The sequence below is a fragment of the Panthera onca genome, chromosome D3 (assembly GCF_046562875.1).
Source record: "Panthera onca isolate mPanOnc1 chromosome D3, mPanOnc1 haplotype 2, whole genome shotgun sequence".
Lineage (NCBI taxonomy): Eukaryota > Metazoa > Chordata > Mammalia > Carnivora > Felidae > Panthera > Panthera onca.
The window spans coordinates 57,085,505-58,238,937 of record NC_138350.1 but is presented as its reverse complement, the minus strand read 5'-3'; the positions used below and the strand labels follow the sequence as shown (position 1 = coordinate 58,238,937).

The 1,153,433-nt window shown below is 43.4% G+C and overlaps 3 protein-coding genes and 4 long non-coding RNA genes across 73 annotated transcripts; 3 read left to right on the top strand and 4 right to left on the bottom strand.

The window, feature by feature from the left end:
- Positions 1-372,272: 372,272 nt before the first annotated feature.
- LOC132665941 (uncharacterized) lies at positions 372,273-391,712 on the bottom strand. 2 transcript variants are annotated; one of them, XR_014135891.1, is made up of 4 exons: positions 391,625-391,712; positions 374,740-374,845; positions 374,393-374,624; positions 372,273-373,454 (listed from the first exon to the last, which is right to left on the bottom strand). It is a non-coding gene; the product is annotated as an uncharacterized LOC132665941 (long non-coding RNA). The 2 variants fall into 2 exon arrangements; XR_009604360.3 differs by lacking the exon at positions 372,273-373,454 and adding an exon at positions 373,691-374,054.
- A 140-nt stretch (positions 391,713-391,852) lies between these two features.
- Positions 391,853-396,864, top strand: LOC132665942 (uncharacterized). Of its 2 annotated transcripts, none has more exons than XR_009604362.3 (3): positions 391,853-391,946; positions 395,231-395,317; positions 395,395-396,864. It is a non-coding gene; the product is annotated as an uncharacterized LOC132665942 (long non-coding RNA). The 2 variants fall into 2 exon arrangements; XR_009604361.1 differs by having other exon boundaries at positions 391,855-391,989.
- Positions 396,865-400,607: 3,743 nt separating this feature from the next.
- Positions 400,608-700,362, top strand: CELF4 (CUGBP Elav-like family member 4). Of its 50 annotated transcripts, none has more exons than XM_060613671.3 (15): positions 400,608-401,270; positions 477,440-477,522; positions 625,795-625,873; positions 669,027-669,155; positions 669,602-669,681; positions 670,095-670,238; positions 671,368-671,515; positions 673,641-673,790; positions 677,519-677,584; positions 678,992-679,075; positions 684,061-684,144; positions 688,942-689,020; positions 689,423-689,594; positions 696,098-696,184; positions 698,191-700,362. In XM_060613671.3, exons 1-14 carry the CDS (start codon positions 400,985-400,987, stop codon positions 696,149-696,151), a joined length of 1,638 nt encoding a protein of 545 aa, XP_060469654.1. In that variant the 5' UTR covers positions 400,608-400,984; the 3' UTR covers positions 696,152-696,184; positions 698,191-700,362. The 50 variants fall into 50 exon arrangements, with proteins under 50 accessions (XP_060469654.1, XP_060469653.1, XP_060469651.1 ...); XM_060613670.3 differs by having other exon boundaries at positions 400,877-401,270; positions 625,795-625,843; positions 669,030-669,155; positions 677,519-677,581; positions 678,995-679,075; XM_060613668.3 differs by having other exon boundaries at positions 400,877-401,270; positions 625,795-625,843; positions 669,030-669,155.
- On the bottom strand, positions 442,953-445,039 carry LOC132665938 (uncharacterized). Its single transcript, XR_009604357.2, has 2 exons — positions 444,606-445,039; positions 442,953-443,382 (listed from the first exon to the last, which is right to left on the bottom strand). It is a non-coding gene; the product is annotated as an uncharacterized LOC132665938 (long non-coding RNA).
- On the bottom strand, positions 527,106-539,791 carry LOC132665939 (uncharacterized). The gene is made up of 3 exons (XR_009604358.2): positions 538,508-539,791; positions 532,054-532,251; positions 527,106-528,035 (listed from the first exon to the last, which is right to left on the bottom strand). It is a non-coding gene; the product is annotated as an uncharacterized LOC132665939 (long non-coding RNA).
- Positions 700,363-705,746: 5,384 nt separating the features above from the next.
- Positions 705,747-1,077,108, bottom strand: KIAA1328 (KIAA1328 ortholog). Of its 10 annotated transcripts, none has more exons than XR_013551238.2 (12): positions 1,076,808-1,077,108; positions 1,070,344-1,070,379; positions 1,069,486-1,069,625; positions 1,060,213-1,060,307; positions 1,029,909-1,030,024; positions 950,808-950,935; positions 856,638-857,311; positions 848,463-848,570; positions 790,876-791,057; positions 777,830-777,938; positions 711,932-716,473; positions 705,747-706,756 (listed from the first exon to the last, which is right to left on the bottom strand). XR_013551238.2 is itself a non-coding variant. In XM_078435294.2 (12 exons), the coding sequence occupies exons 4-12, from the start codon at positions 1,069,615-1,069,617 to the stop codon at positions 716,263-716,265; spliced, it is 1,755 nt and encodes a 584-aa protein (XP_078291420.2). In that variant the 5' UTR covers positions 1,069,618-1,069,625; positions 1,070,344-1,070,379; positions 1,074,631-1,075,656; positions 1,076,679-1,076,774; the 3' UTR covers positions 705,747-716,262. The 10 variants fall into 10 exon arrangements, 9 of the variants coding, with proteins under 9 accessions (XP_078291420.2, XP_078291419.2, XP_078291417.2 ...); XM_078435294.2 differs by lacking the exon at positions 1,076,808-1,077,108 and adding exons at positions 1,074,631-1,075,656; positions 1,076,679-1,076,774 and having other exon boundaries at positions 705,747-716,473; XM_078435293.2 differs by lacking the exon at positions 1,076,808-1,077,108 and adding exons at positions 1,074,631-1,075,656; positions 1,076,562-1,076,672 and having other exon boundaries at positions 705,747-716,473.
- TPGS2 (tubulin polyglutamylase complex subunit 2) lies at positions 1,077,023-1,143,814 on the top strand. 7 transcript variants are annotated; one of them, XM_060613653.3, is made up of 7 exons: positions 1,077,023-1,077,346; positions 1,089,677-1,089,756; positions 1,124,036-1,124,123; positions 1,126,193-1,126,321; positions 1,138,482-1,138,595; positions 1,140,289-1,140,449; positions 1,141,709-1,143,814. In XM_060613653.3, exons 1-7 carry the CDS (start codon positions 1,077,271-1,077,273, stop codon positions 1,141,937-1,141,939), a joined length of 879 nt encoding a protein of 292 aa, XP_060469636.3. In that variant the 5' UTR covers positions 1,077,023-1,077,270; the 3' UTR covers positions 1,141,940-1,143,814. The 7 variants fall into 7 exon arrangements, with proteins under 7 accessions (XP_060469636.3, XP_060469640.1, XP_060469643.1 ...); XM_060613657.3 differs by lacking the exons at positions 1,140,289-1,140,449; positions 1,141,709-1,143,814 and adding an exon at positions 1,134,464-1,134,543 and having other exon boundaries at positions 1,077,098-1,077,346; positions 1,138,482-1,138,588; XM_060613660.3 differs by lacking the exons at positions 1,138,482-1,138,595; positions 1,140,289-1,140,449; positions 1,141,709-1,143,814 and adding exons at positions 1,134,102-1,134,152; positions 1,134,464-1,134,510 and having other exon boundaries at positions 1,077,100-1,077,346.
- Positions 1,143,815-1,153,433: the final 9,619 nt, after the last annotated feature.

Genomic DNA, 1,153,433 nt, shown 5'->3' with positions numbered 1-1,153,433 from the left:
ACGCAGACACACACACACTCATAACACAGACTTCTCCTCCAAGGTCTGAGAACTGAAGCCCTTAGTTATATTGACCAGTTCATCCTGAAGATTTTTGCTCAGTCCATTTTTTTTTTGAAGATTTTTTTCAGTCCATTTTTTTTCACATTTTTTAAGTTTATTTATTTTGAGAGAGAGAGAAAATGAGCAGGAGAGGGGCAGAGATAGAGGGAGAGAGAGAATCTCAAGCAGGTTCCACGCTGTTAGCACAGAGCACGATGCAGGGCTAGAATGCATGAATCACGAGATCATGACCTGAGCTAAAACTAAGAATTCAACGCTTAACTGACTGAGCCACCCAGGTGTCGCTGTGTCAGTCCATTCTAAGTACTGTTTAAAGTGGTGGAATCTGGTGGTGCTGACCCTACCATCCATTGGGTTTTTGAGGTGAGACCTCTAGTAGGACTGTGGAAAACCCTCATAAACCTAGTGTAAATGGTCTTATGGTTGATACAGCAGATCATGTCACCAATGGATTTTAATCAACTGATAATAAGTAAACACTGTGAACACTCATGTTTTCTTGTGAATTGGGACCTCTGCAGAGCCAGAGAATACGTTTCATCCTCAGCTAGATGATATGCAGGCAGCTTTCTGCCCTGTCTCTATCCTGACGCAGGAATATCTGGGGTGTGCGAGAAGTTATGTCTAAGGAAACCAGTGAGGACAGCACAAGCACTACCTTGAATGCAATCATTTGGGATTATGAAGGTTTCCCCTGCCCCCACCTTCTGCTGGCTTCCATATCTGCAAATTCTACTAATTCCCATTTAACAATCTTTTGAGCCCCCATCATACTTGAGTTCACCATGAAGTCCAATATTACACTGGATATTCATCCCCAAGGAATTCTGATAATTCCCAAGGAATGCTTACTACATCTGTCACCTCAGGAAATCAGCTATTATAGAGGACAATACTGCTTTCTCCCATCACTTTTCACCAAACCATAACTGAATGTCACATGTGACCACTGCTGTGCCATGACTCCATCACTTGACCAGCAGTGGAACCTACACTAAAAGATGGATGAGACCAGACTGTAAGAGTTTAAATTTTTATCTTCTATAAAGATAATAGAAAAGATTTACAACAGAGAAAAGCCTTTGAAAATGTTGACAAAATGTAAACATTTCTAGACTGGATACGCTGTATTTCCCATATAGCCATCCCGTCAATAGGAATGCTTCTGACATTGTCCCCCTGTCTGAAGTAATGACACTTTCCCAGTACTTCAAAGTCCTTGGTTAGGGTGAGGAGGTTCTTCCCAATCTCAACCTCATATCCACATCTTGGTCTATATAAGAATCTATAGACAGGGGCGCCTGGGTGGCTCAGTGGTTAAGCGTCCGACTTCAGCTCAGGTCACGATCTCGCGGTCCGTGAGTTCGAGCCCCGCGTTGGGCTCTGGGCTGATGGCTCAGAGCCTGGAGCCTGCTTCCGATTCTGTGTCTCCCTCTCTCTCTGCCCACCCCCCGTTCATGCTGTGTCTCTCTCTGTCTCAAAAATAAATAAACGTTAAAAAAAAAATTAAAAAAAAAAAAGAATCTATAGACATAAAACTTTGTCCACAATGACACAGATTTACATCATGATGCTGAACAGATTGTCTGCTCTTTGTTATCCACATATAATCAATGAGTTTACTAAACTATTCCCAACAGTGAAAAATAATATTAGGTAACAGTGGCTACATTTAATTGAGATATACTAGGCCCCAGGATTACTATCCTAATAATATTACATGTTTTAATCCATTTACTGTTCACAACAATCTTCTGAGATAGGTATTATTATTATTATTATTATTATTATTTCTATTTAACTGTTTAGGAAAATTAGATGCAGAGAAGTTAAATACTTTTCCAAAGCAAGAAAATAAAGTAACAACTAAACTTCACATGTAAATATTCAGTGAAACAGGAATAAAAACTGCTGTAATTTTGGACAGTAGCATCCCTATCTCCCATCATTCCTGCATCCTGCCCTGCCCCCAGCTCTGCCTCCAGCCATGAAATATACACGTGTTTATAAATCTGTGATCCAGACCTCACTATATATACTGCATTATCTTTTTAAAATCCAAAAATTCACTCACATATCTGGCCCTAAGATTTTCAGATAAAAGATTGTGAGTCTGTGGGGCGCCTGGGTGGCTCAGTCGGTTAAGCGGCCGACTTCAGCTCAGGTCATGATCTCGCGGTCCGTGAGTTGGAGCCCCGCGTCGGGCTCCGTGCTGACAGCTCAGAGCCTGGAGCCTGCTTCAGATTCTGTGTCTCCCTCTCTCTGACCCTCCCCCGTTCATGCTCTGTCTCTCTCTGTCTCAAAAATAAATAAAACGTTAAAAAAAAAAATTAAAAAAAATTTTAAAAAAAAAGATTGTGAGTCTGTATCATATTATAGAAATTTAATTAGCTTCAAAGGCTGTAGTAGAGCTTCCCTGACCAACACTGATGAGTAACTGGGAGTGTGACTTGTGCATTCATTCCCTTACAACTTGGTATGAGCACGCACACACACTTTTTGACCTATAAATCCTAAAGAAGTGCAAGGGCACTGGATTAGTGAGTTTTGATAGAGAAGGGTAAAGGGAAAATGAAAGTAACCAAAAAAAAAAAAAAAAAAAAAAAGAGGCAATGGATGGAATGAGATGACACAGTGATACAGAGATAACAGATAAAGGCTGACCTTCTCATGAACAATTGACATAATTCAGACCTAATTTAGTCCTTCTAAAAAAAAGTGTCTTGGGCTTCTAAATTCCCTAAAGAAAATGGCATCAGTTTAGAGAAAGAAGACACATTTTGACCAATCAGAATTATGACTTAATGTATGTCCATTCTGGCATCATTCATACATATCAGCTTTGGACATTCTTATTTTCTATACGGTTCCTATTGTAGATTATGACTCCACAGTAATAAATAGAATCTAGCACATACAACCACCATGAAAAAGAGGTCCTCAACGCTGTTCTCTGTCACTTTAAGGAAACAGATCAGATTGGATCATGATAAATGTAACTGAAGAGTATAACAAGCAAGACAGTATGGCAAAGAAGGAAGTATATATAAATATAAACCCCATCCAAAGAACTCCCTCTATTCAATTATAACACATGTAACTTATTTGGAAATTCATGCTATTATTGTGAGGCTGAAACTAAATAATGAATGTAAAAGTGTTCAGAGTATGTTTGCATATCAATTAACATACACCTACATCATCATTTTTAAGGACTGCATTATATGGGTATACCAAACTTACTGAAACAATTCACTATTGTTAATCATGGACATTGTTTCTAGGTTTACCTTTCACATGAATAATGGGATAGATACAGTTTTATATTTATCTTTATGTTCTTATATAATTATTTTTGAGGAGGAATTATGAAAATAGGATTGAGATGTCAAAAACTTTTTATTTGTTATTTAAATTAACTTTATTGAGGTAAAATTACATAATATAAAAGTGCTGTTTGTATTTATAGTAAAATGAGCTTTGACAAATGTGTGCATCATGCAACCACCATGACAATTAAGATAGAGAATATTTTTTTAACTCTGAAAGTTATCTTGAACCCCTTGCCAGTTTATTCTAATCCCATACTCCTGGCCCCAAACAATCACTGATCTGTTTTCTATCACTGAAGTTTAGATTTATATTTATAAATGGAAAGCATACAGTACAGTAATACTATTTTGTGTTTGGCTTCTTTTATCCAGCACAGTATTTTTGAGATTTATCCATGTTGTTACATTTACTATGAATATGTTCCTTTTACTACAGAGTACATATCTACTGAATGGATATACCACAATTTATTTATCCATTTAGCTTGCTTTTTTAGTCCGTTTGTTTGTTTTTGTTTTTGTTTTTTTAGAGAGAGAGAGAGAAAGCAAGTTAGCTGGGGAGAGGGGCAGAGGGAAAGAGAGAAAGAATCTTAAGCAGACTCTACACTCAGCGTGGAGCCCAACATGGGGCTCAATCCCATGACCCTGGGATCATGATCTGAGCTCAAATCAAGAGTCGATGCTTAACCAACTTAGCCACCCAGACTCCCCTATCTATTCACTTACCTCTTAATGAGCTCACAATAGTAAAACTGCTGAGAATATTCATATACAAGTCTTTGGATAGGCATGTGTTTTCATTCTGGAGGGGGGGAATACCAAGAAGTAAAATTGTGGAGTCAGATAACAAATGTATACCGTTATAAGACACTGCTTAATTATTTTCCAGAATAGTTACACCATTTGACATTTGTCACCAGAAGTGTATAAGAAGTCCCATTTGCTCTTCATCTTCAATAATATTTGAAGACTTTTTTTTTCCTCAATATTAGCCATTCTAATGTGCTGATAGTGCTATCTCACTGTGGTGTAAACTTTCACTTCCCTGATGACTAGGGATGTTGAGCATCATTTCATATGCTTATTGGCCATTTATGTCTTCTTTTTTGAAGTGTCTTTTCAAATCCTTTGCACATATTTAACTGGGTTATTTATCATCTTGGATTATTTGAATTCTATGTATATTCAGGATACAAGTACCTTTCTCATATAATAATTATGAATCTCCTAGTCAGCAGCTTGCAGTTTCATATACTTAAAGGTATCTTTACAAAAGCATAATTTATATTGATAGATAGATACATAGATAGATACATAGATACATAGATAGATAGACAAAATCCATTTTTATTAAATTAATCTTTTCAAGTTTTATGCCTTTTGTGTCTTAATAAGTCTTTTCTTATCCTGAGTTAACAATAACCTCTCTGTTTTCTTTAAGAAGTTTCATGATTTACGTTTTAGTTTATAATTCATTTCACATTAACATTTCTGTATGCCAACCTCTTCCTGCCATAAAAGCCAGAAGTTCCAAGTAAGAAAATAATTTTAAACCTAGAATATCTATTCACCCAAATTACCATTTAAATATAAGAGCTGTAAAAATATTATTAGGCATATAAGGCCTAGGAAACTTTGCTACACCAAGTGCTATAGGGAAATAGTCTGGAATAAAGAATTGAAATAACAGCGAAAACTAATCCAGGTGACATTACATATACAAACGCAAACACTCACATATATGCATATATGATACATATCATATATATAATATATACCTATCTTATGTGATATATCATATATAATGTGATGCATGTTACATAACAGTATTTTGATATTAACAGTTGCCACTTTAAAAGTAACTATGGAAAAAGCAGTATATTACAAAATCTTAAATCCAGTTTGAGTCAGCTCATCTCATGACTGAATGGAGCTAATGTGCTCTCACTATTACTGCCTGCCGAAGAAAAAGAGTCATCCTCTGCAGAGGAAGATAACACTATCCAGATACCCTGTATTTTTTTAATTAAAGAAAGTCCATAATTCAATCAAACATATCATGTATTTCAAGAAACTGGACCAAGAGGAAAAACAGACAATAGTAACAGACCCACAGTTATTCCAGATATTACAACTATCAGACATAGATATTTAAAAAACCGTGATGAATATGTTCAGAACAATAAATGACAAGACAGAGCATTTTGATGTAGAACTGGAAACTATAGAAAAGAATCAGATGGGCATTCTAGAATTAAACATGACAATATCTGAAGTTAAGAACCCAAAAGATGAGGTTAACAGCCACTAATCTACAACCGATGAGAGGATTAACTATGTGAAAGACAGAATCGTGGAAAATAATTACAGCAGAGAGAGAACCAAATGGAAAGTATTACAGAGAGAGAGAGAGAGAGAGAGAGAGAGCAATGGGTCACACTGAGAAGTTGCAACATATGTGTAAATATAACCCCTACAGAGAAATGAAAGAGAATGAGGTAAAGGAAATAGAAAGAGATCACATCCAAGAATTTCCCAAAAATTATGAAAATTTGAAGCCACAGATTCAAAAAGCTCTACAAAACTCTAAACAATAAAATTACAAAGAAAATACACCTACATATGTTACAGTGACACCTGTGAAAACCAAACACCAAGCAATAAAACCTAAAAAGCAACCAGAAAAAAGAAGACCTTCCCTTCAAATGAGAAACAGTGAGTCAACCCTATCTTCCCATCAGAAGATACAGAAGCCAAATAAGATAATAATACCCTTGGAGTTCCAAGAGAAAACACTTGTCAACATAAAATTCAAAACCAAATGGGTGTGCCTGGATGGCTCATTCGATTAAGCATTCAACTTCAGCTCAGGGCATAATCTCACGGTTCATGAGTTTCTTCCCCCCAGTGGGCTCTCTGCTCTCAGCACAGAACCTGCTTTGGATCCTCTGTCTCCTTCTCTCTCTGCCCTCCCCCCACCCCCGACACTCTCTCTCTCAAAAATAAATAAGCACTAAAAAAAATCTAAACCAAATAAAAATGTGCTCCAAAAGTGAAAGCAAACAAAATGAGATATCTAATGAAACAAAACTGAGAGACTCATTAATGAATACCCACACTAAAGGAAGCATTAAAAAGAGTTCTGGAGAAGAAAAATTATTAAAGATGGACTAAAAAAAAAAAAAAAAGTAGGTGGGAATGAACTGCAACAGAAAGGGTGAATATGTAGATAAATATTAATGAACCCATCTTTCCCTAACTAAATATCTTACATTATACACAAGTTTCACTTCACAAATATAATCTTCGTTTAAATGAGCTCTATTTTAAGCCACAGCATCCTGGTGGGCCCTAGTGGGTAGGCAATCACCTAAAGCACACATCTTTTAAGGAAGTGATACCAATGCATGAATCCTCATGCTGCCCAAAAGCCCCTCCCTGAGTGCCCACATTTATATTGGTATGTGTCTCATCTTAATCATCTCAGGGTGACTAAATGTTATCAACACCAATATACTTCAGCTTGACATGGCCCTAACCTCCTGAGTTTGAGAAAAATACAAAGTTGCTCAGACTTGCATTATAGATTTTCCCTTCATCATAGCCTCTGAGGCACATTTCCTTATGTTTACCATCCTCTTTGTCTTTGTATGGTATACTGTAAGGAAAAGCAGAGATGCCAGTAAGTTACATAACAATCTCATAAGGTCTGTGCCAAATACCCATTTATTATGCGAAAAGTGACTATGCCAGTTATTTATCCAGTATCTTACAGACTTACATTGACACTTCTCCACTCTACAATGCCGAAGCTGTGTGTCCCTAAATTAAATTTTCCAGTTTCCTTTGCCAAGCAGTCTCCTGTTAGTTTTCCCCAAAAGAGGCATTAGTTAGAGATCAGAAGTTGGAAGGAGGAGACAAGAAATTCTACTTACTTCTTTTCTTGCTGCTCTGGCAGCATCTTTGGAAGTACACATGTCTTCTTGATGATCTCGATTGGACCTTAATTGATATAATATTTAGTACCAAGAGACTTGATATTTGCAAAAGTGGTGAGTTCTATCATATCATATCACCCATTTAACTATTTAACCACTAATTTTTTGGCAGTGCAAAAGACGTCTAGATCTTGAAAAATGACTGTGGATTACAACAAAATAAATCAGGTGGTAGGTCAGATTGCAACTAATGTTCCAGATGTATTATCTTTCCTCAAACAAAACAAAATCCCCTGGAACTGAGCATGTAGCTCTTTATATATAAAATGTCTTGGGGTGTTTTACTATATATACCAACTTCTAAACACCACTGAAAGCAGGAAGCTTTCACCTGACAGGTTAGCAATATTCTTCAACTGACTTGCTCCAAAGCTGTGAGAATCTTCCTGACCTCTGTCAGAAACTAACTTGCAGGGATTTGAGTACACCCTACAGGACATCGTTCTGATCCTCTATTTTGATGACATCATGCAGAGTGAACTTGATGAAGTTAGTAGCAACTACTGTAGATGCCTTGATAACATTTAAATATGTCAGAAGGTAGGAGATAAACCCCATAAAAATATGTAGACCCGGCATCATTGTGACATTTCTAGGAGTCCAGCAGAGTTTCTCCTTATACAGCCTATCACCAAGAAATTACGGAAGTGCATGTTTGGCTTCTTTGAACTTTAGAGACAACTTATGCCTCATTCCAACCCATTTACTGACCAGCTAACAGATTCAGTTGCAAGTGGATTTTGAAGCTGATACAGGTTGTCTTGGGTGCTGCTCTGCTGCTTTGGCCATGGTGACCAGCCTTTCCCATCAAACCCAGAATAACTGTGGCAAGCAGATATGCTGAGTGGGGTCCATGCGATTCACCAACAGACAAATCATAGTGCTGTTACCTTAGGATTTTGGAGCAAAATAATGCACCCTTCTGAAGATACTATTAGCTTTACAGGAAAAAAAAGTATTGGGCTCTGATAGAGACTTAATATCTGATCATGGGACAAAACTGGCCCAGGAAGTTACGTCATGAGTTGAGTGTTTCTCATCCATTAATATAAATTTAGGGATGCGCAGCAGCTCTCCATTATCAACTGGAGGTGTCACATCGAGAAAGAGGTCTCAGAGACACCTAAACACACAAGTAAATTGCACAAGCAGGAGGCTCAGAATCTTCTGGCACTTTCACAAAATGTACCTTCTGTCATCACTCCAATAGCCAACTCCCATGACCTTATGGGAGAATCTCAATGACCAGTTTACAGAGAAAGAAATAATTCAGGATTAGTTCCACAGATATTTCTATGTGACATGCTGTCATCAGTCCTAAGTGGTTGCTATTGCTCTTCAGTCTTAATCAGGAATGTCCCTGAAAGACATCAGTGGAAGGAAATCTTCTCATTGGCCTAACTTTGAGAAGTTATTTACTTTGCCTGGATAGATATATAGCCAACGCTGTGAATCCATGCTGATTTACAAGCAACAGATAACAGTTTGGCTTAAAGACCAGATAACTGGAAATAAAAAAAGATTCAAAGATCTAAGGAGTCCACAGGAAGGAGCATGGAATGACTCTCCCAGGATGGGCATAGCAAGAGAGGAATATTTGTTCTGTGTTATTGATTACTAAAGGGTATCCAGAGCAGAGGAAGTTCTCAAATATTACATAGACAAAGTTACCCTCTTGGTGGATGTTAGCCAACCTCTACCCAGCCACCCTTGTGCTTATTCACACTCAAATAGCCTCAAATAGGACTTACACTCAAATAGCCATGGCAGCAGGAATAGAAAGTCATATATGGGTCAAGAGCATGAACTCTTACCTCACTAAAAACAATCCTGCTTCTATCATTGCTGAGTGTCCAAACCTTCCAACAGGTCCTAATGGGTTATCATGTCTCAAGAGGATCATCTCAGCCACCTGATGGCAGTCTGATTATATTAGATTCTTTTCTATAACATTGGGAACTGTGATATGCTCTAAAAAAATAGTTATTTTGATAAGAATTTTTCTTCCCTGCTCAAAACTTTTCTGCCAGTACCACTACCCATGGATTTACAAGATATCACATTCACCATCACAGTATACCACCCAACAGTGGTTCCAAGCAAACAACTCATTTTAACATATAAGTGCAGCAGTGGGCTAATTCCATGACATTCAGTGTTCTGTTTTGCTTTGTTTTGGGTGGTTTTTTTTTTTTTTTTTTTTTTTTTTGCCATATATTCCTTCGTCCAGATGGACTTAGCCAACACAAAATGATGAAATGGCAAACCCACTTTCAAAATGTGATTTGTGCTCTGAACTTGTAACCAATACAGGGTACAATTTCTTCCATAGCACAAATGCATGAGTTTGGAAATGAAGAGGTAGAAATGGGACTGCTCCTTTCACTATTATATCTAAGGAACCACCCAAAGAATTTTGCTTCTCATCCCAGCAACTTTAGGCTATGATGTTTTGTTGGAATTTTTAGTTATCAGAGGAATAATGCTTCCATCAAAAGGAATAACAATAATCCTTCTGAAGTAGAAGTTGAGATTGTCACCTGGCCATTTGGGGCTTCCCATGGCATTAACTCAAGAGGTACCTACTGAATGATTATGATTCTGAAAAGAAAGTAGGGTCATTGTCATGCAATGGAGCCAGGGAAGACTATGTCTTGGACCCTTGGAAGATTCTATGGATACCTCTAAGAATTCAAGCAAAAAAAAGTGTCATAAAACGCTAGAAGAACCCAAAGGAACCTTACTAAAGGTAAGACCACTACTTTCTGGCTAATTTCTGACCACTAATTCCTACTGCAGGAATGAGTGTTTGAATTATCCCCAAAAGTGAAGTACTCTAACCAACTGATATACTGACCAGGGGCAAAGGGAACCTGGAATGAAATTTTTCTTTCCCTACTTGTTACTTACCCATATACCCCAAAATACACATATAGAATTTTGTCCTCTTTTTTCCTCCTATTATTTTATGTAGAACATTGGGAGATAGTTTAACTTTTGCTTAATGTTACATAATATCCATATGGCCTTTGCATCTGAAATGAAGAGGAACTAATACCACCCAGGGACAGAGGCGGGAACTGATTGATGAAACTTGGTGTCATCCCTTTGGAAGAGACTATGTGCATCCTCCTATGTACCAAAGAGAATTAGACTTTATTAAGCAGAAGCATTACATTACCTTTGCTATGGTACAGGAATTGTAAATATGAGTAGAAGGGCATGGATGGATGATGAATATGCCAATAAATGGACTCGGCCAGTTACTGAGGCATTTCAGTCTCATGCCTGCCCTTCTCAGTTCTGCTTAAGAATGCCAGTACTGGAAGCCTTTTTCCCAGAAGGCTTATAGGTATGTTTAACCAGTAGGAGGTATTGGTGGGGTCAGACACAGGAGTAGGGAAGAAGCAGCATTTCTTCCTTGCTCTCCCTGTACCTCTAAGGGCATCTCAGGAAGTGGCTGCAACCCTGGTTCCAGCCATGAGGCCCTCTTCATTGTTCCAGTACTGATCATGTGGTTTTTGCTTGGTACTCTTAGACTCTAATACCCCCACTCCCTTCCTTTCCTTCCATGAGCCCTAGGAGTGGTGACTGTTCCCTACAATTATTAATTTCAATAATTTCTACAATTATGGTTAGCTCACCACCCCCATTCATTCTCTCTTTGAAACATATAGAGTGTTTTTATTTTACCCTGCCTGACATAGCCTTCCTTTAACCATTCCATACATCTCTCCTAGACATTTAAATATCTCACTTCATCTGAATCAGTACTTTTCACACAGTTTCTTAGAGTCTGAGAGATTTCCAGAAACCCCCTCAGAGCTACTACTGAAAAAACAGGGGGACAGAAAGTGTTTGGAAAACAACCCCCTCACTTCAACATATTATTTCTGTTTCATATGTTTTACTTATTTACATTTCTCAGAGGAATTTCATCACAACAAAAGCTTTCACTTGTAATAAAATGTTTGAAATCATGGATCTTTGCCACCAATAAACATGTTGAATAGAATTTGGTCAAGGATAAAAATCTGGCTGTTGCCTCAGTAGACATTACTTTGCTCTCGCCAGAAGGTGGGGGGACACAACACTGGAAAGTTTATTCCCTTCCCTCTCTCTCACTCCACCTCATCAACCATAATCTTATTCCAATAGCCTTGACCCCTTACCCCTTGTTTCTAGAATATTCTCACTCTCAGGAGTCTGACTGAAAAGTTTCCTGAATGCATTGTGTATCAAAAGACTGAATTCATCCATAAAGCCTGCAATAAAAATAACCCAAACAAATGACTATCACGTCACATGTCCTATTAGCGAAGTACTTGTGTGGGAACAAAATGTTGTTGTTGGTTTTGTTTTCATTTTTTTTAATACAGTCAGGGCCCCAGTGGGGCATGAATGTGGAATATCATCCCACTTTATAATATATGCACCATAATCTTCTTAAAATGAGTTTTCACTTCAAGAAACATAAGGACTTAAATATGAGCAGCCTGTTTTGTGCGTTTGTGTGTTTGGCATCTCATTACACTTCAGACCATTTTGTCTTCTTAGAACAATTGAATATCATTAGTGGAGGCATATTTTGTTGCCAGAACTTGCTTGGTTGAGATTGTGCTTGTTAAAATGTGTCCATTTGCCAGCTGATGGATGGGAATTCTGAAGGGTGCCTGGTGAGTGAGCATTTGAATATCAGAACTTTCATCTCTTTCTTCCAGAGAGAAAAATAGCTTTGTTACCAACCAACACAAAGCATGAATTGTCCTTGACTTCCCCTCCCTCTTTTGTCTTTTTTTGTGTAACACTCTGTTTAGCTCACTGAGTTTCTATCAAGGACCCAGAACTGTGCAAGGCATAAAAGCTTCCGAGCCAGGCAAATCTTGGAATACATCCAGACTCCTCGGCTTTATTTGCATCGTGACTTTGGGCAAATCTCACAACCTCTCAGGCCTCAGAGTTTTAATTTGCAAAGTGGGCCTCCTAATGCTTACTTCTCAGGGCCATTACAACGAAAATCCCACACCCATTTTGGACCCATAGTAGATGCTCATTGATCGGGAGCTAGCCAAAGTGATAGATCAGAAAAAATGCATAAAACAATTGGAGAAGACCTTAAAAGCAAACATAGTGCAGCATTAATCAGAATATAAGCAGGCCCTAAAATACAAGCTACCCCAAAATAAATAGTTTCAGAGGCAAGATCTAGAAGTTATAGTTCATTCTTAATATTTGTGGCAGTTAATGTTCTGTAAAGTCACCAGGAACACTGAATTTGCAAATACTGACCCATTGCTCCTAGGGTAAAAACAGGGTTAGGTTCCTATGAGCCTCTGATAACATTGTCACCAACTAATCAGTGAATAACTTTGTGTCTTGTATGTTTCTATTTGAAAACATTTTATTTAATATATATTATCAATTCATTAACATCGTCATGTCTAACAGCACTATAACGCATGCCAGAATAAAGCTTACCCAGCATATGTATTTTCTCCATGAGGCATACCCAAGCTTTTTTGCTTTGGGAACAGTAAACAGTAACTCAGCACTCTGCTTGGGGGCCATTGTAAATAGATAAATCAACAACAAAAACAGAAAATATTAAAACTGTCATACTAAATAGAATATGACTAGGACACTTGTTTACAGAATGTGAGCTAAAACAAGAAAGCAGAGCATCTCCTTGTTCAACCTCAGCTGGGAATGTGTACACAGGGTGACTAAAATTTTTTTGCCACTCTGTGCATGCACATGTCCACAAATGAGCATGAAAATGCCATGGGTATTGATTTGGGGATTATAAATAATGTTAGCAAGTAGGTGAACAGGCAAATAACAAAATCTACAAATAATGAGGATCAACTATAAATACGAGGAGGAAACCTTGGACAGAGGAGGGGATGGCTGAAAATGAGTGATGAGAGGAAACAGTCCAGGCAGGAAGAGCCAAATCAGCACAGGAAAGATCATGAGAAAACAGGAACCGTGTATGAGAACAGATCATATCTGCCAGGATCTTCTAGATCCCATGGGATGCCCCTGTCATTTCCTTCAAATCTGATCAAATGCCCCCTGCTCAGAGGGGCTTTTCCTGGCCTCCTATTAGAACAGTATCTAATTACATTTTCTCTAGTCCTTTCTTCTGCATTATTCTTCTCTGGAACATACTTCCACGAGTGACATATGTAAGTTTTTATTTGTAAACTGTCCTCCTGTCCCAGTCAGAAAGCAGACACCATAAGGTCGAGACTTTTTGTACTTTGTTCACTGGCCCAGGTACCTAGAGAGCACCTGCAACAATGTGGTCATCCATAACTGTGGGATCAATATGTTAACCTTAAAAATAAAACTGTCAGTTAGTTTGCCAACAAAATGGGTTTACTTGGGGGAATAACAGAGAATTTCAATGCAGGATGTGCAAGCTACAGTAAAGCCATAGGCAAGTCAGCAGAACAAAGGAGAGGAATGATCTTTTATACAGGTAAGGGGAAAGTTGGGAGAGGCCGACAGAAACAAAAAGTCCCTTGGTATAAACCGGAAGTTCAAAGTATAGTAGCTTTCCATTGGCTGAGTTGTGATGGTCTCTTGTTGGCTGGACTATTGCCGGGCAAGGAGAAAAATCTTTCTTCCTCCTGCTAGAGCAGTAAAGTAGACTTCTTCCTACGGGGAGTGCAAAGTACCTCTCTTCCTGTTGGTTCTACAGTTGACAGTGGTAGAACTCGAGAGCTCCCCCTGCTGTCCTCCTGACTCCATTTTAAATGAGATTTCCTTTTATTAATTTTCACAAGAACAAGAATTACAATGAATCTGAATCACACATTAAGAATTATACTTTTCATCAGAGAGGAAATAAACAACCATTTAAGTGACTAGTCCTATTAAATATGGAAGATTTACAGTGCTTCTGATACTAGAAGTAAAATTTAAAAAGACACATGCTTGATTATTCTATGTTGGTTCAAGATCCTTTTCTACTCCAAATCTTCACAGAAATCATAGCAAGCATCTATCCTTAACAAAAAACAACTTTCTGGCCATTTTTCTGCCTGTTGCAATTGCAACTGTAGCCTACTGGTATGATTTGAAGGAAACTGGAAAACTCTCTACAGTGTTAACAGTGTCCAAAATGAGAATACTGCAGACACTTTGGAGTCAAAAAGCCTTCAAAATTTCTGCTGTACCTGGATAACTAACTAATTAAACTACTGTCAGTCATTAATACTTTAGTGTAAATTAGCTTATCCTGGTGTTTTAAGCAGTAATCATGTAATTCCAAACTATAATTTTAGAGAATGAGAAAACTGAGATGCATAATGGGAACATAGTTTTCTAACTAATCTAGTAATTTGAGACATAACAAAAATACTGGTCTCCTGGCATTCAATTAACTATAGCATTCTGATTCAAAACCTTTCCAGCAGAGGTGTTTGAGACCATCCCCTAATGAAATTTCCAATTAGTAAATCCTTATGAGGAAAGGGTATAAACCCCCAATAAAATGCAAATATCTTAACTGAAAAAATGCAAATAACTTGAAAAGTTATTATCTTCAATTGGGTTATCAAATTAGCTGTTCCCAGAAGTCAAGTACCATCTTAGGACACAATATCCTATGACAGACAAACTGAGTTTAAGTTTTGGTGAAAAATAAGGGACTCAAGAAAAGGCTGGGAATTCTGGGAAGTCCTACGGCTATTGTGCAGACGACACAAAATGAAGAAAGCTCAAGAGAGGCATAGAGGGAAAGTCACAGGAAAGAGTTCTCCAAAGCAAGTATCAGCTTTGTCACTTTTCTACGTTTGACTGTGGCACATTCACAGGAGTCCAGGGTCCACAGAGGCTGGCAAGTGGCTGTGGGGTGCTAGCTCATTCTGAAAGGATCTTGGTGAGTCCCTGAGAGTCATGTAGAAGCAACTTGCAATCCTTATGACTGCAAATGCTAATCAAGAAACTGATTATACCCACTGGGAGGTGAAAAATGAGCTGATTCCTTAATGGAGGAGCTGGGTTTTGACTAAGATGTCTTTGCAAATGTCTCATTCCAGTGCTGCCCATTTCTTTAATACATCCCACCACTGCCTTCTCAACTACATCTTATAATACACACACATACACACACACACACACACACACACACACACACACACACACACACAGAGAAAGAATTTTATAAACATTTACACTTAGCTGTTAATACTTGATGCTAGCTCAAAATAATCTCCATAGTTCTGGCTTCAACCCACTTTTCCTGTAGGTAAGTACTGCTTACCTTCTCAGGAGTATTTATGTTGTCAAAAGGAAATTTGCTTTTTTGCCCCTTGAGGGTAGGAACAATTATTCTCTTCTTTCATTTGCATACAGCATCAGAAAATATCAATGCTGTGAATTGAATTGATCTACTAAAGGTGGAATTTCTCACATGAGAGCAGGAAAGTGAGTAAATTACTTGGGGAAATGAGATCCCTTTCTTGTAGCTTCCAAAAGAAGCCATATTTGTTGCCAGTGTTTTCTACATCCATATCTCAGCAACCTTGATACACAGAGATGTTGAACACCAACAATAACATCTGCAAAACTGTAGGTGATTAAAAGAAACATCTGGCTTTCTATTTTGGAGGCCTATGTTTTGCTAATTTTCTTTTCAAGATGCATTAGGCCACTACGTTGGGGGAAGGAATAACATTGCTCTAAACCAGGGGTCAGGAAAATCACAGTCCACAAGCCAAATCTGTCATGCCACCTGTTTTGTAAAAAAAAGAAAGAAAAAGAAAAGATATTGGGACACAGCCACATTCATTTATTTACATATTGTGTATGGCTGTTCTCAAGCTAGAACAGCAGAGATGAGTAATTATGACAAAGACCATATGGCCCACAGAGCCTAAAATATTTACTATTGGCCCTTTAAACAAAAAGGCTCTACACCAGTAGATTTTTTTCCCCTAACCACTAGATCAGGTTTTGGACAAAGCCATTTATGTGTTTAACAAGGCTTCCATGAAAGCCTGCTATCTACCGATGTTTGAAAAATTCCACATGGAACTCTATTTGAACCAGGCTCAAGGAGGCCTATGGCATGAATGGACAAGGGACAAGTAAGACCGTTGCCCACTAGTCAGGCTCCAAGGAAATCGTACGTGATAGCTTCCTCTTAACTTCTTGAGTCTCATATTCCCTCTAGCTTTCTGATTTAGCCTCCTATTTCCTAATGCTGATTTTGGTACATTTCCACTTAGTTCTTGGCATCCCCTTTCTAGACAGCCAGTATTTATCCTTGGCATCACTCTGGTTCTACTCTTGCCACTGCTATTGTGTATGATGTTTATCTGCTCCTGCTCCACTGCTGACTTCAGACATCTTTCTGGTGTTGGTCTTCTAATTTGCATCTCAGTTTCAGTACAAACAAAACAACAACACCAAACATTCTTCTTAGTTGTGTGATTTATCTCTCAGGAGGTCTCTAATTCTTAATTTTTGATCCCAAGACAAACATAAGATTGAGACACCCAGACAGACATCTGTTTTTATCCAATACCCCAGTGTCAACCAGTGCTCAAGGAGTTGTTAAGTGGGATGGCCCAAGGGCACATGATTCAATAGTCTCAGGAAAAGAACTGTCACCAAGCCATAGTATGGGATTACCTGGCATGCTGTTCAATTCATAATCAGCATCATTTTCAGATTCAGGAAAGTGGACTTCTTCCCTAGCTATACCTATTTTCAAGTCTAGGAGGAGACTCTGCATTTGGACTTGACATTGACAGTGAAATTGTGGGTGATAGCAGCTTCTCTGTGAACACCCAACCCTCCCTCTAGGTAATTGAATGGCCTGAACTTCTAATATCTTATTTTCACTATGTAAACTTATGAAAATTATAAAACTAAAATCATCGACCTTTGAAAATTTAAAGACTCTCAAATCGGGGACACATCTATTTTTACAAACTGAAAAAAAGTACTTAAAGTGTGTATATGTCACTATATATTATATATACTCATACACACATAAAGATCTATGTGACATTATTATGATATATGTATATATATATGACAGTAAAACAATAAAAAATAGTTTGTAACAAGGCAAGAATCACTATAATTTGGAATCATTTATAGTAGATTTGGATAGTCCTACTTACATTAAAAATCCCCAGCAAGAGGAAGAAGAGAGAGGCCCTCAGCTGCTGGGGAGTCCTTGCCCCCGTTCATCACCCAACACACTTGAGAATCTCCTGACCTCCAGTTTCCATCCCAGACCCCCTGAAGAAGGGGAGGGGCTTGGGGAGCCCTACCTTATCATGTACCATCAATAAAGTATACTGTATCCAACCAAAAAAAAAAAAAAAAATTCCCAATAATACCACGGTTAAAAATGTAACATTACATTAAGTACATTGTTATAATGACCAACAAATCAATAAAAATTTGAATTATTTTCAGTAACCCTTCTTAAAAAGGTAAAACATACATTTAAAAAATTGCAAATTTATTATCTAAAATATTTAAATCAGACCTTTCTTGGCAATAGAACACAACTGTACTTTTGTGCATTCTTTTCCAAAAGGTTTAAAAAAAACCAGGATTCTTGCAGATAGCTATTTATGTAAAGACTGATCATAACCCTCTGAGAACCCCATGAGACTTGATCTATGTCATATTCATCATTGTACCATCAATATCTTGTGTAAGAACTGAAACCCAACTCCTTCCAGGAAATTTCTATAGCTTTGTCCTCTTGGATAGAGTACCCCTCGACTCAAACTTCATATTTGGTCAGGTAGAATTACTCACTTTTGAGCAATGGCCTTCAAGATGCCATTCTGTTCCCACTTGGGACCCTAGAGTAGACTTAACTTCTCCCAGCCGCGGTCCATCCCAGCACTGGCTTCCTTCTCAACAGGAGTATCAAGAGTGCCTCACAGCTGTGTTCCTTCAAGATCTAGCAATTCTCTCTTCTGTAAAATTTGCATCACCCAATTGCTACCACCTCTGGGAAACTGTTTGAGGCACTTTCAGCAGTTCATCTAGGCCCCTGGAGTTCCTCTCAGGGAGATAATGAAGATATGTGTCAAAGTTAAATGAGAGTAAAACTCCAAGGGGTGAGAGTACATGCAGCCATTCAGAGTGATAGAAATGACAAAGACTGTAATATAGGGACACATTGCCGAGGGCACTGGATGATGTAGATGTAAAGAGGATCTGGGAGGGAAAAAAAAACTGGGACAGGACAAGACTTTGGTCAAAAGAAAAATAACAGAAAATGGAACACAACAACAGATGGTTACTGCCAAAAGTGGTAAAGATGCCCTCCCATCTTTGGGATGGGAATACTCAGAACCTTTTATTCATCTGAAGGAATGCCTTGAGTAAGGAGTGACAAATCAGAACTTTCTTGTTATTGCTAGTAACCTTCAACAAAATTATGTGGAAGGGAGTACAGACAGCAGTTGGCTAAACCAGAAGCAAAAGGGAAAAGACTGAGGTTGGAATGAGATGGAACATGTGTGAGGATCTATTTAGAAGACTAAATTTTAATTGTTTCCATTGAGTAAATCTCATTTGCTCATCTAGACTGCTAGATCCTACAGGGAAGGAACAACATTTTCTAAGTGTTTGAAAATACAGCACATACAAAATCTTGTCCAGATTGTCTAAACAAGAAGAAACAAACACGTCTAAAGTCACAGAGGGAGTAAATGTCAGAACACCTTGACACTAGAGTTCTGTTGACCTACCTAGATTAAATGTAGGCTATTTTGTATGATATGCATTTTATACATACTTCATTCTCAGCTTCATTTTAAATTTCTTCTGTTGTTTATTCTTCTTTCTTATCCATTTCTAATGTCTTATGTTGTTATAGTCTATGAATCTCTATAAGCCATCCTATGTCCTTCCAAGTACAAAGCAGTTAAATGAATCAAGAAAGAATGTTATTCATGTGAAACACCCAATCTCTCCCTCCCCCCCCCCCCGTCACACACACACACACACACACACACACACACACACACACACACATTTCCCCTCAGGTGGAATGATTTGCACTTGGTTTACCTGCTCTTTAATCTCTGGGAATTCTGAAAGACAACATTCTATCTTTATACATCGCTTAATAAATAAATTACTTAGGAACCCAAGTAAATGCAGACCCCTATTAAAGTCAGGAGTCTCTCTAATATCCTTCCTTTTCATATCATACTTTCTTGATTGACCAATTTCTGTGGGTCTGTCCTTTTCCCACCAAGTCTCCACTCCCTCACACCAAGTTCAAGGACTCAGAATGAATACAGAGGCACCCCCTTGGGTTTTAAGTCAAGCAGTTCTGTTATTTACTGCACTTTCATTACTTTTGATCATTGGGAGGCATGTTGGCATATGGGAATGGAAATTTAGATTGAGTAACTTTCAGCAATGTCAAATGAGCTATTAACAGAACCAAATTCTATGGTGTCCTAGTTGCTTTTGGAATATGGCTTTCAGTGTCTCAGCACAAGATGACCTCTGAGTTTGATGGAAGTCTACCAATAAAAAAATAGATAGGAAATAATAAAAATGACATATTGAAGAATTTTAAATCATAAATGCATGCAAATTCATCTCAAAGAGGATTACTCAATCATTAAATAATTAATGAAGACTTAATGTTTTGTCAGAACTGTCCTATGCACAGATGTGAATGAAGGAACAGGGAAACTTGAAGTCTTAATTGTCAAAAACATGGAAGACATATGAAATATTGCATAAAAAAGGGGTGAAGTTGGGAGGAAAGTAAAAGTGCTAATGTATGAGGTAAAATTTACATATATACATAAATACGTATAAACATGTACATTTATATCTATGGGTCTCATTACTCATTAGTTTGGAATGGAACACTGGGACAATCACGATACGGGGATACAGGAGTCCAGGGTCCTCCTCTGGCTTGGCCACAGATGAGCTTTGTGATTGGGAAGTTTGTGTCTAGGTCTAGCTCTTCAGCTGTGAAATAGGGGAAACTGGATTATTTTTAGGCTGAAATAAATGTGTTATGTTATGGAATATATAATTTTTTTGATGTTAAACACTGACTTATTTATCAAAAGAAATTAGAAATATTTGAGTTGCTCCTACGTTACGAGGGTGGTATTAACAGAGGCAAAGGTGGTCTCCCTAAAGTGTCCTATGATAAACTGAGAGAAAGCCCAGGGCAGCAGGGCAATGGAACCAAGTTCAAGAGGGATATTTTAAAGTGCTTATTATTTTTTTAAGCTTATTATTTATTTTGAGAGAGAGAGTGTGTGTGTATACCCCCAAGAGCGGGGGAGGGGCAGAGAGAAAGGGAGAGAGAAAATCCCAAGCAGGCTCCGCACTGTCAGTGTAGAGCTTGATACAAGACTGTCTCATGAACCTTGAGATCATGACCTGAGCCCATATCAAGAGTGGGCCACTTAACCGACTGAGCCACCCAGGCTCCCCAAAAGGGCTTATATCTTGAAAAAATATATTAACAATAGTAAAAGTGAAAAACCACACTAGTAGATTACATTTTTATAACATTTCTCCGCTGCCTTTTACAGGGACAATGCATAATAGATCGACTAAGTCTCCAGGATTTGATGTTGGACCAAAACTCAGCTATAGCATTTATTAGCTACTTCACTTTGAACAAGCCAACCTCTCTAGGAATCAATGATCTTAACAGAGAAGCAAAGGTAAGATTATCATCTAAATCATTCTTGTGAGGGGCAAGTTAGATAAAATAAGCATTCAATACACTGTAAACATTCTGATATTCATACTTACTCATATCTGGCAGAATAAATAGAATCCTTATTACTGAATTGGAAAAGCCATCACCACAACTGGGAAAACTTCGTTGTTATAACTATCTTTAAAATGCTAGCATACTCATACCAGCTGATCACCATTTAAATGCAATCTAAACTTTCTTCCTAAAATTAACATTACCCAAAACCTGGTCATTAAGAAGGACAGTGAGTTTAGCCTTTGCTTTAATCCTTCTTTCTAGGAGGAGAAATCTCCATGGTTGGTCCTATCCACATTCATTGTATGGCCTATGGAATGTGCCTTACTGTCTTCCTTAATGCACAACTACAGGTGATTTCTTCATCTAAGAGTCTGCAAGTTGTTTTTTTTTTCTTTTCCTGTCAAATTCTTTGAGGGCATTGGGCTGACAGTTCTGGGTCGGACTGAGTTTAATCTTTTCCTTTCAAATCAAATTATGGGGAAAATGCCAGGGAAATGGCTCCCTAACAGCTGGCATTGTTCAGAAATCACGGAGCTTGGTGAATTTGTAAGATAAGTGTCTAAATTGTGGAGAAAGGCAGACAGCTTCCCCTCTTGGGCTGATATCTGAGCAACTAATGACTTAAATGACTCCATTTTGCTCTCCACACAATGGCCTATCCTGGAAGACTTGAGAGGCTCTTGGGGTTCAGCGGCCTCTCCAAAAATCAGCCTGCCTAAAAGCTGGTCTTTGGGGTCTTCCCCACTGCCTTTGCTCCCTATTTAGTAATTTTATAACTTTCTAAACTTGTGAAGAGAGGACAGGGTAGATCCTTCCTTGAGTAGTGTCAAATCCACTGGAACCTCCCTACCAAGACACAAAGAAAAATGGCTAAGAAAATAGAAAGTATTAGTAGAACAAAAGCCAAAAAGGGAGAAACAACTTTTAAAATATTATTGGAGAGGCACCACATTCACATTAAATACTAAAATATTAAAATTGATTGAGGTTGTGAAATAAGTGAATTACTTAGTCTCCCATGCATTAAAATTAATTTTTCATCTCCTTCTCCAGGCCACTTCCCACTGGCTTTCGTTGAGCCCTCTTAATATTTTATTTGCTGAAGGGAAAAGGTTTCCTTTTGACATATTGGCGTTCCTGGGGTTGGTTGACTATCTCACTGCCAACTGCATGAGATTTCTCAGTCCTAGTGAAGCAATAATAAAGAATAAAGGAGGGGTGCCTGGGTGGCTCTGTCAGTTAAGCGTCTGACTTCAGCTTCGGTCATGATCTCACGGTTCATGGGTTCAAGCCCTGAGGCAGGCTTTGAGCTGACAGTGCAGAGCCTGCTTGAGATATGATCTCTCCCTCTCTCTCTGCCCTTCCCCCACTTTCTCTCTCTCAAAATAAATAAATAACCTTTAAAAAAAGAATAAAGGATTTGCTATACCTCCTAACTTGGCACATATTTTAAAGCAGACTCTCCTCTAAAGACTGTTATTCATGAAGCTATTCTCTTTGCATGTTACATTCCTACCTTCCTGTCTTCCCACCTCCCCAACCATTAGCCAGTTGGTAATTCATCTAGACAAAAACTGAAAGATAAGTTGAAGTCACTACATCTGAGCTGCCAAAACCAGCTTTTATGTTTATTTGGAACTCTAGAAGGGAGTTGCCTCTTTGGGGATTTAGAGCAGGCAAGGCATGGTATTCCCTGATTTCTGGAGCTCAGGAATTAACATGGCAGATCCTCTTTAGTTAGGAGGTGAATTCAAAGGTGGCACACAGGTACCAAAAGCAGAGTGGATAAATGGCCCAGAGAAGGCATACAGGTGCTCAAATCACTGGAGATGGGCTTTGGAGACTTACCAGGATATTAATCATAAAAGCCTCTAAGTTTCTGGTCTTATACTCACAGCTAAATGTGGACCCTTTCCTGTAATGAAAGTTTACACATGTGAGGAAGGAGGTAAGATCAGAAATACTCAAAGTCTCTTCAGAATGAAGTGGGATTCCAAACTCTCCATCACTCCCTAAAGTTCCCTCCTTCAAGGCCATGAGAGTAAAGCAATGCTTTTGTGTACTGTAGTCATACAGTGTTAGATCCAGAGACAACTTTGGCCCTGGTATAGTCTAAAATCTGCTTTCCAAATGTCATGTAGCTGCAGCAAACAGAACAGGCCTGACTTGCCCCAGTCAATACAGAGTTAATCCCTGAGGCCTCACTGTTTCCCAGGTGTTCAATTCAGGACCTTTGCACAAATCATTTTTGGGGCAACTGGTGATAGGAATATGTCTTCTTATTGTTAAGGTTCATTCTTCTTTTCTTAGATCACTCAAGATTAGGGGCTAAGGCAGAACCCAAGCTATTTCAGGTTACTTGAGTACAAAGAAAATGGTACTGATATATTATCTGTTCATAACCGTAACACACTCTTGACTTGTTTCAGGATTCAGATTGAATGTTTAGTTATGAAACCCATACCTATTCTTGCACATATAAAACTATCAGTATGTTAGTTAAATCCTGTGGTGCTCATAGAAGATCAGAAGTCATAAGCCCCACCCAGCCTTTAAGGAAATGTTGATCTAACTCCATTATTCATACAAAGTCACATTACAGGTCAGTCACAGTATTGGGTAACAGAGCTCAGCTTCCTCATTGCTAGTTGTGTGCTCTGTTTACTATCCTAGAAGAGATAATTTATATTATAGCATTTATTTAATGAAGGACACCAATTAAATGGAAGATTCCCAAAGCTTCAACAGAAGGGTACACTAACATATGTGATAATAATAGTGGTTACAAGAATCAAGAGAAATTCCATAACAATAACCTTGGAAAACTATACTAAATAGAGCTAAACATGTTTTTATGCAGCAGAAATTTTCAAAGCCTTTAATATCTTGTTGAGCTTTACAAACATTTAAAAGGGATATATGCTAGACCTGTCACAAACAAAGGTGACCCTGGGAATCATCAACTGAGGAGCATTTCAAGTCAATGTTAAGACCCAGAATGTACCTTAGAAAACCAAGTTAGTTAGTGCCCATAGCATCTCACTATTCTCCCTCAGTGTTGCCAGGTTATCAGGTAGGAACAGGGAGCTGAAGAACAGTCCTCTTACCCACCAATCCCTTTGTGAAGTCTATAATGAGGATCCCTCCAATTCTCAAGGCTTCAACCATCAACTCACTGTGAATGTACTAAAATCACAATATATAATTTCTCAGATCAGACCTTCACCTCATGTCTAAATCTCTTAACCTGTCCACAACCCAGCTGTGATCTATTTTTTTTTACATTAATTGCAATCATAGTTCTTGCTCTTATCACACTTGTGCATTTTTGTTCCCATAATGACCATGGCTCTTTTAAGATCTTGTCTTTGCTTATACTGTTCTTCTTATCTGTAATGAATTGTTTTCTTCTTCCTCTGAGTTGAGCACAGTCCTTATTGAGGTGACCTTATACCCCGACTCTTCTCTAAGTCAACAGTGTTCCCAAGTTCAGAAGTAAGTTTCTTTTGCTATAAATGTTCACAGTATCACTTACTTTCTGCCTTGTTTTGTTAGTTATATTTTCACAGGTTTGTGTTTCATCTGCCTATTTAGGTTATAAATTCTTTTCTTCATCTTTTTTTTTTCTCTATCAGCATGGAGCTTGATGTTTGGCATACAAGTCACTTCAAATAATTGTTAAAGTTAAATGAGACATAGGAGTTAATGTTCTATCAATAGGTCTAGATCATATTAAAGAGCGCCTTTAAAACCATATAGAGGGCTTTGGACTTAATCTCATGGATGGAGACATTCTGGATTTCTTCTTAAAGAGAAGGGGTATGAAAAAAAGATAACATCATCTCTAGTTGGATAAGCAATGTAGCTTGGTGGTCATGGGTAAGCATTCTAAATCATACTTCCTAGGTCTGAATCTCAGCTCTATTATTGCTACCAATATGAAAGTTACTAAACTCTCTGGCTTTCAGTTTCCACATCTGTAAAATTACAATATATTACCCCTGCAGTCATTTTGAAGTTTGGATGAAGTAATCCATGAAAAGTCCTAAGAGCAACGCCTAGAACCTAGTAAGCCCTCAAGAAACAGTAGTTAGTGTTATAATTAACCACATGGGGAAGGAAAAAGAGCATTGGTCTGAGCATCAGGAGACCTGGGCTCTGCTGCAGTTTGAAGAAAAGGTGCAAATGAGGTCAAGTATTGCTGGTAGAGGAACTTGATTGGAACTCAAGAAAAAAGAGCATGTGTTTGATGAATTTACCATTCTCTGCACCCTAGGCTTACAGACTTGAAATCAGACTCATAGCACAACAAATGCATTAATCAAGCTTACAGAGACAATCTATAAACACAGAAGCCCAATTCATTAATTTACAATGAGAAATATAACTATTAAGTAGATGGGATGTCAGTGTTTACGGATAAGCATGTTCTCTCCTGTGGACTAGTATATACCAGAAGCCAAATCATAATCCAAGAATTGTCTGATGAAAGGGAAAACAGAAAGGAGAGAAAGGGGGTGACCTCGGCACATAACCAAGTTCATAGCCAGATGTATCCCGTCTGCTACAGACACATACCTATCACTCCAGAGATGCCGAAACACATTCCCCATCTCATCCTTCCAGGGATGGAGAACACTACATTTCCTTAGCTTCTGATGGGTACCTTTATAGATGCCATACATACCATTATTTCCCTGGTACAATGCAATCATTTGGATGGATGTTTTCTAAGTGCAATCAACATTTATCTGAAGTTCTGCCTGAATGCTATGATTGAATTCTTGATGTTCATAGATCATTTCTTAGGACAGTTTTCAGATAGTTATCATTTCCTTAAACTTTTTTGGTGAGCCTCTCACAGCCCTAAGAGACTCAGCAGAAGGGATTTCTGTGTATCCCTTCCACTTCAGGTCTTCCTAAATTTATCCTTTGGTGCAAATCAGTTAGCTGGTGTTGCATAATACACTATCTCAAAAAGTATTCATCTAAATGTTTATTTTGAGCCCATTTTTTTTTTTTTTGCAAAAGACCCTCTGGGTTAGCACTTGTGCCTGGGCTCAGCTGAGTCCATTTCTCTCCATGTGGTGTCAGCTGCATTTGCACACACGCCTGGGCTCAGATAGGGTAGAGACGACTGGGATAGTTAGGGTCTCTCTCCACATGTCTCTCGCCCTCCTTGTTCTGTCAGGGGAAAGAGACTTCACCACTCGGTGGAAGAAACTGCAAAGGATCTGTAGCCAGATTTCCTGAAACCTACCAGTGATAGGAATAAATTTGGACTGACTGACTGAATGAATGAAAGAATGAATGACTGTGTCTTCAGGGAGAGAGGTCATACCTGTCAAGTACTCAAGGCAGCTGAGTCAGCAGCTCTCTAACCCATGAGTCCAGCAAACCTACTTGTATTGGCCATAGTGAATGAAAGATGTTCCAGTCCCAGAAAGAAGTTTGGAGCGGGCAGCATGCACTATTCCCTCCCGACACTCAAACTTTATGATCCTAAGAAAGTAATCAGCAGGGGAGGCGAAAGCCCCTGAAAGGAGGCTGACATCGAGTGACCCTTGCCGAGGAAGCTGACGTTGACCGCTCCTGCCCAGTGATCGAATTTGATGGGTTTCATCATCTTCCTCCTGTGCCCGCTCCGGCTCCATCGATTGCATCGCCTTCAATATCTCTTTTGTGGTTAAAGGCTGCTCCCGAGACTGCCCTCTCTGAGTTGCCTAGTTTTGTCAATTCCAATTCAGCGAGACATCCTTTTACCCTTTCCTAGACAACAAAGCTTTCTGGTCGATGTTTTTAAAGAAAAAAAAGGAAAGAAAACTCATAGAAGCCTCAGAAGCCTCAGAAAGACTTACTAAACCCTTCTTTCCTTAGGACGCATTCTCCCCTGCCTGGGTTAAGGAGAGCAATTCTCCTCCAATGCCGATAGCTCATATTTATCTTCTCTCCCAGCCTTTTACTTCTGCCTTGGGATCTCAGACAGAAGCCTCCTTGTTATTTTCCCCCTTTCTTCTCCCTGAAAATTAAAAATGCTTTATTGAACATAAAGATAGCCTGTACATTTTAACCCTGTACATCACTTTGACCTTATTTTCTAGATCAGAAAAAAATACATCTTTTGAGAATTCTCATTAGGCCTAAATTATGGAACAAGGACTTTCCATTTTATGCTTCAAATATTGCATGTTTCTTTAAGATGCTACAGAAAGACCTACTCAAAACAGGGGACAGATATTAATGCCATGAGAAGAATGCTATGGTTACCAAGTGTCTCTTCATTGCATCATGTCTGTAACTCCATGATAGACATGAATCAGAGTTTCCAAAATCAATGCCAGACAGAAGTCCCCAAACTATAAGGTAAAACACAATCTCCTTATCATAAGAATAAAAATTATAAAATAAGATACTGTTCCTGCCAACTTGTCCAGCTTCAGCCTGTCCAGCTTCAGTCTCGCCCCCCTCCCCAAGTACTCTGCTCAGAAACCACATCAAACTACTAGTCAAAACTCTGCATTTTCCACCTCCATTAAGTTGAACCTGTTATTTCTCTGCCCAGAATTTCCTTCCCATTAGTTTGTCTAGAAATCCCTTTTCATATTTTAGTCCACATTCCAATACTTTCCCTAACTAGTAAGCCTTTCTTGATCCACCTAAATAGTTGTTATTCCTTCCTTTTTATCATCACTGTATGTATATTACAACCACTAACCTTACTGCATTAGAAATGTTCCTATCTGTCTATCTACCTATCTATCCATATATCCATCCACCGCCTGTCTATCTACATTTCTCTTCTTAGAAAGGCTTAGAAAGAATCTTGTCTTGGTGTTTTTATACATCCCTGCTTTTGTCTTAGGGCTTCTCCTGCTTTTCTAACATGCTGATATCTGAATTATCTGCCTTTGTTTTATAGCACATTTTCTCTATTCCACTCTATTCTATTTCTTCTTCATCTTACAATATCCCTCTCCATCGCCATGCTACTTTCAGCTATAAACATGATCTTAACTTCTTTATGTCAGAAAAATCAGTCTTGATCTCTCCTTGTTCCTCCACTGAACTCCCTATCATTCTTTACCTGGGTGTCTAATTCCTTAGAAGCATGATTTGCACCTGCTAGCTCTACTGCCGTGCCATTTAGATACTCCTTAATTCTTCATAATCCTGTCTCTAACTTCACCACTTTGCTTGCAGTTGATTTAACAAAGATTAGAAATCATTTTCTTTTCCTTAATGTTTTATTTATTTTTGTGAGAGAGAGAGTGCACGAGCAAGCAGGGGAGGGGCAGAGAGCAAGACAGAAGATCCAAAGAGGACTCTGCACTGACAGCAGAGAGCCCGATGAGATGCGGGGCTCCAGCTCATGGAACTGTGAGATTAGAACCCGAGCCAAAGTGTGATGCTCAACAGATTGAGCCACCCTGGCGCTCCCAGAAGTTATTTTCTTAGCAATACACACACACACACACACACACACACACACACGCACACACACACACACATGCACACACACACACACACATTCATATGCACACCTGTAGGCATATATAATTATATGTTTATAAGCAATTCTTACCATCTTTAATCTTTCAGCCACTTTCCCTCCTTGAGCTCTCAATCCCTCACCCTTCAAGACTTCATACTCCTTATTTTGGCTGAGAGTCAGCAGAGGGAGGGACAGTAGGTGACATTTACCTCACACTTAGGATTCGTTGGTGTTCGCTCTTCCACCCAGAGCCTACTAAAAACATGTGAGTGGGAGGCGAGGCTCTGGTTTGCCTGAACACTTCTCTTCCCACCTGTGAATTCCATAATTACCAAGAGTCAAGTTGTGTTTATAACCAACATACCTTTGGCACTGCGGGCTTCTTATCGTAATGTCACATTTTAATGAAATAATATGTAAACCAATAAAATATGAATGCAAAACAAATATAATTCTTTCTTTCTTGAATGGAAACTAAAGTAAAAAGGTTTAATGAAAGCAATTTGCAAGAAAAAAAGTACACAACAAACCCTGTTGAATTAGACTGAGACTTTAGTAGTGGGGGAAAAACAATGCAACTCCTCAGTACTCTAGACTTGGTTGTGCTCTCTGAACACCCTCACACTCCCTGCCCGCCTCCCTATAATCCCCCACTCTGCTTGCTCAGTCTCAATGACTGTACCTGGGCTCAGGTTTCCAGTATTTCATTGTCCTGGGCCCTGACCTGAAAGCTCACCTGCCTGTCCAGAATATTCACACACTGTATGGTGTCATGCTCCTGCTCTGACTGACCTTTGGATGCCTCATCCCACCATCTATTCCTCTGCTGGTAGATGGGTCCCATGTGAAATGTCTCTAAGAGCCACTACTATTTTGATTTTCTTAAAATGTCACCACTGCATGAAATTCCCTACTAATCATTTTTTTTTTACCATACTGGACCTTTTACATGTGAGTTCTGGCCCAAATGTGGAATGGAGTCACTACAGCCCTCTGGATAACAGGTGGAGGACTGTCCTTCCTTCCATCATCTAGCTTGTTTGCTACCCTCCCCTACCATCACCTTGCTTCTTCTCATTCCCCATCTCTCTGGCTGTGGAGGACTCTGCATGACTTGCCTTTGTTAACCCATGTGGTGGTAGTTAGTAGCTGTTAAATTATTTATGATTAATTGGTTGATCCCATTTAAGAAGCCCCACAGGCAGGTAATACACAGGACAGCCACACTGAATGTCGGGAGGACAGTGAAAGCAGGGGTGAGCTGCAGCTTGAGAATGAGTCAGAGAGAAAGCCTGAGACAGGTCATATCCTGGGGAAGCTCATGGTGATCTTGAGGGACGAGAGATGGAGAAGTATGGGGTCTATAGTTGTTAGTGGCTATAAAAGAGAAAACCGGAACCATTAAAATCAACCATTCCTACAACTCTAGTGTACGTGAGTGTTAACACTCCCTGCTAATAAGGAGACAAAGAAAAAGAAGAAAGGAGGAACATATGGAAAAAACAGCAGGGAAAACACAGTGATTCTTTCCTCACAAGGAGCTGAAAAATTAATGGTAGGAGGTGGGTGTATTGTTAATGAAGAAAATAGCAAAAGAACTTTATGGAAAGTGTCAGTGAGGTCAGTGATAGGAGATGAAGGGACTTTATAATCACCCTAGATCCTCATGGACATTGAAGTCAGGAATAAGAGTTTAGGAACCATACAGAGTGCAATTATGTGTGATACTAATGGAAAAGGAAAAAGCAATCTTTTGGGGGTGATTCACACAGTGAGTAATTGACTCTGGGTTTGGATTGTAATTGCAGCAATGGCACCTCTGGACAAAATGATGAGGCTTTAGGGGCTGCAATCAGGCAGGTCCCGGATCCAGCAGCTTCCTGGGGGATCCAGTGGAGTTTTAAAGGGTGGAGCCTCTCCCTGTCCTTATGTGTCCCCCTGAACCAGGAGCCTGAAAGCTGAACTCCCTGACACATAGCCCCACAAGAATGAGCAGAGGCAAATCCCCCTAAATAGTCTCTCTGTGTATGATGGGGATGGGGCATTATTCACAGCAGTTCAAGAACTCGTGCATCCTATGCATAACCATAATCTCTGCTTTAAAATGGCTGCATTCCTTGCTACCCTCTGAAAGCCCAATTTCCCTACTTAGGACCCTGGTTTACACTCCCTAGCCTAAAATTCACTATCTTCCTTCAACATCCTGCTTCCAAGGTTAAGTGCAACTACTTCTCCTTCAGTAGGCCTCTCCCAGCTACTCCAAACTACAGAGTCCCTCTCTTCCCTGGTTGTCCACAGTCCTTGGGGTCTAGTAAACAGCAGCATTGTCATTGATTACAGTTTGAGTCTTATCACCCTAAAAGATCATATAAGCTTCTTAAAAGCCAGAGCCATATCCCCAATAATATCCAGCACAGACTAGAGGCATTAATTGCCTAGTGAATGCATATTGATCAATTGATTATTTAACTCACTTAACATTTTCACATTACTTGGCTTAGGCATTTGATGGTTAGGAAAAATTCGGTGGAAGTCAAACCAATTTAACTCTAATTAATGAGGAATAGAAATGAAACAAATGGCTTCTTTGGAGCAATAAAAATAGACCTGAAAAAGTAGAAAGACAAATCACATAAAAAAGATATTAAACCTCACTAGTTACTGGGACAATGTATTTTCAAACAATAACGAAATGCCATTTTTCACACATCAATTTTACAAGCAGGAAAAAAAATAACACTAATGTGAGGGAAATGGGCATTAACACATATTATATACTTTGGTCGAAATGTAAACAGAACATTTTGAAACTCAATCCAATGGCTTTTTACCAAAATTAGCAATCCTACTTTTATGTACCCATCCTACAGAGAAACACGTACTTGTTCCAAAATTATAGGTATCGAGATGCTTTTTGCCACAAGGAAAAATTGAAAATGACCTAAGTGTCCATCAGTAACATATTGCTTAAATAAACACTGAGTTGTCCATATTTTAGAACACTATGCAACTGAAAGGAACGAAGGCAACTGACAAGGAAGGATCATCAAGGTACATGTGTAAGTAATAAGTTAAACAACTCATTAGAAGAGTATATATATATATATATATATATATATATATATATATATGTATATGTATGTGTGTGTGTGTGTATATATATATATATATATATATACACATATATATATGATCCCATTTAGGTTGAGAATTTCTATGGATGTGTGTATATACATGAATATGTATCTGTATCTACATATGTAAATGTGTAAAAAGAGAGCTAGAAAAATACATGACAATGCATTGATAGCAGTGAGCACCCTCCAGAGGAATGGAATTAGATAGAAGGGAAACGAAGAAGTTCTCTATATACTTCCATACAACACAAAGATTTGAATACACAATAGAGGACTAGACCCAGAGGACCTCAGCACAACCCTCAAGAAAGGTTTTCTCCACATGCACTGTGTCAAGGACAGCTTGCCTAAATGTGGTTTATCTTCTGCTTCAGCCAGGCATCTGTGCAGCATCAGGGAAGTGTGAGTTCAGGCCACCCAGGGGACACCATTGCCTTCCCTCTGTCAAGACACTGTTCCTCCAGCTCCATACTTCAATCCTATTCTTCTTTCAGGGTCCTTCATACTGTAGCCTCAGTCCACACTGATCTCACCACCTCAGAAGCTCTATGGCATACATCAGCATCAATCAGCTGACAATTAATTATGAATGATTTTGTGACTTTGGAGGAGTAACTTTCAAATGAGCTACTGAGCCACTCCATTTTGTAATGTTTACAGATTTTTGTCTGAGTCTGTAGCAGTAGCAAGTAGATAAGTACAGACATTCATTCTATTTCCCCCCCCCACCACCACCCTTGTTCCCTTTTTTCTGAATTCCCTTTCCTCCATATTCTGGAAATGCTTCCCTCAAAATAAGAATGCAAAGTACTCATTAGGTGGGAAGCATGGATCTTTCTCTCTCTAGGCTTGCGGGGCACAGTTCCCCCCAAGGCACAAAGCAATGTGGCACTTTAATTAACAGGAAAGCCTTCTTCTCTGATGGATCTCATGGCAAAAGAAGAGGAACTAAATACCATACTGTGACAAACTGAACTTGGCAAATTAGTCTAGCAGCTCAGCTAGAAGTTATGGAACCATGTGAAAAAGAAACACCGTAATAACAGGAGTCCCATTTCAAGTGTTAATTTTGGGTATTGTGCCTCTGAGTTTAAAAAAACTGGGAAAATAGTTCCTGTGCACCAATCACTTTGAATCCATTATTCAGTCTCCACCTAGGGAAAGGTGAGACCATCCAGATTGAAGCTGGTCACAGGGAGGAGTGGCCCCTGCTCAACAGGTCAGTTCCCTGGGGCTTCTGATTGCTAGGCTCTTGGGAAGCAAGAAGGGCTGATAAAGATTCCCCAAGTGTACTGGGTCTTCTCTGTTTTCCTGTTCTCTCTGTTTTTACTCAACTGTCTTCATTCCCAACCTCCCCCAACTCCTAGAATTTCATAATAGATGCACAATACATTTTTAATGAATTAAATTAACATTTTGGCAACATTACAGAAATAAAAGCTCTGCCTCTGGCTAAATGTGAAATAAAAAGAGTTAATGTCTAAAATTTAGGTGTTATAGGAGATAGAGGAGACAGAGACAGGAGAAGAGAGAAGTGTTTGATTTGAATTGGAGAAGTCTACAGTCGAAAAGTAGAAGTAATAGAAAGGTGGGCTTGAGGAAGATCATAAGGTGTTATGTATCCACACTGAGATATCTGAATTTATCATTTGAAGAGCCAGTGAAGAATTTAAAATAAGGAAATGAAATGATCAAAGGTTTCTTTTAGAATACCACTCTATAGCAGTGTGGATACTAGATCAGAGGTTAATAACCTCAACAAAAGAACCAGCCAGTAGACAATTATAGTGCCTTCCCCCAGATGAGAGCCCATGCTAAGGTAACACACAAGGGTTGCATGGGGGGGCAATTTTGAAGATGTTAGCTAGACTTGCAAGGGTTGGAGACTGGAGGCTGCAGGGGAGGTAGGAAGACTCTTAAGATGGCGGCTTGGGGACCGGATGGATGGCGGTCATGTACAGGGACAGAATGTCCAAAGGGTTGTTTGAATGGGGGAAAAGGGGAAAAGGGGGATTCCATTTTGAACATGGTAATTGTGAGGTGCTATGTGGAAACTGCAAGGAGACATAAAGAAGGACCCTGGAAGAATAAGCCTGGAGATCCACTGAGTAGGCTGTGCTGACACTCAGGGATGTGGGGTCATGGATTAACACCTAGAGCTGAACCCCAAAGAGTAATGAGGTCGTCCAACAGGTGAAACAAGTAAGAGAAGACTGACTATATAACCCCTAAGAACATTCAATTTTAAAAATCAGGCAGAAAAAAAAAACGTAGTCCCTTTTGATTTCATTCTAATTCCCTTATTTAATTTAATTAACGTCCTGGATTTCTTTACATCTAAGATGAGTCACCTCCCCTTTCAAGTGCCCTACCCCACCCCAACTTCATGCCTGAGTGTGTTTCCCAGTCTAATTCTTTTCATTTCTACCAATACCACACATTCTTCTTCTTTGTGGCTTCTCTGGTTTTGCAATAAGCCCCCGTGAATATTTCCTGTTCCTCTGGAGTATTTTCATTTTGAGGGGAGGGGGTTGAGAACCTCTGAGTCTGGAGTGGACAAGACAAGAAGTCAGTCCCATTGCTTAGAAATTGGTATCAAATAAGAAAGGAAAGGCAATGGTGTTCCCTGGGTAACCTGAACTCACACTTCTCTGATGTTGCACAGATACCTGGCTGAAGCAGAAGATAAACCACATTTAGGCAAGCTGTCCTTGAGACAGTGCATGTTGAGAAAACCTTTCTTGAGGGTTGTGCCGAAGTGTCTACTTGGATCCCTCCTGGTGATATTTCAGAACATAGGCAATGCTTTCTGGATTGTAGAGGCACTACTATGTCTATAACACAAATTCCTCATCCCAAGGAGCCACAGCTCCCAGTGTTTCCAGTGTGATTAAGACTTTTGACATAATTTGAACACATTCTGCAGATAAATGGATGCCAATTCATCAGAATCTATAATACTAAGATTAAAAACACTAATGAAATAGAGCAATATAACATTTCAATATAAGATTTCCAGATGTTTCCCACACATTCAGAAGGCACCCAGGCATGTACATATCTCAGAGATGATTCTTCCTCCCAAATTGTACCTGAGGCAGAGCCAGGGATGAAACACAGAAGATCCAACCTGCCCATGCTGACTTCAAGCAGAATAACCCGTAAACATCCTGTCCATCTCTCTGTTTCTCCAGCTGGGAGTGTTACATGTGCATCAGAAGGCAGCAGGTATCTCAACCTATAGGCTTGAAAGACTTTACCCTCAGGTGGGCCAAGGAGGTAGGAAGCCTTAACTGTAGGGACGGGGTCTGTGTTTCTTTGCTCAGTGAAGGAGAAGGAGCATTTCTAAAGAAAAGCAGAAATGCTGAGACCCAGAAGTGAAGAGCAAGGAGAGGACCTGGCTGGAAATCTAAACACACAGTGAAATGGGGGAAGGACAACAAGGGAAAATGAGAAGGGCAACTGTTTGAGAAAGCATATGGAAATTGAGTTTGCTTAATACTGGAAAAAAAAACACAGTTTTTAGTAAAGAGATGGGACGAATTTTTGTAAAGGAGAATGGGAGGTGAAAAGACATCCAATATTGGCCAGGGTTAGAAAGTACCCAGCACTGTGGGAGGAAGAAGGAGAGAGGAGTCTGGTTCAGGGTGGAGCCCCACCGCGGCCTCCAGGCTCCAACCTTCCAGGTTTGCCCTTCACCAGTCACTAAATCCCCCTTTGGAGCTGCCTGTCAATCACTCCCCGGCGGAAGCCCCTCTGTGGGAGAACCGTCCTTCCCAAGGCGCTCCTTCCATTATCCCCGCTAAACCTGCCTCCGCCGTAGGGATGCACGCAGATTGCTCACATTAAGAAGCAAATTGATTATGAACTGAGTTTTGTCTACCAACAATTTTTAATATGTAATCTTGTCATGAGTGAACGAAAGTCATTAATAATACAGTAAGCAAAATGTGCTACAGTTAACCTTAAATTATAACTTACAAAGAGCATTCTTGCAGTTTCTTCTTTGATTTATGAGCTCAGTTTATTCTATGCAAATTCATGCACAGTTTCTAATAAGAGGGAGGAGGAAAGATAAAGGAGCTTTGAATATTTTATAAGCTTTTTCCACTTACCTTAATTTAGAATTATGAGGCTGAATATGTAAGTAGAGAATAATTACCTATTACTAGTCTCCCACATAGTTTATCTATTTCAGCTCTGAACATCCTGAGCAATGCAAAACATAACTGTTTTACTACCTGTACCACTGTGAATATGTTAATTAGGCCTCCTTCAGCGTTACTTGTTGCTGACACATGAGAAGATAGACATTGTAATATAACCAGACAGTCCTGCACTGTTGTTTAATATCCTTTTTTAAAATAATATCCCAGGTGTTCAATATTTCATTCATTGCTCCTAGTTAAAGTGAACTTTTTAGGAAGGTTTGTGCCCTGGAAAATTCCCTTGTCTTTCTTCTCCCATAGTTGCATTCTTTGAGCTCCTGGACTAAGGAATTAAGTGAAGGGAGTAGTATTGAAAGAGGGGAGATTGATGGCCTGGCAGGCAGAGAGCTCCCTGAAGGAGGAGCCTGAAGCCCTACCCCCACCCTCCTTAGCCCATCAGGTGACACCCTCTCTACACCAGCTCCATGCCTCGGACTCCCCACTCACCACCCACAGGTTCAGAGGTTTAGGTCACATTGATGTCGCGGTGAAGTGACGAAAGAAAGAGAAAGAAAATTCAGGGTTTAGTTGGCCTGGCAAATGAGTGGATGAGGTTGATGATGCCTCTGGGTACAAAATTGGCTGCTCAATTGTTAACTGACTACGAGGAAAAGAAAATTGCCTTCCAGGGCAATTCAGCAGACCTTGGCTAGGTCAATAGAAAGACTTGGTAACTAGTGGAACTCTAGGCATGAGGTGACTTCCAGGGAGAGGCAGTAGATTCTCTCAAGCCCTCCCCAGGTGTGGGCTTAGGAACAGCAGCCTGGACCAAGTAGCAATTGGCAGTTCCCAGACTTCAGGATCCATACACACTCTCCTAAGGAAGTCTGGCAATGGTGGCTTTATTTTTAAGAAATCTGGACCTGAAAGGAATATTGAAACTGACCAGCCCATTTAATTTAGGAAATAGGATGAAATGGATGGCCAGCTCTTCAGTGCCTGTACTCCCAAATGGATTCAGAGCCTAGGAAGGAAGGAGGTACTGGCCTCCGCTGCTCATCATCTGAGTCAGCCGCAGTACCTGTGTGAGGGGATACGGGATCTCAGATTTGTTTTGTCTTCTTAGATTATCAACAGAAACTCTTAAGCACCCAGTGATGTGCTGAATTATCTGAAAAATAACATAGATTGAGAGTGAATTGTCCTTTACATTAGTTAGGGCTCAAGGCAAATGTGGTGCTGTGGTTTCCTCTTCTATCACAGTAAATGCTGATCAAATTTAAGAGAAGGAGCAGGCAGCTTCCAATAAAGAAAAAAGGGTTTTTCTCTCCTGGTAAATTGTATCATTGGATTTTGTGATAATTAGCACTTCATATTGTATTACAGTGATGGTGTCAGACCAACAGCCAAACAGAATTAATGAGTTAAATATCTGTCAGCAGGAGGCTTCAGGTCTGATTAAGGGCACTGCAGGTGTGTGTGTGTGTGTGTGTGTGTGTGTGTGTGTGTGTGTCTATTTCTTTTCTTTTTTTTTTTCATGGTGGTCAGTGTATTGAATTGTCAGAGACCATCACACTACTAGCATCAATTATCAAAGAGTCAAGACAATTATAATCCTTTCTCTTGATCATAGGAGGAAAACTTCAGGGAATAATGATGGATAGAATAAGAAGAGAAGGCACACTGAAATAAAAATTTCAAACCTCCTCTTTAGAGCCTGATAGGTGCATAAATGAATGAAGTAGGCCTCAAATCATTCATTCCTGTCCAACTGCTACTTCAAAAGAATAGCCAAGTGGTTTTGTGACATAAAAGTTTTCATTAATGAGTTAATTCTGGGGAATACAAAATGTACCAATATTTTCTAAGCATTAGGCCCTCTGCCTTGCACTTAATATACATCGTTCATTTAAACCTATTATCAGTATATTTTGTTATTCTCATATCAGGTGAAGAAATGCAACATCAAATAGGACTTCCCATCCTTTATTCTAACAACTAATATTTATTAAACATCTTCACTGAGCACAGATTAAGAAAGACTATAACAGAAAGGGGAAATACCACCCCTACCAAAAAGGAGGTTTGAGTGAAGTTACAGTTATAAAGAAAAATGTGAGGGGAAATGGATAAAAAAAAAAAGAAGAGGGAAATAATGATATGGCACAATGTAATATCAGAGCTGTCACAATGCATTATATAGTTGATTGTCAAATGAGTGGCAGAGATAGAAACTGCTATTAGTTTAGAAAAGAAAGAGAAAATTGTGGGCTAAAGTGGTCTGAGAAGATTGTAGGAGAGAAGAGAGCTGACCTTGGTCAGGTGGGATGAGCAAGATTCAGATACAACCAGAAGGTCAGTAGGACACGACAGGGCATTTCAGACAGGGACCAGGAAAGAAACGTCTGTGGGGGGAGCAAGGACCAGTTCTGTTTGGGAAGCAAAGAGCCATCCAGTCAGGTTGAAGAGGAGGACTGATACAAATAGACACCGAATTATAAGGTGGCAGAAGCTAGTTGGGTTGTGCAGTAGGATCCTGTAAGGAAAGAGAAGAATCTGGAGTATATTCTTTTAGGAAAATTGAACCATCCCCATTTTAATCAAATCTATTGTTGGCACCTGCTTGCAGTTAATTGCCCTAACTGATCGTCCATCTTGTGGACCAATAGCCTTGTACTTTGCTTCTCAAATAGCTTTCTCTATCACTAATATTATGGGCATATAGAATACTTTCAAAAGCATTTTATGTACCTCGAACCTAGTGGTATCAAACAGTTAATGGCCATATACACCTATCAGGAAAAAATGGGGGCTTGCTGTCCCCATATACATAAATATACATACATATATACATACATATACTATAAATTAATATGTTGCATTCATTATAAAACTTACATTAAAATATAAATTAAAAATGAGAAATGAATGAAATGAACATTTGCATTTTTATTTTATCTAATCACAGTTTAATGTTAACCTTTTGCTGAAATTGAAAACATTATTCATAGTAATATTTTCAGAGAAAGCCTTGAGCCTGAATATGCTTCGCCTTTCAGAAAGTCTTGGTTTAATACATTTTGATAGAACAATTGTAAGGTCCAGCACTGATTTCAGTTTACTTTGATCCTTGGTTTTCATGGCTGGTCTAACTGTTAAAGGTACCCCATGAAGACACACAAAGCCCATGGATGAAGGTGCAATTTGTTCTGCTGACTAGTCATGAATTCACTTTCAATCCCATGTACCCAAAGAGCAAAACTATTTGTTGGAATTTTGCTAGTCAATTTCTAGCTTATCTAAAGTCAAACAGGTTAGAAAAATTTTCCTGACATTTTCAGTGTGCCCTCACGTATGAGAACTTTAATCATCATTTTTGGCAACAATATCACACAGAGACGGAAACGTTTCTAAACACCCATTTTCAGATGGTATTTACTTTCCTGCTCATTGAATGACCTTTCTTTCAATCTGATCAGATCACCCTTATTTTTACTGGCAATGGGGCTAAGGAAGAATGAGGAAGAGAAGTGTGGCACCACCACACCCTAACAAGGCAAATCGTGAAGGCTTGTAGGGTTAGCATTATCTTCAGTCTGCAGTTTTCTCACAGGATTGTTATAAGTCACTTCTCTATACTAGGAAGGGCAGTTTTGTTAAAAGAAGATAATATAATCCACAAATCTCCTTACCTGGGTATATGCAAACTAAAAGAATAAAGCAGCAATGACACACTGCCAAACCCTCTGTGCTACAGAATCCTTGCCCTCCTTTCTGGACACCTCAAGGCCACTGTGAGTCATGTGACTCTGGCTTAAGAACTGAAGAGGGCTTCCAATCCAAATTAAAAATTAAATGTTATAAATGTAATCCTTTTACTAATACAGGTTCTGATAGTCTCTTCCTACACCTTAGTGGATTATCTTATTCATCCTCTAATTACAGATGTCACTCTGGAAATAATTGTTCTTTACCTGTTTTAGGTGTATGGCATCTAAAAGTAAAGGAGTTTGTGATTTGACCTAAGAACTGTGCCCACAACAGAAACAGGTCTCTGCACGCACAGCCCCTGGGCCCACTAGGGGATAGTTATGTGTCAAGAATTCACAAGTATACACAGATAAGTCAAAATCTCAAATGAGATTTCTGATACATTTCCAGGTTTTTATCTCCATTCCCTGACTACCTCTCCTCTATCCACAAACTTAGCCCGAAATCTTACCATTAGTATGCATTCAATTTATATTTCAGAATTAAATGTAATCCAAAGTGCTTTCCTAGAGTAAGGAACAGTAAACTCAAACAAATGCCAGACACAAACACAAGCCAATGGGCAGATGAGACTTGCTCTTGAGACAGAAATGTCATCAAAGGGAATCTTAGCCCAAATATCATCCCTAAAGACCCAGTACAATATCAGAAATGTCTACCCTCCACTTATTCTTAACAGGCTCTTCTTATCATGTGCTTCTAGTTATGATATGAGCTTTGTGTACTTGAAGTAATAGGGCATAACATGTTATGTTAAAATCGTATTATTAATATCAATAGAATGGTCTATATTTTCGAATTTAATTATGAAGCTTAAGCTCTACATGCTCTAGGAATTAGAATAAGAAGAGATGAGAACAGGCTGGAGAAGGAAGGGATGCTTTCCTAGAGGAAAGCAAATTACTCTGGACTTTGAGGAATGAGTAGGACTTCCTAACATAGGGACAGAGGTTACAGGCAGGTACAGTAGCAGCTGTGGCATGAACCAGGCATGAGCAAGGCTGGTGAGAGGTCCACTGAGTCAGGATCAGACTCATGAGTCCAGTGTGCTATATGTTCACATGGGCTTTTACTCCTAAAGGTATCTTCAGTGCCTGTTTCAGATGAAAATACCTTCATGGGAGTGACAGCTCTGTCAATTCAATTTTCATATCTCCCCATTAAACAATAAGAATGTGATTGGAATGTTACATTTATGAGGCAGTTTTTGAAACCTCTTTGAAGATAATTGTCACTTACCGCAGTAAAAATGTGCCCTTCGTGCAACTTTCCCCCAAAAGTTCCCCAATCTGGTGGGTTTGCAATTCTTGGCTCTATTACCATGTCCCATTAAGACTAATATATGGAGTGATTTTAAGGGGCCCAAGGGGCAGGGCAGAAAGTAAATAAATGCATGATGTTCTAATTGCTATTTAACATCATGGAATTGGAAGGAATGAGGTTAATAGACCACCCCAATGCATAAGGCAACCTTCCTCATTTTGAATGGTTCTCTGGCACCTTTGATTACCCACTGAAGGAATGCAGCCTCCTCTGGAGGCTGACAGCATCCTCAGAGGTCTCTTTTTTTGCCCTGTGATGAAGCCATAATTTTTGCACATGTAGAACTCACCCCCGCTCTCTTCTCAGCTTCATAAATGGTCTAGACAGATTCTGTCTTGCCCCCAGCATGTCTGCAGGCATGTCATGTTTTCCAAGGTAGTCTATGTCCTGTAAGCTATGCCATCATAAAACCAGGTACAACATATATAAGTTGAGAAAATATGGCCAATGCACTTAAGGGAAACTGCCTGCAATGTGCTCAAAGAAATAAGTTTCATTTTACCACTAACATAAACCCACATCTAGACCTCCACATCCCCAGTCCTAACAGGTCCCTCTGCTTGTCACTTCTGTCCACACATCATGCATGGGCTCAGAATCACTCCATACTGTCTTCCTTTATAAAATTCCTCAAGAATCAACTCAGGACTTCTTGGACAGACCAAGACATCCAAGTTTCCCCCTTTGCTCTTTCCCTTGTGTCCTTACTGTCTGACCCATTCACCTTCACTCTTAACTAAGATCTATACTTTATTATTCTTTATGCATGTGTTTCTGCTTCTACTGCATGCATTCTGAAGGCATATGCAAATTTTAGTCTATTTAGTTCACAGTTCTCTGGATCAAGGCTACTCCTGAGATGATGGAAAAGAAGGTATGGAGGGGTTAAGTACTTGCTCAAGATCCCACAGCTAATAAGTGTCAGAGTCAGATTCCAACCAAGCTGCTGACTCTGGAGTTCAAGCCTTTTACCGCTATTCTATATGTCTCTAAATTAATTTATGGTCTAGTTAGAGAAACAAAAACATTCTTAAAACAGAAAATGTTTAAGTGTTATGGTATGCAGTTTAATTATAATTACATAAAAATTCAAAAGTGCGTCAAAAGTGGAAAGGCCAAAAGAAGTTTCCTGGAGAAGGCAGGGCTTGGCCAACCCCAAAGTGCCAGGTTGAGAGAGGCCACCCCTCTAGATGGAGAATTGAACTTCAGTGATTCTACAGTGCAAAGGAACTCAAGAGGCGAAGAAAAGAATGTTGATGACCAGCAGGGATCTAATGGACTGACCTTACATGTGGTATTAGAGGAATCACAAGCTTCATGAGACCTTTGTTGAAAGATTGAGAAGAATATGTCCTAAATGGAGGAGTGATGATGAAAACTTCATCTTCTGATTATTAACCTATTCATTCTCTGAAATGAGTGCTTTCTGAGTACCTACAGGGTTAAAAGGATCTTGCTAGGTACCATGGGAAGTGTGAAGCTATGTGAAACATGGTCCTCAACTTTGAGAAAGTACATCCTAGTAAGAGAGTTAAACCCTGAAGGCAAAGATCCATGGTAGAAAGCAGATGTGTTGAGCATCCTTAGGTTATCGGCCAGGCTGCAGAATTTCAGAGAAAGCAGGATCTCTTCCTGCTGAGGTTGGGAAGGACAGTCTGTAACAATAGTGCCAGGCTTGAGCTTTACAGGGCAAGTAGACTTCTTATACACTGAGTTGAGTGATGCTGGCATTCCAGGTGGAAGAAGTGTGGTAGCTACATTCACCTGTGCCTTTTATAGAGGTGGGAAATGGGTTTGAAGAATGAGCAGATTGGGTTTAAAAACAAAAGAGGCATTTCCTCAAAATATATTCCCAGAAAACACTAGACTCTCAAGATGTTGAATGAAAAGAGGGTTATTTTTATTGTTTGTATGTGTGTGTGCACATGCATGTGTACATCTGTAAGCATGTGTTCATGCTTGGATATGTGTGTGCCCATGCACGTATGCATGTGTATTGGGAAAATGTTAAACACGTTGGAGAACGAGAGGCTTTGAGTAATGCAGGTAATGGTTACAAGGGTAAGTTGAGAACAGACTGTAGAGGTCCTTGGAAAGACCATGAACAGAGTGTGACATGAAAATAACAGCATATAAAAACCCACCTGGATGAGAGACTAAAGGGAGAAAGAGCTGCTGGTTAAAACACTTGTAGAGTGTTCTAGATAGGACACAACAAAATGTTTGTGTGAATAAGTAAGTCTTATCAGGAGGGGATGATGCAAAGTTGTTTACGTATGTTTTAATTCACTTTTCAAAACCCATCTTCACTCTTCTTTCCCTTCTAACTTAAATGTATTATGTGGAAGAGAGTTGCATTTTGTCATTTCCTAGAATACCGATATTCTGAGAATTCAGATCTCTCTAAAACTGGAGCTAGTAAAAGATGCCCTCTAGAGATAATGGAAGCAAGGTGAGAGATCACTGGTTTCTGCTCTGGTGGTGCAGGGTCCCCACTCTTGAGTAGCTCAAACTATGTGCATTGCCAGGACCCAAATCTAAGAGAAAACCTTGCTCTTTGGACTTCTCATTCTCAGCTGGTTCTCAAGATTATCTCATTTTCCTCTCCCAGAGCCATTAATGCTATCACCCTGAATGCCGGTTAAAGGGCATCCCTTGCATGACTTGGCATGGTTCCCAGATATGTATTTCATCCAAAATATAGAGACCAAATTACCAATAAAGAAATTATGAGTGACTGCCGCTGCTCTGTCTCTGTCATCCTCCTCCACAGTTGAATACTCTTCATTGTTAGAGACTCGTTTTTTCCTGCAATTCAGCTTAAATTTTCCCTCACTTGGCTTCCTCCCATCACTCCTAATTACAGACTAATAAAGCCTTTGGATTACTGTGAGCAATTTTCATCCCTCCCTTCTCCCACCTCAACTTTCCTCCAGAAGTTTCCTGAACGTATCACTGAATTGTACTGAATGAGTGGTGACTGAAACCCACAAGTTTATTCCATGGAATGCAAATCCGGGGTTTGAGGTTGTTTGCTCAAGGCTTGTTCTCTATTCTTAGTCATATTCCTTACTCCTGGCTTTCAGAAAGTATCTACTATAAAGGATGTCTGAGCTGAAAACTGCCTGGAATAAAGTGGAAGTCACAGATATGGATCTGTGGAAGGTACTTGCAGGTTAAATTTCAATGAAACGGAATATTCTTCCGAATTAGTGAACCCAGTCATTCAGCTTCAACCCAGCCTGTCTGCCCACACTGGCTGGAAGACCATTGCTTGACACCTACTGGAGGGCCTTGCTTTTTCTAGCCCCCCAAAGAATACAGTTCAGGTTATATTCCCTAGCCACTCCCTAGCCTACTCCAACTCATATCCTTAATGAAGTTTCTTCCCCCTCAAGATCAGACTACCCCATGCCATCAAACATTTGTGGTGGGGGGTTGCTGCTTAGGAACAGCACAAGTTACTAATTGTGTGATCCTGGGCAAGTTACTGGATCTCTCCACATATTTCTTTTGTAGTTTCAGGGAAATAGTTCATAAAAAAGATTTATCAAAGTGCAATGTGGTGAAGAATATGATAATTGTCAAATCAAGTGCTATTAATATTCATTGGGATAAGAATTCAAAAGAAGGATAGCAAAGGACTGGGATATTAAAAGAGGACTTCTTAAGATGAGAGAGGGCTTAAGATAGACCTCCAAGGATGAGTAGAATTTAGTAACTGGAGATCCTGCGATACAGCATTCCAAGTGAGCATAAACAAAGACTGTTTTTTCTTAATGAAAAAGGCCTTAATTAGCATTGCCCTTTTCCCCTCATTTTATGTGTATGCCTGCAATTATCAGGATGTAAAACCCAATCCAAAACCTTATGAAGTTTTGTGGGTCACACAAGTAATTTCAGAATAAGGGTCTACTGTTACCTGCCCTATCTATACTTTAGGATTTCAGAGTATAACAATCCCAACATCCTATCCCTGCCACTACCACCACCATTATCTGCCACCCCACCTGCCTTATCCCACTCACTTCTAAATCATAAAGACCTGCTTAAATTGTATTTTGTAGAAAGGATAAGTAGAGAGAAATGGAGTTGGTTTTATTAATGACCCCAGATTGGGGGCAATGACATGGGCCTCCCAGTGCCATGAAAATCAATCAGTATGGCCTGACTCTGGGGACATTCCGACTGGCTCACGGACACCTCAGGATGACAGGGAAGGCGAGGTGAAAGCCCTCCCATTGGCTACCTCTGGCCTGGAAATCAAACATGATTTATCTACATTAGTGGGCTTCATCTTTGTCTTATTATCCCAGCCACAGCTTGCGACCCAGGCCGACTCTCCTGCCTTTTAATAAACAGATTTAATAGGACTGATAGTTTGGCAATTTGTAGAGTAAATTAGATTTAATTTGGCCTGAATGCCACTGATTTCTCATATTGTTCAAAACAATCTTATCCAGGGCTGTATGTCATATCAACACGTTCTCAACTGATGTAGCTGAAAACAGTCAACTGACAGACCTAAATGAGTGGATATGCTCTCATGAGGCTATGGCCTCTCTCTTGCTTCTTGTGACTTACTTCACTCAGAAATAAAGGCCAGTATGGATATAATGACTCTAATGATAACAAAACCAGTGACAATTCCATGTCCCCTATTAAGTGTCTTTGCAGAATTAGATAAACACAGTGTCCCTTTACATACAAAATATTGATATATTAGGTATTTTGCATAAAAATAATTCTAGGGATGCCTGGGTGGCTCAGTAGGTTAGGCATCTGACTTCAGCTCAGGTCATGATCTCACAGTTCATGAGTTCAAGCCCTGCACTGGGCTTTCTGCTGTCAGTGTAGAGCCCATTTCAATTTCTCTGTCTCCCTCTCTCTCTTTGCCTCTCCCTCTCTCACTCTCTGTCTCTATCTCTTCCTCAAAAATAAATAAGCATTAAAAATAATGTGTTAGAAATAATTCTAAAGTGTAATATCAATGTTGAAGCCCTCTTAAGCAGAATGCACATAACACAATTTTACTTTTCCTTTATGACTGGGAGCTGATATGAAAATCATTTGTTATACTATGCTGGAGAGCAGTGCATAACTCAGGCCTATGTAGCTGACCATCTGCCTCTAAACTAAATAGCCCCAGTCTTGCATCTTGATTTATAGTCTTCCCTTTGTCTCTTCCCTCACAAACAACTGTCATTCTTCAGTGTTGTGAGGGACCCTGCCAGTTATAGCCTTCCCTCACCTCTAGCCTTCCCTCACCTCATTCGTTCTGGTCACCAAAAAGTGTTGGCTCTGGTGGCATTGAACTTTCTGGCTTATTTGGGGTTGAGGGTTGTGGACCGGGCCTGTCAATTTCATCACCAGTATAAGACCCCCACGATATTTTCTCTCTGCCATCATGACTGGAAGAAGTTGGCCTCTTTGTCAATCTGGGTTCTGAAGCAAAGAGCCAAGCCAACCTTATGATGAGAGCAGAAAGAAAGAATGGTGTGTTAAGCCATAAGGAGTTTGAGTTTGTATGTTGGTGCAGCATTATCTAGCCTCCCTTAGGGGATTTATTTCCCCACTTTCTAATTTGACCATTCTAAAGTGGTATGTATGTGGACATAAGATAACCAACCTTTTTTTAATTGCACCAAAAAATCACCATAAATAACCTTCCAGTGGGCTGTCATTTATAGGCAAGAATGTATCAAAATACATCAGATTTATGGTTTTATTGATGTTTGGAATTCCTATTTTTTAAACTATATATCATTTGGGGCAAAACCATATAGAAAGCAAGGGTCTTTTTCACTAAGAATAATATTCTATGCCTTTCATGATGGAAGCAAGCCAATGTAATCAACCTGCCTCCAGGTAGCTGGCTGGTCACCCTGGGGAATGGTGCCATGTCAACGTTGGTTTTTGCTGCTGGCAGATTGGGCACTCAGCAGTTACTGTAACCAGTTCAACCTCAGTGAGTGGTAGTACATGTTGCTGAGCCCGCATATACCTTCCATCCCAGCCATCATGGCCACTTTGCTGATAAACATATTAAGAAATGACAGGAGTGCCTGGGGAAGGAAGCTGACTGGTTTCCACAGAACAAGCTATTCTATAATCTAGCAGTATGATTTTTACAGTCCTACTCTCTTGGGATCATCCTTTGGTGAACATTCACACAGGACACAAATAGTTCTACCCTATGTGCTCATTCTGATTCATCTATCTACATGTTTCTTCCCCAGACCCTCTTGTCACCAATTTTCCACTCTTGTTCTTTTCAAGTCATCGACCAACCACCAAAACCATTCATAGTCTATGAGCTTGTATAGATATGCAATTCTTTTCATCTTTACTGGCCACTGTCCAATGTCCTGCTACTGGGAGGATTTCCCTTTGCTATTGTCTTTACCGCCATCCAGAATGGGGCTATAGTGCAGCAGCCATGGACTTTTTAATGGTGAGTGCACATCATGCAGAACCATCTGTAAAACACAGGTCCAATATTTTCTTCAGTTAAGTGATCATAGGGTGCTACTTAGGAGCCACAGATTAAGAGAGAGAAGACAGTGTAACAACAGTAGGGGCCATAGGCATCTGGTCCACCTCCTAGTCCAACATACTTGTGCCTTCAGGGCTTTCTTAAGCCCGGTCTCCTATATATCACTTCATTTGATAATGGAGAGCACCTGTCCATGTTCAACTTCATGGGTTGATGGATCACACAACACCAATTTGTGACGGGCAGTTCAGGTCACACAGTAACTCAGCAGTCCATGGTCAAGTATTCATTCTCTACTAAGGCCCAGTAGCAGCCAAAGCTGTATCTCAACAAAAGAATAATTGCATGAAGAGATAATGTGGTTTTACTCTAAAATCTGAGTTTGTTCTGTGATTCAGCTGCAGGGGCTGCCAGAGCCTGCATCTCTGTCTGCCATTGACACTTCAAGCACCACAGGATCTGCTGGATCATACGACGCAAATATCAGAACAGCTTGCATGGTAGTCTGAACCTGTTGTGAAGCCATCTCTTATTCTGAGCCTCACTCCAAATTAGCATATTTTCATGTCACTTGGAGAGTGGGTTAGAGAAGCACACCTAAATGAGATATTTATTGCCTCAAAAATCCAGAGAGACCTCCTAGACATTGTGCCCCTTTTTCAGTGGCATAAGGGATCAGATGCAGCAACTTGCCCCTCACTGTGGAGGGGCTATCTTAACATGCTCCAGACCACTAGACACAGAAATTTTAACATGGCAGGAGACCCTTGAATTTTTGTAGGATTTATTTCCCACCCCCTAGCATGTAAGTGTCTTACCAAGGTCTATAGACCAGTTGTTACATCCTGAATGCTCGATTCAATCAGCACAACACTATCCATGTGATGGATCCAAGTGGTGTCTTGTGGAAAGGAAAGGCAATCAAGGTCCCTGCAGGTTATATTGATACAGCAATGGAAAGCAAGAACAAGCTGGAATGCACTAGCATGGGCTGGAGCCTAGGAAGATATTCTGAAATTTGTGTGAGTTCTTACTGGCTTTGACCTTGAGGGTATCTTGCAGAGGCCCAGGACACTGTGTCTCAGAGATGAACCAGGTGTGTACCTGGCTCAGGACTCAGGGGAAGGTGAGGAAGTTGCAGGCCCAGCTATTGTTCACAACCACAGGTGGGTCAGCCGAAAGTGACAATGTGTATGAAATACTAAATGACTGCTATTTCCCTGTGGCCCATCACATATCCTATAAGAATCTCCTTCATGGCCCACCCTAACCAGAAACACGCATGAAATGGAATTCAGCCTAGCTAAATTGAAACATTATAAATCCTCCACAGCCTATAATTACACACTCTGAGTATATGCTTTCTTTGCCCATGAGTTTGACAAAAAGGGAAACATGGCACATAGCTGATCCATCCTTTCTAAGAAAGACACCATCATTTCAGGATGTAAACTTTGCTTCCTTTCCAATCTTGAGAGGCCACTTCTCTGTTGCACTTCAGGCTGAGCCTGGTTCTTGGACCATGAGGTGGCAACCATTCTCCCTCATGGATGGTGTATACTAATACTGCCAGCAAAGGACTATGGGAAAGTAAATTGTCTCTGGAATTCTGGACTGCAGAGAATAGCATAAGAGCAGCATCACAGTTGAATATATACCAAGTATAAGCTTCATGCTATTAGAGTCTCTACAACAAGGAAGAAAGGAAGAGAGAGGGAGGAGGAAGAGAGAAGAAAGAGGGGGTTGAGAAAGAGGAGGAAGTAGGGAAGAAGTGAAGAAAGGGAGAAAGAGAGAAACAGAGAAAGAGAGATGGAGAGAGGAAGGAAGTGAAGGAGAGAAAGCAGAAAAAAAAAGAAAAAGATAAAACTGCTTATATATGATTTTGGCTAGTTATCTTCCAGCTATAATAGGTGATTGTTGTTGTTGCTGTTGTTGTTTTTCATTTATTTGACCCCACCAAACAATCTCTCTAGACTTAAAAATTTGAAAATATGATATACAGTGGGTTTTATGATCAGGTAATCTTCAATAGCAACAATATTAATCAACTCCATGAGGATCCAGCACGAAACTTGAATTGAATTGCTTAAGACCCCCTGAACAGGAAATAAGGAATTGCAAATTAGGCAAGCTGGCATCTGGAGTCCTCTAGACTGGCTCACAAGCAAAAGACACCTTATTCTCCTCCAGAAATGCCACTGGCCAGCTCTTTAACTTTGAGGAAATCTCTGTCCTGCTCTGAGGCTTGGACATATGAAAATTGTGTCCCTTCTCATTCCTGCCCTGTGGCAACATTGGAGACTAAAGGGAGTGAGGAGATCAGTGGGGAGAAATTCAAACCCATGGCAGAGCTCAAAAGCTCCAGAGGGTATCCCTTCACTAGCAGCATTCATGCTCAGAATGATGTTCCAAAGTCACCCAGAGAAGTGCAAGAGATTATTCCCCCCTCTCTTTCCTGAAGGCAAAATATAATTAGAACAAAATATTAAATATAATGAAAAAAAGTCAAAAAAATATGTTTAACTTTTTTTACATTTAGAACAAAATTCAGTTTGGATATTTAAAAGTAGAGTTCAGATACTGGGAAGATGCAGTTCTGCAGAATCTCTTAGTTCCCAGGATTCTAGAATGTGGAGGCACTGTGGGGAATAAATCAGAACAATCTTCTTTTGTCATCACTTTGAGATGAGTCACTGTCATTATTTTAAATACCAACTGCTATCTTGTGCAAGGAAGCAGTGATGTCTTTAAGGGCTGTGACAAGCTACCTAATGTTAGAGCTGGAGGGGACCCTAGACAATTATCTTTTCCAGATGAAGTGTTGAGGCCATGGTGACAAGGCCGCTTGCCCAGGGCAGTCCAGGTAGATCTGTGGCCTCCTGAGCCAGGGCCAGTGCGTGGGTGCCAGGCCAGTGCTATTGCTGGTGCCTGAGACCCAGTTGGTGGTGCTTCTCAGATCCTCCCATAACTCCAGACACGCTCATCACTTTGACAAACCCAACCTTTCAGTGTGTCCTCTGCTTGTTTCCCATCTCTGGGAGAAATCTCAAGAAGACATGGTGTCCAAGGGAAAACAGAGACTCCATCTTAGGAACATGGTCAAGGTGCAGTCTTACATTCTCCATTCCTGGAAAAGCAGATGAGAGCCCCCCTGCCTCCCAAGGACTAAGGGGTTTCTGCTTTACCACCATTACTTTGGTCACTTCACAAAATTGGGCCTTTTTCTACTCGTGAATGACTTTCTGCTGAGTTTATGCTATTAGGTATAGCTCCCAGAGCCTGCTTTGTCTAAGGAGGAGGAAGTGTGGGCAGGAAACTAACACTGGAGATGATTATAACAAAGGCCACACTTCATTCATTTCTCCTTTGTCCTTCCCCTCCCTTCCTTCGTGTGTGTGTGTGTGTGTGTGTGTGTGTGTATGTGTTTCTACAGAAAATTAAGATCTGAAACAGACTCCCCCCAGGAGGAAGTCACAGACTCAGATCCATGAAATAGAGAAAAATAAATGCATGACCCTAACAAGGTGAATGCCAAAAGGACTAGTCCAGTTAATACATGGCAGAACGTAAGGAGAATCAGTGTGTACTAGAACACTGAGAGGTGGCACTTGAGCTTCAGTGATGAACAAGGAACAAAAGGAGAGAGAGAGGGGAGCAGCAGGATGGCATGCATCCCAGCAGTGATTATAGCTAAGGCTCTCTAAGGGGAACATCTCACCTAATCTGCACTGTGACTCAGGAGTGGATTACTGCCATGGTCCCCTCCTATGGATAAGAGAATTGAGGCTCCTGTCCACAGCAGTCTGCCCAAGGTCACATAGTACACACAGAGCCAGCAGAGCTCATACAAACTGGCAGTTTTACTCTGGCTCTTAACCACCACCCTGCACAATGTCCGTGCTGAGAGGTGGGTGAGGGTAGAATGGAGCAAGGTGCAAGAAAGTGGGGTCAGGAGTAGCCAGGGTCAAGTTGCCATGGCTCTCCAGAAGCCTAGCTCTCTCCACACTGGCTGGTTTGCCTTAGCCTGATCCACCCCCTCTGTTTGTGGCTCAGCCCCACCCAACAGTCAGCATCGGGGAGCAGATGCTCACTTAATCCTCGGGATTAGCTCCAGATCATGGAGAATAATCAGCAGTCAGCCAAGGTGTGATGCAGGTGGCACCTTGCATGCACACACTTCTATATCCAGTTTCCTAAATGCAATGCGGATACCCAGTTCTATCCCTAGATTTTTCTATGTAATACATAGAAGAAGCAGAAATCTGAGAAAAGCCTGCCAAAAGTTCCAGCCATCATAACTGACAAAGGAGATAATGTCTTATTTGAAAAATGCTTTGAAATCCATACATGAACAACGTAGTATAGATCTCAACCTCTCTCTCCCTCTGTGTGTGTGTGTGTGTGTGTGTGTGTGTGTGTGTGTGTGACAGAGACAGGCAGAGATAGATAGATAGATAGATAGATAGATAGATAGATAGATATGGAAGAAGAGAGAGAAAAATGCACTAATAAACTTAACAATAAACTTTAGGTTATTATACTTAAAGTATTAATAACTCAATTTTTAATGTCTGGAATATATGTACCCATATACATATCCACTGTATCCTTGGATATGGAAAGAAATAATTAGCCTTCTAATGAACCAAATATGCAGTTGAGATAGAGCTAGAGACCATTAGATGCCCAGGGTCCCTAACAATCTGTGTGACCCAGGGCAAGGGAACAGCAGCCTCACTCCTAATGTCAAAGAAGGGTGGAGCAAAGCCTGCCCTTCGTGTCTTCTGGGCTCACGGTGAAGGGATCCATGTGCAAGTACTTTAGAAAGTAGAAAATGCCAAATACATAAAGGGATAATTACCAGTAATCATCATCATCATCATAATTTAATACTGAGGATGACAGGCATGGGTGGGGGAGAAGCAGGCTCCATTATAATTATCTGGGAGACACAGCCGAAAGCACATTTAAGCCATATTTCCCACCTACCACATTTCCTACTTCTGTACGTGCTGTTCTTAATCCAAGATTCATAAAGGAGCAGTGCTGTTTTGTTACTCTAAGACAATTACTGGCATAAAATCTACAAGTTCAAAAGCCCCCGTTCCCCCATATCTGTTGAACTACCTCTAGCCTGAGAAAGCTTGCATTGGCGTAAAAATTCAAATTTGCTTTATTCTTTATAAGAACACAGAAGTCTTCCATCCGCTCAGCATACACTCCCTTTCTCTGGACTCTGTGACCACCCAGCCCTCTCAACAAAGCACCCTTGGTCTGGGAATTGAGCCATGCTAACCAAATGTGGAAGCCACTAAAATCAAGCAAGCCTATTGGGGAAAAAATTTTTTTTTTATTTTAGAGAGAAAGAAAGCATGAGCAGGGGAGAGTGGCAGAGTGTGTGTGGGGAGAGAGAGAGGGAGAGGGAGAAGGAGAGAGAGAGAGGGGGAGGGAGAGAGAATATTAAGCAGGTTCCATGTTCAGTGCAGAGCCTGATGCAGGGTTCGATCCCATGACCCTGGAATCATGACCTGAGCTGAAATCAAGGGTCGAACATTCAACCGATTGAGCCACCCAGGCACCCCAAGCAAGCCTATTTTTTTAGTTATTTATATTTTAAAGTTTATTTATTTATTTTAAGAGAGAGAGAGAGAGGGAGCATGAGAGGGGGAGGGGCAGAGAGAGTGAAAGAGAGAATCCCAAGCAGACTCCGTGCTGTCAGCACAAAGCCTGATGAGGGGCTTGAACTCATAAACTGTGAGATAGTGACCTAAGCTGAAACCAGGAGTCAGACACTTAACCAACTGAGCCACTCTGGTGCCCCAAGCAAGCCCACTTTTAAGCTACCTTTGGGGCTGCATGCCCACCTGGCTAAGGTAAACTACTTAGCAAATTGTTTCTTCCTCCCAGGAACTGGTCTTGGCTCCTTTTACAGCCAAGCTCCTTGCCTGCAGTTCTTTCCTCCGTTTGTCTTCTACCCTCTTCACTCTGAAGCTCATCTTTACCTCAATTCTTTCTTCCCTTCCCATTCCTTTCCCTTCTCCTTTTTCTCAAGGGCTGGGACAGAATGTCACAAGTGACGTCTTGGGTTTTTTTTTTTTCCCTTTTCCTGTTCTCTTTCTCCCTTGGCTCTGCTACCCTCCCAGACTTCTTTTCTCAGATAGTTTTATATGTCCTCTGATTTTTTTTAATGTAATTGTTATTTAAAAACACAAAATAAGAATTCTATGCACCGCGGTGCTTCCTTTCTCCCTTTCTCCTTTCCTTGTGGAATCACTGTGCCCTGCTCCGTTGTATTGGGAACTCCAGGGAAAAAGAAGGAAGTAGGCAGCAAAATCCTTGTGTTTCTAGACATAAGCATCTAGGTAAGGGAAAAGGAGATGAACAGTGACCCAGCTCACCACTCAACTCCTCTCCCTTTTGCATATTCACCCTCTCCCCACCACTGACTCTATTCCACCAGGCCTTAAAGGGGCAAGTCTTCCCCAAGACCACAGCTCTCCCAGAGGGAAAAATTCTATTAAAGGAACAGCTGCCCTTGGCTTCTGAGATTGCAGGTAAACTTTGATTTCTTAGACACCACTTTTTCTTTATTTCCAAGTGTTCTACATTAAAACTGTTTTTCATGGGGAAAAAAACCTCCATAAAGTACATATTTTTAAACTTCCTTTGACAAATATCTCCAATATTTACTGTACCATTTCTTTCCTTCCCTTCATAGATAAGCTGAATTGAAAAGAAGATTCTAGCGGGCCAGTTGTCTCTGCTTCCTCACATTATGCTAATGCCTTTTAAAAAGTAATTTTTCACATCCGATAGACCTTTTTGACCATTAGTTCATGCTTTTTATTATAATGATACATAGACTGATATTAATATTTCTGAGACGAATTTTTTTGTGTAGTTCCCTGTTTTCTTTTTACCCATGCTTTTGTTTCTAATTTTTCTTTCTTTGCCATCTTATTTAGGTGATTTTTTCTCTTAGATTTATAATTATCCCAACATGTAAGTCATCAATTTTAATATTGGTGTTAAGGCATTTATAATTATTGGTGTAACATGCATCTTACCCTATTCATTCCATCTTCTTATGAGCCTTCTTTTGTTTGGGCATTCTCTCTGCCGCCTTGGTTTTCTGTCTTGACTCCACAGATACAACCTATTTGTTTATATGTTCTGTGGTTATTTATATTAAAAATTATGGTTTTTACTTCTACTAGTTTCCCAGATATGCATTTATATTTCTCTCTAATTATCAAAGTTGAGATCAATTAATACATTTTGAGTTGATTCCAACCATTGCCACATTATCTCCTCTTCTTTTTTCAATACTTATATCCTGGTTCTTGCAACTTGAGTATCAGTGTCTTCTAATATTTTCTGATTTCAGTTAGCTCCTGAGCTCAAACCCTTTGCTCCCAATGTGTACATGCCAAGGTCTTTGATGTCTATAACAGATGTGTTTATTGATTTCAGAGTAAGCAGCAAATTGGAAGCATTCGTATTTAATGACCAAAGACATAGGCATTGTGAGGGGAAGGGATGAGAGAGGGGAGAGAGATAACTTCTGCAAATGATCTGACCCCAGGACCTGTCCTGGTTACCTGGCCGTGGGAAGGGGCAGAGGTTGATGTAGCTTCTCCTTTGTGAAGAGTTCTGTGAGTCTCTGCTTCAAGCGCTGCTACTTTGGGATTTGTTTATCACAGAGCTGAAGGGAGACCTTTCCCTCCTCCAAGTGAGGCCCTTTTCAGATCAGCCTCACCAAAGCCTGAAGCACAGGAACACCCAGATACTGCCACCTTGAAGCTAGTGCTGCCACAATGGGCAGGACGGTGGGCATGGATACATCCAAGGACATCAGAGCAGGGCAGGTGAAGGGGGTAGGAATAATGTGGTGCCCCTGAGGTGAAAGACAGTTCTGCTAGTGCATGAGTCACTCCCCAGGGATTCACAGAAATAACTAGTGGCCTTTGCAGGGATGTCTGAGAGTCTATACTACACACAGAAGGGGCGATTGAGCCAGAAGTTTTGGACTACACAGTTCATGATTAAACCAATCAGCTACATGTCTTCTAGACTTATTCATATTTTTCATGTTTAAAACATTCTCTACAGCTGTGCTCCTTCTTTAAGCATTCAATACACACACACACACACACACACACACACACACAAACACACACAAACACACTCACTCACATACTCATATCCTCAGCAGATTGAATGGAGCATCTTCCCCTCTGAGGTTGCAGTGATCTAATCATGTCACCACTACGCACATACACCTGCATACACAACACAGTATCCATTAATGGCTCACATGTTGCTCTATATACTCTGGACTTGGCCCTCCCTTCCAAACTTTTTCTGGCCACCCGGTTTTTGGCTTATAGTTCCTAAGTACCCTCTGATCTCTACTCCTCTGGCTTTCCTCAGGTCATTCCTTCCAGTTGTAACGGCTTCTTGATACATGTGTCATAACAAGGTGGGGCCACTTCCTCTATGAAACTTTCTGGTTATTCTCCAGGCCTATTCCTGAGTGAAACTGGGCTCTTCCTTCTTTGTGCCCCTGCTCGGCTCTAAACAGACATCTATCTCACTGTCACAGACAGTGCTTCTTGTGGTTTTGACTTATATGTTTGTCTTCTTCTGAATTATTAGACCTTTGAGAACAAAGGACATTGTTGCTATTCTTATTTACATCCCAGAACCTAGGGCAGGTTCTGCAGCATAGAAGAGGTAGTGAATCCACGTTTATGGAATAAATGGAGAAATGAATGAAGGAATGAGACACAGTGGCTGAGAGAATATGTGCAAGCCACTTGCAGAAGAAATGGAAGGCCCAGCAGAGGAGGGAGTTTTCAGTCTGTTGGCAGAAGGGAGCCACTGAAAGCATCTGACAGAGCAAATATTCTGAGTGCTCTGAATAAAACACCAATGAAGGAAGATCTACTGGGCCCCTGTGTGCCCTTACTGCAAGTGAACTTGACGCAGGGAAATGGCACCCTGCAAAACAAGTATTTAGGTAACATCCCTTCTCTACAGTGTCCAAAGAAATTATGCCAGTTAGAGGGATAGAAACAAAGTGGAAATCATAGGCTCATGGATGATGGGGGCCTTTTTCTGCTATAATCACAGAGGTCATGATCTCAGGAGTTGTGTCTAACTGAATAGGAAATTCAAAATATAATACTGGAACCAAAAAAAAAAAAACCTTCAAAAAACCTCTTATTTCCACTCCATTTTTTTCCTATAATTACCAATAACCCGCTATTAGGCTTCAAGGACAAAAATAACTCTTAAAGCCCCAGATAGAGGTGCCAAACTAGTCTTTTTCACCCTGGAAACATTTAGGGAAGAATTTTCCTTCAGTCCTTGAGGGTCTGTAATTGCCAGCATCCCTGGAGCCCATGGGGCCATGCAGGTGGGGGGTCTCTATGCTATGATTATGCCTTGCCTTAGAGCTGTATTCTGACACCTCTGGGACTGTCAACTCAGGACAGTGTTTGCCCAGGGAGAAGGGAGTGGGAAGTTGAGTAATGCAGGGGCAGTCCAGGAGGGGAATGGGTTTAGTGTGGGGATAAGTACAGAGGAAACCTAGAGTGAATGATGGCTAATACCATAAAGCCTGAAGGGGTGAGGGAAAGGGAGGGCAGAAGTACAAGCTCTCCAAGAAGGAGTCCAACCTTTGTCTACCTCAAGAACCTAAGAACCAGTGTATATCTGCACACTGTTAAGGACTGGATCTCAGCCACTGCCTGAGAAGAGTAACTCTGCAAGCTTTGGACCATACCACCACTGCCCCTTTACAGAAGCCAAGTCACTTACTTCTCTTTGCACTTCCCACACACACACTGAATTGCCGTTTCATCTTTTTCCCATGATGTGCAGTTTCTTTCCCCAGCCCAACAAGGACAAATTCTGTTCAGTAGAGATGTGTTAATTGTTTGATCAAAGGATTAAGTTGTATTAGGGTCATCTGAATTGAAGAGGTGGCAAAATAGGCAGGCAGTGACAAGAGGCCACATGGCAGGCAAGTACAAAAGTGATTCAGGAACAAGGGCACCTGTGGTCCTTTATTCTTGAACAAGCACTATGTCTTGAGTGATGGCAGAAATGCCCTCAATATCTGTGATGCTACTGCTTTCACAAACTCTGTGAAAGGTTTGGCAGTCCAAGAACCATTTTTCCAGAACAGTTAGGAAGCAATGAGCACATAGATTTGGAATCCTCTGCTTAAAAACATAACTCAGTTTCCCTGTGAGATATGACTGCCAGAAGGAGAAAAGAGAGATCTCTACCCAGGCAGCTACCTGGGGAAACAGAATTCTCAGCACGAGGCAGGGTGGAGGACCCCAGACTCTGAAAATGGAGACTGAGAGTAGAAGTAGGGAAAGCAGATTACTTCTTGGGAGCCAGGTTGAAGTCTTCAGACTTTCTTTGAGAGAGTCCTAACTACCTTCAGACTCTGGCCTGCACTCCTTCTCCCTCATCTTGGCCACAAAAGAGCAGACAGAGGTGAGAAGACTTGGAGAGTGGTGGCTGGCAGCCAGGGCACCTTCAAGCTGGAGCCCTCCTCAGAATATCCAAGTCTGCTGGGTGAGTCATGAACAGCAGTATTAAGAGTTATAGTCAATAGGATGATTATATCATATTGATAGGATTTTTAATTAATGCACCAATGAAGAGATGAAAAGACAGCACTTGACTATAGCTTGCTGAATCTGGAGAATGCTGTTTTGTCAGGTCCATCATGGGGAAGTCTCTACTTACTGATGTTCTCCTTTGGGGTCTTGGGCTAAGACCCACAGGCTACATTTTGTTCACACAGAATGCCACCAGCATAGCCTCTCTGTCCTCATCCTACCCCCTAACCCCTTCCATAGGAAGTGGTAGAAGGATAGCCAGGGCAGAGTGCCCTGTTCAGATTCTTTTATCTAAAGAGCACAAATACAATCAGGTCCTGAGCTGTGAGTAGGCAGAAGAAAGAAGAAAGAGAAACAGTGGAACTCCCAGGTCATTGCCCAGAGCAAGATGGGGTCAGGGGACCATGGATACAAATAAGACTCAGTCCTAGTCCATTAAGAATTCACTATCTTGTGAGAAAGATATGCAAAGAATCAGTTCTTCAGAAGATGGTGCAAGGGCAAATTAACTGGGAAACTTCAGGGATATTCACTTAATTTTATATTAATTTTTTAAATTCTTTCTCTTAAAGAAGATTACTCAAATTATGCAAGCTTCAGATACCACAAAACCTAGATCCACCCATCATGTGCTGGGTAATATGATAGTAATATAATCATAAAGAATGTGCACATAACCCTGATTTGGGTTGAGAGAGGGCCAGAGAAGTTGTTCCAAGGAGTAAACACTCGGTCTAACTAAGACATTCTCAGATGGCTAATTAAGAAAAAGCCATACCAATATATGTGAAGTGATATCTCATTGTGTTTGAGTTACATTTCCCTGATGGTTAGCAACACTGAGCATTTTTTTCATATCCTTTGGCCATTTGTATGTCTTCTTGAGAGAAATGTCTACCTTTAGCCCATTTCTAAATCAGGTTATATAAGTTTTTTGTGTTTTGTTGTTGTTGTTGTTTTGTTTTGTTTTGTTTTGGGGGGGTTGTTTTGTTTTGTTTTGAGTCATAGGAGCTCCTTATATATTTTGGAAATTAACCCCTTATCTGCTAAATGGTTTGTAAATATTTTCTCCCCTTCCACAGGTTGTCTTTTCCCTTTACTAACAGGTCTAATCTCATTCTTTTGCATGTGAATAACCTGTTTTCCCAATACTATTTGTTGAAGAGACCATACCCTTATTGCGTATTCTTGGCACCATTGTTGAAGATCAGGTGACCATATATGTATGGATTTCTGGGCTGTCTATTCTATTCTATTCTATTCTATTCTATTCGTATATATGTCTGTCTTTATGTCAGTACCATGCTGTTTTAATTACTATAGCTTTGTAGTATATTTTGAAATCAAGAAGTGTGATGAATCCAGCTTTATTATTCTTTTTCAAGATTGTTTTGGCTCTTCAGTATTTTGTGGTTCTGTATGAACTTTATAGAATTATTTTTCCATTGCTGTAGGAAATGCTATTTGGATTTTGATAGGAAATACATTGAATCTATAGATCACTTTGGGTAGTATAGACATCTTAATATATGAAATATCACCTCCTACCTATTAGAATGGCTATTATCAAAAAGATGAAAGACAAGTGTTGGTAAGGAGGTGGAGAAATTGGAACACTGGTACACTCTTGGCGGGAATGCAAAATGGTACAGCCACTATGGAAAACAGTATGGAGGTTCTCTGAAAAATTAACTATAGTAGTACCAAATGACCCAGCAATACTGCTTCTGAGTATCCAAGAGAACTGAAATCAGGATCTTGAAGAGATATTAGCACATCCATGTTTATTGCAGCATTATTCACAATAGCCAGATGTAGAAACAACCTTAAATGTCCATCAACAGATAAATGAGTAAAGAAAATGTGGTATATATGTACAATGTAATACTAAGACTGGATGCAACCTTAAAAAAGAAGGAAATCCTGTAATATGTGATGATGTGGATAACCTGAGGACATTATGCTAAGTGAAATAAGCTAGTCACAAAAGGACAAATACTACATTACACTGGCATTCCCTAGCAACTGATTAGAAATTCAAGTTCTTACGTCCCTCACGAGGCCTACTGAATTGGAAATCTGGGAGTGATCTCAGGAATCTGTGTTCTAACAAGCCCTCCAGGATATTCTGATGCATCCTGAAGTTTGAGAACCACTGTTTTAGATTGAGGGGTAGGAAATAAGAATGATTTCCCTAAGAACTCTTCTTAGCTGTATCCCTGCCCAGGTGAGGAAGAAGAACTCAATCACCACAAAAAAGCTATTTCACATGGTAAGGAAGGAAGGGAGAAATCTACATTCAGGATTGTGGTACATTTTGCAGGGGTGGGGGGATGCATTAGTATATTCTGTCAGGACCAAACTTTTCACTGTTTGATCACACCTCATTTGCATTTTTAATAGTCCCCATTAGACAGCCTCTGAGCTAATTAGGCAGGCGTCTATAATAGAAGACTTCTGTTTCCTGTTTTCAGAACTCAGAAACTAATGGCTGAAGCACTGCTAAAACAATTAAGTAATAAGAAAAATACTGTGTAAGATTGGCAAAAGCACAGCTGCCATAAATCATTACAAATGACTCCCAGCTCAAAATGTTTAATTAGGGAAGAAAAGTAACCTATCACATGTTGGGATAGCAGGAGAAAACAGAGGGAGAGGGACCCTGGAACACAGTTTATTGCCCTCTGCCAAGTGGAGATGGGATGGGAGGTTGTAATTCCAGGGATTCTAGTACTGATGATGTATTCCTAGGCATTAATCATCTCTTGCTATATCTAAGTTCAATAGTAAATGAAAATTACAGCAACCCAATAAAATCAGGACTACCAAAGATAAAGACTTATGGAAGTAAAATATGGGTTAGCCGGCAGAGGAAGAAACTTAACAAACTGAGATGCTGGCTGAGGGCAAAGAATCACAGAATGAATGGATAGTAAGACAAGAAGTTATAAATATCAACTACAGACTCACATTCACTTTCAGAAGTGAGATCAATAACAGCATACCTATTTCCTTTTTTTTATGCATATATTTGTGTATGTCAGCTTTCTACTCTCTCCTTCCTCTACAGTTTGATATAAGGAGTGTTGGTGATGGTAAATGTGGGAATTTAGTCTTCAAGTTATAGAATAGATGGAATTGTGACTAGTTTAACATGACCCAAACATAAACATAGAGAGCATTTTGTGTCTCCATTTTTAGGAGAGGGTGAGCATACCATCATTAGTATGAGGGTTAGTTGCAATCTCTTAGGTGGAAGCAAGATGATGTCATTACCATCATATAAAAATTTAACTACAGCAGAAGGGGATGTATGTGGATGCTGAGAAGTCACAGGGGGAAACTGTGCCATGAGTATCTCTTGTTCCTCAGTTCCACATTTGTTTTCATATACCCTCTTCCCTACTGTCATAGTAGAAAGTCTGCAAACTACATTTCCACATTGTTTTTCTCTATTTGGAATACATAGAATGGCTTGGGGTTTTGTTTGGTTTTTTGTTTTGTTTTGTTTTCCAACCAGGACATTGACTGATATATAGGATGTGATTAATTAGACTGTAATTTGAATGTAGATCTGTTTTATTTGCCAGTGTCACTATAAAATGAACTCACCTACATGCTAAATGCTGTTAATTTGTATCAAGTGTGAACTCCTATAATTTATATTGATTAACTTATAAGTTCAGTATAATTTTGGTACACTTTATATTCAACCATTAAGGAAGAATTAATTTTATGACATCAGAATGAACTCCAATTTTATTTATTCTTTCATGCATTAAGTTAAATAGTTATAGACCACAGGCCATGTATTCAGCACTGTGCAAGGCACTGTCAGGGAAATAAAAAGGGTAACACTTTGTCTGGGTCTCAATACTAAGATATGTCACAGGGCCATAACCACTAAATGAAAATACATACACACACACACACACACACACACACACACACACACAATTAGGACACATGTTGGGAGTTATTTGTTCCTTAGGAAAGATAACAGTGTATTGAAGAAAAGTAAACATTGAACTGATTAAAACTCATTCATAATAAAAACTCAGCAAATTAGGAATAGAAGGGAACTTTCTCAACTTGAAAAAGACTACAAAAACCCTACAGTTAACATGACATTTACTGATGAGAAACTTGAAACTTTCCAACTAAGATCAGGTATAAGGCAAGGATGTTCCCGATCGACACTCTTTTCAACACTGTCCTGGAAGTCCTTGCTAATGTGGTAAGTCAAGAAAAGAAAATAAACGGTATACAAATTGGGAAGGAAGATATAAAACTGTCTCTGTTCACAGATGACATGATGGTCCATGTAGAAAATCTGAAAGAATCAACAAAAAAACCCTCCTGGAACTAATAATCAGTTATAAAAAATAACAATTATCCTTACAGGATATATAAGGCTAATATACAAAAGTCAATTACTTTCCTATATACCAATAAAGAACAGGTGGAATTTGAAATTAAAAACACAATGCAATTTACATTAGCACACTCAAAAAATGAAATATGTTATGTTAGACATAAATCTAACAAAATATATACAAAATCTATATGAGGAAAACTACATATTCTGATGAAACTACAAAACTCTGAAGAATGAAATCCAAAGAACTAAAGAGATCGAGAGATATTTTGTGTTCATAAACAGGAAGCCTCAAGGTTGTCCAGATATCATTTCTTCCCAACTTGATCCATAGATTCAATGCAATCTCAAAATCTCAGTAAGTTGTTCTATAGATATTAACAAATTTAAATTTAAATTTAAAGTTTATATGGAGGCAAAAGACTCAGAATAGCCAACACAATCTTGAAGAACAAAGTTGTTAGAATGACTCAACCCAACTTCAAGATTTCCTATAAAGCTACAGTAATCAAGACAGTATGGTATTGGTGAAAGAATAGACAAATAGATCAGTAGAACAGAATGAAGATCCCAGAAATATACGACCATAAATACAGTCAATTGATTTTGACAAAGGAATAAAGCCAGTACAATAGAATAAATACAGTCTTTTCAGTAAGTGGTGCTGGAATAACTGGATATCCACATGCAAAAACAAAAAAAATTTAAATCTAGACACAGACTTTATATACTTCACAAAAATTAACTCAAAATGAACCATAAACCTAAATATAAAATGCAAAACTATAAATTCCTAGAAGTTAACACAGGAGAAAACCTAGATGACCTTGGGTATGGTGATGCTTTTTTAGATACAACACCAAAGATATGATCCATGAAAGGCATAATTGATAAGCTGGGCCTCATTAAAATTAAAAACTTCTGCTCTGTGAAAGATGACATTAATATAATTAAAGAAAATCCAGAGACTTGGAGAAAATATTTGCAAAAGCACATCAGATGAAAGACTCTTATCCAAAATATGCAAAGAACTCTTAAAACTCAACAATAAGAAAACAAACAACCCAATTAAAAAATGAACAAGACTTTAGCAAACACTTCACCCAAGAAAATATATATAGATGGCAAATAGCATATGAAAAGTTGCTCTACATCCTATGCCATCAGGGAAATGTAAATTATAGCAACAATAGGATACAACTACACACCTATTAAAATGACCAAAACCTGGAATACTGACAACACTAAATTCTGGGAAGGATATGAAGGGAACTCTCATTCACTGCTGGTGAATGAGAATGCAAAATGGTACATCCATTTTGGAAAACAGTTTGGATTGGTAGTTTCTTTCAAAACCAAACTCTTACCATATGATCCAGCAATGGTGATTTCTTGTTTTTACCCATAGGAGTTGAAAGCTTAATAGTCCATACAAAAACCTGAACACAGATGGTTGTAGAAACTTTATTCACAATTGCCAAACTTGGAAGAAACCGAGATGTCCTTTGGTAGGTCAAAGGATAAGTAAACCGTGGGATATCCAGAAAATGGAATATTATTCAGCACTAAAAAGGAACGAGCTATCAAGCCATGAGAATACATGGAGGAACCTTAAATACATATTATTACATGTAATGAGCTATCAAGCCATGAGAAAACATAGAGGAAACTTAAATACATATTACTAAGTAAAAGCAGCCTATCAGAAAAGGCTACATACCATATGATTCCAACTATATGACATTCTTGAATAGGCAAAACTATGGAAATGATAAAAGATCAGTGATTGCCAAGGGTGGCAGGGTGATGCAGGAAAAGAGGTGAATAGAACAGAGGATTTTTAGGGCAATGAAAACACTCTGTATGATATTACAGTGATGGATTTATGTCATTATACATTTATGCAAATCCATAGAATGTATACCAAGAGTGAATCCTAAGGTAAACAATGAACTTTGGCTGATTATGATACGTCAGTGTAGGTTCATCGCTGATTAAAAAAGGAAAAAAGTACCACTCTGGTGAATGATATTATCAATGGGGACAGGCAATGCATGTGTAGGAAGTTATATGGGAAAGTTCTATACCTCCTTCTCAATTTTTTTGTAAACCTAAAATTGCCCTAAAAAATTAAGCCAAAAAAATTGAGCTGAATCTTAAAGGAGAGTCTAGGAGTTAAAAAAATGGAGAAAAGAAGTTAGGGTAGATAAAATTTATATTTCAAACTGTACACTCAATTTCACTTACTTTATCATATGGCTACTTAACATAAGGTAGAAGAACTCTAGTCTATGAGCCAAGTCTGACCCCTCCTGCCTATTTTCACGCCTCCTGTGAGCTAAGTAGTTTTAACGATTTGGAAAAAAAATTAAAAGAAGAATAATATTTCATGATACACAAAAATTATTCCAATTTTAGTGTTTATCAATACAACTTTTTGGAACACAGCCATCCCATCTGTTTATATATTGTGTATGGCTGCTTGCACTTTACAAAGGCAGAGTTGAATAGTTACAACAGAGACTGTATGGCCTACAAAGGCCAGAATATTTACTATTGACTCTTTGCATAAAAAGTTTGCTGCTCTTGAATTAATATATTATCTTGCTATTAAACTTCACCGTCTCAGTTCAGAGCTCAAAATATACCAGGCATTTTCAGATGCTTTGTACCTGACACCTAATATGGTTCCTCACCTGTGAGTTCCTGCTCTGCTTATCTCTCACTTGTCTCTTCATTTCCATTTTTCCCCACTCCAGGGTCCTCAACTTCAATTCAAATGGCTGGCTCAAAGACCCCTATAAACTGCTTTCCTTTTCTTCCTGCTGAAAATTCCTTCTCTCTACTTTTTTCATTTTGTTTTGTTTTGAGAGGATGATAGAATATTGAGTAGATACAAAAGAATGAAGTATGTATAAGTTATAAGGAATAATAATAAAACAAACATCTATATATCCTCTATCTAGCAAAAAAGACAAAACACTATCATTATTTCAAAAATTCCCTGGACATATACCTATACCTCATTCCTTTTATACCTTTGATACTCAAGTCTCACCTCCTTAATGACCCCCTCCCAAATATCTCAGCAGAGCAGTGATGGTGCAGGTAGCTTATTATCAGCACACAAACTTTAGTGATGGTTTGGAAATTTAGAAATTAGAAACTAGGTTTAGAAACTCAACGTATAAGTTCAAGTATATCTAAGCTACCTCTCAAAATATATGCAGTCTCATATGCAATTCTTTGCCGGTAATATTCTGCATCCCAAATACACTCATCCATAATCCTGGACTATTTTTCAACCAAGAAAGAAGAGAATTTCAGTTGCCTTGTATGAAGGAAGTTCTTTTTCCACACTTACTGATTCTTTTCAGACAGCTGGAAGAGGGGAGCTCCTGATTTTAACATGCTACCATCAGTGGTGATCAAAACCTATGAAAACACATACAAAGGGAATTAAATCAAGTTTACAATTTAAAATAAGACCAAAGATGACTCTGTATTAAACTATCTAAGGGGCACCTGGGTGGCTCAGTTAGTTGAGCATGCAACTTTGGCTTAGATCATGATTTCACGGTTCATGAGTTCAAGCCCCGCATCAGGCTCTGTGCTGACAGCTCAGAGCCTAGAGCCTGCTTCAGATTCTGTGTCTCCCTGTCTCTGACCTCCCCTGCTCATACTCTGTCTGTCCCTCAAAAAATAAAAATAAGCATTAAAAAAAATTTTAATTGAGTTAGTGAAATGGGAATCTATACACTCCTTGCATCTTCCTTACACCAAAATGATATTTCAAGTGCTTTTTATAAACACTGGTGCTTGAGATTCAAAGAGACTATTGCAGAGGGAAAAGCCTTGGGCTAATAGCTAGGAGTAGTGAGGTCTTCTAATTTCATTGTGAATTCTCTCTGAAGAATCAAGAAGTAACTACCTTCCTGCCTTCAGTTTCTTCATCTGTAATTTCTGAGATGCCTTTGTCTCTATAATTCTGAATTCATGGGTCATTACCAACATCAAGAGATAACAACGTCAAGTCTTCTACTGCTGTGTTCATCCCCCTCTTTTAAATCTCTGTCTCACCTTTTACTCTAAGTGCTAAATATTATTAATCAAGGAAATGATTCCTGATGCTTGATAGGCATCAGAATTTAGGTATGAGTATGTCACAGGCCCTCACCATGATCCATCTGGTGCTCTGAAGCCCAGATATCAGGAAATGCTAAAACGAGGAAGAATAAAGCTGCTCCTAAGAATCACCATGCCAACAACTTCAGCGGTAAGGACCAATAGGGGGAGAGCAAGTCTGATTTTGATACTGCCAAGGAAGAATTGGCACCGCTGGTGCCAACTTCAGTGTTCATGTGGTCCAAAAAGGCTTACCTCAGAAGTTACCTGCCTCTCCAACAGAGCTCACACACCTTATTTTGATAAGCAACAGGTCTCTATAATTACCCTGCTCTTTTAGCCAAATATGTTTCTTCTTTTTCTCTCTGGTACATGCCCTTGGCTACTCCCAGGCCAGTCATGTCATAGTTCCACCTACACTTGCCCTACCCCAGATCAGTATCTGCTCTTCATGGACTTTTCTCACCTCTGTGAACTTACATCTGATACATCCTTCAGGACATCCTTGTATGAAAACACATACAAAGGGAATGAGATCAATTTCACAATTTAAAAACTTGTTCCATCAAAACTTTGACCAACTACTGTAATTCATTCTCCAACTTCTGAAATACAGTAACAAATATGAATCTCCTCACATATCTTCAGAATAAAATCACTCTTTCTCTCTGTCTTCCTATCTTTTCTTTCTTTGATCAATGCTGGGCCCAATCCCCCAAAACCCTGAAATCTAATATGGGGCTGATGAGCACCTGGAAATAGGTGTTTTCCAAAATCTCTCCCAGTGATCCTAAAGATGAAGGCAATGTGAGGAAATAGTAGTCTTGAACATATATGAGAATCTAGGAAGAGACTAAAATAACCCCAATAGCAAAAATAAATTTCAAACTGTTTAGCCACAATGTACCTTCTCATGGAAGGTGATCTTTTTTCATTTAGAGTTATTTCACTTTTCATCTGGGCATATTAAATAAGATTATTTCCCAATTTCCCACAGCAAATGTAAAACCATAAATGAAAAGCATGTGTAAGATTTTACTAAAAACAGATATGACCATTGCACAAAAAAGTGACAGTTGATGACTCCCTCCAATGGAGATGTGAAGCAGAAATAAGAGTAGTAGAAAGGAGATATCTTGTCCCCCTATAGCTGCTATCCCTTTCCTAGTTCTGCCAACAAGAGAGACTTTTGGGGTTTGTTTTTGTTTTGTTTTGTTTTCCATTTTTTGGCTCCAGACATCTAGATAGGTAATAAGCATTTTGTCTCTCTCATTCAATTTCCCTCTTCTATGAAGATTTAGATTCAGAAAAAAGAGAAAGATAGATCTTACTTAGGCCACAAGCCTAAATTTCAGGCTTCAAAGACCTCTATCAGACCTAGCAATACAGCTGTTAAAGCCCAGAACTCTGATGGCCACTACTCTCTTTCCATGCACTTAATGACTTTCATCTTCACATTGGCAAAGGAAGGGGTTCCTAGCGGTAATTTGCTGGTAAATTTCTGGTATTATGCTATCTAATGCCATTTAAATCTCTACAGTTGCAGTCTCTAAATATGGCTTCCAGAAATCCTTTAGTATTTATAAAGCATATCACTTCTCACATTAAAAAGTGGAGACCACCCTCTTTCTCATTAAACTTGTGATGGCATCGGGAATTGGTTTGGCTAACAGAATGTGGCAGAAGTGTTCTGGAATGCTTGACCTCAGGGGGCTTAAGAGGATGGCAGCTTTTTTGTCTCTACTTTTGGGGTTCACCCGCCATGCTATTAGGAAGTACAAAAGGGGTACCTGGGCAGCTCAGTTGGTTAAGCTTCCAACTCTTGATTCTGGCTCAGGTCATGATCACATCAGGCTCCGCGCTGGGCATGGAGCCTGCTTAAGATTCACTCTCTCTTTCTGGGGTGCTTCAGTGGCTCAGTTGGTTAAGCATCCAACTTCAGCTCAGTCATAATCTTGTGGTTTGTGAGTTCGAGCCCTGCGTCGGGCTCTGTGCTGAGAGCTCAGAATCTGGAGCCTGCTTCAGATTCTGTGTCTCCCTTTCTCTCTGCCCCTCCCCTGCTCCTGTTCTCTCTCTCTGTCTCTCAAAAATGAAAAACATTTAAAAAATTAATAAAAATTTTTTTAAAAAGATTATCTCTCTCCTTCCTTGTCTGCTCCTACCCTGCTAGCTCTCTCTTTCTCTAAGAGAGAGAGAGAGAGAAACAGAGCGTGGGGGGGGGGGGGGGGGCGGGGCAGGGAGGGCCCTGGAGGATTATGTGCCATTTTAGATGTCCCAGCCACAGCCAAACTCTCAGCTAAAAGCAATAGCATGAATGATCCCAGTCATCATTACGTGATGTTAAGATAATTGTCCAGTTGAGCTCTGCCTGAATTCATGATGTACAGAATTGACAGAAATAATAACTTGTGGTTTTAAGCTACTAAATTTGGGGTCATTCACTATGCAGTAGTGGATAACTACAATATTTTCCCACTCTTCCAACTCACAAAGTACAGCAGTTTAGGTATTGCTTGGGGCAGGAAAAACAGAACCTGTCTGTGTTGTGTACTGATATAATATAATGACCTTAAGCCATTATGATGACTTAAATGGTGCTTAGGGAAATAAGACTATCTGTCTAAGTTTGCATGATATATTTTAAAAATAATCCCACTTAAACTCATTATATTTTTGAAGATTAATACAGCAACTTTAAGGATGAGTATCAGGAATCTAGAACCTTTGCTTATGTGAGAAGCTTCATTCATGAGGAAGCTTCATTCGTGAGTTAGACAAACTATTTGTGGTTAGACAGAAGAATTCTCTTGCCTTGAGATCAAAAGAACCTGAAAAAACTGAGATGAGTGTAGGGCACACAGACAGATGTGAAAGACATGTCAAGAGTAAGGGTTGAAATTGGGACGTTGATCCCTAGAAAAACACCCCTAATAGCCTACTGTGTGTCCTGACATTGTCACTGAACAGTACTTTTAGACTAGAGTACCTGACAGAGGAGGTTTGGATCTCAGTCGCACCACTACCATTTATTTCCCGTAGGCTTTGGCTGAATTATTTAACCTCTCCTAAACGCTAGTGAAAGAACAAGTCTGAATCCCACTGATTCTCCTTACAGACAGACTCTACAGATTTCTGTCTGAGTGAAGAACATCACATCTCCCTTATGGAGCTGGAACGGCTGAGCCAGTGTGACTTTCTGAGAGCCATGGGTTCATTCATGCGGGGCTGACTGACCTTTCCTGGCATGTTAGTTTCCTAACCTGCTGTAACAAAGTGCCACACCCTGGGTGGTTTAAAGAATAGAAATTGGTTTTCTCACAATTCTGGGGGCCAAAAGTCTGAGATCAAGACATCCCAGAGTTGGTTCCTTCTAGGGGCTATGAGGGAGAATCTGTTTCATGCCTCTTCCCTACCTTCTGGAGGCTTATTGGCAATCTTTGGTGTTCCTTGGCTTGTTGTTGCATCACCTTAACCTCTGCCTTCATCTTTACATGATGTTCTTTCTGTGCGCAAATTTCTGTGTCCAAATTCCCCCTTTTTATAAGGACCTCAGTCACATTGACTTAGGGCTTACCCCAAGAATCTCATTTTAACTTGGCTACTTCTGTGAAGACCTTGTCTCCAAATAAGGTCACATTCTGAGATGCCAAGAGTCAAGACTTCAATGTATCTTTTGGGGGCTACACAATTCAAGCTCAGATATCTGGGAGATGCTGCAGAACCTCAGAGCCTGAGCAGTGCTATGCTTGAGCATCCTTGGAAACAGCAAAACCCATAGATGCCTGTTCTGATGTCTCCCAGAGATTGACTCAGGCTCCTTATTCCATTTTAGCCTTCAACTTCTAGAGAAAATATCCTAGCAGTTATCCTGAGAGCAGTTATCTGGACAGCCTCAGCCAGCCTAAACTCCTACTGTGCCTCACTCCACCTGATGTCCCACATCTACCACCAACCCTGCAACTGATCCTGTCACTCACTCAACAGGCATCTCCTGGATGCTGACTCCTGGGCTCACCGCCAAATCCTAGCCCTCTTCACAATTTTTTTTTTTAACTTAAAGTAGTCATTTTTTAAAGTTTTTCTTTCCTAAGTGGGAAATGACACCACATATGAATGACAAATGTCTCTATCCCTTGCTTAGGAATGTCAAAGGAAAAAAACCCAATCCCCACAAATCAGACTAGAATAGCCACTTAACGATTCAGTGACTGTCCTAGTGCACATGCCTCCCTCCTAGTTAATTCTTTTACACTAACAACTGCTTTGGGCACTATAAATTATATACCTGTTTTGACTAAAAGGAGTTGCGTGACGAGTGGTAGGGCTTATCAAAATCGAGTCTACATTACAGGTGCTGTCAGCATGATAGACAGAAAGGCAAGGTATAATCCCAATGACTCCCTGATGAAACATATACAGAGGCTTAACCTAATCCCTGAAGGAATGACAGGGAAAATAAGGTGAAAGACCAATTAGCCTCTTTCCATATAATCCTAAACTCATTGGTTGGCTATTTTCATTTCTTCTGCTCCCTGACTCACCAAGTAAGAGCCAGAAGGTGACAAAAGCCAATGTTTTCTCAGCAAAACCATCTGATGTTTTTTGGTGGAAGATCTACCTGACTTTTACTGGACTAAAAACATGTGTCATATTTACCCACAGCCTTTTTCTTTTAGAGAGTTGTAAAAGGCAGCACATTTGTCCTTTTTTCCCCCCCTATATGGGGGTAAGTAGGCACTTGGGAGAAGCAGGATTTTTCTAAAATGCCATCCATCAGTTCCTGAGTTCCCCCTTTGTGTTCACCCCTTGTTAGTAATTGCAGAAGATACAAGGAGAAGAGAAGCAATATTCCATGGCCTATTAGAACTTGGACTCCAATACAGGGAAGAAAATAAAACCCTACTGTACAAAGAGAAAGTCTTAATGTCTGCTGTTTTTCATATGTGATGAAACTGCTTCTTTCTTTTTAGCAGGACAAGTACTAACTTTTGGGGTTTTGTCCAGCTGTGGGTATGCCTATGTACTGGGAATTCCATTTCATGGACTCATTCATTTAGCATCCTTTGTCACCAATGGCATCTAGTTGAAAGGATACTAATCAGGGTTCACTGTAGCATCTGTGGTAATATTTAGGAGCTGAAGCCAGGAAAGAATAAGTGCATGGTTTGAATTACACTGTTACACTGCAGTGAGACTGTGTATCCATGATGGGGAATTGACTACGGGTCAATGTCACTGAAGCTGGGGAGACTTCATGAGTTGGGTGAGGGAGTTACAAATGTTTCCTTCACACAAAGGTGATGATCTTTACAGTGCTCCAATGTACTGCCCTGGGCCCAGTAGCCACTCTTCCTGACTGAATTCTCCATATAACCTGTCCTGAAGGACCTAATAAAACCACCAAAAGTGCTTCACTCCTGGGACAGAGGTCCATCAACTGTCACCAAATGTCTTCAGCCTCCTAGCAACCCAAGTAACTTCCCTAGAAATGGACCCAGTGCATTCAGGAGGAGAAACCTAGGCTAATCATTCTGGCTGTTTCCTTTCTTCTATCTTTGCCCACATATGCCATTTTTCCCCCTAATCAACTTCAATTAAATTTGGTTTAACAAAGATTGATAATAATTATCATTGCTGTAAAGGAAAACAATAATCTTTCCTCTTCCCACAGTGTTTTTATGTTTTTCCTAAACCATTTTCACATACATTAATTAATTCAATCTTTATCATCTGCCATGTGCCCAGCCAGGTATAAGGCATTGTGAGGAATGCAAGATGCCAACCCCCTGAGTTGCTAATGTACTCCCTCATATTGTTTTCATAGGCCACTGTGACCAAAAGCATCAGTCCTGAAGCCATCAGACACAGCTATCAGACTGGAGGCATGGCTCCTTTCTGGGGGGAAAAAATGGAAATCTGTCACCTTGACACCCTGACCCTCCTGCCTTCACTCCATCAAAGTCCATCATCTGCCTGGCTCCCCAGGATACTCCAGGAGCCTGGAGCTGCTACATCTCCTTTCTAGATAATCTTGACATTTTTGTTTCTAGTTTTAACCTCATTCAGATCCTCTACCTGCACTTCCCCATAACGTCTCCTGGTTCCTTCATGTTGCATTTTGGCTCTCGGCTGGGTTTGCAACTCCTCCCAACTTAGCAACATCTGAAAATTTAATTAGCGAGTGGTTGTCTCCCTCTTCCATATAATTAATGAAGATGTTAAAATAAAACTGGATTAAGAATTTATTAGGCTATAATTTGCAAATCATTGCCAAAGTTACCAGTTAAGCTCTAACAAGGCAGGAGGGAGCAACGTGAGAGGGGTGAGTGTGTATAAACCATCACGATCCTTCACTCTAAGCCAAAGGCAGTATGGCACAAGGGCAAGAGTTCAGGCTAGCAGTCAGGAGCCAGGATGTTCATTGGGAGTCTGTCACCAGGAGAAACTCCCCTAGGATGATCCACCTCCAAATCCCAAGGTACAGGCTGAAGGACACCAAGATACTTCAGGCTCAATAAACTGAGGAGTTGGGTACACTCTCGGGTGAGAATGCAACATAAGCAGTAATTCATTCAAAAGGGAGGGAAAGAATGGAGAGGGGAAACATGTATTCTTTTGAATATTGTAATACTAGTAAGAATAAGCCTTTCTTGAAGAGTGAACAAAATAGGTCAAATAATACAATCGCAGGATGTATTTACTCCTAAAAATCTATTCTTGGCTAGTGAAGACAGTCAGCTCAAGACAAAAAGGGTCAAAATAAGGAAGGAGAGTTTCAACCATTCAAAAACAACAGGCAGTGAGGAAGATACTGCCCCTAATTTTATCTCAGACCATTCACAACAAAGCCCATCTTTGCTTTTACCTTATGCTGGTCTTAGAAATATTCCTATTCCCCTCATTCCTTCTGACCTGGTGTCTCTCAGCTGAATCTTTTACTTTGATTTTTCTCTTCTTTACTTTGGCTTTCATGACCCCCAAGTCCTCTTCCAGCTCCTCCCTCAGCTTGACTTAGTCAATCTCATGTCTTTCCATCAGTAACCAAACAAGGCCCCTCACCTGCTCCAGTGTACAGGCCAACCCCACACATGGGCCCTGTGGCATTCCTGGTCTAGGTACCTGTGTCTTCCATCTTGGAGTTGGCATCTCCTCCTTCCTGGCCATGTTCACTCAGCAAGAAGCAAACCTGGGAGCAGGATTAAATGCAATTATGAAGGACACGCACAGAATAGATTATTGAAGGATTTACTCGTGTAAGCAATCTTGGCTTCATAGAGCAAATATTAAATAGGTAGTGCTGTAATAGAAATGGTTGTATCCCTTCAAAATTCCTTTGTTGGAACTCCCAAGGTGAAGATATTAGGAGGTGAAGTCTTGGGGAGATAACTAGGTCATGAGAGTAGAGCCCTCATGAATGGGGTTCATGTTCTTACAAAAGAGGGCTGTCAGAGCTGCAATGTGAGGATACAAGGAGAAGTCTGTCACCCAGAAGAAGGTCCTCACTCAACTATGCTGGCATCTTGATCTTGGACTTTCAGCCCCTGGAACTGTGAGAAAGAAATTTCTGTTGTTTATAAGCCACCAAGTCTGGTATTTTGTCATAGTAGCCCAAACTGACTAAAGCAGGTAGTCATACTTGTGGAATTTTTTCAAGAAACTAAATGTTGAAGAATATAATTCAGGAATTTGGTTTTATTCCAAACTTCTTTTGTTATGTCCAACATAACAATATAAGTTAGAATTGGCAAATCATGTATGACTTGACTGCCTTACTGGCCCAATTTTGCAAATTACAGATGAAGTTTGGTATCAGATATATTAATTTCTATATGTGAGCCCTTTATAGTTCTTTACATCAATGTATTGGAAAGGGAAAGCCTATTTTGTTTAAAAAAAAAAAAAAAGGAAAAGGAAATAAAAGACAAAGTAGTGACTCACTCAAGGGAATACCTTGAAACGGGTATAATTTATAAAACAAAACACCCTTAATATGACAGCAGTCAATTTAGCCTGATATAAAAGAGGGTCTGTGTTTTCTTTCATTTATATTTTTATGATATGTAATGTCTTTATAATTTCACCACTCCACATCAAAGCCGCCAACCGCTGAGCGCCTAAATAAGTAGCATGTGAAGAAAATGAATGAATTGCTAAATGTCCCATTACGTCCACAGAGAATATCCTTCTATTTGGAGTCAGGAATCTTAAATTGAGACGACAAATGAATGGTTTTCACTCCAATGGAGGGAGAGTTTTGGCAACTTTATTACGTTCAGCATTTGAATGGACTAAGGGGGAAATACATAGAGAAATGAAGTTTTAAAAAAATAATGTATTGTTGGTATCTGAGCTCTGGCTCTAAATGTCAGTTCCTCTGTGAGACAGAGTGATGGGGACAGTAGGGGGCATAGCACATGCATAAAAGCTCCAGGGAGCCAGAGAGGAGGGCCTGTCAGTGGCATGATTTCCCCAGCACAAAGAAGCTATTTGGAGAATCTTAACAAGTTCCAATGTGTTTGGCCCAACACATTAGGACTGACATCAACAACTGAAAAGTAAAGAATGTGTTGAGCTGGTTAAAGGAAATCACAATAATCAGCAGCTCTTAGGGCACTTAACCATAGACATCCAGGGAGCCCCAAGGCGAGGGAAAAGAAACTGGGCGGGGCGGTGAGTGCAGCAACATCCCGGAGTTCATGGGCTTTAAAAATCTGCCCAACCTTCCAGAGGAAAGTAGGATGAGTGCTGTAGTGAAGACAATACAACTACTGACCTGTGCATAGCGTAGGTACACTGGTCTCAAGGGTTTCTTTTAGGGAAGTCCACTTTCACAGACCCTAAGTCATTCATTCTTAAAGCCTCAGTATTTAAAACTTCTTTTTCTCATGTTCGAGGTCCCACCTCCCTCATGTCTCTCTCTCACCATCTGCAAATTTCCATATAGACTTCCTCTCAGCAGGGTGATTTGGGCACACTTAGTGATGGAGGGAAATAGGCTCAACTTGTGAGCTGCAGTGGCCTCTGAACCAGGAGGCTGAGCATTTTCAGGGCAAGACATTCAACTTTTGGGCAAGAATTGAGCAACTGACTAAGAGAACCAAAACAGGTCAGATGTATTGTGAGTGTTGTGATCACATTTACAAGGTGAACAGTTAGGAATCAATTATTTATTCCTTGAATAAGACTGACCTTAATATTTGTGACTCTGTGAGAATGTATGTCTGGTATACATGCAGTCGAACATGATGGGAAGAGGCTTTCCTTCTTATGTCTTTTAGGCTTTTCCCTCCTATATCAGTTTACATCTAGATAAGAGAACAACAACAAAAACCAAACAAACAACTGGGGAAATCTAAGAGTCATCTTCTGTGTAAACGGAGAGTCGTATTTTACTGCTTTAATGGGAAAATATTATCTGTATGTAGCAAATAGGTACTCAAATGGCAACATAGTGTAAATCAACATAGACTTTGAAACTTGAATACTGTGCTTTTAAGACAAAAGAATCAATCAGTAAGTTGTTTCTCTCTGACCTCAGTTTTCTAATTACAAGAACAAATGGATTGGATTATATAATTCCAAATTCTCCTACAGTCTTAATATTGTATGATCTTTAACAATATAAATAATAATGCCACAACTACACAATAATGGCAACAATAATCTTGTCAACAACCATTTGCTAAAAACTTGCAAAGCTCAAGACAATGTGCTAAGTGGCTTATGTACTTTATTCCATTTAATCCTTACAATAACTTTATGAAGAAAGAATTACTACCCTCATTTTTATAGATGAAGACAAATAAGTTACCCAATACTACATAGTTTGTGGGTGCCAGGATTGGAATTCTAACTCCCATTGAATCTCAAATCCTATGTTCTTAATATAAAAACAATTGTTGATTTTATCTTATTTTTAATTTTACTTAGCATGGTGGGAGGGGAAGACTGGCTACAAGAAACTGAGAAGTAGAACTATTTTCACTAAGTGTTTACAATATTGTCGAAAAGAAAAGACCCACATGGGAAAGAGATAGCCCTATAGTTTGGTATGTGTGTAAGTGCCACATTGACTGAATAGATCAGTCAATAAGAACCAATGAGACCAAGAATTTGTATATCCAAAAGGTTTTCAAATGATTAAGATACTTCATTGAAATACAGCTTTCCTAAGATAAAATGTGCAATCACTTCTTCTCAGCCTTTTGGCTAAGATCAAGTGTAGCATAAGATAAAATGCACAAATTTTAGGTATTTATTTTGATAAATTTTGACAAATATATACACCCAGGTAGGCTTTATCCCCATCAAGATATACAACATTTCTTCCACCCCAGTTTCATGTGTTTAGGATATACAGAATTTAAACAATATTAAACTGACTTGACTTTGCAGCCAATCCCCAACTCCTCCAGGTGATCACTGGTTTGACTTCCAATCCCCATAGATTAATTTTGTCTGTCCAGAATTTCATATAAATGGGGTCACTCAGGGTGTACTTTTTTATACTGGCCTTTTCCTCTCAACACAAGGTCTGTGAGATCCATCTCTGGTGTTGTAGGCATCAGCAGTTTGTTCACTTTTATTGCTGTGGAGTATCCTATTACATGAATATACCATGATTTGTTTATCTATTGTCTTAGTGAAAGACTTTTGAGCCAGTTTCTGGCTGTTGTGAAGAAAGCCATATATATACTTATATATGTCATTCATAAACAAATGTTTTTATTCCACTTAGATAAATAATTAGGCATAGGAGTAATGAGTCATGAGCTAGGTGTGTGTCTAGCTTTAAAAGAAAAATAATCTATTTTCTCAAGTGGCTATACCATTTGATATTCCTACCATCAACGTGTGAAAGTTTTCAGTTGTTCCATATCTTCACTTGATATCAAGCTTTTTAATTTCACATATTCAAGGTCCGCCTAATTTTTTTATGGTTAGTGCTTTTTTGTGTCCACAAGGTCCAAAGATTTTCAAAAGATTTCCTAATTTCCTTATAATTTTTTATTTGACTTATGGATTACTTGGATATGCATTCTTTAATCTCCAAATATTTGGAGATTTTACTATGTATTTATTGGTAATGATTTTTCGTTTAATCACATTGTGATCAGAAGACATATTTTGTAAGATTTCAATTTCTTGACATTTATGAGATGAGTTTTATGGATCAATATATAATCTAGTTTGATGAATGTTCCATGTGCACTTGAAAATACTATTATTCTGCAGTTGTTGGGTGTGGTGATCTGTTAATGTCAATCAAGTCAAGTTGGTTTTAATGGTGTTTAAATTCTGTATATTCTAAAAGAATTTCTGCCTATTTACTCCATTAACTGTTAACAGAAGGTATTAACACTTCATCTATGATTGCATGTTTACAATTAGATTATAACTTATAGAAAGTACATATGTTACTTTTTATAACCACTCTGACAATCTCTGCCTTTTGAGTTTTAGTTTATTTGCATTTAATACAGTTATTTGTATGCTTGAGTTTAAATCTATCATCTTATTATTTATGTTCTATTTATTTCTCTTTTATTGTTCTTTTTGCTATTGGGGGGTTAACTGAATAGTTTTAGAATTCTTTTTTATTTCCTCTATTGGCTTTTTAGCTACACTACTTTTTCTTAATTTTTTTTAATGTTTATTTATTTTTGAGACAGACAGAGACAGAGTATGAGTGGGGCAGGGGCAGAAAGAGAGAGGGAGACACAGGGTCCGAAGCAGGCTCCAGTCTCTGAGCTATCAGCACAGAGCCCGATGAGGGGCTCGAACCCATGAGCTGTGAGATCATGACCTGAGCCGAAGTCAGACGCTTAACCTACTAGCCACCCAAGTGCCCCTACATTTCTTTTTATTATTACTTTTCCTTGTCACTCTAGGAATGATAATATATATCTTTAATTTATAAAAGCATCCTTAGAATTAATATTTTACCAGCTCACACTTCATACTTCCAATTTCACAAATGTAAGAACATCAAATCAGTTTATTCTTTTGTAACTTGTAGTATTAATGTCATTATGTTTGGTTCCCACATATGTTTTAACTTCACCTTACAATGATGTCATTTCTGTTTTAAAGAGTTTATTTGCCCTTTAAAGAAATTAAGAAAACAAAGTTTGAAAGTTAGTCTTTTATATTAATTGCATACTTAACAATTGCTAGGGCTTTTCATTTCTTCTCATGGAACCAGTTTTCCATCTGATATCATTTTCCTTTGACTTGAATTTCCTATAATAATTCTTACAGTGCAGGTCTTCCATCAACAAATTTTCTCAGCTTTCATTTATCTGCAAATGTCTATTTCATGCTCATTTTTAAAGGATATTTTTGCTGGATATGGATTCTGGAGTAGTAGGTTTTCTTCTTCCTCCTCCCCTTCTTCTCCTCCTCTCCTTTGTCTCCTCCTCCTCCTTCTCTCCCTCCCCTCACTCCTTCCCGCTCCTCCTTCTCCTTTTTCCTCTTCCTCCTCCTCTTCTTCTCCTTCCCCTTCTCCTTCTCCTTCCCCTTCCCCTTCTCCTTCATCTTCCAGCACGTTAAAGATGACCATTCCATTGTCTTCTGGCCTTCATTGTTTCTGACTAAAAATCAACCATCTTTCATATTATTGTTCCACTGCATGTCATGTGTTGATTTTCCCCAGCACTTTTAATATGTTCTTTTCATATCATTGTCTTTGGTTTTCAGCAATTTGACAATGATGTGCCTAAGGTTGGTATTCTTTATATTCATTCTCCTGTAGCTTTTTAGTACAAATGCAGACTACTGATACCCACCTCAGACCTACTATATCAAAGTCTCTGGTAGTGTGACAAGGTTCTAAATTTCTAAACAGTGTTTAAATTATTTTTATGGACACTGAAGATTAGAGAATCACTAAACTACTATAATAAAATTAGTCCCTATCCTGAAGAAATGTAGGATATTTGAAGGAGCTAAGATATAGACTCAAAAATCTATAATATTATTAGGATATAAAAATATGCCATATTAGGAGGGGTGACTTGTTATGAAAGTTCAGAAAAGAAAGAAGAAACATAAGTGGTAATAAGGTAAGCTTACTGGAAGGGATGGCACTCAAGCAGAATGCTTAAAAGATGAGTGCCATTTCAATTTGGAAAACTGGAGGAGAGCTGCCTCCATTTAAATGGTCATTTCTAAATACTATCATGAACAACAATTTTACCATCCCAGAACTAATCTTGAAACCTCTATTACTGGCATAAAATAGGAGTGACAGGCCAAAGTAAAAGAATATTTTTGACGGACTTAAGTTGAAGGTGTCTAACCTTTCAACCTTTAAAACAGAACTAAACCTCCCACATACACACCATGTGATAACCCAATTCTGAGCAGAAAAAAAAAAAAAAAAAAAAGACTTGGAATGTTTTCCAGCCCATTAACAAAATGCAATAGCTTCTTATTTTTTTTAATGCAACATAACCTGGATGTCAGGTTGCATTAAGATGCCTTGGGTTACGATGACATAAATAGTTCAACATAATGAAACATGACACTGAGAAATATGGGCATCGATCTGTGCCACTAATTTAAGGACGCACTGGGTTTTGCCCTGATCTGTTTTTATGTCCTCAACCAGGAAATGACACATGGATAATGGGTATTGTCTGCTTTGTTGTTCCCAGGACAGGCTGCACAGAGAGTTTTTCTATTATCGACACATCCTTGGTATTGACAAGAGGGTTATCATATTCTCTTTCTCATGGACTCTTGTCAAATGGTCATAACTTACACAAATAAGAACAGACTCATTTTAAAGGCAGTCTTCAGTAAAATAGATTCCAACTATATCTTCCTCACACTTCAATCTTCATTAGAGCTGAAATTTAATCTTAATTTATTCACATAATCAATGAACTACGGTACTATGCTAGGGGATAGGGAAACAGAGATGACTGAGACCCTGACATCTAGTCTTTTTCATCATTTATTAAAATATATTTTTCAGAGACATTAATAGATGTAGCCCTAAAATTTTTGGTTTTGGAAATACAGAGTTAAACATGTAGCTGGGATTTTTGGTCAAAATTGGGAGATTGAATTAATTCAGATTCCTTGCCTCCCACCCATGTTGGATCAGTATAGTCATAGAGCTCTGCTGTGTGAGAACTGAAACTAGCTTGTCTATAAAATCTGGGAGTTGTCAAGAATTTTCCTATCCATTAAATGGAGACTGAAGATCTCTACCCATAAATCTGGGGAAACAGCTTGGAATTATTATTTTCCTGAGGTATAGGTATTATTACTCAAAATTTATTAGATATTCAAGTCTGCTCCAAGTGTAGGTGTGAGTTCAAAATTAATACGTGTGGAATAGAAACCCTAAAATTTAGAATAAATATTTAATTGGCCCCTAGTAGTGAATCCCCAAAAGTGACAAAAGAGTATTCTGTTATTAAAGGATTTTTTATTTAATAATTTCTAATTTATCCTAAATTTCTCCTAATTTCTCAATTTCTCTAAATTAGAAATAATTTCCTTTAATAGCATTTTCTTTCCCCCAGTACAGAAACTGCTGGGCTCCGACAAAAAAGAAATTCTACTGACCATAGCTGATGATGGTGATGATGGTCATGAGGAAGAAGGAGATGGAGAAGGAGAAGGAGAAGGAAGAGAAGAAGGAGGAGATGGAGAAGGAGAGGAAGGGAAAAAAAGGAGAAGGAAAAGAAGGAGGAAAAGAATAAATAATTATACGCCATTTGAAGAAACAAATCTCCATGAGAGATAATGAACCCACATAATGATAACAACAAAAAAGAGGCATTGTTTAAATTCTTTTTTAAAACTTTAAAATAAGTACATTAAAATGGCTTTATAAATCAAATTTATCAATATTTTCCTTAATGTTAGTTCTTTCTGTGTCATATTTGACAATTTTTTCCTATTCTAAGGTCATGAATATATTTTCCTATGTTTTATTCTAGAAACATTTTTTTGAATTTTTCTATTAGTCAAAGGTAACTCGCAAATTAGATCTTTGCAATGCATATAGTGACAAAAAAGTACTTTCCAGCATATATTAAAAATACCTAGGGGCACCTGGGTGTCTCGGACTAAGTGTCCAGCTCTTGATTTTGTCTCAGATCATGATCTCACAGTTTATGGGTTCGAGTCCCACGTCTGGTTCTGTGCTGATGCCGCAGAGCCTGCTTGAGATTCTCTCTCCCCCCCGCTCTCTCTGCCCCTCCCAGCTCATTCTCTCACTCTCACTCTTGCTCTCTCTCTCAAAATAAATAAATAAAACAAAAAATTAACTACAAATCAGTAAGAGAAAGACAATCAAATAAAACAATAGGGAAAAGACTGGAACAGGTACAATACCAAAAAGGATATCAAAATGGCCAATGAGCATTTGAAAAAATGTTCAGCATCATTAGTTATAACCAAATGAAAATTAAAAACACTCTGCAATACTATCTCACACCCAGCAGAATGTTTAAAATTATAAAAGCTGTCAATAGCAAGGGTTGGCAAGGATGTGAAAAAACTAAAATTCTTATATATATGGATGAGTTGAATTACAGATTGCTATGCCCAGTTTAGGAAAACAGTTTGACAGAATTTATTAAGCTAAACTCATGCATACCTTATGACCCAGCAACTCAACATATGGATGAATACCTAATTTAAGTGAGTATTCATGTTCACCTAAAACATATTGCTATATAAGCTGTTGACAGAAAAGGAAGCTGAGTGAAAGGTTTATGGGAACTTTTTCTACTATTTTTGCAACATCTCTGTAAGTCTAAAATTATCTCAAATTAAACAAAATTAACTGTTAAAGCCAAACACAAATGGCATAAACTCAAGAATTAATTTATATGGAATTTAAGAATAGTAATCTATGGCTATAGAGAACCCTTTAAGGGAATAGTGACATAAAGGAGCCTCCTGTGACACTGGAAATGTTTTATATCTTTTTCTGTATGGTGTTTATATAGCATACATATAAAGAAAAGGAAAAGAAAGAAACAGGGTTGAATTGTTAAACTTGATGCAAATAGAATTCATCTGAATGCAGTGTAAAGCTATAAGGAGATGGGAATTATGAAAGAGAAGGTAAGAGAGATGAAAGATGGAAAGAAAATTAAAAGTTTCATCTATACCTACTAGGGGTTTCAGGAGGAGAAATTAGAGAATGAGGAGCAGTAATACTGAAGGATGTAATGTCTGAAACACGTACATAATTTAACAAAAGGTGTCTTCCATTTGAAAGAGCACAATGAGTTTTCAATAGAGTAAATTATATGCATAACTCATGCTAATATGATAAAAAGAGTATCATAGAAAAAGAATTTTAAAAATTGTTCAAATTCTCATTATTGGAGTAAGAATTTACAGATAAGCAAGGGAGGCTAGAATGATGCCCATAGCAATGGAGATATCAATATCAACTCATGTTTAGCCTAACTTATTTTTTTTAATTTTTTAAATATTTATTTATTTTTGAGAGAGAGAGAGACAGACAGATAGACAGACAGTGTGAGTGGGGGAGGGGCAGAGAGAAAGGGAGATACAGAATCTGAAGCAGGCTCCAGGCTCTGAGCTGTCGCACACAGCCCAACATGGAGCTGAAACTCACGAACCGCCAGATCATGGCCTGAGCTGAAGTCAAACGCTTAACCAACTGAGCCACCCAGGCACCTCTTAGCCTAATTTAGAAAGATGGTTACATATAGAAATATTTGTTGATATGTGTATATACACAGGTTAGTATATACACATATAACTCTTTGCCGTCAGCTGACAGAGCCTAAAAGAAACAACACCCAAACAGCAACAAATAAATCTATCATCTATCATCCAAATCTTGGAATACCATTCTCTAATAAAAGGAATAAGACTATTGTAGAAATTACTGATTCTAGGATTGGAACCGGAAATATAAAGATGGCCACTGAACACTTTAGTAGTACTGAAACTCAGGAGAAAAAAATCTCAAACCCACACAATTGTGGGAATATTTCAGAGGAGCACAGGAGCCAACTGAAAGAGGTCTTAGTGACCAAAACTGGAAGAATGCAAACAACACAATAAATGAGTGTTGAATTATAACACAAAGTATAAAATAAATATTCATTTATAAATATATATATGAATTTATAAAATATATTCCATTTGGACATAAATAAATTACTGGAAAAATTAATATATGGGGGAGAAGAGACAAATTTCCAGTGCAGAAGAATTCCAAGTAATTTATGTAGATACCCTATCTTCAAGGGAGTAGAGCATACAACTTTTGCCTCTTGACATGTAGGCTGCACATAGTGTTTTCCTTCCAAAGTACTGAAAGAAGGGAAAAAAATATGAACTTTATAGTGGAGAAACTTGACAAATACTACCTTAGTCAAGCAATCAAGGTCAACATCAATAGCCATGAATCATACTCATGGGATATAACCTTGATATGATATAATAAAAATGGCACTTTACCTCTATGGTTTTTCTCCCCCAAACCCATATCCCCAGTCTGTCATGAGAAAAACATCAGAAAATTTCCACTAGTGGGGCAGCCTACCAAATATTTGATCAGTACTCCTTAAAACTGTCAAGGTCATTAAAAACAAGAGAAGTCTGAGAAGCAGCCACAGTTAAGAGGAACCCACAAAAACATGATGACTAATGTAATGTGTCATCCTGGATGGAATCTTGAAACAGACAATAGACATAAGTTAAAACTGCACAAATTTGAATACACTATGGACTTTAATTAATCATAGTGTATTGGGATGGGGGAGGGATTGGTGCACCTGCATGGTTCAGTTGGTTGGTTAAGGGTCCAACTCTTGATTTCGGCTCAGGTCATGATCTCGTGTTTCATGGGATTGAGCCCCATGTCTGTGCTGACAGTGCAGAGCCTGCTTGGAATACTCTCTTTCACTCTCTCCCTCTCTCTCTGCCCCCCTCCCCTGCTTGTGGACTCTCTCTCTCAAAATAAATAAACATTTAAGAAAAAAATAACAGTGTATAGATGTTGTGTTCAATAACTGTAAAAAAAAAAGTTACCATATGTTAAAAAATTTTAAGAAGCATAGTCACAAAAAACAACAAGAATAACAACATCAGAAGTCTATCACTGATTCCTCCCTTTGCAGTTTGATTTTTAAACTTGTGGCTTTTTAAAAAGTATTATTATTATTATTATTATTATTATTATTATTATTTTAACTCCTGAAAAGCAGGCAGTAAAGCATTTCCTGGATAAATTTACAACCAACTACATGAGATTTTTGTTTTTAATTTTTAGAATTCATCCATGGGTCAACTGTTGATAACTCATCAAGATAACCATTTCTTTGCTGAGTTCAAGTAACTGAGGAAGAGCCACACTCTTGAAACAAGACAAAATGCACCCAAAACAAAACCACACAATCATCTTTAACCTAACTTTTTATAGAATGTCTCAATCCCTTTTAACTTTGCACACAAGCTTCTGTGTTGAGTTGAATTGTAACCGCTTTTGTATTTGGAGAGAGCAAACTTGAAACTTTTAAAGAGAAAAAAAGTGGGAGCAAAATAATTATTTTTCTGACCAAGACTAGAAGATTTAATAAGCAAACTCTCCGTGAGAGTTTCTTCTTAAAAAGACAGACTTTTTTTGTATCGAGAGAGAGGTTGGGGAGAGTGTAGACCACGCTGCACCCACACATAGTGGTGCACAGCTCCCATGTTGGCTTGGCTGGCTAGAGCTCTGCCCCACACCTTCTTCACTTTGGGATCCAGCTGCCCTCATAGCAAAGTCGCTCAAAACTTCTGTTCAGCAGAAGTCACAGGTACCATTCGCTCATGGTTTATTGGCCAAACCAAGTATCACATCCAGGAGGAGGGAAGTGTAATTCTATGGTAGAAGAGGCAATGAATATTTTGAACATAATACATCTCCCACAGTTTGATAGAAGGAAGGAGTGGCATGCAAGAAAAATATTAAACAATATAGTCAGCATGTTTGTGCATTAAAAAAAAGGTATTGATGGAAAATAATTGAAACATAAATTAGGGTTTTAAAGTAAAGCAGGATGGGGCGCCTGGGTGGCTCAGTTGGTTAGGTGTCCGAATTCAGCTCAGGTCATGATCTCACAGCCTGTGAATTCGAGGCTCGCGTTGGGCTCTGTGCTGACAGCTCAGAGCCGGGAGCCTACTTCGGATTCTGTGTCTCCCTCTCTCTCTGCCCCTCCCCTGCTCATGCCCTGTCTCTCTCTTTCTCAAAAATAAATAAACATTAAAAAATAAAATAAAATAAGGCAAGAAACCTAGGGTAATGGAAAAAGGGGGGAGACATGAATTTTAAAGATTCTAAGGTCTTTCTACTTTTTGGCATAAGGTCGTTGTACTTTTTGATTAACTTTAAACTACTTTTGGGTAAATGTGCATTTTAATCACAGCATTTAGAATAGAAATATAATGTTTACCTTCTTATCTAAGTTGAGAAGAAAGGGAATATAAAGAAATCATACCTAGGGGCGCATGAGTGGCTCAGTCGGTTGAGCGTCTGACTTCACTCAGGTCATGATCTCACAGTCTGTGAGTTCGAGCCCCGTGTCAGGCTCTGTGCTGACAGCTCAGAGCCTGGAGTCTGCTTCGGATTCTGTGTCTCCCTCTCTTTCTGACCCTCCCCCATTCATGTTCTGTCTCTGTCTCAAAAATAAATAAACATTTAAAAAAAATTTAAAAGAAATCATATCTAATTCAGTAGAAATCAGAGTAGGTAAAAAATAAATCAAGAAAAACGTGGTAAAGAGAAATGCAAAAAAAGATAACAAAAACAAGTTCAAATATTCAAACCTCAGCTATGACCAAAAGACTTCCCCATTTATCAACAACATAGATGATAATATTTAAAGTACTAGTAATTCCCTAATTTGGGTGAGGTTGCCTACAGCCTTTAAGAAACCTTGGAAATTCCGCTCAAGGATTCTCATCAGTAGCCCAGACACCTCCGAAAGTTTTAATAAAATGTGCTTCTTGTAACTTTAAGAAATTGCAAAATGGATGCCATCCAGGTGAAGTTTGTCTTACAGAACAAGCTTACAAAGGCTTTTACTCCATGTTTATGATCTAAGTTTGTTATGAAACAAACTTACACAAGAGTGAAGCAAGAGCAAAAAGAGATTTAAAAAATATCAGAATCTTGAAAATAAAAATTTAATTTTTGAAATTTAGAGACAGCTTAAAACTCTACTCTGAACATAAGTGAATTTAAAGATAATTTGGAGAAATAAGGATCACTTTTTTTAATATGAAAAAAGTCCTTGAGGCCCTGGAAAATAGGATGAGAATTTTCTGTGGAAAAATGGAGGGAAGGATGAAGAAACTACCTAGGAAGGTAATACCTGAGGATTATCCAAAATTTAAGAAAAAAATTATCCTCAAATTTAAAAGAAACTTTTAGAAGCTAGACTACAAAACTGTGTGTGTGTGTATGTATTTATTTATTTAAAATATATGCTAGAAGTTATGAACATACTACATATTATGGATTATATACATATATATTTAAAAACTCTAAAAGTCCACTCCAAGTCACATAGAAGTAAAATTGTAGAAAACCAAGAATTAAATGACAATTTTAAAATCTTTGAAAAATGGGCAGATTACTCTTAATGAAAAGAAATGACAATTAGTACAATAACAAGTAAAATTCCCTTTAGCAACCGTAGGTGCCAGAAGATAATGGAATAATATATTAAAGGATGCTGAGGGAAAATAGCTGTAAGCCTAGAACTACAGAATTATGAAGGATTATAAAACCAAAACATAATTTATTCATTCAGCAAATAATTTTTCTTTTTTTGGTATTTACTATATTTCAATTCCTGTTCCAGGATTTGGAATACAGCAAGACACAGAAGAGACAAAGCCCTTTTCCTCAAGCCCCGGTTCTAGTGAGGACAGACAGACAGACTGACACACAATAAACAGATAATACATAATGAAGTGTGATACCAGCTGTGAAAAGAAAAGGCAGGATAAGGGATACAGAATGGTGTGGGGAAGATGTCATTTATAAAGAGGCATAAAGGAGTCCTTTTCTGAGGGCATGACATTTGATCAAGTTCCCAAAGGAATTGAGAAGTTATTCACACAAGTGTCTGAAGCAATGGATTCCAGATGGAAGACTCACAAATGACCTTAGAAGGAGAAAAGGGAGGCAGAGGAAGAGAAGGAGGAGGAAGTTGAGGAAGAGGTGGAGGAGAAAGAGAAGGAAGAAGGGGGGGGGGCGGAGGAAGAGGAGGAGAGAAGAGAGGAGGAGGTAGAGGAGGAGGAATGAGTAGGAGGAAGAGGAGGGGGAACAGGAGGTCTGAAGTGGTTGGTTAGAGGAGATGGAGTTGCCATCTATTGTGACAGAGAAATTCTCAGTAGATGCAGGTTTGTGGATAAAAACCAAGAGGCTGTTTTTGTACAGAAGATATCAAATAAAACCCTCAAAATGAAGACATCAGGCAGACAGTTGGATATAGGAATCTGGAATCTGAGGCAAAAGGCTAGATACACATGAGCATCTAGACATTAATTAAAGGCATGTGCCAAGTATGAATAGAGACAAAGAGAAACATCTGAGAACTGAACCCAGAGGATGCCACATTCACACATAAGAAAGGCAGAAGGAACCAGGGTGGACACCTTTGTAACAGAGGCCAATGAGGAACTCAGGTTCCTCCAGACATGTGAATTTGGCAGTAGGAAATGATCGTGTACACTGATTTGGGTTAAATGAGGGCACTGGCGGTAAGGGGCAGGATGGGCAGGAGAATGGGTTGGGGGGAATGGGAAAAACATGCTACATGTTATAATTCTAACTTTATCCTCACAACCTCTTTGTTCATTGGGCAGCCATCGCTGAGGCAGCTTTTAAGTACCAACTCATATTTAGTAAATTAGGTTATGCCATGGTAAATCTGGTCATTCTGTTACTCATGACATTGGTCACCATATTCATATGCCAAATGACCCCCTTAGTTTGGCCACTGTTATCATCTAGGCAGCAGGCAAGGAAGTAGCTATCAAATAGCTGACTAATCCATTTCAGACAGACACAGAGCTAGAGTCAATACCTTCGCAACTGACTCAATGCAACCACTTTCAGTTCTTAACATCAGGGACTCCTAGTTTTGGTGCCTAAGATTTGATAAACATGATTATGTTCATCCTCTATTCCTTTCATATTTTTTTCAGTTAAAATATGTAAATGAATATACCTGCATGTAGTCATTTTAAGAGTCATTCAGATTATTGAAATATTGTTACTTGAACCCACCCTCTTCACAAACAGTTGTTGGATTATTCCAAATTTGTTCAAAATGTTTTCTCCTTGGGAAATTCAGATGTAGAGAAATGTTCTCCATTATGGCCATAGTGTGTCTCAAATGAGTCTCATAGTCTACATTTCTCTGAAAGCAGGAAGATTACATTGCATCACTTTGGTGACAGCTGAACATGTTTTGCTTTTAAAACACCAGTCACATCACTTTGGACTTACACAAAAGGGGGATAATCTCAGCAATTTCATTGAGAAAAGTTTCAAAATTATGGTTTTTGCGCAACCGCTTTCCATGGTAAACTTAAAGATGTTTGATAAAGAGTTTACCTAATTATTCCAGGCAGTGGGGTTTGGAAGATCAGAAAAATCTCTAGGAGAAAAGAAAGCACATGCTGTAATATTTTGGGCCAAGAAGTCAAAAACACGTTTGGCGTGGAGGGAATAAAAAGGGGGATTAACCAAGGTGCAACTAGAGGGCTTCTGAGAGAAATTCTTTGGGTTGTCTCACATCCAATATGCTAAAATACAGATGTATGGAGAAATCTCCACTGCTGTGTAGATTAGTTCAGCAGTCCCTTCAATCCAGAATCCTATCATAAATTACATCCCAAAGTAGGTGTTATAGGACATGTGTGGAAGTTACAATTCTTGAAATTATTTCTTTTAGCTACAGATTTACTCCTCATAAATCCCTAATTTTTCTTTAATAATTCAAGATGGCTCTGTCATTCTGATAACCTTCCTCTTTGATAAGTGATTCCCACCAACTTTTATCCAAGTACTTAAAGCAGGCCTTTTTTGTTTGTTTATCTTATCTCCACGAAGACACAAAGAATACTTCCTCATTATCATATTTGGGCAAAGGTGAGGCAATCCATGTTTCTTCCAATTTCCAAATGTTTAAGTGTTCTTACTTAATTCTTTATGAATACACAGCCTACATACAATTATTCATTGCAGATTACAAGTACCAAATGGGGTCAAAATACAAAACTCTATGTTCCCTGATTTAATGAGATTTGATGTATATTAGAGAAAACAGACCTATAAATAGGTAATAATACTCATGTGGGAGAAAACATCACTATCATGGAAGAGCGTGCTGTGGGAGCATAGTGGTGGGTTGGCTAAGTTTCACAGGGAGGTCAGTCGTGTTATTGGAGGAAATTATTGAAGATTGATATTCAGTAAAACCAATGAAAACAATACTCCAGGAAAAAAAATGAAGAGAGACTGAACTAATGCAATGGTCATGGTTCTGGAGAAGAGGTGACATACATAGGAGAAAATCAAACTGGTCTTGGTAGCAGTTAGAATCATAAAGAGTTTATAATGGCCCACTTTTCTCGGATGAAAGATAAGGAATACAGGAGTATGTGACACTACTAGAGGTTATTTTGTTACCTTGGGTGAGTCACCTTATTTTCCTGATCTCATAAATGATAGGGACTTCCTTGGGTACAAACGTCTTCAGGACATTTAAAGCAGAAATGAAACTGAGAAGCTATCTTCAATATCTTAAAAATCTAAATGACAAAGAGACACTTATCATGACATTGTTTGGACTACTTGTTTTTTCTTTGGTTTGAAATTATAAAAACACTAAGTGTAAATTTGATTAATTCATTCTGATCCAAGTTCTGATGGCAATCAGGTAGGCTTATCACAAAGCAATAGGAAAAACAAATAATATATACAATACTATTGTTAACTAGCACTGTCCAAACATGTAATTCATGGGGAAAGTTGCAAAGAGAAAGTTCTTGGAGATGAAGAACATAGCGAACTCTACTCATATTCCAGGTTTTGCAAGGTTCTTCAGGCTTCTTATAAAAACATGTTCTTATCTTGAAACATTTCATCTAGTTTTAATAGTGCAAACCATTTCTGAAAAGGGTTTCTGAGAATTTAATATCAGGGGCTAACTGGATGGATAAGTGTTTGATCTCAAAGCATTATGCCACGACAAGAGGAAATCATGGTAGCATCCTTCTAACGTATTAGAAAATGGATAGGAAAAATGGTTGTCTTCTAAAAATGAGGCAGAGTGAAAACATATTTTCTCCTCTTGAATCATGATCCTTTTAAACCAGAAGTGACCTCAGCAACCCTCTAAAATGGCCTCTCCTTGAAGACTGGGACAACCACAGAAGTCACATTGTTTATCATTTACACATTAGATGATGTGACGGCAGAGTAGCAGAAGACTGGCCACAGAAACATTCCATAAAATTTTCTTCTTCCTGTGCCTACAATATTAAGAAAAATATGTATGAGGGAAAAGCACAAGCAGGGAAACAGTGAAGACTCTTCCTTATACATAGTGACTGGGCCACTGCTAAATGAGAGAGTATACATTGGAGGTAAACTTTACAACAAATGACTCTGATGGAGTGTAAAAATATTTTGCTTCCAAGTAAAGTAACAGTGCCCTAGGACCAAAAGCTGAGATTTTCAAATTAGATGATGGAGCTAGAATTTTCTTTCTAAGAAGTAAATACTAAGAGTTGGTAAATGTAATTATACCTTGGACTTAGTCTTGATTTAAATCATACTTTCAAAGAGCATATTTGAATATACTCTCCATTTGGTGTTACTTATGTTAATCAGTTTTAATATATTCCTTAATAATAATTCACTAGATTGGAATGTTTCTTATTGTAAGGTATGGATCTTTGATGAATCAATTCATACATGTATGACTAAGGCAAATTCTGCTACCTGATGCCACTCATGAACTGTGAGCTTAGCTTTTATTTTGTTTTTGTTTTTTTAGTGGCTAAATCAACAATTTTGTAGGTTGACTCTAAAAACCTAAAAGTAAAAATCAATGACAAACACAGGAATTATTTTTAAATGTTTATTTATTTGAGAGAGAAAGAGAGAGAGAGAGAGAGAACACTTGTGAGAGCAAGCACAAGTTGGTGAGAGGCAGAGAGTGAGGGAGAGAGAATCCCAAGGTGGGGCTCAAACTCAAGAAACATGAGATCATGACCTGAGCCAAAACCAAGAGCCAGATGTTTAACAGACTGAGCTACCCAGGCACCCCAAACATATGAGTTTTTAAATGGATAAACATTGGTTATTTAATTCATTTGTTCTCTGGTTTAGTCAGTTAAATTTTGGAGTTTACATTCTTTGAAATACTGAATCTTCTAGGTATTGATTCTTCACACACACTTCACCTCCCACATCCCTTTCACCCTCTCATTAGCTTTTACCTGTGTAAGGGCTAAATATCCTCACAATATTAGTAAAACTTTCTTAAAGAAAGTTGGCCAGAATTTCTCTGTATTCAAGGAGCCAGGAAATATAACATTTAATTAGCCTTTGTCTTTCAATATAATACACACAGAGAGCAATAATACTATTTAAAAAAAAAAAAAACTTTGAGACAATAGCTTGTGTGTCTTAAGCTGACAGTGTCACTCCTGCAGAATGAATTTCCATGGATGATAAATGGAAAGTCACTCTCATCATATCCTGGAAGTATTTGTTAAAGCAATAATGATCACAGTCTAAGCCATTGCCCCTGGGATTAATGAGAGTCCAGGAGGAGTTGATGGTCCAAGATGCAGAGAAAAGTCATTAAACCCCAGATAACTATTAAGTCCCTGGTAATTCACTGTGGCTAAAAACTAGATGGCAAGGCAGGCATATCATAGTGATGGGCCTGAGAGGGACAGCCAGAGATGGGTGGGTTTAGTGAAGATGTGAATTTTCCAGTGTCCATGAAAATGACTGTTTTTGTACAGTTAGCTATTTAAAGGCATATCTCACCTTCTCTACTCCACATCACCAGTATGAAGCTGAATGATTGTATCTTTGTAATAATATTCAATATCACCACTCCTATTTACATATAATTAACACTAACTTCTCTTTATTTTTTTCATCATTCTCTTCTATGCCATTTGCATCCATTCTATAAATACCCATTAATACCCAGTACTTGAATTCCTGTGTATCATGAGGATAAACCATGAGTAGCAGATAAAAAGAAAAAATTTGTTCTCTAGGGTCTGTGTCAAGTTCTTCACCATTTCAACTGAACTAGATATGTATAGAAATGTATACAATACTCTGGAATTGAGGGAAAATATAAATAAATCTACTCATCCCAAAAAAGCCTGTGCCAACAGGAGAGTTCTGATGATAGAGCGAGCAGCCAGACCAACTCCATTAAAACTGAGCTTGGAGACCTCATCACACTTCTTTATTTCTGATTCTGTTCCGTGTTCATTTAACATGATTTCAAGTTCTTTATCAGGAGCCTATTATGTGCTCAGAAGGTGTACTGGTGAATAAAACAGTATGGTTCCTTTTTCCTGACAGAGGGTAAGTTCTCAATAAATATTAACTGATAATTATTATTTTTTTAATTATTTCCAAGACATGAGGGATGAGATCTTGTAAGCCTACCATGTTCTTAGTGATGGACACCATTCCTGGAAGTGGAAGTAACGAATACTTTGTTCCTACGTCAAACATTCCTCATCGGGGTGGGTTAAAAATAATTATGGTAAATTCTAATTTTATTACCCCAGAAATATATTAAAAATGTAGATCTTTTATAATTCCTTCAATTAACAGTAGACACTTCTTGATTACTTTCTAATTAAATCATTTCACTCTAAGACTTGGTAATTACAACAAGAAGTTATTAAAATTAGAAAACATTTGCTAACTCAGTACTTTTGATTATTAAGCTTTTGTCATTTAATATTGCCAAACAGTCTATGAAGATATATGAGGAAAGAAACTGATTTTAATGTCTTTAGCTGCAATAATTAACTACAGGTGTCCCAAACAATGCATTGTTTCTTTCTTATCACATATTTTCCTATAAAATCTACTGTTCTTGTCACCAAATGGATTTTTTCCCTTAACCTATTACACCATATTTCCCCCTATATCGCTGCTTTTCCCATAGAAGAAAATAATATCCTTGAATCCCCTCTGCTTAGGTATTTAATCTTTCTTTGGTGCTCTGATGAAAATATGTCCACAGCCTATTATAAGAATCAGAACTACTCTTACCTTTGATGGTTTTATCTGACTGATCACCACATTACAATCTATAGGACAATAAACTTCCCCAATCAGATACATTCCTGGAAAGTAAAACATCCATACTGCTGGGGCCTGGGAGATGAACTATGTGATTTGCCATCTCAATACGTCAATAGGGTCAATTTGCTTTCATCAGATTTTTTTAGGAGGTGTGATATCTTTTACCTTCAGTGGCTGGTTCTTACTGGGGTGAGGGAGAGGTGGGGAGAGAGACTGTTCTTTCTTTTAGACAAGCCTCAAAGAAAATTAAAAGATGCATTTCTATCCTGCTCATTGCAAATCCGTGTAAGCATAGGGGTATACACATCATCACTGATAGGAAATGGCTTTTGAAACGTAAGATTGGATTCATAGAATCAAATGATCCCTGCAAGCTATGATCAGTCAAAGTAAATTCCCCCAAATGTGATTCTGAAGCATAGGGTGAGGTGCTAATGGCTGTCTATTGGAATATCGGTTTGACAAAATGCACCTAGAAAAGATATTGACAAGCTCTTCAGTGTTCTAGCAGGAAAGAGATTCTTGAAATCAAGCCCATTGCTCCTCTGCCTGCCTTCTGCTAGAAAACCAAGGAAAGGATTGAACAAATTCATCACCCCTTAACAAAGCAATAAGTGAAAACTGATGAGTCTCTGTGCTTGATGGAAAGGTAGTATCCTGTTCATGGTGAATAACAGCTCCTTACACTCCACTGATCAGAGAACACCTAGGGAATCGTGTTCTATTTGGGGCATAATCTTTTCCAGAGGACAATGAGAAATACCCAAAGGAGGGGAAACATAGTGTGAAGAATGAAAGGGAGAACAGAATAGGAAAGCTAAGCCCAGTAATGTAGACTGGAGGGTGGAATGACAGGAACATTGCGATTGCTGTCAAATATATAAGGGGCGTCATGGTGTGGGTGGCGCTACATAAAGGAGCAGAGGACAAACTAGGACACATTAGTGGGAGTCACAGGGAATCTAATTTAAGGTCCAAATCAGGAACAGTATTCTTATGGTGGAATTAGCTATTTCGAGTGGAATTAGAGTGATGGACACTATTTGTTGGAAGTATTCAAGCAAACACAGACTCAGATGTTGGAAAAGTGATGAAAGTTGGATAAATGCCAGCTTGATATGAGAAAAGAGATATGATATGAGAGAGAGAGAGAACACAGACTGAGAACCAAAAGCTCCATGCTCCAAGTTCAACTCTGAAAGTACCCCGGCAGGACAGAAATCTAGATTTAGCCTAGGTTTACTGTGTGACTGTGGATAGATTACAAACTAGGGAGCGTATTGCCTACAGCAGACTTCTAGAGGGATTGAGGAGGAGATTTGAAGTGTGTGGATAATCTTTAATAATTCTGCACTGGTTGGGATGCCTGGGTGGCTCAGTTGGTTAAGCATCTGATTTCAGCTCAGGTCATTAGTTCATGGTCTGTGGGTTCCAGCCCCGCCTCGGGCTCTGTGCTGACAGCTCAAAACCTGGAGCCTGCTTCAGGTTCTGTGTCTCCCTCTTTCTCTGCTCCTCCCCTACTCATGCTCTGCCTGTCTCCATATCTCAAAAATGAATAAATGTTAAATTTTTTTAAATAATTCTGCATTGGTTTAAGAATGCATTTTTTACTGGTAGGAATATATTATAGGTTCACAAACAACTAATGAAGACATGTTTTCTTGTTGCCTTAATGATATAGATGTTTACATGCTGATAATGTGTACACCCTGTGCAATTGTGGAAGGAAACAAAGAAAAAAAGAATTAGACAAGTATCAGCTAAGCTGATCTTGTTTCAATTTTTTAAAGTAAATCATGCCTATTTATTATAATAATTAATAATGTCTGAATGAAAGAAAATATTTTCCCTTAAGGCAGAATATATATAAATTTATGTGGACATTGTCAATAGTTACCCTAAAGTAGGAACATATTTTCAATTACTTAGGTGGCTTTACACAACTCTTCTTCTCTGGGCCTTTATCGTCCCATCTGTGAAAGGAGAGACAACATGAGGTACTTTCTGAGGTTCTTTGTTTTTTTTTGTTTTTCAGCATAATAACCCATGTTCATGAGTATGTATGTATAGTATACACGTATGTCAATGCATTAGCTATGTCATGAAATACAATGCCACAGACAACTTCATTCTATCAGTTTTGTCCGTGTGCACCCCTTTTTTTCATCCCTGGGACTCTAGAAAATGAAAGTGCTGAAGAACCTTGGTAAATGCCTTGATCCACTAAGGAGATTCACAACTTAAGCTTGATATTTCTTGAGTTTTAATCATGCTGAGTTAAGCCCAATATCTCTATTTCTGCATTATCGTTGTAAAGAAAACAATGTAAATCTTCCCAAATGGCTTATTTACATGCCTTTGAGATACAAAATCACAGAATATTAAAGTGGCAGGAGGCCACCTAATCCTAACCCCCTCATTTGACAACAAGCACACTGAAACCCAGAAATACTGAATGACTTAACTAAGGACACAGAGTTACTTTGGGCCAAAGCTAAATATAGTTTTCAGGGCTTTTACCCCTTCACCAAATTATTTCTTTCATTTAAATATGTCACTTGCCCATTCACATTAATGAATTTATGGCTTCTATATTTCTACTAAAGTTGTTGACATTTAGTTATTAATTCATATGCTAAGTAGAAATGTTATAATTTCAGAAACAATCTAGCTTAGTTTTGCCTACATATTTTCTGCTCATCTCTACACTGGGGGACAGGAGGAGCCTGGGACCTGAAACTCCTGTGTCTTCAAAAAAACATCTCCAAGCTGGGGCATAGAAGCTGCAGGCCTATTCATGAGACACTTGGGCAAACCCGCCAGGAAATTAATTTAATATGAACTGATGGCAGAAGCCATTCCAGGAACAAACAGCAACCTCAGTTGCTGGCTGGAGAGTGAAGCACGTGCACACAATTCCCAAACATTTGATTGTTATGGCATGAAGACTTATTTGTCCAGCACCCAATGGATTTGGAAAACTATGATAAAATCAGAATTGCCTTTCTGGATAAGGCTCATATTCCATCCAAGTAAGAATTCTGACAGAACACTGAGAGAAAATTTGAGGAAAATCCACATGGTTCTCTTAGATTGCTAAAATCAAAGGATTTATAATTTGTAACTAATATCTCTTCAAAGCTTTGAATGACCCAAATTTGATTTCTTTTATTATTACTAATATTCAAGAAACTAGAAGTTTTTTTAATCTGAGTGAAACTATTGTAATAATCAAAAAAATTATTAATGTGCAGCAACTTCTACCTTTGAGCAGATGGTTTGCCCACATGTAGGCACAGTGTTTGACACGCATCATTTCAAGGAGATTCTTTGCTCCTTGGCTGGAATTGACCTGAGGTGGTTGGGAAATGATGTGGGGCTTGGATCAATATAGATACGAATCAGTTGTTCAGAATTTCCAACAACTTGTGACCCGCCATCTGGATTGGGAATATACAGAATGATTGTGGAAACAGAACAGTTCTCTATCTGGCCTGACCTGCTAACCTTCTGGAAGTTCTCCCATAACTAACTCTACTCTCACAGGTAAAGGAGAGGGAGGACAATAAATAAAACCATGTTTGTAAGTAGACCCCTGGCTGATACGAACACCTCCCCTGTGTGGTTAAAACTGGTATACTGCTGGAGTCAGAGACAGTCACCTGAAATGAATCCTCTTGCAATTTACTGTATGTCTCTAGCTAAGTCTCTGTAGATATGCCACTCCCCAGCATGGAGAATGAAGCTTCCTTGCTAATATGGCCAGAGTATGGTACAATTGCCTCTGGTCACACATCAATCCAAATTATTTGATGTGGTTTTAATTAGCCCAAACAAGAGACCCAGTAGTTATTATAACTCAACTGTAGAAAGAGGAAAAAAATCAACTCTTTGTTTACTTCTGGTGCCCCAGACACATGAAGACACACCAAAATAACTGCTATTTATTTTACAAGATGGAAAAAATATTGACTGCCCTCTGGTCATAGAAGGCATTTTCTTTTGGGATTACAAGTGCAGAGATGAATTAGGTACACTTAGGATCAATATCTGTTTCTCTTCTTGGCTCAAGATGGGATTTGTCAAAATTCGAGAGCAGCTTCTATTGAGTGTCAGCTACAAATCCTTCCACTACTGAGTCATACACCTATTCAGGTTGAAATATAAAAGGCAAAGGGCTTTTTCAGCTACAATATCTGGGGTCAGGATGCTGAATCGCCTTTCTGCCTTTTCCTTTAATGAGCTTTAGTTTGATGAAGTGACCTCAACAGCAAAGAATGCAAGGGAGTAAAGGGTCTGTTAGCAAAGGACAGTGACTCCTGGGGATGGAGGGAGATCCAGGCAGAAGCACTCACTATGACCTAAGAGGAGTGAGGGAGGGAGGCAAGTGAACAGGAGAAACTGTGGAGAAATTACTGTGGCCAAAGATATGGTAGGATAGACGAGGAACAGCGGAAAAGAGAATACAGGAGAGAAATTTGCATTAGCTCTGTCCAATTTTTAGGATTGCAACAATAAATCAATGCATTAATATATTTATTATCTGTAGGGACTTCAAGTCTTGGAAGAAGATGTGTTTCTGCTGGGGTGTAGTTAGGCAACAAGGTTACCCAGCATGCCATGGGCCTAGACAATGAGAAGTAGAGAACAAATTTTTAAAAGTATCTCAGACATTCCTGAAGTAGACTTTTGGAGATTTGTATTTCACAGACAAGGAGACAAATGGACATCAGCCAATCAAAAGCTCACGGGTACAGAAAAGACTACTTAGATTCACTTTTAGACATTCTACACATCAAGAATTTTCCAGAAGTAAATACATGCTTCCTGTGGAATTAGGAAACGGAAGGAAGAAAGAAGAGGTGAGGTCCCTGACCTAAAGAAGCAAGCCCTTGGATGGGGAGGCAAAGCTACCACAAGGCTGTACAGAATATGGTGTAATAAAAAAGCCATAGATTGATAGGCAATAATCACTGATCAATCAGCAGAGTTGCCACAGTGCTGTGGAAATCAGACAAAGAAGAAAGCTATGTGATGTGGGGCAAGAAGACCTCTTCAAGGAGATGAGTCTTAAGTTAGACCTTGGATAGAAACTGAATCTAATTCCAGTGTTTTCCTATGACTTGCGGCCACCCCTAGTGAAAATCAGTGGTTGTTGCAATGGCACAAAGTGATATCTGAGGGGGTCTTGACGTATAAAGCATGTTAGCTGCTATGACAGTTGATCTCAGACTGCTGTGCCTTTTGAAAATCTTACAATTTTTTTAAAATTTTCTTTTCTTTCTCTTTTTCTCAGACTGTCAGCTGCCACTTTCTGATTCTGTCATTTTTCCCTATGTTCTTTCTAATCTGCTATGGACTAGGAAAGTTTTATGAGACTACTAAATTCATGTAACCCTGAATATAGGGATTAAAAATTTAAAAATCCACCAGAAACCCAGAAGTCTCCATACAACCAGACATTTGTCTCATTTAAGTCTTGATGTGTGGCTAGTTTTAAAAAAATGTTCTCTCTTGAGTAATACCAAGAGCTTTAGATACATTGTTGTCTGATCTTTTTTAAATAATAAAATTATACATATTAACAATCAAAGCTAAGCTTCTGCAGAAGTATGAGGGTGAAATATTGGGTCTATTCCACTATTTCATCAGTTACCCACTAATATAATGATCTAGCCTTTCTCCAAAAACAGTTCTCAGACCTTGAATCCTTACTTAAGGGTAGATGAATGGCATCAATGAAACATGGTGCTACTCAGTTCGCATGTTAACAGAGATGTCTGAAGTTACTGAACTTCTAATGGGAAATCTAAGACTTTCGAAATAGATGAGATTTTTGAGAGTGAAGAACTGGAGAGACCCTGTTACACCTCATCTGGTATGCGGCCTCCTGCCTTCCTTCTGCCATCCTAACAACCAGCAAAGGGACTAAATCACTGCTGTGAATGTCACAATGGGGCTGCTTAGTGGTACATACATGACTGTTGGGTGTTCTGGGAGGATCTATTATTTTACTTCTCCTGGACTCAACTTCCCCAGATGGACATCATGATAATTCCCTCTCCTTGTGTCAAGGGTGTGACCTAGAAATAATTCATTTATTTTCAGAACAGAATTTAATATCCTTCAGAGAATAATACAGTCTGAAGTTAACATGGCTGCCTGGCCTCCCGGGCTGCCTCCTCTCTGTATTGTACAGTGAAACTGACTAGGACATTTCCAACTGAGAAAGACGTGTCTTTGGGTTAGATTTAACCATACAGGAGAATTAATATAAAGCGGTAATGGTTCACAGGCCAGCTCACTCCTCCTTGAAATTTCAGCGACTGGAAAAATTAGTCTCCTGTTTCCTTTCCATTCCCTTTTTTTAATTATAACTTGCTGAGGCACTAGCTAATACCCTTTAATCTCTTTTAATAACTACCCTATCCCCGGTTTCTTTAAGCATCCTTCTCAAGGCATCCACAAATCCAAGAATGCTCTTAAGATTGACTGACTGACTGATCTCTCAGCTCTGTTGATTTACTGACATGAGGTTTATTGCTCCAGCTCTGGCTCTGCAGGGATGAAGGAAGAGCAGGGATGCGAACTCTTTCTAGACCCACGAAAGGGCTTGCCCTCGGGAATTTTGGGAAGAAGGCCAACTATATTTTTAGCTCCCCCCCCCCCCACACACACACTTCCTGAATGTTTTCTCTCTCTCAGGACTCTCATAAAAATCCCACTTAGCATCTCCCAACAGCCTCACTCTTTTCTTGGGTGAGGGGATGAATAAGTGCTCCTTCTCAAAGGGCTTTTACATATTCAAAGAAGACCAAGTTATAAAGGGAAACACGTCTCTGTTGGAAGAATCACAAGCATCATGTCGGGCCCACAGGGGACACGTTTATGGCAGCTAGCCCAGCCAAGCGCTCACAAGTCATGGTAGGTCAGAAGCCACCAAGTCCTTCTTTTTGTAACAAATGGACACATTTTGAGTGAACAATATCAAGCTTAAAAATGAACCCTCAAATGCAGAAATCACAGGACCTGGCCTCAAGCTGCTTGCCATCACCACCTTGACCCATGAAGGGTACAAATTTAATGGGAGGACATGACAAGGCAGAGCAAAACAGTGATGCTAACAATCAAGTATTTGTTGATGTGTCTAGCAGTAGGAGATAAAATATGACGCAGAAGACAAGACCTATATGTGTGACATGAGAGAAGAATGATAGACAGTATGCAAGCAAAGCTACAGTTTGGGAACTAAGTAACCAAGAAGGTCAGTGAAGGAAGATTAATGAGGACCCATGCATTCAAAGAAGGTTTCATGAGACTTGAGGGTGCTTAATGTTTAGACACAAGTGAGATAATGAGTTGGGGTTTTTTGTTTTTCTTTCTTTTTTTTTTTTTTTTTTGTTTTTTTAAGATATCAGTATGAACAAGGAATGAGTACATAGGAGTAGACCAGCCTGTCAAAGCAGACTGGGTGAGAGACAGGTGGTAGGTACAGAATATGGTTCTCCTAGAAAGATGTTTTAGATGTAGAAGACAAATGGCTGATTTGATTATTAGGGAAAGAAAGTGCCAAGTTATGCACATGTATGACACATATTTGCTTCACCAGAAGAGACCCATTTTTCGTAAGCTGATATAGGCAGGTTCTGACTGAGAGAGCTTGGAATGTAGGTAAGGTATACTTTTAGCACCCACCATCAACGCTGTACACAGAAATCCCACATTTCCCAACGACCCTCACTGGGCTATACTTCTAGAATAGCACTAGCCAAAGGAAATATAAACAAAACTACAAATGCAAGCCACATACGTTATTTTAAATTTTCTACTACTCACATTTTACAAAGTAATAAGGAATAAGTTAAATTAATTTAAATATATTTTATTTAGCCCAGTGTATCCAAAAATTATTATTGCAACATGCACTTAATATAAAGCAGTTATTCATGAGATAGGCTGGGCTCGTCTTTTCATAATACATTCTCAAAATCCAGTGCGTCTTTTACACTTACATACCAGCTTGGATTAGCCACATTTTAAGTGCTCAACAGTCCCACGTGGCTAATGGCTACCACATTGAAGAGCTCAGCCATAAAGACTTGACAGTCTTCAGTTTCAGCCTCTCAGGTCACTGCTTCCTTCAAAGACTAGTCCAGTAAATGCATTCATTCTAAGATGCTACTGATACAGCCATTATTTTCTCTATCAGCCCCCCTTGATATTTTATCTTAGAGTGGGAATTTTCACATTTCATGGCAGTTTATTAAGAGAGACCATGTGGGCAGGGAAAATTTGTCTTGCATTCAAACCAGACTGAGTGGGGGAAAGCCTGCATATGAAGTCTCTATTACACTCTGGAAGGCTTCCACTCCCTCCTTCCTGTGTGGTTTTGCAGGGGTTGGTGGGTAGTTGATCTGCATGGCTCTCTGTGCTCAAAGGACCCTCGTAGAATTTCTGGATCTGCTGTTGGTTCCAAGATGACCCGGAGGCACTCAGGAGGCCAAGTGTCACATAAACCTCTTCACCTCATCCCTTTCTCTTAACTTCTGGTCAGTTCTACCCTCTGGCCACCTTACTGAACCTGTGACTGATCTTCATACTTTGTAAATTCATCATGGAAATCCCCATGGGCTCTGGAGCCCAGGTCTGAAAAGTAATAATCTTTGTACAATGTCAGGGAAATAGAATCCCACTACTCTGAAGCAGGTACTAAAAATGCTGCCCTGTACTATATTAAGGGAAGAAAGGTAGCTTAGCTATAGTAATGGACACTAATTTGACAGACAGACAACTCCAGGAGAATCATGGCTAGGTTTCTGGATATAAAACATGAATTTGAAAAAGGAATTTGAAAAACATGAGAGTGTTGCAAAGAAGACACATTGACCAGAAGGCAGAATCTTCAAAGCAGACCTTATAGATACAGCAGTGCTAGTGAACTTGAACCCCTGCTGGGCCACTCACAAGGTGGCTGACCTTTGGCAAATTACTTGACTTTCCAAGTCTTGGTTCCTCAAGGTAACCAGGGTTATAAAAGCAACCTCCAAGGATTGTTACATAGATACATATGACTGGGTGCCTGCCATAGTGTTTTCAATAAAGCCTTGCTATTCAATAAAAATATATAGCTGATTGATAGCCAACTAAATATATGATAGATGATAGATAGATAGATAGATAGATAGATAGATAGATAACCCAGCAAAAAGAAAGGGGCAGAGGACTGGGGACAGAGAATCAGAACACACACATATACAGGGCACTCACATGCACACACATACACTCATGCTTATGCATGCACACACATGTACATATAAGCCTTGTGTATGCACATACACACCCACTCACAAGCATGTCCACATACACACATACATACATGCATGTACAACCTTTCTTTGACATACTGAATCTCAGAAAATTAGCCTCAGTCTCCAGGCCCCACACATAGTTTTCTGCTCCAATACATCTCTTTCCTTATGACCTCATAGAGTACTGTCACCTCTTAAATGCCCTGTGTTACAGCTCTAGAAGAAGAAAACTAAAACTGTGGATTTTTTAGGAAAGGAATCCCTTGCCCTCTCTCTACTAAGTATGGCAGTCATTTGACTCTCTGACCACATGATCTCATAGGAATGGATTATGCCCCTTGTATATAAAACAGCATGTCCCGTCTACAGAGAACATCCAGAAGTACTCATTAGAGACAGTATATTATTATTGGTTGAAAGGCCCTGATGTCTTGGAGTAATCAAATTCTCCTTCTTTTTCCACTCACTTCAGATGCTGCATGAACCATGTGTAATTAATGCCATGACTACATTCATTGCTACATTTTATTACCACAAAACGCAGAGGGTATGAAGACGCTGTATCAGAACAGCATAGCAGGAGGCAAGGCAATTTGGTAGAATTTGTAAGAAGAACCAAAAGAAGCAATTTGACAAGAAATTACTAGACCTACTGTGTGTTAGTTGCTATGAAGTCCACGAGAAATAGAGGCATGGTTTCTGACACCTAGGAGACTAAATGTCCAATCCATGCAAGTGAAAAAGCACTACTAATAATACAAACTGCTCCTTGAAAGTCTGACTGATTCATATTGAGTGCTTACAAAGTACCTGGCTGTTTGCTGAGTATTTTGACATATTACCTAATTGAATCCTCACAACAAGATCAGTTAAATATATCATCCCCCATTCACAGATGAAAACACAAAATATGATGATTAATTCACTTGCTCCAGGTCACACACAACTCTACTGAAAGATACCAATGCCCTAAAATAGCAATGGAGTCAAAATTCCAACAGAGTAGTTGAAACTGTGTATTTAACTGCTTGAGATTGTGTATTTAACCCTTACAGAGCCTGAGGGGGAAATTCCTCCCAAGCACATACACTATTGACACCTGTTCATACAGCTGACCCTTCTGACAACCAGCTCATTCCTTGCCTGCACCATGAGGTCTCTTTTCCAACTAACCTCTAAGATATGTGCACATCACATCAGAAGAGAGTTAATAGGATCTGTTGCTATTAATTCTAACAGTATTAGCTGTTTCAGAAAAGGTACGATTTAGGGTGGCCAAGTCGGTTAAGCATCAGACTCTGGATTTCAGCTCAGGTCATGATCTCATGGTTTGTGGGTTCGAGCCCCACATTGGGCTCTAAGCTGAAGGTGTGGAGCCTGCTTAGGATTCTCCTCTCTCTCCCTCTCTCTCTCTCTGCCCCTCCCCCACTCATCCATGAGCACACATGAGTGCACGCATGCTCTCTCTCTCAAAATAAATAAATAACTATAAAAAATAAAAGTACTATTTATTCATAATTAGGTAATAGAGCAGCAACTTTGTCTTGTTCCTGAGTATATCCCTAGTGTCTAGGACAGTGTTCTCATAAAGCACATGTAGTTCAATATGTGAAACGCAGCATACAGAGCATGGAGATGGGGGAATTAGGTATAAAAAAATGAATCAAATGGCCTACTTCTCCTCAAGACACCAACATCAACTGCGGATCTGCAGCATTCCCTCAATAAATACCTTTTATAATGCAAATCAGAAAGTGATATGTGCAACAACATGAGATCCAAATAGGAGACAGAGTGTGGGAATAGATTAACATTGGGACCTGAAAACAGGTGGCTTAATGCAATTAATCTACAATACCTGCATCCTTAGCTTTTGTGATTTGCTATTTCACTTAAAGGTATCTGCATTGATACTGACAACTGATTTGGTTTTGAATCTGCAGAGTTCCCACTAAAGAAAAGGAAAGGATGGATATTATAATTTGAGTGGTTTGATCTCTGTTTTTCCTTCCAAATCCACTTCACTTCTCAGGTCAAACCATATCTCTCTCACTGTCGCCATGACCTTCCCAGTGCCATGCACAATGATTTGCATCAATTCTAAGTGTATCTTGATTGCCCCTGAGGGCCTGTCACTCACAGTCCTTATGTGGGTCATTGTACTGCAACTTGTCCTTAAGGTCATAGAATTAATATGTCTCCCTTCCAGGAGGGGACCTCTGTTCACATGTCCCAAATGGGATGCCAGAAGGAAGGATTTCTCACATTACGTACTGCTGGGTCACCTCATCTTTTGCCTGTTGCTCTTGGCCTCAGTGTAGCCAACCCCCTCTCACTGTGGGTCTTCCCACGGTATATGGCTGCCTTCACATTTGTCTGCAGCATCCAGATCCTTGACTATCATCACTCTGCTGCTGCCTGTGGTGAGGCCCTAAGCTTAAGCTTAATTCTGAATCAATCTCTCTCTCATTTTCTCATGATCAGCTTATGGTGCTCTATAGCAGCTCAGTGCTGTCCCCTTCTCTGTAAGCATCAGTTCTCCAAGAAGCCTGGGTCAGGATGAGTTCAAATACAGCCTTACAATACCACACTGCTCATTCTGACCCACCCTCATGGGGCTGTTTTTCCTCTCTGTAATTGGCTTTTGTCATGCAATATAGACCAACCGCCATTCTGTCTGCACATGTCTGACCCCCAGGTGGTATGGCCAAGTGACCCCAAACAAGCCATGACATTTAGAAAGGCCTTGTCTGCTTGGAGCACACAGAAACGCTCCAGGGTCAGGAGGTGTTGTCCAAACCTGCATGCTATCCTACTTAAGTGCCAGAGTCACATTCTGAGGAGTCATTTTTGTCATCCCAAGAAGGATAGAAATTTCTTGCACGGCTGAATTGTGAGTTGAGCATTTCCTCTTCCTGCTATTTATTCTGTGTCCAAATGCATAAGATAGTAAAAAGATTCAGTTTACTTTCTATCAAATACATGTAAGATAAAATGATATCCGGGTGACGGAGGGGTAATTGATTGATTGATGAAAACCAAGCTAGACTCTGGGTAGTTCCTTTCTTGAATTAAAGAAATACATACCTTGATAACATTATTGAGAAATAATCATTATTATCAATACTAATAAAAATAGCGAGGTTATTACTTTATTTCTATAGGAGTGCTTACTGGATAAACTATTAGAATTTTTAATGTAAAATCATAAATATTTTCATGTAATTAATCTAACCTGGAAATTACTGTTCCATATGACTCAGCTGCTCCTTTGGATAGAGACATGCTAGACAGAGACCTGGGGTGCACGGAGCCCATGAAAGGAGCTCAGAGAGGAGCACTGAATGCAATAGGGAGCCACAGAACTTGACTTGCTCAGAGTAAAAGAGCTAGAAATTTGAGGTGGATTTAATACTGGAATTCTAACTGAGTTTAGAGGAATGGATTTGGAGAACATTGAGTGCAACTACCCAAACACTGGTTTAATATAGTTCATAAAAAATTCTTCCAGATATTCTTCCACAAACAAGAGTCACTTGGAAATCTATTAAAAATATAAGTTCCCAGTTCTCCCCTGTTACTTCCTGAAACACGCTCTCTAGAGGAGGAGGCTAAGATTCCATATTTTTCAAGAAATTCCCCAGGTAAGCCCAATACACAGTCAGGTTTAGGAACCAGTCGTTTAAACACCCTCAGCAAACTTAGTCCATAGTGTCAGTCAGTACACTGGGTACAGGAATAGGAGAGCCTAAGGCAAAATATTCCATCTTTGGACCACTCTGCTTTGTTAGAGTGATCTATCACATAATGAGTCAAAATACATCTTTTCACAATGCCCATCACTAGGACCTGCTTCTATCCCTTGGCACCTCATAGAACAAGCAAAATCCTTTTTCCTGATAATTAGTGATCTTGTTCATAAAAGAGCCAGAATGTCTCTTGATCCTGTGATCCAGGATCCTGTGCCAGGCCGCTGCAGCCTCTCCCTGGGCCATGGCTTTGAGAGAGCTGAGAATGCCACTTTGGAATTCTTTTGAAGTGCTGGAGAAGCCGTGGCTGTTACTTTCATTCTGTATGCAGTATAATATGACAACTCCTTGACCTGCAGACTGAGCTATGGTCTACTAATTCGGCCTTCCCCATCTCTGGTTCTTGTTTGTACTGCTGTTTTTCCTCCTTTCATCCCACATCCTTCAAGTTTTTTTCCCCTTAGCATCCTGGAAGCATGACTATACAGATTTGCACATCAGTAAAGAAACCAGAAGAGATGCTATTTCTGCAGATTCCTCCTTCCATGCTGTAGAAGAACCCATCGGACCCAATGTCTCTCCTCTGTGAGTAAGTGCCCTGAGTTTTCTCTCTCCCAAGTGAAGCAAAACCACAGGGCAGGGAAGATAGGCCAGCTCCACGCTGGTGGGTATAGCACTCCATTTCCCTTCCTCCAACTTTACCTTCGGCCTTTGGTACAAACTATGTTTAACTAGAACATGAAAAAAACAAACAAACCGGTATTCCATATTATTTGGCCCAGTATGTCAAAGATGTTTGACTTGAGGTATTAAGTACGAGAGCATGAAAAAATCAGTTGTTACATTGAAATGATCTTTTACACCTCCACCTGCCTCAGGGACATTGGAGGAGTGAGCATCACTTATCCCCAAACCATCAAATCCCACACAGCCACACCCAAAGTACGCAGCAAATGTGTGTCTACTTCATCATGGCGTTCCAAACTCCATGAAACTCCTCAAACACATGAAAGCCAAACTAAAAGTATTTCAAACAACTGACATTTATTTATGCCACTGTATTTCTTAAGCATTTCAATGAACATGTATCATTTAGGCCATATGTACCAAGACTGCATATCCATTTTTGATACAGTGATATAACTAGAATAGATGATTAGATGGTTAAAATGTTCGCAGAGGGGGCGCCTGGGTGGCGTAGTCGGTTAAGCGTCCGACTTCAGCCAGGTCACGATCTCGCGGTCCGTGAGTTCGAGCCCCGCGTCGGGCTCTGGGCTGATGGCTCGGAGCCTGGAGCCTGTTTCCGATTCTGTGTCTCCCTCTCTCTCTGCCCCTCCCCCGTTCATGCTCTGTCTCTCTCTGTCCCAAAAATAAATTAAAAAAAAACGTTGAAAAAAAAAAATTAAAAAAAAAAAAAAAAATGTTCGCAGAGAATCTGGATAGTTTGGCCCATTTCGGGATTTACACTTACACCTCTGACAGCTATACATGCTGCTTTCACCTGAAATCCAGCCTTGCCCCTTCTGTGGCTTAATCTTTGCCCCTGTGGGGACTGTGCACTAACCACACCAAGTACAAAGGACTTCTGGATGCTTCTGCTCTAGTTGGCTGCCCTTTACCCTGCTGCAGCCCTGGGGAACAGCTTTCTGATCTTCCCATCGTGCCTTTCTAATAATTTCTTGTGGGTCTCCAAATCACCAGCCAGCACTGCCTGGCTGGAGGGCTCTGGTCACAGGGCAGCTGCTGTTCTCCACCTATCTCACTCTGACCTGAGTCCCTAACTCATTCCGCAGGAAGCATTCGGCAAAGGAGAGGATGCACGTGTGTGCGGGTGAAGCCCTGGATTATAATGTATGAGGAGTGCTCAGATACACCAGGGTTTTCATCTTGTCTCTGAAAAATACTGGCTATGTGGTCCACAGGACTACGGGCTCAACAGTATCAACTTCACTGGGTGGTTGTGGAAATTAAATGGGCTGATATATTTAAGATGAATGGCAATTGGGAACCTAATAAATATTAATTCCTTTCTCTTTCTCTTTTCCTTACCCTTCATGTGCATTTGACTTGAGGAATGGGAGCTTGTCTCTTCCTAATGTAGCTAAATGATCATCCCTTGCCTTTGTACAATACTTTATAAAATACAAAACACATTCACAAGCTTTCACCCTCACAGTTATTCTGGGGTTGGCAGATCAGATGTCATTGTTCTCATCTTTCAGGTGAGGAAATAGAATCGAACAGGGTTAAGTGATTTGCCCAAGGTCTCATACTATACTTTTAAATATAGACAATACATCTTCTCAAGAGATTGTTAAACAATCTGAATATCTTCAGGAGGAGTCACCACTAGTGATCATGCTCCTACCAGGCTTGCACTCCTTAGTAAACAAACTCTTCCATTCCAGATTAGTTCCTCTGAGGGCTTGCACACAGCAATCTGACAAATGAATTCACATGAAGGTGCCAGGGGCTGATAATGGTTTAATACGTTAACATTCCACTATTGACATTTTAACAAGGAGAGGCTCTGGACAATGCCTTAATGCAGGAGAGCAAATAGAATCCATCCTGAGTGCCAGCTCTGATCAATTGGTAGTGGCTGCCCAGCACTGCTTTGAGAAGGACCCTGAGGCTTTGTCTGCACTCAGAGGAAAGCCTGTCATGACCCATTGTCAATGCCTGTCATAGGTGTGGAAGGGGCAGCTAAGGCCGGCTTGCCACTCTGCTTCTCACCTTCCAGTTCTGATCTCAGATCCACCAGAGACCACCTGATGAGCATCCCTATTCTCCACCTTCCCCACTTTGACCTAATTCCTTCAAGATGAGCTAGAGGTGGCAAAATGGCCTTAGACAAGTTCCCTGCCTGAGTCCTATCATCTCCTGAGTCTAGTTTTCCTCATGATGCATACTAAATGAGATACTAGATATAAGAACGCTTTGAAAATTATAAAACACTATTTAGCTATGAGGTGCAATTGTTATTAAACCAAGAACTACAGCCAGCAGGAAGGATGGGGAAACTTTAATCATTTTCATATGGCTCTTCATGGTAGGGAGTAGCTTATTTTGGTCCCACTTTACACCACAATGAGGAAGAGGGTTTGTTTTTAGGGTGCCTTCCCTGCCTCTTCGGCCTTCCTCTCATCCCTGCAGGAGATGAACTACAGAAGCTGCACCAGCAGCATTTCCTTCTCCCTCCCAAGCTGGGTATTGGCATCATTATCTGAATATCAGCAATAACAGATAAGAGCGGCAGATACCAATGTTTCATTACCTTTCGTGCCGCTGGGGATTGCTGTCCGGATATTTGGATTCACATGGCTTTCTCTCTCCGAGACTGACTTTGAAAAAAAATGAATTTCCCTCAATAGGTTAACCAGAGCAGATCTGGGGGATAGTGCCCCTCCGGCCTTTTTACTGCTCTGGATCCCATCCCCAGCCATGCCTGGTGTCACCTGTTTCTGTCCACAGCAATGGCAGAGCTACTTCCTTGCTTGTGCCAGTAAGAATAAGCTTAACGACCTGACAGGTAAGGCCCTGCATAGCCCTTTGCTGTCTCCAAATTGTCACTTCTTCTCTTTGTCATTCACCTTTTGCTTCCAGAAAACTGGGCAATCTATTGTTCCCCACAGGGGCCAGACACATCCTCATCCCTACACAGACCCCTGAGCTGTCTACTCTCTCTAGCATGCCCAGTCTTGAGTCTCCGTCTGCTAAGCTGTACCATTTCCTCAAAGTCCACCCAACATGGCACCTTCATGATGTCCAGAGCAGTCTTTTTCAATCACAGGTCATCTTCTCTTCCTTTTAAATAAATATCCAACAGTAACAACTATAGAGTGTACACACAGGTCCTACACTACGTTAATTTCACATCCATGATCTTAGTTAATCTTCATAGTAACCCTATGATTACTATTGTATCCCTATGATTACTATTGCACTATTGTGAACCCAATTTTACAGATAATGAAACAGAGGCCCAGAGAAATCAAGAAATTTGCCCACGATAAGGCAGCCACTAAATTCCAGAGCTGAGATTTAGGCCCAGCTCTCTGCCTTCATGCCCCGTGCCTACCATTACCATACCCCAGGGTTTACTGAGCCCAGTCCTGAGACACTTCTCCTGTTCATATGAATTGTATTGCTTTTGGTGTGGGAGCTCACTGTGACCTTGTCTCCATCCCTCTGTCTTCATTATAAACTCCTATATAGTCAAGAAGAAATTATTATGTCTTCCTCAACTTTGTCTCCCCAGCACACAGTGCCGAGTAACCCTCTAGATTAACCACTGCCTTTGATTCTTTGATGCCAGTCTATTTCCCATGGACTCCATATCCTGAGCTTGTCATCTACCAACCGAATCGGTTCACATATTTCAACTAACAGTTCTCCCTGCAGACTCTCTCAAGTATCATGTTGTTTCCCCACATCCTCCTTACTTTTGCTATGCCATTTATACTCTTCATACTCAACCGCCTCTGCCTTTCTAAATTCTCTCCAAACTTCAAAACTCTACTCCAAGCCCACCTTCTCAGGGGACCCCTTCCTAACCCTCACAGTCCACATTGGCCCCTCCATCCCCTGACCCACTAACATGTAAGTAGATGGTTCACCAGCTCCTTCACTAATTGATAATTCATAACATCCACATGTGCTGAGTCCATACCAGGCATTATGAGGACACAAGAAAAGTATGGCACATGCATAGCTCCTAACTTCTAAAGTTCAAACATTGGGGAGACCATGGTTGCCCATGTGAAAAGTTAATAAAAATCCCCAGTCAAGTGGGCAGTTCAGAAAAAAACCTCTGCCAAATATATGCCAAATATGAGTTCAGAGGAAGGTGAGAACATTGTGCATTCTGAAGGTTAGACTGCAGGCCATCTGCAGGAGGATCCTGGAGAGTGAGTCCACTCTGGGCAAGTAGGAAGTAAAGGGAACATGTTCCAGGTGGGCAATAATACAATCACTGTGTGAAACAAGAATGACTTGTGAAACAGGCAATGAGGAGACAGGTATGATGGGAGGAAAAATTAGACTGTACATGGGACAGGGAAAACGGAAGGTATTGGAGCCACCTGTATAAGCTCTGCTTCCATGTGGAAAGTCTCTTACTCAACCTCTCATTCTACATATGAGAAGTGGAGGTCAAACATGGCAACGTGGCTCAGGAATGTCAAAGCTGGGATAAACATCAAATGCACAAAATTCCTCGTCTGTGCAGCTAAGTGTGAAAATCTTTGGAACTAAATAATACCACAACTCCTTGGACTAGATCACAGACATGGACCTTTATCTGAGAAACACCACATCTTAGTGTGACCCTAGGGCTTAAGGACTAGCAGTTTGCCAACAACCCAGTGGTTCATTGAGCAGGTCATTTTAACTTCTGAGAGCTTGAGTTTCTTCATCTATGTGAAAAGCACAATAAAGTTTAAGGTTATAGCTGAACTCAAGGATCCTGGTAGAATTTCATGAGATGTTGCTTTTCTATTTTTTCTAGAGTTCAGCACAGTACTAGCACATAAGAAATTCTCAGTATAAACGAGCTTTTATATGAAACATGGGGATGATAATGCCTCTCCCAAGGAGATATACAGTCTATGCACTTAAATAACAAAGAAACCAAAACTGAGAGTTTGGGGGAACGGAAGTCTATTCTAACTTAGATCTATAGTGGCAGCACAGAGCCTGCCTGCCAGCCACAAATTTGTAACTCCTATACTATCTAGCCCAGGGCACAATCCATCGAAGATATTTAATAAAGGTTTCTGAACTGAATGGATTTAAATTGGATCAAATTTAATTGGATCCTTTGTTTAAAATTTAAAAGTCTGCCTCTGAGAAGGGCTGAATAGAGTACTTCTTAGTTTTTCAGATTGTTAATTCCAGCAATCAGACTTGACCCGTCTTTCCTTCATATTGATAATTCCCGACAGAATGCTCCACTGTGTTTTCCCTCCTCCACTGCTCAGAGAGTTGATTGAACATGAACTACACAGCTGTGGTCGGGGTTTGCTGGGATATGTCGCTGATGATTACAAGGTTGTATTTTCTAGACCACTCTTGTCATATGCCCCCAGTGTGCCAACCCCAGTATGGTAGGTTGATACTCAGACCCATCTCTTCCCTGCTTTGCCTTCCTATCTATCACTGGGGATGAAAGCCTGGAAACTGTTGGGCCCAGAATCCTTGGCCAGCTATAGGCTGCTACTGAGAGGTGCTCACTGGAGACAGGAAAACAGGAAGGAGAGGGAAGCCATTCTCCTCCTGGCTCTAGCAATGATGGAACCTCAGGGTATTTGAAGGCTCTGGCAATATCATTGGCAGTTTGATCATCAGGGTGTGAGCTCCTTGGTTCCTGCTGGCAGCATAGGGTAGTGATTCCAATGGTGACAATATTTGCCTGCCATGGAGCTCCAGCCACATGAGCATCAGCAGAGGGAAAACCATGCTGCCATGTTTCTCCTGCTGCTATTCCAGCATGTGTATAACCAACTGCCTATATTAAATCCTCTTCTGCTTGACATAGACAGAGTTTTCTGCTTTTTTTTTTCTTGCTGGACACTGACTGATAGATCACTGAAAACTTCTCAGTATATTATAAATTTTGAAAATGAATTTTCATTAAACTATTAATGATCAATAATGATAAAATAGTTTAGCATTTTTAAGAGCAGAATCTTTCTAATGATAGGCTTCATGGAAAACATCTTGAAAGGCACAAAGGCTTCCTCCGAACTGATACATAAAGGAGAAAGTTTTACCGATGGGCCCTTCCCACGTGCTAGAACAACCAGGGGAGAAACAGCCTTCTGTGGAAACAACACAAATGGCCAGCAGTGAAATGAATGGCCAACGGCGAAGAGGGGACAATGAATGCTGCCACTCTGGCAGAGATGGAAAGGGAGATAGCAAGGGAGGTTCTTTCTTTGGCCATTGAGATAACTGCCAGCACTCACATGGTCAGCCCAGGGACTGGCTCATCCACCTTAGCACTGGCAGACCTCAGAGGTAAGTAGTAGCCTTGGGGAGGGGAGGCCTCAGGACACGATTCCTGAGCCGGGCTAACCTTGAGGCTGACACTCAAGCAGAATACCAGTGCTCACCACAAAGCAGTGTCCAGACTGAACATTTCTCCACTCAATCAGACAGCTGCCAAGCCAGGCCTCTGCCTCCTCAGCAAAGTGGGACAACATTACGCACTGGAGGTGCCTCTAAGGTAAAACTGCAGATCATAGCAAGATTCATAGCTTTGAAACAATGTGTGCCTCAAAGTTATTGCTTTTTGCTTTGTTTTGTGTTTAGAGGAAAAAAATAACAACAACAACAACAAAAACCCAAACCTTTAAGAAATCTAATTATATGTTTGAGTTATAGACTGGTTTTTAACAACAACAAAAAAAATTAACAAAAAAGGGGGCTCATTAAGAGTCTTTTGTCTCCAAAACAAGTGTGTTTTCCTAAGCCATAGAGCAAGCAAATTCTAATTGCTGGCTTCATTATACAGAAAAGTCTAAGTGTAACAATCAGAAGCCTTATTACACATACATAATTGAGTTTCATTGCAACTTATGAAAACATAAACTCTCTTAAACACACTTGCAGAAAATGTCGCATCATCAAATCAACACTTTTATTATACAAAAGTAATTGTGTTTAAAGACACCAAACATATGTTACTTATACAAAAAAATGAGTTGCACTATGATTCAGAAGTCTGAATCTTGAATCTGAGAGCAATGTTTTGTTTGCAAATGCAGGGCAAAAAGAAAAAAGGCAAATTACAAACTTTACTAATGAGATGAAAGGGAACTTGCTCTGGAAATATTCTAGTTTGGAAATTTGAACTCTCAAATTCCCTACTCTGGCCAAATCTTCCACGAAGCTACTTTCTTCTGTACCTGGCTCCTTCTAAATCCGTTCCTCGTGGTGCATCTTCACATTTTCTCCTCTGATTTGAATTCCTTCTCTACCCAGTCTACTACCCCGGATCTCTGGATTTTCTTTCCCTAGTGCCCCCTTAATGTTCTACCATTCTCACCTGGCACAGGCATCCCTCACTAATTCCTGCCCTCTCTGCTTCTTATGCTCCTGTGTCTGTGCTGATGGAGCTTCTGCAGAATCCCGTCCTGCTTGCTTACCAGGGACTGGTGAGCCCCAAGTCCAGCTGCCCTGCCAAGTCTGTTCTGCAGCCCATTTGCTTCTCCAGATGACTGTCCTCTTCAGCACTGGTAATTTGTGGGGCCCAGTGCAGATGGAAAATGCAGTCCCCTCACTCAAAGAGCAGGAAAAAAAGCCGCCTTCTTGCTTCCGTGTCTTTTTGTTTGCTATTTAATGTTGCATTCCTCTCAGTGCAAGGATGCTTGCTGGTGGACAAGTGCAGACCCTCATAGAGGCTTAGGCCTTACTTCGCATCTCAGTGCACAGGTGTGTTTCTGATTTCAACCCTCCCCAGTCCCCACCCCAGGCTTAGGCAGGTGATGGCAGGGGAACAGGAAGCAGAATACCTGTCCTGGGAGGTAGAACCACACATAAGCCAGGCTCCATGTCCCCAGCACCTGCCCTATTTTCCCATTGAATTTACTTCAAGAACACAATTCAAAGATAAAATTATTAAAATTTCAAGGTGGAAATCACAGAGCATTAAAACTCAACTATGAGGTCCTGTGTGACTGCACTAGGCATTGGCCCCTGAAGCTGACCCTTCCCAGCTCCTCCCCATTGTCCTCACAGCTTGGTATTCCCATCCTGTGCCTGTATCTCTGGGTACCCCTGCCCTTACCAGCCAGCCTGGCTGCACGTGCACTGACCCACATTTCGCAGGTAAAGTTAGCAACCATCCCAAACCCTGCTTCTGCCCTCACCTCAAGCCATACACCTTCCCTCCTTCTCTTGCAGAAGAAAAAACTCAGGCCTCATCCTAAGATAGGTTCTCTCCTGCCATGCAGGGGCTGGGATGTGTCTCTTCATACTATCTCCTTCCTCAGTGTTCTGCTCCTTCCTCAGTACGCTGCTAAGGGCTTCACCAAGTCTCCCATCTAGGCACCCCAACACAGGAATAGAGGGGGTGATAATTTTATCCTCATTTTCATTTGAGGCTTAGGGGTTTAGAGTGACTTTCTCAAGATGACATAGCCAGAAAGAAGCAAATCCACAATGTCATCCCAGACTCCGAACACTTAGCCACCATGCCTTACTTCTGGCATTTTCCAAATCCTCCTTCTACTGGCTTCTTTCCCCCAAATGGAAATTTGCTCTAGTACAACAACAGAAAGCCAAACAAAGATATATATCTCTATATAGAGATATATAGATATATAGATATATCTCTATATAGACAGATAGATAGATAGATATAGATATATACCTATATATAGTTTCATGATCCAGCTTAGTTCAAATGTCCATTCTGTCTTCCGTTTACAACCATACTTCTTCATATCATAGTGTATGCCCCCTGCTGTTGCTCTCTCCCTCCACCCATCCCTCTCCTGACGATGTCTGTCCATGATTTGGGCAGAGACTTTCTGCAGTTGTTTGTCAAAGCTTATCCTCCTTGACCTGTCTCCAGCCTAAAACGCTGGTGTCTGTCTGTTTCTCAGCATTCTTCCGTTCCTGGCTTGCCTGGGTCTCATTCTGCCTGTATCACTCAGGTCACACCCAGCATGGTGGTGTCTCCAAGCTACACCTTGCCCTCTCTTGTTCTGTCATCTTCCTGGGTGACTTCCAACTATATTCGGGCATCTCCTAGATGTCATACACATGCATAATCCCACACTTGAGAGAAAGCAGGAACAATCACTGTCTACTCTAAGTAAGATATAAACCAGATACTTTATACTTATCTCCTTGGATCCTCACCAGCTCTTCAACGTGATGAGAAATCTAGAGTTCAGGATATCTATGTGCCCTCTTTACAGTTGCTCTGCTGAGCAGTCCAGAGCCAAGATTCCAGTCAGGCCTGTCAGACTCTAAGCCCATCCTCCACCGTTGCCCAAGTGCTATTGCCTCTGTGGTATGTCAGTCAAATTTCACATATTGATTTCTGACTTTCTCGGATTATATCCTAGCTACTTGAAAGTTAAAATATCAAGACTTTACTACTTAAGTGAACATTTCCACCCCACCACCCCCCCCCCATATTTTCTATCTTGGCTAATGGGATAGATATTTGATCTTGCTATTCCATTCCCTTTTTAAAATCCCTTAGGGACCTTCTAATCCCCTCAGGATAAAGTTGGAAATCCTTCTCCAGAGCCTACAAAGACCTCCATGAACTGCGCCTTGTCTAGTGGTATGCTCTTCTTCAGCCATGTTTGTTGAAAGCATTCAGACATACCTGTCTGCTTGAAGCATCCCAGCACACCACAATCTGTCATTTATCCAGGCATTCACTTGACAAATAATCATTTGTGGAGGATCTACTGTGTGCTAGGCTCTGTTCTGGGTAACTTGGGCTATCCCAGTGAACAAAACAGCAGAGATCTCACTATATTTGAGCTTATAATCTAGTGCAGGAAAACAGAAAACAAATGATAAACGATAGTAAATTATACAACATATAAAGAAGAGAATAAGTAATATAGGGGAAAAAAGAGAAAATGAAATAAGGTAAAGGGGAAGCACGAGAGTTTTTATGGTTTAAAATTAAATAGCATGCTCATGAGAAGGCAACATTTGAGCAGAGAATGAAGGAGTTGAGGGAGACAGCCATGCTGACATCTGGAAGAAGAGTGTCCTGGGTAAAAGGAACAGACTGTGTGAAAGCCCTCAGGGGAAGAGGGCCCCCAAAGAGCCTCAAGGAAGGCTGGAGCAGAGTCAGCAAAAGAGAAGAGTAATAGCAGAGAGTAGAAAGTTAAGGAGACCAGATCATGTGAGGCCTTGAACATCGGGAGAGCTCTATCTTTACTCTGAGCAAAATGGAGAGACCATAGACAACCTACTGATGTAACTGACATCTTAAAAGCACCACTCTGGGCACTGGGATATAGGCAAGGACAAAAGCAGGGAGCCAGAAGACTACTGCAGGGACTCAAGCAAGAGATGACAGTGGATCTAGTAAGAGTTGTAACAGTGAAGGTGGTAAGAAGTGGTCTGAACTTTAGTACATAACATCTCCTTACTCAGGAATGTTTTTCTCCCTTAATCCATCCAGGTGGCAGACTCACCTGACCTTCAAAAATATCCTCATCTCTTGGAAGCCTTCTGAAACCTGTTATCATTGGTTAAATTCAGAATTTCTTCTCTTTGCTGTCCCTCTGAACTCCAATAATACTACAGGCATTTCATTATTATAGCACATATCTGTCTCTGTCAAAATTATTGATGTTATTGTCTGTCTCCTTGCCAGACTGTGGGTGCCTTGAGGCCACACTGTCTTATACTTCTTTCTATGTTCAGGATGCAGTTTTCATAAATGCTCAATAAAAGATGGTGACTGAATAAATAATATTAGTGTAAGAAGTAAGCCATATTCTCTCTCAATCTAGGCACCGAACCCAAGTCTTGGGAAACTCGGGCACTGGTCAGTTCTCAGAAGACAAATGCTCAGCAATAATAATCCTCACAAGAGCCCTGCCAATTGGGGCTGCCAAGACCAAGATAGCAACCCACTACCCTTTCCACAGCTACTGATTTAAGGAAAATCAGGAGGGTTGGCAATTGATGTGCAAAGTAACTGGATAGGAAGAGGAATGTGTGTGGATGACCTCCTATTCACCCTATGGGTGAAAAGATGGATCCCTCACCTTGAGTAGTATGAGATGGCCAAATACATAATACCTTAGACTGGACAGAAGAGATTAACCACAGTTTATTAGTCACATATGCTCCAGGGGAGGAGGATACCACATTCCATGCAGGGCCACACAGGGCTTGCCCTCAGAAAGACTGGGAACAAGTAAGGGTTATAGGAAGCAAGCTCTGTAGTGATGAGGGTAAGGTGACTCCTAGTTTTTAGAGTGGATGTAATTGGCTTGTTTGAATAACTTCATGGGTTGGCCATCAGGTTGAAGATCTGGTGGAGTGCACTGGTCCTACTGATAAGGGAATTAGCCACCTGGAAATTCTTTTTCATTGAATGGGGAACATATCTGGTGAGAGCAAGGGAACTCATGGGTAGGGCTTTGGAGCCCTGGGTGGCTTAAGGGTGTCAAGGAAGCATTTAATATTGCATGTTAATTTCAGGTCTTACATCACAGCATGGAAGTAAAGGAAATGCTCAGGTCTAGGACGGAACAGTGAAGGATATAGAAGGAGACAAGATTAGGGATAGTTTGCAACTTGAGAACAGTATTGGAATAAAGGATTGTCACTGATTCAGTGGATCCAGAATATGGCTAATAACAAAAGATAGTCTGTTAGCAACACAGATGACGACTTGGCCCACAATTACATTCAGAGCAATATTCTCAGAAACCTTAGAACTCCCACCACTGATGTACTCATATCAATGCTTCCCCACTTGCTAAACAATAAACTCCAAATTCATGAACCTGTTGGTAAATGCCCTATAAAAGCCAACTCTACTGGCTTATCCTTAGCTTTTATTTCTCTCCTACAAGAGTAATCCTTTGTCAAGTCTCTCCATCTTCATGAAAACATACCAAAGAAATAAGGCTAACATTAATGACTCTTCTGGTAATTAATCTCCAGCTATAAGAAATACTTACAAGGTACCTAATCAATGTCAATACTATGCCAAGAGTCAAGGATACAAAGCAATACAAAACAAGCTCTTGCCTTCAAGAGGCTATACATCTAGTTGAGGGGCAAGGCACATTCTTAAGTAAGTAAGAACAATGCAAGGTAGCATAAGCTAGGTTAAAACAACTAATACAGGATGAAAGGTAAGAAGTAGAAAGAAGAGGAGATCACTGAACTAACCTGGGGAGGGGGGCAGAGATCTATGTTTTACCTGTCCTGCCTCATTACGTATGGTATAAAAACAGAAGTAGCATATATTTTTCTACAACCAGAGCCTAACATTGTGTCTTGATTACTGATTGATTGCATGTTTGACTGATATATTGATGTTTGCTTGCCCCTCTGGAATCTTTCAAATATGTTTATTTTTGTTCTCGAATCCTATCAGTAACTTTCAAATTAACTCATCTTAAAGGGTCTTAGCACCCTTGGGAAATTTAGTATTACTAACTTAATATCCTACCTTCTCATGCTGGGAGGTAGGTATTATTACTGCCATAATTAAAACCATATTAATTAGATCTTTTAGTCACCTGGATTTCAGCAGATTCCAACACTGGGGATTGTGCCGCTGTCTATGCTGTAAGATATGAAAGGCATGGGAAAGGTGTCTCTGACCCCAAAATATCACACCCAGCTGGATTTCAACGGTGGCTAACATTGGAAATCAATCCCATTAGATAACATAACCCTTGCCCATGTAGGAATTGTTTTTGGAATGTTAATGTCTCTGGTACAGTCAATAAGTATTTGGGGGCTTGGGGTTTTGTTTGTGATCTTTTTAAGGGCTTCTCCTACGTACCAGATGTTGTTAGGTATCATGGGGATACAATATTGATCAAAAACAGCCTCTTCCTTTCAGTATATCCCTATATGGTTAGTTGAAGGAGGTTTACAGTTACCCAGCCCTGCAGTGGATATTTACAAGGCAGCTGTACATAATTTAGTGATGATTATGGAGTAACTATGGAAAGAGAACTTGGTTAGGAATATCTGGGATCTAGTCTAGATTTTGTCATTAAGGTACTGTGTGACCTAGGATATCACTTGCTTCCAACAGATTTGCCCTGAGTCTGATGCCCTATGTTCTCACTGAGTGATCTCTAGTTGGAGAAGTTCAGAACACCTTGATGATGTCAGAAGAGACAGATCTCAGAGCCCAGCACAGTGCCTGATCCACAGTCAGCACCACATCTTAGTTCCCAACTTAGTTCCTTCAGTCCCAGAAGGGCTTGAGATGACTATCTTCCAAAGCAGAGTAGGCAAAGGAACAAAAGTGAGCTGGAGTGGCTAGGAAAAGTTCAAAGAGAAGGAGGACAATAATATGGACTTTAAGGAGAAGGCAGGATTTGGAAGGAGTGGGATGGGGAGGGCATGCTGATGGGGTAAGAACCATGAGGAAAGACCAGCATGTGAGTGATCTTTATCAGACATAATTCCTCATGAGATGGTTTAGATACATTTTGGGGATACCAGCAGTTGTGTTTATGGAGATGAAGATGTAAAGTTGAAGCTGGCAGCACCCCAGACACACAATGCTTTCCTTGATAACACCTTGTTCGCCTGCTCTGGGCAGAGAGGTTGAGGGTTTGCTCCAGAAGTACAGCAAAGGCATAGAAACCTGGTGACATTGATCCTATGTCCCAGTCTGGTTTGGTAACCCATTGGTTCCTACTATGTGTGACAGGTCAGCCCTTGTCTGTTAGATCTCTTGGGACTCAGATTAAAACAGTCTCCATGAGAATATCAACTATAGCCCTTAGCCACTGCACTCAGGTCTTCAGTGTTTTCTTATTGTCAGTTGTTGTTTTCAGGGAGGAGTATACACTGGAGGAGAGAGATAATGTTCCGGAAGCATCTCCTCTATTGACATCTTACTTATAGTACCTCATTTTATCCTTGCTGGAATTAGGAGGGGGAAGTGTTTGGCTTTCTACACATGAGAAATGTGAAGAGAAAAGTGAATCTCCATGACATTAAATAACTCTCCCAAAGTCCTAGCTAGGAAGTAGCTGAACTAGGATTTAAACCCTGCAAGTAGAGTCAGGTGCAGGGTAAGACAAGTAAAGTACCCAAGATGTAAAATTTCAGGAAAGTCTCTCTCTCAGGTTTGGACCTTGCACCTGTATGACCCTGAGAGTGAGTGCCTTACTTAACTCTAGTCCTGGCCCTACCTGCAAGGCTGTCTGACTCAAAACCCATACTGTTTCTCTTATACCACATCTACATTATCTATCAGTTTTTCAACAGTAACATCAGCCCCTTAGTAGCCCATTGGGATAAATTATTCCCAGGCAAACCCTAGCCCGGGGATCTAGCTCCCAACTGCATGCTAACTAACCATAATCCCAGATGATGCTGAGACAAGACGGGGCAGGAAAATGAAGATGGATAAATCACTGTCAGCTAGAACTGCTTCTGGGGGTGCCACAGGACACTCACTTACCAAGAGACACTTGGATATGATATAGCCCCTGCTGGAGTTAAAGAGGAATGCAATCAGTACATCAACTTTTAGAGAATCAGACACCTTCAAGAGAAGTTGTACACACCAGTAACCCATGGACACCCCAGTTCCTTTAGCTGTATAGATGCCACATATAGCATTCTCTTAGAACAACCACCCTATTGGGGCAGGAAACTGTTAAAAGTCTAAGGGCAGAATGGTCATTGGGCCCCAACCCAGACATAGCCCAGAAATAGACACAGCTGTTGCACACAGAGGGCCTCTCTCCCCTTCCCATTCCTCATGCATTTGGGACAAAGAGAGACTCATGTGCCAAATGGCAAGCTGCAGCTATTAAGTTGGACAGCAGGGCCGTAAAGCTACCACAGAAGGGGAACATTAAAGAGGCAGTGTAAATCCCTTGATGGCAGCACTAAGTCTCTGTCAACACTGGCATCAGTTTGTGCAAAACACACGGAGATCCAAGATGCTCACTATGGTTATGTTCAGAGTCTCTGCAGAAAAAGGATGTGAAAGAGTAAAGTCTCAGAAATGCCTCTGTTCTTTGATTACTATATGTGCTCACCTCAACCCATTTCCCTTCCATACAGTTCTGTCCCCCAGTTCTGTCCATGCCAAATCATCCACGCATCGTATCTTCTCCCACTCCATTTAATTCCCATCCATCTCTCCTCCATATATTCTATATCCTGTTCTGATTACAACTATTTTTTCACTTTTATCCTATATTTCACAATTCAATTCAGTCTGAAACTATATACATATGTATAGCGCATCCCATATACAACGATAATTTTAGTAATCTTCCTGAGCTGATGTGCTTATGGAAAAAAGATATGAACAGGGAGAAATTGGGACCACAGTTAGATGGACTCCAAACCTCCCTACCATACTCAAGGACCCTAAATTATTGAGCAAGGTCAATATGAGAAAGAATTCCAGTGGCTCAATTCTCAGCCTTTCTCAATCAGACATTTTTATCAGCATGTAAGCTGCAGACACGGAAAGGGGAAAGGAAATGGAGCTGATGTTTGCTAAATAACTCCTGACTACTATGAACTAGAATTTGCTTTACATGAAAAATTTCATCTTATCCAAACTATAACCTTAAAAGATATTATTCTTATCCCCATTTCACAAATAACTGAGGTTCCAAGTTAAAAGCTTTTAAACTCAATCAGACTGGCCACATGGGGCCCATGATCTTTCCAGAGCTTCTATCTGATATAGTTGATCACACAAATATATGGCATCAGTGGTACTTGCAGTGGTAGCACTATCAGTGGCCTAATGCAAAACTGTCTCTCTTTGCGTGTGAATGACATAAGCATGGAGCAAATACAGAGGCTGAGATATACAATTCGACAGCAATGCACATATCTAGATTATATGAAAAGCAACCTTGCCCCTCCTAGTCACCCTAGTTTTTTTTCCCTTCATGTATTGTTTCTCTCCTCTAACTTATATGTAAGCTTCAAGAAGGAAAGCACTTTGTTTTGTTCACCAGTACATACCCAGCCACTAAAAGAGCACCTGGCACACAATTGTGTCCAAATATTATTATTTGTTGGATGAATGAATAAATGAATGGAAAAAACATGGTTTCTAAGGAAAGTTCTTCACATTTGAACAATAAGCAAAAAGTGAGATCTACTAGAGAAATTGTTCTACCCAAATGTAAGATGGGAAATATATGACTTCATTCAGTTTAAACTGTTAAAGCATAAACATGCCAAAGCAGTAGAGACATGCACACCCCAACTAAACTGCTGGGTAGAAATCACTAGCATTCTGCAGGACAAGAAAAGACCGGAAGGTGTTCAGGGAGAATGCTCAGGTTGGCAAGAAGACTCTGGAGGTATCAGAACTTTTACCAAAATACCTGAAGACCTGCCATGTCTTCATGGAAGAGTCATAGGCACATGGGGGTACAATTTCAAAAGCAGAACAAGGACCTCTGGGTGGAAATTATGTGGAGTCACCTTATGTTTCAACACAGGGATGCCAAATCCACCATTCTGGAATGCTCAAAAATGGAATTTGTTAATTCTCCCTGGAAACCTTTTTGTATCCTGGGAAGTGCCATAGCAGAGGCTGGTTACTGGTTGTCCTGGTTACAATTTAGTCATTAGATGGAGATTGGACTAAATAAAATTCTCAACTCTGAAACTTGGTGATTCTATATTTCTCCTGGCCTTGCTTATCTGGGCATCCCCAGAAGCATGTAGCACAATCCCCTAATGAAGCCCAGCCCCAGACATCAAAGCCCACTGATCTTGGCCATCTCACTTTCTCTCCTTCTGTGGGCGATCATAATCCTCTGTTAAACCTTCCTACAATCTTCCTGCAGACTCCTGCTATAGATGTCCCTCTCCTCCTCCTCCATCCCCTTTGCCTCCTCCCTTCCACATTCCCATCATCTATGCATGTCCTGAGTCTGGTGTCCCCAGAGCCTGCTCTATGCTGCATGCCCACTAATTATTTATAAAGGAAATCAATCCCTGTTTATGTGTCAGTGAATATGAGACAGAATGTTTCACCCCAGTGACAATGCACACATCTCTTGAAGGACATTTATTACAAAGTAAATCCCAAAGAATCTCAGGTAGCATAAAAACCCGTAAGGAAACATAATAAAGGGTAACAGAAACTATAGTAAGAGTTGGAGATTGCAGTCTAGCTAGGAGTCACTAGAGGGTCCTGTTTTGAAGTTCCAATTGCTCTGCAAGAATACTGTGTTCACTTGTAATTTCTATTGATTTGCAGTAACTTTTGGTATAGCTTATGGAGATAATGGAAGGCTGTAGGTCTCTAAGCCCAATCTTGGTGCTGCCTCTGATTTGGGAGTGAGGAAAACAGATGTCCTTCAATTCTTACCATGCTAAGAATACAATAAGGGTATCTGAGGTGAAAGATAAGCCCTAAAGAAGAGCCTAATCATGGTCACTGGAAAGATATGGGCATAAGAGTATAATCAATTGCGTAACAAATAGTTGCCAGAACAACTCCCTTCCCCCAGTAAATGCTTCTTCCAAAAACATAGATTTATAGGAATATAAGCTTAGGGACAAAAGGCTGGAATATGTTTGACAGAGAGGACAGAGATGAGAGGACTCAATAGGCAGGATTTCAAAAATACTCAGTGCCTCAGCAGTAAAATACTACTACTTCTACTACTACTAACAGTAAAAGTAAGAAGATGAAGAAGACACCTATAGGAATATTATTTTATAATTATCTTGAGGTAATTTCTTTTTTTTTTAATTTTTTTTAATGTTTATTTATTTTTGAGACAGAGAGAGACAGAGCATGAATGGAGGAGGGTCAGAGAGAGAGGGAGACACAGAATCGGAAGCAGGCTCCAGGCTCTGAGCTGTCAGCACAGAGCCCGACGCGGGGCTCGAACTCACGGGCCATGAGATCATGACCTGAGCCGAAGTCGGACGATTAACCGACTGAGCCACCCAGGCGCCCCATTGAGGTAATTTCAATATTTGTAAATTGGAGCTATAATTCAAGGATTATCATAAGTTATTATAAATTGTGTTGCTAATCCACAGCATGGGCTGTAACAGGCCAGGGAAGCTTCTCCAGGACCCTAGCGGCACGGCCATCCAGTTACACCATAGCTCATGCCCTCAGGATGGCAGACACTCACATATTAGGGGGGCCAGCTTCTTGTTGAAGTTCAGTACAAAACTGCAGATGTCTCCTTGGTCCAGAGAAAGAGAGGACCAGAGAAGCAGTGAGATGTCTATTTGCCCCTTCTTGTTGAAGTTCAGTATAAAACTGCAGATGTCTCCTTGGTCCAGAGAAAGAGAGGACCAGAGAAGCAGTGAGATGTCTATTTGCGCATCACTGAATTCCAGGTTGCAAAGCTTGGGAGAGGCACTCAGGAAACAGTGCTTATGAGATGCACTTGCCCTTCTGTTTGAGTCCCACACTCTTTTCACACCACCTGACCTCTGTCCCCTTACCCAGGTCTCTTTATGAAGTGGCTCAGTTCTCCCTGTCCCCCCTGTCCTTTATCAATACATCCACTTGGGCTTCAACTTCACAAGGTCATGTTCATCAATGACAAGTTATGGACAAAGAGATACTTATGATGTCTTAATGGACCACACCAGGCAAACTCTACTCTTAGCAAACATTTACTGAGACCCTCCTATGCAGCCAACACAGTTTGCAACTGCTAGGCCCCATTATTCTGGCAGCAGGGTAGCAAATCAGTCTTTTTACTAAAATCTGTTTCTGGAAGAGTTAGGACTCTTACTGGTGAAGTCTGAGAGTGAAGAACCAGAAGGGCATCTGCAGTGTCTGGGGGTCAGAGAGCCACCCTGCTTGCCCTTATCACCACTGACTTGTTCATTCATTTATGTATGTGCTTTCACACCTAGAAAAACATCAGCAGTCCTAGCTCTGGGCCAGGCAGTGGGCAAAGGGCTGGAGAGCTTTTGGGCTGGCTCCAGGCCCAGGGCCCTTGGTCACTACCCTTTAGCTGCCTATCTTCCTGACATTAAGCTTAGTAAACCAGTTTTTACATTTACCTAACTGGACTGGTTTAGTCTTAAAGCAGAAGTACTCCTCGGCTCAGGGGCTTTCACCTTTACTAATTGAGTTGAATAATTTGATTTAATAAATCAAGAGAACTTGCTGTAGGTTTTGCATACTTTCATTAGAGAAGATGTATGTGGTATGGCTGCTGTTTGGTCATGTATTTAATTAAATTAATGAATTGATATCTTTGGTGGTTCGAAGTCCAAGTGTATATACCCCCTCGTTCTGTAACCCCCAGGTTTCACTAAGATTCCTAAGTTCACTATGAATACATTTTGAGGAAAAAGCTGGTATGGGGCACCTGGGTATCTCAGTAGGTTAAGCGTCCAAATCTTCATTTCAGCTCAGGTCATGATCTCATGGTTCACGAGCTTGAGCCCCAAATCTGCACTGTAAGTGCAGAGCCTACTTTGGATACTGTCTCCCTCTCTCTCTACCCCTCCCCTACTCACATGCCTATGGCTCGCTTGCTCTCTCTCTCTCTCAAAAATAAATAAGCATTAAAAAAAAAAGTTGGTATTTATTTGCTATTCTTCCATTAAAAACAATTGGGCCTAGTGACCTCCAAATCAAGGAGTTTTACCAGTTTCTACTTTTGAAGTTAATCTTGTCTAACCAACCATTCCCAAACTAGTGCCTCAACCCCCTAGTCGTCAGTTCCTCATAGCCCTCACCCGCTCTTCCTTCTCACACTGGGGACACTTGGTTTCACACACTCATTCTTACTGAGGAGACCATACATGATGACAGCTTGAAGATGAAGCCCTCTTTGTGAGAGAGGCATTTCAACAAGGACTGACCTCAAAACCTAAGGGATGATATACCAATGCTAGTGTTTCAGACCCCAGGAAGAGAAGACATTCTGGGTGAGGATAGCATGCATGGAGCCACTGAGGGTTCCTTCACCAGCATACAGCCAGTGCTGCCCCATGGAAGGAGTGTGACTTCACAGAGGGCCTGCCAGGCAGCCCCGCTGACTCCATCATCACTTGTTGGAGTCCATTACTGTGTTTTCTGTGGCTTTAACTGGTTTGGGAATCTTGCATAAAGCAAATGAAGCTGTAATCAAGGTCTTTGTCACTCTCCCATATTTGCATGTAAGTGCTGCAGTTTGGGGACAGCTCATCAGTCCTCTTACTCAGAAAGAGAGTTTTTAAAGGAACAAAAGAAAAACAACTTTAAAAGGATCTTAAGCATTTTAGGACTCCGTGATTTTGGAGACACAGCAGACAAAAATATTCTAATTCCTCCTTAGTTTACTTTGCATAATATATTGGTACAAACAAGCTAAGCACTGGACTCCAAGCAGAGAGGAGGTACCTCTGTTTGCAATGCTAATGGGCTGTTTCACAGCTCCATCAGAGAGGGGCAGCCCAATGTGCAGTGCATGCAGCTCCCAGGCAAGGGGAGCACCCTGAAATCCAGTTCAATAGCAGTCATGAAGACTGCTATTCAGGAGGGAGTGCCCTGAAATGAGTAAGAGACACTGTGCCACCCAGTACTGAGGCAGGTATCAATTCTGTTCATAAATCCCGGCTTGAGATTTTGGAAACAATGTTGCAGAATCATCTATGTCCTAAGTGATTGGACTACATTCATGGTTTGCAATTTCTCTCTGTAGCATAATTTATATTTTCAAAGATAGGTATAAAACAAAGAAGCCCAACATGTAAGTCAGGCAGAGAGGAAGCAGAGCTGGGTACCAGAGTCTCTCCTACTCTCACCAGAGCCCTTCCTACAGCCTTCCCTGGAGACATCTCCATGGAATCACTCCTAGGATCTCTCAGTATCATTGTGCAAGTCTCTGGATTAGATGGAAAATAAGGTTCCCTCCAATCACAACAAGCTGCAACTCTGAGCTAGCAATCCAGGCTTCACAGAGGGTGTGACTCTTCTTGGCTGATTCTTCATGGAAAAGGAGGAGAAGAAGGTTGCAGCCAGTCTCCTGGTGGTATAAGATAAGTATCATGAAATGATTGCCAACTGTTCTGTTTCTTGGAAACCTGAACATCTGTTTCTCCACTGTGGTGGTCATTAAGGACACTTACCAAGTATTTCCACTTCTCCATCTTCTGGATACATGGTAGGATACAGGGATTCCTGCCCTGCCCCTGGGGTTCGATAGGGTTCTAGTTCTATAACTAGTTCTGATTAATGAATTATGGCCAGTGAGCATTTGATGACTGATGCCAGACCCTACAAATGCTCTCTCTATTCTCTCTGGCGCAGCAGTCAGCAGTGTTCAAGATGGTGACTGCCTGGGCTCCTGGGTGACTACAATGAATAAGCCCTCTTCATCCAGTGTTCCATGATGGGTACACAGCAGGAAGAAAAAGAACATTTTTTCTGTTTCAAGTCACCAACATTGGGGGATTATTTGTTACTAATGCATAATCTGGCCAATCCTAAATCATGCATCCTCTCATGGCATCATAAGAAGTGCCCTACCTCATGCCAGTCATACATAAAAAGGAGAAACAAGTCTCTATCTTCAGAGGCTTGTTGTCTTAGCTGGAAATGCACATCTCATGCAGGCAGGCAATGGAAGTATTTAAATATTAAAACATGGGGGTGTTTGCAGAGCTAGAACAAACAATCCTAAAATTTGTATGGAACCACAAAAAGTCCTGAGTAGCCAAAGCAACCATGAAAAAGAAAAGCAAAGCTGGAGGCATCACAATGCAGGACTTCAAGTCATGTTACAAAGCTGTAGTGATCAAAACAGTATAGTACTGGCACAAAAATAGACATATCGATCAATAAAACAGAATAGGAAACCCAAAAATGAACCCACAACTCTATGGTCAATTAATCTTCAACAAAGCAGGAAAGAATATTCTATGGGGAAAAGACAGTCTCTTCAACAAATGGTATTGGAAAAACTGGATAGCACATGCAAAAGAATGAAATCAGACCACTTTCTTGCACCACACACAAAAATTAATTCAACTAAAGACCTAAATGTGAGACATGAAACATAAAAATCCTACACAGGCAGTAACTTCTTTGACATCGCTGTAGCAACTTCTTTCTAGATAAGTCCCCTGAGGCAAGGCAGACAACAGCAAAAACAAACTGTTGGGACTTCATTAAAATAAAAGCCTTCTGCACAGCAAAGGAAACAATTAATAAAACTAAAAGGCAACCATTGAATAGAAGATATTTGCAAATTACATATCCAATAAAGGGTTAGTATCCAAAATACATGAAGAATGTACACAATTTGACACCCAAAGAATGAAGAGTCCAATTAAAAACTTGGCAGAAAACTTAAATAGACATTTTTCCAAAGAAGACATCAGATGACCAACAGACACATGAAAAGATGCTCAACATCACTGATCATCAGGGAAATACAAACCAAACTAGAGTGAGATATCACCTCACATCTGTCAGAATGGCTAAAATCAACAGCATAAAAAACCCAGGTGTGTCAGCGAGGATATGAAGAAAGGGAAACCCTCTTACACTGGTGGGAATGCAAACTGGTGCAGCAACTTTGGAAAACAGTATGGAGGTTTCTACAAATTTAAAAATAGAACTACCCTATGATCCAGCAACTGCACCACTAGGTTTTTGCCCCCAAAATACAAAAACACTAATTCAAAGGAATACAGGCACCCCAATGTTTGTATTTATAGCAACATTATCTACAATAGCCAAATTAAGGAAAGAGCCCAAATGTTCATCCAATGATGAATGGATAAAGAAGGTGTGGTATATATGTAATGGAATATTACTCAGCCATCAAAAAGAATGAAATCTTGACATTTGGAATGATGTGGATACAACCAGAGTGCGTTTTGCTAAGTGAAATAAGTCAGACAGAGAAAGACAAATACCATACAATTTCACTCATATGTGTGATTTAAGAAACAAAACAAGCAAAGGGAAAAAAAATAAGAGAGATAAATCAAGAAACAGACTCTTAATTATAGATAAAAAACTGATGGTTAACCTGAGGGGATACGGGTGGGGGAATGGGCGAAATAGGTGATGGGGCTTAAGGATGGCACTTGTAATGGGCACTGGGTGTTGAATCATTATATTGTACACCTGAAACTAATACTACACTGTATGTTAACTAGAATGCAAATAAATACATAGATAAATAAATAAATAAATAAATAAACAAACAAATAAATAAAATGTGAGGGTGCTTGTTGTAAGTACCAAGGAGTTTCCACATTGGATTGTGTTACGGACTAGAATGTACGTGTACCCCCTAAAATTCATATGTTGAAGCCCTAACTAATCCCTATATGGCTATATTTGAAGTAAGGTGGTAATTAAAGTTAAAGAAGTGATAAGGATGGGGCACTGATGGTTTAACATCATTATAAAAAAAAAAAAAAAAGACACCAAAGAACTTGTTCTTTCTTTGTCTCCTCTTTCCATGTGCATGCACTAAGGAAAGGTCATGTGAGGATACAATGAGAAGGCGGTCATCTGCAAAGCAGGAAAAAGAGTCCTCACCAGAAATAACCCTGCTCTGCACCTTGATCTGGAGACTTCCAGCCTCCAAAACTGAGACAATAAATTTCTGTTGTGCAGGCTACCCAGCTTGTGTTATTTTGTTATGGCAGCCCAAGCAGAGCAAGAAAGAGGGAGGAATATAATTCTGGGTTAAGGCTTCCAGGATTCTTTTTCTTTTCCTTTTTTAAAATTTATTTATTTATTTATTTATTTATTTATTTATTTATTTATTTATTTTTGAGACAGAGAGAGAGAGAGAGAGAGAGAGAGAGAAAGCACTTGAGGGAGGGGCAGAGAGAAAGGGAGAGAGAGAATCTCAAGCAGGCTCCATGCCCAGCATGGATCCTGACATGGGGCTCAGTCCCACGATCCTGGGATCATGATCTGAGCAGAAATCAGGTGTCTGATGCTTAACCAACTGAGCCATCAAGTCTCCCCTAAGCTTCCAGGATTCTGAAGGAGGCAGTACTTTCTCTGGCCTCGAGGAAGGAAGATGAGAGTAGATATAAATGCCACTTGTTGTACATATATTATCTCATTTAATTTATATAATACAATAATACAACATACCATCCTCTATTCAAAATGAGGCTCAGTTCATTGAAAGTAGAAGGCACACCATATCTACAGACTGCCCAGCCCTTTCCTGCTTCACAATACTGGATAGAGAGGGATTGACTGGCAGAAGAAGCAAGGGAGTTCTAGATGGCTGGGGGATGGCATTTTCAGAGGTAAAGTAAGAAAACAGACCTGAATGAGACCAAGATTACTTATCCAGAAGCAGTGGGAGATACACTGGGATAGGAAGACTAGGGTAGTGTCAGATATGGCCTTACTACTGGAGAAAGAGGTAGTAGGGAGTCCCCATAGAAATATCTAAATATTGAATTTAAATAAATATTTAAATATGTATCTAAATCTTTTAAAATCTGATCTTGACATTGTAACTGGATATGAGTAGATTCTTCATAGTCAGATAGAGTTTTTTCTGGCCCTCTTAAAAATTGATCCAAGTCAGTTTTAAGATGTCCTAAAAAGCCCTCTCCACTGTTTTTCAATTTGATGTATTTCATCATCTTGACACAGCCTTGGGACAGAAGCCTTATCCAGGAAAACTGGACTTTACATTGACTGCTTTCAGACAGTCAATCTAAAGAGGGAGAGGGTAGGAGGGTGCATGAGTCATAGAAAATGTCCAAGCTTCATTATTGCCCAAACTTTCATAGTCTGAAATAACAAAACTTTAGTGCCTCTAGTTGAGACTTCTCCGGAGCTTGGGTTTGCTGGAGAGAATAGTGGATTGCCACTCTGCCCAGCAGCTGGCTCAGCTTTCTTTCCTGCTGCTTTAATAGCCTTTGAGGTAATAATCTGTTTTATTAAGACAAAGACCCAAACCCTTTAAGCTCTAGCAGAGATGAGCTTAAAATGAGAAGCTCTGGGTGGCCAAGTGAGCTACTGAAACTCTTCTGCTCCTGTTTTCCTGAATTTTATCTTCTCCTAGGGCAGGAGCTCCTGACCTAGAGACCACAGAGAAGCTCTGGCAGTGCACTAGTCACCTGAAATTTCATACAAAATATTGGATAAATATGCATGCTTCCAAGGATAATGTCTATAACTAAAATATCACATTCTCAAAGGATGCTATGCCTACATAAAGGGTCGCAGCTCTATGGGGTCCTTGCCTTGACCCCCACTGAAACCACTGGAGTCCAGACAGCCAAAGTGGCTCATCAGAAGAGGTGTTGAATGTGGATACAGGTAGAGTCAGTTCCAATCCCTAGCTTGACCAATACCATTTATGGCCTTTGGCAAACAATTGCAACACTCTGACTTCAGTTTCTTCACAGAAGCTTCACACTCCTTCCTTTGCAGGGCTGTGGTCAAATTGGAGATAAAGTGTATAATAGGCACTAAATAAAACTATTCTTTTAATATTCCTATCCAAGCTAAAATTAAATAAAACCATTTTCTCAGAAGAGCAACAACTTCCATACACCTCCACAAAAATCTTCCAGTGTGCATTTCAGTAAACACTGTTGTGTGCACCTCTCAGGATGCAGACCACCATCCAATGGAGGTCTAATGGGCACCCAAAATCCAGGCAAGGAAGCCAAAGAAATAATCAATGCACTGATGGGTTTTTCAGGCCATCAGTGGGCAAAGATCCACCATTATCTTCTCCTGATGTGGGGGAAAGACCATTGTTGTAGGAGCCACCACACCCATGTTCTCATTTGAGCTCCATATCTATTACCCTTGAGAACTCTTTCAACCAATGACTTTTACTCTTCAGTGGACTGACAAAACTAATACATGCCTTGCCTTTTACATAGGACAGTGATGCAGACAAAAGAGAATCTTAGATCACATGAAATGAAAAAATGAATGCAAAACAAGTTTGAAAGCATTTCAAGGGCTGCAAAAGTAAGGAATGGTCATTACCATCAACATCATGATTTTCATCATTGATCCACAAAGGCATCTTCACAGGACAAATAAGCAAACTGGGCTAGAGACAAAAGAATAGTGCTGCCCAAATAAGCAAAATGGTCTGGCCTCAGACAGTGGGAGGCGAGCCATCTGTTCCCTTTCTCCTTTTGATTTTCCCCAAGACATATGAGGAAATGTCGCATGATTCTGTATGTGGGCACTCATCTCCTCTATGACCAACGTGCACCAATTTCCTTGTTTTATATATTCATAAAATGACACCCATTAACAAGCTCCTTATGTCATTCCAACTATGAAAGCCTCCTCCTTTTCCTGCTGCTGATGCTGCTGCTCCCTATTTCCTTTGCACACATAAGTGTTCCTAGCTGTCCATGCTTTTCTATCTTTTCCTATCCACAAGGATACCTGGCGATTTCCTGTAACAAAATTACTGCTGATCCCTCAAGGTCTAGCTCAGAGGCCATGTTATGTAGACTTCTCTATCTTCAGCCCACCCCACCCCAAGCCGGGCCCTCTATTTTCTGCATTCCCATAAGCCCATGGAATCTGGGTACACTGACCATGCAATTTGCACTTTTGAGAGTCACACAGGTATCTATTAATGATAACCACCAGGATAACAGATATGAATAGTCAGTCTTGGGATAACTGAAATACATGTTCTCTCTAAATCTGGGCTACAAATGTCAACCTTTACCATGTGTTACCTAACATTGTTATTTTACTGCTCCTGGTAGGAGTCTGTTCTTGCCAGCTGGAGGCCAGTAAGACAACATGCCTCTTGCTTCTCCACCACCATTGCAAGTTCATTGAGTGCATTGCCTTAAATCTGATTCCATGCTGAAAGAGAATGCAATGGGGATTTGCATGTAAAATCTTACTGGACATACTCCCAGGAAAACATCTGTGAGGGAGGGAGGGAAGCAGGACTGGCTAGAGAGAGAAATTAAACTTTGATGTAGCCGTGACTCCAGACCATCCTACAGGCAGTGCTAAAGCTGGGGTGCCCCTTAGATGGAGGCAAGGGGCTCAAGACTTTGTACTCTGTAGTCAATCAGGTACAATCTGCCTTCAAGAAGGGGACATACTTAGGAGAAGATGTGTGTATACCAGTGGCTGGGAATCTTCATGGTCATCCTAGGTATCTACTAGTCCAGGAGAGGGAATATTGGTGCACAGTAGAATCCACTATAACCAGTTACTACCAAACAATGAACTACAAAGTTAGGGAGACCCAGGGCATGATTGTTGGTTCTCTTCCCTCCACTTGATTATCACTAGTGGTATCTCTTCTTACCATGTGCCTCAACTCAAGCAGTGCAGAACCCCAATTACCACCAGGATTCTAAACCAAGAGAGTTTTTCTCACACTCATACCTGCTCACCTCCAGCCTCTGGAGAGCCAGGCCCAGATAAGAGCAAACTCAAACTCAACTAAGATGAGGCTGGCATGTTCAAAAGCATATTATTCAGAAATATTAAAAAAGAAAACACTTTGTCACCCCAAAAGGAATACTTTCAAGAGCTGATTTCTTAGCTTAAAATAGTGACTAACTGGTCAGTCCCCAGAGGAGATCTGCCTGTGTTCCAAGTCTGATTCTACCACCTATTGTGTATATTTGGGCGAGTTATTTAACCTCTCTGTGCAAGTTTCTTTACCAGTAAAACGGCATACTAGTGCCCTCCTAGTGGAATTGCTGTGGGGATTAAATGAGATAATACATCCATGTGGACTACTTCCCATTTCCCCTCCAAATACCGCCTGCAATCCTTTACCTTGCTTGGTCTGCACCCCAAGAGACTGATCTACATCAACTATATTAATGGGATCCCTTCTCCTACGGCTTCTGATTGAGTCTAACCAAAGGCACACATGGGACAGAGATCTGAGGGATATTTATTATCCTGTCTCCCTCCCTTCAGGGTGACCTCAGGCTGGCTGTACCCCTCAACCAAAGGTCACAGCAGCTATCAAAATGCCCCCTCCACGCACCTCTCTTTTTCCAGGGCCTAGTGATTGTTCCCTACCTCTGCTCCTTCAGGTCAAGGGTGGTAAGTCCCTGACTGCTACACCCCATGGAATATGCACTATCCTGTGTGGTTTCCCTATATCCTCCTACCCTTCTGTAAATAGACCTTATAACTAGTTTCACTTTTTTCTTGCTAGAGCTTGTATAAAACTGGTCTGTAGCCAGCATTTGCTAATTGCTAGGTGTTAACAGCAGTGGAGTTTCTGCCCACAAAATGATTTGATTTGTAGACCCCTGTTGGTCCCATCCCTTTCTGGTCTGTTCTCTGGAGTAACAGCATTTATGGGGCAGCTCCCTCACTTATTCTTCCCTCACAGGTATCTGTGGCCAGCCCTCCCCTCAACCTACTTCACCTTTTTCTCTGTGTCTTCCAGAAACACATGTGTATATCTTACTGGCTATCACAGATATTCAAATGCTTACAAAAACCTACACTGGAAAGTCCTCAAGGCCAGTTTCCTATGTAGCCAGACCGATCTACCCACAGCTGAAAGACAGCAAAGAGAACAGTCACTGAATAGGTCAAGCTGAGCCCCCACACACCATGAGCTGACCAAGAATGTCAAGCCAACAAGAAGTGACAGCCACAGGAGCAGTGACCTCACAGTAAGAGCACCTGCATCATGACCCCACACCTGCCCCTACAGAGAGGATAACCCACTGAACCCAAAGCCCACAGATTCATAAGACCAAAGATCATTTTACAGTGCACCATATCAGCCAGTACCCATTATTAAGCAGAAAATCACACTTATGTGTTGGGTCAGCAATCTATCCATTCAGGGAAAAATGGATTTTCTGAGAAAATGAAAATCATTAATTTACTCTCAAATTTTATTGGGAGAAATTTCTGTTGTATCTGAATACAGATGGGAGATAAAAGATGCTGGAGTACTCCATTCTTTCGTTTATTAATGAAGTAGGATACATAAAAGGCCCATTAAAATTACATAGAAGCCTCATAAGCATCTTTCATACCTTCTTACTCAGTCAAATTTCATGTCTTGAGAGCAGCATTTCTGTGAGAAGGTATTACCCAAATGCAGTGGCACCCAAAGTCACACATAAACATAGGTTGGTTATATTCACCCATCCATCCATTCATTCATTCATTACTTCAATAGCTATATGTTGAGCACTGAGACTGTGCCAGACATTACCCTAGTTACTAGGACCATAAATTAAGTTTCATGTTCTGAAGGTGCCTACAGTTTAAAGGGGAATTGGAAGTACAAATAGGCAATAAGGGGCAAAGAAGAGAGATCAGGTAAGAGACATGTAACTCAGACTTGGGACAAAAGCACCAGGGAAGGCTTCTAGATTGAGACCTAAAGGAAAAAAAGGATTTACCTGATGAAAAGGAGAGAGAGAAAGAGAGCAGAGTGTTCCATCTCAAAGAAGCAGCACCCCAAAGGCTCATGGGAGGTTTGCAGTAATTCAGTAAGACTAAAGTGTTTAAAGGGAACAGAAAGAAAGTAGAGAAGAAAGGAAATGTTCTAAGCAAACGATGGTAAGGAATGTGAATGACAGGTAAGAGAACATCTAGGCTGCTTAGAGAAGCTTTTCTAGAGGTGGTAAGTTTTGATCAGAAAGTTGAAAGTCATGGGCACCTGGGTGGCTCAGTCGGTTAGACATCCGACTTCAGCTCAGGTCGTGATCTCACAGTTCGTGAGTTTGAGCCCTGCGTCCAGCTCTGTACTGACAGCTCAGAGCCTGGAGCCTGCTTCAGATTCTGTGTCTCCCTCTCTCTCTCTGCCCCTCCCCCACTCATGCTCTGTCTCTCTCTCTCTCTCTTTCTCTCTCAAAAATAAATAAACATTAAAAAAATTAAAAAAAAAAGAAAGTTGAAAGTCATGGTTCTACTGGATGCATTGTGGGGTGTAGAGGAGGTGGCTGTAGATACAGAGGTGCATTCACAGAAAATCACCTGTGCTACTGAGACCTAAAGCTCATTCATATATTCATCCATCCACTCTCTCTTCAAATTTTAAATGGCCCTCTAGTATGTGGGAACACTATGCCCAGCCCAACAGAGATCTAAGAGGAATCAGACATGATTCTATGCCTTTGCCTTATACTTAATCCCAAAGTCAAGCTTCACTGTCTTGAACACTGTACTGGAATTGGAGGTGGGGGAAGGGTGCTGAGGCTTATAGGGAGCACTCAAAAGTCTGAAAGAGAATAAATTCCCCTCTATGACTTCAGAAACCATTACCTTGAGAAGAAAGAAGTGACACTTGCTGGTCCTCTCTAAAACTGTCTGACCTTTCCACTGACCACATAGGTCATTATCATAAATTCAGCCAACCCTCCAGTTCCCTCCTGACCCTGAAGCTCCTGGCTGGTCATGTCCATCAGCTCACAAGGCAGAGAGCACATTCCTTGCTGTATGTGTAGGTCTGGTTAACAGGTCTGCAGTTATTTAATCATTCTGGACCTCAGTTGTGTGGGTCTCTAAAATGGAAATGGTAATATCCACCTTGTAAAGCTGTTTAAACCATAGCAAATCATACCTATTTATCAGTTAACTTTTTAAAGGAAAATGAAAACAATTGTACACTGAGTACCAAATGTTCTATATAAATTCTGGTGGATCAGTATTTGGTTGAGCAAAGTCAAGGGACAGTTTTGGGAGATGATGGTTCCTAGTCAGACCTTGAAAACAATCAGAGGAGTCTGTGTGGGTCATCTTAAGCATCACCTTACATGGAGACAGAATCCTGCCAGGCATTAATTTATTTACTCCTTCAATAAATAAGAATCTTCCCTGTGCTTGCCTCTGCTGACCCCATTGCCTGGAATTCTGTTTCCTATCTGATCCTCCAAGGTTCTGCCAATATCATCCATCTTCCAGCACCAGAAACACCTACCCTGACCTTCCTTCACCTATTTGCCAGTCTTCGTAGGTAGTCATACTTTAGTGGTCACATGCTTCATAGTATACTGAGATTATTTACATATCTGATTCTTCCTGAAATGTAATATCTTTGAAATCAGAGACCAGGTCTCCTTTTGGTGTCTCTAGCAATATTAGATGCCAAATAAATGTCTATTGAACAAAATGTGTATCTTTCTTTGTAGTTTATAAAAGGCCTCCATATTCACCACCTCAGAACAATCCTTGAAGTAGAGTGGAAAGACCCATATTTTAGCTCAACATAGAGTTAAACTTGGCACAGTGAAATGTTGTGTGAACTTCAGTTACTTCTCAAGAGCATGAATTCCCAAGTCTACATGGTGGGCAAATCACTGACCTTACACACTGGGAGATCTAAAGAATATAACACAGAGAAAGGTGACATATTTAATTAGAAAGTCAAAAATACAGCATTACAAATCTTTCAAAGGGTTTTATCAAGGCCCCATAGAAAAGGAGAAAAAGTGGAAATGTGAGTTAAAAATAAATAAATACACAAGAATCTAACTCTACCTCTGCCATTTACAAGCTGAATGATGTTTGAGAGAGAGAGAAAGAAATTGACCCAACTACTTAGAGTCTCTTTGCTCATCTGCAAAATGAGGACAGTGGTACCTCTTGGATTATTCCGAAAAAATAATTTTTAGATGTATGCTAAATATACCATTTTCAAGCAAATATGTGATAAACAGTAACCCACCCCCCTCCAACCCTCCCTTGAAGTTTAGGAAATGGGGTAGCATCATATTAGAAGAGACTTAGCAGGGGCTTTATGAAGTAGGTAACATCTAAAGTGGACTTCCATGGTTGTTCTAGCAGAGATGGGGACAAGATGTATAGTTCAAAGAATAGATATGTGAAAGTGACCTTATGTCTGTAGTAGATGTGTATCTAGGTACGTGGGTGAAACTGTGTGGGAATGTACTTGAGTATACATATATGTGTGTGCATGTATGTGTGTGTACGAGCAAGTATGCGTTTGTGTGTGTATGCATTTGTGTGTGTACAGCAGATAAATGGGAAATGAAATTGGAAACATGGAGTCAGAACTGGGAAGCCCCCACATGGACATGATTCACAGAGCAAGGGGTTCATTCTGTAGCATTTAGGGGGATGGAGCAAATTGCTAGGCAGGGAAGGTCACAAGCCTTGCAGAAAAGAAGGGCAGCATCAGCTTTATGGCCCACTGGAGGGAGGGCAGGTCAGCTCTGGGAAAGAGTGGGGCAGTGAGGGTCAGCTGGATGGAGGGATTCCACACAGGATGGGAAGGAAGGGCTAGTCACTGAAGGAGTGGAACAGAAAATACTTTTCAGATGGCTAGTTCATGAGGAAAGGAGGAGCTAATGCTGATTCCAAGCTGTGAGGCAGAGTCACTAAGGAAACATGGTGTCTCCCAAGGGGATATGGAAAGAGTCAGGGCCAAGTAGCCAACTAGCCTTTCTAGTTTGAGAGCAAGGGGCAGGAATCATTGTAAAGCTACATTTTAAAGTTCAAATTCCCATTAAAAAAAGAAAGAAAGAAATCCCCTCCTGGATATCCTGCCATATGAACCTTATTCCAGTATGTCTTCAAGGTTCCTTGATTCCTTGAAAGAACACTCATTTGAAGGCAAATACCAGGGGAGAGGTAACACCCTCTCTGTAGTTAACCAGTGGCCCAGGGAAGAGGCAATGCTCATTAGTCATCAGCCAGAAAACTCTCAGAGGACAGACCCCCATAGTCGGGGATGAAAGAAAAGATGCAAGCAAAATGCTAAAATGCTTTGGGGGCAGCAGAGGAACACTTATGTGTCACAGGGCAATGAGAGACATTCCCATGAGATCCTAGGATTTAATATGGTTAGGGATGTCGAAAGCAGAGGCAGGGAGAAAATGGCCATCACAGATTTTGCCAAGAGACAACCAGAGTGCATCAAAGACCAACAAAGGGCAATCTCCTTAGTCTTCAGCATATTCCAGAGTATGACTATAAACGTGATTATGGCTTTAGACTCCAGGCTGAGGTAGAGATGTGTTACCTTGCCCACTCAAAGTGAACTAGGCATGAGGTACCTTCACAAGGTAGTGCTGAGACTTCTTTGCCTCTTGCTCCTTCTCACCCTAACAAACAATGCAACACAAATGTGGTCACAGCTATACCTTCCCTAGAGGATGAAATGGATCCTTGAGCCTTCTGAGGCATAGGTCAAAAGCTGATAGCCTCAAGGCCAGCTTCCATGAACTCAGCTTTGGGTGCACCCCACTAAGTCCTTAGCTGAAAGCCTTGCAAAGTGAGCACCCAAGGGTCCCATATTAGTGACATCATCATCTTCCCCCTGATTTTTCTACATGTGATCATTTATTTCCTTCTAAAGCATATATAATTGTGGGCACTGGGGCCCAGTAAACCATACCCAGCTAAAAAGTAAACCCCACCACATGTGACAGAGAGGAGCAGGACATCATGATCAGGGCTCAGTCAATTTTACTACGCCATCACAAATATTGACTTCTATAAAATCACATAGTAGTGCCTCAGCACATACAAACCCACCTGATAAACAGCACCCACAGAAGAAGCATATTCTGGTTCTTCCTAAAAGTGAGTAACCCCAAAGTCATTAATTCTGGGTTCTGGAATGAATTACTGGAAGATTACTTATTTTTAAATTTTTGTTTATTTATACAGAGTGATATCCATCCATTCAATTGAATATTTATTTAACCGATATTACCAGTCAATAATAATTTTCATTAGTATATGCTCACTTCAGCATCAGGCATAAGTACAAAACAAATAAGGCACATTAAGGCTGCCTAGAATGGCAAACTCAGGAGGCTTGGAAAAACTTAAAACTTAAAAAACTTAAAACTCCAGAATTCCAACCTCCCCACTAAAATGCTAGGGCCTTTCTATAGCCCTTCCAAGCCAGCCTCAAATTTCAGCTTTAGCAATTCATGGCAGAGATGTGCATTTTTAGTAAAAGCCCAAGATGTTTTAAGATACATAGGATCCAAACAAGTTCTCCCCAAGTGCTCTGGGGAAAAACTTTAAATATATATATATATATATATATATATATACACACACACACACACACATATACATACATACATATATATACACACACACACAAAATATGATATTATACACATATATACATATATACATACATATATACATATGTACATATATATACATATGTACATACATATATATACATATACCTACGGGATATATATATATATATATATATATATATATATATATATATAAATGACACAGTCTCTCTCATCTCTTCCATGTGATGACAGCTAATATTCCCTATACCTTCTCTGGTCTCCTTAGTCTTGTCTATTTCATGTTAAATACATCCTTGTATTTCGACTTTACATGAGTGAAATATGTTTGAGGGGATAAGAATAAACCCACAAATCAGGCATACAAAGATGTATAGCAATAAACGATGACTACCAATCACAGTGAGACAACCAGGATCTATTGCTAGTAAGTGATCCTAAATTAGGAAAGGGATCCAAAGAGGCCCATGAAGCCCAAAAGCCTCATCAAACTCTGTGTTTGTAACTCTTACTCTTGGTTGGTCATCATTTCCAGGTATCTAGGACTGTACTAACTCGTCAAAACAATCTGTATCATGCTGTGGTTTGTTTTGTTTGTGTAACTATATATCCTGTCACACTGCTGCTATATAGGTCAAGAACAAGGAAAAGGGGCCAGGTTGATGGCAAATGCATTTGCTTGCTGCACTCATCCATCATCATTCTATGGCATGAACACTGCTTTACAATCAAACTTCACACAGAATACCTTCCCCTGATTTCTCAACCCAATACATAACCCATCCTAGTTAGGCTTTAATCATTTTCTGCTGAAGAGTTTTGTGTCCTTTGGTTAGTAACAAAAATTTCACATAAGACAGAGTGTCAAGTCTTTGTTAAAGAATCATGTTTTGTATGGAACCTTCTGAAGACTTTTCAGAGAAGCTGGTACTTTGATTTTGGCAGAAAGTCATGACAAATTCAGTAAGAACTGGCCATTTATATTGGGGAATACTGAGATGCGAATTTGTAAGAACAGTGAATTCATATTCTGGAGACACTTGCACATTGGAATGCTATGGAGAATGAGGAGTCCAAGAGTACTACCGTGAACATGCTGTTTAAGGAGGCCACGGAGGCCATGAGAAGGATATATCTGCTTAGAAGGGAGGCCTGGAGGCAGAGGTTTTGACTGGGGCCTTTGGCCAACATGCAGATGTGCCATGATGAGGTCTGCCCTGGGCTAGTCCTAGTGAAAATGGGAAGAGAAACTAGGTAGATCCTAGAGACGAATCCTGTATAAAGTGTGAGAGAAAGGGACAGTCAGCCATAACCCTGAAGGTACAGATATGGAAGACTGGAAGCCTGGTCAACTGATACAATTATGTTTCCATTTGCTGAGGTCATGAAGAGTGTGTATGTAGAGAGGACATCCAGGGCATAAGGGAAACAAGAGCCATAGATCATCCATACTTGAACACTCCATTCATTTATTCAAAAAAGACCCATTTGCCACTCTAACTCTATCATACTGTATTGGCACAAACAAACAAAACAAAGAAGAAGACATTAAGAAGAACATAAGAAGACATAAGAAGAACACATTGCAGGGTTAAGTCTAGAGAGTGGAGTAGGGGGGCGCCTGGGTGGCTCAGTTGTTTGAGAGTCCAACTCTTGATTTCAGCTCAAGTTGTGATCCCAGGGTCCTGGGATCGAGCCCTGCATGGGGCTCTGTGCTGAGCATGGAGACTGTTTAAGATTCTCTCTCTCCTTCTGCCCCTCCCCTGCTCTCACGCTCTCTCTCTGTATCTCTCTAAAATATAAATAAATAAATAAATAAATAAATAAATAAGAGTAGGATATTCACAGATGTCTCAAAAACAAGGCAGTATATAACAGATATCACTGACTGTATTCCTTGTGCTGTACCTTTTAGTCCCATGACTTATACATTCCATACCTGGAAACCTGTACCTCCCACTCCCCTTCATCCATTCTGCCCATTCCCATCCTCCCTTCCCTCTGGCAACCATCAGTTTGTCCTCTGTATTTATAGGTCTGATTCTGCTTTTTGTTTGTTTGTTTATTAATTTGATTTTAGATTTCACATAAGAATAGAACATTAGGCAATAATATCTTTGACACTAGCCATAGCAACATTTTCCAGATATGTCTCCTAAGGCAAGGGAAAAGCAAAAGTAAACTACAGGGACTATCAAAATAAAAAGCTTTTGCACAGCAAAGGAAACCATCAACAAAACAAAAAGGCAACCTATTGAATGGGAGGAAACATTTGCAAATGATATAGCTGATAAGTGGAGAATATCCAAAATATATAAAGAACTTATACAATTCAACACCACAAAAACAAAAAAAAAAATTGATTAAACAACAGGCAGAGAACCTGAAGAGACATTTTCCTAAAGAAGACATACAGATGTCCAACAGAAACATGAAAAGACGTTCACATCACTAATCATGAAAACCACAATGAAGTATCACCTTGCAACACAAAATATTTTTAAAGTAAGACCTCAATATACATTTGTACTGAAATGCAAGATGGATAAATGAAAAGATACAGACCAAATTCACCTAAAGGGACAGAAACTTCCACTTGGACTTTTAAACCAGCTTTGGCTTGGTTGGATCTATAGTCACAAGGACACATTTGAGTAATCCAACAATTACTGTAATCGTGAAAGGCATGTGAAGGTGTGTGACCATCAGATAAACCATCTAGGGTTACAGGAGTCAGTCCTTCCCTGTGCTGGCCTGCAGCTCCCTCTGGGCATGTCTTATCTTCCTGTACCACATGCTGTTCTGGGTTTTATGTATGAACTTTAGGGGGAAAGGCATCCGACTGTGCAGAAGAAATGAAAGATTTTTCTCTTTCCTTGTTTTTTGTTTTGTTTTGTTTTGTTTGCCTTTTGCTCTTTATCCTTCTTGAGGGGCATAATGCATTGGAGAGCTATCAAGAATTCACAAATGAAGGGATGGCAATAACACAGAGGGGACATCCAGAGCAGCCCTAAGGTTCCTACCTTGCCCACAAGGAGGGTCTGGCAGCTTCAGGTCCTTAGGACAAGCAGGAAGGGAACCAGAACAAGACCCAGAGAAGGGAAGGAGGGGGGTGCTTCAGGGCAAGGGCAGGAGTCCAGGGGCAGAGAGCACCGGTAATGAACGGTGATGAACGAGGAGTGCTGAGGAATCAGGTCCCAGGAACACGTTTGTCCTTCCCATCTGATGGGGCTGTAATTACAGGGGGATTGAGCTGATGAAGCACGGAGGACCTTTTCCGCTTACGTTCGCATCTTCCCTCCATAATCATCTTTGAGAAAAATGTTAACTTGGAGTTGGATAAATGGCTCGGAAACTTAGATCATGGGCTCAGAGGGTGTGCAGTCCCTGCAACTGGGCTGAGTTTATACAGAACCATGTGTTTCACTGTCAGAAGACCCATCTTGCCTATATGTGCATCTCTCCAGGTACTGGGGCAGACTGCTGAGATAAAAGACATCAATCTGAAATATGTCCCCCTGGGTCCCATTTTGAAAGGGCTCTCTTCCAGACACAGATGGGGAAAATGGAGACTACTTAGAAAAAAAGCATGGCTCCTGCTCACAGTTTTGAGAATAACAAATCCTACCCCATGAAGAGGTCAAGATAGTAAAGAGTGAGGCTCAGCCTCTCGGTTGGGCGGGGGGGGGGGGGTTGTGTCACAAATCTTGGAGGTCAGGGGGTCTTGGAGAAGTAGAGAAAAGTTTTCTGGAATAGGTAGGATGTCGTCATGGCCCTGGAAACTAAAAGGGAAGACACGGAAAACATGGAGGCAGGCCTTCTAGGTAGCATCATGAGAGACTAAACAGAGGCACACAAGTTGAAGTGAGCTTGGTGAGTGAAGGGGGTGCTGAAAAAATTCTTTTGACAACCTCTCTTTTTTGAGACCCCCCTCAAATACATTCCCTTTTCCCATGCATATATTCTTATTATCCCAGTGTCTTCTATTTCCTCTGAACTCTGGGAACACGTTGCTTTCATGCCTTACAAGACATGCAACATATATTGTCTTATGCTGAGGCTATTTACCCACCTGATCTAAATTTCTTACTAGACTCTAAGCTGCATTATGTCCCTAATATGTACCTCTCCAAGGTTAGAAATTTAGTACAGGTTAGTTGGACTTATTAACTTATTAATGAGTGATAGTGGGTATATTTGGCTGGCCTGATAGGGACAGGTCCGATGGCCCTTGGTAGATCTGATTTAAGTGCAGGAACTTGGAAACCTGGAAATCTGAAGAGAGCCAAATGATGCTTATCACCATGGTGCCTTGCTGCTCAGTGCAATCTCCCATATGGTGAGTCTCTTCCTTTTCTCTCTGTCTTTTGTAGTTTGGGATCTGGGACCTACTTTCTTACTGGTTCACTGGAAATCTCTGTCTGCAAGCTCCTCCCAGCATGCACCCCAAGCACACACAGATAGATAATTATTTGGAGAGAAGTTGTAAAAACTGAAGTTATGCTCTGGCAGTAGCTTCAACATGACTATCTGTTTCAACAAATGGAGAGCTTAAATAACAGTATAGGACAGACACCTTATGATCCCAGTGTAGAAGGAATCATTTGAATAAAATTCATGATATATTTTTTACTTATTTCCCTTTGACAGAATTTTTTTTTCACTCATATCAGTCGGTCTGAGTTCTGCTCATTACCCACCTTTACATTGTTTGGTTCCAGGATGACCTCCAGGGACTAAATCACCCAGGCTCTTTAGCACTCTGACTTCTGAGGCCCAAAAGGAGGTAAGCAGGGAGAGAAGGGAGCAGTCAAGGCATTGCTTACTCAGCCCCCTCCCCGCAGATCTACAGGTTGGCAGTAGTTGTGTTATCAACCAAAAGTTCCCCTTCTGCAGCTACCAGTCTCTCTGGATCCAACAACCGCTTTGTTCCTTTAGGCCTTGAGCTGCTAACACTGGTCATGCCCACTGCTCTTGCCAGCTCTGGGAACTTCAACACTTTCTGATTTCCCTTAAAGCTGCAACCCCCCTTCACCCCATTCGAGTACTTCCTATCCCTCTTTTCCTGCAATGACCCTGACCCAAGAAAGGTTCTGTGAAAAAAAGATGTTCACTTTTCTATTTATATACTGAGCCAGGATCAGCCTGATCTTTGTAATAGCACCGAACAATGCTGGGATATTTGGGCTAGCTGGAGACTTGCTTCTATAGATCTGCTCAGAACCTGAAGCCTCCATTTTGACTAATCAAATAAAATCATGAAAAGCCACATCAATAAGTTTATGATGATCACAGTGGAAAATCTCAGAGGAAGTAAACTCCTAGGCCCTGCCCTCGGCATGTTGTGGAATGAAGCCTCTTCTGAGCGTTGTCCCCTGGTCCGTGTACTTATCTTGGAGCTAATGAGAATTTCAGGAAGGAAGGTTTATGCTGAATCCATGAGAGATTTTCTCACTTACTTCTTTCTGGTTTTTTGAAACAGGGAAAGGGAAGACACATGTAAAAAGTGATTCCAGGTCATATATCATCAAGTTTCATATATTCACAGTGGTAAATACAGACTATAGAAGTAGCTTTGTGTTTAGTTGCTGCCTGCTAGGGAGGTGGTGTCGCTACACAGTGTCCAGATAGTCCTTTTGTGGCAGTGTCAAGGTCAAGGAGGCTCCTTAAGGAAGAAGCAGACTATGGTGTATGCAACTCACCAGATGGTTGAGGCCTCCTGTTCCCGGATTTGGGGGACGGTTTCTAGGGGTCCTATTACCTTCCTCATTCTGAACACTCCTCTGCCAAAATAAGACTCTCACCCTGAGTGGCCCTCAGTTTTCATGCTATGCAAGCTCACTCTTCATTGATTAATTAAATGGGCACACTATTCAATGTTTGTGCAGTTGTCAAAATGGCTTTTAAGTTTGTTCTTGTCAGGGCTAGATGCCACAGCCTATAGGCTCCCCAGGGGCAGACATCACGCATTTTCTGTTACCTTATATAAACCCAAAGTAGAGGGAGAGGTGGGGTTAAGAAATAGTGAGTTTTTTTAAGCACTATGCAAATTCAGATTATTAACACCATCATTATTAACAGATAATGATGATGGTAATGGCAATGATGGTGATTATAATAATCCCTCAGAAAACATTCCTCCTTTCCTCTCTTTAGAATGTACAGGCTGGCCGGCTCGGTGGTTGACTGCAAAACATACACTTAAGGAATCCTGGGTAAAAGCTTTCTTGATTTCCCTGAGCTTCTGGTAAAGTGCACAAAAGGCACGTGTGTATGGGGGTGGGGGGCACGCTCATGTGTATGTATACCTGTGTGCATGCAGGCACGTAGACTGCCTTCTGTCTCCAACAAGAAATGACTCCAAGGTAAAACACTGGGGGGTTTTGCCGGCTGCAAGCCCCTGGGGTGTAGCCATAGCTGTAAGGGCTGTGGGTTTGGGGGAAAACGGTCTGCAGTGTGGGGGATGTTCCTGCATTGGAGGGGGAGCATTTCTTCAGGCCATTGTGGACCAATAAACAGTTCAATTTTTTCATTGTTCTAATTAATTTAATTAAGTTAACTTCCAAGGTGTGTTAAGAAGCAATGCCTTGGGTGATTAACTGTTCCCATATCAAGGTGTTTTCACAAACACATTTACCCTGATTAGTGTACACATTATTATGTAATTAAATACCTCACACAGAGGAATTTATTAGTGCCTCCTTGTCTCCTAACAAATAAAGCAGCCCTCAGAATCTCTTAGAAAAGATGATTCCAGTTTCCAGAAAAAAGGGACAGACAGATGTGGAGATACGCCAAGATCTAGCCTGAGCGGGAAGGACCCTGTGACTCCTCCCAGAGGTTTGCAGCCAGATGCACTCCTGCACCAGTTGTCTTTCCTCTCCTCCCCATTTGGTCCCAGGAAGTCCACATCACCTACCAGTAAGGCTCCTTCTCCCTCTTCTCCCCTTACAAAGAGGGAGAAAGAAAGAGGACTCTCCCCTTCATCTGTGCACATCCCTCTGAGCTGGCCTATAGAAAACTTGTGAAATTCAGAGTTTCCTTATAACTTCTTCCACCTCTACCTTCTATTCCATCTGCAAACTGCTAGGCCAGTTTTTGTGGGGCCCATGCCCAATTGCTTGGAAGGAGAAGTACTGCGTCTTGGTCCAATCAGGCTGCTATATAAAACACTGACTGGGTGACTTACAGACAACAGTTTATTTCTTACCATTCTGGAGCCTGATAAATCCAAGATCAAGGTTCTGGCAGATTCGGTGTCTGGTGAGGGCCTGTTGCTTTGTCCTCATATGGTGGAAGGATGCTCTCTGGGGTCTCTTTTATAAAGGCACTGATCTCACTCATGAGGGCTCCACCCTCATAATGTAATCAACTTCCAAAGGCCCCATCTCAAATACCATCCCATTAGGGATCAGGTTTCAACATATGAACTCTGGGAGGACACAAACATTTGGTCTAGAGCAGGCTTACAGTCTGAGATATTGAAGTAAGTGAGTGCCAAATATTAGGTTCTAAGACAAGTTAGAAAAGTAGTTCCTTCTGGACAGGGCACTTTCTCAAGGCTTTCCCTCATGGCCACCAACTTTATTATTTGCATGGTCAACCAGACAAATCCAAATTATACCCTAATAACTGCAATTTTAATCCCCTACACGTACTGACCACATCTGCCCCTGGGCTTATCTAGTCCTACAACTCCATGTGGTAGGTGTTATTGTCAATATTATTTACCAGATGAGGAAACTGAAGCATAAAGTGATTAGTAACATGTTTAAGATCACACAGCTCAGAAGTGGCAGAGTAGTGGAAACAACCCAGGACCATTGGACATGAAAACCCCAGGCCCTGGCCTCTGTGCTCAACCACCTGCCCCATCCTCAGGGGAGACAGCAGAAACCTGAAAGTAGAATCCTGATGTTCAGGTCTAGGGGCCTGAGGTCCATGCCTTTGATACAAAAAGCCAGACACATTTCTTTGCTCACCTGCCCCTTTTGATGCTACGAGGCCCAGGCAACTTAGCCACCTCAGAGAGGATAAATTAAGTGACATTTCTGGGGAATGTAGAAAATACTACTGAAGGCCAAGTGAATCAATGCTGAACGCAGAACAAAACAGTTCCCACCACTGGGATCAGACTGTTCAGGTTGGTGGCAGGGAGAGAGAATTATGTGAGCCGGGGGCCAGCTCCTGAGGGAGCTGAGATTGATTCTGTATGATTGATGACTCGGGGACAGAATGCCAAGTCATCAATTGCCTCGGCTCATGCCACGGACGGCATCAAGATCACTTTTCCCTGGTGCCCAGTCTGAAAGATTTCTCTTCTGTTTGTTTGTTTGGCCTGGGGCGGCCGCCTGCCGGGCTCAGCTGTGTAACTTTACCAAGGCCTTCTGAGAAAAGACAGGTGACAACATCTGGCAGGAGGGCACAGGACTTGAAGGAGAAGCAGCAGAACTGAAGTGGGGGTAGAGACTGTGTTTGTGTGTGTGTGTGTGTGTGTGTGTGTGTGTGTGTCACACAGAGAAAGAGAGAGAGAGACAGGTGGCAACAGTCCTACCTTAGGAATCCTGAATTCCAGTTCCACATGTGCCAGTGTGTAATATTTGACTAACTGAGGTATTTTCTCTATGACCCAGTATCTTCATATAATGAATCAGAACAATTAAGCTATTTATTCTGTCTCATCAGGATATTAGAAAAATATTTTTACTCCTCTCCAAAATTTACTCATGATTGCCTTATGGTTTAACATTTTTTAACATATTTTTCATTGACCTTTATCACACTTTATCAGGAAAATTCACAGTTTGGCTTACACAGCCTTGAACTTGATTGCACACTCTTGGATAGCCCACTATGTGTCCCTCTATGAAAGTACTACCCCTCAATTAATCTGGATGCTTCCTGAAGTTAGAGACCACAGCTTTCCTAGATCTTCTATAAACCTGGAGGTGAGACAACAACATGCTCCATAACTATTTCTACTGGCCAATTTCATATACATATAAATAAATAAATAACCTGTATAGCCTATGTAACATATGAATCACATGAACCTATATAAATGGTATTGGGAAGGTTACAGCTTGGACAAGACTGAAGATACTAAAAATTTCTCCAAAAACACCAATTTTAATTTGTGATTTTAAACACAATAAGGGAGAGATAAGTCTATTGCTTTGGTAAGATAATATCAGGTTAAGAGTAGTGAATTCTCACTCCCTAACTTTCTATTTTGTTCTGTTTCCTCTGACAATGTTAACAAACTTTAACTTGAAAGGCAGAATAATGTAACTAAGAAGGAATTAAATCCCAATATAAGTAAAAGGATGGTGGTAAAGCACATAACCACTTCTTAAAATTTCCTATGTCTAAGATGGGTAATTCACATATATAGTAAAATAATTGTAAAAAGAAAAAAAAAGAAAAAAGAAAATTAGAGAGGAGAAATGATAAACATCTATAAACCACCATTCGTGTGGAACACGATTAGTTACTAGTCATATTTCTCTATCACTCCATCGTTCCATGTGCGTCTGTGTGTGCTTATGTGTGTGCATTAATTAGAATTTTAATATTTAGCCTTTTCAAATTATTTCAATTATTTGGACTCAGAAACTCTACCCTAGAATTGAGAAAGCAATTGGGATATCTTATATAAGAAAGTGATCACAGAGATCCTTTAGGAGTTAACTGAAAGCAAAGTAAAAATAGTCTCATTTCTTCTTAGATAAAACATACCTTAATTTTTAAGTGATTTAACAAAATAGCTCAAGATTTTCTTGAAAGTAGGATAGAGAAATATGGGATGGCATATTGTCCAGGGATGCAGGAAGTGGATTCATGGTTGCAGGTGTTGATCATACACACAGGTTGTTGGAGGTGAGCCATAAAGGCTCTTTTCAACCTAATCACTCATTCATCTGTCCATTACTCTAACATTACTCTTACTGAGGGCCTGCCCTGTACACAACACTGCACAAAGGGCCCAGGATGTGGCAACCAAAGAGAAGCCACAGAAAGTGAGCATCTGCCTGAAATGAGTCCATAGAGGCAGTGAACAGGCTGAGTAACAAAACCCTAAACTGAAAACACTGACTGACAATTAACCATACTAAGATCAGCAGGGAAAAATATAAAGAAATCTGTATTAAGTTAGGGTTCTCCAGAGAAAAAAGAAACTATAGAGATAGATTTGACATCAAAAGATATTGGCTCATGTCCCACAAGCAGTTGATGATAAGCTGGAGACCAAGGAATACCAGTGGTGTTGTTTGAAGGTCTGAGAGCTGATGGTTTAGATTCCAGTCTGGATCTGAAGGCCTGAGAATGAGGAGTGCCAAGGATAGGGAAAAATGGATGCCTCTACTCAAGCATTCAAGCAGAGTTAATTCAACCTTCCATTTTGGTCTATTTAGGCCTTCAACTAGGCCTTCAACGGATTGGATGATGCCCATCCACATTGAGGAGGGGAATCTACTCAGGACATCAATTCAAATGTTAATCTCTTTCAGAAAGGCTGTCACAGACATACCCAGAAACAATGTTTAAACAAATATTTGGGTACTTCATGGCCCAGTCAAGTTGACACAAAATTAAGCATCACAGCTTCCATCTAAGTTTTAGAAAAAACACTCCCTTGGTTGCAAATGGCAAGATTTCATTCTTTTTGGTTGCTGAGTAATACTCCATTGTATATATATATATACCACATTTTCTTTATCCATTCATCCATCGATGGACATTTGGGCTCTTTTCATACTTTTGCAACTACGTGGATGGAACTGGAGGGTATTATGCTAAGTGAAATTAGTCAGAGAAAGACAAAATCACATGACTTCACTCATATGAAGACTTTAAGAGACAAAACAGATGAACATAAGGGAAGGGAAACAAAAATAATATAAAAACAGGGAGGGGGACAAAACAGAAGAGACTCATAAATATGGAGAACAAACTGAGGGTTACTGGAGGGGTTGTGGGAGGGGCGATGAGCTAAATGGGAAAGGGTCATTAAGGAATCAACTCCTGAAATCATTGTTGCACTATATGGTAATTTGGAAATAAATTTTAAAAAATAAAAAATAAAATTAAAATAAATAAATAAGCAAACAAACAAATAGATAAATAAATAAATAAAACCACTCCCTTGGGAACTAGATTGAACAAAACTGATTTAAGAACCATTCACATAAGGAAAAGATTGGAAAATTTTGATTAAGGACAACCCTAACAACAGGTAGGTACAGATGCTAGAGAAGCTAATGTAGTCCCAGTCTAGCAAAGTACAACTATTATGTCTGCCCCAGCAGAGGAATAGTCCAATGTTCCTTGCACTCAGCATTGTCATGCTCACTTCTGGGCTTGGAACTTAAGCAGGGACAGTGACAACCCAAGATAAGTTCATTCATAGGTGAGGCCAGAGATGTGAGAGACTTGGAAGACTCGGCATGGGAGAAAATAAAAGAAACTTTCAACTGGAATGTTTAACTAGATGTTTAACTAGAATAGAAAAGCCACATGTGATGGAGTAGTATAGCAGAGGGGGACATGATAGATATTTCCCCTTTAAACTTCTTGGTAGACTGTTTTGGGAAGAGTGGTAGATCAATCCTGCATAGCTCCCAGGATAAAGGCTGAAAATTACTGAAGTACAGACAGTTTTAAGTCATTGTAAGGAAGAACTTTCCCATTAACCAGAATGCTCCATCAATGGACTGGTCTTGTGAGCTAGTAACTTCCATTCCACCAAGAGTACATGCAAAGTCAGAGTCACTATGTGTCAGGACACTGCTCAGTGCTGGTTAGGGTTTAGAGCACATGCCCCAAGGGGCCTTTCTGTTAGAGGTTCCATGATTCTCTGCTGAAATGTGGCTGCATAGAAAGGACCAGCAACAGAAATGTCCATTTTTCACATCTTTCTTTCCAAACCCCATACTATCCCACTGGCTCAAGTATGCCTGAAAAACCCTGTTCTCAGTTATCCAATAACTACAAAAGAGCACATGTTTGCTTCAGTCTCTAGGGAATCACCCACAGGGCTATTAACACATTCGATGGGATTAAAACCTAAATTTATAAGCCCAACTCTCACCAGTGGTATGTCAATCATCAGACACAGGTGGGCAGGGTAATATGTTCCCCGGGGCAGCGTGGACTGCCTAAGATCCCTCGCATGGTGCTACCCAGGCTGTGCTTATGATTAAGCTGGCCATGGCAGGAATGCAATTTGTATTATCAAATCACTTCCTGCAGTGACATTCCACCTCTTCCACAGGCTTTCCAGGACTGCTCTGAACACTGAGGCCCCCTCCCTCTCCTGAAGCCCAGGCCTGTAGTCCCCATCTAGTCTTTGATGATGAATTCAGTTGAGGAAGAAACAACATCTGTTTTAGAGCAGTGGCAGATCCAAATGTGTTAGAGACACTGGGTTTGAAACCTAAAACCATGGGGTGTTACAATGGAAGGGACAGATGGGCAAAACCATTTCTTCAAATGAAATTTTACCAGAAAGCATAAATTTATCAAACAGATAAAAGCACATCTGCTGTGTCTGAAGCAGTGATTAGGGGTGAAGGAGGCTGGAGCCCCATGCACTTACCCTCTACATCTTGCCCCTCTCCTTCAGGTGGCTCCTAAGAAGGCTCTGCAGAGCCTAGTTTGAAAACCAATGAGGGTCACTTTACATATGGAGAAACTGAGGCAAAGGGCCCAGGAAAGAAAAGTGATTTCACCAAGTTAACAGCTAATTAGCAATATCCATAGAGTTTGTTCTCTTGGCAACCACAGTGGTCATGTTCTATGCATGATTACATGGCTAAATTAAGAAGACAGGAAAGACATATATCCCCAGCCAATCACTTTCCTTCTTAATATGGCTTTATTAATTGGATCTGAGATTAGTTACATATCTTTCCTCCAAAGAACATGGTGGTGAAAATGGGGGAAAAATTAGTAAGGGAAGAGATGAGAGAAAATTCTGCCTTGGCAACACAAAAACATATTTTTTGCAAATTTGCTTCCAGGCATGAATTTGGCTTTTTTTTTTTTTTTTTTTCAATGGAATGTCAGCATTTTTTAGTCTCAAGAACAGCTTTCTCAGCAAAATAATAGTTCTTGGTCCATGGAAGTTGACCTCTGTTTTTGCAAAACAGAAGTTTGAATCTCAATGAAAAATGGAATGTCTACACCTTCTCCTCCCTCTTTTCTGGAATTCATGAGTCTGGATGGGCTCATTGCCTAACTTTGTAAGACAGGGGGCTACATCCAGAGAGACATTTAAGAGAAGCAGGGAGAGGGTTTCCTCTGCAGAACTAAATTGTTCACTACAGTGGATATCCGCCAATATGTTTTGTGTGACCCACAGAGGCCAGTCACCTGATGGGATCCCTGGGGGACAGGTGGGCAAACCTCTTCCCTTTGGATCTTACCTCACTGCTGCCCAGCTCATGAGACCACTGCCAGGCATCCTAAGGTCCTAGCTGTGGAAGGCACTATTTTTATCTGTACTTTCAAACTTACCCCATCTCTTTTTATTTTATGAACTATCTTCACAATAGACGCTCAGTTCCCTAAAGAAGGAAAACTTCTGCATATTCCATGTGATTGAGCAGAGCTGAGAACATAGGTAGCATTCAGTGAACACTGCATAAATAATTGAAATTTAATTGAAGTCAAAGACACCATGCAATCACCATCATACTTCCTAATTCTCATCCCTGTCTTCCTCTCCTTTCTCCTCCAAAGAGTGGGTGACCTTGAGCAAATTACTTACCTTCTATGAGCTTTAATTTCTCCATCAGCAAATAGGAATACACATACTTTCCTTTTTTTAAGGTTAAGATAAGCATACATTTATTATTTTTCTTTTTTAAAATATAATTTATTGTCAAATTGGCTAACATACAATGTGTATGGTGTGCTCTTGGTTTTGGGGGTAGATTGCCGTGGTTCATTACTTTCATCATAGGCTCTTGCAGTTGTCTTCTTCCTTTCCTTCTTCCTGCTTCAGCTTTTCTCCTGTATCTTTTTACAGTCCTCTTCAGCACACATACACAGAAATGTCTGTACTTGGGTGGTTAAGTGAGTGAATAGTTGTCTACCTAGAGGTACTTGCCAAAAGTGACACCCTCTCAGCCCTTGCTTTATCTTCCCAGAGGTGTACTGTTGACGTAGACTTACGAGCTGCCAAGACTTAGAAGCTGGTGCTAAGTGTTAGGAGAGGATACTTAGAGATCAGAGATGCCTTAATAATTGTGGAATCCAGGGACCATTTGAAGATGTCAACTAAGGGGAGCAAGCAGGGAACTGGAACCCCCCAAGCTATGCACTCAAATCAAAAGGGTTTAGGATAATGGTAGATCAGGCTCTCTGAAGGCCTGCCAAACCCAGTGATAGACACACAGATATCAGAGGAAAGAGTGGAATTGCCCTAATCATTCTTCAATAACCAAGGAAGCATACACAGCCAAGGAGATGCAAAGTCCTGAGTAAGCACCTGTGGCCATCTTTTGGACCTGCCCAGCAACCTTCAGGCTATTGCCTAAAGACAAGATGGGTCATCTTTACCCAGGGTCAGCCAATTAGGGCCCCTTAGCAGCCTAATTATGTCAGCCTGGGGCTTGTTTTTTGTTATTTTTAAAACAACTTTTTCTCTGAGCCCAGCACAGTGTTAAGTGCTTCATGTGGATCATCGCAATAACCTTATGAGGGATATTCTATTATTATGTCCCTATAATCATTCCCTTGTAAAGGAAATTAAAGCAAAGAGAAATTACGTAAATCAACACATGGTGTGTGCTATGTACCCTAGGCCAGGCTGATGGGAGTTCTTTCCTACAGTTTTTCAAGACTTGATCAAGGAAAGAAAAGATTCATGGGCTGCACTGCCTGATGCAAAGGTGCCATTCGAGGTCATCTGTGTCCTTCTGTTCCTTTCCAGTAGTGAGGCTAGCAGGATAGAAGTTGGGATCTGCCTGCAGTCATAATTCTTGCCTTAGGAGAAGGCTGGTTTGGCCATCACCCAAATAACAGAAAGGAGATGGACAGCCCGGATGGAGTCTGACCCTGAGTCCACCCATCCTCAAAGCTGGCTCCATTCCAGGCCTGCCTTCCTCATGGTTTGGTGATGTGAGCCAAAAGAGGCAGGAGCCCCCATACATACATTTTATTTTTGACTGAAGCTGGTGTTAAGTGGTTTTCTGGTATTTGTGACCAAAGAGTCCAGATGAATTCAGTAATTCAGACAGCCGTCTTTAACCCCCTCACCTAGTGACATGCAATCTTGATGGAGAAAAACTTGAAGGTCTATATACCCTGGAACCTGAATAAAACAGACTTGGGGTAGAGGAGGAAATGGGAATGAACAAAAGACAATGGGGAGGGAACCAGAGAGGGCAGAGGCTCTGACTATCAGGAAGAGAGCAGAGGGTCAGGAAGAGCCTTGTCTTGCAGATGGTCCTGTTCATTCTGACAGACTTCTCCTCACACCCACACATACCACTCCAGGCTAGCCCGCAGCCCTCATAGTGCCCTGGAGGGCCATCCCCATGGCCACTCCCACACACATACCTGAAATACCCACAGAGTGTTTTGGGCCAAAGACCTACTATCCCTTTAAATGTTTAAGGAAACTTCCAGGTCATGTAAAATGAGCTCACTCAAAGCGAGCATTCCTCCTTTAGCTTCTGTGATAAAGGGTCATTTAGTACCTGCCTGGCAACCCACAGGGACAGCAAGATCATTCATTTGTGAAAAAGCACCAACAAGGGCTGGGTTGTCTGGTTGTTTAAATGTCCCTTCACTGTTTTTTCTTTTTAAAATTCTTGTAACTTATTCACTCACCACGTTTTTATCTAAATTGTCATATATTTTTGAGAAAATTTTTATTGGCATTCTTACCATACAGATTTAATAGATATTAATATTTTGACATATTTGCCTCAGATGGTTTTTTTCCTGAGAAAGTAGATGGTTACAGATACTATTCAAGTTCTCTTTATACCTCCCTCCAATCTCATTCACTTGAATGGACCCCCAGACATAACCATATCACTCTCTCCCTATGACTTTACTTTTACTACGTGCGCATAGCTGTAAAAGCACATACATTATTTGCACCTTTTCATATGCATGTACTGTATTCTTTATACAGTATTAAGGTTTTCAGATTGTCATATGGATGCAGGCCACCCAGTCCATTCATTGTAATACACCTGTACTAGGTGACTCTACAAATTTATCACCTCTCATATTGATAGACATATACATTGTTTCCAATGTTTTGCTACCACAAAATATACTGAAAAAGACACCTTGTAGACACCTACTTCTACATCTGGGTCTGAGTTTTTCTAAAGTATACACTGAGAATGTTGAGGGTATTAACATTTTTTACTTTAGTCCCCATTGCTAAATTGCTCTCTGAAATTTTTGTTACCTATTTATTCCCTATCAACAATGTATAAAAATCCATGCCCTCCAAATCTTCACCAAGACTTGGAATCATCAACCTTCTGACTGATGTTTGTGAAGAAGAATTTGTTTTAAGATGCTTATTATTAATCACTGATGCATTTGAGCTCCTGTTCAGATGTATACTAGCTGTATTTCCTTTGTGTGGATTGTTTGATCATTTCCTTAGCTTATTTTCCCTGTTAAACTGTTTATCTTTTCTTACTGATTCTTCAAACTTCTTTATACATTCTGGTTGCCATTCCTTTGTTAATTAAAGCTGTTGCATGCATCTTCCCATGTGTGGCTTGCCGTTGAACTTTGTATATGCTGTTGTCAGTCATATGAAAGATTTAATATTGAATGTGGGAAAAAAATACGATTTATTGCCTTATGATTTCTACTTTATATTCCTTATTTAGAAATTATTACCTACTCCTATATCATAATGATATACTTCTATATTCTCCTCTATAAGTGTTAAAGTTTGCTTCCCACATTATATCTGTGATCCACATGACTTTTTTCTTTCTTCGTGGTATGAAATTGGGATCCAGTTTATTTTCCACATAGAAAACCAATTGTAGCAGTACAATTTTTTTTATATCAACGCCTCTTGAAAACTTTCCATCCTTAACTTCTCTGTCCAAATTGTTGAATATACACCAACCAAAATTCTATTTACACCATTCCTGAAAAAAATGCCCTTGACAAGGCTACAGGTGACTTCCACTTCCCTAAATACAATGAATACAATAGTTAATGCTCTGTCTTCATCCTACCTGACCCATCAGCAACATGGGACGCACCACCCCCACCTCCTTGAAGCACTTTATTTTAATGGATTGCCTATGGGTTTCCTCCCACCTCACTTAATAATTTGTCTCTTTTTTTCTGGTTTCTCCTGAATTCTCATATGGCCTAGTAAGGTGTTGGGTTGCTTTCTTTATCTATTTATTACCATTCTGGTGGTGATTTCCTTCAGTCTCACAGCCTAATGGTGCCTCAATGCGGGTGCTTTTCTAATTCTATCCCTACTCTATACCTCTACACCAAATTCCAATCGCATACATCCAACAACCTACCTGACATCGTCACTTTGATACTAAAAAGGCATTTCAAAGTTAACAGTATATACCTAAAATCCTGATATTTCCCCAATCCCCCAGCATGTGCTTCTCCCACAATTTCCCCCAACTCAGTCAATGGGAACACCATCCTTTTTATTGTTCAAGCCACAAATCTTGGGATCATCTTTGTCTGTTGTCTTTCACTCACTCCTGAATAATCAGAGAATCCAGTTGATTTTACCTTCAAAGTATATCCAGACTATCAGTACAGTTGACCAACCCATCAACCACATGGGTTTGAACTTATACATGGATATTTTTTGGATGAATACAGTACTGTAAATGTATTTTCTCTTCCTTACAATTTTCTTAATAACACTTTCTTTTCCTACCTTAATTACTGTAAGAATATAGTATTTAATATAAGTAACATACAAAATATATGTTAATGGACTGTTTATGTTATTGGTAAGGCTTCTAGTCAACAGTAAGCTATTGTTAGTTTGGGGAGTCAAAAGTTATACATGGGTTTTTGACCGTGCGGGGCAGGTGGGGTGGAGTTAGTTTCCCCAACACTCCTGTTGTTCAAGGGTTAACTTTACTTCCTCCCATCTCCACTGCTACAACCCCCATCAGAATTGCCATCACTTCTCATCTCAGTTACTATCCCTAAACCCATCCACCTGATTCTATACTTTCCACCCTGCAATCTAGTCTTAACCCACAAGTCCAAGTGATCCTGTTAAATTGGAAGTCTCGTTATATGACTTATCCACTCAAAATTCAGTATCTCTCCATCTTCTTCAGCTAAAGGCCAAGGTCCTTATAATTATCTAAGTGGCTTGTGTTACCTTTGTGATCTCATTTCTTACTACCCTTGCCCTTACTTACTCCCTTTGTACTGGTGTCCTCTTTCCTCGATGTTCCAGATGTATTCCTATCTCTGTATCTTTATACTTTCTATTCCATCAGAAATGTTCTTTTCCTAGATATTCTCATGGCTCACTCTGTTTCCTTCAGGTATAAAGTCCCTTAATCAGTGATGTCTTCCCAAAAATCCTATCTAAAATTATAATCCTACTCCCACACATTCTCAACACTCCCTATCCCTTTCTTCTCCATGTATTTATCTTGTGTTATCATCTCTCTCCTCCTCGGAAGTTAACTGTCATAAAAGCAGGGATTTTTGTCTGTTGGGTTCATTACTATGTCCCCAGGGCCCAGAGCTCACCTGGTACATGGTGGCATTAGCACTGCCTAGTACCTCTGCATGCTTCACCTTGTCAGTTTGGCTTCAGGTTAGGTGTTTAACTATGTACATCCTCTCTCCCAGTAGCTTAATACCCCATGACCTCTACATAATTGTCACTCCAGGGAGGAAAAAAAAGTGTATATATTCAAAACAAATATTCATTGAGTACCTACTATTTGTTACACATTATTTTAGAAACTTACGACACAGTGGCTGGCAAGTTATACAAAGCAGTGTATACCCTATCCTCATGGGCATACAGAACCCACCACCACCACACACACACACACACACACACACACACACACACAACTAAACAAGGAAATAAGTAGTTCAGAAATAAATTGCCATCCAATGGATAAGAAAGCACTTCTTTTAGAAATATTATATAATGGATCATATTCTATAGTGATTAATGAATCCTATACCAAATCAGCAAACCCAAATATATTTAATTAATGACTGATATGTGAAGGATACTCTCCTAAATGCTTTAACATTTTTAAATGTTAAAGGCACCAGGCATTTGCTTAATGATCTTGCAACTAACCATAGAGCACCAAACCACATGCCTTATAAAATGACAAATCAGGGAGCATGATATTGGTATTCTTCCTATGTGTACTGAGCACCTACTTTGGGGTTGGGAGGGGGAAATGAGTCACCTTTGACCTAGTACCATTGATTCACTGAACTTTCACTGCTGATATAAAATGAAGGTATTCCTAGCCTTGTTTCACAGTGAAGGAACGAACTATCAGAAAAAAGTGCCTCTCAAGGGAAATAAAAGCAAAAATAAACTATTAGGACTTCATAAAAATAAAAATCTTCTACACAGCAAAGGAAACAATCAACAAAACTAAGAGGCAACCTATGGAATGGGAGAAGATATTTGCAAATGACATATCTAATAAAGGTTTAGTATCCACAATCTATTTAAAAAAACTTATCAAACTCAATACCTAAAAAACAAATAATCCAGTGAAGAAATGGGCAGAAGACATGAATAGACACTTTTTCCAAAGAAGACATCCAGATGGCTTACAGACACATGAAAAGATGCTCAACATCACTCGTCATCAGGGAAATACAAATCAAAACCATGATGAGATACCACTTCACACCTGTCAGAATGGCTAAAATTAGCAACACAGAAAAAACAGGTGTTGGCAAGGATGCAGAGAAAGGGGAATCCTCTTACACTGTTGGTGGGAATGCAAACTGGTACAGCCACTCTGGATAACAGTATAGGGGCTCCTCGAAAAGTTAAAAAATAGAACTGCCCTATGATCCAGCAATTGTACTACTAGGTATTTACTCAAAGGATACAAAAATACATATTTGAAGGGGTACACACACCCCGATTTTTACAGCAGCATTATCAACAACAGCCAAATTATGGAAAGAGCTCAAATGTCCACTGATGAATAGATAAAGAAAGGTGAATGGAATATTAGTCAGCCATCAAAAAGAATGAAGTCTTGCCATTTGCAATGATGTGGATGGAGCTAGAGAGTATTAAGCTAAGTGAATTAAGTCAGATAAAGACAAATACCATATGATTTCACTCATATGTGTAATTTAAGAAACAAAGAAAAGGAACATAAAGGGGGAAAAAAGATAGGCAAACCAAGAAGTAGAATCTTAACTACTGAGAGTAAACTGATGGTTTACCAGAGGGGAGGTGGGTAGGGGGATGGGTTAAATAAGGGAGGGGTATTAAGGAGGGCACTTGTGATAAGCACCGGGTGATTTATGTAAGTGATGAATCACTAAATTCTACACCTGAAACTATTGTTGCACTATATTTTAACTAAATGGAATTTAAATAAAAACTTGAAAAAAAGAAAAAGAAAAAGAACACAGTGCCTCTGATTTTAGTAATCAAGTGAGGATTCACATATATCATGGTCAGATTCCAAGCCCCATGCCTTCCACTAGGTTCCCAAATCACTCCTGCGTCAGATTCTCCAACCCATACATGTCCTTTCTCTTTAGAGCTAGTCTGTCATACGATTTCAGGACAATATCTGGGCTTTAAAAGTCTGAAGTTTGCAAATCTGTCTCTGCTCTCCCTGCCTCTTGCCTAGCCCCACTCAATCTCCTAACCATTCTAATTCTCCTTGGCTAGGAATCAATGTCCTTCATTCTCCCTGAGGTCCAAGGGCTTGATAACAGTTGAAAATTCAAAGTCTCCTATGAGGAGATGCATTTGACATCCTTCAGAACCTTGAGCTATGGCCAAAAGTCTTTTTTTTTTTTTCTGTCAGCACAGAACCTGATGTGGGGCTCAAACTCATGAACTGTGAGATCATGACCTGAGCCAAAGTCGGACACCCAACCGACTGAGCTGCCCAGGCACCCCCTGTGGCCAAAAGTTTTAATGATGGAATTCTGCTTGTTTTCCTCGAGCTGTATGAGACATGTTGGTGCATTTGGGCTTCCTACATGGTTCCGAAAAACACCACCTTGGTGAACCTAGCATTGGGACAGACACCAAAGAAGCCCTGAGAGCTCTGGCTCTCTGGCGGTAGCTCTGAGGGGAGGGGATCTGTCAGAGCCAAGTGCCTGGCTCTTCTCCCTGTGCCTCCTAACACAGCTGTTGCCCATGACAGAAAGGTGTGAGTGTTACTGGCCCTCCGACCAAGTGCATTCTAATACACTCAAACGACCATGTCCAAGGCCCTTCAGTGAGTCATTTTGGAGATTTGGAAACAGTTTCTATAAAGTACTGGCACATAGTAGGCACTCAATAAATGGTGTCAGTGGTCAATGGTTTTGTCTACCTCTCCAAAACCAAGGGTTTTGGATCCACCAGTTCTTCCTCAAAACTGCTTTAATAAAGTTGAGAAACTCTTTGAATAAAAACAGTGATGGAGTGTATTGCCTAATTAACTGGGTTGGTAATTAAATTGCAACAGAAACGGCCAGTATGCACTTAACTAGGCATTTATTATAGCTAAATAAGGTAATGATTGTATGATAAATACACACCACTTGATTAAAGGACTAGACTCTCTTAATCACTAACAAATGCTGGTAATAGGCTAAAAATATTACAAACTTTGTGGAGTCCTTCTTTTACTCCTTCACGTATTTCTTCACTTTTTTCTTATCAAAAATACTCAACTGGCTAGACAAACGCAATGAAATAATCCAGTTGGTTTCTTTTGCCACAGTTTATCTCTGCTGCTAGCTTTGTGATTAAGTATGGTAGAATCAGAGGCCATGCAGAGGCTGCTTAGAGTTGGGAGAGCTGTTGGAAGCCAGCTGGCTCACTGCCTCATGAGAAACCCAAGGACCAAAGAAGAGGCATGCCTTGCCCAAGGTCACACAGGCAAGAGGCTCAGGACAAGAACCTGGCCAACGTGATTTGTTTTTATATCTTCTTTCCTCCTCACAACTTTGGATATGTGCTTTCAGAAGTCCAGCTTTTCATTTTCCCTGGGATAGTTTCTCTACTGGTCATCAACAGGGAAAAACCTCTTCCAACAGAGAAAGACACGTTCTCCAAGACAGGGAACTAAGGAGCTGAATTCTCATGAAGATGTAAATGACTAACATGTAATCCTGTTGGGACAGTGAGTTTTGACACAGATGGCAAGAAACACTGACAACATTAGGGCAAGTGGTGTGATATAGCTGGCAACTACAGGATCAAGTGGAAAGAGCCAAACATGCCCCACGGTGAAGTTGGGAGCCTGAAATCAGCCCTGGTACCAGTCGCATTTACACAATGGGAATCAGCAAAAGTTATAAATTAGGACTTGTTTGGCTTTTTTGTTTTGTTTTGTTTGTTTGTTGTTGTTGTTTGGTTGTTTTTGTTTTTTTTTTTTTAACTAGATGAACAGAGCACTAATTAGGGCTCTGGGTCTGAATGAAGTGAGTGAGAAACAAGGAATGAAGGAGTGTGTGGAGACTGACCTTGGTTGAGTTTGATGAAGGTCAGCAGGGCCCATTTTCCAATTTTGCCAAGAGTGGTCGTTGGGCACAGCTTCTCTCTCCGGAATCTTTCTGATCCAAACCCATGTGTGTAGACATTTTTTTTTTAATTAAAAAGGAACTGAATACAGAAAGGAGACAAATAAGGCTACAGAAAAAGATAGTTCAGAACACACTTCTGCTTAATTAATGTTGATTAGCTGTCCAAAAAATATATATCCGAAAAAGACCCTCCATTGGTTGGGTATGAAATGTGGCATTTGCCAAAAAGCACTGTAGATTTGTAAGCTTTGTAAAACTGATGTATAAATCTCCAAAAATTATTACTCTCATAATCATCTGTCACTTAATTAAAGCCCAATAATTGCCTTATTAGATCACAAAATCCTTCCTGGATGCATGCAATAGACAAAACGAACCTGAACTTAAGTTTTTATTTAAATCAAGCCATTTGGTTCTTTGTCATACTTAAAGACTAAAGAACAATAATAATGGTATTATCCCAATCGTATGAACCAGCATTATAAGATAGGAATTGGCAATTAAAGGGATATTGTATCAAGTGAGAAATAATATGTTTAAATCAATTACTCACCAGCATTATTACTAATGCACATTAAAGCCAAGGAGATATAGAGAGTGCCCAGCACTGTTTTTGCTTCATAATATTTTTGGGCTATTTTTGAAGATGAGGCCTTTGGAGGTCAAAGCAACCTCTAACCTCCTTTGGTTCTACAATGAAATTTACTTCCTAAGACAGTAGAGAACATGAGCTCTCCCTCACCAGGCCTGGGGGATGGTGACCAACATATCCAAGGGACCTAGACCAGGAATCCCAGAACTCTGTACAAAGCAGGTAAATGAACAATTCCAAAGGTGAGTTCAAAATCTCCCAGTGATTTGAATGTATAGCCAGGAGTGTAGCTCCTGGTCCTTGTCCATCTCACCATGTTTGCTCCTTCTTCCAGGGTGAGCATGTCTTTCACGGTTATTATCAAAGTACAGAGAACAACACAGATGCTCCCTCCCTCTTCAACCACAATATGCATCTGGTAAGAGTAATACTCTTTACTGTTAGATCATCTTATTATCTCATTTAAAGCTCAAAATTATCCTTCCAGGTAGGTATTTTATTCCCATTTTATGATAAAGATGGTTAAAGAAGTGCCCAAACTAGGACAATATAGGGTGATAGGTCTAGACTCCATTCAGGTCCTATGCTTTGAGACCCAGGGCACCCCAATTTCACTTTTGAAAAATGCTGATGCCTGGGCCTCATGCCACAGGATTCTGATTTAATTAATGGGTCACAGGGACACCTGGGTGGCACAGTCTATTAAGCCTCCAACTCTTGATTTTGGCTCAGGTCATGATCTCACAGTTTGTGAGACTGAGCCCAGCTTTAGGCTCTGTGCTGACCCTGTGAAGCCTGCTTGGGATTCTCTCTCTCCCTCTCTCTCTGCCCCTCTCCCCAAGCTCTTTCTCTCCCAAAAATAAATAAATAAACATTTAAAAAAATAATTAGTGGGTCATAGGCAGCATCACTTTTTAAATAATTCCAACATAGATTCTAACATGCAACCAACACTGAGAAACTATAATGAGAGCTGGAATGCATAGTCAAAATTCCTGGCCATCCCAACAAGCAGAGGGAAAGATGCTCAACATCACTATTCGTCAGGGAAATGCAAATCAAAACCAGAATGAGACACCACTTGACACTGTTAGGATGGCTGTTATCAAAAGAACAGAAATAATAAGTGTTGGCAAAGGTGTGGAGATATTAGCAGCCTTATGCATTGTTGGAGGAGGTATAAAATGGTGAATATAGACTGGAGTTCTCAGGCAGGGTTTGCAGAAATAGTGCATTTGAACTACTCCTTGAACTAGGCTTTGGAATGTGGATAAAAACAAAAAACAAAAATCCCTCCAACATACCTATTTCCCTAGAATCAGTTCTCCTGTTTTACCTCGTTCCTAATCACTCAGCTAGAAAGCGTTCACTGAAGCGCTCCATGAACATTGGGCTCCATTTGCTGGACATCACCAACCGAGTGGCCACCCCACTGCTGCCCCTTTGAGTTGGTTTCCAGCCTACCACACAGCTTCAAGTAGCAATACCTACCTCGTTTTTTACACGAGGTCTCTAGGACTCAAAGAGGCAGAGCTGTGGAGATACATTGCTTACACAGGCGGACTCCAAAGCCAGGAAACAAAGGACTGTCCTCTGGATGTAGACAAGCTGACTCCTCTCCAATTTATGGACTCAAAAGAGGCCTTTTCATCCTCATTGTGGGAGAGAGGAACAATCCTCAGGCTATAGGCCTGCAGCAGACCACTTTACATTGGTCTCTTATAAGGCATGTTTAGCTCAGGTAGTATGCTTAAGGAAGTTATGGTTAAAAGTCACATCATGTGCTGTGTGTGCTTGGAATCTGCAATAATTCAGGCTAGAGTGCATTTACTAATCAGAATGTTGGAAATTACTTTTTTCTGAATTATTTTTTGCGTATTTCCAGGATCTTAGAAACAAGAAAGTAGTCTAAATTTAGTCATTTCAGAGTGTTTGATTGATTGTTTTGATTATTTTGGGGGTTTTTTTTGTTTTTTTTTTTTTCTGTTTTTTAACAAATTAAGAGGTATTCTCCATCTGCGACAGTACTGGTGCTCCTAGTCAGAATTACAAAGTCTGTGAGTCTCAGCTCCTCCTGGAAGGGAATTCTGTCTGGGGTCCCTTTACCACCGTCCATGTTGAGCAGCATATCCAAGAATTCAGAGGAGCTCAGTCCATGCCCTTAACCAGAAAAGAGGCTGACTATACAAACCCAAAGAACTCCCATTCCTGAAGCCTTTCTCTTCCAAATACAAAGAGTGTGTAAGGGCGAAAAACCTCCAGCTCCCAAGACAGTTCTCAAGAGGTCTGATTCTTCATAATTCAGAGGACTTTCAATCTAGGGAAATCTTCAGGCTGACATGGGGAGAGTAAGCCTCACCAAATTCCTCTAGAATTTTCAAGAGATGCTTTATAATCCTCAGATGCAGCACAGTGGCATGAACAAGCACTGGCCTGAGCCTTCCCCACACCCACCTGGGCAGCTCTGAAGAAGTCCTGTAACTGCCCTGGCCCTCAGTTTCCCTTCAGACAAAAAAGAAAAAAAAAAAATGAAGCCCATCACATCTGCCCCAAACAACAAGAAGTTAGCATGTTATTAAATAAATGTATTTTATGAAGGTATCTAGAAAAAAGTCTAATAAACTCTTAACAAACATAAAACATTTTCACATTTATAGTGTTCATATTGCCTTTAACACAGGCACCCAATCTATCCTGGGGGTAGGAAAATGAGGAGTGGCTTGTGGCATTTGGCAACAATTTATACCACGAATAAATACACCCACCTTGACATTTTCAAAGCCTGGCTGAGAAGAAAAGTCCTTTTTTCCCCTGAAGCATTAAGAGAAAATGTGCATGATTATCATCTGTCTAAAAAAAAAATGGGGAAAAAAGAGGGAGGAGAAAAGGAATACAGCTGAACTGACACCGAGAAACTCACCATTTTATTCTGCACAATTGAACTTCATTAATCATAGAAAATCAGAGATGGAAAAGACCTCGTAGGTCACCCCATCTATCCCTCTGAAAGCATTAAAAGCTTTCAAATGAGACAGAAATCGGAGGTCCTGATTGCTGATGGTCATTAAAGATGTTTTTTGTGAAGAAAAATGTTAACCTCCATGTCCCTGACAAATTACACTCTGGGTGGTGACAGGCTGCCTTTGCCAGAGCGCCCGGGCTCTGGGGTTGGAGGTCACCACCCCTTAGCATGAGTGCCGCTAAGTGGCTTCGTCAGTGGCCCCTATTAGATAACCACCACTTGCTGACTGAGAGGGCGCTGGGCGAGAGGAGCAGGATTTGCTTCCCTGCTCTTCCTCTACTCTCCCTGCGTGAAAAGAGGAATATGGCTTCCCCTCCAAAAACAACTTCCTCTCAAGTTCCACTTTTCACAGGGAGCCTTCCTGCTTTTGTTACTTCTCAGTGCTGGATCCCTCTGCTGAACCTTTACATCCTTAAATTCTGCGCCTCACAGGGCAGCCCTGGTCCACATAGAACCTGCTGTTTCTTTACCCCTTCCCCAATCTCTTTGCCCCTTCCTCTAGCAAGAGTCCAGATCTCTGGCTTTAGAGAGTTGTCCTTCTCCCACTCCATGGGCCTCTTGAGGGCAGGACCCTACTTTTGAGTTCAGTGGAGTGCTCACATGTCCCAGGCTGCCCTATCATAGGAGCTCAACTCTCTGCCTACAATTATTAGCCAGAAATGAGGACATGGAGCAAACCACCCCAATATAGGTCATTCTCTGGAATTTTATATATCAACGCTGAGAGAAAGAAGCCTTCTCTTTCCTCTGATATCACTAAGGTGGCACATGACACAAACCTGAAATTGGAGTGATCACTCCTACTGCACGAAAGTAGCTCATCAGATCAGAATAGAATGAGGACGATATTCAGATGTACGCATCTCAGGAGTCCCTAAGAGGAACCACCTTTGCTTTTGCCATTTATGTAAGCCAATAAATTAAGCTCCTTAAGCTACTTTGATTGTGGCTTCTCCCCCTGGGAATGTATGGAGTCCTGAATACTAAATGCCCATCTGGTTTCTGCCATTTTATGCTTGCTTATACATGGGAGTCTTGATTCCCCAACAGAATGACAACCTATGGGGGGCAGAAATCATGATTTCCTTCTCTCTCCAGAGCCTCACCTAGTAGGTCAGTATAAGTATTAGACCATTGGATTGTATTCAAGTATTGTTGCCAACAGAAACCTGTCTACTTTTTTTCTCTGTTAGTAACTGAGAAGCATCATGAGTCCTATCCCCAACTCATTGGTTAATGACCCCACACCCAAGGAAGGCAATCCAATCCGTCCAGGAGCAAGCATTCTCCTCAAAGGATAGGATGAACACAGCTGAGCCAACTGAAGTGTCTCTCAGCCCAGCAGGTCACTCCTGGCACTGACCTCCCCTCTCCAGGGTATCTTGTGCTATGGCTTTTCATTCAGGGCTCTGTTTGGCACTTTACATATCATGTATGAATCTGCTCATGCCACCAAAAACTGACCCTTTTATTTCCTTCTTGTCACGTCTGAATACTATTGTGGTCGTCAATCAGGCCCAGTTTGGGGACCTGCCCTGCAGGGCCAAGGACAGAATTTGGTGTGAGAAACTTTTAATAAAAGCAAGGGAGATATCTGGCATCAGCAACTCTTCAGCCCAAAGGCTGAAGGTTACAAGAAAAATTAGTCTCTCTGACACATAATAACTGAAGTTAAGACTTTAAACAAAATCATAAAACTTGTATGCCCTCTCCCTACCCTGTGGCATCACCCCTGTCTGCACCCTTTCTCTTATACCCCATCCTCCAAAGTCACCACTGACTCTTGTCTCCTCAGGACTCCCCAAACCTTCACGTGGCCAACCTCAGACATCTATTATCTAACAAATGCCAATGTTTTATTAATCATCCCAGGGGTGAGCTGTACGTTTGTGTTTTTTAATACTGAGTACACCAATAATTAAAATAATAGCAACAAACACTTGGATAGCACTTCCTAGGGGCTAGGCACTGTTCTAACAGCTTTACAAAAATCAACCCATTTAATCTTTACAATAAACCTTAAAGAGAGAGAGCTAATTGAATCATCACCAGTGAGGTTAGGTGGTTCGCTCACATGTAAGACTGTTTTTTAGCAAGAAAATATCTGTAGTCAATGGAATTAGAAAGATGCATTATTTTAAATTGGGGGTCAATTGGGTTATTGGCAGTTTGGGAATAAGCTGGATAGGAGAAATGCAAAATGGAAGTTGGAAAGATAAGTCAGAAGAGGCAGGTGGTTGGGGCTCACCTCGCATAAGAAAGGAATAGGAAGGATTTGGGCCAGAAAGTCAGACACTGAGCCATTTGGATACCCACAACTTCCAGCAAGTCAACTGGAGGGAAGTCAGCAGGCGCTGCCCTAGGGGAGTAGCACGGGTGCCATAAACTGCTCCCATGTGCACTGCCCCAGACTGTTTCTGGCTAGCCTGTGGAAAGGCGAACTTAGAGAGAATGGCCCAGACCAGGGAATAACACTCCTGAGCAGGGCTGCAACAGTTAGGACTCAGGTTCTTCAGGACTGGAGCTTTGTTTCTGTAGAGAAATATAATCTGAGTTTCAAATGATAATATGATTATTAGAATGTGGGGGATCTATATAATAAATTATTTTGATAATTTTAATTATCCTTAGTAAAACAGATGATTTATACTTAATTACCTTACCACAATAAAATAAAGTGGTTGTAACTATAATTGTTTTATATATAATATAGAATTCACATTATAAACTAAGTAGTTCTATTATAATAAACAACACATGATTTAGTTACCACTTGCACATTTCAGATGTTTGAACCTGAGGGTTTTGGGGGGTTTTGTTTTGTTTTGTTTTTTATTTTTGCTTCTAGGCTGTTTCTGGGGCTTCTCAGGCAGAAGTCTATACTGTAAAACTCTATACCCCATTGCCTGGTCAGGACATGAACATTCTCTGCCTGGGTGACTAGAAGCCTGTCAGGAGGAAATGATCTCATTGTACTTTACAAGTCAGCCTCAACAGAGGAAAGGCTTACCTCCATTTTTAAAAGCAACTTTACTGAGGTGTAATTTATTTATAATATACCGTACCCTTTCTGAGTATAAAATTTGATGAGTTTTGACAAATTTGTATACTCATTTATCCACCACCACAATGCATGAATATTGAAATGAATATAAACAAATGCAAACACATATAATATAGACAATGAGGGTTCCTAATGATTAAGGAATGGGATAAAGAAATCCAACCCAAATCAACACAGATCTGTTTGGTAATGGGATCAAAATCACCACTACAATGACTAGCACATTATGGATGATAATTTTAGGTAAAAAGTGAAATCACTTTTATATGCTAGTGTGTTAGACACTGTAAGTTTTGTGACACAAAATGATGATGCAAACAATTTAAATAGTAGGTACAAAGTGAACCCCAAGAGAAGAACATATAATTGTGGAAATTAAGAGAGAAAAGAGGAGGGGCACCTGAGTGGCTCAGTCAGTTAAGTGTCTGACTCTTAATTTAGGATCAGGTCATGACCTCATGGTTTGTGAAATAGAGCCCCATGTTGGGCTCTGTGACAGCACATAGCCAGCTTGGGATTCTCTCTCTCTGCCCCTCCCCCATTCTCTCTCTCTCTCTCTCTCTCTTTCTCAAAATAAATAAATAAACATTTAAAAGAGAGAGACAAAGAGAGAGAGAAATAAGGAAATCCAAGAACAGAAATGTGAAAATCACTCAAGGTAGCATTTGAGCTGAGACTGGATAAAGGAACTAACTTTTGAAAGATAAAATATAAGAGTTATCAATGGTGAGAACAGCTCTCTAAAGGAACAACTCCAGCAAAATCACAAAAGCCTGAAAGTTGGTTTGTGCTCATAGGATACCCATAGGCCCACAGGAGAATAATAGACCAAAGAGAGAGAGAGAGAGAGAGAGAGAGAGAGAGAGAGAGAGAGAGAGAGAGAGAGAGAGAAGGCTAAGAGAGTAAGTTAATATGAATCTGAGGGGTCCCCCTACCCAAAACGTCCTGGCTACCTCTCTGATGACAATTACTCCACCAAAGGCCAATGCATGTGTTTTGTTCAAAGATTTACTTAAAAAAAAATTCTAACATTTATTCATTTTTGAGAGACAGAGCACAAGCAGTGTTGAGGCATAGAGAAAGGGAGACACAGAATCCAAAGCAGGCTCCAGGCTCTGAGCTGTCAGCACAGAACCCAATGCAGGGCTTGAACTCATGAACCGTGAGGTCATGACCTGAGCTGAAGTCAGACCCTCAACCAACTGAGCCACCCAGACGCCCCAAAGCTTTACTTCTATTTACTATATAAATACACCCATCGATCCATGCTATATGATGCACTTTAGGCATATGTTCCTAAGGTAAAAATGGGAAAGAGATTTTGAAGTAAGGAAGAAGAGTAGAAGTTACCAAATACCCAAGAAGAGACAGAAGGATGTGTCCAAAAAAGCACCTAAGAGCAGGAAGCCAAGGAGACCGTAAAGGCATACACTGTCATGAAAGTCTTGCTCCACTTAATCCTGAGAGTCGATTTGCTGGAATGAACCAAATATGGGAGAGCACTGTTTACAGCTATCGCTTATGAATCAAATTAAATTATTTTGTTCAGCCACCCTGCCATGCGACTGCTCTCCATCACTAGCTGAGACCTCTCTCAAAGTGGCAGCTCTCTGCAGGACCCTTTATCCCCCTATGGTGGGAGCCTGGATCCCAAGAGGTTAAGCCTTGGCGGCTATCACCAGTGTGACTACAAAGGAAGCCCAAACTGTTGAGTACAGTGTGATTAAATGTCTGTCAGCCCTCATGTATTTGATTCCTTCCCTCTGCACTCTTCAATTATGGGAAAATCTTAACCCTGTGGTTAAGGTTATTTTGGGAGCCAAGGACATCTCCTGCCAAAGACCAAGAGTGATATGTACCATTATGGTCCAATAGTTTAGTACAGCTGTTTTCTGAGACTGTGTTTCCTATAAGATGAAAAAGCAGGCTGCCTCTCTCAGAGGTAGTGATGCAAAGAGGGCAAAAGAGTGATGGGCAATTCAGGCACCAAGCTGAGACTCTAGAATCTCAGGTCCATTTACAATATTTCAGACATTCTCAGAGCCTGAAGGACCTTGAAAGCACTTTGCCTTTAGTCAAGTGAACTCTAAACATTTCTATTCTTCTTGAGTCTTCAACTCCAAGTTTGATTCCATCACTGTCAGAAAACTGAGACTATTCTAAATAAGTTAAAATACATTTATTGCTCACAAAACATGTGCTGGAACTCTGCTCTTAAGAAATTGACATCTTGATTGGAAAAACAAGACACCAAATGAGTGATGGACACAGCCAGGACTGAAGAAATTCCAAGGAAGTTAATATTACAGAGTGTGAGAAGTTATTTTCTTTTTAATGATATATTTTGGAGAGAGTTGGGGTAAGCCTTCCCATTCTTCTTATATTAAACAGAAATTTAAATTTTTTATACCCAACTCAAATTTCCCAGGTTTTATTTTTCTTTCACAGGATCCTCTAGAGACATGGAAAACAAGGGATCACCAACCAATTCATAAAGTTCATTGATACCTAGTGGTGAACTTTCCTTTAGAAAAAGACATTCTTTTCAAATGTTCCTCCTATGACCACTTCACTAGTTCTTTCTTTTAAGTTCCTCTTTTTCTTCTTAGTCCATAAATGTGGATTTATTTAATATTCTGGCTTTGGTCCTTTGGTCCTTATCTATATTGTTTGCATACTCTTTCCTGAAACTCTCACTCATGCTTAGAGTGTTAGAATAATAAAATATTTTACAATTCTATGCACACTATATGAGGCCATACTGTGTTCCAGGCACCAAACTGAGACCCAGATAGAATAACTAACTTTCTGAGATAATATCACAAATTAGTTTTGTAACTACTAATAAAATCTCCATTCATAATAGCAAAACTCAAACAAGAAAAATGGTCTTTCACTGTTTTCACTGAATTCGTTGATGGGATATTTTAAGATTGTGTAGACACAAACTCAGTGCTCTAGGCTTGTGCTGTTGTATCCAAGTTTAGTGTAATTATTGGATGTCCAAAGAGGAGATCAGCCTTTAGGCAGAACATATTTCTTCTCTGGCCATCCAAGATCAGCACTCCTAAGAATATGCTCTGGGGAGCTATTTCATTAATAAGACAGACTCTCTTTGGCCCACATTGTCAAATACAAATTCTCTATTCCCTCTCTTTCAGCAATGAACTAACACATCTAATATATCTGTCAAATGAAAGAAAAATATATAGCTCCCTAGTTTTCTCTCCCTTCTGCTTCCTTTATCTCCCAGGTGAAGCCTAGATCCTTTAAGAATGGGTAAGAGATCTGTGATGGTTCTGAGGATTGATTCAAGGAAACAGAATACAAAGGTAACTGGATTACCATTTTATCCAAGTTCCAAGTTCCACTATTAACTCACTGACCACACAACCCTCAGCAATCCATTCAATCTTCAGAACCACAATTTCTGTAATTGTCAAAAAAGAGTAATACACACCCTGACCACCTAGAGTGGTTATTCTTTCTAAACCAAATAATTGCATACGTACATTAAGTGCAGGTATCCCTATGGATACTATGGCCCTTTATTCTTCCACCATCTAAAATGATGGATATTACCATATTTACTCAAGTATCAAAGACAATTTCAGGCTACAGAAGCACCAAAATCTACTCTGTCAACACAACCAGTTGATTCTACTTCCATAATATTTCATGAAGTCTTTATCCCTTTTCCCTACTTTAGACTTTTACCATGCTTCATCTGAATTATTCCAGTGGTTCCCAGTTGGTCTATGGACCTCCCTGCCTCCCATCTTGGCCCTGCCAATTCATTTTCCACTATTACCAAAATGACACTTCCAAAACTTCAATCTGATGATATCATCCTCTGGTTCATATCCCTCAATTGCATTGCCTTTATGAAAACATTCACATTCTTGATTAACATTAAAATACCCTTCAAAATCCCTATCCCCACAATCTGGTTGTTACTCAACCTATTTCCTTCACCTGGTTTTACTCTTCTTCTCCCCGTGCCCCTCACTTTCCTGACCCACATCCTCAGAGTTTCAATTTGCCTAACATTCTTCATATTCTATATCATTGCTACTGTATTAGCTAAAATAAGTACACCTTCTTCAAATTCCCATAATAGCATGTGTCAAGACCTATGAGGGGTCTGATATTTTAGCCCACCTACAAAGTTACAAGTTAGCTTGCTACAGTTCATGGATGCTGGTAGAAGACATTAGGATCATTGCAGTAACCAGGGTATCAGCTTTTGTTCCAGTTTCCAATTCCTACAGGGTAACTCAAAGGGAGCTAGAAGGCATCTACAAACATAGTGGGTGATGTTATAGAAGAACTCCAGTCTTAGGGAAGTCAAATATTTTATAATGAGCCATAAACCCACCTACACTTTGATTTGATCCAAATGAAGAGATTCTCTATCTTCCAAGATTGTTCACTATATTAACATCTTTGAAAATATAGTCCAAAACAAAGGACAGTTAGTGCCCACTTAAATGATGTGCAGAAACTTGAAAGAGCCATGCAGAACTGTCTTCCAACACACTGACCATTCTGCAACACAGTATTTATAGTACTGAGTTCTTGTTATCCCCATAGCTATCTCTGTCACTAGATTTTGAACTTCTTGAAGATAGACATTAAGCTTTGCTATACGGATTCTTATTTCGTGTGCAATATATTGTTGGGATCTCAAATATATTTATGGAATATTTTATCCACAAAAAAATCTTAGAAGTGCATTACTAGATGTATATCCCTTAACAAGGAATTCAGGTAACTTCAATTAAATGATGGATGTAGAATTTTCTAGGCCACAATAAACAATATTTTAAAGTAAGATGTTTTAATAAGTCTCGAACATTTTTCTCCAAGTCAGTTTTTCTTACTTTAAAAATGGAGCAAATTGAAACCACACTCAGATATCACCTCACACCAGTCAGAGTGGCCAAAATGAACAAATCAGGAGATTATAGATGCTGGAGAGGATGTGGAGAAACGGGAACCCTCTTGCACTGTTGGTGGGAATGCAAATTGGTGCAGCCACTCTGGAAAACAGTGTGGAGGTTCCTCAAAAAATTAAAAATAGACCACCCTATGACCCAGCAGTAGCACTGCTAAGAATTTACCCAAGGGATACAGGAGTACTGATGCATAGGGGCACTTGTACCCCAACGTTTATAGCAGCATTCTCAACAATAGCCAAATGATGGAAAGAGCCTAAATGTCCATCCACTGATGAATGGATAAAGAAATTGTGGTTTATATACACAATGGAGTACTAAGTGGCAATGAGAAAGAATGAAATATGGCCCTTTGTAGCAATGTGGATGGAACTGGAGAGTGTGATGCTAAGTGAAATAAGCCATACAGAGAAAGACAGATACCATATGTGTTCACTCTTATGTGGATCCTGAGAAACTTAACAGAAACCCATGGGGGAGGGGAAGGAAAAAAAAAAAGAGGTTAGAGTGGGAGAGAGCCAAAGCATAAGAGACTCCTAAAAACTGAGAACAAACTGAGGGCTGATGGGGGGTGGGAGGGAGAGGGGGGTGGGTGATGGGTATTGAGGAGGGCACCTTTTGGGATGAGCACCGGGTGTTGTATGGAAACCAATTTGACAATAAATTTCATATATTGAAAAAAAATGGAGCAGTTTGATTGTAGATGCATTTATTACTCAGAGCCCTGCCCACAGGTCTCCATTTTCTTGAATGTCTTTGAACAGTTACTGTGAAAAAACAACACACACCCCAACCCACACTGTGTTCATAGAATAATTCCTGACAGAAATCATTGCTGTTTACTTGTATGGACTCCCTCAGCTAGGGGAACACAAATTCTTCTATTTAATTCCCTGGTAAAGCCTCTATCCTCCTCTAACCAAATTCTCCAGGCCCTATCTCTTCATCTCTCCCCTTAAACCTTCCTTAGGCAGTGGTCACACTAAAAGGTGTTCCCTTGCTGGGGTCATTATCTTCTGATGCCATCTCACTCCTGGAACGAGATTTCTCTGAGAGTTATGGGGTTAGTGTTCTGGGGTACAGAGAATTGAGGTGGCAGTCAGGAGATATGGCGATGGATACTAAATTAAAAAAAAAAAAAAAACTTTAGAAATTCTAAGTGTGGCCCAGCTCAATCTGCAGGTATTATACATTTGGGGGGATGTCCCGAATTATCCCCTCACTGACCTGTTCCTTCCTATCTGTCTTCAAATATCCTTGCCCCATCCACCATTTAATAAATTAGGTACACTGTCTCAAGATCATGGTGATAGTACAAATACAATTTAAGAAGAGAAGAAGGGAACCAGGAGTGAGGGGGAGAAGTGCTCACCTTATAGTCCTTTCACATTTGCACATCATTAAAAACATATATGAGCTTTATTGTATTTTATTATCTTTTAATGGGGAACATTTATAAGCATTTATATTTATTGCCATAATTGATGTCCTTAGGCTTTAGCACTTTATTTTGTACGATTCCTTAACATTTCCTTAATTTTCTGTCTTTTGCTGGATCTCGACTTAGCTTTTATTTTTTCTAGCTATCTAGGAAGTTATAAATCCATGTTTTAATTATATTAATGGATTTTTTAATATTTGTGATGAAGTATGATATACATACAGAAAAAAAGGATATATATATATATATATATATATATATATATATATATCATTATATTTTCAGAAAGATAAAGCTATAGAAATAAGCATATTAAGAAACAGAACATTGCTGGTATCTCAGAAGCCCCCTTGTCCTTCATTTTAGCCTCTGGCCCTCCAAAGGCAATTGCTCCCCTGGTTTTTAAGAGCATGGATTAGGTTTGTACTTTATATAAATGGAATTATCTAGTATGTACTCCTTTGTGACTGGCTTCCTTAGCTCAACATCATATTTATTAGTTATACCCACATTGTTTTATGTAGTTGTAATGCATTCATCCTCATTGCTATATAGTAGTCCTTTGGGTGAATGTACCACAAGATATCTATCCATCAGACTGTTAATGGGCGTTTTTGTAGTTTCCAGTTTCGGAGCATTAAGAACAGTGTTACTTCTGGCTTCTCCTTAAGATGTAGAAAGCTAGAAAGAATATAACCCCCACTCTTACAACAAAAATGCTGCACAATCGACAGATTCATTACATTACTTGAACCTGTCAGTGACCTGAGTTTGCAGAACAAATAACTGATCTGAAATCTAAGTAAACACAATTGGGTGCAAGAAGAGACAGAACATGAACATTTGCTTACCTGAGGTGGATGCTGCCAGATGCTGGTAAGAATTCAGCTAAAATTCTTACTACTGTTAAGGCCAAGTGATGAATCTCAAGAGAATCTAGAATTCCTGAGGATGTAGATATAATGGACATTTGCACCCATTTGCAGGCTCTTCTCTATGCACCTAACCAGTGATCACAAAAACAACTGACGGGAGTCCTGAAGAAGTGCTCCCTTGTACTTCAAGCCTGGAGAAAGTGAACAGCAGCTGCTGCAGGACAGGTACAAAATACCACCCAGATTCCTCTTGCCTGTTGCCTCTTCATAATACTAATCTTAAACTTCTGGAAGAAGGCAACCCACACTATCACACTTAGAGCAATGGTAAAAGCCACCTGTGTCTAGGGAAAGAGAATGTAGGAAAAAACAACTTCAACTCCAGGAGAAGACCACAGCCCTGAGACACAGCAAGAGAGAAGTACCTTTAAAAGACTGAAGCTTAATTAGAAGCACATTGGATACACCTGCTCCTAATCACAGGCTAAGAACCATCAGGTAACAAGTAACAGTAGAATAGTGCTGTAGAGGGACAAGAGCATGTAAAGAAACTCTCTCCCAAGTATAACATAAAGGGATGACCTAAAGTTAGGAGTGGCTTCAACACTGAGAAAAACTCTCTGACCAAAACCCAGTGTCAAGACAAGGCAGTGTTGAAGAATTGGAAGCATGTGGTGCATTGAAGGTAACCATAGCAACAAATTTTTTAATGTTTATTTATTTTCGAGAGAGAGAGACAGAGAGAGAGAGAGAGAGAAACATAAGCAGGGAAGGGGCAGAGAGAGGGAGACACAGAATCTGAAGCAGGTTCCAGTCTCTGAGCTGTCAGCACAAAGCCCATGTGGGGCTCAAACCCATGACTAATGAGATCATGACCTGAGCCAAAGTTGGACACTTAACCAACTGAGTTACCCAGAAGGCCCATAGCAACAAACAAATCTTAAATCCAGCTCAATTCCTAATCACATTCGTGTATATCCCCAAGCTAAAATTTTAACAGAAGGAAAGGCATGCCCATATTCAAGCATACAGACTGTTTACCTTAGCCTCAAGTGTCCTACAAATGTTTTTCAACAAAAACTTATTAAGCATAGTCCAAAAAAGCAAGGGGGGGGGGGACTGTCAAGAGACAATGCAATCAACAGAACCAGAGGCACATATGACACAACTGTTGGAACTATCAGCCATGAAATTCAAAATAACTATAATTGATATATTAAAGGCTCTAATAAAAAGATAGATAACATGCATGCAGTATCAAGTGGGTTATTTTAGCAGAGAAATGGAACCTAGAAAAAAGAATCAAATGGAAATGCCAGAAATGAAATCAGAGTAACAGACATGAAGACTTTTTTTTTAATACTTTTTCCATGTTTATTTTTGAGAGACAGAGAGAGCATGAGTGGAGAAGGGGCAGAGAGAAAGGGAGACACAGAATCCAAAGCAGGCTCCAGGCTCTGAGTTGTCAGCACAGAGCCCCATGCGGGGTTTGAACTCACAAACCGTGAGACCATCACCTGAGCCGAAGTCGGATGCTTAACAGATGGAGTCACCCAGGCGCCCCAGACATGAAGACTTTTAAGAGCTCATCAGTAGACTCGACAAAGCTGAAGAAAGAATCGATGGACTTGAAGATAGGTTCACAGAAATTAACCAACTGAAACAGAAAAAGGATAAAAGAGTAATAACAATAGTAGTAATAGTAAAAGGAAAGAGCACACAGAATCTATGGGGTACTATAAAAAGTGTAGTATATTTATAACAGACTCTCAGAAAATGAAAAGAGACCGAAAGTGGGACAGGAAAGATACATGAAAACATTAGAGCTGAGAATTTTCCAAAATTAATGATAGCTATGAAACCAATCAAGGGAAAAAATAAAACAATAGTAAAACTACTAGAAACTGAAGACAAAGAAAAACCTTGAAGGTAGTCAGAAAGAAAAGACATCTTACCTATGGAGAAATGAGAACAAGAGCACATCTCATCAGAAACTATGCAAGCCAGGGGTGCCTGGGTGGCTCAGTCGGTTGAGCGTCCGACTTCAGCTCAGGTCATGATCTGGCAGTTCATGAGTTCGAGTCCCGCGTTGGGCTCTGTGCTGACAGCTCAGAGCCTGGAGCCTGCTTCGGATTCTGTCTCCCTTTCTCTGCCCCTTCCCTGCTCATGCTCTGTCTCTCTCTCTCAAAAATGAATAAACGTTAAAAAAAAAAAAAAGAAACTATGCAAGCCAGAGGAGAATGAAAGAATGCTTTCAAGTATTGTAAAAAGCTGTCAATTTACTACACTCAGAAGAAAAATTCTTTAAATGAGACATAACTATGTTCTCAAAAAAAAAAAAAAAAAAAAAAAACCTCAAAAAGCCACACTGAGAGAACTCAATGTCAGAAGACCTGTATCTGAAGAAAGATAAAGAAAGTTTTAAAGAAGAAGATACCAAAATAAGAAAGAGTAAGATACCAAATAGAAACCGGGCTCTACTCAAAATAAAATGAAGAAGGATGAAAACAGAATTAATAAAGGCAAAACAAAATTGTCTTTATTGTTATTTTAGTAGCTCTGAAAGATAACTGTCTAAAGCAAAAATAGTAGCAGTGTATTGTGTTTATAACATATGTAAAAATAAAGTGTATGACAAAAAAAATGTATGAAAAAAATAATAAAAATGCATGATATCAAAGAGAAATTGGGAATAACATTCATGTGAATGAAGAGTCTGTTGTACTTACTAAAAATGCTTGGCTCCATACTTTGTGAGCCCCCCTTATATACGAAACTATGAGGGTAGCCAGAATGTGTTGGTCATGGAGAAAAGGCAGGCAGGCTCCCCACCCATTGACTGCTCTCAGAACCCAGGCTAGACTCAGCAAAAGCTTAATCACACTTCAGAGTCAAGGCCAAAAGGCCCTGATAAAACAAGTCTAGGGAAAAGGAAAGCCAACCATTTTTATGCACCCCCGCCACCTACTTTACTTTAGGCTTTGTCATATCTTCTCAGACACTTGGAGAAAGAGCCCACAATTAGTCTCCTCACTATAATTCAGCTTCTTTTCTGGGGCCCCAGCTCTTAGGACAAAAAGCCTCTCCAGAAACGGAAGTCTTGAGTCTACACAGACAATGGAAGGGACAGTTCCCCATAGCATTGTTTTCTTCCTTTCTTGCTCCCTCTTCCACCATACAGACCAAAGGAGCCCACTTAGAAGAAAATTTACAGCAGAAGATGGAAATCCAATCTTTCAGGTAGGAAGAAGCTGCAAGAAAAACTCAGGAAGGTAGAATTTGAGAAAGGAATAGCTGCAATTTTGATGGTGTGTCAAATCTGTAACGGCTGAGCGAACTCCGGGAGCTGCCTGGTGCCGCCCAGCTCTAGGGGCGCTGAGCTGAGTGAAAGAGGTTGGCAGGTGGTAATGGAGACGGGGCAGCACTAGTGTGGGTGGCTTCTGATGGGAGGCAAGGGGCAGGCTGGGGATATGACACAGACCCAGTCTTACGTCCAGAGCTGCCTGTACCATTCTATCACGATCCAATAAAACATGAACCTGGAGAGCCACCATTTGTAAGGCAACTAGCAGCTACCTGTGTGAAACCCAGAGCGAAGACACACAGCAAGACTGAATCCTCCAGCAGCAACGGCTCAGGTTGGAAGGCAAAAGCTGTTGGCACCATGGAATTGCACTGGTAATGCCTACTTTTCACAGGGATCCTGAGAAGCAGCCAAGGGTAAATAGTCCAAACACAGAGTTCAAAATTGTCACCAACATGCTTCTGAGGTGGCCCTTTATGTCACCCTCCATGTGCCCAGGAGATGGTCCTGATACAGTATCACAGGTGAAGGTAAACTGTACCTTCACATGCTTTCCTCCATCTCCTAAGACTACACTGTGTTTGTGTCTATAGGAGGCACATCTTCTAAACACTGAGCCTCAGGACAGAATGTCATTATGACAAGCAAGCTTCAAGAGCTTCTACATGCAACTCAATAGGTTAGAAGCCCTGGGACCACTAGGAACCCCAGAACATTGGCTGGCTCCACTAGCCCTGTCACTAAGAAAAATATCCTCTGCTAAAACAAACCTACTCATCCTTCAATGTCACCATCCTCCTACACCACAAACCCTTTTCTGACCATGTCAGTCAAAACCTGATTCCCTAAAGGGATTTGTCTAATACTTAAATATAACTTTTCACCTAACAAATAGACAAAGATAAAAATGCCAGTCCTGGCAAAATTGAAGGGAAATAAGGCATTTGTACATTGGTACATTTCTTTGAAGGCCAATTCAGCAATGTGCATAAAACAGGAATGTATATAACCCTGGACTTGGATTTTCTCTTCCAGGAATTTCTCATAGCCATGTATGGACATGGATGTTCGTGAAAAGCCAGCTGATATTGAGGGTAGGTCTGGACACATTTCCTAGCTCTGGTTCCTTGTTCTGCCCTTGGAAGCTCTAAAACCATCTGAATCTCAGTTTTTGCATCTGCAAAAGGGGTGACACACAGGGTTGTTATGAAGATTAGATGATACAACGCATGCACTTTGGTACATAATGGAAACCCACCAACTTTCCATTATTGTTGTTTTATTGTAATTCAAACATTTTTCAGAAACTTAGAGAGCTACCAACTGGATTTGATCAGCAATGAAAGATCTACATGCAATAGAATTCTACACAGGATTTTAAAAGAAGAAAAGCTCTATATACATATTGAATTAAAACAACAACAGATTTCAGAAGAGCCTGTATGTGTATGTGTGGGTCTATGCCTCTACAAGCATATGTGACTATGTGTGGGTGGGTGTGTGTCCGTGTGGTGTGTATATTCTAAGGTGTATGTGAGTCCTGTGTATATAACTGTGCTGTATGTGTGAATTTTCTATGATTGGCTATAGTGTGCACATGTGTATGAGTTCTGTATCTCTATCTTCAATACGTGTGTGAGAGGTCTGTGTGTGTGTGTGTGTGTGTGTGTGTGTGTGCAGCATGTGCATGTATGTGAAGTATGTACCTCTGTGGTGCAGGTGTGTGAGGTCTGTATATGTCTGGGTGTAAATTCTGTGTGTAGGGTGTGTGGGCCTTCTGTGTGTGCCATGGTGTGTGTGTATCTGCAGGGCGTGTGTGTCTGTGGGGTGTATGAGTTCTGTGTGTGCATGTGTGGTGTATTTGCGCGTGAGTTCAGTGTGTGTCTGTGGAGGGAAAGCAGTGGTATCTACAGGTGTAAGGGGTGCTGTCTGTGTATCTACAGGGTGTGTATGTGTCTGAATAGGTAGATGGCAGAAGAACCTGGGCTCTGGGGTGAGAGAAGCCTTTAGTTGAGTTCCTGCCCCAACATATAGTAGTTCACCCTGCACAAATTAATCAATCCCTCTATTTCCAGTTTCTTTATCCTTCAAAAAGACTATCACCTCCTCTCCAAGGACCGTGTAAGAATTAGATGACAGAATGAATGGGAAGCACATAACACTGTGTCTGGCACATAGCAGGTGCTCAATAAAGTATAGCAATTTTTCATCACTGTCATAATCATAGAGAGGTGTCTGGATAGGTGTTATCTGGGTAATAGGACTATAGGAAAATGTATACTTTTCTATGTTGTCTGGATATTTTGCATGCATATATATTATCTCTGTAATGAAAAAAACGATACTTGCCCTTTTCAAAAAAACAAAACCCTGAGACCGACATCAGTCACCTCCACATTACAGGCAAAACAGCCTTTTAACCCGGATCCCAGCACCAAGCATCTCTATCTTTCAGAATGCATCTCTCTACACTTCTCTGAAATTCCCATCTTTATTGTATTATTGTATTTAATCCAGCACTTCTGGATTAAAAGCCCAGACTGTGATGTTATGTCCAGAAAGCCCTGTTTTAAATTCCCATGACACCTGGGATTGGCCAGTTGTTGGAGCAACTTTGTGTCTTAATCCCACTAGAATTGATTTTTTAAATCAGATTAACTTGTTGTCACTTTGGAAGGTATGGTGGTAAAGGGCGGCTCAGTGTCAGACCCTGTCAGAGTGTGAGACGGGGAAGCCAGGAGTGATGGAGATAAGTCCTTGGCAGAAGGGGATTTTAGAGATGAGCAGTTGACATCACAGGCTGGGGGGTGGGAGGCAGGTGACTGGAAGCCCTGCATGAGTGGTGAGGGGGGCCTGGGGACACACACTCACACACAAATTCACTTTCTTTATGGTTTGGTTCAGGTCACATCTCTCCGACAAGGGCAGGGTACCCATTTAGCAAATTTATCAGAATCACCTGAAGAGCTTGCTAGAAATGCAGATTCCAGACATGACCCTTCCCTCCCACCAAGAGATTCTGCTTAATGTGTGAAGTGGGGCCTGGGCATCCACTTCCCTGGCGAGGACTGGATTAATCATTATAGAGCAATAAGGAAGGTCTTTGGGGTTAAAATCCCTCCGCGAAACTGAGTGCTACACCGCTTTTACGGCTGTGTGTCTTCAGTTTAGTTACACAACCTCTCTGGGCTATTCATGCCAGGGAAATAAGGGTGATGGTGCAGAACAAAATGATGATGAGGCCATTAAGGTTGGATAGCATCTGTGTAAAAATAAAATCTGGCTGATTTGAAGCCAAAGCACAGTTCTGCCAGTCTCTGAGAGGGACAAGGTGCTCTGAGGATGGTTTCTGACCCTAGAGTCGCCCAGCCTGTTTCCCCTGCCTCCGAAGCTTCTGCCAACCTTCCTGGTCCTGCAGCCGCAGGCAGCCTGCGAGTGTGCTCCACTGCCCCCTGGTGGTCTCATCTGGGAAGATGAACGGTCTCTCCCTATTGGGCTTTATCCAGGCCCCTGAGCAGAGACACAGCTGCCCGACCAAAGGTGGAGAACAGAGGGAGCCACTTCTGAGGCCGTGGGGGCTGAAATATTCCCACCCCCCACTGCCACCTGCTCTCTGGGGCTTGAACTGTCCCTGTGGAGCATCGCCACTCTGCTTAAGGGTGTCATGCCCCTGGATGCTTCCTGAGCCCTGAGCCGGGCTCTTGCTGAGAGCAGCACACAGGGAAGGGACGGGTTGAGGACACGCACCTGTTGCCTCGGGAGCTGGAAGAGCTAAGTTTGGCCCTTGAGATCATTGTACATGTGGGTGGGTCCGCTCAGAATTCCGCACTAAAAGGGGTTAGGAGGCCAGCCCTGAGGGAGTACGTCACAGACTCTCAGCAAGTCATCCCGCTTCAGCATGAAGAAGGACCCAAAGGCTGAATGAGAACCCTACGCTCATGGGAAAACCTGGCCAAACGACTAAACTTCAGGGCTCTGCCGTAAGCAAGGCTGGCCCTGGTCCCAGCGAAGCTGCCATCCTGAGATCCGCATTGGCCAAAAGCTTGACCTTTCTAACCTTCCTGTTCGGGCCTTAGGCAGTACCACTTCTGAGTCCACCACCAAGCCCCTTTGCTCTCCACACCCTGTACCCCGTGCCTGCAGGCACGTACCCCTAAGCTAGGCTTGTGCGCAGGCTGAAGCCCCGTTTGAGCCTTCCTGAGTCAGAGCCTCACCCTGGCTATCCGATTCATTAGTGACCTACTAGCGTCAGATGGAGACCACAGGGATTTGAGGGTAGCCAGTGGCAGAGGCCACAGAGATCTAAGTGCCATCCTTTAGCTGAAAACACTGTCTGGACATGGTCTGACCACAAGGAGCAGACATTTGAGACTGCCGTCACAGCACCGCGTCCCTGCGTTCAGGCATATTCTCCATGGGACTGAGGGATGGCTTACTGCACAGTCTGGGGCCCCCACCCAGGGTGTCTGTGAGGACAGAGGGCAGAGGAGGGGGCAGGGCTGGGGCTCCCAGAGCTTGTCATCTTATACAACCAGCCCCAGACAATCTCATGAGACAAGGAGGCAGGTGGGGGCATCTAGGAGAGCCTCTGGAGCATGCGGGAGTGAACTGGATATCTGCTCAGGAAGCCCACCCTCCTTCCCATCAGCAGGCTCTGGAAGGAAAGGGGAGAGCTGGTCATTTTTAATAAGAAGATGTGTAGGGACCCATGAGAACATGAACCTGTGTTACAAACATGAAGTCTTCCCACCCCATCGCTGTCATCCTTGTGCTGGAAGTGATCTCAGAGCTACAATCACTTCCCCCAGCAGCTCCTAGACACTCACCAACTACTTCCTGTGTTCCTTGGTGTTCTCCCCTAGAAACCACCCCCCCCCATCTGTCCCAATTTAAATAGAAAAAGGTAACAAAAATTACGAAGGCAAAGAGAATGAATGCATTGTATTTTATAATGGACTGGGCCTACATAAACTCATTTTAGCATAATTCACCCCATTGAACGCACAGAAACACAGATGAGTCAGGTATATACCTAATTTTAGAGACAAAGAAACAAAGGCTCAGAGACACCAAACTGGGATGTGGCAAAAGCTAGACCTCACCCCAGTTCTCCTTACTCTGTAAGTTTCTGGTCTTTGTAATATATCTATAATTCCCAGTGCTGGCCTGGGAGTTATTCCTGCCCAAGGCCTGGCACCATTTCCCCTCTGCTCTTTTATTCTGGGCTGTCTCGATGCCACCATCACTTCCAACTGCCTGGTTTCTGGCTGGCCTCTTCCTCTCAGACTCACTTTCCACCAAGCACACCTAATAGGTGGAGTTGGGGTCTGCTCAAAGGACGCTAGTGCCCACAGAGCAAGGAGTGTTTGCCTCAGGCTACCCAGATGGCACATCCCATACCCACGCTTCCATCTGCCCCAGGAGAGGTCACTTCAGGGCATTTTCTCATATTCTGACCTCTCCCCTCACCCCTATGCATACATTGCTCATGACGTAGTGGTCCCTGTCTTCTCAGGGCCAGTCCCCGGGGCTCGGGGCTCAGTGCTTCCCTCCTCCCCCCACTAAACCCTGCTCTCGATCTTTGTCCTGGTGAAAACATCCTTAACAGGTTACGACGGAGTTTGGCAATATTTTCCTCTCTTGACTTTAAGACAGCTCTCCCCTTGCTTCCCTCCACCTCTCCTTTTGTTCCTTCTCAGCCTTCTTTTCGAGGAGCTTCCTGGTCCTGCTAACCTGTAAACTTTGCCAGCCCAGGCCTTGCTTTCTTCTCTGTCTAAACTCACTGTGTCAGGCATGTCATCCAGCCCCAGGGACTTCCAATATCAAATAGGTATCCTGATGACTCCCTTTTCTGTACACACGACCTCTTCACTTTGATGTTCCATCAAAGGTAACATAGATGCCTTAGTTGGTTCAGGCTGCTATAGCACAATACCAGACGGGGTTGTCCGTAAACAACAGAAACACTGCTCTCGGTTCTAGAGGCTGGAAGTCTGAGATCAAGGCACCGGCACCTTGGGTGTCTGATGAGGGCCCACTTCCTGGATCATAGACGGCTGTCTTTCTGCCATGTCCCCACATGGTGGAAGGGACTGGAAGCTCTCTGGCGTCTCTTTTATAACAGCACAAAATCCATTACTGAGGGCTCCACCCTCATGACCTAACTACCCCAAAGGCCCCACCTCCTAAAGCCATCACACTGGGGGTTAGGATTTCAACATATGGATGTTGAGGGGGACACACACATTCAGTCTATTGCAACGGATAAGACCAAACTTCGTTTCTCCTCAAACCCCTCAAACCTGATTTTCCCACAGTCTCCCCGAGTCTCGTAGAGGCAACTCTGTCTTCTAGCTGTTCAGCCCACAGCATCATCCCTGGCTCTCCTTTTCTTGCCCACCCTCCTCCAATATGCCAGTAAATCCTGTCAGCCCCACATCAGGATGTATCTAAAATCCACCCCACCCCCACCCCCTCCGCTGCCCCAACCGCTCCCAGCCCTGCGTGCCCCACTGGGACCACTGCAGCTCCCTCCTGATGCCTCTGCCTGCTTATGCCGCCCCGCCGCGTCTTCAGCCTGCCCTCAAACCATAACACTCTCCGCTCAGAACCTTCTCCTCACCCACACACAGCGGGAGCCAGCACCACACACTGGCCCTCTCAGCAAATGCCAGGCTCCCCAGCCTGCTCTGGACCATATGGTTTACATCTGCGGTGGAGTGATTATGAGAGCACGTCTCTCACTATCAGAAGGCGCCAACTGGACAATAAAACTGTATGTTACTCTCCCCCCATGCACTTGCCTGATCCGGTCCTTGCTCCTCTGTGCCCTCCATCCTACTTCCCTCCTTTGGGCCCCACTGTCTCTCCCCCTCTGTCCTCTGCCTCTACCTGGAACACATTCTCCCAAGATAGTCTTAGGTCTCCTTCCTCAATACCTTCAGATGCTCAAATGTCTTTTTATCTGCTCCTAATAATGCCTCCTCACAGTCTTCTCTCAGGACAACAGCCTGGTCACACTCTACCCCTGGACCCTGCCGCATCCTTCCTCGGGGCAGTATCCTCACCTGGCAGCTTTTTTTTTTAATTCTTAGTGCCCTCACTGGAAGGCAAGCTTCCCAAGCCCAGGGCTTTGTCCTTCTGCTTCTGGCTTCATCTCCAGGACCTGAAACACTCTGGGCACATGGCAGGTGCTCAGTAAGTATTCGTTAGAAGAATGAATGGATGTTTAGGCTCAAGAAACGTCACCAAATCTAGAACTTCTCTTCCTGTGTCTGCTTTCAAACCTGTTACATCTAGTTATAATGAACATAGAGGGCCGCTTGGATCAATGTAAACCAAATAAACGTTAGGAATCGTCACTCACATACACTGGTCTGAGGTTCAGAATATGTGGCATTGGTTTGAACTGTATCACTGAGGGAAGTCTCAGGACTCTCCTGAGTCTCAGATTTATTTTTAGAATAAAATAATGCCACAATCGTGTCTGGCACCAAAATTCTACATGTTGGGTCCCACAAAAGTGACAGCACAAAAGAGCAAAGTAAATACACGGAATCATCAGGAAAGTGAGTGTTTTATTGCCTTCCCGCACTCCCGCTGTGGACACCCATCTCAAAAGCTATTACCCAACACGTGCCCTGGAAGATCTAGGACCAGCACAGATACCTGGGCAAAGAAGTGCCAATGTCCTTTAGTGTGCTGTCCTCCCCAGAGGGCACCAACCTGTAAAAATTTAAGGAGCAATGACCTTATTTGTAAGCAATATGCATCAACCCATTCAAGTGCATCAGCTACTCACTACATTCACCTGGGGCTGTCTTCTTAAAAAATGGAAACATGGGGGCACCAAGGTGGCTCAGTCAGTTAACCATTCTACTCGATTTGGGCTCAGGTCATGATCTCATGGTTTGTGAGTTTGAGCCCCGCGTGGGGCTCTGCACTGACAGCACAGAACCTACTTGGGATTCTCTCTCTCTCTCTCTCTCTCTCTCTCTCTGCCCCTCCCCCTACTCACTTTCACACATGTGCATGCACTCTCTCAAAATAAATCAATAAACTTGAAAAAAATTTTAAACAGGAAACATGGAGGAAATGCATTTTGGGGGAGCAGGGAACACATGCCCTTCCTGGGAGCATGATGCCCAAACTGCATAGGAACCATATGTCATGGGGCATGGGCCAGGGCAGGAAGAGAGAAGAAAGAGATGTGTCACACCCACGTCCATCCTAGGTGTCTGGAGGCCTACCCTGGTTCTTTGCTCTCAGAAGCTTTATGGAAATCGTAGGTTGGAGAATGGGGGAGATTATTTACTCATGAAATATTTTCCTTAACAGATCATTAGCATCTCTTTGATTGAATCAGCAAGTGTGTTTGGGTGTTTATAGCTCATTTATTATATTACTAGGTATGTTAGATAGAGGGGGGCTCTAGGGAGGCAAGGATCCTAAAAGATCATCAGAAATCATCTCAGAATTAATTCGTAAGTTAAAGGAAGATTGTAAATTTATTTGCAAAAGAAAAAAATCAGTCTACAGGAAACTTTTGCAAAAGGAACAAAATGATTTGCATTAAAGAGCTGGCAGGAAGGTAAATGGGCCAGTCCCTGGCACAGGCAGGTGTTTCCCCTTCATTTTCCAGTCCCTGCTTTAGTGCACCGTCACTGCAGCAGCCCGGACTCTTGTGTTCTCCCCCATGCCTGTGCTCATGCTCCTCTTAGGCCCATGGAGAGGCCTCTAGAAACCGTCCCACCTCAGGCAGGGCCATTTCCCTCTTGCAGCACATGGTACCCTGGGTGTCACTCACAGGCTCTATGAGAGCAGGAACAGACATGTAGCTGTAGCCTGTCCTTCCCGGCCTGCTCCCTTGGGTCCCCACAATGAGAAACATCTTCCATGTAAACTCTTTAGGCTATAAAAGGGCCAGGTCACTGGGGCACCTGGGTGGCTCAGTCGGTTAAGCATCTAACTTCAGTTCAGGTCATGATCTCACGGTTCATGGGTTCGAGCCCCACGTCGGGCTCTGTGCTGACAGCTCAGAGCTTGAAGCCTGCTTCGGATTCTGTGTTTCCCTCTCTCTCTGCCCCTCCCCCACTTAGGCTGCCTCTCAAAAATGAACAAATGTTAAAAAAAAAATTTAATAAGAAATAAATTTAAAAAAATAAAAAGGCCAAGTCACAGAAATCAGGCAGAGTCAGAAGATCAGCTTCATATGTGACAAGCCAAGATGCATTTCCTCAAGCCCCTTGAAGAAACGAATGCTGTTCTAAGGGTGGGTCCTGTTCTCGGCAGTCACCCCAGCACCAGCTTCAGTGATGGAATAGAGTGGGCACCTAATAAACATACACTGAGCAGAGGAAGGAAGGAACAAATAAATGAGGCACTCATACTTGAACCGACATATCTTGCTCCCTGACCGCCTATCCTGGGTTACTATCTCTCTGGGTCTCATCTGCTTCTCAGAGCCTTGGGGATGGGGCCAGCTCTGCGTGGTCCAGGTTATGGAAGCAATCTTGAGACCAGTATTGTGTTTACCTCCTGCTGGCTCCCTCCCCGTCCCTGACACAATCTATTGCCAAGGCTTTGGTTCACGGACTTATACATACACTGAGTTTGTAATCAGAATCTAACCGAATCTATTTTAAATACACGGGGACTACAGTACATATGAATATGCTAATCAACTAAGCTTAATAGTTCTCGTTTGTATTAATGCAAATTAGGCAGCTGCATTTCCCACCAAATATTTTCCTTGGTATTTACTGACGAAATCAAGGTCCTTCTAATAAGTTCTAATATTTAATCTAAAAGCTCTAAAGAAGGTGCTTTAGTTGAGCATAATCTAATTTCACTGAACAAAATTGCATCTAAAAGCAATATAAAGTTACAATTTGTTCCTTGTCAAATAGTAAAAATGGCCTTTAAATTTTACATGGTTTTGACCTTTGGTTTTTGCATTTCAATTAAACTTCCCTTAGAGCCCAGAGGATCAAATGTTCCCTGAGTGTGAATTAGGTCCTGGCGAGAAGTGGCTACTGACCCTCTGCTTTTTTCCTTTTCAAACTGACATCTGTCTCCCTTTTGACACAGAGTAGAAATGCTCTCCCTCAATAGCTGGAGCAGAGGTAAACAGAAATAGTAGGTCTGGACAGTACCTCATCTTTAGACCCTTGAAATTTCCAAGAGTCAATCTTCAAAATTCATCCCTGGATCAGTATGCCATTTGCCAGACTCCTATCTATCATTGGTGTGAGAATGATCCAGCCTCTGTTAGCCACGTTTGAACAACGTTATACCTTTACAATACCTGTGGGTATCTGTTAGTTTCCTCAGGCTTTGTAAAAACCCAGAATACAGAGGAGAGGTCATCTTTTGACTTCTGATCAAATAGAATCAGGTACTCAGGTCTGAGAGGCTGTGACGCCACTCAATATCCATTCTCCCCGTTTTTCTGGTAATAGAGTCTGAGTTTTATTCAGGGCAATGATGCCCCCCAGCTAAAATCCCACATTTCCCAGCTTCCCTTGCAACTAGTGAAACAATAAGAGAAAGTCCTGGTTTCTTACTGACGTGGTGGAGCCACCTTACTAGCCTTGGTTGTTACCTCCAGGCATCTTTTACATGATAGCAAGAAATCAGATGAGTTTTTATGTTATATGCAACTGAATCTAATCAGAAGTCTTATAAAGTCAGCACGGTTCCTGGCACATATGTGCTCAACAAATTATAGCAATTAGTCAATAATCAGATGGATAATCCATCTAGATGACACATCATAGACACCAACTAAGGACTGAGAGAGAGCGTGAGACAGAGAGAGAATAGATAACACCTGCATGTCTACAAAGAAAAGCACAAATGGAGAGCTATATGTATCACTCTAATAATAATAGCAAATATTGAAAGTTATAAGCACGGAGCATTATTCTAAGCATTTTACATGTATTAACTCTTCTATATCCTCAGTATTAATGCAGCATTTACAAAATTATGTTTTACAATTATATTATATTACATATATATATATACACACACACATATATACATATACATATATATGTATATACGTGTGTATATATATATGCTTATTTTATATATATATATATATATATATATATATATATATATATATATATAATGGTGTGTGTGTGTGCTGAATAAACAAACACACATACAGATGACAACTTGCTTTCCTGGATCTGAACTTCATCTGCTCGGTACCCTGGGTGAGATCTAGGTCAAGTGACACACTAACTCTTTAGATCCAGAGACAACATATTCCTATGACAATGATTTCCCCTAGGTTGAGCTCATTTTATCTTCAGCTAACTGGGGAATCATCAGAAAGGATATGTCTCTGCCTTCAAAGAGTAATTTTATCAATGCATCTCCTCCCTGAGCTTTGCAAACATATAGCACTCTTCAAGAGTGCTGACCCGCCTGGTTCCAGGATAACAACTCTGGCAGGGCACAGTGTTGAAGGTAGAGGCACCCTGAGTGGCCATCTGCCACACCATAGGGTTAGGCCCACATAGAGAATTCTGGAGCTTCCATAATAACCCCTATGAATCAGACCCTTGCACATACATTAGTACCTTTATCTTTACAATGGCCTCATGAATTGGAATCCTATTTTAGCCCAAACACACTAAAGATCAGAGTCATTCATTCTTCTTTAATTTATTCAAACTTATTAAACACCTACTATGTGCCAGGAGATAACTTTTAAGGATATTATGGGAAAATACTTTTTTAAGGAGCTTAGAGTTCAGGGTGGGGGGTGCAGAGAGATAAATAAATAAATAAATAAATAAATAAATAAATAAATAACATGTGGCTGGTGTTGTAATGAAAGTATCAAATATCATGGGGACATATTAGGACTAGTCACAGTGGAGCTACTACAAGGCCTCAGGCCCACACTAGGACCGAAGTAGGAGGCAAAGGGATGGTATTCCAGAAAACTCATGTTGGGGTAACTGGAACATAGGTGTAATGGCTTTGCAAAGTGTTGACTGGCTAGGCTGAACCACATTTCCTGATATTTCCTTTCTTGTATGTTTCTGGTTAGAGTGGCCTCAAGGGGGGTTCCTGGGAGACTTGAGGAAGCAGAAGTGAAGTAGCAACTATTTTGTAGCTCACACATGTTGTTGCTTATCTGTGGATTCACCTAAACGGTATGAGCCAGCAGCTGGGGAAGTAATTTCTCTACCTTCCCCTGGATCCTCCTTCAACTCCTCTGGCTCCTGGGCCAGAAGTGCAGTCAGCTCTGTGCTGGAAGGTCTCAGCTTCTGCAAGATAGCCTCATCACAAGGTCAGAGACAACAGGCATGGACAGAGGTTTCAGGCTATGCTCATAGGTCACAGCTTGTGCTTTTTGGCTTACAGCCTGCTCATGATCTTCCCTTCCTGACTACCTGCCTTCAGACCTCAACTACAGCAACAGATGAGAAGACTATCGTGTAAGCCTATAACAAATCTGTCATTTATCTATCTACCTATCTATCTATCTTACAGGGTCTACTTCTCTGTTCGAACCCTGACTAATACAGAATTTGGTACCAGAAGTGGGGTGCTACCATAACAAACATCTAAAATGTGAGAGTGGCTTTGGGAACAGACAATAAGAAGAAGCTATAAGATTTTTAAGGAGCATGGTAGGTAGAGAAAGCCTAGCTTGCCTTCTTGAACAGACTGTTAGTAGAGACACAGACAATAAGGACACTGCCAGTGAAGGCTCAGAAGGGAAGGAAGAATGTGAAAACTGGAGTAAGGGGGATCCCTATTATGTGGCAGCAGAAAGCTTAGCAAAATTGTCATCTGCCATAAGGGGAAAGCAGAACTTGCAAAGGAAGAACCTGGTTATCTAGCTCGGGTGATTTCCAAACAGTGTTGAATTCCACTCCCCCCCCCCCGCCAGGTTTCTTCATGCCACTTATAGTACAGTGTGAGAGGAAAGAGGTAAATGAGGGTAGAAGTGTGAAATAAAAAGGCATCAGGATTTGATGGTTTTGAAAATTCTCAACCTCTCCAGGTGGCAAAAGATACTGAAATTGATAAATGACTTCTGAGTATGTCAGGAAAACATGGCATAGAGGTAAAGTCTTGCCTGAGGATGAAGCCACTCCCTTCCTAGAGCTTCTGAATCTCCTCTGACAAACTATGTTTCAGGGCCTAATTCTTGGAGAAACAACCTGAAATATATCCTCACTCTTTTCTAAATTCTAGGGATCTGAAGCTTAACCACACCCTCCCTCAGATTCAGGGCCCTCACTTTCCCTCAGCTTTCACCCTGCTCTTGGGCTGTTCTCTCCGGGTGCCCCTGGTGGGTCCTTTTCTTTAGTCCAGCATGCAAAAAGTAGGGTTACCTGGAGCTCCTCACTCACCTCTCCCAGGACATTCTGAACCATTTCCATGTCTTCACATGTCAATTTGCATGGTGATACCTCACAAACATGTATTTTGAGCCCAGTCCTCCCTCCTAGACTATGCCCTATCTATCCACCCCTACCCATGGAAACCTACACCACAGTGTTGTAAAGGCACCTCCAGTTCAGACATCCACAACTGATAATGCTCTCTCTCCCTTTGCCTGCCTGTCTGTCTCACACACACACACACACACACACACACACACACACACACACACACCAGAGCAAGCCTCCTTTTCCAAGAGTTATATATCTGGTCTATGGAACTAGACCACCAGGGTTTGAGTCCTGGCTCTGCTACTGCCTGACTCTGATAACTTGGAGAAGTTTATTGGTTTGTTTGTTTGATTGCCTCCCTATATCTCAACTCTTGTCTGACGATTTGAGGTTAATAGTAGTCCTTACCTCATTAGGTTATGGTGAAGATCAAATGGACTGTATGTGGAAAACAAAACAGTGCCTGGCACATTTTATACTCTCCAAAAATATTCATTCTCAATGTTGTTATATTTTGGTGAATTCCATCACCCAGTAACCCAAGGAGGAACCTTTGAAGTCCCCTATCCCCCTGTAATGCACACATATGCTATTCATCTGATCAAACTTGTCGGTTTTACTTCCTCGGCGTCTTGAGAATCCATCCCCTTCTCTCCATCCCAATTATCACCCCCTTTAGTTCAAGCCTTCTTGATTCCCCCCTTGGCCAGAAGCAGTATATAGCTGTCATGGTCCCTTAACTGGGCTTTATGTGTCCTGAAACCAAAACAACCCCTATATCCAAATCCCTTCTCCATATTGTAACCAGAATACCCGTCTAAACTTAAACTCTCATCATGTCTTTCCCTTGCTTAAGAAGCCTTAAGAATAAAATCTTGACTTTTTAGCCTCACATTACCCAATGGCCTCTAAATTCTCTTTGCTCAGTGCTCACAGTTGTCAGCCTTACCCTCACCCCCTTGCATCCTCATTTCCAGGAATCTGGAAATGTTCATTCTTTGGACTTTTAACATGTTCTTCCTCCTAGAGTCTTTGGTGCTGAAAAGGAAGTCTCTTTATATCAAGGAACACCACTATAATGATAAGTGTCCAGAACTTAGCAACAGGTGAGTAAGGGAGTGTCTGTGGTTGGGGAGGGAGGGGGAGATCAGATCAAGCTGGAAGCAGTATATGTTAGCCCTGGGCTGCTCTGAACCCTTCAGAGGGCACCTACTGGCTGAATGTGGCCCGGAACTCTGCTTTGTTTTATTCCAAGGCAACGGATAACTTCAGCACTCCCAGGTAGCTAATCTAATCCTGGCAAAGGTCAGGAAACCCCACCAATGGAAATGGGTCCTTCCTGCAATAGGGGAGGAGATTTTCAGGGCAGATGCCAAACTGGGAGCACTCTGATTGAAAGGCTTTTATGCTAAAGGATTTGGGTTTCCTTTTTTTTTAAGCCTTTCTTAAAAAAAAAAGTAGTCGAGATGCTGTCAGGCAGCTCCGCGTCTCCATTAGAATTCAGAGTATTCCACGGTAATTACAAAACAGCTGTAATGGAAAATTGGTAGTCAAACCCATTTTCCAGCGACTAGAACGGTGAATGGGCTCCATTATGTTCCTAATTCTCATTAACTTAATTTGCATAGGAAACAATGAAGGAATACATAATGAGGTACAGTGGGCTAGCAGCCCAGCCCTCACCCCCCGAAGAGCTGGGTGCAACCCACAGTGACCCACTCAGGGGGAGGAGAAGCTCAGTGCCGCGCTGGACTCCACTCTTCTCCAGTGACCTGTGGCTGCAAGCCAGAGCTAGTCAGGGCCAGCGAGGTGGAGGGTGACTCCAAGATTACCTTGCTTCAGCACACACGATGCAAGCTCCATTTCTTTGCCCACCCCCGCCCCTGCTTCTGGTAAGACTGAGAACTGGAGCAGAAGGAGGAGGGAACGTGTTTTCGGGTAAGCAATTCCAGGCTTTGGCTGTGTGTGCACGCATCTTGCTTCCTACAAATCTGGTTTAAGTATAATTAGCCCTGGCAAAAGGATGAGATCAGCAACCAGGGAGCTGGGTGGGTTAAGGATGCAGGGATGGGCCTGAGCTGGACTCCCTTTGGGAGGTGGGGTCAGTGGGGCCTCAGCCCAGTCTCTGCTCTACGCAGTGACCCCATAAGACCAGAACCACTACTGACAGACCAAATGGAACTTGAGACAGAGAGGGATCACAGCCAGAGCTCAGAGCTGGAACAGCTAAGTTATCTCCTGACTCCATCCACCAAGCTGTGAGTAGTAGAAGCCAGAAGTTCTACTCTCTACTTTAACAAATAAAATTATGAACTGAAAAAAGTGGTACATTCAACTCACCATTATTGAGGATTTATCATATTTCAGACACGATACAGGACAGTCTCAGTGAATCCTTACAGCAAAACTCCGAGATAAAATATATCCATTTCCCTGATGAGGAAACTGAGGTTCAAATAATTCACTATGCTGGGGTTATTTAGTTATTCAAAGGCGAAGCCAAGACTCAAGCTGTCTTCTGAACCAGCTAGACTAGTTAGGTCAATGCTCCCCAAGCTTGTTTATTTCATGGAACACATGGAAAATTATAACATTTTTATGGTACCCCAGAATGAAGGAGGGGGTACCTGTAGCCTGGAGGAGGTGCCCCAATCTCTAGCTGGGTGACAGGATCAATATTTCCAGCCACACAGGTTGGAAAACTCAAGTGTAATCCATAGGAAAAATGATGGTTCCTTGTGTAGATAATCCAAGAACTATCAGGAAGGTGGGTCTATCCCAACAGTATTCCAAGAGTACCCCTGGGTGAGGCAGAAGTGCCTGAAATGCCACTGTTTGTTTGGACTAATCATTGCCTTCCTCACATTCCTCTTTTTAAATGCTTATCTCTGTGGATGGTGTACAACCTTCATCTCACAAAAAAATGTAATTTAAGGAGTATTTATCTTCTTTAAGTAAATTTCTCCAGTAGGTTTTCTTTTTAATTTTTTTTAATGTTTATTTATTTTTGAGAGAGAGAGAGACAGAGGCAGAGAGCAAGCAGGGGAGGGGCAGAGAGAGAGGGAGACACAAAATCCGAAGCGGGCTCCAGGCTCCAAGCTGTCAGCACAGAGCCCAACGCGGGGCTCAAATTCACAAACCACGAGATCGTGACCTGAGCTGAAGTCAGCTCCCCATAAGGAGTATTTATCTTAAAGTAAGAAGACCTCAGTTAGAACTCTAACTCTGCCACTTAATAGCTGGAAGACCTTATGCAATTCACTTCCTGGGAACTGCCCACATAACCTTCCTGCTATTCAAACTCTGTAAATGTATTTACCACAGGCTTTCCTCCAGGTGGGAATGGATCAGTGGAACGCAACATGCCAAAAGGAAGAATGGCATAGGCAAAGTGACTGAAAATAACCCCTCCAACAACCTGCCTTACCCAGCTGGTCCACACTAACTCTTTAAACAGCAAAATCTCCAACAATTTCCTGAGAACCTACCAAGTCCTGGGCAACACACATATGTGGTTTATGATCCCTGAACAACAGAGATCTCATCCCCGATGAGAGGAGTTTCTTCATCACCATTAGGTGAGGAAACTGTCATAAGGGGGTAAAGCCACAGAGTCAAGTGTTCTGCCTGATCTGAGTGTCCAGCTCTTTCTCATCCCAAATCCTGAGCCCTCTTTGTTTTTTGAAACCAATTAGTCTCTTCTTTGGCAAAACTCCTTCTGCACCTAGAGTTGATGGCACATAGTCTTCAACATTTCAATGATTTCTTCATGTTCAAAGTATATTTGGGAACCCAGGCATGTCCCATCTCATTTGCTCCCCAACCTCATCCTTGGAAATTCTGTCTGCATCTAGGAGACCTGGATACACACAGTTTAAGCAGAATTTTTGGTTCACTTGACCCATTGGGTTGGTTCTTCATATGCCATGCCCATGAGGCCCAGACAGAGACACCCCTGAGAACAAAACGCAGTGATCATTCATGTGTGAGACTAAGGAAAACAGCTAGTCTAAACTTGTGTGGACAGATCTCCTGCCTTTCTGTCTGTGCTCACCAACAACCAGTTCATACAGTGCTTGGTAAATGTTTGTGGATTAATGGATTGACTTACTGCCTTCATTAATACCAGGGCTATTTACTAAGCACCTGATATGTGCAGTCATTGTACCAGGAGTCGTAGAGAACTTAACCTTTCTCCAGTTTGCACAGCACATTCTGATTTTCTATCTACATCTTCATACTGTTACTCAAACTTACTTGGCTGGGACTAGGCACTGGGAGAAGGTCCTCCCTCTTGATACTAACCTCATGGTTTGGGGGTATGCTGGAGGTTATGGCAGGAAGGAGACCAAGAGACCAAATCCAATGATCTAATATTGTTCTACTTCACCCTGGTGTTAAAGACAAATACCAGATCTTCTATCTAACCAAGCACCAATCCCAAGCAATTCCCACTCTCAGGTGGATTGACTTTTAGGTTAGTTTTCCTGTAGGAAACTACAGTCCCTCGTCTCTCTATATATAAGAGAAGAAAGCTGAAGATGTTCTAGGAAGATTCAGGGCTGGTTTGTTTGTTCCCTTCTTGGGTTCACTCAATGGTACTTAACACACCAACAAAAACCCACTTGTGGTTGAAGTTTCCCACGCAGAGTTGCAGGCGCTCTGTGTTCCCTCAGTAAAGAGCCTCTCGCTGTGTTCCCGGGAACCAGCACCGCACTGCACGGCTTTGCCAACTGCGTCACTTTTAGATTCTGGGCTTTGAAACCAAATAAAAATTGATATGTGTGTAATCACATTTGTTTAATTAAAGTAACACATCTGTGCAGTAAATATTCCAGCACGAGCTGGTCAATAGCAAATCCTCAGCATGTACAGTAATAATTGACTAATGTAATTAAATGCATGTCAGAGTTTTAAAAGAAAATATAATGAGATTTCATCATTTTATATGTACAGGTAATTAGTTCTTAGGAATGTGAGTAAAAGCAAATTATCTACAGATTTGAACTATCAGCAGATAATTCAAATGACCTAGTTTAGGAGAGAAAATGGTATCTAAAAATGAGAGAAATTCAAACCAAAACAAGCGTTCCCTGCGATTAAATCTGAAAGCTATGTTAAGAAATGAGCATGTATAATTTTGCTCAACATGTTTCCATCGAGCTTTCATTTTGGATGAGTTGAGCCATAGTGTGAGTACCAGGTTGGAGTGACATCTCTCCTGGCTCACACTCCTCTACTGGCTGTTTAGGCATCCAGGAAACTTTTAGTACCAAGCTCTGGGTCATTTTTGACAAGGCTTTCTTTTGCTTTGTATTCAAGCTGATTCCATCTTCTGCTACTTCTTAAGAGTTCCTATTTGGCCTGAGTGTTATCATCCTGACTTCTGGACAGCATGCACACAGGAGGGCTGTGGGAAGGGCATTCCAAGAGTAGAGAACAACTTGACAGATGCAAGGAAGTAGGAAAGCACATGGCCTGTTTGGGAAGCAGCGAGGAGCTCAGTCTGACTGGAGAAGATTCCAGTAGGAGAAAAGAGCGAGCTACCACTGTCAAAATAGGCTAGAAGTGATGGGCAGAGACTTGAATGCCAGCCAAGAAACTTGAACATCTTTTCTCTGAAGGCAATATGGAGTTGTCGAAGATGCTGTTTTCCGCTACTCCACTCAACCCTAATCAGATCAAATGCTTCAAAAATCCCAACATTTAAATGTGAAGTCACTGCTCATAGAAATGGTCAAGTCCTCAATACCCTTAAGATGAGGGTCCTTCCTCTCCAATGGGAAGCTGTCTGGAGGTTTCTCCCTCCCTCCCAGTGATTCCTCAGTTCAAATATCTTCCCTTATCTACACTCCCAGAAGTGATGACACTCTCCCCTTAATGGCCTCTCTTCATGACTACAGCTCTGGACTGTGAATCCTGCCTTGTGTGAATCTTATTGCCATAACTGGACCAAGAGTGGGCAGGGACAGTGTGAGCCTATTCTGTGCATGTAATTTAAATATATATACACAAGTTGTTTGTTTGCATCTTTGCTGCCATGACCCTGTATCAGGAAAAAGCAGCGAGAAGACTGAATGACCAGGACAAACACAAGACATGACCATCATCTAACATGAGAGAAAAATGTTCCTCACCAGTTGAAGGGCAGAAACTTTACTTGGTGATGCAGTTAGTGGTTGTACTGAGGGACATGCCCTTACCCACTCCCTGGCTTGCATCCCTCTTGATCAGAGCCTTCCTTTTGTGAGAAAGTTTGTGCTGGTGCATCAGTGTCAGCACAGCCCCACATGTAGGGCAGGTTCCTTCAACAGAAGTAAAAATGCAGAAGTGATAATGAAGAGGGGCACCTGGGTGGCTCAGTCGGTTAAGCGTCCGACTTCAGCTCAGGTCATGATCTCGGGGTCTGTAAGTTCGAGCTCCACATCAGGCTCTGTGCTGATAGCTCAGAGCCTGGAGGCTGCTTTGGATTCTGTGTCCCCACCTCTCTCTCTGTCCCTCCCCCCACTCATGCTCTGTCTCGCTCTGTCTCTCAAAAATAAATAAATGCTAAAAAAAAATTTTTAAGTGATAAGAAGGAAAACTACTTATTAGAAGAGACATATCAACAAATAACAATGTGTAGACCTTATTTGTGTCCAAAAAAACCACAAACTGAAATATATATATAAGAAATGGATAAATATGAACACTTACTAGATATTTGTGCATAAAGAATTTTTAAGTTCAAGTGTGATCGCTGTATCATGATTATAACTTATCTTTTTCAAAATAGCCTTTACAGATATAAATCAAAACACATACAGGTGAGAGGATATAATAATGTCTATATTTCTTCCAGAATAACACAGGAGAGGGTGGAAATAAGTGTAGGTAAGGATACGAATGAAACAAGAATTGCCATGTACTGATAATTGTTGTAGCTTGGAAATAAGTACATAAGGTTCAATATACTAGTTTCTTGGTGTCTGCATATATTTATTTTTTTCATTAAAAAATTATGATGTTTATGATTTGCAGTTAGCCAAGAACAGAGGTCTTTCTGGGCTGGGTTGTTACTTTATGGCTAGGGTTTGAGGTTGAACTGAAGCTGAAGATCTGGGTTCCATTTGTGGCTAGGGTCATAAATTTTAAATTTATCAGGTATAGAGCAGTATATTACCAAAGAAAGAGTCCAGAATGGTCAGAACAAGGTAGCAACTGTATGATCATGATAAAAGGGTAACTTTGAGTGTGGGTTTGGGATCAGCCTGTGTGTAGCTTAATATGAAGCTGGGACTAAGAAGAAACTGTCTGTAGCCAAAGTAGGAGGTCATTCTTTCTTTCTGGAGTTGAAGATGGTCTAAGCCCTCAGTTAGGGAATTATCTATGTCCAAAGCTAAAATTCACATCTGTGGCCAAATGGAGAAGAAAGTGTGAATATTTTCTGTGGCAATGGTATGAGGTAGATGGTATGTTGGATCTAGCATGATAACAGCTCGATGATTGAGACTTGGAAGCCAATGTGTAGTTAGGGTCAGCTTTGACTGATTTGAGGGAGTTAGTTTGTAACAGGGGTTAAAGAAGTCTATAGTTTGGTGTCTTGATAGGGTTAGGAGGTGATTTCACACTCTGGGCTGCATGTCAGAGTTACTTAAGTGGTAGGGGGTGGGAGGCAGCATAGGTGCTAATGCCTAGGTCCCAACTGAGCCAAATGATCCCAGGACTCTGAGGCCACAGCCTCAGCTTTAGTGAAAACGAACTCTCTTGAACCAGAGAGACCAGACCAAGGGATCTTTTTTATCTAAAGTTAAATGGTATTCTATGACTAAGTTGCAAGTGTAAGGGGTCAATTTGTAGTTACATAATAGAGAAAAGGTATTTGGGCCCCAAGAATGATGCAGCAAGTTTACTTTATTAGCACTGTATTCTAATCCTAGCAATCCTGATTGAGACCACTTAAAAAGCACATACACAGAATATGATGCCTTGATTTAAAAAATTCTACTGGCCCATATTTGAATCTTTTTACCTGGAGTAAAAATGGGTTTCTCCACTTAAAAGACCCAACAGTAACTGATCTAGAGACTATGGCCATTCAACAGACCATGAGTAAAATGGCTAATTAGGATACTGAACCCCTGACCTTGACCTCAGTTGATCCATATGCCAGTCTGCTTAGCTAACTCACCTAGCAGGACCTTACCAATAACTCTACATAGTAAAAGGTATATTAGGCAATGGGATTGAAGGGAGATAAAGTCAGTTAAGTTTATTATAAACTTAAATGATAGAAGAAGATAGAGAGGGAGAATGCACCTCCTAGCTTTTCCTTAAACAGTAAATGCCTTCTTTTTTTTTTTTAAGTTTATTCATTTTTGAGAGAGAGAGACAGAGCTTAAGCAGGAGAGGGGCAGAGAGAGAGAGAAAGAGAGACAGAGAGAGAGAGATGGAATCCAAAGCAGGCTCCAGGCTCTGAGCTGTCAGCACAGAGCCTGATGTGGGGCGCAAACTCATGAACTGTGAGATCATGACCTGAGCTGAAGTCGGACACTTAACCAACTGAGCCACCCAGGCGCCCCGTAAATGCCTTCTTAGAGAGGTAAAATTCTGCAACCCAGTATTCTCCTCTGTATTCCAATTAAACAATGCATAAAATACATACTGTGCACCTATTCTTCGTACCTGTGAAGGTGTTAGAGTCATAGCCCTGTTCAGAAGAAGCATGTAACCTAGGATATCAGGAGCTCAGGGTCAGCTAGACAAGGAAGACATGGGAGATGATGTAGATGGGCAAGCAGAGAGATGGCAGGGTCACAACACCACTGGGCTGACCCCTGTCAGTTAAAAGGGCTCCAAAAGGGCTCCTAGCACCCATCTAGAAGAAGAGCTAGTCATTTTTTTTTCCCTATCAGATAGTCTCTGGTACCTGGAACCAATTGGAATGCTTCTTACCTGGGTCCTGAGACCACCAGCAGTGTCTACAGTTCTTTTGGGATGGCCTGAACTCCAATTAGAGTCTTAATCTGGGTGCTGGTAACATTAAAGAGCACAAATAAGATGTAAGTATGGGAAGAAATGCTACAAGAAGAAGGGCCCAGAGAATTGGGAGGTAAGGTAGGTTGAAAAGTTTTGTTGCAGTGGTAGACACTGTAGTTGTCTACCAAGTGTTATCACCTTTCCTTCCTACAAACAGAACTCCAATTTAATTCAGAGAGGCAATGCACCCAGTTTTGAAGACTATTTCCTGGAAGACCATTTCCAAATAGCATTCCTTGCTATTTGGGTGATCAAGTGATAAAAGTTATGACCAATGATATTCATGGAATTCTACTGGAGGGATACATAAAACACTTCTTCCTCCTTTACTCATTTTTCCAAGTTCCAAACAATTCTCTTCTTGCAGCAAGGATAAGAGGCCTGAAATCATCAGTTCATGGAAAAGACCATCCCCAGGCATGTCTCAGGATTGAATGCATTCTTCTGGGCCATTCTTCTCCAGCTACTGAAAAGAAAACAGACCTATTCTATGCAGATGCCACTAGCCTATGTTTCTGTGCTGGATCCTGGGATGGTGCTACAGGTTGTTATACATTGCCATCTATTTGGCCAGGATATTGAGGAGGCCTTGCCAACAGGAGAAGTGCCTTTTCTCCCACTGCTTACCCAAGCACTAGCAACACTAGGAAAAGGATATGAGTAGCCCAATTCCTGCCCCCATTCACCTACAGACTTGTGACATCCACAGTGGAAAGGAGGAAGGCTGCACAGATGACTTGCAAGAATTCCTTGAGGAATAGTGATGGCTACGGTGAGAGCTAAGACATGCTGGATTCTGGGTTTGGAACAAAACTCTTCCATCTTCACTCTGAATTAGCTTAGGTCACAGCAAGCTGCAGAAAGTTTAGTAAAGCACGGCCAGCCACAGAACATGCATCAGTGACTGTTGAGAATCACAAGACCATGAGGCTAAAATACTGATCAAAAGCTCTGGGAGTGCCTTCTGTAGCCAGAAAAAAACCAAGGGGAGTACTTAGCTGAGCAAAAACCAGCCGAGAGGAAAGAACTAGACCTCAACTGTTTAACTTACTGAGGTTAGACCTCAGAAAATAACTTTCCAGCTCTTCTTCTCAAACAAGCAGGAGCTGAAAGCTCTTATCCAGGCTGAGTTACTAGGAAATAAGATCTGGGAATGAAGGAAAGCCAGGTTTAGCCTCTGATGCTAAAACATGCATCAAACGGAAACCAAAGGCTGTGTTTGCAAGGATCATAAAGTCCAAATGAGGATGAGAGAACCAAAGAGCAGGGGTCCAGCAGAGAGCAAGCAAGATGGAAAACTTGAGTTCCTGAGGAGGGAGCCCATAATAGGGAAGATGCTGTGACAGCTGAGTTCAGATAACAATATCCCTGTGTGACAAGTATTATTATTACTTGACAAGCACTATTATTATTAATATCTGTTAATGCAGATGAGGAAGCTGAGGGTCTGCAAGACACACTGTCAAGCAGTCAACAAATGACAGGATCAAAGACAGAAGTGTGACCCCCGAATCAGAATTATTTTGTTATTCCTTTGTGGCACTAATTGCACAGTGAAACAAATTCAGTGTGTGTGTGTGTGCGCGTGCACGCTGGGGAAGGGGGTAAGAAGGCAGAGGGTTAGCCAGAAGAAAATGATGATAATAATGGATCGTCCTGAATGTCTAGCAGGGAGATTTTTACTTGACTTGACAGTAAAGAAGATCCATTGTAACTCCTTGAACCAGGGCAGAGACCATAAAAGTGGTGTTTTGGGATGCTTAATCTTGCAGGAAGAATTGAAAGATAAAAGGTTTGGGAGTGAGGCACTTGGGCTTCACGAATCAGAGTTATCCTCCTTCTCCTCCTTGGCTACTGAGTCTAGGATAACAAGCTTGTTTCTTTGTCAGTCTCCCCTTTCAGTCTTTTTGTTTCCTATTTTTAGGCTGGAGTGAAGGTTACCAGCTATGATTACTTGTATTGGGATTTGTACCTCTGAGAGAAATTTTCTCCTTAAACACAATCCTCACTAGTCTTCCTTTCATATGAAGGAGAGAAATGTCACAAGCAATGCTTTCCCCAGCTACGTTCTAGGGCTTAAGTTTACCTCCCATCTAAAGGGGAAAACCCTATAAACACAGCCAAGCAGAGCAGGCAGCCCTATATCTTAGAAGATGGGATCCTCGTGGATAAGAACTTGGAATAGATGGTGTCAGGGTCTCCTCCAACTCTGTGATATCATGATGATGAGATTCTAATTCTTAAAAATGTGTCAAGTTCAGCCTTCTGTCTTTAAGCAGACCTGCACTCCTGGAGGAAGCTCAATTCCTGGAGCTTGCCAAGCCTTTCTGCATTCCAGGGTTTTGGCACTTGCTGTTTCTTCTTCCTGGATGGCTCTTCCTCTTGCTCTTTGCAAAACTGGCTCATTCTCTTCCTCCAGGTACTTGCTTTAAATGTCTTTTGCTCACAGAGGGCTTTCTCAACCACCTACGTAAGTAGATCACTCTATTTTTTTCTCATCTTAAAACCCTGGTTATTTCCTATATGGATTTTACCACACTCTGATAATCTTACATGTTTCTTTGCTTGCCTGATGTTTATCTGCCCAAGAAAAATACTAACTCCACAGATTGTTTATGAATGGACTCCCAGGATGTAACACAATGTCTAGCACATAGTGGGTACTTGAGAAATACTGGATGAATGAATATCGGATGAAAAGATGGATACATGGATCGATGATGGACAAAGGGAGAGAGGGAAGAGTGAATAAATACTTTATTAAGTGTGCCATGACAAAAGAAGTGTTCTGAGGTCAACTGGGCTTGCGAAATATGTTCTCTTCCATTCTTGGTAATTTACAGCACACATTAGCAATTTAAAGGGTCTGAAAATTCCCTGTAAGATAAAGCTTGCTTAATTTTATTTAACCCAGCATTTCCTAAACTTGTTTTAACTTAAAATACTTCTTTTTCATGATACCCTTACTTAACATTCTGCCAAAGAGTGTTCTTTAAAAAACTAGTTTGGAAAATCTGCTCCTTTATAACCATTGCCATGTTGAATAGTAATTATTTTTAACTCCCCTTCCAGGCTGTAAGGTCCTTAAGAATACAGACCAAGACTTACTTATCATTTTACCTCCATTGTACAGCACAGTGACAGGCACAGAGCGAATACTCAGAAATAACTGAAGTATTGAAGAGGAAGGAAAAAAGGGAGAAGGAAAAGACAGAAGGAAGTAAGAAAGCAAGGGAGGGAGGACGTAGCTGGGTTACTCAGCAAGTAATTACTCCCTGATATGTACCTTCAATTGACTTTAAGGCAAATAACAAAATGCTAATAATGACCTTACAGAAGTCAGAATTACTTTAACCATCTCAGATAAATTCCAGATTAGTAATTTACTAAGGGTTAGAATTAGAGTTAATTCACAATAAACACCTCCCCCCTACTCTCTCACACACACATGCAGACATAGTGTGTTATGATGAGGATGAGCTCTCTCCTATTTCTGAGAGTAATATAATTATTTAGAATGGCAACAGTTTTATATACTTGTTAAGAGTATAGGTTTTGAAGTCAAATCCAGTTTCTATCATTGTCTGAGTCTGAGCTGCTATAACAAAATATTATAAGACTGGGTAGCTTATAAACAACAGAAATTTATTTCTCACAGTTTTGGAGGCTGGAAAGTCCAAGATCAAGGCACTGACAGAATTTGCTGTCTGGTAAGGGCCTGCTTTCTGGTTCATAGACAGCTATCTTTTCATAGTCTCCCCACATGGTGAAGGGGTGAAGGGGCTCTCTGGTATCTCTTTTTAAAGGGCATTAATCTGGGGCACCTGGGTAGCTCAATCAGTTGAGCAGCTGACTTTGGCACAGATCATGATCTCACAGGTCATGAGTTCAAGCCCCATATGAAGTGCAAAGCCCCATATGAAGTGCAAAACCAACTTCAGATCCTTGGTCCCCCTCTCTCTCTGCCCCTCCCCTGTTTGCAGTTTCTCGCTCTCAAAAATAAATAAAACATTTAAAAGGGCACTAACCCCATTGATGAGAGCACCACCCTCATGACCTAATCACATTCAAAAGTCCCCACCTCCGAATACTATCACATTAGAGATTTTGTTTCAACATATGAAGAATGCCAAGGGAAATGCTTAACTCAGAAAAGCAGTGCTCTGATTGTAAAATTTCAGGCCCACAGAATGCCAATCTCAGGGGCTGGGGCTCTTCAAATCTTACCCCAAGATTCTAATACCCCTTTGAAATCGCACACAAGCTCATTTCATCTAGCACTTTGCAGACTGAGAGGCTGGTGGGAAACCACAAATAAGAACACTTCTTCGAGAGAAAATTCCACCCACACTGGCTTGTGGAAATGCACCTGGAGCTGGTTTTGTCCTTGTAATCATGCAGGATTCATTTCTTTTTCTCTTCACTGCTTTTTGGGTTTCATAAATTATAAACACAGGTCATTTCTACCTGCATAGTTTCTGAACACATCTAGGGATGCGAGGTGTTGGAGGGGCCGCAAGAGGCAGGATGAGCCCTAGTCTTGACCTAGAATGGGATTAAGGAGGGGTGGGGTGCAGAGGGCATGGTTAAAAAATTAGCACCTACTTGGTGCTAAACACAAAATAAACGCATAAGACTCTTTGAAATTAATTGAATATAAGAATACCATCCAAGAATTATTATTTTTAAAGAGGATTTAGGTTCAGAACAAATACACCTCCCCTTTTCTGACTTCAAATGTGCCCCAGTTATGGCCCAATGGAAGTGTTACATGCTCAAAAGGCTGCCAGGAACTCGGAGAGTAGTATAATCCCCCTGCTCCTAGACAAGACTCACCTTAAATCAGCTCAAATGATCTTTACCTTTCTTTTAAATAAAATGTAAACCTATCTAGAAAATCCCAGACTCATAGAGGTGGAAGGGACTCCTTCCTGACATCCAACATCTTTGACAGATAGCCAGATATGTTTGGCTGGTGAAAGAGGGGTTCAAAAGCTTCATTCCTACATCTTTAATCTTTAGAAAGTTCTCATATCAAGCTGAAACTTGCTTCACTGTAACTTCTGTCTGTTGGTCCAGTTCTACTGTTTAGAGCCAAGCAAGATAGGTCTGCTCTCTTCTATTTGATGCCCTTTCATTCCTGACCCCCACCTCCCATCATCTCTCCTCGGCACTAAACATCCCCCTTCTCTTTGAATGTTCCCCACATGCTGTGGTTTCCAAACCCTTTACCATGCCCGTGACCTCTCTGTGAAGCCACTGCTTGTTTATTTTCTATCTTAAAATGTGTCTACTAGAACTCAGTCCAATGCCCCAGATATGTTTAAACACACATAGAGCAGGCAATCAGTGGTTAGGAACAACAGTTTCTGCAATAGATACATTTGGTTCCACCACCTCCTAGCTCTGTGTCCTGCTACAAGTTAAATATTCAGAACCTAAGTTTCTCCATCCATAAATGGGTGTGATAATAAAATTGTCATGAGTCATAGTCATGCATAAAAAGCATTAAGCACAGTTTCTGGTACATGGCTAGTATAAAATAAACGGTGGCTATAATCGATGTTATTTGTATTATTAGACGTGATATTCCACTAATGGTGTAAACTTTTTAATAGCTATTCATGCTGTTCATTTACAAAAGATGAGTCAGCCAAAACACAATTTGTTTCCATGAGTTATTGTGGAGCAAATATCTCCCCTATCTTATATTTGTATAACTTGTAATTTGAATCCAAAATCAGAATTTGTCTGTATTCATGTTTATCTACTGGCTCATTGTTGCCAACATACAAATATTATCTATTATGAGTAAAAAAGAAAATACCCTCCCTTGGCCATGAGCCACACGACTTGACCGCACAGAGTTTGGAAGCTCTTCTAACATAAGCAGAACCCCCATGTAGTTGGGGTCATCTTGTGTCATGTTTTCTTCCCCACCCCCACCTTGGGGTTCCAGTGCCCAAACTTCCACCATTAGGATTTTAACCTATGGATTCATTCAACGAGTTAAGTGCATGGGTATTGAATGCCTTCTCTATGGCAAGTGCTTCTCTTAACTGTGTCTATGCAGTAGATGAGGCAGGCAAGACCCCTGCTTCATGGAGCATTCACTCCAGAGGGGGAGACAGATGAGCAAGACGAGGACATACCACATAAGGTCAGATCATGATAAGAGTTATAAGGAAATAAGGCAGATGGCAATATGGAGAGGGATGTGGGTGGGGAGAGGTCCACTAGACTGAGTAGTTCCAGAAGGCACTTCCTACTTAAAACAAGGGTAGGAACTGCCAGAACCAATAGACGCACAAGTCAGCATTTATCAGTCCGTTTGGCTATTCCTTTTTTATGGACATGAATGACACCATGTAAGTCATATAAAAGTAGCAAATTGCTCTACCTTCAAAACTCCTCAAAGGCTGGCCCAGGTTGTCTACCCATAGCAAGCTCCTTGCGCTTATCAGACAGAACTTCCTTTGCCATTGCCAGGAATGCCAGCAGCTCAGTGTGGTAATCTGGAGCATCATATGCTCTTCGGAAGTTATGAGAGTAATTAAAATGGGAAAACATATTTTTACTAAATTGGTTCACTTGAGAAACAAATCTTATGGGATCCATAAGGAGCCGGGTACAATGGGTTTATTTGTTAAGAAAGAGCAGGGGAATTGTTTCTCTGGAGCTCAGACCAGGGAGAGCCCAAGCTCACTCCCTGGATCTCTTCAGCTCGGTGTTCAGAGATCTACCCTCATTGGACAAGTTGATTTCTCATGAAAAGAGATCTCCGTCTTTTCTAAAATTTTTTAGTGTGTATTTTTGAGAGCAGAGAGACAGAGCATGAGCTGGGCTGAGGCAGGGAGAGGGAGACACAGAATCCAAAGCAGGCTCCAGGCTCTGAGCTGTCAGCACAGAGCCCAACGCAGGGTTTGAACTCACAAACTGTGAGATCATGACTTGATCATAACCTGAGCCAAAGTCAGACGCTTAACTGACCAAGCCACCCAGATGCCCCATAAGATCTCCCTCTTTTCTAACCAAAAGATGAACCTGTGAGTTCATAACCTGTGAGCCAAGGGCTCGTAATTGATGTTCTTCTCTCCCAGGGTTCCAGGCGACCTGCCTTTTATAAGCAATTTGGCCTGTATTCTTCCCAGGGTGGTCTCTTACTAGCTTAGTTTGGGTCTTTGCTTTTTCCAAGCCCTAGTGAAATCACATAAGAATATGGGAAAACTTAACAGTGTGGACTAATAAATACACCTTGGCCAGAATATGGGGAGAATCTCCACTGGTGACATGAGCTCTGGAGCTGAGATGTAGATTAACTTGTTAGGTGAGCCTGATACAGAAAACAAGTTCACAGGCCTGAGAAGATGGCCTCACTTTTTCCTATGGAATAAATCCTCAATCAGTGATCCAATATCTACCTCACCAGACTGATGGGCCAGTCACCCAGTATTGCAAAGAGGAGTCTCCTTTCTTAGGTAACCAGGTTGCTCTTTATGTCCACTCCATCCCACCACAAACTCTTTACTGATTCCTTCAACATATACTCTCAAAGTACCGTTTCCCTGGAATAATGCTATGTGCTATGTGTAGTTATGGATATATGTGTGCAAATTCATAGAAACTTTCTGGAAAGATTCACACAAAATGCTCATGGTAATTACCTCAGGGGAAAATGTGAGTTGAAGGAAGGGTGGTCAAGTAGAATTTTTTTTAATGAAAGTTCTCAATATTTTGAAGGAGAGTATTTCAGGAATTACTTGTGCAATGAAAATTAATTGTGTAAACACACACACACACTACTAGTATATGAACAGAAATGAACTGGATAGACTTTAAGGGGAAGAAGGAAGAACAGGCTCAAACTTCCACAGAGCAGTAAAAATAAGAACATATAAAAGAAATAGGATTTCTGGGGAAATTCTACAACCAACCAAGTGATCATTCTGTGAAAACTATATGCAAACAACATGTCTTCTGAATAAAACTGCTCAAAAGCATATTAGTTAATCCAGTAATAAACTGTATTAAATAATTTAGAATAAAATATTGGGATTTAAAAGAAATGATGGTGATGGGACACCTGGGTGGCTTAGTCAGTTAAGCGTCCAACTTCAGCTCATGTCATGATCTCCAGTTCCGTGAATTCAAGCCCGGCATTGGGGTCTGTGCTGACAGCTCAGACCTGAGTCTGCTTTGGATTCTGTGTCTCCCTCTCTCTTCATCCCTCCCCCACAAGTGTTCTCTCTCTCTCTCTCAAAAATAAATAAACATTTTTAAAAAATGTAAAAGAAATGATGGTGGGTATCAAAACTATATGTAGAATTGAGACTAAATAGTTGCAGGACATGTGGATTCAAAATGAAATATTTTTTCTTTGAAAGGATATATATATATGTAAAAATGATAATCATTAACATTCTGGTTCTGAAATTCCCCAGTACCCACAAAAAACCAGGAAGTGAATGGAAAGCTAAAAGCATGGCATGAAGGAAAAGGGCACTAATTTCCTCATCTGTAGTGTGGGCAATTGACTTTTTCTGCTTCATTTGGGGCAAGTTACTTAAACTTTCTGTGTCTCTGTTTCCTGCAGTGAGGACATAATGAATAAATATACATACATTGTTTAGCATAGTACATGGCATATATTAAGGGCTCAATAAACATAAGCTGTAATACTAATATCATAATTATCATTATTATAGCAACTTTGATACTTCTAAAAATATAGGAGTAAGTATATGTTAAGCTACTCAATTTTTAGTAGAATTAAAAACCAGACTCATTCATAATTCCATACTTAATTCACAAGAGAAAACAAGAGTAAATAAAATATAATCTATTTTCAAATGACACAAAACCAAAACAAGAGAAATAATAAATTAAAAGCATGAAATAAATGTAAGAAACGAAAAATGAACATGCTGTGTCATTTAAGTGTTATTATTGGCTATAATTAGCAGAAACCCGGATTTATATTGGCACAAAGAACAATAAAAAAATTGTCTAATTTTATGTGGCAGGAATGCAAGATGTAGGACAGCCACAGGGCCATTGATTCCAAAGCTCGGGGATATCTTCAAGAACCCAGGTTCTTCCCATCTCTTTGGTCTGCCGTCCTCGTGAGGACATCAGCCTTAGGCAGTCAGCAACATGGCACTCTGTGCTCTATGGCACGTCCCGGTGCAGTACCCAGACCTGATGAGGCCTGGCAGAGGAAAAGAGACTTCCATTTTCTGAGGCTTTCTTAGGAGCAAAGACAGTTAGCCAGAAAAGCCTCCAAACCCATTTCCTTTCTCAGTGGCTTGGCCAGCATTTGAATTACCGGCTCATTCCTGAACCAGTCACTGGCACAAGGTGGGATTATATTTGGACCAATCAGCCCCACCTCAGAACTGGGGTAAACTCAGGTTGCCCTGGAGTTCAAGGAGAATCTGGAATTATGTAGGCTCCTTCAGGACAAAGCAGGAGAAAAGAGATGCTAGTCAGGGGAGAGCAATGTCCACTACGTGCATCAGTTTTAAAATAACTATCAATCTAATTATTTCCCTCATTAATAAATAAAGTCTTTTTTTTTCTCCTTGGTCAAAACACAAAATACACAAGATGCAACTCAAACAAGGTCAGAAATAGAGGTTAAATGCTTAGCCAAGATGTATGTACACAAAAAGGAAACAGGGATAGAAATTGCAAACAAAGCATTAAATAGGCCAAAAGGGGCATTTTAAATTGATTATGGGTATAATCCACAATTAAGATACAACAAATGCATGTCCTCATGTCACATTATATTATAGCATCATGAAATGTAAAGCAGAATCTCTGACAAACAAGAAAACTGAGAACCATGTAGTAATCACAGAAAAGTTGGACATGTTTTTCTATGGTTCAGGCTGATCATATTGTCAGAAAAGAATGCAGGGTTCCAAATAGTATGATTAATGTTTATTTAAAGTATTTCTAACTTAAATGTCTTCTAACTGCGCTAGTCTGGTGAAAAATAAAATTCATTTGACAGCTCCACTTATGACCATTGTAAGCACCCGTCTGACCAGGCAGGCAGTAACACCCTTGAAGCATTTCCTTGTTCCTTATAGCCCCTCTCAGGGCTCCTCAATCTCAGAGCTGCTTCATCAATACGAAAGACCATGCTCTTACGTTCCTCTGCTCCGGCTGCCTCCTCCAGCTGCCCGCCTCTATCTTTCCTGTAGCTGGGCCTGGTGAGGGTCAGTTTGGCTGCCCGCCCACTTTGCAGATGCTTCATTTCCCCTTCTCTCTCTGCACAAGTCTTGAAGAAACCTCTCTTTTAAGTCCCATAGCTGAGAGCAGACTATGTGGTCTTTAGCAAGGATGTGCTGAGAGTTTATAAAGATGGAAAGAGAGAACAAATTGTCCTTGCCAACAGATGCACCGACTTCTGGAGGTGCCAGCCCCAGGCCTGTCCCTGGGGTCCCCCCCAGTTGCCATCCCTGCTCTAGTCTTACTCTCCCTGAGATTCACCCTCCTGTGCAGCTGTGTTCTAACATATCTTCTCAGGCTAAGTTCTGCCTCCCCAGGCTTCACCTCCCCAGGCCTGATTCTTGTTCCAGGCACTGGCTGACCATGGGAAGGTCAGTTGGATTTAGATGGAATCGTTCCCTTCTCCAATAGCTGCATGTGCTCTGGTCCCATCAGTGATACCAGACATTTTACCTTCTATCTATTACATTTTCAAAACTCTTAGGACTGAATTTCATCTTAGGTGTCTTATACAGACATGTATCTAACTCTGTATACTACCAACAGGGAACTCTATCTTTTCAAATGTGCATGAAACACTATGAAAATGCATATTAACCATAGTAAAATCTAAATACATTGCAAAGAAGAAAAATTTTGCAAATAAATTTCAAGGAGCAGAAACAACAAAATACAACCACTTGGAAAATGAAACCGTATTCCTAAATTTTTTAAATTGCTATTTAGAAACTGTAACAAATAGAAAATTACACAGAAAAACTTTTGTGCTATAGCCAAATTTTTTTCAGTGATAAATATGAGGCCTACAAAATTAATTAAACTAAATTCCTACAAAATTAAAAATGAAATGTAAAAATAAATGAACAACACATCCAGCTTAGTTATCAGAAGAAAATTAAGATAAACTCAAGGAAAGCAGAAATTTAAAAATTCATTTAAAAATAATGAATTAGAAATGATAAAATCAATAAATCCCAGAAATAGAGTTGAAAGGAAAAGCCAAATAGCTAAAAATTGAGCAAGTATATTCAGTTCCAAATAAAGAAGACACAAAAGCAGGGCGCCTGGGTGGCTCAGTTGGTTAAGCATCCAACTGTGGCTCAGATAATGATCTCACAGTTCGTGGGTTCCAGCCCCACATCAGGGTCTGTCTGTGCTGACAGCTGGAGCCTGGAGTCTGTTTGGATTCTGCATCTCCCTCTCTCTCTGCCCCTCCCCTGCTTGTACTCTGTCTCTCCTCCCAAAAGTAAATAAATGTTAAAAATCTTTTTTTTAAAAAAAGAAGACACATAAGCAAAAAATTAGAAATAAGAAAGTAAATATATGCATAACCTTAAAAATAAAACAATGATGAAATGAGTAATTTTCTATTAAAATATAAGCGAATCAAAACTTAATCATGAAGAATAAGAGTATATGGACTGATGAAATACAATGAAAATATCTCATAATGTAAATATTTATTACCTCCTAAATGGCACAAGAAAATACCCAAGTTCTTTAAAATTCTCAAGGAAAAATTTCCATGCTATGTTAAATATTCCAGAGTTTATTTTTAATGACATTTCCAGTTTGTTCTCCACAATCCCAATCCCTAAACTTGACAGAGAGAATGCACACTTGTATATCCACATGCCCCACACACATACACACAGAACCAAACACACACACCTACAGATTCTACTTACAATACAAATGTAAAAATCTCAAATAAAACAGCAACATAAATTAAAATCATAAGCATACCAAAGATATACATGATCAGGTAAACATGACTTCTGAAATGTAAAGGTTGCTATGATTTCAGAAATCCACCAATATCATATCAATTTTAAAGAATAAAAATATTCCTGATACTACAAATAAAGGTTTATTCCTTTTTAAAAAATCGATCTTAAAATAGTAGTGGAAAACAAAATAAAATAAAAAATAGTAATGGACACTTGTTAAATGATGAAACATCAAAGGATTCTACATCAGAGTGAGCACCAATACAAAGGATACCAGATGTCACTGCTTTTGCAGAGTACTTTGGCAGATGTGGCCAATGCAACAAAACAAGAAAAATAAGTAAGATTTATACACTTAAATAAAGGGTGCAAAAGGAATACATAAGAGAAGTAACCAAAATACTTGTGAACAAATACAAAATATGCTCAAACACACACACACACACACACACACACGCACACACACCTCACAATGGCTTTCCATAAAAAAAGAAAAAAGAAAAAACCCCAGCAAATATCTGAAATATCTATCAATAAATGTAGGAAGTAAGTAGCATTTGACAAAGAAAACTATTATACTTTACTGAGGGGCATGAAAATGTCTTGAAGGAATTAAGAAAGAAATAGTATTCCTGAATAAGAAGAAATATGTTTTTCAAAATAATATTGTAAGTGTATAATTTCTTCCAAGATAATTCATGTGTTTCAGTTTGCTTAAATCAAAACACTGAAATTGTTTGAAAAGGTAATATAAAAATTCATCTAGAAGAATAAGCAAAGAAGCCCCCTAAAAAGAGAGTAATGAAAGGAGACTAACACTGCCAGATAATAATACTTACTGTGGTATAAAACTCAATAATTTTTTTTAATATTTTATTTATTTTTTTTATTTTTTATTTTTATTTTTTTTAATATATGACATTTATTGTCATATTGGTTTCCATACAACACCCAGTGCTCATCCCAAAAGATGCCCTCTTCAATGCCCATCACCTACCCTCCACCCATCAACACTCAGTTTGTTCTCAGTTTTTAAGAGTCTCTTATGCTTTGGCTCTCTCCCACTCTAACCTCTTTTTTTTTCCTTCCCCTCCCCCATGGGTTTCTGTTAAGTTTCTCAGGATCCACATAAGTAAAACTCAATAATTAAAGCAACGTGGTGCCAGAGCAAGAATTGTCAAATGAATCAATGGCATAGGGAAGCAGTTCCAGGAACAGACTCTAATACAAATTAAAGTTTAGCATTTGACCAGGATCACATTTTAAATCAAGGGAGAAAGAAAAGAATATTTAATAAATGACTCTTAGATAACTGATTACATATTTGAAAATAAAATGTTAGATTTCTGCCCAATACCATACCCCAAAGGCACTGACCCATTAATTATAAAATGGAATGAAGGGAGGGAGGCAAGGAGGCGAGAGGGATGGAAGGTTAAACCTAAGAAAATGTGTGCTGTTTTTAAACGTGATCTATACCTAAAAACAAAGAAAGACATCCTTAAAGGATAGGATAGCTAAATTTTAATACCTAAGTATCAGAAACTAATGTTTGGAGTGGGGGAATCACTATTTAATTTCTAAACAAAAGCAAATATCTGGGGGCAATATTTTTACCATGTATCAGAGCTCTACAAAGAAAATAAGATCAATGGAAAATCAGAAAAAAGTTTCAGCAGGTAATTCACAAAAGGAAAACAAAAATAAGCAATAAGAAGAATTTAGTATTTCATGCAAATTCAAACAATAATACAATTTTTTTACCTATTTATCAAGATATTTTTCCTTTTTTCAATGCTTTCAATGCTTTCAATTTTTTCCTTTTTTTCAATGCTGACAAGGTTGCATTGGAAATATGTACATCCAAATATTGTTAATGAGAGTCTAAAGTGGTTCAGACTTTCTAGAGGATAATATAGCAATAAGTATCAAGACATTTTCATTTGTTAAAAATCTACTTTTAGCAATACTTCCTAGGGAAATAAGTTGAGGTTAGCCCCAAGATATGTGTATAAATATGCCCACAAATGTTATATTTTTAATTTAAAAATTAATAAAGAAAAACCTTTATACCTTCAAGTAGGGCTTTCGTAAAATAAGTTTCCAAAAATCTAACAAATGTGCTCATGATGTAACATTTTAAGTGAAAAAGTCTGATGGTTAACTTTATCACATATAGCATAAATACAGATGTAAATTGGTAAAACAAAACAAACATAGATGAAAAAGAAGGTGGTGGGGGAGGAAAGAGAGAGAAAAACACACCAAATGTTAACTAAGAAGTGGGAATATAGATGGGCTCTGTTTTCTTCTGGTATCTTCCTGGGTGTTTTTTTTTTTTTAATTTAATGAATAAGCATCACTTTTAATACCATAAAAAGATGTCATTTTAAAAATAGTCACTGTTTGCATCAGAATCCTTATTTAGGTGGAAGTATTTGGATTAAAATCAAATCTTCTTGAACTTATGCTTTAAGTGTTATAGCCAAATAATCATACCATTTTTATCCTCCTAGAAACCTGTGTTAAGCCCCTCTTCATTGAAGGCAGGCGGTATGTACTAGAGACATGGGTACATAATAAATTCACAAACTTCAAGAAATTTGAAGTCCGATTTGGCCTTGTATGGGGGAATTGATGCACCACTGAAAATTTAACTTGTCTTGTATTTATTTAATTTATTTTTCTTTCTCTAGGCTAGAAATACCTTAGTCTCCCTTACGAGGATAAATCACAATCGAGGTACAAAAATGACTCTTTGCCTTGCAGCGGATATGAGAGCACATCATCAGGGAAAGGGCGGTAAGTATTTTTGCTTACCATTTGCTTCTGTGCTTCTGACAAAAAGAAAATGCCTCACCCCATGGTGGTCCCGGGGAGGTAAAAAGAACAGTTTTTCAGACAGGAGAGCCCCTTCTGACAATACAGCTGAGGTCTTGGGGGAAAGTCATAAATAGGATGAGCCAGTGAAGTACAAGAACTATGGCCCAGGGAATTACAGCAAGGAGCAAACTTGACTTTATTGGCCTCAGGGAGCAAACCATTCCCCACGCAAGATCCCGGTGAGGGTCTTCCTCTCTCCCAGGGCAAATTTGAAAAAGATGCTCATAATATATGTCTTGGTCAGCTTTGGCTTCTATGACAAAATACCATAGACTGGGTGGCTTACAAACAGCAGAAATTTATTGTTCACAGTTCTGGAATCTGGAATCAGTGTGAGAGATCAGCGTGCCAACACAGTCATGTTCTGAAGACAGCGTGCTTTACAGTTCCTGACAACCGGCTCCTCGCTGTATCCTCATGTGGCAGAAATAGGGTGAAAGAGCTCTCTTTTATAAGGCCACTAATCCTATTCAAGAAGGGTTTGCCTTCATGACCAATCGCTCCCCAGTGGCCATCACCTCCTAATACCATCACACTGGTGGTTAGGATTTCAACATATGAATTAGGGAGGACGCAAACATTCAGTCCATTGCAATATATTAAGTGAAAAATCCTGATGTGTAACTGTATCATGTATAGAATGAATATGAGCTTTAATTTGTAAAATGAAGCAAATCTCTCATCCAGTAGTGGACCACCAGGTGAGGACTCTACAGAAAGGGCTTTCAGCAGCAACAAGATGTGGCAGCAAGAAGCAGCAGCAGGACCGGGAAGAGCAGCCCAATCCACAACCAGGCCACTTGCCACACAAGTTTGTCCTTTAAAGATGACACCTCTTTCATTTGGATTTATAAGCCTTTGCAGTCTAATTTTTCTCAAAACTTGATTATACATTTAAAGACAGGAGAATCCCAGTAAGGAGAACTACATAAGCAAAAGTGAAAAACTAGAAATGCTATCATAGCTGTAAGAAGCAGTAAGTGCCTGAATTCTCTTTCCATGTGTTTATTATTACAGTTTGTCTGTGATCTAAATTTAAAAACTGTTTATCCCTCCTCACATCAGAATGTGTCAAAAAAAAAAAAAAAAAAAAGCATAAGCTACATTTACCCAACTGGATTTGTCAAGATAGAAACCATTTTTTCCTTCTTCCCTTTGTTTTACTCAAGATATTTGGTCCTCCTACTTGGGTCCCAAATGGGAGAAAATAATAATCAACAATTGATTTATTTGTGTGGACAAAATGATTTGATGCTGTTTCTTGTCGTTGACAGAATGATCTGGGTGGAATTGCATTCCATTGATAAAACTGTGATGAAATGTTATTTGTTGGATGAATAAAGTTAGAAGTCAAGAGAAATTGCTTTGGCTCACATGATATTTTTTCAGCCGTCAGTCATTTCTTGGCATTTGATCACATCATTGTCTCTGCTCCCATCATATTGACTGCGTTGTCTGTTATTAATTGAAGCATGACTTTTCTTTCAAAACTACAACAAAGAGAACAAACTCTGGAAAATAGAAGAAGTTCCACTTTTACTTCTACTACCTCCCTGACTGTCTGAACCTCTTTGGTGAAACTCACCTTCCTTTCTGGTGTACTTGGAATATCACAAACAGTTGTGTTCTGCTTTTAAAGACATATGCTATCAGAGAAAACTGACTTGACTCTGCTCAGGATATCTTCAAATGGCCTCAGGAACATATGAATTTTATAGTAAAACACTATGAAGTAAGAATCATACATGGCACAGAAACAGAGAACTAAGAACACCTAGGGGCGCCTGGGTGGCTCAGTCGGTTAAGCGTCCGACTTCAGCTCAGGTCATGATCTCTCGGTCCGTGAGTTCGAGCCCTGCGTCGGGCTCTGGGCTGACTGCTCAGAGCCTGGAGCCTGTTTCAGATTCTGTGTCTCCCTCTCTCTCTGACCCTCCCCCGTTCATGCTCTGTCTCTCTCTGTCTCAAAAATAAATAAACGTTAAAAAAAAAAAGAACACCTAACAGCCTAGATACATCCCACAAGCATAATGTTGAGTGAAAAAAAGCCAGACACAAAATAAATATATACTGTGTGAGTCCATCTGCATAAAGTTCAAAATCAGACAAGACAAGTCACGGATGTTAAAAGTCAGGGTAATGGTCACCCTTTGGAGGGCAGTGACTAGCAGGTGGCAGGTGGGGTACTTCTCATAAAGTTCTATCTTTTGATCTGGATAGTAAGTACAGAAATATATTCACTTCTCTAAAAGTCCCATCATGTTATACACTTTTATGGAAGTCTTTTGCATGTATACTTTATAAAAATTTACCAATTTAAAATATTAATACTACATTTTTTTTCTTTTTTAGCCTTTCACCAGTTAGATGTGGCAGTAAGAGAAAATAAGACTACAGAGTGACCTCCAAGTTTCTTTTGGGCATTAGTGGGTGGGTGTGCACAAGGACACAGAGGACATAACAGAGGTTTTTGGGAGGAGGGATGGGGAGAAAAGGGGTTGGTTTAGAGAAGTTGAGTTTGAGGTGCCTGAAAGGATGCCCAGGCGAAACTCAGAAGGACAACCAAGAAAGAGCATATACTCAGGAACTGTCAGTACGGTGATGATAACTGGAGGCTGTGAGGAAATGGGATTGCTGGGGAAAAAGACAAAATCAAAAGAAGAGGGCTGAGGAAGGAACAGGAGGAACCCATGTGATGGACTACAAAATTCCATCCCAGGGGCCTGGCAGGATGGACTTCCTGGGCCCTAGATCTTCATGGAACCAGACTTCACCCTGGGGATCATCTCACCCAGGGAGGTGGGGCTCATCCCAGGAAGGGCCAGTCCCTTCCCTAATTTACCATCTTGATCTTGACCTCAACTTTTCATATTCACCCAATTTCCTTGTACATATTTGATGAAAGAATGAATGCCTCGCATACAAATCCTAAGTCATAACAGCATTGATAGGTTTTTGTGATGTCAAACAAAAATGAAATAGAAACCACAGTTGAATGCAACTGGAGTGTGTGTGTGTGTGTGTGTGTGTTGACAAAATGAAGAGAGAAATTTAAAGCATTTTAATAACTGGAGGGGAACAGGGTCCATAGGTACAGGAGTTTTATACTGAATTTGGGTAGAGTGATGGGGAGGTGAGGTGGAGACAGTCATTAACAATTGTCTCATTTATAATTCCCTGTCCCCCTTCTCCTAGTTCAGTAAAGACACCCATAAAATATTCTTGTTCATTCTATAGGCAGTCAATAGTATCTGACAACAGGCAGGTCAGCAAAAATGACAATCGTATCCACAACATGGAAATTACCAAAGAAAACCATTGTTTTGAAATTAATGCTTCTTAGAATCAATAATACATTGGAAAATTGATATTGACTACAATGTGTTTGTGGTGACTTTCAACAGGGTTGCAGGGTCCATTGGCTCCCTTTTTACCACAGACATTAAATTAGTAAGTCACTGTGCACATCAGTTATCCCATTGTCTGACCCATTCTTATAAAAGAATGCCTGAGCCTAATAAGAGCTCAGGGAATATTAACAACTATTTGTAAATTTGCAGGTGGCATACTAGTGTTTTATCATTTGTTGGTAAAAAAATTGCCATGAATTAACACTAACAATATTAAGGATTCTATATTAATTTATATTAAGGATTAATATATATTAATTTATATTAAGGATTAATATTAAGGGTCAGCTCCATGCCGCAGACCCTAAGGAAACTCATAAATATGTCAACTCCCCACCCCCTCATAATTGGAACCTAACCTAACAAAGCAAGGTTTAGGCCACATCTATGACAACTGCTTTGTTTCCCAGATGAGGAAACTGAGTCCCTGAGAACAAAGAACTAAATCTAGAACTCAATTTTCCTGAATCCCGGCTTAGTGAACTTTAAACGATAGTGTCCGATCTCTTCTGTGCCAGGAATTTGCATAATTGCAGCAGAGGAAACCCAAGAAATATTTAAAGCAGTGAAAACCATTGTGTTCATGGTTTGTGGTTTATGCTGTACTGGAGATGGTGTTCACAGAGGACAGGAATGTCAGAGGCAGTGTGTCAAAATGGACAGTATGGTAGCCTAAGAGTCACAGATTCCAATCCCAGCGCTGCCATCTTCTAGCAGGATGACCTGAAATAAGTTGCCTAACCTCCACAAGTTTCTTTAAAAAGGAGACAGGGGCACCTGGGTGGCTCAGTTGGTTGAGCATCTGACTTCGGCTCAGGTCATGATATTCCGGATCATGAGTTCGAGCCCCACGCTGGGCTCGAGCCCCATGCTGGGCTCTGTGCAGTCAGCCTGTCAGCACAGAGCCCGCTTCAGATCCACTCTCTTCTCTACCCCTCCCATGCTTGTGCTCTAACAAAAATAAATATTTTTTAAAAAATTTTTTAATAAATAAATAAATAAATAAATAAATAAATAAATAAGAGACCAAATACCTTCCTTAGATGTAGCTCTCGGGAATAAAACAATAACGAACAAAGCACCAGCCTCATTAGACATATGCTAGCTCCCTCCCTTTTTTGTCTCCCTCCTGGAGCAGCCAATCAGATGTTCATAGAGAATATAGACTAGAGAAGAACCCCAAGCAATTTGGATGCTTTCTTTTCTTCCCTGAGTTGGCAGGTGGAGAGTTGCCATCCCTTGTACATGGCAACTGTGAATCCCCGCCATCAAGATCATCACTTGCCTGACCCTACTTGCCTGGATTTGGGGTGTCTCAGTCACAACCAAGGCTCATTCTCTGAAGCACAGCCCAGGAGAATAGAAAATCAGCCTTCCCACTTACTGAATGCAGTGCCACTGGCTCTCAATACACAGACAAACCACACAAAACCAAGGCCTCAAAGAGGTTTTCATCTCTACCTCTTCTTCTAAGAAATAGGCAACTTCTCCTAGGAATCTTTGAGAAAATCTGCATTTCTTTCATTTGTCCAGCAAACTGTCCCCTGAAAAATAAATGAACTAAGATGAAATTCACTGACCTTGCCAAGGTGCTCTTGGGGCTCCCTGGGTCCCTGGATGACTGTGTGTTGACCTTGACTAACTCATCCACGTAGGGTCTACATGCAGACAGTCGTCACCATCAGGTCCCCCTCGGAAGGCTCCCTCCTCCTGCGTGCAGACTGCATGAAAGCAGAGATATGGCAGAGGTGACTCTTCCTGTTCCAGAACTGCTGATACAGAGACCAGAGGAGGCCGACACACACATAGAGGCACCCAGTGACACACCCAGAGTCTTCCTACCCCAAACAACCCACCCCCACCCCACTCACACACAGGAAAACAGACAAGCACACAAATTATCACACACACACACACACACACACACACACACACACACAGAACATCCACACTCAGTGTGTACTCGAATGTACACCTTTGCAGAAAGCCTGCTGTGTGACATGCCTTGTATACCCACACCTGCCCAGGTACTCTGTGCACCCCTCCCCTTGATCACCTGCAGCTCCTGTGGCAGTGCAGCACATACCACAAGTCAGACAGAATGGAACTTGAATTCCTGTTCTAATTTCTTCCACTCAAGAGCCACAGACCTTGGGAAGGTCATCCAACCTCCTAAGTCTCCATTTCCTCATCTGCAAAATGGCAGCAACAATGGTTTCCACCTCATAAGGCTGCCATGAGGTTCCAATGGGGTAATATAAAATACTCGGCACATTGCCTATCAAATACCCCATGATCCATAAATGAGGGAGGTAGGCTTTAGGCCCACAATCTCCTCTTCACAGAATTCAAAAAACTATTTGGAAACCAAAAGATTTTTCACAGCCTGACCTGACTGACATGAGGTTTTTAGGATGCTTATTCACCTCACTTGATAATATTCACATGTTTTGCAGCAGAACTCTTAGTGTGTTTGGCTAGGGTACTGCCTCAGTTGCTGCTGAGACAACTGAGTTTCCTCAGTAAACAACATTTATCACTTTATTTTTCTGAAATCTGGAAAAAAAAAAACCTTAAGTTTTTAAACAAATGGTCCCAAGGATTTGGACAAGGAATTGTAGACCAGTATAACTATTAATAACTGCAGTTTCTATAACAAAAATAAGAACATATGGGTAATAATAACTATTACAATATGATTAGATTATAATGAAATAACAGCTCTTGTTATTACCATTACATCCATATGCCCTGCCTCATTAGTGCATTTGTCTAAGTGTGAGCCATGGTGGTGGGTTCACACGTTGCCCTTCTTCCTCTCCCCCTCAGAGATTGACTTTGTCCTTGCACTTTCCCCATGTCAGGAGGGACTGAAGCTTCTCCTAACCTGTCAGTGGAATGAGTGCCTGGGTCATTGAAGCTACCCTGATCTTGTTCCTGGAAAAAGTCTTCTGGGCTATTGTAACACATGCTCACCTCTCTTTTGCACGCGCACACACACACACACACACACACACGCATATATCAGGATGCTGATGGCCACAGTCCTGGGTTCCCTATAAGGTAATGTAGCAGAGTTGATGGGGAGGGAGGAGGAAGCATCTCTTCCCAGAGGCACTGTGAACACCTGGACAGCAGCGGTCTCTGATCTCACTTCCCTGAAACCCCCACACCAGTCTGAGGACTAACGCCATCAAAAATGACTAGCAGATACTGGTGCAACTGACAAATACTTGGATTTTCTTCCCTCTTGAAACTATGACACAGTCAATAAATGGGTGGCTCTCTTTAAGTCCCTGTCACCTGAGACCCTGACCAGACCTACAGTTTTCTGCCTTGGTGGCTCTAAGGCCTTAGTCCTCAACCTTGGAAGCTCATTACAATCACCAAGATTTTTTTTTAATTCCAGCAGACCACACCCCAGTCCAATTAATTCAGAATCTCTGGGATGAGACCCAGTATTCTTTAAGCTCCCCAGATATTTCCAAAGTGCAGCCAACACAGAGAACTACTGTTTTCCAGGTGTCTGGAAGGAAGACCACACCTGCATGTGTTACTAAGTCCCACCAAGCATCTTTCCCCAGGGTGACCCAAGTGGCCAGGGACCTCGGCTCAATTACTGAGAGAGGAGAATCTTCTCCCAGAGAAGACTGTGCAGGTTGCCCTGGAGTAGGAATCTAGAGGGGAAGCAGCACCGGGTTCCTTAGAGACTGAGCCATGGAGAATCCTGGAGCAAGAGTTCTGGGTGAGTTCACAGTCAGCTCGAGGTCTATGGAAGGAAAGGTCACCAGACAAGATACAGGGTGCCCAGTAAATGTGAATTGCAGTTAAAGAATGAACATTTTGTAGTATAAGTATGACCCAAATAGCATATTAAAAATTATTATGTATCTGAAATTCAAATTTAACCGGACATCCTATATTTTTATTTCCTAAGTATGGCAATGCTGGAGTGAGGGGGCAGGTATTCCTGACTGATCCTTACTTGTGTCATGGAAGTTTGTTCATGTGAAGAAATGAAAAAGCAGTATGTTTTTTTTTCAAATGACATCCATCCCATTTGTCAGATAAGCACGAGTTGCAGTTTTCTTTAAAAAAAAAAAAAAAAAAAAAAAGCAAAAGCAAGCTTATCCACACATCTTTTTCTTTTTCTTCCAGAGACTGGTCCCTCACATCATGCTGGCCCTTTTCCTCTTTGTCATAGGTGCTTCCAACCTGTAATGGAGGGTATGCAGAGATACCCTCCCTTTCTGCAGGCATTGCATGAAGACAGGACTGAGTCACTGGCAGAAACACCCTCAGCCACCTACGGTCTATTGGTCATCCCCCAGCAAATCCCAGAAGGGTCCCAGGCTCAGGGCTCTTGCCTGCCCTAAGCCCAGGAAGCTTTACTCAGAGAAACAAGAGCAGAGGGAACTGGGCTGCGTAGAGATGGTGTTAACTGGAGCAAAAGATTTTGCCAACTGGAAATAGTAGCTCTAGGCAAGCTCAGACCCAAGGAACTCTGTGAAACTCCAAGCCTGACTCTAGCCTGGCTCCCCCAGGGAAGACAAGACTAAACCCCCATTAAGGCAAGGCAGAAAAAGCTTCGATAATAACAATGAATCAACTAACGGCAAATAGAAGGAAGTAATGTTCATATATTTCTCCTGTCTCTCTGTGAATTTTAGTCTTTATAAGAAGAGGACAATTTGCTCCAGAGCCTCAAGACCTGCTGATCAGTCTGATTCATGCTTCACGACTGAAGAGACTCTAAAAACGCCATCAAAGGTGGCCTTGGCCAGGAGCTGTCACCTAACTGTCCCCAGCCTGCTGGAGCAGTAGGGACCCCAGGTTGGGTACTCTGGCAGATCCCTGAGGGATTAGCTTCCCTAAGATCCAGCTTCTGCAGAACACTGTCTTTCCAGTCTCAGGAGCATTCTCTGAACCCCACAGCATGCTGGTGCCCCTCTCTAACACAACCTAGTCCCTTCCAGCCATCGCCATCTGTGTGCATCAACCCTACCAGATGCATGACAGGGGTGTACGGGGCACATCCCACATCCTTTCCACCACACGGTTGCTAGTCTGGTGCTTTGCTCTGAAATATGTGATGGATGAATGAGCAAGAAAATAAATGAGGAGTGACAGCCACCTTGCCTTTAAATATACATGTTTACTATCTCCTTCATCTTTCAATAGGCTCATAAGGCCAGAAGGGGTGCAGTTATTAAGCTCATTTCATAAGCTACAAGACAAGATTTGGATCTGTTACTTCCCTAATGGGCTAAAACTTGTCTGTGGCAAAGGCAGCTCAGTGCTCCCCATCCCAGAGTCCTGCCTGCCTCAGTGTTCCTGTCCCACACAGCACTGCCTCTTCACCAGTGCTGGGCACAAGTCTCCAAATGCTTGAGAACTTTCACCAAAAGCATGGAGACAGCATGTGGTCCACTTCTTCAACAGTAAATAAATTGGTAGTAATAGCCATATCAAAGTATTAGGGAAAGGATAGGAACTTCAGTGGGGGCTGTTTGGGTAAAATGCACAGACTGAATCCTTTCAAATAAAAAATACTGTCAGCTAAAATTCATTCTCAAAGCTAGAATGCTTTCTCAAGGAAATCCAAGCATTCCAAATCCAAATATCTATTTGGGGCACGTTCATTTATTGAGTCATTAACTAAAGATTCACTGAGTGCCCACTGTATGTCAGGCATGGCTTTGGGAGCTGGATTACGGTGGAGGAGTGAGAAAGGCTTTCTGTCCTCACAGAGCCTATGTTCTAGTGGGGGGAGCTAGATAATACAAAATAAACCGAATAAACAGGTGGCACAGTGTCAGATTGTGATGAGTGCTTTGAAGAAAATAAAACAGGATAGTATGACAGAAGGCAACAGAGGAGCTGCTTTGAAGTGGGTGTCAGGGAAGGCCCTTTGGAGGAGGTGACATTTAACTGAAGACCTGCCTGACAGGAAGGAGGCTACCTCGTAAAGATGCAAGGAAGAGCATCCAGGCAGAGGCAACAGCCAGTGTCAAGAACCAGAGGTAGGCACAACCTTGGGGTTTCTGAGAAACAAAAAAGGCCAGTGAGGGAGAGTGGGATGTACAAAAAGGAGAACAGAATAAGGACATTAGAGAGCTGGACAAGGACAAGGAGTTTGGGTCTTTGACTCAGTGTGACAGAAAGACACTGGAGGGTTCACGCAGAGGAGTGAGTGATTTTATCTGTGCTCTAGAACTGCCATTTGGCTTTGTGAAGACTTGTTTGAGTAAGAGGCAGAAGCAAGGAGACAAGCTAGAAGAAAGCTGTTGCGCTATCCCCATTGCAAAGACTGTGACCTGTCTCTGGCAGAGAGAGAAGTTCACAAGGATGTGGAATATGATTGCAAACAAAGTCAGTGGGATTCGCCAATGAAAGATGGCCAGAAAATAGAGGAACATGATGATTGGGTTTTTGCTTGGCTTCATCAACTAAATTCATGGTGATGCCATGTACTGAGCCTGGGGAAAGAGAAGTCAAAGGAGGAAATCAAGAGTTTCATTCTTGAGTGGTTGAGGCCTGAGATTCCTATGAGATACCCAGACATAGATGAAGAGAAGATCGTTGGATATGTTGAGTCTCAAGATCATGGAAAAGGCCATACGTTTGAATTTTGGAATCATCAACATAAGCTTAGTCATTAAGGTGAAATTTCCCAGAAAAGGGAAAGCATAACTAAAGAAGAAAAGAGGGCCCAGGATGATACTCTCTACATTCCTGCATTAAGGTGGGTCCAAAGAGCCAATAAAGATGAGCAGGATGTGGGCACTAAAGCAAGTGGAAGCACAGAACAGCACAGAGAGCTGTGGGCTAAAGTAATCATGAAAGGCTTCATGGAATAGGTGGCATCAAGTCAAGTCTTGGAGACAGTGTGGAACTTAGAACAGTGTAGAGCAATTAAGAGCATTCCAGGTGGGTGTAAGAGTATAAGTAAGGGCATGTAGTGGTGCTGGTGGAGACAGTCGGTGGTGACAGTAGTGGCAGGAAGAGGGAGAGGTGGGTGGTGCATGACTAGGATCACTACCCATGTGTTGTGGCCACGAGCCAGGGTTTGATGGTGTCTCCCATAGCTTGGCATCTCACCTGAGTTGTGAATACCTTAAACGTCCTAGGAGTCAAGCCTGAGCATCCAGGGCTGCTTCCTCCCTCTGCAACCACATCAGCAAAGGGCCACTGAGAGGATGGCCCAGGACTCAGGTCCCTTTGCCCACCGTGCACCCAGGCCACCAGCTGCCCTGCATCAAACCCCTCCTTTAACTGCTGTATACTTTCTGGAGGGAGGTCATGGAGCAGCTTGACCTCCATGGAGCAAGAACTCAAGAAATTATCTCCACTTTTAGTGCTATTCTCTTCAGGCAACTGAAGAAGTTTACCTTCAGGCACATATAAGTTTACCTTATAGGCCTCTCTCTGCCCCAAATTAAGGTGGCTTCTTAACTAAAGTCATCTCTCAGTCCCTCAGTAAGTGAAGATGCCTTGTCTTTCCAACTTTGCTCCTTACCTGCTTCCAGAGGTTTGCTCAATAAACCCAGTTTCTCCAGATTCTGCTTATTTTGTAGGAAATTTTCATTCTAACCAAAGAATCTGGATTCCAACCTGGGCAAATCACACCCCATCTTGAGTGTCCCCTAATACCCAGAAACTTCTAAAATCAAGAAAGCATCTAGAGCTGGGCTTGAGATCTGGGTCCTCAGAAGAGGGACTCATTCCCAAATGGAAAGCCCACGGATGGAGCCAGGGAGGTGGCCACCTTGTTAAGAGAGAAAACCTCCTGCAAGAAGAGAGAGAATGAGAGAACGGGTTGGATGATTTGTGTATTGGCATCTTCAACCACACCCCAATGTAAAGGAAACCCCCACAAGTATGTGCACACACACACATGCAAATGTGTACAACTTACACACCACACACACACACACACACACACTCACAAATCACGAACCTATGTTTACAAACCACCCAGGAGATTCTACTAGAGTCCCCTTAGGTATATCCCCTTTACAATGTTCATGTTTTCAAATACATATACACATAATTGTGCAGTATTCACTTCTAGCCTGGCCTTCCTTCAATAAGAGAGGACACTGACTTTCCTGCCAACTGCTATCTACAAGGTACCTGGTGCTGCCTAGGGCTCTCCCTGTACCTCTTGCCTCCTAATTTGACTGCAAGCTGATGGACTGACCCCATGTGTTCAAGACACCCTGCTCTCAGCCCTGCCTCTCTGTTCTGTCCCCTGGCTCTAGCTAGTCAGCTGTAACTATTTGCACATGTTAATGTCTTATCGGTGTCTGTTCTTGGGCCTTTTAAATATGCATGTGTGTCCTAAATACTGGCCTGTGGCAGAAACCACATCTTTCAAATTAGGCCAGGAGATCTGGGGCTCCCCAAGGGTATGGACTGTTTGTCTTCCACAAGACTTGAGACACCTGGTGATGGTGTGCCTGTCAAACCACTTAAGCTGGAAGCTTCTTAGAGGCTGGGGTCCTCACCTCTATTCTGCCAGGGTGCTCTGTCTGGCCCCCAGTTCAGGGTTGCACACACAGAAGATGTTCTGTGGGAAGCATGAGTGTCTGAGGACCCTCGTTTCCTAACTGTTGGTATGCCTGCCAGTCCTTTTTTCAGCCAGTGCACACAGAGGGGACAGTTATCACAAGGACCCAGTCTTGGTTGTGTCAACCAGGTCTGATGACACAGGCTTACTTGACCATTTGTCTACACGGGTCCAGTTTCCAAAACACCAGGAAGAACACTTGGATGCTCCTAAACCCTGCCCACCTGCTGGCTGATGTCCATTTTCTTTTCCATCATTGGGTTTAAAACATAGAAGGCAAATCTCCCTTGGATACTATTCCCTCCAAGAGGTGAGTGCCTGATTCTGGTGCCCCTTTGACAGAGGGGCTGGGCCCATCTTGGTGATGGTCCAGGGGAAATGACCTCCAGAGAAGGAAAACTGGGTAACGGGGGCACCTGGGTGGCACAGTAGGCTAAGCATCTGGCTCTTGATCTCCGCTCAGCTCGTGATCTCACAGTTTGTGAGTTCAAGCCCCACACTGGGCTCTGCAGTGATGGCGTGGAATCTGGTTGGGATTCTATCTCTCCTTCTCTCTGCCCCTCACCTGCTTGTGCTCTCTCTCTCTAAACGAATAAATTAAAAAAATAAAATAAAACTGGGTAATGGATGGGAGATTCAAACTGAATCCTCACATTATATTCTACCTGCCCTGGTTCTGGCACTTTCCTCTTTGTTATCTCATCTACTCAAAACCTTCCCCACCACCACCTATCCAATGTGTAATAAAGAGTTATCTAGAAGAAGTAGGATTGTGGAAGCAAGCAAGAGCATCCTCTGCTTCAAAAAGGTGCTCAGCCTCTTCTACAGACTGCTCAGAAGGGTCAGGAAGTGTAGAGTCCTGTAGCCAGAGCATCAGCATCTCCTGCTGAGGTGCTCTGACACTTTTTCATACTACCGTTCCAGTAGCTCAGACAGGTCTCTGGAGTTAGCTGTTGACCACTGGCACCTCTGGTAGATGGCAAGCAGCTTGAGTAGGAAGTAGGTCTTCTTCCTCTTTATATTCCAGTACTCAGCACAGAGAGCAACATGGTGAGCACTCAGCTAGCACTAATGACAGAACTATGAACACAGAAAGGCCTTATCGTAGATCTCAGAGGAAGCAGACTCTGAGATGAGGAAGACTTACAGGCAGGAGATTGACTGGTATGTCCTTGGGACCCAAACCTATGAGCTAGGGGCAAAGAAGGATGGAGCAGAGAAAGGAGGTGAACTGCAATATCATCACTGCAGGGAGCTCTGGAGCTGATAGGCCCTTCAAATTTAGCCTATCTTTATACACTATCCTCCACCCATCTCTGCATGAGGGCTGGCCCACGGTATCAACACCCCCAGCAGCCAGAAGAAGGATTATGTCAGTGCCCAACAAGGGATCTATAATAACTACCACAGAAACCCTGGTGAAGAATTAGTATTTAGGAAATGGAAACAAATGTACTAGCGAAAGAGTCTAGGGACCCAAACCGGAAGCCCTGTGTGGTACTCCATATGTGTTTTCTGATCTTGGACAAGTCATTAAAATAGCTCCTCAGCTATTACTTTTTTTATCTGTAACACCAGGTTATGAGTAACATCCGTGATTAGGACTAATGGCTGCACATTAAAATTTCCTGATAAGGTTTTTAAAATTACCCAACGTTAGTCCCCACCTCATACCAACTCAGGATCTCAAAGTGTGTGGCAGCCAGGCATCAGTGTTTTCTAAAACTTCCTGGTGATTTTAATGGCCAGCTCAGCTGAAGAACCAATGGACAGTGCATGGTCCTTAGGGTCCCTTCTAGATTGATTTCTTATGTCTATATATTAGATTTCTAGTGCTATGTAGCCAAAAACAAGCTCCCACCATGTATAGAAGGACCAAAGTGAGTGGCAGTTGCAGAAGCCCCTCCAAATTCACCCCTTTTTATGGGCTGAATTGTGTCCCCTCCAAAATTCATATTTTGAAGTCTAACTCCCAGTACATCAGAATGTGACTATATTTGGAGACAGGGCCTTTATAGAAACAATTAAGTTAAAATGAGGTCATTTAGGTGGACCCTAATCCAATAAGCTGGTGTCCTTATAAGAAGCTAAGATTAGGACATAGACAGAAGGAAGGCCATGAGGCATAAGAAGACAGCCAACTGTAAGCCAAGGAGAGGGGCCTCAGAGAAACCAACGCTTCTGACATTTGCACCTCGAACTTCCAGCATCAAGAACTATGAGGAAATAAATCTCTGTTGTTTAGGCCCCCTCTCAACCCTAAACCCCTCTGCCTTCTCTCAATTTCTCTTTCCAGTTCGTTTCTCCATTTCCTCCAGAGACCAGAGTTCATAAACACTCTCAAAGACTCCCTCTCCCTCCAGGCTTAAATACTGATATCACAGGACAGAACTTAGGAAACTTCCATCTCTGTGAAAAATTAGTGAAATCTACTGTGCAGAACTGTTCCCCGTCACAATTCTACCCTCTCTCTCCAGTCCATCAATGAAAACAGAGTTGATCAAAGTTCTTCCAAAATAGCCATCCCCTTGGGCTCATTCTTAGCAAAATCATGGAGGGAGATGGGACATTTATAAGGGAAGCTATTTTTTATGTGGCGTGGTGATGCATTCAAAGAGCTTGAGGAAAGTCAGCCTGCCCAAACAATCTGCACTACCAGCCTGTGGCCAGTGCCTGAAAGTCAATCATCTAGGAATTTCTTCTTATATTAGTTAAGGCCTCTGTTATAATGTCAATGCCAAAGAGACAGGAAAACAAAGCCAGTATGTGCTATTTATACTTTAAGGTCAATTTGCTATGAAGTTGAGTCCTATGAGCTAGGTTGATTAATGGTTGTTGGAAGAGAATTAAGGCGTTGACCACTTACAAGAAAAAAATAGACTTGTAGAAGGCCTGCAGCCTACAAAGGCTGACTTCTCAAATGTAGTGGTCACCATTGCCTTTTTTATTTCACAAAAAGCCCCTCCAAAAAATAAACAGGGAGAGTTGCCCAGCCTGGCCTTGTACTAAACAACCTTGGACAGGAACTAAGTTTCTCCAATTACACTCAAAGGGAGGCCAATTGATTTATACAAATAAAAATCATATGTACAAAGTGTTTAAAAAGCAAAGGGAGAGAGAAGAGACTTCTGGTCAATCTTGCACTGTAAATAAATTCTGGTTTCTAACCAATACCCTCAATGACCTGGAAAGTCCTATGTGCACAGCAGTGTATTTCCTGGGGAGAATTTCCTCAAGAATGTACTCTCCTAACCCATTGGTTTGCATAAGCAGGAATGAAGTGTGAAAAGCAAAAATGTTCCAAACAGGAGATGCAATTATTTTAGGTCCTTTCCTACAGGAAAAGAAAACATCATCTTGCTATAATTTTCTCTTTACTTCCCTCCCTCATTCTCTCGTCCTCTTCTACCCACTGTTTAATGAGCCCCAGAATTTTTCTCCAGAGGACTTTTCCCCATCATATAACACAACCTTGGAAATAAACATCAGCTCCAATTGTATGGCCTGAAAAAACAGGATCGGCCTAAAGGAAACGTATTCACCATAAAGAAATCGAGCAAGTCATGCATTAGATAAGGCTGGATGGTTTCTGCTTTCTTCCATTCCCTTATTCAGGTAATTCCCATTTAAAAAAAAAAAATTTAAGACTGACTTTGGCCTTGCCCTAGTATTTGGCCAACACCAACCCTGGAGAGGGAGTCTTTCAGAGGCCCTTTGTAATATCCTGGGACTCGGTGTTGTTAGCTTTAGTTAGTGTGAACCAGCCCTTGAGCCAGGGAACTTTCTTACTCTATTCTTGTCACTGCCTCTTGCCTTGCTCCTGTGTGTGAATTCCTGCCTCCATCATCAACCAATATCCAGTCACTGTAGGATGTGGTTTCACGCTGCTCTAGACCCCAGCTGCCACCCATGAGGACAGCCCTGCCATTGAAACCTCATGCTAGCTTGCTGAGTCTGCCTAAATCTGCTGACTGCTGGGTTCCTCAGTTTCGAGCTGCCCACCCTTAGGGCCCCATTGTGCAGAGAGGCAGTAGAGGGAAGTTGTAAAGAGGGTGAAAACTCCAGTGAGGGAGCCTAAGATGGTGCCCTGGTACTATTTACCAGCTGGGTTACCTGAGAATGCCATTGCTTCACTCTGACTCAACTTCCTCATCTGTAAAGGAAAAGCAATATTACCAGTCTCACCAGTTGGCTAAGGGGAGGAAAGGAATTAATACACATAGAGTACCGGACACACAGAAGCATTCTCTAATTGTTTCCTTGCTCACAGGCTATTCTCTGCCTTGCACTGTTTGCCCATGGGGACACTCCTTGCTGATCAGCCACGCCCACTGAGTAGTGAGTTTTCTGTCTGCTGAACTGATTCCCCCCTGTCTCTCCCCCATGCAACTGGACCAATCTAATTCCAGAGCCTACTTCTTTCCAAAGCCTAGCCACAGCCTCCTCTAAGATACTACCAATTAAACAGTACCAAACTGTTTGGATGAAACAGTTTGGATGAAACTTCTCATCCAAAAATCATTTTTTGAACATTTACTATGTGCCAAGCACCGTACCGGATTTAGGGATACACAACAAAAAAATTATATTGTCTTTTCTTCTCAAGGAGCTTGGAGTCTAATATATTTATAGAATGTCTCTAAAATCACAATGGAAGTTTACTGCAAAAAGAATCCTTACTTCCCCCTGAAATGGGACCGCTGCATACATTTAGATTCTCCCCAAAGTTAATGATACCGAATCAGGCCCTTGGGCTCTCCAAGCAACAGAAATTGACAAGAGGCCAAACGGAAGTTTCAGGCAAGGCTTTATTGGGGCTTATCCTCCATCACAAGGGAGACAGCACAAAGGAAAGAATCCTCAGGCCGACTCCCCAAGTAGAGGTCAGGGAGAGATTTAGAAAGGCTTAGGTGGGAGAAGGGTGATGTCTAAGCATGTAGAGGCAGAGATTTATTAGCACTTGCTCACTTAAAGGTCATGCTTCTTCATGCGTCACATGTCTAATTAATATACTAAATCTCCCCCCCCCCCCCAACCAGGCATGATTTTTAGTACTATAATGAGGGAAAAAGTCGATGAAGGTTCAGCACTGGGGTCCATCTTGGCACAGACTGGTTTGGTCTAGTCTTGGACAATTTTCATAGTCGAATCCCTCCTTTCAATAAGCATACTGCCTCTGTTATTTCTGCAAGATATGCTACCCAAAGGTGTAAGGTTTTAGCTATCCTGTAAGATACACTATTCCAGGGGCACAGAGTTCCTGCCATCAAGGAACACTGGTTTGGCAGTCAGGATTGAGGGGACCTGTGTCCACTCCCTCCTCTCATTCAGATGTCCACAGTTTTCAATGCTGGATTCTCTGGGTCAACTGAGACAGGGAAAACTGGGTCACCTATCCATCATCCCATTTGAAGACTGACTTTCTCTGGGTTGTGAGGCAAATGGATCTGCAGGGAAGGGACCCTGAAGAAGAATCCTTTGGGAGTTCTCCAGGTCTTAGATCTAAAGCCCTTGTTGCAAACGAGAGATTGTGTTTATGCTTCCTATACTGGGAAACAGAATCATGTGATAAAATTGGAAAACTAGTGAAATTGGCAATACCTGCCTTTTCTCCAATTCATTCTATCACTATTATGGACAGAATGTGTACCCCTAAAATTCAAGTTGAAACCTAATCCCCAATGTGATGCTATTTGAGGGCGGGCGGGGGGGGGGGGGGGTTCTTTGAGAAGTGATTAAATCATGAGAGAGGAACCCTCATGAATGGGATTAGTGCCCTTGTAAAAAAGAGCCAGAGGGTTCCTTAGTCTCATACACCATGTAAATTCACAGCTAGAAGACAGCTGTCTGTGCACCAGGAAGTAGGTCCTCACCAGACACTGAATCTGTCAGTGCCTTGATCTTGGACTTTCTAGCCTCCATAATTGCGAGCAATAAATGTCTATTGTTATAAGATACCCAGCCCGTGGGATTGTGTTATGGTAGATCTAAGACAATCACTGTCTCCCTCAACCAATCCTTAGGAACCCAGAATGTTCACAGGTATTCATGATTATTTTTTATCTTTCCTATCAGGGAATTAAAAGTGTTGCCATGGACTTAATCACTCTGTGAAGATGGGGGTTCTTCAGCCAGCACGAACTGAGGATTACCAGGGGTCGCTGCCTGCCTTCAAAGGGCTCACAGGCCAGTGTGCTCACATTCCCCATAAATCAGTCCAAGACTCCCAATGCAGAGTGTAGGGAGCTCCAGAAGTCTTTCAGAAAAAAACAAATGAATATATTATATTTGAAGAAGATCCCAAGATGATGATGTTTAAATCCAAATGATATAATGTTTAAACCGAGTAAAAGAAGTGCCTCGGGCAGACTTTCAAGCAGCCACATAGAATGATGGGGAGTCTTGCTACCAGGTGACTGCGAACTCCAAGGATATTTAAGATAGCCCTGTGAGCAGCTATGTAAACCGCATGGAAAATCAGAACCTTAGATATTGGGTGTCCCTCATGAAGCTGGTTTCCCAAGCCGCAGAAAGCTCCTCTCCCCTCCTCCAACCTACCCCTCTGCCTTCAGGGGCTGCCATCAGGTGGGATCCCTGCCTGGGTCTCCTTCTACAGGATGGGTTTTGGGGAGGCAGCAGAGGACTGGAGACTCCAGAGCTTCATCCTGCCTTTCTTTCATCTGTTAACATTGCATTAAGACATGTGTGTCCCTGGGAAGCCTGTTTATGCAGCATCAGCCTTAGCAAGCCATTTTCTCACCTCCCTAATGCCTTTTCTGAGACACATAGTAACTCACAGGGATGAGAGCTGAAGCTCTTCCTCCTCCTTTCTGTGATCTTCATGTTTTCATGGCATCAGCATCAGCATCACTGAGACCAACAGAAGCACAGGATCTGTTTCCGGTGCCTGAGGCCACCCCTCCCAAACACAAACACACACACACACACGCACACACACACACACACACACACACACACACACCTCTGGCCCCTTCTAATAGCCTCTTAGATCCTTCCTCTCTTGTTCTCTCTCCCTCCCCTCCCTCCTCCTTTCTTGTTCAGCTCTCTTACATACTTGACAGTCACCCTCAGCAAGTGCATTACAGACATCTGCTTACTTGCTAGCTCCCCCTACAGGCTTCCTCAACCCTGCGAGCCACACAAGCTGTGAGCTGGCAAGTATAGATGCTCAATAAATATCAGTTGCTTGTTCCCTTCAATCTCTCTTCTTCTCAAGGAGGTCTTCTTTCTGGCCAAATACAATCCAGTCTCATCACTCCAGCCCTCTAGAACCTTGTAGGCATGGCTTAGCCCTTTCACGAGTTAGCTCACTGCCTCTCTTTCCCCATTAGGGCCATATCACCACCTCTAGAACAGAATTGGCACATACTAGGAGTTCAGTATTTGTAGGATGAATAAATGAGTGAATAAATGAATGTGTCTCCTGTGGCAGATGAGTATCAAGAGAGTGAGGGCTCTATTTATCTCACTTTGGTCTTGACCTACTTCCAGCACTCTTTACATGATTCTACATGTGAAGATGCTCACTCACCTGTTGGTTAATTGCAATTGAAAAAGCCATTTGGATGGTTTTCTTTTGGTGGGTAACTGAATTTTGTCCATCTTCCTCTCCAAATCTTACTCACCCCTGTCCCAGCCCACTGTCCCCACCCAGAGGCCATACCACCCTTCTCCCCCATTTTTTACCCTCCCACAGCACTGCCAGTGAGTCTAAGAAGCCACATCCTGCCACTGTGATTATTATAGTGCTGAGTATTTGGGGATGCTTCCCCTGCACAGAGGAAAGATCCCTAGGGCAGACACACAGTCTCTATTCCTCCTCTAGGAAAGAGGGTTTTCTGGACTCAGGATGAACTCTGAAACTTTCTCCTGGCCTGACTTGAATCATGGCTGTAACTCACTTCCCAGAGGCCCCTTCCCTGGGACCACTTCTGAAATCTGAGGGCAAGAGCCCTTGACCCTTAACCACCATAGACCCTCCCTCAGCAAGGGCCTCAATCTGAACCAAAGACACCTGCAGAAGTTATCACTGTGAAGCTGGACTTGTCTTTATGCCATAATTCTGTTGCCCAAATGCCATATGTTATGGACTTCTCTAAATCAAACCAGCCTATAGTGTTGCAGAAGTGTTCTCCCTTCTCCAGACAGACAGAAATTCAAATTCCTGGTCACACTCAAGGCTTGGCCTGACACTGGAGCCTCTTGGCCCCTCATTTCCCTCAATTCCTATCTTCTTCCAAGACAGCCGAGCCCTCCCCAACCTGCCCCACTCTTGGCCCAGCTAGGCTCTCTTCTGGGGACAGCCTAGGCTTTCTTCTGGGGACAGACCTAGGCTCTCTTCTGTGGGATCTCCAACTCCCCTCCCCCAAAGAGCAAGCACTTCTTCTGTTCTCTCCTTAGCAAATTCTGACTCATTATCAAACCTCCTAAACACCTGAAGTTTCCCTTGATTTCCCCAACAGAGTTCGTCTCTTCCTGCTCTATTCCAAAACTTCATTCTATGCTACATTGTCCCACATGATCCCCCAGGATCATTCATACAGGGATAAATGGAATCTAATTATAGCAAGTGAGACCCCTGCCTAAAGCAGTTCTGTAGGACACTGATAAGGAAGTCACCTTCTTCCTCTGACACAAACTCTATCTCCCAGGGTTGACAAAGTTGGAGATTCTCCCACAGCGCACAGGAAGAAACTGGCTCTTGTACACCAGCACCCACCACTGAGTCAGCTGGTCCTTGAGAGACTCACCATAATCACCACCTCCACCCACAGCCTGACTGGGCACACACAAGTCCGACTCCATTCCGCCCAGCTGGGAGAACAAGACAGGTTACATAACAGAAATATGCTGACAGGTCATGTGCCTGGATAGTCTGGCAAACCAGGATGGTGATGGTGAGAAGCAGCAGAGCCCAGGATCAGGAGGCTGCCTGTAACTCCCTCTACACAGGGGCAAATTCAAGTGCTCTGAGATCCTTACATGCACCACAGCCAGGTGAGTAAGGGCCCACTGGACTCTCACCAAGTTCTGGTTTCCTGCAGAGGATCCACTTTTACACAGTTAATTCTGGAAATCCTTGTGCCCTGCAACAATCATCCAGGTCCCTTGATATATGACCTCAAGGGACCACCATAGACAATGCAGATGGTTCCCAACTTAACCATTTTTTTTACCTTACAGCGGTGCAAATGTGATAGGCATTCAGTAGAAACTGTACTTGAGTTTTGAATTTGCATCTTTTCCTAAGCTAGCAACATGTGGTATGATCCTCTCTTGTGATGCTGGGTGGAAGCAGCAAGCCGTGGCTCCCAGTCAGCTATGTGATCACGAGGGTAAACAACAGATCCACTCACATCCATTCTGTCCCCACACAACCACTCCGTTTTTCACTTTCAGTACAGTATTCAATAAATCGCATGAGATATTCAACACTTTATTATAAGGTAAGCTTTGTGTTAGGTAATTTTTCCCAACTATAGGCTAATGGAAGCATTCTGAGCGGGTTAATACAGACCAGGCTAACCTGTGATGTTCAGTAGGTTAGTTGTATTAAATGCATTTTTGACTTGCAATATTTTCAGTTTACAATAGGTTTATTAACACATAACCCCATGTACATTGAGGAAGATCTGTACATCAGTCAACAGGCCCAACATTAATGTAAGAGAAAGATACCTTCATTGAGGCAGGTGGGGGGTGTCATATTAGAATCTTTTCTTAATTAAATAATTTTCAGTAAAAGGGATATTGCTCTTGCTCCCACTATTCCACCAAAAGAGATGGCTGTTAAGTCCAAGTTACCTGGTAACAAGCTCCCTTTACGAATTTGGGTTTGGGAAAAGGAAGTTGAGGGATCTGAGTAGGAAACTGCCCACGGAGAAGTGACAGAGCCAATCGGATGCACTTGTTAGTCTGGTAAACTGATTCAGGGTGATGTGCAATGGGCCAAGCCCAAGGAGCCTCTCCCATTCCTTCCCAGCAGCATCTGTGCATGTATGGGGCCATCTGGAGGATGTCCCTGCCTGATGATGATGGAATTTGATCTGAAAAGCAAAGGGCATCACTGGCGGTCAGACCATAGGCCAGGCCTGCCTGGTGAATGGCTCTGCACTGCCTCCCCCACAGCGGAACACAGAGGGACAGCTCCAGGGCCAAAAGGGAGGCCAGGGGCAAACCACACAGGCAGGGCCACTTCTCCCCTCATTTTACAGCATGTGCTACATGGTTAAAAGGCACATATCAAGGACAGCTTGATTAATACAACAGAGAATCTAAATATCCACTCAGACACAGAAGAGAGGGCATGCAGATGTGAGCACTGAAGGAACAAAGGTTTAGAGGGGGGATGATTGCATTGTGTTCTGGAAAAGAGAAGAAATTAGCTGATTTGGAGATCTGGAGATCAGCTTTTCTTTCATTAGGAAAGAAAAGACTGAATTGTTTTTCCCGTGCCTTTTTAAAAATAAATTAAATACTCTTTATTGATCTCCCACAAAGAAGGCCATTCCTTCCCTTAAGGATCCTGTGATATTGTGACTAATAAGAAATACATATTTGGTTATCAGATGATCAAAATATGTTTCTCATATTCATTCAGTCCTAGTCCATAGTTCCTGGCTCACAGCTCCCAAAAAGCCTTGGAATTTCCTGAGCATAAGAGCAATGGGGAGCATCTTTCATCATATTTGGCCTCCGGTCCTTAGTTCCTAAAATAGTTCCAGAGCCATCAAGGTGAAATGGGTGTCTTGTTATTCATAACTAGCACCTTTCAACCACAGATGCGTATATGTTAATGAGATGACTTTTGAAAAAGACTTAAAGGTGGTGCCTGGCTGCCAGGGGGGACCAACTGGAATCCAAGGTTGGAACTTCCAGGCCCACCTCCTGATATCCTGCCAGGGGAGAGGGGCAGATGACCAATCAGCCATGCCTCCATAAAAACCCAAAAGGATAAGGTTTGGAGAGCTTGAGTTAGTGAACGTGTGGAGGTTTGGGGAGACTGGAGCTTTCAGGGGACATGGGGGCTCCAGCCCTTTCCCCCACACCTTGCTCTATGCATCTCTTCCATCTGGCTGTTCCTAAATTATATCCCTGTATTTAATAAAAAATAAATAAATTTTAAAAAGCACTAATCCAGTGAGTAAACTGGTTTCCTGAGTCCTATGAGCTACTCTAACAAATTAATTGAAACCAAGGTCCTGGGAATCTCTGATTTATAGCCACCAGGTCAGAGACAAAGGTGACAACCTGGACTTGTGAGTGGGGTCTGAAGGTAGAAGAGCAAACTTGCAAAACTGAGCCCTTAACCCGTAGAATCTCTTGCTGTCTCCAGGCAGACACTGTCAGAATTGAGTTGCTTGGTGGTGGAGAAAACATTGTAATTGGTGATCAGATCAAAGTTAATCTACTAGTGGGTAGAAGATAACAAAACTGAATCATAATGCCGGCCTGAGCAGGAGAGTGCCATAGTTCATAAGGAGGGACATGGAAAGGATTCTTTCAAGGAAGGTCAGAAAATGCCAGCATTTAAGAGAGTCCTGACATAAAAATCATTTCAAGAAAACACTCTCTAGGTTTGAGAATACTGCCCCAGGGAATGGCTCCTCTGGGTTTGGCCCCCAAAGCCCTATGTGCTGTAGCCAAAGCAGAGAAATCGTTTTTCAGGGAAGATATGCTCGCAGTTGCTGCTTCAGTGATTCCGCAGGTGGGGACTCCTGTCTTTCCTGTGTCAGTGATTTATAATAAATGCCGAGGGTGCCTAGGGCCATCGCTCTGCATTGCTGAGTGTGTGGCTCACAGCTCTTTGGGGAGAGAAGGAACAGTTGAGCCAGGCTTCCAGCCCATAGAGGTGAGTGGGTGGGAGTGGCACTGTGAGATTTGCAGGGTGATGCCAGAAAAAGCTTTTCCTCTCCTCCTTACATTGTCCCCCTCATAACCCCTACCCCATACTGAGCCTCTCTGGTCAGGGGTAGGATAGAAATGGGTAACAAAGTAAAGGTTGTGCTCCCAGCTTCCTGGCCCCCTCCTGCTACAAAGAGAGAGGAACAAAGCCTGGACCTGTGTCCTACCAGTGAGGAGGAGGACCTGTCTGGGTTGGATGACCACCCAGACCTTCCCATACCTCAGGGAGCAGTGCTGCCCAAAGCTGGTTCAGGTAAGCAATGTTGCTGAGACTGTGGAATTCTTCCCCCTTTTCAGAAGTCCGCTGCACCTTTAGTGCCTGTCTTCCTAGCCTTTAGGGATGCTCAGTAATTTCAGTTCCAACACAAGAGAGGCTCTTCCCTTACCTGGGCCACATTCCTTGTGTTTGTGTGATCAGCCAGTGCTCAGCCTGCAGGGAGCACTGGGAGGGGCTTCTGGACTTGCAAAGACCTGTATAATCCCACAGATAGATGTCATTTCAAATGGCTGCTCTGCATTGACCTTTGGGACCGTGGGCAAAAGCTGTACCTCTTCAGCCTTTTCCTCTTCTGCAAGACAGGTGTCAGAATGCCTAACTTTTCAGGTGGTTTCAATGACTGGGATTGTACATATAAAGCTCTTAGCTCAATGTCTACTGCATATAATTAGATCTTACTTTACATCATTTACAAATAAAGCCCAGATGGATGAAAGACTTGATACTTTTAAAAAATAGAAAACAAATATTGGAAAATGTGTTTATGATGTTGAAGATGAGGAGAGTCTACTTATAAATAGGATACAATAGCAAGGCATTGAAGAACAAAGTGATAGAAATGGATTAAGTCAAAATTAAACATATGTATAGGACAGAAAACAATGGATGGGAGAAAATATTGTCACCAAATATAACACAGAAAGGATTATTATCCAAAAGATGTTTCTAAAAAGATTTGCAAAAAATAATTAAAAAAAAAGAAAAATAACTCAATACAACAGTAGGCAGTGAATATAACAAGTAATCCACAAAAGAGAAAATACCATCAGCCGATAAATAGAAAAAGTGGCTCAACTTCATTAGGAATAAGGAACGTTCTCATTAAAACATCAATAAAATTCTGTATCCTTTTATATTGCCTAGAATGACAAGATCGTAGTTAGGTAATATAAAAGGTGTGTATGGTAATATGTAGGTACATAAGGTAGGTACATAATATGTAGGTACCTACATAAGACAAGTAATATATAAGTAATAAGGTAATGATGTGGTGTGAAAACATGTAATTTGTACACAAGTGATAAAAGTATAAATTTTCACAACCACTTTGGAGAACAGATTGATAAACTCTGAGGAAGTTTTAAGATGTATACATACATGGAGATGTCTACAAGGATGTTTATTCTAGTACTGTCTATAGTTAGCAGAAATTATAAACAATGACTGAATTAAATGTGATATCCCCATAATATGAAACAAGCTGAAGTTGCTTTTAGGTATGGTACACCTGTATGTTCTGAAATAAAATAATCTCTAAAACACAATGTTGAAAGAAACAGACATATAGGTCTGATACCATTTAGACTAGATAGATTAAGTAGGCAAATAGATACTTATATATAGTATATTATTTTCTACAAGAATATACATGTATATAGAGGCCTTTTATAAAATCCTGGAAGTCTGCAAACCAAACTGAAAACCAATAAATGCTGGGGAGGAACCAGGAATGGGGCCAGTCAAAATGAATTATAGTTTTGCTGTAATGTTTTAATTTTTCACAAGGAGAATATATTCATAAATTCCTTATGTAATTAAAAGTAATTTTTAATTGAACAAATAAAACACAATAAAACCTATATCTCATCATAAACTTCAAATTTGAATCTAGGAATATATAATGCTAACAGCTAATGTTAATTGAGACATTATCAAATGCCAGACCCTGTTGTTAAGTAGATTCCATGTATGTTTCCAATGCTTGTATGTTTCTATATTTTCTGTTTTCACTTTTATCCTCAGGACATCCTTCCTGTAGGTGAGCACTCTAACGCAATAGGGAGATTAAGAACTGCCTGTAGTCACCACCCCCAAGTAGCTGCAGAGCCGAAATTAGAAGGCTAGCAGTCAGTCTAATTAGGGAGCCCTCCTGTACATGCCCTATAGCTTCCTCTTGCCTCATGCCAGAACATCTATGGCAATAGCCTCCTGGGCCCAGGGAATGGGAAGCCCTTCCCAACTCAGGGCCCTCCTCTCCCCAAAAGAAACTCTCTGCCTTCTCATGACCCAGGTACTCCATGCCACAGAATGGCTTGCTGAGGGGTGGACTTTAAAGAGTTGGTAAAATTAGAGAGCCAGTACAGGCAAATGGGACAGAAGGGAGGGACAGTCCAAAGGACCTGCATCAACCAGTTCACGGCAGCAGAGAGAGGCAGGAGGCTGGGAAAGCTCCCCACAGCCTGGCCTCTGCCTCCCCCAAGAAACCAGATTTCCACCGGTGGCTCTTGCTAGAATAGGAGGTCATACCATATTTAATCCTTCTAAGTTGGACATGAATTATTCAAAGAAGTTAAAGAAGGAGAAGAGGAAGAAAACCTTTCTCGTAGTAAATGTGATCTTATATACTCTAATATCTGATGATTAGCAAGAGGCAAAATGAGGCATCTGGCACAGAGCTAGAGCAGCAAGTGACACGGTTCAGCTGGGACAAATTCAGTCCTGACTCCAGCCTCAGGCCACCAAGGGCCAGGAACATCTCTCCAATTGCTGCCCCCCTGCCAGCCAGAGATGGTTCCCAAACAAAGTTCGCTAATAAGGGTCTTTCCCCAGAAGCAAACCTCTGCTGGAATGAGAAGAACGCAGCACACATGCAATTTAAGAACCGCCGAGAAGCACTTCTTGACCCAAATATGCCCCACACTCAACGCTTCCATAATTGGAAATGCCCCTAATAGACCCCATAAAGGTGGCAGCCACTGTCTCAAGAATCTCCATGAGACAGTACCCAGCTAGGACATCAGAGGAAGGAGTTGCCCTAGGCCATTCCTTAGAGAAGCTTCCAGATCAGTGGTTCTCATAACCCTGTGCATCAGAATCCTAATGGGTAGCACTCACTGAGTGCTTGCTAAGTGCCATGTTATTTGCATACATTACCTAATTTAATCCTCAAGGAAATATATAACTATTAATTTTAGCCCCATCTGGCAGATGAAGAAACTGAGGCCCAGAAAGGTTGGGTAAATTGCCCAGGATCATGTAATTAATTTGTAGGTGCCTGAGGAGGGATTTGAACCCAAGGAACTGGATGCGAGAGCCCACTATCTCTTCTTCCTTTAATCATGTAGGATAGCATTAAAGTAGAAAGTCTAGGAATAGGACCAGGGAATCTGCATTTTAAGAAGCTCCTCAGGTGATTCTCACGCATGCAAAGTGAGAACATTAGAATATTGTGTGCCTCAGAGAAATGAGTGGCTACTTTGGAGCTAGCTCTGTTAGCTAGCTCGTCTGACTGTGTGGACAGCATTCCCTGCAGGAGCAGTGTTTTTACTGCTTGACACCTTCCCCACCCCTGACCCTTAGCACCTCTCCCGGTGTGGTATTCCATGAATGCGTGTTAGTCCAGGGAGAGAGCTCTGGACTGAGTCTGGAGCTGAAACTCGCATTCCAGCTGTTAGGAAATTCACCTGGACAGCTACCTGCAGTGGATTTAGCCTCAGCATTCTAATCTACTCAATGGAGATTATGTCAAAAGGGGATTTTTAAATAATATTTTTTAGAACAGCTATCTTTTATTAGCTGTTTATTCTGTGATGGGCACTATGCTAGGGCCTCTGGCATACGCCGACTTTGATTCTCAGGAAGCTTCAAGGTAAGAATAATTGTTCCTTTGTGACAGGGAAAGAAACAGGATTTCAGAGACTCTGGGTTGCCCGGCTAAGCCTACACAGCCAGCAATGATGGAAAAGCATTCTTAGCCAAAGCCCTTTGATTCTACATCACACACTCTTTCCCCCACACCACCCAGTGTGATCCACCTTTTCTCCATCCCATGGATATAATGAGAACCAAATGAGATCACAGATATATCAGTAGGGTGGGCTGGGCTACGCTGTGATTAAAAAACAGCTCCAAATCTCAGTGGCTTAAAACAGAAAACATTTATTTCTTGCTCTCACTGTACATCCATCAGGAGTCAGCAGGGCATTTCTGTGCACCGTGATCATTCAGGGACCTAGACAGAGAGGCTGCCATCCTGAGTACCGCTCAAGGGAAGCAGGGCCAAATCATGCAAGCACATTGAAAGTTTCTGCTCAATTAAATGAGGTGAACATCACAACTATCCATATTCCATTAAGCAAAGCAAGTTCTGACCAAGCCCAAAGTCAATGGGGTGGGAAAACATAGCAAGGGCAGAGAAGAAAGAGTAATTGTGAACAAATAATTAATCTGCATAGAAGACCATTGATGTAAAGAATGCTTTGGAAGGTACTCAAGTGAAACAGCATGAGGTATGTTTTCTCCCATGGAGACATGGTGTCGGTCCCATGACTCCAAGCTGAGCTTCCACAACTGCAAACCCATGGCTATCTCCTCTGTTATCAGGAACCTAATTATTACTCTTGTTTCTGCTCAATTATTAAAGACAAGGCAGTGAAGAACCATGGAAGAAGAGGAAAGTCTGTTTTGCAGCAATGACAAACCATATTTCATATGCATAAAGGGGAGAAATAAAAGAGCATTGCTTTTACTCTTATAATTGCAATTTCCTGCTCGTTTCCTTTTCAAATTAGTGAATGTAATTGTTTGGTAATAAAATATCAGCATAATATATTAGAGGCAGAAAACAGACAGGCTTAAGGGACAGTTGCCAAGAACAGGAGAGAGAGGCAAAAATGAACAGAATAAGAGTCTACGGTCCTTGTGGGTCTTTCACAGAATGTGTACTGGACAGTATCCTGGTACCCTTTGTGCTCTTCCCTCTTGACTCTTGCCTGAAGCAAATGAATGGTCCAGGCAAATCAGCATTCTCAAACTAGCCTAACATTCCTGTCAGCACTGAGTTCAGACCAGATAGAGAAAGAGAGGAATAAGCATTCAGTAGACACAAAATGACTATGGCAGAGAACCACAGCTTTGAGGACACACTTGGACTTAATACCAGCTTCGCCACCCACTGGCTGTGCCACCTCAGGAAGATTATTAACTTTGCTGAGTCTCCATTCATTTCTAAAAGAGGAATAAAAAATATCCTGCCTCAAGAGGTAGGTGCTCCATAAAGCGTAGGTACCCATATTTTTAGAAAATTAGAGCCGGCGGTTTAAAACCCTGCAGAAGGAACAAGTGATGGACCATGGGGGTCACCTTTGGCAAAAATGTCAAAACTAGGAAAGACTTTCTTTGTTGTCTTCAATCCACTATCAGCTTCCCTTTCTTCCATCTGGAGCCCTTCTCCCCTGCCTGCCTCATTTTCTCAAGGCTTAACCCAAGTGGCTTTCAGGAATGTTACCTAATTTTTGCCATGGTTTTACCCCACAACCAAGTTGCTACCCAATAAAAAAAAAAAAACCTTGAAGGAGGCTGTCATGGACAATAAAAGTCTCCTGCATTGGGGACAAGCTGCCGCCTCCCCACACACTGCAAAAGCAGCCATGGCCTTTAATGCCTGCCCTAATTGAGTGCTTGGACCCCATAGGTGAGCCCTAAATTGAGAGCCATGGGAGGTTAGAAATTACACAGTAGATTCGGTCTGTAACCTCAGAAACCTCCAGACTGGTGGAGGGAGGAGAAGAGCCAAGTCTGCCTGGTGCAGAGCTTCTATTTCTGCTGCTCTCAAGTGTGAGTGTGTGAGAAGTCACTCAATGGTATGACTGCAGGGGCCTCAGGGCGTCCCAGCTGCTCACATGGGGCCCCCAACCTTGGATGATAACAATTTAGTTCCCGGTACAAACAGTCGTAAAGACAGATGTCCTGTGGGAAGTAGTCTCCACTACCCTGGAATTTCCCTGGTTTATTTGAAGGGGACCGAGAACACAAGTGCCCTCATGAGGAAGATCACGGTGAGGGGAAAACCCCAAATGCTGATGAAGAACTTCCCAGTTCATCCCAGAACATGCCCTCAGGGAGGAGAGCCAAGCCAGAAAAAAAGATCAGTGGGAAGCTTTCCCAGAAGAAGCAGAAACACAGCAAATTACCCTCAGTCCCAAGTAGAGAAAGTTAGCATATACATAGAGTGAAACTTGTGGCAATAAAGAACAGAAGCTGTGGGCAGCCTAGAGTTCTCATGTCACTCTATCCCCAAAGCCAACTAACTCAATTCAAAGCGCCCCTAGTGGCTGCTTGCTGGGAATTTTAAAACAAATACAGTCATTTTCCTCCAGAGGGAGAAAGGCTATCTAACAAATTCCCCAAGACAGACACCAAACCAATGTCTGCAAAAAGAATAGGAAAGTCGAGAGAAATGCCCAGAGGACAAAAGTTCGTGAGGAGCATGTCTGTTCTGATGGGACCACCCCTAGAGGCTTGACCTTGTCTTTTCCAACACAGCCTCTGGGGCCCCATCCAGGTCAAAGTCAGAGCCAGAGGTACCTTGCACCAGCATGACCCTAGAGGTTCCCTCCCTCTCAGCCTCTCATTCAATAAGCCCACAGATACTTAGGGAGGACCTATTCTGTGCCAGGAAATGCACTAGGTACTTATTAAGCACAGCATAAAATTCTGGAAGTACTGAATCCCTCGGATATAGGGAATGGTGAGTCAGAGGCCCTGTCAAAGTCTTTGCCAGTATCGAATAAAGTTAATGCTTGTTCATTCAAGGAGCCCAGAGGCCCTGACTGAGCACAGTCAGGAAGCCAAGGCTTGGTGAGCTGATGAAATCTTGGATGAGATATAATCGATTCCCATTTTCTGGTGAAGTTTTCCCAGACTATGGCAGCAAGAAGAATCTCTCTTCTACACTGACCACATATCCACTGTCCTCACACTCATGTGTCATTACACTGCACCATCACAAGTAGTGAGTACAGTTCTTGGATATGTGTCTCTCATCTCTTGAGCCACCTGAGAGACTTTACTTTCTTGCACAATGCCTAGAATAGAGTCTTAAGTGATATGGTAATGGTATATATAATTATAAATTGACTATATTTATATGTTCAATGAAGAATTGGGTGTCTAAATGCTTCTACAAAGTGCATATTATTGATCCAAGTTTATTTCTTCTACATGTACTGAGTATCTCAGGAGGCCTCTGGAATTGGCCAAAAATACATGTAAGTTAATAGGACAAGGTTTACATGCATATGGTGCTTAATATAAGTAATGTATTTCATCATCCTCAGTGCCTCCCTACAGGAGCTTCCTGGACCTGGATGCATTTTCTCAGCCAGTCATTCTCAGCCAGAAGAATCCTTGAAGCTTGGCTCATCATCTCAGAGTGTTTGAATCTTGAATTATAAGTAGAAAAGCAGTAAGACTGCAACACAGCTAAAACAGAATGCTTTGAATACACACATTTATGAGTCCAGTCTGTTTCCCCTTTTCCACCACCCACCCAACCCTAACCTGAACCATGGTATTAATTGTCCATACTGTATAATTGTAACTTCGGGCTCTTTGACTTATAACATCTCCTTCATTGCTTTTTAACTTCTTCCTAACTTAATTCTGGCTCTTTATCTAGACAGTAAGGCACTTGTGAGAGGGAAGCATGTACAACAAGATAGAATGGGTACTTCCTGCTTCATTTTTCAACATGACCTCTTTGCAGAATTTACAAAGGAAAGAAGTTGAACATGGTTTCACAACTTGCAGACCACTCAGCTCAGTCAAGGATTTAGGGAGAATAAATGCCATCTTCTTTCACCAGGCCTAATGAGAGGTTCTCTAACAGGACCTCTTATAGGAATCTGAAATGTATTTCTTTTTCTTTCCTTTTCTTTTTTTTTAGAGAAAGAGAGAGAGAGAGAACTTGCGTGAGCAGGGGAGAGGGGCAGACAGAGAGAGAAAGAGAGAGAGAGAGAGAGAGAGAGAGAGAGAGAGAATCTCCATGCTGAGCATGGAGCCTGACACAGGTCTTGATCCTACAACCCTGGGATCATGACCTGAGCCAAAATCAAAAGTCAGACACTCAACCAACTAAACCACCCAGGCACCCTTAGAAGACCCACAGACTGTCATCTAACTCACATCTGAGACAGCTAAGGTGACTGGAGCCAAAAGTCTGATCCCCACCTGGAAATCTGCTGAGTGAGGGCAGAGTTTACCAACTACTCCAATGGTGAAGGCTGCTTCACAGGCCTGGCCTTCACTCCTAGAATAAATAAGAGATGCACAAGTATTTCTCATGGACCAGAGGTGGGCCAGGTGGAGAGAAGCTACTTTGGGCCTTCTTAGTTCTAGTCAGTAGAGCTGCCTGGAGGAAGAAGGGTCTTGAGCAGAAAGAGGCTTGATGTATACCCCTGGGTGCCCATGGCAAAGAAAGATGTCATAAGTGTCCAACTGGATTAGGTGGGGGTCACATACAGGTCACAGGAACCTCAGGATACAGAAACCCAGCAAGGAACCTCTAAAGATTCCCAGAGGGGTGCCTGGGTGGCTCAGTCAGTTGAGCATCTGACTTCGGCTCAGGTCATGATCTCACTGTTTGTGGATTCAAGCTCTGCATCGGGCTCTATGCTGATGGCTCAGAGCCTGAAGCCTGCTTCAAATTCTGTGTCTCCCTCTCTCTCTACCTATCTCCCTGCCCATTCATTCTCTCTCTCCCTCTCTCTCTCTCAAAAACAAATATTAAAAAAAGACTACTCATAAAGATCCCAAGAAAGTGCCCTCAAAAGAAATAATTGCTTCTATCCCCTGGCCAATACCGGAGACCATAAGGACCCTAGCCAGGCAGATACTATCTCATCCACTTACCTCTCCTCCCTCCCGTGCCTCCAACCTTATGAGATCCAACATAGCAGCTCATGACCAAGTGGGAGAGGAGACTAGTAGGGAGCCAGGGAATAGGACAATCCCAAAGAACCATGCCTTGTTTCCACACCAGGCTTCCACCCTAAAGCAGTCCAAGCCAGGGCAGGGAAGAATATAGAATGCTAAGTCCAGTTCAGAGTTTCAACCATCACATGAGATTAGATATACTATTCATTTGCTCTAGCCTGTGTTTGGGGCCTGCAACAATGGTCGCAGGTCTGTCTAGTTATCATAAGCAGAAAAGCCGTTAAGATGTGCCAGAGTTCTCGTTGAGCACAGGGAAAATTACTCCCATTTTAAAAGTTTAAAACAATGTCAGGAAACAAAAATAAAGTTGAATTTTGATAATATCAAAATCAGTTATGTTCAAAATGCCATGGAAATGGAACCATTTCATGTTTCACAGTTCTGGACAAAAGCCCAACTTTTTAAGAAGTAAGGGGAGTCAGGGACCAAAGAAAAAATTTGACAGTGAACACTCAGGGAATGGTCGCCAGGGCTCACCCCGAGCCTGCAATCTATTCAAGGAACCACAACACCTGTTGCATGGACAGTCACAGAAGGGTGGCACATATGGCAAATGAGACCAAAATTCAAGTGGGCCATCGGGGAGATGAACAGTAAGCCAGGATGTGGGTTGACTAAGAAAGCTAACAAAAGCCAAACAAACAAATAAAAATCCTCTAGCATAAACAAATTTAAAAAAATTATAAAACCCAGCCATATTCTTCAATTGGACTGAATCCTTTCGACAACAACAACTTGTCAAGGCTTCTGTGGGCTGCCGAAGAGTGACAAAAGCGGTATCTCTGAGTACGGGTCTCCTGCAAAGGTATCTGAGGACAAGGTACCTCTCCTCAATGACATGGTCCTCTGGGAAAGTCAGGGACCAGGAGAGACTATGCCAGCTCTCAGGAATTATGAAACGTCCAGGAAGCAGATGGAGTTCAGATGACTATGCCCTGGTGCCTCACCATTCAAATCACCCCATAGCAGCCCTGCCCTGGCAATGGAGTTTATATTTTCCACACTCCAAGGGGGCTGCTTAGAAACAGAAAGGAATTCTTGTGGTCCATGGTAGGAAATCTCTTTTTGTCAAATAGGGCCTGGAGGCATGGGAAAGTGGATTGATTATAATCAGAATGTGTTGAGGAAAGCAGGTTGGAGCCTGGGGCCTGCCCCCACATTGGCTCCCCAGATCTGCTGATGTGGGTACCCACACAGCTGCTCTCTCACACTAGACCCTTCCTACAGGTGTTCCCCCTCCATCTGCCACAAGGGTCCCTCCAGGATCACTGCTTTCAGTGCCCCAGACAGTGCTCTCTGCTCTCTAATGTGCATCCTAGTTTTACCTTCCAAGGGTCTCAGCTTGCTTGAGGAAGGAAAGGCTTATATAAAGGATTTTTTTCTGATAAAAAAAAAATCATCCTATGTCAACTAGGGCACTGGAGGGAAATCTCCTTCAAAGACCAAAACAGCAACCAACCTAAGAACAAGGCTGTCAGAATTCTCTGCCAGTTCATTTGCTTTTACTACCACTACCACCACCACCAACAGCCAAGCTGACCATTACTAAATAATTATTTTTTTCTTTTTACCATTTTTCAACATTGTAAGAACCCAACCTGTAATCACAGTTAACAGAGTAGCCTCTCCCTACTCTTAGCATTGGTTTCAAAGGATAGCTTCTTGTAATCCTTCCTCAGATACCAAATCCTCCTCGCCCCCCATCCAAGATTTGCTTTATACACAAGAGGAGGTGATTCACACGCTCAGGGGATTTGTTCAGTAAGTCACTAGAACTCAATTTCCCTGATACTCATGTGGGAGAAAAAGAAAAAGAAGAAAAGGGAAATGAACAAAAGGAAAAAAGGAAAGCCTGGTTATCCTGGGAACTTGAAAGGGAAATGCAATCAACAGGCTCAGAACTTGAGGGATTCAGGAGCTCTATAACCAAATGCAAATAGACCCTCAGCAGAAAAATTGTGTAGGAGGCAATGGAGGAGTGAAGAGAGGAAAGAAGACGGAGATTTCTTTGGTACTTACCTGTATGGCATCGACTTCAAGTCGTCTTTAAGTGGAACTGACGGCATTACAAACACAATAAGCACTTCTAGACAAACTGGAATAGCAATCACTTCAGGAGCTGGGAAGCATTCACAATTTTGCTGTTGTCAACGCTTTCAGTGGCTTTAATTTTCAATGGTAAGCACAACTTCTATATAGTGTTGTCAAAACCTCAATGAAGTTATGTCATTGAATATTAAAGGCCCAGCCCGTGGAATGCCAACACACAGATTTGAATTTCATGCTCGCTCCTAAACATCAAGACAAATATGTCTAATTTCATAAAAACCTGGCCAGCCCCAGGGAGGCTGACAATCATATCTATTGTTACCTAAGTTTGCTGGAATAAAACCTGGCCCTGTTTGGTGTATGAGGCCAGAAAGGAGGAGGAAGAAGAGGAGACAGAGAATCAAGGATTATCAAGATATGCAGTAAAAACTGGCTGACTTTGCATGGGTTTTGACGGGGAGCAGAGCTCTGTTTGCAACCCCACTAGTATCTAACTTGACCCCTGTGGACTCAACATTCCAAAGTTGTACTAAGAATTTACTCAAAAGGAATCCTTTGAGCCTAGCAAAGTGATACACTTCACCTCCAAAGAAATGTGTACTGATCATTTCCTACCATATGTTGGTCTGCACTAAACACAGTAGGCAAAGCACTAGGGTTCAGGAGCGATCAGACCAGTTGGGTTCTAATGGAGATGGGTTTTAGGAACCAGTGGGAAATAAGGTTTGAGAGGTGCAGGGGACAAAGGTGGGAAAGATCACTACTGGAGATTTTTCAACAAGTATGTTAAATGTGGTATTCAAAGAAAACTAATTCTAAGATTTGCGGAAGCTCAGTTTTCTCTAAAAGAGGAAAAAGCTGGCAATGAAATGTAGTGGGTCATTTATGAAGGAAGAACAGTGAAAAGGTAGTTGGAATAGCCTAGCCCTGTTATTAACATTCATTTCAAAATGTAGTCCTTTTGTAATCTCTCCTCAGATATTAACCCCACCCCCACCCCGCTGTCACCCACACTTAAGATCCACCTCACATTTGGAAGAAAAATATCAATTAGAAAATCTAACAATCAGAGGGTCAGATGAAATTTCCAAGCTTCAGTAATCTGTTTTTGCATCATGGTATTTTAAGATTTAAAAGTGTTGTCATAGCCTGTATCCCACTGGATTCTCAAATTGATCATGTGAAGAAGGTACACTGATGCTACTAATTTGATAATCATTTTCCACAACCCATCTTAAAGGTGCCCAACATGATAGCCAGTGGATCTATAACTTGCCCAAGAGAATACATTGATTTGCTTAAGTTAGATCTCAGGAACTCTGATCCTGACACTAATCATTATTTCACCTCATTTTCCCCTCACACTTCAGATGGAGTTCCTGTGTCTCCTTCTTCCACAAAGCTCATGCCCTGAGCCAGCTGAGATACATGCAAAAGAAACCCAAGATTTAAAATGAACTTGTCTGTTTTCTGAGGACATGGGTCTTGGTTCAGGCATGATAAGGAGGAATGTGCTCAGTGTCCATGGAGAACGAGTGGGGTAAGTCCTTCTTCCCACATTTCACAAGACCATGTGTAAAGCCACACTCCTCTCCATAAGCTGGCAAAGACTAGGCATGGTGAGTGACACACTGTAGAAATAGTGGGCAAAGAGTAGGCAAAAACACAGAAAACACAGCACCTTTCTTTAACATCCTTTTGATAGCATTTATAGCCAGGATTACATCATCTAGCCATTGATTAATTTCATTTTGACCTCCTGTAAAAGGCAAGAATGGGGCACTGATTTGTTGTACTTTCCAGAGCAACGATTTCCAGTTTTTTAAGTGCATTAGACACATGTAGGGTGGTAAGTATTTGTCAAATATGCAGATTCTGGGAACATTAAATCCCAATAAGTCTCATCCAGGAGCTCTGGACCCATGTCTGGTGAGTATATTTAAGAAATTAGACGGCTGGGTCATGGAATGGATATTGGGAAACTTGCAGGATGTAAGAAGTATGCCTGGAAAGGAGGAGGAAGCAGATCTGTAAGGGCCCTTCATTATATGCCAAGGTATTTGGATTCTGTCCTGAAGACAGTGGCAACCCCAGTAGGATTTTAAGCATTTTAGTGAAGGTCATAATTGTTTGTTAGGAAAATTATTTTGGCTGCAATGTAAAATTGGACCAAGGTGGGTAAACCTGGAAACAAATAAAACAGTTAAGAATCAAACCCCACATGAGTCTCTGACCTGAGGCAGCTCCGAAGAAAACAAAAAAACAGGCAACTCTGAGAAACAACCAGAAGATCAAGATCCTTGCTGCTGGACTAGAATGAGGAGGTGAGGAAAGAGAAATATGGAATGACTTCTAGGTTTGTGCTTGAATGACTGGATGGATAATAATGGATGTTTATTAAGCACTGACTATAGGCTAGGCTCTACTTCAATGTGGGGGCAGAACAAAGTATGATAAATTGCCCATTTAGGAAACAGTAGCTTCAAGATTCAAATATTCAAACTCACAGCAACTGGGTCTAGAGTCCATGGTTCTAATCACTGCCTCAGCTTACTCCATTACTCAGAAAGAGAGAATCTGAGTTTAGGAGTTCAGTTAGGAAAGGAGAAAAGGAAGAACATAGAGTAAAAGAGATACAGACAGTGGTTAGAGAAAGCAGAGGAGACATCTGAGAAAGAGGAGTCAGGAGATGACATGAGGAAAGATGCTTACCAAGATCCCACAGGAAGAACAACATCAATGCCATATGCTGCAGAAAGCAAGATAAGAACCATAAAAGTCCTTTGGGTTCAGCCATCTGGAGGCCATTGGAGAATTCACGTGTGTTTCCATAAATTGATATGGAGAGATCACAGGGGTATAGGTGACAGGGAAGTGATGAGAGAGGACAATCCCCAGAGTATAGGCAATGTAAGGGAAGAGAGGTAAACTATTCACATGATGAACATACAGACACAGCAAAACATGGAAGAAGCTAGTCAAGGAGGGATAGAAAAGGCAGTGAGAACATCTGAGGGGTGTGGGGAGGTGAGTGAGTAAGAACTGGGAGAAGGCAGCAAATGTATAAAGAAGGATGAGGAAAGTCTGCAATGACAATCTTTAGGAATCAGAGGATATCGTGGACATACAAAGTGGTTGCTGGGGAATGTTGAGAACCTAGTGAGGTTGTGGCTCCACTACTGACATAGTTGGTACGGCATGTTCTTTAGCTGTGCCCACCTGCTTGAGTATAGGTATACAACTGGGCCCACCACTAAGGACTTGTAGGATGGTTTTGTATGGCTATACAGTTAGTGCAGATGAGAATAAAGTGGACAGGTGCATCTATCTAAGAGAGAAAGCAGAATGAATAGAGAAATGGGTGTGGCCACAGGAGCACATGTCCCCACCAGACCAACACAAAACAAGGAGTGAGGCAAAACAGAAGCTCATGGCCCTCATTCTAGACAGGAAATCCAAGCATGAGCTAATGAAGAGTTGTGAAGAGCCTTTAAGTGCAGGCAGTTGTGGCCTAGGAAAGCTAAACTCCATGGCTAAGCCCTAGATCTGAGCACAGGGAAGTCCAGCCCACTGGAGCCCAAGGTCTTAGGGACAATCATGTGGCATGGGCAGCCCCTCCCTGACTCCCTTCAGTTCGGCAGTCATTACTTCAGGATATAGTACTGTCATTTATGTCCTCATTTCTCTTTTCCTTTTCCTCGGTGTATCTTAATTTCTTTCCTTCAAGGTTCAGGTCAAATTTTGCTTCCTTAATGAAATCTGTCATGCCCCAAAGCCTGACACATATTAAGTGCTCATTAAATAATAACTGCCCTATTTTCATGATCACCATTGATTGTGTTTTAATTGTATTTGTTTTCTTATATCCCCACCCAGTCTGTGGACTTCCACAAGGCAGTGAACACACCTCCTCATTTCAACCCCCCTCCTACTGCCTCAGAGCCACAGTAGCACCCTCAGTTGGTACTGAGTCACCCCAACTCAGAGGGTGACTGTGCTTGACATCACCTAAGCAAACTGTCAAGCAAAAAAAGGTGAGGATAGGAACCCTAAGAGATGTGACAATAGGGAGCCCCAGTAGCACCATTCAAACCCTGTCCCTGCCTTCAGAGAGAGTCGTTCATTGGTATATAGTGAGGGCCCAGCAGGAAATGGAAGGCACTGATGCTAGGGTTTTGAAAAGAATTTAGTGATGGACTAGGAGCAGGTTTAAGGAAGCCAATGAAAGATGTCAAGACACCCAAAGATTAGAACCTCAGGGACCTGAGGGGTCAGAAGATGGAGGAAGTGATATTACCAGAACTTCATAGGAGCCACAGTCCTGGAGGAGGGCCCACCTGGCAGGTAATGTAGAGACATAGCTACAATGAGACCTGCTGCCCAAAGCAAGGGGAGAATAGAATAGAATTATCCTGACCTCGCTCTCTCTACCACCCCAGCATCCTGCCAATGACTCCCATTGCTGATTCCAAACAGAGGGCTGCATGGGAGCCTGAGGGAGGAGGTTTGCAGGGGTCAACATCCCAGGGCAATAAGCAGGATAGTAAAGGCAGAAATGGATGGGTTGGGGGTCACCAATGGAGTGTAATCTACCCAGTTAGCAAAGACAAAGAGCCAAGTGAGGGAGTGTATGCAACATAACCATCAGATAAAGAGTTAATATTCTCAAAAAAGGTTGGACACCTAACTGGTAGGAGAGAATTATTGCCTACCAAGTGTTTGCTTAATAGTTGTTGGGGACACACTAGGAAGATCAAGTAGAGCCCATCTGGGCAGAATAGGAGCAGAGCCAGTAAGACGTGGGGATTTCATGATCGTATGTCTAATAGCAAATTAAGGGATGATCATGAAAGCCTCTTAATCACTCTTGGTTTTGTATCCAAAAATCACTATCACGTGGCAAAAGAAGAAATAAATAAAAATAACTGAAGCCTGGCCTGGGGAAAGGAAGCAGCCCTAACTTCCACAGGCCTGAGACAATGAAAATGAGCAAGTGCGGTAAATTAATCAGTTAAAAAGAAAAGTCCCCTAAGAATACTGGGGGCAAGTGGTCATCACTCTGGGGTCACTGGTGGCGTGGTGCAGGCAGTGGCCACAAAGGCTCTGATGGCACAGAGAGAGAGACTGCTGCAGCTCACAAACCAGTGGTTGTTTTCTTCCTGGAAGGGAAAGCAGGCTGGGAAATAAGCAATGATGCTCAGGGGATTAACGGTGCAGCCCCTGCCGGGAGCAGGTGGTGGCTCAGCGGGCTGGAGAGACTGGAGTCCCATATCCCTTCCCCACAACAACTGTGAGTTTTATTAAGAGATGCTTAGATTCGATGAGAGTGGGAATTATGCGAAACTCATCTCACCACCCGTTTGACTCTGTTGATTAAGTTTCTTTCTTTAAGACCCTGCAGTATGAACATTTGGGAGGCTGGTAAGAGAGAAGCCAGTCCCCAAAAGCCCCATCCTTTGGGTAGCTGGGCCACAGGACTCTAGGCACAATTCCCATCTAGGTCCTGTACCATAATGGGGACATATGGGAGGGGAGATGATAGTAGTACGAGCCACATCTATCATTACAATTGTTGTTTTATGATACAGTACATGAAGGAGTTCTCTGAAAAGACACATAGAAGGCATCATAATAAGGGCCAAGAAATGTATCTTTGTATGCAAATGAGACATAAAACTAAATTTTTCTCTTTGGATTAAAATATACATATACACACATATAATTATGTATTACTACGCACAAGAACTCTTCAATGGCACTTTCCATTTCACTCAGAGCAAAAAAGTCTTACAATGGCCTATAAGCCCTTATGAGGTGGTCCCCATCCCCTTTTTAAACCTATATTCCCCTGGATCACACTGTCTCACTCCAGTCATGCAAACTCCTTGCTATTCTTTAAACACACCACACCGGGGGGCACCTGGGTAACTTAGTCGGCTAAGCGTCCAACTCTTGATTTCAGCTCATGAAGCTTGCCCTGATGGCCCTACTGAATATTGCCTTTCCCCCAACCCCCATAGTCTCTGTATCCCTTACCGAGCTCTGCTTTTATTTCCACAGCACGTGACATTCTATCATACTATTTAGTTTCCCTGTTATATTATTTTTTGTTATTTGTTTCCTTCTCTAGAAAGTAAGTTCTGCAAAGACAATGACCAGTACATTTTCACAAACACTTAGAACAATGCCTGGAACATAGAAGGCAGTAAATAGGTATTTGTGGAATGAATGAATGAATGCATGATCTACCATGTGCCAGACCCTAATTACAAGTGTTTACTCCACTCGACTTGTTCCTAGCATAAATCTTGTCACAAATTAATGCTTCATAAAGGGTAATTGATGATGTCACTTATTCAACAAACATTTATTGAGAGACTATTTTACCTAAAACATCATGGTAAATGCTAAGAAATATAAGATGTCAAATCTTCTCTCACAAAGTTATTGTGTAGCTGGGGATATGACTGGCATCAGAGTGTTCCCCAATATCCAGTTCTCCTCCCCTTCCAGACACCCGGAAAATTGTGCTTATCAACTGCCTTGCAGATGCAGAGTTGTGTGACTAATTGGCCAATGAAATGTGAGCTGGAATCATATGCTTCACAACCAAGATGAGTCAGTGAAAAATACTATCTACACCTGTGACAGTGACCAAAGGGACCCTGTGCTCTAAGGTAAAATTACTGGATGGAGGAGACCCACTTGGTTTAGATCCTTAAACAAAAACATGAAATTCTGTAGTGCTGAGCCACCAGAGTTTGGGAATCTTTTGTTCCTGCATAGATAGCCTCGCCCTTCCTGATTAGCATAGGGTGCAGGGGGGACCTTGAAACTGATAAGAATGGTAAGAGCAGAATGAACAGACTTCGTGAGGCTGGATGTAACAAGTGGCCAGTAAGTGGTACAGCCATTGAAGTATCTGTTCCTAAATGTTGAAGGACCACTGGGTGAACTGAATGAAAGAACAGAGAGCATTGTAAGTATGAGTGGAATTTAGCTAAGCAGGAAAAAAAAATAGAATTTTTTAGTTGGACAAATGGCTTTCAGGAATGTATGATGATGATGAGACACTCAAGGGGGTGCTCAGTCAGAATAAAGCCAGCTGAGATAATGGAGACAGGCTGATCCACTCACTATCAGCCAAGCCTGACTTAGAATTGTCAGCACTGGGACAGGCCCCAAACGAGAGAAGCACATTTTCCCCTTATGTTGCCCCACACACATTTCACAGGAGCAAATGTAGCTTAAAATTCAACTTACCCATTTTTGTTGATTTAGGGTAGCCGTTTAATTAGTTTTTAGCATTGCACATTGTTTACGGTCATTGTTTCAATGGAAGTGAAAAGTGAAAAAGTTTAGCATGCCTTGATTTGTAGACAAAATAACTAACAGTTCCAGATTTCTCTCCTTTCCCCCTGCCACATTTCTGATTTAACAGTGTCTCTGACCTAGTGAATTGCTTCTAAATCATATCCCTGGGTTTCCTGAACTTCCATTGTATGGAACTTCTCCCCTAAGACAACATCCCTCCAGCTGAGAAAACATGTCTTGTCTTGGTGTTGCAAGTGAAAGAATATCTGACAACAAATGCAATAGGCCAAAAGAACATCTGTTTTCTGGAAATGGCATAGTCCTCAATGAGGAAAAGTCCACAGAAAGCTTAAGCTGAGAAGTTCACTTTGGAGTCCACTAAGGCTGGGTCCCTAAGCAAACCTAAGACTTTCCCACGAACCAAACCAAACTTGGAGACAGCTCCAAGCAGAGGCCATTGCTTCTCATTGTGGGTTTATAATTATTAAACAATGGGGATTAAATATCAACCATAAGAGCACCTGGCTGGTTCAGTCAGTAAGTAAAGCATGCTACTCTTGATCTTCTGGTCATGAGTTTAAGCCCCACATTGGGTGTAGAGATTATTAAAATAATAATAATAATAATAATAATAATAATAATAATAATAATTTTAACTTGAAAAATAGATAGTAAATAAATAAATAAATAAATAAATAAATGTATGTATGTATGTATGTATGTGCATATGAATGTATGTCAGCCATATACCAGCCCCTGTGCTTGGAGGAATGGGAGATGTTAGGAGGATAGGATCTGCTCCCACATTTCTCACAACTCTGAGTACACATAATTAATTCTCATGGAAAGGAAGCTAACAATGGTTTAACAGCAGCCATGTTATTCAGGCTCCCTCCTGCCACCCTCAGCATCACACCCTGCTTGCTCAACTGCTTTCCATGGGCCAAAAAGAGGAGCAGTCTAAAAAAGAACTTGATTTTGCTATTTTTTGAGAGAGGGAAAGAGAAAGCGGGAGAGGGGCAGAGGGAGAGAAAGAGAGAATCTTAAGCAGGCTTCATGCTCAGCGTGGAGCCCAATGCAGGGCTCAATTCCATGACCCTGGGATCATAACTTGAGCTGAAATTAAGAGTCGGACACTCAATCGACTGAACCACCCAGGCACCCCAGATAGAACTTTCTGAGACAATTCAAAATATAGACAACAAATAGAAAGTAAAGATTACTTAAAGTTCTAAAAATAAGTCTGGGACAAGGTTGATGCAAACATAGCATATCAAGAAATGGTCTATTTTAGAAGTATTCTTAATTGTGGGAATTTTAGTTGTTAGAAGGATATACACTTTGAAAAAGAGGTTTTTCCTCAAAGCCCACCAGGATTTCTCCCTCATACGGCTTCTGTACTTGTCATTACTAACTTCTCCTACCATACTAATATAGGCCCTCTGCCCAGAACATGCACGTGTACACATACATACCTACACACCAGAAGTCTAGTTCATTGGTTAACAGTATGGATGTTGGAGCCAGACTGCCTGGGTTCAAACCTGGATTTATCATTCTTTAACTATGTGACCCTGATCAAGTTACTCAACCTCCCTTTGCCTTGGCATCCTTATTTGTAAAATGGGACTAATCATGGTATTTACCACACAGGGCTATTATGGGAATTGAATGGAGTGATGTGTGTAAAATACTTAGAACAGTGCCTGGCATGTACTTGTACCATATGTTTCGATTATAGTTCTTACTGCGTACATTTCAATTCAATGGGAAGCCAGAGGAGACCTTGCCAGGACTGTGGGCTACAAGAGAGTATTTCATAGTCACCACCCTTAAGGTTGTTACAGTCTAATTGGGAATACAAGACACAGAGAAACTAGAGAAAGTCCTAAAGTGTGCTTATGGGTCAAATCAGAGGGTGTAGCCACTAGGCCTGAGTAGATGGTCTCCCAACATACACCCAGCGCTCAGCTCCTCCTCTCCTGTCTCACGTCCTCCTCGCCTGAGTACAGTAAGGCAAGCATGGAAGTAAAGTCAATGCATAACAATGTCACCATACGTCCCCATCACCACTTTGCTGTCCCCCTAGAACTCAGGCATCCCACCATGGCCTGTGGTCCCTGAAATTCAGAAAACAGGAGTTGAAAGGTGTTCCCATCTCTTCTCTTGGCCACTATTTCTTAAACAGTCAAGAAACCCCTCTCAAAAAAGTCTGACTTGCTACGACAGCTTTGGGATTCCAATCTGCCAGTTTGTCTCTAGAGCAAAGGCAACAAACCTGAACATCAGAGGCCAGGATAGAAGTGGGAGGCACTGCCCACAATTGTGTCTGCCATCCATTATTAGAAACCCACAGCCCTCTTTATCTTGGCCCAACAAGAAACCTCTCTGTCTTTGCCTTCTTCCCACCCACACTCACCTAGCCAGGACACCATGAGGCATTGTGTAAAAATACCATAGTTCTCAAATGTTCCTATAACTCCATCCCACCGTGCTCACATTTAAAACAATGCACAATTCCAGCTGATGATCAGACAGGAATACAGGGCAGGGCTGGGTAGTAGCCCTTCGTGAGAAGTTCTCTCCCATCACAGTGCTCACAATCCAGAGAAAGGAGGTATCAGTGGTAGCTGGACAGTCAATAAATACCTCCCAAAGGCCAGAGGAGTTAGCAGATGCTTGAGAAATGGTTCTGATTAATATATATGGAAGTGGTTAGAAATGGTAAGACTATCCCAGATGTGGGAACTGGCAAGGGCAAAGGTGTAGGAGAAATCAATGTGGCACCTGCGGAGGATGGTGTTACAATTATAATGACATGTGGATCGGGGGGTAGGGGGCATACACACACACACACACACACACACACACACACACACACACACACATTTATTTACATTAGCAGCTTTTCACACTAGGCCACATATATTATCTCATTTGATCTTCACAACTGATCTGTTGGATTGGCAGGATATAATATGATTCCTCATGCCACAGTAAAGAAATTCAAGCTCTCAGAGAGAAGCAGTTTGTTTAGTCCTTTTAAAATTAGTAAAGGGGAAGTTGGATTTCAAGCCACAAGTTCTGATTTGAGGTTCAGTGCATTTTCCAGAAGCCTTCTTCCCTCTCCTCTCCCTTCCCCTCCACTTCCTCTTCTTCTTCTTCCTCCCCATCCCCCTCTCCATCTCCTTCCCCTCCTCCTCCTTCTTCCCCTCCCCCTCCCTCTCCCTTCCTCTTTGTCCTCCCCCTCCCTCCTTCTTATCCCCTTCCTCCCCCTTCTCTAGCTGTGGCTACCTTCACCTGCATCTCCATTTCTGTCTCCCTCTCAGCAGTTCTGTGCCTGGAGAAGTGAGAGAGGTAGGTCAGGCACCTGGAATGGGGCTCCCGAGTGCCAGCTGAGCCTATACCTCTCTCTAGTCTCTCTTAGGAGGCATGAGTCCCCATCACTCTGACCTTTCCCGGAGTGCCCTCTCCTTCCTGCTCCAGGGCTGGAACCCCATTTGCACATTCTCTCACCACTGGGGAATAGAGTGTATCTGAGGTAGAGGGGAGTCCTTCTCAGGAGACCCATATGCTGAATCATGCTACACCAGGGACATGATGTCCTAGTGTTGAGAACAGGAAAAGGAAAAAATAAAAGGGGGCCTTGGGGAAACAACCAGTGCTGAGAGGGAGAGAATGCCAGCAGCATGGCTAGCTGGGTTGCCTGTATTCATGGATCTAAATGTACGTGAGGGACTATAACAATAAGCAAAAATGAATAGAAAAAGAATTGAATCACTGAGGAGGAAAATGTCAGGCCCCATATGTAAATGTTACTACCAGACAGTCATTCCTAGCCAATCAACTATCCTAGAGATTGATTATGCTCCAAGATTCAAAGGGCTTGGGAATGTGCTTAAGGTATAAAGAAACAATCTGGTCTCTGAGGTCTCCCTCTTCAAGTGATCTCTAGATCTTGCTTGGTTTGGGGGACCCCATAGGAATCCTGGATGCTGCTTCAGGTACCATCTCTCTCTCTCCTCTCTCTCTGTCTTTCTGTTTCTCTCTCACACACACTCACTCACACACACACGCTGCTTCATACATCATCCATTTCTCTCTCTTTCTCTCTCTCTCTCACACACACACACACATACACACACACACCATGAATCCCATCCAGACTCATACTCACTGAGTTTGGACCCTGTGCTGGGAACATCTCTTCATACCAGGCCCCAGTCTCCTCCATGATGCTCCACCTGGAAAGATTCTGATAATGTCATTCCCATACTCATGACAATGCCTGAGAAAGGGCCTACAGGTGTTCGTACTGGATAATATTATGTATTGATGGAGAGTCATGCCTTAGGCCAAAGGAATGGGGCTGTAGGACACACACCTCATCTCCTTCCAGCCCCCAGACAGAGGGAAGCAGAGAACTATTAGAAGCTCAGCCTTGGTTCAGCCTTCATTTGGAGTGCTAGGGACAGGGACAGAGGGGTCCTAGACTTCCTGACTCCCACTCCAATTTGTACTTCACAGAGCTCAGGGCCTGATGTGCTCTCCAGCAAGGGAGACCATTTCAAAGGAAATAATAGCACCAGGAGGCCTCACCCACCAGGATGAGAAGCCCCTTTCTGTTCTTGGTCTCCACCTGGAAGGAACCAGACTTGCTCTTTCTGACTCACCTGCTCACTGGCACCCTTCTGAGTCTTTACAAGTGGGATCTCTCAGAGCCCCTCTGGGGAGTCCTCAGAATGTTTTGGATTGGTTTCCATCCCCTGCCTTAGGAGAACAAGTGCAATACAGTCATTCCTCTGTGACATAAATTGATTTGTGGTTTCACCCTGCGGTGGCCTCTTGCAAGCATCCAGAAATGCCCAAGTCTAGGTGTTTAAGAAACAAGTCATTCTTCTTCTTCTCACACTCCTGCCCCACTCCCAGTTTGAGCTTTTCCAGATTTTTTCTTACCCCCAAACTCACCCTCTACATTTTTTTTGGACTTCCCCCTCTGTGTCTCTAGGGGAGTTGTTGGTGCATAGCAATGGGTGACTTTTTAGGACAGTGGAGCTGTCTCTGGGAAGGGGGGTGTGAGGACATGGGTCCACCCTCTAAAGGAAACCAGAGTCCATGGTAATCAAAGGCAATGATGGAAGGTCTTTTTGAGAAAGACCTAGGCCAGTGGCCTCCCTTGAGCCCAAAGGTTTGGATGGGAAGGATAGAACATGAGATGAGAGAATAAAAATTGTTAAGTCACATTGATCAACTGGCAACCGTATAGACACAATCTGTCTGTATGTATGCTTTGCCTTGGAGCCCTCACCCTGTCATGGAACATTCCATGAGGATGAACATCTTAAGAGCTGGAGTTACTTGTAGGCACAACCCCATCCCTCACATTTGATCAAACACTGTTTTAAACTTTAAATGGTGCCATTTTGGAACATACTCCTCTTTAAGACTTGTGTGTATATATAAGTCTTTTCTGTAAAGAAAGTATTAGCTCCTCTAGGACAAGGACCAGATCTCCCTTGGCATTGCTTTTCTTTGTCACCAACCTCCGCTGCAGTGCAGGGCTGGGTACTCAAAAAGAAGGTCACACATTGTAACCATGGGAAAAGTTGCACTTGGATGCAGGAGAACCAGGCTTTATCCTTGGACCCAATCCTGTGACTTTGAAAAATTCACCTAAATTCTCTGAGTCTTTGCTTCTCACCTGTAAACCAACACTTGAGCTACTAAACTTCCTTAATGGAAAACCAACTTGAAAATGCTTAAATTAATACATGCTATCCGAATCTTATGCACTGCAGACCCTAGCATTCACATCCATCTTAGACAGCTTGCAAAAGACCCCCAAATTCAGGATATAACGAGAAGTCACCACTTTGCTAGCATTTGATTTCCATTCAGGGACCAATGAGGCTGGGTTAGCTGTGCACCTGGTGAAGGAGCCTAGCTGACTGTCCAGCATCCATCCTCCCCAAGCACAGCAGGTGGCCCCTGTGTGAGGCATCCTGCACCCCAATGAGGAATCTGAAGGAGTAATGGCAGTTTCTATGTGAGTCATCTGTATATTCCTAACATGTCTTGGATTCCTCTGCTTGCCTCCACCTGCCTACCCTATCCTACCTCATCTCCTTTGGGCTGTTGCAACATCCTCTTAACTACTTACTTCTAGTCTTTGCCCCCTATGGTCTATTCTTAACATAGTGGTTGCTACCCTTAAAATCATAAGACAGATCCTGTCATTTCCTCCCCCTCTGAGGGTAAAGAGTGCTCTGGCCAACTCATGGAGGGCACTGAGTAAATATTTGTGGAATGAATGAGTGATCGCTGTATCGCATTTCTAGAGAGAGAGAATTATACATGACTGTGTTTTTCACGCGTTTGAGATTCACAAAGGCCTCAGGATATAATCTCACAGATGTCAAGACTCTCCCATACTATAATAGTAAATAATCCATACATATTTAATTGTATATGGAAGTGAATTGAACGACACCTAAATCCACATTTCCAGACAATGCCCAGAATAGGTGTACAAATCAATCCAGATTTGTGCATTGAAGCATGAGGTTAGTATACATGCAACCCAAGAGATGGTGGGGGTCACGTGAGAGGGTGGGAGGGTGAGAGCCCTGGACAGGCCCAGAGAGCCCTCCTCGAGCAGGCTGGAGCTGGGTGGTGATCACTGCCCGCAGGGGAGAGGAGCAGCACCGGGTGACTTGCTAAGAGAATTCGTGGAGTATGTTAATTTCTGTGGGACTTCAGAGGCCCCATAACTCTTGGAGATTAATAAGAATCTGGGAAGTATCTGTCTTTGCCGGCTGCTTTCATTTGCGCAGTAATAAAGCTCGCCTTTCTTGTTTAATAAAAACAATGTGGAAACAAATGGTTCTGTGCACAGTGGAACTTTAAAGAAATGAATTCAGCGGCATGTAGGGAAGCGTTTCATCACACTGCTGGCTCCCCAGATCTAAAAACAGAAGCCATGTTTCCATTTTCCCGCCTATTTTGCATACCCCACCCCATATTTTGGTTGTGCATCTGGACCCCTCCCTGGTGCGCCAGGCTAGTGGGTGGAATGGGAAGGGAGGGGCAAGTCCCCTGCCCCTGCTGGCCCACACCTGTTCTTTAAACAAAGGAAGCCAGGGCTTGGCTCCTGAGATCCCAGTAGCTGGAAGGAGGTGGGTGGAGACCCAGTCCCAGGCTGGCAATAAATATGATGAGAAATAACCAGCTCTTCTGTAAACGGAAACCTGCCTGGGAAGAGAAACAGACTGAGAAATGGTTTAGGGATATCACTGAGAATTGGATTACTAATGGGTCCTGGGGAAAATTCTGGGTTCCCTTGCCCATTCATGTATTTATCATGCTCAGATAGATGGCACAAAAAGGCCACACAGTCTCCATCCAACTGCCTCAGCCACAGAGTCCAAACATACACTAAACAAGCCATCACCATGACCCCAACAGTGCTTCTAATGTCCCTCACCTGAGCCTGAGCTCCAAGCTCCAGCCCTTGCCAGAACCTTATGCTTCCACTTTGTGGTCCTATAAGACCATGTGGAAAATGGTACTAAGACCAGTAAAAACCTAAATGGTACTTCGTGATGAGGAGAAAGACTGTTGGACAACCTCCCACTGTAGGAGAACCTGGAAAATACAGGATTTATTAACTGCCTACTATGTGCCCTGCCCTGCTGGCCACCAGCCCTAGGGGGACACATGAATCACAGTAATGAATTAGAACCTCATTAAATTAGACAAGTAGGGGGTCTGGCCTATCTGCATTAATGAAGATCTGATTTATTAACTATCTTTAAAGAAATGCAGTTTTATTACTTTCAAGTATAAGCATTGATTCATATCAAGTGCCAACAAGTATTGCCAAGTGGAGGTACTGATGGCCCTGCCTTAACAAAAAGATAAGATTAATTTGTAATTAACGGCTTCCATTTGCATGGAAACAATTAATGGGCTAAAGTCCTCATAAAAACAGTGCAATCTATTAACTAGATTAATAATGCCCCCTTTACAATCTAGGATAACTTATTAGTTTTTTTTCCAGAAAAGGCAAAGGTCATATCTCCAGGAGCCTGGGTGCTATGCTGAGCCCAGAGAAAATTATAAAGATGCTGAAGCTTGTTTGCATGGTCCCCAGCGTTCCTATCTCTTTTTTTCTTCTCAATTTCTTTCATTCAGTATTTATTGAGTGCAACTAAAAGAAATTTTAAAAGAAAAGTATAGGATAATCTTTGACCTCAAGGAGCTTACAACCTGGCTGGGATGATAAGACACAGATATATTAAATACTTGGGAGAAAATCAAATGCTCGATCAAGGCAATGCATAAGCAATAAGTGCCAACTATGTTTGAACCCCTTAGTTGTGCTGGTCACTATGGGAATCCTTGAAAATGTATATGTTAATATGTAAGCAATCCTGGGAAGTTAGGTATTATAGCTTCCTTTCCCATTCCACAGATGAAAAACCAACACTCTGAATGCTCTACATTTTGTCTATACTCACACAGCTGGTAAAATGTGTAGTAACTGGTCTTAAAAAATGGCCTCACTGGTGTGCACACCACTGTGTGAACTCAGCCTCTTAAACCTAGGCTGGGTCTGACTTGCTTTTGACCAACAAGAGTATTACAGAAGAGCTGCTGTGTGACATCTGTGGCTAGATCACAAGAAGCCTTACAGTATCTGTCCAGGCCTCCTAGAATACTTCCTTTGGGGAATCTAGCCACTAATAATAAGTCCAACTACCTTGAGACAGACATGCTGTGAGGAAGCCCAACCTGCGGACATGGAGAGAAGCTATGTCAGAAAGACTGATGCTCAGATAGTCCTCAGCTATTATAGCCATCCCCACTGAAGTACCACACAAGTAAGGACTCCATCTTGGACATGCAACCCAGTTGAGCTTTCAGTTGACTCCAATGCCAGCCATCATATAGGACTACAACCACAGAAGAAACCCCAACCAAGAGCCACCCAGTTGAGCCCAGCCAATCTGATAATGGCTTATTTCTTACGGTTCTCTGCAATAGATAACCAGAACTAGATGGTGAAATTTGAATAAGAGTGGTCTAATGCCAGAGTTACAAGCTTAACCTCCATGCCAGACTAGCAGTTGGGTATTATAGACCACTGTGTGATGACTGCATGTGTCTGTCTTCCTTCCCTCAGTTGGAGAATCTCAAACAGGCCTGCCCCTTCATTACAATTCCTTTCTCTGAGAATGGTATTCAGTCTGTGAGCATGCCTCAGAGTAGCTGTAACCGTGCCCAGCTTCTCTTAGGCAGGTATCCATTAGACAGGTATTAAAACGCAGGGCAGAGGGTGACTCTACATGTCCCTAAGACTCATTTTCATGCCCTCTTTGTGGCTGTTGTGAGAGTCTGTCACAGGTGCTTCATTCAGATTTATATCTCTCTGGTGTGTTGTCCTAGACCCTGGTCCCTAATTTTAGCTTCACAGTCTCCTCTCCCTAATGCCCTGTTGCCCTCCAGATCCACAGAGATTAGGTTCTTGGGTTCTGCCAGTACTTAATTTTGCTTGAGATCTAAGCAGGTGTCACTTTAAACTCAGATGAAGTTGTCCAGATTCTGAACAATCCCTGGACCTTTGGTCTATACTGGTTCACCTCCCCCTAAAAACTGATTTCTTGCCTAAATAAAGCTTTGTCTTTAGCCTATTCTGGATTTGGGGTCTTCTGGCCCCAATAATGCCAACCCAGAGGCTGAGACCCATGAGCAAGGTTATACTTCCTTGGCCTGCCACCAAGGAATTTGCATTTTGTCAGAGTCAATCTGTTACTAATAAAATGAAGCTCCAAGGACTAGCTACCTTGATGAGTCTCTTTTCAAACTCCCTGGACATCTCACTATATCACTTCCTCCATGTATATATACCACTGGCCTGACCTTCTGGTGGCTGTCTACATCCCTGAGATTTTATTAGGATTCCCTTCTATAGCTTCGAACAAAGCCAGGAGGATAAGGCTGTAACAAAGGGAAGAAATATTCCTCCCTCTTCCTCTCAGCTGTCCACACCTTCTAGCCCTGAGGGCTCAGAAAGAAAGCTCCAGAGTAGAAGCCTACCTTTCGGAGATAGCATGGGACAAGCAGGTGTACAGCACACAAGGAAGGTGACAGGTGAATTCTTGGAGACATCCCTGGCATCCTAAGCCCCACTGAGGCAAGTTGCATAGCCAGGATCAGGAGCTCTGATCTTGGAGTAGAACCTGAGTATAAATTTAGATTCTGCTACTTCCTCACTCTGTGGCTTGCTACAAGTTCTTTAACTTCTAAGACTAGTTTCCCCCTCTGTAAAATAGGGCTATTGGTGCCTGTTGCATAAAATTCAATGAGAAAACATCTATAAAACTCTTATACCTAATAATAAATGATATTTGTTAGCAATGGTACTATAAATACATAGTTTTCATATTTTTAAATCAACTTGTAAGTTTTCAGTATTTGGCCCCTAATTGTATCTCCAGATTTAATTCAAATGAATAAAGTAAAACATTTTCTCATATGACATTTTACTGAATCCTCACAAAATGACTACTACAATTATACTTTTCTTATAGTGAAAATGAGATCTGGAAAAGTGCAGTAACTGGTATTATCATCTTAGTCTGGCAAGTTAAAAAGTTAAGAGCAGTGACTTGACCAAGGTGGCACAGCCCCTTAAAAAGAGAAAGGTTTGAACCCTCTCTCTGAATTCGAAGTTCAACTCTAAGCCCATGCCCTGCCACCTTGACCTTGCTAATGTAATGACTCATCTGTCAATAAACAGGTACTTGTTTGAACACCTACTTTCTACCAACTTCCTAGGAGAGATATAAGGAAAAATAAAAAAGAAATAGCCAGGCCTTATTCTGAGGAGTTCATGACTAGCAGGAGAGACAAGAAAAATATAAGTATTATAATAATGTTTTAAATGAATACAGAAAAGATTGCTAGGTGTATGCCAAGTTTAAGAAGGCCTCTAAGAGTTCCAAGAAGAGAGGAAAACACCTGGGAGATAGATATGGGGGATATTTGTCAGGGTCCCTCTGGAAAAGATGGAACACTCAAATTAGGAGGATTTCTTTGTAGGGGGTTCATTACGATAGGGCAGGCAGGGTGAAGAGGAAGCAAAAGGAGGTCCAGTGTAGGAACCCAGGGCTCACGGGAGTGGAGCTGAGACCAGCCTCAGGTTAAAGAGATGGGGACAAGGAGAGGTCACTGACACTGAAAGGGAGAGAGGCTTGTGTACAGCAGGCCACTGACAGGGTAGAGACCTTAGTGACAGGTGATGACTTCACAGGAGGAAAGGAGGGAGGAAACACTTTCACCCCACATATGACCCTCTCTATTTGCCCAACTAACCAGAAGCCAGAGGACACATTCACCTGTTGATGCAATCCATACAGGACACCCTGCAAAGCAAAAGGCAGGTGAGGAATGGATCTGGAGGCCAATGGGAGCTATGCAGCATGGGAGGCTCTGAATTTTAAGTGGAGTCTGAGTAGGTCAGGAAGGAAAGCATCCCACTGAGGGAGCCAGTGTTTACCGGATAAAGGTGTGAGACCAGTGGAAGGCAATGGACAGTGAGAATACTAGCTTAGCTTGGCTGGTTGAGCTTCGTTGAAGAAGAGTGGGATTTTAACGTTCTGAGTTACAGGTTAGATCATCAGAACATCCAGGATAGTGTCCAGCACATAGCAAGATCTCAGTAAGTCTTTCTGAAGAAAAAGATCAGCACAACCATTAAACACTTGGGTATGAGAATCCGGGATGCCACAAAGGGAAGCCCTCTCTAGATCCTACATGTGAAGAAGAGCTCTTATAGGTAAACTGGGGGAACAGGTTTCATGCTTATTTTCCTCTTCCTGGCCTTTATTTGTGGAATCACTGTCCCACTGAGAAGATATAGGCAGCCTACTGAGGCCCAGGAAAGCTACACTTCCTTCAAAGAGAGGCTAGGCCTTTTCCCCCACCTAAGACATTTCTATTACTGGAGGGAGGATGTTTGGGTAGTGGAGGGTTCAAGGAGGGAGCCAAGCAAAGAGGTAAAGTCTCTAGACCTGTGTTGCTCTGGCAGGCCTTCTGCCTCCCACCTCAGGTCCAATGGTTTCCACTCTCCAAGCACCAAATTGACACTCAGTTAGGACAGATACTCTCCAGGAGCAACATAACAACATAGGGAAATCCTACCTACCTCATTCATGTTTTAGTCACCATGGAAAACTTATGGTGATACAGCCATTAGACACTCATAAAATGAACAGAGTAGAAAGGAAGGAAGGAAGGAAGCAGGGAGGGAAAGAAGGAAGTGGGGAGGAGTGAGGACAGCCTTACTACTCCTCATGTCTCTCTAGAACAACACAAGGTACTGTTGAAAAGACAGGAAAAGAAGGCACAATCCAGTTGGGGGACAAGACTGTGTCATAAGGCATTCACTAAGTAGAACCATTCAATGATTGAGTAACATGGCTGAGTAACATGGAACTGGTCACAAATGTAAAAAACAAAAAACAAAAAAACAAAACACAAACAAACAAAGAAAAAAACATAAACACATGGAAAGCACAGGTAATAGGAATGTGGCTCCAGGTGGCTCAAAGGATTGGTTTCATTTTAGTAGAATAAGTGGATGGAGGAAGGTTTCTCAGGTGAAGGGAACAGCTTGGCTGAAAGCAAGGAGGTCAGAACAAACAAGGCATGTGTCCAGAACATATGCTCCCAATTCACATTAACAAATATTGACACATATACACCCTGTACTGCCTAAGGCACAGGATTGAAGATTATAAAGAAGTCCATGTTCTCCAGAAGCTGCCCAGTTACTACCAGCTCTGAGAATCTAGGAGTGGGAAAACACTAGCCAGGCCAAATAAAAATTCTTTTCAGAGAATCCTAGAAAGCTAGTAGGCTGCCTTCTGCTCAGAAATCCCCAGGTAGGGGGTGACAAACGGTTGTCTGGTCCCCTCTTGGATGATTTTCATCGATAGAAAGTTTACTTTCTAATAACTGAAATCCTCCCCCTTGTCCCCACAAAATGTTGTTTTTGTTATCATAATCATCAATATTATGAATATCCCTCTGTTTCTCCATGCCAACTCCTCTCTGTGGGCTTTTTCCCAGGACACCATGGGACTGTGTGAGACAGCTGAGACCACCGCCAGTCTGTGAGGGTGGCCCCTATTCCTTCCCAGGTGCAGGGACTCTAGATGAGGCCACAACTTGCTCCCAGCCCCCTTGGCCTCTCCTCTTTGGTCACAGAAGAAAGCCCATCTACAGTCTGGCAATACCACACATGTTTCTGGGCATTAAATGGCCAGAACTGTCAGGAGAAATGTCAAACAGAGTATCATGGAGCCCCCAACTGCTCTCTTTCCCATCTTGTTGACACACCCTTTGAAAGCTGTGGGAAACAGAAAATTGCTCATCTTCTTTTAATCAAGGACACTATTTAAGATGCTTAAGTACATACAATACTATTTAAAAATGGGCAGTTTTATATAAAGGAAAGGAGAAAAAGTATAGCAGCAATGTACAGTATATCAGATTGAAATAGTTTTTCGTGCCACAACATGTAAACAAATCTGTTTAATTAGAACACCTTGTTTTTATTGCATTCTGAGCCATTTTTCAATGATGAGGAGAAAATAAGACAATGAGGAAGGGAATCTGAAATTTCTCAGGGAACTCCAGGGATCTTCTCTACTTTCCCTAATGACCCAGCTCCTGGGGTGTTCCCTTGCATTCCCCATCAATGACTCCTGGCTCATTCAGCCCCCTTCCCCCAAAGGCCTCCTGTTCTCATTCAGGACTCCCCCTGTTCTCATTCAGCCCCTTCCCCCAAAGGCCTTCAAAATAACCTCCATCTGCAGAGATTTCAGCAGATTTTATGCACAGAGGGAAGATGAGATGTGGTCTCCTATATGATGAGAACTTGGACTCCCAGAAAATGGAGAGAGGGAAATGCTCAAAGTCCCCAAGGCTCCAATAGCAGCTGGCAGAGGAGAGCAAGATCTGGGTTGGAGTCCAGCATCTTGTTCTGAATTTGGCACTGGAGGTGGGCTGTGGAGTTGGTCCCCCAGATCAGGCCTCTGTCTCCTCATTTATGTAAGGGAGAGCTTGGCCGAGATCCGCTGACAGCCCCCACACTCAGGGATTCAGACTCATGCCTTGGACCTCATACTACCATACACACCCTTCTGGTTCACAGAGGCCTCAATCAAGGGAGTTGAGAAGGATCTATAGAAAGCAGCTGCGTGCTCTTCAGCCAGCCCGCTCAGAGCCTAGAGGATGCCCTGATCTCCCTGCACTGTCCACTGCAGTTCTCTCTTCCTCAAAGTGCACACTTTCCCTTCCTTACATACACCCCTGTTTCTCCCCTCCCTGCCCCCCACCACTGCATTCACACCTGCAGGGGTGTGAGTGTTTGTATTTTTGGTTTCTGGTTAGTTTCCGAACAAGCAGAAGATTTAAGCTTTTAATCCATCTGTTGGGTGCAAAGCATAATATATTCTGGGAGTGGATTAGGGGACTAAATTTGGGAAATGTGTTGTCAAAATGTGGTTTTGCAATGCAAGCTTATTGATGAGGGTGTCATTTGGAGTCTGAAGGCCTTTTGGGAGTTGCTGTGTGAGGAGGGGTGGAGACAGGGGGAGCAACAGGTGCACACAACTCGCCCTCCCCCCAGAATGTAGAGGTGGAAAACTTTCTTTTGGGGGTACCACAATCACTCCTTTCTAGGTTCTCCTCCCCACCCCTTGCTTCTTCTCTCCTATAGCAGGATGATACAACTTTCAGGATCTTCCCCTCCACAAGAGCACCCTCAGGACACTGACATATATTTATTCACAGTCAGGAGTGATAGCTATAATAAGATAAAAATCTCAATTCCTTTCTGGGATGTGTGCATTTTAATGATGTTCAATGTCTTATGTTATCATAGTGGGGATGTAGGCATCAACCAACAGAGATGATACCAGTTACCCTCTTGCACATTGGAAATGGTGGAAAGATGGCTTCTGTTTGTCCTCCTCCTGACACCACCCTCTACATCTGTCCCTTGTGTCCCGGGCCTCAGATGGGGGTAATGGGAGTGCATAGCCTGGAATGCAGAAGTCAGCTGCAGACTTGGAACAGTTAACCAGCAGCCTTAGGATTCCAGGGTTAGAGGGATATGGGGTGGGGATGGGTGGGCAGGAAGCAGTGGGAGTCATCACTCACCCATCCAGGCTGGGCTGGGCACATCACAGAACGGCAACAGGGTCCTTAGAGAACATCTATAGCGATGTAGGAGGGCAATCCACAGCATCCCTGACTAGTAACCACCAGCCTCTGATAGACTGTCTCCAGCAAGGGGAGCTCACTACCTGTCAGAAAGGCTGACCACCATGTGCCAGGTATAGACTGACTAGGTAGAAGAGAAAAGACTGACCCCTAATACATCAACAGATCAGGAGGATCACATTCCAGCCTCCATTTGATATAGACGGCTGGTATGAAATCTCCCCATCAGACCCACTGCCCTTTTTCCAGCTTATTTGGGGCTGAAACCTCTTCCCGGTCATAGGCTTTACTCCTAGCTGATCCCTGTCGTCCCCCATCTGAGAACTGTCAAGTATTAATCAATCCACTACCCTGCTCCTGAAAGGGGCTAGGGGCCCTGGAGCATGTGAGAAGTACAGTCCTTGGCTTCAGAAAGGTCACAACCCATGTGGGTCGGGGGAGAAAAGGCACATAGGACAAAGAGAATGATTTCAAACAGGACAAGGCGATCATGGGAAGGCTATAGGGTGGGATCTGGATGTCAGTTCAGTAAAATTAAAGAAACAAATATCCTTTAGTGGGAAGCCAGAGACACTGGAGAGAGCCCACTCCTCCCAATAACACCGCTTCCATCTTGCTTCCGAACAGGACAGTGTTCATCTGATCCACTTCTCATTAAAATCTCTAAAGTCGTCAAGCCTCCTTATCTCTTTCTCTCATGGTTGGTCCCAGTTTATCTCAACACAACCTTAGTGTTTTAAAACAGAGTTTGTCTGTATTGCCTCATGGACTGAGGTCGGGAAGCCCAGTTTTGCTTTCTTATGGTCCTGTCCATGCAACAAAGGAAAACCCAGGAAATGGTTCAGGGTTCCATATTCAGAAAATGAAAAATGCCCTGGTACTGCTGTGCCCTGAGTGGAGGAATAACAGAAAACAAGAGAGGAAATACTAATGCTGATGGTGGCACTGAAACCACCAATGGGACTTGATACAATAGTCTGACAGGAGAGAATCTTAATAACATAATGAACATCCCTAGGGGGTAAGGAACACCAGGAGTAAAAAGCCGGAAAAGCCTGAGCAGTTCCTTTGGAGGTTTCCATATCACTATCCTTTCTCCTATTGTCTTCTGCATTATCAGTTTTTCACTCTCTACTGGATTATTACCATCAGCACATAAACATGCCATTAGGTCTGCCATTAAAACTCTCTTGACCCCACCTTTCTCTAACTACTGACCCATTTCTTTGTTTGCCTCTGCAATACACTTCCTCAAAGGATTATCTATTCTCTTTCAAATTCCTCTCCTCACTTTCTCTCTTAAACCCACTCCAGTCTACCTTCTATAAACACCTTTCAACCAAAATTGTCTTGTCATGATCTCTAATAACCTCCATATTGCTGTATCTACCCATCAATTCCCAATCTTCATCATACTTGCCCTATCTGCAGCATTTGACAACACTGTCCACCTCCCAGGACTGCACGCTCTCTCTACATGTTAAGTGCTCTGAGGCAGCTTCTTGATCCTCTTTTTTACCAAAACTCACCCCGTTGTTGATATAACCAGGACCATGACTTCAAATACTGTTGTGAGCTCAGTGACTCCCAAATTTGTCACTCCAGTCTAGATTTTGCTCTTGATTTCTATACATGTATCTCCCACTGCATCTGGGATAATCTTCACTTGAGTGTCTACAAACTCCCTCAAACTCAACATGTCCAAAACTGAACACTTAATTTTTCACACCCCACTGCTATTCTATCCGCAACCTTTCTGATCCCAGTTACTCAAGTGAAAAACCATGGAGTTGACCTTGACTCCTCTTTTTCTGTCACACTCACATCTAATTGGCCAGTAGATTCTATTGGCTCTATTTTCAAAACATATCTAAATTCATGATACTCACCACCTCTGTTGTCACCACCCAAACCCAGTTGACTATTGCCTCCTTATTACCTCCTTCCTTGAGTACTCTCACAGCCTCCTTGCCTTATTGGAGGTATTCTTTCTTTCTTTTTCTTTTCCTTTCTTTCTTTCCTTCCTTCCTTCTTTCTTTCTTCCTTTCTTTCTTTAAATTAAAGTTATTTAACACACAGTATAGTATTGGTTTCAGGAGTGAAACCCAGTGATTCATCACTTACATATAACCATTACCTTCTGCCAAGTCTTCACTCTCACTTTCTCAAGAAGGCCTTCCTGACCACGCTATTTAATCCTGCAACCTTCCCCCTTAGCATCACACCCAACCCCCTTGCTCTCCTCTACATCCTTTCATAGCATCAACATACTGTATCATTTACTTATCTTCATGTTGAGCATGCATGTATCTTCCCCTACTGAAATGTAAGCTACACATGGACAGGAACATTTGTCTGTTTCATTCTCAAATGTGTCACAAGTGTCGGACAGTGCCTGCCACATAGATGTTCAATAAATGAGGAAACATCCCTCTTACCACCCAAACACAGCCTGTTCTACCTACTTCTTCCAGGTAAGGTCTCTATGAGTCTTTCTATTTGGGATAACAATCATCTGCATTTCTGCCAAGTAATATTTATAAAAGCTATAGTACCTGCAATTTATGTACTGCTTACCAGTGCTACCAACCACCTATAAAATGCTCACAGCATACGCAATAATCTTAACAAGGACCATCTTTTTAAATTTTTCCAATAGTTCAGTAAGATAGTATGATAAAATGCATTACTGGATCCAGCATTTCACCCCCTTCCCACCTGCAGCATCCATACCATTGGGTAGCCCTTCCGATAAGCATGGTGTATTTCCTCTCCTGTTAACTTAGAGTGTGGCCACCTGACTTATTTTGGCCAATGATATATGAGTAAAAATGACAGCATCAAGTTCCAAATCTAGGCCCTAAAAAGTCCTTTCATGTTTCTTTTTATCTTCTTGCATTTCTGCCATCCCATGAGAATATACCCAGGCTGGTCCGCTGGTATTAGAGAAATATGAGAGACATGAGCCACATGAGTGAAACCCAGACTAGATCAGACAGCCTTTGGTGACCCTTGGTCACATGAGCAGTAAAGATGGTTGTTGTTTTTAAGCCTCTGAGCTTTGGGGTGGTTTGTCACACAGTAATAGTTAAGTGATAGAGATATTCCCATATTTCTCATTTTAGACATGAGGAAAATGAGGTTTAACAAAGGTAAGTAACCCACCCAAGATCTCATGGCTGGTGAGCAGTGAAGCCAGGTTCTCCCTGAGATCTTGTGATTCCGGAGCCTGTGCGTTTACCACTAGGCGATGTCACCAACTCCCTTCTTGCCTTCCCTGTTCTTCTGGGTCACACACCACTTGGACACATTCTGAATTCCTCTCCAAATGTATTTACCTATTCATTTATTCATTCATTCACACTTCCAAACAATAAAGTAAAGTTGATTATCACATTATCTTGAAAGGTGCTGGAAATGCTAAAATAGAACCTGAGCAATGTAAAACAGGAATGTACCAAAAAGGGAGAAAACACACAAAGGGTGTAGCTGGAGAGAGATGTGCCCAAATGAAACTGAGAACAATAACAATGAGAGTGTGCTAGTGACAGCTGCTGTAAATGTTCCCAGAACGTGGACCCTGCTATGGCTCAGAACGTCCAGCTTCAGGACAAGGTGCTTGAGAGAACTGGACAATTTCTAGCCTAGATGCTGTGTGGAACACAACCCACCCTCCTTACAGATACTCCTTAACCCCCATGACTTTTCACCTCTCTCCCCTCAGAGTAGGATAAGAGACCTAATATTATTAGTCACTGCCACTCAGTGTTAAAAATAGACAAGCCATTTTCAGTCTTCATCAAAACAATATCATGATGAGTCACTTATTTTTCAGGATTGTGAATATCCAGAAAATATTAAAACACTCCCAAGACAGGGAGGCAGTTCTCATTGTAAGAAAATGCTATTCTGTATAAGGATTTGTGACTTTTCTGGTGCCATATGGTTAATAAGTGGCATAATAAAATCGAGAACAAAGTATTTAAGGATGAGAAGAATCAACAGACAGAAAAGGAAAGCAGGATATTCTTTGACCTTGGGTGAGTTAGTAAACTTTTCTGAATTTCTGCTTCTCTATTAATAAATTGGAAATGATAATGCCTAGTTCATGAGGTTGTGATGAAGTTTAGGTAAGTTAGAAAATCAAGGGCCCAAAAAGATGTTTGGCACGAATATTTGGATATAGATATAGCATCAGGCCATCCATTCAATAAATATTCAGTGAATGTCTGCCATGTGCCAGGTTCTATAATATACCCTGGGAATACTGAGATACATAAATTGTATGGCTCTCCCTTCTGGAGCTCATGGTCAAGTAAGAGATGCAACCAAGTAAAACCTGCAGATATGGCACAGTGAGCCATGTGCCCTGTTGATCTACATACAGGAGACAGGGGAACATTCACCAGTTTGCAGTTTCAAACTCACAGTCCCAAACCTGGGGCACTTGTCAAAACTTCAGAAGAGGTTTCACATGATAATACAAAGAACATATTCACCAGGATGTACGAACCCTGTAACAAGATGGGAAAGACCCCTTCCAAGCCTTTTAATAAAGCAACCCTGGAATGAGGACTTGCAGCCGAAGGGGAAATAAATAGTCCTGCCCTATTAGAACTCAGTGAAACACACCGAATTGCATCTACTGGGACCTCTGACTGTCCTCATTCTGCATTAATCCCTCCTATGTATTGAATTCTTACTCCACACCCTCACATAATCCTCATAGCCTCCCTGTGAAATGAACGCTGTTATTTATCCCCTTTTCACAGAATAATGAACTGGTGTTTGGAAGTTCAGCAACAGCTTGGAATTCATGGCCAGGAGCCACGGGGCTGGGATTCAACCCAGGACCAGTGAACCAGCTCAGATCCTTCTCTCTTTCTTAGTGGGCCTGGCTGGCGGGGCAAAGGAACCTCAGCAGACATTTTGTAGGGTGCTCTTTCAGACCTAAGCCTATTTATGATTGCTCAGTTGCCAAGAACCACAAGACCAAATTGGGGTTATAAATATAAGTGCTGTGGGTGATCCACGCAGTTTGAGTTATTAGGGAAGACTTTGCAATGGAGTTAGGACTTCAGTTTGTGTCTGGGTGGAGAATAAAAGCAACATCCGTTCCGTAATTCTTTTGATAAAGATGTATGTTTCTGTGCACTGAGCTGCAGTTTATTTCTTATTCGTCTCCGTCTGTCCTCTTCCTTAGAACATCTTATATGCATAAAGAAAGAAAACAATTGAGCTGCTTCTATTACTGTAATTACAGCATGACACTACAGTGATGGAAGAGGAAACCACCTCAGGGGCTGGGGAGAGGAGGGACAAATGCCAAGGGAGCCACCCGTGCCTGTAGGAGGTCAGGTCACAGGGCTTGCAAACAAAGAACGAAAGTTCTCATTACACAAGATTCTTATCTATTCCTTCTAGCAAGCCCAGCATGACCCCAACTTAGAAACTAGTTATTAGTTCATGATTCTATCTGCTCCTAGCCCTCCCAATAGGAATTATTCTCTCTTCTCAGGCCTCCCATAATCCATTAACTATGCCTTTTTTGAGGGATTTGGCACTTTTCATTTTGTATGATGTTTACGTACATGCAAGTTACTACTTCTACTCAACTTTAATCTCCGTGCAGGCAGGGTCTTTGGATGTGTCTTTGGGTCCCTCACCGCAGATGCATGTGCCCACTGTATGCTTCATCAACATTTATTGAAGGGATGAAGATACAGTTCCAGGCCTTGAAAAAAAAAATCTTTTAATTATACTGCTGCTTCCTTCAAGAAGCTGGGTGGATGGACAAAAAGAATTTTGGTACTACTCTCAATTTCTACACAAGAATGTCTGACCCTTGGAAATATCTGTTCAAGTCTCAGGAAAGTGATCAGTTGATCAGTTGAAGAAGACCATGGGCAAGGCCTGACAGGGATATTCAGAATTGGAACCAAAAATGAAGGAAGACTAAATCCAGAAGGCTCCCTTCCAACCCCCTGCACTGCTTGCTCCCAGCCCCCTCCCCTCTTCATCATCATGGTTTATTCCCTGCTGTCACCATAGCATAGACCTCACCACTGTATAGACCTCATCCACCAGTATTTCATAAGCTCCTGACCTCAATCACTCCCCTCTTCCTTCTAACTCGTACAATGCTTCTGGATCAGCTTTCTGAAACTCTTACTTTAATTATACTGAGGAACAAACAAGCGTAGTGGTTGAACACAGAACTTTGGAAACAGTCAGACTGGACTCAGTCCCAGTCCTACCATGTATTAACCCTCAATCATCTCATCTGGAAAATGATGATAATGATAGTACCTGCCTCCCAGATAGTGGCAAACATTAAATTAAATATTATGTATATTTCCCAAGAGTACCAGCCTCCTTGCAAACCTTCAAGAGATGTTAAGACACAGAAAAAATAATATCCCTCTTCCCAAATCTGCAATTCTCAATGCTTACAAGGTACTTCCCTTTGCCTGGCACCCCCCTTCCTCCAGAATGTAAGTGCTCTGCTCCCTCAAACCCACCAGCCACCCTGTGCTTCAGCCAGGATCACATCATTTCTCCAGAGAGCTGTACTTTTCCCTCAACTGATCCAACAACTGGTAAATATTTAGGAAACAATCTTTAGGAGCCCTCTACTCAGAATGTATTTTAAGATATAGTCCAGATTGATTCAAGAATTCAGTGTTTTATATGTGTGGGTGTATTGTTGTGGGTGTGAGTGTGTATGTGAACACAAAGGAAAAACAAGATAAAATTAATCTGTTATTATTGTGACTACAGCTTCTCATACATAAGGGCAAAAGAAAAAATATATAAATAAAAAGATTACTAGATTTGACCACACAAAAGCTAAAACAACAACAATAACAAAAACATATATCCCTGCATCTAAAGACACACCACAAACAATGCTGGAAAGCAAAAAATCAAGTAAGAAAAAAAATGATTGCACCATATATGCTAAATAAAAGATTAATAATTTATAAAGAGCTGTTACTAATTGATAGGGGGGAAATGCCAATGGAGAAATAGGCAACGTAGTTAAAGTAGCAAATCACAGAAAAGAAATGCAGAAGATAAAGAAATATATGGGAAAATGCTACCTCTGTAATAATCAGATAAAATCAGAGTGAAGCCCAAAGTTCCACTTTGGTCTCCCAAAAAGGGAAAGTGCCCTTTGCAACCAGTAACAGTCAGTATTGGTAGAGCTGCAAATAAACAGGGACTCCCATTCTGGTGGGATGGCATCAATGCCTTGGAAGTCCCTGTGATGAGATGCACAAAAGGTTTTTCAAATATGAGTAACTTCTGACCAGTAATTCTACCTTTAGGAATTACTCCTAAAAGAATAATGAGAAATGAGCACCAAGATTTCTGCATAGAGATTTTTATCACAGTGTTTTCTTCAATGGAAAAAAAAATGGAACAGCTTAAATTTCCAACAGAAAAATGTTGAAAGGACGTGAGAGATGCTCACATGATTGAATTCTGCAGCTACTCAAAATTATATTTTAGGGGCACCTGGGTGGCTCAGTTGGTTAGGCATCTGACTTCAGCTCAGGTCATGATCTCATAGTTACTGAGTTCAAGCCCTGCCATCAGGCTCTGTGCTGACAGCTCAGAGCCTGGAGCCTGCTTCTGATTCCATATCTCCCTCTCTCTCTCTGCTCCTCCCCTGCTGGTGCCTGCTTCTGATTCTGTATCTCCCTCTCTCTCTCTGCTCCTCCCCTGCTGGTGCTCTGTCTCTCCCTGTCTCTCAAAAATAAATAAACATTAAAAAAATGTAAAGATTATATTTAGAAGAATATTTAACAGAAAAATAGCCACAAAATACTGTAAGTGAAAAAGTTAGGTAGGATTCCAAATTTGTAGTATATTCCCAGAGAAAAAACTTGGAAGATGCCATGGAACTGTTATGCAGTTATCTCAGGAGGAATTACCAAGAATCATAATTTTGTTATCATTTCTTTTCTGGGTGTGTGTGTGGGGGGGGGTGTAATTATAAATTAAACAGCCAAATGGACCTACCCTAGGCTTCAAAGTCAGTTCAAAGTCCTACATCTTTCATGAAATATGTTCTGACTACTCTGGACCTCACTGAACTACTCACCCTTCACACTCTTTCAGCCATTATTACTCATGTTATACAATCACCCATTTGCTCATGTTTCCTTATACCTAATTATCCAAGGCTTGAAAGTATTAGTTCTTCAGCAAGAGTTCATTCAAGAACTACTCATAGTTGGATCTACCTAACCCACAGCAGATTATATTTCCCAAGATAGTTGCAACAATTTCTCCCATCCTACATGTTCTTCTTACATTGGCATTGACATTCCTCCTACGAAAAGGCAGGATCTATGTTTCCCTGTCCCTGAATCTGAACAAGGCTGTGACTACAGCAGAAATAATGCCATGTGACTTCTGAGGCCAGGACATAAAAGACAATAGTGCTTCCACCCAGTTCTCTTGGGATGCTCTCGTTTAGAACCCAGGTGCCATTTGATGAGGAAACCCAGGCCACATGGAGAATCCATGAGTCAATGTTTGTCATGCTAAAAGCTCTAGCTGAAGTTCCAGTCAACATCCAGCAACAGCCACCAATACCCAAGTGAGAAAGCCTTTGTGATAACTCCAATCCCATCCATTATCTGCCTGCAAATACATGAGAGACCCTGAAAAAGAACTGCCTAGCTGAGCCTAGTCAATCCCTGAACAAGCAAGGAGCACAACATGGGGCTCCTGATCCCATGATCCTGGGATCATGACCTGAGCCAAAATCAAAAGTTGGACATTCAATTAACTGAGCCACCCAGGCACCCCCTCTCTGGAACACTTTAAACCCTAAATCCATTGGCCCTATAAAAAAAAACCATGCATATTTATTATATAAATGAGAGACTTGATAGATGAATGAATGAATGAACATTTTAAACATCACTATAGTATTCCTTAGTCCCAAACTTATGCATGCTAAATGAGTCTTCTTAAGAACTTTCTGACCTAAGAGAACCAGCATATTCTGAACTTGGCTTCCTTCTGTTACCCCTCCAACACTCCAACATGCAGAAAAGTTTCACTCACTAAAAAAGAAGAGTTGGGGGCACCTGGGTGGCTCAGTCGGTTAAGCATCTGACTTGGGCTCAGGTCATAATCTCATGGTTCATGGGTTGAAACCCCGTATCAGGCTCTATGCTGACAGCTTGGAGCCTGGAACTTGCTTTGGATTCTGTGCCACCTTCTCTCTCTGCCCCTCCCCCACTCATGCTCTGTCTCTCTCTCCCTCAAAAATAAATAAACATTTAAAAAGAAGAAGAAGGGGCACCTGGGTGGCTCAGTCGGTTAAGCATCTGACTTCGGCTCAGGTCATGATCTCGCAGTCCATGAGTTCGAGCCCCACATCAGGCTCTGTGCTGACAGCTCAGAGCCTGGAGCCTGTTTCAGATTCTGTGTCTCCCTCTCTCCCTGACCCTCCCCTGTTCATGCTGTCTCTCCCTGTCTCATAAATAAATAAACATTAAAAAAATTTTTTTAAGAAAGAAGAAGAAGAAAGCTAATATAGCAAGAGGACCAATGAAAAAATTGATGGCTCTGAGCATTCCCTTTTCTCAGGAGAAGCCACTTTCTAGGAAAAGATGGTCCCTCTTTAGCAACCAATATGTTACAAGGACACTGCTATCCTCCTACTCTCAGTCAATAGGATGCCAGCTATAGAACTACAATCCAAAAATGCAGACAGACCCCTTCAGTCCCATTAGGCCATCACTGCCAAAGCCCTGGTACATGGTGCTACCTATGTGGTGTGGTTTGAAAGGCAGTGTCTCCTCTGTGCTAATCCACTATTTCAGATGCCCTCATAGGGTAAACATTTTCCCCTCTAGGCTCTTTCATTAAAGAGAAATTCCTTGGGAAGGAAGCATGCATTCACAATATGACAGCACAGTTGCTATTTTGCCCTAACATTACATAATGAATGTTCCTGAGAGTTTGTCCCTGGCCTGGAGGGGCAACTGTGCACAAACGAAGCAGGGGTTTGTGAATGAGGATATCCCCAGAGAAGAAAAAAAAATCAAAAGAAGAGAAGTCTAGGAGCTCTGAAATCGAGCTTCTCACATTTCACAATCTCACCAAAATTGATTGATTCTGCCAGGGCTTCTCTTTACTTGATGGTAACTGACTAAATTTGGTTCATCGTCTATTATTTATGTTTTTGATATCAGTGAAATTGGGATTCCCTGGAACTAGTGTCACACCCCTCGTTTACCAAGCTTCAGAGACCCCAAACTTAGGCCTTGCTGTGGAGGTTGCCACCAATGCCATAAGCAGGAGTCACCTGGACCTCAAAGTCTCTTTGCCTTAATGCTGTCATCCCACCAGGTGGGCCTAGTGACTGGGAAAGGAAAGGATGCCATGATTTAAGGGTGGAAATAGGGAAGTAGAAGGACTTCCTGCAAGCACAGCCTTACACAAAATGTTCTTTGAAGGCAATGGGATTGTCTCAGATTCTGAAGAAGAATGTGATGATTGACTTTTCTCATCCCTCCTCTCTAGGCAGTGTTCAGAGCGGGAATAGGAGGATGATTGGCTCCTTCTTGTATTAACCCAATATCTAAGACATTTCTTTGTGGCTACTAATACTAGTTTGAGTTTGTATCTCAATGTACACTGCTCTGGGGTCCCTAACCCACCAAAGCCACTGCCATGGTGCAATATATTTGATCTACCAAGAATTTTGTTTAACAGAACTGACCACAAACAAAAGGGATTTTCTTTTTTCCCTTTTCCTGGAGGTTGATTTTTTTTCTCTGCCAATAATCTACTTGCCAGACAACAAACCAGTTTCAAGTCAAGGTTTGTCCCTTAGATTTCTCAGCAAATTTCTAAAACTGAGCTCCCTGCCATTGTCATCACCATGCCTACTATCACCGTTGCTGTCACCATGTGCCCACATTCTCCATCTTCCCTGTCACTGAGCCAGGTTGGCCTCATTACCATCACCATCTCTATCATTAGTGCCAATTAATCATCACCATTAACATCATCAGAATAATGGCCTTAGCAAACCCCAACTGGGAAAGGCCTGTTCCCATCACCACAGGAATTTCCATATTAAGACTTCCAAGCCCGCGAGCTCTGGAATATACTAATGGAGAGAAACCGTGCTGGAAAAGACCCCTGGGAGAAGCTGGGAGGGAAAGCGTGCCCCAGTCGCCTCTCAAAATATCCAGCAAGCAGCCATCGGGGAGCATGTGCCCGTTCTTTGAACTCCCTCAAAGTACCTTTCATCTGTTCTAAATCCAGGATCATCTTTGTACAGGGCTTGCTGTTTCTGGATAAATCCTTGGCCCTTGTTCAAGCCCTGGACTGTGTCAGGATGTTCCACAGACCCCAGCAGGAAAGCACTGCTAAATGAGCCTTTCCAGCGGGACCCCTTTCTAGTGACACGGATTCCAAATCCCAGCCCAGAGCCTCTGTGCTCAGCAGTACAACAAGGCAGCGACCGACATCGGATTCTCATTTCAACGCCCATCTTCCTGGAGGAGGCCCCCACACCCACCACAAGAGAGTCCGCAGCTGATACTTCTTTCCTAGGGCACTCTATTTTCAGCTTCATATCATATCACGGACTCTCTTTCCCTGTGGAGCAAGCTGGCGAAACATTTTTTCCTTGCCTAAGCATTTGCTCTGTATCTGATTCAAATCTCTAACCTGAAAATGGGGAGAGCAAGCCAACAAGACACCAGGAAGAGGGGCCTCCTTCTCTGCCCATAGACCGAATCTCAGTCCCAAGACTTGCTGTGTGAGATTGAGCTAATATCCTCCCCTCTGAGTCCCCACCTCATCTCTCATTGTCAGAGCAAGAGCTTTGCAGTACCTGCGTCCTTGGGTGTGGCAGAAGACTAACTCTGCTTTCCTATGTGTATTACCCAAATTAAACACTTTCCTTTGGTATTTGGTGTTTTTTTTTTTTCTGGTTGTCAAATGATCTTTTATTAAAACATTTTTTTCAAAAACAAATAAATAATTTCCTTTGTAGTTCCTAACTAGCCGCCACTTCACCACATCACACTGCTGATGTCATCTATAATGTCATGAAGGCAACGGCCATCAACCTCGCATCCTACAGGCTGTACCGTCTTCAGGATCTCTTCAATGGTTCCAGAGAGTTCTCTGGCTAAAGATCAGTGCTGCATCTGTCAGGTAATGCTGACAGTGTCATCAAAAGTGGTGTTTCCACTGAGCCTAATATTTTTCTGCTTCTTTCTCTCTGGGGTGTTTCCTCAAGGACTTTGATGATCAGGGCAGAGGCAGGAGGCACCACCTCAATCTGGGCCAGTCTATTCGGAACGATCAGGTCCCTGGAATCCTCAGACCTGACCAGTCACCTGCTGCCTTGGCAATGTCATCACCAACCTTTTTTGGAGATGAGCCCAGGGGACCGAGGACAGACATGGCACTGACTTCCCCACAGTGCACCCCAGGTACACTACTTTAATTTCCTTGAGGTCAAACGTGGGCGGCATGGCAGAGGCAGCTGGCATAGGATAAACCCAGAGACAGGATAACTAAAGAAAGTTTCGGGTTGGCCTCCTCGAGCCAAAAGCTGAGAGCTTCCCTGATATTTTTATACAGCCTCTACCTTTCACTGCATTTTCATTTAATGTGTCATGTAAGCCACAACTAACTGTGAGCAAAGCAGTGTGATCTTACTCCCATTTTACAGTAAGAAAACGACTATAAGTAGTGGGTACCTCTTTCAAGGTCTTGGCTATCTGGAAAGCAGCCGCTTCAGGACTGGACCCCAGATGTCCTAACTGATAGAGCTAGACACCCCACACTTCCCACTTGCTGCCCTGTGCGGAATGAACATGAGTAAATCACAAAACAAGCCTGAAGCCAGTGGAAGGGAACAAGAAAACCATGAATGAGTTGTGAAACGTGAGTGTACCAGGAGAAATATCCATTTAAATCTGCCTTGTGCTCCTATCGGGGACACTTTCCCTGTAAAACACAGAAGGCCCACAGGCTACTCAGAGTCACAGACCCCGACCCAAGACGTTGGTGCTGGAAGAGAAGAGGACTCAGAATCAGCTTACAAAACATCTCCACTTTGTAATCAAGAAGAGTGATACCCCACGTGCTCACTGACTAGTCCTGATTACTTCAGGACTCAGAGGCGAACTGAACGCCTGTTTCTAAAAGCTTTTCTTCCAGAACCTTACTCTCTCCTTTTGTAAGAAGGACATGACCTTTTCGCAGTGGTAGAGGCCCAGGCATTACACTGTGAGCCAGGAGAGTTGGAGAGTTGGCCCTTGGCCACAGCCACAGGCAGAGGAACGGAACATCCAGCCAACAAACTTGAGTCACTAGGACGAACGTTCTGTGAAATCATCTCTTCAGCAGCCTGCCACGGTGCCTGAACTTTTACCACTAGGTAGCCAGTTCCATGGATTATGGCAATGGCACAAGGGACCGCAGGACAAATGTAAAACTGCCACAGGATTATTGATAGCCAGAGCAATTTTTAGCCAACAATAATTTCGCATAACTTCATCAAATGACCTTGGCAAAGGACAGGGCCCTGAAGCAGTGGAACACATGACGGCATGTTTTGACACAAAGAAGGGATAGGTGCCCCTGGCCTGAAACATGGAGCTTCGACAAAGGAAAGCATCTTTAGTCTGGAGGCCAGCCCTGGGTACTTGGGCAGTAAAGGGATCCAGGGGAGGGGTGAAGCAAAGTGATAAAGCTATATGGATAGAAAAACTCTACTGGGCCAAGTAGTAAAAACCCATGCAAACTGGCTTAAGCATGAATAAAATTAAATTAAATTAAATAATAAAATGGAATATACTGGCTCATGAAACTGAAAGGTCAGAAGGCGCACTGGCCTCAGGCCCCACTGGCTTTCTCCTCTGCCTGCCTCTGATTTCCTCCAGGTTGGCAGCATTCCCCTCAAGTAGAGATAAGACTGCCCATGGCAGCTCAGCTCAGATCCCCACAGCTTGGCAGCTCTTGCAGAAAAACAGCTCCTCCTTCCAGGTGGAAGGATGGGCTCTGATTGGCTAACCTCAGATCACATAACCCTAACCCTAACCAATCACTAAGCTCTGATTGGCCAAGTCTAGATCATGCACTCTCCCCAGAGCTGTATTGAACCAACCACAGTGATTCTCCAGGCTAGTTCAGCCTCTGCAAGGTCTTCGGCCCTACCCCTTGCCTCTGTGGGCCTCTGCCACATGGGGGAGGTCCTTGGAGGCCAGCACCCCCAATTAGGAATACTTCTGCCATCACTGCCTGATGCTATTCCCAGAAATGCCACAGTTCTGGGCTCCAGAAGCTCCAGGGTGTTGGGCCTGGTACCAGGGTGCAAAATGCTGGAAAGGAACCCAGGGCCCTCTCAGCTCTGAGTTTTTCCCTCTGGAAGGGAACTCTCAAAAACACTATCTGAAGTAGCCTTATTTGCTTAATTGTCTATTGTTTGCTGACTTTCTTCTTTGGTATAAATATTAGCTCTGTGAGGTCAGAGGCTGAATGTTTCCTTGCTTACAGAATTCCCAGCACAGAGAATGGATGGTACCGGGCCCAAAGTATGGATTCAGTAAACATTGCAGTAAACATTGCATGTTCAGTAAACACTCAGTAAACATTATACCAGTGAAGTGAAGTATCCCTTATGCTTTCCTCTGAGTTTTTACCCCTACTTAGTCTGGCACTGCTACTGCCCCTCTGGGTCCCAGGGACAAGCATGAACATCCCTTCCCCTGGGTCACCTTAACACAACAGACACATATGTGGCTCTCACCTCTCCAGGCTACAAGAGCAGAAGGACCCTTCACTACCCTGCCCACATCAAGGCAGGTCTGCCTATGTTGTTGGAACAACAGCTGAAGGCAGCTCCAGGCAAGGTGTTCAAGGGTCCAGATCACTGTGGGTCTGAGTGGGACAGAAGGAGGCCAAGAGCCCCAGGAGAATTCTGGGGCCTGCATGGAAGGAACTCCTGCTAGTGGGAAAGGGGAGCAGAACAGGAAAGATGGCAAATGGCCTAAGCAAAGCTTTGCTTCCTCTCCCAGCCCTCTCATCTCCTCTCTAGGAAGCCATGAGAGGTATGAGGGGAGGTGGCTGCTGTTGTCTTCCTTTCTGCACAGACACTTATAATCACAGGCTCCATCAAACTCCCTGTCCCTGTGTGGAGGCTGCTCGCCTCGGTGAGAACCTCAGCTCCAGACCAGAGTTGCCTAGCAACTCAGGGTCCTGAAAAGAAAGCAAGAAAGCAGAGGAGCCAGACAGGGAAGGGCAGAGGGGAGTGGGCTGGCAGAGAAAGGAGATAACCAGATGCAAGCAGCTTTATGCTTAAATACAAGGCAACTTTTCAAGTCCTTAGTGTCTCTGCATGCCCACCTCTGGAGTCCCCTCATCCTCAGTTAGGTGCCTGAGGTCCCAGCACTGGTGGTATTTCCCTTTCAAACCACTTAAGTCCCTTGAGATGCAAATCCTATGGACTGAGCTGTCCCACTTCAGTGTGGGAGGAATTTATCAGACCCTCTTGGGGAAGAGAAAAGGGGAAATGTGGAAATGCAGTTTAATCCCATTCTATTCCATCCTGTGCTTTCCATTATATTCTTTATCATCCAGTCCATTCCATTCTTCTCCATTCAAAGGCTGTCTTGGGTGCATGGCCGAGATGTCAGGTTTGGGTGGCATCTGTGTGACACTCAGCAAGCTGCTTACCTCAATTCTATCTAAAATAATCCTTAATCATAAAGTTGTCATCAAAGTTAGGCAAAATTATGTATCTGAGAATATCTGCACAATATTTGTGGACAGTACACAGTATACACCAGCTCCCCTTCCTGAAGACTGAAGTCATAATGCCATAGTCACTGGGACCCCTGGGTCTACATAGCTCTCCTACTTTGGTGCAAACTAAGCAGATTCTAATTATAGAGGTGAAATTTAACTCCAAGGCTGAAGAAATTCCTGGAATCCAACCCTGACTTCAAAACGGGGAGACTTCAATCCTTGCTCTTGAGGAATGCATCACCTAGTGGGCAAGACAGAATCTAAATAGCCAGGAGAGTCGGAAAACAATGCACAATGGCACAATTTACCCTAAATTAATCAGCTCTTCCATCATCTTTATTTTTCCAGCACCACTGGGGCCATTCTTGCATCCAGCTGCCTTTCATGGGTCACTTCAGTATGGTTGTGCTTATGGCTCAGCCTGCCTACCATGGCAGTGGGAGTCAGGGCTGGGATGAAGATTTGTTCAGAGTTAGGTTTCCCATTCTTTGGTTAGTGTTAGGCCTCTGGACAAAAACAGGGCTTCAGTTCAGATAATTTGGGGTTTAAAATCAAGATTTGACTGGCAAATAGAATTATTTTGTAAACTAATGATCTTGTGTTTATCTAACCATCCATCTATACTATACTTATTAAGTTGGACCCAGTTCTGTGCTAAATGTAAGGAATACATAGAAAAGATGAAACTGGTCCCTGCCTGAGTTATCTGCACAATAAAAGAACACTAGAAAATAACACATCATTCAAATCCAGATAAAGTGGTTCCTCTTGGCAGGATCGGAGCATTTCAGAGAAAGAGGTGGAGATGGTATGGTCAGGGCAGAGGGCTCCTGAGGCAGAGGACCCCTTTTTTGAAGCTCTCTACCTCCACACAAACTGATAGAAAAACAAATCACAAAGGTAATTTGGCTTTTTCCAAATTCCCCATTCCTAGACCCAACCAAACCTTAAGAAAAGGTATACCTACGGATAGAGAGACATGTGACAGGCAAGCAAAGACCCCAAAGCTTACAGGATATTGAAGCTGATAGAGAATTGACAGGACAGGAAAGAAGAGGGGACAAGCATGCCCCTGGTGTCATTCCCACAGCTACCTGTTGGGTGTCTGATTAACAGTCTCATACATCAGCTCAGCCAGGAGTCTTCACTGATTGTTCTCAAATTAGAGCAGTTCTGGGGGCTCCTGGGTGGCTAAGTTGGTTAAGCGTCCGACTTCAGCTCAGGTCATGATCTCACAGTCCGTGAGTTCGAGCCCAACGCCTGGAGCCTGCTTCAGATTCTGTATCTCCCTCTCTCTCTGCACCTCCCCTGCTCATACTCTGTCTCTCTCTGTCTCAAAAAAAAAATAAAAAACATTAAAAAAAAATCTTTTTTTTAGAGCAGTTCTGTCCTCCATGTTCCCACAACTTATGTGGTTTTGAGTGTGTGTGTGTGTGTGTGTGTGTGTGTGTGTGTGTGTGTATGTGTGTACACATGTGTGTTGGGGAAGAACATCTGTGGCTAAGGGAATGAAGGGGCACCTACAATGTGTGCAGGTGGAGTCTAAATTGTGGTTGTGTGTGTCAAATCGTATGGGTTCATGGTGGGAAACAGTCTGATATTAAAAGTGGATAGTAAATATTAAACTGATATTAAATAAAGAACTGAGTCGAAAGCTAGAAGTCCCTGGAAACTTTGGAAATGCCTGACAATTTTGATTTTAGCAGGGTCTCTATCTGGTTTTATTCCTGGAATTAGCATGTGCAATAGAGAGATGGTCTGAGATCAGACTCTCTCACTGAGCTGCCCAGAGCATCTTGTGATTATCAGAGCATCCCCACCATGGCTGTGGTTGTATTTCATATTTATCTCAAGTGGGCTGGTCTCTGCAGTGGGTGACCCACTTTCAGGGCAAGACATAAGACTTGGGCATCAGAAGTGTGGTCTCTGCCTGACATCTGATGCTCTGGGAAAGGTGCTGACAGGGAAGGGACCCAGTGGACTACCCTCTCTGTTCCTCACTTCTGTCCTAATCAGGAAGTTTCTCATTACCTCCAGACTATGATTTTTCATTCTCCCTCCTGGCCTTTGTCTGTGCTGTGCCTTCCACCAGGAACACTCTCTTCTTTCTTGCTCTGCCTCTTCAAACCTTCTGCATCCTGCCTGGGGGCCTCTCATCCCACAACTGACCCTTCCTATACCAAGGCTCCCACTGTGCCCTCTCCACTGTCTCCACTGTCACTCTCTGAACAAGCCTCTTCACGGGAATTATATTCTGTCTTCTAATTGTTTCCATCTGAGTCTCCTCTTTCCAAATGAGGCAGGAATTACTCCCTCTTTGACACCTCCTCCTCTCTACAGTTCTTGGCTTAGGCATGGACCCTTAACAAAACCTGCTTCCATTGAAGTAGCCACAGGAGCTCTGCTGGAAGATTCACAGTTGGATGGCTAGCAATGTACATGAATGAGGGACTTTAGTGTTTATACAAAGCTACTTTCCATGAACCATAGAAAAGGGACCTCACAATGTTCCTTTGAGGAAAGCAGGAAAGGACTTATCCCCACATTACAGACAAGGAAGGCGAGGTTCAGAGAGATTCATGATTTACTCTGAAGTCATGTAGACAGGAAAGGGAATCTACCAGCCCCTCTCCTCACTCCTCTCCTGCATGTGGCCAGGGCACTTCCTTAAAGCCATTTCTGTCATCTCAACTGTTTGTCCTCCTCAGAGCTCAATACCTTCCAGAGGATGGCCCTCTGGCAGCCTTTGGCCTTGATATCCAAACCCCACCAGCAATGCTAAATCCTTAATCATCTTTTTACCCCAGCAACCCTGAAAAGAGCTTTAGAATTTTGATCACTGTGGTTAAAAGTCAATAACATGATAAGGAATTCAAATATGAACACTTAAAAGGAAATTTGAGTTAGAACAAGTAACAATCCCTTAATCTACTTGCCTCCCCAAACCCAGAATTTCAGCAGAAAAGAGATCATTGAAACCTGTGCTATCTCATATGGTGGCCACCAGCCACATGGGGCTATTGAGCACTTGAGAAGTGGTTGATCCCAACTGAGATGTACTTTAATTGTAAATAAATGTGGCATTTTAAAGACTTATTATGAAAAAAAAATAATGAAAAATATCTCAATAACTTTTTAAATTATTTTTAAGTGTATTAATTTATTTTAAGAGAGAGAGAAAGAGTGCACACATGGGAAAGGGGCAGAGAGAGAGGGAGAGAGATAATCCCAAGCAGTTTCCATGCTGTAAGCATGAAGCCCAACGTGGGGCTCGAACCCATGAACAATGAGATCATGACCTGAGCCAAAATCAAGAGTTGGACACTCAACTGTATGAGCCACCCAGGCACCCCTCGATAATTTTTATAATAATGATATGTTAAAATTAGAATATTATAGATTGAATTAAATTTTAAGAATTAATATAATTAATTTCACCTGCTTCTTTTTTACTTTTTAAAATATGGCTAGTAGTAAATTTTACATTACATTTCTGGCTTGCATTTGTGGCTCACATTACATTTCGATTGGACAGTGCTGATACAGACAAAAGTGCTTTTCCAGTGCTCTTCAAATAACTCCATGAAGGTAGCCATATGCTCAGATTGTGCTTGAGGTCCCATTATCTGAAACAGTAAGAATTCAGAGCAGTCCTTCTAGAAATTCCGTCCCAAAAGGCACCCCTAGCAGTCAACTTCTCTAGCTTCCAAGGTTGTTGGAGCCCAGGTGAGCAGCCCCCGAGGGAGGACCATTAGTTAAAGTCATGCCTTACAGTTCCCCAAGCTACTCTAGAGCACTGAGAGGCTATGCTCTCTACCTATCTCTGATGTCTTCTGAGAGGTTGCTGGTATTGACCAAAGCAAAAGATATCAGAATTAAAAACTGCTTAAAGCAAGGTTAATGTATTTGATTAAAGTGGAATCTGGGACCTGTATTGGGTGGGTTTTTGCAGAGAAAAGCCCCCTCCCTTAAATAGTAAAACCCAAACCTCCTGAGCTGTGCTGGAAAAAGAATCCATTGATGAGAGGGAACTTCTGCCTAGTGTCCCAGGTATGCCTCCAAAGTTCATCTTTGCCATAGGAGTATAGATATTCTTACAAGCATGATGACCTAAAGACAACACCACTTCCCCTTTACACTCTGTCCTATATGCTTAGGACAGAAACAACCACCTGTTGATCACCCGAAACATCCTGACACAAGACTGGATCACCAAACAAGACTTGATTAAAGACAGAAGGATAACAGGAGGGAAGTGAGAGGAACACAAAACTAGGAGGTATGCAACCTTCTGTAAAGGGGACTTTCTCCTAGTTCCTCAGACTGCCTCCACTAGGTAGACAATATCATCCACCTTCCCCACCCAAAACCCAGTATCCCAACTCCTGGGAAAACCTTGCAAAAGACCCAGGACAATAGAGAGATGTGCAATTCCTCAGATACACCTGGGGCCTGTCTCCATAGTTCTGGCTCCTGTCTGAAGCCTCACTCTTCTCCATGAGCTACTCTCACATGTGACACTAGCCTGGACAGCATTCCCAACCTCCCATGAACACTGACACCAGCTACTGTATGTCCAGGGCTCTCTCCCTAGGTAGAGGCCCTCTGGTTCTTTCTCTCAACCTTCCCTCCCTTTGGCAGCTTCTACAGGGTCGGTCTTGCCATCTGCATATTGTAAGGTCTAAATTTAAGATACTAACTCAGTATCCTAGCTAGAGAAGTAACCCTAGTTTAGGGTCAATTAAATTGGATCAACAAATAGTAATTGACCACCTTGTAGTAAAATTTAATCCTACTGTATACTACATGTGCTGGGTACACGGAAGCAGTTAATACAGTCCTGCCTTCATTGAATATATAATAGTTAGAAAGATCATTCACCAATAAGCAAAACTTAATCACAACTAAAAAAATAAACTTCAAGACAACAATGGACAACTTTTTATCTTAAACTTTAGAAGTCTTCCAGTTAATTTCCATACCTGGTGCAGCCTCTATAGCATCCTGGGAGGGTGACTGACCAGCTGAGGCTCAAAGCCAGCTCTACCACTACTGAGCTGTGGGACTCCTGGTAAAGCAGCCTCCTGTCTACCTGGGCCTCGGTTTCCACTACCCTCATATTTTAAAGGTGAGGCATGGACTGGCTGAACTCTCAAAGCACTTGCAACTTTGGCCTCCTAGAAAACTATAATCTGTCCTAGCATCCCCACAAAGGCATACAGCCACTCTTTCGGTCTTTCAGTAACATGGAGCTCCCTGCTTGCAGAATCTTGGTTGCTTCAGAGTTCTTAGGAAGTAACATTTCACTCTGTCCAATTTCCATCTGCAAATTGACACCAGGTGAATGAGCAGATGCAAGTTGCTCTGAGTTTCAGAGAAGGCCAGAGCTTGTCAAGTTGGAGACGTGAACAGCTAGTTCAGGGAGAAGACAAAATTTCAGTAGAGTCTCGAGAAATGGCTCCTATTGGATATGGAGAAAGCAAGAGGATGAAATGCAAAGAGTATATAAAGAATGAAAGGAAGGGCTAATCTCTGGCCTGAAAAGAGACCCAGGGAGAGAGAAAGGGGTCATAAAGGGGAAAAACACAGTTCTTCCACTACCTTTTTTAGTTTCCAGAAGATCAGCTCTAAGTGCAATACTATTTATGATCATAATATGAAATATCTAATATTTATGGAGTACTTACTACACACTAAACACTTTGTATTGTTTTATTAAAACCTCACAACCACCTCCAGGAGGTAGGAACCAAAGGATTCCCATTTTATGGGTAAAGAAATGAGGCACATGGAGGATTATCTGCACAAATGTCTTGTTCTAGCTCCAAAATTCTGTGATTCTAAAAAATATCTTCCTATTAACACTGAAAGACACCTGGAGAGTTGAGGCAATAGACAAGGATAAAATGTCTCTAGCAGATCTCCCACCCCATAAATACTTCCTCACAAAGTAAGGAGATCACTCCCTTCATGCAATGCCTTGGAGCACATGCCAGTGGAGACAGGGTGACTTCATGGGGTGGAACCATCAAGTTGAAGTCAACAGTCAAGCCCTGGACAAGAAATGTCACCTAGGAGGGAGTTCACAAACCATCCTCCATGGGATGGTCTCTGCTCTCATATCCACGTCACCACTTCCCTGGAACTATAGCTTGTCTCCAAAGATTCCATATAAACCAAAGAAAGCCACCCTCAGAGGCCATTGCTGGTCTCAGCTCCAGCAAAAGGTTTTGAATGAAGCAAAAAAAAAAAAAAAAAAAAAAAAAAAAAAAACCATACAAAACAGCCATTTTCCAGTAGTGTAAAATGTCAGGACCCCCTGAAACATGAATCCACAAAGCTAAGAAAGTCCATAGATTTCAGGCTGCCCCTCACTCTGAGGTAGGGGTAGGGGGCACATAATGATGTCATTTCATATGATTAAAAAATACTGTATAAGTAGGGCCAAGGAAAATGGAATAAAATATAAACTAAAAATAAATGGTTGAGTCAACTCATCTTTAATGCCTTTCCGTGTAACATCTATTTTGTATAATGGAATACGACTTTCATACTCCGACTGCAAATTTAACCTTGGCCACAAGTTATGATGTACATTACAATACACTTTTATTATGTTACACAGTATTGTGGTGGTTTTTTTTAATCTATTGCTAAGCCCCTAACAGTATGTCTGCGTCAGTGAAGCCCATCTGTCACAACCACAGTGGAGACATTATTATGTAAATAGTTCTAGGGCCTCCTTTTGGGGGAATTTAATATACTGTCCTAATATCCCAGCCGGAAAAAAAATGTTTATGAAAAAAAACTTTTTTTTTTTTTTGGTTTGTTTGTTTCGTCTGTAGAGAAAGGCTGGTTGAGTTGCTGAGGTTTTTTTTTTTTTTTTAAATAGTTCAAATCTCTTTTCTTCTCTCTCTCACTCACAACGTCTTTAAAAGCTAATGATATGGCTCCTAATAAAATAAAATAAAATACATGAGAGACTTCTTTTAAACACACCAGCTGAAGTGTAGAGCATTAACATCTTGCAGCCTAGTGCATTAGCCATCTTTTCTATATTACAGTCATATTTCAATAAACTTCGTTTTCTTAGCAGGTGCCATCTTGGATTATTTCTTTATTAGACTGAGTTATAAAATATGCAGAATGGTATGCTGAATTTCCTGTTATTTATTGCTGGTTTTAAACCTTTGCCAAAATCCATACAACTAAATCTTCCCCCTTAGAGGTGGAGGGGTAACACCTGGAAGGGGCCTGCAGTCACTTTCACTTTCAGGGATGCCAACTGGGTGGCTGAGGGGAGGAGGGCAGAACCAAACAGAGTGTGGTTTGCAAAATGGAAGATGCCAGTTCCCAGACTTCTTAGTGAATTTTAATTAACCATGTCATGTTTGAAGGCAGCACAAAGAAAGGGACTAATCACCAGATGGAACTGGGCTACCAAAACCTCCCAGCCCACATCAACCATGTCCTTGCTTTTACTCACTCAGTTACTAAAGGTTTGCTAAGCACCAGCAAGCAGTGAGTGCTTTGCAAGAAGCAAGAGAAGCAAATGACATGCTCCAATACCTCAAGAGACACCCAGGCTAGATAGGGAGAGATTACATCAGGTAGAGAAAAACTTGAGCGGTGTCTTAGTCCATTCAGGCTGCTGTAACAAATTGCCATTAAATGGATGGCTTATAAACAACAGACATTTATTGCCCACAGGCTAGAAGTCCAAGATCGAGGTGCCAGCAGATTTGTGTCTGGTGAGAGCCCTCTTCCTGGTTCATAGACAACCATCTTCTTGCTATGTCCTCACATAGAAAGAGCTCTCTGGGGTCTCTTATAAGGCACTAATCCCATTCATGACGGCTCCACCCTCATCACCTAATCACCTTCTGAGGGCCCCATTTTCAAGTACCATCACATTGAGGGTCAGGCTTCAACATAAGAACTTTGAGAGGACACATTCTGTCCACAGCACAGGTAAAACGGTCACATAATTGTATGGGTGGTTCTAAATAAGGGCTGTAGGAGCTGAACAGAAGGAGCTATGGTGCAGAATTCGATAATCAAGGGAATATTCTCAGGGCAGTAGGGGCTCAGGTGAGCCTTGAAGGAGAAGTGAGATTTAGCTGCTTAGAGTGGAAGAAAGATGCCAGAAGACATCATGACACAGAAGTACATCTCTACTCACTCCAGGCAGGAGCAAGGGCACAGTGAAAGCATAGGCAGAAAGAGCACAGAGGAGATGACAAAGAGGCACATGAGGTCAGGGCAGTAGGTTCCTGGTGGGATCAAGGCAGGTTTGGAAATCAGATGAGGTGAATCTATCGGGCATCTGTTTCATGAGGGGCTAAGCATCTTCCTGGCAAAAAAAAAAAAAAACCCTCTTAAAATAAATAAGAGTCAGGAAGCCAGGCTTGGCCCAGGAACACAGCTGCAGTGGTTGATAGAGAAAGGTCATTGAGGGCAGCATGATTTGTGTTCTCTGTATGCACCTCCCCATCCAGCTATGTCTCAGGTCTAAGGGAAAAAGTGGCTATGATAAAAATCCAGAAAAAGCTACTTCACAAAAAATGCTGCCAGTTATCACAGATAGGCTTCTACTTATGATGGCACCAAAAATGTATCACACAGAGGGATAAGGAGGCATCCTCTAACATGTTGACTCTACATAGCTGCTGTCTCTAGCTGCTGTCTCCACCTGTACTGTGGAGAGGGTGGCCACAGCTGCAGTGGTGCCCAGCAGCAGATGGCAGTGGTGCCTGGGACAGGAGGACTGAAGTGGGGCCTGGGGATCAGAGCAGAGAAGGTAGTAGGTAGTAGTTCCCAGGGGAAGCAGACTACCAAGAGCACTGACAGCAGTACCCGGGAAGGCCACCAACAAGATTTATAGGAAAGAACATACGAAATTCCATCTGGGAAGCTAAGTGTCTTAGTAGAAAGATTTCATGAATGTCAGAAGGTGACTATTGTTAATATGACTCCATTACCCACCAGCACCATGTCCTAGGGAAGTTCAGGGTACACAGGTGAGGATAAGGGAAGGAAAGCCAGCAAGTTTGCTGATGTTGAGGACAGGGATGTTGGACTAAGAGTAGGCCTGTCTGTGGCAGAGTAAGCCTATGAGGGCAACCAGCCATTTCCTCTGCACTCTGCTGTCCTCAGTGGGAATCCAGCTAGCACCTGCAGGCAAAGGGACCCTCCTTTGGAACTCTCCAAAGGGACCAAGCTAGCTCAGGTGAGAGCCAGGCAAATGGGAACCCAGAAGTCTCCGTGGCTTTGCTATGCTGGTGATTCTGTTTCATCATTAGCATGGAACATAATAAGAGTGGTCAGGGAGCGAGACCATGAAAGCCCCATGTAGGCCAGTCAGGAGCTCCTGGTCCTGAGGAAGGAGACCCACATGAAGAATGAACTTATTTGGTTCTTCCTATGCACACTGTAGTAGCTCAAGATGGTGGGTGGAGAGGAAGGATGTGAGAAGGAAGACTTGGGGACTTTCCCAGCAGGACTGAGTCTGGAGCTGCCTTTGAAAAGTGACAAGAATTTGACTTGGGAGTTATGTGAGACCCACTGGGAGCAGAGAACATGCGATGCTTGAGTGTCCCCCTTGTCACACTTCCCCAAGATAGTCAGTATCCAAGCATGCCAAACTCTCCTTAAAATCCCAGTCTGCCAGTAGCTGTGGTATGATTTTAGGTATGATTTCATGATCTTCTGAGCCTTAATGTCCTCATTTGTAAAAAGGGCATGTCAGTGTTTGCCTAGTAGTGCTGCTATCAAGGGTAGGTGAATTACCAAATGGCACACAGTAGGCTCCAGGCCTCCTGCACTAGCCCAGCACAGAGATGAGTGGGTTGCCTGAGATCACCTCCCACTGCCGTAGGAATGAGGCCATAGATGGTGGCCCAGCCTGGCCCCGCTTCCCAGAACATCTTCCTCAGGGGTCATGGGAGCCAGGGAAAGAAGGAGGAAAAGAGGAGGAAAAGGAAGGGCCAGGAGAACAGCCATCTGGGGAAAGAACAGGATGGCCTTTAACAGTGAGATTTCCCAGGGAAGGGCTAAACAAGAACCTCTTTCCATAGAATTAGCCGTTGGAAACTTCCAGGTCTATGGCAGCTTTGCAGAGACTGATTATCTGTGGCTGAAAGCCAGAGTAGGAGGGCTTACCTGAGAGTGACACCCAGGGATGGGGGACCCTCAGAGATACCAAGAGGACACCACAGAAGCCAGGGATGCTTGGAAACAAGCTTTCCTCTTTCAGGGGCTAAAGTTTGGCCCTGACACCTGAAATCATCTGGCACCTCTGAGGATGGGCAACGGTGCAGGGACCCTTGTGGTAGGACCCCACGGAAGGCCTGAGATGCTACAGAAAGATGAGAGACATTGAGGGGGAAATAACAGCTTTCAACTCCTATCTGAACTCTCTATCCAAACTCAGGAACCAGATTCCAAAGAATATCCAAATAAGGCTGTGTGAACATCTTTCTTCCCAAATCCTCAGGAAAGGACTTCAGCTCCTTGTTTTACAGATGATGGAACTGACAATCAATAAGACTTTCAGCTCACCAAGGCCATACAGTGACTCTGTCCCAAGACCCTCACTCCACTTCGGTGCTCTTCCATAAATTCACCTATTTGAGAAGAGATCAGGGCAGCATTCCTGCAGCCAGTCAGCTCCTCTTGTGCCTAGGATTGTGAAATCCAAGAGCAAACACTTCTTCCCCGCTCACTGACCCCAGGGTTACCTCAACTGCTCACCCATCGCCCATGTTCGGAGCTGATTTAGCTGTTTAGACATGAATGGCTGATTAGTAAGTGGAAAGGCAAGCAGTCTGGGAGGGGCATAACTGGGCAGGCACTCCACTGCACAAAGAAGAAGTCCAAGGAAGAGGTAGCTTCATTTGGAAACACCCCTGCCAGGATGCAGATGTTCCAGCAGCCGGCTGGGCAGCAGGCCTGGCAGGCAACTGCTCCAGCTCTGACCCCAAAACCCATGCCTCTCCCCTGACCCCCTTCTCCCCCTTTCATTCTGCTTTTCTCCCTGCTTCCCCCACTCCTTTCCCATCTTCCTACTCTCTCCACTTTTTTCTCTCTCCTTTGCTACATTTCCCTGCCCCCTCTGTCCCTTATATCTGGTCCCTTTCCCTCCCTGACATCTTATCTGTCTGTTGGTGTGTCTGTCCATATCTCTCTCTCTCTCTCTCTCTCTCTCTCTCTCTCTTTCTCTCCATGATGTCTGGGCATTGTGTGTGCTGAGTAGCTCATCTGGGAAGAAGAGCCAACCTGGTGGTATCTGGGTCTTTTTCTTCTGGGTCTCTTTCTGGCCAAAATCAGGGAGTGCAGACACAAGCAAAACATGCCCAAGGGGAGAGGAAGAAGAAAAGAATCTTATCTAAGGACACATTCCATTTTCAAACTCCCTCCATTGATAGATGGTTGGAAAAAAGAGAAGAAGATAATCTGCCCACTGAACAGTTAGAACGCATGGGGCACAGACATGAAATGATTTGCTTTTTCCCTAATACCTGTTTCAAACCAGCCCTGACAAATCCCTTTTCCCATTTTTAATGACAACCTAGGCATATCTCATTGCTGCCTAATCAGTACCAACTGTTAAAACACACACACACACACACACACACACACACACACAAATAAGCTGAGCCTTGTTCAGAACTCCATCAGACATCCAATATGGCATCATTTCCTCCCTTAAAACTGGCCAGGCTCTGGCCCAAAGGAAAAGAGGAGAGCTTGGTCTACTCTTAGGACATCTCCTACTACCCTCTCAACCCTTGGTGTGTTGGGGCAAAAAGGATAGAAAAGACGGGAAGTGACAAGTGTCTGACCAATATGGTGCTCTGTTGGTCTTTGTTTGAATTGATTGGTCACTGCTATCTGCTGGCTTCTAAACCTTGCTCTGTCATAGTCACCATATGGGAGTCTTTGGAGGCCACTCACTGAGCCTGGCTCTGAACAGGTAGGAGATTCAGCTTCCCTTCTACCTGCTTTACCCTCTATCACTTTGTACCTCTGCCACTGGTCTCTTCTCCGCAGGCAGCTAACCCCTAGGCAGATCCCAGATAGTGGGACACATTGTAGTGGAGAGGGTATGAACACTGGAGGTACAACCCAACTTTTACATTTCAGAATATTCTTTGGCTGGGAGATCCAGGATTCTGAATTCTTATCCCTCACTAGCTAGCCGTATGTCAATCGACTTTTGAAGTTAGAGCTGAACTCAACTTCTAGTTCATAACTTGCTCACTGAGTGACTTTGGCCAGTTATCAGCCTCTTTTGCACCCCGGTTACTTCATCTGAAAAATGAAATTAATAATATCTTCCATCCAGTGCTGCTAAATATGATCACACTTAGCATAGGGCTGGCATAAAATCAATATCTTTTAAGTGCCAGGCACATTGTCTTGCTTCTTAGAGCCCCAATTTCCCTCATATTAGAAGAGAAGTATTATGAGTTCCCAAGTTCCTTTTCAGCTTTTAGTTCTCTGAAAAATGTACATGTTTATCTTTTCCACTGAGTTATTAGCTATGTCTATGCTGGCAGGGACACAAATCTCCTTGCATGTCTGCCTAAGTAGTTGTATTAAGTAGAAAGGTTGGGGGACTCAGCTGTCAATAATCTAACCTCTTTGTGGATCAGTCAGCATCACTCAGGACTTGGGCTACACACCCAAGCTGGACCCTTCACCAAGCCTAAGAAAGAGTGAGGATGAACAATTCATCCTTGCCCATACCCATTGCTAAATATGGGATACCCAGAACACACTCTACTCAAAGGGGTCAAGACTGTCATCTGGGTATCTGGAAAATAATATCTTACTGTGATGTTTGTTTCCAAAGTCACAAACCATATACCAAACACAGAAGCCACCTCTAGGACACAGATATAACATTGCAACATCATTGTCTTACTATGGGGAATTGAAGAATGGAAAAGGAACTTCTTTTGCCCAAGATCACACAGCATCTAGAATTAAAACTCTCTTCATCCTGTATGTTAGTCTACTGGCCAAACTGCCTCTAAAATACTTTTCTCCCTCTCGTGGGCCATCCCTCAGACTCTGCTAGGAGCAAGGAGAGATCTGAAACCTTAGGGTTCCATTTACTTTGTTCTTTTTCCAAGCTGGTCAGACCCTGGGAGCCACTGAGGCTCTGAGGAAAGAGCAGAGCTTTGGAGGTTTGGAATGACTCCAATTCAGAGCATTCTCCACTCTCCCTGGGTTGCCAGTAAAGACAAAACCCAATAACCCTAGGATGCCAAAAAGAACTCAATAATGTATTGGGATTTCCTGAAAACCCATGGAGAACTTGGCCAGGCAAAGGACGTGTCAACAGCTTTTTTGATGAGTTCAATGTAAATGAATTAGAAACAGATGGATTAAGTTTCCCTTCAAATACACATGTGCTGGAGAGTTACAGCTGAGAAAATGCTTAGACTCATGCATTTCCAGGGACTGGTCAACCCCAAACAGGGTGGGATGTTTTGCTGAGTTCCAAACCCTGGCTTCTTCTCCTCTCCCTAAAAATAACTTAGCTGTCCAGCTGCTGGATGGATATTTTCTCTTTTGGTTTTATTTAATTTGGTTTTCTCACAAAGCATCAGAGTGATAAATGACTTCAAAACCTGGTAGAATGTTCTAGAGGTATCAGACATCCAGAAAACATTTTTAAAAACTCTGCCACTATGCTCACATCATTCCCCCCACCAGGTATCTTGTGTCTTGAATATTACCTATTGTTACTGACCCATCCATCAATGTCAACCCCAACATCCACTTCCTCTGGAAATCTTTTGGGTATTATTTTGGTCCTCATGGATATAGAAATCAATCATTGTAACAATATTTTGAGTACCTAGCATGTACCCACAATATTCTGAGCATGTAGTGAATATCTAAGAAAAGGCTCTTGCCCCCAGTAAGTTTTATATCTAAGAAGCTTCTACAAACCTATGAAGCAATTAAGAGATAACAGGTGGTATAGGTTGGTCAAAATTAATGATATAAGCATTAGGTATCTTCAAGAATTCAGAGAATGGGAGGGGAGCCTGGGTGGCTCAGTTGGTTAAATGTCCAACTCTTGGTTTCGGCTCAGGTCATGATCTCATGGTTTCTTGAGTTCATGTCCCACACTGGGTTTTGTATTGGCCGCTAAGAGCCTGCTGGAGATTCTCTCTCTCTCCCTCTCTCTTTGCCTCTCCCCAACTTGCATGCCTCTGTCTCTCTCAAAATAAATAAATGAACTTAAAAAATAAAGAATTCAGAGAATGGAGAGGCACTGTGTAAAGAGTCGAATGTAATGATAACCAACATCCATTAACTACTGCATTTGCGGGATTTTCACAAATGTTTTCTCTTTGGTTCTTCACAAAAGTCCTTTAACATAGGGGTTGCTTTTATAGATGGGAAACAGGGATTTGGGAAGATTCACTGTCTTCAAGATCATACCACTAGTAGATGGTAAAGCAGGGTTAGAGCTCAGGGCCATGACTTCTAACCCAGGCACCTTTGCCTTATGTCACACTATTTCCTGCAAAGGTACATTAATGTCAGACAGATGAGGCTCGCTGGTGTAACTACAGCCTTATCCTGGAATCTCCTTGTAACTGGAATCTCCTAGACATTTCTGAATATGTCCAAGTTGACACATACACTCCCGCCTTTACATTTTGCTAATGAATTGCACTCACTTGGGATTTTCTCCTTTTCTCTCCCTTTTTTAAAGATTCAATGTAAGTTTGTACCTCGGATTTTTCTTTCTTTGGAACAAATAGGACTTACTAGCTGCATCTCTTATTTGTCAACTACATGCTGGGCTGTACATCACTTCTGTTATCTTGGACTTTCATTTAAATAATCTTAGGTTATTATTTAGTGCATCAATGTTTCATCTCTGCAGAAATTAGCTACTCTCTGAGAAGAGATTTTATGCCTGATACACATTCCCAACTGTGTTGAGAGTGGTTCAATGCTATGCTGAGTAAGCATATGCTGAAAGGGTAAAAATCTCCACGCTATGATGATGACTCCCACACCTCCAGTCCCCATTCCCATTTTTCTGTAGGACTCTTCACCAGCATGCTCCTCAAGCTCATGTTGAAAATGCTACCATCTTCCCCTAAAACTAGCTTTGCTTCTAAGGTTTGTCTTGCTTCCAGAGGCAATGTAATATTCTCCCATTTAGATTCCTAAAGTAATCATCAGTATTGATCCTGACCTTGCAGTCCTGTTGATTGTTCATTTGAAGCTTCTTATATGTAAAAGAGGCCCTATTGTGTATGGGATGATCTGATAGAGATAAAGAACTGATTCCTAGGAGAGCTTCCTGTCTAATAAAAGAACAAGATACACAGAGAAACAATTAGACAACAGTGCAGACCCTGTGTATTCAGTTCACACTGCAAGTGCCCTGGGGATAATGAGCTTTGGTTGAAGTAAGCCACAAATGCTTTCTGGAAGAGTATTCAATGAGCCTTGGGGGGCAGGAGGGCTATTTTGGGAGGAAGCAAAGGGAAGGCCCTGTGGCCTGCCCTGTGGGGAGGAAGGAGAAGATAAATGCATGATCCCTGCTCCCAGGCATCAGAAGTCTTCCAGAGGGAAGGTGGGGTGGGAAATGCTGAGATCGAAAGAGAGATAAGTCATGTCCAATGGGGCTAGCTCAGGATTCTGAGAAAAAGAACACCAGATGGAATGTTCAGAACCTGGACTTCCTCTCCCTTCTCTTCCTGAACAGAGCCAGGTGTAGTTTTCCCAAGGGCAGGATTCTTACCTGATCATGGTACCTGCTCTCAGCAGAAACACTGTCAGAAAGAAACTCAGCAAGGGCCTTCCACACTGACTTTGAGAACCTCTCTCCCTGTCCCCAGAGTCTAACTCCTGGGATGCCTTGGAGTGCCCCCAAGAAGAGGAAACTCAGGAGAGCCTCACAGAGGCTGGAAGGATATGGGCAGTTAAGACCATTGTGTTTCAGCTTTAGTCACTGGATTTAACTTCATGTCCCAAAGTAATTTTTCAAAGGGCAAAGATTAGTCAGCCTTCAAAGTTCCCACTTGGGGGAGGCACTAGAAACTGTCCTCAGAATATCAGCTTCCCTTTCCCTCCTTGCTATGGCAGTCATAAGAATTTTCCACCTGGACTTTCAGGGAGCATAAATTATTAAAGGCTCTGACTCTTAAAATTTTAAATCCACAAACTTTGGCTCAAGGACCCCTGCAGCTTTGTAGAACCTTCCTTAAACTAATCTAGAACACTTGCACTCAATCTTCTCCCTATCTCCTTCATGAAGTCAGGCTTGGATGTTGGTCTGATTATCTGTGTGTGTATAGTGAGAACACATAACATGAGATCCGCCTTGTTAACAAATTAAGTATACAGTAGGGAATTGTTAACTACAAATACAAGGTTATACAGAAGATCTCCAGAACTTTTCAACTGGCATTAACTAAAACTTTATACCCATTGAATAACAACTCCCCATACCCCATTCTCCCAGACCCCTTCACCTTTCTACCTTCTGTTTCTATAAGAATGACTATTTTAGATACTTTTAGTAAATGGAATCATGTAGTATTTGTCCTTCTGTGGTTGGCTTATTTAATTTAGCATAATGTCCTCAAGGTTCATTCCTGTTGTCTCATATAATAGAATTTCCTTCTTTTTTTAAGACTGAATTATATTCCATTGTATGCACACACCACATTTTCTTTATTCATTCATTAGGTTGCTTCTGCATCTTTCCTGTTGTAAATATTGCTGTAATGAACATAAGATTGCAAAAATCTCTTTGAGATTCTGATTTAATTCCTTTGGATAAATACTCAGAAGTAGGATTGATGGATCATATGGTAGTTCTATTTTTAATTTTTTGAGGAAATTCCATGCTGGTTTCCATAATATCTGCACTATTTTACATTTCCAGCAACAGTGCACAAGGGTTCCAATTTCTCTGCATTCTCACCAACAACTTGTGTTTTGGTGGGGGGGGGGCTTTTTGTTGTTGTTGTTGTTGTTGTTGTATTTATAATAGCCATCCTAACAGGTATGAGATGATATCTCATTATGGTTTTGATTTGAATTTCCCTGATGATTAGTGATGTTGAGGATCTTTTCACATACCTGTTGGTCATTTGTCTTTTGGGGATAAATATCTACTCAAGTCCTTTGCCCGTATTGTCAATTGATCTTCAACAAGAGTGCCAAATATACACAGTGGGGAAAAGATAGTTTCTTCAACAAATCCGACTCAATATGGATTAAAGACTTAACCATAAAACCTGAAACTATAAAACTCCTAGAAGAAAACATAGGGAGAAAGCTTTAAGACATTTATCTTGGCAATGATTTCTTAGATATGACATCAGAAGCAGAGACAACAAAAGCAAAAACAGACAAATGGAACTACATCAAACCAGAAAGCTTATGCACAGCAACAACAATAAAATAATCAGAGCGGAAGGCAACCCACATAATGAGAGAAAATATTTGTCAATCATGTATCTGATAAGGGGTTAATATCCAAAATATATAGGTAACTCTTCCAAGTCAATAGCAAAAGGACAAGTGACTATTCTTAACCTTCCCTAGTTCCCTCCCTTTTTTCTGCCACAGAGACATTCCTCTACTTTACCTCTCTCTGTGCTCAGAGATCAGGTAGGGAAGATAATGTCAAGAACTCATTGTCACAGAGGTGTCAGACACTGAATTTGTCCCCAACATCTCCCTCCCAGGGGCAACTGCCTGTAGGAAAGTCCAGAGAAAAAATCAAATGCCAAATTACTAAATCCCTAAGGGGCTGTGGGTGTGGGTGGAGATTTCAGGTACTCTGACAGGGGGTGAAGAGTTTACTGCTTTCATTTCTGGCAGGGGTCAGAAATACCTTCCAAGCATTCTCAACGTTGACCATATCTGCCCACATCTACAAGTGGGTAGGTAATATTCCTTAATCCAAGAAGAATTCAGAGCATTAATATCACCATGAACAAGGAGTATTTTAAAATCCCAGCCAGAGTTTATTCACTGCTTTCAGAACTCCAAGCCCCAAACAGTAGGACTCCTCTCGCCCCCACAAATGCAAAGACTAATGGAATGTGGAAAGTACAACAGAGGAGCCCTGAGGTGACTAATGATTCCACTCAGTTCTTTTATCTTAACACTTGTCTTCAGAATACTATTCTTTGGAGAGTAAAATTGTAAAAAGAAAAAAAAAATCCTTAGGAAAAGGCATTTATTTTGTTTTTACATAAAATAGTTCTAGGACCCATAGGCCTGGGTAATGCTCAGGCAAATGAAGGAAAAAGAAAAGGAAGAGGAGGAGGAAGAAAAAGAGGTAGAAGGCAAGCTATCACTTCTCTGTTAACTTTGCCCTATCTCTTTTGTATAGCAAAATTATACAGAAAAGTACCTAAAATATAAATATGCACTTTATTAAATAATTACAAAATGAGCACTTGTATAACCACGACCCAGGTCAAGATAAAAACATTTCCAGCATCCCAGAAGCCCTCCATCTGCCTCTCTCTCCCTTACCAGCCAAAGGTAACTACTATCATGATCTTCATGGTAATCACTTGTTTGCTTTTCTTTATAATCTTATAACCTAATTTGCATTCTTAAATACTATTGCTTAAGTTTGCCTGTTTAAAGCTGTATATAAAAAGAATCACACATATATTCTTTTGTGTTTGGATTCATTTAACATTAGGCTTGTGAAATTTATTGACGTTTTGCATGTAGCAGTAGTTGCTCACTTTCATTGCTGAATTGTATGCTGCTATATGAAGATGACTAATTTTACTTATCCATTCTACTGGTGATGGGCATTTGGGTTGTTTCCAGCATTGGCCCATTGTGAATTACCTTTTGACATATGTGTGCATGAATTTCTGGTGACTGTTTATTTAAGGGTGAAACTGTTTGGTCATAGGATGTGGATATCGTCAGTTTTGGAAAGCACAGCCAAACCATTTTCCAGCATGGCTGAGTCAATTTACACACTCACCAGTAGTGTGTAAGAGGTCCAGTTGTTCCACATTCATACCAAAATTTGTTGCTAACAAGTTTTTAAATTAGCCATTCTGTAGTTAGGTAGTGTTCTCATCAGAGTTTCAACTTACATTTTCCCTACTATTATCAATTACTAATAAAGGGAGATACATTGCCATGTGAATATTTCATCTTTTTGTGGAATCCTTATTCAACTCTCTTGCCCATTTTCCTATTAGGCTGTCTTTTTTTTTTTTTTTTTTCTTTTTTAATTGATCTTTAGGAGTTCTTTATTTATTCTAGAAACTAGCTTGCTGGTTTTAGGTGTTGAAAATATCTTTTCTCATTCTTGGGGTTGCATTTTCATTCCCTTGATGGTTTCTTTTAATGGACAAAAGTTCTAAATTTGAATATAAATAATCAGTCTTTTCTATATAAGTGTTTTTTCCTATTTAAAAATCTTTCCCTTATCTGAGATTATGAAGATATCTCTATCTTGTCTTCCACAAGATTTATTATTTTGCTTTTAACATCGATATACACAATTCATCTGTAACTGATTTTTTTAATGGTGTTAGACAAAGGTCAGAATCTTTTTCTTTTTTTTTTTTTAATCATATGTAGATCTATTTTGTTCCACAGACATTTATTGAAAAGACCATTTTTTTACCCCTGTGATATAACATTTGTCATAAATCAAGTGCCCATATGTACATGGGTCTGTTTCTAGGAAATTTATTCTGTATCATTAGTCTATTAGGCTATTGTTGCAACAATAATGCACTGTCTTAATTATTGTAGCTTTAAAAGAAATCTTAATATTCAATAGAATAAATCTCACTCACTCTCCTTCAAGAGCATCTTGGCTATTCTTAGCTGACTTACATCTTGCACATTTGTTTTAGATTTATTATTAGGACTTCATTTTATATTTCTGATGCTACTATAAATTTATATTTATATTTTAAATTGTAATTTTTTACTAAATTTGTTAAATTTATTAAATTATAATTTTTTAATTGGCTGGTATTTCAAAATCAATTAGTCGTGAAATAGTGACTTGCTTACAGAAACTTTGGTAAACTCACTTGTAAATTCTAATCATTTATCTGTAGATCTGTTTAGATCTTTTTTACATATACAATAATATAACCTATGAATAAATACTGACAATTTTATTTTTTGCTCTCCAAATCAAATAATATTTATTTTTAATTTTTCCTGCTGTACTGGCTGGGGTACCCAATGTAATGTTGTACAGACATAATGATAGTAGGCACCTTGTTCTTGGCCATGATCTCAAAAGGAAATCTGCCAACATATACACACAAAGTATTATTTTTTATATAATAATGGCTATTTTTTTTAAAAAACACTTTATTGAGTTATGATTGACATACAAAAATCTGTTCATATTTAATGTATACAACTAGATTGAGTTTGGAGGTAAGTATTTACCCATGAAACTATCACCACAAACATATCCATCACCTCCAAAAGTTTCTTCCTGCCATCTTAATTTAGTAATAGCAGTACTATTACTATTAATGATAAGAATGTTTAACATAAGACCTACCCTTTCAGTAGATCTTTAAGTATACAATACAGTATTAACTATGCTGTCCAGATCTCTAGGACACATAACTGACACTTTTCTTCCCATCTGCCCCTTCCTCTTGCTCCTGACAACCACCACTCTGCTCTCTCTGCTTTCATGAGCTTGACTATTTTAGATTTCTCATATAAGTGGTATCATGTAGTACTTGTCTTCTGTATCTGGTTTATTTCAACTTAATTGAAAAATGGGCAAAGGAAACAGACATTTCTCCCAAGCAAGGCATGGAAATGAACAATAGGTATATGAAAGGATACTCAGCTAATCATCACTAATTATCAGAGAAATGCAAATCAGAACTACATGAGATATCACTTCACACCTGTTAGGATGGCCATTATTTAAAAAAAAAAAAAGGTAACAAGCATTGGCAAGGATGTGAAGAAACTGGAATCTTTGTCCTTGTACACTGTTGGAAATGTAAATTGGTACCGTTACTACAGAAAACAGTATGGAGTTTCCTCAAAAACTTAAAAATAAAACTAGCATATGATCCATCAATCCCACTTATGAGTACTTATCCAAAGGAACTAAAATCAGAATCTCAAAAAGATATCTGCACTCCAATGTTCATTGCAGTATTATTCACAGTAGCCAAGATACAGAAGCAACCTAAAATCCATCGATGGATGAAGAATACAGAAAATGTGGCATATGAATATAGATTAGATATAGCTATAGCTATATAGACACACACACAAAATTAAATATTATTCAGCCATAAAAATAAAGGAAATCCCAACATTTGCAAAAACATGGATATACCTGGAAGACGTTATGCTAAGTATAATAAGGTATATAAGGTAGGGTTTTGATAGATATCCTTTATCAGAAAAATTATCTTTTGTTACAAGGAAGTTTATTTCTAGACCTAGTTTGCTAAAGTTTTATTTTTATCTTAGATCAAATTTGTATTCACAAAATAAGCTCAACTGAAAAGTTACAAATAAGTCTTCCCATATATTACTAGATTTGGTTTGCTAATATCTTATTTCAAATTTTTGTCTAAATGTTCAGGAAAGCATTGATGTGTAATTTTCCTTTCTTTTTTCACAAGTTTTAGTAATATATTTGTGTTGGCTTCATAAACAAGTTAGAAACTACTCTTTTTTTTTTTGGTCCTTCTATAAAAGAGTTTAGCTTAAACTGGCATTATTTTTTCTTAAATGTCTGGTAAATATCCTGAGGAAACCTGTGTTTCTGAAGTTTTCTTTTCGGGGAAATTACAAATTAAATTCTTTTATTGCTTATAGGACAGCTCAGATTTTCTGTTCTTCTCGAGTTACATTTAATGGGTTGTGTTTTTCTAGAAATTTGTCTACTTGAAATAAATATTCAAGTTTATTGCACACAATTATTTTATAATATACTCCCTTTTTTTCTTTCTATGTTTCCGAGATCCATAATATTTGCTTTTTCATTATTTGCATTCTTTTTCTTTTTTCATGATTATTCTGAGAATTTATCAATTATTTTATTCTTTTCTAAGACTGACTTTTAGTTTCATCATCCTCTATTTTGTATGCTACTTTTACTTTTATATTTTATCCTTATCTCATCACTTTTATGTGTTTATTTTGAAGTTTTGTTTCTAACTTTTAAAATGGATCCTCATATTATTAACTTTCAGCCTCTTTGTTTTCTAATATGTACATTTATGGGCATAAATTTCTCTCTGAATATTTCTTTTGCCACATTCCACAACTCTTGATGTATTTTGTTTGTTGTAATCCAATTCCAAATAATTTCTATTTTACTTTGTGACTTTTCTCACCAACAGGTTACTTAGAAGTACATTTTGTATGTCCAAACAAATAAGGATTTTTCGATGACATTTAGGTCATTTGTGTTGCAATCAAAGAACACACTCTGGGGGCACCTGGGTGGCTCACTTGGTTAGTGTCTGGCTTTGGCTTGGGTCATGATCTTGCAGTCACCGGGTTCAAGCCCCAGGAAGGGCTCTGTGCTGACAGCTCAGAGCCTTGAGCCTGCTTCGGATTCTGTGTTTCCCTCTCTCTCTCCCCCTCCCTCACTCATGCCCTGTCTCTGTCTCAAAAATAAATAAACATTTAAATAAATAAATAAATAAATAAATAAATAAATAAATAAATAGAAAAAGAAGAAAGAGGGGTACCTGGGTGGCTCAGTTGGTTAAGCATCCAACTTCGGCTCAGGTCATGATCTCACAGTTTGTGAGTTCAAGCCCCACATTGGGCTCTGTGCTTAAAGCTTAGAGCCTGGAACCTGCTTCAGATTTTGTTCTCCCCCCTCCCCATGTCTGCCCCTCCCCTGCTCACCTTCTGTCTCTCCTTCTCTCAAAAATAAATAAACATTTTTTTAAAATAAAGAAAAAAGAACACACTGTGTATAGTTTTAATTCTTTGAAATTTGAGACTTGTTTTACGGCCCAGGACATGACCAAATTTTATCAGTTTTTCTGTGTGCTTGAAAAAACATACATTCTGCCCTTGTTAGGTACACTGTGCCATATCTATACATGTTAGGCTAAATTTATTCATCATTTTTAAAGAATATTTTATATCCGTGGTATTTTTTTTTTCTGTTTGTTCTTTCAGTTAGTGAGAGAGGTATGGTAAAATATATTTTGTATTTGTAGATTTGCTTTTCCTTTTAGGTTTTTCAACTTTTACTCTATATAGTCTTAAGGTTGTATTTTTTAGGTGCATGCAAATTTTGAAGTATTGCTGCTTCATCGTAAATTCAACCTTTAATCATTAAGAAATCCTTTCTATCTCTAGCAATACTTTTTGCCTTTAAGCCTACTTTTCTGATCTTAATATAGTATATCTTTTCCCATTCTTTTACTTTTTTTATTATTCTCATGTTTTAGTTATATATCTCAAAAGCCAAATACAACTGAAATTTTTGGAACTGATAATCTGATAACCTCTTTTTGTTGGAGCCCATTTACATTTAATGTAATTATTACTATGTGTAAGTTAAAATAACCATTTTATTATTTGTTTATGCCTATCTTTCTTAAACTATTTTGCTTTTTTTCTCCTTTCTTTCTCTGTTATGATTTTATTTCTTTTCTTTTTTCTTTTTTCGAGGCTAGCCGTGTATTAGCTTGTTAGTTATACATTTCTTTTTCTCTCAGTGGTGAAATTAGAAACTATGAATTGTATCTTTAACTTCTCAAAGTCTAATGTTAATTGGAACCTTTACCCTTTACCCAGGCAGGAAAAAGACCTCAGAGTATTTTTAATTTATTTACCCCTCTCCTAACTTGTATGCCACTTTTTTATTTATTTTAATTACATATTAATTTTAAGTCCCGCAAGGCAACATTATCATGGTTTACACAATCAACAATCATTTAGATTTAGTTATATACTTATTATTCATTTCCTCTTTTGCTGATCATCATTCTTCCATCTGAGCTCATTTTCCTTCCACCTGAATGACACCCTTATCATTTCACGTAATGTAACATTGCTGGTGACAGATTCTCTTTTGTCTAAAATGGTCTTTATTTTACCTTCATTCCTGAATCATATTTTCTTAGAGATGAAATTCTAGATTGGCAGTTATTTTCTTTCAACACATTAACAATATCATTCTATTGTCTTTTGTTTTGTTTTTTAAATTTTTTTCCTATTGTAAAGTTACCCATCAGTCTAATTATTGCAATTGGAAGTAATCTATCTTTCACCTATGATTGCTTTTAAAAGTTTCTTTTGTCTTTGGTTTTCTGCAATTTTAAAATAGCAGTCTATGCGGGGCACCTGGGTGGCTCAGTCAGTTGAGCATCTGACTTCAGCTAAGGTCATGATGTCACAGCTCAGGGGTTTGAGCCCCACGTTGGGCTCTGTGCTGACAGCTCAGAGCCTGGAGCCTGCTTTGGATTCTGTGTCTTTCTCTCTGCCCCTCCCCTGCCCATGCTCTGTCTGTCTGTCTCTCTCTCTCTCTCTCTCAAAGATAAATAAACATAAAAAATAATTTTTAAATAAATAAATAAAATAGCAGTCTATGTGAAATTTTAATTTTTTACTTGTGGTTCATTAAATTTTTAAGTTTTGGCTTAGTGTCTTTTAACATCATTGGAAATTTTTCAGATATTATTTCTTCATATATTTTTTCTGCTCCATTTTTTCTCTTTTATTTCTGGGACTTGAATTAAACATGTAGTTCAACATATCACCATTCCTTTTGTGTCTCTTGCCCTCTTTTCTGTTTCCCACACACATGTTTCATATAACTAGGCTTCATTCTGGATATTTCTTCTGACCTATATTTCAGTTAACTAATTCCCTCTTCAGTTATATCTAATCTTCAGATAAACCATTTCATAAAGTTCATGACTTATAGTATTAATCTTGACTTCTACAGTTTCTATATAACCAATTTTTAAATCCGTTATACCTATTTTATAGTTTCTTATTCTCTGGTTGACTTTCCATCTTGTTTTAATTGTTTAAAAATAATAAATATAATTATTTTAAAGTCTACACCTCATATTTTCAATATGTGGATATTCCTCAATTTTTTCTTTGGTCAAGTTCTTGTTTGTTTTGGTTTTGCATCCTTACATGTCTGGTTATCTTTCATTGTATGCCAGACAATGTATTGAAAAAAATTATTTATAGAAATAATTTTGGACATAGAATAATATCTTTATCCCGAGGTGATTTTCATTGCTTTTGCTCTACACTTCAGAACTATAAAAACTTTGGATTACCTTAATTCAGTTTCAGGTATTAAGAATTACTGGGCCATTCAGTGACTAAATCTAGGCTGGAGTCTTGAGAGGGTTCTTTTACTTCTAGTTCACCTGTATTCTAAGGGACAGCTTTCAAAGTCCCAACCTAAGTTGAGAGTGGTTTACTAGTGCTATTCTAGATTTTAATCTTCTACAGGGAAACTCTTTACTACTTTGTTAGGGTTCCAATCCTTCAGACTGCTCCCTTTTGTTGTTGTTGTTCATCTTTTCTAGTCCTGAGCTGAAAAGTTTGTCTAAATTAACTAATCCAACAATCTGGCACTGCCCCCATATTACCCTTAGGAATTCTATACTGCCTTCTAATTCCAGAAAGACCTCTGCCCATATGTACCCCTTCTCTAAAGACATGTTACTAGCAAAGGGGATTGAAAGGCTTATAGATTGTTACTTAAGGACTCACCTTCAAGTCACCTCTGCCCCCGTCTGGCCCTGGCTTCATGTCCTATGGCTAGTAACTGGACAACTGTCTTATTCTTGTGACCAAATAATACCCACTTCAATTATGGTAAACTCACTTATGTCCTTTTCTTGGCATCTAAAGACATGCCCTATTCTGTATCCCTTTCAGGACCAGGGCTCCACCTCTCTCCTTTTCAACACCTTGCTAGCCTTAAACTACAAAGTCTCTATAGGTACAAGGCCAGGGTCCTGGGGCCTGCCAATGCTCCTGGGATGCCACCTGCTGGCCAGGTCCTTAGATGCTGACATCTGAACTCTTCTCTGCCCTTCCTGTGACTTCCTTAAAGCTAACCATTTGCCAGGGCACCATCTAGCTGCTCCTCAGCATTCACGACAAGTCTCCTTCAAAGCTGGACTTCTGCCCACCCTTTCCCTTCTGCTCAACCTTTTCCCCTCCAGGGCCTTCTTTCACCCAACTGGACTCTAGCTCCAGCCAGGCCTGTCCAGGCCATGAAATCCCATCACACTTTCCCTCTGTGCACCCAATCCCACCAGCAGGCAATCTGGCCAAATAAGGTAAAGGACCTGAATTGTGAGGGAGACTATACCGCATTCATTCATTCATTCATTCATTTACACTGAGAAGAGGGGGTGGGCACCTTTGTAAGAAATTGAGACATAACATTAAACATCTAATTACCAATAGGTTAATTACTCAAAAGCTATTGGCCTTAATCTTAATCATCAAGTTGTCATTTCAGTATAGACTCTATAGTGGTAACAGTAGGTCTGAGAGACCAGTTTGTCCAGAATTTGGCTAAAAACCATAAAACTTAGAATAATACTTGGTTGGAATGAACACAGTATTCATATTTATGTAAAGACTGTTATGTGGATGCTTTGCTTTATTTATTCACTGAAAATATTCATTTAGGCAGGCTCTGTGCTAGGGATACAGAGAAAAGAGACTGGGAGCATTGTCCTCAAGGGGTTCCCAGTCTGTTGCAGTGTGCTAAGGGCCATGATGGAAGGTGGCATGCACAGAAGGGCCCTTAGCCTCTACAGAACAAGAAGGCAGCGAGGGCTTCCTGAGCTTTAACACTGGGCCTATGCTTTGCAGTCATTAGTCAACTGGACCCTTCCCCCACCCTCTCACCCCCACCCACCCCACCTTCCCACTTCCCTTCTGACACTGCTCACTGACTTTACAGATGCATTTTTCAAAGTGCAAAAGCAAACTTCAGCTCTGTGGGTCTGAGTGATTGCTTACTCTAAATTAGTGGAGTTTGAGTTAATGAGGTTTAAGAAGGTCGTTTTTCTCCTTATAGTCAAGTGAGTCTGCACTCTGCCCATGAGGCCCCTGGAATAAGACCTTGTTTTATTTCTTCAGCACCTTATCCCACCTGCTCAGTTTCCTCATTCAATGGTCTAATTATTTACAATAGGATAAGTTGATCTAAAGTTCTCTAAAGTCCCCATTAGAAGGACTGGCAGGCCATACCCTATAATATCTCTCCTATATTTCTCTATTTATTTAACAAGCATGATAAGTATTTAATAATCTCCAATTGTATACCTGGTCCTTAGGTATTATCAATTTTTAAAATAGGGTTCCTATGCTAAATATGCTTATAATCTAGGTGGATGTAAAGGAGATATTTTCATGATAACCTAGGCAGCAAACACTTTTTTTTTCCACAAATCATTGTTGGATATTGAGGATGTGGTGGGCATTTCACTAGACATCAAAAGCCCTCAGCCAGTAGGACAAATGAACAAACCAACAGAAAACCAGTGTTAGATGCAGGGGACCACCTAGGATTTCCTCAGCATAACAAGTACAGAGATGACTACTGCAGCTGGCTGCTATCAAAGCTGCCATCACTGGCAGGCATAAGAGGTTAAGTTTTGGAATGCCTACCATGCTCACCACCCTTCCAAGAGATCTTCCCACCTAGGTCCCTATGGTTGCATGACAACACCCTTCCTTACCCACACTCTGCCACAACTGGCTAGATCATATCTGGGATCAAGAAAGACCAATCCCTATGTTGGCCAGCAGTTTTGAAGGGGTGGGCACCCAAACTGTAACCAAATAAGCCTAGTGGTGATCAGCTATATACTTTCTCTGCTAGAAATTTTTTTATTGGGAGAACGTGAGCCATTTGATAATGGGACCACAGAAATCACACCAAAAGCAACTTGTCTGAAAAGGCCTTAACTCTTCAATTTTCCCCATTAAGCAGAAGCTACAAGAAAACAGAAAATCTAAAACCAGACAGAGTAATAGGGGAGGTGATCGGTCATGAATGGAAGGAACAGGAGGTCATGATCTTCTAAGTGGCCAAGATAACCCAGGCAGTAGACTTAGCCTAGAATCTAAAAGGCCCCAAGACTCACTCTACCACAGTCTTGGCATGGCCCTGCTCTCCTGCAGTCCTGGGATGTTCTACCTATGTGACCTCACCTGCTGTGAACCCCAACTCTTGATGTGAACTGAGCATCTGTACTTTCACCTTAAAGAGCCTGGACAATGTGACAGGAGGGGCCCACTCCCCAGAGCTCTGGCCCCCTGGCAGGGATTCAGGGAGGCCACCCCAACCTGTGTCCCTAGGTCTGTGTCTCTTTGAAATATCACCACTGTGTTGAGACAGCCATGCACACAAGCTATGCCCAAATGCATGCTGCTGATGGACATGTGGATTAAAATTATTAGGAGCAAATGACTTACACTGAAAAGGAAGGTATTATGCTGGAGGCACATGTCTGCCACAGAGGGCTGTTAAAGCCCTGAGAAGAGGAAAAGGAAGGTCACTCTCTGAAGTAGGCAGGATTTGGACCCTACTTAGTGGCCAGAAGCCAGGTCCATTTGTCATCACCTTCCAAACTCCTCCCATGCTCTGGCCCCCCATATCTGGGTCAGGATAAGTGGGTGGTGAGAAGGAGAAAGGTGTGAAGTGATAAAATTCAGGTGACAAACAGAAAAGGCCACAGGACAGATAGCTCCTCTGAGGTACGCTGCAAACAGTGCCAACACTTTATGCAAATAGAGCCCATATTTATACGGACAAATACCCACAAGGGCTCTACTAGTTACAAGATGCAAAAGGGAAAGTTCTTAGGGAAAAGGGCTGTTGACCTCCATTCTCATTTGTTTTGACTTACCTACCTTCTTCTCTTATAGTCAAAGGATTGGGACACAAGGCTTCAAATGTTGGGTCTTTAGAAAGCTCAGCTCAAATTACAGAGAGACTTCCTTTAGCAGGACTAGAGCTTCCTTGTGGGAGAAGCCAGCCTCACTGCACTTAGACACCAAACCTAGATACTCCATGACCTCTCACTGTCCCTTGCTGGCCCTACCATGCTTTCTCTTCCCAGTGCAGTGCCCCATGCTATAAACCCTCCTTCCTTCTCTGCTCTCCATGTTAACCTGACACATACTTTCTGCTAAGACAGTCAACCATCACACACATTTGAACAGGTACTTCCAATACCTTAATTTAAAGAATAACTGTATCATAAAAAAATATATTAATAAAATAAAAAAATAAAGAATGTATCATAATGGAACTCCAAGCAGATAGTTTTTTAAGTTTATTTACTTATTTTTGAGACAAAGAGCACAAGCATGAGCAGGGGAGGAGCAGAGAGGGAGAGGCAGAGAGAATCCCAAGCAGGCTCCACAATGTCAGCATGGAACCCAATGTGGGGCTCAAACTCACGAACCATGAGATCATGGCCTGAGCCAAAATCAAGATGCTTAACAGACTGAGCCACCCAGGCGCCCCAGCAGATATTCATTTGTATGGTGAAGGCTGAGACCTCTCTTGCACTTCCAAAGTCAACTGCACAAGGAACCCCTTCCCTTACCCTGCCAATGACAGCGAGGACCCCACCCCATGTTGACTCCTCCTTTCTTAGGAATCCTTAATGCTGCATGTTAGTTTTTATTTCCCCAGTGATTCTGTACCTGAGGCAACTCCCTTGAAGGAAAGAAAAAGGCTGAATTTTTAGGAAAACAACTTCCCTGGAGGCATTGCCCGGGCTGGCTTCTGGAATCCATTTTCCAGCTAAGCACTTTAGAACCGCGTTCCTTGTGGTTATTAGCACGAGTGACAACAGCCTTTTCCTCCCTGAGCCACGCAGATTAAGGAAACCTAAGACTACATTTCTAAAATTGTTTCCATTTCAACCCACAGAGAATCAATACAAGAGAAGAGCATTGCCTTAAACGCTAATGTTATCCAAACTCAAATTCATTTTTGATGGATTGGTGGCTGGGTTTTCTTAAGGCGAGGCCAGGATAAATATACACATTTCTTGAGAATCTTTCTCTTTCCCTATCCTTACCCCTTGCACATGGAAAGTGCAGTGAATAATACACTCATATCCTATAATCCCTTTAGGACACAATCTGTATGGGGGCTTCGGGAAACTCTTTCTAGCCAGGAGGTGCTGGGGCTTTGCTAAGGCTGTCTGCCAGCACTGACTGTATGACTCAGGGATCCACAGTCTGATGGGAGACCACTGGCATAAGCTTCAGAGGGCCTTGAGCATAGTGTGCAGAATCAGACACCAGGACCGTCTGCAGTCTCTGTTAGACCCAGCCCCACCTCTCCCCTTCCCCAGTGCTAGGGTCCCTTGATTCCTACCACCACCATTGTGAATTCAAGCCCAGCCCTGACCCCCGTGCTCAGGACCAGATGTGGCCTGCAACAGTCCCCCATTTCCATGCTCAACCTCTAATCATTCCTGGCCTCAGATATCTGCCTCGTTCTCCTCCTGTTCCCTGAATGCCTATCTTCACTTCCTTATTCTTTATGATTCAGCTCAGGCATGGAAACCCTCCTTCCTTCACCACTCTGTTGAGGTGAGTGCCCTCTTCTGTCTCTCATCATTATACTCGGGCACACCCCTGCTACCGTGCTGGCTACCCCGAACTGCCCATGGCTATTTGTGTATACCCCCCACTATAATATGAACTACCTGACGATAAGGTCCAATTTACTCAGCATCAGATCTAAGACAGTGCTTGACACACAGTAGATAATTTTTTAAAGGAAGGAAGAAATGAGGGAAGGAAGGAAGGAAGGAATAATTGAATGAAGCCCAGCCCAGACACCCAATTAACAAACAAAACTTCTACTTTCACTCCTAAGACTAAATTGAAAAACTGCCATATTGTTCAGTTCCTACCCTCTAGAGGTTTATTTTTCTGGCCTTTCCATCAGAACTTGGCTACGTGAATTGCTTTGGCCAACAGAGCATTGGCAACTGTGACTCAAGCAGAGGCTTAGAAAGCTCTTGCTCCGTGGAGCCCTTTCTTGCTGCTAGGAATCCTGCAACCACCATGTGAAGAAGCCTGGGCTTCCTATAAGAAGATAAGAGACCCCTTGAAGAAAGAGGCCCAGCCACCACCATCCTTGCCATCCCAGTTGAGACCCTACACGTGCAAGTAAGACCATTCTAGCCCTTCCAGACCCAGCCACATGCCCAGACCAGAATAACTCCACAGAATCACAAAAAATAATATCTCATTATTATTTTTTGCCACATAATGTTAAAGTTGTTTGTTTGCAAAAGCGAACAGATAACGGTTCCATGGCTCTGTCTGCTTCAGTAAGTTGTTTTTCTCCCTCTTGCGCATTCTCTAACCATCCTGATCCCTGTTTAGTTCCTTCAACAAGTCAAGGATTTTCTAACTCAGGACCTGTTTGTATGCTGTTTCCACTACTTTCAGTTCTCTCTTCTATGTTCTGAACTTGGCCAGCCCCATCTCATCCTTCAAGTCTTGGCTTACTCTTTCTTTTATTATTATTATTATTTCTTTAATGTTTATTCATTTTTGTGACACAGAGAGAGACAGAGCACAAGCAGGGGTGGGCAGAGAAAGAGAGAAACACAGAATCCAAAGCAGGCTCCAGGCTCTGAGCTATCAGCACAGAGCCCGACACAGGGCTCTAACAAACGAACCATGAGATCATGACCTGAACCAAAGTTGGATGCTTAACTGAATGAGCCACCCAGGAGCCCCAAGTCTTGGCTTTCTTGCTCCAACCACCTCCCACCATCATTTGCTCTCTTAGCAGTATTTGTTTCCTTCATAGATATTTTTACAATTTGTAGTTATTTCATGCATTTGTTTGTTTAGTTTTAGTCTGCTCCCCTCTGAGCTCCAAAGAGTCTTTCTGTTTGTTAATCAGATTGCCCCAGGACCCAGCAGAGCTACTGAGTGTTTGTTAATTATTTGATGAAGTAAAGGAGGAAGGGAAGAATAAGCAAGCCCAGTCCTTCCTAGGAGAGGATGCTTCTTGGCTCTTGGAATTCCCCTTCTAGATACCAAAGGGGGTCCCAAGCTATCAACTGTTCCTGTGTCCTGAGACACACTTTCCATCTGTATTCATAAGTGTTATCTGTCCCGGTACCCCAGTGCTGATTCAGCCCAGATTAATCAAATGTGGCCTGTGATTATTGTACCAGTGGGGCACTGCACTTTACTCACAGGCCTGAATCTCCTGGAACTTTCCATGGGGTAAGTCCGTCCTTCCAGTCCTCTGTTCTCATTCTCTCCATGGGCTGCTTTGGATCTTATTCGCACTACATCTTCCTCATCCCAATGTTCCCAGCCAGTGCCTGGCTAGATCTTCAAATACGATACTAAGAGAAAAATGACCCAACAGAAATTACAAACATGAAACACAGATAAAACCAATTCTATACCCAGGAGGGTCAAGGTACTATTGATTGGCATTTTTGATACATTGGAGTCAGTTCAGGCTAGCCAAAAAAACAAGCATCCAACATCCAAGCAGACTTTTAATGGAGAGAATAAAAGGTAAATTTAGCCTCACCCCACAAAGTGTATAGAGAAATTGGTGGGCTGGGGAGAAGTGTGTGACTGGTGTGGGAAGAGAAGGAAATATCAAACCAGCAATCAACAAACATGACAGATGACCCTACTGTGAACAGCCCTGAGATCTCCATCTCAAACAAATACAAATGGAGACAAATACTAGCATAATGAAGAAACCAGAGTCACCTACAGAATAACCAGCAATTAACCCAAGTCCTTGTGATGCTGCCCCAGATGTGGATGCTGGGGGTGGAGTTGGGGATACAGAAAGGACTAGGCAGAGGCAGAAGGGGCAAGCTGCAGCAGGTGGGTGGGGTTTACTGTGAGAAGGAGAGATGGGGCCTAACCCAGGACAGGAAGCACACCCAGTCCTGGCCCTAAGCCCTGCCTGCTAACCCTGGTTCAACCACTGCTCTCTCTAAGGAAAGAGAAGCTGGGGTGTAGCCCAGAAGAGAGCTGTCTTGCTCCAACAATGGATTCAATAAAATGTCCCCACATTGTATCAGCACCATAGCATGGCTGGGAAGGGCTCACTAGCAAGATTTCATCCATGACAATTATGTCCAGCTGCCCTTTTTCTCCAACTCTCCCAGTTTTGGTTCCATGCAGTTCTGGTCCTAGAAGTTGTCCCACTCAACCTGAGTATCTTCTGTCCAACCCTAGTGTGACCTCACCTCTTGGGCTGGGTCTGGTTTTGTCCACTGTTTCTCCAACTGGAGCTTTAATGTCTCTGATTCTGTTCTGCTCAATGTTTACTGAATCACAAAGCCATCACAAGTGCAGTGCTATCTGCATTATCATCCTGATAATCACCCAGCTAGAGAGACTGGAGGACTGGCATGGTTGTTGCCAGCATCATGGCACACAGGAAGCAGTCATTCACCCTCCTGGGCACTGCGGTGACAACCAGTCCACCCTCTGGCATGGCCATTGGGTGGGTGGGAAAAGACCTGAGCAATGACAGTGCAGATTCGAAGGTCAGCTTCTTGGGAATTTGGTGGAAGTCTAAATATTCTGCCTTCCTGGTTAGAAAGAAATAGTAAGAGAGGATAACAGATTATGAAAGTATCTTAGTATTGGTCTCAATTCCAGATTCTTTGTGGAGGGCTGAGAACTGAGCTGAGTAGCAGGTAGGTCTCCTGATCTGTGGCATGGTTGTAGGCTGAGGCCCCACAAAAAGGGCCTTTTGTAGAAGCCACAAGACCACATATGGTCACATCTAGAAGTTTTAGGAATTGGTGACAAATCTGAGCGCGTGGAATTCCAATGGGACGCTGAGTCACTGCATTCCTCCAAGAGACCCTGGTGCTTATGCTGTATTGGAGAGCCCATCCTCAGCTGGGTGAACAGACTCATGGCCAGAAAGAGTATCACACAGGTCAGGTATATCTAATCCTCTTTCTCAGATGGTGCACCTTCTCAAAGATATAGTCTAATGAGGGGTCACAGCATTAGTAAATAAATCAGAGTTGTATGCAGAGTTGGGGTGACATTTTATTATAGAGTAGATCTTCTTTTCCCAGGGAAATTCCTCACTGCCCACCATATAAAATTAACAACCAATTTTAAGTCCTTAGGAGCAAGGGTGGCATCCTTTTGGCTTGGCTATTCCACAGCATCTAAGCACATGAATGGCAAAATAAGCTATGTCTGAATGATTCTGAGTGAGGCCGTGTGAATGCTCATGAAAAACAGAGAAAGAATGGAAATGTGACCAGGGATTAAACTGCAGCATTTGTTGTTAGATCACCCCTCTTTCAGGTTTGGGATAGATGAACTTTAGTCCAGAAGAATCAAAGTAGTTCAGCTTAGTAGATATGCTCAACACTATTTATGATTCATTCTTTTCATTGATTGAATACATTAATTAAGCACCTAGTATGTGAATGCAGAGCATCATACCTGGTAGCCTGGAAGCTAGAAAATTCAAACCAGAGATGGACATTGCTTAAGAAAGAATGAATCATGGGCGCCTACGCAGCTCAGTCGGTTAAGTGTCTGACTTCAGCTCAGGTCATGAGCTCACAGTTTATGGGTTTGAGCCTTGTGTTGGGCTCTGTGCTGACAGTCTGCAGCCTGCTTTGGATTCTATGTCTCTCACTGTCTGCCCTTCTCTCACTCTCTCTCTCTCTCTCCCTCTCAAAAATGAATAAACATTAAAAAAATTTATAAGAATGAATTAGGCAATTATGTTGGGAAAGAAGAGCAAAGGACTTCTCTTGACATCACCATCACAGAATCAGCAGGTGTTTCCTTACATGTAACACAAACCTTCTGCTTTCTCCAGTTCCTGTGGTCTACTCATTTTCTCCTTATTTACTCTATACTATCAATCTTGACTTTAATATCAACCTCATCTGGGCAATTCCAAGAGCAAAAATCCAGTACAGATCTTAGCTCCTCCTCAGAGCTAACCTCAGCCCTATTGAAGCCTGCTTCTTTCAACATCAATGTGCAGCTATGTCTATAACACCTGGTCTAGCTCCTAACTATAATTTATCCTTGTCATGTTCTATTGTTTCCTGTGGGGAATTCCAGATCCCCAACTACTTCCTCAAGGGATCAGTTCTTTTTCTTTGTTTGGGCTTCCTGTATAGGTCAGAATACACATTTAGAGATTTTTTAAAAAGTTATCAAGTGAGTAAATCAAAATATAAATGAATGGATTATCTAATATTTCTCCTAGATATGGGAAGACCATGCACTTGGTAATGGAGTTGTGTGTTAATTTACACTAAAATGTGAATGGCTGATAATTATAAACTGTTATTTCTGCAGGATGGCATCTCTATTCAGCCAGGGGTCTTCAAAGTCTTAATTCAAAGAAATATGTTACAATTAGTCACTGTATTAAAATAAATGTAACCTACACTCATAATGCTGTCACTCCTTTAACCCATTCCCCTTCACAATGTCACTACTGTCCTCAGTTGACTCAACAATAGTATCACAAGAAGCCTGTGTGTGTTTGATGAGACTAGAGGCTAGGGAGCATCTAAGTATCCCCAGACACCCAGCTCTGACTTCCTCAAAGCAACGGTAAGCAAGAAAGCAGCACCACTACCCCCACTTCGGTCTACACACACACACACACACACACACACACACACTCCCTAGAAGTCTCACATTTCCCCCATAGAATGGTTTCTCTCAGGAGAGAGTGGGTTTTTAAGATAAACTCCTTTAAAGGTTGTGTGCCCGCCAGCCACTGATGCAAAGAGCATAATTAAGATGGAAAACAACCAAATCTTGCAAAAAGCACGGGCATAACAAGACTGGGCCGCCTCAGTGAAAAGGCCTCTCTCCCCTGTGGCTCCATGCTCAAGAGCTCTCCACAAGCAAAGAAATAAGTGAGAGTAGAAAGGAACATGTGAATAAAACAAAAGGTGTATTTATGGAGCTCTGTTGTGCAAGCCCTACACTATAACTACCCACTGCCAGCTTGACCCATGGTGTCACCTTCCATTCTAGGCCTGGATCACCACGTTTCCCTGTGTCCTTTCCCTCGGGCCCCAGATGTCCTAAGTCAAGTGAACTCTGATGGAATTGTGTGAGCTCTCAGCAGTGGGCAGGTGGCAAAAGGGAAGATGCCCATAGGAGAGCTAAGGACATTTTGAGAACTATAGGGTCAGCCTCAAACCACTGATGAAAAGACCCAAAGAGTTGTGATAAAGTCGGCCTTAGCTCCTCTGGGCCCTGATATCCCCAGGACTACAGTTCAGAGGATGGGGAAGGCAAGCAGAATGAGCCAGATGGCAGGTGTTATCAAATTCAGGTGAGGGCAGCATCCTGGCATGAGAATGTGGTTCACATAGTGCCAGAAACTGGCTCTCACTATCTTGGGAATCAAGGAACAGGGTCAGGCTCACAGAGTCTAGGAAAAAGGTTGCCAGAGAGTCAAAGACAAACACAAGTGGGTCTGGGCTTCAGGATAGCATTGTATTCCTTCCCAAGAACTGGATGGCAAGGTAGAAAACAGCAGCATAAAACCCATCTTGAGGATTGTATCATTAGGACTTAAAGGAATGAGTTTCAGAATCAAGTGGATATCAGCTGGGGTCCAGCCTGTTCATTTGAAGGGTGGGGACAGTGCCTCCCTACAGAAAGGCTGTGACATCTAAAAGAAGTAATGAATGGGAAATGGTGAATACAGAGCCTGGAGCATATTTCTAGTATGATGATGGCTCTGACTGGCAGAGCTGGGCCTGCTGTTATTGAAGAAAAAATTTTAACAGTGACATCTAGGGGCACAACCACACTATCAATTTCAGATTCAACTGGCTCATGGGGCCAAGTGCCTAAAAGCTAACCTGCTGAGTTGGGATTGGTCCAAAAATTGAACAGCTATAGGCTAAACACTGTACCAGCTCCTGCTGTCCATAGCTGGAACCAGCAGAGGCTACACCCAGGAAGACAAGCAGCTTATCTCTCCTCTCACAGTTACTACCTCTGGCTCCGATTATAGAGTTAAAAGACACATTGCCAATCAGCTTGCCACAAAAGGCAAGTTCACCCAGCACAAGATCACCCAGCAAGTTTTTAACAGAACAAGAACCAGAACTGAGGCCTCCTAACCCAGAGCCCAATGTTCCTTCCATTCTGCTGGAGTTCCTTCATCATTATGATGATCAGAATGTAAGAAAGCATCCATACCTAACTCCCTCCTTTCCTCACTTCCCCCACTATCAGCACACAGATCTATCCTTCTAGACTTGGGCAACTATTCCCATGGGAAACAGGCTTGTGCTAATGAAAAGGCCAGGCATGGAGAAGCTACACACAGCAGGAGTCTTTCCTCCCTGGGTATAGAAGCCACCTCCGCGTTGAGCACAGGGAATGGGTGTGGGTGACACAGTGCGCACGCCATGGAGAAGAGCCAGCTTTCCCCAAGAATTCCCCAAGAATTCTGATACCAGTCCTGCCCTCTTTTCCTCCATATCTTTCTTTTTGTTATGAGACACCAACTACACTATTCCAAACACGAAGTATGAATCAGAACTAAAACTGTTTCTTAAATTCACAGCATTTATATTAGTTATTTTTGTCTAGAATACAAGGGCAGTCTATGAATAAAATACACACAGTTGGAGAGGAGGAGAATATTCATCCCACAGCTCCCTGCAAACCCAAAGGCCAACTGAACCATCTTCGTGATTTTCCAGAGTTAAGAACACAGTACCAGCCAACTAGAGTGGTTTAATCAATGTTTGGGGTATTGAATTCAGTTCTCACCTGAGATTATTTGAGTTGTTGATTTACAGTAGTTAAATTGAAATGAATTACTTTAACTGCATGAATTAATGGGTTCGATGAAGTTATTTGAAGTAAAGTAAAATGAGATGAATTTAAGTTAGTTCATTTTGAGAGCAAAGTAACCACCATTTTAAACACTGGGTTGGTGACCAATGGATATGAGTGTTGACCTTGAGTTACTGAGAGCTCTGGAAAATGGATACCAAGGCATGGTCCTATGCAAAGCTATTGCTGGACCTGCAGTTTAGGCCCATTTGGGACAAGGGACTCTAGATCTTGCACCAGGGAGTTCATTATCCATCATCCTGGAAGCCCACACACCAAGGGGAGACAGAAGACTAGTGACCCTTCATGACTTAGGCATAGCCTATAAAATGCAGGCTGTGGTGATACCTTGACCTCTTAATCTAATTCAATCTTCTTTGTTACTATAGAATTCAACTGTTGGTCTCAATATTAAGAACTGTATGTGTGTGGAACTGCTTAAAAGAAAACCCACATGGGTGAACCACACAAACCCAGAGACTATTTTAAGCATTCTCTCTGTGTTTTCCACTCTCCTTTCATGCAAAACTGAATGTGTTCTACATAGTGAATGTTCACATCTTCCCCCTTTCCCACCAAGAACATGATTTCTACTTTTATCAATTCTTTCTTCCAATTCCCATTGTTACATAAGCTGAAATAGGCATATGTCTTAAAAATAGGCCTATGTATATAATTTAGCTGTGAATGTGGTATTCAGCAGTCTCCAACTTAAGAGCAGGATCCGTTCCAAAAGTTTGAGTGTATGTCAGTTTTCTGGTACTCAAAATGCATTTTTCCATAGAAACCATGTTGTGCGTGGTGGTTAGAGTCCCAGGCAGCCCACGGAAGCCTGTTGAAGCCCTATGTAACTGGAGTGCAATCCTGTCCTAATAGGACCCTAGACCCCAACATGTTTCTGTGGGAGAGCACATCTGGAGTTCTAACTAGGGGATCCTTCTCCCCTCCAAATTCCATGGTTGTGGGGGTGGTCACAGGATCTCCCCAAGTTCTCATAGAGATGGATCCTGCATCTGAAGTTCCAAACATCCTCTCCAGAATAATTTACAAGTTTTCTCCTTTTTTTCCAGATCTTGCCCATTAACAGTCAAATGATATTTTTTTTTCACAACACGTCAGTGCAATGCAGGGAACGAGACTCTCCCCCAGGTTATCCTGCCTTCAGGGAGGGAGAGCAATGGGGAAAGGGCTTCCTGGGAGGAAGGTAGGTGGCTACCCTTGTACACTCTATCAGGCTTTGGTGGCTCATGGAGAGAGCTAGAAAGGCCACAAAAAAGTAGGCAGGAGGGTGCTTAGGACTCACTTCATTGTCTTGAAGAGCACCCTCAGTGCCCAGAACTGCATCAAACACATCCACAAAACAACAAATTATACATGGGGGTTCAACGTCAACACAGAAGAAAAACTGATATATGCTTCTTTAAAATTACCATCACCCTTAGGTACATTATTAAGTGAAAAACAGAACAAAAAAGCAAAACAAGGTGGGATAAGAGAAGGCAAAGGAGTATCATGCCAGAGTGAATGGGAGTGCCCTCTCAGGGGCACCAGACAGTGCCTAGCTGCCCCACTCCCACAGCAGCTTGGACACCACACAACAGAACCAAGCGTAAGCCCCCTTGGGATCTCTAGCAAGGTGATTACTCAGTTGTTCTCAGCTATGGTTCTTTTTAATTTCAGGTTTTGTTTTTTGGTTTTAGCATTTAGCCTGAAGTCACCTATTCAATGAAGAATTGATATAAATAATGTTTAGCGACATAGAGTCTATTTTTTTCATTATTCATGAACCATAAAGTAGATAACTCACCCTCGTAGCTTTCAATAAATTCTTTCTATCTCCAGCTTCCACTATAGTGCTGGAGAAAGAAAAGTAACTTCATATCCAAAATTTGGGGGCTTCCTCTAATTGTCCAGAAATGCCTCTCCCTTAGTGAGCAATCACCACAAATCTATAGGAGAAAAAACTCAATGGCTCTTACTCATCAGGATGAACACAAGGGGTGACGAGGCCCACCCGCCATCTTTGGGCATCATCTCTGAAAAAACAGAGGCTTCCACCATCAATAGATGAATGGATAAACAAAATGTGATATATGAGCATAATGGAATATCATTCAACTTTAAAAAGGAAGGAAATTATTTTTTTAAGTTTATTTATTTATTTCTTTTGAGAGGGAGAGAAGGAAAGAGAACAAGCAGAGAGAGAGAGAGAGAGAGAGAGAGAGAGAGAGAATCCCAAGCAGGCTCTGGGCTGACAGCATGAGATCATGACCTGAACCAAAATCAAGAGTCTACTAATTAACTGACTGAGCCACCCAGGCATCCCAAAGGAGAGAAATTCTGACACATGCCACAACATGGATTAACCTTAAAAACACCATGCTAAGTGAAAGATGCCAGATGCAAAAGGACAAATATTATATGATTCCATTTACATGAGGTAGCTAGAGTAGTCAAATTCAGAGACAGAAAGTGGAACTGTGGTTTCCAGGAGCTAAGGGGAGGGAGTAAATAAAGAGCAATTGTTTCTTCCTTTGCTTTTTTTTTTTAATTGAAGTAAAGTTGACACACAATATTATATTAGTTTCAGGTGTACAACATAGTGCTTTGACAGTTGTATACATTATGCAGTGCTCACTATGATTAAGTGTTGTTACCATCCATCACCATACAAAGTTACTACAATATTGGTAACAGTATTTTTATGCTATGCTTTTCATCCCCATGACTTAATCCCCTTTATGTATTTCACCCATCCTCTTACCCCTTTCCTTCTGGCAACACCAGTTTGTTCTCTATTTTTGAGTCTGTTTCTTTTCTTATTTGTGCATTTGTTTTTTTTAGATTTCACATGTAAGTGAAGTCATATGGTATTTGTCTTTCTCTGACTTATTTCACTTAGTATAATACCCTCCATGACCATCCATGTTATTGCAAATGGCAAGATCTCATTCTTTTTGATGGCTGAGTATTATTCCATTGTATGTATATACCACATCTTCTTTATCCATTCATCTATTGATAAATACTTAGTTTGCTTCCATATCTTAGCCATTGTAAAATATTACTGCACTAAATACAGGGGTGAATATATCTTTTTAAATTAGTGTTTTGTTTTCTTTGGGTAAATACCCAACAGTATAATTACTAGAAATATATGGTATTCCTATTTTTAAGTTTTTGAGGGACCTCCATACTGTTTTCCATAGGGGCTGCACCAGTTTACATTCCTACCAACCGTGCACAAGGGTTTCCTTTTCTCCGTATGCTCACCAACACTTGTTATTTCTTATCTTTGATATTAGCCATTCCAAGTGGTGTGAAGTGACATTTCATTGTGGTTTTGATTTGCATTTCTCTGATGATTAGTGATGTTGAGCATCTTTACATGTATCTGTTGGCTATCTATATGTCTTCTTTGGAACAATGTCTATTCAGGTCCTCTGTCCATTTTTTTAATTGGATTATTTGGCTTTTTGGTGTTGAGTTGTATGAGTTCTTTATATATTTTAGGTATTAGCCTCTTATCAGATACACCATTGCAAATATCTTCAGGGAGCTATTGCTTAATGGGCCCAGAATTTCAGTTTGTGATGATAGACAAAGTTCCAGAAATGGAGCAGTGATGGTTGCATAACATTCTGAATGTACTTAATGCCACTGAACTATATATTTAAAAATTGTTTAAATGGAAAACTTTATGATATATGTAGATACAGATATAGATATTGATATAGATGATATACTTATAACCACACACACACACATACACACACACACACACACAAATATATGAGTTTCCAGCTTTTGCTCAAACACTCCACTTCATTCTAAAAACATGTACTGAGGGACGATTACACATCAAGTGTTGTTCAAGGTTGTGGGAAGAGGAGGGCTGCAATTTTAAATACTATGACAAAAGAGGGACTCATTATGAAGGTGAAATCTGAGCGAAGACTTAAAGTGGAAGAGTGAGTAGGCCATTTCTGGCACAGAGAGAAAGCATTCCTAGCAGAGAGAACAGCAGTGCAAAGGCCCTGATACACTTTATGCTTGGATGTCTGGGGACCAAAGATTGCTGGGGAATGTGTGTGGGTTTCATGGTTGTGAATGCAGAAATACTGGAACTTCTGAGTGGAGATGTTCTGCAGGCAGTTACTGCTGAATATAGAAGAGGTCAGGGATTCAGGTAACTAGTTCAAGTCTCATCACATGGAAGCAATGAGGCTATGATGTAGACTATGTATGTTCTTCATTTAACCACTGTTTTCCCCAAGGCACCACACCCCCACCCTCTGTTGTGGCCAGTGATGCAGTCTGGGCCTCTAGGGTTCAGTTTATACAGAGACTACCATTCCCATTTCCTGTCATGGTGTGAAGCTGGGTACTGGAGCGGATCTAGGGGACTAACAACTTCTCAAATAGACTTCCAACAAATCCTCTTTTTATCCCATACTTTCTAAAGCCCAGCACTCACTCTCCCCTACTGTTTCCTTTTTGTCAAATGAAGGAATGAATGAGTGAACAAAAAAATATTTATGAAGCAAAAGAGAATCTGGGTGCTGGAATATGTGGTTCAGTTTCCAGGGGCTCTTGGAGATCAGGTGAGAGGGAGAAATCACAGAAAACACTGGAAGGATTATGAATAGTGCTAAAGACAAGGTTTGCTGCAGATAGAGCACGTCATGGGGCCAGAGCCAAGTGTCTATAAAGGTGATACTGAAGGGGTTCACAGTTAAAGGTATGTCCTAGGACTCGGGCTTAAGACACGAGTACATCATATACACACTTGAGGATTGTACCCAAGGGTCTTATCAAATTCTAAGCCTTCTGACCTACTTAAATTCATTTCTTCTGGTTGGTACACTCAGTGAGAAAGGAAGAACAGGAAATCCCTAGAGATTTCCAAGAATCCTTGCTACTTTGGTGGGCAATTTTGTTATGTGAGGTTGTATTGGGCACCTGGCCTCCTCAAATCATTTTGAGGATATTTCAGAACATTTAATATAACCGTGTTTCACTCTGTCTCCAAACTGTATATCACTTCCTCACAAAGACCATGACCTCATCGAAGGAAACAGGGATATCACATTCATTTCTGTAGCCTACATTCGCAGCACAGTATCTGACCATAATTGGTGCTCAGTAGGTATTTATGGAATAAATCAATGGCTGACTACTACTGATGCAACCAGAATGAGGTTTCACTATTGAAATGTGTCTTCAGGGGCGCCTGGGTGGCTCAGTCGGTTAAGCATCCGACTTCAGCTCAGGTCATGATCTCGCGGTCCGTGAGTTCGAGCCCCGTGTCGGGCCCTGGGCTGATGGTTCGGAGCTTGGAGCCTGCTTCCGATTCTGTGTCTCCCTCTCTCTCTGCCCCTCCCCCATTCATGCTCTGTCTCTCTCTGTCCCAAAAATAAAATAAATGTTAAAAAAAATTTTTTTTAAATAAAGAAATAAATAAATAAAAATGAAATGTGTCTTCAAACCTTATTCTTCCTGCTATACTTAGGTGGACTAGCAGGAAAGTTTCCATTTTACAGATCAGTGACATAAAAAGCATGTTAGTTATCTATTGGTGTGTAACAAATTACCCCAAAACTTGGTGGTTTCAAACAACACACATTTATTATTTATTATTATTTCTATTATTTTCCATTTTCTATGGATATAGAACCTGGGCCCAGCGTAGCTGGGTCAGCTTCAGGATCTCTCACGGTTTGCAGTCCGGGTGGAAGCTGAAGCCACAGTCTTCCCATGAAGCAGGACCTGTTTCCAAGCTCATACACCAGTGTTGGCAGGATTCAGTTCTTCAAGGGCCATCAGACTGAGGATCTCAGCTCCTCACTGGCTGTTAACCAGATGCTACACTCAGGTCCTTGCTATGTGGGTCTCTCCACCATGGCAGCTCGCTTCATCAAAGCCAGCAAGCCGAAAAGGCAAGAAAAGGAGTGCCAGCAAGATGAACGTCAGAGCCTTTTATAACTTAACCTCGAGAGTGACGTTTCCATCACTTTCATGGTATTCTAGTCATTAGATTCAAGTCACTAGGTCCAGCCCCACAGAAGGCATGAATGCCAGGGGGCAGGGATCATTGAGAGCCACTTGAGGAGCAGCCTATAACCAGGGGCACGAAGTGTACCTAAGTCCTTCAAGATCATGCAGTGGAGTCAATGCTTGAAGGTTTGAGCTCTCCCCTCTGAATGGAGCTATGAGCAGGCCTTGGGGAGTGGGACAAGTGGATTGGGAGGGAGAAGAACAGAATAGTGAAGGAAGGAGGGCACCAATACACTTACCCAAATTTACAGTGGAACAGAATTTACATCTTTCAAGTTATCAAAGAGTTAGACAGCAATGAGAAGTGACTGCAGGTATGGATTTATTACCACTAATACAAAAGCTGTTCCTAATAATGTTTTAAAGCATTTCCATATAATACATCTGTTCAGTTCAAATTTATAATTGCAGTCTGGAAAGAAGTATAGTGGCAATCAGGAAGCACTGAAGAGCTGAGTTTGGCCCTTTGTGTGTAGGTCTTTCTGGTATAGAGAGGAGTGGTTTGGGCTGATTTGGTCTAGAAACCATTGCTGGTTCAGCCAGTGACACATCCCTCTCCCCACCCTCCCACCCTATGATGCTGTTCACCATCCCCCATGGAAGAAGAGAAAGTTTGGGGAACAGCAGTGCTAGGCCTGGGGAATGGCTTCTCAAATCGAAAACTGTAGATGATTAATTTAGATGATTCTAGATCCTCTTCCACCCACAGATCCCTCTGTCTGAGCCTTCCCCACTGTGTCCTTTCTTCCTGTGGGGTTAGCTTCCCTCCAATGTGAGGCAGGCTTGATGCAGAAAAGTCTGAGACATTCCATACCATATCCACGTCTCTATCCAGTGTGTGTATCCATGAGTGGGCACATGCACATGCATGTCAGGGATGGGGGAAGGGGGCCTCAAACTAACACATGTCATTCCTAGGCCCTTTAGAAATAAATAAGGCATGATCAGAACAATGAGAGGTAGTATGGATAACTGAGGTAGAAGGGGAGCAAATAGTGGAAGAAAGGAACAGAGAATACACCCGGTACTTTTTGGCTCACTCTTCAAATTAAGCCTTCCCATTTGAGGAAAAAGAAAACTAAAGCCCAAAGAGATGAAGTAACTTGCCCAAGGTGACGCAGTGGTGGATCTGCACCACAGTCCTAGAGCTGCCTAACTGTACCGGATGGTAATGGCAGCATGATCGTGTCTGAGGGAGCAGCTGGCCTTCCTTACAATAGGAACTTGGCAAAATTATCCTTCTCTTTCCAGCTTAGAAATTATATACGGACAGTCCCTAGCTTATGATGGTTTGACTTATGAGTTTTCAATGTTATGATAATGGGAAAGCAATATGCATTCAGTAGAAACCATACTTTGAATTGTGATCTTTTCTTGGCCCAGTGATATGCCCTGCAATCCTCTCTTGTGATGCCAGGCACCAGTCAGCCACGTGATCATGAGGGCAAACAACCAATACACTTACAAACATTCTGTACCATACAGTCATTCTGTTTTTCACATTCAGTATAGTATTCAATACATACATGAGATATTCAACACTATTATAAAATAGGCTTTGTGTTGGATGATTTTGCCCAAGTGTAGGCTAACATAAATATTATGGGCACATTTGAGGTAGGCTAGGCTATGATGTTCAGTTGGTTAGATGTATTAAATGCATTTGCAACTTACAATATTTTCTGTTTATGACGGGTTGTCAGGACATAACCCCATCATAAGACGAGGAAGATCTGTATACACATTTCTTGTTTCTGATTGTTCAAACTATCTTATCTGACAATTGATCATTCTTGGTCATTATTGATCATTCAAGTATAGAATACTGGAGTGTACTATTATAAAATCCCTGCAGGTGACTACAGTGGCAGCAGGACTTTTGTGGTGCTCAGGGCACATGGCCTCTTACACTCCCTCAGACCAGATGTGTGAATTGAGAGTGAAGCCCTTAAAGAGGCTTCTGGTTGCTGGCAATGGAGTCTCCTGGAAAGCTGGCACCTGCCTACCACCGGGGCCTCATGAGAAACTAGAGTGAGTCTGTCCATCTGAGGATCCCAGGTAACAAGACAAGCTTGACCTGAGAGTGGAAGCAGTGTTTGTAGCTCATCTTATGTCAAGAATAAGGGGAGTATTTCAAGGAGAAGTTAGTTGTAGATATTTGTGATAGGGATGATGCCAACCCCCCTCCCCAAAGATGTCCATGTCCTAATCCCTAGAACCTATGAATATGTTCCCTTACGTGACAAGAGAGAATTAAGGTTTCTGATGAAATAGGTTTGCTAAACAGCTGGCCTTAAGTAGGGAGACAAGGGGTGCCTGGGTGGCTCAGTCAGTTGAGCATCCAACATCGGCTCAGGTCATGATCTTGTGGTTTGTAGGTTCAAACTCCACATCAGGCTCTGTGCTGACAACTCGGAACCTGGAGCCTGGAGCCTGCTTCGGATTCTGTGTCTCCCTCTCTCTTTGCCTCTCCCCTGCTCATGCTCTTTCTCTCTCTCTCTCTCTCTCAAAAATTAGTAAAAACTTTTTTTAAACTATATATATATATATATATATATATATATATATATATATACACACATATACATATACATATATATAAGAAAGAGAGAGGGAGGGGGAGAGGGAGAGGGAGAGGGAGAGGGAGAGGGAGAGGGAGAGGGAGAGGGAGAGGGAGAGGGAGACAAACTATCCAGGATTATTCAAGTGGGCCCAGTGACATCACAAGGGCCCTGAAAAGATGGAAGAGGCAGGAGTGTCAGCATCAGAGTGGGGACATGAGGACCCAGAGTGGGGACATGAGGACCCATGTGGACCCATTGTTGGCTTTGAAGATGAAAAGGGGCCATGAACCAAGGAATGTGGGTGGGCTCAAGAAATCGGAAAAGGCAAAAAAAGATGACAGATTCACCTCAAGAGGTTCCAGAATGAATGCAGTCCTGCCAGCACCATGATTTTAGCCCATTGAGACCTGACCTCTGACCTCCAGAATTGTAAGATAATACATTTTTGTCATTTGAAGCCACTAATCTTGTGGTTATTTGTGACAGAAGCCATAGGAAATGCAAAGGAAACAACAGAAACACTTCAGGGTCCAGAGAAGCAGCCCAACTCCTCACCTGACGAGGGGCTTGGAGGAGGAAGGTGGTCTCCAGCCCCTGTGGGGTGCAGCCAGCCACAGTTATAGGTGAGAGTCTGAGTAGGCTGGCTTCACTCAAGTCATCAAGGGCTGTCAGCGAGACCCTAGACATAGCTAGAGAAGCTCTCAGTCCCCTTTTGGGAAACTTTGGAGTCATTGTTTAAAACAGAATTCAGGAGCTACTAGCCAGTGACAACCACCAAGGCTCTCTTTGACCTCTTCACCATCTATGCTGTTTTGTTTATTCTCCCCACAGTGATTGACAGTAAACCACTTTAAGGAAATGGCCTTGTAATGTGTTTCATGGACAACAATGATAAAGAAAACAAAACAAAATAGCTCCCATTTCTCGGTCAGCCAGCAAGGCTGTCAGAAACCAGGGATAGAGAAACAAGTGTTGGCAGCAAAGGAGAAGCAGAATCCTGATGGAGCTGAGACAGGAAGACAGAAAGGGCTTTCAAAGGCCTTGAGAAGGCTGCCTACACAGGCATGGAGCCAGGAGCTGGTGGGTACATTCCCAGGAGGAACCACTCCAGCCTGGCATGAAGATAGCACTCAGGAAACATGACATGCTTATTATTATTGCATAGGAAGGAAAGTCCTTTTGAGGATGATTACCAGATTACCCATACATTAAAAGGAAGGCTTGGGGTGCCTGGGTGGCTCAAACAGTTGAGCGTCTCACTCTTGATTTCCGCTCAGGTCATGATCCTAGGGTCATGAGATCAAGCCTGGAGTCTGGCTCCCTGCTGGGTGTGGAGCCTGCTTGGGATTCTCTCTCTCTCTCTGCCCCTCCCATGCAAGCTTAACATTCTTGTGTTCTTTTGTATGGCTATTTTATCTGATTCTTCCACAACCACACTGACATGATAGGACAGGTGACATTCTCCCCACCATTTGATAAATTGTAAAATGTCAAAGTGAAACACATGTTTGTTTTGAGTGAACTGCAGGGGTAAGCAGTCCAATGGGCAACACTGCTAAGAGGCTCCACAGCAGAGGAAGAGGAAACGTCAGCAGGGACATAAGGGCCCTGGTCTCCAAGAACTTGGGAGACACCCTCTGTGACCTCCAGGACTAGCTGGGGAGATAAAGAGCCCAGAAATACTGACCCACTGTCTCCATACCTAACAGCTGCCCACCAGTTGAACCCAGGCTCCGAGTTCTGTGCTCAGCCCTGCATCACACTTCTGTAACTGCCTTATCTCAAGCTGGTTGGTAGAGGGGATGTAGAGGAAGGCCAGCCCTGGCAGAGCTCCCACCCTCCTGAGGCTCAGAGCTGCACCCTGGCAGGGCTTCCAGCCATTTCTGCCTTCTTCTAGTTACCAAAGGAAAAAATACTGATTGTAAACATCACTTTAAAAGCATGCCATCCGACAGCCGGCTCAGCTGCAATACATCAGCCTGAATTGTACTCATTTATGGTGAAGCATTTTATATTAATGTTTTCATTGCTTATCACAGACACTGGCTTTAAAGTGCTTAAGCCAGCTGTACTGAGTTATTTATTAGGCTTTTTTTTCCAAGTTGCCTTTTCCTTAAATAAAGTGTTTGTTTTACTTTCATACATTTAAGAATCCCTCTCATCTCCTGTCAATCACTTCTGATGGCTGATGTGCATACATCCCCTATTTCCCCAGAATATACTCAGAACCTATGGAAGGAACATGAACTGGAGCCAGCAATGGCTGCAGAAGGACAACAGTCCAGTCAGACAGAGAGTTCAGTCTCTATAGGGCCATGTAGCTTCCCTTCCTCCATTTCCTTCAAGCTGGATTTTTTCCCACAAGCTGGATTTCACCTCCACAGCAGCAGTGAAGACTTCCAATTGCTACCTGAAGTCAACTGATTTGACATCTGGGCTACAGTCAATGCTATTTACCTACTCCCCCTTCCTTGGTTCTCTTCCTGACATGGTGACGAGTCCTATGTCCCTCTCATTGACTTCACCTTCCTCCTCTTCTCTAAATGTGGGTGTCTAAGGGTCAGGCCTCAGGCCTGTCTCCTTTATAACTAGCACCTACATAAAGTGGAGTCTAAAGACCGAATGGTAAAACACTCTCCTTCCTTAACCTGCTAAGCTCCCAGAAGACTGACAACAAGATGGAAACCTAGAGGGTTTGTCTTTAAATAATCTGACATTTGGCTAACAAAACTTCCAGGATCCAATCACCCCACACTGAAGTCCATTAGTCAACAAAGCCCACTCATAATCACAGAATTCCAGTTAGCAATATGGTTCCTCACTCTGAAGTATGAACAGATAGCCAAAGATCAGCAGACACTTATGAAAGACTCTAACAAAAATCAAAACAAAACAAAAAATTGGACATAAGGGACTCACAGGAAACAAAAGTAAAGCAGGAAACTAAAGAATTATCTTTTAAAAAATTACTGCTAATAGCTTCAGGAAAAAAAAAAAGGTAGCCATGCAACAAGAACAGAAGGTTATTGTAAAAGAAAAGTCAGAAAATAAAAAAGAGTAAATGGATATTAAATATGGAATAACTATAATAAATTAAAGAGACTTCTAGAAAATAAATATAAGAAATCTCTTAGGAAGTAGACAAAGCACAGTGAGGTGAAATGAAAAGAAATAATAGGAAAATTAAAGCATTCATCAAAGAGGTCTAATAGTCTCATAGAAATTTCAATAAGAGAGCTCAGAGAGAACAAGGGAGATAATTACAGATAATAAACCCCAAGAGGATTTTCAGAACAAGAGTGTGAAACTCCAAGAATAATGGAATTATCAAAAGGTCAAACATAATGAATGAAAAAAAGATACACGCCTGGATGTATCATCCTGAAATTTCAAAACACTGAGATAAAGAATGGGGGTAAACACTTTCAAAGAAGGGTAAAAAAAAGGGTCACACACACACAGGCAGAAATCAGTAAAACATCAGACTTCTCAATAGTGACACTAGCACCTAGAATACATTGGAGCAATGTATTTCCATCACAGAATTCTATATCCGGCTAAATGGTTAAGTCAAATGTGAAGACAGAAAAAAGACATATTCAGATATGCAAGTGTTCTAAAATTTTAATCCATGTGGGTTTTCATGAGAAGCTTCTAGATAAGCATCTTCACCAAAGTAATAGAGTAAAACAAAGAAGACAAAAGATTAAAGAAAGAGGGGATCACCAGAGGAGTCCAGTACAGAGGGAAGTGAGACAGGAAGGGTGCAGCCAGCCAGGAGGGGGAGCCAGTCCAAATCATACAGAGGTAGGGGTTTGGGACCCCAGAGGGAGAAGTTTCAAGAAAAAAGCGACACTGTTCAGTCACCCAGAGGGTTTGACTGTGTCTAGGACATCTTGGTAGCTCCATCAGAGAGTTTGGGGAAGAATCAATGGTAGGTACACAGAAAACTAGGTAAACTATTAAATCTGACAATTTTTAGCACTTGTGAAAACAAAAAGTTGTGTATAAAAGGGAATTATCCTATCTGTATCCCTTTATGAATATTTTCATAGATAAAAATATGAAAATCCTAAAAATAAACTTAACGGAAAATTGCATCATAGCTATGTTGGTAGGATGAAAGAAAGAGAAGGGCCAATGTGTTAGCTCAAAGAGAAGTCTACCCTTCTATAGACGGAAGTTAAAAAATACTGTCCTGAAGAGACAGCAGTATAAAAATATTATTTAGAAATAGGAAGGTAAAATGCCAGCAACAAGAGCTCAAAGAGTTGAAAAGGTGTTTCCAGGGAGGAAGACTTAGAAGTGAGGAAAGGTAGGACAAGGGACTACTAGGTTTTTTGTAAGTCTTGTCATAAATTTGAATTCTTTAATCATGTACATGTTCTAGTTTGATAGTATAACTTTAATGCAGGTGTATAAACTTAACGATGTATGCATAGCTGTATATTCTAGAGAGGATAAGAGTTCACTATGAACAGATGTACAATGGGAGCAAAAGCAGATGCAGTCCCTGCCCTCCTGGAGCCTCTCTTCAAACATGGCATGCTGTCTCTTACCTCAGGACCTCAGCACATGGCTCACCTGGACCAGTCGTCTGTGTGGAATATGCTGACTCAGTCATCAAGGCTTCTGTCACACCTTCCTTGACTCCCCCAGGCAGCAAGCCTGTCCTGAGTCCTACTGTCTTTGTGCAAAACGCCACTGAAGCGACTGTCTCACTGTACTAGCTGTGTGTATTTGCAGGCCAATCTCTCAGCTAGTCATGCGTTTCCCCCTAGGCATGTCCCTAGTGCCCAGCACAGTGTCTGACTCTAGGTCAAAGCCCAGTAAATGTTTATCAAATAACTGCATGCATGCACGGATTTGTGTATAGAGGGCAGAGCTGTGTTCTCTTGTCACCAACCTAAAAGAAAGAGGAGCACTTATTGGTTAAACAAAGACTGAGAGAGCAGAAAATATCCAGGAAATTGATTGTACCACCCTCCCTGGGCTAGACATACTGGTGGCATAGAGGGAGCCCCTAGCACCTGAGTGGGAGCTAAAATCCTACATTACATTATTGCTTCCACAATACTTAGGACCCAAGAAGGTCCAAAATAATATGCACACAGAAAGGAGGGAAGTGATATGAAAAAGGGAGGCAGGGACTCTGAAGACACACCTTGCTGGCAGTGGCACCTGTCTCTACTTGTGACTTCCAGCAAGAAGCTCAGATGCCTCTTGTGTGTCACTGGATGTTTCTCTGTTATCTGTGACCACTAAGGAAGAAGCCAGGCGCTTGAGTAATGACACATGGCCAATGCGAGGGGTGAGATGGACGTGCGGAACTCTTCTCGGGCCCAATTATGCTTACACTAACAGTTTTCATTCTTTCCACAGAGATCTCCAAGCGAGTGGGCAACAAGATGCAGGGCTCATCTGCAGCCCCCATCCTGGCCCTGCCCCATCCAGCACAGCCACTTCCTAAAATCGGGGACCTGCACTTCATAATCTGAGTCTAAAGGGCAAGGGGCATTTACCAAAGACTCTGAGAAAACTTCTAAAGTCCTACTAGCGCCACTTGGTTCCCACCAAAAGGATCTTCAGCAATTGCAAGTTAAATGAATTTCTCATACATTCATCCAACCCAGGATGGTAGCTGGTCAGCTTTGTGGCATGATTTAAAGGCTCTGAAAAAACCACACTGCCCCAAAATATCTCCCTACTGGCCTGAAATTCTTCATTTCACTTTATAATCATGCCTGAAATTCCACCAATTAGAAACTCATTTACAAGCCCCTCTTGTAAAATGTGCAAGAGTGATTAGCTTTATCTGATGCTGCTCCAGAATCTAAAATTAGGACCAATGGTTGGGCCTAATAAAGAAAAATTGATGGGCTTTAGTTTGACTGAAAAAGCTTCTTCTGTCAGTTCTTGCTCTTCAGCAATGGGACTGGCAACTCCCATGAATGACAGATAAGCTATCACTTAAGACAAAATCTTCTCCTTCTGGACAGCTCTAAAGGGGTAGAAAGTTCTTCCTGGTGGTGGATTAAAATTTGCTTCCTGACAGTCTCTGTGGTTTGCCCTAGTTCTGCTCTCAACGACACAAGGAGAGTCTAATCATCATCCCCTTGTCAAACAGTCTACTCCAGGCCTCCTCTCCCTTAGAGCTCCCATGGTCCTGCCACCATGTCTAACAGCTGGGCAGTGTGTATACACTGATTTGGTTAAATAAGGTATGGCTTCGGGATTCTTTGCCTGCCCACCAGAGAATGCAGGCTAGAAGTGGTAGAGTGTCAATGACATGTACTAACAGCCTTTCTTCTCTACTCCCCACTGACAAAGCCCTCTGGCACACAGACCGCCATGTGGAACTGGAAGCATCACATGGGTGTTGTAGTCAGGCACCAGGCCGTGTGCAGGGAAGAGCTCAGGAAAGTATTGACGCCTGGGCTAGTTGGTTTGGGCAAAACCTGTACCAGGGTGCAAGAGGCCCTGAGGGTGTGGTCTAATGCCAAGCCACATCAGACCATGAAGCTGTTTGCTCTGTATTTCTCCATGAAAGTTCTGCTCTTAAAGGCCCGAGACATAGCCTTCTATACTGGATCAAGACTTCACTAATTTGAGGCTTTGAGCAAGTTTTTTTTGTTTTTTTGTTTTTTAACATTTATTCATTTTAGAGAGACAGAGTGCGAGTAGGGGAGGGACAGAGAGAGAGAGAGAGAGGGAGACACAGACTATGAAGCAGGCTCCAGACTCTGGGCTGTCAGCACTGTTTGAACTTTGAACTGCTTGAGCCTGACATGGGGCTCAAACTCATGAACCACAAGATCATGACTTGAGCCGAAGTCGGACGCTTAACAGACTGAGCCACCCAGGCGCCCCTGAGCAAGTTTCGTAACTCCTCTGAGCCTCTACTTGTTTATCCACTAAATGAGAGGGCTTTTCTATCTGCCTCTCTGGTAGAGTTTTATGAGAATTCCATGAGATGATAAACTTGAGAATACTTTGAAGGCTATAAAGCAAAATACTGTGCAATGGCCAGCAGTGGAGTTCATGGTTGAGTCCAGTTGGGAACAGCCCGGGTTCTCAGCTAGGAATAATGGCCAGAAGTAGAACTGATACTCTGCAGCAAAATGCACTTCTAATTAAGACAGGGTCCAAGGGTCAAGTGTTCCAGAAGTATAACAATCAAGTTATAGCCTCTTGTACGTTTTTGCAACAAAACAATACCCGATGAAACTACACAGTTTTATCTTCTGACACGTTACACGCAGCATGGATGTTGGAGTTGGTTTCTCAGCATGGCCCACTGCATGGAGATGCCTCATTGACCACACAGGTCTACAAGGCCAGACAGCCATCCCTGAGCAGAGACATTTGTCTGGATTACTCACCAGCCAATCCTAGAGCAGACCTTACTTTTAAGTATTGGGATATGGGAGCCAGGGGTGAAGGGGGTTTGGAGCTCCTCATAAAGGAGGTACAATCAGAGCCCTAAAGACAAAATATGATTAAGCCTGTGAGTAGACTTTAAATGAAAAAGGTGGCCTTAACTGAGATGCATCTATTTGGGGATGTAATTCTGAGTACAAATCAAGACAGGGAAGTTGGGGGGCTTGGATTCCTGCTCTTCCACTAAATGTAGGTACTACTGGGAAAGTGTCCAGGTTTCATTGTTCTCATTTATAGCTAAGGGAGCAGGATCAGGTGGCCTTTTGCTGTAATTTCCATTTTATCCTTCCATTCTACTCCCCTTTGCCCCCAAACATGGCTATCTCCTGACATAATTTAAGATTCAGCCTTAACTTGATTTTCTCAAAGAGGTCTTCCTATTTTCCCTAAACCACCCTAAAGGCCCTGCCAGGCACCAATAAAGCACAGGCACTTCTAGCCTGTGTTCCTCTTCCCCCTAAATATTCTGTGACCACGATATCTTCTTGTAGTCCATTGTGCCTGGCACAGAGGGAGTAAGCAATAAATCAAAGTTTAAAAGAGAAAGAGAAACATCCTAGCAAAGGTGAAATCACATTCCTCTTATAATGCAAATGGAAACTAAGAGCCCACTGCCCTAAGCAAAGGGTTTACTTCTGTGATTAACAGCAAATAATCACAAATCCTTAGCAACAACCCATTTCCATCAAGAGGTGGATTTGACCAATGGAATGTGTCTTCCAACCCCAGGCCTCAAAAAGGTCTTGTAGTTTCTTTTCTTGCGATCTTTGGAACCCTGAGACAGCCCTGTGAATAAGCCAAAGCTAGCCTGCTGGAACCTGAGAGCCCCCATGGAGAAGAACCAAGGCACCCCAGCCAACAGTCAGCCAATACCTGGCCAACAACCTGCCAACTTCTAGACATGTGAATGAAACCATCTCATCTCATCAAGCCACCAGCCAACCTACCAGGCAACCAGAGATACCTGAGAAAGTCCAGCAGAGATAAGCTGAACCAGCCCAGAAAAGACAAACTATGAACTAAATAAATGGTTGTCATTTTAAACCATGGCATTTTTGTGGTCATTTGCTATGCAGTGAAAGCTAACTGACACAACTCCCCTTCTTCCTCTTTTTGTTGAACTCGGCAGGCCTAACTCTTGGCAAGGGTCATGGAGGCAAAGGGCATGGACTAAGTTTAATTGTTGTCTTAGGAGTCCAGGAGACTTTTGAGAGAGACACAGCCTATATCTTATTCCTACAATAAAAGCTTCAGATTAGGGAAACTGGTATCTATGAATCACTGTGACCATGATCAGTCATAACAGACAACAGCTAATAATACTTCTATAGTGCTTACTCTCGGCCAGTCATTTCTAAGAGCTTTACATCTCTTATCTCATTTAATTTTCAAAACAAGCCTATGAGATTTTATTGTCCATTTTATTTCCATTTTACATGAGAAAACTGAGGTACAGAGATGCTAGGTAATCCTTCCAAAGTCACACTGCTAGGAAGTGGTGAAGCCAGAATTTGATCTGAGGCAGGTTGACCTCCAGAGTCCTTGCTCTTATTCAGGATGCTATCTGCCAAGTCCTCTGGTAAGAAAGAATGCCTAAGATCTCCAATAAGGGAAGGGGGTATGCGAACTAGTGACCTAAGATCAGTCCTAGGGTCTGTGGGGTAATATGGGGATGGGGATTCTGGCACAGGCCACAATGGAAACAGGAACCAGTCACTCTGCAGAAACACTCTGGGAAAACTGCAGCTCAGCCTGTGGAGTGAGGACCCAAGTATGGGAAACCCCAGAAATGGATGTGGGTGCAGGTCTGGACTCACAAGGGCACCAGTAGGCTACCGGGCAGGGTCCCATAGACAACACAGGCCCTGTGGGCCAGAATGCAGTAAGATACCACCCCTCCCCTCAAGTAGCAGCACCATGGACAGATGGAGCTTTCAACTGTCTTCTTCCCTGCTTATGGGAGAAATGTGCATGGTGGGGGATAAGAAATAAGGAACCAGACTTCCTGATAAGAGCAGTTGAGGTCTTAAGTGATTGAGTAGGAAAATAAAAAGGAAGTGACCATATTTACAGCCAAAGCAAGTGAAACGGTCTTAGCGGTTTCATAAATATTTCTTGAATAGGATTTCACAGTTTATAAAGTGTTTTCAAATATTTTATTTGCTTGTTTGCTCTCCACAAAAACCTTGCAAAGTAGGTAAGACAAGTGTCACTGTCCCTGCTTTTCAGGTGATGGAACTGTGGCTCAAGGGAAGTGCCTTTCCCAATGTCACGGAACCAGTGGGAGGCAAAGCTAAGAAGACAACATAAGGCTTTGCCCTCCAGATCTAGGATTCCCTTCTACTGAGCCATGTCTCCTCTTTATACACATGGAAAGTTGTGTAACTATTAAATAGAACTCATAACTCAGGTTAGGAATCCAAGGGAACGCACATTAGTAACTCATTATCAAGAGAGTGAGTTGAGTGGCCCAAGACCCTAAAGGGGCCAAGAGAAGGTCAAAGTACCCCCAGGTAGTCAGCAATGGCATCAAGGAAGAGGTGGGGGCCTTGAGTTTGATTTAATTCATTTAAGCAACTTTGCTTCACAAATGGTTATTCAGAAAGTTGCTGATGAATTCCACCTAGTTATTTTGTAGCAACAAGTTGCTTGGGGATGATCTACAAAATATTCCGCTACTTGATTTAATCCACTTTAACCCGAACAATTCTTCGTGATGAAAAGTCATGGCTATTTTTTTCACATTTGCTTATTTGTTAGCTTAGAAGCAGAGGCTGCTCTAGGGTAACAGCCCTGGCAGCCAGCCCCCAACACGCATTTACTCTGGGCCCAGTTCCACTGCGGGTATGCCTTCAATGGCAAACATATCCTTCCACTGCTCACTGTAGAGCAACTGGAAGGGGACATGAGCAAGAAGAGGACCCTAGCATCAGAAGTCAGCTCTCTGGATACGGGTTTTTTTTTTTTTTTTATCAGGAAGTAGAAGAGAGAAATCGCTGGAATGAGAAGAATTATCATTTCTAGAGTCGTCTTTGGATAACAAATTGCTGAGGCCTAAATATCCACAGATTATTCTATCGGAGTTTATCTTGTTGCGACAGATCCGCATGCTGTAATCAATCACACTGCGTATCCATAAAACAGCTTGATAGTACACATGTATTCTCCTCAAAATAAAGTTGTAACATTTACACATAATAACTTATTGGGCTGCAGGCTTTGCCTGACGTATGCTCAATATCATCTGATGTTTTATTGGATCCCACACAAACTTTCGCCTAATATGGTCGTTCTACAGAGAAAAGTTAACTGAAGCCTTGACTCTAACCAAGAAAAACACAAAGAAAGAGTGGAAACTGAGGCAATCTGCTCCGGAGGCCGAAGCGTGGCCAGGGTAGGTAGAGCCTTAGGGGAGAAGGACAAGGCGGGGTTCAGAGTCCCACTACCCCCAGTCGCTGGCCGTGCACTACAGAACAGGTCAGTTCAAGTCTTCAGACTTTGTCTGCCTCATCTGTAAAATATCTGGCATCACCAAATGTTAACGTGGAAATTATACAGAGAAAGTGAGAGAGAGGAAGAAGATGGAGGGCTCGCGGCAGGAGCTCCTGTGCAGGAACAAGACATAACTGGCTAGTGTGTCTGGAACACAGAAGGTCACTTCCACTGATTCAGTATAAGGGGTGGATGGGGTCAAAACAGTGTAAAAAAGTAGTTTGAGGCTTTCTCTATTGACTGTCAATCTTACTATGTCTACACGAATGTTATCTATTTGTTGATTTGTCTATCACCTCTATCTCTTCATCCTACCCCACTCTGGACTATCAGTTCCATGAGGCAAAGACCCGGCTGTCCCACACACTATGGTGTCTGCAGTGCCTAACACAAAATAGGCATTCAGTACGTAACCGATGAAGGAAACATACATGAGTTAATGAAAACATTAGTTCTGGTACACAGTGTATCTGACACTTTCAGAGAACGGCCACACGCACCTTGTTCTGGGCAGCCCCTCTGGCCATAGCCCTATGCTCTTCCTTTCCTGCCACCTCCATCAGAACATGCCCATACTGTACCCATGCTTTCAGTAATACAACTAACCTAAAAACAGCAAAAGCCAACGGTCATGCTGCTCTTTGTGGATGACATAAGGGCCCCACTGTTCTCTACCCTGGTCAGAGGGCATGTGGGACATGGAAACCACTCTGGGGGCACACATTAAGAAATCCCAGAAACTAAGAAGTGTCATATGAATAAGTAACGCTTTTTATGTTGCAGAAGTACTCAGTGGGTTGGGGGAAATGTGGGACTATGCTAGTTGCTCTCAGGGCATCACATCACCCACGCAGCTTTGACAACTTACACCCCTGAAGTCCTGATGGAGCCCAGACAGCTACAGTTCCTAAAGCTCCACAGATGATTCCCGTGTGTTCTGAAGACTGAGAACAGCAAGGCCAACCAAACAAGGGCTTGCTTACACCCTTTCCCAGTTCAATTCTAAATGCAGGTTTTAAAGGTCCTTTGGGGGCTGGGGGAAGGAGATGGTAATGAATAAATGTAGTTTTCTAAAAACTCAGAAAGCCTCAGACAAAACAAGTGACTCAAATAATGTGTGTTAAGCATCTGGCCCTTCTAGTTTTCGCTGTCCACTGAGTGTGGCATGCCCACTCCCTGCCTGTCCTCAGCTTATGGAATTCTTTGGCCACTTAAGTTACCCTTGCAGCCTAAACAGCCTCGCAAAATCACACCCATTTGTTTGGGGGAAATGATGGGATATGGTCACTTGTGTGAAAATCAACTGACATTTGGGCAAAGAACCTGCCTCCACACTGTCTTGCTGGGACCTCTGAAATTTGTCTTCTGATGGTCCAGCCATATTCATACATTTATTCACTCAGTGAACAATCGCATTTGATCCCCTCCTATCAAGAACTGTGCTAGGTGCTAGGTATGGAGCACTGAAGCAGTATATATTTATTTGTAAATATGTGTTTATATGTATGGAGACACAATGCTTGTGTGACATGCTTAAGCTTCGTTGAGTAAGAACAACCCGCAGCTTCCAGCTTAGCACTTCAGGAAGTCGATGGTGTAGACAGCTCCCTCAAATTTAAGGAGATACAACTCATGAAGAATCACAAACATTATCCTGATGATTATCCATGCAATCTTCCAAGGTTTCATTCTCACACCCTTAGTGGGATGTAAGAGGCTGAGATTTCATGTGACTCTCTCCAGGGGGAGCTACTCTGCCCCTGGCAACATATTCACATAAGTAAGTTGAGTTTAAACATAAACTCAGGGAAATCTGCCTTGAAAATGGATCTGGTACCTTTGATTCTCTGTCTAACCTGGCTGGATCTTGCTGTAGCAGAGCTGCAGATCTTCACAAGTTCATGTGTTTGGCTGGAGGAGGCCAGGAACATGCTGGGCACAGGTGGAAGCCAGCCAGCATGGTGAACCCATGTGCTTAGATAATCAAGGGTATTGGGGGTCAGAATTCTTCCTTCTTCCAGGTCAGTCTTTGTCCCTTGCACAAAGCAGCTGGAAGTGGTTTGCACTCGCCTGGGCCAGCCTGTGTAACTGAGTGGCAAACACAAACTTGGGGATTAGGGACATTTCCCATGACACTCCACACTTATTCACAGCCCTAGCTTTGACCCTCACTCTTCTCAGCACAGACCATTCTGTCTTCCTAGAATGATTTGCACAGCTCTAAAATGGCCCTGGGCTTGGGAAATAGTCCAGGTCTGGAGGGGTTAATTACCATGCAATGTTCAGCCTTTTCCTTCCTACATTCCTCTTGTCAGCCAGTCCCTCTTTCCTAGCCAGGACCTCTGCTATGCTCAGGGTACACAGGCGCCCTACCTACTACACCACACACGTCTTTCCCTTTACTTAACCTAAAGCCAGGCTAGGATTTTTGAAAAGGAACTCTTATTAGGAAACCCTGGGAGCACAAAGAAGAGAAATAGATGAGAGCAATAATGCTTCACATTTGTAAAGCACTTTGCAGTTTGCAAAGCACTTGCACATTCATTACCTCATTTACCCAGCATGAATGCCTTCCCCTGACTTAAGTAAAGCCTAGCCAGAGACTGGCACAGGCTCCACTAGGGAGTTTCCTCCAGCCCTCCCTGACCACGATTCCCCAAATCCAACCCTACCATCTGGTACCACTGGAAGCCTGCATGGCTCCTGACAGTCCCCTGAAGTCTGATTCCTGGTCCTAAGTCTGCGTCTGACTTTCTCCTGGAGGTGGCTTTCTAGAAGCATTCTCACTACCTAATTGCTAGTGGTGGTTCTACCCACTAAGGAAAGTGACGTTTCTTGTCTCCAGGACAGTACTGGGTTTAATCTCTCCCATCTTACTCAAAGAGACCAGTAATAACTAACATTCACTGAGTACTTACTGAGCGCCAGCATTGCTTTTTGTGTGAATTAACTTGTTTTTTCCTCACCAAAATCAACAAGTAGAGAGTATTATCCCCACTTTACAGATCAGTGAGGCTTAGTAAATACAAATCTTGTTTTATGTTGTGGAGCTAATCAGTGGATTGGGTGAAATGCAGGACAACGTGACTGAAGTCATTTGCTTCACTTAGTCACAACTTTATGTATGCACACATTCTAGATGCATTTGCCAGGCTCTCCTGTACAGCTGGTTGGCCACAGGGACAAACAGTGAACCAGGCGTGGCTCTGCCCCCAAGGAGCCCGCTGGCTGGCTGGCTGGCTGGCCCCAATTAGCTTCTCCTGCTGCAGATAATATAATGTAATAAGTGTTATCACAGAGGCTCAAATCTAGTCCAGGGCCCAAAGAAAAATGGCCTGGAGGACATGGCATCCATGGGGAGGAGGATTGGGTGCCCCAAGTGGACAGAGCAGCAGAAATAAAGGTTTGGAAGTCAAAGACAGCATGGTACATTCAGGAAATCCAGCATTAGTGGTCAAGTAGGGTGAAGTGAGTTGTAGACTGAGTTAAGGGTTTGAGCTTTATCCTCAAATCGCTAAAGCATTATCGATGGGTTTTCAGCAGAGAAGTGACATAAGAAGAACTTTCCCCCTAAAGTTTTGGGGTTTTTTTTAATTGAGTCTTTGATTATCATCTTGTTGTCCTATAGTTGCCTCTCTCCAATAAAAGTGAGTTCACATTGGGTGTGGAGTTGAGGGGGGTACTCATCAAACAAGGCTCTCTAGCCACCAGCTGCTAATTAGCAAAAGTCTTGCCACGCAAGTCTGGCCACATTTCCCATCCTCCTCCACCCAGGCTCTCTTTCCCCCACTATCAGACACTTCAGGGAGCTGAAGCTGTTTTGCTCCAACAGTTAACAGCAAATTCTAGGCCCATGTCTCTGAGTACTGGTAGCTTCCATCTCTTCTGGATTTACCATTATTTTTGGTGTCCATCTATGGTAGTTGCCTACTGTCCACATATACCGTCAGAGTTCACAGATCACCCGCCGCTGACTAATGCCCCTTTGTCAGGTGTTAAAGAGCCTGTGCAGGCTTCTAGCTGGTTGGCTCTGTGCTCTTCTCACTGTGATAAGCAACTCCTGGAGGCCAGGCCAGAGCCAGGTTTGGAGGAACCCAGATGCAGGCACCTCAATACCTTCGGGGAGCACTCCTCATTTGGCTTAGCGTGTGATTTCAGCAGGCACGGACATAGAGAAGTGAGGGGAGGAAGGGGCCATGGCTTCCCAAGTAGGCCCACCAAACCAATTGTGGTGACTGATGGGGCTAAAGGAGCGTGGCCAGCTCCTCTTCATGGCTGGGGCTGTGTTTTATGCCAGTCTTCAATGCCCACAGTTCCCAGCTCTGAGCACATACATGAGCTCGTCTTTGGCAATCTCTCTCTTCAGAACCGAAGTCCTGTTTTGTTTCCACAGTTGAGAAAGGCCTCAGAAATTGAGCTTTGACCAATCTGTGCTGTGATCTGGCATGAGACAGAAAGCCAAGGGACGCTGCCTTCTTTAAGGCAGGGAGCCTTCACACCTGGACCACGGCAGGCTGAAAAACGCAGAGTCTGCTGAGATCCATACAAAAGGGTATGAGGTAGGCATGCTTTTATGAGACCCCAAAAGGGGTCCACAGTCCCCACAAAAGGTTAACAAGCCCTGATTTTGAGGGTGCTTGGTGATCTGCACACGCTGACCTTTTAGCCCAAGGCCCTGGGAGCCCTGGGAGCCCTGGGAGCCCTCGGAGCCCAAAGGCCAGCCCTCCCCACTGCAGGTCTTCCCAAATACATCCAGTTGACCCAACTAATGCAAACATGGCAATAATTTATTTCAGTTCAAAGAAATGCAAATTGGGTTAATATCCCTTTCTCTGAACCATCACATATTCAATATAAACTAATTCGTTTCCACAGCAGTGAATTTTTCTAGAAACAAATGATACTCTGTTCTGCACAATTCAAACTAGCACATTTTTTAATGCAACAAACATTTATAAACCACTCATCCCTCCCCCCCTTCCCTCCTTCCTAAAAATACCCATTGCAGCACCATCTTCGAGCCTACAGCCTGTCATCCCGAACTGCTGCATTGTATTTTTATAATGGGACTGTTTCAATCCTAGTCATCAAATTGCCCTGTTTATTATTATCCCCATTTTACAGATAAAGGAATGAGGTCACAGGGAGGTCACCTGACCGGCCGCAAGCCCCACAGCAGGGCTATAATGGAGAAGACGTGCTTCCCGGTACTGCAGCCTTGAAAGAGCAGAGGCAGACAGGCTGGCTTGCTTATGCTTCTAGAGAGAGCAAGCACTCAGTGAGAGATAACCCCGTTGTCCCTCAGCTCAGGGCAGGGCCAACCGCAGGGAAGACCATGACCAGCCTCGTGGCAAGAGGTGTCCTGGCCCGACGGACATGTGACTACCTGAGAGAGGAGTTCAGAGAGGGACTTCACGCAGACATGGCAGCTTAGGGCTGGCCTGCAGGTCTGGAGCCACGACGGAAGGGGCATTTGACTAGAAACCCGGGCCCTGACACTGCAGGCAAGTCCATCCTCTCAGTGCACCTCCGTTTCACAGCACGAATGATGCCTGGATTCCACGAGTTCCAACAGCCTTTCAGGAGCGGCAAAGGAGTCCCATCAGGGGGGTGGGGCGCTTTGCTGAAGGACTCCTGCAAGTGCTGCCTGAGCCCCCTCCCCACAACCCACACCAGGGCTCCACCCTCACAAAGCACACGGGGCCTCTGGCTGTCACTGCTGAGGCCTGCTGTGGGACAGCCAGCTCAGCTGATCATCACAGCAGACAGACTAGGGGCTGACGTCACCCTTTATATATACAAAATTTCATGCACGTGCACACACACAAACACACACTTTTTTTTTTTTTCTTGACACATAGTTCTTGATTTAAAGAACTAAAGCCCGGGGATGAGATTATTTCTGGCCCCCTCCAGGACCATGAAGGGGGAATCTTAGGACCTCATCCAATGTGAAAGTGCCACATCCAAACATCATCTATTCAAGAGCTGTCTGTGGTGCAGACCATCAAGCTGCAGGTTCCCAGGGCTAGAGTAACTGCTCCGTTTGCCTCTGTTGTCCTCAAACCCGCACCAAGTGCACCTCTGAGGAGGCCCCAGCCCTGGGTCCTCTAACAGGCTGGGCCGCAGTACGCATGCCGGTCAGTGACAAGATCGCAACCACAGTATCAGTGCTCTCCTACAGCAGGGTTCGTTATTAATAAACACGCTGCTTCAAGCATTTGCTCACGATTGTTTGATATCTCAGTTTTCAGTAATTTTCTCAGTTAATAATTTATTAAATGGATTATTTGTCATTTCAATTTATTAAAAATTGATAAAGGGCTCATTTCTTTTTTCCCCAGCTAGGACACAGGAGATATACAGGCCAGAGTACAAATTAAAGGCGCCCTGATTTCTTCTCTGCCCTGATCTCCATCCAATCACCTGCACCCAGTGAACACTCTCAGGTCCCTTCGTTGGTGTCTCTGCACCCAGAGCCTACTTCCTGGTCAAGCAATGATGCTGGGAAGGCATGCTCCCACCACTCCTGAGCCAACTCTACCTCCCATCCCTTGGCTTCTTAGCTCAGCTTTTCCCCCCGACCATGCTGAAAGCTCCAGGCCTCCTGCTGCCCTGCTCAGCAAGGAGAATGCCTTACCAGTTCCTTCAGTATGCTGAATTTTGCACAGTGCCCTCTCTGAGGTGAGGCTGCATTTCCTAGAAGGAGCCTGGGATGGTGGTGGGGCCTAGGACTCTGCCTGGAGTAGCAGGGAGGTATTGGGGTGGGGGGTGCAAGGAGCACTCAAAATGGCCACCTGCTCTCCTGCAACCCACACCCACCCTGGAAGGCAACTGTCTTGTCTTTGGTGCTATTAATTACTTCAAGGTTTCTGTATTCTGATCATGGCATTGCCTGTGTTTACAGAACAAGCATATAAAGGCACCTGAGAAGAAAAATATCACCAGAACAGCCTCCTGACCCTTTTCCTCTTCTTTCTCCTCCCTGTCCTCCATGTCACCCTCCACCACATGCTTCTCTTACTTACTCCTCCTCTCCACTCTCTTACCATCTCCACAACGCACTCTGCCTTTCTCCCTTCTCCCTCTTTCTTTATCCCTCTTTCCCTGAGCTCTCTCCATCCTTTCTCCCTACAATTTTCTTCTTTCTGGTCCTTCATCCCCAAGGTTTCCTCAGCAGGGTGGTTAATTGCCAGAATTCCCTTTTCTGTGGGTGTGGTCCCAGGACCATGCAGAGGGAGCCACCACGGACCTTTATCACCAGTGCCCTGAGGTCACAATGGCTCTTTGGCTATTACTGGGCTCAGAGCTAAGTCTCGCGCATCCAGGTCGGTCCCCACCTCAAGTCCCAGAGTGCCCACCCAACCACAGCAAGGAAAAAGGACAGTGCTCTCTTGGTTCAAGATGGTCCAGATGAAGGCCTGCATAGCCATCAGCAGACTCAAGGCAGAGAAAGAGGAAGAAATCATGGGTGGGCAGAAAGGTGGCAGAAACAGCAGCCACCTCAAAGTCACTTTAGCCAAGAGAGTTTGGTCATCATTTTGCAATTTCCGTCTGCCTTCACGGGCTCCTTGAGATCCCATGTATCACTGTTTTCCAGAGCGCCTTTTTTTGAGATGAGTTTAATGGCCTTATAAAAGTCACATTGTGCACAAATTGGGAAGTTTCTGAAGCTCTGCGCTGGCTCTCATGCATATACACTCGCAAACTTCCCACAGCTGAGCAGGGAAGGCAATTCAAGGCACAAAAACATCCTTGGGTAAATTACTTCCTATTAGTATGTCACATATTTCTTAGATACGACTGTAGTTCCAGGAGGTGACAGCAGCAGTTGACAATAAAACTTTGCACTCCTTCTTATTTATATTTTCCCTGCCTTTCTATTTTGTTTGTTTTTTCTTTCCCCTCAAAGTTACATAACACCACATCCAACTCATCATCTCCTTGCTCCTGGGGAAACAATGCCCCCAAGGCTTTTCCTCACTCCCTCACTATGGGGTTGTCCCAGCAGACATCCAACCTCAAGTTGGATGGAGGAAACTCAAAAGGGCACGGCACCATCTGGAGACAGGAAGCACACAAGGCTGGGGCTCCTTCAACCCCACTGCTTCTCCCCAAGTCCACTGCTAGCCACAGCTTCCCACTTCTCTTCAAATCCACAATGTTCCACTGAGCTACCTACCATATGCCTAAACCTTAGCCGAATAACCGGGAAAAGACAAGAGAAAATAGGAGTTCGTTATTTGCTTACTGAATAAGACCCACCCAGTAAGACAGCCTAATCACAAGAAAAGAAAATATGTAAGTGACAGAGTGAGCACTTCCTCCCAACCAGACCCCATGACTTGTGCTGGAGAGGACTGAGGTCAGGGCAAAGGAGGCTGTGACCTAAAGCAGGGTTCTGACAGACAGGTGGAAGACACAGCCCTTGAAATAGGGGGACCCCCTTATGCTGTTCTTTGCAAACTCAGTGGCACCTCAGCGTTTAAGCACATCCAGATGGAGAATGAGGATGTTAACTCTCTGGCAAGAGTCCCCAGCATGGAACTGGTGCTTCTGAACAAGAATTGTCTCTTCATTGTCCCAAGACCTTAAGAAGTCCCTCAAGCACAGAGAAAACTCCGTTTGCCAGGCTATGGGCTGGAGTGGAATACATGAGAGTCTCCAGCCCATGCTAAAATCCTACGTCTCCAGCCTGGACCCCTCCCTACTTCCAGAACACAGATGTCTCAAACATACAGGGGATGGCCTCTGAGGAATGTCTCTGTCCTTCCGGGGTGCTCTAACCTTTCCTGGCCTTTACACCTCATAGTCCATTCCTTCCTCCCACACCCTGGAGAATTCAGAATCCAGAGCCCTCCTTGGGAGGAAAAAGTTTCATCTCACTTTCCACTCTCTGGCTCCCTGGTCCCCTTTTGGCTCCAACTCTCCCACCTGCAGGAGCCTGATTCTGGTGGCCCTTATCCCAAGCTCAGAACTAACTGTGGCACTAATGGCAGCTCCTTCCCAAGAGCACCCAGCTCATTCTCCTCAGGATCTCAAGTTTATGACTAAAGAAGAGGTTCTGTTGTTCTGCCTACAGTGTATCAACATTGTCTCCATGAAAAGATGAAAATGCAGATTCTTAAAAAGACATCTGAACCATAAAATGTGAACAGGGCCCATACTCACCGGTAAGGATGACTGATAGAGGGCCACCTAGGGAGGACAGGATTAGATAGGCTTTTCAAAAGGGCCAGCTGTGACTCTGGTAGAAAATAAGGTAGTTTTTTCTGTAATTGGACAAAGGAACAGAGGGACAGATTAAGGAGCAAGGATTAGGGGAGGAGGGATGTTATCAGATTTCATTCTGTATAAATGCCATAGAATGGCCAATTTAATTATTTTTAACTTTTCAGCCAAAAGTTTTGATGTTGCATTCACAGCCATCAAAACAATGGGAAAAGACTATTACTAATAGAAAAAAATTAAAACACTTTCAGATCAGTCCCCTGATTGTGACCTGTCCAATGCTATTTTTTTGGTCAGTGTAGGTACATCCTGAATATTTTAAGGCTTTCTGGACTTCAATTCTCTACCACTTATAATTCTAAATTGCATCTCCCCCCACCTTCTCTCAGGATTCTTAATTTCTCTTCTCTTTCCACCATTATTTATTTAAGCCTCCTAACTGTATTATTTATTTTAACACCATATCTGTATTATTTATTTTACTGTAGCTCCATAACGATATTATTTAAGTCTATAAAATAAAGCTTTTTCCCTTGAACTCTCTGTGCAAAGTAAAATTGTGTTGTACTGAAACATTCTTTGAAATGCCCTTCTTTTCTACCACTGGATAATAATAATAATACTTTGCATTTATATGGTACCTTTCATCCTGGGATTATTTAAGCCTGCAAAAACAGTCTGTCTGAATTCTCCATGCAAAAATCAAGTTGTATGATAATATTCTTTGAAATGCCCTTTATTTTTCACCACTTGCTGGTACAGAAACGCTCTGTCTTTGTGCACTACTTTTCCACCTACGAATGCCCAAGTGGCTCTCTCATTAAAACTCACCTACTTAGAAATGGCCAGGTAAATACTGTCTCCACTGCCTGAGTGGTAAAGGAAAGCAATAAGAAGACCTCTCTGAAGAGGAAATATGTGTAAATCAGACGACACCTCCACACACAGATCCTCCCTGCTATTGGAAGAGCTCCTTACAATCTCCCTCCTCCCATCCATCATCCAGATTTATCAAAGAAACGTGCACTGAGCCAGACTGCCTGGGTTTGAATCCACGCATTCCTAAGCAGCAGATCCTGGGCAAGTTCCTTCCCCTCTTGAACCCTCAGTGGCTCATCCATACTCAGCATCGTCCCCACACCCTCAGGCCTCTCTCATATCCCAAAGTATCCTTCCTACACCTAGCCATCTGCCTGTCCTTCAACACCCAACTCCAAATCTACCTCCAGGAAGAGCAAATGGCAGCCCCTTACCTTTTCCAGGAACAGCAGCTGGTATCCATCATTTTCTTTTTGGATGGTCCTTGGATTCTAAGTTTCAGGCAACATATTCTGGAGCTGGATTACCTGTTATTTTGCACAGATTTTAACTGTCGCTTGTGTCTGAACTTTTTGTTGGTTGATTCATACAACAAATATTTACTGAGCACCTAGTATGTACGTGGCACTCTTTTTGGCTCTAGGGATACCAGCTGAGAAGGAAACAAAACCCCCAGCAATCTCAAAGCTTAAAACCTTGTGGGAAAAATATGTCCACCATGAGGTCTGTAAAGCTAAACCACAGCAAGGCTCTACCTTCTTCCCTTCTGGCTCTCAAAGTGCTGAACCGAGCATGGCTACATGGCAGGGGATATTTTTTACCTGATTTTTAAAATATTAATGATAAGGAGAAAGAAGTATTTGGAATTATAATTTTAATAGTTTTATCCAATTTCAAAAAAACATTTTTTAAAAAACTGCCTCCAGCACCAAACTGGTTATTAAGTCCCTAAGTATCCTTATAATGTTTTATATGGTCAACAGGACCTTCCCAAGGAGTAACTCTCCCTCTGGAGTGGGTCCAGTCTACAGCCTCCAACCCTTCAGTTATGCATCTCTCGGGTGGGGCTGGCATCTTCCAGTTACTGGGAAGAAACGATGAGATAGCCATTCCAAGGGCCAGCTCCATGTTTCACACACACACCAGAAGCTTAACAGACCACAGTACATCCTTTCCCCTCTTGAGGCTCTGGTCCTAACTCCATACTGATGACTCTGGTCCATGTCATGACTGAGACACTGAAAGTCTGGGCCAGTGAAAATGGCAGTCCATTCTCCCCAGTAAGTTCCCCTGTCTCTTGCGATTTGTACCCAAGCCCCATGAACTCTACAGCTCTCACCAGAGGCATTACACACCACAACACTGGGTTCTGGTCTTGCCCTCTGCACTGTGAAACTATGCCCACCTTCACTTGTTCTTTTTCTCTCCTCTCCTTCCTATGTATTGCATGCTTTGTAGACTGTATGCTGTATATACTTGCAGCACTTTGCATCCTTCCCCGGGGAAGTTTTACCCTAATCAACTTGCAGGTGAATGTTGCTTCTCACTTCACTCCACTTCCATTTTGGTGTGCCCTCAGGAAGAGGAATGCAGCATCTGCACAATAAACATTCTTTTCACAGACTTTGTTTTGATTGTGTGGATTATATAAAGCACTTATAATTACCCCCATTTTGGTAGAGCAGAAAGGGAGAGCTGCCCTTCTCAAACTCCCTTGACTTCCTCCTTTCCCTCAGGGGATGGAACACTTCCTCTCCAAAGCTGTGCATCATGTCTCCCTCCAGAGTACCTTCTCTGCCCCTATAATTATGCTGGGCACTGAGGATATATTAAGGACCAAGCCATGGTCCCTTGCATGCACACACCACAGTCTAGTAGGGGAGGCATACAAAAACCGACAACCAAAATACTATGTGGATACAAGATGGGATAAAGCACAGGGTCTCAGGGGGCAATATACCATGGTCTCCTAACCAGCTATATCAGGTCAAAAAGGTTTTTTAACACATGAAGTGAGCCAGACATAGGGTTAAGGAGATGGCAGGCATTCAGGCAGAAGGAACAGGGTCTTTGCAGGCAAGAACATGTTCAAATAACTAGAATAGCTCAGGGTCTCTAGAACCAGGGCCGGATCCTGAAGTCCTTCTAAGCCCCTCTAAGGAAGTGGGGTATTGCCCAGATGTTACTAGGAAGACATCAGAGTCACTTTAATTGATTAATCAGAGAAGGAGCATGACTAAATACAAAGAAGGCTCCAATGAGGGCAGAAGCAGACACCAGAAAGAAAGTCAAGGGGGTGAGAGGTAAGAAAATCACTTGAAGAATTACAGAGAATTCATTTAGGAAATATTTGTTAAAATGTTTCTAATGACCATATCTGTAGTAAGCCCTAAACACCCCCCTACACACACACACACACACACACACACACACACACACACACACACACCTGTTAGAACTAATAAAAAAACTGGGTAATGTTGCAGGATATAAAATTGACATACAAAAAAACAATTTCACTTCTATATGCTACCAATGAACGTTTCAAAAATGAAAATAAGAAAACAATTCATTTTATGAAAACATCAAAAAGCATAAAATATTTAGGAATAAACTTAACCAGGGAGGCAAAAGACTTTACACTGAAAACTATAACATGTTTATGAAAAAAATTAAGAAGGCACAAATAAATGGAAAGACATCCTGTGTTCATGGATTGGAAGACAATGTTAAGATGTCCATACTATCCAAAGCAATCTACAGGTTTAATGCAATTCCTATCAAAATTACAATGATTTTTTTTTTTGCAGAAATAGTCAAATCCATCCTAAAATTTTCTCACGATCTCAAGGGACCCCGAACAGTCAATACAATCTTTAAAATGAACAGCTTTCATTTTAAGCTTTCAAACTTACTACAAAGCTACAGTAATCAAAACAGTGCAGTACTGGCATAAAGACACACACATAGGCCAGTGAAACAGAACACAGAGCTCAGAAATAAACTACGTATATATGGTTAAATGATTTTTGACAAGGGTGCCAAGAACATGGAATGGGGAGAGTCTTTCAACAAACAGTCTTTTCAACAAACAGTGCTGAGAAAACTGGATATCCATGTGCAAAAGAAGGAAACTGGACCCTTATCTTACACAATACACAAAACTTAACTCAAAATGGATCAAAGACCTAAACATAAAAGCCTAACCTAAAGCTATTAGAAGAAAATATATACAGGAAAAAACCACAAGATGTTGGATTTGGCAATGATTTCTTGGATATGATGCCAAAAGCAGAAGCAACAGAGCAGAAATAAATTTCACTTTATCAAAATGCACCAAAGGACACAATCAACAACATATAAAGGCAACTCATAGGATGGGAAAAAATATTTGCAAATCACGTATCTGATGAGGGGTTAACATCCACAGTATGTAAAGAATTAATACAACTCCAACAAAAAAATTTAAAACTGAGAGAAGGGTCTGAATAGATTTCTCCAAAGAAGATACAGTAATGAGCAACCTGCACATGAAACTATGGGAAATGCAAATCAAAACCACAATAAGATATCACCTTACAAACGGTCACTATCAAAATAAAAAATAAAAAGCAAGTGTTAGCAAGGATATGAAGAAATTGGTACCTTTGTAACCTGCTGTTGAGAATGCAAAATGGTCAGCTGCTATGGAAAAGATATAGCTATTCCTCAAAAGATTCAACACAGAATTGCCGTATGATCCATCAATTCCACTTCTGGATATATACCCAAAAGAACTGAAAGCAAGATCTTGAAGAAATATTTGTGCATTCATGTTAATAGCATTATCCAGGGGCACCTGGGTGGCTCAGTCAGTTGAGCCTCTGACTTCGGCTCAGGTCATGATCTCACGGCTTGTGAGTTTGAGCCCTGCGTCAGGCTCTGTACTGACAGCTCAGAGCCTAGAACCTCCTTCATATTCTGGGTCTCCCTCTCTCTCTCTGCCCCTCTCCTGCTCATGCTGTCTTTCTCTGTCTCTCAAAAATAAATACACATTAAAAAAATTTTTTTAAATAGCAATATCTATAAGAGCCAAAAGACAGAGGCAACCCAAGTGTCCTTTGAAAGATGAATAAACAAAAGGATGCACAATGGGATATTATTTAGCCTGAAAAAGGAAAGGAATGCTGACACACAAAACAACACGGATGAACCTTGAGAATGTTAGGCTAAGCAAAATAAGCTAGGCACAAAATGACAAATACTGTACAATCCACTTATATGAGGTACCTAGAGGAGTCACATTCATAGAGATAGAAGTCGAAGGGTAGTTATCAGAGGATGGAGGGAGGGGAAATGGGAGTTGTTTGGTTGGGCACAGAGTTTCAGTTTTACAAAATGAAGAGTTCTGGAGATTGGTCACACAACAGTGTGAACGCACCTAACACTACTAAACTTGACACTTAAAAATGGCTAAGATAGTAAGTTTTATGTTATGAGCGCTGTACCACAGTTTAAAAAAAATAATGCAATTGAGAAAACAACATGTTTTTAAAAGAATTATGCTGCTATTGAGCTTTGCTTCCAAAATTCATCTTTTCTATCACAATGTTAGGCACATCAGTAACAGCCTTTACTTCCTGTCCCCTGAGAGCCAACTGAGGGACAGACATGAGAGTCCCACAAAAGGAGAACAAAAGATCAGCTCTGCTGCAGCTAAGAGCTGATTGAAGAGCATAGCTTCAGCTCTGTAACCAAAGGGGGCTGGCCCGCCCTTCACCCCTAAATCAGAGCCCCACTGCCGAACAACCTCTGGCTTGCCCTGCTCTGTACTCCATGGGCGAGAGCAAGGGAGGTGGAATCCTGCAGACAGGTTGCCTCTGATCAGAGGGCGGGCAAGGCCTGAGCTCAGCATCTTCCACCACCACCCCCCAGCTTCCCATCTCCATCCCTCAACCCGGAGAAGGGAGACAGGGGACATTTCAGGAGTGTAAATGTCCTTCCGCTTGGGCAGTGGGGAGCATGTCTTCTCCCCCGAAGAGCTACTAGGCAAACTAAAATCTGCCCCCACCCAATGTTTTCAAAGTTTTATACTGAATTACCCAAAAAGGGCTCCTCATCACCCCACCCTGACTACACCCATTTCCCTCCACAGGATCAGGAAAGGAGTCTTGGCACATAGCATGCAGTACATTTCTTAGAGGTCTCATTTGAAAACAGTTTCTCCAAGGGCGCCTGGGTGGCTCAGTTAGTTAAGTGTCTGACTTCAGCTCAAGTCATGATCTCACACTTTGTGGGTTTAAGCCCCGCACTGGGCTCTGTGCTGACAGCTCAGAGCCTAAAGCCTGCTTTGGATTCTGTGTCTCCCTCTCTCTCTGCCCCTCCCCCTCTTGTGCTCTGTGTCTCTGTCTCTCAAAAATAAACATTAAAAAACATTTTTTTAAAAACAGTTTCTCCAAAATATCAACATAACCTTGCTGTCAGTGGGGAGAGGGGTTTGTCGGTGGTGAGGTTTTCCTAATCCTCATGGATCATCTGTCAAGAAGGGACTTCGTTACCGTTGAAGCAGAAGGGCTCTACGCTGATAGAGAGCACAACCCAAGTGCCCCACATATTTGCTCCAGTGGGGGAAGGGACATGTGAAGGAAACTTTTGACCTGTTGGGACCTCCAGTGAAGGGTCAGGAATGAGGCCAGGGGTGCTGGACCTCCTTCCAGCCCTCCCCCTTCTATACTTGGAGGCTGAGGGTAAGGGTCTGGGCCCATCTGCCTAAGCACACCAGAGCTTTGGGAGAAAAGCAACAAAAAACTCCCAACCCCTTCTCTTTGAAGCATGAAGTTAGTGAAACACACCAGATGGAGCAGAGTTGGCCTGAACAGGCCAACGGGCAGAAAAGGGGAACAAGATCCCTGAGAAAAAAGGTGGGGGGAGTCTAATAAAATGAGGCCCAGACTCTATTCCAGAGCTCTGAAGGGGAAAGCGGTTCTGGAAGCATCACTTGCCTAATGCTAGTTCCTCCTGCTAGCTCTCTCTGATGCAGACATGGGAGATGAAAGACAGGGTGATGCCAGAGCCCCAGCTTTCTTGCTGTGAGGTGCCCCTGAGTCTGCCTGATGAAGCATCCTCTCGCATCTGGGCAGCCCACAGTTTGGACAATTTCAAGAGGCCCACTGCAGTGAACTTGAAAACAGGGAAACAGCCAGGTGGACTGATTCTTCAAACCAAAGCTCCAGGAAAAGGCCAAACATCTTACAATAAGCATAACTAAAAATTACTGCTGAAATCAATAGTTTTCCCACAGCCCTTCAGATGCTTCAGAAAGATGTGCTGTCTTTTCCCGAGGCTTGGAGGTGCCCACACTCCCCTAAGAACGAGTGGGCCTGAGTCCTCGCAGTGGGGGCTCACACATGGGTCTCTAGATCAGAAATGCCAAGGGATTCTTCCTGTGGCACGGCCTCCACCCCACCCTCTGCCATGGGGGCGGGGCGGGGGGAACAGTTTGTGGACCTCCGCAAAGCAGAATGAGCAATCTCGTCGATAGGCCAGCCCATCAGTCTCTTCCCGCTCTGGCTTCAGAGTCCATGCTAATTCCTCCCATAGCAAATGGAGCATCCCCTCCGGAGTTGTGTGAGTGCAATCAGGAAGTAGGGCCTGCAGCAAACAGGGAGTAAAGACACTGGGCTCCTTGGCATGTTTGTGGGGCTTTAGGACCAGGAAGACTGGAGCCAGTTTCTGAAACTCAGCAAACACAGGGCTGGCTGCCAGCATGGGTCACAGGGCCGAGGAGTGGCTTTCTGAAGAGCTGAGTTCAGAATCGATTAAGCAGCAGGGCTATTTATTGACCACTTTAGATTCCATAGAAAGGGCAAAAAAAAAAAAAAAATCCACCACGAAAATGAAATCCTGTCAGTAGCCCCAATAGGCTTGCCCACCAACTAACGAGAACAAGGTAAATTTGAGCTCAATTTACTCAGATGGATAATAAAACTTTCAATTATGGTTGCATTATTTGTTGCTATATGGTTGAAAGATTAGGTGACAATATGCAAAAAATAGTTTCTTCATATTATAATATTTAGTAATGTCATTTTATTTTTTATATGTTTCATTAAATTGTTTTGTGGCTTTATTATCTACCCAGATGCACAGCCCAGAAATACAATTATTCAGATTTAGAAGCAATAAAATTTGGCATGCATTTTCTCGTATTCAGAATTCCTGCATGTTAAAAAGAAATTATAGCGTTCTTCCCACATTGCACTGCTCTGAGGCCCTCACAGACCCATTCATTAACCGAAGACATTACAGAAAGCACACCATTTAGGTTAAAGGGCCCTTCGGATAACAGATATGCATGCACGAAGCAAATATTTCAATGTAGCCCCGCCTTTTGATTATGACAATAATAGAGGCAAACGGATATGCGTTTGCTGTAATGTGCTGCTCGGTGATGGATCCATTGAGTGGTGAAAACTCTGATTGCAAAGCAGCACACAGAGAAAGCATTATGACAACAAAACCTATCTTTGTAACTATCAGGAAGTGGGAGTTTTACTACTTGGAGAAAAATGAAAGCTTCCTGGGGAATTGTATTTCAGAAGAGTTCTGTAAGATGTGAATCCTGAACATATTTCAGCTGCCCAAGGAGGAGTGGGTGTAGACAGGTTTGAGTTGAGGGATGGTGGCCCCTCTACCCAGAAACATTTCTTCCAAGTCACAATCCTAAGCCTCAGAACCCCCCCATTAAAGTGCAGAGAGATACTTTGGAATATTTGTCTACCACTGGGACCCTAACACATGTTTTAACAGATAGTTAGTGGACATCATGGAAACCTAATGTAACCATTATAGAATATATCAAATGACTATGTCAAGCCTTTTTTGGGGGGAACAGTTGATAGTGCTAAATGAAGATGCCAAAGTGTGATCTTATACATGCAATATAGGAAAAGATAAAGTAAAAATTGGAAAAACACACTTGCCACACAGACCATCAAAAAGGATTCATGTGGAGAATATATAAAGAACTACTATAAATCTGTAAGAAAGGAGCAAAAAAAAAAAAATGATAGAAAGGGACAGAAGACACGAACGACCATCTCACAGAAGGGTAAATACATATGGCCAATAAACATTTGAGGAAGTATCAAGGAAATGCATAATTAGATGCCTCTGATACCCATTTGATTGGCAGAATTTAAAAAAAAGATGCCATTATCAAGTGTTAGAAATTATATAGATACACAGGATTGTCAGGGGGAGAGTAAACTGGTAAAACCTTATTGGAAAAAAATTTGGCATTATCTCATCAAGTTAAGTAGTCACATGTCATATATCCTGCAACCCCCTAATTCCACTTCTAGGTATATACTCAAGAAACACTTGTACATATGTGCACCAGGAAGAATGTACAAAACTATTCATAGTAGTACTATTCTTGGAAGCAAAAATCTGGAAACATTCCAACTGGATAAGTAAATTCTAGAGTACTCTACAATGAAATATCGTGAGGCACTCAAAACTAATGAACTGTAGCTACACATAACAATATGGTTGACTCTTGGCAATATGATATTTTGGGGGGGAAAAAAAGAGGTGGTTCCAGAAGACTACAGGCAATATGATTTCTTTTCTAAAAAATTAAAAATAACCAACCAAACAACATAATCTTAGAAATGTACATATATAATAAAACTGTTTTAAAGGAGATGACAAGCACAAGATTCAGAAAAGTGACTAGCTCACATTGGGGGAAGCAAGCAATGAGCTAGCAAAGACACACAGTTATGCCAGGATCTAGTTTCCTATGGCACACATGTGCTCTTGGGCCAGAGACTGACCCAATTCTAAGCACTGAATATGCTATGTGATTACTTAGTGTTCAGGACCCTCTGATATGTATTTGTGTATTTGTGTGTGTGTGTGTGTGTGTGTGTGTGTGTGTGTATACATATATTTCATCTACACACTTACCAAGGAAACTAGTGTGTTGATTTTAAATGAGAAATTAAAAGTAAACTGTTATTGTTATGATGATGATCATGAAGCAACAAAACAGACATCCTATGCTAAAAGTTTTAATCATCAAAAACAAAGGGGAGGGAGGAGGATACTATAAAATAGGGTAAGATGGAGAGAACAATAATGACCTGGCTCGTGTCACTTACTTATAGGGTGAAGGCTGCCATTGGAAAAAAAAAACACAGAGCGTAAAGGAAGGCTTAAGTAAACGAGAAAGGACATTACTCAGTGGTGGGTTCCTCAATCTCACTGTGCCTCGGAAAGCACCTGGCAAGCTTAGAAAAAATACAGAAGTCTGGACCCCAACCTGTAAAATTCTCAACCTCTAAAATTCTCAATCCATTCAGGATATCAGGATGTTTAAATGATCCCCATTGTTACTATGTGTCACCAAAGCTGAGAACCTCTAATCTTGTAGGGGAGACGTCAAGTTTGATATCAGCCTACCCAGGTGTTCTAGTTCCATGTCTCCCATTACCTAGAGAAGCTTTGCTCCAATAATTTTAGCTCCCTGAACTTCTATTTCCTCATCTCTAGAGTGGAGAGTGTCAAGGGCAAGGAGGAGGGGCAAGTGGACTCAAGACATCGAAAGAGCGTCAAATACTGATTTCATGACCCCTTCTATTTATGTGCTAGGCTAGAATAAGGGTAATCTCAGCAAAAGGAACTTCACTTGCTTCAATCCAGGGAGCATGAAACTGTGCACAAGTTAGCAATTTCCTGGATGGATGACTGGATATTGCTAAAGGAGTGATTAATTAAAGAGGCACTATAGTCTAAAGGTTAAAAGCAGGTGCTGGGAAACCTGCATTCAATACAACTCAATGGCTTTCATCTTTAACAACTCTCTCTGCTACAAAAAGTTAAAATTTTTAAAGAAAAAAAACAATAAAACCAAAACCAATTGCTGTGGACCTGAAAAAGAACAGAAAATCAAGAGACTGAACAGACCCATGGATCTGCGGCAGCCTGAGCTGGAAGCAGGAGTGGTAATCTTAGAGCTTGGCTTCTGCCGGTTAACGAAGAGAGATTATAGGAGACTGAAGTTAGATGGAAAAGCTAGGATCACTGCATGAAGCCAGGGCTAGGCAGAGCTCCCACATAAGCAAAAGGAGGCCCAGGAAAAATGGTACCCTGCAGCCAGGGGCAACAGGCTTGGAAGACATTAGACAGTGAAATCAGAGGGAGAAAAAAGTCATAGACTTTTGTGGCCAGAAAGTGAAGCTAGACAACCACAGATTGTGTGACTGGATGTGAGATCCCTCAATATCAACACAGAACAAGAACCTTAATGCATGCATCTAGCTGGAGGCAACCATAAAATGCATACGAAAGAGAAGTTTTCTAGAAAAATATAAATGACCAAAATTGACTCAAGAAGAAATAGAAAGCTTGAATAAACTAATGCTAGAAAAAGTAGAATCAGTTATCAAAATCTCCTTCCCCCCAAAACACCAGATGCAAACAATTTTAAAGGTAACTTAGCAAATCTATAAGGAGCAGACAATTCATATCTTTTATAAAATATTTCAGAGAAAGGAAAAATAAGAGAAAGTTACCCATCTAATCTTCTAATACCAAAATGTGACAAAGGCAGCACAAGTAATCAAATTATAAACATTTTTGTGAACACAGATATAAAAATCCTAAATAAGATATAAACGAATAAATTTCATAAAAAATATAAAAATATTTCAAAAATACTTTTATCAAAGGAAGGTAAGGATGCTCTAATATAAAGGAGATATATCGTATGACTTTCTCAATAGGCACATAAAAAGCTTTTATACTAGATGTCCTAGCCAACTAATAATATCAAGATTAAAGAATGAGATATAAAAAATGGAAAGGAAGATAAAAACCAACCTTATTTATGATAACATATTTTTACATACAGAAAATACGAAGGTATTGATCAAGTATTAGAACAAATAAGAAAATTAAGCAATGATCATGTACAAAAAGCAATCTTTAAAGAGCTAACAACGTTCCTATACGCTAATGTGAAGAAATAATAGGAAAAATATCTCATTTACAACAGCAAGAAAAATGATGAACTCCTCAAGAATAAAAGTGAAAAAAATCTTCGTAAGAACTTTATAGAGAAATTTTCTAAAATGTTACTGGGAATCATGAAAGAAACTCCCCCAAATGGAAAGCTATACTGTGTGCATGCCTGGGAAGGCTCGATTGTATAAAGGCTCAATTCCACCCCCAAATTAATATATTAATTCAATGCAATTACAATCCAAATTCTGACGGGGCTTTTTATGGAGCTACACAAGTTGATCCTAACATGCATGAGTAAGAAGTCCAAATTACCTAAGGACAAGCAGAAGAATGACATGAAGAGATGTGCCCTGCCCATATCGAGTTTTCTAACAAAGCAATAGTTTGGTGCTGGCACAGCCCCAGACCACAGAACAATGAGACAGAACACAGAGCAGAGAAGCCACTTTCATACGGCACAGAGGAGAACGAGGGTGAATGAAGTGTCCTGGGGTAAGTCCTGCTCCATCTTGGAAGGATGAAAGTAGATCTCCACTTCACTGTATTCACAAACATTAAATTCCAGATAGGTGTGGGAAGAAACGCTCTAAAAAACTGAAAAAGGAGGCTATCTTGGTAATAACAAAGAAAAACATTTCAAAAATAAGACCCACCAATCACTAACCAGAAAAAATCCTAACAAGACTAAAAAGCTCAACCGTAAACAGTTGACTACATTTAAATAAATGTAAACTTTCTGCTTGTTATCATAAATAAATTGCAATTCATATAATTAACATCCAGACTCTACAAAGAATTTCTACACACAAATTTTAAAAAGACAAATTTCCTACCTTTAAAAAATACCCTGAAATATAAAGCAAGTATGACAGAATATTAAGATCTAATAACATTGGGTGATAGGAACATGAGTGTCTATTGTGTTGTTCTCTAAAGTTTTCTGTGTGATTGAAATAGTTCAAAATAAATTTAAGTAAAAATAAAGGCAGTGCTTTAACACCAGACAGGCCTGCTATATTCAGGTTTACTTCCAACACTTAGCAGCAACCATAGATGAGACAGTTCAACCTTTTAGTTAAGGATCTCAGCTTCCTTATCTGGAAAACTGGAATAGTAATTCTACTACTAGATTATTGGATAAATAATATCGGATAAGGGGCTTCATATAGGGCTTGGCAATTGCCAGTACTTAATAAGGCCAGTTATTTTCATGTTAATAATAATATACTTAATTATTATATGTTAATATACTATATGTTATATGTATATTATATGCTAATATATCTTCCATGTTAATAATAATATACTTAATCCAATCATTTTTTTCTCTCCTACACATAATATCCTTAAATCTACCACATGAAAACAAAAAGAAGAAGAAAGATCAGTCATATTGAGCCTCTGACCTAACTGATGTAGCACATGCTTTTGAGCAGTATGTGACATGTATTTATTTGCAAGAAAGCTGGGCAGGTCCAGGCCTGGATACAACCTAAAGTATGAAGTGTAATAAGCCCTGGTGTCCACATGTGCATCAGAGTTCCCTAGTATCTCCAAAGCATCCACCCCCGCCTTGTCTGCTAATTTCCACTTAGGAGTTAACCAAGAACAAAGGAGTTTGAGTATTCCTCTGTGTTAAGACAGGATTCTTAGAAAAAAAAAAATGTCCTTCAGACCCAAAGGACTGGTATTAATAGCAGATTAGGTTCTACCCTAAGCTCCCTCAGGTCACACCAAGTAGAAATTTCTTGTAAGGCAGGACTGGAGCTGGGGTGCCTAGCTGGCTCAGTTAGAAGAGTGTGAGACTCTTGATCTTGGGATTGTGAATTTAAGCTCCATGTTGGGTGTACTGATCACTTAAATGAATAAATAAATAAAAACTATTTAAAAATTTGTTTAAAAAGATAGGACTGGAGCTGGAACTGTAAAAGTCATGTGCCCTGACTTCTGAGCCAACATTCTTGCATTTACACACACACACACACACACACACACACACACACACACACAGAATTTTCTCACACAACCTCTGCTTTTACATGTGAGTAGAGCCATCTCGATTAGGCCAATCATTATAATTACATCCGGATACCCTGTTGTGGTCTGCAGGGTAAAAGTCTTGTCCCTGGAAGTGCACGTGGTCTCCCTTGAGAGGGACAAGCATCCCTAGAGTCAATTATCCAAAGAGGTGGCAGGTTCCCGAAAGGCAGGCCTCAGGCAGCGAAGAGAATCTTGTTTCTCTCAGAGCCGCATTTCATAGGCACTGTTCTTCAAGGAGTCAAGACGCCCGGGGTGCGCTCCTGGGTAACAGGTGCGGAAGTGATGCCCACCCCATGAAGACGAGCTGGAAGCGGGGATGAGGGGAATCCTTTCGCTGCTGAGGAGCAAGTCACAGTGCAGCATCCTCAGCATCCTCCCTGGGCTGGTTTCTTCTTGGCTTTCTATCCAAGGCCTCAGTAAAGTATCACTGGAGAACGCCAGCACTGCCCACACTTGACTTGTTAATGTGCATTTCTGTGCGAGAATTAATAGTAGGTCCTCCAATAAGAGCTAATTTTTATGTTTTTAAACTCATAAAAGAAGAACAGGAGTATAAAGAATGTTTAAGCAGAATTACATGTCTTCTTGTGATTCATGCCTACAAGTTCTCACCAAACACCTCTTCCCCCAATGGAGAGGCTTTTCCCTCTCTTACCAACTAGATCAGGTAGTTATGTCTTTCTGTGTAACAAACCATTCCAAAACTTAGTGATGGGAAACAACAACCATTTAGTATTAACTCGTGATTATGCGGGTGGGCAATCTGGACTGGGCTGGGCTCAGCAGGCCAGTTCTCCTGCCAGCCTCCCGTGCTCACTCCTGTGGCTGCAGAGAGCTCACAACTGGGATGGGGGCCACTTGGCATAGGACGGCTCCATTCGTGTGACTGGCAGTTGGTGGTGGCTATCATCTGGGGTGGCAGGTGTCACTGGGCCACATGTCTCTAGAAGGCTTGCCCCGGTTCATTGACCTTGTGTTGGTTAAGGGCTTCCAAGAGCAGCAGGAGAAGACAACTTCAATGTACATGTGCCTTTAAGATCTCTGTTTGTGTCACATTTGGTAATATTCCATTGACTAAAACAAAAGCACATGGCCAAGTCCAGAGTCAGTTTAATAGGGCCCTACCCAAGGGTATAAAGGGAATTATCGTGACCATGTTGTCAATCAGCCTTAAACAGCCTGGATCTTAATCCATAAGACAGGAAAGAATTTTCCTTAGACACATAACATACCCACACACATTCACACACTCACAGCCACACATGCATCTTGCATATTCTCACAGTAATATACACATACATACATATCACAGCCACACATGTCCCAGACATGTGGAAACATCCCCATAAGAGAGAGTAACATGGACATACACATAAAACTACTCATGTGAATAGGTATGAAAGTCAACTTACTAGGCAAGGTTTTTGCTGTACATACTCTGCTTCATTTTAACTCCCAGCTTTTCCTTGAGAAAATCTGCCACGGCAAATTCTTGAGGAAGAATCTGCTGCTACAACCCATCCTTTGATATGAAGGGTTAAGCGATTAAAGATGACCTAGCCTGCCAGCTGCAGGCCCGACTCTGTGGTCTGATTTCTCAAGATGATACAGCTCACTTCCCAGCGGTGATTGCAAGATTTAAATCTAAGTCAGGAGAGAGAAAAATGCAATTCTTAGTACGATGTTAGTTAGAGCACAGCTAGAGACAGCATAACCAATGAACAGACAAGAGTTTTACAGAACTGTTTAACCATCTTACTAGATAGGAAACAAGGAGATGAATTTTCATAGAGTTTCAGAGCTGCAGGGCTTTAGGAGGTCCCCTGACCTGGCTCCCAGAGTATCCAAAATGGATGTGTGATGTTCTAGAAAAGATACAACTTTTTAAGTAAAGATCTCCTCATTTTCTACTGAAAGCATATGACTCTCTTCTATGTTTTCACATCTCTATGCATATATTATCAACAATTTATAATTAATAAGTGTTTACACTCATAAATTTTTAAGTGACAATATTATTGAAAAAATACGTTAAAAATAGGATTCCATATATTTTCATTTCTCCCAAGTTTCTTATGCCAGAGCGGGGTGGGGGGATTATTTTTCCCTATACAGGCAAAATTTCTAGAGAATTTATATCTGAAGAGCCAAACAGGGTTTCAAATATAGAACACTCTTGTAAGCTCTCCATATCTCCCTATAGATTCCCAGCCCAGGACTGAATCTGTATATCCAGCCCCCAACTCCACTATCTGAACTTCCTTTTTTTTTTTTTTTTTAAAGCTTACCCCCTGCTTACTGCTTCCATGATCCAGCCAAGCACAGCCCTGCCCTCTCCCCTGCTCAAGCCCACTGGCTGCTGGATCATACCCAGTGTGTGTGGGTGTGTTCGGGCTGCTATAACAAAAATACCATAAACTGGGTGCGTAAACAACAAACATTCATTTCCCACAGTTCTGGAGACTGGAAGTCCAAGATCAAAGTGCCAGCAGATTCCGAGTCTGGTGCGGCCCTACCTCCTGGCTCATGGGTAGCCATCTTCTCACTGACATGGTAGAAAGGGCAAGGGATCTCTCTTAATCACCTTCATGAGGGCTCCACCTTCAGAACCTACTCCCTTCCCAAAGGCCCGCTTCCTAACACTATCACATTGGGAGTCAGGATTTCAATATATGAATTTGGGGGGAGGTGGGAGGACATAAAATTCAGTCCATAACCCCCATACTTAGAAACACAGTGAAGAAACTGCAGAAGCTTGCAATGGCGGGGGGGGGGGGGGGGGGGGGGTAGTAAAAGCAGCTGCTTCAGGTTCAGAAAGCTGGTTATGATAAACTAAAACAATAGTTTTGAGGTACACTACCTATAACCAGTCAACGTAGGAGAGACCCACCGATGCTGTTCCCCTCAGGCCTGCAAACCCAATCGCCTAGAGACCCAGGCAGGTGGGCAGTGAGGTGTACCTGCAGGGTGATGTCCTGTCTGCTCGGCCCTAGGAACAAGGGCCCAATGTGCCCAGACCTTCTGAAGTCTCTTTTTAAATCTTAGCAACTAATTAAAATTATAAGTCTGTCTGCAAGCAAGAACACTAATTAGTTAATTAATTAATTAAGCAAGCAAGCAAAAACAGTCAATTTTTCAAAGTCCATACCCTGAACTTAACAATCCCAGTAAAACAGTGGCACCTGGGTGGCTGAGTCGGTTAAGCGTCAGACTTCAGCTCATGATCTCACAGTTCCGAGGTTCGAGCCCGAGCCCGGCGTCTGGCTGTGCTGACAGCTCACAGCCTGGAGCCTGCTTAGATTCTGTGGTCTCCCTCTCTCTCTGCCCTTCCCCCACTCGCACACATACACACTCTCTAAAAATAAACATATAAAAAAAAAATCCCAGTAAAACAGGAAAGGACAGGACTGCTCCTCAAATCCCATTATCCAAAGATATCCTTGATCTGATTCAAAACGGAAGTCCTTTCTCGGGGTCCTCATCCTGCCTTCCAGGGCTGAGGACAGCCTTTCGCTCCGCAGCTGGGGTAAGCAGCTCTACCCGAGCACAGTGCGACGTTTAGGAACAAACGCGTACTTCCCAAATTAAACCCAAGTTAAACCTTGCCCTGGTTTAGACTTCCAGGTCCTCTGCGGCACCTCTAAGTTCAGGTTCATTCATAGCTGATTTTAAAAGTGATGGACCAAAAGCCACCAACCTCCTGACTGCAGTATCTCAACCACCCCCACCATCCACGATCCTCTTGGGCCTGGAGAAGCCCCTGTGACGTATCTTTCCCCAAGGCGCGCGCACGCGCACGCACGCACTGACACACGTGCGCTCACGCACACATGCGCTCGGGGAAAGGGCTACGCTATGAGGAAAAGGTACGTTCCGCTTTAACAATATTCTAACCATAGAACTACCCCAGGATTTTTTTCAGAAGCTTTTAAAAACGAGCACAACCCACTCATCAAACGATCGATGAAAACGGGAATAGTAAAGCGGTGATAAGTGAAGTTTAAATTTGACGAGGCGGCACTGCTCACTCAAATGGTGAATGGGGAGCCTACCCCCACTCAGCCGCGGCTCTCCTATCCAGGAGCGCAGGTGGCGTCACATTGCCTCAAGTCACTGGCCTGCAGTCCTGTGCACCAGTGAGCAGTTGGTCATGCCCATTTGACAGAGGAGAGAACAGAGGTCCAGAGAGATCATAAAGGATTTGTGCTAGAGGCAAAAAGAAACAGACTCCTCTCCCACATCTGGAATGGCATTCCCCGCCTCCCTGCCTGTCCAAACCTCCTATCCCCCCCAGCACTGTTATGGGGCTGGAAGCTGTATCCCAAGCATCCAAATGCAGGATCCAAGTCTTCTATTCTCCCATCTGCACCCGGAACCTAGCACGGGACAGACTGCACAGTAGGCGCTCTGGGATAGAGGTTGTGGTCACACATACAGAAAAGAGTTCTGCCAAATACAATATCAGAGTCAGGGCAGCCAAGAGAGGCTGCCAGGAAGGGGACGGTGGGGTTCTGGAGGTCAGAATGCAGCAAATGCCTGCCCAGCACTCCTTGAGCTCAAAGGCTGGGATTTCATATCTGATTCTCTGTATCAGAATGATTGTTTTAAAGGGCCAAAAACATCAACAGAACACAGAACAAAAAAGATCAGCCCACTGCTAAGCCATGCTAGCTGACTACCACTCCTGCAGCCTGTCCTATGAGGCAAGGCTGTCTCCAAGAAGGCAAAAAATACGAAGTCCCCACCATTGGGAAGCTGATGATAAGTGTGGGAAGCCAGTGTGTTCCTAGACATGAATTAACCGTGAGGTTCCCATCTGAGTTCTCAGCCCCTTAAGTGCTCTTGGGGCACCCACTTCAGATCTCTGAAAAGATGTGAGGGCACAAAAAGTCAAGAGGACTTTCACAGGAGGTTTGAACCTGGGCCTTGGACCAAAAAATGAGCAGATTGTGATGGAATACATGGTGAGGTAAAGGGGGCCATCGCAGGCAGACTCAAGAACCACAGGCTCAAAGGAGTGCAGTTGGAAATGAGACATTGGACACGCCTGACCAGGAAACGGGGTCTGAATTGGGAAAAGGAGAAATGATACTAGAGGGTCAGCAGTTCACATCCATGGCCCTTCGAAACTGTGAGGAAGAAGCTGAACTCTTTATTCACTTGGCAGGGAAAACGATATCCGTGATTCCCAGCCTTTGGCGTTTAGCAGAAGTGGAAACAAACATATGCAAGATGGGGAACCAAACAAACAAACAAACCAAGAACTATCCCTAGACCCAGATGGTACCAAGGCCTAGTGTTGGACCCGAGGCACTTGCAAATGGTCTCAGGACGGGCCAGTCTGTCCCACAGTCACCAGGGCAGTTCCGGAAGCCAGCAGGGTGTTCATGCCAGCACTTGCCTCCCACACACATACTCTTCAAGCACTTCTCAGATGGCCTTGCTGGGGCCACCTCCCACAATCACCCTGCAGTACTGCTGGGAGCACTTATTAGGAGCACCTGGACCCTCAGAGACTCTCAGCCTGAGGACAGGCTGCCCAGGTGCACTCGGGACAGCTGTTTAATAACCCATCTGTTAAACCTCTGCCAAGGGTAGGAGATACGGCTGTAGGTGATGCCCTGGGCTGATGAAGCCAGAAACAGTTTGACACTAAATACCCCTCTCCAGAGTATAAAAGGGATAAAAGAAAATTAAGACATTGAATATAAATCTGGCAAAATAAGCTGTTCATTTTTCATTTTAGCTTCATAACAGGAAATATAATACATAGTTTGATATTAAAGACTCATTGTAGGAGAAAGTGGTGATGCTCTGGGAGTGATTGGAGAAGCACCTGGATAGCCCATTAAAAGGCTTCCCAGTTTACCTGCCCCAGTGCCTTTTTTTCCATTTTTCCACTATTAGACCCTTACTGATACACAAATGCCCCATTAGGAACTCCACAATCTTTTTTTTTTAAGGATTAGTATAGTTTCTTCTATTTTTTATTGAAATATATTTGACATATAACATTGTATAAATTTAGGGTGTACAACCTATTGATTCGATACATTTACATACCATAATATGATTGCCATTGAATGATAGCACCTCTTTCACACCACAAAATTACTTCTTTTTTGTGGTAGGAATAATTAATATCTAGTCTTTTAGCAAGTTGATTATAATACAATATTGCTGTTTATACTCACATACTGTGCATTAGATCTCCAAGACTTATCTGTCTTCTAGCTGCAAATTTACACCCTTAAACATCTCTCCTATTCTCCCACTCCCTACTCCTTAACAAACACAATTTTCCTCTCTGTTTTTCACCAGTCTGGCTTCTTTAGACTCCACAAGTAAGTAATATCCTATAGTATTCGCCTCTCTGACTTATCTCACTTAGTATAATGTCTTCAAGGTCTATACACATTGTCACAAATGGCAGGATTTCCTTCTTTCTCATGACTGAATAATATTCCATTGTATATTGTATGCCACACCTTTTTTTTAATGTTTATTTATTTATTTTGAGAGAGCGTGCACTCACTTGCACAGGGGAGGGGAAGAGAGAGGGAGAAAGAATCCCAAGCAGGTTCCACACCATCAGTGCAGACCCCTATGTGAGGCTCGATCTCACAAACCATGGATCATGACCTGAGCCAAAATCAAAAGCTGGATGCTTAACCAACTGAGCCACCCAGGTGCCCCACCACACCCTTATCCATTCATCTGTTAATGGACACTTAGGTTATTTCTGTATCTTGGCTATTGTGAACAATGCTGTAGTAAAAATGGGAGTGCAGATATCTCTTTGAAATCCCGTTTTTACTTCCTTTGGGTAGTAGAAGTGGAACTAGAAGTGGATCTGCCAGATCACGTGGTAGTTCTATTTCTAAGTTTTTGAGGAACTTCCATATTGGTTTTCCATAATGGCTGCACCAATCTACATTCCCAGCCAATAGTGTACAAGGGCTCACTTTTTTCCACATCCTCACCAATACTTGTTATCTCCTGTCCACTTGATGAGGAACTCCACAGTCTGGTTTTACCAGGCTACTTGGGTTTTCCCCAACATGGCACACTCCTCAGATCACCAATCCTCCCTGCTGGCCAGAACACCTCCCTACCTTGTCTGCCATGTGGACTTCTGCACCTTGACTCAGCTCAAACATAGCCTGAGCTATTCCCACAGCACTGCATCCACCCTTCTTTATCACCAGCTTCATTGTTCTGTGATTTTCTATGTAGATGTCTGTGCCTCCCTTCCCCCCACACGAAGTCTCTGAGGACAGAGGTGAAGTCTTATTTTGTATTCCAGGTCTTTACCGGGTGCACCTAATAAATGAGTCCTAAAGGGAAATGCTAGCACCTTTATCACTTTCTGGTATTTCTACTATGCCAGTTTGTCAAAAAAAAAAAAAAAAAAAAAAAAAAAAGGCAGGATTTGATGCAGGGAAATATCAGGAACCAGACAGAAAGTCACGCCTTGGGGGAACATATGTGGTTCTTTATCTCATCAGTGAGATAGGTGGCCAGATAGAGGATAAACTGGTAAGGACTTAGGAAATGTAGAATACCCACGTAGAAAGACCCTCCCAACCTGACCAGTGATGCCCAAAAGAGTAATAAGAGTTACAGTGAGGTAAAATCTTCTCATATTGACTGTCTGTCTGAGGCTTTCTGTGGCCTGGTGCCCACACTAATCATCTTACACATCTGATCTCACTTAATCCATACAACAAAACTGTTCACTTAATCCATACAACAAAACTGGGAGGTAGGTTATGCTCATCCTGACCCTGCAGGTAGGGACCCTGAGACTCAGAGCAGACAAGTAACTTGCTGACAGTCATGCAGCTGGCCACTGGAAGAGTCAGGATTCAAACCCACTTGTCTACCTACCCCAACGCTCTTACTCTCAACTGTGCTGTCAAACAAGAAATCATGCTGGACTTGCAGGTCCCATTTGGTTGGTAAACTTGTTTATATATATTCACACTATCTTCCTCAAATCCTTTTGGACCATAGGAAAGCATTAAATAACTAATTATAAATCAATTGGGGTCTTAATAAATGAACATCCACATGTACATGCCTAAAGTCAACTCTCCCCTCAAGCGAGAGCCTCTCTGTGGGGTGAGAGGTGCAGGTGTCAGACTCCTGAAGGAGGTGGTGCTATGGGACAGGAGAGAGGGTAACAGGAGAGGGAGAGGAAAGGAGAGGAGGAGAGGCAGCATGGATGAGTTGCCCATGAAGGCAGAATCTGCAGATTTTTTCCTCACAAAGCCCCTTTGCCACAGCCACTATTGCTCACAACCCTGCTTACTCACACCCAATCATCTGAAATTGCCTCATAAGGATTCCCCTGCTCCCAGTCTCTTCTACCCCAACACAGCCCTCTCATGAATGCAGCCTAAGCTCAATGAAGCCCAGCTCAGACCTGCTCTGATGCATCTGGGGACTCCTATTGCCTTCTGACTGAAGTGTAAAATCCTCAGCTCAACTCAAGGACTTCTGTACTCAGCCTCCAACCAGAGCCATCCCAGTTACTGGCTCAGATACCCCAGGCTTCAGCTTCAGGCCCAGAACATGACTCACTGCATCCCAAATGAGCCTTGCTCTCCTTGTTCTAGTGTTTCTCACTCTTTCCCTCCTCCTGGAACACCACAGTCTTCTCTCAGGCTGCCAACACACATTTGCGGAGCACCTACTAGAAATTAGGCATAGTCCTGGCATGTAAGAATAGATTTCTCCTTCAAAACTTGGTGTAAATGCTGACTTCAGCATGAATGTTCATCATTCTGATGAAAAGTAACCCCATCCTTCTCTATGTACTCAAATATTTACAACATTTGGTCTTGAGCCACAGGCATGTACCTGCCTCCCCAGCCCTGTAAGCTCCTTGGGGCAGAGAGTATAGCACTGATGGCAGGAAGCTCCGTTGTTGACCATGGTGAGCCTCAATCCAAGCTGTATTGGACTGATGGACAGTTCCAGAGTTTCTGGATCATCATTTCCCATCGGCATGGAAGTCACACAAATATTTTATGTTATTGAAACCATCATTAAAATACCAAGAAATGACTTCTCTAAAGGATCTACATACTTCAAAGATAATGGAAATCACACCGTGGCCTGGATAGTTTTGATTTATCAGACATTTCTCTTATTATGTACCCACACAACTAAACAAACTATGTGAATCCATAACACTTCATGCTATCAGACAGAGATGCTATGCAAGTCATGATACCGTGGACTGAAAATATACGTGCATTCCCTCTTGGGCTTAACTTCTAACCTCTAATGTTAAAAATAAAAGTGGATGTCAGCCTTGGGACCCATTCATTCCATCACCCAGTTGGAAACCATTTATTAAACACCCACTGTATCAAGTCCTGTAGTTGGGCTATGAAGTAAATGGACATAGTTTCTCCCTCCAAGTGTTTCTGTTCTGGTAAGGAATACAAGCCTTACTCAGATGAAGGAACCAAACTAAGCAATGCCCAGGCAAGAGCCAGGTAATGTAAAATTTTAATATGAAGGCTAAGGAAAAATCAAAGTGAAAGAAAAATCTGAACAAATTGAGGGTAATCATGAAAGATGCATTTGAACCATATTACTTTCTCAGTAGAGACTTACAATGAACCTCAGTAAACCCTGTATTAGCCATCTTAGAGTGTCAGGTCCAGATGGTTTTAGGGGACGGAGGAGCTCCAGTGTGTAAAGGAATCTAATCCTTTAGGTCTCTCTTTTATTCATTAATTCCCCTATTTATTATTCAACAAATATTTGTTGAGTGTTTACCATGTGTCAGGTAATATAGTGGTGAATGAGGGGTACACGGTTCTTATAAACTCACAGAGTTTGGAAGGCACTACAGGAGAGTGTCTTTTTTATATTGGAACTCCATGCCTTCAAATGTAGGTTGATATTCAAGTGAGTTGAATTCCTAGGCATGGAACGAATGATGATCAGGATGGTGGGGTGGTGTTTCCAGAGGCAGGATGCACATCAGGAGGAAACCTTGCTGAGAATAAATACCAGTCACAATTTATAGCATTTCAAGGTTTAAAGGTTTAAGATGGAGGTTTGGGGGGGGGGGGCAGCCATGGAGAAGAAGAAAAAAAAGGAGCTTCTGCCCAAGAAAGGGAGGCCACAGAGGGTACTGCACCAGGGTCAGGCCCCACCCACAAGCTGAGACTTGGCATTGCTGACATGGATGGAAGAGCCAAGAAGTGAAAAAACAATGAAATGGGGCTGCCATCAATGAGGAAGCATCGTGCAATGCCAGCACTTGATTTGGAAAGTATTCATAGGCTTTCTTGGCTAGGATATTTAAGACAAAAATAGAAATATTCTCATCAATGATTTATAAGATTGCTTTAGAAAGATGGGGCAGAACCCAGTATCACAAAGAGTAGCAAAGCAGCCTCCTAACTTGTCACTGGGCTGGAGAGCATGGGCCAGGGGAGAGAGCTGTGAAGGTTGCTCCTTGCTCCTATCACAGAAATTAGAGCCGGAAAAAGCTGTCAATTTAGCTGGTCTGAAACTCAGAAATCCAACCACTTTTTGGACACTTTCAGCTGCAATTTTATTCTTCTCTGGGGTAGAAGCCTCCAGATGTGATATCTGAAAATTGCATATGCATTGTAGAGAATAACAATAATATTAACAAGTCAGCAGCCAATCAGGTAGGAATGTTATTCTAAACAGAGAGCATTCTCTTCTAGATTCCACCCTTGGAAGAGGAAGAGATGGGGGCCAGGGAATGAAATAGGAACATGTTTAGAGAGAGCAGAGAGTGAGAGAAAACCTTCCCACGATAAGGTAAGGTCATTTCACAGTTATGTGCTGAGCTTATTATAAGCCCATTCCTGGATTTTGTTCATTTTCAATTATGCACGAATTGACTCCATCTCTTGGACTCTCCATCAGAAACATGGGATGGGAGAGGGAAAGTCACTCATTTTAGACCTGAGCCTCATGGCTACACTGTCGCCAGCCCCCCGGTCCCTGATACCACCTTCCTACATGAAGCTTCCCAGCTAATCTTCCTAAAACACAAAACTTCATTAATCACCATCATAGTGGGGACAACCTTCTGCCCCTATTGCCCACTTACAGGACCAAGATCCTACTCAGATGGACATATCTGAAGCCCTCCAGTCACCCAGTCAGACTATTGTATGCACAGGGTGCCAGGCTTTGGGGTGAGGAACTGGACAAGAAAGGACAGTCATACCCTCAAAGAGTATGTAGTCTACTGGGACTGGGGGAGTGAGGAGGAATCAACCAGTAATTAATTGGTGACAACAGTGCAGATGGCTGCAAAATATAGAGTGTGGTGGGAGTGCACGATGGGTTACCTATTGTGGACTCTGGGGTCAGGTAATAAGGCCTCCTTAAAGCAGTGGTGTTTGAGGAAAGATGGGAAAACTGAGCCTCAGTTAGCTAGAAAAAGAAAGGGGCCGATGCTTCCAGGACAGGGACCATTGTGACACTGAGAGAGACCTTGGGCATCTGGAGAACATGATAGGAGCATGACGAGTGAGGATGAGACTGGTACCAGCTGGGGCTGGAGACCCAGGACAGGAGGAAGGGAGAAGTGAGAGAAGACAGGCCTAGAAGGGAGGGGCCAGGGTGAGTTATGAGGCTCCTGGAATACCAAGCCAACGAGATTGGGCTTTATCCTGGAGACAGTGGGGAGCCATCGAAGGTTGTTAAGAAGGGAACTGGTGTGACCATGTCTATGTTATAGAAAGCTCATTCTGGGTGCAGAGTGAAGTACACGTGGGTCAGAGCAGGCAAGGCCAATGCACAGAGACCAGTTGGAAGACTGTGGCAGTGGTGTAAGTAGGACAAAATGAGGATCTGGTAGGAAGGAGGCAAAAGATGCAGAAGAGCTGCCAGGACTTGGTGACCAAAGGCTTCTGCAGGATGAGAGAGAGGATATGGTCAGGAACGCGTCACATCCTGGCTGAGATGACTAAGTGATGGAGCACTGACCAAAATAGGGACTTTGGGTGGGAGAGATCTTTTTCCTCATGAGAAGGGAAAATCCCTGAGTATGAGAGTCTCCTGACAGAAACCTCTAGCAGTTGTAAATAAGAGGCTGAGGCTCCGTAAGACAAAGGGGACTGGACATGTTCATGGGAACATCAGTGCATGACAGGGGATTGCCATCCTAAATGTGGTGTCCCTAGGAGACTGCACAGCATACAAAGAAGGCGAATTAAAGGACACAACCAGGGTAACCCCAACATTTAAGGACTGGGCTGTCAAGGAGACCAGCTGGAAGTAGAAGGTAATCAAAGAGACACAAGGTGTTTCTTGGAAGAGAAAGAAGATACTGTAAACAAGTGGTTAATAGCATAAGATGAAGACTAAAGAGATAGCTACCTTGGTTCGGCCAAGGGAGCTACCAATGACTTTCCTAAGAGTAATTTTAGTAAAGTGGGAGAGGCAACGGCAGATCTAAACGCATTATGGAACAAATGGGAAACAAAGAAGCAGAGAAAGCCAGGGGAACCACCTATTTCAAGACCTCTGGCAAGAACGGAAGGAGGGGAAGCGGCATCCTGAGAGCCGGGAGCAAGGGCAGGCCTTTGGAAAGGAACTGGCCTGTCACACTGGGGAGCTGTCAGAGATGCCTGCAGTGGGTGTAAATAGGGAGTGAGGGAGTGGCCCCTAAGCTCCGTTCCAAACTGGAGATCTGTACCCCTATGGAGAATGAGACATATCAAAACAGTCATTTCCACGGAGCCTGCTTAGGATTGGGAGCCGGACAGTGGCATTAGGATGTCAGGAATAGAAAGGAGCTTGTGCCTGTGCCTCTTGGAGACTAAGAGTGTGACTGTTCTCCCAAATGGGGTATCTGAACTGGAGGCCACACGGCTCAGGCTACAGTAAAGGACTCAAGAGGGAAGAAAGGCCAGGAAGTGACCAGTTCCGTCCCCATGATAATGTCAGCCCCCCTCATCTCCACCCCGGAAGGGAGTCAGGGAAAGAGGACCAGGCTGAAAACAGATTGCGTAACAGCGGTGCCAACCCACCCTCCTTCCTCTGGGCCTTCCCTGAGGACTGAGGCATTGCTCCCCTAGGATCCTGGCTGATAGGGAAGCAGGTAACACTCTGAGCCTCCACCTCCCCAAGTACGCGGTGGGCCCTGGGCTGGCCAGCTGCTGAGGCAGCCTTTCTGGGAGCCAGCCTCTCCACTTCCTGTGCCAGCCTCAGCTTCCAGCCCAGGAGCACTGGAGCAGGATGGGGAGGAGGAAAGACAGACTGTTGGTCAAAGGTGGGGGGAGGAGTCAAAGAACAAGGAGGAAATAGCCATCTCTTACTGCAGAAGGAGTGTGTGTGTGCCTGTGAGAGACAGATAGAAACCTGGTTTCTATATCTCACCCTGGAGCGAGTCACTTTGCCTCCTCGGAAATTAATTGTGTAAAATGAGAAAAGTGGATTAGGAGATGCTTAAGGTTCCTTTCAGGTTGAAAATCCTGTGTTTCACAAATTTTGCATCTGTATATATATAGCACCCCCAGAGGCCAAAAGCATTATCAGCACAAAGCGAATATAACAAACCCCAATGAGGAAGACACGCTCACACATGTGTCCCTGACAAACACGTGCACGCACACTCTGACACACACTTGTGTGCACACACAGGAGGGTGAGCGCTATGCTGTGCCTATAAGTGAGGAGAGTGGCTACAGCACGTTGGGACATTCCACACAAAAGTTGCCGGACCAGCCTGCAGCCACACCTCTCGTACATACTAGTGAATACTAAATCTCAACTAATCTTAGCATTGGACAAATGAATCATTTTAGATTGTCAAGCTTTCTAAGTAGCTAAAGATTTACTCTTCAAATGACCAAAAGTAGTTTTAAAAGCAACCCCAGAGGGAAATATTTGGGGTATTTTTTTTTAATGTGTATTTATTTTAGAGAGAGAGAGACAGAGTGCGAGCAGGAGAGGGGCAGAAAGAGAGGATGACACAGAATCCAAAACAGGCCCCAGGCTCTGAGCTGTCAACACAGAGCCCAATGCGGTGCTCCAACCCATGAACTGTGAAATCATGACCAGAGCCCAAGTCTAACGCTTAACTGACAAAGCCACCTAGGCACCCCAGGTTTTTTTGTATTATAAATGTTCTAAGCCAATTCTGCCGAACCTGACCTCACTGTAGGTTCTTGATGGCACTGGTTGTCTTGCTGCCCTTTCAATACACAGAGGTGTGCTGTGCCTGGGCTGGGCTCACAAAGTGGCTGACGAGGCTGTAGGATCATCCTCCAGTGTCCCTCGACCTTGTGTGTGATGAAGGTGGGGGGTGGGGATAGACAGACCACGGAAGCCTTCCCAGTTTAGAGAGAAGAGCCAGAAATAAAGACAAGGAAGAGTAGGCGGGCAGGTATCTGCCCAGAGTTGGACTTGAAGCAGGGAAAGGGGAGGGGGGCGAAAAAGGCACATTTTCAAAGGAAGCTGAAAGCTGGGGACCGGGCCCATCTCCTGCTTGGGTGGATCTGGGCAACCTGGGGCTACCACCCAGAGGGATAAAAGGAGAGTGGGCTTAGGCAGAAAAATGAGTTAATGTGAATTTCATCAGTTCTTTCCCTAACATGTGGGAGAACTCCAGAAGCTTTCTGATTGCCATCTAGGGCAAGAAATGGAGTAAGAGGAGTGCCTGGATGGCTCAATCAGTTAAGCATCAGACTTCAGCTTGGGTCATGATCTCATGGCTCGTGAGTTCGAGCCCTGTGTCAGGCTCTGAGCATCGGGCTCGGTACTGACAGCTCAGAGCCCGGAGCCTGCTTCAGATTCTGTGTCTCCCTCTCTCTCTGCCCCTCCCCAACTCATGTTCTGTCTCTCTCTCTCTCTCTCTCAAAAATGAATAAACATTAAAAAAAAAAATTTAAGAAACCCAGGAAGAGAATGAGGCAGGTGAGTGTAGGAGGAGCTGAGACTCAGGCTCCCAGTGATCCTGATGATGGCTGGAGCCTCATGCGCAAAGGAGCCTGCCAACTCCCACTCTGGGGTGCCCAGGATGGAGACCATGGCTACCAGACCCTAGGGAGCCCATTGAGGTCCCCAATGACAGCACAAGGGCAACCCAAGGCCCCCTTCCCACCACAGGGTATGTAAGCTCCCCTCACCTCAGCTGCTATTTTGGTTGGAGAGGAGATGGGGAGGAGATCCTCCAAAGATGGATGGTTTGCCCACATAAGACAGGATTACCCTGAAAAGAGAGTGAATGGCCCTTTACAAGCACTTTTGAAGGCTTTCTGTCCCCTTGACACAGAAGAGATGGGGCCCTGGGGCAGGAGAATAAAATGGCAGTTAGAGAAAATGAAGACCATGGCACGTTTGCCCCATCAATGTAGAGTCTCCAAATGCTACTGCAGGTGGCAGGTGGCATGGCTGGTTCTGGCCCCTGTGCTCACCTGTGCTGCCCCTGCCTGAGGATCCCTTCCTAGCCCTTCAGGAGAGTCTCACCCCTGGGCTGATGGCCAGATGACAGGGGCATTTCCAGCCTGAGAGTCGGGGCAGGGCTGGGAGATGACAGGGTCCACACCAGGGTGGCTGGCCAGAAGCCAGGGCAGAAGGCCCACTGCCTCCCTCTGAACCGATGACTCTATGGTGGCATCCAAGAGGGAAGCCTGGCTCGTTCCTGAGGCACAAGACGATCCTCATGGCAGTTCACCTTCAGGCCAGCCTCAGACTTAGCCCGTAAGATTTGAGGGACCAGAGAGGGCCTTGGGCTCCCCAAAACCTATATCCCAACAGTCTTCTTGCTGAGAATCTGTATCCAAGACAAAGAACTGAAAAATGCGAGCAGGTGTGAGGAACATTCAGGCAAAGGGTGAGTGAGCCTGGAAGGGGAAAGGAAGTGTCCCTGGGGCAAAGCTGGAGAGGAACATTCAGCCTGGGGCCTAGGTAGGTAGGTGGACTAGGCCACAGGCCTCCTGGTCCTCCGCCACTGACAGCCCAGAGCTCAGTGCAACCGCTGGTACGACAGCAGCCAGGAAGACCCTCTGCACACAGCAGCCTTCAAAGCCTTTCAGCTCTCAGGCCCTAGGTCCCTCTAGCCTACAGTCGGGTGAGTCCTGACTCCATTCACCTTAGGCCCCAACAGGCCACACAGCCCATTGTCACCACCGCACTCGATCCTGCACACCCACACGCACATACATATGCGCTCACTGACAGACACACAGACACATGCCAAGATAGCCAGCACTCAGGATAAAGGCCCTCGCTTAGGGTCTGGACACTTTCTTTTGTCCCTCTGGTCACTTAATTAATAGATTCTGAATGGTGTGATAATACCAACACCCTCAGACTCTGCCCTCTCCCAATGGTGGCACAGGACCTACATGTCCTTTCACAGCCTAGGGTCGACTTATGTCATCAGCATCAGCATCAGCATCACCACTATCATGGCCAGGTAGAGCCATAGACATAATGCAAATGTCTACCATAGAGGTAGGGGAGGAACTTGTCAGGAGCAGAAGGATCAGGCTCTGGGAGAGAGGCTTAAGAGAATATGAGGCAAAGTTCGGGGAAGGGGAGACTCGAACACTGGCCGGAGCTCAGCTGTATCCAGTCTGTGCACAGAGATGCTTTGTGAATCAACACGGCAGAGGAGGGGCAAGCAGGGGGACTCATGATCTGCCTTCATGGGATCCAGGGCACCTGGTTCCAACTCGAGGGTCACAAGCGTTCAGAGTAGTGGAGACCAGTGCTACTGCAGTGATGAAGCCGGCTTTCCAAAGGAGGGAACACTGAGCAGCACCACTAAGGCGGGGCAGGACTTGTGATGAAGACAGCTGACAGCACAGCATCAGGATTAAACAAGCGAACAGTGGAGTCAGCCAACCTGATTTTGAATTTTTGATCTGTCACTTCCTGGCTGTGTGGTCCTAGGAAAGACACCCAACCTCTCTGGTCTTCAGTAGCCTGGTATGTAAAATGCCAATGCCTCCCTTATAAGGATGCAGAGAGAATGAACTAAGCCTGTAAAGGGGCGGGGCTATAATAAGCAGTCAGGAGCATCAGGTGTGGGTAGACAAAGGCACAGAGGCTGAAATGAGACAATGCGTGGATAGGGGCAGAGGAAGAGGATGGCCGTGGATGGCCCAGAGAAGTGGGGCACCCAGGCTGGATGAGGCTGTGGCTGGAGCAGGCTGCCTCTGAGGCCCCATCTCTGAAGAAGATGCAGCTGCGGAGGGGGACAGCCCTGCGGAACAGGTTGTCAGTCCAGCCCTTCAGGGGCTTTCTTCCCATTGGCCACGACTCTGACAGGGAAATCAGCAGGCTGGCGGTGCGGGCCTGGGCAGCGCAACAGACAAGGCCCTGGGGACAGCTTAAGTGGACAATAATTGCAGGTTATTATATACCGGGCTGCAGCCAAAAGCCAGGCGGCTATTAAGTGTGATTGGGAGAAATAATCAGGAGGAGGAGGATGGATGTGAGAACTAGGCTGTTCTTTCGGTTCTCAAGGCCGCTGTGAGTCCAGGACTGTGCAGAGGCAAGGACAGGGTGGGTGGGGAAAGGAGCAGATCTACAATATAAATACCCTGCATTCTGAGAAGCCATCCCACCCTTGCCTCTGGCCCTCCCCACTCCCCAGGAGGTACGGAGCAAGGATTACCATCCCCATCTCATAAATCAGAGAATGAGGTCCAGAGAGGGGAACCAGGTGACCCAAGGGCACACAAGTTTTCCCTGAATCCCATCAGAGCCTGGATTAAGCCCCCTCTGTTGCTCGATGGCCACAGAAGTGACTCCTGACATGAAACCCCATCAAGCCCTGACTCTGCTCTCAGAGGTTGAGCAGGAATCACCTCTGAACTGGGACTGGGAACTGTCACTAAGACCCAAAAGGGGCACAGATCCCACCGTGTGGCTGCCAGCTCATAGGTCAGGACAAGGGCAGGCAACAGGGAAATGAGGAGGGGGCAAGTTTATAACAATATCATTGGCTATTTCTTAGGGCTTTATACATTCATTAGATGCCTCTCTGGGATAAAAAGAGAATTTTATGCCAAGTGTATAACTGAGGATACCAAGAGGGATTACATGACCTGTCCAAGGTGGGACAGTGATGCTGTCAATAACAAGGCCCATGTGACAATTGCTGGATAGGGGCCTATAAACCACACCCCAGATCTGTCTATCGGAGAAGACCTTGCAGAGGTGACCCTAAATCTGCCTTCTGCCACCAGGCCAGTACTTGTGATTTTATCCCTGCCAGCCAGAATTTCCCATTGCATCAGGATGAGAGGTCGTCCTTTTCTTTCTGAGCCAAGGGTGGCATGAGGTTGTGGCCCAAGGGGTGACACTGCCCTCATAGGATGTGTGGATCACACATCCCCACCCTTCTACCTCCCACTCCTCAGCTTCCCCAAGCCCACAACTCATTTTAGAAATAAAGATGACCAGCCTCGTCCCAGAAGCACAAACACCATGGGCATCTTCAAAGAGGTGCCCAGAGACCTTCATTATTTCCTATTGGCGTTATTTTATACAGAGAGCCCTACCCTGGTGGAAACACCAATGGAGGCCAATGAGAGAATATGTATATGTTGGTAGGCAGTAGACCAACCCCTCTTACAAACACAACACCTCAGCAAATATCCAGGAAAGTCACACACAAGGCTCAGTGCCATCCTCGGTTCTGATGGTCTGCCCCTCCTTCCCGGGATTGCCTCTCCCCAGCCAGGCCTCCCCAACCCTGGTCTGGAAATGACCCTGCTTTGGGTCACATGAGAGTAGAAACCTGGCGCAGGGAGGGATCAATTACATTGTGACTCAGCGAGAGGGCACAGAGCCAGGGAGTGAGTCACAGAGCTTGCCCACCCTTCCCCTTCCCAGGAAGGGGCGGCGGGGGGTGGGGGGGGGCAGTCATGCAGGCCTGTGTGGGAGCCTCCCATGTGTCCGGGTACAGGCTCTCCGACAGTGTGGGGGAAGTACCAGGTCTGTGCTACAGTGTGGGGCCCCTTCCTAAAGCTGAATGTAGGTGAGCGTTACTGAGCAGCCACGTTGAGAGAAACTCATGGGGCCCCTCCCCCAAACCGTTTCCTACAACATGGTACCCACAACCAGAGACAGGTTCCTCTCCTCTCCTCCACACAGTGCGAGGACCACTGAGGGGAAACCGAAACTGCCCTCTCCCTTAGAAAATGTCCGTGTCCTCTTACACATTTTTTAAATGCTATTTTTGGCCAGCTTATATTTATACCTGGAAAGGAGAGACTTAGTTTACTTTTGAATAAATACAATAAAAGTAATAGCTAATATTGATTGGGCACCTGCTATGTGGCAGGCACTAAGTTACCTCTTTGAATCGTTCATTATCTCTTCATGATAGCTGTACGCAGTGTTATTATGCCCATGTTTCCGATGTGGAAACGGAGACTCAGAGAACATGACTTATATTGCTGGTAAGCTAAAGATATATCTTGTCCTAGGGGTACCTGGGTGGCTCCGTTGGTTAAGCATCCAACTCTTGGTTTCGGCTCAGGTCATGATCTCAACGGTTTCATGAGTCTGAGCCCCGAGTCCGGAGAGTGTGGAGCCTGCTTGGGATTTTCTCTCTCTCTCTCTCTCTCTCTCTCTCTTTCTCTGTGCCTTCACCACTTGAGCTGCCTCTGTCTCTCTCAAATAAATTAATTAATTTAAAAGAAAAACTGACAGGTAGGGTTCTGAAGCCCAAACTCTTTCTATACACAATGCAGGCACCTTTGCATATGTGTATATATAGTATAGAAACTTGAGTCTTATATACATATTTTAAAGGATTAAATGCCCAGTGGTATTTATAGACTGTATTTTTTTAAATTTTACCCTTTGAGCAAAATTTATATTAGTGTGTCTGTTCAGTAATAGACCAGAATTTATATATGTGTATATATAATATATATATATATGTATATACTATAACACTTTGGAAGACTTTAAGCTTACTAAAAGAAGGCTGCCATCTGGAAATTATTTGGGGGAGGGAGTGGTTCTTGAAAACCTGTGGCATCTCCTTTAAATGTGACTAGTGGTAACAAACCTTCATCCTTTGGATATAGAAATGATCTTTAGAAAATGGGCCCAAAATAGTGCCCCTGCAGTTCAGCACATGTGTGTTGGGGGTGATTTCTCCCTTCTCAGCCATCCTTCATAAATACCCAGGTGCCTCTTTTGTTCCAGTCTTATACCACTGATCACATTCTTCCCTGTCATCAGCAACCGGTCAGCCTGTGGTCAGTGAGTCCCCACCCTGAGTCTTTCTTGTGAGCCAGCCCTGCTGTAAACCTCTCCTCCCAAGGCTACAGACCATCCCTGGAACAACAGCCTACATTCCTTCCATGACCTTCAGGGCCCAACTTGACTGCCCACGTGCCCTCTCCATCCTCACCACCAGCCTCTCCTTCCCTCTCCCCAGGTGATGTAGCTGAGGCCTCCTTGCTAAGCTCTTGTTTGTACCCAGCTGCTGGGTGAGGGAGCTGGGGGCGGGGGGCACCTAGGCAGGTGAGCCTGAGGCCCCCACATAACAACCCTTGGAAGATCTGGCCTGGTGTAATTGTCCTGCAGGCTCACCTTCCTGAGCCCCTACCCAGTTGGGGGTCTCCCTATACCACCAAGCCATGTCACTCCTTCATACCATCTGCACCGTCCCCGGAGGCTGAATGTCTTAACCAGGGCACTGGCTGAAGGACTGCGGGCTGGACTTGGGGGGCCTGGCTGCAGTGGGAGAATTAACATTAAAAAGCCTGTGTAGAAGCCGTGTTTTCAGCAACATTATCAGAGAAATCGTGGCCATGAGAAAGTGACATTTATCCACAGCATTGTGCGTGTAATAAATACAACTTACTATTCCAGTTTCTAAAGTGAGCCCAGTGTCTGAAAACCTCAGGGCTCATGTACAATAAATTAACATAATTAAAAACTAATTAGTAAAACATCACAATTAAAAGGACTTGCTACGGCAACACCTCTCAGGTAAGAAGAGGCTGCGTAGTGCCGGCAGCCAGTACCTAGGGCAGGCCCCAAGAAGAGGCCGTGATGCAGGCCTGGCCCTCCGGGAAGGCTTCCCGCACCCCCCCCCCCAGGAGCACCTAGAGAAACAGCCTTGCAGCAAGTGAGGACACCCACTTTGGGTCCAATGCCGCCACCACCAGAGGGGCCGCCCTGCCTCCCGAGTATGCTGGGGGAGGGGCCTCCGCCAGCCCTCAGACTGGGGCCTCTCTGTTAGCGGGGCTCCCATAATACCCGCTGGCAGGACATGATCTAAGCCCTTTACGTGCATTTACTCATTTAATCCCCACAACAATTTTAATAGGTTCTATTCCTCTTCCTATTTTGCAAATGAGGAAACTGAGCCACGGAAAGGTTAAATAACCTGCCCAAGGTCATAGAGCTAGTAAGTGGGAGACTTTGAAGCCAAGGAGTCTGGTTCTGCCAGCTTTACCTAAGTGCAGCGGTAAAGGCACCTGCTTCTGTCCAACTCAGTGCTGCCTGGCCAGGGCTCCCTTTGAAAACATGTGAATTATTTGGGGAAGATAAGGAGTAAATTCCTAACCCTTCCATGAAACAAGTTAATTTCATCTACACCTTTCTGTGGCCCATTTTGACCCTCAGTCCCTGCTCTTCTCTTATTTTTTTACATGAGAACTGTGAGTCAGCCTCACAGACATGGCACTGTCTCACCTTCTTGGATGTGATGTGAGGAAGGAAAGGAGGGTGGAAGAAAGGACAGCGGTCTCCATTTTCTGGAGGAGAAAGCTGAGGCCAGGAAAGCCGTAACTCAGGTTCCTCCTGCACTTCCCGGCCCCCGCCCATGCAGGGTGCCTGGGCTGCAGGACTCCAGATCCCTTTACCCCACTTATTGGGCTGCCTTTCCATTTCCTACCTGTCCTCCGCAAAAGTGAGGAAAAGCCCCAGTTGGCAAAGAAGCGGACAACAGGAGCATGTTCCCATGCCAGGAACAAGGAATATCCATGCTGACCACCCAAAGGCCTAGAGACTCCCCAAAGCAACCCCTCACCATTGCCCAGAGCCCAGGAATCCCCACAAGACCATAGCCATATGTCCCTGGGGCTCAACCAGCAAGGAAGGAAGCCCGAAGGCCCCTCTCTTGCCAGCCCTGGCACTTGTCTGAGCTATAAGAGGCAGCCCAGTCCCTTCTGGGGAGCTCCTGGGTTTCCTAAAACACATAGCATCCTAACTCAGTTCTCTTCCTCCCTCCATGCATTTGCTCGCCTGGCCAGGTCTGCTGTTGGCTCAGGACAGGACAAGGGGATCCTTCAATTGTCTCCTCTCACTGGCCGGAGGCTGCTGAAGTTAACTGAGAGAAGGTAGGGACCCTTTTCCTCTTCCTTTCCACCTCAATTAGTGCTTCTTGTATCACTGAACCTTCCCAAATTATTCACAGAGAAGTCCTAAGCTTGTGGAGAAGACCAGAAACAGACTTCTGAGGCTGCCTTCAAAGCCACATCTTGCCCACCCCACCTACTTCCACATATGAGCCCCCTCTAGAAGCATCTACCTTCTATCATGTGAGAACCCACTACACTCACCAGACCTGGCAATTCCATCCACTGCCTCAACCTCCCTCCTCTCTTCCTAAGCTGACACCTCCACCTTCCTATAGGGCCAGAGTTCTCTCCACCAGAGAGCCTTCCGGGGGTGCCAATGCCTACACAAGCTGCAGCTTCTCCAGGTTCCCAGGGCACACATCACCAGCACCTTTCACTCTACGCCTTGGTGGCCTCACGCCCTAGTGTGGTGGCTCTTGTCTGAGTCAACCTCTTTGCCTAAATCCATGAGCTCTCTGCAGAGGGCAAGTGACTCTTCAGGTCTCCAGCCTCCCCCCACTGACCTCTGCAGGTCTGGGCTGAGCAGTCACTCCACAGAGACACTTAGTGGTCTGGTCTCTGGAGAGACTTGAGCAGACCACAGCTCTCTTTTTAGCTTGTTCTCAACATAGCCTTGGAGAACCAGCTGCTTCTTGCCCTCCTAGGCCTTAGGCCAGGCCATCACCCAGCTCTCTGGCCATCTACCACCTTCTGCCTCTTGCCTTCACAAGCCCCGCTCTCCCCCAACAAGGCTGCTGCCCACACAATCCCATCACAGATTCTCCCACACAATTTGGATTGTTTTCTATTTTCTTGCATGTGGAACTCCTCAGGCCTGGAAGACATTTAACCATCTGTTGCCATTTGGTGTTCTGGGGCTTTTCACTTGGTACAGCTTTGGTGTCTCTAACTAGACAGTGGGTTCTTCCCAGTCCTGTCCTTTCTCTGCTGCGTCCAGGGGGAGACTGGAAGCATTCCGTGAATGCAAGAATGACTGTGTGGTGATGTCTCCAAGCCAAGCCCTGCAGCCCAGGGAGGCTAAACTGCTATGTGGATTCTAGATGGATTGTTCTCATCCCTGGCTTTGAACTTCTTCTGGAAGAGAGTCTGCCTGGGCCCCTGCAGCTCCCCATCCTTAGGACCTAGACGAATGAATACAGCATCACCCCCTCCTCCAAGTCAGATTAGCCATAGGTATCTAGAAATTCCATTCTGAGCACCTACTGTGTGCTCATGCCTGTCAAGAGGGGTTGCAGAGGGTGAAGAGGGGCCAGATTACTGGGCTCCTGCCTTCCACCAGTTCCCAATCTAGATGGAGAGAGAAGACTCATAGGCAGGAGAGCCAAAGCAGGTCTCAGGGCGTGTAGCCACGGCCAGGGCTGCAGAATGTGGTTCAGTGGGTGCCAGAGAGAGGAGAGTGATGGTGGCTCCACTGAAGGGAAGCTGAACACAAAGAGGGTTTCCTCCTCCCTTGAGGGGGAGGAGCAAAGGGAAGTGAGGAGCGGGAGGCAATGGTAAGGCCTGCAAAACTACACCATCTGAGCCAAGATCCCCACCACACAGGGCTTCCTGACATCCCTAAAGATGAATCAGCAACAAAATGTAAACCCCAAACACAGAGAGAAAATGAGAAGCAATTGTTCCCAACTCCCTTTTCCATTTGCCGGCCTTCTCTCTCTCTCTCAGTGGATGGAATAATTGTGGCCATGAAGTGGCACTTGAAGAAAAAGTTTTAAATCTGTTTAAATGTCACAGTGAGTAATACTTTGCCCCCATCTTTCCCTAGTTACATTTCTCTTTGATGTTCTAAGGTTAAAAAAAAAATTAGCTCAAGTCTTTCTAGAATATCAAGGGCAAGGATACCAGAGAGCCAACCTAGCCACATTCCTTACTATTTTCTTTGGGGTCCTGCTCCTTTATTACATTAGTTTGAGACACCTGTCCGTGTTGTTTTATCCCCAGTACTCTGCTGTGCCAAAACAGTGGGAGCCTAAGAGATCCAGCTCTGTGCCTTTAAGAGATCTATGCCTTGGCAGAAGCTGTTTCTGCCGCTGTTAATACAAGGTAGCTCAGTTATATGGGCCTGGTGTCCTGGTGGCTTCTGTCCCAGCAGTGTGGGGAGAGGTAGGGCATTTTACCACATAGGTGCCAGAGAGCTGAGAGGTGAGGAATGTGTTACCCCCTAAGGGGAGACAGTCCAAATCCAAAATAAGCCATCCTCAGGTGGGGAGACAGGGGAGCGTGAGGTACCTTCCCTAGGGAAGAAGGAGCTCTCCACAGTTTTGGGTCCACATGTGGAGAGAGACAGGGAGAGGGGGCTGTGGTGCAGGGGGCACAGATGCAGTCCTGGAGGGAGTTGATGCTATACCTTTTGGCAGTATTTTTGCAGGTATCTGAAATAACCAGATGCCCCCTTCCATTAACAACTCCACTCTCCCACTCACTCCTGCCCAGGGACTGCTTTTATTTATGTATTGGCTATTATTATTAATAATAAGATGAATAATGAAACACCTGTGAATAATTTACTTGGACCTGGGCAGGGCTGGGGTGGGGGCAGGAAGAAGTGGAAGATAAACCACAGCTGCCCTCCCCTGTGCTGGCGCCTTCTTTCCCAGCCCCCACCCCCACCCCAGCTCACTTCCTTCTCTTCCCCCAGACCTAGCTTTGCTTTAAGGAGGTGGCAGGCAGGGAGAGAGAGAAAGAGAGAGAGAGAGAGAGAGAGAGACCTCAAGCAGGAATTACTCTCCTAAACTCCCGTTATGGCATAAAATACATCCCACTCCATTGTGATATCCTGGGAGGTAAGCACCACAAGATGATGTTAGAGGAGATATTTCGGACAAAGATACTGGCCTCTGCTGATGTGTCCTGAGGGGAAGGGGAGGAGGGGGGTCTCAGACTGGTGCACGCGTGCGTGCGCACGCACACACACACACACACACAGCCAGAGTGTGGATACAAACGGTCTATGTGCACAGCCACACTGCACCCACACAAGCACTCACACACAGTCCTGATAAGACACAGGCACACACCTCCAAGCCACCAGCTCAAACCCTCTGTGTGCCTACTGGGAACATGCCACCTTATGACAGCACTTCATAGGCACACCACGCACACAGCTACCTTGCAGAGAGGCCCTATGTGTGAGTTTCTGTTCGATTCCATCAACTCGGGCGATTCTTAGGCCGTCATATAACACTGGATAATGTAAGCCCAGAACCGAGTTATGAATCAACTATACTTACACACGATTCCATCAAGAAAAGACAGAAGAATCTTAAAATGAAAGGATGAAGTTCCACAGCTCTCAGAATTGTACTTGCTGTTTGGTCACTCGCCCTGGATCCTCAGGGAGAGGTGTCCCAGGTGGGCTTGGGGCCTGGGGCTGCGAACCTCGGGGCCTCCTCAGGCCTCCTCCTGGCGCTGGAGAGCTCGGCGTTGTGGTTGTACCAAACGGGCTTGGTCTCGGTATTCAGGCAGCTGGGGTCTCATTTCTTTAAATAAAATTGTAAACATATTGTCTAATAACATCATGTAATCCGAGGGTAAGAAAAGAGAAACCCAGGACACCCGAAGGGGGCCGGTGGAGGTCCGGCCAGAGTCAGGCCGGCAGCTTTGCCCCTGCAACTCGCAGGGGAGCGGGCGCGTTATTTTAATTTGCCCGGCTTCTGAAGCCATGGAGAAGAGGCTGCCCTGGAAAAGCAAATGTGGGAGAGGATGCGGGGCAGGTAAATATCATTAAAATGAAAATCTGCTCTCCCAACCCAAGTTCACCACCAGCATTCGCCCCCAGAGGCGGGGCTGCTTGGACCCGGCTCCCGCGCCGGCCACTCCCTCTCCTGCGCGGCCGAGGCTCTGGCCCCCGCGGGCCTGGTGGGGAACCCGGCAAAGTCGGGCTGGGCGGCCGGACCCTTGGCTCCAGCCCGCAGACGCGACTCCGAGCCTCGCACTTCTGGAGAGGGAGGCGCCGCCAACGAAGCCCGCGGGGCAGCGCACGCCGCGCGAGTCTGGGTCCGGCCGCAGTCCGGATAGCGATTCGGGGGCTTTATTTCTTTGATGGTGAATTAAGGAAAAAATTTCAATTTGAACCGGTAACGCACACGAGGGCCAAATCAAGCCGGTCCCTCGCGCTGGCTCAGCGACCCGGCACGGCATCCAGATCCCTGCCTCCTTCCACGGCGGGCGAGCCGGCCGAGACGCCCGGCTCCTACCTTCCTCCCGCCAGCCGCTTGCCGGACCAGCCGCCGCGCTTCCGGGCGGGGGAGGCCGTCCGGGACCGAAACACCCACCTCCAGCCTTCGCAGGCGGGCTGGGACGAGGATCGGGACCCGGATCTCTACGCCCCGTCCCCCCCCAGCGAGGCCCAACTGCTCCCCCAGTTCCGACCTCCCAGGTGGCTCGGGTGGCGGCAGATGCCGTGCGGGAGGGCGAAGATTTGGGGCTGCTCTGGCAGGTTGGGGATTCGAGGAGGAAAAAAGCAGGGAGACACGGAGAGAAAGAGAGCGCGCGCGAGAGAGCTCTTGTCTACAGATTTATCCACATAATATATATTTATGTAGCTTTTTTTCTCTCGACACTGATCAATGCGCACTCGGATCGCTGGGCGGACTCCCTCCAAGCCGACTCGCTTTTTCTAGTCTAAATAAATAAATAAATAAATAAATAAATAAAGGGAACCAGATGGGAGAAAAAAGCGCCCATTCCACCTCCGCCGCCGCCTTCGCCGCCGCCCCGCCCGCCATCCCTGCCTTTGCTTCGCCCGCCTGGCGCCCTAATAGAGCGCAGCTCGGTGGATAACGCCCCCCTACATACCCACACGAAAATGAAAATCAATGTTTTAAAAATACAAAAAGTTGCACCTGCTGCTATTACAAAAAGAACCCCCAAAAGGCAAAGAGGAGGCCAGCAGCCCCGTTCCTAACGGGCACCCGCTCCCCGCGGCCGCCGGGCCCGGAATCTCAGCGCCTCCCGAAGAGCCATGCGCCTGGCGCTATTTATAGCCGGGGGCTGTCTCGGACTGTACCACCGCCGCTCGCCGGGGCCGCCGACGGGGGAGGCGCGGCGGGGCCGGCGCCGCCCCACGCCGTCCTGCTCCCGGCCGCCGCCCGCCGCCGCGCGGGAGCCCCCCCGCGTCTCGCCCTCTCAGGGCCCCGCGCCCCCCCTCCTCCGCGCGCGCTCACTCGCCGCCCCCACCCCTGGTCTGACTCGGAACTTGAACCGGTCCAGCCTGTTTAAACGGAAAGGACAGAGATCCTGTCTGTTCAATGTAAAAAAAAAAAAAAAAAAGAAAGAAAGAAAAAGAAAAAAAAAGAGAAAAAGAAAAAGAAAAAAAAAAAGAAAAGAAAAAGAAAGAAAAAAAGAAAAGAAAAAGATCAGACCGCAAAAGAGAGAGAGAGAAAGAGAGAGAGGGAGAGAGAGGAGAGAGGGAGGGAGAGAGAGAGCGGGGAGAGGAGAGAGAGAGCGCGAGCGCGAGCGAGCGAGAGAAGAGAGGAGAAAGAGAGAGAGCAGAGAGCGAGAGGAGAGCGAGGTGTAGAGAAACCGAGGGGGAGAGAACCCGAGTGTGTGTATGCGTGTGCGTGTGTGAGCGCGAGCGAGCTTGCGAGGGAGAAGAGCGAGAGAGAGTGCGAGCGAGAAAGAATAAAAGGAAAGAAGATTTTCTCTATGTATATAAAGATGGCCACGTTAGCAAACGGACAGGCTGACAACGCGAGCCTCAGTACCAACGGGCTCGGCAGCAGCCCGGGCAGCGCCGGGCACATGAACGGATTAAGCCACAGCCCGGGGAACCCGTCGACCATTCCCATGAAGGACCACGATGCCATCAAGCTGTTCATTGGGCAGATCCCCCGCAACCTGGATGAGAAGGACCTCAAGCCCCTCTTCGAGGAGTTCGGCAAGATCTACGAGCTTACGGTTCTGAAGGACAGGTTCACAGGCATGCACAAAGGTGAGTGCACCTTTCCCTCCCAACTTTGCCGGGGAGAAGGAGCGGGCGGGCCGGCCGGCCGGCCGGCGACGGACGAGCGGGAGACGGCGCGAGAGGGAGCCTCGGGCGGACGCCGAGGAGGGAGGCGCTCGGGCAGCGGAGACCAGGACTGGGGTGCGTGGGGAGCTGTTCGCTGGGGCAAGGCTGGATTTTGGGCGAGGAGCTGATAGAAGCGGTGCGGTGGGGAGAGCAGCGGAAGCAGAATATGGAGAGAAAGAGAGGATCGAGGGGAAGCGGGGCTTGGATTTTTGGGTGCAGCGACTTGAAAGACTGGGACGGGGACAGCTGCACCGGCCGAGCCCGGGACGCTGAGCAGACTGGCGGGCGCTCAGCGGGCCAGGGACCGAGGGTGCTGTCCATCGCCGTGGTGCTGAAAATATTAAGAGATGGTCTCCTCCTTCTCCGCTCCGGGCCAGAGTAGCAGGAGCGCAGCCGTCTAAAAAGAAGAGAGGTGACAAATTCAGAGAGATATTTTTATTTCGCTATCAATTTAACAGTAAACTCTCCCTGTCGAGCTATGTGCCTCAATAATCCGGTTGTGGTGTGAGTGGTGGGGGAGGGGGTGTTTGATGTTTGAAGGAAGGAGGGACAAAACCTAAGGCAAGAATTAGCAAGGAACCAGCCATCCCCTGGGTGGAGTGGGGGGTCAGGGAAGCCTGAATGATCCCCTTCTCAGGAAAGCGGAGCTTTGGGGGAAAAATCTGTGTGTGCAAGATATGCATTTTGAAGGGTGTAGCCTAAATTATCCCAAACTCACCATGCAGAGAGCTTATAGTACATTATTTCTCTCCCTTGAAGCAATCATTGCTAGTGAGTGCTTGGGGGAGGGGGAGACAGAATAATCAAAGAATTAAAACCCAGCAACTTTTTAGGAAAGTGGTCATGAGAAATGTCTGCAGCCTGCCTGTTTTCTCCTTGTTTTATTATCTTTAAGGCAGATCCCCAAACGTGTTCAGTTGTAGAACGTGTGTGGGTGGCTGGTGGGTGACGAAATTAGCCCAGTGCTCCGCTCCCTAACAGTAATGTATAGGATGTGCAGTGGGGATTAATCCGGGATGGAGCTGTGTGGGCAAGTTAAATGCTTTCTGAGAGAGATTGATCGTCAGGCAGGGAAGGAGCACCGAGCTAAGGAAGTTGTAAGGGATGTGTATGGACGTTCCGTTTTTAATAAACAGTAGTGTGGAGAGCCACTGAAGATGCTGTGTTAGAGCTGGTGGTTTTAAAGATGAAAACACACACACGCACACGCACACCCACCCACACACAGAGAGCAGCCTCATCCTTGGCCACAAATGGGCTATGAACAGAGCTGATCCTCCGGCACATTAGGTGCAGAGCGCAGAGCTGTCTGGCTCTCTAAGCAGCAGTGGTTTTCACTATCACAACCTCCCTCCCTCCTCCAGCCCTCCCTTCATCCGAATACTAAGCAGAGCTCCAAACTCTTCATAGTTGGAGTCCCAGAGAGCAGTTTTTATTGGCTTTAGCATCTTCCAGCTTGCCTGCTGAGGAGTAAATCTTAAAGTTAATGGCATGTTGAGTAGCACAAAAACACAGCAGAATGGAAATATACTGGGTTTGCTGGGGTGGGGTGAGGGTGGGGGCTGTAATGGAGAGACAAACCAACCTTTATCCAATATGGAGAAAATGTCTGTCTGATCAGAAGAGAGACTGGAAAGGTGAAATGGGGAGGCAGTCTTTGAAATAATATTTCTTTCCTTCCCCCCACCTCAAGTCAACCGTATCTTTATAGTTTTTCCCTTTCCAATCAAGCTCCCTAGAAGCTAATCAAGGTTTGTATCAAATCTTTGTCATTCTAATATGTCCCCAGATTTAAAAATAGTAATAATGAAAATTTAAAAAGCATAAATAGGGAAATCCTTTGCCCATCTTAATGATCAGTTCTTGTGATGATTTAAATTTTTAAAGTTAAAAAAAATTTAGAACCCACCAGAGGCAAAAGACAGTTGTGAAGAGCTGAGCTTCTTAAGAGATCCGGGTTTGGAGCACTTTATTTACTTCTTTATTTCAAAGGAAGATAAACTTTAACAATATTCCTTGGTTTCTTCTCACGATCCCTTGCTGGTATCATCACTATGTTCTTGATGTTATTTGGACTCCCTTGTACTATAGCAAAGAAGTAGAATTATCATCATTTGCATCAGGAAGCCAGAGAAGGTTATATTATAGCTTTATCATATGTATCATATATATACTATATACACATATCTGGCCAGGATTTCTAGGACAAGCAAAACTTCATTTTCTAAATAATTCTTCCCCTAAACTGGCTCAGTCAGTGGCAGGCAGGCCCGTTGGCTCCGGCATGCTTGGTGTCTCATTGTCGCAGCCCACCCTTCATAGCCTAAGCATATATATTTTTCCCTATGAAACTTCCTGCCTCTCTGTCCCTTGGATTTTTACAGGCAGGGTTGGGCCACAATGTCTCTAACAGTGCCTGGAAGCTCCAGGAGAGCTGAATAAATGAAGCATTCTCTGAGGTCTGGTTTATTCAGTCCTAGAAGAGTTTGAACTCCTCCTTCAGAGATACAGCCTGATTTATTAGCTAATCCTGATAAAATAAGCCTCTGGCCACCTTAAAAAATTACTCGCTTGCCATTGGTGATTAATTACTGTTAAGTCAAAAAGCATGATGAGGCTTGAAGAATGAGGGTTGCATTTGGCTTCTAGATTTTCCCCAACTCTAAATTGACAACATGAGGCTAAGGATAGAAACATGCCTTTGTTAAGCCTGGTTTCGGGGCATATTTGTGGCTCTTTCTTTCCCCTTCTTGAATTTTTAACTTCTAATGAATCATATTGGTATAAAATTGAGAGACATGACAGGATACTGGCCTCCAGTGTGGATGGCATATGCATATTATTGGCAAAGAAAAAGAAAGAAAGAAAAAAGAAGAGAAAAAGAAAGAAAGAAGAGAAAAATAAGTAAAAATTAAATTAAATGCATGAGATTTTAGGTGGGTATCCATTTGTTTGCCACCTGCCATTTCAGGTAACTAAAGAAGGAAGGAGTTCTAAGGGTTAATGGAATACCTGCCATGCGTAGAGTGAACCTTAAAAGGCAATTACTCCAGTCAAATTGGGAGTCTGTGGAGGAGGGAGTGGGTGGGTGTTGTGGAGCAAACCCAGCCGTATCAGAGAAAGGCTGTTGGGCTGGGGAGGCAGCAAATAGCAGTTGTGGACTGGGGTAATTACTGTAAAGGTAAATCCACCCCCTGGAGACTAGAAAACACTTGGGCAGGGGTGGGGAAGATCTGGGTGCTAGGCAGAGAGAGAAAGGAAGAAAAAAAGCCCAGAATTACAATTCAAAGAAATAACACCCAAAGAAGAAAACCTAGTTCAATGCAAACTCTCCCGGCTAACTCAGTGTCTTCTTTTCTGCCCCCATTAGAAGCACTTTGAGAAAGATTGTTTTTTCCAGGCTCCAAAGAGAAAGACATTGTACTATTGATTAAAGAGGAGACAGGCAAACTCCCCAGATAGCAGCACAAGTGAGCTGAGGACCAATTTGGCCCCTTCCTATAGAATTTTTCTCCCTTGGGGAAGGGAAGAGGTCACCCACTAGTCTAATTCTTTCCTTCTCTCACTTTACATTTATTTCTCTTTTCTTCTTTTTATTTCCTGGAGAACAAATAGCAGTGACTGAAAATACATACACACGCATTCCCATGCCTGCTAACACACACACATACGCAGTCGGTGGATCACACATGAACAAGCCAGCAATCCATTCATAACTTTGGTCTTGTCTAGCAGGATAGAAGGCAGCAAAGACTGAGTTACTGGGAGACATAAAGACTAGTGCTCTCTGGATAGCCATATTATAATGCATTATCTTTGAAGTCATTTAAGTCCAATTTAAGTGGTATTTAGTATAATATTTATGAATTAATGTAATCTAAACATAAGGCTGTCCCCAAAGGTTTAAACAGCCTTTACTACTGATGTGTGCTTGTTCCCAGAGCCTGCGATGCATTTTAATCTAAACAGCCAAGTCCATATCACAGTCCCTCTTGTTAACCAGTCAGAACAAATCTGTGCCTGGGTAACCACTCTGCATTGAGATTTCCCCCTACTGCATGGAGGAAAACCTAGTCTACTGGCAGCCCCAGGGTGCTCCCAACCCAGGATCCACAGCTGCAGGGACTTCAGCCCCTCATACTTTCACACTACATCCAGAGGGAGGGTGGGGACAGAGTAATAGAACCTTCTGTGGACTGAGCTCTGGAGAGTATTTCATTTAAAAATATACTCATCACCCGATACACAACCTCTCATTTCAGCGGTACCTGACAAGGAAGTACCTGAAGCCCCTTGATTTGGGGTGCAGCTGGGAGAAAGGGAAATAGCAAGTGTCATGATTGTTTTGGTGATTCTTGACTATCTTCATAAAACTGTGCCTTATGTTTTCATTTAAGATGTAGCCATTTTCAGAACATCAAGTTTCCACCGCTTGACTTTAGCCGGGAGGGCTCCTTGTTTTTTTCCTTAGTAGGTGAATTAAAGCCAGTGAGGCTCTATCTGATTTCTGTTTTCAAATGAGTCTAAGAGACAGTGAAGCTGAAGTATCAGCATGGGCATCAGCTCAATTCAGATGAACTTTTAAAAAAAATTTACTTTGAAAAATAAAAATTCAGTCTGTCCCGGGAAAGACACTCGTAGAATGACTGGGCACACACCTATAGTTTTTAAAAGAAAGATTTGCCTTGTGAGAAAGAGGTATGGAAAATGAGATAAGAAAAACATTAAAAAAATTTCACTAAAGAAAATAAGCAATAGTAATCATTGCAAAACTAAAGTAAACCAAAGTAACAGCCCCCATAAAAAAAAATCTCAAATCCCAGATGTTTGTAAGTATTCTATTTAGGAGCAAAGAAAAACATTATTGGGAAATATTTGATTTATTGAAGAGACTGGTGGTTATTTGCTGCTTTACATAATTTTATTTATCTTTTGAAGAGACTTCTTCAGAATCAACGCACAGATAATATGCACATGTGCACGTATATGTATCCATGTACAAGCATGACTAAGCGCATCCCACACATATGGGAGCCAGGGCTGGCCTAGATTCCACTTCAATTCAACAGGGAGATGTTAACACTCTTTTCCCCCCTCAGCTTTAATGGGAATTCTAGATTGGGTTGAAAGAACCCCCTTGGCTTACTTCCACTCTCTCCACCTGCTCCAGTTGGCTGAATGTTTGTGGCTTCTCAAACACAAAACAAAAGAAAACAAAAAGAAAGGCTTTTCTTGAGTAAAGTCACAGCTTGAAAACAACCCAGAGGAACACAATTACAAAAAGGTATGCCATAGATGTGTGCCCCCATAATGTAGGCATATTGTAAAGTTGTGAGTGTGTTTTCGAAGAGCTAGTTTCCAGAGGCACTCCTGATGCCCAGTGATCATGCCACACTCCGGGGACTTGACTATGGCCATCCTTCTCACTATTATTAGCATGATAATCCTCATTATTATTATTTACATACCAGGATGGGAGAGGGGCTTCTAAGTGATGCCTGAGAAGATACTTAACTGAGAAAACAGCTGGTCTCACTTGCCTCGGATGCTTTTGGGGGAAATGTGGCACAGCTCACACCTTTCACATCATCACAAGGTAGTCTGTTTCCAAACTGACCCAGGAAGGATCTCTTCGAAGGGGACTTGCAGAGGGCAGGCTATAGAAGAGAGGGAGAAGTCATAGAAAATGAGGCCCAAAATCATTAGCAGAGCAAAAGGGAAACTGAAAGTCGTAGGGCCCAGATGCCAGCCGGAAGCTGGGAGTGCTGGTTGACAGTGGCTGAAGCGCAATGTTTCTGAACTTGGAAGGGAAATCCCATGTGACACACAGAGGGAAGTGCTAGAGGGTGTGAAAATCTGTGTGCATCTGTGGATCCCTGAGGGTTGGGGGAGGGAAGATGCCACAGCCCATGTGGGTGTTGGTGTGAGCATGTGTGTGTGAACTTCTGTTTACATGTGTGTATGTATGTGTGCGTGTGTGCGTCCAGGAAAAGATGATAAATGGAAATGGAATGATGTTAGGGGTAGGTTCATCTTGCAAGGCAGTATGCGTGATCAGGGAGATGGTTGATGGAGAAAAGGAGAGAAGGTGGAGAGAACAACACCGTCCGTCCTTGTGCTTACATACATGCTGCACCTCGGAACTCCTAGCTTGGATTTTATCCATGATCTAAGTGCCAGTGTGGTGGTGTGCTCTTGTTTGTCTGCCTCATATCCCCACCCAAAAGTCCAGGTTTAAAAGAAGGTTCCATCTCCCCCCGACTCATCATCCTTCTGATGCTTGCCTGCTTCTGCTCACCTATGGACTCATTGTAGAAATGACCTTCTATCTGTGATCTGAGTAGCCAGCCACAGAACCCAGCTCTCTGCAGAGATAATTCCCTCCACTCACTGTATTTCCTATGTCACCTGCTGCCCCCTGGCAACTGCTTTTTTTTTTTCTCTTGTAGTGTTTACACACACACACACACACACACACACACACACACAGGACTTGATCAAGGCAGTCAAGCTAGCCCCTCCAAGCAGAGTGCTGCATTTTCCCTCCATGCAAGGAGGGTGTGGCAGGGACCAGGACGCCTTCCTTTTGGTGTCTCCACAACTAGAGAAGCAAGTTCATCACCTCTACCTTTGCCTTCTTAAATACACAGACTCTCCAAGAATCACAAAAAGTGTCTAATCCTCGTCTAATCCTACCTAAATAGCCTAGGGGAGGGGAACAGAGCCCCCCAACTTAGTTGTAACCCTCTGGCTATCAGTCTTCATCTCCCTCTTTTCCTTCTTCTCCTTGCCATTAAGACATCCTCACAAACTGCAAGGTGGGGCCTAAAGAGAAAAATCCAAGTTCCACCTGGCAACATAGAGTGCGGTTCGAAATGCCAGGACGAAAAGACAATGATAAGGGTAGAAATGATGACAGAGGAATTTCCAGAGTTGTGGTGCCTGCCCTAGGGGCTTCCTTGTCCCTACTCATCCTGTTCCCAGTAGCCCCTGGATGGGTATAAAGCCTGAGACTCAGCCTTGCAGGAACCAACTAGGAAGCCAGGTGGGCAGCCCCAGGGTAACTGTCCTCCTTTCCAAGTCCCTTTGGAAGTAGAAGGGGGTGTTTTCTAGACCATATGCTCACAGGCCTTCTCCCCTTTTACTTGCTCCATATTTGGTTTCTCTTATCCTCCCTTGTATCTCCCCTCCAGCATTAGCTGACCGAAGCTCTCAAACTGAGCGATCCCCAGCAGCTCAGCTCAGGAACAAATCCTACGTGGCCATCTGCAAGATGTAAATAAATGGGTGCCCTCATGGAGACAGACGTAGTTCTGGCTCTGTGAGGACAGAACAGCCAAAAATATTGATCAAAGCTCAGGGAAAAAAATTGATAATGAGCTGGCCTCCAACAAGAGTTTAATTGACAGAGACTTCCGAAGGCCGGCTCTGGACAGCGCATAAACTGACCGCAATGTTACTTTATTGCAAACACTCTGCTTTAATTAATTATCACCTTTGTTAAAAGCAGCTCCAGATCAAAGGTTTCTAGATACTTAACAGATCTTACTAACAAAGCCCCCTGTGAATTAGGCTATCCCAGGGCTCTCCAGTGAGGCTAGTGAGTTTCCTTCCCATTTTCTTCCCTCTTAGCTGTTGCCTTCTTCCTCTTTGTTAAAATGAATGGTTCTTGCTGCACAGCCTCTGTGTCCTAGGACAGGGATTTTGAGGGGTGTTGTCTGCAGAGGGCAGGGGGCTGCCATTCTGCAGCTGTTTCTAAAATTACACAACTGAGACTAGGTTCACCTTCACATTTATCTGGCTGAAATGGGGAGTGTCAACAGAAGAAAAAGGAATTCATGGAAATGCAAAAGGTGTGTGTGTGTGTGTGTGTGTGTGTGTGTGTGTGTGTGTGTGTGTATGAGCGCGTGCGCGTGCACATGCACAAGCGACGATGTGCACATCCACATAAATATTACAGGATCGATGCATTTCACATCCGCTGCTCACACCTCTTAACTTCTCCCTCCTGTCTCTTGAGCACCTGTGCTACTGTTGTATTTCACTCTGAGAAATGCTCGCAGCTGAAGCGTGCATAGATGATGCTGTATCGAACCAAGCCATTGTTTGGATTTGGTTGTGGAGTCTGGGTGCCTATTGAAGGATTGTCCTTGCCTGGAGTAGGTGATGCCTAAAGAATTCACTTCTCAAGATAGGATGGGAACCTCACTCTCCAGAGTCCCCAAAACCTACAAACTGACAGGTGACTTACTTGAAAGCAACCCTTGGAGTCGTTCTAGGCAAATTTGAATGCCATACGTGGCTGTTTGTTCATTATTCTAATTTAATGATGCAGTCACACCTAATTAATCCATGTCTGGTTTATTCATACACTATGTCTGAGGATCCAAAAGATCTCTCTAGCTAGCCAGCTTCCCTTTACAGGGGCATGTGAGGGGCTCCCCTGACAAGTGAGCGTGTCGGAGTCCAAACAGGAACAGATTACTGTAGACTGATCTGATAGAGGCACTGTCCCTGACACCACTGTCCATGCAGGTAGAAGTAACAGCAATCATAGACAGACGTAGCAATGAGATATGTGTGCCTGTCGTGACACACATGAGCACACAAACCATGCGTTCTACCACAGAACCCTTCTGATGGGCAAGGGGCCACACTCCCAATGCGTAATAAATAACAAGGTGTGTCAAGCATTCCTCTGATCAGGAGTTTCAACACAGAAGGTTGAGAGGCCGAACTGAGTCAGACTCCTCTCTCTGCCTTAAGAAAGTGGATCCTGACCCATTGCTGCCACTGCTCAGATAAAGAGACTGAGGCTGGAAGCAGCATGCCCCTAAAGTCAAGCCTGCAGCAAAGCCTTCAGCACACCTCCCCGTGCTGGTTCTGGCCAGACTGCTTGCAGCGAGTGTTGCCTCTTGCTTGGCAGGTACATTGAGAGAACGAGGCATCAACCTAATAATATCCTTATAAAGCCAAGCCTCCTGCGCAGGTCCTAGGAGACAAGAGGCATCCAAAGATCAAACACTACATCACAGTGTATTTGTAGGAACTCTCTGATTCTGCTACCTCCCTATAATGCTCTAATTGACTATTTGATCAGCTCTAAAAGGGCCAGTGTTCAAGACAGACTCACACACACATTCATACACACACTTACATGCATATTCACATACACATGTGCATGCACACATATATATACTCATCGCACAAGCACATGCATGCAGACTTTTTCTTGCACACACTGCCGTACCCACACCGGCTCATCTAACAAGGGTAGATTCTCACAGGAGATGCTTGAAGGTGAGTGAAAAGCACACACCTAAGATTGTACATGCCCTTCCAGTAATGGGCTTATCAATAGCTCTTAAAGAAATGTGACAGCCAGCCCAGAGTGATTCAGTTGTGTGGACAAAGGTCAGCATATAGATATCCATTATTAATAATATCAATATCTTGGTTGACCAATATAACCAGAAACTGTATCATGTCGCTGCTGATGGGTGAGGCTGGGAGGGCTCTGCGGCAGCAGCAGGAAATTATACCCATGTAAAATTAATCATATTGACTGGTTCTAAGAATATACGGAGAGGTGAAGATGTTGGTAGTGCTTGCCATGGTGGGAGAGGGGGACCTTGTTCCCAGAGGCTCCATGGTCTTGAACTCCTGGAAGGAGCCCAGGGGGAATGGAGGTGTCCCTGGGTGACCGATGAGAACACTCTCCCTCATCCGGCCTCTGCTTTCCAGCGGGGTGAGGCGGAGGAGAGGTGTTCTCTGAACAGGAAAAGAAAGAAATAGGATCCCCTAACCATTATCCACCCAACATATCCATATCTTTCTGTCAAATCAATACTTGGCTTGGCTTTGTCTCACCGGATGAGGCACAGAGAGCATCCTTGCACCCGCTGTGTGAAGAGGTCTATCTCCAAGGGGTGTCATGAGCCTGAAGCAATATCCCCAGTTATGTGGGTGGGATACCGGCCCCGGGAGTTGCCAGTGTGCACTATGCAACTTCGAGTTCCCAGGAAAAAAGGCATCCAAACAAATCAGTCACCAAGATTGGGTTCTTGGGACCAGCAGAGCCAGGGACTCAGAGTCTGGTGGGGTCAACAGTGTTCTGGACTTTGGAAAGCCATTGCTCCCTAAAGCTCACCTCCAGTCACAATGAGTGGGAAGGAAGGGGGAAGCCATTGCATCCTTGGCCTTGGGATTCCCTTCAAGTATGCCCCTGACCCCTCATCCCCTTGCCTGCCAGAGCCCCAGCTCGGGATGTCCTTGATCTTCCTTGGCAGCCCTGGGCAACATCTGGAAGGGAGGAGAGGAAAGGAGAAAATCCCAGTGGCTGGGGCCTCCTGAGAGAGGAAGAAAGGGAACAGGGCTGGCAGGGAAAGCCCAATAAGCTTTTGGATCATTCCTCTTCTCTGTTCCCAGAGCCTGTGGAGGCAGCTGGAAGGGAGCCTGCCTTAGAGGCCAGGCCCATGGTTAGTTCGTGATAGACGATAGGAGATGGACCTTGAAAAGATGGCTTTGACTGTAAAGGAGGGTGAGGAAGTGGCTTCCTTGGCTGGAATGGGAGATGCAGGTTCTAAGGACTGGATACACCCCTTCCTATAGGGAATTTGGAGCCTCAGCCAACAAGCCACGTCTATCCTCCTCTGACCTGCCTCCCCTTCCCTGGCTATAAACACACTCAGACTTCTGACACCCAGCCCTCCGGCCAAGGGCTTTGGCTGGTCTCTGTGCTCCTCCCCAGTGCTAAGGGCCCAGCTTTCCTAGCAGAGGCGCGGCCCCCAGACCACCCAGGTCAGCACCCAGATGTCCAGACTTGTTTCCAACACGGCCCAGGCTGGGTGCAGCCACAGCGGGAGCATGATGAGGACAGGTCCCGGAGCCCGAGCTCGTCCTCTGTCCACGGTGCCGCATCCCTTCTGGACCCAAGACCTGGATCTAAGGAGCTCTAGAAGAACAGCAAAGAGCCCAGAAGCCAGGCCCCTCCTCTAGACCCTTCCCCTACCTACTGTGAGTGCGGGAATGCTCCCCTCTCCACCAGCGGCTGCCTGCCATCTGACGGCGAGAGGGAGAACTTCCTGCTCTCCAGTGCGGGGCCCCTGACGAGGAAGCGGCTGCTCCTGTCACTGCCAGGCTCCCCATGGAGGAGCTGCAGGGCAAACCCGTACCTCGCCCCTCTCCTGGCACCTCACAGGGTGAGGGTGGGCCGCTCCTCTTGCGCATGGGAGCCCCCTGCTCCAGTGGGCGGCGTGAGACCCTGGGCCAGGCCCTTCACTGGGCCTGGGCCTGGGGCAGCAGCAAAACAGCCACCCAAAATGAGACGGGAGACTCAGAAAATCCAGAAAGTATTGTAGTTTCAACATGAATGTGAAGTTTGCTCCATTTCAAAACAAAATACTTAGTTTAAAGTTTAGTATGGGTTTTATTCTTCATTCCATACATTGGGCACCAGAATCTTTTCCATACTTAGGACTGTAACAGGTCCAAATCCAAATCACTCTATCCCTCAACTTTTGCAAATGCCCCCACAGGACACACACACACACAGGCCTGCACACTCAACCCTGTGCCTGATGAAGTAGACCTGGGTGGAGGACCCGTCAACTAGGCATCCACTGGCCCATGGGCCACCCAGGTCCAGTGGAGGCTGGGACCTCAGTCACGTTGGTCACGAGAGTGAGAGAGATACAGAGCAGAACAGAGGTACTGGCTTATGTCCACACATCATTTTTTTCCCCAATAAAAAAAATCTTTTTTATTGAAAAATAAAACATTCTTTACACTTGTCTTAATTATTTCAATAAGTAAACTATTAGATTTATTTTAGAGTCAATGTTACTTTAGAGTCCATTCTGTTGTCATTGTGTTGAGCAAGTTTGAAAATCCACTGGAATGAGAAGGAAAGGGTGAGGCCCAGGACTGCGCAGCTGAGTGGGTCCCTAAAGAGAGGAGGGGGTGCAAATTACAGGGTGGTGTCTCAGTGCAGAGAAAGCCTGCCCTTTGGCTGCAATGAGTGGTCACTTGGCAGATGGGGGTTGTGATAGCAAAGGGGAGGAGAGGGAAGGGGAGCGTGGGGGAGCAGAGCCCCAGGCCACACCCAAGGACCTGGAGCCCAGGGGGGCAGCCAGACTCCTACTCCTTTTGGCGTAAGACCCCTATCTGCCCCTCACAGTGTCCCCCATGGCCTTAGTTCGTTTCTCAAGTTTCTCTGCAAGCATTCATTAACCCTGAACGTTCTGAACTGTCTCAGCTGAGCCGGTGCTTAAAAGTCTGGCCCACGGCAGTAGCCATGTAGCAAGGAGGAGAGGGTCCCCAAAGCCAGACGATGCAAGAGGAGGAGCCTGCTGGGGCAAGAGCAGTGGTGTCATCCACCCAACTGCAGTTGGTCTCTGTGACACCCCCCAAATATCTCCCCATGGGGCAGAGGCAGGCTCCTGTAACATGTAAGGCATTCCAGTCTGGTGGGGACACACACCATGTCCCCCACTGGGAAGCCCTTGGTCTCATGGGGCAGATACAGGCCTCCCTCTAGGAGGCACAGATTAACATGCAACTCAGGGACTCTGAAAGTCGAGCCCTCTCCTTGGAAGGTGGGGACCCACCCTCACCACCACCAAGTAACTGGGCGTGACAGAGGACGGCAAATCCACAAAGAAGAAAGTACCCAATACAAATGTCCTGTGCAGGAGCCCCCCAAAAAGAAGTAATCAGATAAGAGTACAGGCTTCCTGCCCAGGGGAGCTTGATCCTGGGTGCCCAGGTGACAAGAGGATGGCAGAAACCAAGGCTGGCACACGGGAATAAGACAGAGGGGGGAGGCTGGATTGCAGACGGGCCCCATTGCTTTGCTTCATTTTGTTCCGTGACATTTTGTTTCTGTCCCACTGCAGCTAAGTCTCATTCTCAGGCCAGTGGACAAAGGACTTTCTCACTTTAAATAAATCTGGACCCACCACCAGTCTGGCTGAGGGAGAAGCAGTGGGGATCAGGAGCAGATGAAGAGGTGACAGTCCTGGCCCAGGAAGTTAGTGATACCCACAGAATGTGCGAGGGCTGGCCTCACCTGCCTTGAGGCTGCAGTGTCCTTCAGCTGTCCCAACAACAGCCCACTTGGGCTGAGAAATTACTCACAGAATATTTAAACCTGTGGCCATGTCAGGAAACCATGGGGCACCTGGGTGGCTCAGTCAGTTAAGTGGCCGACTTCGGCTCAGGTCATGATCTCACGGACTGTGCGTTCGAGCCCCGCGTCGGGCTCTGTGCTGACAGCTCAGAGCCTGGAGCCTGTTTCAGATTCTGTGTCTCCCTCTCTCTGACCCTCCCCTGTTCATGCTCTGTCTCTCTCTGTCTCAAAAATAAACATTAAAAAAAAAATTAAAAAAAAAAACAAACCTGTGGCCATGTTCCCTCTCACCAAGGCAAGCAGCCAGATTGTCCCCCAGGCTCACTTGGCTGAATGTCCCAGAGATAAACTATGGGGTTCTGGAAGGTAGAATCTTCTCCTGCCCTCCACCTTTCTTCTGTGCCTGCCCCTAGAATGGCTGGAAGCAGCCAGGCAGGGAGGCGGGGGATAAAGTCAGGGAGCAATGTTTCCTGGGGTGACAATGGTCTCGCAGTTGGAGGCATCTTGGTAGATCCCAGGAAGAACTGCTTCCAGTGTGGGTGAGGGTTCCAGGACCTCGGTGCAGCCCATTTACTGCAGGGGAGCAATCAGGGTGCCTCTCCATCCCCGGGAGAGAAATCCAGCCCAGAGGAGCAGGAATAATGAGGTGGCCTTTGGGGCCCCAGACGCAGGAGTGTTGTAGCCGAATTTTTAGGGGAGGCAAACTCTCCTCTTATAGACCTTGACTCCTGGCATCTTCCTGACTCCAGGGGTGGGGGGTCTCAGAGGGAGAGCAGAACTGGACTTGGTCGTGGGGCTGAAGTAAGTGCACGACTCCGCTCCTGGCAGGGATGTGGAAGCCTCCTCTACTCTCTCCTCTAACACCCCCAGGCCACACACCCCAAGCCCCAGTGCTCCCAGGCCTTCCCGCCTTCCTGGGATAAGGGCTCCCAACCCAAACTGACCTCCTTTCCCCATCCTTTCCAAGTCCTGCCCCCTGCTGATCTGACAAATCAAACTGGGCAGATGTGTCCCTGGTGGCTAATGGACATTAATGTGTTACCATCTCCGGTGACATGTGCCTCGTGGAGGGACCTTTTAAAGCCTGGTCTGTAACCATAAGAAACATCTCTACTGGGGGGATCTGGGCACAGGCCAGGCTAGAGGGAGTCACCATGAGGCTGGGAGGCCCCTGGCTACTCAGAAGGGCATGGGCCTGCTTGGCTTAAAGCTGCATCGCCAGGGGATGCTGCAGGGCAAGGGGCACCCAGAGAGCCGAAGGGGTGGTCACCCTGCTCATTCCCTACCCAGGGGCTGCCTCGACAAAGGTCTAATCAAATATTAAACGTGGTCCGTAAACTTAAACCATTGTCATAGCTGAGTGTGAGGCTCTCCCCAAGAACAGCCCAGCTCGAGGACATACATTTCTATCTAGTTTTGCCTGGGTGCTGGGGTGAGGGCATCTTCATTCATGCCCCGTTGGAGGCAGGAAAAAGGGGAGACAGACGGGGACCATGGCAGGGAGTAAGGCTCATGGCTTTCCTCCTCCCTTCTGTTATTCATTTCCTCTGATTTTTATCTAATCTCTCCTGATTGTTCTGGTGAAACTTAATAGACAAAGTGAATTTTTATTACATCATCAATATAATCTCCAGCTAATCAGCAGACACAGGGGCCACCGCCAGCCCTATAGCTCCTCATCTGGCTTCACAAATAGTAGCAACAATCACCGCCTAGCGCTACTCGTACACCTCCTCCTGAGAGGACCCTCCCCCTGCTGCTCCCTTTCCCCAGACCTATGCCTAGAGTTTCTGCTTTCTCAGGCCCCCCCACCCCCGCCCCTGCCCAGTGGGCCCCATCGCTGGCCATAGAGATTTCTTCCCTCTTCCTACTTTTCATTTTCTCCCTCCCAGCTTTAGTGGTTATAATCACAAATCTGGGGCTGGTGTTTCGAATGCCAAAATAGCCTAATGTCAACTGATTCTGATCCTACTTTTCTCCGTGCAAGGAATATGATATGTCATAAGATATTATGTAATCCTATGGATTACGGCACATGCCATGAAACAAATTAAGTCATAGGTTACACTGTACCTATGTAACCTAGGTACCAACATGTTTGGGCCATTTAAAGTCAAATCGTGCATCTTATATACCGTATCATAGATGCTAAATTATATATTTCGTTTATATTATAGTATGCCTTCCATTTATATAGCATTTAACCAGTAAAGTGCTTTCTTTTCTTTTACCACTTTTGTACCCCTATGGCAGCCAGGTATAGCTGATACCTTTTTTATGAAAAAAAAAGATGGAAAAGGAATCATGAAGGAAAATTACAATCTGGTCAAATCCTGCCAGGATACAGCCGAGCAGCTTAGGCTCAGAACCAGTGCTGGCAAGGCGGGGAAGGGGGCATGGGCGAATCAGAGGGGGCAGAGACCTGGCGGCAGACCAGCTAGGCAGACTCCTGAGGCCCTTGGCTAAAAGGCAAGCATAATTTAAGAAATGACTGGTTTGGGGCTCTTCCGCCTCATGCCTGCCCAAAGTTAAATGTGAAACTGAGTGTATCCCCTTCCGAGACATCACCTCAAGATACTGGGCTCATTCCGTAGCATCGGGCCATCTTTTCCCTTATTCTTCAGGGAGCCAGGCCACACTGCTCTATAGCGGTTTTGATTTAAGAAACCAGCAAGCATCACTTAGGGTCAAAATCTTGTAAGTAAAGTGGGTGATGAGGCTGAGGAATCTGACTTTGGGCCTCCACTCCATTGACTTTTCGGGGGAAAAGAAACCTGCTTCTGCAAGCAGATCAGAGCCAGCTGTGGGAATGACCAGCCACCGTTCCTGAAGGCAGGCCCGAAATTTCTGTGCAAAAGGCCAGTTCTACAGATCTATTCAGACAATGGCCTGCGCGCACCTAGGGGCCATGGGCGGGCCTCTCTGATTTTGGCCTGACGGTTCAAGAGAGGCCTCCGTCATCGCAGGGACCCCCAGAAGCGGCAGCTCTTAGTGCTCTGCATGCTGCCGGCTGCAGAGGTGGCTGGTACACCAAGGACGTGCTGCACCGGGAGCTGGACCCCTGGGTCCCTGCCCCACCCTGCCTCCTCACTCAGCGTCTCAGCTTCCTCTTCTCCTAAATCACTGCAATGACACCTGCTCATCCCATCTCTTAGGGTCACTGTGTGGATGGAATGAGCTGAGATGAGGGAAAATGTGGTGAAAAAGTTAAAAATCTCTGGGGTCACTGTCATGTGTTAAGTGCCAGCACCCCCATCAGACCACAGGGAGCTCTGACAGTCCTGGTGTCTTAGAAATAGGACGACAGGATGACATCAGGGCTCAAGGGTGGACGGGAGGGAGTACTGACCAAGCACCTACTACACGGCACACACACAGGGCTCTCGCTTATTTTATCTCATCAAATCCTCGTGACAAAACTGCGACAGAGATGTCACTGTGCCCGTTTGAATGCCAAGGGAACGGAAGCTCTAAGGGCAGTAACTCAACCCAGGTTATGTGCTAGGGAGATGCAGAGACACAGGATTTGTTCCCAAATTTGTTGTGTTTCCAAGCCCACCACGTTTCCATGGTTGCAGCTCCCTTTACAGAAGTAAATAACGATCATCTCTTACATCTCCTTCCTTTTACAGATGGGGAAACTGAGGCCCTGAGACATGACAGACTGAGGTTTTTTTTAAACCCTTCCACGTTGCCTCTATGGCTCTGAAAACACACACACGCACGTACACATTTCAGAGGTAACTGAAACGCCCTCTACAGATGCACATATACACAGACACATATAGATACACTCACAAATAAATACACACTCGTAGACACACATAGGAGCACACTCATGTATGGACATTCACAGAGATACCCATATACACAAACACATACACTCTCAAAAACACAGATAATACAAATGCACACACAGATTTCACAGACAGAGACATATAGAAACATACGAACACACACATCGGCATACAGAGATACACACACAAACATAGATGCACATACTCTCATAGACATGCACACACTCACACACCACTCTGTAATAAGGCTGAATTAACCACAGACACAATTTTGCTATATAACTCCAGCAGGAGAAGTAAAACCAGCTGGTTTAGAGAAAAGGAGCGGGGTTGGGGGGGGCGGGGGGACAAGGGTCCTGCTTGGAGTCAGAGAGTAGGCACACTGGGCCCCTCAACTCACCTTTCAGCCCCAGGCCAAAGGCCAAAAGTCCTCTCACTCACACCTGTGTGGCCCAGGAAGCCCGTAAAGGCCAAGGCCAAATTCTCATTAGACATCAACAAATGCACAGAAGGCATTTGCTAAGAATGCTCTGTGCATTCTCCCCTCTGCATCAACCCACACGATCCTTGCCAAATTTCTGCTCATCTGACCAAGACCAAAGGCAGGTTCTGGAGGAATTAGGGGCAGGCCTTCCAAGGGCCACCTAGTCCCATGCATTGGCTGTGGCCAGGCCTGTGAGCAGAAGAGGTGCCTCAGGAAAAGGAAAGAGTAACCGGGAAGAGAGAAGCGTTGTAGGTTTACAGCCAGTCTGTCCCGGACGCGGGTGCACAGGCTGCCTTGCCTTGTGGCTCAGAGCGAGGGCTGATGTCTGCACACCAAGTCCTCTGGTGTCCACCCGAGCCTGCTCTCAGCCTGCAGGACTCCTGTCATCCATGGGGTTACACTTGGCTCAGGCTTGGCACAGAAAGTGGCCCTGTACAGCTGTGCTAGGAGAACACACACACACACACACACACACACACGGTGAGAAAAGGGTTAGCGGTGGCAGGTAGCTCAGCAGAGAATGGGAAACCCATGGTTTTCTTTCCTTTAGAATAAAATCCTGAGGATCTGGGAATGAATTCACTAAATTTTCACCACTGGCAGGATGAACAGACCACTTGGAAGGTGAAGCTTTCTCGGGACGAGAGGCAAGCCGCCTTTGCCATGCACAGACTTGTGCCATACGTCCTGGGTTCACTATGGGTTGCCATCGGAGGCAGTGGATGTGTTTTTCCCTACCCCCCCCCCACCCCCGTGTACATGCTGTGCTGACAGGCTGTGAGGAGTGAGGCTGGCACCTCTGGGAAACGGTGGCAGAGAGAGGGCTGTGAGTGACCACCGTGTGGATTGTGCTTCAGGCGTGTGGTGTGTCTGTTAGAGGCATGCCGTGTGCTTGCACGTTGTCTCCTTATGTTTTGCATGTAGGCTGTGTCTTGTGAGTTTCTTGTGTATGTGTGTGTGTGTGTGTGTGTGTGTGGTGCTGTGTGGTTCATATGCATGTGTCAGGGGTAGGAGAGCTGTGTGTCTTGCCCTGGTTCTAGAAAAAAAGGGAGGATGCGGGTAGGACTCTCTCACCGTACCACCAAGAATGCAAAACTCCCTCATTCTGGGATTTTCCATCCAGGTGAGCCCCACCCTTTCTTTCAAACCAAAGGTAACTCATGTGAGAAGTACCCCTGCCCCCATCCTAAGGCTCTGAGTCTGAGCAGAGCTCCAGAATCATCTGCAGCCCTCATTGCAGCTGCTGTGAGAAGAGTCCGTGTGTATGTGTGCATGTGTGTGTGTGTGTGTGTGTGTGTGTGTGTGTGTGGTGTGTGCACAGGCACGCACACTACCTCCCTATAAGCACGCCGTAGTGTCAACTGGTGAAGCACAGGCAAAGATATGGGTGGATGTATGTGCTCATAAGAGCTGAGTGTATGCAGGCATATGTGGGCTGGAACAGGTAAGGTGAGCCAGTTTTTAAGTGACGGATTGTGTGTGTATCTATGACTAGAGTTTCTACCAAGTGCATGTAAAAAACAGCAGACAAGATGGGTCCAACTCCCTGGGTGGGCACTCCAACAGTTCTCTGCCAGTGTGTGTGAGTATGGGGGTCTTTTTGAGGAGCTCTGGCCAGGGTGTAGAGGAGTGTGGGAAAAGTCTATGGGAAGGAAGGGTTCTGCACACATGTGGTTGTGGGCAGCCTAATTGAGTGGGACACTAAGTGAGACTGTGTCCCCCAGAGACCTCGCTGCTTTCCTGGATGCACGGCTGGGCCATCTGTGGCATTTTCTCACATTCTGCCCACAGATTCCCCTGGGAGACCGGAAGAAGAGGGGGTTGGGGTTTCTGGGCTCCCCAGAAGGTAGCCCTGAGCACCGAGCTGCCCTTGAAGAAAGCTGAAAGTACAGGGCTGTGTGTGTGAGAGAGAGAGAGAGAGACAGAGACAGAGACAGAGAGAGACAGAGACACAGACAGAGAGAGACAGAGAGAGACAGAGACAGAGAGAGGGAGCTGGGGGCAGCAGCCATGGGAAGAAAGAGTCTGCCCTCCCCACTACCTCCATCTGGGTGGGAGCAGATGGCACTCGAATCTGACCAGCAAGGCCAGAGGCAGCACTTGGAAGCAGCGTGTCCTGAGGGAAGGACAGTGCAAGGGAGGACCGGGGTGGGGCTCCCAGGAAATGCTCTCTGGCTGAACGCATCTCTGCTGTCCTGGACCTGTCCTTCTGTCTAGACACACAAAGTCCCTGAGCCCAGCCCACACATCTACTACAGGTGAATTGTACCTTTGCCTCATCTCTGGGCTATCTGGAGGCTGGTCCAGCTCCTGGTGTGCAGACACAAGGGGCAGCCCTTCCCTGAGCCTGGCTTGTGCATGAACTGGCTTAGCTCCAGGCAGTGTGTGGGAAGAAGGCCAGGCCTACCTGCTCCCGGGGGTCCTGGGGTCACAGGCACAGATTTAGCTGTTACCTCCTTCACTCATCTGAAGGGACCCACCACACTGGCCCCTAAGCGCACTACCCTGTGCTCACAGTTGTCATCTGTGCTTTGCCTGAAAGTCCTTAACAGTCAGCCTGAGGGCACACACAGCCCTTTGGCGAAGTCTGCCTTGTCCTCCTGCAGCCGAGGCCAGAACCTGCCCCTGCCCAGCCTTTCCCAGGTCCGCTCTAGCAGAACCCCCCGGGAATCTGGTGAGAAATAAAGATCCTGACCTCCTCCCTAAACCTTGGAACTCCCTGAATGTGGGTTCAGGGACCCTGTAGTTGGAAAATAGCTCAGGAGTGTCTGCGCGCACCAATGCCTGGTCCCCAGAGCCACCTTCTGGAGGCTCCCCAGCCCCATGGTCAGCACGCAGTCCAGATTGTCAGAATGCTGGGGCTTCCTCCGGCCTCAGAGCCGGACACCGTCCCAGCACCCCCTAACTTCCTGTGCCTTGTAGCCGCTGGCACTCAGCCTTCTTTCCCCGGAGAAATGACTTCCCACACCACCCGGACCATGTACTTGTACCGTAAAACCCCTCCCTTAAGCTCCTGTCATAACTGCCAGAACGGACATGTCTTCTTCACGTGTAGGAAGAGGGCCCGGATCTCTCTCACGTCTCGCCCTCACACTCTGGCACACGCGGACACTGCATGCGGATACACACGCACGCACACACACACAGCTACACATACAGATATACTCACACACATAAATACACTCACACACAGAGACATAACACACAGATACACTCATGCACACACACACAGTGCATACAGATACACACAGACACACAGAGGCACTCCCACACAGAGACACACAGAGATATATTCACACAGGTAGAGACATGCACTCGGAGACACTCATGCACAGGGATATACTCACACACACAGATGCACTCACACAAACACACACAGATACACACAGATGCATACACAGAGACGCATACTAATATGTACATGGTTCAAACTATTCTGTTCCCAGCTCCATGGAATCATTGTCCTGCTCAGCACCTCACCCGGCTTCCTGGGCCTTTGTAGACGCTGTTCAATGGGAGGGGAGGACTCTGGAGGCAGCACAAGGGCTGTGAGACAGGCAGCGCTGAGGTTGAACGCCAGCTGGGAGACCGTGGGAAAGTCACTTTTCCTCCTGGGCCAGCCTTAGTTTCTTTGTCTAGCAAATGGGAATATACAAACTGCCTAAATAGGTCTATCTTGAATATGAAATACAATAATCTAGGCTAAGTTTCTGGCACTGCACCTGCAACATGGTAAGCCTGCAACAAAGTATAGCTGTATAATGAATGAAAAGGAAAAGAAGTCACAAGTTTCCAAACACAGACACCTCAGGCCTTGCTGCCCTTGCCCTTGTGCTTTCCTCCCTGGGAGATCAGTCCATCCCTGCCCCTCTGCTCAGACAGACTTCTGCAGCTCCCCCCGCCACTCCCAACGTGCATTCCCTTCCTTTCCGCTCCCCCCAGACAGAAGCCTTCTCTGCAGAGGCCACACTGAGCCTCCTCCAGGAAGCTTCTAAAGGCTGCATCCACATCCTTCAGTCTCAAGTCCCCTTGAGCCTGGATCTCCCACCCCAGGGCCTCAGACCCTCTGCACCGCCCAGGCTGCTAGTGCATGTCTGGCTGGCCTCTCCTCAGACTGTGAGCTCCCCAAGGCAAGACATGACAGCGATACTGTGTGTCCAACAGACTTCTGCACATCTCCACCACAGGTCCACGGTAGCTTGCTTCACTCACCTGGAGAGACCCACTCTCTGGCCCCAGCAAAGGCCGGTTGTGTTTTTAATATTACGTTTATTATAAATGTTTTCCACCATGAGCAATACTCATCATAGAAAGAATAAACAAGATGGGAAGGTAGCAAGAAGAGAAAGGCACCCCTATTCCCACCTCTCAAAGATAACTACTGTGAATGTCACGGTGATTTTTCTCAGGTCTGATTTTCCTCCGGGGCTTTGGCTCCGTGCAGAAGCTCCCAGCAACATAGTCTGGGCTGTTGCTTGCCTACGGTGCACCGGGCCCTGGGCTGCACGCCGTGTGAGATGTGGAGGGAGATCCACAGCCCCTGCTGGGAGGCTAACAGACTCGAGAGGAAAAGCTGGGAAAACCGGTGCCCAAAGCGTAATGAAAACACAACCTAGCCCCATCGGCCACCAGCAGCCTGACTTGGGATATGCCCTCATGCGTCCTCACCTGCTCCCTTTGGTGGCCAGGGAGATGCCTATGTCCCGAGAGGCGGGTCAGGCTGCTCCCAGGGTTCAGAGGGAGGTGGGCCCCTGGGTTCTAGCCCAGGAGCCCCCTGGAGTAAGTCACTGGGCTCCTCCGCATCTCCATTTTCTCACCTGAGGACGGAGACAAGAATAATCACCCCTAAGAACGCTCCCTGTTTCACAGTCTAGCACCACATGATGTGAAGTTAGTGCTGGATTTGGAGTCCAGGGTGGACAAGCATTAAGGACTCGTGGAGGGTGGGGGCAAGCATGGGACGATTTGAGGGGTGACTCAGAGACCACAGTAGGTGTTGGAGATAACTAGAAATAGACGACTTAGTGTGACTGAGGCTTGGCCATGGGTCAAAATGACTATGGGGCGTGATAGAAGCTGTCTTAGCTCCAGGTTCTCCCCAGGAACAAAGGGAGGCAGTGGTGGTGCCATGCAGAGAGCACTGGAGCTGGAGTCCCAAGCGCCTTGAGGTTCAATCCTTGAGAGCTGGATGGTGACCACAAGCATCTTAGTCCCCGAGCTCTGAGCTCTCAGCCTATAAATCAGGAATAACGACTCCGACTCCATGGGTTATTGTAGCAATTAAATGGGAACATGTAGAAACACCTAGAATAGGCTTGTATAATGGTAATAATCACAATAACAAGAAAAGAATGCCTAACAAGTCTTTATCATTTACCCTGTGTTCAACCTGACAGCAAGCATTCGAATGTGCTATCTCATTTAATACTCCCAAGTCCCTTGGAGGAAGTTCAGCATCTATCTCTGTTTTTCAGACAAGGGAACAGAGAGTTTAAGTAACTTCCCAGGCCACACAGTGAGGAAGTGGCACAGCCAGGATGCCAAGCAGTGGCCCCGAGGGTCATGTGCCTGGTTGGGTCCTGTGCCAGCTGTGGGTGAGCCCCCTCTCCGGGAATGAGTAAGCCTCCGTGGGTGTGAGGAGGGTGACCGAGGACCAGAGCACCCATCTCCTGAAGTTCAGTGGATACACAGTAAGCGCTCAATAACGAGTGTTTATTTATTGCTTCTGTTTACAGCTCTATTCCCAAAGTGAATTGTTTGTTTAAGTAAGGAGCATTTACCTTTATTACAGTCATTGGTAAATAAAATTATATTTGCATTTCCACAAATATGTATGAGTTTAATTAGTCTTGCAATTCGTACACAAGAGCCAGTCCAGGAAACACATGCATGAGCTCACACTTCTACCCCAGGCAAAAAGCCTTCTCAGACAAACATCATCAGGATTAAATAATTCATTCATTCACAAATAGTTATCGATCACCCGCTCCACACCAGGCACGAGTCTAGCTGCTGGAGACACAACAGTGACCAAAGCAGATAAACTCCCAGCTACCCTGGAGCTTACATCTTCCCGAGGAGACGCTGAATGATAAATTTAAAATAAAAATTAAAGCCCTGATAGTTAAGTGCCACACTGAGGGTTAAAGTGTATTGGTGAGGCGTTGAGTGACAAGGGCTCCTCCACACTGTGTGACAGGGAGGTCTCCCTTAGGAACTAACAGTGAAGCTGAGATCCAAACATCAAACAGAGATGGAGGGAGAGAGCTCTTCAGGCAGAGGGCGCAGCAGGTACAAATGTCCTGAGGCAGGAAGAGGCTTCACATGTTCAAGGGACAGGAGAAAACCCAGTGTGACAGGAGCATTATGAGGTGATGGGGAAAGAGAGGAGGGAGGCGGTGCGGGGTGGGCTGTGTCAGGCTTGGCAGGTCAAGAAAGGGTCTGAACTGCATTCTAAGTGTAGCAAAAATACTGGAAGTAACATCCTGTTATGTACATTTCACAAAGATCTTTCTGGCTGCGATAGGAGAGCCGAGGTGGGAGGTAGGCAGCCAGGGGAGAGGTGAAGGGTATGTGATCAGGGTGTGCGGAGAAGGTGCAGGAACTATGGGGTCCCAGGACTTGTCGATGGACTGGATGTGGAGTGAGAGAAAGAGGGGGACCTAGGAAGCTCTGAGCCTCTCGGTGGTGAGTGGCACCATTTACTGGGAAGCAACATGTTTTGGGAATGGGAGATCAACGTCCCATTTTGGCTGTGCAGGGGTTGAGATGCCAGTTAGAAGTGCATGTGGACAGGTGGATGTGTCCCCTGGAGCAGAGTGAAGATCTGGGCTGGAGGTCTAAATGTGGGAGGCATCCTTGTATCGTGGTATTTAAAGCCCTTTATGTGAGAACGAATTAAACAGGACTTCACAGGTGTGACTACTGTTCTTCCCCAGCGTAGTCTTGAACATCAATGAGGTCGCAGACAGTGTGGTACACACTAAGAGGTCAGGCATGCATGAAGCCTGAGACAGGATCCAGGGCACCCTCCCCTCCCCAAGCCCCATTACCACCTCGCACAGCTTAGGGCAGGTCTGTCCTTCCCACGCTCCCGCCTAAATCCCTCATGCTGCAGTTTCAATCCTTCCGGCTTTTGCCTGGGCCACTACCCTGCCCTTTCTTGCAGCATCGCTTTCCCAGGATGCCAAGGTTGCATTCCACCCAGGAGGGAGAGCGGGAACTGTCCAGGGGTGAGTCAGCCAGATTCACAGCGGAGATGTAGGTCGCCCAGCTCCCTCCTCCCTGCTCTGCGGTGGCTGAGGCCTCCCGCCCTGCCTGCCCCATCACCCACGTCCTTGTGGCCTCACACCCCTGCCCCACCACCCCCACCAGCCTGACCCTGCCAGCTCTGTTCTCTGAACCCCCAGGAGAGAAGCACCCTGCAGGGACCTCTGTTTGGCCCCCAGAGCCACCACCAAATGCCTGAGGCAGGCTGCTGGGCTTTTTTTCCCCCCTCTTTTAAAGTTAAAAAAAAAAAACGAATAAAAGCAACACACAACGAAATAAGCTGATGTTTTACTTACAAATTGCAGCTGAAATGATTCACGCAAGCACCTGGGAGGCTTTGGGAGGCTGGGCTGGGGCAAGGGAGAGAGCAGACAGAACGTGCCCTCAGGGCCACCCACACTGCTCTTGGGAGACCCAAAGCCAAACCCTCCTTCCTCTTCACCATCATGGATCACCATCACTGCCAGTGTCAGGAGGCCAGTGTCAGGAGGCCAGTGTCATGGCCAGTGTCAGGAGGGTGGGTTTCAAAAGGCCCCTGCAGGGGGGCGGGCAGTGGATGGCAGGACGGTTGGAGATGTGGAGAGGACACACACAGAAACGCATTCACACCATCACTGAGCGGGCAGTGATAGCAACGACGGCCGCTGCTCTGCTCCAGGCCACACCACCTCTCTTCGTCCTCACAACCGTCCCACGACAAGGCCAACCCAGCAGCCGCCAGCCTCGTGTGCCTATTTATATGTATCTTGAAATCCATGTTATTTAAATGCAATTAAAGATTCAGTTCCTCAGTCTCACAGCCATGTTTCAAGTGTTCATTAGCCACAAGTAACTAGTGGCCACTGTGTTATGCAGACATGGAACTTTTTTCCTTCATGGCAGAAAGTAAGGCCCTGAGAGCATCGTGCAGGCACATACTCATGTAAGCGCATGGGGAAACATGACATGGGCAGGTGTGGAATGCTCTCATGTGCACAGTGCCTGGGCTCTGTGTGTGTGTGTGTGTGTGTGTGTGTGTGTGTGTCTGCCTGTCTGTCTGAGAGGCGCCTAGCCCTTGTCCACCACCCAGACATCCCAGCCGCCTGAAGGAGAGGGTTATGAACCACAGGCTCTAGAATCTAACCGGGTCCAAATGCTGACTCTCCCACTCCCTAGCTGTGTGACCTTAGGCAAGTGGCTTCACTTCTCTGTACCTCAGCTTTCTCTTTATAAAATAAAGATAATAATAGAGCAGGCTGAGAGTTGTTAGGAGCATTCCGTGAGATAATACGTGCAAAGCTCTCAGCGTGGCTCCTGGCACATAGTGAGCTATTAATAACCGCTAGCTGTTACTGTCGTTTTCGGGAGGCCGTGTTTGCTGCGCTGGGGCAGCCTCGGAGAAGAGGCACGTAGGGAGGGCAAGACAGAAGGATTGCCTCACCCTCATGCCTGAAGTTTAGGGGGCTGGTGAACCGGTGGGACAAGCTGCAAGGGGACACCACCGGCCCGCGTGCAGGGCGAAATGGCAGGAGATGCTGGGGGGCAGAGATGGGGTGCTGATGAGAGGAGGTACACACAGAGGAGGAGGGGTAGAAATGAAAGGGTGGGGCCCTAGCATGTTCTTCACAGCCTTGGTCTTCCTGTTGTGCCCTAAAAATGTCCCGGTTGAGGGACGAGGGGGAGAGAGGGAGGGAGAGAGAGTCACAAGTGTAAGTGTTTTACTACATCAGAATTGCTTTCTGCATCCAGTAAAGCAGCAGGACTATTATTCCCCAAAACCTTGCCCTCTAGGGCCTAAAGTCTCACCTGGGAGATGAGACCAACCCACAAGGGACAATTAGAATGAAAAAGAATCTGAGCCAGAGAGGCCCCTGAGGGAATCTCTAGTCCAAGGCAGCCATTGTAATACAAATCACTTCAACAGGTATTTGTTGAGTGCCTCTTCCGTGTAAAGACAGCTTTGTGGGTGCTGGGCATGATTCAAAAAGAGAAAAGATAAGAAAGAGTCTCTGCCTTCAAGAGGTTGAGAGCAAGAGAAAGATGCCCCAGGCGTGGGCTGCTGAAGGTGAAGTGGACATTCCACGGTAGGTGGGGTCCTGTGTGGAAAAGATTACAAGTAAGAATTGGTACTTGAAATGAGCTCTGAAGGACGGGTAGGAACAAAATTCCATCCATAGGCTGGGCACCTTGCACAGGACCACACAGCTTGCAAAGACCAGAACCAGGCCTGGTTCTGGGAGGTCCTTCCACCATGGAGAGATAAGGAAAAGAGGCCATATCCCTACGCATAGGGCACAAAGAGTGGGGACCTTGGAGGTGCACATGGGGAGAGACCAGAGCCATCCTCCCTCTGTCCTGAAAACCTCCCGAAAGTCCCGCCCAGACGCGGGCTAGAGGCCGCCTGTGTTTTCAGATGTGGCCAGCAGAGGGCACCAGGAGTACTGAGCAGCCTCAACCATAGAGTGGTCGCACCCAGTTCTGGATTCAGAGCCTGAGGCCCTCAGGGCACAGGGCGTAGACATCTGCCCCCTCACACAGTTGCGTGGGGTGAGGCAATTATGGGACACCAGATGGGAGAGCTACCTGAGCAGCTGCCACGTGGAGGTGGGCTCACAGAGCATGCTTGGGTGGACGAGAAGTCTCATGGCCCTCCCAGAATGAGGCACATCCATAACGGTGGCACCTGGGGTTGAATGAAGGAGCTTTCTCCCATGATGGGCCTAAACCTGGTTGTGACATAAAATGGTGTACTTTCTGTAGTTTCCATTCAGAGAAATCAAAGGAAGGGGACTCTCCGACTCTCCATCTGTCACCACCTCTGAGGTTCATCCCTCAATCCCCCGCAATCAACCAATGGGGAAGAGCTCCTGTCATTCTGTGCACGTGGAGTCAAGGTGGAGAGATCAGACCGGAATGGTCCCCAAAGACGGCAATTTTCATGTCCTTTTGCAGACGCATGACAGAGAAGCAACGTCATTTTACATAGAACTGACCAGGAACCAGTCTTCCTGCCTTAATGATAAAGGCCACTCACAGTTGGCACAGTTGGGTCACCCTTTTGCAGAAGACCACCCCCTGCCAAGGACTTCCCAGGGACCTTTCTTGAATAGAAGCCCTATTCCTGGCCAACCAGCCCAGGTCTTCCGAGTGTACACAGTCCTGCTTCAGTCCAGCCTGGCCGAAATTTCCCGAACTCCAAAGGATGTGGGTCTGAATTCAATTTTCCTTCCCACTCTGAGAACTAGTATATGTCTGGTTTGGGAGATGACAATTTGGAGACTCAGATGACCGTAATCATCAAGGTGGTGATACAGCAGGAGATGAGAGGGGAGAAGAGGAGGAAATGGAGGGAGAGGGACATGTGAGAGAGAAAGAGACGGGGCGGCCGGGAGCACAGAGTGACCAGGAGGGTGTCACCACCAGGCTGAGGATGGGTGACCAGGTGCACCAGCCAGTCCTGCTGCGGCACCGGGCCGGCGACGGCTAAGCTGCACGGTGTGACGTCAGGTCACGTCTGTCCCGGGCTCTGTGTGTGTGAATCTTGTGAAGTCAGTCAGCCAGAGCACCCTGGCAAGTCGGGGATCCTTCCCCAGAAGCACACAGCTCGTGCCAGCCGGGAGGTGTCATCCTCGTCGTTCTCCAGGCCCTTGGAGCTTTGTGTGCACGAGTCTGTGAGACACGCAGCGCGCGGCCGTCTGCATGAGCCTGTGGCTCTGTGAGGCAGATGTGCAGGTCGTGTGCGGGGGCGGGGGGTGGAGAGCGCGTCAGACTTGCCGGGCTGGGGGTGAGGACCTTCGGTCCTGTCTTCTGCCACTGACCAACTCACACCGCCGTCTCAGGGGGGTCACGCCTCTCTGGCTCCATCTCAGCCTCTGCAAATGCAAATGGCAACTCCTTCCTCACTTACTGCACACGGATATTGTGACACTCGAAGTAGGCAAAGACGTGTAGGAAAGACATGCCCGGTATAGCCCTGTAGCTGAGACACCTAGCTCAGGCTGTCGCTTGGCCAGTTCTCTTGGAGAAGGGGTGGACAGACAGGAAAGCCGTAGAAGAGTCAAGCTCCGGGGAAGAGAGAGTTCCCAATTGTCGAACCCGCCTTTGGCCCCAAAGCTTGTCTTCTGCAGGGGTTCCTGCAGACCACCAGCCTCAGCCCACGGCCACACTGCCCTGTGCGGCCTCAGCTCTCCCTGGGGAAGCCTGTTTGCCCCCCACCCCTCCTAACACCCCTCCAGGGAATACCCTCCCACTTCTCCCCATTGCTGCCAACACAGTGACTCAGAGTCATTTCCAAGGAAACCAAAAAAAAAAAAAAAACAAAACAAAACAAAAAAGAAAGAAAGAAAAGAAAAAAGGAAAGGAAAGGAAAGGAAAGGAAAGGAAAGGAAAGGAAAAGAAAGGAAAGGAAAGGAAAGAGATTCCAGGCATCAGGGGAAATTAACCACAAAGCAAGTGGTTCCAGAGGGGCACTGACAGCACCCAGGACACAGCTCGGGGCTCCCAGCATTGTCAACACCGTTCTCAGAGGAGAGGACATAAACAGGACATATGTGCAGGGGCGTGGGGAAGGAGATGAATGTTTCCCCAAAGTGGAAATTAAAGTTATCAATAACACTTTGTTGTCGTGTTTAGCCACAGGGCCCTCTCAGCTAAAGCAACCAAAGCAGAGCAGAGCAAAAGTTAGCAAGGGCCTTTTCACCAAGGGACGAATCCAGCTCTCCGTTCAGCATGGCCAGTTTGGGTCCAGATAGGTCTGGCTCAGCTAGCGCTGTGACAGCAGGGCACACTTGAGGGGGCTTCTCCTCAGGGTCCCCTCCCCCATTCCTGGTGGTCGCTCCCCCTCCAGTGGGGCTCAGGGCCGGTGTGGATCCCACACACAGGATCCTGGGCACATAACTGTCTCCTTGGGCTCATGGTACCTATATACATCCTTAAACAACACACTGGTATGAATACTCTATCTGTAGCCCACAAAGGTGCACACACACACACACACACACACACACACACAGGAGTGTGTACCACACCAGGTGATGGGTTCCATTCAGTTTTCCTGTTAGTCCACTGTTGTTCTCTACTAACCGGGTAAAGTGAGTCAGGGCGAGGATCTTGCCATATGCACCTACGAGTTGCATGGGGACTGTCTGCTGGTTGGAAGTCTGAACCTCAGAGCCACGGGGCCGCTGGTTTTGGAGAACAGGAACAATTGGCTTCAGAATTTGTTCCAGACAGTGGCATTGGTCTCATTTTAACACTTCTGAAATGACCAACCAGGCAAGACAACAAAATGACGTAAATTGACCTAATAAGGTATGTACTGTCTTGTAGCTTTGAATATCAAGAGTTGGATTCTGCCTCGTCCAAATCATACAGAGATGTTATTTTTAATTCTAGAATTGCAAATCGTAGGCAGGAAGGATTGCCAGCAGGGCATTCCATAGAAGGAGAAGGCCCGGGTGCAGGGAGGCAGGCCCGGCAGCTGGGGCCCCAGGGTCGGCCCTCCTTCAGACAGCTTCCAGAGGAGAGGAGGGCAGAGGGCAGCTTTCCGCCAGCCCGCTGTGTAGACAGCTCTACCTCCCCGCCGCTGCCCCTCAGTCTCCCCTTGTTTCATAAAGTGTTGCGAGTGGCCTGGCTCCTGCCGGCCTACAGGGCTCTGAGAGGCTCATCTCCTCTCCTCTCCTCTCCTCTCCTCTCTTCTCCTCCGAGGCTGAAACTGTGCAGACAATAGGCCAGCGTGGAAGTGTCTGCATTCATATTCAGTCCTCTGCCTTCCCTTCCCTCTCTTCCCCTCCCATTCCTTCCCCTCTGGCCCTGGGGATGTATTTTGCATCCTTTAAATGATCTTGTTTATTCTATGTGTCGGAATATAGTTATCTGAATATTAATTATGGCTTTAGTGAAGTTCATCGGTTGAATGCAGGAATTGAGAATTCCTCCTTCACTTTCAGCCACCTGCTTTGATTTCTCTGTTTATCTGCTTGACTGAGCTGAAATCAGTTTCTGTAAGTGAAAGTCGGCTGCTTGGAGCAGATGTTAACGCTCAGAAATAGTGTACGGTCTGCTATTAGCATAAGTAGCATGATGCTAATAAATAGAGGTGTGCAGTGCTGGTGGCCGTGGTGGCGGTTGGAACTGAGGGACGGCAGCCTGCCCGGTGACTGAGCCTGAGCACTGTCCAGGGGAAGAGGGAGAGGCCCGGCCTGGGTGCCGGGCACATCTCTGCCCAAGCCAGCCCCACCCTCCCGTCCTCAGCACCCCGTATGCAGCCGGCTGGGGGCCGATGATTAATGACGGCGAGGGCTGTAACCAAATTGTAGTGCCATTAGCACCAAGTCACGACTGACAACTAGATCTATCATCTCTGAGGTTCCTATCCAGCTAACTAATTTAACTATGTGAATACGGGAAACGCTGCTCTGATGCCATAAGGTAAATATTGCCAAAGCCAGGAGCCCACTGGTGACCGTCAGTAACGAATGAGAGAGGAGAAATCCATCAGGACCCAGTGGCCAGGTCCACAGCCCTGGTTGGGTCAGAGATCTGTCTTTGGAATGACTCCACCATCCACCCCCGTGGAGCCAGGTCTGGACGGGCAGCTAAAAAGTGGGGACCTGGCCAATCCAAGCCCCTGCCTCCAGGACCTCTCCTACTCCTTGCCCCCGACAGGGAGATGACAGGTGTCCTCACTCAGAGGACAGATGTGATCAAGGCAACACCTCTATCCCAATCCTCCGAATTTCCCCCATCTCTGCAGCTCCCCACTTTCTCCAGGAGAGGGACTTGCAGGCGCTTTGATGAGAAACAGGTGGGCCTCACTTGTCACAGTAGGTGCTCCTGAAATAGTGAAGGCAAATTGTTATTACCTTCATTTTTGTCTTCTTTCTTTCCAATGAATCCTATTGAAATGTGCTATGTTTGCTCATCAGAAGAGCCTTGTAAGGAATCCTTTTTAGAAATGAAAGAATCCTCTGCATGTGAATTGTTGCCTTTTACTTCATCTGGTTTATGAGCTTGGGAGTCCCACACGGCCATGTTCCTTAAAGCCACCCCTTGAACTACAGGTGACTTATTCTCTGAATCAGAAAGCCCCCCGCTCAGATCACCCTCCTACCAGAGGGGGCAGTGACTAGGGAGGTTGGGGAGGCAGGGGGCAGAAACATGAACTCTGTGATGGAAACCCTTGATTCTCCAAGTCCTCGCCTGCCACGCTGGGGGCAGAGGTCTAATTGGCTCTCTGTAGCTCAGCAAATGTGGCACCCTCTCTGGGGTGCCCCGACTCCCATCCAGGGAACCGGGGATGAGCTCATGGGATGATGTCTACGAAAGCAGACGTTTCAGAAGACTCCACGCACTCCAACAGTGTGACGGAGACATTTGTGCACAAGTACACATGTTGTTCTGCCTTGGACCTACAGACCCCAGCCCTGATTAAAGCCAAGGGCATGGTATCCGGAGTGACCGAGCCAGCTTGCAGAAAGGCTTCACGCTGCATGTGGCCACCCACACCAGTAAGCTCAGAAGAAAATAATGGCAACAACCCAGATAATTCTGGGAAATTTAACTTCCATAAGAGATATCCAGATAATGGAAACAGAAAGACAGACCTCAGGCGCCTGAACAATTCTACAGTGCCCCCCTTTTCAGAGAAATGCACTGAGACAATAACTTTAGGTAATCGATAACTACCTCAGTAGATAATACACACCCTGTGTATAGCACTTTCTCTTTTGCAAAGTTCTTTCTTCACTTTTCTCTACCCTGAGGTTCGAAACTGCTCTATGAGGACAGTGGGACAGGAATTGTTATCCCAACTGACAGATGAGAAAACTGAGTTTGAATATCGTTGTCAAGGGAGGGAGGGCAGTTATTTCCATTGACAAAAGGCTAGGTTCATTTTTGTCAGAAAAAATAACACTGTGTCACTTGACTTTTTTTTCTTCCTTATCTTCCAGAAAATAAAAAGTCAAACTCGTGACCCATGTGCCCTAATCTGGTTATCACAGGTGGGAAGGTGTATATTTCCCCTGCATCCCTCAAAGAGGCTGTTATCATTTCCTTTAAAGATGTGTTCTCTAATCAGAAAGCTATTCCAGATGTAAATGGGATACAGTCTCCCCAAAAGATAGCATCCACCACTCCATCCGTTATTGCACACACTCTGGGCAGGAGTTACAAAGGTGACTGAGATGCAGTCCCTTCCCTCAAAATACCTACAAAGAAATAAAAGACAAAGCAGCATTTTCCCGAACTGCCACAGGAGCACACATTCAAAGTGCGGGGAATGTTCCAAAGAAGAAAGGCTGTCTCCTGAGGGGATGACTTGGGGAGCGACTGCACAGGGTGCCCTTCGATCTCGGCCTTGATGAATGGCTATGATTGCGAAATGCAAAGATCAGCAGAAGTGCCCTCTGCAAGGAGAAGGCTGCCTGAATAAGGCCGAGAGGAGCGGGCCAGGCAGGGCGGCCCCCTGCGCGGACCAGGCAGAGGGAGCTGCCCTAGGTGCTCCAGGAATTAGAGCCACAGTTGGGGAGCAGGGGCCATGCGCTCAGGCCCTTGCTCCAAGGGCGTTCCTGGTGTTGGCACGCAAGAGATTAAGGCCAGAAGTAACAGAGAGATCCTGACGGGAGCTGGGGATGAGCCTAGATCACTCACCGCCCTGTAGTGACCAAAGTAGACCAGTGCCCTACCCCCCTGACCTCTGTGTGCCCTGCACTCAAGAACCCCAGCTGCACTGGTTCCCCTCACTCGAGGCTGCATCCCACATCCGGAAAGCCCTGCGGGACAGGGCCTCCAGCTTGGGCACAGGAGAACAGCAACTCCACCATGGAAAGCCTCCATTCCCAAACTTCTGTCGCCAGAGACCCTCATTTGGTTCCCTCCCACCCCCAAGTCCTCTGCTTCCTTAAAGGTTTTTGCCTTTAAAACAAACTGCTGTTATTAAATAAATAATTGATTCCCTTCCCCATTTTTTATTAATCAAAGGCTAATCAGAGGCACAGATCGGCATGCAGCAACCAGTGTTAGCCACACGGAGTGGATATAATTCTTGCTAAAAGCAGCGAGGTGCTATTTTTGTTTTCCCCGTGCAGCCTCATCAAGGGGACATGTGTAATTTCCATTTGGCTTTGTGAAATACTGAGAAAGACCTTGGCTTCTGGGATTCCAGGTTGGCAAACTCAGCTAAAGAGTCCACACCCTCAAGGGATCCTGGAGGCCTGGAGAGGGGACACTTTGGGGACCCTGCTCCCACATGGTGGGGACCAGCTGCTGGAGAGAAGGGTCCGCTGGCATGTGGCAGCTCATCAGGATAGGCAGCTCAGGACCCAAAGAGACTTCCAGGGCCAAGATTCAGGCTGGAACCTGCTGTGGACAGAGGCTGAGGGTCCCCGGGGCCCCTCAACAAGCCTGTGACTTCACCCAGCTCCTTCTGTCCCATAGCCAGTCCCCACTCCAGCTCCTAGTCCTGGCAGACAAGACCCCTTCTAAACGCCCACCCTTCCCTTGCTGGCACCACCCCCAGCTTAAAAGATACTACTGGCAACATCATGGTTCTACGACCTGGACCAGATTCTTATCAGTCCCTTTTTTTTTTTTTTTAATCCTGCTGACTTTTTTCCTTCCTTTTTTTTTTTCTCCCTCTCTCTGTACTTATTGATCCCAAACGAGGAAAAAGTCTATTAATCCTAAACCCAGAGAAGATTAGAGATAGGGCCGAAAGGGCTTGTCAGGACAGAGCCACACGGGCATTATCTCCTGGGAAGGTGACCACGTCACCAGCAGGAGGAGGAAGGGGAACAAAGGAAGTAAAACAAAGAGTGGCCGCTCCAGGAAGCAAACATGATGCTGAGAAGGATCCTCCAATCTCCCCTCCTCAACCACCTCCCGCCCTTCCTCCGGGATGGGAAGTTGGGAGGAGGTAAGGGGCAATAATTATGGTCATAGCCCACCTGCCAGCCCTTCTCCATTCTCAAAGCACCTTCTTGGGCAGGCAGAGAGGAGTTTTCATCTCCATTGAGGCCACAGAAGCCTGAGACCTTGCACAGGGTCACCCATGATCAGGATAGCATTGGGTGATAGCCCTGTCCCGTCCAGTATGTGGAAGCCTGTTTGGGACTGCAGGACTGCTGGAGTGGCACTTGGCAAGGGTACAGGGGAATTGGATGACCCACCAGAGACTCAGGCAAGTTCCATAACCTCTCTCTGCCTCAGTTTCCTCTCTCTATAAAACAGACACAATAATTGTAAGAACCTTACAGGGTTATGGTGAGATTTATGAGATCATATGTTAGTCTTATTATTAATAAATCACGATTATTACATCTTCATCCAAAGTTCAGGAAAAGAGTCCTGCTCACTGTCCTCTGCAAGATGGACAAGGGGTACAGTCTTTAGGGACAATACAACAGTAAGACCACGTGTCAACGATGATGTAACCAAAAGACCTTGGATCTGTGCAGTGACCATCATCCACTCTGTGTGTAGATTGCATGGCAAACCCACAGAACTATCCACGGCAGCCCTTGGGGACCCAGGCTGTGGGTCTCAGCCTCTCTCCACACCCTACTCCTCACTGACTGAATCAGAATCCCTTGGGGGTGAGGCTCAGGCACCATAACTTTTCAGGTGTAGACACTGAGGCCAAGGAAAGTCAAATCCGTGTCCAAGCTGGGGTGGCTACAGAGTGGTAACTGGGTGCCAATGCCCCTAGGAATAGGATCTACCCTGTCCTGCAGCTAGTACCACACCATGGTCTCCCTCAAAAGGTCAGCCCTAGCTTTTCCAGAAATCCACCAGGTGCAGGCAGAGCAAGTCCAGAAGCTTCTGGCCTCCCATGCCCATGGGAAGACAAGGCAGCAGGCTGTCTCACCTCCTGGAATGCCTCTTCTTCCAGTTCCCCTGCCTCCATTCCTCTCTCCAGCTTCCTCGATGTGGGAGCTGGTGCCAGACTGTTTGGATGCTCCCTTGTTTATATGCTTCGCTGAAGACCTCCTTCATGCAATGAGTCTGCCATACTCCATCCAGCCAAGACTGACGCTAAGGTCAAAGATGCTATCTGCGGGCTGAAGGGCAACTCTACCGATGTCATCTTGGATGGAGCACTAGATAGACAGGGAGCTCCGTGTCCTGGCCACCTCTCAGGCTCACCAGGTGAGAGGATGAAGTCAGGATCATCCATCCAACCACTTCCTGAGAACCAGATACATGCATTAGGTCATTGGTTCTCCCACAAACACTGGGAGGCTGGAACTGTTACTATCCCCATTTTACAGATGAGGGCACTGAGGCACAGAGGGACTTGCCTGGTCAACAGCAGTCTTGCGGGTATGGTTCTTTTTTGTTGTTGTTGTTGTCATGTGTATTTATTTTTGACAGAGAGAGAGAGAGAGAGAGAGAGAGAGAGAGACAGAGAGAGAAAATGCAAGCAGGGAAGGGGCAGAGAGAGAGAGGGAGACAGAGAATCCCAAGCAGGCGCTGCACTGTCAGCACAGAGCCCCACTGAGGGCTCGAACTCACAGACCGTGAGATCATGACCTGAGCCAAAATCAAGAGTCAGACATTTAACTGACTGAGCCACCCAGGTGTGTGAGAGTCTGGTTCTTAACCCCGTGCTGAACCACCTTCACATGTGGGTCCTACTCTAGAGCTCAGTCCCCTAGAAAGCAACTGTGGGATAAAAAAAAAAATAAAGGGATGAGCTAGGAGCAGATGGCTTGTTTTTTGTTTATTACCTACTTGAAATTATGTCAGTTAGACTCCAAGTTACTGATCTACAGAAGAATAACGGCAAAAGGGATGGTTTGGTACAGTGGGGGGAAATGCTGAACCAGGAGGCTGGGGTGCTGAGGTTTTTAAATTATTATTATAAAAATAACCCACACACAGTAAAAAGTACAAAGGGGTATATAATGAAGCGGGATTCTCCCTCCCATTAGAGACCCCATCCCACTCACCAGAAGGAGCAGTTTTTTGGGCATTCTCCCGGAAATATGTCAAGTACAGACAGGCACGTGCAAACACACCCACAGACACTTTCTGTTGTGGGAATTGGAATATGCTCCTGACGTTGCTATGCACCTTGACCTTTGACTTTCCATTAGATCTCAGACCTTTCCAAGTCAGCATGCCTGAGGATCAACTTACTCCATTTAGTAGCTGCAGAGTATCTAGTTGTCCAGATACTCAGTAATTTATCACAGCCAGGTCCCCGCGGACAATTAGGTTCTTTCTAGTTTTGTTTTATTTTATTACAAATCACACACAATCAACATCTTTGTGCACATCTGCTGCACATAGGCACGCTTCCACCTGTAGAATAAATTCTTCCAAGTGAAATTATTTCAGTAGATTTGAGCATTGTACATGTTGACTGACATTTGCTTCCAAAGAGATTGTATCCGTTAAGCTCTCATTAATTTTTTTGGAGCCCTATTCTCCCAAACTCCTTACTGACATTGTGTCTACCCAGAAAACAATTTTTGTCAAGACTTGGGTTTCTATTCCTGCCTTGACACCAGATATGAGGCCTTGACCAAGTCACCCTGCAGTCTGGGCCTCAGCTGCCTCATTTGCGACCTGAAGGTCAGACTAGCTGATCTGTAAGGATCCCTTCAGCTCTTCCTGTCTGTGATTTTAAGTGTATCTATCCAGTGGCTGCAGTGTGTTAAACTCTGCTGAACCCCTGAGTTCTCCCAGCCTAAAGGAATCTAAAATCCAGTTGGGGTGTAGAACACACCCTGAGAAGGAGCCACTTGGGAGAGTCTGAAATCAAGAGTGAAGTTGAGTGGTTTAGTCCACAGGCTTGTAAAAGGTCAAGGAGAGCGATGTCAGGTGTCTATAGCCAGGGCGGCTCCTTGGAGGCAGCACTTTTGTGGAAGGAGCAGGAAAATGCACAGAGATGGTCTGTTGTAGATGACAAATGACAATAGGAAACATTTTATCCCGCTCCTTCCCAGATCCTGGGAAGCCAACCCAAATCCACTCTCTCCCCATCTACCCCACTATGGGTTTGTTTTCCCACAGGGGACTGAAACCCGTGTCTCCCAGCGTGGTTTGATGTTCCAGCTCCCTAAGGACCAGGTCCTACACCAGCGGTTTCACTACATACTGGATTCTTCATAGAAACATCAGTTCAGTTTGCTGTTTTGGGGGGAGGGGAAATTCTACACATAAACCTTGATTAACCCAAGTTCTCAGAAAATGGAAGATTCTAATTAATTCTGTTTTCTGGGTCATATAGGGTAAAAAGGGTTTGGAGGAGGCTCAAGGTCCCTGTCAGCTTCAGTCAGCCCCTGCTGGTGACCCCTGTCCAGCGGGGTACGCATACTGGCCACCTCTGCAGGCAAGGCTTCCAGTAGCCAGACGTTGTTGTGGGTTGAAAAGATGAGTTCAGGCGCCGTTTTGGGCTTTGGTATGCTCAACGAAGCACAGAGCTTGCTGTCTTCTTGATACTTGCGCTCATTTGCTAAGGGCTTGGCTCATCTTCCTGAAACAGGAGTGGGGACAGTGGAAAGAGCATGTGCAGTGGGTGCAGGGTCCTCCTGATGTTATGCTATGTGGGGCTCACATACGTTAAGAGTATTGACCATGGTTTGTTAGACGGAGAGCCTTTTAGTTTAACTTTCCACACTGTAGATAAGGAAACTGAGGCCCAGGGATGCAGGGTGGCTTGTCTCAGAGCTCTTAGAACATTGGGGTGGTGACCACATGCTACAAGTCAAGCTCTTTCAGGATGGACAGGTTGCGTGACTATCCCATAAAGGGCAGAGCTGGGGCTCAAACTGTACCCACTGGGCACCAAATCTTTCCCCAGAAGATTCCCAAGGGCCTAAAAATCCCTTCTCTCTGGGTTTTGGAACCTGTTTGTCAGAAGGGGGACCTACAGTCTATATTTTAGAGGGCACCTCACATAACCCTGAAGTGGGCTGTTGGTATGAAAGATGTCCCTCTACGATAGGGTGCTTTCAACGGTCCAACTAAAAATCAGTCTTAAAGAATCATATTTTTCATGCAAGTGGCTGTAGCCCAAGTCTCCCCCTCCCAAGCACGGAGCACTGGCTAGAGGAGCTGGAAAATCCTTGCCAGTCCCCACAGGTTATAAGCAGTCTCACAGCCAGGCAGATGTCAGTCACCTCTCTAGGTATAATATCTACCTCCTTTGAAGGGTGCTTGTGAGTTGAAATAAAATGTACCTTCTAACACCTTTAAAAAGGCTGCCTCACCCTAAGACCAGGCATAGTCCTATTCCTGGCCCTGCTGCTGTCTGGCCATGCCGTGGTTCTCTGCCACTATTCCTCCAGAGCGAAAGAGAAGATACAATCATTTCCACGCCACCTACCTTCCAGAGCTGCGGGGATAATTGAGGTCAGTGGTGCTCAAACTTCAGTGCTCTTCAGAGCCCCTGGAGGGCTGGTTAAACACAGATGGCCGAGCCCCTCCCCAGAGTTTCTGATTCAATAGATGGGTAAGGCCTGAGAATTTTGCATGTCTAATAAATTCCTAGTTGATGCCCATGGGCCCATACTGCAGGTCTGGGGCCACCTTTTGAGCACTGTGAACAAGGGAACTTGCAAAAGGGATTTTTATTATTAAAAAATGCAGGACCCTTCTTTAAAGTAAAAAAGTACTATTTACTCAATGCCAACACCATACCTGATAAATTTCAATTTCATCAATCTCATTTGCTCATCTAAGAACCTATGGAAATTTTAGGAGATATTATAGACCAATCAGCTAGTCACCAAATGAGCCCACACCTGACAAATGAGCCTACTCCCTCCCCACCCTTTAGGAATGGTCAACTCAAGAAACCAGAAGACTCTCTTCTCCACCCCGCCCCGCACAAAAAAGCTTGTTCCCATCGAGAACATGTCTGGCTCCTACACACCCCTCCAGCTGTACAAACCTGGTCACAGACACCCAGAACCCACACATACACAAACATGCAAGGTTGCTCCCACCCCCTCCACACACCCTGGAAACCCACCTGCAAAAAGGCTCTGTCTGCGGTGAGCACAGCTGGCTCCCCATCTAGATGTGGGGGTCCTCTCCTAACATGGGGCTATTGTCTGAGTTAGAAGGAACAAATTAAAAATGGAAAAGATTCCCAGAAGTCATTAACCCCAAATCAGAAGGGCCTGATGTTGGTTCCTATTGGTGAAGACACGTGTTAATGGGCATGAAGTCTGGAGGGAGGGCCATTGGCCTAGGCTGGCGGTGGCTGTCAGCGGCAGGGGCAGTCACCACAGGGCTTGGAGCACTCAGGGGCGACGGGCAGCTGGAGCCACCCTGTGGCCAGCTCAGGAGGGAAGGGGAGGCAGAGAAACACAACAGAAAGGGTGGTCCCACGAGCAGGAGGCACCGAGGAAAGAGGAGAGGTTTTAACAAAGAGAAAAAGGAGGAGGGCAGAATGAGAAAGGGAGGGCTGGAGATCGTGAAGCCCGGGGAGAGGAAGGGAGGCGCAGACAAAGACAGCGGCAAGCCGACAGCGGGATGGACCCACGCCGCCAGACTGGAGCGTCCCAACCCCGGCCCTCTGGGGCTCCTGTCAGCTGCTGAGGTCACTGACATTGACCCCCTGGGGGCCACGGCCAGAGCGCACAGGGAGAGGGAGCGGAGCGCGGGACGCGGCTCGCCACCCCCAGGGGGCGATGGCCGGCGCGGGGGAGGCGGATGGAGGAGCCCACTCTTTTTCTTCTCCTCCCCCCTCCCTGCCCTTAATGGCTCGGTAATTGATTGGCCCCGCGTCCTATTTTCACCGCGGGCGGCCGGCGCCAGAGGTCGGCTAATATCAATATTTCCCGAGGCTGCTCCGCGGTCTAGATCTTCCTGCTCCAGGCCGCCCCGCCGGCCGAGAATTTACCTTTGGTTTAACAAGAAGTGGGAGCTGAGTCAGGGATTAGGGCTTGTCAAGTCAAGTCAACACAAATAAAAAAAAAAAAAAAAAAAAGAGGGGGGGATGGGGAAAGAGGAAAGACATTCGTCAACTCGGGGAGCAATCACGACAGCCTGGGGTTAATTGTGGGAAGGAGGAGGGAGGAAGCCAAGGAGGGAGGAGGCAGCGGCAAAGAGGCAGGGCAGGGAAGAGATGAATGAGGAGGGAGACAGAAAGGGATTTTAAAAGACCATGGAATCCTTATTCCTGTGGTTGGCATTTGAAGCCATCTGTAATTGGCCATTTTCCTTCTTCCCACCCACCTTGTCACCCCGCAGCCACCAACACCACTCACACAGGCACCCCTGCAGCCTGACCCATTTCCTTACCTCTCCCTCCCCCATAATATTTTCTGGTCCTACTTTAAGTGGCTCTTTCTCTCCAACCAGATGTGACTCATTCAAGGCAGAGAGAACTAACATTTATGGAGTATTGCTGTATGCCAGGCACTGTGCCAGGTGATAATCAAATATTAGCTCATTGAACCTCCTCAACAGCCCAGAAGACAGGCTCCATGGGTGCAGGGCAGGGGCTGTCCACTCCCCTCGATACACAGCACCCGGCTTCCTTCGTGTAGTTCATTCACAGTGGCGATGTGTTGAAAGATGGAATAAACGTACAAGCAAACGGCAGCCAGCCCATGCAGCGCAGACACTGTGGACGCTCGGCGAGCCTGAATGGGTTGCCCAAAGCCATACACTGTCCTCTCTTCCACTCCTCCTGTCTTCACTTCTTGTTCAGTGATTACCTGTAGATGATTGGTTTGTGGCTCTTTATTTTTTTTTTTTTTTTTTAATTTTTTTTTTTTTCAACGTTTTTTATTTATTTTTGGGACAGAGAGAGACAGAGCATGAACGGGGGAGGGGCAGAGAGAGAGGGAGACACAGAATCGGAAACAGGCTCCAGGCTCCGAGCCATCAGCCCAGAGCCTGACGCGGGGCTCGAACTCACAGACCGCGAGATCGTGACCTGGCTGAAGTCGGACGCTTAACCGACTGCGCCACCCAGGCGCCCCTGTGGCTCTTTATTAAAGACGGTGTAGAGACTCATGTTCCGCACTGGGATGCAGGACCAGGAGGTGGTGGCAAGAGACTTTGTGAGACAAAGAGCAGGGCAGCCAAGAATACTGTCCAAGTGGGAGTCCTCTCAGCAAACCATGGGGGTCTCCACCTGTCCCTAGGCCCCATTCTGCCCACAGCCCGAGCTGCAGGAGTCTGTCGATGAGCATCCCATGAAGTGCCCGAATTTCCCAGAACCGCACAGGGCTAGCGGTACTCCCCCAGAGAGCCTGTCTCCCCAGGCTGGATCACCAAACTTCTTATCCTCGGTCAGAACTGCGCTTGTGTGTCTCAGGATCTCAGAGCTGGGGCAGCCCGGGGATTGGAACACATGGTGGGTCCAAGTGGTAAACAATGACACTGGTTCCTCCAGGACACTGACCTCACCTGCAGGGGAGGTAGGGGGTATGAATGGATTTCCTGATACCCCAGAAGAACATCTGGGGTCCCTGTGAGCCCTGCTCCTGGCCCCAAGAGACCCGAAAGAGGGTGAGTGGATCCAGATCAACTCTGACCTTTCAAGAGCTGCCCAACAGCTCTCTTAATGCTTCTGCAGATCCATGGGGTCCCTGTGTCTGTTCCTACTCTGATCGGAGTGCTGAAGTCTCCCAAACCCAGCACATCTGCACATGTGCCCTGCCACACGGTGAGCCCTCAGGGAAACAGAAAGAGGAAAGCTAAGCAGTCCCCACCCCCACGTTCCCAGTCTAGTTGTAGAGAACAAACCTGTGCACTGCCAACCAATTACAGAACAATGTAAGGGGGCGTTACATCATCCTGTGGTTCTTTACACTGAGAATTCAGCAGAGTTCAGATACAGAAGAGCTCAGTGTGGCTGGACTGATTGGGATGGTTTTGTGGAGGAAGGGGGACAGGGAAGGGGTGAACGCAGTGCCAAAAACTAGAGGTGGATGGAACTGATGAAGGTGCCTGGGAGACTGGAAGTTACCCTGTAGAGTGAGCTCAGAGAGGCTGGAAGGAAGCCAGAGAGCAGAGATATGGCCCCAGGGCCTTCAGTGGGCCCTGCTGCCCCATCAGCAGGTGTAAAGTGAGGATGGGGCCTCCGTGATGGCCTGGGGCTCTGTCAAACAAACAATCCTGCGCCTGTTGAAAATTCCTCAGAGCCCTCCCTCAGCTCTTCTCTCAATCTCCCTGCTAATGTGAGTGAGGAGCATCATGACTTTTACAGATATGATTCATTGCCCCCTCCAACACACACACACACACACACACACACGCGCGCGCGCACACACACACACACACACACACACCCCTATCTTGTCCACCTGGCAGAGTCTTAGCAGACAGATAAGTATATTTCTCCTTGTGGTTGATTCCCGAATCCCAATCTCAGTCCATCCCCCATCGGTGTCAGCTCTCTCCCTGAGTCCAGGTCCGGCTAGGGGCATAGGAAGATGTGTGCTCCCTGCTGCCTGGGGCTTATGCCTGGTGCAGGCCAGCATAGAAGAAGCCAAGTTGGTCACTGTGCTAAGTGGTAGACAGTGGAAGGCAAGGGCAGGCATACAAGGACAGGAAGAGGTTGCAGGGATCATAAGAAGTGGGACCAATTTAGAACATAATCCAAGAGCTGCCCTTTAGTGAGGTCTCACCACTCTGTGCTGGCCACCTGCTTCCATGAACTCCTTCAGTCTTCACATTTCTACCAGAAGGGAGGTGCTGTTTCTCTTCTCTTACAGATGGAGAAACAGAGGCCACAGGAGGTTAAGAGCAGAGGTTAGTGGCAGAGATGGGGTTTGACCCCTGGGCTGCCAATTTAGGAGCCTCAATTCTTAAACTCACTGGTGCTGTGTGATGATAACCTGCTGTAACCAGGTGGCTGGAGAAAACAGCAAGTCCCTTTGTGACTTCATAAAGAGGGAACTCGATTTTCCCGTATTCCAGAGGGGGTACGTGAGATGGTGTCCCCTGCTCTCTGTGACTGTCACTCCTTCGGCCCTCCTGCCTGCTTGGCAGGATGAAGGACAGGTTTTCATAGGCAGACAGGAGAGGCCAGGGTCATCGCCGGCAAAGGCTCACCCAGCGCTGCTCCTGCCGCCCAGACGTGTGCTCTGATCGTCTGCTGAAAATGTCACGCGGGAGACAGGCACGCTCTGATCTTCAGAGAGCTGCGGTGCATCTGTGATGACATGTGGGCATCAAGATTTGCATATTTATTATAGATAAGCTGTCAAAATGTATGTTGTCAATTTCACCTTATACTCCAGATTTAATGGTGCGCGTAAAGGACAGAAAATCTTTAATATTAATATTAATATGATTTTAGATTATAAGACCGCATTGTAGATATCAATCAGCCAACCCTTAAGGACATGTCACTCGAGTTGATATAGTTTATAGAAAATTAATGTAATCCATCCTGTATGATCTATTACAGGGGCATGAAGAGAAAAAAGAGCGTGTGTGCTTGGGGCGGGGGCTGGGGGGCCATTATTACTTGCCACAGTTCTCCATACGTGCTCATTTGTGTTCGTGCCTGAAACATCAGAAGGGGAATTGGCGGATTTCAGACTCGGCACGGACCTTGGGGATCCCCCGTGCCAATGCTGTCACTTTGCTAGGAGGAAAGGAAGGCCCAGCAAGGGGAGTGATGGGGCCACCGTCACTCAGCTTGTTGGTGGCAGAGGTGAGCCTGCGCTTTGTGAGGGCTCTCTGCACGTTGCCCAGTGTGCCCCGTGACTCCCTGATATACTCCCATCCTCCCCCTCATCCCCAGTTATAGGAGGCTGCTCGGGAAGGTGGCTTCTTCATCTGTTTCAAAAGATCCCAGGGATCCCCTGGTCTTCGAAGGACTCCTCCCCATGAAGAGGGGCCTGCAGGGCCTTGGCCATGGACAGAAGGGCTTTCCTGGTGATTGCAGAAGTGCCAGCATGGTCTCAAAGCCCCCACTGCTCACTCTACCTGTGTTCTGACACCTGAGGCTTTGGCACTGACACTCTTCTTACTTAAATCATGGACTAAACATCTATTAGGGGCATGGCAGTATGATGGGAATAGAGTGACCACCAAGAACTGTTCTCTCTGGGTGGGAAGGGATAATCCCAGGAACGTCTTAGAACCTGGGCTGAAGCCCCTGCCCCAGCCTGAGGTGGTGCCATCAGCATTAGTTAAGCCCTCGGGTTTCTGAAATGGACCTTTTTGTTCCCAAGTGCCACCCAGGCTAGATGAGGCCTCCAGGGAGCAGCAGTGGCTCCTGGGCTCCCAGCTCTTCTCTCAGGTCCTGTTGTCCCCACTGCCTACCCAGCCACCCACACCCAGCTGCCTTCAACTATGCAGAAAAAACTCAACTTTATTTTCCATGCAACCGCCCAAAGTCTATAGCCCTCTGCCAGCTGGGTCAACAGGTAACCCAAAGCCCATCCAGATCTGAGAGACCAGCTCCAAAATCTGTTCCCTTAGTTGCTCAGCTATAAGACAATGGCCGACCAAATAGTCCTTGTCTAGGCCTTCATGTCTACACCATAAAATGCAAATGAAAAGACACACGCTGTGTACCTCACACACTGCTGGGCACGACCCGAGAAAGGTGGCAAACACATACAGCACCAGGTGTGGTTTCTGCAGCTCCGGGTCTGGAACCCTGGCACTGCTGGACAGTAATGTAGGCAGAAAGGAGGGGCTGTTCCCGGGAGCTTCGGTTGGGGGGGATGGGCAGCCCACTCTTCTGGGGTGAGGCTCAGCTAATCCGGGCGCCCAGGGTTTGAGGGGAGAAGGTACAGACTAGGGAACATGAGAGACAGTATCCCTGGTCTGCAGGCCTCCGCTCCTCCAAGGGCCTCAAGTTGGCTCTCTGGAAACCCTTACCTTACCCAAAGGATGTGGAAGCAACAATATGTTGGTGCCTGAATGTCCACAGTAACCCCCTCACAAGGCTCAAGAGAACACCTGGTCTCTCCCCAGGCTTCCAGCCCAGGAATCTTCCCCTCAGCCCAGGCCCCAATCCCTGCTCAGTTTCCGCCGTTCATTCCCTCTCCCTCTCGAAGAATCAGGCAAGTCCTGGTCATGGTAGTTCACGACGGTGGGGCTTATAAACCTCCCATACTTCTTATCGGAAGTAAGACCAGGCCTATCAGGGCTCCATAAATCACAGAGGCATAGAGGGTGGGCGAGGCCCAGGCCACTGGGGAGACGCAGGGACCTGAATGGACCCAGCCGGATAGACACGCTCTGGGCTGCACACAGATCTCAGCATCTTACTTACATACCACAGCAGACGATCAACACCTGAAGCATTTTTCATCCTGTTCAGACTACAAAAGCTTCCTCGGATACTTCTGTGTTAGTGATTCCGTACAACGGCAAAATGCTGATAGGAGAATTTTTTTTTTTCTTTTTTTAATCTTCCACCAAAGGCTGGGAGAAAGATGACCCAGAGAAGGGGGAGGGAGGTACAAATGAAGCCAGACAAAATGAGGAAGGTATGCCATCCTTGAGCACACTTCTTTTTCCCAGGAAATGTAGCAAGTCATGGGAGGGTGAGGGTTTGGATCTGGGAGAGTGTGGCCATCCCTACTAACCCTGTTGGCTCAGAAACCCACCAGGCTCACCCCATCCCTCTCTTCTCATCACCCGCTGCTCTGGGGCCCAGCTATTAAAGGTTTAAAGTGGAGTGAGTGGGGACAAACCTGAGCATCCAGGAAGAGAGGAAACACAGTTGGGGCCAGGGCGGCAGCCCTGCTCTGGCCAGGCTCCCACACTGCCCTCCTCTCTGTGGGCCCTTAGCACCTCCAAGGGGAAGTAACAGGAGACAGTTCTTGGCTCCCTCAAACTCAAGGAGTCTTAATCTGATGCTCTCAGCCTCCTGTGGGTGTGGCGGATGGTGGAGTAGGGGGTGGACCATGATCAGTTTTAAGAGATCTCGTGATCCCCTAAAATTGTATGAAAATGGCATATGTGTGCATGTATGCCTACATGTGTGGGTATATTCGTGCCTGTGTGTGTACTGGGGACATTTTTCCAGGAAGAATGCCTTCAGCGTCCCTCAGATTCTCAAAGGGCAAGGGACTCCTCTGAACCATTAAGGAACCCCTGGGCTCTCCCTCCAGCTGCTGAGCTGTAGTCAGGGCCTCATGAGGCAGGCAGTGGGCTGCCCGGTGCACAAGGCAGGACCCTGCGCTTCGTAAATCAAACTCCAGCCAGAACAAGATAGCTTGCCGGTGACAAGGGTGGGAGGTGCTCTCCAGGGCCCGGCAGCCAGTGGGGGATGAGCAGGCTCTCTGTGTGGGAAGGGAAACCAGAAGGGCATCCCAGCGGGCTTTGGCTCTGAGCACATGGCTTTCTCGCAATCTCTCGTCCTTTGTGCCCCGTGGCCCGCCAGGAGGTTGTTTTCTCTCCCTGACCCCGTCTGTTCAGCTCTGTGTCACCAATATCTGTTTTTATGTATTCTTGGGTCCCCTTTCCTTCGTTTCCTCCATTAATACTTCTCGTTCAGGGGAGGATAAACAGGGTCATAATCACGCCATAAAGTGAGCCACAGGCTGCGTGTCGCTTATTGCCCAGGGGTCTGCTAATTGGAATTTATAAAGTTCAATAAAAACTATAATCCAATAAGGGCTGAAAGTCTTCTTCATTTATCTTAGGGGTAATATTCTCCCTGCCCGCCCACCCGCCTGCCTGCCTGCCAGCCAGCAGGGAGGCCAGGGAACAGGGAGCAGGCACCAAACAGGCCTTCCCAGGGGGCCGCAGAGTTCCTAAGAGTCGCTGGCCCTGAATCAATGGCAGGGTGGCCAGCTAAGGGAGAGTGGAGGGCCCGGTGGGGGCAGCTCCCACCCAATCAGACATGGTGGCCACACTTCAGAGGCTGAGAGACCTCCACGGTCGTAGCATTATCTTTTATACCATTACAAACTTTCCCAGTTACGGCTCCCCCGACCCATGTAATTCCCTCCCCTCCGACCCCCAGCCTCTAGAAGAACTCAGGCAATCTACTGTAGAGAATCCTGTGTAAGGGTGTTGGGTGCAAACCTGGGATTGAAGGTGCCTTCCCTGTCCCTGGCCTCAGGAGTTCCCACAGAGCAAAGTGCCACGGTCACCGCATGGCATATACCCACCCAGAACTAGAGCTGTCTCAGTCACCCAACCTGTGCTCTATTGGTCACCCCCCACAGTGAGGGAGGCAAGAGAAGGTGGGGAAAGGGGTTCTCACAGCCAAATGGAGGCTCTGCGCCCTGAAGACAGTTAGAGAAATATGTCAGACAAAGCGGCAAACTAGCATTCTGGTTTGCCCCAGGGACAGAGGTTTCCCGGACATGTGAACTTCCTGCTAAAACTGCAACAGAAGAATGGCACAAGAGGGCACTGTCTCCGAAGTGTGCTGAGTGGTGGGGAAGGCAGATGGAGCTCACCTCCACCAGGCACCTCCTGGGAGGACACATCACCTCTGCCTGTAGCCATTCTGGAAACATCACCTCTCCCTAAGTACCTCCTGCAAAAACCGTGGAGTTTCCCATCACCTTCCAGGAAGCCCTCATTTGAAAAATGAAATGAGTGCCCTCCAGCAGGAACACACCTGCACCCCAGTTCCAAATGCAAACAGCTGGCCCATTGCTGGGAAAGCCAGGGCTCCAGGCACTCTGCAAGTGGGAAGAGGGGCAGGGCTCTCAGCCACTGATGCCAGCCTTCCAACCAGAACAGAAAGAGGCAACGACTAAGCCCCACGGCCGTCGGGGCTTACTGGGGACTAGGTGGAAGGGAGAGACCTATAGAGCCACTGCCCCCACCAATCGCCATGCTGGGCTGGGGAGTGTGTGCATGTGTGATGCCAAAAGTAGATGGTGCAGCCGCCACAGCCTCCCAGGGCTCCACAGTCTCACATGGAGATAACAGAGGCCAGTGCAGCTCTTGGGGGAGGAAAGGTTGGTCAAGAGGTGAACCAAGGAGGAGAATCGGATCAGTGACGTACCCCAGGTGCTAAACTTCTCAGAGAAGGGGACCCGACTTGGTGTTTGGGCTCGAGAAGGAACTCCAGGAAGAAAGAATGTCTACAAGTGATGGAAGAATGGTCCAGGAGGGTGGGGCAGAGCCCTGCAGCAGAGGGAACAGCATGTACCCGGGTCTGGAAGGGGGCAGAGGGGAAGGCGTGGTGCACCGGGCAGGCAGGGGCTGGGGCCTCTGCGCTAAGGAGAGTGCAAAGTCAGGAAATGATTTTTTGCCAGAAGAGGCATCTTTCCACCTGAGAACCAGAAAGATCTAATACCCTAAACCCTCCTAATCCATCTCCAGCCTCTCTCCCCTTTCCCTTCATACCCTCATCATTCATTCATTCATCCATTCATTCACTCATTCATTCGTTCCACCAAAGGGCATCAAGGGCCTCCAGGTACCCAGCCCAGTCCAGGTGGCAGGGTCCCGGCAGTGAGGAAAGCAGACCGAATCCCTGCTTTCCCATGGGATCAAGTGTCCTCATCCAGATCATCCACCCTGGGTCCTGCCTCTGCTCAGGCCGTTCCCGTGCCCTGGCACGCCTTTCCTTTTCTCCACCCAGTCCAGGCTTTTCAAGCTGGGGATCCCCACCCGCTTTGTGAAACTCCATCTGCCCTTTCCGATCATCATCTCTCTTCCCCTAGTGAAGCAGCCAGAGCAGCAGCAGCCAGGGCCCACTCTCCCAGAACTCTCCGGGCCCCAGGCAGGAGGGCGGCACCCCTGTCTCTAACACTACTGCTGAGGCACTGATCCGGCACCAGCCTTCCCTACCCTTCCCTTCAGACTGTCAGCTGCATGAAGGAGGGGTCCCTGCCTCCCTCCAGTGCTGTTCTCACCATGCCACCTCCACTAGTTCAGAAGGAAAGAGAGCATGACTCATGACTCGTGCTTTAAGCTCCCTTTGGAGGGTGGGCCAAGAAACGCCAATTCCTACTACTTCTGTGCGGGAAGCCTTGGCCAAGGGAAAAAGGCCTTGAGAGGATGAGATCCTCAAGGAAGGAGGTCAGGACGGGCAGAAGGCTGGCGGGGGTGCAGAGATACGCATGTAGCCGGGGGAGGAAAACTTGTTGCATCGCATCGGGAAATGATGAAAAGCAAAAACAAAAAAAGGGAATAAGGGAAGTCACTGGGAGAGGCAAGATGGAGTGTAATCTGAACCACAAACCCACCTCCTCCAGGCTCTGGAAGGCTTTTACTGTACTATAAAAACCACTGCCGAACAGCAAGCCTGCTTGATGACAAAGAGAGATAATTGGCTCTCATGCAGATTTAAGCCCAAAGTTATCAAATAATAATAGCACGCAGAAAGAGACACAGGCAAATGGGCCTGGAGAGCCCGCTTCTTCCAAAGGACGAGGATTTGTTAAAAGTATCTAAATTATGCTCCTGCAATGGAACAGGGAAATGGGGCATTTTTTTAAAGAAAGATTTTCTTTTAATGCTTGGATACATTTTTAAAAGTTCCTTTATAATTAGGGCTGTAATTTATATAATTTATTTTTAAAATATCCTTTTTTTAATTTCCACCCGGTCCAGTTAAAGTTGAACTGAAAAGCCCACAGTAAATGATTTTTTTAATAAAACCGTTTAAAGGAGCCCCAACCTGAAGCGGAATAGATATGTGGATTTTCAGAGAAGAGGGGGAAAAAATCATATATTGAAAAAATAAATTTCCTAACCCATTTTACACCCCAGATTTTATTACCACTGGAAGGTTTTTAAAATTCTAATTCCCTGTGCTTTCCTTAAACTGTTTGTTTACCACCAGGGGGGCTCCTTGGCTTGGGACCAAGAGCTCAATGGGTCAGCTTCGGATCAGTTTCAGATGCCTGGCCCAGGCAGTTTCACAACCCCCCTTATCCCTCATGTGATTTGTCTGTTTCTGGTCTACCTCCCTCTTCAAGTGAACTCTGAGCCCCCTAAGATCAATACCATGCTAGAGGGAGAAAGCTCCCTTCTCCCCCTTTAACATCCAGCACTGAGCTATGCATACAGTAGTTGCTCAATAAGTGTTTGCCAATGATGTGCCACACTATGGAGAGGCCCTAACCCGCCAACCGAGTGAAGGCCAGAAAACCTTCACAGGGAGCTGCGGTTCCTGCTATAACACCCTCTTCCTGACGGAGTGGTGAGGAGGTCATCTTTTCAGTGCTTAACCAAGGAGCCCCTCAGATGTGGGTAGAGGAGCCAAGAGCAGATCACTTGAACACCAGGGACAGAGAGCATAAGGGCTGTGGTTGTTTTGGCCGGGTCAGATGGGGCAAATGCAGAAAGAGGGACCAAGAGGAGCTGTCAACTAGACACACCGATGTCCCCCTCTTTCAGGGACTTGCCCTGAGCATCTCCTATGTTTGCTGGGCTCAGCAGAACCATCACCTAAGAGATGCCCGCTCCATACCTATCAAAAGGTGCGTGCACACACACCTACACATCACCCGTACGAAGGGACAAACTTAGGTCCCCGTGAACCAACCAGAGGACACACGGGAGAGGTAGTTACAACTGTAACTGCCATAGCCAACAAGGGATGGAAAGGTTCATGAGCATTTACGGGAGGCTCCGTAGGAGGAGGGGGCATTGGAACTTGGCCTGAGAGCACAGGTTGGCTACACCTAAGCATAAGGACCAGGCAGAGTATTCGTTCTGGAGGCTGGGGGCAGTATGAGCACAGGCCTGGTGGTGGGAATGAGCAGTGTGAAGAGCCTGGTAGATGAAACTGAAGGTTGGTGAAGCGAATGTAAGGATGGAGAAAATCAAACCCGCTCAGTAACAGCAGCCCATGCCCCGGCCAGGGGTTCTCGGAGGCTTTCTCTTTGAGCAGTAGAGCTCCGACTGCAGGAAGCTCACACTGCCTCTCATCCACAGACACACGCTTGCTGAACCCTTACCGGACCACGGAGACGCCCATAAGGATGAAGTTTGCTCCCACTCCTGGGCTGCTCCTACCCTTTCTGGGGGGCCACCCCACCTCCAGATGACAGACAAGCACTGAATGAGAGAGCCTGGCAGGCGGCAGGGAAAGGCCATTACAGCTGGAGCAGCCCTGGCAGCCTTCTTGGAAGAGGGGAAACTAGAGCTTCCCCTTGGAGGATGAAGGGATCCATACTGGAGCATGGAAGGGAGGGTCTCTGTTTCCTTGAGGTCTCCACAGCGAGACCACAGCCAGTTCAGGTGGGCGGCAGGTGGTGGGACAGGTGGAAGTTTTCTCCTCTCTTACTGAACCCCTAGGGGAGACCCCACCCCACCTTTCCCAGCCTCTGCAACCCCTTCCTTATGCCATTAGCTCCCTGCTCCTGCCAGTATGCACCCATGGTCCCCAAAGGCCAGTAAGTCCTTCTGCAGGGAGAAGGGGGTTTCCTAAGAAGACCAAGGCAAGGAAGAGGAGGGGGAGGAGGAGAGGAGAGAGAGAAGGAGGAAGAGGAGGAGGAAGAGGAAGAGTTTAACTGCCTTAAAGGAAGCTCCCTTGGTAGGGCTTGCACGGGGTGCTGTGGCTTAGCAGGAAGCCGTCTTGGACCGTGGGTCCTCTTGACCGTGCTTCTGTGCGTGCTTCCCACCTAGATGCCTGGCTCTTCCCAGTGCCTGGGACGCTCGTCAGCAAAGTATGAACTGTAGCTGAGAGACACTGGGAACAGTAAAGGGGCTGAGGAGTGACTTGAAAACAGGTCCTTCCTCAGAATGCCACTGGAGGGTGGAAAACACCCTCCCTCCCGGCAGTCCCTTGCTTTCCCAGCCCAGGCAAGGATACAGGAGCACAGGTCCCCAGACTGCTGCTTCGTTGCCAAGGAGACAGCAATTACTCTGAGAGTTGTGTAGGGTTTTTCTGCCTTTCCTTCTTTCTTTCTTCCTGTGTTTAAATTCTGGGCCTGATGAACTGCAGTTGGCCCGGCTATCCCCCTCCTCCACACCCCAGCCCCTGCCCCCCAGCCGCTGACTCTGCATGAAAGGTCAGAAGGGCTGTAAACAGTTGCCTTCCAAAATGACAGATGCCCCCTGCTTGGGGTAAGCATGGCAGGAGAGAAACCATTTGTCAAAGTATTTATAAAGTGGGTGGAGATGCTGAAGTTGTATTCCCTCCAGGTTAAAAAAAGAAAAAGAAAAAAGGCAGAGAGCCACGAGGGAAACAAGAATCCAGCAACTTCTCTCACGACCCACTCTCCTTTTTTACCAGCCGGAGATGGGTATGAGTGTTCTGTGCCTGCAGAGATGAACAGACCTGTGTGCCTGCCCTCTGCGTGTTCACAGTTTGGGGGAGACTCACACCTGGGTAGTCAGAGGCAGTGTACAGGGTACGAGATGTGTTAGATGGGTGTGTGAGACCAAGAATGTCACAGGCTGAGTTTGAGGAGAGCAGGCATGGCATAAAGGGGTCTGGGCCTCATGTCCCGGGGGAGGCCCAGAGCCTGCTCTGTGGCGGGGGGAGTTCTGCTGGGGTCACCAAGGAGGCCTGGAGGAGTATGAGAACCCCAGAGCAGAGGCACCCTCAGTGCCCAGATGCCATCCCTATACGGCAGACCCATGCCAGCTCTGGGGAAGAAGGACGGTGTTTCTGCAGTACTTTGGCCAGCTAGGCCTAAGTAATGTTCTGTTGGGTTGGGGCAAGGGCGTACCTGGTGCACCCTGAAAATCCAGGCTAGGATATTCCGCTCCTGTGTGGGGGACAGAGGGCAATGCCGTGTGCTTTAATGTGTTAATTTCCCCCTGATGCTTTCTTCCCTTTCCTCTTCTTTTTCAAAGTAACCATTATCCATTTTAAAATGTGCAATTCAGTGGCATTTAGTACAATCGCTATGTTGTACAATAGCCACCCCATCAAGTTCCGAGACATTTGTATCACCCCGAAAAGAAACCTCATATGCATTAAACAGAGCATACCAATTAATCCATTCCTACCTCCTCCTAGTCCCTGGCTATCCCTAGACTTCCTTCTGTTTCAAGGGATTATGGACTGCATGTTCTTGATGTTTCGTATGAGTGGAATCATACAATATGTGACCTCTTGTGTCTGGCTTCTTGCACTAAGCACATTTTCAAGATTCGTACATGTTGTGGCATGGAGCAGAATTTCCTTCCTTTTTATAGCTGTGTAATATTCCATTGTATGGCCAGATCACATTTTGCTTATTCATCACTTGATATAAATTTGGATCATTTCTACTTGGGGGCTATTGTGAATAGTGTTGCTGTGAATATGTTTGTACAAATATCTATTTGAATGCCTGTCTTCCCTTCTTTGGGGTACATAGCTGTGTGTAATTGCTGGATCATATGACTGATACCTTCTTACTTTTTTGTGAAGCTCCAGGCTGACTTTTCTGTTGCAAAGTCCCCAACTTGATTCATATTAACTCAACACTTATTGTGTGCATACTATGTATCATGCCCTCCCTAATTCTAGGAGCTACCCTGTCTGATAAATTGTAACCCCATTTTACAGATGACAAAGTTGAGGTTCAGATAGATTAGCTCTTGGGCCATCCAACTGAGAGGTGCCAGAAACTCAGATGCCATTTCCTGGATCTTTCTACCACATCACACATGGCTCTCCCACATGGCCAGGGCACCCAGTGCCTGGATATCCCAGTTTCATGGTACTCATTGCAGAACCTGAAGTGTCTAAGTGTTTAATTCCACGTGAGATCAATATCCTCTAGATTCTACTATAGACAGGTAGTTGCAGGTGCTAATATTTTTTTAATTGGAGGGGAGGACATAAAATTGATGGCATTCTTCCACTAAATTCATTTTTGTATAAGTGAGTTGGGGAAAAGCAAACTGAAGGCCACTTCAGTGGCTGAAGCCTAAGCCCTGCCAGTGTGGGGAGACTGGTGTGACCTCAGAAATGTCAAGATGGGGCTTTGGGGTGGAAAGACCACATCACAGTGGGAACAGCACCAGCAAAAATCTCAGGAGGCAGAAGAACGGGTGGAGGCAGCAGCAGAGGTGATTCTAGGAGGAGGTGAGCTGCAGACTGCAGAGACAGCTGTTCTCTCACCAAGGATAGAGACAAATCTCAAGGTTTGCGCTGGCAAACGCAGAGTGACACGGCTTGTCCCTGAGGGAAAGGACCCTCCCCACCTCCCACTTCTGCTTCCCCAGCCAGGAGAACATGGTTAGCTAAGAGGACCCACCAAGGGCAGTGAGGGGCTTCAAGCCCCCAGGCCACCAGACCACCTTTGCTCACAGCATGACCTTGAACAGCATACTCGCAGATGTGATGGGAGCAGCTGGCTCGCGTCCCCTGCGGCTGCACCTGTGGCATTTGTCAGCCTGGAGTACAGGCATGCCCCACCGATGCATACTTAGTGCCATCCATCAGCCCTGCAGGAGGTGGGGGGGGGTACCACTCCACACTTACCTCCCTAGCACTCCACCCGACCCCCACCCTGCAAAAGACCTCAGCTGCTGAGTGCGTGATGAGACCACAGCCCCAGACCTGGACACCTGCCCTGTAATTCTGTCAGGCAATTAGCACAGCAAATGGGCCCAGAGGGCCCTGCCTGTAGGGAGTCGCCCTCCTGCCTCCAAATGCTTTCCCCTGGCTCAGGCCATGTGCTGATTCCAGACTGATGTTGCACACACACCGCTCCCTCCCCAGTGCTTGCAACCAGAATCTCCATTAGCTCCACCGCCTCTGGTGTCTTAGGCGTTTGAGGTGCCCCGATCAAACCCACCCTGTCTCACCTGCCAGGGCAACTCAGCACCAGATTCCAGCCAAATCAGGGATGAGAAATAAGAGAGGGAGAAGCCCAGGTGAGGCCTGCCCAGAAACTCTGGGGAGAAGATGGCCACTCTTGCAAACAGCAAGAGGGAAACACAGCAAGTGATGATGGAGTTGTACTGGGCAGGGGCAGGGTGGAGAGGAGAAACCCACTCTGGAGATGTTGGTGGGATAGATGAGATTGAAGGAGGAGAATATAGAACTCCCAAATTTCTGGCTTGGGAGTGCCAATCACCCGTGTGAGGGAGTCCAGGACCAGGGCAGGTGTAGACAAATAATGGGTGCCCTTTTGCTTGGGTTGAATGTGAGGCGCCAGGCGTCCTCCAGGCCAAGATGTTCACCAGGGATGGTGTATTGGGGAGATGGACACCAGGTCGCTGTGGCTTAAGGGCCATATAGGGACCACCGTGATTCCAGATGAAGGGAGTGAGGGGCAGGGACAACCAGGGATGATACCAGGTCTGCTCTCAGTGAGTTGACTTCTCACCAAGAAGCCAACATTTAAATTCCTCGAACGTGGAGACTTGACTAAGGGGGATGACAGACACCAATGTCACAATGGAGGCAAGGTGAAGAAGTATGTGCTGATTTGGGAGGAAATAGTAGGTCACAGAAGGTTTTAAAGCAAGGGAGTGACAGATCCGAAGCTGGCCTGAGATTGAAACACTGAAGGCCAAGGGACAAATTAGGAGGTTATCGTAATGGCCCAGACAAGGGAAGATATGTCAGGAGATAGCAGCCAGGAGCTCACAAGGAGAGAGGTGAGATTTCTGTCATTAAGAATAACCATATAGCACAGTTCTATGCAAATGTAAAAGCCCCTCATCTAAGTGGAGGGGACAGGGAAGAGGAGGCTTTCCCACCCCGGGCCCAGCTCTCATTCAGATGAGAGGAAAGGGTCTCAGGGGCCTTGGGCAGGGTCCCAGGGAGCAGAGGAGGCTGTGGCCATGCTGCACTAGGACCCACTTAGGTGCTTTGAGCCACCAGGTCACTTGTCCAGCAGGTTAAGGAAGGTGGGAAACAGCAGTCCCAGGTCAAACCCTGCGCAAGCCCTTCCTGATGACCGTGACCTTTGGCAGATTATTGCATCTCTCTGGTCCCTCATTCTCTTATCTTGAAACTGTCCATTCAGGAAGGTGAGCTTTCCTCACTCGTTTGCACCTGTCACATGGGAACAAGGGCGCCTGGCCATCTACCTCCCAGGAAGTGAGGAGCAGTGAGGTGGAGGATAGGAGGGAGCTTAGGAGTTGGAAAAGTGCTCAAGGAGGAATCAAACTTTTAAAAGTTAGAAGGGCCATAAAACACGAGGCACCGGATGTTTTTCTCCATTTCCCAGGGAAGCTCCATATCGTTAACACGCTGCCGCTCTCTGATGGGTGGTAGGCATCTGCTGGGACCGGGGACCCTGAGTGGCAAAGGCAAGCAGCAGCAGCAGCGGGTGAGGGAAGAAGAACCTTCCAGGCCTGCAAGGTATGGGGCCTGTTACCCAGACACAGCTCAAGTTCAGGGAGGTCACCAGGCCCATGTTGGAGCATAAAACTGTTCCAGGTAGCTGGACCACCCTTCCCACTTTCCTCCCTGCCCTCTTGCCTCCTGGGGATGGCATGAAATGAGGTGAGGGGTAGATGGGTTTTGGGAAGTCACCCCTGTGCCCATGTAGGGGCCCATGGCTGTGGCACCAGTGGGCCCCTCCTGGGGTCTGGGGTGGAGGAAGCCAGCCCTGAGTGAGGACCTTTCAAGGAACCCTTCCAGGTGATCCAAGTGAGGGCTTGACCTCTGGGGAGCTGGTCTGTCCACATCTCCCTGTGTAGTGGGTTTTTTGCTTGGCTGTGTTTTCCCCAAACAAGCTTATACAATTAGTTTCTTCTTGTTTCCTAAATTATTTTTGCCGCTGCTAATTATTTCACACTCCATATACAAGAGTTATTGGGGTGGGTAATGGGAAGCAAGGGATCGTTTCGTGGGAGCATCGTGGGCTCCAGGACATGCAGGCAACTTTGATTTGTTTTTCTGCTCATCCACCGCCTGAGAGAAGGAACAGAGAGTGCTGAAAGAACAGGGGGGCAGGGAGGGGGCGGGGAGGGGAGGGGGAGACACTGCAGGGCTGAGGCTTTGAAAGGCACAGCCTGCCCACAGTCTGGGAGGGAATAACTGCTGATGGGCCAAGGCCACCGCCCTACTGCCCCATGGAAAGGATAGGCTCCAGGGCAGCTCAGGGAGGGCCACATAATCCACAGGACACCTTTGCTTAATGACATCACAGGAGGGACATGTGTGAGGCCTGGCAGCTGCACTGGGAGATCTACATGTGTCACAACAGGCCTGCCTCAAATCTGTTATGCGGTTTGGAAAGTGGGGTTCAGAGAGGTTAAGGAACTCACCTGAGATCACACAGCCAGGAAGTGGTAGAGCTGAGACAGGAACCTAGGTCTGTCTGATGCCAAAGCCTGCATCTCTAACTTCCCTGCTCCCTGCCTGCTACTAGGGTCCTCTTTGTTCCCAAGGAAGGATGCTCCTTGGGTGCTTCCCTGGGAGGAGGGTGCTTACCTTAGTCAGGAAGGGCTTGGCTCCCACCCTCACCCCCACTTAGCCCCCTCAAGCCCACTGTGCCTGAGCCCTGGCCAGAACAGGTGTACCCACTGCCCTCTTCCCCACAGGGCACCGCCTGTGACGGTTGTGTCCTTTTAAGTTTAGCTCTGCTGAAAGGAGGCTCGACTTTTTCTAACGAAAATTATCCAGGAGCTCATATGAGGAAGCAAAACTAGAAAATGTAAGAGCCGCTAGAAGGAAGGGTGTGCAGAACCCAGACCGCTTTCCTGATGCTGTGGGTTGGCCCAGCTGGCAGGGCTGGAGGGTCTCAGCCAGGTGAAGCCACTCACGCACTTAAGCTGGAGACGGGTCTGGCACCCTCCTAAAACAGCTGCTTGCTCCTCTCCCTGACCGTCCCTTGGGGACCCCCCAGGCCCTCCCTCACCTCATCAGGCTCAGCCTGGCTGGTCCTCAGCTGCCTGGGGATGCATGCTCCTGTGGGCCCCAGGCCTGCAGTGACCACTCTCCACTCCCCACTCGGCTCAGGTTCGTTCTCCACGAGGAAGCTTCTTACACTAGCCAGGTGCTGGAGCTGAGACTTACTCTACTGACACTGAATGATGTCTCTGGTCCCAAGCAACACTCTGGTCTCACCTCTTGGTGCTCTCCACCTTTCATCAACACACCAGAGCCGAAAACAGAGCCACTGAAGTAGGTGAGGCAACGTGGAAAGGTGCTCAACGACATCCCTGGCACCAGAAAGTGCTTCATCATGCTGGCGGTGACTGGTGCACACCTATTCACTCACAGCTAACGCTGACCGAGGCTGCACTTAGTACACGCCGGGCCTTTTCTAACACTTGGCATATATGTTCTCATTTAAAACCCTCAGCAACCGGGTGGGGTGAGGGCTACTCCTCTCCCGTTTTACAGGTGAGGAAATTGAGGGAGGAAGGGGCTAAGAAACCTGACCCAAATTCCACAGCTAAAAGGTGATAGAGGCAAGCAGTGTGCAAGCCCTGTTCCTAAGCGCTGCCCTGCATTGCCTTCGAGTGGCAGAAGCCGCACAGACCAGCTCATCCAGCTCCCCTCCCCTCCTTACACATAAAGCTGCACATACCCCCGAAAGGAAGGTGGCTTGTCCCTGGGAATAACCCATTTTCTTGATTTGTCTTGTGAGAAAGAGCTCTTCCAAGAATTCTCTCCTCTCTCTGCCCCAGGAAGCCACTCTCCTAGACCCAGTGGGGTTCTCTGTGAGTCTGGTTGCTTCACTGGAGAGGAAGGCTGAGCTCTGGTGTCACTCATCCATCCTGGATGGGGGAGGACGGGGACAGCAGAGTCCTGAATGGGCATGAGACAGGGGCCTGGAGGGAGACAACTGACATCTGAGTAGCATTCAGGCTTTCCTACTGCCTACTCCTTTGAAGCCCATGCCGCACCCTCACGTAGGGAAACTGGGGCAGCAATCATCACAGCCATCATTTGATGGATGGAGAAACTGAGGCCCAGAGAGGTGGAGGGACGCACCAAGCTTTGGTGGCAGAAGTGGCACTAGACAAATTACAGGATCTAGGAGAGGCGACTTGTTGGCAGGGGTCCTGGTTGGAGGGTCCCAGGGCACACAGCTAGGCACGATGCAGAGGGGGCTCTGCCAAGGGAGGGCACAGCTCTTCCATCAACTGGGCAAGGCTGGTACAGAGTGTCGTGACCCTGGCAGGCTCTGAGGGCCTCTCTGGCTTTGTTGGCTGGAGTGCTTGCTCTGGGCAAATGGCCAGTGGTCATGAGAGCTCATTGCGCCTGCTCTGGGCCTTAGGAAACCTCAGGGGAAAATTCTTCTGTCCTTTGATACAAGTGCTCCTGGAACAGAGGCTGAGCGTTCAGCCCTGGGCTGACCTTTGAGGCACAGGGTGGGCAGAGGCAGGCACTGTTCCCAGAACGATCCCAGGGGAGTCAGAAGGGAGAGAGTGCAGTGTCTGGCCTTTGGACACAGATCCACGTGTTTAAAGCCCAGCCCTGCCTCTTCTGAGGCAGTGAATGGCCATGGACATCCTGCCTGAACCCTCTGAGCCTCAAGCTTGTCCTGGGGGATATGAAGGAGAGGGCGTCTACCTCACAGACACGTGGCAACGCACCGGGCAGGACCTGGTGCTGTGACGCTCTGTTCGGCCCCGTGCTCACCCTTCCCTGGAAGCTGATCCATTGGTTCTGAAGGGGAAGTGAGCAGAGCAGGCCCCCTTGCCGGGTGCTGGCACAGGCCTTTAGAGTTCAGAATGGAGGGACTGGAGGGGTCGGGAGGTGCCGCCTGACAGAGCCGGGCTGTTGTCTGGTCCCTGGCAGATGAGCGGGAACTGGCCAGGCAGAGGGGTGGAAGGAGGCCATCCTCAGTAAGACGAGACAGAGTGCCCAGGCATGGGCTAGGGCCTGCAGGGTGGTTGGGGAGGCACAGGTGGGGAAGCAGGCAATAGAACCTGGAGAGGCCAGCAGGCTGCCACAGGTGCCCAGCGGTATCCAGGGGTGCAGTAGGGGCTCTGGCCACACTCAAGCAGCCAAGAGCAGGTACTGGCCTTGTACTCTGGCACCTCCTCCTGGGCCACTGCACTGTCTTATGAGACACCCTGTACCACCTTTCCAGAGAGAACTGATTACACCCTTTCTGTAAAATGAAGAACAGAAGGAAGAAAAGAAGCGAGCCCTCTTCTCCTCCCCCTCCCTCCCTCCCACTCTCCCCAAGTCCCCCCTCCCTCCCCACCTCCCCGCCTGCTCTTGCTCCCTGTTGCTAAGTAGATGGTAGGTTTATTTGCGGCTGTCAGTTCCCAGTAGAAAAATTTCGTCTTGGAGAGCCGCCTGGATGGGAATGGCTTCAGCGCTGATTTCATGGAGAAGGTCTGTGCAGTAATTAGTGTTCATGGGGGAGGAATTGGACTGGCAGGCTCCCAAGAAAACTACTCCCCAAAAGTTAGCTCGAGTCCAGAGGGCTACATCAAATCCAATTCCAGAGTGTGCGTCGAGATCGCTATATATAGACCTGTAGACGAAAACAGGCAGCGAGGTGGCGCGAGGTTCAGGTTCACGGGGAGACTGGTCATGGGATGCAGAGGCAGCCTGGGTCTCTGAAACCAGGGACCGTGTCCTCACTGATGGCTGCTGCTGCCCACTGTGCCCTGCACTGCCCCTTGCAACCCCAGCCAGCCTGGAACACTGCAGGAAATGGAAAGGACAGAGGTGCAGGGAGGGAGGGGTGGGGAGAGTGGGCTAGCCCCTTGCTAGCCCAGTGTGTTTCTAAGGAGCACACCATTTGATTGTAAATGCCTGCTGCCCTTCCTGGGTCCCCACACAGAGCACACTCACTTTGATCACTGGGAATAACCTTGCTTCTTCCTCTCCACCTCTGTCAAGGCTCCAGGGGGCATTCCCTGCCTCCACAGGGGGCCCCTTCATCACCCATTCTGTCCCTGGCTTCCCCGGGGACTCTGCTGTGGGAAGCATGGTCGCTGGGCCACATACCGCTTGCTTTTCGAGGCTTCCTCCGTGACCCTCTCTCCCCAGCCCTTCCCTGTGCTGGCTACCAAGGGTCTGGATGCCATCTTCCTCTCCTCTCCTTCCCTTCCTCCCCAGGACAGGACTGGGCAAAGAGCCCCCTGGACCTGAGAAAGGATTGAGGGCAGTAAGCCTCAGAGGCTGCCCATGGGCTATGGTGGCAGGGTGAGTGGAGGGGGTGGGCGGGGGGGGGGGGGGGCTCCCACTGTTCTACTTAGGTCTTCAGAAACCAGTAGAATCAGGATTAAAATCCAGAACTCTGATTCTTCCTTCCCATTTTCATCCCCCAGAATTTTGCCAGAGCCAATCTGATGCTCAGGTCTGGATTTTACAGACAAGGAAGCTGAGGTCCCCAGAAGGCCAGGGGCTTGCCAGAAGGGTCCTGTCCTGGCCTCTCATCCAAGTGGCAACTTTCAGCCCAAGATCTTTTCATACTTCCGTGCAGTAGGGGCCTTTGCACACAGGGTCTCCCTCTGTCTGCATTTCTGCCTTTCCTACCTCCAGTCCTACACTCCAGTCCTGTACCTTCTGGTCTCAGCTAGCCTGGCCTCCTGGCCATAGCCCCCATTTCTGGTGCCCTGCAATTCACAGGGTGTGTAAAGCCTGGGAGGGGCCTCTGTACTCAGCCTCAGATGAGGGCCACAGCTGCCTGGGAGCAGAAATGCCAGGGGGGAGCACCAGCAGCCACACCTTTTGTTACCCCCGCTGTCCAGTTTCCCCCTTCTAGGCCTCAGCTAGGCCTAGCTGGCCTTCTTGGCCATGAAGTCCAGTCAGCTCAGCCAAGACAAAGCAGAGGTCTAAAGGAAATTTCTAGGAAGCTGAGAGAAAGGATAAAACCTGGGGATACAAAGACCAAGCCATGGCCAGCTGTGGGAGTCAGACCCATCATGGAAGTGATAATGTCAGGCCTCAGGTTGGCCCTACCTGGCACAGCTCATGAAGCCTCTTGGGTCCCTCGCTCCTTCCCACCCTCAGACCCTCTGTGAGAACAGACAATAGAACCATGCACACCTCTAGGACACGTGAGCATTTCAGACCTGTGCCTCCCTCTCCCTGTAGACCTGGTCACTGCCCACCATCTGCCCAGCCAGGGGTGGGGATCCTGGATGGACCTGACCACCACCTGCTCACAGTAATCTCTTCCTGTTCCCTCCATTTGGTGCAAATCCTTAGAGACGCACCTCTGCCTGCTGATTTTCTCTGCTTCCTACACATTTCATCCACCCAGCGTCTGCTTGCTCCCTCCCCCTCAGGCTGCACTGGGTCCTCTGGCCCTCTCAGAGACATGCTCTCCACACTCAACCTGGGAAGCCAGGTGGGGACCTGGAGTCCAGTTCTCTCAGTGACCAGCTGTGTGTTCTTGGGATGATCGCTTCACCTTGACCCAGAGACACATGCATTTTTTTCCTCCTCTGTAAAAGAACAGAGTACACTTCCTTCTCCTCCCTCCCTCCTGTTCCACTCATCCATTCACTGACGAATGTATGCTGACACCCACTTTGTGCCAGGACTGTGCTGGATGTTGGGGACACAGACTCATGGGTAGGAATAGCAAACCCATTTCACAGAAAAGGAAACCGAGGTCCAGAGAGATCTGGTGACTTACTGGAGGCCATTTAACTGTCAAGAGATCGCTTTCAGTAGACGTTCTAATGCCGAACCAGTGTCCGTCCTTCACCCCGTGCCTCCTGTGACCACACCACACCCTGTGCTAGGAGTGGTGCAACAAGGGTCCACAGCAGATCGGGCCAGCCCTGCCACATTCGGGCTCTCACAGAGGCCTCTTCAGGAGTCAGTGAGTAACACAGATGTGTTCAATTCACTTCCATTCCCTCCCTCGAGGGCATTGGATTCCATGTGCACCCTGCAGGGTCTGCCCATCCCTGACTGTCCCATCTCAGCGCCGCTAAAGACCTCCACTCCTCCTGACTGAGGACTGCCCCCTCTCCTCTGCCCAGCCCTTGCAGCCCACATTCCCAAGCTTTAACAATTCCTCTCACAAAAGAAACAATTGACACTGAGGTGCCTCTTTGGGGAAGCATGAAGCCAGCTCTTTGTCACTCAGGTCTCCGCCAGCTCATTACTGCCTCCTGTCATTAGCATATTAGATACACGAGGTAAACACACTGGCATCTTAGACTCTCAGTGCAAACCGCAGCGCTCTGAGCCCCCAGGGTGCTGGCCTGCTGGAGAGCAGGAAACAGACAAGGTCCCTGTCCTGATGAGTATGTATTGGGGTGGGGAGGTTATATCAAGTAAAATGTGCAGGTCCCATACAGGGGAAGCAGACAACACCAGACAGCGTAAATGCCCGTGCTACTTTTCACACTATAGGGCGTCTTTAACATCACATCGCCACTGCTGCTCCCGACAGTGGTAGCAGCGGCAATCTCCCCACCCCCAGCATCAACTAGTTAGATGCCAGGCACTCTGCTGGGTGCCCATGACCCCAGCAGTTAGGGGTCACTGTCTCCATTTCCCGTGTAAGGAACCTGAGGCCCGGGTTGAGGTGGGGGGCTACATAAACTACCTAAACTGCCCGGGGCTTCCAGAACAAGGCAGAGGCTGTCAGAGCCAGGCCCACCTCCCTTAGAGGCTGCAGCCCTTTCCCAGGGGTCCAGATGTCCTGCTGATGGAAACAACCGGGCCACCAGGGTTAAATGGCTTTCCCAGAGGCACCAGCTGGCTGGTGACAGAAACCATGGGGTCAGATGTTACCTTGTTTAGGGATGGGGGAAAAATGGTATATCCTGGAGTAGTCGGGAATGGGAATTAAATAGATGGACAAGAGAGAATATGGGATTCCAGCCATGAGAGAGAAAAAGAAAGGCAGGAAGGAAGTGGGGGAGGGGAGAGCTGCACTGATTTCCCCCCACCCTGGGCAGAGCCAATGATCCCCCTCCAGGAGGTGGCAGAGCCCAGGATTAAGGTCACACACTCTACAGGAGGCTGCCCCACCTCACAGCCCAGCTCCCCCAGGGACCTGGCCACAGGCCCAAGCAAGTCTTTTGTTTTTGAGTGCCTCCATTTCCTACCTATAAAATGGGGATGATTATAGTACTATTCCATAGCTATTATATTAAATGATTCGATACACGTGAAGCACTTAGACCAACTACCAACAGATAACCAAACATCAGTATTTGCTGTTATCATTTGTGCCACCGACAGACAAGCCCTCCACAAACCTCAACTTGGTAGGTGTGCATATACGTCACGTAGCCCTGAAGTTTGTTTACCGAGGGTCTCCTTTATGCCTTTTATCATCTGGAAAATGGTGGGCTATCAATAAATCAATTGATATCAGTTGACATCAATATCAATTCCAAGTTGTGGAATGAGTGAATGAGTGAATGAATGAATGAATCATCTTTCACTCGCCCACGGATAACAGTACCACCCATCCCAGTCACTAAGTCCTAGCCTTGCGCACCCATCGGTAAATTAGGTAGTTCAATCTTCTTTCTTGGTGGGCTCTGTGGGATGTGGGTAAGACTCTGGGAAGAGGAGAAATCGAGCTGAATGCCAGGCTTTGTCCACCCGCCATGGGTCACCTTCCCCATTGGCCAATTGCCTCTTACCCACCTTGGGCGCTCCCAAGGAGAGCAGCGAATGGAGGCTGGGTGCTCTGACCCTTCCCAGGACTGGGGCCAGCTGACTCTAAAGCAAAAGCTAGAGCCTCTTTCACTCTTAAAATGTGAACAACTACCTCCGCCAGGGCTCAGAGAGCTTGAGGGATTAGCTCACGGAAGTCAGCAACCCAGTCACATTTGCTAACTACTTCTTTGCCGCGGCCCTCAGGTTAAATATTGCTAAATGCCTGTGATTGAACCTATCCTATTGATGTTGGGTGAAGCCCAAAGCCTGGCCAGAAGAGTAGCTTAAGTGGCCGAGATCATGAGGGAAAGACAACCCTCCACCAAGAACTGGACCATGGCCTGCCAGGACTGTGTGAGATTGTTTTTCTGCTTTTAAAAAGAAAATCACATTTTCCAAACATTGATCCTGTAATATGGGACTCCTGGCTATTGGTCTTTTCAAAATAGCCTGTCTTGGATGCTGAGGTTGGAATTTCTTGGTTGGTGTGCTTCTATTTTTGTTGTTGTTGTTGTTGTTGTTGTTGTTGTTGTTGTTCTTTAAGTGGATTAGGGGCTGTTAGAAAGGAGCCAGGAGAGAGAGGCGAGATTAATTCACCTCACCTGGCAGGTCCTGAGTGCCAGAGTGTGATCAAAGTGGAGCTGGCCTGCCCTCCCTTCCGATTCTCAGCAGCTCGGCTGCTCTTATGAAGCTCCCATCCCGGGACTTGTTTGAGGATGGACAGGACAGGCCCAGCCCAGTGAGCTGTGGTCTACTGGGGAAGACAGAGTTTCTGTGGACAAGAATAGCAGAAAACGCTGTTCAACCAAGCCCTTGCTTTTATGTTTTAGACACTTGGACATAGAAAAGCTCATTGGAAGGAGAATCGGGGAGCATTGGGAAGCTGAGGAGGACTTCAGAGGGTGGGAGGAGCTGGTAGAGGAATCCTTCCCTCACCCAAGCAGGGAGGGCATCTCCGCTGGGGAGAGGAGCCAGTGCAAAGGCCCAGAGGTGACATGGATATGCTGTGGAGAAGTGTGACTGAGAAGGGGGACAAAGGGGAACTCAACAGCCCCCTGCCTTCATCTCTTCTTTCATGGGAGAAAGGAGTCAAGAGAGGCTGATGCCCAACCACACAAGGACATCATGGGCGAGAGAGCTGCCTTTGTGAATATGCCAGGGATAGCTCAGGCTGGCAGCCGGGGGCTTCAGGAACATGCCAAGAAGGGATTCCTCCACATTTCCCTCTGCATGGGGAAGGGGGTTCTATTGGGGAAAATGACTCCCACCTTAATTTAGCTGGACCAACCACCATGTAAAGCTCCAACAAAGGGCATTCTATGCAACTCAACAAGCATCCACTGAGCTTCCTCTGTAGGCATGAAACATACACACGAGACCCGGCTAATGCTGGGGGCTACTGAGGGGCTCAGATCCTGCACCATGTCATTTCCATACCCTGAGGAGCTCAGCATGTCAGGCCAGGGGTCAGCAGTGTGGCTGAGGTCAGCCAACAAAGCTGCATAGCTGTAGCAAGATGGGAGAAAGGCAAGAGGGAAAGGCAGTTGCAGGCAGGCAATGGAGATGGGAGCACAGAGGACAGAATGGTCTGGGGTAGGATTACTGTTCTTCTCCCGGACCAGTTGAGATGCCCTGGCTTACTCCGAGGCCCTGCCTACTGCCCATCTCCCACCGTTTAGGGATGGGCTGCATCATGCCAAGGGGGCCCCTGAGAGCCCCTTCCACTGTGGCACTGAGTAAGCTGGCTGTCCATTCCCACTGAGTCACGCCTGGCTTCTCTGCAGGTGCTCCCTGTTCTGAGAAAATTCAAAACAGGAAGATCTAAACTCCCCAACCAGGTTGATTAGAAGTGAACACAGTTCAGTTTCTCTGCTTTAGCATTTATCCTGGCCTTTGTGAGAGTAACGGATACCCCACACGCATTTCAAATCCAACGTGGATTCACACATAGAGCCTCTGTGGAGGAGCCCATGGCCTGACTCTGACATCGGAGAGGGCAATGGGGGTGGAGGGAGGTCCGGTACATGTGGCCCAGTGAGGCCTGGAGAGCTCAGCCGACGCCACCTGGGTCCTTGAAGGAAGAGAACGAGGTCATTCCAGAGCCCTTTACCCCAAGTGCAGGTCATGGGGTGGGTAAGGGTGTGGAGGGAAGACATCTCCCGGGAGGGCCCCCAGGGTCTAGACACTGCCCAGGGCTGTGGGAAGGAACAGGAACTGAGCCCCAAACAGCCATAAGGGGGCCTCAGGTCAGCCTCTTGCAGTTGTCTGATGCTGATAACACACGCCCCGCCCACAGCCCACTCTGAGGTACAAGAATGATGAGCTCAGGGAGACAACAGCCTCACCATGGCAGGTGAGGTTCTCTGCGAAGAAGGGAACAAGCGGGAGTGCTCTGCGAGCTGGCCCAGAGACAAGGCGGCCCTTCAGCTGCGGGAACGAAAGCCAGCACGTGTGTCAGCGGACCAGGCTGTCCTTCACCTATGGGCTGAGCCTCAGAAAGGCTGACACCTTCCCTGGGCCAGGCTCCACCACCAAGAGCTCTTTGCTGAGAGAGGGGAGAGGCCATCAGTATGTCCTATCCAGTTTTTGTCCTTTTTCACAGTGCCATAGAGATGTTGCAGCCGACACCAGACATGTAATTCTCCAGTGCTGAGGGTGTAAACAAGGGCAACTGGCAGGAGAGACACTTGGCAAAGGCCTGCCCGCTGCTCTTTGCAGCCTCTGAGGTCCAGAGCCAGTCAGGTCCCTGAGACTGGACTTACCGGGACCTGCCCTGTGCCCAGAGGAAGAGAAAGAGAAAGAGAAGGCCGGGCCCATTCCCTGGGGCTTCCTAGTCTAGGTCTGAGGAGATCCCGACCCCCTAGCTTTGTGCCCATCTCCGTCTTGTGGCCACCAAGGGCAGGAGCACTGAGAGAAGTCAGAGACACACTTCGGGTCACAGTGATCCAGGGCCACTTCCCCATGTCATGCAACCGTTAACTCTGAGAAACTCTCAACTAGACCACCGTGCTCTCCTCTGGGGTTTCCTGTTTGAAGAGAGTTGGCACAGGAGGGCAGTGCTGAGCCCCAACAGGGTGAGGGCCCAGGGTGGAGTTTCAGCAGTGAAGGGCCTTGAAAAGGAGAGCAGGCCCGCAGCCCTAACGTGGTGGCTGAGGGTGTCATCTATCTCCCCCGCCTGTTGAGATGCCTGTCATCCCCACCTGCCCGGCACCCTCTGAGGAAGATGGATGGCTCCCGCCACCATCAGGGGCTTGAGCCGAAGGACAGATGTCCCAGACCCTCTCCACAACCCCTGCTTCCCCTGCAGCCAGCCATCTCTCCCCAGCATTTCAGCTCACTCATTCCCAGGCAGGGGCAGAGTGAAGTTTAGCAACCACTGCATTCAATGATATTGGTCTCTGGGAGGAGAAGAGGACCTCGGAGTTAGCAGCTCCCATAGAGGCGCATTTCCACGTGTACAAATACATAAATGCCAGGCAGACAGAGATGTGTATTCTGCCAAGGGTGAGGGGCCATCACTCAGGGCTTTAAGGGATGCTGAGGTTGGTGTGGTCAGGGAAATCTGTTTGGAAGAGGGGAGGCTAGGTCACTCCTACAAGGACGTGTGGGATCCGAAGGAGAGAGGCACGGCAGAGGCAGCAGGGAAAGGATGGTCAGGCTTGGGCTCACCCCATGGAGGCAGAGATGCTGGAGGAAATCAGAGTCATGGACGTGGCTGGGCAGTCACTGTCTTTCCCCTAGGGAGAAAAGAGAACCACAGGAACCGCTAGAATACCAGCAGGGAGAACTCCTCTAGACAAGGAGGGGAGAGGGAGTGGGGTCTAGGTAGAAAGGACTGAGAGGCTGCAGCAGCCAGGACAGGTCCAGGGAAGATGGCAGGAGGATCACCCAGTGTCTGGGCACTGGCCAAGAAAGGTAGAGACAGTGTTGTAGTCCCATGGGTTCTTTCTCCCGCCTGTCACCAGGCCCTGCTGAGCCCCAAGGGCCCATTCTCAAGGAGCTGAAGGATTAGATGAACAGACAAGGCCCACCCTTAGGGCAGGCCATGGGTAGGGGCAGCCACATAAGAATCAGAGGAAGGTGAGATCACGGTGGTCCAGGTAGGTGCATTGGGCTCCACAGACCTAGGGACCCAAAGAGGTGGGTCCTAAAGAAGGTGCAGACCCGGGGCAGGCACAGAGCAGGGAGAACACTCCCAGAGGAAGAGCATGTACATGGGGAACTGTATCTCCCACACGTACGGAGGAAGGGGCATTTCTCCAGAAAGCTCCAGAGAGGCCACCCTTGCTCACCCAGACCACAGGGGACAGGAACTGGATTATGGGGTAAGGAGGAGGGGATGGATTGGGCCTCAGAACACCCGCAGCCCTCTTCTCTGGGAGGCTGGCAGATGTTCCTTCTCTCCTTCCCTCTCTCTATCCACCCCCGGGGATCTGCCTTAATTTCTCTGCAGCAGGGCCCGTATCTGTTCCTCTGGGTGATTCTCAGCTGCAGCCTCAGTGAGAATCACTGAGGGGTAGTGCCCCGAGGATGGGATTTCAGGAACTAGGCAGGTCTGTGGGTGGAGATCTGGGGCAGAGTGGGGGGCATCCTGGACCTCCCAAGAAGATCACACTGAACAGGGAGCCCCTCCTTGACCCTTTGGTCTGGCTGGTTGGTGGGTTTCCTGCTCCCTTCCCTTGCCCATCCCTCCCCACGCCCTAGCTTCCTCTCACTTCCTCCAGGCCAGCCAAGCACAGGCCCTGAAGGATCTGATGTTTTATTAAAGTCCAGATCTTCCTATTCTAGGGCCACCTTCCTCTGGCTAATTCTGTAATTCAATTAGTGGGAAGCCAAGGCCCGGCTGGGTGGGAGGAGGGAGCTCATCTGGAGCCTTCCCTTCTGTGATGATTACACCCCAGGCTTCAGCCCTGCTTGGAGTTGGGCAGGAAATTGTACTTCCTTCACTTCACCATGACAAGGGCCTTTTATCCCCGCACACGGGGGCTTTGTAAATTACTGCCATCTCGCGCAATTAATTCTGCCGGGCTGTGTTTTTCCCCCACATGGGAGAGGGCACTCGCCTACCTTCTCAGGAATCAGCGATGCCCCGTTGCACCATTATCCACAGGCTGCTCTACTGGAGAGGGGTGTCTGCCACCCCAACCCGCACCCCAGCCTGGTAACACCCTCCTGCCATCACCAGCTCTGCCTGTCTCCCTGTGGCTCCCTGGTTCTGGGGCTCCTTGTGAACCTCTCCCAATCACACCCTTCTCCTTCCTTCCGGTCCTCCTCTGGGCTTCCTGCTCTCTCTTTGGTGCCAGGTGTCTCTCCTTCTCCCACCACCCCCTCGGGCTCTCTTGGTCTCCCAGCCCTCGGACACCTCAGCTAGAAACTCAGCTCTCCACTTACAAGCCCTCATCTCCGCCCTCACAGAGTGGACAATCTATTCAGAGACAAGATGAGAAACTGATAAATAGGAGGGACAAGTAAATAAGTATGGTGAGTGGGAAGAGGTTAAATGGCAGCATGGGGAGGAGTGAGTGGAGGCCAGTGTTCGTGCACGTGGCAGAAGTGAGAGCAGCAGAAGAGAGGCAGGTCGGTGTGAAACCGGACACGTGGGCATGGCGGCCACCTCGTGCACAGAGCCCAGGCCATCAGCTGCTGCTGGCAGCACTGCCTTGTGACTTTTCTCAAAGTATGACATCTTTCTGCCCTCACTCCTACCCCCAATCATTTCCAAAACCTGTCCCTGCTCTGCCGGGTTGCACTTCTATTCTGCTCTGGTCTGTGGTTCAGGAGGATGGGAGACTGAGGGGAGGAGCTGGCGCTGGGGAGCCCTCCCTCCAAGACAGTGGGACAGGAAAAGTGGGAGCTGAGCGGAGAGATCATACCTCATTAGAGATTCCCCAGTCACTTCTGCGCTTCCCACCTCAGAGACTGCATCTGCGTCACTGGGCTGAATTGGAGAACTGGAGGGCAGAGTTGGGGAAGCTCTGTGCTTCGTCCATCATGGACTCCATCCCACAAACCTCAGCTGCTGGAACTCAGGACCAGAGGACCAGGATGAACACCATTCACAGTTTGCTGGAGGGAGGGAATCTGCTTCGGTTCCCGAGCTTGAAGGAAGCTTTGAGATCAGGACATAGCTGGACTCTCAAATGATAATTTCTCTCATGAAGAATTTGCCAGGAAGCTGATGCCCAATGCTCTTTGTCCCCTCAAAACGGACTGTGGGTCTGGCCTACCCATTTGTACCTACTCCATTTTCATCCTATCCTCTTTCAGCAAAAATCTTCTTTAAAGTTAATTGTGCAAGGGATGCATGAATACACTCTGGTGTCACAATGTGTCGATCAAACCAAAAAAAGTTAACGTTATGAGAGACATGCCCCACCTTCCCCCATACTCCCTGTTTTCAGCTTGCTGTGACACCTTCTAGACTTTGTGCCATGGGGTAAATACAGATTTCGGTGCATATGGAACTAATGGAATATGTCTCCATTGTGCATATGTGATGTGTGCTATTTTGCAACTTGCTTTTGCCATCTGACTGTGTCTTCCCACACTGGTCCATTTAGGACCATGCCACCCTTTTATTTTTTATTTTTTTTTTTTTATTTTTTTTTTATTTTTGGGACAGAGAGAGACAGAGCATGAACGGGGGAGGGGCAGAGAGAGAGGGAGACACAGAATCGGAAACAGGCTCCAGGCTCCGAGCCATCAGCCCAGAGCCTGACGCGGGGCTCGAACTCACGGACCGCGAGATCGTGACCTGGCTGAAGTCGGACGCTTAACCGACTGCGCCACCCAGGCGCCCCCCATGCCACCCTTTTAACTGCTATAGAGTATTCCCCAGTTGAATCACGAAACCACCTGTATGCTGAGAGACCTTTAGGCGGTTTTCCGTTGCCGTGCCATTCCGAACAGTGGACTCTTGCTCTCTCTGTGAGCACAAATAGGAGAACACCTGTAGGGCCAGGTCAGGGAGGGAATGCTGGGCCACAGCCCCGTCCCTGGGAAAGATGTTCCCTTCTTAAGGTTCACAGCCTGGTCTAGCCTCCTCTCCCATGCTCTGTTGGCTCAGTAGGCAGAGAATCCCATTTCCTGAAGAGTCTGTGAATTCCCAAGAGGCCTCACCAGGTGTGTTTCTGAGGCTACTTCAGCACGTCACAGGAGAGTGAGCATGACAGCTTTGGTGGCTGCTGAGCCGAGGCCCCCTGCACCACCCTCAAAGCTGGGAGCCCCCCCCTCCACTCCTGTGAGGAACAGCAATGAGCAACAGGAAGTCAAATCTAACTTTTCTGAGTGGGGGTTCTGTGTGTACCACCCCCTTTCCCTACACATGAGAGGCCGGCACGTGTCCAGTGGGTGAGGCTTGGGCACCCTCTTCTCCCCTGGCCACCCTGAGCGCCACCTCGGCCTCCATCTCAGGGTGCCCGCCGTGCTCTGCAGGACGCTGTGATGGCAAATTGTCCTCCTGAAGCCACCCCCTCCCCGCCAAGCTGCCATCCCCCCAGGGCTCCGCCCTCAGCAAGGGAGCAGATGCAGTCCCTTCATGCAAGCTGGAGTCAGTGGTTAATATCTGTTTATCCATATCTGCTTCTTTAAAAAGAGCCATAGTGAGACGTGGCATTGGACTGGCTGGAAAGATCCCTTGAGAAGAGCCGGGTGGGGGCTCCTCTCTATAAGCCTCTATAAGGCTGGTCACTCCTGGCAGAGGTGCAGAGGGACGGAAGGAAGGACTCTGCCTTCTGACCTCCTGACCACCAAAGGGGGGCTTATGTTTATGCCGTGCTCTACAGTTAGACAGTGCTGCGGAGGTTGTTGGTACTCTTTGACTAATAGGTCTCCCTATTTGAGGGGGATTACTCTCCCTGTTTGTAGATGAGGACAATGGGGTTCAGAGAACAATCAGTAAGTGACCCTTGGCTCGTAAGGGTCTCCCCCGAAAACAGCTTCCTGTCTGGAACCGTGCATCAATGATGGCTTCACGGGAGAAAGCAGGGGAGTGACAGTAACCAGAAGGTCTGACGCTGGGGAAATGGGCTCAGAAAGCCTTGGAGACAGGAGGCCTCCCAGCAGGGACCACCTATCACTTCTCAGGGGCAACCTAGTCCCCCTACCACTATGGAATGCCAGCATGCCTCAGTGTCCTTGGTGCCTTGGTCAGCACCCAACAGCCCCCCAGGCACTGCTTCCCTGCCCCCCTCCTATTGGCCCTGCAAAAGTTGCCAGAGGCAGGGATTCAATGTTCTTGACAAATATGTATTGAGATCCTGCCCTGCTGTGGGGCCTTGAGAACGAAGCAGGAATAGGACAAAAGCAAGTCCCTGAACTCCCTTGCAGGTTGGGAAAACTGACAATCAAGGAACAAACATGTAATGTTAATAGCTCAGTGGGGAGGGGTGCCAAAGAGAAGAGTAAACAAGGCAAGGGGTCAGAGAGTAAGTGTGTGTTGGGGAAGGGTATTGTGTGAAAGGAGGTCAGAAAGGTCATCTCTAGGTCACATTTAAACAGAAACCTGAGGGGAGTGAAGGAGCAAGCCATGTAGGGGGGTAAATGTGGTTCCAAAAGTCCTAAGGCAGAGTGTGCCCTGCAGGGCTGAGAAACAGGAAGGAGGCAAGGGGGTGAGCAAGAGGAAGAATTGAAGGAGGTAAGGTCAAGGGTGGAGATGTTAGGGAGGGTCACATGGAGTCTGGGGGGTCCCTCAAAGATTCTGATTGACAGAGCCTGTGAGCTCTCCCAAAAATGTGGCAGAAATTCCTAGAAGCTGGAAAAAAGCAACAGATTCTTTCTTTCTTTCTTCCTGGGATCCTTCCCTTGTTATCCTGGGTCATAACAATGTGGTCATTTTCTCCACCTCATCTTCCTTCCCCCTCCACTTCCTCCCCTTCCTCCCACCTCTTCTTACTCCTCCCTGTACCGTCTCCTCCTTCCACCTTCCTCCTCTTCTGGTTCTTCCTTCTCCTCCCTCTCCACACCTGCCCCTGACCTTGTCCCTAGCTGGCTTGCCTGCATGCAGTGAGACAGTGGCTGCCTCCCAGTTGCAGGCAGGCACAGGCGGAGGACAAGGCCAGGGAAGGGACAGGAGGAAAGAGGCCCCCAGAGACGCAGGCAGCAGCACGAGGGACAACGTCATGGGGGCCTCTGACCGCTATTCATTTCAGTCCCCTGGTGTCTCCATCAATAACCGTCTGCCAGGACCAGGGGGAGGAGTGGGGAGGGGGGGGAGAAGGCAGGGTGACCTGGGTCTGGATAGGGAGGGATGAGATGGGAGTGGGAGAGAGGCTTCTTGGCACTCACACCTCCTCTCAGCCTGGGGCAAGAGTTGGAGGTGGGAAAGGTACAGAGCCTACAGGTTGCTGAGAGTCTCTGCCTCCCAGGTTTCTCTCCGTTTCCTCCCTCCTATCTTTATGTCCCCTTTGCACCTACATTCCCTTCCATCTCCTCTCTGAAACCAGGAGGGGAAGGGAGTCGGAACTAATTGCTACACTGGAAGAGGAGGAAGGGGTTTTTACTGTGTGATGGAGGAGAAAGGAACTGTGGAGGATGCTGGGAGTACTCTGTGCCAGGGCACCAAGAAGCCAGAGCAAGCCTGGTAACAAGGGTTGGCATAGGCACCACCAGCCTGCAGACCTCATAGGAAGAGGGCCCGGGCCACAGGGCCTGGCACACAGTGGGTACTTGAGAAGTAGTTAACAAATGGCCATGAGAATGACCAAAGGGCCAGCTGTGTGTGGTCAAGAAGTGAGGCTGGCTTGAGATGGACTGGACAAGTCAAGACGGGCTGCTTGGTGTCAGTAGAACTTGATCAGATTCTTGGAAGATGGATGGGATTGGAAGATGGGAAAATGGGGAGAAAAGAGCATGAGAACAAAGCAAGGGGGGCAGTGGAGGGAAAGAAGACAGTGAAACAAGGGAGGAGACAGCTTGGAGGGGGCCTTCTCTGGGGCTTAAGTGGCTTTGGAAAATCTGAGGTAACAGTTCCCCAGGAGACTCAAGCCTTCTGCTGGCCAAAGTTGACTTTCTGACTTCCCCCATGGCCCAGGTCTTGTAGGCCTCTGAGGCCATACTCGGCCACATCTGCCGGCAGAGGAAGAGGCCCCTAACACGGGGCAGTTTGAGGGAACTGCCCGAGAAACTCTCCCACTAGCAAGCATGCTCTTTGCTTTGTCACCATGCCTGAAGGGCCAGCATTAAAAAGTCACCCCTTGAGTTAGGTACGTTGTTCTGTAAAATCCAGATTCCCTGGTGAGGCACCGTCAGAGTCACTCAGGGGGGAAACTACACTGGAGTGACCTTGGAGACCACTGGGTCAACCCTCTCAGTTCACACCCGAGGAGACTGAGGCCACAGAGGAAACAGCATTTGCCAGGGTCACCTAGAGAATTAGAAGCACAGCAAAAGCAGGCCTCAGGTCCAGTACTGTGCATTGGCGGGCTGGACATGCCCAAGAAGCCCTTTGACTGGGAGCATTTTGAAGATATCACTGTACATGTGATGACAGGGGACACATGGATAGCCCCATTCACTTTATTAGCACAACCAGGCCTGGGGTCCTCCCTACAGATGGAGACTATTCGGCAGACCAGGAAGGTCCCTCCATCATCCCTCATAGAGCAGCCGGCAGCACTCCTAAGAGGCCAGAATGAATTCATGGTCAAACGTGACTAGAGGTACTGAGGGTGAGGGCTGGAAGCTGCCCCTTCAGGGAGGTACTGGGGCTTGAGCTGAAACGGACAGAACAGCACCCTGGGGAGGAAGGAGGGAGAAGGCCGAGCTAGCGCCTGAGGCATCAGGGCAGAGGACAAAAAGAGACCCACGGGAAGAGGGGGCGTGGTGGGGGGGGGGGAAAGATGCAGGGTGGGGAGACTTCAGCGAGTGAGCAAAACAAAAAAGCAACGCAAGGGACAAAAAGCCGACAGGAAAACGGAGAGGCAAGAAAGCTCGAGTAGAGTGCACAGGAGAGAGAGAGAGAGAGGGAGAGAGAGAAAGAGAGAGAGAGAGAGAGAGAGAGAGAGAGAGAGGTGGGGAGAGGGACCTAGAGCGGGGAGGGGCCCAGACTGGAGGGCGGGCGAGAGGGCGCGTCGGCGGCCCGGGGGCGCCCCACTGACCCTTCTCGGCGCTTCCTTCCCTCCCCAGGCTGCGCTTTCCTCACCTACTGCGAGCGTGAGTCAGCGCTGAAGGCCCAGAGCGCGCTGCACGAGCAGAAGACCCTGCCCGGGGTAAGTGGCGCCTGCCGAGGCGCGAGCGACGGACGCGCCGACAGGGGGCGACTTCGGGAGGCCGGGCTGCGACGCTGCTGGCCGGGGGATCGCGGGCCCGGGCGCGCGCCTGCTTTCGCTCGGGAGCTCGCGCTCCCCCCACTCCCGCCCCGCGGCCCGCGCCCCGCGCCCTTAGAAGCCCCGAGGCGCCGCGCGGGGGAGAGGGCGCGTGGGCGCTGGGCTCGGAGCTCGCCCGGCGGCCTCCGCACTCCGCCGTCCAGGCCCGACGTTATCCCGGGCTGGGGGCGAACTCCGCCACGACCACGGAGCTGGGGCTTGGCTCCTCCCCTGGCCCTCCCGGCGCCTCCGATCGGGTCCCTGATCCGCACACTGCCCGCTCGGGCAGTCGGGGCGGAGACGCCGGGTGCCCTGGTTCCCCGGAACCCGGAGCTGCCTCCGCCGGCCCCACGGGGCCCCTGGTAGCCGGGCCGCCTGAGCACCCGCCGATAGACGTCGGACTCAGGCTGTTCCTGGGGCGGGGGTGGGGGCGGGGGCCGGGGCGGGAGGGGGCGCCTCCGCGCCCAGGCTCGGCGCCGCAAGTGAGATCACCGCGGTTTATTTAAGGAGCCAGCCCTCGTCTTTGATAAACTATCGCGCCTAGGCCCTGGTTTATAGCTTCTGTGCGGGGGAGAAGAGAATTATTTATGGCCCCCCTAACTGGGTGTGATATCAGCCATGGCTATTATCGAGGCTAGTTCATCACCATAAAATAAGAAGTGTTCCTCGGGTCAAGGGTCTGCGCGGTCTCTCCTGTGGGTTCAGAGAGATGGGGGGGGGGGTAGATATACGGCTCACCGAGTATCTAAAGATAAATGGAAAGATGTGAGTGTTTGTGGACATAATTTAAAGAATTTACAAATATACCGTGTTTAAGCTTATACAATGGACACTGCAGGGGAGCACGTGTATTCTGTATGTATGCTCACCAGTGTTTACACATGCATGTTTACATTCTTACCAAGCAAACCTGTACGTAAACACACTTTTCCATTTCTGGCCCACAGCGGGAAAGGTTAACCAGGTAGACTGAAAATGCAACCCTGGGTCGGGACAGCCTTCCCTCGCATCAAAGAACCTTTTTTACCCATTTAGGGGAGGGGAGGGCCTTCCTTCCATTAAGACAGCCTTTGTATTGTATTTTGGTACTTGTGATTGCAAAGCACGGGGCTGAGTCATCTTAATAACATACCCGCGGATGTAAATGTATGGAAATCATGCACCGCACAGGTTTTTGTGTGGAGCCTTGCTCTGGCACGGTGGCCATTCCCCAGTTGGTTTTTTAGTGGCGCCGCTACATGCACATATATTATAGTAATTACTTTCTGGGTGCCCTCTGTAAGATGGCAGAAATATGCTCCACATCGCCCCATGTTATGTGTGAAGCATAAAGCCATATTGTAAGATAATCAAAGGCTTCTGAGAAAGGTTTGTGCTGATTAATAAAGTGTTTATGGTACTTTGTTTTGGGGGAGACTGTGATAGATATTTTAGAGCCACCCAAATGGAATAGAAAATACCACATTGTTTTTGGGAGGCTCTTCATCAGCTTGAGAGAGATTGCCAGGGAGTTTCATGATGGCTAAAGCTGGGAATTAGATGGGGAAACAGAAAGAGAAGGTGGGAGGGACAGGCTCAGGATTTTGAAGGGGGAGAGAACGGGGACTGGGAGAATTTCAGTAGCAAGTGTGGATTGTTCAGATTCTAACATTAACTTGTGGTTGTTTATTTTACATATAATAGAATAGCTAAATGATGGAGTGTATTAGTTCTTTAATAATTTATAGAAATACTTTGATGTTGCAGTAATTACATTAAAGGTCACATATCAAAGGTAATTTGGTTGAGCAGCTGTGATGGTTTCTCAGAAGCAATCAATACCACTGTCCGTGGTGCTGATTTCACCAAGGGGCCTGCCAGATTAAAGCAGGCTTATTACCAGGCAGAAAGGCCCAGGGGAAATCAGGAGCACATTGGAGCGACGCGCCAGCCCCCCTTCCACCGATAATTAACACTGTTCCCCATAATCTGTGCTAATCCTTCATACTGGGAGATCCAGTGGCGTTTTTCTGAAATCACAAAGACAAGTTGGTAAAGTTTGGGAGAAAGGACAAAAAGAAACATGAATGTATGTTGGGAGATGGGAGGGGTGAGGAGAAGCCAACGGTGGAGCTAAAACATAGCCTAGAGTCCCCTTGCAGTGCCTGGAAAGCCTGTCCTTTCTTCAAAGGCCTCACAGGGAGATTCATGGCCTCAAAGACCTCATCACAATTCTCAGGAAAGGCACAGCCTACAGCAGGAGGGACAGAGAGAAAAGATAAGACTGAAGCTCAAACTTCCCAGGGCACATTGTCCCCACACACACTCACATGGAAAAAAGTGAAAAACAAAATGACCACATAAAGTTATGCTTTAAAGTGGATTCCAGAAGGCAGAACTGGTGTTATTATTGTTGGTCGATTCTCTCCTTTGAGATTGGAGAAAGCTTAACACTAGCAAATACAGGGATGGGACCAAGCAAAATGCTCTCACCCACCCAAATAATGGGTGTTCCCACCAATTGAGGCTGTGTCCATGGCCACCCGTTAGGTTGAGGGAGCACAGAAAGATACCTCTTCTTACTTGACCACACTAGGTCCCCCAGTGAGTGAACTCTATGTCTGATTAAGGAGAAAGAAATTGAAAAAAGAACCTAGAAAACTGGTAATCTCTGCAATTTGGGCACTTTTCCAGACTTCAAAATCCACTAAAATCAATCCATTAAAACCAGCCGTCCAGTTTCTCACTGAAAAGAAAAAGAGGGGAGAAAATAGTGCAGACAACCCATTCTGTTTCCCAGCAAGTTACAGAGCTGGCCTGTTGGCAGCAAGAAAAACAATTCCACTGTTGTCACACACACACACACACACGCGCGCACACACACACACACACACACACACACACACACACACATCACTATCACCAAAAACAACAACAAAACAACAGAGACAGAGCTAAAGATGTCCTCATTTGGGGACTGAGAAGGGGAGCTGACATTTCTCTTGGAGTAAGTGGAATCTCAGAAACCATTCCTCAATGGCTGTTCTTACAAGTCAGAGGTCAGTATCCCTGTGTACCAGCCTAACCAAAGCCCCTAGCATGACTTATGGAGTCATCCCTGGATCAGTATCACATATGGATTACTGTTTTTGAGTTCAGCATGACTTTGTTAGAATGTCATCAGGGTCCTTTTGAACAGTATCTTCTGCCAGAATCTAGGCAAAGTGATCCCACTTTTCTAAACTCTTCATTTCTATCTCTTCTTCATACTTTTTTTTTAAGAGGGAGAGAGATTGAGCAGAGGAAAGGGCCAGAGTGAGGGGGAGGGAGAGAGAGAAGAAAGAGAGAGAATCTTAAGCAGGCTCCATGCTCCCATTCGGGGCTCAATCCCACCACCCTGGGATCATGACCTGAGCCATATTCAAGAGTGGGGTGCTCAACAGACTGAGCTGCCCAGGTGCCTTTCTTCCTCACACTCTTGATCTCTTATTCCTGACCTTCTGCCCCTCTCCAGCCCACTCTCTTCCATGTCCAATGTTTGTTCCACTATTTGTAGGGTATAGTCCACATGGGGCAGTTTCTCAATCCATCAACAAATATTTCCTGAGTGTGTGCTGGGCATTGTTCTAGGCATCCTGGCAGATACGGTGATTAGAAAAACTCATCCCTACCCCTCTTGGAGTTGTCCATCAAGTTAGGGACAGAAGCCACACACACGAACAAAAATATCATCAATAATACAAGACAGCGGGTTATTATAAAGTAGGTAGGGTAGACAATTGCTCAATAACAACAATTAATATTTTTTAAGCACTTATTATCTGATGGGCATGAAATAAGCATGTTATCTGCATTACCTCATTTTATCTTCACAACTACCCTATGAAGAAGATATCAAGATCATCCCCTACAGGCTTAGATTAAGAGACCCAGGCTTAGATAAAGCAATTTGTCCAAAGTCACACAATTAACAAATGGCCAAGCCAGGACCAGCACCAGGTCTACTACCCAAACCCAGGATACTTATCTCTCTTTTTTAGTGTTACCTGTTGCTTTAGAGGGGACCCGGATGACCACGGGGTATAGGAGTTGCTCAAGGGTTTTGTTCAGGATATGGGCAGGTTGGGAATAGAGAGTTGGGAGGAAGACAGCTATGTCAGATGAGAGCACTGGTCTGAGAACAGCCTGTAGACAAGGCATGCATGACAGGTCAGGAGCTGTGAGCTGGGCTGGAGAGGTCCACTCTGAGAGCTCCCTGGGACCTAAGTGTGCACAGGAGGCCTCTTGGAAGAATTCTGTTCCTTAAAATAGGCCCCTGCTGCTTAGTCCTGGTCCCCCCAACCCCTGCCTTTCAGAATTTTCAGGCAATTGTCTTCAAGGAAGGCCCCATCTGTTTCCAAAGTTAGAAATGTTAAGACCTCTGGGGAGAGATTCTCATTAGGAAAACCAGGCGACAAGGCCAGTAGTGGCCAGCACTTTGCTCCTCTGACAGCAGAAAGGGCTCCTCACCAGGACTGCTGAGGGGGGAGAACTGGGTTCAGTTAGCAGGAGGCCAGGAAGCAGCCAGAAGAGGGAGCAAGCAGGGAAGAGGGGAGGAGAGGGAGCTGGGATGGGGGGTAGGGGGGAAGGGTGGGAGCTGTATCTGTTTGGTAAACATTAAAGTTCCAATTCACTAGTTAAAGATTGGCTTTTATGCCCTCACTCCGGCAGCCCAAGAATACAAAGCAAACCAACACACTCCTCTCTGTCTCCCACCCCTAGCCCTGGATTCAGCCCAGTAGATAAGCAACATCACTGCCATCACATCTCCGGACTCAGGTCTCTATAACTCGGGACCTGTCATTTCCATGGAAATTCAGTGTGACCTTCTTGGAGTGTACCAGGAAAGATTTAAAATGAAAAATTAAAAAAAAAAAAAAGAAATAGAGGCACCTGGCTAGCTCAGTTAGTAGAGCCCACTTTTTCTTTTTTTAGCTTTATTTTTATTTATTTTGAGAAAGATAGAGAGCAGGTGAGGGAGGGAAGAGAGAGAGAGAAGGAGACAGAATCCCAAGCAGACTCTGAGATGTTGGAGCGAAGCCCGATGCAGGGCTTGAATTCATGAACCCTGAGATCATTACCTGAGCCAAAATCAAGACTCAGACACTTAACTGACTGAGCCACCCAGGTGCCCCAAGCACACAACTCTTAATCTCAGGGTCATGAGTTCAAGCCCCACGTTGGTCATGGAGCCTACTTAAAAAACAAAACAAAAACAAAAACAAACAACCTTCATTGGATTTCTGGCCCCACTGGCTCAGGATGCCTCTATCTTTGTCCCTCTTCCCCGCTTTCCTTTGCCCAAGTCCCAGCTTGTCTCCCATTCTTTCTCTTTCTCTCTTTTCTTTTTATGCCTGGTTCCTCCTCCTTTCTCTCCCTTCTGGTCATTTTTCTCTTCCTCTTTTCCCCTTTCATTTTCCACCCTTTCTTCATTTACCCTTCTCACTTGCCTCTCCTGGCTCTCTCCTTTCCTCCTCCCATCCTCTCCCTCCATCCCACCCCACCTCCACCTTGACATCCTCAGATGCTCTAGTGGGACCTCCACCGGCTTTCCTGGGGCTTTCCTGATGAGGCCCATCTCCCTCCTGACAGCCCTGCCATGGAAGGATCCATCCAATTTTATGTACAACTGTAAAGATGAATGATAAGTAGAAAGGATGCAGGCAAGAACAAGATGAATAAATTATAAAGGGCAAATGATGACAAGACAGGGGTCCCCAGAGACCGTGATATGATAACAGAAACTAAAAGACGAATTTATGATGGATGTAGTTAGCATGTACGGAAGCTGTTAATTCTTCAGGGTAGTTTTACAACTTCTGGTGATTGGTGCAATCAAAGCGTTTCATTTTAGAGATATGATGTATTTCCACTTGTCTGTCCTCTGGGCACAGGGTTGGTGTTTGTCTCTATGTGGTAAGCCTGGGTCCCATCAGCACGTGCATCTTCTCCCCCAGCCACTGCCACCTTTGTGCATCTCTGCTTTGAGTGGTGGGGTCACAAGCCAGATCCCTGCACGCCTCCAGCTCCCTGGTCCTGCTGTCTTTCTTCTTACTGAGTGTGTAAGTTTGGGGGCTGCTGTAACAAAATGCTGCAACCTGGGAAGCTTAAATAGCAGCAGTTTATTGTCTTACAGTTCTGGGGCTAGAAGTCCAAGATCAAGGTGTTGGCAAGGTTGATTCCTACCGAGGGCTGTGAGGGAGAATCTGTTCCAGGCCTCATACCTCATTTCTGGGAGCCTCAGGCGTTCCCTGGCTTTTGGATGGCGTTCCTCTGTGGTGTCACATCATCTTCCCTGTAGGCGTGTCTGTCTGTGTCCAGATTTCCCCTCTGATAAGGAAACCAGTCATATAACCTCATCTTAACTTGATTACTTCTGCAAAGACCCTATGTCAAATAAGGTTACTTTCATGGGGACTGGGTGGAGGTTAGGACTTCGGCATCTTTTTGGAGGGAACACAGTTCAGCCCATGATGCTGAGAAATAGGCAACTCTTTGGCTCTTCCACGACAGGGAGGAAAAGTCTTCAAAAGAATTTGGATTGTGGGGGCACCTGGGTGGCTCAGTCGGTTAAGCGGCCGACTTCGGCTCAGGTCATGATCTCGTGGTCCGTGAGTTCGAGCCCCGCATCGGGCTCTGTGCTGACAGCTCAGAGCCTGGAGCCTGTTTCGGATTCTGTGTCTCCCTCTCTCTGACCCTCCCCCATTCATGCTCTGTCTCTCTCTGTCTCAAAAATAAATAAACGTTAAAAAAAAATTAAAAAAAAAAAAAAAAGAATTTGGATTGTGGCAGGTGAGTGGGGGGTGTGTCCCACCAGACCTTGCTCTGCATCTCACCCTGGCCTCGATTTTTTTCTTTCTGTCTTGGGGAAATGAATCACATATCTTCTTTTCCTATATTTCTTAAAAACGACTGTTCATCTGTCCTTTTAGAGCATCAGTTCTACACTTGAGAGCAACTTTGCCCCTCGGGGGACAGTTGACATTGTCTGGAGACTCTACTGGCATCTAGTAGGTAGGGGCCAGAAAGTTGCTACACATCCTACACTACAATGCACAGGACAGTGCCCCCCCCCCATAAAGAATTATCTGGCCCCAAATGTCAATAGTGTCAAGGGACCCTAAGGGACCCTAGGCCCTGTGTTAGGGCCAAGGGCGAGTGGAAAACACACAATTAGGCCTTGAGGCAGAGCCTTCCTCTCTCTTCTTCACTGGCTCTCCTCACTTGGGGGACAAACCCCAGGGTCCTTAGAGTGTCAGAGGTGGGAGAGTTTAAGGGGCACACCCCCCAATGGCGAAAGCATAGAGGGAGTAATGGGCAGCAGAAGAGGGCAAGGCTCACCTCCAGGCATTAAAGATCATTTCTTTCTCCAGCTCCTCCCTTTGCAGGATCCCCATTCTGCCAGGAAACAGATCTGGCTGCCTCTCAGCCTCTCAGACCGTGCCACAGACAGGAGGGCTGGGGCTAAGAGTATATTATGCAGAAGGGAACACCAGAGTCCCCATTGGGAAGTCAGAAATGCCTTAAATCCAGACACCAAGCACCAGATAGGGACGGGGGCTACCGTGGCACCCTCTTATCTTGCCTCCTCTCTTCCACACCAGGCCTTGGCCCAGCCCACCTCCCTTGCTTCCATCCAGAGACTTCTTTCCCCTTCCCACAGAGAAATCTGAGTCTTCCTCCTGCCTGGGCCTTTGCCTCTCCTAAACTGCCCACTCTCCTCTTCTCTGTCCCTGCCCACACTGGCCTAGGTGGGAAGGTGTCCCCATGTTTCAACCAAGTGACTCTTAACTCCCATAGGGAGTCATTCCCAATTGGTGGGCTGCCTTGTCCTAGCAAAGATGGGCAACGCTGGGTGATGATGGCAGGAAGCAGTGTGGTTCCTTATTCTTCAATTATTCATGAAAATACTTGCTGTAAAGCGAAAAGGGCTCAAGTTCAGGGGGATGAGGTCTCCCAAGGTCCCAGTTTATTGTGATTCAGTTCGTGTTTTGATCAAAGGCGGCTGTGGTCTTCTCAATTAGACCACCAGGGGGCACTAGGCAAGTAGCTTCCTCCCCTGGTGGCTGAGTGGGCACAAAGCAAGTGGGCCTGGTGTGCCCAATGCTGTGTTCAGCACAGAAGAGGCAGAATGATGCCAAAGGCACCACTCCACCCACTTACAGCACTTACAACCTGTAGTGAGGACACCGACCAGGTGGATGACTTGGGACAAGCCACCTGACCTTTCTGGACCTCTTAATTCTATAATGAAAATCTTACGTGTAAGACCTTCATATGCTGTGGATTGCTGTAAATAATCCAAGGATTATTATGAATGACAAAACAATGAAGTGAGTGTGAATGACCTCAGGGTCAATACATTGCTACAGTAAAATCTGGTGACTCCCAATTCATACATGAAATAGTCAAAGGACAATAAAAATATAAAATGGTCGGATGTGCAATTTGGACCCTACTTCCTGTTACATTTCAGAAAAGCAAGATGACCGTGACCTGGAATGACCAGAAAGGGCTCCATGGAGGGGAGATAGGATCCAGGTGTGTGTAAGGGAGAGGAGATTGGAAAGGTAGTAAGGTGGGAAGATTCTGGGGAGCCAGGAGTCTGAATTTTCCTTCCGAGTTAGGGATGAGAATGCGGAGAATGTGGCTGGAGAACGGAGCAGACCTTTCTCCCACCTGCTGGTCTTCCAGACCTCCAGCCTGTATAGCCTGCAGGCCCCAGTCAGCTCCAGGCAGATGAGTCACTCTGACATCCTGCTTCCATCCGGGCATGGCTTCAGGCCCCAACAATGCCCAGTTTTCCTCCTTCCTGGAAAAGCCTGCCTCCGGCTGCTCACCCACTACAGTCCTCTCATGGGCTTCAAGACATAGCAGTAAGCCCCTAATTTCCTCCTTCCTGGAAAAGCCTGCCTCCGGCTGCTCACCCACTACAGTCCTCTCATGGGCTTCAAGACATAGCAGTAAGCCCCTAACTTCCTCCAGCAAGCTCTCCCAGGCTGCTCTAAGCTACATTGGTCTCCTCCGTGTCTGAGCAGGGTTGATGCACTAAACTCAGCGCATCAGCATTATTAGTGTGCTTGTTAGAAATGTAGTCCTGGGGGTGCCTGTGTGGCTCGGTTGAGTGTCCAACTTTGGCTCAGGTGGTGATCTTGCACCTCGTGGGTTCAAGCCCCTGTGTCGGGCTCTCTGCTGTCACTACAGGGCCAGCTTTGGATCCTTTGTTCGCCCCCCCCCCCCCCCCCAATTCCCTGCTCACACTTTCTCTCTCAAAAATCAATCAATCAAACAAACAAAAGAAATGCAGTCTGGGCCCCACCCCAGACAGTGTCACATCACACAGACTGTACCCCACTGCATTTTAACAAGCTCTCTAGAAGATTCATGTGCACAAAAAAATTGATGGCCACTGGCTTAACTTTAGGCTCTGAAAGATAATGCCTTATTTTGAGTACTCCCAGAAGCAGAGTCTACACAAGCATTTGAATGCAAGTAGTTTCTGTAGATAGTGACCCCAGGAAACATGAATAGAAAGTGAGGAAGTATGACAGGAGGAAAAGAAATCAATAAAAGGTGTGTTATCAGGCAGACCAGCTTCCACTGTGAGTGGCCCTTAGTTCCACTGGGGACTCTAGCCCTAGTGTGGATCACACTCCCCGGGGTCATCCACCCTTGGGGTGAAGGAACTGGGGTGTTTATACACCAACTCCCACCAGTCTTTGGTTGAGAATGTGAGCAAGGATCATTAATTCCCCAGCTCTCCTGGCTTGCCACATGAGTGGGCAAAGCGGGCTCCACGGTCTAAGAAAGCCCTCAGACACCAGGTGCGGGCACTGGCAGTTGGAAGTTCGGCCGCTGTCACTGCAGTGAAGAGAGCAAGGGGCTATGGGCAGGACACTGCCTGCATTTGCTCCTGACTCCGTACTCTTGAATAGGAGAGAAGATAACAGAAGCCTGTCTCTGCAGCCTTGATGACAACTACCACTCATGGAGTACTCACTATGTGCCAGACACATCACAAGTAGTATCTCGTTTATTTGTCAAGGAGGCATTGCACAGATGCTCTCCTGTAAGCACTGTCTTATGGAAGAGGCCACTGAGGTAAAGGGGCTTACCTGGGATCACGTGGCCAGGGAGAGGTCTGGTTGCAAGGCCCGTGCTCCTTGCACTGAATCCTGTGGCACCAGATGTGTGTCAGAGCTTCGCAAGGGCAGGAATAGTGTTGTCTTCCTCAGTCCCTATCACCTAGGGCCGAGATCAGGCTGCCCCCACAGAAGATTCTGGCATCAGTGCTAGAGCCCCAGGGGGCCACATGAGGCAGGGCGGTGGCCCTATAGGTGTCACCACATCTTAGATCTGCCTTTAGATTGGAAAGCATTGCCTTTACATGGAAAGCAGTATCAGATTCCAGCTTTGTTCTGCCTCAATCCTTACGTCGTGCCTTACGAAACCACTAAACCTCTCTGAACCTCAGTTGCAGTGACTACCCTATCAGAACTACATTTGGATGCAGTGACTTCAGCAAATGGAGCTTTGTGCTTGTTTTGCACATCACAGAGTCTGGGGTTTGGCAGCATAACAATGTCAAGATTCTCTTCCCTCATGGTTATAAAATGGCTGCCCCAGCTCTATGCATCACATCCACAGTCACGCAGAGTAAGTCCAGCTGTGTCTGTCCTTTTATCAAAAATGCCGAAGGTTTCCCAGAGGCCCCTCCCCAGTAGACTTCTGTGTATGTCTCATTGGCCAGAACTGTGTCATGTGATCACCATAGCTGCAAGGCCAGCTGGGAAAGGGGGTTTCATATCTGCCATGAAACAAACAAACAAAACAGACAAAAAAAACCCTGTACTTTGGTTCCTGAAGGGGAAGGGGGGATAGGTGATGGGTAGGAGCCATTAGAGTCTGCCCCACCACCCTCACCGAGATGGGTAGGGGTTACAGAAGAGGAAACTGGGCCAAAGCAGCAGCCCCACCCCACACATAAGCAGGGTTTGCTTCTATGAGGCGGCTGAGTCAGAAAGAGGAGTTTCGCAGTGCGTTCCAGAGATGTTTCTTCAACATGGCACTGCTAACTCAGCACGTTTATTCAACTACTGACATGGTTTCTAATTCCATGGGTTTCGTAGTGGGAGATGAAGATTTCAGCCCCTTATTTTTATCATCTGTATCTCCCTTGAACTTGTATCCTTCTGTGCCTCTGTATGTGGCTTAAATACTAAGGAATCAAAGGCCACTGTGCCTACAGACAGCTGTCCCCACATCATAGGCATTCTGTGGCCATTTCCCCACCCTCACTCCTTTGTCCACTGCAGCAGTGGGTACACACCATCTGAAAGTGGCCCAGCCAGTTTTCAGGGCCAGCAACAATGGTGACAGCTTTATTTTTCAGAAACTGAAGCATGGCACTTCTGGCCTATTGTAAGGGGGTGTGGAGTGAGGCCGTGTGCCCAGGGCAAAGCCTGCCTGAGAAATGAGAATTTACCCTCGTGATTGCCTTCAGCCCCCCTGGACTGAGCTGGGAAGGAAAAAAAAAAGGTCAGAGATGGCCCCAGTCCTGGCCTGTGCTCCCCTGTGGCCTCTTCCAGCAGCTTGAGGAAGGCCCCCAGACCCTTCCGGTTCCCCAGTGGCAGGGGCCATCTCAAAAGGTAGTGAGCCTCTGGCCACAGAAGTGTTCAAGCAGAGTCTGAGTTGCCTGGGGGTAAGGGCAATGCAGGCAGTTCCTATGTTGGACCACATCACTTCTAGGTGAGCCCGGATCCCGTGATTTTATCCCTGTTTTACTTGTTTCTCCATCACAGGCCCCCAGCTCCAGCCCCAGTCTGAAGCCCTGGCCAAACCCCACTGTCCTGCCTGCATTCCCCAGCCTCAATCTCGGAGGACGTCCTCATGATGACTCTGCCCTCCCACTGTCTCCTTTCTCTGAAGACTTCCAGGATTTAGAGCCCAGCATGCCCCTGGGCAGGCTCAGGCCCCACTTTCGGCCACCCCAGCTCTCCCAGTCAGCTGTGTGAACCTGGGCAAATCGTTTCACTTCTCTGTGTTTCATCTCAACCCTGGGATTTCAGTAGTGCCTCTATCCTGGGGCTGTTTGTGCAAAGTGTGAGTTGATGCCTGCGAAGCACTGAGCGCCCTGTATACTCCTCAGACACGTGTGATGGTCTCTCCACTGCCGTTGCTGTTGCTGTAGCCGTTCTCTCTCCCCTCCAGAGGAATGTGCCTCCCTGCTTGGCCCCTTCCGATCCATCCCCACCCCTGGCGCCGTCTGCCCTGGTCTGGTGGACCGCGGACCCGGGATGCATGGCAGCAAGTGCGCCAGCTGCGTAGACTAGCCCAGGGCTGGCCCCGTGGGGAGACCGACAGACCCCAAAGAATAGAAGCCAAGGGTGGGAGTGGCAGAAACGTCCCTGGAGGCTTCTGGTTGTCTCCCTGCCAAGGCCTGGCTGTGCTTGAAGAGAATGACTCAGGATCACTGCTTCGTGCCCTTGTGAGAGGTGTGAGCTAAGCTTGTCCTATCAGTTCGCACAATCCGCACGAGACCTACATACTTCCCTCGCTACTTCCCGTTCACGGAGCCACACCCCAAAAAAGGGCAGCGCCCCTGGAAGCTGGGGGAGGGAAGCCCGGAAGATTTAAAACCCTAGCCAGTAAGAGCAGAAGCAGATCACGCCCCGGCACCCACGTGGTTCCACATGGTCCAGGAGGCCCTTCAAGGCAGGGTGACCCAGGGATCTGAAATGAATATGCATTTGGCCTCTCCCAGCAGCCCTGACAGCTGGCATCCGACAGCTGGGACTGCTCAGGGCCTGAGAGAAGGTTTTTAATTCAATTCATAAGTGTTTCCTGAGCACCCACCAGGAGCACAGCCCGGTGCTAGGTGCTGCGTGGCAGGTGGAAGTGAGGAGAGGCCACGGACCCTGCTGCCCCTTGGGGCTTTCCCTCCTGCGGAGGAGAAAAGATGTACACACCAAGCAATTAGAGGACAATGGATTGTGACTTTGGACTGAAATGTAGAGCTCCGAGGAGTCTGGGAGCCTTGCGAGGTGGCGTTTACTGAGTGCCCTCCTTGAGCCCATGCTGGGCACGGGGGGGGGGGGGGGGGCGGTGCGTGCAGCCTTGGGAGTGTGGGCAGGATTTGGGCACCTGGAGGTGGGTTGGAGACAGCATTCCATTGAGGCCAGAGCAAGCACAAAGGAGGAAGGGAGGGAATGAGGCTGTATGCTGGAGCTCAGGGTACTCAGAAGCGGGGGTGGGGGGTGCCAAAAATCAGAGGAGGTTTGGGGCTCGAGTGGGAAAGGCCTGGGAAACATCCCACTGAGCAACTTGGTCTCTTTTCTTTGGGTATCGGGAGTCATTAAAGCTTCCTGAGTAGGAGAGTGACAGATTCACCATGATGGGCAGGGTGGTCTGTAGGGGTAAACGGCCCGTGCCTGTCCAGTGAGAAGCCAGAAGTGGGAGAGTGGCATCAGGAATGGAGCCCGGCAGAGTGCAGACAGCCTTTCAGAGTCTCCCTTCGCCAGGCAGCCTCTGGGGGCAGAGCCAGCACACCTGGGGCACTAGCTGGCAGAGACTACGTGGTGCTCGGAAGATCTGCTGGAGGAAGGCTTAGGGGAAGTTGGGCTCTCTCTAGGATGCTGAAGCTGGGGAGAGGAACCTGGCATTCTTCCCCCACCCCCACCACTGCTTGGAGGACGGTTCCCACCTGGAAGAGAGTTCTGGAGAGGCTCCTACACCACCTAACTGCACCTCAAAGTTTCTGAGATATTCAGATTTGTAACAAATGCAAAGAATGAGGTTCAAACCGCCCCCCTCCCCGGGTGCGTGCACATGCGCGCGCATGCAGGAGTGAAGTCAGGGAGCAGCCTGGGAATCCTTCTGCTGCAAATGCTCCCTGAGCAATTTCAGTCCTCCTCCAGCTCTTGGAATGCTGGGCATCTCCGCTGTCTATCGAGCACTGTTGGGAAACTTTGACTTGGGCTAGTGGCATTCCATCCATGAATGGGACTCTTCTCGGCCGTTACATTTTCCTCCCGAGGCCCGAGAACTTCGGGTGATGAGAGTGATGCCTTAGCATCACCTGCTCCATGCCCCCATTCTGCAAGGGAGACACAAAAGCTCAAAGAGGGCACACAGCCTGTGAAGGTTCGTGGACATTGGGCACACTGCTGAGATGCCACATTTGGGTCCTTTTCCGCTTGCAACACAGCCTTTATCTCAAAGAGGCCCCATGACTGAGAAATCTGGTAAATGCGTCTTGCTTTGGAAGAGCTGTGGAGGACACCCATTTCCATTAGCTTCCATATCATGGGGTGTGCTCAGTGCAGTTTTATTACCTTTGAGTGGACAATCCAACAGTGCCTCCAAGTGCATGTCCTGCCAAGCCTGCTTTAATGAACAGACACAAAGTGTGTGTAATTAGCCCAGGGATGGTGTGACAGTGAGTACCAGTAGGCCCCTCGCAAACACTGTTGTTCTCTTAGGTAGATGACATATTCTTGCAGACAACGATGTTGTCTACACTGTTTATTTGCTGCCCAAAATTTTTTGCACCACAGACTTTGCAAAGACTGACTTCTCTCTGCTAAAGTCTAAGTCACTTTCTTATCTGACTTGCTGGTTTCAAAATTTTAAAAGATTGCAACCAACTCCTTAAGGAGGGGCCATCTCACAGATGGAAGGATCTTGCAGTGGGTTCATAGTCCCTCCAGAATGCCTCCCCAGATGGGGTAGACCCACATGCTCTAACACCCCCCCCCCCCACTCCAGGTTTCATCAGGGATTGTGCTACATTGTGAGGTCGGCCGAGTAGGGTAGGTCCCACTGACACCTCTCGTGTCTCTCAGACCTCATGGAATGCTGTGTTGTTTGGTGTGCTTCAGCTAACACCCTGCCTGAGGGTTCCCCAAACACTTCCAACCCGTTAGATCACGGGGCAGGAGCCCCGTCTGGCACCCATCAGGTGATGGAGGCAGACTGACTCTCCAGCCGCTGCTGGAGCCCTCCCTGGCTCCTACCCATGGGTTCTGGGAAGACAGTCTGTGCCGTCTTCCTCTATTCTTATTAAACGATTTATCTGGGGGAACTTAATATTTTCTTTTAGGATAAACTGAGCTAATACGATGTGCTTGTTTTAATTTGTGGGGTTAACTGATCTAATTATCTGTGGCGTTCAGTTAAATCCGTGTGCCTGGGCCGGCTGCAGGTGTGGGCTTTGAATCCTGCCAACAGGAAATCTCTCAAAACGAGCCGATCTAACGCAGCGGGTCCGCTGGTATGAGGGATTTTCTAATAATGCATGAATTTATTAACAGCTAAAGATAAATAGAGGATGTATTTACATTAAACAAATTCACAAGGAACTGTCTGCTGCTTCCCTGCCCCCTTCCAATGAATGCATCCCCCAACTCACGTTACTGTCTGTGCCATCCAGGTTGAGTCCAGAGTAACCCCGAGGGGCCCCCTGAGACTAAAAGTGGATACCCCTGCGCTATGACACTGTGGGGGAGCTGGTCTGGCAGGCATTAAAGATCTGGAGTTTCAGTTAACTCCAGACAAAGGAGCCAGTGATGTCACTTAGGTCCCTAAAAGCTGATGCAGTCTTAGGAGGTGAACAGGTGCCTTCCCCTGGGCTGTGAAGATAGTCTTAGAAATCTGTGTTTGGGGCCGAGAGGTGCACATCCCAGGGGGAATATATCCAGGGAGGATGACAAGGGAAGGAAAAGGAGTACCTTGCATCTAAAGTGATTTGAAAGACAGATGCCATCCAGCCGGATGTGGGACAGCCTTGGCAGATACAAAGAGTAGCCAGATTGGGGTAGCAGGAGGAGAACCTTGGGAACCAGGAAGAGGGGACGAGGGGCAGCCCGCTACCCACAGGATGTGTCGTGAGGGTCTCCTGGCTTCCTAATCCTACCCTCTGCTGACCCACTGGAAGCTGCCCCATCCCCTATCCGGGGCTCCAGAAACCTCTCAAGGCTGGGTCTGGGATACTAGCACTGTCCAAGGAGACTGGGATTCTAGCTGCAGAAGTTCCACATTGCTTAAAAACACCGCTAGCCTGTACTGTTTGGAAACATGGCTTTGGGATCAGGCCAAGCAGCCCCAGCCGCATTTGAAATGCATTTCCCATTACCTGAGGCCCAGACGCCCTGACAGCCCGAGTCATTCAGTACTGACCTGTTTTCAGCTAGCATCAAGCTCTCCGTCTTCCACGTGAATGATCCTGAATGAAGCCACACTTGCAAAGGCACGTGTAGAATAAGCACACATGTGCAAAACGTACATGTGCACATAGATGCAGATGCCTGCACACGCTTAACATTCAACCACGCACACACACTGGGGCTCGTGGCATATACACGTGCACGAAGCTATGTACACATACCAGATGAATGTGCACATGTCAACACACATAGGAAGCACACAGAGGAAGACATGCCTGTGCGTACACAGGCATCCATGCACGTGCCCACACACGGGCACACAGCTGTACGTGTGCACGCACACTCTTCCTCAGGCTCTTTTGGCACTGAAAGAGAACGTAGCTCTACAGGGACAGCTGAAGATAAACTCTTGATTTCTGATTTTCAGAGCAGTTTGGACAAGGTCCTCTGAAATGCATTAAAATGCTAATCACAGCATCTGTCTGAACCCTGGCAGCTGTGTGACTTGGGGGGAAATCGAAACAGAATGGATTCAGGAGCCTGGAACTCCTCCTTGACTCTCCTTGCCTCGCCCTCTCCCTCGTCTCCCCCCTCCCCTCCCTGGCCTGCCCACCACGGCCCCCACGCAGCACCGGCCCTTCTGCCCCCGGCTCCAGCCTGGCCGCGGTGGCCAGGACTCTGCCAGACCGGGGGTCCCAGAGCCGTGGCTCCCCAGTGCTACCAAACAGGGCTGCTGCCCACCCGGCTCTGCCCAAAGTTCCCCCAGTGGACCTTCCTCCGATTGGCAAGACGGCCTCTCCCCAGCACCAGGGCCTCACTGCTTCTCTCGCCCCCCAGGAGAGAGCAGAGAAAGTACTAGCACTATCAAAGGTGGATGCTAAAAGCGTGCTCTATTTAACTCAAATGAAGAGCGCTCTGAGGGTGGAATTTTAGGTAGGGTGGCAAGCGAGCCCGGAGAAGCTTTCTGACCACCCCTGATGAGACCATATGTGGACAAGGGAACGGGATGGGGTGATTCATACATCCACACTCCTGGTGACTCTCCTCCACTGCCAAATGACATCCAAACCCTCCTCCACCCTTCCCTGACTGTTAGCCCAGCCCAGCTCCTCTCGACTACCCTGCCTAGCACTAGGATGTAGGACTACCCCAGTGCTCCTGAGTCCCCCGCTTCCCTCGCAGCTTCACACTCCGTGCTTTGCTCTGTCATTTACCTTTGCCTGGCCTCCTGCTGTATCCCAAAGTCTTTGCCAGGCCAATCCTTGGTCATCGTTCCAAACTCAACCTAGATATCACCTTCTCCAGGAAACCTTCCCCAATCTGGATGAAGCTGGGGAAGAGGCTTCCTCCTGTATTCTCAGAAGTTCCTGTTCCTACCTCCGTTTCCAAAGTTTAAACATTCTCTTGTCCAGTTCCTTCCCCAGACTCTATACTCTTGGAGGGCAGGAGCTGGGTCCCACTCATCCCTGTGAGTCCAGCGTTGGCACAAGGATTGGCCTGCTAAGTTCTCAATGGTGAGTGAGAACACCGGAATGTGTGAGGGGGTGTGTACCTGAATCCTTAGGACCAGAGCCACTTTATGGAACCCCTCAGTGGAGATCCTGGAAAGATTTTACCCTCACTGCTGGGCCTGGAATGGGATCTGGTCAGGCTTACGCCCAGCTCCATGTGCCCACACCCTTTTCCTCCCCCCCTCCCCATGAAGATCAATGCTCCCAGCATACCATGGTTCCATTTTTCCTCTTAAGCATCAAACTGTCATTTCACTAAACACCATCTGGAGACTCCTGGCTTCAGCCCCTAGCTTCTTCCAAACTCTTATTAATGTGACGGGTGTTTATTCCTTCTTCCTCCTCTTCCACTTCCTCCAGAACATCTCAGCTCTGCAGCCTGCAGACATTCATCTTCTCTTTGGGGAGCTCAGCTCTGCTGGGGAGGGCGGCCGTCTCAGGCTTGGCTTTAAGCAGCTGACAGTGATAAAGAGCAGACAGAGAGCAAGAGCGAGCTGTGGGGGCCCCTCCTGGAGCTTACTCCCAGCCAGCCTGGGAAGGGGGGGATGGCAGAGAGATCGCTGAGGAAGGAACCTGGTGTAACTTGGTCTACCGTGGTTTCAACTCTGGCACACTGATCTTTCCAAAATTCCACGACCTTCGGGTGCGTGGGTGGCTCAGTCGGTTAAGCGTCCGACTTTGGCTCAGGTCATGATTTCGCGGTTCATGAATTCAAGCCCCACGTCGGGCTCTGTGCTGACAGCTCAGAGCCTGGAGCGTGTTTCAGATTCTGTGTCTCCCTCTCTCTCTCTGACTCTCCCCCATTCATGCTCTGTCTCTCTCTGTCTCAAAAGTAAATAAACGTTAAACAAAACAAAAAACAAAACAAAACAAAATTCCAGGACCTTCGCGATGTCCTGGTGCTGCCCAACAAAGCCCAGATTCCTACCCCAGGCCTTGACAATCCAAATCTTCCCGCCCTTCCCAACATCTGCGTCTGCCCCAGCCCCCGAGTGCCCATCTCTGCCACCAGCATACTGTGCACTTCCTTCCTTCCGTGACTTTGCCCATTTTTGTGGCTCTCATCTGAATGCACCTCCCCCCATTTTTTTGCATGTCCTCAGAGGAGCTCACATATTCTTCCTCCAAACAACCTTCCCTGACTACTCCACCCACACCAACAACCTTCCATGGCCCTTGCGGGAAAGGCCACATCATTTCACGTAGTGATCTAACTAACCCACATTGTATTCATGTATTGTATCTCCCGAAACAGACACAAGACAACCCCGATGGTGCTCACAGCACCCAACCCTAGACTGGGCTGGCACACAGGGGTACACAGTCAATCCCCACTGTCTTAAAGCAGAGGGGATAAGCAGCAATGACCCCTCTGAGAAGAGCACCAGTTCCTTGGGAGTGCCTGGTTGGCACTGGGGTGCCTGCAGCAGGAGCCCTCCCCCGGTGCCCATGTGGAGGCCCGCCCATTCCGGTCCATCACTATGGCCCAGCCTGGCAGTCAGAGGCCAGCTCATTCTCCCTGGTAGAGCATTAAGCTAATGCGTGTTGTGTCTCATTAGTGGCATTCTGTTTGTGCCAGGGCCAGGCAGTTTGATGGGTACTTGATTGGATATTCTGTTTATTTATGGCAGGAAAAGCATTCTTTATTGAGGACTGGGCAGCACATTTCTGTCCCTATGGCACTAAGATCCTCTGGCAATCATGCAATTATAAATTAAGACTAAATAAATAATATATAATAAGCAATAAAGACTGCATGCCTCCATGTAAAGAGCTCTCCTTGGACAGGCCTCAGCATCACCCCATAGCTAGGCCTAGAGACCCAGCAGAACCCCAGCCTGAGAGACACTGGCCATCCCAAGCTCTTGGCTGGGTTCTCTACCAAGGCGAGCATTAGCGTCCTCAGTCATAGCACCTGAGTGGGAAGCATGCCTGCATTGATAGAAAACCTTTAACTTTCTGCTGCCATTGATTCTCACAAATCCTTAAGGAAGGGAAGGCAGGTATTATTATGTCTAATTGATACGTATGGAAACGAGTTGAGGCCCGTGGAGGCTGAGAGACCTGCCCAGGGCCACAGGGAAAGGCATTGTCCTGCTCTGTGCCCCTCGATCTTTCATAGGCTGGTCAGGATGGGGGCAGGAGGTGGAGAATCTTCCAAGGATGCGAGGTTGGTGCTACCATCCTTCCAAGGGGGGAGGGAAGAGAGCAAAAATCCATAGCCTGCCTCAGAGCTGACCCCTCCCCACTCATCATCATGCCTGAGCCACCCTGTCTGCCCTCCTGTCTCAGGGATGAGTCAGTGAGAGATTGCCACCCATCCCCAGCTTCTTGGGCCTGGGGAAGCAGCGATGGGGAAGGCAGAGGGAGAAGGTCGAGGCCCGAGTTCTGAGAACTAGCCATGGCTGAGGACAGGGAATGTCCACAAATCTACTGGAGGAAGGTGTAGGCCCTTAGCTGTGTGGGGTCAGAGATGGAAGTGTGCATAGCGGGGCCTAGACTGAGTGGCTGGAGGAGTCTTGGGGGACAGGAGAGTCCACGGGGACCTTTGTACCCACTGGGAATGCATGCCAAGTGGGGAGTTATCCTGGGAGTATATCTGAGGACATGAGGCCAGGGTCCTCCTCTGGGCAGGGCACTGGTGTGGAATGGGCTGAGCAGGCTGGGTTTCCAAGTCTGGAGATGACACTGTAGCCAGGGCAAGCTGCAAGGGGGACTTGATACGCCCTATCTGTGAGATGCCCCCCCTCCAGGGGCTGCTGGGATCAGGAAGTACTGGGAGCTGTGAAATTCACAATGGGCTGGGACTTTCAGCCAGCCCAGCGGCAAACCACACCTCCACACCCGGACACTGGACCAGCCAGAGTGCCCTTTCGCATTCCAGGCAGAGTCCTGTGTGGTGTGGCAGACGTGGACAAAGATTGTACATCTCCCCCAAGGGAGAGTGTCTCTTCATGAGACCCAGCCAGGGGCCTGGAAAGGTCATTCTGAGTGCATCCTGGAGCCAGAACAGTTCTGGGAGAGGCGGGCTGGGCCTTGACGACCTCCCTGAGAACCTCCAGCTGGAGGCCTGGAGGCACCAAAAAGGATTTGCACTCAGGCAGGCTGTAGGTCTTGCTGTACAAATGCAACCTGTATTGCATTCAACACCCCCCACCACGCCCTCCCCACTTTCTCCCACTCCTTCTCTGCTCTTCCTCTTCATCCTCGCAAAAACTAATTGTCTCTCTCACCAGCCTGCGCCCGGTGCTTTCGAGAGGTTTATGCATGAAACTAATTATGCACCGCTAATTTGGAAGCTAGCAGCTTTCCCGTTAACGTTCATTTGATTTGGGTTGTTCTGCTGAGTGGCATTTCTGTAAATATGCCACAGGGCTGGGGGCCTATCGGGGAGGGTAACCTGAGTTTGGGGTCAAGAGGAGGGGCCTGGAGATCTGGGGATGGCCAGGTGTGATGTGATCCTTGTGAAGGAGAAGACAGGAGGCACCATTACCATAAACCAGGGGGAGGCCTCATTAGCAACCCTGGATGGTCCTGTAGTAGGAATCTGACTGCAAAATGTCACACTCAGTTGGGGTGGGGACAGAGTGGAAAACTGCCCACAAAGATTAAAAAGTGCTAGGTTCCCAGGAGTGCCCAGTGGGCATGGGCTCTGTGCAGGGCAGGAGCTAGGACTGGCCCTCATCCCTAGGTGAGCACTGAGAAAGCCGGGTCTGGAGAGGGGCCCTGGGCAATGGGAGAGGTCATTGGCCTGAGAAGTTCCCTCCAAGGAAAGATCTCAAGCCCCAGTGAGTGATCCCACTTTGGTCCTGGAGGGCTGGTGTCTGAGGGTCAAGGAGGGAACGGGGTAGGCAGAGCTTGGAGGAAGGACGGCTCTCTTCCTGACCTGCTGTAGCCAGGCCAGCTTCCTGGGCCCATGCCTGCTCAGTCACACAAAGCCCTGTGCCCAGAAATCTCTGCTGTCACCATTTTGAAATTCTTAATTTCTGAACAAGGAGCTTTGCATTTTCAATTAGCACCCGCCAATTATGTGAACAGTCCTGTCAAAACCACTGAGTCTCACATGGGCCCTGAACTCATCGAAGATGTTCTCTGGGGACTTCTGTGCATTCATTGTGCCTCCTGGAAAAGGAGCTCCCTAAGGACCAGGGCTGGGTCTTCTCAAGTTGTCCCCCAGAGTGCAAGCTGGGCTCCAGGAAATGCTCTGCAAAGAACTGAAGCATTTGACTTGGTTCTTAGGCACTGAGCACCCATGCTGTCAAAGATAAGTCACGTTGGGCCATCTATTCACGAACGCTGCCTTTTCCCCTTTTCCTCAACGGCCCGGGAGCACCTCCCAGCAATCCACTCCTGTCTCCCAGCAAACGTGGGAGCCCCAGCTCCTACCTCAACATAGAAGCGTGGATGTCAGCACCTGCCACAGCGTCGGTGCATGGACGCTGACAGGCTCACTGTCGACTGCAATCTCTGGTGGCCAGGAGCCCGCAAGGCTGGCAGTTTGGAAATCTCAGGGCAAGTCCGCAGGGGAGGGATTAGCAGGGAAGTCAGATGATGCCTGCAGGGCTTGAGAATGGCCAGCCAGACAGGAAGGCCTCTAGGGGAGCACAGAGGAAGGTGGGACGAGGAGAGGTGGCACCCAGGCCAGCAGTGGGAACCCTAGATTTCCACCCTGAAGGCTGTGGGACAAACTGCCCCCTGGGGACCATTGGACACCCCCGGGAGATCAGCAACCCAACCTCGCTTCTCCTTTTTCCTTCCTGAGACCTCCAGGCAATGCCAGAGAATGTGTTTGGGGATGGAAGCGCAATGCTGAGATCACCTCCCACCTCTGCTGGGCTCTGGGGTGGGAGCTCTGGGGAATGCAGCGTTTGCAGTAGAGTTGCAGCTCATTGCTTGCCCTGCTCTGTTGCCTGCTCACTGTGCACCAAATGTGTATCACTTACTGTCCCTGGGCCACACTTCCCTCTCCCGTGGAATGAATTTGCTCCTCCCAGGAACACTTTCAGCAGTACCACTGTGACCGCCCTCTCAGTTACCCGCCATCCTGCCTTGTCCCGAGTGCCCTCACCCACAGTCAGACATACCCAGGTCCTAATTCCAGCCCAGCCAGCCCAGCCAGCCCAGCCAGCCCAGCCATGTGGCCTCTGAGATAATCTCTTAACTGCTCTGGGCCTGCCTCTGTCTCCTTTCCTGCAAAATGCACATGGTGAAGCCTCCCTTTGTGGGGCTGTCGAGAGGAGGCGTTGATGGCAGCCACTCCTAAGTAGGAGCTACTCCTGTGACTCGGTGGCCATGCTGACGTGCACCCACATGGCTTGGTGGAGAGGTTCTGGCTGCCTGAGACGCTGTTCCTCCTCTCACCTGCACTAAAACTGGTCTCATCCTTGACAACAAACATCAAGCCCTGCCTCCTCCAGGGGGCCCCAATGGATGAACTCCTACAGGACTCAACAGTGAATCAGCCTCCATGCCTCTGAGTTAACTAGCTGCTTCTGTGGGGTGGCTCTTGTCTTACAAGCCACTTACCAGCCTACATCTCCTCCCCTGAGTCTCACACTCTTGGCACACAGTAGACAGCCAGGGAGCTGTTGAATGGAATGCACGTACCTTGTGCGTGACATTCTGGGTCTTCCTTCCGTGGAGTGAGCTGTATTCTATGGCATTTGTGGTCGGCGTTTCCTTCCCCTGAAGGGATCTGAGTGTCATTTTCCAGCAGGCTTGTTCCATTCCCACAGCCAACCTTGGGAGACCCGCCTCCCACTTAGAAGCAATGGGCACAACTGTTACTTGATGTTGACTCAAGGTTCCATTACTTTCCAAGGCTGTCTGAGAGGCAGGCCTCATGCCGAGCCATATTGACAAGACGTCTGTGGCAACCAATGCTGAGTAATGGTTCAAATGGTAACCAGCATTAGCAAATAGTTCCTGTGATAATTGCAGCCTAATTTGTGTGTGTGCACATGAATTAGCATGCATCTGTATGCCATTAGCACTCTGAATTATCTCCTGGAAGCAATGCTTGCCTCGGGCCCTGTGGACAAAGCCAACAGTGAGACATATCTAGAGCTCAATTTCTTCTCGGAACAAAGGACAGAAAATGGTTTTAAGGAAGGGAAAGCATATGCCTCAAGGCTGCTTCTTGACTTCCTCCATAAACTGAACCTCAGGCCATCCCAAGGCACTAAAACAGAGAAAGTCAGGAGGTCCAGACCTCATCACTTTTAGTCATTGGCCCAGACCAGGTCCTCAGCTGGGACCTCTCCAGGGGTTCCTGGGAAAGAAACGAGGGCAATTCAGGAGCTCTTCACTCAGCAGAAGAGCTGGATTCCTAGTTGGGCTGTAGAGAGGAGCATGTTCCATTTTAAATGTGTCCGGGGAGTCATTTGAAGTGAGTGATCACCTCCTGACTTGAGTTTTTGTATCACAGACTTCCAGAGAGCAGAACCCCTTGGTGTTAAGATCTCTGCACGGACCCAGTCATGTTCAGACATGGTGAACCCTGGGCGGTAGTGATACTTAGGAAAATTCCTGAAGGTGCCCCTGTGGTGGCTTCTGGGTCGATTCCTTCTACTGCATCCCTCCTGACCAATACTGCCTGTCCATTTAGAATTTGAACTACTAGTTTTTTGTAAGAAGTACCTGGAATCATGCCATTTAAACCCCGTTTTCCAAGGATATGTATATTTAGAAGACTGTGTCCCCACATATACATACAAAAAACACTCAGCCGAGCACAGTGTTCCTAAGTTGGTGTGGTGTTAAAGACCGAATGTGTCCAAAAGTGACCAAGTTTGATTGCATCAGTTAAGAGTCGACGTTGGCTCAGGTCATGATCTCACAGTTTGTGAGTTCAAGCCCCGCATTGCGCTCTGTGCTGACAGCTCAGAGTCTGGAGTCTGCCTCGGATTCTGTGTCTCCTCTGTCTCTGCTCCTCCCCCAGTTATATTCCCTCTCTCTCTCTCAAAAACGAATAAACATTAAAAACAATTTACCAGATAATCCAGGTATAAGAATTATTTACCAGATAATCCAGGTATAAGAAGTAGAATCAGAAAATTTACCAGATAATCCAGGTATAAGAATTATTTACCAGATAATCCAGGTATAAGAAGTAGAATCAGAAAATGCAGCAGGGCTCTAACATTGGTGATGAACACTATAAACAATGTCAGACTTGAAACAGCCCCAGGTTCTCCAACCAAGAGGAGCTTTGCAAGCAATGAAGGTTCTACAAGCAGAGCCAAGCTCTATAGACAGCAGTAAGTTCAGTGGATACTGATGAGCACAGCCTACAAAGCCAGCATCTGCTAAAGATGTTAGATTCTACAATTAGTCCCTGGATCTGAAGCTAGTGAAGAACTCTGCAAGCAAGGATGGGCTCTGCAAACAACAGGCTCCACAAACTGCTTCGGGCTCTGCAAACTTTAACGAATTTGCAAGAAATACCAGGCTCTGCAAGCCCAAGAGACTTGACAAGTGGCAGCAAGCTTTGCAGAGAGCGATGAGCTCTGTGGGCAATGCCTGGTTCTGCTAACAATGGACTCTTCAAACAGCAACAGGCTCTAACGTCAGTGATGAGCCCTTTAAGAAACAGCTGGCTCTACAAGCAGCAATAGGTTCTGCAAACGTCGATCAGCAGGGATGAACTCTGTAAGCAATAGCAGAGGTTCCGGAGACCACATCAAAGTCTCCCGTGTCTTGGTCACCAAAAATACGAGGCTGAAGAAAGCTCTGTCCATTCTCGAAGAGCTCTGTCCATACCTAGTCATGAGCACTCCTTCCGTGTAGGCCCATGGGTGATGACAAGATGCCCTCTTCAGCAACACTTGGATGGGATGACCAGTGTCCTCCGTGAAGTCTCCTCTGGTGGTACATCCTGTTTAGGGCAAAGAAAACTCCGTGGGGGTGGGTGTTCCAGTGGGAGGTGGTGCCAGGGACAGGTGTGGAGGTCACCAAAACAGGTGCTTAGACATTCACGCTCATGGGGAAGAAGCTGCACCCTAATGGAAGGAAAGACACCTAGGGCAGAGCAGCCTCAGTCACCCACAGAAGGTGGCCATCCCCAGTCTGTCACCTCAGCCGTCACTGGGAAGGACCCTTGACCAAAATAGTCCTTCCGCCTAGCCTATCTCCGATGTCTGAAATCCCACCCTGAGAGCTTACACCATCTGAATCGAAGCCTGACCCTTGTTAAAATGAAATCACCACCCACCCACCCACTCTCCCAACACCCTCAGCCTGCCACCTCAGTGTGAATCAGCTCATCATGTCCTCTCCCGGGTGATAGACATCCAAGAGCAGCGTCTGAGGTGTGTGGGAGCCGGCTCGCGCCTGGATCCTGAGAGCATTGGATATTATGCCAGTGAAGGCTGGGGCGGGAGCGGGCAGGGACGGAAGCAAAAAGACAACTTGTAGGTCAGGCTTCAAAGTGGAAGGGTGAGGGTGCACAATCCCACCAGACCAAAGGCTCCTGGGAAAGCCGGGATCCAAAGATGGAATGGCCTTCTGGGTGTCCCTCAGGGCGGTGGGTGCCGAGTAGGAAAGAGGAGGGGTAGCGGGAGCTGGGGATGGTCTTCTGGCTGCAGGATGTGAGGTCTGCTCCCAGGCTGAGCTCCCAGACCTTGTCAATAGCAGGAAGCCTTGCTTGGTTAATTAATGAGTTATTCAGGCTGACCCTTGATCCCTGGAGCAAATCAAGGGCTTTGTGTAGCTCCTATTAACTCCCTGGATTTGCTCAGCAGCTGCCTGGGAGGTGGGCTGGTGGAAGCCTCCTCTCCCTCTCCTCTCCAGGCTCTGCACTCTCCCAGAGGCTAATGGAATGCTCAGCTCTGGCTTTCAGAGTCTCAAAGTGACAGAGAGCTCACCTGAGTGTCCTGGGGAGGGCTTTCAGAAGGGGCAAGCCCTCACAGAGAAGGAGTAAGGCCTGGTCCATTCAGCGATGGCCCAGATGCACCTAGGGGCCACCATCAGCCATAGATGCAGCACCAGGCAGACCATGGAGGTGACAAAGGTCACGTGCAACCAGCTCTTTAACCCGCAAAGAGAACCAAAGACACGCAGAGCCCCTCTCATTTCCCAGGAAACAGCCTGGCTTCTGCGAGCAACCCAGCAATAACACCAACCTCCTCCCACTCCAACTGCACTCAGAGGTCGGGGGCAGGTCTCAGAAGCTTCCTCAGGAGAGATGCCACTCCAGGGAGAGTTGCTGCCAGGAAGGGACTGGAAAAGGGAGGTCTGTGGGCCAGGCTCATGCTACAGGCCTTTGAGGGTGGGATACTGTTGCATCCAAGTATGAGGAAGGGGACGAAGAAGTGAGATGAACCCCAGGCATGGAGCCACAGGGCTGGGGGAGCTTCCCGACGCTCTGTCTCAGGCCATGTCCCTTGCCTGGTGGAAGTAACTGCCAAACTGGTGGCCTGGAGCGTGCATGTGGTCTCTGCCTCCCATGAGCACCACTGTGCTTCATCAAGAATGAGCCCTGCGGTGAGCATCGGCAGGATGGCACAGTCCCGGCTCTGCTCTTCATGGATGCGTGCCACCTGGTCTCCCAGGGCTCAGTTTCCCCAGCTGTAAATGGGGACTAAGAAGACCTACCCTGCCTTTGACCCAAGAGAACCCAACTAGAAGATGGCAGCAGAAGCCCCCGAGCAAGATGCAGCCCTGTAGGTAAGGGAGTCAAGTTCATCAAGGAGCTGGCTGGCCCTGAGTCCTTTGAGAGGGTCCTTTAGGGACCGTGTGCTGTCAGAGTGCAGGCTGGTCAGGGCAGGACAAAACAGGCCACTAACCAGGGCCTGCACAGAAAGAGAGCCCCACTCCCCTCCTCAGTCCATCCAGAGCCCCAGGCTGGTGGAAGCAGGCCTGTGTCTTCAACAAACCAGCACCATAGGGCGCACCCCCACAGAAGCCCTGCTTGCGTCCCTGCCAAGCACCGTGATGGAGAGTGGGTTTCAGTATGTAGAAATGGAGATGAGGCCTGAGGAGGGGAGGGAAAGGCTGGAGGAGCCGCCTTGGAGGAGAGGAGAAGCAGGGACAGTTGGATCTGGGATAAGCCTAGGGCAGTCAGGCAGCCAGAGAGGACAGTGCTGGCCCAGAAGCCAGATGCAGGTTCTGGGAACCCCTGCCACAGGGTGGTTACAAACCCTCAGAGGCCTTCAGAATGAGGGCAGAAGCCTCGGGGCCCAGAATCCAGAATCCCTCACAAGGACTCACTTCAAGGCACTAGAGACACAAGAGTAAGCAAGCCCTCAGGCAGCTTCCAGTCTGTGCGGGAGACAGACAGACCAAAAACAAGGAAGCCATGAGAGCCTCAAGTGGAGAAGCTTCCAAGCCCTGGGGGCGTGAGGTGGCCTTCCCTGGCTCCGAGTTTGTGATCAGCCATTTTCTGAAATAGACCGCCTGCAATAAGCAGGGGCTTGAGATCTCACGTTCCTGGAGTCCCAGTGGGCTGCAAGCGTCCACCATCCCTCCACCACATTGTTACCTGGTTGCAAATAGTGACGGTGTAGCGATAGCCTGGGTTCCGCAGGATTGGGCTCAGACCTGCCTGCTCTGGTTCCCCAATTACTGGTCTTGAAAGGAAGGGGTTCTCAGCCCTTGGGGAGCTCCCAGGTGAGTTCCCTCCTGCCAGGAGTGCAGCAGGGAGGACAGCTTGGGTGTGGCTGCTGCTCCAGGGCTGTGCTTTCCCAGGATGAGGAGACACTGGGAGTGCAGGGCAAGCAGATGTGTGTGAGAATTGAGGAGGAGGAAGTGAAAGAAGAGGAGGGAAGGGAGAAAATAGGTAGAGAAATTCTAAAAGGAGGGAATCTCACTCACAAGCACCCTTGGAATAAATTAAATCCCAAGTCTTAAGACAAAGGAAGGGAGGATTCCTTTTTGCCCAGATATGAGATGCTCCGTACTGGGCACGCTTCATCCTTTGGAAGGTGTGAGCAGGTAGGCCTGAGAAATCCACTGCCTTCCCATCCGTGCCTCCCGCCTCTAAATGCGCTAAATCCATCAAACTAAATGAAAGCAGCTGCTGTTTTACAGAAATAAAAGGTTCTCATATTAAAAAGCCCAGAGATTTTGAATGGAGAGAGAGGGAATATATACAAATGTAGATTTTCCCACCGAAGTACCACTTAGCTATGCAAACCTTAGGCAGCCCTGGCAAACACTTTCCCCAGTGGGGGTGGGGTGGGACATTGGGCCCCGTAGGGACTGACTCCAAGGATGTGTGCCTTGTCCTCCGAGTGTGGCCACAACGAACAAGGGATCAATGGCTGTTAGTTAACTGATGGCCATTCTCCTCATGAGAGGCCTTAACACATCTAGAGGCTGTTTCCTGAGCATGGTAAGGTGGAAACAATGTGTTTAATAGACTCTTTCATTCCCAAGGTTAATCATGTGATTTAAAAAAGTATATCTTTTAGTGTGTTAATAGCCCCCCATGGAGACAGTTCATTAAACAAAGCATGATATTCAGAGCAAAGTCTCCTTTGCAGGCTGACTCTATTTCTTTTGCCTGATACCCGATGGACATTTCCACAGGGACAGGTGTCCACCTGTCATATAGCCATGACTTGTGCCGATGTGGTTTCACTGAATGCCTTGCACATTCCTGGGATATGAGCAAAGCTGAGAGTGAAAGCAGGGAAGATTTAAGCCGCATTCCCTCCTTCAGGGAGTTTACGTGACGTTAGGTCAGGAGATGCACAAACCCAGGTGAACCAGGGAGAATCCGGGAGAGCATGCGGGGAGCTAACTGTTCTGAGGCAGGTGCTGACGGGTGTAGGAAGGAAGCCAGTGAAGGGTTACTGATCCCTCTGCAACCAGCAGTGGGTCACCGGGGGAGTCTGCTGGTCTTATGGGGGCCATTTGAATGGGGTGAGCCCCTGGGCTTCTAGGGCTCCTTTGTGGAGCAGAGTTTCCAAACTTCTGGCACCGAGTTCAGGGAGGCGCGTCCCCTGGCGCCTCCTAGCACCTTTCAGAGCAGTGAGAAGCTACTTCTCACCTGATAGAATGCAAAGGGGTGAGATTTTACTCAGTGGACAAATCCTTGCAATGCTGTATACAGTTTTTTGGAGTTCTGTTGGGCCTGAATTACACCTTCCCCTTTCTTAATGTGATTAGGCTTGGTTGGCAGCAAGGGAATAGGGTTTTGGCTGGAAGGACAGATGAGTGAAGAGGAAGCATGACGGGGGAAGGGGGTGATACGAACTAGAGGAAACTGCCTTTGGAAGGGTACCTCATCTAACCCTAAGCAAGGCCCAAGGTCAACCTCAGTGACAGGACTTGGGTGGACCTGGTGGCGAAGGGGTAGAAGGTGGGAGTGGAAGAGGGGTGGGGGCAGGGAGAAAATCGGCCCCTGCCCCTGAGAAGTTCATGATTCCTTCAAGGGAAATAAGTTTCTCTACTTTACCTTATTTATCAGTAGCAGAAAAAGTGGGCAGAGGCTCCTGTTCCCAGGCTGCTGACCATCAGGTGACTGCATGGAGTCACCTCCACATCCTGCTTTGGAGGCCCTCCATGTTCCGTCCGCATCCTACCCTCAGCCGTAAGCCCTGGCCAGCCAGCCTGCTCGCAATTGTCTCCGGCTACACTGAGCCATTGCCCCTGAGGGCCCCTCCACCTGAAATGACCGCTCTCCGTCCCAGCCTTTCCCAGTTCAATGTCAGCTCCTTGTCTGAACTCCCACATCCCTTAGGATGTGGGCTGGCACCCTCCAGCCCAAGTGAAGGGTCCTAGAAGGGACCAGTTCTTCACCAGGGAATAGCACACAGTGGGTTGTCAGTGGAGATGCCATCTGCACTTGGAACGCCCTCCTAGCGGCCCCCAGGGTGGTTAGGGAACGTTTAGGGGTATCAGCGTTGGGCTCAGGGGTTAGGGGGCACCCCAGACACGCAGCCTGTTTTCTCTGAACTGCCTCTTGGTGTACATCTGTTCTTTCAGCAAATAGCAGCAGCACACGGCAGAATGTGGTCAGCGGGGTAAAATGAGTGCAGTAGGAAGTAGTGGCAAGTAAGTCGGACCCCGTGAGAAAGATGATTTCTGAAGGCGGAGGAGAGGAAGAAGGGCCGTCCAGGTAGAAGAAGCTACTGGTCAAGGGCCAGGTGCAGAAAGTGTATTCAGGAAACCGGAGGGGGTGTCAGAGTGGAGGCTGGGGGTCAGGCCCCCTCCGGAGGGCCTGCAATCGCCTAGAGGGCAACGCGATTCTGCAGGCTGGCTGAGTCGCACACAGACAGGTGACATGCCAGCCCTGTCTCAGACTCGCCCCTGCGGTGGGCACCAGGGAGGGACGGGAGGCAGCAGGTATCTGGCTTGGGGCTATGTTAGGGTCTCTGCTGTGCAGAAGGGGAGGTAATGAATTCTATAGCCTTTTCAGGATTAAGAAAAGGGAGGAGTCAGGGTGAGAGTGTATGTCAAGGGTAAGAAGTGTGGGGTTTTTTTTGCTTGTTTGTTTTTGTTTTCGCTCCTTTATTTATTCAGCAAATATTTGTGGAAAACTTACAAACGTAAGGCCTGGGAGAGAGAGGGAGAGATGGTTCCTTGAGCACTATCCCATGGACTTGGGGGAAACAGAAGGCTGGGTATTTCAATGGCAGGGGCACCACTGACACTGACTCTCATGCAGAAATCCTTCCCCACAGACAGCTGCTCTACTTCCAACACGATGTGGGAGATGACGTTTTTAGCCCCTCAGAGTTGTAGCTTTACTACTTACTACAGACAGAAGGTACTAGGGCGGCACCAGCCCACCAGTGAACTGTTCACCAGGGCCCGGGCCAGGGCAGACATAGATCTCTGGGTCCACCTCAGGATCCCATGAGCATGGCCACCCAGAGGGAGTGGCCTTGGCGGGGTAGGTGACACCTGTTTCCCCATCTGTGTGGACTTTAGAGTCGTGACCTCAAGGCTTGTGAGGGAACCACGCCGTGGTGCACATAGAGTTTCTACCCACGGCACCTGCATGTGGCGGCCGCTTGATAAGCAGTGGCTGTTATTATTCCCGCTGCTGTTATCGCTATCGTTATATTACCAAGCATGGCTCGGGGTGGTGTGTGTTCAGCTGCCACCATCACTAGGGGCAGGGCCGTCAAAGATGCTCCGTCCTGGGAGGTCTTGCCCCGAGAAGGCACCAGTGGAAGCCAGGCACGGTCTGGGTTCTGGCACCGGCTAGCGGAGCCTTGCCTGCCTGGCAAGAAGGGGGCATGGATGCTGAGGAAGGTGGGGTAGGCAGAAAGTGCTGGAACACCCCTAGTACCTCTGGGTTTGCTTGGGTGGGGAGCGGGCTGGGGGGGTGGTGTTTGTGGAGGCCCAGCAGATCCAGCAGATGAAAACCCCACTCCACCCAGGCCCCACTAGATAGAGGGGTGAGGGTCCGGGTGGCCCAGAGGGAAGAGCGGGTGACAGTGAGGGAACAGAGCCAGCAGCAGGTCTTGGGCTGCCCAGAGGGATCCCACTTGACATGTGATGGCCCCTCCAGGTGTGCTGACGAGGGCGCTAAGTACAGCCGCCCTCCCCGAGACCCCTGTCAGGAGCCACTGAGCTGTGAACACACACTCTAATGTGGCCCAGCTTGGTTTCCAGGGGAGGGTCCTCTGAAGGGGGAGTGTAAGGCAGGGTTGTGGCTCATACATCCCCCAACATACACACGGGCATGCACACACACACACACACAGGCACACCTCCTTGTATCAGGCTCACATCCCTGGACCACGGTGCTCTGCCTGGGCCCCAGTGGCATCTCCTCAGTGTCCCTCTCCTCCCGAGCAAGGTTGCCCCCCTCCACCCTCCCCCTGCTGTCTTCTGCAGGGGCTTGGAGTGGGGCGGGGGGCAGCCTGACCCGCTGACTGCCCCTCTGCAGCACCTCGGTACCCTAGAGGGGACTTCAGAGCACCGCTTCCCTCTACAGTGCCCACTGCTCTGTGCCCAGGGCTCCACAGAAACTGCAACAAACGGGGTGCTCTGTGTTGGCAGCCCTCCCACATCCTGGTAGGTGTAGCTGTGGCAGGTCCACAGGTGAGGGGATGGAGCCCAGATCTCCTCCTTCCCACCCCCCAAACCAGGGCCTAGACTAGTGACAGAAGAATGCTTTGTCCCCATCTCGGAGCGTGTGCATTACCGTGCTGGACCCTGGAATGGCACGGGGTGGGGGAGGGGAAAGGCATGGTGGGGGGGCCTGGGGTGAGGCTGCCACCCGCTGCCCTGCCAGGGTGCCGCACGGGGTCAGCTCCGGGGCCAGCGAAGCTGTGCAGCCCGGAGGCCCCAGCAGGGAGATCGGGAGGGCGACATTCCAGCCACGGAGATCATCAGGGATCGCCATGGCAACGGGGGTGCAATTAAGGCCCGTTTCAGCTGGGAGCAGCTGTGCGCACTTTATCTGCCTTGAATAAGGAGGAGAGAAAAAACCTGGGGAGGGAACGGGGTGGGGAGGCGGAGGGGGGAAATGGCAGTCCTTTGCAGGCCTCTTCCTGTTCTGAGAGAAAGAGGAGAGGGGGCAGGGAGGAGAGGGGGAGGGAGACCAAAAGAGACCCAACCTAACAGACAGGCACACGCAGAGGGGAAACTGAGAGCCTGAGAACCACAGAGACACAGACAGAGACATTCCCACAGACACACAGAGGCACTGATAGACTCAGGCAGAAAAACAGACACAAACACAAAGAGGGAAAAAGAACAAACTCAGGTCCTAAAGGAGAGGGGAACAGGTACAAGGCCAGAACCTCACCACCCTTCTCCGCTTTTCCCATACACGAATCTTTTCCCAACCGCAGTGGGGCCTCTCAGACGCACACGTACACATGTACACATACACATACACACATGCATGCACACGCACATGCTCATAGCAGCCTCTCAGCCTTTGCTTCTCTCTTGCCCTGCTCTGACCACACCAAAGGTCTACACTCCTTGGGCTCCTCCTCCAGGAAGCCCTGGTGCCCCTCGGGACTCCCCTCCCAGGCGGGGGCTTCAGTTCTCACTAGCTGGAGCAGGCTGTGTTCAGGGCCTGCATGTGGAAGGAGGAACAGTGGGCAGGGGGTAGCAGGCAAAGAAAAGAGCCACACATTAAATTAGGGAGGCACCTTGAGGTTAAGAATTCAGGGCCCCGTCTGTTCTCTCCTGGCTGGCTCACAGATTCCAAAGTCCGTGTTTGTATCCCCTTTCAGCAAAGGTGTCTCAGCTGTCTCGCCTAGCTGAGAGAAGGAATCCTACTAGCTCTTCGTGAGACACAGGAATAGGGCCGTGCATGCAGAATGGGCTATTTGAACAGCTTGGTCTTAGGAGGTGAGCTGAGATACTCTTGTAGCCTCCTTCGTTCCACAGGTTGTAGATGGCTCTTCCTCCAGCTGGCTCAGCACACGTCTGCCTCGGGGCCTTTGCACCAGCTATCTGTCTGCCTGGAAGACTCTTCTTCCACATGCTCACTTGGTTCGTTCCCTCATTTCCTTCAGGATTCTTCTCAAATGTCACCTTATCAGAGAGGCTTTCCCTAGCCATTCTATATCAAATAGCTGTCCCTTGAACCCAGGGCCAGCATCCTCTCCCCCTTAGTCGGCTTCGCTGTTTCCATCACCTCCCAATCTATCCCATCTTGACTTGTTGTTTTTATTGATGGTCTCCCTCCACTAGACTGTGTGCGTCATGAGGGCAGGGACCTTTTTGGTGCTCCATCCCCAGGTCCTGGCATAGGACCTGTCATAAGTGCCAAAGGGCCACACAGTGAATCCTATAAGAATGAAGGAACGGGTGGCAGAGCGTCTCCCACCCACCGGGAGCCATGCAGCCAGCCTCCTGGCAGAGTGCCCAGTGCCTTCAGTGCCCCTTTCCCTGGGGTCCATGCGGTCACACTCCCTTTCTCTGCGCCCATGAGCAGGCTTTCTGGACCACACTGGTCCGCTCACTGGCACTCAGAGGTAACCCGTTCTTCCCCACGTCTTGGGTGACATCCTTCCTCTTCTCGTCTGAATGCCAAACGCCTAAAAGGATTCAGGTACCCCCTTCTCCCTTGAGCCCCACTCCTCCGCCTCCAGAGCCATCTCTCCACAGTGGACCCCACACTACTGGCTGGGGCCAGCAGCTGTGGCTTGGTGGCTCACTTCTGCCCTTGGCAAGCTGTGGCTCTAAGCGAGACACCTTACCTTCCTGACATTGTTTCTTGGCTGCCAATCAAAGGTGAACAACTCTGTCACTAAGGGCTCCTGTTTGGACAGACCTTCGGGGGCTGCTTTTTAGGCTGCGCCAGGTGGGCATCAAGGAATCAGCTGGCTCCGCGTCTGGTTGACCGGCCAGTGGCTGCAGCTTGTTGGCTGAGAGGTGGGTGGGGTAGCATCTGCTGGGCTGTGTTGGGGAAAAGTGGCTCGACACTTTCTGAAGAGCCGGGAGCAGGCACCAAGCTGAGCTTTCACTCGTAAGGAAGCAGGCAGTCGGGATGACGCTCCCTGGGAAGTGCACAGAGTCTGGAGAAAGGGCACTCTGAGGCTGCCAGACCCACGCAGGCGGCAGGGTGGCCGCATCTATTCCTGGCAGTGCCCTTGAAGGCGGTCAGAGCAGCTCATGGCAGTTCCCGCCAGCCTCCCAGATGCCAGAGAACTGTTGGGGGCCAGTGCCTGCTCCCAGGGCCCACGCAGGAGAGAGAAGGGGGTGGGGAGGCCGCCACTCCCCACCCCAGCCAGTCAACAAATGCCTCGTAACTGGACATGCCCCTGCTCCGGCACTCAGGGCGGAGCTGGGGAAAGAAGGAGGCCCACTTGGCTGTGGAGACAGCACGGGGCCATCCATGGGAGGCGGGCTAGCCAGGATGTTCTGCTGTGGCTGGGGCTGCGTGGTCAGAGAGGCCTCTGACAGGGAGACGGGCTGGAGCCCCACCCCATCCTCCTCACAAGGGCCTATGACTTCCCAGAGGAGAAACGGTCTTCCAGACTGGCCCAGGCCTCAGGCTCCCACTGCCACTCTGGGCCTCAATTCCTCTGGTGACAGGAGACTCACTCTCTGGGTTCAGACAGGAAGCAGTTGTGTGGTGGTTCCATTGAGACTCTGAAGCTACCTCTGCTGACCATGCCACATTCTGCACTATCTGTCTTTTCGACCCCCTCACAGTCCTGGCTCATCTTAATATGGGCAGCACTAAATACCACCATGTGCTAAGACAGAGGCTTCACCAGGGTGGCTCTGAAAAGAGACACATTCCAGTCAGCAAAATGGATGCAGGGGCCCTAGGGAGCCCCGGAGAGCCCCTGAGGGGGTGTGGAGGCGCTTGTGCATGTGGGTGATGGAGACACACGCCCAGGGGTACTGGCCATTGGGGGTGCCCAGTTAGCTCGTATATAGTGCTTGGACAGTGATAGGATGAGAGGCTGAATAAATGACGAATGTCCCCCCAAAAGATATATAATCGATAAAAACTTGGGGACATTGGCCCAAACCTAAACACCGGGGCGGGTGCAAATCAGAAGAGAAGGTCAAAGTGCAGAGGGGTAGAGGGTGCAGGTACGACCCCAGGGCCAGCAGGGCACAGCAGGTGAGCCAAGAAGGGATCTCTGTGCCTCTGGCTGGCGAGGACGTGCCGGGTGGCCTAGGGCCACTGGGGAGCTCCCAGAGCTGGGGGAGGAGACTGCGCAGAGAAAAAAACAAAAGTAGTCACCTCAGTCCAGCTGCTGGAGGAGTCCCAGGTGCAAGCGAGGCTGGGGTTCTGGTCTCAGCTCTGAAGGTCAGTGCCAGGGGACTGTGGGCAAGTGGCTGTCCTTCCTGTGTAGCATCTCTAGCAACACCCAGTGACATTCTGCCGCACCTGGCTACCTCCCAGGGCCGTGGAGAGGATGCTGTGATAAAGCACACATAAGACTGTTCACGAAGCCTCGACCATGAGAGCAAAACCTTTCCGTGACAGTCGGGATCCTGTGACCTCCGAGTCCATGTGTCTGGTGACTGGCTCCTGGGCTCCAGAGCCTCTCGCCCGCTGGCGGCAGGGGCAACCCCCGTGTCATTTCACCGGACTTAACAATGCTAGGACCCTACCTTCATGATACTGATCCTTTTTTACTTCACTTCTAGTGCCTTGACACAATTTGCTGTACTTCCTCACTTCTGCAATTGATCACACATTGCTGGATAATCAGTGAAGGGTTTATAAATGGTGAACAAACGAATGAGCGAGTGAAGTCACTTGTGTACTTGCCATGGCTCTTGTATTTGGCGGAAAGTCTTTGAGGGGAAAAGACAGGCTATGTGTCTTGTGCAAATCACAGGGCTGTGCACTGAGAAAATGCCTAGTGGCGTTGAACTGACTGAATTTTGTTCCCCAGCAAGCAACGTCCCATGCAACGTCCCCAGCAAACGTCCCATGCGTTGCCATCAGCCTAGCAGAGATGTGACACCTGGTAGACCCTTTGAAAACAGGGTTGACAGGCTGGGGAGAGGGGGTGGGGGTGAAGAGCAGGGGAGAGGTAGGGAGGGGAAGGAGGATGAGCAGCCAAAGGAGAATAAGTAATTGCGTTCATGATTAAAGACGTGTCAGTGAATATTTATCAAGTGCTTGCTGTGTGCCAAGAAGTGGGCTGGGTGCTTTACACAGATCTCATTTGTCCACCCTGAAGGCCAGGGCCATCTTACAGGTGCTGCAGCTGTCACAAAGAGGTCAGGGACTTTAAGCAAGGGTACACAGGTCCTAAGTGGCCCAGCTGGGGGCGCAGGCCTGACCTGTGGGATAGGCAGCCAAGGCTTTCCTGCTTCCCCTCATGCAGAGAGCCTGGCTGTGCATTTGGGAACGACGGGAGGTCTTCTGTTCTCAGTTCTAACTGGCTCTTTGGCCATGGCCTCCCAAGGAACATCTGTGGGTCGGGACCCTGGAGGGCTGCACCAGTCACCCAGACCTGGCCCAGTCCCTGCAGGCCCCTGACCTACAGTACAAGGTCCTTGCTCTCCAAATCTGTTCAGTACCTGGATGTGGGTAGCAAGGGTTCGGAAGTGATGGATGTCTATAGTATTTGTACGGTGCCCAGCCCCCTCCTCACCACACACACACACACACACACACACACACACACACACACTCCAGTCCCCCCCACCCCCAACCTGGACAGAACCTTACAACCCAGATTGGTCTCTTCCTGCTGACGCGAACTTCCATGTTTGGAACCTTCTCTGGAGCAGTGGGCAGAATGAGGGGAAGATGGTGCTAAAAGCTGTAGGTCGCAATCCCAGTCCTGTCCATCCTGAGCCTACTTTGTCCTCTCCAGAAAGTGGACAGGTAAAGACCAGCCTTGGAGGCTTGTTGTGAGAAGAGACATAACAACCTGGTGCCTGGCACAGCGGGGACACTCAGAGGGTGGGTCGTAAGAATGAGGAAGAGGAGGAGGGCAGTAGGGAAGGTGGTAGAGAGACCTGGAGGCAGGAGCAGGGAAAACTTCCAGATCCCTGCTCCCGGTCTGCTTGTCGGCCGTGCCTGTCTCTCCTCTCCCAGCCTCTCAGGGGAGGCTCTGCTGGAGACATGAAAAGAATCAGATCCATCCCCCCCCCTTTTCTCCCCACTTCCCTTCTTTTCAAGTTTTTGTCCAAGTGTCTGTGCCCGTCCCTGTCTCTCTGTCCCTCTGCCCCTCTCTGCCTCTGTCTCCCTGTGTCTGTCACCCCATCTGCAAGTCTATGTGCGTGCCTCTCTCCCTGCCCACAGCTCCCTCCTCTGCTTAATCATTTGAACCACCACGTCCTTGTAACTCAGCCAGACAGGGTAGCACCACCCCATGAGGTGACTTACATGCACACATTCGGATGCCAGCACTGTGACTGCCAGACCCTCGTTAGCAGGCCCCAACCCCCTCAGGGACTCAGCACCCAAAACACTGGCAAACCCTTCCCGGTTCTATTTCTGTTCCCAGTGCGGGGAACAGAGAAAGCAAGTCCCCCAGTCATTCTCACTGGGGCAGAACAGCGAGCTAGGGCTCAAACAGGCCCCTCTGGGGACCTCCGTCTCCGTGTGTGTGGCTGTGTCACCCTGTGACACACTAGTGACCTAGTGACACCACCCTTCCTCAGCCTCCCTTCAGCTGACTGGTCCTCTCAATCAGCCACCAATGGAGGTGCTGGGGGTTCCCTGGTCCCAACCTCAGGCTTTCTGCATTTTAGCAAGTGCACTGAAGTTAGAATAATGCAGCCCCCTCCCCCTTCCATTGTGACAGGGCCCAGCCCAGACCTCTGCACCCGCGCCTGGCAGGCTGCTTGGCCCACCGCAGGCCTGCAAACCCAGGAGCTCGCATCCCACTCACAGGATGTTCCAACAGCACCCTCTCCTGGAAAGCTCCCTTTATTTTGTGGAGAGTCGAACTCCAGTTGTGTTTGGTGACCATACCTGGTATCTGAGAACCTCGCTGGGAAGAGAAGTAAGAGGAGGCAGAATGGGGTGGGGCCTCATCTGGAGGTCCCTGTCCTGAGCCTGTTGGCCCATGGGCTGGGTTTGTGGGTGTGGACAGTACAGAGAATCACCCATCCCCAAGCCAAGAGTGTGGAAACTGCTCCTGTCCGTCCACCCCCTGCACTTCCCCACTTTTTCCTTCCTTCTCCAATACTGCATCTGTGTGTGTGTGTGTGTGTGTGTGTGTGTGTGTGTGTGTGTGCGTGTTCATGCCCATGAGTACACCTGCGTAAAGGTGGAGGGAGAGTGTGTTTCTTCTGGAGAAGGGCAGCTTTGTTTATTATGGCTGTAACCTTGGCCTTTGGGTAGAGCAGGGCAGTGGGACTCTTTGGAGCCTGGAGCAAAGAATTTAATATTCATAAGTGACCTCGGCGTAAATGGACTGCAGCTCCCTCAAAGGACTCACACATGATACCCTCCGCCTCCTCCCACAGTTGTCTTTCTCCGAGAGCCCATCAGAGTCTCAAGCAGCAGCTCCTGACCAGCTGCCCACAGTGTCCCCCAACCACTCCTGGGCTCTGGTCTCCTCTGTGCTTGAGGTCCCCCCTCCTGCCCAGCAGGGGGTCTGTATGGCGTGAGGGCAGGGAGAGCAGGGTGAACACCATGGGGTCAAGGGCGGTGGGTCCAGTGTCTCATCCAGGTTCCCACACATAGTAGAAACCCAGGAAATAATAGTGTAGTAGGTTCTGGTCTAAATGCTTCACACATGCTAACTTGCTTCACTGGCACAGCTGTCCACTTTGCAGATGAGAACACTGAGGCAGGAAGAAGTTAAGTAACTGCTCCCAGGCCACGCTGACAGTACACAGCAGCTCTGAGATTCAAGGCCAGGCCTTACAGATCATGAGGAGGATCTCACAGATCCATGTGACTGTGTGTCGTTGGGCCTATATTCAGTTACATAAACCTCTAAATTTTAGCATCTATTTTAGGGCTCCGCACTCAGAATACGCACTCTGAATATTTGTTGAGTTGACATCTTGCTGGGCATTTTGTGGTGGGCAGTAAATATCTGGTATACAAAGGACGGATGGACTGGACCCAAAAGGGACTGAGATTATAAATGTGGTGGGAGGCTCAGGATGCCATGTCGGGGACCCCCATGGCAGAATTCAGGGTTCTGCTCCCCACTCTCCCACATTTTTTTGTGAATACAGGAGCAGGGGAGCCTGGGACAGTGACCGGGGGACAGGCCTTGGCAGCCTCTCTCTGTCTGTCCATCCATCCAAGAACTGATGCCTCGTCTGCTCCCCACCCACCCTAGTGATGTCACAGTGTCGGTGGGGGGGCAGGGGGACAGGCAGGGGTGTGGTTGGGAGACCCTCCCTCACCTCCTTTGCTAACCCAGAGGCTATCTGGTGCTTCTACTTTTAAACAAGCAGAAGGATGGCCCGGTCTTTTCTTCCTCCACGTTTGTAAGCAAAGGAAGGAGAGGACAGAAATCCCAGGAGACCATCAGGCAGCGATAGGCCAGGGCTGTCCCCCTGCAGGGCCCTACAGTGTGGTGCTAATCTACAGGAGACAGAGGCTCACAACCCTCCCAGGCTGGCACAGAGGGCATGGGGTGTCGCAGAGAACAGGGGTTCTCCCCCACTAGGAGCTCAGATTTGGGAAGACTAGAGCCGCTAGCTGGAAGCAGGAGTGTTGGCCACATGCGCGTTAGAGGGTGAGAGTACTGCGCGTGGAAGTCGGGTAGGGGGGCAGTCATGGATCCAGGAGCATTTTGGAGCATAGGTGAAACAGGAGAAGGTAGGTGTAAACTAACCCAGCGCATCAGGGGACAGAGAGGGCAGCGCGGCTGGCAGCAGGCACTGTGTAGGAAAGTGGGGGAGAGCTTAGCAAAGCAGAGGGGGCAGATTATGGAGCCCTGCCTGGATGCTCCTTGGAGAAGTCTGAGATTCCAAGTTGCTTCCAGTCCTGTGCACGTGGCTCCCACCGCCCTCCAGCAGTCTGTGCTACTGGCTGCCCAACCACTTCTTAACAAATGTCCAGAGGAGGAGCACAGCACGATCTGTTTCCTGGTATTTGGAAGCACGCCCTGTCTACAGAAAGCAGCCTGTGTCTGGTTTCCTTGTCCCCAGAGTCACCATAGGGCCTTTTCATGGCCCACCGTGAAGTGCGGGTCAAGCCCTGCTCAGCAGTATCATGGCATTGTGACGACCATCACCCCAGCCACCACCCTCGGGCACCTCTGGAGAAGTGACACTGGGGCATCCCTTCACCCTTCCTGGAGGGGCTCTTGGCCCACCCAGCCATTAATGTGCAAATGGCCCATTTTCTGCTTCAAAGGAAAGATTTTTTTTTTTTTTCCTGAGATCTGCGGTTTTCGAGTATTCTCAAATGACTAGCCGGAATCAATCTGAGATCTAAGAGTTTGGTGCAGGTTGAGTGTGGTATTCTCAACTGCCATCTTCACTTCTTTTTGGCAAGACCCAGCGAGCCAGTGGGTGAAGGAGGGACCTGAGGCTTGGGGGCCATAGAGCCCATGTTACTCACTTTTAAAATTTGTTCCTTCACCTGAACTGCTGCTGCTGCTGCTGCCGCCTTCTATCCCTTCTGTCTCCTCCTCCATTCACTTGCCCAAAGGCCCTGTACAGTTCATTCTTCCTTTCCAAGTCTGGCCCTGCTCCAGGCATCAGTGGGGACCCTAGTGAAAGAGAAACTCCGATAGAGGGTGTTGTGTGGTCAAGGGTCTCTGCAGTTCAGACCTGGAGATCCAGGGGGTTTTGAGGAAGGCGAATTCCTGTGAGTTGCAAGTCAATTGGGAGGGCTTCCTGAAGGAGGAGGACTGGATTGAGCCTTAAAGAATAGAAGCCTCCTAGGGCCACATGATGGATGGGAGGTGATCTGGCTACCGCTCTGGGTAAATGGATGTTACCTTCTGTTTTGTGTGGACCTTCCCCAAAAGAGGGTGACCTTGTGAGATAGAGGGTGACCATGAGGCAGATGGCCTGGCTCAAGATAATGGCCCCCTGCCTGCCCCATCCATAGCAGGGTGGACTGGGCTGCCCCAGCCAAACCACCCTGGCTCACTCTACCCCCTCCTTCCTAATTGCCCCATTACTGTAAATAATATCTTCCTTTCCAAACAATTAGCCTTCTCATCTTGAAGCTTCCTGTTTGTTTTTTCTGGTTCTGAGGCCCTAACATTGGAGAAAACAAACATCCGGCATCTGTCTGCAGTCTCCCTGCAACCAGCCCAGCCACTAATGCTTTTACAGCCCCCGCAGGCCTGCTCCCCTGTCCCCCTCCCAGGTTTGTTCCTTATCCTGCTGCTGAGTTCGGGGGAGGCGGGGAGGAGCTAGCTTCGTGTACAATGTCTGAAACAATCAGGAGAGCAGGGAGGAGGCTGGGTGGCTGGAGCTTCCTCCAGGATCTGCCCCGCCTTCCGTGGCTGGAAGGAGATGTTTAAAAACAAATCCCAAGCTTTTCCTCCTTCAGTGGATGTGCAGAGTCACCGGTCCACTGGAGGGGAGAGTTGGAAAACACCTCAAGTCAGGAAGGCTTCGATATCAGCAGTGTGGTGTAAGGGTGACAATAATAATATACCCACCATCTGGGATTTGTATTCCTCACCCCGTTTTACAGACCGTCTCCTGGACCATCAGATCCTTTAAACAAGCTCAGGAGGAGACAAGGGACAATTCTTACCTCCACTTGCAACAGGGAAACCAAGGCTCAGAGGGTCTGCACGGTTTGCCCAAGGTCCTTGGAGGATGAGCAGGTGGATGGCTAGTTGGGCAGGTGGGGCATTGGGTAGATGGGTGTTTAGATGGAGTGAGGTAGGTGGGTAAGGGGGTGGGTGGTTCCGCTGACGGCAAGACTAGATGACTTGGGCCAATGCACACCTGTCTTCTCCCGGCTGCTCTGAGTAGCAAGCACCTGCCCCACAGGATTCAGTTAGCCGGATTTTAAATTGAGCCCGTGTCATTCGCTAATTTTTCCCTGCGGGTCTCACCTCCTTCATGGAAGGGGAAACGCCTTCTCCTCTGTCTCTCCCATCACTCCCGTGCCTCTATTTTTGGAGCTAAAACTCAGGACATCTGGTCCGACGAGGAAGAGGTACTCCTCGGACAGGAGGACGAGTGAATCAGGGCTGCCCCGGGACTGCGAGGTGAGCTTGGTTGCTGCCCCGCTGGGCCTGGGACGAACCGGGCACCCAGCCATGGCCAGCAGGGCCTGCTAAGGCTGAACGAGAGGCAAGGACATGCCTGCCCTTCCTCCGCGGTTCTCTAGGATGTCCTCAGAGCTCCAGGGGGAGCGTGCAGCCCAGCATCCCTCCTCTCCACCTGGTTGTTAGTTCCAGCACGTTCCCCCTCACCAAGGCCCCCCAGCCAAGGCTGCTTGAAAACCTCCACTGGGAGCGTGTACAGGACACCTTGGGTCTAATGTAACATTTAATGGCCAAATCTCCTCAGGCCCCTGCATTAATACAAAACTATCGTACTGGTTCTAACCAGACAGAGTCACACTGCTAATGGCTTCAGGGCTGAGTCCAGGCAAAAACGAGGTGGTGAAGGAGGTGGTGGCCGTTAACATCTTGCTATGGCCCTCGAGAGGCAGAGGTGAGCCATTCCTGGGGCCAGAGGCCTGCACATGACCTCCAAAGGCAAGGCCCTGTGGTGCTCATCTCTATGTCCCTAGAGCCTAAGCCAGGGTAGTACACGTTGCATGCATTTAATACACGGTGGCTGCCTGAATGTATGGGTGAGTGGGCCAGTGTGCTCCGGATTCAGAGGTCTTGGACGAATATTTTTCAGGTGACATGCACCTTTCCTCCACCCTGCCCCCACCAGCCCCCCAGCCTAAACCACATGATATGATTCTACCTGGCTAACAGGTCCTGCCTCCCAGACCAGCCTAAAGAGCTTCATGTGTATGCCACATAGGAACCCCAGAAATCTCAGACGGAAACAGGCAGGGGAGAGCTTGCTGGAGAAGCCTATGACAATGGGCCAGGCCAGGCCTGGAGATCCCCAAGGAGTCAGCATGCTCTAGCCCTCAAGGCCCTTGGAATAGGAAGAAGCCTCCTTAGAAAAGGAAGACATCGGACACCAGAGAAAATAAGGCCAATGGGACAGTATAACAGGACTTCGGATGTTCAGAGGGGAGTGGAACAGCCCTCGTGGGCTCCCAGCGTTTGTACACACGGTGCGTACGTGTGCACACAGATGCATGCGTGCTCAGAGAAAGGCCTCCAGAAATTGCCCTAACTTGGTCCTGCTTTCATGGAAATCCGCTTCCATGGACACCCGGGGGCAAGAGGGACTGTCCCCTGCCTGCCAAATACTTCCAGGTCCCCTCCATACACCTCTGCCCCTCTCAGGGTAGAGTGGAGCTACCCTCCCTCTGGTTTCCTGCAGCCAGACTCACATCGAGCTCTGCCTCTGCCTCCTGCCACTGCTTAACCTTGCACAAGTCCCTTTGCTTCCCCGAGCCTCAGTTTTCTCATCTGTAAAATGAAGGGCGGGCCTGGAGAGTCCCCGAGGCCCTCTGCAGCGCTAGCATCTGGACCGTGGGGGGCTGCTAGGCTCTCAGGTGGAGACAATTTCCCAGATCACTGAGCCCCACCTGGCCACCGTTGTACGAGGGCCTCCCCTGGGCATTGGCCGTCTGGAAACACCGCCATCCACCTTTGTGAATATCTGGTTAAAACACTCACCTAATCCTAACCTAATCCTTTCAATTTGGGGAGAGAATTGAAGAAAAAAACGCTAGCAGCCTGAAGCCTGAATGCTAACAGATGGGTAAAAAGTATGTATAAATTACACCCGCTGCTGTCAATTCAAGCTCTCCAGATAAAGTGATATGAAAGGTGTTTCATTTATAGGGGAAATTAATTGCCAGCTGTATGACGGGATGGTGTGAAGGAACCACAGCCACATGATGTGTCCCATATATTTTTCCTGGCTGGATTCAGTACCCTCCATGCCAAGGGCTCCCACTCGACTCCAGACCTGGGGGGCCACCAGGGTAACATGACTCTACGCCAACTGTTCCCAAGTTAGGGTGCAGCCAGGGAAGCATCAGACATGGTGGGCACACAGGGCATTGGGAGGCCGAGTGGCCTCCTCCCCTCCACCAGCCTGACCTCATGGGCCTCCATTTCCTCAGGGCGGCTACTTAAGCTGGGTCTCATGTTGTGGTGAAGAGATGTCTTCTAGTCTTTCTGTGCCCAGACCAGACCACATGGCAGTCATCTCTGTGTCCCTCCCCATCATGCCAAGCACCCTCACACATCTGTTATGTCAACAGAGAACACTGGCATCTGGAACACATAGTTTATTCTTGTGACCGCCCACACTGCACCCTCTAGTCTCAGTCTCCATACCTGTAAAGTGAGTCTGTCTTAGCTTGGGCTGCCGTAATGAACTACTACTGACTGGGTGCCTTAAACAAAAGACATTTCTTTCTCAAGGTTCTGGAGGAAGGGAAGTCCAAGATCAAGGTGCTGGCAGATGGAGATCCTGGGGAGAGCCCCCTTCCTGGCTTGCAGAGGGCCGCTGGGCCCTCACCTGTGCCCTCACCTGGTGGAAAGAGAGAACTCTGGTCTCTTCCTCTTCCTACAAAGGCATTCATCCCTAAACCTGATCACCTCCGAGAGGCCCCACCTCCAAATACCATCACACCGGGGGGTCAGGGTCTCAATATATGAATCTGGGGGGTCGCAAACCTTCAGTCATAGGAGGGGCACTTAGCTGGAATGTCCACACTTCCTGTGCCTGTGTGCTACTCAGCATATGAGTCTCATTATTCCTGTCACGAAGAGAGACCAGGAGGCTCTCTTTGGAGGAAATGGAAGCAGCAAGGATGGGCCTGGTGCCTGCCTGAGTGGTCTTCCTCCGAGATTATTTATGAGGAAAGGAGGTGGGCCTCCCAGGGAGAGGCTACCTTCCTGGGCCTTCCTTTGGAAGCCTGGGACAAAGGATGTGGCCGGGGCGGGGAGGTGGTGTGCTGGTAAAGCCAAGACAGTTTGCACCCCATGACGCTCGTTTCCGTGGGACCTGCCCCATGGCCAACCCCACTAAAAGCGCCCTCAGGATCACTTGGTGAAGACGGCCTTATCCCAGAATCATTTCTGAGGAGGGCAGACTGAGGTTCTGAGAGGCCTCCCAGCTCTCAGACCACTGGTTGGTGGCCATGCAGAGACTGGCCCTAGTGCTCTGGCCCCGTAAGCCTCCAGTTTGGGAAACTGCTCCCTTTCCTCCTTTCCCTGCCATCTCCTCCTTTACTTCTTGGGTGGGAGGTGGGCCTGGGGTGTGGGGAGGAGTCTCCACCGCAGCCCCCAGCCCCATCATGCACCCACCCATCAGCTGCTTGTAGGTGGTGGGGTCTTCACGTTCTACCTGGGGAGGGGGACAAAAGGTAGGCTTTCCATCCTGTGCCCCTGCAAGCATTTATCAGAACTATTAAGACAATGAGCTAATATTCTATTCGGATTTAAATAATAAATTAATCTGCATTATACTGAGGAGACCTGAGAGAGACTTAATTATCTGGTGTACTTTAGGGTGGAAAGGAAGGTTGGGGACCGTGCTGGGAATAGACAAAGTTATCCGTGATCACACAGATGCGGGAACTTAAATGCCAGCCCCGGGCTGACAGAGTAGGGAAGTGTCCCCACTCTGCCTAGCCCCGAAACTCCCTCCCTCCCACATCATGGGGAGGGTGCCTCTGTCTCTGACCATCCCTCCAAGGCCCCCCCACCCCGGGGAATACAGATTTTCACATCAATTGTCCTAAGCCTGAAGCAGGCAGCAGCCCAGGAGAGGAATTAGGAAGCAGAGACCCTTTACAGACCGAAGTGTTTGCTGGAGATGTGCCAGGCCGTGGTGTCCTCACCAATCAAAAGGGATAACAGAACGCTCCCTGGAGGGCTGGGGCAGACAGCTCTGCCTGGCGCACAACCCCACCTCTGCGGCTTCATCGCTGTGTGACCTTAGGCGGCCTAATTTACTTCTCTGGGCCTCAGTCTCCACATCTGTGAAATGAGGGTGCCGCCATCTGTGTCCAGGCTGACAGGAGGCTTAGAAGCTGCAAGGTGTGCCGCTTCAGCGCAGCGCCCACGGGCAGGAAGCCCTCAGGAAACGAGGAGGCGCAGATGCGAGTCTAAAGTGGGAGCATTTGAGGAGCACAGTGAGCTGTGCCGGGTGAGTCTGCGGTTACCCCGTCTTACACAGACTTAGCTTATCCTTGAACAGGGTTGGAGAGCTGGCACTCGCGTTCTTCAGCTAAGCTAGCGAGCCCCAGGCCTGTGGTTAATTTTTTTCTTTCCCCTGGCTGGTTCCTGCCACTCCCTGGGAGCGGAGCTTTTCACACCCTGAGCCAGCCTGCCCAAGAGAGAGAGAGAGAGAGAGAGAGAGAGAGAGAGAGAGAGAGGACTATTTTCAGCTCAGCAGCTACAGCAACAAAGATGTGAAGTCACTCCTGCTGTCTCCAGCTCACCCTGCCTGCCCTCCCCGGCCCAGGGGAGAGGTGAGTGAGAGGCAGGTGGGCTGCGGCCTGGGGGTCTTGGAGCACCCCCGCCCACCCACAGCCCCTCCATCCTGTGGCCCCGGTGAAGCACCGCTCCCTGTCCATCCTGGGCCATATCCACTAGTTCTCTTTCCCTCCCTGCAGCTCTCAAAGTTGAGATGGGGCTCTGCCTGGGACATCGGGGTCCTCCTGGGTTCTGTCCCTCCGGAAGACACCAGGATGGGCTAGGGAGCCGAGGGCCAGGGTGTCCGTGGAGGCTGAAGCAAAGGGCGTGCCCTCCTGTCCCTGGAGCTGCCTGGGAGCTGGGTGTGTAGCTGGGAGGTAGGTGTGCGTGATGACGTGGGGGCAGCGGGAGGCACCTGAGAGATGAATCATCGCAGAGAACCCAGGCGAGTGGGTGTTGCCGAGATCCTGAGCTGGGAAGAACTTGATCATTTGTTAGGTTCAAACCCTGTCAGTTGTCTCAGTCAGGCTGCCAAGAAAACTAAGGATTGGAGATCTTCCTAAGACAAGAGAGAGAAACTTATCGGCCAAAGGAACTGAAATCAGACAGGACACACAGGAGCTACTGCTGGCTGTGGAGCGGAGGTTGCGGTGGCCTCACACACCCAGACTAGAACCACAGGCAATAGTACCCTGACACATCGGACACATAAGCCAGAAGCACCACCCCCCCACCCCCAACACACACACACACACACACACACACACACACACACACACACACACACACTATCCTGGCCTGGAGAACAGGGCTGCAAGCTGTCACTGGTCCACCAAATAAGCCCAGGGGGTCCTGTGAGACATGCCAACCCCATGGCTTCTAGATGCTCCTGTTCCTGTCTGTGGAGAAAAGTCAGCAGGAAGAGTTCCTCCTTAGCTCAACTAAAATGGGGATTTGTTCACAGGCAGCCAGGATGCTGAGGGTCCAAGTCCTAAAATATGGGGTCTGGTGAGAACACCACCCTCCCATCCCCCAAAGGGGGACCAAGACAAGCGCTGACAGCAGCTGGGAGAGACAGGAGCCGCCTTGAGAGAGGGCAGGACCCTCACCACATCCTGTGGACTTGTCATTCCTCCCACCTGGGGTTTTGGAGGAGGTGGTCCAAAGATCTGGGTCTCCACTGCCACCACAGCCAAGCTGCCATCCTCGCCCATGGCAGACAAGGGACTAAGGCACGTGCTATCCTTGCTTAGGGCATCAGCAGGGAAGAAAAGTGGGGGGCTGGAGCTAGGGGCCAGTGTTCCAGGGTGGCCTTGGTGGCTGTATCCCCAACTAGACACTGGGGAGACTTGGGGGATTCAGTATAGGGACAAGAGTCTCCCCCCACTCCCTCTGCTGAGATAGGCAGAGGTAGTAGGTGTTCTTCCATCATAGCTGTGGTCTCCCAAAACATCCCACCGTGATGCAGGCCCCAAAGGCCTGGCTTCTGGTGCCGCCTGTCAACCCACTGGAGAGGAGAAGCACCAGCACGCCCCCAGGCCCACCTCCCCTCTGCACAACACGCCTTGCTAGGGTAATGAAGCAATTGACCCCACTCCCAGGGGTGAGAAGGACAGGAAGATCCATAGCCAAGCCCTCTGTTTTGTCAGCTTCTGCCCTTGGGGACAGGAGCCCCAGAAGGCCCCCCCCACAAAGAAGATGATGGGTGACTGTGCCCCCTCCCCCAGATGAGTAGCAGGAGTGACCTTGGGCTTCCAACCATTAGTGGGCTTTGTTGGATGATCCTTGGAAGTCAAATCCCAGTGTCACAACTGCAATTAATAGAGTGCAGATGCCAGAAACCAGACTCCAGAACTTTCCTTGAGCATTGCACCCAGAAATGGGTGCTCCTTCATCCTCAGAGTAACCCAAGGCCTTATTGTTTAAACCTGTCATTGGGCAGCCAATCACGTATGCCCTGGAAACATCATTTTTCTTTCTATTTGGCACTATTAATTAACTCTTGTATTATTAATTCACTTTTTATGGTTTACGTTTCAGAGTTTATGTGCAACTTCTCTTCTGCCCAACAAAACTATAAGCTCCATGAAATCAGACACCAAGCCTTATTTTTGTCTGTCTTACCCGTGACAACTAACATGCTAAATAGTGCCTTATGTGTAGTGAGTGCTCAATGAGGATTTCTCTATTTAGAACCTTCCAGACTCAACCTCTTACAGGCATTTGAAGTCCTGGAGGAGCTTGGCCAGTTTCAAAGACTGGTTTCAACAAACCCAGCCATCTTCCACGGCTCCAGACATGTGCCACTCAGCCTACTTCTCTGTCCCTCCTTTCATCCCCAAAGAGACAGATTCATAAAACCTCAGAGAGAGGATGAAACTTGGAAACCAGGTGGTCTGGTTTCGTACCAGCTGTAGGAGTACTCTCCCCAGCGTTTCTCCCAAATGGTCAGTTGGTCTTTGTGTGCACGCGCCTTCCAACAGGGATCGGGATCTCCCCACTTGCCAGGCGGCCCATTCTGTGGTTGGCCAGGGCTTATGAGATGTCCCAAGACACAGATAGTTGTGGCCATCACGTGGCATTTGGAGATAGTTTCCTAAAACAAAGGTTCAAACAACAATGGTTCTGTGGTCACTAGTGCTATTTGTTGCTCGCTGTGTGCTCTGTGCTCTGCTGGTGTGACTTGTGTGACAGGGGCACAGACGGAGTGGAAGCTGTGATCCTTGTGTCAAGCAGCATTCAGTCTATTTGGGGGGCAGACAATGGGAAGATGATGGCCCTTTACAGAAGGGAAAACATCAACTGCTATGTCACAGTGTAGGACTGCAGGCTACCATGTCTGGGTCTTGTCCCCATGTCACCTCTAACTGCTGGGTGCTTTGGAACAGCTCCTTCCCTAGGCAGGGGCCTAGTGTCTCCACCTGCAGAAAGAAGGGGTGGGTTCAGATGATCTCCCAAACTTCTTCTGGCTCTCGCAGTCCTGGAAGCACCCTAACTTCTTTTTTTTTCTTTTTTTTTTTACCTTTATTTTTGAGAGACAGAGAGAGACAGAGCACAAGTGGGGTAGGGGCAGAGAGAGAAGGAGACACAGAATCCAAAGCAGGCTCCAGGCTCCCAGCTGTCAGCACAGAGCCCGATGATGCGGGGCTCAAACTCACGGACTGTGAGATCATGACCTGAGCCCAAGTCGGACGCCCAACCAACTGAGCCACCCAGGGGCCCCAAGAAGCACCCTGAATTCTTAAGGAGACATCAGCACAGGAAGCACTGAACTTGGAAAGGCAGAGGGGTGACACCCCACTGTGCACATCCCAGACACATGTTACATCACTCCAACAGCAGGCAGTGTGTCTGGTTCATTCTGTCCGTTGGACATACATAGAGCCCCGGAGGCACGTGTGGATGGCAATAGAATTCCTGTGATGTGCCTACCACGGATAGGGACAGGAGCCGGGCATTCGAAAGAAACTTAGCAGTAGTGAGTTGCAAGCCTGCTTCTAACCAGGAGCAAATGGAAAGAGCGTAGAATATAAAGAGTATAAAGGTGCTGAGAGGCCATAGTAAGAAAAGCCTTGGAGGCAAGAAGTCTCTTCCTACAACAGGCGACTATTGAGGAGGGTACAAGCAGGAAGTGGGAGATGCCGGCCATGTCTCTGGGGTAGAGCCAGTCTCTCCACACACGGAGGACTCACCAGGGCGGCAGCCGTATACAGGCATGCATCCTGGTGGCTGTCCTTGGGGGCAGTCCAAGAGATGACCCTGAAGCAGTAAGAGAGAGTCCCCTCGTTCTCAGGTATGACACCCAGTGCCGCTCTTTGTATGGACATTTTTACCATTTTACCGTGGCACACCAGCTTGCGTAGCACCATACTAGTCTCCCCGATCCCTTCCACTGGGGGTGGCTTTGCCTGATCCACACACGAGCAGCCTTCGGCAAGCATGGTTTGCAGCCGTTGTTTATAAAGTTGGAGGACGGGATAGCCCAGCCATGGCTTCTCCTGTTTGTTCTTCTCTACTTCCTCTAAGTCGGTGTCTCCAAATAAGTAGTAGGAGAACAGATGCCCTCTTTCCTGCCCTGCTTCCCAGCTCTATGTTCTGGGCCCAGGTCAGGTGTGCAAGGCACTGACTGGGGGGACTCTCCTGGGATGGGGCTGGTCAGGGTGAGCTCTGGAGCCTGGGTCCCCACACTATCAGGTGACCCTCACCATAGCCCCCATCTGAGACGAGCTGCATGGATGAGAAGGTGGGTACAGTGCTGGCTGCTAGCCAGCCGCAGGGACCTGGAGGTTGGCGACCCGGCAGGAGTGGACCCAAAGACTGGATGAGACCCAAGGCTGAGCTGCCTGGTCTTTCAGCCTCTGCCCAGAGACAACAATAGACCGGCATCCTTCTTGCCCCGTTGTTCCTTGCAGTCGGTGGAAAAGTAAGTGCTTAAGGCAGAAGACCCATTTTGTGCTTTTATAGCTTTTACATAGAACGGATGCCTAGGACTCAGGAGGCCTAATTATGTGAGTGTGGACAAGCTGCCTCCCGGGATCTCAGTTTCCTCATCTGTAGATTGGGCATGATGGTACCTGCCCAGACAGCCTTGCAGATGTGTTAGGAGGATTAAATGAGAGAAGTAATAAGAAGGCACTTTGGAAAGTACATAGTGCTGAGCTCACCTGCCAGGGAAGTTTAATACTTTAATCTTACTGTGGTGACTGGTTTACCAAGGTTTCACATAATTACGGGAGAGGGGGCAGCTGCGTAATAGAACAATAGCACAAAAATAAGAAGGGGACAATAGGCCACCAGGAAAAGTAGCGTTAGTCCTCAGCATAGGACTTTAACCAATCAGTTGGACAATTTTAACTGGGCACCTGCTATATATACCAGAGAGTGAACTAGATGCTGGGCAGGCAATGGCTGATGCTGGGTCAGGGGAGAGCCCCGTCAGGAGGCAGAGGGGAGTGGAGGGGCCCCATGACCCGTTAGCACTCCCAGCACACAGCTGACCCACAACTCCAACTGGAGTGGGACCTGAAGTCCTTTCTACCCTTTACTCATCCCAGGACCCAGGGGCCAGGCCCAGGGAAGGGTTTCCCAGAGCCAGGGTGGAGGGAGGAAGCTGGCAAAGGAGGGAGCGTGGGGGAGGCCACCGTAACCAGAGACACCTGCATCTATAAAAAGCTCCTGCCCCCACCTTCAGTCCCAGCCAGAGCTGCTAATGTGAGCACCCTGTGCTCCCCAGGAGGCGAGGAGAAGGCGAGCGCTTCCCCTAAGGGGGGACATGTGGAGGGAGTGCGTTCCAGGCGGTCACTGGAGAGGCCAACACATGACCCCCTTACAGGAGGGGCTAAGGCCAGGAGGCAGTGTCTTACAGCATCTTGGTGAAGATGCTTGGGAAAACAGGCCCCCTGTCTCCCTGCTCAGTGCTCCTCCTCCCATCTCAGTATCCTACCCCACCTGCCCTGCAGACCCAAGATGCAGGAGCTGGCTTCTGCAGCTTTTTGTTTGCAAACTAGGTCCTAAACCAGAGTCCCAGGTCAGTTCTTTCTATACGGAGTTAGGTTTCATGCCTGGCTTTAGGTTTTGTTTAAAACCCCAGCAGGCTCAGGCTCGAGGTTCTTGTCAGCTGTGTTATAGACCATCCTCCCTGCCCAGGACCCTCCCGTCCCCGCCCGGGTCTGTGTGGGGTGGGGGCAGGGGACCCACTGCAATGCTATTACAGTATTTGCATTTATATGAGGCACAGACCCCAAGTCTCCAGTCTCTGGGTGCTTTTACAACCCTGTGTATACATAATTTATTTTTGTTGCTATTTAATCAGGCTCCGTGTTGAGATGAAAAGTTTCCAAGGGGCCCCAGGTTATTATGCAACTTTCAATTCCAACAGCATTGACTGAGTGGATGGAGCCCCCAGCCCCCCCTCAGCTGCAGAGGTGGGGGGCAGGGCACTGGGCAGGAGGTCCGCTTTCAAAGCAAGCACAAGCTGAGGCCCTGGGGTGGCTGGGGAAGGGGTGCAGAGCCCAAGTCCACCCTCTGTGAGAGGCAGGAGTAAGGGAGGGGGCACAGTCCCTGGGGAGGGGCTGAGACAAAGTGGGTGCCTGTGGGAAGAGACAGCTGGTCTGGACATTCGTGTCCAGAGTCTGGAGACAGAGCGGGCCAGGCAGGGATGCTGGAGGCCAAGTGGGGAGCCAGAACCGCAGGCGGGCATCTGATGCGGGAGGCGGAGAGTTGCATGAGTCCAAGTTGGATGTCTTCAACAAAGATCAGTCCCAAGAAGACGAGGCTGTCCTGGGTTCCTGAAGTAAGCCCTAGAGGAAAGCCCCGGCTGCACTGAGGCCAGAGGGGAGCCCCAGGCTAACAGGATCTCCACCTCCACCATTTGTGGAACACGGGGCCTTCTAAATACATAACCAAAGAGGCTGTGATGTGAGCGGAAGCTCTTGTGTCTGTCTGCTAGAGCTGGGGCCCTGGGAAGAGGGCAGTCCTGCTCTGGGGTGGTGCTGCCTACTGGGAAAATCCAGGCCTGGATTTTCCCCCTGACCAGACACAGATACAGACACACAGGCGCGTGTGTGCACAGACCTGCACACACAAGTACACATATAGACACACAGAGACACAAAGAGGTGTGCCAAATGCACACAGACACAGATGCACAGTCACACACCACTTCCTGGCCCACTGACTGCCCTCTGTGGCTGGCCACACCCTGGGGGGCGGGGGGAACGTCCTTCTTCCAAGAGAAGGTGGGTCAGAGAGTAGGGTGGTGGGAAATGTGAATAAACACGTTCTTCCCGAAGGGCATATTGTCAGGAGACTTAAGTACCAGAGGGCGAGATAGAGAGTAACATTTCCAGCAAATAGAGGAGCACCACTCACACAGTCAGCAACAGCTCCAGCCCCTGTTACGAAGTAGGCAACCGCAAGTGTGACAAGGACGTTCCTTACCATGATGGGTGCTCGTGGGAGGCCGGCCCCAGGAATGTCTTGACTGTCACCAAATCTGGTTTCTGATGGTCACACAGGTGTCCATTGCCTCCCAAAGACACATTCGCTGAGGCCTCAGCAAATATTTGCAAATATTTGCAGGGTTGTGGGCTGGCCTGGAATGTTCAGGCACATCTCCTCCTACGATGCTGCCACTACCTGAAACAAAAACGGAACCTTCCTTGAGAGTCTCCTTGTCCCATAACCCACCTGACACCAGAAGGTCTTCCTGTGAGTGCAGATTTAAAGTCTATACAAAGCCGAGGTTTTAGGGAATTAGATGATCCCATCTGGGAAAACTAAAGTAATGAGTTCCTCCAAATGCTATGTGTCCTGTCAACTGTACTGTTGGGCGTGAGAGCACTGTCCCAGCCACTTTGGGGTGACACCATCATAAACACCCTTGGAAACACCCCAGTGGATACACTCAGAGGAAAACCTCTCTGCTTAGCTACTTCCCCTAGTACAGAAGTCTGCTTAAGAACAATCCTGGGACCCCTTCTGATTTTACAGATGAGGCCACTGAGCCCCAGAACAGGAATGTGATGTGGCCTTCTTGACCTTTCCCCTGCCTCCCCTTGGTTCATCACCCAAGTGGTGACTGGCCAGGCCCAAGCTCCAGATGCAAACCATCCCTTTACTTCTTTTCACTCTGCATTCAAGAGGACTCAGCCACTGGCCAAAGCTTTATTTTCCTCTCATCACCCTGATTATTCCCTGTTTAATTAAAATTTGTTTCAGCTAATAGGCTTTAAATTAGTATTTTCAAATATTGACATCTGCTGGACCCTTATTCATTATTTTCGAAAGCTCTAGGGCTAATAGCTTTATCACCCACCAATTAATTACTTATTCACTGGACAGGTAGCCACTGCCCCCAGCACATGGACGGACGTACTCACAGGAAGGTGAAGCCACACATACAACAGACACACACAGCCATGGGTGAGCATGCACATGCACACTACACACACACACACACACACACACACACACACACACACGACACATTCTCCAGTAGAAGCCAGGCCTAGTAGAGTGTGTCTAAGCATAGGTTGGGAGACCAGGAGGAAAACAAAGCATTTGTAGCAGGCCTGGGTGCCTTGCCAGCCCCTATCACTGTCATAGATGACTCTGAAGGACTGGGGTTCTCTGGGACCTCTCCCCTTTGCTCTCCCTTTTGTGCCCAGGGGGTAGTAACACTGAGAGGTCTGAGGGCTGGTCCCAGGAGGGCTCAGGGCCGAGGAAGGTACCGAGAAGGACAACTGGAGCTAGTGACCAAAGGGCCTTGAGAGGAGAGGGAGGCCCTCGAAGGCTGATTAAAAGAGTGATGTCTACACAGGGAGGGAGCCACAGGCAGGCGGAGACTCGAGGTCAGAGGAGAGGCTGGAGAGAAGAAGAGGCCAGGACTGTAAGAGTCGCTGGAGGCCACAGGGAGGGCATCCTGAGTCAGGCCCAGGTTGACTTTCTTCCAATAGGAGAGGTGACTGTGTGAGGCCCTCTGCTTGCTCCCTGGAAGGACCCAGCTAGGGACATCAGCAAACCCACTGGGTCTTGTGCCCACAGAGCAAAGGATGGAGCTGGGTTTGGGGAGTTGTCTCCTGTGGGAGTTCCTCAGGAAGGGACCCCCTGCCTCTCACAGGCATGTCCCCCTGTGCTATTCCCCACATGGGCTACTGAGACCTTTACAGGACAAGGGTGGGTTCAGAATGCCACCCCAGGACCCCCAGCTCCCACCCCACACAGTAATCTCTCTCAGCCACCTGGCGTTGGAGGAGGTAAGAGCAGCTTCCCACTGGTCACCAGAACAAGGACCTTCCCAGGACCTCTGCCAGCAGCAGTGCACTCTGGCTGCCGGGACTGTGGAGGGGACCCAGCTTCCCCGTCTCTGTCCCTGCTGCTGCCAACATGCACCATGGCCGAGCCCCGCCCTGCCAAGCGGGCCGGACTGGGACAGGGCTGCGAGGCGGCCCTGGGCTCCACGCAGGCAGGTTTGTTTTTCTCCTTGTAAACAGTCTGGAGTGACTGGGATTAAAGTCTCTGCAAGTTGCCGGTATCGCTTTTCGGGAGAGCCGAGTAATCCGCGGGGATTAAAGAAGCAGCCGTGCCCATCTCCCACAAATGAATATCTGTCAGAGGCATTGACCTGTTAAAATAATGAATTTAATGTGCAGCAAACCACACGTGGCAGTGAAGCAACATGGCCTGGCAAGTTGTTTTCCCTGTGTCCTAATGAGACTTTTAAGGAAACAGGACCCCCAATCAGGCTGCCGTGCCCCCAGCCCTCCACAGCCTTGAACCTCCTTCCTCAGTGGCCAGAGCTGAGAGCTTTGGTGGCTTTTCTGATGGATGGAGGAGATGGGTGCCCTAGAAAGGAGGTGGGCATCCTAGAAACCATCAAGCCCACCCATGCTCAGCTCCACTTGGGAGAGGCAACCGTCTCTCTCAATATTCTGCAGGTTTATTATCCACTTTGTGGGCCATTTGTGGCTTAGTCCAGTTGTTCTCCTCTAGCTCAGCCCGCTGTGGGCACCACTATGGCCCTATGTGTCCCTGAGCCCCTCTTTAGGGCTCAGTCACAGAACAGGTGCCCCCCCTTCCAGCCATTGGGTGTACCCAGCCCCCAGTGTGCCACCAAACCTCAGGACCAGAGCTGGGGCCAGGAGAAGCAGGCACCTAGGCCACCGGCCCCTTTTTGCATGAGGGGAAACTGAGGCCAGAGAGGGGACCTGACTTCCCCCTTAGTCACCCCTAGTGTCCACAGCAGATGGAGGACAGGTTCCCCATTCTCTGTGCACTCCCCCACTTCTGGGGACACTGGAAATAGCAGTCTGGCTGTCATCTGATAGCACACATCATGGTTGTCACTGTGGTGGAATTCAGGAGTGGAGCAAAGAGGTGGCCAGGCAGCCGGGGTGAGGGAGTGTAAGCCACCACCCAGCCTCCATGGCCAGGACCCATGCACGGGGGCAGTCCAGCTGGGAGCTGAGGTGCACATCCTCTCTGACCAGGGGACGCGCACAGACTGGGACTGCCTTCACCCGAGGGCAAGGGCCGTGCCCTGCTCCTTCCTCAGTGGCCACTGTCACTGCCAGCATGCCTTTTCCTCTCCAACCATTGTCCCCAACAGACATGGCAGAGGAACCCGTTCCTCCCTTCCCGTGTCTTCTCTGGGAGAACCAGTATATGACCAGAAGTTCCTCCAACAGGCTGTGATGTGCTCATCTTTCAAGGTGTCCCCAAGCCGAGAAGGACAGTGGCCCCAGGGCTTTTGCCCAGCAGCTCTAGCTGCTACAGATACAAATAGTCTAGCCTGTGCGGGGGGAACTGGTTCCTGTCCCCAGAACTCTCCCAGGAAACCCACTCTTTTCTTTCTCAAATTTCCACAAGGTTTCTCCCCCATCAACAAGGGCACGGTGCCTGCTCTGATTAGGTAATTATGAACAGCTCAGTGGAAAGGCAGTGTGCTTTCTTTTTTCTTCTTTCTTTAATTTTTCGTAAAGGAATCATGTGCTTATGAATTTTCCAGGTCCCAGGTATTCTCGTCCAGGTGGCAATAAGATAAAGCCAGGTGGCAAGCTGGGAGGCAGGAGGGCTTCCTGAACAGGGGCTGTCAGGGAACCCCTTGGTCATCCTGACTGGGGCTCAGGAGGCTGGTTAGAACCTTGCTGTCTTTGCTTCAAAGCAGAGATGTTAATGGACGTGCCATGGGCAAGCACGTTCGGGTGCCTAGTCCTAGGCTGGGCAGGGCGGGAAACCTAGAATAAGTCTGTCCTTGGGAGTCCCACATTCACCCCTGGCAATTGGGTTCCATGAGAAGGTAGCACGAGAACACATGTCCCAAGAGTCTTTAAGAGACAGGAGTGTCTGCCTGCAGACTGCCTGGGGCTGTGAGCACTCCTGGAGAGGGCACAGGGATGAGTGCCAGATGCAGGGAGGGAGAGGGGATGTGCTTGGGTCTGAAAGAGCAGAGTAGAGGACAGCACACAAGTGGCCAGAGTATGGCAGGATCGGGGGGCAAGGGAGGAGTATTTGGAGCCTGGTGGACTGGACTTCGGAGCACAGATGGAGAGTTCAGACCTCCTCCTCTCCCAGGAGGTCTGAAGAGGGGGAAAGGAGCTGTTTTTCTAATATGCCACAAGGGTGTCCCCCACCTGGCCATCCCGGCAACGAGGCGGGCTGCTGCCCCCTCCCTGACCTGTTCCCGACTTGCAGGTGGAGGGAGGATGCTGAGAGTGCCTGCCTGGACCACTGTCAGGTCCCTGATCTGGGCCCCTGCTCCGGCCCTGACTCTTTCTGTGATCTGGGGAAATCGCTGTCCCCTAGACCCAGTTTCTCCTCCTGCCTCAATGGGGGTCATGATTTTCTGCCCATGGTGTGGCAGCCGAGTGGCACCTCTCACAGCAAGAAGGGTTGAAGTTAGACAGGAAGAACTGGCTTTTGAAAATGAGAGTTCTTGAGGGCAAGGATCCAGGAATATCTTTTCTCCGTGTTTGCTCACACTCTGCCACTTTCTAAAAAGACACCGGCGTGGGTGACCGGAGGGAGGTGTGAGGATTGCCTGCCGGGGAAAGAATCAGGCCATGCTAATCCACACTGCCTGAGGAGGGCTTGAATTCACATCAGATGTTTTACAGCTCACATTTCATAGGCTGCATGTGACCATCCTGGGATTGCTTGACCGTTAATTTGCTCCACGAGCCTGTTCTCTGTGGAGAGAGCAAAGGTCAGGCTCAATCACCCTCGTGCCTGAGTCTCCAATCCATTTATCACTCACTGAGTCCCCACTGTGCGCTCAGGCCACAGGGACTCTGGAGGAGGGAGCACGTGGCCGCGGCGGCAGGCGGCCAGGTCACTGTCTGGCTGGGGAGACATGACTCACACACATGACACAATCGAGAGCAGGGGGCGGCCGTTAATCAGAGCAGGAGAGTTGGGACCGACTCCAAAGGCTGTTTCCTCCTCCTCCGCACACAGAGATGCTTGCAGTTAAAGAAGAAAGCTTGGTGGGGCTTGGGGTGGTGGTGAGGAGGACCCGTGTGTTGGCGAAGGTGGTGGAGACCCCCGGCCCCTGCAGCTGGGCCAGCCAGAGCCCAGGAAGGTGGAGAAGGCAGGCTAAGCAGGGATGCTTTGGCCTCAGAGCAAGAAGGGCTGGGTTCTGCTCGGAACGCTTCCTGTTCAATTCTCCGAGCCTTGGCTTCCACAGCTACAAACTGGGGTTGCAGGTAGATCCCGGCCGTCCCAATCATGGGCTGTGACTCTCTTGGCAGAGTGTGGGTGGGTCTGTCCCCTGAGAAGTCTGGGAGGGAAGGGATGGGGTGAGAGGAGGGAGCATCAGGACCAAAGATCCAGCAGATCCTACCTATGCTTGGATCAAATGTAGTGAATCAGGGAAGGGGACACCTTGGCTAAGGAGACTTGGAGTGCCCCAGGTTCAAGCCCCATGTTCACTCGAGTTGGTCCAGAACAGGGCAGTACAATGTGGCATCAGGCTCTTACTAGGGAGAAGCGAGGCCATTTGGTCTCTCTCGGGCTTCCAGATGGTTGAGGCTCCCAGGTGGACCCCCAGGCAGGGCCCCAGGAGCTGGGAGCCTCTGATCTATTTGAGGGACACTGAAGCCACACTTTCTGTGGTCACTGGAGGATGCCCCTGGCTTGCAGTTTGTGCTCAGAAAGTTCTCTTCATGGGATTCACGAAGCCTCTACTCTCCCTGTTTGCTGAAGTGATTGTACCACAGGGCAGGCCGCAGCCCCCACGCACAAGGAACACACCCTCGCCCCTGCACCACTCCCCTGCCCCTGCCCTGCCCCAGAAGCATCCTCACAGGCAAAAGGGGGACACAGAGGACTCCCAGTGCTCCCAGGGCACGCCCCACCTGCACACTTAGCTCACATAGTCCCCTGCACTTACTTGTCTCACCGCTAGTTCAAGTCCCACCTCCTACACAAAGCCTTCCCTGAGGATTCCCGTTCACAGCCAGCCTTCCCCCGGATGGCTCTCACTATTCCATTCACTCCTCACAACAGCCCTGTGAGGTAAGTGCTGTCATCCCTTTTACCAGATAAGGAAACCAAGGCGCCGAGCAGTGAGGTAGCTGCCCAGAGTCACGTGGCTAGCCAGGAGTGAGCCAGGATCTCAGCCCCCAAGGGCCTGGGGCTGGGGCTGGGCTGCACCCTCACCACGAGGCCACACTGCCTCTGGCGGCTGCTGTCCCCAGTCGACTGTGGGCTATGAATTAGTCCCTGCAGCTCCTTCTATTTTGAGAGCCAGGGTCCCCTCCCTGCATGGCTGGCCTCTTTCAGGTGAAGGCAGGGCTTGGAATTCTCCCACCTGCCTCCCACCCCACGCCTCCCAGCAGGGCGCCCACAGCTGCCAGATCGATGTGCCATGTGGTCAGAAGAGCAGATGACTCACGTGAGCACGACATGCAGCTGCCAGAAGCCCGGGGTGGCCGTTTGGCGAGTCCTTCGCAGAGGACGCAGCTCCCACCGACCCTAGGCCACCACAGGGGGCTGTTTCCTTCCTGGGATCCTTGCTGTCAACTGGCCCCGCCTGGGTCACAGGGGGTCTTGAGGAGGAGATGGGCCAGGGCCTCAGCACGACTGTTGCTGCTAAAAATCCTGCAGGGACCATCCCAGCATAGGGTGGGTCCCTGTCTTTCCCTGGGTCCTCTACTGTTGATACCTAAAGGTTTTCCCGAGAGTTTGATCGTCCTCCCTCACCCCTCTCCGTCCTGCCAGGCAGAGGGCGGTCAGACTGACTTCCGGATAGCAGTGAGTGGAACCTGAGTGCTCCAGGGCAAGTGGCCACTTCCTTCCTTTCCCCCTCCTGCTCACGCCCTGAGGCAGCTCCTTGGGCCTCTCCCCAATGGGGGCTCCAAGCTTTCTGTCTCCCTGACTGCTTTCCCAGGAAGGGTGGAATGGGGGGAGGCTCCAGGCGCCTTCCAGGAATTCGGTGAATCTCTCAGTCATGGCTCCATTCCAGCTCCAATTAGCCCCCAGCCAAGGGGCCCCCCAGGAGGGAGATTTCTCTAGGGTCACCCTTGGCCCACACCTCAACCCCGGCCCCTTCTCCCTGCCTCTTTCCCTGATTCACAGCATGCCTGTGGTTCCCTGAGTGGAACAGTCCAGAGGGACTAACCCCCTCCCCAGCACATCTTTCTTGGTGGTAATCATGAAGATACTTCTGGAATCATTTTAAAGAAATGCAGTTTCATTACTTAAAAGTGCAATTCATTTGTAAACCCATGTAATCAAACATGGAAAAGTAAAACCAATATTGATTAGCAATTAGCCTGTATGTTCTGTCGCATTGATTGAGCCCCTCCTGGGCACGAGGCCCTGCATGAGGTGCGAAGGAAATAGAAATAGAGTAGAGCCCGCTCTTGAGGATAGTAGGGCCCCGCAGGCTGGCAGCTCACGGTGGGATTGCTGAGCCATAGCCCTGTCACAGGAATCCAGCATGTCCCTTGCAGCTTGCCTGTGAACCAGCTCCATGCTAGACTGGGTGAGCACGAACAGTCAGCCAAGTCTCCCAGAAGGAAGTGCCGCGGGCACCTACCCCGTGTTCAGAAAGCATGGCTGTCAAGGAGCCCACACACTCACTGCCAGTGGAGGTCCACCGAGTGACTTCAGAGCTGTGTGCCTTTGGCAAGTTACTGAAGCTCTCTGGGCGTTAACTTCTCTAAAAAAGACTGTTCAGTGGCCTTCCTTTTCGAGGAGTGCTTTGCAATATTTTTTGATTATTCTCACAGCAACCCGATGAGACAAGCAGAGTATATACGCTATTACCCCACGTTAAATTTTAGAAATGAGGGAAATGTAAGAGAGTCCAAAGAAGTCGACTTGGGTCACACAGTGGGAGGAATGGAGCAGAAGCCAAACTTTCTGGTTCCTTCTTCACTGTTCTTTCCAGGGCTGGGCTAGATGGTCTCTGAAGTTTATTTACTTTAAAAATTCTATGACTCCAAGAGATTGGGGCAGGGAATGCACACAGAGTCCAAGTCTGGAAAAGCTGAAACTCTGGATGGAGGCTCAGAGGGGGCCCAGTGGTCCTGAGAAAGAGATAGCAGAGCCCCCCAGGGTGAGAGTCAGGATGGCTGGTGCTCAGGGTTTATGATGCTGCATAAATCAGACCTGCCCATACTTGACCAAGGTTGAAACCTCTGCGCCGCTTAGTAATTAGATTTTCTGATGATTTTCCCCCTCTGGTTTATTTATCCAGCAGTAATTACCGCCAACAGAGCTGGGCACGGGGGCTGCTTGCCTTCCCCAACCACATGGTTACCCTTCTGTATCCCCACTCGGTGGGGAGGGACAGAAAGAAAGGTTGGGAGGGGACACAGAGGCTTTGGTCAGACCACTTTTGCCTTGAAGGGCAAGTGAATTTCCATGATGGCCCTAATTGGTGGCACTTCCAGGAAATTAGGCACACTGAAGGGGTGGCAGGTGCCAAACTTTGAACTGAGGCATAAGAACAAGGGTTCAGATGGGGCGCCACGGGGCGCCTGGGTGGCTCAGTCAGTTGCGTGTCTGACTCTTGATATTGGCTCGGGTCGTGATCTCACGCTCGTGGTAATGGGGTCGAGCCCCACATCGGGCTCTGTGCTGAGTGGAGCCTGCTTGGGGTTCTCTCTCACCCTCTCTCTTTGCCCCTTCCCTGCATGCATGTGCCCTCTCTCTTTCTCTCTCTCTCTCTCTCTCTCAAAATAAATAAATAAACTTTTTTTTTAAAAAAGAGCAAGAGTTTAGAAACTTGGGGCCCATTTGGCCCCACGACATCCTTCAGATCATCCTGCAGGTAAACTATCAACCACAGAACTCATTATGAGCAGATGACATACATCTCTTACCCTGCCTGTCTGCAAGTCTTGTCTCTTTGGTCTTTGCAGGGAGACCGGGAGGCCCCGAGGGTCAGACAGGCTGCAGAACATCAAGGTGGGGTTCACAGGGTTAGGAAGCGGCCAAGGTTAGGATCAGACTAGCTGTGTGGTCCCTGTGAGGATGCCACCTGTAACCCTGTCCTGCTGGCCTTCTCTCTCTCTCCTGTTTGTCCTGGTGGGCTCCACGGGAAGACATTTTCCTGAGAGGGGGTTCCAACTACTCCTCAGACACTGCAAGCAATGCCTTGAAGGATAACTGTTGGAGCCTCCTTCACGCTGCCAGAAGGAGTTGGTACCACGTGGCCAATGGCAGGTTTACACTGGGCCTGCTATGTCTTGCTGGCCAGTGCCTTGAGGAGGGAGACACACAGGCAGACATGCAGTGCCCTGTCTCTGGGCCACTTGACTGGAAAGGCATGGTGGCTGCAAGAGAAGCAGTTGAAGGTGGCAGCCTGCTCCCTCCTCTCCACTCACTGTGAGCAATCCCTGTGAACTTCACCCAAACCCAGCTCCAGCCCGCCCCACCTCCCACCTCGGGGCCAGTGGGCAGGTTCTCTGTGCATCAACCTCATGGAGAAAGCTACACTCGTATAGGCTCACCAAGGTTTATGGGCAGCCTCCCGTAACAAGAAGAGGCTTCTTTATTTTCTGTTTCTTTCTTTCCATCCTTCCTTCCTTCCTTCCTTTCCTCCTTCTTTCCTTCCATATTTCTCACTTTCTTCTTCCTTTCCTCCCCCTTCTGTTCCATTTCCATCCCTTCTCTTCTTCCTTCCTATCCTCCTCTTTATGTCTCTCTCTGTCCCTCCCTTCCTCCTCCCCTCTCTGTTCTCCAGGGAGGACACTGCCACTTTTGGCATTTCCATCTGCCTTGCTTCTGAATCTACTTGACTTCAGAACTTGGTGTTTCCACCTCCTCAAGGCAAAGCAGATGCAACAGGGAATGTGCAGAGTGAGGAGGAAGAGGGTGAGGAAGGTCACAGCCTGGTAACATGGCCTGGACACCTATAGCCCCTCAGCTGTCTGGAGGCCCAGCCCTGAGATTGATGCATGAGAAGACAGAGGAGCCTCCCAGGCTGGCTCAGCAGTGCACCCAAGGAGCCCCCGGGTTCTCTCTTTTTTTTTTTTTTTTTAAATTTTTTTTAACGTTTATTTATTTTTGAGACAGAGAGAGACAGAGCATGAACAGGGGAGGGGCAGAGAGAGAGGGAGACACAGAATCCAAAACAGGCTGCAGGCTCTGAGCGGTCAGCACAGAGCCCGATGCGGGGCTCGAACCCACGGAACGTGAGATCATGACCTGAGCCGAAGTCGGACGCCCAACCGACCAAGCCACCCAGGCGCCCCCCGGGTTCTCTTTTAAAGGCGTTATTCCAAGGCCCCAGCCCCAGAGTTCATTGTGTCTACAGTGGCCCTCCTGCATCTTCCTCTTCAAAAAGCAGACCAGGTGATGTGAAGCAGGTACCAAGATACTTTGAGGAATCTTGGGCAAAGAAGATAAGACACTCACATGAAAACTGTGTCAAGTGTGGATCCAGCTTACGCTAAGGGCTAGGGAATTCCAGGATAGGAGTTGGAGGGCTGGAGAAGCAGCAGGTGTCCTGGAGGTGGATCACTTGAGCTGGATTCTGACAGTTGGGAGAACTTGCATGGGTGATCAGAGCAGGGAAGATGGCAGGCGAGAGCAAATTATTTGAGTCAGATGCTTGAAATAGGCAATTAATTGGATGGATGGATGGATGGATGGATGGATGGGTGGATGGATGGATGGATGGATGGGTAGATGGATGGATGGGTAGATGGATGGGTGGATGGATGGGTGGATGGATGGATGGATGGATGGGTGGATGGATGGGTGGATGGATGGATGGATGGATGGGTGGATGGATGGCATCAGTTGGCCCCGACAGACCTCTGGGTTCTGCATTGCTATGGTGTATTGGGTGTCTGGTTTCAAGCCAGGCCCGGAGGGACATGACACGCTCCCCTTTACCAGAACTCTCACTCACCCACTTGCCACCACCCTTAGCTGTCCTTCCATGTTCCACAAGAGACCAAACAAGGGAATGAAGGTTAAATCTGGCTCCTTCCCCCTCCCTGCCCCACCCTGGGACCAACATTCAGAGAAGAGTTAAGTGACAGAGCCTCGTTCTCCTGTATGAATTAATAATTGATTCGGTAACAAATCACTAATATTGCAGTAGTCGTGGTGAATAAGATAATGAATGTGTTCTGTCCAGGGAGTGTCGTGTTGTGAGGATTCAGCTGAAATTATTCATAAATGTGCTACTTTTCCTCATCTCCAACTGCTGCTAGTTTAGCTCCTCTTTTTAATCTTCCCAACCTGTCACATTCAATGGTGGAAATCGTCAGGCTCCATATACAGCAGAATATTAAGGGGGAACTGCCAAGGCATTATGTCAAATTTCAATAGGTAATAGAAACAAAGTACTTGCAGACCCTTTCCCACTTCTCTTGAAGTTAAAAAATAAGACTCAAATTTTTTTTCTGGATGGGATCTTTGTCTCATCATTGGGAAGAAGATCCCAGATCAAGGAGTTCAGAGACTTAGGTTGTGGTCTCCACTTTGCCACATACTTCTGTGTGACTTTGAGCCAGACACTCAACCATCCTGGACCAAGTTTCCCATTTCTGAAAGAGAGGTGATAGTGTCTCTCTGCTTTGGTCCAAGGAACAATGAGAGAATTGCAAGGTGATGGGAAAGAAAGTGCTCTAGGCCACTGACAGATAACTGAGCTGGATTTTCTCCACTGCCCCCTACTTTTTCACTGCATGGCAGACAGGTGTTTCACTCTTCTCCAAGCATGCTTTCCATGTGCTTACCACCTGGGAGATTCCCTCCTTATCTCCTTCTTTCTCCATCTGACCCATCCAGCCCTCTGAGCTCAGTTCAGCTACCATTTCCCTCATGAAGCTTTTCTTGACCTTGCATGTCAGACATGTTCTTTCTTCCTGCAAGCCCTCCCCCAGAATATTCTGGCCCTTTCATACGCTGCTCTTCACTACATGCCATCTTTCCTAGTAGGCTTCAAGCATCTCAAAAGTGGAAGCTGTCTTCTGTATCTTTGAGTGGAAAGAAATGTTTGTAGAATGAATCCATTGGTAGGTGGATGGATGGATGGATGGATGGATGCAAGAGTAGATGGATAGAGAGATGGATGGATGGAGAGGTGGTAGAATAAGAAACTTAAAACTGGTACCATACTGTTTTTAGTCAGTGGGCAAGTGTTTGCTGAGTCCTGACCATGTACCTAGTCTTGTTATTTATCTCTGCTGCATGAGTTTGGAAAGCAGAAGAGAAGTGTCAGTGACCTGACACTGACTGTACTGGAGACAGGATTACAGTCTCAGATTGGGCTGGAGGGGGAAATCATAACATGACAGCTGCCAGAACCTTAGGATGGGCCTTCTGGAGGCCTTACCGTGGCCCATAACCCTACAAAGGAGACCTGGAATACAAAGGGTGTAGACACTTAGCTGGAATACACAATTGGTTGTGCAAGGCCACACCCTGGGCCTCCAGACCACCAGACTGATGTTCTTCTTCCTTCATACCAGGGGGATGTATGAGGGGGGACAATGGACCCCTCAGAGAGGAGGAATGGGGCTGTAGGAGGCTGGGGGACTTGAGTGGGAAGGAAATGCTTGTCCCCAGGATAGGCTGATTCTGCCAAGACATGGAAGGAGCTGAAGGGTTCTCTGAGGACCTGGCCAGCCTCAGTTGGCTGGGATTGTTCCCACAACTGGCCTATGGGACCAGCTGGATTGGGGGCCCAGACTAAAGAGGGCTTGAAGAACAGGGAGACCCCCAGATCAGATGTCATAGGAGTGGAGGGGCATGAAGGAGTAGCAGCAAGGATTGCCTTATTTCTCCTGTTGTGTCCACCTATCTCCATTTCCTCTACATGAACACGTGGCAATCAAATAAAACCTTCCAACACACTCTACAGTACACCCTGATGAAGCCTTAACCACAAAGTGAAACACACAGTGCTCCAGAGCCAGCGCTGACACCCCCTCTACACACACATAGATGTTCACGGACACAGGTAAAAACAGCTTCAGACACCTACACAAACAAATATGGAGATGCACCCCATAAAACACATGTGTCCACACACGCGTGACACACAGACATGAAGAAACACACACACTCATCCAAGCCTTCATTCTGAATAAGTTATTAAAAATGTAGACATCGCTGGCTCCCAGGGTCAATATGTTGTTTTTAAATTTAAACATGAATTTCCATTTCATTGAGCCTCCAGGGCTAACAAGATGTGCTGTGACAGGAGCAGCTAGCTGGAAAAGGCATGATTGAGGAGCGAGCCAATGATGTGTGTGCACAGCCTGGGAGGGGAGCCTCCGTTGCCCAGCCCCCATGGCCTGGTATGAGTCATAGGCAGGCAGCTAGTGTCACTGCTACTACTCTGCACTGAGCTCTGACCAGCCTGACCAGTCCGTGCTTCGAAAGCTAAGAGATCAGAGTGTGATAGAAAAAGTGTCACCCACCCATCCATCCATTTGTCCCTCCACACCTCCATCCATGCATGCGTCCATGCGTCCATACATCAGTCCATGCATGCCATCCATCTCTCCATGTTCCATGAAAACCCAGACAGACCTGAACTAAGGGCTGTAGAGGTGATGGCAAGAAGAAATGTGCTGTCCCTGCCCCCTAGAAGTTTCCACTTTGATTAGGATAGGATGTGTATCTCAGTGAACTCCAGCCTGGGGACCTTTTGTATGTTCCAACCGTCCCCTCTGTACCCCCAGACAGCACCTAACGCTCTGGTTTATAACCACACCATTAGCGATCTCTCCCACCAGAATGTAAGTTCTGTGATAGAAAGTCTCAATTCTGATTATCCAGCAATGGGCCCTCGGCACCCATAACCCACAGTAGGTGCTCAGTGAATGTTTGGTAAATCTGTATGAGATTGAATTAAAGTTCAGAAGGCAGACTCAGGGGTTATATGTGGTTTTGCTCTTTCTCATCCCCCAGCACCTGGCTGGCAGCAGCAGATATGGTGAATCAGTAATACAGGAATGAATGAGTACGTGAGTGCGTGAGTTTAAAAAACCTAACACACAGCAAAGAAAGGGGTGCTGAGTGGGCAGGACTTGCTTCATGGAGCAGGTGGACAAGGGGGAGGCATTCTGTCATCATGCCTAGCTGCTGGAATGTGGGGAAACCGTGGCTGAGAGGGGAAACCATGGGCAGAGCTCTTGGCTGGGAGTAAGGCACGGTCACTATGGCCGAGCTCACTCCTGAGGGCTGTGACCTGGGCACACAGGAAGCTTGCTGGCTCCAGCCAGCCCCTGCCTCCTCTCTGCCCCACCCTGACCAGCCTTCTTGATGGTCTGATGCTTACCTCTGACCCTGAGGAGAGCTCTGCCTCAGTGTTGGCTATTCTCCTGGGTTTCAGAGACCTTCCACTGGAGTGGACTGGGTGGCTGCTGTAGGAATTTAGATATCTTACATGTCCTAAACACCAACCACTTCCGTTAGGGTAGTGGGGGCGTTCGGGTAAGAATGAAGGAGCAGCACGTGGAGGGGCCTCATGGGCAGGTTATGCCACAGCCTCATCTCCTATAGATGGTTTGACTGAAACTGGCTCTCCATTCTCCTCCTTCTCAACACACACACACACACACACACACACACACACGGCCAGGAGCCATGAGTGGATCAGGTTCTACCAAACTCACAGTCTCACACGATGCACTCACACCTACCCAGAAACACATACATAGCTCCCACATTTGGGGATATTCTTTCCCCCTCTTCTAGAATTCCGAACTCAGAGTAAATTTTAGGACCTTTTCCTTAAAATTCAGGCAGTTTAGTTTCTGTCTCTGAGAGAGCAGCCCCTTTCCTGCCTCTGGGACTCACAGACACAGAATTCCAAAAACGAGGGAGCAGCCCTCCCGCCGGTCAGCTCCCGTCAGGCCACGAGGCTGCCCAGATCCTCGGCTGGAGGGCTCACAAGCACACACCCTCCCCTTGGCCCACTTGCATGCTGTTTTCCTTTCTGCTCACGTAAGGGAGGACGCACGCTAATTCATGCACACCCTGATTCACAAAGTCATGCCTCCACGTGAGCACACGCAAAGCAATTGCTGGGCACATGCGGAGCTTTCACACACCACGTCCCTCCCTCCCCAGCATGTATACACGTGCCAAACTGGTGTGTGGGCCAGTGTGCAGAGCCAGGACCCATTGGCACACACACGTGCAGAGAGAAGTGGCACAGACTCATGCAGGATGCCCACACGTGTACTCGAGCACACCGGTGACGTCAGCCCCCATCCTCAGGCCACCAGCCTGAGGTCCCAGCAGTACAAGAAGAGCTGGGCACCTGTCTGCAGGCAAGACCTTCTCGCCCCTAAGAATTGAGTCCTGGGCCTCTGGCCCTTTAAACATCCATTTAAAGTCTCGTCTCTCAAATAATTCAGCCAAGGCATCAGCCAAAAGGGCACACTCTCCTTTCCTTGTCTTCAGGAGCAGGAGAAGGAAGGAGACAGGGGAGAGAGTAGATTAATTGGCCCTGGAACACGAGCCAGGGATTGTGTAAGCCCGGGCTGCCAGGGAAGCAGGGGCGGGGGGCATCTCTTATCTCCTCCTTCTGTCCTTTACTTGTCACACTCTCCCAAGGACCTCACGCACATCTTCATGGGGAGGGCAGCCTCCCTGTCCAGTCAATGCCTGAGAACGGCCTCGCTTCCACCTCTGCCTCCAACACTCTCATCCCTAGTGCTAACAGCCACTCAAAACATCAGAGGGAAAACGACTTTCAGGCTGGGCCTGAGCAGCTTCCTCTGCCCGATGGCGTGTGTGACCTTCAAGGGTCACTTGGTAAAGCAGGTTCTGTCTTGCTTGCCCAGAGGTTAGGCCCAGGCAGGGTGAAGCAAGAAACCTACCTATAAATGGAGTCACATTCCCCATGGTAGGTCTCAGATGAAGAGTCCCACTGTCTGCCCATCAGCTCCCCACTCTCTTCTCTCCGTCCCTGGCCGTGAACTGCCCCGGGGGCTGGCAGTTGGGAGGCTGAGAAGGCATCTCACCACCTCCCCGTCTCCCGCCAACCCCTACCCTCTACACCTGGTCCTTCCAAGAGGTAGCCCCCGCCCTAGGCTTTCTGAAGCTCACTGGCAGGTCTGGAGCTAGCGTCCGCCTGGCCCCTTAGGATATCCTAGGGTGGGCCACAGGGTAGGAGGGATGAGCGGGCAGATTCAGCTCAGTGTGAAGAGTTTGCTCGCAGCCTGGGTGTCTCACAGCACGGGCAGCATCCTGTGTGGGGACCAGCCACCCCAGCCCAGAAGCGTCCCCAAGAGGACTATGAGGCCCCCAAGATTCTAACCAACTCTAACACTCTGAGTCACCTCCAGGATCTCGTTGGCCCTCAGTGGGAATCAGTGCATCACATCTGAAGGGAACCCCCCTGCCCTATAGCTTGTCACCAGCCCCAGCTCCCAGGGCTGCTCAGCCAGGGGGCAGGAGGCACCAAGCCCATTCCAGGTTTGGGCCAGTCCTCTCTCAAAGCTGGTGGGAAATTGTCTGTTCACATGGGAAATTACATCTCTAGAGACAGCCACGTTCCCCAGTCCATGAGATATGTAGGTCAGGCTCTGGGTTCCTTCTGCATGACCGCCCCCTGGAAATCTGAGGAGAGTCAGCAGGCCAGGCCCCCACCGGGCCCCCCTCAGCCTTCTCCTACAGTCTGTCAACTGTAAGTGTGTTTATTGAGCCCTGGGTTCAGGGGGTCCCACAGTGAATGGGACAGACCTCTCCTGCCTACTGATTAGAGGGGCCCAGGCAGGACTAGGATGTGGCGACTGTGGCTTCCAAATACCTCTCATCTGCCCTCCAGTGCTGTACCACCAGATCCCCCGACCCCCTCAATAAGTGTACTCCACCCAAGAGAAATAAAGCCCAGCTGGGCCCAGAGCTGTGCTGGGGTGGGGGTGGGGGGGTCGGGTGGGGACAGAGACATCTACACACACCACAGAGTAGGAAGCAATGGGGAACTTGCAGTGGGAAGACCGGGGTATGGGAAATGGCCAGCAAGGCCAGCATTGGGGGAAGAGCATGTACGGGGTTTAGCCCAGGCCTGAATCCAGAGCCTCACATTTATTGGCGATGGCCAGTGGACACGTGAGCTGGGAGTGCTAGCACCCCATCACCTATCACAGACCTCATACATAGTTGGGGCTCAAGAAAGGGGAGCCCCAGGAATTCTGAGAAGGGTCCAGGGAAAATGAGCTTAAGTCTTCCAAACTCTGCCTCCATGTCCAGAAAATGGGAAGAATCATAAAGTAATGTGATGATGCCTTCAGATTCGCCAAACCTAGGTGGAGCCTCTGATCCTCACCCCCCCACACACACACCCCATCGTATCTAGGCCTCTGGAAAAGTCACCTCTTGATTTTTCCGTTAGAAACATGTGCTTAGGGCATATAAGAAGCAGCCAGTGTGGGCAGGGCATGTTGAGGCATGAGATTCTTCTGTGTCTGGGTTCCTGGGAAGCTGGGTGCTGCGTCCCTTGAATGGTCCGCTGGAGGGTTGACATGTGGCTTGGGGTCTTCCTGAGAGAAAGGCAGGGGCTTCAGCTCAACAGAGGAGGCTTCCTGAAGGAGAGGTACCTTACACATAACTCTTATCCCGCCTGGGATGACATTTCAGTGCACCGTCCTGCTTACTAATAAAAACAAAGGAGCCACGGTTCTCCCAGAGGCTGTTAGTCTAAGGTCAGAAGGCCCTGGAAAGGAGGAGAGAGAGGAGTGGGATGGGGAAGAAGGAAGGTGTATGGAACTCACGTGCTAGAGATCAGGGTCTTTTCCAAATTCCACTTTCTGCCCTCCAGCTGCACCCCGGTCACTTCCCCTTGCTGAGACTCTGCGGGCCAAGTTTCGGTACACGCGGGCATGTCAGTGTAAGCAGGCCTTTAAAAAAATCCTTTTCTTTCAAATCAATGTAAAAATATTCTGCGGTACAGAGCAGATTTGATTAAAAAGGGAAAAGGTTGCCTGAAATATGCCAAAAAAAAAAAAAATCGAGCTAATGGGAATCTCATTCATTATTTAATCTCCTGCTTATCAGAACAGGACCAAAATGGAATCTAATATGGCATATGCATGGTGTTGTCCTGGAGAGCAGACAGAAGGTAAGGAGCGGGAGGAGGGAAAGACGGATAAAGACTTGCCATTTCACTTAATATATTAAACCGGGCTGCAGGCTTTGAATCAGATTAACGCCAGTAGTGGCGCTGAAAATCCCAATAAAGGTGTGCTTGCATGTATATATAGATGCACACACACGCACACACACATGCGCATACATTTATCTGGTGTCCACACTTGTGCACTACACTGTGATTCACAAACCGCCACGCTTCTGGGCTTTATTAAATACAAATAAAATACGTCTTCCCCCGGCAGCAGCCCACGGGACCAGGAGATCGTGGACGGCCGGGCAGTGCCGTGTCTTGCTCACTTAATGCTGTGCTGGCAAAATCTGCCGTGTTGTAAATATGGCCGGGCAGGACCTGGGCAAACACTCTGCAGGACCCTGTCTGGAGTGGTGATGGGGGCAGGGACAACCGCTGAGAGTCCCTGCGTGCCCAGCTTTATGTATACGGGTGCCTCTCATCCCCATGGCCGCTCCGGAGACAGCACCGTCATCCGTGTCTATCCCACCCCGAGATTCCTATTCTTTTCCCTAAACCGCACGCTCTCCCTCAAGTGTATCAACGTGAGGCCTGCCATCCCACTTTGCACGCATGGTGAGCTGATAAGCAGGCCAGCAGCGGCTCTCCAAAATTTCCATTTTGTTCAGACAGTTTTCTTTGACCACCCCCAGCCATGCCTGCCTCCACTCCCTGGACTGCTCCATTTCCTCCCTCCCCACTCCACGACACCTCTCCTGACCTCTCTCCCAAAGACACACCTCCCCTCCCCAGTCTGCAGTCTCTGAGGCCCGCAGGCTGAGAACCTGCTGAATACAAAGCCTGGAGGGTCCTGCATTCAAAGAGTCATATTCCAAGTGCAGCATGAGTAGGTTTTCCTTTCCTTCAACCCTGACTCCAAATGGAGCATCTCAGGGAATATTGCGTCCTCTCAACACGCTTTGCGGCCCCGGTAACAAATGGATCAGGTGTGTTGGGACAGTTTCCCAGCAAACGGCCACCTTCCAAGTTATCTATGAATTATTCAACATGCGGATCCTTGGTGGTCTCACTGACCAGGCTCCCCGATGTCCAACACCCCATCCATCCCCCTCTCCTTCCCATTCCCATTAAGCCCGTAGCACAGGATGGCCAGCCCAGGCTGGAAGAGTAGGAACAAGTGTGGGAGGCAAAGGATTCTTTCTAATAAGGATAGGTGATTTCAATGAGCCATCACGGGAGCTTATGCTGGGGCATCTCCTGTCTGTCTCCTTCGTGCCTCCTACCAAACCTACACTGGGGTGTGGTGGAGGAAGGCGTGGGGTGGGGCGGGCATGGTCCGACCTGCTAACTTCTTTTCTTCTTTTAATGCCAACCAGGGACAGCTCTCCCTAACTCTCCTCTTCTTTGATATTCAACTCGAGCTGTAGGGGAGTTAAAAAAAAAAAAAACACACACAACAACAAAAAAAAAAAACAGAGCAGGGCACCAAACCACCTACAAAACAACTCAGCAAGGCAGTTTCTGTAGCAAACCTGCGTCTTATATCTTCTGTGACAAAAAGATTTATAGCAATTTTTTATTAAAAAAGAGAGAGAGAGAGAGAGAGCTGCAGATAATCAGATCTGAGACGCAGAAATGGGAGCGGGGTGGGGGGTGTTATTCGTGTAAGTGATTTTAAAATATATGTTAGGTGCGTGATGGATTTTTCCAACTCCCGGCTGGAGGAGAGCCAGAGCAACACCCCCCGCCCCCCCCCCCAAACCTGATGCTTGGCCTAAAGTGATGGAAATGATGTGTGAAGGGGAAAGGCAGGAAGGGTTGAGGGCTCCAGGCAGGCAGGAGCTAGCTGGTATTTGGCAAGAGCATGCCCTCCTCACTCAAGCTCCCGCCCCAGGGGCCCAGTAGCTGCCTACAACCCTCTTCCCTCAACAGGTAGAGAGAGACTCTCACTTCCTTCTATAGGGAACGATGCAGCCACAGGCTCTTAAAACCCGAAGCAATCCTAGGACCTCCCCTCACCCCCAAGCCCAGTGTTAAGGTCTCAACTTGGTTTCATAGATAAAGTAAATGATGGTTATAAACAGAAAGGCTCACCCTGCATTTTGAAGCATAAAGATAGGACTCATTGGTCTTGGTGGTAAAGATACACACACCTCCATCCTAGTTCTCAGACCCCTCTGGGTCTCCGTGCCCCGGGGCAGAACCCCTTTCCTGGGGTAAAGCAGGAACTGGTATGTATGCACATGGAAGGGACTTTTCTCAGAATGGGCAGAGTTGGGGATGGGCTTCTTGGCCCTGAGGCTGTGAAGGCCTGTGTGCCGAGATCTGGACCAGCCTGAGGGGTGGGAAGGGGGGGAGATGCACATCACCATGAACATGTCCCCACCTGAGGAAATTCTTCCCATGCAGGGAGGCCCAATCCCTTGGGACCTCCAGACAACCTTGTACAACGACTGGCCTTCAACTGTTAGTGAAAACAACACGATGGGAGGCGGGGAGCAGGGGAGGAACTGTCTGGAAAACAAGTTCTGTGAGGAATAGCTGGAGGAACCAGGGATCTAAAGAAAAGGACAGGGGAAATATGAGGCCTGCCTTCAGACACTGACCCAGCCAGTCCAGAGCAGGGGACTATCCCCATGGGCTGAAGGGCTGGGTGCAGGGGCTGGGGGGCCTGGATAGGCCTTATAAGGAGGGGGATTTGGTGGCACAAATATAAAAGACATTTTAGTGGGTGAAGCAGAATGAATAAAAATACTGCAGCAAGAAAAAGCGTGGTGCGAGGGATAGGCAGTGCTTACCCCGCAATTAAGTGCTAATGGTGCTGGGTCAGCCACCAGGGCAGATTCACAGGGAAGACACTGGAAGGGCAAGTGCTTTCCGGGTACCTCAGATTGCACTGTTAAAGCACCCTGTCCCCTCATTGGCCTTGCCTATAAGGTACACACCTTCTATCCTATTTGTCTGAGCCTTCTCAGGATTCCTCCGAGGCCTCTGTGAGCTGAACCCCCCCAAGAACCAGAGCGTGTCTGTCAGGAGAGAGGGCTGAGTCATGTCCAGGCACAAGCACCACCCACGTGGGAGTGGGCCCAGGGTTCCAGGAGGATTCTGGGCATCCAGGTGTGCACATGCCCCATCGGGCTAGGCCCGGACTCCCGCTCCCCAAGTTGCCTTCCCCGTCTCCCCTCCCCAGACCACATCCAGCCTCTCTGTCAGTCAGTTAATAACCTGAAAACAAAAACTTAGATCAGAGGAGCCCCAGGTGATTTCTTTGGGAAAGGGGAGGCCTCCTCTGTGAGCTGAGGTCCAGAGAGCAAAGAAGTCACTATGTGGCTGGGGCCCTCTCCTCGGATAGTGAGCCAGCCACAAGCTGGGTAGGGAGGCGGTGAGTCCACGTGTGGCCCACAGGCACGTGCCTCGACGTCTCCCAGTGGAGTTGTAGCTGTCCCGTCTGTGAAGTCCGGTTGATTACACCTGCTCATGGGGCTGCTGGGTGAGTGACCGAGATGAGGCATGTGGAGGCCTGACCAGGACCTGGGAGGGAATAAAGAATGAGTGGATGGTGGTCGAGATCCCGGTTCAGGTGCAAGGTGTCAGCTGTGAACCACCCTGGCTGCCTGGTGAGGGCCCTGCCTCCTGGGAGTCTGTGTGGCTGAGACCATCTCAGAAGAGGCGATGATGGCCTATTTCTTGAGAGCAGCCTTGGCCCAGAAGGTCCATGTGCTTCTGTCCCGGCCAGGGTGTCTGTCTGTCTGTCTGTCTTACACACACGACGTACCACACATCATTTGAATGAGCACTTATGGAAATGCTGACACGTGTCACTCACACTTCTGCCAAGCGCCACGGCTCTGCCAGGAGGAAATACGCAGGATAGCGTCTGCTCTCGCGGGTCTTCTCCTCTGGCACTGTCACACCCTGTCACAAGCTCCATCCAGAGGGCTACACACCACCCAGTCAGACACAGGGAGGGCCAGGCTTGACCCCCCTGCATAGTCCCACACCTGCACAGCAACACAGGCCACCCCAGCAGCACACAGCTCCCATTGTCCCCATGTCACACAGTGTCACATAGTGTCACAAGGTGTCACATGCAAACACGGTTACCCAGTCCATCCGTCCCCTCCAGCCGTTTGTCCCCAGCCCTTCGTGTGGGTCTTGCTGGACTGGGGGAGGGGTGTGGAGAGCAGCAGGAGAGGGGGTGGCCTCGCCTTCATGGAGGGTGACTCCTCGTGTTATTTTTAAACCTTCCCCTCATTTGCTAAATGAGGCTTTTGCTCAGCTCCTCTCAGGGCGGGGGGCGGGGAGCCAGTGGCCTGACAGATGCTTAAGAAATTATGGGTGAAACTTGCTGACTCAGGCCCGAATTACTTGCTGTCCCAGGACCGTATTTAGTCCAGTAAGCGTTGCTGGCTGGCTCACCCGGCCCTCCTCCCTTACCTTCCTCTTCCTCCTCTCTGCCTCCCCCATGCCTGTCTCTGTCCCCCTCCTTTCCCTGTCTCTCTCCCCTCACTCGGGCTGTCTCAGCCCCAGCACCTTTCTCCACCCTCCTCCTTCCCTTCCCCGGTGCCCCTCAGGCTCCCAGCCCCAGCCAGTGAGGTGCAAAGTGCCAACCCCACAGAGCCACGGGGAGGGTGTGGGTGTGGGAGCCTGTGTGCAGTGAAGGGTGGGAGCTGACCGTGAGGTTGGAGTGGGGAGAAGCCAAAGAAGTCTCCCTGGAGGAGGCACACTTGAGAGAGCCTGTACAGACCCTGAACTTGGTAAATGGTAGAATGATAGAAGGACCCTGCCCAGAGAAGGAGCAGCCTCGCCAGTTCTCAGGGCAGAATAAACTGAGTGCAGGGGATGATGGGGGGTTCTGTTCAGGGGAAAGAGGACCATTTTGGATTTTAGAAGTCCCCTTGGACTTGATTTTGATTTATCTTTTTACTTATTTATTGTTTTTTCTCCTCACCTTCTCCCCACCCAGACCTGATTCTTTGCTGAAATAAAGAACGACAAAGAGCTTATTCCCCACCCTATCCCACACCCACATTCCATCTGCCACCTCTGAGCTAGGAGGACTGGGGACAGGGGCTCCCGCCGAACACACAGGGGGGAAGGATGGATGACCCTGTGCAAGCCAGGGCGGCAGGGATCAGAGAAGGGACAGCTCCATGGGCCCAAGAGGGTGAGTCAGGGGTGGGGGGTGGGAGCCAGGCATACATCCCAGGTAGGTACAGTGGAAGGAGTGTTTGGAAGCAGGAACAAGCATCCTTGGGGGTCCAAGTGCGCCTTCTCCCATGTGGGCAACCTCAGAGACGGATGGTAATTTACACGTGAATGCACATTAAATGGCTCAAACCAAACACTGAAAGACTCACCTCAGCAATCTCCTTGCCCGTTCCCAGTACAGTCATTTGCTCCATGGCCTCAGCACCAGTAATGTCTGGTCCCCACCAGGTGGCTCTGGGGACCAAAGAGGAAGCCCAGAGGCAAGGAGTCTAGAGGCCCACAGATTGACTGGAGAAGACTGAGGCCCAGAGAGGTGCAGTGATTTGTCCCGGGCCACCAGCAAACTGGTGGCATACTTGTAGTTAGGTTTTAAGGCCAGACAGCCTCCAAGAGACAGCAGGGAGACAGCAGGAAGACCTGGGGTCTGGCTCTGCCTCCTTACAGATCACCGCAGGCCCCTGGTCCGGGCCACTCGAGGCGGAGGTGCGAACTACAATGTTTGCATCTCAGTACTGGGCTGGGTAACTGCCTACCGTGCCCAGGGAGGTGATAAGCAGCCTGGTGTGAATGTGGTTGGATGGGAAAGATGTTGAACTGTTTCCTCCTCTATTTCCTCATTCAACTAGAAGCACCTTAAAGGGCTTTCTGGCCCATGGCTGGTGCCAGGGAACCTCAGATCCATGTCACCTGACCCGGGGTCAGGAGCAATGCCTGAGCTGGGCCTCAGGGCTCACTGGCTGGAAGGTCTTGGACAAGCACTTGAACACTCCTTAGCTGTGCTATCCATGGAACTGGCTCACAGGGCTGTTCTGAGAACTAAAGAGTCAACAATGCCTAGACTGCACTTGACCCGTGATCAGCACTCCGCCAGCATGGATTAATATTAGTACCTAAGATGGTCCAGGTTGCACCGAAAGGCTTTTTCCTGAGGCTTTCCCCAACAAATGCTGAGCCCTCACCTTCCCATGGTGCTGCTTTGCCTGACCAGAATGAGGAGCCTTCACACAGTAGGTGCTTGCTAAGGTGCCAGACACGGCCAACCATGCAAAGAGGTCCACCGTCTGGCTTTGCGGTTCAACACTAAAGGAAAGAATGGCCTGGTGGGGGAAGGGCAGTTTCAGTGACCTCTTCCCCATTTCCATCATTTTCTTTCCCAAGTGAAGAAGACACACCTGGATCCTGGGGTCCAGCAGGGACCTCAGTGGGGCCTGAGCATCCCAGCAGCTAGTCAGAGCCCCAGCCAGGACCCCCACTCCATGGCTTCTGTGAACCAGTGAAACCCAGCAGAAGCAGCCGAGGAAGGGTCCCGGTGGCCCCCAGCAGACCCAGCACTGTATGGAGATGGCCCAGGACCCGCTGCGATCAAGCTGTTCCAGCAACGAAACACAAATCAGCCGCCCTCGGCCCTGCCATTTGCCAGAACCAAATTCATGAGCCTCTGATAAATAATTCAGGCTTCTCCATCTGTGGAAAAGTTGGATTTGGCCTAATTTCTCTCATAAACAAAGAACATCATCTGCTCAGAACAGTAAAATAGACACCAGTCAAATTTTAAAAAAATATATAGCCCAGTGAACGTCATCCATTCAGAGTCGAGGATCACGAAATCCAGGTTGCCTTAACGAGTCCGGATGGGCAGGGTAGACTGAGAGCACTGAATCTGATTTGAGAAACTGAGGCTGGGTGGTGGCTCAAAGAAGAGGAGGACGAATTTAAGACCACTGGATGAGCCTAACTCTAAATGAGTCTCCGCTGCCTGAAGTTGGCCATCTGATTTGCTTCTAAGTAGTATTTGCTGAAAGCAAAAAACACCCTTCTTTGAAGTATTCTTGAGAACAAGGGTATCAATCAGAGTTTTCCAGAGAAACAGAACCAACAGGAGATAGAGATATACACACGCATACTCACACACTAACATATATAATCTATATAAGTATCTACCAGAAGTGCATACATTCACGTACGTACCTGATATACACTAATACATAAGTATATATATGTATGTATCTGATATGCATTACTATATGTATTCACATACACATATAATACATATGAATATGTATGAAAACATTTATTTCAAGGAATTGACTCATGTGATTTTGAGGGGCCTGATAATTCTGAAATCCGTAGGGCACACCATCAGACTAGAAACTCACGCAGAAGCTGATGCTGCAGTCTTGAGGCAGAATTTCTTCTTCCTCAGGGAAACCTCCGTTTGCTTTGAAGGCCTTTCAACTGATTGGATGAGGCCCACCCACATAATCGAGAATAATTTCTTTACTTAAAGTCAATTTATGTAGATGTTACCCACAGCTTCACAATTCGTCCTAGATTAGTGTTTGGTTGATTAACTGGGTGCTATAGCCTAGCCAAGCTAACACAAAAAATGAACCACCTCTCCAGGTTTGCCTCTGGCGTTTGCTTTTCCCTTGTCGTCTCCGCCTGCTGGTGGCCTAAATCTGTGAGGCTCACCAACAGGGGCAGAAAGCAAAGCGTCAGGGAACGCTTGAGCCTGGGGTTGTGGGGCCTCAGGGAGCATGTGATTGGGGAAAATGAAACCAAGAGTGCTGAGTTGGCTTACCCATGATCACACAGCTAGTTAGATGGATCGGTGCGTTCACAAGTCAGGGCCACAGTACCCCTCATTTGGACAAAGCATCTCTTCCTGCCTCTGGGTCCTGGGGTCTTGTGCGTAGAAAAGCACAGGAAGCAACAAGGGCTCCACAGGTGTGCAGGTGTGCAGGTCTGTTACATACCAACCCTTGGCAAGTGGACAATACCTGGTGGGTTTGGGCACCTTGTGTTTTGGTTGTCTGGGGCCTTCTAGACCGACTGTTGTCCAGCTGTTTCCAGCTATCCACCAGAGTGCCGGCATCCTGTTAGTGATCAAGTATTTCTGACAGTGAATTATTCTCCTGTGCGTTAATCAGTTTGGGTGTCCTGTCATCTGGCAGAGCGTGGCATACAATCAGGGGCCCGTTGGCGCTGACCTGAAAGCGGGTGTCCTACAGTGTAAGGGGGGGGTGTCCCTTATCACAAGTGGGAAAGTCACACCGTGGCTAAGCATACACGTGTGAGGCGTGGGCAGTCTGCAAAGCAAGTGCACACCCAGGTTCTCTGTTAGTCTTAGCTCCCTAAGAGGGTGTCATTGAAAAGTACGAGATGTGGCAGGAAAAGGGATCCATCCAAGGTGGCCAAACTCGTGGCGGCAGCTCAGGGGACTGCAAGCCCAGTGCTCTGTCCCCCACCAAGCCCACCTCTCACGTGAATCCTCACCCCACACAGTCAGTACCTGTGGCTGGCATTCAGTCCTGCTCTGAGATGCACCAGCCCATCTTCCCAGGGCGGGATTTTCACCATCATCCCGTTTCCCAGCCCCCACTCCCTTCTCACCTCCAAACTTCAGGTGAGGAAGCAGTTTGGCCAGACTACTATTAAAAGGGAAGGGAAGGGAAGGGAAGGGAAGGGAAGGGAAGGGGGAAGGGGGAAAGGGGAAGGGGAAGGGGAAGGGAAAGGGGGAAAGGAAGGGAAGGGAAGGGAAGGGAAGGGAAGGGAAGGGAAGGGAAGGGAAGGGGGAAGGGCAGGGAAGGGGGAAGGGAAGGGAAGGGGGAAGGGAAGGGAAGGGAAGGGGGAAGGGAAGGGAAGGGAGGCTCGATGGCCAAAGCTCTCCGGGCCTTCCAGCAGCTCGGTCCCTCACCCTGCACATTTCCCCCTGAAGCACCTGCCCTTTGCAGGGTCCCCTTACAGCCCTGCTGCCTGGCCCAGGCCTGGGTAGGGAGGGACAGGAGGGAGGACAAAACCCATGATCAGGACAGAGGGCAGGGAGGAGACCTTGCTTCAAAGGGCAGAGCCAACCTTGTGTCAAAACAGAGCACATCCAAGGAGCCCCTGAGTTCAGGGCTCAGAGGCAGACTGGCTTCCGGTCCTAGCTTGGCTTCACCCCAGCTAAGACTGGACCTTTTCCCTGATTAAAAAAAAAAAAAAGCCAGCAATACCTTCCTCTTAGGGTTCTTGCACAGTCATTATTTACAAACACAGAGAGCACCATAAACCAGGAGGCGTTCTTCCACCAAGCAGTGATTGCCCACCCTGGGTCTGGTTTCGGGGCAGCATGACCTGTGCAGCTCAAGAGGAAGTGGCCAGAAGTGACCCAGACCCCCCTGCACAGACTCCCTGGGGCTCCTCAGTTGGGATCTGAAGATCCCAACCCATGCCACCTGCCTGTCCTGCCCTAATCCCGCTTCAGTGCCTTCCCCGCCCCCTTTAGGTTAGACTGGAAACTCCTGAAGGGCAGGGACCGTGCTTTGCCCAGCCCAGCACCAGGCCTACACGGAGCCCAGCAAATCTCCCTGAACAAATGAAGGATCTCCCAACACCCTGAGCACAGATGCACGCTGGGCTCTGCAACAGAGTGAGAGGCTCGGGTGCAGGCGCTGCAGGAGTTCAGAAGGTCGAGGGCCACAGCCAAGCATTGCCCTGCATCAACAGAGACAGCTGCAGGCCTTGTAGGGTCGGAAGGGGTGAGGGCTTGTGGGAAGCTGGGGAGGGGGGCAGAGATAGCAGCAAGGCACAGTGCACTGAGCTGTAGTTGGTAGAGGCCCCCACACTTACCTCCCTCCCGGTCCTGTGAGGCCCAGCGTCCGGCTGCCAGAGCAGGCAGGCACACCAATGGCACAGCCAAAATGAAGACATCCAGACTTGAGGCTGCACCTTCGGAGACGGAATCCTGGCTCTTGCTACTTTAATTAAGAAAAACAAAAGACATGAGCAGGGCTAGTCTGCCTGGTTGCTGCCCAGGGAGGTGGAAGGGATGGGTTCTTGGCTTCCACTAAGAGCGCTGTCTGCAAGGAACCCTTGATGGTTTGGCTGTGTTGTCAGTGAGACTGAGGTCACAGGTTCACACCCCACATGCAAGGAAAAGAGCCCAAATCCCCTGTCTCAGACTGACCCCAACCATGGCCTCAAAGTGACCCTGGCTCTGTCCAGCTGCCTGTGTCATCCATGCTCTCTCCCAAGGGCAACGGCAGGACAGGGCTGCTGCATTCACTCAACCCGTGTTTGTTGAGCACCTACTAAGCTTGAGTCAGTGCAGCGGACACAGCACTGAGCCATGCAAGCTCACAGCTGCTTGCTATGCGCCCTTTATAGTGACTCCTCCTGCTTTTACATCTGTTTTTGTTTGTTTGTAATTCTTTCCAAAGCCTATTCACAACCACCATCTTGAAGCATGTTCTCAATAGCCAAAATTTACAGATGGGAAAAGGGCAGCACAGCTAGGACAAGAATTTGGATTTCCATCTTGTAACCACACATTTGTGGAGCCTTGTAGCACACGCCGTACGGGCACGGGGCTGGTGGGCTGCACCCACGGGGCACTGCACAAGGGAACCTGAGGCCAGCTGTCACAGTGGTGGGCAAGATGGTGGGGGGATGGGGGGTGCAAAGGAACTTCCGACCTCAAAGGACGCATCCCACAAGGTCCCCCGGATGTGCTGAGACTGGGTCCTGAGGGAATATAAGAGGCTAGAGGGCTTGTACTTGTGGGACAGGTGGAGAAAAAAAAACTCGCTCTCACAAATAAGAAGGGTCCATAATTTGGAACCATGGGCTGGACTCACCTAGACAGACAAGAACCAGAAGAGGTACCAGAAGGTGGAACTGTGATAAGTAAATATTCCAGGGAAGAGTGAGAAGAAATTGCTAGGGTCCCTGAAGGGAGTGAGGCAGCAGGAGAGCACCATGTGGTTGGGGCCAGGGGTACTTTGGACCCCAGGCTGGGAGTTTGCACTGGGCACTATGGGCCGTGGAAAGCTTTGGTGGCAGAGCACCTAGATGCCGGCCTCTTTTGTCCTCTGGTGGGAGCACTGTGGCCCTGTGCGGGGCATCAGAACTGGCTCTGGTACTGGGGTATGCTGTGGGGAGTCATCGTGCCCGGGCAGGCAGAGCTGACTCCAGACAACCAAGAGGTCAGTTGGATTGACCTTCAACATCCACACCGGCCGGAAGAGTCTTCTTTCCCCCAGTCTGGAAGCCTCAGGACACAGAGATGGGGACCCCTCCGTGACCTACCTCTCAGGGGGCTTGATATTTTACAAGGGGAGCCCAGAGAGGGGTTACTCGTCCCAAAATGATGAATTGTTAGTGGTGGAAACCAAGACACTTATTCTCCCAACAAAAACAAAATCAAACACCAAAACCACCCACTGTGCATAAAGTGTGGAGCACAGTTACCGGGAGGATGCAGAGAAGTGAACTCGGCTCCTGTTTGTGAGAACCTGTAAGCGTCAGGATGGAGCGTGTCTGCCCCCTCACATGTAGCCCTTCCTGCTGAGGGCACAGACATGCTCCACTGAATCCAGGGATGCAGGAGGGGACCAACGAAGGGAGGGGCATGCTGAACAGTTGCCACTCAGGCCGTGGCTGTACATGCTGCAGGACATGTGTGAAAGGACTGCAGGAGGCCTGGACGGAAGAGGGAGCGACGCCCTCCTCCCCACGTGGCTGGGTCTGCTGGGAAGAGGGTGAACGTTCTGTAGGGGAGGTGACCCTGTGAGAAAGTGTCCAAGGCCAGGCAGATGTACATGGGGCTAGAGGGCCATTTTCCCTTCAAGAAGAGCACTCTTCCAGGTGGATGCTGGGGACTGCAATTTGGGGGTTATCTGGGAGCCAGATTGGAGGCCCCAGGAATGGATTCACTTAAGGTCATGTCCTGGGAATGGCAGGGAGGCTGAAGAGTGAGGGGCCATCAGATGTGCTGTGGGAGAGGTAATGCCGGGGGCCCCACGTGGCCCAGATGCTAGGAAGTGTCCCCAGTAGCCAGAGCATGGGCAGGTCAGGCACGCACTCTCAGGGGGAGTGGGCACTTGGGGCCTAGAGATAGCCAGGCATCCCCTGGGGGACTCTTCTGTCCTCCCATGCCTTGGCCCCTCTGCACCCCTCCTTCTTCAGGTGCTGGAGCTGCTGTAGGAGGACCCTGGCATAGCATTATTAAGACATCTGTGTCTCTAATGAAAAGTTACCCGTTGCTGGGCAGGGGAGAGACACAAGTCATTATGAATCAATTTAGCTCTGGCCAGCCATCTGCCCGGGCATCACGTGGGGGGAGCCAGATCGCCGCAAGGAGGGGACAGGCGCTCTCCCCTCCCAGCCCAGCGTTTGGGCTGGCTGGAGCACCACCAGGAAAGGACGCTGGACCAAGAGCAGCCTGTCGCCCTGGGGGTCCCCCATCCAGCATCCAGGAGCGCCTGCAGTGCCCCTGCGTTGTGCCCAGAGGGCATAGGCCAAGTCTAAGGGCAAGGTGGTGGCATGGGGTGGTGGTGGGGACGTCCCATTCTGCTCCCCCCCCCCCCGCCCCCAGTCCACACTGCTGCCCCTCATCGGTCTCCTGCTCACTTCTCAGCCCTTGCTCCCGCCCCCTCGCCCCTCGCGCCTGGTTCCGACTGGGTGACTGCGGAAGCCCCGCGTGCTCCGGCCACAGTCACGGCTCTGTGGGTACCGAGGCCGGCGCCGCCAGCTTCCCCTGCCGCGTCCCCGCTGGCTGGTCCTGAGCATCTGCCGCGGGCCCCTCCTGTGGGTCGGGGGAGCCGCTCGCCGCTCGGAGGAGAGCGCCAGTTGTCGCGCGCGCCCCGCGGCCCCCGACAAGCTGGCAATTTGTTGTTGTTTGTCGAGTGCTTTTGTCATGCAAATCCCAGAGCCGGCCGCTGGCACCAGGCTCAGAGGAGGTGGGGTGTTTTTGCCTTTTTTTTCCTCTTTCGCTAGCCTTTGCAGTTGGAATTGTTAGTGTTGTTTAAAATTACAAGAAAAAAAAAAGGCAGGCAAAAAATACCACATCTTTAATTTCACTTGCGCTTAGCATTTGTGGCTCCCCGGTGTGCCCCTTGACTTCAGAGATTGCCAAGGTTGGGGGCAGGGGATGCTGGTTAGAAGGTGAAGGAATCTGTCTAGACCGGCACCCCCATCACGGAGACAGACTCCAGCATCTGGGCTGGGGCACAGAGGCCCCCCCATCCTCACCCCCACAGTGCCTCTGCAGGGTTCAGCCCTCTGATGAGTCGCCTCAGGGGGTGTGGGGCCTCAGCCTGCTGGCAAAGCCCTCCCTCTAGGGTGAATGTGCTCCCTCAAGACACCTGGCAGCTGAAGTCCAGTCTTGCAACCGTGATGTGGTGGTCCTGAGTGTTTCGGAGGGCAGACTCCTGGAGATCCCGGCCACACCCTCCCTCCTGTGTCTGAGCAGCCACTCTTGATGGTGAAAGCTGGGCCCCCAAAGGCCATCTTTGTGTCAGATTCCCATGAAAGGCAGGGAGAAAGCTGGCCCTCCAAAGGGATTTTTGATGAATTCTTGACAAATCTAATAATTCCTGGAAAGCAAAGAATGTTCCCTTTGTGTAACCTCCACACCATCTCAGATTCCATGGTTCTAAGTGGCTTTGAACAAGTCCCAGGTACGCCCATCAGGGAGGTCTGTGGTCTGGGGCGGGCTTTCCCTGCCACGTGCCAGGTTAAACTGGTCACCCCTTGACCAGGAGGTAGTGGGAAGATGCCAGGGTCTTCCGGAGAGAAACTAAACCTCTCCTCAGGCCTCTCTTCTGTCCCCCCATCCGGGTGTTCCCCTACCACACAGCACTTGTATCAGTCAGCTCAGGCTGCTGTAACAGAATATCATAGACCATAGGTTTAAACAACAGAAATTTATCCTTCACAGTTCCGGAGGCTGGAAGTCCAAGATCAAGATGCCAGCAGGGCTGGCTCCCTGGTGAGGGCTCTCTTCCTAGATTCCAAATGGCCTGCTTCTTCCTACGTTCTCATATGGTGGGGAGAATCTGAAGCAAGCTCTCTGGTGTCCCTTCCCTTAAGGGCACTGATCCCACCATGAGGGCCCCTCTCTCATGGCGTCACCTGAACCTGATTACCTCTCAAAGGCCTCACCTCCAAACACCACTGCAAAGAATGAAGCAGGGATGGGGCAGGAGGGGGGGTGGGGCGCAGCTTGAGATGGAGTGACTTCACTCATCACTATAACAGAGAGGGTCTGACTTTGTGAGTTACAGAATGGGTTTTTGGGCATTCAGGTCCAGTGCTTTGGGGACCAGGAATTCCTGGGAGAGCAGCCAGGCTGCACTGGGCAACATCTCATCCGCCTGTGAGCATGAAGGAATTTTTCAAACTCAGGAAACAGCCTGTTGTTTTAAGAAAGGCAGACTCGGGTCTTGCAGGGGCCTCCCCTCTATTCTCTGCGCTTAGACGGTTCTCTGCGGTCAGATTCAACATGACGTGCACAGAGGAGAGGAGGCTTCACCACATCGCAGGCTGTGCACATAAAAACATTCCAGGAGCATTTCAACAGCGCATCAGGGGTTGCCCTTTATGCAAAACAGATGGCCAAGTACAAACCCAGGAGCTAACACAAGGATGGCTGAGAGTGGCATTCTGAAATCCTTTCCTGTGGGTACCCTGGAGTGTGGCCGTGCAGGCAGCGTGGATCCAGGTCCTGTCATTGGTGATGGAACTGCCACCGGACTTAGCTTCCAGCCTTTTCTTCAGTCCTCCCCCACCCCTGCCCCTGGCCCCCATGATGAGCAGATATGAACATGTGAAGCTGAATCACCATCACAGAAGTAATCTTGGTTGAAGGGGAGCAGAGGTTTACAGCCCCCACCCAGGTCCCTCTGAATTCAGTTCCTGTGACCCAGTTGCAGGCAGCATCCTTTATTTACCGTCCCCCCCCGCCCCCACTCTCAGCTCGGCACACTAAAAGCCACCCTGGGACCAACCGTGCCCTGGTTCTGGGCTCTCGGGGTGGGTTACAGCAGATGGAATGATGTCCATCTCAACTGTTTGCCTCCTGTCTGTGCCCAGCACACCTGCTCCAATCCCTGTCCCAGGTCTGCCTCTCTTCTCCCTTCCCTGCCTTCCCTGAGTCCCATCCCCTGGGTGCCCCGCCCTCTGCCCCTCATCTGACCCCCAGCAAATAAGCCCTCTCCAGTCCTTACTGTGTGCCTGGCCCTGTGCAGGAGAGAACTCACTCAGGCAGCCAAGGGAAACCATGATCTGGTGTGGGAGACAGACCCATGAGCGGATGACAATAATGACAGAAGCATTCCAGGCCTCCCAGCCTGAAAGACGGGACCACTCCCACACAAAGACCATTCTGGAACAGGGGACCTTGTCAATCACTGCTTGGGGCCAGGAGGGCCCCCGAGTTCAGAGCAAGGAGGACAGACAGGTGCTGCTGGGGGGCTCCAGACAAGAGAGATCTACTTGCGCAGGGAGGGGGACAGGACTGCAGGCCAGATTCAGCTGCACCGTGAACAGAGGTGTGTCCATGTGCCTAGAAGGTTACAAGAAGGTTTTGGGTCCCCCACCCTCTGCCCCTCTCAAGGAAACAAATATAAATCAGAGCAGAGGAACCTTTTGCCCAGAAGCCTCTCTCTGCTTGCTCCTTACACTTCTGTCTCTGGCCACCTACAGTCTATGATTTAGGGTCTCCTCCCCAGGTCATCTGTCCTCTGCCCTGTCCTCCCCATGTCCCCTGTCTGATGGCAGCTAGATGGCCAGGCAAAGCCGGCGTGACCGAGGCGGGAGGCTCTGCATTCTAGGCTGCTGTGACAGCTGACAAAGTTACAAGGACAGCGTCAGGGAGGACGGGTGGCCCGCTCCCTCCGGCGGCTGCCCCTCTGCTCCATTCCATTAGGATTGATCAGGCTGGGTCAAGGGTCTGCTGGGACTGCACCAGGCACCTGGAGCTTTCACGGTGACTGATGGCAGCACCGCCACCCGCTTGCACCCACCCCACCGCCAGCCCTCACTTCCATCCTGCTCTTCATGTTAGTGCACATCCAGCTCCCTCCCTCCTGTGGCTCCCGGTCTGACTGCCTTCCTTCTCCAGCCCTTCTGCCCCACCCCCCACCCTCAGCTGAGCCTGGCTCACCAGCCACTTTCTCAGCGGCCATCCACCCCATCACACTGGGCCCTTGCTCAGGAGGCAGCAGGATTGCAGAGGAAGAGAGAAAACCCAGCAATGACCCTTTAAAGAGTTGCCCTATAGGTGGGGTGATAGACCCACCTGCACGGAACTGTTAGAAAATCCAGCCCAACCTAGTGTGTCCAAGAGATGGCTTGAGTGACAGGCTTGTGGGGATGCCACAGATGTTTCCCAGCTCTCATCGTCAGGGCTCCAGGAGCTAGCAGAGGCATCAGGGAGTGAAGAAGAGAAAGAATCAAGTGGGGGAAACTAACACACGGCCACACTGCCTCGGGCACCCCCGTTAAGCTGCACTATGGGCTCCCACGTGGCACATACCATGACCCATGTATGCCACCTGCATGAGGGGATGGGCAGAGGCAAGCGCTGGAGGATGTCCCAGGCCCAGCAGGTCAGGAGGGGCTGTGGCCGGGGGGGGGGGGGGGGGGGGGGGGGGGGTGGCGGTGTTGCTGCTGCTTCCTCTCTCCTGGGCAGGACAGGGAAGGCCGATGCCCCTGCACCCCGTGCAGAGGAGAGAGCCCCGGTCCCCAGAACCGGGTCACGGGCCTGCCCAAAGGATCCGTAGAGCATGAGCAAGGGCAAGGGACCCAGACCCTTTCCTGCCTGTGCCCTCGGTGAAATGTGTGACTCTGTGAGGTGTGGCTCTGTATGTGAGACCAGTGTGGGTTTGCTGTGCACAGCTTTGTGTGATAGGTGTGGATGTGGCACAGGGGGTTTGCTAGTGTACATATCTGCAAATGTATCTGAGTGTGTGTGTGTGTGTGTGAGTGTGTGACACTGTGCACACGCGTGTGTGTGTGTGAGCGGGTATGGGGCGGTGGAGGGGGTGCTGTTCGAACGTGTGGCTGTAGCGTGCGGGTCTCCTGGTTTCCGGGAGGTGGCCACGCTCCCGAGAGCGTGTGTAAGCAAGGGGTACACATGGGCTCTCTGCTTTCCTCCTCCCCTGGGCACCCAGAGGTCCAGCCGTGGTGAGCAAATCACAGCCCAACCCCCCTCCTACACACACTTTTAATCAATTTGGTGCTTTCTTGTCAAGAAGACAAGCTATTTGCTTCCTGAGGATCAGATGGTGATGGATGAAATATAGGGAATAATTAAATTAGCAGTGTAATGGTGGTGCAAACCTCAATTAAAAAAATATTTCCATTGTCATAAAGTCTAGCCATAAATTTTAGGAGCTCTGCATTCCTGCGGCCTGCAGTTCTCGGCAGCTAGACTTGCCACCTTGTGGGTGTGGGTTCCCATCCGGTCCCGGAGCAGGGCAGGGCTGCTTGAGGGAGATTTGAAGTCTGCCCCACCAGCATGCCCCTCCCTGTCCCTGTCACATCTGAGCCAGCCTCCGGCCTCAGCCTAAGAGCTGCCTCTGGCTCCAGCCCCACATTCCAGGTGTGTCCCAGCTCTCAGTCCTCCTGGCCCCTCTCCCTTTTTCTCTGCACTTTAAACTGACCATCGGGAACTTTGTGGGGCTAGCTTCCACCCAGTTTCACTAACACAGGGTCCCAGCCCTGTGGAGGAGGTGTTGGCTCCGCCCCAGCCCCTCCCACAGCAGCTGGTACCTAGGAAATCTCAGTCCACTGACAGAATGAACCACCTTCCACTGGGGAAGGTCCCCTGGGTGGGAGGAGCCAGGATGGAAGGTGTTGAGGTGCTCTAGGCAGCAGCAGAGATGGGGGAGCAGAGGGCATAGAGAAGAAGGGTAACCAGATGGAAGAAGCCCACAGGGTGTCCTGTGGAGGCTGTAGAATGGCCCCCCACTCTTGTGTAGAGGGGATTGGCTGCTCCTCCCTCGGACCATGGCAATGACCGCTCGGTGTATGGCCCATTATGCTAACGAATTACTGTTGCTGTTTTGAGCTCAGTAGTAACTGAGGAGAGGGGCCCATGTGGGGTCAAGTCTAGTCTGGCCCAAGGCACTGCTGTTGGGGGTGGAGGCTGGTGCAGAGAACAGTGGGGAGGAGGATGGGGAGGACAAGACAGAGGAGAAGGGGAAGGTCGAGGAGGGAGAAAAGCTGAGGAGAGAGCAGAACAGGAAAAGCCAGAGCAGCAGGTATGAGGGGCTGACAGTGGGGGGTCCATCTGGGGAGTGGGGACAGTATTCCCCACCCCCATCCCTTTATACAAAGCTTCAGGCCTCTTTAGGGTTAAGCCTGACAAATGTGCCAAGATTGGCATTAACCCCTCTTTCTCACCTTCTTTTTCCCCTTCTGGGACCTCAGACCGTCCCTCCCATTCCTAACATCTGCCCCAAAGGAAAGGACTTCTCTAACTCACAGTGTGGTCCCCCAACCAGAGTGGTGTTGCATTGCAACAGGGACAAGGAGGGTGCAGGCCATAACTGATGTAGAGCACCAGCCAGTGGGGAAGGAGGAGGGCCTGGGGAAAGTGGGCACACACCCCTTCCCCACAGCAAGCTGTCTGACACCCGACCCTGGCTCTGCTTGGCTCTGAGTATAGGGCCCTCCCTGTCAGGCCTTGCTTTGGGAGTTGGGGTGTGGGTCTACTGAGATTAGAGCTGGGAGGAGCAAAGGGTTGGGGGGGAATGCAGAACATGCTGATAATCTGTTCAGGATGTTGCAAAATAGCGTCCAGCCCTCAAGGGTACAAGAGGGCCCCAGAGCTTCAGTGAGCACTGCACGGTTCCACCAGCCTGCTGAGGCCAGAAAAGGCCCCAGACCCGTGTGTCCTCGGGGTTCTAGCAAGTCTCTGGGTTTGTCCAAAGTGATTCAGAAGGAGTAGCTGAATCCAGTCCCAGGGGGTGGAGACTGGCTCAGCCTTAGATTCAGCATTAGGGGGTGCTCCAGGATCCTGGATGGCAGGATGGAATGTGAGCCTTCAGGTGACAAGAGGGGACTTGGAGCTTAAGGAAGCAGTTGGCTGGCTGTGGTTCCAGGCACCCAGGGCTCAGACCACAGAGGCGGAGGTTAGCCAGGGCCCGGGGCAGGTTCTGAGGGCCCTTGTCTGCTACTGGTGAGGGAACAGGGCCTGGCCCAGGGTGTGGGTTCAGTTTGGCTGTGGGGCTCAGATGGCTGAGATCCACCCTCTGGAACCCGCCTGCCTGCCAGCCCAGTGGAAACCAATAGGAGGGCGGGAAAGGAAGGGGCCTCCTTCAGCTCTTCTGCTGAAGAGCCTTGGACACAAATAACCCCCAGCACAAAGAACCAGAGGAACTTTGGGGTCGTGTGTGTCCTTGAGCTGCTAGAATCTGTGCCTTGCGTGAGGGTCAAAGCAATATCTAAACATCCCAAGTGAGGCCAGCAGAGGCTGGGGAGCCCTGATGCAGGACATGCATCCCTGTGTACCCCATCTCTCTCTGATGCTACCACTTAGAGCCGAGAAAGCCCCGGAGTTAATGAGAGGCACATTTTTTTTTTTTTTCTGCTGGTGGTTTCTTTTTCAGGTAAGCGTGAGAAAGTGCACGCTTATCCTATAGGAGGCCATAAAACCTTTTTAATGCAAAGAGAATTCACAGAACCCAACTCTGTACACACCCTGAGGTGTGAGAGCAAAGTGAGGAGGTGAGCGTGTAGTCAAGGGTTTCTTCTTTGAGACCCTAGAGGGGAAACTATTTAGGAAAAGAGAAACTATTTAGGACCATAACAGTTAAAGATTATTGAGAAAGAGACTGAATTGTACCTAGGTGGTTTTTTTCTTTATAGGCTTGTTTTAGAAGACTTTCCAATCTCCTGTTTAATAGCGCCATGTTCAAGTTAATTTAATTCAATCAAAAGTTCTATTTTGACTTTTTCTAAGGATAATTAGTGGGAAAGCGTGTGTTCTCTCTTGGTTAATGGTGTCATCATCTACACTGTCTCCAAACCAGGCCGGCTCGGTGCCGTCAGTGCCAATTCCTCCCCATCCATCCCCTTTTGGGCCCTCCAGCCTTCCCTCCTCCCACCCCCCGGCTTGCCTCTGTCACCTTCCTCCATCCCGTGACCCTGCAGTGCTCCCACCCAGCTCCCCACTACCCACGGCTGGTGGGCTCACCTTCACCCACACTCCCCAGAACCACTTCTCTAGATATAAAACACTCCTGCCATTTTCCCGATGTGCTCCATGCTTCCTGCAGGTAAGGGGAAGGTGTTTAATGCTCATCATGGTCTGGACCAGGCACTGCTGAAGCACCCAGGCTCCTGCTCTTCTTCCAGGAACTCTCTGATCAGCCACATCACTTCTTATCCCTCCCTGTCCTCACCTCTCCCTCCCCTTGTAAGTTCTGACTTAATTCTGTGCGTCTCCCTTCCTGTGGACACATTCCTGGCAAACTCTTGTTTTCTGCCTACTTGCCTCATTCTAACGTTACCTCTTGTGTAAAGGCTTCCCCTTCTTTGAGCTAATTATTCCTTTCTGTAAAGCTTCCAGAACACTTGGTTTATTTCTTCACATAGCACATGATACTATCATCTTCCTTGTACATCTATCAGTTCCCCCAAGCAGTCACTCTTTTCAGGGTGGGAGGAGTGTTCCAGGATAGGCCGGGAACATAAGAACAGGTAAATTGAAATAACAGAAACGTTAAGAAAGAAAAATACATTAATTCCTGCCTCTGGAAAATACATCCCAAACAAAAGGGACATACCAAGGTACATATCACCACCTGGTGGCCATCTTCAGAATTGCAAGTTTAGTTTATGTTGATAAGCAAATCCATAAATGTACACTTAACGAAGTAACAGTAAATGTCACACTTGAGAAGTATGAAAATAACAGCCTGGCCACTTGACACTCTTGCACGAAGGTAAAAGGTGTTAACTGATAAAAATACTTTGGGAAATTGCTAAGTATATGTTGAACACAGGCTACATTGTCCTGTGTACAGTGAAAGAGAGAGCTCCCTGTGCAGCTAGAGAAACAAGATTCACACATGGAACGATCAGAGAAACATTCAGTATAGCGAATGAGTGGCACAATGTGCAACAGAAATAGCCTTCTGGACAGGACAAGAACCTGGAGGTTCTCAACGCACAAGGCAGGGTTTGAAGAATGAATCGAATTAGAATATAGCCAGTCAGCAGAAGGGTATTTTGGGTTGGTGGGCTGAAGAAGGGACACATTTCTTCCAATGGCTATTGGCCTTTCAGATTAACTGAGCTAAGTTAAAGGAGGCCACTCACTCAGCAACCACTCTCTCCTGATGTCCTATCACTGCCACCATCGCTATTGGTGACCCATTAGAGGTGATCCCATCTTCTTAACCAAAGGTCTGACACACAGTCTGACAAATGTAACTGTATGTACAGGGACAAAGGGAGAGGAGATTTGGAATGGGGGTTGACCCCGCTAATCTGAGACTGAGATGTGTGGATCTATACTCATAAGTGACTGGAATGAAGGATAGGAGGCCACTGAGGAGGGCAGGTGACTCAAGGAAAACAGAGACCTAGGCCCAGGTTCAGGAAGGAGCAAGTAAATCAGAAGGGGTTCCTTAAACATTCGTCTACCCCAAAAGTTCCATTACCGTGGGTGAGGTGACAGTAGCCACACTCTGGCCACAGTGACCTGTGACATTCCCCACTTATTTTTCCTACCACCTTCACTCTGTTCTAGCACCAGAGGCCTGTCTGGGCTAAGGCTTCTGCAATATCTCTTTTCTCACACGACTCCTGTCATGGCCCCAGGCCGTCCGGGCACCTGTAAGAGGCCAGAGGCCAGCGTCTGGGGCCTGTCTAGGTTATGGACGGAACCTGCTGAACCACAGCGCTTGCTGGTTCCTCCACTGCAGACTGGCTTCCAGCCCTGCTCACCCGCCTTTGTCGCCTTTGTCGGGACTGGCCACAAGCCCCTGGCAGGAACCCCCCCCTCCACCCTGCCCCACCTGCACCCTCCCTCCTCGTCCCCATTCCCAGCCCCACCCCCTCCCTCTCCGGAGCTGAGGCCGGCCTGAAGACAGATATTAATGTGCAAATTAGCACAACCCGACTGGGTCCAGATTGCCACTTAGAATTTGCATATTAATAAATGTTTTTGTGACAGCATTTAACAGCTCAGGAAGGACAGAGAGCTTCCCTTCCCCCACCCCCATAAGCAAAATAACAAGACTTAGGAAACCAGACTTGTCCCCCCTCCCATCACCCAACCAGCACGACTTCTTTCCATCCATCCATCCATCCAACCATCTCTGTGTCGCATCCGCCCAGCCCAACCCGGTGCCTGGCATTGAGCTCCTCTGCCCAATTTCACAATTAGCCATGGAAAAGGCATAGCAAGCTCAGAACCATGGGAGGGGCTGCTCAGAGCAGCAGGGGACACTGTGGCCGGGGTGTCTGGAAGAGTCACCAGGGGAGGAGGACACCGCTGGGCCCCAAGAAAGGACAGGCAGGATGGGCCAAAGGAGATTCATTCTTTCCAGAGATCCTGAAGGTCCCCACCTTCACAGCCAGCAAGGAGGAAGGAAGAGCCCTGGACTAGGAGCCAGGAGCCCTGGCTCTATGCAGGTCTCCAACATAACTGTCCCAAGACCCAGCACCTCTTTGAGCCTCTGTTTCCTCTGCTATAACACAATAGGGTTAATACCCGACTCTCAGGACTATCACAGGCATCGAATTAGATAACGGATGTGGACGTGCTTTGAAAAGAAAGGAGGGGTTTACAGATGCCACATGGCATTTGGCATGGGAGGAAAAAATCCTGGGGCTGCATATTTCAGACTTCTGTATTATACATGAACCATCTGGAAATTAAGGATTATGTATAATAGAGTTTTCAGCTGGCTGAGGATTGCCTCCTTCAAGCATCAAAACTTTTACACTGTCGTTCTAACGACTTAGAGGGAACATCTCTCTAAAATGTATTCCAAGTGCCCTGTTTTCTTATTCCATGTACCACATCACCTAAAGTTTTCCTCCTGGCCCGGGTTCGCCTTTCCCAGGGTGGCGGTGTCTAGAATGCCAGGAGGAGAGGGGGCCGTTCTCCGTGCAGGAGCGGCCACTGCCCACTGCTGTGCTCCGAAGGTTCCTGCTTCTCCCAGTGCTGGTGGCTCTGCTCTGTCTCTTGTGATTAAATCAGTGGCTGATCAGCTCTGATAACAGAGACCAGGATCACTGAGCTTCACACAGTCAACCAGGAGCCTGCACGTGCTGGACTGTGTTCCCGGCGTGGGAAATAGTAGTGACCAGATCATGACACTCACGTTTCTGTGGAGGGGAGTGGAGGAGTCACTTGTCAACGTTGTTTGTAAACTGTTCCTCCAGCGGGTTTTCTATGAGCAAAGTGCGCAAGAGTTTTAATGCATGGACCATAAATATTTTACATTTGTCAAATCAATGAAGGGATTAATAAACCTTGGAGGCCTTTATGACCTACTTGCTGGCTCTCTTGCGTTCTAAAGAATGAGAAAGCTTGCTTACCAGGTGCACTGTAGATGGAAAAGGCATTACGTGTGTGCATGTGTGCACAGGTGTGTATGTGTGCATGCACGCGTGTGTTTGTACATTCACCGACCTTTGCCTGGTTGGAAAGAATAAACTGAACTTCTAGAAACAGCAGGCAGGAGGTGCCGCCTTCTCCCCCAGCACCCAGAGTAAAAGAGGGAGAGGGAGAAGCCGGGGTCTGTAGTTGTCATGCATGAGAAGGAACCTGGTTGGATCATGGACCAGCTGTGTGTGTTGGGGGAGGGAAAGATGCTGAACCTCCCTGGATCTGTGCTTTTCACTTTCTACAAGGGGCTTCTGCCGAGACTGATGGAGAAGAATAGTGGTGAAGCTCTCAAGAGCCAGACTGCTCTGGCTTTACCGCTGATACCAGCTCGATGCGCCTGGACAAGCTGTCCAACCTCTTCGCGCACCGGCTTTCCCATCTATAAAATGGGATGGTGACGGCCCTGTCCTCTCATTGTGGAGATGTTCTCTGTTAACAGACACCAAGCACCTGAAACAGTGTCAGCATGTAATAAGCTGTAGGTAAATATTTGCTATCTTAATTTTTGCTTTAACTTCTTTACTAGATTTAATGTAAAGAGTGGTCCTTCGGTACTAGTTGTTATCTCTGTGTCACTCCCAAGCCTTAGGGTCCTGCTCCCAGGACTTGGAGCAGGTGGAGGCCTTCTTTACAAGCCCCTGGGCTGCCTCCCCTCTCCCTTCCTGGGCCCACAGTATATATTCAATCAGTGTTGATGAGCGAGAAAGAGTTCAGGCTGAGACTGGGACCGGAGGGTCTTGCTGTGAATTCTCTATGGATGCTGAAGAAGCGGGCCAAGCAGAAGGGAGGGCTGGGGGCCAATGAAAATCTGAGCCTTAACCCACATGGCACCTGGGGGCACAAGGGTCTCCCCTGTCAGCGAATCAGCCATAGGACATCCTCTGAGCTCAGTTTTAAAGCTCTAGCATCCAAGTCCTGGCCTGGACAGTGGGAAGGATGAGGAGGACTACAGGTTACCACTCTGCCATTGGAGAAACCCCATTCAAACGGAAGAGGCAAAACACTCCTCTATTTCCCTTTCTGAGGGAATGCTTGTGTGATGAGTGCTCAGTCCCTACCCTAGGGTGCCCACTTGTCCTCTGGAACCTCCATGTGGTGTGATTCAGTCTTGAGCATTCTAAGAGCTTGGAGCCCAAAGCAAGAAGGCCTAAGCTGAGCCTAGATGGAAAATAAAGATTTCATCCAGTTCTCCTTCAGAGCTCACCTCCAGGAAGCCTTCCCTGATTATGTGACAATTGCATACATAGTAGATTGTCTACATTCTTTACTCCAGGGTGACACCTTGAAGACCAGGACTGGACCTTGGCCCAGCATTAGTGCAGGCCTTGACATCCAGAAGGCCCTTAATACAGGTTGTTAGATGTTTGGATGGTGGATAGAGGAATGGTTGGATGGAAGGATGGATAAGTAGAGAGAGGAATGGTGGATGGATGGGTGGATAGATAGATACATATATGGGTGCTAGGTAGAGGGATGGGTGTATGGATGGATGCTGGATGGATAGATGGATAGCATGTGGAGGGATGATGAATGGCATTCTTACAGAAGTGTATCAGGAATGGTGGAGGCCAGGGTAAAGAGGAGAACATGAGTATGGGGTTGGACAAGGACACTGTGGGGATCAGCTGGTGGGAACAGTGGGGAAAGGGAGGTTACACACGGACTTTCAACCTGAGGCCCAAAAGAAGAGATCTCGGCACCACACAGTCCCAGGAGATAGTGGCAGATAAAGCGGGGAGTGGGGTGAGTGGTGTTTGGCTGGCCGCGGGAGACATGGCAGCTGGTCCAAGAGGGAGGTGAGGCCAGAAGAGCTTCTCTCTGCATCTCCAAAGTCACAGCAGGTTTGGGAGGACCAGCCCTGTCCCCAGTGACTCACCACCCTTGGGCTCAAATCAAATACAGGACTGGGCAGGAGGGTGGGGGCAACAGCCCCAAGCTGAAAGGAGCCTCAAATGCTAGCTGTGGCTCAGTGGCAAACATGGGCATGAAGCCTGGTCCTGAACTGACAGAGCCGTGGGACTCTCCAGGCCTTGAGTGGGAGAGTGCATCCCCAGGTGAAGGGCCCCAGGGCAGAAAGGCCGCTTGGGCTCCTTGGCAGCCAGACACTGAATCCACTACCCCCTGCCCGTCTCCAACACCAGGTGCCACACACACGAAATGGAGATGAGGAGGGGAGGGCCGGCAGCGGGCCATGGGATGTCTTAAGCACCCTCTCAGGAGAACCCTCTTCAGCTTTGCTCATATACCAGCACAGGCAGGAAGTCCTTCCCTGAGTCTGACCTCCATCCCTCTTGGTGTAGTTGTAAATGAAGGAGCAGAGGGAGTCCAGTTGGAGGTTCTAGAAGACAGTTCCCAGAATTTCATATAATTTCTCCAGGGTTAGGAGACGTTAAAGGGCTTTTCTGGCCTCAACAGGGCCCCAGATCTTGCTGGCTCATTCAGGAGCAAAGGACTGTACTTTTTTTCTCATGGCCTCTTATTTGCAATGCCAGAGCTGGCCATTATGGAGGTGATTAAATTTAAAGACACTGCAGTAAACTCTAGCCTACAAAAGGCAGCCAGCATCATTAACACGTAATTGGAAGCTAAGTTTAATGAGGTAAGAGAGAAAAAATAATATGTACAGTCCCTTTTAGGGTGGCCACCACACTTTCAATTCCATGTTCTTCCTCAGTAGCGCCAGCTGTGAAAGTCTGGCAGGAAGGCATGCCTCACAGCCAGCCGGGACACCAGGTGATGGAGAGCAGTGTGGCATGGTCAGACACAAGGTAGACCAGTAGCATACTGAGAAGGGAGAGCAGGAGGTTAGTTAGGGTGGGAATAATGAGGGTGGCTTTCTGGGGAAGGAGGTTATGTCAGCCTTGACGAGCACAAAAGATGAGTTGATGCCCTGAAATTAGGAGCTCAGGAGGTGCTGGTTGCCCAGGGTGTCTCGGCCTTCCAGGACACCCCCCCCCATGCGACCCCCCATGTGGACACGGTGGGGGTTGGGAGTGGTGCACCCCCAGATGCTCCTTCCCAGTCAGGCTAGAGCTTGCTCAGCTGTGGTTGCACTCCTCAAAGATCTACTGTCCCTTCATGTGTGGGTTTTCGTAAGACCCTAGAAAATGAAAGCATGGCTTACCCCCAAGTGCTATTTCCCTTTAATTTGGGGTTTATAATATATATGTGTTTATTCCGTGGCAATGAATGCTTCCAAGGGACTTGCTTGTTGCAAGCGAGCGTTGTCTGATTTATTTCCTCTAGACGCTCTGAGAAGGATGTGGTTGTTAATAACAATAATGCCGCCCATCTTACAGCACTCTCTGCTTTTCGGGGCATTTTAAAATCCATTATCCTATTTAATAGAATTGTAGACTCACAGGGAAATTGTAAAGTCCAGGGAGTTTGTCCTTGGCCACCCCTACAGCCTGCCAGCGCCTGCCTCTCTCCCTGGGCTCCCAGCTTCTTCTGCTCCAGCCCAGCAGGGCCACTGTGAGGCCAGACCCCTCACCCTGTGACCCAAGCAAGGAGTGGCCACACATGGGCCTTTCCACACCCCCTCTGCTCTCTTAACCTCTGCCCAGAGTCAGGAGGAGGGCTCCGGTACCAGAAGGACAGCAGGGAGACAGGGACAACTCTAGAGCCAGGTTTGTCCGGCCAAGGGGGCAGGGGGACTGGGCTCTGACCTCTTAGGTCCTAGAGGTCAGGAACAAGGAGCGCAAGGCTCTGGGAAGTCCAGCCCCTCCGTACCTGGGGGTGTGCAGGGGAGGAGCCCAGCTCCCTCTCAGGACCTCAGCTATCTCACCCCTTCCTTACCTTTGCAGCCTGCCCTGGGCTCTCTTAACCCTCGCCTTGTCTGCCCAGATTCCTTTGAGTTCCCACCTCTTCTTGCTCCTCCTGTCCCTCTCCTGCACACCCTGCCCTTGTCCTTTCTGCCCATCCTATAGTCCCCCAGCCCCACCCCAGGCTTCAGCGGGGGGGATGAGTCCCTCTTCCTAGCTTGGCAGCCTGAGTCCCTGACAAAGCCAGTCCCAGGCACTGGCTCAGACCCCAGGGGCTTCCAACGTGAGTATTCAAACCATTTCCCCAGGAGCACACCTCTGTCTTTCCTGACAGCCTAGTGCCAAGAATCGGGTGATAAGCCCATTAGTGCACATTCGTTTCATTTTCTCCATCTTCTCTCCTGGCTATTTTCTCCGTGCCTCCCCTCACCTCTAGGGCCTTCAGAAATGACCTCTCAGCTGGCACCTGCCCAGCACCATCCCACATCCAGTGCTAGCACATTAGAATCACCAAGGAGCTGCAAACACATCCCTGCCAGGGGGCCAAAATACAGACTGAGGTTGAATTAGTCTGGGATGAGTGTGTTTTCTTTTTTTCCCCCCCTTTTGTTTTCCTTTCTGTTTTTGAAGCTCCCCAAGTGGTTCTCAGCACAGCTGAGCTGGAGGCTGCTGACCTAGTCCTTTGGCTGTGTAGACCTCGGGGCCTCGTATATGTAGGGTGGTGGCTCCTGCAGAATCTGGGAGGTTGTCCTCAGTCGGTCAAAGGGCCTACAGCAGAGTGTTACCCATGCCCACCCACAGGCCGTCAGACACTTGTCCTTTCCTGTCCCAGCCTTATTCCTGCCTTCCTGCCTCTCAGTGATAGCCCGCTGTCCACTCTCTCCCTTCCCGTGACCCTCCCTCTTGTGCATCCTGCTGAAAGACACCATGTGAAACCTCATGGGTACGGGTACGTACGCAAGAGGTAGGGAGGGACTGTCTGCCCTACTTTCAAATCTCCAGGTCCACCACCTTGAACTGAAGTCCAGGTAATGACCCCATTTCTTATCAGGCCAGAGGAAAGCTGAGAGCCTGCCCTCCCCCTGCAGCCCAGGAGGTGTCCAGGTCAGCACTGCTGCCTGCTTTGCAGAGGCCTCTGGGGCCTGGCCCATTTTCAACCAAGGCAGGGCCAGACCCCAAAGACTCCTATTCTCCAACCCAGAGCTCCAGGTCCCTGGGTATGAGGTATCTTGGCAGAAGAGAAGTGGGGAGGGGCCCTCTTGCAGCCAAGTCTTCCTGGAGGCCCTCCTGGAATTCTTCAGCACCCAGCATGTACACATAGAAGCCTTGAAGGCCCGAGGAAGACTGTGGTCTGGCCAGAGGGATGGGAGAAGCGGGGAGCACGCCTGGGACAGGGCAGAGTTGCAGGTCCCAGCAAGAGGAGGGCCGCTGGCAGTGTTTACAAAGGGCTGTTTACAAGAGGAGGGCTGGGCTTCAGGGGGCATGACTCCGGGGAAAGAAGGGCCACTGGATCGAGAAGAGGTCTGGGGCAGACTGTAGAGGAAGGAGGACTGGACCGAATCCCCAGGGGGCAGGGAGCCACAGAAGCTCGTGAGAGTTAGGGGACCCCTAGAGGGCCATGGTCTGGAGAAGGGGGGGCTGCCAGGTGAGGAAACAGCTGGACTAGGGGTTGTGCTTGCGGGAAGGGATGAGGGCTGAGAGGGAGGAAGAAGAAGCAAGGCAGCCAAGGGTGCACTGCACCTGCCCTCTGGAAGCTTCAGGTGCCCTCCTCATTAAGAACCCCGTCTCTGCTCCGGACTAACCTGCCTCCCAGTCTGGGCTCAGTAAAGGAAATTGATTACTTTCCATTGCAATTAACATCTGGTCCTGGGTCACATCCTTAGGATAATTTGTTACAGGAAAAGCAAAGGAACTAGCTACTAGGTAATAAAGTTCTTGTGGACCCAATTAAAGAGCCCTTCTCCAGCCCCAGCTGAGGGGCTGGGACCCGGCAGCATCTGCCAGGCCAGGGCCTGGGGTCGGGGAGACAGGGAGGGTCATCAGAAGCAGATGTTAGGGGGTGAAAGAGTAAGGGAGCTTGGCCCTAACCTGGCCCCAATGCTGTACTCCACCTCCAGCTCCCTGCCAGGCTGTGGCAGCAGGGCGAGGTGCCCCCTCAGACTCAGGTTTGCGTCTTGGCTGCACCACCAAGGAAAGCCACTTCCCTCCCTGTGCCTCAGTTCCCTCTCTGCTCACAGGGCTGAGAGAGGAAGCTATTGGAGGTCGGTGAACGCTGGCAGTTTGGGCGACTGTGAGCCCATTCCATGCTCCGGGGCCACAGCTCAGTCTGGGTGTGTTACATAGAGTGTTTTCCCTCCCTCCCCTCTCAGGGGACCCGGCTGCCTGCCCCAGGATGAGACCCTGAGAGCTGTCCAGCCAGCTTTGTCATGTTAGTGCTTTTTTCATTAGTTCTTCAACCCCATCACTGAGCATTTTTGTAAAAGCCCCCAAAGTTACCTTTGCAATTCATTTGTTTGCCAGGCGGGCAGATTTACAGCAGGTATCTGTATAAATATTTATACTCTGCAGCAAGGAGGTTTTGGAGGACACACACACACGCCTTGTGCCCCCACCACCACCCTGGGCACAGCCAGCCCCATCCCTCTGCCCAGGTCAGCTGCAGCTGGTGGATGAGTGGGGGTCACCCCATGCACACACTCAACCTGAAATCACGCATCCACATCTGAAACACACCCACGTGCACCCTGTCATCCTGCTGGGCTGGGCCCTGTGCCACCAATTCACACCCAGACAGCAGCTCCCTCCAGCTGTTACACAGAGGCAAGCCCACAGCTTGGAGAGACAGGGCCGGACCCGGGACCGCACAGCCAATAAGAAGCAGAAGCAGGTTTGAGGTCAGAGCTGGGCAAGGACAATGCTTCTCTGCTCTGTGCCTCCTTCCCATGAGGGGTTACCTTCTGCAAGAGAGGACACTGGGCAAGAGGGGGACATGATGGCCTTCCTGAGGCTTTTCTGTCAGGATTGATTCAGAACAAGCCCAGCCCCTGAGACTCTGAGAGCACTTGGTGGGAGAGGGCCCCACCGTGTGTACACCTGGGGGCAAGACCCAGGGAGACCCCACTTCTGTGCACTAGCATGTTATGGGCAGCACTTAGACCTGAGCAGCCCCCACAACAGGCCGGGAGCCTCAGGGTGGCCAGAGAAGGTGGAGACCAGAGGGGACTGGAAGAGTCAGGAGTCCTCCTGCGGGGTAAGGACTGTGGGTTCTGGCCCCCCAGCCAGGGGAGGTAGGCACTGCCATCAAAGTGCAGTCAAGATGTGATGGCAGGATAGCGAGGGGCTGGCCTTTGGCACATGAGCCCGGCTGGGCACAGGACTCACACCCCAGCCACCTGCTCTAAAAATCAGTTCACTGAACTCTACCCTTTCAAATGGTTAAGGTGGTAAAATTTATGTTATGGTGTATTTCACCACAATTTAAACATTTTTTAAATAAAATAAAATCTCACCATCGGGGAACTTAAGACAATAATAATAAAAAAAAAAGAACAAAGAAAATTAGTGGTGTGGAGCCTGCATGCGTGCGGCGGGGCCAAGGGCCCAGGGGATGTGAGGTAGGAGCCTGCAGGGAACTCCCAGGCCGAGCTGTGGTTGGGAGCTCCTCGGCTCGGCAGTGGGAACAGCTGTCTCTCTAGCATGTAAATTGCTGTGGATTTGGGTAAAATGCACACTCCCAGTCCATTGCTCACCTCCCACATTATCCTCTCGAATTTTTCATTTGGTGAGAGCTGATGTATGGTGGCTCATCACTCCCCAGTATTATCGTTCGATTAAAGCAGGCCTCTAACCCAACTGCTGTAGATCACAGGGCTGCCTGGATGCCGGTGCTTGCCTGAGGCTGTGGCGGTGGGCGGGGCCTCTTCACCCGCCCACCTGGGCCTCTGCCATCCACCAGCAGCCCGGCAGGAGCCCTCGTGACTAGGACACCCCCAACCACCCCTTCTGCCCCTGGCTGGCGTGATGCCCCCTCCTGGATGGCCCGCCCAGATCCTCTCTGGCTGGCTGGTTCCCATCCATTCTGGCATGTCAGCCTTCCCCCAGCACTGATGCCCCCTCCCCTCGAGGCTAAGCCATCTTTTCACCCTGGGCAAGGAGGTGCTGGGACACAGCCAGGTCTGGGGGGCCTTGGACATGCTACTGGGCCACTCTGCACCTCAGTGTCTTTATCTGCAAAATGGGGAATCTAAGTGCCACTCTCACAGGATTTTCGTGACAATCAAGTGAGTAAATAAGCACATCTGCTGATGGTGGGAAATGCTGACCATCACTGTCACTATTACAGTGTTCTTTGTTCCAACAAAGTTCCTCAAAGGGTGAGGGGCTCTGTCTCATGCATGTTGATTTCCCGCATGCAGCCCTTTCCTGTGTTGGGTAGGGGTGTAGGGATGACGCAGTCTGTGGCGGTGTGTGGGTGGGGTGTCACCCCCTTCCACATGGCTCTGCCATCACTTACCAAGTGGGGTCCAGTCCAGCTGCTGTCTCTCTGGGTCCCCTTGGCATCCCCCTGCGTATCTTCTTAGAAGGTCATCATTCCTTCCTAGGAAATCATCATTTCCCTGCGTATCTTCCTAGACTGTTGTGAGATGTGGAGGAGACAGTCTCCATGAACATACCTTACCTACCTGTAACGAGTGTCTGGGTTGGGTTGGGTAAGGAGTGTTGAGGTTGGGTCAAGTCTCCTTGGCTGAAACGTTCTGATAATTGGAGCTCTCGCTGGTATCCTGGCATAGTTCCCACCCCAGCCCACACCAATCACTTGCTCAAGCAGGGCCCTGCCCACAGAGACAATGCCACTCTTTCCGAGGCTTTATTGTCTACGCTGTTTTCAACAGGCTCCAACTACACACTTAGAAAGAAAGAAAAGAAACGTGTGCTTAGGAATGTCTGAACTGTGTCCGTCCCCAGGCCAGTCCTGCGTTCACTCTGGCCTCGGAACCTTGTTGTCCCTGGGGCCTTGAATCGGGTAGATGTCTCAGTCACCCTCATCGCTACCCCCAGGGCCCAGCACTGCCAAAGGACTGCCCCAAATCCTCCCTGGCTCTGTTTTTATTCTTTCCTTGGCCAGCCTTTTGGTCACACTCGCTTGGGGTTAGCAGAGTGCCTTGACTGCCCCCTCCCAGCTTCTGAGACTCCAGGTCCTAGTGGCAAGACCATGCCTCTTCTCTCCCTTCCTCTCAATCCAGGAGCAAACTAAGAAGACCCATTAGGATCCTGGCATTGCTCGAGGAGCTTTTCTACATGTAGATCATGAGGAGATCATGTGAGGACTTGCATAGAAGGAAGGATCTTTCCACCAGAGCTGTGGCCACAGTCCTGGAGAAAAGGGGGTGCTGGATGAGACGTCCACAAAGGGTTCACCCCAGGAGGATCCACTGCACATTCTCAGAAGCCAGGCTTCCCAGGCCTTCTGGTCAGTAATCAGAACACTCCCAGGAGCTTGACACCCTTTGAACTACTCTAGGGCTGGTATCGTGGATGTTTCAGCTTTGCCTGCTCCTTTCTAACATGTTTGTTGACTGACTCTTGGTTAATAGTCTTTGAGGAATCATGACAAATGGGAATGATGTCGTGAGGCCAAGAGAGGCAAACGTAAGTCTGACTTCCACCAAAGAGAAAGGTGTTTTCTCAAGCAACAAACCAGGGAGTACGTGTCAGCCCTCAGCAAGATTCTAGAATAGACAGCATGTGAGTGCTTAGAGAAAGAAACAGTTGTCCTTGGGGCCTCCCAATAAGCCAGGCAAGACAATTTATTTCCTTTACTGACAGGTCAATTTGACTTGGGTGACCCTCAGCAAGTTTTCTCCTGAGGATTTGTGGACAATCAAGGAAGAAGGGTCCGGATGACAGAATAATCAAATAGGTCTGTAATTGGCTGAAGACCTGTTCCTAAGGCATAGTGGCAATTAGGAGGGTTATCAACCCAGGGAGGTGTCTCCAGGATCAAGAAGCTGGCTCTGGCCTTGGTACTGCCCTAATCTACATTGTTATCAATGACTTGGCTGCAGATCTGTTGGTCAGACTGACTTAAAATTTCAGATGGCTTAAAAGTGAGAGGAAAGATGCACCCATTAGATGACAGAACAAGAATGCAAACATGTCTCAGCTGATGAAAGTGATGGGTAGGATCCAACAAGATGAAGTTCAGTAGGGAGAAAGGTAAGGCCTTCCCCTTGGGGCTGACATCCTCACTGCAGAAGCACAAAAAGGGAAGGTGTGGCTTCAAGCAGGTGTTGACAGCTCAATAGTCGTCTTTAGTATAATGTGGCTTCCCCAGAACCTAATTGCATCTTAGACTGCATTAAGACAAGGGCAATATGGAGAAGGAGGAAGCACTGATCCCACTCTGCTATTGAACTGGGACCCAGTGAGAGGTTGGAAAACACTGAGTGTGTTCAGAGGCACTTTCCATGCCTGACACATGCTATGACTTAAGGAACCAGCCCTATTAAGTTGAGGGAGGACCAGCTGGGAAAATGGTCATTCAAAGACAGTCCCAGGGAAAAGGAGTGTTTCCTGTGGCTCCAAAGGATAAACTTAGGGCCACTTATGGAAACTACCAGAAGTCAGATTTCAGGCAAACATTAAAAGCATACTAACTTGCATTGCTGGCAAAGGATGCACGGTCACTGTGGTGGGGTTAAGTTACTGTACGTAGACAAACAGATCTCAGAGAGGGAGTCGTTTAATGGGGATTTATGGTCAGGACAAAGAGAGGCTGGATGGCCTCAAAATTCCCTTGCAAGTGCACGTGGGTTCTGTGATTCCTGTTGGGGTGCAGCAATCCCAGGGGCACTTTCACCCTACCATATACCTCTAAGTGTTATTGTTCTGGTAACACGCAAGGTCAAGGTGGATGGAACTGGTGGACAGAGTGGAGCCCCTGGCCCTGCTTCTGACCAGCAGAATGAATCCATTAGTAATATAACCCTGGGGAGATGAACCCACCGTAGACAGAGAGAGGCAGCCATCCTCTCCTACCTTTCCTTGGGCTCAGAAAGTGGGGTGGCTGGTACCCCAGAGGGAGGAATGAAAGAGCTCTGTGCCCAGAGCTTTCTAGGAAAAGCGTCTGTTAGACTAGGGGCTGAGGACTGTAGTGGGCTCTCAGCCTGTGGGCTTTGGGAGTTAGGGTCCAGGGGCCTCTCTGTCCTTGTTCCTCTGGTTTCAAGCAGCAGGTGACTTCTGTTTTGAGGGAACACTTGACTGAGGCAAGCTGGGGGGTCAAGTAAAGCTCTGAAAAGAGAGAGCAAAGGCTTTTCGCAATCTCATTCTGAGGAGGTGAGGAAGGGAGTTGAGGCTTCCTGCAGTGAGCACAGTCCAAAGTCCCAGGGCACAGAGGAGACAGGCAGGGGACTCATGCCAGGGGCACAGTGCCCTGTGTATTCCCTGAGCAGTGTCTCTCAGAATTTGCAGTGGTGGCTTGGTCCCCAGAGAATGCAAGTCCAGGGCCTGGCCTGGCTTGGGGAGAAGGCGTGAAAAGGATTGGAGAAAGCACTGATTCTGGGGGAGTCACTGACACCACACTGCAGAGGACCATGAATATCAGACCAAAGGATTTAGACCTAATCCTTTGGCACTAAGGAGCCGTAGCATGTCTTTGAGCAGTTGAGAGGTAGAATCAGGCATAGGTGTGGGGCAATAAGCAGTGGAACTGGGTTCAGCAGTGGTGAGACTGGAGAGGAAGGGGCAACTCCAGAGTGTTAAACTGCAAATCTAAATGGGACCTGGCCCTCAAGTACAGCAAGGATGGGGAGTGATCAGGAGGCTGGTTGAGACTTCAGAAAACCTAGAGTAAACATACCTCAGGCTGTCAGGAGGAGAGGCCACCCCTACATCCCTGTCCCATACACAGTCCCCAGAGCCACTCATGAATTTTTCAGAAGACCCACAGGGCCAGTCCTCCAGGAGATTCCATGGCCATGGTTAACTGGGGTGAGGAGGGGTCTGGGAGTAGGCATGGCTCTTGAACAACAGCAGGGCAAGTGTTTAGGTCCCACTGGACTCTGGTCCCCAGCTCAGCCTCCATCTGCCCCCACATATGCTGCAGGGTTCTGGGGAAGAGCTCTATTCTCGGGTGCTGGTGGCCCCAGGGGAGAGGCTGAGGCCAAGGGAGAGGCTCAGTATCTAGACGGGACTCAGGAGTAGGAGACTTGCATCTCCCTGGGGCAGGGGGCATCTCTAAATGAACTTCACCCTACCTATCCCTATCTCTCCTCCCCATTCTGGAATCTACCTCAGCACTGTCTGAACAAGCACATGGCCCCCAGGAGGGAGTGCCTGTGGGCTCACGTGTACGGGCCTGGGAATAGCAGGAACAGGTACACCCACCCATACAGGGAGCTGAGGTGTTTCCCCGGTTCCTCCTGGCACCTGCTCATTCTTGCACACAGATGGCACGCGCCCACCTGCACAGCACAAGGCACAGACAAACACAGGTGTGCATGCACAGCTCACCTATGTGTATGCGTGGCTGCCCCGCAAGGGGACGCAGCAGACGGGCAGGCCTGGGCAGGCCTGGGTTCATGTGCTTATGGGGTGGGGGAGGCACAGCTGTCTGCTCCCTCCAGGCCAAGGTGGCCCCAAACCCTGGGGTCAGACTGGAAAAATGACTTTGCTGCCTGAAAGTGACAGAGGCTGACCGCCAACACAGAGAAAGAGGAAGTTTTATGGCAGAAAATTGGATTTGATATCAAACCAGGCCCCTGGGAAGAGGGCCGGTCAGAGACTGCAGCAGTCAGGATGGGCAGTGGGAAGAGAGGCCAGGAACCAAGTGGGGGAGGCGGTGACCTCTTCACACCTCCCTAGGGAGCCATGCCTATGGTCTCACTGTTGGGGGAAGGATCGAGGTCCCAGAGCCAGGGAGGCAGCAAGGGCTGAGAGATGTGTTTTTGCAAACATGAGTACAAGAGCATGAGGTCAAGAGGAGGGAGACTGGCTGGGAGGAGGCTGCATGAGGACAGGATAATGGGGTCACAGGGTGGGCGTATCTGTATAGGGCAGGGGAAAACCAAAACCTCACCAAGCTTTGGGGGGGGCAGGGAAAAGTTGAGTTCTAGCCAAATGGATTGATGAATAAATGAATGATATTCGTGTCCTGGGACATATCTAGTGTCTCCATACAAAGGACCCATGGAGTATCTGACTTAAGGGTTGGGAGCTGGGGGGGGGGGGGGGGGGTCCTGGGTGGCTCAGTCAGTTAAGCATCCTACTCTTAACTTTGGCTCAGGTCATGATTTCATGGTTTGTGAGTTTGAGCCCCACATCAGGCTCTGCACTGACAGCTCTCTCTCTCTCAAAAATAAATAAATAAACATCTAAAAAGGGAAGTCGGGGGCTGGAACCTGGTTCTGAGAATCCCAATGCCTGCTCCCCTCCCACATCACCCACCTCTGGCCCCAGGGGCCAAGCCCCCACCCCAGGAGCCCACACTTTCCCTGACCCTGCTGGAAGACTGGCTGGATGTGGGGGGCGGGGGGGTGGTTGTTATCGCAGCCAAACAATTAACTGGAATTGCACAAAGGGGAGGGAGGGGGAAGGAAGCTCGTGGTGATGCCACGCTTGGCGTAGGGGAGATGGATGAACTTTCCCACTTCACTGGAGCTGCGGAGCTGACAGTAAATATCAGAGGTAATGATATTGACTTTAAGGTATTATGGCTCCAAATGTCACTTGTGCTCTCCTTCTCTTTCTCTCTCTTAAGGAAAAAAAAATACGGTCTCCCCGATTTGATTTACATTGTTCCTTCCTCAGCCTCCCTGTTCCTAGAGCAGGGAGGATGGAAACAGTCCTGTACCTTGCACCTGGCGGGCACCCAGGACGGAAGCTCCTCAGGAGAAAGTCGGACAGATGTGGCTCCCCGGTCCCATGCTGGACCAGGAAGACATGCCCAGAGCATTTTTTCCCTCCGTTCTGCCATGCTAACCCAGCTCAGGCCCTCTGCAGCACCCTGGGGCTGGGAGAATCAAACTCTGGAGGCTGCCAGGTCCTCCCCACCCAGCTCCTCCCAGCTCCCTGTCTCCTCCTCACTTGCGTCCCCAGACAGGCTCTTCTCCCTAATCATTCTTACTCCCCCCTTTGACTGCGCTGCTTCCTGTACCCTGTCCCATCCACTCCCACTCTCAATCATACCTCCTCCAGGAAGTCCCCCCCCATACCTAACCTCCATCTACCTCACTTCCTCTTGCAAACACCCTAGCACGTACACCCTGTGAATCCCCTTAGGTGACACTCCCCCTCGAGGTCCCTCAACCCCTACAGGCCTCCTCCCCCAGATCTTTCTCTAAAGAGATGCCAGGCTCCCAGCTCCCCTACTTCTGGATGGTGCAGAGCTCACTATTTTCACTGGGCGGGGGAGGGGGGGGTTCGCTAAATATCTCTTAAATGGAAAACCAGTAAGGAGCCACCCAGAAGAGCTCCGTGGGGGTGGGAAGAGGAGTGGAGGCAGGGAGAAGAGAGGAGGGAGGCCCCAGGTGGGGCACCAGATCCATTGCAGCGGCAGAGGGGAGACTCTAGCGGTCATGGGAGGAGCAGAAGCTTGGGAGGTGGGAAGGTCTGGGATTCCAGGCCGGTGCTCCAGGACCCTAGGCTCCCTTTACCCTCTCCAAGCCCAGCCTCCTGGGCTTCCCCTGGGAATATCCTCTGCTGGCTCCAAGTCCATGGGAACCCAGCTTCAGGTCCCACTGAGGTGGAGAGGACCAAGCAAGAGTGTGGGGAAGATAGGATGGGGGTCAGGCAGCCTGCACCCCTTCCTCCTCCACCCCTACATGAGCTACATACCTCTGAGCCTCGGTTCTTCACTTGTGAAAAAGGGAGAGGGACAGGTCCTGTAAGACCGGTGTGAGGCTTTGAGCCACGGGCACAAGTCAGGAGCAGAGGGCCTGGGACACAGCAGAGGTGACCTCTGGGTAAGACTGGGGCATCACTGTGGAAGTCTTTCATAATCTCGGTGATAATAAAGGCCTGGCCAGGCTGGTGCTCTGTGCTGTAAGCAGTTTTCTGGGTCTGTCCCACTATTGTTCCAGCCCAGGCCCTATTCTATTGGGACCTCAAGGTCCCGTTTGGGGAGAAAAGAGACCATTGTCCCTAGCAGGGTCTTCATAGGGCCAAGAACCAGAGAACATGGTAATAGATGCTGCCCCACCTGAGACCTCTTCTCGAGCATTTCCAGTGACAGGAAGCAGTGCATGGCCTTGCCTTTTCAAGTTCTGTTCCATGGTCAGACAGTTTTAAGGGTTAGAAAGTTTTTCCTTAGGCTGAGCTAAAGCCTGCCTCCCTCTAAATTCTGACAAAAAAACCCATGTCACGATCACACAAATCATTATCAAGAGGGGGCCCTTGTTCCTGATCACCCAGTTGATTACCTGGACCCTAGGTGGGATTTTGCTATTATCCCTGTGAAGTGTCATTTTTCAGGAGTTAATCTGGTATCCAGCTGTTGACTTAGTTTTAAATTGACCCATCCCCCTTCAGGGACTGTGAGAGAATCCTGTCTCCTCTGCTACATCCAGACCCCTCCCCAGCCCTTGGCTCCCACCCTCAATCACAGTGGTGGGGACATGCTCCTCCCTTCCAATGGGGGTGCCTACCCCACGGCAGGGGTAGGAAAGGGGTGGCCGAGAAGGGTTCAACCAATCGTCCTTCTCCCAACTTAAGGGTTGCTGGAGACCTCTTCCTCCTCCCTTCCTTGGGCTACCTTCCTGCTCAAGAACCTGCAGTGGCTGCCTATTGCCTTTAGTGTTCAGCCTTTGAGGCCCTTGGTATTCTAACTCTTCCTCTCCCGTTAGGCCTCTGTTGCCCAGCACCCAACCCTTACTTCAGCATGATAGTCTCCTACTCTCCCACCCAACTCTGCCCCCCAAATCATTCCCCAAGAACCTCCCCCATTACTGCCTTCCTTCTCCCCAGTCCTCCTCCTCGAAGACCGCAGGAGATCCTCACCACCCTGGGGAGACCAGGAGTGACCAGTCCCACAGGCCTTCCCCCTCTCTCATCTCCTCCGGTTTGAGCCTCTCACCTTTCAGCCTCTCCTACGGTTCAACCCACCCCCCACTCCCCCTAGTCTGTAGAAGGCAGAGACCCAGCCTCCTCTTTGTCTTGTCTTCCTGCACCCCTCAGAGGAACTGCATAGAAATCTCCTCTATTTCTCTTTGGAATACTTTATGAGAGTCTCTGACCCTTGCTCTGCTTTGGCTAGCCTATTCTTCCTAATTCTGAGTTCCTTAGGTTCAACTGGAAATGACGGTGCATTAGGGTTTCAGGTAAATCCTCTGCATGGACAGAGCAGACACTTGGGGCTGGAATACAGTGTGTGTGGCAAGGGCTGGCCCGAGAGAGACACAGAGAGAGAGAGATGGTGCCCCAAGAAAAAGCCCAGGTGGGCTCGATGTTACAAGGCCCGTGACCACAAAGCTGGAACCCCCCACTTGCTTCCCCAGATGCACCCCTCACCCCCTACCCCCACCATGTTCCCTGCTCTCCTCTCCAGCTGTGGCCTGAGTGTCAGACACTCCATGGTGCATCCAGGCTCCCCAGAGCTGAGTGTGAACAGCAGTTCTGCAAACCTTACCTTCAAATATCCCCGGAAACTGAAAGGAGTCTGAGGATGAAGAATTTCACAGAACAAGGAAACCTCCATTGGGCCAAGAGGCTGTTCCCTGTATCCCCTTTTTTCAGAGTCTCCTCACCCAGAGGGGCCCTGAGAACAAGGTGTAATGTGTTCCTGGAGACACAGTGACAGATGTGGTCCCCACCCTGATAGTTCTTGAAGCAGACAGGTGGGCAGACTCCAGAGACTGAGGAGAGCAGGGCAGATAATGGGGAAGGTGCTGAGCCTGAGGTGAGGGTCCTAAGTAGAGAGAGAAATGCATCACTGAAAGAGGCACTGCCCTCCCCTCCCAAGGATGTTCACAGGGACGGCCTTAGGGCCTAAAATTCAGTTCTCTAGAAGGGTTGGTAAGGAATTTACTTAGAGTTACCTAAAATAGTCTAGATCACTAGTAACCCCCTTTTAGCACCAAACTATTACTGTCCTTTCCATTATCTTCCCCGTAAGGTGCTTAGCAGCTGAGTTTCTCCTTCTGGTAATACCTGTGGCCTCTCCTCTTGTCCTAATTCCAAGCTCATGTATGCCAAGAACCCAGATCATCAATACTATTAAGATCCTGCCAAAAGTAAGAGTTATAAGGCTCTAAGAGAGAGCCTGAGAAAAATCTATGGTATGAAAAAAATATTTGTACTCGTTTTCTTTTTTCTTTTTAAACCTGTTCTGATTTTCTTTATGTGGATTTTTGGATACCTGGAAAAATGATTCCTCCTTTCCTATTTCTTGTCTGTGTCCTGGTAGGTGATAAATTTCGGTACATGAAAATATCACCGGGGTGGGAAGTTCCCCTTCCTTTGTTGCGAGGCTCCTAATGGCTTTTTTCAAGGCACAAAGGCTTGCTCAGCGTCTCCTAACCTCACCCAGCCCTCCATCTGCCCCCCCCCCCCCCCGACACAAACCCCCGAGCACATGTCCAGGACCCTCTTTAAAGGCCCAGGGCACCCGTGCCCAGGAGACATCTCTGCTCTGTAGCCCTCCCTCCAGCTGCCGGAGAGGGGAGGGATTCCATTGTGTGCAGGGTGTGCCTAAGCCAGGAAGAGAAATGAGAGTTTCCTAGAGAATCAGAACACGGAGGAAGAACCTGGGGCAGGGGTAGGGTGTATAGAGAAGGCCTACTGTGTGCCAGTCTCTCTCATGGGCTTCACCTCCTGTAAACTCCCAAAGGGCTGTGCGCAAATATCCGTCTCCATCATCCAGACAGGGAAGCTGCCTGAACTATGCCTGAACCCTGAGCCAGTATATACAGATGCAGAGAGATTTGTCAGAATGAGACAGGAGGAGGACCCGGGAGCAGGCAGAGCCCCAGGAGCTAGAGGGAAAGGCTTTGGGAGTCACAAGACCAGGAGGGAGGCTCAGAAAATTTGGGGGTGGGGGGGGCTAATAAAGAAAGCAGGGTCTCAGGGGCTTATTCTGACCTGTGAGACCCTCAGATCAGTCCAGGGAAACTCCACTCCAGGCTGCAGCAGCCCTGTAGTCCTCCCTGCGTCCTGGCAGAAAGGTGTCCAGCAGGGCAGTCTGCTCTGGGCTCCCTGACCACATCCCAGCCCCCGGTCCCAGACCCCCAGCCATCAGCGGCCCTGCCCCTTCCTCTGAACCCGGCCCCAAGCCCGGGGCTAATAGGACCTGCAGAATTGCCAATCAGGGATCAGGTGGGGCTGCCTCTCAGGCTTGGCCTTGACCTTCGGCTGCTTCCCGGGGGTGAAGCACAGGCAACCTTGACTTGATTAACATTTAAATGCCATTTGGTGTGAGGAGGGGGGGGCAGCAGGACTGGAACAAACAAACCTTCCTCCAAGGTAGAGCTGGAGCGGGACGTCTAGCCAGAGGAGCCTGCGTGGCAGGCACTGAATCAAAGGTCTCTTCTGGTCCCTGAAGATCTGGGTGGTCTTATGTCCCTCCTCAGGGCCCGGCAGCTCTTTCCTAATTTCACCCAGACTGAGAGACAGTGCCCGTCAGGTACACACTTGGCACTTTGCTGTCCTTTGTCAGACCACCGGGCCAGGTGGGGGTCTGACCACAGGGCTTCTCTGAGCCTTTGGCTTCCTACTCTGGCAGCATCATGGCCTTGACTGGCCTTCATGCCCCTGGACATTGGGGTGCATGCTGTCCACTCTCCGAAGCTCTCCTTGGCTTCCCCTCCACCTCTCCCTCTCTGGTGTCTCTCCTCAGTCCCCTCCCAGTCCCTCCTTGCCCTCCCCAGCAGGGGCTGCCGATAGAGCGACTCTAATGGGCCAGGCTGCTCCCGGCTGGGCATCTCCGAGGGGAGCCTCCATTGAGACTGAGCAAAGGCTTTAAAAGCCACTTAAAATGTCCTTGATGAGCAGAGTGACCCCTCAGGAGGAAAAAAGGCTGGAATAGGGTGTGGAGCTGAGGAGAGCCACGGGGCAAGCTTGCCTTCCCCCCCCACCCCCACTGGCCTCTATCCGAGGGGAGGGCCCAGGCACCGTTGGGGAGCCATACCTGGGAGGCAAGTAGGGGTGTGGACTGTAAGCTAAGCAGGCTAATTTCTTTTGCCCCCACGATTTGATTTGCATATCCACGAGGAGTGCTGTCCTCGGAAGTCATTACCACAAGAGTCTAAATAATGACACTAAGGGCCGCCTTTTGCATTTCCCCAGACTTGCCAGCCCACAGAGCTGTGCCTGCTAGGTGGAGTGAGTCCTAAGCGGTGATAGGGCAGCTGCGGCGAGGTGAGGGATTCCAGGGGTTATGGTCTGGGGCCATAACTAAGAAACCCCATTTAGCTGTTGTAGGTCAGCACCTCCTTAACCGTCTGTATCCAAGGTTAGTTCCTGGTGGAACTCCGCCCCTTTGGTAGATAACCTTTGCTGAGCCAGATCCAGGGCAAGAATGTGACACTTGCAAAGATCAACACCCTTGTGGAAACGCAGGTGTACCTGTACAAATGACAACCCACTGTTCTATATTAACAGCCTTTGCAAGCTGAATTTTTCAAGACTTAATGTGTGCCCAGCATTGCTGCAGACCCTGTGGGGGGCTGCTGATAATAACTAGAATTTAATGAGCACCTACGATGGGCCATGCTGGTGCTAGGCCCCGTGTTCCAGCGCACGCCCTCATCAGGCTTCACCCACCTTGAGGAAGGCGCTAACATTCTCATCCTGCAGCGACCCCCAGAGAGACTGAGTGGGGTAGGTAGTCTTTCACAGTCCTGCAGCTCCACGTATCTGAGCTGAGATTCAACTCCAGGCCCGTCTGGCTTCAAAGCCCAGGCAGCTCCCACTCCATCCCATTGGGGCTCCCGCTGCACTTACTCATGGATCTGCAGGTGCCTGTCCAGAACTCCGAAGTCAAACCAGCAGAGAACCTTCCCTCCTCCGGAAGGGCATCGAGGTCGTTAATAGTGTGGAGCCGGAGCAGGGCTGACTGCTTCCAGACAGGCTCCACCCTGACCTACCACATACCTTTGGGCAGGTGATTGCACCTGACCGGGCCTCAGTTTTCTCATCTACCCAATAGGGATACTATCAGTAGTCCTGCTCTGCTTCGTATGGGCTGTGCTTAGAGCAAGCCTGGCACACAGTAAGCTCTCGCGGTGTTAGTGACACCCGGCCATCCAGGGGTTTCTCCACTTGCCGGGCTCTGCGGAAGGCCTTGGCGGTAGACTCTGCTCAGTGCAGGCTGTTGACTAGGCAGCTGGTAAGCGGTAGTGTTGGTGGAGGTGCCTGGCCCAGTAGTGGTGATATGGAACCAGCTGGGAACTCCCTGAGGCTCCATCCATCGGTCAGAGGGTGAGGGCCCAGAGGCAGCAGCTGGGGATTGGGAAGGGGCCTCGAGCAGGCAGCACCAACCTAGAAGGCAAAAGGTAACAGCTGTCCAGATGGCCCATAGCTCTGCAGCCCTGGGCCCTAAGACAGCCACTGACCAGCCCTTCCCAGGCACCCTGAGATCCTCTCACCTGGGCCAAGGTTTCAGGGCACCTGGCCTAGCCAGCCTTTTCCTTCCTTGGAATGCAGGGCCACATCCATTCACTCAACAGGTCTTTATTATGTGTCAGGCCACAGGGAGGTGAGTCAGGTGCATTGTGCACCCTCCTGGAGCCTAAGGTCTACCAGACAACCTCGAGCTGACTCAGTACAGCCTGCAAGTAAATTGGTCAGCAGTTTGAAGAAGGGCTTATGGCCCATATGCCTTGTGCCTACGTAGTGCCACTGTGTTTATATTAGGCCAAGATTCACAGCCAGGTGTAAAGCACACCTGGGCTCAGGAGAGCACAGACAAGACAAGGTAGCTTTGGGGGGTGGCCTCCCCCCAGCACCCTCTGCCCTTACATGTTATGCACCTGCCACGTTGCACACACCCTCTCTACCTCTGCACTTGGGGTTCCCTCTGCCTGGAATGTCCTGAGACCTTTCATCTGCTTGTGGGCTCCAAGCTCAGACCTCAGCTTCTCTGGAAACGTTACTGGTTCCCGCAGACCCTTCTCTAAGGTTCTCACTTGGGCTTTGCACAAACTTCTGTGGTGCACATGAGTGCTTCCAACTAAAAAGACATTGGGCCACAAAAGTACATGGTGTGATCTAGCGAGACAAGTGGCTGGAGCACAGGGTAGGTGCCACAGTAGGTGGCAGAGTAGCTGGAGGGTAGCCTGGGCCTAGGGTCCTGCGGGAGGAACAGCAGCAAGAGGGAAGTAGAAGCAGGAAGGCCCATCCGGAGGCTCTGCTGTGGTCGTTCAAGCGAGCCGTGGTGAAGGCCAACAAGCTCAGGCTGAGGCCGTGGGAGTGCAGAGCAGAGGTGCAGGGCACAGACAGCCAAGCCAGAGCCAGAGCAGAGTGCCTGGCAGGAGCTGGGGCCACCAGTGGAGAGGTCTATGTCAGGGTCAGTGAGACCAAGGTCAGAACCAGGCCAGGCCGGGGATTTGGGTGAGTTGCCAAAGCCTTGTGGCCTGCATGTTTCTGTTTTATAATCATACTTGTCAGGATTATTCAGAGTGTTTGGTGAGAACGGGCATGAAATGTACAGCCACGGTTGGACCAGAAGGGCCCTCCACTGGTGTGGGTTCCTTAGGACACTGGGGTCCTCTGTGGGCCTGGGAGGCCTGGCTTTGTCTCTGCCTCTCGCTTTTTTCTCTGCACCTCTGTCCTTCCTAGAACCACCTTTTCTCCGTTTGAGCCACTCTCAGACTTGTTCCACACCCCCTCCCTCCAGTCCTCTGCTCTGTGGCCTTCCTACCCGCTGTCACTCTCCTTTCAATTACCATAGCACAGAACAGAAGAATATTTTATTATTTGGTGTCTTTATTAAATCAAGTTTTATGGTCCCTGTTTTTCATTTTTAAAGTGGATAAGTGCCACACTATATTTTCCTATTAAAAAGCAAAAACCAGACGGAGTGGCTAGGATGGCCCCTAGGTGGTTTTGTCCATTGGTCAGTGCTCCTTGATAGAAACTGAGAAGGTCGGGGTGTTCTCCTAGGCCACAGGGATGCCACCTGAATCAGAAAATAAGAGGGTCTTAGCATACCCAAAGCAGCATTTCCAGAGAGGCCCTGGGGACCAGGCCCCAGACTGGCTGGTGGAGGCGGAGGCTGCAGGTCAAGGCTCTGAATGCAGGCTGTAAGACATTCAAAGGCCCCACCCTGTGCCCCGCGTGCACAGCTCCCACCCTGGCATCCCCGTAGGGGCCTTCGAGGTTCTGCTGAGTCCTGGCCGCTGGATGGTTTGGCCCCAAAGGACTGCGGTGCAAAGGCACAGGGAGGCTGCCCTTTGGCTCCTTCTTGGTCTTGTCTGGGGAGCAGGACAGTGGGAGTGAGTGCAGGGCTCAGAAACCATCTCCACCAAGGAGCCTGCCTGGGCTGACGTTATCCACTCTGTCCGTGTCCCTTCAGCCCTGTTTTCAGTTTAAAGTTTATAGCTCATTATGTTACAGCATACACACACAGGCACCCACACACACTCACCCACCAAACACGGTCATACACACACACAAATACACACTCAACAAACATCATATGCACTCCCGGATACAGTCAATCAGACCATTACACAGAGATTCACCTTTCTTTTTTTTAATGTTTATTTATTTATTTTTGAGAGAGACGGAGAGAGAGACAGAGAGAGAGGGAGACTGAGAATCCCGAACAGGCTCCACACTGTCAGCACAGAGCCAGATGCAGGACTTGAACTCAAGAACCGTGAGATTATGACCTGAGCCGAAATCTAGAGCTGGACCCTCAACCGCCTGAGCCACCCAGGCACCCCAAAGATTCACCTTTTTGAATGTATTCACCTGTGCATACATACTTATAGGCCTGTAGACACCCATGGTCAGTCACACACTCACAGATACAGCTGTATACCCTTGTACACTCACATCTCACATCCCCAAGCAGGCTCACGTTGCCACTTCCCCAAATAGAGTCACATACCCACCCAGCCATGCCCAGACACAAATCAGGCCTTTCCAGGCACGTCCACATATACGTGCACACAGGCAGGAGCACAAATGTGCATGCACACACACACACACACACACATGCATGCTCACTGTGATCACCTTTTGTATGCATCCATAAGCTGACACTAACTAACGAGTACTGTAGTGCCCCGGGGAACTGCTGCACCCAGGCCTTCCCGGGAGCAGCGACCTTCCCGGAACACCCTCCTGACACACAAAACTCAGGAGTCCTGACCTCCATGTTTGCAGAGAAAGAGCTGCTGAAAACCGAAAGGCTTCCTTATGGAAACCTGTCTCCCCAGGGGCAGAGGCCTCCCTGGGGCCTAAATGCTATTTTCCTGGTTCCCACAACACACCCCAAGTACCCAAATGATCTGAACAGCAGGGTGGGCATTAAAAGCCTTTACGAGCAGGTTCATCAGAAACGCCCCTGGAGGATGGAGAGAAGGTGCTGTGGGAAGGCTTGAGCGGGTCCATTCTCTCCTAGAGCCCCCAGTCCTGGGCCCTAGCTCACCTCACAAAGTACCTGTCACCACAAGCCGCTCACGGGTGACAGGTAAGGAGTCAGGGGAACAGAAGGGAACAGGGTGCCATCTCATTCCTGAAGCCTCCCATTTTAGACCCTGGCCTAAAACGGACCAGCGGTTTGCTGGAAGAATAGATCCATTTTTACCTACCCAAGGGAACCAGATTGTTTGCAAGTTTACATATGTAGATAGCCTCTCAGTGGGGGTGTCCTGCGGGTTCTCCCAGGCACCCCAGGTTAGGATGGGATTGTCCAGGCCCTCTGCCTGTCCCCCACCGAGCCCCACAGTCCGATGCATCTATTTCTTGCTCTGCGGTGCCCCATTTCCCCCCAGGCGGTGAATGCGGAGGCTGGACAGCGTTAGAGTGAAGATAGGCTTGCTCACCCTTACTCTGCATGACCTTGGTGGGTTAGTCCCCCAGGCTCAGTTTGACCACCGTTAAATGAGACAAGACAACAGTACTTCCTCATACAGCTGTTGAAGAGAGGAATGAGCTTCCAGTGCACTGCCCGGGAATGTACTAGGTGCTCAACAAAGATCGGTTCCTCCCCTGCCATTCTAAGTACTAAGAAAAACAATTCCAAGTCTACGCCTTTGGTTCTGGCCTCCATCCTAAGGCCCAGTCTCCACCACCCCAATGTGAAACCAGTGTGTTTGACATTTCTTTTGTTTTTTAAGTTTTATTTATTTATTTTGAGGCGGGGGGGAAGGGGCCCAGACTCACAAACTGTGAGACCCCGACCGGAGCCTGACCTTAGTCGGTCACCTAACTGACTGAGCCACCCAGGCGCCCCCCTGTTTGACGTTTCTACCCGAAGTCTTAGCAGAGTGGAAAGTAAGCTCATCACCTCCTCCCTCCTCAAGCCCCAAGCAACCCTTATGGCCGTCCTCAAGGCTGCCAGTACCCTTGGACATCTCCCCATCCCTTCTGCAGGTGGACCAGAACGCATGTGGTCCTTCTCCCCTGTTCCCCCGCCAGCAGGCTCTGCCCCTCTGGGAAGAAGGAGGAAGAACTTCCCAGCTGTTTCTCCTAGGGCCGCAAGCCCAGGGTCAGCCTACCCCCAGGCCAGCCCCCCACCGCCCCACTCACACCCCCTCCACCATCTCAGACCCTTCCCCAGGAACCAGCCTAGCTCCACTGCTGTGCCTGGGATTGCTCAGCCTGACCTCCTTGGGGGATTTTACTCTACCTGCAAAACCAGATGCCCAATCAAGCTTATCCCAGTCCCTGGGCCTCTCAAGAAAGGGTCCTCAGTGACATACTCTTGTAACCTTAGCCCCCAGCACAGTGCTGCCCCAGTGACGTGGTTCTGCCCAGTTCTACCTCTTTTTTCCTGAATCCCCAGGTGCCTCCCCTCAGCAGGGAGCCTCTCCTGCCTGAGCCCCCACCCCCAAAAGTGCCAGTGCCCCACCCATCCCCACCTCTGATCTGACTTCCAGATTCTGACTCGAATTTGGTTGCTGAGAATGGCGGCCAAGGACACCCTGGTTCCGCAGCCTGGCTACCTGGGCTCCAGGGCAGATGCGTTTCTTCTCTGTAGGATAGGGAGGAGGTGATGAGGAAGGCAGTTGGGGTGGCCTGTGCTCTGAGGACGGTCCTAGCGTGAGATGAAGACTCGGAGCTGGTAGCCGCCGTGGTCACTCTGCTTGGCTGCTCACGGTGGTGTTCTTCCCTGCCTGGCCTTGCCCAGACAGAGCGACACGTACAGAGCCTGCCCTCATGGCCCCCAGGACTCTGGTGTTTGGTGAACCAGGACAGCTTAGCGTATGACAAAACATTTGAGACGGAACGGAGAAGGGTGCTGCCAGCATCATACTGCACACACCCCTTTTTTAATTTCTCTTTTCTTGTTCTTTCTTTTTTTCTTTTTTCTTTAGCACATCGTGGGGCTTGGAACTCATGACCCTGAGATCAAGAGTGGCATGCTCTACCACATGAGCCAGCCAGGCACCCCTGCATGCACCCCCCCCTTTTTTATTTTAAACTGTGGCTGTGGCTGTGGCTGAGCACTGAGAACCTTGTAGGTCCACAGTCTTTGCTGTCCTGACTTCATCTGCTGGCCACTCCTGTGGCCACCTGGAGTTTCACCTGGGTGGTGAAAATTATTCTTGAAAGCATTTTTTTCTGAACACCAGCTCAATCTCAGCGTAAAACAAGCTCCTTCCTATCAAAGGCAACCCATTCTGGCAACCAGTCAACTGCAGTTGAGGACACCAGACAACCAGTTGGAAACCTGGGCAGGAGGTTTGGGGCAGGTGGGGCCGGGAACCACTGGGCTGGGGGCACGGGCAGGTGGAGAGGGGAGAGGCGCAGTTCCTTGCAGAAGAGGCTGCATGTACATAATGTGTATAAATGTATATAATAATCATTAGCAGCGATTCAGCTGTCTGCCGCTGGTTTGCAAGATAAATTGCATTAATCAACACGATGCCTTCAGAACTTTTGGCGAGCCGTTTCTTATGCTAATTGGGCCACTTAAAGTAGACTGTCATTGCACCAGGATCTCCGGCTGTCAAGACAATTACTGGCATGTGCAAGCCCCTCCCTCCCAAAACCCCTTTCTCCCCCACCCTCACCTTTTCTCTCTTAAATATAATATTAATGAGAAGAGCTAAGCTAATTACCTGGCCAAAAATAAAACCTTGAAAGAAGAAGGGGGGAAGTGGGTAAAGATGTGACTGTGGGGAGACATGGGTCACCTTCAAGGCAGTATGGAGAAGCCCTCTGGGTGGGGGCTCCCTGGAGAAGCCAGCAAGAACGCCAAAGACTGCTGCTCTGCTGGGGGTGGCAGAGGAGTCCTGATTCATCCTTCCTCCCCTTGGTGATCCTCAGGACTCAGATCAGACACACCATGAGCTCTGCCTGGAATTAGGGTTCCCAGAATCCTATGAGCTTGGGTAAGAGAAGCTTACAGCCCCAGAACCGAACATTTCAAAACTTCTAGACTCTGAGAGATAAAACAACACTTGAGAGACCATCTGATTTCAGCCTGTCTCCATGAAAAGACCAGCAAGGTAATCCACTGCTCAAGCAAAGCCGAGTCCATTTTCTGTGTCAGTAAAAGGGAGCAACCACCATCTTGGAGGTCTCAGTGGTAGAACAAGGAGGTATTTAGAGAGTTGGGGGTCTGGTTGAAGGTGGGTCCTGCACTGTGGGGATCTGACTGGGATTGGACAGGGTTGTCAAAATAAAACCAAAGCTGGACAGTAAGTAGTTAAAGTGGTTAAAACAGATCTTACTCAGGGACTATTGCAATAGGAGAAAAGAGACCTTAGTATAGAGCTGGGCTCAGTTCCAAATACAGCATGGGCAAGTGAGGATTTATAGCCAGGGAGCATGGCTGGGGGCAGTGGATGGAAAATTCCTAGGAGGAGGCATGAGGGGTCAGGGAAGATTCTGGCTAAATGGACTTGACTGGAGTCTTGCTGCAGGCAGGCCGGGGTGATCAGACATCACCTTGGGGCGGGGGTGGCGGGGCATGAGGAATTTGATCAAGTATGAGGGTGATCAGACATCAAGGGTAAGGATTTTCTGTAAAGTGACTTGACAAAATTCTTGCTAAAAGTGGGCAATGAGGCCCACAAGGTCAAGGCCTGGAGGGCTTTGAGGCACTTGGCTAAAGTGTCGTCAAGGAGCCAGTCCTTGTGAGTGTCCATGTGTGGTGGTTTGGAATTGGCGCACACAGCAAAGTGAGCGTTTTGAGCCCGTGAGGGTGAGTGAACAGCTATTTGCGGGCGAGCAGGCGTGCCCACGTGAGCGGCCTGAGGTCTGGAGGAGGCGAGCCCCAGTGCTTTATTGTTCAGAAACATGGATGTTCGGGAAGTCTCTGTAACAAACAATAAAGTTACTTGCAACTTTGTCTTTCTGGGTTGCCAATTTCCTGGAATGGCCAAGACGTGGTCGTTTGGACAGTCTCAGCCATCAGCAGAGGGGCTGTAGGAACTTTGTTCTCTATGTCCGCATGTATCCAAGGGGGCACAGGCTCCTGCCCTGTCCTGTACCTGGCCCAGGTTGCCAATGGCCCTTATCCACTGAACTGGACATTGAATTCTATCAGTTCTTGCCCGCAGCCCAGCCTCTAGCACGTCTGTCTCCTAAATTCCACTGCCACCACTTGACACGGGCACGTCTCTGGGCCACCTTGTCTATGCATCTCCCTGCCTCAGGGGGGCTGCCAGAGTGGTCCTGGGAAAAACGAGTCCACTCGCAGCGACTGTATGCTGCTGCAGGACTGGGGCCTCTCACCTGGCCTCCACACCCAGGGCACCCTCCACCTGGTCCCTGCTTGTCCCCCCCGACCCACGCTCCTCCCTGGACTCTCCTGATGTGAACTCTGGGCAGCACTGCCCCCTCCTCTGTACAGCACCCCACCCTCTACCCCACACATGGTGTCCTGCCTCTGAGCCTCTACACCTGTGGTCCCTCTGCCCCAATACCCTTCCCAGTCCCATGCTCCTGGCAAACTGCCGTCTGACTTTCGGGAAGCAACTGTACCAGCCACCCTCAAGCAGGTCCTTGGTCACTTGCTGCTTCGTGGCCCTCATGGGCCTGGCCCAAGCCTCGGTCTTGGCTTCAGCGTCCCTGCCTGCATTATTCATTTACAAGCAAGGCTGGTCTTATTCCAGGTGCAACCTGGCGTTTACACAGTGGCTAGTCCATGTTTGTGGTTGATACGTGTTTGTGGAGTGAATGGGTACATCTCTGGAAAACAGAGGAATTCTTTCTTATCCACTACTGTAATCTCTCCTGCTTTAATATAAGCCGTTGTGTCCCCTGCTGCTTGCCTCCTTCCTCCATAAACCTGCCAAAGTGAAGACCCAGCCCCAGGGCACCTGGGGGGCTCAGTCAGTTAAGCATCTGCCTTCCACTCAGGTCAGGATCTCTCTGTTGGTAAGTCTGAGCCCCGCGTCAGGCTCTCTGCTGTCCACACAGAGCCCACTTCAGATCCTCTGTCCCCCTCTCTCTCTGCATCTCTCTCTCTCTCTCTCAAAAATAAAATAAATTTTAAAAAGAAAGAAAGAAAAGACCCAGCCCTCGTAGGCAGCCCCATCTCCACACTGACAGGCACTCCCCCGGGGGCCCTCTGACCTTGACCTGGTTTCTCCACCACCTCAGTCCTGCTCCTGTTAGATCCTAACACAGACTGCCCCCCACCCCGACTCCCAAGGAGACACAGGGCAGTCTGAGTCCTTGATTCAGGTTCAGGGACGGAGGACAAGGCTCATCTCAGGAAACTGAGCAGGGTAGACCCCACCGTTGTCTGGGCCTCTCTCACTTGGTTTCTATGAAGCATGTTACCTTCTGACCATGCCTAGCATTTCTCTCCTGCTTCTTGTAACCCCACAATGGCATGGCACTCTTCTCCAGGACTCTCTTCACATGCCACAGACCCAGCTTCCCACCGTGTTATTTTCTTGCCATGCCCGCCTTGGCAGAGGTGCGCTGGTCAACAAGGCGGGCCTGGCAGGGGCGGCTTTACCGCAGTGCACCCCCCAACCCTGGCCCCATCCAGCTCTTCTCTGGGACAGGTACACCAGTGCCTCATTGGGCAGCCCTGACTGACCACCCTTATCTCTGCCAGGTGTGGAGGGAAGGGCCGGGCCTTACCTCAGTAGGTGTGTGATGGTCAAACTTCCTCGAAGAAGAGAACCGAAGGGAGGGAGATAAAAACTGGCTCTAGAACTCTAGCTTGTGTTGTCCCATGAGACAGTTCCCAAAGGCCAAGGCAAGGAGAAAGGAATTTTGCCCAGGACTTCTGAAGGTCTCGGTCCTGTCCCGTGAACTGGAAATGCAGGCAGATGGAAAAGGGGGCATGCAGCCTGGGCCTTGTGACCCCTAGGCTGGGGTGCTGGGGAGCATGGCGGGGACGTGATAGAGCCAGATGGGCCTGCTGTGGCCCTCCCACCACACTGCTAGTGAGAGTGAGCAGGGGTTCAGGGGAGGGGGAGGGAAGAAGGCAGGACAAAGAGAAGCTGGCAGGGATCTGGCACAGGATGATTTCTGACAATTTTCAGGGAGCTTATGGTGTGTGGTCTCATCTGAGTCTTTCCCCGCCCAGGTGAAGGCCAGCCTGATTAGCAGATGAACGAACTGAGGCAAAGAGGGGGTAGATAGCTACTGATTTCTGTACTCTCTCGGCAAAGCTGTTGAGAGAAGGAGAGAAAGGGGAGCAAAAGGCAGAGGTAGATGGGGCAGAGAAAGGAACTGGGACCCCAGGGCACTGGGTCAGGAGGGGAGGGATAGGCAGGAGGCCTGAAGACCAGGCTGGGGCTGAAGCACTTAGGCCAACCTTGGGCACCCGTGGCCCACCAGGCTGGGAAGTCAGCCTTTTTCTGGGGCACCCCTGAGCCACCTGATCAGCCCCTAAGTCGGAACGTTAGAATCTTCTGGAGGAAGGGACAAAGGGAGCCCTGAGGGAGGCCCCCATCTGGTGCAAACCCTGATCCGAGGACCCAGAAACAATCTCTGCCACTGCTCCTGCAGACCAGGCCTCAGCAAACAGGCCACAGAGAGCCAAACTCTGCTCCCTGCCCTGCTTCTCCCTCCAAAAAGCCCTCCCATCTGCTCCCAGGCCCCACTGGATCCTCCACCCACTGGTCAAATCCTCCACCCCCACCCCTACCCCTGAGCCAGACCCACGCACCCATGCCCCCCACATCCTCAGTGGCACCGGTCTGTTGGTTCCTCATACTTCCTTGTTGAACGTCCTCTCCTAGTGGAGCCAGGGAGCCCAGGCAGGTGCAGGACAGGTGTGGGGCCGGCGAGTCCCCCAGACCAGTGCTCAGATGAGAGAGAGGTTGGGCAGGGCCAGGGAGGAGCCCCTAGCAGGGGGTATGCAGCTGCCTGGGTGGTTTTTGTGGGTGAGGGAGACCTGCCTGGAGGTGGAGGGGGCAGGGAGATTCTCTCCAGGACTCTTTCCAGGATAAAAGCCGATAGGCAGGCGCGGCGAGGCTGGCACAGAAGGGGAGGCTCTCGCAAACCCTTATTAATAAATGAATAATTGGCACCGTGGCCCTGATTGATGAGCACGGCAGCACATCAGCATCTTCCATGTGAAGCCGGGGATAAATCTTCTCTGCGTGGCCGCTGTCACCAGCCCACTTGGCCAGGGAGGGTGGGGTGGCAGGGAGACTCTGGTGCACACCCTAATGCTCCGGGGCTCCCCCTTCTCTTCCCTGAGATGCCTCAGAGCCTGCAGCTTTCTGTGCAGCCCCGGCATCCGGCGGCCCGACTGGAGTGCCCCGGAGATCTCCTTCAAAGCCTCAGGCTGCCTGGGAGCCTCTTCCTCAGGCTTTGCCCCACCTCCTGGAATCTTCCATCTCCAGCTCTTCCATCTTCCACCTCTCACCACACCCACCACTCCCATCCCCCTTCACTCCCTCCCTCCTTCCCTCCACTGGGTCCTCACAGCTCAGGCCAAGTGCTGCCTTCTTCAAGCCCATCCATGACCCCCTAGGGCTTCTGTAATAAGACTCACTGGGGTGCGGTCCTGGGGCCCTTCCCCAGCCCAGCCCAAGACTGCTCTGCCCTCCACAGCTGCCCCAGCCTTCCTGAAGCTCCTCACTCCTGCCCCCTCCACGCCCACCCTACCTCACGCCCACCCCAGGGCCTTTACACAAGCAGCTCCCATTGCCCCAAGGGCCCTCCCCTCCCTCCTCTGCCCCCCTGGCCCCCTGAGCAAACTCTCAGTGTCACATCCTCAGAGATGCCTTCTCCAACTGCCCTAACTTAAGTGGGCAACCTCCCCCCCCACCACACACACACACACAGTGTTCACTGTCCCCACTTCTGCAAGCCTTTCAGAGCCCGTCATCATTTGTACCTAGCTTGCTTGTAGACACGACACCCACCTCCAGTCCCAGACTGGACAGTCCATCAGGGCAGGGCCATCCGTACCTGGCACACAGCGTGTGCTCACCAAAACTAAGTCACATGATGACTACAGTTGGTCAATCCCAGGATGCCACTTGTCAATTTGGCAAGTGTGGCACACCTACTTTTCACTCTGAGTTCATCTGCCTCTTCGCTAGGGGTCCAGAGCCCGGTCTGCCTGGGCCTCCCTACAGAAGTGCTTTCCTTCTGACGTACCATGTTCGGAGCGTGTCCCCTTCCAATGGGCGTGCACTCAGAAGGGAACAAGAGGGGGGGCTTGAGAAACGTGTGATAGGGTGATGCTGTAATGGTGTGATGCCTGGCACAGTGCGGGCCAGGTGGAGAAAGTGGGCACTGTTCAGGACTGGAGGGGAGCCCCTCATTCCCCACCATACATAGGAGGTGACTGTGGGACATCCCCACTCCATGCCCCAGAGATGGCCTCCAGGGTAGGCCAGGAGGACAGGCACAGCGTGTCTCTCCCCAGGAAGGCACCATTTGGAGTAATCAGTTTTTTAATTACTAGTAATTAAATGTGTGTAACCTGCCCAGCTGCCACTCCAGGAACTGGGACAGAACTCCTGGGGGTGCATCGGTCAGGCACCTGCTGGGAGTGGCAGAGCCCGTCATCAGCCACCTTGGCACTCAAGAAGGTAGCTGGGTGAGTGGGGATGAGCGTGGGTCCCCCGGTACCAGAGGGGAGGTGCAAGGAGCCCCAGGGGTGGCTACCTGCATTTCTGTCTCAGGGGTCCCTAGCCTCCTTGGGGTGTCCTTCCATTTCCCCTTCAGCCTGGAGCAGCAGGATGCCTGCCACAAAGGCAGGTACTTGAAGGGGGCCCCTGCCATGCAGTTTCCTCCCCTTCAGCTTTTCAGGTGCCAGCTGTTCCCGAGGGAGTCCTCCTAGAGATTGCCCCAGGCTACCACGCCGCAAAGCAGAAAGCCCCCTCGTGGCCCAGACCCCAGCACTCGGTCAATGTGAGCATCTGTGAAGTATCCACCACATGCTGACTGCTGCAGCCATCTCTCAGGAGAGCCCGTGCCCCACCCCCGCACCCCCCCTGCCCCCCACCAGGCTCCCAGACAGGCTCCAGGTCAAACCCTTTCTCTCGGGTTCGGGTTCGACAGTTTGGTCTGTCTTTGGCTGCCTGGCATCTCACTCTCCCTCTTGCTTTCTCTGTCCGGTCCTTCTCTCTCTTGACTTCATCTCTCTCCAGTTCCCCCACTTTATCTCCCTCTTAAGATCTTTTACGGAACAATTAAAATAAGTGAAAAGCAGTCATCTTGTTTCCGTGCCCACTTGGGGGAGGGGTGCCTCCAGTCCTGGGACTCCAAACCCTCCAGAGACAGAGCCACCCAGAGTGTCCCCGGGGAGCTTGCGCTTCATAGCTCCCATCCACCCCCTTGCTTCAATTCTCCCCTCTCACTTGTCCTACATCCCACCCACTCAGGCTTGTGTAGACTTTGGACAAACAGGAAGAGGTTGCTAGCAGGCTGTGGGCACCGATGGAATCAGGGACAGCACACTCCCATCTCAGTGGCTTCAAAAACGGGGGAAGGACTTGTATGTGCATCCCTGGGGATGAAATCCGGAAGGCCTTATGGCCACTCTCTGGCTGGGCCACCAGCGTGAGTCCCCCGCTCCGGTCACATGTCCCTCATCTGTCAAATGGAAATGGTGACAGCTCCTGTCTTCAGGTTCACGAGGTTTCACATGCCTCTGAAAGCCCTTTGCCGGCGTATAACACGGGGTTAGTGCGTGGGTAACGGGACACAGTGGAAACTACAGAAAGCCATGAGGATGCACACGGCGATAGTGGCTCCTATGAACTGCAGGGGAGAGAACTCTCCTGCCTCACACCAGAGGCTCTCCTGTTCTCTGCAAGGATGGTTTTCCCAGCATCTATAGCTCCTCTTGCTGCAGCTAGGAGAGTGGCACCTTTCCATCCCTGCCTGGAAAGTGGATATCCCACTGCTGGGTCTAAAAACAGTCCCCACGAGTCACTGTGGTCCATGTTACCTCTTTGTCCTGAGGCCCCTTGCCTCTGCCCCACTGCACCCCAGGGCTCAGCCACAGCCTGCCAGGTCTCCGGGAAGTCAGTTGTCCTCTGTCCCAAGGGCTGCGTACAGGGTGTAGTCCTATAGCCTGTCCTCGGCACCTGCTCCCTGGGGCCCTGTGAGGGCAGGCAAGGTAGGAGATGTGCTCCCCAAAGATCTGACTTTACCTGGCACTTACACTGAGTGCCTGGCCTGTCCCAGGCACCACCCTGCCTCTGCAGGACTCAGCCTCTCAGGGAGATTCAGGAATGAACTATATGGAGCGGGCAGTTGCTAAACAGGGTGGGCCCAGCACACAGTCATGGGCAATGGGTGGTCAGAGCAGAAGTACGAAGTGGGGGTGGGGGGAGGGGCTGAAGCTGGGGAGGTCTGATGGGCTCCCTGGAGAAGGATCTTAGATTGAAATCTTTGAAGAATGGGTAGGAGCTTGGCTGGAGAGAGGCCATTCTCAAGGAATAGCCTGGGTAAAGGAGGGAAGGAGGGACATGCCACAGTGAAGGGCAACGTGACAGGAGTGAAAGGTGAGGGTTTGGGGAGTGGGGAGGCTGGATGGGGTCTGTCCCAATATACATGTACCCACCAGCTTGTCTTCACACATAATCCTGGAGAGCCACGATTTGCAGGGCATGGAGTGTGGGCCATCCCCAGGTGGTCATGGCCGGGAGGAAGATGCCATGTGTACAAACTAGTCACCCTGTGTACATGCACAGGTGCCCAGCTGGCAATGGGGCGGTTCCTTCCTGACCACCCCCCCCCCCCTTTCACACGGGCTCCCCACCCACCACGAGCACCCACAGGCCTAGAGGCTGAAGGAACACAAAGCAGTTCAGACCCTTAGACTGCACATGGGCGCCATCTGGTGGTTATGTGGAGCACTGCGCCCTCTGAGGTTTCGGGCTTTGGGATGTCACACCCAGAAGTGACATCCCTGGTCCTCACACACACAGAATCATCCGGGACCAGTCATGACACGATAGCCCCAACCCAAATGCACAAAGGGCCTCACAACAAAACTCCAGCAGTTACACATGGACACAAATACAGCCAGTCCCATTCACGCTGCCTTTTATCTCCTCTCAACAAATACAGTTTAGGAAGTAAGGGCAGAGAACACTGTAGCCCAGCACAGGCATAACAGTGCACATCTTCTCTGTGTTTTCAGCACACTGTTCATTATCTCCTGTGGTCATACCGCACAGTTCTGAGCTCACACATCTTGCTGGCGCTCACATCCAGGACCTCCTCCTTGGACGTGAGAACTGGGTTGGCTTCACAGGGAATGTGTGTTCACACTAACCACATATGCCCTAGGGACCACACAGGGCAGGGCAGGACACTGGCCATGTGTACAGTCATATAATCCATCACATTACAACCCAAGGGACTACCTAATAGGAATAGTAAAACTGGTAAAATTAAACACACTCTCTTGCATTGGTTTTGTCTCATGAGGCTCACAACACATCTTTACATACACTAGCTATTACTTCTCCCCATATTTTCCAGATGAAGGCACTGAGGTTCAGAGAGGTTAACCTGCCCAGGCTCACAAGACCAGGAGCTGGCTGCAGGGACTCCAGCCCTGGAGTCCAGAGGAGTCTGGACTCTGGCCTGTGCTCTCGGAGGAGGGGCTGCCTAGGGGCACTGTTTCTAGGCTGAGATGGGGGTGGGCAGCGTGCAGAGAATAAGCACAGAGTGAAGGGCAGGATAAATGCTCCCTCCTCACTCCTGCTCTGCCCTGCCTCCCAGAGGCCTCCCCAACCCTGTAAGGCAGGGACACTCAAGGCAATGACAATAGAGAACAAAACAAAACACGGGCTCAGTTATTCTGTGAGAGGTGAGGACTAACCCCTGGAGCCAGTCGGGGGGCCAGCCCTTGTGCTTGCCACGCTAAAGCTGCTCAGAGAAGGTTGGTGTCTTTGAGGGGTCCCGAGGACTGCAGGCAGGCAGCGTGAGGACTTGGGGAGAGGTAGTGACGCTGCCACATTATTCTGTATCTGTGTCTGGGCGCGTGTGCGTGTGCACACACTGTTACTTCCCCCCTAGTCTAAATTCCTGTATGGGTGCAAAATGGCCACAGCCTTCTCAGGACAGAATAAGGAGGGATGGCTCTAGGGGGCTAGGGAGAGGGGGCCAGAGGAGGAGAAATGTCCCTCCATCCTCTGAGCATGGGACACACACACACACACACACTGACACAGCCCCACAGACAATTCAGCCTGCACTCACTTATGGGTAGCCCACAAACAAAGAGAATGTATGAATCTTGGCAGGGAGACCTGGATCAGAGAGCTGTGGGATTAATCAGGGCAGACTTCCTGCTGGAGGAAGGTCTTGATCCTAGTGGCCTCAGGAATCCATTAGAGAAATAAGTGCCTGCTGTGAGGCAAGCATTGTTAGCAGCTTCGTGTGAATATCTTAATACTCATAGCACCCTTCCTTGTAGGAGTTATCATTTCCCTTTTTGTGGACAAGGAAGCTGAGGCTAAGCAAAGTCAAGTAATCTGTTTAAGGTCACGCAGCCATTAAGTGGCACAGCGGTGATGGAAACCTTAGCCTTCCTGGTTCCTAGGAGCACATTCTGTCATCATCATGCAATCCTAGTCAGAAGGAACCTACATGGCTGTGGGGCCCAAGGGAGCATGCGCACAGACACAGCCCCAGGACATGCAGGAGCTCACACCCCACAGGGCAGATGGCTGCCACACCCCCACAGGGCAAGTGGCCTGGGCCCTTGTTGGAGCAGGAGCAGCTCCTGCCACATCCTGACCCCTGGAGCTGGGTGAAAACCATATACCCTCAGCCGATTGCTTTCCAGCCCCATCCAGAGACAGTGTGATGTCCCCACCCCTGCTCTAACCTCCTCATATAAAGTGGCTTCCACACACCCTCCTAAAATGGGGGTCCTAATGGATATCTTATCCTATGTCTGAGAAAACCTGACAGACCTCTGCCCAAGGACCTCTATCTCGGCAGGCCCTGGTGTAAAAGATGGTGGGGTGTGGGGGACACTTACCGCTGGGGTTCATTCTCAGGCCTGTGGGGCTGGGGGGCAGGAGAGGGCCTTCAACTAGGGAATACTTGTTGAATGGACACACGAATGAATGAGCCAGTGAATGAATGAGTGATTAGCCACAAGATCACTCCCTGTTGAATCCTCTTCTGCTCTAAGGCTGGCCTCCAGTTCTCCCCTGAGACTCCCCACCCCAAGGGGCTCAGCCCAAAGCCCCATAAGAAATGCTGTGATGCGGCACCTAGGGCCCAAGTATCCCTGTCGCTTGCTTGAGGGACCCTGGCTCAGTCGGTGCTGAGCCCAGCCCAGCCGGCAGAGGCATAAACCTGAGAGCTCGAGAGAGAGATCAGAGAGCTGTAAGCCAGCTTCGGGCCTCCAAGTGGATGTCGCATTTGTGAGGGCAGAATGGGGGCCCAGCCTGGACGCTGACCCTCTCCTGATGCTGGGGTTTGTAGGAAATGCGCCCCATGGCTGGGAGCGGCTAGGCCTTGGGGAGCTCAGCACAGACCTCGTCCCCTCAGCCTTCTCATCTCGTCTCTTGCTGCCACGTGTTCATCACTGGCACGAGCAAAACCGTGTGTCCGCACAAGATACACGCTGGGAAGAAGAATTGTGGGTCCTTGCACACACATGACTGTATGCATGGGCACACGTGTGTCCATGTATCCAGTTGCAAGGACCCTCCCAGCCAAGCTCAGATGAGCACTCTCCCCTGGGCCCAGCAGATGTAGTGAAGGGATCCATCTGGGGGACAAACACTCCCCCTCCCCACACTGAGGTAGTGGCTTGGCGGCAGGGTAAAATTTATCATCATTATCCTAATATCATCTCCAGGCTCGACAGTGGCAGCAGCTAAAGAAAATACCAAGGCTTAACTTGGGGCACGTGGGAGAGAAAGGCAGAAGATAGGAAATATGATTTATGATGGAAATCAATGCAATCATAATACTCTGTGCTTGTACAATTGGGCTGAGCCTTCTGTGCCCACAGGCCCACTTCAGCCCTGCCTGTCAGAGGATGTTGGGGACTGGGAGCTGGGGCCAGGGGGAGCAGAAGGGCCCAAATGATAGGGCACTGTCCCTCTCCTTTCCCGGCCTTCCCTGAAGGAGTGGAGGGGCAGGACATTGTCCGTAAAGGAAGGTGGAGGGAAGCAAATTGGCCTGCATCAAAGCAGGTCTTGGGTACTGTTGCCCACATGGCTTATTCTGCTCACAGCACTGCCCTGTGAAGATACATAATTCTATCCTGTGTTTTCAAGGCCACGAAACTGGGGCATAGAGAGGTCAAGTGACTGAGTTAAGGTCACACAGCTAGTTGTGCTCTTCCCATGACATCACATGGCCTGGCGGAGGGGCAGAAGAACCGTGGGCGGCTGCCCAGTCAGTGCACTGTAGTCCATGCTGCGTGAGCAGCTGCGAGAAGGCTGCACCTCACTGAAAACGTCCCCCCTTGCCTTGCCCACGTGCATCCAGAATTCTACCATTGGTGATATCCCTTTGAGTCAAACCATAACCTGTGGTGGCGATGGGGACAGTAACAGCAGTGGTGACAAAGGTGGTGGTCGCGGTGATGGCTTTTCAGATAGACTTGTCAGTAACATAGGTCAGGGTGAAAGACAGACAGGCCTTGCAGGGTGTGTTGGAGATAAACTTACTTCTATTTCACAACTTTCTAGAAGAACTGAAGCAAAAATTCTGCACCACGGCCTGGCGGACCCCAAGTGGGCGGAGCAGTCTTTCTTCCTGGTAGATTCACGCAAGAGCATGATTCTGTTACTGAGTGGAAATCCCTTCTCTCCGTGACAAGCTATTTATGTTAAAGATGGGGGTGTGGATGATGGAATTCTCCCCTTCTGGGGGTGGGTGGGTGGAGTAAAGCAGCAGTAACTGAGGGCACCTCCAGACGGGGGCATTTTCCCCTTGGGTCCCCTGAGAACAAGGCAGGGTTTCAATCACAGGGGGAGCGAAGGAATGAGGGAAGGAACGAATGAATGCTGCCAGGAGTAGACCTCCCGGCTGCACTTGGCTGAATTAGGCGGCAGGGAATGAAGTTGGACCCCAATGAAGAGCGGGCTGGGAGGAGAGGCAGGTCTCTGGGGAAACCGAGGCCGATGGTGCAGGCGCGTTGTCAGGGTGCGGCAGTGCTCAGACCGGGAAGCTCCGAGGAGGTCTGGACGGCCCAGGACTAAGGGCGTTCATCCGGGCTCCGAAGGGGGCAGGATCCCGAGCAGGGGCGCGGGGCTCCCCCGTCCGGCCGCGGAGGAACCACACGGAGGCGACGCCGGGGCGCGGAAAGGGACGCGGGAGGAGGGCGACCGCGGACGCCGGGCACCCTGGGCCAGCGAGCCACGGTGGGGGGTGGGGGTGGAGGGGGCGCAGGGGGCGGCCAGGGCACGCGGGAGACAATGGGATGGAGAGAAATGAAGCGGGACCGGGCCCGAAGCCTGGGGTCGCGGGGCCGGCCGGCGGGGCGGCCGGGCCGTCGGGGGTGACGGCCCTGGCATTTCGAAGGGCACCCGGGGGCCAGCGCCTGCCTTGACGAGACCTCGGGAGCTCGATAGACTTTCCAAACCTAATTAGTGTTTAATGGTCTGGAGAGACGCCGCATCCGCCGTCACCGGCCGCACCACGCCGCCCGGCTTCAGATTCTTAATTAACCTTTAAGGAGATGGTCGGCTGGTGGCCGCCTGGGGAGGCCACGTGCATCCCCGCTGGCGTGCACGCGCCAGGGCCCACGGGCTCTCCGGGGACACCGTCCCACGCGAGCGTCTGAGGGTGACTCCAGCCACCCCTCTTGAAGCAGGCTCTCGAAAACGCTCCCACGCACTCGTTCCCAACTTGGTGTTACTGGCTCGGACCCAGTAACCCCCAGTCCAGGGGGAGGCGGTGCTCTGACCCGCAAGGGATAAAGGAAAGGAAAATGCAGCCATCGTCAGCCGCAGCCTTTAGGGGGCGCAGTCTGGCAGGGAGCGCCGTTGTGAGCAAGGCCTCGGGGGACAGACGGAGGGGTGACACGGATGCAGCCCACGGACCGAGGGGGGACCTCGACCCCGTGGAAGGGGTGGGCTTTAGACTGTGGGCAGGAGGAGTCCCAAAAGGGTTCCAGGTGGCTCATGGTTCAGAAGTGTTCTGCTCCCTGCAAGGGATGTGGAGGCAGGCAGGATGAGGGCACAATCCAGGCAGAGGGTAGTAGTACGAGGATTAGGGTTGGATTCCAACCTGAGGGCGCCGAAGGTACTGGAGAGTGTGAGCCTGGCCATTGGTGGTGGCAGCGACATTCTGAAAGTCAGACAACCCACAGACGGAGTCGGGCTTTGGGCCCGAGGTCATGCGTGCTTGGGGGACAGCGAGGGTAGAATGTGACAGGGAAAGAGGGTAGGGATGTGGTGAGGGGTTGGAATTGCCTTCTAGAGAGTGCGAGTTGAAGAGAAGGACGTGGATAAAGTTTCTGATGGGAGACAGGGGAGGGGGGCAGGAGAAGGGGACAGGGTGGGGGAGAAGCCGGGTGTTGAATTGGAAGAGAAGCAGAAGAGGGCACAGTGGAGATGAGGTGGGGGGCACCGGCATAGAAAGCAAACCCATGCATTCCAGAGCCACACCTCACACACACCCTGCCCTACGCACCCTCACCTCACACACACCCTGCCCTACGTACCCCCACCTCACACACACCCTGACCTACACACACTTCACCTCACACACACCCCACCCTACACACACCCCGCCTCACACACACCCTACACACACACCCCACCTCACACAACACATACATCACACACCTTATGTACACACCCACACAGTGCCTACACTCATTTGCACACACTCCCGTACAAACCCTTCACACCTCAGCACACGCCTCACACACTCCCAGTCACCACTCTCTCCACACATCCCCATTCTTGCACACCCATCCTGCACACGTCCACCCCCTTCATGCTCTCCAGCCCTCACACACACACCATCACGCTCACGCCTAAGCCTCGTGGGCAGTGCCTGTGACCCAGAGACCCTGGCGTGTTCGGGGAGGAGGGCCATGATCGATGCTTATTAATGAAGCTGCCCCAGAGATGGCTAATTGATGGCGGTGTGCGGCTGTTGTCTGGAATTTAACCTGATTCATCATTTAGCCTGTTGGAGGCTGGAGAGCTGTGTTAATTAATGCCAGGAAAACAGACTTGGATGAGCCGGCGGAGCAGCCTCATATTAGAAAACGGAGAGCAAGGGGCAGAGGGAGGGAGGGAATAGGGGGCGGGAGAGAGAAGGGGGGGAGGGAGGGAGAGGGAGAGAGAGGGAGAGAGAGAGGGAGGGAGAGAGAGGAAGAGAATGATTAAATCTAAAGCTCAGAGACAAAACAAATTCCAAAAAGCAAATGTCGGTGCCATTTCTAGGATGACTCAGGCTGGTGCTTGGCGGGCATCATCAGGCTGTGGCGTGAGGATTAAGAGCAATTTCCTCTCGATCTGTCATTTACTTGGTGTGGGCTTTGTTTTCTCCTTTAACTGGCCTGGGGACTGACTCTCCAGGCCCAGGACTGAGCCTGAGCCCCGTGAGACAGGGAGGAGGGGTCCCAGATCAGGAAAGGGAGGTGGAGGGGACTCAGTCTGGCCACATGGTCCACAGTCCCCGGGGCAACCTCGTGGGGCACGGTGGGTGGGGAGGGAGGGCTCGCCTGACACGGGGACAGGACGAAGGGAAATGCAGACAGGAACGTGGGCCTTGGGTACCAGAAGAGGTTCTCTGTCCAGCCTCCAGGGCTAGGGTACTCGCTCCACTTTTCAGTCCTGCCCACTCAGCTTAAGAGGCTCAGAGTCTAAATCAGAAGGACAGTGGTCTCCCTGTGGGCTGGGAAAGATCAGATCAGCCTGAGAGAGCCCTGTGAGGCCCAGAACTCCACAGCCAAGGGCCCTCGTCAGGTGTGAGCTCTCGGGGGAAGGGCCAGTAAGCTGTCGTGAAGGGAGGGCTGTAAGCATGTTTTGGTGGAAGAAACCAATTCTCAGGTCTGCACGGCTGAGGGCAAACTTGCAAGATGGTCTCGACTGCCCAGTGGAGCTCTGGTACCAGAGTAGATGAGGGGAAAAAGAGGGAGGTGGATTCTGGCTAGAAACGGGCTGTAAACGCTAGAGCTGACCAGCGTGGATTTAGGACAGTCCTTGCAGGAGGGAGCCCCCACCCCCACCACTGTAGTGTGTTAGCAAATACTGCACTGCTGAGGAAGGGACTGCCATGTGAATGGCTGGCTGGTCCCTGCCAGGTGCCCTGTATGGGGCCGTGTGATGGGCATTTAGGGAATCAGTTATGCTCCAGCCCTGAGGGCCGAAGGTGTGGTGCTGGGGCCCAGGAGGAGTGGGCTTACACACTATTTCGGCAAGGCCCTTCTGCAGACAGATGTGAGTTTCTGGAGGGAAGGGCCACGTTGCTGAGGTTCACCTTGCCTTGTGCCAGAAGACAGGGACTGGCACGCAGAGGTATTCAATAAGCTGGATGGTTGGATGGATGGATGAACAAACAAACTTAGTGGACCATCAGAGCAACAGGCTCCAGGAGCGCCTGGCTGGATCAGTCAGAAGAGCATGCGACTCCTAATCCAGGGGTCATGAGTTCAAGCACCACACTGGATGTGGAAATCACTAAAAAAAATGTTAATAAAAATAAATAAACAGCAAAGCAATAGGCTCCAGTACTGGTAGGTCAGTTAGAGAAGGCAGACCTGGGGCAGGTGGAGGTTGAGGGGGGCCACAAGTCCCTGAGCTCGGAGTGTTCATGCCTCAGGAGAACATGGTCTTCTACCCTCCCCCACCACTCTCAGCTCTTCCCCAGAGGCTGTCCAATCTTTTCAGTTCAGGAGAGTCCAAAAGAGAGCCCTCGGGGTAGCAGGTGGGAAGGAAGAAAATCAAATGTTAGGTAGTCCCTCAGAAATGATGAAAATACCCACTAAGAGGGGAGAAGTAGGGAAGGAGTGGAGAGAGGAAGGGAAGAGAAAAGGAGGGAGAAGATAGCTGTCATTCATCTCTTAAGCATTTACTGCGTACCAGGCACTGTGCTAAGAGCTTCACCTGAGCTATCGCATTAATCCTTCCACATTACCAAGGAGGATGAGCCTCTAGTAGCTCAAAGAACTGCCCCCATCTCATATGAGCAAGTGTTTGGCTAGGACTGAAACCCAGGCCTTCCAGCTAAGTCAGGGCTTGTTTCATTCAGAAGTATCTAGCCACTGCTTAAAAAAAAAAAAAATCACACCCCCCCCTCCAACTCTGAAGGGGGTTAGTGACCCAGCCTGGCCATGTAGGCTAATAAGCTTCGTTTCCACAGCAGCAGATCTTAATTAGGACCCAGAGCATCCTCCCACCCTTGCCAGGCAGGCCTGGCATGTTGGTGGGAGCAGGTGAGACGGACAGGGGGCTCAGAAACAAAGAGACAGGCTGCCCTTGGCCGTGTGGACCTAAGGGAGCCCTGACCAGTAGGCAGGGGCAGGTTAGCCTCACGCACTTTTCCATCTGGGTGATTTCTCTCTGCATCCATCCTGTCTGTCCACCTTGCCTGCCACAGCCCCAGGAAGCATCTGCCCACGCCAATGGCCCCCAAACCCGCCCCCACTGCAGTGGGGGAGACAAGGGAAACCAGAAAGCTGACTGAGAAGTCCCTCCCTCCTGAAAACCAGCGGGTAGCGACCTTTCATCACCCCCGGGTGGGGTGGGGCACCTCCATTGTTTATGCCAACTCACCCCCACCCTGCATGTGAGGGGAAAGCATTCTGTAAACTTAGGTTGCAGCCAGCAAGGAGAGGGTGGAGGCTCGGAGAGGGATAGGAGCCAGAGAGAGGAAAGCAGAGAGAAGGGGAGGGGGCAGCCCCAGGCAGTCCCACCAATAGGCTCTGTCAGTGCCTCTGCCCGCTGTTGCCGTTCGCTGGGCACTGCAGAGCAGAGCCGCCTGTTGCATAGCAACTGCCCAGGGCCTGTTTGTGGGGGCTGGACCACGGAGGCTGCGCAGGCCGCAGAGGGGGCTGCGGGGACTGAGGCTCCCCGCCCCGCCCGCCTCCTTACCACGTGCGCAGAGCTCCCCACCCCACCCCCCACCGTGCCTGGAGCGCCAGCCAGCCACGCTCCCTGGCCAGGGTGTCCTCTGCCTTCCACCCACCCACCGCTTAGTGTGCTAGGATCCCACCCTCTTCTCCCCAATGCCCCCTTCCGAGCGGAAGGCGCACAAGGCCAGCCTTGAGCGGGGGCCAAGGGACAGTCTGCATCCAAGCATTAAAGCCAAACTGGGCAAGTTTTACTTCAATCCATCAAGTACATTCTATGCATAAGCCCTGGACTTCTGTCCTCACACGTGTGGGGAGGGGACCCAGTACCAAGACCACGCTCGCTGGTTCTGATCTAAACATTCACCTGGCATTTCTCAGGCAGCCCTGACCAGATTCTGCTCCCTTGCACACATTGCCACGTATTTGCTCTTTCTGAGCGTGGCCCTAGTGAGCTATATTGTCCCTGCCGGAAACTGACAGGGGAGGCCACTGCCCACAGCACAAGCTCAGCCCCTCCTGAGGCTACAAGGGTCCCCCTGCCTCTGCTTGACTGCCTGGGCACTCACAACCCAGGCTCTGGCACTCTGCCCCCGAATGCCCAGCCCCGGTCCATACCTCACGGTGAGTCTGCTCATCTGGCTCATTTGGCTTCAGAGAGGACCTGAGGACATAAGCCACATCATGTGGTCAGCGTGAGGTCTCGAGCTTGGGAAGGACAGGACGGCTGTCGCCTACCACCATCACTCATGCCTCCTGTCCCCATCCAGGTACATGACACTAGCCCACACAGGTCCACACACTCTCATGTCCTGACTCAAAGCTAGGCCCGGGGTGGGGTCACAGCCATGTCCTTGAGATTGTCAGGTGTCTGTGGTCCTTCTGGTCTGCCTGCCCTTCATCCCTTTGAGGGCCACTTGTGACAGCAGTAGACCAAAGTAAGTCCAGAGGCGATGGCTCCCAAAGTGACAAGTGTGGCTGGGTGGACACAATCACCGAAGTCTCCAGTGGGGGGGAGGGGGCACCAAGGCTTAGGACTCTACTCTTTAGACAGGTATGAGAGGAGGTGAGAGTGGCAGTAAAGAAGGAAGGGGGGCCTTGTCACCAGCACAGAGACAGGGTTAGACATCTCTGTGGGTGACCCGAAGGTGACCTCAAATACTTTGTCGAGGGGCAGGCCAAGGGCCTTGGCTGGCAGCCAGCCCCACCCAGGGGCAGCTCCAGCTCGTTGGGCTTTCAGAATGAGGAGAGGGGTGAAGAGCTGATGGGGCTTACATGCTGGTTTGCGTCCTGACCCAACAAGCATCAGATGGCCTCCTCAGAGCGGGGAGTGGGAACAGAACCAGATTTATTAAAAAATCTTATCTGGAGGGTTTGCATTTCAATGGGCTGTGGATTTGCATATTTTAACAATAACCCTGGGTTCTTCTGTCTGGTCTTCGCTCGCCGGCTGTCTTTCTAAATGAGGATCGAGGATCGCTGCTTCAATAAACCCTTCCTAATCCAAAGGTCCCACAACCTCACCTTGCTAGACGGGAGGAACTTTGGGCAGGAAGCAGGGCTGTCCAGCAGGTGACCACCTCTGGCCTCTGGACACTCCTGCCCCGGGAACACAGCTGAGGCAAGAGGGGACAGTGCTGGTGATGGGATGTGCGTGGGGTTCTGGGTGTATAGCAGGGAAACAAAATGGGTGTGGGCCTTCCCTCATAAAGGGAAGACAGACATTGAACAAATAAGCTTGCAAGTTTGGGACGGTAATGGTCCCTAGCCGTGCCAGCAAGGCAACTGAAGGAAAGAATGGAAAGCTTGAAGGAACACTTCATTTAGGTTGCAAGGCCCAGGGGGAAGCTGAGACCTGAGGGAGAAAGGGCTGCTAGAGTGGCTGCACCCCCAGGGGCAGACTTCGGGTGGGGAGGGCATGCCCTAGGAGGGGGCGCCACCAGCTGGCCTGGCCAAGGCAGGCCTCGGACACTGGACCGAGGTCCGAGGTCTCGGGTAAAGGCACGTATCTTGCGGGGGTGTCCTTAAGTCAGAACTTGATGGTGACAACAGACAGGGTTCCTTGAGTTTCTAATCCCTCTTTATGGAAGGAACCATATGTGACTTATTAAGGAGATAATTAAAATATTAATATATTTACAACAAGCTACAAATAACGTGCACTTCTTCTGCCCTTCCCCTGCAGTCCCTTCTCACCAGGGGACTGGGCAAAGCCCTAACCTTCTATTCCAAGGTTACTGAGAACCTACTATGCACAGTGCTGGGAATCCATCAGGGCATGTGATTCAGAATCTGCCTTCCTGGGGCTTTAAATAAATAAGTTCTCAATTAATGGTAAAGTCCTATTTGCTAAGTCCTGGCGGAGGGCACAGTTGCTGGGGAGCTGCCCACCTACGGTCCCCACAATCGTGTGTGTGAGTGCACTTCCCTGCCCATACTGGATGGTTTCTTCCTCGCCACCAGCCTTTTATAGCAAAGGCTGAGAATTCTCGGTCTATTCTCCCAGAGTCACCCAAGGTTCATCTTCGAAAGATAAATCTTTGAGTAACGATCTTTCTGGAAAACACCTGATGGTCAAGGGAAGGCCTGGTGCTTGGAGTTGGTAGATGGAGAGAACTTCAGGGTGGTGGGGACCCAGAAAGGCATCGTCTACAAGGTAGCTTCGTGGGCACACGAGTTGTGCAAGCACACAGGCCCTGTACTCAGAAGGGTCACAGGCTTGGGGGTTAGTATTCTGTAGTCATTTTGAAATTCTTAAAAGTTTCTCTTGGTAGTTATGTTTGAAGCAAACGAAGTCTGTGGGACGAAGAAGCATGTGTAGGGGACTTATGCAAAGTTCTGCCTCCCACCGTCTGCCCTGTACATGCACATCTTGGGCCCTGCAAGCCATCAATCTGCCCTCGAGGCCAGCCAGCAGTGGCCTGGTGCAGGTTAGGGGAGGGTTGGGTCAGGCCTACTCACCCTGTGGTACCCCAGGCTGGCAGCACTGTGGCATGTCTGATTTGCCAACAGAGGCCGTGTCTTCGCAAGAGTGAGCCTCTTGTCCAGGCAAGGTCTGGCATGTCCTGGCAGAACATTTACAATATCCTACCCAGGAGGTGGCCCATGGGTAGAAATGAAGCCTGACTTGACTTCCCAGGGCCCACCCTATACTGGGTTGCAACATGTCCACATCGGTAGTCAGTGGAAGGGAAGGCCCAGCAGTCCTCAGGCCCAAGCTGCCACCACCCCCCGCCCCGACCCCCCCACCCCCCATGTTGCAGGGCAGGGCTCTGGGTACCTGTGAGGGTCTCCATGCCTGAGGGGACTCTGTATTCCTCCTTAGCCTTCCCGAGTCTGGCTTGCATTTGTCTCCTCTGGCCAGCTCAAGGCAACCTCCAGGCACAAGTCACAAAAACCAAACTGTAATTTTGGTGATTCTGCATAGGAGCTAAATGTTCTGATATTTGCGTTTAAAACTGGCATTACACAAAATAAAGATGGATGGTAGGATCTATGCTAATAATTTACAATTTATATTTGTTTTTATTTAAAACGACGTCAAACAGCAAATAAAACGTACCATGACAAGCCAAGAAAAAGAGAGGCTGTGGAAGAAAGGAAAAGCTTTATATTTTAGCGCTTTAACGATGCTTTTTCCCCTTGCTTTTTGAACTGCAAAATGATATCTCTCTTCCCAGAGCAGTATTGCTGCTGGGTTGGGGCACAATGGGCCCCAGCCCACAGGGTCTGCTGCTTCACCGTTTCCATGACCGACACGTGTGTTGGGTTTGGGGGCAGACAACATAAAAGCCGAGTTCTTTGGGGTGATGAGAACAAACAGTGGGGACTGATGAGGAACAGGAGCCAAGTGCGGGAGGGGGTGGGCAGGGACAGAGCTAAGAGCCACCGCCAGTGAACAAGACAAGAGTAGGCATTCCCACACTGCTCCCTGGCTCGGGGAGAAGTGAACCCGTCCGGTGAGCAGGGGAGCTGGGTATCAGCAGGCACTCACACATCCCAGAAGGAGCCTGAAAGGACTCTCAGCATTGAGGTTTGAACACCCACGCTGGAATTACATGTGGGGACTCAGCTGCTGGATAGAGAGCATACTGGCCATTCCTGTAGGCCACCACAGTATTCTCTGCCGCCCTAACCATCTCCCCCCCCGGGCCGTGGCACTACTCGAGGCGTCGGTCCAGCCCTTCTGAGGCATTTCTGGCTCACATGCTGGAAAGCAACATGGAGGATGACACTTACTGAGAGGCTACCATGCCGAAGGGACCGCACTAGTGTCCTCCTCTGTCTTGTTTATTCCCAGTCTCCAACCGAAATGAATTATTTTAAGATGTCTGTAATGTCACACCAGTACTACTGAAACATGCACACACACACACACACACACACACACACACACACTCCAGGGGAGCTCAGTCCTAAGTTAGAGTCTAGGGGGTCTGTGAGTAGGAAACTGGGTCCCTGCTCCCGCTTGAGAAACAAGCGCCTCTCTGTTTCTGTCTGCCACACACACACACGCCCGCACGCACGAGAGAGGAAAGAGAGAGCTCTCAAAGTAGTGCAAGGCCATGTGTGACAAAGGGAGCTGAGAGATAACCAGGGAAGTCTTATTGAAGAATAGGAGGGTTTACATTGCCAGGGAGAGGTGACAGAGAACTTTCCAGGTCCTTTAATTTCTCAGACAGCCCTGGGTCAGCTGCACTAGGGCCCAATGTGAAGCAGAGGGCTTGCGTGCCTGAGAAGGCAGATGGCGGAGGGCCCTACGTGATCCTGCAGGTGTGAGGGCTGTCCTGAGTAAAGCAGGGGTGACTTCACTAGTGGATGTCCCCAGGGCTCTCGCCAGCACTGGCTTTGACAATGAGGGACGGAGGGGCTCTGCTCCTGCCCCCAGACCTCCACACCAACTCTCAGGAAGATAGTTGCAGCAGAGGGGAAGCTGGGTGAAGATGGTCCCTACCTGGTCTGGTGGCAGAACATGTCTAAGAACCCCCTCGGTGGCCTCCTCTGTAGCCTGGTCTTGTTCTGGTGGGGTGTTCATTCCAGCCTTAGGGAGCCCCTTGCGGGGTGGGGAAGAGGGGACACACAGACAAGAAAATGGCCCTCACACAGGAACCAGCCCAGGTTGCACCAGGAAGATAAGGAAATTCATGTCTGGAACTGGGGGTTAATCCGGGCCATCTTCCCAGATACGGGAGGGATGCCCCTGTACTCTGGCCCACAAGGGGCTGCAGAGACCTGCGGACACCTGTGGACGCCTGTGAGAGGTAGAAGTGGCAGCCGGGAACCGAGAAGGGAAGGAGGGAATATAGGAAGGGGAGAGAGAGTCAAGAAAGAGCCAGGCTGGCCTGTCTGTCAATCTGTCTGCCTGCTCACTGGCCACAGGCCTCTCTTTCCACAAGAAGCCACGTTGGACAGACAGGTGAAGCCTTTGGACCAGCTCAATCATCGTATTTATTCTAATTGTATCGTAATCGTCCCCAAGGAGCCTGGTTCAAATGAGCTTGACATTATTAAAATTTTAATGCCCAGTTTTCATAGCTGAATGAATATTTAAAGGGTATGTCCCAGCTTAAGTTATGATGATGAAGAAATTAATGGAATGTCTTGTTTAATGCATGGATATGTGTTGATGCAAATAGTGGCAGAGATGGGGAGGGGGAGGGGAGGCAGAAAGAGGCAGAAGGAGCCACCAGCCTGCTCTCTGCTGCAGTAGGGACACAGAGGACCCCAAAACTTGGGCCAGGATCACTCGCTTCCCCTGATAGGACCCCGAGCTGGAAACAGAAACACAGTCAAAAGATTTAGCAATGTCCCCAAAGACTGACCCCAGAAGCCTGCAGGGTGCATTCAGGGAGCTGTTTCTGACCCAGGGAAGGCAGCCCTGGGTTGCCAAAGCCCCCCGTCAGGCACCCAGAGGCACAACCCAGGATGAAGGCCACAGAGGGACACAGGCACACACATGACACCTCAGCAAGAGAATCAACAAGGAGGGCACCTGCACCCCAGGTCCCACTAGCCCCCAGCCCCAGGCCCTTCTGGAAAGACAATACAGTGACTTAAAGGGATGGCTGGATAGAGGAGGCACAGATAGGGGAGAGGAAAGGCACCAAGAAGCGGGCTCTAGTGTCCTTGAAGCGTGGTGTTCACCTGTAAGGGATCGCCTGAGGCCATGTGGCCGACAGCTCCTGAGGCTGTGGCCGGCGTCCAAGCGTGCAAAGTTAGAAGAAGAACAAGGAGATGGCAGTCCCCCTCACACCATCTGACCCATCATCCTCTCTCGCTGTCCCCTTCCTCAGTGGCCATTTCCGCAGCCAGGCTGGCTCTGTCCACTTCCCCTCCTCAGGGAAGAACCAGGCCTTGGTGAGGCTGGACGGGGCTGGAGTCTGGAACAGGGAAGAGAGACACTGGCCGAGGGAAGAGATCTCCCTTGAGGCCCGAGGCGTCTGTGCAGAGCCTGCTCCAGCTGAGAAATCTTCCCAACTGAGCCTGACACTTTATTTCTGCTGAGAATTAAGAAAGCACCGGGCCGTATTTTATCTCTCCATCAAGGCTGGCACCTCTTCGACAGCCCCGCAAAGGCTGTCTGGATGCTGACCATCCCTAGATCATAATGAAACATGAAAAATCACCCCGGGAGCCACAGGTCCATGGGAACCGGTTCACTTCCGCTCCACGAGTCCGTATGGAGCACCCTGTGGGTGCCCAGCCTGTGGCTAAAGGCAGGTAGGAAACTGGATGAGAGCCTGGGTCCCTGCTGCCAGGAAGCCCACTGTCAAACTGGAGCCTAGCACTGAGTCATGGAGGAGGTAGGGAGGACTCGGGTGGGGCTAGGGGGCCTGGAGGGGCTGGAAATCAGGCCCAAGTCCATGAGCCTGGGGCAGAGTATTCTTGAATGCCTACATATACCAAGGACAGGGGGACAGGCTGGCTGCCTGAGGGTGGGGTGCCCCCTGAGGTGGAAGGCTCCATGCCCAGGCAGATTCCATTTGCCTTATTTAATTTATCTTGTTTACTTTAGGGCTATTCCAGGAAGGAGGGACATTGTAGAAAAGGGTTGGATGCTGAGTCCCAGAAGGTACCGGATGGGACACAAGGAGTCCCCTGGCCCCCTCCTGGGGCCCTTCCCCAATAGCCAGAAGCCTGCTGGGGCTTCTGCGCCCTTTGCTCAAGAATTGCAAAGGAGGCTGTTTAACGGGGCCCCAGGACCCCCTAAATGAAGCCAGGATCTTCATTATGTCTCTCTTCCTTCTCCCTGTGATTGGAGCTTTCTATAACATACAATTTCCTCTGCTGGCAGGGCTTACGTACTGAGCACCTTTTTTCCTCTCAACTCCAGAAGGCGTGCCAAGTGGGAACCTTGTGGCAAACAATGACATCCTGACCCCCTCTCAGTGGCCTGGCCCCCAGAGTCCTGTCTGGCCCCCCGCAGGCCACCTGTGTCTCATTTCCTCTGCTCCATGCCCTGCCTCCTGCCTCTCTGTCCTTCCTCGTGGTGGCTCTGCCCTTCCGCTGGCCTTGTCTTCACCTTGCTGAGTCACAGGCACCCACGCTCCCCCACCCACTTGTCTTGACGCAGCCACAACTCACTTCGAATCCTAGACCAGAAGGCCCGAGGAAGCTTGTGACTGGCTAGTCCGGCCTCCGCACACACACACAGGAGGGGAACTGGCAACACAAAGTCACCTGGCGCAGGATTGGAAGCCTAGACACAGCCCTGGCAGACTCGGGTTCCTGGGCTCATCTTGCCGTGGGGGCGGCCCTGCCTCAGCTTCTCCATCCATGAAGTGGGGGTATTAGTCCCTGCCCTGTCTGCCTGTCGGGGTTTGTACACGAAATAAAAATGCAGTAAGGGATAAGGGAGGTACTTGACAGGCGAAAGCACTGGAAAAGACATAAAGTAGGATTCCATTTGCGTGATTCCTTCCGTTTTTATTGTCTGAAATATCTTGGGGCCTCTGGGCTGGAGAGCCCACCCCGTGGCCTCCAGCAGCGGCGAGGATTAAAGACAGGCGCAGTAGCCGCCGATGCTTGGAGTTCAGAGACCCCTAGTGGCCTGAACAGAGCACTGAAGCGGATCCCCGTGAGAGATCCCTGCTCAGGGAGGCGTGGGGGGGGGGGGGGGGGGGGACAGGCGGTGTCCTGTTGTCCTCCTGGCCCCCTAAATACCACGGGAGATGGGTAGCTGTGCCCACCCCACACACCCCCCCAAGGGGACAGCCCTAGCCGCACACTTGAGTTCGGCTTCAGCTGGGAGCTGGGTGGCCCAGAGCCTCAGGGACCCCTGGCACCCACAGCCCACATTTGTGAGACGGCTCGGGGTAGCCAGAGAGCAGCTTGTTTCGGCAAAGCCAGCTGTCTCCAGCAAGATCATAATCTCTGGCCAGGGATGCGCTGTGAGGACACCTCAGGTTCTGATGTCACAGGCTAGCAAGAGCTGTTCAAAGCTGGGAGGGGGACATCACAGAGTGTCCAGTCCAGAGAAGCCTTCCCGAGACAATGGAGCCCTGGGGACTGCATAGGAAAGGGGAGATGGGTGGGGCTTTGCTGCCCGCGTGCAGCTGCATTGGGGAGCAGTGGTGTGGGTGTATGTGTTGGTGGGTGTGGTCCTTGCACCTGTGTACCTATGAACACCAGTTACCTTTGGGTGTGGGTGTATGCCCCCTCACCCCAGGCCTGCTCTGACACTGTCCCTTGTGCTCTGTTGCAGATGAACCGGCCGATCCAGGTGAAGCCAGCGGACAGCGAGAGCCGAGGAGGTAGTAGCTGCCTGCGCCAGCCCCCTTCACGTGAGGGCTCACTTGTCTCTGCCCCCCTCCCCCCACCCGACCCTTCCTCCCTCTCCCTGATGCAGTGATGCAGTGACTTCCTGCCACCGCCCACCCCCCACCCCCACCCCGAGCCCTAGGGATCTCATGGCTGGGAATTGGGACAGGGCTATGGAGCTCTGGGTGACTGGTGTGGGGAGAGAGTGAAGGAAAGTGAGGAGGTGACTGGGGTCTCCAGATGGGGTTCCTTCCTTCCTGTAAGTAAACGAGTAGCAGGTCCTGGGGTACTCTTCTGCCTCCTTTAGGAAATCCAAAGGGTGTGCCCACCTCCATGTCACCCAGGAAAGCCCCCTATGATGGAGCCTGAAAAGTTGAAAGGGTGCCAGGCTGGGCGAGAGGAAGTGGATTGTAGCCCTGCCCTGGGAAGGTTCAGACCACACTGGGAAAATCTGAGAAGGGCCGCCATGGAGGCTTGGGACCACTGAGGTCAAGATTCTGGAGACAGATCCAGGCAGACAGGGAGATGTCTGGAAAGGGACAGAATAGGAGGATACAGCCGCACCCCACAAGCATAGAGCTCCATTCCCCAGGGAGGCTCTGTCCCCTCCACTGCACACAGAGGCTCCACCAGGCCACGCTTCTGGCTCCCTCTGCCAAGCCCCTTCCCCCTGGGTTCTGTGCCGGGACAGGTCACATTCCTCTCAGCTTAGACAGGCACTGAGGAATTTCTCTCTCCTCTGTCCTAACTCCCTACAAAAAGTGTTTAGGAAATTAAGGGAAAAAGGTAAAATAGGCAAAAGATACTCGCAAATTCAGAGTCAAGATCCTCATCCTGAGAGAACTGTAGTGTGGCCACAGGTCCTGCCTGCCCCTGGGACCTGTGGTCCTTCCAGCTCAGGCTGCTGCCCTCTGGACCCTCACGAGACCCTGACCTGGCTGTAAGGCCTCTATGTCTGAATTGGGCCTCAAATCCCACCCCTACCTCCTAGAGCCCAGCTGGTGTCTTTGTGCTGCCCCGAGGGGCCCCCTGGCCCAGGGCACTGACACACCTCCCTGTGGTCTTCTGAGAGCTTCCCATCCTGAGAACCCTGAGAGTGGATGTGGGTCAGTTGAGATGTAAAAATGGCTCAGGGGTTAAGGGCCCAGGTAAGCAAAGCCCACCTGGTTTGTTCTATTCGCTCCTGCCCCTTTCCTGGCAGTCCAGTTACTTCGGTTTTCTGCACACACAGAGGCTCCTCAAATACCCAGTCCTAGGCATCCTTACCCTGGTGGTAAGGGTACTGTCCCATCTCACATAGGACTTCTCCTTGGTGGCACATCGTGGAACCAGGGGCCTCTCCTAAAGACTGTCTCCGGGAAGCAGGCCCAGCAGGCCCCAGGCCCCGGGTCACCCCGTCATGCAGTGACTCACCTGTAATACCCTGTTCGTGCAGCAGGGCCAGGATGTAGTGAAGAGCCCCTCTCCCTGGTGGGGAGAAACTCTGGTGTATAGGAAGGTAGCTCGAGCAGTAAGCGGCACCTGCAGTCCCAGAGAAGGGGCCCCGAAGTAAGTGGGGGACGCCAGAGACCTTGAGCAGATGGCACCTGAGCTGGCCTTGAAGGAGGGGAGTTTCCACCCCTGGAGAAGAAGTCAGGGTGGCATGAACAAGGCCCCACAGAGGGAGGCCCCTGAGGGGGCATAGGGGGCCCCTCGCGTGCAGAGCAGACAGCTCAGAGTCTGGCTGGTTTTCTCCAGAACCGGAGTGGGGTGTCAGAAGATGCTGTGCCCGGTGAGGCCGCGCTGAGCTCCAATGCAAACCCTTTCTCCTTCACTTGCCTTGGAGGCAATAGCTCTCTGACTCCAAGTTGCTAACCTCATCTCCTTTCTGCCATATATCTCCTGCCGCTGACACTTGCCCCAAACCAGATTAATCAGCTCTTTTATTCTTCCTGCGGTGGAAAGGGGGGAAAAAGAGCCAAACCTAAACATCTATCTATTAATTGCATATTCAATATTAAACAGTGAGATGATCCTGAGTCAGCACTATCACCAAGCTATTTAACAAAAAAAAAAAAAAAAAAAAGTCAGTTTAAAATAATTTAATATCCATTAAATACTTTTTCTGGTGGGAAGAGGATGGGGAAGAGGTGAATGTTAAAAAAGATGAAAGAAATGGGAGCAGAGAAGGGTGTGAAAGGCGGCTGAGGGAAGAGCAGGGTCTCAGGTGAGAGAGGCAGAGCCAGGCTGCATAAGGATCTCCTGGACCACCCCATGAGACATGAGAAACCACAGCTGGAGGGGGTCAAAGAAGAGAGCTCACTGTGGCCTGGAGCAGGCAGGGAGGGCTTCCTGGAGGGAATTGGACCGATAGGTATAGACTTGGTGGGAATAAGTGAGGGCACAAAGTGAAAATGGAGCCCTGAACACAAGACCAAGGGGTTGGACTTGTCTCCATGAGAAGCAGGGAACCCTGATCCTGGTGGGGGCACCAGGCAGAGAGAAGGCATCATAGCCATAATGCCCCTGTGCAGGGAGAGAGGTGTTGGCCCCTGCTATTGCCACCAAGAGCCAGGGCTCCAGTTAGGCAGGTAAGGAAAACCCAAAGAGAAAGAGCCTCCCCAGGAGCCATTTCTCTGCAAGGAGATTCCAGTTAACCCCACAGAGCTCTCTGGAGCAAGTTATATTTAAATTGAGTCACCCTCAAATCAGCAAACCAGACAGAGAGGAACCTGGGAGCCCCCGACCTGTCCTGGTCATCTCAGAGGCAGTGACTCTCCCTAAGGCATGCACTTGAGTTCCTCTGCCTCCCAGCAGGCAGGTGTATCTGCCCAGTGAGCTGGTTCATGGTCAGCATCTGAATTGGGTCTCACGGCTGCAGGGGCCCTTCAGCCACTGGGTTTCACTCTCAGTATCTGGATTAGCACCCACAATGTGCTGCCCTGTAGCTCTAACCTCCTCCCCATCCTCCCTGGTCCCAGCCCAGGGGAGCACCAAGGCCAGAAGACAGGACAGCCCCCTACCCCAGGCAAATGAGGCTCCTGTAGCCAGGTATGGGCACCCCTTTGAGTCAGTCAGGCTCTGAGCACCCTGGCCTTGGTCAGAAAACATGTTCGGGGGCCCCCTGGGCTGGACTGGAGGAGGCTGGGGCTGGGGAGTGTGCCCACCTCCCTCAAAGGGCCCAAGAGGGAAGAAGTGGCTGAAGTCTGGATTAGGTGTAGCTGATATTGGCCTGATCCCACCACACCCCACCACTGCCAGACACACACCGTCACCAGGAACCACCCCTATGTTTTCTCAGCAACCATCAACAGGTCAGAAGTTTCAGTTACTGTGGGCCTTATCCGTGCTGTGTTTGGAAGAATTCCGGGAGGCAGTCACACATGCTGCACCCCTGCCCCGCCCTGACATGCCATATACCCACACTGACAAAGGCACCCACACAGACCCACACACATGGAAAATAAATGTCCCCACTGGGAACAGAGTGGCTGGGGGTGAAGCAAAGACTGGGGCCACTTGATTTTATCTCAACATGAGGTGACAGAAAAAAACAACAACATGGGGCGCTGATGAGCTGGAGAAGTTAGGAGTCAAGATGGCTTGGTAGGAAGTCCCAGGAAAGAAGGTATTGGGGTTGCCAAGGGGCCACCCACCCCTCGGAAGGGGTAGGTGTGGCACTGGGGAGTCCCTCCAGAGGGAAAAGTGAGCAAGGCTGAAAACTGTGTTCTAGGGCCTGCCACCACGGCACTCACCCCTCTGCAGGGCCTGGAACTGGAGACCACATACACACACACACACACACACACACACACACACTCCAGAGGACTCAGGCTTTGGCTGGGACATGTGAAGCCCCAGCTGGGGGAGAGAGGTCACAGCTCATGATGGGGACTGCTGCGGGGCTTCCAAGTCCCCTCCCTGTCCAGGAAGGCCTGAGGAGGCTCAGAGAAGAGGGGCCACAGGGGCAGCTGTGACTGAATCCAAGCAGGGAGACTGACGGAGGCCTGATGATGGCGGAGGGTGGATGTGGTCAGGAGGACTGAGCTCCCTGTACAAAGTCCTATTGTCCCCCCACTGGCTGCAGGGCCTGGGGGAGGCTCGGGACAGATTGAGGGGGGTGGCCCTGAGCTCCAGCCCTGGAGGGGCACTTGCAGTAAGCCACCATCTAGGGAGCACTTACGGAAGCTTCTAGAGGGTGAAGGAGCTTCTTTTAGGTACCCCCCCACCCTGCCCCGCAAGTCTTTCAGAATTGCCTGGGTTGAAGGACTCCACAGCAGGTTCCCTTTCCTCCCTCTGCTTTTCCAGAACTGGGAGCCCACACACACGTGCTTCCCTCCCCAGCCCCCTCTTTCCCTCCTGTATCAGTCGTGGGGTTGGGGGGAAGCCCGGCAGGACTAGGAGGGCGCAGGAGGGCTGGGGGCAGGTGTGACAGCCTGGGAGTCATTCCATGTGCACTCAGTCCCCGAGGCAGGTGCGGGTCAGTCAGTCAGCCACGTCCTGCAGCCCATCACTGCTCCCCCGTTCATTTAATGGCATCTTTGGGGCCTCTATGCCCCCCTCACTGTGGCCGGCACTCATGTGGCAGTGGAGTCCCGCCGGGCTGGCTAATGAGGTTGGACACAATGCATGTGAACGCAGCTCTGAGGCCCTCCCCAAGGCCACGTTCCCCACCAGAAAACCGTGGCTGATTCAGTCCCCCCAGCCCTTCCACCATCTGTAGCCCCATCGGTTCCTGCGGCTTTTTAAATCCTATTAAGTTCCTCATTTCTCCTCCGAGCATTATTTTATTTCTAAACAGACGCAGACAACGTGCTAAGGGAGGCCAGGGAGACCAGCTGAGGGGCATGGGCAGCTCCCTGCTGCTGCCAGGTCCCGGGGCCCCAGGAGACCCATGGCCACACTGTCAACCTCCCCAGGCTGGGTGCCTCACTTCCAGACTTTTCTAGCTCTTCAGTCCCATACTCTAGGTAGGCAATTTAGTGAGCGTTTAGAGGAAATAGATGTGCAGGCTGGTCCCGCCGTATGAAAATTCAATAGAAGTTTCAATTTTCTCATCTTAGATGCCAACAACTGTCTCACTGACAAAAGCTTCTGGGTAGACAGAAATCCCTCAGGATTCTGTTAGGAACCCTCGGCCCACACGGGATGGAGTACACAAAAACATAAAGCTAAAGGGTGGTGGCGGGAGGGAGGGGTGGGCAGAGTACAATGAAGATTAATCTGAAATTATACCAAGACAGTAGGAAACAAGGTTTATAAAAAGAAACCGATTACTCTAGACAGCCTCCCCCTGGAGATGCAGTGCAGCAGGGGAGAGGGGGAAAGTGTGAGGAAAGGCTTGAAGACCAGTGTGAACTCCCTGTGGGGACCTCCTGGGTGAGGCTCCCCTAGGGGTGGGGTAGGGTGGGCAGAGCCTGAAGCCAAAGCACAGTGTCACTAGGACAGTCAAGTCCCACAGGCTGAGCCTTTCCACCTCTGTCCCTGTCTCTCCCCTTTGAGGCATCAGAGCCTCCCCCGGGTCAAGCACGTTCTGACCTCTACTTTGGGGCTCTGGGTTTGTATCCTGCCTGAAAGACCCCAGAATGAGCAAAGCTGACCCTAGCCCAGCCCAGGGGGTGCAATCCTGGGCTGAGAAGGGGTCCGGCAACTGCTGCCCCAAAGCAGACTTCTAAAAGAAAAGCGATCTGTACCTCAGAGCAGAAAAGGCTCTACCCTCACCAGGCCCCATAGAAGGGGCTGTGTCTCCCCACAGAAGGCCCGAAAGCTGGGCAGCGTGTGTACTCCATTGTGGGCCCGTGATGCCTGTGTGTGATTGTGTATGTGTTGGGGGAGTGCATTTCCTTCTTTTGCACACCCCCCCCACCGGACCCTACAGACCCCTTAGCTCATGGGGACAGTGACATCCTCCTCCTCCCTTCCCACAGCCATGTCTGGGCCCAGAGATGGGCAAGGGGTGGTGGTGAACCTTTAGCTGGGGAATGGCTAACTTCCCTGTTGGACAGGGAACCCCGAGGCCTGGAGAGGCCCCTGGAGCCATATGTCCACCCTCCCCCATGAGTCTGCCTCTCACCCTGCCCCTCCTGTTTTTAAAAACTGTCAAGAAGAAAAGCAACTCCACAGTCCATTTGGGCCTCCTTCTCCGGAGCTCGGAAACCCTGTTTCCCCATCCCCACCAGAATGTCTCAAGCTATAGATTGTAATGATTTCCCTTAAACCCCAGCCCTAAAGCCAAGGTCCCGGCTGATCTTTCATGTACCTGAATTCTTGATTTATTTTGGACTGATCTTGAAGAAAAGCCATTGTAGCTTTCAGCTCAGGAAGTTTGAGTCAGACATAAGACAGCAGGGCCCAGACAGTTGCAGTGTTTAGGGAGCAGCCTGGGTAGGGGTCACTGTCGCCCTGCCTGGCCCTGTGATGTGCCTTTGGGAAGGGCTAAAGGATTAGACACCTCAGAGCCAAGCCAAGTGGCCCACCAAGGGCTTGGATTCTTTATGGGCAGGAAGTTCTACCACGTGTCTGACCACCATCCTTCCGATTTTTGGTAAAGCATTTCCAACTGTTAGGTTCCCTAGATCATCGTGCAAGGTCTCCCTGACCCGGGATCTTATTCTTCATAATTCCTGTTCCTTAAGAATCTTCGACTCCTTTCTTTCCCAAGCCCCTTAAAAAGAAAGAAATTTTAAAACTCCAGGAAGCTTCTCTAGTTTACACAACTGAACCCAAACAGCAGCTTCGGGGAAGACAGGTCTTTCTGCTTGGGGAAGGAGGTGGCTGGTGAGAAGGGTCCCTAGTGAGGCCCCCACAAAGGCTCCAGCAGGCAGGCACGCATTATAAATACCTCAGTAACTCCTGCCATAGGTGTGAAATTATAATTAACTGCAAACCTGCTGAGTTTCAACGGACTTTAGATTTTCAGCTGGGGAAAGGGGTGTTGATTGATCTGCATTTTGTTTTCGAGGGTTTTTTTTAATCCATTCGGCAAGTTAAGTTGAGACTCGCGGCTCCTCGCCAAATTCCCTCTGGCCCCGGCTAATTTAGCAAAGGATTGTTTCAGAGGAAATGGGATATTAATCATTGCAAATGGGCTCCTGGATGATATTTAGAAGCTGCCGCATGTGTGCCCAGGCTGAAGGGGCTGATGACAGAAATTGGAATGGAATGACAGAGAGAGGGGACCGTGGGCCTCTGTCTCCCACCCAGTCGCCACTCTCGTGGCCTCCTGTGGCAGGCACTGTGTGGGCATACGGGAGGAAGACCCCTACTTCTGCAGGAGATGGGTAAGATGAGAGAAAGAGAATGTTACAAGCAGCCCTTCCTGGTCCAGGTGATCCTCAGCACTGCACTGAGTCAGCCCTGGCATGGCCGAGACATATCCAGTGCCCACCTGGCCCCTGGCACACTCGGGCAGCCTTAACAACACAAGAGTGGGATGGGGCAGGGAGAGGTAGCATGGATCAGAGAGATCAGAACCAGTAACGCCTGCTTGGGCTTCAGAGGCGAGGGGATTTGAGCAAGGAAGGGCAAAACTTCCAGATGGGAAAATAACCTGAGCCAAGGCAGGTTTGGAAGATGCCGAGAGGCCAGAATGAGGGGTCCTCCTTGGGGGGAGGATGAGATATGGAAGCATTGATTCCAAGGTGCTTTAAATGCATTTCGGCCCAGGGACGCCATCTAAAGCTCTGGGGCAGGGATGTTCCACCAGCTGTGGGACGGGAGCCAGAGCAGGGAGACGAGCAGCACAGTCCCGGGCACCATACCCGGGTACTCTGACTCCACATGTCCTGCCCTTCCCACAGTGATGCCTCGCGACCCCCTTTTGTAGAGGGGATGATGACACCCCCTTGGATCTGCCATAGGTGGGGTGCAGTTGGCAAACTGTGGAATCTTCCCTGATGACGATAGCTGCAATTATTTTATTCTTAGGGTCCGGTCCATGGGGAATGAGAGGAGGTGACAGTTGGGGCGGGGGGTGGTGAAGACCTTTGACAGGCGTGATTAACAAAGTGCAAATAAAAATCATACTGCCTAGGGCCTGAGCGGCACTGAGCATGTGGATTACCACACTGGGGCGAGAACAAGGAAGGCTTCCTGGAGCAGGTGATTATTGGGATAACAGGTTTACCAAGAGGTAGCATCTAGGGTGAAGTGTCACAGGCAAAGAAATGCAAACCAAGACAAGCAAGGCAAATATGTGGCATCTGAGATCTTTTAAAAATAATATAAGAACAACTAGCAGTGCCTGACTGGCTCAGTCAGTAGAGCATAGGACTCTTGATCTTGGTGTCAGGAGTTCAAGCCCCACGTGGGGCATAGAGATTAATTTTAAAAAAATTTAAAAAGATAGAGTTTAAAAATAAAATAGAAGAACTGGTTTGGCTGGACAGGAGTGTCCACTTTCTGGAAGAATCAGATTTGGCACATTGTGGGTCTCCTTGCTCCTCACATTCCAGGGCACGAACATTTATGCTCGTGCACACAGTGTCTGAGTCAAAGACGGGATCCTGTCCCTTCTCACCCTTCAGTCTGAGTTCACCAGGCCTGTCCCGGAGTGTCGTTTCTCTGTGTTGTCAGTCTGCTCGGTCTTCCTGATCAGACGTGCTCTGCCTTCTGGGAGAGAGGTCGCTCCTTCCCCACCCAGCCCAGCCCAGCACACATGGGAACCAGGCACGCAGCACCTCCACTTTATGGAGGGGAAAATGAGGGCTCAGAGAGGAGAGGTAGGTATCCACGCAGGCAGTAACCAGCCTTTACACCTCAGCCTTTCCTGGCCGGCCTCTATGACTTGCTGCCTTCTTGCGGGTCTGTGCTGGGGTGCTGGCACCCACAGCAAGCTCTCCCTGTGTCAGTGCCACCCATCAGATGCACAGAGAGTGAGGAGGGACCACAGCCTTTAGGATGGGCTCTCCAGCATTTCACTCCCCTCACCGAGGCCCTCTGGGGGGACTTAGGGCGGGTTTGACCTGGGTGCAAGCCTAGTCAGAAGGAACATGAGCCTGTCTGTGGCACGTCGAGCCTGGAGGCTCAGCTGAGAAGGGCAGGTGGAGAAACTCCATAACTGCCCGGCAGAGAAGAGCCCAGCTGGGCACTCAGGGCCTTGTCTGTCTGGGCCTGGTGAGGAGAAAGGCTTAGTGGAAGCTGACTTCAGCAAGGACCAGCCAGTGCAGGTTTTCTTTTTGACAGACCCATGATCCCCCCATCACGATGTCACATCACAACACTGGGTAACTGTCCCAACTGTCTTAAGAGGTCTAAGGCTGGACATAAATGGCCAATTGCTGAGAAGAGATGGTCTCTGCCCCTGGAGAGCTGACCATGAAAGACAGATGTTTCGGGGGCCCAGGAAGACACCTTCAAGGCTTTGCTGAGCTACAGGCCCTAGAGAAGCTCTCAGTCTGGTGGGGAGATCAGTTCATGGCCTCATAGGCACCAGATGAGCAGTGGAGACAGTGAGCCTTAGCTGGCAGAGGTGAGAGCTGGGCAAGGCGGAGCAGTCAGGGCAGGCTTTCTGGAGAAGGCTCTCTGTTGCACAGGATTAAGGCTGACAAGGAATGGAGGCCCCATGGCCTAGAGCCTATCCAGGAAAAATGAGGAAACCAGTTGGCCTGAGGGGAGGGTTTCAAGGAATGCCCTGCTAAAGAATTGGGGGTTTTCTGGAAGATGATAGGGAATCTGGAAGAGGTTGGTGATTGATGGGAGCTGGACCTGGGAAGACTGGCCACCCACACAGAAGACTGGACAGGGTGTCAAGGGGACCAAGGACAGATGGATGGATGTGCCGGGGGTGAGGGGATGGGCAGGGGGCAATGGGAGTTAAACTGTAAGTTCAAGAGCCCTATTGTCGCCATGACACCTAAGCCCCAAAGCTGTCCCTGCCCTGCCCAGTACCTGATGCCTTTAGACCTCCAAGTACACATCTACTTTCAGACACACACCCTCTCTTGGATGGTCCTCTCCGACCCTTCTCAGCTGCCCAGCTCCACGTGGTCAGAGCCCTCATCAGGGTCCATCCTGCTGGCATCCTTCTTCCAGCTGTTCCTCACTGGTCTTCCTGGCTCAGAGCCCCTTTCTGGCCCTCTGCCTGAGCCATAGCGCCAGGCAGCGGATGTTAGTTTCTCATCTCTCTGCGGAGATGGTGTCTTCTTTGGGGGCAGGTGTGTCTGGCTGTCCACAGAGTCTGGCTGGGCACCAGCCTCCGGCAGGCCGCCCTCAGCGGTGGCACCACGAGGCCAGGCTCACACTCATGTCTCTAAGAAGAATCTTCTCCACCACGCTGACTCTCTGCTGGCCTAAAAGCAGCCCCCTCTTGGGTCTCCCCACCCCCGCAGCCCCTCCAGAGTCGGGCCCACAGGCAGGGGGCCGAGGTGGGCAGTGGGGCGGGTGCCACTGACATTGGCATTCTCCTTGCAGCGCATCTTAATAATTTAATGGCTATTAGCAGGGCCTCCATGGTGGTGGGGGAGGGGGCGCAGGGGGAAGATTTATAGAGAGAATTCACTCCAGGTTGGGGTTTTGTCTTCCTCTGTTTTCCTGGCATTTATCATGCATGTTTTAATTTGGATCGGAGAGTTGCTACCATCTGGCCATTATCGCAAAGAAATATTCATTTTCACTGAGTGACACAGGCTCCATTCATCACAGAGTGCGCTGATTGCCCCGCGAGTGTGGGGCTGAGCTTTCTCCTTCATTTGAAATGAACCTTGAGCTATGAGCAGGTCTCGTTTGTAGGGAGCAGAGGCATGGGGCCAGTGGCTGCCCTGACGCCCCCCCACCCCCACCCCGGCTAGGTGGGTAGGGAGCGTTTTGGGGAAAGGCCAGGGTGGGAGTGGGAGAAACAAGCCGTCTTCTGCCACCAAACCCCTTCCACCTGCCCTCACCTCTCCTGGGTTGGGGTACTGGTGCCCCCCATAGTCTCCTCCCATGTTTCTGGCAGCCAGTCCCCCCACCGTGTCCAGGGCAGTCCCCAGGCCAGGAGACAGAGATGGCAAAGGTGGCCCCTCTGCCTGGTCCCTGAGCCCTGGGCATCTGATAAATGTGCTGATGTGGGCCTGCCAAGGGTGGATTTGCCTCAGCAACCTTGGTCTCACAGAGTAGCATTCTGGTAGTGTCATTTCAGGTCAGGGCTGTGTGGGGGACAGAAGGGCTCCTCGTTCTCCTCTCGTCACGTTATGGTGGCACCATCAGGGCTGGGCCTGTGAGAAGAGACGTGTCTGCCTCCAATTGGGACGTTTCCAGAGTGTCACCCTTGTACCCACCCTTGTTGCTCACTGCAACACGCCATCAGGGGCTGCTGATGTCAGCGAGGGGCATGGAACCAAAGGCATCCCGGGGGGGCATAATGGAGCATCCCTCACCGGGTGGAGCCCCACCTCATACCCCCTTAATAAGCAGGCAGCCACATCTGCAATAGAGAGAAAGGAGGAGAAAATATCTTCTCAACCATTTTAAATAGTGAGTCAGGGCACCTACAATTTATAGGGCCCTTCTGTGTTTCCTGCCCCCATCGGGATTCAGATTCACAGTATGAAGACATCAGCTGAGCAGTGCCCCTCAGCCCCAGCATTAGACACCCACAGGAGGGGAGCGAATTAAAACCAGAATCAGCTTCACGGGGGAGATACTTGCTTTGCCAAAAAGGTAAAATCAGACAGCGGGGCCAGTTTTCATCTTTAGAGGTTCCACTTTCCGAGATCTTGGCACGAACCCAGGGGCCAACTGGCTTTCCATGATCTCTGTACTGGAAACTGTGGCCAGACGTCGAGGCCCTGACCCCCCTCTAGGACCCAACCCAGGTTTAGCCAAGACCCAGGGGACTGTGCTGAGGTAACAGGAATCCAAAGGGAGGCCTCTGCAAGCTTTACTGTCCCTTCCCCATCAGAGAAAGGAGCCACAGGCCTTGTGTGCTCTACACACCCCATACATCATGGGTAAGCCAGCATGACTTTTGACCTCAGGCGGCTTACAGTCTGGCTGGGATGCAGGTGAAACCAATGAAGCCATTAGGAAGCAGGAAAAGACCTTGAATCAAAGCACTAAGTTCACCACAAGTGAGGGCCCTAAGGTGTAGTACAGGAACCCAACTGACCTCAGCCACCCCCTGCATGGGCCAAGTCCTTGCACTGGGTCACTTCTCCCCACTCAGTGTCTGAGGTATTATTACTCCATTGTATAGATGAAGCACTGAGACCCAGAGCTTAACTTACTGGGGTCACTAGCTGGTAGGTGCATCTGCAAAGAAACTCAGGCCCTTCTGATTCTGACCACCAAGCTCTGTATCTGGAAAAACCATGGACGACTTTGAGTAGCAAGTGGCATTTCAGTTGGATAGGATGGGAGTAGCGACATCCTAGGAAGGGGGACCTACCTGCCCGCCGGTCCTCACCATCTGGTTTTCCATCCTGGCACTTGTTGAACTAAATGAACTGTCCTCCACCCTACGGGCTCCTCCTCCCTGTGGAAGCCTGGGCTGAGGTCTCCACCTCCTTCTGGAATGCAGGGACTTTGGCTAAGCTCCGAGAAGGTCCTCTCCCCTTCCCCCCGCAAGAATGCGAAGCGGGCACCCCCTCCCCTCCCTTGGAACTCATTCCGTGACACCAGCAGCTCTGAAACATCTGCTCCTCCATCCCGGACCCGCAATTTGAATAAATTACCCCGACGTGGCGGCAGCCTGTTATTAATGGCTTGAGTTTTATAAGATGCTTTAGTTCAATAACACTGTAGCCCGACGCTGCGCTTCTCCCAGATATTTTTATATTTTGCCTCTTCCCCGCCTCCTTCCTCCCTCCATCCTCTGGCTGCCTCCAGGGCTCCAGTCCTGGCTACAACCCCACCACCCCCCTCCTCGGGCACCCCGCTGGGTCGTACCCAGGAACTGGGGACAACCAACCCCCTCCTGCTCCCGCTGCGGTTCATCCAGCACCCACCCGCGCAGCCTGATGCTTCTAAGCATCCTCGCGCCCACCGTCCTGCTGTCCGTGTCAGGAGCGGAAAAGGGGGGCCCACAGCCAGATTGGTTGCTCCTCCCCCAGCATCCCCCAAAGGAAACCCACAGGGACAGAGCGGCTGGAAGTGGGGCGATGCACAGAGAACACTGACCATGGACCCTGTTTCTCCACCCCTGATCGCATGGCCAGAGCTCTCCTGCCTTTGGGGACATGTCAGGAGCCTGGGGAGCAAACTCACTCTCCCCAGTTGGGCTGTCAGTGCTCCCAGCGTGGGAGAAACCACGTTCTCGGTTTCTTTCTTTATTTGCCTGTTCCTGGCTCCTCATTCCTTTGTTGGTTTGTGCTCATGCTCCACACACCTCCTGCGTGAAGCCCTCCCAGGTTACCTCCAAGGCAGGGATCTGGCTCTTTCTACATGCCCAGACACACCCCTTCCCCACTGTCCTCTGTCCTCTGTTTTATCTCCCCACAGCTTGCCAGTCTGCCTTCTAATAGAACCTCCTGGGGCCTGGCCAGCATCTAACTCACAGCCAGCCCTTCTAGAATGATTAACAGCAGGTGCTCATACTGTGCGTTACTTCTACAAGCTTGTTCATCTGTGTGGGTGACACTTCCTGCAAAGAATGGGTGCACTTGCTGAAAAGAGAAAAGTGGGTCAAAGGGTGGGAGGGTTTGTTCACTGGGGATATAGGATAGAAAACATTGAGGTTTAAATAGTAGCCAATGTAGTCATATCTTCAGTCTGTTCAAGAAAAAAATAACGTAGACCACAATCATGGTCAAGAAGGACAGAGAGGCAAGCTCCTTGCTAGCTGTGCCCCCAGCTCAGGAAGCTGTGGGTACAGGCCTGGCAGGCCGCCCGGAGGCTCTGAGCCAGGAGAGCCTAATTCTTTTGAGCCTCCCCCCCGGGGAGTTGGCCCCAGGAGAGCTAGGGAGCCTGTGACTAGGAGGAGCCAGAGTGAGTGTCTGGAAGCAGAAGGGAAGGATGTGCCTTTGTAAGGGGTGGGGGTGGGAGGCAAGAAGGTAGGGTGTCCCGCCCGGCAGGAGGCCAGACCCCCCAGTCTCTGCCCCGGGGGAGGGTCCTGGTGAACCTGAGTGGCCCAGATGTGGTACTCCACTCTTGGAGGACCCTTCTGCACCAGGACCAAATGAACTGTGTAGTTCCCTGTTCCTGTGGACCCAGTAGTGACCCTGCCATTGGCTCTAAAGGGAAGCCTTCCTGGGCCTCTTCTCCCTTCTCCCACCCTCTTCTGAGGGCTCTAGGACGCGGAGGCTCTTACCACTTCCCATTTGGCCTAATATTACTGTGGGACTCTGCCTTTGCCAAGATCCCCACCATTATAACATAATTACTGCTGAAAATGACCTTTAAAATATATTTTAAATTCAAAATGTCTTTAAACCCTTCACTGAGCACCATTTTTCAATTTCAACGACTGTTTTCATTTTTGGGGGGAGTGAGGGGTGGGGAGTGGAGGAAGGAGCCCTCCCCCTGAATGGATTTCAAATGTTAATCTCCCCCTGCTACGGAGAAACTGAGCCGGCTCAGGCCACACCTTGCACGGGGCCTGGGGAGGCTGGTGGGAGAGCACAGCTAGACCACTTGGCCCTTCTGTGACACTCTCACTTATCCCAGGGCGCTTGAGTAAGAGCTAGAAGATGCTCTGAGAGCCCTGGGCCGACTGCTCTCCCTCAGCCTTGCTTCTCCTTATTCTCCTGGCTGATGATGACCCGTGTCATGCAATGTTTAGTCCCCTGCCTGCTAAGTGCCCTCCAGGGGCTCCCAATTTCTGCAGGATGGAGACCCCTCCACACTCTGCTCTCCCATACCTCCGTTTCATGCCTGTTTGCTCTGACCTGACTGGTGCGCCCTGTCCCACAGGCAGCCTGTGCCCCTTGCTGCTTTGACTGCTCAGTGACAGCAGCCATCTGGGAGGAAGATGGACCAGAAGCAAAGGTGGTAGAGGAATGCCCTCCCCACAGGCTCACATAGGCGGGCCTGACCTGTGGGACACACCACACATTGCTTCAGCCCACCCGTTCTCCATCCCCCGGCCCCTGGGAAACTGCTGTGCCTCCCACCTGGCACGTCCCCATGCTCTGTCCTTACTAGTCCTGTCCCTCCCTCCCCCTCACCTCCTCCAGGAAAGCTGGGCTGGGAGTCCCACTAGTCCTTACTAGTCCTGTCCATCCCTCCCCCTCACCACCTCCAGGAAAGCTGGGGTGTCACTCAGCACCTTCTGATGTGGTCACTGTCTAGTGTCCTCCCTCATAGGTGATCTCATGGCAGTCTGCCCTTGGTACCGCTTGTCCCCCCATCAGAAGGGGCCTCTACAGGCCATGTGATGGGGACAGGCAGGAGATGGAGGCAGGGGGAGGCCTTCTGGCACCTTACATGGAGCGGGTTTTGGAAGGACTCAAGTCCCGTAGATGCTGACAGGAGCTCCATTCTCCCCCTCTCCACTGCCAGCAGCAGAAGAGGGTAGAAGCACGGGGCAGAGGAGGGGGCTCTGATGTGATAGACGCATTAGGTGGTCACTCCGTCCATCTCCACCAGGAAGGGGGGCCCAGTGGGCATCAGACAGTTCCTCCAGTGTATTCTTAGGACTTTTCCTTAAATGACCCGATTCCCATAGCATCCAACTTGTTTACTGTGAAAGACAACATACATTCCAAAGCAAAACCAAAATGATGTGGGCACCATCCAGTTCTGTAGATCACCTGAATTTTTAGATTGTCCATAGTTTTGAATGACCCCTGTCCTCTGCCATGGAAACTAGGATCCCTCAATGCTGAGAAGTCCTTGATGGAGGCTTAGGGCATGACCTTGGGGCCATGCATATAAAGGACCTCATATAAAGGAGCTCAGGGCATGTGGAGGGAGAGCGGTGATAAGGCACCCTGGGCTCAGAAGAGGGGGCTTGTGGGGATTTTGAGCCCAAGTCCAGTTGTTGCAATACCTGCTGCCTGACAAGGTTCTGAGAAGGGTGAAAAGGTGTCAGGTGGGCAGGAGACTGGTCTGAAGTGACGAGCTTCCTGCAGAGAGTGAGGTGCCACAGGGACAGAGCAAAGAGCAGCATGGGGCAGGGCAGACATGAGCCACCATCCCGGCTTGGCCTCTCCTCCTCCGGCTCCTCACAAGCCTCCACCAGATTGGCATTCCCCAAACCAACTTGATACTCTCCCCAAATTGAAGAATCTAGAATATTTCCCTATTTTCTGTCCTCTCTGACTGACTTTCAAGAGTTTCCCTCAATCCAGCCCCAGCTGTTCATCCCCTCCATCATGATTGTAGGGTAGACATGGAGTTTCTCAGGCATTGAAGCATGAAGAGGTCTAATGTGACTCACCTTGCAGTATGGTCATCTTAAGAGAAGAATGCTGTCCAGAATAAAGGAGGTGATGGTTCTACATCTATTGATAAGAACACACCCCCATTTTACAAATGAGGCACTTGAGGTTCAAAAGAACTAAATGATTTGCTTATGATCACACAAAAATAATAATAATTGGATTGGAACCCAGATGTGCATGACTCTGAAGTCTTGGCTGTAAGCCCCTTCTCTCTTCATTCATTCTCCCAATCCTGCCCAGCCACAAACCCAGCTCAAAGCTCAAAGCCTCCCTCCTCTAGAAAGCCTCCCTTGCTTGCATCAGCCCTCCCTGACCTCTCCCACCCTCTGCACAATCCTTTTTGCGCGAGTGTGTGCAGCTTGCTCTTCAGTAAGGCCACAAGTTCCCTAAAGGTCAGAGAGTAGCCCCAGCCCACACATCTTCCTGCGGATCCTCCCCAGAGCCAGACCCAGGTCGGGGAACCAGGGCAGGCCCACCTTCCCACATCAGTGTCGTACCTCTTCCTCTGCCTGCACGGGCCCAGAGCAGGCAGGCAGCCTGGACAGTGGTGGCAAGGGCAGCAGAGCAGGGAGAAGGTGGAAGGTGGAAGCATGCCTTGCCAGGGGGACATACGTGCTCCGTGATGTATAGGAACGAGAGAGTGCATCGTTTTCCATACTGTGTCACAAATAGCATATTTATAACATCAATTAAATGCCGGTGACTTCAATCATTTATAATAGAGACACAGCCACTCAGTGAACCATTAGCAGAGTCAGCGCCTTCTCCCTCCTAGCAGGGTCGGACTGAGGGATGGCTCAGCCTGGGCTGGGTTCCCAGTATTTCCCTGGAGGGGCTCCCGGGGCTCATGGAGTGGGAGAAGGGGCGACCTGGAGCAGGAGAGCCCCCACCTGGGGAGGTGCGGCCCAGGCAAGGCTGAGTTGGGAGAAACCATTTGCTCCCACCTGCTGCCTTGCATGAGCCCCCAGTGCAATGAGCTGGAGGGAGAAGGGTCCTCGGGGCTGTCCCGGGCTTGCTCCTCCAAGAGCACTTACCCCACAAACTTTACTGCTGGGACCGGAGCCATGCCTGGGGGCTATGGGAGGTTACAGGCCCTGCCCTCTGGAAATGCTGTGGAGGATGTGGTGCAGGGGTGCGGGACGCAGGGCCACAAGCTCTCAGTGCAGGGGTGCAGAACGCAGGGCCACAAGCCATCAGCGAGCACCTACAGTGGCAGGGAAACCACGCCCATCTCTATTTCTTGCACGTCAGCTATGGTGGAAGAGAGACGAGGACTGGGGCAGGGACACGATTGGGTGAGGACATGGGAAGCTGTGGGAGCTCCTGCAGCGGCCCTCACCCTCACCAGGGCAATTTGTCTCCATCCCCTGTCCCTTCTGAGCCTCCTTCTCTCTCTGAGGACCTACTGCCCCCATCCTTTCCATTTCCGTGCCTCCACCTGTGTCCCCACAGCCCCATCCTCCACATGGTGGCCCCATCAGAGCCCATCTCTTCACCATATAAACTCCCCAGAGGCTTCTCATCTTCTCTCTCAGATAGGAGTCCAAGGCCCTCACCTGCGCGGGCCCTGCCGTTCCCATGACTCTACCGCGGCCACCCTCTCCCTCGATCTCGTCCTCAGACACCCCTGCTCCCCCATGGCACCAGCTTCTCCCTCTGCCAGTGTCTCTCCCTTATACCACTGCTCATCAGGTCTCAGCTTCTGTGTCCCTCTCACCCAGGCCTGTCTTGATTTGCCAACTAACCGCAGCCCCAGGTCCCCCATGTGACACCGTGTCTTATTATATTCCTGGCACAGAATATAGAAATCTCTTCTATTTCTCCTCCTCTCCTCCCCACTTAAAGGTGAGCCCCATGCAGGCAGGGACTCTATTTGGTATGTGGCACCTTGCAGGTGCCTGACCCAGAGCAGACTGTCGGGAAATGAATGGGAGAATGCACAGGGGAGAATGTCCCCCTGGACAGGGACCCACAGGGACAGCGCTAGGAAAGTAGTGGGGTGCAGGATCCAAAGTGGTGGGGTGTGGGGTACAGTCAGTGAATGTCTGCAACAGCAGGAGTTACATATACCAGGCCCTGGGCCAGATGCTTAGGGGTCAGAGGAGAGGGGGCAGGTCCCACCTTCAAGGAACCTCAAGGAACAGAGGGAGCCCTGGGTTCAGGTCTTCCTTGTGGGCTGGGGAAGCTGGGGAGGGATTCCTGGTGACCAGGGAGCTTTCAGAGGATCCAGAAAACTGGAGGCTCCAGGTGGTGGAGGGGAGTGGGGTCTGGGTTCCAGGCCCTGGGACAGCCTGACAGCAGCTGGGAGAGGATGGGCCACAGTAGGGAGTGCTTCGGAGGGGAGGGGGAGACCTGCACAGGCCCACGAGGAATCTGGAAAGGGAGAGTCAAAGGCAGGGAAGCGCAGGGCTGGAAACGCGACTCAGTAGGCCTGGCCGGCTTCCAGAAAACTCTGTGCAATCAACCAGAGAAACACATTTGAGAAAACAGAATTGTGAGAGTAACTTTGAAGCCTCGGTTGCCATGGGAACATATCTGTAAATACTTAACTGCAAACGTTAAGTGAGTGACACAGGGGAGTGGGTGGGGAGCTAGGAGCAGGAAGGCACCAGTCCTGGCCTCGGGAGCCCCTCCCCTCCCTCACTCCTCGCTCTGGGGTCTCTGCCTTGGACCCTCTAACTTTCACCCTCCCCCTTGCTCCTCCTCATCCCCCTGAACCCCACCCTCAGAGGGGGAGGATTCCAAATGTTCCCTGAGACTCCCTTTCTGTGGTAGTGCCGCCTGATCTCTGGGTCCCATGCTGGGCCCCTGGGACCCTCAGTCCTGTGAGCTATCCAGCCCAGAGGTGCCAGGCCTGGCCATTCACTTTCCCTCTCCCCTCCTCACTCCTGAGGGACAGGCACAGTGAAGCGGCATAGAAACAGGGAGTCTTTGCAACAGGTGCGTGTAAGAGACCCAGATGTTTTGCCTGAAGGAAATCTTGGTCCAGTTTGCTGCTTCAGGACCTCCCCTTCTCCACTGCCCCTCCACTGGTCCGTCTGGTCAAGACTACCCATGCCCTTTTGCTCAGGGCTCTGCCGTGGCCCTGTGACTGCGTGGGGGCCTCATCCCAGACCTGCTCTGCCTGCCTTGGTCCTGCCTAGAGGTTCTTAACCTTTCTGGATGATAGACCCCCTTGGGAAACTGAAGGAAGCCTTTCATCAGTCAGTTGTTCCACAGAAAGTTAACAGCCAGGCCTTGTGCTAAGTACTGGGCGATCTCTACCCTCCCAGGACTTATAACATTAGGGGACGGGGGAGGTAGTAAGCAAAAACCTCAATCAAAAGCAAGGGCTTCAGCTTGTCAGCCAGTGTTCAAGGTCAGGACAGGGCCCCGCATGGCCCGAGATGGATGAGGGAAGAGAGAGAAGTAGTCGGGGGAAAGGGTGGGTTCGGACCCTGTGTAGGACCTTGTAAGACAATTTAAAGGCTTTGGGTTTTATGCAGAGTGAAACAGGAAGCCGCTGGGGGCTTTGAGCCGAGGAAGGACATACTCTATTCCAGCTGGCTGCTGTGTAGAGACAGACTATAGAGGACGAAGGAGAGGCAAGGGACACTTGGGAGGTTATTGCAGTGACCAAAGAGAGATGGACATGGCTCGGACCAGGACAGTGGGTTTCGTGGTGGAAAAAACATGGTCGTCAGAAGAGGGAACATTTGCACACCCTTGGGCCATTTTCTACACTCCTTTAAGATGCTCCTAAACTCCAAGGCTCAGCCATAGTCCCTTTGAGGTCCTGTGGTTCAGACCCCACCTTCCTTCCTGGGTCTCCCCCACTCCAGAGGACACCTCTAATCTTTAGCTTATCTGTGGAGCTGAGGTTAGCAGATCCTTTGTGAGCCCAGTGTCGGCCAGGCCGCCTTCCCAGCTCCCACAAAAGGAGGGCAGTTAGCAGTAGAACTACATACCGTTAGTGGCAGCATCCCTGCCCAACACCCAGCAGGCCCTGCTGAACGGCTGGTGAATTGATGGGCCAGAAGGCGCTTGGGTGGCCCAGGCACCCTTGGGTGGTCTGTGATGAACCTCACAGACATTATGCTGAGTCAAAGAAGCCAGACACAAATGAGTACATTCTGTATGAAGTTCTAGAACAGGCAAAACCAACTGTGCTGACAAAAGTCAGAACACTGGGTGCCTTTGAGGAGATTGGGATGCTTCCTGGAAATGGTCATGAGGGAACCTTCTAGGGAGATGGAAATGTTCTATATCTTGGTAGGGGTGTGGGGTACATGCACGTTCGTATTTCTCAAAACTTACTAAATTACACACCCAAGATGTATACGTTTCACTGTTGATAAATTTTATCTTTAAAAAAAGGGGACCTAAGAAGGATGGTTGTGGCCCAGACAGAAGTAGGAGGGGTCAGCTGCCTAAGAGGATGCTCTGTCTTTTGGGGAAAATAGCCCCCCCCCATCCTGTCGTCAAGTGCTCTGAGGCAGCTGCAGGCAGGGGGAATGTGATCTGATAAAGGAATTCGTCGAAGTGTTAGAGGTTGACTCCAGGGAGAAAGTGATTTTGCATTTTAAAAGTGAATTCTGCAGACCGCAGTGCTTACCTCAAGAGAAGATTCTAATGGTGGGATTGAAGACCCCTTGGCAGGCGGTGGCTAGGAGCCTCCCAGTGCCCTCACCCACGTGTCACACCTCACAGATTGTGTGCTCTGTGAACACAATGGGCCAGAGGTGGGGTGGGGAGAGTAGTTTATAATCATCTTCCCCTTCCAGGTGCCTCTCCAGTGGCCTCCCTTCCCCCACCATCTGGTTTTTGCCTCCCCCTGCTACCCTCTTATCCCACCCTGGCTGTTGATGTTGCCCTAAGTAATCTCTGGTCCAGGTCAGGGCTTTAACAGAGTCTGGTTTCAGTCTGGTGTTTCTCATCCCGCCCATGGGTCTACGGGAAAAGGCCAGAGCAAAGATTCTGCTTTCAGATTTGGCCCTAGGCTGGGGATGATGTTGGACCATGAGTGGGGCCAGAGCCATGGGCTGCCTCCTGGGTGGGGCATTGGTGTAAACTGGGGCAGTCAGGGAGGGCCTCAAGGGAGGGGTGTTACACGGGGAGGGAGCACAAAGATCAGCATGGGAGGAAGGCAGCATGAAACTAGGTTGCCCATAAATTCCAATGTGCCAGGACAGGTCCAGAGTTGCCAATGTTTGTGGATGAATTATTTTTAAAATTTTTTTTAAAGTTTATTTATTTATTTTGAGAGAGAGCAAGCATGAGCAGGGGCGTGTCAGAGAGAGAGGGAGAGAGAGAAGCAGAAGCAGCCTCCTCGCTCTGTCAGCGTGGAGCCTGATGTGGGGCTCAATCTCACCAATTGTAAGATCATAACCTGAGCTGAAACCAAGAATCCATCGCTTAACCGACTGAGTCACTCATCCCTGTCCTGGATGAATTATTAATAGTGTCCCCTTTCAACCTCCCAAGGGTCCCAGTTTGGACAATAAATTATATGATACCCAATAGGTTAAAAACAAACAAGAAAGATGACTAAAGGGCACAGCCAAGAGGTAGGTATGTCCATGGATATGCCAAGTGACTGGAATGTGGGGTCTTGTAGGAGACAGGAAAAAGAAAGGGGACAGCAGGGAGGAAAGAGACAGGGCATGGCGGGGTCCTGAGCATCCAGAAGAGACCTCCAGAGCTCCCCCAAGGGCTCCTCCCTAAGCAGGTGGTCCACAGCAATGCCACACCACTGCACTTCCGAGAGAAGGCCAAGACCCAAGAAGTGACACAGGGGGCACAGGTTATACAGCTCACTGGTAACGAGCCAGGCTCGAACCTGGGCCCTGACCCCCAGCCCGGCTCCTCTCCCACACCCCAACATTAGCAGGGACCATCCCTGGGTAGAGAGTGACAGATGTGTGTCCATCCAGTGCTGGATGTTGAGGACTCCCGGGCCCACCCAGGCACTGCCAGTAGAGGTGGGGTACAAATTGTATACCGATCCAATTCCACCCCTTCCTAATTTCTAGCTGTGCAAATGTGGGTGAGCTTCTCAATGTGACTTTATGTACCTCAGTTTCCTCATCTGTAAAACAAGCATCAAACTATCATTTCTGATGACTGGTACATTGCAGGAACTCCAAGAATAGACACAGTCCTTTCCTGGCACCTCCAGGAGAGGACCCCTCCCCCTCGCGTGTTCCAGGTCCTCTCTATGCAGTAGTCTCTGGCCCATGCCAATGTGTGTAGCTTCTCCACAACCCTGTGTGGGGCCCTTGGCATTGAATTCAGGGAGTACCTTTCATTTATCCCCCAAATCTTCTGCAACTTCTTAACCACTCCGTCCCAAACCAGATTCAAGCTCCTTCTTGAAAGCTTGCACGTCTGGGCTTCTTAGGCATCAGACATGCCTTGGGAACTGGTGACCACAGGATGACCTCCTTGAGGAGAATGGTAGGAAGAAAGCAGGCCCTTTGCAGCCCTCCTCAGTCAGCACCTCCAGGGTCGAGATTGGGATGGGTTGAGGTAACATCTGGGACAGACATTAGGGGAAGGAGTTTTCATAGCAAGGCAAATGAGGAAGGTACAGCACAGCACAATATGAGGAATTGCCTCCCCCCTGCTTTGAGCCAGAGCCCCAGAGATAGACAAATGACCCCTGTCACCCCACATGGCCCAAAAAGACGAACACCAACCGGGCTGGGGTGGATGCCTGCCTGCCTGAGACTCACCAGTTACACCTGTGTGGGAAGCAAACCGTAAACTGGTGTCTGAGCGAAAACAGAGTTTAACTTCTGCATTGCACCTGTGTTCTCCAGCAAAGAGACTGGCCTTCAGGATAGGAAATGTAGAGAAACATTGTAAAAAGACAATGAATGTCCAAACAAGGCAAAGAGATCCAACCTAGCCCCATAATTAGATTGAATCTCCAAACTCAGCTGTGGCCCTGGGAGGGCATAAAGAATAGGCACATGGGCTCTTGGAGCTGCTGGGGGTCACGTTCAGAGGCATCATAAAGCCTGGAAATGAATGAAGTCCAGGTTTTTATTTTTTTAATTAAAAAACATTTTTTAAGTTTATTTATTTGTTTTGAGAGAGAAAGAGAGAGCACAAGTTGGGTAGGGGCAGAGAGAGAGAGAGAGAGAGAGAATTCCAAGCAGGCTCCATGCTGTCAGCAAAGAGCCCAACATGGGGCTTGAACTCACAAACCATAAGATCATGACCTGAGCCAAGATCGAGAGTCGGACACTTAACTGACTGAGCCACCCAGGTGCCCTGAAGGTCCAAGTTATTAAAAGGTCAAGGTACTGGATTCCAAACATTGGAAACTTGTCAATCTTGAAGACTACCTCTGGCAAACTTCTAGAATAAATTCATCAAACTGGTGGCTCAAGAGCCCTTGAGGGAAAGTGATGATGACGTAGGAACCATGATGGTTCGCCAGAGTGAGATGGGTCAGGGGCTGGGTGCCTGTTCTGACAGGTGGGTCCTGCAGGGCCTGACCTGGCATCATGTCACCTAATGGGGGCGAGTGGTGAAGGTAACACACAGCTAATTGGGCAGGGAAGGAGGCCTTTGTCCTTGTGGCTTCTTGCTGAACATTTTTCTCAAGGACTTGGTGGGGAGGGGTAAGTCATAGCCGCTGACTTTTTTTTTTTTAAGCTTATTTATTTTTGAGAGTGGGGAGAGGGGCAGAGAAAGAGGGAGAGAGACTCCAAAAGAGGCTGTGCACTATCAACGCAGAGCCCGATGTGGGACTCAAACTCACAAAACTGTGAGATCATGACCTGAGCCGAAACCAAGAGTTGGACACAACCGACAGCCACCCAGGTGCCCCCATAGCAGCTGACTTTTAAATTTACTCCTGCCCCATAGCCAATCTGGAGGATGAGCTGCTGGATAATACATTCAAAATCCAAAGACATTTGTACTCCAGATGCAGGATCCTGGGAGCCCCTGTGCCTTCACCTCCCCCAGCCTTGCCACAGTGATAGTACAGAGATTCCAACAGCTTCCTTTCTGAAACCTCAGCATCCACACCGGTTTTGAGATACAGAGTATTGGAACATTCTGGAAACATTGTAAAATTGTGTATTTGGGAGCTCTTGGTTGGTTGGTCGCTTGGTTGGTTGATTAGTTCCTGTGATCCTCCCTCCCTGGCCCCACATGTTTTACATGGTAATGAGATAAGAATCCTTTGGGGTCCTGGGCCCCTTTGAGAATCTGTTGGAATCTATGCACTCTTTCCTTAGGAGAAATATAGATATGAAATGGTGTTAACCATTTCAGGGGGGGGGGGGGTCCATAGGTGCCCTCTAGCCTGTCAGAGAACTTCTTAAGGAAACCATGGATTTTCAACAGCCAGCCCCTGCCAGGCAGCTCATCTGGGAGTCACCGGCACCTCAGCATGACAGTCTATTCCTTCCCTCATAGGGGAGGAGGGACAGTGATCACACAAAAGCCCTTGGTGCCTATAGGGGTTAAATAGTGTCCCTCTAGGTTTCATGTCCACCTGGAACTGTGACCTGATTTGGAAATAGTCTTCGCAGATGCAATCAAGTGAAGCTGAAGTCATATTGGATGAGGGCAGGCCTTAAATCCAATAAGACTAGTGGCCTCAGAAAAAGGAGGAAATTTGAACACAGAGAATTTGAATGTCCAGGCAGAATGCCATGTGACCATAGAGGCAGAGGCTGGAATGATGTGGCTACAAGACTCCACAGGAAGCGAGGAAGAAAGGAAGGATCCTCCCCTGGAGCCTTTAGAGAAATCACAGCCCCAGGGTACCACCTGGGTGGCTCAGTCGGTTGAGCATCTGACTCTTGATTTCAGTCCAGGTCATGATCTCATGGTTCTCATGGTTCCTGAGATCGAGCCGTGCATTGGGCTCTGCACTGACAGCACGGAGCCTGTTTGGGATTCTCTCTCTTCCCCTCACTGTCTGCCCCTCCCCCACTTGCTCTCTCTCTCTGCCTCAAAATAAATAAATATTAAAGAAAAGAAAGAAAGAAAGAAAGAAAGAAGAAAAGAAAGAAAGAAAGAAAGAAAGAAAGAAAGAAAGAGAAAGAAAGAAAGAAAGAAAGAAAGAAAGAAAGAAAGAAAGAAAGAAAGAAATCACAGCCCTGCCGACACCTCGACTTCTGATTTCTAGTCTCCGGATCTGGGAGACAATAGGTTTCTGGTGCTTTCTGCCACCCAGTTCGTGTACTCTGTTGCGGCAGCCTTAGGAAAGGAAGGCAGTGCCTGAGGGGAACAGGCAGAGAAGGATGCCTGGTGGCTTGTGGCTGGGCCTCCCCTCTTCCCTCACCAGACACCCCATGGGCTTCTGCTGGACCTGACTCTCCCCCTGAGCCACCGACGCCAGGCAGCCTCTGGGTTTTGCCCATGAGAGGGTTACAGGCCGTTTGAAGAGAAGTTAGAAATCCCAGCACATCCGTCTTAATAAGTTTTACCACAGCTTGCTAGTTTAAACTAATGACTAATTTATTGTATAAAATACCAGCAGTGTATTTTTTTATTTTGTTAATTAATTATCTCCAGCAAAGGTGAAATTTATAAAAAATGTCCAGGAACGGTACACATTGTAAAATCACCTTGCAGCAGGAGATGAAATTATTACTAATATGGGATCAAATTATTACTGTATTGACTTAGTTACTTTATGACGTTGTAATGGATTTCTTCATTATTTTCTCGGGATTGTGGCATTCATGACTGTATTAAAGTCTGTTAATCTATGCAAATATCATTAGGCACCACTAATAACCAGGCAACTTTCTTCCATTTCAGAGAATGTGCTAAGTACTTGGCCTGTCTGGGTCACTTCCGGGCAGCAAGGAAGGAGAAAAGGCAGACAGCAGGCAGTTCTGGAAACCCACTCTGAGCACAGCCTCCCTCCCCCAAGGCAGAATGGGTGGGCGTTTCTACAGGGTGGTTTGGGAGTCTCAGAAGGTTTTCAAGCCATTATACATCTTCCCCTGCTGTCTAGAGGGCCTGACTTGTCACATGAATGTCCATTCCTTTGGATTAAGGTTCTGGAGGGCCTTGTTAAAATGCACTATCCTGGAAGGAAACCCGCATCAGCTCAGTATCTACCATTAGTCCTCTTGAACTGACAAAGTATTCGAGGGGACACAGGGCCCTGCTGTGCTAGGACAAGGGACCGGTCAGTTTTTACAAAGGTTAGAAAGAGGGCGATATCTAACTATGGGTTCTGTCTGAATAGAGTTGGCCAAAATAGGTTGTTCTCAGGGACACCTATGGATCCTCAAGACCTGGGAGGGACCTCTCCAATGCGGTGGGGTGGAGGAGTTGAGTGAGAATTGGTAAACACGCCACGAGCTGCCCATTATTCAAAGATCCCAAATCTCCATGGCCTCACCCACTGGGTCCTTAGGTCAGCCCATGCTACGGGCCCAATTATCCTGTAGCCCAGCTGAGGCAGTGAGGCCAGGCCGAACCCTCTGCCCTGTCCAAAGAGCTGTCACGCTGATGGGAACCAAATCCAGGCTCCTACCCTCCAGGCCAAGGAGGACTCCCATTTCATCTTGGTTTTCTTCTGACCCAGATCAGGGGCACCTGGGTGGCTCAGTCGGTTAAGCATCTGACTCTTGATTTTGGCTCAGGTCATGATCTTGTGGTTTGTGGGTTCAAGTCCGAGTCGGGTTCTGTGCTGACAGCACGGAGCCTGCTTGGGATTCTCTCTGCCCCTCCTCGGTGTATGCTCTCTCCAATCTCTCTCTCTCTCTCTCTCTCTCTCTCTCTCAAAATAAATAAATAAACTAAAAAAAAAAAAAAAAGGTAGACCCCGATCACACGAGGGTGAGGCCAGTCTCCCTTCCCCACCTTGAACATTCTCAGACTAAACCTACTCACTAATATGTGGGTTACTAGTGCCCGTTGTTCTGCTTCTCCCAAGAGCAGAAGCGCAGACAGCGTCTTTCCTGGCACCACCGAGATGCTGACTCACGGTGTTAACTGGAAACTGACGTGCGACTCAGTCCTTGTGACTCCCTCGGCCGCATCAAAGGATGAGCTTGAGGACCTGGAACAGAGAATAGCAGCCACTGAGCCCAGGTCACAGTTTTAGGGGACTCACCTTCCTAACTGCGGGTCCAGGGTGTGCCCCCCTATGCCCCACCGCGATCGTCCCCTCTGGGTGGGTGACACTGGTCTCACAGGTAACATGGCACCAGCCCTAGGATTGGGCTGCCTCAGGGCACGTTCTGCTCCTCGGGCTCCTGCCATCTTCCTTGGATCAGCATGCCCAGATTTTTCAAGGTTAAGAGCCATTTTTAACATTAAAAATTCATCAGCACCCCTCCCCCTTTGACAGATGTTTTTCTTTGAGTATCCATTGTTTGAGAGAATGCAAAATGGCAACAACCTACCTTGAATTAGGCAGTGCTTTTAAAGGAATTGGTACATTTTTTAAATGTTTGTTTATTTTTGAGAGAGAGACAGAGCACGAGCAGGGGAGGGGCAGAGAGAGAGGGAGACGCAGAATCAGAAGCAGGCTCCAGGCTCTGAGCTGTCAGCACAGAGCCCGACATGGGGCTTGAACTCACAGACTATGAGATCATGACCTGAGCTGAAGTTGGATGCTTAACTGACTGAGCCACCCAGGCACCCCTGGTACTTTTAAAATCACATTTATTCGAAAAATTCAATGTGCGTTTGAAAAATAGTCACATCTACCTAGGAGTGAAGTGTTTCTGATGCAGTCAGCAGACGAAGCTTGCGGTGTCTGGGACCCCAAGGTCAGATGGCACCACTGCCCTTGGCTATCTGGCTGCTGTGTGCTGGGAGGGGAGAAAGGGGCAGGTGGTAGGGGCAGTTGTGGCCACCAGTGGGGGGGATCCAGGCTGAAAGCCATTGTCCTCCTCCTGTTCCTCGGGCTCCATCGGCTTCTTCAGGCTCCTCTTCCTCACTCCGAGCCCAGGGGGTGGCGGGAGGGGGTCCCCTGCTTCCCACAGCCCACACACCGGGCCCTGCCGTTCATCCTATTATGATTACAGACCAACTTCCAGCTCAGCACCATCCAGCCCTTCGCCCAGACACCAGCTGCCCTCCCCACCCCACCCCCCTGCATCTCCTTTTTCTTTCTCAGGCACTACAGGCCTGAATGCTTATCTGCTCCCACTAACCAGAGGACGCTTTCTGGCAAAATCAGTCCTGTTGAGGTGACAGAGCTCCCACATTTCCAAAGCTCCCAGAAGAGGGGAGTGCTGAGTCCAAAGGCCTCTAACCCAAAGGACGGAATACCAAGCCCTGGGGCAGGCACTTGTGAACCATATTCTATTTTGCACGCCAGAGAAGGCATGGCACAGCCGTCAGAAACATCGGGTGCCAATCCCACCCAAATCACTTGCCCAGGTGGGCTTGAGCCTGTCACTCAGCTTCCGTGAGCCTCAGTTAACCGACCTGTCAAATGGGGATACAGCCGTGTTATACTGAATCATGGTAGTGGGAAGCAGGCAGGACATGTGGAAATGCCCAGGTGGCACCGAACGGACTGTCAGGACGTCCACAAAGGCAGCCAGCACCATCAGCCGTGGAAGTGTCTGGCCGCGGCAGGGCGGGGAGGACTGGGAGGGGAGCCGGCATCTTGTCCTCCTCCTTCACTCGCCGACATGCCCGCTCCAGGCAGAGTGGGCCCTGCCCGCCTCTCCCCTCCAGCTGCCCCTCAAAAGACCTGTTGGTGCGAGCGTGTGTCTTGCTTCTCAAACCAGGATTCTCCAGCTCCTTGCAAACGCACTTGTGCTGAATAAAACTCTGTATTCTCTCCTCTGTGCACCCATCACAGGTTTCCTTCCTTATCCCCACCGCTCCCTGCCTAACTCAGCCCAGAGAAGACCGGCAGAGTGGCCTGGCCTCTGAAGTCATGCTCCCTTTCTTTTTTTTTTTTTTTTTTTTTAAGTTTATTTATTTTTGAGAGAGCACAATCAGGGAAGAGAGGGAGAGACACAGAATCCAAAGCAAGCTCCAGACTGAGCTATCAGCACATAGCCCAACGTGGGGCTTGAACCCATGAACTGTGAGATGAGCCAAAGTCACATGCCTAACCAACTGACTGGAACCACCCACATTTAAAAAAAAAAAAACTAAATATTATGGAAATGTTCAAATATACAAATAGGATAGTTGCTCTGGTATTCCTTATGCAGCTTCAACAATTATCAAAACTTTGGGGATCTTATGTTTATGGTCTTTAAAAGTTTGTAAGTCTTAAGGAGATATATGGTAAATTGGTTTATTCCTTTGCCTCAAAGTAAACTTGAAACCTTTTTTTTTTTTTTTAAAGTTCAGTTATTTTTTGAGAGAGAGCGCATGTGCACTGGAGGAGAGGCGGGGTAGAGAGAGTGGGGGACAGAGGATCTGAAGTGGCTTTGCACCGACAGAGATCCTAATGGCAGGGCTCCAACCCACAAACCATGAGATCATGACCTGCATGCTCCCTTTCTATCAGTGCCCATCTGGCTCTGCCCTTCACGGCGGGGTCATCCAGGCTCCAGTCCAGAAGCACGTTTAGCGGAGGGGCAGATCTACTCCTGTACCTCTTGACACAGTCCCTCGAACAGAGTTTGTCGGCCAGCTGTGTGCCTGACTGGTGAATAACAGAAGGGGTGCAGAGCTGACCTGCAGGCTGCTGAAACATGGGATTTCCCCTTTCTGCCACTCTGTGACTTACTTGGTATTGCCAACCTGAAGGCCTCAGGAGGACCCCTGAGTGACAAGAGCGGGTGCCTCTGTCATTAGCAATGTGAGCCACACTCAACGGTTATGCTGTCACCCTTCAGCATAGTTTGCTCTGCTGAGGACATGGACGCTCCCCTCGCAATCTCGTTAGTCATTGGAAAGAATAATGTCTTGTAAATGTGCAGCCCTGTCCAGTTCCCAGAGCCGTGTATTCTCCTGAGCTCACCTGAGCCTCACGACCATCCACTCTGGTGAGCAGGGCAGGGAGTGCTTTTGGCATGGTAGATGAGAGGTGGGGAGCCAGACCACCTGGGTCCAAATCCTGGCCGTGCTGTTGATTAGCCATGGGACTGTCAGCAAGCTGTCAGACCTCTCCGTGCCTCAGTCTCCTCATCTGTAAATAGGGGTAACAGTGGTACATCCTCAGGAAACTAAGGTGCATCCTCTTGAGCAGTGCTTGGCCCTTGGCAAGCACTCAGCATGGATTAGCTCTCACTGTCCTCTCTGAGGGCGTGATCCCTGACAGGAGGAGTGAATGGATGAATCTCTATGTATCCCATATGGGCTGACATCGGCCATCAAACTGCAGGGGCCAGTCCTGCCTGCCACACTCCAGAAACCAACGTGCTCTGTGGGGTTGGAGCATATGACTTTGGCCTTTGGGGACCATGCACCTATGGGGGAGATGGACAGGTCTGCCCCTAGGAGGAGAGGTCCTTATCAGGTACAGTGGGGGCTCAGGAAGTGCCCTGGGCCCACCTGCAGGCTCAGGGAAGCATCAAAGAGAAGCTTCAGATGTCTGCAGGAAATGAGCCCCACTGCAACCTACAGCAAACCCATCAGAAAATGTGAAGGTTCAAGAACCTGAGTTGAAAGAGAAGTTGGTTCAAGATAGGTCTTGAGCAGAGCTGGGTTCCTTATTCTTCTGAGAGCTGACACCCTAACAGGTGTGGGTGGCCATGACTAGTTTTCTGACCTTTTGCATTCAGACCCCATTATCTGAAGCCCTTAGACACACTGTAGCCATCCATCCATCCATCCACATTTACCTATTGCTATTTACGTACCATCGACCATAAATCTATCTGCTCGCAGCAATCATTTTTCTCTCATCTGTGTATCTATCATCCAACATTTAATCTGGATATCTAGCATCTATTAATCATGTCTGCCATCCATCCATCTCTGTGTCTATCTGTAGTCCATTATCAGTCATGAGTTAACAAGGTGTGTACTTAAGCATAGACCATCTGAGCTCCATTGAGAAGGGTGTTGGGGGACAGCAGTGACTGCAGGAGGGCTAAGGGCACTGGAACAAAGATGGACAGGAAGGAAACCTGAAGGCTGATGAAAGAGGCTAGGACCCTCCTCTCAGAGCAGGGCTGGCTCAGCCTCAGGTGTCAGGGCAGAGAAGGTGGGTGTGGCCCTCCCCCCAGCACCAGCAGGCACAGAATCCTGCAGTCCCAAGGGCTGAGCTCTTGCTGGGGGCCTAGGGCCAGAGAGGTGGTGCCTGAGTGGAGATAGCCAGGAGCAGCCTGGAGAAGACCTGTCACGGCTCTTCCCAGCCTTGGTTGCATGTTGGTATTACTTGAGTAGCTTTCAAAGAAACCAAAAACAAAAAACAAAAATACTGAGCTCCAGACGAGTCTGTATCGCAGAAGCTGGCCCTGGGTATCTTTATTATTGAAAGCCTCCAGGTGATTTTCCTAACAGTCAGGGCCAAGAACCAACATCTTATAAGATCCAAGACCTCTGCTGTTTTTCTAGAAAGGGTGTCCCAAGGAAGGAGGAGCAGGCTTTGCTCTTCTAGGGAAAGGCTTGGGCTCTGGGCAAGGCTGGGCTCTTCGGTGGGGCGTGTGAGGCAACTTTCTTCTGGGCTGCCGCGAGACTCCTGCCAGGGTTTTCAGGAAGCATCACCCCCACACTGGCCTCGATGAGCCCACCCAGGCTCACCAGAAGTCCTTGTCACAGTGTCCAGGGTGGAGAATGGGCTTGGTGGCTACGGTAGTATAGCCTCTGGGTTCAAGCGTGACTACTGTTGTATTAGACAAGGTGTTTGCCCCTCCCCAGGAATACACGCGGCAGGCTGTTAGAAGTCAGAAGGCTACTCTCCTCCCTCGTCCCACAAGCAGCAAAGCTGCACCCTCAATGCTAAAACTGGGCATGGATCAGAGGGGCAGGAGCTGTGCACTGCTCCCTAGCACTGCATTATGTCTCTGGCTGTGCAGGAGGTTGGGGAGGAGTGGGGGGGTGGGGGGGTGGGACCCATGACTAGCCACTGTATCTAAGAGGCTGTAGGAAGTAGGGCTCTAGCTGGGACGGTGAGGGTGAGCTTGTGGCTGGGGTAGAGGTTGGGCTGTGGCCCGGTGGTCAGGTGATCGGCAAGCAGAGTGTCTCCTCATAGCCACAGCCGTGCTGCTCTGCCACTCACCTAACAAGCCTTGATCCAAAGTGACTAGAGAAGAGTGGCCCTACGTGGGACTCTTCTTCCCCAGTACCTGCGGCCACCTTGACTAGATTCTCTGCCCTGCCAATGAGATGTTCTTAACAGCATTCCTTGGTCTCTCCTCCTCTTGTGCCCCACCATCCTCTGGCCACCCTGCCGTACGTGTCCCCTACAGAAGCCTCCTCTTTTTGCTGGAAGAGAGCCTTGCTCTGTCTGTCTCCTTGAGAGCCGAGGACAAACTGGCCATAATTTATGCTCCCACATGATATAAAGGGAAAAAGTCCCCATTAGGCTATAAATTATCCTGTGATGGGTGAAATGCTGCAGAATGCACCAGACGCCAGTGGAAACCCCATTAGACAACAGGGTTCGGCTGCCGAGAAGTCCCCACAGAACCCCAGGCCGTCTGTCATGCACCATGCGCCTGATGAGGACAATGTAGCAGATCAAACGTGCGATCGGTTACCTGGAGAGATGGCTGTGTGCTGCTGTCCTGGAGAAAGGTGACTTCTACGTAGATCCACTTTGTATCCCAGGCTTCCCCTGGGAGGCCTGGTGCAGACTCGGTGCGGGATGTGGGTCGGAGAGCCAAGAGGAGGCAGCTAGGGGTGCAGGGGTGGCCTCCAGACCCCTCACCTGTACTCAACCTCCAGGGTTCAGTTCCTGCCCAACTCAGGGCCCTCATGCCTACCCATCGTCTCGAAGAATGTAAGAGACAAGTGTGCAGGGGCATCCCTGGCCCCCAGGGTGGTGACAGTCCCCAAGTTCTAGTCCTGTCTCCCAAAGCATGCTGCGAGCCCTCAATGGCACAGACCCACACCTGTGCTCCAGGCAGCCACCAGGGGGCTGGAGGGGCATGCTCCGCCCAGGGAGTGGATTCTGCCAGCAGGTCCCTTTTCCTGTGTGGGGAGGAGAGAGGACCTTACAGCCTAGACCTCAGGAAGGGGAAGGCCTGAGGACTCATCCGGAACAAGCTTCCTTCCTCGTCACCCAGGGGAGCTCAAGGCAGCGGGGCTTTGGGCAGAGGGGTGAATGAGACTGGGAAGGGTTTGTGAGGCATAAAGAGAGGCCCCCAGGCCATCAGGAATCAAGGAGAAGCCTGAGCCGGTTACAGTTAACCTGCCCGGTCCCCCTTCCAGGCGCTGAATCGAAGCCCTGGACTTGGAGAAGGAACAGGTTATTAGGCCTTTGCCAGTCGTCTGTGTGGAGATGGAGGGGTGGAGAGAAAAGAGAGGGAGAGAGAAGTCTAGGTAACACCATCTTCCCCTGGAAGGAAGGTGACGGGGAGAGCTCGGCTCAGCTCAGCTCAGATGGCTGAGTGTGGGTCTCAGCTTCGCCGGTGACTGAGTGTCGCATTTCTGGGAAAGATGCTGAACTCTTCTGTTTCTCGGTTTCTTCCTGTACACAGTAGAAATGATCAAATACCCACTACACCTGTCAAGTGCTTATCTCACTGCCCAGGTCATAGCGAGTGTTCAATAAATGAGAACCATGACAGTCCTCACTATTGTGGCTGTTTTAACCACCTCCCGGAGTCAGGGAGTCAGTCTGGGGTTGGAGTCGGGGTGCCTGGGGGCAGCAGAGGTTCTGTGATGTGGGAGTTGGGTCCACAGGCTCTGTGGGGTGACTGGGGTGACACGGAGACTGGGTGGGCTGGTGCTGTGAATCCGGGAGCTAGGCCAAGCCCAGGGAGCACATGGCAGGCAGTGAGGATGGGCACAGGCAAGGAGCCTATACCCAGAGTGGGAGTCCCAGGCCAAGTTTGCAGTGGTCAGAAGTGAGCGTCCAGGCCTTGGGCTTTGGGGGAGGTGTTTAGATTGCGATGGGCAGGAGAAGAGGAAGGAGGAGGAGTGCATGTGCGTGCATACCTACGTGTGTCATTGCTGCTCCCTAGTACCACACGCCCCTTCTCACCTCCTGCTTTTGCACGTACTGCTCCCTGACCTGGGATGCCTGCCCCTTGCCAGTTCTAGCTGGCAACCCCTGCCCGTGAATCCTTCAGGGCCCAAACTGAGCCTCTTAGACCCCTCTCCACCCCCTGGCCACACAGCTCATCCATCACCTGCTAGGCGCCTGCACTTATCAACAAGGGCCACTCATTTCCTACTTTCTGAGGACTCCTGGAGGTCGGTGCCTCATCGCCAGCACCCACCCTCAGGCCAGCCCCATTGGAGTGCCACTCCCAATGCTCACTGGGCAAATAGGCTCATGTATTCATGTCAACAAATATTAAGTGAACATCTACTACATGCCAGGCATGTTAGGCATTGGGCGCTCAGCAATGAATGAAATGGATGGGAGTCTGGACATAAATGAGCAAAATAAGGTCATACATGTTATGAAAAAGTCCAGCGAAGAGGACAGTGAGTGTGAAGGCCGTGACTTGAACTAGCAGGTCAGAAAGTTCAATGAGCAGGTGACATGTGATGGAAGGCTTGCAGGAGGTGAAGAGTCCTGAGGATATCTAGAACACGATCTCTGAGACAAGAGGAAGAACAGGAGGTGCAAATGCCCCAGGTGGGGGCCGGGCGGGGGGCAGAGGTGCACAGGGACTATTCCTGAGAAAGCATGGAGACCCAGAGGTCTGGAGCGAGGGAAGGAGAGACCAGGGAGAAGTGGAGTGTGGGGTGCCTGTGCAGTCCCTTACACATCTCTAGAAGAGTGGGCTTGTGCTCAGGGACATGGGAGCCACTGTGAGGTTTGAGCTCCGCCTTGCAGTTGAACTGACCCCTCTCTGGCTGCTGTGTGGAGAGCAGATAGCAGTGGGCCTGGGTGGGTGTCAAGAGACCGCGAGGAGGAGACTGACGTGGCTGGGGCCAGATCCCGAAGCACTGGGAGGCAGGAGCCGAAGGAATGCGAATGTGTAGGGACTGGACGCAGGGCTCCTGCCTCCTCCCACCCCCAACATCAAACAGCGCCTGTCACGAGGGAGCTGGTAGATCAAGGCCTGGCACCGCCTCCCCCAGAGGCCAGAGCTGGCTGAGGGTCCTCATTTGCATCCCCGGTGGAGAGGGAGCCCCATCCCAGTCCCAGCCCCAGCAGCCTTTGATCTGGTTTGATGTCTCCCTCAGCCTCCTTCCCAGGCAAGAAGGCTTTTATCCTTGGAGGGGGAGGCAGCTCCCCCCAGCTGCCTCCCCGCTCTGGCTCTGACAGTGTGCGTGTTGTGGGGACCAAAGGGGCCACGACTTTTCTACTCACTGGTTCACTTCACGCTGAGAACCCACGTGGGCCTGGCGGGTGACCCCATGTCCCAGGTGAAGGGACTGGCTCTCAGGAGGGTGGCTGAACCCATCACACTGCTACAGAGGGATCCATACCCAAGCCCTTAACCTGGGTGTGCAGGGAGGCTGCCGACCGCCCACGCCAACTTGAGGAGGGGGACATTGTCCGGATCCCATTATGAGAGGAGCCCCCTGCCCTGTCTTCCACCCCCTTTTTTTTGGAAGGCAGGTTTGAGGCTGCATGCTGCTCTCCTGGGGGAGGAACGTGGGGGGCTCTACTAGGGCTGGCAAATAGGAGGCAGGGGAGGTCTTGGGACTCTGGTTGTGGGGGGAGGGGTCAGCAATCTTGAAAATGGCACAGATTTAGATTCAGATGATTGGTTTGAACCCCGCTTGTCCCTTGGGAGCCAGAGGTGCTTGATGGGTCTGGACCAGCAGAACTGGTGGAACTAGCACATTGCTGGGCTTGGTGTGACTTTGGGAGAAATGCCCTGTTTTGGATCAATCCAGGTAGACCTCTTGGAGGAGGCTGGGGAGCATCTCAGCCGTCCCCAAAACACTACCATTTGGTTAGGGTGGTGCAAAGGCTGGGCTGGGCAAGAATCACTTTGTTCATTTCAAAGTACCTGGGGGTCCTCTCCACACCCCTGGGGGTGAGGGTGGGCCTCCTCACCCCACCAGCTGGAGCCCCTGTGGGTGAGCAGTGGCAGTAAGGGCTGTAACCGGCACAATGAGTGCATTTACTGAGCATTCGCTCTGTGCCCGGCACTGTGCTAACACCCCGTGTACTAAGCTCTTTAACTTTCTAACTTTCTAACTTTCTAACTTTCTAACAACCCTAGAAGGTGGGCACAGTTATTCTCTCCCTTTTATAAGTGAGGAAATGGGGGCCCAGGGAGGGCACATGACTTGCCCTAGGTTGATTTGACAAACAGCTTCAGTCACTGCCTGGAAGATGTCCCCCTGCCCCTCCTATCGAGTCGGTGTGCCTCCCTTGTCCCCTTCCTTTGAAGGTCCTCCCTGATTGGCGGTGAAGCTAGGGAACAGGAGTAAGCGTCTTCCCCTCAGACTCACTGCCTGTGGGCCCTGGTGCGCTTAGATCATCTCCAGGGAGAGCAGATGGTTCTGGGATCCAGGAGGCACCCTGGGAGTCCCCTGGTCCCAAAGTCAACAGCCTGATAGATGCGCGAGGGCCCTGCCTGGGGTGGCCCTCAGGGCTCTACGTCCTGCCAGCAGCTGAGGCAGGCACGTGGTGCACCTCAGGCTCTGGGCTCCGGCCTCACCCAGACCACCTTTGGGTCCAAAGCCTGCAGAGCAGGACGGAAGACCTCTGGCTCCGTGATTGTGAACGGAGCATTTCTTCCTCACTCCCCAAATTGCTGTCGTTGAGTCTCCAGGGACCCAAAGGAAAGCATCTCTTGCTGGGCTGGCTTTAAATCCTGCAGAAGCCAGGCCCCCCAGTAACCCCTCTGCCCTCCCCGCCAGCCGCAGACCTCAAAGCCCCATATTCCCCACCTTGGCCCCTCACCCTGGGGTTCTCCCTAGCTCCAGGCCCCCCACCCACCCACCCTCGGCAGCTGGAGGGAAGAGAACAGTAAAAGTCTATTGCGGCCATAAAAGGCATTAACCATCTGAACACTCGTCCACAGTGCCCCAGCAGCCGTCTATCCTTAAGCAGGAAATATTGTTTAATGCCGATGGTAATGAGCGAATCAAATTTTGAAAATTAAACCGGAATTTGAGCATTAGCGCTAGGGCGCTGGCATTTGGCGTGTCAAGTGGTGCTGCTGTCACCCCCGCCCTCCCCAGTCGGGGGCCCACTCCCCCTGCAAGCCCGCAAGATGCTCCTTGCACATCCGAGGGAGCTCAGGCACCACCGGGAAATATCCCGTGTAGGAGCCTGGCCTAAACTTGCCATCTATCAGTGTCTTGCTTCTTGGTTTCCTGGACCCTCCTTTTAAAATGCAAACCCTTCCAGCCAGAGCCCCATTCTGCCCTGACATCCTGAGTGAACGAGTGTAGGAGTTTCTCTCAGGGAGGGATTGGAAAAAGCCTAATATTCTGGCAACCAGATTCCATTGCCTTTTCATAAGCACCTATCCACCTATCTATGGCTCCTGGGAGGTGTCACCCAATGCTTTTTATAGGTTGGGAACCTGGAGCTTAATTAGATTGAGGTTCTGGGGAAATAAAAAAGACTCCTGAGGCCAGAGGAATGGGAGCTGTGTGTGTTTGTGCTGGGGCAGCAGGCAAGAGGCTGTTGGAAAGGGAAAGTTGAACTTCAGCCTGACCCCCTTACTGCCAGCCCTGTGGCATGCAGAGACCACTGGGAGTGGGTGAAAAGAGGGGTCCCTCCCACCTCTCAGACTTTGCTCAAATGCTCTTGTGGTCTAGAGCCCCTGCACTGGTCCCCCAGAAGTGGAATCCCCAGCCCGCCTCCTTCTGGAAGCCTTCAGGGTCTAAACACTCCCCCTCCTCCCACCCCTCCACCCCTCCCCACCCTACCCTGGCCCCTCTGGTGCACAGTCCAGAGCTGTTTCCTGGCTCTCCTCTCTCATAGTAAATGCTCAATAAATGCTCACGGAAGGAGTCACCAGAGGGTGAGCCTAGGCGGTAGGTCAGGTGCACTGATCCAGGCCCTTCTGAGGTGGCTGTAAACACCTTCATTTGACACAGAACTGGGTACTTCTCCCCATGCATTATTTGGGGGTGCTGTAGACTATGCCTACTCCCTGGCAGTGGTCGTTGGGACACTGGGCACAGAAAGCAGAGTTGGCCTCTGCTTCAGGCAGAGCTGAGACTAGCGCCTACCTTCCACCGCCCAGCCCTTCTGGGGTGTCACACTCCTGCTCCCCAGGACCCCAGGTGCTCCCCACACCCGCAGACACAAGCACTCACTTTTTAAAAGAGCAGGGAGGCAGGAGCAAGGGGTTATAGGATTGGGAAGTCAAGAGACCCGGAGAGGCTACAACTATGTGTCTTGGAGCCCTGCGGGGAGGGCACACGAGCTCTGGGGGCCACTGCGTGGCAGCCCCAGTGGCCTTTGTCTTGTTTGGGAACTGTCTATTGCAGATGGCCTGTGTCGCCATCAGCGGATGGACGTCAGCTCCAGTGAGCCTACTGTTGCAGGCCCGGTGCCTGGAGCAGTGTCTGGTGCAGAGAAAAGGGCTCAGCAAACAATTGAATGACTAAGGAGCACACTCCCCTTGTTCTGTCCCTTGACAGGAGGAGCCCATGTGAAGACTCGAGGGTGGGGGTGGTCTGGCACTGGGCTCAGCCCTGGGAGCCAGAATAGGAACGTATTATAGTCCCCTACCTTAAGCTGGGCTCTCTTGAGGGGAAGGTACTGGGGTCCAGTCACTAGCCTCCACTTGCTCACATGTTTGGGCCCTATGACTTCCCACCCAGGGGTGTCTTCAGCCCATCTCCACCCCTGGCTCTGTGGTCTCTCCTGCCCTCACCTCCTCAGAGACACAACAACACCCCCCCCCCCCCGAGGTCCTGCCGTGGGCTTAAGGCTGCGGGCTTACAGGGGAGAGTGAGAACACCACAGACTCACCATTACCCAGGGACCCTGTATCATGTCAGATAGGCAGACTATGGTCAGGGACTGCTTAGCCTGTCCAGGAGTCAGGGGTCTTGTGTTGATGTTGGAGAGGGTGGCTGGCTGGGGAAACTGAGTCATCCTCTGAGACTTTCACTAGGTTGACATCAGACCCAAGACACCAGCCAAATGGTGCCATTGGTCATCTGACACAACTTGGAGACAGTGCCTCAGGAAAGTAGCCAGAGGGAGAGGAGGTCACAGAGGGTGGGGTGACAGGGGGAGGTTGTCCATGCTGGCTGGTCAGCCATAGCATAAGTCTAGTCCCCCCAGAGATGACCTCTCCCCATCTAGGACACACAGCAGGGGTGGCCCTCCTGGCCAAATTAGGGCAGGGCAAATGAAGGGAGGGGTGGCCCTCCATTTCCTCTTCCTCCTGGAGTAACGGTCCACCCTGTTGTTCCTGGTGGCGACCAGGTTCCACTCCTGTAGCATCTCTTGGAAGCCTAGCATCCATCACATGAGGAAGGACTGATTATTGCCATTCTGTAGACCTAAAGCCCAGGTGGGGAGAAGTTATACAGTGGCAAGGCAGCGGTGCTGGGGTTAAGCCAGTGGGCCTGGGCCACAAGGAGATCCACCTTTGGACTCAAGAGTCCTTCCAGCCTCTGGTCTGAAAGAGAATCCTTAGAAGCACACCAAAGCCAGGTGGAAACGAAGAGCGTGCAAACTGGGTGCATTTGAGGGTCCCGGAACCAACCAACATTTGAGGGTTGTGGACTCACCCCAGAACACCTAGGGGAGTGAGGGTGGGGCAGTGGGGAGGACTCACCCAAGAATACCTAGGGGAGTGGCAATGGGACTGGGTTCTTGGGTTTCTTGCAGTCTTCTAGAAAGGCAACGCTAGCTGCAGTCTCCCTGGGGAAATCCGGGCGTCCAAGTCTCCGAGTAGGAAGAGGAGAAGCCTGGCCCCCTACAAGTTTGGAAAGTCCTCCAGAAGGAAAGGCCCTGGTCTAGAACTGAGAACGGAGAACTGTAAGGAAGACAAAATTTCAGGGGAGAGGAAGAAAAAAATGAGGGGGGAAAAACTGGCGAAAGGGAAGTGCCTGAATAGAAAGGCACGTGTGGGTGAATTTTAATGCAATCAGAAGGCTGTCATAATGATAATAAAGGAATATATTCAGATGTCAGGAGAGAGGAGAAGTCTCGGGGTTTCGGTCCCAGCATTTAAATCAGGCTCAGACAGAGGAGGGGCCCCCCCTCTTCCCTTCCTTTTTCCTTCCCAGGGAGGAGACGGAATTTCTAAACCTGAGGGCCAGGGATTAGCAGGAGGCAGGGGGTTTCACTTCATTGTCTTTCCGGAAATCCCATTTAATTGGATTCCTTAAAAGGCGCTGGGGCTGGGTGGGGGACAGGAGTGCAGAGTTGTAATGACTCATGACTCCACTGAAGGCTTGAGAAGCTTCCTCCACTTCATGGAAAATGTTGCTGCTGCTTCTGGGAGTTAAACATAAGCCACTGCCCCTCTCCCCTCTGTCTCTGCCCTCTCCTCTGCCATCTCTGCTGGATGCTTTTTGTTTCTGATTCTTTTCCCTCCATTTCTGCCATTTTCCTTCTCCCTCCGCTCCTAACATCATCTCCCCCCATCTTTCCCCAGCTTCACCCCTCCACTTTCTCTCTCTCTCTTCTTCTTGGTTTCCTGGCCCAGAATTTGGAGTCTGTGAGCCCTGAAGATGGGGCCGGGGTGTGCCCGGCCTTGAGATGGCCCAAGAAGCCACCTGCTTGCCCGGGAAGGGGCAGGTGGCTAGGCAGGGGCTCCAGGCCCCAGAGCTTTGACTGAAGCCCACTAATGGTGAAGGGCTAGACTGGGGTGCCCTGGTCCAGAAGCAGTAACAACAACTGGCAATGATGCCCTGTAGGGCATGGAAGGAGCTGGGACCCAGGACCACCTCATCACTGAGGACTAGCCCAGTGCTGAGTGCTCTGGGCTAAGAGGTACTGACAGGACAGAGGTCAGGGCTTCCTGAAGTAGAGGACTCTGGGGTGGCTTGTGAAGCAGTGCAGGGACCAGGTGGTTTCCTCTGCTTTGCTCCAGACCCCAGGACACCTCCTCAGCTCTATGTGAATTCTCCTGGCAGTCTGGGCATGGGGAGGTTCTCTGGGGCAGAAGGTAGCAAGTACTCTGAGTACAGAGAGACATAGACTCAGAATGCTCTCACATTCGCAGGAACCAGAACTCAGGGCCATTTGCAATTTGGGGGTGTACGTTTCTGCACATAGGCTGTGTGTGCCTGTGTTTGTCAGTCATTCGAGAGTCAACAAACATCTAGTGAGTGCCTGCTGAGTGCTGCTTCCACAAGGATTCTGTTCCAGCTCCTATGGCTGCATAACAATTTAGCCCCAGACTGAGTGGTGTAAAATAACCATTTGTTACACTCATGGATCCTGGGGGTTAGGCATTCAGACAGGGCACAGCATGGAAGGCCTGTCTCTGCTCCAAGATGCCTGGTCCTCAGCTGTTAGATTCAAAGGCTGGGGGCCGGAATCATCTGCAGATTCATTCTTCCCATGTCTGGTGGTCGATGTTGGCCGTCAGCTGGGGACATGGGTTCCTTCTCATGGGGACTTTCTTGTGAGCTAGTTTTGAGTCTCGAGTTCTTCACAGCAGGGTGGCTGGCTTCTCACAGAGAAAGCATTCCCAAAGACAGAGCCAAGTAGGAGCGCCTCCCTTTTATGACTTAACTTGGAAGTCAGCAGGCATCCTTTGTGCCATTCTTTATTGGTTAGAGCAGTCACAGCCCCACCCTGATTCGAGGGGAGGGAGCACAGGCCCCACCTCAGTGGGAGGACTTAACGTCACATCGTCACATCGCAATAAGCTTGTGGGATGGGAGATCCTTCGGCAGTCACGGCTGCTACAGAGCCGCACAGTCCAGTGTGATCCCTGCTACCCTAAGCACGCGGCCAAATGGTGTCAACAAACCGAGTCGTTCTAAACCCCCTGGGCGGGGGGAGACTGGTGCCGGAGCCCAGCCTTCAGGAACAGGTCCCACAAAAGTGTCCAGGGCTACATTTTTGCAGCATGAACTAGGAAGGGCCAGACCAAGGAAGGGACACCAGATGGAGGTACAAACAATGTGGGATAAAAAGAAGGTGTGACCCTGGGAATGACATAGGGCATTCGTTTGTCCACTCCGTAACTCTGTCCTGAGGGCTGACTAACTGGCACTCCAGGCAAGGCCTGCTCTCTTCCCCCAGGGAGCATCCATGGGGTGGGGGCAGGGAGCTGGACAGAAACCAAAGCAAAGCAGTAAACGACGGTCCTTTGGAATCTGGGCCTCTGAGACAGAGAATAAAGGAGAGCAGGAAGGAGGGGCCTTGATGAAGAGGCAGTATTTAAACTGAGACCTAGAAGGCGAGAAGAATTCAGCCTTGTGATCGGGAGGCACTTCAGACAGAGGGAAGGACAGATGCAAAAGCCCTGTGGTGGACTTGCCTGTTGTGAGTTAATTTTGGCATCTGGGGGTGAAAGTGGCTGAAGAAGATAGTATGTAGCTAAGAGGAAGGAGAAAGGGAATGCAGGGTTGCCCAGATGCCCCTTGTGCCACCGCTGTGCCATCCGTGTGCCATATAGGTGGGCAGCCAGACCAATGGCCTCACTCCCTCTGTGTGCTGCCTGCCCTCTGGGCGGGAGGGGGCACAGTCGCTGCAATCCAGCCCCCTTGACCCAACCCTTCCTCCCTCACCTCCACCTCTGGCTATGCTCTCCCTCTCTCCCAACCCCCTCACCCTGTGGCTCTCCTGCTCTAGCTGCGTCCAAGCCCTCCCCCTCCAGCTAAGAGCCTTCTTGCCTGCCCAGCTCCTCCCCCTCCTCCTCTTACCCTTCGGTTGTACCCTCTTACCACCACCCCCTCACCACCCCCCCCCCCTCCCCGCCGGCAGCCCGGGCCCGCCCGCGTGCAGCCCGGCTCCTCTGGCCCGGGTAAGCATCTCCTAATTTTGTTCCAGAAGATAGAAAACTCTTCGTGGGCATGCTCAACAAGCAGCAGTCCGAGGACGACGTGCGCCGCCTCTTCGAAGCCTTCGGGAACATAGAGGAGTGTACCATCCTGCGCGGGCCGGATGGCAACAGCAAGGGTGCGTGGGGGCGGGGCGGGGGAGCGGGCGGGCGAGGCCTTGGGCCCCACAGCAACCCCCAACCCCGGCCAGTCCTGGGCCTCCAGCTGGCCCCGACCTGCGACCCGCAAGCCGGGGAAGGATGATTGGAAGGGGCAAGGCGGTCCGGCCTGAGGATAAGGGAAGGCCGCCATCCAAGTCCAGAGAGGGGCAGGGAGACTTAAAATAAGGATGCTTTTAAGTCTCCGTCCCCGTCCAGGTCTTTCTCTGTCTCTGTGTGGTTCTGTCTTTGTGTTTCTCCGTGTCTCTCTTTCTCTCTCAGTCTCTGTGTCTCACCCATTCTGCTTTCATCCGGGATGCGCCCTCTCCCCTCGGCCCCTCGGGTGACTCACCTCTCAGCCCTCGCGCTTCTAAGGCCTTCCTCGGCCGGCCCTCGCGCCTTGGCTCAGCCTCTCCCGTCCCCCCAGGGTGCGCCTTTGTGAAGTACTCCTCCCATGCCGAGGCACAAGCCGCAATCAACGCTCTGCACGGCAGCCAGACTATGCCGGTGAGTGGGGCGCTCCCGGATGAAGTGAGGACCCCGCGGTGGCCCCAGAGGGACCGAGAGCTCCGCAGGGCCCCGCCTGCCCTTGAGCTCCGTGCACACTTTGCCAAATGTGGGGCGCTCACAGCCTCCTCAAGAGGCAGGAAGGCGTTGTCATTATCCCCATTTCTCAGACAAGGACACTGAGGCCCAGAGACGTAAGGAACTGGACTGCCTCTAGATTAAAAAACGCCTGCCGTGGGGTTAAGATCCCAGACAGCTGGGCGAGTGCAGGCGCTGGAACGTGCCGCCCGGCTCCATCCCTCCCCCTCCCCAGGGCCCTCCCCCAGAGGATCGGGTGGGTCCCGCCAGGGCAAGGACAGCTGGGAGAGGAGGCAGCTGGGGCAAGTGGGCCTCACGCGCAGTCCTGGCTGCAGGGAGCCTCATCCAGTCTGGTGGTCAAGTTTGCCGACACCGACAAGGAGCGCACGATGCGGCGAATGCAGCAGATGGCCGGCCAGATGGGCATGTTCAACCCCATGGCCATCCCGTTTGGGGCCTACGGCGCTTACGCACAGGCAGTAAGTGGGGGCGCAGCCGAGTGAGGGGCGGGGCCGTGCGCGCAGCTGTTCTCTAGCTCACTTTGCTCAGAGCCTGGGAGAGCAAGGACGTCTAAGTGTGCTGAGGGGAGCCCTGCTCCTGGCTCAGAATATCCTGCTGTCCTGGAGCATGAGGAGTGATGAGGAGTGAACCCAGGGAGTAGAGACCAGAGGGGGCTAAGAGAAGTCTAGGCCAGTGCAGGGTGGTTTCCAGGAGGAGGTGGGCTGCTATTCTGGTTCTATAGAGAAGGAGCTGGAGAGGCCTCTAGGCCGGGCAGCAAGGTGGGGTGCCCTCAGCGCTCTTCCACTAGTCAGAGTCTAGGAAGCACCACCTGGAAGTGGTGAGAGAGGTGCCCGTGCTTGTTCGTCACCACTCTACTTCTGCCCTCACTCATGGGAGGCGGTCATTCCTGGCAGGGCTCCTTTGAGGTGCCCCAAGGCCCTCTGCATCCACACTTGCCCTGCGGTCCCTTCAGACCCTGCCTCATGCTGCTGGCCATCCACTTCTTCCCTCCACACTGGAGCCAGCTCTGTCCCCGTCTCCCGGGAGCTGACCCCAGACTTATAACCACAGCCCCCACAGGGGTGGCCCTGAGGTCGGCTGGCGTTCCGGTTCTAAAGATATAAGCTCACTTCACTTCATCAGTGTCCAAACTTGGCCATGTGACCAACCTACCCAGTCCCCGCTCACCTTTGTGAGGACACTGGGGGTGCCTGGAGTTCTATTCATGATTCTCCTGTTGCTTCTACCCAACAGACTCCAAGTTAGGACCACCTTAAACAAATCCATGCCAAGTTAACTCTACAGACGCTCACCTAACATGTCTCTGGAGCTCTGGCTGTCACATCTCCATGGATGACAGACCTTTCTTAGGGCTGACCGGCACCCATGGAGCCAGTCCCCTCCTCCTCCCCCTCTACAACTTTAGAGTCCCTAAGACCCTATCATTACTTATGAATACAGTTCTCTCAGAGGGTGGGGGTGGGGGGATATATTTGAACTCCCTGGGTTTCAGGGCCTGGGAGGCTGGTCTCCAGGAGCCGAGCCCCCTGGTGGGGAGGGCTGCCCCCCTGGAAGCGCATGATATTTTTTCCACTTCCTCTGCCCCAGCTGATGCAGCAGCAAGCGGCACTAATGGCGTCAGTCGCACAGGGCGGCTACCTGAACCCCATGGCTGCCTTCGCCGCCGCCCAGATGCAGCAGATGGCGGCCCTCAACATGAATGGCCTGGCGGCTGCACCCATGACCCCAACCTCAGGTGAGTGGCCAGGTACCAACACTGGACCTGGTGTGGCAGGAAAGCAGCAGGTGGGACCTATTATTTGGCCAATTTCATCTACTGGTGGACCTTCCCATGGCCAGAGCACATGATGTATGGGCCCAAGCAGGCTTCATCTTCCGGAAGTTTGTAAGTGTTCTAATCCCAGGGCACCTGGGTGGGTCAGTAGGTTAAGCGTCTGACTTCATCTCGGGTCATGATCTCAAGGTTCACAAATTTGAGCCCCACGTCGGGCTCTGTGCTGTCAGCTCAGAGCCTTGAGCCTGCTTCAGATTCTATCTCCCTCTTTCTCTGCCCCTCCCCCATTCACATTCTCTCTCTCTCTCTCTCTCTCTCTCAAAAATAAATAAAAACATTAAAAAAATTTTTTTTAAATGTTCGAATCCCTGGAGACCTAAGGGAAGATGGGATGTGGGCCCCATGCAGTCAATGATATGATTTCAGGGTGGTGAAAGTTTCACTCAACTTATTGAGCCATATCAGGAAGCAATTCATCTTGATCTCTTTTCTAGATCTCTAGAAAGAAATTCACATGAAAACACTTCCTCACTTTGAGGTCTGAGAGGAAAAAAATCTTGCCCATTCTGTGGCCTTATTAGGTTCCTGGCCTAACCAGGGAAGGAGCCCCAGTTTTTTCACTTTTCTTTAATCCAACTTAGATTCATTGGCTTTTCCCAAGACAAGTGCAAGAGAGATAAGCAAGAGAGATAAGCAAGAGAGAACCTCAAGAATTATTAAAGGACAGCAGGTTTGGAAATAACCCCATTCATAAAGCACGTTCTTTTTTTTTTAATATTTATATTTGAGAGAGAGAGAGTGCACACAAGGAGGAGAGGGGTGGAGAGAAATAGAGACAGAATCTGAAGCGGGCTCTAGGCTCTGAGCTGTCAGTACAGAGCCCAACGTGAGGATCGAACTCATGAGCCGTGAGATCATGACCTGAGTGGAAGTTGGATGCTTAACTGACTGAGCCACCCAAGCTCCCCAGGATGTTCTTAATTACATCTTGGCTATTGTTCAGTTAAGTGATTCTCAACCTGGGCCAGTTTTGTCCTCCCGCCCACCCAGGACATCTGGCAATGTCCTGAGACATTTTTGGTTGTCACAACTGGTAGGGGGAGTGCTACTGTAGTCTAGTAGGTAGAGGCCAGGGTTGTTGCTAAACATCCTATGATGCCCAGGAGAGCCCCTCACAATAAGGAAATGTCTGTCCTCAAATGTCAGTAGTGACAAAATTAAGAAACCCTTGTCTAGTCCCAAGGCCTGGCCCAACACCCCAGGTTCTCATTCATCCAGCTTCCTCAGCTCCCTGCACCATACTGGCAGCCTTCCTGACATCCAGGAGCTATAGAGATTCCCTGCTTCCTACAGGAAGAGGAAGGCCCTTTCCAGTATAATCATCAGTATGCCATCCACACCTTGGGCTCCACCCATCTGGCATAGAGAAGGCACAGGGTATTGTCATCTGACCCTGACTTTACCCTTGTCACAATGAGCATCACCATTGCCTCCACTGGAGGAGGCCTCAGTGTCTATTTGGTGTATGAATAGGGCTGAGTCTGGACTTTGCAAAGGGCTCTCTCCTTATGTGCAAGGGAACATCAGAATTAAGACCTCCTCCCACCTGAGTAGCAAAACTCCTTCATGGGGAGCCAGATCAGCCCCTCAGTGATGCAGACAAGAGAGCAGAGCCAGCAACTTAGTAGCCCCGTAGTGGCTAAACAAGGACCAGCCCATCCTGACTTAGCTGGGGTGAGCAACATCCACTAAAAAAGACGAAAGGAAGATTAAGTGTAGTCAAAGTCAAGGACACTGAGAATAGTTTATGTGCTGCAGGTCCAAGGCCATGCTGCAGTCACTGGTCAGGGAAGCCTTCTTGGGGTGGGCCAGAGTTGGACTCTGCCTTGAAGGATGGATACAGTTGGGATGAGTGGTGTCACCATGAAGGGAGATAACCCCAGGCATGATTCACAGATAGGACTGACTTGGGAGGTCTTTTCCCAGGCCCTTGGAGCCAAGGGATAGAGCTCCATGGGTCGGCCTTCCTCACCTTGGTTCTGCTTGCCTCCCCTCCTCTTCCACCCCTCTGTACTTCTGGAACCAGGTGGCAGCACCCCTCCGGGCATCACTGCACCAGCTGTGCCTAGCATCCCGTCCCCCATTGGGGTGAACGGCTTCACCGGCCTCCCCCCACAGGCCAATGGGCAACCTGCCGCGGAAGCTGTGTTTGCTAATGGCATCCACCCCTACCCAGGTAAGCACATCTGGCAGCCCTTCCTTCCCCACGCAGCACATTCCTCATCCATTCTGTCCCTGCCCTTGCTTGTAACAGGGAACATGTGGCTCCTACTCTCTGCCTGTTCCTTGGCAGAACCCCAAATGTGATCAGAGAGAGCCAGCCTCTTGCCCTCCTTCAGGGAGCCCCTGGTTGGAGAGAAGAGACCAGCCCATTCCTGGAGCTCCGTCAGGAAAGAGAAGAGAACAGATATGGTTGTACACTGACATAGAGAGGCTAGTAACTGCAAGTTAATTGAGAGTGAATTTGGCCCATAGGAAATGAGTGGAGAGAGACACTAAAAGAATAGTCATACTTAGTGTTAAGTAGGAAAAAAATCTCTTATATGGACAAGGCAGAGGCATATAGATTTGACATTTTGACTAGTACATACTAGTTTGGATCTGTACAAAACTGTGGTTGGCACTTCGGACAAGTGTGTCAGAACCATGGATAGCACCCCAGTGCTTCTTGCATAAATGCTGGCCTACAAGACCCAGGAGGCCTGTTCCTGATGCACTTTGTTCCTCTCAAACTTAGCATGTCTCTTGTGGTGAGAGTACCCAGCTGCTTGCAGCAGCTCCTCTCTCTGGCCTTGAGGATGGACTGACTTTAGAGCAGGGAAGCTGGGCCTAAAGCCCTAAGGGAGACTGGCAAGGGGCAATGTAATAGAGATGTGAAGAGAGCTGTCCTCCTTCCTAGAGGGCAGATGGTTACAGTACAGAGTCCCTGTAAGTACTAGTAAGTGCCCGGTCTGCGGCAGATGAAAGGGGGGTGGGGGGCTCCAGAAGGAGAACAGGACATGGGCCTATCCCCTGGGAGGTCAAAGCCAGTCAGGAACACAATATACATTGACAGCATAATGAGACAGTAAGGCAGAACAGAGCATCATCAGGAGCTTCCTGAGTAGGAGGCCCAGATCAACTTTAACAGATGGATAGGAATTAGAGAGGTGAGGGCAAACGAGGAACATAGTCCTGTAGAGGAGGCTGTCCCGGAGGCCCAGAGGCAGGGGCCCCTTCCTGGCAGGGACAAGGGGTGGTAAGGAGTTTGGCCCAACTAGGACAGAGGAGGTCAGATAAGGGGGCAAAGTAGTGCCCTCTACTCTGCTCACCAGAATCATCTGTGTGTCTTTGTGAAATCACAGAAGCCCAGAGATTTTGATTTCAGTGTCTGGAGTGAGGCCCAGACATCCATAGAATATGAGAGTTCCACCAGCAGCAGAGTGCAAGGTCACTGTGCTAGCAAGAAATAGAGACTTTCCTGACTTTGACCTTGGAATTGTCTCTGATCTGATCCCAGAGGCTGGGATCCGTTTGGATCCCCACTCACCGCCCTGGGCCGCCAGGGCCGGCCCCCTACCACGTTGCTCCACACTTCTCCCCTCACTGCTAGGAGAAGCCAGAGAATCCCAGAGTAAAGGGGCAGGGCCAGAGGATCTGGACTGTTGTTGAAGGATGAAGACTCCAGGCTGGCAAGGGAGGCAGGGAGAGGTTCGGCAAGCCAGACGTGGGAGAGACCCAACCAAGCTCAGGTTCTTGGGCTCCTCCCCACTCTGGCTCATGGGCTGGGAGATACAGTCCCCAGCACATCTGGGTGGTTTCATTTCCCCCCCTCCTCCCTGCCCGCAAGCCCATCTGGATCTCTGGATTTTGACAAACCTGTTTCTTCCCCACCCCCACCAGCATCTGTGAGCTGTTTCCCTCATGGAATTTGGAAATGTTCCTCTCCCCCATTTGTAACAATCTGCCACATCCCATAAACAATTCCCTGCCAGAGCAGGGGGGAGGGATGAGGGAAGGAAAGGAGAAAAGTAGTACATTAAAAAAATTAATTTACCATCTTTAAATGCGGAGTTTGGAGCTGCTATAATGAGCGAGATCCTTCAAAGTGTTCACTCTTTGGCAGTTACTAATGAGGTCATTAAGCAGAGAAGTAGAGAAGGGTCTCAGAAATGTTTTTCTCCACTTCCTAGCCCCGGGTAGCTTCTCTGTCCTCCCCTCTCGTTCAACAAGATCGTGTTGGAAGCACTCAGTGTGGCCTTTATTGCCACATAACACCCCCGAAGGGGTAGCTCTCACAACTGCTAAGGACCGTTCACTCCTTACATCACAGAATGTGCTCAGCACTTGCTATGATTCTGGCCCTGTGCTGGGTGAGCTGCCATGTAAATTGTGCAGGTGATATTTTGCATAGGCCATCCAACTGGCCAGAGGAAGAGACACCTTTTTCTAATTTGCATAAAGGCACTTTGTGTTTGAGCAGCTGGGAAGACTGAGAGGGCAAAGCTAGACATGGCTCTCCAGAGAGCTGGGGCTGGTAGAGGAGTCAGGCAGAGGGGGCAGAAGGGTAGAGAAGACCAGCCCGACAAGCATCATCACCATTACCACCTCCCCACCAGGAGCTCCTGGCTCCAGTCTCCGACTCGAGGGAAATAGACGGATAGGGTTTTGTCCTGGGACAACCCCAGGCAGGAAGGGGCCTGCATCCTGACCTGTCTTCAGCTCCCCACTCTGAGCAGTCCCCTCCTGGGCCCAGCTCCCCTGCAGCCATCTACGCTGTCTCCCAGAACCACTGCCCCTTGGATTTTCCCTGGGCTCCCCTGCAGCTCAGGTGCTGTTGTTCTAGAGGAAGGTTACCGAGAGGTTTAGGGACAAGAGCTTGGAAGGGAAGTTTGGGAATTCTTCCTGGTCTGCAGGCCCCAAAGCCTAGCACTACCAGCCAGCTGGCTGGCCTGGGTTGCCAGGCAGATATAAGCCCAGATAATTGTCTTCTTGCCTTGCTGTGTTATCCACTCTGCCTTGGACATGTTGAGGCTGGATCTGTCTGGGTCCCCATTCACCAACCTGGGCCTCCAGGGCCAGCCCCCTACCACGTCAGTCATCAGTGAGTGGCCTTGGTCACCAGAGGCAGTGCCCACATTCGCCGGGCTTTTACCCGCAGCACCTGTAGACACAACAGAGGCAACAGAAATGGGCCAAGCCTTTGCTCCAGTCCAGCTTCCCCAGGTTGCTTGCAAGAGTATCAACCTAAGGCTCCTCTCTTTACACTGGGCAGTAGACAGCCCAGACTCACGAGATCAGGTGGGAGGAAGGTCCTTGGTCTTGTGGTTCTTCAGTTTTTGGGGCCACACGGGGCAGACCTTATCTGTGTGGCCAGTTCCTGCTGAATGTGTCTCAGGCGTGACCTCAGAGTGCAAGGCCTCCTTGCCTTGTGCAAACTCCCTAAGGATAAAGGAGAGGTCCCTGTGTTTGAGCAGCACGGGTGGCCCAGGAGGACAGTGTGGCAGGATGAAGCCTCCCATGCCCTTCATTTCACCCAGCTGGGATCTGCCCCTGACTTGTGTTGGGGATAAGTGAGGAGGAGACCACTTTCTTGGTAACCTCTAGCCTCCTCACCCGTTTTCCCACAGCCCTTGTCCAGGACCAGGTCGCTCAGGTATCTTCCCACCAAGCCCCTCATGGTGGAGCCCTCCTCTGGCATCTCCTTCCCGTCCCTTCACAGCCTTTTCATGAGCGACCCACCCCACCCCACCCCACCCCAAGCCGGCTGCAGCCTGAGTCCCCCAGCACCCAGGCAGGGTGGGAACAGACGCCACAGTGGCTGGGAAGGGCAGTGCAGCCGAGGCATCATCTCCCCGGGCACGGCGGGGGAGAGGCTGGTCTGGGTGGGCATCGCTGACTTCTGCTCCCTTGGCTCCCCTGCAGCACAGAGCCCCACCGCCGCGGACCCCCTGCAGCAGGCCTACGCTGGAGTGCAGCAGTATGCAGGTCGTTAGTATCCTCACGTCCCCACACCTGGGGCACCAATGCCCCCTTTCCTCCCCAGGCCTGGGCCCCGAGCTGGGGAGGGGAGGGGGGGGAGTGGGAGGGGCGGGAAGGGTATCCTGGGAGAGGACCCGCTCCCCTTCTACGAGCCCCCAGCATTCAGGCAGAGTTTACTTCTGATGGCCGGTACCCTTTGCAGCGGTGGGTGGTCAGAACTTCACACGAGTAGGTGAGCCAGGCTGAAGCTCTGGGCAGATACCCGGCTCTGAGGCCGGACTTTCCTCCCAACCTTGGTGCTTCCAGGGCTGGTTTGTGCTGGGGGAGAGGCCAGAATTCACAGTCACTGGTCTGGCAAATGTAGATGCCTGGGTTTGAGGGAAGGAGCGACCCTGGAAGAGAAGCAGTTCTGTTCCTTCCCCCATCCACATCCAGGCAGCAGGAATGGGGCTCCAGCGAGGGGACATAAGCAGCCAGAGGTAGAAAAAAAGAAGTGAGAAGAGATAGCCTTGGGGCCAGCAGATGGCCTTAGGTCACTGAGTGGGGAGGTGATCAGCCACTGTAGGAAGCCCAAGGCAAGTTATCAGTCATTATCCTCTGTCTGTCTTTCACACACCCACACACACACACACACACACACACACCATAATCATCTCTGCCCAGCCAGTCTCCTGCTGTCTGGCCAGGTCAGAAAGAGCCAGCAATATCTCTCCTGAGGGCAATATGGAGACTCTGGTGAAGCTGGCCTCTCACATCTGGAGGTCAGGGGAAGCTCTCTCACCTGCTGGGACCCTTGAACTCTGACCTCAGATCCTGTACCTTTGGAGGCAGGCCAGGCTGGGGACAGGGACTGGCCATTCCTGTTCCACCTCTGACCCTTTCCAATTGAACCCAGAAAGTACCAAGTTTGGCCAACTGAGTCCTTTGCCCCTGAGAACCACCCCCTGGCAGGATCCCAGAGGCCAAGCTCATACGTAGGGTGGCACCCCACCTCCCACACAGGTGCCATCTGAGTGGGAGGAGGGTACAGGTGCCAGAGTCAGCCCTGGCTCAAGGAATGGGGATTCCTGGTGGTGTGGGTGATCTTGTGCAGGCACTCCAATGTTTTTGATGGTCCGTTATTGTGGATTATCCACAAATGCGGTTGCTCCATTTTTTCAGAATAAGCTTGCCTTCCCCCAACTGCATGCACGCGCGCACAAACACACACACACACACACACACACACACACACAGACACACACACACACACTGAACTGGCTTTATCTTAAGTGGCTAAGCTAAAACGCCCCTTTTGGCTGGTCTGCTTTTACTGCTCAACACTGAAGTTTCTCTCTTTCTTCCTGCCTCTCACTCTGTCTCTCTCCATGTCACTGTCGCTGTCTCTCCTCTCGCCTCTTCTCTTTGGCCCTCCAGCAGCCGCCTACCCTGCTGCCTATGGTCAGATAAGCCAGGCCTTTCCTCAGCCACCTCCAATGATCCCCCAGCAACAGAGAGAAGGTGAGTTTTTGAGCTGGGGCTCCTAGGCCCCTCCCCACCCCCTTCTGTCCCCAAAGGGGCTGCTCACCTGGGCCTTCGGCTGGGGTGTTTCGTTTGAAAGGTGACCATGTTTGTGTGTGGTGTTGAGGAGGGTGAGGGAAGACAGCCCGATCGTGACGTGGCGCATTTTCCAATCCAAACATGGAGGTGGGCTTCTCAAGGGCAGCTCTGGAAACCCAAGTGGCAGGAGGGCAGGAAGGTGGAGCCCTGGAAGAGGTGGGGGTCCGAGAATCCCCCATCCCCTGATGGGCAGGATTTGGCCAGTGGAGAGGAAGGGGAGAAGTAGGAATTCTCACCACGGGGCCGGAGTAGGGAGACCTGTTCATCACGGACAGGAGAACTTGTATCCTCTGGGTGCTCCCAGCTGGAGCTCCCAGGGTGAGACTCCACAGGCAGGTGCGGGAGTGGGAGTGCCTCTGTGCAGCCTAGTGGAAGGAGAGGTGCCTGGAAAGTCACATCCAGAGGCCCTGGTGTGCACAGGGCAGGCAAGGCCAGTGGGGTTTGGGAGGCTGGGATCTGATAAAGACCCTCAGTGTCTTCCTGTTCCAGAGACTAGAGACCCACAGGGAGCTGGATAAATAAGCCCACCCTCAGGATTCTGTGGGCATGCTCACAGAGAGCCCAGTGGGGGTGGGGGGCAGGGATACTAACAAGGTCTTGCCTTCCCCAGCCCATGAAAAGGGTTACCCACCAGTGAGGCCACTGCATCTGTCCCAGGAGCCCATTTGGCCAGAGGATTCCGATGGTCTCCAGATAAACAGCTCATAGTCCCTGCAGCATAGGTCCCCAGAGCCAGGAGATGTGGGTTAGCCCTGGAAAGGACCCCGGAGTCTGCTAGTCTTAACGCATTGGTCTGACGGGCCCCAAGCATGCCCCAGATGGCTGAGAACCTGGACTTCTAAGCAAATCCATCTGGATCTGACTCCCAGTTTATGGCCACCTTCTTCCCCTTCCCCTTGATGTCCTTACCTATAAAATGAGAACAGTGAGGATTAGTTGCTAGAGAAGCATGAAACTCAAAGCTCACGTCTGACTCAGAAGTCCAGAAATTTCCTATGGATTTCTCGCTGTGCACACAGCCTTTCCTTCACCAAACCGTCATCCCTCCAAAGTTGTACATGATGCCCACCACCCCAGTTGACACACACTGGGCAGCTCCTGAGATATGTGTCATCACCTCTCCACAGCCAGGAAGGCCAAGCTACAGGAACCCAGAGGAGTGTGCGGTGGGGCCCCTGCCCACAGCCTGCGAACACGGCCTGCTCTGGCTCTGTCCGGAGTGACATCTGGGCCCGCTGGTGGTGAAGTGGGGGCAGGGGGTCCAGCAGCCCTGCCTCCATCAGAGGGTCCCTTCATTGGTCTGTGGCCCTTGAGCCTGCTTTGCTCCTGCCCTCCTCCCCTTCAGTCCAGCTCTTCCAGTGCCATGTCAGTGAGAGCAGAGCCATGAAGGGTAGGGTCGAAGAGTCCCAGTCTTGTCCGTCCAAGCCCAGACCAGAGCACAGTGCCCACAGGCACTATCACCCCACTGGCCTTAGGCTGACACACCCTCAGCCCGCAGTCAGTGCCCTGCATCACTCTGGCCTGTGGGCTCAGGGGTCTCTAAACTCTGCCACACACACACACACACACACACACACACACACACACGCCTGCAGGTCAGTGCTTCTCTGACCAATACACAGGTTAGCCCCTAACCCTGGCCTTAAATAGACTGAGACCCTCCATCTACTCCCTGTTCGTCCTCTCTTACACTCTGCACCACCCCATGTATCTCACTCTGCACTTCTCATACCTTCCTTCCATCTCTGAGCAGCTTCAGCTCCCTACCCCTGTGCCCAGCTCCCCAGACCAGACCTGGTGAGGCCAGTCTCTGCTCCAGCCACCTCTCAGTTGCGGGATCTCCCTTTATTGTCCACACTCTTCCTGACGGGAGCACAGGACGAGCCACCATAGGAGAGCAGGGCATGGGGAGGGGTGAATCGTGGACCCAGATGTGTACAGAACCAGGTTTCATACAAGGGTGAGCTCATGGTGCTGGGAGCCGGGCTGTCAGAGAAGGCTTCGGGGGCCTTGGAGGATGAGGTCTTCAGCACATAAATATGGACAGACAGACATTCAAGGCAGGGAGAACAGGAACAAAGGCATGGGTGCTGCAAAGTATGAGGTGAGCCTGGGCTTGGGGACGGGACCAGGTGGGGAGACAGGACGGGGTGGGCTGCAGCCAGACCAGAGTCATGTCCACAGTGTTACATGAAGCACAGGTGAGAAAGAAGGCTGTGTTCCTCCAGCCATGACAGTGGTTGGCCCTTTCTGTCATGGTTACCACCCCCTGTGAATGTCACTGACGTACTTGGACACACTGGTTGTGGGAGAGACCTCCTTCCAGGACCTTGTCTTTGAGCTGAGCCTGAAAACCAACAGATGCCTGAATTCCTGGAGGCTCTCAGCTCCACAGATGGGTTGAGGTTACCCTCGGGGCTGCTCCAATCCTGGCTCTGCCCAGGGCTGCAGTGTGGCCAGAATAATCACCTCCTGTGTCTGGAGCCCTGCTTCACCATTTCTCAGAAGGCTGGGTGGGACCAGATTGATCTTACAGTCCTGCTGGTGATGCCATCTGGATGATGTACCATCTGTGGATGAGGAAATGCAGGAAGGGCTTGGGGGTGGAAGACAATGTGTGTGCTCCCTCTGGAGGGGTGAGGGGCAGGGGGCTAGGCTGGGGCTGTGAGAGCCATTCCTGTGAAGTTCAATGACACACCATACTGATGGGATGAGCCTGTGGGCTCTGACCTTGAAGGCTCTTTGAGACTTTAAGTTGAATAGATATAACATCCACATAAAGCATCTTGTCGAACTTGAAGTGAGGGTCCCAGGTTCAAGGCAGGTGGCTACATGGGGTGGGACAGTGAGGGAAGCCTGAAGAATGGGATGGAAGGAAGAAGGAAGGCAGTGCTGGGGGAGGGGTAGGAGGGCAGGAGAAGGCAAATGCCCCTGCCCCCTACAGCTCCCAATCTGACTGCAGAGAAAACCTCTCAGATCAAAAGGAGAAAGAGCCTCAGACCACAGATTGTAGACTTAGGGAGCACTGGAAAAGAGAAGGTATGGGGAGAATCTGGGTGGGAGTCCTAGAGGAGGTGTGGCTTAGATTAGGCCTTCAAGCTGATTTCTGCCCGGAGGGGACTCACATCTAGCTGGGGACCATCAAGGGACGCATTCAGAGTATGAACCAGTGAGAACATGGCATGGCTGGAGATGGGGTAAGCTTGGGGGATTCAGCAGCAGGGACCCCTGGAGATGGGTGAGGGAGCATGCTTGCGTGAGTTCTGAATGCGCCGTCAGCAGGCACTTTTCCTGGGAGACAGTGGTCCAGGAAGGAGAGGCTGAGGGTGGGAGGCTGAGGGTCGATGATGCAGGATGGGGACCAAGGACCCAGGAGGTCAGACACTCAGAGGGTCGCTTTGGTGGTCAAAGGGGTCTTTGGAAGGAACAAGAAGGAGAGTGAGGGTCCAGAGACTTGCTCCTGAACTGGGTTACCTGGCAACCTCACCTGTCCCAGAGAAGCAGAATGTGGTTCTGGCCTTGCAGCCACACGCAGCCCACATCGATGCCTTACTACCTTCACTTTTATGCTCATGCTTAGTCTCAACCAGTCTCTGGTCAGAGCCTCGGTTCTTCTACGTCTCTAACAAATGCAGCTTTGCATGGCCTCCACAGGTTGGAAACCATCACTGGAATGACCACATTCTAAAAGGTTAATAACACATAGCATACTCTGTTTAAAATGGCAAGAAAGAGATGAATCATCTTGGAAATATTTCCATTTCAAAGTTAAAATTGAGAATTATGGTTATTTAAACAAAACATAACTCTTTAGCTGTTTGGAAATTTTAGAAATCCAAAGGCTTCAACAGTGTTCAGGGTTTCTGGGCACAGAGATTTATGATAGGGAGAGAGGAAAGCGCAGAGTTCAGAGGCAGATGGCCTGGGTCCATATCCTGGCTCTCTCACCTCAGCCGTGTGATTTTTGGCAGGTGACTTAACCTCTCTGGGCCTCCGTTTGCTCATCTATAGTGGGAGTGATGACAGTACTTGCCTCAGAGGGCTGCTAGAAGATTCAGTGACATAACCTACATATAAAGCGCTTAGAAGAGCCTGACATGTAGTTCACACTGTAGAAGTGGCAGGTTGTTACCGCTGTCAAGAAATGGGGAGCCCCATGTAATAAGGCTTGCGGGTACCCCGGCTAATCACGGAGCCGCCGTGCCGTGAAACCCCTCCTGTGCACCTAACCTGTCGGAGGAGGCTAGAGAAGTCCTGATGTCTGCACTCGGGACTGGGGCTGAGTGAGAGGTTTGGGGCAGGGGAAGGTTGGGCACCAGGTGGGAAGCAGTGGCTGCGGATTTTGGAGGAAGATGGGCCAAGCAGCAGCCAGCCAGGAGGTCCCAGCTGGGGCCTGCCTGTGGGACGTGACAAGAAGCTTCTCACCTGGCACCACGGGCCTGCTGGGCTGCCCAGGGCCATTCCAGAGCAGACGCTGGGCCGGAGGGCGGCCGCCTGGCCTTCCCCAGCTCTCCCTACTCCTGCCTGTCCTCAGCACCTCCTCTCCCTGGCTGACCAGGCCTTGGCACATTTACCCCCTTCACTCGTCAGCTCTGCCCCTGGAGCGAGTTGCCAGGCACCATCTTATAGATCCATTTTGCAGCAAAGGTGACTGAGGCACAGAGAGGTTCAGTGACTTGCCCAAGGGCAGGGCGGAGACCAGAGCTCAGGCTTGGGGCTCAGCAGTCCCCACTCCTCCATGGCCGCCCTTGGATCTTGGATGAGACCCCCCCTCCCAACCTTGCCCCCCTCCCTGCTGCCGCTGCCTAACTCGCTCACCTCTCCTCTGTCTCTCTCTTCCCCCCACCCCGCCATCCCTCCTCCCTGCCCCACCCCCCCCACCGCAGGGCCCGAGGGCTGTAACCTGTTCATCTACCATCTGCCCCAGGAGTTTGGGGACGCTGAGCTGATGCAGATGTTCCTCCCTTTCGGTAATGTCATCTCCTCGAAAGTGTTTGTGGATCGGGCGACTAACCAAAGTAAATGCTTTGGTGGGTAAAGATAACAAACCAACTAGCTTCACCCAGGACAGGGCGGTGCTCGCACCAATTTACCGGTGTCCGACTGCTTTTAACCTGCTCCTTCACATCGCCCCCATCCCCAGGTGCTCCCTATGGCCCAGCCCCCAGCCTCCACCCCCCACTCCTCTTCTCTCTGCTACTGTTCTTTTGGCTTCTTGGCTTTCCCTGCCCGCCCGTGCCCCCCCCTCCCCCATCACAGTCCAAGAGACAGGTCCCCCTGCCTGCCACAAGGCCCAGTTTCCACCCACTGAGAAGGGGAAGGAGTCACCTTGGGCCAGGGTGGTGGAGGCATCGAGCAGAGCCCATTCTCCCAGCAGCTCCCCGTCTTGCAATCATAGAGGCCCCGGTGGATGCCACGCATGATCCTTGGGGTGGGGGGTCTGCCCAGCTGAGGCCCCTATCCTGCCTGCCCCTCGGCCTCCTCTCTGTCCTGCCCCTGCCGCCCTTCTCTGTCTACCCTGCTCTTTGCTCCCCTCCTGCCACCCACTGAACCCTCCTTCCCCCACCACTCCCTCAGGCCACCAGAGCCACATTGCTGAGGAGTCAGGAAGAACAAACTGGTCCTGCCCTCAGGAAGCCTCAGGTCTGAGCTTAGATGAAAATCATGCCTACCCCGCAGCACTGAAGTCTGCAAGGCACCAAGTAATGGAGCAAAGAGAAAGGCAGGTGGATGGAAACAGTGAGGAAGGGGAGGGAACTCTGCAGAGGGAGAACAAAGTGGGTGTGGGAGCCTAAGGACAGTGAATGAGGGAGCCAGCAGGAGGCTTGGGGAGAAGGGATCCTGGGAGGCCAGCTGTGAGGGAGGGGCTGTGTTGGGGGGGCTGACCATCAGACGAGGATGCTCCTGGGATGGAGGCAGAGGGAGATGAGGGGAGGTCCTTGAGCTGAGAGTAATAGAAGGAAAATACAGCTTTTAGGAAGTGTGCGTGGTGGCAGGATGCTAGACGGGACGGGGGACTTGGGAAGATTTGGAGTATGGTTGTCAGATAAAATATAGGGTTCCCAGTTAAACTGGAATTTCTGATGAACAATGGATGCATCTTTTGTGTGTAAGTATGTCCCAAATATTATATGCAATATGTTCCATGCAATATTGGGGATATACTTACAGTAAAAAAAAATTCATTGTTTACCTGAGATTTCAATTCAACTGAGCATCCTGTGTTTGGATTTGCTGCAGACCTCCTGGAATTCGGCCTCTCCCACACCTCTCCCCTCCACTCCTCCTTAGCTCCTCTCCTGCCTCCTCTTTTGCCTCTATTAGCCGTGCCTCCGCGGCTAGATCCACTCATGGGTCCCCAAGGAGTGAGGAGTCCAGTCCCCAGAAGAGCCACACATGGGACCAGAGCTGGGTCTGCCAGAAGCTTAGCTCTCCAGGTCGAACCCCAGATCCCGGGTCTGTGAGGACAGAGTAGGGGTCTGTGTTACCTGGGGAACCCCGATCACAGCTTGGGACGGTGTAGGGGAGACCATACAAGTGTGTAGAAGTATCAGCAAGCCCATGTTAAAGAGATTCCAGTTTGGAGACCACTTTCCCAGAACCATGAAAGGCTTGCGGGTTTTAGATAATATTCCCCAAAGCAGTCAAGACCTTTGAACCTTTGTCCCTTGCCCTCTGGCAGCCGCCACAGGAAGTTTGTGGTACTTGGAGGGCATAGAGTTGCCCCAGGAGTTCATTTGTCTTTGGGTATGAGGAGACAAAGAAAAAGACAGAGACAGGGGTTGAGCCCCTCCCTTGTTGGACTGATACTTCTCCTGACAAATTACAATTACATATGTAAGAACAACAAACTGGAGATTATTGCCTTTGCTCTTTAAATAAGCCTTGAATGTTCCCTACATCAGAAGAAAGACATCTGCTAAGAGCCCACAAAGCTCTGGGCACCTGGACCAGCAGGCTTGGTCTCAGGCCTCAACCTTGGAGCATTTGTGCTGTGGCTCCTGTGAACACAGCCCGTTTTTTCGAAGCCATTCTTGGAGTCTGCCCCAGACACTACCCTTGCCATTTGCCTATTTAAATTCTCCAGGACCAAGGTTTTTTTCCCTGCTTTTTCTGAAAATCATCTTCTGTATACCTCTACTCTGGCTCTTTCCTTTATTCCTGAACAGACAGACTTCTAGCACAAAACATCCACTGGCCTTAGAGAAGGATGCGCTCCTGCCTTGAGGGCCCGGCTGGGCCCAGTCGTTCCTCTCAGAGCCCCTGGGGTTCCTTTTTTCTTGCTCTGGCAGCTGAGTTTTCCGCAACTCCCCCGGAGGCCTTTAGTGTGAGAACCAGCTCCCGCACTCATTCAAAGGCAGGTCATTTAACTCAGAGCCTCAGTGTCCTCATTTGTGAAATGAGGACACCGGTAGTCATTTCTCAGGGGCGGGGCCCGGTGTGAGGTTACAGGAAGATGGCTGTGTGTGAGGGGCTTTGCCAGAGTAAACCCTCAGGAGATGCGAGAATGCCCTTTGTTCCCAAAAGGAGGAATCGTTTTTGAGTAAATGTGGTCCTATGTTAAAGTGAACCCCTCAAAGGCCACACTTGTTCTTTATAAGCATAAACAGAATCTCCTGGGGGGCTTTGTGAGCTGATGTGCAGCGCTAATGGTAGCTATGTTGGAAGAAGGGCTCGGGGGACACCAGGAAGGTATCCTCCCCACATGGCTCCCCACAATCTGTGAGGCAGGAACCTTCTCAAGGCTGGGGGGGATGGGGGGGATCAGACTCTGGGAGGAGGGACGTAGTCCTAGAAACCACAACAATGGGAGATGGTGTCCAGAGCCCCGTTCAGCAGCCCTGACTGCTCACCAGTTAACAAAACTAGTTGAGGAAGAGAAGTTTCCTTGAGCCTGGAACCCTTCCCAACCCCCTGGGGCTTCGAGAGACTCTAAACTCTTCTGTGAAGGCTGGGCTTCTTCCCTGCAGGACCTCTTCTCCCCCACTCTCCCCACTGGGTGGCTGCCTCTCTGCCCTAGATAGCACCTCCAGCCCTTCTGTCTTTCTCCCAGCTCTTCTCTGCTTTGCTCAGATTTGTTTCCTGCAAAAAGAGCCACTGAGGACAGGGGGCAGGTGGCGAGGTAGAGTTGGAGCTGACAGGCCAGCAGAGGAGAGAGGGGTGGAACCTGTCACCCTCAGTGAGGCTGTCTGGTCCCAGCAGGGAAAGAAGATTTAGTTCAACCACCTTCCTAAATCTGGGGGAGAGCAGTGTAACAGACTTATAGTGCACAGCTTTGAAAACTGTTCTGCTCTGCTAAGACTTGACTGTGGTCATCAGACGCAGATGTTGGTGGGGTGAGGGATTGGCCGGCGGGGAGATGAGAGGAGGAGGTAGAAGGATGCCTCATGCCGATCTCCAACTATGGGCAACCTGCAATCTCTTCTGTTTTGGCATATGGACTTACACAGATGTTGGTTATGTTTCTCTGGGCCCGACTCACCAAGACCGTCTGAGCTCACGTGCACCTACTCTTGTGTATACTCACTGCGTGTACACACACCCTCTCCCCCATCTTTGATGGCTCATGGCTGTAAGGACAAATGTGAGCAAACATGAGCGAAAGCAGGAAGGAGACAACAGAAGGAGGAAAGAGGCCAGTGGAGGCAGTGTCTAGGGCAGAGGTAAAAAGACAGAGTTATCACATAGGGAGAGTGAGGGAGGGGTCACGGACAGGCCCAATGTACCACGGACAGCCAAGAAAACAGCTAGATCTTCTGTGGGGTCTGTACACCTGTCACTTACATATCTCAAGGCCATTTGGAGACAAACACCCCAAATGAGACATTTGCAGGATGGGAACCTTGCCAAACTTAGTTTTGTATATTTTGCAGGATCTAACTCCATTTTACAAGAGAAAGGGCCTCTAAAGTCAAATAAATTCCAGGAAATATTAGGCTAAACAAAGCTATAAAGGTTTATTTACTGGAGGACTTGGGGCAGGTGGGGGGGGGGGGTGTTGTTTGTTAATGTGCCTTGAACTGTCCCAGATTGGCATAGTGGTAAGCCTACTTGACCACAGAAGCCCCTTTTTCAGAAGCACCAATTAGGGCCAGTTTAGGAAACGCTAATGTAAAATGTAGTCTCTGTAAGGAGTTGCATTCAAAGGACAAGAACCTTTGTCCTTAGAAGGAGAGACAGACACCCTTTCCCAAAGGGTGACTTCTAAACTAACTTTCAGAACCGTACCATCCCCAACTGGGAACTGCTTGTTTCAGAAGGTGACTGGGAGCCATAGATGGTTCTGTATCTCATTCTGGGATGTTGGGAGGAGTGAACCTGTGAAAAGCACTTATGCAGTCCCTGGGTAACAGGGAAGGTTCTCAACTAAGTTTTACTAATAGTGTTAATTTGTACACCACTATTGTTATTGTAGATACCATGAGGGGTTCGTAGGGGACACGTGCTTAGAATCCAGGGCAAGAGCACCTACTTCCCAAGCCTTGGATTTTTACTAGGGAGGTGCTGACAGCCCCTGGGTGCGAAGTGGTGGGTTTCTGCGAGTGGGACTGGATTTAGGCAAGTGTCTGCCACGAGCCTGGCTGGGGGCAACCTTGCCCAGGACCGGGAGGGGGGCCGAGGGCCGTGAGGACTGTCAGACTGTCAGCCCCTGCCCTCCCCGCGGCCAAGGGGCCCTCGCGAGGGGGGGGGGCGGCTGGAAACGGCGGTGGAGAGGTTTTCTCCGGGGTGCCCCCCTCCCTCCCCCTCGCACTCCTCTCTCTCCCCAGGCCGGCACTCTGTGCCCTCCCGCTGCCAGGCCCCCTCCTGTCAGGGAGGACAGTGTCCAATAAACTCCTCCACCCGCAGGTGTGTCCGCCCTCCCACCGAAGGAGAGGGCTGAGGTGCCGGGGCCGGCCGGGGTGGGGGGCGAGGGCGCCCAGGAAAGTGGCGCCGCCCAAAGCCGCGGTGGAGCTGGGGAGGCCCTGCCGGGCGGCGCCGGTCAGCGAGGCCTGGAGCCCCGGACACGCCCACCCCGGGAGGGGCCGCGCGCTCGCGGGCTGTGGGGGGCGTGAGGCCGGGCCGGGGCGGGGCCCCGAGGGGGGGAGGAGCCTCGAGGCCCCCCCCTCCTGCCCGAGGCGCGGCGGGAGCGCAGGGTGGGGCCGCCGCCCGCCCCGCCCCGCCCCCGGGCCCCGCCCTTCTCCCCACCCACCCCTCCCCGCCGGGGCGGCCCCGTGGAAACCCAGGCCCTCGTCCCTCGTGTCTCGCCAGGCTTCGTGAGCTTCGACAACCCGGCCAGCGCGCAGACCGCCATCCAGGCCATGAACGGCTTCCAGATCGGCATGAAGAGGCTCAAGGTGCAGCTGAAGCGGCCCAAAGACGCCAATCGCCCATACTGAGCGCCGGCGGGAGCGTCCCCCGGGGGAGACCAGGACTCGCACAGGTAACCGGGGGCGGCCGGGGCGCGGGGACGGGGGGGTGGGGGGTTGAGGAAGGGACACCGGACGGACCCGCCGCCTCCTCTGGCCTTCTTGAGCTGAACCTTCACTTGCCTTGGACCCGCTGCGCCCAGCTCGACCTGCTCCTCACCGGGTGCCTAGGGGACAGGCCTAGAGCTGTGGTCGTACCGGCAGAAATGGGCATGGCCATCCCCCTGTTGCAGAGCCAAGAGAAGCAGGAGTGAGGGAACCTTGCTGAGAAGGTGGGGTGAGCCCTGGGCCTGTACACCCAGGTCTACATAGTAATCCTGTTTGCCGGAAAACCCTGGGGTGAGCCTGTGGCAAGCTCGGGGACTGGGAAACTTTGGTGGGGGGAACTGTCCACATCTCCTGGGGCCTTCTCCTAGACTCCCTGGTTCTCCCCTCCCCATCTGTCCTATCTTGAGGGCTGGTGGACTTTAGACAGGTGACTCCCTCACCCCTCCAATTCTAGAGCTCAGTCAGTCTGGGGCAGAAGCTGAGGAGGGTGATGGCACAGCACTGGGCCAGCTACCCTGCCTGCTTTAAAGAGGCCATGACAAGTGGACAGTCATCACTTTTCCCTACTCAGTCTTGGTTCTGCCTTGCAGCTGGAGAAAAAGTTGCCCACTCCTCTTCCAGGCCACTTGTTCCCCTGGGTGAAGCAGCTTCCTGGGGAAAGGAGGGAGGGGGGAGATGTACCAGGCCCTCCTTCAACCTGGTATCCCACATTGCTGTGCGCTCCTGTAGGCCCAGCTCACCCACAAGCCAAAGGCAAGCCTCCAAGCTCCTCTGCCCTGCACTCCATCAGCAGTACTGTGCACCAGTCCCACTTAGGAACTTGGGACTCAGCACTGAATAAGACTGGCAAGAACCTTTGTCCTTAGAAGGGGAGACAGACAATAAACAATGACATGTGACCAAAGAGTAAATTATGTAGTGTGTCAGAATTGTTGGTTATAGTTAAATCAGGGAGTTAGGGTAGGCCTTGTTGAGAAAGTGACATTCGAGAAAAGACTTCAAGAAGGTGAGGCAGGGAGCCATGCCAGCTTCTGGAGGAGTGAGTCCTTCATCTGAAGGAACAGCCAGTGCAAAGCCTCCAAGGGGAGGGCAGGGTGGTGCATTTGAGAACTGCAGAACAAGGTGGCTGGAGGGGAGCCAGCTTGGGGGCATGGTGGGAGTAGAGATCTGAGAGGAGAGGTGAGGAGGACCACCTGTGTTGGACTTATATAGACCATTGTAGGGACCGTGGCCACTCCTCTGAAACGGGGGAGAAGGTGGTGGGGAACCGTTGGAGAGCTCTGAGTAGAAGAGTGGCATTGACCCACTTGCATTTCAGCGTGATCACTGGTTGCTGTGTCGATACATAGTAGGACCCCAAGCAGAAGTTTAGTGCACAGACTACTCAGTCCAGGGCGACAGCAGTCGATGCGGTAGGAGGGGTTTGCGTTCTTGATGTTCTTGGAAGGCAGAGCCAAGGATGCTGGCGTGACAGAAGGAGTCGAGGATGACACCCAGCTTTTGGCTGGAGCGACTAAAAGAGCAGAGTTGCTGTGACCCAAGATGAAGAGGGGTTGGGGGAAAGACCAGGCACATGAGAGTTAGACATTCAAGTGGAGGTTCAGAGCCTGGAGTTTGGGAGGGAGAGTCCCAGTTTCCCCATCTCCCCCCTCAAACCCTACCACCGCCAGCAGCCATCTTCCACCCACCTGGAAGCAGCAGGACTCACCTCTCAGAGGGGATGCTTGAGCCTCTACTCTCTGCAAGGCTGGAAAAGCAAAACCCGCCTCTCTTGCCTCCTGAGTTCCCACCCCCTGCCCGTCTCTGGCTTCCATGAAGATGTGTTCTCACATATGCATTCCGAGTGGGGTACCTTCTCGGGCCAGGCACCGGGCTTGGTGCTGGGACGCAAAGGTGAACGGGTCACCATCCTGCCTGCACGAGCTTCTGGCTCTGCAAGCACAGACCGCAGGAAGCAGCTTGCAGGTGGGTGTACTTCCATAGGAGTGGGGACCGTTCAGTGAAAGCAGCCCTTTCTGGGCAGAGAGCAGGTTTCCTTAACGTAAGCTTAGCTCTGCCACTGAGGCATGACCTCTTGGCTTCCGTTTCTGCATTAATGAAACCAAGGTATTGAAGGCATCAGAGGAGGGGCTGTGCTCCAGGGCCATGCCCTGAGATTCTGAGGGGCCCCTGTTGGGTGTATTCTGTGGCTCCCATGAAGGCGGCCGGTCTGAGCCTTCTAGACCTAGATGCCAAGCCAGGATAGAAACTGTAGGTCAGAGAAATCCGCAGAGGAGGAGGTAAGTAAGGTACATTTGTTGTTTGGCACAGAAGATAGGAAGTGGTCCACAGGGTAGAACCAGCCAGCAGTCATAGCTGGAATGAGGGCTTGAGAGGTGTGGTTTAGAAAGCAGACAGGTTCTTCCACCAGGGAAAGTGAAGGCCAGACAGATGAGAACCCAGACTTCACGCGGTGCTTACCGCGCACGGGGCACAGTTCCTGCAGGTGACAAGTCTAAGGTGTAATGGTAAAGCTGTGACTGCCTTTAACGTGGGTAGTGTTATCATCCCATTTTAAAGACAGAACACATCCCATCCCATTTTAAAGACACATCCCATTTTAAAGACAGAAGTCACTTGGCCATCAGCTACTGAGTGGTAGAGCCACGATTTGAAGCCGTGGCCCAGTTACAGAGGCTGTGCTCGTAATGCCTTTAAGTAAGGAGAGTGATAACTTCCCCACTGTTATCCTAGTCCCAGCCCTCCCAGCCCAGAGTCTTGTCCTGAAGACATCTCACGTCTCTGGGCTCCTCCCTACTAAGCAGTCTTCCAAAAAACTATGACCTAACGTAACTCCCACAAATAACGCTGACTTTTAATCCATTTAGACAGCATTTTAACAAAAGGGGATTTCAGGCTTCCCAACCTAAGACTGCTTGAGGCTGTAACAGAAGGAGGCGCTAAGACCAGGTGTGGGATGAGGGGACTTCAGTGAGAAGTGGAGGAACTAACATGCAAAAGGTGCTAAAATACTCAGGATTTTACTGACCAGTAAAGGGTGTTTGTAAATGATGAGTCCTAGGTGCTCAGAAGGGCAGGGCTGACCTGAGCAGTGGCGGAGGGACAAGCCATAGCTAGGAGCAAAGGGGTGATGGGGAGGAGGGGATCTCAGGGCCTGGCTGGCCACCCGCAGTGGCAGTGATGAAGGCAACGTCATGGTGTCACAGCGTGGGGGCCAGGGCCTGGTCAGAACAGAAGTGTGGTGGGTCCAGGGGAGGAGAGGGACCCTGGGCAGGGCAGCTGGAGGGAGCGTAGTTGGGTATAGGTTCCATGAGGGGAGGCCCAGGTAGGCTGGGGTGGGGTTGGGTCACATTGGTTCTCTGCATCCTGCTGTCTCCCAAGGGTGTGATTCCCCCACCTGCTTCTGGCTTCCCAGCTGCCCCTGCCCCTCTGGCTGCTTGGGCTCATTATCTTGTACCAAGGTGGGAGGTTCTCCAAGAAATCTTTACTAGGAAACTAAGAGGAAGGAAGCAGAGGCAGGAAGACTGGGCAGAAATGCAAACACGCCAGGTCCACAGCCAGTGAGCAGCACCCAAGTCCCTTGTCCTGCCACAGAGGTCAGTAGCATGCGCTGGGCCCCAAGCTGAGGGCAGGTTTGCAGACCCCTAACTCTGTGTTTCCGTGGCCGGAGGACACTGCACAGCATGTCTGACCTCAGTGGGAGTCCTCTCTCTTCCGGGCCCTGGGCTGTGGCTCCGAGTGTGCTTTCGCACGGTGTCTGCTCTGAGCTGTGCAGGTTTGGGTGCTCTGGGCCTGACCTGCACAGGGCTGGGCCCTGGCTTTGGGCCTTGGCCTTCTCTGACTGGATCCCAGCTGTGTTTAGAACCTGGCATCTGAATTGGCTTAGCTGACCAGGTCAGCTAATTTCCTGTCCCAGGTCATGAGTTGGAGCTCCCCAGGCCTGATTCAAGCTCCCTCACTGGTCAGTGACCCTGCTGCCACCTCTGGAACTGTACTTTGTGAGGATCTTTGAGAGGGTGGCCAAGAAGGGGTCACCCCTGCAGGCAGAGGCCCGGCTGCTCCCCAGTGAAGAGAGTAGCCAGCTAGTCAGCTGTGCACCGGCAGAGCCCTGGGGAGGTTCCTTAGGGATTGAATGAGTGTGACAGTGTGTTTGTGTTTGGAGGCCAAGCATGTGTGTGTGTGAGGGGCAAGAGTGTGCACAAGGAGTTCCCCACATTGGGCTTTGAGGAGGTGCTGTGTGATAGGCTTGGATCCTCAAGACCCAGGACGGCACAGGCACCAAAGGGCAGCTAGGGGCAGACTTGGGGCAGGCAAAGGAGCAAGTTCAGTGGGGAGGAATGGGCACCCTTGAAAGGCTCAGGGCGGGGGGCGGGGGCTGGGGAAAGGAGGGGAGTTCTGCAGGGGGGTCCCTTATTTGCAGTTGCCAGAGCTGACACCTGGTGGCACTGCCCTCCTTGGTTCTTAGGCCTCCTCTCCCACCCAAAGGGATCAGCCCATTCATTGGATATCCTGGGTGGGTCTAAGGGTTTTCTTTGGGGAAGGGCTGGAGATGTGGCATGTCAGGACTTCTGGGCCATGCGATGGGCCCCGGTCTCAGTGAGGGAGATCTGCTGTTGGAAGAACAAGAGCCCAGCTTGGATGGGCAAGCAGGCAGGGGGCGTGGAGGGAGAGCTTCTTGATGAAGGCAGAGCTGGAGGCTGGGTCACCCCTCAGCTACTTGGTAGCTTATCCACAGTGACATTTCAGGTCCCAGGCTTCCCTCCCACACTCCCTGAAGAAAGATACAAAGCTTAGAGTGGAAGTCTGCTCTGTGCAGAAGCCCGGTGGATTGAGAGCCCTGCAGATAAGCCGGGTGCGGAGGCTTTGGCACAGGCCTGAGTGCCGCAGGGGAGCAGGGGCTGGGGAGCAAGCTCAAAGGTAACCATGAGGAGGGGGTAGGGCTGGGGACCCCCAAATCCCCAGGTTGGGGCAAAGGACCGTGAAGTGGTGAGGAGTGCAGAAGATAACTCAAAGTGGAAACATTTGATGATGCCTGACAGAGAAGGGGACTCAGCCTCAACCACTTGGGGCTCCGCCAGTAAAGAAGGCAGGTAAGGGCCTGTGAGATGGGCCAGTCTAGAAAGATACACATGCAGGGGTGTAGGGAATGGAGGAGGAGGAGGTGGAGTAAGGGAGGTCAGCAGAGCAGGAGTGACAGCAGCAGAGACTGGAGACCTACAGCCAGAGCACCTCCCTCTCTGGTGGACTGTCCTTTTCTGTGTTACCCACCCTGCAGGATGCTCTATAGTCTTCCATTTAGCCCTGTCACGGGTCAGCACTGTGGGCCTTCTTAAGGCTTCACAGGCCGGGAAGCAGCTTCACTTTGGCCACGTGGGCCACCTTGGGAGCAAGGCAAAGGGTACGAAGTGATCGTGAAATGAAGTCAGCGATGCCGAGGCGTGTTTATAGAATTCCGGTAACATTGATGTGATTTACTCTCCATCTCAAAACTGAACATGTTCGTTTTCTGAAGGTTCTGAGAAAAGAGGGTTGAGGCAGAACGGAAGAGGAGAGAGGACCATAGCACCACACAGTGGGTGCTCCTGCTGTGGAGACGCCCTTCTCTAGGAATGGTGGCCAAGGCGGGACCAAAGGGGCGGGAGGGCCGAGTTGCTGTCGGTGTGGACAGTACTGCAGCAGCAAAGTGCTCCGTGGATGGACCCTTCGGATACAAGTCACCCTAGCCAGCCTCTGATCTACCCTGCAATTCAGGGCCACCCTGACAGGCTCCCCCTGCTGGTCCACAGGCTGACGCCACAGAAGGCTGGGGTGGGGTGAGGAGAGAGTGACCGCCCCCCCCCCCCCCACCGGGGAGAGAGAACCGTGGATGATACAAAGCAGAGAGTGTGCTCCCCGATCTGCTTGCTGGCCACGGTGGCTTGAGGGGCTGTTTTCTTTTTTCCTAGCCCTCTTGCCAAACTGCCCACGCCCCTCCTCCTCTTCCCAACGCATGATGGATGCCCTTAGTGGCCCTGTGTGAGGTTCTGCTACTGTTCACAGTGGATCACGTGTCTGCATAAACAACCGTGTGTGTGTACGTGTGTGTGCGTGTGTGTGTGTGTGTGTTGATGTGCCCATGTCCTTTGTCTGCCGGCTTCCTCCATTCTTTGAGTTCGTTTCAGTTCTCTTATGATTTGACTGCTGTTCTCTCATCCGAGCTTTTAGATTGATGCTGTGGTCTGGTGCTGTATAAATATTTTTCCTTTTGATTTTGTTTTAACTTTTCCTTGCCCTTCTTCACCCTCGACCCAACTGTCCCTGCCCTTCCACACTCCCCAACCCCACCCAACCTGCCCCCACCTCTTCCCTCCCCCTTGCCCACACTCTCTTGTCCTCTCTTTCTTTCTCTCTCTCTCTCTCTACATATATAAATATATATATAAATCTTTTCTTCTTTTGTCATTCAATCAAATTCCAACAACCCAACCAGGGCCAGTCAAATCCACCACAGTCTCGCGCTGAGCTAGGAATAAAGTTCACGTAATCACATGAGAGTGGAGAAAACAGTCCCCCATCCGTAAGTTCAAATCAACTCAAAGTTCACAGTGTGACATGATGGCGTCATGTAACAAGGCTAAGAATCGGTTGCATGACAATTGCCGTCAAGTTTCGTGGAGGTGCTGTGATTGGAGCGTTTTTCTTGGATGTTGTATCAGTTGATGATTGGCCAGTCATGATCACACGTGCATTTTCTTGACTTTTGTGCTGCCACAATCTTTTTTGCTGTGCTCATTTTTGTTTTGTTCTTGGTGCTTGCAGTGGTTTTACTTTCTGTTGTTTGGTTTTTCTTGTTCAGCGTTTTTTATGCTTCTCTAGATGTCACATAGAGAAAAAAACAAAACAAAAGAACAAAAAAATAGTAAAAATAAAGATGAATTCCTGAATTATCGAACATGGGATCATTTAACTGTGCAAACCATTATTTTTTTTTCTTAAAATTAAGGAAAACATCTTAAAAATATCTATGCGTGGTTGATTTACTTGCACTTGAAAATATTGTGATTTTATTTTTTTCTAGAAATTTGGGGGCCTTTTTCAATTGACATTTTCCTAGGTCTGGTCTTTTTCCAGTTAGGCTATTTTAAATCTCACTTCAAAAGGAAAAACAAAAACAAAAAACAAAAACAAAATCTCTACTGTTACAGAATGATTTAAAAAAAAAAAAAATTCTAAACCAAAAACTAGAGTACAAAGCCAGAGGCCTCTGAGAGAGAGCCTGGTAACAATTGTAAGGTTTGTATTGTAGCCACTTCTGCTAAATTAAATGTGGGGAGGGGAGGTGGGGGACGGGGGGTTGGGGGGGGGCTTTTTGGTTGGTTTGGAAAAAACAGTACCGACAAAAGCAAAATGCACCTTTTTGTTTACAACTGAAAAAGGGTCCTTGACAAGTGTTTTTTAATTTTATTATTATTTTATTTGGTGTTGTAATTGTTTAGACTGCTGTGTACGGTTTGCTGTTTGTTGAATCAACAGTGTGAAAAACCTGCCAGCATGGATTGATATACGCATGACGTTGTCCCCTCAGCTGGGGGCTTTGCAGTTCTAACTCTCTTGATGTAACCAGTCACCCCCATGTATAAGTGAAAGCTGCTTGCTATACTGGAGATGAGTCTCATTTGTTAATTCACAATGATTAAGCATTCTCCTTCTGATTCTAGTCAGATCATGATTTTTTTTTCTTAAAAGCAAAACAAAACATCAAAAAAACTCACCACTCAAAAAATCGAGAACTGAGTTAATTTGTTTAAGCTTGATGATGAAATCCGTTCTAACTTTTTTAGGTTCTCCCATCCGCTCCCTTGAAGTTCCGAATTTCCTCTAAATTCCCTGGCATGTATGAGAAAAATATTATGTGTGTGTGTGTGTGTGTATGTGTGTATCTATGCATATACATACACACATATCCATGTATATCCACATATGTGCAGGTGAATATATTCTACACATATATCCAGATATACATATATATACATAGCCTCGCAAATAGTTTCTGATCCTGGGAAAGAAGCTGTTGGCTGGAAACTGGGCAAAGGTTCAGCGAAATTCATGTCACGGATGTCTTGCTTCTTTTCCTCGAGCAGGGGAGGAATGGGCTGGGCTGCTAGATTTTTTTGCTATCTTGTTTGCTAGGCTTCTGTATACATATTGTATCTGGGCTAGATCCCTCAGACATCGGTTTAATTGTGAATTCATATCCCACAGTCCCAAATTTTTCCTTTAGACCTAGCCATCCCCCCATTCCAGAACTCTAAAGGAACCCAAATCGAGACCCCTCTCCCAGCAACCAAACCTCAGCTACAACCATCGCCACTAGACCTCCAGTGGTTTCTTACTCTGAATAGAAGAGTCGATTTCTTTTCTATGTATCATGATCATGACTAATTCTCATATTGGTCTCTCCCCTCCCTCCCGCCATCCCCCAAAGCTCCCACCCTAACCCCTGAGGCAGGGTCCTTTTTGGTGTTTGGATGCATTTTGTCTTTCCTCTCTTGACTTAATCAGCCCTGATTTTCTTCATTTTAGGGCAGGATGCTGAACGGGCTACATTAAAAAACAAACCTCTCTCTATATATATTTATAAATGAGAACTGTTGGATGACACCTTTGACATATCAGCCAATATCAATCAAGCTGAAGACTCCAGACACTCTCTGTGACTGTAACATTTCTTCAAGGAAAGTATAGCGTCTGTGGAGTTCAGAGGGCACGTGTTTGGGGGAAAAATATATATGACACAAAGAAGAAGATGATGAAGAAAAATGAGAAAAAAAAAACACAAAAAAGGCAACTTTAAAACAAAATAACTTGAGACCAGATGGGGAGGCTGAAAGGCTGGGAAGAGGGAAGAGACGCTGCTTACCGATCCCCGGGGCTTTTCCAGCCCATGGGCACCTGAGGCAGGCTGGGGCGAGCGGTGTGGTGGGGCCTGGTCCCCAGGGGGCGGCGGGGAGGCCGCCGCTGAGCATCTCTATCTGTCATTCCTTTAGCTATTTAGGGACCAAAGGACCAAACTTTTTATTGCAGCTGTGTAGCTCTATGCCCAATAGAGGGGGATGGAGGAAAACCTCCTTCCTGCCTCATGGCTGTTCTTGAAACAGCTTAGAGCGATTCTATGAAAAATGTAATAAAAAAAAAAAAAACAAAAAAAAAAACCAAAAAAAAACAAAAACAAAAAAAAAGGAAAAATAATGCTTCAATGCTTTTAAAACAGCAAGGTAATAGTTCTTTGATACTTTGAGAGGCGCTTTGATTACCCTTGTTCAAGTCTATGACACTTTCCTATGGTTTTCTGTATTATATGTCTGGATGGAGCTGTTAAGATGAACAAAATGGTGGATATTTGGGGAAAGCAACAAAAATATTAAAACTCATTAACCGTGAAGTGTGAGAAAACAAGGAGGGGACAAAAGGGACTTACAAGGCAAGATAATTGTTGTGAAAAGTCTGTAAATGCTTCTAACTCTTCCCCCTCTTAAAATCATAATAGTTGTACAGAATTTTAAAAAGGAGAAGTTTAAAATACCTATATAATAGAAGAAAAATTAGAGGAAAGCAAAAAATAAAAAATAAAAATAAAAAAGGAAAAAAAAAACCTATAGAAGTTAGCGTTACTGCTAAAATCCCAGATGTTGTAGGACTGTACTTTTGTAGAGTTTAGACTGAGCATCGATCCCTTCTCCCCGCGAGTGCTGTCGGACGCCGTGGACCCCGAGGGCCAGGCCGGACTCGCCCAGACCTGCGGGCTCCTGGCCGCGCACCGCCGGTGGGGGCCGCGCCATCGCGGGAAAGCCGCCGCCCCGCCCTCGCCTGCTTCGCTCGGGAGCTGCGCGCGCTCGCCCGCTCTCCGCAAGCCCTCGACACCTGCCGCTTCACTCGCCTTCCATGCTTGCTCCAGAGACTTTCCGGGCAAGGGAGACCTGGGAAATTCATCTTAAAACAACTAAACAACACACACACACACAAAAACCTTAAACAAGAGAGAGAAAAATAAACAATCTTTGAAGAATTTCTGAAACTGTTTACAAGGAATTTTGAAAAACAGGGATGTTTAAATGATGCCGGCTCTGTTTTTCTGTAAATAAATTTGCATATTTTGTAGGACTTTTAATTGTAATGATAGAGAAAAAAAACAAGGAAAACTATTTAATGAAAGCACGATATTTATCTTTGGTAAATGACTTTAGAGCAGTTAAAAAAGACATTGCTTAAAAAACTCAGAATCAGAAAAAACACTGAATTATTTAAGAACACATATATTTTAAAGTATAACATATTTATTATAATTTATTTGCACCGTTGGGAAGACTTGCTTTGGCATTCTGCCTTGATACCCTCCTCTCATTGATGTCCGGGTCATCTGGAGGCCAGGAGGCTCATGGACCTACCATTTTCCCCTTTTTTTGCTTTAGAAGAACAAATGTCTGGTTCCTCTTAGGCCTCCTGCCCTTCCTTTCTTTCTGTCTATTTTGTTAGTTAATTATTATTTTTTAAATTTTCTTTTTCTTTCTCTTGGCTCCTCCTTTTAGGATGTCCAGATGTTGTAAAAAAAAAAAAAAAAAAAACAGCCGCAGTTCAGTACAACTGCTCTTTTCACACTCAACTCCCTAAAACTCCTTGTAACCTTCTGTAACTATTGGATGACGCTTTCTCCAGCTTAGCCCTAAATAAAGCACAGTTTAAAAGAAAAAATCAAAACGAGACTCTTCGATGGTCTGTGCTTCTCGGAATCTGGCCAGCTGTGTCTTGAAACCCCAAGGCTGACCCACTGGAAGTAGCCTGGTCCTGCTCCCCATGGAGTCTGTGTGCTCTCCTGGCCCACGGTTGGAGTCCTTTCTGGGAGGCAATGGGGGCAATAAAAGGAGGCCCTGTTGCACGCTATGAAACATCTCTCAACTGGTGGGGTGTCTCTGGAAGTCTCCATTGCAGCCCCATTCTTTTGGTTCCTGGGCAGGAAAGGCCACAGTGCCCAGACACAACAAAGTCCCTCTTTCCTCCCTGACAAGAGGAAACTGAGGCCACCTGACCTGAGCTTGGGGGGGGGGGGGCGGGGGGTGGAGAGTGTGAAGCACTGTGAGGAGTTTGGGAAGGAGGCAGTGGAGGCAGGGACCACAGTAAAGGAAGGATGAGGACACAGTCCTAAACTTCCCAGCAAGCATTTTCTCTTGGTCCTGCACCTTCCACTGTGTTGACAGTTTGCATAGATGGAGAAAACTGAGTTCTGGAGGACGCCCTCAGAGTCACGGTTCTGGTGGAAGGGGGTGTAGAGGGAGGAGCTTCCTGGAGTGCTCCCACCTCTCTCCCTTGAGAGAGGTGTCTGAACCCTGAAAGCCAGAGGAGGGTTGAGAAGAAATGTGTGTGTTGAGGGCGGGGGGGGGGGGGGGGGTTGGGGTGGGGTTTCCAAAGGAAGAAGGATGGGAACCAGGACTTGGGGTGGAGAGGTGGCAAGGAGGGAGCAGGTCTTTCTGAGGTGAGAGCTCAGAAAGAGGCACGTCAGCCACAAGCCTTCATCAGGCTGTGTCCTGGGACAGAACTTCTCTAGCCTGTCTCACTACCCTCGGTCCTGCAGCCTGCTCTGGGAATGGGCAGAGTCCACCGAGCTTCTCCATCTCTTTCCACCTGAGGGGGCAGGCAAGCCTCCCGGCTTCGGTGCCTGGCCCGGGGAAGAAGGCAGGAGCGCTGGGAGACAAGAGTCCTTGTCGGTCTGTCTGTGCCCTCCTGTGGGAGAGTGGGGAATGGCTTCAGCCCTCAGATGTCTTCTCTGAAGTGAGTTGATAGCAGAGATCAGAGCCCCAGCTCCAGAGTCATACCTGGACCCCGTGTTCCATCCTCTGTTCCCACCTCTGTTCCCAAGGCCAAGGGCCAAGTCCCCGTTTCTCACACGAGCTTGTGAAATGTTCGCCTGAATGTATCAGGAAATGGGGCAGGCCTGCAAGCCTTGACTTAACTGTGGAGATGGCTCCAAGATGAGACCCTCAGTGTTCCCTAAACTAACCCCACTTTCCCTGCCCACCAGGCTACGAGGACGGGTGATGGATGGGCTGCTTGGCCCATTCTGGGGAGCCTGTGGGGAGCTGGACTCCTTGAAAGAATTCATGGCAAGGGGGATGAGTCACGTCACACCGGGTGTTGTGCTACCCTGTGAGGACCGGGAAGGTGTTTCCTAAGGAATTCTCTGGGCTTTTGTGCCTCAGACTATTCGAAACCATGCTTTCTGTTGGACATTCGCAGCCAAAAGCCAGTGAGTCTGTCAGAGGATGACGGCCTTCACACCACTTCCCCCTGCCTCTCTCGGACCCCAGAGGGCCTCACTGGCCTCCCCTCCCCCCTGACTGCCCTTCTCTCGGGCATAGCTTTCCCCCAACCTCCACTGCTGAGGCTCAGGGACAGTGGGGGCCCTGGGAGCTGCCCCTAGGGAGCTGGGCTGTGAAGGGGGTTGGCCAGTTTTGCTCTGTTCCAGGTATGGTTGACTGAGAGAAGAGACAAAAACACAGGGCCCAGATGTGAATATGCCAGTTCTAGAAAATAATCCTCTACTTAAAACCACACACCAAGTGACTAATGAATGCATAGAATATTTGAGAGAGAATACAGTTTATTAACCTCTGGGGGAAAGTCGCAGATTCTTTGAAATCTTGCCGAAAACTATCAGGTCACTTTGCCCACAATTACAGGGAGTTCAGAGTCCATCCCACATCATTTCCTGGCTAAGAACCCCTGTTTTGCAGTGTTATTTAAGAAAACCCAAGACACAAATCTCATTAATTTCTGCCTGTATCCTATGGCTTATATTCCTCTGCTAGCATTCTACCTGCAGTTTGTGATCTCTTCTTAGCTCCTCCAGTTAAGACTTCTGCTGGGGCGCCTGGGTGGCTCAGTCAGTTAAGCGTCTGACTCTTGCGCTTGGCTCCGGTCGTGATCTTACGGTTTGTGGGATTGAGCCCTGCGTCACGCTCTGCGCTGACAGCAAGGAGCCCGCTTGAGGTTCTCTCTCTCCCTCTCTTTCTCTGCCCCTCCCTCCACCTCTTTCTCTCTCTAAATAAATAAATAAATAAATAAATGAAAGACTTTTTGCTTGTTATCACCATTTTGTTATTTCAGGCATAATAATGAAAAGTAGAGGTATTTGCATAAAGAACCTCCATGTACCACCTGGCTTTAACATACATCAACTAATGAATTATTTTGAAGCAAATCCCGGATATCAAGTCATTTCATCGGTAGATATCTTGGCTTGCCCTCAACCTTTCTGAGGCAGCACTGATGTCTAGAGGCCGGCCGTGGCCTGTGGGACGGCCGCACCCTTGCTGCAGCTGTTGGGGGAACCCGTGGCCTCCCCCAGCCTTACCCAAGGGTAGGTGCTGGCTCCTGGTTAGACTCCCCAGGCCCCCCTCCAGCCCCTGTTCCTGGTGACTTTCTAAAGCCTTCAGCTCTTCATCCACTCTTTGTGCTCACTTTTCTCTTCTCTCCCTTCCCCCTTTCTTTCTCTGTGAGGCTAATATGAAAAGAATATGTTTACTGAGAACTCGTAGTTAATAGCTCCCGTCTCCTGGGTTTTTATAAAGATCTGACATTTTTCCTATTCTGAGCTGGATCCCACGCACTCCCGTACACCGAGTACAGTGAGACACAGACACAGCAGAGCTTCCCCACCCACACGAGTGCCTCCGGGTCCTCCTTCCACCTGCCTTCCAAGCTCTGCTGTCGCCGGGCCGGGTGACTCTATGCTCCCTCTGGCATGAGGTCTGCTGGGCCAGTGTTGGAATTATACCCGGTTGAACCCAAAGGAGCATTCTCCACAAGGGTAAGGCAGTTATGGGACATCTGGGCAGTGAGCTCAGGACCCCAGCCCTGCCCAAGGTGACATACCAGACTTCGCTGTGAATACCATCTGTCTATCTCACAAAATGGAATCCACCCCCGTGCAAAAATTATTAGCGGCCATTGACATCGCACCTTCGTAGACCATTCGTTGCTGGCAGTTGGGCTTTCAGTCACTGTTGATTCACTGCCTGCAAGAACGAACGAGGGAAGGAAGGAAGGGAGGAAGGAAGGGGGGGGGGGGAGGAAAGCACAGACTTCAGACAACTGAAGGCATGTTCCAAAGTGGTGGGTGTCCTGGAAATGCTTTTTAAGTAATAATAGCACATTTGGAATGAGTGTGTAGCCAATACTCCCTTCCCCTCAGATGAGTGTTTGCAAGTATAGGCTTTTTACTTGAGACTTCCCTCTGTCTGCCCCTCTGTCTGTTTCTCTAAGCTGCCCTCCCTTCTCCCTGCGAGTCCTCCCTTTGGTTACCTGCCTTCTCTGCCATCCCCTCAGCGTCTGGGCTTCAGGCCTGGCTGGTGAGCGCTGGGGAGCCTGACAGCCAGCCCCAGCACCCCAGGCCCTTCCTTATCACCCCATCTCCTCTTCCCTCATGGTAGCCTAACTCCTCATCCCTTCGGGAGCTCCCAACACCCCCCTCTGGGCTTGCACCCTTTGTGGGGGTCCACACAAGATTTGCCCAGACCAGGAGGAGGCTTAGAGACCCGTGTATCAAGGTGAAGAAGGCATGGGCTTTGACGTCTGACCAGATGCAAATCCCAGTTCACTCAAATATCTTCCGTGTCACTTTGGAAAAGTCACCTAACCTCTCTGAGCCTCAATCTCCTTCTCTCTAAACTGGGGATAATACTACCACCACCACAAGAGTTGTGAGGAGTGAATGGGACACAGCCATGCACAGCTACATCCTACCCCAAGGAGTCTGAGTTATAAATTCTTCTACAGCACACTACAGATACTCAGAATGAGTAGTTCAGGCTCCAGTCCTCTTCTTCCCTTTCTGTAGCTCCATTCCATTGACAATTCGTGTCTCAACTGAGGCCAGCTTGAACTTGACATCAGACCACTGTAAGCCATCTTCTCATGGTCCAGTCAGCCCTGCGACACTCCCAGAGAATTGCTGTCATGCTGAGGGCACACACCTCTGTCTCTCGCTGTTCACACTCTTCCAGGGACCCCAATTAGCTGCTGCTCCTTTGCCCCTTCCTTTCTTTGCCCTTTCTCCCAGGAGCGCTCCTGGCGCCACTGTGGCTGTTATTGTCTACAGCCTATCTCCTCTGGGTTCGTATGGCCTCAGGCTGCATGTTAATTTGGTCTTTGCATTTTTTAAATGTTACCTGGTTTTTTTTTTGTTGTTTTTTTTTTTGGAAAGTTAACAAAATTCAAAAAGTATGAAGAAGTATACCGTGAAAAGCCTTCCCACCCCTGAATCCAGCCACCCCTTCCGGCCATTGTGATCAGTTGTTTCTGTTACCCTGTTTAAATGTGTACACGTGGGTACATGTACTTTGGTATAAGGGACTCAGCCATGGTCCCCATTTTCAGTGGGGACATCCAGAGCCAAGCAGTGATGGGCCCGGGCTCCAGCAGCTGGCCTGTGGGATTCCCAGCAGGCCCAGGGCTGCTCAGGACCCCCACTGGTTGGGAAGAGGTCACCCTCATCAGTTGGGCTCTTTGAGCCATGGCTGTAGCTACCACTTATGGGTGCTGCTCTGAGCCAGCCCCTGTGTGGAGTTAATTAGAATCTCCCATAATTCTCTGAGGTGAGTGTTTTTGTCCCTATTTTACAGATGAGGAAACAGGCTCAGCGAGGGGCGGTCCCTTGCCCAGATGACCCAGAGTCAGGGTTCAAGCCCAGGGCCGTCCGTCTGCGATGCTCTTAATCTCTGCATCCCGCCTCCCGGGGCTGTGAATCCTCCTCACAGCCACTTCCTCCAACGCTTGTGTCCTGCCTCCCACCTCCCTGCTTCTTCTTGAGGTTTTCTCAACAACCCAATTTCACCTTTAGGAAATGGCGTCATCTATGTTGACTCAGGTACCAGTCCTTTCCTTTCCTCCCCTCCTTCATCAGCGGGGCTGGAGCTGGGGTTCTTAGAGATGAATGAATGAGTGACACATTACTGAGCGTGTTGCTAATGAATCCATAGTTCTCCCTGCCTAGGAACACTTGCTGGTGGTGGGGACGGGGGGGAGCCTGGAGGGAGATAGAAAACCCAAAGACCCAGTTAGCTTTTATTCTTAACAAGGAGAGGAAATTCATAAATGGAATATTTATTAATAGTTGATGTAGCCACTTGAGGTTCAAAACCTTTTGAGTTCGTGACAGCTTTGTTTACCCCAGTACACTGAACTCTGCAGAAAACTATAAACAAACTTTCAAGATCGATGCAAACTGGTTCTCCACCACTCAAAATCAAGGGGGAAAATGTAACCATTTCTGAGGGCCCCATACTCCACTAATTGAGGTATGAGGATTCTTCTGGTTTCCAGAGTCTCCACGTGAATCACAGTAAGAGGCTTGGGGAAGGTAAGTAACTTGCCCAAAATGCCACTGCAAGAAAGTAATGGGGCCCAGAATAAAAATCAGCTGCACTCATTCCCCCATATGAGGTTCCCTGACAAAGACAACTGCGGGATAGTGTGGTGCAGGGCTCGGGGCGACCCTGAGGATGGAAGGCAAGGGGCCAAGTCTAGGGAGGAGACACTTGGGCTGGGCGCTGGAGGGTGAGCCCCAAGGGAGGGGCCCATGGGCAGACATTCTGAAGAACTGTCAGATGTCTTAGGTAGGCGGGGAATATGCTGGGGAAGATGCAGGGCCTTGTTTAAAAACAACCTCCCCCCACCACTGATGACCCAGACACTGTCCTGGCTACTTCACTGATGCCATCCCAGTTGTCTTCCCGATAACCTTGGACCCGGTTTTACAGAGGAGCTTCAGCTGTGTACTGAAAGTCACCGGTACGGCAGAGCTGGGGTGTGAGCCCTGGTCCCCTGCTGGCAGATTCTGTGCTTGTAATCGCTGTATTACTTTGGAAGAGGCTACCCATTCCAGGCACTTGCATCACGACTCTTCACTCAGAAGCCTCTTCGCTGACTGTATTCCCAAGGCTCACACAGACACACAACCTAACCACGGGAAGGGTGGAAGCAGGATTGTCCTGGAAAGGCTTCAGGCCTCTGCCTCAGTTTCCTCCTCTGCAGAAGTGAGCCGGTGCCTGGGTCTCAAAGATTTGGTCCAGCTCTCTGCTAAGTGCTGGGAAGGGCCCTGGAGAAGAGAGAGGGCAGAGGAGGGAGGCTGTGAAAGCCCTCAGCCTAGCTCTTGAGATAAGAGCTACCCGAATGAGAGAAAAGAACAGTGTTTTCCCCGCCACTTTATCCTGCTCTCCACTCTGGGCGGAAGTTGAAGCAAGTCTTGACACTTGCCGCCTTGTCCTGAGCGCTGGGCAACCTTAAGATGCCTCTGGGCTCAAGGTATCCCCTTTAATCAAGAACTACTTGAGGTATTAGGGCCTTTGGCATTGCACGCAAGGTCTGGCACATAGAAGGAGCTCGACAATGGTTGCCAAATGAATGATAAGCAGAGTGGTGTAGGGAGGATGCCTCCCATGCACCCCTTCTGAAGCAGCCCAGGCCTGGCACACTCCCAGCAAGGCCCCTCGGCTCCATCTTGCCCCAGCTCTGCACAGGGATTAGAAGATAGCTCGATGGTTCTGGTCTTCTCATTACTGGGAGCTGGGGGGATGATAGGCATTTGGGAAAAGTTCTTGTTGGGGCCCTCAGATGTCTTATGGACACAGATTCTAATGTTGTTCCAGGTTTCTGACCATTCACATTCTCCCTGCCCTTGGTTCAGGGTTCATTGCTCCAGGGGGCTCTAGATCAGGCTAAGCACCTCTTCTGTGACCTCCTGTTGACCTCCGAGTGGGGACCACGTCACCGGGCCCTGTTCCCACGCTGTTCTGTGCTGCTCTGTGTATGTGGCTCCCTCCCTAGCTGAAGTCCCTGATGAAGAGAAATGAGTTGTCTCCTTTTCCAATCTCTTGTCTAGTACTGGGCTGGTCAAAGAGGGTAGTCAGAACCCAGCAGAAGACTAGGATTTAAATGGAATGTGCCGAATCATCAGAGGATGCTGAAACTCGTGGGTAAAAGGTAGAAGGGAAACAATATCTACATAGTCTCAAAGTACCCCCCCCCCCGCCCCGCCTTCCCAGACTAATACGTTACAAAGGAAAGGTTAATAACTGTACAGTTGTACCTTAACCGTGTGATTAACATTAATATGCCCTGGAATGAAGGAAATAGCTGTCATGGGCCTCCTGGTATGATGTGCTGAGAAGGACACAACATTACCTACTTCTGCTGAAAACGCGTCACCCGAATTTAATCATACGAAAACATCAGACAAACCCAAATTGGGGAACATTTTATAAAACAAATGGGTTGTAGGGATGCCTGGGGGCTCGGTCGGTTAAGTGGCTAACTCTTGATTTCGGCTCAGGTCATGATCTCACCGTTCATGAGTTCGAGCCCCGAGTTGGGCTCTGCGCTGACAGGGTGGAGGCTGCTTGGGATTCTCTCTCCACCTCTCTCTGCCCCTACCCTGCTTGCAATTTCTCTCAAAAATAAATAAATAAGCTTAAAAAAAAACCAAACAAGTGGATCGTACTCATCTTAGAGAGACACAATAGCTAAATGCAACGTATGATTCTGAGCCAGCATTGTTTTTCCTTTGTTAAAAAGATATTTAAGGAAAGGAAACTTAGAAAGTTAATAAGGAAATCTGGCAACATGTCGATTAAGGTCTGTAGATTAGATAACGGCACTGTGTTAATGTTAACTTCCCGATTTTGATCACTGTACTGTGGTTATGTAAGAGAATGTCCTTGTTTTTAGGAAATACATGCCAAACTATTAGAGAGGATTATGTGTGCAACTTACTCTCAAATACTTCAGGAAAAAGGTAATAATAGATGTGTTTATTTACGTGTGGGAAAGAGTGAATGATGAAGCAAATGAGTTACCATGTTAACACTTGGGGAATATGGGTGAAGGGTATACAGGAATTCTTTGCGGTATTTCCAAAACTTCTCTGTAAGTCTGACTTCAAAATAAAATGGAAAAAAAAAAAAAAACAAAAAAAAAACAGGTGGCCAGTTTGGAATTAGCTGGGTCAGCCTGAAGACAGCTGTCAGCCACTTGGACCGGGCATTGGAGGGGCCAATTTCCCTCTTCCTTCCCTACTAAGGAGGGATCTGGGAGCCCCAGCTGGGGAGGTGACAGGCAGCAGGGAAGCAGCGATAGTTGGAACCTATGTGGGTGTCTTTCCACTGGACCCCACCACTCCTCCGACTTTGAACACCAGGCCTAGCATTCAACACTGTCCGCGTGAGCTTACTTTGGGGGGCTCTGTCTCCATGCCTTTGACACACTGCTCCTCCTCTGCCTGGGACATCCTCCTGTCCTTGCCCTCGCCCAGCAAAAGTGCCCTATCTCTGGGAAGATCCTGATGGAAGTCTCCCTCCCAGGGGCTGTTGTTCTGGCCTCTGGGAGCTCTTAACTGCAGCTCGAAGGAGCGCCTGTGTGCTGCTGGTGGTCAGAACCGATGTCGTTGGACTTTGCCTAGTGCATAGTGGACGATCACAAAAGGCCTCAGAGCTTACTGAAGACCAGTGTGTCCTGAACTTTGGGGATCTGATGAAAGGTATGAACCCTCTGGTCCAGGTGAGCATCCAGGTGAGGAGAAAGGTGGGAGACAGGTGAGGAGAGGGCCGTGTGCAGGGCCATTCTCCACGCGGGACTGAAGGTTTTGGAAGACCAGGGGGCTTTTCCTTTCGGAGACCGCCCACTCCGGCACCTCCCCCTGCATAGGGTGGGACGGAAGCCCTGGGGCCCCTACCCATTTCTCTGCTCTTTTCCTAAGCTCAGCTGGGAGATTTGGGGGTCGCAGCCCTAGCTGGCCCTCCCCTGCTGGGGCTGCACCTGCTTCTCCTCCCAGCAGGTGCACGGCAAGCAGAGAGGCAGGGAGAAGTTCTGCCTGGGGTCACTGCTCCCGACACCCTTCTCACACTCATTGTTACTCAACCTTTTCCCCTCCATCGCAGTAAATCTCCTTCTCTTATTCTCCACGTTGATATAGTAAGTTGTGTCATTTTGAGAAGAAATACATGATAGTATATTAGAGGAATCATGGATCTCCTCATTCATGCTTAGAAAAAATTTATTACAATGTAAGAAAGTCTGAATAGCATGAATTTATTATAATGATTTAACACTTATGCACTTGAGTTAAAAATGCCTCTCCATAAATAACTGTCCCTGGAAAACATAGCAAATTTACACAGTTTACCATTTCCCAATGTTATATAAATCCAACAAGCTTAAATCACCTCCAGCTGGGAGGAGGACACTGAAAGCCAGGGCTGGGGGGGTTCATGGTGTCTTGGCTGGCAGCGACAAGAGGCAGGACAGCTGGCCTTCCCTTCCTCCAGCCCCTCGTCTCAGCACAGGGGAAGAGAAGGACAAAGAGCAGGGATACCAGGGCTTATAACTGCAGCACAGGTGAAGGACCGTGGGCCTTGGACATCCTGGTGGCGGTCAGGCCGGGGCTGTTGTCTGTGCGGTGGTGCCAGTGAGGTGCGGGCCAAGGCCGCCCAGCTATGGACCGCAGAGGAAGGGGAGGGAGGGGCCGGCGCCCATGCCTTGTGCAGATCTCAGATGGGACGGGCCCTGGTCTTTCGGCCGAACGCCTCTTGTCTCCCGCACCCCAACACTGCTCTTTGTTCCTGGGACTTCTGGTCCCTACATTCCAGGGAGCCCCCTCTGCCTCCACTGAACACCCTGCCTCAGCCTCCTTGCATGGGCATCTTTGCCGAATCATTCTAGTTTTCCTCTGGGCTACTTTTCCCGGGCTAGGTCAGCGTTCGAGGCACCAACTCATAGGGTAGGAATTACCACCCCCTTTTTATAAATGATTTTATAAATTACTGTATTTGAGGCTTAGAAAGTATAATTGATAAAGTTTAACTTTATTTTATTTGAAAGAGAGGCAGCTAGCGAGTGCAAGTGGGGGAGAGAGGCAGAAGGAGAGAGAGAGAATTCTAAGCAGGCTCCACGCTCACCACGGAGTCCCTACGCGGGGCTCAATCCCATGACCCTGGGATCATGACCTGAGCCGATATGAAGAGTCAGATGCTCAATGGACTGAGCCATCCACGTGCCTCTGTAAGGTTTAACTTTATAATAAAGTTTAAATTTATAAAGTATAACTTGTCTAAATGTGTACATCTCACAAGTGGTAGGGCTGAGTTGATTCCAAGGTCAATATTTGTCGTCTTTGGACACTCAGCATGCTAATAGGGAGACAAACAGTACACAAGACAATACAGCACAGTTTGAGGTGGGATAGGACAGAAGGTTCTCTGGAGCATTAGCAGAAGCAGAGAGTCTATAAGGATGCCCGGAGGGATCAGGAGAATATGGAAGCGGTGACAGCTGAGCTAGGTCTGGGAAAGTCATCCGTGAGACAGAGATGTGGAAAAGCCACACAGATGGCAAAGAGCAGCGTCTTTGGGAGGTGGCCAATAGCTGTGAGTTGGAAAGGTGAATAGAGCAGAGAGAGGAGGGAGGTGAGGTGGATGAGGGAGGTGGGGTCAGATGCTGAGTCCTGGTAGGTCACTCTAAAGTGCATGCTCCTTGCCCTGTAAGCATCGTGGAGTCCTTTGGGTTTTTAAACAGGAAAAGTTGTTAAGTCTTAGATTTATTTGGAGAGAAAATGTGAGTCAGTGTGGGAATAGAGAGGGAGCAATAGAATGTCCCCAGACCCCTCAGTACAGCCCTCTCTTTCTCCCTGTGAGAGAGGTGCAAGCAGCCTGGAGTATTCAGGGTACTGAACTTTGGAGGCACACATCTGTTTAATTTCTTCCTTCTCTCCTTCCCTCCCTTCCACCCTTGCACCTACCTATCCATCTAACTGATAATGATGAGAGTCTGTAACGTGCCAGGAATCATGCTCCTTTCTTGGGACTGAGTGATGGCTAAGACCAGCATCTTATTCTGGCCACCATGGGGCCTACCATCTAAAGGAGGGAACAGATAAACAGGCAGTCCTAGCACAGTAAGTGTGGTGATAGAGGATATACAGAGAGCTAAGAAAGCTCATGAGAAGCTCGCGAGAAGGATATCACGCTGCCTTCAGTAACTATGGAAGTTCACAGTGGTTGGAGCACAGAAGTCAAGAGAAAGAAACAGCAGGGAAACGAAGGGGCCAAACCATGAAGAGCCTCGTGCATTAATGCTCACAAGGCCACGCTCCCTCTTAAGCGCAATAGGAAATGAAGTACTGGAACTTTCCAACGCTTTAACCAGGGCGTGACATGGCAAGATGACCCTGGCCGCTTCACGGAGAAAAGTTAACAGGTAACCCTTAGGAGTGCTTATTTACCTGTGCTGAGCGCTCGACATGCTTGCTGTACCTTCACGACAATTCCGAGGTAGCCTCTGTCACGATCCCCATTTAAAGATAAGAGCGAGGCAAAGAGGGTTAAGTCACTCTTTCAAGGATGAGTCCAGGCCATCTAGCAGGGAGCCCAACACAGAGACTGTTGTCCTAGAGACGTGTCAGCAGAGAGGGCGGAGGGGGCAGATTGAGGAGTAGGAGGAGGACTCGTTACTACTCGGGTTTGACCGGAAGACAGAGGGGGGAGAAGGGAGTAATGGCCCTCCCACCCCCAGATTCTGAGTTGGAATTCTATTCTTTACTGGGTGATGGCCTCAGTTAGGGTCGGTCAGGCCTCATGTTCGTTATCGGTGCACAAGATAACATGCTGAACACTTAGGCACGCGTACATGTTTCCCTGTCCTCGTTCCACGAAGAATTAAAGGTGGCTTACAAGAGACACTTATATACTAAAATGGTTTTGTATTTTTATTATTTTTTTAAAGTTTATTTATTTTTAGAGAGAGAGCGAGCGAGCGGGGGAGAAGCACAGAGAGAATCCCAAGCAGGCTCCGCCCCGTCGGCGTGGAGCCTGACATGGAGCTTGAACTCCCGAACTGTGAGATCATGACCTGAGTCGAAATCAAGAGTCGGATGCTTAACCGACTGAGCCACCCAAGCGCCCCCCTGAAATGATTTTTTAAAAGTACAAATATCAGAAGCATTGAACAAGATGGCGCATAGGGCTGGGAGCTGGTTGAGTGAGGACTGTGGTCTTGCCACCTCCTCCTCTGAGGGATACCTGCAGTCCCCTTGATCAGGGGGAGGTGCCAGATTGACCTGGGGAAAAAGGGGCAGGATAGAGTCTCTGGCTGTTAATTGGACCCACGAGTCTGATCTCAAACTGGGCATTTCAGGCACACAAGCCCTCCCCAGCATCTCTTAGCACCTAAAGCCACCTAGACAGGACCATTTTTCCTGTGTCCGAGTGCTGTGATAGTCCTTCCTTGCTGAACAATTTGGGTGACAGTCACGTGGAAGGGACTCAGGGGTGCACGTAAATTGAAACTTCCTTTCCAGCAACCACACAGCCTAGAGGAGACTTGGGGTCCACGTGATGGGAGTGGGTTGGAGTCAACCAGGAAAACCTAACAGTTTGTGGCAAACCGTTTCCTCTCTCTGAGCTGACCCACGCTCCTGATGTTTAACACATACTGAGGAAAACAACATTTTGATAACTTGTGGTGCTGCTCTTGCTTCCAAGCTACGCCTCACAGATCTGAGGAGGGGTGTCGAAGGGATGATTCGATACCACAACCACATGAGGAGAATAGCCATGGAGATAACTGATTAACTTAAAATCTCTCACGTATATGAACAGTTGCCCACATTAGAAACAATATGCACTGAGGTGAGGCTAAAGCACGAGCTGGGAGGAGTCTGCTGTAGCCTCTCCGCCTCATTAATGACCGCAGACTTCATCCGGCTCTCTCCTTTAGGCCTATTGCTTCCCAGAGTCTCTGGCTAGCAAATCTCTCGTAGGAGCCAGGTGCTGGGAGCTGGGCCAAGTGCCAAGGGCAGCTCTGAAGGAGAGGGCCCCCCTCCTTCCCCGTGACGTTTGGGGTTTTCTAGAGAAGTCCCCACCATGGGGTCTGTTTGGATGAACACAAGTGTGCCTCCAGGAAGGATGACTGTCAGCAAAAGCTTTTTCTTGATTAACCTTAGTTTCCTAAATCAGGCACTTTGGGCCCTTGTAGGGAGCTTTGGTGGACATACTTTTCCTTTTCCCATTTTGCAAACACTGGTTGTTTTTTTGTCTCACAGAATAGTGGGTAGCAGGGTAGGCAATGTTGTGGCCCTATGTGCAGCTCTCCTAATACGTATCCAGTCTTGCTTTGAGGAAGCAGCTGGAGGCAGTCACTTTGGGAGTACTTTACCAGGAAGAAAGCCTGACCCTTCTGTGTCTGCTCCTCTTTCCATACGATATCTGCAATTAGGTCAAGCGTCCAGGCTCTACAACAGCCTCGAGGTCCTACAAGAACCTTTTCATATATATATGTATCTCCACATATGTATCTCCAAGACAGAGTAAGATGTTAACATACACTGTTCAATTCATAAGGAAGATACTGGATTAGACACAAATTCACATCCTACTGCCCTGACACACAGGAAATGCCCACAGGATACAGAAAGGCAACTGGTGGCGGAATGTAGCATATGAAAAGTATGTTGATTGATGCTCTGCTGAAAATTCATCTTGGCTCTTCCAAACTGCTCATGCAGGGGGAGGTAAAGAAGCAATTAAACTCCAATCTGTGGCATGTGATAGACTCACCCCAAAAGACCTCAGCTTAAATCTCACTTATGATTCTTCTAAAAGCAAACAAGCTTCTTAAAGAAATCATAATCCTTTTCTTGGTCCTTCTGGCACCCTCTTACTCTGGAGAGATGTAAAGACACCGGCGTCCAAACGGGAGAGTGTAGTTATGGCTGATCCAAGGGGGGATGTACTTAAGGTACTCATGACACCTGGGGCAAGGAAAAGAAAGTTCTGGAAACTTAAATTTAATTGAGAAAATGGCTGAGGGCTCTCAGCTTCTACTCCTTCTGCCACACCAAAAGAAACTCCAAACCTTTTTTGAAATGGGATGAAATGGACTCAGTTACTCTCACAGGGGTGAAATTTTAAAAGGACATTGTAATTGGTAGTATTTTTTCAAACTTTCAGTTGAATGCCTAAACCTAGTTAATCTTGACCTCGAATTAAGGATATGGTATTGGTAGGTTCCATTCTTTTTTCCAAAGAACAAAAAGACCCAAGTAAAGGAAGGCTGAGTAGAGATGATAGGGCCTCAGCCTGAAGAGACAGTGAAATTTAGATCTATTCAGATGAGGAATCTGCTTAACAAGGCTTTTGTAGGCTTAAATAATCTAGTTTTGATAAGGCCATGCAGGCTCACTAAATGGAGTTTGCACTGGGTGGCCTGACTTTGGCTACCAACACTCACTAACGGACAAAGACTCTTGGTCCTACTTCAAGCCTGGGACTGGTGAAAGGGAGAGAAAAAAAGCAACACTTTCCAGATCAAATAAAGTCATTGAGCATACACATCTGGGGACACATTTCCCCCTTGCTTCCAATGACTGGGAAGTTTTAAACTCACTGGCTCTACCGGGCTTATCATGCTGCCGATCAGCATGAGTGTCCACCAGAGCCCATTGTAAGCTGAAGGACCCATCTCAAGAGCTCTGCTGAATAGGAGAACAGAGAGAAAACGAGGCCTCAAGTGTACTTCTCCCACAGGCCTTCTCGGGTCAAATGGAGGCCCAGTGGGAAAGATGGAGAGACTCTGCCTGGGGTGGTGAAGGAGAATCTGGCAAGTAGAGATGGTTCTTTGAGGTCATGGGACAGTGGGACAGTGATCCTGAGCAGAGCACATAAAAGGCCTGGTCACCAGGGCCTTTGATCCTCATAGGTAGGAGGGAGGCCCAGGGAGAGCCTATCAGCCTGTGGTAGCTGATGCCCCTCTCTAGCTCTGCCATCTTCCCCAGATACAGCCATGGGCAGTTCCGAAGAGTGAAGAATATAGACACTTGGGCCAATAAGACGTACTGAGATATTGCTCTTATTTATCCTGGGAAATGGGTGGATGGCAGGAAAAGCACTTTAGGCCTGTGCCTCCATTTTATTTCCTGAGGGTAGTCACTCTGTTGTGTGATTTAATGCTGGTTTCCAAGGGTTGGGTGGGTCCCTCCCTCTAGCCCATTGTGCCCTTGGTTGAGGGATGGGCAGCTGCTGGGCTGATGACTACTGATACCGGCTCACAATTAGTCCCCAGGGTTGCTTGTGAGCATAGGCACAGGAGCTCCAACTTTGGGATTCAATGGCTACGTGTACATAGAGGCAGGCAGTGAGGGAACAGAGGTAAAGGAGAGGTAAAGGGTCTTTCTGAAACTGCTTATGTTACAAAGGGGCTACTTTGAAATCAGAGGGATCTTTCAGTGAAAACGTTCTCCTTGTATACGAAAGAAAGCCAACCTTTTCCAATAAAGTATTGAGAAGGAAACACTCTTGAAATCAGGCTGAATATGACAAGGCTTGGCCTAGAAAAGATACTACCCTCCACCCCCATAACCCCTTAATGTGTTACCTACTGATTGGTCTGACCAAAACCACTCCGGGTTCGTAGAATGATTTCTGTGTTCAATACACAACAGGATGCTAGTATGGGAGAGACACGGTTACTTTGCCATCAAATGATTTAACACTCTAGATCAGTACATAAAGAAGCCCACACATTTCTGATGGAAATTTTGTAGCATGTGTTTCAATGTCAAATGAAAAAAATATCTTCCAGAATTTGATTCTCCTCCAGGTCTTCAGGGGTCCTGCCTGCCCCCACCTTGTTCCAGATTGATTTTCGAGGACTAAATCGGCAAGTACTGTGATTCCAGGCCCCAGCTTCTCTGGAGGGATGGGGCTGAGGTTTGGGAGCAGACTTTGGACTCAGAGATTGAACCAAATCCAACAGAGAAGTCTCATACCTGCAACACACACACAACCCAGACAGAAAATGATCAGACTGATGGAACATTAGAATCCAAGAAGCCTACAGAGTTGGGCTGCCTGGGGTGAGAATCAGATCACCGCTCACATCATTTCCAAGAGGGCCTTCTAGGGGAACTTTAGAGAAGGTAAACAGCAGAAGGCTCCTGCTGTCTGTCTGTAAGCTCTTCTCTTCTGCTGATCATTAACATTCTTTTCTAACCTGTGAAGGGAGACTGTGGAGTGGGCAAAGGAATTTGACAATAGTAATGACAGACATAGTAACATTTATTGCAAGCTTACTAAGTGTCAGGCACTGTTCTTAACACTTTATATATATTCAACCTTCACTTAACCCTCTAAACAACCCAGTGAAGTAGGTATTATACTACTCTGATCTCCACCATATACACAAGGAAACTGACGCTCAGGAAGTAACTCATCCAACATGAAGCCATTATATGACCAGGTCAGGATTTGGACCCAGGTAGTTTGTCTCCAGTGCTCACATCCAGGACACTAAAGCTGCCTCTCAAAGTCTTTGCAGCCAGCCAGACCTGGTTTAGATCTCTGCTCTACCATTTGCAGGCTGTATGATCTTGGGAAAGTTCTTCAACCTCTCAGTTCAGTTTCTCATGCATAAAAGGCTAACAGAACTCCTGTTACAATTAAATTAATCGGTTGGTATAAAATAACATAATAAGTACTCAGTAAATACTAGTTCCCTTCCTGCTATCTTACTCCCACTCTCTCTAGAACCTTGGGAAAAGACACTCTCATGTGAATCTATAAAGAGCCTCCTCCAAAGAAAGTCTGCCTTGGTGTCTAGCATTTTCATCAGAAAGGGAAAGTTTAGGGGCACCTGGATGATTCAGTCGGTTAAGTGTCTGACTCTTGATTTTGGCTCAGGTCTTGATCTCACGGTACATGAGATTGAGCCCCGCATCAGGCTCTATGCTGACAGCTAGGAACCTGCTTGGGATTCTCTTTTCCTCTCTCTCTGCCCCTCCCCTGCTCATGTGCGTGCACGCTCTCTCTCTCAAAATAAAAACAAAACAAAAGAAAACAAAGGTAAGCTTAGGGCAGCATAGAGGCAGAGAAACTAGTGGTAGCCAATAATATGTATCCTCATCCACGGCCTATTTGTATGTATGTCCAGTATGGAACGTCAAAGGCATAAATGTATCTGCCTCCACATTCATTCATATGAGGGGCAAGTAATTTCTACAGATACGTCATGAAGCCTCAAACAGGGCATGTGTGACCTGTGCAGCTGCACAGGGCTCTGGACTTGGCTTAATGCTCTTCTGTTGTGGTCTTGAAACTCTTGATTTTATCTTTGACCTTGTGTTTTTGAAGTCTGATGAGACAAGGGAGCAGGTGTGTTAGCAGAGGAGATGTGCTCGGTATGCATACGTGGGTTCGGACCCACAGGCACAGTGGGCAATGGGCAGTGCCTATGCCAAACAGCTGGCCTGCCTTCCTGGTGTGCACATTCATACCAGAAGCAGCCTGGGGCACTGCAGGGCGCCAGGGGTGTGGCTGGGCTAGGACCCGGGCCCAGATTGGTTATGGTTATGGTGAAGGCAAGCAGCGGCAGCAGCGGTGAGAGGCTGGCTTGCCTGTCTTTTCCCAGATCCTGTCCCCAAGGCGAAACATTAGCTCTCTGGCCTGAGCGCGGAGATGGGAATGGTGGTGTTTAGGCAGTAACACGTTAGTAAATTATTATAAAATAAAAGTATATACATGGACATTGCAATAAAGCATATCGAAGAAATATCAGAATTCTTTGAGGAGTTTAGAATCTGGTCTTAAAAACTGCTGCATCATTGCAAAGCAAATATCCACAGGTTCAGAAATAGCAATTAAATGTTAAAGACTGTCGCATCTGATGGAAAAGAACACTATTTTCACATGCAGCTTCAAATGAACTAGTGAGGAAGACAGTTTTAAAATTAATTTTCCTACATCATGAAAGATACAGCAATAGAAAGCAAAAGTAGGAGTTTAGAATTATATACAAATCATTAAGTGACTTTTGGTTTCTTGTATGACCTCTACAAGTTATAGGAAAAGCCAGGGAAAAACAACACAGTACAAACTTATACTTAAAATTAGATTTTCTGACACACATAAAGCTAATGTGTATAAAGAATCGAATCTTTTTAGAAAAATTGCTCTGTGTCATCAGCTCAAGAGATACTGAAATTTAGATTTTTAAATCATTTATCAGAAATCTATCCCAGTTTTGTCAGAGGCTTTAATATATCCCTAACACTTCCAGTGTCAGTAGTATCAGCAGAAATATTCTTCTCAAAATTAAAAATTGCCAGAAATTATGTGCGCTATTTCATTTGCTGAGAGTGACTGATTTGCTTTTAATTGTATCATTTAAAATAAACTTGCTAAATGAATCAATTTTGATGATCTAATAAATGAATTTAAAGAAAAGCCAGCCAGAAAAATCTTAGGATCAGTCAAGTTATCACATTAACAAAGTATTATTATTTGTTATATAAAATTATGACCACAAAAATATACATTTTTTTGCTATCTGCAGGTGTATGTTATTACTCACGAATCACCATTCTGGTTATGCTTTGTAAGTTTCTTCTTAAAAGAAAAAGCTTTGCATTTTAGGACCTTTAACTGCACATTTTCATCCTACTTTTTGAACAACGGACCCCACATTTTCACTTTGCGTTGGTTTCATAAGTTATGTAGCTCGCCCTGCCCTCAAGTCCCAGGCAAAATCAGATTATATTTCATGCATGGAAATGTCATCATTTTCTATGATATGAAAAACTGTAAACTGAAATTCCTTTTAGCAGAATTTTTTTTTTTTGCAGTTTTTATTCTCACAGCATTAAGACACTGTTTCAATACAATTATATCTGTCATTCAACACAGTGGTTTCTGTGTTCAACCAAAACATCTTAAAGTGTAAGCCAATGAGTTGGGTACTGCTTCCAAGAAAGTTTATCATAAAGACAGATCTACTTCATGCTCAAGGCACGGGCTTTGTTTGAATCTTCCTTGGAGACACCTGGCAATGGTAACATTCATCTCTTTATACGGACTGCCAAGACTTTTTTTAAAAGTTAGAAACAATGGAAAGCTGTACTTTTCTATACAATTTCATGCTTAAAACAGCTAGGGAGAGATACTCTGAATGAGGAAATAACCAGCTACTTTCTCCACTAAAAAATTAGAGCCAAAATAATTGGGAATCAGAAAGTGTGTCAGAAATCAATCTTTCAGAGAAACAAGCTGAAACAGAGAGTAATGATAGGGATTTGTGTTTAAAGACTGATTTAATAGGTACCAACTTATTTAACCATTTGAAAAAAAGTTGTGGGCTTCAAATTCCTTCATAGTACTTTTATCCACATATAACAGAGTAAAAAAAAATCTCTAGAACATGTAAAGAGTGACCCACAAAACCATAGAAAGTTAGATCTGATGTGTTAGGACAAGTTAGGTTATGCACCAGGACAAATTAGCCTCAAAACTCCAATGGCTTAACATGACTCAAATCTATTTTATGCTTATGCCATATGCTTAAAGGAGGTCCAGGCAGAGAGTGGGTTCACTATCTTCTGGCTGTACCACCTGGAACACAGAAGCTTCCCTATTGTCTTGGCAGGCAGGGAAGCTGAAGAATTGTATATAGGTTGCTATAGCCGGGAAATGGCAAACACTTATCCTCATATATGATTGGCCAGAACTAGTCATGTGGCTCCAGAAGGGGAGGGGAACTGGATATTGGCAAACACTAATAATGCTTAGTCATGGAGGACTGGGTCTTAGACATCATTTGGAATAATTCTCTTATTTTACTGATGAGGAAACTGAGGTCCACAGAGCTATACGTGAACTGATTAGGGTCACACAGCAAGTGAGTGGCAGAGCCAAAGGGTTTTTAATCCAGGCAACTTGACTTCCTAGACTTGTGTTCTTTAGTCTCTCTGCCAAGATAAAGAAGATGTATAACTAAAGGAAAAGTGAAGAAAATGGTTGCTGTTTCCAATTACATTTTATTTGAAAAGTATAGTATGATTAGTTGTAACTCAGTGTGAACATATCCACATTTCTAATCAACTGGGCTATCTTTTTGCCAATAATTTAATTTACCCTAAAGTATAAATGCTTATCTTCATGGTTCTGCTGTTATCATATAGACTCCGTTTCTCTAGAAGCCATACTTAATCACGGATTACACTGTGGCAGAGAAATCAGAAAGGCTGTGGTAGACAAGGGCCTCGGATTTCAGTGGCACCTCATAGCTAATTTCATTCAACAAGTGTTTTTAACAGTACTTTTTCCATCAGGAAAGACCGCATAATTTGCAGATTAAAAAGCAACAAATTAATAAAGATCGTTTTAAATACCACAGCTTGAGAAATCACTCAATTTTATACCAGAATTATATAGCAGTAAAGCAAAATACAAAATGAATTCCTATAGCATTTTACACTAAATACAGCAAAGAGCACTGTTTAGTTATCAAACTGTGTTCTGTGAGCAGTGTGTCTTAAGTGTGCTGAGGTGACATATGACAGGAGATTAAAAAGTTGATTAGTTTGGCCTGGCCCTGATGGGAGTTTGGTATGCAGTTAATTTAAACGGATAAGTAACTAATTCACATCCATAAAATACCATCCCTCGAAAAACTCAGACTCTATTTTTAGCCAAAGGCATCGACTATGTGGGCCTCTCTTGCCTCTGTACCTCACCGGGTTGGTAGTCAGGAGTTACCCTGGCACACAGGCTGACTTAACTAGCTTCCTTATGGAGAGGCGATAAGGTGAGAAGGCTTATTTGGTTTATTCTGCCACTCCCATCCAGGAAGCAATTTGAACTTGGCTGTACTGGCATTAATTGTGTCCCTCTAGAACTCTCGTCCCAGTGTTGGCTGCCTCCTGACCTAGCAGGATACTGAGACAAAGCCCAGGGGAGGATACAGCCTCTGGAGCTTTTCCCTCGCATTACTGGTTTTCATCTTTTGTGATTTCAGACCTTTCCTGATTACTCTCCTCTTCTCTTGCCTTTTAAATGATGGCATGTCCCAGGGCTCAATCCTTAGTTCTCGTATCTTAGGTAGTTCCACTCATTCGTATGACTTTTAATATCCATATGTCAACAACTCCTAAATGTATAGCTCCAATATGAAGCTTGTTCTCGAGTCTCAGACTCACATGCCCAACCGCTGCCTGATTGGCATGTCAAATTATCCTAAACAGAATTCATTTTTTTTTCTTTAAATCCTGGTCCTCTCCATCAATCCAGCTACCTCTGGGCCTGAGCATGTGCTGTATCCCCCGCTTAGGATGCTCTGCTGTCAGATCTTGCTTGCCCACTGTATTCATTAATGTCACGTCTTCAAAGAGCCCTTCCCTAAACGCTCTATCTGAAATAGCCATCATACCATGGTCACTTTATCTCATTATGGTGTTTTATTTTCTTTATATCACTCAATACTACCTAAAATACATGATTTATTGTTTATCTCTTTCACCAGTCATGGGCTCTGTGAGGGTAGGGTCATTATTGTGTTAACTGATATTATCTCCAGTGTCAAGAATGGTATCTGACACAAGGTAGGTAGGTGTTATATATTGTTGGAAAAAAAAAAAATGAATGGGCCAGTGGCTTAAATTTTAAATCTTAGTGCCTTCCTCCATAGGCATTTTTTTGACAGCTAGTCTTTTAAAAAATCACCATATATTTCAAACATTCTCAAAAGTATTACCCACCCACATACTCTTCTTCTCATCTTACAAAAAAGGTTACTACACATATGGTTTGTGTCAACTACTTTTTTATTTGGTATACTGGAACATTTTTTTCCATACTAATTTTTTTACAACATTATTTTTAACGAAGAGCACTTCGGTTAGGTGCAAGGTTTTTTGAGATGAAATCAACTCTGTTTCTTACTCCTTCTCTCAATTGATCAATGCCCAAAGGTATTCCCCACTCCAATCCATCATAGGTTAGCAAACTACTGCTACCTTTATTATATTCTGTATTTTCTCGCTTTATTCCCACCCCTTCCTATGGCCTTCAACACTTCTGGAGCTTTTGCTTCATGATATACTTGGCTATATTTGGTACTCTTCTTAGAGAACCTCCTTCAACTTTTATTTTAACTGAAACCTGTCTCTCTTGCTGAGGTCAATGCTTTCCCTCCATTCTTCTCAGTGGGCATTGTTTACACTCAACATACTCTATGTATTTTGTGGTCAAAGGGCAGTACTGGAATCATCACTGCTTCCATTATTGTTTTTTGATCACTATTCCCCCAGTACATTAAGTTCCTCTTGCTCTGAGTAGCCTGTCATCTGCTCTACCACTCTCAACCTTTCTTCATCTATATCATCTATTTACCCACTCACTCTCAGCCACTGAAGATGTTAACGCTTGGATCAGTCTTTTCTTTCAATTCACCTCTTACCATCATTCCTGCTAATGCCAACATCACATGGATGACATTGGACCAACACTCTGACTTCTTGGTTCTTTGATATCTCAGGTCAAAGACTCTCTCAGCAAGCCCAACTCTTCATATCCTGTAACTTGCCATCAACTAACATGGCATCTTTTCTGAATTCGGTAATTCAAACATCCTACTACTTCCTGATGCCCACATCTTAACCACAAGCTTACTTTTTCAACTGTTTCCACTGTCTCTGCCCATCGATCTTATCAGACCATTAATTCAAACAATTTTTGTTCTAAGAATGAAGATTAAAGTGGTGAACAGGATCACTAAAATTCTCTGTCCTGGTGGGACCATTAATAGCATACTTTCTTCCCAGCCCTTTATCCCTTATTCAACTTCAATTTCATGGTCCGGCATTCCAATCACTTATTTAACAATGCTCTTAAAAATGTGTCCACTGTCTTTCTGTCCTCTCCCCTAAACCTGGCAAAAGCACAACAGTGCACGAATGTCTGCCTTTTCTATGAGTTAATAGCTGGGCAACTTAGTGTAAATAAAACAATGTTCAGAGAAACAAGCAAACAAAGAGCAGATCCAATATAAATTCATAGTCACTAATCTTATGTAGGTGCTAAACATTTTCTGACAAAGCTACTGTATTTCTCTCATCAGTTGTTTTGTTCTCATTTCCCCCTTCTCACTAGTTTCTTAAACAGATGGCCTCGCTTCCCATTTCAGAGAAAACAGAGGTCATTAAAGAGAAATTGTCTTTACTCTATCAAGTTTACAAGTCTTTCAGCACTCATCATTTCTTCCTTTCACACTGAAGGAAGTGATCCTTCTTTTAGATAAGACTAACCACTCCATATATGTTTCTTAGGAACGTTTTTGTATTGACTATCTACTCTAGAACCTTCAATCTTTTCCTGCTTACTGGTTAATCAAGAGTGCTTAAGAAGATCTCTCCTTTCATAACCAAACCATTTCTCAATTTATTACAATCTGGCTTTCATCTTCTACCACACCGCTAAAACTGAAATTGCCAAATTCATCAAAGACCTCCGTATTGTTAAATCAAATGGAATTTTTGTAGCCCTTATTTTACATAATGTCTCTGCAGCATTCAATGTGGCTGATTGCTTCTTTATAAACTTTAAACTGTTTTATTGAAATAAAAAATACATGCAGAAGTTACACGTATTTAAAGCATACAGCTCAGTGGTTTTTAGTTTATTAAGAAATAGGCAACTATTATAATTTAATTTGAAAACATTTTCATTGCCCCTGCCAAAGAAACGCTATACCTATTAGCAGTCACTTTCTATTTCTACCCCCTCTCCCAGCCCTAGACAACCACTATCTATTTCCACAAATTTACCTGGACATTTCTTATAAATAAAACCATACAATATATGGCCTTTTGTGACTGTCTTTTTCATTTAGCATATGTTTTCTTTTTTTTTTTTATTTTTTTATTTTTTAATATATGAAATTTACTGTCAAATTGGTTTCCATACAACACCCAGTGCTCATCCCAAAAGGTGCCCTCCTCAATACCCATCACCCACCCTGCCCTCCCTCCCACCCCCCATCCACCCTCAGTTTGTTCTCAGTTTTTAACAGTCTCTAATGCTTTGGCTCTCTCCCACTCTAACCTCTTTTTTTTTTTTTTTTTTTTTTCCCTTCCCCTCCCCCATGGGTTTCTGTTATGTTTCTCAGGATCCACATAGGAGTGAAACCATATGGTATCTGTCTTTCTCTGTATGGCTTATTTCACTTAGCATCACACTCTCCAGTTCCATCCATGTTGCTACAAAAGGCCATATTTCATTTTTTCTCATTGCCACGTAGTATTCCATTGTGTATATAAACCACAATTTCTTTATCCATTCATCAGTTGATGGACATTTAGGCTCTTTCCATAATTTGGCTATTGTTGAGAGTGCCGCTATAAACATTGGGGTACAGGTGCCCCTATGCATCAGTACTCCTGTATCCCTTGGATAAATTCCTAGCAGTGCTATTGCTGGGTCATAGGGTAGGTCTATTTTTAATTTTCTGAGGAACCTCCACACTGCTTTCCAGAGCGGCTGCACCAATTTGCATTCCCACCAACAGTGCAAGAGGGTTCCCGTTTCTCCACATCCTCTCCAGCATCTATAGTCTCCTGATTTCTTCATTTTGGCCACTCTGACTGGCGTGAGGTGGTATCTGAGTGTGGTTTTGATTTGTATTTCCCTGATAAGGAGCGACGTTGAACATCTTTTCATGTGCCTGTTGGCCATCCGGATGTCTTCTTTAGAGAAGTGTCTATTCATGTTTTCTGCCCATTTCTTCACTGGGTTATTTGTTTTTCGGGTGTGGAGTTTGATGAGCTCTTTATAGATTTTGGATACTAGCCCTTTGTCCGATGTGTCATTTGCAAATATCTTTTCCCATTCCGTTGGTTGCCTTTTAGTTTTGTTGGTTGTTTCCTTTGCTGTGCAGAAGCTTTTTATCTTCATAAGGTCCCAGTAATTCACTTTTGCTTTTAATTCCCTTGCCTTTGGGGATGTGCCGAGTAAGAGATTGCTACGGCTGAGGTCAGAGAGGTCTTTTCCTGCTTTCTCCTCTAAGGTTTTGATGGTTTCCTGTCTCACATTCAGGTCCTTTATCCATGTTGAGTTTATTTTTGTGAATGGTGTAAGAAAGTGGTCTAGTTTCAACCTTCTGCATGTTGCTGTCCAGTTCTCCCAGCACCATTTGTTAAAGAGACTGTCTTTTTTCCATTGGATGTTCTTTCCTGCTTTGTCAAAGATGAGTTGGCCATACGTTTGTGGGTCTAGTTCTGGGGTTTCTATTCTATTCCATTGGTCTATGTGTCTGTTTTTATGCCAATACCATGCTGTCTTGATGATGACAGCTTTGTAGTAGAGGCTAAAGTCTGGGATTGTGATGCCTCCTGCTTTGGTCTTCTTCTTCAAAATTACTTTGGCTATTCGGGGCCTTTTGTGGTTCCATATGAATTTTAGGATTGCTTGTTCTAGTTTCGAGAAGAATGCTGGTGCAATTTTGATTGGGATTGCATTGAATGTGTAGATAGCTTTGGGTAGTATTGACATTTTGACAATATTTATTCTTCCAATCCATGAGCAGGGAATGTCTTTCCATTTCTTTATATCTTCTTCAATTACCTGCATAAGCTTTCTATAGTTTTCAGCATACAGATCTTTTACATCTTTGGTTAGATTTATTCCTAGGTATTTTATGCTTCTTGGTGCAATTGTGAATGGGATCAGTTTCTTCATTTGTCTTTCTGTTGCTTCATTGTTAGTGTATAAGAATGCAACTGATTTCTGCACATTGATTTTGTATCCTGCAACTTTGCTGAATTCATGTATCAGTTCTAGCAGACTTTTGGTGGAGTCTATCGGATTTTCCATGTATAATATCATGTCATCTGCAAAAAGCGAAAGCTTGACTTCATCTTTGCCAATTTTGATGCCTTTGATTTCCTTTTGTTGTCTGATTGCTGAGGCTAGAACTTCCAGCACTATGTTAAACAGCAGCGGTGACAGTGGGCATCCCTGTCGTGTTCCTGATCTCAGGGAAAAAGCTCTCAGTTTTTCCCCGTTGAGGATGATGTTAGCTGTGGGCTTTTCATAAATGGCCTTTATGATCTTTAAGTATGTTCCTTCTATCCCGACTTTCTCAAGGGTTTTTATTAAGAAAGGGTGCTGGATTTTGTCAAAGGCCTTTTCTGCATCGATTGACAGGATCATATGGTTCTTCTCTTTTTTTTTGTTAATGTGATGTATCACGTTGATCGATTTGCGAATGTTGAACCAGCCCTGCATCCCAGGAATGAATCCCACTTGATCATGGTGAATAATTCTTTTTATATGCCGTTGAATTCGATTAGCTAGTATCTTATTAAGAATTTTTGCATCCATATTCATCAGGGATATTGGCCTGTAGTTCTCTTTTTTTACTGGGTCTCTGTCTGGTTTAGGAATCAAAGTAATACTGGCTTCATAGAATGAGTCTGGAAGTTTTCCTTCCCTTTCTATTTCTTGGAATAGCTTGAGAAGGATAGGTATTATCTCTGCTTTAAATGTCTGGTAGAACTCCCCTGGGAAGCCATCTGGTCCTGGACTCTTATTTGTTGGGAGATTTTTGATAACCGATTCAATTTCTTCGCTGGTTATGGGTCTGTTCAAGCTTTCTATTTCCTCCTGATTGAGTTTTGGAAGAGTGTGGGTGTTTAGAAATTTGTCCATTTCTTCCAGGTTGTCCAATTTGCTGGCATATAATTTTTCATAGTATTCCCTGATAATTGTTTGTATCTCTGAGGGATTGGTTGTAATCATTCCATTTTCATTCATGATTTTATCTATTTGGGTCATCTCCCTTTTCTTTTTGAGAAGCCTGGCTAGAGGTTTGTCAATTTTGTTTATTTTTTCAAAAAACCAACTCTTGGTTTCGTTGATCTGCTCTACAGTTTTTTTAGATTCTATATTGTTTATTTCTGCTCTGATCTTTATTATTTCTCTTCTTTTGCTGGGTTTAGGCTGCCTTTGCTGTTCTGCTTCTATTTCCTTTAGGTGTGCTGTTAGATTTTGTATTTGGGATTTTTCTTGTGTCTTGAGATAGGCCTGGATTGCAATGTATTTTCCTCTCAGGACTGCCTTCGCTGCATCCCAAAGCGTTTGGATTGTTGTATTTTCATTTTCGTTTGTTTCCATATATGTTTTAATTTCTTCTCTAATTGCCTGGTTGACCCACTCATTCGTTAGTAGGGTGTTCTTTAACCTCCATGCTTTTGGAGGTTTTCCAGACTTTTTCCTGTGGTTGATTTCAAGCTTCATAGCATTGTGGTCTGAAAGTATGCATGGTATAATTTCAATTCTTGTAAACTTATGAAGGGCTGTTTTGTGACCCAGTATATGATCTATCTTGGAGAATGTTCCATGTGCACTCGAGAAGAAAGTATATTCTGTTGCTTTGGGATGCAGAGTTCTAAATATATCTGTCAAGTCCATCTGATCCAATGTATCATTCAGGGCCCTTGTTTCTTTATTGACTGTGTGTCTAGATGATCTATCCATTTCTGTAAGTGGGGTGTTAAAGTCCCCTGCAATGACCACATTCTTATCAATAAGGTTGCTTATGTTTATGAGTAATTGTTTTATATATCTGGGGGCTCGGGTATTTGGCGCATAGACATTTATAATAGTTAGCTCTTCCTGGTGGATAGACCCTGTGATTATTATATAATGCCCTTCTTCATCTCTTGTTACAGCCTTTAATTTAAAGTCTAGTTTGTCTGATATAAGTATGGCTACTCCAGCTTTCTTTTGGCTTCCAGGAGCATGATAAATAGTTCTCCATCCCCTCACTCTCAATCTAAAGGTGTCCTCAGATCTAAAATGAGTCTCTTGTAGACAGCAAATAGATGGGTCTTGTTTTTTTATCCATTCTGATACCCTATGTCTTTTAGTTGGCGCATTTAATCCATTTACATTCAGTGTTATTATAGAAAGATATGGGTTTAGAGTCATTGTGATGTCTGTATGTTTTATGCTTGTAGTGATGTCTCTGGTACTTTGTCTCACAGGATCCCCCTTAGGATCTCTTGTAGGGCTGGTTTCGTGGTGACAAATTCCTTCAGTTTTTGTTTGTTTGGGAAGACCTTTATCTCTCCTTCTATTCTAAATGACAGACTTGCTGGATAAAGGATTCTCGGCTGCATATTTTTTCTGTTTAGCACACTGTAGATATTGTGCCAAGCCTTTCTGGCCTGCCAAGTTTCAAAGGAGAGATCAGTCACGAGTCTTATAGGTCTCCCTTTATATGTGAGGGCACGTTTATCCCTTGCTGCTTTCAGAATTTTCTCTTTATCCTTGTATTTTGCCAGTTTCACTATGATATGTCGTGCAGAAGATCGATTCAAGTTACGTCTGAAGGGAGTTCTCTGTGCCTCTTGGATTTCAATGCCTTTTTCCTTCCCCAGTTCAGGGAAGTTCTCAGCTATAATTTCTTCAAGTACCCCTTCAGCACCCTTCCCTCTCTCTTCCTCCTCTGGGATACCAATTATGCGTATATTATTTTTTTTTAGTGTATCACTTTGTTCTCTAATTTTCCCCTCATACTCCTGGATTTTTTTATCTCTCTTTCTTTCAGCTTCCTCTTTCTCCATAACTTTATCTTCTAGTTCACCTATTCTCTCCTCTGCCTCTTCAAGCCGAGCCGTCGTGGATTCCATTTTGTTTTGCATTTCGTTTAAAGCGTTTTTCAACTCCTCGTGACTGTTCCTTAGTCCCTCGATCTTTGTGGCAAGAGATTCTCTGCTGTCCTGTATACTGTTTTCAAGCCCAGCGATTAATTTTATGACTATTATTCTAAATTCAGTTTCTGTTATATTATTTAAATCCTTTTTGATCAGTTCATTAGCTGTTGTTATTTCCTGGAGATTCTTCTGAGGGGAATTCTTCCGTTTGGTCATTTTGGAGAGTCCCTGGCGTGGTGAGGACCTGCAGTGCACTTCCCCTGTGCTGTGGTGTATAACTGGAGTTAGTGGGCGGGGCCGCAGTCCGACCCGATGTCTGCCCCCAGCCCACTGCTGGGGCCACAGTCAGACTGGTGTGTGCCTTCTCTTCCCCTCTCCTAGGGGCGGGATTCACTGTGGGGTGGCGTGTCCCGTCTGGGCTACTTGCACACTGCCAGGCTTGTGTTGCTGGGGATCTGGCGTATTAGCTGGGGTGGGTAGGCAAGGTGCACGGGGGCTGGAGGGGCAGGCTTAGCTCGCTTCTCCTTAGGTGATCCACTTCAGGAGGAGCCCTGTGGCAGCGGGAGGGAGTCAGATCCGCTGCCGGAGGTTTGGCTCCGCAGAAGCACAGAGTTGGGTGTTTGCGCGGAGCGAGCAAGTTCCCTGGCAGGAACTGGTTCCCTTTGGGATTTTGGCTGGGGGATGGGCGGGGGAGATGGCGCTGGCGCCTTTGTTCCCCGCCAAGCTGAGCTCTGCCATCCGGGGGCTCAGCAGCTCTCCCTCCCTTTGTCCTCCAGCCTTCCCGCTTTCCGAGCAGAGCTGTTAACTTATGACCTCCCAGACGCTAAGTCGCGCTTGCTGTCGGAACACAGTCTGTCCGGCCCCTCCGCTTTTGCCAGCCAGACTCGGGGGCTCTGCTTGGCCGGCGAGCCGCCCCTCCGCCCCGGCTCCCTCCCGCCAGTCCGTGGAGCGCGCACCGCCTCGCCGCCCTTCCTACCCTCTTCCGTGGGCCTCTAGTCTGCGCTTGACTCCGGAGACTCCCTTCTGCTAATCCTCTGGCGGTTTTCTGGGTTATTTAGGCAGGTGTAGGTGGAATCTAAGTGATCGGCAGGACGCGCTGTGAGCCCCGCGTCCTCCTACGCCGCCATCTTCCGGAACCCCCCCTAGCATATGTTTTCAAGGTTCAGTCATGTTGTACCATGTATTACTACTTCATTCCTCTTTGTTGCCAAATAATATTCCACAGTATGGATATACCACATTTTGTTTATCCATGCATCACATGATAGACATTGGGTTGTTTTCACCTTGTGGCTAGTGTGAATAGTGCCTCAATGTACAGTCATGTGCAAATTTTAGCATGGACATATGTTTTCATTTGTCTTAGGTAGATAAATAGGAGTGGGGTTGCAAACTCTACATTTAACCTCTTTGGAAAGCAGTATGGCAGTTCATTAAAAGGTTAAATGTAGAGTTTGCAATCCCACTCCTATCAGTATGTGGAAGTCTTTTTTTCTGGGATTATAAAGCTTCTTCAGAGAAGAATCTTCCAATATTCTACATGGGAAGGATGTGTGGTATACTTCTGGGGCAGGGAGGGAGCCAACTTTCCCATTTGTAGACTTTGAACCTATCCTATTTTCAGCCCTTTCTGCCATCTCACCTTCCAAAGTATGACATTCCTTAATGTCTCTTCTCTGTTGAATCTCTCCATAGTTAATCTCCAGTCTTCTCTTTGGGACTAATATTCCATATATGGATGGCACTGTGGCAGAGGTACTGGGTTTTTAGATTATTACTTCAAATGTCCATTCCATAATATTTTTAGTCCCACCTCAAATCACTATTTTCCATTGTGCACATTGCTTCTAATTGCCAAACCTTTCCAAAGTTCTGACATCAATCTCTTTTTGTGTGAATACCTTTGTCAGTGCTTTCTATGTGGTAGCTTCTTCTATTCTATTTAGTAAGTTATTAATCCTCCATTCATTTTCCATTTTCCAAAAGTGTACATAAATCTCTGATATATTGATGACTTCTCTATTGCACTTACTTTTGTGACTTTATACCTTTAAAAACATTTACTTACTGTCATCTTATTGGTATCTCAAGAAATAGAAAAGATAAATATTATTTTGCAATTAATTAGCAAGGAAATACATTTTCAGAGAGGTTACATAAATTTCTTTTAGGTTTATTATCAGGAATTCCCTAATATTTTTTAAAATAGCTAATGCTGGGGCACCTGGGTGGCTCAGTTGGTTGAGCATCCACTTCTTGGTTTAGGCTCAGGTCAGGATCTCATGGTTTGTGGGTCTGACCCTTGCGTCAGGCTCTGCACTGACAGCATGGAGCCTGCTTGGGATTCTCTGTCTCCCTCTCTTTCTACCCCTTCTCCACTCATGTGTCCATGTGCACATGCTCTCTCTCTCTCTCTCTTTCACTCTCAAAATCAATAAATAAACTTAAAAAATTATAAATATGCTGGTATGGAGATTTATAGTAATTAAGTTTTGTACATTATTGAACTCTCTCAATTTCCTTAGGTTATTGTTTCAGTTGATTTCTTATGGGTTTTACTGGTGAGCAATTATATTGAATATAAATAATGACAGGGTTTACGAGTTTTCTATTATTTGCATTATTTATTCTTATATTATTGTACTGGCTAACACTTTTAGGGAAATGCTACAACTATAGGGTTTTTTTTAAAGACTTTTAAAAATGTTTATTTATTTATGAGAGAGTGAGTGCAAGTGGGGGAAGGGCAGAGAGAGTGGGAGACAGAGAATCCCAAGCAGGCTCCGTGCTGTTAGCACAGAGCCAGATGCAGGGCTCAAAATCATGAACTGTGAGATCATGACCTAAGCCGCAGCCAAGAGTTGGATACTTAACTGATTGAGTCACCCAGGAGCCCCTAAAACTGTTGGTTTTATAGGCACTTTTGTATAATGCTGATCTAACAGGAATTATCTATTGTTTCACAATTAAGTATCTGCCATCCAGATATTCTTTATTATGTTAGGTATTTCCTCTTTTGGCTTACTAAATTCAAGAATGAAAAATTAATTTTACTTAGTAACTTTTCAGTATATATTGAGGTGATAATAAACTTTTTCTTCTTTGATATATTGTTAAGCAATATTCTGTTTTTGGCTTCCAAAATAGAAACCACATTCTAGTTCCTAGAATATATTCTACTTGCTTATATACTATTATTCTTTACATGTACTATTAAATTAGATTCATTACAATTATTTTAGGGTTTAAAAAATCTGTATTTATAGAGAACATTTGTTTATAGTCTTTCTTTAAAAATTTTTTTCAATGTTTATTTATTTTAGAGAGAGAGAGAGAGAGACAAAGCATGAGAGGGGGAGGGGCAGAGAGAGAGGGAGATACAGAATCCCTGAAGCAGGCTCCAGGCTCTGAGCTGTCAGCACAGAGCCCAATGCAGGGCTTGAGCTCAATAAATACAAGATCACAACCTGAGCCGAAGCCAGAAGCGTAAATGACTGGCCCACCCAGGCACCCGTGTTTATAGTCTTCCTTATGGTTCTTTATATCCCTATATATTATCCTTACCTGGATGGAAGAAAAGTAATGGTACCATTTCAAGAAAGAATGGCTTTATAAAGAAAGTAGAAGGATAACCAATTACCATACTCGGCCAGGAGTCCTCACATAGGTCTTCTCAGGAGTCCTCACATAGGTCTTCTCAGGAATCCTAAATAGCTTTTCTCAAAAGTTCTTTAATTGCTAAAGCAAACCTAGGTTGCCATTCAGATTTCTAAAGCACTTATAGAAGATATGACGTATTTTATAAGTGCTTCGCAATCACTTGTTGAACATCAGCAAAAAGGCTAGTAAGAATAACAGGGTGGTCTTGAACCTGCCTAGGAAACTGCAGATCTTATAGAAGAACTACTCATATTGATAGAGAGAAATTCAGATGTGTGCAGACATTGGATTGAGGGTACTACTCAGAACCTGTGTTTTGCTCTCCAATCAACAGAGGTGCTATCATAACAGGACTTTATTAACTCTAATTTAACATATTTCTTCTTAAGGTGCTAATAAGCTGTAGAATGAATACTATACAAAGTCAGTGTACCTTGAAAGGAACTTAAAGAATTTACCAGAAAGTCAATGAGTGTATGGAGGCAATAAAGAACAATTTTAATATAACACATTAAAAGACACAGCTAACAGAGTAAAATCTCTTACTCATGTTATAGTTTATATTTTTCTGTAATCTTTACTTTTTCATCTAAGGCTCAGTTTCTTTTTTTAAAAAAAATTTGAAATGTATTTCTTTTTTGAGAGAGAGAGACAAAGAGCAAGCAGGGGAAGGGCAGAGAGAGAGAGGGAGACCCAGAATCTGAAACAGGATCCAGGCTCCGAGCTTAAGACTCAGTTTCTTATATGAGAAGGAAAAGGAACTAGAACAGCCACAACAATTATGAAGAAGAAAACAAAGTTGGAAGGCTCATATAACATGGTTTTAAGACTTACTGTAAAGCTATATTAATCAAACAATGTGGTGTCAATAAAGAATAGATAGACACAGATCAATAAAAAAAAATAAGAGTCCAGAAATATACCAACACAAATATTAGCAATTGTTTTTACAGATGTGTTAAGTCAATTCAGTAGAGAAATATAATCTTTTAAACAAATAATGTTGCAATAATTGGACATCCATATGAAGAAAGAGGAGGAGGAGGAGGAGAAGAAGAAGAGGAGGAAGAGGAGAGAAAGAGGAGGAAGAGGAAAAGAAGAACAGGAGGAGGAGGTGAAGGAGGAAGGGGGAGAGGAGGAAGAAGGGGAAGGGGAAGGAGAAGAGGAAGGAGAGGAAGAAGGAGAGGAAAGAGAGGAAGAAGGAGAGGAAGAAGAGGAGTGGAAGAAGAGGAAGGAGAAGAGGAAGAAGAGGAAGGAGAGGAAGGAGAGGAAGGAGAAGAGGAAGAAGAAAAGGGGGAGAGGAAGGAGAGAAAGAAGGAGAAGGAGGAGAAGGAGAAGGAGAAGGAGAAGAAGGAGAGGAAGGAGAAGGAGAAGAAAGAGAAGAAGCAGAATTATTTCAGTATAAGCCTCATACTGTGTACGAAAATTAACTTTACATTCACTAGATAGGTCACATTTGGGGCTATAACACACACCTTAACAAATTGAAAAGAATATAAATCATACTGATTGAAAAGAATAGAATGTCTACTTTTACCTCATAGTGGAATTAAGTTACAAATCAAAAATGGAAAGATACTTGGGAAATCCCAAAGTACATGGAGATTAAACAACATTACTTCTAAATAATACATGAAGCAAGGAATAAATCTAAAGATAAACTAAAAAATATTTTTAACTAAAGAAAAATGAAAATACAACTTAAGAAAGTTTGTGAGATACAGCAAAAGTAGTGCTTAGAGGGAAATTTATAGCAATAAATGCATATGTCAGAAAACAAGAAATGTAAAATCAGTCACCTGAGTATCCACCTTATGAAACTAGAAGAAAGCAGATTAAATCTACAGTAAGAAGAAAATAAACAATAAGAGCAGAAACCAATGTAATGAAAATAAGAAATCAATAGAGAATCAATGAAACCAAAAGCTAGTTCTTTGAAAAGATCAATAATAAAATCGATAAGCTTTTAGCCAGGCTAACTAAGAAAAAAAAACAGAGAGATATGACAGATATTATTAATATCAGAAATAAAAGAGATGTCACCACAGAGCCCATGAACATTGAAAGGATAATCGAAAAATACTATGAACAGCTATTGCCACAAATGTGATAACGCAGATGAAATGAACCAATTCCTTGAAAGACACAACGGCCAAAAATCACACAAGAAGAAATAGATAATCTGAATAGGTCTATATCTACTAAAGAAATTGAATTGATAATTAATAATGTTACAAAACAGAAAGCTCAAGGCCCAGAGGGGTTCACTGGTGAATTCCACCAACATTTAAGGAATAAATTAGACCAATTCTCTATAATCTCTTTCAGAAGATGGAACCAGAGGGAATTATTCCTAACACATTCTATGAGGCCAGCATTACCCTAACACCAAAACCAGACAAAGAAACTACAAGAAAACTACAGACCAATATCTTTCATAAACATAGATGCAAAAATCCTCAACCAATTGGTATTTATCCCAGATATGCAAGGTTGATTCAACATTAGAAAAATCAATTAATGTAATCTATCACATCCACAGGCTGAAAAAGAAAAACACATGATCATATCAATAACCCATTAATGATAAAAATTCTCAGTAAACTAGGAATAAAGGGAACTTCTTCAACTGATAAAGAATATCTACAAAAAACCCAAAGCTACCATCATGCTATACTTAGTAAGTTGAGAAACTTGCAGGTATGACACATGGATATTTTCTCACCACTTCATACTGAAAAACCTAGCTACTGTAATAAGACAGAAAGAGGAAATAAAAGGTGGGAATAAGGAAATAAAACCGTTTTTGTTCACCGATGACATGACTGTCTATGTAGAGAATCCAAAAGAATCAACAAAAACTCCTGGAACTCATAAGTGATTACAGCCAAGGTTACAGGATACAAGGTTCATATACAAAAGTCAATCACTATATACTGTAATGAACGAGTATAATTTGAAATAAAAAATACAATACTATTTATGCCAGCATCCCTCTAAGTGAAATACTTCATTATAAATATAACAAAAATATGTACAAGATCTACATGAGGAAAACTACAAAACTCTGATGAACAAAATCAAAGAACTAAGTAAATGGAGAGATATTCCACATTCATGGATAGGAAGACTCAATATTGTCAAGATGTCAGTTCTTTGCAGATGATCTATAGATTCGATGCAATCAATCCAATGAAAATCCCAGCATGTTATTTTGTGGATACTGACAAACTGATTCTAAAGCTTATATGGAGAGAAAAAAGATCAAGAATAACTAACACAATATTGAAGAATAAAGTTGGAGAGGACTGACACTACCTGACTTTAAGACTTACTGTAAAGGTACAGTACTCAAGACAGTGTGGTATTGGTAAAATAACAGACAGATAAATCAATGGAACAAAATAGAAAGCCCTGAATTAGACCCACATTAAGTAAAATCAACTGATCTTTTGACAAAAGAAAAAAAGCAATATACTGGAGCAAAGACAGCCTTTTTAACAAATGTTCAAACATCGTCTGGGACAAATGGACATCCATATTTAAGAAAATAATTCTGGACACAGACCTTTCAACTTTCATACAAATTAACTGAAAATGGGCTATAGACTTGGGATGCCTGGGTGGCTCAGTTGGTTAAGCATCTGACTTCAGCTCAGGTCATGATCTCATGGTTTGTGGGTTCAAGCCCCAGGTTGGGCCCCGCACTGACAATGTGGAGCCTGCTTGGATTCTCTCTCTCTCCCGATCTCTCTGCCCCTCTTCCATTCACACTTTCTCTCTCTCAAAAATAAATAAATAAATCTTTAAAAAATAAAAAGAATAAAATAATAAAAATGGGCCACAGACCTAAAGGTAAAATACAAAACTAGAAAATCCCTGAAGATAAACAGGAGAAAAGCCAGAGGACGTTGAGTATGGTGATTACTTCTTAGACACAACACCAAAGGCACTATCCATAAAAGTAATAATTGATATGATGAACTTCATTAAAATTAAAAACTTCAGCTTTGCAAAAGAAAATGTCAAGAGAATGAGAAGGCAAGCCACAGACTGGGAGAAAATATTTGCAAAGGACACATCTGATAAGGACTATTATCCAAAATACATAAAGTACACTTAAAACCCAATAATAAAGGGGCATCTGGGTGGCTCAGTTGGTTAAGTGTCTGACTTCAGCTCAGGTCATGATCCTGCAGAGCCCCGCATTGGGCTCTGTGCTGACAGCCTGGAGCCTGAAGGCTGCTTCGAGTTCTGTGTCTTCTCTCTCTCTGCCCCTTCCTCACTCATGCTGTCTCTCCCTCTCTCTCAAAAATAATAAATAAATAAAAATTTTTAAAAAAACAATAATAAAAAAACCAAACAACCCAGTTAAAAAATGGACCAAAGACCATATCAGATACCTTACTAGTGTGAAGAAATACAGATGGAAAATAAGCATATGAAAAGATGCTCCACATTTTATGTCATCAGGGAAATACAAACTAAAACAATAATAAGATACCACAACACACTTAACAGAATGGCCAAAATCTGGAACACTGAAAACACTAAATGCTGGTGAGATATGGAGCATAGGAACTATCATACATTGCTAGGGGGAAGGCAAAATTGTATCACTTTGGAAAACAGTTTGGCAGTTTCTTACAAGACTAAGCATATTCTTACCATATGATCCAGTAATTGTTCTCCTTGATATTTACCCAAAAGAGTTAAGAACATTTCTATACAAAAACCTGTACATGGATGCTTATAACTCCTTTACTCATAATAGCCAAAACTTGACAGCAACCAAGATGTCTTTCATTAGGTGAATGGATAAGTGAACTGTGGTACATAAAGACAATGGAATATTACTCAGCACTAAAAAAAAAAAAAAAATCAAGCCATGAAATACATGGAGGGAACTTACATACATATTACTAAGATAAAGAAGCCAAGCTGGAAAGGCTACATACTGTATGATTCCAACCATATGACATTCTGGAAAAGGCAAAACTATGGAGACAAAAAAAAGATCACTGGTGCTGGGGGGCTAGCAGGGGGGCAGTGCAAACACTCTGTATGACAATGTAATTGGTGGATATGTGTCATTATAAATCTGTCAAAACTGATAGAATGTAAAACATCATGAGTATACCATGTAAACCATGGACTTTGGCTGATTATGATGTGTCAATGTAGATTCATCAATTGTAATAAAATGTACCTCTCTGGTGGGGTGTGTTGATAATGAGGAAGCCTATGCAGCTGTGAAGGTAGGGGATATATGAAAAATTTCTGTATCTTCCTCTTAATTTTACTATGAACCTAAAACTGCTCTAAAAAAAATCTAACTCTATAGCCATACTTATATCAGACAAACTAGACTTTAAATTAAAGGCTGTAACAAGAGTTGAAGAAGGCATTATATAATAATTACAGGGTCTATCCAACAGGAAGAGCTAACAATTATAAATGTCTATGCGCCGAATACGGGAGCCCCCAAATATATAAAACAATCACAAACATAAGCAACCTTATTGATAAGAATGTAGTAATTGCAGGGGACTTTAATACTCCACTTACAACATTGGATAGATCATCTAGACACAGGATCAATAAAGAAACAAAGGCCTTGAATGATACAATGGATCAGATGGACTTGACAGATATATTTAGAACTCTGCATCCCAAAGCAACAGAATATACTTTCTTCTCGAGTGCACATGGAACCTTCTCCAAGATAGATCACATACGGGGTCATAAAACAGCCCTTCATAAGCATACAAGAATTGAGATCATACCATGCATAGTTTCAGACCACAATGCGATGAAGCTTGAAATCAACCACAAGAAAAAGTCTGGAAAACCTCCAAAAGCATGGAGGTTAAAGAACACCCTACTAACGAATGAATGGGTCAACCAGGCAATTAGAGAAGAAATTAAAAAATATATGGAAACAAATGAAAATGAAAATACAACAATCCAAACACTTTGGGATGCAGCGAAGGCAGTCCTGAGAGGAAAATACATTGCAATCCAGGCCTATCTCAAGAAACAAGAAAAATCCCAAATACAAAATCTAACAGCACACCTAAAGGAAATAGAAGCAGAACAGCAAAGACACCCCAAACCCAGCAAAAGAAGAGAAATAATAAAGATCAGAGCAGAAATAAACAATATAGAATCTAAAAAAACTGTAGAGCAGATCAACGAAACCAAGAGTTGGTTTTTTGAAAAAATAAACAAAATTGATAAACCTCTAGCCAGGCTTCTCAAAAAGAAAAGGGAGATGACCCAAATAGATAAAATCATGAATGAAAATGGAGTTATTACAACCAATCCCTCAGAGATACAAGCAATTATCAGGAATACTATGAAAAATTATATGCCAACAAACTGGACAACCCGGAAGAAATGGACAAATTCCTAAACACTCACACACTTCCAAAACTCAAACAGGAAGAAATAAAAAGCTTGAACAGACCCATAACCAGTGAAGAAATTGAATCAGTTATCAAAAATCTCCCAACAAATAAGAGTCCAGGACCAGATGGCTTCCCAGGGGAATTCTACCAGACGTTTAAAGCAGAGATAATACCTATCCTTCTCAAGCTATTCCAAAAAATAGAAAGGGAAGGAAAACTTCCAGACTCATTCTATGAAGCCAGTATTACTTTGATTCCTAAACCAGACAGAGACCCAGTAAAAAAAGAGAACTACAGGCCAATATCCCTGATGAATATGGATGCAAAAATTCTCAATAAGATACTAGCAAATCGAATTCAACAGCATATAAAAAGAATTATTCACCATGATCAAGTGGGATTCATTCCTGGGATGCAGGGCTGGTTCAACATTCACAAATCAATCAATGTGATACATCACATTAATAAAAGAAAAGATAAGAACCATATGATCCTGTCAATCGATGCAGAAAAAGCATTTGACAAAATTCAGCATCATTTCTTAATAAAAACCCTCGAGAAAGTCGGGATAGAAGGAACATACTTAAACATCATAAAAGCCATTTATGAAAAGCCCACAGCTAATATCATCCTCAATGGGGAAAAACTGAGAGCTTTCTCTCTGAGATCAGGAACACAACAGGGATGTCCACTCTCACCACTGTTGTTTAACATAGTGTTGGAAGTTCTAGCATCAGCAATCAGACAACAAAAGGAAATCAAAGCATCAAAATTGGCAAAGATGAAGCTAAGCTTTCACTTTTTGCAGATGACATGATATTATACATGGAAAATCCGATAGACTCCACCAAAAGTCTGCTAGAACTGATACATGAATTCAGCAAAGTCGCAGGATACAAAATCAATGTACAGAAATCAGGTGCATTCTTATACACTAACAACGAAGCAACAGAAAGACAAAGAAACTGATCCCATTCACAATTGCACCAAGAAGCATAAAATACCTAGGAATAAACCTACCCAAAGATGTAAAAGATTTGTATGCTGAAAACTATAGAAAGCTTATGAAGGAAATTGAAGAAGATATAAAGAAATGGAAAAACATTCCGTGCTCATGGGTTGGAAGAATAAATATTGTCAAAATGTCAATACTACTCAAAGCTACCTACACATTCAATGCAATCCCAATCAAAATTGCACCAGCATTCTTCTCGAAACTAGAACAAGCAATCCTAAAATTCATATGGAATCACAAAAGGCCCCGAATAGCCAAAGTAATTTTGAGGAAGAAGACCAAAGCAGGAGGCATCACAATCCCAGACTTTAGCCTCTACTACAAAGCTGGAATCATCAAGACAGCATGGTATTGGCACAAAAACAGAAACATAGACCAATGGAATAGAATAGAAACCCCAGAACTAGACCCACAAAAGTATGGCCAACTAATCTTTGACAAAGCAGGAAAGAATATCCAATGGAAAAAAGACAGTCTCTATAACAAATGGTGCTGGGAAAACTGGACAGCAACATGCAGAAGGATGAAACTAGACCACTTTCTTACACCATTCACAAAAATAAACTCAACATGGATAAAGGACCTGAATGTGAGACAGGAAACCATCAAAACCTTAGAGGAGAAAGCAGGGAGAAACCTCTCTGACCTCAGCCGCAGCAATTTCTTACTTGACACATCCCCAAAGGCAAGGGAATTAAAAGCAAAAATGAACTATTGGGACCTTATGAAGATAAAGAGCTTCTGCACAGCAAAGGAAACAATCAACAAAACTAAAAGGCAACCAACGGAATGGGAAAAGATATTTGCAAATGACATATCGGACAAAGGGCTAGTATCCAAAATCTATAAAGAGCTCACCAAACTCCACACCCGAAAAACAAATAATCCAGTGAAGAAATGGGCAGAAAACATGAATAGACACTTCTCTAAAGAAGACATCCAGATGGCCAACAGGCACATAAAAAGATGCTCAATGTCCCTCCTCATCAGGGAAATACAAATCAAAACCACACTCAGATATCACCTCACGCCAGTCAGAGTCGCTAAAATGAACAAATCAGGAGACTACAGATGCTGGAGAGGATGTGGAGAAACGGGAACCCTCTTGCACTGTTGGTGGAATGCAAACTGGTGCAGCCGCTCTGGAAAACAGTGTGGAGGTTCCTCAAAAAATTAAAAATAAACCTACCCTATGACCCAGCAGTAGAACTGCTAGGAATTTACCCAAGGGATACAGGAGTACTGATGCATAGGGGCACGTGTACCCGAATGTTTATAGCAGCACTCTCAACAATAGCTAAATTATGGAAAGAGCCTAAATGTCCATCAACTGATGAATGGATAAAGAAATTGTGGTTTATATACACAATGGAATACTACGTGGCAATGAGAAAGAATGAAATATGGCCTTTTGTAGCAACATGGATGGAACTGGAGAGTGTGATGCTAAGTGAAATAAGCCATACAGAGAAAGACAGATACCATATGGTTTCACTCCTATGTGGATCCTGAGAAACATAACAGAAACCCATGGGGGAGGGGAAGGGAAAAAAAAAAAAAAAGAGGTTAGAGTGGGAGAGAGCCAAAGCATTAGAGACTGTTAAAAACTGAGAACAAACTGAGGGCTGATGGGGGTGGGAGGGAGGGGAGGGTGGGTGATGGGTATTGAGGAGGGCACCTGTTGGGATGAGCACTGGGTGTTGTATAGAAACCAATTTGACAATAAATTTCATATAAAAAAATCTAACTCTAAATGGATCATAGACTAAGTGTGAAACATCAACTGTAAAACTTTTAGAAGAAAATGTAGGAAAAAACAACTGTGGCTTGGAGTTAGGCAAAGAATTTTTAGATATGATATCAAGAGCCCAATGAATAAAATAAAAAATTGATAAATTAGACTTCCTCAAAATTAAAAACATTTATCTGTGAAAGACATTTTAAGAGAATGAAAAGACAAGTTCTACACTAGAAGAGAATATTTTCAAAATCACATGTCTAACAAAGGACTTCTATCCAGAATACGTAAAGAAGTCTCAATATGAGACGAGATGGAAATCTGGATGGACACAAAGTGGAGTTCATAACATATGTATGAGTTAAATGTACGATAATAACAGCATCAGAGCAGGGAAGGGGAAAGTAGAAGTATACTGTTGTATGGGATTTATACCATATATGAAGTGCATTAATATTAAATGTAGACTGTTGTAATTATTTGGAACTACTATAAATGGCACTTTTATTAATTTTGGTTTCTAATTGTTTATTGTTAGTGTACAGAAGTAGTAATAAATTTTGTGTTTTGCCTTTTATCCTACAACCCTTGTAAACTCATTTAGTTCTAGGAACTTTCTGTAGACTCCATGAGATTTTTTTATGTAGACAATCATTTTGCCTGTCAATAGGGACAGTTTTATTTATCCTTTTCCAATCCTTCATTTGTTGAGTTCTAACTTTTCTCTTAGATAAGCTCTGCTAGTGATGAATTCAATTTTCCTTCATTGGAGAATGTGTTCACTTCACCTTAATTCCTCAAAGATATTTTCACTGGATATGCAGTTCTGTGTTGACAGTTCCTTTCCATCAGCATTTAAAAAATATTGTGGCCTTTCCTTCTATGTCCTTGGTTTCTGATAAGAGATGCATATTCATTAGAATTGTTGTTCCCCTATATAATATACATCAAATTTCTGTGGCAACTTCCACTATTTTTTTCTAGCTTCTAGTTTTCGGAAGTCTAATTATGATGTGTTTGGAAGAGGATTTCTTAAGTGTTTCTCTTGCTTGGGATTTGCTGAGCTTATTCTTAAGTTTTCTTGTGTCTTTTACCAAATGTGAGAAATTTTCTTGTAATATTTTTCTACTGTATGTTCTTTCTCCCCTTTTTGGTGTTCTCATGAGGCTCTGTTTACATTTTTCAATCTTTTTTTCTTTCCATTGTCCAGACTGAATAAATTCTACTGATTTATCCACAAGCCTACTGACTTTCCTTTCATCTTTTATCCTGTTATTGAGCCCATCCAGTGGATTTAAAAGTTTCAGTTACTGTATTTCACTCTTTCAGTGCTAAAATATGCATTTGGTTCTTCATATCTTCTATTTCAATGCTGAGACATTTATCTTTCTATTTGAAGAGAGTTTGCCCTTCCTTCATGAAACACAGTTATATGCTCTAAAGTTGATTAACCCAACATCTGTGTCATCTCTGGTTTGGCATCTATTGACTGTCTTTTCTTGTGGGTTGAGATTTTCAACGTTCTTCATATGCTAAGTAATTCTGGACTGTATCCAGGACATTTTGAATGCTATGAGACTCCGGGTTTTATTTAAATTCTAAAGAGATTTTCAATTTTGTTTTGTTCTGTTGTAGCAGGCATTCAACCAGGATTAGTTCAGCACATAGTTCCAACCTGGTTTTTGTGAATTGTTGTTATAATGTCAGTCAAATTTTCAAAGTATTTGCAGTGCTATTTGGATCAGTACAACATGTACCCTATCCAGTAGACAGTGTAGGACCTGGGCAATGGTCAATCCTGTAGTACAAAGCCTGTGGTCTGCTATCAAGGGAAGGGGTCAGAAAAGTTCTTCTGTAAAGGGCCATATTTTAGGCTTTGTTGGCCAAGAGGCAACATCCATGAGAAGGTACTTTTACATAGCAAGGAAGAAAATAAATTCTACAATGCTTATTATTAACAAAATTTTAAATGGAATAGTAATTGAGTAAACTTTTTTTAAAATTCAGGTCTACTGATAAGAAGAATGGAATTCTTTTTGGGCAGATGCTGGAAAGATAATTTCACTTAATTAGGGTTCAAAGTTAATATTCTCTATCATCTAAATTGAAAATATTCATCTGTTAATGCTGATCTATAATGAATTTTAAAAATATATTTCATCTATAAAAATGTATTTTTACACAGATAGGTATTGTTAAAGAGTGATAATAATCCATAAGCACGTGAGTTTGAGAATATATACAATTCTATTAGATTCTTTTTTTTTTTTTAATTTTTTTTTTTAACGTTTATTTATTTTTGAGACAGGGAGAGACAGAGCATGAACAGGGGAGGGTCAGAGAGAGGGAGACGCAGAATATGAAGCAGGCTCCAGGCTCTGAGCTGTCAGCACAGAGCCCGATGCGGGGCTAGAACTCATGGACCGCAAGATCATGACCTGAGCCGAAGTCGGCCGCCCAACCGACTGAGCCACCCAGGCGCCCCTCTATTAGATTCTTAATATTCGCTTCTTAGCATTACATTACACTGAAGATTAATCAATCCAGTTGATGGTTAGGCAGACTTGCACAATTAAAATGGATTTTACAATATAAAAATATCCTTTGCGTTTGCATCTAAGTAAGAAAAATTTTCCTGGAACTGTAGGCTAAGCTTAGAAAATATATCCATTAGAGGAGCACCTGGGTAGCTCAGATGGTGAAACATCCAACTTTGGCTCAGGTGATGATCTCATGGTTCATTAGTTTGGCCCCACATCATGCTCTCTGCTGTCAGCACAGAGCCTGCTTTGGATACTCTGTCCCCCTCTTTCTCTGCTCCTCCCCCATTAGAGCTTAATCTCTCTCAAAAATAAGTAAACATTAAAACACACACACACACACACACACACACACACACACACACACACACACACGTTTAAAGAAAATATATCCAGCATAAATTTGTGTGAGAACAGAGGTCTCACTTTTTTTTTTTAAATTTTTTTTAATGTTTATTTATTTTTGAGACAGAGAGACAGAGCATGAACAGGGGAGGGGCAGAGAGAGAGGGAGACACAGAATCTGAAATGGGCTCCAGGCTCTGAGCTGTCAGCACAGAGCCCGACATGGGGCTCGAACTCACGGACCGTGAGATCATGACCTGAGCCGAAGTCGGCCGCTTAACCGACTGAGCCACCCAGGCGCCCCGAGGTCTCACTTCTTTATTTAACTTTTGACAGCATGGGAAGTATATAAAAGAACTTGATATTACCTGTGATTCAAACAAGGTTAGTTGTTACTGAAATTACTATCATAGTGTAAGTTTGTATATAAATATCTGTTTTGTCTTGTAATTTTTGGTTGAATTCATTAAGAAATATTGTCGGAGCATCTGGGTGGCTCAGTTGGTTAAGCATCTGATTCTTGATTTTGGCTCAGGTCATGATCCCTGGGTTGTCAGATGGAGCCCTGTATCAGCTCTGTGCTGAGCATGGAGTCTACTTAAGATTCTCTGTCTCTCTCTGCCCCTCACCCCAGCTCACACTCTCTCAAAAAAAAAAAAAAAAAAGAAAAAGAAAAGAAATATTATCAAACATGTAGCAAAGGCTAATTTTGAAAGTGATCCAGTGTTCAATAATAGAGGTTGAAGAGGATATTTCTTATTCGGAAAAATTTCAATCTCAGTCCTCAAAAAAAAAAAAAAAACACACAAAACTCAGAAAACTCACAAAAATCACTTCTAAGCCACTGAACTAGTGTGTAGCAAGTCAGGGTATTTATTCTTTATGTCTGACAAAAGAAATCCATGGGACTGATGATGGTTAAGTCCATGAGAACAAATGAAGTTTACCATTGACACTAGTGGTTCAATAATAAATGACAATTTCCTCAGAATAACTGTTGCTGAGTAACACAATGAATAACCAAAAGCTTTAAGTACCTTCTAAGCTTGGTAAATTTGGTTAATTAAGCCTTTTCCCGCTTCATACATAATTTTACCACCATCAGTTGTAATACGTCTTAGCAGATTCCACTTCAGGTTGTACTGAAATAGTATTTTCTCATCTTCTTTGAAAATATTGTTGCCTGTAATTGTTTTACACATTCTATTCACAGAGGGTAATTCTTCAGTTACTGTCACTGAGTCAGCACTTGATGCTAACTTCAACTGAACAGTATTTGTAACATCAGTCAGCTCATTAAGAGTAAAGGAAAACCACCTGAAATCATTTGCTTTATTTTTAAATCGACTATTGATGTGCCTCCCAATGTCAGTTCTTTAAGCAACTTCAGACACTCTATAGATGCCTGCAACTCTCTCCTATCCTGTTTCCTACTCTACCCTGCAAACACTAGCTACCTTGGCTTCCCTCAGATTTCCATCTGCTGCCTCCTCAAGTCAGTAAACGTGTTGGGCTCCACCAAGGTTCCCGAATTATGGTCCAGAAATGTAACTGTTAGGATAAGCTCATTTATTTCTCCTCTTCAAGGGATAACTGTCCTTGGTGTACAATATTTGAAAACAATTATTTCATATATTTTGTGTGTTTAGTTGTTTCAAGTGGGAGGAAAATCCTATCCCTGTTCCTCCATCTTGGTTGGAAGGAGAAGCACCCTGATAGGATCTTGACTTTAATTTCAAAAGCATGCTGTAAGAGTGGTTCCTGGGTGGCTCAGTTGCTTAAGTGTCCAACTCCTGGTTTCAGCTCAGGTCATGATCTGTCAGTTGTGAGATGGAGCCTGGTGGTGAGATCGAGCCCTGATTGGGGCTTTGCTCTTGGCATGGAGCCTGTTTAAGATTCTCTGTCTCCCCACTCTTGTTCTCTCTCCCTCCATCCCTCTCTCTCTCTCTCTCTCTCAAAAAAAAAAAAAAAAAAAAAAAAGAGAATATGCCTTAAGAAGGTATTCTACTTCCTTATGGTGTTCCAATTTTGCCACTGGAGGTATTTAACTTAGCTTGAAAATGTTAATTATTTTGCTTAGGGTTTAGTAAAAGTTCTGGAAATAGACTTAGGATTTGCGTTCTGGAGGTGCCAGAAAATAACACATTTATTTCCCCAAATATCCAGATTAAAGCTACAAGAAGAAAGCTGCATGCTATTCGTGTAATGCAATCCATACTTATAGTTTCTCGGGGAGAAAAAGGACAAGTAAGACATGTGTAGGATGAAAGAGATCTCAGAGGCAAATAATCGAATTTAAAAAAGTGTGTATCGTTGTGATTCAAATACACATCAAGGATTAACTAATAAGAAAGACAGAAGAGGCATCATTTGTATAAGACATAGTATTTAGATTTGAAATGCCACTAATCCTATTTTGTCCTTACATGTCAGTAAGCATAAATTTTAGACCAAATTCTACCTTCATGCTTGATTTATATTGTCTCCTTAAGAGAGATCTCCATAGCAGACATGCAAATGGCAGGTTAATAAGAGCAGAGCAAAAAGGGCATGATTATCCAATATGCCAATTTGGAAAGAGAATCCTTCTTTGTTGAGAATCAAGTTGAGATCTCAGGAAGAAAGAGAGAAAACACAGAAAAATAAAGTGGAACAAATTATTGATTTATCTTTTCATCAAAGAGATTAGACAGCTTTGAGGGATCTCTTTGAAAGATAACATGTCTAAGAAAAAAATTTTAGTTTCAGAGGCTCCAACAAAGCCATTGGTATTGCAGGAATTTTCAGTTACTTTTTTTTTTAAGCTCTCATTAAACATAACAGCAAAATTAAAACTTTTGCTCCTGTACTTCCTTCCACCAATTTCCCCAGCATCCTTGTTAGTGACCTTTCTGTACAGTTCATTAAAAAATATAAAAACAGAGAACTATATTACTCTTCAGAGCACCAAACTACCAACTTCCGTGCATCTGCATTCAACTTTTTTCTCCCCTCTGTTACAATGAAAGGAGTGGATGTCTCCTAACAAAAGCTGACTGTTCCTTATCTGCGTGGAGTTCCATCCCTTGTCACCTTCTTGGGGACCTTCATCATTTAATCATCTCCTTTCTCTTCTTCAATATTACTTCTTCTCTCTCAACTGAATCACTACCATCAGCATTCAAACATGTTCTAGTATCTTCCAATATTAAAAAAAATCCTGGAAGTTCTTCTTTTCAGAAAAATCACAGCTAACAAATGAAGAGGGAATAACAATAGCACATTAATCATTTTGCAACCCCTAGTCAGTAATCACCAATGGCTGCTAAAACCTTAAATGGAAGATTGACAGGGACCTTTATAAAAGATGGTTCAAGAGGACATCATCTAATCATACTTATCCACCTTATAATCATGAAAAGTAGGACAACCAGAAATTATTTTCTTCTTTATCTGCTATAGAAGAAAGTACACAGCACCACCTATGAAGTATTCTTACTATAGAATAACTAAATTTTAACCTAATTTAGTCTCTAGACCTGACTGTCAATTCATATGAAATACAACGTATGGAGGAATAGTAAATGACACCATAAGGATATAACCATCCATGTTCCAGAATGTGTGAAATTCTCCAAGACAAATGACTTAGTTACTTTGGCAAATAAATGACCTTACAAAAGAAGGGAAACCTGTTACAGATAAAAGATTTAAGAGATCAAGCAACCAAATGGAGTCTGTAGACTTCAACTGGATAGTGATTAAGAAAATAAATTATTTTTAAAGTACAAAACAGTTAACAAGGACAGTGTGACAGTTAATTTTATGTGTCAACTTGGCTAGGATATGCTGCCCAATTGTTTGGTCAACGAGTATTCTAGATGTTGCTGTGAAAATATTTTTAGATGTGATTAACACTTTCAATCAATTGACTTCAAGTAAAGCAGATTATCCTCCAGAATGTAGGTGGGCCTCATCCTATTAGTTGAAGGTCTTAGAAGCAAGGACTAAGGTTTCCCAAAGGAGAAGGAATTCTGCCCTAAGACTGCAACAGATACTCACTCTGCCTGAGTTTCTGGATTGTTGGCTTGTCCCATGGATTTCAGAGTCAAGACTGCAAACATCAACTTTTACCCTGAATTTCCAGCCTTCTGGCTTACCCTAAGAATTTCAGTCTTTCCAGGCCCCACAACTTATAAGCCAATTGCTTAAAATAATCATCCCTCCTTCCCTTCTTTCCCCTCCCCTTCCTTCACTCCATCTATGTATCTCCCATTGGTTCTGTTTCTATGGAGAACCCCGACTAATGTAGGCAACAAGACCCTGAATGTTCTGTCCCTGTCTGCTTCCCCTTTCTCATTTCACATGACTTTCTGCTTCAATCAGTATATTCCAGTATACAGTAGTCTTCTTTCTATTTCTGGAATGCACAAGTTGTTTCCCGCATTAAGACCTTCCTATTTACTGTCACATGTGTTAGAAATGTTTTTTCCTCTCAATCTCTCTCCCTTTCTATCTCCCTTTTTAACCTTTTAACCAAAGAGAGTATACAGTATTTATGTATAGTTAAGAATAATAACAATATAAACACCTGAATATCAACCATCTACCTATTTTTCAAATATAAAGCTTCACTCATAAGAGAAACATTAGTTATAACTACAAGTAACCATGTTCACATCTCAGTCCGGCAAAGAGCAAACTTTTTCTTATGCTCTTGAAGATGTAATAAAATAGGTACTTTCAAACATTGCAAGTGGAAGCAGAAGTTGTACAATCTCTATTGAAACTATTTAGTGATATCTTTCAAAATTCATAATGAACTTATGACTGACCAATAATTGAATTTCTAGGAATTTATCCTATAGATATCCACACACATATATAGATGACATGTATAAGATTATTTATTGCAGCCTTGTTTGCAATCACAAAAGACTCCAAATGACCCAATATCCATTGACTAGTAGGCTGGTTAAATGCATTATGGTACATCCATATAATGGCACACTGTATGGATTTAAAAGAATAAGGCAGTTCTACAGGACACATGTTAATATACGTAGCCCAAACTGCACATGTGTAATTATCCCTGAAAGGACACACACGAACCTGGTAGTGGTTACATCAAACAAAGGGGGGTACTTGGTTGGCTAGGAGATAATATCCTTATGAGTTTGTGCTTCTTGAATAAGATAATAATTATAAAAACAATTTAGTTCAATTCTCTGTCTCTGACAAGTGGATATTGAACCCATCAGGATCTGAAATACCTTAATGGGTACCTCCTTGTAATATGTATAGCCTAGCTTCTAGGAGAACAATATGAGAAGATGATTTAGAGGATGGCAGAGACACTGCCTTTTGTAGAGATTCCTGGATTAGGAATAAATAAAAGGTCCAAGAGTGGTGATGTGGGCTTATAATCCTTACCTGTAATTCTGAAATCTTAAGAATACTGAAAATTGAAAGTTCTTTCAACCTTTTTGGTAGCAACTTATTTGGTTGCAAAATCTGACTTGAGCTGATATAAGGCTATTTATACTTGTCAATTATTCCATTTAATATGAATGATCCTACATTATGCTGTTACTCACATGGTACGTACACCATGCTACCTTAAAAAGTTGTGAATTCTGAAATACATTTGGCTCTAATACTTGTGTGTGAGAGACTGTGGCCCTGTATCATTTCTCTTCTGGCTGTCAGTCTTGAGTTAAGTCTTCATGCAAAGATATCATCATGAACAGCAACAGTCTTCTGAAGGCCACCCAATCTTCTTTAACAATGCCCACAATCCAAAGTTCATGAGATGCCTACTCCTGGCTTTTTGTTTTTGTTCTTTGGGAGTTTGGGTAAAAGACCCCCAACTGAAGCTGGGAGACTAGAACTGATTGTGACCAAGCTGAAACAGGAATGTGTTGTGCTATGCAAGCAATGTACTTGATCTCAGATTCTGATATGGAAAGCAAATTTGGGAAAATCTGATAATCTATGCAACTATAAAAATGAAATTATTTAAGCAGAACTTTTCTGTCCGTCATTGTAGCAGGAACTATATACAGATTTTAAAAAATCACCACTCCTGATAACCATGCCTGTACTTTTAAGTATTGAGAAACTTCTTAAAAAATCTTAATTATTTTTAGCATCTTAATTACATTATGAAATCAAGAGATTAGGTAATGTTCATTTAATATAAAATATTCTATTTTCTATGGATTTGTAACTTCCTACTAATTATGAATTAAAGCCTAATTTAGTATGGCTGGAAGCCACAATGACAAGTGAAATGTATAGACCTCAACCTTGGTTCTCTTGAGAGAAAAGCACTGTTAAGCTTGGAATTGAAAAATGTTACCGGCTGGGCTCCAGCAGGAAAAGCAGTAAGCTGATTGTCAGAGAACATAATATAGAAACCAAAAGCAAGAGAAGTGCTTTCCTTATAAATTCTATCAGGCCAAAGTGATGCTAGGTTACCCTGTTTATTAGCATGCACTTTAGAAAAGTTCAGGGCACGTATGGATGTGCATTCATTCCATTTTATACTACACATTATTGAAAACACATTCCATAACATAAATAATTCATCACTGCGTTGTTTGAAATTTAAGATTACAAACCTGAATGACAGTGTTCTCTGACCATGTGTACTTTCAAAGAGAAAGACAATATGAATTGATGGACATTATAACCTTTATATGAACCTATTGGGGAGAACAACCTAGCAGAAAAGAAGTAACTCCCTCCTCTTACACACACACACACACACACACACACACACACACACACACACACAATTTCTCTGTGTGTGCCACAGGCTGTTCTCTTTAGCTTAAGAAAAAGCAAGTGTTAAGGGCTGCTATAGAGGGGATGGAATGAACTGAAGAGGAATGTCTTCTGCTTGCTTTCAGGGCCACAGCTGAAGCTGGTAGACAAACTGTGAGCAAGCTGCAGCGGGAGGTTGTTGCAAGGAGAGGACTTGAGATTCTTCCAATTTCAGATAGATTATACTCCTCCAACCTCTGGTCACAAAGATGTTCTAGGTTGGCAGAGGGCAAAATCATGAAATAATAGAAACCAGTGAATATCTGGTTAAAGAGCTCACCCACTTTACTGATAGGTATAGATAGCTCCAGAAGAGTCATTACTTAAATGGTTTGTTGGGATTGTGAACTCAGAGACTGTTTCCCTAATTCTGGATGTGGCTTCATGGAGAGGCATGTTTGGGTAATATGCCTCCCAACCAGCCATTCTATGACACCATGGATGAAAACTAGAGATGGGTGAATATCCAAACTTTTGGGGTAGATAAGCAAAACAGTACACTGTATCCTAAAAAAGGCAATTGCCCAGCTTCCCCATTAAATGCAAAATGGACCACCACAGATAAAGTAATTGATATGCTGTGAATGCAAGCCATGTCTGATTGCCATTATGGTAACCAGGGTGTTCTTCCAATGAACACACCTCTGACCTAGATCATGTCAAAAGATGTGATTAAAATGTACCTAATGTTCCTCTCATGTTACTTTGTTCCAGGGGTGGGGCTATGAGGATAAGAACTAGTGCAAGAAACTATCTGATTTACTGTTTCAACTTCCTTTGATGAGCTTTGCTGATAGTAGGAAAATTAGAACAATTCAGTAGAAAGGAAGGAAAGGAAGGGGAGTCAACAGAGAAAACAAGGGAGCCACATAAGGTGAAAATATTTCAATCATAAACAAATAGAATGGAAAAGCAGAAATTGATGGGAAAGAAACCAGACTTTTTATAGAGCATTACCTAGATTGGGGAACCACTGAGGTTTCTCCCAGTGCTCTGGCCGTAAAAAAACCCAGAAAGATCAATGAACTATCTCAGTTTGAAAGAATTTAGAAAATTGGATGATAGGGAAAAGCCCAATGAATTTGATACTGAAATACAAGAGGTGTCAATAAGAAAGACTGAATCTGATGAAAATTGACAGGGAGGCCAGGATCTCCTTCTGGCTCATTGTAGTTGGCACCGGGCCAGCATAGTAATTGAATCTGATATCCCTTGTTTGGGTCAAGATCAATGATAAGTGGAAGGAAGGAGGTAAAAGAATAAATAAATGGGGTATGCTGAGGTGAAAATGCAACACTATTTCGGTGTCTTACGAGAGGCTCAGAGCAAGAGAATAATATTATTTCTTAGTGCAAACTGAAGTGCCAAAAAGGTGAAGCAATATGGCTTATTAAAGCCACCTCTGTTCCTGAAAACTGACAAAGTAGAATGGCAACCAGCAAATTCGAGGGGCATTCTCCAGTAAACACCTTACTCCTAACCAGGAAGACTTGATTTAGTCATGTTTTCCTCTACAAAGAAATATATTCTAATTGCATGACTTAAACTTTAACGCATATTTCTCTCATCTCAAAGGCAGATGTAGGAGTTACATTTAGAATATACCATACCCTTTATAGCAGTGATTTATACTACAGATTAAATTTGTGTATAGATCCAACAGAGAAGAAAAAAAGGGAGAAGTTTTATTGGAAACACAATCACATTGTAGCATTCCTAAAGTAACTTATAAGAGAGGTAACTTATTCTTGTTCCAACAGTCAACCTCGCCAACAGGCCAATCTAGGCAGTTTTATTTAGCACTAATTCCCACTTATCTCTTTCTTATTTATGTATGGCTAACATAAAAGAAGTTTTTGGGTTTTTTTTTTCTTCCACATATGTCAGAATTTAGGAAAACAGTCTAAAGAAAGAGAAGTATAAAAAGCCAAAGAAAAAAGATTGGAAGGAAATATTAACAGTATTATATACAGTGTTAAAGTATATACAGTGGATGATAGGATTATAGGTAATATAAATGTTACTTTAAAAATCTATGTCACCACAGCAATTGTCCCAAATAAGCATGAGTGCTTGCTTAGGTGGTTGTGGCCAAATCACTGGTGTCAGTTTCTTTAAAAACCTATCAGCAAACACATTCTTGAATGGCTCTGTGGTAACTCTGCTGACTCCTATACACAGCCCTATAAGAAGAGTTACAGTTGGTATTATCAGGGGGTGAAAGCTGGGTGCCTATCTAATAGCCAATTGATCTTATTCAGCAGTATAAACCTGATTTTGAGACCAAAGGCTGGAGATGTGATGGCAAGAAAGGAAATAGTTTATAGGCCGCACAGTATTTCATAATTCTGTACAGGCTAAATGCATATATTTCTTAGAAGTTAATGTTAAATAGCTTATGGTATTAAATTCTAATTCTAATTCTGTGGTGTTTTTATCTTACACCTCTGATATGAAAACTTCCCTATATAAGCTTTTTATTTCATCCTTAAAATATTAATTTTAATCAAATATCCAATTTAAATACTAAGTTCTGATTTGTTTCCACCATGTTTGCTTTAGCCAAATTCCAGACTTATCTTTATACTGACAGTTTTCTCTACTATAATGTTTCCTTCTGTCTTTCAAATAAACAGTTGTGTGAAGGAGAAATTTTGATTTCTTTGCCAGCAATAACTGATCAAAAAAAGAAGTTGCCCCCAGTCTGATTGTTTTTTACCCAAATGTTTGAGGATATCTTGTGTTTCAATCAGAAAATTCATGATAATCTGTACTAATGAAACAGAGAGGTCCCCCCCCCACCTTTTTTTGTGCCTTGAGGCCATACTCACCCATATGGAAAGCCATATTAGCTGATAAGAATTCTTTTCTCCTCTCTCTTATGTAACAGCTTTTTGCCAACAGATTTTTACCTGTCTTTGTTTGGAGATCTCAAATGGATCAACTTTACTTTCTTTCAATCTAAAATGAACGTGACACAGGGATTTACCCTTCGTGCAACAATAGAACCAGAGAGAGCACACAAGACTATGAGGTCTGCAGGGCATGAAATTAAAGTTTTCACGCTGATGCAAAAACTTCCACTGAAGTAATGATACAATGCTGCAATCTTAGCATGAAACCTGGTTTGAATAAGAGTCATTGCCATGTGAGCTATAGTTGCACATCAGTAGAAATATTTTGCTGCTCACAAAAATATGTATATCCAAAGGGAGAAGAGACAAGAATCGGGGCAAGATGTGGTGAAGCATAAACTTTCAGGAGGGGGAGGTTCTGGAAAAGTTACTCAGCTACAGCAGCACCTGAACAAGTGCAATCCTGGCGGGAGGTGGCTTACTGGGGAGTGCCACAGTAACCCCACTGGCTCCTAGCTCTCCTAGCGGTCTCCAGAGTGGTCAGTGTTCCCAGGCTTGCAGGGCCAGTTCCAGTCTTAGTTCTGCCACTACTTAGCTGGTTCCTTTGTAAATCGGTGGGTTATGTCTCTGTTATGATCCACCCAAGATGGTGTAACACCTCAGCTTTGCCCAGAATCTGGTCCTTCCACCACAGTCCATTTCTTTCCGAAACTCAGAAGACTGGAAGGAGTTGGCTATGGGGTGTATCAACTGGTCTACAGAGGAGTTTTATTTTGGGAGTAGTAACTTGCTCAGTCATGAGATGAAATTGTGAAGACAGCACACATGGGGCTGAATGGAATGAAAGGTCATTAAGTGAGGAGTCTCCTCTGAGCTAGCTGGCATAGTACTTCCAACTACCCATGCAGGGGGGGTATGCTTCATTAATGGAGGACATTCAGAAGCATCCTAATCAAAGTCCACATAGAATGCCATTTATGGGAAATTGTCCAATCTGCATCTGGTAGGGCAGGTGTCCCAAGGCAACATACTTCTAGCCCTCATCAGGTTATACCAAGTACTAAGTACATGACCGTGGTGGCTTCTGATGGGCAGATTTCTTCCAGGGTGTAGGGAAGAGACAGCCTTCAACAAGAAATAAGTTTAATGTCCTCTCCCTCAGTATGGACTGGCTTGGTGTCTCAGCTCTGGCTTTCATCCTGGCTCTTGAAAGTGCCTCTGCAGGGTTACTCTGAGTCCCAGAAAGAAGAAAATCCCCAAGGTACAACTCAGCATCTTTTTATGTACTTAATGCATAACATTTACAAATAATCCCACTATAAAATAATCCCCACTCGCTAGACATGCATTTTATCATATCTTCCTTATATATTACTATTATTAAACATAAACACTTAAACCCAGAATATTTTTAAATTGTCAACATTTAGAAAGGATGAATTCTTCATGGATGTGAAGAAACACAAGTGTATACAAGAGTTTTATAAGATGTGCCATTGTACAGAAGGTTTGCCAGCTTTCTACCTTGCTGTTCTGATACTGGGTCAGAGACTTTCTTCTAGGCTCTAACAATGGGTTCTGGTTTTCTGTAGCCCATGTTCTGTGACACAGAATGTTAAGCAGGGTCCCTACTCTAATACAAACCACAGCCCATCTCAGAATCTCCCAGCTCTCCCAAAGGAAGAAACAGCCTCTCACATATAAAACAACAGTCATTTGCCCTTGCCTGTTAGGAGACTTAATGTTCCAACCAAGATGATGAGCTTTCAATCTCAGGAACAGTCTTACTTCAGTAGGCACCCATGACAAAAAAAAAAAAATGTCTCGATAAGTAAACAGGTAGTACATTGACCAATTACTCTTGAGCTTCAAGATCAACTTGGAATATTCCCTCCTTGGGTAATAGTAGGATTTATACACTAAATGTCTCCCTCATATGCTCTAAAAGGGTATAAGAAGGATGTTTTGGTAAGATAATAGATTCACAAGTCTTAAGGCTAATAAAAATAACAATATTCATGTATATCCCTTTTACTCTTTCTAAAGAATTTTCATATATATCCAACTCTTAATTTTTGTAAGCTCATAAAATGTTATAGAAAATATAAAATATTAAAATGAATTTCTCCTCAAGACATAAGGAAAAGGTAGGCTGAAAGAAAAAAGGAGGACTGTGATATCTTTTTTGGGGGGGGGGTCATAGTCCATCAATACGAAAATATGAAAGGTGTTAAATATCAAAACCACAATAAGGGATCACCTTTTACCTGTCAGAATGGTTAAAATAAAAAAGACAAGAAATAACAAGTATTGGCAAGGATGTGGAGAAAAGGAACACTTGTGCACTGTTGGTGGGAATGTAAATTGGTACAGCCACTGTGGAAAAGAGTCTGGAGGTTCCTCAAAAAGTTCAAAATAGAAATACCATATGATCCAATAATTCCACTACTGGCTATTTACTCAAAGAAAATGAAAACACCAGTTTGAAAAGATATAGGCACCACAATGTGTATTGCAGCATTATTTACAACAGTCAAGATATGGAAGCAACCTAAGTGTCCATTCATAGATGAATGAATAAAGAAGATGTTTTGTGTACACACACACACACACACACACACACACACACACACACACGAATATTATGTGACCATAAAAAAGGACGAGATCTTGCCATTTGCAAAAACATAGGTGGACCTAGTGGGTATTATACTAAGTGAAATAAGTCAGACTAAGAGAAATACCACATGACTCATATGTGGAACCTAAAAAACAAAACAAATGAATAAACAAAGAAACAAACAGCAAAATCAGACCTATAAATACAGAGAACACACTGATGGTTTCCAGATGGAAGGGGTAGGGGCAGGAAGATGGGCAAAATGGGTGAAAGGAATGGGAGAACTGGTTTCCAGTTATGAAATGAATAAGTCATGGGAATAAAAGGCACAGAATAAGGAATACAGCCAATGGTACTGTAATAGCATTGCATAGTGACTTGTGGTAAGCATAGCATTATATACAGAGAAATTGATTCACTATGTTATACACCTGAAACCCTGTGTGTCGACTATACTCAAATAAAAGAATAAAAAGAAAAAGTGTTAAATATATCAAAAGTGATAATATCCATGTATTTAAATATATAGTATACAAAGATGTCCATCTGAGCTTAAGATACCGTAACCAATGACCGACCATTAGCTACATTATTGTCTGTATTCTCCATTATAAGTATTCTTTTTTTTGTTTGTTTTTAAGAAAGAGAAAGTACAATCAAGGGAGGGGTAGATGGAGAGGGAGAGACAGAATCCTAGGCAGGCTCCATGCCCAATGCGGGGTAAAAATCAAAATCGAAATCAAGAGTCGGATGCTTAACTGACTGAACCACCCAGGCATCCCATCCTTTGTAAGTATTCTTGCTGATAAAGTCTTTGATTTACTCAGTGGCATTTTTTGGCACTATCATGCACAATCCTGACCATTCTTTCCCTAAGGCAAAGCATGTAGCTTACACTAAAATATGGTCACCTCTTTCAATGTTATTAATGACCTCAATTTGGACTTTGATGGTGTTAACTTTTTTTCTGTTTTTCTCTGGGCATCCTCCCTAAAGTAAGATCTTCTGATGTTTTCCAGACAAGGTTACATTTAAACATTAAAAAAAGAAAACCCCTCAGTAAACACATCCTCACACAGCATAATCTCAGGTAATGTAAATTGTACCCAGTCCCCTGTCAACTGGGAAGGTCAGAAGATCCCCAAGTAACGGCTCTGCACCACGCTGTGAATGATGCTGTACCAAGTTTGACTACTTAATGTTTCTAAACTACTGATCAGTGCAAAACCAAAGATTTTGAAGGAAAGTTTTAAACATGTTATTGTGAAATCAATTATTTTTTAAAATGTTCATTTCCTATTTTATTCTCGAAATGCATAAACTACTCTGCAATCAATGGGAAGATGCACATGATTTCATTTTGATTTTGTCTCTTAACAAAGGGTAAGGCTCAGGTATAGGATGGAAAGCTGGAGAACTAAAGTTCCATGTGGTCCAGAGACGCTGTCAAGGTTTTGCTGCTAGTTAGCTCTAGAGGCAGGATGGATCCAGGTCTATGGCCTTTGACGCTAATGCCCTTTCTGCTAAGCCATGCTGCCTGTCTGCAGGCAAGAATTTTTAGCTGACAAAACCAGAACAACAAAGTAGCCCAGTCCAAAGCAGAGGCTTACAAGAAGCTGTATGCTCTGGCTGGACATAAGCAAAGAAATGGCTAAGTGAAGAGAACCATGAGACACAATCTGAGCAACCAAATCCCAACACAAAGAACATGCTGAAACTGCTCATGACTGAAAATCTGTTGCCAACCAGCCTTGAAAACCTCCTGAGAGCCTAGATGGTTTCCAATTCTTGTAAAATGGAAAAACCCTATTAAAATAGATGAAAATGGGAAGTAAAAGCAGCACAATTAAATGTATAAGCTGGGCACAAACCATGGCTCTTTTGTAGATGTGAAGAAGACAATGAAAAATAATTATCTATAGGAGTGCCATGAGCAAGTAAATTTAAAAGGAAACAGGTATTTTGTGATCATTCATTCATTCATTCATTCTTTCTTATTGGATGTCTGTTATGTGCCAGACCCTGGTCTAAGACAGGGATATAGCAATGAATATAATAAAAGAAATCCTTGCCCTCATGAAGTTTACAATGTAGGTGGCACAGGAGAGGGGAAAAGGCAGACAATAAATAAAACACATTTTTAGTAGATTATACAGTATATTAGAAGGTGGTAAGTACTATGAAGAAGGATAAAACAGAGAAGGAAGAAAGAGGTAGAAAACGTAGGAACGATTTTCTCAGGAGTCCTTCTCTTGTTACTCAGAGGATGATGGTGCCATATAGGCATTTCATAGAGAAGACTGCCATCTACAATACCTCTTAGTAGTTAGACCCCAACCTCTACAGTTTAGATTGATAGGAGGAATTCTACAAGGTCTTCTTAATCATTTTTGTCAGTGTAGGCTTACTGATGTGTTCTGATAATACCCCCGGGGAAAGGATGACAATGGCTAAAAAAAACTGCTAATGGAAAAGAGAGGCCTGGCGGGGGCGGGGGGGGGGGGGGGGGGTGGGCTGGGGACAGAAGGAAGAAAGGGAGAACATCGGTATGCCAGGGTTAGGTATTTGGGAGATGTGCAGCTCCAGAGCAGGGGCTTCCAAATGTGTGTTTTTAAACCAAGTACATCAGAGTCAACTAGGAAAATAAACATACATTAACTGGGGCCCATTCCTGGCACTTCTGATTCAATTAATCTGGGTGAGGCCTGGAAATAGATACTTTTACAAAGATTTTGAAATGATTCCAATGTGGACAGATTTTACAAACACTGCTCTGAAGGGAATGAAACCCTTTCAGAAATTGTACAAAGGGTTAATTATGGTAAGAAATCCATTAGCAGTAACTCCATTGAGGACTTGAGTGACCCTAGAAACAGAAGTTCTAGGAACACAACGTTAAATCCTAACTTGATCACTAGCCAAGAATTTTATTCCCCACCCTCGTCTGTTTAGAAAAAAAACAAATGGAGGAAACATCTCAAGACATGAAAAAAAGGTGCCAATGGTGCATAGGAAAAATACTTGGAATGCAGGGTCATTCACATTTGCTGTTAAGCCACATTTCTGCAGAGCACTGTCACTCAGTGCATTTGGTGGAGAGGCTAATATCATTTATATATACTGTTCTAGGTGCCTAAACAAGTCTTATTGCCCTGAGCAGAGAAAGAAGTGAACACTGAGTGCACACTATGGCCCAGCACCAAATTAAGGGCTTTGCATACCTAGTCAAAGTTAATACAGTGAGCAAATTTGCAAGGTGGCTATTAATATTATTTTCACCGGAGGACTCAGACTTAGGTAATGTTTGCAAACACATTTGCATGGCAAATATGAAAACAACAACAACAACAGCAAAACAAGCCCTATTGCCTACCACTGAGATGAACCTAACCCTATTCCTAACCTCTTGTCAGGGAATACACAGAGTTTGGAATTAGAATAGCAAGGTCCGAATCCTAGTTCCTTATTGTGTGTGTGATCTTGGGAAGTTCTAGTGACAACTATTATTTAGGTATATGCTGGGACTGTGCTAAGTACTTTATGCTCACTGTCTTATTTAGTTGTCATGACAAGCCTATGAGGAAGATATTAGTAGCCCATTTTATAGATTAAACTAAATGACTTGTTCACAACCACATAACTAGAATTCAAACCTAGGCCTATAAACCCAGGTGCCTCATTGAGCTTTACTTTCTCATGATTGTGAGGATTACATTAGGCAACATATATAAAAGAATTTTATAAAAGCATTAAACTGGGACGCCTGGGTGGCTCAGTTAGTTAAGAGTCTGACTTGACTTTGGCTCAGGTCATGATCTCATGGTTTGTGGGTTTAAGCCCTGTGTTGGACTCCACGCTATAGTGCATAGCCTGTTTGGTTTTTCTCTCTCTGCCCTTCCCCTGCTCTCTCTCTCAAAATATAAATTTAAAAAAACTTAAAAAATTTTTTTTAAAAAGCATTTAACTGTCTAGAACACTGACAATCCACAACTGATCCTTAACACTGAAGTGAAGGGAATTTGGTGACCTTGGACCAAATGAACAACTCTAAAACAGCAGTCCATGAGACTAAAAACTGTGAAATAATAACAGGAACTGGCAATGCTGAACAGATGTCACTAACCATACCATTTTCCAGCATTCAGCACCCTGGAGAAGGCACACCAAGGAAGCATGATCCTCACCTACTGCTGGCTTGACAAAGAAATAACATTTATGTCGTATGTTCCAAGGTTGGGTTGTTGGAACTACTTGGAACTATAGAGTAAAAATTTTGAAATGGGTATACCTCATATAAATGTGTGCCCTTTGTTTTCTTTTTAAATATTGTTTTTAAAATTATATAAATAAGACCCGGAGAGAGAAGATGGCGGCGTAGGAGGATGCTACGTGCTGGGCTCACCACGCGTCCTGCTGATCACTTAGATTCCACCTACACCTGCCTAAATAACCCAGAAAACCGCCAGAGGATTAGCAGAACGGAGTCTCCGGAGCCAAGCGCAGACGAGAGGCCCACGGAAGAGGGTAGGAAGGGCGGCGAGGCGGTGCGCGCTCCACGGACTGGCTGGAGGGAGCCGGGGCGGAGGGGCGGCTCGCCGGCCAAGCAGAGCCCCCGAGTCTGGCTGGCAAAAGCAGAGGGGCCTGACGGAGTGTGTTCCGACAGCAAGCGCGACTTAGCGTCTGGGAGGTCATAAGTTTATAGCTCTGCTTGGAAAGCGGGAAGGCTGGAGGACAAAGGGAGGGAGAGCTGCTAAGCCCCCGGACGACAGAGCTCAGTTTGGTGGGGAACAAAGGCGCTGGCCAGCGCCATCTCCCCCGCCCATCCCCTAGCCAAAATCCCAAAGGGAATCAGTTCCTGCCAGGGAACTTGCTCACTCTGCGCAAACACCCAACTCTGTGCTTCTGCGGAGCCAAACCTCCGGCAGCGGATCTGACTCCCTCCCGCTGCCACAGAGCCCCTCCTGAAGTGGATCACCTAAGGAGAAGCGAGCTAAGCCTGCCCCTCCTGCCCCCATGCACCTTGCCTACCCACCCCAGCTAATACGCCAGATCCCCAGCACCACAAGCCTGGCAGTGTGCAAGTAGCCCAGATGGGCCACACCACCCCACAGTGAATCCCGCCCCTAGGAGAGGGGAAGAGAAGGCACACACCAGTCTGACTGTGGCCCCAGCGGTGGGCTGGGGGCAGACATCAGGTCGGACTGCGGCCCCGCCCACCAACTCCAGTTATACACCACAGCACAGGGGAAGTGCCCTGCAGGTCCTCACCACTACAGGGACTATCCAAAATGACCAAACGGAAGAATTCCCCTCAGAAGAATCTCCAGGAAATAACAACAGCTAATGAACTGATCAAAAAGGATTTAAATAATATAACAGAAACTGAATTTAGAATAATAGTCATAAAATTAATCGCTGGGCTTGAAAACAGTATAGAGGACAGCAGAGAATCTCTTGCTACAGAGATCAAGGGACTAAAGAACAGTCACGAGGAGCTGAAAAGCACTTAAAACGAAATGCAAAACAAAATGGAAACGACGACAGCTCGGACTGAAGAGGCAGAGGAGAGAATAGGTGAACTAGAAGATAAAGTTATGGAAAAAGAGGAAGCTGAGAGAAAGAGAGATAAAAAAATCCAGGAGTATGAGGGGAAAATTAGAGAACAAAGTGATACACTAAAAAGAAATAATATACGCATAATTGGTATCCCAGAGGAGGAAGAGAGAGGGAAAGGTGCTGAAGGGGTACTTGAAGAAATTATAGCTGAGAACTTCCCTGAACTGGGGAAGGAAAAAGGCATTGAAATCCAAGAGGCACAGAGAACTCCCTTCACACGTAACTTGAATCGATCTGCACGACATATCATAGTGAAACTGGCAAAATACAAGGATAAAGAGAAAATTCTGAAAGCAGCAAGGGATAAACGTGCCCTCACATATAAAGGGAGAGACCTATAAGACTCGTGACTGATCTCTCTTTTGAAACTTGGCAGGCCAGAAAGGATTGGCACGATATCTTCAGTGTGCTAAACAGAAAAAATATGCAGCCGAGAATCCTTTATCCAGCAAGTCTGTCATTTAGAATAGAAGGAGAGATAAAGGTCTTCCCAAACAAACAAAAACTGAAGGAATTTGTCACCACTAAACCAGCCCTACAAGAAATCCTAAGGGGGATACTGTGAGACAAAGTACCAGAGACATCACTACAAGCGTAAAACATACAGACATCACAATGACTCTAAACCCGTATCTTTCTATAATAACACTGAACGTAAATGGATTAAATGCACCAACCAAAAGACACAGGCTATCAGAATGGATAAAAAAACAAGACCCATCTATTTGCTGTCTACAAGAGACTCATTTTAGGGTCTATTTGCTGTCTACAAGAGACTCATTTTAGACCTGAGGACACCTTCAGATTGAGAGTGAGGGGATGGAGAAGTATTTATCATGCTACTGGAAGCCAAAAGAAAGCTGGAGTAGCCATACTTATATCAGACAAACTAGACTTTAAATTAAAGGCTGTAACAAGAGATGAAGAAGGGCATTATGTAATAATTACAGGGTCTATCCATCAGGAAGAGGTAACAATTATAAACGTCTATGTGCCGCATACTGGAGCCCCCAAATATATAAAACAATTACTCATAAACATAAGCAACCTTATTGATAAGAATGTGGTAATTGCAGGGGACTTTAACACCCCACTTACAGAAATGGATAGATCATCTAGACACACAGTCAATAAAGAAACAAGGGCCCTGAATGATACATTGGATCAGATGGACTTGACAGATATATTTAGAACTCTGCATCCCAAAGCAACAGAATATACTTTCTTCTCGAGTGCCCATGGAACATTCTCCAAGATAGATCATATACTGGGTCACAAAACAGCCCTTCATAAGTTTACAAGAATTGAAATTATACCATGCATACTTTCAGACCACAATGCTATGAAGCTTGAAATCAACCACAGGAAAAAGTCTGGAAAACCCCCAAAAGCATGGAGGTTAAAGAACACCCTACTAACGAATGAGTGGGTCAACCAGGCAATTAGAGAAGAAATTAAAAAATATATGGAAACAAACGAAAATGAAAATACAACAATCCAAATGCTTTGGGACGCAGTGAAGGCAGTCCTGAGAGGAAAATACATTGCAATCCAGGCCTATCTCAAGAAACAAGAAAAATCCCAAATACAAAATCTAACAGCACACCTAAAGGAAATAGAAGCAGAACAGCAAAGGCAGCCTAAACCCAGCAGAAGAAGAGAAATAATAAAGATCAGAGCAGAAATAAACAATATAGAATCTAAAAAAACTGTAGAGCAGATCAACGAAACCAAGAGTTGGTTTTTTGAAAAAATAAACAAAATTGACAAACCTCTAGCCAGGCTTCTCAAAAAGAAAAGGGAGATGACCCAAATAGATAAAATCATGAATGAAAATGGAATGATTACAACCAATCCCTCAGAGATACAAAAATTATCAGGGAATACTATGAAAAATTATATGCCAACAAATTGGACAACCTGGAAGAAATGGACAAATTCCTAAACACCCACACTCTTCCAAAACTCAATCAGGAGGAAAGAGAAAGCTTGAACAGACCCATAACCAGCGAAGAAATTGAATCGGTTATCAAAAATCTCCCAACAAATAAGAGTCCAGGACCAGATGGCTTCCCAGGGGAGTTCTATCAGACATTTAAAGCAGAGATAATACCTATCTTTCTCAAGCTATTCCAAGAAATAGAAAGGGAAGGAAAACTTCCAGACTCATTCTATGAAGCCAGCATTACTTTGATTCCTAAACCAGACAGAGACCCAGTAAAAAAAGAGAACTACAGGCCAATATCCCTGATGAATATGGATGCAAAAATTCTCAATAAGATACTAGCAAATCGAATTCAACGGCATATAAAAAGAATTATTCACCATGATCAAGTGGGATTCATTCCTGGGATGCAGGGCTGGTTCAACATTCGCAAATCAATCAACGTGATACATCACATTAACAAAAAAAAAAGAGAAGAACCATATGATCCTGTCAATCGATTCGGAAAAGGCCTTTGACAAAATCCAGCACCCTTTCTTAATAAAAACCCTTGAGAAAGTCGGGACAGAAGGAACATACTTAAAGATCATAAAAGCCATTTATGAAAAGCCCACAGCTAACATCATCCTCAACGGGGAAAAACTGAGAGCTTTTTCCCTGAGATCAGGAACACGACAGGGATGCCCACTCTCACCGCTCTTGTTTAACATAGTGCTGGAAGTTCTAGCATCAGCAATCAGACAACAAAAGGAAATCAAAGGCATCAAAATTGGCAAAGATGAAGTCAAGCTTTCGCTTTTTGCAGATGACATGATATTATACATGGAAAATCCGATAGACTCCACCAAAAGTCTGCTAGAACTGATACATGAATTCAGCAAAGTCGCAGGATACAAAATCAATGTGCAGAAATCAGTTGCATTCTTATACACTAACAATGAAGCAACAGAAAGACAAATGAAGAAACTGATCCCATTCACAATTGCACCAAGAAGCATAAAATACCTAGGAATAAATCTAACCAAAGATGTAAAAAGATCTGTATGCTGAAAACTATAGAAAGCTTATGAAGGTAATTGAAGAAGATATAAAGAAATGGAAAGACATTCCCTGCTCATGGATTGGAAGAATAAATATTGTCAAAATGTCAATACTACCCAAAGCTATCTACACATTCAATGCAATCCCAATCAAAATTGCACCAGCATTCTTCTCGAAACTAGAACAAGCAATCCTAAAATTCATATGGAACCACAAAAGGCCCCGAATAGCCAAAGTAATTTTGAAGAAGAAGACCAAAGCAGGAGGCATCACAATCCCAGACTTTAGCCTCTACTACAAAGCTGTTATCATCAAAACAGCATGGTATTGGCACAAAAACAGACACATAGACCAATGGAATAGAATAGAAACCCCAGAACTAGACCCACAAAAGTATGGCCAACTAATCTTTGACAAAGCAGGAAAGAACATCCAGTGGAAAAAAGACAGTTTCTTTAACAAATGGTGCTGGGAGAACTGGACAGCAACATGCAGAAGGTTGAAACTAGACCACTTTCTCACACCATTCACAAAAATAAACTCAACATGGATAAAGGACCTGAATGTGAGACAGGAAACCATCAAAACCTTAGAGGAGAAAGCAGGAAAAGACCTCTCTGACCTCAGCCGTAGCAATTTCTTATTCGACACATCCCCAAAGGCAAGGGAATTAAAAGCAAAAGTGAATTACTGGGACCTTATGAAGATAAAAAGCTTCTGCACAGCAAAGGAAACAACCAACAAAACTAAAAGGCAACCAACGGAATGGGAAAAGATATTTGCAAATGACATATCGGACAAAGGGCTAGTATCCAAAATCTATAAAGAGCTCACCAAACTCCACACCCGAAAAACAAATAACCCAGTGAAGAAATGGGCAGAAAACATGAATAGACACTTCTCTAAAGAAGACATCCAGATGGCCAACAGGCACATGAAAAGATGCTCAACGTCGCTCCTTATCAGGGAAATACAAATCAAAACCACACTCAGATATCACCTCACGCCAGTCAGAGTGGCCAAAATGAACAAATCAGGAGACTATAGATGCTGGAGAGGATGTGGAGAAACGGGAACCCTCTTGCACTGTTGGTGGGAATGCAAATTGGTGCAGCCGCTCTGGAAAGCAGTGTGGAGGTTCCTCAGAAAATTAAAAATAGACCTACCCTATGACCCAGCAATAGCACTGCTAGGAATTTATCCAAGGGATACAGGAGTACTGATGCATAGGGGCACTTGTACCCCAATGTTTATAGCAGCACTCTCAACAATAGCCAAATTATGGAAAGAGCCTAAATGTCCATCAACTGATGAATGGATAAAGAAATTGTGGTTTATATACACAATGGAATACTACGTGGCAATGAGAAAGAATGAAATATGGCCCTTTGTAGCAATGTGGATGGAACTGGAGAGTGTGATGCTAAGTGAAATAAGCCATACAGAGAAAGACAGATACCATATGGTTTCACTCTTATGTGGATCCTGAGAAACGTAACAGAAACCCATGGGGGAAGGGAAGAAAAAAAAAAAAAAGAGGTTAGAGTGGGAGAGAGCCAAAGCATAAGAGAGTGTTAAAAAGTGAGAACAAACTGAGGGTTGATGGGGGGTGGGAGGGAGGGGAGGGTGGGTGATGGGTATTGAGGAGGGCACCTTTTGGGATGAGCACTGGGTATTGTATGGAAACCAATTTGACAATAAATTTCATATATTAAAAAAATTATGTAAATAATACATCATTGTAGAACATTTGGGAAATACAGAAAACTATGAATGATGAAGTAGCTCTTATAATCCCTTCACCCAGAACTTAGAAATAATTCCTGAAGCTGAGGAATAGAATTCTAAGTGACTAGCAAAGATCAGCTGTTTTAATGTACATTTTCTTGGTGCAGTATGTTTTTCCTAAGGTAAAAATGTCTTAACAAGCTTCCTTAAGCTGAACTCATTTTCTGGAATTATGCTATCTCTTTAATATTTCTACTTGGCCTATTTGTTTCTGTTTTTTTCTTTAAACTTATACACTGTATAAACAGTGTGTGTCAGAGGAATGTGGATGATTATATTACTGGCTTTTAACAGTGGGAATTACAGTTCCAACACAATATCATGACTTAATTAAAAGCAACATCTTTTCATCAAACACATAGGAATTTCCATGAGTTCAACTGTTCTTGGTAATAATGCACCTGTTGGCAGAGAATTTCAAGTCATCAACTGAACTTAAACAAAACACCATTAGAATGGCTGGATTTTCATCCTCTTTAGTAAAGATGGAAGACAGGCACATCATACTTCATGTTTTCTTTTATGTACTCAACACATTCTTTTCTGAAGTTTTCAGATTATTCCTTTTTACTGTCATCATTTTATGTGCATCATTTCATTAGGTTTGTTTTTATTTTATTTACAATATACTCAAAATGGAAAAGTTACAGTAAATGCTACTCTGTGTATAGTGTGCGAAGTTACTCTGAGGGCATGTAAAGCTAAAATGATAGTTCTTGGCCTAGTAGACCATATTTTAGGAAGTCATTTTTAAAAAAAACCTAAAATGAAATTCTATCTAATACTTTGCAATCAAGTTGTAATAGTCATTAAAGAGAGTTTTACGACATGTAATTTATATGAACATACAGTAGAAATGGACATACCTGTACAGGCCCAGCACATTACCTGATATATAACAGACATTCAGTGAGCAGTGGCCAGTTTTGTCACATCTGGTCATCACTCATATACCCAACTACATAAAAGCAACAAAGTCTGCTTTTCAAACCTACCACATAAACTCAAGTAGTGCCTGTCTGCTCTGCTTTGGGGTTTGGGATTTGAGCGTAGCTTCCCTCTCTCTACCCCGGTAGAATAACACATTATTATATGCAGGCACATGAGGGAATCTAGCTGAGTACATAATAGCTGTGTGAATGTATAGGTGAGAAACAATTCTGATTAAAAATAATATTTGGTTACAGTTAGGATTCTAGGCATAAGTGCAAGAAATTGTTGCAATTTGGCTATTGTGTGCAATGGAAACATAGCACTTCCCTTTCTCTGAATGACTGCTTCTTCCTATCAGGTTATAAAAGCAAATTTTAGGGGCACCTGGGTGACTCAGTTGGTTGTGTCCAACTCCTGGTTTTGGCTCAGGTCATGATCTCATGGTTCGTGAGTTCAAACCCCACATTGTGCTCTGCTCTGATGACACAGAACCTGCTTGGGAATCTCTGTTTCTCTCTCTTTCTCTGCCCCTCCCCCACTTGCTCTCTCTTTCCCTCTCTCTCAAAATAAATAAACTTAAAAAAATAAAAATGAATAAAAACAAATTTTAACTCTTTTTTTTTTAAGTTTATTTGTTTTGAGAGAGCGTGCGTGCAAGTGGGAGAGGAGCAGAGAGGGAGAGAGAGAGAGAGATAATCCCAAGTAGGCTTTGCACTGTCAATGCAGACCCTGAAGCGGGGCTCAAACTCATGAACTGCAAGATAATGACCTGAGCCAAAGTCAGATGCTCAACCCAGCCACCCAGGTGCCCTCAGATTTTAACTCTTAAAAGCAAGTTTGTCTCGGGGCACCTGAGTCGCTCAGTATGTTAAGTTGTCTGACGTCAGCTCAGGTCATGATCTCAGCTGTGAGTTGAAGTCCCTCACTGGGCTCTCTGCTGTCAGCACAGAGCCTGCTTCAGATCCTCTATCACCCTCTCTTTCTGCCCCTCCCCTGCTGTTCTCTCTCTCTCTCTCTCTCTCTCTCTCTCTCTCTCTCTCAAAAATAAATAAATAAATAAATAAATAAATAAAATACTTTAAAGCAAGTTTGTCTTATTCCTACTCTAGACCAGAATTTTATCAGCTTAGTTCCCATACCTTGAATTAAGTTCAAGTTTCAGGCAGAATGAAAAAACACTGAAATTTGGGATCAGAAGAACGATGTTCAGGACCTCTTTTCTGCTTCATGACTGTGTGACCACGGACAGTCTTCCAGTCTCGTTCAGTTCCCCTTTCTTCACTGTAAAATGGGATACTACTACGACTTATTTCACAGGGTGTGGGTGTAATTTGAATGAGACAATGCACGTGAAAAGCAATCTGTTAACCCTAAGGTACTATGCCAGGGACTGTGAACAGGTAATTATAATTTTCAGCATTATATTTTTGTTACTAGTACGATAGATACATGTTGCTTATGTAGGTCTTGAATCCCTGGCTGCCGCCAATCCAGAATTTTGTTGCCAGAGATAAAACAGATCATTGCTACAATCAGGAACAGCATATTGACACGATTTTTCCTTCTGTGCAATCTAAATGGCTACTGGCAAATAGAGATGGGAAACTAAACAATGCTTGAACTGCTCAGGGGCTAAGGCCTTGGTTTATGACCCACGGAGAATAAAGAGGGACAAATGCAGAAATGTTTGTCTCTCTTCACGGCACAGCAAAGGACCAACATGCCAGTTGTAGTACTTTAAAGACTATATCATATCTGGAGCTGGAAGCAACTGGATTATCATGTCAAGTTACTTAAGGTTTAAATAAAGATTTAAAAAAAACCCACTTTTTAAAAGAAAGTTAAAATTGTTTAATGTATACAACATGATTTTTTGCAAGAGTTGTTCAATATTAGGACATTATCAATTACATATATAGTGAAATGATTACTAAAATCAAACCAATTAACACATCCATCTCTTCATATAATTACAATTTTGTGTATGTGTGGTGAGAACACTTGAAATCTATTCTTTTAGCAAATTTCCAATATTTAATACAGTGTTGTTAACTATCGCCATCATGCTTGCTGTACGTTAGATTTCTAGATTTATTCACCCTACATATTGCAACTTTGTACCCTTTAACCAACAGCTCCTCACTTCCTCCACCTCCCCACTCCTGGGCACCACCATTCTGCTCTGTGCTTCTATGCTTTGAACTTTTTAGGATACACATATAAGTGAGATCATGCAATACATCCGTGTCTGGCTTATTTCATTTCGCATAATGTCCTCCAGGTAAATGCATGTTGTCATAAATGGCAGATCTCCTTTTTTAAAGGCTGAATAATATTCTAAAGTACATTCATCCACTGATGGACATTTAGATTGTTTCCACATCTTGGCTACTGTGAATAATGTTGCAGTGAACATGGGGGTGCAGATATCTCACTGTGGCACTGATCTTATTTCCTCTGAATATATACCCAGAAGAGGGACTGTTGGATCATAGGGTAGTTCTATTTTAATTTTTTTTTTTTTTTTGAGGAATCTTCATACTGTTTTCCACAATAGCTGTACCGATTTACATTCTCACCAGCAGTATACTAGGGTTCCCTTTTCTCCACATTCTTGCCATTATGTACTTGCTATCGCTTATCTTTTTGAAAATAGCCATCCTAACATTTGTGAGGTGATACCTCATTGTGGTTTCAGTTTGCATTTCCCCGATGATTAATGGTATTGAGCATCTTTTCATATACCCGTGGCAATCTGTATGTCTTCTTTGACAAGTTCAACGTCCATTCCTGACAAAAACTCTTAACAAAATAGAGAAGAAAATGTCCTCAGCACAATAAAGGCCATTTATGAAAAGCCACAGCTAACATCATAATCAATGGGGAAAAACTGAAGGCTTTTCTTTTCCTCTGTGATCTGGTGTGAGGCAAGGGGCTCACTCTTGCCACTTCTGTTCCACAAAGGACTAGAAGTGCAAGCAAGAACAATGAGTCAAGAAAAAGAAAAGCCATCCAAGTAGTTAACGAAGAAGTAAAATTATCTCTGCAAATGGCATGATTCTATATGTAGACAACCCTACAGACTCTATAAACTATCAAAAAATCCTGTTAGAACTAACAAATTCAGTAAAGTTCTAGGATACAAAATCAATATACAAAAATCAGATGAGTCTCTTTATACTAACAATGATCTAATAAAAAAGGAAATTAAGAAAAATTTGAATTTATAATAGCATCAAAAGGAATAAAATACTTGGGAATAAATTTAATCAAGGCAGAGAAAGACTTGTACACTGAAAACTATAAAACACTGATGAAAAGAACAGAAGAAGGCATAAACAAATAGAAACATAGCCCATCTTCATGGATTGAAAGAGTTAATATTGTTAAAATGTCTATACTACCCAAAGTAATGTATAGACTCAGCAATCCCTACGGATATTCCAATGGCATTTTTCACAGACATAGAAAAACTACCTCAAAATTCATATGGAAACACAAAAGACTGTAAGTAGCTAAAATCTTGAGAAAAAAAAAGTTGGAGGCATCATATTTCTGGCTTTCAAATTATATTACAAAGCTATAGTAATCAAATTAGTATGACACTGGCATGAAAACAGATAGACAAAGCAATGGAACATAATTAAAACCCTGAAATAAACCAAAGCATAAGTAGTCAATGAATTTTCAACAAGGATGCCAAGAATATACAAGTAGGAAAGGATAGTGTCTTCAATAAATGGGGCTGTGAAAACTGGATATTCACATGCAGAAGAATGAACTCTTATCTTGGACTCTTATCTTACATGGTATAAAATAAAAAAACTCAAAATGGATTAAAGTCTTAAATGTACCATCTGGAATTGTAACGTTCTGAGAAGAAAACAGGAAAAAAAGCTCTTTGACATTGGCCTTTGAAATGATATTTTGGATCCGATACCAAAAGCTCAGCAACAAAGGCAGAAGTAAACAAATGGGACTGCATCAAAGTATATAGGAAACAATCACAAACTGAAAGAAAATATTTGCAAACTATATATCTGCGAAGAGGTTATCATCCAAAAAAAATATAAGGAACTCCTACAATTCAATAGCAAAAACAAAATCAAACCAAAAAACAGTCTGAATAAAAAATGGGCAAAGGACCTGAATAGACATTCTTCTAAAAAAGATGTAGGAAAATACTGTCTTTAAGACAGAGACAAGTTTAAGTTCTAGATTGCAGGGTATTTGAACCCTTGCAGCCCGGGCTTAGTGTAATGGGGTCCCAGTTTTCCAGTATTGTCAGCCTGGTTCCTCAGTCTCAACTTCAATGGGCAAAAAGTCTCCACAAGCTTCAAATCAGCTGTGCACAAATAGTTGTCTGTGAGCATGATTGTGTGCAAGCACACTATAGACAGCTTATCAAGCCGTAAACTCACAGCAAATTTTTCAGGACAATTAAGCATAGGGTTTGACAGCAAAGGACCGCAGTCGTAAAAAAAAAGAACAAGTTTAGCTATTTTTGAGCTATTTTTTAAGAGCCCCCAAAGACGCTATTAAGCCTTTGAAAATATGTACTCAAATATGTATTCCTACCCCCGCAACAAAAAGTAAGCTCCATGAAACCACCCCTCTCCAACATATCTAAAACACAAACAAAACAAAATAAAAATGTTCAACTCTGTGTTGTGGTAAAAAACTAATTTCTTTGAAAAAAGCTGGAGTAGAGAGGTGAACAGTACTTCCTAGAAATAGGCCAACTATAGCTCCAGCTCCCCAAATTCAGTAATTGGGCATAGTTTGGTGAGATCTGCTTTTCTCTCTTCACATCACATCTCTCTCTCTCTCTCTCTCTCTCTCTCTCTCTCTCTCTCTCTCTCTCTCTCACACACACACACACACACACACACACACACACGAGGGCAATAGTATCAGCCTTAAGTCTTATGAATCAGGACACAACAGAAAGAAGCCTTTTGATTATGGAGCATAAGGCAAGCTAACACCTTGCACAGCTCCCCTAGGTGGGATACGTGTGACATTCCTCAGGCACTCTTGGTGGCCCAAGACCAAAGGAAAGGGAGAAAACAATGGTTAACTGATAGAGATCACAGTCATGCAGGACATATGAGTCTCCATCAGTTTACAAACGTTTTAGTAAATTACAAGAAAAAGGCAATCTAATCAATAAATAGCGTAATCTCCAGAAATGTATAGACTCAGTTTCCTGGAGCCCCAACATCATCATAGTGATGTGGGGAACAAAGGCAAGAAGGAAATGGCAGGTAAAATTAAATTTCCTTATAACTTGCAGCCCATTGACAAATACTTGAGACAGGCAGAGTATAACATTTCTCCAGAAATTCCCTATTGTCTTCATGTTAATGTCTTACTAGAGGGAAAAACAACCCTGGCCTGACAATAGCTAGGCCTCCAGTATTTTAGGAGTCTTCTTTAGCATATGAAAGTGCTTCTGGAAAACTCCCTTTTGCCTTGACCTCCCCCAACTCCATAGTATATAATCAGTCCCTCCTTACCAGCCCAGTGCAGCTCTTTCTGCCCAAGGGTCCTATCCCCATGCTTTAATAAAATCACCTTTTTGCAACAAAGACGTTTCAAGAATTTTTTCTTGGCTCTGGACCCCCACCAACACTCCCCAAATCGCATCACTTTTACTTTTTACATCAGGGACTGAGAATGTAATCCTGGTATATGCCTCTGTTTATCAGTTTGGAACAATTACCAATGAGAGTTGTCATATGACTGAGAGAGAGAAACTTCACTGGCATTTTAAAAAGCAACAAGATTTCTGTTTCACTGAACAATCCCACAAGATACTGTCTTCATTTTAATATAAAGTATATTAGATCTCCATACCTAGATAGAAAAATATACCCACATATAAAGAATATCCAGCTGTTAATATGCTTTTTCTCACTAAATTTGAAATAAAAAATTTGAAGATCCAAAGCTACATTAATGCAAATATCTGTTGCAAGTATACTTTTTGATTAAATTGGCATACATCAAGTACAATTAGAAAGGTTATTTATAACGAAGAAATACATAATTCTGCATCTTAATGGAGATGACAATTACAGCTGATGGTTGCTAATTAACATGACTTCTTTTGCTTTGGGTGTCAGATATTTCCTGAATGATCTTTCTTGGTGGCAATGGGCATACTTAATTCTGGAAGGCACAAAAGGGTTAATTATCAGTAACAGTTGTGCTCATAACAAATTAGTTGGTAACCTGACCAGCTCTGGTTTCACCTTGGAGACCAGAGGATCAAGTGGAATCTGTAAACTCTGACTCTGGGTCATGGCAGGAGAAGTATTTGTTGAACTCTCTGATCATAGGTGCACCCCCCACCAGGTGTTCAGAACGACAGGGAGGAAAGCCCTCTAGTCCTCTCTCCAGGGGAAGTGGGTTTGTGAGGTGTTACCTGTGCCGGCGAGGCAGAAATGCATGGCACTGTTTGGTGCCACAGCACCACGCTCTTGTGCCAAGATGACTGCCGCGCTCACTCTCTCGGACAGCTCAGGGGTGTGTGACCAATGCTGAAGGCCAGACAAAGAAGCACCGCAGCCCTCAGCACAGAAAACTATAAAGCCTCCTTTGCTTGTGCTGTAAGTTACATATTTATTTTGTTAGCATGAGATAGATGAATATTTCTACATATAAAGGTGCCCAGCTAAAATCAGGATAAGCGATATTAATGTCCTATGGTCAGTATTATTGAACCTTGAAAGCAATAAACTTTATGAGTCAATAAATATTACATTTGCAACATAGTTAACATTCCTTTACTGTCTCTAGCACTTATTACACATTGTAACCGCAAGTCTACAATACATTATTCATATTTGGGGTGTCACCAAGTGATGGATTGCTGCAGGAGAGGCTGTCCTTTAAATAAATCAACAAATAAAAATGCAAATGTTAACATTTTCAGCCACAACTTTTTCCATCTTGAATGGGGAATGAAAATTTCACATTATATTGACAGGCAGCAGAAAGAACAATTAACAGCCCACATTGTGAATGAGAAAGATGACTTTGCACGCCTGGTTTTATCACCTGCACATGGAACCATGTGGGACTCTTCTAGGTGTTAGTGCTTATCAGAGAATAAACAAGAACCTTTTTCCCACCAGCATCTGTCCCACCCTCAACCTCTTTTGCAAGTTTTGAAAATTCCCGGAATTAAGGGTGGACAGGCTTTTACTCTTGTTCTCAGTACCTTCAAAGGTTTGTTAGGATGAAGAACTGAGTTTTGTCTTATATTAAGAGTTTGTGTGTAACTGAAAAGTAGTCTATAAAAAATTCCTTTTCTACACTTTGAAATAAAAATAATTCAAATAATCCTGATTCTGAAGTCTGGAAAGCAACCACTGTGCCTTCCTGGTAACTGATTTTCATAGTACTGGATCTTTTTTTTCAACTCTGCGCTTTGTATAATAGACCTATGATATGCCATCATGCACTTCTAAGGATGAAGTCCAGTGTGTTGCACATCGTTTTTATGTAGCCAAGTACTCATTATTTAAGAAACCTTTGAGAAACTATATTCAGCTGATTTGCAGTGTTAAGAACTAACAGAGAATCCTTTTTTTTTCGGTGCGTAAATATGAGTCTTCACAGCAAATTTAACCTGGGCTTGTAAAATTGTACAAAGTTGATATGGTCCATTCAGAAAATGTGTGCTGAGAATGTTCTACAAAATTCTTACTGGGGAAATATTTTATTCTTCCTTTTCATGCTTCTCTCTAAACTGAAATGCAATCATCAAAAACACATTAAAGTAGCATTAAGGATCTCACTTTAATCTTCAATAGGAAAATTCACTAAGATTGAAAATCCACACCATTTCTTTTTTTATTTTTATTTCTGAGAGAGAGCATGCATGCACAAGCAGGGGAGGGGCAGAGAGAGAAAGGGAGACAGAGGATCCAAAGTGGTGTCCGTGCGGACAGCAGAGAGCCCGACGGGTGGCTCGAACCCACAAACTGAGAGGTCGTGACCTGAGCCGTGAGATCATGACCTGAGCCGAAGTAGGACACTTAACCAACTGAGCCACCCAGGTGCCCCAGAAAATCTGGATCATTTCTCCTCTTTACCTGTACCTCCTCCAGAGGAAGCCCTCAAGGCAACTGAGATGGACCTTTGAGTACAAGCATTCAGCCACACTGCTAAGTGGTCCAAGGAGGGAGCCCTCGCAACATTTCAGAACTACAGCTCTCTGTGGGTACTTGGAAAATGCTAATAATGGCAGCATTAAAAATAAAAGAAAGGAGTAATGGACAAAGAATGTGGTAAACTGGTTAAATTTTCTTTCAATTGAGGGTCACCTTCAAAATAAGGAGGCTGTTGTTGTCAACAGTTACAATATTTAAGATGACGGACTTTGGAGTCTGAAATGCTACTTCTACATCTTATTGGCTGGGTGACCTTAGACAAGTCACTCAATCTCTTAGTTTCCTAATTTTAGAAATGAGGATGATAGCAGTACCTCTTTATAAAGCAGTGATGAAGATTAAATGAGATAATTCATACAAAGTGCTGGGTACATAATAGATGCTAATAGATGGCAACCATTATTACTGTCTTTTACATTAGAGTTATTTCCCCAAAGTTCTTTATAATTAAAATGAAGTCTTAAAATCTATATTCATCTGATAAGATGCTGAGAATTTAAGGCTCAAACAATAGTATTACCAAGAAACCCTAAACTATGCCTTTTTGGTGTGGATCTTTATATATTCAGCTTTAAATGAATAATATGGCAGTCGGCTTACTGGATGTAAGAAATTTTAATACCCTATTTCTTTCCTGACTCCAGAAAAGGCTGATCAAACTACTAACTCTTCAGATGTTTCTAGTGTCAGTAAATGTTAACAGACCCTTCAAAACTGTAATACAAAACCCACCATAATTTTCAGTATCAATTCAATTAGTTAAACTTATAGTCAAAGTATATAACCATTCTGTGATAAATTGGGAAAGACCTACTGCTAAGCACATTTTCTGATGAATGACAGGATTAGCTTTGCATTTATTTGGAAATCCTTGCCAATAACCAGTTTCAATCAAGGCAGGGCATGTATAAAGGAAAGGGCTCCATGAGTTCAACCTGGCCAAATCCAGATGCTTCCACATAAGGCCTTTCTTCTGAGTAACGGTTATTAAGAATTGTCAAGACTTTCCACTCTGTATTAAGTAGCTCCTCCCAAATGCTCTTACCTAAAGAATGTTAAACCCCCTCTCTCGGCTCCTCCCCTGTTTGCGCTCTCTCTCTCTCAAAAAAAAAATAAATAAACATTACAAGAAAATAAACCACTTACCGGGAAGTGTCATGCTGCAGTGATGACGTGGTTGTGATTACAAGCTCCTTTTGGCTTCCTGTTGTCATAGGAGATGTGGACGCATCTTTTCTAATTCCTGCCAATGTCCCTGTATGAACAATACAGGAATTAATTTGGGCTTTCACTAAAAGGAAATGGAAAAATCCATTCTGAATAATATATTAAACATTACAAAAATCCCCAAGCTTGAAAAGTAAGCTATTTCTTTTCTCTGAAATGAAACAATGGCAGATGGAAAAACTCAGTGGGTTGTTTTGATTTTGTAAACATCAGAGATCCACAGTATCTTGTTTAAAAAAAGTACATCTGTGCAGTAACAGACTGGCTAGTGGTTTTGTTTTTAAACCTGATGGCCTGTCATCTTCCTGCTGATTTGAGTTTACTGTGAAAATGCCCAAGAAGGTAGATTGCTTTATTTTGTTCCCTTTCCCTATCCTAAGAAGAGATCTTTCTTCTCTTTGAGCCCAGGACTTTGTACCACCTAGGCCCCTAAGTTAAACCCAAAACATTCAAGCTAGGCATAAATCTTAAATATTTCTTTCAAAGAACTAGACACTGGGCTAAAACAAATGCCTGCTTGGAAGAGATGCTTACCTAACCATTCTAGGGCTGATCTGGTCTCTGTTCCTTTCTAATAAACAATGTTGAGTTGATAATTAGTTTTCTCCTCTGGAGTGCTCAATGAGATGGCATGGACAGAAAGGTTTTTCGTTTCTGTTTGTTTTCTAATTATTATTATTTCTAATGATATTATTTCTAATAATAATAATTTTCTCCTTCTCCTTTTCCTTCGAAGACTGTTAGAATCTCATTCACAGTTTTTCTTCTGGTTCCTGGGTAACAATTGTGTAGGCTGCTTAAAGAACTTATATGGGAAGATGTACTTTTTCTTTGAGGGAAGCGTAGCTATTCAAGTAAGACCAAGATAGCTTTGATGTGTAGGGAATACCAGACCCTCAGATGCCAAGAATACAGTATGATAATTCTGGGAATGGCACCGTTCAGGTGTGACCAGAGAAAATTAGGTCTAGAGAAAGCAAGAGTCTTCTATCTACAGAGATTAGCATCAAAACAATCACCGTGATCCTTGGTATTCAAAAGCTATACTCAATACAAACTGTTCTTTATTATGTACAGAGGTGAAGGATGAGCCACCTAAATGCACAATTCAGTCCTCTTTGTATACACAAGTTTGTGGGACCCTCAACCCAAACCAATACATTTTCATACTAGACATAAACTCCACCATTACCTATAGTGCATTCAGTCAGTAAATATTTAGCAAGTACCTAATCATGGGCAAGGGCTATTGCCAGGATTAAGCTCAGACTTAGTTTAGGGCAGGGGAAGGAAGGTGTGAGAGCAGGAACATGAGATACTCTAAACAATCTGGTAATCATAAATAACCCAAAGCAGTATAAGGTAATAACAGCTAACAGATACAACAATATGCTTAGTGTGTGCCTGGTACTTCTCTAGGCCTTTGCCATATATCATTTATCTTTTTTAAAAACAGCCTTATGGGGTGCCTCGGTTGCTCAGTTGAGCATCCAATTCTTGGTTTCAGCACCGGTCATGATCTCACGATTCGTGGGTTTGAGCCCCGCATTGGGCTCTGCACCCACAGCACAGAACCTGCTTGTGATTCTCTCTCTCTCCCTCCCTCTCTGCCCCTCCCCTGCTCATGCTCCAGCATGCACGCATAAACAAATACACTTAAAACAAGCTTCATTATAATTTGAATGCCATAAAACTTAACCATCTTAAGCATATAGTTTGAGAAAGAGTAGATTTCTATAGCTTATGAAAGCATGGCCACAACCCAATTTTAAAAATATTTGTCATGAGATTCACTTGTTTCTTTTTACAATCCAGGGTAGAATATTTTCTCACAGGGGGCCTGGGTGGCTCAGTCAGTTGACAGGCGACTCTTGATTTCAGCTCAGGTTCTGAACTCACAGTTTGTGAGTTCAAGACCCACATCAGGCTCTCTGCTGACAGCACAGAGACTGCTTCAGATCCTCTGTCCCCCTCTCTCTGCTCCTCCCCTGTTTGTGCTCTCTCTCAAAAAAATAAACATTTAAAAAAAATGAACTTCTAACACATATTTTATAAAATGGAGTATTTTGTCACCCCTAAAAGTTCCCTTACGTGCATTTGTGGCCAGTCCCTTCTCCCTGTCTGTTCTGTTTGTATCCGCACTCTAGCTCTCTCTCTCTCTCTAGTTTTGCTGTTTCTACAAATTAGTTATATTGATCCTCATAAAAACCCTTTGCAATAGATACTCAGTTTTATATCTCATTTACAGATAGGCAAAATAAGCCATAGGGGACTTACGTGACCTGCCCAAGGCCACAAAGCTACTAAGTGAAGGAGCCAATATTCATGTCCAGATAATCTGATCCCAGAGTTTTTCACCATTAAGCTCTTCCACCATAATAAACAGAAAAGTCTGAGGAATTAAAAAGTGGGAGAGATCACATATCGCTATAGGATTTAAAAAGATTTAATGCAGGCGGTGGTATTGTGATAGGAAGGAATAAGGAGCATGGAATCAGCAAAAGCTAAATTAGAAACCTCGAGGCTAAATATTTAATGTATTCAGGAAGTATTTATTGAGCATCACTACGTCCTTGTACCTTGCTAATCACTTTAAATCACTTTACATGCATTATCTCACTATTCCTTACAACAGTCCTTAAATTATATTATTGCCCTCATTTTCTAGATAAGGAAGGTCAAGCCCCAGGTCCAGTATCACACAGCTAGTAAGAACAAGGCTGGGTTTTGATTTTGTATGGCAAACTGATCTTAAACATTGTGCTAGGTGGCTCAAAAGTAAAACACAGCAGCAACAAACACAATTAAAAAAAAAAAAAAAAAAAAAACAACAACCTGGTCTTTGGAGAGATTATTTTCGTGGCAGAACCTGGAATAGGTGGGACAGAGAGAAGGGAGGGAGGTAAAGCAGCTCACAACTCCTACAACTGTCTGGACAGAGTCCTGGGTGAGGTGAGGGGAGATTAATGGGCAAACAGGGATACGACCAACAGAAAGGGATTTGTGGGCGAGGTGAGAGGGAAGAAGAAATGCCCAGCAGTGAAAGAACGTCATTATCTCTGTAATCACTACTATAGAAGACCTGAATATTATTTATTCTGTTTTGATATTTCTATCAAAAATTTAATGGAGACAGGTGACATTTGATGGGGACAATTTAAAGAAGGAATTGTAACAGAGGGTCCAGGGACTTGCATGGCATCCATGGATACACTTTGGATTGTGAGTAACTTGTTCTGCAAGATGAGCAAACATTTCTAATAAATTTTCACTTGATAAATGAGCGATGTCTTGCAATACAAGTAGTATGTGATGCCCAATGTCACATGATCACAACTGAGCCAATGGTTCTTTTCTCTCTCTCGCTTCAGGATTGTGGGTGATCATCTGCTATGCTCAGATACTCAGTCTCAAGCAGTGGTGTTTGGCAAAAATCAGTGATTTTTCAGAATGTGGGAAGGTGCCCACAACTGGCACTAGTGTATTTTTTTGTCACTTTAAAGCACCGATGGACAGTCCTTTACTTTTCCATACAAGAGTAAGCTTAGGAATGTTTTGCCTCCTTCTAGGTCAGGCTGCCTGCAGATACAGACCTTTTTGTTTATCCATTCATCTGTTGATGGGCATTTGGGTATCCCTGCCTTTTGGTTACTGTAAATAAAGCTGCTATGAACATTTGTGTACAAAATTTTGTTCAAACACCTGTTGTCAGGCACCTGGGTGGCTTAGTCGGTTAAGCGTCCGGCTTCAGCTCAGGTCATGATCTCGTGGTTCATGAGTTGGAGCCCCGCATTGGGCTCTGCAATGACAGTCTGAACCTGGAGCCTGCTTCAGATTCTGTGTCTCCCTCTCTCTCTGCCCCTTCCCCACTCTCACTCTGTCTCCCTCTCTCTCAAAAATGAATAGACATTTAAAACATTAAAAATAAATAAAAGACAATTAAAAAAAATAAACACCTGTTGTCGATTATTTTTCTGAGTACAACTGACGGGTCATATGATAATTCTATGTTTAACTTATTCAGGAATTACCAAACCATTCTCCAGAGTGGTTCTATTATTTTAAATGAGGGTTCTGATTTCTCCACATCCTCTCCACCTTGTTATTTTCCATTTTTTAAATTATAATAATCTTAGTGGGTGTGAAGCAGTGTCTCATTGTGGTTTTGATTTGGATTTCCTAATAATTAGTGATGTTGCACATCTTTTCATGTGCCTACTAGCTATTTGAATATCTTCTTTAGAGAAATATTTATTCAAACCCTTTGCCCAGTTTTTAATTTAGTTGTTTGTTATTGCATTATAAAAGTTCTTTACATACCCTGGATACCAGACACATAGGATATAGGACTTGCAAATTTTTATCCCATTTTGTGGGGGTGTCTTTACATTCTATAGAAAGTGTTCTTTGACACAATTTTTAAAATAATTTTCATAAAGTCCAATGTATTTTTTCTTTGGTTGCTTGTGCTTTTGGTGCCATATCTAAGAAACCACCGTCTAATCTATGAAAAATGAAGATCTGCACCGATGTTTTCACCTAAGAGTTTTATAGTTTTCATTCTTATTTTTAGCTCTTTGATTAATTTTGAGTTAATTTTTGTGTATGGCCTGAGGTATATAAATGAAGAGTCCAGCTTCACTTTTTTGCATGTGAATATCCAATTAGTTGTCCCAGCACTATTTGTTGAAAAGACTATTCATTTGTTGAATTGTCTTGGCAACCCCTGTTGAAAATCAATTGGCCAGAAATGTATGGGTTTACTTCTGGATTCTCAAGTCTATTCCATTGATCTCTGTGTGTGTGTGTGTGTGTGTGTGTGTGTACACACACACACACACACACACACACATACACACATATATCCTCATGCCAGGTATAGGTATAATTTCAATATAGTTTTGATTACTATAGCTTTGTAGTAAATTTCAAAATTAGGAAGTAGGAGTACTTCAACTTTGCTCCTCTTTTTCAAGATTGTGTTGACTATCTGGGGACTCTTGAAATTCTGTATGAATTTTGGAATTGATTTTTCCATTTCTGCAAAAAATGATATTGGGAGTTTGACAGGGATTGCATTCAATCTGTGGATCACTTTGGGGAATATTGACATCTCAACAGTATTAAATACTCAAATCCATGAACACAAAATGTCTTTCCATTTAGGTCTTCTTTAATTTGTTTCAGCAATGTTTTGTACTGTTCAGTGTACAAGTCTTATACTCTTGGTTAAATTTGTTGCTAGGTATTTTATTGTTTTGATGCTAATATAAATGGAATTGTTTTTTTTAATTTCAGTAGTTCATTACTAGTGTGTAGAAATATAAGTGATTTTTGAGTATTGAATTTTAGACTGCCACTTTGGTGAATTCATTTATTAGCTCTAAGAGTTTTTTGTGCATACTCTAGGATTTTCTATATGTAAAATAATCTCATTTGCTAAAAGTTTAACTTTTTCCTTTCCAATTTGGATATGTTTTATTTCTTTTCTTTTTAAAAAAATGTTTATTTATTTTTAAGAGAGAGCATGAGAGAGAGTGCAGAGGAGGGACAGAAAGAGAGGGCAACAGAGGATCTGATCCATTCCAGGCTCTGCGCTGACAGCAGAGAGAATGATGTGGGGCTTGAACTCACAGATTATGAGATAATGACCTGAGCTGAAGACAAGAGCCAGACGCTTAACTGACTGAGCCACCCAGGCATTCCTATTTCTTTTTCTGGTCTAACTGCTCTGGCTAGAACTTCCAGTACAAGGTTGAACGGAAGTGGCAAAAACAGGGATACTTGTCTAATTTCTGATCTTGGGGGTAAACTTTCAGTCTATTACAATTGAGTATGATATTAGCTGTGGGCTTTTCATGTATGCCTTTTATCATGTTGAGGAAGTTCCCTTCTATTCTTACTTTGTTAATTGTTTTTATTACGAAAGAGTGCTGGATTTTGTCAAATGATTTTTCCATGTTGGTTTGATGTTTTTTTATTCCTTCATTCAATTTTGTTTGAATTAGCCTCCATGCCCAAGGTGGGGCTTGAACTCATGACACTCAGATTAAGAGTCACATGCTCTACCAACGGAGCCAGCCAGACACCCCTCCCCTTCACTCTATTCATATGATATATTGCACTGATTGGTTTTTGTATGTTCAGCTACCTTTGCATTCCTGGGCTGAATCCCATTTGGTTAGGGTATGTAATTCTTTTAATATGCTGCTGCATTCAGTTTTGCTACTCTTTGAGGATATTTTTATCTGTTTTCATGAGCGATATTGGCATGTAGTTTTCTTGTGATGTCTTTCTCTGGCTTTGGCATCAGAATAATGCTGGCCTCTTGAAATGAGTGAAGTAGTGTTCCTTCTCTTTTATTTATTTTTTTTAGAAGAGTTACAAAAGGATTTGTGCTAATTCTTTAAATATTTGATAGAATTCAGCAGTGAAGTCATCTGATCCTGGGTTTGTCCTTTTTGGGAGGTTTTTGATTGCTGATTTAATCAATTTACTTGTTATGGGTCTACTCAGATTTCCTATTTTTCTTGAGTCAGTTTCGGTAATTTGTGTGTTTTTAGGAATTTGTCCATTTCATCTATGGTTGTCTAATTTGTTGGCTTTTGGTGTGTTTATTGTTTGTCTCACCTCTTACTTTTTTACTCCAGGAAGCAATGGTGTGTTCACTTTGCTTTTAATGTTTGCAAGGAATGTCCTACATGTAGTTTCTTCTGTTCTGAGAAAGTTCAGACTTAGGAAAAACAAAGACAGTCCCTTGGATGAACCCTTTAGGAAATAGACAGGTCCAAACGGACAAACACAATTCCTTGAGAACCAGATCTGCTCTGCTTCCTCTGGGACCAGGCACTCATTCCTGGATCTCAGGATGTTGTCTTCAAGTGTGCTGCCATGCTGGGGATGGGGGTAGGACAATGCTAAATTGAAACTTCACAAAGTTTTCCTACCATGTTTCAGTGGCCTTTTTCCTGGCTAAGCATTTGCTTGCTTTTTGGTAATCTTTCACTATCTTCCAGAGTTCTGATAATGCTGATTTTGGCAGTTTTGCTAGGGTTTTCAGTAGTTATGGGGGTTGGGGGAGCCTCTCTGCCATTTTTCTGACATCCTCCTGACTCATTAAGCATAACTCACTAGCATAATTCTGATACCAAACCCTGACAAGATCATTACCAAAAAAGGGTATTATATACCAATATCTTCCAATCAGTGTAAATAATCAAATTCACAGAATAAAGAAGAAAATTCATCTCAATAGGTACACGAAAAAGACTTGATGAAATTCAACACTCATTATGATAACAATTCCCAGCAAATGAGGAGGGAACTTTCTTAACCTGATAAAGAACATTTACAAAAAAACCCGCTATAGCTAATAAAATCATACTAAATCGTGGAAGACTGCTTTCCCTGTAAGATCAGGACTTCCCTATGGAAGTTCACATTAACCATTTTATTTTACACTGTAAAAGAAGTCCTAGGAAGAATAATGAGTTAAGAAAAAGAAAGAAAAAGCATAAAGACTGGAAAGAAAGTAGTTGTTATGGACTGAATTATGTTCCCCCACTTCATCCAAATTCATGTGTTGAAGTCCTAACCCTTAGTATACCTCAGAATGTGACTGTATTTGGAGATAGAAGCTTTAAAGATGTAATTAAGGCTAAATGAGGTCATATGAGTCGCCTTTAATTCAATACGACCCTTTGTCCTTAAAAGAAGAGAGAAATACACTAGGAATGCATGCTGCTAGTGAAAGGCCATGTGAGGATACAGAAGGCAGTCATGTGAAGACCAAGGAGAGAGGTTTTCAGGGGGGAATGACTGGAAAAGACCATGATGGAGCTCTCATGAAGAATGGAAAACTACTATATCCTAATTGTATGGATGTATACAGTTGTCAAAGTTTATCAGACTGTACATTTGAGACCTATGCAATTTTACAGTTTATAAATTAAATCTGAAATAGAATAAAAGAAAACATTAAAAACCCTACAGTTTTCTTGATTCTTAAGGCAGTACTGTTTTTTTTAAATATATATTTTTGAGAAAGAGAGAGAAAGACAACACATGGTGAGGGGCAGAGATACAGGGAGATAGAGAATCCCAAGCAGGCTCCATGCCGCCAGTGAAGAGCCCAATGCAGGGCTTGAACTCATGGACCGTGAGATCATGACCTGAGCTGAAATCAAGAGTTGATGCTTAACTAACTGAGCCACCCAGGCGCCCCAAAGCAGTGAGGTTTTTAAGACCACACTCCATTGATATCTCTTTGACATTGCCAATCATAAGGATTTTGAAGGGAGAAGAATATATATTTCTTAAATCACTAAATCACTGTAGGTACTGAGGATGAAAAAGCTAACTTATTAGATCTTAATGGCCGGGAAACAGGGCAAAGAAACAGAAAGATCTACCTACCTACCTACTTAATGTTATATTAATTCATACAAAAAATATATAGTGAGCACCTACTACATGTTAAGCAATGTTCTCATGCGGACACAACTGTAAAATATGGAGTGTTCATATTCTAGTGGGAGAAGATGTACAGTATTCAAAAACAAGTAAATTATATAGTATTTTGAGATACTTCTTTCTGCTGTGGACAATGGGAAATGTAGAGTCTCTGCTTTCAGTGACAATATTCCATATACAGCAACTTCAACTCTTAATCCTGGTCTCTTGCAGTTGAATTCCTTTTTTTTTTTTTTTTAACGTTTATTTATTACCGAGAAACAGAGAGAGCATGAGCATGGGAGGGGCAGAGAGAGGAGGAGACACAGAATCTGAAGCAGGCTCCAGGCTCTGAGCTGTTATCACAGAGCCCCATGCGGAGCTTGAACTCACAAACTGAGAGATCGTGACTTGAGCCGAAGTCGGACGCTTAACCGACTGAGTGACCCAGGCGCCCCAGTTGAATTCCTTTTTTAAAGGGACTGAGCAGGACAATTTAATCTACATATCTGGGTTTATTCATACCCCTATATTATGGTTGTCTTCTGTGTTCTATTGATAAAGGCTTCAACTTTTAACAAATCTTTTAGCTCAGACTCCTGGGAATCAGAAGCAGTATCTTGTGATATACATTTCTAATGATTAAACATACAATGATGATGATGATGTTAATAATAAAAGAAACATAAATAAGTGTTCCTTAGAGGCAAAATGGAAATGGCTTCTATACTTTGGATACTCCAACTTGTTTATTTCTTTAATCATGTCACTTATATTACTCTATCATGGACTACAAAGAACATTCACATCATTGCAGGCACAAGCTTACTTAGAGGAACACCTAGGAGCTTCAGAGATTATTCTATAACAATTCTCTTTCAGTAAAAGAGATTATTCTATAACAATTCTCTTTCAGTAAAAGAAAAATATGTTTGGGAGCCCCTCAGGGGCTGTCAACGAGTGATAGCTGCTGTATATTATAGAGCTAAAAAAGCCCAAAGACAAAATGAAGGGCACAGTCAATATCATCAGTTAAATCCAAATTACTTTAGGTTCAGCCTTTCTTGAAGTTTTAAGAAGATTCAGAGATCCATGAAAAAGGAACAAACAGGAGGTAGCTCTAATTGCAGTAGGGGGCTTTGGGATGGCTTTACAGCCTCACTTAGAAATGGGTGATGCCAAGCCCTGAGGCCGTAACATTTTGATTCTGGAACATGTCTGCTCAGTGGCCTCATGGCCTCTGATAGCCTGCCAACATAACAGAATGAAAATGCCCTCAGCTGGGAGGGCTCTTATGAAAGGGAATCAGTGATTGGTAAGAAAAGGGAGGTTCGAGGCAAGTTGGGAGAGGGAAAAAAACACTGCTGAGTAGGGAGGAAAAAAGAGGAAAGAACAGTGTGTGTTTCCAGATTTGTGTCTTTGGCTGAAAAGTTCTTGACTCAAGTTCAGATTTTCCCAAGTAATGTCTCCTTGTTTCATATAGCTCAATAAAACTAAAATAGAATATTCCAAGCATTGACAATTGAAAAACAATTTATATTTTAAGTGTAATTCTGACAATACTGTATACTGTTGTGATCCCCAGGCTGTTTCTTGAGACAACAGTGAGGTCTATACTTATATACATATACATATACATATACATATACATATACATATACATATACATATACGTATACGTGTACGTGTATGTGTGTGTGTGTGTGTGTGTGTGTGTGTGTGTGTGTATTTAGTATCAAAAAAGTTGATGGAAAGGTGAGGAGGATAGAAAAGGTAAAGGGATAAGTGACTGATAATAAAGATTAATGGTCCTGAAATAAACATCCTATGTAGTAATTAATGATTAAAGACAACAAAGGAAACAAAGAAGAAAAGTTTGTTAAAAAATTTAGACACGTTAAGGAGGGGAAAGCAATTAAAGAGACATTAAACCAAGTGGTGTAACTTAAGCAATTAGTGCTAGGTCACTGGCCTTATGATAAACAGGGTGTCCAAACCCCTGGCAACACATCTTGAAAGGCCTGTCTCCCATCTGGCTGGGAGCCACCGTAAATACCAACTGCCCTACTCTGTGATCTATGCACATGAGCTCCGCGATGAGCAGAAGGACCCAAAGAGGCAACATCAGCTCCTCAATGATCAGGTGTACCGTAATTTTGCCAATGGCTTCATATAAGAATAAAAGAAGCAAAAAACACACGACAGTCCTTCTTATAAGAAGGAAAAAAAGGTTAATTCCTGTGAATACCTTAAAACAAACTCTCTTAAAAAGATGAAAAAGGTTCTATTTTTTTTCACTGCAACACTACAACCTTTCCCCATTTAAAAAAAAAAAAAGGAAAAAAGCTAATGAAAAAACTAAAACCATGAGTGAACACTGTTCCTGAAAACTTTGCAGAATTGTAACAGCTTTCTCTTGGTTAAATTGATTGGTATAGCAACATTATAAAATGACTATTAGGATTCATTGTGCACCACAGAAAGTGCTGAAATGTCAGCAGACTATACAGCAAAAAGTAATGGGTTCTGAACCCCTGTTAGTCAAAAATGATTTTGTTTCAAATTAGAAATTGATTTTTTTTGGACACAAGCCCTTTCCAGGCTTACAGCTTCTGTAGCTGGGCCCAGGAGAGATTAACCTCCACCACTGGTAGGGCTGGCCTGATGGTACCTTTCTCAAAGTGCCTTTTCCACTGCAGCCCTAGAATGTGGCTGTGGTCTTAACCAATAACACAAGTCATTTGTCCCTTTGCTATTACACTATATTTTTCTCATTTTGCCATTTTATTTTAGTGCCGACACACAACACAAATTTGTTGACAAGTTAACAGAAAACTATGTTAAGCTTTGCCGTGTAACCACCACACCAGTTTTGATTGGTTCTCAATTCTCCAAAGTACAAGGGCTAAGAAAAGAGTGAAGGGTTTCCCATCTCTCAAGGACTAGCAGAGAAAGTAAAGAAGATTCTATCTCTGATATGAAGTCTCTTCAATTTCATTTCTGTTTCTGGTAGCAAAGTCTAACAAGACAAAAGTTGTTCTAAGTTGTCCTAACACAATGGAGGTCTGCAGAACTTCTGCCTTATGTCAAAGAAAATGTACTTGTTTTTGTTTCAAGATGTGGATACTTTTTCTTCTGAAGCTTGGACTAATTATCATCTCTCAATCATTTGGGAGAAGATTAAACTCTTCCTGGATTAATCATAATTAAAACAAAAAATCATGACAAAGGTGGCAGTTGACAAGGGCACGCTATACAAGATCTAATAAAGCACTGCCCAGTTTTCAAATACATAAATGTAAGAGCGGCTAGAGAGATCATCAAAAGTTGGTTGCTTACTAGCAGAGATGGGCAAGTACCAGCTCAGTAAAAAAAAGAGGTAAATAAGACAGAAGTCAGGGTTAATGGCTGTGAGCAGGAAAAAGAGATATCTTGGAAAGAGGTGTGAGCAGAGGGGGCTCCCAGACTTTTTGTGGCCATTTCTTTCCTGTACATCTCCCTCTACAACGAAGCTTAGACTTGCTGCATTCTGCTATGAAGTCCTTCCCTTAATAATTTCATGAGAGGGGCGCCTGTGTGGCTCAGTTGGTTGAGCATCTGGCTCTATTTCAGCTTGGGTCACGATATCATGTGTTATGAGTTTGAGCACCATGTCGGGCTCTGTGCTGGCAGTGCAGAGCCTGCTTGGAATTCTCTCTCTGCCTCTCTCCTGCTCACACACTCTCTCGCTCAAAATAAATAAACTTAAAAAAATTTTTTTAGGAGAGATTAAGAAAAAAGCTGCTCCAGAAACAATAGGGAAACATAATTAAATTTGACTGCTTCATTCAACGTTTCATACTGTTACTTTACAATTGATTTATTTAAAAATATCTGTCACATGTGGGGTGCCTGCCTGGCTCAGTTGGTGGAGCATGTGACTCTTGATCTTGGGGTTGTAAGTCAGGGCCCTACATTGGGTGTAGGGATTACTTAAAAATAAAATCTTAAAATATCTGTGACATCTAAAATAGGAAGAATTGCTGGCACTTAAAAGACTATTAGGTAATATATGCTTCAGACTTATGAGGTTTTGTTTTAGCTACAATGTAGAATTGTCCATGACCTCTCCTCCACCCTTCCTATATTTCTAGTTAATTGAGGATTAACTGTAATTGTTAGAGTTTACTCTCCCAGAAGAAATTTATATTCAATTTCCTGTGCTCTTTACTCACTTTGAACATTATTTTGTGTCTATGACCATACTTACTATTGAATCATCCTTATAGTTTGCTGCTTGCAGAGAGAGACAAACTGGACAGTTTCTCAGAAGAGTATTCTAAGAGAAAGGATGATGTGATTCAGTGATCTAGCAAATGTGCTACTTGTGGCCTTGAAGGCACATGTCAGTTTGTAACATACTTAACTCTTGCTCAGGGTTGTAGAAATCATCTGGAGTTCATGGCTAGCACCCACTAGCAACCACTAGCCCTGGAACAGCTTCTTCTTTTGCTACTTATAAATGCTAAGCTTACCTCTTTGGGGTCGATATGCATCTTTCTTTTGACATGTCCATAGGGCATTATCTTCTGTTTGTGATTGAAACCCAACTGTCTTCTTCTCCCTTCTATTTTCACCACTGTTAGTGGACTCCTGGTACTTTTTGATGGATGATGATGCTCCCAGCAGCCAGTCAGCATATTTTGACTTCAATAAACTAAAAAGAATAAACAAGAATGGGCTGTATGTAGACAGCATACATGGGGGTGTGCGATCACATAAAGGCATATAAATTCAGCATGAGTTAAAATGCAATTCATGGCAGTAAGGACTTTCTTTTTCTTCTTATTTTTTATTGAAATATAATTTGAATAATTTATAGAAGGTCTGTTTTGTAACTTTCCACAATAATTTTGGAAAAGAAATGGTCTTTATCCTCAAAAAGCTTATATTTGGAGTTGGGGAAATGAGACTCAGACTCATGAAACTGCTAATAAAGCCACAGAGTATGACTAAGAACCAGAATATCTGTAGAAATAAAAAGTATGCTAAAACAAGACTTGCATAACTAAAATGTTTCCAAGTACTAAAATTGAACATTAGGGATTAAAATATCACCAATTTGCTTCAACATGCATTTGTGTTTCTCATTTTCAATTGTTACAGTATTTATTATGTGCCCAGAGTATGTAAGGAGCAGTACAATGGTGCATGTGGAATAACTGGTCTCTGTCCCCACATCATTTCATTCTAAAGTCAACAAGGCAAATATGGAGAAAAAGGAATTTTAATGAAAATAAACACATGTACATATGTTTTTCTCTCTAATAAACTGTGTTCTCACCATTAACACATTTCCTTACAACATTTTATTTTTTAGAAAGAAGTGTTAGAATGATGTATATTCATTACTATTCCACCAGCCTCTTCCTTCACACTTAAATTAACCACAGACTCATGACACTTTGGTATTGTCTTCCCCATGCCCATGAACAATGTGAGTACTAAAGTGAAAAGAGAGAGAGAGAGAAAGAGAGAGAGAGAAGACTTTTACTCAAAAAGTAGAATCTAAATATTAAGACTAAACAAACTCCCCAGAAACAGAGGTAATCCCTAGATAGAAATAATTTGACCAGGATTATAATCATGTAAACCTATCAAAGTCATTGGGTTTCTGGTTTACGTTGATCAGAATTTTTAATAATGTCTGCTCATATCAAATGTATTACTAAAACCAAGAAATTAAATAGCTTTATGTTTGGAGTGATATAAAGAAACAAAACCTATTAGTAGTATGGCTTTATATGAGCATAATGCAGCATATTAAATTTATACTCTTAAATTTTTTTTTTAACCAGAATTCAGAGATCACTTTCCCATGTGGATTCACCAGTGGCTGTATATCTTAGCTCATATAACTTCTATTCATGAGACAGGAAAAAGAAGAGAATAAAACTATCTCACTGTGAATGTAAGATAAATTTACCTTAACCCAGAAGCTCCAAATGCAGGCAAATCCAAGGACTATATCTTTGCTTGTTCTTATATGAAAGTTAATGCGACCAAGACTACTGACTCCCCTAAATTCATTCATTCTCAACTCAGCTGAGTCCCCAATACTAGCCAATGTTTATCCCTCCCAAAGCTGATTGCTTCCCGCTTCTTTACCCCATTTTCCATACTCCATTTCTATACCTTTATTCCAAACCCAATCCTGGTAATCCACTATCTCAACAGGGGACATGGCTTCTAATTTCTCTAAAATAAAGATGACTAGAAAAAAAAAATCTCTCCTTTCCTTTGTATTTATTTCCAGCTTTACCTATCTACTATTCCTCCATTAATGTCTCCAAAGAAAATCACACCTTTTATTCGTACTCTTGATATCAGTGACCTATGCCTTCTGTGACTATGGCCTATCAGTTATCTCCTTTTCTTATAATTTACAAATTCCTCCTCTCAACTTAATTCTTTCTGAGGATTACAAACAAGATCAGACTTTCCATTAAAAACCAAACCCTAAATCTAAAACCAGAAACTCTTCCCATAAGTGGGAAAGTATAATACTCAGTGTCAGTGACAGTGAGGGGACAAGAGCATTTTTTTTTTTTTTTTTTAATATATGAAATTTACTGTCAAATTGGTTTCCATACAACACCCAGTGCTCATCCCAAAAGGTGCCCTCCTCAATACCCATCACCCACCCTGCCCTCCCTCCCACCCTGCCCTCCCTCCCACCCCCCATCAACCCTCAGTTTGTTCTCAGTTTTTAACAGTCTCTTATGCTTTGGCTCTCTCCCACTCTAACCTCTTTTTTTTTTTTTTTCCTTCCCCTCCCCCATGGGTTTCTGTTACGTTTCTCAGGATCCACATAAGAGTGAAACCATATGGTATCTGTCTTTCTCTGTATGGCTTATTTCACTTAGCATCACACTCTCCAGTTCCATCCATGTTGCTACAAAAGGCCATATTTCATTTTTTCTCATTGCCACGTAGTATTCCATTGTGTATATAAACCACAATTTCTTTATCCATTCATCAGTTGATGGACATTTAGGCTCTTTCCATAATTTGGCTATTGTTGAGAGTGCCGCTATAAACATTGGGGTACAGGTGCCCCTATGCATCAGTACTCCTGTATCCCTTGGATAAATTCCTAGCAGTGCTATTGCTGGGTCATAGGGTAGGTCTATTTTTAATTTTCTGAGGAACCTCCACACTGCTTTCCAGAGCGGCTGCACCAATTTGCATTCCCACCAACAGTGCAAGAGGGTTCCTGTTTCTCCACATCCTCTCCAGCATCTATAGTCTCCTGATTTGTTCATTTTGGCCACTCTGACTGGCGTGAGGTGGTATCTGAGTGTGGTTTTGATTTGTATTTCCCTGATAAGGAGCGACGTTGAACATCTTTTCATGTGCCTGTTGGCCATCCGGATGTCTTCTTTAGAGAAGTGTCTATTCATGTTTTCTGCCCATTTCTTCACTGGGTTATTTGTTTTTCGGGTGTGGAGTTTGATGAGCTCTTTATAGATTTTGGATACTAGCCCTTTGTCCGATGTGTCATTTGCAAATATCTTTTCCCATTCCGTTGGTTGCCTTTTAGTTTTGTTGGTTGTTTCCTTTGCTGTGCAGAAGCTTTTTATCTTCATAAGGTCCCAGTAATTCACTTTTGCTTTTAATTCCCTTGCCTTTGGGGATGTGCCGAGTAAGAGATTGCTACGGCTGAGGTCAGAGAGGTCTTTTCCTGCTTTCTCCTCTAAGGTTTTGATGGTTTCCTGTCTCACATTCAGGTCCTTTATCCATGTTGAGTTTATTTTTGTGAATGGTGTGAGAAAGTGGTCTAGTTTCAACCTTCTGCATGTTGCTGTCCAGTTCTCCCAGCACCATTTGTTAAAGAGACTGTCTTTTTTCCATTGGATGTTCTTTCCTGCTTTGTCAAAGATGAGTTGGCCATACGTTTGTGGGTCTAGTTCTGGGGTTTCTATTCTATTCCATTGGTCTATGTGTCTGTTTTTATGCCAATACCATGCTGTCTTGATGATGACAGCTTTGTAGTAGAGGCTAAAGTCTGGGATTGTGATGCCTCCTGCTTTGGTCTTCTTCTTCAAAATTACTTTGGCTATTCGGGGCCTTTTGTGGTTCCATATGAATTTTAGGATTGCTTGTTCTAGTTTCGAGAAGAATGCTGGTGCAATTTTGATTGGGATTGCATTGAATGTGTAGATAGCTTTGGGTAGTATTGACATTTTGACAATATTTATTCTTCCAATCCATGAGCAGGGAATGTCTTTCCATTTCTTTATATCTTCTTCAATTACCTGCATAAGCTTTCTATAGTTTTCAGCATACAGATCTTTTACATCTTTGGTTAGATTTATTCCTAGGTATTTTATGCTTCTTGGTGCAATTGTGAATGGGATCAGTTTCTTCATTTGTCTTTCTGTTGCTTCATTGTTAGTGTATAAGAATGCAACTGATTTCTGCACATTGATTTTGTATCCTGCAACTTTGCTGAATTCATGTATCAGTTCTAGCAGACTTTTGGTGGAGTCTATCGGATTTTCCATGTATAATATCATGTCATCTGCAAAAAGCGAAAGCTTGACTTCATCTTTGCCAATTTTGATGCCTTTGATTTCCTTTTGTTGTCTGATTGCTGAGGCTAGAACTTCCAGCACTATGTTAAACAGCAGCGGTGACAGTGGGCATCCCTGTCGTGTTCCTGATCTCAGGGAAAAAGCTCTCAGTTTTTCCCCGTTGAGGATGATGTTAGCTGTGGGCTTTTCATAAATGGCCTTTATGATCTTTAAGTATGTTCCTTCTATCCCGACTTTCTCAAGGGTTTTTATTAAGAAAGGGTGCTGGATTTTGTCAAAGGCCTTTTCTGCATCGATTGACAGGATCATATGGTTCTTCTCTTTTTTTTTGTTAATGTGATGTATCACGTTGATCGATTTGCGAATGTTGAACCAGCCCTGCATCCCAGGAATGAATCCCACTTGATCATGGTGAATAATTCTTTTTATATGCTGTTGAATTCGATTAGCTAGTATCTTATTAAGAATTTTTGCATCCATATTCATCAGGGATATTGGCCTGTAGTTCTCTTTTTTTACTGGGTCTCTGTCTGGTTTAGGAATCAAAGTAATACTGGCTTCATAGAATGAGTCTGGAAGTTTTCCTTCCCTTTCTATTTCTTGGAATAGCTTGAGAAGGATAGGTATTATCTCTGCTTTAAATGTCTGGTAGAACTCCCCTGGGAAGCCATCTGGTCCTGGACTCTTATTTGTTGGGAGATTTTTGATAACCGATTCAATTTCTTCGCTGGTTATGGGTCTGTTCAAGCTTTCTATTTCCTCCTGATTGAGTTTTGGAAGAGTGTGGGTGTTTAGAAATTTGTCCATTTCTTCCAGGTTGTCCAATTTGCTGGCATATAATTTTTCATAGTATTCCCTGATAATTGTTTGTATCTCTGAGGGATTGGTTGTAATCATTCCATTTTCATTCATGATTTTATCTATTTGGGTCATCTCCCTTTTCTTTTTGAGAAGCCTGGCTAGAGGTTTGTCAATTTTGTTTATTTTTTCAAAAAACCAACTCTTGGTTTCGTTGATCTGCTCTACAGTTTTTTTAGATTCTATATTGTTTATTTCTGCTCTGATCTTTATTATTTCTCTTCTTCTGCTGGGTTTAGGCTGCCTTTGCTGTTCTGCTTCTATTTCCTTTAGGTGTGCTGTTAGATTTTGTATTTGGGATTTTTCTTGTGTCTTGAGATAGGCCTGGATTGCAATGTATTTTCCTCTCAGGACTGCCTTCGCTGCATCCCAAAGCGTTTGGATTGTTGTATTTTCATTTTCGTTTGTTTCCATATATGTTTTAATTTCTTCTCTAATTGCCTGGTTGACCCACTCATTCGTTAGTAGGGTGTTCTTTAACCTCCATGCTTTTGGAGGTTTTCCAGACTTTTTCCTGTGGTTGATTTCAAGCTTCATAGCATTGTGGTCTGAAAGTATGCATGGTATAATTTCAATTCTTGTAAACTTATGAAGGGCTGTTTTGTGACCCAGTATATGATCTATCTTGGAGAATGTTCCATGTGCACTCGAGAAGAAAGTATATTCTGTTGCTTTGGGATGCAGAGTTCTAAATATATCTGTCAAGTCCATCTGATCCAATGTATCATTCAGGGCCCTTGTTTCTTTATTGACTGTGTGTCTAGATGATCTATCCATTTCTGTAAGTGGGGTGTTAAAGTCCCCTGCAATGACCACATTCTTATCAATAAGGTTGCTTATGTTTATGAGTAATTGTTTTATATATCTGGGGGCTCGGGTATTTGGCGCATAGACATTTATAATAGCTCTTCCTGGTGGATAGACCCTGTGATTATTATATAATGCCCTTCTTCATCTCTTGTTACAGTCTTTAATTTAAAGTCTAGTTTGTCTGATATAAGTATGGCTACTCCAGCTTTCTTTTGGCTTCCAGGAGCATGATAAATAGTTCTCCATCCCCTCACTCTCAATCTAAAGGTGTCCTCAGATCTGAAATGTGTCTCGACAAGAGGATTTTAATACATTACTGGAAGAACTGTAAATTTGTATAGCCTTTTGGTGGGTGATTTGTCAACACAAAATAAAAATGCACCTACCTCCTAACAATTTTGCTTTTAAGAAGTTATTCTATAGAATTACATAAACAACAGTATGAGAATATTTGTTCAAGGATGATCACTGCAGAATACTTGTAATAGGAGAAAATTGAAGGCAAATATTCAATAGAAGAATGAGTGAAAAAAAATCCATGATACATCTATTATAAGGAACAATATTCAGTTATTAAAAGGAATGAAGTAGTTCTTTATACTATTGTGGAGAAACTTCATGACATAATATTAAGAAAGAAAGAAAGAAAGAAAGAAAGAAAGAAAGAAAGAAAGAAAGAAAGAAAAAGTAAAAAAGAAAGAAAGAAATAGAAAGAAAAGCAATTTGCAATAATAGAATGTATATAATGTGACCTAATTTTTGTAAAAACAAAAATACATAAAAAGTATTTTTAAATTTCTAGATGAATAAATACCAAACCTGTGGAAAGAAGCAGAAATAGAGTGACTTAGGGAATAGCTTTTATAATTTAGTTTATATACTTCTGCATATTTTCATTTCATCTAATAATCATGTACTTTTTAAATAAAAATTACCATCTCCTCTCTTTTCCTTCTCTGCCAAACCTCTAGAAAACAATAATCAATTTTACAGATATACCTACTAAAACTAATTTAAAATGTATTTATTTAAATTCAAGTTAGTTAAATACAGTGTGGTATTGGTTTCAGGAGTTGAACCCAGTGATTAATCATATAATACCTAGTGCTCATCCCAACAAGGGTCCTCCTTAATGCCCATTACACATTTAGCCCATCCCACCACCCAACACCCCTCCAGGAACCCTCAGTTCATTCTCTGTATTTATGAGTCTTTTAATGGTTTGCCCCCTCTGTTTTTATCTTATTTTTGCTTCCCTTACCTTACGTTCATCTGTTTTGTTTCTTAAATTCCACATGACTGACTTATTGTGCTTAGCATAATACACTGTAATTCCATCCACATTGTTGCAAATGGCAAGATTTCATTCTTTTTGATTGCTGAGTAATATTCCATTGTGGATATATACCACATCTTCTTTATCCATTCATCAATCAATGAATATTTGGGCTCCTTTCATAATTTAGCTATTGTTGATAGCACTGTTATAAACATTGGAGTGCATGTGCCCCCTTCAAATCTGCATTTCTGTATCCTTTGGATAAATTCTAGTAGTGCAATTTCTAGGTTATAGAGTAATTCTGTTTTTAAGTTTTTGAGGAAAACTCAAAATTTCCACCCAGTTTGCATTCCCACCAACAGTGCAAAGGGTTCCCCTTTTTCTGCATCCTAGCTAACATCCGTTGTTGCCTGAGTTGTTCATTTTAGCCATTCTGACAGGTGTAAGGTGGTATCTCAGTCTGGATTTGAGTTGTGTTTCTCTGATGATGAGTGATATTGAGCATCTTTTCATGTGTCTGTTAGCCATCTGGATGTTGTCATTGGAAAAGTGTCTATTCATGTTTTCTGCCCATTTATTAACTGGATTATTTGTTTTTGGGTGTTGAGTTTGGTAAGTTCTTTATAGATTTTGGATACTAACCCTTTTTCTGATATGTCACTTGCAAATATCTACTTCCATTCCATTGGTTGCTTTTTAGTTTTGTTGATTGTTTTATTTGCTGTGCCTAAGTTTTTATCTTGATGAGGTCCCAATAGTTCACTTCTGTTTTTATTTCCCTTACCTTCGGAGACATGTCTAGTAAGAAGTTGCTGCAGCTGAGGTCAGAGAGGTTGCTGCCTGTTTTTTCTCATAGGATTTTGATGGTTTCCTGTCACACATTTAGGTCTTTCATCCATTTAAAATTTATTTACGTGTATGATGTAAGAAAGTGGCCCAGTTTCATTCTTCTGCATGTCACTGTCCTGTTCTCCCAGCACCATTTACTGAAGAGACTTTCTTTTTTCCATTGGATACCCTTTCCCGCTTTGCTGAAGGTTTGTTGGCCAGACACTTGTGGGTCCATTTCTGGGTTCTCTGTTTTATTCCATTGATCTATGTGTCTGTTTTTGTACCAGTACCATACTATCTTGATGATTATAGCTTTGTAATACAACTTGAAGTCAAGAATTGTGATGCTTCCAGTTTTGGTTGTCTTTTTCAACATTACTTTGGCTATTTGGGGTCTTTTTTGGTTCCATACAAATTTTAGGATTGTTTTTTCTAGCTCTGTGAAGAATGCTGGTGTTATTTTGATAGGGATTGCACTGAATGTGTAGATTGCTTTGGGTAGTATCAACATTTTAACAATATTTGTTCTTCCAATCCATGAGCATGGAATATTTTTCCATTTCTTTGTGTCTTCTTCAATTTCTTTCATAAGCTTTCTTTGGTTTTCAGCATATAGATCTTTTACCTCTTTGGTTCGGTTTATTCCTAGGTATCTTATGGTTTTTGGTGCAACTGCAAATGTGTTCAATTCCTTGATTTTTATTTCTGCTGCTTCATTATTGATATACAGAAATGCAACTGATTTCTACATGTTGATCTTATATCCTGAAACTTTACTGAATTCACATATCAGTTCTAGCCATCTACCATGCTAATGGAGGTCAAAAGAAAGCCAGAATAACTATACTTATATCAGACAAATTAGATTTCAAAACAAAGACTGTAGCAATAGATGAAGAAGGGCATTATATCATAATTAAGGGGTCCATCCACCAAGAAGATCTAACAATTATAAATATTTACACTCCCAACTTGGGAGAACCAATATATATGTACATATATACATATATATTAATAACAAACATAAAAAAACTTATTGATAATAATACCGTAACAGTAGGAGACTTTAATACCCCACTTATAGCAATGGAGAGATCATCTAAGCAGAAAATCAACAAGGAAACAATGGCTTTGAATGACACACTGGACCAGATGGACTTAACAAATGTATTCAGAACATTTCATCCTAAAGCAGCAGGATACACATTGTTCTCCAGTGCACATGGAACACTCCCTAGAATAGATCACATACTGGGTCACAAGTCAGTCCTCAACAGGTACAAAAAGATCGAGATCATATCATGCATATTTTCAGATCACAATGCTATGAAACTTGAAATCAACCACAAGAAAAAATTTGGAAAGCCCTAAAACACATGGAGGTTAAAGAACATCCTACTACAGAATGCATGGGTTAACCAGGAAATTAAAGAAGAAATTAAAAAATACATGGAAGTAAGTGAAAATGAAAACACAATAGTCCAAACCCTTTGGGATGCAGCAAAGGCAGTCTTAAGAGGAAAGTACATTGCGATTCAGGCCTATCTCAAGAAGCAAGAAAGGTCCCAAATATACAACCTAACCTAACACTTAAAGGAGCTGGAAAAGGAGTGACAAAGCCTAAAGACAGCAGAAGAAGGGAAATAATAAAGATTAGAGTAGAAATAAACAGTATGGAAACAACAACAACAAAAAACCCAGTAGAACAGATCAATGAAACTAAAAGCTGGTTTCTTGAAAGTGTAAATAAAACTGAAAAACCCCTAGCCAGACTTATCAAAAAAGAAAAGAGAGAGGACCCAAAACTACTTTTTAAAGAGCAAATCTAGTGGTCTTTCCTCTTTCAACAGTCCTTTTACAGGACACTTCACAGCAGTTGACTCCTTTCTGAAAATTTTTTACCTGGGACTTCAGAATATACTATCATGACTGGTTTTCTAGTTTTAGGAGCCTTCTACTTCCTTTCCCTTAAATGCAGACATTCCTCAAGATTCTGTCTTTGTCTGTAATCTTCCCTCACTTAGCACTTTCTTAGTGATTCTTGACACATCATTGTATTTTCAATGATGATTTCTAAACAGATTCATCTAGCCCCCATTGCTCTCTAAAACTACTGACCTGATCCACTAGCTACTAGAAAGTTGTGAAGGGAGGTCTTGCCATACCTCCCAAAGCAACTCATGTGAAAGCAATGGCATTACATTTATCTTGAAACTAGTTCCTCCATGCTTCCATTTGCATTTAATGACGCTACCATTCTCTCACTTATATGAAAAACATCAGTTATCTTGAATTCTGCTTTCTTTGTGCCTGTTCAATAAATTACTAAATCAATAATTCCTTTATATATTCATCAGATATTTGTTGAGGACACACTCTATAGGCCTGATAATGTGTTATGGAGCTAGAGTGGACAAAATTGAAAAATAAATATTTATTGAGTATATGAAATATGCTAGGTGCTAAGTATACAAACATGAGCAAGACCTGGTTTCTGTTTTCAAAGTGATTTTAGTGGTGAAAGAGACATTGAAACAGATCATTTTTAATACAATATGATACATGCTATGATTCAAGATACAAGGGTGTTAATGGGAGCATAAAGGCAGGACACCTATCTATATAACTGAAGGGAAATTCCGGAAGCATCCAAACTAAATTTTGGGGGATAAGCAGGGTATATGGAATGATATCCTAAGTAGAAAAAAACAGCATGAGCACATATACCAACAAGTAAAGCCAGACAGATAGGCTCAGCTCAGATCATGAAAGGCTTGCTTTCTCATATAAGGGGCTTAAGCTCTATTTTGTAGGCAAGGCAGAGTCACTGAAAGGTGCTAAGGGGAAAAAAATGGCATTATCCAACTTGAATTTATCAAAAATTATCCTGGCACCATGTAGACCTACAAAAGTGACTGCAAGAAGTTGGATGAGTCAGAGAGCTGTTGTAACAGCTCTGATGAGAGATGATGAGAGTTTGGAATGGAGAAGCAATCATAGGAAATGAAGAGAGATAATTTTAAAAACATATTTAGGATTTAAAATTGGTAGAGGGGCACCTGGGTGGCTCTATTGGTTAAGTGTCCAACTTCAGCCCCAGTTATGATCTCACAGTTCATGGGTTCAAGCCCCGTCGGGCTCTGTGCTGATAGTTCAGAGCCTGGAGCCTGCTTTGGATTCTGTCTCCCCCCCCCACCCCGCCCCTTCCCCACTCACACTCTCTTTCTCTCTCAAAAATAACATTAATTTTTTTTTTAATTGGTAGAACTTGACAAGTGTTTGAATGTGAAAAGTGAGGAGAAAAGGGAGTGGGAATGGCAGCATTTGTGGGCATAAGCAATACAGAGAAAAGGACTGGGAGCGTGGGAGAAATTAAATGTAGCCTAGGGTACTTATGAAACATCTGGGAAGGTATTTCAAGAAAGCAATTGGATCAATAAGTCCATAGCTTTTTGCTAGCTGGCTGAATGTTGTTAGGGTGGTGGGATTGAAACAGAGTTGAACAAGTGTAGACCTCATTTTTAATTCTCTTGGGAAGGAGAAGGTAAATTCATTCTTGTGAGTGAAAGAAATGGGTATTGAGGAGAGAAGTGAGGATGTGGAGTATATACGTATTAAGGGAATTCAAGACAAAAATGATCAAGAACAAGGGAAAAACTATCCTGTAGTGTTGAAGGCCTAATAATTAGAAATCATAAATTTGTGCCAAGGCTCAGGTGTACAGAAGTAAAAGAGAAAGCAGCCTCTGAGCTTGATTCAGGGTTAGGATTTATTGGGAGGGTGCAGCATACTGAAGGTCAAGGTTCAAGCTCCAATACTAATACCATTCCCAGTATGAAAGCCCTCCCTACCCTGCACAAGCTCTGATATTCTGTGCCAAGCTGCCCTCCTCTGAAGATCATGCTCTAACACTCTGATCATATCAGTTTTGAGGTATGATGTGAGGTAGGAATGAAGAGTCATTTTTCCCTGTATCTATATCCAGTATATCCAGAATTATTTGTTTAAAAGACTCGTTTTTCCACAGACTTGATTGATACCTTTGTTAAAAAACAACTGAACATATGAGTGTGTGGGTCTATTTCTGGACTCTATTCTGTTCCACTGACCTATTTATCTATCTTAATGTGAATACCAACCTGTATTGATTACATAACTTTAATTAACATACATGATGAAATTAGGAAGCACAAGTTTTTCAATTAATTTTTCTAAAACAGCAAAGACAGGGGCGCCTGGGTGGCTCAGTTGGTTAAGTGTCTGAATTCAGCTCAGGTCAATGAGTCTGAACCCCATATTGGGCTCTGCACTGACAGCACAGAGCCTGCTTGGGATTCTCTCTCCCTCTCTCTCTGTCACTCTCCTGCTCATGCTCTCTCTCTCTCTCAAAATAAATAAATAAAAATAAAAATAAAAAAATAGAAAAGGCTGTTTTTGCTATTCTAGGCCATTCATATTTCCATATGCATTTCAGAATGTTTGCCAATTTCTATAATAGTAGCTGATATTTTGACTAAAATTAGTCATTTCACTTGTATTGAATCTAATCTTCAATTTGGGAAAAAATTGGTATCTTAACAATATTGAGTGTTACAATCTAAGAACATGGTATATTTTTCTTTCCATTTATTTGAGCTTTCCTGAATTTGTCTCAGCCATATATTATAGTGATCAACATAGAGTTTTTGTACACTTTTTGTTAAGTTATTCATAGTATTTGATGGCTTTTAATGTTGCTAAAAATGCTTCGTTTCAGTTAATATTTTATTTGCTGTTTTACATGTATTTCTATATGACAGCTAATTGCATCATACAGAAATAAAATTGATTTTTGTATGTTGAACTCAAATTCTATGAATGTATTAAATCCACTTAATAATTCTAGTACTTGTTTCTGTAGGCTCTTTAGGATATTTCTTTCTACGTAGATAGCCATGGTATTTGAGAAAAACACCATTTTACTTATTTTTTTCCAATACTTTTCATGCATGATCACACTAGTTAGGACCTCCAGTACCATGTAAATATAAGTGGTAAGTGTGGACATTCTTTCCTTATTCCTAAAAGAATTCATCACTAACCAGATACATCTTTGAGGTTCCTGGGTGGCTCAGTTGGCCGAGCATCTGACTCTTGATTTCAGCTCAGGTCATGATCTCATGGTTCATAGGATTGAGCCCTGCATTGGTTCTGTACTTATAGCATGGAGACTGCTTGGGATTCTCTCTCTCTGCCACTCCCCTGCTGAGGTGTGCACATGCATGCACTCTCGCTCTCTTTCTCTCAAAATAAGTCAATAAACTTTAAACAAGAAAACTGAGAGAGATCTTTGTCCATACCCTCTATCAGATTTCTAGTTGGATGACAGGTTATTTCCCAACCCCCCCCCCACCCCCCCCGCAATACTCCTTTTTAAAAAAAATTTTATTTTTTTAAATTTTCATCTAAATTAATTAGGAAGAACAAATATTGTTAAAATGTCCATTCTACTCAAAGCAATCTACACATTCAATGCAATCCCTATCAAAATAACATCAGCATTCTTCACAGAGCTAGAACAAATAATCCTAACATTTGTATGGAACCAGAAAAGACCCCAAATAGCCAAAGCAATCTTGAAAAAGAAAACCAAAGCAGGAGGCATCACAATCCCAGACTTCAAGCTATACTACAAAGCTGTAATCATCAAGACAGTATGGTACTGGCACAAGAACAGACCCTCAGATCAATGGAACAGAATAGAGAACCCAGAAGTGGACCCACAAACACATGGCCAACTAATCTTTGACAAAGCAGGAAAGAATATCCAGTGGAATAAAGACAGTCTCTTCAGCAAGTGGTGCTGGGAAAACTGGACAGTGACATACAGAAAAGTGAACCTGGACCACTTTCTTACACCATACATAAAAATAAACTCAAAATGGATGAAAGACCTCAATGTAAGACAGGAAGCCATCAAAATCCTTGAGGAGAAAGCAGGCGAAAACCTCTTGGATCTTGGCTGCAGCAACTTCTTACTCAACACATTTCTGGAGGCAAGGGAAACAAAAACAAAAATGAACTACTGGGACCTCATCAAAATAAAAAGCTTTTGCACAGTGAAGGAAACAATCAGCAAAACTAAAAGACAACCGACAGAATGGGAGAAGATATTTGCAAAAGACATATCAGATAAAGGGTTTGTATCCAAAATCTATAAAGAACTTATCAAACTCAATACCCAAAAAACAAATAATGCAGTGAAGAAATGGGCAAAAGACATGAATAGACACTTCTCCATAAAAGACATCCAGATGGCCAACTGACACATGAAAAAATGCTCCACATCACTCATCATCAGGGAAATACAAATCAAAGCCACAATGAGATAACACCTCACATCTGTCAGAATGGCTAACATTAACAACTCAGGCAACAACAGATGTTGGCAAGAATGTGGAGAAAGAGGATTTCTTTTGCACTGTTGGTGGGAATGCAAACTGGTGCAGCCAATCTGGAAAACAGTATGGAGGTTCCTCAAAACTCTAAAAATAGAACTACCCTACGACCCAGCAATTGCACTACTAGGTATTTATCCAAAGGATACAGGTGTGCTCTTTTGAAGGGACACATGCATCCCCATGTTTCTAGCAGCACTATCAACAACAGCCAAAGTGTGGAAAGAGCCCAAATGTCCATCGATGGATGAATGGATAAAGAAGATGTGGTATATATATATATATATATATATATATATATATATATATATATATACAATGGAGTATTATTCGGCAATCAGAAAGAATGAAATCTTGCCATTTACAACTACGTGGATGGAACTGGAGGGTATTATGCTAAGTGAAATTAGTCAGTCAGAGAAAGACAAAAATCATATGACTTTCCTCATATGAGGACTTTAAGAGACAAAACAGATGAACATAAGGGAAGGGAAACAAAAATAACATAAAAACAGGGAGGAGGACAAAACAGAAGAGACTCATAAATATGGAGAACAAACTGAGGGTTACTGGAGGGGTTGTGGGAGGGGGGATGGGCTAAATGGGTAAGGGGCACTAAGGAGTCTACTCCTGAAATCATTGTTGCACTATATGCTAACTAATTTGGATGTAAATTTTAAAAAATAAAAAATAAAAGAAGTTAAAAAATAAAAAATAAGTAAAACATTAAAGAAATGAAAAAATATATAACAGAATAAAATAGTTTCAAAATACCAGAGTAAATTTGATAAAGCCAGAGGAAAAAGTAGAGGAATTCACAATCATATTTGGATATTGCAACATCCTCTTGTTACCAATTGATAGAAAAAAGAAAAATTCAGTAAAGAAAAATTGAACGTCATTAATTAACTTGATTTAACTGACATGTATAGAATATTATACTCCACAGCAGGATATGCATTTTTAAAATAAAAACCAAGATATCTAGAAATATGTCAAGTATTTGGAAGTTATGTAACATATTTCTAGATAATCCATAGGTCAAAAAGAATCACAAGTGAAATTAATAAATATTTTGAAATGAATGAAAATGAAAATATAACATATCGAGATTTGAGGGATACAGAAGCAGTGCATAGAGGGCACTTAAGTGCCCATATTATATAGGAAGAAAAGTTTAAAATCAATGAAATAATTAGCCATTTTATAAAGCTAGAAAAACAAATGAGCAAACTAGATATAAAAGTAAGTAGAAGAAAGGGAATAATAAAGAGTAAAAGTTCATGAAATAGAAAAATAGAAGAAATAAAATAGTTGACCCTTTGCAAATATTAATAAAATTTATAAATCTCTACCAAGACAAACTATGAAAAAGAGAAAACTCAGTTTATGAATGTTAGGAATCAGAAAGGGGATATTACTATAGATTCTACAGATAGTAACAGAATATTAAGGATATTTCATGAGCAACTTTATGTTACTATATTCAATAATTGAAATGGGATAAAATGCACACCTTTCTTGAAAAATATAACTTGTTAAAATTGACTCAAAAGGAACAGGAAATATGAATAGCCCTTTATTTATTAAAGAAATGGAATTCATAATCAAACATTCCCACAAAGAAAACTGACCAGATAGCTTCACTTGTAAATTTTATCATATTTAATGAAGATATATTACTAATATTACACAAGCTTTCTGTAAATAGGAGGGAAAACTTCTCAGCCCATTTTATATTACTGTGTGATATCAAAAGGTAATTAAATTATTAAGATAAAGGAATATTACAAACTACTATCACTCCAGAAGATAGAGACAAGAATCCTCAACAAAGGAATAGAAAATAATATCCAGCAATATATTAAAAGGTATACATCATGGCCAAATGAGTATTTTTCTAAAATGCAATGTTGGCTTCATTCAAAAATAAATCCACATAAAACCACATGATTATATCAATAAATGCAGAAAAAGCATTTGATAAAATTCTGATAAAAACTCTCAGCAAATCAGGAATTAAAGGGGACTTATTTAAATCTGATAAAGAGCATCTACCAAAAATCTATATTAACATTATATTTATTGGTGAATTATTGAATGCCTTTTCCTTGAGAACAAAGCAAGGATGTCTTCTTTAAACACTTCTATTCAGTATTTTTTGGAAGTTCTAGCCAATGCAATTAGGCAAGAATAGGAAATAAAAGGCATAAAGGTTGGAAAGGCATACATAAAGCTGCAGCTATTCAGACAATGTGTCAGTGAACTTGAAAATCCTAAGGAATCTACCAACAAAACAAAACAAAACAAAACAAAACAAAATCAAAAACCAAAAATCCAAATCCAAACAAAAACTTTGCTAGAAAATGTGCATTTAGCAAGATTGTAGTATAAGGTAAATATTCAAAAATCAATACTCTTTCTACATACCACCAATAAGTTCAATGAATGGTGCAAAGGACTGGTACACTGAAAACTACATAGTATTACTAAGTTAAATTTAAAAATACCTAAATAAATGGAAGACATACACCATGTTCATGGATTAATGTTTTTCGGATGCCAATTCTCCCCCAGATTGATCTAATCAATAGAAATTGGTAGACTGAACCTAAAATGTAAACAAAAGAAGCTAGAATAGCCAAAGGGATTTTTAATAGAAATGCAAAGTTGAAGACATATAGTATCTGATTTCAAGATTCACTGCTTTTACTATAAAGCTAAATTAGTATGGACTGTGTGACATTGACATAAAAATGGACATTCTTTGTTTTTTTAATTTTTAATTTTAATTTCTTAAAAATGTTTATTTATAGAGGCACCTGGTTGGCTCAGTTGGTTAAGCATCCGACTTCAGCTCAGGTGATCATCTCTCGGGTTCGTGGATTCGAGCCCTGCATTGGGCTCTGTGCTGACAGCTCAGAGCCTGGAGCCTGCTTCAGATTCTGTGTCTCCCCTTCTCTCTCTCTGCCCCTCCCATGCTCATGTTCTGTCTCTCTCTGTCTCTCAATAATAAATAAACACCAAAAAAAATTTTTTTAATGTTTGTTTATTATTGAGAACAAGAGAGTGCAAGTAGGGGAGGAGCAGAGAGAGGGTGAGAGAAAATCTCAGGCAGGCTCCACAGTGTCAGTGCAGAGTCCAAAGTGGGGCTTGATTTCACCAACTCTGAGATCATGATGTGAGCTAAAATCAAGAATCAGATGCTTAACTCACTGAGACACCCAGGAGCCCTAGAATGGACATTCTTATCAATGGAATGATAGATCAATGGAATAGAAACTCACAAGTGTGTGTGTGTGTGTGTGTGTGTGTGTGTGTGTGTACATATCCAACTGACCTTTGAAAAGGCATCAGGCAATTCAATGAAGAAAAATTAGTTTTTTCACAAATGGTGCTAGAATAATTGGATACCTGAATAGAAAAAAAAAAAATGAACCTTTGAGCCCTATCTCACACTACACATAAAAGTGTATTTGAAATAAGTCACAGACTTAAATGTAAAAATTAAAACGGTACAACCCCCATAAGAAAACACAGAAGAATACCTTTTTAGCCTTCATTAATAAAAAGTCCTGTTCTTCAAAAACACCATTAAGGAAATAAAAAGGCAAGTAATACACTGGGAGAAAATATTCATAATATATAGTGATAAAGGATATGTATCCAAAATATACAAATAATTATATGTTCAATACTTGGGTTGTTTACCTAATTAAAAATAGTCAAGGGGCGCCTGGGTGGCTCAGTCGGTTGAGCGGCCGACTTCGGCTCAGGTCACGATCTCGCGGTCCGTGAGTTCGAGCCCCGCATCGGGCCCCTGTGCTGACAGCTCAGAGCCCGGAGCCTGTTTCAGATTCTGTGTCTCCCTCTCTCTGACCCTCCCCCATTCATGCTCTGTCTTTCTCTGTCTCAAAAATAAATAAACGTTAAAAAAAAAAATTTAAAAAAAAAAAAAAAAAAAAAAAAAAAAAAATAGTCAAAAGATTTGAACAGGTACTTTTGAATGAATGGCCAATAAAAAACATTAAAAGATGTGTATCATCATTAGTTATCAGTATACACAAGATACCATTTTATATCCACTAAAATAATTAAAATGAAAAAATCTGACTATACCAAGTCTTGGCAATGACATGGAGCAAAAACAACTCTGATATTTTTCTGGTGGGACTGTGAAGTTATATAATTTTGGAAAATAATTTGATAGTTTCATGTACAGTTAAAAGTAAACTTACAATATGATATAGTAATTTTACTCCTAGATATTAAAAGAAAGAAAACAAGGCTACTAAGAGATTTCTATAGAAATGTTTATAGCAGCTCAGTCTCTCCCCACCCCCGTCAAATCTGGAAACAATCTAAGTGTCCATCAACAAACGAATTGATAAACAATTTACGGTATATTTATACAATGATCTACTACTCAGTAATAAAAAAGTAATGAACTAATGTAATACACAGCAACATTCAAAAATACATAAAACATATGGTGAGCAAAAGATGTCAGATATATGCATATAGTATGATTTCATTTACATGAAGATTTAGAACATGCAAAACTATTTTAAGTGATAGAAATCAGATCACTGGTTGCCTGGGCCAGGGGTTTGTCCAGGGATTTACCGTAACGTGTTCCAAGTACATTCTGGGTGATGGATACTTCCTATGTTAATTGGGATGTTAGTTACACAAGTGTATTATTTATTTGTTAAAACACACCAAACTTGATGTGTGCATTTTGCTAAATGTAAATTATATTTCAATAAAGTTGATTAAAAATAAAATTGAAAGAAACAGCAGAGAAATTTTTACCAAAAAAACTTTTAGATATATTGAGATAGATTAAAATTAATAACTATATGTTATTTCCAGAACTACATAGACCCAGCTACTAAAAGAAGAAAGATTCACTGATCGTTACTTTCTACCATTTATTAACTGTGTGAGAGGCATCATAAAGTCAAAACCTAATTGTCAGATGATCAGTGTTTCTTATCACTTCATGCAGTTCAGATGATGTGTACAAAATTCATTGAGGGGCTACGACTAATATAGGACAACATTGTTCACTGATATGATGAAATTAATAGGAATAGTTTCTGTTATTCATATTTTGCATCTGTTGGAGCTGTTAAGGTGATGGTAAAATGATCAAATTCAAGACAGCAGAAGAAAAGAGGTTAAACTCGTGGCATTTAGGAGTGCCACACCACGTAAGTCACTTTTAAGTTACTAACATTTTATTGAACTATATCTCCATATTTTACTATTATAAAATAGTAGATGGGAAGCTGAGTAACCCTGACTTAGGATGGGGAAATGGAAAACATTTTCAGTTCTTCAAGTTCAATAAAATTCTAATAATCTGAAGCTTCCTTAACTGCGCTATTTTGCACAAACCTCCTATCGCGATAGTCTGTCTGAGCATGAATGGCAAATGTTAAATGTCACTCAGGACCAACTGAATACCACTTGTATTTGCATTCCTTAAAAAGTAGAAAAACATTAACCTTTTGTTTTATTGAATTAAAATGCCACGGAAATGCTGATGTAGTCTTGGGAGACTGGAATACTTTTACAAAGAAGAATAGCTGTCATTTATTAAACACAAAGAACAATTACTTGATAGGATGCCTTCTGACAAAAAGCAGATTGGTATTCTCATCATAGAAAAGGCATTATAAAAAAAATCTAGCCCAGACCTCTGAGATTTGAATAATTTAAAGCTGCATTTGGTGCAATTTGAATTTTTCTTTAGGGAGGCAAAGTTAAATACCTTTAATTTGTTCTAATTATTTCAAATTTGCAAGTTAATTATGGCTGATCATTAAATAACAAAAAGGACTACCGTCTCCATAGAGTTTTACCTCCTACCCTCTGCATTACTTAAGCTAGATTTTAGTATGCATGAATTAACTTTCTAAATAATCACACGGTTTGACTAAATGGCTCAGTAAAATGAGCTCTGATCCTCAGAATAAGCATTAATGGACATTAGAAATGCTACTGGGACTCATGTTACTTACATTATAAGTATTTTTAATGGGGCCTTATTTACTAATCTTTATGTACTGTTCAAGTTAGAATACCATATAGATACATTATTCTGCTTTACTGGAGGAAAAGCCCAATCTTTGAGACAATAAAAACAATGTCCATTTAACACCAAATAAATTCATTTTGAAATTAATGCAGGGATATGATGATGGATTTTAACTTGTTTTAGCTGTTCATCTCAATGAATCAATCTAGCAAAAATGGTCTGCTTGGTCTGTAAATGGGGTATTATGGATTCACTGATGTGCTAAGTAATTCAAGTAGCAAAAGGAGGTCCTATGAGCTAGTATTTATTTTCCACCTGCTATTTTGAAAGAAATAATTCATGGTTTCTTGTGTTGTGATATCCACTTCTGTGCATATTTGGCTACCAATGAATGTAAAGCCAGATGGCACATAACCCTTTTGCTTAGAACTCTTAAAAATAATTTTTCTAAATGTCCCAACAAGATCTTTATATTCCCCAGAGATGGACCTGTTAATGAACAAAATATTCTGAAAAAGTGTAAGGAGTAAAATTTGAAAAATGAAATATTCCATATGCTCTTAGATCTTTTTGTTTTCTGCTCCAAAATCATCAATAGAAATTTTACTTCCATATATTCCATAAATATGATCTGAGAGCCTACTATGCATCAATTCTGTGTTTGGTAATAAGAGCACACAAACAAATAAGTGACTGTCTTTGAATAGTTACAGGTAAACCAGAAGAGATAGCCAGCCCAACAGTGAATACATAATGTGATAGGTGTTATGATGACAGTATATGCAAAGTGCTATAAGAAGTTGATAAATATAACAGGAAGCTTGCAAGAAGAGAATGGAAGATCATGAAGGGAATGAAGTAAGGAAATCAGTAAAAAAGAATGATAATTTACAAGCATGTAGTATGCAGAAGGCACTGGCATGGTCCCTGGCTCCAAAAGATGTGACCATCCTAGTGAAGAATTGACCTATGGGAGTATGCCAAACCCCTTAGGTGTGCTAGGTAGAATAATGGTCCTGGGAAGACAATAGGTACTTCAGAGGCAGAAAAGACATAATTTACATGGGCGTGGCACAAGGAAGAGAGTAGTCTAACCCCGAGGGGTAGTTAGGGCAGTTGTAGTAGTTTAGAATATTAGCTTTAGTGTCATACAGAACTGGGCACTGTATAGCTATTTATAAGTTCTCATAGATGTGATTTCTTTTTTTTATTAAAATTTTTTTAAATTTTTATTTGTTTTTAAAAGATACAGAGAGACACAGCAGAGAGAGAGGGAGACACAGAGTCTGAAGCAGGTTCCAGGCTCTGAGCTGTCAGCACAGAGCCTGATACAGGGCTTGAACTCGTAAACTGTGAGATCATGACCCGAGCTGAGGTCAGATGCTTAACTGACTGAGCCACCCAGGCTCCCCAATAGATGTGATTTCTTAAGCAAGTTACTCAACCTCACTGGGCCTCATTTCTTCACTTATAAAGTGAGGTTAATAGTAGTATGTAACTCATAGGGTTGTTGTAAGAAATAAATGAATTAACATATGTAAGATATGTAAGAGTGTCCAACACATAAATACTATCTAAATGTTAGCTTCTATTATTATCATTATTTTTATTACTATTAAATGACGCAACATCTAAAAGACAGGGCAATATGTAATACATAGTAAGTAGTAACAGACTAGCTGAATAGATGGATGGTATAATTTCTGAGAATTATAAAGAGTGGGTCATTGGCAAAGGGCTTGGGGGAGGTCATTGGTATGGATCTGAAAATCTTGAACTGAGGAACCTGTAAATCATTTGGGCTAGATAACATTATCATGAAGTTATAAGGACAGGTCTGGAAACCTCAGTAAGGCAAAGCTGAGACCTGAGATAAAGATTTTAGAGTTTTCAGCATAGAGATATGATCAAAAGCAACTGCAATGAGTTAAATTTCCCACAGAGAGAAGTCTATCAAAAAGAGGGAAAAGCATTTTTAATATTTAAACAGTAGGCAGAGGCAAAGGAAGCAGTAACATACTTTGAGGAAGGGAAGCAAAAAGCAACAGGAAGAGAATCTCCCAATAGGGAGATAAGCAGAGAAAGAAGAAAGAATATTGTAAAAAAAAAAACAAGAACAAAAACAAAAACAAAAACAAAAAAACAAAAAACAAAAAGCCAAAAAAAAAAACCCAAAAAACAAAAACAAAACGAAGGAAATGAAAGAGATATCAGAAAGATTAGCCATGTAACCTGAGAAGTCAAGTAAGATGAGTAATGAAAAGAAAGAGAAAGATTCAGCAATAAGGAGGATACCTGTGACCATAGGTAGCATGGTTTTAGTTGAGTGATACAGTAGATGAGGAATGAAGAGAAGATGGGGAAGTGGAACCAGAGAGCATAGATTATGCTCTGAAGTTTGGGAAAAAGAAAAGAAAGGGCAGCGATCTGATGGCAAGGCAAAAATGGGTTTTTGGTTGTTGTTTTTTAAGGAGAAGGATCTTTGAGCATGTAGAGAAAGAGCCTGAAGATCCATGAGAAGAGATATGGATGCAAAGAAATCGTTGGGAAAATAGGGAATATAAACAAGGTACTGATACAGGAGACATTGGATTTGAGACCTTTATGGGACCTCCAAGCAGTAATGCCTGATAGGCATTTGATTCATTTATGTTTTGTATTTATGATTGAAGAAAATTGTTATTGAAGTATAGTTGACATACAATATTATATTGGTTGCAGGTGTACAACACAGTGATTTGACAATTCTATACATGACTCAATGCTCACCATTATTAGTCACTATCTGTAACCTTATAATATTATTACAATATTCCCTATGCTGTACTTATAGCCTCTTTCACTTACTTATTTTATAACTCGAAGTTGGTGCCTCTTAATCCTCTTGATTTATTTCGCCCTACATTCTGATAAACACTAGTTTCTTCTCTGTATTGATGAGTCTGTTTCTGTTTTTCATTTGTTCATTTGTTCTGTTTAGATTCCATATATAAGAGATCATATGGTATTTGTCTTTATCTGACTTATTTCACTTAGCAGAATACCATCTAGATCCACCCATGTTCTCACAAATGACAAGATTTCATTCTTTCTTCATTCATTTTTATGGCTGAGTAATATTTCTTTATCTTCTTTCATTCATCTTAACTTCCAAATCTTGGCTATTGTAAATAAGACTGCAATAAACATAGGAGTTCATGTATCTTTTTGAATTCATGTTTTGGTTTTCTTTGGATAATGTACGGGGTAAGGGAAGGCTGCCCCAAGATGGGTCACTTTAGTATGAAGACTATTTTGAGTTAAACACAATTAAAACCCAGAAGATTCAGAAAAATCTCTTTATTTTCCCCTCAACTGCATGCCTATACCAGGAAGAGAGCTATTAACAGAGATTCCTCTTTATCTAAGAAATTTATTTGCATAATAGGGTAACCTTTGTTTCCTAAACATCTCCTCTCATCTTCCTGTTAATGCTCTTTTTCCCCTTTGTTTCCTCAGGCCCTAACCTCTCTAGCTCATATAAGAATCATACTGACTTGCTGTGTTTGGAATTTCCATGTCTGTGTGGATCCCCCATACGTACAATATTACATTTAATTTTCTCTGGTTAATCTGTTTCATGTCAATTTGATTCTTGGTCCAATTAGGAAGACACTGAAAGAGAAAATTCTTCCTCCTTGGCAGTAAATACACAGCATTGGAATTACTGTATCATATGGTAGCTCTACTTTTAATTTTTTGAGAAACTTCCATACTGTTTTCCATAGTGGCTATACCAATTTACATTTCCACAAACAGTGCACGAGGGTTCCCTTTTCTCCACATCCTTGCTAATGCTTGTTACTTCTTGTCTTTTTTTTTTTTTTTTTTTTTTTTTTTTTTTTTTTTTTGCCATTCTGAGAGTTGTGAGGTGATACCTCACATGGTTTTGTTTTGCATTTCCCTGATGCTTAGTGATATTGGGCATCTTTTCATATGTCTGACGGCCACTGGTATGTCTTCTTTGGAAAACGTCTACTTAGGTCCTCTGCCCACTTTCAATCAGATTATTTATGTTTTTCTTTTTGTTGGATTGTGAAATTCTTTATGTATTTTGGATATTATCCCCTTATAGGATACATCATTTATAAATATGTTTTCCCATTCAGTACATTGCCTTTTTGTATTGTTGATGGTTTCTTTGCTGTGCAAATGCATTTTATTTTGGTGTAGTCTCAATAGTTTATTTTTGCTTTTGCTTCCCTTGCCTGAGGAGACATATCCATAAACATGTTTGCTAAGGCTGATGTCCAAGAGATTACTCCTTATGTTTTCTTTTAGGATTTTAATGCTTTCAGGTCTCACATTTAGGTCTTTGGTCCACTTTGAGTTTATTTTTTATTTTTGTGTATGCCGTCAGAAAGTGGTCCAGTTTCATTCTTTCACATGTAGCTGTCCAGTTTTTCCAATACCATTTATTGAAGAGACTGTCTTTTACCCACCATATATGCTTGGCTTCTTTGCTGTAGATTAATTGACCAAATAAGTGTGGGTTTATTTCTGGGCTCTCTATCCTGTTCCATTGATCTATATATGTATTTCTGTGCTGACAGGCACTTTGAAATATAAACTCTAGAGAGAGGTCAGTGCTTTATGCAAAGATGTGACCCTCCCATGTAATTAGAAATTAGCACAGACTTCATTTAGTGAAGGTGCATTTTATACTTGAAGATGTCAGTAGATCTTAATTTGCTCCCTTGGCAAAGGAAATGTAGTTATAATTTCATTAATTAAAATATTTTTATTTTAATTCTTCCCAGATGAGTAAACAACTGAGGGAGTGTTAAGAAAAAGAATGGTGATGGCAATCCCTATCAAAATAACATCAGCATTCTTCACAGAGCTAGAAACAAACAATCCTAAAATTTGTAAGACCAGAAAAGACCCCAAATAGCCAAAGCAATCTTGAAAAAGAAAACCAAAGCTGGAGGCATCACAATCCTGGACTTTAAGCTGTATTACAAAGCTGTAATCATCAAAACAGTATAGTACTAGCACAAAAACAGATGCTCAGATCAATGCAACAGAATAGAGAACCCAGAAGTGGACCCACAAACACATGGCCAACTAATCTTTGACAAAGCAGGAAAGAATATCCAATGGAATAAAGAAAGTCTCTTCAGCAAGTGGTGCTGGGAAAACTGGACAGCGACATGCAGAAAAGTGAACCTGGACCATTTTCTTACACCATACATAAAAATAAACTCAAAATGGATGAAAGACCTAAACATAAGGCAGGAAGCCATCAAAATACTCAAGGAGAAAGCAGGTGAAAACGTCTTTGACCTTGGCTGCAGCAACTTCTTACTCAACACATCTCCAGAAGCAAGGGAAACAAAAGCAAAAATGAACTACTGGGACCTCATCAAAATAAAAAGCTTTTGCACAGTGAAGGAAACAATCAGCAAAACTAAAAGACAACCGACAGAATGGGAGAAGATATTTGCAAAAGACATATCAGATAAAGGGTTTGTATCCAAAATCTATAAAGAACTTATCAAACTCAATACCCAAAAAACAAATAATGCAGTGAAGAAATGGGCAAAAGACATGAATAGACACTTCTCCATAAAAGACATCCAGATGGCCAACTGACACATGAAAAAATGCTCCACATCACTCATCATCAGGGAAATACAAATCAAAGCCACAATGAGATAACACCTCACATCTGTCAGAATGGCTAACATTAACAACTCAGGCAACAACAGATGTTGGCAAGAATGTGGAGAAAGAGGATTTCTTTTGCACTGTTGGTGGGAATGCAAACTGGTGCAGCCAATCTGGAAAACAGTATGGAGGTTCCTCAAAAATCTAAAAATAGAACTACCCACGACCCAGCAATTGCACTACTAGGTATTTATCCAAGGGATACAGGTGTGCTCTTTCGAAGGGACACATGCATCCCCATGTTTCTAGCAGCACTATCAACAATAGCCAAAGTGTGGAAAGAGCCCAAATGTCCATCGATGGATGAATGGATAAAGAAGATGTGGTATATATATATACAATGGAGTATTACTCGGCAATCAAAAAGAATGAAATCTTGCCATTTGCAACTATGTGGATGGAACTGGAGGGTGTTATGCTAAGTGAAATTAGTCAGTCAGAGAAAGAAAAATATCATGTGACTTCACTCATATGAGGACTTTAAGAGACAAACAGATGAATATAAGGGAAAGGAAGCAAAATAATATAAAAACAGAGAGTGGGACAAAAGAGAGTCTTAAATAGAACAAACAGAGGGTTGCTGGAGGGATTGTGGGAGCAGGGGGATGGGCTAAATGGGTAAGAGGCATTAAAGAATCTACTCCTGAAATCATTGTTGCACTATATGCTAACTAATTTGGATGTAAATTAAAAAACAAAACCAAACAAAAGAATGAAGCTGTGCTAAATAAAACACTGCACTGCAGTTGTAACCAAACCACTAATTTGGGTTCTGTTGCTCTGATCCCAAAAATGCTTTCATAATTTCTCTATGTCTTCAACAGGGAAAATAGCTCTTTAAGTCAATTAATGTATATTTCAATGTAGAATAAGTACTTTAAAAGAAGGTTTACAGTTGGGAAGATGAAAATGTTAGTTCAATATAAACTAAGAAATACAAATGTAAACAAAGTATGAAGATTATCCACCAATCAGTTTCCTAAGGGCAGATATCATGCCCTGTCTTCTCTGAATCTCCAGTAATGCCTTCCATGTGGATGTACATAGAGAAAAGCCCTAATATACATCTACTGAAGAAATTATTACAATTCAGGAAGCATTTGTGGGATTAAAACACAGAACTCTGAGTTAGTTAACTATTACCTCTTCCTTACATTGTGGACCATTCAGGGCCATTCCTAGATGTATAATCAATATTTCAATTTCATTGAAGCAAGCATTTGTGAAGCTTCAGAAATCTGGCATAAGATAAGAACGACCTTATGAGGTTATGTTTATATGCCAAAAGACATCTTGCAACTGAACTGTGAATATAATACAAAATTTTAGAACCAAGACTAATCCAATGCAAGGTCCCAAAGACCTATAAGTTCATTTGAAATTCAGAAAACCAGGTAGTGGTCAGTTAAGGACTGTGGTTGAAAATCTTCCCAAAAAAAAACAAGGCCCAATGATAAATCAACACACAGCTAGAGTATCACTGACTATATGAGGTGAGGACCAGCCCATGTTGCTGCTGCTATCTCTATAGCAGTGGTTCTCACTAACATGTTGTCTTTTTAACTTGCATTCTCTCAGGAGCGAACAGTGAAATTTTCTAGGAGGTACATAACATGTGGCATCACAACAGACTGAATGCAGAGCAGTTGTGAGAAAATAGCTGTCTTCTGTTAAGCCAGACATAAAAGAGATTTGCGAAAATGTAAAGCAATGATGTTCTTCTCGCTAAATTTTCTTTATTTTGGAAAATACAGTTTTCATAAAAATACATTATTTGTTTCAATATGTAATGGGTTTGCTATTATTTTTAAATAAATATTTTAATATTTTACTATTATTTTTAAATAAATATTTATAAATTTCTGTTTTAATTCCTAATATATATAATAGATACAACCCACATTAAATAGATATACATAAAAGTTTTTTGGGGTCCTCAATAAAATTTAAGAGTAAAGGAGTCCTGAGATAAGAATGTTTGAGAACTGCTGCTGCTCTACATAGCATGATAAATGATGAGTGCATGGGAATAACTATCAACATGTTCTTTGGGAAAGTTAACGTGGCATCAATATGGAAGATCCCAGCGAATCAATGGTAGGAGAAAACTTTCATGTCAAGATTTTAATTAAAAAAAAAATTTAGAATATAGTAAAATTGACTTTTTTGGGGGGGGTATATAGTTCTATGAATTTTAATACATCTATAGATTATTTTAACCATACCACAATCAAGACACAAAATAGTTCTATTACCCAAAAAACTCCTTCTACTCTTCTTGTGTAGTCACACCTTCCTCCCATACCTAACCCCTGGCAATCACTGATATGTTCGCCATCATAATAGCTCTGTCTTTTCCAGAATGCTGTGTAAATGGAATCAAATAGGATTCTTTTTTTATTTTTATTTCTTTTTGAAATTGGCTTCTTTAAGCATAATGTCTTTGAGATTCATCTAAGTTGTAGCACGTATCAATAGTTCATTCCTTTTAATGTCCGAATAGTATTCCATTGTATGGACTTACCACAGTTTATTTATCCATCCAGCTACTGAAGGACACATGCATGGTTTACAGGTTTGGGCTATTGCAAATGAAGTTACTATGAACCTTCAAGCAAATAAAGGAAGCTCCTAAATTTGAGTCAGAGTATAAAGTAGGAAGTCTTCTTGCTCTTACCACTGATAATAGCATGTATCAAAAGGAGCCTTGTTCCTACATTCTCAACAAAAGTTTTGCGACAAACTTTAAAAATATCACCCAAAGTTTCTGAAATCAGACTATATCATTTACATTAAGGGAATGCATATTTCCCATTTATTTAATAAAAGTCAACTAACCTTCAAATAAACTCATGAGAATTTATCAGGAGTTACAATTCCAATTCACCCTTCTCCTCATACCCATCCAAGAAGCTCACATTAACCTCATATGATCAACAAGTATTTTTAAGAGTGTTTATTCATTTATTTTGAGAGAGAGAGAAAGAAAGAAAGAGGGAGGGCATGGGGGAGCAGCAAAGAGGGAGGGAGAGAGAATCCCCCTCTCAGGCTCAGCACTGAGCTCAACACAGGGCTCAATCTCACAAACCATGAGACCATGACCTGAGATGAAGAGTTGTAAACTGACAGAGCCACCCAGGCGCTCTGTGATCAACAAGTATTAAAGCTATAATCTTTTTCTGGCGTTTATAGAATCATGTGTTTTGGCATCTGATTGCTGAGTAAAACAATTAGCAAGAGGCCATCAATTGTGAGGGTGGTTCACCATTCACAAACCAATCAACACGATATACCACATTAATAAAAGGAAGGATAAGAACCATATGATCACTTCAGTAGATGCAAAAAAAAAAAAAAAAGCATTTGACAAAGTACAACATCCATGCATGATAAAAATGCTCAACGAAGTAGGTTGAGAGGGAACATACCTCAACATAATAAAACCCATACATGAAAAGCCCACAGTTAATATCACCCTCAATGGGGAAAAACAGAGTTTTTCCTCTACAGTCAGGAACAAGACAGGGATGTCCACTCTCACCACTGTAATTTAACATAGTAATTGGAAGTTCTGGCCACAGCAATCAGACACAAGATATAAAAGCCATCCAAATCAGGAAGGAAGAAGTCAGACTGTTTTGCAGATGGCATGATAACTCTACAAAAAACCCTAAAGACCCCACCAAAAAAGTGCTACAACTGATTAACGAATTCAGTAAAATCACAGGATATAAAATCAATATGCTGAAATCTGTTGCATTTTTATACACTGATAATAAAGCACCAGAAAGAGATATTAAGAAAAAAATCCCATTTATAATTGCACCAAAAACATTAATATACCTATGTATAAACTTAACCAAAAAGGTGAAAGACCTGTACTTAGAAAACTATAAAACTTTGTTGAAAGAAATTGAAGATGACACAAATAGAAAAATATTCCATGCTCATGGATTGGAAAAACAAATATTGTTAAAATGCCCATACCACCCAAAGCACTTTACAGATTTAATGCAATCCCTGTCAGATTACCAACATTTTTCACAGAGCTAGAACAAACAATCCTAAAATTTGTATGGAACAAAAAAGACCCAAATAGCCAAAGCAATCTTGAAAAAGAAAAGCAAAGCTGGAGGCATTGGAATTCTGGACTTCAAGTTATGTTACAAAGTTGTAGTGATTAAAACAGTATGGTACTGGGAAAAAAAAAAAAAAAAAGATACATAGATCAACAGAACAGAGTAGAAAACCCAGAAATGAACCCACAACTATATGGTCAATTAATCTTTGACAAAGCAGGAAAGAATATCCAATGGGAAAAATTCCCTTCAACAAATGGTGTTGGGAAAACTGGACAGCAACATGCAAAAGAATGAAACTGGAGAACTTCCTTATGCCAAACACAAAAATAAATTCAAAATGGATTAAAGACCTAAATGTGAGACCTGAAACCATAAAAATCCTACAGGAGGGGCACCTGGGTGGCTCAGTCAGTTAAGTGTCCAACTCTTGATTTCAGCTTAGGCCATGATCTCACAGTTCGTGAGTTTGAGCCCTGCACTGACAGCACAGAGCCTGCTCAGGATTCTCACTCTCTCTCTCTCTCTCTCTCTCTCTCTCTCTGTCCTTCCCCTGATCATGCTCTGTCTCTCAAAATAAATAAACTTTAAAAAAAATCCTAAAGGAGAACACAGGCAGTAGCCTCTTTGACATCAGCTGTAGCAACTTCTTTCCAGATATGTCTCCTTAGGCAGGGGAAACAAAAGCAAAAATTAATTACTGGGACTTTATCAAAACAGAAAGCTTCTACACAGTGAAGGAAACAATCAACAAAACTAAAAGCCAAAATACAGAATGGGAGGAGATATTTGTAAATGACATATCTGACGAAGGGTTAGTATCCAAAATACACATAGAACTTATAAAACTCAACTGAATAATCTAAAAAATGGGTGGAAGATATGAAGAGACATTTTTCCAAAGAAGATATCTGGATGGCCAACAGACATGCAAAGCTGTTCAACATCACTCATCATCAGGGAAATACAGGTCAAAACTACATTGAGTTAACACCTCACACTTGTAAAAATGGCTAAAATCAACAATATAAGAAACAACAGGTATTAGCAACAATGTGGAGAAAAGGAAACTCTCTTACATTGTTGGTGGGAATGCCAACTGATGTAGCCACTCTGGAAAACAATATGGAGGTTACTCAAAAAGTAAAAAATAGAACTACCTTACAATCTAGCAATTGCACTACTAGGTATTTACCCAAAGAACACAAAAATACTAATTCAAAGGGATACATGCACTCAATGTTTATATTTATAGCAGCATTATCTACAATAGCCAAATTATGGAAAAAGTGTAAGTGTCCATCTATAAATGAATGGAAAAAGATGTGGTATACATATACAGTGGAATATTATTCAGCCATCAAAAGAACGAAATCTTACCATTTGCAACAACATGGATATACCTAGAGAGTATTATGTAAGTGAAATAAGTCAGTCAGAGATAGACAAATGCCATATGATTTCACTCATATGTGGAATTTAAGAAACAAAACAAATGAGCAAAGGGGGGAAAAAAAGAGAGAGAGATGCAAACCAAGAAACAGACTTGTAAGTATAGAGAACAAACTGATGGTTACCAGAGAGGATGTGGGTGAGGGGATGGGTTAAATAGGTGATGGGGACTAAGGACGGCACTTGTGATGAGTGTTGGGTGTTATTTGGAAGTGTTGAATCACTATATTACACACCTGAAACTACCATTACACCGTATGTTAACTAACTGGAATTTAAATAAAAGCCTAAAAAAATAAAAAGAGACCATCAAGAACCTTCCTTGTCTTCTGGGACCAAACAGAGCAAAGAATCCCCCTCTAGGGCTCTGATTATTATACAGGGGACAACCAAGCTGGTAACATGAAACTTAGAATCAATGAGCCTTCTATAAAAATCCTGGGCACACCAGCATGCTATAAGATCTTTCATATTTTCATATACTCAATATGACCATAGGTATACATGCACCATTCTCCACCACAGAGGCCTTAGAACCAGCTCACAGCCATTGAGAGCGCATAGCTTTGGAGGAAATGAACAGCAATTTTGAAATCTTTTTTTTTTTCCTGCCAATAGGTCCTTTTCATAAAACCATCATCCACTGAAGTAAATGAGAATGTAATAGAAAACTGGGCAAAAAGAAAACACAACATTTAAGAGGGATTCAAAGAAAAACACTTAAAAGAACCCATAATTAAAGCAGTCAGCTTTGAGCTATAAAACTGTGTATTTCTTAGAGTTTCTAAGGGCCATGCCCTGGCACCCATTTGACCCAGAACTCTCCAACAGTATGAAAATCTCCAGAGTATAAGGATAAAATGAAAGCCTTTAATTACTCCAGTGTGAGTAGTTTAAAGGAAATCAATCATGCTACCTTAATGTTAATAGTTATATATAATTTACACAAAGACAGCCCTTTGCATGTTTTTCTCATATAACATTTGTTGCTATTGACATTACTGTATAGTTACCAAATGAACCATAGTTTTTAAAAATCTGCAATTTAAAATTGGTCTCTTTTGAGTTGTGCTGTTTTACAAAAAGGCTTCTGTGCAGTAAGTGTGTTTCATCAAAAATTTCACTGCGAGGTGTCACGCTGGATTGCTTCTTGGAGAAAAGTGAGAGGTAGGAGCAGAGAGTGACTAAGTATATAATAACCACCTGGCTGTGAAAAGCAAATCATGACAGCATATTATGGCTATTAGTTCCTTCATTTAGAGATGCAAGCTCCTTTCACATTCCTCAAAGATTCTGCAAACACAGAAGCGAGGAATCAGAAACCATGGGGTTCTGAACAGCACTTCTCTGCCACCTTTGGCACATACCTACTCTGGAAAGCAATGGCGATTTTGGTACTACTTTGAATCTCCACTGACCATAAAAATACGCAAAAACTATCTCTATCTGCTAAAGATAATGACAATGGTATTATAATAAAAGGCTTACCAAGCATCAGTTACATTATAGTGGGACATGTAAGACTTATAAATTAACTCTACATGCACAGCCTGAGCATAGAAGGGGTCTTGTCTAGTTGATCCCCAAACTAGACATTATCAGAATCACGTGGGAGCTTTCTAAAAATAAGATTTCTGGGCCTCATCCACAGAAACTGTGATTGAAAAGGTGGAGGTTAAATGTTCTGGGTTTCTCCCATTATTTCTCCTATAACATGGATTTCAGTTTCCATAGCTCCATGAAGGGACTCTAATCTAATCTCTATACACTCCTCTCTAAACCCTGACTTAGCTGCATCCCACAAGTTTTTATATGTTGTGTCTTCACTTTGATTCAGTTCTATACTTTCAACTTTAACTGTAGAATCAGCTTGCTCTACAAAATAATTTATATTTTCACCAGATTATGCATTTTAATATTTTCCCTGCAGCTCTATAATAATGGTGTTATCACTCTTTAACTCTTGCCAATATGAAGAATGAGAAGTGACAGTTGATTGCTTTTCCTTAATGAATAAGAAGTCAGTCATGTAAGAATCTAGGGATAGACCATTCCAGGCAAAAGAAACTACAAGTACAGATACTGGGATGAAATAAGCTTAGCATATTCGAGAAATTAAAAGGCCATTGTGGCTGAAATATCCTGAGAAAGAGTGACAGCACTGCACAAGGATGTCAGAGAGGTATGCATGGACCACATCATGTAGGGTCTTATAAACTGGGGTAGAGTTTAGATTTGTGTTCCAAGAAGCCATTAGAGAGTTTTATGCAGAGGTTTTAAACATGATTCTGACATGAATCACCTGGGGGTGCCTGGGTGGTTCAGTTGGTTAAGCGTCCAACTCTTGATTTTGGCTCAGGTCATGATCTCACGGTCATGAAATCAAACCCTGCATTGGGCTCCACTCAGGGTGTGGAGCCTGCTTGAGATTTCCAATCTCTCTCTTTCTCTCTCTCTTTCTCTCTCTCTCTCTCTCTCCTTTCTTAAACATTTTACATGCAACTTATCTGTCTTTAGCTCCCCAGTACCTCTACAGTTTCCCACAAATCCTCAATTTTATCAATAAAATTTTAATAGTCTTATCTATAGGAACTCTGACTTCCCTGAGACACAAATGAAGTAAGCTGTAAGAACTGAATTTGTATATCTATATCTATGTATATATTTATATATATGTGTATATCTGCATGTGTGTAGATGTGTGTGTGTGTGTGTGTGTGTGTGTGTGTGTGTGTGTGTGTGTATTTTAAAGTAGGCTTCATGCTCAGCACAGAGCCCAGTGCGGGGCTTAAACTCATGACCCTAAGATTAAGACCAAAGCTGAGATCAAAGGTTGGATGCTTAACTGACCAAGACTCCCAGACACCCCTACATGCGTGTGTATGTACATTAAAAAAAAATAAACTCACCTATCTTTTGCTTCAGTTTTCTTATACCAATGGTGTTCCACTCTTTCTAGACCAAAGGTCATTCATGTTGGGAGGAAAAATAACTGGGTAGTGTTTCATTCTCTTTGCCATGTGTTAACAAATCACAGTTTCTAAATAATAAACTTACTCTTGGTTTGCTCTTAATCCTTTAAACAAAATCAAACAAAGGACGCCTGCGTGGACACTTAACCAACTGAGCCACCAAGGTGCCCCCCCCAAAATCCTTTCTTAAGTCCTCAATTAATTTATGTTTACATGCTCAGAATTATACTCTTGATAGTTTCCTAGCTCTTTGGACTTTTACCCTTTTGGGTCTCAGATCAGAAAATTATGCTTCTTCTTTTTCTGCCTTTCTTTCTTTTTCTTTCTTTCTTTCTTTCTTTCTTTCTTTCTTTCTTTCTTATTGATTTATTTATTTTATGTAGAGAGTGTAAGGGGGAGAACAGCAGGGGGTTATGAAGGAAGGGAGGGAGAGAGGGAGGGGGAGGGGGAGGGGTGAGAGAGAGAGAGAGAGAGAGAGAGAGAGAGAGAGAGAGAGAGAATCTCAAGCAGGCTCCACACTCAGCACAAAGCCCAACACAAGGCTTGATCCCACCACCCTGGGATCATGACTCAAGTCAAAATGAAGAGTTGGACGCTCAATCTAAGGAGACACCCAGGTGCCCCTCTGCCTTTCTTAAGTTTTGGTCACACATCTGATTACCACCAATTTTCATTTGTGATGAACTAGGCTGAACATGACAACTCTACTGGTTTCCTTCATCTCCTTTTAGGATATGAAGCTAACAATAGGCAGTCAAGAATTCTTAAAGTGGAATAAGATTTCCAATTTCCCTTTCTCTTTGATTTTATACAAATGCTCTCCAGTAGAGCAATAACACGTGAGAATGATTCCTCTCTTAAGTCTGACAACCACCTTATGTTTTCTTAAGAAAGGCTGGGGAAACCAAAGCTTAGCAAGGTTAAATGATTACCCAAGTCCGTACAACTCATAAGTGGGAGAGCTGAGATATGATCTCAGGTCTCTTTGCAGAGCTAGAGATATTAAATTATTGTACTACACTGCCTTATAATCCATTTCCAGAATTATGAAATTCCACACTTGTGTATATTTTCCCTACATATATCGCCCCTTCAATGTCCTAAGAGACTTATTTTTTTAATGTTTATTTATTTTTGAGAGAGAGACAGAGACAGAGCACGAGCAGGGGAGGGGTGGAGAGAGACAGAGACACAGAATTGAAAGCAGGCTCCAGGCTCTGAGCAGTTAGCACAGAGCCTGACCCAGGGATTCAACTCATGACCCATGAGATCATGACCTGAGCTGAAGTCGGACACTTAACCGACTGAAACCACCCAGGTGCCCCGAGACTTAACTTTCACAAAGGCAGTATAAATTCAGTACAGATCTTCCTCAACTTATGATGGGGTCATGTTTTGATAAACTCATCATAAGTTGAAAATATAGTACGTCAAAAAGCATTTAATACACCTTACCTATTGAACATCATAGCTTAGCCTAGCCTGCCTTAACAAGCTCAGAATGTTTCCATTAGCCTGCAGTAGGGCCAAATTATCTAAAACAAATCCTAAAATAATAAAGTTATGAATATTTCATGTAATTTATTGATTTCTGTACTGAAAGTGAAAAACAGAATGGTTGTGAGGGTGTCCGTTGTTTACCCTTGTGACTGCATGGCGGACTGGGGGCTGCGGCTTGCTGCCCTTGTCCAGCACCACAAGAGAGGATCGTAGGATGTATCGCTGGCCTGGGAAAAGATCCAAATTCAAAATTCAAAGTACATTTTCTACTGAATTCATATGGCTTGCACACCATAAAAAAGAAAATCATAAGTTGAATTTTACATTTCTAAAGTCAGTTGAACAATGCAGGGCCCCCAGATATCTTTTGTTTTCCTGGTTAGCTTTCTTTCCCTCTTTTAAGCTCTTGGTGGCAGCAATTTCAAGCCTCTTTTACTCTTCCAACCTTCCATCCCACTGCCAATCAGCCCTGTACCTTCCTCATGCTCCTACCACATTCAAGCAGATCATCTAACTTCTTGCCTCAGATGGAAAATTGAGAATACTACATAGGGACACCTTCAACTACCTGCTAACAAACCCGTGCATCATTTTATAAGGAAATAAATGAGCAAATAAAAACCAAAACACCTGACATTTAAGTGTCAGTGGGATTCAGTGCGACTAAATTCTGCTTAAAATCCCATCTTTTTGCTAAAGTAGTACAGCTCCCTTTAGATCACACTGTACAGATATTGAATAATTAATGTTGTAAAATCATGATTTATTTTTTAAAAACCTTTGATTTCTCTGATTCATTTGCATAATACTCTATACCTTCTTGTTTTTGAAAATATAGTTTCTACTTTGGAATAATTTTAGATTTCCAGGAAAGTTGCAAAGATATTACAGAGACCTTCCTCATACTCTTCATCAAGCTTCCCCTATAATTAACATTTTATAAGAAATAGTATGATACATTTGTCAAAAGTAAGAAAACAACATTGGTACATTACTACTTTTTTTCACAATTTTTTTTCTTTTCTTTTTTTTCTTTATTTTTATTATTATTTCTTTAATATGAAATTTATTGTCAAATTGGTTTCCATACAACACTCAGTGCTCATCCCAACAGGCACCCTCCTCAATGCCCATCACCCACCCTCCCCTCCCTCCCACCCCCCATCAGCCCTCAGTTTGTTCTCAGTTTTTAAGAGTGTCTTATGGTTTGGCACTCTCCCTTTTTTTTTTTTTTTCTTTTCTTTTTTTAAAATTTGAATCCAAGTTAGTTAACAAAGAGTGTAATAATGATTTCAGGAATAGAATTAAGTGATTCATCACTTATACATAACACCCAGTGTTCATCCCAACAAGTGCCCTCCTTAATGCCCATCACCCATTTAGCCACATCTTCCCACCCAACAGCCTGCCAGCAACCCTCAGTTTGTTCTCTGTATTTAAGAGTCTCTTGGGGCACCTGGGTGGCTCAGTCGGTTAAGCATCTGACTTCAGCTCAGGTCATGATCTCATGGTTAGTGAGTTTAAGTCCCACATTGGGCTCTGTGCCAACAGCTTGGAGACTAGAGACTGCTTCACATTCTGTGTTTCCCTCTCTCTCTTTGCCCCTTCTCCACTTACGCTCTCTTTCTCTCTCTCAAAAATAAACATTAAAAAAAAAAGAGTCTCATGGTTTGACTCCCTGTCTGTTTTTATCTTATTTTTGTTTCCCTTTCCCCATGTTCATCTGTTTTATTTCTTAAATTCTACATATAAGTGAAATCATATGATATTTTTCTCTGACTGACTTACTTTGCCTAGCATAATACACTCAAGGTCCATCTATGTTGTTGCAAATGGCAAGATATCATTCTTTTTGATTGCTGAGTAATATTCCACTATATATATACATACATATATATATATATATATACACACACATATATATGTATACATACATATATATATATATACACATATATATGTATACATACATATATATGTGTATATATATATATATATGTATGTATACATATACCACATCTTCTTTATCATTCTTCAGTCGATAGACATTTGGGCTCGATCCATACTTCGGATATTGTCGATAGTGCTGCTATAAACATTGGGGTGATGTACCTCCTTTGAATCAGCATTTTTGTATCCTTTGGGTAAATATCTAGTGGTGCAATTGCTGGGTTGTAGGGTAGTTCTATTTTTAATTTTTTGAGGAACCTCCATACTGTTTTCCAGAGTGGCTGCAGCAGTTTGCAAATATGTTGGTGCTCTGCACCAGCAGAGCAAATATGTTCCTCTATCTCCACATCCTCAGCAACATGGTTGTTGCCTGAGTTGTTAATGTTAGCCATTCTGACAGGGACACATTACTATTTTTTTTTAATTTTATTTTAAATTATTTTTTAATTTACATCCAAATTAGTTAGCATATAGTGCAACAATGATTTCAGGAGTAGAATTCCTTAATGCCTCTTACCCATTTAGCCCATCCCCCCTCCCACAACCCCTCCAATAACCCTCAGGTTGTTCTCCATATTTGTGAGTCTCTTCTGTTTTGTCCACCTCCCTGTTTTTATATTATTTTTGTTTCCCTTCCCTTATGTTCATCTGTTCTGTCTCTTAAAGTCCTCATATGAGTGAAGTCATATGATTTTTGTCTTTCTCTGACTAATTTCACTTAGCATAATACCCTCCAGTTCCATCCACATAGTTGCAAGTGGCAAGATTTCATTCTTTTTGATTGCCGAGTAATACTCCATTGTATATATATACACCACCTATTCTTTCTCCATTCATCCATCGATGGACATTTGGGCTCTTTCCATACCTTGGCTATTGTTGACAGTGCTGCTAGAAACATGGGGGTGCATGAGGACACATTACTATTAATTAAACTCTAGACTATTAGTGTTTAATCTGTTTTTACACTTATGCCTAAACTGTTGTTGTTCCAGGATCTGTTCCAGGGTATCACACTGCATTTAGTTACCATGTTTCCTCATGTGTGCTACAGTTGCTCAGTGTTTGTCTTTCATGACTATACCTGACCAGTTTTGAGGCCTGGTTAGGTATTTTGTACAATGTTCCTCAATTTGGACTTGCCTGTTTTTCTCCCCATGATTAGTACAACGTTGTAAGTGTTCGGGAAGAATACTGCAGAGGTGAAGTTCCCTCCTTATCACATTATATCCAGGGTTACATGATATCAACACGACTAATCATTGGTGATGTTAACCTCGGTGATTAAGGTAGTGCTCACCATATTTATCTACTGTAAAGTGTGATTTTCCCTTTCCATATCCTATACCTTGGGTCTGAGCCACTAAGTCTAGCTCACACTCGAGTGGAGTGGGTACTAAGCTCTACCTCCTAGAAGGAGAAGTATTTCTTGGAATTCTTATGCAGGAACATTTGTCTCTTTTGTTATAATTGTTTATTCATTCTATCATTTATTTATATTGATATGGACTCATTTGTACTCATTTTATATTTTGGGTTGTAACAGATCACACCATTATTTTGTTGCTCAAATTGTCGTGGGTTTGGCCATTGGAAGCTCTTTCAGGTTGGCTTCTCTGCCTCTTTGACATGTCCTCATCCTTTTGATTTTTGAGCACTTCTTCCTTTCAGCATCCAGGCTCATCTCTCTTTTTCTTAGCCCCATCCCAATAATTAGCCATTTCTCTCAGAAGTCCTAGTTTCTTTTATTGGAGAATGGTATTTAGAAACTAAGATCTGGGTACTAAGTGGGCTTTGCCACTGGGGATCACCGTTCATAGGTCCTCTCAGCTGACATAGGTAGGGAATACATGTTATGTGTACTAACCTATATTTATACTTATTTTTGTATACATTCATAAGTGTATACATACACACAAATACTACGGACTGCATTATGTCCCCCCATTCATATGTTAAAGCCCTAACTCCCAATGTGATGGTATTTGTATTTGGAGATGGAGCCTTTGGGGGAGGTAATTAGGTTTTGAGGAGTCATGAGAGTGAGGCCATCATGATGGGATTAGTGTACTTATGAGAAGAGACACCAGAGAGCTTGCTTGCTCTCTGTCTCCACCATGTAAGGATGCAGGAGAAGGTGGCCATCTACAAGCTGAGAGCTCTCAACATAACCCAAACATTCTGGCACTCTGATTTCACATTTCCAGGCTTCAGAACTGTGAGAAAACAAATTTCTGTTGTTTAAGCCACCTGATCTTTGGTATTTGGTTTTGGCAGCCTGAGAGGATTAAGTAAATGAATATATACTAATGTCTCCAACGTCATTCTAGTGCCACACCATTCATTCTAGCCATATATTCTTTTTCTCACTTGACAGACTATAGGTATCTGGTATTCATAGCTGTCATGGAGCTGCAGATATATGTTCCTAGAATAAACATTTACTCTGGATATAGGTTTTCTTTATGTGCACACAATGCTTCTACCAAAATTACTATCCATGGACCTATAAAAGCCTTACCAACCATGATGGTATTTTACACAGCATCACCTCTGATCAAGGAACTTACTTGATAGCAAATGAAATACGGCAATGGGCCCATGCTAATGGAAGTCATTGGTGTTGCCATATCCCCAATCATCCTGAAGCAGCTATCTTGGTAGTACAGCAAAATAGCCTAAAGTCTCAGCAATAGTGCCAGCTAGGAAGGAATACCTTGTAGGGCTGGGGAAATGTCTGCCAGGGTGCTCTAAATCAGTGCCCAATATGTGGTGCTATTTCTCCCATAGCTAGGATTCCTAAGTCCAAAAAATAAAGGTTGGAAATGGGAGTGGCTCTACTCATATTACCCTGAGTGATTTATTAGCAAAATTTTTGCTTCTGTTTCCCATGATCTTAGGATCTCTTGCTCTAGAGGTCTTAGTTCCAAAGGAGGAATACTTCTACGAGGAGATGTAACATGGATTCCACTGAACTGAAAGCTGATATGCCATGTGGCCACTTTGGGCTCTTCGTGGTTCTAAATTAACAACCAAAGAAGAGGGTTACTATACAGGGTGGGGTGATCCATCTGAGAGGAAAGTTGGTTGCTACTACATATGGAGATAAGGAAGAGTATGTCAGCAATATAAGAAATCCCTTAAGGTGTCTCTTAGTTACTATGTCCTATAATTAAAGTCAATGGGAAGCTACAACAATCCAATTCAGGCATGATGGTAATGGCCCTGCCCCCTCAGGAATGAAGGCATGGGTCATCTTACTGGACAAAGAACCATGACCTGCTTAAGTGTTTCCTGATAGCAAAGGGAATACGGAATGGGTAACAGAAAAAAATAGTTATAAATACCAGCTACAGCCATGTGGCCAATTGCAGAGATGAAGACTAATATTTATGAGTATTTCTCCCTTACTTTGTTATGTTTGTATACGTATATTAAATTTTTTTTTCTTTCCTCTAATCCCTTTATCATCTAACATAAGATGCATTAATAATATTTACCTTTGGGGTACCTGGGTGGCTTAGTTGGGTAAGCATCCCATTCCTGATTTGGCTCAGGTCATGATGTCACGGTTCACGAGATTGAGCCCCACATCGAGCCCCCTGTGAGAATTCCTACTTGGGATTCTCTCTCTCCTCTCTCTCTGCCCCTCCCCCTGCTCATGCATGCACACACTCTCTCGCTAAATAGACTTTTTAAAAATATTGAAAAAATAAGAATTAACTTTACATCACAGCACTAAAATTACAGGATATCAAGAACAATGACCATCACCCAAAGACTTCACATCCTCCTCTAGGGGAGGGGTTAGCATGTTTTCAAGCTGTATGTGTGATAATTGTATCATGTTAGGTAGAAGTATACCTTTCTAATTATCTTTATTTGGATATTAAGTATAGTTGACGGAAATGTGTATGGGTACTAAGTGGACACTAGGTGGGTTGTGGTGGTGGTCCTTTTGATGTGTCAACTTGGCTAGGCTATGTTACCCAGAAAACTAGTCAAACACTAATGTAGGGAATGCTATGAAGGTATTTTGCAGATGTGATTAAAATCCATAATATCTTAGAGAATTTGGGTGGGCCTGATTCAATGTTTTTAAAAGTCATAAAGGCAGAGCTGAGGCTTTCCTGAAAAAGAAGAAATCCTTCCTGTAGACAGCAGCTTCGGCCTGTACCTGAGAGTTCTAGCCTGATCTTCCTGACAGCCTGCCTTACGGACTTCAGACTTGCTTAGTGTTAAGCTAATTCCTTCCAATATATCTCGTAATATATATCTCCAATATATCTCCTACTGGTTCTGTTCTCTGGTTGACCCTGACTAATAAAGTCCTTCACCATGTCACATGATATAACAAAGAAAGATTCTCTTTCCATCAAATAGCCCAGGGCTCAGATTCAAGGTTAAAGGATTAAAGCTTGCACACACTGTTTACCAAAGGAGAAAATGCCAAATAGCAAAAGCAACACAGAAATCAACCCTCTTCACCACAGGAGCAATATGAAAAACAAATGAGTTGAGTTCAATATGAAATTTTTTCTGTAGGATTATCAAAAATTAGCACTATTTCATATGTAATAGCCAGTCCTTCTGAGACAGGCGTCCACCCACAACAAACCATGGGCTAATCAAGATCACAACCATATCCTCAGACACTTTATGATCAAAATGTATGCTCAGAAACACAGTCATTGTTTCTTTTCATCTGATCTTCAAACAAACCTCCAGTTACTCCATCTACCCAGGAAGTCCCTGCATACATACTTCTACAAATAAAAGAATGCACTTGTTTTTAAACCTTTGTGTTTGTATGGGATCGTCCTTTGTGTATTCAATTGTCTTGAATCCAAAAATCAATTTTTTAACTATATCCAGGCAGTTAGAAAAGCCAGCCGAAGCTATTGCTAATTAAAAATAAAAACCATTTACGGCAAGGCAATGAAAAACTGTATATCCTTTTAGAGAGAACTCTTAGGGCTTCTGAATACAAGAATAAAAAAAATTGACTTAATAATTACTAATCATAACCTTGCTGCCTCTACCCTTTTACAGTTATATAAAAGTCTTATATGCCGATGTGATATTTTTGGTAAATGTTTCTGGCTTCCATCCATTTTGTCTTAGTTCTTACTCCCTCTTGCCACTGCAAAATATCTTATGTGCAACTACTTCAGTTGTATAAATGAAACACAGCAATGTTTGCAGATTCCTTCCAAAGAAAAATCTTACATACTTGTAGAAAGAAAAAAAGAATCAAGACTTAGACTTATCAATTAGGTCCAGAAACAGTCCTTTGGATACTACCAAAGATTTGATAGGACAACTAAAATTGCAGTTTTAGGCTTCAGACTAATCTGTATTTATTGGGGCTTGTAAAAATGATACAATAACAAATAAATGATACATTTTAAAAGTTTATTTATTTAGAGACAGAGACAGAGACAGAGAGAGAGAGAGAGAGAGAGAGGCAGAGAAGGAGGAGCAGAGAGAGGGAATCCCAAGCAGGTTCCATGCTGTCAGCGCAGAGCCTGATATGGAACTCACAGTTTGTGAGATCATGACCTGAGCTGAAACCAAGAGTTGGACACTTCACTAACTGAGCCACCTAGGCATCCCTGATACTTTTTAACCAGCTAAACTTCCAAGACTATTGTTTTTCTCTGTCTCCCAGGAAACAATGCAAGATGTTCAATATGCAAGATGTCACCCTTGTTCCATGTTGGGACAAGAACCCATATATTTCAGATTGGAAAAGGATAGGCAGTCACTGTATTAACAGAAATCAAACTGCTCTTATTACAAATAAATCTTGGAATGAGGTTATCAAAGAAAGCTGACTCGAGTAGCAATGAAACTTCCAATTCCCCAATCCTACTAATGTTGTCTGGGTAGAAAATTACTTTTACAAAGATTTGTGTACATTTGTTAAAGTGAAGGGTAAAAACCACCACAACTTTATCCATTTGTGTGCAGCATATAAAATGTAAATGATTATACAATTTATTATCCAGCTCCTTATATTTAACCAGTGGTAGCAGCAATATTCTTCAGGAAATTACTCTAATTTCTGTAGATGATTCTCGCTACCCCCTACCCCATATGCCTATAAATCAGACCCTAGGAAAATGATATGCAGCCAACTAATTTAACATCCTGAGAATCTATGAATTGCCATTTTAGAAAATATTTATCCCACAAACTCACTACATATTAAGATGACAAATATAATTAAAAATTATTTAGAGTCAAGAACATGTAGATATTACCCACAAAGAAACTAATTTGAAGGACATGCTACACCACATACAAGGGGACAGTAGGTTTGTCTTTTCCTATTTGAATGCCATCAATATGCAAAGTAACAAAGCATGCATAGACGATAGCTTGGGAGAATCTTAAGTTGCCTTATGTTTCAGTCTATTAGTTATTTAAAAACCAGTGTTTGTAGCAAGGGTAGAGAAAGGATGTACCCTACTATGGAATGTAAGAATGAAGCTTTGCTCTTAAAGACTAAACAAGGTCAAGTTCAGGCATGGACAGACTAGGCACCAGACTAGTGAAATGTTCCCTTCTTTATTGCTTAAAATGAAGAAAACTTGATTCCATAAATTATATTTATCACCAATTTATCTTTTCAAAATTGTTGGTTATATGAGACTTTTAAAAATCAAATTATCAGGGCGCCTGGGTGGCTCAGTCGATTAAGCGTCAGACTTCAGCTCAGGTCATGATCTCACAGTCTGTGAGTTCGAGTCCTGCATCAGGCTCTATGCTGACAGCTCAGAGCCTGGAGCCTGCTTCGGATTCTGTATTTCCCTCTCTCCCTGCCCCTCCCCTGCTCATGCTTTGTCTCTCTCTGTCTCAGAAATAAATAAAAACATTTAAAAAAAATCAAATTATCATTCACCAGGACACAGCTCTCATAAAAAGGATCTGAATATTTACTATTACTTGTCTCAGTATTGCATCTGTTATGAAGACAGAATAGGATGTTATGTTGGAGAATTAAGTTTAAAAAAGCAATTAGCAACTAGAGGAAGGGGTATGTAGGCAAAAAAAACCTTGAGGAGGAAGAGAAGAAGGCTGATATGGTCTAAGAGCATGTGACACTTTGTAACATTTCTTTTGTTCTTAGCTGTATTTAATTTATTTTGAATACCGAAAAGTACCAAAAATAGAGGGAAAAATTAAAAATTATAGTGAGATAAATTTATATACCATGAATTCACCCATTTATGGTAATTCTTAGTGAGTTGAGACTTGTGCAACCATCGCCACAATCTAACTTTAGAATAATTCTAACACCCCCGAAAGGAACCTCGTGCTCATTTGCAGTTGCCCCTCATTCCCCTCTCCCTGCACTAGACTATGACTCATTCACAGCTTGTATCTATAGATTTGCCATTTCTGAACATGTCATACAAATGGAGGATATAATTCACGGTCTTCTGTGAGACCTTCTTTCAGTTAGCTTTTTTTTTTAAAGGTTCATCCATATTACAGCATGCGTTAGTACTTTTTATTGCCAAATATCCCATTGTATGGATATATGGTGTTTTGCTTATCCATTCATCAGTTGCCAGACATTTGGGTTGTTTCTACTTTTTGGCTGGTATGAATAATATTGCTCTGAATTTTCACGCAGAAGTCTTGGTGTAGATGAAAGTTGCCTAGGAGTAGAATTGCTGGGTCATATGGTAATTCTATGTTTAAGTGATGATTGTCCTATTTTTCAAAAAGGTAAATGATTAAAAGACTGAAATGTGGATCTAGAAGAAAGTACTAAAAGGAAACAGTTGTTTTTTGTGTTTTGTTTTGTTTTGTTTTTTTAGTTATGGCTCAAAAGGATGTGAGAGATGATAGGAAGATCAGTGTCCAATCCCTGAAATTTCCTCTATTATTGAAGCTGTGTGACATTCAATTAATAGCAAACATTTTTTTTTCATTTTACTTTAGTTATGCTTTATAATGGGATGTCTCTGAACCCAATTTTACAATTTTACTGATGACTTCTAGGGTATCTATGATAGACAGCAGAGATCCCCACCCATGTGCATCAGTCAGGTTGTTAAAGAACTTTGACCTAGACACTGGAGAAATGTTCTCTTTTTACATGAGCAATTCTTTAGGCCAAAAGGTTGTGAGTTTAAAAGAGGAAAGAAATGAAGTTAGAAGGTAGGGGTAGGTAATTAGAAGGGGAGTTGCTGTGTCAATTATCATCGATAATTAAAAATGACTGTAAAATGATATCACCAAATTGACCACCAACATGGTTCTAGCAATCCGCATCCCTAACAGGAGTGCATTAAAATATCTGTTTCTGCACTCTTGTTAACTCTTGATATTATTAAGTCTTTGAATTCTGCCTGTTTATTAATTTAAAAAGTGGTACCTTTTTGTTGCTTTTAATTTTTACTTTCCCAAGATTAGTTGTGAGAAGATTTGATACATGTATTGGCTGCCTGTGTTTACTCTTCTGAGAGTTGCATCTTAGGGTAGTTTACCTGATCATTTTGAGTTATTTTTTTCTATTATGGATACAATACTTCTCATTCATCACCTTTTGATGACTTCTTATTAAACCTTCCCCTGAGATTATTCCAAGAATCTCTTTCCTCTTCCCAGACACTGTCTTTACTGCCACCTTTTGTAGTAGATGAACTCACTTCATACTTTACTGAGAAGACTGAGATTTTAAAAAATTCATTGCACCAATATTTTATGACCACATACTATAGGCTGAATATACAATATTCATAACATATAGAAGATGTGTTATAATATATCATATATAACAAGACAGTTGTGATCCTTGCCCTCATGAAGCTTAAAGTTGGGTGGTGGTAAATGAGACTTTGGAATTCTGGAATAGGGAACAATGACAGACACATGTTTCACATAAGGTGACCAGGAAAGTACCCTCTCAGGAGACAAAATTTAAGCTCTCGTCTAAAAAAGTTAACACAAGGAGGAACAGAATTAAGAGTGCTAAAAACAGCTATAGGTATGATGCAGCATGTACTAGAAACTGAAAGAAGACCAAACCAATGCAGTTGGAACATAGGATTTAAGGAAGAAAGTGCAAAGTCAAGGTAGAAAAGCATAAAGGCCATGGTAAGAAGTTTAAATTTTAAGTAAGGGTCACTAAATGTTTAAGAAGGAGAGTGGTATGAAATGAGCTAAGCAGAAGCCAGATCATGTAGAACATTCTAAGATAGCCAAGGAGTTGAGATTTTATTCTATATGCATCAAGGAGTCTTTGAAGAATTTTAGGCCAGGGAGCAGTAGACTGCTATTTTTGAATGATCTTTCCATCTGCTATGGAAAATAAATTGTATGAGGGCAAGAACAGAACTCTTTACAGAAGCCAAGGTTTGTACTATGGTGGGAGGAGTACATACATTTTGGAGGTAGAACAGAAATAAAAGAATATGCTTACAGATTGCTTGGGAGGGGAGAAAGAAGGAAGGAGAGAAGTGAAGGACACTTTTTGACTTGAGTAGCTAGCATTTACTGAAACAGAGTCTAGGATAGGGTGAATGTGGACTGGGGGGATTGGAAAAGGGAAATAAGATTTCTGTTTTAGCTTTGTTACCTGGGAGATGTCTATCAGTTTAGTGGACAGGGTTTAACGGTTGGGGGTTCTGGGGGGGGAAGGTCAGGCCTGTAGAAACAAATTTGGGAGTCAGCAGCATACAGAGGATATTTAAAGCCAAGAGCTTAGATAAGGTCACATAGAAAGAATGTGTAGAAAAAAGAAACAAGGGGTGGGTGCAGGTACAAGCAGAGAAAGAGAAGTCTGTAACAAATAAGGGAGAAGTTGACCAGCGATAGAAATTGATCTCCCTATCTTATTCAGGACTGTGCTCCATCAATTATTCATTTCCTGCAATCTTTTCTTTCACTAGCCACTTCCCAGGATTATAAAAATTTTAGGTCATTCCTCTCCTCAAAATTATACTCTCTCAACCAAATTTCTTTCCAAGGTAACATTTCTGCTTTTCCTCTTTTATTTCCATGAACAGCACCAGCCCGCTTTTTGAAAACTTTTCACATTGCCACTCTTGGTTTTTCTCAGGTTCCCATCTACACATTTTCTAAGGTTCTGTTTACATTTCTTTGAACTTTTTCTCAGAAATTAATACCCATTCCTACAGGGTCAACACCAATCTAGATGACTCCTAAGTCTAAACCTCTAACTTCAATTTCTCTTAGGAGGATTAGATTCAAATTTCTACTTATACACTAGGTAGGCTTAGCCCAGAAATCCAACCTGTTTAATAATTAGAGAAAAGAATGTTAGAGATGGAAGAAATCCAGTAAAAATCCAGTTGAACTCTCCCATTCATAGGCAAGGAGACGGAGGAGCACAGCATTATCTGTAAAGTCACATGGTTAATTACTGGAAAGGCTAAAACCTGGTATTCTGGACCCTCACTCCAATGGTCTTTAAAAGCAAATTAATCTTTATCACAACTCAGTTCTTTTTCCTGACTTGTTTATTGTTCGAATCACAAAGGTCCAAAACCTTTGGCTTGATATTTAAACCTTTTCATAATCTAACCTAACTTACAAATTTAATCTTTAGTTTCACTTTCCCTTACTCTTCTGGTAAAACTAAAGCATACTTGCTATGGTGCCCTCGCATACTGTGTGCTTTTCTTCCTTCACTCAGACTCTCTCCAAGTCTTCACCCACCTGAGACACACACATCCATAGATACCCCTAACCAATTAAAATTCTACCTTATGTTTTATAACTTATTTCAAATATTACCACTTCCAAAAACCTTTTCTTAATTTCTTTCTATTTCTTGTGTAGCCCTTATATTATCTAATAGATGATAAATATTGGTATATTTGCCTTACTCTGCTATTAAAGTACCCTCTGGCAGGGGATTCTGTATATTTCCTGTAGTACTTCGCAAGCCAGTTTTTTTTTTTAAATAATAATAGATGTTCAATAAAAAATTATTGCTCGGTATTATGTAAAAATACAAAAATGGTCAGATTTTTAGAAATTTGCATAATTACAGGACTAATGTTACTTCATAAGGGTCATCTTTGCATAGCCAACAGACATCAAATTAACTAAAAAACAGACCAGAGAACCTATAAGCAATCAGAGTTCTTGTGACTTTTTAAGTCGTTATCATCTTTCATGTGATAATTATCTTCCAATGGTTTGGCTCAGCTTGTGCCCTACTATTTGCTCTTATTTGTCATTAAGGTTTCACGTATTATTTATTTTCATTCTATAGCATTTATGCAGGAGGCAGCAATGTAAGCTCCCTTGCCTGTGATTCTTCCCACAGATAATAGAAAATAAATTGCAATTAGATTTTGGTAATTGTATATAATTAACTCAAAATGAGTTGTTAATTATAAAAAAGATGTTTTTCACTTCCTCATTATCTCATTTATTTTAGTTTCAAATTCTTAATGCCTCACTTGAGTAAGTTTAATATTTTAAATGCACATTTTTAATACTAAGATAATCTAAATTTCCAAATAAACAAAATTTAGCTTAAAATTAAATTTTACCTAGGGAGTTCTACCAGCAAAAATCAAAGAGCCTGCAAGGTAGAAAGAAGGTCATTTCCCACAACAATTCTTGATTATATTTTGTGAAATCAACAGACATTTTGGTTTAAACAATTCTTCGAAGGCTGCTCAAGCTGTATGTGTTTTCCCTCGCCCCATCTCTACCTCCTTCTGGGGTTAGTGGAGATAATATCATTTTCATAGTCAACTGAATCAAGGAGACAGATGAACTCATCACCTTTACTTCCTTGAATCTCACATTAGATTAAATTATTTAAACACTGTTGAGTAAGAATTCTTGGCTTTCCAAAGACAGTCAGACTTTGCAGGCAGTTGTCAGAGTTTATTCAAACTCTTACAATGTAGATTAACATTTTCAAAGGTCTATGGTATTATAAAAGACATATTAGGAAATATTTTTGGAAGTAGTGTATTGTCTTACCTTATTTTTGTCATAATTGGAATGTGGGCCATGCATGCCCAGTGCACCTAAACTTTAAAAGTACATCCATCTCTCAGACTGCAGCACTAGTTTGTAAAGCATTCACTACCCTTACCTGAACAGCAGCGATGAAACTTTCATAAATTACAAGCAGGAGTATGAATTGCTACAATCTTTTAGAAAATAAAATTGGCAGGGACTATTATAATTTGTAACTATAAATTATACCAAAATATCTTTATGTAAAAATAGCCTTTGACTTATTTATTTTGGGGAATTTATTCTTAAAATACACAAGTACTAAAACAGAAGAATATAAGTACAGTCATGCCTGCTGTAACCTTATGCATAATAGTAAAGAACTTGAAACAACTTGAATGTCCAACAATAAAAGTGCTAGATAAGTTATAGTACATACAGAAACCACAGACTATTATGCCTTTATAAAAAACAAGTTTGTATTAGTTTTCTATTGCTGCTATAATGAATTATCACAAATTTAGTGGCTTCAACAACATAGATGTGTTACTCTGTAGTTCTGTAGGTCAGGAGTATGACACAGGTCTCACTGGGTGAACACTGAGGTAGAGGCCGGGCTATGTTCCTTTTTAGAGGCTCTAGGGGAGAATGTTCCATTGCTCATTTGTGTTGTTGGCAGAATTAGTTTCCTGGCAATTGGAGGCCCCCATTACTTTGCTGGCTGTCAGCTGAGGACTGTCCTAAGTTTCTAGAAGCTACTTACATTTCTTGGCTTGTGACCTCCTTCCTCCATCTTCAAAGCTAGCAATGACAAGTTAAGTTACTCTTATGCTTGGAATCTCTTCTCCTTCCATCCCATCTCTCTGACCCAGAAAGAAAATATTCTCCACTTTTTAGGATTTGTGATTAGACTGGGCCAACCACATAATCCAGGATAATCCCCCCATCTCAAAGTCTGTTCCCTTGAGCATATCTGCAAAGTCCTTTTGCCATGTAAGGTATCATACTGAGAGTTTCCAGGGATTAGAACACAGACATCTTTGGAGAGCAATTATTCTGCTTTCTACAGTTCTATATCTAAAAATCTGATAGATAACCATTAAGTACTGTTAAGTGTGTTTGGGGGGTAATTAACAAGCAATGTGTTCAGTTTTATCTCAAATGTTTATTGATGTTATATATATATGATATAGATATAGATAGGCATAAAGAAAGATATAGAAGGATACACATCAGTGTGCTAGCACTAATTCAACCAGGATAGGATAGGGAACAGAATAAGGAATAAAAGATGACTAATTTTTTCTGATGTTTCTTTGGATGTTTTACTTTTTATGAGAAAAAATGTTTTTCTTTTGAAATTTAGCAAAGGATAACTAAAAATAAACTGGAATATGACACATTGGACCAGATGGACATAACAGATGTATTCAGAACATTCCATCCCAAAACAGCAGAATTCACATTCTTTTCAAGTGCACATGGAACATTTTCCAGAATAGATAATGTTACACCAAAAAACAAGTCTCAATAAATTAAAAAAATTGAAATCATATCTTGCATCTTTTCTGACCATAACAGTATGAAGTTAAAAATCAGTCACAAGAAAAAACTGGGAAAAAACACAAAACAAACAAACACGTGGAGGAAAAATAACATGCTACTAAACAATGAATGGGACAACCAGGAAATCAAATAGGAAATCAAAAAATACATGGAGACAAACGAAAATGAAACCACAATAGTCCAAAAGCTTTGGGATGTAGCTAAAGCTGTTCTAAGAGGGAATTTTGTAGCAATTATGGCCAACCTCAAGAAACAAGAAAAATCTCACATAAACAACCTAATCTTACACCTTTGGAGCTAGAAAAATAAGAACAAACAAAACACAAAGCAAGTAGGAGGAAGGAAACTATAAAGCTAGAACATAAATAATTGAAATAGAGGCTAAAGAAACAATAGAACAGATGAGTGAAACCAGGAACTGGTTCTTTGAAAAGTTAAACAAAATTGATAAACCTTTAGTCAGAATCATCAAGAAAAAGAAGGAAGACTCAAATAAATAAAATCAAAAATGAAAGAGAAGTAACAACCAACACCACAAAAATACAAAGGATTATAAGAGAATATTATGAAAAATTATATGCCAACAAGTTGGACAATTTAAAAGAAATAGATAAATTCCTAGAAACATATAACCTTTCAAAACTGAATCAGAAAGAAACAGAAAAATTGAAGAGACCGATTACTAGCAACAAAATTGAATCAGTAAATAAAAAACTTCCAAAAAACAAACTCCAGGACCAGATGGCTTCACAGGTGAATTCTACCAAACATTTAAAGAGTTTGGTAGAATTCTATTCTTCTCGAACTATTCCAAACAATAGAAGAGGAAGGAAAACTTCCAAATTCATTCTACGAGGCCAGCATTATCCTGATACCAAAACCAGATAAAGATACTACAAGAAACCAACCCATTGACCCCTGAAAACCAAAAACCAAAACCAAAACCAAAAAAATACAGGCCAATATCTCTGATAAACTTAGATGCAAAAATTCTCAACAAAATATTAGCAAACTGAATACAACACTACATTAAAAAAAAATCATTCACCACTATCAAGTATGATTTATTCCAGAGATGCAAGCATGGTTCAATATTCACAAATCAATCAATATGATACATCACATTAATAAGAGAGAGAATAAAAACTATATAATCATTTTATTAAAAGGATCACTACCTAAAATATATAAAGAACTTACAGAACTCAACACCAAAAAACCAGATAATCTGATTAAAATTTGGACTAGAGAACCTGAATAGACATTTTTCCAAAGAAGACATACAGATGGCCAACAGACACATAAACGATGTTCAACAACACTAACCATCAGTGAAATGGAAATCAAAACCACAAGGTTTTGATTAGCCATCATAATGGCTAATATCAAAAACACAAGAAATAACAAGTATTGGCTAAATGGAGAAAAAGGAACCCTCATGCACCATTGGTGGGAATGCAAATTGGTGCAGCCACTGTAGAAAATAGTATTTAATATTTCAAGATATTAAAAATAGAATTACCATATGACCTAGTAATTCCACTACTGGGCATTTACCCAAAGAAAACAAAAACACCTGCTCAAAAAGACAGCATTATTTACTGCAGCATTTTTTACAATAGTCAAGATACAGAAGCAACCCAAGTGTCCATCTATAGATGAATAGAAAAGATTTGGTACATATATATACAGTGGAATATTACTCAGCCATAGAAAAGAATGAAATCTTGCCATCTGCAGCAACATGGATGGATCTAGAGAGTATCATGCTAAGTGAAATAAGTCAGGCAGAGAAAGAGAAATACCTTATGATTTCCTTAATATGTGGAATTTAAGAAACAAAACAAATGAAAAGGAAAAATAAAGAAAGAAACCCCCAAAGAGACCCTTAAGTATAGAGAAGAAACAGAGGGTTACCAGAAGGGAAGTGGGTGGGAGGATGGGTAAAATAGGTGAAAAGGATTAAGAGTACACTTATCTTGACAAACACTGAATATTGTATAGGATTGTTGAATCACTGTATTGTATACCTGAAACTAATATAACACTGCATGTTAACTATATGGGAATTAAAATTTTTAAAAAGATGTAGTATGTATGTATGTATGTGTGTGTGTGTGTGTGTGTGTGTGTATAATGTAGTATATATACACAATGGAATATTACTCAGCCATGAAAACAATGAGATCTTGCCATTAGCAACAACACAAATGGACCTAGCAAGTATTATATAATTCTAAGCGAAATAAGTCAGACATAGAAAGAGAAATACCACATAATTTCACTCACATGTGAAATTTAAGAAATAAACCAAACGGTGGGGGGGGGCGGGCACCTGGGTGGCTCAGTCGGTTAAGCGTCCAACTTTGGCTCACGTCATGATCTGGCAGTCCGTGGGTTTGAGCCTCACATTGGGTTCTGTGCTAACAGCTCAGAGCCTAGAGCCTGCTTCTGATTCTGTCTCTTTCTGTCCCTCCCCCACTTGTGCTCTCTCTCTCTCAAAAATAAATAAACATTAAAAAAAAAGAAATAAACCAAATGAACAAAGGAAAAAAGAGACAAACAAACCAAAAAACCAGGCTCTTAAATATACAGAACAAATTAATGGTTACCAGAGGGGAGGTGGGTGGGGGATGGGTGAAATAAAGGGGATTAAGAGTATTCTGATTTGATGAGCCCTGAGTGATGTATGAAATTGTTGAATCATTATATTGTACACCTAAAATGAATATAATACTGTATGTTAATTATACTTCAATTTAAAAAAAGTAGAATATGAAACAAAATGTATAATATCAACACATCACATACTCACTCATAAAGAAATGAGATCCAGAAGTTATATACTAAGATTGTCTTTAGATGATAAGATTATGGGTATGTGTTAATTTCTTCTTTTGGCTTATCAGCATTTTATATATTTTCTTCTACCATAAGCAAGCAAGTAAATATATAAGCAGGATTACAGAGGACCCCAGGAGGGATATCGTAAAAAAAAAAAAAAAAAAAAAAAGGAAGAAAGGAAGAAAGCAGAAAGAAGGGAATATAGCAACAAAAGAATGCAATGAAAATATGACAGAATAATTAATGTGTCTAAACATATTCAGAGAATTAAAGTTTCTGGTTAGGTTTGGGAATGACAAGACATGAGAATCTAAGTTACACAAGGTCAGAAATTTTTGTGTTTTGTGCACTGCTGTATCCCCCAAAGTTTAGGATGTATCTAACACCCGATGGGAAACTATAAATATCTGAGTGAACTAACAAATGAATTATTACAAAGAAAATTAAATAAGGCATTTCTAAGCTTTAGAGAAAACAATTATATAAAAATTAAATATTGTAATCATACAGTACATGACCCTGCTGTGTATAAAATATATACATTCTGATTGTAAATATATTGTGATATAGCTATACTGAGAGGACAGAAGGAAAGAACATATGTGTGGGTATGTACATTAGAGGCGGGAGGGGAAAAGGGAGAAGAGTGGAGAGAAGGAAGAAATGGAGGGAATGGTGAAAAAAGAGAGAGACAGCAGATAGATGGTTAACTATGAGAGCTAAATCATCATCTTTCATAGCAGACAGTCAATAACCAAGGCCCACATAAGTCTGTTATTCAGAAATAAGGATATAATGCTAGAAGAAACAGTTACAAGAAGAAACATCTAAAACAGTCAAAACTTCATCTCTCTAAGGAGTGAAAGTTGGGAGTACTGCTGCTCCAATGTACAGTCAGTTGCTATTTTGCAGAAGTCTTGTTGAACTGGTTGACTTTTTAAAAATTTTTTTAAATGTTTTTATTTATTTTTGAGACAGAGACAGAGCATGAGCAGGGGAGGGGCAGAGAGAGAGGGAGACACAGAATCCGAAGCAGGCTCCAGGCTCTGAGCTGTCTGCACAGAGCCCGACACGGGGCTCGAACTCACAGACTGTGAGATCATGACCTAAGCCGAAGTCGGACACCCAACCAACTGAGCCACCCAGGCGCCCCCTACTGGTTGACTTTTTAAAGTATGTGTATGCTTGCTATCAAAAACAATAAAAATTAAATAAAAAATAGATTATGGCACATCACAAAGAGGCCAATACTATGTGATTCCATGTATGTGAGGTAACTAGAGTAATCAAACTTACAGAAACAGCAGAAAGGTGGTTGCCAGCTGCTGGCAGGGAGAGGAAATGTGCAGTAGTTTGATGGGTATAGAGTTTCAGTTTTGCAAGATAAAAAAGTTCTGGAGACTGGTTACATAACAATGTAAATATACTTAAAAATGGTTTAGATGGTAAATTTTATATTGTGTGTATTTTATCACAATTAAAAGATGGCAAAATTGTCTGAAATGAGAATTCTTTGGTTCTGCTTCTAATAACAGCTGAAGAGTTCTATAGGTCCCAAACTCCCATAGTTAACAATACAAACTTGGGGAGAAAACAAACAGAACTGAAGCACTGAAGAGTCACGGAAAACAAGCAGAAACTGGAAAAAGATCAGCACTTGAAGAATGCAGTGGCACTGGGAGGGTTCTCAATTTCTTTTTTAATGGCTTTCAGCTGAAGGCCGGTCTTAAAGACCCAGAGAACAGAATCTGAGCTGACCAAAGCACTTGAAAAGGGAAAAAACCCTGGAGAGGGCAGAGAGAGAGAGAGAGAGAGAGAGAGAGAGAGAGAGAGAGAGAGCCTCAAATTCTGTGTAACAACCCTGCCAGTTTGGGCTGACCGCTGAACTACACATGAATGAGGCCGACTCAAGCATCCATCTGAGTTAAAGTTCAAAGGGCTCGGCAGTGATTTTCACTGTTACTCGCAAGGGAGATAGGGCTTGGAATGTGAATTCAGTCAAGTTAAATGCTTGCTAACACACACAAAAAATTAACACTGTTTAGAGGACTAAAAGTGAATTCTAGAGTCATTCCCAGTACCAGGAAACAATAAAAAACTGCTAAGTGTACAAAGGAAACCATGACCAATACTCAAGATTAAAGCTGACCAATGGAGAGAAGCCCCAAGATAAACCAGGTGTTTAAGAAAAGCATTTTAAAGGAAAAATAATGAATAAAGGAATTGTAATGAATAAAATAGGAAATTTCAGTAGAGAAATAGAAATTTTAACAAAGATACAAATAGAAATTCTAAAACTGAAAAATCCAATATCTAATTAAAAAAAATCATTCTATGGGCTTAACAGCAGATTGGAAATAACAGAAGAGTTCATGAACTTGAGAACAGATCAGTAGAAATTATCCACAATGAAGAAAAAGGAAAAAAAAGATTCTAAAAAATTAGCAGAGTCAGGGACTTCAGTAAAGATGTAATATACCTGTAAATGAAATCCAGAAGGAAAGAAGAAAGAGAAAAGGTAAAAAAAACTTTTTTGAACAAATAATGGCCAAAAATTCTTCAAATTTCATGAAAAGAGAATTCTCAAACATAGCTTTGATGGTGAAAACTGATTTAACTTTTATGGAAAGCAACTGGGCCATGTGAATCAAGAATCTTAAAAGTATTGATGTGCACTTTGAGTTTGTAGTTCCATTTATAGGAATCCATACCAAAGACATGGGTAGAGATAAAGTAAAAAATTTATTCTAGCAATGCTCTTCAAGGCATAATTTATAATAGCAAAACCTTATATTATCCAATAATAGACTAATAGATGAATATTGAGCAATACTTGTCATACAATAAATATTTGTTGAATGAATTAATATCAAGTTTTCATAAAATAAATTATGACATCAGAAAATATGTTACAGTGAAAAAGCAAAAATTAAAATTCAGCATAAGAATAATCTCTATTACTCAAAATAGAATATATTACTATAAAAGAAAGATAGAGGGAGAGGGCTCAAAGGATCATCTCTGAATGGTAGGATCATGAATGATTTTTATTTTTTACACATTTTTGTATTGTTAAAAATTTTATAGTGAGAATGTATTTATTTATATTATCAGAAAACTGGACCTACATAAAGCTGTAAAAACATACCAAACATATCCTTAATATCTTTGCCTTAATATCTGTATCCTACATGTTCTTGCTTTCACCCACCCATAACTCAGGTTTACCTTGGTCCAGAGTCATCCCCATTCATATCCAGATTGAGTTCTCGGGGTTTAGTAAACTCTTTAGCAGCAACAAGTTCTCTTGACTTAAATACAGCTTGATTTCTCAACCTGGAAAAAAAAATTAGAGGCTTTCTAATCCTTGGAACCTAAGCAACTGAATGGTAACCCTTGCAGGACAATATGCTTTCAGCTAGACCTCAAACAATTGCTTTCAAATTAAAACTTGATCTGTCAGAGGGCCAGGGTGGCTCAGTTGATTGAGAATCCGACTGTGGCTCAGGTCATGAGTTTGAGCTCTTTGCTGACAGCTCAGAGCCTGGAGCCTGCTTGGGATTCTGTGTCTCCCTCTCTCTCTCTGCCCCTTCTCAGCTCATGCTCTGTCTCTGTCTCTGTCTCTCTCTCAAAAGTAAAACAAAAAATTAAAAAAACCCAACAACCTCGATCTGTCAAAATAAATGGGCACTTCCTAAATACACACAGGATGTAAATAAAATAGACACAAATCAGTTTTACAGGAATTTCAATTTTCTTTATTTACAGAGGAGTTGGAGAACACTGAGTTGGTCAAAATATCATTTAAAACCTCAACACTATAGATGCTTTAGGAGTACTTTAAGTTTCTTCATTAGAAATTTCAAGTTTCTTTCTATTCACTCCTAAGCAAGTGTATTCTGATTATCAGAGTCTTAATGGGAATTCTAGTAACACTAAGTATCACTGACCATGCCCAATATATCCATAAAAGGCAAATATTTCTCATATTGTCAATTCAAAGAGCTGGGGCTATGTCTCACTGACCAATGTGTTTTCTTAAGATCATAGAAACTGAAAGAAATTCTATCCAGCAATGCTAACTAGCCCTATCCTCGATGTGCTGAGGAGGGAAGGCAGAGAAAGAAATTAGCATGTTCTACCAGAGTCTGGATGGCAATTAACCACTGGCACTTTTTCTACCCATATGTGACCTTTCCTACCCATTTTCTAAGTTTTTTTTAGAAATATTCTCTGGCTCATTTTTAGAAATGAAATCTGTAGAAGTATATTCTTTAACTATGAAATAAAACCAGGAAGAGGGGAAAATATTATTAAAACGGCATTATCATTTCCATCATTGTCAAAGACATTCTTATAACTGCAACTAATTATGCACAGTAATAAACAAAGAAAAATATGTAGGGGGTGCCTGGATGGCTCAGTTGGCCAAGTGTTCAACTCTGGGTTTTAGTTCAGGTTATGATCTCAGTCTGTGAGACTGAGCCCCGCCAGGGGCTCTGAGCTGACAGCATGGAGCCTGCTTGAGATTCTCTCTCTCTCCCTCTCTCTTTGTCCCTCCCTCACTCTCTCTGTCTCAAAAATAAATAATTATATACCAAAAAAAAAATTAGATTAATTACCCTCCAGGAACTTAGAATTTTATAATAATATTTGGTAGTGACACATACATAGGTAGGTAAATGCAGAGAGCAGGGAAGCTATACTTCTATCAGACAAAATAGACAAATCAAAAATTGTAAAAAGACACAAAGAAAATCACTATATAATAATAAAAAGGTTGATTCATCAAGAGAATGTTAGCAATTGTACATATATGTGTATCTAACACAGCAACACCTAAATTTATTAAGCAAATACTAACATATCTGAAGGGAGAAACAGATAATTCAATAACAGCTTCAATACCCTACTTTCAACAATGGATAGATCATCCAGATGTTAAAGAAACACTGGACTTTAACTATGCTTTATATAAAATAGACCTAATAGACATATACAGAACATACCGTCAAACAGCAGCAGAACACATATTCTTTTCAGGTATAAACAGAACATTTTCCAGGACAGATCATGTTAGGTCACAAAACAATTCTTAGCAAATTGAATAAGACTGAAATCATACCTTTTCCAAACATAATGTTATAAAACTAGAAGTCAGTAACAGGAGGAAATGGGAAAATTCACAATAAGTGGAAATTAAACAACACACTCCTGAACAACCAGTGAGTCAAAGAAGAAATCAACAGGGACACTAAAAAATATCTTGAAACAAATTAAAATAGAAACATACCAAAATTTATGAAATGCAGCAAAAACAGTTCTAAGAGGTAAGTTTATAGTTTTAAATGTCTATATTAAGGAAAAAGAAAGATCTCGGGGTGCCTGGGTGACTCAGTCGGTTAAGCATCTGACTTTGGCTCAGGTCATGATCTCGTGGTTCGTGAATCTGAGCCCTGCATCAGGCTCTGTGCTGACAGTCAGAGCCTGGAGTCTGCTTGGGATTCTGTGTCTCCCTCTCTCTCTGCCCCTCCCCCACTCACAGTCTATCTATACATATCAAAAATAAATAAACATTAAAAAAATGTTTTAAAAAGAAAAAAATTAAGATCTCTAATAAACAATCTATAATTATACTTCAAGGAACTACAAAAAGAAAAACAAACCAGGGCCAAAGTTAGCTGAAGGGAGGAAATAACAATTGCCAGAGCAAAAATAAGAGACTAGAAAAATAGAAAGGATTACTGAAATGAAAAGCTGGTTTTTTGAAAGGATAAACAAAATTAACAAACTTTTGTTTGTTAGAAGAGAGGACTCCCAAAAAAAAAGCAGAAATGAAAGAGAAGCCATTATAACTGATACCACAGAAACACAAAGGATCATAAGAGGCTACTATAAACAGTTACATGCCAAAATATTGGATAATCCAGAAGAAATGATAAATTCCTAGAAATATACAACCTTCCAAAACGGAATCATGAAGAAACAGAAAATCTTAACAGACCCAAAATGACTAAGGATTAGATTAAATCAGTGAGTAAAAATCTTATGACAAAGAAAAATCCAGGACTAGATAGTTTCACTGGTGAATTCTACCAAACATTTTAAGACAAATTAATACAAATCTTTCTAAAACTCTTCCAAAAGTTTGAATAGGCAGGAACACACCCAAATTCATTGTATAAGGCAGCATTATACTGATACCAAAGCCAGGTAAGCACACCACAAGAAAAAAAAAAAAATAGGTCAATAATTCCAATTAATATAGATGAAAAGAAATCCCAACAAATACTGTCAAAGGGAATTTACTACATTAATAGAATAAAAAACAAAAATCATATGATCATTTCAATAAAATGCAGAAAAAGCATTTGTCACAATCCAACATCCTTTCATGATAATAGCTCTCAAGAAATTGAGTATAGAAAGAACATAACATAATCAAGGGCCATATATCACAAGCCCACTACTAACATCATATTCAAAGGTGAAAGGTTGAAAACTTTTCCTTTAAGATCAGGGACAAGACAAGGATGTCCACTCTTGTCACTCTTCTTCTACATAATACTGAAAGTACCAGCCCGAGCAATTAGGCAAGAAAAGCAAATAAAAGATATCCCAATCAGAAAGAAAAGTAAAATTTTCTCTGTTTGCAGATGGCTTAACCTTATGTAGAAAAAACAATGAAGATGCCATCAAACAACTGTTAGAACTAAAGAAGAAATTCACTAAAATTGCAGGGTACAAAAATCAACATACAAAAATCGGATGCATTTCTATACACTAACAATGAACTACCTAAAAAATAAATTAATAAATCAATCCCATTTACAGTTGCATCAAAAACAATACACTTAGAATAAATTTAACCAAGGAGGTAAAAGATCTGTACACTAAAGCTATAAGACACTGAGGAAATTGAGGAAAACACAAATAATGGAAAAATGTCTTGTGTTCATGGATTAGAAGAATCAGTATTGTTAAAATGTCCATACTACCAACAGTAATCTACAGGTTGAATGCAATCCTTATCAATATTCCATTGGAATTTTTCACAGAATTAGAAAAAGCAATTCTAAGATTTATATGGAACCAAAAAGACCCCAAATAGCCAAAGTAATCCTGAGAAAGAACAAAGCTGGAGGCTCCACACTTCCTAGCTTCAAACAATACAAAGCTATAGCAATCAAAACAGTGAAGGTATACAAACAGATATAAAGACAAACAGAACAGAATAGAAAGCCCAGAAATAGACTTGAGCATATACGGTTTGTTACTCTTTGTTCAGCATACCAAGAATACACAATGGGGAAGGGATAGTCTCTTTCAATAAATGGTGTTGGGAAAATTGGATATCCACATGCAAAAGAATGAAAAATTAACTTGAACTGGATTAAAGACTTAAATATAAGACCTAAAACTGTAAAACTACAAGAAGGAAACGTAGAAAAAAACTCCTTGACATTAGTCTTGGAAATTATTTTTTGGATTTGACACCAAAAGATCAGGCAAAACTAGTAAAAATAAGTGGGACCACATCAAGATAAAAGGCTTCTGCACAGCAAAGGAAATAAATTATAAAAATGAAATATATATATATGTATATATATATATGTATACATATAATCTCTCTCTCTCTCTCTCTCTCTCACACACACACACACACACATACACATATGATAAAGGGTTAATATTCAAAATATATAAGGGACTTACACAACTTAATAGCAAAAAAACCCCTAAATAATCCAATTAAAAAACTGGCAGAGGCACTGAGAAGACATTTTTCCAAAGAAGACATACAAGTTGACTCACAGGTACACGAAAAGTTGCTTGACATCACTAATTGTCAGTGACATGCAAATCAAAACTACAGTGAGATATTGCCTCACACCTGTTAGATTGGCTTTGATCAAAAAGATAAAAAGATAACAAATGTTGGGCAGGATATGGAGGAAAGGGAATTCCTATACACAGGTGGTGCAAATGCAAATTGGTACAGCCATTATGAAAAACGGTATGGAGGTTTCTCAAACAAACCTTAAAAACAGAACCACCATATGATCCCACAATCCTACTTCTGGGTATCTGCACTCCCATGTTCATTGTCGCATCACTCATAATGGAAACAACCTAAGTGTCTGCTAACACATGAATGGGTAAAAAGATATATAAAAATATATATTATTCAGCCAGGAGAAAGAAGGAAATCCTGACTTTTGCAACACCATGGATGAACCTAGAGGAACATTACACGAAGTGAACACACCAACACACCAAAATATGTGAGTCATAGTTAAAACCGTGCTGAGAGGGAAATTTATAGCACTAAATGCTCCCACCAGAAAAGAAAAAAGTCTCCAAGTAATGATCTAAGCTCCCACCTTAAGAAATTTAAAAATACAAGAGCAAGACAAATCCTACACAAGCAGAAGGAAGAAAATATTAAGAAATGAATGAAACTAATAAATGAGACCAGGATTCCCTAGATACCAAAGTTAGACAAAGACAGTACACACACACACACACACACACACACACACACACACACACACACACACAAAGACAGACCAAAATTCCTCATCAATACTGACGCAATGCCCTTAACAGACTCTTAGTAGATGGAATTTGGTAATATATAAAAAGTATTTTACACTATGACCAAATGGGACTTATTCCAGGAATGCAACACTAGGTCAATATTCAAAAGTTAATAAATACAATCCACCATATTAGTAGGCTAAATTAAAAAAAAATCACATGATCACATTAACTGATGTATAAACAGGATTTGAGGAAATTTAACAAACATTCATGATAAAAACTTTATATAACCTATAAGGAGAAAATTTGATAAATTAAACTTTATCAAAATTAAAAAAAAAGCCTTTTGCTCTGTGAAGGATCCTTTTAAGTAAGATGAAACAGACAATCCACAGAATAGGAGAAAATGTTTGCAATCCACCTATCTGAGAAAAGACATGTCTAGCATATATAAAAAGCTCTCAAAATTCAATAAATCTCAAGAAATCCAAATAGAATATAGACAAAAGATACTACAGAGACAATTTACCCAAAAAGATGGAAGAAAAACAAACAAGTAAATGAAAAGATTTTCAACATCACTAGCCATTAGGGAAATGCAAGCTAAGACCACAGTGAAATATTACTACACACAGATTAGAATAGGCAAAATAGAAATTTGTGACAATTCCAAACGCTGGTAAGGATGTGGAGAAACAATTTCATATACATTGGTGGTGAAGACATTTTTTATACTAAATATAGTATAAGCTAAGTATACATTTAATTTTTTAAAACTAAATATATACTTATCATATGATCTAGCAATCACATTCTTAACTTTTATTTGTAGAAATGAAAACCTTAGTCCACACAGAAACTTGTATAAAGATGTATGTAGCAGCTCTCCGTGTAATAGGCAAAGAACCAAGTTGCCCTTCAATAGATAATTGGTTAAACAGATCATGGTATAACCATATCATGGACTACTACTCCACAATCAAAAGGCACAACATATGTTACAACCTAGATGAATCTCAAGAGCATTATACTGCGTGAAAAAAAGCCAACATCGAACATTCATACACCGTATAATCCCATTTATATAACAATCTCAAAATGCCAAAATTATAGAAATAGACAACAGATTACTGGTTTCTATGGGTTAAGGATGGTGGGGGCAGAAGAGGGTGGACAACTCAAATGGGGTAGTAAAAAGGAAACCCTGGTGTTGCTGAAATAGTTCTATAGTTTGATTGTTGTGATGGTTACACAAGTCCACACGTGGTAAAATGCATGGAACTAGACATATTGTACCAAAGTTGATTTATTAATTTTGATATTGTATTCTAGTTATGTAAGATATAGCCATTGGGAGAAACTGGGAGGACCTCTCTGTACTATGTATGCAACTTCCTGTTAATCTATAATTATTTATTGAAAAGTTTATAAATCTCTATAAATACGTATAAGCTTTTACAATTTATGCATACACAAAACTTGCTGAAAAACTGTATTTCATAGCTCTCTCATCTAAGCTAGGATGATCAAGATAACAATAAAGACTTTATTGTCATTATGCAGTATTATTTTAATAAATAGAGCTGTTCAAATGAACACAATGTCTATTTATTGTCATTACATAGCATTATTTCAGTAAGCAGTGCTGTCCAAGTGAACATGAAACCTGTTTTAAAATTATGCAGTCTGCTGGACTATGCCCTCTTTAATGACCACATTGGATTCATTTCTCTATCCTAAGTGCCTAGAACCATTTCTTACATATCATAGGCATTCAATAAATGTTAGTTAAATACAGTTCTCAAGAGAGATTAGACATTAACTGGAGGATTAGAGATTGGGGTCATCAAACTGAAGCAATCTTTTGGCCTTTGGTGAAAATCTTGTTATAAGAGCCTTCATTTTCAGTTATGTTAAGAGCCTCCAGCTTTCAACAGTGAAGAACAGAACTGTCCGATCATGAATAAAGAGAAAGTGGCAGAGCACTTCTGGTTCCAAGCAAAGCATTACACTAAAGGAAAAATTCCAAGAAAGAACTCTCAAAGATATTAGAATCTAAAAAATATTGGCAGAATCTGTGAGTGAGAGACAATTAACTCTAAGAACTAAAAGACAATGACAGTTGTACTAAGTGTGTCTGTATAGGATGTATGTGTCTGCATAGAATGTATGAATGTGTACAAAGGGGAAATGGTAAGTTTGATCAAGAAGGAAATGGCAGGGATATATATACAAGCACTTCTCTCGGAAAACTTGTAATTTATTATTTATTTATTTATTTATTTACTTATTTAAGTTTATTTATTTATTTTGAGAGAGAGAGAGAGAGAAGAGTTCAAATGTGGGTAAGTTTATAGGAATTGGTTATTGAACAGGTTATGTTTCATGACGAGAAAAGGTTGAATTTAGAAGGCTCTTATCATTTGTTACATTTTATATTATGGTGGATAGACATAAATATGGTATGATGACAGTTAATCACTCTGCTTCACAATCTGATTCCACATCCTGAAGTCTCAAATTTTTACTTAATGCCTAATAGTCTCCATGATGACCTCAAATAGCAGAAGATTTTATGTAACAATATCTTTTAAAAATATTCTCTTTAGAATCCAGCGAAAGTTACAATGGACTGCTCAGAGGTAGATATTCTAGGCTAACATTTGGGAAGATGGGGTAATGTTCTAAGTCTTCCAAAGAAGATCATAGAATTTACTTAGTCATCATAGTTAGTATGCATCTTGAGGAAGCCAAGACCCCAAGGAACCTCTGTGCCTTTGCAACTTTATATTAGTACAAGAGTCATTTTACACGGAGTTCTCCAAGCTAGACATTGCTGAGAGAACAGGTAAGACTCACCAATTATAATCCAGTCGAGACTGATGAAGCTGCTGCTGTTTCAGGAGAAGCTTTGTCTCCTGCTGGGTCAGCAGATGCTGAAGGCGCTCTTTTTCAATTTCCAGCTCCATTTTCTGAAGCATAAGTTGCTGCCTTCTATTTTCCGAGAGTTGCTTTCTCACATCAGTTTCACTAGCCTGCTGTGTTCCTTGACCATGCAGCAGGGATGCCCAGGAAAGCCCACAATTATTGCATGATTCCAGATGTGTTTTGGAATATTGAGGGGCCGTGTGCGTAGGATGACTTTCATGAACATGATCTTCATTTTCAGAAAGTCTATGACCACAACACTGACTGGATGGAGAAGGCTTCAGGTGTTGGCATTGTTTCATCTTCAATTCCGCTGGTGGGGCTTTCTCTGTAGGGACTGCGTCTACTAGTTTTCTCCCTGGAGATCCATAATCACATGTTCTGGTCTCTAATGGCACCCTGTCTTGGTCCTCTTTAGGACAATGAAAATCTGCTGGCTTCAAAGAATTATTCTTAAACTCCACAAGGGATTCTGAAGCAGAGTCTTGGATTGCAGACATAGGCCTCTGCTTGGTTTGATAGCAGGTTTGTGATTTGGCTACACTCAAGTAGGAGCCATCCAGTTCCATAGCTGAAGACCGAAGAGTGCTCTTCCTATTGGATACCTAAAAGGAACCGCAAGATCATTTGTCAAATAAGAGCACACTGAAAGGAGTTCTTTTGACTTTTCAGAAATCAGTGATATATGTTTCTCAAAACAAAGCTCTTTTTCTGTCTTCTTAATAAATGATAGTATTCACATAGCTAAACAGACATGTGCCACAAAGCCAAACCCATTTTCAAACAATCTACATTTCAGTAAATCCAGAAGTAAGAGAAAAAGAAAGTACTTCTATTTGCTGTTTAAGCAAGATTCCAGGAGTTGGAAATAATGAGTGTTACATAGAATCAACTTTGAGAAGAGGCAAAAGCATTAAATGCTAAGGTCTTAAAATGTTTACTTTTAAATACTAAGCCAAGAAATCCACTCAGCCACCTTAAAACCCTTTGAAATGTCCTTTGTTTGTCCATTACACACAATGAGATTTGATGTAAAACAGTTCATCTTATACTGAATAGGATGTTAGTTACCGCCAGAAATTTGATGAGTTTTTGTATCTTTAGAGCACACAGATAAAACCAAGCACTTTCCAAAAAATATGATTCTAATCAAAAGCGGTTATTTAAATACAAACCATATTTAATTTCAGCTATAAACATAAGTGATTTTTTAGTTAAGCTATTTGAGTGATCATAGCCTGATAGAACTCAGGCAGAAAGGAAGCAGTTGCAAATTACCTTTGGCAGGCCAATAGCATGAGCTTTCCAGCATTTTAGCCTCACGCCTGTTCTATCAGGGAGAGCAAAACTTAGCTTATATCAGTGATTCTCTAACTTTAGCATGTATCAGAATCACCTGGAGGAAGTGTCAAATGTGAATTTCTGGGCTTCATTCTTAGGGTTTCCAATTCAGTAAGTATGGAGCAGAGTTAAGTGAAGCTGTGTTTTTAACAAGTTGCCAGATGATGCTGATGTTGCTAATCTGGCACCACACTTTGAGAACCACTGGTGTCACGGGACATCTGACTCCTCCTGTGTCCCTCTTATAGGACTGTTTTCGTAACACTGGCCTCATCCAGGTAATCCTGGATAATTCCCTCATCTCAAAGTCCTTAAGTTAATCACATCTATAAAGTCTCTTGTCATACAAAATCCTTTGTGTCATATAAAGAGACTTTCACAGGTTCCAGGAATTAGGACATGGACATATTTGGGGGGGCATTATTCAGTCTGCCACAACTTCTTTTTAAATTAGAACTAAATCATAAACAGTTGAGATGGTTACCTTATTCTAGAGACATGGAATAAATGAATAATTGAGATCCCTAGCAGAAGGGAGAAAAAAAAATCCCACCAATTTACCTTGTAATAGTTGAGATGATCTGATTGGAAAAAAATGTCAACAGATATACAGCAACACCATGTTTCCTATATTCTTTTTTAAATACATTTTTAAAATGTTTATTTATTTATTTTGAGAGAGAAAGACAGAGAAAGAGAGAATCTCGAGCAGGCCCCAAGCTTGGCTCAGGGCCCAACTCGGGTTCAATCCCACGACTGTGAGATCATGACCCAAGCCAAAACCAAGATACTTAACCGACTGAGCCACCCAGGCATCCTTGTTTCCTATCTTCCGATAAAAGAGGATTATCAGAATTATTATATTATTATATTATATTATTATAATGATTATTAAGACTTTGAGTTTCTAAAACAATACTAAAGGAGTTCTATTCAAATGAGAATGACCCATATCTAGGAAGGAGACTTGGTCCTCTTCAAAGAAGACACACAATCCTTTACACTGAGCAGGTGACACGGAGTAGATTGCAAGCTACGGAGAAGAAACTAGTCCTAGGGCAAAATTTATGATAAACTACCTCATAAAAAAAATTAACCTCATTTTACAACTAAAGGGAAACTCCAGTCCACATTAATCTCCCCTACTCTGAACTTCTGTAGCACTTACTGTCAAAACAAATATTTAACATTTATCATCTGCTACTCTGTATGGTAAGCTATCTTTTCATAGAATTATATTTAAAAATGACAGGTGAATTTTTTAAAGGTCTGGAAACTTAAATCCACTCTTTTACATTGTCCTATGTTTCCTAATCCATGTGTTGGCAACTTAACGATGGCATGTATGTATTATTTTATATTCTTATTTTTGTTCCTCAGCATTATTTACATATGTGCATCTTTAGATACTGATATAGCTGATACTTATGTTAATGGTACTGATTATTAAATTACTCATAAATGTCACATATTTGGAATATTTAAAAATGTTTTTTTGGAAGTGTCAGGTATTTGGAATATTAAAAAAATACTTTTGTTGGTAGTTAACTTTTTATGTTTATGAGAAGCAGTTCAACTTAATGATTTTGATGCACACTTTGCTCAAAGAGAACACTCCTTTGCCAGTTACTGATGGGTGACTGTGCATGTTGGTAGGCAGAATTCTAAGATGGTCCCCAAGATTCCTGTCCTCTTTGTGTGCCCACGTGGTATTATCTCCTCCCCTTGAATGTGGGTATAACTTGTGAACATGATGAGATATTAATCCCATTATTACGCTAGAGTATATGACCAAAGGGACATTACAGATTAACTCAGGCTCCTCCTAATCAGTAGAGTTTTAATTAATACAAAGGAGATTATCTTTTATGGGCCACACCTAATCAAGTAAGTCCTTTATAAAAGGGTCTGGTGCCCTCCCTAAGATCAGAGATTGGCTTTGAAGAAACAAGCTAACATGTTATGGGAGGACCAATGAAGGGGGTCATGTGCCAATGACCTCTGGAGCAGAAGGCAGTTTCCAGCCAACAGCTAGCAAAAAATGAGACATCAGGAAACTAAATTCTGCCAACAAGCACGTGAGCTTGGAAGGGGACCTAGAGCTCCAGATGAGAATGCAGCCCAGCTGTTACCCAGACTGCACCTTTCTAAGACCCCAAGCAGAGGACCCAACCAACCTGCACCTGACTCATGACCCATAGAAATGGTGAGATAATAAATGTGTGTTGTATTAAACTAGTAAATTTGTAGTATTTTGTTGCACAGCAATAAAAAAATGAATAAAGCACCTTTTTCAACTTGCCTGACCCTCAGTTTTCTCATCAGTAAAACAGGGATCAAAGACAGCATCTACCTTAAAACTGAACATGGTGGGGGCGCCTGGGTGGCTTGGTCGGTTAAGCGTCCGACTTCGACTCAGGTCATGATCTCACAGTCCGTGAGTTCAAGCCCTGTGTTGGGCTCTGTGCTGACAGCTCAGAGCCTGGAGCCTGTTTCAGATTCTGTGTCTCCCTCTCTCTCTGCCCCTCCCCTGTTCATGCTCTGTCTCTCTCTGTCTCAAAAATAAATAAATGTTAAAAAAAAATTAAAAAAAAAAAACTGAACATGGTGGACAGACGGATGGGCACTTATCAAGGTTGCCATTTCATAAGGGTACTGATTTACAAAAAGGAAAAAAAAAAAACCCTTATATTTACCCAAACGTTTTTCAAGGAGAACCTTATGGGGTATGTGCCGGGGAGGGGCAGGGGGGAAGTGAGATCTCCAAGGGACATGTACAGTTACAATGATTACCTTAAATTGTCTTCTAAAACAAATGAGTTTGGTTATCCAGCTTTATTTTGCTACAGTGAGGCATGCAAGTTGGGTCAGTGTTGAAATGCTTTAGATAATAGACAGATTCTTCAAGTTTGTCCTCATTACAAAATATGTCTTACCCTGACATCTTGCCTTGCCTCTTAGGGCTATTGTGACGACTGGATGAGAACATTCACACAAAGTGCTTTGGATATTGCCAATCTACAGTCAGTATTCAAACAATGTTTCCTATTATAATTATTACTACTGTTACTAGCATTGACTTCTCTGCCCCAACAACTTTTGCAGTCAGGGTTCTATTTACTTCCTCTGTATGTATAGCACTGAGGCTTGCATATACTACATTCTCAATAACAAGGGGCTGACTGTATCAGATAAGAAGAAAAGTCAAGTTGGGGTATGCGTCCCAGAAAATTAGAAATGAAAATCAGAATCCATGATTAGGCTGAATTATGTGCTACTAAGGAAAATGAAGAGAGGAGAAATAGAAAACTGCCTATTAGGATCTGAATATAAGAAATTAAGTTATTTTATTAGTGAAGTGAAGACAAATATTGCCTCTGGGACACATGGAAGTCACAACGGGCCCAATGAAACAGATGTGTTTTTCTTTCTGGAGCTGCTGCACCATGCTTTCTATGAGATGTTTACAAATGTAACCTCTTTTAACTAAGGCTTAAACTAACAAATCCCAAACCGCTGTCTCTGGCATATGGGTTTGATATGAATTTTTCAGATACATCACACTAATTTAGGAACCAATAATTTTTTTAATGGAGGCATAATTTACATATACTAAAATGCACACATCTTAAGTGTACAGCTTGATGAATTTTTACATTTGCATATACCCATGTAATCATCATTACCCCAGAAAGGTCCCTGTGCCCTTTCTAGTCAAACCAACCTCCTCATACTCCCAGAGGTAACCATTATTCTCACTTCTATGACCATAGATTAGTTTTGCCTATGTTTAGCTTCACATAAATGGAATCATATGGCATGCTACTCTTTTGTGGCTGGCTTCTTAAGCTCAACATAATTTTGCATGTTTATTTTTGAGAAAGAGAGAGAGAGAGAAAGAGAAGGGGGTGGGGCAGAGAGAGAGCACAGAGGATCCGAAGTGGGCACTGCACTGACAGCAGAGAGAATGTTGTGGGGCTCCAACTCACCAACCAGGAGATCATGACCTGAGCCGAAGTCGGTCACTTAACCAACTGAGCCACCCAGGAGCCTCATTAAGTTCAACATAATTTTGAATTTCTTTTATGTTTCTGTGTGTATCAATAGTTCATTCTTTTATATTGTTGCATAGTATTTCATTGTATGAATATAACAAAATTTGTTTATTCATTCTCTTATTGGATTAGGTTGTTCTGGTTTAGGGCTACTGCGAATAAAACTGCTAGCAATATTCTTACACAAAGTCTTTTTTTGACATACATATTTATTTTTCTTGGGTGCCAGGTAGGCATATGTTTGACTTTATTAGAAACAGTCAGAGTGGTCCATCTGTTTTACATCTCCATCAGCAAAGTAAAAGAGTCCCAGTTGCTTCTCATTCACACTTACATTTGATACTATGTTTTTATTTTTAGCCAATCTGGTGTGTAGTGAAATCTTATTGTGATTTTATTTTTCATTTCCCTGATATGTAATGATAATTAATTAACATATGCTTATTGGCCATTTGGATATCTTGTTTTGTGAAGTGCTTGTTGAAACCAATACAGTTAAATAATTCAAAATAATTTTTAAAAATTTAAAAATGTTTGTTTATTTTTGAGAGAGAAAGAATGTGAGTGGGGGAGGGACAGAGAGTGAGGGAGAGAGAATCCAAAGAAGGCTCTGAGCTATCAGCACAAAATCCAAGTTGGGGCTCAAACCCATGAACCATGAGATCGTGACCTGAGCTGAAGTTGGATGCTAAACTGACTGAGCCACCCAGACACCCCAAAATAACTTTTAAAGGACTGAGATGGGAAATGGAAAATGAAGGTCAGAGAAGAGACCTTTATGCAAATTATTACTGATGAGAGAACTGGGTTCTAAATATTCACCTTCACTGACCATTGAACTGAACTAAACATAGAGTTTACTATGTACTATGCTAAATGTTTTACATACTCAACCTATAATTCTTGATCACGACCTGAGCAAAAATCAACAGTTGGGCGCTTAACCAACTGAGCCACCCAGGTGCCCCTCAGCCTGTAATTCTTAACAACTCTATAAGGTAGTTATTAGAGTTACCAATTTGCATATGAGATAATGAAGTGCACTGAAGCAACACAACTTTCCCAAGATCCCATCAACACTATATTTGAGATAAATGGGAATATGAATCACTCCAAATCTGTAGTCTTCCATTTCTCCATAATGTAGCTTTTTAAAAAAAATTCGTTAATATGAAATGCTATTAAGCATAGAAAAGTTTAATCATCTCAGTGAATAATAATAAGTGAATAATAAGAAGACAATGTCCACCCACATAACCACTATCCAAGAAACGGAAAGCTGTCTGTATGCAGAAGACCCTGCACAATCTCTACTCTCTACCTCTCCTGTCCAAGGGAATTACCATCTTGACTTTTATGGGAATAACTTCTCTGCTTCATACTTCCCTACTTAAAAGTCCATACCGGAATTTGGTTTTACCTGTTTATTTTTAAAGTATAAATGGAATAACATGAAGTACATTTTGTGTCTGACTTCTTTATCCAACATTGTAATTATGAAGTTCATACATGATATAGAATGTGGCTGTAATTTGTTTGTTTTCATCAAAGATTTGCAAAGGTTAGCAAACTTCTGTAAAGGGCCAGTTAATAGACCTTTTAGTTTGCAGTCCATATGGTCTTTGTCATAACTACTCAGTTCTGCTTTTGTAGTGTGAAAGCAAGAGACAATACATAAATGAAAGACTGGTCCAGTAAAACCTTATTTACAGACACTGAAATCTGAATTTCAGGTAGTTTTCCCATTTTATGAAATATTCTTCACCCCCCCCCAACCATTAAAAAAGTTAAAAACCATTCTTAACTCATGAAATTGGATTTGTCCTGCTATATTTTGCCATTTGAACCTGATGATTACATTGAGTGCTCCTCCCATTAAAGGATTCCATGAATATACTAAGATACGCTTAAAACCCATCACAATGACTTGTAAAGGGCTGTCAAGAATTATCTGTGTGATGAAAATTAGTTGAATGGAGTGCTTAATCAGAGATGAACAAAATGATATTTAGGAGAAAAGAAAAGCATGCAGAAGAGGCAGGAAAACAAATGGTATAAATGAAAAAATAAGTTTAGACAGGATAATGATCTGTAGATCACAACAAATAAAGAAGTTGAGTTCAGGGGGCACCTGGTGGCTTAGTTGGTTGAGCATCCAACTCTTGATTTCAGCTCAGGTCATGATATCAGAGTCATGGGATCAAGTCCTGCGTTGGGCTCTGCTCTAAGCGTGGAGCCTGCTTAAGATTCTACTTCTCTCTCTGATCCTGCCCCACTCACTATCTCTCAAAACAAACAAACAAACAAAAAATTATTCTATTAAAAAAATTGAGTTCAAAATGGTAGCATGTTAGGATTTGTATTATATAAAAGGTACCACAAACCTTGACTACACTTTAAGACTCTACAAGTGGCACAAATAAAGCCAATAAAGTCTTTGATGGGATATGATATGGGATCCATAGCACAAAAGAAAGATGAGGAGAAAATGCAGGCATTTTTGGCTTATGACATAATTGGAGTACAATGTCTTTTAACTTGGGTAGACACATACTTATGACAACATAAAAAAAATAAGTAACAGGAGACAAACAAAACATGAGAAGAGTATAAAAAAATGTTTAAAAAATGTGAGAGACTTAGCTTGGACACAATGAAGAATTTTCTGAGAGTGGAAGTTAGTAAATTTCTGAGCTGGAAGAGGGTTTTCTGAATCTTTAAGATACTTTCTTAAATATGCCATTAAAAAGACTTCATAGGAAAGAAAGATGTCTCTAAACACTATGATGTGTCATCTTGTATACACATTCACATGTACAGCTATCTTGTATGCGCAAGCATATACACGAACACACACAATCACATACTATTCCTATGGTGATACAAAGCTTTTCGGTGTTCTCACATGTTAAAAAAAAAATCTGCAGTATTGCTTTGTGAAATACAATCAACAAGTATATTTTGTAAGTTTCTGCAAATCATTTTTACAGGTCTGGCCAATCTCTCTGCTATGAAGCCATAAGAAAAGAGGTGAATTAAACTGCAGTAATTATTTCTTGCAACAGGTAGTTATTTTGCATGATTAGGAAGTGATTATTTATAATGCATTTGTGAATTGTTAACCACAGAATTAGTGGTTAACAATATCAATAAATATTATTGATCTATTTATGATATTCATGTCTCTAATGGCAAATAATAATAATTTACTATCCTGGCAAACACCCTATTAACAATCCTCACATTCCCACAGATAGCCTTATAAGAATGAAAATCTCAAATTTATAACTTCAAAATTTCCCCCTGTGCTCTTTATTTAATGAGGAGTCAGAAATTCAAGACCTATATTAAATATTTCTAAACCTAAATTACTGTGTGTGGGACAGGTCATTGCATTACCCAGAACATTTGGAATGAATGTGAAATAAGGCATAGAACGACATGCTGCATTTTTAAAGTTGGCCTTCCATGGACCAGTTGTCAAGCTGACAGAAGCTGTGTAATGCAACAGCTGCACTGTGTGGTTTGCCAAAGTCTCATCCCAAATAAATGTTCGTTCTCCCCAGTGCAATTAACTCTCCTATACTGGCAGATTTCGCTAGAAGATCATCAAGGTAGATTACCTTCCAGCGTTATGAACTAAATACTTACAGGTGTTGTATCATCAGTTATAACTTACAAACTTTTGCATTTAGGAAGACATCCAGGCAAATGAATCATCTAATTTATGAATTATTTATAAGAAATTCACAGCATGCTCCTGGCATCATCCATGGCCTTTTCCAGGTCATATGACACCAATTAGAGCTGAATTTTAAATTATTCAATAACCTGAACTCTCTTGTCATTTAACATATAGATATCAATGCAGTAAACAAGTTAAATCTAATGGGCCCTAGAGGTTTAAGCTTCTCTGCTGCTCAGCAGCTGAAGCTGTAGGCTATCAATGGAAGAGAAAAATAACAGAATGCAGCAGTCAAATGCATTTGCAAGGCTCTAATGACTTATTCTAGTTCCCACAGGGATTGTGGCACAACCTAGGATTATTGAATCTAAAAGACATTAAAGTCAATAATTATGAGATTTAAAAGGATATAGATATAGACACATGATAATGTACAGATGACAGAATACTAGCAGCACATACCAAATGCACTACCAACTTTTAGGATGTGTACACCAGAAGTGTGCCAAAATTTCCAAATGTAACTACCAGACTCAGAAAAGGCTAAACCTCATAACATTCAATCATTCCTCTCTTTCTTGAAAGTTGGAATGTGTTGATTTGCTGTAAAAATGAATGAGAGCACGGAAGAACTGACACCATACTTGAGGTGAGGTCAAAAGACCTTGATTAGAATTCTAGTATTCCACTTAGGAGTTCTGTTATTTTTGGAAAGTCACTTTACATCTCTTAGGCAGTTTAGATGTTTGTAAAATAAGGGGATGGGTTTGACAATTTCTAAAGCTTATGCTATCTTTAAGAGCTAAGAAACCCAGGGATTGGATTGTTATACCCCAAGGAGATGAAAGAAAAGAAAAGGGTTAGATGAAAAATTATAGCAATCAATAAAACTTCAGCTATCAACTAACAGAATTACTGCAAAATACTGGATGTCCCTTGATTCTATTTCCCCTGACAAATTCTGTGGGTTGTTTTAGCAATTTTTAAAATGCTTATTTATTTATTTCGAGAAAGTGAGCAGAGGAGGTGCAGAGAGAGGGAGAGAGAGAGAGAATCCCAAGCAGGTTCTGCACTGTCAGTGCAAAGGATGATACTGGGCTCGAACCCATAAATGGTGAGATCATGCCTGAGCCGAAATCAAGAGTGGGATGCTTAACCGACTGAGCCACCAAGGTGCACTGAAAATTCTGTGTTTTAACACTACTGCCTTATGTGATTTACACACTAGAAAACTTAAATCAGCCTCTTAACTGGTCATTAAATTTGAAAGACATACAAATGAAGATTGAATAAGACAAATGTATAGTTGTGAAGATAGTCCCAGATACTTGGATGAGATTTAAATATTTTGAAGGGATAGGATAACCATTCACCACAGAAATATATAAGTGATACTGATTCAAATTGCTTTACCATATATGATTATAAATGGTAAAAGAAAAAAAAAGCAGATTTATACATGGTTTTCTAAATCTACCAAAGGAAACAGATGCACAAGGCTAGTTTTAACTCAATGAAGATCGGAAAGAAGATGAAATAATGTTATAGAGAAAATGAAACAAAGACAAATTAGAAGTGGTGAGGACAAACTTCACATGCATAAACATGAAAAGAAAACATACTGAATATTAAAGCCAACTGTACTTAGATTTGGTTACGGATGCAGCACAAGAAAATCATCCTTAAAAGTTCACACTAATTTTCCCGTGCACCCTCTTGGCTTTATGTTTATAGGGTGTATCCTGGGGCCCCAAGCAGAGCTCCCCCTGGTCTGTTTATGGTCCTCTCTTCTGTAGCTCCAGTGGCAGCCTCAAGAATGGAAATAAGAAGTGAACGAAGGCAGTTCAATGTAGTTCGTTTTAAAGGAAGCAAGCAAGATTAGTTTGTGTCAAATGAAAGGAATTCTTAATATACTTTCTAGAAAACATAAAGTTAACACCATGTGAACATAACCAACTGTCCCTGAAGGGGAGGTCAGGGTTAGAACTATGTTTATGTTGTTGGCTGAGGGAAAAAAGTATCTGTGTTGTATCTTTGAAACTAGCAAGTAAAAATAAACTCTGCTGAAAAAGAATATTTAAGAAATACCAAGAAATATAACCCCTGGTGTACTTGTAGGAAACAGGAGGGAGGGAGAGCCAGCCTGTTGTTTATTACACCAAGATTTCCTGAAATGAATCACAGCTCTTTTACTAAAGATTAGAGTCTGCTATATCCTTTTTTCCCCTATATAAGTGATTCCAGACCAGGGATATTGAAGAGATCTAATGAGAAGCATTTCTGAAAGCACAGGGAACTAGCAAACCAGAAAGATTTAAGGTAACCAACCTTAAAGGGCTAGCCCTTCCTTGGGGACTCAAGATTTATTTTAGAAATCTTAGTCCTTTAAATGCATACATAAAGTCCTGACTTTAAAAAATTTAGGACATTACTTATTAGCTAGTTTAGTGTACCACAAAAAAATCAAGAGAAGAGACTTCATTTAGAACTTAATAAAAAAATAAGTGATGCAATTTCCATGTGCTCAAATGCCCTGGCTCCTTTTTAGTCTTCCAAATGCAACTCCGAAATGCTTCCAGGCTGGTTTGGCCTGGTTTAGCACCACTTCCTGCTATTGTGGCTTCCCCACCCCCCAGCTCACCTTGGTTTTGCCTTCCCCAGGAGGATTTTGTTCCGCCCTTTATTGTTGTATTCATTTCATCCTGCTCTGTAACAGTTCAACGTTAGCTGTTTTCACATCTCGAAGTTTCCCTGTGATGTGTAAGTATTTACACTTTTTTTTTTAATTTTTCTTAATATTTATTTTTGAGACGGAGAGAAACAGCATGAACGGGGGGAGGGTCAGAGAGAGAGGGAGACACAGAATCCGAAGCAGGCTCCAGGCTCCAAGCCGTCAGCACAGAGCTGGACGTGGGGCTCGAACTCAGGGACCGTGAGATCATGACCCGAGCTGAAGTCGGATGCTCAACTGACTGAGCCACCCAGGCGCCCCAGTATTTACACTTCTTATGGAAACTATAAACTGTTTGAGAGCGGAGATCTCAAAAGATACCATTACTTTTGTTTATTGTTGTATCCCGAAAAGAGATAGTAGGTGCTTAATAAATAATGAGGTTTTTTGCATACAGTTTGGTCCCACTCCAGGAAATACCAGGTGGAACTTCAGGAGAGAGGCAATGTTACTTTCAACTTCATATTACAATGACACTGGTCTTTATAAATAAAAAATACTTAAATTAATGAACATGTGTTAAATGAACCAATAAACAGGAAGCAGGAGTATCAACAACTAAATGGCCTAGCTGGTATCCTAAGGAGCTTGATGGTAATTTATAGCAAAATGTATTTTACTTTTTTCAGGAGACACTTTTTCTACAAGTACCTTTTCTCAGAGTGTTTAAAGGTTAATAAGAGATTCCATAAATTCAAGAAAAATTCCAACTATACCTTTCAGGAGTCTCAATGCCTATTTAGTTTGGATCTGTGAAATAGTAAAATATAAGGGCACTGTCTCCTTCTGAGATGAGAATTTAAACTTAAAGCAGAACTTTATATTATTTTCTAGAATGCTCCATGGAAAGGTTTTCAAACAAGACACTATATTGAAAGACTGAAAAACATGCGCGCTATATCAACATTGATAAGAATAGGCAAACAAGCTCAAAAATGTAATATCTGAAATAAAAGGCAACGGCTACAAAGTTTCCTACTTTGAGTTATTTTTAAAAATCAGCCTTAAGGTAACTGACTTTCATATTGTAAACAAGGCTGGAAGGTTTTGAGACCACCACATTATGTTCAGAAGAAAGATTTATAGACATTTTGGACAAGCAGGGCTTTTAAAATGTAAAGTTAATTGTGTTTTTCCCCAAAACATTTCTCGGTTAATGCTGTCATCCAATGTGTGTAAAGGATACTCCCAAATACAATCCTAAAACTATTTTTAAAAAATAAACTTGTTTCCCTTCTGTTCCCTGCTTTTGGGTGCTGCTCAGGTGCTAAATGTGAGAAGACATGGTTAGGATGCTAGAGATTGGGGAGGAATGATTAATTTTTTAATAAAGCCATGAAGTGTAAGATACATAGGAATGGATAAAACTTGTGCATCTAAAAGCCAAGTCTTCTATATTTGTCTAAAATATAAGGGAAGCATGTATATAAATAAAATACTATGGATAAACAGATTCAGTATTATAATCCTCCTCCTGTTCTGTAATTTACCCAAAGGTACAGGCTCCCACCTTGGAATGAGCAGGCAGGATAGGGATCTGGCAGTACCTGCCAGATGCTATGCTAGGAGGCAAGAATACAAAGCTTGATAAGAAAGTCCCAACCTTCATGACCCTTGAATTTTAGCTAAGGTGAAAAAAAACAAAACAAAAACATTTTATGTGATAAGGTCTACTAAGAATGTTATATGCAGAGTTGAAAAGCATTAGTGAGATTAGATTTGCTTCTAGTGGGGGTGGGGAAAGTTGGGAAGTTTTCACAGTAGAGAAGACATTTAAATTTTGGAAGACAGAATAGAGTTTATTAACGATAAAGGTGTGTGTGAGGGTGTGTAGTGTGTGTAGGATAAGACCTTTCAGACAAAACAAGGATTATGAAGATGAGTCTGTATGGTAAACTCTAAGTAGTCTAGAGCATGGTGGACAGGGGGATGGGGAATGGATGAAGACAGGTAGATGCCAGATATAAATGGTGTGAATGCCATGCTAAAGAAGTTTCACTTTAAATTTTCTATGCCCACCTAATACAGGAGATGGCCAATGAGCCAACTGGTGGGTAGCTGGAAGGAAATAAAATAATAAAATGCAAGATAATCTACTCAGTACCTGAAGGAACCAAGACATAAAGTTTATATGGGGAGACAGAAAAAGACAAAGAAAGAAGGCAGGCCTATGTCAGATGAAAACACTAAAAAAATTAAATTGAAATAATATAATTAAAATTAAAGTGTTCAGATCTATACACTATACTGAATGATCTTTGGAGAGTAAGGGTAGGTAGATCTAGGTAGAGGGTGGATGCCTAGCGAAGGCATAAAAAGGAATTATAGTAGAAGGAAGGCAGCAATGAACTTTCTACAATTTGTTGATTAAGTAACTCTATAGAATTTCTTCAGGGTCTAGTACTTCCAAATTCTCAAAAAGGTTGGGCAAAATCCATTGTGGATTAGTTTCTTTCAGTCAGTCTCCCGTCATGAATAAGTATGAGGACAAACTGTTTTAAAAAATCTGTTTGAAGGCACTGATGTGTTACTAAGGTAGTGAGGACATGAAGAGGCCAGGATCCCAGAGTGAAGGTAAACAAGAAAAGATAGCTTGACATTAGTTGTCACTTTTCTGTTCAAGACATTCTAAATTAGGATGCTGGCTGGGAAGCTGAGAAGAGCTGTAAGCGTCTCACAGGGCAGGAAACAAAATTTGGATTTCAGAGCCTGCCAAGAAAGAGGTCCTGTCAAAAAATCCAGGCTTTCCATTGAGACCCCTGAAAAGCTGGTAGTAAAAATGAAAAAGAAATAGAAAAGCCCATGTACATACTTAAGTTGAACTTCAAAATCCACTCAGTCCCAGACTGGGTTAAAGTAATTTGAATCAAAGCTAACTGCCTGCAAGAAGCAAAAGCAAATTCTCTTTGGGTAAAGATAACATCGGAGACCTATATTATAAATAATATATTCATAGACACTGTCTGGCATTCAATAAAAAATAAGCAAGCATGCAAAAAGATAAAAATAATAAACCTGCAAGAGAAAAAAGACAATAGAAATAGAACCACAAGAGATTTACGTGTTGGCATTATCAAACATGGACTTTAAAGTAATTGTTATTTACAGTTAAGAAATTAAATAATATCCTAGAAAATTCTGCAGAGAACTGTCAACTAGAAAAAAAATCAAATGGAAATTTTAGGACTGAAAACATAACAATATAGTTGTACCTATAACAAATATAGTTAAAAATTTAATAGCAGATTAGATGTATCTGAGGAGACAATTAGTGAATTGGAGTAAATGTCAGAAGAAAATACCCAGACCAACAAAGAGAGAAGGATGTAAAAGGATGGAAATTTACAAAAGAATGTATGGTACCTGATGACAAAAGCCTAAAATAAATATAATACAGAAGGAGGAGGGAAAAGAGGGAATGAGGAAGTAATATTTGAAAAGATAATGTAGAGAATTTTTCAAAACTGTTATCAAGCCACAGATTTAAGAAGCTGTGTGAATCTAAAGGAGATTAAATATAAAGAAAGCCACCCAAGGACCAAACATGCTCAAAAGCCAACCGATAAAACAAGCATCTTACCTTCCAGGAGACAATAAATAGACTTACTTTCAACTGAAAGTAAGTCTATTACCTACTGAAAATATTGCTTAAAAATGAATGTGACAGATTTTGCTTCCAGACCCAAGGGAGTAGTAAGTGGGTCAAAAATTAACCTCCAATCTTAAACAAGAAAAGCTGACAAAATGTAGGAAAAACCTATTTCAGATGGTAGGAAACAGGGAGCAGAGATTTTGATGTCCGAAAGAAAAAAAGAAAATCCAGTAAATCCTATGATAGCATAAGCTTTCTTCCTGAAGGCAACTTCTGAATGGTAGCACAGAGGAGGAGGAACACAGATAGAGCCCAACATTTTCAACTGAACTGAGAAGTCAGAGATTAGAGTTGGAGGAAGCTGTAATGGGTAGAATTTGAAGGACTAAGTATCCAAGGGAAGGGAGCATGAGGGTCTCCCTGATTGTTTGGCTGACTACAATCTGTATATATATAGGATGAAAACTCATGAATAACTCCAGGGTAGGATCAATTACAGGGAAGCTCCAGAAAGAAAAATTCACAAAGTTCAAGACAGGGAGGTCACTCCAGCCATAGTAGAGAGGTTTCATTGAATATAAGGAGCATCCAAGATAGATTGCAAGAGTCACACCTTAGGTATGTGGCAAAATTACCCCCACAGTAAAGGCTAAATTAGAATCACTCGAAAACAGTTTAGAAATAGACCTTGACTGTATCAAACTAATCCAAAAGCAACTTTGCTGCTCACCAAAACAAACCCTGATATTTTGTAAAGAAACACAACAAAATCCAGCACCTGACAATGGAAAATTCACAATGTATGGCATTTACTTACTAGGCAAAGTTAGAAACAAAAATGTGACCTATACCCAGGAGAAAAATCAATCAACAGACATACAAAAATAACAGAAATGATGGAATTATCAGAAAAAAACCTAAAATGAGTGATTAAAAATATGTTCAAAACGTGTAAAACATGATGAAAGAGATGCAAAATATACATTTTTAAACATGGCACTTCTAGAGAAGGGAAATACAATGTCTGAAATGAAAATTTCACTTTATGAGATTAACAACACATTTGATAACTGCGGAAGGAAAGACAAGTTTTTATGAAGATATAGAATGACAAATTATCCAAAGTGAAGTAAAAGAGAGACAGCAAGAGGAAACATGAAAAAAGAAAGAGAAAAATAATATTGGTAATCTTTGTGAAATATTAAAAAATAATAACAAGCACACAGCTTTTTTTCATGAAATAGAGGGAACAGAAATACCTGTAACTTAATTTACATGGCTAGCATCACCCTGATAGAAAAACCAAAGACATTACAAAAAAACAACAAACCAATATCCTTCATAAACATGGATGTAAAAATTCTCACCACAATATTAGCAAATTATATACAGCAATATAGAAAAAGGAAAAGATAAAATGGACAAATGGGGTTTATCCCAGAAAGGGTAAGTTGATCTAACAACTGAAAATCAATCCATGTAATACACTATCTTACCAGAATAAAATATAATTATGTCATATTGATAGAAAAAAATAAGCCTTTGACAAAAACTCAATAACTAGTCAACAAATTATAAATAGTAAGAAGATTCCTCAACTAGATAAAGGGTATTTATGCAAACCCTATAACCACCATCAGACTTAATGGTGAAAAGACACAATGTATTTCATGTGAAATTGAAAAAGAGACAAAAATCCACTCTCAGCACATCTCTTCAGCATTATATTTGAGATCCTAGCCAGTGCAATAAGAAAGAAAGAAAGAAAGAAAGAAAGAAAGAAAGAAAGAAAGAAAGAAAGAAAGAGGCACAAAATGTGGAAACTGAGATATAAAACTGCCATTATATACAGATAATGTGATCATATGTGTAGAAAATCATAAGGAATTTAGAATATCAAAATTACTTATTAAATTTAGCAAGGTCACAGGATATAAGGACAATACAGATAGCTCCTGACCTAGGATAGTTCAACCAACACTTCTTTGACTTACAATAGTGCAAAAGTGATACATATTCAGTAGAAACTATAGCTCAGTTGAGCTATAGCTCTTTGAATTTTGATCTTTTTCTAGGCTAGTGATATGCAGTACAATATTCTTTCATAATGCTGAGCAGTGACAGCAAGCCACAGCTCCCAGTCAGCCACATGATAAGGGGGACAACCGAATCACAATCATTTTGTACCCATACAGCCACTGTGTTTGTCACTTTCAGTATGGTATTCAGTCAACTACATAAAACAGTCAACACCTGATTATAAAATAGGTTTTGTGTTATATAATTTTGCCTAACTGTAGTCTAATGTAAGTGTTCTGAAAAAATTTAAGGTAGGCTTGGTTAACCTATGATGTTTGGTAGGTTAGGTGTATTACATGTATTTCTGACTTATGATATTTTCAATTTATGATGGTTTTATTGGGACATAATTCCATTACAAGTCACAGAAGCTCTGAATATGCAAATAAGGTATATTTTTATATTGGTAAAGAGCAATTAGAAGTTGAAACAAAAATACTGTTTATGATAGCATCCCCAAACATGAAATATTTAGAGATAAATTCAATAAACTATGTGCACAATTGTACAATGAAAATTAAAAAGTACTATGGAGAGAAACTGAAGAAGACCTGAATATAGGGAGAGAGATACTGTGCCCATGGATCAAAGGGCTCAATATCGTTAAGATGTCGAGGTTAGGTGTATCACATGAATTTCTGACTTATGGTATTTTCAATTTATGATGGTTTTATTGGGACATAATTCCATTACAAGTCACGGAAGCTTTACATATACAAATAAGGTATATTTGTATATTGGTAAAGAGCAATTAGAAGTTGAAACAAAAATACTGTTTACAATAGCATCCCCAATCATGAAATATTTAGAGATAAATTCAACAAAATATGTGCATAACTGTATGATGAAAATTAAAAAGTACTATGGAGAGAAATTGAAGAAGACCTGAATATATGGAGAGAGATACTGTGCCCATGGATCAAAGGACTCAATATCGTTAAGATGTCAGTTTCCACCAAATTGATTTATAGTTTCAATGAAATCCCATTATATTCTTTTGTAGAAGTTGGCAAGCTCAATTTGAAATCTATATGAAAATTCAATGGAACTAGAATAGCAAAAATAATTTTGAAGACAAAGAACGAAGTTAAAGGACTTAACACTGTCTAATTTCAGAATATTATAAAGCTGTATAATGAAGACATTATTTCCCTGGCATTAGGATTACAGAAAGAGATAACTGGAAGAGAATAGAGTCCAGAAATGGACTCACATATATGTGATCAATTGTCTCTTGACAAAGGTAATACATTAGCTTTCTAATGCCGTGCAACAGAATACCACAAACTTAGAAGCTTAAAACATAAATTGTTGTTTATGGATCAGTATAAATATCCATGATCCTGCTCAGGATCTTACAAAGGCTGAAATCAAAATACTGACCATCATCAAATCTGAGGCTTAGGGCCCTCTCTTACTTAGTTGGCAGAATTCATTTCCTTGTAGTTGTAGAACTCATGAAGCCTTATTTCTTCAAGTCTAGTAAGAGATCTCCAGAGAGGGCCCCACGTGCTCTTGTTGTAATGCTTTTACTTGATTAAGTCAGGTTTATTCAGGATCCCCTTTTTAATTAACTCAAACTCAACTGATGTGGGACGTGAATTACATTTGCAAAATTCCTTTACCTTTGTCATATCCTACTGGCTAGGTGCAAGTCACAAGTTCTGCTCCCATTCAAGGAAGAGAATTACACAAGGGCGTAACACATTGGGGGGTCACCTTACTGTATGTCTGCTAAAGGTAGGAAGTAATTCAATGGGGGAAAAGATTGTTCAACAAATGATCCTGGACAACTGTATAGCCATAAGGAAAAAATAAATCTTTAACCCTTATGTCACTACACACAAAAAAATAACTCAAAAGGAATTATGGATCTAAACATAAAAACTAAAACTCTACAATCCTAGAAGAAAATACAAGAATCTTCACAACTGTATGGTAGGCAAAGTAGAGTTTCCAAATTTAGCAAAGAAAAATACAGGATTCCAGTTAAATTTAAAATTCAGATAAACAATTAATAACTTTTTGGCATAAATATGTCCTAAATATTTCATAGAACATACCAGTATTTTTAAAAATTCATAGATATGTTATCAGTGGACTTGTCTGGTTAAAGATACAGACTCTTTCAAGTGATGCTGAAATCATACAGTGAGTCCATGAGCTGCAAACTAATCTTGTACTGGAAACATGATACAATGCGTGATATTTTAAGAATAGCTTGTTATTTGTATCCTAAAATTACACTAAAATCTGAGAAAATGTTTTTTTTTAATTACATTATGTTCACATGTAATAACTGTTACTGTATTAACATTTTAGATTATTAATCAAGCCTATTTTTTTTAATTTTTTATTAAAAAAATATTTTAATGTTTATTTATTTTTCAGAGAGAGAGAGACAGAGTGCGAGTGGGGAGGGGGCAGAGAGAGAGGGAGACATAGAATCTGAAAAAGGCTCCAGGCTCTAAGCTGTCAGCACACAGCCTGACATGGGGCTCAAACTCAGCAACCAGGAGATCATGACCTGAGCTGAAGTCAGGCACTTAACTGACTGAGCCACTCAGGCACCTCTTAATCAAGCCTATTTTAAATTTGTGATTTAATGTTAAGTATGTTAGTCAGCAATATTAAAAAAATTTTTTTTTAATGTTTATTTATTTTTGAGAGAGAGACAGAGCACAAGTGGGGAAGGAGCAGAGAGAGGGAAACACAGAATCTGAAGCAGGCTCCAGGCTCTGAGTTGTCAGCACAGAGCCTGACGTGGGGCTCCAACTCACAGACAGAGAGATCATGGCCTGAGCCAAAGTAGGACACTTAACTGACTGAGCCACCAAGGTGCCCCAAGTTAGCAATAGTTTACTTATTTATTTTGTATCTCTATTTATATGTGGTGAAACAAACTTCACTAGATGTTTGGTCAAGAAAAGATATCCCTGCGGCACCTAGGTGGCTGAGTCGGTTAAGTGTCTACTCTTAATTTTGGCTCAGGTCATGATCTCATGGTTTGTGAGATGTAGCCCCACACTGGGCTCTGTGATGACAGTGTGGCGACTGCTTGAGATTTTCTCTCACTCTCTGCCCCTTCCCTGCTCATGCTTACTCTCTCTCTCAAAATAAACAAAACAAAACCAAAAAAAAAAAAAAAAAAAAAGAAAGAAAGAAAAGAAAAGAAAAGACACCCCTTTGCTCAACACAGAAGTAGCTTATTACTATAAGCCAAATGATGACAATGGAAGTGATTCTGAAGAAATGAAGGCCAAGGGTTCATACTAGTTCTATTTCATACCAGTTTTACTTAAACTGTGATCCCTCATATAAACTGAGTTCAGTTTTGTGTTCATAAGTGATGGGCGAGTGCCACAACTCCAGTGTGTTATTTATTCAGACATTCTGGCTAAAGAAGCAATGAAATTATCACACTTAAGTAGCATTTACATACACACATAAAGAAATAAGTTAAAAACTAAGAGATGTTTTGAAAGAGTTAAAAGAAAAATAGCCATAGCATAATTTCAGCAAACTAGCTTGGCTTTAAAATAATATTTTAGTGATATAATAACTTCCTTTCTCCTTTTATAATAACTATAGTGGCTCTTGATTGTTTTATTAATATACATTCCTAGAAAAAACATCCAGCATTTGATATAGGACAATAATCAAAATCAGAAGACTTGAGGGTAGGAATTTTAGAATGGCAGAGTGCAGAGCTCAGTAAACCCTCTCCCACTAAAAACAATAAGAAAACCATATTAACTTGTGAAAAAAGAACAAAACATTTCAGGACAGTGGGGGCTGAATCAAGTCATACAACAAATCAAGAAGCATTTATTAAACTGAGCCTTGAGAAAGAACTGGGAGAGATGGTGACATTTTAGCCTGAGGCTCTGCTCTTGTGCCAGTTCCCGGCTAGCTAGGAAAGGTAAATCTACAAGGGGAAAAAGCAAGCCCTGAAAACTAGCAGGGTAACTGGACGTGCTGACTTGATCTGAAGGTCTCTGAGAGCTGTAGAAACAATACTGACCTTTGTGGCAATGAGGATAACCAATGTGGGAGCTAGCCTCAGGGTGCAAGCCTGGTTGGGGCAAACCACTGACTGGTAGAGCGGTCATAAATTTAACAAGAAAACAGGAGAATGCGACAGCAAGAGAGACGCTTGATAAATTCCCCATATACCAGGTAGTAAGGAAGGCAGTATGCTGTGTGCACACTCAACAGAGACTAGACAGGGCTTTAACTATTTATTTACCTCTGTCTGAACTCGAGATTTTACACTCATGTGGAGAAGACATGGAAAAGCATGGCAGAAAGTAAAGGCATTCCTCAGCTCATGAACAGATCCATTGGTAAAGGATGGCAGCCAGACTAACTCAAAGTATTTGAGCACAACCTACTACCAATTGTTAGCTGTTTGCTAGTTAAGTGATGCTGACTCAGAGATGCATGTCTTCCTGAAGCTAGATTTAAACACACACAAAAAAGAAAAAACAAAACAAAAGAAAAAAGGTTGAGTAGAGTATATCTGCAGACACACATTGCAGGGGAGATAAGTTCTACAGAATTAAGCCAAGCAAGTATTTAAACAAACAAAAGAAAGCAAGCAACAATAATAGCCTTCCAGAGAAGGGATCAGAAACCAGAGTTGCTATATTACATAAATATCCATTTTTCAGTAAAAATTACAAGAAGTGCAAAGAAACAGGAGAGAGTGACCCAAATTAAGAAGAACTGACAGTCTCCAAGGTATACAAAATACAGGAAAACCTTGGTTTGTGAGCATAAGTCACTCTGGAAACATGCTTATAATCCAAAGCACTTGTATACCAAAGCAAATTTCCCCATAAGAAATAACGGAAAATCAGATAATTCATTCCACAACCCAAAAATATTCCTATAAAAATGATTACAATACTGTAACATAATACAAAATAATAAAGAAAATACAAAATACAAAGAAAAAAATAAATTAACCTGCACTTACCCTTGAAAACCTTCATGGCTGGTGTGAGGGAGACAAGAAAAAGGAGGGTTATTATGTGGGATGACTTTTGCTATCACTAATGGAATCACTGCTATCTATTGGCTCGATGGAATCTTTTTCTGTATGGGGGCCATTGTATATACTCACACGGATGTTGATACAGTACAGTATTAATAAACTCTTGTCATATACTATATTTAATGTAAGTGGCAATAAAGCAGCAGAGGAAAGGGTCTGTATCTGCAGGCAGCCTGACCTAGAGTGAAGCAAAGCATTCCTAAGCTTACTCTTGTATGGAAAAGCCAAAGATGATCCACAGATGCTTTGAAATGACAAAAAATACACTAGTGCCAGCTGTGGGCACCTTCTAATGTTCTGAAAAATCACTGTTTTCTGCCAAACGCTGCAGCCTGAGACCAAGCATCTGAGCATGGGAGATGATCATCCACAATCTTGCAGCAAGAGAGAGAAGAGCCGTTGGCTCAGTTGTGATCATGTGATGCTCAGCGTCGCATACTACTCGTATTACAAGACATCGCTTGTTTATCAAGTTAAAATTTATTAGAAATATTTGCTCATCTTGCAGAACACTTGCAAAACAAGTTACTCACAGTCCAAGGTTTTACTGTATTGGCCTTAAAAAGGCCTCAAAGAAGCTATTATAAATATGCTGAAAGATCTAAAGAAAAATATATTTGAAGAATTTTTTTAAAGTACAATATTGACAACAAGTGGAGAAGCTTAATAGAGAGGAAATATATATATACATATATATATTCTATATCATCTATATCTATAGTTATAGCTATACCTATACTTATATCTATATCCTTATCTATATCCATATCTATATCATCCCTATCTGTATCTACAGAACCAAATGGAAATAGTGGAATTAAAGCACAGTAAATGAAAATAAAAATTTAGTCGAGTGACTCCTCAGCAGATGTGAAATAGTAAAAGATCTAAACCTAAAATGAGATCAATGGAAATGATCTAATCTGAAGAGCAGGAAAAAAAAAAAAAAAAGAGGAAAAACCAACATTCTCAGAGACCCGTGGGACACCAGGCATATCCACATACATAAAATGAGAGTGCCAGAGGAAAGGAAAGGGACAAAGGGGCAGAAAAGTATTTGAACAAATAATAACTAAAAATATATTTTGATGGAAAATATTAATCCATACACTCAAGAAGCTCAATAAATCCCAAGACGGATAAATATAAGAGATCCACACTTGGACAAGTAACGGTCAAAAATCCTGAAAGGAGCACAGGAAATGACTCATAACATGTAGGAAACAACAATACATTTAACAACTAACATCAGGAAAAGTGGAGCCCAAAGGAAGTGGGTAGCATAATCAATGTCTTAAAAGAAAGAAATTGCTAGCCAAGAATTCGATATCCAGCTAACTTATCTTTCAAAAAATGAAGGCATGAAGATATTCCCATATTTAAAACTGAGGCAAAACAAATGAAAAGACTAAAAGAATAGTTGCTGGTGACCTGACTTATAAGCAACATTAATGAAAATCTTTAAGCTAAAAGGAAATTAAACCGGTTACTTGAATCTACAGAAATAAACAGCAGAAAACATAATTTTAGACAAATATGAAAGAACTTGTGTGTGTACCCATTTGTGTGTGCATTCTTGAACACTTTGTAAGACAGTTACATAAATCATAATTATAAAACAGTATTTCTGGGCTTATAACATAAAAAATTATATATATGACAACAATAGCAGAGTGGAATGGGCAGAAATATAATGGAGCAAAGTTTATATTTCACTAGAATATTGTTATTATATACATCTTAAGGATATTGTGATAAGTTAAAATATGTATTGTAATTCCTAAGGCAATGATTAAAAAAAAACATTGAAAAGAAAACCAAGGAATTAAATGTTTCCCTGGAAGATATTTAACACACACACACACAAAAAGACAGCAAGGAAGGAGCAAAAAACAAAAAACATGAAATATACAAAAAATAAGAGAAAATGGAACACAAATCGAACGACATCACAATTATATTTAATGCAAATGGATTAATCCTTCTAACTAAAAGGCAAAGATTGTCAAACTACATATAACAACAAGATCCAAATGAATGCTGTCTATAAGTGCCATACTTTAGAGTCATATTTAAATAGCTTCAAAGTCAAAAGAAGCAAAAAGATATACCATGCAAATAATAAACATATGGGAACTGAAGTAGCTATACTAATATCACACTTTAAGCCAAAAACATAACTAGAGATGAAGAGGGACATTTCGTGATAAAATGAACTGAAGAACTAAGTTTAATTTATGGCAATTCTCCCCAATTAGACTAAGATTCAATGCAATCCCTCTCAAAATCTTAGCACCCTTTTTTGGAGAAAGTGACAAGACAAACCTAATTTTATATAGAAATGCAAAAGCCCCACAAAAACCAAAACAATTCTGAGAAACAACAATAATGTTGGAGAAGTTACAGTTTTTAATTTAGAAACTTATAAAGATACAGTCAGACATTCACGATCAACTGGTATTTGACAAAAGCACCAAGGCAATTCAATGGGCGTAAGAATGGTCCCTACAGCAAAAAATGGTGCCAGGATTATTGGGTGTCCACATGCCCAAAAAAACAAAATAAAAACAAAAAAACAAAACAAAGCAAAAAAGCCAAAAAAACTCAACACTAATAAAAACCAACCCTCACAAAAAAACCCCAAAAAAGGAATTAAGACCCTTATTTATACCATACACAAAAGATAACAAATTAGATCAAAGCCTAAACATAAAAACTAAAATTACAAAAATTCTATTAAACATCTAGAAAAAAAACACAGGAGAAAATTTTTGTGATTTTGGGTTTCATAGATTTTTCAGATATAATATCAAAAGTACAATCCATAAAAGAAAATATTGATGAATTTTAACTCATCTACTTTAAAATCTTTCACACTTCAAAAGATACCATTAAAACATGAAAAAAAGGGGGGGAGGGGTGCGCCTGAGTGGCTCAGTCGGTTGAGCGTTCAACTTCTGCTCAGGTCATGATCTCACGGTTTGTGAGTTCGAGCCCCACATCAGGCTCTGTGCTGACAGCTCGAAGCCTGGAGCCTGCTTCGGATTCTGTGTTTCCCTCTCTTTTTGCCCCTCCCCTGCTCATGCTCTGTCTCTCTCTGTCAAAAATAAAAACATAAAAGAAAATGTATATTTAAAAAAATGTGAAGAAATAAGCTACAGCCTAGGAGAAAATATATGCAAATTATTTTTCTGATTAAGGAACCTGTATTTAAAGTATATAAAAAACTCTTATAATTCAATAATAAGAAGAAAAATAACCCAGTTTAAAAATGGGCCAATAAACGGGCAAAAGATATAGACATTTCATGAGTGAAGACATATAAACTGATGATAACCACATGAAAAGTTACTTAGCATCATTAATCATTAGGAAGCATAAAATGATTAGCATGTTAAAATTAAAAGGAAAAAGCACTTCACACCTGCTAAAATGGCAATAATAAAAAATATAGACAATGAGGATTTGGAGAAATTAGAATTCCCATGCACTGACGTTGAAAATGTAAAATGGGGGCGCCTGGGTGGCTCAGTTGGTTGAACATCTGACTTCGGCTCAGGTCATGATCTCACAGTTCGTGGGTTCGAGCCCCACGTCAGGCTCTGTGCTGACAGCTCAGAGCCTGGAGCCTGCTTCAGATTCTGTGTCTCCCCCTCTCTCTGCCCCTCCCCTGCTCGTGCTCTGTCTCTCTCTCAAAAATAAATAAACATTAAAAAAAAGAAAAAAAGAAAAGAAAATGTAAAATGGTATGGCCATTTGGGAAAATGTTCAGCAACTTCTTAGAAAAACAAACATAAAATTACCATACTACTCAGCAATTTCTCTCCTAGGTATCTATCCAAGAGAATTTAAAACCTATCTCCACAAAAACAATTGTATGCAAATGTTCACAGCATCATTATTCATAGTAGTCAAAACCTAGAAACAATCCAAATATCTATTAATGGGTAAAGTGTGAAATAAGAAGTGGTATATCTATAAAATACAATACTATTCAGCAATCAGAAGGAACAGACTATAGATATATGCTACAATGTGGATGGACCTTAAAAACATGATGCTAAAGGGAAGAAAACCAAAGGCAAATGGCTATTACATGATCCCATTTATATGAAATGTCCAGAACATGCAAATCCGTAGAGACAACAGATTAGTGGTTGTCTAGGGGCTGGCAGTAGTAATAGGAATGACTGCAACTGGGCATGAGGATCCTTCTGGGGTTATCAAAATGTTATGAAACTGGACAGTGATGATTTTCACCTAACTCAATAAATTTACCAAAATTCATCTAATTGGATACTTAAAGTGGGTAAATTTTATTTAAAAAAAAAAAGGCACCATTCATTCATTTACTATTACTTATCGAATGCATACCATATAGAAAGTACTGTTCTAGTTACTGTGGAATTGTCAGTGAATAGAAAGTCTGCTCTCCTTGACAATACTGGGCACCCCACCTCTTCATTTTCCTGAAGATCTGCCTCATCCAACACACCCTCGGTAGGAGTGCATCCAAGGCAGTGTCAAAAGCATGGCAGTGCTCAAGCAGCCCACCGGGAACCAGCACCACTCCACAGTGACCTCTACACCAGGGAGAGGTAACGATAACCGTACACACCAGTTCGACCGCAGCCCCAGCAGAGGGCTAGGAGCAGCCAACTGGTGTGACTGCAGGTCCCAACCACCAATGAAACCTTTTCAGGGGACCATACAGGGAGGGCACCCTGCAGTTTAGTGCGACTACATCTCTGGCAAACAACTGGTCTGAACCAACCCGTGCCCAAGGCAGCCCAAGACTGGCTCCTTAATAACACCGGAACCAAACCCTGCCCACAACAGGCCAAGAGAGCCATTGCAGAAGACTGGACTGAAGGCCAATGCAGCTCAGCCACAACAGCAGGGCGCACAGGACACACATAGGAGATGCTCCTGAAGCATCAGGTTCTGGAGCACAGGGGACACTGCACTGTAGCACACTGCAGGACCTCTTCTTCATAAGGCCACTATCTTCAAAAGCAGAAGATATAGCCGACTTTCCTAACACATAGAAACAGACACAGTGAGTTAGGCAGAATGAGGAGATGGAGGAATACCTCTCAAATGGAAGAACAGGACAAAAAGCATAGCAAGAGCACTAAACAAAATGGAGATAAATAATTTGCCTGATAGAAAACTTACGGTAATGGTCATAAAGATATCCACTGAACTTGAGAAAAGAGTGGAGAATCTCAGTGAGACCGTCAAGAAAGAGACAGAAAAAAACCAATAACAAAAAGATTAGAGATGATGAACTGAATCACTGAAATTAAAAATTCACTAAAAGGAATACATAGTACATTCAAGGAAGCAGAAGAATGGATTGGCTATTTGTAAAAATTTTTTTTTTAACATTTATTTATTTTTGAGACAGAGAGAGACAGAGCATGAACGGGGGAGGGTCAGAGAGAGGGAGACACAGAATCTGAAACAGGCTCCAGGCTCTGAGCTGTCAGCACACAGCCCGACGCGGGGCTCAAACTCACGGAGCGCGAGATCATGACCTGAGGTGAAGTCGGCCGCTTAACCGACTGAGCCACCCAGGCGCCCCAGAATTGGCTATTTGCAGGATAGAGTAATGTAAAGTAATCTAGCTGAATAGAAGAAAGAAAAAACAACAGATGAAGGGAACTCAGTGACACCATTAAGCATAATAATATTCATATTACAAGGATCCTAGGGGCACCTGGGTGGCTTAGTTGGTTGAGGGGCCGACTTTGGCTCAGGTCATGCTCTCATTGTTTGTGAGGTCGGGCCCCACATAGGGCTCTGTGCTGACAGCTCAGAGCCTGGAGCCTGCTTTGCATTCTGTGCCTCCCTCTCTCTCTGCCCCTCCCCGCCTCTCAAAAACAAATAAACATTTAAAAAAAAAGTTTAAAAAAAATCAGAGGGGTGCCCGGGTGGGTCAGTTGCTTAAGCGTCTGACTCTTGATTTTGGCTCAGGTCAAGATGTCCAGTTTGTGAGTCTGAGCCCTATGTTGGGCTCTGTGCTGACAGCATGGAGCCTGCTTGGTATTTTGTCTCCCTTTTTCTCTGCTTCTCCCCCACTTGCTCTCTATATCTTTCTCAAAATAAATAAAAATAAACTTAAAAAGAGAAAAAATCAGAAATAAAAGAGGAAAAATAATTGATACCACAGAAATACAAAGGATCATGAAATAATATTATTAAAAATACAAATTGGACAACCTAGAAGAAATGCACAAATGCCTAGAAACATATAATCTCCCAAAACTGAACCAGGAAGAAATAGAAAAATTTTATAGACTGATTGCCAGCAATGAAGTTGAGTGAGAAGTCAAAAACTTCCAACAAACAAAAGTCCAGGACTAGACAGCTTCACAGGTGAATTCTATCAAACATTTAAAGAAGAATTAATACCTATTCTTCTCAAAGTAATACAAAAAATAGAAGAGGAAGGAAACCTTCCAAATTTACTCTGTGAGGTCAGAATTACTCTGATACCAAAAACTAGATAAAGATACAACAGAGAGAGAGAGAGAGAGAGAGAGAGAGAGAGAGAGAGAGAGAGGAAGAGGGAGAGGAAGAGAAAGGGAGAGAGAACTACAGGCCATCTCTGATGAACATGGATGCAAAATTCTCGAGAAAATATTAGCAAACTGAATCCAACAATACATTAAAAAAATAATTTGCCATGATCAAGTGGGATATATTCTTGGGATGCAAGCATGGTTCAATATTCACATTATCAATAAACATAATACATCAATCATCAAGAGAAAGGATAAAAACTATATGATCATTTCAATAGATGCAGAAGAAGCATTTGACAACGCACAACATCCATCCTTGAAAAAACTCTCCACAAAGTAGGTTTAGAGGGAAGATACCTCAACATATTAAAGGCCATATATAAAACACCCATAGCTAACATCAACCTTAATGGGGAAAAACTAAGAGCTTTTCCACTAAGGTCAGGAACAAGACAAAGATGCCACTCTCACTTTCTTTCAACACATTATTGGAAGTTGTAACCACAGCAATCAGACAGGAAAAAGAAATAAAAGACATCCAAATTGGTAAAGAAGGACTAAAACTCCTACTATTTGAGGATGACATGATACTATACAGAGAAAACCTCAAAGACTGCAGCAAAATACTTATAAGAACTGATCCATGAATTCAGTAAGATCGCAGGACACAACATCAACATACAGAAATCGGTTGCATTTCTATACATTAATAATGAAGTAGCACGAGGAGAAATTAAGAAAACATTCCCATTTACAATTGCACCCAAAATAATAAAATACCTAGAAATAAACTTAACCAAATGGTGAAAGACCTGTACACTAAAAACTATAAGATATTGGTGAAAGAAACTGAAGATGACACAAATAGAAAGATATTCCTTCTCATGGATCAGAAGAACAAATATAGTTAAAACGTCCACACTGCCCAAAGCATTCTACAGATTTAATGTAATCCCTATCAAAATACCAACAGCATTTTTCACATAACCAGAACAAATAATTCTAAAATTTGTATGGAACCCCCAAAGACCCCAAATAGCCAAAGCGTTTTTGAAAAAGAACAAATCTGCAGGTATCACAGTCCCAGTTTTCAAGATAAACTACAAAGCTGTAATCAAAACAGTATGGCACATAGATCAATGGAATAGAATACAGAGCCCAGAAATATTTATACAGTCAATAAATCTATGCGAAAGGTATAAGGATATGCAAGAGGAAAAAGAAAGTCTCTTCAACAAATGGTGTTGGGAAAGCTGGGTAGCTACATGCAGAAGAATGAAACTAGACCACTCTTTTACACCAAACACAAAAATAAACTCAAAAAGGATTAAAGACCATAAAAATCCCAGAAGAGAGCACAGGTAGTAATCTCTCTAACATTGGCTATAGTAACGTTTTTTCTAGATATGTCTAGGGAAACAAAAGCAAAAACAAACTCTTCAGACTATATCAAAATAAGAAGCTTCTGCACAGCAAAGAAAGCAACCAACAAAACGAGATGACTTACTGAATCGGAGAAGATAGTTGCAAATGACTTATCAGATAAGAGGTTAGAGCCATAATATATAAAGAATTTATATAACTCAATACCGGAAAACAAATAATGCAATTAAAAATGGGCAGATGACATGAACAGACATTTCTCCAAAGAGGACACACAGATGGCTAACAGGCATATGACAAGATGCGCAACATGACTCACCATCAGGGAAATGCAAATCAAAACCACAATGAGATATCACCTCACACCTGTGAGAATGGCTAAAATCAAAAATACAAAATACAAGTGTTGGTAAGGATGTGGAGAAAAGGAACCTTTGTTCACTCTTGCTGGTAATGCAAACTGGTGCAGCCACTGGAGTGGTGCAGCCCCGTGGAAAACAGTATGGAGGTTCCTCAAAATATTAAAAATATAATTACCATATGATCCAGTAATTCCACTACTGGGGATTTGCCCCAAAGAATACAAAAAACACTAATTTGAAAAGATATATGCACTCCTATGTTTATTGCAGCATTATTTATAATAGCCAAATTATGGAAAGAACCCATGTCTATCAATAGATGAATGAAAAAAGAGGTGGCGCGCGCACACACACACACACACACACACACACACACACTCTGGAATACTACTCAGCCATAAAAAAGAATGAAAACTTACCATTTGCAATAACATGGATGGAATGTGAGGGTATCATGCTAAGTGAAATAAGTCAGTCAGAGAAAGAGAAATACCATATGATTTCACTCATATGTGGAACTTAAGAAACAAAACAAATGAACAAAGGAAAAAAAGACAAACAAACAAAAAACCCAGATTTTTACATACAGAGAACAAATTGGTGGTTACCAGAGAGGAGGCGGGGGGCGGGGGGAGGATAAACGAAAAGGTCAGGAGGATTAAGAGTACATTTATCATGATGAGCACTGAGTAATGTATAGAAATGTCAAATCACTATATTGTACACCTGAAACTAATATAACACTACCTTAATTATACTGAAATTTAAAAAATAAAAAACAATTTTAAGAGTCTGCTCTAATGAAAACCGATATTCTATTGGAAGACGAGTAAACAAGTTATGAGGTCATTTGCAGGTTGAATAAAGACTGTAAGAATAGGGCTATCTGTTGACTGATAATTGGGGTGAATGATAGAGACCAAATGAATCCCTTCTCCCTCTCTCTTTTACTTGCCTCAAGATTTCTTCTATGATAGGCAGAGTGTTATTAATATAGGAGATCCACACTTTGTCTTGTTTGAGATGAGCCTTTAGAGCCTATTGGCTGAAAAGTAATTTGATTGGGGGTGAGATTTATGGCACAAAGCCCTGTATTCTTATGACAATATGTAAGTAGAACAATACAGTTTGTAGGAAACAGGTAGAAAGAGGTAAAATGAACTATAATAGCAACAGACAATATTAGCACTTCAAATAGTGAGCCAGATGTTGCTTTCTTCACTGCTAAGAGGGAGGCATGATGGAAATTCAAATGAAAAACCACTACAATAATATTCATACTATATGGTTTCACTAGGGTCTGGAAATCATTATGAGGTATTGTATACCGTATAATTTGTGGATATATTTTAGCTGAGGTCATGATTAGGATGACTATTTAAGCTTTTTATTACTTGCAATGGCCTAAAGAGCACACAAAAATAAATTCGTTCTTTAATCCAGAAATCTAGAAAGTAGGAGAAGCCTTGTTCATAGGAGACTGTCCTAAAATGCTACTGTGGAGAAGAGGGAAGGGGTTTGTGCGGAAACAACAACATAAACCCAAATTGTTATGGCACTTTTCTTGTGGGAAGGAGGGTGGGCTCAGGCATTTAAACCGGAGATCAGCCCAGGCAACGACTCCAAATAGAAAGAGCAGGTGCCTGTGAGCGTGGACTCGCATATTGGCAGCAGTCTTCATGTTTCTGCATGTTTCAACAAGAACTCATCAACTCAAATTGTATGGAATATCTGTGCATGCCAAGATGTCAGCATCTGTTCAACATGGCCGATGCGTCCAAATGAATCGTATGTCAAAGACTTTCACCAGTCGGTCTCACCTAGAAAGATTCGGCACAACTTCAACAGGCATAGACAGCACCCAGTCTGTCAGGCTTATTAGCTGAATCCTAATCATCTAGTGATTGAAATGACACGATAAGTCAGCATGAATTTGATTAATCTGTGAACAAAAACGTTTTCTTACAAAAAGGAGGACAGGGCAATACGCTTCTTCTCAAGAAGTGTTAGAACCTGGAAATCTTGCCTCACTAATATAATATTAATCCTACAATCATTGTTAGAATTCCTCTCCCAGGTAATTATACCTTTTTAGGTCGGTGCAGTGAGTGTCCACTGTATACTACAGTTGCGAATCCATCAGAGATTTACTACATTTCTTGGAAATATAAATCAACAATTATAAATGCTTACTGACTTGGCTATGGAAAGTCTTCTAAATCAGCTTACTTCAGTGCACAAGAAAGGCGTTGCACCTAATGGTCACAAACAAGGTTATCGTTCAGTGCTCTCCAGAAGCCACTCTGGCCAAGTGTGGTCTCCTTCATGGAGCAGCTTTCTGAGGAAAGTTGCCAGGCAGCGCAAGCACAGGTGCGATCAGATGCTTATAAAACCGGGTGACGATGTTTTTGGCATTGTTGGGAAAACAGAAGCAGCCGTTCACATTAGCCCTTCCTTATATTCGCGAGCTCAAATCTGACATGGAATCTGAAGGTACACTCTGAGGAAAAGGTATGGGGAGAGAGCTGTGGTGTCATGGAGAAGCAGAGAGGAACAGAGAGGAGACAGAGGAGTAGTGGAGGGAGGAAAGGAAGAGCAGACTTTTCAACCAGGAAAAGCTGTATTGAAAAAAAAATCACTTCAGTACACTTCAGTGTTTATTTATTTGTTTTGAGAGAGAGAGCGAGAGCAAGAGCGAGAGCGAGCGAGCGAGCAAGAGAGAATCCCAAGAAGACTGTGATGTCGGTGCAGTCGAACTCATGAACCATGAGATCATGACCTGAGCCAGAATCAAGAGTCAGATACTTACCTGACTAAGCCACTCAAGTGCCACCCTAACTTCAGTACATTTCAAACTGGTTTTTAAAAACGATTTTAAGCTTAAAGGTTCATTTTTTGTGCTAAAAATAGCATTGGGTTATCTCTAAGCAGACATTAATATAAATTCTTTCATCAATAACACAGAAAAATTGCAGAGAAACACATCACATAAGAATGGATGAAACTGATGACAAAGAAGAGACTTGTAAACCTGAGGATGGATTTTGCTCATTTCCTATCTCATAGACTCTTGTTTTCTAACACTTGTGTGACTGAGCACACTGATCACATAGAAAATATGCCAAAGCTATCTGTACCAAGAAGATAATTTGGGGAAATGTATTCATAAAACTGCACGGGATAGGACTCCTCAGAAGTCTGATCAACAGATGATGTTTATTTCCATTACTCTAGCACAAAGGTTCTCTAACTTTAGTGTTCATAGGAATCACCTGCAAGACTTGTTAAAACACAGATTTCTGGGCCCCCATGCTGGGATTTCTAATTCAGTAGGCTTGAGTCGGGGCCTGAGGATTTGCATTTTTTAAAAAGTGCCCAGGCAATGATGATGCCACTGATCTAGGGAACATATTTAGAGAATCACTGCACTGCAAATGCCTCTTGATTCACAGATAGGTTCTGTCTGGCTGTGGATAGTGTTCAGTTCAGATGTTTTCATTTCCTTATCTCACACAACGGGCTGCATACCATTTCCTTTCCCTCTCCAGCTTCCTCCCGTAAGTCTGGTCTGTATCTAAACACCTACCACTGATCCTCCTTTTGTGAATACTGAAACAAATAATTATTTCCCATTATAGTAAGGATCTCCTGCCCACCAGTTATCTATTCCTTAAAGGTCTCTGATGGTGGGTCTCTACGGAACTAAAAAAAAAAAAAAAACAAACATTTGGAGTTCTTTTACTTCTTTTGCTTTCCCCTCTATTCACATTTTATATCCTTTACTTTTCAAAGTATCTTTTAGTCCTGCACAGTACCAGATGTACCTCACTCAGCAATTTTGTTCAACAATGCTGATTAAATTTTCTGCTTCCTAGTTTATGTGAACTTGCTTTTATTTTAAAACCAAATGTATTTATGACAAGAGCACACATAAACCTTTGGGATGCTGGGGATTATTAACCTATCAGTAACTACATTTCACTTCTCTGTCTTTTCAGGGTATTAACAGATTTTTACAAAGCACTGCATCATAAAGAAGGTACATGAGATATACCTGAGGGCACCTTTTATTGGATGAAGTAAAGGTTTATTTTTATTAAGAGTTAAATCTAATTTATGTAAGGAAATGTGCATGAACCTAAAAGACTTGCCCAAAGTAACTGAAGCTAGGGACAAAATCATGGTGTTTGCTTCTCAGCCTGAAAGCCAAGACTTAAGGAAATGTCTCCATTTCTGCAGTTCTTATTTAAATCTTTATTCCCCTTTTATTATTTTGGGTCCTCAATATAAGTGCTCTTTATAAGATTCCTATTATACATCAATTTGGACTTCCTTTAATTACAAGTTACAATAAATCTGACAAAAATTCAGCTTCTCTTCCTTTAAATTTTCCCATTGAGTTTTTTTTTTTTTGTTTGTTTTTGTTTTTGGCCCATGAGGTGTTATTTTTACTTGCTTTAAATTTTTTTTTTGTTTATTTACTTTTGAGAGAGAGACAGAATGTGAGTGGGGTAGGAGCAGAGAGAGAGGGAGACACAGAATCTGAAGCAGGCTCCAGGCTCTGAGCTGTCAGCACAGAACCTGATGCGGGGCTTGAACTCACGAACCGTGTGATCATGACCTGAGCTGAAATCGAACACTTACCAACTGAGCCACCCAGGCGCCCCTATTTTACCTGCTTTAGAAGAGCAAAAACACATTCATTACTGTATCTTCTGTAAGTTTTTTTTTTTTTTTTTTTTTTTAAATTTTTTTTAACATTTATTTTTGAGACAGAGAGAGACAGAGCATGAACAGGGGAGGGGCAGAGAGAGAGGGAGACACAGAATCTGAAACAGGCTCCGGGCTCTGAGCTGTCAGCACAGAGCCCGACGCGGGGCTCGAACTCACGGACCGCGAGATCATGACCTGAGCCGAAGTCGGACGCTTAACCGACCAAGCCACCCAGGCGCCCCTGTAAGTTTTTTTTTTTACTGTGAATTTATCAAGCTCATGATACACCTTCTCCCTCCATAAAACCTCTTTGTTTTCCTAAGAATATCACTAAATTTGTATGCTAAAACCTAACAACCACATTTAAAATACACTTTCAATAAGAATTTGCATTTGAGGGTATTTAATACATTCACCTGCCTACCATAAACTAGAAAAACAGACAAATATATAAAATAGCCATTTTCAGACACTGCACAACAACTGGTGCAGGTGTACGAATAAACAAATGAGCCTACATTAGCCCTAGATTCCATTTGGACAAACATTCCAGACTATGGTGCAGAGAAAGCAGTCCTAAGCAGAACACAAAAGTCTTGGGGGATTATGGAGACAGAGATCAGAGTTCAGGGAGGTTGAGGCAGCCAGAAGTTTCAGTACAGAGTCTCAGAGAAGAGACACCTATGCAGAAAAACAATGAAATTTTTAAATAAAACAACTGAAACAATTAAAATTTTCAATTGAAAAATTGAAAGGGAGACAGATATTTTCATGAAAACAAAAAAAATAATTCATTGCCAGAAAACCTGTATGACCATAAAGAATCAGGGATAAACAGAATGATACTAGATGGAAACTTAAGTTTATACAAACACATGTACACTTCCAGAAACAGAAATGTAAGTAATGTTTTTTCATATTAAATTTTACTTGACATATAATAAACTGTTTAATGCAATAATAACAAAAATGTGGACTTCCTAACATATGTTAAAATGTATGTTAAAGGTATGACAGCAATAGCAGGATGGAAGGGAGAAATGGAAGCATTTTGTTGTGAGATTATACATGGTAAATTATCATTTGAAAACAGACTTGTAAAGATGCATACTGAAAACCCTAGAGAAACTACAAAACAATAAAACAAAGAGCCCTAAATAGAGGTAATAAACACTAAAACTATTTAATTAATCCAAAGGCAGGAAAAACTGAAAAACTGTTGAAAACTACAAAAAAAAATGAAATGAGAGCAGGTTAAACCCAACCATGGTTATAACTGTACCAAGTGTAAAGGATCCAAATACCCCAGTAAACAGCCAGAGATTGTCAGATAGGCTTTTAAATGAAAACCCAAATATATGCTATTTTTGAGAACTGGAATTAAATTATAAAGAAAAAGATAGGGTAAAAAAGGATGAAAACAGGATATACTCTAAAAATACAAATTACAGGAGTGCCTGGGTGGCTCAGTCAGTTGAGCCTCCAACTCTTGATTTTGGCTCAGATCATGATCTCATGGTTCATGGGTTCGAGCCCCACATTGGGCTCTGAACTAACAGTGCAGAGCTGGCTTGAAATTCTCTCTCTCCCTCTCTCTCTGCCTCTCTCTCGCTCCCTCAAAATAAATAATTAAACTTAAAAAATATTTAAAAATAAAAATTACAAGAAAGTTGGAGTGGCCATATTAATATCATATAATGTATACTTCAGAACAAGTGATAATATCAGGGATAAAGAGGCATATTTCAAAATAAAAGAAGTTAATGCACCAAGAATACATTACAATCCCAAATGTAAAGGCATCTAATAACTGGAATTCAAAATACACAAAGGAAAGATGGACAGAAATGATAGGAAAAATAAACCTATAATCATATTTGGAACTTAAAAATTTTTTGTTGTTGTTAACATTTATTTTTGAGAGACAAAGAGAGACAGAGTATGAGCAGGGGAGGGGCAGAGAGAGAGAGGGAGACACAGAATATGGAAGCAGGCTCCAGGTTCCAAGCTGTCGGCACCAAGCCTGACGCAGGGCTCCAACTCAGGAATCGCAAGATCATGAGCTAGGCCGAAGTCGGACGTTTAACCAACCGAGCCACACAGGCACCCCCATATTTGAACTTTTAAGGTTCACTTTTAGTAACTGACTGAAAAAGTAGGCCAAAAAATGAACAGCTGTGTAGAAGACAAAATTATAAACATATTGACCCTATTGATATATATGGAACACTTCATTCAATACTTGTAGATTACTACATGTAGTTGAAAAATTTACCAACATAGGCCATATCACAGGATGTAGAACAAGTCTCAATAATTTTAAGGTGTTAAAATTGTGGAGAGTACATTTTCTGACTCAAGGGAATTAAATTAGAAATAAATGGGGCGCCTGGGTGGCTTGGTCGGTTGGGCGTCCGACTTCGGCTCAGGTCATGATCTCACGGTCCGTGAGTTCGAGCCCCACGTCAGGCTCTGTGCTGACAGCTCAGAGCTTGGAGCCTGCTTCCGATTCTGTGTCTCCCTCTCTCTCTGACCCTCCCCCATTCATGCTCTGTCTCTCTCTGTCTCAAAAATAAATAAACGTTAAAAAAAAATTAAAAAAAAAAAGAAATAAATAACAGACATCAAGACAGTATGGCACTGGCACAAAAACAGACACACAGATCAATGGAACAGAACAGAAAACTCAGAAATGGACCCACAACTGTATGGTCAGCTAATCTTTGACAAAGAAGGAAAGAATATCCAATGAAAAAAGATAGTCTCTAAAACAAATGGTACTAGAAAACTGAACAGCAGCATGCAGAAGAGTGAAACTGGACTACTTTCTTAAACCATACACAAAGATAAATTTAAAATGGATGAGAGACTTAAATGTGACACATGAAACCATCAAACTCCTAGAGGAGAACACAGGCAGCAACCTCTTTGACATTGGTTGTAGCAACTTCTTACTAGACATATCTCTGGAGGCAAGGAAAATAAGAGCAAACATGAACTATTAGTACCTCATCAAGATAAAAACCTTCTGCACAGCAAAGGAACAATCAACAAAACTAAAAGGTAAAGTTGCAGAACAGGAGAAGATATTTGCAAATGGCATATCTGATAAAGGGTTGGTATCCAAAATCTATAAAGAACTTATCAAACTCAACATGCAAAAAACAAATAATCCAGTTAAGAAATGGGCAAAAGATATGAATAGACACTTTTCCATAGAAGGACTCCAGAGGGCCAACAGAGACATGAAGAGATGCTCTACATCACTCATCATCAGGGAAATACAAATCAAAACCATGATGAGACACCACCTCACACCTGTCAGAATGGCTAACATTAACAACTCAGGCAACAACAGATGTTGGTGAGGATGCAGAGAGAGAGGATCTCTTTTGCATTGTTGGTGGGAATGCAAACTGGCGCGGCCACTATGGAAAACAGTATGGAGGTTCCTCAAAAAGTTAAAAATAGAATTACCCTACGACACAGCAATGGCACTACTAGGTATTTACCCAAAGGATATAAAAATACTGATTCAAAGGGACATACGCACCCTAATGTTTAAAACAGCATTATCAACAATAGCCCAATCATACTAAGAATCCACATGTCATCGACTAATGAATGGATAAGGAAAATGTGGTATGGAATGTACAATGGAATATTACTCAGCCATTGAAAAGAATGAAATCTTGGGACACCGGTGTGACTCAGCCCGTTAAGCATCTGACTCTTTATTTTGGCTCAGGTCATGATCTCACGATTGTCAGATCCAGCCCTGTATTGGGCTCTGTGCTGACAACATGGAGCCTGCTTGAGATTCTCTCTCTCCCTCTCTCTCTATCCCTTTACTGCTTGCACTCTCTCTTTCAAAATAAATAAATAAGCATAAAAAACTTTAAAAATACCTACAAAAAAAGAATGAAATCTTGCCATGTGCAAAAACACGGATGGAACTAGAGTGGTAATAAGCGAAATAAGTCAGTCAGAGAAAGACAAATATATGATTTCACTCACATGTGGAATTTAAGACACAAAACAGATGAACATAGAGGAAGGGGAAAAAAAAGAGAGGGAAGCAAATCACAACAGACTCTTAGCTATAGAGAACAAACTGAGGGTTAGATGGAGGGAAGGTGTTGGGGGATGGGCTAAATAGTGATGGGTATTAAGGAGGGTACTTGTGCTGAGCACTGGGTGATATATGTAAATGATGAATCACTAAAGTCTACTACTGAAACCAATATTATACTACATGTTAACTAACTAGAATTTAAATAAAATTTTGAAAAAAAAAGTGACAGAAAGCAATCTGAGAATGCAAACATTTGAAATTAAGAAAGAATCTTATAAATGTTTATAAACTATTCAAAGAGGAAATCACAAATTAGAAGACATTTTCAAATGAATAAAAACAAAAACAACATAAAAATTTATGGGATGCAGATAAAGGAGTTCTCAGAGGGAAATTTACAACTTTAAATGGCTATACAAAATTCCAAACCAATGAGCTAAATACCATTCTTAGGAAGTTAGAAAAAAATGCAAATTAAAACTGAAGTAAGTAGAAGGAAGGAAAAATAAACAGAAGGTGAGAAATAAATAATACTGAAAACAAACAATAAAGAAAATCTAATAAAAGTTGCTTTGATTTTTAATTTTTTTTAATGTTTATTTTAGAGGGAGAGAGAGAGAGAGAGACAGAGCATGAGCAGGGAAGAGCAGAGAGAGAGGGAGACACAGAATCAGAAGCAGGCTCCAAGCTCTGAGTTGTCAGCACAGAGCCCAAAATGGGGATCAAACTCACGAACTGTGAGATCATGACCTGAGCCGAAGTCCAATGCTTAACCGACTGAGCCACCCCAGCACCCCAAAAGTTGCTTTGTTAAAGAAATCTATAAAATTGATCATAAAGAGACAATCATCAAAATAGAAAATGAAAAAGGAGCACATGGATACAATGCCACAGACATTAGCAAGTTGATAAAGTAATATTATAAACAACCTTATGCTATATATACGACAATTTAAATGAAATAGACAAATTCCTTGAAATACAGAAATTACCAAAACTCACTGAAGGCAAAAGAGAAAATCTTAACACCTCAATGTCAATGAAATTGAAATAGTAATTAAAAACATCACCACAATGAAAACTCCATCCCTGATGGCTTCAGTAGTGAATTCTTTCAATGATTAAACAACAATAATGCAAAAATAGAAGAAAGAAAAGAAAAAACTTTCAGTCACTTAATGAAGCCAGAATTACTCTAATACCAAGATCAGACAAAACTATTACTAGAAAAGAAAATGACATATAAATATCCCTTATGAACATGCACAGTTTTAAGATATTGGGAAAAAATTAAAAAGAAGAAAAAAAAATCACAGCAATAACAAAATGGTCAGTTGCTTCTTGTTACCTGCTGCCAAGGTGTCCACATTCAATCATTGTCAACTGTAGACCAATTACACACAATGCTTCATAGGTGTTCACAGACATAACACAAAAATGAATCTTCCTTCGGAAAGGTAACATTTAAAAGTTTTGAGGTAGAAATAAGAAAAAAACTAAAATCAAGTTTGCTGCTATCTTATGCCTCCCTCCAATGCAGATTTTAAGTAGTCTCCTACTGGTGTGAAAAAAAATATGAGAATCATCTTTATTTAAACTACAGGAGGAGAGTGTGACTATAAAATTTAGCAGTAGTATTCAGTGAGTGCAAAGCTCTCTGTTTCCTATTCAATATACTCAAATTATTTGCCTGATGGGCTATGGAAATTTTATCCTAAGCCAACAGAATATATATGATGGCTTAGGTTCATACACAGTTGTTCATCTTAACATAGCTCTCATCTCCCCAAACAACAATTTCTTTTTTTTTTTTTTTTTTTTTTTTTAAATTTTTTTTTTCAACGTTTTTTATTTATTTTTGGGACAGAGAGAGACAGAGCATGAACGGGGGAGGGGCAGAGAGAGAGGGAGACACAGAATCGGAAACAGGCTCCAGGCTCCGAGCCATCAGCCCAGAGCCTGACGCGGGGCTCGAACTCACGGACCGCGAGATCGTGACCTGGCTGAAGTCGGACGCTTAACCGACTGCGCCACCCAGGCGCCCCCCAAACAACAATTTCTTAACAATTTAATGAGAATAAAGCCATAGTAAGATAATGTCTCTATTTCTTACATTCAGATTAGAAATATGAAGTGGCAGAAATAAAGGAGTAAATTTGGGACTCTGACTCATCTCCAGATTCCTTAAACGGCTACATGACAATACAAGGGACCAAGCAGAAGTATCCATAAAGTCTTTTTTAAGAGTTTTTCACTCGAAAGTGTATGCAATTTAACATCCCAAAGTCTTTAATCTCCATGGTGTATTATTAAACAGCAGCCTGTCTAAAGGCACATTGCTATCTAAAACAGCACTGAAACAAACTGCCAGCCTGTTTGTAGGCGTCCTAGACTACAATTCTGAGACTTCGGCCACCTTGAATTTTAAAACCATCATTCTAAAATTTGGGTGTATAGTGGGTAATTGAGGGTCTACATCAGGGCTCTAATCCCAGTAAATTCTCATTATGTGAATTTTGAAACATTAACATCTATAAACTCATCTGAATATTCCTCATTTTTCATCCACTACACATTTTTCATTCTATACAATCAAAAACTCTATACGATCAGAAGACAAATAGGCAATTCTAATACTGCTGGGTGTCACCAGAGCTCTGCCTTTCTTAAAATCCTCTCTGACTTCAATTGCAGTGAGGCACATGCTTGGGTCTCTGCCAGGTCAAGTGCCAACTAAATTCTTCATTAAAAAATCATTTAAGGAACATTCATGTTTTTTTAATTTTTTTAACGTTTATTCATTTTTTGAGAGAGAGGGAGAGAGAAACAGAACATCAGCGGGGGAGGGGCAGAGAGAGAGAGACAGACACAGAATCCCAAGCAGGCTCCAGGCTCTGAGCTGTCAGCACACAGCCTGATGTGGGGCTCGAACTCACGAACTGCGAGATCATGACTGAGCCACCCAGGAGCCCCAGGAACATTCATGTTCTAACTGCCACAAGGTAACTTTCAAGAAACTATCTTCTTAACAACAAAACAAACACAAAGAAATCCTACCAATACATTTTTGAAGCTGTGAGACGCCATCTCTGCAGTCAGAAGTTGGTAGTTGTGCTAAAGACATTTTTCCTCCTTAAAAAGAAAAGTTTTTATACAATAGGTTTCATTACAGGGATGTATTGATTGAAACTAGTTTCATTGCCACTAATGTTCTGCTTAATTTTAAAGATAACATAATATTGAACAGAATAATGTGTTCTATTAATAACATTTTATTGAAACGGTAAACTGATTTATTGCATTTGTTTGTCCACATAAGCACCCAGATCATTTGCCATAAATCTTCTTGAGTCTAAACACAACGCTGAGATGCGACTTGATAAAAATAAAAAGTTATCATAAAACATAATGAAAAATCCAATTGGAAAATTAAACAGTGCACCGCTCAGCTTCATGCTTTGTTTAGGGTGTGAAGCTTGAGAAGAAGATGAAACAGCTATGGTGGTTACTTCAAGTGGCCATTGTGAGTCTTCCTGTGGGGAAAACTACAGAAATAATTAAAATCTGTTGGAGGAAGTCTGGCCATTTAGCTTCTGAGGCAATTCGCTCTAATCTCATTGTTTGCACGTTTTCAAATAGTTTTTATTTCAAAATACTTTTAAGGTGAACTTCATTTTGTGGGGCTGAGAGGGGACAGAACGTCACACAAGACTTGTGTTCATATACTACAATACTTCTCACAGCTTCCGTTTTACCCAAACCCATTTCTATGTGAGTACATACATACAGGGGCATAGAAATGCACCAACTATTTCCGGCGGATGATACAGGAAAGGATGCTGTAAGGTCATTCCTCTTGGAGAGGTGACCCAAATACCATTTGGAAGGCAATGTTTGGACTTCATGGCCAAGCGGTAAGGTTACGTTCTACTATATATTTGCCCGTGGTTGTTTATCTGTAGCTGATTTCCAAGACACAGAAAACTGTTAAAGATCTCTTTTATATTATCTACCATTTAGAAAAATTCTTTTCTAAATTTACGTATGGCATTCTGGATATGATGAAGTCTAGTGCTGTAATCTTTCGGGCTAATTTTGCAAAAGAGAAGCAATTTAACTGTTTTCAAGAAATAGCAATGTTTGTAGCACACGTTTAAAAGCAGTATTACAGAAACCATAAGATAGATATTGGCTCAGGTATAAACTAGATTTTAGAGTTCAACATTTAAATAACCCAAATTTATTAACCAACACTCAAGAGTGCAATTATATCCCAGTTTACTGAATACTCACTACCTGGGTAAACCCTTCACCTACTGCATAACAAACCCTAATTTATTCAGCAGTCTCTTATTGGTGGAAATTTCCATATTGTGCCGATTAATGAGGCATGGCTCACTCTACCCTCCACCTAATTGTAAGATCTGGGAAGCTACAAATCATATTCCGCACTCCTTTGCAGCCATGGCTCTCGGTATCTTTGACGTTCTGCCTACTCCACATGATTTTGGAGGCCTCCTTCTGTTTGTCTCTGCTGGCAAGGACAAAGGAGAAAACATGAGAATTCTCCCCAGCAATAGCATCTCAGGGAATAATTTTTGGTTTTCTGGGTAAGCAGCAGCAGTTGTGGCAGCAGCAGAAGCACCAAGGACCAGCTGATCTGTCTTCCTAACCTCTAGATCTCAATGATGGGGCCTATTCTGTAGTTTTCTGTAGTCGGCTGTCCACCGACCTTGGAAGCATAGCTCCAGTGATGGTCTCAGAGCATGACTCCCCAAATGTATTAATTCTATATTGCTGTGAAGTCACTGCTGGAATTGCAACACAAAACCTGTTTCTTCAGCCCTTTTAAAGCTTTCATTCCTGGTATTAAATTTCTTCTTGCTTAAAACACCTAGAGTGGTTTCTCTTCTCCACAGAGTTTTTTGCTATTATAGCTGACCCTTGAACAACATGTGTTTGAACCATGTGGGTCCACTTATATGTGGATTTTTTTTCCAATAAATACAACACAGCACAGTAAATGTATTTTCTGTTCTGATTTTCTTAATAACATGTTCTCTCTAGCTTACTTTATTGTAGGAATACAGTATGTAATACATATAACATAAAAAGGATGTGCTAATCGTTTCTGTTATTTGTAAGGCTTCTGGTCAAGAGTAGGCTATTCGTAATTAAGTTTGGGGGGGGACTCAAAAGTTACATTGCAGATTTCCAACTGTGCAGGGTGTTGGCACCCCTAACCACCACATTGTTCAAGAGTCTGTTATACTGACAATGTATTAACTTTTTTTCCTTTTAAAAATTATTACAATTTATAGACAATATGAATCACCCTTCTTAAGTATACAGCTCTTCAAGTTTTGATAAATGAATGCAGTTGGGTAAAAATCATAATAATCAAGATAGTTCTATCATACCACAAAATTCTCCATGATCAGAGTCAAGCTTTCCCCCACCCTCAGACCCTGATTTATTTCTGACTCTAGTTTTCCTTTCCTAGAATGTCACAGTAATGGACTCATATACTATGTAGTCTTTTGAGTCTGGCTTCTTTCACTTAGCATAATGCATTTGAGGTTCATGTAGGTAGTGTGTACATCAATAGTCTGTTCCTTTCTTTTCTCTCTCTCTCTCTCTCTCTCTCTCTCTCTCTCTTTTTTTTTTTTTTTTGCCAAGTAAGCTTATTTAGATTGCTGCTGGTTTTTAATGAATAGGAAAAAAGCCACTGTAAGCATTCACATGTAAGTGTCCATGTGAATATAAATTCACATTTCCTTTGGGTAAAAATCTAGAGGGCAATGCAGGTAAAATATGGATCTGGCCTAGAGTGAAAGCAGTGAAGATTGTAAGAAAGGGTAGAAGTAAGTAATGGGCTGGATTTGGTAATGGATTGGATCTGGGGATGAGAGACAGAGAGAGAGAGATGTCAATGACTCCGAAGATGTATGTATTCCTGTGGGACAGAAAGAATGGGAGTGCCATTTACTGAGCTGGATAGATGAGGAAGTTACAGTTTCAAAGAGAAATGAAGAGTTCAGTTTTAGTCATACTAAATTTGAGATGTTAGTGGACAGATCAAGTATATGGCTACTGTTAGCTGCATTAGACTGAAACCTTTTAAGGCAGAATCTATATCTTACTAATACATGATTTCCTACGATCATAAGGGAATAGATTAGAAGATTTAGGGGTGTTTTTAACCCCTAAAATTCTGGAGTGACAATCAGGCTGTCACAGGTGCAAATGTACAGGTGCACTAAGCTTCCTGTATTCCACAAAAGGCTATTTTGCAGGGTCCCCATAATTTCGATGAATATGGCATTGCTCTGCAAGAGCTAGGGTGAGCATGTATATATCAAAGCAATACCAGTTTTGCGAGAGCATGAGGCAATTTCATGGTTAGGGATCTTTTTATGTTGAATTTTCCTTTTATTGTTTCTGTCAATTATTGCTATGCCTCTGCCCTTTTAGGTCAGAACAAAAAGTTTTAGTTCTTGAGCTCTTTCTGTAGCATAATCTCTAAAGACAGCATCATTTTAATTGAGTTCCAAGTCTGGACACAGTGTTTTAGCTTTGATGTTGCCCCATAATCAGAAAAGGATCCCAAAGAGCTCTACCAACAGTACCTCTTATTCTTCCACAGAGTACACACTGCTGACCTCTATCACTTTCTCTTTAGTGGATCTGCAACCCTAGGCAATGGAGACTAAAGCAGTTACATCCTATGTGATCCAAGGTAAACGTAGAACTAGTGGAAGTTAATGTGACCAAATCCGGGTGGCAGAATGAAATACATTATGGTAGTGGCTGAAAAGTGCTTCATTAAAGAATCCCACAAAATGGTATCAACTTCTTTTAAGATATCTTTAGTCTTTTGAAATCAGGAGACTATAGATGCTGGAGAGGATGTGGAGAAACAGGAACCCTCTTGCACTGTTGGTGGGAATGCAAATTGGTGCAGCCGCTCTGGAAAGCAGTGTGGAGGTTCCTCAGAAAATTAAAAATAGACCTACCCTATGACCCAGCAATAGCACTGCTAGGAATTTATCCAAGGGATACAGGAGTACTGATGCACAGGGGCACCTGTACCCCAATGTTTATAGCAGCACTCTCAACAATAGCCAAATTATGGAAAGAGCCTAAATGTCCATCAACTGATGAATGGATAAAGAAATTGTGGTTTATATACACAATGGAATACTACGTGGCAATGAGAAAAAATGAAATATGGCCTTTTGTAGCAACGTGGATGGAACTGGAGAGTGTGATGCTAAGTGAAATAAGCCATACAGAGAAAGACAGATACCATATGGTTTCACTCTTATGTGGATCCTGAGAAACGTAACAGAAACCCATGGGGGAGGGGAAGGAAAAAAAAAAAAAAAGAGGTTAGAGTGGGAGAGAGCCAAAGCATAAGAGACTGTTAAAAACTGAGAACAAACTGAGGGTTGATGGGGGGTGGGAGGGAGGGCAGGGTGGGTGATGGGTATTGAGGAGGGCACCTTTTGGGATGAGCACTGGGTGTTGTATGGAAACCAATTTGACAGTAAATTTCATATATTTAAAAAAAAAAAAGATATCTTTAGTCTTTCAACAATTGGCAAATGTATGAGAATAGCCTAGTAATTCTGATGTCTGCCGATTTTATACTCCTCAACACACCAAGTATACTTCCTTCCAAATGTCTCTTTGCCCAGATATAACATGGTAAGTTTTTCCTTATTCTTTTCAAGGACTAAGACTTGCTCTTTAAAAAAAAAATTATTTTTCAGTAATCTCTACACCCAAAACGGGGCTCAAACTCACAACCTCAAGACCAAGAGTCATCTGCTCTACCGACTGAGCCAGCAAGGGGCCCGCTACGACCTGCTCTTGAAACTAATAGTCTTAAGTATACTCTTGCAAAGGCTCTTAAGATTTCAAAAAGAAATTTTACTCTGATTTGGGTCTTATGAAAGACTTATTCTTTTTGGTAGAGGCTGTTTTTCCCCTTACGAATTAGTTATTCTTTCCTCGTTCTTTGTATGTAATCTCTTATTCTTCCTTCTGGGACTCTGATGATATAAAAGTTAGGTCCTTAAGTCTCTGTTCATTTTTTTTTTTACCAACTTTTTTTTTCCTTTCTCTTAAGATTGACTAATTTTTACTGATCTATCTTCAAGTTTAGTGACTTTTCCTGTCACTCCATTATGCTGATGAGCCCACCCAGCAAATTTATTTTAGATACTGTACTTTTAGGCTCTAAAATTTCTATTCAGTTCTATTTAATAGTTTCTATTTCTCCACTGAGACCTCCCATCCATTCATTCCAAGCATGTTTACCTTTACGCTATGGAGAATTGCTAGAATACTTGTGTTACAGTCTTCACCTGGTAATGTCAATAATTGGGTGACCTTGGGTTGACATCTGTTAACTGTCTTCTTCCTTGAGAAATGGGTATAATTTTCTTCTTCTTCTTTTTTTTTTTTTTGTAGGTAGCATTATTTTGAATTATATCATGGACATTTAAAATGTTATGTTGTGTTGGCTCTGAGTCCTGTGATCTGCTATAATCCGCTAGAGAATTTGTTTTAGTAGGCAATCAAGTAGGCAAATCAGTTAGGTTCAGACCACAGGTTCTTTCTGACCTTCTCTGAGCAGTGGTTCTAATTTAAGATCAGTTCTCGGAGTCTTTGGTATGCTGCTTTGGGTCTGCCTTATGCATGCACAATCTAGTTCTTATGCTGGTCATATACAAAATGAGGGGGCACCCTTACCCAGATCCCTCTTTTCTGAGGTGTCTGTCATGCTCTTTGGCTCACAGGGACCCACCATTTCTCCTAGTTCTTCTGTCAGCAAAGGCAGCGTTTCCCCTTTAGCTTAGCAACTGGATCTTTCTTTGGGACAAAGCGGGGAAAGGGGAAAAAAAACCCAGGAATTCCCTCCATGTTCCTTAGACGGCTGGGCCCATTTCCTTGGATCTTCTCGCCAGAAAAATGAGGGTTCTATCAGAGTTTTAGTTGCCAGTGCCAAGCCTTGAGAGACAAGAAACAAATAAAAAACCAAAAAGTAGGAAACATCCCCAAACTGCCTCTCCAAGCTCGGACTTCTCATCGTCTTTTTCCTCTGCTTACTTATATAGTAGCTGCTCTTGCATTTTGTCCAGAGCTCTTAGTTCTAATTAGCAGAAAAGGTAAGCTATAAGGTTTTAACCCATGATAGCAGAAGTATAAACTTTCTAAGTTATCTTTTATGAAAGTCTTAGAACTTTAAACTTCTATGGAAATCCTAGAAACTACCTGTACAAACCAAACCATAAAATCTTAAGAAGAAAACCGCCCCCCCCCAACAGAGAAGAAAACATATCCCTTCCTAAATCGTGTTAATATAAAGCCATCATCAAGATGAAAAAGGGATTTTTCATAGCCAAGTGTCTGAAGTAATGAAGTCAGACTGCCAATCGGCCATGCTGTTATAGAGAAAAAGACCAAAATAATTCCTGAAGAATTTTTTACTATTCTTTTTTTTTTAAGTAACTTTTTGAGTGAGGAGTGAAGAAAGAAGGGGACAAACATAAGAAGCAGTGAGGAGTTTAATACTGGAAAGTCAAAGCATCAACCAGGAGCCTCAGGGCGATTTCCTTCCATGTGAACATCTTGCAGTGTCACAGACACAGACAGGAAAGCAAATCCAACGTGTGTGTCCAAGTGAGACACAGTCAGCATTCTGACAGATCCAAATGTCTAGCCTTGCGCATAAAGGATTTTCTTCTAAAACCTTGCCAAGATACTGCACCTTATCTTCAGTCTCCTGAAACAATGAAGGCTAGATGAAATACATATTATGATCTCTCCTGGAATTAGAAACAACATTAAAGGGTAAAGCAAAATAAAAAGGGCACTTCAGAGAAAATTCTTCAGCTTTCCTCAGTCTGCAAATGCTAATGTCAGAACTCCAGTCCAGAAACACAGAGCACTCCTCCTTCCCCGTTCTGCTCCCCACCCTCCTCTCATTTAGTCACTCCTTCTTGATAAGGGCTGGTATACTAAGGGGGGTAAGATGATTCTCCCTCATACTATCTTCTCATAGCTTCCCAAGTGTGTATTTACTTTCTGTTTTTTAAGTTTAGAGCCACTTTAACAGACTCCATAATCAATGAGAACACATAAACATTCTCATCTACTCTGATAACTATGTTAGGATAACATCTATGTTAGGATAACATAGATAAACAACTATGTTAGGATCCCAGCTCTATTCTAGCCATAAATAATTGATGTTGAGCAACTTAATCTACCTGACCTCCATGAAAGAGGGTAACCATGGTGTCTCCCTCCTCAGGTTAAGGGGTAAGAATTAAATATGTCAATATAGGGGCGCCTGGGTGGCTGAGTCGGTTGAGCGTCTGACTTCGGCTCAGGTCATGACCTCGCAGTTCGTGAGTTCAAGCCCCACATCGGGGCTGACGGCTCAGAGCCTGGAGCCTGCTTCAGATTCTGTCTCCCTCTCTCTCTGTCCCTTCCCCGCTCATGCTCTGTCTCTCACTGTCTCTCAAAAATGAATAAACATTAAAAAAATTTAAAAAAAAATAATTAAATACGTCAATATATATATGAAGAGTTTAAAATAGTATCTGGCACAGAGTAAGGGCTATGTAAATATCACCTATCATTGTTGCTGCTGTTATTATTAAAATAGCTATGAGTCTAACAAGGTAGAAAAGTAGAAAAAGAATATATTTTAGAGTCAAACAGAAGGTTTGATAGCATGCCTAACACTAACAATGTAACCTTGTATAAGTTCCTTCGCCTTAGAAAAGCTATCTCATCATTTGTGAAAAGGAGACAAGAATACCTACTTATAGAATTTTGAGGACTAATAAAAGATAGTGTTTATAAAACAAATTACACAGAGAGAAGTAATCAATAAATAATAAATAACCATGATTATTATCAACACCATCACCCAGCTTCTCTCCAAACAATAAGGAATTCTTCTGCCCTCTGAAGAAGTCATACATTTTAATTTGAGTTCTTTGAGGGAAGCCAGAAAAATGCAAATTTAATTTCACTGCAAACCACTAGTCAAAGGAGAACTTTCCCATATCCATGAAAAGGAGAAATAGGAGAAAGGTACATTTATCTAACATTTTTCCAGATCAAATCCCTAGACAAAAGCACTTGGAATGATGATCTTGTTAGAGGTCTATGTAAGAACACATTAACAAGGCAGTTTTATTATATATGTACTGTTCATTTTATTTTATTTTATTTTTTATTTATTTATTTATTTATTTTTATTTTTTTTTTTATTTTTTAATATATGAAATTTACTGTCAAATTGGTTTCCATACAACACCCAGTGCTCATCCCAAAAGGTGCCCTCCTCAATACCCATCACCCACCCTGCCCTCCCTCCCACCCCCCATCAACCCTCAGTTTGTTCTCAGTTTTTAACAGTCTCTAATGCTTTGGCTCTCTCCCACTCTAACCTCTTTTTTTTTTTTTTTTTTTTTTTTCCTTCCCCTCCCCCATGGGTTTCTGTTATGTTTCTCAGGATCCACATAAGAGTGAAACCATATGGTATCTGTCTTTCTCTGTATGGCTTATTTCACTTAGCATCACACTCTCCAGTTCCATCCATGTTGCTACAAAAGGCCATATTTCATTTTTTCTCATTGCCACGTAGTATTCCATTGTGTATATAAACCACAGTTTCTTTATCCATTCATCAGTTGATGGACATTTAGGCTCTTTCCATAATTTGGCTATTGTTGAGAGTGCCGCTATAAACATTGGGGTACAGGTGCCCCTATGCATCAGTACTCCTGTATCCCTTGGATAAATTCCTAGCAGTGCTATTGCTGGGTCATAGGGTAGGTCTATTTTTAATTTTCTGAGGAACCTCCACACTGCTTTCCAGAGCGGCTGCACCAATTTGCATTCCCACCAACAGTGCAAGAGGGTTCCTGTTTCTCCACATCCTCTCCAGCATCTATAGTCTCCTGATTTCTTCATTTTGGCCACTCTGACTGGCGTGAGGTGGTATCTGAGTGTGGTTTTGATTTGTATTTCCCTGATAAGGAGCGACGTTGAACATCTTTTCATGTGCCTGTTGGCCATCCGGATGTCTTCTTTAGAGAAGTGTCTATTCATGTTTTCTGCCCATTTCTTCACTGGGTTATTTGTTTTTCGGGTGTGGAGTTTGATGAGCTCTTTATAGATTTTGGATACTAGCCCTTTGTCCGATATGTCATTTGCAAATATCTTTTCCCATTCCATTGGTTGCCTTTTAGTTTTGTTGGTTGTTTCCTTTGCTGTGCAGAAGCTTTTTATCTTCATAAGGTCCCAGTAATTCATTTTTGCTTTTAATTCCCTTGCCTTTGGGGATGTGCCGAGTAAGAGATTGCTACGGCTGAGGTCAGAGAGGTCTTTTCCTGCTTTCTCCTCTAAGGTTTTGATGGTTTCCTGTCTCACATTCAGGTCCTTTATCCATTTTGAGTTTATTTTTGTGAATGGTGTGAGAAAGTGGTCTAGTTTCAACCTTCTGCATGTTGCTGTCCAGTTCTCCCAGCACCATTTGTTAAAGAGACTGTCTTTTTTCCATTGGATGTTCTTTCCTGCTTTGTCAAAGATGAGTTGGCCATACGTTTGTGGGTCTAGTTCTGGGGTTTCTATTCTATTCCATTGGTCTATGTGTCTGTTTTTATGCCAATACCATGCTGTCTTGATGATGACAGCTTTGTAGTAGAGGCTAAAGTCTGGGATTGTGATGGCTCCTGCTTTGGTCTTCTTCTTCAAAATTACTTTGGCTATTCGGGGCCGTTTGTGGTTCCATATGAATTTTAGGATTGCTTGTTCTAGTTTCGAGAAGAATGCTGGTGCAATTTTGATTGGGATTGCATTGAATGTGTAGATAGCTTTGGGTAGTATTGACATTTTGACAATATTTATTCTTCCAATCCATGAGCAGGGAATGTCTTTCCATTTCTTTATATCTTCTTCAATTACCTGCATAAGCTTTCTATAGTTTTCAGCATACAGATCTTTTACATCTTTGGTTAGATTTATTCCTAGGTATTTTATGCTTCTTGGTGCAATTGTGAATGGGATCAGTTTCTTCATTTGTCTTTCTGTTGCTTCATTGTTAGTGTATAAGAATGCAACTGATTTCTGCACATTGATTTTGTATCCTGCAACTTTGCTGAATTCATGTATCAGTTCTAGCAGACTTTTGGTGGAGTCTATCGGATTTTCCATGTATAATATCATGTCATCTGCAAAAAGCGAAAGCTTGACTTCATCTTTGCCAATTTTGATGCCTTTGATTTCCTTTTGTTGTCTGATTGCTGATGCTAGAACTTCCAGCACTATATTAAACAGCAGCGGTGACAGTGGGCATCCCTGTCGTGTTCCTGATCTCAGGGAAAAAGCTCTCAGTTTTTCCCCGTTGAGGATGATGTTAGCTGTGGGCTTTTCATAAATGGCCTTTATGATCTTTAAGTATGTTCCTTCTATCCCGACTTTCTCAAGGGTTTTTATTAAGAAAGGGTGCTGGATTTTGTCAAAGGCCTTTTCTGCATCGATTGACAGGATCATATGGTTCTTCTCTTTTTTTTTGTTAATGTGATGTATCACGTTGATCGATTTGCGAATGTTGAACCAGCCCTGCATCCCAGGAATGAATCCCACTTGATCATGGTGAATAATTCTTTTTATATGCTGTTGAATTCGATTTGCTAGTATCTTGTTAAGAATTTTTGCATCCATATTCATCAGGGATATTGGCCTGTAGTTCTCTTTTTTTACTGGGTCTCTGTCTGGTTTAGGAATCAAAGTAATACTGGCTTCATAGAATGAGTCTGGAAGTTTTCCTTCCCTTTCTATTTCTTGGAATAGCTTGAGAAGGATAGGTATTATCTCTGCTTTAAATGTCTGGTAGAACTCCCCTGGGAAGCCATCTGGTCCTGGACTCTTATTTGTTGGGAGATTTTTGATAACCGATTCAATTTCTTCGCTGGTTATGGGTCTGTTCAAGCTTTCTATTTCCTCCTGATTGAGTTTTGGAAGAGTGTGGGTGTTTAGAAATTTGTCCATTTCTTCCAGGTTGTCCAATTTGCTGGCATATAATTTTTCATAGTATTCCCTGATAATTGTTTGTATCTCTGAGGGATTGGTTGTAATCATTCCATTTTCATTCATGATTTTATCTATTTGGGTCATCTCCCTTTTCTTTTTGAGAAGCCTGGCTAGAGGTTTGTCAATTTTGTTTATTTTTTCAAAAAACCAACTCTTGGTTTCGTTGATCTGCTCTACAGTTTTTTTAGATTCTATATTGTTTATTTCTGCTCTGATCTTTATTATTTCTCTTCTTCTGCTGGGTTTAGGCTGCCTTTGCTGTTCTGCTTCTATTTCCTTTAGGTGTGCTGTTAGATTTTGTATTTGGGATTTTTCTTGTTTCTTGAGATAGGCCTGAATTGCAATGTATTTTCCTCTCAGGACTGCCTTCGCTGCATCCCAGAGCGTTTGGATTGTTGTATTTTCATTTTCGTTTGTTTCCATATATGTTTTAATTTCTTCTCTAATTGCCTGGTTGACCCACTCATTCGTTAGTAGGGTGTTCTTTAACCTCCATGCTTTTGGAGGTTTTCCAGACTTTTTCCTGTGGTTGATTTCAAGCTTCATAGCATTGTGGTCTGAAAGTATGCATGGTATAATTTCAATTCTTGTAAACTTATGAAGGGCTGTTTTGTGACCCAGTATATGATCTATCTTGGAGAATGTTCCATGTGCACTCGAGAAGAAAGTATATTCTGTTGCTTTGGGATGCAGAGTTCTAAATATATCTGTCAAGTCCATCTGATCCAATGTATCATTCAGGGCCCTTGTTTCTTTATTGACTGTGTGTCTAGATGATCTATCCATTTCTGTAAGTGGGGTGTTAAAGTCCCCTGCAATGACCACATTCTTATCAATGAGGTTGCTTATGTTTATGAGTAATTGTTTTATATATCTGGGGGCTCGGGTATTTGGCGCATAGACATTTATAATAGTTAGCTCTTCCTGGTGGATAGACCCTGTGATTATTATATAATGCCCTTCTTCATCTCTTGTTACAGCCTTTAATTTAAAGTCTAGTTTGTCTGATATAAGTATGGCTACTCCAGCTTTCTTTTGGCTTCCAGGAGCATGATAAATAGTTCTCCATCCCCTCACTCTCAATCTAAAGGTGTCCTCAGATCTAAAATGAGTCTCTTGTAGACAGCAAATAGATGGGTCTTGTTTTTTTATCCATTCTGATACCCTATGTCTTTTAGTTGGCGCATTTAATCCATTTACATTCAGTGTTATTATAGAAAGATATGGGTTTAGAGTCATTGTGATGTCTGTATGTTTTATGCTTGTAGTGATGTCTCTGGTACTTTGTCTCACAGGATCCCCCTTAGGATCTCTTGTAGGGCTGGTTTCGTGGTGACAAATTCCTTCAGTTTTTGTTTGTTTGGGAAGACCTTTATCTCTCCTTCTATTCTAAATGACAGACTTGCTGGATAAAGGATTCTCGGCTGCATATTTTTTCTGTTTAGCACACTGTAGATATCGTGCCAAGCCTTTCTGGCCTGCCAAGTTTCAAAGGAGAGATCAGTCACGAGTCTTATAGGTCTCCCTTTATATGTGAGGGCACGTTTATCCCTTGCTGCTTTCAGAATTTTCTCTTTATCCTTGTATTTTGCCAGTTTCACTATGATATGTCGTGCAGAAGATCGATTCAAGTTACGTCTGAAGGGAGTTCTCTGTGCCTCTTGGATTTCAATGCCTTTTTCCTTCCCCAGTTCAGGGAAGTTCTCAGCTATAATTTCTTCAAGTACCCCTTCAGCACCCTTCCCTCTCTCTTCCTCCTCTGGGATACCAATTATGCGTATATTATTTTTTTTTAGTGTATCACTTAGTTCTCTAATTTTCCCCTCATACTCCTGGATTTTTTTATCTCTCTTTCTTTCAGCTTCCTCTTTCTCCATAACTTTATCTTCTAGTTCACCTATTCTCTCCTCTGCCTCTTCAAGCCGAGCCATCGTGGATTCCATTTTGTTTTGCAATTCGTTTAAAGCGTTTTTCAACTCCTCGTGACTGTTCCTTAGTCCCTCGATCTTTGTGGCAAGAGATTCTCTGCTGTCCTGTATACTGTTTTCAAGCCCAGCGATTAATTTTATGACTATTATTCTAAATTCACTTTCTGTTATATTATTTAAATCCTTTTTGATCAGTTCATTAGCTGTTGTTATTTCCTGGAGATTCTTCTGAGGGGAATTCTTCCGTTTGGTCATTTTGGAGAGTCCCTGGCGTGGTGAGGACCTGCAGCGCACTTCCCCTGTGCTGTGGTGTATAACTGGAGTTAGTGGGCGGGGCCGCAGTCCGACCCGATGTCTGCCCCCAGCCCACTGCTGGGGCCACAGTCAGACTGGTGTGTGCCTTCTCTTCCCCTCTCCTAGGGGCGGGATTCACTGTGGGGTGGCGTGTCCCGTCTGGGCTACTTGCACACTGCCAGGCTTGTGTTGCTGGGGATCTGGCGTATTAGCTGGGGTGGGTAGGCAAGGTGCACGGGGGCTGGAGGGGCAGGCTTAGCTCGCTTCTCCTTAGGTGATCCACTTCAGGAGGGGCCCTGTGGCAGCGGGAGGGAGTCAGATCCGCTGCCGGAGGTTTGGCTCCGCAGAAGCACAGAGTTGGGTGTTTGCGCGGAGCGAGCAAGTTCCCTGGCAGGAACTGGTTCCCTTTGGGATTTTGGCTGGGGGATGGGCGGGGGAGATGGCGCTGGCTCCTTTGTTCCCCGCCAAGCTGAGCTCTGCTGTCCGGGGGCTCAGCAGCTCTCCCTCCCTTTGTCCTCCAGCCTTCCCGCTTTCCGAGCAGAGCTGTTAACTTATGACCTCCCAGACGCTAAGTCGCGCTTGCTGTCGGAACACGGTCTGTCCGGCCCCTCCGCTTTTGCCAGCCAGACTCGGGGGCTCTGCTTGGCCGGCGAGCCGCCCCTCCGCCCCGGCTCCCTCCCGCCAGTCCGTGGAGCGCGCACCGCCTCGCCGCCCTTCCTACCCTCTTCCGTGGGCCTCTAGTCTGCGCTTGACTCCGGAGACTCCCTTCTGCTAATCCTCTGGCGGTTTTCTGGGTTCTTTAGGCAGGTGTAGGTGGAATCTAAGTGATCGGCAGGACGCGCTGTGAGCCCCGCGTCCTCCTACGCCGCCATCTTCCGGAACCAGTGTACTGTTCATTTTAAGAGCAATCACCTCACTTTGTTGCTTTACTAATGTATCAGTGATTTGTCTGTACTAAAATAGTTTTTGAGACTTGTAAAAATAAAATCAGAGCTTTGATTAAAAGTGGTGGACTGAACAGTAAAGGAATGGTAGGAAAGGAATATAAAAAGGTACAGACACACAGCATTAAAAACATAGAAAATATAATCCTAACAAAACTTTGGATTTTGGAAAGTAGGTAGATGAATCGGTAACTGAGCACGAACAAAACAGAGTCCTAATTCAGAAGCAGACTGACTGGTATTATCCCAGGAATGGGAAACACTGATCATTACTAAAAATGAGGGTGGTAGTGAGGCTGAAAAGAGAAGTGTTGATTCTAAGTCTCTTTAAGGAGACAAGAGGTTTCAGAGGAGATGAGTTTTTAAAAGAAAGAAAGCATATAAGCTAAAATAAGCAGACTGAGAAGTCAAGAAAGCACTCTAGACTATGGAAACCACATGCAGCAGCAGAAATAAAGAGAGATGAATTTTTTTTCAAAAGTAGAGCATTAAAAATCACAAGATACTAGGAGTCAATCTATGCTCTGCCACTAATGACGACGTGAACCACAGTACCTGAGTTTCCACTTCTGTGAATGAAGGACCCAGGGTTCACAACAGTATCACCTGAGGACAGAATACCTTCTCAAAAATCATGTCTGGAGTCCCATCCACTGAAATTGGTTTCTGGCTATGTGTGTTATAGGAAAAGCCCCCCCATCACAGAAGAAGGTGCTCTCAAAAACTCATTTCTAATGTCAACACTTTAAACTTCAAAATAATGAAGAAGCATAACTATAATTAAGCTCACTCAACAGAAACCTACTGTGAGCTTTCCTTTACACAGTCTTGAAGCACACCAGGGACAGGCATAGAAGACTAACAATATGAATTCACTCCACTAATGATCACTTGTCAAATGAATGAATGTATCCACGGTAGTATTGTCATGAGTTTAATTTTATAACTTCAATTAAATACGTTCATTTCCAATAAACTCCTATAGGATACAAGCCTTCTTGATGTGGGAAGTTTGTAAACGGGTTCATAAACGATATAACTAATATTCATAAGTCTATCCTAGATGTCCAGCTAACTGACTGCTTTGATATTGCTGTTTCCCACGATTGTTTTAATTCTTCTGTCAGAGAATCCCAGCCTTAGCTTTTCTTTGTTTACTCTTCTTTTTATATTATTTGAAAGGTAATAAATGAACAGAGAAGTAAAAATGCAGTTAGAGGAGGAAGTATCATGAAAAGCAAAAGCATCTCTTTCCCCTACTCCCAATCCATTGACAGAGGTAAACCCTTCTCCGTTTCTGACTTTAGTTATTCTTGTGTAGCCTCCACAACTTTACTATATACAGGCTTCTATTTCATCAATTGCAGTTATGTATTCATTAAGGAGACTCAGCATTTCCTCACCATGAAAGAGGTAGAATTTAGCTCACTTATGCTACTACATTCTTTTAAATTTTTCCTAGCCATGTTTTTATCTTCAGTTCTTTACATTACCTTTCTAACTTGGAATGATAATTATGAGCTCTACTTGGCCATTCCTTTAGACTGTATCTCCTGACTCCCCAGTCTATAAAATGACAAAGTTCGTATCCATATTTCCTTCTACCTCTATGCCTCCCCATCACTATCCAGCTTTTAACACAAAGCCATCTCTTTCACATCTTCCAGGTTTTAGCATCTGTAATTCTCAGAAACAATGATTGGATCTTCCACACCTTGTTTACAGACTTATTATGAAAATGGAAAGTCTACAAACAAAACATAGGTAAAGACCTGTCACAGCAGAGACAGCATATGTAATACGATTAATCAGAAGTAAGATGTCAGCATATGGTCACTAAACCAGATACTTGAAAGGGAGTGTTGTAAGTGTAGAGGTCAATGGCATTGCCTTGCTAACATTCAACTCCTCAGAATTATGCCTCATTTTGGTTTACTTCATTTTGAACCATCACTTTCCTGCTCAGTTTTTCATTTTTACTACATTTCTAAGTAACTCCTTCTCCCAGTTGGTAAGAATACTTGCTGTTCCTTTTGCCTAAAACATTCTTCCTAGGCTCTATATGCTGGCTTGTAATATTTGAGGTCCCAGCTCAAGTGCTATCTCCTCACCAAAGGAGTGCAGCTGTTTAATCATATTATTTGTAGAAATGCTGAATTAAATACTGATTTGCTCTTAAGTTGCTTCTTTTCAGAACTGCTGCATGGCTCTGCTCCAGCAAAATAAAAAAAATAAAAAAATAAAAAAAAAAAAAGGATCCAGGAAAGATGAACATACAGCGTGTAAGAAACACTGGAACTAATCCAAAAGTAAAAAGTGAAGAAAGGTGACATGTGGAAAAAAATGCAAGTCGACTCTTGCCTCACATCAATCCCCAAAATCAATTCCAGGTGAATTATAAAGCTGCATATCAAAGGCAGAACTATAAAACATTTAGAAGATGATGTACAAGAGTATTTTATGCCTTGGAGGAGAGAAGGACCCTAAAAGCACAAAGCATAAAAGATGTTAAATTCAACAATTTTAAAATTAGGAACTTCTATTTAGCACAAACACCAGAAAGACAGTGAACGATAAGCCACAAACTGGCCAAACATGTTTGTTAACACATACAGCCAACAGAGGAAAACATCCAGAGTATGTGAAGAAGTTCTACAAATCAATATGAGAAGACAAACTACCCAAAAGAAAAGTGGGCAAAACCTGAAAGGGTATTTCACTGAAAAGGAAAGTGACAGTATATGTGTGGAAAGATGCTCGATTCCCCTAGAAGTCTGAGAAATACAAACGAAGGTGACTATGAGGTACCCTTTGCGCTAGTCTATTCCACAGGCGGCCCCAGAAAAACCATCCCTCCCAGCAGTCCCCTCCAGCCGACCCTGATCTGGCCCAGTCACTCACTTTACCCAACAGCAATATGCCAGTTGCTGTGGACCAAATCTGTAAAAAGACTTGACAGCTTCCATTCCCGCAAGAAGCCCCGAACCTGCGGTAAGAAGTCTAGCCACTTTGCTGATGAACCACAGGGAGAGGCTACCCGGGAAGAGGAAGAGAGACCCAGCCGTGCCAGTATCACAGCCACTAGGCCACTGGCATGCAGCCTCGTAGGTGACCGCAGACAAGGTTGGCAGAATAAATATACAGCTGAACCTAGCTCAAATTGTTTGTCTAAGTTTGGGGGTGGTATGTTAAGCTGCGATAGATGGCTAAAACAAAAAGTCATTTGACTGTTTTCATCTTCCAACAACCTGAAAGCTAAAAAAGCTGTCAAATATCCTGAGGAAAGGAATCCATTCACTAGTCATAACACTTTTTGAGAGCATATACTAATAAGCAGTTGTGGTTAGTTAACTAAATTTCCAAATACTTATTAGATGCCTTTGGTATAGAGAAGAATTTATATGGCAGAAAAAAATGTCATGATTCAAAATAATAAAAGACAGATTCTAAATCTTAATTGCCAACTATAATGAAATGATTCAACCATGTTACAGCCAATAGAACACTACAAAGACATTATGGAAAATGCCAAAATATAATGTTAAGAATCCAAAGTTGTAAGTACACAACAATTAGAATTATATTTTTCAAATACACAGATAAAATACACAGGGAAATCATAAGGATTATGAATTTTTTCTTAAGCTGTTTTCCAAATTTACTATAATATAGTTAAATTACTTTTATAATTAAAACCCTATATTTTTTAAATAAATTAAGGATCAATGAATGAATGGGTAGAACAGATAAGAATGAGGAGTAAGGGGAGCTATTAATTTTTTGAAGATCTAGAAATCACTATTAACTGTTAACACAAGGAGCTACCTCAATTGAGGGCAAAGCAAAGGCTACCATTCTTCAACATATCTACTATTAATATATGAGTTACTTTGTTCTTTCAGTAAGCACCCATGATTTGTCAATATCTATCATTTCAAAACATTTTTATATTCTTTGAACACATATTTCCACTTCAGGGAATTTACCCAATAGAAACACTCAGAAACATATTCAAAACTATATGTACAAGGAATGTTCACTGCAGTATTTTTTGTAATAGTAGCAAATTAGAAAGAACCCAAATATATATCAACAAGACTGATTAATTAAATTATGATACATCTATACACTAAAATACTGAATGGACTTTAAAAAGAATGCCATGAATACATATATGTACTCCCCTTGAAAGCATATGAAACATATTATTAAGGAAATAAAATGACAAAAATTGCATGTATAGAATTAACCTACTTTTCTAAAATTACAGTATTAGATCTGCAGAGAAAAAAATCTGGAATAGTATACATTAAAGTTAACGGTAGTTACTGCTGAGGAAGGAGAATACAGAGGACTTGGAATTAATATCCCATATATTTTTGAATTGCTTAAATATTCTAAGACCAAAATATGTTAGTATAACAATTACACAGAAATAATAAACTATCTTAAAAAAATCTGTCTTTCCTGGCATGTGTTCACAATGATGAAATATTAATTCCTCAGCTTTTTCTGGAGTTCCTGGGGCTGAACCTCTCTTCTTAATGATTTAAAGAAACCAAAGAGCCATGTTTAGATGGGAATAAAAGCAGAAAAAAAATTGGGAAAAAAAAGTTGAGTAGGGGCTTCTGTCAGTCCCTCCAAACTTACCCACGTTCCCTCCCTGGTGCCCCATCTAAGAGCAAATGCTAGTTTGGATGGACCACAGATCGGAGCTTAGGCAGCAATTCTGATGAACCCAGCAATCTATTTTATAGAATGCCCTTTTTCCTTGTGCTCTAAACCAAATGAACATTGGTGGTTACAAAAATGTTATTCTTAGAAGATGGAAAACCCTTTATTCACCAATCTCAATCTCATTCTCAAAGCACACAGTGCTGGTGACTACAGGACCTCAGGACTGACAGAAATGAAAACGAGGTGTGATGATCAATCCCTAAACTGACAGTACTTAACAATAACAGTGATAACAGTTGGGAAGGGGCTGGATAGCATGTAGTGCATGCAAGGTAAAAATGTATTTGTTTTCCATTTATTAACTCATTCAATCTTGACAGATACCCTATAAGTTATATTCCCTTCATTTTCTGCATTTTACAGATGAGGAAATTGATGCTTGCTGATGTTAAGTAACTTGCCCAAGGTCACAGTAAGTGACAGAGCTTACTGTATAAAAACCTCAACATTCTAGCTCCAAAGTTCATGCTCTTTGCAGGCATTCAGAAGGAATCCTTGAGGAATGAGCAGAAAAATTCTTGTCTACCAAAAAGCAAGCCCTACAGCAAGACTATAACTATAAATCAATACCCCCAAATATAGCTTAAGGAAGTACAATGCTGTAGCTTGTCAAATGGTCACTTATAAAATCTTTCACACACACAATATTTAAAAACCATGAATTGTAATCTAGGCTATAGCCGAATGCCTAACATTTCTAACTCATGGTGATGGCTGTCTATTCACTGGTCAGGAGAGTAGTAATTTATTGCAGAGTAAACCAATGAATGTGCACAATGTCTAGCCATATCCTGTTAACAGGCAAGGCAAAAAAGAAGAATTAAAACATGGAAGTTTCAGGTTTTATAGCTGTTTCTTCAGTCTATATTCCCTTATATAAAGGTGTCATAGTTATACATTTAAAAGTCAAATTATCTGGAGAAAAGAGTCATATAAAATTTACTTTCAGAACTGATTCAGCCTATTGCCATCAGAGCTGATTGCTCTTATATGTAAACTTCAGTCAAGTTTCTGCCAGTCTGAAAATAAAAAGACTGACATTTAAAAAGTGTATAATGTGTCATTACAAAGAAATTAAAATGAGAGCATTTCTACTTGTCAGGAATACACAGTTTGTTAGGGTAATGACTATAGTAACTGCTTACAAGTTTCTTTTATGAGTACTAAATATATCACGTACCGTGGGAAGAGATAAAGCTGAACCAGGGCTGGAGAATTTACTTGGATCATAACAAGGCCAGGCAACTAGAACTTGAAAGGAAAATCATGCAGTTCTTTTTTTAAAAGACAGTTTTATTGAGGTATAACTGACATGTAATAAACTGTACATATTTAAATTGTACAAGTTGATCAGTGTTGGCATCTGTATATATCCAGGAACCACCACCACAATCAAGATAATGAACTCTATAATCTCCAAAAGTCTCTTTGTGTCCTTTTGTAACCTCTTGTACTTACTCCCTTACTCCTGCACCTGCCTAACTGGGTGAACACTAATCTACTTTCTGTCGTTAGAGATTATTTGGCTTTTTCTAGAGTTTTATATTAATGGAATTACACAGTTTGTAATTTTTAAGTCTGCATTCTTTAACTCAGCTTAATTATTTTGACCTTTATCCATGTTTTTGCATGTATTAGTAGTTCCTTTTTATTGCTGAGTAGTATTCCATTATATGGATGTGCCACAATTTATCAGTGCACTTGCTAATAATATGTGGGTTGTTTCAAGTTTGGGGCCATAAAAAATAAAGCTGCTGGGAACAATAGTATGTGGATGTATACTTCTATTTCTCTTGGGAAATAGTAAATAGTAAAATGGATGGATCATACAGTAGGTGTGTGTTTTTGCAAAGTTGTCACACACATTTTGCATTCCGATCAGCGGTGCAGGAGGCTTCCAGTTCCTCCACATCTTTGTCTCATGGGGTAAGCTTTTAAAATTTTGACCAATAGCCATGTTTCTTATAGTTGCGTAGTAGTACATTATTGTAGTTTTCATGTTCATTTCCCTAATTATTAATGATGTTGAGCATCTTTTTGGGTGCCTATTTGCCATCTATGCATCTTCTCTTGTGAAGCACCTGTCTTAATCTTTTGCCTGTTGTTTTAATTCAGTGGTTTGTTTTCTTGTCACTGAGGTTTGTTTTTTGGTTGTTTTTTTGTTTGTTTTTTAAGATCTTTTTATATTCTGGAGGAATTCTTTATCAGACCTTTGTATTCCAAATGTTTTCTCTCAGCCCGCAGCTTGTCTTTTCTTTCTTTTAACAGATTTTTTAAAAACAGAAGTTTTTAATTTTGATGAAATCCAATTTCTCAATTGTTTTTGTTGTTGTTTTATGGATAGTGTGCCTGACGTTGTAGCTAATGAATATATGACTAACCCAAAGTTGCAAAGATTTTCCCCCGGAAGTTTTATAGTTTTTGGTTTTACATTTATGTCTATGATGATCCATAAGAGAAGATCTAGCCAGAATACTCGAATGCCCCATGAGTTAATTTTACCCCTCTGGCTGATAGGAGAAGGCACTATTCCTAATTGTTACTTTACTGATACTAATTCTGAAATGAAACAGATGCTTTCTTTGAAAAATTCCCATCCCTTGCTCCTCACCAATTAGGTTTTCCTTGTTAGTCGGAATGAACTCCAAAATAACAGTACTTCCTACTACCTCTTTACCTTCATTTAGGCCAAACATCATTAGATATTTCAAATTTATAACAATAAGTCTTCTAGCATATGACCAGCATATTTGGAGTCCCTGTTACTGTCTCATTTCCATGGCAACCGTTACTCAGTTTTTAGGGTAGCATCATCTACTTCCTATTCTGTAGACTCCCACAGTGATATTACTGCCCCCATCTTTTTCCTGTTCCCTTTACCCAAATGCTTTTAACTGTGATTCTGCTTACAAAATAAAAAAGTTTCTTCATTCTCAAATTCTTAAATCAGTTGTAAGTGCGAGTTGACATTTAGACCTGATTTAAAGGCCCAATTTATTTCTCATTTGGCTTATATAATGCCTACAGTTTATATCTATGATAGGCATAAGAGCTTCTCGAAGGTGCTATAGTTCACCTCTAAGGTTTCTGAGATAGCATCCATGCTATCTTCTTTCAAGGCATTACTAGCGTGGAGCTGAGGGAGGAAGAAATCTGTGGTTAAAGGCTCAGATGCAGCTGTGATACCACACTCTTGGAGAACTGATGAAAGTAAATCCAAAAATAAAAAACAGTGACAAGGTTCAAGACTGACCTCTAAGGAAAAGAATATCCATTGTTGATCACTTGATAAGAGAAACAACAGCAGGAAGGATTAAGAGGAAAGATTTGCTGCTCTATCCTACAAGAAGTTGACGTAGCCCCATTAGCCAAAAGAGTAGATGTGTAGTACACGATATTTCTAGTAATCTCTAAGGAACACTAATGTTCAACGAAAAGAGAGTAAATAGACTAGACAAAAGGAAAGTTAAAATAGGCTAAAATTACCAAGTCTGAATGTTGATGAGGCATACCCAGATGTAGAAAAGAGTTATTAACACAGCAGGCCCAAGACTGCCATCCTTAGAAAACCCTGCTGGCAAGGCTGGCCCTTGACTGCCACTATGGGAACTTGGATTTGGGGAGGATTTTCACCATTCCCTAACTGATAATGGTATTTTACCATGCCCACATGGCTTACATAAACAACATCGCTTATGCTGACCATTCGCTTTCCTTCTACAAGTCTGGAAATCAGTACATGCTCAGCAAAGGGAGCCTGCGTGACCAGCCCTCACTAAAAACCTCAAGCACCGAGTCTCTTATGAGCTTCCCTCATAGAGAGCACTTCCTATATGTTAAATGCAGAGAAATTAAGCATCCTATTAACTCCACTTGGACAATATTCTTACAAGATTGTATCTGATTTACTCCAAATTTCACCCCATGTACCTTTTCCTTTTGTTGATTTTGCTTTACATCCTTTCGCTGTAAAAAATTAGCTGTGAATATGACTATATGCTGAGTCTTAGGGATTCTCTTAGTGAGTCACCAAACCACTCCCTCCCTAGTGGGGTGGTCATGGGAATGCCGATACACTCAGTTTCTGGGTTTAACAGATTAATATGGTCCCTTGTTTAAAAAAATGTGAAGTCAAGGTGGCATCAGTTCCAGCTGGGTGTTCACCTCTATGAGCCAGTGCTCTCAGTACTCGGGCAAATGCTCTGAAAGAAGAGGCACCAAGCAAGCAAGATTCATTTATGTAGCAGAGTGAGGATAGAGAAAAAACAGCAGGCACTCAACCTGTCAAGCATGCAGGCTTTCATCAAGCACTTATTTCATGCCCAAAGTAGAGCAGAATGCTTAAGCCTAAACATCTTTGAGAACTCTTAATGCTGCACAAAGGTATAAGTCAAACAAAGAAACAGATTTATGAATCAACAGAGCATTAAACTGAAAAAGTTAGTGACTTGACTCAATCTGGAAGAACTGAAGTTATCAACATGGTTAGCTAACCAATGAGAATAGTATTACCTCCCAATATCAGTAAAAGGCTTTATTGGAGGAACAATGGACTGACGCTTCAATGCTAAAAAGTGCTGTATTCAGGGAGACACACAGGTTACCTTTTATGTTTAAACTTCCTTCTAGCCTATTCTCTTAACATGCTGCCTCCATAAGTAGTATATTTATATGTGACTGATTAAAAAGCATGATTCTCACTCTTAAAAATGCTATTAAAGTAACCAGGAAGGCACAACACTCTAAGGACTGTTTATCAGGGGTTTTTTCTAAATCAATATCCTATTTCAAATGAAATAAATTGACTTAGAAAAGCAGAGATCACTCCTATGGCCTGGGAGATTAACATCATATAACAACAAAAGTCAAACGTTAAACTCCAATTCCTAAATTTACCTGACTGTTCCACTCAGAGATTTCCTCCAGTTCAGTATTCTTAAGATTTAGCATCACAAGATTTAGAGCTGGAAGGAACCTTAGGTACCATCAAATCTATTCCAATGTTTGACAAAAGAGACTTAATGTATCCCTCCTATGGCAGTTAAAATAGAATATCTTGCATTATTTTCTTTTCTATCCATCTATCCAGCTACCCATCCTTCTTTCCTTTCTTTCCTCCTTTTCCTGTCCTTATATCCCTTCTGTCTCTTTAATCAGAATAAGTCATTAAAAGAGAAGTCCTGCATCTAATTTGGGTTTTCAGTAGCTAATGTTGCAACCTATAAAAATCAGTCTTGCAGTAATTATATTTAATTGTGACACTGGAAATTTCATTGAGTTTGATTCACTATTATTTAACTATGAAATCTGCTACGAATGGAAAGGTAAAAACATATGCAATATATCACAGATTCTTTCTAAAAAGGACCGATCTCACTCAAGCTAAGAAGCACAGCTATGACTAGTTCATCTCTTTAAATAGTAAACTTACTGATTATGGGAACTTATAAACTTCTCATATTTGGGCATTAGTCATCACTTCAGAAGACCACTGTCCAATCTGGTAGTCAGTAGCCATGTGTGGCTAGTAAAATTAAAATTAATTAAAATTAAATGAAAAATTCAGTCTCATTAGCCCCATTTCGAGTGCTCATGTGTTGCCATATTGGACAATGCACACAGAGAAGAGTGCCATAGTCACAGATACCTCTACTGGACACCACTGCTCCAGGTGATATTCCACTAATGAGGTACTTAGATTCACAACTGTTTTGCTTTTATTCCATGATGTGCCTAATCCAGGGGCTTTCTGTGAAGACAAACAGTAAGCGTATATCTAAGACACATATAGAAAATTATAGGAATAAAAGATAAACAACAGAGTTTTTAAAGTAGCCATGTAGTAGGACTTTCAAAATTATTTCTCTAAAAGACATAGATTTGGCCCTTAGTTCTAACTGAAGGGGGAAAAAAGCTTTATTATTTTTTAAATTATTATTTTTTATTTGTAAAAGTTATTTAGAAACAAGATCAACTGGGTGAAGATGGTCAAAAGGTTTAACTTCCAGTTATAAGAAAATTAAATCCTGAAGATATAATGTACAACATGATGACTATAGTTATCAATGCAGTATTATATATTTGAAAGTTGCTAAGAGAGTAGATCCTAAAAGTTCTCATCCCAAAGAAAAAAACATTTGTAAGTATTTGAGGTGATGCACAATAACTAAACTTAGAGTAATAATTTTGCAACATATACATATCAAATCATTATGTTGCACATCTTAAACTTATGTAATGTTTTATGTCAGTTACATCTCAATAACACTAGAAAAAGAATATGAGTAAGCGAAAAAATGAGTAAGAGAAAAAAAAGAATACCAAACAATAAAAAATTCTAAAAACAAAGTACATCAAAATTCACATGCCCTTTACCCAGATTTATATATTATTACATTATACCTCATTTTCTTCACCATTTGCATATTTAGACATTTGTGAACACACACATATGCAACATTTTTCTGAATTACTTGAGAATAACTTACATACATCATGACTCTGTATCCTGAAATACTTCTGTGACCATTTCTTATGAATAGGAATATTCTCTTACATAACCACAGTACAGTTATTAATTCCATAAATTTTATGTAATCTACCAACAACATTCTGAATTTCTGATATTTCCATCAACATTAGAAGATATAGTCTAGGGTCAGATACTGCATTTGTCATACTCATTAAAAACTTTTTTGGCGGGCGCGTGGGTGGCTCAGTCAGTTAAGCGTCTGACTTTGGCTCAGGTCATGATCTCATAGCTCATGACTTCAAGCCCCATGTCGGGCTCTGTGCTGACAGCTCAGAGTCTGGAGCCTGCTTCGGATTCTGTGTCTCCCTCTCTCTCTGTCCCTCTCCCACTCATGCTATATGTCTGTCTGTCTGTCTGTCTCTCTCTCTCTCAAAAATGAATAAACATTAATAAAAAAGTTAAAAAAATTTTTTTAATGTTTAGTTATTTTTGAGAGAGAGAGGGAGAGAGAGAGAGAGAGAGAGAGAGAGAGAGAGAGGGACAGAAAGAGAGGGAGACAGAATCTGAAGCAGGCTCTGTGCTGTCAGTGCAAAGCCCGACATGGGGCTCTAATCCACGAACCATGAGATCATGATCTGAGCCAAAGTCGGATGCTCAACCAACTGAGCCACCCAGGTACCCTCAACTGTCAGATGTCTTAATTCTCCTTTTATCTGAAATATTTCCACAGCTTTTGTCTTTTATGACATTTCCATTTTTGAAGTAGATAGTCCCCCATTTAGTAAAAAGGCTCATCATTTTGTGTTTGATGTTTCTTTGAGATTTAGATTCAGGTTATGTGTTCTCAATGGGAACACTGAATAGATGATGTGTTTTCATGGTTTAACACAAGAGTCCACCAGGCATTCTTGGGATATGTTAATTTTGACTACTTGGACAATTTTTCCACACTGTATACTTACCAAGTGATTTTACCCTTACAATTAATAAGCAATGTAAAGGGAGATATTTAAAGACCATGCAAATATCCTGATCTTCCTTCTCATTTGCCCCTAGACTGAGCAGCCATTGATGACTCTTGCTTGATTCAGTTTTTTCATGATGATTTCAAAATAATAATTTTTCAACTTTAGCACTTCATCCACATTTACCAGTTCACACTATACTGTAAATAAAAACCCTCCTTCCTCCCCCATCCATGTATGTGTATGTATGTTTGTATGTTCGTATGTATGTTTCTTTCTATCTATCTATCTATCTATCTATCTATCTATCTATCTATCTATCTATCACAGGTATGGACCCATGATGTCTATTCCCCCCAATAGTGTATAATTCACTTCTGTTCTTCTGTTATTAATTATTTAGCTTATTTAAGTTATTATGTAAGACAGTTCCTATATTAGGTGATATTGTTTAAAAATGAGGTGATGGGGCGCCTGGGTGGCGCAGTCGGTTAAGCGTCCGACTTCAGCCAGGTCACGATCTCGCGGTCTGTGAGTTCGAGCCCCGCGTCGGGCTCTGGGCTGATGGCTCGGAGCCTGGAGCCTGTTTCCGATTCTGTGTCTCCCTCTCTCTCTGCCCCTCCCCTGTTCATGCTCTGTCTCTCTCTGTCCCAAAAATAAATAAAAAACGTTGAAAAAAAAAATTAAAAAAAATAAATAAATAAAAAAAATAAAAATGAGGTGATGACTGTGTTATTAACATAATCTCCAACTGGCTGGAAATGTAAGGCCTGGTCCCTAATGACAAGAAAGTGGGGGACAGGCAGAGAAGGGGACAGGGAATGTGGAAGCCTGGATGGTGTGGATGTGTTCTCACATGAACATCAGACTCGTGAAAAGAAAGGACCTGGAATGAATGCAGCCACATGCTTTCCAGCTATAGCTGTTAGCCACAAAGGGAAATGTCCTAATTTATGTTTTGAAAACTGGCTTCTATTTAAGGGACAACATATGGTTAATGAGCTAAGTTTCTGTGCAAGAAAATTCCTGAGAAATTACAATGCAAAGCAAAATGGGGCAAAAATAAATGTGAAAGAATAACAAAAGTGGCAGCATTAATTGCATATGAATAATCAGGACTATAATTCAACACAAAGATATGTCATAGTAGTGTCTCAACTCCACCGTGACTTACTTTTTTCATCACCCAAACTAAGACCTATGCGGGGTTGTCTTACATGCTCCCCTTCACCATCCAATTCAATCAGTGCTCAAAGGTTCTAACGAAATGTGATTTTTTTCGACAGTTAATTCAGAGCCACAGGAAAGGGCAGACTTGTCATGAAAGAACTACCCTCAAAAAGGAAAAATCTCATGAAGTAAAGACTGGTTTCTGCAGGTGAAAATTTAGAGGTAAAATTTCTAGTTAGGTATATTCAAGATGACACTCATAGAAATTAATTTCAGTTTCAGAGGATGGTGTGCTTTAAAGACAGAAAAAGTAGAATCAGACCGACAATCCCATTGCCTGGAAGACCGGAAAACAGAGCTGCTGTCAGCAAGGAAAGCTCACTGGGTGGTCTTCTGAGCATGTGAGGCACATGTGTCACTCTGCAGACACAACCTTCACACAACAAACCCTGACACATAAGGGGAGTTCACCGGTGGTCAAACGAAAACAAAGTAGAGGGGAGGACTGCACTAGGGACAGAGAAATGAAGGAGAATTGAAGGATAAGAAAACAGAAGTTGGAATGGAAACAACCTCAGAGGCCTTCCTTTTCCCCTCTACTTCTCTTCTATCAAAGAAAATGAAAGACCAAAGTAGTTAAATGATTTACCCAAGTGTACACAGTTGAATTACAGAAAGAGCAAAAATTATGACCCCAAACTAATTTTCAACCAGGTAGCTGAAGTATAACGGCAAGAACACCAACCTTGAGATCACAAAATCTGGGTTTGAATCTTCACTACCACTGGCTCATTCAATGGGATTGGGCAAGTCACGGCACTTTATTAACACTTTGAAAGAAACTCACTGGCAGTCTAAGAAAACTGAGTTACCAGAGCTTTCTGTGAGTAGAGACTAGGTTAGCATTAATGGCTGTAAGTTAATGTTAAGAGGTCCCTAAAGTAGAGTTCTAAAATGTAAGTGGTAAGACCTATAGAAACCAGAGAGAACTTATTACCTCATTGTCCATGAGGGATAAAATTTCAAATAATACTGAGGATATAAACAGAGTAAATATACAGAAAAAAATACATTTGCATTATCTTCCCTGTTCTCTCTGCCCCAGAGTCTTTGAAACCCAACAATAAAAGTCTAGAAGTATTAAGGGACTAGACTCTTCAGGTAGAGTTTTGATAAAAGTATATGATAAAGTATCATATACTTTAGATACATTTTTTTAAGTTTATTTATTTATTTTGAGAGAGAGAGACAGAGAGACAGAGACAGAGAGAGGAGGGCTGATGGAGAATCTCAAGCAGGCTCCATACTGGCAGTGCTGACGTGAAGCTCAAACTCACAAACTATGAGATCATGACCTGATCCAAATACTTAGATACAATTTTATCAGACATGCATTTTATGAATATTTTCCCAGAGTTTGTGATTTGAATTTTCATTCTCACATCAGTGTCTTTAAAAAACTAGTTATTAATTTTGATGAAGTACAATTAACAGTTTTCCTTTTATGAATCATGCTTATGGTATTGATTCTAAGAATTTTTCCTTAGCCCAAAGTGAAAAGTTTTTTCTTTAATGTTTTCTTCTAGAAGTTTTATAGCTTTTATTGTTTTATATTTAAGTTTAGGTACAACTGACTATATATCAGGTCTAATTATCAATGCTATACTCTGTTCCATTGATCTTTTTGTTTATCTTTACATTACTACAATACCTTTATTACTGTACTTTAAAAATAAGATCCTTCACATTTCAACATGAATATCAGAATCAATTTCTACAAAAAAAAAAAAAAAAGGCTTCTGGAATTTCAGCTGGTCAAATCTATAGGTTTGAGGAGGACTGACATATTAATATTGGTTTTCTTATCCATAGACATGGTATATCTTTCCATAGATATCCAAGGACATGGTATATCTTTCCATAGAAATTTCCAAGTTCTTTTGCAAAGCAGTTGTCAGAGTATAGGTCACATCTATCTCTGAATGTTTCGTATATTTTGATTCAATTACCAAATGGTATTGTTTTTATTTAACAACTTAAAATGTTTTAAAGTTTCAATGTTCTACTTTATTGCTAACATATATATAATTGATCATAAAAAATTTTACTGTGGTAAAATACACATAAAATTTACTGTCTTAACTGTTTTTAAGTATGCAGTTCAGTGATATTAAATTGATAATACTGTGCAACCAGCACCATCATCCATCTTCCTAACTCTTTTCATTTTGTAAAACTGTAACTCTACACCCATTAAACAATAGCCCTCATTCCCCACCCTGCAGCTACTGGCAACAATTTTACTTTCTGTCTCTATGATTTTGATTATTCTAAGTAACTCATACAACTGTTATACAATTAATTTTTGTAAACTGATCTTGTACCTTGCAATCTTCCTAAACTCATACAACTTCTAGTAGCACTTTTGTTAATTAGTAAAAAGTCTCTGTGTACACTTACACTTTATGCAGACTTAAATTTTGATCATGTTACCTTACTTTATAGTAAGTTTTAGTGCTTTTCCAATCTGTATGACTTTTTATTTCTTTTTGTATTGGCTAGAACTTACCATACAATGTTAAATAGAAGAAGTGGGAGAAAATAACTATGGCTTATTCCTGATCTTTCACCATTAAAAGTATAATATTATCTATAAGTTTTTGTGAGATGCCCTTAATTGGGTTAAAGACATTCTCTTCTAAGTTTTTGGAATTTTGTCATGAATGGAATTGAGTTTTCTCCAGTTTTTATTTTTTACCTCAATGGAGATGAGTGTACTTTTCATTTTTTGACTAATAGGATGAGTTACACTAATTAATTTTTGAGATAAACAACTTAGTTATAATGTATTATTTTTTATATTGTTGGATTGAAGTTATTAAAATTGTGTCAATTTTTTGCATCTAATTTATGAGGAATATTTGTCTGCAATGTTCTTGTAATGTCTTTGGGCTTGTATCAGAGTAATGTAGGTCTCATATAATGAATTTATAAATATTATCTCTTGAATTTTTTGGGAAATGTATGTAGACTTAGTACTATTTCTGTCTTTTTAGTTATTATTGAAGTACAGTTGACATATAATGTTATATAGTCAGGTAAACAACACACTAATTATTTTTATGGTCACATTGGTATTTTTTATTTTGGAAAGATATATTATAGGTATATCATGTAATACATAACTTTAGATATAATTTCTTGCATGTGTACGGGCTAATAAATGTAAATTTTTACATACATAATGAAAAAATTAATAGATTGTTTTGTACATGTGTAATGTCAATGGTCATAGCAGAGACTTTTACTAGCTACTGTAGACGACTTTTTCGGGTTTATATTGGACTAGAATTCAACAAAATGTACTTTACATCTTGACTTAGTACAAACATACATATATATGTAGCAGAAACCAATACATAATAATCATGACCCAGTATAAATTTATTCCATTCCCCTTTAGTATGCCTTTTTTTTTTAAATGCTGGTAATGGCTACTAATGGCCACAAAAGAATATTATGTCCAATGTGTTAGTCTCCAAACAGAAGTCAGAGTTCAGCAGTTGCCAATTCTGTGCCTCGCCTTCCTTCAGGTGCCTAGTGGATTGATGGTGTAGGGGCCTCTTTTATAAGGACACTTAATCCCATTCCTGAGGGCTCTACCTCAGGACCTAATCACCATTCCAAAGGCCTCATCTTGGATCCTGGGAAGATGGCAGCGTAGGAGGATGCTGGGCTCACCACTGTCCTGCTGATCACTTAGATTCCACCTACACCTGCCTAAATAACCCAGAAAAACGCCAGAAGACTAGCAGAACAGAGTCTCCGGAGCGAAGCGCAGACGAGAGGCCCACAGAAGAGGGTAGGAAGGGCAGAGAGGTGGTGCGCACTCCACGGACTGGCGGGAGGGAGCCAGGGTGGAGGGGCGGCCCGCCAGCCAAGCAGAGCCCCTGAGTCTGGCTGGCAAAAGTGGAGGGGCCGGACGGACTGTGTTCCGACAGCAAACAGGACTTGACATCTGGAAGGTTATAAGCTAACAGCTCTGCTTGGAGAACTGGAGGGCTGGAGAACAACGGGAGGGAGAGTTGTTGAGCCCTGGACTACAGATCTCAGCTTGGCAGGGAACAAAGGCCCTCGCCAGCACCATCTCCCTCGCCCATCCCCCAGCCAAAATCCCAAAGGGAACCAGGTCCTGCCAGGGAACTTGCTTGCACCACGCAAACACCCAACACTGTACTTCTGCGGATCCATCCCTCCCTCGGGTCTGATTCCCTCCCGGTGCTGCAGGGCCCCTCCCAAAGCAGATCACCAAAGGAAAAACGAGCTGAGCCTGCCCCTCCCACCCCTGTGCACCTTGCCAATCCACCCCAGCTAATACACCAGATCCCCAGCACCACAAGCCTGGCAGTGTGCAAGTAGCCCAGACGGGCCACGCCACCCCACAATGAATCCCGCCCCTAGGAGAGGGGAAGAGAAGGCACACACCAGTCTGACTGTGGCCCTCAGCGGTGGGCTGGGGGCAGACATCAGGTCCGACTGCGGCCCCGCCCACCAACGCAAGTTATTCAAGACGCACAGGGGAAGTGCCCCGCAGTTCCGCACCACTCCAGAGACCATCCAAAATGACTACACGGAAGAATTACCCTCAAAAAAACGTCCAGGAAATAACAACAGCTAACAAACTGATCAAAAACGATTTAAACAATACAACAGAAAGTGAATTTAGAATAATAGTCATAAAATTAATCGCTGGGCTTGAAAACAGTATAAATGACAGCAGAGAATCTACTGCTACAGAGATCAAGGGACTAAGGAACAGCCAGGAGGAGCTAAAAAATGCTATCAATGAGCTGCAAAATAAAATGGAGACAACCATGACTCAGATTGAAGAGACAGAGGAGAGAATAGGTAAACTACAAGATAAAATTATGGAAAAAGAAGAAGCTGAGAAAAAGAGAGATAAAAAAATCCAGGAGTATGAGGGGAAAATTAGAGAACTAAGTGATGCACTAAAGAGATAATAATATACACATAATTGGTATTCCAGAGGAGGAAGAGAAAGGGAAAGGTGCTGAAGGTGTACTTGAAGAAATAATAGCTGAGAACTTCCCTGATCTGGGGAAGGAAAAAGGCATTGAAATCCAAGAGGCACAGAGAACTCCCTTCAGACGTAACTTGAATCGATCTTCTGCACGACATATCATAGTGAAACTGGCAAAATACAAGGATAAAGAGAAAATTCTGAAAGCAGCTAGGGATAAACGTGCTCTAACATATAAAGGGAGACCAATAAGACTTGTGACCAATCTCTCTACTGAAACTTGGCAGGCCAGAAAAGGAATGGCAGGAGATCTTCAATGTGATGAACAGAAAAAATATGCAGCCGAGAATCCTTTATCCAGCAGGTCTGGCATTTAGAATAGAAGGAGAGATAAAGGTCTTCCCAAACAAACAAAAACTGAAGGAATTCGTCACCACTAAACCAGCCTTACAAGAGATCCTAAGGGGGATCCTGTGAGACAAAGTACCAGAGACATCGCTACAAGCATGAAACCTACGGACATCACAACGACTCTAAACCCATATCTTTCTATAATAACACTGAATGTAAATGGACTAAATGCACCAACCAAAAGACAGAGGGTATCAAAATGGATAAAAAAACAAGACCCATCTATTTGCTGTCTACAAGAGACTCATTTTAGACCTGAGGACACCTTCAGATTGAGAGTGAGGGGATGGAGAACTATTTATCATGCCACTGGAAGTCAAAAGAAAGCTGGAGTAGCCATACTTATATCAGACAAACTAGACTTTAAATTAAAGGCTGTAACAAGAGATGAAGAAGAGCATTATGTAATAATCAAAAGGTCTATCCATCAGGAAGAGCTAACAATTATAAATGTCTATGCGCCAAATACCGGAGCCCCCAAATATATAAAACAATTTCTCACAAACATAAGCAACCTTATTGATAAGAATGTGGTCATTGCAGGGGACTTTAACACTCCACTTACAGAAATGGATAGATCATCTAGACACATGGTCAATAAAGAAACAAGGGCCCTAAATGATACGTTGGATCAGATGGACTTGACAGATATATTTAGAACTCTGCATTCCAAAGCAACAAAATATACTTTCTTCTCGAGTGCACATGGAACATTCTCCAAGATAGATCACATACTGGGTCACAAAACAGCCCTTCATAAGTTTACAAGAATTGAAATCATCCCATACATACTTTCAGACCACAATGCTATGAAGCTTGAAATCAACCACAGGAAAAAGTCTGGAAAACCTCCAAAAGCATGGAGGTTAAAGAACACCCTACTAAAGAATGAATGGGTCAACCAGGCAATTAGAGAAGAAATTAAAAAATATATGGAAACAAATGAAAATGAAAACACAACAATCCAAATGCTTTGGGACGCAGTGAAGGCAGTCCTGAGAGGAAAATACATTGCAATCCAGGCCTATCTCAAGAAACAAGAAAAATCCCAAATACAAAATCTAACAGCACACCTAAAGGAAGTAGAAGCAGAACAACAAAGACAGCCTAAACCCAGCAGAAGAAGAGAAATAATAAAGATCAGAGCAGAAGTAAATAATATAGAATCGAAAAAAACTGTAGAGCAGATCAATGAAACCAAGAGTTGGTTTTTTGAAAAAATAAACAAAATTGATAAACCTCTAGCCAGGCTTCTCAAAAAGAAAAGGGAGATGACCCAAATAGATAAAATCATGAATGAAAATGGAATTATTACAACCAATCCCTCAGAAATACAAGCAATTATCAGGGAATACTATGAAAAATTATATGCCAACAAACTGGACAACCTGGAAGAAATGGACAAATTCCTAAACACCCACACGCTTCCAAAACTCAATCAGGAGGAAAGGGAAAGCTTTAACAGACCCATAACCAGCAAAGAAATTGAATCAGTCATCAAAAATCTCCCAACAAATAAGAGTCCAGGACCAGATGGCTTCCAGGGGAGTTCTACCAGACGTTTAAAGCAGAGATAATACCTATCCTTCTCAAGCAATTCCAAAAAATAGAAAGGGAAGGAAAACTTCCAGACTCATTCTATGAAGCCAGCATTACTTTGATTCCTAAACCAGACAGAGACCCGGTAAAAAAAGAGAACTAAAGGCCAATATCCCTGATGGATATGGATGCAAAAATTCTCAATAAGATACTAGCAAATCGAATTCAACAGCATATAAAAAGAATTATTCACCATGATCAAGTGGGATTCATTCCTGGGATGCAGGGCTGGTTCAACATTCGCAAATCAATCAACGTGATACATCACATTAATAAGAGGAAAGATAAGAACCATATGATTCTGTCAATCGATGCAGAAAAGGCCTTTGACAAAATTCAGCATCCTTTCTTAATAAAAACCCTCGAGAAAGTCGGGATAGAAGGAACATACTTAAAGATCATAAAAGCCATTTATGAAAAGCCTACAGCTAATATCATCCTCAATGGGGAAAAACTGAGAGCTTTTTCCCTGAGATCAGGAACACGACAGGGATGCCCACTCTCACCGCTGTTGTTTAACATAGTGTTGGAAGTGCTAGCATCAGCAATCAGACAACAAAAGGAAATCAAAGGCATCAAAATTGGCAAAGATGAAGTTAAGCTTTCACTTTTTGCAGATGACATGATATTATACATGGAAAATCCGATAGACTCCACCAGAAGCCTGCTAGAACTGATACATGAATTCAGCAAAGTCGCAGGATACAAAATCAATGTACAGAAATCAGGTGCATTCTTATATACTAATAATGAAGCAACAGAAAGACAAATAAAGAAACTGATCCCATTCACAATTGCACCAAGAAGCATAAAATACCTAGGAATAAATCCAACCAAAGATGTAAAAGATCTGTATGCTGAAAACTATAGAAAGATTATGAAGGAAATTGAAGAAGATATAAAGAAATGGAAAAACATTCCGTGCTCATGGATTGGAAGAATAAATATTGTCAAAATGTCAAAACTACCCAAAGCTAACTACACATTCAATGCAATCCCAATCAAAATTGCACCAGCATTCTTCTTGAAGCTAGAACAAGCAATACTAAAATTTGTATGGAACCACAAAAGACTCAGAATAGCCAAAGTAATACTGAAGAAGAAGATCAAAGTGGGAGGCATCACAATCCCAGACTTTAGCCTCTACTACAAAGCTGGAATCATCAAGACAGCATGGTATTGGCACAAAAACAGACACATAGACCAATGGAATAGAATAGAAACCCCAGAACTAGACCCACAAACGTATGGCCAACTCATCTTTGACAAAGCAGGAAAGAACATCCAATGGAAAAAAGACAGTCTCTTTAACAAATGGTGCTGGGAGAACTGGACAGCAACATGCAGAAGGTTGAAACTAGACCACTTTCTCACACCATTCACAAAAATAAACTCAACATGGATAAAGGACCTGAATGTGAGACAGGAAACCATCAAAACCCTAGAGGAGAAAGCAAGAAAAGACCTCTCTGACTTCAGCCGTAGCAATTTCTTACTTGACACATCTCCAAAGGCGAGGGAATTAAAAGCAAAAATGAACTACTAGGACCTTATGAAGATAAAAAGCTTCTGCACAGCAAACAACCAACAAAACTAAAAGGCAACCAATGGAATGAGAAAAGATATTTGCAAATGACATATCAGACAAAGGGCTAGTATCCAAAATCTATAAAGAGCTCACCAAACTCCACACCCGAAAAACAAATAACCCAGTGAAGAAATGGGCAGAAAACACGAATAGACACTTCTCTAAAGAAGACATCCAGATGGCCAACAGGCACATGAAAAGATGCTCAACGTCGCTCTTCATCAGGGAAATACAAATCAAAACCACACTCAGATATCACCTCATGCCAGTCAGAGTGGCCAAAATGAACAAATCAGGAGACTATAGATGCTGGAGAGGATGTGGACAAATGGGAACCCTCTTACACTGTTGGTGGGAATGCAAATTGGTGCAGCCACTCTGGAAAACAGTGTGGAGGTTCCTCAAAAAATTAAAAATAGACCTACCCTATGACCCAGCAATAGCACTGCTAGGAATTTACCCAAGGGATACAGGAGTACTGATGCATAGGGGCACTTGTACCCCAATGTTTATAGCAGCACTCTCAACAATAGCCAAATTATGGAAAGAGCCTAAATGTCCATCACCTGATGAATGGATAAAGAAATTGTGGTTTTGGGCGCCTGGGTGGCTCAGTCGGTTACGCGGCCGACTTCGGCTCAGGTCACGATCTCGCGGTCCGTGAGTTCGAGCCCCGCGTCGGGCTCTGTGCTGACAGCTCAGAGCCTGGAGCCTGTTTCAGATTCTGTGTCTCCCTCTCTCTCTGCCCCTCCCCTGTTCATGCTCTGTCTCTCTCTGTCCCAAAAATAAATAAAAAACGTTGAAAAAAAAAAATTAAAAAAAAAAAAAAAAAAAAAAATTTTTTTTAAATAAAAAAAAAAAGAAATTGTGGTTTATATACACAATGGAGTACTACGTGGCAATGAGAAAGAATGAAATATGGCCCTTTGTAGCAACATGGATGGAACTGGAGAGTGTGATGCTAAGTGAAATGAGCCATACAGAGAAAGACAGATACCATATGCTTTCACTCTTATGTGGATCCTGAGAAACTTAACAGAAACCCATGGGGGAGGGGAAGGAAAAAAAAAAAAAAAGAGGTTAGAGTGGGAGAGAGCCAAAGCATAAGAGACTCTTAAAAACTGAGAACAAACTGAGGGTTGATGGGGGGTGGGAGGGAGGAGAGGGTGGGTGATGGGTATTGAGGAGGGCACCTTTTGGGATGAGCACTGGGTGTTGTATGGAAACCAATTTGACAATAAACTTCATATATTGAAAAAAAAAAAAAACAAAGGCCTCATCTCCAAATAATATCACATTGAGGATCAGTTTCAACTTGAAAATTTTGGAAGTACACCAACATTCAATCTGTAGCTTAGTGTTTCATCTATCTCTCCTTACAGTTTATCATTTGTTGCCTCAAGTAATTTGACGTTCTTTTGACAAGCATATACTTATCAGAGATAACAACACAGTAATTTTTTAATTCTTTTTTTTTGTTTGTTTGCGTATTTTTGAGAGAGTGATAGAATGTGAGCAGGGGAGGGTCAGAGAGAAAGAGGGAGACACAGAATCTGAAGCAGGCTCCAAGCTTTGAGCTGTCAGCACAGAGCCCAATGCAGAGCTCGAAATCATGAACTGCAAGATCATGACCTAAGCTGAAGTCGGATGCTTAACCAACTGAGCCACCTAGGAGCCCCTATAATTCTTTACATTACTCAGTGCTCACCATAGTAAGTGTAGGCGCCACCTATCATCATACAACATTATTACATTATTACAATATTAACCATATTCCCTATGCTGTACTTTTCATTTCCATGAATTATTTATAACTAGAAGTTTATACCACTTAATCCCTTTTACTTATTTAGCTCACCCCCTCTCACTTTGCCTCTGGCAATCACCAGTTTATTCTTTGTATTTAAGAATATTTTGGGAGGCACCTGGGTGGCTCAGTCAGTTAAGCATCTGACTTCAGCACAGGTCATGATCTCGCGGTTCATGAGTTTGAGCCCCGTACCAGGCTCTCTGCTGTCATTGCAGAGCCCATTTCAAATCCTCTGACTCCCTCTCTCTTTGTACCTCCACCACTCTCATGTGTGCCCTCCCTCAAAAATAAATAAACATTAAAAAGGAGTACTTTTTGTTGTTGTTCTTTTGTTCGTTTTGTTAGATTCTATATGTAAGTGAAATCATATAGTATTTGTCTTTTTCTGACTTATTTCACTTAATACAATATCCTATAGGTCCAAATGGCAAGATCTCATTCTTTTTTATGGCTGAGTAATATTCCATTGTGTGTGTGTGTACCACATCTTCTTTGCCCATCTGTGTATCTATGGACATTTGGGTTGCTTCCATATCTTGACTATTGTAAACAATGCTGCAATAAACAGGGGTCCATAGATCTTTTTGAACTAGTGTTTTCATTTTCTTTGGGTAAATACCCAGTAGTGGAATTATTGGATCATATGGTATTTCTATTTTTAATTCTTTGAGGAAAATCCATACTGTTTTCCAGAGTGACTGCATCAACTTACATTCCCACCAACAGTGCACAAAGGTTCTCTTTCCTCCACATCCTACCAATACTTGTTATTTTTTGTCTTTTTGACATCATTCTGGCTGGTGTTACGTAGATATCTCATTGTGGTTTTGATTTGCAGTTCCTTGATGATTTGTGATATTGAGCATCTTTTCATGTATCTGTTGGCCACTTGTATGTGTTCTTTGAAAAAATATCTATTCAGGTCCTCTGCCTATTTTTCAATTGGATATTTTTTAATGTTGAGTTGCATAAATTCCTTACATATCTTGGATATTAATCCCTTATCATTGCAAATATCTTCTCCCATTCAGTAGGCTGCCTTTTTGTTTGCTGATGGTTCCCTTTGCTGTGCAAAAGCTTTTTATTTTTGTAGGCCCAGTAGTTTATTTTTGCTTTTGTTTCCCTTGCCTGAGACAAATACGTTGCTAAGACCAATGTCTGAGAAATTATTGCCTACGTATTCTTTAAGGAGTTTTACGGTTTTAGGTCTCTCATAGGTCTTTAATCCATTTTGAGTTCATTTTTGTGTACAGTGTAAGAAAGTCTTCATTCTTTTGCATGTAGCTGTCCAGTTTTCTCAGCCCCATTTATTGAAAAGACTTTTCCCACATTGTATATTCTTGCTTTGTCATAGATTAATTGACCATAAGCATGGGTATATTTCCCTATCATGTTCCACTGATCTATGTGTGTGCCAGTACCATACTGTTTTGATTATTAGAGCTTTGTAGCCTATCTTGCTATCTGAGATTGTGATAACGCCAGCTTTGCTCTTCTTTCTCAAGATTACATTGGCTATTCAAGGTCTTTTGTGGTTTCATACAAATTTTAGTATTGTGAAAAATGTCGTCGGAATTTTGAATTGAATCTGTAGATTGATTTTGGTAGTAGAAACATCTTAACAGTATTAATTCTTCCAATCCATGAGCATAGTATATTTTTCCATTTGTTTGTATCAACTTCAGTTTCTGTCATCAATGTCTTACAGTTTTCAGAGTGTGGGTGTTTCACCTCCTTGGTTGAATGTATCCCTAGGTGTTTATTCTTTTTGGTGTGATTATAAATGAAAATGAGATTGTTTTTTTAATTTTTCTTTCTTATATTTTGTTATTAGTGCATAGAAACACAACAGATTTCTGCATATTACTTTTGTATCTTACAATTTTACTGAAATCATTTATCAGTTCTAATAGTTTGTTTTTTTTTTTTTAATGGAGTCTTTAGGGTTTTCTATATTCAGCATGTCATCTGGAAATAGTGACAATTTTACTTCTTTCTTACCAATTTGAATGTCTTTTCTTTTTCTTGTCTGACCACTCCAGCTAGGACTTCCAGTATTGTGCTGAATACAAGTATTGTTCCTATGTTTTTATATATGGCCTTTATTATGTTGAGGTATGTTCCTTCTAAACCCACTTTCTTGAGTTTTTATCATGAATGGATGTTGTATTTTGTCAGATGCTTTTTACCCTTCCTCTTGTTAATCTATCACATGGATTTGCAAACCTGAACTACCCTTGTATCCCTGGAATAAATCCCACTTGATCATGGTGAATGATAATTTTAATGTATTGTTGAATTCAGTTTGCTGATATTTTGCTGAGGATTTCTGCATCTATGTCCATCAGGGATATTGGCCTGTAGTTTTCTTTTCATACTATTTATTTCTTAAATGAATAATAACATTTGGTAGCATATACCAGTGAGGCCATCTGAGCCTAATGTTTTATTTGTGGGAAGACTTTAGCCTCAAATCAATTACTTTTATAGGGCTATACAGGTTATCTATTTCTAGTTAAGTAAACTTTGGTAGTTTGTGTTTTTCAAGGAATTTGTCCTTTGTATGAATTGGCAAATTTATCAACATAAAGATGTCCATTAAACAACCTTGTTTTCCTTTCAACATCTGTAGAAACAGTAGTAATGCTATATATTCCATTCTCAATTTTGATAATTGGTGGCTTCTCTCTCTTTTTTTTTTTCTTGACCAGTCTGCTTAGAGGTTTACCAACTGTATGGATCTTCTCAAAGAACCATGTTTTGGTTTCAATGATTTTCTCTGTCTTTTTAGTTTTCTATTTCCTTGATTTCTGCTTCACTTTTTTCTTATTTTCTGCTTACTTTGGACTTAGTTTCTCTTTTTGTACTTTCTTAAGGCAGAAGCTGAGATAATTTATTTGAAACGTTTTTTTCTGATATAGACAATCTTATATGCTTCTAAGTACTGCTTTATCTGTATCCCACAAATTTTGATATTTGTGTTTTCACTTTGATTCAATATACATTATAATTCCCCTTTTATTTCTTCTAGGACCCATGGGTTATTTAGACATTTGTCATTTAGTTTACAAATACTTGGTGATATCAGAGACAAATTTCTGTTGTGAATTTCTAATTTAATCCCATTGTGGTCACAGAAGTACCTTGAATAAATTGAATTATTTTAAACTTATTGTGACTTGTTGTATGACGCAGAATACAAATTATCTTATCAAACATCTGTGTATACTGGAAAAAACTGCATTAGACTATTGGGTGTTTTCTTTAAAAGTCACATCAAATTGGCTAATGTAATTTGTTCTTTACATCCTTTAATAATTTTCTGCTAAATCGTTCTACCAATTATTGAAAGAAGGGTATAAAATATCTGACTAAAATTGTCAATGTATCCATTTCTCCTTGCAGTTTTATCATTTTTTGCTTCACATATTTTGAAACTGTTATTAAGTACATGAACATTTAGTATTATTATATTGCCTTGATGAATTGAATACTTTAGCATTATGAAATGACCTTTTTTCTGAAATATTCTTTGCTCTGAAATGTAAATCATCTGATATTAACTTAGCGAGTCCAACTTTCTTTTTATTAATATTAGTATGGTACACCTTTTTTCCCCAACTTTTTACTTTTAATTTTGCTATTTGTTTCCTATTTGTCCCTTTGGTTTTTTGTTCCCTTTTCCCTCTTCTGACTCCTTTTGGATTATTTTTTATGATTCCATTCAATCTACTCTGTTAATAGCTATAACTTTTTGTCATATTATTTTGGGGACTAATTTAGAGTTTATAACAAGTACCTTTAACTTTTCATAGTCTACTTTGAAAGGATATTTGTCTTTACAGATATTGTATAAGACCTTCCAATAGTATGTTAATTATCCTCACCTAGTCTTTGTACTACTGTTACACATTTTGCTTCTACATATTATAAACTCCATGGTATATTACCTTTCTTAAAAATATATATTTTACCCTTAAACATAATAAAACAAAGAATTCTTATACAAACTTACCCTTAATAATACAAAGAATGTTATTTTATATTTACTCACATAATTAGCATTTCTAGGATTCATTATTTTATGTAAATCTATATTTCTAATATTATTTCTTGTGGTTTGAAAGACTTCTTTTAACATTTCATGTAATGCAGGTTTGTGGATGAAGAATTTTTTTGAGCTTTCATTGTCCAAAAAGTCTTTATTTCACCTTCAGTTTTGAAAGATACTTTTTGTTCAGTATAGAATTTTAATGACAATTTTTTTTCTTTCAGTAATTTCAAGATTTCATTCCACTGTCTACTGGTTTGTATTATTTGACCAAAAACAAACAAACAAACAAAAACTGCTTTCATTTTCATCTTTCTCTTTATGTGCCATGTTTTTTTTCCTCTTACTGCTTTTAAGAATTTTTCTTTATCACTGGTTTGGTTTTAAGTAATTTGATTATGATGTGACTTCACAGAGTCTTCTCCATCTATTTTGTGCTTTTAATTGATTGATCCTCTTAGATCTGTGGGTTTATAGTTTTCATAATACTGGAAAAATTGGGGGTCATTGTTTGTTCAAATATTTCTTTTTCTACTCTGCCCCTCTCCCGGAGCCCATTTGGGAACTCAATTACACATATATTTGGCTGTCTGAAGTTCTACAGCTAACTTAGGCTCTGTTCCTTTTCTTTCAGTCTCTTCTTCTTGTTCTTCTTGTTCTTGTTCTTCTTGTTCTTGTTGTTCTTCTTGTTGTTCTTGTTCTTCTTGTTCTTGTTCTTGTTCTTCTTCTTGTTCTTCTTGTTCTTCTTCTTCTTCTATCTCTGTTTAATTCTCAGTAGTTTCCATTACTGTGTCCTTATTTTACTAATCTTTTCCTCTGCAATGTTAAATTCCCTGTTAATGCCTTCCAGTGTATTTTCCATTGCAGTTAGTCTCTACAAGTCTGATTTAAGACTTTAACAATATGTATTGCTTCTAGTTAACAAGCTCATGTTTCCTTAACTTCTTGAAAATATGTGTTGCAATACAGTAAAAATAACCTTAGGGTTGTTGTCTATTAATTGTATAATCTGTGTCATTTCTGGGTTGGTTTTCGTGGATTTCGTCTCACCTGGGGTCATACTTTCCCCCGTTATAGGGCTGGTAATTGTTGTTGTTGTTTTTTTCAGTAATTTTTGACTGGATGTTAAGCATTGTGAATTTTAACTTTTTGGTTGCTGGATATTTCGATATTTATTCTTGAGTGATAAATACGCTTTATGCTTTATTTTCTGTGCAGTTAACTTGGAAATATGTCCTGCCAAATATTGCTTTTCAGCTTTTTTTAGGGAAAACCACAGCATCCTTTAGTCTAGGGCTACTTTTGCCCTCTACTGAGAAAATGGCCTCCTGAGTACTGCATCTGATGCCATTTTGGCTGGTAGAAACAATACCAATTCACAGCCTTATGCAGTAAGTTCCAAGGATTTTTCCTCTTTTGGTGGTTCTTTTTCCCGACACATTAAGTTTTCTCATACTTATGCATTAATCATTATTTGGAGATGCCAAACTGGTCTCATAAACTGTTCTCATGACCTGTTTATGTGCTTTTCCTCTTACTGAGTTTTATTCTTTCAACAGGCATGTTGTACCTCTATTTTTCTTTTTATATTATAATATTCTCAAAGGGCTCATCCATGTATGCCCTATCCACTCTATCACATAGCCTTGTTATTTTCTGAAATTTTAATTTCCTTTTCCTTGTTAAATTGTCTTTTGAGATTATATGATGCATGAGGGCAGGATCTATACCCAGAACACTCAAAACAGTAGGCACATAGGCATTCAATAGACATCTGCCAAATTAATAATTCCACCTTTACCTATCTGTTCCACTTATTTTTTTTTATATGTTAAAGTTAATCTTTACACATTGACATGAGTCTTAACATTTCAATCAGATAATGAGTGTTATTACTATAATGACAAGATTAACCAATCAAATAATGTACTAAGGCTCAAAATCACATTAATTTGAAAGAAGCAGAAAACAGGTTAGCAAGGGTTCAACTAAAAAGTTAACAAGGGAAGAAATAATTTAATGTTCACTGAACAATAAAAAACTATAAAAATCAGGCAGCAGGGTGTTTGAAATATAGCTTAGTTAACAGGCACGTGCAGGAAGATAAGTTACGCAAAAGTCTGAGTCCATAAATAGAAGGACAGCCAAATACTATGCTTTTTGAAGTATTATCTGTTTACCTGGAGGGTGTGTCAAATATCTTTGTCAGTAACATTTGATATATAAATGTCAGTATTCCCATCCAAAATGGGGGAAAGGGTATTTAGGATTTCTTCCAGCTGGTACCTTGGTCCTTTGAACAAAAGCCTAGCTCTGGCAGAGTGCAGATAGACAGTAGACTGATTATCAGTGTAGTAATAAAATGTGACCCAGTTGCCTCTCTCCTGCGCTTAGATGTCGTATCTGAACGTGTTGATGCTAACTCTGCAAAATCAAGTACTACTACTCTGGCTGCTTCTATTCTGCAGTCAATGGAACTGGTTCCAGATCAAGACTTTCTGTTCCATGAGTAAAAATTCATTCAAACTTGGGCTGAGACAATCTATGTTTAATTGTAGTCAAACCACAAACAAAATTTAACCATCTTAACCATTTCTAAGGGTACAACACAGTAGTGTTTATCATATACATTGTTGTAAAACACAACTCTGGAACCTTTTCATGTTGGAAAAGTAAAACTCCGTATCCATTGAAAACTAACTCCCCTTCTCCCCACCTCACCCCCCAGCGCATCCACTATTCTACTTTCTGTTTACAATAGTTTGATTTTTTTTATTTTAAAGTTTATTTTTGAAAGAGAGACAGAGAGAGAGAGAGATTCCCAAGCAGGCTCCACACTGAGCGTGGAGCCCAATGCAAAGCTTGATTCCACGAACCACAAGATTATGACCTGAACCAAAGCCAAGAGTTGGACACTTAACCGATTGAGCCACTCAGGCACCCCAAGAATTTGGCTATTTTAAACACTTCATATAAGTGGAATCATGTAGTAATGAGACAATCTGTTTGGTATTAGATTCTCTTTCCTATTACATGCCCTATGACAGCTAGCACAGTCTTAGAGCCACTTGAAAGAAATTAAATAGACTTCTGAGATGTAGGACTGAGAAATAATGTCAAAAAGTCAGATACAAAGTAAACATTGACTCCAAAAAGACTGATCATAAACCTAAGTTGTTCAACATATTTTGACCATGTATCCCAATCATATCTAATATAGAGAACATACAAAGTTTAACATTTTTAATACTACATTATCAGTTTAAATACTTTTGAGATTTAATTTTGAATCTATAACCTACCAGTAGAAAGCCTATTTCTTCAAGTTAATAGCCAAGTATTAATGTCTAGATTGCACTGAAAAATAGACTTTCTGGTTTGAAACTAATTGTGTAATATCCAAGTATGTGAAAGACTGTATACTCAGTACCAATTATAAAGCAATTTGATTTGAAAAAATTAACACAATAGTAAATATATGTCTTTCATGTTGATTTGGTTTTCAGTGTTTAAGAGACTTATAGTATATCACCAAGTAATTATTTATTATTATTCAATTTAGCCTGATTTGAAGATCTGATTTAGGTATGCAGGACTTTCAATGGAGTATATAGAGACTGATCTCTCCTCTCAAAATGGCAGGAAATGGTCCATAATAATTTGTATAGTTGTCTGAATAAATAATAAAAAGACCATAATAAATAATGGGTAAAACATACTGAAAAGTAAAATATTGTTCACAGTGGCACCAAAATTCAATAGGCACAGTCATCTTAGGATTCAAAATTCATGCACAGTAGGCCATATGCAGTCAACAAAGTTTGCCTGGACTTGAGACCTTCATTATCATTATGATTCATACCATTGGACCACACTTTAATATTAATTCCCCTCGAAGAGAGATTCTTTGCAACATATAACAATAGAAATTTATTAAGTTCACCTACCTGTCAAGGGTAGCATTTCTTATATTTTTCCTTGGCTATTAAAAGTATATATTTTATTGATGAGCATTATTTCTTGACTTAAGGTTACTGCTGTTAAGGTGGATTTGGGAAGCAGCTCTAGAAGCACACTGAATTTACCAGCAAGACACCCAGACATTTTGAAATGGTCTTAATATGGCTCTGAAAAGCACAGCTCTAGGTACTATTCTAGGATCTCTTGATTCTGTAGTCACTTGAATCTCAGAATATCTGCTAGATTTTTTCTTTCTTGTTAAGGATTTATGCACCATAAAAATAATACTTTTATCCTCATTTAAAGACAATACTTCTGCTTACTATTCATTACATAAGACTAAATGATATACTGTGCCAGTGTTCAAAAGTTCAGGTGCATAAAATATGCGTAAAAAACACTGCACCTAAAGAAACAAACAAACAAACAAAAAATGCCTGAAAATAATCACAGAACAGGAAGTAGTTCTATGCCCTATGCACAACAAAAACTCTTTTAACAAAACTATATTGACAACAATAGGAACCACCAAAAAACATTAAACATGTACTTAGTAATGATTTATCTTTCCTATATTTCAAATTCTGTTTAGTACACGACCCAGATTCAAACTAAGAAACATGGAACAAGTCATCATGGACAAAATGGAAAAGTTTCTATAAAAGGGCTTTTACCAGATCAGATCAGCAGAGATTCATTAATATCTATTGCCCTTGGCTGAAAAGTAATGATGAGTTTACACATTTTACCGAAAAGGGGAAATCTCAAAAAGATACCAAATATTCCTTTTTATATCTTTTTGACAAAAAAAAGGAGAGGTAAAAAAAAAATAGTAAGGTAGGCTTGCATACCAACACTTTTGAATGACAGTGGGAGAAGCTACTCAAAATGCTGCCTAGGCTTTCTCTTACTTTAAAGAATACTTTAGAAACACTGCTATGTTACACTTCAAAAATGGTAGAGCCTGTCAAACACTCAATTGTGGTAAGAAAAGCTATATTCTAAAATGTACATTGGTCAAAACTATGGTTACTAGATCCTTCCACATCCAAGACCAAGGTTATATTGTGGGTAAGTATTATTTCTTAAGATAGGGAAATGGAATAACGGACACACATCAGTGAAATATCTTAATCTCAACAGAGCAAGTGAAAAACATTTCTAGAATCCATAATGAATCCAGGCTGAATGAATTAGAAAATTCATCTTTGAGGCACAGCAAGAAAGAGAATGAGGGAAAAACAAGGGAAAAAGTCACCTTGTAAATGGAGTAATCTCTTTTCAAGGAAATGGTAGAAATCAATGAAGAAAATCACAAGCTAGGGCATTCTTCTGGAGAACTGTGGATTTAATAAAACTATAAGCAAAACCTATAATATGCAACCTGAGCCAGATGGCAAACAATGAAAGAAGAAACAGAATAAGTCTCTTAAAGTCAAGTAAATGCCTCATGCAAAATGAACTTCTGCCATCTCCATCACAAAATCTGGAGATTAGTTAAATAAAAAAACCCTTATTTTCAGAACAAATAAAATTTAATGTTTGCCTGATATTGTGGCTGTTCACAGTAAAAGCAAATAAAGAGTTTCCTACCATTTCTAGTATATTAGTGCTCTGATATTAAAAAAACGAATGTCAGGGGCACCTGGGTGGCTCAGTGGGTTAAGTGTCTGACTTCGGCTCAGGTCAGGATCTCACAGTTCGTGAATTCAAGCCCTGTGTTGGGCTCTGTGCTGACAGCTGGGAGCCTGGAGCCTGCTTCAGATTCTGTGTCTCCCTCTCTCTCTCTCTCTGCTTCTCCCCCACCCCCAGCACTCTCTCTCAAAAATAAATAAACATTAGAAAAAAACCAAACAAATAAGATTTAATCATGGAAACAGGGGCATCTAAAGGGAATTTTCAACATTTTTTTTTTTAGGTATCTCAAGTTTTTCTTGTCTTTCTTCAAGAAACTATGGATTCAGACTAGTTAGGTTCACACCTTGATTTGCCAACTTGTCCCCTGCCTGACCTGGTAAGTCATCATTCTCTTCTCTGAATGAGTCTGAGCTTCTTCCTCTGTAAAGTGGGGCTCATTTCACTGGTTTATTATGAGGGCTACATGATTTACTATGTGTTCCGAGCTGAGAACTGGCACCCAATATGTACCATATAGGTATTTGTTAAATAAAAATTAAATGTTAAACCAAACGCTGTGATAGGTTCTGAATATATAAAGACCAATCCAATAGGATGCCTGTTTTTTTTTTTTTTTTAAAGCCTGATGAAGGAGAAGGGTAACTAAACAATGATTACAAAAGAACAAGAAAGGTGCTGTGATAAAGATGAGCAAAGCCTATTTGTGAGCACATCAAGGGGACATTTAACTTTACCACATCTTCATTCAGGCTCAGAGTCATCACAATGACGCCCCTCCTGACAGAAAATAAAACTGTTGACCAAAGTTACCCAATTCCCATGAAAGGGAATGACAAGGTGTTTACCTTCGTTCAGGTAAGAGAAGCCTATCACAAAGAACAAAGCACATACCATAAGAAGCAAGATGATAATCTCTACCTGGCATCCAAAAAGAAACTTACTTCCTCTCTAAAGTCAAATGGCAGAGCCTATAAGTGGCCTCAATTTCATTTTCGTTGCATATAAGACATAATGACTTAACTACCAGGCACTTCCAGAAAACATGGTTTTAAAATTTTCTCATGAGTAAGTCTAAATGAAAAGTCAAAATTTCTCTTTTTAGGATGCTCTCTGTATATACTTGGCCAACATCTTCATTCTAGTATTAGTGATTTTTTCAGTTTTGTTCCTCAAAGTTAAGGTTAGAGAGTCGGTGTTAATTATGATGGGTCTCTAGTGAAAACTCCAAGAATCACTAGCATAAACATAAAACACTAGAACAGTAATACCTAAGAAAGTTTTATTTTCCCCCAATTTCAGAAGTAGATAAAAAGAGTGAGCCTTCCTTATCTAGAAGTCTTTAGAGCCCCATGCATGTCTTTAGAGCCCTCTAGTGACTGTTTCTTCACTCTCAGTCTATTTCCTTAAGGTCCTAAGACTCTAAACTGACAATTGAAAAACCTTCCCTACCCTCTAATACGCCTGCCAAATAGGTTGCCCTTCACTTTTGTGGCCCCTGACACTATGCCATGCAGCGGGAAGGAGTGGAAATACAAAAGCAAAGGTCAGAAATCTGATACTTTATGCTACAATTTTCTCTAGCCCACCCAAAAACAATAGACAAGGACCACCTTAAAAACTGCCTTCCCTGGGTGCCTGGGTGGCTCAGTGGGTTGAGCAGGCAGAGTGTCAGACTCTTGATTTAGGCCTTGGTCCTGATCCCAGGGTTCTGGGATCACCCATCCTGTCCAGCTCCACACCGTGAGTGGAGCCTGCTTATGATTCATTCATTCTCTCTCTCTCTCTTCCTCTGCCCCTCTCCCCTGCCCACTAAGAAACAAACAAACAAACAAAAACTCCTGTCTGCCCTGTTTTCCAAGTGGCAGGGAAAACCCAGATAGGATTTTCCAGATAGGATCCAGATATCAAGATTAGCTGCCACTTTCCTCTGCCTCATTTTACACTGTAGGTTTTTTAGAAAACAGAACAAAAGAAAATATTTCAAATTAGAATACAAATAAACCATTCATACTTTGGCCATTTCCTTTTTTTTAAGTTTATTTATCTGTTTTTAGTAATCTCTAACCCCAATGTGGGGTTCAAACTCACAATCCCAAGATCAATGCTCTACTGACTGAGCCAGCCGGGCAAGGCCATTTCTTATAAATGTTGTGACTTCAAAAAAAAGGATATGCCGAAAGTCTGAGCTACACAACGTTCCAGCAAGTTATACTATTATATTATTTTAACCTTTCCATATGTCTACACTTAAGTTCATAACTGAAATTTTCTTGACCCCAATTTTTTTTGTATATATATTTTATCATCCAGTTAGCCAGCATACAGTGTATATGATGTGCTCTTGGCTTCGGGAGTAGATTCCCATGATTCATTGCTTACATACAACACCCAGTGCTCATCCCAACAAGTGCCCTCCTCAATGCCCGTCATCCATTTTCCTTGCCCCTCTGCCTCCCACCCCATCAATCCTCAGTTTGTTCTCTGTATTTAAGAGTCTCTTAAGGTTTGCCTCCCTCTAAGTATTTTTGTTTGTTTGTTTTTGTTCTTTTCATTCCTTTCCCCTCCATGATTGCATCCACATTGTTGCAAATTCTTGGTCCAGTTCCGAACCTATCTGAGATCACTGTCTCTAGGCTGACCAGCAATGATGTTCCTTAGAAGGGTTGTAAGAAACCATTCCCAGGATCTGATAGTATTCAAAGGGGAAAGTAACATGTTAGCACATTACCCAGGCTTTAATATTTAATAGCAATGGCCTGGACCCTACTGCAGTTTTTTCTGCGATGCTTCAGTGTGTAAGATTTATTGTCCTCTTCACTTGAAGGTTTAAACTCACTTGGATATGAAAAGACAACAAGTATCACTGGCGAGAGGCTGAGAGCTTGTTTCACATCACAACTGGTAGGGTTCTGAAAAGTCATTTAATTACACAATATACACCATTTGAGGATATGCATATATATATATATATATATATGTTTATATATAAAGTCTCCTCTCTGTCTCAAAAATAAATAAACGTTAAAAAAAAAATTAAAAAAAAAAAAAAAGGGGCGCCTGGGTGGCTCAGTTGGTTAAGTGTCCGACTTCAGCTCAGGTTATGATCTCACGGTCTGTGAGTCCATGAGTTCGAGCCCCGCGTCGGGCTCTGGGCTGATGGCTCAGAGCCTGGAGCCTGCTTCCGATTCTGTGTCTCCCTCTCTCTCTCTGCCCCTCCCCCGTTCATGCTCTGTCTCTCTCTGTCTCAAAAATAAATAAACGTTAAAAAAAAAAAATTAAAAAAAAAAGTCTCATCTATATGTGATTTATACATACATACAAACATGAAATCATGCAAAATATTTCAATTTTCTACAATTTAAGATTTTATGAGTCACCAAGTCACTTCTATTATTCTAAAAACGTAAACATGAGTTAGGAAAGGCTCATTAGTGTTTTCTGTAAGGACAATGCATAACAGCCCACCTGATCTTCATTAAGCAACAGAGCAATGGGGTTTTCTTTACTATTCCTGCTGTACTTTCATATAACTAGGAGCTTCTCACTGACCCACAGCCTGCTTCAAGTAACCATTCCTGACCTCTGGGCCCCAGGAACAGGAGGTGAAAAAACAAAAAAGAAGTAAAGGACACTAACTCAATCCCATGCTATATTTGCATGTTTTAAGACAACGTTATATAATGGGACTCGATACAATAAAGGCAAATGACTTATGACATCTTGCTGATCCATTCAAAACAAGAAAAGGTAAGAATAAAGCTGCTTACCTGTGGTTCCTGCATTCCAGCAGCACCAAGTTCTGAGAGGGACATGGTGAGCTTCTCCTGCTGTTCTGATAGGTATTTCTGATAGAGACTGAGAAGTTCTTGGCATTCTCTATACTGTAGCTGAAGAGGTGAGATTGCAAATTAAGGGAAAAAAACGAATAAACTGATTCAAACTGCATCTATCAGTGCTGCTTTTCAGATTCCAGTAAACAAAAGAGAGCCAAAAATGCAACCATATTTGGTGAGAGTGCAAGTAGACCAACACAGTACATATATCCACCAAAAAAAAAAAAAAAAAAAATGAAAACAATAATTCACAAAGAGAGTACCAATGGTCATCCTATTTGAGGAGAAATTTTTCTCTCAAATCTTTAAATTTGAATGAAAAAAAAACATGCAAAAGAAGGAAGTTAGACTCCTATCTCACCCCATACACAAAAACTAACTGGACATGGATCATTGATCTAAATATAAGAGCTAAAATGGTAAAACTCACAAAAGTAAATCTTTCTGACCTTGGATTAGGCAATGGTCACCTGAAAGCACAGAAAACAAAGAATAAATAAATAAATTGGACTTAAATTTTTGAAAAAGCATACACACAGAACAACTTTTGCTTCAAAGGAAACTATTAGAAAATTAAAAAAACAACCTCCAGGTTAAGAGAAAATATTTGCAAATCATACAGATGATAAGGGACTGGTATTCAGAATACATAAAGACCTTGTATGATTCAACAGTAAGGAAATGTCTAACCTAGTTAAACATGAGCAATGAACTTGAATAGACATTTCTCAAAAGAAAATATACTTATGTCCAAGCAGCACAAGAAAATATGCTCAACATCATTAAACATTTGGAAAATGCAGATCAAGACCACAATATGAGATGCCACTTTGCATCTACTAGGATGGCTATAATCAAAAAGACTAACAAAGAAAAGCTTTGATAAAAATATAGAAAAATTACAACCCTCCTATATAGCCAAGGGGAATGTGACATGACACTGTTGCTTTGGAAATAATAATATTTTGTGCTCCCAAAAGTTAGACATTGAGCATATTCAGTGCTCCCAAAAGTTAGACATTGAGTTACAAGACTCAGCGATTCCATTCTTAGCAATAATCCCAAGAGAATAAAAAATATATGTCCACACAAAAACTTGTACATGAATATTCAGAGTAACATTCTTCATAACAGTGAAAAAGTAAAAACAACCCAAATGTCACCAAGTGATAAATGGATAAACTAAATGTGGTATATGTATACACAGTATACTACTCAGCCATAAAAAGAAATAAAGTATTGCTATATGCTATAATATGGATGAGCCTTGAATACATTATGCTCACAAAACCAGACACAAACGGCCACATGTATGATTTTATTTATATAACGCCACTGTGGTGTTTTTTTGTTAATTGTTTTAAATACCTATTCTAATGAACTAGGGGAAAGAATACTCAGTTCTAAGTACACGGGATCACAAATAAAAGTTACATTCATCCATGTTCACTTCCCGTACTCCAATTTTCTGAAAAATTACTTCAGATCCATACAGAGAGAAAGTACATTATTAGTGTGTGCCAGCAGCTGGGGGAGGGAAATAGGGAACAAGTACTAATGGGTATCATTTCGGCAGGGGGGCAGGGGGTGGGTAGGTAATGAACATGATCTGGAATTAGATAGTTGTGCTTGCATAGCTTTGGGAATATTCTCAAAACCACTGAATCACACAATGGGTAAATTTTATTGTATGTGAGTTATATCTCAATAAAACTGCTACAAAAAATGCAGAGTAGAAGTGATAACACTTCTAATTACTGCCTAATTTAGGAAGAAAGTTCTAACCATATCAAACATAAAGGAATTATATTAGATTTTTGTCTTGTTTTTCTATAATGTCAGTTAAGTCAATGTTTCATTAATAAAACAGTCATCAGGAAATTTTCTGCCCATATACTTCTCTACATTTTTCACAGTCCAATATGGAGAACATAGCAATCTAACCAGGGGTACCCTCTCCCACAGCTCCTCGAACTTGCAAAGTGCTCAAGACGAAAACCCTAAAGTGGAAAAGTCACCTAACTGCATAGATCAGGTGTATGGGAGACAGCTCTATCCAAGAGAGAGTTCTATTCCTTCTCATTTCCTCCCCAGGCCCACTTTTCTCTCGGATCATTTCCGAATCTCCCCCCTCACTTAATTATGTATGCTGTTGGTATAAAAATTACTGTCCAGTAAGATTATCCTACATAAATACCTTTACAACTGGTCATCATGATTAAGGGTGGGAATAGTATTTCGTAAATGTCAAAAATGGTGACTGGTTTCAGTATTCCTTAACATTTTCATAACCTAATCATTGCCTCAGGGCAGGTTCTTGCTCTAATAACTTTTGCCAATCATGACTGCATAAATAACCAATTGCTTCATTATTCTCATTATTAACCTTTAACAAAAAGAAAGGAGCCACAGATGGTTTATAGAAGGGGAACGGTTCATAATAAAAGGATAGGTTACTAAGCTTAAAGAATACATTAATTAGAAGAGCTTATTGAATCCTCAGTATCTTAAAAACAGTAACGATAGAATGAAGTGTTCTAAATAAGCTAATATCATTTCAAAGTCACTATATGTCAGACCAGGCTGGTTTTTACATTGCCATGCTTTTTGGCAGTAAGCTTCAAAAGACGAGAATGATGTGTGGTGGTCCCAAGAGTCCCTGCCAGCTATGACGTATATAAAAAGAATGTTTGATACTGGTTGTTACCATAGGCAGTAATGTTTATAGTAGGTGGACGTATTAGCCTGGATGCAGAATATGAATTGTACTCTGGAGAAAGCCAGCACAATTATACAGCCTAAGAGGTAAATGTCAGCATTTGAAGACAAATTATAGGCAAATTCATTTAAACACACGCTATTCGGCAGAATATAAAAACAGGCAGTCCTATCTTTATCAATTTTTTATATCTGTCTTGATTCACCAGATTTTGCAATGCTCCCCGTTTCCTGGAAAATCCAAAATGTATGTCCAGGAAACACAGTAATTTTCCTTCCTCCCTAACACAATGAGACTTCAACCCTCCATCTGGAGAGAGAGATTTATGTAAGGAAAATGTGGGTAAAATGCTTTCTTCACTGATCTGGGGGAGGGAGTATAGTGAGGAAAAAAAAAGACACATTTAACTCAATCCTGGCCAAATGACAGAAAAGAATGCAACAGATGTACAAAATCCAATCTAAGGGAAGGCGTACATCCAACCATGACAGTAATCTAACACACAGGTAATCTGTCCAACCACCATTCAAGAACTGAAAGGAACGGCAGTCGTCACAACCTCATTAAAGAAAGAAATCTTCATAAGATAACATAAATAAGTATAAAGTAATATTAAGCAAGATCATATTAAAACCTAAACATTAATTAGCCGAAATGGCTGTGGAAAATGGTCATTTTGCAAAGCTTAAAGCCTTAACTTCAAAATGCATTAATTCAGAAAAATAAAAGTAAAGGTCAAAGCAGAATGAATAGGGATATAGGGAGAAAGAAAAAAAAAAAAATCATGTGAGTCTCCTGACCAGAGACAGGATATATTGTTAGTATGCTGCCAAAGTAGAAAGTGATCGCCTTGAGCTGGAAGATTTCATCTGGCATAGCAAAGACTACCCTCTTACCCCATCTCACCCTTGCCTTGGATATTTGGGATACTGGGATCTGGTACTTAGTAATCCTGATTTAATACAGAACTCAGTGAAGGAAGGTCTCTATGGGAGGAGAAAAGGGAGAATCATTAAACTAAAAAAAAAAAAAATTCTCTATTTTCTGGAACAAAGACTTGGAAAAATGGCTGATTCCCATTCTGGCATATGGAAAGTACAAAGTAAGCTATGCTCTAATGCAAAAGTGTGCAAAGAGAAGTAGATGGGGGGTTGCCAAATGAATAAAAGCAACCCTGAAGGAGACTCTCAGTCAAATTTAGGACAATTTGAGGACTGGAAGGAGTGACTCTAATAACAAATTGAGTAAATATTTACCAGTTCATGGTGATACTTCAAAACGACAAAAAAGAGTGAAAGGGGAAAAAAAAGTAAAGCCCATCTTAATAGAAGAATCCTAGCTAGCTATTTAGAAGGAATGGTCAAATTTTTTAAATTGTCATTTTATAACGCCCAATGAAATAACAAATCCAGGCAAGAATCATCAATGGAGACTGAAACCAGTAAGTGAAAGATTAATAAATAAGATATGCATAAAGTGTCAAGATTAGTTACTTAGAGCAAAGAAGAAAATGTACCTTTAAATGGTAAAACCTGGTAGTCATTTCCCAAAGTGAATTTAAGATCACTAACAGTGAAAACAAAAACCCAGTAATTATACACCCCCTAATGTATAAAGTGGGCAACTTACCTATGAGATATTCTTGCCAAATGCTTTACTTGCATTTAATAAAATATGTAAACCTAACTCCCATTTCACAGAAATTAGAGTAAAGAACAAGCTAAATTACAGCACAAAGAAACAAATCAGACAATGTGGGAGATTTTGCAAAGCACTTGGCCTGAACTCGTCAAAAAGTTCATGTCATGGAGGGAGAGTGGGGTCAGAGGTCTATCCTAGTTTAAGAGACTGAAGATCCAAAGAAACGCAACCCATGGACCATGATTGGACCATGATTGGACCCTTGCTCAGGGAGAAAAATAACTATAGAAGACATTCTCGGGACAACTAGAGAAACTGGAATATTGACTCAAAAGTTGATCTTATGGAATTACTGCTAATTTTATTAAATATCATAATGTGGTTTATAAAGAGAAATGTTCTTAATCTTAGGAGATGAATGTGAAATATTTCGGGTGACATATGACACTTGGCTCAAGAAAAAAAATAAGTGAATAAATGTTTATATATGTAAGAAAATACATTTATTTATATCTATAATTATATACATATATATTTATGTAAATATGTAACAAAAATAAAAGCAAATATGTGAGAGGACACAGCAAATAGAGCAAAATGTAAACTATGAAGTCTAGGTAGCATATATATGGTGGTTCTTTGCTTTATTCTATCAACTTTTCTATATATTTGAAAATTGCCATAATAAATAGTTGCAAAAACTTGTTTTTGGTTGTATTTTTTTGTGTCTTCTTTCTACTATTAGCTAGTCTCTTCTTGTCTTCCTACTTCCACCATAAATTATCTGGGGATAAGCAGAACTGGTAGCATTAGGTCAGACTCCCGAGAGCTCTAACTCCGTGTATCCGTGGTCATTAAATCAGATGATAAACTGTTAGTATGATCTGATGATACACCAACAGAAACCCATCCCTTGAACCAAAGATAGGCATATGAAAGGTAGCAAAAGATCACTTTTTAAAAGCCTGTCGAGTTTTCTTCCAGTCATGTAATGAAGGCAGTAATGTAGAGTGATTAGCGCGCAGGCTTAGGTGTCACCCAACATTCTTGGCTGAAATCTTAATTCTGGTATTCAGTAATAATGTGCCTCTGGATGAGTAACTTCTCTGACATCCTCATCTGGAGATGATGATTCCTACCTCACCTTACAGGGCAACTATGACTATAAAATGAGCTAATAAATGAAAAGTGCTTAGCATAGCGCAGCACACAGAGCACACATTCAATAGATTTTCTGAAAAGAGATCAAGGGCACAAGAGATAAAAAGTGCTGGCAAGGATGTAGAGAAAAGGGAATCCTGGTACACTGCTGACGGGAATGTAAATTGGTACAGCCACTATGAAAAACAGTATGGAAGTTCCTCAAAAATCTAAAACTAGACTACTATATGGTTTAGCAATCCTATTTCTGGGTACATATCTGATGGAAATGAAATCACTATCATGAAGGGATATGTACACCCCTATGTTCATTGCAGCATTATTTACAACAGCCAAGACATGGAAGCAACCTAAGTGTCTGTCAACAGATGGGAGTTAAAAATGTAACACACACAAACACACACAGGAATATTATTTAGCTTTAAAAAAGAAAAGAATCTTCCCATTGGCAACAGTATGGATGAACCTTAAGGGCACTCTGCTAAGTGAAAAAAATCAGACTGAGAAAGATAAATACTATATTCTCTTAATTATATGTGGGGTCTACAAAGCTGAACTCATAAAAACAGAGGGTAGATTGGTGGTTGCTAATGGCTGAGGGTTTGGGGAAATGATGGTGGTGGTCAAAGGATATAAACTTCCAGTTTTAAGATGAATAAATTCTGGGGAACCCTAAGGGACAGCATGGTAGCAATAGTTAACGATAGGTACATATTGTATGTTTGAAAATTACTATAAGAATAGATCTTAAATGTTCATACACACACACACACACACACACACACACACACACAAGGAGGTAATGGATGTGCAAACTAACATTATGGTGTAATCACTCTGCAATATACACGTATATGAAATCATCACGTTGTACACCTTAAACTTACACAGTGTTATATGTCAAATATATATGATATCAAGGGGCTTAGAGAAAGAGATTTAAATAAATAAGAATACCATGTTCTAGGAGAGGCATTTAAACATAGGAATCAGTGGAGATTTTTTTTTAAGTGGGGGTAAGTGGTCACTTTAACAACATTGAAGAGGGACAGTCAGGAAAGACTCCAGAGCAGCTGTGGCCCCAGAAATGAATTTTGGAAAAGGAGTATACTGATGCACTGGATAGGCAGGATGGCGGAGGTCTGTCAGCTGAAAGATCATCAGGAGCAAAGGCATGGAGAATGAAACTGATATGCACCCTAATGGAACTTCAAGTGGTACAGCACGGATGGGAAACTGGTCATAGGTAGGGAGGTGTGATGAGGTGGTAGGGGCAAACAGGGGCCAGATCAGGAATGTTACACTAAGTTGCTGGACCTTATTACTTTTTAAAAAAATTTTAAATGTTTATTTATTTATTTTTGAGAGAGAGAGAGAGAGAGCAAGAACGGGGGAGGAGCAGGGAGGGAGGGAGGGAGAGAGAATCCTAAGCAGGAGCCTGACATGGGCTCAATCCCAGGAACAGTGAGATCATGACTTGAACTGAGACCAAGAGTCAGATGCTTAACCAACTGAGTCACCCAGGTGCCCCAGACTTTATTTCTGTACAACTCACTGATGGATGTCTTAAAATCAATTTGCATTTTATAAAGATACCTTTGGTAGGCATATGAAGGATGGATTGGGAAGCTTAAGACCAGAATCAAAACAACTGATTAGAAAATTGCTACAATAGTCTAAATGAGAGACACAAGGGGTCTGAATTGAACAATGGTGGAAATTAGGGGGACTGGGCTAGGGAGGAAGATTTAAGACACTGTCAGCTTATGAACTGGAAGACAAGATGTATGACCAGACGCATAGTTGCCTTCAACAGGACACAGAGTGCACAGTAAAGAAAAGGTTTGGGGGAAGGGAAAGCACACTTTAGACACACTGAGTGGGGATGCTTGGGGAGCGTTCACTCAAGATGGCTAATACATGACACTTGGATGCTGGGCCTGGAATTCAGAAAAGAGGTCTCAGTAGAAATAAAGAATTTGGGAGTTAATCACTTTATACGTGGTGGCTGAACACAAGAGTGTGTAACATTGTCCAGGGAATGTGTAGCTTCATTCATTCATTTGTTCATTCTTTCACCCATTCAATAAAAAGCTCCACAGAGCAGGAATATTCATGTTGTGTTTATTGCCAAATTCCTTAGCCTACATAATAGGTACTCAACAAATATTTACTGAATAAACACAATTTACTGAGTACATTAGCATTTGAGACTGTGCCAGACGCTAGACATACAGTGATGAACAACAGCAACACTGTCTCCTGCAGGGAGCTTATCATCCAGCAAGGCAGGCAGGTAATCAAGCATATACAATAACGAATGATGGAAATAATGGCAAGAACATTGTGTTGGGCTCTGCTAGCATGCCCTAAGGAAACAAGTGACTGAGGAACAAGGGAAAGCCACTTGGAGAAAGATATTTTCAAACTGAGAGAAGAGGGCCAATGTAACAATAACATAGAAAGGGCAGGCAAAGGAAGAGGAATCAATAATCAATCAAAGGAAGAAGAATCAATACAGTTGACTGTATCCGAAGCAGCAGAGGCCATGCCAGTTAAAGACAGAGGGCTGAGAAGGCTACTGGTGACCCTTGCCAGAACACAAGTTTGACACTGCTTGGTTATTCACCATTTCTCCCACTGTTTTGGTGGATGACAGTTATGTTATTTTTCACATCAAAGAGAGAAGCTTCTGGATAATAAGAGATGTTTTACTCAGGGTCACTTTGAGATAAAAACAAGTGACCGTGAGGCTCCAACTCTGATGCCATCCATTAGTCACAAGACTCCCAAGGAAATATGGGAACTCAAAGATGGTCACTAGAGCAGGTACACCCTTCACTCTGAACACCAACACAGTGCATAATGTATACATATAAAGATAGCACATACCGTGTATCGTACTTAGAATGTTTTGCCTATCCTTATACCTACAAAATTCCTGTTGATCCTTTCAAATTTGCCCTTATGTCATTTCTTCCTCCATCTCTGAATTCCTAGGCAGAGTTAAGCACCTTTATTATAGTAAATAGCATACTGCTAAAATTATTTTGTATCACTATCACCTGAAGTGGGCTATGTGTTCCTGGAAATAATAGTATATTAATCTGGGTATCTCTCTAGTACACAGCAGGCACTTCAAAAATGTTAGAGAAATGAATAAAAGAATAAAAGTAAAGGAGTGTCTACTGAATTTCGGGTTAGCTTTGGGCTGGCAATTGAAACAAACTATAGATAGACCATATATTCTTTCAATTAGTCAAGAGGATGGCTAAAAATACTGATTCATTAAAATTTTAAATTGTTCTAACTTCATAATATTTTCCCACCTTGAAGCAAATGGCTTTTGACCATGTCATATTTCTCACAATCATTTCCTACCCCTCCCCCCTTCAAAAAACAGTACACATACATTGTCAGAGATAAACAGAGGTCCAAATTATATAACTAGTTCGGTACCCAATGATAATGTATACAATTAAAAATGGATTGTTGGTAAAAGAAAAAGTGATACCAAGACGAATTGATTAGCAGAGCTAGACAAGAACTTCACATGACAATAACTTTACACCCTTATATTAAGTTGTGATCTGTGCTGGAGTACAACCTACTGATACAAGTCTGAAATTTTCCCTTTAATTATTATATGGCAAATTCAGTGCAAGACCACAGTATTTTCCAATTTCCTGATGATACTAATCTGTTGGAGGAAAGGAACATATCCCCAAAACAAACAGAGGAAAACTCAACACTCTGGACGTTTACAAAAGAAGAGAAACGCTTCACCCAGTTTCTTCTGGATTCTACTTACTCTGTTTGAACAATGGCAACAAAAACAGGAGACATGTAAAGAGATCTAATTAGAGTAATTAACTAGCTTTTTTAGAGTTTTTGAAGCATCACAGTTTCTACCTTATTTTCTGCAGAGTTGCAAAACAGGATGGGGCACAACAGACTTGGCACTGAGACAACTGAGATTCTGTCTTTGCTCAGATCATCAGACCCTGAGGTTTTCAGGAAACTAATCACACAATGGAGACCCAAGGTTTATTTCTCCAACCTTAAAGCAAGGACATGTGTTCACAACTAAAAGTTCACATACAGATATCCTAAAAAACAGGCAATTGATGTGCCAGATTGACCAGAGTTTTTATTTCTTTGATTTCCTGTTCATGTAACACTCTAATGATATACATTTACATTCATGGTAGATATTAAAGTCAAGGTTGCAAAAACATTTTTATTGAAAGCCATGCATTTTCTCTTGTTTCTAACTTGCTTAAAAATGTATTTTTGTTTAAAGGTTCCATGTATCAGCCAGACCCAAAGGATAAGTATTTTCACCATTTGGAAGGCTGCTTTAAATCATTCAGCCTTTTTTGAGTTACAGGAACCAGTCTAGAATCGGAGAAAAAGAAGGTTGTTATATCACCCCTCCCCCAACCATTTATAAGGTGAACTGTGGTAACAATGATTTAACACTTGAAAATTTCCAGTTTTAGAGAGGGTATATTCCTGACAATACAGACCACTGAAAACTGCACACTAAGCTTTCTAGACTCTGAAAGGCCAGTAAGTGAAGTTGTACGTATAATGCTTTGTGAAGCAGAGCTAAACATCAAGCTGGGTGGGGTCTACTAGCTCAGCCATGAGGAACAGATTAAAAACTCCTTAGAAAGAACTTGTCTCATTCTGTTTCCTATCTTCAAACAGGAGAGTTTCATTCTTGTCATTAAATTAAAACCTTCCACAAACTATCAGTCTCAATATACATGATACTTCCCTTTCTTCATATTCTTCTATTTGTTTACTTGAACTATTTATGCTGCTGTGTAAGACCATTCATTTCCAAGTGGAAATGTACTCAGTTTAAGAGATCCCTTATTCTTCTTCTCTAAACTAAGTAATCCAGTGGCATTATACTTTCCTCAAACAGTTCATCTTCTAGCTCTCCTAAGTGTTGTGTTTGTCATCTCTCACCTCTTTAGATTCCTCATTGGAGTTCTTGTATAGAGTCAGATACCAGCATTACCCAGCACAGAACTAAATGCTTCTTACCAGGAATAGGTACCTGAATTAGAGCATCTGTGCATGGCTGTACTTTGGGGCAGGGCACTTCTAAGTACTTTAAAGACATTATTGTACTTAGTTCTCCTCGAAAGGAAAAAAAAAAAAAAACATTAGATACTATTATTACTCTCATTTTACAAATAAATTTGCTGCACAAAATGGTTAACAATTTACCTAAGGTCACTCTGCCATTGAGCTGGGATTTGGAGTAAAGTCATAGAACCACTAGCTCAGTGTGTTCTAGAAAGTAATGTATATAGGAATCACCTGTAATTCTTGCTAGAAAGCAGATACTGATTCAGTAAATCTGAGGTAGGGCCCAAGATTCTGTCTACGTTTCTAATAAGCTTCCTTCCAAGTGATCCTGATGGCTGATCTGGGGACCCCACTCTGAAGATGCATATCTAAGTCCCCTCCCTCTTCCTTGGTATCAGTGGGAAGGAAGCCTGTTCTCCTCCTTTATACTGAGGCATATAACACATTATCAGACTCCTTTGCTTCTTCTCTTTAATCCATCTTTAGAATATGATGGGTGTTTTTCCTCTCTTTTGGTCAACTGTTTTTGTTTTTGAAAGAAGTATATAGAAAATAAAATAGGAAAGTGAAATAACCCATTTTCTTCTTTAGAAGGAAGCAGTATTCTAGATTTTTAAGCACTATACCATTTCTATTGTGACTGGCTGCTGAAGTAATAACAATTAGCAAACATTACCTGTAGGGCTAGAAAATTTATACCGGGGGAAGAGTCCATGGGAAAAGTAAACAACCACATTTTTCTCTTCTACTTTCAAAAAGATATTCAGCCTCTTACTTTGTCCAAGCACACTGTTAAGCCTATGTGTGCAGTATGGTTTCTGAATTCAGTCTAATTGTTGCTACACCATTCTCTATGGCCTTGGGGGGCAGCACTTTTGCCAGAGTTGCATATGCTTTTCCATGAAGGATGAAAATACGACCTAGTATAATAATTCTAAGTAAAAATCAAACAATGTCCATAAAATAGTATTCATAACTAGAGTGAAAAAGGAGATTTCTTATAGAATGGAATCATATCTAACATTTTAAGGTTAAATGGGAAAAAGTAGTAGGAATATCTCATTTCTGGCCTCTTTGAAAATGACTGAGGCTACTGCTCACAAATGTAAATTATTGCTCAGAGAAAAATTAAGTAACTTCTATGTGCAGGTTTATTATCTAAACTCAGCAAATGCTGCAAAGACTGAAGGTAATAAAGCATTTTATGAACAACTTTACTTCACTGGTTCCTAATATAATTGAGCTTATGTGGACTGTTTAGCAGAATGATATTTTAAAAACTGGTAAAGAACCAGATTATTTGCTTGACCCTCCATTCCAGAAATGTTACAGAGAAATAGCTCAAAACATTCAAGGAGAAAAGTTTTACAATGTCATTAAAATCATGGAGTTAGGTTTTGACTCGACTATTTTAACACTATTGACTACTAAATAAATCAACCAAGAGGCCACATTTAAAAGAACAATCTCTGAGACCTAAGTTTTTATCTATATATGCTTAACAATAGAGAATTGGATCTATCATAAAATTTAAAAGTAATGAACAGAATAGTTAAAGCCCATGATTTCCATTATATAGTTTTTACTATATTAAGCAGTTCCACTAGGAAGCAGAAACTTTCTACAGTTAGTCTCTGTCTACTAAAACAATTCACCCATGTCTGCACCGGGAGGATGGAAAATATCCTCTTCTGGACTAAGGTAAGACATCTAACTATAATAGGATGTCTTCAGAAAATTGAGTCAATGTCAGCAACCAAAAATATTCTTTTAAAGAAAAAAGTAAGTTAGTACAATGGGATTTCTGGTTCCAGATCAGATGGAATAAACATAATTTTCCCTATTCCTCTTACTAAGTACAATTAAAACTTTGGACTTTATATATAAAAAAAAACATAAGAAGACTGAAAATGGAGAGAAGATGGCAGAGGCTGGGGCCTCAGAACCTAGAGAACACTGATGAGTTGCCTAGTTTTGTTTTTGGTTCAAATACCTTCAACTGGGTGCTGGAGAAGTCAACAAACCAGAAATGCCAATGGACCCATATGTGTCCCCCCAAAAAAGAGGGAAAGGGATGCCTACCAAAATGGAAAACTTTTTTTTTTTTTTTTAATATATGAAATTTACTGTCAAATTGGTTTCCATACAACACCCAGTGCTCATCCCAAAAGGTGCCCTCCTCAATACCCATCACCCACCCTGCCCTCCCTGCCACCCCCCATCAACCCTCAGTTTGTTCTCAGTTTTTTAACAGTCTCTTATGCTTTGGCTCTCTCCCACTCTAACCTCTTTTTTTTTTTTTTTTTTCCTTCCCCTCCCCCATGGGTTTCTGTTATGTTTCTCAGGATCCACATAAGAGTGAAACCATATGGTATCTGTCTTTCTCTGTATGGCTTATTTCACTTAGCATCACACTCTCCAGTTCCATCCATGTTGCTACAAAAGGCCATATTTCATTTTTTCTCATTGCCACGTAGTATTCCATTGTGTATATAAACCACAATTTCTTTATCCATTCATCAGTTGATGGACATTTAGGCTCTTTCCATAATTTGGCTATTGTTGAGAGTGCCGCTATAAACATTGGGGTACAGGTGCCCCTGTGCATCAGTACTCCTGTATCCCTTGGATAAATTCCTAGCAGTGCTATTGCTGGGTCATAGGGTAGGTCTATTTTCAATTTTCTGAGGAACCTCCACACTGCTTTCCAGAGCGGCTGCACCAATTTGCATTCCCACCAACAGTGCAAGAGGGTTCCTGTTTCTCCACATCCTCTCCAGCATCTATAGTCTCCTGATTTCTTCATTTTGGCCACTCTGACTGGCGTGAGGTGGTATCTGAGTGTGGTTTTGATTTGTATTTCCCTGATAAGGAGCGACGCTGAACATCTTTTCATGTGCCTGTTGGCCATCCGGATGTCTTCTTTAGAGAAGTGTCTATTCATGTTTTCTGCCCATTTCTTCACTGGGTTATTTGTTTTTCGGGTGTGGAGTTTGATGAGCTCTTTATAGAACAAAATGGAAAACTTTTAGATAAGAACTGCCTTACTCTAGCCAAGCAGCACAGAAAACACTGCAACCCCAACCCTACCTCCATCAGCAAAAGCTAAATGAGAAGTCTGGACTTAGATGTCCCTCTACCACACACCCCCTTTCCACTGGGGTGTTATCCAAGAAGACTGAGTGCGGAGCCAGGATTTTAATCCCTATCTGACAGTAATGACTTCTTCCTCCACCTCATTTATGATTTCAGTACAGGCCTCATAGGGAGCCTGGATTTCAGCTCCCAACTAGCTTTAATGAGGTGTCCCTCCCTAGTGGGGTGATGTGAAGAAGCTGAGTGGAAAGCCAAGACTTTCGCGACCCTACCAGCAGTAACAGCAGAGGCCATTTGGAAAGCTGGGTGGTATCAGGAGAGGTCTAGTGACGAACTTTCATCTCCACCTAAAATTAAACAGGGGAGGACTTATCTTTCCCCACGGGTGTGATGTCAGAAAAGGTATGCTAAAAGGGATGACTTAAATAAGACTAGAACATAATACCCAAAATGTCTAGAATACAACTAAAAATCACTTGACATACCAAGAACCAGGATAATCTCAATTTGAGTGAGAAAAGACAGTCAACAGATGCTAATACTGAAATGACACAGATGTGTGGATTTTAAAGCAGCCATCATGAGATGCTTCAATAAACAATTATAGACATGTTTGAATCAAATGAAAAAAAAGTCTTATCAAAGAAACAGAAAATATGAAGAACGATCAAATGAGTTTTAGAACTGAAAAACGCAATGGTCAGGATAAAAACAGACAACAGAATGGAGAGGACAGAGAAAAGAATTAGAGAAGCTGAAGAGAGAACAATACACATTATCCAATCAGAACAAAAGAGAAAACAGACTGAAAAAGAAAAGGAACAGAGCCTCTGGGACATGTGGGACTATAACAAAAGATGCAGCATTCATGTCACTGGAATCCCAGAAAGAGAGCAGAAAGAGGTAAGAGCTGGAAAAAATATATGAAGAACTAATGCCTGAAAATTTCCCACATTTGGCAAGAGTCAAGAAGTTGAGAAAACCCTAAATGGGATAAACCCAAAGAAATCCATGCCAAGACACATCATAAACTTTTGAAAACTAAAGATGAAGAAAAACCTTGAAAGCAAGAGACAAGTGGCACTATTATTTAAAGGGAGGGAAATCGAATGATGATGTATTTTCATCACAGAACATGGGGGCCAGAAGGAAGTGGCACATTATTCAAGTGCTAAAAGAACTGTCAACCCAGAATTCTATATCCAGCAAAAATATCCTTCAAAAATGCAGAAGAAATCAAGAAATTCTCAGAAGGACAACTAATGGAATGTAGATCTATTCTAAAAGAATGACAAAAGATTCTCTATAAAAGAAGGAAATGAAGGTAGGGATGTTGGAATATCAGGAAGGAAGAAAGAACATAACGAGGTACAAATATAGATAAATAGGCTTTCCTTCTCTTAAATTTTCTAAATTATGTTTGATAGCTGAAACATAAGTTGTAACATTGTCTGATAGGGATAAAGAAGAAACTTAAAATGGAATAATTAGGGAGTAACAGCAAAAATTTTACGCATTTTTAAGTACAATCTGAAAGTATTTCTCTAAAACATGCATTTCATAATTATTGCATTAAAAAGACAGATGGCCAACATGACCTTGTTAAATATCCACAATTTCTTCACAACTCCCATCTCAATAAATCACTCCCTCAGGTCTGAACATTCAACAAATGTTGAATGAATGAGTGAAAGGAGTGAATGAGTGGATGCTTTCTCAGACAAATTTTTCCATCTGTGTTGCTGACTTCACTCCCTTCTAGGTTATCCAGATATTGTCATAGATATTATTTTATCTTTCTCATGATTTCAATAGCTCTTGGCTACTTCTTATAACCCTTAAACTAAATGCATCCTACAAAAAGCCCTTCTCAGAGTGCCTTGGTGGCTCAGTTGGTTGAATAATCCGACTCTCGATTGGCTCAGGTCATGATCTCATAGTCATGAGATCAAGTCCCATGTTGGGCTCTGTGCTGAGCATGGAGTCCACTTAAGACTCTCTCTCTCTCTCTCTCTCTCTCTCTCTCTCTCTCTCAAAAAAAAGAAAGAAAGAAAGAAAAAGAAAAGCCCACTTCAAATAATATTTTCTTCTTAAGCTGCCAACATTTCTCTCTCTTCCCCATCATTATCAACACTCTAAAATATTTATACTTTTTGTCTCAACTTCTAACATTTCCAATTTTTTTTTTTTTTTTTTTTAGAGAGAGAGTGTGCAAGCAAGTGGGTGGGGGCAGAGAAAGAGAGAGAGAATATCTTAAGCAGACTCCATGCTCAGTGCAGAGCCCAACAAAGGGCTTGATCCCACAACCCGGGGATCATGACCTGAACCGAAAGCAAGAGTCAGATGCTTAACCGATTGGGCCACCCAGGTGCCTCTTCATTTCCAATTTGATTTTTGGCCCAATACTGTTGGAGGACAAGATGCTGGAGGCACCATAAGAATGTCCTGAAGGAAAGGGACAGAGCAGCAAGAAACTGAAATCAGTTTCATTCCGAGGACAGAAGGCCGCCAGGACTGCTCTTTCTCTCCAAAAGGACATCATACGGGCGCCAGGCCTGGGGATAAGAATGTTTTAGCTGGTGCCAGATGTACTCATGACCCAGTATGGAATACACTGCAGGTGCACAGCCCGTCAAGATGCCAAATACTATGTTGTATGTGCCTGCTGTTATCAGACAATTTGCAAAAATAAAAGAGGCTTGAGCCAGGGGACCAATGCTTTGGCTCCTGGACAGTCTAAACCCCTGCTTTCCAATTCTCTCGTCATCGCACCTTTAGGATGACCTCTCTACACAATACGATATGTCTTCCTGTCCTGTCACAGTTTTCACTGTATTCATGACAAATATCCTCTAATTTTATTAAGTACTAAATATTACAACCTGATTTGGGGCTTCCTCCTCTTTGCTGCCCATTTTCTCCCTCTTCGAAGGATTTCCTCTCCTGGTTTTAGAGTTACTGGCTCATTCTACCTTCTTACTGACTGCTCGTTTTTATTTATTTTTTTCTTTTTTTTTCTCAACAGTTTTAAAAAAAATTTTTTAATGTTTATTTATTTTTGAAAGACAGATAGAGACAGAGACAGTGAGCATGAGCAGGGGAGGGGCAGAGAAAAAGGGAGACACAGAAACAGAAGCAGGCTCAAGGCTCCGAGCTGTCAGCACAGAGCCCGATGCAGGGCTTGAACTCACCAGCCATGAGATCATGACCTAGGCCGAAGTCGGATGCCCAACCGATTGAGCCACCCAGGCGCCCCGATTGCTCCTTTTTTAATCTCTTTTACTGACTTTCCCCTTCCTTTACCCAGCATTAAATGCAGATATTCCCTAAGATAATGTCCTAGAACTTACTGTTTTCTCTTCCTCTTCCCATGACCTTATATTCAAGAAAAGCAGTGTAATGTGAGGTTCTACAGCAGTCCCGGAACAAACATGATCATTACCCGGAAGAGTACATATACATATTTGGCATTTATGCAGCATATAAAATGTCAATATGACAATTGTTAAAACTCCAGTTTCCCAAGTTGTTCTCAGTATTTTCAAATCATAACTGTTGGATTTTTACACTTAAATAACAAAAGTTACTGTTCCAAATAGTTTTAACATCCTATTACTGTTTAGAGCATCATCATATTGTTGAATGATGTCACTTTATTATGAAGAAAGTGCTAATACACATCAGCTTCATTTGAAGGAAAACAAAATTTACTTTGCTAGAGAATATTGCATGATTAGTTCCTGACTTGATTACCCTCTGAAGTGAATCCAGAATGACATATGGTATAATACAAAAGAATTAAGTTAGGGTTACCTATATACTATAAAAAAAGTAATAATCACATTGAATATATTAAGGACTTGTTATTCATCAAAATAAAATTTCTTCTCTTTTTCCAAGTGGCATCAAAAAGATTACAGTAGGGTTTAATTTTCTAATGCCCAACCAAATTTTTTTCTAGTTCCATCTGTATCATTTGTATAATTGTTTAAATAAAACTTAAAAGCAATGAAAAATGCTAAATAGCTCCCCACACTAGTAAAATCACTGACATGAACTATTTATACTAACAGAATAAAGATTATAAGCACTACATTACTTTACTGGATTAATATTTTCAAAGATCAAGCAATTTATAAATATCTTTCACCTAGTTCAGTTAATGGCTCTGAAATATATAGATCATATAGAAATAACAGACTGTGTTTGAAGATATACAGATCACCATACAGGTATCAACAGGTATTAATGCTGAGCAAGTCAAGGAAAATATCTAAGGAAGGTTTAATAACGAAAATAGCTATGTAACTAAATATTGCAAAAAAAAATTTAGTCCCTTTACTCAAGGAAAATCTGTTCTTTTATAATAGATATGTATTCAGAGTTGAATCACAGTAACTTTCATAGATGTGTTAGGTACCAATGACCTGACACTCTCTTTGAATATACAAGTTCCAAACAAACAAGGCAGGCACTCTGCACATCTTTTCCCTGAAATTTTATTAGTTCCTTCAACTCAAAAAAGGGCTTTATGTAAAGATGCCAATGGGCCATGATGCCTGTACCCAGTGAGCAGTCTGTGCAGCACTGCACCAAATCCTGACAGGACTTAGGGAAGTAAATTGGTTTTGGCAGCATTTCTAGGGATGCCTCCTGGAATAAAATTTGGGAATGTTATATTTCTAGGAAATGGTAGAGGATTTAAAAATGCACAGATTTATCAATCAAAATGCCAGTGAAATCTCCCTTTTAATAAGTAGTAGGAGTCATGATGATGTAGCTGAAAACATTCATTCCCCAGAATACAGACATAACCCCTCAGCTATATGTTCCGATGTCTATCGTACACAAGAGATCGATTAGAAATGAAATGCAAGCTCCACTGGGTGGCACAAGACTAAGCCACTGGAGAGTTACTTACTCCTAAAAATTATTTTGCCTTTTGTTTTCTCATTTAAAAAAATATATTTAGATTACAAAATTAAAACAAATAAAAGTAACACTGCATAATTTAGCTGTCGTTTTCTACCAAATTGCTTATAACCGTAACCATAAAATGATAATAATCTACCATATGTGCAGCTGCAACACTAAGAAAAGCACTGGTCAGTGCTATTGCGAAACATGAACCTACTACTCCCCCTGGTGCCTGTGCAACTGAATTGCAATAAAATAAAAAGTTTCATTTCTCCAAGTGGGAAATTTCACATATGGTCAGTTCTGCTATAACATTTGTTTTGAAAACATATAAAATTTTAAGTGCATTTGATATATTGGAAATAATCTGAGCACAAGGTGAATATTACCCATGAGAAACACTAAATACAGGCAAAAAACAGCACCCAGCTGACCCCAGCCCAGTATGAATACACAAAACACACCCAAAGGCCACACACGTCAGACATCTACTAGCTAGGTGGTGCTAGGGGCCACACCCCCCTGCAGCTAGTGTTACAACTTTCCATCCAATCTCCTCAACCCTTCTCCTATATTTAATAGTAACTCACAAGCTGCTACCCTTTCCATGTCTACTTACACAAGCATATTGCAGGTATTTTCAAGGTAAAGTACTGTATTGTAGTATTTATGCATATCTTAATTTCTTAATATATATAAAACTGTGCTATCATTTTTATTGGTTCCATTTTTATAAAAATGTTTCATTGATGAAGTTTTTGAGTGTACAGTCATTTTTCCCATAAGTCCTGTGGGGTTTTTTGGGGAATGATTTTGCATAGTGTAATGACTTTTAAGAATGCATAGGACTGCTACAGCAGAACTAACTGTATAATAAATAGTAAAACCTAAAATTTTCTACTATATTTGTGTATAAGGCAAGAGTAATTATAAATAATTATGTAATTTTGTAACTTAAAAGTATGTTTTATGTATCTACTTCCATGAGAATATTACTCTGTTTTTAGAATGGCTCCACCCTCAGTTATAGACCTTTATAAAAATTCAGGAGGGAAAAAATACATATATATATATACATATATATATATGCGTGTGTGTGTGTATATATATATATATATACATATATATATATATATATATGGTATATAGCTACCTTTCCCATTCAAGCTATTAATCATACCAAATAATTTGTGCCCCTGCTCTAATCTGACAACCAAATTCTTCCCAGAAGTCTGAAGTGAGCAAAGGTCCAAGTGACTCAAAAAAACACCTTGTTTTGCATTCATGTCATTCAAAACTTGAATAAGCCAAAAAGTTACATAAGAAAAATAAGCAATCCATTAAGAAGCCCAGGGTTCAAGAGAACACAAACATCCCAGAGAGATGCTGTCATCAAGATAAATGCAGTCTTCTTACAGGTTTTCCATACCAGCACTGTGTTTAGATAAGGGGAAGCCAGGATAAAACCTTCAGGAATTCACAATCCTTCACTTAGTTAACACTCTTGCTTACGACTAATATTTTACAATCACAGCAAGTTTCAGCAAGTGCATCCCTTCCTTATCAGAGTATATCTCAACAGCTGCAGTTGGTCTACACTGGGTTTCACTTTTCCACATTATCAACCTGCTGTATATAGAGAAAAACTTGCTGTTAGGCAGGAAGTCTAATAGTGTGGTCCATGGACACCAGCATCAGTATCACCTGGGACCTTACAAGTATTGCAAAATCCTGGGTCCCTTTCCAGATATGGATATCAGGGTCTACACTTTATTAAGCTGCCCGGGTGACGAATGTACATATTAAAGTCTGAGAACCACTGATCTAAACTACTGCAAGGAAGTTCCAGGCTCCATTTCTGCCCATCTTGCACTTCTACAGAGTTAAGAAAAATAGCTTTCCTGCCACCAAAGTCATGGCTCTTTTATAGCAAATTAATCAGAATTTTTTTTTTAAATATTTGCTGCTATTTTGTTAGTTTTTCTAACCTTGTTAGAACACAATCTGTTTGGATCACAATAAATAAGGATGGATAAAATGGATCACAAGAGGTATGTGGGATAAAACTGATTAAATATGACTAAATATTAATTCCTCAAAAGGCAAAATTTCATATATAAGTATATATAAAATTTAAAACATGTTTTTTCACATATAGATGCAAAACAGCAGACATCTGTGCAACAGAAACCTTAGCAATTCATGTTTATGTTACATGCCTAGGACGTATTTCATTAATTCAAGAAACATTTTTAAAAACTAGAGAGAGTTGGTATTTTCTTCTTCAATTGGACATAACACCTGAGTGTCCTGGTTACAATGAATTAAAAATTATAGAAAAAAAGGTTTAATGATGACAGCTTTATAAGATTTGGTATGACGGGACGATACACCTCATTAGAACATGCATATTGTCGTAAACTTTTAAATGCCAAACACCCAGAAATTCTCTAGTAACATGACCCTTATTCTCTCAAGCTATCTTCCCTGATCTCTTAACATGCACACACAGAGCATATACTTAACAGACTAGCCTGGCTGCTCTATTAGGACAGGGAGCTGCACAGGTGCTGAGGGATACACCCTGCACTCTCTTTTTTGTGGGTGTGCTTTATATAATTAAAATATGTTTGATGTATAACCCTGTGTAAATTTTTTTATTGAAATATATTTGACATCTTATGCTCTGTCAGTTTAAGGTGTACAGCATGTTAACTTGATACATTCATATACTGCACCTCTATCACATCACATAATTATCATTACTAATTTGTGGGGGGAATAATTAAGATCTAGTCTCTTAGCAAGTTTGGTGATTATAATATCATGCTGTTGTCTATATTCACTGTTCATTAGATCTCCAGGACTTATGCATCTACTAGTTCTAAGTTTTCCTATCTCTTTGGTCTGTTTCTTACAAGTGGTTCTGTGTATGCTGCAGAATCCTTAGAAAGGATGAGCGCTCCCCCCAAAAAATCCCATATACAACAATAACAACAAAAGCAATGAAACAAAGCCTAAGAGCAACCTAACCCAACCTAAACCAAGCCCCAAATCCCCACTCATGAACTACATGGTTCCAGATACCATCAGGTATGAGATGGCCATATGCTATCTGGGATGGCCAAGATGGCATTATCTGGGCAGCTTTTCATGAAAGAGGAAAACACCCTTTTCCTTAAGGTATAAACTGAAAAGCCTTACCAAAAGAGCTCCAGATTTGCTGTTTTATTAAATTACTTCAGGTCTGGGTAAATGGGGAAAGGAAAAAAGGGAAGAAAAGTGTAGAGTAAAGGAAAATAACAACGAGGAAGAAAATACGTATCCTCAGGTAAAAAGACTGACCGAAAAGATTAGAAACAAAAATGCAAAAATAAATTTCTTACTTCACTACTTTTCCTTTACTCAGAAAGCTAAAAATACAAAATCTTGAAGTGAAATGTTGAAATTCTGAACACAAGTATTCAAGATCAGAATCAGCAAGACAGGAAAAACAAAATCAACAACTGTGTTGGGTGATAAAAGCACAAAAATAGAGATGAGGACATAAAAGGGAGACCTGTTTTGATCTAGAGATCTTATTTTGGGTAGATGATTTCCGCCCAAACTTTGCCAAACTTCTTCCTCTAAAGTGCCAGATACTGTTTCAGTCTTCTGGGTCATATAGTCTCCTGCAAACTCTGTCACTGCAATGCAAAAGTAGCCATAGACAATATATAACCAAACAAGCATGACTTTGTTCCAGTAAAACTCTATTTACAAAAGTAGGCAGTATACTGGATTTGTAGGCTGTACTTTGCAACCTCTGTTATAGCCTAGCTGAGAGCTAGAAAGACTATGGCTGTACCTTTCCTGGGGTTTTATGAAAAATAGATTTAAACGATGATGAGTGAGAATCACTTGACCTTCAGCAAGAAAGTGGTCTCTAAGAGCACTGTGACTGGTTTTAAGGGAGATTAGCTCTTTGAAAACTAACCTCGACTAATTTTTAAATAAAAGCTCATATTATTACACAGCTTATTTTATCATATTGCAATGACATGTAATTTTCCTCTCTAAGCTTCATCCTTGTTACTATCATTGACTTTTAAACAAAGAAACAATTCTCCACTGGAAGTGCTACCCAGGTCAATTAAGCAAGAAAAAGAAATAAAAGGCATCCAAATAAGAAAGGAAGAAGTAAACTGTCTCTATTTGCAGATAACATATATAACTATATACATAGCTATATACATATAGTTATATATATGCCTATAAATTCCACTAAAACACTGTCTGAATAAACAAATTCAGTAAAGTTGAAGAATAAAAAAGTCATATATAAAAATCAGTTGCACTTCTAAACACCAACAAGAAACTATCAGAAAGATAAGTAAAACAGTCTCATTTCTGTAGCATCAAAAATAAAATATTTAAATATTTAGAAATAAATATAACCAAGGTGAAAAATATGTACACTGAAAACTGTAAGACAGTGATGAAAGAAATTGAAGAGAACACAAATAAATGGAAAGATATTGTGAAAATACCCTTAACAGCCAAAACAATCTTGAAAAAGAACAAAGCTGGAGGCAGCATATTCCCTGATTTCAAACTGTGTTACAAAGCTATAGTAATCAAAACAGTATGGAATTGGCATAAAAACAGACACATAGATCTATGAAACAGAATAGAGAGCCCAGAAATAAACCCACACACATATGGTTGATTAATTTATGACAAAGGAGCCAAGGATATAAGGATATACAATGGGGAAAGGACAGCCTTTTCAATAAATGGTGATGGGAAGCTGGATAGCCACATGCAAAAGAAAGAAACTGAACCACCACCTTATACCTTACACAAAAGTCAACTCAAAATGGATTAAAGACTTGAATATAAGACCTAAGACCCTAAAACTCTTACAAGAAAATACAGGGGGTGAGCAACTTGACAGCCAGTCTTGGTGATAATGTTTTGGATTGAACATCAAAAGCAACGGTAATAAAAGCAAAAAATAAACAAGTGGGATTACATCAAACTAAAAAGCTTCTGCACAGCAAAAGAAATAATCAACAAAATAAAAAGGCACCTATGGAATGAAAGAAAATATTTGGAATTTGAAACTCCAATCTCATAGCAAGGTTTCATCTAATTCTAGAAGCAAAAAGCACATAAATATGGAGAACCTCAATTGTGTTTCTTTGTTTCTTACCTCAGTGCAAATTTGCTGTTCCCATATGTGCTGCTGAATTTTGTTTCTCTTTCAGAGCTTTAGGTAATTATAGTAAATGCCAGTTACAGAAATACTTAAATAAAATATCAAACTTCCAATGCAAATCAAAGGATTGATCATTGCAAATGTTCATGGTCACTGAGGTGGTCTGTGTCATAAATACAATAAAAATATCATCATATGCTTACTTTCAATAAAAACTTACTTCTTTTGTTCATATTATATATTTTTTCCTCTATGCTCCATTGAAGATGTAAAATAAACTGACAGAGGAGGTTGAATCACAGATAGAATGTAGGAAAATAGGCTATTACATTTAAGTGCACATGGCTTAAATCTTTTATAACTGATTTTGTTAAATTATACATCACACTTTCTGTGTAACATAATATGCAAGGTGAAATTCTATGGAGCAAAAAACATTCTTATGGAGAATATATAACAAGTATAAATAAAATGTTAAATGTTAAAACAAAACTAACATTTAAGAAAATAAAATAGCTAGACTATTTTGGTAATCCTCAAAAATTTACACTGTAGCATATATTCCCTAGAGCAAAGAACAGCAAAAACATCACAAAATAGCAAATTACTGACTACTTTGTTTCTGGATTAAAATAAAAGCTGGAAAATAAATTAATATTTCACAATTCTAAAAGTCAGAAAAAAACAAATCTTCAAATATGTGCTTGGGCAGAGTTATCTCACGAGTGAGGCAACTACAATGAGAAATCCTCACCACTCGCAAAGACAAAGGTCAGGATGCCTTGAACTATCTTCGTAAATACAACTCCTCCTTGAAGACTTCTTTATTGTTTGGAGATTTTGCCCATTTGTTTTTTCAAATGTTGGGTCAAAGGAAGAGAAATCCATGGTACCAACCTCCATGATAGCCCTAACTTGGGGGATAAATGCTACCAATGGAGAAATATACTAGATGGCATAAACATAAAGACATTATTATGCAGCAGAGACTGGTAACTATGGCAAAGTGTAGGGCACTGTCCTGGGACATTTTTCTTTTTTCTTTTTTTTTTTTTTTTAACTTTAACACTCACAATTATTGTGGGTTGCTATGGAATTATGTGGAATTGTTATAGCATCTAAGCTACACCATAATATTCTGATTAATTTTGAATAGCATACTCTTTATTCATCTTGTATTTAAAGTAGAAAAAGAATTAAGGCAAAAATGAGTCACCATTGCTTTGATCTGATTTCATCCAAAAGTAGAACACTAACTAGAAAGTGGATTCTACAACTAAGTGCCGAGCACGGCAGGAGACCCATTTTTCTAACACTACAGAATCAAAGCATCTTGATGCACAACTAACTACATCACACAGCACCCTTTATACCATCTCTCTGTGGTATGCAAAATGCCTATTAAAGAATATGTTCCACTCATTTCAGCATTGCTGCTTTTATTTTTTAAATTATTTTTAAAACTACTAGTTTAAATGGTTTTTAAAACTACCACTACTTTAATTTTTTTAATGTTTATTTATTTGTGAGAGAGAGACAGACAGACAGAGTGTGAGTGGGGGAGGGGCAGAGAGAGAGGGAGGCACAGAATCTGAAGCAGGCTCCAGGCTCTGAGCTGTCAGCACAGAGCCTGATGTGGGGCTCGAACTCACGAACTGTGAGATCATGATCTGAGCTGAAGTCAGAAGCTTAACCGACTGAGCCACCCAGGCACCCCTACTTTAAATTATATTTAAACTAATACTATTAGATTCACAATGAGAAAAGGCAGTTCTACAGGTGAATTATTTCTTCTTAGAACTATTTAACTCATGTGTAAAAGATACATCACGGTTAGAAGGGAGATCCACCCTGCCTAGAATGTAGAAAGTCTCTAGAGAATGTCGCTCCCACACTAACAATGAGAAAGAGCCAGACAATCTCTAGGATATAGCTTTTGTGGGCCCATAAAAGTTTAGGTCACAAGACAATCAGGTGAACTGAATTCTAAGAGGTAACAAACCTCTCTAAGGAGACACAGGATACAGAGGATACACACAGAATACACAGGATACAGAGACACAGAGCCCAGAGGAAGCAGTGGTCATCATAAAAGGCAGAGAAGAAGAAAACACCTAACAATTGTAGCAAGTTATTAAAGGCTGCGTGTGGGCTAGTGTGATAGTTTACACATTTCTGGGAACATCAGAGACAAGAAGAGTAGGCACTAACTCACTTATAAGAAGGCTTATAAGAAATAATAACAGAGCTAGAGACCTAAGAGAATCCCATTAGTGGTGCAAACTGCTCACTTCTTGGATCCTTCTCTCATGGAAAGCAAAAGCTAGAAGCTTCTACAAGAAAGAAGGTCAGGAAACATTCCCAGGGACTAGGAACACTAGGAAAAGCCTGACAGTACCCCAGAATCCACACCAAGTACAAGGTAGCAGAAGGCCACCACTGGAGACACTGAAGAGTGTGGTGCAGCAAGGAGAACTACAGTAAAAATAAAACCCACATCCAATTCAACTACTGGTGGGAATGACTCAAAGTGCACACTAGTTGCCTGCCTGACAGAGGAGAGAGGTGCCCAAGTCCGATGTAAATACTATTTATCGCAGTCTCTACTGTTCTTTAACACACAGTGTCTAAGTAAGAAATAAAGAATCCCTTTTGATGACCTTACCAACAGACTGGATACAGCACAGGAAACAAGCAACTTGAAAATAAGGCAGCAGAAATTATCTGAAATGAAACACAAAGAAGATAAAAAGAACAAAGCATCCCCTATCTGTAGAGCCACATCAAACATGTGTGATCAGAATCCCAGAGAGAGATTAAGAGAGAGAAGGGAGATGGAAGGAATATCCGAAGAGAAAACAAGTAAGAATTTTGCAAAATTAATGAAACACAGCAAACCATGGGCAAAGAAGCTCAAAGAACTCCAAGCAGGATACACACACACACACACACACACACACACACACACACACACACTCCTAGACTTATCATAGTCAAACTGCTGAAAGCGAAAGCCAAAGAGAAAATCTTAAAGACAGCAGGAAAAAAAGCAAAAACATTTTTTAAAGTACTGAAACAAAAGCATATTACAATAGCAACAATTTCACATTTGTCACCTGATAATTACAAATAATAAAAACAGGTATAACTAACACTTACTGAGCACTTGTTACATGTGAGGCACTGTTCCTAAGTATCACAAAAACCTTATGAAGTACAATTAACATTTTATTTTACAGATGAAGAAGCTGAGACACAAAGAGGTTGAGTATATTGCTCAGGATCACACAGTTAGAATCTGTGGGACCAGGGTTCAAACCAGGAGTGTGGCACCATGGTCCCTACTCTTAATCCCTACGCCCTTCTGTTTTGGTCAAGACTTTTATTTCCATCGCACTAGGGTACCACAAACAACAATAATTAACACGCCACCTCCATCACCATACTCGGCCTGCCCCATCTGTGCTCCTAAAAGAGAAAGCAACACCACTGTAAGAACAGAAACTTCCTCTGGCACTACTGGGTTGGCAGTGCATGGTATGTCGTTTTTACAACTCTTTCTGAATTAGATAAATATTTCTAAGCAACAAAAAATCTAACTGTATCAGGTGAATATATTTTTGTGCTGAATTACACCTATTGTTCTTACGAGGGCACTCCCACTGAGAACCACTTCTCTCCTTTCTCTCCTTAAAGCACAGTGAACATAATCACATTACAGAAAAAGTTATTACTACTTCTAAATGGTCTCTGCTCACAGCAGGCAGTCTCCAGGCTACAGTTTTGTCACAGTGTTATGATTAATTAATTTATTTTTAATAAGTGTTTTATTTTAGAATAACTTCAGATTTACAGAGAAGTTGCAAAGCTACTACAGAGAGCTCCCACAGACCTCTCATCCAGCTTTCCCTATTGTTAATACTTGACATTCCCATGGTACATTTGTCACACCCAGGACACCAACGCCGTTACGCTGCTATTAACCCCAGTCCAGACTTGGTTCAGATTTCACGAATTTTCCATTACGGTCCCTTTTCTGTTTCACAGTCCAGGTGGCAGCGCATTCAGTTACTCTGTCAGTGTCCTCTGGCCTGTGACGCTTTCTCAGTCTTCCCTTGTTATTCATGACCTTGATAATTTAGAGGAATACCGTCCAGTATTTTTGTAGCATCCTTCTCCATTTAAGCTTGCCTGATGTTTTTCTCAGGCCTAGAGCGGGCTGTGGATTTTTGAAGAGAACACCACGGAGGTGCCACTGTCATCTCCTCACAGCAGGGGCACGTGACAGCCACAAGACACCGCTGACACGAAGCCTGATCACTCGGTGAAGGTGGCGTGTACCAGGTTTCTCTGCTGTAAAGTCATTATCTTTCCCTCTCCACATGCTATTCTTTCAGTGTAAATAACTAAATATGGCCCACTCTCAGGAGTGGAGATTGAGAGTGAAACTCCATCTTCTGAAAGGATAAATATGTATGTTTATTACTTGAATTTCTTCCATAAGAAAGAGTTGTCTCTTCTCCCTGATTTAACTAATTTATGTTGACGCTGTTGTTTAATATTAGGTGGACGCAAAAGGGTCACGTAAATGTTTGTTGCTGAGATTTCACTCTCTCAAAGACAATAAACAAGTCCCTAGCCCACTCTTCAGCCCCACTTGACTGAAAAGAAACAAATTTAAAGCATCTCAGTTGAGTAAACAATTTTGCCCAACGTACCTGCATAAAAGTAACCTTAGGAAAAGAAGCAAAGTTCATCCAAGGTATACTGTGAATGGAGGAACGTGGAACAGGACTTGGTCTTCGCATGTTCAACCAAAGTGTCTCTCTCTGTCTCTGTCTCTGTCTCTGTCTGTCTCTCTCTCCATCCCTCTCCTCCTACCTCCCTCTGAGGTAGAAGGTGAGTGGTATGGAAGGAAGAAAACAAAATGAGTGAAATTAATGTTCTCCTTTCCTATTAGTAACACAAAGATGCCTGGTACTGTCATCTGCTATTAGAAATAACATCTCTAGGGGCCATGGAAGACATGATAACCAGATATGTTAAAAGACTTTCCAATTATTCTTGGTTAGGCTATAAATAATTTCTCATTTCCCAGATAATCTGTCCCCCATCCAATCAGCTCCCATGAAACTGAACCCCTTGAGCAGGGAGCTCACCTCATTAATTAGTTTGAACACATCTAAGGAACAGAGATCTATTTGTGCAGTACAAAAAAGGCCCCAAACTTATTTAATGTATTCTAGATCTACGCAGGAAGAAGGTATGTAACTCATGGCCTATAAAACACAGTATTCTATTTCTTTCCCTCATCTGGCCCAGCTCCTCCTCTTTCTTGGCTCATACCTCCACTGTTCATACAACTGTAATGTGTCCTCTGTAATCCCAATATTCTACCAAGATATGTCTTTATGTCTTTTGTCTTTAAAATCCTCTCTCCTGTTTGCTTATAGATTTCACTTAAAAGTAACCATAAGTCTCTAAACTTGAAGAAAAACTTTAGATTTTAAAAAATACTTTTCTCTTATTCTCTCACTTGACTTTTATAATAATAAAAACACCATGGTGTGTTATCATTTTACAAATAAGTAAGGGTCACTGACATGACTGAAGGCCATATCAGTTCTGGCACTCCCAAGGACCCTTTACAGATTCAACACAAATGAAGGTCTGAATTCACCTGGTAGTTCAGCAAATCGCAGTTCCTAAAGGTTCCCAATGACTTCTGTTCCATAAATCCAATATGTACTTTATGATCCTCTTATATGACTTCTCCGGATCCGTGACTTCCTTGAAGTACTATCTTCCTTCAGCTCTTTTGGCACAATTCTTTATTAATACTATTCCTTTTTTCCTAGCTATTCTTTCTCCTCCTCCTCCTTCTAAGGCCCTATCTTTCTACACTTAATAAATGTTAGGGTCTGTCTGTAGCTTTTCTCTTTCTGTGTTACACATTTTTCCTGGGCAATGTCATCCAAACTTTAAGCTTCACAAACCAATTATACTCTGGCGATTCCCAGAAACACATATTTGGTCCTGAATTTTATTCTCACCTCCAGACTCTATTAAATTGAGCCTATCTCCAAAGCGAATGTAGCCAAAACCAGTCACAATCCTTTTCTCTTTTTAAAACCTGCGTTTCCCCATTTATGTCCTATACCATCTACTTAAATGACCAATCCAGAAATGACAGCCATCTAGATGCTGTTCGCTCCCACAACAAATCCTCAGACCTATCTCTAAACAGCTTTCAAGTCTGCCTTCATTCTATCCTCATGACCTCTGATTTAGCTCAGTCTTCAGCATCTTTCTCATCTGGACTGCTGATCTACTATACAATAAGCTTCTGAACACTAATTTCACCCTTTCAATCCACTTTTTGTCTTGCTGCTACAAAGATTCTTTAAAAACACTAATCAGATCAATTCATCAGCCCCTATCTTCAACAATCAAAACTAAACACTCCTTACCCCCACCCCCCAACCGCAGCCGGCTCAAATCTCACAGGGTGAGTCCAACCTCTTTGCCATGATTTGAACTAAGCTTACTCTTGCAGCATCATTTCCTTCCACCTGGCCTTTGCAACTTCCATGTCAATACTGCAACCTACACTCGCAGTAAATCAGATTCCTGAAGTTTCCTAAACACATTATGACAGTGTTGTCCAACAGAACTTTCTGTGATGATGTAAATGTTCTATGCCCATTCTATACAATACCAGTCATAGGTGGGTAATTGGGAACTTAAAAGTTGGCAAATGTGACTAAGGTACTAAAGTTTTTATTTTATTCAATTCTAATTAATTTAAATTTAAATTTAAAATGTCACATGTAGTCGCTAGTGGCTACCATATTAAACAATGCAGCTCTATGCTCTCTGCATCTTGAAATATGTCCCCCTGTCTAGAATGTTCCTTTCTTTACCCTTTACTCACTGGCATGCGTATCTACATTTATTACTTTAAATTCTTCTATAAGAAAGAGTTATCTCCTCTCCCTGATTTGACTAATTTATGATAAAGCTATTGTTTAATATGAGGTGGGCACAAAAGGGTCATGTAAATGAATTTTCTATTCATCTTTCAAGTCTCAACTCATGACTATTTTATATAAAGTCTTCTTTGCCCCCATCAACTCCTACAACAGCTTATACATAAGGAAAAAAAAAGTTACCATTTATCATATTGTGGTCATTCTTTCAAGAAATATTTACCGAGGGTCTATTATCTATTAAATGTTGTCCAAGCCACTGATTCACAAAGAGGAAGTCACAATTTTGTAATAAGAAATTTATTACTTATTAGGACAGCCATTGTGCATGAGGTGCTACCTGGAAGTATCTACCTAGACTGTTCTCTGAACAATGTTTTATATCTTGATGCTTTTTCATATGCTTTCCCTTTTGTCTGGCACTCCCTTATTTGCCTTCAGTACTTGATTAATTCTTCTGTGGTTTATGATTCAGAGCTAAAGTCACTTCCTCTGAGAAGTCTTCCTTGATCCTTGGTTAACCTCTCCTCTGTGCTCTGAACTCTTACCCTACAAATATCTCTATCATACACTTATCATTCCGCATCATAAATATTTGGTTTGTTCCCCCATACAGTGTGTAAGCCAGTGCCTAGTATAAAGCTGGCACTCAAAAACAGTTTGCAAAATATGTGTTATATAATAAACAATAGAGATTATCAATTAACTTTATTCTTTGATTTCTGTCAATAATATACATACAACTGTGACTTTTTACCTAAGCTTTATAAGCAAATTCATATTCTGAAAGACCTATATGCAAGTCAAAATGAGCACATCTAAACCTTATTTAACTTATCCAAGAAACTACCTGAGCCTTGTCCTGAGTCCCTGCCTCTTCAGGGGACCAATACCTACAAGGAAAAAAAAGGTTTTAAACATTTTGAAACCAGGTAGAATAATGTTACAATGGTTCACTTTTACTCAAAACACTATACTCCCCTACTGCTAGTAATCATGCGCTATCTCTCCTCTTAAATCAAACTAAACAACTTAAGAATTATGTGATGGGAATTTTATAATTTAGAAATAAAATAAAATAAATGACAACAAAAGAACAGAAAAAATTCCATAGGGGTAATAAAAGTGTCCCATCAAAAAAAAAAAAAAAAAAAAAAAAAAGGATTTGTTGCACTGAACTATTAAAGTTCTATACATGTATGAAAATAAAGAATCCTAAATCAGCCTAAAATCAGCCTAAAATGATTTAGAGTTATACTTCTAAAAGTTTTTTTTTTTTAAGTTTATTTATTTTGAGAGAGAAAGAGAACATGAGTAGCGGTGGGGTGGAGAGAGAGAGAGAGGAGAGAGAGAGAGAGAGAGAGAGAGAGAGAGAGAATCCCAAGCAGGCTCCACACTGTCAGCATGGAGCCTGATGTGGGGCTTGAACTCATGAACCATGAGATCATGATCTGAGCTGAAATCAAGAGTTGGATGCTTAACCAACTGAGCCACCCAGGTGCCCCTAGACTTCTACTTCTAACTTGTAATCTTGCTTCAAATTTTAAGTGGAAAAGTATAATCTTCCTATTTAAGCATGAGGGTAAATACTTTGTAAATGCCCTAAAACAGGTTGATGAAATTCTATTCTATTTCTGGTTGCTAGAGAAAGTTGTAAGGAAGGGATATTACATTTTGTCATTGTTTTTCATCTTTTGAGATAATCGCATAATTTTTTTTTTGTATCAGTTAATATGGTGAATTACACTAACTGATTTTGAATGTTAAACCAATCTTGCATTTTAGAAAAATTTTGGTCGTGATATATGATGGACTTTTATATTTTTGGATTTGATTTGCAAATATTCTGTTGAGAATTACTGCATCTATATTAACAAGGGATACTGGATTGCAATTTATTTTTCTTGTAGTATCTTTGGCAGGTTTTGCTATTAGGATATGCACGTAATGAGTTATCTGTTCCTTTTCAATTTTCAGAAACAGTTTGTGTAGGACTATGTGCAAGATGGAGGCCTGATTCACTTAAAACTCGCACATTTCCAGAAGAGCCTGATTTTCTGACTGGCCCTTAGCTAGCTCTTGGGAACTGAAATCTTAGAATATACCAATAAAAACTGTTTTGCACATGTGAACTGCACTTACCAATCTATCTGTCTACATACTTTGTGCAAGCAAGGTGAACACCTGCTTTTTGTAACTATAGTTGGCCATGCAGGCAGTATGTGACTGATCCCTAGTAAAAACCCTCAATTATTAGGCTCAAGAAAGTTTCTCTGTTAGACAACATTTACACGTATTGCTGTAATTCACTGCTGGTAAATTAAGTGCATCCTCTGGGACACCAATGGGTGAGGACTCTTGGAAACTGATATCTGTTTTTTTCCATACTTTGTCTATAGGACCTCTTTCTCTTTTGTTGATTTTTCTGCATATCCTTTTGTTGTTAAAAAAAAAATGTAGCTATGAGTAAAATGATTTCTGAGTCCTGTGGATCCTTCTAGCTAATCACTATCCCTGGAGATAGTCCTGGGGAGCCCCAACTCAGTGTGACACTGGGGACCATCAGTGAAGACCAGTATTATTTTTACTTAAATGCTTGGCATTATTCACCAATGGAGCCATCTGGGGTTGAAATTTTCTTTGAGGAAAGTTTTTTTGTTTCCCCCTTAATTAACAGGCTTTATTTGTTAGAGCAATTTTACATTTATAGAAAATTTGAGCATAAAGCATAGAGAGCTCCTGTATAGCATTGCCCCCCAACATCTCTCCCTATTGTTAATAACATGCACTAGTGTGGTACAGTTTTTACAATTCATGAGTGAATCTTGAAACATTATCACTAAGGTTGATAGTTTACATTAGGGTTCACTCTGTGTTGTACAGGTCTGTGGGATTTGACAAATGCATAACATCAAGTACCCACCATTACAATATCATACAGAATTCTTTCACTGCCCTAAAAATGTGCTCAGAGCGCCTAGTGGCTCAGTCAGCTAAGCATGCATCTCTTGATTTTGGCTCAGGTCAGGATCTCATGGTGTGTGAGTTCGAGTCCCACATCGGGCTCTGCACTGACAGTGTGGACCCTGCTTAGAATTCTCTCTCTCCTTCTCTCTCTGCCTTTCCCCTGCTCTCTCTCTCTCTCAAAATAAATAAATAAGGATTTTAAAAAATCCCCTTTGCTCTACCTATTCACCTTCTCCTCTTTCCCTCACTCCAAGTCTGCTGGCAACCACAAATCTTTTTACTATCTCTATAGTTTTGCCTTTTCCAGAACTCATGTACTTGGACTCAGACAGTACGAAGCCTCTACAGATTGCCTTCTCACTTAGCAGTATTTATTTAAAGTTCCTCAATGTCTTTCTAAGGCCTGATAGCTCCTTTATCACTGAATAATATTCCACAGTATGGATGTATGACAATTTGTTCATCCATTCACCTATTAAAGGACATCTTCATTGCTTTCAGATTGTGGCAATTATGAATAAAGCTGTTATAAAAATTTGTGCGCAGGTTTTTGTACAGATATATTCTCAGTGCATTTAGATAAATAGCAAGCGGTAGGATTGTTGAATCATATTTTAAGACTGTTTAGCTTTTTAAGAACCTGCCAAACTGTCTTCCAGAGTGGCTGCACCAGTTTGCGCTCCACCAGCAAAATTAGAGTTCCTGTTGCTCCACATCCTCATCAGCATACGGCATTGTCCGTGTTTTTTATTTTAGTCATTAAAATGTGTACAGCAGCATCTCATTGTTGTTTAAACCTGCAATTCCCTAGTAACATGTTATATTGAGCATCTTTCCATATGCTTATTTGCCATCAGTATTACCATCTTTGGTGAGGTGTCTGTTCATATCTTTTGCTCATTTTTAAAGAATTGGGTTGTTAGTTTTCTTATTATTGAGTTTTAAGAGTTCTTTGTATATTTTGGATATAAGTCCCTTACCAGAAAATGTGTTTTGCAAAGATTTTTCTCCCAGTCTATGGCCTAGCTCTTCCTTCTCCTAAGTGTTTTGCATAGAGAACTTTTCCATTTTAATAAAATCCTACTTATTAATTTTTCTTTCATGGATTGTGCTATTGGTGTTCTATCTCAAAAATCACTACCAAACCCAAGGTTAACTTGACTTTCTCCTCTCTTCTAGAAGTGTTACAGTTTAGCATCTTATATTTAGGTCTATGATCCATTTGCAGTTAATTTTTAGGAAAGTGTAAAGTCTGTGTCTAGATTCATTGTTTTGTATGTGGATTATTGCATGTGGATTATCCAGTTATTCCAGTGCCATTTGTTGAAAAGAGTATCCTTTCTCCATTGAATTATATTTGCTCCTTTCTCAAAGATCAGTTCACTATATTTGTGTGGGTCTATTTCTGGGCTCTCTAATCAAGTTTTACTGATCTATTTTTTCTTTTTGCCAATATTGCACTGTCTTCATTACTGTAACTTCATTGTAAGTCTTGAAGTTGGGTAGCATCATCTCTCCTACTTTGTCCTTGTTCATTATTTTGTTGGCTCTTCTGGCTCTTTGGCTTTTCAAATAAACCTTATAATCAGCTTACCAATAACAACAAGTAACTTGCTGGGGTTCTGATTGGGATGGCATTAAATCTACAGATCAAACTAAGAAGAACTGACAACTTCAAAATATTAAGTCTTCATATCCATGAACACAGATTATCTCTCCATTTATTTAATCCTTTGATTTCATTCACCAGAGTTTTGTAGTTTTCCTCATATAGATCTTACCCATATTTTGCTAGACTTATACCTAGTTCTGTATCTCCCTTCTTCTCTCTCTCTCTCTCTGTTGCTGTGAATGTAAATGATATTGTGTCTTTAATTTCAAATTCAGTTTCTCATCCCTAGTATACAGGAAAGCAACTAACTTTTGTATATTAACCTTGTATTCTGCAACCTTGACAGGATTATTTACTAGGTTCCAGGAGGTTTTGGTTATTCTTTAGGATTTTCTACAGAGACAGTTGTGTCAACTGTGAACAAAGACAGCTTTATTCTTTCTTTCCCAATATGTACCTTCAATTCCTTTTTTTTTTTTTTTTTGGTCTTACTGCATTAATAGGACTTTTACTAGGATGTTCCATAACAGCTTTTAACTACAAATTCAAGTTTAAAAATACATATATAGCTACTCAAATACCTATTTCTTCCAGAGTGAGCTTTGGTAGTCTATGTCTTTCAAAAAAATCTATCTCTTTCATTTAAGTTGTCATATTTACATACCTGAAGTTGTTCTTATTGTTCCTTTAACATAAAATCTGTAGAAATGAGACCTCATTCCTGATTTGGTTATTTGTCTTCTCTTTTTTTGCCTGATCATCAGTATGCCTAGAGTTTTATCAATTTTATTACCTTTTCAAAGAACCAGATTGGCTTTGTAAATTTTTCTCTATTGTTTTTTGGTTTTATGTTTCATTGACTTAACTGATCTTTATTATATTCTTTTCCTGAACACTTCATATTTCATTTGTTTTTCTTTTTCTACTTTCTCAAGGTGAAAGCTGAGGTTATTAGCTTGAAACTTTCCTTCTTTTCTAATGTAGGTGTTCAGTCCTAAAAACTTCTAAGTACTGCTTTAGTAATTTTAATATGTTTTCCAAGTAATTTTAATATGTTGGGTTTTCATTTTCATTAAGTTCAAAATACTTTGTAATTTCCACTTGAATCTCTTCTCTGACTCATGGGTACTTAGAAGTGGAAAGATAAAAGGAACTTGGTCATAAATGTCATTACTTTTTTTTCAGATATTTAAAAAAATTTTAATGTTTATTATTTATTTTTGAGAGAGAGAAAGAGTGCGAGCAGGGGAGGGTTAGAGAGAGAGAGAGGGAAACACAGAATCCAAAGCAGACTCCAGGCTCCGAGCTGTCAGCACAGAGCCCAACATGGGGCTCGAATTCACGAACCACGAGATCACGACCTGGGCCAAAGTCAGATGCCCAACTGATTGAGCCACCCAGGCACCCCGTCATTACTTCTTGACATGGAGACAACACTATTTCTCCTAAAAAACAAGGCTAAGAATTATGTTCCAAGGCTTGGTATAGTTTCTTCCACTATAACAAAGCTTCTACATCCAAATATACATACACTTTAAACCAAGAGTGATCAAAACACCTGTACTAAATAACACTTAAAAAGTAAATAATTTGTAATAGGGGCAAATGGTTTGAGCAGGTAACATTGCAGACTAAAAGAAAGAGATAAAAGTGCAAAAATATCAGATGAGGTGTTCATCTCATCATGGGGTGGAAGAAGGGACATGACAAAAGGATATTCTTCCCAAATAAGTCACATAAAAGGTATAAGAATAAAAGTGGGAATAAGCTAAATGTCCAGCAATCAATCTGTTAAATATAGTAAAGTATACCAATAAAACTGCAATACTATGCAAACATTACAAATGGTATAATAACAAACCCAAAGCTACCAAGACACTTCTTGGGGCAGTATGTAAAATGTCTCCCAAATAATCTCTGTCATGAGAAAAACATTCCCAAACTACATAACTTGAAGGATGAAACCTGAGTATCCTCATAGGCTCATTAACTTAACATTTTTCTTCTCTATTAAATACCAGTTTACCTTGTTTAGACTTCTGTTGAGCTAAAAAAAAAAAGTTTTCTCTTTTATAAAGGCACTCATAAATGGAAAAAAATATTACCTTTAGAGGCCCAAATGTAAACATTTTAAGATATAACCAATTCTGAAGGGCATTCGCAGGCCAGCCTACTAAATGTGAACCAATCAAAGAGCAGCCTAAGTCTTAACATGGAACCACAAAGAACCACTGTGGCAAAATAAAAATTTCTCAATACCCAAATCAGAAGTACCTGTAACAAGATGTATTTTTAATGAATGATTTTCCATGATGATACTGACCCCAAATAGAAAATTTTCAATTACTGAAAACAAGCACATCAACTCCATGATTTACTTACAGAGGCAGGCCATGTTGACAACTGAGAGATGGGATTGGTGAAGGCGGGCAAACACGTTTGAACCAAATCAAAGTATGGCACCACACACAGGATAAAAAGAAAAGAAAGCAGATCCCACCTCCTTAAGAACTACATGATCAGAAGGTAAGTAGATAATTATATTCAAGACATAGCAAACAAAGACAATGGCATTGATACCCAGAAAAATCTGATAATGGTATTAAATGTTACCCCAATTTTGCTGAAATCTATGTAATCAAAAAAAAAAGGAAAGAAAAAGGAAGTACTATGACTTGACTAAATGATACAAATTCACTGTAAAAAAGTATTTTCAAAAATTTCCAAACCACTTATGAAATAAATAATTACTTTGACAAAAATGTGAAAAAGGTAAAATGAGTACTAGGAGTGGGTTCCTAGAATAATAATGCAACCATAACTAGGAGCTTGTAAAAATCCAGTAATTTATATGAATCTTGGAAGATTCTAATAGTGATGAGAATGGACCAGGTTAAGTCATACTAAACCTGTAAGTTGGATATCTGTCAAACTTAAGAGCAGAAATGACCTAAAGTAAAACTGTATCTAGAATTTCATTCAACCTGAACCCAACCAAAAAAATCCTCTTGTAATCATGATCATAAAAACTGTCTTTTCAAAAGCTTCTGCTTCTGCTCATAGGGGATGAATTGGGACAAAAACTGCCCTCCTGTCATTCATAATTGGAAAAATGGACAAAACATATGAAACAACTGTGTTCAGATGTTGAATAAAAGATATCACAAGATTACGCAGAGAAAAGAGAAGAAAAAGTTAGGTGAGCCCTACAATTACTCCAGCTTACTGCTTACAGGAAGTTGCTAGGCTACAGCACAGTGAAAGGTAATCCAAGCGGGAGCTGGTAGGCTTGCTGAGTTATTCAGACCCAGACTGACATATAGGGAGGCCACGGACACTAGTCTTTTCAAGGCTAGTACCACACAGGAAGGTGCTGTACAAAGAGAATGTTCAGGAGATCTGCAGAGGGATATAGTCTTTGGCTGAGTATTAATCTGCATACTCATGGAGTAAAACACCATCAAGTCAGTGAAAGAACCACCAGAAAGTAGAAGGCTGAATAAGTGCCGGAGCTTGCACATGGATGAATACAGCATTGCCATCAGAGTAGAGAAACTACATAATACACAAGGTATTTGATAGGGTCCTCAGAGAGGTCGCACCTTAATAATGGGGCTAACTAATCCCTAGAATAAAAATTGATACAGACACATTCTAATAAAGCTTAAAAGCAAGATTCAAAAGATGAAAAATGGTTCCAAATAATTTATAGCATCTGAACAAAGACCGAAACTTTTTATAATCTACACGAAGGTAAACAAATTAAGGTTCACAAAGTAGAGGGTAAATGCTAGTCTATTTTTACAAGTTTCCTTTAACAAGAAGGAGTATAATATTAACTTTAAGTAGATTTTAGTAATTTAAAGTGCATATGGTAATCCCTAAAGCAAACACTGAACAATAAACTGGCAGAACTAAAATTCCAATAGAGGAATCAATATAATATGCTGAATATTCAACTAACACAAAATAAGGAAGGAAAAGAATCTCAGAGACAAAGCACACATATGACCAACAGTAAACCAAGAGCACAATGGAAGACCTAAATTCAACCATACCAATAATTAAATAAATGTAATAGACTCAGCATTCATGACTAAAATATAGATAGTGTCACATTAGATTAAAAAAATACCCAACTATATGATGTATTTAAGAGATGCACTGGAAATAAAAGTAACAGGTTGCAAGTATAAAGAACAGAATGAAAAAAAATCACACAAACAGTATAAAGAATAGAACAGAAAGAATCACACAAACAGTAAGCATAAGAGAGTTGTTGTAACCATATTAATATAAAATAGACCTCAATAAAATAAAATAAAATAAAATTAAAATAAAATAAAATAAAATAAACCTTATCACAGATATAGAGGAAAACTTCATAATAATAAAAGAGTAAATATATCATGTACATATAACAATGATGGCAAAATACCTAGTAACACTATTTCAAATGATACAATCAAACACCTTGATCCAATTAGTATTTAAATTTAGAAAATATTACCCCTCAAATTGTAAAATACACATTTTTTTTTTCCAAGTGCACACAGAATGTTCATCAAGATATACCACATATTAGGCTGTAATACAACTTTCATTAAATTTTAAAGGATAAAGTTATACAGAGTATGTTATCTAAGCATAAAGGAATTAAATTAGAAATCAACAATACCCTTCTAAATAGTTCATGTGTCAAAAAAGAAATTTCAAAAATTTCAAAAATATTTCAAACTGAATGACAATGCAAATACAGTATTTCACAATTTGTGGAATGTTGCTAAATTAGAACTTAGATGGCTATTTACATCTTTAAATGCTTATGGTAAAAATGAAGAAGGGTTTAAAAATAATAATCTCAGTTTCTGCCATAAGATGACAGAAAGTGATTAGCAAATCAAGCCCAAAGTAAGAGGAAGGAAAAAATGAATATAAGAGCAGAAATGAAGAAAACAAAAATCAGACATGAAAAAGAGTTAAGAATGCCAAAAGCTGACTTTTTGAAAATTGATAAAACTAATAGAACCTTTGCAAAACTAATAGAAAAGAGGAAAAACACTAATTACAAATATAAAAAATGAAAGAGAAAGTATCACTACAGTTGTGACACAAATCGAAAGGAAAATACAGGGAATTGCACTTCCTGTAATGTGAGTAGTTTGTTTTGAACCAACCTTCTCACAGTATAAAGCTCTAGACACAAAAACTCCAGATATAAAAAAACAACAATCTCAAAGCATCAGAGGTTGACCAGAAACAGGGAAAAAATGGGAGGGGAGTTGCCAACTGGAAGACCGTGTGAGCTTCCTGTTCTTATGGCTTTTTACCAAAGTGTAGGTTCCAACAGATGTAGAGCAGAATGGCTACATTTTGGAAGACTTACCTGTTGTTAAATCAGAGAAGGGAATAAAGGATGATAATGGCAGATGCAAACTGAGGAGAAATATTCCAGTAAGGAGAAAGGAAGAGCACAAATCCTATGTATTAAACTCTGCTTAAATCTCCGGGCTGACACTGGAACTAAACAGACACAGTCTCCAAGCAGCCCAGCTAGTACTAAATGAACTGAGCAAAGAGTTCAGCTCCTATCCAATCTTGGAAAGGAGAATTTGGTATCTGAATCCAAGGAAAGCAAAACAAAACAAAATTCAAAAAAAACTCTTTAGAGAAATACAACAGAATACAAACACTCCACAACATGTCATTTATGACATAAAGAAGTTATTCCCAAAAGTCAATCAATAACCCATAAAGTCAGCAATGAAGACTAACACTAAAATGACCCAGATGCTGGGCTTATCCAACACAGATTTAAAAGATCTATTATTGGGGCGCCTGGGTGGCTCAGTCAGTTAAGCATCCAACTCTCAATTTCGGCTCAGGTCATGACCTCAGTATTCATGAGATCGAGCCCCACATCTGACTCTGTGCTGACAGGGCAGAGACTGTGATTTTCTCTCTCTCTTTCTCTCTCTCTCTCTCTCTCTCTGCCCCTCCCTCACTCTGCTCTCAAAATAAATAAACATTTAAAAAAATAAATATCTATTATAACTATGCTCATAATGAATAAACAGAAAAGAAAATCTATCGATACAGAGGAAGAGAAACTATAAGAACTACAAAATGGATATTTTAGAATTGAAAAATTCAATATGTGAAATGAAAGTTTCATTAAATGAGCTTTACAAAGCAAATTGGAGGTATCAGAAGGATGAGTCAGTGAGTTTCACGACAGATCAGTATGCATCATCTAATCTAAGTAACAGAAAGAAACAAGATTTTAAAATTAAACAGATTCAGTGAACTTTGAGACAATATTAGGAGGTATACATACATGCAAGTGAAGTCCTAGGATAAGAAAAGTTTAGATAAAATATTTGAAAAAATGATGGCTGAAATTTTCCCACAGAGTTGAAAGATAATAAATGTAAATGTTCAAGAACTTTAGTGAACCCCATGCAGGAAAGAAAATCACACCTAGACACATTGTAACAAAATTACTTTGAAAAGAAAAAGAAAAACAACTTACTATACCCAAGTAAAAAATTATATGAATTAGAAGTTACTTCTTACCAGAAACTATGTAGGTCAGAAGAAAAGTAGAATAACATCTTTAAAGTACTGAAACAAAAGAATAATGGAGTATTATGAACTTCTTATGCCAAAATATTCAACAACTTGGATAAATAGGAAACTCCTTGAAAAACACAACCAACAAAAGCTGAAATGATGAATTAGAAAATATAAATTTGTTATTAACAAAGACAACTTCAGTCTAAAAAGCTTCACTGGTGAATTCTATCAGTAATGCAATAAATGAACCAATCTTACACAAATTTTGGGGGGAAACAGAATGAAGAAACTTTCTGTACCCATTTTATTAGACCTCCATAACCCCTAATATCAAGACTTGAAAAAGATATTATAAGAAAGGAAAATTATAGAACAATATACCCCATAAATAGTAATAAAATAAGCCTGGGTAAACTGAATCCAGCATATATAAAAAGATACTACACCACAATCAGATAAGGATTTTCCCAGAAATAAAAGGTTAATATTTGACAGTCAATGAAATCCACCATATTAACCATATAAAGAAGACTGTATGATACTTTCAAATAAATGCAAAAAGGCACTTGACATGTTTCAGTATCCATTCCCAATAAGAATATTCAGAAAACTAGAATTGCAAGGTGATTTAACCTGATAAGGAAATCTATGAAAAGCTTAAAGCTAACATCATATACAATATGGAAGACTGAATGTTTTCCTTAAGATGAAGAAAAAGGCCAAGAGGTCTATAATATTCAGTTGTACTGAAGGTCCTACCAGGAAAAAAAAAATATGAGAAAACTAAAGGTATACAGATGAGAAAGGCAGAATTGCTTCTATTTGCAAATACATGATTATTTAAATAGAAAACAGCAAGGAATCAACAACAACAAAAAATCTGTTAGAACTATTAAATAAGCTGAGGAACATCTCAGTGTACAAAATCAGTGGACAAATATTAATTATGTTGCTATATATGAGGGATGCCTGGCTGGCTCAGTCACTTAAGCATCCAACTTCGGCTCAGGTCATGATCTCACAGTTCGTGAGTTCAAGCCCCGCGTCGGGCTCTGTGCTGACAGCTCAGTGCCTGGAGCCTGCTTCAGATTCTGCGTCTCCCTCTCTCTCTGCCCCTCCCCTGCTCACGCTCTATCTCTCTCTCTCAAAAATAAATCAACATTTAAAAAAATTATGTTGCTATATGCTAGAGGCAAATTGAAAAATGAAATTTTAAACCATGTAAAGTAATGTCAAAAAACAAAGTACTTGGAAATATATTTAACAAAAAGTACACAAAACTTCTACACTGAAAACTTTAAAACACTGCCAAGAAAAATCAACGAATAACTAAATAAATAGAGAGATGTAACATTTTCAGGGATTGGAAGACTCCTTATTATTAAGATGTCAATGTTCTACAGATTAATTTATGGATTGAATAACCTCTTAGTCATAATCCCAGGAAGTGTTTTTTTCTTTTTTAAATAGAAACTGACACCCTATTTCTTAATTTACATAGAAAAGCCAAAAACTAGAATAGCCAAAACAATCTGGACAAATATGAACAACGATGGAGGATTTATCTGAATTAGACATTTATGATAAAACCACAGTAATCAAGACAGCATTACATTGGCATAAAAGTTGAGAAATGAGTCACAAAGAGTCTAGAAATAGATATTATCAACAAAGATGACACAGCAACAATGGGTAAAGAAAAGCCGGTCAACGGATGGTGTTGAAACAAATAGTTACATGGAAAAAACTACTTCAACCCCTACCTCACAATATATATAATTTTAAATCAAGGTAAAAAACAAAACCTGAAACATAAAAGCGAAAGCTTTAAAACTTTTAGGGGAAAACACAGGAGAATATTTCTGTGACCAAAGGTAGGTAAACATTTCTTTGTGTAGAAACTAGGTTCTATATCAGTAGCAAGTATGCCTGATCCTATGTATCTCACAGGGTCCACAAAATAAAAGGGTACGTTAAGTTTCCCAACTGAAACAAACCAAAAGATGCAGCCCGATTACATAATAGGACTAAGTAAAATTTAAAATCCACAATTATTTTTCACATAATTGAAAAATCGGTTGCCCAATTCATAAAAATTTTCAAAGATCACTTTGATCCTGATGTTGAAGACATTACTAAAAATGTAAATTCTCAATATAGTACATGAAAAACAAGAACTAGTAATAGAAATGTGATGCCTGAAGTTGCCTAACATCATTGTTATAAACTATATTCATAGAACATATATATTTATATGTTCAAACATTTCACATATCAAGTCCAGAGCTCCCTATTTAAAGTCATTTGCTGCTGGTTTTTTTTTTTTTTTTTTTTTTTTAATCCTTTGCTATGGTGAAAGGATTGAGCAATTCCATACTCATCTGAAGATTTATCTAAACTAATAGCTCATCTAGGAAGGGGGAACCTTTATTCAGTACATGAATGTTCTGTTATGCAAAACTCCATGTCCTTGAACTTAAAAAAAATTTTTTTTAACGTTTATTTATTCTTAAAATGAGAAAGAGAGAGAGAGAGAGGACAAGCAGGGGAGGGGCAGAGAGAGAAGACACAGAATCCAAAGAAGGCTCCAGGCTCTGAGCTGTCAGCACAGAACCCCCAACACAGGGCTTGAACCCACAAACCTCAAGATCATGACCTGAGTCAAAGTCGGACACTTAACCAACTGAGCCACCCAGGTGCCCCCATGTCCTTGAACTTTGTTTGGATCATGAAAATATCATGGATTAATCCTGCATTTGAGACTTATCCGTGTTGTTGGGTATAACAACAGTTTGGTCCTTTTTAGTGCAGAGTAAGCAGTATTATATCAAATGGATTTACCAGTTTGTGTATTCATTCACTCATTGAAAGACATTTGAGTTGTTTCTGATTTTTGGCGATTAGGCATAGTGCTGCTATACTCATTTACATTCAGGATTTTGTGTGTAAGTTTTCATTTCTCTTGTTTCATTTAATTTCTCATAAATGCCTAAAAGTGGAATTGCTGAGTCATACAATAAATGAATGCTTAACTTTATAAGAAACTGCCAAATTTTTTTCTAACATGGATATGCCATTTTCATAGCCCCCAGAAATGTATGAGAATTCCAGTTTTTCTGCGTCATTGACAACACTATTGTATTTTTTAAGGCTTTACCCATCATACGTGTGAAATGGTATTTCATTATGGCTTTAATCTGCATTTTCCAAATGAGTAAAAATGTTGAGCAGCTTTTCATGTTTACTTGCCATTTGTATACTGTCTTTTCGTGAAGTGTCTGATAGGCTTCAGGACACACTACTCCCAAACATGGCTGGCACCTTGGCATGCTGAATATTTCAAGCGGAAGGAAAATGAAATATGGAATGTGCACAAAGGACTTTCTGGACCTTCCTCTGAAGCAGGTTATAAAACCCTTATATGAGAGGTGACTTTCCTATATCCAGAGGAAAAGAACATCTTTATCTCCAAAGATGAAGGGACACACTGGAATCTGAACAAACAGGCTTTGGTACAAATTTCTCCCAGTTTACGACACTTTGTTGAGGTTTGTCCCATCATACCTTTCCATGACTTTCCACTTTTCATCAAACCTAGCATACAAACACTCAGGTTGAACCATTTCTTTAGGTCTTCATTTCTTATGAAGGCTCCAGCGTCACATAAAACTTACACTAATTAAATTTGTATGCTCTTCTGTTGTTAATCTAGCCTTTGCTACAGGGGTCCCAGTTGAGAACTCAAAAGGGTAGAGGAAGAAGATATTAATCTTCTCCTATATGTCAGCTCTAATATTTTCCCTTTTTGAAATGAGGATGTTTTCTTGTTTTGAGGCTTCTTTATATACTCCGAGTTTACGTCCTTTGTTGGATATGTAATTTGCAAATGTTTATTCCCAGTCTGTGGTATATTTTTTTCGTTGTCTTTAATGGAGTCTTTCTTGCACATATGAAACTTTTATTCTGATACTAATTAGTTGTTAATTTTCCTTTATGGATCATTATTTTGCTGTCATATCAAAGAACTCTATCTCTAATTGAGGACACTATTGCACCTTTGTCAAAAACCAGAAGCCAAAACCAAAAACCAGTAGACAAACTTGTGTGGCTCCAGTTCAGTAATCTCTATTCTGCTCCACGAATCTATGGATCTGTCCTTTTGCCAATACTGCATTGGATTACTCTAGTGAAACTGAGTAGTGGGAGTCCTCCAACTTTTTATTTCCTTTAAATAACTGTTTTAGATATTCTGGCTTCCTTACCTTTACATATAAATTTTATTTTATTTTTTTTTTTTTCAACGTTTTTTATTTATTTTTGGGACAGAGAGAGACAGAGCATGAACGGGGGAGGGGCAGAGAGAGAGGGAGACACAGAATCGGAAACAGGCTCCAGGCTCCGAGCCATCAGCCCATAGCCTGACGCGGGGCTCGAACTCACGGACCGCGAGATCGTGACCTGGCTGAAGTCGGACGCTTAACCGACTGCGCCACCCAGGCGCCCCTACATATAAATTTTAGAATCGCCTTGACTATATCTTCAAAGAATCTTGCTGGAACTTTGATAGGGATTTACAATTCCAGGGTAATTAACATCTTCACTATGTTGAATCTTCCACTCTATGAACATGGCTGGTCTGTTCATTTACTTAGGTTTTCTCTAATTTCTTATGTCAACATTTTGTGGCGTTTAGCCTCCAGATTCCGTATGTATTTAATACCTTATTGTTTCACTTGTGGGGGAGACAATGTAAACAGCAATTTTTTAAATTTCAGTTTCTAGTTCTTCATTGTGATAAATATTTGTACATTGATCTTTTTTTTTTTTCTTTTTTTTTGTACCTTGATCTTCTATCCTGTAACATTTTAAACTCATTTAATAGCTCTGGGAGTTTTGTTTGTTTGTTTTTTAAGATTCCTTGGGATTTTTATGAACATAAAGTATTAGAGCTTAAAGTTGGTATCTAATCCTCTCTTCCACCACATCCAGGAGTTTTGCTGTCTCATCAAAAGGTCTTCCCCTGTAGAGCATGTGCTGATGTGCTTTGGCACACACACAAAAGAAACAGACTCAACTGAGCAGTCTTTGTTTCTTACATTCCTTTCCTACATCTGTATTATGAAGATATTATAGTAGGAAAATGAAAAGCTCAAGTGACTACACAAATCATCCTAAGAATCTGCGACCACGAAACTGCCTTCATATACATTTTCATCTAAAATTTATACTACCCAGGTGGTGCAAAATGATAATCTAAATTATAGAGATCACACTATATGACAGCGCTTTGGGAAAAAACCCAAACCTACTTTGGAAAAACCTACCTCTATCACAAACCTCAAAGAATTCCCAGAGATAAAACTACAAAGCAAATAAGCAATTCACGGAAAAAAAAAATCAGTATCTAGACAGCAACAAATACCATAAGTGAGAATCAGTTAGACGACACACAGCACATACAGACCTACAAAGGTTTCACATTTTGGAATCATCTGTCATGGAATATAAAATAATTATATTTAATATGCCCAATAAAAGAAAACAGAAGGATGAAAACATGAACAGAGGGTAGAAAACAATAAAGAATGCCCAAATAGATTTGAAGATCCAACTATAACTTTTTAGCTATATAAAAATATGGCTCAAATTTATTTTTAATTTTTTTAATGTTTACTTATTTATTTATTTATTTATTTATTTTTAACATTTATTTGTTTTTGAGACAGAGAGAGACAGAGCATGGATGGGGGAGGGGCAGAGAGAGAGGGAGACACAGAATGGGAAGCAGGCTCCAGGCTCTGAGCTGTCAGCCCAGAGCCCGACGCGGGGCTCCAACTCACGGACCGCGAGATCGTGACCTGAGTTGAAGTCGGATGCTTAACCAACTGAGCCACCCAGGCGCCCCAATGTTTACTTATTTAAAACAATTTTTTTAACGTTTATTTATTTTGAGAGACAGAGACAGAGCATGGGCAGGGGAGGGGCAGAGAGAGAGGGAGGCACAGAATCTGAAGCAGGCTTCAGGCTCTGAGCTGTCAGCATAGAGCCCGATGTGGGGATTGAACCCACGAACGGTGAGATCATGACCTGAGCTGAATCGGACATTCATCCGACTGAGCCACCCAGGCCCCCAAATGTTTACTTATTTTGGACGGAGAGAGAGAGAGAAAGACAAAGAATCTGAAGCAGGCTCCGCACTGACAGCAGAAGGCCCGGTACGGGGCTTTAACCCACTAACTGTGAGATCATGACCTGAGCTGAAGTCTGATGCCTAGCCAAATGAGTCACTCAGGCGCCCCAAAAATATGGCTGAAATTTAAAATTTCAATGGAAGCATTTAACACAGTAGCTTAGACAGAAATGAAAAGAGAGATTTTAAAGGAGACTTGGAAAAGCCAGAATGTTGCATAGAGAAACAAAGATAATATGAAAAGAGATGAAAAGTTATAAAGGATAAAATAAAGTGATCAAAAATATATCTACTCCGAGTTTCCTGAAGGCAACGAATGAGAGAAAGGGGCAACAGCAATACATAATAACTAAAAATTTCTCACTAGCAATGAAACACAAATCTACAGACTCAAGATAACAGACGACTCCTAAGCAGGGTAAACAGAAAGAAATTCATAACTAGAATCATCAGAATGAAACCACAGAACAAAACACATATAAAGAAGAGGACTGAGAAGTATGCAAACAGATGGCTCTAGAGAACAAAAATGAAAGCCAGAAGAGAGTAGAATGGTATGTCTTCAATGAGCTGGCAAAATGTAACCACCGACTTAGAATCTTAAGAATGAAGCGAAAACACAAACATTTTTAGACAAAAAGAAGTATAGATGAAACCCGGAAATCCTCACAAAAAGAAATGCTAAAGAATATACTTGAAAAAGAAGGTAAGTGATGCCAGGTAGAAGTTCTGAGATACAAGAAATAATCTGTGGTGTTTCTTTTTTTAAGCTATACTCAAAGAGCTCTTTTAAAAAACCCTAACTTAAATACAAAACAATGGCAACATATAAATTGGAGTAGTGGAGTTAATAGAATTAATGTGTTCTATGCACGAAGAGTAAAGATACTAACTTTAGACTTCGGTAACTTAAACACGTATGTGAAAATTTACTGAGTAACCAGTAAAAGGAAAATATACACTTAAAAACAAAGTAGAGAAGTTTTCTCAGGGAAAGCTATTTAAAAGTACACACTATATAGTATAAATATTTATAAGTAATTAATAAAGAATTTTAAAATAAGGTAAAGGACATCTCCGAATAGGGTGAGTTACCAAAGTTTAATTTCCTTAGCTAGCATTGGAGGAACTTAGCTTGATAGTGAAGACTGCTGTAGCACTGAAGATAGACAACAACATGAATAAATAAAAGGAAATGGAATGATTGAACTGAAGACAAGACTTGTTTTAGGATAAGATGGCTGTATAACACGGAGTCAGCTAATGCAAAGACAAATAGCCAGGTTGTGCGTAAATAAAAATAAGCCAATAAAGTATTTGAAACTGTGTCAACTGACTTTTAACCTCTTAAATATATGAAGTGACGATTTGTACGAGTTGGAAAGATTATATATGGTGCTGTCAATATGGCAAAGACTGCCACTTAAACATTAATCTCTGCAATGATACTGGAAATTAGAGGAAACTTAAGCATATAAGCAAATTACCTGAGGCGTGAAAAACTATATATATTTATAAATCAATTAGGCCACCCTATTTCAATACAATACATAATTTATGTAACTTATTTTAGTTTTTGTCTCAAAACCAACTGCTTCTCTAGCATAAAAGTGTCACTGGTAATTGAATAGAGCTAGAACTTCAGGGATAGCAAGAGCTAGAACTTCAGGGATAGCTAGAACTTCAGGGATAGTTGTATCCAAACTGTTGGGACTACTTAGTAATTGATGGACCAAGTTACACAACCTCCGTGAATTGCAGCTTTCTGAGCTATGAACACGAATATAATAAGTCACTATTCTTTTCTACTTCACCATTATTTATTCTTATCATTACAGATCATCTTGATACATGGCTATTAAAAGAGCCTTATTAGGAGCACCTGGGTGGCTCAGTCGGTTAAGCATCTGATTTGGACTCAGGTCATGATCTCACAGCTCGTGAATTCAGGCCCCGCTTCAGGCTCTGTGCTGACAGCTCACAGCCTGGAGCTTGCTTCGGATTCTGTCTGTCTGTCTGTCTGTCTCTCTCTCTCTCTCTGCCCCTCCCCTGCTTGCACGTGCGTACTCTCTCTCACTCAAATATAAATAAACAAGAAAAACAATAAAAATAAAAAAAAATAAAAGAGCCTTATTATACTTCCTTCTTTTCTCAAAATCACATCATAGAGATAACTAAATATATATTATCAATCTTTGGCGGAAACTACTAAAAGAGGTGACACAGTGTTTACAATTATAAAAATGACAAATTGTTTCCCAATTCAGTGCATACAAAACTAAGAAACTGTTCTTAAAGTTTTTAGCATTAATGTATGTTTCTAAAAAATAATAATTAAAAAAATATAAAAAAATAATTGATGATACAACTTTACTGTGCCCCTTAAGAATTGTAACAACTCTCCCTAAAATCATTGCAGTGAACATCCACTAGTGAATAACAACTTACAACTTCAAAATAAGATTAAAGACTGAAAATGCATTAGATACTGAAATGGTATTGAGTTTTAAAAACGTATTTCAGTGTTGATAATCAACAATGGAAAAAATGTCAAAAAATATCTATAAACTTCCTAGAATAACCAATGCTGAAGCACAAAAATACAAAAGAAAAAATATTCTGCCAGATATTTATAAAATAAGATGGATTTGAAGAGACCAATGGGAAGCTTCAGAACATTTGACAGTAGTTTTGTACTATCTAATAAGATTTTGGAAAGTAATATTAGATGAAAATTAGATAAATTAAAACAAAATATAAAAGTGAGTCTGTCAATGAGAATTTATTCTACTGAGTACAGTACCAGATAAAACAAAAAGAAAGTTAAACTGAGACATGTCAAAATGACATTTTAAACTGAAGAGCCTAAAATGTAGTTAAATAAATCACATGTACCTCATGTAACTTATAAAAATATTTTAAAACCAGATAATGCAAATGCATGCATAAATGACATAGGAAATGAGAAATATACCATTTAATTTAGATTAGAAGTACAGATGGCCTGACAGAAGTCATTTCTACTGTGTTAAAAACAAATTATAATTGGTCAGAAGCCCAAGATGATATATCCAAAATATGTCTATTTCCCTAATGAATAACAGTTACTGCAACACTATTTGGTTGCAAATACCTATATACATACATATGTGTGTGTGGGGGGGGGGGAAGAAGGAGTGTATTATTAGGGATGTACCTGAAATTAAAAAAAAAAAATTCTTTGAAAAACAAGAACAATACTATGGTAGGCCTAATAATGCCCATCTCCACAAAGATGACCATATCTTAATCCCAAAAACCTGTGACTATGTTACATTAAATAGCAAAGGGGACTTTGCCCTAAAACATGCTAGGTAACCTTTCCATAGTGCCTTGGGAAGATCAAAAAGTCAGAATACTCAAACACACAGAAGGATCTTGGAATAGATTAGGCATGTGACTCACAGACTCCAGCCATTGAGGCAGAACCCAGATACAGAGATGGGATCATTCAGGAAAGATTTATGAAGGAGCCCCTAGATAACAGAAGGAATCCCCAAGGCATACATAGGAAACCCACAAGATTCTGGAGAATGTTAAAAAACAAAACAAAACAAAAAAACAAAACAAAACAAAAAAACCAAAAAACAGAAACACTGTTAGCTCTGTTCCAGCTAGGGACAGAGAGAGGACAAAATAAAAGAGGACAAATACCACAAGCTGGAATCAGGCTGATGAAACTACTCAACTGTGAACACGTACTAGCCTTCATGAAAAAGGAAGAATGATTTAAAGAGCCATGAGTCTGTAAGAGTAGAACCTCACATCAGAGAGTATCTTTCCCAGGTACTGAAACCTAATGGAGCTGGCCAGGCTGGGTTTCAAAATTGCCTGCCAGGAACTGGTAACTCCATTTTTCTCCCTTTTTGAATGAGAATGTTTGTAACTTGTATCTTACTCCTGTCCCACCACTGTCTTTTGGGAGCAGATAACTTGTTTCTTCAATTCCACAAGTTCACAGATGGATAGGATTTGTGCTTTAAGACAAATCACACCCAGAACCTCACCCATACCTCATTTAGACAATGAGATTTGAATTTTTGAGCTGAAAGGATTTAGAAAAAAATTTTAAAGTTGATATTGTAATGGGTTTAGACTTTTAGAATGTTGGGATGGGGTGAATGTATTTTACATGTGGGACAGGAATGAAGTTCTGGGGGCTGCAGGAAGGATGGTGGTAGGCAGAATAATGGTACACTCAAAGATTTCTATGTCCTTATTCCAAATTCCTGTGAATATGTCACATTACCTAGAAAAAGTGACTTTGTATATATGATTAAATTAAGGATCTTGAGATAGTAAGATTCTCCTGGATTATTTGGGCATGCCCAATATATCCACAGGCGTCCTCATGGAAAGGAGTCAGAGCCAGAGAAAGATCTATGATGACAGAAAAAGAGGTTGAATTATCACTGGGCCAGAAGCCAAGGAATACTGGCAGACTCTAGAAACTAAGAAAGGTGGGGGAGGGTTCTCTCCTAGAACCTCCAAAGGATCTCAGCACTGCTGACACCGTAATTTTAGCCCACTGAGACTGATTTTTGAACTGACCTCCAGAACTATAAGATAATAAATCTGTGCCGTGTTACATTGCTAAGTCCATGACAATTTGTTGCAGTAGCTATAGAAAATGAATACTTCGAAAAAATTCATATAAACAGACACATTTAACTAAAAGATTAACAGAGATGTGAAGGGAAAAAAACTGATTCACAAGGTCATAGTAGTAATCTATAAGATATTAAATTCTAAAATTCATAAAGCATAGAAAGAGTATTTTTAATAAAGCCTTAAAATTGCTTAGATTTTCCTATTTCCAGTGAAATATTTAGTAACAGTAATAGGAGTAATTAACAATAATAATATCATCAAAGAGCTCTTTGTGAGTGTTTACTATGCACCAGGCACTATATTAAGTCTTTAAATGCTTTTTTTATCACATATAACCTTCTTAATAATCACATGAGGTAAAATCTGTTACACAGATACACATACCACATAGGGGGTATATGAGGCTTAAAAAATAATTTGACCAAATTCATGCAGCTTAATTGGAACATATCCTAATGTTGAATCCAAATAGGTCTTCTCTTTTCAACCACTATACTACACAGCTTCATGCAATTTCTTTCTTTGAGTCTGTGTTTCTTGCCTAGATGCTTTAAGAGCAGATGGCTTGCTTTGCAAAAAAAAATAGAGCAATTTTAAACAGTAGATAAAATACGTGTAAGGTTTTTGTACAAGGTCACAATAAAATAATAGAGAGTTAAAAAGAAAATAGGAATTCTGGTTGACAAATGACCAAAGCCATTTTTGGTTTAAACACTCACTACCAGTTTTAATAGAAAGTCTAACTCTTCTCTTCTGCCTTGGTAAGCTAAGTATTTTGAAAGAAGAATGTCATATCTCCTTAATGGCTAACAAGGATTCACGGCCACAATTCTAATTCCTAAATACAACATTGTCTTGAAAGAGGTAGGAAAACAGGCTAAAAATGCCAAGATCTTGGGACTTACACTGTAAATTTTCTTTTAACATTTACTTATTTTTGAGAGAGAGAGACAGAGCGTGAGCAGGGGAGGGGCAGAGAGAGAGGGAGACACAGAATCCGAAGCAGGCTCCAGGCTCCAAGTTGTCAGCACAGAGCCCAACGTGGGGCTCAAACTCACGAACCGTGAGATCGTGACCTGAGCCGAAGTTGGACACTTAACTGACTGAGCTACCCAGGAGTCCCGGGAATTTTACTGTAAATTGATTCTAGCAATTTTTATAAACTAAACTATTATAGAAAGCATTTTTTGAATATAAAATAGAATACAAAACCAGTGGAGCTTTTGGTAGATTTCTGAAGCCTCAACATGTTGTTGATTTTCCCTCAAGATTTCTGCCAAACAACTGGGAATGTGCAAGGCAAGAGGGTAAAAAGTAAGCTACAGTTTATAAAAGCCACCACTGGTGGCAGGAGGTGGTAGTAATTGGAAGGAGCCACGAGGGGACTCTTCTGGGGTACTGATAACGCGTGATATATTCACCCTGGGCAATAAAGGGTAGACTGCTTCCAAAGACTTTTCATCCTCCTGAGAATGTTTCTCATGACAGTGACAGAAATGCAGTAAGATAAGAGAAAACATTCAAGACCCATTAAAAAAAAAAAAAAAAAAGAGGGCGCCTGGGTGGCTCAGTCGGTTAAGCTCCTGACTTCAGCCCAGGTCATGATCCCACACTTCATGGGTTCGAGCCTCATGTCGGGCTCTGTGCTGACAGCTCAGAGCCTGGAGCCTGTTTCAGATTCTGTGTCTCCCTCTCTCTCTGCCCCTCCGTCACTCTGTCTCACTGTCTCCCCAAAATAAACATACATTAAAACAATTAAAAAAATTAAAAAAAAAAAAAGAAAAGAAATATTTTATTAAGCAATCTCTATACCCAATGTGGGGCTCGAACTCACAACCCTGAGATCAAGAGTCACACCCTCTACCAACTAAGCCAGCCTGGTGCCCCTCAAGGCCGTTTTTTTCAATGACCAGGTTTGAAAATGGCATACTATCTTTCACTTTTGACTCATTCTATTTGATCATAATAATATGATTATATCCCAAATCAACAGGAAGGTAAATATATATATCTGTAAAGTCACATGGAAAGTGGATTTAGAAATGGGTATAGAACTAGGGCCAAATCTACCACACACACAGACTCTGGTTCAGTCTATGTGGATAATAAAGTCTACTTCAATTTAGCTTAGAAATAGGGATACTTTTTTGAACTTACACTGGCAATAAAGTTGATGTCACAATACTGTATAAAAAGGGAGAAGCTGCTCAATTTAAATCTAATATACTATTATAAATAATTGGCAATTTTTATATATAAATAATAATTAACCCACTATCCTGGATTCATACAGATGCAAATTTTGTCTTGTAATCTCATTTAATATATTCACAACTGACATACACTCTCCCAAGTCTGCAAAAGTATGGTCAGAATCGGCTATAAAAAAGTATCTATGGTTTCCACACAAATTGTTTGTAAATTGATACAATAAATGAAAACAAATTACTTTGCTGTCTTAAGAACAACTGTCACTCTTAAGCTATTAGGCTCAAGTTCAAGAAATGACAAACAGCAATTTCTCCATAAGGAGGAAACAACCATATTTTTTTGCACATCCTTTTTTAAGTATATTCCAAAGAGGAGGAAAGAAATTTGCTGACTTTATTCCAAATTAAAATGAACATAATTCAAAAAACCATTGATACTCAGTACTGTAATACTCCAAATTCATGCATATAAATTTGAAAACATAGATGAGATGGACAAAATCCTTGAAAAACACAAACCATCAAAGCTTACTCAAAAAGAAATACATAACCTGAATGGTCCCATGTTGATCAAACTTGAATTTGTAGTTGAAAATGTTCCTATCAAAAAGGAAAAACAACAACAACAACAACATCCACCACCAAACAAACAAAAACCACTTCAAGCTCAGATAACTTAATGAGTGAATTCTAACAGAAATTTAAGGGGAAAAAGAGTAAAACTCATTCTATACACTGTTGCAGGAACTAAAGTGAGGAATAGAAAGTGTTTCCAGTTCATTCTTTAAGACCAGTATCACACTGATACTAAACCAGATGAAGACATTACAAGACAAAAACAAATAACTGCAGACCAGTATCTCTTATAAACAAAAATCTTGAATAATATATTAGCTAATAAAATCCAGCAACATATAAAAGTATAATATATCACACCACATGGGGTTCAGCCCAAAAATCCAAAACTGCTTCAACATTCAAAAATCAATATAACTCACCATATAGTAAATAAGAAACACTATATGATCATATCGATTGACATAGAAAGAGCCTCCTACAAAATGCAACATCCATTTGTGATAAGAACTATCAGCAAACTAGAAATAGAAGGAAACTGCTTTAACCTAATGAAGAGTGTATATGTTAAACCTATAGCTTACAAAAGAAATTGAAGACCATACAAACAAATGGAAAGAAATTCCATACTCATGGAATGGAAGAATATTATTAAAATGTCGATGCTACCTAAAGCAATGTATAGATTCAATGCAATCCTTGTCAAAATTTCAACAGCATTTTTCAAAGAACTAGAACAAATAATCCTAAGATTTGTATGGAACCACAAAAGACCTCAAATAGCCGAAGTTATCTTGAGAAAGAAGAATAAAGCCAGAGGTATCACAATCTCAGATTTCAAAGTATACTACAAAGCTGTAATAATTAAAATAGTATGGTACTGGCACAAAAAAAATGACATATAGATGAATAGAACAGGATAAAGAGCCCAAAATTAAACCCATGCTTATATGGTCAATTAATCTACAACAAAGGAGACAAGAATAATCAATGGGGGAAAGACAATCACTTCAATAACTGATGCTGGGAAAAAACTGGACAGCTACATGCAGAAGAATGAAAACTGGACCACTTTCTTACATCATACAGAAAAATAACCTCAAAATGGATTAAGGACCTAAATGTACAACCTGAAACCATAAAAATCGTAGAAGAAAACATAGGCAGTAATTTTTTGGACAGTAATTCCTTGGACTTGAATAAACATTTCTCCAAAGAAGACATAAAGATGGCCAACAGACACATGAAAAGATGCTTAACATCACTAATCATCAGGGAAATACAAATCAAAATCATGATGAGATATCACCTCACACCTGTCAGAATGGCTAGAATCAAAAAGATAGGAAATAACAAATGTTGGCAGGGATATGGAGCAAAAAGAACCCTTGTGCACTCTTGGTGGGAATGTAAATTGGTGCAGCCACTCTGGAAAACAGTAAGGAGGTTCCTCAAAAAACTAAAAATAGACATACAATATGACCTAGTAATTCCACTACTGGGTATTTACCCACTCCCCACCGCCCCCCCCCCCAACAAAAAAGGAAAGCACTAACTTGAAAAGACATATGCATCTTTATGTTTATTGCAGCATTATTTACAAAAGCCATGTATTGAAGCAACCTAAGTATCCATCAATAAATGAACAGATAGAAATGTGGTACACACACACACACACACACACACACACACACACACACAAAGGGGAATATTACTCAGCCACAAAAACATATGAGATCTTGCCATTTGCAACCACATGGATGAACCTAGAGGGTGTTATGCTAAGTGAGATAAATCAGAGAAAGGCAAATACCATATGATTCCACTTACATGTGGAATCTAAAAAACAAAACCAACCAACCAGACAAAAAGCAGAAAGAGACTCATAAACACAGAAAACTAATGGTTTTAAGAGGGAGGGAAGTAGAGAGATGGGCAAAATGGGAAAGGAGGAGTGGGAGATACAGGCTTCCCTTAAGGCATGAAGAAGTCATGGGATAAAAAGTAGAGCATAGGGATGCCTGGGTGGCTCAGCTGATTAAGCATCCAACTCTTAATCTTGGCTCAGGTCTTGATTTCAGGACCATGAGTTCAATCCCCATGTTTGGTTCCATGCTGGTCGTGCAGCCTACTTAAAAATAAAAGGCACTGCATAAAGGAATATAGTCAATAGTACTGTAATAGTGTTGTATGGTGACAGAAAGTAGCTACACTTGCAGTGAACATAGCACATAGACTTGTCACATCACTATGTTGTACATCCAAAACTAATGTAACATTCTGTGTCAACTCCACCTCAATAAAAAAAAAGAAAAGAAAAAAGTGCTATAGGTTAAATCATAATTAATGGTGAAAAACTAAAAGTTTTCCCACTAAGATATGGAGAATGTAATAATGTCCTCCAGCACCACTTTTATTTAACATCATATTAGTGCAGTAAACCCAGTAAACTAGTTAGTGCAGTAAAGCAGGTAAAAGAAATAAAAAGTGTTTCAAGAGAAAGTCAACATATCCTTCTTTTTAGACAATATGATTGCCAATGTGAAAAATTCCAAAGATTCTACCAAAAAAAAAAAAAAATTCATAAAACTGGTCAGTAAGTTTAGTAGTTACAGGACACAAGATCAACATACTGAAGTCCATCACATTCCTTTATACTAGCAATGAAAATGTAAAATCTGAAAATATTTTAAAAGTTAATACAAATTAGTACCAAAAAATTACTTAAGTAAAGTCTAACAAAACATGTGCAAGATCTGTAGGTGAAAACTACAAAACACTAAGAGGAAAAAAAAAAGAAAATCAGATCTAAATGAATTGAGAGATGTACCATGTTCATAAATTGGAAGATTCAATATTGTTAAGATGCGTATCCTTTCCAGTCTGATATATACATTCAACACAATCCCATCAAAATCCCAGTAAACTTTTTTTGTAAGTATCAATAAGATGATTCTAAACTGATGTGGAAAAAAGGGAACTAGAATGGCCAAAACAATTCTGAAAAATAACAAAGTTGGAGGACTCATCATAAGATTTTAATATTATAAAGCTTCAGTAATCAAAACCGAATTGGTGAAAGAATCAACCCATAAATCAACAGAACAGAAAGAGAGCCTACAAACAGAATGACACAAATACAGTCAACTATTTTTTTTTAATGTTTATTTATTAAGAGAGAGAGACAGACAGACAGAGCACAAGTGAGGGAAGGGCAGAGAGAGGAGGAGACATAGGATCTGAAGCAGGTTTCAGGTTCCAAGCTGTCAGCACAGGGCCCAATGCGAGGCTCGAACTTACCAACTGCAAGATCATGACCTGAGCTGAAGCTGGACTCTCAACCAACTGAGCCACCCAGGTGTCCCTACATTCAATTAATTTTTAGCAAAGGGGCAAATGTAACTCACTAGTAAAAAGATAGCTTTGAGATCTCAATAAATGGTACTGAAACAAATGAATATCCATATGCAAAAAAAAAAAAATTCAAAAACACAAAACTGAGTCAAGACAGACTTTAAACCTTAAAAAATTAACTCAAAGGGGATTATAAACCTAACTGTAAAACAAAGTGGCAAAACTTTTCAAAGAAAACATAGGAGAAAATATGCATAACCATGGATCTGATGATGAATTTCTAGATACATCAACAGCATGAACCATGAAAGAAAAAAAAAATTGGTGACAATGGATTTTAGCATAATTAGAAACATTTGTTCTGTGAAAGCCACTATTAAGGGAATGAAAAGACAGCCATAGACTGGACTGGGAGAAAACATTTGCAAATCAAATCAAATATCTGACAAAAGACTTGTATCCAGAATATATATAAAATGTTTTAAACTCAACAATAAGAAAACAAATAATCCAATTTAAAAATAGGCAAAAGATATGAACAGATATTTCACCAAAGAACATAAGACAGGTGGTCAATTAGCATATGAAAATATGACCAAAATCAAATGTCATTAGAGAAAGGCAAATTAAAAATCACAATAAACCATTACTACATACCTATTAGATTGGCTAAAATCCAAAAAATTGATAATGATTACTGCTGGTGAGAATGCAGAGCAAGAAGGACTCTTATTCACTCCTGGTGGGAATGTAAAATCTTGTAGCCACTTTGGGAGAGGATTTAGCAGCACCTTGCAAATCTAAACACAGTTTTACCATACAACCCAGCAATCATTTTCCTGGGTATTTACCTAAATGATTTGAAACTTATGTCCACCCAAAACCTTTGCATGTGAATGTTTATAATGGTTTTTTTCAGAATTTCCCCAAACCAGAAGCAACCAAGATATCCTTTAATAAATGAGTAGATTAACAAACTGTGGTACATCCATATAATAGAGTGCTGTTAACTGATAAAGAGTAATGGAGTATCAAGCCCTGTGAAAACATAGATGAATACTTATCAACAATGATGAGATGTTATCTCACCTCTCACCTCATGGTTTGCATATACGAGATACAGTAAGTAAGCTGTGCCTATAGGTGAAAAGTAAGGTGTGAAGACTAAAGGCAACCATTGTTCTCAAGCAGAAATGACAGTGTGATGACGGTAGAGTGACATTTCTAAGTTACTGAAGGGAAAAAAAAACTTCAAAAACTTTTTCATAAGTTCAAAAACAAAGAATCCAGGGGCACTTGGCTGGCTAAGTCAGTAGGGCATGTGACTCTTGATCTCAGGGTTGTGAGTTCAAGCCCCATGTTGGGCATGAAGCCTACTTAATTAAAAAAAAATTAAAACAAAAACAAAAACAAAGAATTCATAACCACAACTGTTACTGGAAGTCTGACGGACAAACGGATGTGGTAACAGAAATACAGACTTCATGAAGAGCATTGAAAGTGGTAACCACATGGTAAATATGTAAGATATTTTTCTTGCTATTTAAATCTCCCTTAAAGATAACTGGTTATTTAACAAAAATAGTAAGGTGTGGGTATAAAATTAAGATGTATCTTGATAAGTAAACAAACATCAGGAAGAAATAAGACTATACTATTCTAAGTCAGCTCAAGTGGTATTATAAATATCGCTCTAAGGTTGACTATTATTAAAGGTGAATATAAACACCTTGCAGCAACCATTACATACCAAAATAAAACTAGAGTGGTAGCTAATAAGCCAACAAAAGAGAGAGAAGATAAGTTTTTAAAGATTCAATTAATCCCAAAGAAGGCAGAAAAAAGGAAAAGAGGGGCAAAGATCAAATGGGACAAACTGCAAAATGATAAACTCACACTTAACTGAGTCAAGAATCACACAAAATGTAGACTGGCTAAATACCCCAATGAAGAGATATGGATTTTAAATTGGATAAAAAAGCAGGATTCACCTATATGCTGGCTACAAGAAATGTGCTTTAAATAAAAAGAAACAATTGGGGTAAACGTTAAAATATACAGAAAGATATGCCATGCTAATCAAAAGAAGCTGGAGTAGCTCAATAAACATTAGGCAATGTAGAGTTTAGAGCAAACACTACTACCAGGGATAAAAAAAAAAAAAGTCATTTCATAACTATAAAGGGGTCAATTCATCAGAAAGATATAACAATCTCACATTTTTATACACTTAAAAACAGATCTTCCAAATACACAATGCAACAGCTAAAAGAATTCCAAGGAGAGATAGATCCACAATTTTACTCAGAGATTTCAATTTCCTTTTCTCAATTACTGATAGAACAGGCAGTTGAAAAATCAATATGGATACAGAAGCTTTGCATCACACATATGACACTGTAGGAAATCCATCTTATAGCAGAAGACAGGTTTACTGAATACACTCCTCTCACATACACATTCCATCCTATCTGAAGCTAAATATTGAGAAGTGAGAACCTAGATGAGAGAATAAAAGCTCCACTGCCCATCTCTCTTACACAAAACACTCGTTTTGCAAGGAATTAGTACAAACAGTGCGTAATATACAGAGATCTTATTAAAATGCAGATTCTGAAAAAATAAAGTCTGGCACATAGCCCAAGACTCTGCATTTCTGACAAGTCCCCCTGGGTGTTCCTAGTGATGTTGACAATACAAAACAATGGGGTGCCCTCAAAATGGCAAGGGACTAGAAGATGGGAATAAAGTGAGTAAAGGAAGCTAGGGTCTCCTTAGTTTTGCCTGCTTCTACAAAGTCAATAACAGATAAAAACATAACACTGTTTCTAGTGATTCTAATGTGGTCAGTCAAGGTATACAAAGCATACAATACACATTATTTCATTTAATCTTCAAAATAACTTTTTGAAGTAAATACTATAATTATCTTAATTTTTAATTTTTCAGAGATGGAACTTGAAGTTTTGAGAGGTCGGTCATTTACACACATCCCAGGGCTATCTAACTAACTACCTGGCTTAGCAAAGCAGAGGTGTTCTAAGCACTAAATGAGCTCCATGAAAATTTTATTTTCCCAACATTTCATCTAAAATCACATAAATTCCAGATTTCTGTTTCTTTTGAGTCCTCTCTCCCCTTCCTCACTGGAAAGACCTAAGCATAATCACAAAACTGAGCAGAGAACTTTCTCAAATACCATTAGACAACCAAACTGGCAAGTTATTACTATAAATAGATGCCATTCAACATCTTCTGGCTACTTTTCTGTTGTGTCTAAAAGAGATGTTTAATATTTTCACTTTTAAAGAGTATAACTAATTGATACAAAATTAAAGGCAAGAGAGCTGAAAATGCTAGCGTTCATGGTGATGGTGATGTCAAATTAGACCTACTTGCATCCAGGTCGCTCCTCAAGCCATGAGGAAATGGTGACCTGCGAAGAGACAAATGGGATGTATACTGATGGTTTCAAGGAGGAAGCAATATTCTGAATCTTCCAAAATGTTTTATAAAGCACATGTACTGTTTTTAAAACCAGGAAGAAATAAGGTAGACATCTATAATTGAATAAGGCATTAATTACCAACTATTCCCTTGGCTCTCCCTAGTTCCTCAAATGCTAGCACTAGTCATAGAGTTGAGGAAAGATTAACAGATACATATTTGTAACTATATCCAGAGGCTAGAAAATTCTAAAAGTGCTGTCCTAGCTAATGATGAAAAAATACAGAAAATCTATGTAGTGAGAAATCAAACACCCTAAATTAAAGTTTCTTTGAACAGGTGTCCCGCAGTGAATGCCCGAGAGTCCCTGCAGCTTTGCAGGACAGGTGGTGCTCAAGTGTCTCACATGCTTGGGGGTTATTTCTAAGCACTTTCATCATCTCTAAAAGAGAGGTGGTAATGGTGTTCCCCAGCCACAAAGGAGAAAATAAGTATAAACAGATATATAATGTCTTCCCAACCACTTGGCACTTTATGGAAGATACCCGAATTTTCTCAAATTTTTAACTTTATAAGAAACCTACCAAATACCTGTCCAAAACCAAAATTTAGAATTATTTTATCCTCTAAGTAGGGGTTGGAAACCAATCACAAGGCACTTAAAACACACTTCTTTTGCTGTCTTGAAGGTAGTAGAAGTTCTACTAGTTGTCAGATTAAATATTATGGCACTTTAAAACTGAAAAGGCAGATGAAATTTTCATCTCAACATTAAACCTCTTTCCAGAAAAGAAAGAAATGGGGACAAAGAGGAAAAGATAAATGGTATGTTTTGGCAACAGGGAATGTATTTCTAGTTTTATGGCAAACTGCACCCAACCAAAAAAATCTGTCACTGAAGAATGTAATCACAAATAGTTTTATGAATAGCTGAAACTATTGCCTTGCTTATAATAAGTGAGTCTAAATTTTCAGCATTTTAGACAAATTTTCACATACATCCATCTGGCAACAATGAAGGCTACATTTCCCCTGGATAGAAGGGTATGGCCAACGTTTTCAATACGATAGTTCAGAAGATCCCATCACGGTGAGAAGTACTAATCTCAGACTATTTAAGAGATGGTATAGAAAATTCATGAAGAAGTTGGGGTAAAAATGAATGGCTATGAAACTTCCCCTCTGTTGTAGTTTCTTCACAATCCTTACCATATTTCTTCCCTGGCAATCCCCCAAAGAACAGAAGTCTTTGCAAAAATTTCAGTTGCCTCTTGACCTGTTAAGCCAAATAACATTTCTATGCAAAAAATCCTTTTATGTTGTATCAGTTTTATGTTATATCAGTTCTAATATATTTTTAGCAAGTAATTTGGGGCAAGAATACTCTTAAAGCTGCTTCTATACCCTATCTTGCCAGATTGCCAGACTTGCATTTTGAACTTTGCAAAGTCAGCTCTGGCATAGCAGGTCCACTAAGAGTCCACAGCAAACGGCTGCTGCGAGCTGTCAGAACACAAGAAAAAAAGGGGCTCCAAAAGACCAAAAAGTGGCGGTACCTTCGTAGTGGGCACCAAAAAGACCTGAGTCAACTCCCAAAACAATTCTTTGCTTTATTGATGATTTCAAATTTTCCAGCTATCTGATTGACAACATTCACAAAACCATCCACAAATGCTGCAGAAACAAAAGCCGACAGTACACATAGTCCAAAAGGCAAGGTTTTTTTATTTTTGTTTTTTTCCATAAAACCTATCCTTCCCTATTAGTTCTGTTACCTCAATGACATGCTCTTGGCCTCCCATCCTGTACCCTTCCCCATCAAGTGACTCATTTTTTCTCACACTGGACATTTCCTAAATGCATACAAAAAGCTTAGATACCCAAGAGCATTAACGTAACAGTTTCCACCATTGGTATTATGATCCAAGTTAAGAAACTAAAGGAACAAAATTGTAGAGAATACTTTCAGAGCTAACACTGTGGTCTGATAAATTCAAAGGCACCGAAAAACGTGCATCTCAAGATCAACACTGCAGAAGCAGAATTCTAAATATTCATAAGCAACAAGATCTTTACTAAGAATCATCTCAGTCAAGACAACAAAACTAACCCTAGTCAGGTAGATAGCTATTTGTAATGAACGACACATTTTGAAGAGAAAACCAGATTATAACATTTAATCCTGAAAGTTTTATTTCGTAAACCTATTTATATGGAGACAGACTCTATATCTAAAAGTGCAGATTTTTTAAAAATTTCCTTCACCATTTGGGGGATGGAAAAGCATCCCTGATTTGTATATTAAAGCACAAGCATCTGTCCTACTGATGATATTCTAGGGAAGCACATTAGCATAAAATTTAACGATGTCAAATAAGTGGATGTGAAATAGGGACTGCGTAAAGACACTATTTCCAAGGCTGACAGAAACATCACTGTTTAGAAATGCAAATGAAACCATTATGTTCAATAATTATATGAAAATATGAACAGTTCAGCATGTTTTCCAGCCCTGATGGCGGTTAATGGGATGTACGCTTATGTAAATAACTACTATTAAAGCTAATGCTGAAAAAAACTAATAAATTCATACTAAAGCAACTGATTTAGTATGCTTTTAAACCCCAGCAGTGCTCACTTATTAGAAAAGAGTGCATTATTATGTTTAGAACTCATTACTGCTACAAGTCACTGCAACTCCATCAATTACCATGCATTAATGAAAATGGGACACATACAAAAAAAAAATTATTGCCTCTCAGCAGTTTTCTTTAAAGACAAAATCTAGGGGTATTACCATCATGGGGCCTTGTGGGGAACTTATCCACACTATAATCTTTATTACTGAAACAGTACTCCCAACATCACCACCCTAGGGTATTTTGATAAGAAGAGCTAACCTGTATGTAAAAATATCAATGTTTTAAAAGACTCATCATTAAACATCAATAAGAAAATTTTTAATACTTAAATTGTGGCACCTGGTCCATTTTTTTAAAGGGAGGTTAAGAGATGAAAATACACAGGGGTAGTCATACCAGTAGAGTAGACAGATGGTTTCATTCCAAGATGCTCTCTGATGAAGCAGATAAATCAGTTCGACATTTATGCCTCAGTGAATTCTGTGGAACTAAGGTATTGGATTTTTAAGAACAAACCTAAAATATCCTTTTTGGCCACAAGATGGACTTTCTGGCAATATATTAAATATTTAGTACAAGAAATTAAGAAACTGGAAAAGCCTTGTAGTTTAAAATTCAAGTTTAGCTAGCACCTAACAGCAAGTAAATGCTGACAGGGCAGGAATACAAATTTGGAAATGCCTTTGCTCTCACTCTACTTGTGTCAACTTTCACAATTTATTCTATTTCTTTAACATATGTAATTAGAGTGATCCTTCGTCCTTTTCTAGCATCCAGAAAAACATAAAACACTTTGGTACCTCCTAAATGTGAAAAGATTTGCTAACTCTCAGACACAGTCTTGGTATATACAGTGAGTATATGTTTATTTCAACAGTGTAAGAGTCACATCAGTCCAAGCATTTGTGGTTTCGGCTCTCACATGTTTATTCATCTCCTAAGAAGCTTTTACTACAATTTAGATACAGTATCACTAGGTGGTGGTAGAGCACTATGACTGTGCTGCTCCAGCAATGAAGTAGAAGTTTTCTCTCAAGAGTCTGATCCAGTAACTCAGGAATAACAACTCATTCATGTAACCATTATTTTTTGAGTACATACTGAGTACCAGGTATTGTACTAGATTCTCAGTGTACAATAGTGTACAAGACAGGGGCGCCTGGGTGCCTCAGCTGGTTGAGTGTCTGACTCTCGATTTTGGCTCTGGTCATGATCCCAGGGTCATGGGATTGAGTCCCATGCTGGGCTCCACACTAAGCATGGAGCCTGCTTAAGATATTTTCTCTCTCTCTCTCTCTCTCTCTCTCTCTCTCTCCCTCTGACCCTCTCTCCCACTCATGTGCCTCTCTCAAATAAAAAAATAAAAATAGTGCACAAGACAGAAATGATGTCCCATAAGGGAAATAGAAAATAAATATGTAAGACTGTTCAAGTGCTATGAATAATCAATGCCCATTCACAACTAAAAAAAGACAAAAAACAACCTCTTAGCAAACTAGGAAGAAAACAAAAATTATTCCTTGTGGTAAAAGGCATTTATTAAAAATCTATAGCTAATATCAATCTTAAGGATGAAATATATATTTCCCCCTAAGATATAAAACAAAGCAAGAATGTTCTTGGTCATCACTTCTATTAAATACCTAACCAGAGGTACTGCTATAAAGCAAGAAAAAGAATAAAAGGCATAAAGATTAGAAAGAACTAAAATTGTTTTTATTTGCAGATGGCACATTGTTTGAATAAAAAAACCCTAAGGAATCTGTAAAACAACTATTAAAATGAACAAGTGACAATTTAACAAGGTCAAAGGATACAAAATCGATATACAAAAAGCAATTGTATTTCTAACTCCAACAACTGAAAATTAAAACTAAAACTAAATTGAGTACAAACTTTTCAAAACTAGCGGACTCCTTCATGCTGACTAGAATGCCTACATGAGAGCTGAACTTAGAACATCAAGTTAACAAGTGTGGCTCCCTAAAACGTATGGAGTTGTCGTACCTGTCTAAAATTGCCCAAACTCAGATGTTCTTTTACATGAAAAATAAACAAATACATATCTTGTTTTGATTACCTTACTTTGAATTTTTTAAAAAATGTTTATTCATCTTTTTGAGAGAGACAGAACATGAGCGGGGGAGGGACTGAGAGAGAGACACACACAGAATCTGAAGGAGGCTCCAGGCTCATAGCTGTCAGCACAGAGCCCAACGCAGGGCTCAAACTCACAAACCGTGAGATCATGATGCTTAACCGAATGAGCCACCCAAGAGCCCCTGGCATTTTAAATTTTTTTAATGTTTATTTATCTTTGAGAGATAGAGAGACAGAGAGCACAAGCAGGGAAGGGTTAGAGAGAGAGGGAGACAGAGAATCTGAAGCAGGCTCCAAGCTCTGAGCTGTCAGCACACAGCCCAACACAGGGCTTGAACCCACCAACTGCAAGATCATGATCTGAGCAGAAGTTGGACACTTAACCGACTGAGCCACCCAGGCGCCCCTGGCATTTTCTGTTATAGACAAAAAAGCTTAATACTGACCCAGATTCATAAAACACCCTTAACTACGCTCCATCCAGTCCTAGCCTTTTCAGCTTTGCTTCTGATTTCTTTTCCTTGAGATCTCTCCTATGCCTTGGAGATTCCTTAGCAATTCCTACCTAATTTCTCTTGGCAATAAGCTTTCTTAAAAGTGCTTTAAAATTTTTAAAGGATATTCCCTCATATAGCCAAAAACATTTTGCTTCAGAATATATACCGTCTCTTCAAAAATTAGAAACCTAGTTACTCTCTGGGCAACAGAAGTTTGAATATGGACTCTGAAAGGAAAAAAAAAAATCTTCAAATAGAAAATAATATCTGAAATAAAAGATAGTATTTGAAAGATTTGTCAACCATGGCTTTATATCCATTTATGTTGTAAACTTTTTCAGGGCAAGGAAATATTTTTGTAGACCTTATATTTTTATAGAACATTTATAGTTTTGAAAAAAAAATTTTGAAAAACAATTTGCTAAAATATGACCACTTCATGTGGTAAATAGTTCAGATATTATTCACATGTTATATCTGATGAAATTAAGACTTGCAGAGGTTTATCCAAGGCCAAACAACTACTTTAAGGCAAAATTAAGTCAAGATTTCAAGTTGTAGGATTCTAGTGCTCTTTCCAAAATACTACAGTGTTCCTGATATACACATTGAGATAAGTCATATTTGAGACTTCTGGTCTCTAATTAACTGAGAGTTTACAAAAAGGACTTTTCATATGATATTTTTTAAGAAAAAAAAAGCTGCTATAGGAGCATAAAGCACTTCTCAGCTATCTCAAATTACTATATAGTACCATATGAAGAATATGCTGTGCTATCACCCAATGATTACACTCACCATCATATGGAAACTTCCTCTTATTTCCTTTGCTTCTATAGACTGCTTAACTAGTTCTTGTGCTTTTAACACTGATGCCTTGGAGTTATTAAGGTGAGACAGAGGTGGCTATTTGGTAACTTTTCCCTGCATTAGACTAATAGCTATGTCACCATAGCCATAGGTTCTTTTCTCTATTGTCAAACTGTCTCTATCGCAAATTTTCTCTAGGGCAATTACTATGTCTAACCTTTTCTGTTTGTTTCAGCTCTTATTTTCTCCTTTTCCTCTGGCCACTTTTCCTGTGTTTATCAGTTTTTGTATGGAAAAAGGTTTTATAGGCTATGGCCCCAAAATAAAATACACATATCATAAAAACTATTTGAAAAACTGACCAACATGGGGCACCTGGGTGGTTCACTCTGTTGAGCATCCGACTCTTGATTTTGGCTCAGGTCATGATCCCAGGGTTGTGGGATTGAGCCCCGTGTCCAGCTCTGTGCTGAGCAAGGAGCCTGCTTAAGATTCTCTCTCTCTCTCTCTCTCTCTCTCTCTCTCTCTCTCTCTCTCTCCCCCTGCCTCCCTCCCTTCCCCTCCCCTCCACTGAAGCATGCTCTCTCTAAAGCAAAAAAAAAAAAAAAAAGTAATTAAAAAAAAAAAAACCCTGATCAACAGGAACACAACAAATATTATCTTTAGATATTAGGATTTTCTAGGCTACATTTATTTAGAAATTCGAGGACTAATTAAGACTGGACACAAAGAACTATTTCTTCATTTGGCTGTGCTCTTCACAAGCCTGAGGATTCAAAAAAATAGATCAACAGATTGGTATTTCTGTATTAGCAAAAGATAATAAAATTGAGAGAAAGCATCAATCTTCACCATCTTATCTATAGGGAGATCTATTTCAGATACTCAATTAACTTCTGATCATTACATGATTATACAATAATTACTGCTATTACTTCTGAAAACTTAGAGCTGGAAATGCAGAATCTTAGGCATAACTATCAAAATAAAAAAGGAAATGTTACTGTATAAGTCTCTAACTGAAGTGAGGATATTTCCATCTGAATCATTTAAGCATTCATAAATGAAGGCCACACTAAAGAATGCTAAGACACATTTGCTACTCCTTAATAATAAAGTCATTCATTACATTCTTCAAGTCTAAGGCAATTACTAACTGTAGTATGGCAAATGGATCTAGCTGAAGAGATTACGTCAGAATAGCCCTTCAAAGATCAGTAATGTAAAAGACTAAACAAAATAATGAACTCTCCCAAATAATAATAATTATGAGATTGATTTACTGAAAGTCTATTCTTCATTCAAGAACTACTGAAACTTCCCAAAGTAATTTTAAATGATGCTAGATTTAGTACTATTCATCCAGTGCAGAACTATCACTGAAAAAACTTTTTTAATTAAAGAGATGTAAATACATATATATATATACATATATATATATATGTATATATATATATATGTATATATACGTGTATATACATGTGTATATATGTATATATATGTATATTGTATTTCAGTCCGCTGAGCTTATTTACCTGTGGGCATCAAAAACAAATGAATCCCTTAGTCTCCAGGGCAGCTTTCAAGCCCCAGTACACACTTGTTTGAATCACAGTGTTACTCACTATAAAGTAACAAAGCAGTTGCTCTCCAGGGTCCTAAGGCTCCACATCTGGAGCCTTCAACATGCCAAGGAAATAAAAACACTATCAAAATCAAACTGGGAAAGTAAAGCTTTGTTTCATTATAAAATTGGTACACTACAGATACTAAAAGGATCTCAGACAATAATAAGGTAAAGAAATCCCTAAAAGCAAATATCATTAAAAAATAATACAAAATAATATTTTAAAAATTATTTTTCAAAGTGCATTAACGCCCAACCAGGGGAATAAAAATAAGGGAGAATGATTAGAGAATGATATCTGAAAACATAATAATGTTTAGAAACACTACTCTTGTACAGATACACTGAAAGGCCTTTTCACCTTATACTTTATAGAATAAAGAATAAAATTACCAAAGAACTAAGTACATGTTAAATACTGTCTAAATCTGCTTAGGCTGGAATGACAAAATATCACAAACTAAGTGGCTTAAACAATAGAGCTTTACTTTCTCACAGTTTGAGAGCCTGGCAAGTCCAATAAGGCCCTGCAGGGTTTGGTTTTTGGTGATAGCTCTCTTCTTGGCCACCTTCTTGCTGTATCCTCATAAGGTGCAGGGTGGGGGGTGAGGGGGCCAGAGAGAAAGAGAGAGATCTCTCCTCCTCTTCTTATAAGGCCATAGTCCTATTGGATTAGGCCTGACCCGTATGACCTCATTTAACTTTAATTACCTCCTAAAAACCCCATCTCCAGACACAGTCCCATTGATGGGGTTAGGACTTACATATATGAATGTTGGAGGGACACAATTCTGTCCACAGCTAATACTAAAATATATACATACATAAACAAATGAACCTTGCTAAACCCAGAATAGAGGGCAAAGAGACTGAAAAGCACAATCTCATATCTCAATACCCCAAAGCATGTAAATTTAGCAACTGGATAAACTTATCAGAATTTAAGATTTGTTTCATTTTCACAGAACTAAAAATCAGAAAAGGTACTATAAGATGGAAAGCAGGTCTAATCGTTTGCTGGCACATTTGTTTTGACACATAAATATGCTCAAAATTCTCTTCCAGACTTAAACTAAAAAACATTCCTTCAAATTTAGATACCCCTTTGGCTGGACAACATCTCCTTTTATTCACAACTTTCACTTTCTCACCCCTACTCAGACTTAAGTCTTAGACTTAAAGTCATTGTAAAGTGCCTGATTCCCATAAAATGCCATTGAAATGCTCCTGCATTCAATGACTTGTCTAAAGACACAAAGGTATAAAGCAGCTGATCCAAGACTCTGATGTAAGCTTTCTTATTCAAAATCCAGTAGCACTGCAAGAACACCACAGTTGCTCAAAGAAGGATAAGACACACAAGTTAGGGCAGTTTAGTACAGGTAAAGAATCCTAAAAGCCAAATACTATTAAAAAATTGTCAGAGAAAATGTCTTAAAGAGTTATTGAAGAAGAATCTGAGTAAAAGGAACAATGACACAGAAATAGAAATAACTGAAATAAAGAAAAAAAAAAAACCCAATGAGGCTTTCCTAATATGTATGGACCACACAAGGAAGGGAGTCATAAAAATGAAGGTCACATATATTATGTGATATCAGTAACTGAGTGTTTAAACGTTAAAATTAAGAGCGTGCATTTGATACTTTGGGCCATTAAGAAGCCATGGAAAGGGATTTGAAGGCAAGTGATGTAATAAGAATAGTCCTTAAGAAAGACTAGCCCAGCAGCAATGATGGGATGAAGTTAGGTAAAGGGCTAGAGAACAGAGACAGAGATGAAAGGATACTATAGAGTAATGGAGGAGGCACGCAGTGAAGCGTTCAAAACAACAGCAAAAAACAATGGGCTCAGAATTTCAGAAGGAAATGATAAAGGCTTGGTGACTGAACAGAAAAACCAAGACACAAGAAAATCTCAGGAACATTCTACATGTCTGGATTTCTGGATAATTTTAGGTTAAGTACCAAAAAACAAAAAAAAAAAATTTAACCAACTTTGAAGAGCAAAGCACTATAAAATGTATTACAAATTTTTGTAAAACTGTGCTTTAACTGCAAAGCAGGCTAGAAAAGCAAGGCTTATTGATATTTGTATCATTCATTGCTGCAGAAATGATTTGGTGTAAGGGAAAGCCACGGGATGTCAAAAGATTTCACTCATAACTGCAATGGGCTGTTTCAATTACCTCTCCAGACCAGTATCTTTACCTGTAAAATGAGAATAAGAGTATCTGCCTCACCTAACTGTGTTATTGTGAAGATTAAAAAGTATACAAGAAAGTGCTCTGTAAATAGGAAACCAATATATAAAAGTTAGAGGTCTTACTTAAAAGAAGTACTAGAAGTACTAAAAAGTAACAGGGGATAAAAGTCATTTAATGTTATTGTTTCGATGCCTCAGGATCATCACTATGAATGTTAACTACTGCCCTGCACTTAATTTATGAAGGCCTTGCGATATATCGAGGTGGAAAGAGTTCTGGACTGATACGCATTTTCAGTTCTTAGGTGGTTTTTAATAGTTTTCCCGTGGAGTCCCCTGTCAGCTTAAAGATTCTCACTGTAGCTCCAAACCTTACTTCTAATTTTCTGCTTTTCATCTGCACTGGACTTATAAACTAGACACCAGATAATGAGTTTATTATTATCCACATGACAGCTCATACAAGAGAAGTGCATACAAAGGGGACCACAGCAGGTGAGGAGTACTTATTATTTTTATTCTTGGATGAGTTCCAGACAAGTAAAGTGTAAATACAACTCACTACCACAGAGTAGCTTAACACCTAAAGGCTTACTGGAATGAAATTTAAATATATGGATAAAGTTTTATAATTTTTCAACATTCTGTAAACATTTATCCTCAATTCCTCTCTGTAGTCTACATTAATATCCAAGTATTTTTAAGAGAACAAAATAATCTTTAAGAGCAGTTTAGGCAACAACAATGCTAGTAATAATCAGTTCTTTCCTTAAGCATGCTTATTTTTCTATAATACAAATAGAAAGAGTTATTTAATCTGTTATCATGATTTTAATGACATTCCAGGGCAATATCCAATAATAATGGCCCCAAACCTGTTAACTTTATACAGCATCAGAGAGAAAATAAAATGGCCTCAAGAAGCACAACTTCCACAGTATTAGAGATAATTATTAGATTAGTAAAATAATACTGTCTAGGAATTGTTAACTTGAATACACTGACTTTATCCAAGTACACAGAATATATTCTGTCATCAGAGAATTCAATTTGTAAACATAAAAAACAAAAACCCACAATTTATTGAAAACAGAAAGGCCAAGATTCATCAGAGCTGATAAGGTGTATGGCAATGTACTTTAGCTGTATTTGTATATGACACTACCAAACACCAAAGCACCCCCTCCTCTGCTATAATCCTCATTTTAAGGTTAGAATTTTTATCCTCCCAAAACCATTTCTAAGACTAGAGCATCTTCTGTCTTCTCTTATAATGGGCCAGAAAAGTCAATTAGAAAGGAGAAACATCTTTTTTTTGAAACGTATTTCCTTTCTCATGAAACTTCTTTCTACTATCCTTCCCTACCCTCCCTACCCACCCAATAGCACTGCACCCAGATCTAGGATAGAGCTTCCTACAGTACGGTTCCTATCCTTGGCAAAATCCAACAGATCACCATTGCAGATCATGCTAGTCTGGCTCCTGTAGCAGAGATGTATAATTAAATAGGAAGCTTTGAATACCTCTCAAGTATTACCATTATTCAAACCAGCGATTTCTTTTTAAATAATTAGATAAAATTCTTATGAATTTTCTCCAATCTATTTTCAGCACACACATACTAAGACCCTTGGCTCATTCTAAAACATTCCTCAAAAAAGTTAAGGTTAGTTATTTAAAAATCTTTTTTCCTACAGGGCGCCTGGGTGGCTCAGTCGGTTGGGCATCCAACTGTGACTCAGGTCGAGATCTCATGGTTTGTGGATTTGAGCTCTATGTCAGGCTCTGTGCTGACAGCTCAGAGCCTGGCGCCTGTTTGGGATTCTGTCTCCCTCTCTCTCTGCCCTTCCCCCACTCGCGCGCATGCGCTCTCTCTCTCTCTCTCTCTCTCAAACATAAACATTAAAAAAAAGTTAAAAAAAATTACTTCTTCCTAGAGCAAGGTTTCTAAAATGATCACCCATGCAATGGGCTCAAGGATCTGAGCTATAAAGACCTCTAAAGACCTCTTCAATTTACTAAGTCCTAATCGGAGAGATAATGGTAACAGGTCAGGAAGAGAAAAAAATTTCTGTCTGGTTTCTGGGAGAGGAAAATCAAACCTGGTTCCCTCCCAATGAGGACCCAACAGGTCTAAGTGGTACAGAGACATTACATCTTTCACAGACATTAGAAGATAAAGGAGAGAACAAATCACTGTCACTCTGCTAATAGGCCTCTAAACAGCCTAGACACTTGCATAACCTGATGAAAGCCATCGGAACCCCAGTGAAGAAGGACAAAGAAATGAGAAGGCATTATTAGCTATCCACATATTATAGAAGGAAACAGAGACTCAGAACTGAGTTCAGTAGCTTTCCCAAGGTCAGACAGCTAACCAACACTAAAGCAGGATTTTGTCTCTAAAGCCACTGTGCTTTCTTCTCTATCACTTCCCTCACTACACCAGTTAAAACAGCAAACATCAGATCTGACTTTCCTTCTGTAAGTTTTTGATATCATCCTGACCTGAGACATATGTTCTGAAAATATAACTAGCTCAGATATTAATCAACTTTTCTAATGCCTACATTCTCTATGTCTTGTACTATTACGTGTTAACATGCGTCAGAACTATTCCTACTGGACATATTTCTCTCTAAATTTCAGATTTATCTCTCCCTTCATACCCATTTAGTGAGGCAGAAATCTACTAGGTTCATCAGGCTGCTTGACTTTGTAAATGGCATATTCATTTACACAGATAAGTTCCCAGGAAATAAGCTTTGTTCAAAGACTAAAAATTACAAAAATTTTTATGTTTTAGTAATAAATTCTCTATTTACCATAAGAGCAAATCCTTCAAAAGCCTGGTCCAAATGCAAACATGTAAAATATCTTTTCTCTTTTTCACTAAGGGTCTGTGTTCATATAAAGCCATAAATCAAGTTATTAGAACTTTTAAGACAAAAAACCTATAAATTTAGTAGAACACATTTTAAAATTCCAAAAATAAGAATTCATATAGTTCCTAACACAGAAACAGACTGCAAAATGATCTAAAATTATATGATTTCATGTATATGAAAAAGTCTGAATCATTCATGTATGATAGGTAATGTATCTGTATTTAAAATTATATTGTTTTAAGTTATAACCTTGTTTTATGTTTCTAAGTTTCATAGGGTTTTATGTACTGTAAAATTGTCCATATTAACCTTTGACAGGTTTATGCTAGTAAAGGAGATTTGGCACCTGAGCAATCTACTTGGAATAAAAACCATGGGTGTTGCTGTTTTTAAATCATATCTTCCCAAGTTAGTCAGTCAGAGAAAGACAAAAATCATATGACTTCACTCATATGAGGACTTTAAGAGACAAAACAGATGAACATAAGGGAAGGGAAACAAAAATAATATAAAACCAGGGAGGGGGACAAAACAGAAGAGACTCATAAATATGGAGAACAAACTGAGGGTTACTGGAGGGGCTGTGGGAGGGGGGAGGGGCTAAATGGGTAAGGGGCACTAAGGAATCTACTCCTGAAATCATTACTGCACCAAATGCTAACTAATTTGGATGTAAATTATAAAAAATAAAAAATAAAAAAATTTTAAAAACAAAGAGTATTAGTAAATAACATAAAACCTCAGGATATATGAAGGTCAAAACTTTCAAGGTCTTAAATTATCTCAACTTTTCATACTGAATTACCATGTATATGATGTTTCCTGTAATTCTTCCATCATTTTGTATTAAAACAAAACAAAACAAAACAAAACAATCATGTCTTCCTTTCTCCCTTCTTTGACAACTTCTACAAATACCACCTTATCTTTTGGTGATTCAAAAAATCTTAAACCAATTATATTAACTAAACCATTTTGATTTTTGATAATGGTCTAACATTTGCTCCAATCTTCATTCGCAATAATAATAAATGCTCAAGTCAAATCCTTTTTATAGATCCAACTATGACATCCGTCTAAGTCTTGGACTTATTTACATGCCTTTTCCTTTCCTTTTTAGGTTATCAGACAGATCAGAGGTCAGCAAAATTTTTTTTTAAGTTTATTTATTTATTTTGAGAGAAAGAGAGTGAGCAGGGGCAGGGCAGAGAAAGAGGGAGAGAAAGAGAATTCCTAGCAGTCTCTGCACTGACCCTGGGCTCAAACTCAGCAACCGCAAGATCATGACCTGAGCTGAAGTCAAAAGTCAGACACTCAACCGATTGAGCTACCCAGGTGCCCCAGCAAGCTTTTCTGCAGAGAACCAGAAATAAATATTTTAGGTTATGTGGGCCACAGGGTCTTCGTTGCACCTACCCAGCTTGCAGCTGGAGCCCTAAGAGCAGCCATACATAATACATAAATGAATGGGCGGGGCTGGATTTAGCTGGCACCTACTGGATTTGGCCCATGGCAGTAGTTAACTGACCCCTGAGCTAAGTCATTGGAAAAATAGGACAAATTGTGCTACTACAATCACCTGAGGTATCTTACTACTTAGGCTAACGAAAAAAAAAAAAAAACACTCATAGCCATGCTGAGTTTAGACTTAAGCACTAAATCCATTAATCTTGATCCAAAGAGTGCTAAAATATAATAGTCCACCAAAATTAGATTTTACTTTTCAGAAAGCCACACATTTTGGTTAAGCATATTACCAGATAAATGAGGCCCTAACTGAGGTCAGGCTTTCAAACCTTCTCACCTTGATTCCCTTTCTCACCTTATTTCCCCAACTCACCCCAATTCCACTGGACACAATACTGATTTTGTTGTTGTTGTTGTTCCAGGAAGGCCAAGGCATCATCATCTCCCCCCTACTATATATAAAGTGGTTTCTGTTTCCCTTATTCTGTTACCAGATAGAGTTGAAGGCTGACTTCATGCCCAATTCCCCTTCTCCCTTGCTGCCTTTCACTCTATAAACTGGACAGGTTAAATGCTTACTTTCTCAGCCCTTCTCGCAGCTTAGCATGGCCATATAATAAAGTTCAGGACAATAAATATCTCATGAAAGACTGCCGGCGGTGGGGGCGGGAGGGAGGGGAGGTGAGGGGGCACCAGGGGCAGTACCCTGAGAAAGATTTTACATTTTTTTAAAAAAGGAGCTGGAGTCACAACTGCCAGAATTCCTTCCTCCTCACTTTCTCCCTGCCTTAGAGCAACTTTGATATCTGGAATTAGAGCAAACATTCTGCAAGCTGACATTCTGCAACCATTAGAAGAAGCTAAGAGAACTGTAGAGATCCAGTGCTGAAAACTTTAAGCCACTGAAACAATGCCAGAAGCCACTTATCTCCAGAGTGGTTACATGGGAAAAGATAGACCCTGTAAAGTGAATTTTTGTTACAAATGAAAATATTCCTAATCTACCTTTTCTTGGAAGTCCTGAGTCACTACTCCTTGCAAGAAGTGAAGGACTCAAAGTGGCTGAGCACAGTTTGTTATAAATTCTGACCAAATGGCACTAACTTTAACCAGGGAGAGAAAAGTAGCAGGAGGAAAATCACAAAAGAGGGTCGAGCCTGAGTTGACAGCCTAGGTACAATAAAGTCAATGAAGGCAAAGAAAAGACAAAAGCCAAGATGATTATGCAAATGCTAAAGAAACAGAAAATAAATAACTGGAAAAAGTATACCACTAGATTGTGGGGAAATAAACTTAAAAATGCTCTACTCAGCAAATCAAATCTGAAAATTCTGATTAATTTCTAATGATGTATTCCCACTGTTAGAAAAACAGAAGTTAAGAACTCAGCTTTTACAGTTACATTTTTATGCTTTTCCCCCAGTGAATTAATTTATCTTCACACTTCTGTTTCCCTGGTATTCACAAGGGCATAGTTACTGTCCATATATGATTATTTTGACACTTGAAGAGTCTTTGAAATAATTATTAATGATCAAGTTACTGATGGTATTGACAGGAAGGACACTGGTCCCTTCAAGTAGTCATATACTAGGTTAGCTGGCTGATCCATCAGCCTAGTTTTAGGGACAGTCACTTCTCTTATATATCAACGCCACTGCAAAAATACCTAAAGATAAGTAATTCCACCCAGTCAAAAGAAACTTCAGAAATATGCTTATTTTAACTCACATATTCCCTAAAGTACAATTCTTAAGTTGAAAGTTATTTTACTATCTTACAAATAATGCAGTATTTATATTACACACACACACACACACACACACACACACACACACACACACACACACACACACCCCTCTCTAGTTCTAGACCTGATAGTCTTCTCCTCCATGAGAATTTTGGTGATGTTATGCTGTAGTGTAAACACCTATCAATTATAACACCTACAAATTACAATGGATTTTTTTATCATTATTTATTATTTTTATGATTTCAGAGTAGAATTCCTTAGGGCTGCCAAAGCTTTAGCTGGAAAGAATACCAAACACAAAGAGGTTTCAGGCTCAACTGCAGTAGTGGAACAGAATTTAGGCAAGTTCCAACACTACATTTTAAAGCCCAAACATCTTATTGTCTTTTTTAGTTGACAAATCTGTGCTCCGCAGTGTAACAGCAGCAGCAGAACAGCTGGGTGGCCGTATCAAGCACAAAGGAAGCAACAGCACATGCTGTTAAGTGTCATTTTGATTGCCTAAAAATGGCAGCCCATGCAGATTTATTCCCTGTTATAAATTAGAACAATTATTTCTCTGGAGTTTTACGTTTTCTTCATGAAAGAGTCAAACTCTCTGCACATTAAAAAAGAGGACTTTCAAAAAGGATATCTTCCCTTTCTTTGATGATCAGTTCATTCTGTTCCTCCAACTGCCTGATCTTCTTCTCAAATGATTCCTGCTCAGCTCGGAGTCGTTCTTCTGTCACTTCCTTTTCTTCACTTACTCTGAAAGAAATACAAAAATGGAAAGAAAATGCCTGTGAGGATGAGATAAAATATGTGCATATAGCTGTCATTTACCAAAACTAGATTTCTTTCAGAAGTGTGCTGATTTCTTCAGGGATACTCTTCAGGGATACTCTTCAGTATCTTCAGGGATACTCTTTGCTTTTTCTTCTTTTTTTGTTTTTTTAAATTAACCTTTCATGAGGCAATCGTGCATACCTTTGTAATAAAATATGAACATGATTTTTATATCAAAAATGTTCCCAGTCATCAGAAGTATCTTAAATGTGGAAAGTCCTAAATAGAAAATAGGCTCCCAGTTGCAACGAGGATAGAAAAATATTCAATTTTTAAAACACAGTTTCATTTCTTATCAAAACAGGCACAATCACTTTATTTTGATTCGGATCTTTTTAATATTTTTATATAAATCCTGTCAATGAAATAAACAATCTATATATCTCTTAAACACTTCATTAAATATACATAGGCAATTTTACTCTTTTCCTTGGAACTGATACCTTGCATTCCTCAGTAGCATATAAATAACTAGACTGGAATAAAAAGAGGGTATTAACTTAAAAAAAAGGTTTACATTACAATTATTCTTAGTACAAAAAGAATTAAAAAGTGTTAAAAAAAAAAAAACTGACCAAAAAAAATCTGTATCCTTAATGTTTAACTGAAAAGTATTCCAACTCAATCCTACCAGAAAGAGGTGATGGTTTCTGATTAAGAGCAGAGGGAGGAAATCATTTAAAAACCCCAATTAATCAGCAACAACATTAAAACTTATCTTAGTTTTTTTTTTTAATGTTTGTTTATTTTTGAGAGAGAGAGAGAGACAGAGCAGGAGTGGGGTAGGGGCAGAGGGAAAGAGAGAGACACAGAATCTGAAGTGGGCTCCAGGCTTTGAGCTGTCAGCACAGAGCTCGAGCACAGGGCTCGAACCCACAAATCTTGAGATCATGACCTGAGCAGAAGTTGGATGCTTAACCGACTGAGCCACCCAGGAACCGCCCCCACCCCCTTTTTAAAAAAATTTTTTTAAATGTTTATTTATTTTTGAGAGAGACACACACAGCAGGTGTGGGGGAGGGGAGTGAAAACTTATCTTAAAACGACAGCCCTAATTTTCATGTTACTCTGTGCACAGAGATGTTAGCCCTGAGTTCTGGTACTAGTGCTTATTCCTCCAAAACATTTATCCTACAAGATCATACAGCAATATGTGTAAGTGAGATCCACAGGGATTCCTTTGAGCTCCTAAATTTACTTCCTTCTAGACCCCCGCTCTACTTGAAATCAATGAGATAACAGAATGAAAATTAGAATTTTGAATGTTTGAGTTGATTGCATCTCATCTTTGAATAATTTGTGTGAAAGTGCACGACACACAGTAGTGTACAAAAAAATAGGTTTATTTCTTCTTCCTCATCATGACATTAAAATCATTTTCCCAACTCCTATTATTCATGCTCAGCATACTATTGGGCCCATGAATGGGATTCAGGCCCTTCCTTCTATGAGGGTAATCTCTAAAATTGATTACAAGTACAAGGAATCCAGACAACTAAACAAATATACACAAGATGACGATTTATCCTCTGGTCTCAGGTTAACTTGCCTCCATTGTTGCCATCCCTTTCCAGGGCCTTCCCCTTTGTTGTCGTCACTGTCAAGCACACTTGCACTATCTTTCACAGTAATCCCGCCACCTCTCAGTTTTTCTAGAATTGTCAAACATTTGAACCATTAACTATTTCTACCACCCAAATTTTCAATCTGTCAACCAGCTTCTGAAACATTTTTGTCAAAAAACGGTTCCAAATCAGGTAAACTCCCAAGGTATAAAGTAGAAAATCATGTATACATGGAGACATTGGAAAACTGTGCTTATTTCTCTGAACATCATTATTCTTCCTCATAAAGAAAAAAAGCTAGACTAGATCAGGCATTTTTTAAAATTCTCTTGAGCTAAAGTTCTATTATTTCCTTCGCTATACTCTAAATATCCTGATATTGTGTATGTGTCCTTCATAAACATGGAGAGCATTTGTAAAGGAATAAGAAAGAAGTTCTCAAACATTTGGTCAAGGTACAAGGAATACAATACTATAATCTAGGCAAAAGTTATAGCCATAGGATGAGAGAGAGTAGATTAAGAGAAATATTAAAAAGTATAAACATGCAAAATTTGGCATAAGGATAGTGCAAAACATAAGAACTGATGAAACTGTAGGATTATGCATAAGATAAAGATGAGGGGCACCTGGCTGGCTCAGTTGGAAGAGCATGCAACTCTTGATCTCAGGATCATGAGTTTGAGCCCCACACTGGGTGCAGAGATTAAAAAATAAATAAACTTAAGAAAAAAAAGATGGATTAAATGATGCTATATATTGTAAGGAGAGAACAAAAACTGTCAAGGTGAGAAAATATGTAGCAAAATCTCTCCCTATTTAGATCGGTAAAATCTTAAACAAGACTAAAGAGGAAAATTCATAAGTAGATAAGCAAATATTTATTTTTTTACTTATTAAAAATTTACTCAAAGCCTACTATAGAAAAAAAAAATAATCAAAGTAACTTTAGCCAGTTACAGGGTACCCAAAAGAAACCTAACAATGGTTCTCTATCATTTCAAGACTATTCATAAAAGTCATACAAATATAAAGAACAGCCCAAAGATTTGTCTTTTCAGCAAGTAATGTACCAGAGTCATAAAAACAGTTTAAAAAAAAAAAAAAAGGTAGAATGCCAAATTTACCTTAACATTAAACTAAACAAAGACATTATCTCTAGAGCCTGCCAGGTCAGAACATATAGCTATTTACCAACATTTACTTACTTCCTTTGTCAGATCTGAAGGAGATCCATGAAAAGTCTAAGGATCAGTAAGGGCAGAAATGCTTATACATATGTCTCATAATGCCAGAGAACACAATAAGCTTTCCCCAAAACTTAAGGTACCCTATGCAGAAAAATCACTCTTCAAAATTTAGGAGTATGTTTGATAAAATGTGTTGCTATACTACTTAAACAGGGCTTTTTCATTTTAATCTTTTCTGTTTGCTGCTATGATAAGACTACTCTTTAGCAATTATTATGCTCTGGAAGACTATAAACTTAAGCTGTGTTAAGCACAAAGGACAACACTTCTTCTCTAGGCCTATCTAAAGATATGTACGGCTTCTTTGTGGCCTATTAGCCTAGTTAATATGAGCACATATATTAATACAACCTTTAAATGCAGAGGAATTACCAATAAAACAGCCTCCAGATTTGATACCCACTCTGAAATCTGTCTTCTTGTTTAATTTATGTTCAATAATATTTCCCTTGAGGTATACATACAAGAAAATATCTGGTATCATGATCTACATTTTTCATCAAAGCATTCACAGACCACAAAGTAACATAAAAAGACCTAATCCTTTATCTCATGTGGAGTATAGCAATAAGTTAATTAAGAAAATGTGAATCTAAACATAGGGAAGGGAAATATTTGACTAATAGGATTAAAAAGTTACAACTGGACAAGAGAATAGTCCCAGTGTGGTTTGTTAATTATTAACAAGGAGGACAACAGTCTGTTCATGAAGAAATCACCATTTTTGGCATTTAACACCTCAGAGTATTCCTTAAAAACTTCCACAAAATAGGGGCACCTGGGTGGCTCAGTTGGTTAAGAGTCCAACTTCAGCTCAGGTCATGATCTCACTATTCCTGAGTTCCAGCCCCACATCAGGCTGTGCTGACAGCCAGAGCCTGGAGCCTGTTTTGGCTTCTATGTCTCCCTCTCTCTCCCTCTCTCTCTGCCCCTCCCCTGTTCACACTCTGTCTCTCTCTCTCACAAATAAATAAACATTAAAAAAATTTTTTTAAACCTCCACAAAATGTACTCTTACCTATCAATAGAAAATAGTTTATATCCTTAGATAATGAAGGATATTCATTATCCTTCATATTCTTCACGGTTGAACTGAAAATTGTGCCAAAAGTACTTAATTTCTTCGAAGTCTTACATTTTAGCTTAAACATCACTGCATATTTTGTATTTTCCCATATAAAACAATATTTTCTGTTTTAATATAAAAAGTTTTCCCACACTCATCTATTCTTCATTTTCTAAAAGCTGATTTTTTAGTAAAAGATTTATTTTATGGTTTTGTATAACCTTGGTGTTCTTCCGTATTCTCCAGGAATGGGTACTTTTACACTAATGTGAAAGACAAGGTCAAGGTAGCAAAGCTTCTATTTTAAAGAGAATTACAGCTCATCGAATGGTCAACCAGATAAATTTCTTGCCCTGTTTAATGTCTTGTGTTTGGAAGCTGGGGATGTGGGTTCTAATTTATAAATTCTGTATATCAACCTGGTAAGCTTTAGAGAAGGAAAGAACAGATTTCATAGGACATCTGGCAAACAGAAAGAGACATACTGTTTTCAAACTGAAGTAAACACAAAGTGGGGAAAAAAGCTATCATCATTAAAAATATTTCAGTGCAATTACTTTAAGGCCATCTTTACAAATTTTAACATTTGGCTGTTATTTTATTTTTTTATTTATTAAAGTAATTTTTAAATGTTTGTTTACTTTTGAGAGGGGTGGGTGAGGAGGGGTTGAGAGAGAGGAGGATAGAAGATCCAAAGCAGGCTCCGCACTGTCAGTGCAGAGCTTGATGTGGGGCTCGAACTCATGAACCATGAGATCCTGGCCTGAGCGGAAAGTGGACACTTAACCGACTGAGCCACTCAGGTACGTTGGCTGTTATTTGAAATGTACCGTCTGAAGGAACACAGGTGCTTTAAGAAATCAGAGACATACCAAGCTATGTCAAAAGGGCTCTGAGAACAACAGAGTAATATCAAATGAACATAGATGCACAAATCCTCAACAAAATACTAGCAAACAGAATCCAGAAACATAACAAAAAGATTATATATCATGGCCAAATGGGATTGATCCCAGGAATTAAAAGTTGGTTTAACACTCAAATATCAATTAATTTAATATACCATATCAATACATTAAACAAAACCCACATGATTATCTAAGTAGATGTGGAAAAGTGCTCAAAAAAATCCAACCATGATTCATGATTTAAAAAATACTCAAAAAACAGAAAGACAAGGGAACTTCCTCAACCTAAAAATATACTATTTATGAAAAGCCCAAATCTAATATACCATATCTAATTGGAAAAGACTGAATGCTTTCCCTCTATGATCACGAATAAGACAAAGATGTCTGCTCTCACCACTTCAGTTCATGTTGTACTAGAGATTATAGCTAGGGAAATTAATTAGGAAAAAAGAAATAAAAAGCATCTATATCCTAAAAGTAGTAAAACCATCTCTATTGCACATGACATGCTTCTATATATAGAAAATCTAAGAAGTCCACTAAAACACTACAAAAATTAATGAAGGAGTTCAGCAGGGTTACAGGATACATGATCAATGTACAAAAATCAAATATATGTTTATATACTAGAAGTAAGTAACTCCCAAAAGAAATCAAGGAAACAATTCAGGAATAAATTCAGCAGGATTTTTCAACACTTGTTCACTGAAAACTAAAAAACATTATTAAAATAAACTAAAGACCTAAATAAATGGAAAGGCATTCCATGTTCATGACTGGAAGACAATATTGTGAGGATTAACCTTCAGATTCAACTCAATCTTTTTCAAAATCTCAGCTGGCTTACTTGCAAAAATTGACAAGCTGACCCAACTACAGAAGTCATCTGGAAATGAAAGGGACCCAGAATATCTAAAATATTCCTGAAAAAGGAGAAAAACACGGAGAACCCATACTTTCCAATTTTAAAACTTAGTACAAAACGATAGTAATCATGACAGTGTAGTACTTGCATGAAGATGGACGCAGAGAACAATGGAATCTAAATAAATATTCACCTTCAATATGGTACCTTGATTTTTCAACCAGGATACCAACAAAATCGAAGAGAAAGAATAGTCTTTTCAACAAATGGCGCTGGTACAACTTCCTATCCACACGCAAAAGAATAAAATTGGGCCCTTACCTCATGCCACATAAAAAAATTAACACTTCCTGAATCAAAGACTAAAATGTAAGAGCTAAAACTATGAACTCCTGGAAGAAAAAAAATGTATACATCTTTGTGATCTTGGATTAGGCAATGGCTTCTAAGATATGTAGGACATCAAAAAACAATCTACAAAAGAAAAACAGACTTCATCAAAATTAAAAACTTTTGTGTTTCAAATGACCCCATCAAAAAAGTGAAAAACAATGCACAGAATGGATAAAAATGTTCAAAATAATATATCTGATAAGGGACTTGAATACAGTATATAAAAAACTCCAAAAACTCAACACTAAAAAGACAACCCAATTTATTTTGAAAAAAACTTTTAATGTTTATTTATTTTTCAGAGAGAGACAGAGCATGAGTGGGGGAGGAGCAGAGAGAGAGACGAAGACACAGAATCCAAAGCAGGTTCCAGGCTCTGAGCTGTCATCACAGAGCCTAACACAGGGCTCGAACCCACGAACCATGATATCATGACCTGAGCTGAAGTCGGATGCTTAACTGACTGAGCCACCCAGGCACCCCAAAAGACAACCTAATTTAAAGCATCTGAATAGACACTGCTTCAAAGAAGAAACACAAATAGCCAAAAAGGACATGAAAAGTTGTTCAACATCATTAGCCGTTAGGTAAATGCAAATCAAAACAATTAGACAGCACTTCAAAACCACTACGAGAACATAATTGAAAAGACAGATAATAACAAATGTTGACAACGCTGTGGAGAAACTGGAACCCTCATAGATTGCAGGTAGGAATGTAAAATGATGCAGCCACTTTGGAAGGTAGTCTGGCAGCTCCTCAAAAAGTTAAACATAGAGTTACCATATGACTCAGCAATTCGGCTCCTAATACACCCAAGAGAAATGAAAATACATGTTCACATAAAACTTTTATACAAATGTTTATAGCTATTATTCATAAGAGCCAAAAAATAGAAACAACCCAAATGTCTACATCAAGTGATAAATGGGTCAGCTAAATAATAAAAATGCATATTGTTTTTAAAACGCTAAGAATAAAACACATTTTCCAAGGAACAAAGCATAAAAGATAGTATAATTATATAATGCCTAAAATGGTGGGATATCTGATCATTTATATTCACGTTTAAATGTGTACCTCAAAAAAGTTAGCATTCTAATAGTCATTTGTTACTTTTTTTTTTTAATGTTTATTCATTTATTTTGAGAGAACACTCACACACACACACACACACACACACATACACACACACGTGCACATACACACGTGAGCTAGGGAGGGGCAGAGAGAAGGAGAGAGAGAATCCCAAGCAGGCCCTGCACTGTCAGCGCAGAGCCCAAGTGGGGGCCTATCTCACAAACCATGAGACCATGACCTGAGCTGAAATCAAGAGACAGCTTAACCAACAGCTACCCAGGCCCGCCACTCACTAGTCACTTCTTTTTAGTTCAAGTATATACTCATTTCATGAAGTAGCTCTAATCTTAATACTAAAATCTGGCAAAGACATAGAAAACAAAAATTAGGGTCCAATCTATCTAATAAATATAGCTGAAAAAAAAACCCAAAACAATTATTAGCAAAGCAAATCCAAAGATCCAGAAAGATAATACATCCAAGTAGAGTTTATCCCAGGAAAGCAAGACTTCTGTAAGAGTTGAAAATTGATGTAATTCACTATGTTAAGAGAATAAAGGAGAAATCTTAAATGCTCATCTATAAATGCAGGGAAGCACTTGTCAAAATTCAACCTATTCACAATAAAAACCTCTACAATCTAGGGACTGACGGAATTTCTTCAATCTAATAAAGAGCATCTATAAAAACCTATAGTTATTATAGCTATAAGGATGGAAAAAAGAACGCTATCCCTAACCTTGTACTTAAAACAAGAATGTCAGCTATTACTCCTTCTATTTAATACTGACTGGAGCTCTTAGCCAGTCCAATAAGGTAAGAAAAGAAAGTAAAATGCAAAGAAAGAAAGAAGTAAATTTTTATGTGCAGATAATACGTATGTATGCATGTATGTATGTAGAAAATATTAAGGAATCTATGGAAAATATATTAGCACAAGTAAATTTAGGAAAATCACAATGTTATTATGGTAGCTAGCCTGTAAAATGGGTCCCAGTGATCCCATCTCCTGGTATTCATATCCTTGTTTAATCCCTTCCCCTTGAATGGACCTAGTGACTCTCAAAACTGACTGGATGTCACTTCTGAGATTAGATTACAAAAGATAGGGACTTCTGTCTTGATTACTCTTGCTCACTCTGGTAGAAGCCAGTTGCCTAGTCGTAAACTACCACATGGAGAAGCCTTTGAAACAAGGAATGGAGGGAGGCCTTCGGCCAACAGCCAGTAAGGAACTGAAAAAAGCAGTGTCAGAAAGATATTACTGGAAATTGAAGAAAGGGGAAGCATTGCATATGGTAGCAGGGAGTGTACTGACATTTTTAGTAATGTGGAAAGTAGGAAATGGGGCTAATGAAGTGGGCCACAAAAATATCCAAGGAGATTTCCAAGTGTTAAGGTGCTGCCTAGTTTCTTCCTGGTGCTTATGGTGAATTGGGAGGAGAAAAGATAAATTCAAGGCAAGACAATATTAAACCAAAATGAATCAGGATTTCTCAACCTTTCCAAATAGCAAACATGATAAAAGTAAGACACATATTCAAAATAAATTTCAAATCCAAGACACTACCTGGAAAAACAAGCTGTAGAGATAAAGTCAGGGGTGTAACTTGTTAAGACCTTAGAAAGATCAAAATTGATGCAAGAGAGTCATACAAAAGGCACTGTGAAAAGATTAAGACTGGGCCTCGCCAATCCTCTCAAACAATAGGGTCTCTATTAAAAAAAAAAAAAAAAAGAAAGAAAGAAAAAAGATCTCTAGTATTTTAAATGGCTAATATTTTGTGATGTTAGGCAGCCATAGATAATACAGATTTTAACACATTAATCAGTTATTTTAAATTCCTCATCAGATCATTCCAACTGCATCTGCTTCTGTTGCTTTGCCTCTTTTCACATTTTCCCTGGTCTTTTCAAATGCTCATAATTTTATTGACATCTGGATATCTTGGAGAGGTCAGTAAAGACTGAGGCAAATAATTTCTATACTTGAAAATGGGCAGACCTTCCCTTTGGTTAGGTTTTCAGTGCAGGAATTGTTTATTTAATCAGAAGTTAGGCAGTTTTGATGTTTACTGTTGCAGTGGCTACCCTCCAAGCAGCAGAGGCTTCAAATTCCCCTAGGTATAACTTCTTTTCACGTGGACCAGATGTTTTTCTCAGTGTCTGCTGTACCCTGGCTCTGTGTCTTCCATCCTAGGGGGTTTGTGTTTTGTGAGTTTCTTTCTCATCACTATTCAACTGTTACTTTTACTAGACACTGGTTAGCCTGTTGGTGGGGATCTGGGTTGGGGTGGAGTTCTCCGTTATTCTAATTAGAGCTGTGCTAATCGGAATGTTAGCCGGTTTTAAAGTGTTCCTCTCTCTCCTCTATATTGTAGTTCTGAAACTGCAATTCTGAGATGTAACCCTGTAATCCCCTGAGGTTATTTTCCCCCACCCCCAGCTTCAGTGGTTTCTACCAGTGCCCTAAGGACTACAGTTTATGGTACTCCCCCTTTCTGACCTTATGGGTTTTGCTACATAGGAGAGATAAAAAAGAAGGACCTAGGACACATTTGTGTCCTTTCTGTAGCAACCATTGTTCCCCTCTCCCAGGCCTACACCAAGAGAAATGCTTTATCAGGGCTCTCATCAAGTAGGGCTTATGGAGAAAACGTTTGCAAGACAGTTCAAGCTCCATCTATATTTGCTGCTCCAGAGGGCTCCCCACTCTCTCCTGCCCACATTTGCTCTCCATCAATTTGTTATCTATTGCAGCTGAAATGTCCTTACCCACTGCCAGCTGTGTCTGTCCCAGGTAAGCTAGTGCTCACACTTCATCTTTCCCTGTAGGCACATGTCTCTCTTGAGATTTCAGGTTATGGTTGCTTTGCAAATTGAGCTCTTTGATTGTTTCAAGAAATGTCCTGAGTTTGTTTCACATTGGTTTCACCTTGCTTGCTTGCTTTCCTTGCCTTTTCTTTTTTTCCTTTTATAATTATAAGGTTAGGAGCAACATCCTCTACAGTCACTTAGACCTACCTACATAATCATTTATATGTACTTACATATTTATTTCATTTTGCTTTTATTAAAATAATTCAACAGGAGGCAATTAGACTGAGGTGGCTTTAATGCCTTACCAGCCTAAGTAAGCAAACCAAAACTTACGCCTATAATGCCTCAAGGTTAAGAAATCAAAACCTAAGAACAATCCATCTGGAACAGCCACCTAGCCATTCCCAATAAGGCAATGGCTTATCTTAATGCCTGGCAAATACTTTCCCTGACTGCTTCCACCTGTTCCCTGTAAAAGTCTCTCCCCTAGCTCCTATTGGTGGAGGGTTCCTAATACTTCTGGTTCTAGGCTGCCTGATTTGAATTGATTTTTGCTAAAACTGAGTCTTAAAAATGTAGTATGCCTCAGTTTATTTTTTAATGCTCTTATTTTACTAACATGCCCTCCCAATTTTCAAAGATGGAAAAACTTTAACAACATAAATGACCACAGTATTAAATTATAACCCACAGAACTATAATATTTATTAATGTCAAAAGATAAACTGATGCATATAACATTATGCCATGCATAAGGGGAAAGAATGCTATAGAAAAATTAACCTCTTTTAGGAAGCAGTATCTGGCCAGAAGAACCATTAAAAAGACTGTCGAGTGTATGCTAGTCACTTAAAAAACATTCTTTGAATTGTAGAGTTCAGAATAGACAATGTGAAAATGAATTTTGGCATACTAACTGTTCTGCAGGGTCACGATACATTGAAGTTCAAAGACTGCCTTTCTACCTAAAGTGAAAAGGTCCTTATCTCATCTTGAAACATTATACCATCCAACATAAATACTATTTATGCAAAAAAAAAAAAATTCACATTGGCTTCAAACAGGAAAGCATAAAAGCCCCTGAAAAATTAAAGTCTAATTTTCTTATTACACTGCAATGTACATTTAATTACGACCAAAAAATTATGATTAGTTTCAAAAAATAAAAGACCAGAATAAATATAAAATAATAATGATCTACTCATTTTACAATGGGAAACTAATGGCGCTACACTTTCTATTTTTCTTCTAAGAAATGGCAAGTAGAAATAGCAAACTGTCCTCTGGGAAAAATCAAAGTATCTGAGCTTAAAAAAGAACCCTGTCCTCAAATGAGTTAGTGCACAAGTATGCACTGGGGAACCATGCATTATTTGACACTGTAGGCATAGGACATGAAATAGAGGGGGGTTTTTTAGGCTTCTTAGAACATGGCTCATATACATCAAAAACTGCAATTGTAGCCAAGATTATTTTTAAACTTTTTTTTTCCTTTAAAGACTAAGGGACAGTGTAGTTTCTGCATTAGTCTATGGTACCCCTCCCCATCTTAAAAAGTTTCAATAAAAAAATGCATATCCATATATAAAGAACTGTCACCATCTTTCAGCAGAAACTACAATATTTTGCAAAGCCATTCATTTTTCAAGTCCCCATAAAATGACACTCCTTTTCCCATCTATGCAAACAATTCATTAATTCTACTGTAAAAGACTTTCTGAGGTCACTTAATTCAGCAATCTTGAACCAAAAAAATTCTCTCTTATCCTAATACCTCCTAGAAAGATCAATCAATATTCCACTTATCCTTCTGCAAATGTAAATCAATGCCGGACACCTCAGGGAAACCCCTTCATTTACTTGAAACCCATATATCAAGTCATGTCTTACACTCTCCTCCACAAACTAAATAATTCATAACACTCCTAATTTATCTCTGTGGTATCTATTTTCCAATAGCTTGTAAATTTGGATTTGTATTTTTATTCTATTCTTTTATCAGTGTACTTAACACAAGTGAAAAAGTTCCCTGTGCATATACAGATTATTAAGGACACATCTAAAGATTATTAAAAACTTACACCAGTTTTTTTTCTTTTTTAATCTACTTGTTTCCTTGCCAAATAGCACAATATTGCTTGCTCATGTTCAGGTTAAATTTAACTATGAACCATGTATTTTTCTTTATGTACTGGGCCTAACCAGTGAGTCTGTCTCTAAAATGAATTTCTAATTTATTTTTATCCTTAGACATATAATAACCTGTACTTGTCACTACTGTCTTTTATCCTGTTTGAATGAATCCATTTTCCAACCTATTATGCCAACTCTGAATTTTATTTATATTTTCTATTAACATTTATTCTTGTTTAAAAATATCAATAAATCTTATAGGCATCTTTTTCTTTCATCCATAGCACCAACAAAGATACTGACTATAAAGGACCTCACAGCTAGATTTTTAATGGATCCCTCCAAGATATAGATAAGCCAGTCTTGGAATTTAAACACATAGGATTTTCCACGAACATTTTTAAAGTTGAGGCCATGTGTTTATTAAAAAAAAAAAAAAAAAAAAAGCCTATGCTTTTTAAAGGGTGCCTTTCACCTCAAAGGCACCATTTTAAAGAACCTACAGTATCATTTTACCTTTATATTGTATGTCACCTTGTAACTGAAAAACATGCTATTTGTTTTGTATATTATGCTGAGAGCTAGTGAATGGGATTTTGAAAATATTCTGTTAATGATCAGTTTGAGGTGCTAAAACACTCTCAGTGACTTCTCCCCTAAATTAATGTTAATAGATCTGCGTAATATCTGAAATTCTTTAAATATGCTATACTTAAATAGATCATAGGACTACATAAGGTTTTCCAAATCTTATGACACTTTCTCCATTTGGTTTGACCTTTATCACAACTGAAGCAATCTTCATTCTTTATACCTAATTTTTACTGGAAAGTCTTGAATGAAAACAACTTTTAAAACTTCAGCCTCCTAATAATCCCCTATTAATACTCTTTAAATCATTTTCTATTTATTCAAAAGTCTCTTAGTTAAAAAAGCCATGTACCAGAAAAGGTACATAGGACAGAAAAGAAACAGATGTCTTACCTTATATGACATGATTTGGAAAGCAAAGTATACAACAAATTTAAAACAGTGTGTTTATTTATGAACAAGGAAATATATCTAACTATCCTTTACTCAAAGAGAAAACTTTTTTCTCTTCTCAAATGAAAGTTGAGCTTTAATTTTCCCTTTTTCTTCTTCATTTTCCACTTTCCTTCTTCTTCCTGAACAATTAATTGGTGTGGGGCAGAGTCAGAATCAGAGTGAGATCCGGAGGACACAAGGACACACTGTGCACAAGGAGGACACACTGTGCACAAGGTTTGCCCAGTAGGATGTCAGTGGCCAAGCAGATTGAGAAGGGCGTCAACACATGACAGGTAGTCCAGCATGGGTGTTACAGCCTCAGTGAAATGAGAAGAGCATCTATGTGGAAGAGCTGCCAGGCATGGGTATAAGCATTTGAGGTGGGTATCCTTGTAAGGCGGTAGGAAGGACACCCATGGAGATTCAGAGCCCAAGTGTGGTGAGGAAGGGTCTATGCAGGGCTTGAGAGTAGGTGTTAGTATAGAATAGCCCACAAAGAGTGAAGAGAACACACAAAAATGGTTAACTTTTAGTAGATTATCAGGGTCCAAGGAAGATGAGGAAGACATACACTTATAGTATCGGAGCTCAGGCAGAACGAGAAGGGTTATCCTCAAGAAGGGGCAAGCTGGTAGAATGTCAGAGCCTGAGGGTGGGTGAGGAGGGTATCTACACAAGGGAGAAGACCAACATGGAGGTCAGAGCCAGAGAAGGGTTAGAAGAACATGACTGCAAAGGGGGAGCCTGGTGTGGGTGTCAAGGCCTAAGCAGATGAAACAGGATATCCAAATAGTGGGGACAGCCCAACATGAAGACTCAGAACCAGAATGGAGTGAGGAGGGCATTAAGGCAGAGTTTGGCCCAGACTGGTGTGCTAAAATATAAGCAGGGAGAAGAGGGCATCCATGAGAGGGGGACTGGTGAACTAGAATGGGGAGTAAGAGCTCAAGCAGGATAAAGAAGGCTTCTGTGCAGAATGAGTAGCAGCAGAGGGGGAGGATTAGTTACATGGAGGTAATTAAACAACAACAAAAAATTAAACATATTAAATATGAAACCAGATTGCCCAATGTCAGCTAGGAAAGTTATAATAACATTTTCTCAAGCACTCACAAACATTTATGAATATCAACCATACCTTGGGTCATGAAATAATTTTTTTTTTCTAATTTAAAATTCTGGCCAGAATAGGACCAAACTAGAAATCAATAATAGAAAGATAAGAGGAAAATGTCCACTTGGAACACTTGGAAATTATAAAATCCTGTTCTAAATAAAGCCATGGGTCAAAAAGGAAGTCTCAAAGGTAATTTTTAAAATATATACATACTGAATGCAAACGAAAACAAAATCTATGTAGAATGCATATTCTGTAATGAGAGGGAAGATTATAGAACTACATGCTGACAGTAAAACAGGAATGGTCTCTATATTCCTATGTTTCTAGTTTAAGAACCTAGAAAAAGAACAAAATAGATCCAAAGCAACAAGAAAGAAGGAAATAAGAGCAAAAATCAATAAAATTGAAAACACGAAAAATAGATAAACTCAATGAAACATAATGCTGATTATCTAGACAAATATCAGTAAAACTGATAAAGCTGGCCTGACTGACTAAAAGAGAAGGTACAAATCAGCACCATCACAAGTGAAGCACTATGCAGTCATTAAAAGGATAATAGAATAGAATACTACAAACAACTTAATGTTCATAAATTTGGCAACTCCAAAGAAATGGAACAATTCTGGAAAACTACAAGCCCCTAAAGCTCAACTAAGATGAAACAGACAACCTAAATAATCTTGTAACCATTAAAGAAATTAAATTTGTAATTAAAAAACTCTTTAAAACTACACCTCCCAGCCTGGAAAGTTTCAATGGAGAATTCAATCAAATATTTAAAGAATAATTAACACCAATTTTATAGTTTCTTCTGGAAAACTGGAAAGGGAGAGAATACTTAACTCATTTTATAAGGATAGTGTTACCATGATACTAAAGCCAGACTATGCCAGGAAAGAAAGAAAGAAAGAAAGAAAGAAAGAAAGAAAGAAAGAAAGAAAGAGAAAGGAAAGAAAGCTACAGCCCAATGCATCTCATGAAACTTGATGTAAAAATTCCAAACAAAATAATAGAAAAACAAACTAGAACTGGATAAAAACAAGGATAACAAGTAAGATTTATTACAGGTATGCAAAACAGGTTCACATTCAAATATCAATTAATAAGATCCACCCTATCAACAGCTAACTCTTCAAGAAAATTCATAGGAAATTAAATGTTTGACAAAAATCTAGCATGCAATCATAACAAAAATTCTTATAAAATGAGGAATAGAGGGGAATTTCCTCAAATTTATAAAGAACACCTACAAAAATTCTACACTTAACATTATACTTAATGACAGACTGAACGCTTTCCACATAAAATCAGGACGGATGTCTGCTCTTATCACTCCTATATACATAGCACTGCAATGTCCAACATAAGTGGTCATCAATGGTCATTAGAGTAATACAAATTAAAACCACAATGAGATAACATTAAATACCTCTAAGAATGACTAAAATAAAAATAATTATAACAAATGCTGGCAAGAATGCTGAGGACTTAGATGTCTCTTGCATTGCTGGTGGGTAAGTACGATGGTAAACCACTTTTGAAGACAGTTTCTTACAAAACTAAATATGCATTTATTACACAAAATCCCAAAGAAATGAAAATGTTATGCTCACACAAAAATCTAATTCATAGCAACTTCATTTGTAACAGTCAAAAACTAGAAAGAAGGGGCTCCTGGCTGGCTCAGTGGGTGGAGCATGAGACTCCTGATCTCAGGGTTGTAAATTTGAGTCCCAGGTGGGGTGTAGAGATTATTTACAAAAAATTAAAATCTTCAAAAAACAACAAAAACAAAAAAACCCAGAAACTGGAAAGAAGCCAAATATCCTTCAACAGGCAAATGGTTAAACTGTGGTACATCCCCCATGGAATATATTTAGCAATAAAAGGAACAAACTATTGATACACGCAAGAATGTGGATGGATCTAAAAGGAATTACGCTTAAGTGCAGGGGGTGGGGGGGAAGCTAACCTAAAAAGGTAGCATACTGTATGATCCCATTTTTATAGCATTCTCAAAATGACAGCATTCTTGAAATGACAACATTATAGAGATGGAGAGTAAATTAGTGGTTGCTAAGGATTAGGGAAGGGCGGTGGGAAGACAAATTAACTATGTCTATAAAAAGACAACATGAGTGGTTTTTGTAAACAAACCATTTTGTATCCTTACTCTGGTGATGGTACACAAATCTACATGTGATAAAATTACATAAACCTAACTATACACACAAGTGAGCACATGTGAAACCTATACAAGATTGATGGATCCTGTCAATGTCAATTTCTTGGTTGTAATATTGTGCTATGGTTAATCAAAATACTACCATTGGTGAAAACTGGAGAGGGGACATGGGCTTTCAGTCTGTATTATTTCTTACTACTACAGGTGAATCCACAATTACCTCCAAAAAACTCTTTCTTTTAGAAAATGCATCACCTTGCTATTCTATTTTTGTTTCTGTGAGTCCTGGACTAGAATAAAATAAATGTCCATGAGTCTGATACTGATAAAAATAAACAACAAAATAAATACTGAAGTAAGTAAATAAATAAATATAGGAGAAGTGACAGCTCATCCTTAAAGAAGAATTATTCCAAGTAATAAATGAAAAACAAATAGGGAAAACATGAAGTAATCATTAGAACATCACAGCAATGATTGTTTCAGTGAAGTCCCTTTGATGGGTGCTTATAATAGTGGGTAAAAGTTTCAGGAAAAAACAAAAAACAAAAAAACCCAAAAAACAATGGATTTCAATAGTCCCCATGGACCTCCTCCAATTTATTCATTAATTACAGAAAACAATGCAACTTTTCAGAGAAACCTAGTACACTCTACATCAATGACATTACCATAGTTAAAAGCACAAGCACCAACACATCAACATCATATACCCACACTATAATAAATCATAATGCAATCTATTATGAGAAAACATGAAAAAAAAAAAACCCTGAAATCCTACAAAATATCTGAGGTCATGGGAAGCAAAGAAAAACTGAAGTATTGCCACAAATGGGAGGAGAATAAGGAAACATGAAAACTGAATATAAAATGTGATACTGGAACAGGAAGAAAAAATTAGTAGGCAAGCTTAAGAAATCTAAATAAACTACAGTTAATTAATACTATTGTATCAATGTTAACTTGTGATCATAGCAATATAGTTATTCAAGATATTAAATTTATTTTTTTATAATTTATTTATTTTTTTTTCCAGAGAGAGAGCAAGTGCAAGCAGGGGAGAGAGGCAGAGTAAGAGAGAGAGAGAATCTTAAGCAGGCTCCACACTGAGCATGGAGCCTGATGTGGGGCTCAATCCCACGACTTCAGGATCAAGACCTAAGTGAAAATCAAGAGTCAGATGCTCAACTGACTCAGCCACCCAGGTTAACTTTAAAGCTATCTAGATGAAATGTATTAGAACCCATCATAGATTTTTTTTGAAGAGCTTTATTGAATATAAGTTACATATAACAAGGTAACCCACTTAGAGTGTACAATTCAATGGCTTTTCATATATTTACAGAGTTTCTACAACTATCACCATAATCTAATTTCAAAACATTTCCAACTTTGCCATAAGAAACCTTGCATTCATTAGCAGTCACCACCCATTTCTCATTCCTCCAATACTGTACTATTTAGGCAAGTTTTCTGTAGGCCTAAAATTATTTCAAAATAATACAAAAGAATAATGATATTACATTGGATTAAAATGTATATAAATTAAATATATAAAAACATATATATAAACATGTACAAAATTATGACACATTACAAATGGCACATAATCAAGAGAGGAAAATGATATTAAAGTTCTTAAGTTCTAAAGTTCTTGAACTGTTTAGAATAGCTAAAAATACCAATTAATATTAGCTTGTGATTAGTCAAGAATGCATATTACAAATCCCCAGAATGACCGCAGGTCCATTTAAACAGGAAAATGCAAACTATAACTGAGTACAACTAATAACCACAGCATCAAATATATAAGGAAAAAATTGACAAAACTAAGTAGTGAAATGCATAAGTTCCCAATCACAGTGTGACCTCATTTTACCTTAACAACCACTTTTAAAAGCCCCACCTTCAAATACAGTCACGCTCTGAGAACTGGGGGTTCTCATTTCAATATTCATTTCAATATGAATTTGGGTGGGGGGGTGTCACAATTTAGCCCAAAAGAAGCATACAATGCATAAAGATGTAATTGCTAAAAGTAACAACTTAAATATTGGGTAACACAGTTGTATATAGAATTTTTATGTATCACTTAAGCTAAGTTAGACGAATTCAAATTAAATTGTTACAAATTTAGGGTATTAACTGTAATCCCCAAGGTAACCATTAAGAAAATAATTAAAAATTTTACAAAAAAAAGAAACAAAAGACCCAGTCAAAATGGTGCGCACACACACACACACACACACACACACACACACACAAGATCAAACAAAACAAAAAAAGCACCAATGGAGTAACAAGGAAACCAAAAACAGGAAGCATTTTTCACATTCGTATTACATATAAAACATATATGTACATAATGGCAAAATGGTACTTCATTATAAGAAATTACTTCAAATGTACATGGATTATGCTCACCAATGAAAGCAATTGGGAAGATGGATTTAAAAACAATTATTTTTAATATTTATTTTTGAGACAGAATGAGTGTGAGCAGGAGAGGGACAGAGAGAGAGGGAGACAGAATCTGAAACAGGTTCCACACTGTCAGTGCAAAGCCTGACGTTGGGTTTGAACACATGAACCATGAAATCATGACCTGAGCCGAAGCTGGATGCTCAACTGACTGAGCCACCCAGGCACCCCTAGAAAATGGATTTTTAAAATCCAACAGGGGCACCTGGGGGGCTCAGTTGGTTAAGTGACCAAGTCTTGATTTCAGCTCAGGTCATGATCTCATGGTTTGTGAGCTCAAGCCCCACACTGGACCGCATGCTGACAGTGCATAGCCTGCTTGGGATTCTCTCTCTCCCTCTCTCTGCCCCTACCCTGCTTGCACTCTCTCTCTCTCTCAAAATAAATAAATAAACTTACACACACACACACACACACACACACACAATGTAACTATAAGTTGCCTCTAAGAGACTCATTTTAAATTAAAAGACATAAAGATTGAAAGCTAAAATATGGAAAAAGATATTCCATGCAAGTATCTTTCAAATAGAAAGAGAGCTGAGTTGGCTATACTAATATCAAACAAAATAAGAGTTCAAAACAAAAAATGTTACAAGACAAAGAGATAGATGTCATATACTCATAAAAGGGTCAAGTCCTCAATATATTAAAATTATAAAAATGAACACACTAGAGTTACCAAATATATGAAGAAAGTACTGACACAACTGATGAGGAATATAGTTCACTAATAGTTGGAGACTTCAATAACCCACTATCAATAACAAATAGAACATCTAGATGCAAGTGATCAATAATAAAAAGAGGAACTTGAACAACACTATAAGTCGACTAGACTTAAAAGACATACAAAGAACATTCCACCAAACAACAGTTGAATCAACATTCTTCTCGAGTGCACATGGAACATTCTCCAGAATAAATCACACATTAGCTCACAAAACAACTCTCAAAATATTTAAAAATACTCAAAGCATGCAAAGTACCTTTTCCACCGCAATGGAATAAAGCCCAAAGTCAATAAGGGAAAGAAAAGTGGAAAATTCATAAATACATGGAAATCAAACAATACACTCTTTTAAATGGATAAAAGGAAAAATCATAAGGAAAATTAGAAAGTACTTGAATGAAAATGAAAACACAACATATCAAAATCTATGGGGTCCATCAAAAGCAGTGCTCATACAAATTTGTGCTATAAATTATAGCACAAATGCCTACATTAAAAAACGAGAGAGATTTCAAGTCAGTAACTTAACTTTACACCTTAAGGACTAGAAACTAAAACCAAAACCTAGCAAAAGGAAGAAAATAATAAAGAGCAAAGATAAATATAATAGAGAATAGAAATATAATAGAGAATCTATAAAACCAAAAGTTGGTTCTTTGAAAAGATCAACAAAATTTAAAAATTTTAGCTTAGACTGATAAATGAAAGATGATGTAAATAAAATTAGAAATGAAAGTAGGGACATTACTTCTAACTATACAGAAATAAAAAGGATTGTAAGAGAACAGTACAAACAATTTTATGTCCTAGGCATTGGATAACCTATATAAAATAAACATTTCTAAAAACACAAAAATTACCAGCAGTTACTCAAGAATAAATGTAGGATCTAAATAAACCTTTAACAAGTAAGGAGATATAATCAGTAATCAAAAACTACTCTACAAAAACAAGCTAAGAACCAGATAGCTTCAAGGATGAACTCTACCAAATATTCATTTTTTTCCTACCCAATATTTATTTATTTTTAATTCTTTTAATGTTTTATTTTATTTTTGAGAGAGAGAGAGAGAGAGAGAGAGAGAAGGAGTCAGGGAGGGGCAGAGAGAGAGGGAGACACAGAACCCGAAGCAGGCTTCAGGCTCCAAGTTGTCAGCAAAGAGCCCAACATGGGGCTTGAATTCATGAACCGTGAAATCATGACCTGGGCCAAAGGCAGACGCTCAACCAAATGAGCCACCCAGGTGCCCTTCCTAGTCAATATTTAAAGAAGAATTAATACCAATCCTTCTCAAATTCATCCAAAGAATCATTGATCTCAGAGAATGAGGTAAGTAGTACCTGATAACCTAAGCTAGACAAGGAAACTATGAGAAAATAAAACTACAGACCAAGATCCCCTATGAATAGAGATTCAAAAATGCTCAAAAAAAAAATGTCAGCAAACCAAATCCAAAAATGTATTAAAAGGTTTATAAATATGTCCAACTAACTGATGTTTATCCCAAAAATGCGAGGATGTCTTAACCTAAGACTATCAATCAGGTTTAACACAAATCTACCAACTGGGTGGCTCAGTCAGTTAAGTGGCCAACTCTTGGTTTTGGCTCAGGTCATGATCTTGTGGTTTCATGGGTTCAAGCCCTGCATTAGTCACTGCATTGACAGTGTGGAACCTGCTTGGGATTCTCTGTCTCCCTCTCTCTCGGTCCCTCCCTCTCTCTCGGTCCCTCCCCCACTCATGCTGTCTCTATCTCTCTCAAAATAAATAAATAAACTTAAAAAAGAAAAGAAAATCAATCAACACATATCTGACAAACAAACCTACAAAAATATGTGTTCATATCAACTGACACAGAAAAAGCATTTGAAAAAACTCCCCCAAAACTCAAACTAGGAACGGAAGGAAATTTCCTTAACGTGATAAAGGCAATCTAGGAAAAACTCACAGCTAACATGTTATCCCAATGATGAAAAACTGAAAGCTTTCCCACTAAGTTCAGGAACAAGACAAGAATGCCTGCTTCTATCGCTCTATTCAACAATATGCTGGAACTTCAAGCCAGAGGAAAAAGAAATAAGAGGCACCCAAACTGGAAAAGAAGTAGAACCATCTCTGTTTGTGGATGACATGATTGATTCTATATACAGAAAATCCACAGAGAACCCACAAAAAAAACTATTAGAGCTAATAAACAAATGTAACTGTTTCAGGGTACAAGATTAACATGTAAACCTCTTGTATTTCTATACACAGCAACAAACAATCTGAAAGGAATATTAAGAGAACAATTCTATTTATAAGAACACCTAAAAGAAAATTCTTAAAAATAAATTTAAACAAAAAAGTGAAAGGCTTGTACAGTGAAAACTACAAAACATTGCTAAAAGAAATTAAAGACTTAAATATTGAAAGACATTACATGTTTGTGGACTGGAACACTTAATATTGTTAACATGGCAATATTCCCCAAAGTGATCTACGGATTTAATATAATCCTATCAAAATCTCAAGTGCCTTTTTTTTTTTCCAGAAGTGGAAATGCTGATCTTGTAATTCATATGGAATTGCAAAGGACCCAGGACAGCTCAAGTCATCTTCAAAAGGAAGAACAAAGTTGGAGGTCTTGTATTTCATGCTTACTACAAAGATACACTAATTGAAACAGTGTGGTATTAGCATTAGAATAGACATATAGAGCAGTGAAAAAGTACTCAGAGTCCAGAAATAAACTGGTATACTTTTGGTCAATCATATTTTGAGTTGTGCCAAGACCATCAAATGGGAAAAGAACAGTCTCTCCAACAAATGATGCTTGGACAAATGGATTTCCATATGCAAAAAAAAGAAAGAAAAAAAAAGTCAAAACACTACCCCTTACCATATACAAAAATTAAATAAAAATGGACCAAAGGCCCAAATATAAGAGCTAAAACCATAAAATGCATAGAAGAAAACATAGGGTTAAATCTTCATGATCTTTGATATAGCAATAATCCTTAGATATGACACTTAAAGCACAACTGACAAGAAAAAAAATGGAGAATTTAGACTTCATCGGTAGTAATATCTTTTGTGCTTCAGAGGACACAACCAAGGAAGTAAAAAAAAAACAAAACACCCACACAAGGAGAAATTATATGCAAATCATACATCTGTTAATTAAAGTAAATTAAACATTCAAAAACCAATCAATGTAATTTACTACATTAACAGTTAAAGAAAAAAAATATCATACTATTAGCCAATAAAGAAAAATCATTTGACAAAGTTCTACTCCTATTTATGATTAAAAAAACAACTCTCAGCAAACTAGGAACAAAAATAAATTTCTTGGGCCTGATAAAGAACATTTACAAAAATCCTACAGCTTGGAGGCGCCTGGGTGACTCAGTCAGTTGAGTGTCCAACTTTGGCTCAGTTCATGCTCTTGAGGTTCATGGGTTTCAAGCCCCAGGTAGGGCTCTGTGCTGACAGCTCAGAGCCTAGAACCTGCTTCGGATTCTGTGTCTCCCTCTCTCTCTCTGCCCCTCCCTCACTTGCACTCTGTCTCTCTATCAGAAAAAATAAATAAATACTTAAAAAAAGTTTTTTTTAAATCCTACAGCTTACATTGAAATTAATGATGAAAGACTTAAGATCAGGAACAAGAAGACAAAGACATCCATTTTCATTCAACATTGTAGCACAGGTTCTAGCCAATGCAAAAGGGCAAGAAAAAGAAACAAAGTGTCTACAAATAGAAAGGAAAAAATAAAATTGTTTTTATTTGTAGATGACATGATCCTGAATATAGAAAATCCAAAGTCTTTTTTTTTTTTTAATTTTTTTTTTAAGTTTATTTATTTTTGAGACAGAGAGAGACAGAGCATGAACGGGGGAGGGGCAGAGAGAGAGGGAGACACAGAATCGGAAGCAGGCTCCAGGCTCTGAGCCATCAGCCCAGAGCCCGATGCGGGGCTCGAACTCACGGACCGCGAGATCATGACCTGAGCTGAAGTCGGACGCTCAACCGACTGAGCCACCCAGGCGCCCCTAGAAAATCCAAAGTCTTATGCCAAAAAAAACTATCATAAAAAATAAATTAAAAAGTCTGAAGGAGGGGGCACCTGGGTGGCTCAGTTAGGCATCTAACTCTGGATTTCGTCTCAGGTTACAATCACAGTTTGTGAGATGGAGCCCCCTGCGTCTGGCTCTGCACTGAACAGCACAGAGCCTCTCTCTCTTCGCCCCTACCTTGCTTGCGTGTGTGCACTTGCTCACTTGCTCTCTTTTTCAAAATAAACATTTAAAAAATTTTTGAAGGAGACCAAGTCAATATTTAAAACACTAATTCTGGTGTGCCTGGGTGGTTCAATTGATCTTTACACATCCAATTCTTGATTTTGGCTCAGGTCATGATCTCAAGGTTCCTCGGTTCCGGCTCCACATGGGGCTCTGTGCTAACAGCAGAGCCTGCTTAGGATTCTCTCTCCTCTCTCTCTGTCCCTGCTCCTGTGCGTGTGTGCTCTCTCTCTTTCTCTCTCTCAGAATGAATAAACTTTAAAAGATTCTGTGTTATCATATAAGAAATTATATAAAATTAAAAATTAAATGTAAAATAAAAATTTTTAATTACAACATCTCCAATAGTATCAAAAACATAAAATACTTAACGACAACATATGTGCATATATTATAACCTGTACCATGAAAACTACAAATCACTACAGAAAAAAATTAAGAAAATCCAAATTAATGGAGAAATATGACCTATCACAGACCGAAAGTCTCAATAACATAAAGATGTCAATTTTCCTCAATTTGATCTACAAATTCAATACACTCTAAACAAAATTTAGGAGGCAACTTTCTTTTAAAAGTTGAAAAGCTAATTCTAAAATTTACAGTGAAATGCAAAGGACTTCAAAAAGCCAAACTAGTTTTCAAAAAGAACAAAACTGTAGGACTTACCTGATTTCAAGACTTACTATAAAATTACAGTAATCAAGTCAATTTGGTATTGGCATAAGGGCAACACAAAGATCAATGGAATGGAATGAAAAAGCCCAGAACAGATCATGCATGTATGGTCAACTGATTTTGACAAGGAAGCAGAGGTAATTCTGCAGAAAGGGTAGTCTTTTCTAACAAAGGAAAAAAATCATCTTGGGATGGGCAAGATCTTTTAGATAGAACACTAAAGACACGAACAACAAAAGAAAAAGTTGATGAAATAAAAACTCTTCCTTTACAAAAGAAAACACTAAGAAAACCAGAAAGCAAGGTTGGGGAGAAAACCACATATTTGACAACTTGCATCCACAGTATATAAAGAACATATCAGTATCAAGAAGAGAATGGGGTGGGTCAAAAAAAACAGGCAAAAGATTTTAACAGACACCTGAAAGAAGAATAGCCAATGATACTATTAATCTTAGGACAACACAAATTAACTCCACAAGGAGAGATCACTATACTCATTAGAATGGCTAAAATTGAAAGAAATGACGATACCAAGAGTTAGTAAATATGCTGAATGATGGAATTCTCATCAGTTGCTAGTGGAAGTGTTGAAATAACACAACCACATTAGAAAACAGTTTGACAATTTCTTATAAGGCTAAATGTACACTTAAGATATAACTGGGCAATTCTGTATGTAATTATTCACAGAAGAAAAGTTAAAACATCATATCCACACAAACACTTGTACGTGAATGTCATAGAAGCTTCATTCATAAAAGGCAAAAACTCAAACAACTCAAATGTGTATTAACAGATGAATAGCTAAGCAAATTAAAATACAGGCCAGCAATGAAGACTACTCAATAAAAAAAAAAAAAAAAAAAAGTACTACTCCTGCACACAACAAATTGAAAAAAAAAAAAATCTCAAAAATATCACCCTCTGAAATAAGCCAGATATAAAAGGACAAATATTCTATGATTCCACTCGTAGAGTCAAATTCACAGACACACATGGAACAGTGGTTACCAAACAGTTGGGGTGAAGGGAGGATGAGGAGTTATTTTTAACGGGATACAGGGTTTGAATGATGAAAAAGTTCTGGAAATGGGATTGTGGAGATGACTGCACAACAATATGAATGTACTTAATACCACTACAGACTTAAAAATGGTTAAGCTGATAAATTTTATGTACATTTTACTATACACACAAAATCATCTCGCAGAAGGAAAAAAAAGCCAGACAGAAGAGGGTACATACTGTCTGGCCATTTACGTGGCATGTCAGAACAAGTAAAACTAAGCAATGATGACAGAAATCACATTATTGGCTGTCTGGAAGGAAGAAACAGACTGTAAAAGGTCTCAACATAACTTTTAAAAATGACCTTACATTTGCTAAAACTCACTGAAATATACACTTAAAACGTATATGTATCAAAAAATGCATACATATTATTGAATATAAGTTGCACTTCTATACATTTTAAAATAAATAAATAAGCTTGAGGAGGGAACGAAATGCAACAGGTAGAAAATTATACTATAGACTAGGGGCACCTAGGTGGCTCAGTCAGTTAAGCATCCAACTTCCACTCAGGTCATGATCTCACAGTTCACAAGTTCAAGCCCCACGCAGGGCTCAGTGCTGACAGTTCAGAGCCTGACGTCTGCTTTGAATTCTGTGTCTCTGGTTCTCTCTGCCCCTCCCCCACTCACAGTCTTTCACTCTCTCTCTCTCTCAAAAATAAACATTAAAAATAAATAAATAATAAATAAATAAATAAAAGAAAATAATACTACAGACTCTAGGAAGGAGGCTATGTTGTGGTGTACAAAGAAGGTAGTAGCTGAAAGGAAACATGTGGTCAGAGGAGTATTTTATTTCTCAAGACGAAAGACAAATGATTGTATTTAATGACAATAGGAAACCAGTTATTTGAAACCAAGCTAAAAATCCAAAGATAAAAGAATACAAAAGGTAGGAATGTTTTGTTGCCAGTGTTTAAGGAATATGGCACTTCCCCACTTCAATATAAATGAGTCTTGTAAAAGCAAGTGAAAATGGTTTGGGCAGTATGAGTAGAAACAAGTAGACTGAAATATCCAATAGAGGAAACGTAGCAAACTCAAGAAACCTAGAACACGTTATTCCCATGTATCTGTACATTAATGGTAAATACAGTAATACTAGAGTTTTCTAGCAATATAAGCAAATTTATACTAATACCCTGTAGTGACATACTGACCCTCTACCAAGAAACCAGCATTTTCCTGGAAAGCAGAAGGTTGCTGAAACCAAAACAATATGCTCTAATATTTCAGGTATTCTCCAAGCCTGGCAACTGAAATGAAATGGATCACTAAGGGCGCGCCTGAGTGGCTCTGTCAGTTAAGCTTCTGGCTTCGGCTCAGGTCATGATCTCATGGTTCATGGGTTCGAGCCCCGCGTCAGGCTCTGTGCTGACAGCTCAGAGCCTGGAGCCTGGTTCGGATTCTGTGTGTCTCTCTCTCCCTGCCCCTCTCCCACTCGCGCTCTGTCTCTGTCTCTCAAAAATAAATAAATGTTAAAGTGGATCACTTAGGACAACAATGGCAACTCAGGACCATTAATATATGGAATCAAACTAATGGTAATAGTTTTCAACGCCATCAAGTGTATGTAAGGATAGCCACAGCCATTTAAGTGGTAAAAAGTTTTGTGAAAAGGTCATCTGCAAGTATGGAGGGTTAACTAATGTTTTCCCAACACAAAGAACACTATTTGAAGTTGATGAAAACTCTACTTGGGGGACTAAAACAGCCAAAGAACTTTAGTGAAAAAAATTACCGTTTATCTCAGGTGGGACATCAAATTCAGAGTAAGGTATGTACTCTGAATTCTCACACCCTATACCCTAGCCCCCAAAACATCACTGATGTTATCCTTTATAACTGCAATTACATGATTTGGTAAGGTAATTATTTTTTAAGTTTACTTATTTATTTTTTTTTATTTTTATTTTTTTTACAAGTGCTGGAATTCACTTTATTATTTTTTCAATATATGAAATTTATTGTCAAACTGGTTTCCATACAACACCCAGTGCTCATCCCAAAAGGTGCCCTCCTCAATACCCATCACCCACCCTCCCCTCCCTCCCACCCCCCATCAACCCTCAGTTTGTTCTCACTTTTTAACACTCTCTTATGCTTTGGCTCTCTCCCACTCTAACCTCTTTTTTTTTTTTTTTTTCCTTCCCCTCCTCCATGGGTTTCTGTTAAGTTTCTCAGGATCCACATAAAAGTGAAAACATATGGTATCTGTCTTTCTCTGTATGGGCTATTTCACTTAGCATCACACTCTCCAGTTCCATCCACGTTGCTACAAAGGGCCATATTTCGTTCTTTCTCATTGCCATGTAGTACTCCATTGTGTATATAAACCACAATTTCTTTATCCATTCATCAGTTGATGGACATTTAGGCTCCTTCCATAATTTGGCTATTGTTGAGAGTGCTGCCATAAACATTGGGGTACAAGTGCCCCTATGCATCAGTACTCCTGTATCCCTTGGGTAAATTCCTAGCAGTGCTATTGCTGGGTCATAGGGTAGATCTATTTTTAATTTTCTGAGGAACCTCCACACTGCTTTCCAGAGTGGCTGCACCAATTTGCATTCCTACCAACAGTGCAAGAGGGTTCCCGTTTGTCCACATCCTCTCCAGCATCTATAGTCTCCTGATTTGTTCATTTTGGCCACTCTGACTGGCGTGAGGTGATATCTGAGTGTGGTTTTGATTTGTATTTCCCTGATGAGGAGCAACATTGAGCATCTTTTCATGTGCCTGTTGGCCATCCGGATGTCTTCTTTAGAGAAGTGTCTATTCATGTTTTCTGCCCATTTCTTCACTGGGTTATTTGTTTTTCGGGTGTGGAGTTTGGTGAGCTCTTTATAGATTTTGGATACTAGCCCTTTGTCCGATATGTCATTTGCAAATATCTTTTCCCATTCCGTTGGTTGCCTTTTAGTTTTGTTGGTTGTTTCCTTTGCTGTGCAGAAGCTTTTTATCTTCATAAGGTCCCAGTAGTTCATTTTTGCTTTTAATTCCCTTGCCTTTGGGGATGTGTCGACTAAGAGATTGCTACGGCTGAGGTCAGAGAGATCGTTTTCTGCTTTCTCCTTTAGGGTTTTGATGGTTTCCTGTCTCACATTCAGGTCCTTTATCCATGTTGAGTTTATTTTTGTGAATGGTGTGAGAAAGTGGTCTAGTTTCAACCTTCTGCATGTTGCTGTCCAGTTCTCCCAGCACCATTTGTTAAAGAGACTGTCTTTTTTCCATTGGATGTTCTTTCCTGCTTTGTCAAAGATGAGTTGGCCATACGTTTGTGGGTCTAGTTCTGGGGTTTCTATTCTATTCCATTGGTCTATGTGTCTGTTTTTGTGCCAATACCATGCTGTCTTAATGATTACAGCTTTGTAGTAGAAGCTAAAGTTACTTATTTATTTTGAGAGAGAGAGAGAGACACACACAGCCAAGTCGGGGAGGGGCACAGAGGGAGACAGAATCCCAAGCAGGCTCTGCACTGTCAGCACAGAGCCTGATGCAGGACTTGATCCCACAAAACACAAAATCATGACCTGAATCGAAACCAAGAGTCAGATGCTCAACCAACGAGCCAGCCAGGCACTCCTAGTAAGGTAATTTTTTAACTTCAGTCTTTTTAGAAAAGCTTCCACAAACATTATTTTATGGCCTTGACATTTTGAAACACTTCATACAGTCATCTTTAATTAAAAGTAAAGACGGAAAAGATCTATTTCCAAACATGCAATTCAAAGACAAAAATAGTACTATTTTAATCAATTTTTAGGTATGGCCTTTCCTTAAATTTGACTTTTACAATTTGTATTAATACATTCCTCTATATACATTTTCATTTATTAAGTATTTTAAGACCCCAAAACTGGATGTGTGTGTTGACAACTAAGTCACTCCAAGTAGATATGCTTCATGCATATCATTAATAAACTGAAATATTAAAACCGAATAGTTACAAACTATCATTCACAAAATTCAAAATCCCTTAACTTTGAATCCTGAAAGCATCAGGAGTTAGCAGAATGACCATAGATATTCTTGTGATGAACTACAGTAAAGTCAATGTTCATTTCTGGTCAGATGCTAAACCAAAACCAAAGGTAGTTGCTATGACACTGATTACAACATATCAACCTATATCAACAGCAGCGCTAAACTCCTACATTTTCCCTTGTGATAGAGGACCACTGCACATATGTGCACCAAACAATTTGGGAAATTAAATACACAAGAAAATGTAAATTGGAAAGTGGTTTGTTCTGATTTTTCTTTTTTTACTTTTTTCCTACTTTTCTTTTTTTGGGGCCACAGAATACCTTTTTTTCTAAGTCTTTGCTTTCCTAAGATCAATGATACAATGACATCAAACCATATTTTCGGTTTCTATTTTCAAAAAATTGTCTTATATAATAATACATTTCATATAAGATTTTATCTCACCTGGCCAGTTCTTTAATTAAATTTGCAATGCGTCTTTTGTCTTCGAGACATAAATCCTTCAATGATGCACTCTTTATTCCTCCCTTGCAGAAATTCTAATACAAAACAGAAAAATCTTTTGGTTAAACTTTGGCTAAAAACAATTTTTAAGACTCTATGAGAAGTCTCTTAAAATTAGCCTAGGAGGTAAAAAATTTCTCAGATATCTTTTCTCTGGTGGTACACTCATTACCTGTTTCATTCAAACCTACTATGAACTCAAAACAGGCTAAGGAACTGTCTGTCCAGCAGGGGACATCGCAATGTTTACACAGAAAAGCACACAGGAAGAACTCAAAAGGCAGAAATGTCCCTGCTTAAATATTAGGGAATATTAAGGAAATAATGTTCCCTTGGTGAATGTCACAAAACAAACACCTACTGGAAGTTACTGAGAACCTTTCCTCCATCACAGCCCCTAGGCTGCTTGAAAGCACACTAAGATTGGCAGCAGAGGCACCAGTTTCTAACCTCTCAGTATATCCTAAAGTTCATTGCACTGGGTACTAGACCAAAGAATAATAAAAGTAGCTAACACATACCTCGTGCTTACTGCATGTCAGGAACACTGTAAGTATTTTACACTTATTAATCCATCTCACTTTCACAACAGTGCTATTAGGTAGGTATTATTTCTATTAACAGCGAGGGTACATATCTTGCCTAGGATACCAACAGTTAAAGTAGCAGAATGAGTATGTGCTCTCAACCACTGAACTATCTCCTCCCTCTCTTGTGCTATAAGAAGTTCTCCCAGTACTTGAACATCAAGTACTTGCACGTGAACATCTTTAAAGCAATGAAACTTAGGGAACCACAAGGAAACTAGAGGTAACATGTAAATGGAAGGAAACTTTGGCATTTGGACAACCACAAAGTAGATTAGTCCAATTTCTTCAGGTAGCCAAGGGTAATCCAAGACCTCTAAAATGAATCCTGGAAATACTGATAGTCTCAGATGGGAAATACTGATAGTCATAGATGGGGAGAAAAAGGAAATTATATCAAGGAGATGGTAAAAAAAATGAAATGAGTTTGGTTTTGGTCAACTCAAGATGCCAGGAGGATAGTCATACAGAAATGTTTAGGCAAGAAGTTGGAAATGTGGGTCTGGCTCTCAAGTCAGAGAAAAATATAAAAGATTTAAACTTCAGCCATACTGTGGGGGCGCCTGGGTGGCTCAGTTGATTAAGCGTCCAACTTCGGCTCAGGTCGTGATCCCGCAGTCCCTGAGGGTGAGCCCTATGTCAGGCTCTGTGCTGACAGCTCAGAGCCTGGAGCCTGCTTCAGATTCTGTGTCTCCCTCTCTCTCTGCCCCTCCCGTGCTTGCTCACGCACTCTCTTTCTCTCTCTCAAAAATTAATAAACGTTAAATTTTTTTTTTTTAAAACTTCAGCCATACTGTATTATGGATGATGTTTAGATTTTTATTATTCTCTTTATACTTTTCTATGTTCTAAATTTTCCTTAAAATTAAGAAAAAATATTAGTTTTTAAAAATTATCTACAAATCCAAGATAATAAATTAAAATTGGTATTTGAAAGGACAAGATGAGAATCAGAAGGATATAATATTGTGGGAGAAAAAGAAACGTTTCAAGAAGAGTTTGGGGATAAGAGTGGTAAGGAACAAAAAAACTACACAGAATGTGAAAGAAGTCACTCCATTTGGCAATGGAAGAAGTTGCTGAAAACACACAAGAAGACATCTGGGAAGACATCTGAGTAGCGGTGCCATGAGTAGAATAAACAAGAGAAACCCCTGCACGTGGGCAAGAACCTCAGCAGCATTGTGTTTAACGCACTTGAAAACACAAATGTTGTCAACTAAAGAATAAACTGTAGCATATGTATACAATGGAATTCCATAGGCACGGGTTGTTACACTATTAATTGGCTTCCATCTTCAAACCCACCCTTCCAGCCTCTGCTTTGTGATGCTGAGGCTGAGACTCAGAAACCTTACTTCTTTGCCACATGGCTCTCTGTTAAAATCTGCGAACAGGAAGAACGAGAGGGAGACCAGAGGTTGTCAGAAGAAAAGACACTGTCGTCCCTATTGGCGTCCTGTTCCCACCCATGTTCTGCCCCGCCCCGGGCCCAGAGTGTACCCTGGCAGGCACAGCAGGCTGCGGTTTACAATTTTCCCAGCCCTGGCAGAACCAGCCTTTAGCATGTCTCCTCAGGGACAGCAGTGCCTCTGAGGCTGGTTCCCCCTCAGTCCAGGTTCCAGCTCTCACGGGCCCCTCCGTCAAGCTTCTAGGTGTTAATAACTGCAACTTGCTCTGGCTGTTTTCCTAGCCCTAGAGATGGGAACTGTTTCTTGCGGTTACTGCCTACATGAAATCTTGATGAGGTCGGTTTGCCTTTGCAATTTTCCAGCACCAATTCAGCGGGTCTTTATATTAAACATGCTCAGTTAGAATAACTGACTAAACTCTGATTGAAATATCAGTGATAATAAATGACAGAATTATATATAACATAAGTAAATTTCATGAACATTAATATTAAGCAAAAAAAGCAAATGATGCAACATAGTATTAGCTCATTTATATAAAGTTCCAAATACATAGAACACTGAACGTTGTTTAAAAAACAATTATGTATTAGACTATATAGGACAAGGGTTGGTAAACTACAGCTGCAAGCCAAATCTGGTTCACTGCCTATTTTTGTAAATAAGGGTTTATTAGAACATAGCCATGTACATTAATTTACACATTGACTCTCTTCACACTACAGTGGCAGAGTTGAGTAAGTGAGACAGAGACCACATGGCTCACAGAGGCTGAATATTTACCATCTGGCCCTTTACAGAAAAAGTTTGTCAACTCCTGACATACAAAAACAAAAGAATGATGGGGCACCTGGGTCAATCAGTCAGTTAAATGTCCAACTCTTGATTTTACCTCAAGGGAACCAGGTTGGGATTCTCTCCCTGTCTCTCTGCCCCCCCCTGCTCACTCTCACTCTCTCAAAAATAAATAAGTAAACTTTAAAAAGAAAAGAAAAGAAAAGAAAAGAAAAGGAAAGAAATGATAAACACAAAGTCCAGAATAGGTATTACCAAAGAAGATGACAGAATACAGGAAGGACATACCTCTACAGCCGCGTGGTTTACAATGGCATCACTGCAATGCAGTGGGGAGAAGAATGGTCTTCTCACTCACGGGTGCAGACCAATAGACTGTCGGTATGGAAAAATGAACTGACCTTAACACGATACACGTAATAATTCCCGATGAGTAGTGGATTTTACTGTGAAGAGTAAAACAATGTGGCTTCTCAAAGAGAGAAAGAACCTGCTGCAAACAGTATAGTTGGCCAAGGGCCTCACCTAACTCCTGCCACACCTTCAGATCCACTGTGGTGTTCACGCCAATGCCAATGACTGGGAATGGCAGAGATGCTAGAACTGAACCATTTCTGCCTGCCAGGCCATCCTTAAAGAACAACATGTGCTCTGAGGTTCCCCATTAGCCTGACAGACACTGCCTCACACTGCAAAGCATTACGAAGTCTGAGGTTTCTCCTAGTCAATTTTTCTTCTTTCTTTATTCTCTCACTGATGCCAGATGTAGAGTAAAATCCTAAGGCTCTCCTTGCGTATCCCTGTTCGCTTTACTCTCTATTCTATGTCAGCTTTTCCTCCACTGAATCTCTGCCATTTCTACTTTCATCATAGCACCTACTTCCCAGAAGACTAGAACTGACACCATTACCATTTTGAAACTGTTAATGAATTAAGGGCCTAGCTTTTGGACACCAAAGATCACGAGAACATATATAGAAAAACCACAAGCCGTCATGTTCTCCAAGGAAAAATGCACACATCTTCCTAGTTTTGAGGAAAAAAAAAAAATGCATACACACACACACACACACATCATTTCTAGTTTTGAGACAAAATACATCCCATACACTTACATTCCACCTTCCAGGCAAAAAGGAGTAACAGGAACCAATTTATTCCAATGCCTAAAACAACCAAAAAATCTGACCAAATATATCAAAAAGCAGTTCTTAAACACTGGCTAGCAGGCAGCACAGGAAAGTGATCGCTGAAAGAGGGGAACCAAATAAGATGAGGCATACCATTATCTTAATTCAACTGCCTCTGGAGTTTCCAATGTGCAACGTGGGAAACCCAAACGAAGCCCAGCAATCTCCCCAAGTTGAGAAGACAGAGCTAGGCATCCACGAAGGCCAAGGTGTCTAGCGTTTGCAGGGCCGAGTACTGGAGAAGACAGAGCTGCACAGAAAGTGAGCTCCAGGGATCTGCAGAGGGGTCCCTGCACATCAACCACTGAGTACTGATCAGCATACGTTTATGAGGGGACCCACCAAAATCCAGGGAAAGAACAACTCAATGTGAGAATAATTTTTGCAGCTAATACAGTGCCAGGAATAGCTCATGCTCCCACGAGCCAGAGTGGAAAACCTTATAATTCAAGGGACAAAAGCAAGAATACTCAGAAAGGTACTGTCTACAGTAGGCAAAATTAGCCCTATATTAAAAGCTGCTCTGGTGTCATCTTTAAAATCTTAAACCCAAGCTTCAGAAAGATCAAACTACTTCTAAAAAACTTAACTCAGTCCCAGAAAAACAGCTCAAGATTATTTATAGAAACACATAATATTCAAAACTCAAAAAAAGGTATGCTTCACTTTGTTTGGTGGTATCCAATAAAAAACAAGCAGGCAGGTAATGAGGCAGAAAAATACAATACATAATTCGAAAATGGACTCAGTTGAAATCTCCCCATAAAGGACTCAGATGACAGAACTATAAACAAGAACTTTAAAAGTTACTATATTCCATATGCTCAAGCAACTAGAAGACCAAGCCTGTTAAGTAGACATGAAATATATAAATAAAAACAAAAGACTCAGATTGAATTTCTAGAGATAAAAACATGGGCTTATATAAAAAATACACTGAATGAGATAAGTGGTAGATTAGACACTTCAGAAGTTGATTAATGAATTTGAAGACAAAGCAATATAAACCATCCATAGATAAACACAGAACAATAGCAACAACAAACTGAAGGAAAAAATGAGCAGAAAGGTGTGGGGTAAGCTTAAGTGGCCTACTGGAGTCCTCTGTGTAACTGGAGTCCTCATAAGGCGGGGGGGGGGGGGGGGGGGCGGGGGAGACACAGTAATATCTTAATATGTAATGGCTGAAAATTTTCCCAATTTTATGAAAACTATAAACTGTCAAATCGAAAAGGCCCAACAAACCACAACCAAAAGACATATTTAGAAAATTAGTCAAGGTATACTATAATCAAATTGCTTGAAACCAGGGAGAAAACAAAAATCTTAAAAGTAGCCAGAGTTTAAACTCACACATATTAAATGCAGAAGAACAGAAGCAAGGGTGACAGCAGACTTCCCCCTCAAAAACAGTGCAAACCAGTAAATATATGCAATAATATTATTAAAGTACCGAAAGAAAAAAACTCAAATTCTATAACCAGTAAAAACGAAAGTGAAACACAATTGAAATAAAAGAAATCCAAACTGGAAAGGGAGATGTCAAACTATCTCTGTTCACAGATGGCATAATCACACATATAAAAAACTGTAAGAAATTCACCTTAAAAACTATTAGATCGAAACTAGTAAGTGAATTTAGAAAGGTTGCAGGATACAAAACCAAGAGACAAAATCAATTCTATTTCCATACACTAGCGACAAATAATCCAAAAATGAAATTAAGAAAATAATTCCATTAATAATAGAATCAAGGGGCGCCTGAGTGGCTCAGTCAGTTGAACGCCTGACTCTTGATTTCAGCTCAGGTCGTGAACTCACGATTTGTAAGACTGAGCCCCGTGTCAGGCTCCTGTGCTGGGTGTGGAGCCGGTTTAAGATTCTCCCTCTACCTCTGCCCCTCCCGCCGCTCTCCCCAACTCCCCCCAAAAAATAGCATCAAAAAGTATTAAACACTTAATCTTTAGAAATAAATTTAACAAAAGGGATCTTTACAAATAAATTTAACAATTTAACAAAAGATATGTACACTTTAAAACTGTAAAACATTGCTGAAAGACACTGAAGAACTAAATAAATGAAAAGGTATCTCACATACCATATTCAAGTACTAGAAGACTTGATATTAAGTTGAGAGTACTCTCCAAATTTATCTAAAGATTCATTGCAATTGCTATCAAAATTCAGGCTGACCTTAGAGCAGAAATTGCCAAATTGATTCTATGATCCCTACAGAAATTCAAGGGCCCAGAATAGCTAAAATCTTAAAAAAGAAGAACTCAGAGGACTTACATTTCCTGATTCCAATACATAATTCCAAACAGTAATTAGCTTGTATTGGCAGAAAAATAGAAATGTAAAGCAATGGAATAGAACTGAGAGTCCACAAATAAACACTTACATTTACATGGTAGGAGATTTTCACAAGGGTGCCAGGATGATCAGAGGGAAAAGAATAATCTTTTCAACAAATGATGCTGGGACAACTGGATATCCATATGCAACAGAATGAATGTGGGTCACTATATACAAAAATTAAATCAAAAGGGATCAAAGACTAAAAGTAGCATCTCAAATAATAAAACTCTTAGAAGAAAATATTGTTGTAAATCCTTGAGAACTTGGATTAGGTATTGATTTTTTAGATATGACAGGAAAGCACAGGCAACAAATGAAAACAAATGATAAACTGGACTTCAAAATTAAAACTTTCATGCTTCAAAGGTAACCAATAAGAAAGTGAAAGAATGCACAGAATGGGAGAAACTATTTGTAGTTCATAGATGTACAAATAGGGACTTGAAGATGGAATTTATAAAGAATTCTTTTAACTTCCTCAGTAAGATGACAACCCAAATGAAAAGTTTCTGAATGGACATCTCTCTAAAGAACATACACAAATGGCCAAGAAGCATAAAGAAATGATTATTATTAGTCATTAGGGAAATACAAACCAAAACCACAATGAGATACCACTTCATACTCACTAGGAGGGTTGTAATAAAAAGAATAGCTATAAAATGTTGGCAAGAATGTGAAGAGACTGTAATCCCCAAACATCGTTGGTAGAATGTAAAATGGTATAGCCACTTTGGCAGTTCATGCAAAGGTTAAACATAGAATTACGATTTGACCCAGCAATTTTACTTCTAGGTAAATACCCAAGAGAAGTGAAAACATATATCCACACAAAACCTTGTATGTGAATGTTCATAGTAATGTTATTCATATAGCCAAAAAGCCTAACAGCCCAAAAGTCCTTCAACTGGTGAATGGATAAACAAAGTATATATTCAGCCATAAAAAGTAATGAAGTAATAATACATGATACAGCATAGATAAACCTTGAAATCATTATGCTAAGTGAATGTAGCCAGCCACAAAAGGTCACATATTATAGGATTCCATTTACATGAAATGCCCAGAATAGACAAATCTATAGAGACTAAGTAGATTAGTGGTTGCTAGGGGCTAAGATGAATAGGGAATGGGAAGTGACTGCTAATACATAATGGAGTTTCTTTCTGGGATGATGAAAATGTTCCAGAATTAGACTGAGGTGATGGATCCACAACTCTGTAAATATACAAAAATGAAACCAAACAACAACAACAACAACAACAAAACACCCAAAAACCCAATGAATTATACATTTTGAAAGGGTAAATTTTATGATATGTAAATTATATATCAATATGAAAAAAAAAAAAAAAAAAAAGACCGCTGACTATTTAAGCAAAAGAAATAACAATGTATTGGGGGGTTTTACCTATAGAAGTAAAATGTATGACAATATCACAAAAGTCAGGACATAGACTGCTGAAAGGTCCTCAAAATTCTAGGTGAAGTGGAAACTATAACTTAAAATAGGCTGTGATAGGGGCACCTGGGTGGCTCAGTGGGTTAAGTGTCTGACTCTTGATTTTGGGTCAGGTCATGATCTCACAGTTCAAGAGATGGAGCCCTGCACAGGGCTCCATGCCGACAGTATGGAGCCTGCTTGGGATTCTCTTCCCCTCTCTCTCTGCCCTCCCCCACTTACACGTGTGCACACACAACATAAATAAATAAACATCAAAAAAAAATAGGCTGTGCTAAGCTAAAGATGTATACTATAATTCCCAAAGCCAGTGAAATAGCCCAAAAAAGAATTATAGTTAATAAGCCCTCCCAAAATATGGACTTAATCCAAAAGCAGGCAATTGTTTAGTATAAAATGCACAAATCATCACATGAAAAAAACACTTTCAACTTTTAATAAGAACTTGCAAATTCAACTACTATTCACATCTCAGTGTAGAGTGGGTACAATGAGGATACAAGTAACACAAGTAGGGCTTTTGGGCTCATCCCAGGTAAATCCTATAGATTTCTAAACATAACAATTGGCAACAAACTAGATATTGGAAATGTACTCAAGAACTGAACTGGGAACCCCTTCTCTAAAGAGGTTCGGTAGTAAATATTTTGGCTTTGTGGGCAGACACTATGGTAGCAACTCTACCATTATAATACAAAAGGAGCAATAATATTAAAAGAGTAAGTGTGCGTGTATTCCAATACACCTTTACTCACAAAATAGGCAGCAAGGAAATTAGGCCTATAGGTGATACATTGCCAAACCCTGACTTACCCTCTGGCTGGGGAGACAAAATGTAACAAAAAGTGAAATAAAATAAACCTATCAGGTAAGAGTCTACAGCAAAGGAATGTACAGATACTATTACAAAGGCAACGATGAAGGAGGAATCAATGACGGGGCTGTCAAGAGTCTTTATGATATTTTTAAAGTAAAGGAAATAATAATAATGTAGGGGAAATTTTCTTTTAACACAATTTCTTTCTTATATATAGAGGTTTATCCACCATCACCTAACAAATTCACATGAACAAAAATATAAAGGACACTTAACAAAAGAAAAATTCATTGTCAATTTGATTTACTAACTTCACATATATCAGGATGTAGGTCTTTTGAGACATACCAAGATAATAAATTTTACTTAACTAAGCCTGAAGGCAAACCTAGACATTTTAGATCAAAACCTTTGAGTAATCTACATACTTTATATTCATACCATGTAAAGTATCCCAGAATCCTCTGTACCTTTTAAGATTGCTTGTAGATTATCTAACGTTCTTTCAAGGACTCTTCTACCCTTATCTATCAGATATTGGTCAGCATTTATAAAGATTGAAGAGGAAGGGAAAAAAAGGGAAATTACTGACCTGTTCATCTACCGAGTCTCCTGCACCTTTGAAAGACTCCATGGAGACTGAAGCAGCAGTAACCTTGGAAGTCTTAAGTTTGACATCAGCTTTTGGACTCAACTTGTGTCTTGATCTGGCATTTCCTTCCATAGAAATTCCTAAGGATTTCCATCAAAAAGATACTAAAATTATACCTTATTCTCTTAAACTCGCCCCCCCAGTAAGCACTTCTCCAATATCCCTCCTTACGGGACCCCACAGGGAAAATTCTACTTTATAAACTTCATTTTAAACCTCTTAATAAATAATGAATCATGAAAAGATTATGTTTGGAATACATTTAAGGTTCAACTTAAATATTTTTAAAAGGTGATGTGGAAATTCATAAGTCACATTAAAACTTATAAATCTTAAGATACAGTCAATATATACCTTAATGTAGGGGAAATTAAAAATCTGATTTTTAACATAGTCAGAGTATCTTCAGTGGTTCGGTTTAACACTCATTTAGTAATAACCGGTAAGCTTTAAGGAGTCTATCACATAAACCCTGTATCAAGAAGTTTTCACATTTTGCTTTGAACTACAAAATTTAGTCTATTATTTGCAATATAAAAAAATAAGAATTTCTTGCTCTTTAAGAGATGAAATGAAATGTTCTACAAGTTCATCTAAAGCTTACTTGCCTGACCAGCCCATAAAATAAGGCAGTATTTCAAACCTTAGTAAGGTCAAACCAAGTTGTGTTTTTTTTTAATTACTTTCCAATGAATTGTTCTGCATCTAGTTATATCGGCAAAATGGTCCTACTGTTTTATTTTCTCCTAACACTTAAGAAGCAAAGGAAGCTTACGAAATTAATACAGAAAACCATACCTGGAACATACACTACTGATTGCTCTTCATCAGAAACTGTGAAGAAGGACATGAAGGAAAATACTAAAAAAGATCATCCAATATCCAAATGCTGCCTCTGTTCTGTACTTCTTTTATAATTTCTAATTTCTTTTGACCTGGGAATTTATAACTAGCTTTTAAAAACAAAATTAGAAAGCAATGCAACTGAAATAAAATGTAGTAAACTTAATCTTTTAAAGTTCATCTTTACATAGTCCCACTATATGTTTTGTGAAATTTTTGGGAGGTCTTCTTCCATAAAACTTTCACCCATGCTTATTTCCAAGTGAGATATCTTGGAATAATAAATTCTGCTGTGAAGTTCCTTTCATTACCTTTCCTTTTGTAAGCAAGGAGTTAAATGCACCAGTTTGTTTATGATTGGAGAACGGACAAGTTATTTTAGGCATGAATAAATAATTTCAAAATGAGCTTTAGCACTGAAGAACAAACACTGTTTGAGGGCAAGTCCATCACGCAAACACAAAAAGGTTTTATTCTTCTGCAGTGCATTCATGAAATGTCCCAGAAGCCCTGTGATTTAACAAGTGGAAGAAATTGAAGACAAAAAGAACTATTTTGAATTTCAAAAGGAAAAATTTAGAAAGGCTAAGATCATAATAGTGTTATAGAACCAATATAATAAGAAAGCTTTCTTTAAGAAACAAAATCTTATTCAGAACTATATCTAAATCCAGTTAAGTCCACAATTTGATAACCTTCGATTATACTTCCGGGAAGTAAGTGTGTAAACAATTTTTTCCAAATGACCTACAAAATTCCTGTTTTCTGTTCTTTCATAAAATGCTTTCTTCTCCGAGATTTCTAGACAAATCAATTATTAAAAATTTCCTTCCAGGCAAAGGCTGGAGTAAAATAGTAGATTTAACAACATGTTAAAAAAAGTCAATATACATCAGTTCAGGGTCACTCCTAGCTATGGAATCTTTTCAAGGAGGCTGATTGTTAAGTGCTCAGAATCCCCATAGGAATTTAGGAATACAAAGGGGGTGCTACTATGTGAGCCGCCAGGTGATTTCCAACAGCTCTCTGCAGCAGCACACAAATACTGCCACAGATTCAAGATTTGCGCTGATAACTAGTGCCTCTACACTTCAAATCCTCTCAGACATCAGGTATGGAGCTCAGAAAATGTTAAGGGGCACAGAAGACAAGTAAACAAACAAAATCAGACCCCACTAGGCTAAGGAAACTGACAGCAGCTAACACGAGAGCAGAGAGAAAATTTACAAATTCACTGACACCCAATCTAAAAAAAGCCTTACAAAATGAAATTATGCAGCCTCTTCAACAGCAAAAACCAAGTCGTTTTTTATATCCCTTGGGACTAGTGCACATAGTAGGTTCTCAATAAATAATCTGCTGTTAGAGATACCCACATGGGAAGGTACCCAAGGGAAAAATATTCAAGATGATTCAGGACAAGCTCCATTTGGCAACATCTTCAATTAGAAGATACAGTAATGATGAATTTGCAGAATATTCTCCAAAGACAACCTATGGAAAGACTAACATAACTGAATCCTGGGAAACACACTAGACTTCCCTAGAACATTCATGAAGAAGACTGCTCACAGCTGGAACAGACCAGCCACTGAGGACCCAACTCAGCTGCATCACGATTTGGAAGCTCATCAAGTATCTTCTCTCAAACCTGATGCCACCTCCCACATCCTTACTCTGAGCTAATAACTTTGTTTCCTCTTTAGGAAAAGCAAACTGTAGAGATCTTTCATAAGCTTTATTTGCAGATGACATATTACATATAGAAAACCCTAAAGACTACAAATAAAACCATAAGAATAAATGAATTCGACAAAGTTGCAAGATGCAAAATCAGTATACGAAAATCTGTCATGTTTCTCTACATGAATAGAAACAGAAAAAGAAGAAAACAATCCCATTTACAACTGCATCCAAAAAGAATACAATACCTAAGAATTTAAAATTTAAACAAGCAGGTGAAAGACCTATACACTGAAAACTGTAAGACATCAAAGAAATTGAAGACACAAACAGAAACTTATTCCATGCTTATAAAGTGTAATAATTAATATTGTTAAAAATGTCTATACCAAAGCAATCTACAGATTCAGTGCAATCTCTATCAAAATTCCAATGTGATTTTTCATAGGAATAAAACAAACAATCCTAAAATTTCTATGGAACCACAAAAGGCCCTAAACAGCCAAACCAATCTTAAGAAAAACGAAGCTACGGACATCATGCTTTATGATTTCAAACTATATTACAAAGCTATAGTAATCAAAACAATGTGGTACTGGCATAAAATCAGACAAAAGACGCCCATGATAGCTACCCTTTTCCTGCTTTTTCTTTATATGTCACCTATAATCATTGGGCATACAACATGTTTTACTTATTCATGACCTCATCTCATCTCACAAAAACGTAAGCACCAAGTGGAGGAGGATTTTTCCCCTGGTTTTGTTCAATGTTATATCCCCTAATGTCAAATGCCCAGCTCGTAGTCAACCGTCTATGAAACAATTAAAGTGATATTTAATTCTATGAAGCACTAACAACTTTTCCGTGTTGCCTTTCTCCCTTTATCCTGTAGGAATTCAGAACTGGTCACCCCAAATGTCCACTTTGGCATGTGGATTATTTTGCCCAGAAAACAATCAAGGCCCAAAAGACTCACAAAGAATTCTTGTCCCTGCCACTAATTGCCTAAAAGAATTTAGATGTAGGACCTGCTCCCAGAAGAGAGAATCACCATAAATAACTATGTATAACATAAACTAGGAGTGGTAGATAGGAAGGAATTTAGCAAAGTCTGTTTGTTAAATTCCTTTCTATGTCCCATTGTTTCTGTATGGCCCAGGAAACATTTGTTTACCAAACATTTATCCCTTTTCACCTTCCTGTGAATTGCTTTCCTTGCCTTTAAAGTCCCAGACCCCTATTCCCTTCCCCTTAGTTTGGGATGACATATATACCTCATTTTGCTTGTCTTTGGAACTTCACACAGATATATAGATTCCCCCATATATACGTAATTAAATTTGATTTTCTCCTCTTAATCTATCTCATGTCATTTTAATTCTTAGACCAGCCAGAATTACCTTGAAGGGTAGAGGAAAATGTCAAAATATGCAGGCAAAACCCATTAGCCACATTCATGCTAAATATCTTTTCAAATATAAAAATGCTAAATTAACCTTAACATGGGTTTTAAAAAAATAAACATAAAAATATTCGAAATTGCCTCCATCCAACCTATCCTTTGTAATCATTGGTAATCTATCTTCATTCAAGAACCCAAATAACTTACTTTCTTCAAATACAAAGTCTGAAAAATATACAAACATATTTCACAGGAAAAGTCAAAGAGACACAGTATATACCAAATGTCTACTGGACCTCTTACTGGGTTCTATGTGCCATCTCAGTTCTACTTCGGCTTCTTTGGAAGTTCTTTACTAAGACAAGTACAGCAAATTATAAAGCATCCTTAATGCTAGTACCAAACTCCAAATCCTCAGAATTAAAGCAGTAATTAGAAACCAAAAGTACAGAGGAAGGAGCATATCTATCTCAGATCAACAAAAGCTGAAGAAAATAAACTTGGTATTGCACAGCCTAATCTAACCTTTTTTAGTTTCACTTACCAGCAACACACGTATATGTATGTAATTATCATTGACCCAAATGACTTTCCTGGCTAGTATATTCTCTTAACATCAACATAAAGTCTCTATCTGTAATTGAATATTCAATGGCAGAGATTATAGCTACTGCAATGTTTTGACCAAGTCCCTTACAGTTCATATTTGTTAATATCAAGTTAAAAATACAGTTAATGAGGGGCGCCTGGGTGGCTCAGTCGGTTAAGCGTCCGACTTCAGCTCAGGTCATGATCTCACTGTCCGTGAGTTCAAGCCCCGCATCGGGCTCTGTGCTGACAGCTCAGAGCCTGGAGTCTGTTTCAGATTCTGTGTCTCCCTCTCTCTCTGACCCTCCCCCGTTCATGCTCTGTCTCTCTCTGTCTCAAAAATAAATAAACGTTAAAAAAAAAAATACAGTTAATGATAAAACATTGGAGTGTATTACCCAATCAAATTTAGATACTGCAGAAACATTAATTTCTTTTGACATTACCAGGAACTATACTGAAGAAAAACAGTTTATGGCTGAAGGGGCATATTTTACTTGTAGATTTAACCCATAAAATGACAACATGGGATACTCACTGTTTACACAGTAGGTATAAAGACATACCTTGTGCCAAACATTACTGCTGAATCATACTGTGCAGGAGATGCAGAACTCATGAAACAGTAAAAAAAAAAAAAAAAAAAAAAAAAGGTGATGTTCAGTCACAGATGATCTGTCCTCACATGACAGAAACATCTAGGACCAGGAAATTTCCTAGTCACATTTCTCTAATTGTTTAGGCAAAGCATTGAAAATCTTTCTTTTAACAGTGTGAAAAGAATACCAGATTATACATACATTCTTTTTGTTTTTTTCTATTGAAACTTCTATATAAAGCCTATGAGGTGGTCTAGGAAGTCATTAGTGTAATAAAGATCCAAAGACTCATGATTAAACCAAATGATTCATAACTATCCTTATACTTTTTAGCAAAGATTCAGTAGCAAATTTATATTTGACATTGCTTTTGTGTCCTATGGAGATTTAAAATGAAAACATCTGAGGCTGGATGATAACTGGGCATTTTATGCAATAGGTGAGGGAAATAGGTAACACTAGTAACCTTGCAATTCATTTCAAATTACGGAATTTCTATCAAATTTAATCACCACTATCTTCCCCAGTTGATTTCTACTACTCACTTTCAATGAGAAGATAAGTATTTTACATTAATTTTCAGGGTAAGGGTGAAAAGAGAGAAAAGAGAGAATATAGGACTTCTATGTGAAATAAGGAATAATAACTATATGACTAAGTGAGCATACAGGGCTGCTTAGACCAAGAATACAGTTTGTTTATTTACCTATTATCTTAATTAGTGGCACAGCAATACACTGCCCCCCCCCCCCCACACACACACCACTTATACCGATGAGAACAATTCCCTTGGTCATAGAGAAAGTTAAGGAATAACCACTGAAACCACATAAGTGGTTATGAAAATGACTACACTAAAAAAAGCACCTTAGAAGCTGCTAACCTTCAAGTATCCATTGCAGGCATAGTGTTTCATGAGAAAAGACTCATCCCAATTTCCTGACTTCCTAATTCAGCCCAGTTCCCAATGCACATATTCTCTTTGCATCCTTCCTGATAAGAAAAAAAAAAAAAATTATTTGCACGGTGCACTAGTGTGTTTTCATCCACAGTATACGTGCATGATTTTACTTGTCACCCACCTATCAGAGACAAGTGGTAATTATGTTTACAAAGTATTAAACACTGAGCAAGGAATGCAAAAATATCCCTCTCTACACATGACACTGTAATCCTAGTTCTATAACTCAATCAGTAAAACTGATAATATAATTTTGTAAGTTTCACAGGGAGCTAAGTAGAACGTGCAGAAAATGATTCTGCCAAAGTTAACAGCAATGCTTCAAACAATGCTCTATCATCAATCCTAGCAAACAGACAAAAAGACTTGCCTCTGCAGGCACTCAGTACACGGACTGCCCTCTCTTCATGTAACACTTCTCTAACGTGATGTAACTTACTAGGACCAAAGATCAGGCGGGCACCGTCTATCCAAACCCAAGAAAGAATCAGTCTGTCACACGTCTCATCAGTTACTTAACTGGAAACACCACCACAGCGGTAAAGCTCCACAGCTTCTCCACCCCAAAACAACTCAAAAACTTCAATCCTGCCAGTGGGGACCCACAGTCCACATGAAAATCAACACTACTTCCAGCAGCAAAGACTTGCAACGCTTTTTATTCCGTAACCAGTACCACCAGACCACGTTCAGCCCCAACCTCTTCGAAAATCCCAGCAAGAAAGTAAATCATCACTGACAGGCCTTCGAAGTCCGACAAGGTCTCCTAACAACGCAGACCAAGGACAGTCCTAAACCAAGACAAAAAGGCTCCCTGTCCAGCCCACACCCTACCCCTCCTCCGCAGAGATTCAGCCCGCCCGAGGTCACCACGGTCAGAGGGACCCTCCCAGCCCCTGGCTGGACCAAGATTCTAGGCCATCTTTCCAAAGCTCACCGCCAAGGAGGGCTGGAAAACCTCAGTGCTGAGTCTCCAGCCTGGAGCTCCAGCCTGGAGACAGAATCTGGCTCCCAGCTACCTAACACCCAAGTCAGGGGAAAGCCCGGCACCTACACGACGGCCGGAAAGGACGGCCCCGCCCTCAGAGATAGCATCGAGCGTCGCCCCTCCACTCAGTCCCACGCGACCTCTCGCCGCGCGGTGGAGGGCGCCGGCGCCCCCTGCCAGGCGGGCAAAGGATACAGTCCCGGCTCCAGAACGCCGCCGCGCCGGGGCGGGAGGGGCCCGCCACGTCCGCCATCTTGAAACAACCGCCACTCGGGGCGTCGCGCCGGGGCCGCCCCGCCCCAGCCTCCAGGCCCAGGCCGGATTGGCCGCACGGCACAGAGGCCCGCCCCCGCTTGCGCGACCGGCCCCGGCGGGGCGGAAGGGCCCGGGCGGAGGAGTCGCTCCGTCCAGGCGGCGTGGTGTGGCGCGACCGCCGGGGCCACGGGTACGAGCGCCGCACGGAACCACTACTCCCAGAGCAGCCGGGGCCCCCCATCTCCGCCTCGCCGCGCTCTCAGGCGCCGAGCACTACAACTCCCGGCGTGCCGTGAACTGGACGGGCGAGCTTCTGGGGCGGCGTCCAGCCGTCCCGCCCACCCCGCTCTCCCGCCGCGTCCCCGCAGCTGCCCCCGCAGCGCGCGGAGCCGGGACGCGAGTCATGGAGGAGACGCCGCCCCCAGGCTGCAGCAAGCCGCACCTGGAGAAGCTGACCCTGGGCATCACCCGCATTCTAGGTGAGCGGGCCGGGTTCCGTGGGGGGCGACTGCGGGACCAGAGGATGTACACTAGAAGCAAGGAGGGGCGGCGCGACGCGGACCCTGTGTGCCAGTGGGCACCGCTGCTGTAACTTCCGTTGTTAAGGAGGAGAGGGGTCCCGGTGCGTGACTAGGCCAACGGAGCGTTTGCCGGTAGTGTGAGGACGCAGAGCTGGGAAGCTTGAAGGTTCCACCCCCTCCCACTCCCCAACCCAGGGCCCGGGAAGGACGAGCAAAGGCGTGCAAAAGGGAGACAGCGGGCACCTGACTGAGGGGCCGTTGGGTTTCCGGAGAGGCATTCTTGGCCAAGGAAGTATCCTTGAAACGCAAGCCCTTCCTCTGGTAGCAGAGAGCTGGGGAACTGTGCGTGCAGCCTTCCAGGGCAACAACTCCCATGCGCCTCCGGGTACCGCACCCCAAGTGGTTGGAAGGAGTCGAGGCTTGTGCCACTGGAAGGGTTAGTTTTTCCTTTATGGAACCTTTACTTAGCACCCGCCACTGTGTTAGACTCAAGGATTACAAAGATGGGGTGGGGTGGGGGAGGGGAAGCAAAACACAACCTAGGTAAAAATCAACAGCCTAGGTACCCCTAGAAATGTGAGAGGCGGCCAGTAGTAATCTATTATTGCTCAGAAGTAGCACACAGCAGGAGGTGATTGACCTTACCTGGGGAGTTAAGAAATATGGCCTACAGGAGATGTTGCTAGATTTTGAAAGACAAATTGAAGCTGGCCAGATAACCAAGGAGGAAAAAGCCGAAGCAGGCCAAATGTTATGCTTTGATGCCTTCCCATCGCAGTTTTAATAAAATTCAAATTCTGTACTGTGACCCACAAGTCTGTTTTTGAGCTATTCTCCTCTTTCTGACCTTATTTTTACTCTTTCAGCCGCAGTGGCCTCCTTGTGTGTACCTTAAACTCACCAAGCTTGTTCCTGCTTCAAGGCCTCTTCTAGACCCTCCCCTTCTCCCTCCTGCCTCCCGCCCCCCCCCCCTTATCTTCTTCTAAATGTCTTTCCCTCACTTCATTCAAATCGCATCAAATATCAGTACCTCAGAGAGGCCTTCCCTGAATCTAATTCTAGTAACGCCTTTCTCTATCATTGTCTTCCCTTATCTTTTATATATATATTTTTAATCCTTGTGGCTTTGTCACTACTTGGAACTGCTTACTTGGTTGCTTTTTTCATTTGCTGGTCTCTTCTTTAATAGAAGTCCACGAGTCTAGGAACTTTGTCTTGTTCTCCCTGGGGTTCCCCAGTGTCTAGGGTAAATGCGCAGTGAGACGTGAAACACATATGTTTGGGAGAAACGGTGAGCTTTAGAAATGAAGTTGTAGAATTGGGCAAGGAGAGATCTAATCATCAAGCACAACTATATCCTATCTCCTCATTTAAAAAGTTACTTTCTTTCAATTAATCTATTCAAGTCAGGCCAGCTAAATTTCCCTTAAGCTGTCAGTTCAATTTAAAGTCCTAAATAATTAAGTAACTGTCAACATTTCAAGTTTAATTTCTACATCTAGTATATTCTATCTGTTATTAAGCATTTCAGATGTCTGACACATCTGGTAACACAAGGCAAAACCTACCTAAGGAATTAAACTACTCTGGTAATTAAATTTATAGTGAAGCTGGTCTCCCATCAGCAGTGTAATGCTCTTTGTAAATTTAACCACAACTTCATAATTTCGGTTAATCACAAGTCAAATATCAATTATATTTTTATTTTTTCACATTTGGCTTTTGTTTTAAAAACATATTAAGAGGATTTTAAAAAAAACAAGCTGGCTGACATCCGTGGTGGGTGTGAAGTAAGCAAAGTACCATACCTAAATCTGCTCCCTAAATGTTGTGTGAAATGTTGTCCATAACTATGGCAATTCTATCCAGTTCCAAACCCAACATTATTTAAAGATAGAGAATGCCAAAAGTGCAAAATAACTATGAGTAAAAACAGAAAACAAAAACAAATCCCAGCACTGTTCCAGTGCCAGTTGCTCATTGCTAGAAGTTTCTGTGGCAAGCAAAGGCAGACCCAGAAAGGATGCCAGCAAAAGAGGCTAGTTGGAATGACAGAAAGATTAAAACCTGCCCCAATCTGAAAGTGCAACAGTAACAACTGGTAGAACAGAGTAGGGCTGCAGTAAAGTGACTTCAAAGTAGGCGCTGTCTAAAGGGTTGGCCATACAATTTAAAGGGACCGTATTCCAAATGCATATATTCTAGAGAAGAATATGTGCAAAATGGAAGAGTTTTTTGACAGTTGATAATAAGAGGACAAAGAAAAGGGAAAGCTCACATCACTCCCCTATACACAAAAAACCTGCTAAAATATCTGGACTTTGCTTCAACTGACTGGAAACAGTGTCATTAAAGTAGACATCTTGTTAAACACCACAGTTTCACAAAATGGACAAGAGAAAAGTAGAACCTGTAGAGAATTAATGCTGAAGTCAGGAAATGAAATGCTAAACAATCAACTGAGGGAAAAAAAATTTTTTTTATGATGACAAAATGTTTTCCTACTCAGTGGAACCTGGAGTAGGCAAATGTTACATTTGATAACAGATGATTATACAGACAGTGTGAAAAATGATCTGCATGAGATGCAACAAGATCAATTACAGCTGACCTTTGAACACAGATTTGAACTGTGTGGTTCATTTACACCTGGATTTTCTATAGTACAGTAGTTAAAATGTATTTTCTCTTTCTTATGATTTTCTTAACATTTTCTTTTTTCTAGTTTATTTTAAGAATACAGTATATAACATACAAAATATGTGTTAATTGACTTTATGTTATCAGTAAGGTTTCCCATAGTAGGCTATTAGTAGTTAAGTTTTTAGAGTCAAAAGTTATACACAGATTTTCAACTTCGTGGGGGTGGCGTCAGCATCCTGACACCTAACCTCTGTGTTACTCAAGGTTCATCTATATAATCTATATTTCTCCATCCTAAACTCCTCTACTTTTTTTTATAATTCTTTTTTTATCATTTTATTTAATTAATTTACTTATGTTCATCATGATAAGTGTACTCTTTAATCCCCATGCCAATTTCCCCCATTCCCCTATCCACCTCCCACCTGGCAACCATAAGTTATTTCTCTATAGTTAACAGTCTGTTGGTTTGCCTCTCTTATTTTTCCCTTTTGCTTGTTTCTTAAATTCCACATATGGGTGAAATCATAGAGCATTTGTCTGTCTCTGACAAACTTATTTTCTTCTATCCATGTTGTTGCAAATGGCAGCGTTTAATTTTTTATGGCTGAATATTCCATTAGATGTTTTATATGTGTATATATATATGTATGTAAATACATATATATATATGTATATATATATACACACATATATATAAATATATATATACACATATATATATACACATATGTATATCATGTCATCTCTATCCATTCATCAATGGATGGACAATCACTTGGGCTGCTTCCGTGTCTTGGCTATCGTAAATAATGCTTCAGTAAACGTGGAGGTGCATGTATCTCTTTGAATTAGCATTTTTGTATTCTTTGGGTAAATGCCCAGTAGTGCAATTACTGGATTGCAGGGTAGTTCAATTTTTAATTTTTTAAGGAACATACTGTTTTCCATACTGTCTGTACCAGATTGCATTCCCACAAACAGTGAAGAGGGATCTTTTTTATCCACAGCTTCACCCACACCTTTCTTTGTTGTTGATTTTAGCCATTCTGACAGGTATAAGGTGATACCTGATTGTAGTTTTGATTTGCATTTCCCTGATGATAAGTAATAATGAGCATCTTTTCATGTGTCTGTTGGCCATTTGTCTGTTGTCTTTAGCGAAATCCCTATTCATGTCTTCTGCCCATGATTGGATTATTTGTTTTTGAGTATTGAGTTATACAAGTTATTTACATATTTTGGATATTGATCCTTTATCTGGTGTCATTTGCAAATATCCTCTTCTAGTCCATAGGTTGCCTTTTAGTTTTATTGATTGATTCCTTCACTGTGCAGAAACTTTTTATTTTGATGTAGTCCCAGTAGTTTGCTTTTGCTTTTATTTCCCTTACCTCAGGAGACATATCTATAAAAATGTTGCCACAGCCTATGTCAGAGAGATTACAGCCTGTGCTTTCTTCAAGGATTTTATAGTTTCAGGTCTCACATTTATTTTTTTTAATGTTTATTTATTTTTGAGAGAGAGAGAAAGTGCGAGTGGGAGAGGGGCAGAGAAAGAGGGAGACACAGAATCTGGAAGCGGGTTCCAGGCCCTGAGCTGTCAGCACAGAGTGTGATGTGGGGCTCAAACCCACGAACTGTGAGATTATGACCTGAGCCGAAGTTGGACACTTAACTGACTGAGCCACCCAGGTGCCCACGGGTCTCACATTTAGATCTTTAATCCATTTTGAGTTTATTCTTTTATGTGGTGAAAGAAAGTGGTCCGGTTTCATTCTTTTGTATGTTGTCCAGTTTTCCCAACACCATTTGTTCAAGAAACTGTCTTTTTCCCATTGTATATTCATTCCTCTTTTGTCAAAGATTAATTGACCATTTAATTGTGCATTTATTTCTGGGTTTTCTGTTCTCTTTCAACGGATACTTTTTCCCAAAAAACAAGTATGAAGCAGAAGAAAACAGCAAGTCTAAACTCCAGACAGAATTAAAATACATAAACAAGCATCTGAGGATATGAAAAACTACCCAGAATCAGACACTCAAAAACTAAGAACAGAAATAGAGGGGAAAAAAAGGAGGGAAAATGAAAAAAGAGTTGAATAAACTCAGACTATAATTTGAAGGAAACAAAGTTCTAAATAAAGGGTAAATTATAAGGTATCATAAGGAGACTAGATTGAAGTGAATTTAGTCTAGAGCATTGAAGAAAAATAGGAAAACAACCAAGAAAGCTACATAAAAAAGTAAAAGGGTCAAGAAGGAAGGGGAAATGGAAGATAAGCAAATAAGGAATGCTATTCATATTATTAGAGTCTGTGAAGAGCAAAAACAAAATAGTGGAACAGAAATAATATTTAAAATTATATTAAAAACTTTCCAAAAATGGGAAAAGATCTGATTCTGAAAGGGCTTCCTGAATACCTGGAAAAAAATTAACCAAGAACTATCAACTTTAAGACATACACTAGTAAAAGTAAGATCAGAGATAAAGATGAAATCCTCAAGGCCTCAAAGCAAAAACACAAATAACTTACAAAGTCAAAAGAATTAGACCAGCATCAGACTTCAAAAACCAGCATACCAAGCAAGGTAAGACTAAAACAGTGTTTTTAGGAAACTCAATGAAAGAAGATGTGAACCAAGGATTTTATAACCAGCTGAACTATCTTTCAGATAAAAGAACTTAGGTTCCTGTACCCATGTGTTCTTTCAGAGGAAGTTACTAGAGGGTGACTTTTATGAAATCACACATAGATAAGGAAAACCTGAGTTTCATATGCATGCTGTTTAATATTTCCTACTCTGCCATACAGGTTAGTCTAGCCAGGCTGCTCACAAATGCTTGCCATTGATCACAAAGGCCAGAGAGTGGGGATAACTGTGTCTCATCAGATAGTACTTATCCTGTCACATCTTAATAGACCAAGGACAGCTTGTTATTGCTATTGCTTTCTAAACATCTTCATAATGCTTTCGGCTATCTGTGATATTGTCATTTATAATAAGAAATACATATTTAGTCTTCCTGGTTCTAGCAGACTTTCTAAGACCTTTAGAATTTTCTAAGTGAGGAGAGTGATAAAAAGCTGTCCTTTGTTATGTTAATGTACCTTCTGGAAAGCCCCTAGGTAAACTAATAAGGATAGGGGCTGGTGGCCACGGCAACCAACTATGATTAGAGGGTTAGAACTTTTGGTTCTGGTCCCTGATTTCCAGAGAAGGGTGAGGGGCTAGAGATTGAATGAATTGCTAGTGGTCAGGGATTTCCTCAATCATGCCCATGTAATGAAGCCTCCATAAAAGTCCAAAAGGAGCAGGCTTGCAGAGCTTCTGGGTCATTGACCCGGAAGGCTTCCACTTGCCATTGTGCCGGGCCCCAGACACATGAGGACAGAAGCTCCTGTGTTTGGGACCTTGCCTTATGCATTTCTTTATCTCACTGTTGATTTATAACATCCTTTGTAATCTGTTAAGAAAATAGGTTTCTTAAGTTCTGTGAGTCGCTCTAGCAAAACTAATTGAACCAAAGAAGAGATTCAATAAGGGGGAACCTCTTATTTATAGTCAGTCAGAAGCACAAATAACAACTTGGCTTTGGAACTGGCATCTGAAGTGGAAGGCAGTTTTGTGGGACTGAGCCCTTAGCCTGTGGATGCTGTCTCTGGGTAGATGATGTCAGAATTGAGTTGAATTGTAGTAAACCCAGCTGATGTCTGAGAATTGCTTGGTGGTTTGGGGAAAGCTCCCTCCCATCCCATGTCGGAATTAGCTAAGACAACATGGTAGAAAAAGCATTAGGCTTCATGTTGCAGTTGTGGTTAGAGATTTAGTTCTATGAAATTATTTAATGTCTCTCATCCTGTTTCCTTATCTTTAAAAAACGTAATAATAAGAGTAGGGGCACCTGGGTGGCTCAGTCAGTTAAGTGTCCAACTCTTGGTTTTGGCTCAGGTCATGATCTTATGGTTTGTGGGTTCAAGAACCACATCAGGTTCTGCACTGTCAGTGTGGAGCCTGATTGGGATCTCTCCCTCTCTCTCCACCCTATCCCCACTCACTCACTCACTCTCAAAAAAAAAAAAAAAAGAAAAGCATTTTTAAAAAATGAGAGTAATGATACCTGCTTTACAAGATCATTGAAAGATTAAACGATAATTTATACTACTTCCCTGAAATAGAGCATTGTACAAATGAAATTTATTTTATATCCCTCTCTTCTCCATCCTCAGCACCTCCTCCCCACCAGTGCTATTTGTATTGTATAACGAAGTCCCTACAGTGGGTACATCTTAAACAATTTATTATAGGATGGTTTCTAAAGCCAGCATATTGACCAATTGGCCTATCCTGGAGGTGTTTAAAGTATCATATGTCCTTTTTGGCCCTAAAAGTAAAACAGCCAGTTATTTTATCAGCAAAATGATTTTTTGGGAGGGAGGGGGAATAGCAGAGAATTGCAATTCTAGACATACAAGCTGTGGCAAACAGGAGGCAAGTGTAGAAATGAAAGACGAGAAGCAGAGAAAAAGGAAGGAATTGAAGGGGCTGCTTTCAAGGTAGTTCATTGGCAGACAGTGAGAGTTCAGAGTAGTGATGGTTTTTCATTGGCTGGGTTGTTGCTGGGCAAGGAGAAATTCTTTCCTCCTACTAGAGTAACAAAGCAGGCTTCTTGGGAATGCAGGGTACTTCTCTTCCTGTTGAAGTGTGAAGTTGACAGAGTGGTAGACCTTGCAGGCTCCCGCTTTTGGCCTCCTGACTCCATTTTAAATGAAGTTTCTTTTATTCAGTTTCATACCCTCATCTGCAATAGCATCACAGCAGTTCTGTTTAAGCCTTGTAGACCCTGAACCTGGACCTGTTACGCACTGAATCATTATGTGCTTGTCTGTCTCAGCCTATTCATAGTGATGCTATCGGCTAGGAATGCCTCAGGCACTCACCTGGGCATGTAGGATTGGTGACAAGCCCCCACATTTTCCTGACTGGAGCCAATGTTAATGTTGCAGCTGGACTGGCACCTGTGGTTCTTACTATGCTTGCAAGCTGCACCTCAGCGACAACAGTTAGGGAACTTTGAAGAAAGGATTTATTGTGCACAGGTCCTAGAGGGCACATACCAGGCCTGAGGGCCACACAGCCCGATGGCGGGGACGAGGAGCAGACCTGGGTCTTTTATTGGGGCCCAAGGGTGGGGAGGCCAGGGTTTCACAGAATCACTCTTTATTGGTGAATTTAAAATTCAGGTGTGGGAATTTGGGCATGGGAGGAGAAAGGCAAGGTCAGTCAAACCATCAGTTACCCCAGTTACTCAGGGCTTTTTAAAAGGGGAACTTAATGAGTAGGGTGCCCTGGTTCCTGATTGTTTAGATTGTAGCTGTGTCATATAGCTGGCAATTCGTTTATTTAAGATGAATGTATTTGAAATGGGTGGGTTGGCAATCAAAAGCTTAATGTCAGGTGCTTATACTGGTTTATTTGAAATATGTGTCCTCCAGCAACCCTACGCACTAGACTGCCTCCTGGGTGTAGTTAGATGACATCATTATGCAACCAGTGGATTGTTGACAAAGAATTCTGTATTGTGCTGTTTTACTGCAGTTGGAGTAATAGGCTGCTAAGACTGATTAAAGCTAGAGTCTGCATTTGCATAGGTTAATTGCTAAAGGGCTTTGCTAAGGGGCACACAATGATGTTTGTACATAAACTCTTAACTAGACCAATAGATGGAGTCAGCCTAGCCACTTGGAGTGGCCTATTCTCACCCTCATGTCCTTGCTATAAAGTGTCAGTAATAACATTTATTATTCACTGTCTTACCTTTGGTGGGAACATTACCAAATGGGCCACCCCTGAAGGGCGAGACAGCATCTTCCATCTTAATCAGTCAGGGACATAGCAAGGACTTAGCCACGTGTAACGGCTTAAAGCTCAAGTGTTTTTCCACCTTAGTACTGTGCTTCACAGTATCTTAGAAAGAACATTGACCAGAAAGCAGAAAAAAAAATTGTGTATATGGTACTTTTTGCGTTTCCAAAGCACCATTATCTCTGCTTCTTCAGCTTCCATTATCAAGGGAAATATTCTTATAAGTCTTGTCTCTCTGAATGCTAAGGAAAGTGAAGACTCATCTAAGGTCACACAAGTGGTGAATGTATAAAGCAAGACTAGAATATATGGAGTCCAGCATTCTCAGCCTCCTTTATTGGGCTGTTGCTGTATCCCAAGATTTGAACTTTGTGACAACTTGGAGGAAACTATGATGCATAGAAAGGGCACTAGCATAATTACAGAATCAGTGAACCACATTGTGATATGCTGACTTATAAGAAATATATATTTACTCAGGTGAAAGCTTGAACAAAGCGGGATTAGGGCTCCTCAGTCCCCCACCCCCAACAGTGCAGTAGAACATCTGCATATAACTTTAACTCCACAAAAAATGTAACTAGTAGCCTACAGTTCACCAGAAATCTTACCGATAACAGTCAATTAACACGTATTTTGTATGTTGTGTGTATTGTATTCTGTACTTTAAAGTAAGCTAGAAAAAAAAAGTTAAAAAAATCATAAGGAAAAGAAAATACATTTATAGTACCATATTGTATTTATTCAAAAAAGTAAGTGTTCAGGTGGACCGATGCAGTTCAAACCCATATTGGTCCAGGGTCACCTGTATATTTTGTCTTAGTCCACAGTTCCTGGCTTACAGCTCCTAAAACCCTTGTAATTTCATAAGTGTTAAGAGTGGTAAAGATTTTTCATTATGTTAATGAGGTGATTTTTGGAAAGCACTTAAGGATGAGCACTAGTTACCAGTGGATCCAAACATGGAATTAGAGGATTGGCATTTTCAGTCCCATCCCCTGACCTTCAGGCAGTGAGCAGCCCTAATCCTGCTTTGTTCAAGGGTCAGCTGTCATCTGAGTGAGCAAATATATATTTCTTAGAGGTCAGAATATCACAGTGTGGTTCACTGATTGTGTAATTATGCTAGTACCCTTTCTATGCATCATAGTTTCCTCTAAGTTGTCACAAAGTTCATATCTTGGGATACAGCAACAGCCAATGATTTAATCATGCCTGTGTAATGAAGCCTCCATAAAAACCCGAAACTTCCAGGTTGGTGAACACCTGGAGATTTGGAGACAGTGGCCTGCCTGGAGAAGGCATGGAACTCTTTGACCCTTCCCACATACCTTGTCCTAAGCATCTCTTCATCTGGCTGTTCCTGGGTTATATCCTTTTATAATAAACCAGGAATCTAGTAAGGAAAATGTTTCTCTGAGTTCTGTGAGCCACTGTAGCAAATTAATGCAACTTGAGGAGGGGGTCTGAGGAACCTCCTGATTTATAGCTAGTCTGGGCTTTTGACTGCTGTCTGAAGTATGAGAAGAGGGGGTCATGAGAACCCCCAGTCTTTTGCAGATCAGTCAGAAGCACAGGTGACAACCTGAACTTGTGTCTGGTGTCTGAAGTGGGGAAGGTCTTACAGACTAAACCCATAATCATTGGGATCTGATGCCATCTCCTTGTGGGACATCCGAGAATTGCTTCTTGGTATGAGAAAATCTCCCCACAAAAATGTCGGAGGGATTGGGTCCAGGAACCATTTTACACATTAAACTAGTTTAGAAGTCTCTGTCATATTGTTAGAAATTTTAAAAATTCATTTGAATACTTTCCCTGATTACAGTATTTACTCCTAGTAAATAACCAAGATATGGCTCAAAATAGAATATACTTAAGTATAAACATATGTGACCCCAACCCTGCATGTGATGGGTTAGGATATCAGGGAAAAAAACCATCCGAAATGGTTTCATGGAGAAGGTGGAACTTCAGCATGGCCTTGGAGTGTGAGTAGGACTTGCGTAGGTGGAGAGATACACGGACATATTTGGGTGTGTATAATAGGAAAGGGATACAGCATAATCAAAGATGAGTGCAGATTTAGTTTGGCAGGTGAGGGACAGAGGGGTGGAGGCAATGAGGGAACTGACCCAACTGGAACAGAGGGTTTGGACTAGAGGGTGGAAGGAGATAAGACCAGACCAGTATAGTAAGGACCTTATCCTCCAGATCACAGGGAGAACTGAAAAGATCAGATAAGAAGCAAGCCTAGGTATGGACAAGGTCCTTTGGTGGTATGCTGAAGGTGGCTCAAGCACACAGAGTTTGTGGTTTTGATTGCGTCTACACTTGCAGTGTCCGTGGCCTAAAATAGTGGTGACATTGGGGACAATCTGTGCAGTATGGCAAAGAGAAAAGAGTAGAGGCTTTGTTCGCTAGGGCTGTCATAAAAGTACCATAAAGCAGGTAGCTTAGAACAACAAATTCTCACAATTCTGGAGGCCAAAAGCCTGAACCCAAAGAGTTGGCAGTGTCATGCTCATTCTGAAGCCTGGAGGGGAAGAACTCGTTTTGCCTCTTTCTAGCTTCTGCTGGTTTGCTGGCAGTCCTCAGTGTTCCGTGTATTATGGATGTGTCACTCCAATTCTCCACCTTCATGTGGCCCTCTTCCCTCTGTGTGTCTCTCCACAAAGCATTCTTTTTATAAGGACATCGTCATACTGGATTTGGGATCCACCCTACTCCAGTGGGACCTCATCTTAACTAATCACGGAGTCAATGACCTCATATCTAAATAAAGTCATGGTCTGAGGTACTGGTGATTAGGACTTCAAAAATGTATTTTTTTGTAAGGAACACAGTTCCACTGATAAAAGATTTTGTGTCTGAGATTAAGGACTTAAAGATCCTGAGTGTGGGTAAATACAGACAAGTGGAGAATGTAGGAGGTCTTCAAATCTGTTGTATTCCAACTCAGGTGGCTTCTCTTTTACCTCAGAATGAATGATGGAACATATCTCCACAAAGAGATTTAAAGACCTTTTCCTGCTTTAAAGATTTAGAGACATGATTTATTTGGTTTTATTTCTGGATAGAGTCCATTTTCCATAATGTTAGCCTAAACTTCTAAACCCTGGATCTCTTGAGTAGAAGATGAGTTTTATTTGGAAGAAAAATTAGCAAACAAGTGTTGTATCTTGTAAAAGTTTATTGGGGTGCTTTTCCTTATTCCTTTTGACCATGTCATAAGTGCATAAATTCAGCTCACTGAGATTTTCAGTATGAAATCACTAGGAACATAAAATCTCTGATTTTTGTTCAACAGCTGAATTACTAAGCTGTGACTGGGTGTAGGGGGTATTCGATGATGTCCTTTCGGCCAGGTTGACTCCATGGTCCTAGGTTGTGGGACTGAGTGCCTTCAAAAGACTGAGCAGTTCTTCCTGTTTTGTTTTTTGTGTTCTTAAGTTTATTTATTTATTTGGAGAGAGAGAGAGAACCCAAGAGGGGCAGAGAGAGAGGGAGAGAGAATCCCATGCTGACAGCGCGGAGTCCAATGTGGTGCTCAAACACATGAACTGTGAGATCATGACCAGAGCTGAAACCAAGAGTCAAATGCTTAACCGACTAAGCCACCCAAGCACCCCCTTCCTGTTTTTATCACATGGGTAATAAATGCTGCTCAGAGGAATCTGATATTCCTAGAGTACTCATCAACAGTTAGTCAGCCTCTAGTATTGAAATATGTAAGAGCGGGCCTATTGCAGCTCTACACTCTTTTTCCTCTTCCAGAATCTTCCCCAGGTGTGACAGACGTGACTATCATAGAAAAGCCTCCTGCTGAACGTCATATGATTTCCTCATGGGAACAAGTAAGTGTTGCCCTTTTGAATCCTTACATCCCCACAAAGAGAGGTCAACTTCAGTGACCCTAAAGAAGGAAAAATTAGGGCAGGAAACCTGTTCTTATCTCAGGCCACAGCTGCCTTCAAGGAAGAGTTCAATTTTCTCTTTTATGTTCAGGCCATTTAACATTCCTTTCAGTTCCATACCATTTCCTCAGCCTGGAGCATCTCCTGTGAGCCTCACTATCATTTGGAGGCAGTGGAACATTCATAGTTGTATACAACAAAGCTAAAAATTCAGGAAGGAAAGGAAAAATTAAATATTAATAAGCATGCTGAGCAGAATGTGGATAAGTGTTACAGGGAAGTACTTAACCAGATTAATAGCTACTGCTTCTCCAACCCTCCTCTGAACTTTTATTCATTTGTTCAGTAGAAGTTTTAAGCTCCTAAACTGGGCCAGGCATTGTGCTTGGTGTTGATTCCTGGGGATTCAGTGGTAATCAAAAAACGGTTCCTTACCTCTTAATGTTACTGTGTAAGACATAGTGTAGATCGTTATGAATATAATTACCAAGCAGTCTTAGCACAGTGAGAGAGAGGTAAAGGGAGCATTGTCAGGAGGACTGACCTAGTTTGAGGTTAAGAAAGGTTTTTCCTAAAGAAATTATGTGGAGTTGTTAACCAGACAGAGGGGCTCTGAGAAGGGACTTTCAACCTGTGGGAAGGCTTTGAAATGGGAAGGATTAAATTTTCTAAGAGCATAAAGAAGGTCCCTGTGGCTGGTGCACAAGAGAGCAAGGGAGAGAGATTGGTAAGGACCAGGACATGCAGGCTTCTTAAATCATCATGAGTTTGTGCTTTATTTTTCTTTTTAAGTTTTAGTTTTAATTCCAGTTAGTTGGCATACAATGTTATATTAATTGCAGGTGTACAATGTAGTAATTGAACAGTTCCATACATCATCACCCTGCTCATCATGACAAGTGCACTTTTTAATCCTCATCACCTATTTAACCCATTTCCCCAGCTCCCTCCCCTCTGGTAGCCATCAGTTCTCTATAATTAAGACTATTTCTCTCTCTCTCCCTCTCTCCCTCTCTCCCTCCCTCCCTCCCTCCCTCCCTCCCTCTCTCCCTCTCTCCCTCTCTCCCCCTCTCCCCCTCTCCCCCTCTCCCTCTCTTCCTCTCCCTCCCTCCCTCCCTCCCTCCTCATATTTCCCTTTGCTTCTTTGTTTTGTTTCTTGAATTCCATATATGAGTGAAATCATATGGTATTTGTCTTTCTCTGACTCACTTATTTCACTTCGCATGATACTCTAGCTACATCCGTGTCCTTGCAAATGGCAAGATTTCATTGTATTTATATACCACATCTTCTTTATCCATTCATCAGTCCATGGAGACTTGGACTGCTTCCATATCTTGGCTGTTGTAAATAATGCTGCTGTATAAACATAGGGTTGCATGTGTCCCTTTGAATTAGTGTTTGTGCATTCTTTGAGTAAATACCCAGTAGTGCGATTGCTGGATCACAGGCTACTGCTATTTTTAACTTTTGAGGAACTTCCGTACTGTTTTCCACCGTGGGTGCACCAGTATACATTCCCACCAACAGTACCCAAGTGTTCCTTTCTCTCCACACCCTCCCCTGCACCTCTTCGTTTCTTGTGTTGTGTTATTGATTTTAGCCATACTGAGGATGAGACTGTCATAGTGATGATTTGAGTATCTTTTCATGTTTTGGTGACCATGTCTGTACATGTCTTCTACCCATTTTTCTAATTGGATTATTGGTTTTTTGGGTATTGAATTTTATAAGTTCTTTATATATTTGGGATATTAACCTTTTATTAGATACGTCATTTACAAATATTTTCTCCCATTTTGTCAATTGCCTTTTAGTTTGGTGATCGTTTCCTTTGTGGTGTAGGAAGCATTTTATTTTCATGTAGTCCCGATAGGTTATTTTTCTTTTATTTCCCTTGCTTCAAGAGACATATCTAGAAAAAAGTTGCTATGACTGATGTCAAAGATGTTACTTTACTTACTATGTTCTCTTCTGAGATTTTTAGGTTTCACATCTCACACTTAGGTCTTTAATACGTTTTGAATTTATTTTTGTGTATAGTATAAGAAAGTGGTGCAGTTTTTGCTTTCACACGTTGCCAACCAGTTTTTTCAGAACCATTCGTTGAAGAGACTGTCTTTTTTGCATTGGATATTCTTTCCTACTTTGTTGAAGATTTATTCACCATACAGTTGTGTGTTTATTTCTGGGTTCTCTGTTCTGTTGATATATGTGCCTATTTTTGTGCCAGTACCATACTGTTTTGATTACTACAGCTTTGCAATATAACTTGAAGACCCGAATTATGATGCCTCCAGCTTCACTCTTTTTTAAGACTGCTTTGACTACTCAGGGTCTTTTGTATGAATTTTAGGATTGTTTGTTCTAGTTCTGTGAAAAATGCTGTTGGTATTTTGATATGATTGCATTAAATCTGTAGATTGCTTTGGGTAGTATAGACATTTTAACAATATTTGTTTTTCCAATCCATGAGCATGGACTGTCTTTCTATTTCTTTGTGTTGTCTTCATTTTCTTTTATTAGTGTTTTATACTTTTTGGAGTACAGGTTTTTTCACCTCTTTGGTTAGGTTTGTTCCTAGGTATCTTGTTATTTTGGGTGCAGTTGGAAATGGTATTTTTTAATTAATTTCTCTTTCTGCTGCTTCATTATTGGTATATAGAAATGCAACAGAATTCTGTGCATTGATTTTGTGTCCTGTGACTTTACTGAATTATCAGTTGTAGAAGTTTTTTTGCTGTCGTCTTTTGGGTTTTATATATGGAGTATCAGGTTATCTTAGTGATTTTACTACTTTACCAATTTGGATGCCTTGTATTTCTTTTTGTTGTCAGATTACTTGGCTAGAACTTCCAGTACTATGTAGAATAAAAGTGGTCAGAGTAGACATCTTTGTCTTCTTCCTGACCTTAGGGGAAAACTCTTTTTTCCCATTAAGGATGATGTTAGCTGTGGAGTTTTCATATGTGACCTTTGTTGTGTTGAGGTATATTCCCTCTAAACCTACTTTGTTGAGGGTATTTATCGTGAATGGATGTTTGGCTTTGTCAAATACTACTTCTGTGTCTTTCAAAATGATCATACGGTTCTTATCCTTTCTATTAATGATGTAATGTATCAGGTTGATTGATTTGCAAACATTGCAAACTACTCTTGCAATCCAGGAATAAATTCTACCTGATCCTAGTGAATGATTTTTTTAATGTATTGCTGGATTGCTTTGCTAATATTTTTTTGAGGATTTTTGCATCTGTGTTAATCAGGGATATTGGCCTGTAGTTCTCTTTTTCAGTGGTGTCTCTATCTGGTTTGGATGTCAGGGTAATGCTGGCCTCATAGGATGAATTTGGAAGTTTTCCTTTCTTTTCTGTTTTTTGCAATAGTTTGAGAGGAATGGGTATTAAGTGTTTAAATGGTAGAATTCACTTGTGAAACCCTCTGGTCCTGGAATTTTGATTATTGGGAGTTTTTTGATTACCGATTCAGTTTCTTTGCTGGTCTGTTCAAATTTTCTATTCCTGTTTCAATGTTGGTAGTTTATATGTTTCTAGAAATTTACCCACTTCTTTTAGGTCATCCAATTTGTTAGTATATGGTTTTTCATTTTATTCTCTTATGACTGTATTTCTGTGGGATTGGTTGTTATTTCCCCTCCCTTGTTTGTGATTTGAGTTCTTTCTCTTTTTTTTTCCTGATAAACCTGAATACAGGTTTGTCAGTTTTATTGATTTTCTTCAAAGAAATAGCTCTTGATTTCTTTGATCTGTCTTACTGGGTTTTTTTTTTTTTTTTTTTTTAGTTTGTTTGTTTACCTTCTATATCATTTATTTCTGCTCTAGTGTTTATTTTCTTCTGCTAGTTTTAGGTTTTGTTAGAGTGTTTAATATAAACACTTTAATATAAAGTTAGAGTGTTTATTTGGGCTTTTTCCTGCTTCTTGAGGTAAGCCTGTATTGCTATAAACTTCCCTCTTAGAACCACTTTTGCTGCATCCAGAGGTTTTGGACCACTGTCTTTTCATTTTCATTTGTTTCCATGTACTTATCTCTTCTTTCATTTCCTGGTTGACCAATTCATTGTTCAGTAGCATGTCTTTTAACCTTTATGTATTTGTGGTTTCTCCAGATTTTTTCTTGTGGTCGACTTCTAGTTTCATAGCATTGTGGTCAGGAAATATGCATGGTATGATTTTCATCTTCTTGAATTTGTTGAGGTTTGTTTCCTAGACTAATGTGATCTATTCTGGAGAATGATCTGTGTGCACTTGAAAAGAATGTGTATTCTGCTGTTTTAGGATGGAATGTTCTGAATGTATCTGTTAAATCCATCTGTTCTAGTGTGTCATTCAAAGCCATTGTTTCCTTGTTGATTTTATGTTTAGATGATCTGTCCATTGTTGTAAGTGGGACGTGAAAGTCTGCTACTGTTATTATATTATTATTGATTACTTCCTTTAAGTTTGTAATTAGCTCTTTTATGTATTTAGGTGTTTCTCTGTTGGGTACATAAATATTTACAATTGTTATATCTTCTTGTTGGGTTGTCTTCTTTATGATTATATAGTGTCTTTCTTTGTCTCTTGTTACAGTCTTTGTTTTAAAGTCTATTTTGTCCGATGTAAGTATTGCTAGTGTGGCTATCTTTTGACATCCACTTGCATGATAGATGTTTCTCCATATCCTCACTTTCAATCTGCAAGTGTCTTTAAGTCTAAAACGAGTCTCTTGCAGATAGCATATAGATGGATCTTGGTTTTTAATCCATTCTGTCACCCTGTGTCTTTTGATTGGAGTGTTTAGTCAATTTACATTCAAAGTAATTATTGATAGAAATGTATTTATTGACATTTTCTGAAGATTTTCTGTGTTTGTTTCTGAAGATTTTCTCTTATCCTTTCTTTCATGGTTTGATGATTTTCTTTAATGATATATTTGGATTTCTTTGTCTTTATTCTTTGAGGATTTATCAGTGGTTTTTTTATAGATGATTACCATGGGGTTTATATATAACCTCTTCTGCCTATAGCAGTCTGTTTTAAGTTGATGGTCGTTCAAGTTTGAACCCATTCTTTTCTCCTCTCCTGCCTACATTTTCAATACATATTATTATATTTTATAACCTTTTTTGTGAGTTCCTTGACTGATTTTTTTATAGCAATATCCATTTTTACTGCTTTTTTATTTCCTACGTCTATACTATCACTTTTGGTCTTTCCATTCAAAGGAGTTTGCTCTTTATTAAGAGAGCAAAGGAGAGCCATTGAAATGTTTTAAGTACAGAACTCGGAAGTTCAGATTTCTGCTTTGGAAAAGTCACTGTGTCTGAGGAATAGCAAATGGATTTGACCAGGGGAGAAAAATTAACCTACCATTTAATAAGTGCCTACTAACACACATCATATAATTTATTTTAGTTAATCCTCATAATAACCCTGCAGGGTAGATATTGATATCTTCATGTTACCAATGAAGAAAGTCATTGGTCCGTGCAGGTTAAAGAGTTTGTCCTGGCTCACAGAGCTACCAAGTGGCAGAGCCTGAATTTGAACTTAGAGTTACCTGCCTTATCTAAGCATGACCATGTCTGCTCTGGCAGACTGCCCTCATAATGGAGGGCACCACTATGGCAGCCTTCCCCTGGGCAGCAAAGCATCCCACGGTATGTGTGCATGTTCAGTCCCTGCCAGCAGGGCTCACCCTCCATGGACTGAGCCAGTGGCACCTTCTTTGGCAGCTCAGTAACTGGTAGTTAAAGTTTCTCTCTAGGACCTCCGCTCAGTCAGCACTCCCAACTTCTCATGGGCTCGCTTAGCCCCAACCCCCATTTCCACTCATAGTTCACAATAGAAAAGGAAATTTAGAACAGTGTATATCTGCTGAACTCTTGCTGGCTGATCAGGGAGAGCCTGCTTCTGGTGCAACTGTGCCAGCCTGGCCTTGTTGACATTGTTTCAGCCCTCTGATCCTTTATAGGCCTAAGTCAGCCCTTTAGGGAGTGCTTCAGAGTGCTTTTTTGTGAGTGAGATCCTGGTGTTTTCCTGTCTGCCAAAGAGAAGGAGATTCCTGGCTTGGAAGCCTGAGTTCGTTGACCTGGATGGGAGGATGAGAGGGCAGGAATGCCTTGTCCTAGGTGGAACACCATTGAGGTGGTATCATATTGTGTCACTTATTTAATGAGGTAATTTCTGAGGCATATTCTTCCTTGTGTCTTATACCAGATATTCTTCAGAACTCTCTAAGACGACTATCCACTTGTCCTAGTTTAACTTATGCTGTACTTTATTCATTGGGAGCATGCCTTTCATGGCTGCTTTTTAGGTCTGGAGTCTATAGCTGATCTCATTTAGATTTAATTTGCCCCCCTGGACAATGCATCTTTATTGGGTTCCCTTGAGCTTAGAGTGACATTAAGGGGAATGGATAAATCGCCCTCAGAGATCTGAAAGGCATAATGGGTAAGCATGAGAGAAAGAGATTTTTAGCTAACTGAGACAGTCAATGGAACATTTTCTTCAAACATACTCAATTGGGGTAATTTCTGTGAAAGCACCTGGAATAATAAGATACAGTGATTTGGAATTTTCCATTGAGTGCTTTACTTGAAATATCCTAGACTTAATTACAGTAAAATATGCCATATTTAAAGTACAAACAGTATTAGGATCAGCAGCATAGAAATTCACTTGTGCAGTTCCATGGCTTGAGCTTTCTGGAGGCTTGTTGGATAGATACTTAAAAGCTAATGTATGGACACAGACAATAGAAGAGTTTTGGGTATGTGCTTTTGTTTTTAAGATTCTGTTTTTGTCTAGCACATTTTTTTTTTCTGGTTGTGCTGGACAAAACATGGTCACTATAGAACATTTGGAAATTAAAAAAAAGATAAAAAATGAAAAGTCCTCTACGACTTTACCACATAGAGATAATCACTATTACTATACTTTTAGTTGTGTGGGTGGGTGGAGGTGAGCAATGAATAGTATGGTCTAGGGACCCCCTAAGAGTCCAAAAATGGGAATTGGGACTTCTTGAAATGTATGTCAAATTTACTAATGTGTACCTTTTTCTGCAGAGCTGTGTCTTCCAATTCTGAAAGGGATTCATAACCCTAAAAAGTGTAAGAACAGGTTTTTGTAATAATTTTTCTCTTTTTTTTTTTTTTTTTGAAGCATAGTTGACATACAATGTACATTAGTTTCAGGTGTACAACATAGTGATTCGACAAGTTGGTACATTAGGCTATGCTCACCACACATGTACCTATTATCTGTCACCATACAATGCTATTACAGTACCACTGACTGTATTCTCTGCTGTACTTTTCATCCCCATGACTTACTCATTCCATAACTGGGAGTCTGTACCTCCCTCTCCCTGTAACCACTTTTGCTCATACCTTGCCCACTCCCAGCAACCATCAGTTTGTTCTTCGCGTTTATGGGTCTGTTTTTACTTTTTCTTTGCTTGTTTTATTTTTTAGATTCCCCATATAAGTGAAATGATATGGTATTTATCTTTCTGTGACTTATTTCACTTAATACAATAACCTTCAAGGTCCATGTGTGTTGTCGCAAATGGCATGATCTCATTCTTTTTTCATTCTTTTTATATGGCTGAGTCATACTCCATTGTGCATATATACTACATCTTCTTCATCCGTTCATTTTTTTAATGTTTATTTATTTTGAGAGAGATAGCACGCATGTACAAGTGGGAGAGGGACAGAGAGAGGAGAAAGAGAGAATCCCAAGCAGGCTCTGCGCCATCAGCAGAGAACCTAAAAGGGGGTTCAGTCTCACAAACCATGCTATCATGACCTGAACCAAAATCAAGATTCGGACACTTAACCAACTGAGCCACCCAGGCACCCCTTCATTCATCTTGGCTTTCATATCTTGGCTATTTTAAATAATCCTTCAGCAAACATGGGTGCCTATATCTTTTTGAATTACTGTTTTCATTTTCTTTGGGTAAATATCCAGTTGTGGGTTTAGTGGATTGTTGGGTGGTTCAATTTTTAATTTTGTGAGGACTCTCCATACTGTTCCACAGTGGCTGTACCAATTTACATTCCTACCAACAGTGCACCAAGGGAGGGTTCCTTTTTCTCCACATCCTCACCAACACTTGTTTCTTGTGTTTTTCAGTCTAGCCATTCTGACAGGTGTGAGGTGATTATCTGATCATAGTGTTGATTTGCATTTCTCTGATGGTTAGTGATGTTGGGCATCTTTTCATGTCTGTTGGCCAACCGTATGTCTTTGGAAAAGTGTCTTTTCAGGTTCTTTGCCTGTTTTGTAATTGGATTCTTTGTGTTTTTGATGTTGTATAAGTACTTTATATATTTTGGGTGTTAACCCCTTATTTGGTATACCATTTATGAATAAGCTCTCCCATTCAGTAGGTTGCCTTTTTGTTTTGTTGATGGCTTTCTTTGCTGTGCAAAACCATTTTATGCTGGTGTAGATGATAGTTTATTTTCACTTTTGTTTCCCTTGTCTGAGGCGACATATCTAGAAATGTAATAATTTATTCATTCAAAATAGACACAGTGCTTTATGTGTTATTTGTTGGTACCTACTTTTGTCATTTAAGCAGTGGAGGGCAGAAGTCTTGAGCGGAGCTGAAACTCCCTTACCCCACTTATTTACCCAAGTGGTTACTGAAGAGCATTTTTCCATAGGATCAGGCTTGGCAGGGCCCCCTGACTTGTGCCTGCTCCAGAAAGTGCCTATACCTGAGGAGTGGGAGGGCCCTCAAGGGCTGATAGTTTCCACTTCTCTGGGGGACTGACTCTAGAGACTTACCTGCTTAGAGACACTCCAGCCAGGGCCCAACTGCCACGCAGTAGACCTGCTGTCCATAGCTGCGTGAATATACGGGGGCCATAGAGGCCCTCCAAGAAGAGGCTCCCTACAGCTGCCCTGCCCCTCTGGGCAAATGCAGTCCTCGGGGGGGAGCCCATGGAGATAAGATACAGGAATAAGGCTGTGTAGGCACTGACTAGGCAAAAACAGCCTGAAGTAGAAAGGAGTCTCATGGCCGCGCTAGGCCCTTGGCTAGATAATACACTTTCTCTGGGTCTCATATTCATCATGTATAAGTGTTTTGAAATAAGTGTTATTGAAGGACTCATCCAGTTCTAATATTTTGTGATTCTTTGGTGAAAACACAGGAGGAAAAGGCTGAAAACTAAAACTTAAATGACCACATACCTGTGGCAGTCTCCTCAGGTTAGAGGAATAGGAAAACCACCTCTTTCTGTTTTAATGTATTGCACCCGTTTTTGTTCCTTAAAAAGCAGTTTCAATCTGCCTGGTTTGTGTAGTTATATGATTCATGTTCACTGTGTGTGCTGCCTGCATTCTGTAATGATGGTAGTTAGTAAGACCTAATGTCTGTACTGGGCTTTTCATCTCTCAGGCCTGTGAAAGCACCTGCCTCCTGATACTCACAGCATCCTGGTGTCAGGAGACTTCTATTATTAAGTATTCCGGTGACATTTCATAGTTGCAGAGTGCTTTACAATTCTTGATTGGTTAGACTTTCCAATCCCCAGATAAAAATTCAATTTACTGGTGGTGAAACTATGGCCCGCAGAGACCAAATGATTTGGCAGAATATCTCCTCTCCTTTTAGGCTCGCTTTTTCTACAGTCTACAGAGAGTGGGTTCTGAACCTTCTTGCGGATCTGTCCCTCACATGCCCTGCTATGAATCTATTGTAAGCATCCCTGGTGGGAGGGAGCAGGCTGTGACACCTTGTCACCAGGGAGCCCCTCACCTCATGCCCCCTCTCCACCCTGGGAGCCCCTCTGTGTTCTCTGTGGGTTAGTCTGTCCCTCTCCAGTGCTTCACTTCTTCCCGCTGCACTGGCAACTCTCCTAGAGGGCCTTCCCATCTCTTTAAAATTAAAAACAAAACCTGTAACCTTGTGTCTCTCTCTGGCTACTTGGCCATTTGTTCCTTTGTTTGCACAGCCAAGTATGTAGAAAAATTGTCTAAATCAGGGGTCAGCGTGTGTGTGTGTGTGTGTGTGTGTGTGTGTGTGTGTGTGTGTTTAAGGATCTAATAGTAACTATTTTAGATTCTGGGGCTGTATTCTGCCTCAACTATTCATCTTTGCCATGGTAGCACTAAAAGCAGCCATGGGCAGTGCTGAAATGCACAGGTGTGACTGGGTCCCAATAAAACATTTACAAAAACGGGTGGCAGGGGCGCCTGGGTGGCTCAGTCGGTTAAGCGGCCAACTTCGGCTCAGGTCATGATCTCGCGGTCCGTGAGCTCGAGCCCCGCGTCGGGCTCTGTGCTGACAGCTCAGAGCCTGGAGCCTGTTTCAGATTCTGTGTCTCCCTCTCTCTGACCCTCCCCCGTTCATGCTCTGTCTGTCTCTCTATCTCAAAAATAAATAAACGTTAAAAAAAAAAAAATTAAAAAAACAAACAAACAAAAAAAAAAAAACGGGTGGCAGGGTGGAGATATTCAGGGGGCCACAATTTGCTAACCCCTGGTCTAAATTACTATCCCCGTCCTTCACTTTCCAGTCAGTCTTCACACTTCCACAGCCTGTATTTCTCCACCACCATTCCCTGGACACCGCTCTCACAAATTACCAGGGACCCCTGCGCTGCTAAACCCATATTCCTCTCATGTGACATCTCCTGCATTTCTGTCCATCCACCACTCCGTTGTCTACCCAGCTATCTCTGTAGAGTCTGTGGCACCACCCTCTACCCCTCTGTCTCCACACTTACCTGTTACGTATTTGTCTCTGCAGAAAGTAGAAATGTGTTCGGCTCACGGAAATATAATACTAAACTAAGAACAGCTTAAACACGTAGGAATTAATATTTCTTGCATAACAAGACCTGAGATGGACAGTTACAGTAGGTTCATCAGCCTTAACATGTTAAGCCATTATCACTAATTCAGCCTGTTCCTTTATGCAGCCAAATAACTGCTGCAGCCACACCTGCCACCTGTAGGCTCAGGGCAGGAAGATGAGGTAAGGGAGGTTCCAGCCACATCTGTCGCCTTTTAACAGGGGAAGGAAAGTTTTCCTAAAACCTCCCTCGTTGGACTTGGGCTTACAGTTAATGCCCCACACTTGTTGCGGAGGAGGGCCTTAAGTACTGAGCCGGGCACGTGGCCATCTTAGACAAAGTTAGGGCTTGTCACAGAGGAAGATGGATTTGAATCAGCAGCCTATGTATCTGCCACAGCCGCCTCTGTACCTGGCCTTATTCCTTTCTGTTTTTAGTGCCCAGCACAGTATTTATTCCATAACACTTAATAAAAGTGCGGAATGAGCCCCAAGGTGACCTGCCACCTTTTCCATAAGCCCTGAGAGTCCAGCTGCCGCAGCCAACATCTCAGAAGGAGCCCTCAGGTGCAGGGGCTTCCCCCACAAATCCCTCCATCTGTAGAAACCTGCTGACTTGTTAAGCTGGGGGCATTGCCATTTGAAAGTTGTGTTGGCTGATGTCTTACCTTACACAGAGCTTCACCAAAACGTGGTGCCCCAGACAGGTTGATATTTAGGTATCTTTTTCATCACATGTCTTTAGAGGAACATTTGATGGTTGTATGTGGAAAGGGTTTGGGGAAGAATATGTTGCTTCTCCTCTGAGTTTTAAGCAACTCAGACCCAACCTTTCATACACCACCCACCAAGACAAAAGATTCCAGTTCACCAGGCCCTCCCACTCTCTTTAGGCAGGGTGTTGAGAATATATTTGAGAATTCTCCTGCAGGCCTCGCCCTATCCCTCCACAGCCCCAACAGATACTCCTTTGACTACATGGGACATCCTTCCTGAGAAGAGTTTCTGTTAGATGCAGCTGTCCTCATTGCCTCAGGTTTCCAGTTTGATTTTAGCACGATGGACCTCCCGGGCAATTCTTCCTCTGCTGAGGTTGCAGATGGGTGCGGAGAGCCTGCCCAGGATGGACACGCACCTGCAGAAACATTAATTTCTGGCCCTCGCCCCTTTGCCTGCCTCATCCTGCATCTGCTGCCCAGCCCGCTTCCCCGGTAAAGTGGCCTCTGAAAGGGAGGGAGCAGAGTGGTACAAGATTCCCACAGTAGAGAAGGTGAGCAGGAGAAAGTGGACAGCTCTTACTAGCCCTTCCCTCAAGGCTCAGGCAGTGCTCAGGAACGAAAATGAAGGTCTGGGAAAGAAGCTGATAGTTCCCCAAATAGCGGAGTGCCTCAAGTCCTTCAACTGATAAAGCAGTGATACTGCTTGTGGTAGCCTCTTTCTGGCATAGCCTAAAGAGGCTACTGCAGATAGCCTCCTCTGGAGAAGAAAAGAAGAATGAAAACCAGGAACCATGTGACAGAATCAGCCTTGGGCTACACAGAGTAGCAGTACCACACTGAGGCCACCTGATAATTTCAGACACTGATCAGCAGTATGATTCTCCTTTCTTGACTTTCTCCCCAAATCCTTCCAATCCTCATACCTCCCCCTTTTACATTCCCTTTCTGCCAATCTTCCTCCTCCCTGCCGCGCCCCACAAAATAAGACACGTGAACCTGGTGTGAAGAAGCCCTCTGAAGTTGGCAGATTGTTACCTAAAGAAGAGCCGTCTCTTTCCAGATTGGGCAGGAGAGAAATTGAAATGTCAGTAGCTCTGAGTTGCTGGTCAGGGTAGAGGATCCACATAAAAGTGGCACCCTGACAGCCCCACTCAGAAGGAAGGGAGTGAAGAGCTTCAGGACCAGCCACAGTGCGGGCTTCCTGGTGGTGACATCTGCAGCAAGGACGCAGCAGAGCCAGGACCCACGGTGATTCATGGACGAATGTCCGTGTGGGCTTAAGATTTTCATGAACACTCCTTGACATTTTATAGGTTTATGTTAGTATCTGAATGTAGTAAATACTTGATTTCACTGATTTTTATGTTTATGAATCCTGAATAATTTTTTAAATGATGGTATAAAATAATACCAAAATTTCTTCCTTGAGAAAAATAAATATTATAATAAATGTTATAATCATCACTAGTGGAATTCTCCAGCCTAACTTAAAGATGGGCTTGGATTTCTTGGGATCCCCGTTAGGTCAGATAGACAGTAGTTTCCACGTTTCCACCACTAGATGGCACTAGTGACCAAAATCTCAGAGTAGATGCTGGACTTTGGGGGTGACAGAAGGAACAAGGATTTTGTCAGAACACCGACAACTGTAGACTTCCTGTGCTAGGGTTCTGGGGATGGAAGAAAGGCATTCTGTGTGCATGCTTTTCCTGAGAGCACATAGGATGTGCCATTCAGGAGGCACTGGGAGGAAGCCCTAATTCCAGACAGCTTACTCAGTATGAAAATAAGTAAGTTAGCCAAGGAGTCAGAGAATCCCTTAGGTTACACATCTGTGAGACTGGGAACTAGATGGTGAAGAGATCAAACAAAAACTGATCACAATGCATATTTTAGTTGTTAGATCAGGAAAATGAAAAACCCATTTCATTAAAAGGACAGCTGTTGTGCATTTAATAATTTAAAAATACTGCTTAAAATTACCGGCAAGGTTGAAATTTGCTCCTCACCTATGGTTCTTGAAGATGTTATATCCTAAAATTTTAATTACCTAGTCTTCTCTCTTCCTGCCAAGCTTACACCCTCTCCTGCCTCTGGTGTCTTTTAGACTCTCTTGGAGCTTATTCTTGAACCTAGGTTCACAGAGTTTAAGTGACACTCAGAGTTACTCAGCTAGTGGCAGAATTGGGAAGTAAACTCAGATTGTCCTGCTAGACTCTAATTTGCCCACACATCACCTGCCTAAAGTAACCAGCAACGTGACTTATAAGAAGTGTTCAGTATCACATCTCAGAGGGGTCTAAAAAGCAAAAAGTTTTGGATAGAGTTGCTAATATATTGCCCCTCTATGTAACGATGACGAGAAGTCTGCCTGAGGGCGCCAGGAAAGAACTGAACCCATCCTTCTGTACACTCCGAGGGCTTGATTGGCTAGAGAAGACTGGTCCGTCATGTGCACAGATGTGAGTTACTTAGAATTTAGGGCATGTTCCTAGTACCTCCTGAAAAGATACTAAGCTATTCCTTTGTTCTTTCCACCACCAGACTAGATGATTTGCTGTCCATATGAAGTACTTGTTCATGTCTTGTTATACATTTTTACTTTCTAAGAACTTTCAGAATCATTAGGTTCATTACATAAATGCTCTAGAAGTATATACTCTTCACTTTGAAGATGTTCTCATTTATCCAATAATTTGTTTCAGAAAATAATTTATGAGAATGGGTCTGGAATTTATGCCAGGGATTATTTTCCTCCAGCATCATCAGAACTTTGCTTAGAACCTCCTCTCACACTTTGTTTCCCTAAGCCGCCTCCTCGGCTTCTTCTTCTGCCCCTTCCCCCTCCCTCTCCACCAAGGCAGTCACAGCAGAGCAGACACTACTCTGCCTTATCTGGTGAGGCAAAAAAGAGATCAAACTGGTAACTCTGCTCTGCAGACTCCGCCTCTCTAATAGAATTGTTTTTGTTTTCAATGTTATTGAGATATAATTGACATACGACATTGTATTGGTTTTAGGTGTATAATATAATGGTTTGATATATGAGTATATTTTGAATGATTACCGCAGCAAATTTACTTAACATCCATCACCATACATAATTTTAAGTTTTATTTTCTTACGATGAGAACTTTTAAGATTTACTCTATGAGCAACTTGCAAATACACAGTACAGTATTGTTATAGTCACCTTGCTGTATATTATATCCCCAAGACTTATTTATAACTGGGAATTTGTACTTTTGAACCCACTTTTGCCCACTCCTAACCCCTGCCTCTGGCAACCACCAGTCTGTACTTTGTAGCTCTGAGCTTGGTTGGTTGGTTGTTTAGATTCCACATAAAAGTGAAATCATACAGTATTTGGCTTATTTCACTTATAATGTCCTTGAGGTCCATCCATGTTGTCTTGTCACAGATGGCAAAATTTCATTCTTTTTATGGACAAATAGTATTCCATTATGTGTGTGTGTGTGCACGTGTGTGCATGTGTGTGTTTACCATACATTCTTTATTCATCCATTGGGGGACACTTGGGTTTTTTCCATATCTTGGCTAGTGTAAATAGTGCTATAGTGAAACAGGGATGCATAGATCTTTTTGAATTAGTGTTTTTGTTTTCTTTATTTAAATACCCAGCAATGGAATTGCTGCATCATATGGTAGTTCCTATTTTTAATTTTTTGAGGAGCCTCCACGGTTTTCCGTAGTGACTGCACCAATTTATATTTCCACCAGCAGTGCACAAGCATCCCCTTTTCCCCACATCCTCACCAACACTTGTCTTTTTTTTTTTTTTTTTTTTAATGTTTATTTATTTTTGAGAGAGAGAGCGAGTGAGACCTGGGGAGGGGCAGAGAGAGGGATACAGGATCTGAAGTGGGCTGTGTGTTGACAGCAATGAGCCTGATGTGGGGCTTGAACTCATGAGCCATGAGATCATGACCTGAGCTGAAGATGCTTAACAGACTGAGCCACCCACGTGCCTCTTGTCTTTTTTGATAATGGCCATTCTAACAGGTATGAGGTGATACCTCATTGTGGTTTCAATTTGCATTTCCCTCATGATTAATGATGTTGAGCACCTTTTCATATACTTTTGTTCATTTGTGTTTTTTGGGAAAATGTCTATATAGTTTCTAAACCCATTTTTAAATTGGATTGTTTTTTCTGTTGAGTTTTATGAGTTCTTTATAGATTTTAGATTTTGACCGCTTATCAGGTAAATGATTTGCAAATATTTTCTCCCATTTACTAGGTTACCTTTTCATTGTGTTGGTGGTTTTCTTTGCTGTACATAACAAGTGTTCTATCCCACTTATTTATTTATTTTTGCTTTTCTTGCCTTTGATTCTGGTGCCAAAGAGGAAAAAAAATTGCTAACACTAATGTCAAGGGGTTCACCCTGTATGGTTTGTTCTAGGAGTTTTATAGTTTTCAGGTCTTACATTCAACTCTGTAATCTTTGTTGAGTTGATTATTGTGTATGTTTTAAGATAGTGGCCGAATTTTGGGGCATCTGGGTTGCTCAGTCAGTTAAGCATCCGACTCTTGATTTTGGCTCAGGTCATGATGTCGCAGTTCATGAGATTGAGCCCCCATTGGGCTCTGTGCTGACAGCATGGAACCTGTTTGGGATTCTCTCTGATTCTCTCTCTCTCTCTCTCTCTCTCTCTCTCTCTCTCTGCGTGTGTGTGTGTGTGTGTTCCTCCCCTGCTAGCTCATGAGTGCTCTTTCTCTTAGTAAATAAATATTAAAAAGAGATTTAACCAGTTTTCCTAACACCATTTATTGAAGAAACTATCCTTTCTGCGTTGTATTTTCTTGGCTCCTTTGTCAGAAACTAATTGACCATGTATGCATGGGTTTATTTCTGGGCTCTCTATTGTGCTCAGTCAATCTATGTGTTTGTTTTCATGCTAATACCACACAGTTTTATTTATAATAGCTTTGTAGTGCAGCTTCAAATCAGAAACTGTAATGCCTTTAGCTTTGTTCTTCTTAAGATTGCTTTGGCTCCTTGGGGTCTTCTGTGATTCTACTAAGACTTTAGGTTTGATTGTTTTTACTGTTTCTGTGGAAAACACCGTTGGAATTTGGTAGGGATTACATTGAATCTGTAGATTTCTTTGAATAGTATAGACATTGTAATACTGTTCTTCCAATCCATGAACACAATATCTTTTCATTTGTTTGCATTTTCTTTTGTTTCTTTCATCAGTGTCTTAAAATTTTCAGTGTATAGGTCTCACCTCCTTGGTTAAATTTATCCTAGGTATTTTATTCTTTTTAATATAGTTGTAAATAAGTTTGTTTTAATTTCTCTTTCTGATAGTTGGTTATTAGTGTATAGAAACACAACAGGTTTTTGTATATTGATTTTGCATCCTGCAAGTTTACTGAATTTGTTTTTTAGTTCAAAGAGGTTTTTTTGGTGGAGTCTTTAGAGTTTTCTGTAAATAATAGGTCATCTGTAAATAGAGACTTTTGTTTCTTCCTTTCTGATTTGGATGCCTTTTATTGCTTTTTCTTGCCTGATTTTTCTGGCTGTGACTTCAAGCACTATATCAAGAGTGGCCATCATTATCTTGTTCCTGATCTTAAAGGGAAAGCTTTTAGCTTCTCTTTGAGTATGATATTTGCTGTGGGTATCCAGTTTGTTGAAAGTTTTTGCCATGAGTATATATTAAATTTTGTCAAATGCCTTTTCTGCATCCTTTGAGATGGTCGTATGATTTTTATCCTCATTTTGTTAATATGGTGTATCACATTGAGTGGTGAATGTTGAACCATCCTTGCATCAGTGGAATAATCCCGCTTCATCATGGTGTATGGTCATTTTCATGTATTGTTAATTTCAATTTGCTAATATTTTGTTGAGGATTTTTGCATCAATGTTCATCATGGTTATTGGCCTGTAATTTTTTTTAAGTTTATTTATTTTGAGAGAGCGTGAGTGAGCGGGGGAGGGGCAGAGAGAGGGAGAGAGAGAATCCCAAGCAGGTTCTGTGCTGTCAGTGTGGAGCCCTACATGGGGTTGAACTCACAAACCATGAGATCATGACCTGAGCCAAAATCGAGAGCTGGATGCTTAATCAACTGAGCCACCGAGGGGCACCTATAATTTTCTTTTCTTATAGTACTTGTGTCTAGTTTTGGTATCAAGGTAATTCCAGCCTCATAATATGAGTTTTGAAGTGTTTCTTTCTCATATGTTTTGGAAGAGTTTGAGAAAGATTCGTATTAATAATTAGTTAAATGTTTGGTGGAACTCAATTATGAAGCCATCTGGCCCCAGACTTTTGTTTGGAAGTTTTTGATTGCTGATTCAATTCTCCATACTAGTAATTTGCTTATTCAGATTTTCTATTTCTTCATGATTCAGTCTTGGTAGGTTGTATGTTTCTAGCAATTTTTTCATTTCTTCTACGTTTTCCAATTTGTTGGTATATAATTGTTTGCATTAGTTTTTCTAATTTCTGTGGTATCTCTTGTAACGTCTTCTTTTTCAATTCTGATTTGAGTTCTCTCTTTTTCTTGGGGAATCTAGCTAAAGGCTTATCTATTTTGTTTACTTTAAAAAAATAGCTCTTAGTTTCACTGATCTTTTGTCTTTTTAGTCTTTATTTCATTTATTTCTGCTCTGATCTGTGTTATTTCCTTCTTTTAATTTTGGTTTAGTTCTTATTTTTCCAGTACCTTGAGATGTAAAGTTTGATTGCCTATTTGAGGACTTTCTTATTTCGTAATGTAGGGATTTATCACTATGAACTTCCCTCATAGTACCTCTTGTACTAAGTAGGGGCACCTGGGTGGCTTAGTTGGTTAAGCGCTGAACTTCACCTCAGGCCATGATCTCATGGTTCATGGGTTTGAGCCCCACATCAGTTTCTGCACTGATAGTGGGATTCTCTCTTTCTCCTCTCTCTCTTTGCCCCTCCCCCTATTGTACATGCTCTCTTGTTGTTCTCAAAAATAAATAAAACTTTAAAAAAAAAAGAACTTTTTGTGCTAAATCCCTAAATTTGGGCATCTTGTATTTCCAATTTCATTTGTCTTAAGATATTTTTTATTTCTCCTTTGAGTATTCCTTTTGAGCCATTGGTGATTCTGACCAAGTTGTTTAATCTCTACATATTTGTGAATTTTCCAGTTTTCTTTTTCTAATTGATTTCTAGTTTCATACCATTGTGATTAGAAAGATACTTGATATGATTTCAATCTTCTTAAATTTATTAAGACTTGTTTTGGGGCTAACATATGATCTGTCCTGAAGAATGATCCATGTGTGCTTGAGAAAAATGTGTATTCTGCTTTTGGATGGAATTTTCTGTGTCTGTTGTTCATCTGGTCTAATGTTCATTTAAATCCATTGTCTTTATTGATTTTCTGTCTGCATAATCTATCCATCAATAAAAGTAGGGTATTGAAGCCCCCATATTATTATTTGTATTTCTGTCTACTTCTCCCTTTAGTTAATAATTTGATTCATATATTTAAGTGCTCCTTTATTTGGTGCATAAGTATTTATAAATGTGATATCCTCTTGTTGGATTGACCCCTTTGTCATTAAATAATGATCTTCTTTGAGGTGCCTGGGTGGCTCAGTCGGTTGAGCATCTGACTTCAGCTCAGGTCATGATCTCATGGCTCGTGAGTTCAAGCCCTGCAGCAGGCTCTGTGCTGACAGCTTGGAGCCTGGAGCTTGCTTCAGATTCGATGTCTCCCTCTCTCTGCCCTTCCCCGCTCATGCTCTGTCTCTCTCTCTCTCTCTCTCTCTCTCTCTCTCAAAAATGAATAAACATTAAAAAAAATTTTTTTGTAATAAAAACAAAAATAATGATCTTCTTTGTCTCCTATTACAATCTCTGTCTTAAAGTGTGTTTTTGTCTGATACAGCTAGCTACTCCTGCTTTTTTTGGTTCCCATTTTCATGAAATGTCTTTTTCCATCCCTTCAGTTTCAGTCTGTATGTGTCCTTAAAGCTGAAGTTAGTCTCATATAGGCAGCATATAGTCGGGTCTTGTTTCTTAACCCACTCAGCCATTTTTTTTTTCTTTAATAGTTGACAAACAGCATTATGTTAGTTTAAGGTGTACAATGCAGTGATTTGAAATTTATATACATTTACAAGATGATCACCAGAATAAGTCCTTTTACCATCTGTCACCATAAAAAGTTACTACAGTGTTACCGACTATATTCTCTTGCTGTGTTTTACATCCCTGTGATTTATTTATGTTACACCTGGAAGTTGTACTTCTTAATCTCTCTCACCTGTTTTATACATCCCTCACTTCCCTCCCCTCTGGCAACTACCAGTTGTCCTCTGTATTTAGGATCTGTTTCTGTTTTGTTTGTTCATTTTGTTTTATTTTTTTAGATTCCATATGTAAGTGAAATCATATGGCATTTGTCTTTCTCTGATTTATTTTCACTTAATATAATTACCCTCTAGGTCTGTCTATTTTCTTCAAAATGGTAAGATTTCATTCTTTGCTGTGGCTGAATAATATTCCATTGTATAGGGGCGCCTGCGTGGCTCAGTCTGTTAGACGTCTGACTTCGGCACGTGTCATGATCTCATGGTTTGTGAGTTCGAGCCCTGCATCATCTGTCAGCACAGAGCCCGCTTCAGATCCTCTGTCTCCCTCTTTCCCTGTCCCTACCCCGCTCACACTCTCTCTCTCTCTCAAAAATAAACATTAAAAAAAGTATTCCATTGTGCGTGGTGTGTGTGTGTGTGTGTGTGTGTGTGTGTGCGCGCGCGCACACACCCCCCCACATCTTCTTTATCCATTCATCTACTGATTAACACTTAGGGTGCTTCTATGTGTTGACTGTTGTAAACAATGCTGCTGTGAACTTACGAGTTTTGCATTAGGGTCTTCATTTTCTTCAGCTAAATACCCAGAAGAGGAATTGCTGGATCATATTATAGTTCTGTTTTTTTAATTTTTTGAGGAACCTTCATACTGTTTTCTGACTACACTGGTGTTCATTTTCACGAACACTGCACAGGGGCTCTTTTTTTTCCACGTCCTCACCAACATGTTTTATCTTTTTTATACTGGCCATTCTGACTAGTGTGAGGTGATCTCATTGTGGTTTCGATTTGCAGTTCTCTGATGATTAGTGATGTTGAGCATCTTTTTATGTGTCTGTTGGCCATCTGTATGTCTACTTTGGAGAAATGTCTATTTAGGTCTTCTGCCCATTTTTAATTGGATTATTTGGGAGGTTTTGGTGTTTATTGTGTGAATTTTTTTTAATAGATTTTGGATATTAACCCCTTTTTAGATGTATCCTATGCAAATATTATCTCCTAGTCAGTATGTTGCCTTTTTTTGCTGATGTTTTCCCTTGTTGTGCAAATGCTTTTTAGTTTGATGGAGTCTTGTTTATTTTTGCTCTTTCTGCTCTTGCCTGAGGAGACAGATCCAAAAAATTATGGCTGAGAACGATGTCCAAGAGTTTACTACATGTGTTTTCTTTTAGTAGTTTTATGGCTTCAGGTCTTATATTTAAGTCTTTAATCCATTTTGAGGTAAATTTTTTGTATGGTGTAAGAAAGTGGTTCAGTTTCATTCTTTTGCCTATAGCTGTTAGTTTTCCCAACACCATTTATTGAAGAGACTGTCTTTTCCCCTTTGTACATTCTTGCCTCCTTTGTTGTAGATTAATTGACCATACAGGAATTGGTCTATTTCTGGGCTCTCTGTTCTGTTCTGTTGGTCTATATGTGTGTTTCTTGACTGTACAATATTGTTTTGATTACTGTAGCTTTGTAGCATAGTTTGAAATCAAGGAGTGTGATACCTCCAACTTTGTTATTTCTCAAGATTGCTGTGGCTCTTTGGGGTCTTTTGTGGTTCCATACAAATTTTAGGATTGTTTGTTTTAGTTCTGTAAAACGCCATTGGTGTTTTTATAGAGATTGCACTGAATCTGTAGGTTTCTTTGGGTAGTATGGACATTTTAACAATAAATATTAATTCTTCTAATCTGTTAGCCTGGTATGTCTTTCCATTAATTTGTGTCATCTTCAGTTTTTTAAATCAGTGTTACATAGTTTTCAGAGTACAGATCTTTCACCTCCTTTGTTAAATTTATTTTTAGGTATTCTTTTTGACATAATTGTAGATGGGATTGTTTTCTCAATTTCTCTTTCTGATAGATTGGTAGTAGTGTATAGAAAAACAACACATTTCTTTTTGTTAATTTTGTATTTTGTAACCTTACTGAATTAATTGTTTCTAATAGTTTTTTAGGTGCAGTCTTTGGGGTTTTGTATGGAGTATCATGTCATTTGCAAATAGTTCAGTTTTACTTAGTTCTTACCAATTTAGATGCTTTTTATTTCTTTTATTGTCAGATTTCAAGAATTATGTTGAATAAAAGTGGCAAGAATTGGAATTCTTGTCTCATTCCTGAGTTTAGAAGAAAAGCTTTCAGCTTTTTCCTGCTTAGTATGATATTTGCTGTGCATTTGTTATATATGGCCATTTCATTGAGAATTTGTATCATAAATGAATATTGAATTATGTCAAGGGCTGCTTCTGCAAATATTGAGATGATCATATGAGTTTTATCCTTCATTTTGTTAATGTGGTATATATAACTCATTGGTTGATTTATGGATACCAAACTATCCTTTCATCCCTGGAGTAAATTCTATATGATGGTAGTATATGATCCTTTACACGATCGTGGTATATGATCCTTTAAATATATCATTGAATTCAGTTTGCTTATATTTTGTCAAGGATTTTTGCATCTATGTTCATCAGGGATTTTATATGATTTAGGTGTCAGGGTCTTGTAGAATGAGTTAGGAAGTGTTCTTTTTCATGTTTTTGGAATAGTTTGAGAAGGATAGGTATTAAGTATTAACTCTTCTTTAAGTGTTCTCATTCACCTGCAAAGCCATCTGGTCTGGGATTTTTGTTTATGGTGAGGATTTTTGTTACTGATTCAATTTTATTGGTAGTAACTGTTTAGATTTTCAGTCTTCCTGATTCAGTCTAGGAAGATTGTATGTTCCTAGGAATATATCCATTTCTTCTAGATTGTCCAATATGCGGGCATATAATTTTTTGTAGCAGTATTTTATAATCCTTTGCATTTCTGTGGTGTCAGTTGTAATTTTTTTCATTGTTGTTTTTATTTGAGCCCTCTCTTTTTTCTTGATGAGTCTCACTAAAAGTTTATCAGTTTTATTTATCTTTTCAAAGAATTAGGTCTTAGTTTCATTTATCTTTTTTATTTTTTTTCTTTTTAGCCTATTTCATTAATTTCAGCTTTGATCTTCATTATTTCCTTCCTTCTACTAACTTTGGCCTTCATTTGTTCTGCTTATTCTAGTTCCTTTAGGTGTAAAGTTAGACTGTTTATTAGAGATTTTTTTCCTGTTTCCTGAGTTAGGTCTATATCACTATAAACTGCCTTCTAAGAGCAACTTTAGCTACATCATATATTTTGGAATGTTGTGTATTCATTTTTATTAGTCACAGTATTTTTTTATTTCCTCTTTGAGTTCTTTATTGACCCATTGGTTGTTTAGTAGCTTGTTGTTTAGCCTTCCTCATGTTTGTGGGGGTTTTTTTCCAGTTTTTTTTTTCCTTACTATTACTAGTTTCATACCACAGTTGTTTGAAAAGATGCTCGATAGGATTTCAGTCTTCCTAAATTTACTGAGATTTGTTTCATGGCTTAACATGTGATCTGTCCTGAAGAATGGTCCATATGCATTGAAAAGAATGTGTATTCTCCTGTTTTTAGATGGAATGTTCTGTATATATATCTATTAAATCAATCGGGTCTAATGTGTCATTGAAGGCCACTGTTTTATTGATTTTCTGTCTGGATGATGTATCCACTGATATATGTGGGTGTTAAAACCCCTAATATTACTGTATTTTTGTCCATTTTTCCTTTTAGCTGTGTTAATATTTGCTTGACATGTTTAGTTGCTCCTATTCTGGGCACATAGGTATTTATGATTGTTAGATCTTCATGTTGTATTGACCCTTTTATCATTACGTAATCCTTCTTTGTCTCTTTTTCCAGTCTGTTTTAAAGTCTGTTTTCTCTCATACAAGTATTGCTACCTCAACTTTTATTTTCACTTCCATTGATTTGGAATATCTTTTCCCATCCCTTCACTTTCAGCCTGTGGGTGTCCTTGGGTCTGAAATAAGTCTCATGTAAGCAGCATATACATGAGTCTTTTTTTTTTTTTTTTTTAATCCTTTCAGCTACCGTGTCTTTTACTTGAAACATTTAGTTCATTTATATTTAAAGTAATTATTTTGTAAAGGTTTTAATTCCAGTTAGTTAACATGCGGTGTTACATTAGTTTCAAGTGTATAATATAGTGGTTGAACAATTCCATACATCACCCATTGTTCATCACAGGTGCACTCCTTAATCCTCATCACCTGTTTAACCCATCATCCCATCTCCCTCCCCTCTGGTAACCATCAGTTTGTTCTATAAATAAGAATCTTTTTCTTGATTTGTCTCTTTTTTCCCCCCCTTTGCTCATTTGTTTTGTTTGTTAAATTCCACATACAAGTGAAATCATATGGTATTTGTCTTTCTTGGACTCATTTGGCTTAGCATGATACTCTCTGTTCTCTAACTCTACTCATGTTGTTGCATATGGAAAGATTTTGTGCTTTTTTATGGCTGAATAATATTACTGTACACTACATCTTTATCCATTCATCAACCGATGGACACCTGGGGCTGCTATGTCTTAGCTATTATAAATAATGCTGCTTTAAACATAGGGGTGCATGTATCCCTTTGAGTTAGTGTTTTTGTATTCTTTAGGTAAATGTGCAGCAGTATGATTGCTAGATTGTAGGTTAGTTCTGTTTTAACTTTTTGAGGAACATCCATACTATTTTCCACAGTCCACAGTGGCTGTACCGGTTTGCATTCCTAAGTGCACAAGGGTTCCTTTTTCCTCGCCAACACTTCTTGTTTCTTGTGTTGTTGATTTTAGCTATTCTGACGCTTATAAGGTGATATGTCCTTGTGGGGTTTTTTTGGGTTTCTTTTGTTTGTTTGTTTGTTTGTTTGTTTGTTTGTTTTGAAAGTAGGCTTCATGCCCGGCACACAGTCCAACGTGGGGCTTGAACTCATGACCCTGAGATGAAGACCTGAGCTGAAATGAGTAAGCCACTGAGGCGCCGATCTCCTTGTAGTGTTTTTTGGGTGTTAAGTTTTATAAATTCTTTATATATTAGGGATACTAACCCATTATTGAATATATCATTTGCAAATATTTTCTCCCATTCTGTAGGTAGCCTTTTAGTTTTGTTGATTGTTTCCTTTGCTGTGCAGATGCTTTTTACTCTGATGCAGTCCCAATAATTTGTTTTTGTTTTTATTTCCCTTGCCTCGGGAGACAATAAAAGTTGCTATGGCCTATGTCAGAGAGATTACTGCCTTTGTTCTCTTCTAGGATTTTTTTTTATGGTTTCAGATCTCACTTTTAGGTCTTTAATCCATTTTGAATTTGTTTTTGTGTATGGTGTAAGAAAGTGGTCCAGTTTTGTTTTTTTTTTTTCCTTTCACATGTTGCTGTCCAATTTTCCCATCACCATTTGTTGAAGAGACTTTTTCTCATTGGATATTTTTTCCTGCTTTGTTGAAGATTTATTGACTGTATAGTTGTAGATTTATTTCTGGATTTTCTGTTTTATTGATCTATGTGTCTATTTCCATAACACTACCATGCTGTTTTGAACCCTACAGCTTTGTAATAATAACACTTGAGGTCTGGAATTATGATGCCTCCAAGTTTGCCTTTTCATTTTCAGGATTGTTTTGGCTATTCGGGGCCTTTTGTAGATATGTTCAAATCTTAGGATTGTTTGTTCTAGTTCTGTGAAAAATGCTGCTGGTATTTTGATAGGGATTGCATTAAATGTGTAGATTGTTCGGGGTGATACAGGTATTAACGATATTTGTTCCTCCAATCTGTGAGCATGGAATCTTTTTCCATTTTTGTGTTGCCTGCAGTTTCTTTCATCGGTGTTTTTAGTTTTCAGAGTACAGGTCTTTCACTTCATTGGTTAGGTTTACTCTTCAGTATCTTGCTATTTTTTGGTGCAATTGGAAATAGGATTGTTTTCTTAATTTCTCTTTCTGCTGCTTCATTATTGGTATACAGAAATGCAACAGAATTCTATGTGTTGATTTTGTATCCTGTGACTTTATTGAATTCATTTATGAGTTCTAGCAGTTTTTTGATGGAGTCTTTCAGGTTTTCTCTATGGAGTATCATGTTACCTGCAAATAGTGAAAGTTTTACTTCTTCCTTACCAATTTGGATGACCTTTATTTATTTTTGTTGTCTGATTGCTGTGGCTAGGACTTCCAGTACTATGCTGAATAAAAGTGGTGAGAGTGGACATCTTGTCTTGTTCCTGACCTTAGGGGGAAAGCTCTCAGTTTTCCCATTAAGAATGATGTTAGCTGTGGAGTTTTCATATATGCCCTTTATTATATTGAGGTATGTTCCCTCTAAATCTGCTTTGTTGAGTGTTTTTATCATATGATTGGATGTTTTACTTTGTCAAATACTTTTTCTGTGTCTTTTGAAATGACCATATGGTTCTTATCCTTTCTCTGACTGATACATCAGGTTAATTGATGTGCAAATATTGAACCACCTTTTTAGCCCAGGTTAAATCTTATTTGAGATGGTGTATCACTTTTTTTTTTTTAATTCTTTTTAGTGTTTATTTTTGAGAGAGAGACAGAATGCGAGTGGGTTGGGGCAGAGAGAGAGGGAGGCACAGAATCTGAAGCAGGCTCCAGGCTCCGAGCTGTCAGCACAGAGCCTGATGCAGGGCTCGAACTCACAAGCTGTGAGATCATGACCTGAGCCGAAGTCAGACGCTCAACCAACTGAGCTACCCAGGCGCCCCTCACTTTTTTTTTTTTAATATTTTGTTGGATTTGGTTTGCTAGTATTTTATTGAGGATTTTTGCATCTATGTTCGTCAGGGATGTTGGCCTGTAGTTCTTTTTTTTAGTGATGTCTTTATTTGGTTTTGATATGAGGGTAATGTTGGCTTTGAGAATGAATTTGGAAGTTTTCTTTCTTTTCTGTTTTTTGGTATGGTTTGAATAGAATAGGTATTAACTGTTCTTTAAATGTTTTAAATGTTTGGTAGAATTCACTGTGAAGCCCTCTGGTCCTGGACTTTTGATTATTGGAAATTTTTTTGATTACCGATTCAATTGCTTTGCTAGTTATTGGTCTGTTTAAATTTTCTGTTCCTTCCCATGTTAGTTTTGATAGTTTATGTGTTTCTAGAAGATTATCCATTTCTTCTGGGTTGTCCAGTTTGTTGGCATATACTTTTTCATAATATTCTATTATGATTGGGTTGTTAATTTCTCTTCTCTCATTTGTGATTTTATTTATTTGAGTCTTTCTTTTTTGATGGGTTTGTCAATTATATTGATTTTTTTCAAAGAAACAGCTCCTGGTTTCTTTGTTCTATTGTTATTTTTAATTTCTATATCATTTATTTCTTCTCTAGTCTTTATTATTTCCTTCCTTCTGCTGGTTTTAGGTTTTGTTTGTTCTTTTTCTAGTTCCTTTAGGTGTAGGGTTAGGGTGTTTATTTGGGATTTTTCTTGCCTCATGAGGTAGACCTGTATTGCTATAAACTTCCCTCTTGGAATTGCTTTTGCTGCATCCAGGGGTTTTGGACTGTTGTGGTTTCATTTTCATTTATTTCCATGTATTTTTTCATTTCTTCTTGATTTCTTTGTTGACCCATCGTTGTTTAGTAGCATGTTTTTAACCTACATATATCTGTGGTCTTTCTTTTTTTTTTTTTTTTGTGATTGACCTCTGTATTCATAGCGTTGTGGTCAGAAAATATGCATCGTATGATTTCGATCTTCTTGAATTTGTTGAGGTCGTTTTGTGGACTAATATGTGATCTATTCTGGAGAATGATCCATGTGCATTTGAAAAGTATGTGTTTTCTGCTGTTTTGTGATGGAATGTTCTGACTATATGTGCTGAATCCATCTGTTCTAGAGTGTCATTCAAAGCCATTGTTTCCTTGTTGATTTTCTGTTTAGATGATCTGTCCATTGATGTAAGTAGGGTGTTAAAATCCTCTACAATTGTTGTATTATTATTGATTTGTTCCTTTATGTTTGTTCTTAACTGTGTGTTCCAGTAGTGGATGCATATTTGCAACTGTTTTAGCTTCTTATTGGATTATCCCCTTACTTGTTTTGTGGTTTCTGAAGATTTTCCTGATCCTTGTCTTTCTTTTGTGTTTTGTTCATTTTCTTTACTGATATATTTGGATATCTTTCTCTTTGTGCTTTGCATTCTTTGTCTTTGTGCTTTGATACAGGGTTACCATTAGGTTTATATGTAACCTCTTCTGCATATACCAGTGTATATTAAGTTGATGGTTGTTTACGTTTGAACCCATTCTTTACTCTTCTCCTCCCCATGTTTTAGGTATGTGTCATTGTATTTTACATCCTTTTATCTTGTGAATTCCTTGAATGATTTTTTTTATAGCAATATTCATTTTTACTGCTGTGTTTTCTACCTTTATACTGTCACTTTGGTCTCTCCTTTCCACTCAAAGAGTCCCCTTTAATATTTCTTGCAGGGCTGGTTTGGTGGTCATGAACTCCTTTAGTTTTTATTTGTCTGGGAAACTATGCTTCTATTCTGAATAATAGCCTCACTGGACCGACTATTCTTGGCTGCAGATTTTTCCTATTCAGCACTTCCAATGCCAGTCCTTTCCTTCTTAGAAAGTTTCTGCTGAAAACTTCCCTCCTAGACTTATGTGTTTTCCCTTATATGTTAACTGTCTTTTGTGGACTAATACGCTTTTTTTTTTCTTTATCACTATATTTTGCTAATTTAATTATGTCTTGTTGGGTAACTGTTTTTGTTGATCTTGATGTGGGTTTTCTCTGCCTCCTGGATCTGGATATTTGTTTCCTTCCCCAGATTAGGGAAGTTTTTAGATGTTATTTCTTCAAAAAAATTCTCTTCCCCTTTTTCTCTGTCTTCTTCAAGGACTCCTGTAATACTAATGTTATTACTTGTGATTGAGTCACAGAGCTCTCTGTTCTTGTTTTGCGTTTTTTTCTCATTTGTTCAGGTTACTTTTCATTACTCTGTGTCCTCAGTCATTAATTTATTTCTCTGCTTCTTCCAGCCTGCTGTTCATTTGTCAAGTATATTTCTCATTTTGTTTATCGAGCCCTTTATCTCTGCAATGTTGTTCCTTATCTCTGTGTTAAGGGTCTCGCTTATATCCTCCACTCTTTTCCCAAGTCCAGTGAGAATCCTTATGATCATTGCTTTAAATTCTCTGATACTTATATCTATTTCACTATATCACAGAATGATACTTATCTATTTCACTTAGATCTCTGGCCATGGTCTTGTGTTGTTCTTTCATTTGGATTACATTTCTCTTTCTCCTCATTTTATCTGCTTTTCTGTGTCTGTTTCTGTGTATTAAGAAGGTCAGCTATGTCTTCTGCTTTTGAAAGTAGTGACTTTATGAAGAAGAGGTCCTGGAGTGTCCTGCAGTGTTCTGTGTGCTGTTCATCTGATCTTGGCACTTCAAGAGAGCTTCTTATGTGTGTTGCTTATCTCCTGCTGTTGTGTCTTCATCACTTTTCCTTATAGTACAGTCATCTACACTGACTCTCTGCCTGTTGTGGGCTGTGCTGGGGTCACTGTGGTGTTACCAAAGTTTGCGCTGGGCCACTAGTTTTACGCCAGATTTGTACAAGCACTGTGGCAGCTAGGACCTGCATGCCTGGTCAGCATGGGGCCTGAAGCTGGGCGCAGTGCCTGAGGATGGCTGGGTGCAGCCTGGTGAGTGACACTCACCTGGTGAGTGACAACAGCTGGGGGTGTGCAGAACTGGGTGGGGTGTATGGTGGCAGCTGTGAACCCAGCAGCTTGGTGGGGCATGCACAAGTTTTACAAACTTTGCCCTGAGCACAGGGCCAAGGGTAGCAGGCTTAGAGTGGGCAAGTCCTCAGGAGAACTCATTGGCATGGTGCACTGCTTGCAGGTTAGGTAGCTTGTGTGTAGCTAGTGTCTGTGCAGCCCTGCCTCCCACAGATGGCCCTGTGTTTATGCTGGGGAAGGGGGGAGAAAAATGGCACCTGCCAGTTCCCTCGTTTTCAGAGAAGTCCCCCAACGCACTCTGAAATTCCTATGAACAGATATGTCTCCCATTTTCCCCTGGTGTTGCATAAACTGCTGTCTTTATATTGCCTCTCTGTGCTGGCTGCTGTGTCTTTAAGGGCAGGAACCCAGCTGTCACTTGCCTTTGTGTCTCCACTCCCCCAATGCTGAGTCAGCTGATTTCTAAAGCTCCAGGGTCCAAGTCCTGCTGGTTATACAAACACACAATTCAGCCTCTCTGGTTTTCAAAGACAAATAAATGTTAAGAGGATTTGTCTTCCCGAATGAGCTCCCTGGTACAAGGGCCCACGGCTCCCTCTCCCTTGAGGTCAACATCCCTTGCCTATCTCACCTTCCTAACCTTTAGATGCAGCTTTTTTTGTTTTGGAGTTTGTTCTGCCAGCCTTTGAATTGCTCTCTAGTTTAATGACCTACATGTGGATGATACCTAGTTGTAAACGTGGGAAGGGTGAGCTCAGGGTCCTCCTACTCCACTATCTTCCCAAGTTCCTCTACAGTAATTGTTGATAGGTATTTACTTATTGCCACACTTTTCTGATTGTTTTATAATTCTATTTTGTTCCTTTCCTGTTCTTGTGATATGATGATTTTCTTCAGTATTATGTTTGGATTTCTATCTCTTTATTTTTTATATATCAAAGGTTTTTAGTTTGTGGTTATCGTGAGGCTCCTGTTTAATACCCTCTGTATCTAGCAGTCTGTTTTAAGTTGATGGTTACTTAAATTCAAACACATTCTACAAGCATGGCATCTTTACAATCCCCCCCACGTTGTATATTTTTTATGTCATATTTCACAATATTTTGTTTATCCTTTAGTTATTGTAGATATAGTTGCTTTTACTACTGTTGCTTTTTAACCTTCATACTAGCTTTATAAGTAGTTGATGTACTATCTTCAGTATATGGTTGCTGATACCAGTGAGATTTTTTTTTCTTTCATACTTCTCATTGTGGCTTTTCCACTTAAGGATGTCTCTTTAAAATTTCTTTTTTTTTTTTAATGTTTATTTATTTTTGAGAGAGAGACACAGCATGAGTGGGAGAGGGGCAGAGAGAGAGGGAGACACAGAATCTGAAACAGGCTCTAGACTCCAAGCTGTCAGCAAAGAACCCGACAACGGGGCTTGAACTCACAAACTGTGCGATCGTGACCTGAGCTGAAGTCGGACGCTCAACTGATTGAGCCACCCAGGCACCTCATCTCTTTAACGTTTCTTGTAAGGCCAGTGTAGTGGTGGTGAATGCCTATAGCTTTTGCTAGTCTGGAAAATTTTTTATCTCTACTTAAATTCTGAAGAATAGTTTTGCTGGATAGAGTATTCATGGTAGGCAGTTTCTTTCTTTCAGCACTTAGAATGTATTGTGCCATTCCATTCTGGCCTGCAAAGTTTTTGCTGAGAAAATCTCATAGTCTTTTGTAGGGTTCCCTTGTATGTTAAAAACTTATTTTTCTCTTGGTGCCTTTTTTTTTTTTTTTTTTGCCCCAGCAAGGGAGGGGCAGAGAAAGAGGGGGACAGAAGATCTGAAGCAGGCTCTGTGCTCATAGCAGAGAGCCCAACACAGGGCTCAAACCATGAACCATGATGAGATCATGACCTGAGCTAAAGTCAGAAGCTTAACCAACTGAGCTACCCAGGTGCCCCTTCTCTTGCTACCTTTAAGATGCTGCTTTTCCTTAGACAATTATTTGTCTTGGGGTGGGGCTCTGGATTCAACTTATTTGGAACTCTGCACTTCCTGGATTTATGATGTCTGTTTCCTTCTCCAGGTTGGAGAAGTTTTCAGCCATTATTTCTTCAAGTAATTTTTCTTCCGCATTCTCTCTCTCCTCCTTCCAGGACCCTTTTGTCTAATACTAGTCTGCTCTGTGTTCTTTCATAAGTCCTTTAAGGTATCTTCACTCTTTTAAATGTTTTTTTTTTCTTTCTTTCTTTCTCCCCCCCCACCCCCCCACCTTTTGCTGCTCTGATTAAATGAGTTCCACTACTCTGTCTTTGAGCTCACTGTCCCTTCTTGCACTTCACTTAGTCTGGCGTGGAACCTCACTAGTGTATTTTTTGGTTCAGTCATTGTATTCCTCAGCTCTGTGACTTTCATGTGTTACTTTTTTTTTCTAATTTTTTTTTTAATGTTTATTTTTGAGACAGAGGGAGACAGAGCGCGAGTGGGGGAGGGGCAGAGAGAGAGGAAGACACAGAATCTGAAACAGGTTCCAAGCTCTGAGCTGTCAACACAGAGCCCAAAGTGGGGCTCGAACCCATGAACTGTGAGATCATGACCCGAGCCGAAGTCGGATGCTTAACCGACTGAGCCACCCAGGCGCCCCATCATGTGTTACTTTTATATTGTACAACTCTGTTGAAATTTTCACTTTGTTCATGCATTCCTCTTTTGAGCTCAAAGTGAACATATTTATGAGTGTTATTTTGAACTGTTAGGTAAATTGCTTATCTCCATTTCATTATGGTCTTTCTGAGGTCTTATGTTCTTTTGTTTGGAATGTATTATTCCTCTCTTCTTTTTTTCTTCCTTGGTTTCTGTGATTAGGTAAAACAGCCACCTCTTCCAGTCTTAAAGGCAAGGTCTAATGTAGGAGATGAACTTTGTTGTTCTACTGTGCCCTTGTTCTTTGTTGTCTCCCAAACCTGATGTGATTGTGTAGGCAGGCTTCTTTGTCCTTAATAACTCCCAGTGGTTCAGGGTTTGCCCAGACTTGTAGTGTTCCAAAGGGGAGGATCTCTCTCAACACCTAGATAAAGCTGATTGGAAGCCGGGCCCTCAGGCAGCAACTTTTAAAGTATGTAAATACAGTTGACCCTTGAACAATGAAGGGGTTAAGAGTACCAACCCGTCTGCAAAGTGGAAAATCTACATATAACTTGACTCCCCAAAACTGTTGAGAAGAAGCCTTACTGAAAACATACAGTCAATTAACATATATTTTTGTGTTTTATGTATTATACACTGTATTCCTACAATAAAGCTAAAGAAAAAAAAATCTTATTTAAGAAATTAGAAAATACATTTACAGTACTGTATCGGGGAAAAGAGTCTATATACGTGGACCTGCACATTTGAAACCTGTGTTAAGGGTCAACTGTATACATCCTTCAGGGAAAGAGTATAAACTGGCTGTTTTTCTCTTTTCCCTCTACACTGCGCCCCGGGTGGATAGCCAGTCATAAACTGTTTGCTTACCATCCCATTGAACCCATTAGCACAAGCCCTGCTGGCTACCAGAGCCAGGCTATTGAGTACTGTGTCCTTTGGGCAACAGCCAAAATAGCTGGGGTGCCATACATAGACATAGGTGCTTTCACAGAGACACTGGTGACCTGGAGCATGGCAGAGGGGTAGTGCATGCGAACATGGTGCCCGCTGGCCTCCCAAGTCTGTGCAGAGGAGAGACCCTTAGGCCACGGTTTTTGGAGATCGACAAATCGGCGTCTTTCATGGAAAGACTGGGCTTTTCAGTGTGCTGCCTCTATACTGTACCATGGTGGGATAGCCGATTCAGAACGGTTTCTTTGTTGCGGTCCTGTGAGACCTGGAAACCTAACCCCCTTGGCCACCAGAGCCCAGTAATCAAGGGATGTGTCCCTTGGGCAGTCAGTGCAAAAGCCACTGCATCAGTTGGATGCATAAGCTCTTTCTGGGAGATACTACTGACCTGGAGCAAGGCAGAGAACATGAAGATGGTGACAGCCAGCCACCCCATTCTCTAGAGAGTATTTTTGTCAGCCCCTAGATGTGTGCTAAATTAGGTAACTGCCACTCAGGCTGATGCTGTCAGATAAGCAAATAAGCCTCTTACACAGAAAGACTGGAAGTCTGGGTACTTTTCAGTCAACTGCCTCTGCGCTAGGCCCTGGGTTGGTAAACCCGCATGCATGAGCCCTTGGACAACTATTTCTCAGTTTCTGTAGCCTTGTGGGTCTTGTGGAGCAAGCCCTTTGGCTTACAAAGCTAGATGTTGGGGAGTTCACCTCTCACATGCAGACCTTAAAAGTTGGTGTGCCAGATACGGAGTTCAAACCTGTCACTCTTTAGAGGGAAGATGGGGTTCTCTCCTGATTGTGTGTTGCTGCACCAGTGATGGGGTTTATGGTGAATTGTGTCTCAGCCTCTTACGCATTTCCATGTGGGGTTTTTCTCATTCACCCAGTGTGTAGGAGTTGCTAAGTCAATTTTTGATTTTCTTTCAGAGGAAGTTGTTCAATAAGTAGCTGTGGGTTTGGTGTGTCTGTGGGAGAAGGTGAGTTCAGGGCCTCTGGTGTTGCCATCTTGAACTCAGTAATCGAGTTTGTAGATAATTATCAGAATCTTCCTATTTGGGGTATCTGAAACATGGTAAGTAGTATCCCCATTTGCTTTGGGGCATAGCCTTGTGCCTTTTTTCTGCCCTAACACTCAGCTGCTTTGTGATTCTAGAAAAATAACTGCATGCTACCTGAGGATGTGAAGAATTTTTACCTGATGACCAACGGCTTCCACATGACATGGAGTGTAAAGCTGGATGGTGAGACAACCTTCTTGCTATAGGGTAACATTTCCCTGGCTGAGAGATTGGGTATCTCGATAGTTTTCGGGAGTTCTCTGTAAGTGTGATGTCCAGAATCTAGGATTCTCTCCCAAAGCCAATACATATCATCGTTTCACCCACCACCCACTATGCCAGAGTCTAGCTGGTACTTAACTGGAAACTCAATCTAGAGGCTTCCTTTTGGTACGAGCAGGTGAAAAACATTAATCACTACACAAAATTCTTGTACTACTTCAAACTTAAGGTCTCTGAAGGCTGCACCTCAGAGCAGTCTCCTCCAGAGTGAGGGAAGGAACAGCCACTGATGGTCCTAAGATGGGCAACTCCCTGGGGCACATGGGTGGCTCAGTCGGTTAAATGTCCAACTTCAAATCTCAGCTCAGGTAATGATCTCAGCACGTTACTTAAGATTCTCTCCCTCCTTCTTCCCTCTCAAAAAAAAAAAAAAAAAAAGATGAAATAAGAGGGGCAATTTCCTTCATTCCCAGATTGGCAATGATCTCAAGAGCTATGTCCCTCACACCAGATCTTAAACTTCTCTCCACATCTCCCCAGCATAAGTTACCAACCACCTTACTTCTCTAGTTGTCATCCTAAGTATTAAATGTGTCTAGGACAGACATTCGTGTTGTAGATGTAGGAACTCATAACTTAGTAGTACAGATACTACGTACACATGAAAGGCGATGACGCACATTAAGTGACGACTCCTATAAAATTTCATAAGCCAGGAAACCCCGTTCTAGCCATTCCTTCCACAGACTTTCCTGGCCAGAAGAGGCCTTTATTGCCTCTGGACTCCAACCACCTCCCCATATCTACTTTCATCCTCAGGAAGCATCCTGCACCTCCCCGTGCTGTCACTAAGAATGCAGAATTTTTATTGCACAGCGGATCTGCAGACCTGAATTCTCTCCTTCGTTTCCTCCACCTCCTGAGTTCCTTTTGGTGATTCTCAAAGTCCCCTCTCTCTCACCTGACCAGAGGCACTTTTTATAGCTTATTATTGAGCAGTTAACATGAACTTTTAGCTTCGAATTATTTCCTCCATTGGCCTGAAACCATTCTTGTCACCAGCATCAGAGCCCTTCTTTGTAGCATGGCCATGGCCTTTGCAGTCTGGAGTAAGAGAGAGAATGGACAGAGACTAGACCGACGGACAGATTTTCCCTTGCCCACATCATGAAGACAGACTAGCCCCTTCACAAGTGCCCTCAGAGAAAAGTTTCATGAAGTTTTCATGAACAAGTCCCTGTTAATTATTCTAATATCTAATTTAATTCTCCTAATCCTAGTCGTTTTATGCAATCCCCAGTTCTGTCCCCATTCCCGTCCTTTCCTGGAGAGCTAAAGTCAACAACAGAGAAGACAGCAGAGGCAGCTTCTGAGGTTTACCTCTTGGTCTGTCCTGCTTGGACTTTCCGTGGTCTGTATACCAGCTGTTTTACTGCCTTCAGTTTTTTCAGCAGTCAGATTTCTAGGTATTCGTGTGCCATCCAGTGTCTAGTATCCTATATGACGAGGATTCTGTATAATTGTTAAGGAAGATATGTGTTTGCCTGTTTCTTATTTATAGCCTAATCACAGAAGACTAGAATCAGGCAAGAATGCCACCAAGTTCTCTGCAATGAGTAAGGAAAAATGACACATAAAGAGTTATCTTCCATTGTGGAAAGCTTAGAAGAGAAGTAACCCTTCATGCAAGGGAAAGAGAGAGCAAAAACCTTTTTAGGTCCTTTGCTCTTCAAACAGGGTCCCTAGCCCAGATTTCCGAGTTCTTTTTGAGCGTCCCCTTTGTAAATTCCTTTAATACTCTGTTCCAATGTGTGGAGCGGGGGTCTCTTCACCCATGATTCGTTGCCCTTTTTTTTTTTTTGCATGAAAGGTTGTTGCTCTGGGGCATATAGTCCACTGATCCTCTTCCTTCCTTTCCATCAGATTGCTCAGCCCTGGAATCAAACAACAGTTGGGCTTAAATTACTCAAGCAGAAGTCCTTATGATGATACAGTAACAAGGCTTTTTCTCTTTGCTAATGTTTCCCTAGAGCACACCATTCCACTGGGCAGTATGGTTATTAACAGCATCTCAAAACTGACTCAACTTAACCAGTCTTCTGTGTATTCACTCCCTAATGCACCAACTCTGACAGACCTGGAGGATGATGCACTTGAAGGTACCTGAAGGAACCTCTGCTCTGAGTTAGAAATTAACCTGTTTGTTTCCTTCTATAATGTTGAAAACGGTAGGAAGACGCTGTGGCATTATAGTACTCTCCCCAAACCAAAACCTTTCCCCTGTGTGACTTCTTAGGACCATGGGAGTGAGGTAAGAAAACAGCCTGTATCAACAAAGGAAATTTTCATGAAGAAATGCCAGGGTTGAGATTTTTATTTTGTTTCCAGCACTCGCTTCAGTGACTAGCACAGAGTTGGCACTTAATGTATGCCTAGTAAATGAATGAATGTTAAAGATCAACTTCACTCAACATTTCTGTGTCAGGAGCTTTCAGGGAACATGGAATCTAAATGCAGCTCCCTTCCTCCCCAGGCTCTTTGCCATTCCTGATTTAAATTGCTGCTAAAAGCTAGGAGCAACTGGGCATAAGTGAGAACTTTGTCAGAATCGATTTGGCTGCATGTATCAGAGACCCCTTACAACATCTAAACTAAATAGGAGTTTATTTTTTTCATAACAAGAAATCTGGAACTAGGCTGGTGCAGCTGTTTGAGAAAGTCAATGATAAAGTCTCCCTCTGGCTTCTTCCATTCACCTTTGGATATGGCTTTCATCCTCTTCATTGGGGAATGTGGGCTCTACTTCCTAGCTTCCAGTCTATGTTCCAGAGAGGAAAAAAAAGAGTAAAAAGCAAAGCAACAACTAAAACTGTCTTTTGGCAGAATCTCTCCCGTTTTATCAGGAAAACAGTAGTTTTCTCAGAATCTCTTGAAGCCACTGGCTAGAAGAGAGTCAAAATGTTATCCATAGTTGCAAGGGAATCTGAGGAAGTGAGTATGTTTACCTGTTCAGCATTGTCTCCTCAAACAGAATTGGAGTTTAAGAAAGAGAGGGAGAATGAATATTGAGCAGGTAACTAGTGTCTCCAGTGCCAAGGCCTTGGGTGCATTTAAGGCCATTCTCTCACTAGAAAACCGATGCAAGGCTTTCTGCAACAACTGCATTGGCAGTTGGACACTAGCATAGGCATCCTAGGAGATCCCACGGGTGCACAGTTCCAGACTGTTTCAGTTTCTTAAATATTAAAACTTGAAATGACTTCTTGATCCATGCGTTGCAGTATGGATGTTGTGTTAGCAAGCATGAGAACATTAATCTCATGGTACATCTCCATCAGATGGACCAAGTGCATTGTCCATAAACAGTGATATTTTGAGAGTAATCTTTTCTTCTGAACAGTTGGTCTCAACAATGGGGTTAAAATATTCAATAAACCATATTGTTAGCAGATGTACTGTCATCCAAGCTTTGTTGTTCTATTTTTACAGCAAAGCAGAGATGATTTAGCATAATTCTTAAGGGCCCTAGGATTTTCAGAATGGTCAGTGAGCATTGGCTTCCACCAAGTCACCAGCCACAGTAGTCCTTTCAAAGAGAGTAAGCCTGTCCTTTGAGGCTTTGAAGGTCCTAGGTGGTGTCTTCTTCTAATAGAAGGATGTTTGGTCTACATTGAAAACCTGCTATTTAGCCACCACCTTCATTAATTATCTTAGCTAGATCTTCTGGATAACTTGCTATTTTGCCTTGCACTTTTATGTTATAGAGACAGCTTCTTTCCTCAGACCTCATGAACTAACCTCTGCTAGCTTCAGACTTTTCTTCTGCAGCTTCCTCACCTGTCAGCCATAGAATTAAAGAGAGTTAACGTCTTGATCTGGATTAGACTTTGCCTTAAGAGAATGTGATGGCTGGTTTGATCTTCTATCTAGATCACTAAAACTTTCTCTGTATCAGCAATAAGGCTTTTTTACTTCCTTATCATTCAGGTGTTCACCAGAGTAGCACTTTTAATTTCCTTCGCACTTAAGACTGGGCTCTTTGGCACAAGAAGCCTAGCATTCGGCCTGTCTTGGCTTTCAACATGCCTTCCTCACAAAGCTTAATCATTTCTAGCATTTGATTTAAAGTGAGAGTCATGCGACTCTTCCTTTCACTTGAACCTCCAAAGGCCATTCACTGTAGGGTTACTGATTGGTCTAATTTCATTATTGTTGTGTCTCACGGAACAGAGAAGCCTGAGGAGAGGAAGAGAGATGGGGGAATAATAGCCAGTGGTACAGTCAGAACACATACGTTAATCGTTTGCTGCCTTATGCAGGTGTGTTTCATAACAATTACAATAATAACATCAAAACCGGTGCAAACCTCACCAGCACTGTATCTCCCCATCCCTGCATTTTGCAGGGCCTCTGTCTCTGCAGCAGCGACTATGACAGCAGCTGCAGCAGGCCCTGCAGAATGCTGAGGGGTGCCTTGTTAAGGCTGAGTGCCCTGCCCATGCACACTTGGCAGAGAAGCAGTGGCAGCAGGTCTCATTTTGCAAGCAGACTGGTGCATACCTTGTTAAAACACACCTCTACCCTGGCTGGAGACCAAACACTGCCCACAGTAGGCCAAGAGAGCTTCTGCAGATGACTGCACTGAAGGAAAAGGTACCCTAGGACACAACAGGACACACACAACACATATAAGAAACATACCTGAAGCGCCAGGTCCTGGTGAACAGGGGACACTGTACTGTAGGGCACTGCAGGAATGCTTCTTCATAATGCCATTACTTTGAAGAGCAAGAGACATAGCTGACTTTCCTAACACACAGAAACAGGTACAGAGTTAGACAAAATGAGACCGAGAAATATGTCCCCAGTGAAAGAGACCAAAGTGAAACAGATATAAGTAGTATGCCTAATAGAGAATTTAAAGTAATGGTCATAAAGATACTTACTGGACTTGAGAAAAGAGTGAAGAACATCAGTGAGACCCTTAACACAAAGATAAAAAAGAATCAGAGATGAAGAACACAGTGAAATTTAAAATGCACTTAATGGAATGAATAGACTAGAGGAAGCAGAGGAATTAATTAATGACCTGGAAGACAGAGTAATGGAAAGCCATCAGGCTAAACAAATGATATAAAAAAGAATTATGCAAAGTGAGAATAGACTTAGGGAACTCAGTGACTCCATCAAGTTGTAAGAACATTCATGTTATAGATCCCACAAGAAGGAGAGAGAGAAAAGGGAGGAGAAAATTTATTTGAAGAAATTGTAGCTGAAAACTTCCCTTGTCTAGGGAAGGAAACAGATATTCAGATCCAGGAAGCACAGAGATCTCCCCCAGAAATCAACCCAAGGAGATCCACACCAAGACACATAGTAATGAAAATGGCAAAAGTAGTTATAAAGAAAAAACAATTTTTTGAGAGAGAGAAAGAGAGAGAGAGAGAGCATGAGCAGGAAAGGGGCAGAGAAGGAAAGAGAAAAAATCTTAAGCAGGCTTCCCGGCCAGCATGGAGCCCGACGTGGGGCTCAATCTCATGACCGTGAGATCATGACCTGACCAAAATCAAGAGTCGTTCGCTTATCCAACTGAGCCACCTGGCCATCCCGATAAAGAAAATATTTTAAAAGCAGCAAGAGAAAAGAAAACAGTTCCATATAAGAAAAACCCCACAATGCTATATGCAGATTATTCAGCAGAAACTTTGCAGACCAGTATGGAGTGGCATCATATATTCAAAGTGCTGAAAGGATAAAATGTGCAGCCAAGAATACTCTCACCAGCAAGGCTATCATTCAGAATAGAAGGAGAGAAAAAGACTTTCTCATATAGACAAAAACAAAAGGCGTTCGTGACCATTAAACCAGCCCTACAAGAAATATTAAAGGACACTCTTTGGGAAGGAAAGAATAAGTAAAAAATATGAGAAGTAAAAACACAATAACAATAAAGGTAACATACCCATAAAAATCAGTCAAGGATTCGCAGAATAAAACAATGTAAAATATGACCCCATATACCTAGAATGTGCGGGGAGGAAGGAGTAACAATGGGTTCAGACTTTAAAAGTCACTGATCAAAGATCATCATAACAAATATAATAATACAAAAGATTGAAATATCGCACAAATTACCAAAATGTAACACAGACACAAAGTGAACAAATGCTGTTTGAAAAATGATACCAGTAGACTTGCTCAACAGGTTGCCACACATGTTCAAAGCACAACAAGCAATTTATGCCTGTACTAGAGGAATTCAGGAGCAAAAACTGGGAAGAGCCTGCCACTCAAGAGATGTATGTAGTTCTCAAGAGAGGAAAGGTCACATCTGCTTCTTATGTGTGCTGGGGCTTTTGAACCCCTGAAGGCAAAGAAGTTGTTAAATAAGTAGACTGAGTCTTCCCCGCCTTTGAAGTTGGAAGAATAGAGGTGAACTGGATACCAGAGAGGATCTCAAGAGCCCTCAGCAAAGGACACAGCTAGGGAGAGAGACCACATTGTCCTACATACCCATAGAGATAGGGTATGTCCTACATACCCAGTTGGCATTGGGGCACCTTCTAGGTTCACGCTGTTTAGGATAGTCCAGCAGTTAGAGCCAAGTCTTATTTAAAACAAACAAAATTAATGTTTATTACTTTTGAGACAGAGCTGGAGAACATGTGGGGAAGGGGCAGAGAGAGGGAGACAGAGGATCCCAAATGGGCTTCATGTTGAGAGCAGAATGTGGGGCTTGAACTCATGAGCCATGAGATCATGACCTGAGCCAAAGTCAGATGCTTAACCGACTGAGCTACCAGGCTCCCCTAGACCTAAGTCTAATTGGAGGAGTGCCTGGGTGGCTCAGTCAGTTAAAATCCAACTTGTGATTTCGGCTCAGATCATGATCTCATGATCATGAGCTCGAGCCCCACATCAGGCTCTGTGCTGAACTGTGGAGATTTCTTAAGATTCTTCCTCTCCCTCTTCTCCCTTGCTTGTGCTCACTCATGTGTGCGTTCTCTCACTCTCATAAATAAATAAACAAATAAATACTTACAATGAGGTAAGATTAGAAAAACAAAAAACCTAATTGGAAAAATACTCTTTTCAGGGTACTTTAGTATTCAGAAAGAGGCCAGTCAGAAAGAAAGATACATCGGGAAACACAACCAGAGAAATAAAACTGCTAGAGGATACAGATGAAAACCTAAGTAAAAACAAGAATCAGAATAAAGACATTAAGACAGCACAAAGGATTCCTATAGAAGAACAGTAAAGATTCTCAAACAACTGATGAATTGAAGAATATAAACATTATTGAGATTTGAGTTAATAGCATGATAAACCGAGTGCAAGATGTATTTAAAAGGGGAAAATTATGAAGAAAACGGTGGAAGGGTAAGAGAAGTAGAAAATAGGTCCAGAAGACCTTCCATTGGTATTACAGATGCTCAAGAAAGAGAAGAACACTAGATAGAAAGCCAGTAAACACTGATACAAGAAAATTTCTCTGCAGATTGAAAGGGCTCTCTGAGAGCGAAATTGAATTCATGAGAAAAGAGACACCTAGGCGTTACATAATATGGGAAAGAATTATAGGCTTCTAGGCAAAAAATTTAAGGTACTTATGAAGAAATAATAATCAGACTCACATCAGACTTCTTGCAGCAGTGGAAAGTAGAGAGAGAAAGCATATACGGGTTACAGAGAGACAAGAAGTAAAAATCAAAAGGCCCACATACATAGACCAAACATGTAAGGATGTGTAAAACTTCAGGGACATCAATACTCTAACCAAAAGACAAATGCAACTGAATGGAGGTCCCAAGATATGGATATAAAAAGGGAAGGAAACAAGGGATTAGCAAACCTCCTCTGAAAGAGGTGTCTAGGAATCTTAATGTCTAGGAATGTGTTCCATAGCTCTTACATAAGAACTCTTGGAAAAGGGGACAGATGCAGTGCAAGGAATATTGTAAAACCGATAGTTGATATTTGAGCAATGCAGAAGCTTAGGGGCCGTGACCCTCCATATAGTCAAAACTCCCCTTATAACTTTGGACTCCCCCCAAACTTAATTACTAATAGCCTACTGTTGACTGGAAGCCTTACCAATAACAATCAATAAATACATGTTTTGTATGTTATTTGTAAATGTATTCCTATAATAAATTAAGCTAGAGAAGAGTAAATATTAAGGAAATCATAAGGAAGAGAAAATACATTTATAGTACTGTAAAAAATCCATGTATAGGTGGATGCATGAAGTTCAGATCGTTTTCAAGGGTCAACTGTGTACTGTCTCAGCTAAACCTAAAAGAAAGGAAAGAGGGAAGATATAACAGTGTTACGGGTTAAATTATGCCCCCCCAAATTCATACTGAATTCCTAACTCCTAGTTCAGAACGTGACATTATTTGGAAATAGGGTTATTACAGATCTAAGTAGTTAAGATGAGGTTGTATGGCAGTAGGGTGGACCCCAATTCAATATGACTGGTGTCCTTGAAGACATAGGAAGAATGCCATTTGAAGATGAAGGCAGAGTTGGGGTAGTATTTCCACACACTAAGGAAAGCTAAATTGCCAGTAAACTACCATAAGTTAGGGGAGAGACATGGAACAGATTCTTCCCCCATAGCCATCAAAAGGAACCAACTCTGCCAACACCTTGATCTTGAAACTTGTGGCCTCCAAAATTGTGAGACTACAAATATCTGTTGTTTAAGCCATTCACTTTGGTACTTAGTTACAGCAGCCCTAGCAATTAATATAGAGAATGTTCCTGGGGTCCCTACTAGTAGAAAATGTAGGACAAAGGAGGAAAAGAAGCAGAAAGTAGACGGTATTCTCCTACTATAGGGAAGAAATAGTACACCTTGCTGGGGAAAACAAGAGTGTCTTGATGTTTGAATTTTCTATTTTTGTATAATAGATGATTATCTAACAGTTTCATGAGTCAAGAATTCACCTACACATAAGTAGAGTTCTCCACTTAGGGTCTTACTTACCAGGCTAAAATCAAGGTGTCAGCTGGTGCTGTGATCTCATTTATGGCACAGTGACCTCTTCCAAGACCACTAGTGGTTGGCCGTACTCAGTTTCTTACAGCTGTGGGACTCAGGTCCCTGTTTGTTGCTGGCTGTTAGCCAGGGATCACTCTCAACTCTGTTAGGCTGCCCTCAGATTATAGCCACATGACCCTCTCAAAACATGGCAGTTTACTTCTCAGCTAGCAGGAAAATGTCTCTCCAGTCTGCTACAACAGTCTCCTATCTTGTAACATAATCAAGGGAATGGCTACAACATCATAGTCACAGGTCCTGACTATACTCAAGGTCAGGAGGTCATGAAAGGTCTGTATATTAAGGAGCAGGAATCCTGGGAGCCATCTTGGAATTCTGCATACCACACTTGATTAGGGGAGATAATGATCTATTTTCAAATAAGGGTAGAGTCCTATGAATCTAATAATACAAACAAGTGAAAATAAGGAAAGTAACTAATATAGAAATAAAAATGTACAGTAATATCACCAACCTAATAATATTGAATCACATGAGTAAAAATGAGGGAAAAGAAGAAACATAAATTAGGAAACAAAACATTAAGAGAAATAAAAGAAGACAGATCAATCACTATATTAAATGTTCTGGGATTAAGTTTCCCTTTTTTTTTAATGTTCATTTATTTATTTTTGAGCAAGAGAGAGCGCAAGTGGGGGTGAGGAGGAGGGCAGAGAGAGATTGGGAGACACAGAATCCGAAACAGGCTCCACGCTCTGAGATGTCAGCACAGAGCCCGACACAGGGCTTAAACTCACAAACTGTGAGATCATGACCTGAGCCGAAGTCAGATACTTAACCAACTGAGCCACCCAGGTGCCCCTAAATTTCCCTTTTGAAAACCAAAGACTGTCAATATAAAAAGCAAAGCTCATCTATTTTATTTTTAGGAGCAGAGCTAAACTGATGAAAAGACTTCCTCTTCTGGTAATGGCAGACAGGTAATTCACGAGAGCCTTCCTGCTAAAGACAACTGAGAAGTCAGACCAAAATACAAAAACCATCTTCCTAAAATGTTTACCAGAGAGCTAACAAGATGATGAGGTAATATCAGATCAACATCCAGAAGACAGAAATCCAGGGAAGAGATGCAGCATTTGGAGTTGCTTTTGCCTGGGGTACATTGCCCTTTTCAAACAGGCACTGAGGATGCTGGAAAGCTGTGAATTGGACTCGTTTTGAAGCCAGGGGAATAAAACAGAGTCCAAGACTTAGAAAAGTTGGCACCCATAAAAACTACCCTGCTTTTCAGGTTGGCACCATGAGGAGCAGTACCAGAGGAGACTGAATGAACCGAAAGTAACCATTTTTCACATGGACTGAAGCTCACGTGTAAGTCCTATGTGTGTCCCAGAACATGTTAAATCCCAAAACTAGACTAAATTGATTCCAGATTACTAAGCTCCTCAGGGGCCTAGCAGAAACAAACAAATTCACTCTAGAGAAATGTTCTACAATGGATTGTCTTAATGGTTGCATAACTGTAAATATACTAAAAAACCATTGAATTGTATAGTTTAAATGAGTAAGTGGTATGATATGTGAATTATATCTCAGTTAAGCTCTTACATAAAAAGAAAATTCTACCCTAGAAGAAGATAACATTACCTTAGACCTCAAACTGTTTTATAAATAATTTTTCAAAAAATAATTACTTTAAAAAATACGCACATGAAGAAACACAACTCCATGAACAAGAACCAGCACAAATTAACAGGTAACAAAAAAGAGATCCACTGGTACACCCAAGAGAGAAATTATTGGGCACAATAATATGCTAATGTACACATGAAGATAAAACCGAACTAAAATTTCGGTGAGGAACTGAAAATAGGTGACACTTTATTTGGTAAAAAAGGAAGCAAGACTCAAATATTGACCTTTTGGTAATGGCAGAGTACATTTTACCATATCAAGACTACTCTGCGAAAGCTTTTTCTTTTTTTTTTCTTTAAAGTTTGTTTATTTTTGAGAGAGAGAGACAGAACACAAATGGGGGAGGGGCAGAGAGCGAAGGATACACAGAATCCAAAGCAGGCTCCAGGCTCTGAGCTGTCAGCATGGAGCCCAATGTGGGTCTTGAACTCAAGAACCAGGAGATCATGACCTGAGCCAAAGCCAGACATTCAACCAGCTGAGCCACCCAGGTGCCCGTCTTTAAAACACACACACACACACACACACACACACACACACACACACACAAGCGCGAGTGGGCAGAAGGTGAGGGGGACAGAAGATCCAAAGCAGGCTCTGCGCTAATAGTTTTGGTGCCGACAGCAGTGAGCCTGATGCAGGGCTCGAATTCATGAACCAGGAGATCATGACCTGAGCCAAAGTCAGACGCTCAGCCGCCCAGGAGGCGCCCCTCCTCTGGGAAAGCTTTAAAAACTGGAGTGGCATCTATAAATGGCAGAAGGGAACCACACTGAGTGAGTTTCGTATTTTTATTACTTTTCTCCAGAGGACAGACCCTGGTCATCATCAGTCAGGGCTGCTGAAACTTGGTGAGACCCTACAATCTGGATTTTAGATTTCACCCGAGATGGAGTAACAGACTTGATTTATCCTCCAGCCTGGAGATATATAGATATATAAAAATGGATTTCACGACACTGACCATCAGGCAGTGGAGGACAATGAGCCTGAAAGATGGAAATAAAGAAAGGGAACCTCAGCTTATTACTTCAAGAGAGTTTTCCAGCCTACAGCATAGAGAGGGGAAGCCAGGCAGAACTTGTTGTACTCCGTGAATTGATCAAAAAGAGTATGAAAGTATAACCTCTAGTAGAGAGGAAAGCCATGTTTAAAATTTTTTTAGTTTTGGCACAAAAACAGACACTCAGATCAATGGGACATAATAGAGAACCCACAAATGGACCCACAAACACATGGCCAACTAATCTTTGACAAAGCAGGAAAGAATATCCAATGGAATAAAGATAGCCTCTTCAGCAAGTGATGCTGGGAAAACTGGACAGCAACATGCAGAAAAATGAACCTGGATCACTTTCTTACCCCATACACAAAAATAAACTCTAAGTGGATGAAAGACCTAAATGTAAGACAGGAAGCCATCAAAATCCTCGAAGAGAAAGCAGGCAAAAATCTCTTTGACCTTGGCCGCAGCAACTTCTTACTCAACACATCTCCGGAGGCAAGGGAAACAAAAGCAAAAATGAACTATTGGGACCTCATCAAAATAAAAACTTCTGCACAGTGAAGGAAACAATCAGCAAAACCAAAAGGCAACTGATGGAATGGGAGAAGATATTTGCAAACGACATATCAGATAAAGGGTTGGTATCCAAAATCTGTAAAGAAATTACCAAACTCAACACCCAAAAACAATCCAGTGAAGAAATGGGCAAAAGACATGTAGGTACTTCTCCAAAGAAGACATCCAGATGGCCAACCGACACATGAAAAAATGATCAAATCACTGTCAGCATCAGGGAAATACAAATCAAAACCACAATGAGAAACCACCTCACACCTGTCAGAATGGCTAACATTAATAACTCAGGCAACAACAGATGTTGGCGAGGATGTGGAGAAAGAGGATCTCTTTCGCACTGCTGGTGGGAATGCAAACTGGTGCAGCCACTCTGGAAAACAGTATGGAGGTTCCTCAAAAAATTAAAAATAGAACTAAAAATAGAACTAGAGCAATTGCACTAGTAGGTATTTAATCAAGGGATACAGGTATGCTGTTTCAAAGGGACACATGCACCCTAATGTTTATAGCAGCACTATCAACAATAACCAAAGTATGGAAAGAGCCCGATGTCCATCGATGGGTGAATAAAGAAGATGTGGCATATATATAGAATGGAGTATTACTTGGCAATCAAAAAGAATGAAATCTTGCCATTTGCAATTACAAGGATGGAACTAGAGGATATTATGCTAAGCAAAATTAGTGAGAGAAAGACAAATATCATATGACTTCACCCATGTGAGGACTTTAAGATACAAAACAGATGAACATAAGGGAAGGGAAAGAAAAATAATATAAAAACAGGGAGGGGTACAAAACATAAGAGACTCATAAATATGGAGAACAGACGGTTACTGGAGGGGTTGTGGGACGGGGGGTGGACTAAATGGGTAAGGGGCATTAAGGAATCTGCTCCTGAAATTATTGTTGCACTATATGCCAACTAATTTGGATGTAAATTTAAAAATTTTTTTAAGAAATAATTTTTAATTATTTCTTAAAACTTTTTTAGTTAGAAATGTAAATAAACACATTTGTATAAAATTATATGTATGGCTATATGTATAAGTAAAAAAATAGTATTTCTAATTGAGCCAGGCTTAGCACTAATTATAAAATAACATTAAATATTATAAACATGCATTTTAGACAGAGGAAAGGAGATTCTAATCAAAAGATCATAGTGGGGCGCCGGGTAGTTTAATCAGTTGAGCGTTCAACTCTTGATTTCAGCTCAGGTCATCTCACGGTTTGTGGGTTTGAGCCCCACATCAGGCTGTTTGCTGACACCTCAGAGCCTGCTTGAGATTCTTTCTCTCTCCCTCTGCTCCTCCCTGCTCGCTCACTCTCTTAATAAACTTCAAAAAAAATTTTAAAAATTTTCTCTCTCTGCCCCCTGCTCACATGCACTTGCTCTAAAATTAACATTTTTTTTTTTTTTTTTTAAAGTGCTATAAATGAGGAGAAAGCAGTTATCTGGGGAAAAGAACAGTTGTGTCAACATCGGGCCAGATTACTTAGCCTTTATGTATTCCCATTCTCAGCAAGTTCAGGTTGTTTTCCTTGTGCCACCTTCCCCCAGATTGCGTGATACTGTCTTTTGGTGATGGAGAAGCCCAGACAGAAGGCTTGAACCATGGATACGATCCTGGGCATTTAGAGTATAGAATTCATTTGGCCCACATTGGAAATAGTTGTTAAGAATATGTCTGAGAGGAGCATCTGGGTGGCTCAGTCGGTTAAACATCTGACTCTTGATTTCAGCTCAGGTCATGATCTCACTGGTTTGTGGGATCAAGCCCCATGTTGGGCCCTGTTCTGTGAACGCAGAGCCTGCTTGGGGTTCTCTCTCTCCCTGTCTCTCTGCCCCTCCCCTCCACATATGCACAGCTGCTTTCTCTTTTTCTCTAATATGTTTTTAAAGACTATGTCTGAGATAAGGTTTTTTCCGGTTTTGGTTTTTTTTTCCTCACCCTAGCAAAACTGGACAAGTAAGTATGTATTTGAGTTGAGTATGTTTGAACATGACCATTAACTTCTGGATTTGCAGCCAGTGAGAACCAGCCAGAGAAGCCTCACTTTGATTCTCGAAGTGTGATATTTGAGCTGGATCCTTGTGATGGGAATGGGAAAGTTTGCCTTGTCTACAAAAGAGGGAAGCCAGGTAAGAATCAGTGACAAGCATGGGGCTGCCGTTGGGTGTGGCATGGATGCCACTGGGTCTCTTGGAGATGCCAAGACTGAGAAATCCCCTTTGGTCCTCCCTGAGCATCTCCTTCTAGGCCAATCACTAGAGTCTTTTTAAGCTGTCATCATTTGTGAGTTACTACAAAACAGTGGGAGTAGGATACTAAGCAAGTAAAAAGTAAAAGAAATGGTCATTCTGTTTATAGGCTCCTCCAGCAGGCTCACACATTAGGAAAGCATCCAGGAAAAGCATTATCCTTCTAGTATACTTCTATACATAGGCAAGTTGACAGCACTAAAAACCTGAATTAGTAAACCTCAAGCTAAAGACCTCAGATGAGAAATCCAGAGTAAAAGCCTCCAGCCTCTGTTGAAGCAGCTGTTATCTGCCCCCCGCCCCCCAACAGCAGTTCAGGCCCTGGCTTAGGGACTGTAGACAAGGCCGAGCCGTCTTTTAGTAGCTCTCTGCCTGGTAGGGGTGAGAAGATACAGACGCCAGGATTTTGCCCCTGGAGAAAAGAGGGGCCATCTTTGCAAAGTAGCCTTCCATCTACATATTGGGTTATGGGAAGGTGTGGTACAAGAGGAGTTGTGAGGTAAAGGAAGCATCCAGGCAAAGACACACAGTAAAGTTACACCATGGGAAAGTGCAACTGATTTGGAAGGAGTGACAGATAACTTCAGTTCATTGGGCTGCCCGGTTCATCTTGTGGATGGGGAGGAGATGAAGCCAGAGGCCAGTTCCCCTTCATGCAGAGCTTGGCAGGAGTTTGGACCTGACAGTGGGAAGCCAAGGTTGTTCAGTAGAAGAATGGCAGAATTGAGATGCAAGTGTATGTGACCACAAGCAGTCTTGGAAGAGGAAGAGACTGGAAGGTTGGGGCCACTTAGGGAGACATTAAGTCCATTAGACAGGAGATGCACTAGATTAGAGGTCTGCAGTAGGAAGAGTGGAGTGTCAGAAGCAAATGAGGTGGGAGCTGGTGTGATAGTGCCTGCTTCAGTTCAGCCGGGACCTCTCGCAACAGTGCAGGTGGGATCCAGGACGGGTGCTGGTCTGGGCTCCTTCGTAGTGGCTGCTCACAGCCCCTCAGATTCCTGATGGAGACCTCTTCAGAAGACCAGAGCCATTCAGAGTCTGCTTCCATCAGGAAAGCTGAGATCACAGTATGTCCCACTGGAGCAGGGGTGGCTGAATGGAGAGCCTGAGTGCACAGAAGGCCAGCGCCAAGCACACAGGGCAGTCAGCTGACTGATCAGGAATCTGTAAAAAACAATACCAATGAAATGCCTAACAGTGGCCACTGGAGCATAGGCCTGGGAGGTTGGGGGGAGGGAACTTTAATTTTACATCCTTGAAGTATTGGAATTTTTTTTTTTTTGACGTTACAGATAAAAGGAGAAAAGTGTGGGGTGCCTGGGTGGCTCAGTCGGTTGGGTGTCCGACTACAGCTCAGATCATGATCTTGCAGTCTGTGACTTTGAGCCCATGGGGCTCTGTGTTGACAGCTGGGAACCTAGAGCCTGCTTCGGATTCTGTGTCTCCCTCTCCCTCTGCCCCTCCTCTGCTCACGCTCTGTCTCTCTCTCTCAAAAATAAAAGATTTAAAAAAAAAAAAAAAGGAGAAAAGTGTTACACCATGCATTCATTTCTTTTGTCTGCTATTTCAGCATTGGCGCAAGACGCTGAGATTTGGTTCCTGGACAGAGCGTTATACTGGCATTTTCTCACAGATACCTTTACCGCTTACTATCGCCTGCTCATCACACACCTGGGCCTGCCACAGTGGCAGTACGCCTTCACCAGCTACGGCATTAGCCCACAGGCCAAGGTAAGGGAGGGACACCTATCATCTCAAACTGGACTATCAGAATCTACTGAGATGCTTACCTTGCAGATTCTCAGTTTCCCTGATTCAGAAGACCCGGGATGGAGCCCAAGAACCTGCATCTTCATAATGCAAGGCAGATGATTCCAGTGTAGGTAGACAGCCTCACTTTATACTGAACTAAGTGGTTCCCAAACTTGACTGATCCTCAGGATCACCTGGGAGTTTACTTTCTAATTAAATTTTATTGAGGGCTTAGGTCAAGTTGTTTTGCATAGTATGTAGATACAGGAAAAGTGAAAAGTCAGTCTCTTACTCCCAGATTCTCCAGCCTCCCAGCCTTCCCCAGAGGCAGCCACTGTTCCCCTTTTCTTGTGCCTTTCACAGGACACTTTACTGCCTAGAAAGTATGCATGCATGCATACGATTTTTGGTTCCTTTTTTCTAAATCACAACTGCAATAATACACCTTTCACATCGTTCTGCAACCTTCTTTTCACTTAACATTCCATCTTGGAGCTCACTTCCTACAGTACATACAGAGATGTCCTTTTTAGTGATACAGAATATTCCACTGTATGGATGTGCCTCATTTATATTACACATCTGGGCAACACTTCAAACATACGATCGCCAGGTAATGCTCATATGCCGCCTGGTATGCCCGGAAGAACTTAGGCTGGGTGGCAATAAATGAGGGATTCAGCTCCATGTATGTATTCATCTGGTGGGCCCCACTTTGCTCAAATGTTGCATAACAGCATCATCCAGTCAACCCTGTGACATCAATAAATGTGATGCTCTTTGCCCAGAAGGGGAAGACAGCACCAACAGGCACCTGCCTTCAGCCAAGGCCTGCTACTGGCCTCTGTTATGCACCTTCCGTGTGAGGAAGGCACTGCCCAGTCTACCTGGTGGGCAGTGGCTGGTTTGAGGACAGAACAATTAGAAGAACACTGATGATCTGGGACCTAACATCCCACACTCAGGGCTCACTAGATCAGAAGGAAGGATGTTTACTCACATTCTTAGTCCTCGCGCTGCATTTATTGTAAAGGTTATGAGACCTCATGAAGCAATGTGTGTGCCATCACTTTCACTTAAAGGAAGTACTAACAGATTTCCAAGGCAGTTTTTTAGAAAGCCTTTTGCTCTCTTTGCCCCATCTCCCCAGCTCTCTGTCCCCTGGATCCCCACTAAAAAGCATAAACAGTGGCATTTCTCCTTTGAATTGTGACCGCTTTCCCAATTCTGCCTTACAGCAATGGTTCAACATGTATAAACCTATCACCTACAACACAAACCTACTCGCAGAAGAGACCAACTCCTTCGTGAACAAGCTGGATCCCAGCAAAGTGTTCAAGAGCAAGAACAAGACCTTAAGCCCCAAAAAGAAAGGGCCTGTCCAGCCTGCAGGTGGCCAAAAAGGGCCCTCAGGTCCTCCTTCCACCTCTAAATCCTCTTTTAGTCCTGGAAACCCTGTCCGCAAATGAGCACCTCCACATCCCTGCCAGCGCCACAGCGATGTTTTCCATGCACAGATGGCCCAAGCCTCCGATTCTGTGTGTGGCACCACAGGCCTCTTCGCCGTCTAAGTGAGCCAAATCATAGTCCTTTTACTCCTGTTGGCATTAGCCAGGAGTTCAAGGGCATTCTCAGGTCTCCCCCCTGAGTCCTTTCCTCACCCCCAGCCTCCAAAAGCTGTGGAGAGCTTCAGAACTTACTAAGTAGCTAAATAATCTGTTCAGGGCTTTCCCCTCTCCCCATCCCCACTCCTCTGCATCCCTCAGCCGTGATTAGAGAAGGCCCCTGAGGAAATCGCTGGTTTTGACCCATGAGACATTAGAACTGTATTCTTCAGTTAGTAACCACTAGCCACATGTGGCTGTTTATATGAAAAATTCAGTTCCTCAATTGCATTAGCCATGTTGTGAGTATTCATGTGACTAGTAGATTCTGTATTAGACAACACAGAGATAATGGAACATTTCCATCATCACAGAAAGTTCTGTTGGGCAGCACTGCATTAGAATATTTTCATGCTGCCCTTTCTTGGTTCATTTTTGTTAGAAAATGTGGATACCTTAATTTGATGGGTCATAACGGTCCATGAAAATTCTTGAAGATACAATTGTACATGTTCTTTTTATTTTTCATAATTCTCTGCTCCCTTTTCAGATTGCTATAAAGTTTGTCAACATTATCTTAATTTTTTTTTTTTTTAAGAGGAAGTGATCTGCTGTACTTGAACCATTTAAAAACAAAAACTCCCAAGTATTGTCTACAGGACTCTTCATAAAGAATTTTGGTAAAACCACTGTTGACAAGAGCTTTCCACCTGCTCTGCCTTCTAACTGCTTCCAACAATTCATGGAGTGGCAGAAAGGGACAAAGAGGGACCAAGCTGTCAAGGATGAGAGCTGAAGTCTTAGTCTTTTAGAAATATTTTTCTTCCAAAACTGATCAAACCAAAGGGAGAACCAATAGCACCAGATAAGTGATTCCAGCCTGTGGCTGCTACTCCAAAACAAGTCAAGGTCAGAAGGGGATTGAGAAGTCCTGTCATCCTCTCCTGTGGCAAGCACCCTTCCTCTAGTGCTTGTTGAGTCCCCTGAGTTACTTTGAAGTCAGGCCTGGCCCCGTTCTGCTTTCCACAGGTGAAGCAGCAGAAGACCCAGGAGGGCAGCAGAGCCCTTCACATCAGCAGGAGCCCTCTTAGAATATAGCAGAGCATGGGGGTTCTGGTGAGGAAAGGAGAGCATGAAGACTCGGGCAGCTAGCTGATGTGTAGGACCAAGCACAGAATGAAGATGTCCAGAAATTAGGAAAATAGTACCATTAAAGGCATTGAAATGTTCTCCCTTTCTTCCATGGTCTCTCACATCTTGTTATGGTGGATTTTTATTTTCTACTTAATACTGTTCTAAGTAACGAAAAATTTAAATTCTAAATTATTAGCATTAACTTTATTCATCTTTGTATTATGCAATTCCAGTTTTAAACTACAACTAGAAGGGCAGTGAACTCGTGTAGAATCACCAAAATTAGATAATTTGCATTTCATAGTGTATGTGCACATATTGTATGTATATGTATTTTGTCCTTACTAGAACACTGGAAACACTGCCAAAACAAACAAACAAAAAAACCAAAAAATGAAAAACCTATCTCAACTATTCACTTCTTCATATGTACACATTCTTATTCTAATGAGTAAGGAAGGACTGAAAGAACTATGGGCTGCCTTTTGTTTTCGTTTTTTCTTGTCATCATGTTCAGCATAAGTGGATGGCTAATGAAGTGAGTAAATGGCTAATGACATGAGTACAATAAAAACTTTAAAAAAAAGTAACATGAGTAAAAAAGGATATGACAGGGTTCCATGGTCATTCATGCTGCTTAGAATGCTATTACCTTCTTTTTGCGTTCAAAGTCTGGTTTAAATAGTGTGGCCTCTTAGGGCTTTCGGGGCCCCACTTAGTTGTAGGAATAACTTGCTTATATTTACTTTGCATCTCCTCTCAACTCCTGCATCACGGGTCTGCTGGAATTTTGTGCATACAGACATCACGAAGGCTCTGAGTGGGTTGGTGAGGAACAGTGGGCACACACTGCATGAGACTTCACTTACAAAACACAAGTTCAGAAACAACATTAAGAACTTCAGACAACAGGAGAGCATTAAACCAAGGGCGTGGCCCGTTGAGTGCAGGGTCCTCTGTGCCGCTGCCCTGGTAAAGGAAGGCAGGAGCATTCCTGGGGAAAGACCTCAGACAACATGTAAGTTGAGTGTGCTACATGGGAGATAAAAACTCATCCATGAGATTTATGTTTTGAAACAAAAGCAATTAAAATGGCAGTAGGCTCTATAAATCAGTTGCCCAAGAAAAAGACACTATGCTGGAATCACAAAATGAGAATGAATGGCAGAATGCCATTTAATGCATTGATGTAGTTAAGGTTGTGCTTAAAGTACCACATCATCACGCTGCTTGAGTCCTACAGCAGGGAAGGACCCAAACCAAGGATGTTATGACTTGCATATAACAATCCATAGAATCCCTTGAAGCTGTGCTCCCCAAACTTGAACATGCATCAGTGTCACTGGAGTTGGAAGGAGTCACTAGAAGAGAAGATACTCAAATCCCTTTCCAGACCCACTAAATCAAAATTGCAAGGAAATACAGGCATCAGGACTTGCAGTCAGCTGGAATTCTGACAATAATGCTTACTGAGTCTGAAACTTTCTACTTAATGAGTCTAGGTGGTTGTGTCTTCGTTGCATGGAAAAGAACTTCAAGTCTGTTTTTAATCTAGTAAAGCATGTACAATGATTGGAACAGAAGGACCAAGGGACCCTGTGTGAACTATGTATTTTTTTAACTTTTTATTAAGGAGAATTTTAAACATTTACAAAGATATACAGAATAATGAATCCCATGTATGCATCACTTGGTCTCAACAATTCTTATGACCAAGCATGTTTTATCTATATATCTAGTCTTTACCCTTCCAATTTTAATTTTTTTACATAACTCTAAATTACAGTTTTTTGCATTACATTTTCACAATTCCTCTAAGGATTATGATATATATTCTGTTTTCAATACCGTATCCACTCATATGGCATCCCTAGTAGCCGTATTTGTGTAGAATTCGGTCCCCCTCCCCCACCCTTGATCACAGGTGACTGGACAGTGGGTAGATACCAATTTAAATTGACTACACTTTAACCCTTGGGGTCTTGTGATGCATTTCTTCTTTGGTTTAAGCTAACCCAGACTGCATTGTTTTTCTAGCTAAGCATTCCCTGGCTAATCCACAGCCTCCATTATGGAGCTATTGTGAAGATTAAATCAGACAATAGAGAACTCAGAATAGTCTTTTTCCCTTCTTCCTTTATAATATGACTCCAACCTTTCTTTCCAGCCATTAACTTTCTACATGCGCCATCTGACTCTGCCTCCTGATCCACTCACTTTCCTTCTAAAACACCACCATGGTTCTCCTTCCATGACTATATAGTTTCCTACCTGCCAGTGCTGGCCAGATGTCCCTGCTCTTCCTCCCAAGGCTCTGCTCCAGTCTCCTCCACATCGGAGCTCTCCATGAAGCCCTAGTCCACCAGGAGAGCCCTCTCCAGAGTGGAAAGCCACATGCCAGTACCACTCAAGTAATCTCAGGTCATGTTGCCTCGTTTCCTGTCTTTGGTGGTTGTTGAGACAAGGACTGTGTTACTGAGGGAAGCCTTGCTGCTTGGTGTGCAACTCCGTGAACCATTAAAAAAGATTGAACTTCAGTTAATACATGATTTTGTGCTAAAATATTGAGTTACCTAATATTTAAATCAGGACAGACCGGTGAAAACAGACAACCAAGCAAAGCAAGTTAAAAAAAAAAAAAAAAATGCAAATGCTAATTTATTTCAATGCTTATGCAAATTGTGAAAAGGCAGTTACTACTTTAGAGGCAGGACACTCCAGCTCATAGACCGCTTCTGTCAGAAGGCCTGGCCATCACGAAATCTGTTACTGATACACTGCAAAGGTTTTGGCATCCAAACAGTATCTCCCAGACTGCCTCTTGCCACTCACTGGTTGTGGCCGAAAATCTTTTACCAATGTGCCTTGGTTTGTAGTTTAAGAAATGTAGTCTTTGTGATTACCCATTCTTAAGTTTTTTTTTACAGCACCTAGTGCCCAGGCCTTGCCCAGTACCTACCCTTGGTACATGTAGCACACAGAATGAAAGACCATCTAACTGGTGGTCTTCAGTATCCAACCGGCTAGTTTGACATGGATAAAACCTGTTGTGAGCAGACTTCCAGATGATACGGGTGAGATGCAGTAGTGAGGACCAGCCAGAGGGCGGCAGGGTGAAAACAAGCACCACAGGAACTGAAGCGGTGCTTTATAAAGCTTTATTGCAAAAGTGGGTTTAGCGGTTGTCAGATATGGGTGTGTTGGGCCACAGCATGTATGACAAGTTCATACAGCCCCGATGTAGACTCAGAGGAGAGTGTGCATCTAGGCAGATCTGTCGGGACCACACTGAATACCAATCACGTGGCATTCTCTGAGGACAAGAAATCCCAAGGCTTGGAACACAACGTGGGCAGTGGGTAGACCTAGATCTGTAGACGCTGTTTGAAGTTTTTGGAGTAAACATAGTCCAAAGCAGTTTTACACACAAATTTTACAAAAATTCTCCTTTATATAAAATGAATATATAGAGAGTATATATATATATACAAATGTGTTTTCTTTCATATCCGTGCTAATACACTAGTGACTAACCACATGTAGCCATTTAAATTTAAAATTCCATTCCTCATGTCTCTACCCACATAGGTTGAGTAACCACGTTCGTCTAGTGGCTACCACACAGAATGGGGTATACAAATTTCTGCCACCACAGGAAGTTCTCCAGAGCAGCCCTATCCTAGACCACGCATGACTTATTTTCACCTTACGATTCGCAGAATGATTTTGCTGCAAAGCCCCTTTATACCGTACTCTGCTCTGCGCACATTACCTGGAGACACTTTAAGACACAGCATCCTCACATCCTTTCCTACTTTGTATGCTCTTTTTATAACTCCTGGCCCACGGTGAACGCCAGGGATGCGCCAGCATGCCACTGCACACCCTGGAAAGGGGGCTGTTGTCCTGGCTGCACAGGGGGCTGTTGTCCTGGCTGCACAGTGGACTGTGCACCTTCTGGGCTTTGCCCCACGTGCTGGTCAAAGGGCCCAGGGCAGCTCAGCCTCTCAGCGTCTACACAGCGTCTGTCCCCGAAAGCGGATGGAAACGAAAGAGCAGGTTTCTGCATCTTTGAACAGCTCATCTCCTCTGCCCTTACAGGGAACAGGTGGGCCTGATTTGAGAACACTCTCCTGAGCCCAGAAAGAAGAAACGTTTCTCAAAGTACCTGCCATTATTTTGGAGATCGGTTACCTCTTCACAGCAGAAAGCCTGGCAAAGGATAGCTTGGAGACCAACCAGAGCAGGGACACAGCCCTCAGAATTCTTAGTTCAAGTCCAACCAAGGGATCAAAAGTTGCAAATGAGGGACCATCTATTCGGGACAAGATTAAACCTCTGGAAAAACCACTTACCTTTACCACAGCTCCAGTTCCCAACTGTCCACTTTTAAACTTTGTAAATAAGGTTATCCCTTGGGATAGAGGTGGAGGCATAGATTGCTCTTGAGGGTCTGTATTTACGTGTCTGGAGGCTCCTGAGGCACATCTCCCACAGATGGCTCTAGACCATGGCCACACACAGGTTCTAGAACAGAGTATTGGGATTCCAGAATATAGGCTTATTGAGCAACTTTACTAAGAACTATTTTCCTTTACTGATTCTAAAACACTACTGTGGCCTTAATTATTATCTCCACAAATTATTTTAGACCTTTTTTTTTAAATGGGGAAAAATATTAATCCATTAAAAGCAGGAAGAATTCAGTCAAGTACAAGACATTTAAAAATTTGTCTTAACACATCATTTTTTCATAAATACAACCTTATAAAGTTTAATTTAACCCAATCCTTGGTTGGTTTAGGAAGTTGTCGATCTCGGGATGCCAATTTCAGATGGCTCAGTCAGTTAAGCTTCCAACTTCAACTCAGGTCATGATCCTGCTGTTGGTTCGAGCGCCGTATCGGGCTCTGTTCTGGCAGCCAAGAGCCTGGAGCCTACTTTGAATTCTGTGTCTCCCTCTCTTTCTCTGCGCCACCGGCCCCCCCACCCCCACGCCATTCTCATTCTCTCTCAAAAATAAAACATTTTAAAACTTTTTAAAAAGTTGTCAATTTCCATAACCTTTACAATTTCAGGACAGTTTTTCTTCCAAAGTGATGCAAATTATTTTTTTCATACCACCTGCTGGGAGGGATGCTGGATTAGAATCCATTTCCGTCCATTGAGTCTGTATTTCTAAGGTTGGGTTGAGCTGGGAATCGACTCTATTCCCTTTGCCGTTTCCAATCTTATGCTTTAATCTTCTAAATCAAGGGCTCTGACGTTGATTGAATTGCTCTAATCCTGTCCAGGTCTACCACCAGCTGCTATGTACAGAGTTCTAGTGTAGATGACCTTATCTAAATCAGTATTATCATCCAGGATGTTTTTTAAGAGACCAGATAAAGCAGCTATAAAAGCTTTCCCAAGCACCCAACTCTTCCTGTATAGCTACCATGTTTTTTATTCTTTATTTGAAAGTTGAGGTTTGCAAAAGTATATTCCACTGGGTACACAATTCGAGTATTGTTTGGAAAGGGTGACTGTCTCCATTTCCTAGCCCACTTCCATTTTCAGAAGCATCTGGCTGTCCCTCATTGGAACCCCTTCAGAGAGCAGTGCAGGTTTAAAAGCATTTTTTTTAGGCAGATGCTATTAAGGGGCAGGGATTCTGAAGGAAAATGAGCTTTCTGTTTTATTTTCCAAAAGCACAAGAGACCATGCCCCTGCTTAGCTGGGTCAACGGAATAGTCCCAATTATCGCCGTAACTTCTCAAAAGAGAGGAAAACCCACTGCCGACATAGTAATAGAAGGTGCCCTACTTACCTTGTGGTTGATTTAATGTTGTTTATCTGTAACATGCCACACAGGTCCTCTATTTGACCAAAACCCATCTCTTCCCGTTTCCACCTAAATCAGATAACTTCTAGATTATTTCAAAATGAATAGAAGAAAATGTGTCAAGTAGACCCCAGCTGTCTAGCCCCTCTAATGGGAGATGAGGAGGTGAGTGTCTGCAGACTTGGTGAGTGGTACATGCAAACCTCTCCCTGCCCCACCAGCCACAAGCAGGGAGCCTGGTGCACCGAGCCCTGGAGGTGCAGTGGGCCCGGCACACGCGGGTCCTATGTGATCCTGATGAACCGCTGGTCACAGTCCTTCCCCACTGATGGCCAGGATGTGCTGTTTCTCATTCTCAGCTGCTCTAATTATCCAGCCGATTTGATTTTCCTGTACATGGAATGCTCTACTTTTAAATTACAGGACGTTTTGGAAGCAAATCATTGTTACTAATCCAGTAGTTAGGACCAATTTCCACTAAGTCAACAACTGAAAATGGCGTTTGAACTACAAAATCATAAATTGGTACTTCTTCAGGTGGATCATCTAAATACTCTTTTTAAGGGCAATAATAGTGCTTATTAAGAGAATAGAAGTGGCTTGGCCCTCACTTGGTTGAGTAGCAGCAATCTGAATAAACTCTCACCATGTGCTTTCACCAGAGTGGGAATCATTCTATCATCTCAAAAGATGATGCTTTGGAGCTCCTGAACCTTTCCTACTTCTAGATGTACGTGGATGGATGGGCAGGGGTGAGGTGAGTGGATTATCAATTACCGATGTGAAATTTGTGCAGGATTATGAACCTTTATCAAAAGGAGGTTAGATGGCGCCGCCACCTGTACACAACCTGGCTGCCAGGGTTTGGGCTTAGTCAAGGTGGGGACGACTGCCCTCCACCCATGTGCCGCACCCCTGTTCAGTCTGTGCCACAGGTTTGGGCCAGAAGCAGAGTTATTGATATCCAATTACCAGGCCTTCTTAAGGATTCTACAAGAACAAAACCAGAACTAGCAAAAAGTGACAAGCCAGCAAATATCACTTCCTATCTTTCGCCCTGGGGAAAGTCGTTCAGCCTCCCTCATCCTTGCTTCTATGTAAGATGACAATGCAGAATGGCTACGTGGATCCTAGGTAAGAAAATACACAACAAGTACCCACACAGATGCCGTCAATATTTTAGCCCTCGTAAAAATCATGCAGAAAGTCCATCCCCCATAATTGCCTAGCAACAGAATTTTTTTTCTACCAAATAAACTACCTTTTGTGACAGAATTCATGGGGCATTTTAATATCATGCACCCTAACTGCACTTGCAAAGATCTTTCATTTCTCTGAGGCAATCAGATGTTTTTATTTTTAGTTACCTCTCTGGCAAAATGTATAAATAGCTGCAGATTAAAACCAAATTTTCATTTTAGTTGATGACTACCTCTCGTGGCCCTAAGGGGAGGGATCATGACTCTCCTTTTCCCAGCTGAATCCCCAGCTCCCGGCACAGGGTTACCTCTATAATAAGCCCTCAGTGCCTATTTGTGATAGATGGTTGTATAAATTTTCTAAAGCTGCCATAACAAATTCCCACCCACTTGGTGCATTAAAACAAAAGGAATTTATTCTCTTACAGTTCTAAAGGCCAAAAGTTCAGCCTTAGTTTTACAGAGCCAAAACCAAGGTGTCAACAGCACCACGCTCTCTGCAGAGGCTCGGGTGGCGAATTTGTTCCTGGCCTCTGTTTCTGGTGGCTGCTGGCATTCCTTAGTATGTGTCCACATCACTCCAATCTCTGCCTCTGTCTTCATAGTACCTGCCCCTCTGTTGCGCATATGAAAGCCCCTCTACCTCTCTCTTACGAGGACATGTGTGATTAGATTTAGGGTATGCCTAGTTAACCCAGGATCATCTCTCCCTATCTGGATCCTTACTTTATTCACCTCTGCAAAGTCCCTTCCTTGTAACATCTACAGGTTCCTGTGATCAGGACCTGTTCTCTTTGGGTGGCCATTATTTAGCCTACTATAGTGGTATTTGGTGACACACTATCTCAGGGACATGAGCACAGAAACGGTGGATACGGGAGCAGTGGACGATGACACAGCCACTCACAGGTTAGGAGCTCAGAAACCAGCTTTCCTAACTCTCCTCTCTGCTATTCTTTCCTGTACTGTGTTCAGTGATGGACTTGGGAGAAAACAAAACTGGGTCTTCAGCCCTCCTGGGCCCTGTGCATCCTCCCTTCCATCCCCAAATCCCTCAGTAAGTTATTTTTAAAATAGAAAACAAACAAACAAACAAACAAACCTTATCATTCCAAAGAAACCAAACCTCAGGCATCTTTAAAAGAGTTCACCCTCCTTTACTGGCAGTTCTGTAACTTCAACCTAAATTAAGAAATATGCACAATAATATCTATAGTGATGACCAGCAAGGGTAGCAAAGCATCTCCCAAGGGTAAGGTACCATTCATTCTGCTCCTCAAAGACCTTTCAGGTACCTGAACCTCCTGAATTAAAAAAAAAAAAAAAAAAAAAAAACACTAACAGAGTGGTACCTGGGTGGCTCAGTAGGTTAAGAGTCCAACTTTGGCTCAGGTCACAATCTCCTGGTTCATGAGATCAAGTCTTGAGTCGGGCTCTGTGCTGACAGCACAGAACCCACTTTGGATTCCATGTCTCCCTCTCTCTCTCTGCCCCTCCCCTGCTTGTTCTCATTCTCGTTCTCTCTCTGTCAAAAATAAAAATAGGGGCGCCTGGGTGGCTCAGTCGGTTAAGCGTCCGACTTCAGCTCAGGTCACAATCTTGCGGTCTGTGAGTTCGAGCCCCGCGTCGGGCTATGGGCTGATGGCTCAGAGCCTGGAGCCTGCTTCCGATTCTGTGTCTCCCTCTCTCTCTGCCCCTCCCCCGTTCATGCTCTGTCTCTGTCTCAAAAATAAATAAACGTTAAAAAAAATTTTTTTTAAATAAGAAAAATAAATAAATAAAAATAAAAATAAACACGGGGGGGCCTGGGTGGCTCGGTAGGTCAAGCATCGACTTCGGCTCAGGTCATGATCTTGCCATTTGTGAGTTCAGCCCCACATAGGGCCGGCTCTGTGCTGACAGCTCAGAGCCTGGAGACTGCTTCGGATTCCGTGTCTCCCTCTCTCTCTCTCTCTGCCCCTCCCCTGCTCGCACCGTGTCTCCCTCTCACTCAAAAATAAACAAACATTTCAAAAAAAAAAAAGAAAACAAACATTAAAAAATTTAAACACACGCACATACTAACAGAAGCAGCCAGACTAAATAGCAACAAGGAGAGAGGAACTGAGCAACAGGAATAACCCCCCAATTTCACTAAAACTACTAAACCAAGTTCTCAATAAAATGAGACTCTCTCTACCTGGCTGTAACCCAGAAGTTAGTTGACCTTGGTTGCTTCCTCTGAGAATTTTTTAGTTCCTAAAATAAAACTACCTTCAGATTTATTCACTCACCTCCTTCTAAATGTGACCTTTTATTCCAAAGCAATAACTCCGGCAGAAGGCCAAGGTCCCCTGGAAGGACGCGAGGTATCTGTTCACCACAGGGTGCAGCAAGGATACGTCTTCTCTTTGTTTGCACTTCCCCATCCCCAGTGATACACATATCCTTTGTATTCAGTGCTGAGGTAACAGGCAAATGCTCTGACAAACTACGAAATCGTATCAGATTACTACACGTTATTTAGAACCGTAAGAAAATAAACATCAATACCCTATGTATCCTTTTCAATAAAGTGATTAAACTCAACTGTCTGTAATATACAGACCTGCTGTTGGCAGATGCCAGGCTTTGCTGGGGTGCTCACATTCATCACCTATTATCTGACCAATACTGGTTTGAAGGAGCATCCTGTCTCCCAGTAGAGTGGGGGGTACAGAAGAGGGAGGACACAGAGGCCTGTGGGGTGAATAGCTTATCTTTAGCTCTTCAGACAACACAACTGCATAGGAACACAGGAACACAGAGTCATAGAGGTTTTCAAAGTGAGGCAAAGATGGAATTAATGGCTTGATCTTTCGGCCCCCAAATACCTGCTGCAGCGGTTTATCTTTTCCCTCTTTCCAGAGACATTCTTCACAGGGAACCGCGCGGCACTGGGCTGCGGGGTCCCTGTGGAGGCTCGGCCACCACCTGGGCACCAGCCACCTCAACACGCCTTGCAGTCACTCAGATCCCCTCGTGGGCAATGCCTGTCCCACTGGATGCCTTAGCTTCTAATGACCTGTACCCGATTGCCAGGGACTGCATTTGTCCCTCCGAGGTATTCTGTAGACAAAATTTTAAATTTCCCTTTTGTTTTGGGGACTTGTTTTTTGAGAAAACGAATTTTTACACCTGAAGCAAGGGAGAGAGTGGCAGAATAGTTCAGTTTGTAAATACT

Excerpts from the sequence above, each read along its gene's own strand:
- KIAA1328 (XM_078435291.2), bottom strand. The coding sequence starts at position 1,077,108 with ATGGGGGGCCCCGGCTGCTCTGGGAGTAGTGGTTCCGTGCGGCGCTCG. Across the intron at positions 1,070,380-1,076,807 it reads GGCGTTCTGGAGCCGGGACT|TTTCTGATGAAGAGCAATCA; the intron begins GTATCCTTTGCC and ends CCTTCTTCACAG. Across the intron at positions 791,058-848,462 it reads GGGGATGACTCTGGACCAAG|TTTATTGAAGTCAAAATATG; the intron begins GTAAACCTGAGT and ends TATTCTTTTTAG.
- TPGS2 (XM_060613653.3), top strand. The coding sequence starts at position 1,077,271 with ATGGAGGAGACGCCGCCCCCAGGCTGCAGCAAGCCGCACCTGGAGAAG. Across the intron at positions 1,126,322-1,138,481 it reads GGAGGATGATGCACTTGAAG|CCAGTGAGAACCAGCCAGAG; the intron begins GTACCTGAAGGA and ends CTGGATTTGCAG. Across the intron at positions 1,140,450-1,141,708 it reads GCATTAGCCCACAGGCCAAG|CAATGGTTCAACATGTATAA; the intron begins GTAAGGGAGGGA and ends TCTGCCTTACAG.
- CELF4 (XM_060613671.3), top strand. The coding sequence starts at position 400,985 with ATGTATATAAAGATGGCCACGTTAGCAAACGGACAGGCTGACAACGCG. Across the intron at positions 477,523-625,794 it reads AGCAGAAGACCCTGCCCGGG|ATGAACCGGCCGATCCAGGT; the intron begins GTAAGTGGCGCC and ends GCTCTGTTGCAG. Across the intron at positions 677,585-678,991 it reads AGTGCAGCAGTATGCAGGTC|CAGCCGCCTACCCTGCTGCC; the intron begins GTTAGTATCCTC and ends TTGGCCCTCCAG.